The sequence below is a fragment of the Chiloscyllium plagiosum genome, unplaced genomic scaffold, assembly GCF_037043375.1.
Source record: "Chiloscyllium plagiosum isolate Xiang-an unplaced genomic scaffold, Cpla_swu_hap1 HiC_scaffold_42, whole genome shotgun sequence".
Taxonomy (NCBI): Eukaryota; Metazoa; Chordata; class Chondrichthyes; order Orectolobiformes; family Hemiscylliidae; genus Chiloscyllium; species Chiloscyllium plagiosum.
The window spans coordinates 80,225,352-81,378,784 of NW_028270180.1; the positions used below are offsets into that span (position 1 = coordinate 80,225,352).

At 44.4% G+C, this 1,153,433-nt stretch overlaps 2 long non-coding RNA genes, 4 other non-coding genes and 2 gene segments (V, D, J or C); 7 read left to right on the forward strand and 1 right to left on the reverse strand.

Moving 5' to 3' along the window:
• Nucleotides 1-152,948: 152,948 nt before the first annotated feature.
• Nucleotides 152,949-153,030, reverse strand: trnas-uga (transfer RNA serine (anticodon UGA)). Its single transcript has one exon. It is a non-coding gene; the product is annotated as a tRNA-Ser (tRNA).
• Nucleotides 153,031-255,921: 102,891 nt separating this feature from the next.
• Nucleotides 255,922-262,374, forward strand: LOC148137948 (uncharacterized). The gene is made up of 2 exons (XR_015754194.1): nucleotides 255,922-258,011; nucleotides 258,153-262,374. It is a non-coding gene; the product is annotated as an uncharacterized LOC148137948 (long non-coding RNA).
• A 6,898-nt stretch (nucleotides 262,375-269,272) lies between these two features.
• Nucleotides 269,273-288,408, forward strand: LOC148137949 (Ig heavy chain C region-like). The segment is given in 7 exon segments: nucleotides 269,273-269,362; nucleotides 269,490-269,818; nucleotides 271,022-271,061; nucleotides 281,600-281,905; nucleotides 284,991-285,302; nucleotides 287,238-287,546; nucleotides 288,002-288,408. Coding segments are annotated over 7 exon segments (1,737 nt in total).
• A 92,812-nt stretch (nucleotides 288,409-381,220) lies between these two features.
• LOC148137950 (uncharacterized) lies at nucleotides 381,221-974,653 on the forward strand. Its single transcript, XR_015754205.1, has 3 exons — nucleotides 381,221-381,328; nucleotides 392,993-393,079; nucleotides 974,582-974,653. It is a non-coding gene; the product is annotated as an uncharacterized LOC148137950 (long non-coding RNA).
• On the forward strand, nucleotides 456,214-456,295 carry trnas-uga (transfer RNA serine (anticodon UGA)). Its single transcript has one exon. It is a non-coding gene; the product is annotated as a tRNA-Ser (tRNA).
• On the forward strand, nucleotides 862,434-881,199 carry LOC148137952 (Ig heavy chain C region-like). The segment is given in 7 exon segments: nucleotides 862,434-862,531; nucleotides 862,659-862,977; nucleotides 864,183-864,223; nucleotides 874,338-874,643; nucleotides 877,747-878,058; nucleotides 880,026-880,334; nucleotides 880,808-881,199. Coding segments are annotated over 7 exon segments (1,728 nt in total).
• Nucleotides 974,654-1,049,827: 75,174 nt separating the features above from the next.
• Nucleotides 1,049,828-1,049,909, forward strand: trnal-uaa (transfer RNA leucine (anticodon UAA)). Its single transcript has one exon. It is a non-coding gene; the product is annotated as a tRNA-Leu (tRNA).
• Nucleotides 1,049,910-1,070,743: 20,834 nt separating this feature from the next.
• On the forward strand, nucleotides 1,070,744-1,070,816 carry trnar-ucg (transfer RNA arginine (anticodon UCG)). Its single transcript has one exon. It is a non-coding gene; the product is annotated as a tRNA-Arg (tRNA).
• The last annotated feature ends 82,617 nt before the right edge of the window (nucleotides 1,070,817-1,153,433 follow it).

The window sequence follows — 1,153,433 nt, forward strand, 5'->3', positions numbered from 1 at the left end:
ACAGGTGGCGCTACACCCGGCCCAATACTAGGAAACAAAATTGCATATCTCCGAAGAAAATTACACAATTCCGGACAATTAAACAAGACGGAATTCCAAAAAATGAATACCGACGGGCCAACAACTCACGATTGTATGGACTACCAAAAATCCATAATCCAGAAGCCCCCATCAGACCTATAGTCTCACGACCCGGAAGAACAACTTACGGACTTAAGACTTAAATACCTAGTAGAACAGTCACAGCACTCCATCCACTCCTCCCAGGAATTCCTAAAAATCATCAAAAACACCAGAATAGAGGAAGATGAAACAATGATCTCATTCGACGAAACAGCACTGTTCACCTCCATCAACAACGACCTGGCATAGGAAACACCATTTAGAAGAGACCATCACACACACACCAACCACCATCAATCACATTACCAACGAAAACATCATGAAGCTAGTGGACCTGCGCCTCACCACCCACTTCACTTGCAACAACATAGTTTACAAACAAACAACGGCACATCGATGGGATCTCCGCTGTCAGGATTCATAGCAGAAGCAGTAATGCAAAGACGAGAACAAACAGCCCTATCAACAATCAAACCAAAAATCTGGATCCGCTACGTAAATGACACCTTTGTCATCACAAAACGACACAAGATAGAAGAGACATTTAACATTATCTACAACACCCTCACAGACATAAATTTCACAAAAGAGAAAGAACCCGACAACAAACTCGCATTCCTGGACGTCACAGTCGAAAGAAAGAACAATGGAGAAGTACAAACCTGCGTATACAGAAAACCAACAAACACTGACCAAATACTCAACGACACCAGCAACCATCCCAACACACACAATGGAAGCTGTGTCAGAACACTATTCCAATGAGCCACCACACACTGCAGCACAGACGAACTTAAGAAAACAGAGGAGAACCAGCTAAACAACGTATTCAAGAAGAATAGATACTCAAAAAATACAGTGCGCATAATCTTCAAGAACAAGCCACGACAAGCAGACCAAAAACAGTCAGATACCCTAACCACCTTACCATACATCAAAGAAGTTTCAGAAATGACAGCCAGACTACTAAGACCCCTCGGAATCCTAGTAGCACACAAACCCACCAACACTCTCAAACAGAAACTAACAAACTTAAAAGACCCAGTACAACCCATGGACAAAACCAACGTCATTTAAAAAATTCAATTCAAGGACTTCCACAAACACTACGTAGGGCAGGCAGGAAGAAAGTTAGCCACCAGGATACACGAAAACCAGCTAGCCACAAAAAGACACGACCTTTTCTCCCTCGTAGCCCTCCACACGGATGAAAAAAAACAAACCATTTCGACAGGGACAACACATCTATCCTTGGACAGGCTAAGCAAAGACATGCCAGAGAATTCCTAGAGGCCTGGCACTCCAACCACAACGCCATAAACAAGCGTATAGATCTAGATGCCATCTGTCAACCCCTCAGAAAACGAAAAGGAAATAACAACACCACAAATCCCAGTAACCCCATCCAGGAGAAAGACACAATTAGAAAGCAGGAGACAACAGCTTCGCTTCACTTGGAGGTCGCCACTGATGATGTTACCGAAACGTCTGGATATCAAACCTACAGCTCAGCGTGCAAACCTACACCCTGTGAAGAATTTGTTAAGTGCTTTCAAGAAGATTCCCAATCAATGTGTAAGCGGCCCGACTGGGGAAAGCGGCAAAACCTGCCCTCCATTTAGGAAACAAAATATGGAAATGGACAGAGGTGTCATTGGGAGAACACTGGAAGACTGACCACAGTTCTATGAGTTTGAAGGTACTAAATGAAAAGGTCCAGAATTTAAATTATAAGTTGGGGCAAGGTCAATTTTGATAGTATTAATCATGAACGTTTAGAGATTATCTGGAGGTAAAGGGAGGTCGTAAGTGAGAATTGTTAAAACTGAGATAAAAGGAGTGTTCAGAGCCAGCATTTTTCCTATTGTTCTACAGATCAATGCTGATAGAAAGGAAACACTGGCTGACAACTGAGGCTTTGGTCAAGGAAAAGAGGGCATACGTCACGTAAAGTGAGCTGGATCAAGTAAATGCCTTGAGAAGTATATGGGCTGTGCGAACACACTTTGGATGGAAGTCAGGAATGCAAAAAGTGACATGAAATAGCATCAGCAAAGAAGGTGAACAAGTATCCAAAATGATTGTACAAGTACATTAAGAGCAACCAATAACCCGGGAGAAAATAGCAGTCTTTAATAATTATTAACGCCATTGATGTGTGGAACCGCAGGAGACTGTTTAAGATCGTCAACAAATTTTTTTGACTCCAGACGTTACTGTGGGGAAAGACTGGAGAACCCAGGGAAATAAAGATGATAATTCTGGACACTGTTGGGAAACTGAGTGCGATTCTGGTCTTCCTGATATCAGAAGGATGCGATGAATGCAAGAAATATACGAAATAAGGTAGGTGAACTTGCAGCGTGGGTTGGTACCTGGGACTTCGATGTTGTGGCTATTACGGAGACATGGGTAGAACAGGGACAGGATTGGCTGTTGCAGGCTCCAGGGTTTAAATGTTTTAGTAGGGTCAGAGGTGGGGGTAAAAGAGGGGGAGGTGTGGCATTGCTTGTCAAAGATCGTATTACAGCGGTGGAAAGTACGATGGATGAAGACTCGCTATCTGAGGTAGTTTGAGCTGAGGTCAGGAATAGGAAAGGTGATGTCACCCTGTTAGGAGTTTTTTACAGGCCTCCTAATATTCCGAGAAACGTAGAAGAAAGGATTGCGAGGATGATCCAGGAGAAGAGTGAAAGTAATAGGGTGGTTGTTATGGGGTACTTTAACTTTCCTGATATTGATTGGGAAAACTATAGCTCGAGTTCGTTCGATTGGTCCGTGTTTGTCCAATGTGTGCAGGAGGGTTTCCTGACACAATATGTAGACAGGCCAACAAGAGGTGAGGCCATACTGGATTTGGTTCTGGGTAACGAACCAGGCCAGGTGTTAGAATTAGAGGTAGGTGAGCACTTTGGGGACAGTGACCACAATTCGGGGACTTTTACTCTCGTGGTGGAGAGGGATAAGAGTGCACTGCAGGGCAAGAGTTATAGCTGGGGTCAGGGAAATTATGATGCGTTGAGGCATGACTTAGGATGTGTGGCTTGAAAAGTAGGCTTCAAGGCAAGGGCGTAATTGATATGTGGAGCTTGTTCAAGGAGCTACTATTGAGTGTCCTTGATAAGCATGTACCTGTCAGGCAGGGAGGAAAGGGTCGTGTGAGGGAGCCGTGGTTTAATAAGGAATTGGAATCCCTTGTTAAATGGAAGAGGGCGGCCTATGTAAAGATGAGGCGTGAAGGTTCAATTGGATCGATTGAGAGTTATAAGGTAGCCAGGAAGGACCTGAAGAGAGAGCTAAGAGCAGCAAGGAGGGGACATGAAAGGTCCTTAGTTGGTAGGATGAGGGAAAACCCTAAGGCTTCATATATGTATGTCAGGAATAAAAGAATGACTCGGGTAGGAATAGGTCCAGTCAAGGATAGTAGTGGGAAGTTGCGTGTGGAGGCTGAAGAGATTGGGGAGACATTGAATGAATATATTCGTCAGTATTCACTCAGGAACAGGACATTGTTGCCGATGTGAATACCGAGTCACAATTAAGTAGAATGGATGGCTTTAAGGTATGTAGGGAAGAGGTGTTGGAAATTCTGGAAAGGGTGAAAATAGATAAGTCCCCTGGGCCTGATGGCATTTATCCTAGGATTCTCTGGGAAGCAAGGGAGGAGATTGCAGAGCCATTGGCCTTGATTTTTATGTCCTCGTTGTCTACAGGAGTAGTGCCAGAGACTGGAGGCTAGCAAATGTGGTTCCCTTGTTCAAGAAGGGGAGTAGGGATAACCCTAGTAACTATAGGCCGGCGAGTCTCACTTCAGTTGTGGGCAAAGTCTTAGAGAGAATTGTAAGTGATAGGATTTATGAACATCTGGGTAGAAATAATGTGATCATGGATAGTCCGCATGGTTTTGTGAAGGGCAAGTCATGCCTCACAAACCTAATTGAATTCTTTCAGAAGGTGACTAAGGAGGTGGACGAGGGGAAAGCGGTAGATGTGGTGTGTATGGATTTTAGTAAGGCGTTTGATAAGGTTCCCCATGGTAGGCTACTTCACAAAATACGGAGGTATGGCATTGAGGATGAGTTGGAGGTTTGGATGAGGAATTGGATGGCTGGAAGAAGACACAGGGTAGTAGTTGATGGTAAAGGTTCATCTTGGAGTGCCGTTACTAGCGGTGTTCCGCAAGGATCTGTTTTGGGACCATTGCTGTTTGTCATTTTTATAAATGATCTGGAGGAGGGGCAAGAAGGTTGGGTGAGCCAGTTTGCGGATGATAGGAAAGTCGGAGGTGTTGTTGACAGTGAGGAAGGATGTGTCAGGTTACAGCGGGATATAGATAAGCTGCAGAACTGGGCAGAAAGGTGGCAAATGGAGTTCAATGTAGCTAAGTGTGAGGTGATTCACTTTGGTAAGAGTAACAAAAAGATGGGGTACTCGGCTAATGGTCAGATACTTGGTAGTGTGGATGAGCAGAGGGATCTTGGTGTCCATGTACACAGATCTTTGAAAGTTGGCACCCAGGTAAATAGTGCGGTGAAGAAGGCATATGGTGTACTGGTTTTTATTGGAAGTGGAATTGAGTTTCGGAGTCCTGAGGTCATGTTGCAGTTGTATAAGACTCTGGTGCGGCCGCATCTGGAGTATTGTGTGCAGCTTTGGTCTCCATACTATCGGAAAGATGTGAAGGCACTGGAACGGGTGCAGAGGAGGTTTACCAGGATGTTGCCTGGTATGGTAGGAAGATCGTATAAGGAAAGGCTGAGGCACTTGGGGTTGTTTTCATTGGAGAAAAGAAGGTTTAGGGGTGACTTGATAGAGGTGTACAAGATGATTAGGGGTTTAGATAGGGTTGACTGTGAGAACCTTTTTCCACGTATGTCGTCAGCTATTACGAGGGGGCATAGCTTAAAATAAAGGAGTGGGAGTTATAGGACAGATGTTAGGGGTAGGTTCTTTACTCAGCGAGTCGTGAGTTCATGGAATGCCCTGCCAGTAGCAGTGGTGGACTCTCCCTCTTTATGGGCATTGATGCGAGCATTGGATAGGCATATGGAGGATAGTGGGCTAGTGTAGGTTAGGTGGGCTTGGATCGGCGCAACATCGAGGGCCAAAGGGCCTGTACTGTGCTGTATTCTTCTATGTTCGATGAATCTCGAAAGGGGCACGACAGATTGACACGATCTATCTAGGGTTGGAATGTTTGAGCTGTCGTGAGAGGCTGAATTGGCTGTGGATATTTTCCCTGGAGCATCAGAGGCTGAGGGGTGACCTCACAGATGTTGATGCAACATGAGGAGCATGGATAAGAAAATAGTCAAGGTATTTTCCCAGGTGTTATGGAGTCCAAAACTCTTGCGCATTGTTTTCACGTGAGAGGGGAAAGATTAAAAACGGACCTCAGGGACTTTTTTTCACGTACATGGCGATGCGTGTATGGAATGAGAGAGGAAGTAGTGGAGATTGACACAATTGCAATATTTATTGTGTGTATATGAATAGTACTGGTACAGATGGATATTGGCCAAATGCTGGTATATAGGACTAGATTTATCCAGGTTATCTAATCAGCAGGAACGAGTTGGACTGAAGGGTGTGTTTGCATGTTGTACACTATGTGCCTTGAAAAGAGTTCATGTTATAGAAGAGGTAGTGCTGGAGGTTTTAAAACACTAAAGTAGATAAATGCTTAGGACCGGTTCAAGGGTATCTCAGGACATTGTGGTCAGCTGGGGAAGAAATTGCGGGGACCCTAGCAGAGATAGTTGTACCATTGACACTATGTATGATGTGCTGTAAAGCTGGAGTGGCATAATGGACAGTGAAGGAATCTTTCTAAGACTACAAAGGGATCTTGATGAAATGGGTGAAGTAGCTGAAAACTGTCGATGAAGTTCAATCTGGATGAATGCGTGGGAAGGCATTTTGGTTCAACCAGCAAGCATCGTGCTTATACATTTAATGATAGGGCCTTTGGTAGTGTTGTAGACCAGAGGGACGTCGGGTATCAGATACATAATACATTGAAGTTTACATCACAGGATCGATAAGATGGTGCTTCGCATGGGTGACGACTTCGAACAGCCCATTGTGTAAAGGAGTTCAGATCTCAAGTTGAGGGTGTCCAGGACGTTGAATCGATCTCTTATGTCATACTAAGTCCAGCTCTGAAGCCCAGTTATAGGAATAATATTATTAAGTTGCAGAGTGTTAACACGAAATTTACCAGGATGTTGCTGGGTTTGGAAGAATTGAGTCATGATGAGAGTCTGAATAGGCGAAGTATTGGTTTTCAAGACAACCTGGACATTGAGACACGACCATATAAAAGTTTATAAAATAATCCGTGGTATAGATAGATTTAATTTCAGTTGTCTATTTCCCCAGAATAAGTGTGTTCAAGAGGAGTAGCCACATTTTTTAAGATTAGAAGAGAGAGATTTTTAAAAAAAGGATATAAGGGTTAAAATTGTTACACAGTGGGTGGTTTGCGTGTTTAATTAAATTCCCAAAGAAGGGATGGGTGTGAGTACAGCTTTTGCAAGATATTTGGTTAAGTACATTAATTAAAAGTGTTTAGAAGGATTTGTGCCAGGAAGAGGCACAAATCGACCAAAGTGTGTGTTTCCATGCTGAATGCCACTTGACTATGTCTGTGGTGCTGTTCCATTTTCTAAGAAAGTCTGTGGATGAAAGCCAGGGAAGTAAAGATCAACTGGCCAGATATCAGTGGTGGTAAGTTGTGGAAGTAATTCTGATGACACAAGTTATATGTATTTGGAAAGGCAAAGATTGATTAAGGATCGTCAGCACGGCTTTGTGAATATAAAGTCATGTCTAACAACGGAATTGAGTTTGTTGAAGAGGTGACCGTACGTTGCCGTACTGACTTCAGCAGCGCCTTTGACAGGGTTTAGCATGGTACACTGGTTAGCAAGGTTCTATCATATGGGATCAGGGAGAGCTACCAACTGGATTTAAGAATTGGCTTGGAAGTCGGAGACAGAGCGTGGGGGTAGATGGTTGTTATTCAGGCTGGAGATCCGTGACCAATGGTGATTCGTAAATATTGGTGCTGGGTTACCATTGATGATCATCAACTTCAGAATTGATTTGGTTGAGAATACAGGATTCCTTGTTAGTAAGTGTGTGCGTGTCAAAATTAATGGCATGGTGGGCAGTGCATACAGTTATCAAAGAGGATCTTGATCAACTCCAGCATTGACCCAAGGAATGAAAGATGGAGTTTAATTCACGTGTTGGATTTTGTTCAGATAACAAGGGAAGACTAACACCTTTAATGGTAGCGGCCGGAGCAGTCTTGTCGAACAGAGAGATACCAAATGGTGCAATTATATTGTTCCTTGGAAGTGACATCACAGGTGTGTAGGGAAACGAAAACAACATTTGGCACACGAGGCTTCATTGGTCAGAGCATTGAGTACCTGAGGTGGAGTTTTACGCAACTTTATCTTCCATATTTCCCGTGGACATAGGAGATTACGGGGTGACATTATAAGAGGTTTTAAATCCATATGGGGCCTAAGTAAGGATAATGGACGAGGAAAGGTGAGTCAAAAATTAGAGGGCATATAAATGAGATGAGAGAGCAAAGATTGAAAAAAGGACCTGAGAGGCAATATTTCACACAGCGGATGGTGAATAGATACAATGGACTACCAGAGGAACTGTTTGAAATAAGTACAATTCCAACATGTAAAATAAATTTGGACAGGTCCATGGAGAAGTGAAGGTTTGATGGGATATGAGCCAATCAGAGGCAAGTGCGACTTGTTCAGTTTTGGAAAGCCAGGCAGCATTGATGAGTTAGACCATTGGTCTGTTTCTTTGCAGCATGACTATATGTCTCGAGTTATTGGAGGAGGAGACTATCAAGGTAAGGCTTGTTGTAGAAACTGAAACAAATTACAGAGATACGGATGGTAGTCTGGATTGGAGCAAGTATGAACTATTCGTTCAGACTGTAGAGAGGGGAGGATACTACCGAGGTAGGAACTGTTGCAAGAGTTAAAATGACTGAGGGCACTGATCCATTAGACATGCCATTGATACAATGTTGGAGAGGGAACGGAGAACAGAAAGATGTCAGGCTGCATTAACATCCTCTCATAGGAGGCCTGCTTTTACCGCTGTGAAAAATATGCTCACTAAGACAGCAGAGTCCTGGATTGATACTGTCAAATACCTAATATGTCAGAGTACAACAAAACTTGAAATTAAGGTGGTGATTCAGCTTCGGGTATGTCTGCACTGTGCTCTCATCCAGCATTGTATCTATGTCATGTCTTATTATCCGATGATTGGAACCCTCCCATTGCTCTGTGCTCTGTTCAGCTGAAGTGATCTTACTTATCTGAAGGATTTATTAAAGGCTCCAGATCTCCCTACCCTTTGTCTCTCTGACTGACCAACTATCTTCAGTGAGGTGATGAACGAGACAACCAGCGGTTGGGACGTCTATTGAGTCAGGAACTTCCGAAGTACCGACAGGAGACAGAGAAATAGACAAAATTGGAAATTAGCCTGACGCAGTCAGCGTTACACATGGAGAAAGGCATGAAATCCAACAGAGGTCTAGAAAATCCCAGTGTCCATTGTCCTGTGGGGCCTCATCTCCCTGGAGTGGAGAATACTGTTGGCTCTGGATCGGACGCAGCTGCACAATGTGCTTACAGAGGCAGCAATTAGACCCAGACAATGAGGGATACCACGTGGAGAGTTACTGAGTGATATCACCAGAGTACAGGAGGATTTCAGAATCAATTAATTGTGTGGGAACAAGATGTTCAGATTCATGTTGTAATGGTATCAGTGCTTAAAGATGGGAAAATTGTGCGCAGACGAAGTGATGTTGTTACTATAGGATTTATCCAAACCACAACTGATTTTTGATTCCCACGATTGCAAAATTAGTAAATTTTAATTAAACGCTTCGAAAACCATATATAATTATCAATTAACAAAAAAATAAAGAATTAAGCAATTGCAAAAGTTAAGAAAAATCTACCTGACGCATTCATATCTTTAGTAAAGGCTACCGCCCAACCTAACCTAGTGTGTGACTCCATACCCTCAACAATGGAACTGCCTCTTTGTTACCCAATGAAGCAGCCTAGCAAATCACTCCGTTAAGGGGTGGGCATGATGTCCTGGCAAGCCAAAGATTCCACATCCCACTAGTGAATAAAAAGATTCCTGTTGCACTGGGCGCCAGTGGAATCGTTAGGTTCGGTGTCCTGACCAATCTTGGAGGTATGGTTATGGGCAGGGCTTCAAGCTGACAGCGATGATATAGGGACAAGGTTCAGGTGAAAGTATCTTTCCAAATCTAAAGAAGTTGCAAAGGTAATGCATTGGACCAGAATGTAGATATGGTTGAAGCTTAGCAGAAAGGATCCGGATGGGACAGAGTTTAGCTAAAACTGTACACCTGTACAATAGGTTGTACATCAGAATAGGTTTGTGACAGGAAATTCTGGTCAAAAAAGAAAATTTCCATGCTCTCTTGGAATGTACAAAATATGTGGAATAAGATAGATGGAGTTGTCACACAAGAGACATAGAGTGTTTGTTACAGTTTGAACAAAACGTGAAACACAAATATTCAGTTGTTGCAGAGGTTCAGGCAGAAAGGGATTGCAGGATGGATAAACCTGGCAGGAATGGATAGAAAAAGCATTACTTAGAAAGTATTTAGTCTCCTATTGTGCAGCATAATCAGTCTGAATGCAAATCTTGGGTAATACGTGTCCTAAATTCAAGCAGGTAACTATTTTTAGGCTGCCTAACTACACGTCAGTGCTGAACACTGCATTAACCATGAATTCATTGGAATTTGTAACAAAGGCAGTATGATAATTTTTGGGAAACGTAAATTTTATATGGTCAGGGACAGTCACATTGGAAAGGGTCATATTCGAAGAGGAGATCTAAGAGTGTTTTTGCCCGTGTTGCTTTGAATAACACATCATGCAACTGGCTAGTGACATACCTATCTCAGTTCGACGTTTGAGTGATGAAGCTGAGTGAATTAGTGATAGCCCACTGAGGGATCCTCCGGGAAATTGTGATGAAGTGAAATTCAAATTGAATTATGAGATTTCAAAGTGACTGGAGAAAGGACAGACCACATTTGGAAATAAAAACTAAGCCAATTACATGAGTTGGTGAGAAGGACTGACCAAGTTAAACAAGGTAAATCGACTGAAATATGTGTCTGTAAGTGAACGCTGGAAACCATTTGAAGGAACAGCACAAATCATTTAACAAAAGAGCATTCCATTGTTACAGTCAAAATCTCAACCAGAAATTTCCCACTTGGCCTTCACTCAGGACGGAAAGAATCACATTCGATTCAGAAAGGCTAAGAAGTCATTTTAAAATATGCCTAAACAATTTAAAAATGAAATTCAGTTTTATTTTAATGGACAACGGGGGACCAAAGTATGAAAGTCGTTGCAAAAGGTAGTGCAGGGTATCTCCAAGCAGGAAAAGCGCAATAGGGAGATGAAACGTTATCGGATTTAATGTGATGATAGGAACAGGGAGAGTTGAAGGTGCTGGAGATGGTCGCAGAGAGTGTCGTAGAGTGGTAAGAGCCTGAACAATGTTACAAAGCCAGAACAAATTGCTACAGCTGGAGGTGTTTACACGGGTAACGATGGAAATATGTCCTTGTATATATTTATTCTTAGCGTGAAGGTATTAATGGATGGACCAGAAAACATTGCTCATCACTAATTGCCCAGAAGCATTTCAGAGGCAGCCACATTGTTGTGGTTTGGATGTCACGTGTAGGCCAGACGATGTATGATTGTCAGATGTCGTTCACTAAATGATATAAGAGACCCAGTTGAGTTTTTTTTTTCCCACAAAATCAACAGTGCATTTATGGCGGCCTTACCGACATTTTGTACAGGCAGAACATGAAATCCCAACATTTATTCTCAATTCTCTTACTGAAGGCAAGAATGACAAATGTCTTCATCACCTCCCTGTATAACTATGACGCTACTGTCAACAAACTACATACCTGCAGCTCTGGGCCTCAGTATCTAACAACACTAGGCAGGACCAGACCATGAAAGATTGATGGCCTGCCCTCTTTTTATTTCCAGATTAGAACGCAAAAATGTGTATTTCTCTCAAATAAGCTTCATCTGCTTTCCCCAGCTCACTGACCCAGCTCATCAACATCCCCTTTGATTCCCAGAGAACCTTCTTCACTGTCTACTATTCCATCATTTTTTGTGTACCCCAGAAACTTAGTGACCATGACTGATATTCTCATCCAAATTATTTATATAAATTTTGAACAACACTGCACACAGCACTGATCCCTTTAGCACATCGCTGGCAGATGTCTCATACCAATACAACAAACCTATCCCACCACCCTCTGTCTATTACAAAAAAACTAAATTTTGTACCGAATTGGCGAGCACTTCCTTGATCCCATGTGACCTAACTTAAACAATCAGACTGATGTGTAGAATCTTGTCAAAAGCCTTGCTGACGTTCATGTAGACAACGTCAATGTCTTGACCACCTCCCCAGGCACATGAACAGGTTTATGAGACATGACTTCCCAAGCACAAAACAGTGCTGACTATGCTGAATCAGGCTTTCCATTTCCAAATGCATGACAATCCTGTCTCTTAGAATCCCTTCCAAAAGCATCCCCACACCTGAGGTCAGTCTTACTGATCTGCAGAATTTTTTTTCGTTTCGTTGCAGCCCTTGAGCAATGGGATAACGTTGACAGTCCTCCACACGTCTGCTACCTCAAGGTGATTGTCAGTGATGAAAATATTGCTACTGGAGAGCTTGCAATTTATTTCCTAGTTTCCAACAATGTCCTGGGACACACTTAATCACAGCCTGAAAGTTTATCTATTTTTATGTATTGCAATACCTGCAGCACCTCCTGTTCTCTGTTGAGGACTCTGTTCCAAGACATCACTATTTATTTGCTCAATTTACAGGTCTTCCACGTGTTTCTCCAGGGCAAATACTGAAGCAAAGTAACTGTTCAGGATCTTACACATCTCCTTGTCCAACACATGGGCTGCCTCCTTGATCTTTAATGAACCCTGTGATCTTCCCAGTTACTCTTTAGCCCTTGTTGAAACTTATCCAAATGTTTCTGAAACTTCAAGTAAAACACATCCTCTGTCCACCGCTCGCCTACCCCACATTCATGTATTTATAAATTTAGATTAGATTTGATTAGTTTAGATGACCTACAGTGGGGAAACAGGCCCTTCGGCCCAACCAATCCACACCAACCCTCCAAAAAGTAGTCCACGCAGACTGATTTCACTCTGACTAATGCAACTAACACAATGGGCAATTTAGCACGGCCAATTCATCTGACCTGCATATCTTTGGACTGTGGAAGGAAACCGGAGCACTCGGAAGAGACGCACACAGACACGGGGAGAATGTGCAAACTCCACACAGACAGTCGCCCGTGGCTGGAATCGAACCTGGGACTCTGGTGCTGTGAGGCAGCAGTGCTAATATCAACACCAACATGTAAAATCCAACAGGCTTACAAAAAGCATCTTTTTTTAAAAAAAGAAATGTATTTTATAAAATTGTGCGTCTTCACTTGCTTCTATGGGTCCAGTTATAGCTATTGTCATAATTGGAGGAACAAATATGCAGGACGATTGGTGAGAATTGCCAGAATAATACGGTTCTCAAAGTAAGGGATTTTAATTTTCCTGACTGAGACTTGGACTGGGTGAGCGTTAAGAGCTTTGATGGGGTCGGAATTTGTTCAATGTGTTCAGGAATGTATCCTCAGGCAGTATATTGAGGTTCCTACTCGGGAAGGGGCAAAACACAAACTCCTCTTTGGAAATAGCACAGGCCTGCTGAAGCAGGTGACAGTGGGATAGTACTTTGGGACCAATGGCAATCGGTCTATTAATTACAAAATGCTTACAGAGAAGACAAAATTGTCAACACGTTCAAGTTGTAAATTGAGGTGAGGGAGATATGTTCGTGAGCAGTAAGGGGATCAAGGGGTATGGGAGAAAACGGGAGAATGGGTTTGACAAACCTATCAGCTACGACTGAATGGCAGAGCGGGCTCGATGGTTGAATGACCTAATTTCTGCTTCTACTTCTTATGCTCGTAAAGTGTGGCGCTGGTAAGGCACAGCAACTTAAGCAATATCCGAGGAGTAGGATAATCGTAGTTTCGAGTTTCAGCCATTCATGAGGAATGTCCTTATGCTTAAAATGATCATGCACCTCCTCCTCGGAAGCTGCCTGTTCGACTGAGCTTTTCCACTGCCGCACTTTTCGACTCTGATATCCGACGTCTGCAGTCCTCACTTTCTCCTATGGTCTTTTGGTCTCAGAAACATTTTGATGAAATTAGACAGAAGCTTGAAGGGTTTGATTGGAGTAGTCTGTTCGCAGGCACAGTGACATCAGGCAAGTAGAAGTTTTTACAGTGAGATAGCTAGAGATCAAGATCTGTATGTTTCTGTAAGAGGGACGGACAAGATTCGAAGGAGTAGTGAAGTCAGATGTCAATAGGTATTGAGGCTTTGACCAGGAAAAAAGAGCAAGTGTGCCTCAGGTACAGACACCTGAGATGAAGGGAATCCTGAGTGGAATATGGAAGATAAAATAGTTATTGAAGAAGGACATCAGCAGTGCAAAGAGGAGGCACGAGATAGATTTGGCTGTGAAACTTCTCGTGAATCCATAGAGTTTCTTCAAACATATTAAAGAAAAAAAAAATCTAGAGAGAGAATAGGGCACCTCCTGGACCAAAGTGGTGTGTATGTTCATAACCGCAAGAGATGCACGAGGTCTTCCATGGGTGTTTTCCTCTCTGTTTACCGTGAAGGAAGACATGAACACTTTGGGCAATTGGGGAGGTTAGCCGTGATTTCTTGGCGACAGTTCATTTCACAGTAGAGGTGTAGAACGTATTAAAATGCATGAATGTGAATAAATCTCATGGCCCTGGCCAGATATACTCAAGAAGACTGCAAGAGACTAAAGAAGAAATTGTGGGCACACAGGCAGATATTTTTGCGTGATCGTTAGTAAAAGGAATACTGGAGGCAGCGATTGCCGTGTCCTTATTCAAATAGGGCTGCAAAGAAAAACCTGGGCACTGTACACCAGTAAGCCTAACATCTGTGCTAGGTACGTTACTTGAGAAGATTTTAAGAGTAAATTTATGCCTGCCGTTGGAAAAGCAGGGTTTGATTAGGACGAGTCAGCTTAGCTTTGTAAATGGGAGATCATGCCTCACACATTTGTTAGAGTTAATTGAGGAAGTGACCAAGAACGTTGCTGAGGGCTGGGTTTTCGATGTAGTCTACGTGGAGTTCAGTATAGCCTTTGAAAAGGTTCACAAGTGACAGGCGCATTGGAAGGTGAGATCTCATGGATTCCAGGGGGGACCTCGGAAATTGTATATACAATTGACTTGATTGATTGAAGCAGAGTGTAAAAGGGGAAGAATCCAAATCAGATTGGAGGCCTGTGAGTAGAGGAGTGTCTCAGGGGACAGTGTTGGGAACATGACCGTTTGTTATCAATTGTCTGGACGATAACGTACAAAACATGTTTAATAAGTTTGCACATAACACTTAAATAGGCGGTATCGTGGACATTGAAGAAGGTTATTAGAAATTTCAGCAGAACCTTGATGTCCAGAAAGCAGGTAAAGAAATTCCACATGCATTTTAATACCGTTAAGTGTGCGATCTTGCATTTTGAAAAGTAAAATCGAGGCAGGCGTTTCATGGTGAAAGGTCGGGCCTTCGGCAGTGTCGTGGACCAGAACGACCTTGGGGTTCAGATGCTTGTTTTCTAAAAAGTAGAGTCACTTGCAGACAAGGAAGGAAAGAAAGCTTTTGGAACACTGGCCTTCACCAGTCAGGGCATTGAATAAAGATGCTTGCAAGCTATTCTACATTTGTACAGGATGAGGGTGTAGCTTTGCTCGCTGAGCTGTAGGTTTGATATCCAGACGTTTCATGACCTGGCTAGGTAACATCATCAGTGGCGACCTCCAAATGAAGCGAAGCTGTTGTCTCCTGCTTTCTATTTATATGTTTGTCCTGAATTGGGTTCCTGAGATTTGTGGTGATGTCATTTCCTGTTCGTTTTCTGAGGAGATGGTAGATGGTATCTAGATCTATATGTTTGTTTATGCCGTGGTGGTTGGAGTGCCAGGCCTCCAGGAATTCTCTGGCATGTCTTTGTTTAGTCTGTCCCAGGATAGGTGTGTTATCCCAGTCGAATTGGTGTTTTTTTTTCATCCGTGTCTAGGGCTATGAGGGAGAGAGGGTCAAGTCTTTTTGTGGCGAGCTGGTGTTCGTGCGTCCTGGTGGCTAATTTTCTTCCTGTTTGTCCTACGTAGTGTTTGTGGCAGTCTTTGCATGGAATTTTGTAGATAACGTTGGTTTTGTCCATGGGTTGTACTGGGTCTTTTAAGTTTGTTAGTTTTTTTTGAGCGTGTTGGTGGGTTTATGTGCTACTAGGATTCCGAAGGGTCTTAGTAGTCTGGCTGTCATTTCTGAAATTTCTTTGATGTATGGTTAGGTGGTTAGGGTATCTGGCTGTGTTTGGTCTGCTTGTCGTGGTTTTTTTGTTGAGGAATCTGCGCACTGTACATTTTGAGTATCCATTCTCCTCGTATACGTTGAATAGGTGATTCACCTCTGTTTTCTGAAGTTAGTCTGTGCTGCAGTGTGGTGGCTCATTGGAATAGTATTCTGATACAGCTTCGTTTGTGTGTGTTGGGATGGTTGCTGGTGTAGTTAAGTATTTGGTCAGTGTTTGTCGTTTTTCTGTATACGCAGGTTTTTAGTTTTCTGTTGTCCTTTCTTTCAATTGTGACGTCCAGCAATGCGAGTTTGTTGTCGGTTTCTTCCTCCTTGGTGAACTTTATGCCTGTTAGGGTGTTGTTGATGATATTAACTGTCTCTTCTATCTTGTGTCGTTTTGTGATGAAAAAGGTGTCATTTACGTAGCGGATCCAGATATTGGTTTGATGGTTGGTAGGGCTGTTTGTTCTAATCTTTGCATTACTGCTTCTGCTATGAATCATGATAGCACAGATCCCATGGGTGTGCCGTTGGTTTGTTTGTAGACTATGTTGTAGAAAGTGAAGTGGGTGGTGAGTCAGAGGTCCACTAGCTTCATGATGTTTTCGTTGGCAATGTGATTGATGGTGGTTTGGGTATATGTGATGGTCTCTTCTAAAAGTGTGGTAAGTGTTTCCTTTGCCAGGTCGATGTTGATGGAGATGAACAGTGCTGTTACGTCGAATGATATCATTGTTTCGTCGTCCTCTATTTTGGTGTTTTTGATGATTTTTAGGAATTCCTGGGTGGAGTGGATGGAGTGCTGTGACTCTTCTACTCGGTATTTCAGTCTTCAGTGTGGTTCTCTGGCCAGTCTGTAAGTTGGTATTCAGGGTAGTGAGACTATAGGTCTGATGTGGACTCCTGGTTTATGGATTTTTGGTAGTCCATAGAATCGTGGGGTGTTGATCCCGTCTGGTTGCATTTTCTGGAATTCCGTCTTGTTTAATTGACCGGAATTGTGTAATTTTCTTTCGAGATGTTTAATTTTACTTCCAAGTTTTAGGGTTCAATCCAGCGCCACCTGTTGATGGGTGTTGGTGACTCCGAGTAGTGAATTGACTTTCTCGATGTCGTCCCTTCTCAGGATGACTGTGAGCCGACCTTTGTCTGCAGGTAATATAACGATGTTTTTGTCTTTTTTGAGGTTTTCTAGGGCTTTTTTTTCTTGGGTGTTCAGTTTGTTTCCTTCCCTCTTTCGGCTCAGAGTAGGTGCAACTGTCTGTCTGATAGTTTGTTGTGTTTCTTCCATGAATTTGTTGCGTTTCTTCCATGAATTTGTTGCCCTTCAATGTGGTTTCTAATGCCGCAACGAAATCCTTCCTGTCAGCGTCTCGGTAATTAAAATTTAGTCCTTTTACTAGTACCGCCTTTTCTGAGTCTGATAGGGTTCGTTCTGAAAAGTTCATTATCCATGGTCCTGTGTTATCGGTTTTGTCGTTGTTTGTGAGTTTGTCAAGTTTTGTATTCAGGTCCCGATTTTTCTTATCTGTGTTTGTCGTTGTTTGGTGTTTATGGCTCGTTCTACCGCGTCTGCCCATTCTTGATTTGTTGCTTGTTTGAACAACGGTTTTTGGCGCGCAATTTCCCCCTTGTAGTTTTGGAGTCTGTGGTGGGTGCAATTTATCAGGTCTCGGAGCATTCTGCGGCCGTTTCGTCCTGTTAAACGTCTGGCTTGAGGTGTTCCAATCTTCTGGCACTACTCCTGTAGACAACGAGGACATAAAAATCAGGGCCAATGGCTCTGCAATCTCCTCCCTTGCTTCCCAGAGCATCCTAGGATAAATGCCATCAGGCCCAGGGGACTTATCTATTTTCTCCCTTTCCAGAATTTCCAACACCTCTTCTCTACATGCCTCAAAGCCATCCATTCTACTTATTTGTGACTCAGTATTCACATCGACGACAATGTCCTGTTCCTGATTGAATACTGACGAAAAGTATTCATTCAGTGTCTCACCAATCTCTTCAGCCTCCACACGCAACTTCCCATACTATCCTTGACTGGACCTATACCGAACCTAGTCATTCTTTTATTCCTGACATACCTATAGAAAGCCTTAGGGGTTTCCCTAATCCTACCAACTAAGGACCTTTCATGTCCCCTCCTTGCTGCTCTTAGCTCTCTCTTCAGGTCCTTCCTGACTACCTTATAACTCTCAATCGCCCCAATTGAACCTTCACGCCTCATCTTTACATAGGCCGCACTCTTCCAATTAACAAGGGATTCAAATTCCTTATTAAACCACGGCTCCCTCACACGACCCTTTCCTCCCTGCCTGACGGGTACATACTTATCAAGGACACTCAGTAGTTGCTCCTTGAACAAGTTCCACATATCAATTACGCCCTTGCCTTGAAGCTTACTTTTCCAAGCCACACATCCTAAGTCATGCCTCACCGCATCACAATTTCCCTTCCCCCAGCTATAACTCTTGCCCTGTCGTGCACACTTATCCCTCTCCATCACTAGAGTAAAAGTCACCGAATTGTGGTCACTGTCCCCAAAGTGCTCACCTACCTCGAATTCTAACACCTGGCCTGGTTCATTACCCAGAACCAAATCCTCACCTCTTGTTGGCCTATCTACATATTGTGTCAGGAAACCCTCCTGCACACATTGGACAAACACTGACCCATCTAACGAACTTGAACTATAGCTTTCCCAATCAATATCAGGAAAGTTAGAGTCCCCCATAGCAACCACCCTATTACTTTCACTCTTCTCTTGAATCATCCTCGCAATCCTTTCTTCTACGTTTCTAGGACTATTAGGAGGCCTGTAAAAAACTCCTAACAGGCTGAGCTCACATTTCCAATTCTTAACCTCAGCCCAAACTACCTCATATGGCGAGTCTTCATCCATCGTCCTTTCCACAGCTGTAATACTATCTTTGACAAGCAATGCCACACCTCCCCCTCTTTTACCCCCACCTCTGACCCTACTAAAACATTTAAACCCTGGGACCTGCAACAGCCTGTTCTACCCTGTTCTACCCATGTCTCCGTAATAGCCACAACATCGAAGTCCCAGGTACCAACCCACGCTGCAAGTTCACCTACCTTATTTCGTATACTTCTTGCATTGAAGTATACACACTTCAAGCCACTTTCCTGTTGACTGGCACCCTCCTTTGAAATTGATGCCATGTTCCTAACCTCCCTACACTCCATGTCTTGCACCCTAAAGCTACAGTCTGGGTTCCCATGCCCCTGCAGAGTTAGTTTAAACCCCCCCCCCCCAAGAGCACTAGCAAACCTCCCACCAAGGATACTGGTACCCCTCAGGTTCAGGTGTAGACCATCCTGTTTATAGAGGTCCCACCTTCCCCAGAAAGAACCCCAGTTATCCAAATACCGGAATCCCTCCCTCCTGCACCATCCCTGTAGCCACGCATTTAACTGTTCTCTCTCCCTATTCCTCGACTCTCTATCACGTGGCACGGATAACAAACCAGAGACAACAACTCTGTTCGTTCTAACTTTGAGCTTCCAACCTAGCTCCCTGAAAGCCTGCCTAAAATCCTCAGCACTCCTCCTACCTATGTCATTGGTGCCAATGTGGACGACGACTTCGGGCTGCTCCCCCTCCCCCTTAAGGACCTGGAAAACACGATCAGAGACATCACGTACCCTTGCACCTGGGAGGCAACATACCAAACGTGAGTCTCTCTCGTTCCCACAAAACCGCCTACCTGTACCCCGAACTATCGAGTCCCCAATTACTATTGCTCTGCTCTTCTCCACCCTTCCCTTCTGAGTAACGGGGACAGGCTCCGTGCCAGAGGCCTGAGCCCCGTTACTTACCCCTGGTAAGTCCCCCCCCCACAAGTATCCAAAACGGTATACTTGTACTTGAGGGGAACGGCCGCAGGGGGTCCCTGCACTGGCTGCTTCCTCCCAGTCCCCCTCACTGTCACCCATCTATCTGCCATCTTTGGAGTTACTACTTCCCTAAAGCTCCGATCTATGACCCCCTCTGCCTCCCGAATGATCCTAAGTTCATCCAACTCCAGCTCCAGTTCCCTAACACGGTCTTGGAGGAATGGAGATGGGTGCACTTCCAGCAAGTGTAATCAGCAGGGACGTCCATGGCATCCCTCACCTCAAACATGTTGCAAGAGGAACATTGCACTGCCTTCACTGCCATCCCTCTGAAAGTAACCTTTTATATAAAAAAAAACTGGGTCTAAAGAATACAACAAGCAAAATGCAGCACTTACCGACTTACCACAACGGGTCTTATTATTTAGGTTAGAGGAGGAGGGCGGGTGGGAGACACTACCTCTGTAGTGCCTCGGGTTATTCTCCTGCGCGTTTTTAAAGGGAAAAAAAACCTACCTGGCTGCCCCTCTTGTCTTCGTCACTTCCCCCTGCTGCTCCCGCTCTTTCTGTAAAGAGAGAAAAAAAAAACAACCCTGCCCGCTACCGGTAAGTAATTTTAAAACAAACTGTCTTACCTTAGCTGCTGCTCGCACTCAAAGTGACCGTTGGGGTCGAAGGGTAAGTATTTATACTCACTGCTTTCCTTCCCGGCTGCCCCTCTGGTCTTCGTCACTTCCCCCTGCTGCTCCCGCTCTTTCTGTAAAGAGAGAAAAAAAACACCCCTGCCCGCTACCGGTAAGTAATTTTAAAACAAACTGTCTTATCTTAGCTGCTGCTCGCACTCAAAGTTAAGAACAAAATTAAATCTATGGCACTGAATGACATAGCGTCGGATGATGTGGAGTCTGTGTGGGTGGAATTGAGGAACCACAAAGGCAAAAACACCATAGTGGGAGTTATGTACAGACCTCCTAACAGTGGTCAGGACCAGGGGCGCAACATGTTCCGGGAAATAGAGAAGGCATGTCAGAAAGGCAAGGTCACGGTGATCATGGAAGACTTCAATATTCTTGTGGACTGGGTAAATAATGTTGCCAGTGGATCCAAAGAAAGTGAATTCATGGAATGCTTACAGAAAGGCTTTTTGGAACAGCTTGTCATGGAGCCCACAAGGGAGCAGGTTATTCTGGACCTAGTGCTATGTTATGAACCAGACTTCAAAAAAAATCTTAAAGTAAGGGAACACTTAGGAAGCAGCGATCATAATATGGTAGAGTTCAGTTTGCAGTTTGAAAGAGAGAAGGCAAAATCGGATATAATGGTGTTACAATTAAATAAAGGCAATTATGAGGGCGTGAGAGAGGAACTGACGAACATAGACTGGAAGCAGAGCCTAGCAGGGAAGACAATAGAGCAAATATGGCAGAATTTTGTGTGTAAAATTGAGGACACTGTACAGAGGTTCATCCCCAAGAAGAGAAAGATTATCCGGGGAGGGATTAGACAGCCATGGCTGACAAAGGAAGTCAGGAAATCTATCAAAGAAAAAGAGAGATCCGGTAAAGTGGCCAAGAGCACTGGGAAATCAGAAGATTGGGAAGGCTACAAAAACAAACAGAGGACAACAAAGAGATACATAAGGAAGGAGAGGATCAAATATGAAGGTAGGCTAGCCAGTAATATTAGAAATGATAGTAAAAGTATCTTTCAATACATAGGAAACAAACGACAGGCAAAAGTAGACATTGGGCCACTTCAAACTGATTCTGGAAGCCTAGTATTGGGAGATAAGGAAATAGCAGGAGAACTTAATAAGTACGTTGCATCAGTCTTCACAGTGGAAGACATGAGTAATATCCCAACAATTAAAGAGAGTTAGGGGGCTGAGTTGAGTATGGTTGCCATTACAAAAGAGAAAGTGCTATAAAAGCTAAAAGGTCTTAAAATTGATAAATCTCCTGGTCCCGATGGCCTACATCCTAGAGTTCTGAGGGAGGTGGCTGAGGAAATAGCGGAGGCGTTGGTTGAGATCTATCAAAAGTCACTGGAGTCAGGGAAAGTCCCGGATGATTGGAACATCGCTGTTATAGGCCAATTAGCCTCACCTCTGTTGTTGCTAAAATTCTAGAATCCATCTTTAAGATTAGGTTTCTAAATTCTTGGAAGAGCACGGTCGGAGGAGAACAAATCAACATGGATTTAGTAAGGGGTTCTTTGAAGAGGTGACAAGTAGGTTAGACCGGGGAAACCCAGTGGTTGTGGAATCCCAAGACTTCCAAAAGTCCTTTGCTCAGGTGCCACACGGGAGGCTGCTGAGCAAGCTGAGGGCCCATGGTGTTCGAGGTGAACTCCTGTATGGATTGAGGATAGGCTGTCTGACAGAAGGCAGAGAGTTGGGATAAAAGGTTCTTTTTTGGAATGGCATCCGGTGACAAGCGGTGTCCCGCAGGGTTCAGTGTTGGGGCCGCATCTGTTCACATTATATATTAATGATCTGGATGAAGGGACTGGGGGCATTCTAGCGAAGTTTGCCGATAATACAAAGTTAGGTTGACAGGCAGGTAGTACTGAGGAAGTGGGGAGGTTGCAGAAGGATCGAGACAGTTTGGAAGAGTGGTCCAGGAAATGGCTGATGGAATTCAATGTGAGCAAATGCGAGGTCTTGCACTTTGGAAAAAAGAATACATGCATGGACTACTTTCTAAACGGTGAGAAACTTCGTAAAGCCAAAGTACAGACAGGTCTGGGAGTGCTAGTTGAGGATTCTCTCAAGGTAAACATGCAGGTTGAGTCTGTGATTAAGAAAACGAATGCAATGTTGTCAATTTTCTCAAGAGGGTTGGAATATAAAAGCACTGTTGTGCTACTGAGACTTTATAAAGCTCTAGTTAGGCCCAATTTGAATACTGTGTCCAGTTTTGATCCCCACACCTCAGGAAGGACATACTGGCACTGGAGCGTGTCCAGCGGAGATTCACACGGATGATTCCTGGAATGGTAGGTCTAACATATGAGGAACGGCTGAGGATCCTGAGATTGTATTCATTGGACCGTGGAAGCTTAAGGGGAGATCTAATAGAAACTTACAAGATCATACATGGCTTGGAGAGGGTGGACGCGAGGAAATTGTTTCCGTTAGGCGAGGAGATTAGGACCCGTGAACACAGGGTGTAAATTCAGAACAGAAATGTTGAGATATTTCTTCAAACAGAGAGTGGTGGGCCTGTGGAATTCATGGCCGCAGAGTGCAGTGGAGGCTGGGACGCTAAATGTCTTCAAGGCAGAAATTGATAAATTCTTAATGTCACAAGGAATTAAGGGCTACGGGGAGAATGTGGGTAAGTGGAGTTGAAATGCCAATCAGCCATGATTGAATGGCGGAGTGGACTCGATCGGCCGAATGGCCTTCCTTCCACTCCTATGTCTTATGGTCTTATGGTCTTACAAAATACCGTGCAAGGACTGTAACAAACACTACATTGGACAATGAGGCAGAAAGCTGGCCACCAAGATGCATGAACAACAACTCGCCACTAAACGACATTATCCTCTCTCATTCGTATCCATACATACAGATGAGGAAGGAAACTACTTCGACTGAGACAACACATTCATTCACGGACAAGCCAAACAGATACACGCACGAGAATTCCTAGAAGCATGGCATACCAACCGGAGCTCTATCAACAAACATATCGAGTTACACCCTATCTACCACCATCTGAGAAAAACAAGAGGAAATAATATTACCACAGGAAATGACATCACCACATGAAATTACATCACCATTCCGAAGAAACCCAAACATATAAATAGAAAACATCACTTTTCAACAATGCTTCTCTCGGATGCCCACTGACGATGTTACCTATAGGGTGACGAAACGTCTGCAAATTGACCTTCCAGCTCAGGTAGCAAACCTAAATCCATTACGTATGTATCCATGTCATGCATGCTCAATTTTTGATTACTAATCCACCGAAGGAGCAATTTATGCACTATGAGAAGAGACCAGAGAAGGCACTGAATGTGGTTGGAGGTAAATAACCTTTTCGTAACCATTAGAAGGCTCAACGAAAGCGAAAATGGTAGGGAATGGACAGGGTTAAAGATTTTGCGAAGCTTCAAGTGACTACAGTACATTACACAAAAGGAGGGTTGCTCGGGCAGGCAGTTTGAACTTCAGGACTTTGTACAGCTCTGCATTTTGGGAGGTTAGAAGTGATGAGTTGCTGCATGACAAGATGCAGGAGTGCTGTGGAGACTGTAAAGGTTTCAGTGATGTCATGTGCTGGAAAGGTTGGATGAAGGTACAAAGATGTTAAGTTTGGGAAGGGCTGGATGTTACAGACAGAATTGTCTGTCGGGTTTAGACAAGATGATAGACAAAAGGACTTCTGTCGTTTTTTTTGAAGACAAGTATACTTTGAAAGTTTTGGAAAGACATACGGCTAATGCAGAAATTGAGTGTCCAAATTTGGGGAAGCATCTTTATCATTAGATTATCACCAACAATACGCATCTTCTCTATGATCAAATGGGATCTGGCAAACGTTGACTCGGAGGAACTGCTTGCAATTAATATTCGGAAATAACAAGTATTTCAATGCGATAGAGTGAGAATTCCGTGCCAGTCTGAACCAGGAAGAGGGAATAGCAAAAGCAGTAACTCCAACGAACACTGATCAAGTAAAATCGTGAGTTTGAAAAAGGAGTTACAGTGCAATAAAAAGAGGCAAAACCATTTAAAAGTAGAAAGGGCAAGGGGGTCCTTAAAAATGAGGGACAAACAATGGCCATGAAATATCATTGGTAGATATATTGAAGAAAAATCACAATGTATTTCATGAGTATAGCTGGAGTAAGAGATTTCCAAGCTAAGGAGCAGGGCCTGTTCGGAAAAAGAGGAAGTAGGTGAGGTATTAAAGGAAAACTGATTAAGTAAACTGCATTGATTTCAATACCCGAGGTCCGACAGCTAAGGCAGCTGACCTCAGGGCATGGATGGGAACGTGGGGATGGGACATTATAGGTATTATATAAACACAGCTGAGCGAGGGATGGGACTGGCAGCTTAATATGCTAATGTACAAATGGAACAGGAAGGATAGGACAGAAGGCAAGAGAGGATGAGTGGTATTGCATTTGGCTGCATGAATCATCACAGCAGTACGTTAAGCGTATATTCTTGTGGGATGGCCCAGTGAAGCTATATTAACGGAACTGAGAAATAAGAATGAGCATCGCGTTAATACAATTGTACTACAGACCCGGAATAATCGCTGGTAGTTTCATGAAGAAATATGTTGCGCGATCCCAAATATAAGAATGCATAAAAGGCTTGTAATGGCAGGGGTTTAAACCTATGCAAAGCTCGACTGGGACTGTCAGTGTGTTAACCGTTTGCAAGGGAGAGGTTTGTCACGTGTGTTCCAGAAAACTGCCAAACAACATGTAAATAGCTCGACTAGAGAAAAGGACAAAACCTGAACTCCCGCTGCAAAACAAGGTAGGAAAGAAGACTGAGGTATTGTTGTCGAAGCACTTTGGCAAAGTGACCTCAATACGATTAATTTGAAAGTGGCTATGCGAATGGACAGGCCTGGTCCACAACTTAAAGTTTTTTAACTGTGGCAAGACCTATCTTGATAGCATTAGATGGGATATTTCAAAAATTGATTGGGGAAGCGATGTGCATGTAAAGAGAAGTCTGGCAAGTGGGAATAAATTAAAAGTGCGAAAAAAGAGCTTTCAGAGCCAGCATGATCTTGTTAGTGTTCAGCTCAATGGTGATAGAATTAAGAAAACACTGACTGACTGCTCAGGCTCTGGTTAAGAAAAAAAGTGCACGTGGCTCGTGTATCCAGCTGGTTCATGTGAATGCCTTAATGATAATAGGTATTGTAGAGATACATGTTGTGTGGAAATCAGGAAGACAAAAACGGTAAATGAAACAGCGTTGGCAGAGACGTTTGATGACTATCCAAAATGATTGTGTATGTATGTTAAGGGCAAAAGAGTAATGGAGAAGAAAATAAGTTCCCATACAGATCAAGGAAGACATCGATGTGTGCAACTACAGGAGATGGATACGATTATAAAAATAAATCACTTCAGAACTTACTCTGGACTAAGTTTGTAGAACTCAGGGAAATAAACCATGATGAAATAGGTCAGTTCTGGAATACCCTGTGCAATTCTGCTCTCCATGCTACAGGAAGGATGCAATTAAACTTCAACGGGTTCAGAAGAAGTATTTATAATAATCTTCCAGAGAGGCAGGGTTTTAGCTATAAGGATAGGGTGAAGAGGCGGAGGAAATTTTCCCTGGCGCATTGGAGTCTGACAGGTGACCTTACAGAGTGACAATGATAGGTTAAATAGAAAACATTGTTAAATCGAAAACGAGACCAAAAACTGGACCACACATGTTTAAGGTGAGTGGGGCAAGATTTATATTAGATTACATTACAGTGTGGAAACAGGCCCTTCGGCCCAACAAGTCCACACCGACCCGCCGAAGCGAAACCCACCCATACCCCTACATCTACCCCTTACCTAACACTACGGGCAATTTAGCATGACCTGCCAATTCACCTGATCTGCACATCTTTGGACTGTGGGAGGAAACCGGAGCACCCGGAGGAAACCCACGCAGACACGGGGAGAACGTGCAAACTCCACACAGTCAGTCGCCTGAGGCGGGAATTGAACCCGGGTCTCTGGCGCTGTGAGGCAGCAGTGCTAACCACTTGCCACGAGACCTGAGGTACAACTTTTCGACATACAGGGAGTTGGTTGTGTGGAATGAGCTGATGGATGAAGGAGCAGAAACTTATACAATTACAACACTTAAAAGGCACCTGGATGTGGATATGAAGGATAAGTATTTAGATAATGTTTAGAACTTCTGACAAATGGGTGTAGATTTATCGATATTATCTGGCTGCCATGCACTTATTTGACTGAAAGGTATGTTTCCATGATCTTAAGCATTATGTCTTGAAAAGAGTCCACATTATAGAAGAGGTGTTACTGGAGGTTTTTAAATGAATGGTACGTAAATCCCGTGTACCTGATGAAGTGTTAGCTCAGGACACTATGTGAAGCTGGGGAAGAAATTGTGGAGCCCCGAATAAACAGATTAGTACCATTAAGAGGCATGTGGCGGGCTGGATGATTCGAAGGTGACATTGTGGACACTGAAGGAGGTTGTCTAAGACTACAAATGGATCTTCATGAAACGGGTGACATGGCTGACAACCAGAAGTCGGAGGTCAATCTGGTCGAATGCGAGATAAAGCTTTTGGTACAGTAAACAAGGGTACAGCTTTCACAATTAATGCTAGGGGCTTTGGTAGTGTTACAGGACTGAGGGATCTCAGGGTTCAGGTTCGCAATTCTTCGAAGTTTAATCATATATAGTCAAGATGATTGAAATGTGCCTGGCATGCTTGACTACAAGGCTCAGTATTATGAATACAGCATTTCAGAAGTTGTGTTGAATTTCCATAGAAAATTGGATAGAATACGGTGTCTCGTTCTGGTTACACTGTAATAGGAGATATATCATTAAGCAGAAGTAGGTTCAGAAGAGATTTACAGGATATTCTGCTTATCGTACTTTTTAGTTAAACAGAAAGGCTGGATTTGATGGGACTTCGTTCATTGGAGCCTGGAGGTTAAGAGACTACTGTACAGACGTTTATTTAACAATGAGGGGGAAAGATAGATTTAATCATCGTTTTATTTTTCCTGACGATGGGTGGTTCCAAGTCAACGGGCCACATTTTTAATGTTTGAGGAGAAAGATAAAAAAAAAGAGACTTGACGGCAAATCGTTTCACAGAAGGTAACTTGTGTGTCGAATGAACATCCTGATGAAGGGTGGATGTGAGTGCAATTACAATGTTAAATAGACATTTGGATAAGTTCATGAATAGGAAAGGCCTGGAGATAAATAGGCCAGGAACCGGCAGATGGGACAAGTTTATTTTTATTCTATGATTGGAACCAACCTAAGGGTCACTATCGGAGCTCCATGACTCTATGGTTATAAATGTAACGTAGTTCTGTGTTTTTAAGAACGGCTGCAAGGGAAAATCAAGGGACTAAAGACCAATTAGCTTCACGTCATAATGGGTAGGTTGACAGAACCGTTTCTGAAAGACAGGATTAACATGGATTTGGACAGGCAAGGATTGATTGAGAATACTCAGTACTACCTTGTGCATATCTTACAATCATGACTGAGTTCGTTGAAGACGTGACTACGTCGATAGATGAAGGCAGAGTAGTAGACATGATCTACACTGATTAAGTAAGGCCTTTGACAGGACGTATCACGGTCCACCTGTTAGTAAGGATACATCATCTAGGATCAGGGACAGCTAGACAACTGGATGCAAAATTAGGTCAAATGTCAGAGGAAAAGCATGGTGGAAGAGGGTCGTTGTTCAGAATGGAGGCCTGTGATCAGCTGTATGCCCGTAAGAATCAGTGCTGAGAGGATTGATGTGCATTATTTATATATTCGATTTGGGGCAGATTATACGATTCACGTTAGTTATTTTGTAGATACTAAAATTCGTGTATAATGGCCAGTGAATACAGCTTTCGAAGGGAATTTTGATCAACTGGTCCATTGGCAAAGGAATGGAAGATGAAGTTTCATGCAGTTGTTGGATTCTGTTAAGACCAGCCAGGGCGAACTAACAACAGTGAATGATAGTGTACTGGCAGTGCTGTGAACGGAGAAAGAGCAGGGATGCCGTGGCATTGTTCTTCAGAAATGGCATCAGAGATGGACAGGATGGTGAATGCAGCTTTTTGTACACTTGCCTTTATTGGTCAGAGCACTGAGTACGTGAGTTGGAGATATTTGGAACATTGATCCCAATAATTCAGTTAGACATAGAAGGATACGGAGTGGCTTTATGGAGGTGTATGGAACCATGAGTGGCACAGGTAAAGTGAATAGGCAAGGGGCTAGAGACCAAAACTAGAGTACATACACGTTAGGTAAGACACCAAAGACTAAAAGAGGGAGTGAGGCTCAACACTCTCCACAGAGGATGATGCATATATGGAATGAAATGCAGAGGAAGTGTTCGAAACATGTACAATTAACACGTGTGAAAGGCATTTGGGCAGATACACGGAGAGGAGAAATTTTGAAGGGGTATGGGCTAAACGCAGTCAAATGAAATCATTCCGTTTCGGAAGCCTGCTCAGAATGGGCGAAATGGACACAAGCGTGTAATTCCGTGGTGCATATCACTATATCTTCCGGTTTTGGATGAGTAGACTATAGAGATGAGCCACGTTGTAGAGACTGAAGCACGGTAAAGAGATAGGGATCGTTGGCGAATTGGAACAGGTTTCAAAACTGTGAAGAGATTGCATTGATGGGAGAAATTTACAGAGCTGGGAACATTAATAGGATTCAGAATGATTGAGGACACCGCTTATGAGACATGCCATCGATACAGTGTTGCAGAGAAAACACAGAACAGATAGATACAAGGCGATAATACTGCCATCTCGTGGGAAGCCTGCTTTCTGTTCTGTTGCTCCGATGCTCACTAAGACAGCACAGGCCTGAATTCTTAACTGTGAAATCCCTGTGCTGCTTTCGTGCAACAAAACAGAAAATAGAGATGGTGTTCGATCCTGGGATATATCTGCACTGTACTCCCTTTTCAGCACTATATCTGTGTCATGTCTTGTTGACCAATGTTTGGAGCGCTCTCGTTACTTTCTGCTGTGTGCACTTTGACAGATCTTACCTCGCTGCAGGATTTATTGAAGGCTCCAGATTTCCCAACTCTTTGTGTCTCTGGCTGACTAACCATCTTTAATGAGGTGACGGGCAAGAGAACCAAAGGTTGGAAATTGAACTGAGTCAGAAACTTACTGATTCCGTGCAGGAGACAGAGAAATAGACGGAATCATAAATTCGTCTGATTCTGTGAGGGTTGCACACTTATAATGTTAGTAAGTCCCACCTGATCTGGAAAATGTAACTTACAAAGCCTGGGCTGTGCTCCCTCGTCTCTCTGGAGTGGATAATTCTTTTGGAGTTCGATATGAAGCAGCTGCACAATGCGCTTAGAGGCTGCAACTAAAGCCACACAGTGAGGGATACCACGTGGAGAGATACTGAGTGATATCACCAGAGTGAAGTAGGACTACAGGTTTGAACAAAGGTGTGGGAAGTAGTGGTTTTGTTTCGTCATGCACTGGTATCAGTGTTCAAGAATGCCAAAACTGCAATCAGGCGAAGTGGTGGTGCAGTGTTATTATTACTAGACTTTTTTATCTAAAAACGCAGCTCATGTTCTGGGCAACATGGTTTAAATCCGGCCATTGCAAATGGTTGCATTCGAATTAAATGCTTCTAAAACAATATACAATCAAACATCTGGAAATGAGAAGTAAACCATTGCTCATATTATAAAAAATCCCTCTGAAACATTCCTGTTTTTAAAGAAGTATATCAATCATCCTTACCTGGTGTGTACGTCCTAGTGTGACTTCATTCGCAGAGCAATTTGGTTGACTTTCAGCTCTCCTCTGAAACGGTACAACAAGCCACTCATTCCAAGGTATGGGCAAGAGATGCTGCCCAGCCAGAGCCATCCGACGAATGAACAATAAAAGAAATGTCATTGCAAAATCTGGACAAGTAATATTTCCAGTTTTATAGGTCAATGCACTGATGTTCTCAGCACATGTGCCCACGCTGGACACACATTAACCCCGCTGATTGATACGGTTTCAGTGTCCTGTATCTTTCGTTTTGGTATGGTTCACTCGGGAACATCGAGATCCCCCTTTAAGAAGCTCAGATGTTTTGAAAGTTGAGCTCACGTTTTCTCTTACTTCGCAGCGTCCTGTGCGGTATTTCATGTTGGACAGTAGGTTTCATTATCTTTAAGGCACATTTTCTTACTCTGTTCTGTCCATTGCAAGCCTTTGCTCTTCACTTTCTTTGCTGGTCATGTGCTCACTAACATGAGGCACCCCCTCCGTGATTACCTTTTAGACCAGGCTTTGAAATTGTAGTTGAGTGCCGTTTGATTTAATTCTAGTATTTGACAGTTTGTGGGGATACTGGGGTTATTTTCCTGGTAGTTGTGTATTCAGCTGCTGTGGACATTCAGGAAGCTCGGAGATTTTGGTGACTCACTTGGATGAGACATGATAAGCTAGTTACAGCATCTGGTTCCGAAATATGACTAATAAATAGAGCAGATGGTACAGAGAGGGGAAGTTTTCTGAAATGGAACGAGGAGTGCAAATCGAATTAGATATGACCTTTCATCACTGCTGAATAACATGCTACTTCAACCTGTTCATATACTTCCGTTTGCAACAAACCAATTATCGTTCTCTCCCAGTGTATCACACTTGTGGGGAATAAGATTTCTCTCCGTATTGTTGGAACATGATCCTCGGGACTCACTGGCCTCCAGGTATTTCTGTGTGCCAAGTCTGAGCATTTTACTGACACTCTCCTGTTCCTGTGTACCGGATTTGCTCCTGAGTAATAGGCTCGAATAGCTGTGTGGTCACCTGCTGCTCCTCAGAAATGGCACTAAGGGACACAATTGCTTCTTCCCAATACCTGCAGCTTCTATTGCCTTTCTCTTTTTTTGTGCAACATCGTCAATATTAGAATGATGGATTTGTGTTTTATTTTTCTCCATAATTGCACAAGTAAACTAATGCATTTGACAGATTTTAAAAAAGCTGAATTACATCCCACTGTTACTTTCAAACGGGTTTCAGAGGCTGAATGGCACTCTCCGTTTGCTCTGCTCCAATCTCGAAAGGCTGAATGGACACCTCATCTCCCCGTTACAGAATCAAAAGGCATAATGGCCTCGTCCTGTCAAACTTTCCCAGAAACGAGACGCTGAATGGCCTCCTCTTGTCCCTCTGTAACAATCTCGAGATGTTGCTGCTATTTATGTTCTGTTATGTTATTATGTTATAAATGTTATGTTATATTATGTATTTCGTGGTCCTGTGTAAAGAACTCAAGAGGCTGAATGTCCTGCTCCTGACTCAGTGAAATCGGCTGGAAAAAGTAAATAAAATAGCAACCCGTGTATTGTGAGCAGCCATTAAACTTTATCTAATTGGGGTCCCTCCATTTTCAGTTTCAATGACACAAACAACAAAATGTACTTCAGGTGGCCTCACAGTGAGACCTCGTACAACTCTAGGAACAATGCTTTATGTGTTGAATCATCCCCATTCCAAAATGTGCCAACATTCCAGCTTTCTGCGTCTTCAAGTCGTTGTAGGCGAGGGAGGGCTGACTGGCATCCCCCTATCCTTCTGTATCAGTCACTTGGGGACAGAATTGCTTCCTGCTGTTCCTGAGCAGTAGCCTCAGTGCTCTGACCGATGTCTCAAAGCTGGGAAATAATTTGATAACATAACAAAGAAAAATGCGAAAACACCATTACACAAAGTTAATGAGACGGAAATATTGCTATCTTGTTATTTCGTCCATAGCAATTTCACTAATGGTCATTTTATGTAGCCAGTCAAATGTTTTAATTCTTGTCTCATTTTGAAAACAGCATGGGACATATGCAACCTTGCAGTTCTTTCTCTGTGACACCATATACACGAAACAAAAATTAAAAGTTTGAAAGGTGTATGTTTCATTCCTCAGCAACCCTGATTCAAGTCGTTCAGACTGGGTAAATATTCCCTTTTATAGTGATATGAACGACCACGTAAGGAAGGGTTTAATCGAAAATGTTTGTTCGGAGACTGTGATCACCGACAGTCTCCATGGATTTTAATTATCCAAGTGGAGTGTTTCACTCTTTTAATTATAAATGTATTCCGTTAATTGTGCTATTCAATGATATGAGCGGAGCATGATACATAGCACTAACAGTGATCAGCAGCTCTCTCTCGAGTGAGGGGGAGGACAGATCAGATTCTGACACCACTTGACTAGAAAGATAAAGCAATGGATCAGAATCTCAGAACAGGAGACTGGAATGTTACAACATTGGACAAAGTTGTATTCGAGGCTGTTTGATACATTTCAACATTTTAGAAACAATGTTCGTTAGTATCACGGGTCAGAATTTCACTTTTGATTGTGCAGTATATTTATTATCCTATTCTGGCTATCGTTGGTGTCCCGGGTAATTCTCACTGTCCAGTTAATATTGCGAGAATCCATGTTTAACTGTATTGCAGTTCTCTTCATTTCCTCTACACAGTCCTCCCAGTTATTATTGTTCGCGCTGAGAGTTTGAATCCAGATATTCATTTTACAAACCACTGCAGACTGCATCTGTAAAATTGTGTATTCTGTCTCTTGCTCTTTGCTTCTGGCAATGTTCCTCATGTGTCTCCATGCTGACTTACTCAGTTTCATCTGTGAACCATGAGTCATTGTATCACCGCCCTGCTTTGTAAAACTTCGGGAGCATGAAAGTCACTGCCTTCTGTTCTGTTTCCAAACTCCATTTGCTTCGTCTGACTCTATCCTATTCCTGGCCAATATCTGAGGCTGAAACATACGAAACAGAAATGTGGTGATCCCTTTAAACATTAGTGGATTCCAGACACGATACCATGACTATTCCTAACTGTAAGTACTAAAACTTTCAGAAATTAATTTATTGGATCATCCCATGTACGATTCGAATCTTGAGCAATGAAATAAGGTATTAATGATGCCAATAACACGCTGCTGATCTCACAAACTAAAACCTGAAAAGCAAATCTGAGTTGATAACCAACGGTTCGAATCTGAACACATACGAATATTCCATCCTTCTGTCATTCATGTGCGCATTGATTTAGTTTGTTTTTGGGTATGTCAATGTTTGTATTTTAATATTCTCTAGCAGTTCATTGCATGTATCCATTAAACGCCCGTCCGCATCTGCTCGGGTATTTGTGAATAAATGCCCCAACATGACCTACGGCTGCCCATGCATAATGGAGTAAAACGTGGCTGATAATAATTAGGATACTTAGGAACCTTCCAAACAGAACAATAGTAATTTCTGTAATGTTACTTTCAGTCGCACTTTTGAAGCACCAGTTAAAGATAAGAACATTTCACACTAATTAATTATTCCCTTGAATTACCTAATCAATCCGTTACAATATTACGAATATATTTCAGTTAAGATTCTTCAGATAATCATAGGGATGGAATTCAATTTCGTTTTCTATCCACATATGCATCAAATCACTGAAGCATGAGTGGGAAATAATCAAATCAATTTCAGACACAGAGGAATGAATTTGGAGACATTGGAACGTGGACTAGAACACAGCGAACATAGAACATAGAACAGTACAGCACAGAACAGGCCCTTCAGCCCACGATGTCGTGCTGACCACTGATCCTCATGTGTGCACCCTCAAATGTTTGTGACTGAATGAACACATTGAGACACAGGTTGTTTGCTGAAAAATTTTAAAACTACAGTAATTACATAACTTTATTGGGACTGATAAAAAATCAATGTTCTTTTGAAACTTAAGTGATAGGTAAGGGTGCAATGCATTGGCAGTTAACGCGGTCAGCTGAAAAAAAAACGCGACATGAATTCATGAAAAAGCCTCAAGAAGAAGATAAGAAAGTCTGAGAAAACATTAAGAAGCAGCGGGAGTGATCACAATCGTGTCCATCTCAGTGATTAGCAAGCTGGAAATATGAAAGATGCTATACCAGACAGCCAATTACAGTCAGTTAAATTGTCACCTGCTGATGCATAAGAAAGGAACAAGGGCAGGTGTCAAACTATTATTCCTTGTCTTAAAGTGTTGCGATTCTCTTGTTGGGCCGAATTAGCTATTGGGTCGTAGAGGGCAGATTGCCAGTGATTATCAGTCCTGGGCACTCTACCACTTAACGTTCATTGATGTAAATAGTGGTATGGCCTCCTCTTTGTTATCTGATGTTAATGACATTAGTTTTGGTGATATTAAGGGAATGAATGTTACCTTTAACATCACCAAACACTCCATATTGTTTCGTGTCTTCTGTCTTGTCATTGTTCGATATCCAACCTACAATGAACTTGTCAATGGAATTAGAACGAATTTTCTGCCAGTCAAGTGTGTACAGGGTGTAGAGTGCGGTGCTGATGACACAGTCTTAATGGGCATGAGTGCTGAAGATTATCGTAGAGTAAATGCTGTTGGCAATCCTCACTGATCGTGATCTGTAGTGAGGAATTTTCAGTTGTAGACTGTGGAGCAGACAGGTACGTCTCTGCGTGTTAAAACTGATTTGGTTGAAATTATTATATTGAAGACGGTACTGCAGTCAATAAGTTGAAAAATGATGGAGATATCCTTGTCATTCACACGTGTTAGGGATTGCTAGTATTGGGGAGATGGTATCTGCAAAGCGTCTGTTGCGCCAGTAGACAACTTACAAGTAGTCAAGTCAGGCTTGGAGACGGGAGTTAAAATGAGCCTATACTAACCTCTCGAAGCTCTTCAGAATGATGGAGGTCAGAGCCACAGTCCATGAGTTTTCTGTGGTACAAGTACAGTGGGGGTCTTCTTGAACAAGGTGAAGACTTTAGATTGTACAAAACAGGGGTTAAGGCTGTCATCGAATATCCCGCCAGCTGGTCGGAACAGAATCCAGTTAACGGCTGGAGGGTCCATCTGGAGCAATCGGTTTCCATCAATTCAGTGTTAACAAATGGAATGAGATGTCTGCAGCAGTGATTGAGGGTAGAAGTGACTCAGTTTCTCTGACAAGTGGAAAAGGCATGAAGTGTTCTGGGGCAGGGATAGGGAGTAAGGGGTGGGAGGGCCACTGGATGGTGATCATGTATTTTTTTCGGCCATTCTGTTCTACTTCAAGTTGCCTACTGTTGTCTTTTCTTAACCTCAACAAAAATAAGGGACGAAAGTGTGGGACAGTGGCTCAGTGGTTCACACTGCAGACTCACAGCACCACGGCGGTGGGTTCAATTTCAGCCTCGGATGACGACCTGTCCGGAGTTTGGGCATCCCCCATGTCTGCCTACTTTTTTTCCGGGTGCTCTGGTTTCCTCTTACAGTCCAAAGATGTGCACTTTAGTTGAATTGGCCATGCTAAATTGCCCCGGTGTTAAGTGCATTACTCAGCAGTACATGCAGCATAGGGGAATAGTTCTGGCTGAGTTATTCATTGGAGGATTAGCGTGGACTTGTTGTGCCGACGGTCCTGTTTTCATACTATAGGTAATCTATTCTAAGTATGATTAGTTTGAGTCTTTAACTGAGTCCAGTATTTCCTCTTGGCTTCGCTCATGGCAATTTGGAAGTTGTATCTGGAATTCTTGTGAAAGTCTGCTTCATCTGACTTGAATGCTGCACAGGTAGTGGTCAGGATGCAAGGTTTCCTTTTGGAGAACAAAGATGGCCTTCTTTGACATGCAGTCCTGTAAACAATTGTTACAGAAAACTGTGTTGTTAGTGACATACTGATCTATTTTGACCACTGAGTTCTTGCGCATGGACCAGTGCACTGCTTGCAAGCAGACCTGCAGTAATGCTACAGCTGTTTCAAGGAGGAAGTGCACTATTTTCGTCACAGTGTCTTCAGGTTCCTTCTTCTTCTTATGAGCTGAGAGCAATAACTCAGCATCGCGGTTTGAATTTCCAAAGAACAGATGGAGCATGGGGTAGTGGGCATCTTAAGTAAGTGTATTCGTGATCAATGATGTTTAGCCCTCTTTGGAACAGAAGACATGTTGACAATATTGTGATAGTTCTGTCATGATGTTGGCCTGTCTGAAGTGACACGTCATGATAAGGCTTCGGGGTATTTCATCTCAAATCCAATTATCGTGATGTTCATTTCATTGTTCATTTTCGCATGGGATGGAATATAGGTTGCTGTCAGTTGGTGGGGGATGAACTTGGGCAGCAGTAGTCGGGACGGCATTTCACTCTAAGATCCGTTCAGACCAGGAGAACACCAACTCGCCAAGGTCACCATATCTGAGGACGCAAATCCCACCACTCCTTGTCGTAACCTGATGCACCGTGCTGTCTATGTGATCGTACATACAGCATGGAACATTACAGTGCAGTACAGGTGCTTCGCGCCTGGATATTGCGCCGAAATGTGGAAACCAATCTGAACATCATCCATTCGACACATCCCATGTTCATCCATAAATTTATACAATGATCACTTAAATGCGATTAGAGTAGGTGGGTCGACTACGGTTGCAGGAAAGGCATACCACGCCCAGACTAATCATTTAGGAAAGAAACTACGTCTGCCATCCGTCCTATATCTAACACCCCTCAAATTGTAGCTGCGTGCCATCATGCGAGCCATTCACCATCCCAGGAAAAAGATGCTCACTGTTCGTGTTATCTAAACTTCTGATTATCTGATGTCGCTCAATAAAATTACCTTTCAACCGTTTTCACTCTAACGAAAAACACCACAGGTCTCTCAAATTTTCCACATAATACATTCACTTTATACCAAGCAACATCTGAGCAAATCTCTTCGGAACTCATTCCAAAACGTCCACATCATTCCGATAACATGGTGACCATAAATGTACACAAAAATTGCAGTGTGGCCGCACTAGAGATTTGTACAGCTGAAACACGATCGCATGGCTCCAAAATTCAATCCTTCTACCAATAAAATTTACCACACCATATGCTTTCTTTATATACATATCAAACGGGTGGCGATTTTCAGGGACCTACGTGCCTGGACACCAACATCTCTCTGATCATCTGCACTACCAAAATTCTTCCCATTAGCCCTAAATTCTGTATTCATATTGCTCCCTCCAAAGTTAATGCCTCATGCTTTTAACATTAAGCTCCATTTGCCGACTCTCAGCTAAGCTCTGCAGCTTATCTATGTTGCTGTGATTCTGTTCGCCGAGTTGGAAGTTTTTGTGGCAAACGTTTCGTCCCCTATCTCGATGACATCCTCAGTGCTTGGAAGCCTCCTGTGAAGCGCTTCTGTGGTGTTTCCTCCGGCATTTATAGTGGCCTGTCCCTGCCCCTTCCGGTTGTCAGTTTCAGCTGTCCGCTGTAGTGGCCGGTATATTGGGTCCAGGTCGATGTGTTTGTTGATGGAGTTTGTGGATGACTGCCATGCTTCTAGGAATTCCCTGGCTGTTCTTTGTTTGGCTTGCCCTATAATGGTAGTGTTGTACCAGTCGAATTCATGTTGCTTGTCGTCTGCGTGTGTGGCTACTAGGGATAGCTGGTCGTGTCGTTTCGTGGCTAGTTGATGTTCGTGGATGGGATCGTTAGCTGTCTTCCTGTTTGTCCTATATACTGTTTTGTGCAGTCCTTGCATGAGATTGCAGAAATATACACACAGACAAGGAAGAAACCATGGTCTCATTCGACATAACGGCACTGTTCACCTCTGCTGACAAAGCCCTAGCCAGAGAAACAATAGCCAACCTGCTGAACAGACATAACAGACAACAGGACGTTGAACCCATCAACAAAGACGGCATACTTAAACTACTGGACTTGTGCCTCACAACACACTTCACATTCAACAACCAGATATACGAACAAAATAATGGAACAACCATGGGCTCACCGATCTCGGGACTCATAGCAGAAGCAGTAATGCAAAGGTTAGAACAAGCAGTCTTACCACAAATTCAACCCAAACTCTGGGTCAGATATATAGATGATACCTTTGTAATCATTAAAAACAAAGAAATAGAGAATACACACCGGATCATCAACGCCACACTCACAGGAATCCGAATCACGAGAGAGGAAGAAAAGGACAACCAACTCCCATTCCTGGACGTGATGATACAGAGAACACCAAACGGAGAATTCACTACAAAGGTACACAGGAAAGCCACACACACAGACCAAGTCCTGAACTATGAAAGCAACCACCCCAATACACACAAAAGAAGTTGCATCAAGACACTATTCAAAAGGGCCACAACACACTGCAACACACCGGAACTGCAAAAAAAGGAAGAGGAACACCTATCCCAGGTATTCGCCAAAAACGGATATCCACGCAATTTCATCAACAGATTCCTAAGGAAAAGACAACAGAACGAGGACATGCCGCACCCCAAAGGACTAGCCACACTACCATACATCAAGAACATCTCTGAACTGACAGCCAGACTACTGCGACCACTAGGACTTATAACAGCACACAAACCAACAGCCACACTCAGACAACAACTCACCAGAACGAAGGACCCGATACCCAGCATGAGCAAAACTAATGTAGTGTACAAGATCCCATGCAAGGACTGCACAAAACACTACATAGGACAAACAGGAAGACAGCTAACGAGCCCATCCACGATCATCAACTAGCCATGAAACGACACGACCAGCTATCCCGAGTAGCCACACACGCAGACGACAAGCAACATGAATTCGACTGGGACAACACTACCATTATAGGGCAAGCCAAGCAAAGAACAGCCAGGGAATTCCTAGAAGCATGGCAGTCATCCACAAACTCCATCAACAAACACATCGACCTGGACCCAATATACCGGCCACTACAGCGGACAGCTGAAACTGACAACCGGACGGGGCAGGGACAGGCCACTATAAATGCCGGAGGAGACACCACAGAAGCGCTTCACAGGAGGCTTCCAAGCACTGAGGAAGTCACCGAGACAGGGGACGAAACGTTTGCCACAAAAACTTCCAACTCGGCGAACAGAATCACAGCAACGAGCACCCGAGCTACAAATATTCTCACAAACTTTGAGCTTATCTATGACCCTCTGCAACCTCCGACATCCTTTGGTAATGTCCACAACTACACCAACTTTAATGTCATCGGCAATTTTTCTAACCCATCCTTCTACGCCCTTAGCCAGGAAATTTAATTTAAAAAAAGACAGTCTTTGTTGGTACTGCATACTGAAACTACTGGACCTGTGCCTCACAACACACTTCATACTCAACAATCAAATATATGAACAAATCAGCGGCACACCCATGGGCTCGCCCATCTCTGGAATCATAGCAGAAGCGGTAATACAAAGTTTCGAAAAACAGTCATACAGCAAATTCAACCCAAACTCTGGGTCAGATATATAGATGATACCTTTGTAATCATTAAAAACAAAGAAATAGAGAACACACACCGGATCATCAACGCCACACTCACAGGAATCCGATTCACTAGAGAGGAAGAAACGGACAACCAACTCCCATTCCTAGACGTGATGGTACAGAGAACACCGAACGGAGATTTCACCACAAAGATATATAGGAAAGCCATACATACAGACCAAGTCCTAAACTACGAAAGCAATCACCCCAACACACACAAAAGAAGTTGCATCAAGACACTATTCAAAAGGGCCACAACACACTGCAACACACCAGAACTGCAAAAAGAGGAAGAAGATCAACTATACAATGAATTCGCCAAAACGGATACCCCCGCAATTTCATCAACAGATGCCTAAGGGAAAGACAACGGAATGAGGACATACCACAACCCAAAGGACTGGCCACACTACCATACATCAAAAATATTTCTGAACTGACAGCCAGACTACTGCGACCACTGGGACTCATAACAGCACACAAACCAACAGCCACTCTCAGACAACAACTCACCAGGTCGAAGGACCCGATACCCAGCATGAGCCAAACCAATGTAGTGTACAAAATCCCATGCAAGGACTGCACAAAACACTACATAGGACAAACAGGAAGACAGCTAATGGTCCGCATCCATGAACACCAACTAGCCACGAATCGACATGACCAGCTATCCTAAGTAGCCACACAATCAGATGACAAGGAACATGAGTTCGACTGGGACAACACTACTATTACAGGACAAGCCAAAGAGAGAAAAGCCAGGGAATTCCAAGAGGCATGGCACTCATCCACAGATTCAATCAATAAGCACATCGACCTGGACCCAATATACCGGCCACTGCAGCGGATAGCTGGAACTGACAACCGGAAGTGGCAGGTACAAATCACGATAAATGCCGGAGGAATCATAACAGAAGCGCTTCACAGGAGGCTCCCAAGCACTGAGGATGTCATCTAGACAGTGGACGAAATGTCTGAAACACAGATTCCCAGCTCGGCGAACGGAACCACAACAACGAGCACCCGAGCTACAAATCTTCTCCCAAACTTTGAATTCGCCAAACTGCGTTGACTGTCCCAAATCAACATATTCTGTCGAGATGTTTATAAATCCTGTCTCTCATTACCTACTCCAGTACTTTACCCAAACCGAAGTAAGTGTCAATGGTCATTAATTGCCATAGTTGTCCCGAAAATCCTTCTTGTATATTGGGACAACATTTGCTATCCTTCAGTTTCTTGGCATTATTCTGTAGACAATGACGACACAAAGATTAAAGCCAACGGCTCTGCCATCTCAACCTTCACATCCCAGGGAATCGGAGAAAAAGTCCTTTTGTGCTAGGGGTCTGATCTATTTCTCAATTTCCAGAATTGCTGCCTCGTCCTCCTCGTGAACTGCAATCCCGTCTGACGCTAGCAGCATTTATCTCAATAGTCTCCTCTACTACGTTGTTTATTTCTACTGCTAATGCAGACGAAAAATACCTTTTCAGCGCGTCTACAATCTCCTCAGACTCCATGCACATTTCCAACGACTGTTCTTGATTGGTCCTAATTTTACTGCACTGACTCATTTTTTCCGGGATTTATTTGCAGACAGCATTGTATTTTCCTTGATCCTTACTTCCAAGGAATTTTCATGTCCCCATCTGCATCTCCACAGCTCTCTCTTTAAGTCCTTCTTGGCTAGATGGTCACTCTCATGCGCCAGAACTGAGCCTTCATTTCTCATCCTCGCAAATGGCCACGTCTTCCTCTTGACAAGGTATTATACTTTCTCAGTAAACCACGGTTCCCTCGCTCGAAAACTTCTTCCCTGCCTGACAGGTGCAACCTTGTCAAGGACACTCAGGAATTATTCCTTGAATCAGCAGAAAGGAGTGTCACCGTGCCTCTCTGGTCAGCACTGTTGCCTCAAAGCACTAGCGACTCGAGTTCGACTCCAGCCTCGGTAGACTGTCTGAGTGAAGTTGGCATAATTTCCCTGTGTTTACATGTGTTTCCTCTTGGTATTCTGTTTTCTCCTATAATCCAAAAGATGTGCAGGTTAGCTAAGTTTACCATGTTAAATTGCCATTCGTGTTCAAGTCTGTTCAGGATTGATAGATTCGTCACGAGTCAATGTAGAATACGTAGTTTGGGGTACTCGTCGGAATCTTGGTGTGGAATTCTTGAGCAGAAAGACCTTTGTCCAATTTGTAGGGATTCCTTGGTTCTATATTTTAAATTGTACCCACCATATTCACTTTCTTTTCCTGTCCTTTGTGTCCTAAATCTTGCCTCATCGCATCGTAATTGGTTTTCCCCAGCTATAAATCTTGCCACGCATGACATAGCCATCCCGTTTCATCGATTCATTAAACATAATCAAGTCGTGGTCACTATCGCCAAAGTGCTCACCTACCTCCAAATGTCACACCTGTCCGGATTCATTACCCAGTACCAAACCAGCGCAAATCCATACGGAATACCATTGGTCACATGACTTCAGTTCTAAAAATAACCATCCACTACCACCCCTGTCTCCTACCATAAAAGTAGTTTTGTTTCCAATTGGTAACCTCTCCCTGAATCCTGTGTGATAGAACTTTAATCATAATCTAACACGCAGAACTTTATCAAACGCTTTACTGCAGTGTATGTGGAAAATGTCTACGTCTCTGCACTCACCTGTCTTCGTGGTCACATTCTCAAAAACATCAACCAGTTTGTAAAACACGATTTCCCACGCACAAGCCATGCTGACTATCTCCAATCTGTCCTTTCGGATCTAATGCACATATACCCGGTCTCAGATTCCCTCAAAATAACTTACCAATTACTGATGTCAGATTCACCTAGCACTGGTTCACAGGTTTCTCCTTGGAAGCGGTCTTCAATAATTTCATAACATTTACTAGATTCCAGTTCTCCATCCACTCACATGATACAAGCCTCTGAGCTAGCATCCTCACAATTTCTTCTGTAACTTCCCAGTACGTCTTGGGTGTGTATGGGTATGGGTATTATAATCTTAATAGGGTTGATGAGGACTCCATGGGACAAATGAACGTAGATTCTCCTGCTTTTCCCATGCTGCTCGACCTGCTGCGTTATAGTATGACCACAATCCTGACTCTCGATGGGACAAATGTTGTGCTTCCAAACTGTCTGGATTCTCTGATGAATGCATCTACCACCCTTGTACACATCAAGACATTCACTTGTTCGAAATTATCCACCTCAAATATATCTCCTTCCTTTCCTTGAACAGAGCATCATCATCTTTATTCATCAATTTTCCCAACACTTCACAGCTTGCATTCCACCGAATTCCCGTTATCTCAGTTTTGAAGTCCTTCCACTAAACAGTCGTCCCTTGACAAATTAACAGAGAATGTGATAGCAGTGTGATCATTCAGGCATCTTCTGCAGCACAATGGGATTCATTGTGCACCAGTTCCAGTTCAAATAAGACAGCAGAGTGTCCCTGATATCGGAAGCTGTTCTTTAAAATTGCCTGAATTTATATCATCAAAACAGCAAAATAATTTCGATCACAGAATATTGAGAGACCTACAAGGGAAAAATATACACTATTTGATAGGAAGTCAATATGCTGGTTTCATGCTATAAAATCAATTTTAATTGAGGGCTACATTAATTTTGAAATCGAATAAAAATACAGGTTTAATAGCGAAGTAATGCCACTAACTTGTAAAATCTGAGTTTGCAATGGATGAGAAATTAAACTGCTGAAAGTACTATATTCTTCCTGAGATTGAGAAATATGTATGTTCAAAAAAAAGTAAGGAAGTTGGTAAATGTGGACGTTTTCATATTGTTGCAAATGTTTTCTGACAAAGTGACATTTTAATTTACCTGGTTGAGTGAATGTGACAATGGCAAAGAAATAGCAAAGACTAAACTTTGTGTCTTGCTATCAGAAGATGATAGTGCTTTCAATTTCTGAAAGTTGTTACCTCATATACCTCATGTCAGGTTCCAGGGAGATAATTGCTTGCTATGAGATATTGCATTAATTGTTTTCAATGGATCAAAACAGCGGCTGTTTTACTTATCTTCATGCTATGAAGGACATCAATGTTTTGTGATAACTGACTGGGTCGCAATTGTTACAAAGAGATAAAGAGAATATACAGAATTATCTGAGTTAATTTCATTATCATTGATCGACAAGACTGCCTGAATATTGCACACAGAACTTCGCAACGTCGAATGACGAACCGTGCTGAGAAATGCACATTTTCTTTGGAAAAGTCAGTTTACTTCTCCTTCAAACTAATATTGTTTTTCAGTTGGATAATTGAAGAGATGCATTACTCTTCCAAGACGAAATAACAAAGAACAACGTTAATTTCAGCACAGAAGCAATCCATTCAGTCCTTGAAGCGTGCGCCTATCCAGAGAATCTACCTAAACCTGTAGCTCCCTTCTCTAGGCGGCTGTATCAATCTGCTCACTTCCCATTCACTTATCTTTCCCGATACATTTTAAATGATGCTATCGTGCCCACCTTTAGCACCCCAACTGGCAACATGTTCTAAGTATCCATCAACCTGTACATAAAGAACTTTCCACGCATATCGCCACTCAACTTGCCCCCTCTCCCCTAGTACATAACTCCGCTAATCTGCTAGAAAAGCATCTTGTTAATCATTCTGGCTATACATCTCACGACGTACATCAGAATGAAAAATCCGAAATTGCTGGCGATGCTAAACATGGCTGGCAGCGACTGTGAATAAAAATCAGAGTAAAATTTTCGGATCTAATTTTCTTTCTTCAGAAGTATGATCCAGCCATGACATATTTTTGCATTTTTTACACTGCTGAAAATTGACCAGTAATTGCAAATAACAAATAATATGTCAACATGCAGCACATACATTCAAACGGATATCACAAAACAGATGATGTAATGGACACAAAGTGGCTGAAGTGTTTTAAATATACAGACAAATATATTGAAGGTTCATTTTGGATGTACTTGGGCTACTTTAAAGTTCCTACAACTCAAGCATCATAACATAAACATTGAGAGATAATTCATCCTTTCTAGCATGGTCAGCAATTTTTTTTTTATCATGGCTAAACTGGTCTTATGGATGTCACTCTGGCAGTTCTGCAGTTAACTTAGTGATCTAGTACAGGTCCCGAATGATATTACAGGGGTCCAGTGACAGGGACAACCGCCTCCGCGATCGCCGCCCAGACAACCGCCTCCACGATCGCCATGAAGACAATCGCCAGCAGATTCGCGACCTCCGCGACTCTGGGGAATAACTCTGTCTCTGTGGTTGCCGCAGCCACTTCCGCCCCCAGTGACGTCACTAACTTACACGCCCACAACGCCGCATGTGTCTCCGCCCGCACGCCGATCTCCACGCCTAACCCCGCCCCCACGGCGGGATCCGTCACCACGCCAAACCCCGCCCCCACGACGATTCCGTCTCCACGCCTAACCCCGCCCCTTCGCCCATCTACGACTGCATGCCTAACCCCGCCCCCACGCCTATTTCCGTCACTACGTCTAACCCCGCCCCTTCGCCTATCGCCATCACCACGCCCAACCCCGCCCCCACGCCGATCTGCGTCCCCGCCCCCAGGCCTAACCCCGCCCACACACCCAGCTCCAGCCCCACACCAGGTCCTAGGTCCGATCTCCCATCCCTGCCGAGTTTTCACCATCCCTCCAGACCTTCCCCTCTCTGAGGACGAAAGATCAGTCCTCAGCAGAGGCCTCACCTTCATTCCCCTACGCTCTCGGATTAATAAGTTCAACACGCGGCGTGACATCGAACAATTCTTCCACCGCCTTCGCCTCCGTGCCCACGTCTTTAACCAAGACTCTCGCCCACCCTCTGACGACTCCTTCTCCCGCCTCCAACACACCCCATCCACCTGGACACCCCGTGCTGGCCTCCTACCTGCCCTCGACCTCTTCATAGCCAACTGCCGCTGCTTAATTAACCGCCACCTGAACTCACCCACCCCTCTCACCCAGTCCAACCTCTCACCCTGGGAACGCGCAGCCCTCCACTCCCTCCGTTGCAACCCCAACCTCACTATCAAACCAGCAGCCAAGGGAGGCGCGGTAGTAGTTTGGCGCACCAACATCTACAAAGCTGAGGCCATACGCCAGCTCGCAGATACCTCCTCCTACTGCCCCCTTGACCATGACCCCACCCCCCACCACCAAACCATCATCTCCCAGAACGTCCATAACATCATCACCTCGGGGGATCTCCCATCCACCGCCTCCAACCTCATAGTCCCACAAAACCGCACCGCCCACTTCTACCTCCTGCCCAAAATCCACAAACCTGACTGCCCCGGCCGACCCAGTGTCTCCGCCTGCTCCTGCCCCACCGAACTGACCTCCGCATACTGTGACACCATCCTGTCCCCCTTAGTCCAAGAACTCCCCACCTAAGTTCGGGACACCACCCATGCCCTCCACCTTCTCTATGATTTTCGCTTCCTCGGTCCCCAACGCCTTATTTTCACCATGGACATCCAGTCCCTGTACACCTCCATCCCCCATCACAAAGGACTCAAAGCCCTCCGCTTCTTCCTTTCCCGCCGTACCGACCAGTACCCTTCCACTGACACCCTCCTTCGACTGACTGAACTGGTCCTCACCCTTAATAACTTCTCTTTCCAATCCTCCCACTTCCTCCAAACGAAAGGAGTAGCCATTGGTACCCGCATGGGCCCCAGCTATGCCTGCCTCTTCGTAGGATATGTGAAACAGTCCATCTTCCGCAACTACACTGGCCCCACCCCCCACATTTTCCTCCGCGACATCGATGACTGTATCGGCGCCGCCTCGTGCTCCCACGAGGAGGTTGAACAGTTCATCGACTTCACCAACACCTTCCACCCCGACCTCAAGTTCACCTGGACAGTCTCAGATTCCTCCCTCCCCTTCCTCGACCTTTCTATTTCTATCTCAGGCGACCGAATCAACACAGACATCTACAACAAACCGACCGACTCCCACATTACCTGGACTACACCTCCTCCCACCCTGCCCCCTGTAAAAACGCCATCCCATTCCCCCAATTCCTTCGACTCCGCCGCATCTGCTCCCAGGAGGACCAGTTCCAAAAACGTCCAACCCAGATGGCCTCCTTCTTCAAGGATCATAATTTTCCCCCCGACGTGGTCGACGATGCCCTCCACCGCATCTCTTCTACTTCCCGCTCCTCTGCCCTTGAACCCCGCCCCTTCAACCGCCACCAAGACAGAACCCCACTGGTCCTCACCTACCTCCCCACCAATCTCCATGTACAGCGCATTATCCGCCGTCATTTCCGCCACCTCCAAACGGACCCCACCACCAAGGATATATTTCCCTCCCCTCCCCTATCAGCATTCCGTAAAGCCCACTCCCTCCGTGACTCCCTCGTCAGATCCACACCCCCCACCAACCCAACCTCTACTCCCGGCACCTTCCCCTGCAACCGCAGGAGGTGCAAGACTTGTGCCCACACCTCCCCCCTCACCTCCCTCCAAGGCCCCAAAGGAAACTTCCATATCCGCCACAGATTCACCTGCACCTCCACACACATCATCTATTGCATCCTCTGCACCCGATGTGGCCTCCTCTATATTGGGGAGACAGGCCGGTTACTTGCGGAGCCTTTCAGAGAACACCTCTGGGACACCCGGACCAACCAACCCAACCACCCTGTGGCTCAACACTTCAACTCCCTCTCCCACTCCACCAAGGATATGCAGGTCTTTGGACTCCTCCATCGCCAGACCACAACAAAACGACGGCTGGAGGAAGAATGCCTCATCTTCCGCCTAGGAACCCTCCAACCACAAGGGATGAACTCGGATTTCACCAGTTTCCTCATCCCCCTCCCCCCACCTTGTCTCAGTCAAATCCATCGAATTCAGCACCGCCTTCCTAACCTGCAATCTTCTTCCTGACCTCTCCGCCCCCACCCCAGTCTGACCTATCACCCTCACCTTGACCTCTTTCCACCTATCACATTTCCGACGCCCCTCCCCCAAGTCCCTCCTCCCTACCTTTTATCTTAGCCTGCTGGACAAATCTTCCTCATTCCTGAAGAAGGGCTTATGCCCGAAACGTCGATTCTCCTGTTCCTTGGATGCTGCCTGACCTGCTGCGCTTTTCCAGCAACATATTTTCAGCTCTGATCTCCAGCATCTGCAGATCTCACTTTCTCCTCCAGTGACAGATAATAGTAATGCATTGAGATACGCTTGTTAAATCAATGGTAGATGAACAAATGCTGAAGACAATGCTGTTGTAATATGTTAGCTTAAGTGTAATGTAGGTAACCAGTGTGACAGACGACGATTAGTTTTATTTTTCCAGATTAGATTACCTACAGCGTGGAAACAGGCATTTTGGCCCAACAAGTCAACACCGACACTTCGAAGAGTAACCGACCCAGACCAACTTTCCTTTGACTAATGCACCTAAAACTTTGGGGAATTTGGCATGGCCAATTCACCTAACCTGCACATTCTTGGACTGTGGGAGGAAACCAGAGCACCTGCACGAAAATCACGCAGACGTGGGGAGAACATGCAAACTCCACACAGACAGTCACCCAAGGCTGGCATCGAAACTGGCACCCTGGTGCAATGAGGCAGCAGTGCTAACCACTGAGCCACCGTGCCACCCAGTTTCGAAAGACAAAGCACGCCATCATGATTGGCTATGTGAACGTTATCCGATAAGCATGGGAACACAGCTGTGCAAACTGAAGAGCAAAGAGCATGTCAGGGAAGATATGTTGCTGGCTGTGACAGCTTTGATTTTGAAAGATTAAAGTTTAATTTAATGAAGGATTTTTACTGGTAATTTTTATAGAAAATTGAGTGATTCTTCCACAACAAAATTGGCACTCCAGATCGGACTGGGAAGATACTGTTTTTCTCTGAAAAGAGGCCGCAGCCGCAGGGCAATTCCCAATTGAACCAAGCGCTCTTCTGAGACAGACAGAATAAACGGGTTGGGCACCCTCAAAAGAAAGTGTCAGCGTTTTGCTGCTAATTTAAAGTATATTCGTTCAATAAGGGAGGTTCTCAGGAACTCAGAAGTGCAAAGAAAGTTGCTGACGGGACTCTCCAATCCAAAAAAAAGAGAAGTTGGATGGTAAGTTACACTTTGAGGAGACCCAGAAGATAATTAAGGAAATCTGCACAGTGTGTGAATGCTTACAGAATAAAGAAAGTGAGACAAACTTCCACGTGTTGTTTTTAAGTTTGTGTGGATACCGCCCTATTTGTCAGAAAATAAAGGAAGAAAAGACAAAAACACATTGAAATACAGGGGACTGCGCGATCAGAAACAGATAAGCATTTTTATTTTGTTAGTATTAGCGATTTTGGATGAAATTGAAAGCTGTTAGTTGATGATTAAAACTAAAATAATAGAAAATAGTCCTCGTGTTAAAGTGTTACCAGACTGTTGAATGTTTAAGGCAAGCTCTGCATGATAATTAGACTGTACTTTTAGAAATGAACAAAGCATCTACTCTGGGAAGGGTGTGTGTGTGTGTGTGTGTAAAACTCTGGCTTGAAGAAAGGATTTCTCTGTGTCTGTGAGAGAGAGAGAGAAGAAAAAAAAAGGTCTGGCTTGCAGAAAGGCATTTTTGCGTGCCTGTGTGTGTGTGAGAGAGAGATTGTGCAGTTTAACCATTGTAATCTGGTATGGATACACAATTGCTTGTTGGTCGTTAAATATTTGTACTTTGTTCCTTGGAGTTGGAGATCCGGGAGTGCTTTAATTTTATGTTGACCTGTAGGAATTTAAGAAAGTTTTTTCTTCAGGAGACGTTTTTTCAAGGAACCATCATTGGTAAGTGCATTGTGCCGAAGCAATCCGGGAATAGTATAGGCAGAACGAAACTGAATGCACTTTTTTTGTTCATTGGTTGAAGCCAAGGATGTTTAGAGACTGATCGATTGGTAAGTGGCAATTGCAAGTTGTAGCTTTAGGGAAATACATATCATAACTGACGAGGCACTATCGGACTTCGAAGGCATAAGTTTGAGAATTGTTAAAACAGAGTCAATAGATTAGCTGGTCTGAAATATATGTCAGGATGAATAAAGGGAATGCAGGTGGAATATTGAGTGAGACATTTCCTGTTGCAAGAAGGGATATCACAAAAATTTCTGTAAAATGGGAAACGAAAACGAATGACCTATTAATGAAATGGCCTTTGGTTTCAATAGTAACGAAGGTACCATTGGAATAAATATGTGCGGTGAAATTGAAGGGTTAATTAACAATTGCTGGCCGAAGGATAAATCAAAGGAGAGTATATTCAAGAGGGAATATGAGGTGAAAATTGGAAACCTATTTCGTGTTGAAGGACAGGATTTGTGGAAGGTTTTTCAGGCAACAGTTGCAACTGATGGGGATGCTTTCGAAAAGAATAAGGAGTTTCTGTACACAAAGACTGGGGGTGAGAACATCTTCACGTGCTTGGTGCCGAATAAAGAGCCTTCATGTATGAAGGTCCAGCAGGGGACAAATGCTATGTATCCCAGTTTGTAAGACTTGGAAACCCCACCTATCCCCATTTAAGTGGAGAAAATGTAACACATTGTTCTGAATAAAGGGTGACAGTAGAGATAGAGAAATTGAATTGTGGTGGAGCTGGTCCAGAAAAGAATGCGTTAAGGATTCAAAAAGACAGGCAGGTTTGCAGCTGCAGTATTGCACAAGAGACGGGTGTAGTGGGAGTTAAGCAGTCTATTGCATGTTATCACACCAGATAGGATAAAGTGGCTTAGGGGTATCCACCTTGTTATCATGGGCTGGCAGTGGCTTACTTTGCACATGAAAAGGCATCCTCCGTAACGATGGGCTATCCTGTGATCGTGTACACGGGCAATAAGTTTGCAGAACTGTTAGAAAGAGGGCAATTTGTATTGACGATTGCCCGGGTAATGACATACCAGATATTATTGACGTTTCCAGGAAAAAACTATACAAAGGTGCGCTCCAACGAACTTGCTGGAGCGAGAACTTATGCAGTACATGCAACAGCTTACAATGATGCATGAGTCTATACACACACAGGATAAACTGAGGGTGCTGGTGTCTGCCTGGGAAGCCGTACCTATTAAACATGGAGATCAGGTCTATGAACGAGTTTTCTGGAGGAAGTGGAACGAGCTGGGAATGCAGGGACCCTTCAGGGTAAACAAGGCGTCACGAACTGCCATTAAAGTGGAGGGACGATCCACGAGCTGTCATCTCAATCATTGCACAAGAGCTGGTCCCACAAAAGTAGACAGATTCCGGAGCTGAGGTACGTGAAGGCAGAGAAAGTGCAGTCGTGTCCTGAAGGGATTCGCTGGGTTTGGTACGACCTCTTGTGATTTTGAGCAATCGGTGAACGGGATCTTCAGAGATACTGGTGCCTCCAGGTCAATCAGTGAAGAGTCCGTGAAATGCGTATTGTGTCCTGATTTTGTAGCTGGTGAGGGGTTGGCGGTGGTCACTGATGCCCCCTTCCCTCGTGCTGAGGCTTTCTACCCTTGTACAAACTTAGGGACGATCAATTTGGCAGACCCAGCAGATCTCGCTGATTAGTACTAATGCCCTGTTACAACCGATTTGCATCGCCCTAATCTGGAGTATGTTCCTGATCCGGTAATATCCAACGATACCCAAGGGCATCCTCAACGAGTCCAAGGCCAGGAATGAGATTGCCACGGGGGAGGAGACACTTTTGCCTGCCGCTGGTTTAAGCAAAGATGCTGAATGAATTAATTGCACCCATTACAATCTGCAGAGACTCATTCGTTGCACTGATGGCGGCAGTGGGCAGCACGTTGTCACAGTGATTCGCACTGCTGCTTCACAGCGCTGGAGACCTGGGTTCAATTCCCGCCTCAGGCAAGTGTCTGTGTGGAGGTTGAATTTCTACCTGTGTCTGCGTGGGTTTTCTCCGGGTTCTGCAGTTTCCTCCCACAGTCCAAACATTGTGCAGGTTAGGTGAATTGGCCATGCTAAATTGCCCATACTGTTAGGTGAAGGGGCCTGCTATTTAGAGAGTCGGTGTGGACTTGTTGGGCCGAAGGGTCTGTATCCAGTGTAATGTAATCAATATTTGATGCTGTCCTCTTGGCGTTAGTTGAGCAGTTGCATGCAACCAGTAGGATGGCATGGCCACATAGGCAGGCTTTGGACTGTATGTTGACTGAGAATGGTGGTGTCTGTGTAATGTTTGGGGTATATTGTTGTACCTTTATATCCAAAAACGCTAGCCCAGCGGGATCTCTCACTATGGTGATGGATCAGCTGAGGAAGTTATGGAAGGAGTTTAAGGAGAATGTGCAGTCCGGCCATTCGTTTTTTTGTTTGGTTGGATAGTGTTTGTTGACAAAGCGTGCGATTGTTGCATGTATCATGCTGACATTTGTTGGATTTGGCTTTTGCTGGGCTGTACCTCTTATTTATTTTTTTAGTGCGTCTTGCTGCGCGCCAGTTCCCTGTCGTTCCAGTGGGCACTGGACCAATCCGCTCTTCTGCAATCGTTCCAACGCTATATTGAAATGATCTGACGACTGCTGAAGCCTTGTCCGGATGAAGACGCCTCAACTGCATGTGTTACTTGGCGCTTAGATGGTGCGAGGTCGTTAGGTCATTTTTCCTGTTATACCTATTGTCAGACGGGTTCCTGACCCTGTGACTCCAGGTACAGACAGAAAATCCATTGAGATCCATTCGGTGCTGTAGCTACCGAATTGGCCTTTGTGCTTCCAGATTCATTTATTTATTCACGAGGAGACCCCAGTATGTCTCAAAGTGTGGACATATATGGAAATTAATTTGGAAGTTATGTCGTTAACTGAGTGTCGTAATGCATGCACAGGATCATATTACAGGCCTCAAGTAACAGATAACGGTAGTGCACTGTAATAGGCTAGTGAAATCACTGACAGATAAACTAATACTGAAGACGATGGTCCTGTAATGTGAATGGTTAATCATAATATAGTAATCCAGTGTAGCATAAGATGATTAGTTTAGAGTGACAAAGCAAGCTACTATGATTGATTATGCTAATACTGTCAGATAAACGCCTCAACTTGGCCTGTATAATCTGCAGAAAGGCAAAGGACTGGTGGGCAAACAGGAAAACCACCTTCCGATTACCACAGCTTTTTTTTTCTAACAAATGTTTAATTTCATAAAGGTCTTTCTTCATCTTTTGGCAATTCTCAGAGTGATTGATATTTCCACAAAAGTAGAAGAAGCCCGTCTTACATATTTCAACAGGCTTACTTTTGCCCAAATAAATAATATTTAGTTGTTTTGTTCTTCCTTCACAAGTTAATGATGTCTCATTTTCCCACATTGAACGCTATGGACACCAGTTGTGATTGACTTTTTGATGCGAAATTATGTCAGATGTGCCCATTATTCATTGGATGAATCATTGATGGTGTTTTCGTTAGACTATTAACCCGGAGAATCAGGTAACGTTCTGGGGACCCGAATTCAAACCCTGTTCCAGCAGAGGATGTAATCTGAATTCAATAAAATCTGAAATTTATATTCTAAAGATAACCACAAACATCTTATCAAGAAAACCCCATCTGGATCACGAATATCCTTCAGGGAAAGGTTCTAACTTGACCTGGTTTCCATATCACTCTATACCTACAGCAATAGGGCTGACTCCTAACTAACCTCTGGGCAATTAGCACAGGCAACAAATGATGTCCTGGCCATCCATATCCTTATCCCAGGAAAGAATCAAAGAAAAAATGTCACCAATAATTCAATAGTTATTCTCGTTCATTATTTCTCATACAGAGTTCATTTTCCATGCTTGAATTAGAGCTAGGATGATGTCAGAAGCTGAGTGGGCTATGGAATGTCTGTTACTGATTAAAAGTGCAGACTCTTAACATTGCATTTCTGTCCCGTTCCAACATTTTTTTGATGATTGAGAGTAGACCGAGGGGTCCTTAATTTACAGACAAAAGGTTCGAGAAAAGTTCAGAAGTTTTCTATAGTTATTTTAGAAAGAAGAGAATGACGAGAGTAAGATTCGACCCAAACAAGCAAAGTTGTGTGAAGTTGTGTGTGGAGTTCGAAGAGATAGAAGAGACTCGAAATGAATGCTTTTCATCAGTATTCATTATGGAAAAAGACAGTGTTGTAGAGGAGAATACTGAAATGCTGGCTGCTAGACAAAATTGAAGTGGTGTTAAAAAAGAGGAGTTGGTAACTCTGGCAAGTGTGAAAGTTCACTGGGCCGGATAGAATTTATCCTACGGTTCTCTGGAAATCAGTTTGTGGCGAGATTGCAGAGCCTTTGGATTGATTTCTATATCGTCACTATTTTCAGGAAGAATGCCAGAAGACTGGAGGATAGAAAATGTATTCGTTTTTTTCAAGATGAGGGGTAGATAAAATCATGGTACGTATCGACCAGTAGACTTATTTCGGTTGTGGGTCAAGGGTTGGAAAATGGTATAATAGGTAGGAGTTATAATCATCTAGAAATGAATAGTTTGATTATGGATAGTCAACGTAATTTTGTGAAGAGTAGGTTCTGCCTTACAAGCCGCATTGAGTGTTTTTTTTATTTGAAACGTTGGCCAGTAGATAGATGAGGGTTTCAAAAGAATTGTGCAATTACAATCAAAGCCGCACACACATCTTTTGAAGTTGACTAATACTGATTTATTTCTCACGATATCATGGGTAGGAAAAATGACTGAACTGACGCAAAATGGACACTTGGTACAGTTAAGGCAAGGATTCTCCTCCACAAGCAGTTGGTGCAGTCAGTTTTTCAGGGTTACAGCAATGTAATGTTAATTACAAAACAATTCAGTTTCGATTTCAGTTGGCATTGATTGTCCATCAGGACCCAACGTAAACAATTGTAACAGGATGTTTAGCGACCCTGCAGAAACAGGTGGCTATCGTTACCATTCTGGCTTCGATATGCCCCGAGCTAGTGTTCATTCTTGTCAAGTATCTTGGTGACACGTACTCGGCGTGGGCTTTGTGTGGATTGGGTAGCTGGCGAGAAAGTGCATGCCCTTGGGGCTTCAGGAGCGGTGATACTATTCTGGGGTAGCAAAACCAGTTAGCAGATCATCTAGGAACTGTATTCCTTAAACTGGGAAGTTGCTTAGGAAAAGTCTCATTTCCCTGTGATTTCCGAGCTGAATGCGGTCAAGTTGAGGTACCAGTAGCATTGTGGGTAAGCTCTCTGTGTCTAAAAACAGATATTGTTTCTGTGAACAAAGTGTGTGCAGCAAAGTGCTGTTCTTTTGTCCGCCAAATCTCTTTTCTCGTATATGTTAAGGTAGTGATCGGTCAGGAGTTATGGGGAAAGGGGAATGGAACTGGAGCAAGGACAGTTATCTGGTGTGGGAGGCTCACAATCAGTGGGGGAGTATTTCGAGTTCGAGTGGGAGTCTGAATTCTCCCATTCAAGGGCTAAATTATGGCAATATACGTTCACGTGTTGGGTGGCCAGGGAGGCAGGTGTCGTCGCAGTGAACGCAACGATTTACAACACTTTTTGATGATCATGTCAGTGACTGCAGTAAGGACAATGATGGTAATGAAGGCAATGAGTCCCTGCATCAAGTCTCTGCCCCAGGAACCTAGACAAGATCCCTTCCAGCTCCACAGGTCCCACTATATTCTGGTAGGGCAGCACAGTGCCAGCTTCTTAGATATGTCAAGCTAGGTTAGTCAAATTTTCACTGGTGCCAGGAATATACGAGCCACAATCGGAGGCAATGAGGGCGCATGTGTCCCCTTTTTTGGCCAGCGGATAGTCCAAAAGCCATCCTGTTTTGTAAAACTATGGTGCGGATGGCTCTGCATTCAGCTGCGTGAGCGCTATGGCTGTGGCTTTCGCACCCTCTAACAATGTGTGAGACAACTATGGGTTCCTATTTACAAACGGATAGCTGCTTAGGTAGGTGAGAGGTTCGAGCGAATGTGGTCAAGAATGGTGAGTGTTCGCCTTCTGCAAGTTAGTGGTTTCGTGAAGAAAGAGGACTGGCAATGAAAGCGAAATGGGACCAAGTACCAACATTGTAGCTCCCAGTCCAAGAAAACTAGCCAGGGTTATGCTTTATGGACACAAATGAATTATGTGTCATTGTTGATCCGTGGATTGTTGATTTGGTTCCTGTCCAGGGGGTGGTGAAAGTGGCATTCAGGCTGACCTCCAAGTTTAATACTCTGCCTTATGATGTCGACCAACTCGCTGACGGGGTGAGGAAGAGGGGCTAAGCACACCTGCTGTTTGCAGCATTCCATCCGGCAGATTTCTGATTTTGAGACAGATGGAGAGGTTGAGGGGACCCTGTCCATGAGGAGTAGGGCTGGGGGTTCATGGGAGATATTGCACAAGTGGTAGAATCAACTCTTACATTTCTTCAGTGGGTACCCTGTTGATTTGCAACAGGCCAGACAGTTACCTACGTATTTTCCCATTTCAGCTTTTCGACTGAGAGTGTACACTACGGGGGACATGTCCCGTTCCCACGAACATTCAGCTCTCTCTAATTAATTAAAGGGGATATATTGTAGAGAATGTGCCCATGGGAGTGTTTGGGGACCTGAGAACAAATCCAGCAGCTACTACGGTTGATCTTTTGAGTAATGTGTCAATGCGAAATTCACGAATGATTAAGTTCTCCAATGTGTGCCCTCGAGTATAGTCATTTGGCAGTAGCGTAATGAGTGTAAGAGGAAACAGGATGTCAGCTACGACGGTCAGCTGGGACTTTCCTAAGTGTGGAGAGATGTTGCTGCCTGTACATCTTGCTTGTGGTCTTTCAGGTGCGGAGCTCGCTTATATTGGGCTCTCTTGCAATTGCATCTCCCTTCTCCTATGACAGCTGTCCAGGGTTGCTAAATGTACCAGGGACAGAGAGTTTCACAGAGGAAAGAGAAAGCCTTATTCTAATGATTTGATCATTACATAGTTCCCGTGTTGGAACGGGTGAAGAGACTCATGTTGGTTTCTGGGAATGGCTGCTTCCACCAGATCATTATTAAGGGATATAATTTTACTGAGTGCTAGGACGGATTCCAGCAGAGTTCTTTGTGTCTGAAGTAGCGCAGTATCTGTAGAGAGTTTAGCAGGGCCGGGTCCCTGTCGACATTGGTCTACCCATATGAATTTCGAAAGCGGTAAGCACCGTGGTCCACTTCTCTTGGCTAGGTTCGGTTTGCAGGGCCAAAGGCAAGGCGTCTAGCCATGCTAGCCCTGTTTTCCAAGTCATTTTGGCAAACGTGGTTTTAATTGTGCCATTATTCCGTTCCACCCTACCTGATGACTGGGGCTAATAGGGAATGTGTCATTTTAACACAATCCCAAGTGATTTACTAAAGGCCGCAGTGATGGTTGTGGTGTAGTGAGTCAATTTGTCAATCTCAACCTGGGAATACCATCCTTCATTTGACACTTAACCACTGTTCTATCGTCATTCGTTTTTTTTTTGTGGTGCATGTTCCACCCATTTTGAAAACATGTCAAGGACTATGAGGAAATATTTGAAGCCCCGCTTACCTGTAATGTGAGCCACATTGATCTGGAGGTGGGTGAAGTATTCCTTATGGTTGGACAAGTGGTGGTACATGGATATTGGTTTGCCTGCATTTATATGCTCGCATATGACACAGCGTTATCGTAGGGCTTTGGGCAGCAACTGCAAACCAGGCTTGTCTCAAAGATGTGTCATTCCCTCTTCCCTGTCTGCCGAATGCCATGGGCTGTTAGTGCCAGGACATTTAAATGGGCTTTGGGACAAGCAGTCGTAAAGTGGGCGGGGTTCCTTTGTTCCCAGGTGAAACCAACTGCCCGTATCTACTTATCGAGCAGCTGCCCATACCCCTTCTGCGATGTCAGTATTCTCGGGATTTGCTTAATATATGTGGTGAGATTTAAAGCAGATCGTCGAGCCTCTGCATTAGCGCAAATATTCCCGCGGAAGACAAGGTCATTGCCAGTGGAGAATAGCTACAGTAGAGGGCAGGAGCTTGGCTTCTCGGAAATTGCCAACCAGTTGAGAATGGTGCAGAAGTCATAAATCCCCTCTGTTGCCAGATAGTGCCAAAAACGTGGACGAATCGGAAATGATACCTGGAGTCTTTGTAAACATGAGCTGAATTCCCTTCAGCGATAATGCATTTTCAAGTGAGGACAAATAGCTCCACAGCTTATACGGATGTTCCATCCGACAGCATAGCATTCTCCGGGGTCTAAAAAGCGGTGTACACCACCTATTCTATTAGTGATTGTCGGTTTGAGGATTTGAACAATGACCCGTCTATTAGGCTGTTCTGGTTAGGGATGTGGAACGGTTTCTGATAAACGTAAGGGCGCGGGTTTTCAGCTTGTTGAACTAAGTGTCAGTATCCATGGTCCTCCTGGGTGACAGAAAGGAGGGTGGCAGTGTTTATAGCAGGGTAGTGCTAAAGGGACAGGTTGACATGGGAGAGCAATTCAACCTTGTAGCCTGTTCTCCGACTGGCTTGAAAATGTTGAGTTGCTGACTACTTAAGCAGAAGGGGATCAGAATGGGGAAGCAAAACACTGCATGGATAATCCAGCACAATTGAGGTCGACTTCTTCACCGTCACCTTGGTTGCCACCACAGATCGCAAACAGGCCGGCATTCCCCTTACACACGTTAGAAATTGTACAGTGTAGACGGTGAAAGAACGTCGGAGATCCCCATGCACTTGTGTCAAAATGCTGAATGCATAGCACTGTTTCTCAGTCACATGGAGTTGAAAGGGCTGCGTATAATCAGGGATCCCGAGAGCAGAAGTGGAGATTAACTGTTGTTTGAGATCTGTGAAAGTGTAATCGATTTCGGGAGTGCCGCGTAAGTTTGCTGGGTGTTTCAGCAAGGATGCTTCGTGTAGGGGTGCATCGTAGGCACAGTGGCAAGGAATCCACTGCCTGCAATCTTTAATCATGCCCAAAAAAAGGTAGCAGCTGGGTTCGTGTGGAAGGGAGGGGGCGACCTTATTAATGGCTATTGTCTGCTCCCTGGACAGTTCTCAAAGGCCATGCAAGAGTTCCTCTCTGACGTAGTGTATTTTCTATTCACAGAGTTGCATTTCCTCTGTGGAGAGTTTGTGTATATCTTGTGACAGGCAGTGAAGTCCGGCAATAGTGTCTTGTTTACAAGCATCATTGGATTGGAGGCCACTCACAAATCATCGGTGAACTGAAGCAAGATGCTTTGACATGGCAGGTGGAGGGTTCTGAGCGTCCAGTGTATTGTGGAAGCAAATACAGTGGGGGTCTCCATGTACCATTGGAGAAGCCGTGTTCATGTATAATGGCAGCCAGAGTCAGTAAAGACAAACAGGCCGTGGCTGTTTTCGGACAATTTGATGGTGGAAATGTTTGAACAAGGTCAGTTACAGAGAAACAAATGGCTGAGGCAGGGACACTGTTAAGGAGTACCCAGAAGCATTGATGGTATTGGTTGCCCGTATATCATGAACGAAACGTCATGTCATTGGTCTCCGGATCTTTGGAATGGGCAGCTTAGTTGTATTGCAGGGGCTGGTCGTTCGCACTACGATGCCCTTTTGTAAAAGGACGTTGGTAAGTGCTTGATTCCCCCGATGCTGCTGGTGAAAAGGGGTACTGTCGTACTGATGACAGCACAGCTCTCTGCTTGAGTGTGACTACATATGATTGGTAGATAGTAACAGACCTGCATGATTTGAGAACTTTGCCAACTGCAAGGCTGGGAATTTGGCCAATAGGAAAGTGTTTTCTCAAAAGGGGGCAGTTGCGGTCCTTAGTTTAGTGAAAGTGCTCTGTACCAATATGGGAGGGCAGCGCATGTGGACCTCATTCTGTCCTAGCTGGGCAACCTTCGTTGAGAGCGGACATGCAGGGTCAAGGGTCGCCAAATGTACTGGTCATTGTTGTAAACGCGCTATCACAGATCCATTCTCCTGGGGAGCCAAAGGCTCTTGACGATGATGGGAAAATGTGGAGTCGGGTCCGGGCCGTGGAAGAGCAGTGTCGCCTGTTCTGTGCTGAACAGGACTTCTGAAGCTATGCCTTTGGAGCCCACAAAACACAGTGCAGACTGCGCCGGGTGGGGAGGTTAGTGAAAGATAGTGATCTGCAAGCGCGTTCTAGGGTGATGCCGGTTCCGGGGGGCCTGAGGCAGTGCAGTGAAATTGACAAAGGAAGCGTCATGTCAATAACAACCAGCGGAAGAAGGACGTAGTGGGAATGGAGAGGCGTGTCAAGTGGAAGAGGAGGGGGTCACATAGGACACACACAAGTGTGTGCACCCATGATCAGGTACAAATGTCATTGGGTGGGGTTGAAGACTCGCTGTTACTGGTAATGGCTGCCAGCAGCATGGAGTAATAAGGGTCAGGAGTTTCTACGATGACGGCCAAGGGAGCAAATTGAATGCTATTGTTTAATTCACACAATGTTTATCGGGCCGATATGGCAACTGGGCATGATGAGGACATCATTGTTGTGTCAGGGAGAGTCATGGTTCCGATGCCAAAAGTAACTGGGTTTGATCGTGGTTCAATCATGTGCACTGCGGAGACATCTACAGTGTGAACAGATTGGGTTGTGGGGTAAGTTCTCCAAAGGCAGGCACAGACGAGTGAGTGGCCCTGGAGTGCATCAAAACTGAAATGAGATAACACCCATCTCCACGGTCAACATTTGCTTTAGGCTGTCACCGTGGAGTGACCCGATTTTGTTGTGTATTGGAAGGATGGTGTAGGGTGTAAGCATTCAGCTGGTAACGAGTGACTGTCACCCAGTAATCTTTTGCCGATTGGCCTCTTTTGCCGTTGACTCTGTACTGATACCTGACATTGTAACTACTCTTCTGCATCTGCCTGCAACTGTTCCGTTGGATATCAGGCTGTATAGGCGTTGGGGGGTGGGGTGCGGGGGGGGGGGGGTGAGGGCTGGGGGCGTATGCTTCCTTCTCTTCCTGCACCTCAAGAAATCCCTGTATGCCTAAATTACTTAAAATAGTGAATGTGTTCCCCCGTTCTGTTGTCTACCAGGTCAGATTCTGTGATTTGAAACTTGAGCATGTCTCGGCAGGAAATGGCTAACAAGAGTTTAAGCCGCCACCTTCTCGTTCTCTAACAGGGTATGCCTGCTGAGGAGTCCCAGACATCCTTGAAGCCGGTGATAAAGTCAAGAATGGGTTCATCTGAATTCTCCAGGCAACGGGAAAATTGCCCAAAATCAGCCTACTGCCTCGCAGCTATTTTAATGGAATCCAGTAATAGAGATGTACAGCATGGAAACGGAACCTTCGGTCCAACAAGTCCATGCCAACCAGATATCCCAAAACAATCACGTCCCACCTGCCAGCACTCGGTCCACTTCCCTCCAAATCCTTCTTATTCAAATACCCATCCAAATGCCTTCTAAATATTGCAATAGTGGCAGCCTCTACCACTTCATCTGGCAGCTCATTCCATACATGTACCACCGTTTGTGCGAAAAAATATCCTTTTGGTCTCTTGTATCTTTCCCCTCTCATCCTAAACCTATGCCCTCTCGTTCTGGACTCTCCCACCCCTGGGAAAACACTTCATCTATTTCGCCTATCCACGCCCCTCATAATTTTTGAAACCTCTATAAGGTCACCCGTCAGCCTCCAAAGATTCAGGTAAAACAAGATCGGTGTTCAAATACTCCTTATATATCAAATACTCCAACCCTGGCAGCATCCTTGTAAATCTGTTCTGAACCCTTTCAAGATTCACAACATCTTTCCGATAGGAAGGAGACCAGAATTGCACGCAATATTCCAACAATAGTCTAACCAATGTCCTGTACAGCCGCAACATGACCTCCCAACACCTCCCAAATCCTGCTAAGATTTGCTTTCCCAAAATGCAGCACCACGCATTTAGCTGAATTAAACTCCATCTGCCACTTCTCAGACATTTGACCCAACTGTTGGATATCCTGTTGTAATCTGAGGTAACCTTCTACACTGTTCACTAAACCTCCAATTTCGGTGTCATCTGCAAACTTACTAACTGTACCGCTTATGCTCGCATCTAAATCATTTATATAAATGGCAAAAAGTAGAGGACCCAGCACCAATTCTTGTGACACTCCACCAGTCACAGACCTCCAGTCTGAAAAACAACAATCCACCGCCATCCTCTGTTTACTACTTTTGAGCCAGTTCCGTATCCAAATGGCTAGTTGTCCCTGTATTCCGTTAGATCTAATCTTGCTAACCACCCTTCCATGGGGAACCTTGTCGAACGCTTTACTGAAGTAATCTTTGTTATTTCTTTAAAAACTTAATTAAGTTTCTGAGACATGATTTCCCACGCACAAAGCCATGTTGACTATCCCTAGTCAGTCCTTGCCATTACAAATACATGTGCATTCTGTCCCTCAGAATTCCCTCCAACAACTTGCCCACCACCGACGTCAAGCTTACTTGTCTGTAGTTCACTGGCTTGTCCTTGCCACCGTTCTTAAATAGTGGAACCACGTCAGCTAACCTCCAGTCTTCCGGCACCTCACATGCGACTATTAAGGATACAAATATCTCAGCAAGAAGCCCAAAAATTCTAGCTTCCCACAGAGTTCTAAGGTGCACTTGATCAATTCCTTTTTGCCAGTTATTGCGCTCACGCATCATGTCCCACAGGTCGGTGGAAAATTAACGGAGGGACAATTACCTGTGGTTTCCACAAGCCAGTTTTGAAAGGGCTTTTAAAAGGTTCTTGCAGTCTGCAATTATAAATAGCACAAATTTGAAATAGACAACAGTGAAACGTATTCGTGCGGTATCGTGGGTCTAGGGTATCCTGAAACATGGCTTGAAACTCAGTGTGGGTCAATAGATTATCAAGGAAAGTAGCGCCTGTCATAATATGGGGTGGTTGGAAGTGGTGATCAGATCTTTGCAATTTAATGCCGACAGATCCACTCTGAGTCTGTTGATCTGAGTGGGGTCGGGTGGGGTTGGTAAATCAGAGAGGTCTGCGCCTGTTGTATACTCTTGTCGCTCTGTCTGAGGTTATGAAGGAACAAACGTGGCCTCTTCATTTGTAAGTGCGTCTGTTTCTGAGGTCTGGAGAGCACATTTAATGTACTGGGGGGTGTACAACCTCGGCGCAGTTGGCAAGGTATTTGGGCAGAGAGTAGTATCTGGGGCCTGACGGCGCTCTTTAACTCTTGATAAAGATACTTCATGATTCCTTTCAGCCCTCTTAATTCGTCTTTTCAGATTGATCCTGTATTCCCGATATTCTTCCAAATCTTCGTCTGTCTTCTGTCATCTAGACCTCATGGACGCTTACTTCGTCCTTTGAGCTAGTCTCTCAACTTCACCCGTCGTCCACGGGAACGTAATCTTGCCATTTCTATCCCTAATTTGTTATAGGAACATGTCTCTCCTGCACTCTAAGCAATCTCGTTTTAATATCCTCCCACATGTCAAAAGTGGATTGACCTTCAAACCGCTGCTCTCAATCTGCTTTCTCCAACTTCTACCAAATATTGTTACAATTGGTCTTATCCCAGTTTCGCACGATTCCTTTCGGATCTCTCTTGAAATTATCGATGAATATTCTAAAATTTTACGAATTGAAATCACTATTCGCAAAGTTATACCCTCGTGGAAGTTCAACTACCTTGTTGGAAGCATTCGCCAACACAAGGGGCAGAATGGCCCCTTTTGAGTTGCCAATTTACGTACAGCTCTGTAAACACTCGGATTTAGATTAGATTACTTACAGTGTGGAAACAGGCCCTTCGGCCCAACAAGTCCACACCGACCCGCCGAAGCGCAACCCACCCATACTCCTACATCTACCCCTTACCTAACACTACGGGCAATTTAGCATGGCCAATTCACCTGACCTGCACATCTTTGGACTGTGGGAGAAAACCGGAGCACCCGGAGGAAACCCACGCAGACACGGGGAGAATGTGCAAACTCCACACAGTCAGTCGCCTGAGGCGGGAATTGAACCCGGGTCTCTGGCGCTGTGAGGCAGCAGTGCTAACCACTGTGCCACCGTGCCGCCCACTCCTAGATGCTTCTTTCAAATTCTACACCAAATGTTGGGAAAACAATCATTTTTCATATTTGTACATTTATTTTACGCTCGTTGTTAGGATGCATGTACTGCAGTCCCAATATTTTTTACCACAACCTTCCTATTTGTAAAATCCGCCCATACTGCCTTACTGCTCGAGTCTTTCGCAGTGCCCTTCTTCAGCATTGCTGTGGTAACATCTCTGACCAGTAATGCGAATCCTCCCCATTTTACCTTCCTCTCTATCACGCCTCAAATATTTACATCCTGTGATTTTTTTTTTGCCAGTCATACTCTTCCCTCAACTAACTCAATAATAGTAATAAATTAATTTCCCCAGGTTCTGATGAAAGCCCAATGTTCATCTGCCTGACTTTCAACAAATCCTGCATCCTGTACATCAGGCCACCAGTCCCTATGCGTTCATTATCTGCTCCCGGCCTACACTTACCATTTGTCAAGCTAGCATGAATGTAGAGTTCCTTACAGGTTTCAGTTAATAACTCCTTCCTGTCCAGGAACCTCTTCATTTGGTTCCCGTCCCCCACCACATATGTTTAAACTCTTTCCAACAGCGTTTGCTAAAGCACCCCACGGACATTAGTTCCAGAGGTAGTGGGTGTGATGGATGACAGTTGTAGCAAGGGATAAAAAACGCATATACATTGAAGTAAGTTGGTTATCACTAAGAGAGATAGAAGAGGTCGGCAGATAATGTCGGCGTCTTCTGTGGTTATTCCCATTTCAAACAAGTATGCTGTTTTCGAAAACGTATAGGATGATGGACGCTCCAGGACACGTAGCACGTACAGCCAAGTTTCTAATTTAAAGACCGGCTCGAATGTCATGAGAGGTATGTAAGGCTCCAAGCAATCGATTGTGTTGGGGGAACTCTCCAGGCAGAGGTACAGAAAGACGTTTCTGTAGTCAGTAGCAAAAAACAAACAACCAAAAAACAATGCCGTAATCCTCCCTGATTCCAGAAACAAGATGCATTAGACAGAGCGCAGACTGTTCTCAACAGGAATAGGGACCAGCAGGACGTCATTGTATACGATGGCCACAACGATATATGAAGGGAAAGAATGATATTCTGAAGGGAGAATACAGAGAGTTAGCCAGGAATTTGCTAAAGCAGGTCCTCAACGTTTGATATGTCTGGAGTACTCCCGGTGCTACAAGCTACTGAGGGTCTCAATAGAAATATAGTGCCGATGAATGTTTGGCTGAGGAGCTGGCGCACGGGAGAAGGTGTTGACGTTTTTTTGGGTTATTGGAATTTGTTCTGGGGAAGAGATGACCTCGACAAGAAAGATGCATTGCACCTGAATTGGAAATGGACAAAAATAATGGCAGGAGTATTTTGCTCGAGGTTCTCTGGAGGATTTAAACTTGTAGGTTGGGAGGGTGTGACACAGGGTGATAGTGAGGAAACGAATCAATCTGAGAATGGTACAGTTGGGAAAGAGCTAGTCAAACAGTCAGGGAAGGCATGGACAAAGCAGAGAAAAAGTTAGGACTGATAAATTAAACTGCGTTTGTTTTCATGCAAGAGGCTGAACAGGAAAGACCCATTTGGGGATATGGGAATGGGATATCAGAGCAATTACAGAAGCGTGGCTCAGGAGTCGATAGGACTGTCCGGTTAATATTCCAGAATGCAATTGCTTTAGGAGGTATAGAAAGAGTGGCAAGTGAGGAGGGGCAGTGGCGTTTTTAATCAGGGACAGCATAACAGCTGCACTGAAAGAGGATATTCTAAGGTATACATCCAGGGAACGTATTTGAGAGAACTGAGATATAATAAAGGAATTGTCTTTTTTTTCGTTTGTATTGTAGACCGTTAATAGTCAACACAAAATTAAGAAACACATTAATCCGGAGATTTTCGATGCCTGTAAGAATAATATGGTGGATATGGTCGGGGAGTTTATCTTTCGAACGATAGGCTGGGACTGCCATCGTGTTTAGGATTTAGATTGAGATAAATTCGTTAAATATGTAAAAAAAGAAAAAAGTTCTGATTGAGTACACAGATTCACCGATTTGCGAAGGTGCAAAACGTGGTTGATTCTTGGGAAAGAGGTCAGGGAAAGTGACTGAGAGGTAGCTTTTCGGGCAGCGACCATAATTCAGCTTTAAAACAGTGAGGAAAAAGAATAAACCCGATTTAAAAGTTGAATTTCTATGTTGCCAGAAGGTCAGTTTTGACCTTATTAGGCGAGAACTTTCAAAAGCTTATTTGAGGCAGATATATGCAGGGAAATGGGAGGCTGGAAAAATGAGAGGCCTTCAGAAATTAGATAAGAAGAGTTCAGAGACAGTTTTTTTTTTAATTCCTGTCAGTGTGAAATTAAAGGCTGGTAGGCGTAGCGAACATTGGATGCCTCGAGAAATTGAGGCTTTGGTCAAGAAAAAGAAGAGATAAAGAGAATTCTTCGAAGCGTATCAAGTCAGAAGTAGTATGCAAAGGGAAATCAGGACGACAAAAGGAGGACGTGGGACAGCTTTGGTCAACAGGGTTAGGATAATCCAAAGGATTTTTTTTATAAATGCTTTTAGGACAAAAGGGTAACTTGGGAGACAATATGACCCCTCAAGGATCAGAAAGGTAGCCTATGTGTGGAAATGCAGAGATGGTGAAAATACTAAACGAGTAGTTTGAATCTGTATTTGCTGTGAAGAAGGGCAAGGAAGACATAGAATGTGGAGGAATAGACTGTGACAACTTGAAAAATATCAAAATAACATGGGACGCCGTGCTGGACGTCGTGTAACACATCGAAGTATGAAATCTTCAGTGTACCCGAGAACTCTGTGGTAAGCAAGATAAGTGATTGATGGCCCAGTTGCTGAGATACACGTATCATTGATTATCACAGGTGAAGTGCCAGAAGACTCGATGTTGGCTACTGTGTTGCCACTATTTTCGAAAGATAATAAAGAAAAGCCAGGGAACTATAGAAGGCTGAGCCTGAAGTCGATGGTGGGCAAGTTGTGGGAGGGATTCCTGAGGGCAGGATTTACATGCATTTGGTAAGTCAGTGAGTTATTAGAGGCAATCAGAATGGCTTCTTCCGTGGGAAGACATGTCGCACGAATTGGTTCACTTTTTTTGTAAAGGTAGAAAGCGGGTTAATAAGGGCAGAGTGGTGGGCATTATGTATATGGATTCAGTCAGGCGTTCGAGAAGATTACCCATGGGAGACTGGTTAGCAAGGCGTTGTTTCAAGGAATGCAGCAGAAGCAGTATTTGGTTGCACAACTGGTTCAAAGGTACAGGACATTGAATGATGCTGGAGGTCTGGAACCAGTGCTGTTCCGTGTTTTTCAGACTGGAGGCATGCAACCAGTGGATTGGCACAAGGATGGGTGCGGGGTCGCTACTTTTCGTTAATTCTAGAAATAATTTGAATGTGAACATAGTCAGTAAGTTTGCAGAAACCACCAAAATTGGATGCGTTTGAAGGTTAACTCAGATTACAATAGAATCTTATTGAGATTGGCCAATGGGCTAAGGAGTGCAGATGGAGTGTAATTTAGATAAAAACGAGGTGTTGTGAAAGCAAATCTCAGCAAGATATATACACATTTGGGTAAGGTCCTAGGGCGTGTGCTGAACAAATAGACCTTGGAGTGCAGGTGCGCAATTCCTTGAATGTGGATTCTCAGATAGATAGGTTAACGAAGAAGGTGTTTGCCATGCTGTCCATTATTGGTTAGAGTAATGAGTATAGTAATTGGGAGGTTTTGTTGCGTGTGTGCAGGGCAATGATTTGGCCACTTTTAGAATATTGCATGCAATTCTGTTCTGCTTCCTATTGGAAGAATGCTGTGAAACTTTAAAGGGTTCAGAAAATATTTAGAAGGATATTGACCCCACATCCATCAAAGTTCTACCTGCACATCCCGAAAGGAGCCTTCCACATCCAAAAAGGTTTTACCTGCACATCCACTAATATCATTTATTGTATCCGTTACTCCCGATGCGGTCTGCTCTACACTGGGGAGACTGGACGCCTCCTTGCCGAGCGCTTTAGGGAACATCTCCGGAACACCGGCACCAATCAACCACACCGCCCTGTGGCCCAACAGTTCAACCCCCGCTCCCACTCTGCTGAGGACATGGAAGTCTTGGGTCTCCTTCACCGCAGTCCCCTCACCACCAGACGCCTGGAGGAAGAACGCCTCATCTTCCACCTCGGAACACTTCAGCCCCAGGGCATCAAAGTGGACTTCAACAGTTTCCTCATTTCCCCTTCCCCCACCTCACCCAAGGTCCAAACTTCCAGCTCAGCACTGTCCCCATGACTTGACCTACCTGCCTATCTTCTTTTCCACCTATCCACTCTACCCTCCCCCCGCCCCGACCTATCACTTTCATCCCCTCCCCCACTCACCCATTGTACTCTATTCTACTTTCTCCCCACCCCCACCCTCCTCTAGCTTATATCTCCACGCTTTCGGCTCTCTGCCTTTATTTCTGATGAAGGGCTTTTGCCCGAAACGTCGATTTACTGCTCCTCGGATGCTGCCTGAACGGCTGTGCTCTTCCAGCACCACTAATCCAAAATCTGGTTTCCAACATCTGCAGTCATTGTTTTTACCTAATCTGAAGCCCATCCCACCTACACTATTCCATGTACGTCCATATGCCTGTCCAATGACGATTTAAATGCACTAAAACTTGTCTACAACAGCAATCAGTGACACCTGAGACAAGATATGGTGCAGAGGAGGATATGGAGCGAGGAAGATGGAGAGGGAGAGAGAGATGGAGAGAGGGAGAGTGAGAGGGAGAGAGAAAAAGAGAGAGCGAGAGAAGGAGAAATCATAGCTTCTGAGTAGAGAATAGCACATTATAATACTACAGCATTCTATTGAAATTTGGCAATGATAGGTTGGACACATGAAACGCTGAATTCAAGTCCAAACATAATAGACTGGTATAGGACAACAATGGATTGAGATGTCATAACAATCGATTGGAATGATATAATGATGGATTTACAAATTACAGCAAAAGACTGGAATGTTTCGACAATGATTCAAAATGGGAGATCTTCAGTTTAGAATGGTACAACAATGTGGAGAGTTTTCTTTCAGGTATTGAGGAATGCTTCTACTGGATTTGATCGGGTGCCAATGGAACATCGCATTCGAACGGTTCTTTGGATCATTGAATTCATTGGTTATTATATTCTTACTATTGTTGCAGATTCTGGTAAGTTTGTTTGTATTCCTATAAAGTCTCGTATTCCGCTGCAACCCTCGTTGATCTTGTATTCTTCCTTCTCTTTTGCTAATTCTGCAAATCACTGATAAGAGTTGTATTATGCCTGGTATTTATTGTCATATTTACCCCTTCTTGTTAACATCTATGACCCACTATTACGGCCTGTAATCTTTACTGACTGAGTCTTTTATGAAATACTCACTGATTCAGTATCCATGTATTCATGGACTCCGTCCACATGCAGTTGAGTTATTTGATTGATTGAAACTTTCGTGTCCGCTTCCAATTGCAAATGTCTTTGTTTATTCATTGTATCTATTACAGACATACATTAAGGTAGCGCCTTTTAGATTGTACTCATTTCAAATTTTCATTCATTGGCATATCCGTTCTACCACGCGCCAAACACTAGCCATCACTCATGCCCTTCATATCTCATTCTATCGTTCCAACAGCAAGCAGAAAGAGATCGAACAGCCCAACAGGTTGGTGACATCTGTAGAAAGAATCAGTTGACATTTCGACACAGATACGAATAACTCGCCATTTTAGCAGTACCTCATAACGCACGTAACTTTGCTACACTGTCCTGCACATTGAAGACAATGGTTATTGTAAGGCTGGATGCAAAGACACTAGATCAGAGGAATCAGAAGCTTTCAGAAAGGATTGATATTAAAAACAGAAAGAACAGTGAAATCCATAAATCAGAACCAAAACTGAAGTTTTGGAAAATTTGTCTGACAGCATCTGTGGAGACAAAGAAGTCTTAATACTTTGGACTGAGTCACTCTTCCTCAGGCGCTCAACCCAAATCGTTTACTCAGATTTCTCTCCATAGACGCTGCCAGGCCTGATGGGTTTTTCTAGCAATTTGTTTTTTCGCTGATGTCGGTCATTGGCATGTTCTGATATACCTACTGTACTTACTTCTTAAACAGTAGTAGTCAAACATTAAAAGGTTGGTATCTAAGGAATCCTGTTGAGCTGCTGCAGTACAGCTGACGGATGGTGGACCGAGTAAGTGTTTTAAAATAAAAGTTAGCTTTAGAGGGATGGCAGTGAAGGCAGTGCAATGTTCCTCCTGCAACATGTATGAGGTGAGGGATGCCATCGACGTCCCTGCCGATTACACTTGCAGGAAGTGCACCCGTCTCCAGCTCCTCCAAGACCGTGTTAGGGAACTGGAGCTGGAGTTGGATGAACTTCGGATCATTCGGGAGGCAGAGGGGGTCATAGATGAGAGTTATAGGGAAGTAGTAACTCCAAAGATGGCAGATAGATGGGTGACAGTGAGGGGGACTGGGAGGAAGCAGCCAGTGCAGGGACCCCCTGCGGCCATTCCCCTCAAGAACAAGTATACCGTTTTGGATACTTGTGGGGGGGATGACTTACCAGGGGTAAGTAACGGGGCTCAGGTCTCTGGCACGGAGCCTGTCCCCGTTACTCAGAAGGGAAGGGTGAAGAAGAGCAGAGCAGTAGTAATTGGGGACTCGATAGTTAGGGGCACAGATAGGCGGTTTTGTGGGAACGAGAGAGACTCACGATTGGTATGTTGCCTCCCAGGTGCAAGGGTATGTGATGTCTCTGATCGTGTTTTCCGGGTCCTGGAGGGGGAGGGGGAGCAGCCCGAAGTCGTGGTCCATATTGGCACCAACGACATAGGTAGGAGGAGTGCCGAGGATGTTAGACAGACTTTCAGGGAGCTAGGTTGGAAGCTCAGAGTTAGAACGAACAGAGTTGTTGTCTCTGGTTTGTTACCGGTGCCACGTGATAGAGATTCGAGGAATAGGGAAAGAGAACACTTAAATGCGTGGCTACAGGGATGGTGCAGGAGGGAGGGATTCCGGTTTTTGGATAACTGGGGTTCTTTCTGGGGACGGTGGAACCTCTATAAACAGGATGGTCTACACCTGAACCTGAGGGGCACCAGTATCCTTGGGGGTAGCTTTGCTAGTGCTCTTGGGGGGGGGGGGGTTAAACTAACTCTGCAGGGGCATGGGAACCCAGATTGTAGCTTCAGGGTGCAGGGCCTGGAGTGGAGGGAGATTAGGAACATGGCATCAATTTCCAAGGAGGGTGTCTGTAAACAGGAAAGTGGCTTGAAGTGTGTATACTTCAATGCAAGAAGTATACGAAATAAGGTAGGTGAACTTGCAGCGTGGGTTGGTACCTGGGACTTCGATGTTGTGGCTATTACGGAGACATGGCTAGAACAGGGACAGGATTGGCTGTTGCAGGTTCCAGGATTTAAATGTTTTAGTAGGGTCAGAGGTGGGGGTAAAAGAGGGGGAGGTGTGGCATTGCTTGTCAAAGATAGTATTACAGTGGTGGAAAGGACGATGGATGAGGACTTGCCGTCTGAGGTAGTTTGGGCTGAGGTTCGGAATAGGAAAGGTGAGGTCACCCTGTTAGGAGTCTTTTACAGGCCTCCTAATAGTCCTAGAATCATTGAAGAAAGGATTGGGAAGGTGATTCAGGAGATGAGTGACAGTAATAGGGTGGTTGTTATGGGGGACTTTAACTTTCCTGATATTGATTGGGAAAGCTATAGCTCAAGTTCGTTAGATGGGTCAGTGTTTGTTCAATGTGTGCAGGAGAGTGTCCTGACACAATATGTAGACAGGCCAACAAGAGGTGAGGCCATACTGGATTTGGTTCTGGGTAACGAACCAGGCCAGGTGTTAGAATTAGAGGTAGGTGAGCACTTTGGGGATAGTGACCATAATTCGGTGATTTTTACTCTCGTGATGGAGAGGGATAAGTGTGTACTACAGGGCAAGAGTTATAGCTGGGGTCAGGGAAATTATGATGCGGTGAGGCATGACTTAGGATGTGTGGCTTGGAAAAGTAGACTCCAAGGCAAGAGTGTAAATGATATGTGGAGCTTGTTCAAGGAGCAACTATTGAGTGTCCTTGATAATTATGTACCTGTCAGGCAGGGAGGAAAGGGTCGTGCGAGGGAGCCGTGGTTTAATTAGGAATTGGAATCCCTTGTTAAATGGAAGAGGGCGGCCTATCTCAAGATGAGACGTGAAGGTTCAATTGGGGCGATTGAGAGTTATAGGGTAGCCAGGAAGGACCTGAAGAGAGAGCTAAGAGCAGCAAGGAGGGGACATGAAAGATCCTTAGTCGGTAGGATTAGGGAAAACCCTAAGGCTTTCTATAGGTATGTTAGGAATAAAAGAATGACTAGGGTAGGAATAGGTCCAGTCAAGGATAGTAGTGGGAAGTTGCGTGTGGAGGCGGAAGAGATTGGGGAGACACTGAATGAATACTTTTCTTCAGTATTTACTCAGGAACAGGGCATTGTCGTCGATGTGAATACTGAGTCACAAATAAGTAGAATGGATGGCTTTGAGGTATGTAGAGAAGAGGTGTTGGAAATCCTGGAAAAGGTGAAAATAGATAAGTCCCCTGGGCCTGATGGCATTTATCCTAGGATTCTCTGGGAAGCAAGGGGGGAGATTGCAGAGCCATTGGCCTTGATTTTTATGTCCTCTTTGTCTACAGGAGTAGTGCCAGAAGACTGGAGGATAGCAAATGTGGTTCCCTTGTTCAAAAAGGGGAGTAGGGATAACCCTAGTAACTATAGGCCGGTGAGTCTCACTTCTGTTGTGGGCAAAGTCTTAGAGAGAATTGTAAGGGATAGGATTTATGCACATCTGGATAGGAATAATGTGATCAAGGATAGTCAGCATGGTTTTGTGAAGGGCAGGTCGTGCCTCACAAACCTTATTGAATTCTTTGAAAAGGTGACACAGGAGGTTGATGAGGGGAAAGCGGTAGATGTGGTATATATGGATTTTAGTAAGGCGTTTGATAAGGTTCCCCATGGTAGGCTACTGCAGAAAATACGGAGATATGGCATTGAGGGTGAGTTGGAGGTTTGGATTAGGAATTGGCTGGATGGAAGAAGACAGAGGGTAGTAGTTGATGGCAAAGTTTCTTCATGGAGTGCCGTCACTAGCGGTGTTCCGCAAGGATCTGTTTTGGGACCATTGCTGTTTGTCATTTTTATAAATGACCTGGAAGAGGGGTTAGAAGGTTGGATGAGCAAGTTTGCGGATGATACGAAAGTCGGAGGAGTTGTTGACAGTGAGGAAGGATGTGGCAGGTTACAGCAGGATATAGAGAAGCTGCAGAGCTGGGCAGAAAGGTGGCAAATGGAATTCAATGTAGCTAAATGTGAGGTGATTCACTTTGGGAAGAATAACAAAAAGATGGGGTACTGGGCTAATGGTCGGATACTTGGTAGTGTGGATGAGCAGAGGGATCTTGGTGTCCATGTACACAGATCTCTGAAAGTTGCATCCCAGGTAAATAGTGCGGTGCGGAAGGCATATGGCGTACTGGCTTTTATTGGTAGAGGAATTGAGTTCCGGAGTCCTGAGGTCATGATGCAGTTGTATAAAACTCTGGTGCGGCCGCATCTGGAATATTGTGTGCAGTTTTGGTCGCCATACTATAGGAAGGATGTGGAGGCACTGGAACGGGTGCAGAGGAGGTTTACCAGGATGTTGCCTGGTATGGAAGGAAGATCGTATGAGGATAGACTGAGACACTTGGGGCTGTTTTCATTAGAGAAAAGAAGGTTTAGGGGTGACTTGATTGAGGTGTACAAGATGATTAGGGGGTTAGATAGGGTTGACAGTGTGAACCTTTTCCCGCGTATGGAGTCGGGTATTACAAGGGGGCATAGCTTTAAATTAAGGGGGGGTAGATATAGGACTGAAGTTAGGGGTAGGTTCTTCACTCAGCGAGTCGTAAGTTCATGGAATGCCCTGCCAGCAGCAGTGGTGGACTCTCCCTCTTTATGGGCATTTAAGCGGGCATTGGATAGGTATATGGAGGATAGTGGGTTAGTATAGGTTAGGTGGGCTTGGATCGGCGCAACATCGAGGGCCAAAGGGCCTGTACTGCGCTGTATTCTTCTATGTTCTATGTTCTATGTTTCATGTTTTAGCTAGATTTTAATTGGTTGGACCAATTTGTGTTGGATTTTATCTATCACACCACTCACTCGAAACGTTTGCATTGTCGATGGTGAACAGGCCTCATGTACAAAGGTGGTGAGTTAATTTGTGCGGGATTCCAAATAACTTCAGTGATAAACCAGTCACCAATGGACTTCTCAGTATCTTGTTGTCCCCTTGGCGTGACTTGTACAAAATCCTGACATCCATTGACCAAACGCAGTCTTTGGCTGTGCAAGATTGCAGCTCACCACAATGAACACAGGGAATAGTAAATATTGGCACAGTCACTGAAAGTTACACTACTGAACGAACGATACAACTAAGTCCTATATAATACTATAAGTACTCTCAACAACAGTTTCTGGTGGAGAAGAAATCGTGGAAACTGATTAGCGTGTTTGTCACAGTGCAACACAGAGTCATGGCGGACTCAACAGGGTTGGGAATGCCTGTTGAATTATCCACGTAAACCCAACAGTGTTCTGAAATTATCAGGGGAGAATAGCCCCGCCAAACGCACATGAACCAGAAAATGTGCACATCATCAAGGCTGGGACACAAATCCAAGTTGGCTGACTTCAGTGCTCTCTTCCCCAAATTATCTGGCCTGCTGTGGGAGCTTCTATGATGGTGCAAACTTCATTGCAACAAAAATTATCATTCCAGTCAACAGCAATTTTATCTGTTTTGATATTTCCATTCTGTGCTCCTTTCATTGCATATTGAAACTTGAATCCAGCAAGTGACCTTCATGCTGTTACAATCATTTGGTACAGTCGTCGCTCTCGAAAAATATTTGCACCGCATAATTTGTTCATAAGACTAATAATATTATGAGAAGGTGAAAATGTGAGTTATTTGTTTCATTTCATTACATCTAATACATTGACATTTGTCATCCCATTGTGAAGAAATTGTTGTTTCTCCCAATGTGTCACTCACGACCTGATGGCCATGATAATGGCAGATCTCTTGCTAATCATCATTGACCTCATATTGCGACACCTTGCATTTGTCTACAAGGAGGACCATCATTTCTCCAAAAATATCCCGTGAGCAATATTCATGCTGTCCTGCTGTATGCAGCCACTGACTGTTCTTGATGGTTCATTGTCACTTTCACCTTTGATCGATTAGTGGCCATTAATGCCAAAATATGAAATGTAAATATTGAACTGTGAAAACAACGGCTGTTGGTCTTGGAACAGTGATCGGAATGAACTGTTCAAAAACATTTTCGAGTATTTTATGTTTACAAGTAAGTAAAGTTTTAGGAAAAGACCCTGGTTTTGCGCGCTGAAATAGAAGATCCAGTTTTCACCGGTCGGGGGGGCAATTAAGATTTTTTGTTATATACTAACTCCGGAGTTGTCTTTATTCTCATTCTGCCTCTCAATGTTTTAACGGTCAAACTCTTAATTGTGATCAACAAAAGCCCGAGGGAGACTCAAGCTTCTGCGCAACGAAAACAGTAACAAGGATCCAGAGATGAAGAGTCATAGAACATAGAACATAGAACAATACAGCACAGAACAGGCCCTTCGGGGCACGATGTTGTGCCGAACATTTGTCCTCGCTTAAGCACCCATCCATGTACCTATCCAATTGCCGCTTAAAGGTCACCAAAGATTCTGACTCTACCACTCCCACAGGCAGCGCATTCCGTGCCCCCACCACTCTCTGGGTAAAGAACCCACCCCTGACATCTCCCCTGTACCTTCCACCCTTCACCTTAAATTTATGTCCCCTTGTAACACTCTGTTGCACCCGAGGAAAAAGTTTCTGACTGTCTATTCTATCTATTCCTCTGATCATCTTATAAACCTCTATCAAGTCACCCCTCATCCTTCGCCGTTCCAACGAGAAAAGGCCTAGCACTCTCAACCTATCCTCGTACAACCTATTCTCCATTCCAGGCAACATCCTGGTAAACCTTCTCTGCACCCTCTCCAAAGCTTTCACATCTTTCCAAGAGTGAGGCGAGCAGAACTGCACACAGTACTCCAAATGTGGCCGAACCAAAGTCCTGTACAGTTGCAACATCACTTCACGACTCTTGAATTCAATCCCTCTGCTAATGAACGCTAATACACCATAGGACTTCTTACAAGCTCTATCCACCTGAGTGGCAACTTTCAAAGATCTATGAACATAGACCCCAAGATCCCTCTGTTCCTCCACCTCACGAAGAACCCTACCGTTAACCCTGTATTCCACATTCTAATTGGTCTTTCCAAAATGGACAACCTCACACTTGGCAGGGTTGAACTCCATCTGCCACTCCTCAGCCCTGCTCTGCATCATTTCTAATTCTCTTTGCAGCCTACAACAGCCCTCCTCACTATCCACAACTCCACCAATCTTCGTATCATTTGCAAATTTACTGACCCACCCTTCGACTCCCTCTTCCAAGTCATTAATAAAATTTACAAACAGCAGAGGACCCAGAACTGATCCCTGTGGAACTCCACTTCTAACTGGGCTCCAGGCTGAATATTTTCCATCTACCACCACTCTCTGACTTCGACCGGCTAGCCAGTTTTCTATCCAATTGGCCAAATTTCCCTCTATCCCATACCTCCTGACTTTCTGCATAAGCCTACCATGGGGAACCTTATCAAATGCCTTACTAAAATCCATGTATATTACATCCACTGCTCTACCCTCATCCACATGCTTGGTCACCTCCTCAAAGACTATCAGACTTGTAAGGTAAGAGCTACCCTTCACAAATCCGTGCTGGCTGTCCCTAATCAAGCAGTGTCTTTCCAGATACTCATAAATCCTATCCCTCAGTACCCTTTCCATTACTTTGCCTACCACCGAAGTAAAACTAACTGGCCTATAATTCCCGGGGTGATCCCTATTCCCTTTTTTGAACGGGGCACAACATCCGCCACTCTCCAGCCCCCTGGTACCACCCCGTTGACAGTGAAGACGAAAAGATCATTGCCAACGGTACTGCAATTTCCTCTCTTGCTTCCCACATAATCCTAGGATATATCCCGTCAGGCCCGGGGCACTTGTCTATCCACACGTTGTTCAAAATGTCCAACACATCTTCCTTCCTAACAAGTATCTCCTCTAGCTTACCAGTCCGTTTCACACTCTCCTCTTCAACACTACGGTCCCTCTCGTTCGTAAATACTGAAGGAAAGTACTCATTCAAGACCTCTCCTATCTCTTCCGACTCAATACACAGTCTCCCACTACTGTCCTTGATCGGACCTACCCTCATTCTCGTCATTCTCATGTTTCTCACATACGCATAAAATGCCTTTGGGTTATCCTTGATCCTATTCGCCAAAGATTTTTCATGTCCTCTGTTAGCTCTCCTAATCCCTTTCTTCAGGTCCCTTCTGGCTACCTGTATCCCTCCACTGCTCTGTCTGAACCCTGTTTCCTCAACCTTATGTAAGCCTCCTTCTTCCTCTTTACAAGACATTCAACATCCCTCGTCAACCAAGGTTCCCTCACACGACCATTTCTTTCCTACGTGACAGGTACATACATATCAAGGACACGTCGTATCTGTTCCTTGAAAATGTTCCACATTTCCACGACATCCTTCCCCGACAGTCAATGGACTTCTAACATTTTGTTGTTTCTTGTCTCAGGGAACTTTTTTCTGTTATGGTCAGTGTCAAAAGTATATTCCATAAATTCGAGAATGGACAATTTGGGATCGCAATCTCTATATCTCCCTCTTTACGTAATGAAACTGGGTTATATGTTCCAGATGTTCAGTTGTTGCACAAAAACTGCGACTTACGTTGTGACACACCCTATGTTCAGAGAGCGGTTGAAGATTACAGTAAAACATCCTTTTACTGTAATTGTCAAATGTATTAATTATTGATACTGCCTGAACGAAGAACTGCTTGATTAAGGACAGCCAGCACGGATTTATGAGGGGTAGGTCTTGCCTTACAAGTCTGATTGAATTCTTTGAGGTGGTGACCAAGCATGTGGATGAGGGTAGAGCAGTGGATGTAGTATACATGGATTTTTGTAAGGCATTTGAGAAGGTTTCCCATGGTAGGCTTATGCGGAAAGTCAGGAGGCATGGGATAGAGGGGAATTTGGCCAATTGGATAGAAAACTGGCTCACCGGTCGAAGTCAGAGAGTGGTGGTAGATGGAAAATATTCAGCCTGGAGCCCAGTTAGAAGTGGAGTTCCACAGGGATCAGTTCTGGGTCCTTTGCTGTTTGTAATTTTTATTAATGACTTGGAAGAGGGAGTCGAAGGGTGGGTCAGTAAATTTGCAGATGATACGAAGATTGGTGGAGTTGTGGATAGTGAGGAGGGCTATTGTCGGCTGCAAAGGGACTTAGATATGATGCAGAGCAGGGCTGAGGAGTGGCAGATGGAGTTCAACCCTGCCAAGTGTGAGGTTGTCCATTTTGGAAAGACAAATGAGAATGCGGAATACAGGGTTAACGGTAGGGTTCTCAGTGAGGTGGAGGAACAGAGAGATCTTGGGGTCTATGTTCATAGATCTTTGAAAGTTGCCACTCAGGTGGATAGAGCTTGTAAGAAGTCCTATGGTGTATTAGCGTTCATTAGCAGAGGGATTGAATTCAACAGTCGTGAATTGATGTTGCAACTGTACAGGACTTTGGTTAGGCCACATTTGGAGTACTGTGTGCAGTTCTGCTCGCCTCACTTTAGGAAAGATGTGGAAGCTTTGGAGAGGGTGCAGAGAAGATTTACCAGGATGTTGCCTGGAATGGAGAATAGGTCTTACGAGGATAGGTTGAGAGTGCTCGGCCTTTTCTCGTTGGAACGGCGAAGGATGAGGGGTAACTTGATAGAGGTTTATAAGATGATCAGAGGAATAGATAGAGTAGACAGTCAGAAACTTTTTCCCCGGGTGCAACAGAGTGTTACAAGGGGACATAAATTTAAGGTGAAGGGTAGAAGGTATAGGGGAGATGTCAGGGGTGGGTTCTTTACCCAGAGAGTGGTGGGGGCATGGAATGCGCTGCCTGTGGGAGTGGTAGAGTCAGAATCTTTGGTGACCTTTAAGCGGCAATTGGATAGGTACATGGATGGGTGCTTAAGCGAGGACAAATGTTCGGCACAACATCGTGGGCCGAAGGGCCTGTTCTGTGTTGTATTGTTCTATGTTCTGTTTTCTAACTACACTATCAGCAATCAATGCTGCATCAGTTTCTATGCAATCTACACTCCCGGTGTTTGATTTATAGATATCTTTGAATCAGGATTCTATACCCTGGGGTTTGCATCTCTGATCTTTGTCTCTCAAACCTGGTGGATTGCATTGGTGCATTTCTTCCCCTGTATGTCTAACCAAGAGTGTGCGCGGGTCTGTGTACGTGCTTTACTACAAGCATAAGATTGTGGAAAGAGGACTAGTTTCAGAAACAGACGTACTACTGAAGGATGATGAGAACATTACGGAATGTTGTTCAGTTTGAAGGGATCAGTAGAGAATGAAGCTGACACTTAAATCTGATTTATAAAGTGGACACTCGTGAAAGCACAGCTTGTTGTAGTGGACTGTAATTTAAAAATTAACAATATGTGAAATTGTAACATGGTAAATGTGCAGTAAGATGCGTTTAGAGAGACATTTTGTAACTCTAAAACAGGATTGTTTTCACTGAAATACAATTGAACGAGGAGGGCGGCTGCACCATTCGTGACTAACTGTTGGGCCAAGATGAAAGTAACTGCACCATACTCTGAAGCTCATTGGGATAACATTTTCTTTTCACCAGCAATGGATGACTTTTCCAAAAATGGAAAATGTGGAATAAAAAATGTCAAATAGTAACGAGTGCTTCGAAAAGAAAATGTTCAGGACTTCTACAAGGGTAGGTGAATAGATGGGAGTTGTTGAATGAAAGCTCATTCCTGTTGAATGAAAGTCGGCAATTAGAAATGGCAAAGTAGGAAATTATGTGAATTTTCAACAAATAATTAGCATCACTTTTTTGAATAGGTGAATGTATTTTCATAAGAGAAAATTCGGAAATAAACAGGAGGAGGAAGAAAAGATTGACAACTATCTTTGTACCAGCTGTAAAGAACATGTATTGCACTGTTTTGGAACAAAGAATATGCACTGCAGAGGTGTCAGGGAAAGCATGAGCTTAGTGTTTGTAAAATATTCTATTTTGAATAGTCAATGCGGTTACAGTGGCCCAATTGAATTCTAACTATGCTGTCGAAATTGTCTGATTCGATTGGGAAGACTAAACGGTCTAAGATATTTTGGAGTTCCGAAGCATGAGCTTTTGCATTGCAGAATATTTGAAAGAAGTAATAAGTGCTGTCGTGGAAGATTGTATGCAGTTTTGCTAAAGTCCTCTGTACTGGGAACGTTACAGAGGATCAAGAAACCAAAGCACCAGATGTATCCATATTCCAAAACGTTTAATTTAAAGATCAAGTTATGGCAGTTGAGAACAAATCGTGCTATGTTCCTTGTGATCCATATGGGAACTTCATTTCCTGTGTCCGGGACCAGGAAGAGAGCAGGAAACGTCTCCAACTGAAATTTCTGGAAGGCCGCGTTTAGCAATTGTATTGGCTGCTCACAACACTGCAGAACATCTGCAAAGCTTTGGGAAGTGTGGATAGTATGAATAGGGAGGTGGGCACACCGCAAAAAAAAATCACAGGCAAGATGACAACGGCTGGCCACCACATTTATTCAGAAGACTTAAAAGACAATGCAAGAATACTCTTTCGCAATTCCCCCTAGAAACATATTTAACACCTGCATCCTTCTGAAGGAAATGGCCTCCAAAGGGGAAAGTAGAAACTGTCAATTTTGAGCCAACTCCATTGGCTCTTTAGAACAGAGTATGGACGAAGCCAGTTGAAGTACAATAGTAATTTAATTATATGAAGAATTTAAAGGCATTTCTGAGACAAAAAATGACTCCGGGATGCCATGATGCTTCTGTAGTGTCAGCATCAAGGAAGTCTCAGAATGGCTATAGAACGTCCTGAACGGGAAGAGTGAATAACCTGTGATTATGGTACACTTTGGTAACAACAACATCCGTACAAAAAAAGAGACGGGATTCTAAATACAAACAATTGGCTGTTACGAAGCACGCTAAACGTAGGGCGTCAAAAGCTGGGAATTCAAGTTTGCGACCAGTGCAACATCGAGTGAACGAGGAGATCACAGAAAGGACCAAATGAACTCGTGGCTAACATTGATTCGGTGAGGGGGAGGTTTTCAGATTCATCCTGCATTAGGAGTTCTGGTAGACGTGGGAATAGCAAAAACTGGATTGGCCCCACTTCCGTTCAGAGTGAGTGTCAGTGTATTCCAGGTGGCAGTGATATGGTGAGTGTCAGAGGGTCAGAGTAAAGAAGCTGATGTGGTGGATTTCAGGAAGGCTTTTGATAAGGTTCCCCACTGTAGGCTATTGCACAAAATACAGAGGCATAGGATTGTTTGTGATTTTCCGATTTGCATCAGAATTGGCAAGCTGAAAGAAGGCAGCCAATGCTGATTGATGGGAAATGTTGATCCTGGAGTTCAGTTAATAGTAGTGTACATCAAGGATCTGTTTTGGCTCCACAGAAGAGTTTCATTTTTTATTAATGACTTGGATGAGGGCGGAGATTAATAGTCAGTATATTTGGGGATGACACTCAGGTCGGTGGAGTTTTGGACAGTGCCAAAGGATGTTGAAGATTGCAGAGGGCAGAGACAAGCGACAGAGATGGGCTGAGATGTGTCAAAGGTAGATTAACGTGGGAAACTGTCAGATAATTCACTTTTGAAGGAGTTGCAGGAATAAAGAGTACTGGGCTAATGGGAAGATTATTGACAGTGCAGATGATGAGAGACATCTCGGTGTCCATGTAAACAGATCCATGAAAGTTGCCACCCAGATTAATAAGGTTGTTAAGAACGTATCCGGCGTGTTAGCTTTTATTTGTCGAAAGACTGAGATACAAAGCCATAAGGTCATGTTGCGACTGTACACCAGTCTGTTTTGCCAGCAATTACAAGTATTGTGTACAGTTATGGACACCGCATTGTGCAAAGGATGTGGAAGCTTTGGGCACGATTCAGAGGAGATTGACTGGCACGTTACCCGGTATGGAGGGAAGGTGTTCTGACGAAATGCGAACAAATTCGAGGCATTTTTCGTTAGAAAGAAGAAAGGTTGAGGATTGACTTTATGGAGACATAGAAGATGATCAGAGGATGAGATACGGTGGACAGTGAGAACCTTTTTGGTCGGATGGTGATCACAAGCACGAGGGCACATACCTTTGAATTGAGATGTGACCGATGCGAGAGGTAGGTTCTTTACTCAGAGAATAATGACAGCGAGGAAATCTCTGCCTGCAACAGTAAACGGCTCGCCAACATTAAGGGCATTTAAATGAGCACAACAAATAGATCATAATGTAATAGTATAGAGCAAATAGGATTCATATTGGTCTCACTGGTCGGCGCAACATTGAGGGCCGAAGGCCTGTACTGCACTGTTCAGTCCTGTATTATACGTTCTATTCAATACTCCCCCTCTCTACTTTCTTCTCATGTCTCTTCTTACCCTTCATTTACTCTCTTTCTCTCTGCCACTCGTGCTCAACCCAATCTCTTTTTCTCACAACTCATCTATCCCCGGTCTCGCTCTCATTGATTCGTCCTCTCTCTCTTTGTCTCCTCTCCCTCTCTCGTCGATCTCTCTCTCTCCCTCATTTCTTGAGATCTGCCACCTTTATTTTACTATCTCCTTCTCTCTCACATCTCTAACCGCTCTCCTTCTACCACTCTCTATTTCTCCCATTTTCTCTCCTTCCCACGTTCTGACTCCCCTCCCTAATCTCTTTCGTCCTCTTTTCTCCATCCTACCTCTCTGTCCCCTTTCTCTGTGTCCCTTCCTCCCTCTCTCTTACTTTCTCTGTCCTGCTCACTCTCGGCACCTTTCTTCCTCATCACTCCTCTCTCAGGCAACTACCCCTCTTCCACAGTTGCCTTTCCTCATCGCCTGCTTCTCTACATCTGTCACTCCGTTCCTTCATTTCTTCTCCTCGATCTTTCTCTCTATACGCTGTTTCTTTCAGCTTCCCCTTGCAGTCTCTCTCTTTTCACTCATTCCACTCGTTCGCTCATTCTTTCCCCACACTCTGTCTCCCTCTCACGATCTTTCTCACTCGCCCTACTTCTCTCTGCTTTTCTCTTTTTTCATCTCTTGCACATTCTCCCTTACACTCTCAATCCTCCAATCTCTATATTCCTTCGTCTCTCCATCTTTCTCTCTGCCAGCATCTCTCTTCCCATCTCTCACACTCCATATACCTCTCTTGTGCCATCACCTTCAAACCATTTCTCTCTCTGTCTCTGATCCTCTCTGTCTCCCTCTCTCCACCTTCCTTCCCCATTCTTTCTCATATTCTCCCTCCCTGCATCTCGCTCTATCTTTCCCTCGCTTTCCCTTCCCTCCATCTCTCTTCCCACTTGCTCTCTCTCTCTCCCCCATCCTTGTATTTCTCATTCACTTCTGAACCTTACACCCTCTACCTGAGGATAGCAGACTGTCACTACTTTGTCTCTATCTCTGACACTGGGAAAATAACACTGACCCCGGTATGTGTGAATCATTGAGCCCAGAGGGAGCAGACAGATTCCCTTGTATCTGCATGATGGGTTCCACGGAAATAAGGTTCCAATCTTTCAAATAACCAGTTTTGATTCTTCTAATATCTGGAGTACACAGATGCACATTGAGAATTTCGCAGCAACAGCTTTATTCACGTTCTTTATAGACTTTTATTTTACTTTTTACCTACTTTTAAAGTAAAGAACGAAGTATTATGAGTACATTCTGTTGATCTATTTTCTTGCCAGTTCTTGCCCACATTCCATCCACAAGGTGTATTCTTCACATCTACCCCTGTTTGCTTCGGATCAGCTACAAAATAGACAGACAGGAGGCTGGAAGAACACACCATATCATGCAGCATAAGGAGATGGAAACTTGGATGTTTGGGACGCAGTTCCTTTTCAGGACTGGGAAGAGAGATGCGGCCAGAGGGAGAAAAAAAGGAAGAGGGCGAAAGTGGAGTGAGACGGTTAGAGAAAGTGGGGGAGACTGTGAATGGTAGTGTGTGAGAGATGGAAAGAGGGAAAGGGAGTGGAAGTACAGAGTGAAGGATAGAGAGAATGTCTAAGGTAAAGGGAAGAAGAAGTACACACGAAACGTCGACGTCTCCACCTTATGATTCTGACTGGCTTGCTGTAGTCTTGCAGCCTCCTGCCTATATATTTTAGATTCCAGCATCTGCATTTTTAGCATTTCGAATCAGTTTCAATCGCACGTGTAACTCTGCCCTTTGCAAAAACATTTGTAAATTTAACCCTTCCTAAGCTGTAGGCTAATCGCGCAATTTTCAATGTCCAGGCCCAGCTAATAATTGGGAGGTGACCTTATGTGTTAAAGAGCAGTAAAATACCAAACTTTTGACTTTAGCATTTACTGAATACAATATTCAATCAAGGATTCAACAAAATACAGATTAAAAACTCTTAATAATATCAAGTAATACAACAACCATGTCATATTGGGCAATTGTAACAATTCCTGTCAAGTTGCAAGTTCAGTCATTGGTTTCTCGTTGATATCATACATGTGTAAAGTTCCCCAGTTTTCGTTTTCGAGGTATCTGTGCATCGTGATTACTGTGTACTTTCACTCCAGCTCTCTATCATTGTTTCAAGGTCGTATCCTCTGTGGATTATGTGTGAGCGTCTTTTCATTTAAACCGTGCTCTTTGGCTTTTTCAAGTCACGCTAATCTGTTTTTCCAGTAGGTGTACATGTCTCAGTTCCATTCTCCAGCTCATTTTGTTTTTACCACGTATTCCCTTATCTTTGTTACTTCTGAAACAGCACTCACTTTTGCACAATGAAATCGCATTTCCAAGAACATGTCGCGCATCCTTGACTCTCGTATTACCTTATCAACCGATCTGTGAAACTTTACTGATCTTTCCATGTACAGAACCAATAGCTTGGGTAGTAGTTTGATAAACAGTTCACCAAAGGAAGACAAGTATAGAACATCATCAAGAAATGTAAAACGCAATTTAATTTCAGTTCCAAGATTTAAAATCATTAATCTAATTTGTCGCCACTCTCCTTCTCTAATTTTGAAATTTTGCAATTCTCTCCTATCTAACTCCAGAGATCTGGACAGATTTGTAATCTGTGGCAAATTATCTTATGTTGTTTTAAAACAGAATTCAAACGCTTCGGTTTGATTCAGGCAAAAAAAAACTTAGCATGTTCTTTCTCTAATTTGACTACATCTATAAAGCGATTTGATATTTTATTCTAGATGTTAGTTTGTACAATTCAAAATTCAATATTCTCCGTCAGTCACAATTTTTTTATGAATTGTAATTCCTGATAGCCGAATACAATTAATGTTTTTTACAGCAATAATCCAGTACGAGGATGTGTTGTTAACGAATGGCTTGATCCACTGCGCTGTGATGGTGAAAGTCTGCTAACAGATTCAGAAGTTCATCCTCTTATCTGAATTCAAAAAAACTATCTGTCCGTTCCACTTCAAGCACAATGGATAAATTAGCAATGGTTTATGGGTTGGATTCAAAATATTTGGACAGAATTACATCGACTGACTCTGCCTCTCCTGTACTGAAATGAGTGTACAAAGAATTTGTTCAGCATTGCAGCACGGAGAACTTCTCTCTCTCTCTCTCTCTCCACCCTCTCTCTCTCTTCTCAACTCTCCCCCATCTCTCAACCTCTCTCTCTAGCTCCGTTTCATTTTGATTTTAAGCCTTCCGGGCGCTCACACGAATGGGCTTGGAGTTGCTTGGTTTGTATTGGTTCTTAACACGGCTCCACATCATCGCTGGAGGCAGGGGACGATTCTGCTTTGTCCCTGTCTTTCTCTTTCGTATTTCACTTATCAAATGGCATTGTGAAGATTAAACTGGCCTTGGACTGGGATAGTAGATTTAGGAATTGTTTGTTGGGTATCTGGATTCTTTTCTGCCGGATTTCCATTGGTCCATCCTGGCTCTTTTCAGTGCATTTCAATTTCTCACAGACAACATTTAATTGGCTTGTCCAGTTCTTCTCCAACCCGTCATTAATTAAATTCTGTATTGTCATTCAAATTGTCGGTGCTGTGCAATGAAGACAAGGGAACATCTCTCTACCAGTTTTGAATGGGGAGGCCTGTGCTCTTATGATCGTATTTCTTCCTATTTAATGACAACCTTCTCGTCCTTATTTTGCCTTCTTAAAGCTCATGATCTGCACATGTCGTAAATTAAATGGCTGGTCTGCTTCCTCAGACTGACTAGAGCTGAGACCAAAATCTTTGCACCCACTTCCCAGAGCCCGCACTGAATCCGTGTCGTGGAGTGTCCCAGAGTCGGTAGATAGGAGAGAGCTTAGATATGGTAAGGGTGAAGGACCAGTAGGACTCAATATTAGTCAAGGTTGAGATGGAGAGGAATTTCTTAAGTGCATATAAGACAGTTTTCTGATTCAGTTTGTGGATGTACCTACTACAGAAGGTGCAAAACGGGACCTTCTCTTTGGAAATAAGGCAGGACAGGTGAGAGTGGGAGAGCACTTTGGGGCCAGTGACCATAATTCTATAAGTTTTAAAATAGTGAAGGAAAAGGATAGACCAGATCTAAAAGTTGACGTTCTGAATTGGAGAAAGGCCAATTTTGACGGTAATAGGCAAGAACTTTCGAAAGCTTATTGGAGGCAGATGTTCTCAGGAAAAGGGACGGCTAGAAAATGGGAAGCCTTCAGAAATGAGATAACAAGAATCCAGAGAAAGTATATTCCTGTCAGGGTGAAATGGAAGTCTGGTAGGTATAGGGAATGCTGGATGACTAAAGAAATTGAGGGTTTGATTAAGAAAAAGAAGGAATCATATGCCAGGGATAGACAGGATAGATCGAGTGAATCCTTGGAAGAATATAAAGGAAGTAGGAGTATTCTTAAGAGGGAAATCAGGAGGGCAAAAAGGGGGCATGAGATAGCTTTGGCAAATAGAATTAAGGAGAATCCAAAGGGTTTTTACAAATAATGTTAGGGAAAAAAGGGTAACTAGAGAGTGAATAGGGCCCCTCAAAGATCAGCAAGGCGGCCTTTGTGTGGAGCCACAGGAAATGGGGGAGATTCTAAATGAATATTTTGCATCAGTATTTACTGTGCAAAAGGGTATGGAAGATATAGACTGTAGGGAAATACATGGTGACATCTTGCAAAATGTCCAGATTACAGAGGATGAAGTGCTGGATGGCCTGAAACGGTTAAAGTTGGATAACTCCCCAGGAGCTGATCAGGTGTACCCGAGAACTCTGTCGGAAGCTAGGCAAGTGATTGCTGGGCCTCTTGATGAGATATTGTTACCATCAATAGTCACAGGTTAGGTGCCGCAAGATTGGAGGTTGACAAATGTGGTGACACTGTTTCAGAAAGGCGGTAAAGACAAGCCCGGGAACTATAGACCAGTGAGCCTGACCTCAGTGGTGTGCAAGTTGTTGGAGGAAATCCTGACGGACAGGATGTACATGTATCTGGAAAGGCAAGGACTAATTAGGGATAGTCAACATGGCTTTGTGCGTGGGAAATCATGCCTCAAAAACTTGATTGATTTTTTTGAGGAAGTAAAAAGAAGGTTGATGAAGGCAGAGCAGTAAATGTGATCTACATAGACTTCAGTAAGTCGTTCGACAAGGTTCCACATGGGAGACTGATTAGCCAGCTTAGATCTCATGGAATACAGGGAGAACTAGCTATTCGGATACAAAACGTGCTCAAAGGGAGAAGACAGAAGGTGGTGGTGGAGGGTTGTTTTTCAGACTGGAGGCCTGTGACCAGTGGAGTGCCACAAGGATCGGTGCTGGATACTCTACTTTTTGTCAATTACATAAATGACTTGAAAGCGATCATAAGAGGTACAGTTAGTAAGTTTGCAGATGACAGCAAAATTGGAGGTGTATTGGACAGCGAGGAGTGTTACCTCAGATTATAACAGGATCTGAATTAGATGGGCCAAATGGCTGACAAGTGGCAGACGGAGTTTAATTCAGACAAATGTGAGGTGCTGCATTTTGGGAAAGCAAATCTTAGCAGGACTTATACACTTAATGATAAGTTCCTAGGGAGTGTTGCTGAACATAGAGACCTTGGAGTGGAGGTTCATAGCTCATTGAAAGTGGAGTCGCAGGTAGATAGGATAGTGAAGAAGGCGTTTGCTATGCTTTCCTTTATTGGTCAGAGTATTGAGTACAGGAGATGGGAGGTCATGTTCCGGCTGTACAGGACTTAGGTTAGGCCATTGTTTCAACATTGTGTGCAATTCTGGTCTACTTGCTACTGGAAAAATGCTGTGAAAATTTGAATCGTTCAGAAAAGGTTAAAAGGATGTTGCCAGGGTAGGAGGATTTGAGCTATCGGGAGAGGCTGAACAGGCCGGGGCTGTTTTTTTCTGTAGCGTCGGAGACTGACGGGTGACTTTATCGAGTTTTACAAAATTACGAGGGCCATGGATAGGATAAATAGACAAAGTCTTTTCCTTGGGGTCTTGGAGTCCAGATCTAGAGGGCACAGTTTTGGAGTGAGAGGGGAAAGATATAAAAGAGACCTAAGGGGCAACTTTTTCATGCAGTGGGTGGTACGTGTATGGAATGAGCTGCCAGAGGATGTGGTGGAGAGTGATACAATTGCAACTTTTAAGACGCATTTGGATGGGTATATGAATAGGAAGGGTTTGGAGGGATATGGGCCAGGTGCTGTCAGGTGGGTCTAGATTGGGTTGGGATATCTTGTCGGCATGAACAGGTTGGACGGAAGTGTCTGTTTGCATGCTATATATCTCCATGAGTCTATGACTCTAAGTCACAAATTGGAGTGTGTCTCTCTTTGCTCACTAAGGATGTGTGTTAGGAGACATAAAGAGTTAATGCACTCGTCAGCTGGTCTGTTGTCATCAGCTGTTCGTGTTGGGGGTGGGATGGGTTGGTGATGGGGGAATCATTCTTTATGCCGGGAAACGGGGGCAGAGATATTACTTCCTCTGATGACTACAGACATCTGTAAGTATGTGGATCCAGTTGGCGATCACGGACGGATCCAGATCACGTCAGACGAAACTGGTTTGAGTTTATGCTATCAGGTGAGAACATTTAGAATCAAGAGCAGTCGTTAACCATGGGTGCTGTAAGGATGTAAGCCGTCTTCAGTGATCCAACATTCGTTTTTTTGATCCTGCTCCTCTGCCAAGGTGTTGAGTTCCTTAAAAATAAGTATCAAGCCCACGATCTTTTCAAATATCAGGCTTTATTTATTTTATTATATGTTGACTACAAATTTGCAACTTTGGACTTCCACAGCGATAGTTTTAATCATGTTCTGTAGATACTTTAAACTTGATACTACCTGAAACCGAAACAAATGTTTGGTAAATTTTATTATTCTCCTTACTTGCAAGCTGTTCCCATCATCATAAATACGCGTTCTTGACAATAGTCTGTTTTATCAGGTACATAAAAGATATAACATAGAGCAGTACAGCAAAGCAAATGCCCCTCATCCCTCGATGTTGTACCGGCCTTTTATCCTGCACTACGATCAGATTAACCTACATGCTCTTAACTTTACTAAATTTCTTGGGACTATCCAAGAGTCCCTTAAAAGTCCCATCTTGTTCTATTATCACTATTGGCAGTGCATTCCATGCACCTACAAACCTCTGACTAAAGATCCTACCTCTGACATCTCCAATAGACATTCCTCCAAGTTCCTTAAAATTATGCCCCATCATGACAAACATATCCGCCATGGGAAAAGAAGCCTCAGTTTACCCACGCAGTCTCTGCATCTCAACATATAACATAGTTCACTGAAATCTTCAGCACAGAATAGGCGTTTTGACCCACGCTGTTGTGCCGAAGGTTAAGCTTAATATAAAATAAAATAAATAAAATAACCTACTCATCCCTCATCTCACTGCTATCCATGTGCATGTCCATCAGTCGCTTTATTGTCTCTAATTACTCTGCCACCACTACGACCTCTGGTAATGCATTGCATGAATTCACAAATCTCTGCGTAAAGAACCTTCCTCTGACGTCCTCCATATACGTTTCTACCAATATCTTAAAACTATGACCCCTTGTACCAGTCAATCATGCCCTGGGGAAAAGTCTCTTCCTATTGAATCTATCCATTCCTCATATTATCTTGCATGCATCGATCAGGTCACATCTCTTCCTCCTTCTCTCCTGAGATAAAAGTCCAAGCCTAAGTCTGAGCAACATCTAGTACATCTCTATCAAGTCGCCACTCATTTTTCTTCAATCCATTCAGACAAGACCGAAAACCTTCAAACTTTCTTCATAACACATGATCTCCAGTGCAGGCAGCATCCAGATAATCTACTGTGCACCCTCTTTAAAGCTTCCACATTTTTTCCTTAAAGAGCCTATCAGAACCGGAAACAATTTTGCAAGTGTGATCTGGCCAGGACTCTATACAGCTGTAGTGTAACCTTATGGCTTTTAAACTCAATCCTCCGGCTAATGAAAGGCAACACTTTATACACCTTATTAAAAACACTATCAACCTGGGTGGTACCTTTGAGGCATCTATTGACATGAACACCAAGATCCATTTGTTCTTCCAAACTGCCAAGAATCCTCCGTTCACCTGTATTCCGCATCCAAATTCGAAGTTGCAAAATGAATGAATTCAGACTTGAAATCCATCTACCACTTCCTGACGCAGTTGTGCATACTGTCAATGTCTTATTGCAATCTATTGCATCCCTCCACACTATTTACACCTCCTCCAACCTTCAAGTAATTCGACAACTTACTAACCCACTCTTCCACTTCCTCATCAAGCCATTTGTACAAATCACAAAGAGCAGAGGTGTCAGAATCGAGCCCTTTGGAACAACACTCTTCACCAAGCTCCAGACGGAATACTTTCCATCGAACACCAGACTGTATCTTCTTTGGGCCAGTAAATTTTGTATCCAGAGAGGCTGGTTTCTCTCTACCCCATGCCGCCTCAATTTCTGCACGAGCATAGCAGGAGGAAAATTATCAATCACCTTGCTAAAATGCATGTACACAACAACCACTGCTGGACATTCATCAACATGTTTTATCACATCATCAAAGATTTGAATAAGTTTTGTGAGGCATGATCTGTCCCTCGAATAGCCATGCAGACTATCTTTAGCCTAACAATGGTTTTCCAAGTAATCGTAATTTTGTGCCTCTCAGACTTCTCTCCAATACTTTAACTCTGCACTGGCGTAAGATTTCCTGGTCTATAATTTCTATGAGTATCCCTATTTCCTCCTGGAACAAGAGAATAACATTTGCTAAACACCAATGATCTGTCACTTCTCCAGCGGCCAGTAAAGTCTCAAAGATTTAGCCAAAGGCGCAGGACTCTCTTTTCTCGATTCCTGTATTCAACTAGAGTATATCTCCAATGTCCCATTCGATTTATGTATCCTGACGTTATTTTTTTTCAAAATTTTCAACATATCCTTCTTCCAAACATAAACCTACTCATGCCTAACAGTCTGTTTCACGCCATTCTCAGAAACGTCAATGTCCCTCTCAGTAGTGACTAATAAAGCAAAATATTCATTCTGGACATCGCTGACCTCCTCTGAAACCGGTCGTAGATGCATTAGACAGAGGTGCGTGTGCAGTGATGGGTTAGTGGAATGGATCTGTGTGGGTTACTCCTCGAATAGTCTGTGTGGACTTGTTCGTCCAATTGGCCTCTTTCCACTCTGCTGGTATTGAATTTTATGATTCCTTCAACCTACCATCTCTTCCTTGCCTCAGTGGGACAAACCTATGGTGCACCATTTGCACGTGCTTCGCAAAATAAATCCATATTTTCGTTCTGCATTTCCCTGACAACATCTGTTCCCAAATTAGGCGCCCCAGTTCCAGCCTAATAGGATTGTAATTCCTCCTCTCCCAAATAAATACATTCTTATACCTTCTGCTCCCATGTCTCTCCATGAATATAGAAAAGGTCATAGTGTTGTGGTTTCTGTCAACAAAATGTTCTTCCCCAGAGAGATCTGACACCTGGCAAAATTCATAGTCGAGCTCCAAATTTAATATGACCTCCCCTCTGGTCGATCTATCTACATGATGCGTCATGAACCCTTTCTGGGCATACCTGATAAAAACTTCTCCATTCAAGATATTTCAGTTAAGTACGTTCCAAACAATATTAGGGATTTTGAAGTAACCCATGGGAAAAACCCTGGTACTTCTGCACATTTCTGAAATCTGCCTCCCAGTCTTCTCTTCTGTGTCATTGTTGGTATTCCGCGGCCTGTGTAAAACGCCCAAAAAGTGACTGATCCTTCCTTTTTGCTGACTTCCACCCATCATGATACTGCAGATAAACCCTCGTCGAAGCCCTCCCTTTCCGCAGCTGTGATACTACCCCGATTCGGAATGCCACTTATCCATCTCCTTTGCCTCTACCCCTCCATTCCGTTTGAAACATCATAACAGTGGAACATCCATCAATTATTCCTGCCCCTATGATATTGACGTCTTTGTAATTGCCCAATTTCATATTTCCAAGTATTGACCTATGCTCTGAGTTCATCACGCTTCTTAAGGCTACTTCATGCATTAAACTGGACACATTTTAAACCATCATACTGACGACACGTTTGCCCGATCAAGTGCTTGTCCCTCCTCATTGACTGTCTGCACACTACCAACTCCATCATCTCATCCATAGCTCAGTTTCCCTCCCGACCACATCCACCCGTCAATTTAGCTTCAACCCTATCGAAGAGTTTGAGCACATTTCCCAACTTGGATATTGCTGCCTGTTACAGTTCAGGTGCAACTCATTATTCTTGAATAGACCCCACCTTCCCCAGACGGTAACCCAATGACCCACATACCTAAAGACCCCTCCCCACACAGTCCTACAGACACTTGTTCGTCGGCACTCGGTCTCTGTTCCAAGCCTCATGAGCAGGTGGCACTGGTAGAAATCTTGAGACTACTCGTCCTACTTTCTACCTTCCTACCTAACTAACTACATCCTATTTTCAGGTTCTCTTCACTTTCTCTCCCTATGTAACTACTACAATTCGTACCATGACTTCTGGCTGCTCTCCATGCCCATTAAGAATTCTGTAGACTCGATGAGAGACATCCCTGGTCCTGGCATCTGGGAGGCAGCACAGCATCCGGGATTGTCGGTCCTGACCTCACAACCTCTTGTCTGTTTCTCACATGATTGAATCACCTATCATCATCGCTGTCCAATCCTTCCCATTTCCCTTCTGAGCCACAGCGCCAGACTCTGTGTCAGGAATCTGGCTGCTGTGTCTTTCCCTTGGTAGATCGCCCCTCCCGAACAGTCTTCAAAAAGGTAGACTTATTATTGAGGGATCGTCCATAAAGTGGGTCCCTGTACTGTCTGCCTATTTCTTTTCCTCTCCTGATGGTCACCCAGCTACTGTTGTGCTGGAACCGAGACGTGACTATTTGCCTGCAACTCGTCTCTATGACACCCTCAATCTCCCGAATGATCCGATGTTCATCCAGCTCTCCTTCCAGTTCCATAACATGGTATGTGAGGAGCTGGCTTGAGTGCACATCTCGCAGACAATGTCAGGAGCAAAGTCTTTGGTGACTATTACCTCCCACATCTTGCAAATGGAGCATGCAGCTGCCCGAGCATCCATCCCCTAGGATCTCAATTACCAAGAGAGATTTAATAAATGAATAAAAAAAAATCCTGATCTTACCAAGCCTCCATATGTGGTGTTTTCTTAGGTTCAATGAAGACGTTCGAGCAGGAGACACTACGCATGTAGTGTGTCGGGTTTAACCACAGCCCAAATATATCAGTTCACGTGTCAACTCATGCTGAGTCTTCGTTCTGCCTATTCACGCAGTAAGTCTTTGAGAGAACAAAAGACATTCCTGTCTGCCCCAATCATCACACTACTCCCGCTGCTTCTACAAAGGGAGGCTGCTGATTTTACAAAGTAAGTCTTTCATGGAAAACGTCTCATGTCTGCTTCAACCTGATTTATAACTGCACTTGCAAGTCAGCTTTTTGCAACATCATTTGAAAATGGAATTCTTATTATGCTGAAGCTTAATGACACAGTTTTAACTATAATTCACAAGGAGAGATTAAACAAATACATAAGCATGTATGTTTTCCTTTCTCTGGAAAACAGCTCTCTGGTTTGCCAGAGGAGTTCACACCGTTATACCTTCAATGAACTCTTTGATGCTGGACCTGAACGTCTGGGTGTCAGGTGAATGCTTTCGTCATCCGTAACCCCAACCCCCCCACTCCAAGAGGTCAGAGTATATGAGTTAATTGATTTACTTAATTTATTGGAAGGAGGTGTAATTTTTTTTTGCTATGGCCCTGATTCAATGACTGAACTTCCTCTGTATAAACCAAGAGGGGGGCCTGGAGTAGGCAAGTTAATGTTTTTTCCACACAAGCTGCAGAGTTTCTCCAGCAATTCCTGTTTTCGTCTCACACCTTGAGTATCCGTATTTCTTTGTTTTATTTATTCTGTTTTCTAAATGGCATCACTCCTGCACCCTATCTCCCATACAACACTTTGCAACCAGCGGAATAACTTCTCTGCAACCACTCTGTCTTTCCCTTTCATAATGTCTAGATACCAATGAGCACCCCTCTGCGACAGAGCAGAGCAATGAAGGGATTAGACTTTACACAGTGTCCTTCCCGTCCGAGACACTGAAATGGAGCCCGGGCGAAGGGAATGAGGGAAACTGAAAGCTGCCCGAGTGGCTTATTTCTCTGAAGAATTGAAGCTGTAGCAAAATACAGCTGCAAAAAAGTCACCTAAAATCACGTGATGACACAGACCCTCATTTGAAACTGTGATCGAACAAGCCCACTCAAAATCTGAAGCTGCAAAAAACTTTTACGATGATATCGTTGTACCTGAAGCTAACACTGCACGCGGATTCTCAGTCTGACTCTTGAGATCCATATTGCTGTGAACTGATCCATATTCGGTTACCGAGCAACCGCTTGTGAATCTATCCTCATTATGTTTCTCAGCGACAGAATGTGAATCAAGTCTTCTCTATTCCCATAGCATTGCCCTGTAAACCCACCCAGGCTTTGCTGTCCTAGCGACGATAGTTGAGCCCACAGCCGTTCAGTACGCTCATTAAAGGTTTTTTGAAACTGTTTGCACTCTTATCCTAGCTAACGCTTGTGAACCCAAACCGTTCTGTTCTCCTCTCACCCTTCTTTAAACCCATTGCTACAATACACTTCTAGCTATGGCCTGTGAACATATTTCCACTCTGTGCCCGTAACTATTGCCTGTGAACTTAACCCTGCTGGTATCCCAGAGGAATAGCCTCTACACCAATCACCCATCATGGCCTCATCCTCTGCAATGGCCTGTGAACCACTTCCCACGCTGTGATACTCGCATCAACTGGCGATACCATTCACATTCTGTTCCTCCTAGCAACAGCCTGTGGAAGCAACTCCACTCTATCCTCCTCTCAAATCTATCCCCACTCTGTTTTGCAAACAAAGGCCGGTGTACACATCCCTACTCTGTGGTGGTTGCATCGGCCTGTGATACGTGTTCCACTCTGTTCTCCTCGCAACGGCCTGTGAACACATTCTCACACCGCCCTTGAGCAATTGCCTGTGAACCCATCACCATTCTGTGCTCCACGCAACGGCCTGTGATCCCATCTCCACTCCATTCCCCTAGAAAAGTAGGGGAACAAATCACCGCGCGGTGCGCCTCGCAATGGCCTTTGAAACCTTCCTCAGTTTGTGCTTCTGGCAACGATCTGTGGTCGCATCCACACTCTGATCCCCTAGCAACGACTGCAAAACATTCCCACTGAAGGAAAGTCGACCATGAGCCGAAAGGTCGAGAAGGTGTTTGGAAGGGAGGGAGAATGTATGAGGGAGAGAGAGTGAAGATAATAAAGCAGAGTGGGCAAACCCAGAGATTAAAGGAAGGACAGAGTGTCCAATTACAATTGCTGAAGTCTTGATGACCTGCATTTAACGCCTAACCTGTCTCTCTCTCTCTCTCTTTCTTTCTCTCTCTCTCTCAACAAAGACAAAGAACAATATATTTCACTTTGCTCGTTGGCATTTTTAATGACCATTTTTATTATTTACAAATTTAAGTTCGTGATAAAGTCTGTGCACTGGTGCCTTTTCTCACTGGCCCTTGATTTGAGACAAACATTGTAGTGTGTCGTTGTAACCTTCTTCAGGATAAAGTTGGAGAAACCAGCCCGACACTCAGTCTGTTTCCATAGCAACACACTGCATCACTGCTGAAACATTGAAATGAGAATATTCCAGATGGATTGATTCAAGTGTGAATTTGACTGACTGATGAATTTTGGAAAAGGGATATTTCAACACACTCTTCAGCTGTTGTCTGAACTTAGTCTGGGTCACCGCATAAATTGCGGTGTTTGTGCAGCAACTGAGGAGCTGCAGCATGAACCCCAATTCCTGCACAAACCAATCTAGATTCACAGAGTAATACCCCAAATCATTCATCCGGGACCATATAGAATACACCATTAACGTTGACCATAGCAGGATGAAATTGGCCGAGATCACAAAGAGCAAAACAATGGATTTTTTTCGATTCCTCATTTCTGTGTCACACTGAGTGTCCACATTGCTGTGAGCCCGGAGTCTCCTGCGGGCTCTGCTTGTCACTAAAATGTGCCTGACTGTGAAAACATTCAACAGCAGGATTAGGAGAAATGGTACAGCCGGGTTGAGAATGTAGTGAAGGAACAGAATTGTGACCCAGACACGAGAGAAACGAACATTGTACAATACATAACAAAACCAAGGTTCGTTCTCCAGCAAATACCAACCTGTGAGCATAAAATACCAGAAAATGTTCTTTAAGCAGCTGAGCACAGTCACTGCTGCCAGAACCACAGCCGCCGTTATCTCACTGCAATACTTACTTTTCAGCTTTTGGCAAGAAATGGCCACAAATCTATCAAAAGTGAAAGTGACGGTGAACCAGACAGAACAGTCCGTGGCTGCAAAAATCAGGACAGCATGGATGTTACACACGGGCATGGATCCCAGGAAATACATATGCTCCTGGTAGACAATAGGAATGTGTCTCAATAACAGGTCAAGTATAATGACCAGTAGATCCGCCACTGCCATGGCTCCGAGGTAACGTCTGACACATGGAGACAATCCACAATCTTTGTAAAGCAGGACGTAGATCGTCGCTATGTTAACTGTGAGGAAGGTAAACAAATCGTACATCAGCCTGGAGGCGAACGTAAATGATTGATTAACGACGAAATGAGATTTTAAAATATGTCACAAATATTCAACGAAGCATTGGAATAATTCGAGCTGAAATCACAAATATAAAGTCTTAATGATTTACAAAAATGTGACGTAAAATACAAGAAACACTCCTCCCACAAAAACACCGATGTACATCCATAAGAACAGTTCATTTCCAGAACATTCCCACACATTTGAACTGTCGACAATAGACAAGAGTTCAGAATGCATTGTGAAGAATTATGTTTAAACCACTGGCTCAATTTCTTCAAAACGTGTGACAACTTGTATGGATAACGGGATCCCGGAGATGTAATTCAACTGGACTGACAGAAGGCATTGAGTAATGTGCTGTAAAAAGATTAATCCTTAAGAAAAGATAAAATTAGGTTTGCAGGAATTTATTAGCTTGGACTGTACGTTTTCTGGTTTGGAATCAGTAATTTGGTGATTTTCAGATGGCTCATCTGAATTCCAGATCCATTGTTCTGACACTGGACTTACTTAGACCGTGAAAAAGAAAGAAGCCAGTAGACAGCTACTTCAGTGGCAAAATAACCTCTGCATTTATTAAATATGAGAATTGGTAGGGAGAACAGAATGAACAAAAGTGAATGTAAGTAACGGTGAAATTGAAACAGGCAGCTTCACAAAGGACTGTAACTAAGTGCACTATTAAATCAAATGCAGGTTAAGTGCTGTTAAGATTACACAATTGCCTGAACCACAAAAAACATTTGTCCGGTTTCACAACCTTTGGGTTCGGTGTACAGTCACCACTGAACGTCCCTCTCCCTGTGAGCAAGATGGGAAATTTTGGGGTCTCGTGAGTATAAGAGAGAAAGTGAGGGCTGCAGATGCTGGAGATCAGAGCTGAAAATGTGTTGCTGGAAAAGCGCAGCAGGTCAGGCAGCATCCAAGGAACAGGAGAATCGACGTTTCGGGCATAAGCCCTTCTTCAGGACTTACCCCCGAAACGTCGATTCTCCTGTTCCTTGGATGCTGCCTGACCTGCTGCGCTTTTCCAGCAACACATTTTCAGCTCTCGTGAGTATAAGTACACCAGTGGGGAGAAGTCATGATTTTGAAGTCCAGCTGGCTGTTCCTGTTTGCGGTCGTCAGTGTCTCGATGACGTCTTCTGTCTGGGTTGAGTCCACTGATGTTTTATGACCAATATTGGATTACCAGGTGATTACATGCTTCTTCTTACTTTCTGGTGGTTATGTGAGCCACATTGCACTTCGGAATGTGCCTGAGGCCTTGTGGGGTCTGTCAGGTCGTTAGTTTTCAGAGTATTGTAGTTCTCAGGGCTACTGGTCATGGATGTTGCTATTGGTTACTCGGGTATGGACAAGCCTGTATCGTAGATTTTGAGGTTGATATTAGGATCCCAATTCGGGATTTCTGTGCATATAGCTCTTAGTAGAATCATTTTGGGAAGTATCATCTGGTGGTACCTGCAGGGATAGCTCACTCGGGGGTAACTGTCTTCGGACAAATCAGTCTCTCAGTTATGGCTGAGGTCTGCAATTAGTATCTGTTCTTATGTTCACTCCATTTCTTGCTTGCCATTGCATTCCTTTTGGTAACGTTTGAGGTAAATTGCATTACTGATAGTTTTGAGTAAGTGCAAATATACTTTGAATAAGCGGAATGTCCAGTACGTCTTTGCATGAATATTGATTTCAGTTGAATACCTTGCAATATTTGTCGGCTCCATAATGTCTGGATTGGGGTATCTCCAAATGGTGAACGTTATTTTCGTCTAGAGTGTTAGGTCTGACTAATTGTTCTTTTAGAGTTAAGGTGTGAATCGGATTTTCAGTCCGAACTCCAAGAAGTCTGAATTCCAAAAACAGCTATCTCTGTATCTGTACATTTTCCCAAAGAATAGCTCAGCTGCGTTTCTACATGAAAAGTGTTTTTGAAAAGTCCAACAGTTTGGTTTTGTCTGGAGATTTTTATGTCTGTATCCAAATTGCAGCACAATTAATGTGCTACACAAGAATAGGCGACGACTAGTTACCATACTGTAAGCAGACGTTTCGAATACGTCAGTTTCGATCAGTTTGCCAGTGCGCTATCAGTGGAGCCAGACAGTGATTAGTGCTGTGTCCAAAATTGTTGACAATCTGTATCAATGAGCAGGAGGAGTGGAAGAGATGTATGGTAACAAAGTTTGGCGATGACGTTAACTAAGCAGGAAATTCAATAATCAAAACAAAGGGAAGAGTCTGAAAATGGATATTATCAAGGAAACAATTGTGTGGCAGGGACATTATGACGTGACTGAATAAAGACCTGCGAATTATTTTTTGGAAGAATAAAAAACAATACATTAATGAAATGGAGAGATGTGACAAGACATACTGATAGAGTGTATGCTGGAGGGTTCATTCTGAACTGTTCAGACAGAGCAAGGTTTGCTCTATCTCCATGATGGTTTGCTCCCTGATTTTCTAAGTGGATCAATTGCTGTCGGCATACATGAGATATTTTGATGGTTTTGTTTGATGGTGATATATTGGAAGGGGTAGAGTGTTTTAATCGTGTATCACGCGGATGCATGGCCTTTATTTGCGAGACCTCATGGGACACATCGAGAAGTGAATAAAACTAGGGCACACATCGTAGCATTGTTTCTGATCTTCGCAACGCCAGCAATCGGTGGAGTACAGAGTCAACAAAAACAACGTCGTCGTAACATACAGAACAACATGAACATTTATATTCAAGATTGAATCAGTCAAACAATTAATTTACAATTTGATGTAGAAATGCAGGGAAAAGACAGGGTTGTGGGGCGAACTGGAGAGAAAAGACCTTGGAAAGTCCAACTCACAAGAATGACGACATTGAACAAACGCATTGCCAGGTTAGTTGAAAAGGTTTGCTGCATCAAACCTGAATGTGCCTCACAGAACCATCCCAGATGCCATAAAATGACGCAGGTTAACAGACCAGCATGGAGCATTGTGCAGACCATGCTGGTGTCTTGCTGAGGAAGCTGGAATTCATGCCCAGCATGCAGAACATTGCTCCCGTTGCCAGGATATTGGTGCGAGATCTGCACTAGATGGTATGGAAGTGGATCGGGGGCATGGAATTGAGGGCGATTTCGAAGTTTGAATCAGAAATTAACGAGATGAAACGAGACAGAGGGTGGTGATTGATAGGAAATTTTATCCTGGAGTTGAGTTACTAGTGGTGTACTGCAAGGATCTATTTTTGGCGGGTCGTGTTAGTAATCTTTCGAAATTAAGTAAAAGTGGCTGCAGAAAAATAAGTTCGTCAATTTGCGTTTGACGCTGAGGTTGGTGGAGTTCTGGACTGTCGTCAAGAATGGTGCAGGTTACAGAGGGACATCGATAAGCTGCAGATCTGCCATGTAAGTTGCCGAATGAATTCAATTCAGAGAAGTGTCAGGTGATTCATTTTGGAATGAATAAGAGTAAGGCAGAGTACTGGGCTATTGGTATGATTATTGATAGTGCAGTTGACCAGAAAAATATTCGTGTCCACGCACATTGATCCCTGAAATTTGCCAAAAATGTCGACAGTTTTATTAAGAACTCATATGGTGTGTTAGCTTTTGTTGGCAGAGGGATTGAGCTTCGGTACCACGAGGTTATGCTGCAGCTGAACAAAACTCTGGTGCAACCCCATGTGGAGTTCTGCATACAGTTCTTATAACCTTATTTATAGGAACGATGTGGAAACTTGGGAAAGCGTTCAGAAGATATCAACTAGAATGTTGCCTGGTATGGAGGAAAGAACGTATGAAGAATGGCTGTGGAACTTGAGGCTGTTTTCGGTCTAGAGAAGAAGGTTGCACGTTGATTAATTGATAAGTACAAGAAAATCAGAAGTTTAGATAGAACGGACAGATGAGAATTTATTTCCTCAGCCGGTGAGAGCAAACACGAGGGGATGTAGCTTTAAACTGAGGTGTGGGAGCAATAGGACAGAAATCAGAGTTATTTTCTTTACTCAGAGAATTGTAGTAGTGTAGAACGCACTGCCTGCAACCGTCGTAGGCTCGTCAACTTCAAGGGCATTTAAATGGTCATTGGATAGACATTTGTAGGAAATTGAACAGTGGAGGATAGAAAGTCATCAGACTGGTTCCACAGATCAACGCAAGATCGAGGGCGACGAGCTTGAACTGCCCTGTAATGCTGTAAGTTGTAAAAGTGTCTAGCACGGGAAAAATGTTTTGGGGTTTGAGGGAGCATTCGTGTATTCGAAAATTATTGTTTAAGAGAGAACATGCTTGAAGAATCTGTTTAAATATGAACAACTGTCGGGGATTTGGGCAATCAACAGAGAGAGACTGGTGGAATTTCATGGACAGATGTGGTGACATGTTTGAGAATATTAAAATAAATTATTTGACATGGCCCATAGCAATATAGATCAGTGCACACAGGAATGATAGGGTGATGGAATTTTAGTGTGAGTTGTGAAACGAGTCATTAGGTACCAACGCAGATTTGCTTCAGCCGGTTTGAAGCTGGCAGCGTCAACAGTATATTATTGACATCATTAATAGTGTATTTAATAGCTCACAGTTAAAATAGCAGCTGTGATGAGCCACTGAAATATTTTCTGTTTGTGTTTGTAGTTCAAATTGTGAATGCTCAGTTTCTGCAGTGATGTATCATTCATGACCACTGCATCACTAGAGATATGACTCGTTTATTTCAGCCTCAGACATTGGGCTGGAATGGGACAGAGTAAGAGGAAGGAAATGGCATAGAAGACAGTGACCTCCATGTTTCCAATATTTAAGTAACATGGATAGGCAATCCTGGTTCAGAGCTGAAATTGTATCGGTGAAAGGAGCAACCTGGAAGGCAAACTGCGAGAAGCAGAGAGGGAGAGAGTGAGTAAACAAGTACACTGATGCAGTTAGTAATGTATATTGGAGTGAATATCTGGCCTCAGAGTCTCAGCAGGAGCAATAACTGCAGCAAGGTATGTGATGTTGATTAAAGAACATTAATACAGTTTTAACTGATTTATAGAAATAATTAAAAATTATTTATATGACATGAACGGCAGCCAGGATAGGATAACGAAAATATTGAATAATCAAAAGTGCAAGTACACTCCACAATTATAATGACTATCATAAATTGTAAAAAGAGCCTAAACATCCCCTGATAAACTTCTGTCCATTGTGATAACGTTGTTGTCTGTTGCAAACAGATTCTGACACACTGCTGTAAATTTAAAGAGAATAATTATCAGACCCTGATCTCTCCTCCCCTTCTGTCTGGATCTGCTAGTCCCGGTTTACTGTGAGCATTTCAAATAACAGGCAATTATACCATAATTTGTCGACGGGGGTACACAGATGTCCTGTTGGATGCGCTATTACAAAGAAGTACAGTCTTCTTCCAAGAGGAAGACACGACACGAGTTTGATCAAAAATGATCGGAGCTCACCGCCGAGCTCAGTGCAACATCTGCACGCTGAAGAAGTGTCCAGCAATACAGTTCAAACATCAATAACCTTCCCAGCTCTACCATGAGATGCGTCATTGGATTCTGCATGCTTCCTCACTCACCCTGTATATCCGTTACAGCACATACCCCCCAAACAAGGCTCACGCGCCACCACTCTCACCACAGCATGAAACACCTTTACGCTCGGCGAACACACACACAATACCCCGACTCTAATAGCATTGCACCGATCAAACACTGACTACTGACTCTCTCCGGGCACCTCATCTTACCCCTAACTTCACCAGCATTAACAGCAAGCCATCCACTCCCTCCCTTTTTCTCATTCCAGGAGAAGTAGGGTATAATCGGACAGAAAAAGCCATTCCCGCTGGTGTACAGGACAAGTTCAGTTCTCTCATTCCTATCCCCTGATTATGGGCAGCGGATCCGGCCAAGATATTCTAAAACATTCATTTTCCACCAACTATGTAGGAGCAATGTTCAGAAAGAGGTAATTCTCAATTTAAACTCACTGTCATTCTGTTTCCACCAGGCATAATGTAGAAACTGTCAGAACAACACCATTACCCTTTTTTGTCGAGTCAGTTCAAATGGAATCTCAATGGTGTCTCTTGGAAGGAGGATAGCCTCAGAGAGCGCTGTGCGAAAGTGAGTACTGCTGATGCTGGAGCTCAGAGTCAAGATTAGAGTGGTGCTGGAGAAAGCACAGCAGGTCAGGTAGCATCTGAGAAGCTGGCAAATTAAAGGCGTTGCCTCAAACGTCGATTTTCCTGCTCCTCAGATGCTACCTGACCTGCTGCGCTTTTGCATCACTACTCTAATCTTGATTTAGAGAACACTGTCTCTATTACCATGAAGGAATAGAGCACGGAAGTTCCCTTCGACACCCTCTCCTGCAAACAGCTCACATACAGAAAAACACTGAAACACTGACACAATCCTCGTGTGAACAAGTGAATTACTAATACAATGCTCATATTTCGCATGGAGCCAGTCAAATAATGACATGCTGTGAACTGAACAACAGAAACACTGACTAACATAAGGTGGATTATTTTTTGACAAACTCGCTACAGAGCAAGAAACGTGCTGATAGACTGTCCATGTTTCTATGACTGTCAGGGTACTAATCAGTTTCTCTATGTCTGTATCAGTTGTTGTCAATTGGTTTGGTGTCAAGATGGTTACAGTTTAGGATGGTCCTGTTGGAGATTCAATGTTCTGCCTATTTTATTCTCGGTTTTCTTCTATTTTACCTTTTTTTCTTTCCAATTTTGCCTTCCTCTCTCCCCTTGTACCACAGGTGATCCAAAAAGGAGCAGCAGGCACCGGCAACAAATCCCTGGAAGAGTGAGGCCCGGAACAGTACGTGGAGCATAACCTGGAGTAGCGGGTCAATGATGAGCACTGGAGAACCGTGTGGGAGCTGTTCCCTGGAGCCACGTGAAGGCCCCGATCCCTGGTGCAGTGTGCCCGCCACGGGCTCCAGAGCAGCGTGTGCCCCGCGTAGTCGGAGCAGTATCGGGCTCCAAGACCTTGAACTGTTCAGGGGCCCTGACCTCCAAAGCAGAGTTTGGGCCACAGGAGCTGGCGCCATGCGTGGGCCATGAGACTTGGAGCAATTTGTGGGTGATCCACGGGCCCGGAAGACATGCATGTGCCCCGACCCAGAGCAGTATGTGTGCAACGGGCCCTAGAGCAGTGTGTGGTCCACCAGCATATGCACCACGAGCTGTCGAACAGAGTGTGGGACATGGGGCCTGGAGCTGTGCATGGGCCTTGATCCCCGCACCAGCGTTTGCGTAGTGTGTGCGCCATGGACATGAAGCAGTGTGTGTCACGGACCGTGGAGCAGTCCGTCTGGTAAAAGCTTCAGAGCCCTGTGTGGTCCACTATCCCTGTAACAATGTGTCAGCCCCTATCCCCGGAGCAGTGTGTGGGCCACTAACCCCGTGCAGTGTTTAGGCCAAATGCTCCAGACATTGTTTGGGCCACAGGGCCTGGAGCAGTCTCTGGGTCATGAGCCCTGGAGCAATGGTAGAATGCGGAGCCTGGAGAGTGTCTGGGCCACAGGTCCCGGAGCAGGGTGCAGACTACGAGACCCGAAACAATGAGTAGACCATGCGCTCTGGAGTGGTGCGTCTGACAAAAGACTCGCAGCAGTGTCGGCATCGGGTCCTGGAACAGTGTTTCGGTCATTCGCATCAGGGAAGAGTTTAGGCCATGATATCAGGAACAAGGAGTGTGCCACAAGCACCAGAGCAATATTCCGGCCACGCTGCCTGGAGTAGTGCATGCACTATGGGCCCTGCAGCAATGTGTATGCCGTGAGCACTGGAGCAGTGTGTGGTCCATGAGCCCCAGAGCACTCTGTGGTCCTCGAGCTCTGGAAAGTCTGTGTGTCATGAGCTCCGGAGCATTCTGTGGGCCAAGGGCCGTTGAGCAGTGTTCGGGCCATGGGTCGTGCAGCAGTGGTAAGCCACAGGCCCTGGAGCAGCAGATAGACCTAGAGCGCTGGAACAGTGTGTGGGCCACGGGCACTGGGGGACTAGTGGGCCACGGTTTTTGGAGAAGTGTGTGGGCCACAGGCTCGGGAGTATAGTGGGGGTCATGAGCCTTGGAGCAGTGTGTGGGCCACGAGACCAGAGCAGTTGTGGGCCACAGGATCTCTGACGGTGTGTGGGCTACGGGGTCTGCAGTGAGCTGTGGGCGACGGGACCTGGAGCAGTGATGGGCCACAAGGCCTGGAGAATTGTGTAGGGCTCCGGACCTGGAGCAGTGTCTGGCCGACAGGGTGGAGCGCAGCGTGTGATCCACAGGTATTCATACATAAGAGTTGGTTACTCCTACAGTGGAGTACACATGACAATAAAAGGCGATTCCATATTCTTTATGTGTGTGTGTGAGTGTGTGGCAGATGAGACAGTCTATGTCTTGATTTAACGAATATAATGCCACACTCCGCTGGCTTCCCCATGCCACTGCATTGGAGGTGGCAGAATTCTAAAACGATCAGCAATTCAATCACAGAGAGGGAGGGCAGGTGCTCAAAGCTTTACCCAAATTGAGAAAAACATCGGCACACACACACACACACACACACACACACACACACACACACACACACACACACACACACACACACACACACACACACACACACACACACACACACACACACACACACACACACACACACACAACAATTGCAAGAGCTCCTCAGAGTGGAGCATGCTCGTGTGGAGTAACGTCCGTGCTTCATTTGCAATTTCGAAGTAGTTTGTTCAGGCAATATTCTTGAAACAGAATGGCACATTAAACAGTGTTTCCCGTGCATGTGAAATCAGGCCCGTCAGAGCGAAGCAATTTGAAAAAGTTTGAGATACATATGTTGCACTTTCTCTAATTGCATTTTCTCTTGATGCACTCTTTCTAATTGTAAGGGAGAAAGGACTCGAAAATTCTAAAATGTACCTAATGCTGGCACACGGTTCAGCAATGTGAATGTTAATCTCGTTCTGTGAATATCACAGGCAGAAGATTGCATGGAATGGGATAAGAATTATCCTGTGTCTCCAAAGATATTCTTTGAATAACCAAAGACTTTGAAATATCAGAGTTTCATAGCATTTGATGACTTCTCAAAACTATTTTGAAAAATCAGTACATTAGTCCGGGGTGTTGGGATTCCAGGAATGGAGGGATCGCACACATTTAAACACAAAGCAGAGCGACAAAAAGAGAGAGACCAAGGGAAGGCATTGGATTCCCATTTCAACTAATTCACCCCCAATACAACAGATACCGAAGTGCAAAGAGATGAAAATACAGAGAGACACACATTAATGCGTTAATCAGAGAATGCATGAACAGGTACAAGCACATTGACACAGAGGCAAACAGCGCCGATGGAATCATTTCTTTAAGGCAGAGATAGATGTGTTGTTGAATTTTAACTTGATTAAAGATTACAGGAAGAAGGTACGAATAAAGTGGTGAGAAACATGATCAAACAGTAGAACACATTTTTTTGGCTATTTAGCTGAATTTTACTCGTAATTTTAATGGTCTTACGCGATCTTGAAACGTATCCTGAGAGTTCAGTGGAAGCTAAGGTTACGGAATACTTGATTGGAAAGTGTATTGCCATATGGGAGAGATATGACTGGCTGAATCGACTATGTATGTTCATAGAAAACCTACAGTATTGTACCAGGCCATTCGGTTCCACAAATCCACCGCAACGCTCCAAAGAGCTTATCACTATCCTATTCATGGAACTCAGCATTTCCAATGGATAATCAGCCTCATCTGTACATCCGTCGAATCAAAGAGAAAACCAGAACGTCCGCAGGGTGGTGGTGGATACAGGTAGAAATTGCAAGCTCTGTATACTCACCCAAGGCTGGAATTGAGCTCGGGTCCCTGGTGCTGTCAGGCAGCATTGCTAAACACTTAGCCATCACGACGCCCATCAATTCCTAATGGTTGCGCCGTTGTTTTCCAAAAAGTGTTGATTTGGAGCAAGAGCAAAACACTTTAAAAATAATGGGTCCCAGATTGAGATAAGGATATCTCTCTCTCCTTATTATTGTGCTGTCTGCTGAGTTCTGACATCTCAGGAATAGTGGAAACTCGGGATTTGAAGACATTCAAGGCAGCGATTGACTGACCATTGGTGGGCAACGAAGTCATTGCTTATTTGGAATAAATATGGAAGTGTGTCAGCCACACTCTAATCAAACATGGGCATTCTGAATGGTACGCCAGGCTCGAGGGGCCGACTGGCATACTGCATCCTGTTGGTCTTCCAATATACCCCTCGAGGATGTCAGAGAGAGAGAGAGCGAGAAAGAGAGACAGAGACAGAAAGCGTGCACGCGAGAGAGAGAGAGAGTGACAGAGAAAGGTCCTGTTCAGACAGTCAGGATCTTCACAATGAGACTGGAGGAGGCCAATGTTGCTCTCTAAGGATTCATACAGTGATAGAATGAAGAAAATGGGAAATTGGAAGCCTTCAGAAATGAGATAACGAGAATCCAGAGAAAGTATATTCCTGTCGGGTTGAAAGGGATGGCTGGTAGTTATAGGGAATGCTGAATGACTAAAGATGTTGAGGGTTTGGTTAAGAAAAAGAAGGAAGCATATGCCAGGTATAGACAGGATAGAGCAAGTGAATCCTTAGAAGTGAATAAAGAAAGTATGAGTATACTTCTGAGGGAAATCAGGAGGGCAAATGGGGACATGAGATAGCTTTGGGAAATATATTTAATGAGAGTCCAAAGGTTTTTTGCAAATATATTAAGGACAAAAGGGTAACTAGGGAGAGAATAGGGCCCCTCACAGATCAGCAAGGTGGCCTTTGTGTGGAGCCACAAAAAATGGGGAGCTGTTAAATGAATATTTTTCATCAGTATTTATTGTGGAAATGGATATGGAAGATATAAATGGTGACATCTTGCAAAATGTCCAGATTACAGAGGAGGAAGTGCTGGATGCCTTGGAACGGCTAAAGGTGGATAAATCCCCAGGACCTGATCAGATGTACCCGAGAACTCTGTGGGAAGCTGGAGAAGTGATTGCTGGGCCTCTTGCTGAGATATTTCTATCATCGATAGTCACAGGTGAGGTGCCAGAAGACAGGAGGTTGGCAAACGTGGTGCTACTGTTTGAGAAGGTCGGTAATGACAAGCTAGGGAACTATAGACTGGTGAGCCTGACCTTGGTGGTGAGCAAGTTGTTGGAGGGAATCCTGAGGGACAGGATGTACATGTATGTGGAAAGGCAAGGATGTGTGATAGTCAACATGGCTTTGTGAGTGGGAAATCATGTCTCACAAACTTGATTGCGTGTTTTGAAGAAGTAACAAAGAAGATTGATGAGGGCAGAGCGGTGAATGTGATCTATATGGACTTCAGTAAGATGTTCGACAAGGTTCCCCATGGGAGACTGATTAGCAAGGTTAGATCTCATGGAATATAGGGAGAATTAGCCATTTGGACACAGAACTGGCTCAAAGGTAGAAGACCGAGGGTCGTGGTGGAGGGTTGTTTTTCAGACTGGAGGCCTGTGACCAGTGGACTGCCGCAAGGATCGGTGCTGGACCCTCTACTTTTTGTCATTTACATAAATGATTTGGATGCAAGCATAAGAGGTACAGTTAGTAAGTTTGCAGATGACACCAAAATTGGAGGTGTAGTGAACAGCGACGAGGGTTACCTCAGATTACAACAAGATCTTGACCAGATGGGCCTATGGGCTGAGAGTTGGAGTTTAATTCAGATACATGCGAGGTGCTGCATTTTGGGAAAGCAAATCTTAGCGAGACTTATACACTTAATGTAAGGTTAGAGGGAGTGTTGCTAAACAAAGAGACCTTGGAGTGCAGGTTCATAGCTCCTTGAAAGTGGAGTCGCAGGTAGATAGGATAGTGAAGTAGGCGTTTGGTATGCTTTACTTTATTGGTCAGAATATTGAGTACAGAAGTGGAGAGGTCATGTTGCAACCGTACAGAACATTGGTTAGGCCACTGTTGGAATATTGCGTGCAATTCTGGTTTCCTTCCTATCGGAAAGATGTTTTGACACTTGAAAGGGTTCAGAAAAGATTGACAAGGATGTTGCTGGGTTCGAGGGTCTGTGCTACAGGGAGAGGCTAAACATGCTGGGGATGTTTTCCCTGGAGGGTCGGAGGCTGAGGGGTGACCTGATAGAAGTTTACAAAATTATGAGGGGCATGGATAGGATAAATAGACAAAGTCTGTTCCCTGGAGTCAGGGAGTCCAGAACTAGAGTGCATAGGTTTAGGGTGAGAGGGGAGAGATATAAAAGAGACCTAAGCGGGAAATCTTTCACACCGAGCGTGGTACGTGTATGGAATGAGGTGACAGAGGATGTGGTGGAGGCTGGTGCAATTACAACATTTAAGAGGCATTTGGATGGGTCTATGAATAGGAAGGGTTTGGAGGGCTCTGGGCCAGGTGCTGGCAGGTGGAAACTATTTTGGGATATCTTTTTTGGCATGGACGGATGGGACCGAAGGGTCTGTTTCCATGCTGTACATCTCGATATCTCTATGACTCTATTCGTCTGTCTGAGTACATTGCATAGCACGGAATGAGTTCAATTGACCTTTCCAGGCTGTTACACATGAAGATGGGCGCCCTGGTTAGCGAACAGCGAATCGAGAGTAGAGATTAATGTCTATTTTCCTTTTGGAAAACAACAACTAGTGACTTGCTGTAGGATCAGAATGACGTCATCAGTGATTTGAAAAAATACTGAGACAAGGTGGGGGGAGGGGAAGGGATTTTACTGAGACAAGGTGGGGGAAGATAGCTTGCCTCAGTAAAATCCATCGAACTCAGCACCGCCTTCATAACCTGCAATCTTCTTCCTGATCTCTCCGCCCCCATCCACTCCGGCCTATCACCCTCACCTTGACCTCCCTCCACCTATCGCATTTCCAAAGCCCCCCCCCCCAAGTCCCTCCTCCCTACCTTTTATCTTAGCCTGCTGGGCACACTTTCCTCCTTTCTGAAGAAGGGCTTATGCCCGAAACGTAGATTCTCCTCTTCCTTGGATGCTGCCTGACCTGCTGCGCTTTTCCAGCAACACATTTGCAGCTACAGAAGGGAATAGCCTGTCGTCACACATGATTCACATAACGTTTGTCTTTAATTACAACAAGTGATTTAGAAAATATATTGAATGGTATTTTCATTTTTTGCAAACATTGCCAGATATAATCGTTGGAAAAATTCATTACATCTGTTGAGAGCATTGCTGAGACCTCAACTGATTCACTGTGTGCAGCTTTGATACGAAGACAAGGGAAAAAATGCAATTGTTTTAGAAGATTTTCAAGAATGATTCGCTTCCCTGGTTCCTGAAATGCAGTCTTTATGGTATGAAACATTAACAATTTTGGCTTGAGAATGAGAATTGATCCATATATAATCTTGAGAAGATGGTATCGGGAGCAAATCTGCTAATTAATAAACTTGCACTACAGACTTAAACGTGGGTTTAAAATTTAATAATGAAGGATGAATTTGCATTAACACATACATTATGAAAAGATGCAATTTCTAGAAGAAAAATACACGGCACCAAATTCAATAGCGTTCAAATTATAAAGTGAGAACTTTTGTGTTAAGAAAGAGGAATTTGTTTCAACAGCAACAATGACACATCTGTGCAGAGCAGGAATCAGGAACAGAGTCACACAGTTTCCTCGATAAACAAGGAGATTTGACATGGTCCAGTTTGGTTTTTGGATAACATTATTATATATTTAATAACGTGGGAGAAAATGTGAACAGCTTGAAGTTCTGTGCAAGTTCACAATGCAACTACATAGAGAGTCTCTTCAGAACATCTTTCAATCGATATGGAGTTGTCACAGTGGCGTGTAACTTATCAGGAATCACATGTCTTGTATATGTGATTCGCTTCTGTTATAGAAATAATGTGCTTGCCCATAACCCACATGTTCCAATGCAGTTACCTCTTATTGTCCCTCTGCAATGTCAATTCAACAACGATTTCCTTCACACACTGTTCATGATATGGTCATCCCAGATTTAATTGGGCAGAAGTCCTTTGCACTCTTTCTGGGGAAGGACATCATTCCTCATAAAGGAGACTAAATCAGGACACAATGTCCCAAATACTCTCTCAGCAAGATCTTTTCCGTCATTTTTTCCCCATTTTTAGTTCTTATGTTTGACTTAAAACTTAAATCCGTCTCTCCACACAGCGCATTGGGCGGCACAGTGGCTCAGTGGACAGGACTGACGAGTCGAAACGTCAGGGATCATTTAGAACCTCTGGTAACTGTCTGTGTGGAATTTGCACATTTTCCCCATGTTTGCGTGGTTTTCCTCTGGTGCACCAGTTTCCTCCACCAATTTAAAGTTGTGCGGTTTGGTGATTTGGCTATTCTAAATCTTCCTTCGTGTTCCAGAATGTGAAAATTGGTGCGTTTGTCAGAGGCAGACGCAAATGAAATGTGTCTGAGAATGGGTATTGGGGGTTACTCTTCAGAGGGCCGGCGTGGACTTTATTAGGCCAATTGACCTGTTTAAACACTGTTGGGGTTCTATGATTGACCTGCCTATTGCATCTTGCACCATTTTCCACATCTCCGCATCAATGCAAACAACACCAGAGGTGTGATCTGGAGACAAGGGTGTTCACGGTGGAAACTGAGAGCGAACAAATCCTCTTGAAATAGTGAACTGGTACATGACTGAATGAAAATAAGTTGCAGTGTTACAAGTAAAAACATGCCAAGGAGATAGCTTAGATACTCTTCTCTCTCTGATTTCAAGGCAAGTGTGAGATGTTGGATTCTGGATGCAATTCGATGTTAAACAACAGGGCTTTCGGGAAAGGCACACCTTATCACTTACACTACGATTAAAATACAGACATAATAAAACTAAATGAACTGTTTTAACTATGACCGCATCAAAGTAAATAACAAAACTATATATCATTTGCTTTAAAACTAATTGAATATTCCAATGCAGCTGTATCTTCCAAACAACCGTGCAAAATGCATATACACAGGATAACTCGAAAGCACAAATCCAGCACGAAGGAGAGGACCGTTTTTGCAGACAGAGAGGTGGATATCCTGCAAATTCCCTGTGTCCAATGGGAAAGCAATACAAATAAACATCAAATGTGCTTAACTCCATCCACTCATGTTTTTTTCTCAGAATAAAAGTGAGCTACATTGCAGAGCAGACGGCTTGTCTCCAAATTTACAACACTTGCTTTCAAAGAAATATGACAGAGGAAATCTTTCTGAAAGGCCTATCTCATAGCAGACAAAGGAGGAGGATGAAGTATATTTTCCTACATTTTCATGCTTTACACGCAACATGATTTTTCCCTTGAACTGAGTACCTTGTTCGTCTATTCTACAGAATAGGAAAGAATCAATCACATTTCTGCGGGTCTGCATTTACGCAGACACTTGACCAAGGGAAGAATAACACATTGCCTTCACTCAATGGAAAGAATAGAGCACTTTTGTTTTTCTCCACAGCAAATGCCTTTAAACTCCTCTTTAAACTCCTCCAATTTCCTTCATGGAATACGAATTAATAATGACACTACATTATCGTTCATGGCTTCCATGTTGCTTAACAATGTCCTGACAAACGTGCAAATGTTTACCATTGACAGATGCTGTGGAAATATAAACACTTTCCGGAGTAAATGTTTCCTGAGTGGAAGGTGGGTGAGAGAGTATTGGAACAATTGAATACAGATTTAATAAAGGCACAGTACAGTAACTGCACTGAAGGTCACTTGGAGACTGCAATATTATGGTTCTGGTCGTTAAGTGAAACAGAAAGCAGTGCAGAGAGAGAAAGGATCATAGAATTTTTGTATAGTCTGAATTCCTCTAATACATTTGGTTATTTTGTAATGGGAGTAATGAGCAATCAGCAATCAGTGTTAAAATTTTTATTTTGAAATTTTCAAGGAATTACGTTTTGATTGGAGCGGAAGATATTGACGTCCATCCTTGCAAAACTTCAATATAATGAGCAGGAATTCAGTTCTACCCGATTTAATAAACAGATAGAGTGACTTACCAGGAATCCCAATAATAGCGAGTGTGGGATAATAACCACTTTGGACAACATAAAGTATACCCAAAATCCGTGATGCAAATGACATCCAATCCTGAGAAAGCAAGTAAACACCCAAGGATAACCTCCTGTCCATTCTATGAACATTCCAGTTCAATGTTCTCAGATTCTGATCCATTGCTGTAACATTCCATTCTATCATTCTCAGATTCTCTCTCACGTTTTCTCTCGATGCTGATCCTTGTTGGCATAGAAAGTGATGGCGACACTGAAACGATGGTAGAACACATCGAACGGAAGCCTTTATTTACTGACAAGGGGAACCCTCCAAGGCATATTGAAAATCCATGGAGACTGACGTTAAACACGGCCACTAAACAAACAAGTTCAATTAATCCCTTTCAATTCAATACTTTTTCTTTTGAAAGTCAAAATAATATAGGTAATCTACATATTCAGGGCGAAGTATATTTGTGGGACACTGATTACAGGAATGCTGAACATAGTGGAGTGATTATGTATCATTATTCAATCTAACTTGCACAAGAAATATGGAGGGGCCGATGTTGGACTGGTGTGTTGAAACGTAAAAATCACAAAACACCATTTCCTCGTCTAATAGCTTTAATTGGAAGTGTGCAATCTTTCGGAGCGCTGCTCATTGTTCAGTAAGCTAGTGGAGCAGGACCATTGGACAATAAATTTACAGTAAAAGATCAAGGTGTCATACAACCTCAAGATGTATTAACCAAACTTAAATTGCAGTGAAGGCTTCAATCATTTAGAATGGGTTGCATGCTTTAAATCATTTTTATGCAAATTCCAGAACTCTTTTCTAATCACATTCCCGAGATAACTTACGGTTTCTTTCCTTTGAAAGCAAATACGACATCTCAACTTAGGCAAATCATTACTGGTGTAAGGTTAGCGTCTGTCTATTCAAACCTTGAGTCAGACCGTTTATATTGCCAAAACAAGAATTTGTGAAATGGCACATGGACTGACTGTCAACAGGTTGTGTACTTTTTGAACAAAATAGAATGTATATGCGAATACAAGTCTGCAAATGCAAATTCATCACAAAACACGTATATTTTTGTGTGTGCGCATTGGAATGACGGTGTGGCAGAGTGAGGAACTGTGTGTATGTGTGCGTGTCTGTCTGTGTGGGTGAGGAGATAGAGAGAGTGTGTGTGGTATTGTGGTGTAATAGATGCCGGTGAAATTGTGTTGGCATGAGTATGAGTGTGGGTGTTTGAGTGAGCCTGAGAGACAACGAAGTTCTCTCACAAAACTCTCTCTCTCGGACTCACATATTCCCACATCACACTCATTTACACATCTGCTTCCAGGCGTCCACTCCATCAAACTCCACACGCACTCACACATTCTCCACCTCTCTGTCACTCTCTCTCTCTGTCTCAGACATTATCTCTTTGTGTTTTTGTCTCATTCTGTCCCGTCCTCACAAGTATGCATACGCACATATGGGACTATGGTGTGAATTTGCATTTGCAGAATCTTATTCGTAATTGCTCAAAGCAAGTTGGACAATTCAGTGCACGCTGTGGAGGTTGTGGGAGATTATAAAACAGCAAGTGTGATCCCACAGTTTCAAAAGGAGATGGGCGAGAAACGGGTTACTACAACGAGTTAGCTCAACTTCAGTCGTCGTGAAAGTGCTCGAATGTACCATAAACGAAGTAACAGTGAGACAGCTTGAGGACGTTCTTTCATTTGGCAGACACAGTAGGGGTTAATGAAAGTCAGGTGGTGTTTATCTGATAGCCAGCAAGTCTTTGAGGGCATTACGAGTGCAGCGGACCAAAGGAAACCGATGGCTATCGTGTATCTGGATTGCCAGAAGGCAGTGGTCAACCTGCTGCACAAAAGTTTTCTATTTAACATTAATGGCTATGACGTTCTGGGTAATGCGATAGCATGGCTAATGAACAGAAATCAATTACTGGGAATAAAGTGGCATTTATCTGATTGGCCATCAATGGTTTGTGGTGTGCCTCAGGGATCAGTGTTGGGACCATAACTGCTTGCATTTTAAGGAGATAATTTGAAGTTCTGCACCAAGTGTGATGTGTCAAAGTTCAGAGCGGACACGAAGATGATCTTATGCGCGCTGCTGGTTCCACCATAGATGAGGCATTTAATCAGCTGGTCACACCGAAGATGCATTTAGAGATTGGTTGGGTGGTCACAAGGAAAGCCAAAAGGAGTGCAGATGAGCAGAGGGGTGTCGGTGTCCATGTACAATGACCGGGAAAGTTGTCAATTACATTTATGTAGTTGTTAAGAAGGCAAATGGTGTGTTAGCTTTTATTGGTGGAGCGGTGTGTTTCTGAGCAATGAGGTCATGCTCCAGCTGTACAAAACTCTGATGCCGCCGCACTTGGAATATTGCAGACAGTTCTGTTCGCCCAATTACATGAAGATCGTGGAAGTATTGTAAATGGTGCAGAGAAGATTTACTGGGATGTTACCTGATATGAAAGGAATGTCTTAGGATCAAAGGCTGATGCTATTGAGTCTGTTTTCTTCGGAGTGGAAAAGGTGGAGGGGTGAACTAATAGAGACATACAAGATCATGAGACAATTAGATAGTGTGGACAGTGAGAGCCGAATTCCTCGGATGGTGATGGTTCATACGAGGGCGCATCGCATTAAATTAAGATGGGATAGATCTCGGGAACATGTTAGAGGTAGGTCCTTTACTCAGACAATAGTAAGGGCGTGAAACGTTCTGCCTGCCACAGTAGTAGACTCGCCAAATTTTAGGGCATTTAAATACTCATTGCACAAACAAATCGATGATGATGGAGTAGTGCAGGTTATATGGACTTTCTAATCGTTTCACAGGTCGGTGCAACAACGAGGGCCGAAGGCTCTAGTTTCTTTGTTATATGTGCTAATGCTTCTTTCAAAGAAAAAGCCATCGATAGCAATATGTACCAACCATTTCATCGAAAGTATTTAGGTTGAAAATACAGGTGGGCTGATGCTAAGCATGTGCAGGAATCCAACGGCGCGTTGAAACATTATGCAGTTCGAACTGCAGCGAAACGTTGAAAAGAAGAAGAAACTGTGGAAAGAGAGAGGTTTGTGGAAAGAATCAATAACTTTAGACGAGATCATTTGCATGCAAGGTCTTTTTGAAATTCTTATACGTTGCTTAATACAATATGTAATTCACTTTTAATGGACATGTGTACATCACCACCAACAGCCCCTTCAACACGCGCCAACTCCCGAAAGTCATCCTTCTAAATTTTCTGTCTGATAAGTCGCTTCTTTCCTGGGAGGACGCAGTCACTGCCCTATCATTATCCCTTGTAAAATTTTGCCTTCTCTTCGTTTGTTCATATTGACGTGCATCATTGCGAGGGATAGAGTCAAAAAGCTATCGAACCACAGCATGGAGAACAGCCCTTTGGCCGAAACTGATCAATACCAAACAAAATGTCCATTCATGGTCACCGTATTTCCCTGCCCTTGACCTACATCCTCCCAACCCTTTCCTATACATATATTTGTCCAAATTCTTTTAAATGTTGTTAATGTACTTACCTCAAAACTTCTGCTCCAGTACATTCCATATGCAGGCCATCCTCTTTGCTAAAAAAAAGTTGCCCTTCGGATTCCTTTTTAGTCTTTCCCGTCTAACTTTAAGCTGATTGCTTCTCGTACCCGATTCCCCAACAGAATGGAAAAGACTCATTTCATTCACCTATCCATTATTCTCATGCTCTTATATGCTTCTATAAGATCCCCTGTCAGTCTCCTATGCTCAAAAGAAAACAAAAGAATCCTTGCTTGTCCAACGTCTCTCTACAAATCAGACACTTTAGTCCTGGAAATTTACTTTTCCATTTCGTCAGCTCTCTTTCCAGTTTGGTAACATCGTTCATCCAGCAAGGTGATCAAAACTGAGCACTGCAATCCATTTCCCGCCCACCAACGTCCTGTAAACCTTCAACATACCTTCCCAACATCTGTACTCAATGTCCTGACTGATGTAGGCTAGTGTGCCATTAGTCTGCTTCACTGCCCTGTCTACCTATGATTCCACTTTCAGAAAACTGTTAATCTGAACTCCAAGGTCCCTCTGCTCCACTACATTGCTTAAGGCCCTACCTTTCACCACAAAACTCCAACCTTGGTTTTATTTTGTTCGAAATTCAACATCTCACGTTTATCTATTTTAAACTCCAAACGATACCGTCTATTTGTGTGTCATCAGCAAACCGACTGATTATGGAGGAGAAAGTGAGGGCTGCAGATGCTGGAGATTATAGCTGAAAATGTGTTGCTGGAAAAGCGCAGCAGGTCAGGCAGCATCCAAGGAACAGGAAAATCGACGTTTCGGGCATAAGTCATTCTTCAGGAATTCCTGAAGAAGGGCTTATGCCCGAAACGTCGATTCTCCTGTTCCTTGGATGCTGCCAAACCTACTGATTATGCCTTGTACATTCCCATCGAAATTATTGACATACACAACAAACAGTAATAGGCGAATCACCAACCTCTGAGGCACTCCATTAGTCACAGACATCCAGTCCGATAAGCATCTTTCCAGTATGATCTGACCTGATTCAAGCGTCACTGAGTAATTCAGTCCGCGTTCAATGCCCTGAGGCTGCTTCTGCTGAAAATTGAGGGAGCACAGAACAGGCCCTTCAACCCACGATGTTGTGCCAACCATTGATCCTCATGTATGCACCCTCAAATTTCTGTGACCATATGCATGTCCAGCAGTCTCTTAAATATCCCCAATGACCTTGCTTCCACAACTGCTGCTTGCAACGCATTCCATGCTCTCGTAACTCTCTGCGTAAAGAACCCGCCTCTGACATTCCCTCTATACTTTCCGCAAACAGCTTAAAACTATGACCCCTCGATTTAACAATTTCTTCCCTGGCAAAAATGTATCTGGCTATCAACTCTATCTATGCCTCTCATTATCTTGTACACCTCAATTAGGTCCCCTGTCTTCCTTCTTTTTTCCACTGAAAGAAGTCCGAGCTCAGTCAACCTCTCTTTGTTAGATGTGCCCTCCATTCCAGGCAGCATCCTGGTAAACCTCCTCTGAACCCTCTCCAAAGCATCCACATCTTTCCTATAATAGGGCGACCAGAACTGGACACAGTATTCCAAGTGCGTTATAACCAAAGTTTTATAGAGCTGCATCAAGATCTCACGACTCTTAAACTCATTCCTCCTGTTAATGAAAGCCAAAACACCATATGCTTTCTTAACAACCCTGTCCACTTGGGTAGCCATTTTAAAGGATCTATGTACCTGCACACCAAGATCCCTCTGTTCCTCCACACTGCTAAGAATCCTGTCTTTAATCCTGTACTCAGCTTTCAAATTTGACCTTCCAAAATGCATCACCTCGAATTTATCCAGGTTGAACTCCATCTGCCACCTCTCAGCCCATCTCTGCATCCCGTCAATGTCCCGCTGCAGCCAACAACAGCCCTCTATACTGTCAACGACACCTCCAACCTTTGTGTTGTCTGCAAACTTGCTGACCCATCCTTCAATCCCCTCATCCAAGTCATTTATAAATATTACAAACAGTAGAGGCCCAAGGACAGAGCCCTGTGGAACACCACTCACCACAGACTTCCAGGCAGAATACTGTCCTTCTTCTACCACTCGCTGTCTTCTGTTGGCCAGCCAATTCTCTATCCAGACAGCTAGGTTTCCCTGTATCCCATTCCTCCTGAACTTCTGAACGAGCCTACCATGGGGAACCTTATCAAATGACTTACTGAAGTCCACATACACAACATCCACAGCTCGACCCTCATCAACTTGCCTAGTAACATCCTCAAAGAACTCAGTAAGATTTGTGAGGCATGGCCTGCCCCTCACAAAGCCGTGTTGATTGCCTTTAATCAAGCCATGCTCTTCCAGATGGTCATAAATCCTGTCCCTCAGAATCCTTTCTAACTCCTTACAGACGACAGACGTGAGAGTGCCTGGTCTGTAATTGCCGGGGATTTCCCTATTTCCTTTTTTGAAGAGAGGAATTACATTTGCCTCCCTCGAGTCCTCAGGTATGACTCCAATGGAGAGCGAGAATGTAAGGATCTTCACAAGCAGCGAAGCAATCACATTTCTCACTTCCCAAAGCAGCCGAGGACAAATAGGTCTGGCCCTGGCGACTTGTCAATCTTAATGTTTGTCAAAATGTTCAGCACATCAGCTTCCTCAATCCCGATCCGTTCCAGCATGCTGACCTGCTCCTCAATGGTTTCATTCACTACAAGGTCCTTTTCTTTAGTAAAGACAGAAGCAAAAAACTCATTTAGGGCTTCCCCTACTTCCTCAGACTCTACACATAAGTTCCCTATGCTATCCCTGATCGCCCCTACTCTTTCTTTGCTCATTGTCTTACTCCTCACATACGTGTAAAATGTCTTTGGATTCTCTCTAATCCTTCCTGTCAACCCTTTTTCGTGCCCCCTCGTGGCTCTCCTCAGGCCATTTTTGAGCTCCAACCTCGCCTGCCTGTAATCCTCTCGAGCTGACCAACACCCTTGCTTCCTCCATCTTACGTAATCTGCCTTCTTTCTTTTGAAAAGAAGCTCCTCCGCTCTCTTCATCCAAGGTTCCTTTATCTTACCCCTTCTTGCCTGTCTCAGAGGGACATATTTATGCATCGCACGCAACAACTGTTCCTTAAACCGTCTCCACACGTCTACAGTGGCCTTGCCATGGAATAATTGCTCCCAGTCCATGGTTCCCAACTCACATCTGATAGTATCATAGTTTCCTTTTCCCCAATTAAATATCCTCCCATTGTGCTTGCTTCTCTCCTTCTCCATGGCTATATAGAATGTGAGGCAGTTGTTGTCACTATCACCAAAATGCTCTCCCACCGCAAGATCTGACACCTGCCCCAGCTCATTGCCGAGCACCAAAATCAAAATGGCTTCTCCCCTCGTCGGCCGCTACAATGTGCTGAGTTAGGAAACCCTCCTGAACACACCTTACAAAATAGCTCCTTCCAAACCATCTGCTCGAAGGAGGTTCCAATCAATATTGGGAAAGTTAATGTCACCCATTACAACAACCCTATTACATTCACTCTTCACCAAAATCTGCCGACCTATGCTTTCTTAATTTCTCCTTGCTGCTTTTTTTTTTGGGGTGGGGGGTGGGGGGGGGCTGTAGTAAACCCCTAATGAGGTGACTGCTCCCTTACTGTTCTTTAGTTCCACCCATACTGACTCAGTAGGCAGACCCTCCTCGACAATGTTAACTTCTGTAGCTGTGATACCCTCTCTGATTTCCTTTCTGAATTCATTGCATGTGGTGTCCCTCAAGGGTTGGCCAGCACGGTGGCTCAATGGTGGACACTGCTGCCTCACAGTATCAGGGACCCAGGTTCGATTCCCGCCTCGGGCGACTGTCTGTGTGGAGTTTGCACATTCTCCCAGTGTCTGCGTGGGTTTCCTCCGGGTGCTCCGGTTTCTTCCCACAGTCCAAAGATGTGCAGGTTAGGTGAAATGACCATGCTAAATTGCCTGTAGTGTTCGGTGCATTAATCACTGGTAAACGTAGGGGAATGGGTCTGGATGGGTTCCTCTTCGGAGGGTCGGTGTGGACTTGTTGGGCCGAAGGGACTGTTCCCACACTGTAGGGAATCTAAGAATCTATCCTTGGACTCTTCTTTTTCTCACCTACATAATGCCAGGAGGTGACATTGTCGAAAAGCACTGTGTTAGGTTTCCACATGTACACTGACACTGCCCAGCTCTCCCTCCCCATCATTCCTCTCCATTGCTCCACTGTTACTCAGTTATCAAACTGCTTACCACGCTCCCACTACTCGAATAGCTGCAATTTTCTCCAATGAAACATTGTAATGGTTAAAACCATTGCCTTCAGTTGCTATTACAAATTCCTTTCCCTTACTGCTGAGCCCCTCCCTCTCCCTGGGAACTATCTGAGGCAGCACTACACTGTTTCCAATATTGCTTTCATATCTGACCCCAAGGTGACCTTCTGATCAGACATCCACACAATCACAAACACCAGGAATTCCAATCTCTAAAATGTTGCTTGTCTCCCCCTCACCCCAGCTCCATTGTTACTGAAACCCCTGACCCGTGTCGGTGTTACCTTAAACTTGACGAATCTGAAGCAGAACCCTTGATTCCGTGACTGACCTAGAATCTGCTAGCTTTCAGTGTTTCCTGCACAATTACCGCTGGTCCCTTTGTGGTGCAGCTTTCTACAGTTTCCACCATTTAAATAGCACTCTGTTCTTTTATTATCTCCTCTAAAATGACCAACTAACCATTTTCCCAAATTATACTCCATCTGGCAACTTGTTGCCCCCTTCTCCTGTTCATCTCTCTCTCTTCACAATACTCTTAGAACTTTACAGTTATGCCTTTTCTGACAGATTCCCACCAATTTTTCTAAACGTTTACTGGGAATCCTGGGCAATGGGAAGCGTGCAGTGTTGCTCTGCTTTTCGTGAGACTCTATGGGATGACTAGGAGGAGCTTGCTACCCATTGGTCAGAATGGAGACAACTTGCCCATCGAGCTGCATGAGCCTTTCACTCCCCATGTCTTATTGATGAGGCACAGTGGCAGCACGGAAGGAAAGAAAAGGAAGCAAATCCTGCTCTCCATATCTCACTGACTCTTGGATCATTCTGTCCCTTCTATGAAAGATCTGTCCTGTTCAGTCACATGAAGTCCCAAGGTGGAAACTCATAGAAACCCACATAGATTTCCCCCTGAACTAACTGCTGACCTCCAAAAGGGGTAATGTGTACAGTCATCCTGGCCCAGGAGGAGGGGATGGTGTGAGTTTCTAACCTGAACTGACAGTGACAGATTTTATAACTTACATTAGAGGATACTACAGGTGGACATTCAGATGGTAATCTCAGTAATTTTAATGCCAAACTCTGACAGCATTACTCAGTTCATCAGGACCTGGATATTCACATTGTGCGGGGGTATTGTGTTCCAGCTCAATCCCATTTACTGTATAAAAGTTCTCCTTTAAATCATCCCATTCTCTCAATAGTTTTCCCCACACCTTCAATGTGTCCTGTAATCCTTGTATAATGAGTTGATGGGTGTCAGGTTTATTATTATAACGGGTAACATTCCCAACCCCTCTGTCACAGCTCCCCAAATTTCCTTTGCTACAAGGAGAGCAATCTCAGTTTCTCCAAACCCCTGATTCCCCAATGTCTGTTTGCTCTCTATAAGGCACACATCAGGATTGTGTTGGAACATTCCCTACTTGCCTGCATCAGTGCAGCTCCCAGCAATGTTAAAGAACATGAACATCCTCCAGGACAAAGCACTCTGCCTGAGTGGTGTCCCACCCACCACCCTCAGCATTCCCTCTCTCCACCCCCGAGGCACAGTGACATCACTGTGTAAGAGGTAAAGTCAATATTGTCCTACCAGACCATAGGGCTGCTCTCTCATTAGGGAGAGATGACTGGTGGTGGTTTAACCTGAAGGTTAGCCCAGCCCAGGCAAGGGGGGAGGTTGAGAAGGAGAGGCCACCTATTTTAGATCGATATTATCTACCCAATGTATCAGCAAAACTATATCAGACCAATGAATAATACAAACGAATATCCAAAACATTCTACTACAATCCCCCATTCCTTGAACCATCCTGTTAAGTACCCTGTGCCCCTTCTCAGGGACCCTGCCATCCTTCCCAATGTGTGGGCGATCTCTGGTTTGCACACACCCAGCTGCTCTGTGTTCCTGTGTTGATGCCATCATCGAGCACCAGTTGCACTAAACCTGGGTCTGTGAGTGTGGGAGACACAGAATTCCCAACAGCATTTAAGACACATTTCGGTGCACACTTGTGATACCAAGATAGATGGTGCGAATGACTGTGTATTGGAAAATGGATCAGGATAGTTTGGCGATAGTTTTCTTTACTGGCACAGACTCAATGGCCCACAGAGCCTTTTTCTGTGCTGTAAACCTCAAGACACTTAATATCGGAATATGACAGGCCACCTTTGAACCAGGTCAGAAAAAATGACAGTAGAACAGATGACACATGATTGGTCAATGTGTTTGGGAGGAAAGTGAGATGGAGAGGATTAGGAGGAAATTCTGGAGCTCGATGCAGGAATCTGAAAGGGCCATCATCAAGTGAGAAATAAAAATATGGAATCCACAAGGCCGAAATCAAAGAAAGGCACTTATAGCACAGCTTCGAGAGACTGGAGGGGATTAGAGTTAGGGAGGGGTCTGAGGCTGGAGAGGGATTATTAGAGATAAGGAAGATGTGGTTCTGTTCGCCGAGCTGGGAATTTGTGTTGCAGACGTTTTGTCCCCTGTCCGCTGCAGCTGGAACTGACAACTGGAAGCAGCAGATACAAATCACTAAAAATCCCGGAGGAAACATCAAAGAAGCGCTTCACAGGAGGCTTCCAAGCACTGAGGATGTCACCTAGACAGGGGACGAAATGTCTGCAACACAAATTCCCAGCTCAGCGAAAAGAACCACAACAACGATTACCCGAGCTACAAATCTTCTCACAAACTTTGAAGATAAGGAAGAGTTGTGAGGCTGGGTGAGGTGACAGAGATAGGGAGAGATGTGAAGAGGGAGGAATGCAGAGATAGCAAGAATTAGAGTCGTAATGTTATGTAGCACGGAAACAGACCCTGTGATCCAATCAATCCATGTCAAACATAATTCCAAACTGAGTTAATCTCACCTGCCTCCCCTTGGTCCACATGTATTCAAACATTTTCTATTAGGTACCTGTCCAAATGGGTTTCCCGTAGAATCACTGTGGTGTGGAAAGTGGCCATTTAGAGTCAGAGTCATTGAGATGTACAACATGGAAACAGACCCTTCCGTCCAACCCATCCATGCTGACCAGATATCCCAACCCAATCTAGTCCCACCTGCCAGCACCAAGCCCATATCCCTCCAAACCCTTCCTATTCATATATCCATCCAAATACCTCTTAAATGTTGCAATTGTACCAGCCTCCACCACTTCCTCTGACAGCTCATTCCATGCACGGACCACCCTCTGCATGAAACAGTTGCCATTTTGCTTTTTTTATATCTTTTCCCTGTCACCCTAAACCTATGTCCTCTAGTTGTGGACTAGTTGCTGGAAGACTGGTGCCATTATTTGAGAAAGGTGGTAAGGAAAAGCCAGCGAACTATTGACTGGTGAGCCTGAAGTCAGTAGAAGGCAAGTTGTTGGAAGGGCTTATAAGAGGCAGGATTTACATGTAATTGGAAAGACAAGAATGATTAGGGATAGTCAGCCTGGCTTTGTGCATGGAAACCACTAACGTGGACTTCAGAAAGACATTCAGCAAGGGTCCACATAACAGACGGGTTAGCAAGTTCATCACCATAAAATACAAAGAGATGGGGAGATTTGGATACAAAATTGGCTGGAAGGTCATAGAGTCATAGAGATATACAGCACAGAAACAAATCCTTCCGTCCAACCCATCCATGCCGACCAGGTATCCCAACTCATTCTAGTCCCACCTGCCAGCACCTGGCCCATATCCCTCTAAACCCTTCCAATTCATGTTCCCACCGACAGAGAAACCTCAAATATGTGAACGAGTTGGGTGGGCACTAATTCATTCGGACAATGAATGATTCGGTGAATCGATTAAATGCCTTTCCTCTGGGGCTCGGAGTTTTCAAAGTCTGCTCCCCATTCAGGAGATTGCAGCAGCACATATTATGATCGCCCACCCACACATGGCCCCCAGCCTGACCCCTGCCGCCGTCCAACACCGCTCCCAGCCTGACCCTCACTGCTGCCCACATACCGCCAACAACCTGATGCTCAGTGCCATCCACAACCGCCCCCAACCTTACCCACATCGCCGTCCACACACCGCCCTCAGTCTGACCCGCACTGCTGCCCATACACCACCCCATGCCTAACCCTCACTGTTGCACACACACCACCCCCAGCCTGACCCTCACCGCCATCCACACACCGCCTCCAGCCTGACCCTCACCGCATCCACACACCGCCTCCAGCCTGACCCTCACCGCCGTCCACACACCGCCCCCAGCCTGACCCTCACCGCTGCCCACACACCGCCACCAGCCTGACCCTCACTGCCGTTCAAACACCGCCACCAGCCTGACACTCACCGCCGTCCACTCACCGCCCCAGCCTGACTCTCACTGCCGTCCAACGCCACCCCCAGTCTGACCGTCACCGCCCCCAGACTGACCCCCTCCGCCGTCCAAACACTGCCCCCAGCCTGATCGCCTCCGCGATCCCCACACCGCCCACAACCTGACACTCACTGCCGTCCAACGCCACCCCCAGTCTGACCATCAGCGCCCCCAGACTGACCCCCTCCGCTGTCCACACACTGCCCCCAGCCTGATCCCCTCCGCGATCCCCACACCGCCCCCAGTCTGACCCTCACCGCTGCCCACACACCGCCACCAGCCTCACCCTCCCTGCCGTCCAAACACCGCCACCAGCTTGACCCTCACCGCCGTCCACTCACCGCCCCAGCCTGACTCTCACTGCCGTCCAACGCCACCCCCAGTCTGACCATCACCGCCCCCCAGACTGACCCCCTCCGCCGTCCACACACTGTTCCCTGCCTGAACCCCTCCGCGATCCCCACACCGTCCCCAGCCTGACACTCACCGCCGTCCACCGCACCCCCAGTCTGACAATCACCGCCCCCAGCCTGACCCCCTCTGCCATCCACACGACACGCCCACCCTGAAAGTCACTGCTGTCCCCACACCGCCACCAGCCTGACCCCCTCCGCCGTCCACTCACTGCCCTCAGCCTGACCACCTCCGCCATCCTCACACCGCCCCAAGCCTGACCCTCACCGCTGTCCAACGCCACCCCCAGTCTGACCATCACCGTCCGCAGCCTGACCCTGTGCGTCTGGAGTCACATGTATCTTGGAGCAAATAAGAATAGCAGCTTTACGTCCCTAAGGGGTAGAGGCGAATCGGAAGGGATTTTCCATGGTAAGTTGTAATGGGTTAAAGGCATTAGACATAGAATTTCAACTTAGAATTCATGGCATCTATCGTTGCAGGGTTTGAATTAGGTCTCTGATATCAATTCTGGAATATCTTCACGTGAGCTGATTATCATGTACTGATGAGCAATGCTTCTCCAAAACTGGGATTAAGCTTGTTATTAGGCTTCTTCATTTCTCAGAAATTTGAATAAAAAACAAAAACAAATGTGAGCAATGCTACAGTCTCAGTCTCCACAAGCTGCTTACACACAGTACAATGCAACACCTTTGGTGATGCATCAAGTCAGATTTTCAAACAAGGAGCTTGTCAGTTGCCTGAAGGGAGAGATAACGTCGCACAGAAAACTGCATCAAACAATTCAAACATGTGGAGAAGGTGATCCTCACTGTCCTGGTCTTCATTGGCTTTCCTTATAAGGCATTATGACAATTTCACTTGTTTTAGTCTGCTGCTGATCTGCTCTTTGGTTTTAACTTTTGAACAATAAAGTCTCCAATTCACTGACAGGTTTCCTTATTTAGACACAGGAAGTGCGATATCAGTTCACTGAGCAGTTGTCTCCTTACAATTCTGCAGTGATAGAGAATACCAATGTCACTGCAAATGCAGAACCTCCGAATCTCTGTGTTCTGTCATCCGTTCCAGTTTCATACCGTTTGTAGGAATGATAAGAAATCAGGCAAGTCAGTTGCAAAGAATGGTAAACGGAAGTGAAACTTTAACTCTTGCTATCCCACAGATGATGTAAGACATGCTGAGCCATTTCTGTTTCTGATATACAAATGAAGCCTGTTTTTGCGACAACTTTGAATGTTAAGTGGTGACCTGAGAGAAGTAATGCAAGACACTAAAATGAAGCGATAAACTGTTTCAGTTGGCTGTGGATTCTGCAATGGGTCTGAAAATGAGGTTCAGAGTATTCAGGACAGATGTTGGTGAGCACATTTACACACAATATTTGGGAGAGGTTTGGAACTCACTTCCACAAACGACAATAGATGCAGGGTTTTTATTTTGGTTGCCAGAATCAATCCTGTGATTGTTTACATCTATCTCTAAGGACAATAGCAGCAGAAACAAGAGAAAACTGTGACCGCAAATCACCTATCAAGGATCTCGCCTTTCTGAGTTGGAAGTATCTGGATATTCCTAAATCCTGGAACTCCCTCGCTAACAGCATCTTGGCTGTACCTCTATGTTAAGTTCGCTCAAGTTTCTGTACAGTAACTCATCATCTCAATCACTAGAGTAATAAGGGATGGGCAGTGAATCCAATGCCATTGAGTGACGTCTATACGCCACGAATGGGTTTTGAACAACTGCAGGTTCTACGTGGACGCCCGCAAGCGATCGGGAGAAGGGAGTAGTGGAGCAGGGCGTTTGAGTAAAGTGAAAAGGCAATGATGACTGGAGGGTGTGAGGCTGTAAGTGAGAGAGGAAGTGGTGATGCAAGGCTCACTGTTGGTATTAATGGGTCAGCCTATACTGGCCACTGTTTACACTGACTTACACAACACTGCTGATCAATTCACGACAATGATACTGTTCTCTTGGCGTTGTATTCCCTCTGTGCATATTAACGTGGTTAATGGGCCCCGAGAGGATGAACGTATCTTCTTTATCCTGTCGGCTGAAACAGATGAATATATCAGTTTGAAATGAACGCAATACGAGATTGGCTCTTTCTGTGCATTAGCACTGGAGAATGTCCAGGTGTGAACGTTTCTTTTCTGTATCAGCGGAGGTTAGTTTAAATTCTTATGGAGCAACTTTCATAAAGATACAAATGTCCAAATTACTGTGATTGAACAGCTAATCAAATACACATATGGATATGAACAGCATCGTCTGCGCTGACACCGTTGATGAATTAGGTAAAGTACCTGGTAATAACGTGACTAGTATGGTGTCAAATCCTGGCGTTGCATGTCCTGTACATTGAAGGATCATTGCTTAAACTTCTTTAAAATGCTGTACTGTTGATCCACCATACCGAAAGAGCATGCTTCTTGTGTTTGAGCTCAGCGCATTTTTATTTCGTGTTACCACGTCCTGCCGCCTGCTGTGGCCCCATCGGTCAATACTAGATCCTGCTAATTCAACGGAAAGATTCTTTACTATGTTCCACAAGGACGTTTCAGTTACCGGTCGAATGCGCTGAAACTTCCAACCTAATAAATTCGACGATCCTCGAAAGCAGTCCGTGACTGAATTCCAAATTCAATGTGCCATGCCCTAAACGACTACTGTCCTCTATCAGTTTTACTTTTCCAAATGAAAGACTGAACCATTCATTATGGAGACATTTTAACAGTCTGATACCCCCACGACAGACACACCCATGTCACTGGGAACCAGCTCACCTCCATCAGGGATAATCTCCCTTTTTGCCTCTCAGTGTCTTGTGTGTTCCAGAGATTTTCATTGTCGCAGAGTCCAGATGAAGTTTCTATTCCCCATGTACAGGGCCGAGAATTCTTTCAATGTCTCAGATCAGTTGCTGTCCCGAGAACATCAGAGTCAATGTTTCGGCCTCCACTTGGTCCGACAGTTCACCCTTCTGCATTCTCCTCTGATTCCACTTCCCAAAGAGTTTGTCAAGATTCCCAAAGATGGTGCCTGGATTGGTTTGGTTCCTTAACATTTTTCCAACTGCCAATTGACAATATTTTCACAGTAAAACTTCAGAAACCTCTGGCCTGCACCATGTCCAGTGATGAGAAGTCCCGTTTGGTGGAGAGATTCCCGAGGCTGGTGAGTTTCACTTTGGTACAAAGATGGTTATCTAGCAATTTCCTGCGGTTGTTTGTAATGATGGGAGAGGGAGCGGTGGGGAATGAGCACTTTGACGAGCAGGAGGAAGTGTTGCCACTGGCCAGAGTCAGAGAACAGAGGACAGGGATTAAAGGAACCTAATGGAAAGCAGCAATTCTGCTTAGTACGTTCAATAACAACTACAGAAACCCGATGTGTCGAGCAGTGTATCTGGAAAGAGAAACAGAGATAATGTTTTAAGTATGGTACATTTCTGATGAAAAACTCGAGTTCCAAAGTCTAATTAACTTACCGGCCTGGTTTGCAAAATAGGTTTTTTGAACTTTGAGCAGAAATTCACCCAGCAGCAAGGCATTCATAGCATAGTCAGCAGGATTCGGACCTACGCGGGGAAACCCCAATGGATTTTTAACGTATCACCTGAACCACTCGGCCATGAGTACTGACTAAAAAGCAGAGTTGAGCATTAACCAAATCAGCCATGATCTCATTGAAACTGTCGCTGACTTGATGGGCTAAATGCTTCCATCTCCTCTCCTAACTCTGCTGTCAATTGTAAGGTGCGAGACACCAATGTAAAAGAAGAAAAGCACAAAGTTAGGAAAAGATATTTGCAGCCAAACCGAGTCAAAATTATTGATTGAAAGGAAAATCACACTTGGCAATTTGCTAGATCTCTTTGCAAACATGACCATCAGAGCTGATCAAGGGAGGTATTGATCTGAGTGTTCTTGGACATGAAACAATCAAAGGTTAGTGACATATTCATTTATTTTTCTGGCGAACGAACTGGTCTTTCCAGATGCTCACAATGAAAGAGATTTTTCCCAATAAAAGACGGCAAATAACTCCCATCTAACGCTGACACCATCGTGAGCGCTGCTGTTTCACAATGCCACAGAGTCAGAGTCAATTCCCGCCTCAAGCAACTGAATGTGTGGAGTTTGCACATTCTCCCCGTGGCAGCGTGCGCTTCCTCTGGTTTTCTCCCACAGTCCAAAAATGTACCGGTTAGGTGAAATGGCCATGATAAATTGACGGGGTGAATGGAGAGGAATGCATTTGGGCTGGGGCGGGTCGGTGTGGAGTTGCTGGGCCGTAGGGCCTGTTTCCACATTGTAAGTATTCTAATCTACAGTCATCAATGACCAAGGTATGACGCACGTTGTTCGATGTTGCATATATGACTTTTCGATTGCTTTTCTTCAAAGTTTCTTTACAATTCAAATAGGAATGGAAGAAGGGAAATGAATGTCTCCCATAATCCTTGCCTTCTTTTATCATTCACAGGCGGTATTTTTTCCTGCACGTTTCATTTTACATTGTGGTTACTGTAAGTGATGTTGTCAGCTACACCGGCTGGTTTCCTCTTTCCTCAATGTTCCTCATCTCTATCCAAACACATTTCCATCCTTATCTCCTGAATCAAAGTAATCTCTAACCATTGCATAATTGCCACGGAAACTGGGCTTTTCACACGCCTGTCTATGTCATGTTCCAATATTAATTGATCGTTTACTGTTGCAATTGCGCATGAGAAGAGGAAAATAGAATAGAGGCAGGTGGTCCTGGGTTTCAAACGCACGTAATTGCAGCTAAAACGCAGATTACTGCACACAATGCGATCACGGAAGCATGCACCGAACCGTGAGGAAGCACACAATAAGTACAATGCTGGATGTCATGTCAGGAACAGGACCAGAAACTCAACAGAAATACGTCTCATGGGTACTATTTTGGACGTATTTCTCAATGAGCTATCGTGTTTTACATATATTCCATCGGGAGTTTTGGTACTATTTTGGACGTATTTCTCAATGAGCTCTCGTGTTTTACATATATTCCATCGGGAGTTACCTCACACAAGGAAGTAACCAGTGCTGCAGACGGTCATATAATCCGAGTCCCAAGTCCCTGAGTCAGAGACACTCAGTGCCCTGTGTGTACCTACAAGGAACAGCTGTGCACGGGGTTTACAGGGTAACTGAACTGCATGAATGCAGCTCGATGGTCGTCTGTCTGCTTCTCCTCTGTAGTTTTCTGTGCAGTCCCTGCGTGCAATCTTGTCAACTATGTTTGTCCGGCACAAGCTGGGCATTGGTCACTTGTCTCTGAGAGAGGCTGTTGGTTTATGTGTTGTAATAATTCCGAGTGCAAGGAGGAACCTGGCTGTCAGTTCCCAGAAACTTACTTTAATAAATGTAAGCGTGCTTTTTAACTTGCCACGTGGCATATCCTCGTTGCGACGTTCGTGTACCGCGAATCACATTGCGGGACTATCCAATTTTGGCAAAGAATTTGTGTGGCAGTCACGAGTTGCCACGACCAGCTATGCCGAGTAGCAATACGGACAAATGGCAATATCGGCAAATTCGATTAGAGCAGCACAAGATTAATGTGTCAGGGCAAACAGAAGGCAGCCAGAACATTTCTGGATGTAGGGCAATCATCCATGGAACCGTTCCATATGAAAGTCTATGCATCAGTAGAATCTGGGACCCAAGTAGTCTATGTTCGTTATTCATATTCTAGACAATTTGCGTTGTTCCTCGTTTACTCTGAAAGTGAATAGATATAGCTATTTCACCGTTATTTCGAAAGAAGATCCTGCATTGAATCTGTTCGCCGTTTTTTGATGCTGTGGCGAAAAGGTGGGCAATCGCGGTGTGCAACGTTTCTATATTTCTTTCATTTCCTTCATTAATGCCCTGGTGAGGGAAAAAGGTGATTGGCTCTCTCAATCAGATGGAGGCACCGGCACATTGATGGCCTCATTTAATCACGGATATAATTGGGAATGTTCACTTTTAATGGTTCGTTGTTGTTCTGTTTTGTTTTATTATACTTGAGCACTTTGTAGGACTTGGCAATACACTAAATCGCCAGTAGGTTTGGAATTGCCTCGCTTTTATTTGTGCGAGCAGCTCATGTTGGAGACGAATCACAGTGCCTCACAGATAGCACTAAAGCTTCGGTTTGTTTGATCATGTTACTGCCTTTTCAGTTTTGATTCTGTTCCACGTTAAGAGCTATTAGTTTTTGGATTCGCTGGAGAGCAAAGTGGGTAATGCGATATTTTTCTTCAGCCAAAATCTTTGACGGTGAACTTGGGAAAGTGTCAAGAAGAATGGTCATTGGCAGCAAATATCCGGGAAACCTTCATCTCTGGATCGGTTGGGCCCATCCACCCTCCAAACAAAATAGCCAAACTCGCTGGTTGGCGAACAAACATCATGCGTTTTTTGCAAATGGTGTATTGAAACCGTTGCCGGTGGCTGGAGCATCTCAGAGTTGTCGAGCATGGAAACAAATCCCGCGATCCAACTTGCCCTTGTTGAACAGATAACCGAAATTAATCCATACATATCTGCCAATATTTGTGCCTTATCTCCCTGAGGTCTTCCTGTCGAGACACCCATTCAGATGCCTTTGAAATGTTGTGAGTGCACCAACCTCTGCCGCTAAATGTGGCAATTCATTCTACACACACAGAAGTTCTGTGTGAAAAACATGTGTCCATCACATCCCTTTTAAATTTTTCCTCTCTCACATTAAACTTATGCTATGTAGATTTGAACTCGCGTGTCTTGTGAAAAAGTGCTCCCTGACTATTTCCTCTGTCTGTCTTCCTTATTATTTTATCAGCTTCTGTGAGAGCATCTCTAAGCCCTGAAGCTCCTGGGAATCTGACGAAGCCTATTCAGTTTCGTTCTCATGTCCAAGCAGTGCAAACCTTGCAAATTCTTGTTAAGGTTTTCTAAACTTGCAAGAAGTGTGTCCAGCTGCAGCACTTGATTGACCGCGTGGCCACTTTGGAGTTGCGGGTGGACTCACTGTGGAGCATCAGCAATTCTGAGGAGTTATGTTGCCTCCCAGGTGCTCAGGTCAGGGATGTCACCCATCGGCGAAGAACATTCGGAAAGGGGATCGTGTACAGCCAGTTGTCTTGGTGCATACAGGCACCAATGAAAAAAAAAACGAGATGAGGACCTGCAGGGAGAATTCAGGGAGCGAGGAGAGAAATTAAAGAGGAGGAACTCAAAGGTAGTAATCTCGGGATTACTGCCGGTGCCACGTGACTGGCAGCGTAGAAACGAATAAAAAAAGGCACGATGAACACGTGACTTGAGGAATGGTGCTGCAGGGCGGGTTTCAGATTTGTTGGACTTTCCGAGCAGTTCTGGCGAAGTTGGGACTATAAGAAAATTGACGATCTACATCTGAACCAGACGGGAACGAATGTCCTTTCGGGAGTTTTTGCTCCTTCTGTTGGAGACGTTTAATACTAATGTGGCAGAGGGCTGGGAACCACAAGAGAAAACAAGTCGGCAGTGAGGTGGAAACTGGAAAATGTAAGAATCAGGAAGATAGCATTAATAATGGAAAGAGTAGGCAGAGAGCAGATGAATGCAAAAGAACTGGTGGCCTGAAATGCATCTACTTTAATGCATGGAGTATAGACAGATGAACTTAGGGCTTAGGTTGGTGCCTGGGAATATGACGTTATTGCGATCACAGAGATTTAGTTGAAGGAAGGGCATGGTTGGCAAACAAATGTTCTAGGATATAGATGCTTCAGACGGGACAGGGAGGGAAGAAAAAGGGGAAGGAGTTGCATTGCTGGTCAGGCATGATATCATGGCTGTGCGAAAGGAGGACACCATGTAGGGCTTGAGTCGTGAGACACTATGGATGGAGCAGTGAAATAAGAAGGGTGAGGTTAGACTTTTGGGGCTGTATTATAGTGAGCGTGAGGTGTTTAAACAGATCATGGAAAGACGTAGAGGCAATAATTTAGTGGTGATTGGAGATTTCCGTTTTCCCAACATTGACCGGGATACTCTTAGCGTCAGAGGTCTGGATGGGACACCATTTGTAAGAAGCCTCCAGGTGAGTTTTCTGGAGCGGTATATTAATAGTCCGACGAGGGAATAGGCCATATTGGAACTGATATTGGGGAACAAGCCAAGGCGGGTGATAGCAGTTGCCGGGGGTGATTTCTTTGGGAAGTGTCCAATATTCTGTATGTTTTAGAATACTCATTGACAAAGATGAGAGTGGTCCTGAGGAAAGAGTACTAAACTTGGCCAAAGCTAATTATATCAAAATTATGCAAGAGGTCGGAAATGTGGATTGGCACAGCTATTTGTAGGAAAGTCCACAGTTCATATGTGGCAGGCTTCCAAAGATAGGTTAAATATAGTACAGGATAGGGATGCCCCGTTGAAGGCAAAGGATTTGAAAGGCAATATTCGTGAACCGTTGATGACAGGACAATTGTACGACTCGCCAAGAGGAAAAGGGAAGCATACATAATGCCTCAGCAGCTAAGAACAGAATGGTTCCTGGAGGAACATGAGGAGAGTAGGACAAGTCTTAAACGAGGAATCAAGGGGGTTAAAAGGGGTCATGAAACAACTTCACGCTAGCAGAATTAAGGGGAATCCTAAAGCCGATTGTTCATATATAAGAAGTAAGTGGTAACTAGAAAAAGGATTGATCCACTAAAGGAAAATTAAGGAAGGTTGTCTGTCGAATCTGAGAGAGTGGGTAAGATTCCGAATGATTATTTTGCATCAGTGTTCACTGAGGAGAGGAACATGATGAATGTTGAGTCTAGAGTAAAACATTTGATTAGTCTGGATCATGTTGCCATAAGTAGGGAAGCTGTGTTGGGCAGGCTCGGGGTAATTAATGTGGACAAATCCCCAGGAACGGATGGGATCTATCCCTGGTTCCTGAGTGAGGCGAGAGAGGAAATAGCTGGGGCCCTGACAGATATCTCCGTGGCATCCTTAAGCATAGATGAGGTTGTGGCCGACTGGAACGTTGCTCATATTGTCCTCTGTACAGGAAGGATAGTAGGGATATTCCGGATAACTACAGAAAAATGGGCCTGACACCAGTGTTGGGAAAGTTGCTGGAGAAGGTACTGAGGGTAGGATCTCTTCATATTTAGAAAAGAATGGGCATATCAGTGATAGGCAAAATGGTTTTGTGCGGGGGAGTTCGTGAGTTTCCAACTTAATAGAGTTTTTCGGGGAAGTGACCAAGTTGATAGATGAAGGAAAGGCTGTTGATGTTATATACATGCACTACAGTAAGGAGCTAGATAAGGTTCCCCATGGTAACCGAATGCAGAACGTAAAGTAACATGGTGTGCAGGGTGTTCTAGACAGGTGGATAAAGAATTGGTTGCGCAATAGGAGACAGAGAGTGTCAGTTGAAGGGAGTTTCAGGAAATGGAGAAAGATGACCAGTAGTGCTCCACAGTGGTCAGTGTTTTGGTCACTGTTGTTTGTGATATACTTAAATGATCTGGAAGAGAGCACTCTTGGAATGATCAGAAAGTTTTCAGATGACACGAAGATTTCTGGACCAGCAGAAAGTATAAGGGGCTGTGAAAGAATACAGGAGGATATAGATATACTGGAAAGTTGGTGGAAAAAGTGGCAGCTGGAGTTCAACACATACAAATGTGAGGCATTTCGGCCAGTCTAATTCTAGATCGAGTTTTGCAATGAAAGGAAGAGCTTTTGGAAAAAAAGTTGATGGACAGAGAGATCTGTGAGTGCAGGTCCATTGTACACTGAAGGTTGCTGCACAGGTGGATAGAGTGGTCAAGGAGGCATATAGTATGCTTGCCTTCATTGGATGGGGTTTTGAATAAAATGGCTGGCAAGTCATGTTAAAATTGAACAAGACATTGGTCTAGCCGCACTTGGAATACTGTGTAAATTTCGGGTCGCCACATTACCAAAAGGATGTGGACGCTTTGGAGAGGGTGCATAACAGTTTTAAGTGGATGCCTCGTATGGATGGTGCAATCTCGGAAGAGAGGTTGAATAGGTTAGGTTTGTTTTCATTAGAAAAAAAAGGAGTTTGAGGGGGACCTTTTTGAGGTTTACAAAATCATGAAGAGAACAGACAGGGTAGATAGAGAAAAGTTTTATTTTCCAGGTTGAAGGATTCAATAACGAGAGGTCACGCTTTGAAAGTGAGAGGTGAAAGGTTTAAGAGGGATACACGCGGCAACTACTTGACACAGCGGGAAAAGGTGTCTGGAACGCGTTCCCATCAGAGACGGGAGAGGTAATCACGGTAGATTCATTTAAGATCCGTCTGGACAGATGCATGAGATGAAGGGGAGCAGACGGATACGGATGCTTAGGAATTAGGTGACAGGTTTAAACAGTAGATTTGGATCGGCTCAGGCTTGAATGGATGAAGGGTCTGTTCTTTGTCTGTAGATTTTCTTTGGTCTTTCTTCTTAAATTACGCCAAGTTCATTACAAAATTTACGAGGTCTCAGTGCCTGAAGTGAATCGATGCTGAAACACTAATCATAACAAATCTGAGTGTTGGCTTTTGTGTGGTAGCGTGGTCGAGCGGTCTGATATGCTGGATTTTAAGCATTCAGTCTCTATCGAGTAGTGGCTTCAACTACCAGCATCGTAAGTAAGCTACTATGTGGAAATGTATGTGAGAGAACTGCGCATGTGTAGATGCCTTTTAATTTGAGTGTTCACAACTCCTCAGTGTGCATCCCCTCTCGGTGATAAAATCAGCGACCGTGTCTGAAAACAACGCAAGTTCCTGCTGTCCAACGTATCCTCATATCCCGTCGATAACTTTGCTTTACGATATCTGAGTAGCCAGTTTCTGTGTCTCGAATGGTCAGCGCAGTTAGCTGAAATGTTGGTGGTTCGAGCACACCCAGGGCATAAAGCCTCGAATATTTCAGCACAAGTATTTACACCGACCATGTATCGACATTGTAACCGCGAAAACTAATCCATGATTCACCCCAAGTCCGCAGTGAGTGAGACGTTTACACGCAGCAGAATACATCATTTTCTCCAAGCTCCCGATGCCAACAGAAAGCGGCCACTGCAGCTTCAATCAGCGGCTTTCTGCCAAGCCATGGGAAACAACTCGTGGAAACTCCTTCCTTAGTAACAGCTCTTCCCGTGTTAAAGGAGCAAAACTTTCATTTTAATTTGCAAACGGCTTCAGGACATTGGAATGTTGCTCCAGTTCTTGGAACGTGTTATAAATAAAACTCCTGATTTGAAAATAAAAAAGTGGTGAAGGTTTTAGGTAGAAAGAACAAAGAAAGTGTTGATCGAGAGGACCTTGTCTATTCAGCAGATGGGAAATGCCCAACACTGTAAACGGAAATGATTGGGTTTCCTGAGGTAATTTACCGACTGTTTTACTGTCTTCCAGAGTGACTGAAAATCACTTCAGCGGCCTAAAGGTGAGGTTAAAAATACCAAGATATCAAGGTTGAACCTTAAATCCCGGAACAAGTGCTAAATACATTGTAATGCTTTGAAGGAATAACTGAAGTGAAAGGTGTGAATGATGTTTTTGTGATTAGGAGGAATGAACTGGATCCTTACAAATTGCTGATGAATTATGCTCGCAATGGAATTGCAAACTAATCCACAGTGCACCATGCTTGGTTAGCTCAATCGGTGCAGTGTGAGTTGCTTAATCAGAGGGTCGTGGGTGCAAGCCTCACAATGGGCGCTTTCACTGCTTAATAGAATTCCGGCTCTTCGTTCCATGTGCAGTATTTCAACCCTTCGCAGGGGAATGTTCTTGCTGCTTTCATTGACACATCTGTCCGCCTGCTTTTGATCACACGTCAGTTTCTGAGTGAACACTGTTTCCATTTTACTGGAGGCGCCAGAGACAACTTTATCAGTGCAGCCGAAAATACTATGAATGATGTCCGTTTCAAAACGTGAGGTTGCAAACCAACTGTGCACCAATCAAAGTGTTCAAAGACACGGAAAGCGAATGGCCACTTTCTAGAGGTCTGACAGAGACGGATCAATGTCACATGGGTCCTGAACCAATTTTATCTAATTCAGATTGTTCTGATGGAAACCGAAGGGAACTCTCCCTCAACGTTTTGCAATTGTTCTTCTTGTGTTTAACGTAATGAACTGTATATTGTCAGTAACGAGGGTGGAGGCGCGGCAGGATTGTGAGGTTTCAGTGTGGGACATGGACACGGTAAGTCAAATATTCCCAGAGCATGAGAGAGCTGATTGGTCCAGGATTACTGCCATCTTCTGTTTCTAAACCAACAAATGAAATTACTGGAAAATCTCAGCAGATCTGGTCGCATCTTGGAAATAAAAACCGATTTAAGACTTCGGGACTAGTGACATTTCTTTTCCATGTCCATCTCCATCTGCTTTTGCACACTCTTCCTTTTTATTGAATGTCTCCTGACTTCCAATTTTCTATTCAGATTCTCATTTATTACTTCCTCTCCAAACATTTTTCCAGTCTCCAATTTTGTCTCAGGACTGTTCTATCTTTCACATTGCCCAGGACTTCGAACTGAACAAATAACTCTGTTTCTATTTCCTTAGATAGCAGATGGCCAGAGACTGGTAGGCAGTGTTGTTCCGAAAACTCTCCATGATTCACCCCGAGACTGCAGGGAGCAAGACGTTTACACGCAGCAGAATACGACGCCATGTTCTCCAATCCCCCGATGCCAACTGAAAGAGGCCACTGCAGCTGCAATCAGCGGCTTCCTGCTAAACCTGGGACACAGTTCGTGGAAATTCCTTCCTCATTAACTGCTCTTCCCGTTAGAATGGAGCAAAACTTACATTTTAAATTGGAAACGGCGTCAGGAGATTGGAAGGTTGTTCCTGTTCTTGGAACGTGTTATAAATAAAGCTCCTGTCCTGAAAATAAGAAGTGGTAAACGTTTTAGGCAGGAAGAACAAAGAACATGTTGATTGTGAGGACTGTGTCTCGTCAGCAGATGGGAAATTCCCAACACTGTAAACAGAAATGATTGGGTTTCCTCAGGTAATTTTCCGACTGATTTACTGTCTGCCAGAGTGACTGGAAATCACTTCTCATGAAAATATTAGGGTTGAGTCTTAAATGCCAGGACAAGTGTTAAAGAGCTTGTAATGTTTTGAAGAAATAACAAAAGTGAAAGATGTGAATGATGATATTTGTGATTGGGAGGAATGAGCTGGATTCTTGCAAAATGCTGTTCCAGGTGAATTATGCGCAGAATGAAATAGCAAACTAATTCATCGTGCGTTAGGCCTGGCTGTCTCAGTTCGGTGCAATATGAGGTGTTCAATCAGAGAGTCGTGCATCCAAGCCCCATTATATTCGTTTTCACTGTTTAATAGAGTTCCAGCTCTTCGTTCCACATGCAGTATTGGAACCCAACGCTGGTAGAGAGTTCTTGTTGCTTTCGTTGACACATATGTCCTCCTGGTTTGATCACATGTTGGTTTCTGAGTGAAAACTGGCTGCACTTTACTGGAAGTGCCAGAGACAACTTTATCAGTGCAGCTGAAAATACTATGAATGATGTCCATTTCAAAACGTGAGATTCCACTACATCCGTGTACCAACCAAAGTGTTCAAAGACACAGAACGCGAATGGCCATTTGTTAGTGGTCTGACAGAGACGGCTTAATGTCTCATGCGTCCTGAACAAAAATTAACTGATTCAGAATGTGCTGATGGAACAGAACGGAACTCTCCCTGTACATTTTGCAATTGTTCTTGTTGTGTGCTCATGTAAGTTTATGTAATGAACAGTTTATTGCCAGTAACGAGGGTGGGGGTGGGGAAGGCTTCTGAGGTTTCAGTGTGGGACAGACGTGATCTGATCGAACGGGTAAGTCAAATATTCCCAGAACATGGGAGAGCTGGTTGGTCCAGGATCACTCCCATCTTCTGTTTCAGAATCAACAAATGAAATTGCTGGAAAATCTCAGCAAGTCCGGTCGCATCTTGAAAATGAAAACCGAATGAGATTTCGGGACTGGTGACACTTCTTTTTCCATCTCCATGTCCCTCTGCCTTTCTACAAACTTCCTTTTTATTGAATATGTCCTGACTTCAAACTTTATATTCAGCTTCACTTTTATTGCTTCCTCTCCAAACATTTTCCCAGTCTCTAAAATTGTATCATGCTTGTTCTATCTCTCACTTTGCCCAGGACTTCCAACTGAACAAATAACTCTCTTTCTATTTCCTTAGATACCAGATGGCCAGAGATTGGAAGACATCGGAGGACGGTTAGCGCTTTCAGAATATCTAGTCTGCTCCGCCATTCGATCTTGGCTAATATCGTTCTTAACCCCATTCTCCAGTCCTCCCCCTGAACACTTACTCCCCAGTCTTAGGATCCAGCCTTTTTCCCAGTCTTTTTGGGTCCTAATCCGTCCCAAAGCCCTCCACATGTGTTGGCAGATGTTACACCGTGTCTCCTTGTCATCAATCTCAGTTTCAGTGATTCTCGGCAAACACGAACTGTTCTGAGCTGCTCGATCGGGTCTCTGGCCCCACTGTGATCCTGTGGGGGAGCAGCAATCATCTTCATCTCCTACGGAAAGGATCGGCGCTTCAAAACAAAAACGGACAGAAAGAAAGATAGGCTTGTGTGTCAAGATATGTGGCGGTAATTGCTTTCTGACCTGGTCAGTAAACCTTACTCTGTATATCCCCATACATTCTGGCTGTGGTGGTGAAAGGGAATACAAGTCCAATTAATTGCCATCTACGCTTTTATTCGACATGTATTCTTCCTTGTTCTGAATATGCAGGGATGTTTCCAGCACTGATGGTCACCATTTCTAAGAGTGCATGCCACGGGCCCTGATCTTTTCTGGAGAGTAGCAGTATCAGTTTGTGCGAAAGTGGCCCAGTACAAAGCTTAGAAGAAACATTGTTGTTCCCTCTTTCCGGACGACAGTCTTTCATATCATGATCGATGGGGTTTTATTGCATTCTCATCAGCAAACCTTGTTTTGAATTTACTCGCCCAATACTACTGTAGCGGTGAAAAGAATATAATTCCGAATCCCTGCTGCGTGAAATTCATGTTCAAATTTCTATTTGCAGTGGTCCTTCATATGTGGCGATGTCTATATCACTGCTGGCCATCCTGTTTAAGAGTGCCGTTGCATATGTTCCTCTGTCTTGGCGCTGCAGGGAAAATTGTCTGCGCCTTTTCAGCCAATATTTCCTGGATATTTCAACATGGTATTCTTTATTTTTTCAATCATGTCCTCTTCAAGGACACAGTTACCGGGCACTGATCCTTTCTGTAACAACAGTACCACATTTGCTTGACATGCGAAGGTGGCCTGGATCAGTAACAAGGAGAGCATTCATTTCCTTCTGTCACAGCGAACACTGGATTCATGATGTTAGTCTCTGTCAAATGCATCCGAAAATGTGCTCTGCAAGCTTAATTTGAACGCTGTCTGGCGTTTCTCAACGTGCGTCAACCAAAACCAGAAATCCTCAATCATAGTTTGGAGCAGTTCACATATTCGAGTTTCGAAGCAGCAGACACGGATACAGTTCATTCAGTCAACTACAGGAATGAAAAGATTTACAGGCACAGATGAACTATCGACTCTTGTTCTCATACTGTTACTAATATTACCGTGTGGCCTGAAGTCTAAGCCATGTCGTAACTGAAAATGAGGAAATCACAGACAGGCTGCCGAATGACGCAGTATGTATTTTGTTTTCTTGTTCTCACAGAGTTCCAGGAAAGTATGACAGCGAGGGAGAGGAATGCAAGTCAAGTGCAGCTCTGGTGAAACACCTTCTGTCTGATTCAGTCATCAACAAGAACATTGAATGCGACTAAAGCGGGAAACCTTTTCACAACTCGAACAAAGAGCAATCACGAACAGTGACCACGTCTTTGACATCTCAGATCGCCTTTGACCTTCCATGAATATGTATAGAAACTACTTTTTGTACACCTCAAAGTGAGAAGTGTTTGATTTACCGACAATAAGTGAGTCGAATGTCCTTGATTGCCACATAGGTTTCCAACTCAGCTTGTAGCCAGGTGGCAGTTGCTCATGGCTCTGCTGGGAGAGGCATGCCCGCTCCTCCGCCCTTGAGCCCCGCCCCTCCAACCGCCACCAGGACAGAACCCCACTGGTCCTCACCTACCACCCCACCAATCTCCATGTACAGCGCAGCATCCGCCGTCACTTCCGCCACCTCCAAACGGACCCCACCACCAAGGATATATTTCCCTCCCCTCCTCTATCAGCTTTCCGTAGAGACCACTCCCTCCGCGACTCCCTTGTCAGATCCATACCCCCCACCAACCCAACCTCCACTCCCGGCACCTTCCCTTGCAACCGCAGGAGGTGCAACACTTGCGCCCACACCTCCCCCCTCACTTCTCTCCAAGGCCCCAAAGGAAACTTCCATATCCGCCACAGATTCACCTGCACCTCCACCCACATTATCTACTGCATCCGCTGCAGCCGGTGTGGCCTCCTCTATATTGGGGAGACAGGCCGCCTACTTGCGGAGCGATTCAGAGAGCACCTCTGGGCCACCCGGACGAACCAACCCAATCACCCTGTAGCACAGCATTTCAACTCCCCCTCCCACTCCACCGAGGATATGCAGGTCATTGGACTCATCCACCGCCAAACCAAAACAACGCGACGGTCGGAGGAGGAGGAGCGTCTTATCTTCCGACTGGGAACCCTCCAACCACAGGGGATGAACTTGGGCTTCACCAGTTTCTTCATCCCCCCTCCCCCCACCTTGTCTCAGCCGAATCCCTCCAGCCCGGCACCGCCTTCCTGACCTGCAGTCTTCTTCTTGACCTCTCCGCCTCCACCCTACTCCGACCTATCACCCTCACCTTGACCTCTTACCACCTATCACATTTCCAACGCCCCTCCTCCAAGTCCCTCCTCCCTACCTTTTATCTTCTCCTGCTGAACACTCTCTGCTCATTCCTGAAGAAGGGCATGTGCCCGAAACGTCGAATCTTCTGTTCCCTAGATGCTGCCTGACCTGCTGTGCTGTTCCAGCAATAAAGTTTCAGCATGGCTCTGATGGATAATGCACTATTATGGAGAAAGAAAAGGAAAGTTGGAACTCTTATTGGCTCTGGGTTTCGAATAATCTTGCTACGTGTTCTGCCATTCTCGGATTCCAGTGCTAAACCAGTTTTTCAGTTCATCCGAGATGCAGGAGAGTCGGCGTTTCTGGCAGGAGCAGAATTCATCAACTCCAGTGATCACTTTATCTGAGGAGAGAAAATGAAAAAAGTTTCACACAGCGACTAATCGGAATTGCATTCCGTTTCAGCATGGTAGCAGGTATGGGCTAGCAAATTCAAAGCCAGATTTGCTGATGAGAACAACAAGCACTCCCGCTCAGATAGAGCCATTCCTTTCCACCGCTTATTCTGCAGAACTGGTGCAGTTGCTGTGAGTATGCTGCAGGGTATCATCAGGTACATGCTCTTGGGTTTTCGGTTTTGGCCTGTGTGCTCGCGGGGCTGAGCAACCTGAGACTCTGATTTCAGATTTCACTTCTTAAGAAGGCTTGTGTTTGCATCCCTGCGCGGCCACGTGTGCTAATGGATTAAGCTGGCAACGTTTTGCACGGATTAGTTTTGTTAAAGTTGAACAGAAGAAAAAAAAGCAGTCATTTCTTCTAACCCGGCTGTGATGTGGCACAGCAGAAAACAACCAATATGGCAGTGCCCATGTTTTCTCCTTCTGCTGTAGTTGTCACGTACCCCTCCAGCTCGAAAGGCCACCAGCATAATATGCGACTCAAAAACAGGCTGCGCCAATCTTTCATATTCCAGACAATTTGCATTTTTCACCGTTTCTCTGAAAGTGAATGGAGATATTATTTCCCTGTTGATGTGAAATTAGGTTCTACATTGAATCTGCTCGCAGTTTTTTGTTATTGTTGCGAAAAGGAGGGAAATTGCGATATGAAACTTGGTTACGTTTCCCGAATTTCCTTAATTTCTGTCCTGATGCGAGAGGCTGGTGATTGGTCCTCTCGATCCGGTGGAGACGTCAGCTCAATTGTTAACCTCATCTAATCGAGACTGTAATTGGTAATCTTCACTTTTCATGGTTCATTCTTAGTCAGTTCTGATTCATGTTACTTGAGCACTTTCCTGGAAGTATTGGTGCACTAAGGCGCCAGTACGTTGAAAGCACCATTTGGAATTGCCTTGCTGCAATTTGTGTGAGCAGCTCATGACCCAGACGACTCGCTCTGCCTCACAGACAGCATTCATGAGTCCGTGTGTCTGAAAATAGGTTATCTTTGTCAGTTCTGCTTCTGTTCATCAGTTGTCAGGTTTTGGTTTCGCTGGAGAGCTGCGCGGGCAACATGATTTGTGAGGTATGTTCCGCAGCCAAAATCTCCCACTGAGAAGTTGGGAATGTGTCAAGAAGAATGGTCATTGGCAGCCTAAGATCAGAAAAAAATGATTCGTTGCTGGTTTTAACCGAAGCAGCCTGTGGGAGTTATCTCAAATGGGAGAGTACTGTCTTTGCATGCGAGAGACTGCGGGGTTGCTAGCTGCATTCTCCATCCCCTTTTAGGGCGGCACCGTGACTCAGTGGTTAGCACTGCTGCCTCATAGCACCAGTGTTCCACGTTTGATTCCTGTGCGTAGTTTGCACATTCTCTCTGTTCCTTCCCACACTCCAAGGATGTGCCATGCAGGTGAATTTGACATGCTAATTTGCCCATAATGATCAGTCCATTAGTTCGAGGGAAATTGGTCTGGGTGAGTTACTCTTTGTCGGGTCGGTGTGGACTAGTTGCGCGGAAGGGCCTGTTTCCATACTGTAGGGAATCTAATCTGACCATCTTCCAGAAAACTAGCCCAACGCACTGACCAAGTGATGAGTGCCTATTCAAACTGGTGATCGCTACTGCAGCATCTCAACCACTCTATTTGCCACATTTTCACGTTTATTCTTTTTCAACATTCCTGTCAGTATTTAGATCCATATGCCTTTGAAATGTTGAGAGTGTACCAGCCCCCACCACTAAATCTGACAATTCATTCCAAACACGCAAAACTTTCTGTGTGAAAAAAAAATGTCCTTCAGATCCCTTTTAAATTTTACCATTCTCCCCTTAAACCTGTGTTCCCTTGTTTTGAACTTGCCTGTCTTGGGAAGAAATATTCATTGACCATTTACTCTACCGTCTCCTTCATATTTTTATAAACCTCTGTAAGCCCATCCCTAAGCCCTCAAGCTCCAGGGAAAATTTTCATATCCTACTCAGCTTTACGCTACAATCCTAACACTGTAAGCCTTACAACATCCTCATACATATTATCGAACTTGCGCCAAGTTCGCCATTGAAAGGGCGTGTGTTAAAGTGCCTGAAGTGAGGCGATGCTGAAACACTCATCCTGAAAAACGTGGTTGCGGGGGTTTGTGTGGCAGCATGGCAGAGGTGTCTAAGGAGCTGTCTTTAAACTATAACCTCCATCCAGTCATTGATTTGAATTCCCACCACGACCAGAACCACAGGTGAAGACGGGAACTCTGTTTTTCATCAAAGACCTATAAACATTGAGATGTCAGGATTTGATCCCATATTCGGCTGATTTTTTTGACAGGAACTTTCACTAACTAAGGCAGAGGGACTGCCCAAGCTCAACGATTCAAAACCATGTGTGCATTTACTTGACTATTCGAACACAGGAACTCGGACTCATTTTTGTGTGTTTCACAGTTACTCGGAGAAAATTTAAAACAACCTCCGTTTATGCAGAAGATTTCAAAGCTGGATATTCTCCACTGAAAATGCACAGGGAGAGGCAATCTCTTATTGTTTTTGTTTTAAACTGATAACTTCGACTGTTTAAACTGACAGGATAACGAAGATCTGTCCATCGTCTTGGGCACCTTTAACCGTATTAATATCCGCAAAGGGAAACTCACACTAAGAGGAATGGGCTCATTGTGGTGAATTGTTAAGGAGTGGTGTGTGAATCAGAGTGAATAGTGGTCAGTAAATACTGACACTGACATTGAACGTTGCAACGCCAGCTCCTCACTCACTTGCTGTCTCATGCCTCCCAGTCATCATTGCCTTTCATATTTTCCCCTCGTCCGTTCCACTTCTCAACTTATTCCCGACTGTAAGTGTTCAAAGTTTTTGCGAAGATTTGGAGCTCGGGTGCTCGTTGTTGTGGTTCTGTTCACCGAGCTGGAAGTTTTTGTTGCAAACGTTTCGTCCCCTGGCTAGGCGACATCATCAGTGCTTGGGAGCCTCCTGCGAAGCGCTTCTTTGATGTTTCCTCCGGTGTTTATAGACCACTATAAACACCGGAGGAAACATCAAAGAAGCGCTTCGCAGGAGGCTCCCAAGCACTGATTATTCCCGACTGCTTGCAAGTGTTCCCTTAGAAACTGCAGCTTTAGGAAACGTATTATTGGGATAAAGTCATTACTCAATGGGATGGGATGCACCGTCAATCCCTAATTACCCGAGAGATTGAGATTTTGAGTTACTCCGCAGAACCCTGGAAGTCCTCAGTACAGAGGTACAGGCATGATGCCACGAGGCAAAGATTTAGACCTAGTGACATTGAAGGAACAGCGAGATATTTTCAACTGGGAATCGCGAGATCTTTGGAGGGATAATTGCGGTGATAGCTTTCGCTTGTATTTGCTGCCATTGTCCTTCCAGACAGATGCTGATCGATGACTGAATTGCTCTGGCAGGCTCCGTGTGTGTGTTCTGTGTGCAATCAGGATTTCGTTTTCATTCGGATAATTCACAAGAAGAGAATTAAATCTTCACTTCCTGACTGGGAATTAAAGTCTGTTCTGGGCAATATAAACTCAGACTCGTATGCAGGGATGTCCATTGATACTGCAATAGCATTTGGGACCTGACCTGTACAAACGCCTGTGCCTGCTCTTCACGTCATAATCGTCTTTTCAGCAGCGTTTCTCTCTCCAAGTTTCCAAGTCGGTTCATATTATCACCCTTGGTTTCAATGTGAAGAAGGCAACGCTGTGATAATCTGATGTTGTTCAGCAGATATACTGCAGCAAGTTAAGTAAAGAACTGATGCTAACACGAGCTCGTTTTGAGCTGTGGTGATGTGTCGACAACAAGAAAGGCATCGTTCAACTTGCCTCATTCCGGATGACGGGCTCGAAATGACCAGTGGTTTCTTGCTGAATTAGTTCATGGTCTGGAATGTAAAAAACTTCAAATATGAAAGTACAGCGAAAGTTAACGGTTCACAGAGTGTGCAATTCCAAGTGAAACTGTGACGGTGATTATATTTGCTGATTTTTCACCTTGTGATTGCTGTTTCTATGATGTGGACGTTTACATTACAAATAGACAAACTGTCACAGCCAAACCTGGTCTTTGGGTCAGTGACGGAATTGGTAACACGCCTTTTATGTCGAGTTAGGGGATTGTCGGTTCGCATTTAAAATCACGAGGATGCAGCGTGCTAGTCCATTCCTGTTGTCTGTCAGGAACGGAAGGGTTTGGGTTTTCGAATTTACTGTTTCTTTCGTCCACTTTAAATTCTAGCTCAGAGCTAGAATGTCTCTCATTGTCTGTAGAACTGGCTTTGGTTTAACCAAAAGCTGCCTTTTGGCGGTTGAACTTGCATGTTGGAGCGGACAGCTGAAGTGAAGCACAAGGAGCTGGTCAAATCCTGAGAACTCTGCCACTCTTGTGTGACTCTTTCTGTGGAAGACACGACGTGGGTAATAACACAGTGTGACTATGTCAAACTTCAATCCCATTGTTGTGTCTTCTAAGATCAAAGTGAGAACCTCACTGCCATTTGCACTGGAAACATCAGAACACATAAGGTTATGGACCAAAGCTGGAAACTGGGAATAGAATAGATGAATGTCTTTAAACCAGACTGCACCATGGGCCAAATGGACTTTTCCATTCTGCAAAACGTGAAGACGAGTAGAAAACAATCTGCAGTGAAACTGATCAGGAATGAAAGGGAAAAGCCATTTCATTGAGAATAAGTGCAAGAGCGTCTGTCTTCATTCAGTGTAATCTCGTAGGTAGGATTTGGAACTAGAACTGCGATGGCATTAGTTCTATTTTCGGACAGGGAATGAACGTTTTATTGTGCAAGTATATCGTGGTACCAGTATTTCTGACCACTGGTCCGAACCTAGTAATGCTTGGTTTTGTGCCAGGTTATCAAAAATCAAAAAGATGCAGGTTTTGGAAATCTGAACTAAAAACGAGAATTGATAGAGAAACCCGCTGCACCTGGCAACATCTGCAGAGAGAAACAGATTTTTTTTCGAGCGACAGAAGCAGGTTAGTTATTGATTTCTAGATTATACTGTTGGGAAAATGATAATCTTACCTGTCGAATCATTGCATTTATCAAAATCACTCTTGAGCTTACAAATGTCGAATTTACAATCTTAAAAGAACTTAATAAGTTGTCATGCTACTTTAATTTGCCTGAGCTGGTGGAAGGCTATGTTTTAATGGCTACATTTCCTTTTGCTTTCTGTTATTTAGCAGTCACGTCGAATGGAGAATTGTTTCTTCCAGTGTCTACCTCAATACGTGTCTCTGTTTTTCTATATTTCTCTCTGTATCCTACTGGGCATTTTTAACATTCTCCGACACTCTAGCTGTCCATATCCCTCATTTCTTATTTCTGCTCTTTGAAAAGCCTGACAGTCAGAGACAGCTTGAGATTCGAACTACTGAGAGGCTTTCTGACGCCTGGCTGGAATCGGTCGAATGAGTCTCACATTCTCTGTATAATGCGTCTGTCACTACGACCTGAAGCAAGGATACATTTCTTCCTCAAAATCTAAAGACCCTTTCGAAGTTAAAGTTGAATTCCTTATCCAACATAAAAAGAAAGTAATTACATGATAGCTGAAGAAGAACAAGGATTCATTTACTGTTAGTGTACAACCAATGAATGGTGACAGCAGAGAATGAGGGTGATCAGGTCGTGGTGTCAGTGCCATTACCACGACATTCCCCGGGAATGCTGCAGTGTCTCCTGCTTCACCACTTAATTTCCACCAAACTGGAAATAAAGGAATGAGAATAAGAGGATGAGAAGCAGAAGTGCTTGTGGAACTGCGGTAGGAATCTCCAGGTTAAAATAGTAGTTAAAAAGAGCAACATACACTACTGGATTTAAACCTGGAAAATGAAGCCGGAACACAAAATCAGAAAATATAGCAATTCAAACAGGACACTGAGTGTTTCGATCAGCAACATAATACTTGCGAGAAATAACGAGCTTTCAATACAATGAGCAGGTGCCAGTGTGATGGGAGGTGCTTTCACCAGCTAAGCCACGGCGCCACGTTAAAATCCAGATTTCTCGTCCATATGTGCAATGTCTGAACCACTTGATCACAGGAATTCGAAAACGCATTTTCTGTATTAGCGTTGCTCAGTATGAATGGCAATCAAACTCTGCTTGTGCAAAAACAGACATTTCAATGCTGAGCATTCCCCACTGAAGAGGCACAGAAAAAGACAGTATCCTCTTGCATTGGCATCCAACAGATATTTTCATCTGTTTCAACTGACAGAATAAAGAGGATGTGCTCATCTCCTCTCGCGTCCCATTAACCACATTAATACACACGCAGGGATTTTCAAACCAAGATGAACAGGCTCATTATTGTGAATTGACAGCAGTGGTGTGTGAGTCATTGCGAACAGTGAGAAATAAATGCTGAACCAATAGCACTGACACTGAGCCTTGCACCATCAGCTCCACACTCACATCTTGTGTCATGTCTCCTCGGCATCAGTGCATTTGACTTTAATTGTTCTACCCTGCACCTCTCCTCAAGTTATTCCCGACCGCTTGCAGTGTCGAATTAGTACATGCAATTATTAGAAATGCATTTCTGGGACACAGTTGTCTTTCAATGAGATAAGATTCACTGCCCATCCCTCATCATCCCAAAGATGTAGGGGACGAGTTACTTTTGTCAACTCCTCAAAGACGCCACTCCTGGCGCCACTCTGTCAATGTAACTCACTGAGGGAAGAGCAAACTGACACCACTCAGTCAGTGTTACTCACCCAGGGAATGGCAGACTGACCCCACACTCTCAGTGTAACTCAGCAGACTGATCCCACACTGTCAATATAAGTCATTCACTGAAGAGCAGTCTGACCCCACTCTATAAATGTAATTCCCTCAGGGAAGAGCAGACTGATCCCATTCTGTCTACGGCACTCACCCAATGAATGAACAATAACCCCACTCTACCAATGTAACTCGCCAGGGAAGAGCAGACGGAAGCCAGACTGTCAACATAAATTATCGAGGGAAGAGAATACTGACCCCCCTCTATCTGTTTCACTCAGGCAGGGAAGAGCAGACTGTCACCACTCTGTGAAAGAAATTCGCCCAAGGAAGGGCAGACTGACACTACTGTATCTGCGTGACTGACACAGGTAAGAGCAACTAACCAAACTCTGTCAATGTATCTCCCTCAGGGAAGAAGACCCTGACCACTCTCTGTCCATGTAGCTCACCCAGGAAACAACAGACTAACCCCACTCTGTCTATTTAAGTTCACAAAAATCCTTTGAAGTACGTCCTATCCAGACACATCACTGTTATGTAACCGCTTGCGTTCAATGGCGATTCCAAATAACCTGCAAATGTTGAGAATGTGGCAGCAAACCAGAGCAACCACACAGAAATTGGGCGAATGTGCAAACTTCCATCAGGCTGTCACCTAAGCCTGGAATGGAAACCAAACCCGACAGTAGTCGTGATTATAAAATGGCAGAACAGAAACCTAGCAAAAAGAATTGCGTCCCTGTGTGTTGCAACGATTCTGAGTATTAATTAAGCCCCCCTTACTGTAGTTAATTTCCATTATTATCACTGCCAACCTTCTTCAAAGCAAAGCACGCACTTGCTTTTTTCAGACTTCCTATATCCCGCTTTCATCCCGCTTTTTACCTAATCATATTTCTGACTTTACAAACTACGTCATAATAGGTTGACAACTGCAGAATGAGCTTCGTTCCGTTCTCCACTGATGTTGATGGTAGTAATCCGGCATATTCGAGTAGGACTTGATGCACTTGCGGGTGGTGTATTCGCGGCATTTTGGCTTCTTTTTTTAATTTTCGGTCTACTATTTCGAGTTCATTGCGCAGACTTCTGAAGAAGACTTTTTGGAGTCGAAATGGTAACTGTGTTTTCTCTCGAAAGACAGACGCAGGTTTATTTCTGTTCTCTTATGAATTGATCTTCTTCTGATCTTTGCAAGTGAAATAGGGTGCATTACTATTGCTCGGTTTTAGTTTCAAAATCAAGAGAAACATGAAGGAGAGAATATCAAAGAACACAAAGTTCTGAGTTGTTAAGATAATTTTTGCAGCAATGGTGGACATGAAGGTCAAATTAAGATAACGGTTCAAGAACATTTCGTCTGTGGAAGTGGTATGTGACTTTAGTTCCAAATATATGTTTCCGTTCTTCCAGTACATCTTTTTGACTCCCAGAAAACATTGATTGTTTTCTGTATTCACTTTGTTTCGCGATATCTGTCTTCTGGTCGACCAGGGACAACTTGAATTTGCGTCTGCATTGAATAAGATTTCGCTCTTTGTTTCGTGAAGCAAACCTGTGCATTATGTACCTCTTATCATGCTGATGGCTAAGAAGTTCAAAATGAATTACGGTTTATGGATCGTGAGCAAGAATAAAGTGATCCACTTGCGAACAGATGTCACCACGCCCTATTCCTACATCGGGCCTGAACGATCCATTGGCAGAGTCTGCAGACAGGAAATGTCTAAGTGACTAGTCCTTTGTTCAGTTTGTTTTGATACCAATGGTAGTGCTTATTTTGGTGCAGAAATGTGTCAACATCTCTGACGTTAGAGTCAAAATTTAAGTCACATCTACTCATAAGGGTCTTCTCATATCGGAACATGCTGACATGAAAACATCTAACTCTGATAGCAAAGGTTTTTTTTTCATTAAACTGGGAGTATGTTTAACTGAGCAATTCAGACAGCCAGGATGAATAATTGGCATTTGGTTCTTCAAGCTGAGCTCTCCACACCAACTGCTCCAACGAAGGCCGTGGATAAGATCCCCATCGATTATTTTGTTCAATTTTAACCTCAACAACAACCTTTTGTTCTGAACAATGCTACATCACAAGCAGAGGGCTAAGTCTGATTTTCATCGTTAATTTTCAATTTCAGTTCTTAATGCACAGTTTCTAACGAATGTGGACAGCAGAAGACCGTAAACATTCCATTTCTAATATTTCCAGAAAATTCTACTCCGCTGATATCGCCTTGCCTTTTCACATCGCAAGCCAGGAACCTGGATCAGTCGAGTTCCTTTCCACACATGGAGTTGTTTTTTTTCTAATTCATTGACTGTTGATATAAAAGATTATTGGCCTTGAGAGTCAGCTGTAAATTAGGTCGAACTTTCTCAGCTTGACTTTCAACTAATCCTAAAAAAAATTCATCACCTGTAGGTAAATGTATTGCATTGTTTCTTGTTTTACTTAATTCCACCGCGCCCCCCCACCCCACCCCAAACATCCAAATTTCACGATAGTTCGAAAAATGTGTTGAAACTGATTCGTGTTGGAAGTTGGTGGCTTTTCGTGTCTCGACATATAATTTATTCAATTAGATGACTGGGTCAGTCTTGAAACTACTTCGGATTCTTCACAGTTGAAAATTTACTTTCGATTGAATGCAAAGCTCAAGCTCCACGAAATCCAAATCCTGCAAAACAATTAATGACTTTTAAGAGATTCTGTGCTGTGAACAGGATTCGAACCTCCGCAGGGAGACCCCATTGGATTTCAAATCCAACGCTTTAACCCCTCGGCCATCACAGCTGCGGGAATTTAGACAATTTTAATAGTAAAACAACTGAATTCATTTGTTGGAAGAACAAATTGTCAAGACCCAAAGATTTCGCCAACTCCTTTGCAGAGACCCAGACGAACGTTACCTTAGCAGATTGACAGGCTTTCACCACAAACTAGATTCTGACACAAATGAAGTTGTGGGAATGATTCTTCGTCGAATTAAAGAGTCACGGATGTACACCACGAAGACAGGGTCATTGTCTCACTGCGTCCGATCGGTTTTGACTCAATTGCTCATCATCTGGTGCCAAATTAGATGTGCTGTTGTGTTTTAATATTCATCGACATATGGTATTAGAAAAATTGATGCTAAGTCCATAAACACCAGCTACATTCGTAAAAAAAATATCATAATTAGAAAGAATGCAGAACCAATTTACAGGAATGGATCCAGCAACTAATCCGTATGTTCTGACATCAGGTAATGAACTTGTGATCACAAGAGAGGAAGATTAACCGAAGATTTGGTACTTGAAATCGTCTTGACGGAATTATTTGCAAAGTTTTTGCGGTAGTTCTAGAGTCATCAAGTCCTTGAAAAATACAACACGGAAATTGGCCCTTCTTTCCAACATGACCATGGTGGACAGTTACCCTAAATTAATAGGTCCCATTTGCCAACATTTGGCCCACATCCCTCTAAACCTTGTTACTCATATATCCATCCAGATGCCATTAAATGTTACAGTTGTACCAGTCTCCAACAATTTCTCTGGCAGCTCATTCTGGACGCGTCTGAAAAAGTTGCCCCTGACGTCCCTTTTAATTCCTTACCCATTAATTGTAAACCGATGTTTTCTCAATTTTGACTTCCTCACCAGCCGAAAAACACCTTGACGAGTGAACCTATCCATGTCCCTCATGATTAATAAATAGCAACGATTTGACTTTATCATACTTGTCAGGAGGGAAATGTGTGGAGATTATTTGTCGAAGGTTTGAAGTAGAAAGTCTAATGTACAGATGTTTAGAAATGCATCTTGGAGAAGTTTTTAACAAGTCATTGAAGTCTAGTAGCAGTTGTAGAAGTCTGTTGTGAAAGCTGCAGGAGGATTTCAGGGCACGAGAACGAAGCATTATTTCCAATGTATGGTGGCTCAGTTCGACCGCACTTGGACTAAAGTATGAGGAATTATAATCCTCAATTTAGGAAAGATACTAATGCCATATGAGGAATACCACGAATGGTGATTAGCCTTGATATCATGGATGAACGTTAGTCCTCTGAATTGAAATTTTTTATCAGTTTCAAAACAAGAGAGGTAATCTCATTGAGAGTTGCAAAATATTTGAAGAGATAAACAGGGTGGTGCAATTAAATTTTGTTCTCTCATTGGTGAATCTAGAAGCAGGAGAGGACAATTTTAAAATGAAGCACTGTGATTTATGACCAGGATGAGAACTATTGATTTTTGTCTTAGCCTTGAGGAGTCTCGCTATTCAGCACTACAGTGAGACTTGGATATTTGGTCTTTGAATGCATCACTATCAGCCTGACTCGCCGACACTTACTGCATCACTATAGACCTGACCCCTCACACTTCCCACCTTAATATCAGCGTGAACGCCTCAAACTTACTGCATCACTATCCATCTGGCGCCCTCACATTTACTGCGCCACTTTCATTTCGAGACCCTCATTTTGACTGTGTCACTATCAGCCTGACTGCCAAACACTTACTTTGTCACTATAAGTCACGCCCTTACACTTCCTATGTTACTATCACCCTGACTCCTTACACTTACTGTGTCACTATCAGCCTGACTCCATCACATTTATTGTGTCAGTATCAGACTGACGCCTCACTCTTATGTTGTCACTAAAACACTGTCCCGTCACATTGACTGTGTCACTATCAGGCTGACCCCCTCACACTTACTGCTTCACTATCGCAATGCCCCTCTCTCACTTATGACGTCATTTACACCCAGACACCCCAGACTTGCTGCGGCACTATCACACTGAGGGCCTTACACTTAGTGTCACTGTCATCCTGACCCCTTACACTTACTGTGTCACTACCACACTGTTGTCTCACACCCACTGTGTCACTATCATCCTGAACCGCTTACACCTATTGCGTCACTATCACTTTGACCCCAACACACTAACTGCATCAATATCAGCCTGACCATCTCACACATACTGCGCCACTACCAGGCTGACTCCCTCACATATACTGCGTCACTATCAGACTTACCCACTCATGCTTACTGCGTCACTATCACCCTGACTCCCCACTCTGACTGCGTCAAGATCATTGTGCTCCCATACACTTACAGCGTAACTATCATCCTGACAACGTCACACTTACTGCGTCAAGATCAGCCTGATCCCCTCAAACGTAATGCGTCACTATCAGCTTCAACTCTCACATTTACTGCGTCACTTCTAACACTACCCCTGCACACTTACTACATCCCTATCCGCCTTAACCCCTCGCATTTACTTCATCACTATCAGACTGAGACACTCATACTTACAGCTTTACTACAACCTGGCCCTGTGAGTGCATCTATATCACTGTTACCCTGACCCCTTGCCCATACTGCGTCACTATAAGCCTGGCCCCTCAAATGTTCTGATTCCCTATCACACTGACATTTCACACTCACTGCGTCACTATCACCCTGACCCCTCACATTTACTGCATCACTACAACCTGACCCACTGAAAGCATCTGCGTCACTGTCACCCTGACCCCATCACACTTGCCATGTCACCATCACAATGACACATTCACACAATCTGCTTCAGTGTCATCATGACACCTCACACTCACTGCATCACGACCATCCTCCCCCTCATACTGACCTGTCACTATCATCCAGAGCCGCTCACACTTATTGCGTTCCTGTCACTCTGCTCCCAACACACTCACTGCGTCACTATCACCCTCACACTCGCACACTTCCCGCATCACTATCAGCCTGACCCCTCACAATTTCACCGCGTCTATCAGTCTGACTCCTCACATTTCCTGCATCACTGTCACCCTGTCACTTAACACTTACTGGCCAGTATTAGCCTAACGACCTCAACTTACTGCATCAACATCAGCCTAAACACTTACTCCGTCACCATCACGCTGACCCCCTCACACTCACTGCGTCACTATCACCCTGTCCCCTCTCACTTCCTGCATTAGGATCACTCTCACTCACGGACACTTACTGCATCACTATCAGCCTGACCCCTCACGCATACTGTGACACTATCAGACTGACCCCTCACACTTACCGCATCCCTAACAGCCAGACATCCCTAACAGCCTGACCCCACCACACCTGCTGCGTCTCTATCAGCCTGACCCGCTCACACCTACTGCTTCACTATCAGACTGACCCCTCACACTTACCGCATCCCTAACAGCCTGACATCTCACACTTACTGCGTCACTATTCCCCTAACACCTCACTTTTATTGGCCACGATCAGCCTGACGGTCTCAACTTACTGTGTCACCACCAGCCTGAACGCACACACTTACTCCCTCACTATCACCCTGACTGTCTCACACTCACTGCGTCAGTCTCTGCCTGACCCCATCACACTTACTGCGTCACTATCACCATGGCCCCTTCCACCTTATGCGTCAGGATCAGCCTGACACAGTAACACTTACTGCATCACTATCAGCCTGATCTCCTTCCAATTACTGCGTCACTATCAGCCTGACCACTCACTCTTATTGCGTCACTGTCACACTGACCCCTCACACGAAGTGTTTCACTGTCACCTTGACCACTTCACACTTACTGCATCACTATCACTCTGACCCCCCTCACTGCGTAACTATCGGACTGATCCACTCACACAGTCTGCGTCACTACCACGCTGACACCTCACCCTCATTGTGTCACTATCATCTTCACTCCATCACACTTATTGAGTCACTGTCAGCCTGATCCCCTGTAATGGAAAATTATCATTTATTGTGAAATCTGTGGAACCATGGTTGAAACAAAGAAGTATGGACCTAACTTTGCAAAAAGACAGAAAAAATGTAAAGTTCAAACTAATTTACAGCTGACTCTCAAGGCCAATAATCTATTATATCAGCAGTCAATGAATTAGAAAAAGCAACTCCTTGTGTGGAAAGGAACTCGACTGATCCAGGTTCTTGGCTTGAGGTGTGATAAGGCAAGGCAATATATAGTATAAAGGGAATATATGAAAACCGTCAGGCGTCCATTTCATGCAAATGTGTCGGGTCCACTCTGCAAATTTCAAACATAAACTTTTTATTTGCTCTTGGTAGCATTTGCGTCGAGTCGATTGAAATTCCACGGCAGTAAACTAGGGGGCTCGCCGGGGACCCTGCGACTGGGTAAGATTTTGAAGATTCCCAGGAGGTCTACGCGCCACTGCCTTGAATGTCTTTCACTTCATCTCCAGCGCTGAATTGGCCCCTTTGCGTGAGAGGACTGGGGTAAGTGGATCGCCCCAGAGTCGCGTTCCGAATCGAATAGGGTCAAGGTAAAAGTTGTGGCTAAAGTAATCCGACATAGAGACTCGTTCGAAGAGAATAAATGAAGCAGGAAGAGGGACCAGTGAACTCTCGCGCGGTATTCGAGTAAAACTCAAGGGAAAGGATTGCCGTCTCTCGAGAGTTTAAGAGACAGCAAGATTAACGGTGGTTTGAGACTTGGAGCCACCATGGGCAGCGTTGGAGTCGCCAAAGCTGTACCAGTTACGTGGGTTCTTGGTTTGTGAAAACCAAGGCAATGAGACGTCGCGCCCAATGAGAGGGGACCTCCTGAGGTAAAAGCAAGTTATATTGGCAAAGAGAAGATTATGGTATCGTGTGTGTGTGTGTGTGTGTGAGAGAGAGAGAGAGAGAGAGATAGACAGATATACAGACAGAGAGACAGACAGAGAGAGATGAACACTTCTCCAATATCCATGAAAATCGGCTCCAGCAAGAGCGAACAAAAAGAGGGTCGACAGACAACTCAGAATGGTCAAGAAAAAATACAATATATGCTAAATAATTATGGCCCAGTTTCTGTAAAGCAGTTAAAAATGTAAATCAAGGAATGTGTTTTTCTGGAGGAAGGAAGTTTTAGTAACATGCAGTTGCAAATGTTGAGGTCACCGTTGAAGGAGAGAGAGAGAAGGAGAAACGGAAGGGTAAAATAGAAACTGTGAATTGGAGTGCTTATAACATGTTGAAGGCTGAGCCTGATTTAAGGGGAAAAAAATCTCGAATAAAAGATAGATCAAGTACAGGTACAAACACCAGCGCACATGCACACACACACACGGAAAACAACCTAATGAAGCTGTACAGTGTCTTAAGACTGGATCAGATCCTGACCTTAATGGGTGCCCTCGAAGAGCTACAGCCCCCCTACGAGATCCACTTCGTGAAGATTCCAAGTCAACGGTCGCCGCCTCAGGTTCTGCTGAATCACCAACAGCATATCGTACCCACAATCAATTGAAAAGAATCCCTAAAGAAGTCGAGACAATGTCCCAGTACCTTAAGCACCTCACGAAAGTCGATTACGTCTATTGTGGACTGATACCACCCAAGGACATAACGACGGCAGAGATCACACCGTTTGAGGCACACCTGAGGAGCAGCTTCATCAATGGAATGAAGTACGAAACAACAAAATAGGTAACAATATACATGTATTACCTGGGACACGGGAAGCTGAATTAGATAGAACAAGACATAATACATGCTGAAAAATTCCTGGCTCAAGAGAACCATAACCGGAAATTAAAGATGGAACAGCAATGACATAAACCTCAGCTTATTATGATGCAAATGGTCGTTCAGCCGTTGGAGGGAGGAACTGCGGGAAAAGAGAGAGGCACAGGTGGAGTTCGCAAAAGAGGAAGGGATCGCGGAAGTGCGCTTGCAGAGATAGATCTGGCTGGTGCCCGCACAGACAGCCTCAATCGGTCCTGGAGGCTGGACAGCATGGTGACTGACAGGGGACGACTGAGGTTGAGGTGGGCAGGCCACAAGGTACAGGTAAACCTCTTTCCTTTATACTTGGCAACGAAGAATCCCTTATGCTAATCACTTCTACTAACCTAACGGGCACTGAGATGTGTCCCAACTCTATATTGAACATTGAGATTGCGAAGTGTGGACAATATGTTCAATATAACAATGATGCGTATATGTCGATGCCTAATTCTATGTTATATGTGGCAGGTACACCAGTTACCTTTTTGGTAGATACATGGCCAGCACATTCACTCCTCAAATCAAGACAGTTCAGAGAGTTGACGGCAATAAAGACAAGTGGAATGTTCCTGAACTCAATGGAGGCATCAGGCGTCGTGATATGAGAGAGTTGTACCGCACCCATATTGTGTGAAATCAGTAATGTGCATACATTCTAATTCTCAATTTTGTTAGCGGAATTCTGTCCTTTACATTTGATGGCTCAGGATCTCATAGTGAGACTGGGGTTGTATTTGCTCAGTACTCCGACGGCTTGCAGGTAATTCAAAGGGAAAATTCACAAGTGTAAACTGTAAAATTCTACTCACGACCCCTGGTGTATGTCTATGAGTGGCGAATAAGCCAGAGAGCAATGAGTTCAGTGAGCAATTCACTCGCCCTGGAAGCAGGTAACCATGTTAATCCTATTAACACCGATTTTTTTTTTTTGCGGGAATATGCTGCACTGCACAGCACACATACACCACGATGGCCCTGAGGAACCATAAGAGAAGTATTGGTTCAGGAGATTGGTTAAACCAGGTCAGTTGTTATTGTGCGAATTTTATTGAGGGGATGGCAGATGTACAGTCAGTGTGAACTTATGTAAAGTACCTGTCACGGCAAGTAAACTCTATATGTTTGATGTGGAAGGCGATGCTCCTCACGTGCCACTGGCGAAGGTATCCAGTGACTGATGGCAGGATTTGGGGCCATGGGTACTAAAGGCTTAAAGAACGAAATCTTGGGTGTTCTGGGCCGATGTGGGTATGTGGTTCAATGCAGATGTGCGGACAGATAGGAAGAAATTAATTTGTTTAACTCAGGCAATAGAACAGTCGAGGTAACCTCCGCTAGCCGTGAAGAGCCTCGAAGTCCTGCCTGGCGTTTCCCTAAGACAAACTTCTCAGACCCAAGATTAATAACGGTCCCTACTGAATTATGGGTAGAAGGCAAACATGATGTGGGGCTTATACGAGGTTGTGAACTAATACGAGTAACCATAAAGTCGGAGTATCGTCCTTGCAGGGCACAATTCCCGTTAAAACCCAAGGCCATGGACGTAGTTACTCTAGTCTTTCAATACTTCCCAAAGGCTAGAGAGATAATCCCCTGTGTAAACTCACCGATGAGAACTCCCATTTTTCTGATCAAAAAAGCAAAAATTCCAAGTGAACCGGGAGAATGCAGGTTTGTTCAAGACCTGCAGGCAGTCAATGACAGTGTTGTCCCGCGCGCATCAAATGTTCCAAAACCCTATACTGTATTAGTTCAATTTCGACTGGACAGTATATGGTTCCCTGCTGTGGATTTAGCAAATATATTCTTTAGTGGAACGGTGCATCCAGATAGCCAATTATGGTTCGCTTTTTCATTCAAAGGGAAATCTTATGAGTTCACACGACTTTGTCAATGTTACTGTGAGTCACCCACCATATATAATGAGGCTCTACGCAGGAGTCTGGAGACTTTTCTTTTAACCCCTGGGTCTGCGCGTCTGCAATCTGTCGACAATTGCTTAATAGTAGCACCGACAAACGAACAACGTGAGAAGGATTCCCGTGCATTGCACGAGGGAAGGGCACAAAGCCAGTCTCGCAAAGCTTCGATTTATGCAACAACAGGTGTAATTCTTCAGTCACTTAATATCTGAACAAGGGAAGGCCATTGGTCAAGACAGAGTGCAAGTAATTCAGCTATTTCCAAGGCCTCACATGAAGAAACAATTGCTATCCTTATTGGGCATATGCTCCTACTGAAGAACGTTTATCCCACATTACACAAATCTTGAGGCGCCCTGAAGTGACATGGCCCATGGAAAAGGGTAGCAGAACCAAGGTCCGTTGCAATGGATTTCAGCGGCCGAGTTGAATTGAAAAAGACGTTTCAAAGTCCACCTACACTGGGGTTTCCGAATCCAAACAAGCCTTCTGTCAAACGGCAGATGAGAAACATGGCTGCCTGACATCTGTGTTGTTGCAGGATCATGGGGGAAAATTCAAACTGGCAGCTTATTTTTCAGCTAAGCTAGACCTCGTAGCTGGGGGATTGCGTAAATGCCTGCGAGCTGTGGTTGCAGCTGAAAAGGCTGTTGCAGTGTCCAGGGATATAATCAGCTATGGCGACTTAAGATGAAAATGTGTTGCTGGAACAGCGCAGCAGGTCAAGTAGTGGGCGGCACGGTGGCACAGTGGTTAGCACTGCTGCCTCACAGCGCCAGAGACCCGGGTTCAATTCCCACCTCAGGCGACTGACTGTGTGAAGTTTGCACGTTCTCCCCGTGTCTGCGTCAGTTTCCTCCGGGTGCTCCGGTTTCCTCCCACAGTCACAAAGATGTGCAGGGTCAGGTGAATTGGCCATGCTAAATTGCCCGTAGTGTTAGGTAAGGGGTAAATGTAGGGGTATGGGTGGGTTTCGCTTCGGCGGGTCTGTGTGGACTTGTTGGGCCGAAGGGCCTGTTTCCACACTGTAATCTAATCTAATCTAAAAAAAGCAGCATCCAGGGAACAGGAGAATCGACGTTTCGGGCATAAGCCCTTCTTCAGGATGCTGCCTGACCTGCTGTGCTGTTCCAGCAAAACATTTTCAGCTCTGATCTCCAGCATCTGCAGACTTCACTTTCTCCTATGGCGACTTAACCAAACTCATCGCACATGCAGTATCCTTGCTGCTTTCCGAGCAAACGACAGCACATACGTTGGCAGCTCGTTGACTCAGATACAATACTGTGTTATTGGAGAAGCTTAACATTACAATAAAACGATGTAACGTCCTTAATGCTGCTAATCCTCTCACGAGAGAAGGAGACGGAGACCCACATGATTGTATCGCTTAAATTAATGAAATGTGCTGCCGAGACAAGACTTGCAGAATTCACCACTTCAGAATCTAAATATGGAGTTGTTTTTTTTGGATGGGTCAGCATTCAGGAGCAAGGAGATAGGCCAGAATTTTATCTGGCATGCTGTAGTAACTAACCATGAGGCATTCAAAGCGGGATCACTCGTTTCTCAACTGTCAGCGCAAGCGGCGGAGCTGATTGCCTTGACTGAGGCATGTAAATTGGCTAAGGGAAACATAGCGAATATTTAACCGAGAGCAGATACGCATTCGGAGTTGCACATGATTTTGGAACCCTGTGGAAATACAGGGACTTCTTGACCTTCACCGGAAAGCCCATCACACACCGTGATCAGATTTCTGACCTCTTGGAAGCGGTCCTATTCCCTAAATCAATTGTTGTGTGTAAATATGATACCCACATGAAAAATAACGATTCAGTTTCTCAAGGAAATGCAAGGGCAGACTCAGCGGCAAGGACGGCAGCCCAGCAGCCGGTAAATGATCAGTTTGACATGGGAGTGACAAAAATCCTTACCCCAACAGCAGACGTACGGGAGTCACAGTCAAAGTCCAGGCTTGAAGACACGTTTGAGTGGGAAAACGCAGAGTGCAGTTTGAGGTAAGGGGTATGGTGTGGCCCCAATGTTAAACCTTTTCTACCACGATCATTATTTCCATTCTATGCCAAACTGACACACGGTAAGGAACATGTGTCAAAAGTGGGGAGATATGGCAGCATTTCAGCACAGTGGCACACTGAGGGATTTACTCATTACTTCCAAAAATATTGTGAACGATGTATTATCTGTGCCACAATAATGTGGGGAGGGGAATACAGATGAGTCATGTAGCACTTCCGAAACCCCAAAAACAATTTTAACATTTACAACTGGATTTTACCGAACTAACACCCTGCGAAGGAAAAAAGGTATTGTTTGGTAATAGTTGATAAATTTTCCAAATGGGTGCAAGCGTTCCCCACGGCAAAACAGAATGCCAGATCCGTAACCAAAGCTTTCCTAACTGAAATACTTCCGAGATGGAGCATCCCTGAGAGGCTTAGTAGTCCCAATGTTTGCGAAGCTTTATAGCTCCGGTTGAGGTTTAGGGTGTAGGTTTGCTCGCTGAGCTGTACGTTTGTTATCCGCACGTTTCATTACCTGGCTAGGTAACATCATCAGTGGCGACCTCCAAGAGAAGTGAAGATGTTGTCTCCTGCTTTCTATTTATATGTTTGTCCTGGATGGGGTTCCTGGGATTCGTGGTGATGTCATTTCCTATTCGTTTCTGAGGGGTTGACAGATCGTAAATCGATTTATGTGTTTGTTATGGCGTTGTGTTTGGAGTGTGAGGCCTCTCGGAATTCTCTGGTGTGTCTGCATATACAGCAAACCGACAAACACGGACCAAATACTTAACCACACCAGCAACCAAACCAACAGGCAAAAAGGAAGCTGTATCAGAACACTATTCCAACGAACCACCACACATTTCAGCACAGACAAATTTCGGAAAACAGAGGAGAACTACCTATACATCGTATTCAAGAAGAATGGATACTTCAAAAATACAGTCCACAGATTCCTCAGGAACAAACCATGACAAGTAGACCTAACACAGCCAGAAACCCTATCGACCTTTCCATACATCAATGAAGTCTCGGAAGTGGCAGCCAGACTACTAAGACCTCTCGGAATCCCACCAACAGTCTCAAACAAAACTAACAAATTTAAAAGACCCAGTACAACCCATGGACAAAATCAACGTCATATACAAAATTCCATGCAAGGACTGCTACAAACACTACATAGGACAAACAGGAAGAAAGTTAGCCACCAGGATACAGAACACCAGCTAGCCACAAAAAGACACGACCATCTCTCCCTCGTAGCCCTTTACACGGATGAAAGAAAAACACCATTTCGTCTGGGACAACACATCTATCCTGGGACAGGCTAAGCAAAGACATGCCAGAGAATTCTTTGAGACCTAGCACTCCAACCACAACGCCATAAAAAAGACATATATCTAGATAGTATCGATCAACCCCTCAGAAAACGAATAGGAAATGGCATCACCACAAAACCCAGGAACCCCATCCTGGACAAACATATAACTAGAAAGCAGGAGATAACAGCTTCTCTTCACTTGGAGTTCGTCACTGATGATGTTACCTAGAACAAAGAACATAGAAAAATACAGCGCAGTACAGGCCCTTTGGCCCTCGATGTTGCGCTGATCCAAGCCCACCTAAACTACACTAGCCCACTAACCTCCATATGCCAGGAAATGAAACGTCTGGATGTCAAACCTACAGCTCAGCGAGCAAACCTACACTCTAGGCTTAGTAGTGACAGTGGGACACCATTTTTCCATAATGCCCTACAGCAGACTAGTGAGTATTTGGGAATAAACATGAGATAACACTGTGCCTACCACCAAACGAGCTGTAGGGCAGAGGAAGGAGAAAATTCTACCTTAAAAAATTAATTGACAAAATGCTGTGAGGAACTAGGGATGGCATGGACAAAGGCACTTCCAGTTGTGCTAATGTGTATGAGATCTAGGAGGAGAGGGAGAGCTCATCTTAGCCCGTTTGAGATTTTGTTTGGTCGGCCCCAAACACAGGAATTGTCCCGAGATGTAAGGGAAGCCAAATAACAGGCAACTGTGAGGATGAGATGTTGTGTTACTGCATGAAACTCTTCTGTCCCAAATACAGAATCAAGTGAAGACAGCACTACCCCAATCAACAGAAGGGAAGATGTACTATCTATAACCTGGAGCCTGAATAGTGGCGAAAGACTTCAGGAGGGAAAACAGGAAGGCGAAGAGGTGGCTGGGAACGTTGCAAGTACGTCTTACAGCACAGACAGCTGTTAAGATCGCCGGAACAGCCACATGGATACACGCCAGCCATTACAAACTTGCAGCTGGGACTGAGGAGACATCGCACAACACCAAAACCAATTTAGAGCAAGTATTTATTAGAAGACTTAAGCAAATGTGGGACTGCCCCTGTTCAAACTGTTGGCAAGCGCCCTGGTAGGACTATTCATAAGGGCAGGGGCGTCTGGGATGCAGCAGCTGACGGTAATCTTAACTGATAGGACGAAGTGGATCTTTGCATGCGACCCATAGCCGTTCAGTAACAACGACGACTATAAATTCGATAATTAAGATTTATGCAGGGATCCATGGCGCGCCGGTGACTGGCACTTAGTAGTAGCCACCACGGCAAAAGGGGCACCTGACATGGGAAATACATATTCTATGATCATAGTAAGACTCAGAAGAGCAACGAGGGAGTCTCGTGGTGTGGAATAGATAGATCCTTCTCCGACATCAGTAGACACGTGAATATAGTGGAGCAGTCGCCCCACCGCCGCCCTCCGAGATGCAGTGCAGAATGTATTACAGATCATAGGAGCAATGGGGCATGGCAACCAATCGAACAAGATCATGGACCTAACCCCAAGCCGGGAAAAGGTCATTAATGACACACCCGAACCCGAAGGGAGACGGCCGTGGCGAGAGAACGAATTTAACGCAGGAGGGGAATTTGCCTGCTGGAGATAAATGGCATAAATGCGACGCCAGTAGGTTGGGAGCTGCGAAGAGTCATTGCTAGATGTGAAGGGAACAGAGCATGTGCTTTGGTCATAAGACAAAACGAGAGATTCGACGTTGGCTACACTTGTTGGATGTTTGCACACAGCTCAAAGATAGACTGCCCAGCAAATTACTGAGAGCCTGGCGAGAAATGCCAGCTGTCTGCTTCCACGGGAGGCGACTAGCCTGACCCTGATAGTGGGGGGCAATTTGGGCAAATCTCGTATCACCACCTGAACTCCAGTATAACTACAGCCCCACGCCTGACACGCTACCGACCACAGCATTCCAGACAGTGGATTGCAGGGGAGAAATGTATATTTGCACCAATCGGGGGAGACTCATTTTGGGTATCTCCCAGTGTACCTTGATGCTGTATTTGAACAATGATTCTTGTACAGCAACATATGCAAATGATACGAGCATAAACATTGCTTTTTCCTTTATCAATGGTCAGACCATGAGCGGCACAGTGGTTAGCATTGCTGCCTCACAGCGCCAGAGACCCCGGTTTAATTCCCGCCTCAGGCGACTGACAGTGTGCAGTTTGCACATTCTCCCTGTGTCTGCGTGAGTTTCCTCCCACAGTCACCAAGATGTGCAGGTCGGGTGAATGGGCCATGCTAAATTGCCCGTAGTGTTAGGTGTTAGGTAAATGTATGGGTGGGTTGCGCTTCGGCTGGTGTGTGTGGACTTGTTGGGCCGAAAAGCCTGTTTCCACACTGTAAGTAATCTAATCTAATCAGGATGGCAGGTATAAACTGGCCAGGTGGCGAGAAAGGGTACCACCACTCTCCCGGGGAGAAAGGGGTGTTGCTACAACGCGATACAGTCCACCAACACAACAGTGTTCTCCCTAAAAGGCAGCAATTGCCGAACTCGAAGGGGCATCCCTCTGCATTGGAATGGGTACACACTCGCAGAACATCCTCCCATATGGTGTATTCGCAAATGAGACGGACGAAGGCCTAGCACTCATTAACACTGAGTTAATGGTGGTTAGGAAGCAGTGACACAAAATCGATTAGTACGAGACATCCTGCCGGCCGAGAGAGGGGGCGTCTGCAAAACGTTAGGTACCTCATGCTGTATTAATGTTTCTGATGAGTCCCAAAATATTACTGGTTTAATAAATGATATGAAGGCAACTATATGACCGCCTCCACGAGCAGATAACTCCTGCCCCCGATGGCTCACGTCCCTTATGGAGGATGGGGGTATTGGACGCATATCATTCTACTCGTTGTAGGACTGGTCTTACTCATACTGCTTTGAATAAGAACCTAGTTGTGTACTTGCCGACACCACTTGCTTATGAATGCAGTAGGATACGAAATGTTAAACTATTGTGGCGCTAAAGAAGGAAGATCCGATTGCTTGTCCACACCCTACAGCGACGTTGACGAATGTGACGTGTGAAGATGGGCTGGTGTATCGGGCAAACCAGGGAAGTGGAAAAACCACCACAAAGCTTTGTTAGAGTGTCTGAGGAAATGCCTGGTGTTCATAAATTATTTTTGATGTATGACGATCTGGCTTTTTTTCTGGTTGCTGTCCTTTTTGAAAAATGACAAAAAAATGGAAAATGTAAAGGAAAATGAACAAAATTAACATTTACTGTGGGATCTGTCAGAGAATGATTTGCAAAATTTAATACTTCGCTGAAATATGCAAATACTTTGCTGAATTCTGCGTCGAGGAGTCAGCTTGTCTTTGTGGAACTTTGCAAACATTTCACCTGGCCTTGCGAGCAGCTGAGTTCATCGAAAAAGCGTTGGAAATCATAAAGACAAATATGTCCAAGGCATGGGAATGAGAAAATATGAGCTCGAATGTTTCACAACACTTGTCATTGAGCATGCGATAAGAATAGTATAAAAAGAATACGTGAATTTTGTTCACAACTCTTACATAAGGCACTTTTGCCAAGTATTTTGGCCACCCTGCATGCAGAGGTTGAAAAATAAAGCCTTTCCTTTGCTCTTGCTAGCAGTTGATTAGAGTCGATTAAATTTCCATGACAGGTGTCAGGGTGTCAGGCAGTGGGAGAATTGTTGGGTATCAGAAAATGGGAGAATTGTTGCACAGTGGCATTACATTGGAAAATTAGTACAAATTGCCTGTTCATTAAAGAATTTAAGCAGAACACCTCTAATTGGAAGAATATGGCCAGGGAATCATTGAGAAGGAACAATTTTGCAAGCAGCAGTAAAGTCGAGATTCGAGTCCGCCCACCAAGAAATGAAAAAAAAAACTTTGGTGCAGGAAAGCCATATGTGAGGAAGTGTATCAGGAAACAATTGTGCGAAGAAAACGGAGCACCCGGAGGAAACCCACGCAGACACGGGACGAATGTGCAAGCTTCACACAGTCAGTCACTTGAGGCGGGCACTGAACGCGGGTCTCTGGCGCTATGAGGCAGCAGTGCTAACCACTGTGCCACCGTGCCGCCCAATGAATGATAGCTTTGTGATAAATGTCTACATGTGGTCAATAGCTGGATTCAAAGCATTCAATGTGTTGGTGCAAAAACCCGTCATTGTTGACATTTCCAAGAGAGGTATATAATGCTCAGGCATTGGCTGGAAGTCAAGGTGTAAGAAAATTTGGGTCATCCTGGAACTGATTGATTCTCGCTGCTGTTTGACTTAGTTTGATTAATTTTGTGTTTGTCCCGATTTATCTGGTTGTAGGTGAATTTAGAACGTACAATTTCTGCCCAAGGGTCACTTCACATCACTGGAGAGTGAAAATATAGTTCACATACAGTGATAACAATGAATTGCTAATTAAATTTTGTGTTTTAACAGATAAAATGATTTATGTTTTCCAGTAGTTGTTAGATATTGATTAGATATTTATTAAAATAGATAAACTGAGAATTGTAATCCAGTTGCAGGATTGTTGAATTGTTAAAAGGTACATACGTGGAGTGTTTTTGGAATGATTTGGTGGTGCCAGTGTTGGATTGAGCTGTACAAAGTTCAAAAAAACAAGCACCACCAGGTTATGAACCAATAGGTTTATTTTGAAGAACTAGCTTTCAGAGCGCTGCTCCTTCATCAGTTGGTTGAAGGAGCAGCACTCCGAAAGGTAGCGCTTCCAAATAAACCTGTTGGACTATAACCTGCTTTTATGTGATTTTTTAACTTTGTTTTTTGGAAGGAATTGTTTTTTTCATTCAAATATACAGGCTGTTCAAGAATTCTATCTAGCCTTCCATGGTTTTCTTTTAGAGACCACACACTTATAGATTAGATTAGATTAGATTACTTACAGTGTGGAAACAAGCCCTTTGGCCCAACAAGTCCACACTGACCCTCCGAAGAGCATCCCACCCAGACGCATTTCCCTACATTTACCCCTTCACCTAAAACTACGGGCAATTTAGTATGGACAATTCACCTAACCTGTACATTTTTCGGATTGCGGGAGGAAACCGGAGCACCCGGAAGAAACCCACACAGACACGGGGGAGAATGTGCAAATTTTACACAGACAGTTGCCTGAGGTGGAAATTGAACCAGGGCCCCTGGCGCTGTGAAACAGCAGTGCCACCACGCCGCCCACAATTCATATAATTTTCACTGTAATCAGTATTTCAAATTTGCATCAGATTTAAGATGAAAATAAAGACCAATTAACGAGTACTTCCATGAATGGAAAACACAGTAAATTGAATTTACAGAAGCAAATTCAAGTTTGATCCGAATAAGCAAATAAATACTTTGAATGGAAATGATCCGAAAATGTTTACATCTACATTTGAACTAAGTCAAATGACTCTTTTTTTTGAAATAATTAGACTGAAAACCTGTTTGAAAACATGAACAAATCAGGACTATCGACAAGTCTGGCTATTAGTGCTCTTGGCCAATCGTAATAAAGAATAAATACTACTTTGAGTAACAACTATCATGTGTAATTGGTGGGCTGAAAAGTAAGAGGATAGCTCTTGTATTTATTGGCAAGAATGGTAACCAAATGTTTACTGTGGTTACTGCACTCAGTAACAATAAGATCAAGATCAATGGCTGTTAAAATCCTTGGCTACTCGTAATGAAGAATAAACACTGCTGTGAGCAATACGTATCTTGGATAATTACAGAACAGAAATCTCAGAAGACACTCATTGTATTTACTGGAGGGGATGATAATCAGATGCTTACTGTGGTGATTGATCTCAGGAACAATAAGACAGTCACTCAGATTATTCCACTGAACAGTAATTAAATGATCATGAGACCATTGCCTGGCTTCATGAATAGTATTTTGTGTGAGCATTGATTTCAATAACATTCTGGTAGTATACAAGTCTGCAGGTTAGGTGAGTTGGCCATGCTAAATTGTCCATAGTGTTCATGGATGTGTAGGTTAGGTGCATTAGTCAGGGGAAATGTCGAGTAATAGAGCAAGGGAATGTGCCTGGGTGGGTTACTCTTCGGAGGGTCGGTGTGGACTTGTTGAGCCAAGTAGCCTGTTTCAACACTATAGGGATTCTATGACTCTATGATTCTTTGACTTAAGAATAGATTGATCAGCGAGTGCTAAAGATACTATTTAAAGTCAACAAAATCTTCATGTTTAGTAGAATTGCTTAGCAAAATTCATTGAAGCCATCATACACAAAGTGAGATAAGTGGAAGTAGTAAGGTATTTTGATTAAATAAAATGAATGTCATTATTTAGATATTTTAAATGTGAAAAACTACAGTGTCCTCAAATCTAAAATTTAGAGACAATGTAATGTGATACATACATTTATTAATGACCTGAAGATAATAAATTGCAGATTCTGTGATTATTGGAATGAACAACAGACAGATCAAATCCAAAATTGGATTGAAAAACAATTCAAACTCTGCTTAGATATTTTCTAATCACCATTCTAAGCTGCTTTGGCGCATCTCTGTTGAAGATGGGAACTCAACCCACACTTCCTGGTCTCGTGGGAGACACTCTACTGGAGCTCCACAGGTTCCTTTCATCCCACCAAGGAAGGGTGGGATTATAATTAATTGTGATTACTCAAATGAAAACTAACCAGTGTTCACTCCGATAATTGGGCTGGGAATTAACTCGACTGTTTCTACGCAATGCACTGAGAATGAAATGGTAATTCACAATAATGATGGTACTAAGTATATAGGCCCTTACGAAAAAATTAATATCGTGTCAATTGAAGGAAAAATAAATAGACATATTGTGCGCTTATTGTAAATTCATGAAAAATGTAATTGCTGAATATGTTTAAAGCAATTTTTCTGATAATGAAAAGATAATTAGAATGCTTAGCAGCAAAAAGTTATTTTCACCGTGATTATTCAGCTCCCCTTCCTTACACAAATGTACAACTTCCAACAATTCAAAATGTACTCTGATTGATAAAGGGAAGAACAAACGCATGTAAGTTTTTTTCTCGTGATTACAAAAAAAGTCACAAATTTGATTTTTTTTAGCTTTAAAATATTTAACCCTTGCTGAGATCAGAAATGCAATAAATCTTGACGTGGAAGAAAAATATAATCAAATCAAATCAAAATATGCATCGATATTCACAATAATTAGGAGATTGAACACTGCAACATCTTTCCATCAGTTGATGTACTGAGCCATAATTCCACTTTTATATTCCTTACTGGATTAATCAGTTATTAGATATTAGCAATAACTAAATTATTAATATGCTGTCAGTGAATTGAATACTAAAGAGAAATCTCACATTGCTGTTTGAACATACAATGTGCCGAAATAAACAGTAATTATTGGTGAAATGTCATTAGATATCTCTTAATCGATGAGGCTATGGTTACTTTGATTGTTGAAATGAGTAGCATTCAGATATTTCCAATGAGCATTGGATGAAAAATCAATCTTTTTGGTATAGATGTGATTTTTTTTTTATTGGAGTATTGGCAATAAGAAATGTAGGATTAAATTATGATGTGCATCTCACCTTACCGAATATTTTCAAGTTTTCTAAAAGGTTTCTAGTCCAATCATCAGTTTAAAAGGGTAATTTTGGTTCAGCAGATCAGTAACTGCAAACATTTTCAACACATCTCCATCAAATCTGATAATTCAGAAAAAAATACCAAAGCATTACCTGTGTAAATGTCAAACTATATCTTCAGATTAGAGTCAAGTTCATTCTCTACTTATTTCATTCCTATTTTTGACACCAGTGACTAAATATTGATTAGATTAAATGTCATATGTGTTAGACATGAGTTTTCTCTCAAAGATCTGTGCAACACAGGAATGGGCCGTTTGGCCCATAACGTTGTGCTGAATATAATGCAAAATAAACTCACCCTCTCTGCCTACCCTTGGTCCATATCCTTCCAAATTATCTAAATGAACATTTAAAAAGCCCTAATGTATCTGCCTCTACCACCAACCCTGGAAGTTCATTCCAGACACCTACCACTCCCTTTGGAAAAAAACAAATTGCCCCTCACATGCCCCTTGAACTGTCTCCCCTAACCTTAAACGCATGTCACATACTTTTGACGTTTCAACTCTGGGAAAAACATTCTGACTGTCAACCCTATTTATGCATCTCCTGATTGTACAGACTTACACAATTCTTCCTCCATCCTCCACCACTCCACAAAAAAACAACCTGAGTTTTTCTTATGTCTCCAAATCCAGGAAGCATCCTGGTAAACGCCCTCTGTACCCTTTCCAAAGCCTCCATACCCGTCCTATAATGTGGCGAACAAAAGTGAATACAATACTTTAAGTATGCCTTAACCAAAGTCTTATAAAGTTGCAACATGCCATCCTGACTCTTGTAACCAGTTCCCTGACCAATAAAGACAAGTATGTCATTTGCCTTCCTTACCACCCTATCTACTTGCATGGTCACTTTCAAAGAGCCATGGTCTTGAATGCCAAGATTCCTGTGAACAACAAAGCTGTTCAGGGTCCTGCCATTACCTACGTTTCCTTAATATTTGAGCTCGCAAAGTGAAACACCTCACAATTGTAGGGATTAAGCTTTACCTTTAATTTCTCTACGCATATCTGCAATTTATCTTTTTTCCTGCTGCATTCTTTGACAACCCTCTACATTATTCACAACTGCACTGAACTTTGTATCATCTGCAAACTTATTAACTCACCAAATTAGATTTTAATCCATGTCACTTACATATATTTGTCCCGCAAACAGAAGGGTTCTAGTGCAGATTCCTGTGGGAAAAAGACAGAAAATGAGGAAAATGCAGAATTCTTGAATAATTGAGGTTTCTTTCAATGACAAAACTATTCTGATGAATAATCTCTGAAGGTGTGATTTTTGTTTTGAAATTAACCCAATACTTTAATTCTCAGTTTACTGATCTTAATGAATATCCAGTACAAACTGCTTTGAAAATATTGAATCATTTTAAGTGTTGAGTTCTAACATTAATTATTCTTCAATTGTAATTTCAATTATCACACCATCATGAGAGTTGAATCTATTATTTCTTAGTGCCAGTACCATGATGAAATATTTACACTCGTTTCAGGTCAATACACCTACAATCAAGCAAAGTTTTCTCACCCAACACTCATAGTAATTATCTCATTCTCTTTCATTTGAAATCTCATATTAATTAAAGGATTATTAATCAGTCTTATCAATTAAGAGATGGCTAACTAGTTTTCACATCAATATTTCAGTTCTTTCCATCATATTGCACAATTACATTGCAATAAGGGTTTTGTCATCATTCTTAAATTTGTTATCAGCTATGTTTGTTTCTGATTTCCAGTATCCACAGTTTTTTACGTTCTTGTATTGATTGTATTTCATTTCAATGCTAACATTTCTATATTTCTGATTATTACAATAAGAGCTAAGTATTTTTCATGTTAAACATTATATAAATTTCCCGTGTTTCTTGTGTACACAAACCAGAATTAACAAATGCTTGCTCTATTCTTTTACAATAAATCTTGAATTCTTAGAAATCATAATTTTGTGAAAATGAGGGAAATTATCTTTCGCTTAATAGTCACATTGAATGACTAATGCTTTATTTCCAAGTCATGTGCATGACAAAGCAGTTTAATTTTGAGTACATAAATAATTGCTTGAAACATATTTAATTACTTGATTATCATGAGATTTATATTTATTTAAGATCATTGTCGCTTCGTTCCAACATTTTTAGAAATTACTAATTCCTTTTATCGGTCCATTACACACTGGAATTGTCTAACACAATCCTAGTCTGATTATCACAATAAATATTTGAGCAGTTTTCCCTGTGAGTAACCACAGTAAGTATGTGATTATAGAACTGTCCTTCTTGCATAGGAACGTTATGTCTGTACTGAAAGACCAGGAGGTATGGGTTCAATTCCAAACTTCAACAGAGATGTGTAAAAACACCTCAGAGTTGATTAGAAAACATCTAAGTGTCTACTGAATTGTTTTTCAATCCAACATTTTCTCAACTTGTATCTGTTGTTCATTATAATGATCACAATATCTTGAAGTTATTTGCTTCCGGTCACTGACGAAACTAAGAATGTTATTATGCTGTTTCCAAATACCTCTCAACTTTTAATAACTTTGCAGTCATAAAGATTCTACAGTGTAAATTATATTTAAGGTAAGGGGGAAAGATTTAAAAGGGATCTGAGGGGCAACTTTGTTCACAAAGTGTGTTTGGCTCATATGGAATGACCTGTGAGAGGAAAGGTGGTGGCTGGTACAATTATAACATCCAAAAGACTTTTGGACAATTACATGGATAGAAAACGTCCAGAGGGATATGGAACAAACACAGGAAAATGGGGCTAGTTTAGTTGAGGGAATTTGGCCGGGCTGCCTGAATGGCCTGTTTCCATGCTGTATCAAGCTACCATTGTACAATTCAAACTTGACTGTGTTTGGTAAAGGAGAGAACAAATGGGTGTTGATTCTATTTTGTGACCATAAAAAAGTGACATGAATTTTAAATAATTTTGTCACAAGAAATAGTCCACTCTTATTGTGATCAGAAATACAATGAAGGTGAGCATTGAAGTGAAATATAATTAAATCAATTCAACTGTGTTGATATGGTTAAAATAAAAATTGATATTCACAATGATTGTGAGTTTGTACACTGCCATATCTTCACATTACTTCATGTACTGAGCCATTATTATACATTTATACCCCCTGCTGAACTGAACAATAATTAGATGTTAGCAACACTTAGATTTTGAAAATCTATCAGTGCACTTTGAAGGAGAAATTTATGTAATTTTATCCTGATCGATGATCAAACATTTGTGTCTGAATCAGAAAGAAAGTAAGGAGATAACCAAAGTGAATATCAGAGTGACCACAAGATACAGTCCATGACATTTGATAGAAAAATGAATTTGCATAAGTCCATGGTTATTGAACGTTAATAATTAATTACCTCCGCAGGTACTGAAGCAGTCCAAGTCCAAGTACAACAAGATCTGGACAATATCCAGGTTTGGGCTGACAAGGGGCAAGTAACATACATCCCACACAAATGCAGGCAATGACCATCACGTATAAGAAATAATCTAACCACCATCCCTTGACATTCGATGGTGTTGCCATCACTGAACACCCACTATCAACATCCGAGGAATAATCATTGATCAGAAACTGAATTGGTCTCACCACATAAACACAGTGGCGACAAGAGTAATTCAACTGCTGTCTCCTGAAAGCCTGTCCAACAGCTACCAGACACAAGTCAGGAGTGTGATGGAATACTTACCACTTGCCTGGATGAGTGCAGCCCTAACAGCACTCAAGAAACTTGATACCATCCGGAACAAAGCAGCCCGCTTGATTGGCACAGCATCCTCAAGTATCCACCCCCCCCCACCCCCCCGCTCACCATCACTGATGCTCCGTTGCAGCAATATATACTATCTACAATATGCACTGCAGGAATTCACTAACCAGCACCTTTCAAACCCATGGCCACTTCCATCTAGAAGGACAAAGGCAGCAGCTAGATGGAAAGACAACCATCTTCAAGTTCGCCTATAAGGTATTAATCACCCTGAATTGGAAATATATAGCTGTTCCTTCACTGTCGCTGAGTCAAAATCCTGGAAATCCCCACCCCAAAGGTATATACCCACAGCAGGTAGACTGCAGCGGCTCAAGAAGACAGCTCACCACCAATTTCTCAAGGGCAATTAGGGATGGGCAATAAATGCTGGGCCCAGCCAGTGACACCCACATCACATCAAATAAATATTTTAAAAATGTCTACAAGATCAAAACAGCTCCATACTGTCCTAGCTGCAACCTCTGCCCCTTATTGAAAAAAGATAAAAGAATCTGACCTTACTCAACTTTCTCATCAAAACCGAGTACCGTATTCACCCCAACCCTCTCTTATATGAACCAGCAGCATTTCCACCACCAACAGTAGATCTTCTTAAAATATTTTGTCAGTAACTTTTAATTAACTGTTTACTAAAATTACAATGCAATCTCAACAAACAGATCAAATACCTTTTATGCAACAACACATTTTCTAACAACTTTTCTCTATCACTGTCATTCTTTTTAGTTAGATGAGGAAGGGAGGGATGGAAACACGACAGTGATTTAAGATATATGTAATACAGTGAGACAGGAAAGCTAGTATGGCTCATGTTGACTCTTAGACCCCACACAGTGAAGCAACACATTCACTGCCTAATAAACATAACACAACATTTCAACCCCACTCACACCCGGCGTGACAGAAATAAATTGTGAATCAGTTGGACAGGATAGGTTTGTTACAGCTAGAGTTTGGAAGAATGAGGGGTGACACGACTGAAGTATCTAACATCCTGAATGGTTGGATAAGGCGGATGTGGAAAGGATGTTTCCACTTGTGGGTCATTCCTGAACGAGGGGGAACTGCTTTAATATTGGGTTCACCCTTTCAGGACAGCGATGATGATATTCGTTTCCTATCAGAGGGCTGTGCAAGTTTGGAACTCTCTGCCCCAGAAGGTGGGCTCACTGAGTATTTTTAAGTCACAAGTTGATAGATCCTTGTTAAGGGACGTTGGGGGAAGATGGAACACAAATCACTAACAGATCAGGCCTGGTCGAATTGAATGGTTGGGCAGGCTCGAGGGGCCGAATGGTCACCTTCTGCTTCTCTCTCACATGATCCAAGGAATGAGATCTTTGTTTAAAATTAATTTACTGGGATGTAGGTGCCACTGGCTGTGGGCAGCATTTATTATCCAGAGGGCAGATAAGAGTCAACCACATTGCTGTGGATCAGGAGTCACATGTAGGCCAGACCAGGTAAGGATGGCAGCTTCTTCCGTAAAGGACATCAGTGATCCAGATGGGTTTTTCCTGACATTCGAGAATAATTTCATCAATATACTCATAATTGTAGATGATTATTAAATTCAAGTTCTATGTCTGCCGTGGTGGGATTCGAATCAGGGACCCCAGAATATTCGCTGGGTCTCGGCATTAACAGTTCAGCAATGATAGCATGAGACTGTTACCGAGCTACAAAGGGTGGAAACCAAAACCTTGATCAAATAGTTAGAATTAAGGAGTGTTGAAGGGAATGGGGGAAAAGAATTACCAAGTTTAGGTTCAAGGCAACTGAAACTAAAGCCATCAACAGGGAGGAGATTAAAACAAGAAACTCACATGCAGCTGGAATTGGATAAGTGCAGATACCTCAGGGAGGTGTGGAACTACGCAGGGAGGACAGGGTGAAGTCACGGGTAGATTTAAAAGCAGTGAACCAAATTTTGAAAATATCTTTCTGAACATGATGTAGATCAGGTTAAAACTGAGGTAGGTGTCTGACACAACTTGCTGCAAGGACACAGACAGCAGAATCTGAGGTGATCATGAGGTATTGGAGGTAGAATGTGGGAGACGAGCTGGGACTGTATTGGAGTAGTTATGGTGAGAGGGAACAAATGCTGGATGGAGGGTTTCAGCAGCTGATGGACTGATGCTGAGGTGAGCAATTGGTAACTGAGCAAGTGACCACCATCTGATAGGACAAAGAAACTGATCCATCAGCCTGAAACTGACTGACCACGTGGCTGTCAATGACTCCAACACAAGTGAATGGAAACATTGCTCAGAGCCTGTTTCTGTAACAGTCAACACAACCAGGAAATAAAAAGTGAATAATTAGCTGAAAACAAGGTCACTGCTCTATTAGAGACAAAATCATTCAATGTTCAGTTACTGAACATTATTGATTCACAGAATATTCTAACCTGCAGAATCACAGTAAAAGGGGAAAGTAAACGACATTCTTGGCAAATACATAATGAACCAACTGCTTGTATAAAAACAGCTCAGCACAAAGGGACTGAATCCTCCACAAACTGACAAACACAGATACCATCAGATTTATAGATAGAGATTGGAATTTGTTAGAAAAACCCTTCCCTGCTGATGGTGTGTGGTAGAAACCATTCTCAGTGTGATCTGTCTCTGAAAATAGTCTCTGCTTCCCCTCTGAAAAGCAGGTGTGTCGCGCACTTACAGACTGACTTACAGAAAAAGGAAACCTGATCAGGGATTCGCAGGTTAATTAAGCTATTAGTGACAGTCCATTGCACACAACAAGAGCTTAGACCACAACAAATTCCAGTGAAACCAACAATGCAATGAAAAAGGTGAATTAGTCTTTATGATCATGCAGCCTCTCTCAATCAAATAATCCCAGTCAACTTCCAAACATTTTAAAACTATTAATATCAATGTATACATATTTATTTCCTTCCGTAATTTCCTCCAAAAATATATCTAATTATTCTCTTCAAAGTATATTTTAAATGGTCAATTCATAATCACAATTCATTTCCAATTATTCTTAGAGCAAAACAACTTGCAAACTAAAATAGTGTTCATGTCAATAATGACACTGGAAACTTTGTTATGTAGTTCAACCATATTTCCAAATATTGTATTGGTTCATTATTGCAGTGAGGCCAAAATTAAAGTCTATTTATTTTCTCTGATATCCTTCCATTACTTTATTCCCTAATAACAATGCCCATGGTGTAATGGGTGACAAGCATTAAAATAAAATCGGACTTTCAATGCAAGAACTGGTATAAATGATCACATATTATTCAGTTCATTCATTGTCGTTGATGTTGAGAGTTATTTTCACTGTATGATCATGTTAAATTCACTTAAATAATCACAGTACAATTCTCATCTCTATAGATATGTAAAGTGAATGTCAAGTTATAAATATTTCAAGTAAAACCAAATTCACATTTTGTTCTGTTTTCTTCCAGGAATGATGGAATGTGTTACATTATTATGAGAAACAGGATCAAGTGAAGGTGGTGCCTCTCAGACGTGAGGCCTTAAAGCTAAAGGGCCAGGTAGTAGTTACAGTGGGGGATGTACCTAGTGCCCCGCTCTCCTTAGAAGGCAGTGAGAACGGTGACACTGGCTGGAACGGGTTAGATGGTGAAGCGCCCACGTATCGACAGAGGGACGGCAATGGGTGGGATGAGCCACCGCCCTGTAAGGCCCAGAAGGCCGTGTCTATGGCACCGCTGGGCATCAAAGCTCAACTTGGACAGACAGTAGGGAGCAACAAAGGGAACTGACAGAAACTAAACCTGAACCGTTCACCCGCTGAACGACAGATGTTGGTGAATGAACACCCAGCCTGATAGAGACATGGTATTAATGGGCCTTATTGAGACAATATGGATGAATTAATTGAGGTACACAGTCTCACCAAAGATGGTGTCAGCCAAGATCTCTCAGGCCAAGATGCCCTGAAGTGTACAGCAGAACCTATCCCTGCAATGAGAGGGTGGAGGTGTGAGCCAGTTCCCCCAGTGCACAGCCGATCAGTGGCTTCAGGCATTTACAGATATTACAGGGACACACTGGGGAGGGGACAGGCTGAATGCGCTAAATTAACCTTGGTGCCTCAGGGACCCAAGGGTAATATCGAGGATCGTACAGAGAGGAAGCTTGAGGTGTCTCAGAACCACGGGGGATTACCAAACCTCAACCTGTGATGATGAAATAGGTTTGATGTATTTAAAAGATGACATGGGACCCCATATAACTGAAATTATAAACATGGGACTCCCAGTGGGAGATAATTCTAACCACACTCTGAATTGGGCCATGAGAGCTGAGGCAAACTCAGAAACATAGGGGAATAGCTGCAGTACAGGGAGGGTAATCAGACCCACAATGTTACAAGGGAAGCAGGAAAGGGCTCATAGCCAAGGAACGTAGGCAGAGAGAGGGAGATAGATGTTCACATTGTGTGTGGCTTGTGTTCACGTAGGCACATGCATATCCCATGAATATTCATTGATGCTGTGTTTGGGAACCAGCAGAACATAATATTACCACAGGAGCATTTATATCAGTTACCAATATGAATTTGCCCCTCACCCCTCAATCACTAAAATGAAAGCCGTCAGAGAGGGAATCGAGGAAGCTGGATGAAATAAACCTCTCCCGACGCAGATCACGGATATGGCAAAATATATTCAGATATGGGAGTGTGAAACTGAGGAAGGGACCATTCTGGGAGTTGCAAGTTTAGAACAGTTTGGAGCAACTATTGATGTAGAGACACGAACTGTAACATGGGAACAACCTGGCCAGGCCCGGGACAGGAAGAAAAGGAGAGGCGACATCTCCACAGTAGTTACCTTGCAGGGAGACAGGAACAGTCTGGGAATCTGGGCAGTTATAGCTTGGACCCAAATAGAAGTGTGGGTAACTCAAACAGGAATGTGGGTTATTATCTATGGATCCTGTAAAGTTCGAGGGCCCTCTCACCCTCCACACAAACCGGATCCCATTAAAGCTGGGGCTGAGGAGGCAATAATTGTGACAGTAACAGATTGAGAGAAGCAGGGAATAGTCAGACCGACAGTATCCCAGGCTAATTCACTGAATCCAGACGGCTCATCCCACCTCACTATTGAGTATATCACCTCAGTAAATCCGCCATTAAAGGATATCCTACAGTAGCGAACCACACCACTGTATTTAATGGATTGAAATCACAACAGGGATATAGTCTCAGCCCTTGATATTGTGAATGCGTTCTGGTCCATAATGGCAGAATATGCTGGTGATTATTGTCGAAGGAATACAGTACACCTGGATCCAGTTACCTCAGGGATCCCATAATATTCCATTATATTCCACCGATGTATGGCTGATGGAGTTAGTCTATTTAATCTTACCAACACCTCATTACCTCAGTTGGAGAGAAAGAACATATTCAAATATTAAACAGAGTATAGTGTCAGGTCAGGCAGGCCGGGCTTAAAATTAACCCATAGAGCGTGCAGCCAGGAAGGTAGGGAGAGATGTACCTGGGACATCATATCAGGGAGATCAAATCAGGAAGGCAGAGGGGATAATCCCAGTGGAACGAAAGACCATGATTTTAAAACTATCCACCTGCACATCGCGAAGGGGTAAGGCAAACTTTAGATTGTTTAATTATTGGAGGAATTTTTTGGAGAATTGTCCAGAAATAGCAGAATCAGCACAAGCCCTGACAGAAACACTGACATTAGCCAGGGGTCAGGGAGTCAGCATATACGCAGACAGTCAGCATGCCTTTGGTATAGTTCATGACCATGTGTTGGTCGGGCTCGGTGAGGTACATCACCTTGTCTGGGGGCCACATAGAGCATGAAGAACCGGTCAGAGAGTTAGTGGAAGCAGCTAACTTTCCCAGTGAAGCAGCAATAATGAAGATTAGAGCTCACAGGAAAGTAGAATCCTCACACCAGCGGGGCAGTGAGTATGTGGCTAAGGCGGGCGAAATACTGACTGAAAAAGTGCAGACATTTGAGGAGATGGCAGTGGCAGTAGCTGCAGAAGTGAGAGAGGACGGTTTAAAGATATTCCCAGAAACAGTCCCACAACAGCAGAAAGAGGAATGGGAAAAGAGTGGGGCAGTAATAGGACACGACAGAATCTGGATGATCCAGCAGTGCCACCATACTGTAAAAGACAAACATTATTAAAAACATATCATGGGTCAGTCTGTATTGGGCAGGATACAATGCAATCTCAGATTCTCCACTACAGGGAGAGGCCTGGAACAGGGAGAGATATAGCAGTTTTTTGTTGAAGGGGTGTAGTCTTGTACACACTATATGAGCCAGGGAAAACAATCAGGGTAAAATGGAGGCAGCAGCAGGGACGCAGGGGCCCATGGGAACAGTTACAGATGGATTTTACACCCACCCCCAACCCAATTCCAGGGAAGGAGATCCTGCTGGGTCTTAATAAACAGGTTTACTCAGTGGGTGGAAGCATTCCCCTGCAGATTCTGACCAAGGGACACATGTTACAGGGAACATAGTTAAACAGCTCTGTGGCCTGTTTGGTGCTGAACAGAGATCCCATTTCCCATACCACCCCCAGAGCTCAGGGACAGCAGAAGGAATGAAGCAGACACTGAAAGCTAGTCTGACTAAGGCCCTCCCAGAGACAGGCAGGGAGGGGTTAGAGTACTCCCCACCATCCAAATTAAATTGACATCAACCCCAGCAAAGGGAACGGGGCAGTCCCCCTTTGAATTAGTGACCGGACGGACTATGCAGATACCACAGGGTGTGGTATTGGGAGTGCCCGAGATGTGCAATGGCAAGGATAGGGTTAAACAATTCTTGTCAGAACTGGGAAAGCAACTACATGAGCTGAAAGGGGAAGTTGCAGAGGGACAGAGAACCAGAAACTGGGAAAGGGAGCACAGAAATATCCGAGCTGACATTCCAAACCCAGGAGATCGGGTCGGGGGAAAATGTTACCGGAACGCATGAAGGAAACCCAGCTGTACTTGGCTGGGGGAGCCACAGAGTTCTCGAGAGTGAACGCTCCCATCATGCCACAGTAAGGAGCGCTGAATAAAGGTCACGTGTGCTGCTAAACTCAGGCTCCTCTTTGATACTTCTCCCAGCAACAGTTGTGCAGAGGCATGTTGCTGGCTGGAGGTCTGTGGCCAGTGCCGTTGTTCCACAAGGATCAGACTGGGACATCTGTTGTTTGCAACATATATCATTGATTAGCATGAAAATGTAAACAACTTAATTAGCAAGTTTGCTTGTTAGCAATTGATGAAGCTGTGAACAGTGAAGAATGTTGTCAAAGGACACAGCAAGAAAGATCAGTTATACGGAGAAATTACAGATAGATCTGATTTGGACAAATGTGTGGTGATGCATTTTGGGAGGCACATTACATGAGGAATGTATACACTAAACGGAAGGGCCCTGAGCAGCATTGGTGTACAGAGGGATCTTCAGGGGCAAGTTCACAGCTCCCTGAAAGTGGTGAAGGAGGTGGATGCCTTCTTCTGTCAGGGGACTGAATATGAAACTGTCATTAGGCCACCTTTGGGGTATTGTGGGCCGTTTTGAGCACCGCAAAAGGAGGATGTGGAGGCTTTGGAAAGGTTGAAAACAGGTTGGCCAGGATGTTGTCTGGATTGGGAGAGGTTGGAAAGACTTGGATTGTTGTCACTGGAAAGTCAGTGGCTGTGGGGTGACCCAAGAGGCACAGACAGAGTGAATAATCTGAATCTTTTGCCAAGGTGGAAACGACAAATTCTAGAGGCCATAGATTTAAGGGGAGAGGGGGCACGTTTAAAGGAAATGAAAACCAAAACAACTGCAGATGCTGTAAACCAGAAACAAAAATATTTTCGGGAAAAGTTCAGCAGGTCTAGCAGCATCTGTGAAGAGAAATCAGCGATAACGTATCTGAGGAAGGGTGACCAGACCCTAATTATTAACTGGTTTTTCTTCACAGATGCTGCATGACATGCTGAGCATTTCCAACAACATCTGAACAAGTTTAAAGGAAGTTGTGTCAGGCAAGTTTCTTATGCAGAAGGTGGTCAGTGACTAGAATGCACTTGCCTGAGAGATGGTAAAAGCAGAAACAGTCACAATGTTTAAGAGGCATTTGGGCTGACACATAAGCGGGCATGGGTTGGCAGGGATATAGATCATGTACAGGCAGATGGAATTAGTTTGGAATGGCATCATGATCCACACAGACATGGTGGGCCGATTATTCAGGTGCTGTCCTGTTCTGTTTTCCAGGGGGGAGAATGTGTGGAGGGAGAGATAATATTTTGAGTGGAATATGTCTCTTCTTTAGAACACACAGTAAGTTGACAATTTTGAGAGAAGCAATGTAGAAAGGGAATATATGTTTGAATGGCACAGACACAGGGAGTAGGACAGCAGGAATGGGGGACAATGTGTACAAATCATTAAAGGAGAGAGAACATAAAGTGTTTTGAGTAAACGTAAAGGATACTGGGCTTCATTAATAGAGCGAATGATAACAAACTCATGGAAAAGATGCTGACCATTGACAAAGCTCTAGTTAGGTCACAGTCAACCATTGCATCCAATTTTGGTCACCAGATTCCTGGTCAGGGTGAGAAAGTTAAAATACCACAGAGGGACCTGTTCCTTACTTTGCTTTCTTTCAGGATGCATTGGCGACTCAAGGGTTAAACATTCTCCTGCCAAAAGTCTTACTGCTGTATTGTAAGAGTACAAGGCCTGTACTCTTACAACACAGACAGAACACCTCAGTAGGAGGAGGCGGACTGTACCTTCGAAATAGAACGTATTGCAGGAAAAAATGTGGATTCCCCCGTAATCCCAGACAGAGAAATTTGCCTTTTCCAGACAAGACTGAGAGCCCTGGGCACAACCCTGTTAAACTGCCTCCCGCTCCCATTGTCTTACCTCCCCTCCATATTAGCATATGTAAGTGAATCCCCCATTTACTGAAAGAAGAACCCTTCTGCCTTAATCTCGTCCCATTAACACATAAACATGAACATTACGATAATCAGTTTCTGTAATCCATCACACGTTATCACAGGACATCGCTATTCATCAAGTTTTGTAAGGTCATAATTACCTACTTTAAACTATATAATGACAATCGCCCATGTGACTGATATGCCTTTGTCTAATTCCTATTAAATATACTGTGTCTGTGGGTAAGGCAGAGATTCGTGAAGAAGAGTCTCTGCAAGTAGACACTCGGCTACTTTAGAGACACTTTGAAACTCTCGCCGGCTGTCCGATAATAAAGCTACTGCTGTTGTGCAGAAAACTTGTCTCGTCTGGATTCGTGGAACAGAATAGGCATCAACAAGGAAGGATATGAGTGATCTTCAGGGTGTGACGTACAGACTTACTGGAATAGTTCACTGATGAAGAAAATGCAGTCACTGAATTGATTTGAAGAAATTGCGATTTTCTTTTAAGTAAACAAGTTGAATATATTTTTGATAAAGCTGTATAAGATTATAACACCTAGATATAGCAGACAAAAATATCTGTATTCGATAGGTGATGGCACAAGAATTAAGACCAGATGTGAGGTTTTGAGAAAGTTGGAGATGAGTAAGTGTCTCTGCTGTATTGGCTGGAAATATTGCAGAACATGCTGCCTATTACGGTGGTGCAAGCAGAGAAGACGAATGATTGATAAAAACAATTATATCAGGTCTGAGGGAAATAAAATCTCAGAGTTTGGGGGAACGGATGGGGAAGAGATTGTTGGATTCTGCTACAAAGAGCCAGCTTGGATTTGATGGGCCTCTTTCTGTGCTATAATGCATTTTATTTGGACCTACTTAACTTGATCTGGTCACCGATTAAATTGTCATTGAGGTAAATCTGCTCAGTGTTCCTACTCAAACCAGTACAGGCTGTCGCTCCACAGCAGGAGATAATGTTTACTGCTTTATACTGGGTTCTGGGAGGAGGGAGGGGGAGCGGTAGGTGGGGTGGTGCTAACGGTGTGTATAACAGTCTGCCAGCATTTATCTGAAATAAAAACACTATGCAGCCACACTAGGGACAGACTCTGGAAATGTGGGGAATGCCAGAAGGGAATTATTTACCAATTCCCACCTGAAAACGAGCCAAACCAGACAGTCCGGGGAGAAGCTGTTCACCTGCACTGTGTGTGTTGGACGAGGGAGATCCAGTAGATGTAGTGTACCTGGACTTTCAGAAAGCTTTTGATAAAGTCCCACACAGGAGGTTAGTGAGTAAAATTAGGGCGCATGGTATTGGGGGCAAAGTACTAGATTGGATTGAAAATTGGTTGGCTAATAGGAAACAAAAGGGTAGTGATAAACGGATCCATTTCGGAATGGCAGGCAGTGACCAGCGGGGTACCGCAGAGATCCGTGCTGGGACTGCAGCTTTTTACAATATATGTTAATGGTATAGAAGATGGTATCAGCAATAACATTAGCATATTTGCTGATGATACAAAGCTGGGTGGCAGGGTGAAATGTGATGAGGATGTTAGGAGATTACAGGGTGACCTGGACAAGATAAGTGAGTGGCCAGATGCATGGCAGATACAGTTTAATGTGGATAAATGTATGGTTATCCACTTTGGTGGCAAGAACAAGAAGGCAGACTACTACCTCAATTGAATCAATTTATGTAAAGGGGCAGTACAGAGAGATCTGGGTGTTCTTGTACACCAGTCAATGAAGGCCAGCATGCAGGTACAGCAGGTAGTGAAGAAAGCTAACAGCATGCTGGCCTTCATAACAAGAGGAATTGAGTATAGAAGCAAAGAGGTGCTTCTGCAGCTGTACAGGGCCCTGGTGAGACCACACCTGGAGTACTGTGTGCAGTTCTGGTCTCCAAATTTGAGAAAAGACATTCTGGCTATTGAGGGAGTGCAGCGTAGATTCACGAGGTCAATTCCTGGAATGGTGGGATTACCTTACACTGAAAGACTGAAGCGACTGGCCTTGTATTCCCTTCAGTTTCGATGACTGAGAGGGGATCTGATTGAGACGTATAAGATTATGAAAGGATTGGACACTCTGGCAGTAGGAAACATATTTCCACTGATGGGTGAGTGCCGAACCAAAGGACACAGCTTAAAAATACGGGGTAGACCATTTAGGACAGAGATGAGGAGAAACTTCTTCACCCAGAGAGTGGTGGCTGTGTGGAATGCTTTGCCCCAGAGGGCAGTGGAGGCCCACTCTCTGGATTCATTTAAGAAAGAGTTGGATAGAGCTCTCAAAGATAGTGGAATCAAGGGTTATGGAGATATGGCAGGAACAGGATACTGATTAGGAATGATCAGCCATGATTATATTGAATGGCGGTGCAGGCTCGAAGGGCTGAATGGCCTACTCCTGCAGCTATTGTCTATTGTGTGTGTGTGGGGAGGGGGGGGTGTAAGGGATTCACTCAGGCATCCATCCTGCTGAGACACTAGTGAATTTACTCATAACCACAAGTTGAAGGATTTTTTTTCTCTCTTATTCACACCAAGTAATGAACAATGGTATTGGCAGTTCATAAAGCTTTTTGCATATAGAGAACTTAGTTTTGGAAATGTTCACAACATCGTTGAACATGTGCAGATTCACACTGGGTAGAGACTTTTATTTTCCTTTATTCATTCACAGGATAAGGGTGTCGCTGACCCGGCAGCATTTACTGCCCATGCCTAATTGCCCAGAGGGCAGGTATGAATCAAACCCATTGCTATTTATATTGATATTAATCAACACGAATGTCAGACTAGATTAATTATCATCAAACTCAAATCCATTTGATATTCATATATTTACAACCAGTGTTCAATTCACCAAATGTAGCTGAAGGTAATAATCTTCAAGTGATTCGAACAGAGAATACATCTGAATACTTGTTCAGCAAATTAAAGCCTGTGGTGTTTAGATAGTAATAATTTTAAAATTGACTTGAGAATAATGGAACAAGTTGATTGTTGGGTATCTGATAATCTTGTTTTAATCTGGAGTTAATTTAGGATTAGTTAACAAATGGTAGGGAATCCCAGCCCCATGGACTGCACATCCAGTTCCATGTGGGAAAACCAGGACACTTCTTGTATCAGCGAAACCACAAGAACACGGAGGTGACACGGGAAATGTCAGGAACACCAGTTAATCCATGGTTAAAGTACTGCACTCACTCCTAATCCCCACGTTGATGTGTTCTCACCAGAGAGAGTACAGAGGAGATTGATCAGAATGTTTCCATGATTGGAGAATGTCGGCTCTGAGGAAAGGTTGGATAAGTTGGGGATGTTTTCCGAGGAGGATGAGCTGAGATTTAATTGAAGTGATAAGATGCTGAGGAATCCAGATCGAGTGGCTAGGAAGGGGCTATTCATAACAGAGAGGTCAGAAACTGGAGGTTTTAGATTGAAACTAATTCTCAGAAAGAAGGGGAGTGGATGGTGGGGAGCAGGAACTCACTGATGGGGTGGTAGAGGCAGTAGTCGGCATCACATTAGAATAAAAGGACATGGATGTAACTGAAACGCTAGAACATGCAGGGCTATGGACTAAAGTCTGCAGAATGGGATCATTGCGATTTATTTGACATTTCTCCAGAATATTAAACTCAAGTCCAATCTGAGAATTCATGAATATCAGCCGACCTGAATTCAAAACGTCAGAATAAATTTGTCAGTAAGTTACAGCACAGATCGAGGCCACTTTGTCCATCCTGTATGTGTTGGCTGTAATAGAACGATCCAGGCTTTACAGCGTTCTGTACTCACCAATGACAGCAACAATTTCAGACTGTGAACTCTGTCCTCTATGTTGTTATAATCTGTTTTTTCAAAGTATTTCTTTGGCAGCTGCTTACCTTGTTTCCTTGTTTCTTTCCCAGCCCTAACTCCATTCCCTGTGGCCTTGAGGGACTACCATTTCTGCTGTTTAATTTCTCCTGCCTTCCCCCGTGTGACAGAATGTCTTTTTGTCCTTGTCTCACCCCCACCTTGCTCACAACCTGTTACATTTCTGATGGTTCCCAGACATCTGTAACTATCACTGTGCCCCCTGGGTCAATGGCACGAGTTTTGAATTCTCTTCCTCCTGAGATAATCAGAAATCTTTCCAGTTGCAGTTTCCCCCAGATTTTATTTTGAAAAAAAAACAGAGCATTTGTGTCAGAGTCAAGTATTTGTGAGCCTTCATCCACAATCCTGAGCACGTAGACATAATATGTGACCCTCCCACAGATGTGCAGGTTTGCTGGATTGGCCGTGCTAACATGGCCTGTAGTGTGTAGGTTAGGTGGGTTGGGCTAACCATGGTAAATGTGGGATTATGGAGGTAGGGTCATTGCAGACTCGATGGACCGAATAGTCTCTTTGTGCACCTCAGAGATCCTTTAATTCTAACTAGTTGTGATTGTCGACACGTTTTCCTCATGCCAGGTTCATTCCGCTCAGGTACACATGCTGCCTTTGTGTTTCTGTGGGTGCTCTCTCACTCCTTTCCTTCTGTTTTACAGCAATTTCACACTGTACGTGAGGGTGAGAATGAATTTGTAAATATAAATACTCCAACCGAAACCCACACAGGTCAGGACCTGTTTCTGCTGCTGATATCGCTCACAGGGAACAGGAAAATAAAGGTTCAGTCATACATCTTACAAGGACACAGAGGTTACAATCACCAGGAATGGCTACACAGCTTAAAGAAAAAAAGGACGCTGGAGAGACAACCTGGTTCAAGTAGGAAGCTTTGTGTCTGTATTTTCAGAGATTTGAGGCTGAAATCATTGGGTTTGAAGCATGCTTCATTGCCCCAGGTCATCAAAGGTGCTATCTAAATGTGCCTCTTTCTTTGTGTATTTTTGTCTGAGTTAACAATCAGATGGACAGGTCAGTCAGTGTCTGAGTGTTTTTCCAAATCCCTGATTCCAAATCTGCCTCCCCCACAATCTCAGGTGCCTCACCACTCACTGGGTCATGGAGAAACTCTGCCGTTACAATGAGAACTGCCTTTGCTGTCAGCTCTCCTCATTCTTCTGCCTAATCCCCACTTCACTTCATTAAATCCCAGCTGCCTCTAGTCCACCCACATGGACATGTTGAAGATCATGACAGGAGATTGGATTGAAACTGAGTGTTCAATAGCCAGAATGAAAGAGGAAGAAGGAAATAAACCGGGGTTGTGGGTCTCAGAGGATACAGAATCCAGGCTGAGCCCTTTGTGGGCATTCCCGCAGTAATACGAGACAGCATTCCATGATGAGAGTTAAATCCGAGAGGCAGGAGAGGGAGCCACTGAACATTAGCAGGTTTAACTCAAACACAGGAGGTTTGTTCAGTCAGTAACAGTGTGTTAGACAATGGATGTGATGTGAACAGTGAGGGGAAATGTTACCACAAGCTGCAGATGTACAACTTTCATTGGAACAGGAGGAGGCCATTCAGCCCCTCAACCCTTCTCTGCCATTCAGAATGATCATGGCTGATTTGTGGCCTAACTTGCAATTTTCAAAACCCTCCAAACTCATTAATAAACTCCTCTGCAACAGACAAGATCAATATTGAAAAACTAACCATCTGCAAATGCTGGGAAATCAGGAACAAAAACAGACATTGCTGGAAAAAGTCAGCAGATCTGGCAACATCTGTGGAGAGTAAACCTTTAGGTCCAGTGACTGGTCAGGTGACCAGCTGCAGCTGACCATTCTGCCTTTTCTGTAACACTGGAACAGGTTCTGGTGCGAGGGGAATGAGACTGTCAATAACAACTGACAAAATAGGAGGACGTGCTCAATCAGACTAAAACCCATTTTGGTCTTTCACTTTTAATTCAACTGCAAAAATTATTCTTTATCATTTCTGAAATAGGATAATAGACCAGAAAACAACTCTTCATGTCATTGGGTCTGGGAAACTGTTTATTCTGACCTGGTACAACCGACATGTGAATCCAGACCCTGAATAACGTGGTTGACTCTGAACCATCTCTTGGGCAGTCAGAATGGATGACAAATGCTGCCCCAGCAAGTGATGCCGTGATCCCATGAACAAACAAAACAAATCCAATCACTGTGGTTACTTGTGAACTCGCTCGTGTTTCATCAAGCTGGATATCTGAGTGAACTGCTTCCCACACTCAGAGCAGGTGAATGCCCTCTCCCCAGTCTGTATTCAAAGGAGTACAGTGAGGCTGGATGATGGACTGAACCCAGTCCCAAAGTGAGAGCTCCTGAATGGTCTCGCACTGGTCTCCTGTGCCTGGGAGAGATATTCACTATCCCCGAGGATACTGGGTAAAGATACCTTCAAGAGGGGTCTCGTGAGAGTAGATCAGGACAAACTGTTCACATTCAGGAAAGAATCAATAATGAGGAGGCACCGATGTAAAGGGATTGATAAAAGAAGTACATGTGACATGAGACAAAATGTTTTCATGCAGAGGAAGGTTATGGTCAGGAATGCACTGCCAAAGAGTGTGGTGGAGCCAGGTACAATGAAGAGGATAGAATTGAACAGTCATTGGAAGGGGATGAATGGGAATGTTTATGGGGTAAAGGTAAAGAATGGCATTTGGTGAGGTGATCTTTTGGAGAGCTGATGAGCCAATCAGCCTCTTTTTGTCCTTCTGTGAACATTTCATTCTGAGCCCTCTAAGGAAATATCAGAGCAGGGATTGTGAAGAGGTCAGATTGATTGAGAGTCTCTGTGAACAAAAGTGAGACACCTATACAGAAAGACTTTGGGATGGATTGAATCAAATGTTATAAATTTGCATGGCCCCCAACAGTACAGCCATTACAAATGGGAGTGATCAAGAGAGTGGAATTAGAGCAGCAAATACATCTTAAACATTGATGCAGCTAAAGGGGATGCTGGGTAAAGATACCACAGTTAGTGCTGACTTCATTCCAGATACACTAGCCAGGGAGCACATCCTTCCTGTATCTGTCCTATCGAGCTTTTGAAGAATTCTGTTCATTTCAAGTGTTTCATTTTATAAACTCCAGAGAAGACAGTTTCATGCTCTTCAATCTGTCCTGCCAGGGCAACACTGTCGTCAGAATTCAAGTCACTGGTGTGTGTAACTGGCTGCTTCATGGACTGGAACTGGCAATTGAGACTGTAAGGCTACTGTATAAAATATCTTCAATTGTATTGCCAGATTGCCAGAAGCATGAGGGGCTTTAAGAAAAAAACACAACTTACGGGCATTGAGTGTCAGAGCACTTCCTGTTGTGGGGGCATCCTGGTTAGATACAATCTATTGATAATTGTTAGAATTGACTTACATTAGCTCTGTAGAAGTGGTCAGAACATTATAACGGTCATTGGAGAAGCTAACAAATTTCCCACGGGTTAAAACTTGTAGATGATAGAATAGGTATGGGTTCTTCTGGTAAAGTGTGCAAAGTTATTCAAAATGTTCCTAATTTACTTTCAGAAACAAGTGAGAGAAAGGCACATTGCTGAGGTCATTGCATTAGTCCAAATTTAGAAGTTCAGGAGAACTGACGGGAGAGCTGGTATTGGGGGTTGTAATAATGATAGGGAAAACCTTGTTTTACAGAGAGAGAGAGTTCCCAGATGGGAAACTCAGCTTTAACATCACATCAACTGCAGAGTCGTCCAATTGCACAGGTCCAGATCCTTATCGGTAATATGGAAGGAGAACGCAGCATTCTCAGTCCAGACAAATCATTCCCATGTTTTGCTTGTGGTCGAATATTTAACCGGTCATGTGATCTGGGAACGCACCATTATGATGGGACCAGGGCGAGGGTACGCAAAAGTGAAGATTGTGGGAAGGAATTTACCTACCCCTCCCAGTGGACACTCACTGACACAGTCACACTGCGGAGAGGCCGCTCACCTGCCTCACATATAGGAAAGGGTTTACTCGATCTTACAATCTGCTGAGACACCAGAGATAGCACAGTGGATTTAGATCCTTCAGCTGCTCCATGTGTGTGAAAGGATTCATTTAAATTTCCCATCTGCGGAGACATCAGTGCATTCCCATCGGGGAGAGGTCATTCACCTGCCCAGTGTGTGGGAAAGGATTCACGCAGTGACCTGCTTAAACACCAGCGAGCTCACTCTGGGGAAAGGTCATTCACTTGTTCCCAGTGTGGGGGAAGACATACACACAATGAGATCCTCTTCATTGTACCTGGCTCCACCACACTCTTTGGCAGTGCATTCCTGACCATAACCTTCCTCTGCATGAAAACATTTTGTCTCATGTCACATGTACTTCTTTTATCAATCCCTTTACATCGGTGCCTCCTCATTATTGATTCTTTCCTGAATGTGAACAGTTTGTCCTGATCTACTCTCACGAGACCCCTCTTGAAGGTATCTTTACCCAGTATCCTCGGGGATAGTGAATATCTCTCCCAGGCACAGGAGACCAGTGCGAGATACACACCACCTGCTGAGACCCCAGTGAGCCCACACAGGGGAGAGACCATTCAGATGGTCAGTATGTGAGAGAGGATTCAGTTATTCATCCTGTCCCCTGAGACCCAAGCGGGTTCACACTGGGTAGAAGCTGTTTCCCTCTCTGTGTGACAAAGGATTTGCTGAGTCTTCAACATGACTGAGAGCCCAGTGAGTGGTCACAGGGAAGTGGTCACCCACCTGCTCCGTGTGGGGTAGAGTTCCCACTTCGCTGCAGGACTCTGATTCTGGAGTTACTGTCCATCAGAATCAGCACAGGACCTTGTATATGACGACACTGTCGGAGTTTTGATGTTGTGGTTGTTCATCACATTAACTGGGCTGGAGTTGACTGAATTTATATTGCCACTTTCTGAACCTCAGGGTGTCTCTCTGTGCAGTTAGTCTCCACAAACAGCAATGTGACAATAAGCAGTGATAATCTGTTTTGATTTAAATTATGATCATAGCACTGCTGCTTCATAGCACCACGTACAAGGTTGGAGTCCAGCCTTGGTCAATGTCGAGTTCCCACATTCTCCCCATGATAGTGTGGGTCCCCTCCAGGTGCTTCCTCCCACAGTCCAAAGATATGCAGGTTAGGTGGACCAGTCGTGCTAAATTGTCCACAGTGTCCAGGAATGTGCAGACGAGGTGGATCAGAAATGGGAAATGCAGTGTTACAGGGATGGAGTGCTCTGGGCGTGATGTTCTTCGGATGGTCGGTGGGTTTTGATGGGCCAATGCTCTCCTTCCACACTGTCGGAATTCTATTCTATGATGGAGGATAAAGGCTACACGGCAGGGTGTCCTTGGAGAAGGAGCATGTGCTGTGTATCAATGCTCTTGATGCCTTGAGATAGAGGTGGGCACCGCAGGGGATACAGTGCTCTATCTCCACCGCTGCCCCCTCCATACAACTCTACTTTGATTTAGTCCCTTCTCACTTTGTCACTTATAATGGTTTGCTTGGCCCGTAATGGGCTTTGTTTGGAAATATTCAATTGGTTACACAAATGATTGGTTCCTGCTTTTCAGTTCTCGTTCTGTGAGCTGTGAAGCGTTCTTTTTCCCATTTCTCCGACCCAGAAATGTTATCACAGTAACTTTCCCACCATCAAAATCATCATTACGCCATTTTGCTTTTGGTTAACATAATCACCAGCAGAGAAAAATGATGTCTAGATTAGAATGGCGCTGAAAAGAACAGCAAGTTAGGCAGGATCCAAGGAGAAGGAAAAGCAACGTTTTGGTAAAAGTCCTTTTCCTGCACCACTCTAATCTAGGGTCTGGCTTCCAGCATCTGTGGTCCTCATTTTTCTCTGCTGATGATTATGTTAACCAAAAGCAAAATGGCGTAATGATGATTTTGATGGTGGGAAAGTTACTGTGATAACATTTCTGGGTCGGAGAATAGGGAAAAAGAACGCTTCACAGCTCACAGAACGAGAACTGAAAAGCAGTTAAATCAAACCAAAGGTTCAGACCGGGAGGGAATATTTTCCCGGAGTTTGAGTAGCTGGAAAGTGATGGGGTCCGGGAATAGACAGGATTTTGTTTTACAGAGGTTGAAAGTTTTAAAACTTATATTCAGACAGTTTAATTTATTTTCTTTAATTTTATTTGCTGTGCAAAAAACTTTTACAACATTTTAAAAGCAAAATTTACAAATCTTGTGTTAAAGATCAATGTTAAATAAAATCCATCAAACCATCCCTCACTGAAAAAAGATGTGGATGTTCAATCTCCTGGAAGATAGCAGCAGGAGGAGACCATTCAGCCTTTCAATCCTGCTCCACCATTCAATGGGAAACAGCTGACCATCCAGCTCAGTCTCCTGTTCCTGCTGTGCTACAATCCCCTTTCATGACTTTACCTCGAAGAACTATATCGAAGTCCTCTTTTGGCTTCACTGCCTTTTGTTTCAGTGACGTTGCTGTGTTACTGTGTGGGTGTAGGCAGGGGTAATGTGATGGTGCTGCCTCCTGGAGGATGCACTCAGCATCCCTTATCATCCTGCAGTAACATCAACTGGGTTTTAGCAACTAGAGATAGAAACCGTTTCCAGGATATGGGTATCACTAGCTCAGCCAGTATTTAATGTTGTTTAACTTAATCACAATCTGCACATGATTCTGAGATTTCAGTTGCAAATCTTCACCATCTAGCACCCTGTATAAAGGAATATGTACAGATGAGAAATTCAGAACAGACAATTCTAGTTTCTCTTGAATATCTTTTTCCCCTTTCTTCCCTCAAAGCTGTAACCCTCCAGCCCACTTACTCTCTCCCACCATTCTGACTCTGCTACCCCCAATGTACACCCTCATTCTCATAGCATTACTGATAAAAAGATCCATGCCATCACTTCCCGTCCCTGGTTAGACTCTGCACCCTTTCTGGGTTCACTTCCTTTCCCTTCAGTTGCTGCAAGTCAATAATGTAACAGCAGAATGAAACAAAAGGAAACAGAAAGGGAGGTGGCAGATCCTGGACAGAAGAGAAACCTTCAGTCTGGGAGAATGGGTCAGATCCTTCTTCGTTCCCCATTAGTTGATTCCCACCATTACAATGAACTGGGGACAGAGAATGGTCCTCCATGGGTGTAGTGAAACTTTGACCCCCCCAACTGATCAATACTATGAGCAGATGCATTCCTCCTCCAGCCAATCACAGTGTGAAATACTTTCCGCAAAGTATACTTACCCAAAGCACATGCTCCAAAACCCACCCATTTTCTGTACATGTACAGTGCTGGGTTTCCCCACACATGCGTGGTCCCTGCCTCAGGGATTGTGGGAGTTGTAGTCCCCATGAAGCCACTGGAGCCCTGTCTCTGGGAAGTGATTAAAAAGTGTAGACTGGAGGGTTGTGTGTAGGATCCCCTTTCAGACACACAGAACATATGGACTGTCACTGGGTTTTACTGAGACATCTGCTTCCACAACCTGATTTTTTGATGTAAGGAATATAGATTGAGCCAACTGGGGCGTGGGGTGGTTAATAGGAGGAGCAGGTTTTAAGCAGAGGTGGCTCAATTGTTAGCATTGCTGACTCACAGCGTCAGAGACCTGGATTTGATTCCAGCCTTAGGCGACTGTGTGGAGTTTACACGTTCTCCCCGTGTCTGTGCAGGTTTCCTCTGGGTGCTCCAGTTTCATCTCTCAGTCCAAAGATGTGCAGGTTAAGTGGATTGGCTATGCTAAATTCCCACAGTGTCCATGCGTGTGCAGGTTAAGCCATTAACCATGGGAAATACAGGGACTGGGTGAGTCTGAATGGGATGCTCATTATAGGGTTGGTGTGGACTCCATGGACGAATACCCTGTTTCTGCACTGTAGGGACTCTATTCTATTCTCATGAAGAAGAATGTACCTATCTCAAAGTGCTGTGAATCTGGGGAATTCCTTATTCAAAATGCAGTGGATGCCAGGACAATGAGCAAATTTACTGAAGAGATACAGATGTTAAATTTGCAATGAGATGAAGGGTGAGAGAGAGCAGGTGGGAAAATCCAGCTGAGACCGAGGTGAGCTCAATCATCATGGTATTAAATGATGGAGCTGGTTCAAAGGGCTGCATTGCCTCACCTGGGCCCAGGGCTTATCTTCCTACGGTAAAGACTGTAAAGCTGAATCCAAAACTCACTACCTTTACCAAAGGAGATTTTCGGAAAAAGCAGGATAGTCAGGTGGATTAGATAGTGAGGAAGTATGTGGGAGATAATGATTTTGCAATTTTAAACTGAGGTAAGTTAAAAATCACAACAACAGGTTATAGTCCAGCAGGTTTAATTGGATCATGATGAAGGAGCGACGCTCCGAAAGATAGTGTGCTTCCAATTAAACCTGAGGGACTATAACCTGGCATTGTGTGATTTTTAAAATTTTGTACACCCCAGTCCAACACCGGCATCTCCAAATCATGTGAATGGAGGGGAGACAGTGATTTATGGTTTTAGACTGTGTCGTACATTCACACTGTCCAGAATACTCTGTTGTGAATATCTATCCTGTACTTTATTACAAAGCCAAGGTCTCTGACAATGAAACCCAAAACACCCAGGTAACATCGCCTCACCTCATAATCTGATAAAAAGACTTGTGTTAAGTATGATTGAATTGAGAATACAGTTGGAAAGCGGGAAGATTAAATCCAATCCCAAGATCCTGTGCTTAAACAAAGGAGACTACAATAGGATGAGGCAGGAGTTGGCTAATGTAGACTGGAAGCAAAGACTTTACGGTGGGATAGTTGACAGACAGTGGAGGAATATCAAAGAATTTTTCAAACTGCTCAGCAAAAGCATATATCAGTGAAAAGGAAGGACTGCAGGAAAAGGAGTAATCTGCCACGAGTGGCTCAGGAAATAAGGGAGTCTATCGAATTGAAATAGAAAGCATACAAATTGGCAAAGACCAAGGAGAAACTAGGAGATTAGAAAAACTTTAAAGATCAACAGAAAGCTAGATGGGATTGAGTAGCTATCCCCAGGGTCAGAATAGCAGTTTACACGGCTAGAGGGGAACCTATTATGTGGGGAACATATGGCCTCTGTAATTGTTGAAGCACTTAACTGTTACCATAGAGATAATCCTGATCAAGTTCAAACTCACAGCACACCGCAAAAGCTTATAGTCCAACAGGTTTATTTGGAAGTACAACTTGGTGATGTGTGGTTTTTAAACTTTGCCTACCCCGCTCCAACACCAGTTCTTCCACATCAGAATCCTGACAGACAGCCTCACTGAAACTGAAGTGCCTGAGCCACAGGGGCGTGGGGGAGGGGGTATGTGATTTAACACAAAGTGTTGAGCTGAACTCGACTTTTTAAACTGCCGTTGCTATGGAGATAATATTGAGAGACAGCCTCCATTCAAAACCACAAAGGTATAAGAATGGGAGCGGCACATCAGACAGGCGGGGGGTTACCTGATGCTGCCTGGAGGTGTTTTGCATGTACACTATCCAGGTAACTGCCATGTCTCATCAATAAAGACTCAAAGAAGACCTCTCAGAGTTCTGTACCTAGTTATTCCTATTCCGCAGGGTTCAGGAATATGAGGACACAGCAGTCAGTCTTCACAGTGGAGGATATGAAGAACATGCCAGTAATTGATAAGGAGACAAAGGAAGGTGAGGACCAAGAAACAACCATCATCACGAAAGCGTTAGAACTGGGCAAGCTAATGGAGCTAAAGGTGGACACGTCTCCTTGCTCAGATGAAATACATCCCAGGGTGCTACCAGAGATAGCAGGAGAAATAGCAAATATACTTGGAGTCAGAGCATCCTATAGCAGAGGCTGGCCCTTTGGCCCAAACTGGCCCATGCCCGCCAAAATGCCCATCAAGTGAACCACATTTCCCTGCACTTGGCCCATCTGCTTCTGACCCTTTGCTATCCATGCATTTGTCCAAATATTTTTTACATGTTATTAATGTACCCACCTCAACCACTTCCACTGGCAGCTCAGTCCATATACATACCACCCTCTGTGTAAAACTGTTGCCCCTCAGGTTCCCTTTCATTCTTTCTCCTATAACCTTAAACTGATGCCCTCCAGTCCTTGATTCCCTGGGCAAAAGACTGAGTGCATTCACCTTACCCAGGCCTATCATGGTCTTATAGACTTTGAGAAAAGATTCCCCCCCTGTTTCCTCTGCTCTAAACAAAAAAAAAAATCCTTGCTTGTCCAACCTCTTCCTATAACTCGGACCCCTGAGCCCTGGCAAAAATCCTTGTAAATTTCTTCTGCACTTTTTCCCAGTTAATAACTGAAACCTACATTAAATTCATCACATTTCCACTATTTCCCCACGGCGCTGGAACCGACGTGACAACGCCAATGAATTATAAGCCATGATGGATAATTAACTCCTTTACAACAATCCCGTTTTCATCGTTTGTTCCATGGTGCAGGTGTCCTGGTCTCTTTCTGGTTGCTTGGTTAATTAAAACCTTGTCCTCATACAAAACAAATCTGTAGCTTAATTGTTCCTGGAAAATGTGCCATGTTTTTCAGACTTTTAAAAATAAACAAAATCTCTCTCCACAGTCACCACGATAACATGGACTTGGCTGTGTCTCAGTATTTTTTTCCAGTCACAGTGATATTTGAAATATTCGCCCACGGACAGAATACACACCTTTCCTTCCACATGAAAAGGTCAATGATATCCAGATCGGCACGGATCAAGTAACTATCAAAACTGAACATGAAGTTCAATTTGAATTTCTCATCCGCAAATCCGCCATTTCAGTACCGTACAGAGAAAACAAGATACCGGATGGATCTTTATAAGACAATGATAGTATTAAATTGTAGTTTCCTTGTTGCCCCAAAGCTTTAAATCTCAGTCTCACAAATTCTCTCTCGTTAACCAATCTCCTCACTCCTTTCCTCCACACCCAGTTCTCACACTCTCGTTAACCAATCTCCTCACTCCTTTCCTCCACACCCAGTTCTCACACTCTCTCTCCTCTCCTTGGATTCAGCTTCCTAGCTCCTGCCTGCAGGCTAAGGACCAAAAAAAAAGGGGGTGGCACAATGGCACTGCTGCCCCACAGCACTCGGGTGCCAGGTTCGATTCCAGCCTTGGGTGACTGTGTGGAGTTTGCACATTCTCCCCGTGTCTGCGTGGGTTTCCTCCGGGTGCTCCGGTTTCCTCCCTGACTGATGCTCAAGTCAGGTGAATCGGCCATGGGAAATGGGTCTGGGTGGGTTACTCTTCCGACGGTCGGTGTGGACTGGTTGGGCCGAAGGGCCTGTTGCCACACTGTAGGAAATCTAATCTAATCAAGTCTATTACTCTGAATCAGAGCCTCCTGGGTGTTGGTGAATCCTCCTCCCACCTCCCAGGGTTTCCTTCCCGGTCAGACCCAAACTGATTTTTTTCCCCAATCTGGAATCTCTTATTTACTTTCCCCACACCGACCCTCTGATGAGAACCATCCTGCACACACTGGCCAAATCATATCTTGTTGAGCTAAAATGAACCAAATTAGAACTTTAATTGCAGGCCAATCCTTGTTCCTTTCCATAACATTCCTGAATCTTCACACGAGTTCTGATAACTTTCTGCAAAATGCTCCCTCCACTGATACGCCGACCACTTGTCACGATACCAGGGCTGGGACCTTTCCCCTGGGTCCTGTTCCCAGAGGAGGAAAGGAGTGAGCTGCCCAATGACAGATTAATCCCACACACCCACAGCCTCCCTGGCACTGACCCGCCCTGCACATACGCCAACAATTGGCCGGCACTGCGCCCGTGCACTGGTTGCCCCTCCTACAGAGCATGCTCCAGATCACACAGGAGCCTGGGTGATTGACAGCAGTTGCTGCCCAATAGGGTGGAGGGGGCGGGGCTGGAAGACTGGAGTACTGGGACAATGGGATGGTAAACAATGAATGAATGTGGAGGACACTGGGGGGATGGACAGCTCAGTGAGGGACAGGAGCAGTGCAGCAGCAGGAGGGGATCCTGGAGAAACTGAGCAATGGGAGAGTCTGACAGGAGAGAAACTACAGGAAGGTTATGTTTGGAGGCTCAGGCAGGGACAGCTGGAAGCTTGGGCATGTTTTCCAAACAGCCTCTTCAAAGATGCTGTTACTCAACTTTGAACCCAAACCTCGTGGTTCAGAGGTAAGGACACTACCACTATTTCCTGGTGGGCTAATGGAATGAAGGGAAGATTTTCTCAATTTCACTCACATGGAAACTCCATGAGCTCCTCCCACTTACTCTCTACGGTGGGGATGGAGGAGACAATGTACAGTTAAGTCATGGATATTAATAACTGCTTTGTGTGTGAGAAATCACCTCTCATGAACATGAGTCAACTTTTTTGAAGAAGTAACAAAGAGGATTGATGAGGGCAAAGCGGTGGAAATGATCTACATGGACTTCAGTAAGGTGTTCAACAAGGTTCCCCATGGGAGACTGGTTAGCAAGGTTAGATCTCAAGGAAGATAGAGAGAACTAGCCATTTGGATACAAAACTGGCTCAAAGTTAGAAGACGGAGGGTGGTGGTGGAAGGTTGCTTTTCAGATTGGAGACCTGTGACCAATGGGGTGTCACAAAGGATTGGTGCTGGATCCACTAATTTTCATCATTTATATAAATGATTTGAATGTGAATATAGGAAGTATTGTTAGTAAGATGACACCAAAATTGCAGGTGCAGTGGACAGTGAAGACGATTACCTCAGATTACAACAGGATCTTGATCAGAGGGTCGAATGTGCTGAGGACTGGCAGAAAGAGTTTAATTTAGATAAATGTGAGGTGCTGCATATTGGAAAGCAAATATTAGCAGGGTGTATACACTTAATGGTAAGTTCCTCGAGGGTGCTCCTGAACAAAGAGACCTTGGAATGCAGGTTCATAGCTCCTTGAAAGCAGAATTGCAGGTAGATAGGATAGTGAATTAGGTGTTTCGTATGCTTTCCTTTATCGGTCAGAGCACTGAGTATAAGAGTTGGGAGGTCATATTGCGGCTCTACAGGACATTGGTTAGGTCAATCTTGGAATATTGCATGCAATTCTGGTCTCCTTCCTATCAAAACAATATTGTGAAACGTGAAACTGGTCAGAAAAGAATTACAAGCATGTTGCCAGGGTTGGAGGATTTGAGCTACAGGGAGAGGCTGAATATACTGTTTTCACTGGAGCATTAGATGCTGATGGGTGACCTTATAGAGGTTTATAAAATCAGTAGGGGCATGGATAGAGTAAATACACAAGGTTTTTTCCCTGTGGTGGGGAGGAGGCACGAGGAGTGTGGGCGACCGTGGGGGGGGGGGGGGGAGGGGGGGGGGGAGAAACCGAGAGGCGAGAGAGACAGTTATTTTATAGATCTGCAACACAACCCTGCTCCTGTTTTTTCCCTGTCCCCTTCAATCCCTCTGAAGGGCTCAGAACAAGTGCACAGTCCCTGGAAAATGGAACTTCAGGGTGGTCAAGTGCTGCAGGTTGCATTTGGGACGCTGACCTTTATTGGTCTGTGCACTTATCAATAAATGAACCTGGGTTCAATTCCACTGTCCTGGATTCATGTCTGTGGCCACAGACATGCCTGTCTTTGTCTCTGACTACTGGATCCCCTGTCACTACAGCTCTGCCATTCTCCCTCCTCCTGTTCTGTGCAGTGGAGCAGTGTCATGAATCTGGCTGTTGCTGATTTCTCCTGAGAGGCCACCCCACCTGTTCTCCCCTTATAGAATTCCAAGTGGTGCATAGTATCTGTATGAGAAGGGAATAACCGCAGGGGAGTCCTGCATTTCCTTCCTGAGCCTTTTACTTGATCTGATGGTCACCCATTCCCTTTCTGCCTGTGTAACCCTCACCTGCAGTGTGACTAACTCATTAACCATGCTGTCCATAACATTCTCAGTATTGCTCCACAGCGAGTCCATTCTCAGCTCCAGGTCTGAAAAACAGTTTCTCAGTAGCGACAGGTGGGCACACTGCCTGCACACATAGCCGTAAGGGACACTGGAAGCGTCCCTTATGTCCCACATTGTGCGAGAGGAGCACACCACAGATCTGAGGGCTCTTGTAACAACATCTCACTACATTCATCTAGTTACTCCCATTAAGAGAATTTAAATGAGTGAGCAACCCTCCTTCACTTCAAACATGCCCATTATAATAAAAAAAATCTTTAGTTAAGCTGATATGTCGTACTTTTATAAACTTAAATACTCCGCAGGTATCACTGACAAATTGGCTATTCCCATTGGGACTGTGAATTTCTGAATAGTCTGAAGTAAAACGGAGTTTCAGCTTCACCTTCTCCCTGTCTCACCTCACTCTGTTTACATTCAACTTCAAAACACTCTCATTGATCCAAGCAGCACTCACAGTGCAGCACTGTCATTTTCATTGTCTGCTCACACCTACACTGCCCTCAGCCTCCTGTACTGTTCCAATGCACCTCAATGGGAGCTCAGGACCAGCATCTCATCTTTCAATTCAGCCCTTTGTAACCCCAGAGTCAAAATGGACTTCAGCAGTTTCTGAATGAACAGACAGTTGTCAGAATCTGGAACATCCCACCTGAAATGGTGCTGGAATTTGAGTCCACAAGGAATTTCAATGAGAAATTTGCAGGGAATTGGAAGTAGGGAGTTTACAGGTTAACATCATAAAGTGGATGATTGGGACTAAATCCGACAGTTCCTGCAAAGAGACGAGGCGTAATATGGATAAATCTGTGCTCTCGCTCAGGCCAATACCTCCTTCCACAGCTACAGGGGCAAGAATTAAACACATATCCAAAGGGTGATCCAACCATAAACTTAAACATCGTTCTGCTTTTTGCTTGACAAAAATATTGAAAATATTTTCCCACAGACGGAACAAACAAACCTTTCTCCTTTCACAGTTAAATGCCAATGATATTCAGATCGTGATGACTCTGTGGACTGTAGAAACTTGCATTTGAGATCCCAGTCTCAATTATTCTCAATTAAGATCCTATAAAATGAATTCACAAAACAAAGCTCACACTCAGTGCAAGATGAATAGTGAAGGCAAACACTTCTTTTGGTAGGTGTTGGATGCTCCTCTTCAAATCGCACCGCCCCCACCCAGGAAGAGGACAAGTGCATGCTCCTTGCTGTACCTTGGCCCCAGATAAAGATGGCAGCCATAACCCAGCACCTCTCACTGCCTGAGGCCCAAGCCATCTTCCACTTTGCTGCAAACGTGGGATCAGGAGTTTCTAATTCAGACTAGCGACCTGCACAGAGTGTAACTAAACCATCCCAGTCTACACTGATACATTTCATCCAGTTTCTGCTGCCACTCTGCCCTTTCCCGTTTCCTCCTCCTGCACATACCAAGGGTCATCACGAGTCCAGTGACCCTTCCTCAGAACCGATGGCAGCTGGGAAAATTAGAATCCCCACAGGAAACCGGCCCTTCGGCCCAACAATTCCACACCCACCCAGACCCATTCCACTACCCTATTACTCACCATTTCCCCGGACTAATGCACATCCCTGAACACTATGGGAAATTTAGCTGGGCCAATTCTCCTAACCTGCACATCTTTGGACTACAGGAGATAGGGGTTAAAGAGTAAATAATAGGTGGGGACAGAGCCCAAAGAGAGATTGGAACATTTGGAAAGACAAAAGAGTGGATAACGATCCGGCTGGGAGGGCGGAAAGCTGTTAATGGAGGAGACAGGAACCTGGTAGCATCTCAGTAGCGGTGGTGGAAATGGCGGCTGATGATCTACGTTCTGTTGCAAAAAAGACCCGGAGCATCCAGTTGCCCCCCACTTTAACACACAAGGCTGTTCCCAGGCCAACATCTCTGTCTCATGCTTACTGCAGTGTTCCAGTGAAGCTTTATGTAAGCTGGCAGAACACTTCAGAACATACCAAATGGCCTCCGATTTCAAGGACTGCAATTTCCCCTCCCGGGTAACTCCTCCACTTCCCACAGAACTGCCCTTGGCACCCGCACCTCCAACTGCAACAAGGATGGAATCCCCCCAGTCCTCACCTTCCACCCACATACAATGCATCATCGTCTGCCATTTCCACCACCTACAATTAGACCTCACCACCAGAGATATATTTCCCTCCCCACCCCTTTCAGCATTCCAGAGACCATCCCCTCTGTCACTTCCTCATTAGATCCATGCTCCCAACCAAAGTATTCTCCACTCCCAGCATCTTCACTTGCCACCGGTGCCCACACCTTCCCCCCTCACCTCCATCCAAGGCACCACAGGATCCTCTCATATCCAGCAGAGATTTTCCTGCACATCCAAACACCTCACCTTTTGTGTCCTTTGCTCTCGATGTAGTCTCCTCGACAGTGGGGAGTCAGGATGCCAACTTGTGGAATATTTCAGGGAACATGCACCAACCAAGCCCACTGCCCTGTGGCCAACCACTTCAGCTACCCCCCTCCGCCACCACGCTGCCAAGGACATGCAATTCCTGGGTGTCAGCCATCCCCAAATCCGAGCCACCCGACGCCTGGTGGAAGAACACCTCATCTTTCACCTTGGGACTTTTCAAACACACAGCATCTAGGTTTCATCATTTCTTCTCCCCCACCTTATCACAGATTCAACCTTCCAACTCAGTACTGGCCTCTTAAACAGTCCCACCTGTCCATCTTCCTTCCCAATTATCCATTCCACCCTCTCACACTACCCCATCCACATCTACCTAGTCTCTTCCTAGCTCCCTTCCCCCCCCCCCCAACTCCATACATCCCTCCCTATTTATCTCTCAGCCCACTTCCCCCACTCCCACATTTCTGATTAAGTGCATATATGCCCAATATGTCGATTCCCCTGCTCCTTGGATGCTGCCTGAATTGCTGTGCTTTTCCAGAGGCACACTTTAAAGCAAGCTGGAAGAACAACACTTCATCTCCCACTCGGGGACCCTGCAGTCCTCTGACTTCAACATCGAATTCAATAATTTTAGGTCCTGAACTCTCCCACGTTCTAGTTTCTTTGCCCCCTACCTCACATACCAGGCCTTGTTATTACATAGCCTGCTATTAAACACTACCTATGGATAACCACTAACAGTCCCCATAAACAGCTATTTACCCTCCCCCAGCCAGGTTGACATCCACTCCTTTGTCCAACTGCTCCTCTCTCTCTCTCTTTGGACTCTAACCCCACCTATCATTTACTCCTTAATCCCTTCCTTCTGCATATAAACCAATAGTTTTTTCTCAGTAATGTCAGTACCTGAGGAAGCGTCACCGGATCCAAATGCAAACTGATTTCTCTTCACAGATGCTGTCAGATCTGCGGAGCTTTTCAGGTAACTTCTGGTTGTTGTGCGTGATTTACAGCATCAGCAGTTCTTTTGGTTTTAATTTACCCCGAGTATTTTTTTCAGGTCTAGCAGACTGAAATCGTGTTTATCAACCCTCCCAGTCCACACTAACTCCATCTCTCTCCCAGTCCCTTTACACTCACTGAGACCCCTCCCCCCTCACAGTGACACTGCGCCTGCAAAGCTCATGGTCAGGTGTTGGCCCGCTGGAACCACCCCTCATTCATTTCTATTGGCTGGAGGATCACGCGAACTGTCCTATTGGTCTGAAGCTGTGTCAATCAGCCAGGCTCCATTGTGACATAAGTGGTGGGATCCTCCCAGCTGCATCAGAGGCTGAGGGGTGACCTCAAAGGTTTATTAAATCATGAGGGGCATGGATAGGATAAATAGACAAGGTTTCTTCCCTGGGGTGGAGGAGTCCAGAGCGAGAGGGCATAGGTTTAAGATGAGAAGGGAAAGACTTAAAATGGATCTGAGGGGCAATTTCTTTCACAGTGGAGTTGGTGCGTGGATGGAATCTTCTCTCGGGAAGTGGAGGAGGTTGGTACAATTATACTATTTGGCATCTGGATGGGTATATGAATAGTAAGGGAGTAGAGGGATATGTGCCAAGTGTTGGCAAATGGGACCAGATTAGGTTAGGATATCTGGTCGGCATAGACCAGTTTAACCAAAGAGTGTGTTTTCATGCTGAACATGTCTATGGCTCTGCCCTGTTATGAGCTTCATCATTCACAGTGAATGGGACAGTATCTCAGAGAACAGGGGCTGGGGGCTATTCAGCCCAATGGGGCTGTACACTCTCCCTCTGGAGATGGTGCCAGTCAGTCCCAACTCACCTTCCATTTGGACATAGCCCTCCAAATCTTTCCTTTAAAAATGAAAATTGCAAATTTGTTTTGACAATAACTACTGAATCTGCATCCAGCTGTCGATCAAACTGTTCCAGATGCTCAGAACTTACTGAGTAAAATAATCTTCACGTTTTTACCCTGCATTATTTGCCAGTTACCTGAAAGTAGTTCATAAAAATTGTGACAATGTTAATAATTTCTCATGCTGTCTCTATGTAAATTAAATTTCCTGGAAACAATTCTGCTCCTCGTTGAAATCACTGCTTAACCTTTTCAGCTCCAAGGAGAATTTTCTGACCTTCTGCTAACTCTCCATAAAAGAGAAACCGATCTTAATTTTAATATATTAATGTCATAGAAATGTACAGCACAGAAACTGACCCCTTGATCCAACTTGTCCATGTCCACCAGATATCCTAAATTAATCTCATCCCATTTGCCAGGACTTGGCTCATATCCTTCTCAAACTTGCCTGATCACATATCCAATCAGATGCCTTTTAAATGTTGCAATTGTACCAGCCTCCACACTTTCTCTGGCAGCTCATTCCGTACACATACCATGTTCAGCTTGAAAACATTGCCCCTCACATCCCTTCCGCTGCAGCCGGTGTGGCCTCCTCTATATTGGGGAGACAGGCCGCCTACTTGCGGAGCGATTCAGAGAGCACCTCTGGGCCACCCGGACGAACCAACCCAATCACCCTGTAGCACAGCATTTCAACTCCCCCTCCCACTCCACCGAGGATATGCAGGTCATTGGACTCATCCACCGCCACCGCGACGGTCGGAGGAGGAGCGTCTTATCTTCCGACTGGGAACCCTCCAACCACAGGGGATGAACTTGGACTTCACCAGTTTCTTCATCCCCCCTCCCCCCACCTTGTCTCAGCCGAATCCCTCCAGCCCGGCACCGCCTTCCTGACCTGCAGTCTTCTTCTTGACCTCTCCGCCTCCACCCTACTCCGACCTATTACCCTCACCTTGACCTCTTTCCACCTATCACATTTCCAACGCCCCTCCTCCAAGTCCCTCCTCCCTACCTTTTATCTTCTCCTGCTGAACACTCTCTGCTCATTCCTGAAGAAGGGCATGTGCCCGAAACGTCGAATCTTCTGTTCCCTAGATGCTGCCTGACCTGCTGTGTTGTTCCAGCAATAAAGTTTCAGCTTTTAAATCTTTTCCCTCACAACTTAAGTCTGTGCTCTCTGGTTTTGGACCCACCTAACGTGGGAAAAATACCCTTTGCTGTTCACCCTCACCATGTCCCTCACGAGTGTAGCAACCACTGAGGTCACCTCTCAGCATGCGCTGCCCCAGGGAAAACAGCCCCAGACAATTCAGCCTCTCCATATATCTCAAACTCTCAACCCTGGCAACATCTTTGTGCATCTTTTCTGAATCCTTTCAAGTTTCACAACATCATTCCTATAGCGGGGAGACAAGGACTGAAAGCATAATTCGAGAAGTAGCTGAATCAATGCCCTGTACAGCCCCAAAATAATGTCGCAACTCCTATACTCAATACAAAACACCTTCTTCACTAGCCTACCTAAGATTCCACTTTCAAGGAAGTGTGAACCTGCATTCCAAGGTCTCTTTGTTCAGCAACACACCCCAAGACCTCCTCATTAAGTGTACAAGCCCTGCTCTGATTTGCTTTTCCAAAATGCAGAACCTCATATTTATCTAAATTAAACCCATCTGCCACCCCTTAGCCCATTTGATTGAAGTCCCAATGTACTGAGGTAAACTTCTTCACTGTCCATTACACCTCCAATTTTGGTGTCTAGTGTAAACCTACTAACCATACCTCATATATTCACATAGAAACCATTGATATAAATGACAAAAAGTAGTGGACCCAGCACCCACCCTGACAGCATATTTCTCACACAGTTGTTGGGTTGGGTAAGTTGTTGGCATGGACGGTACGGACTGAAGGGTCTGTTTCCATGTTTTACATCTCTATGACCTTCTAGACAATTCTGTATCTAAATGTCTAGTCCTCCCTGTATTCTACAGTCGCAAACTTGCTAACCGGTCTGTTATGTAGAACCTTGTGTCTTCCTGGAGTCCAAGTTAGTGACTTCCATATACAAAGCCATGCTGCCTCTCCCTCATCACTTCTTGCCTTTCCAATTACATGTAAATCATGTCTCCGAGAATCACATCCAACAACTTCTCTGCCACTGATTTCAGGCTCACTGGTCTATTGTTCACTGGCCTTTCCTTCCCATCTTTCTCAAATAATTGCGCCCATCTTCCAGCACCTCACGTGTGACTATCAATGACACAAATATCTCAGCGAGGGGTCCAGCAAATACTTCCCTATATTCCCACAAAGTTCTGGGTTACACCTGAGCAGGTCCCAGGGATTTATCCAACTTGCTACCTTTTAAGACATCCAGTACCCCCTACTCTGTAATATGGACACTTATCACGTTATCACTATTTATTTCTCATTATTTATTTATTTACACTCTAGCTGCCAGATCCTCTTTCAGTAAAAGAATCTCATATAGAATCTCTCCCACCTCCTGCGGTTCCACAGACAGCCTTGATGATTTTTGCGGGTCCTATTCTCTGCCTGGTTACTCGTTTGTCCTTAGTGTATTTGTACAATCACTTTGGATTCTCCTTAAACCTATTTCCTAAAAGCTATCTCATGTCCCATTTTTGCCCTTGTGGTTTACCTCGAGTATACTCCTACTGCCCCTACACTCCTCTAGGGAGTCACACAAACCCAGCTGTATGTACCTGCCATATCCCTCCTTCATTTACTTGACCAGGCCTTCAACTTCTCTCGACAGGCAGAATTCTCTACTCCTACTAGCATTGGCTTTAACAGGAACATACTGTCTATGTACTCTCATCATCGCAGGCCTATGGAGGCAATGGCAGATGAGGATACAGAAGCAATCATTCTCAGTAAAGAGTTTATGTTGGGAAACATAACAGCCTAAAGGTAGATGGATCTCCTGGCCCTGATGGAATGCATCCCAGGGAAAAAAAAAAGAAATGGCGGGGGGTGGGGGTGGGGGGTGGAATAGCTCATACAACTCGTGATAATTCACTAAAAATTGTTGGATTCTGGGATGGTTTTGACAGAATGGAAGCTGCCAATGTGGTGCCACTATTTTTCAAAAAGGACCCATTAGCGTAACTTCTTTAGTGGAGAAAATGCGTCAATCTCTCAAGGAAGTAGTGGTGAGATATCTGGGTAGAAATTGTCTCATTGAGCAGACACAGCATGGATTCATGAAAGGCAGGTCATGTAAAACGCATTTACTGAAATTATTTAAAGATACGACGAGCGCGTTGGACAAGGCGGACTCGGTGGATGTGGTGTATCTGGATTTCCAAAAGGTATTCATTAAGTTGCCACACAAAAGGCTGCTGAATAAGGTAAAGATGCATGGCATTGTGGGTAATTATCATTGATGCAGGATCGGTTAACCAACAAAAAATAAAGAATGGGGATAAATAGGTGTTTGGATTACTGTTGGCACTACAACTGTTTATAATTTACACAAGTGTTTTGGAGTTGAGGACCAAGTGTACGGTGTCAGAGTTCACATTTGATACAAAGATAAGGGAGAGCACTGTCTGCAGAGGCCACTGTCAGTCTGCACAGGGATACAGATAGGTTAAGTGAGTGGGTAAAGATCTGGTGGATGGAGGACAATGTTGGGAAATGTGAGGATATCCATTTTGGTTGGACTAACAGCTAACTGATGACGAAATGGTGAAAACTTGCAGCATGCTGCTGTGCAGAGGGAGCTGGGTGTCCTTGTGCATGAATCACAGGAAGTTGGTTTGCAGGTGCAGCAGGTAATTAAGACAGTGAAGGGAATATTGTCCTTCATTGCTAGAGGGATGGTTATGCTGCAGCTGTACAGGGTGCTGGTGAGGCCACACCTGGAGTACTGTGTACAGGTTTGGTCCCCTTACATTAGCAAGGGTGTACTGGCACAGGAGGTTCACTAGCTTGGGTTGGCAGTTGAGTGGGTTGGCGTATGTGGAGAGTTTGAGAAAACTGGTTCTATAGTCATTGTAATTTTGAAGAATGGGAGGTTGGAGAGGAAAAAATAAAACTTTGAAGGAACTAGATAAGATAGAAGCAGGGAGGTTATTTCCACTGGGGACGGGTGAAACTAGAGCATAACCTCAAAATAAGGGGAGCAGATTTAGGACTGAGTTCAGGCGGAGCTTCTTCAGGTAAAGGCTTGTGAGTCTGTGGAATTCCCTGCCGAGTGCAGCATTTGATGTTATCAACTTGAACGCCTTGAAGGCAAAATGTAGATTTGTGAACAGGAAAAGAATTAAGGGTTATGGTGGGAGAGCAGGAATGTGGAGCTGAGGCCATGAAAAGATCAGCCCTGATCTTGTGGATGGCAGAGCAGGCTTGAGGGGCCAGATGGCTTACTCCTGCTCTTATTCCTTATGTTCTTATGTTCCCACTTTCCAGCCATCCCTTTCCCTGGGAATAACCTCCCGCAAACAAATTTTGAAAGTGCTTGCCTTGTGCTGTCAAAATTGGCCTTTGTCTAATTTAGAACCTTAACTTTTTGATCTTGTCTATTATTTTCTGTAACTATTTTAAAACTAGTAGAATTATCAGAGAATCCCGACAGTGTGGAATAAGACCATTCATCTCATCACATCGACACTGACCCTCAGAGCCGCCTAACCTCCCCCTGCAACGTTGCATTTCCCAGGGCCACCCTGCACATCCCTGAACACTGTGGGCAATTCAGCCTGTATAATCCACCCAACCTGCACATCCCTGAACACTATGGGCAATTCAGCCTGGATAATCCACCCAACCTACACATCCCTGAACATGTGGGTAATTCAACCTGGATAATCCACCCAACCTGCACATCCCTAAACACTGTGGGCAATTCAGCCTGGATAATCCACCCAACCTGCACATCCCTGAACACTATGGGCAATTCAGCCTGGATAATTCGCCCAACCTGCACATCCCTGAACACTGTGGCAATTCAGCCAGGATAATCGAACCTCCCCAGCATATCTTTGCACTGTGAGAGGAAACCAGAGCACCCAGATGAAACCCACGCAGACAACCCCAATAAGGAGATCATCCATTCCTTATTTCCCAGTTCCACCCAAATAACTTCACTGGACGTACTCCCAGGAATGTCCTCCCTAAGCACAACCATAGTGCTGTCCATAATCAAAAATGCCACTCCCCCTCCTCTTGTTCTCCTTTCTATTCTTCCTATAGCATCTATACCCAGAAACATTAAGCTGCCAGTCCTTTCTATAATACCCATGATATCCCAGTGCCATGTTCAAAACCATACCCTGAGCTCATTTGCCTTCCCTGTCAGGCCTCTTGCATTGAAATAAGTGCAGTGTAACTGCTAAATCCCACCTTGTTCTGTGCCTTGCCCTTGTCTACAATGACTATTTGCCTTCTGAACTGTACCAGCCTCAGAGATACCTCTTTTCTCACTATCTATTTGCGATCACACCTACTCCTCGCTGGTTTACTGCCTCCCGAGTACCATTAACAAATCTCCCTGCCTCGATATTAGACACCTTCCAATTCAGGTACAATCCATCCTTCTTATGCAGGTCAACTCTACTCCAGAGTTGATCACAATGATCCAAAAATGTGAATCCTTTTCCCCTGCACCAGCTCCTTAGCCACTCATCCAGCACCTCCTCCTCCTCTGTAATATGGACTTTTTTTCAAGATGTCACCATTTATTTCCCCACATTCTATATCTCCCATGTACTTCTTCACAGTAAACACTGATGCAAAATACTTGTTTCCTATCTCGCCCATCACCTGCAGCTCCACACAATGGCTACCTTGCTGATCTTTGAGAGCCTTTTGTTCTTCATGTATTTATAAAAGCCATTTGGATTATCCTTAACCCTATCTTCCAAAGCTATCTCGCGTCTCCTTTTTTGCCTCCTGATTTCCCTCTTAATTATACTCCTACTGCCTTTATACTCAAAGGAGTTTTGGATTGGAATAAATGCAAAATATTACATTTTGATAAAACAAACGGAGGCAGGACTTACACTCATTACAAGTAAGGCGTTAAGTAGTGATATGGAACAAAGAGACTGAGGGCTTCATGTCTTTGAAGTTCGTGTTACATGTAGACAGGGTGGTTAAGAAGGTGTTCAAGCACACTTACCTTCATTGTTCACACCTTTGAGTATAGGAATTGGGATGTTATGTTGAGGTTGTACAGGATGTTGGAGAGGCCTCTTCTGGAATTCTAAACCCAGTTCTGGTTGTGCTGTTATAGGAAGGATATCATTAAATCGGAGAAGGTTCAGAAGAGATTTACTGGAATGTTAATGGGAATGGAGGGATTGTGTTATCAGGAAAGGGTGGGACTTTTTTCACTGGAGTTTAGGAGGTTGAGGGGTGACCTTATTAAAAGGTTTATGCAGTTATGAAGAGTGCAGATAAAGGTGAATGGCTGGGAGAGAGGGGAATTCAAAATTCGGGTGCATTCATTTTGAGAAGAGATGAGAAAGATTTGAGAAAAGACATTAGGGTTTTTTAAAAAAAATTACACGTGTGGAATGAACTTCCAGAGGAAGTGATAGTTGTCAATACAATTACAATATTTAAAAGACATTCAGATAAGTGCATAAATAGGAAACATTTGATGGATGTGGACTAAACGGAGGCAGGTACAATTAGTTCAGTTTGGAATTATGGTTGGCATGGACTGGTTGGACCACAGGGCCTGTTTCCTTGCTGTATAACATTAGGACTCTAATTATCACTGTCTCCAAATTCCTCGATCCTCACAACTCTCCTGATCACTGTCACCTCATCCAGCCTCAAAACTCTTCCTTATTTATATAATTCCTCTCCAGGCACAGAACGCTCCCTATCTCTAATCTCCTCCAGTTTCTCAAATCTCTGCTACATGTGCCTTTCTTTAATTCCCGCCTTAAGGATCCTCTCGTTCACTCCGATTGGTTGGAAGATAAACTGGTACTGCCTCGTGTACAAGTCCAAACACTCTGCCTCCTATTGGCCTGCGCTGACATCAATCACCTGAGGCCCATTGTGAGGTGAGTGGTGGTATCCTCCCTCTTTGCCCTGGGATGAGCTTCATCATTCACAGTGAATGGGGCAGTATCACAGAGCATGGGGCTGGGGGCTATTCAGCCCATTGGGGCTATACTCTCTCCCTCTGGAGATGCTGCAAATCTGTCCCAATTCCCCTCCCATTTGCCCATAGCCCCCAAACCTTTGCTTAAAAAGTAAAATTCCAAATCTGTTTATGAATAACTGCTGAATCTGTGTCCAGCTGACATTCAGACTGTTCCAGCTGCTCAGAATTTACTGAATTAAATAATGTTCACATATTCACCCTGCATTAGTTGCCAATTACTTGAAAATAGTTACTAAAATTGTGACGTTGTTAACAATTCCTCTCTCTCTCTGCAAATTAAATACCTTGGAAACAAATCTGCACCTGGTGGAAATCATTGCTTAACATTCTCAGCTCCAAGGACAATTATCTGTGCTTCTGCTAGCTCTCCACAAAAGAGGAACACATCTTATTTTCATTTATTAGTGTCAGAGACGTACAGCACAGAAACAGACCTTTGGTCCAATTGGTCCATGCCAACTAGGAATCCTAAATTAATGGGAGTCCCGTTTGCCAGCTATTGGTCCGTATCATTCGAAACCCTTCCTATTCATGTACCCAATCGGATGCCTTTTAAATGTTGTAATTCTATCAGCCTCCATTACTTCATCTGGCAGCTCATTCCACACAGCTCAGCTTGAACACCTGGCCCCTTAGATCCCTTTTAATTTTTTGCCCTCTCAACTTAAGCCCATGTGCTCTTGTTTTGGACCCATCTAACCTGGGGGTAAAAGACTCCGGCTGTTCACCATATTCATGCCCCTCGTGATTTTATAAATCTCCGTAAAATCACCTCTCAGTCTTTGACTCTCCAGGGAAATTAATCCCATCCTATTCAGCCTCTCCCTTTAGCTCAAATCCTCCAACCCTGGCAAAATTGTTGTAAATCTTGTCTGAACTCTTTCAAGATTCACAACACCCTTCCCAAAACAGGGAATATTGAACTTAAAACAGAATTCCTGAATGGCTTAATCAATATCCTGTCCAGCCACAATATGACGTCCCAGCTTCTGTATTCAATGCATTGACCAAAAATTTAAGTGTACCAAAAGCCACCTTCACTAGCCTTCCTACCTGCAGCACCACTTTTAAAGAACAATGAACCTGCACACCATGGTTTCTTTGTTAGCAACACTCCCCAGGATTTTACCATTAAGTGCATACGTCCTGCACTGATTTGCCTTTCCAAAATACAACAGCTCACATTTATCTAAATTGAACTCCATCTGCCATTCCTTGTTCCATTGGCCCATCTGATCAAGATCCCGTTGTATTCTGAACTAACCTTCTTCACTGTCCACTACACCTCCAATTTTGGTGTCTTCTGTAAACCTACTGACCATACCTCATATTCACATCCAGGTCATTTGTTTAAGGACTCCATATCCATTCCTGCAGCACACTGCGGCTCACAGGCCTCCAGTCCACAAATCAACCCTCCGCCGCCTACCTTCAAGCCAGTTTTGTATCCAAATGTCTGGTTCTCCCAACATTCAATGTTATCTAACCTTCCTAACCAGTCTGCTCAGTGTCCATATAGACAACGTCCATAGTCTGCCTTCAAAAAATCTCAATCAAGTTAGAGAGAGAGAATTTCCCACACACAAAGCCACGTTGACTATCACTAATCATTCCTCATCTTTGCAAATACATGTAAATCCTATCCCTCAGAATCCCTTCCAACAGCTTGCCTGCCACTGACGTCAGGATGACTGTCCTCTTGCTCCCTGGCCTTTCCTTCCTACTTTTTAAAATAATGGCACACATTTTCCAACACCTCACCTGTCATAAACGATGATATAAATATCTCAGGGAGAGGCACTGCTATCACTTTCCTAGCTTTCCACAAGTTCTGGGATACACCTTGCTACGATTTAAGACATCCAGTACCACCTCCTCTGTAATATGGGCACTTTTCAAGTTATCACTATTATTTCTGCAAACTCTAGAGAACAGAATAGCATAGTATCTCTCCCACTTCCTGTTGTTCCATAGATGGCCTTCTTGATCTTTAAGGTGTCCTATTCTCTGCCTGGTTATTCTTTTATCCTTGATGTATTTGAAGAATCTCTTTGGATTCTCCTTAAACTATTTCCTAGAGATATGTCATGTCCCCTTTTTGCTCTCCTGATTACCCTCGAGTATATTCAGTAAAAACGTGATCCTGTACTCTCAATTCCTCTGCTTCTGCCATATGTGCTCCCAAGAGAAGTAATTCCACTCTAGGACATCGCAGAAAGTTTTCCTACTTCAAGCACCACATCTCCCTTCCACGTGATCAACAATGCCCTGCAATGCATATCCTCCACTTCCTGCACCTTCGCCTTTACAACAGCCCTCCAACCACAAGAAGAATATAATCCACCGGTCCTCACTTGCCACCCCACTTATCACCAGATAAAGCGCCATTTCCGCTACCTACAGTCAGACCCCACCACCAGGAATATATTTCCCACCCCAGCCTTTTCTATGTTCCGCAGACACCATGGGAATTTTGGTGCTGATGTGCTGCCCTACGGACACCTCAGTCACTCACCCTGCCAAATGGCCTCGTGATATTTTGGCTAAACGGATAATCCAGACACCCAGATAAAGTTCTGGAGCTCTGTGTGTGAAGCCTGCTACGGCAGATGGTGGAATGTGAATTCGAAAAAAAATTGGAATTAGGAATCTATGAAAGACTATGAATCCATTGTCGTTTGTTGCGAAGAAAAACCCATCAGATTCACTAATATTCTTCAGGGAAGTAATCTGCCATCCTTACCAGGTCTGGCCTACGTGTGACTCCAGTCCCACATCAATGTGACTGCCCTTTGGGCCCAGCCAGTGACACCCGCATCCTGTGAATGAATAAAAAAGGTCAAGTCTTGTATACAACCATACTATTCTTACAGATAAGTGATGTCTTTGTAAATTTGCTTCTCAATTCCCCGCTGACTATTGGGGAAGGGGTGAGGAGGCGTCAATAATACAATCCCAGTAAGAAGATCATCCCTTTCTTATTTCTCAGTTCCACCTGTAAACGTGCCTCGATGTACTCCCGGGAATACCCTCTTGAAGCCCAGCTGTAATGTTATCCCTAATAAAAATACCTCTTCCACCTGCTCTGTTGCCCCCTTTCTATCTTTGCTATAGCATCTATACACAGGATCCAGACTCACCATTCTCGGAGAATTCCCTCCCTCCGGCAAACACATACCTCCTTAAAGTTCCTCCTCCCATTTCCCTTGCAATCACTTTCACATTGATCCCGTTAGGCCTGTGCTGCTGTGCTCACTGTTGCTGTGTGACCATGCCCAAGTCTTACCATCGGGACGTTCAAACCAGTTGATCCATTTCGAAACCGCAGTTGTGAGTTCAATCCACATGGCGCAGCTTTTACTGACATGGAACAGCGATTATTGAAATAGGGAAGCATTGAGGACAATAAACTTTATTCAAAAAACACCAGTTTCTGTCGACTTTCGCATCATTTATTTCACTTGTTCATTCGGCTCCAGCGAGACTATTGTGTGTAGTTATGCAGGGGAGATTTGCCAGGATATTGTCTGGCTGAAGAAGAGAGATTGGATAAACTGGAGGTGTTTTTCTTAGAGAAGAGGAGATTGAGAGGGGCATGATTAAGATGTACAAAGTACTGAGGGATATGAATAGCGTAAACTGAAATATATGTTTTGCTTTGATGGAGATTTCAATCACGGGAGGCCATCGATTTAAGGTCAGAGGCGGAAAAATTAGAATGAATGCGTGGAAAAACGTTTTCAAACAGTGGGTCGTTGAAATGGGGAACACAGTGTATGCAAGGGTGGGAGAGGCAGAAGTCCACATAACTTTCCGAAATATTCAAATGTGAATTTATGATGCCAAGACATACAAGGATGTGGGTCAAGTGATTTGAAAAGGAGTTAGGATAGTTAAGCAATTGTTATTGAGCAATACAGATACTCCGTTCCAAGTACTGATTATTGATACCTGTCCTTCCATTCTCGAAGGGACAAGTCACAGGAAGAACTGTGCTGTCTGAATCAGCGTGGGGGAGTACCACTGCTCCCGGGGAGACAGGGTGACAGTGACAGTGCAAACACGTAACTTCTCAATCTGTACCTGGTGCTGTTGTTGAAATGAAAATCATTTGATACTTTTGCTCTGTAGTGAGCTGTTTACTTATAGCAGGTAGCTGAGGAAGATATACATTCTACTGCCCTTTCCCCACCTGCCCACACCACTGAATACCGGCACTATGCAGGACAATTGCTCTCTGGACGCCATCGTCCAATCCTCCTTGACCCCCAGCACTTCCCCACTTAGCACCATTACAAGAAATCCCAGAAGGTGTAATGCTGCTCGTTTACGATGTCTCCCTTCACTGTGGAAGGTTCCACTGATTTATCTGCCCATCACTCAATTTAGCAAACTGCATTTCCTGCTCAGAATGTGGTCTAATCGAGACTGTGGTGAGAAAAACAAAGCGGGTGACAAACATGAGTACACCTACGTTCTGTCGGCAAGCAAACTGAGACCCTGAGGTTCCATTTTCTTGTCACTGCAACATCCCACTGTGTTCCCATGCCTCCATGTCAGTTTGGTGTGCTGCAGCGCTCCCGCATAGCACAGCGCGAGTTGGAAGAGCAGCACGTCATTACCTACTGAGAGACCATACAATCTTCAGTACCCAACATTGAGTTCAATCATTTTAGACCCTGCCCACCTACACATACCATTCGTTCCAAAGGCCGATCATTTGGCTCGAAAATCTCTCCTCAGATCCACTAGACCTGCTGGTTTTGTTCAGTTATTTCGGCTTTTCTTTTGATGACTTTATTCTATTCTGATTGCCAGCCTTTTGCACGGGAGGGTGGTCAGAGGAGATTTACCAAGGTGGTGTCTGAGTTCGACCATTCCCCCTGCGAAGATAAGCGAAAGTGAGGGCTGCAGGTGCTGGAGCTCAGAGTCGAAAGTATAGTGCTGGAAGAGCACAGCACGTCAGGCAGTATCTGAGGAGCAGGAGAATCGATGCTTCGGACACAAGCCCCTGCCGTTCTATTACCAGCCAATGCCTGGAGGAAGAACGTCTCATATTCCACCTTAGGACCCTACAACCACACGGAATAAATGTGTATTTGAACAGCTTCTTCATTTCACCTCCTCCCACATTATCCCAGTCCAAAGCCTCCAACTCGGCACTGCTCTCTGGACCCGGCCATCATCCCCCTCTCAACTATCACCTTCTCCCTTACCTTCATCCACCTATCGCTTTCCCATCAACCTGACCACCAACCCCATTCTCCTCCCTCAAACCCCACACAAAAGTCTCATCCCTGACGAATGGCTTATGCCCAAAACATCGATTCTCCTGTTCCTCGGATGCTGCCTGACATTCTGTGCTTTTAAAGCACTACACTCTCGTCACTGCAAATATAGATGAGCTCGATTGGGGCACTTAATACACTTCAGGAGTATTTAGCCGAACACTTGAGGAGCTAGAGCATGTACGGATAAGGACCAGGTACTGGAAAGTGGGGCGAGGATAAATAGATGTTTGATGAAAGACTTGAACACTGTAACGTTGGGTGCAGTAAAATGTAGGCTATCTCGGCTCTGTGGTATAATAAAAGTCGTGTTGGACTTCTACTGCATTGTTAAGATTGTGATTCAATGTATCTGGGTTTGAGTCCCAGCAGAATCGGATTTTAGTTCAGATTTCCGCTGAATCAATGATTGTTCTGCTTATTCGTCGTCAGTTTCCATCGTCTGGAGTTCTCGTCCCCGCTACTGACCAGAGAAGATTCATCACAATCTTTGTGGTGAGTTTTGAGGGAATCGCATTATTTGAAACATGATCAGTCCAGAATACGCTGCTCATTTCCAAAACCAACTGCGGATGCCCACTGTCTCTAAACACATTTCCCTCCCACAGTTGCACAGTGTTTCGGTTTATTCAGTGTCTTTTCGCCTTTGGGCTACAGGTTGATGTGGATGGGCTGGGAAAAGACATTGACGTGTTCAGTCAGCCATGATGATATCAAATGGGGGTAGCGCTTACGGGTGAAATGGCCCCATCCTATTCCTCTGTGTCTGTGCTGTTTCTGACAGAGGGTTTTAAACAATAACATGATGAGCACCCTGTGAATCTACACCACGGAATACCAAGGTACTCCCCTTTATCCCACCGCTCTCAGCTGGAATACACAGCTCCTGTTATAGCTTTAGATCAGACAGTGGAGGGTTCTCCCAGGCGCTCAGTCAGACTTCACACAGGTTTCCAACTGGAGACATAGAGCGAACGGCCGTGTGGATATTGGGGATTCAGGGACAGATTTCCCCTTTGCCTGGCTAGAGTTCTGGCCACAGTAATAATCATGAATTTCGGGCATTCTGGATCTTACTCTGGATTTTTGTCACTTTTCAATTTAAACTGAAATTCAATTTACTCTTACATGACATTCTGATATCTTCAGTATTCATGAAACCTTTGCAACATGTCCTTGGATGTAACCATGTTGAATATTGATGATGAGTGCAGTATATTTCTTGTTGTCTGTAGAAACATGCAGAAGGAAGATAGTGAAGTGTCGTTGAATCGAATTCTGTGCCAAATTGAAGCCGACCGAATGAGAAGTCCTGTGACAGCGATAATATAACACTGTCTGTAAACAACGCAGCGACCTATAGAAACCCAGTTTTCAATCAAGTGTATTTTGCACAACGTTTTTCTATGTCCCATTTCCTGAACCTGATGCTCGAAAAGTAATAGGTCCATATCAGTTCCTCCTCCTCTGCCTTAGCTTTAATTTCAGAACCACAGCAAAAGTAGAACAGGCGGGTCGAAGGTCCCAGAGGTACGATTAGGGCACGTTATAGGTTTGCTGCCGGCGACTCCAGTGGAGCAACTGATCAGCGCCTGGTACTTAACAGCATGTAAAAACGCTGTTGTAATTCCAATCGTTATCTAAGGCTGCTTTTACTGACGTTAATCAGGAATTATTGGTGCATCAGACTGAAGGATAGTTGAAGAATAATGTCGAATAAAGCCGCATCTATTCTAAAACTCCAGTTTCTGATTTGGGAAAGGTATCAATTGTTAACCGTAAAACTGCACATATTCCCCAAGTAATTATCCATCTGTGGATCGAGAAACAGAGATGATATTTTAGCTTGATGACCTTTTTCAAATCTATAACACTGCACTGGATTACTTTCTTGAAAAGGCTCTTAAACTCGTTTCATATAATCCTGTTTGCTGCAAACTCACACAGCTCAATTAACCGTTCGAAAGGAATTAGATTTATTTCTTTGGGTAGATTGAATGTTGTCACCGAATCTGATAAAGTCATGACAAATAGTTTTGATGCTGTGTGGAACAAAGGGTTCAAACAGGAATAAGGACGAGTCTTGTCGCTGGATTTTTCGGACGGAGATGAGTGAGTATTAAAAGGAATCAGTCCCGTTCCTGGTCATTGTGACCAAATGTTCAAGGCAACAGATGGCAATGATAATGATGCTTGACATCGACAGGTCCGTTCCTACTCACTATAGTCAACATTGTATTACAGATCACGTGAGCGGAGGAGATGATGATCCTTATGACAAACTGAGACAGTGCGACATTTAATCCCACGTTGTTAGTCTCACTCTATACCATAAACCAGTTATCCAGCAGACTGAGCATACCGGCTTCCACTTAATGCAAAGCTAAAACAAACAGCTCAGCACATTAACAATCTTTAGTAGTTCACGGAGAACCAGCTGCTACACCTTTCAACACCATTAGATCTTCTTACACTTAACATGCTCAGCTGCAGGTATTTAGCAATTTCTTTCCGATGAACGCTGAACAATTTGTGAATGCGTCCATTTTGCCTCCCCATTCAGGCAGCTCAGAATCCCTGTCCCTGTTATAGTCGCTCCTTGTGTGTCTGCACGTGACCTTTCAAATATGCTGGAATCATCTCATAACATGTTTTCTTCTGCTGAAAAATCATCTCCGATTTCAATAACTCTCAGAATAAAAGTACCTGCTGTAAACTTCTTTGTCGTTCCTCACTGATATTGAAGCTTTAACCTTTAGTTATACATTCACCTGAACGAGGGAATTTCCCTCCTATTTATCCTTTCCAACCTCACATCAGCTGGAAAAGCTCCAATAGGACACAAATCAGTCATTCCTGATTTGTGTCGCGTGATTCTTCGTCTATTCCACCATCCAATTAAATCCCTTCTTTTCTTTTCTCGTGGCTTTATCTCCCAATAAACCTCGTTTCCGTCATCTCTAACGATTTTGTATCAAGGGAACTCTGGCCATATCCTTTTTAACTATATTCCACACCCCAACCCCCGTCTATATCAGCATCTCATTATATCCCAGTAAATTTCGTCCTGAGAAATGAAGCTGAGTCTAATTCAACTCATTAAAACTTACCACTATGCTATGCAGTCTCATTACTGTCACAGAAAAGGAGTGGGCTATTTTGCTTGCAGCTGAATCGGTTGGCTGCAGCAACATTGTGTCAAATCACAGTCACACAGGTTACTTTTGTTCTCATTTTAATTTCTTCTCAACGGGTGTTGAAGTAACACAGTGAGGAATCAATTAATATTGTAAGACATACATAACCGGGTGTGTTAAATCTAAGGTTATGTGAATAGGGCAGTTTTAATTAACATAGACCAGAGATTGTTCAAATCTCAGGCACATGAGATTGACAAAGAGCGAAGTTGAGCGAAATAGACTGTCTTGGCAAATGCCATTGTTATGAAGTTGTGGTGTAATGTACTCTTAATGGCGCTGAAAAGTCTGTTTAGCACAAGGAGTCCAGAACAAGGTAACAACATAACATTAGGTCGAAACAACTAACAGCTGTGTTACATGGATACAAAAACAAATTCGAATTCGGCCAATCAGTTTCAATTATGCCCAAATAAAGTTTGGATGTGGTATTTTTACAATGTTAAAACCAATGAAACGACCCGACGTTTTGTGGGACAAATATCGGCCATTTTGAACAGTTACCCAGAGCGGCGAAGAACAGCAAAGAGAGCATCTAAAAGACCAACAGATGGAGGATGTTAGTAACATCTCCAAGATGTGCCTATCTGGAGAAATAGATTGCATAGAAAAGAAACATCAAGACCGACCTGGAAAAAAAAATCTACAGAGAAAGATACGAAGAAAAGATTCGACAACAAGCTGGTTTGTAAATTGATTTTTTTCGTAAATGTTAATGGGGTCGGGGTTGGGGAAGGTATTGTAGAGCACAAGGTTTAGAGAAATGAGTTGTAAGTAGTTATAAGTTGATTATTCTCCGTCAAATGTTAAAAAACAATAGAATTGTTATTTTTAACTTTAAATAGTGATTTGTGGAATAGTTCTTGCCTCTTGAATTTTTACAGAATACAGTACGGGGTGAATCCTTTCTGTTTTGTCGGTTTACATTTGCAGAGGGGTTTACCCCGTCACGTAACACCAAATTCTGTGGTTGCTTTGCTGTTTCATATATTTGTGAATTTTGCAGCACTAACGATTTTGAAGTTGTCCCCTCTACACAAAACGTCCGTGGTTTTGCACCATTGTACAAAAGGTGCAGTGTGTCTAAGCAACAGGGCTCCCTACAATGACATCCGACGCTGTTTCAATCTATCTATCCTGATATCGACCCATGGAAACAGCACTGCGAACTCTCCTCGAGTTTGGAAAACAATCCCTTCACAGAAAATGTTGCATCCTGCTCTCAAGCGGCTTTTCATTCCATCGCTTTCAATTCCGCACAGAATCCGTTTCAACAGAATTTGTCACTGAGTCATTTGTTTGTGTTCAAATCCTGTGAGCAGAGGGTCACAGTTGGAGAGTGCTGAGCCCATAACCCAGAGATTAGACCATACTCTGTGGACTGTAGTCTGCTGTTCATCATTTCACTAACAGCAGGTAGATGTGTCTATGCTCTGAAAATTTTCACGCCTGTTTTAAGAAGCAAGATAAACATTTCCTGGTACCTGCTCTTGTTGTCACACAGACAACAACAACAGCACTAGTCGAGATTGTCTGCACTCCGACATCCATTTTCTTCCCAGGGGTGTAAAGATGATGGTCTGAAACGATTTCTTCTGTTCACTGTCACTCTGGGATGGTGTAAGCTGTGAAATTTATTCTCTGAGCTTGGGGTAACGTGATAAAGCTTATGCATATCAGGTGCAGTGTGCCTGAGCGACAGGATATGCTGCAGTAACATCCCATGCTGAATCAGACAGCAGAGCCCTCGCTGTAACTTAGAGTACACAGACACAGTTCCCGATGATGGGGAGAGACTCTCTCTTTCCCTGCAGTTCTGCTTCAGAATGTTTCATCTGTTTCAGGTGGCGATATTTGCACAAGGTTCCCAAATGAAAGATGGGTTCCTGTGCATGTGCAATCTCCCTTTTGTACAGCTTTCCAGAATTTGCATAACTCCCAATCCCTTTCGCCGCCTCCCCGATCCCCAAACCCGTGTTTGATATGGAGCTGAAGAGCGCGTTCACGTTTCTCTCCCACGACACTGATTGCCATGCCACACGCCAGATGAAAAGCTGAAGACTGCGGGAACCTGCTGTGGTTAGCGCTAACAGAGCGGCCCAGCGGGAGCGTATTGGGCTCATAACCCCGAAATTAATGGATTGAAAACATCCTCTGCTCGTTGGTGCCTGTTCCACCACCAGAGCTGTGAATGCCTGTCCCCCACTCCCCCAGAGCTGTGAATGCCTGCCCCCCTCCCCCAGAGTTGTGATTGCCTGTTCCCCTCCCCAGAGCTGTGAATGCCTGTCCCTCCTCAGACTATGAATGCCTGTGACCCTCCCCCCAGAGCTGTGAATGCCTCTACCCCCCCCCAGAGCTGTCAATGCCTGTGCCCCTCCCCCCAGAGCTGTCAATGCCTGTCCCTCCCCAGAGTTGTGAATGCCTGTGCCCCTCCCCCCAGAGCTGTGAATGCCTGTCCCCCCTCCCCCACTGCTGTGAATGCGTGTCACCCCACCCCCAGAGCTGTGAATGCCTGTGCCTTACCCCCAGAGCTGTGAATGCCTGTCCCAACCCAGAGCTGTGAATGCCTGTCCCCCCTCCCCCAGAGCTGTGAATGTCTGTCCCCCCTCCCCCAGAGCTGTGAATGCCTGTCTCCCCCACCCCCAGAGCTGTGAATGCCTGTCCCCCCACCCCAGAGCTGTGAATGCCTAACCCCCCAGAGCTGTGAATGCCTGTCCCCCACCCCCACCGAGCTGTGAATGCCGGCCCCCCTCCCCCAGAGCTGTGAATGTTTGTCCCCCCCAGAGCTGTGAATGCCTGTCCCCCCAGAGCTGTGAATGCCTGCCGTTCCCACCCCCCCCCCCACCCCGGCCAGGGTCAGTCCCACAGGCCCCGCCCTATTTCCATTGTCTCCATCGTCTCTGTCACTGGGGCCATCGGCCCCGCCCACTCGCTGTGCGTCACCAGAATGACCGCGCATGCCCCTCGTCCCAAACAAAATGGCGGCCACGGCCCAGGTGCCGGGAATTAAACTCAGGGCTGAAACCGCGGGACCCGCTAATACTTATTCGGTTCGCGGGGCCTTTACTGGCTTTTACCAAGACGGATTGCACCACCTCTCCCACCGCTGGCTCTGTTATTCCTCCGGAACCACCCCCTCCCCGCCATGGTCGGGAGACTGAAAAAGGGGCCTTCAGTCAATGTGCGCATGCTCCAATCTGCTCAATCGGCGCCTGCGCACTTGTGTCCTTTGGGGTAGACATCGCGCGCCCTCTTCAGGAATGTCCTAGAACTTCATCCTGCAGCCAAGTCTCAGGGAGGACCATTCAGTCAGACTGTGGTCTTCTCTCACTCACTTTCCTTCTCTTTAATTAGCTTCACAGATTATGTGAAGGGGACAGTCTGTGGTCAGGAAACAGAACCAGGTATCATATTATAATTCGAAAGATTGATTTTTATTTTATGATTGGAATATTGTTCAACTCTGAACTTGGAAGGAGAAAACACCAAGTGAGGAGAAACTGTGCACCTGTCCTGTGTGTGGATGAAATCATCTGAACTGTCAAGATATAATCACAGTCACGCTGGGAGAAAGTATGGGAATATGAGGAAAGTGAAGGGGGATTCAAATCCCCACCTCAACTGGAAATTCATTAATGCACTCACACTGAGGAAAGGCCATTCATCTGCTCCAAGTGTGGGAGGGGATTCACTCAGTCTTCTCAACTGCAGGCGGACCATAGAGTTCACCCAGATAAAAGAACTTTTAAAATGACAAGATTGTGGAAAATGCCATTTAATCTGGGCAACTGATGTGCCATTGATGTATTCGAACAGAGGAGAGACCATTCAGGAGTTCTCACTGCGGCATTAAGTTCAGGCAATCATTTCAACTCCCGACACACCAGCGAGATCACACTGGGTAGAGGCTGAGAACCTGCTCTGACTGTGGCAAGGCGTTCATTCAGTCATCCAGTTGCAGATATATCGGCAAACTCAGACTGTTCCCCTGAGCCGAATCAGAAGGCATTCCATATCATATCCTATGTGCAAAAACACCGGTGAGTTCACACAAGGGTGAGACCATTTCGTTACGCTGTGTTTAGGGAGGGATTTACTCACTCTTCTGCCCTACTGGGAGGCCAGTGAGTTCACACTGAGACCAGGCCTTTTAAATGTCCAGACTGTGAGACGTGCTTTAAAGGTTCCAGGAAACTGATGTTCCACCAATATGTTCACAATGATGAGCAACCTTTCTGGGGCTCTCACTGCAGGACCAGGTTCAGTCAATCATTTGACATCAAACATCAGTGAGTTCACACCAGGGAGAGGCCATTCACCTGCTCCGTGTGTAAGAAGGGTTTGCTCACTCATTCCACCTGCTGAGACACCGACGTGTTTATAACGAACTACAGCAATGAGATTGTGCTGTGAACCACATCCAGGCCCAAGCAATGTTCACTGAGTCTGTTTATGCTCAGGTTCATTAACCTGTGTGAGACAGGTTTAATATTTTGGATAATAGTCAAATAAATTAGTTTTGCATTAGATATATTGAGCCATTTTACCATCTCTGATGCAAGTTAGTTCCTTTTTGAAGGGATCACCCCCACTGTGGCATTTCACCATTGGCCCTACTGAAGGTTGAAGGTTCATGGATTAAGAACTCCATAAATGGACTGGAGGACAGTCAAGTTTCAGTATCTTAAGGAATAGCTGGTGAGAAACAAGAGAAAACCTGACTGAAATCTGGGCTTTCCTTGACAGTGTACATCTAGGGTGAATGATACCTGACGCCCTGATCTGTCTGACATTCAACCAGGTTGGTACAAGATAGGCTCAGTTTCTTCGAGAATACGGACAAATATTCCTCACAACTGAAGGCATTAAATGTAGCCATTAGAGAAGTGGAAAGGTCTTATAAAAAAGATAGTGAATTATTGTTATAGAACTGAACAAAACCGAAATGTTGCTAAAAGAAAAACAAAATTGAACATTTCTGCCCGACACTGGTCAGGATTAGAAGACAAGTAAGCAAACTGAAACATAGAGAACCAATTGATGAGTGATAGGGATTGCCATGGAGATGGAGCAAAAGCTATCAGGATTTGGGTAATCCACGATGGAGGATGGGAAAAGCTTTGGCTGTAAGAACTGCTCGCTTTTAGGGTATATTAGGTGTTGGAAGTGAGTTTCTCGAATTCCACAAGCAACAATTACTGTTTCTAAGCCGTTGCATTGTTTTGGAAGTTTGAGAGAAAAGATCAAAACAATCATGCTTTAAAAAGGAGGAAGTGAACAAAGGTAGTGACCACATGGTCAGGGAGAGAGACAGAGAGGGAGAGAGACAGAGACAGAGACAGAGACAGAGAGAAAGAAACCTACACCGCTGACTGACACAGCAGTGAATCTGCACAGTTACTGCCTTTTCTGTTTGAGTTCAAGTGTTTCCAGACATTGGGATGCGTTGAAGAAAAATTGACAAATAGCAAAATTCACAGCTGACATCCGAAGAAACTATGTTGGAGAGCACACAGCACAGGAGCAGATAAGTGCATGGTTTTTAAGTGTAATATTGCTGTCATTTTTAAGAGTGAATGGAGTTGGTTATTTTTTGTTTTTTTTTAGATCTGCCCTTTGATTGAAATTAAAAAATATGAAACATAGATATTAGGTTAGACTGGATTAGTGTTTTCTTGAGTGCATAAGACTATGCTATTTTTTGTAGGTTGTTACGGTACAAAGATGGCCCTGAGTGGAGTGATGTGCTCTTCCTGTCAGCTGTTGGAGATTAGGGAGAGTTTCCTTAATACTGATGATTATGTCAGCAGTAAGTGTGTTTGGTTCTGAATCATATCAGATCGCATCGATCAATTGAAGCGGCAGTTTGAGGCAATGAGGAATTTACAGGAACTAGGGGCATCTGACGGATGGTAGTTTTAAGGAAGGGAGAAAAACCAGGAAAAGTAGGAGAGGGAGGCAGGTAGTGCAGGTGTCTCCTGTGACTAACCCCATCTCAAACAAGTATGTTGTTTTGGAAAAAGTAGGGAGTAATTGACTTTCAGGAGAACGCAGCATGAACAGCCAAGTTTCTGGGACCGAGACAGGCTGTAATGTAACGAGCGGTATGTCGTGTACCAAGCGATCAATTGTGAGAGGGGACTCTCTAGTCAGAGTCACAGACAGATGTTTCTGCGGCCGACCGCGAGAAATCAGAATGGTGTATTGCATCCCTGTTTGCAAGATCAAGGCAGAATATTCTCAAAGGGCAGTGGGACCAGCAGTAGGTGACTGTGCACACTGGAATCAATGACACAGGAAGGAAAAAGAATGAGATGCTGAAGAGAGGAGAAAGAAAATTAGGCAGGAATTTTAAAAGGAGGTCCTCGAGGGTAGTAATATCTGGATTACTCCCGATACTGTGAGCTAGTGAGGCTAGGAATAGAAGGATCGAGCAGATGAACGTCTGGGAAAAAGTGAAGACTGCAGATGTTGGAGATCAGAGTCGAGAACATGGTGCTGGAAAAACACAACAGGTCAGGCAGCATTTGAGCAGCAGGAGAATAGACATTTTAGGAAAATGTCCTTCATCAGGAATGAGGCTGTGAGCCAAGGAGGTGGAGAGATAAATGGAAGGGGGGGTGGGCGTGGGGTAAGGTAGCTGAAAGTTCATTAGCTGGATGGAGTTGGGGGTAAAGGTAAAAGGTGGGAGGGGAGGGGAGGGTGGAGTGGATAGGTGGGAAGGAAGATTGACAGGTAGGACAGGTCATGAGGGCGGTGCCAATTGGAAGGTTGGGGCTGGGATTGGGGGGGATGTTGAGGGGGAGGAGAAATGAGGAAACTGGTGAAATCCACATTGATAGTGTGTGGTTGCAATGTCCCAAGGCAGAATGTGAGGCATTCTTTCTCCAGGTGTCGGGTGGTTAGGGTTTAGTGATAGAGGCCCAGGACCTGCATGTCCTTGGCAGAGTGGGAGGGGGAGTTGAGAGGTTTTCAGCCACAGGGTGTTTGCGTTGGTTGGTGCGGGTGTCCCAGAGATTTTCTCTGAAGATCTCAGCAAGTAGGCGACCTGTATCCCCGACGTAAAGGAGACTGCATTGGGAGCAACGGATACAGTAAATGACATGTGTGGAAGTGCGGCGAATGCTCTGATGGATGTGGAAGGCTCCTTTGGGGCATTTGGGAAGTGAGAGGGAGTTCGGGGCACAGGTTTTGCAATTCCTGTGGTAACAGAGGAAGTTGCCAGGAGGGGAGGGTGGGTTGGTGGGGTATGGGGTATGGACCAGACAAGGGAGTTGAGGAGGGAATGACTTTTACAGAAAGCAAATAAGGGTGTGCAGGGAAATATATCTCTGGTGCTGGGGTCCATTTGTAGGAGGCGGAAATGGCAGAGGATGATGAAAAGCATCCGGAGGTTTGTGAGATGGAAGGTGAAGATCAGGGGGATTCTGTCCTTGTTTAGCTGTGGGAGCCGGTGGGTTTGTAGAAGATGTCTGTGTTGAGTCGGTCACTGTTGATGGAGATGGAGAGCCCCAGCAAGGGGAGGGAGGGCAGTGTCCAAATGAATGTATAGCTGTGGAGCTGGTGTATGGGAGAAGGGATCACATTTTAGATCACTAGAAGCTCTTCTCGCGTAGGAATGACCTATACAAGAAGGATGGATTGCACCTGAATTGGAAGGGAATTAGAGGGAGATTGCTGCAGTTGCTTGGGAGGATTTAAAGTAATAAAGTGGGGGTATGGGACCCAGGGAGATAGTGAGGAAAGAGATCAATCTGAGGCTGGTACAGTTGGGAAGAAAAGCAAGTCAAACAGTCAGGGCAGGCAGGGACAAAGCAGAGAACAAGGTAGGACCGATAAATCAAACTGCATTTACATTAATGCAAGGGGCCTAACACGGAAGGCAGATGAACTCAGGGCATGGTTAGGAACATGGGACTGGGATATGAGAGCATTTACAGAAACATGGCTCAGGGATGGACAGAACTGGCAGCTTAATGTTCGAGGATACAAATGCTACAGGAAGGATAGAAAAGGAGGCAATACAGGAGGGGGGGGGGAGTGGCGTTTTTCATAAGGGATAGCATTACAGCTGTACTGAGGAAGATATTTCTGGGAATACATCCGGGAAGTCATTTGGGTGGAAGTGAGAAATAAGAAAGAGATTATTACCTTTGCGGGACTGTACTATGGAGCTCCACAAAGTCAGCGGGAAATTGAGAAACAAATTTGTAAGGAGATCTCGGTTGTCTGTAAGAATAATAGGGTGGTTGTGGTCGGGGATTTTAACTTTTTAACTGTAGACTGGGACTGCTGTAGTGTTAAGGGTTTAGATAGAAAGGAGAAAGTGAGGTCTGCAGATGCTGGAGATCAGAGCTGAAAATGTGTTGCTGGAAAAGCGCAGCAGGTCAGGCAGCATCCAGGGAACAGGAGAATCGACGTTTTGGGCATAAACCCTTCTTCTTAAGATAGAGAGGAATTTGTTAAGTGTGTACAAGAAGATTTTCTGATTCAGTATGTGGATGAACCTACAAGAGAAGGTGCAAAACTTGACCTACTCTTGGGAAATAAGGCAGGGCATGTGAGTGAGGTGTCAGTGGGGGAGCACTTTGGGGCCAGCGACCAGAATTCTATTAGTTTCAAAATAGTGATGGAAAAGGATAGACAGAATCTAACTGTTAAAATTCTAAATTGGATAAAGGACAATTTTGGCAGTATTAGGTAAGAACGTTGAAAAGGTGATTGGGTGCGAAGTTTTGCAGGTAAAGGAATGGCTGGAAAATGATGAAGATTTCAAAAATGAGATAATGAGACAGAGTGTTCCTGTTGGGGTGAAAGGCAAGGCTGGTAGGTGTGGGGAATGCTGGGTGACTATAAAAATTGAGGGTTTGGTCAAGAAAAAGAAGGAAGCATATGTTAGGTATAGACAGAATAGATTGAGTGAATCATTAGAGTATAAAGGCAGTAGAAGTATACTTAAGAGGGAAATCATGAGGGAAAAAAGGGGGCATGAGATAGCTTTGGCAAATGGGATTAAGGAGAATCCAAAATGATTCTACAAATACATTAATGATAAAGGGGTAACTAGGGAGACAATAGGGCCCTTCAAGGATCAGCAAGGCAGCCTGTGTGTCGAACCACAAGAGATGGGGGAGATACAAAAGAAGTATTTGCATCAATGTTTACTGTGGAGAAGGACATGGAAGATATAGAATGTGGAGAAATAGATAGTGACATCTTGAAAAATGTCCAGATTACAGAGCAGGAGGTGCTGGATGTCTTAAAATACATAAAGGGTAAATCCTCTTGCTGAGATATTTGTATCGTCGATAGTCACAGGTGTGGTGCTGGACGCCTGGAGGTTGGCTAACGTGGTGCCACTGTTTAAGAAGGGTGTTAAGGACAAGCCAGGGAACTACAGCCCAGGGAGCCTGACCTCGGCGGTGGGCAAGTTGTTGGAGGGAATCCTGAGGGACAGGATGTACATGTATTTGGAAAGGCAAGGACTGATTCGGGATAGTCAACATGGCTTTGTGCGTTGGAAATCATGTCTTACAAACTTGATTGAGTTTCTTGAATAAGTAACAAAGAGAATTAGTGAGGCAGAGCGATGGACGTGATTTATATGAACCTAAGTAAGACATTCGACAAAGTTCCTCATGGGAGACTGGTTAGCAAGGTAGGATCTCATGGAATAAAGGAAGAACGAGCCACTTTGATACAGAACTGACTCGAAGTTAGAAGACAGAGGGTGGTGGTGGATGTTTGATTATCAGATGGAGGCCTATGACCAGTGATGTGCCACAAGGATCGGTGCTGGATCCACTGCTATAAGACTTGGATGTGAACATAGAGGTATATGGAGTAAGTTTGCAGATGACACCAGCATTGTCGGTGTAATGGACAGCGAAGAAGGTGACCTCAGAATATAACGGGATCTTGATCAGATGGGCCAATGGGCCAAAGGTTGGTAGATGGAGTTTAATTTAGATAAATGCAAGGTGCTGCATTTTGGAAAGGCAAATCAGGGCTGGGCTTACACACTTCATTGTCATGTCCTGGGGAGTGTTGTTGATCAAAGAAACCTTGGAGTTCATAGTTCTGTGGAAGTGTCGTCCCAGGAAGACAGCATAGTGAAGAAGGCATTGAGTATGCTTCCCTTTGTTGGTCAGAGCATTGAGTATAGGAGTTGGGAGGTTATGTTGCGGCTATACAGGGCAATGGTTAGGCCACTGTTAGAATATTGCGTGCAATTCTGGTTTCCCTCCTAAAGGAAGGAAGCTGTGAAACTTGAAAGGGTTCAGAAAAGATTAACAAAGATGTTGCCAGGGTTGGAGGGTTTGAGCGACAAGGAAAGGCTGAAGACGCTGCAGCTGTTTTTCCTGGAGCGTCGGTGTCTGAGGGGTGACCTTATAGAGGTTTGTAAAATCATGAGGGGCATAGTTCGGGTAAATAAGGTTTTCTTTGTTTAAAGGAAATGTGACATTGATGTTCCAGGTGTGATTCAGTTGGTTAAACCACTCTGCATTAAGCCAAACAGAATTTATTTAAACACTACGGTTGAAACACAAACAAAAGAAAGTGGCATTAAGAATAAGTAAACGATTGGAAAACATAACCGACTACTTGCTACAGTAACTTACTCATTTCCTGATCCAATGTTGTAACATCTCATAAACACACCCCTTGACAAAAAGGTAAATTCAAACTCGTATTCTTACAGGCGGAGGGAACAACATCCAGAGAAATGCCCGAGTGCTCAGTTAGGAATCATTTACTGAAGCTTGCAACCTTCTGATACTCAAAACATCTTGGGATTGCTGCAGCTAGACCAAAACTAGAAGAACCTGAACTGGCCACTCCTTTTCCATTGTTAAACTGCTTTTAAGAAAAACCTACAGGCACTCTAGACTCTTTGGCACCTCTGCCTTTACAATCCCTCTTCAAAAAAATACAGGCCAAAGTAACCTTTTTAAAGTGACAGCATCCTCACACCACCACACCCCCCACTCCCCCTGCCCCCCTGACTCTCTCTCACACACACACACACAGAGTCTCTCTCTCTCACACACACACAGTCTCTCTCTCTCTCTCACACACACAGTCTCTCTCTCTCTCTCTCTCTCTCTCTCACACACACACACGTGGTCTTTCCCTCTGTCATGCACAGACATGGTCTTTGTTTGTGTGTCTGTCTGTCTCACTTTCTCTCTCACACACAGGCATGATTTCTCTCTCTCTCACACACACACCCACACACGCACTCGCACACACACACAGGCATGTTTTTTATCTCTCTCTTTCTCACTCACTCACTCACACACACACTCTCAGGCATAGTGTTTTTCACTCTCTCTTATACACACACACACACACACACGGTCTTTCTCTGTCTGTCTCTCACACACACACACAAGCATGTGCTTTTCTCTCTCTCTTTCTCACTCACTCTCACACACATACTCTTAGGCATAGTGTTTCTCTCTCTCTTACACACACACACACACACAGATATATGGTCTTTCTCTCTATGTCTCGATCTCTCTCTCGATCTCTCTCTCGATCTCTCTCTCGATCTCTCTCTCGATCTCTCTCACACACACAATGAACTATTATCTTTTATTCATTTTATGGGTTGTGGGTGTCACTGGCTGGCCAGCATTTTATGCCTCTCCCTAGTTGCCCTTGATAAGGTGGAGGTGAGTTGTCGCTTTGAACTACTGTGGTCCACCTGCTGTGGGTTAACCCCCAATGCCATTAAGGAGGGAATTCCAGGACTTCGACCCAGTGACAGTGATGGAACGGCATTATATTTTCAAGTCAGGATGGTGCATGACTTGGAGGGAAACTTGAAGGTCGTGCAGTTCCCACACATCCGCAGCCCTAATTCTTCTAGATGGAAGTGGTTGTGGGTTTGGAAGGTGCTGTCTGAGGATCCTCGATGAATTTATGCAGTGCATCATGGAGATAGTAGCAGCAGTGTGTACTGAGCATGTGTGGTGGAGAGAGGAGACACTTGTGGATTTGGGCTGCTTTTCCTGGATGGTGTCAAACTTCTTGAGTGTTGATGGGGTTGCACCCATCCAGGCAAGTTGGGAGTATTCCATCACACTTCCAACTTGTACATTGTAGATGGTGGATAGGGTGCAGAATTCCTTGCTGCAGTATTCCTAGCTTCTGACCTGCTGCTGTAGCTACTGTGTTTGTGGTAAGTGCAGTTGAGTTTCTGGTCAATGATAACCCGCAGGATGTTGACATTATGGGATTCAGTGATGGTAACATCATTGAAAGCCAAGGGGCAGTGGTTGGATTGTCTTTTATTTTTGATGGAAATGTTTCTTGCCATTTGTCAGCCCACACCTTGATATTGTCCAGATCTTGTAGCATTTGAACATGGACACCCGAATCTGAGGAGTCGTGAATGGTGCTGAACATAGTGCAATCATCGGCGAACATCCCCACTTCTGACCTTGTGATGGAGGGGAAGGGCATTGATGAAGCAGCTGAAGATGGTCTGGCCGAGGACACTCCCCTGAGGGACTCCTGCAGAGACGTCCTGGCCCTGAGGTGAATGACCTCCAACAACCACGACCATCTTCCTATGTGTCAGGTATGACTCCAACCATCAGAGAGTTTGCACCCATTGATTCCCGATTTCCGATGGTTCCTTGAAGCCACATTCAATCGAGAGCAGCCTTGATGTCAAGGACTGTTACTCTCACCTTCCCTCAAGCACCCAGCTGTTTTGTCCATATTTGAGTCAAGGCTGTAATGAGGTCAGGAGCTGCCTGGACCTGGCAGAACCCAAACTGGGCATCACTGAGCAGCTTATTGCTAAGCAAGTGCTGCTTTATAGCACTGTTCATGATACTTGTCATCACTTTACTAATGATCGAGAATAGACTGATGGGGCATTAATTGGAATTTGTTCTGTTTTCTTTGTGTGTACAGGACATCCCTGGGCAAGTTTCAGCATTTTGGTTACGTACCCATGTTGTAATTTTACTGCAACATTAATAAGAGACAAAGATTATTTCATTTTAAAACCCTTAGTCTTAATCTGTTATTACGCGACAATACACGCAAATTGCATCAACTATAACCATGCATTACTGCATTCTGTTTCTGTCCATTTACTCCTGCAACCAACTCCCTCCATCTTACATCATCCAAGTTGTGACAACACGTCAGCAATTACACTTTCTTATCCTGCCACGTGTATAAGTTTCAGATTGAATGGCTGCAGTAATAAGCTCCATGTAAACCATCTGAAAGTGCAGTCCTTACATTTCTCCAAAAGCTTTAATAGGTTATGATCAGTACAGACAATTGTACAAGACCCATTACTGACAATATAAATGTTGGAACACCAAGCTCAAGGTCTCCTCAATCATGGAATATTCCTGATAAATATTCAGTTTCCTGATGAAATAACCAATGGGGCTTCCTATCTTCTCATCGCCGTCTTGTAAGAATACAGCACCAACGCCTACATCAATAGCCATCTCGAGTAGCTTTGTGTAATTAGGTGTAGCTAACACTGGGGCAGTGGTTAACACAGCCTTCAGGCTGGCAAATGCCTTCTGACATTCTACTGTCCGCTAAAATATCCAGCACTTCTTCAATTAGTCAGTCAGTGGAGCAACCACACTACTACAATTTTGTACAAACTTCTGGTAAACTTGTTCACTGCCAGGAACCATAGTCCTGCTATCTTTGTCAATGTTATGGTTGGGACCATATGTCCATGCCTGATAACAGGGCCCAGGCACATGACTCGGACTTTGGTGAATTCACACTGAGCCACGTTTATCACCAGCCTGCCTCCCAAAGTCAATTAAATAGTTCCAATAAAGGCTGCAAATGTTCCTTCCCTGTGTGACTAAAAGAGCACAAGTTTGTCGATGTACATCATACAATTGGATAACCCAGGAATAACTTGATTGCTTACCCTTTGAAATGTGGCTGGCACATTTTCCATACCAACTGGCATGACTTTAAATTAGTAAATTCCGTTCAGTGTTACAAAAGCCAAAATAGTCTTCACTCCTTCGGATAAAGGTACCTGCCAGTATCCTCTGAGCAAGTATAAATTACAAATCTAAGTTGCTTGTCCTTCCTTTTTCAATACAGTCTTCCCAATGTGGAATCGGATATGAATCAGACTCTGCAACCGCATTCACTTTGCAACAGTCTGCACACAATCATGGGTACCATCTGGCTTTGGCACCATTACTATGGCTGAGCTCCAGTTGCTGCAACTCTCTTTGATGCTGTTGTTTTTGGAACATCCGTTCAGTCTGTCTTTGAACATATGCCAACTTTCTTTGGCGTAAGTGTGTAAGGATATTGCATAATTGGAGCCAACACCCCCTCTCAATTTAATCATTCACAGTTCAAATATGTGGTCGTTGAACTCTGACTCACTAATTTCTCCTTATTTATTTTCAGTGGTCCTCTCAGCTCATGCCCCAAAACTCATTGATGTACAAATGGAATTCCTTTATCCAGTCGTTTGGATTGTCTTGACAATAAGCCCTCGATATGGTCTTCTCTAAGCTCACTAATGGTCTTTAAAGTTTAACGCCACCTTTCGAACACTCCCTTACCATGCTTGTTGGTAAGCAGGTGATAAGCTCCCCATGCTGAAAATGTGTTGCTGGAAAAGCGCAGTAGGTTAGGCAGCATCCAAGGAACAGGAGAATCGACGGTTCAGGCATAAGCCCTTCTTCAGGAATCTTCCTTCTTCCTGAAGAAGGGCTTATGCCCGAAACGTCGATTCCCCTGTTCCTTGGATGCTGCCTGACCTGCTGCGCTTTTCCAGCCACATGTTTTCAGCTCTGATCTTCAGCATCTGCAGTCCTCACTTTCTCCTCCGATTAGCTACCCATACCTTCCATGCATACATTTGATGTAAAATTTGACCCTTGACCTGATTGTGGGTGGTCTGTATCGAGTTAAACATTGGTGTACCTCTTCTACAATCTTTCTAGCAGTGGTATTGCACAAATAGAATGGCCTGTGAATATCAAATGGACGCATCTATCATTGTTAACAAATACTGATAACCACTTGTTGTTTTGTGTAGGGGTCCTACACAATCAAGTAAGACCCTTGTAAAAGGTTCCTCAAATGCAGGGATGGGCATTAAAGTTGCCGGTTTTATTGTTGCCTGAAGTTTTCCGGTTACATGACATGTGTGACATTTCTGGCAACTTTCATCTCCACCTAAATGAAGTCCAGGCCAGTAAAAATGTTTTTGTATTTTGCCGGGAGTTCTTCTCACTCCCACAATGACCCACAGGTGACTGATGTGCTACCTGCCACACCTCCTTTCTTTAAGTCCCACGTTCCCATCTGCCTGAATGTCTCATCAAGACATCATGTTTAAGTTAGTAACATTTGGGAATGCACTCAGATTCTTCTTCTGTCTTTGCTTTTCAATGCAATTGCTTCAGTTTTTCATCTTTCTGTTGTAGCTGAGTTCATTTCTCTGAACTAAAAATATCCATTAGTTCTCCATCTGTTCTTGTTTTGTCTGAGCCATTCAATCAAATGTGGGCTCTGATAATTCTGCTTCAACTTGCTTTTCTGTATTCTTTGATTTCTTCTCCTGTTTCAATTGGTGACTTTATGACCTTGTTACCTCTCCGTTAATGTTTTCCAATTCTTTCATGATTCACATAGCAGTGATGATCATTGTATTTTATTTAGAACATGAGATAATCCATCCACAAGAATGTTGAATTATTGCCCTCTATTAGAATGAAGACGAAGTTATTGATTTTTACTGCCCAATTCCAACAGCAGACCTTGTCCCAACAATAGTCTTCACTCCTGACCGAGAAGTCGGTGTTTTGGGCAGGAAACTCCATGAAAGGCTTATGCCCGAAACGTTGACTGTCCTACTCCTTGGATATACTGCCTGACCTGCTGTGGTTTTCCAGCGCCACACTTTTTGTCTCTGATCTGCAGTCCTCACCTTCTCCTTTTCCCTCGGATGTCTTGTCTGGTCTGAAGTAAGCTGAGGGGTACAGATGCACTTGCAAGGAGTTTTGTGGTCCTGGAACATGCAGAGGGAGGAGTGAAAAGGCTGTTGTATGGAGACCTGCAGGGGTTGTTGGGTTAATTGAGATGTGGGTGAGGGTATCCCAGTTGGAATGCTGAGATTTGGAAGTGACATGACAAATTCTTGAATTCTGTGTCCTCTCAAATGGAGAGTTCCTAAATCATCTAACAAGTGTGTCTTGGACATGTCAACAGAATGGAAGCATGTGACGTGTGAATTTACTTCCTGCATGGTGAGATTCCTACAGCCAGGCAGCTAGTGATGGACCAAAGGGTCCGCTTCAGGAATGCTGAAGAATGGTATGACAGCCCTGAACATCGACTATATATGGAGAGAGTCCCTATTGGCTGAGAGAAATGAATGGGAAGATTTCCATTGGTTTGCCATGAGCTATCAGGGTGACCAGACATCACCTTCGACGCTAAAACTAAAGGCATAAAATGACACTCTGTAAGTGTTAGTGAGAAACTGGTGATAAAAGTTGTCTGTTATGAATTAGTATCTTCGTCAAGCAGCAAAGTTACATTGCATAGAGGCACGCAATCTGAAATACATCAGAGCACCTTCCAGCAACTGGAGCATGCTGGTGGCCTCTGACAAAGAAAGTAGTTTCAAGAAAATATGATGTGCTTCAAAATGCCACGGACACAGAAATGTACATCCGCGCGCGCGCGCGCGACACACACTCATACTCGCATTCACACTCACACACACACACAGAGACAGACACATAGCCATGGATATGCACAGACATACACACACACACAGACACACACACAAATACACATGCACACACACACACAAATACAGACACACAAATACAGTCACACACAAGCACTCACAGAACAAAATGACATCCTGTGTTAAGAATGAACAAAGGTGCACCCCAACCATCACACCTTGACTCTTGGGAGGAGCTGTGTCATTGAAATTTGAGAGGTTATGTCTCCACATTATTTTTCGGGTGGGGTGATGAGTGATATTTTGAGGTAAATGGGAAAGCACTAATGTCCACAGTTTTCTCAGGGCAATATCCTCTTAAACATTGAGGATAGGAGCAGGAGGAGGCCATTCAGCCCTTTGAGCCTGCTCTGCCATTCATCATGATCCAGCTCAACAGCCTCGTCCTGTTTACTCCCCATGACCTTTGGTCCTATTTGCTCTAAATGCTACATGTAGCCGCGTCTTCAATACATTCAATGCTTTGGCATTAACAAGTTCCTGTGGTAATGAATTCCACAGGCTCATCACTCTTTAGGTGAAGAAATGTCTCCTCATCTCCATCCTACATGATCCACCCCGAATTCTCAGTCTGTGTCCCCTGATTCTGGACACGCTCACCATCAGGAGCATCCTCCCTGTATCTACCCTGTCTCGTCCTGTTAGAATGAGATCCCCTCCCATTCGTTTAAACTCCAGCGAAAACAATCCTAAGCTAGACAGCATGTCCTCATATGTTCGTTCCACCATCCTCGGAATCAGTCAGGTAAACCTTCGCTGTACTCCCTCAAGAGCAAGAGCATCCTTCCTCGGAAAAGGAGACCAAAACTGCACACAGTGTTTGAGGTGTGGCCTCACCAAGGCCCTGTACAACTATAACAAACCATCCCTGATCCTGTACTCGAAACATCTCTCAATGAAGGTCAATATAACATTTGCCTTCTTGACTGCCTGCTGCACCTGCATGCGTACCTTCAGCGACTGGTGCACAAGGACATGTGGGCCCTGCAGCACACTCCCCTCTCCCAATTTGCAGCCAGTCAGGTAGTAATCCACCACCTTCCTTTTGTTTCCAAAGTGAATAACCTGACATTTATCTAAAATAAACTGCATCCGCCATTGATTGGCCCGCTCACCCAATCTGTCCAGATCATGCCATAGGGTCTCTGCATCCTCGTCACAGTTCACCCTTCCACCCAACTTGGTATCATCTGCAAACCTTGAGATGTTACATTTTATTCCTTCATCCAAATCATTAATATATATTGTTAATAGCTGGAGTCCCTGTGGCACCCCACTCGTTACTGTCTGCCTATTTGACACGGGCCCCTTCAGCCCTCCTCTGTTCCTTCTCTGCCAACCAGTTTTCCATTTATCTCAGTACACTTACCCCAATCCCATGTGCTTTAATCCTGTACAGTGACCTCTTAAATGGGGCATTGTCAAATGCTTTCTGCAAGTACAAATATACCATATTGACCAGTTCCCCTTTGTCAACTCTGATAGTTACATCTTCACAGAATTCCAATAGATTTGTCAAGCGTGATTTCCCCTCCATAACTCCATGCTGACTCTGTTTGATTTTGCCACGGCTTTCTCAATGCTCTGTCATAAAGGGTAAAGGATTTGAGAATTTTCCCCATTACTGATCTGAAGCTTACTGGTCTCGAATTCCCTTTCTCTGTATCTCTCTTTCTGAGTGTTGGAGTGGCAGTAGCTGCCCTCCAATCTGCACGACTGCACCAAAATCTAAAGAATCCTGACAACCAAACCCATCCACTATTTCTAGAACGACTTCCTTAAGTGCTCTGGGATGCAGATTTACCAGGCCCTGAGGATTTATCAGGTTCAATCCCCTCAATTTCCCAGCACCATTTCTCTACTAATATTGACCTCCCTCAGTTCTTCCCTCTCACTAAATCTTGCATTCTCCAGGATTTCTGGTACTTGATTTGTATCTTCAAGTCAGAAAGTCCTAAAGCACAGAGACATGTCGTTTGACCCAAAGTGGTCCATACTGACCAAATTGTCCACCCATGCTAACCCCATTTCCCTGCATTGGTCCACATCCTATCCATGTATTTGTCAAAATGCCTTTAAATGTTGTTAACGTACCCACCTCAACCACTTCCGCTGGCAGCTCATTGCATACACGTGCCAGCCTCTGTGTAATCAAATTGCCCCTCAGGTTCCCTTTTGTACTTTTCCCCGCTAACCTTAAACTAATGCCATCTAATCCTCGATTCCCCAACCCTGGCAAAAAAGACTGAGTGTATGCCTCTCATAATTTTGTACAGTTCTGTAAGGTCCCCTCTCAGTCCCCTAGACTGCCAAGAAAAGAAGTTCTCGCTTGTTCAGCCTCTCCTTATAACTCAGACCATTGAGTGCGAGCAACATCCTTATAAATTTCTTCTGCACTCTTTCCAGTTTAATAACATCCTTCCTTGAGCAAGGTGACCAATACTGAACACATGCTCCAACTGCAGCCTGACCAACCTCCTGTACAACTGTCCTTTTTTTGTGAAGACAAAACTAAAGTATGTATTCAGTTGCTCAGCTGTTCCTTTGTCCTTTGTCATACATTTCCCCATTTCTATCTGTAGGGACCTATATTTGTCTTCACCAATCACTTTCTCTTCACGTTCTGTAGAACCTTGTAGCGTCAGTCTTCATGTTCCCTGCAGCTTACTTCCTTTTTACTGTGTTTTTCCCATCTTAATCAATCCCTTGGTCCTTCTTTGCTGAATTCGAAACTGCTCTCAAACATCAGACCTATTATTCTTTTTGGCCAATCTCTATGCTTCTTCCTTCAATTGAATACTGTCTAATTTCCTTTATAAGCCATGGATTGGCCCTGGTACCCATTTTGCTTTTGTACCAGACAGGAATAAATAGTTGTTGCAGTTCCCCCATGATTTCATTGAATATTTGCCAATGCCTATCTACTGTCGCACCTTTAAGCAACTTCCACTAATCTATCAATGCCAACTCATGCCTTATGTACCTTCATAGTTTCCTTTATTAAAATTCAGCACCCTAGTCTCCAAATCAGCTGGCTCACTCTCCATCCTGATAAAAAAGCTGTATCATGTCATGGTCGGTCTTCCCCAAGGAGTCACACGCCGCTAGATTGGCAATGATTCCCTTCTCATTACACAGTACCCAGTCTCAGATGGCCTGCTCTCTAGTTGGTTCATCCACATGTTGGTTAAGAAAACCATCCCATATGTAGGCCAGGAATTCGCCCAAGAAGACATTGTGGCTAATCTGATTTGTCCAATCTGGATGCAGATTAAAATCACCCATGATCACAGATGTCTCCATATCATTAGCTTGGCTAATTTCCTGTTTAAGGAGAAAGTGAGGACAGCAGATGCTGGAGATCAGAGTTGAAAATGTGTTGCTGGAAAAGCGCAGTAGGTCAGGCAGCATCCAAGGAGCAGGAGAATCGATGTTTCGGGCGTGAGCCCTTCTTCAGGAATGCGGAAAGTGTGTCCAGCAGGCTAAGATAAAAGGTAGGGAGGAGGGACTTGGGGAGGGTCGTTGGAAATGCGATAGGTGGAAGGAGGTCAAGGTGAGGGTGATAGGCCGGAGTGGGGGTGGGGGCGGAGAGGTGAGGAAGAAGATTGCAGGTTAGGAAGGCGGTGCTGATTTTGAGGGTTGGGATTGAGAAAAGGTGGGGGGAGGGGAAATGCGGAAACTGGAGAAATCTGAGTTCATCCCTTGTGGTTTGAGGGTTCCTAGGCGGAAGATGAGGCGCTCTTCCTCCAGCCGTCGTGTTGCTATGGTCTGGTGATGAAGGAGTCCAAGGACCTGCATGTCCTTGGTGGAGTGGGAGGGGGAGTTGAAGTGTTGAGCCACGGGGTGGTTGGGTTGGTTGGTCCGGGTGTCCCAAAGGTGTTCTCTGAAACGTCCCGCAAGTAGGCGGACTGTCTCCCCAATATAGAGGAGGGCACATCGGGTGCAGCGGATGCAGTAAATGGTGTGTGTGGAGGTGCAGGTGAACTTGTGGAAGGATCTCTTGGGGCCTTGGAGGGAAGTGAGGGGGGAGGTGTGGGCTCAAGTTTTGCATTTCTTGCGGTTGCAGGGGAAGGTGCCAGGAGTGATTACTTCAGATTCAGATTACTTTACAGTGTGGAAACAGGCCCTTCGGCCCAACAAGTCCACACTGACCCGCCGAAGCGCAACCCACCCAGACCCATTCCCCTACACTATGGGGAGGGGAGAGAAATATATCCCTGGTGGTGGGGTGGGGTCCGTTTGGAGGTGGCGGAAATGACGACGGATGATACGATGTATATGGAGATTGGTGGAGTGGTAGGTGAGGGCCTGTGGGGTTCTGTCCTGGTGGCGATTGGAGAGGCGGGGCTCAAGGGCAGAGGAGCGGGAAGTGGAGGAGATGCGGTGGAGCGCATCGTCGAATTTCCTGTTTAATACTATTCCAACATGACCACTGCAGTCTGGGCGTCTCTGTATGACACCCACTAATGTTTTTGTCCTTTGGTATTTCATAGCTCCACCCACACAGACTCCACATTGTCGAAGCTAATGTCCTAAAAAGAGATGAGCAAAAATACGTGACCAGGAATTGAGATATTTCTGCTCAAATATTGATCTTGGTTGGATGCTAATTAGCCTTGTCGACTTTCAATGAATTGCTTCGTAAAATCTGGGACCGCCAGCAAAAGGTGGTGAGCTCGAACATTTGTGGAATTGTTTTCTCAGTAAATGAACATAGATACATTTTGTTGAGTTTTTCACAGTAGATGACAGTGCTTCTCCAGCAGTTGGAAGTGAGGGCTGATAGTAGACCCTTCACCCAACACCTTCACTCACAAAAATTAAGGCACACAAAAGATTGACTGAGGCTACTTAGTTTAACATCATTTATTGAAAAAAATGGTTGAGTGTTTAAAAAAGGATGTTACAGCAGAAAACTGAGAATGGTTTTATAAAATGGAAATCTTGCCTGATAAAAGTATTGGAATTCTTGGAGAAAATGGAGGAAACCGTGATTGTAATATGTTTTGATTTTCTGAAGATGTTTGATAGCACCCATGCATAAGATTACTGAATAAGATAGGAGCCTTGGCTTTGGAGGTACTGGATTAACACGGAGAGAGGATCTTTGAAATCCCAATCAGAAGTTTGATTAAGAGTTTTATTTTACAGAATGTCAATCTGTGGAGTATCACATAAATCTGTTCTGGGGACAAAAAAAATTTACAAAGTATTTTGATGACTTAGATGAGGAAAGTGAGTATATTATAGGTAAGTTTGCGAATGACTCAAAAATTGGAGCAGAGACAAGTGGTGAGTATGACACAAAAAGAAGTTTGTGGAGGGATACAGATCGGACAAGAGAGTGAACAAGGAGCTTTGCATAATAATGTAATGTGGATTGAATAAATAAGCACAGACATAAACAGTGAAGTTACGCATTTTAACAGGCAAGATAGAGATTGAATTCAGAAATCTACAAGGAGTCAGCATCTCCGAACCACAAAAAGTTAGCTTTTAATTTCAACTGTTAATAAGGATGGCAAATGTCATGTTGGGGTTTGTTTAAAAACTAATGGAATATTGAGATTAGGAACAGTCAGATAGAGCAGCTAATGTGTGGCTGAGGAGCTGCTGCAGGGATTAGGATTACCATTTTCAATCACTGGGATCTCTTCAGGGATAGAAATGACCTGTATAAGAGGGAGCTGAATTGGAAGGGGACCGATATTCTTGTGGGGAAATTTGCTAGCAGTATGCTGAAGGTTTTAAACTAGTAAGGGGAATGGTGGGAAACAACAAGATAGTGAGAAAAGAGAAATGTTTGAGGTGAGATGCAGTGGGCAATTCTAGGGGTCGAGGCAGACAACAGTTTGGCAAGAGCGAGGTAAGACTGCGAAATTGCATTTACTTCGATGCAAGAGGCCAGACATGTGAGACAGATGAACATGGGGCATAGATGGGAATGTGGGACAAGGATATCATTACCATTACAGAAATGTGGCTCATGGATGAACAGGACTGGCAGCTTAATGTTCCAGGAGATAGATGCTATAAAATGTATAGACAGAGGAGCAAGACAGGAGATGGAGTGATGTTTTTGGTTAGAAAGAACATTACAGCTGGATGTAGAGAGGATACGTCTTGGAGACTGCCCAGTGAAGTTATATGGATGAAACTTAAAAATAAGAAAGAGGTGATGACCTTGCTGGGATTGTAAAATGGGCCTCCTAATAGTCAGTGGGAAATTTACAAGCGATTATGCTATCTGTAAGAAAAAAGGAAAACGGTAGGGAATTTTAACTTTCCAAACAGAGTTTGAGATAGTGTTAAGATCTTGGAATGTGGAGAAATTGGTTAAGTGTGTACAAGAAACCGTTGTTATTCAATATGTGGATGCACCTACGAGACAGTTCGCAAAACTTGACCTTCTGTTGGGAACCAAGGCAGGGCAAGTGACTGAGGTGTCCATAGGGGCAGGCTTCAGCGAAAGTGATCATAATTCTATTGGTTTAATAATAATGATGAGAAAGGATAACATTGATTTAAAAATGAAAGTTTCAAATTAGAGTGTGGCCAGTTTCGATGGTATTAGACATTGAGAAGTTGGTTGGGGGAGGTTATTCACAGGTAAAGGGATGGCTGACAAGTGGGAGGCCTTTAAGAATGAGACAATGAGAGTTCAGTGATGGTATGTTTCTGTTTGTGTGAAGGGCAAGGTGTGGGAAAAGCTCAATGATGAAGGAAATTGCAACTCCTGTCCAGACAAAGAAGGGAGCATTCATCAGATATAGACAGCTGGGATTGAGTGATCCTGAGAAGGGTATAAGGGCAGTAGGAGTATACTTAAACAGGAAATCATGAGGGAAAAAAAAGGACATGAAATTGCTTTGGCAAATAGAATTAAGGAGAATCCGAAAAGATTCTAAAATTATTTTAAGTTTAAAAGAATAACTAAGGAGAGAATACAGGCCTTAAAGATCAACATGGCTTTCCAGCATGTAACCACAGGAGATGGCAGAGACACTAAGGAAATATTTTGCATCAATATTTACAGTAGACAGGAGCATGGAAGCTAAAAAACTTGGGAAATAAATAATGTGATCTTAAAATGAGTTTATTTTACAGAAAAGGAGGTGTTGGAGGTCTTAAAGTAGAAAAATGGAAAAAAACCCTGGAGACCTGATTAGTAATTTCCCAGAACTTTGTGGGAAGCTAGGGAAGAGATTCATGGTCCCCTTGCTGAGATATTTGTATCGTTGATAATCATAGATGAGATGCCAGAAGACTGGAGAGTGACTAATGTGGCAGCATTAGTGAAGAAAGTTGTATGGAAAAACAAGGGAACCATAAACTGGTGAGCCTTTCACACCAGAGATGCTGCCAGACCTTCTGAGCATTTCCAGCAGTTTCTGCTTTTGTTTCTGATACACAGCATCCACAGTTCTTTCCCTTTTTATTTAGTAGTTAGAGAACATTACTTTTTGAATTAGAGGCCTGTTAAAACATAACAACATCCGAACATAAGAAATACAATCAGGAGTAGGCCATCTGACTCCATGAGTCAGCTCTGCCTTTCAATAACATCATGGATCATCTTTCAATGGACTGGGACTCCACTTACCCACTGCTCACTATAACCCTTCATTCCTTTACTCTTCACAAATCTATCTTCACCTTTAAATCATTCAACAGGTTAGCCTCAGCTGCTTCACTAGGCAGGGGATTCCAGAGATTCACAAGACGTTGGCTTGACCAGCTATCCTTAGTAGCCACACACGCAGATGACAAGCAACATGAGTTCGACTGGGACAACACTACTATTGGGACAAGCCAAACAGAGAACAGCCAGGGAATTCCTAGAGGCATGGCATTCATCCACAGATTCAATCAATAAGCACATCGACCTGGACCCAATATACCGGCCACTGCAGCGGACAGCTCGAACTGATAACCGGAAGCGGCAGATACAAACCACTATAAATGTCAGAGGAAACATCGCAGAAGCGCTTCACAGGAGGCTCCCAAGCACTGAGGATGTCACCTAGACAGGGGACGAAACGTCTGCAACACAAATTCCCAGCTCGGCTAACAGAAGCACAACAACGAGCACCCGAGCTACAAATCTTCTCCCAAACTTTGAGCCTCCCTCCTTCTGTCTTATCTATAGCATTTATAATTTTACAATCCCCTTCCACATTCTTCTGAATTCCAATGAGTATAATCCCAGTCTGCTCATAAGCCAACCCCCTCATTTCCAGAATCAACGTAGTCAAACTCCTCAGCAAACCCCACCCCAGTGCCATCTCATGTAAGGCGATGAAAAGTGTACAGAGTACTCCAGGCGTGGCCACACCAGCGCCCTATACAGCTGCAGCAAAAAGTCCTAATTTTAAACTCTATCCAATGGCAATGAAGGACATTATTCCATTTGTCTTCCTAATTAGCTACTGGACTTGCAAACCAGACTTTTGTGTTTCATGCACAGGAACAACCAGGTCCCCCTGCACAGCAGCATTCTGTAATTTTTCACCATTTTAAAGTAGTCCACTTTGTTATTATTCCTACCAAAATGGATGACCTCATGTTTACTAACATTATACTCCATCTGCCAGACCCTTGCCCACTGCCTTAGCCTATCTATATCCTTCTGCACACTTTGCTCCATCACTCATTTAAGTGGCTTCTGTGAACTACAACACACTACACTTGGTCTCTAACTCGAAGCAATCTCCCTGAATTGTAAACAATTGCAGTCCCAACAATTGTAAACAGTTGCATTCTCAACACTGATCCCTGAAACACATCACTAGCCACTGAGTGTCAACCAGAAAAACACCCATTTGTCCCTAATTTTTGCGTTCTGTTAGTTAACCATTCTTCTGTCCATGCTAATGCATTGCCCGGAACACTGTGCATCTTTATCTTATGCAGCAGCCTTTTGTGCAGCACCTTGCTGAATGCCTTTTGGAAATCCAGATACACCACGTTCACCAGTTCCCCATTGTCTACCACGCTCATTATAACCTCAAAGAATTCCAATAAATCAGTTAAAGATGACTTGCCTTTCATGAACCCATGATTCATTAAATAAATGTAGGTGTTGCATTTTTGTAAGGCAAACCAGGACAGGACTTATATAATTAATGGCTGGGCCTTGGGGGGTGTTGCTGAGCAAAGAAACCAAAGGGTGCAGATGCATCATTCCTTGAAAGTGGAGTTGCAGGGAGACAGGGTGGGGAAAAAAGGTGTTTGGCACTCTTTCATTCATTGGTCATAATGTTAAGTGTAGGAGTCGAGATGTCATGTCTCAGCTGTACAGAACATTTGTGAGGCCACGTTTAGAATTATTATAGACAAATCTGGCTGACCGTTTCTATGAAGAATTTTGTGAAACTTAAGAGGATGTAGAAAAGATTTCCAAGAATGATGCTGGAACTGGAGTGTTTAAGGTATAAGCTGAGGCTGAATAGGCTGGGGCTTCTCTTTTCCCTGCAGTGAGAGAAAAGGAGGCTAAGGAGTAGCCTGAACAAGACTTATAAAATCATGCAGGGCATTGATATGGTGAATAGCCAAGGCCTTTTTCCTCGAGCAGGAGAGTCCAAAACGAGAGGATAGCGGTTTAACGTGAGAGGAGATACGTTTGAAAAGAACCTGAGGGGTAACCTTTTCACATGTATGTGTGGGAAAAGCTGCCAGCGGTAGTGGTGGAGGCTGGTTCAATTACTGCGTTTAAAAGGTGTATGAACAGGTCACATTTAGAGGAAGATTGGCCAAATGTTTGGCAAATGGTACTCAGTCAGATTGGGATATCTGGTCAGTGCAGTTGGACCGAAGGGTCTGTTTCTGTGCTGGATATCTGTATGACTATAATGTTTGTTAAAACTGAAAAGAAGCTGTATTCTTACCACAGCTGGAATACTGTGACCTGTTCTTGGGACTCATATCACAAAGAAAAGGTACACTGGACAGAGAGACAATCCACACGAGGTTCAGTCGACTGATCCTAAAGATGGAGGGACTGTCTTGAGAGTAGAGATTGAGTCGTTTGGGCCTATACTCATTAGAACATAGAAGATTCAGTACTGACATTCTGAAACATCTATTATTTTCAGGAAACTTGATGGTGTAAATGCAGAAATGTTGTTTCCCCTTGTGGGAGAGTTTCGGACCAGGGAGTAGAATCTCTGAATTAGAGGTCACAAATTTCGAGCAGAAGAGAATTTTGTCTCCCAGAATGTAGTGAATTTGTGGAATTCTTTACCACAGAAAACTGTCGAGGTTGGGTCATTCAGTATTTTGAAGGCGGAAATGGACAGATTTTGATTGGTAATTGAATTAATGCTGACAGTTAAAACGCTGGAAAGTGGAGGTGAGGATTATCAGTTCAGCCATGATGTCATTGTTTGGAAGACCAAACCCCATTGGCTGAACAGGCTGCTTCTGGTTCCCGATCATTCACCTTGGCTCTAAGTTAGTCTTTTCAGAATTATCTCGGCCTCATTTCAATTAACCTCCATTTCATGTTTCAAGCCCAGCTGCTTCAATGCCTCCTCGTCATGAAAAAAGACAGGGATCGCCTTTCTCCCTGTTTGATGGCATTGCATTCTGCCTCTAATGCAGTGACTGCATTTAAATTCCTCCAGTTCTGTTGAATATTTGTCAAACACAACCACAGCTATCACAGAAAAGGTTAAAGACAGATCAAAACTACATTTAAACTACCATATCAAACGCATTGTCGGTATGCATTGCATGGAATACACACATTGCATATTAAATCTCTCTCAGCACTTATCCATTAAACACTGCAAGGGTCGTTCATCGATGATTTGCTTATGTGTGTATGTATGTTTGTGCCTGTAGATGATAACCTACTTGTATAACAAAGTTTCGATGCATCGTGTTGTTCCCTTTTTATTCTGGTATCAAGCATTTCAAAATCAGAAAGACAGTGGGTAGGAGTTCAAGTCCCTTTACACGGCTACATCAAATGTCTTCTGTGATTGTACAGCTCATGTAATGTGCTGGGTAAATCTCCCTCTATATTGTGCTGTCCAATGCAAACATGTCAAATACATTTTGGTTTAGACACAGTATAGAGCTGCATCCAGGGTTCCCTAAAAAAAACCCTCCCAGAGCAGGTACAACACAGAGTCGACACAGAATAAATCACCCTCTACAATATTAAACATTCCATGAGATGTGCAGTAAAAGTTAATTATAGACTAAATATGCATTGCACTGAACCATTAAACATTCCTCAGCCAAGAATAATACTGCTGAGTTACAATGAAAACACTATCACAGTAAAGTCTTTCCGATCAAGCATTTCCAGATCACTCAATACTCAGACAGATTTTTGAGAAAATCTGGTTGTACTGACTCAAATCTCTCGAAAGAAATGGATGAATTTGGCTGAGAGCATAAGTTGGTGAGGTGTTGGCTTCATGTTATTAAGGAAAACGTTGTCCGATTGTGGAGAGGCAAAACAAGGCATCAGATATAAAGGAAAATGGGGGGAGGCAGGAGGGGAAGAGAGACAGAAATATTAGCTGTGCCAATGTATCACTTAATTATAGTTTTTTTTTGACTAAACATGACAATTGATACCTCTGTCATTCAACAATTATACAAATTATGTATTAAAAAGTCCTAACATCAATTAGTATTGGAATCCATTGAGTTATTTGCATTTTTTCCACAATTCGTGTGCTGTGCTTGTGGGGAAATATAAATTGCGGTTTTGTTGTTCTGTAATTTATTCTGAGAATTCTATTTCTGTGTTTATTTACATAAATGCTTAATTGGTTTCAATGAAGTGATGGGGACAGCAAAGCCAGATGAAAGAAGTGATTTGTTGGTAAGATTCAAATCGAAACAAGTTTATTTTAAGAATGGTGACCATTTTCAGAAGTGAATACCAATTTATGAAGACGAATTGCAACAGATTTTATTTATTTCTGAATGATAAACACAATTTAAAACTTTTATTTAGGTTAAATATGCAGTGCGGAAAATTCTGCAATTAAACTTCAATGTTGAACTGGATCTACTCTGAATGTCGCTGCTGAAAATGTGTTGCTTATGCCTGAAAGGTCGATTCTCCTGCTCCTTGGATGCTGCCTGACCTGCTGCACTTTTCCAGCAACACATTTTCAGCTCTGATCTCCAGCATCTGCAGTCCTCACTTTCTCCTACTCTGAATGTCCCACTAATTTATATTGTAGTCCGTTTAGACGGTTCAACATCACTCAAAGTGCATTTTAGAATATTCACATGAAATACTTAAAATGACATCAGGAACTGCGCAACAATTACATTTAATTGATATAGTTGTTGTGAGGTTTTGTTACACGTATTACTTTCTGGTAAGGGTCAGCAATGAGTCCCTATCCCCAACTGCCCATTCAATAGCTTGCGAAAGCCACTTCAGAACACAGTGGGTCTGGGATCTCATGTCGGCCAGACCATGGAAAGGTGACAGATGCCTTGTCATTCGTGAACAAGCTGTTTTTGTATTTTCCCATTGACTCGGGTGACATGGTCACCATTTGGCTTTCTTTCCGATTCCAGGCTTTCTTAGAATTCAAATTTCACCCTGGGCAAACGATGGTATTCCAAAGGCCGTCCATTCAGCATCAAACTGGAGTTTGGGAATACTGGTGGCATGGTGTCACCGCTGTGATCCTAATATTGGGAATGCACAGAAAGCGGTCACAAACAGAAATGCAATAAATCTGACACTTTACCTCATGAACAAATATTGGAGTGCAATACTGGCAAGAACTCTCCTGCTGTTCACAGCAACGTCACAGGAGACTTTGCATCCAATCATCAATCTAAACTGTGTACCGGACTCTGTCTGAAGAGCCTGACTCACCGTCATTTGCATTTTTTGAATTCTTCACTGACTTATGAAAAAGTTAGTCACATATCCCAAGAAGGTGGTCATCAGCTACCTTTTTGAAGGGCTGCCATCTTGCCCGGCTAATCATGGTTGATCTTTCTTTAGAAGCTTTATTACAGCCAAATGGCTTCTCAGTCGAGACTGTAGTGCTGGAAAAGTCCAGCAGGTCAGGCAGCGTCCGAGGAGCAGGAGAATCGATGTTTCGGGCATGAGGCCTCCATTAGGATACCTGATGAAGGGGTTATGCCTGGAACGTTGATTTTCCTTTTCCTCGGATGCTGCCTGATCTGCTGTGCTTTTCCAGCACTACACTCTCAACTCTGATCTCCAGCACCTGCAGTCCTCACTTTCACCTGATGGGTTTCTTAGTCAGGTTCGGCACTGGAAAAGACCATCACCTTATTGTTGAACGGGTAGTGCAGGCCAGGTATGAAGGTCAGACGTCCTCCTCTGAAGGACAATACTGAACCATGTAGCATGCTTCAAACCTTTGGTAGGTCTGTGATTATCGTTCATTATTCCAGCATTTTCATTTCATACTCTTTTATTAATTGGAGCTACCATGGTAGGGACTGATTCTGGAACTTGACTCCAAACCTTTTGATTGCTTATTACATACTCATAATGCCTCCTCAACCACTTTATCAAACTGTCATGTTAGCTTCAATGATTTTTTTATTGACTCCTGGAACATGGTGGTTGCTTTTAGTTGTCCGTAGTTGTCCTTCAGCAGATGGCAGTAAGCTGCCTTTCTGAAATAACATGTTCCAAAATGGCCTGAGGAAGGGAATTCCAGATTTTGACCCAATTATAGTAAAGGATCGGTGACGTATTTCCATGTCAGGATGCCGAGTGTTTTAGAGAGGAGCTGACAGTGGTGCTGTTCCCTTGTATCTGCTGCTCCTGTCCTTCGAGATGCAAGTAATAGTGGGAAGGTACTGTCTCAGGAAGTGGCTAAGTTACTGCAGTGTAGTATTTTAGATAGTGCATTTGGCAGATACTAAGAATCAGATTTGGAGGCAATGGACGCTTGTGGATGTGCTGCTGATCAAGTGGGATGCTTTGTCCTGGACAATGCCAAGCTTCTTAAGTGCAGTTGAAGCTGATCCTATCCATTCAAGGGCGAGCTGTGCTATTAGCCTCCTGACCTCTGTCTCTTAGACAGTCAATTGGCTTTGCGAGTCAAGAGGGTGAGTTACTCGCTGCAGTATTCCTAGCCTCTGGCCTGCTCGTGCAACCATTGTATTTATATGGAGTGTCCATTCCTGAAGAAGGGCTTATGCCCGAAACGTCGATTCTCCTGTTCCCTGGATGCTGCCTGACCTGCTGCGCTTTTCCAGCAACACATTTTCAGCTATGGAGTGTCCAGCTCAATTTCTAATGAACAATAAAACCCAGGGTGTCGATGGTGAGGGATTCAGTGATGGTAACACTATTGAATGTCAAGGGGTTTTGGTTAGGTTGTCTCTTATTGTCAATGGTCATTGTCTCGCAGCTTTGTGGTGTGAATGCTATGTGCCACTTGTCAGCTCAAGTCTGGAAATTGTCCAGATTTTGTTGTGGTTGAATGTGGACTGAGGAGTCACAAACAAGTGCTAGATTAATGCAGATTTCACTTCTGACCTTCTGATGGAGGGAAGGTCATTGCTGAAGCAGCTGAACATGATTGTGCCAAGGACACTTTCTTCAGGAACTCCAACAGGGCTTTGCTTTGGCTGAGACGACTGCCCTCTAACAAGCAAAGCTATCTTTCAATGTGTGAGGTATGACTGCAGGCAGCAGGGAGGTTGTCACCTGATACCCATTGAACCCAGTTTTGCTCGGCTCCATAATATCACCCTCTGTCGAATGTGACCTTAATGTGAAGGGCTGTCACTCTCCCCTCATTCCTGGAATTCAGTTCTTTGTCCATGTTTAAATCAAGTCTGTAATTCAGACATGAGCTGAGTAGGCTTTGTGTAACCCACATTTACGCAGGTTATTGCTGAGCTCGTGCTGCTTGATAGCACCTCCCTACATCTAACTCATGATTGAGCATGGACTGATGGGACAGTAATTCGCCAGGGTGGTTTGACCTATTTTCTGTGCACAGGACGTGCCTGGCCTATTTTCCACATTGTCCATGCCAGTGTTTAAGCTGTACCGGGATTGCTTGGCTAGCACAAGTCATCAGTATTATTGCCAGAATTTTGTCAGGCTCCATAGCATTTGCAGTAACCCCTGCCCCCCCCCCCCCTCCCCCCCTCACCGGCCAACAGTGTCTTGATTTCACATGGAGAGAGGCGAATTCCCTGCTGACAGGTAGCTGTGATATTGGTGATCTATGAAAAATGCCGAGATGGATCACACAATTGGCACTTCTGGCTGAAGATTGCTGTGAATGCTTCAGCCTTACCTTTTGTGCTGATGTGTTGTGCTCTCCAAAGCAGAGCAAGGGAATATCTGTGGAGCTTATTCCTTCAATGAGTTGTTTAATTATCAACTTTAATTCATGTCTTGATGTGGCAGCACTGTGGGCTCACACCCCTGTTTCCTGAAAGAATGGTCTAGGCACAATATCTCCAGACTATAATTCCAACCCCCACTCCATAATGTGGATATTCACAACAGAAGATTGCTTATCCTTTGTATTGTGTAGATTCCAACAATGCATCGTATATTCGCTTAAATTGTTAGTCTCGAAAATGCTTTACTTCACAGACTTTAGGATATAATGTTCTGTTTTCAATTCTTCTCTCCGACAGACAAGGTCATCGATGTCACACTGGCTTTCCTCCTCACTAATTGCAAAACCAAACGTTTTTCACCTCATCTTTGAACTTACTGATGAAAATTGCTACATTCTTGACTAGACCGTTCATATACGCTGCAAACATCAAAGGATCCAGCAACCAGTCATGTAGTAAGCCACTGGACACAAGATGTCTTCACAATGACTACCTTCGACCATTACCTTCTGCCAACAAATAAACCTTCGAATCATTTGCCAAACTGCACCAGCTCCCATGAACCCTTACCATATTAAAGATGCAAGATCTGGTCAAAAACCTGATTGAAGTCAAGAAGCATTACATCCACTTTTTACACCCGATGTTACATCTCATTGCCTCTCCGGAAAACAGAATCAACCACTTCCGATATGATATCACTTCCACCAAAGCCATGCTGAATTTCATTGCTTAAACCTTACAATTCCAACTTTTAATGAATGCTGTCTCTTAGATTTACTTATTAACTTCCCTCAAGCTTTCTACTTTTAAACATAGGTTTATGAGTGAAACTACACATTGTCACTTAGCTCCTTTCACCCGATGACAACTCTTCTTATCTCTCTGACAGATAATTTACTCTAGCTGAAATAATCTTGTGTCTCTTCTGTTTCATTCTGGGAAATGGGAATGGAATTGAATACAGTGTTGAAACCAACAGCAATCTATCCGTTTGTTCTTGACACTGTCAGTGTGTGTTCCCCCTCAGAGGCAGGAAGACTTTGTGCTGATAATACGGAAATTAGCGCCTGATGTATCATTCTCAGCTGGCACACAACTTCCTGTTTCTATGTGCCAGCAGCAAGCCACACATCTCACTTCTGATCAGAAAATAAACCCAGGGGATGCAATCTGGCGGAAACATCTGCCAATGTGGCCTATATCAGGACACAGAGTATGAAGTGATTACATTGAAGTGACATTTGCAAATTGACCTTTTGATCTCTGTTTCGCGGTCTGATTCCAGGACATCATTGGACGAGTCTCTCGACCATCTAACACGCTCATTCGATTCACTAAAGTCTGGGACATATCGACATGCACCTTGTCATGTCTTTGATCTTGTCCTACTTGTTACTCTCTTTTCAGATTGAATGTTCCCAGTTTTGATTCTGTCTTCTGTATCCATCACCTTCCCAGCCGAAAACATTCTGTTTGATCTGTGTGGGATATAAATGAATTAATGTTATTTCTGCAAGTATAAATTCTGATACAGAATAGGAATGAGAAAATACATATTCAGCAAAAGGAAAGGATATGTGAGCATGAGACATGAATACAGAACAATGGTGGATATATGGGCAAACAGGAAAACATCTGTTCTCCTCGCTTGTACAGAGACACAGGAACAAACCCTAATTAAAGAGGTCAAAGTGGCCTCTGGATGGAAATAGATGCTGATAGAAGAAAAGATATGCCTAATCAATAATCTATAATAGACTGACGTCAAACACCCTTATGGGAGTCAGAGATAAGAGTTTGTCACGGACAAGACAGGATAAACAGAAGTTGTGGGATCAGTCTTAAGGAAATGAGTGACGTAAGCGAAGCAGGGAACAAACAATGGAATAAGGAAAAATATGGGGATTCAAACTGTATAAATTTCGAGAGTTTGTTGGATTTGGTGTGCATTTTGTCATTACCTTACCGGGTAATGAGACAGGGCACCCACCTATAGGTGTATAAATAAATGGCGGATTCAGATATTTGTCTCGGACTGAAATTATTAAAGTGAGTGAGCTTTTGTTTCTCACAATTGGGGGCTCGTGTCCGGGATTTTCTTCCATCACCGGGGGGAGTGGCTGGCCTTGGACACTGGGAAGACGCGTCCCGTTCCCCATTGAGGAGCGGTCTCGTGTCCCGGTTTGGTCTGCTCCCTTGGGTGACTGATGTGAATCCTATAAGAGAGACATCTGAATCAGACAGTGATAGGAGCTCGATAGAAAATACGGTGACAAAAGGGGCCAGGCAACTCTGTGCACAGACCAAGGTAAGAAAATTGACTTTTAAGTATTGCCTTGGTGGCCGGGATTGAGTTTTAGTAGTTAATAAGGGACTAACGAAGGAACTCAATATGGCTTGCGCTTTGGGTTAGGAAAAAGCCTCCGGGGAAACAAAGTAAGGAAAAGGCAATGGAAATGGAGGCGGGGTCCCTTACAACATTCCTCCGGAAAGTCCTTTGGGCAGGATGTTGTGGAAATTGGCAAAATAATACTTGTACAAGGGAGAAAGATGATTAAATATTGTTGCTTTGTATGGACTAAGGACTCCATTCTTCGTCCCGCTGTCTTCTGGCCAAAGTACAGATCGGACGAAGACTGGGTTTGTGAATATCTGAGTTTATATGTCAATGTGCGAAAGAGGGAGAGAGAGAGAGAGAGAGAGAGAGTGTGAGAGAGAGAGAGAGAGAATGAAAAGAGCTGTACAGCTGGTAGGAAGTTTAACCCTTTGTGATTTGGTTTGAGTGAACATTTGTTTGTTGGTGATTGAATGTTTGTGTTTTATTCCCTGGAGCTTGTGTTCCAGGACTGTTTTCAATCTGATTTTGTTATGGAAACTTAACATGATTTCTTTTAAGGTTAAGGATTCTATTGTGATTATGAAAAAAAAAGGAATGATAACTCCTGTTCTTTTTACAGATCATGACTGCCTTACTATCAGTTTCTAACTAATCTCTTTTATCTTTACATAAAAGCGATTTATGGAGGACAGTTGAAGTTTCAGTTCAACATTAGATTGTAGTAAAAGCAAAATTCTATGGTTAATATCTGTGACCTTGGATTCAGCCATTGTTCATGCATTAGAAGTTTTTTTTTAAAAAAAAACTTGAGTAGACAAATTCTTTTAAGGCAAGTTCTGATTATTTTACGACCTATAGTATTGTAATTGAGCAATGATTGGTCAGGACTATTTAAGAAAACTAATTCTGGATCTAAATTAAAGGACTAAAACTGGGTAATTACAGTGAATTGCAAAATTGGGAACTGTATGCATTGTGCATTTTGACTATTAAATACTGAAGAAATGAACGTAAATATATATAAATATATTTATAAGTTAGGAACAGGCTTTGAAGGTTAGTCAAGCAGTAATTGATGAATTGGTGTTTGAAGTTATGGGGAGCTAGAAATATTGCAATATTTCTTTAAAAAAAAGAAAAAGGGGAAAAACGTAACGACTTATCCCCTTTGGGAGGTACCCATAGGGGACAAAGAGATTGGGTTTGTAAGTGCCCCCCTCACCAGTGGGGAGGTCAGAACATTTAAAAAGGAAATGGAGGTCCTGGTTGAGGATCCGGTGGGGTTGTCTGAACAAATTGTTCAATTTTTGGGGCCCAGTCTGTATACCTGGGCTGAATTAATGTCTATTTTGAATATATTATTTACTGGGGAGGAAAGGGGACTTGTACAAGGAACTGCCATTAAAATATGGGACAGGGAACACCCGATTGGAGATGGGGATGCTGGACAGGGAGAGATGAAGTTTCCCCTCAGAAACCCCCAGTGGGAAAACCAAAACCCAGAGCATAGAGAAGAAATGAGGGAATTGAAAGACCTGATTCTAAAAGGAATAAGGGAGGCAGTTCCGAAGTCACAGAATTTGATTAAAGCCTTTGAAATTAGACAGAAGAAAGATGAGACTCCCTCAGCTTTCTTGCAAAGATTAAGGGACTCAATGCGGAAATACTCTGGAATGAACCCTGAGGACCCAGTGGCACAGGGTCTTTTGAAAGTACATTTTGTGACAAGAGCATGGCCAGACATACAGAGAAAGATACAGAAGATAGAAGGATGGAGTGAAAAACCATTAGATGAATTGTTGAGAGAGGCACAGAAAGTGTTTGTAAAGAGGGAGAGGACAAGGGGGAACATTTGATAGAGGGTTTGAGCGACAGGGGCAGAGATGGAAGTCGCTACAGGAAGGATGCTATTATTGTGGAAAGATAGGGCATTTTAAGCGGGAGTATCCTGATCTACAAAGGGAAGAAAAAGGCAATTCCGCTTATGAATTATGATGAAGAATAGGGGTGTCAGGGGTTCCTGCCCTCGGGGGCCCACCAGGAACCCTTGATAAACTTGAAGGTGGGACCGTGTAGGGAGGAGGTAATCTCCCTAGTAGATACGGGGCAGCACGGTCATCGCCGAATTTTAAACCAAAGAAAGTAGAAATGTTTACACGGTCAATTACTGTTTCGGGGGTGAAAGGGGAAGGATTTACTGTTCCAGTATTTGAACCTATGATGATAGAAGGTCCTAAGGATAGGATCACAGGGGAACTGCTGTATATCCCTGATATAGGAAGTAATTTACTGGGGAGAGACCTAATTATCCTTATAGGACTGGAGATTGAAATTCAGGAAAAAGAATTAGTTGTACAACTGGCAATATTGACAGAGGATGCAGAGAGAGAGATAGACCCTATTGTATGGGCTAGAGAAGGGAATCGTGGAAAACTACAGATCCCTCCCCTTACAATAAATTTAAAACGGAAAGGGGACGTTGTCTGTGAACAACAATATCCTATTTCCATAGAAGGTAAACGAGGACTGCAGCCAGTAATTGAGGGACTGATTAGAGATGGTTTGTTGGAGCCATGTATGTCTCCTTATAACACCCCAATTCTACCAGTGCGGAAATCTGATGGAACTTATCGATTGGTGCAGGATTTGACAACATTAAATCGGATAGTGCAGGTCAGGCACCCAGTGGTGCCAAACCCCTACACATTATTAAGTAAGATCCCTCATGATCACAAATGGTTTAGTGTGATAGATTTAAAGGATGCCTTTTGGGCTTGTCCCTTGGCGGAGGAAAGATTTGGGACTATCCCCCTATGAAATCTTATTTGAATTACCTTATCTGGGAACACAGGGAGAATTGCCAATTCCCGAAACTAAAGATTTGTTTTTAAAGAAGTATATACTGGGCTTGTCCTCCTCTTTATCTTTCCTCAGAAAACAGGGTCTATTGGCACAGACTCCGCCCCTTGAATTTGCTGTTCATCCCATCCAGCCAGGAGATTGGGTCTTAATAAAATCATGGACAGAGACTAAGCTGCAGCCGGACTGGGAAGGGCCGTACCAGGCTCTTTTGACTACCGAAACGGCAATAAGGATGGTGGAGAAAGGCTGGACTCATTATACTCGGATCAAAGGGCCAGTGGACCCTCCAGTTGAGGAAGAAGTCTGGACAGCCGAATCAACGCAAGACCCGCTGAAACTCAGACTAAAGAGACTTTGAGTAATTGACTATACAGTGGCGACGCGAGCGCGGGATTATTTCTGTAAGATTGTATATTAAGCCTTTTTGTGTTCTAGCATAATGATCAGAATACTGGGAATACTTAGAGTTATGATGCTAGCCCTCTTAGTATTGGGATTTTGTCACATATCATTTTCATATGTATTATTAATGGTTCCTGAGTCTGATAATCCACAAGTAATAGACACTGATATATGTAGCTTAGTAAATTGTGGGAATGTAGCTAATCAGAGACAATACCGCAACTCAGAGATACATCTTAAGTCCTATGGGGATGGCCTCGGGGATGGTACCTGGTATAATGGTCTTGTCACAATACACCGGGCCCCCTTTCAACCAGCACCGATTGTCCTGATAAAAAGTGTAACCCCATATATTTAATGATAAGAAAAACCACATGGCACGGAGCGGTTTTGGGAGGTGGCACTTATGAGGTACAATTAAATGAAACATTTGGGATTGAAATGAAAGCAAATAGGAAGGAGTTTGTGGGCTGTTGTTTTCGAATTAGCATAGGACAGGGAAAAATGGGTAGAATTACTGGGTAATGAGATACAACCTTTCACCCCTCCCAATGATCCTACAGTAGTAAAAATTATAGAGGTAAAGGATTTGAAACAGACCATCGAGATAGAGACTGGGTACGGGGATACAAATGCCTGGGTTGAATGGGTAAAGTATACTGTAAAAAGTCTGAACAAAAGCAATTGCTATGCATGTGCCTCCGGTAGGTCAGTGGCCCAGGTGGTTCCCTTTCCGCTTGGGTGGAAGCGAGACAGGAAGGGCATGAAATGTATGATAGCCCTGTATCAGGATGAGACTGCATGGAATGATAGGAATTGTACCTCCCTATCTCTGATGTTCCCTCCCTTGGAGGAGAAAGATGCAAAAGTTCCCCCCACATTTTCCGCCGCAGTTGGAAATCACACGTCATGTGTGCACAGGCGAGGTACGAGTCGGTCGAGACATTTGGGGGAGCTGAAATTATGTACAGAGATTAAGAATGTTACCGAAACGAAGAAGGGAGGGAACTACTCAGCATTAAAGGTTCCCCGAGCGGATCTGTGGTGGTACTGTGGAGGAAAAATATTGAGACCCACCCTACCTCCGGATTGGAGAGGGATATGCGCAATTGTACAATTGGCAATTCCATTTACCCTGGCATTTGAGAAGGAAAAGATAGTAGGGAAAAAGAGAAGGGGTAAGAGATTACTGTTAGATAATTATTTTGATGACGGGATTTATCTTGATTCGGTAGGAGTCCCTAGGGGAGTACCTGAGTTCAAGGCTCGTAACCAGATTGCAGCAGGCTTTGAGTCAGCTCTCTTTTGGTGGGCAACAATTAATAAAAATGTAGACTGGATAAATTACATTTTTTATAATCAACAGCGATTTATAAAATTATACAAGAGAGGCGGTTAAAGGAATATCAGAACAGCTTGATGCGACAAGTAGGATAGCATGGGAAAATAGAATAGCCCTTGATATGATTTTAGCAGAGAAAGGGGGTGGTGGTTTTTATCCTTACTTCCCTGATAGTAGCAGTCGGGGTATTGGTGGCCAGTGGCTGTTGTGTCATACCCTGTATACGAGGGCTCACCCAGAGGCTGATTGAAACAGCCTTGATGAAACGAATGCCCCTGAGGGGAATCAGACAGAGGAACTTTATCAACTAAATAATAAGGAAATGAGTGAGACTAAGATGGATGAAATCTCTGAAATGATGCTTGCGAATTTTGGGAACAATGTTTAAAAAAAAAAGAGACAAAAATGCAGAAGATAACAGATAGTAATGAAAAGAAAAAGGGGAAATTGTGGGATATAAATGAATTAATGTTATTTCTGCAAGTATAAATTCTGATACAGAATAGGAATGAGAAAATACATATTCAGCAAAAGGAAAGGATATGTGAGCATGAGACATGAATACAGAACAATGGTGGATATATGGGCAAACAGGAAAACATCTGTTCTCCTCGCTTGTACAGAGACACAGGAACAAACCCTAATTAAAGAGGTCAAAGTGGCCTCTGGATGGAAATAGATGCTGATAGAAGAAAAGATATGCCTAATCAATAATCTATAATAGACTGACGTCAAACACCCTTATGGGAGTCAGAGATAAGAGTTTGTCACGGACAAGACAGGATAAACAGAAGTTGTGGGATCAGTCTTAAGGAAATGAGTGACGTAAGCGAAGCAGGGAACAAACAATGGAATAAGGAAAAATATGGGGATTCAAACTGTATAAATTTCGAGAGTTTGTTGGATTTGGTGTGCATTTTGTCATTACCTTACCGGGTAATGAGACAGGGCACCCACCTATAGGTGTATAAATAAATGGCGGATTCAGATATTTGTCTCGGACTGAAATTATTAAAGTGAGTGAGCTTTTGTTTCTCACAATCTGTTTCCTAAATTTTGATCAACTAAACAAATAACACAGTTTTGTACAGACAGGTATGTTGGTGTGTCAGATTAACAGAATCAATATATGGAGAGATCACCTTGGCTGTATCGAACTCTGACCGACATTGAATTCAAATAAAGCACAGCACTGTATGGTTTCAATCTTTGCAAATCCTCTCTCTTTGAAAGAGCTTGTTCTAACGGTTAATTCTTTTCTTGATTATTTCAGAAACTATGACTAAAAATCCCTATTTTTAACAAAGTTTAAAATATTATTAAAAGTTGCAGCCCAGGCATTTCCTACAGTGAGCTTTGTGATGTTTAAATGTTCTGGTCAAAATGTGCTTCAAGCAGAAGACTGAAACATTGGTTTCTCCGAGTTCCCAGCCATTGCCCTTGCAGTTCCATAATAACTGCAAGCTCTTGCTAAGCCCCAGAGAGAACAGAATGTCCAGGCCCTGTACACATCCAAACGCCATGATGTCGGCCTCGAAGCCCTCCGTTTCTTCCTGTCACGCCAACCCAAGCAGTACATGCTCAAACTCAACTACATTTCCTTTCAATCCTCCCACTTCCTCCAAACCAAAGGGGTAGCCATGGACACCTGTATGGACCCCAGCTATGCCTGCCTCTTCGTCAGATATGTGGAGCAGTCAATCTTCCACAGCTACACCGGTATCATTGCCCATCTTTACCACCGCTACATTGAGGACTGTATCAACGCCACCTCATGCTAGCACAAGGAGATTGAACAGTTCATCAACTTTACTAAAGCATTCCACCCTGACCTAAACTTCACAGGCACCGTCTTGGACACCTCCCTCCCTTTCCTAGACCTCTCCACCTCTATCTCCAGTGACCGACTAAACATTTACTGCAAGCCCACTGACTCCCACAGCTACCTGGGCTACACTCCTCCCACCTGACCTCCTGTAAAAATGCCATCCCTTATTGTCAATACCTCTGCCTCCACCGCACCTGCTCCCAGGAGGACCAGTTCCACCATAAAACATCCCGGATAACCTCCTTTTTCAAAGACTGCAGTTTCCCCTCCCATGTGGTCGACGATGCCCTTGAAATCCAACCCTCCAATCGCAACAGGGAGCCCTCCTGGCCCTCTTCCACCGCACCAACCTCGCATACATCATATCATCCTCCGCTGCTTCCACCACCTGTAAACAGACCCCATCACTCGGGGTATATTTCCCTCCCTACCCCTATCTGCATTCCGGAGACACCATTCCCTCCGTGACTCCCTCATCAGGTCCATGCCCCTCCACCAGCCCACACCTCCCCCCTCACCTCCGACAAGGCCCCAAATGATCCTACCACATCCCGGAGCAATTTATCTATACTTCCACAAATGTCATCCACTGTGTCTGTTCCACCTGCTGTGGTCTCCTCTACATCAGGGAGACAGGACACTAACTTGCGGATCATTTCAGAGAACATCTCTGGGACACCCATGCCAACCAACCCCACGGCCCTGTGGCTGACCACTTTAACTCCCTCTCCCACTCCACCAAGAACAGGCCGGTCACATTCTGTTCATTTCCAATGAGTAAATACAAAATAACCGAGCCTGAATTTGGAATGATATTAACAGGATTTATTTTGATCTAAGCATGAACAGATTATTTTGACAAAACAGGTGGAGAGATTCACTTCCTGAAAAAGCAGCTCAAGTGGTATCAGCTGGCACCAAACCGAGTTTGGTCAATACTGAGGCAAAAATACAGCATACAGTCTTGAGTGAAATAAATAAAGAAACTGTGTTAGCTCCGGAACAAGATAGAGTGTATTAAATATGAACAAAGACACAAGTATTTTAGGATATAATAGAAAAGTAATTTATAGTATATTGAAATGCAAACAGAGATGTGAATTTGTGTCTCGACATTCTTCCTAGCTAAATTAATCATTTCAGAAATGCCTTTGTTAAATTTCATGAATCATTTGGTGGTCCATTCCACGAACCTTGCGAGGTCCTTGTTAAATTCGGAAACATCGCCTTCCAGGTTCACAGTGGCTGCGAGTTTCATGTTACAGCAAATTGTGAAGTTGTGCACTGTATGCCAATGTCTTAGTTCAAAATTTAAAGCAATCCCAGCTCCAAACATTTACAAAATATCACTATGGATCTTCCTGCAATCCAAAAAAAATTGTCCCTTTGATCAATGATTTCTAAAATTTACTCACATATCTGTTGTGAAGGACATTTTCAAATAACTTGAAATGCAAATGGTTCACATCAGTCAGAATACAGTAACATTTCATGTGTTACCCCACACAAAAAGAAATCAAGCAATATTCACGAGTTGCTCTCAGCAAGTCTATGATGGACTGTTTTATCAAACAAAATCATTTCCAATGTTGTGAGGGCTCGTCTATCTTCTGTGCAATGGTCTGAATTTTGTGTCTGACTGCAGATGAAACTGGCTGATCTGGGTAAAAGTACAGTTTGTGCCTTTCACGTTGTTAATGTATATTGCTGACTTTAGTTGAATAACGTGATGTTGTCCCAGGCATCATCTGGCACCATTAATTAGACCATTAATTTCCACATCACTAGCCAGACTATCAGGTGGGGTGTATTGATCTCATTGAAACGAATGCTTGGAATATTTCCGGTATGAATCATGTGAAGTGGAGCCTCTGAACGAGACATAGAACATAGAACAATACAGCACAGAACAGGCCCTTTGGCCCACGATGTTGTGCTGAACATTTGTCCTAGCTTAAGCACCCATTCATGTACCTATCCAATTGCCACTTAAAGGTCACCAATGATTCTGACTCTGCCACTCCCACAGGCAGCACATTCCATGCCCCCACCACTCTCTGGGTAAAGAACATACCCCTGACATCCCCCCTATACCTTCCACCCTTCACCTTAAATTTATGTCCCCTTGTAACACTCTGTTGTACTCGGGGAAAAACTCTCTGACTGTCTACTCTATCTATTCCCCTGATCATCTTGTAAACCTCTATCAAGTCACCCCTCTTCCTTCGCCTTTCCAATGAGAAATGGCCTAGCACTCTCAACCTATCCTCGTGCGACCTATTCTCCATTCCAGGCAACATCCTGGAGACAAAGTATGAAAGATGAATTTCGAGTAGTAGGATGTTTTCACGACAGAGAGAGGTCACTTCGCCCATCGTACCTGTATCACATGAAGATAGAGCCTTCCAGCCAACACCCCTTTTATAGCATGTTGTCCATAACCCTGCAGGTGATAGCACTGTAAACATTCGGGAACATTGTGTAGGGTCTAATCCATTATCAACATCGATATGATCTCCAATGCTGTAAATCCAGGCTTATGGGGAAAACATAGGGGCAGAACTTTATCAATATTCAAACAGTTGGTCCAGCCCTGAGGAGCTAATTGGCCCGTTTCTAAACGTTGTTCCTCAGGACATTTTGACTATTCTTGACTTAATATCATTGTAAACTGACATGAAAAAAATGCAGACATGTTCCCCAGAAATGCTGACAGCAACATACCTTTATTCAGCCAAGATCAGCAACATGAATTAAGAAAGTTTTGAAAAAACTTTATTTTAACTGATTATTGACAACACGGATTTCACAAAGTGCAAAGTACAGAGGGGAAGGGTGGAGGGGTGGGGGTGGGCGATGTTCACTATTCCCTGATGTCTGGATGCGTTTGTGAGCAACAGATGAATCTGCGAACCAGATTCAGGATGGTACTACAGGTATTTCAGCAGATACTGTGGACACGGAATTCTCCCAAAAATCAGCAATGACATGAACATTTATTTGTGATAGTGTTTGAAGCCAACTAAAATTGAACAATATAGTGGGAGAAGTTCCTTTCATTTCTTTGAACTAGTAACAAGGGATACTGTCTGTGGATCTGGGGTGGCAGGAGGATCTTTCACAGCAGAATGAGAGGGAACAGAATCATGTTGGAAATCCAGATAGACTGTAACTTTTGTCACTGGAGGGTGAGAGTTCGGTGGGGGGCGGGGGGGTGGTGACCTCATATAAGTTTATAAAGCCATGAGTGGAAAGGTGAATGGCTCTAATTGACATGATTCATACTGGGAATGTACGAAGCTTTCGTTTCAAAAATATCACATATCAATAAACTACACCTGACCCTACGGTTAGTGATGTGGAAATTAATGGTCTAATTAATGGTGCCAGACGATGCTGGAACAACATCTCTTTATTCAACTAAAGTCAGCAATATACATTCACAATGCGAAAGGCACAAACTGTACTTTTACCCAGATCAGCCAATTTCATCTGCAGTCAGACACAACTTAAAATTCAGACCATTGCACAGAAGATAGACGAGCTCTCACGACATTGGAAATGATTTTGTTTGATAAAAGAATCCATCGTAGACTTCCTCAGAGCAATTCGTGTTAACAAACTTGTTTTTTAGTGTGTGGGGGTAGCGCACGAAATGTTACTTTAATCCGATTGATGTGAAAAAAATTTGCACCTAAGAAGTTATTTGAAAACGTCTATCACAGTAGATACGCGAGTAAATTTTATAAATCATTGATCAAAGGGGACAATCTTTTTTGGATTCGAGGAAGATGCACAGTGATATTTTGTAAATGTTTGGAGCTGGGATTGTTTTCATTTTTTGACCCAGACATTGGTGTATTTTCCCTATGGTGGGGGATTTCAACAATAGGGAACATGTTTTTCAAATGAGAGGAGAAAAATTTTAAAAAAGTTATCAGAGACACAGAGAATAGTTTGTGTGTGGGATGATCTGGCGGTGGATACTTACAACCTTTAGAAGATATTTGGATAAGTAAATGAATATCAAATGTTTGGATGGATATGGGCCAAGTACACACAGGTGGGATTAGTTTAGTTTGGGATTAGGACTGGCATGGACTGGGTGGACCGAAGGGTCTGTTTCCATGCTGTATCACTACATGACTCTCTATTTATCAATTTTTCTCAATACTAAACAGTGCTGTAGTGATCCTTGAATGAACTGTTGATGTTAAGGTTGTGTCTGACACTCTGCGAATATTTCCTTCAATGAGAGGAGGGACTAGTTCTCCAAGTTACACAACTGAAAATAAACTTTTCTCCAGCATTGTTGCTGAGTAGATGTGTTTCTGCGGAGGCGGTGGTTATAGTTTGCAGTTGGCTTTCCACCAACTGGTCAACCGTGAGACAAGATATCTTTGATCCACTGCAGAAACTCCACCTGCTTCCAGTAAATGAAACTGGGAACTCAAGGACCTTTTCTGGAGTCAGCTTAATTGCTGCCAACTCTTGGATCCGGCCGATTAAAGGGAAAATGAATCAACTAAAGTAAAATCCGACCAAACAAACTATATTTTCCCATTAACTCACAATGGATGCATTTCGCTTGGTATTTCTTCTTTAAAAGGAAAGTCACTGAATACAGCATTCACTGTATGACGATCAGAAAACAGGACATTGAATGCAATGACGTTCTGGTTAGTTCAGTCTGTTTATTGAGTATCTTTAAAGCTCCTGAAAATGAAGTTAATGGATCCAAAATCCCACATTGAAGTAACATTTGTTATCATCTCAAAGTAAATTAACAAATTTGAATTGGTTCAAACTCACATCACTTGTTACACCATTCTCTGATTCATGTATCTCATTAAAACTGAGTGGGCCCTTTATACATGGTTAACACTGGTGTAGTGTAACAGCGAATTTTTGCTGATTTTTATGAGTTAACTGCCCTGTCAGAGCTATCAGTGAGCAGAGAAATGTACTGTTTATAACCTACATTCGTGGTAATTATTACTGTAATACTCTCTAACTTAACCAAACATTCCTGATGTACCCAGACTGTTACATGCAATGGTTTAGACGTTGAGGATTTAAAAAAAAAATTATGGAATGTCTTGTTCTAGTTCATTAGATGCTCTTTCAAAAGTGTACTTCGGTGTTATGTATCACTGCAAACTCACATTTTGTTTCTCAGGCACACAGCTTTCCTTTACTGTGCATTTTAGTGTCGGAGCAATTTGAAAAAAAAGATGCAGGGCGAGACATTCTGCAATGTAAGGAGGTGCTTCTAATCTCCGGGTCCAAACTGTTCAGTGACATTCTGAACATAATCACTTTAGACATGCTCTATATTAGGTTGCTGAAACTGAATTTAGAAACGCAGATTAGAAATGGTATGCTATTTTGTAATGTGAGAGAGACTTTGAGTGACAGCAAAAATAAAGTCATTCATTTTTTTTGGCTAATAATATTATTGAAGTTCTTTTTAGCTTTTTCTGCTTGTGGTTGAATGTAGGATGAAAGGGAGTTAACTTCTAATTGAATATTCTAAATATAATCACTTTGGACACGCTCTGTATTCAGTTGCCTAAATTGAATTTTGAAATGTTTAGTATGAATTACATGTTATTTTGAGTACGACAGAGACTTGCAGTATCCAGGGAAGAAAAGCTCAACTGTTTTATTAGCTAGTTATATGTTTGAACTTTAATTTTAGTTTTATCTGCTTGTGAATGAATGTAGAAATAAAGGGAGCTAACTTCCAGTTGAATTTGTTTTTTTTAAACAAAATACATGCAACTATCATGTGAAACAGACCTGAAGCTACTCAAATTTACTTCCAAAGAAGCTATTCAGCAAAACCAATATCCCAAGATGTGTATGTGTCCATGTTTAAGCAGAACCTCATGTAAAGACATGACCCCATGTGTTCGGGCTGTGCAAGCTGATATAAGGATCCAGTCTGAGCCTCCAACAGGAAACCAACATGCGGAAGCTGTAAGCCTGCCCCTTCCGATGGCCATATAAATCCTGGGCACTGGACCGTAATTCAACACTCCTGGGTCGGCTCTGTTTAGAAAGATCTTAGCAGAACCGCTTCCCACAAGTTATCAGAATGATTGTGTCGACACTTTTTCTCAGTTTGTTACTGACTTTCTTATCATGTGAGTGTTTGTTGTTCAAGTCTCTCTTTGTGACTGTCTCAATGTTAGTCTACCGCAGGAATATAAAAGACTCAGCCATCATTTCACCAACATTAATGCTCATGGTTTGTTTGTTTTCTTTTTAAAGGTGTCCAGTCGGAGGTTATTTTGACCCAGCCAGAGGCAGAGACTGGCCGTCCCGCAGGCAGCCTAAAACTGACCTGTAAAACCAGCGGGTTCGATCTTGGCAGCTACTGGATGAACTGGGTCCGACAGGTTCCCGGACAGGGTCTGGAGTGGCTGCTGGACTACTATAGTTCATCCAACAATAACTATGCACCAGCGGTTAAGGGTCGATTTACTGCGTCCAAAGACACTTCAAACAACATTTTCGCGTTGGACATGGGGAACCTGAAGATCGAAGACACCGCCATCTATTACTGTGCAAGAGACCACAGCGGGAGGAACCAGGGCTGGACCCGTTCAAAAACAGCTCGAGGGAACATTTTGTCAATTCCATCATAAACTGACGGTCAGTACGAGTTTTAAATGCAATTATACCAACTGCAATCTGAAGCAGACCTCAGGCTGCCTCTTATAAAACTATCAAAGAGGAAGTGTACCATTTAAACTAGCAAACTGGTGACACAATGGGACAATGTTTTGGGCATGTCATATGTACTGCTCACACTTCCATCAATTAACTGCTCGGACAAAATGTTAGTTTTAATATATCTGACAGCTCAGGAAATCACTGCTAATTGTTATGTCAACTATGGCATCAATTCTAAACATGATCAGTACTAAATGGCTCTTTCAAATGAAAATTGAGACCTCGAGTAAAGAACAGAGAATGAGTGTACTGGTCTACATCATTGTGATACTACAGTGGGTCACAGTGTTGTGCACAGCAACATCCTCATACAAAAACCACTGACAAGTGTTTATCTCAAATTGGTGATTTCTACCATGGCAGGAGCGAGAAATAATGTGAGATGCAATTTAAACGCAATCCAGTAGTGCTAGTTTGTACAAATGTATAAATTTTTCTACCTTCTTCGTGTTGATTGTCAAGTTCAATGCAGACCAAACCTGGAAAAGTATTCCAAGCTTTCAAAATACAATGGATCGTAAAAGCTGGAATAACACACTGAATCATTTTTAGAGGAGTCTGAATCACTGCTTTCTAGGAAGTGAAGAAATTCTCTGCATTTTACAGTTTACAGTCTGTCATAGTATTTGACACAACGTGTCTCACAGTGATATAGCTGGAGTGACACTGCAATTATGACCAATACAAAAACCTATTCAGCCTCCATTGTTTAAAACTAGTCAGTGATTGCTTCTACAAACCGTCTTAACTTGCACTGCAGTATTACTTCTGTGCGGTTTAATGCCAGTATCACTATTTAATTTGTGAAAGTGTTTGGGTAATTATCGATACACCAGTTGGGGATTTTGAGAATCAGCTCATGTGTTACTCTGTGAAGTATAAAACAGTATTAACATTAATCAAGAATGTTCAGAATTCACTAGCGCAATTATGTGATGAAGATTTATCGTGACTTTATTTTGCCTGTGGTTCTGAAAATTTAAAATGATGGTAGATTTTTGATTTGTTTTATGCAGAGCTAGTTATTGTGTGACCCAGTCCAGAGAATGTAACACTGTGACTATCTTGATTACTGGTGCCAAGGGACCATGGTGACAGTGACTTCAGGTAAGACCCTTGAACTTTCTTAGTGACTTTTTAAAAACTTTCTATTCATGTGACTAATTTCTGAATTAAATGAAACTCAGATTCTGTGCTGAGTTTGGTTTGGTTCGGATTGATTTTTGTTCAGACTGATTACGGACTTCAGCAAATAGTTACAATGGGGATAATGGAGTCAGTTGATCGTTGTATCGCTTTTTTGATCAGATGGGCATTCTGTGTGGCTGGGTTACTTGAAACACCTAATGTCTCTTAATCAGTCAGCTATAAATAATGGTTAATGTCAGTGACACCCTGACTGAGTTTTATTATCATCAACAAACACTAAGAAATCAAAGATGTTCGAGATATTACTCAACATGATTAAAATATGCTAAAATATCATTATTCACTTCGTGAATATATGCTCTTACCCTGATTATATTTTCTCATTTATTTTGTTAATTAGTTGATGACAAGCAGGTTAGAAACTGTCATAAAATTTTCTTGCGGTGCTATATTGCATTCTGTTGATTAGATTCTGAGTTTGTTTTACTTGATTCTGTTGAATTGAGTTGATTGGATTTTGGCTTTGTTTTAGTTGATTCGGTTTGAACTGTGTTGATTGGATTCTGACTTTGGTTTTACTTGGTTTTGTTGAATTGTGTTGATTGGCTTTTGAAATTGTTTATTTGATTCTGTTGAATTGAATTGTTTGGATTCTGATTATGTTTCATTCAAATCTGTTGTTCTGAGTTGATTGGATTCTGATTTTATTTTCCTTGATTCTGTTGAATTGAGTTGATTGGATCTTATTCAGTTTGTGAAATTGATCAGCGTTTTTATGCTTTCTGTAATCGGTGTTTTCTTTCTGGTGAGGAGATTGACTCTCTGGATTACTTTTCAGTACCAATATTTGTGAAGTTCTTTGGTTTTTCATGAATCATTTCTGCATTTGTTAAACTTATATGACACATTTTTCTCTGCTTGATTGAAAACATTACATCCATTTGTAACGGTCTGAAAAACAACTTAAGGCAGAAACCCGGAAGTGTGAGAAATGAAAAAAAAAATGAGTTTTTAATGCATTGACTTTAAAAAAAAAACTCAGTTCTAATTGTAAACTAACTGAATTTTGTTTTGAGTAGCCTCATTCAAAATAAAATTTGGGACTCAAATCTGAAACTGCAGAATTGATCAGATTATGTAATTGAAACTAACTTAAAATTATAATGTGGTAATATTTGTCCATTCAGTAATTTTGTTTTGATCATGAAGTGATTAATCAATATATGCCTTCAACCGCTCTACTGTGCGCTGCGCAAGATTGTCATGATCAGGAAGGGTGTACAGGTTGGAAATAAATTGAACTGTTGCCAGAAACGTTACAGCTTTAAGTGTTAAGTCCCCTCACAAACAAGGCTGCTGTTATGACTTGTTATTTCTATTCAATTTAATCATTAGTTTGCTGGATTCTGAGCAGCTTTGTTAGACTTCAATTTGGTTTTTTTTGTGAGGTTACATCATGTTCTTGGTTCTGTTGAAAATGTTTGCAGAGCTAGTTCTGCTGCAAACACACCGTGTTGTTATCTGGTGATCATTGATCTGTTGAGGAGGGACTGTGCTTGGGTAACATTAAATATGTTATATTTGGGAAACCGTTTCTGGTTTCTACATTGTTTTTGCAATGTTAACACGGTTGGTGACAGTGAACCGCTCCAGGTTCCTCATTCAATGCAATCAGCATGCGAGGTGAAATTTCATAAAGCCTATTATTAAATGAAAGGCAAATCGCAAAGGTTTTAGAAATGAAGGGAAAACAGATACCTTCGGGCGCCATTTTTACTTAAAAGTAATAATTAAGGATTAATCTAATCCATGCTTTACAATCCAAATTCAGAACTCCACTATCTAGTTCAATCACAAGGTGTGTTTTTTAACAGTTTACAAGTCATAGAGAAATATAAATTGAATTCCAAAAGTCTAATGTTCTAATAGTTCTTGCTCTTGAGCAAAAATGCCATGACTGTGTTATAATTGATCAACACACACCTTTCAATTCCGCTGTACACTACATACATATTTTTCTGGCTGGAAAAGATCATTGGCAAAGACCATTTGGAAATTCTGCTCAATTCTATGAAGAACAGGTCAGTTTCACTGCTTTGATCAGTTTCACACGTAACTTGAGTTAATTAATTGTTATGTCCCTGATTAAACTGGATTTACTGGATAAAATAAAACATTAACTGAATTATTTAATCTGCACAGTGCTTTAGGTGTTCCCAATCTGTGCATTTTAAATAAATAATTACATTTTACAACAAAATATCAACTGAAGAGTCATTCTTTCGGAGCAACTGCTATAGTGAATTATGTGACCAAGGCCAAATTTCGAATTAATTAAAATAATCCATTCATGACCTCGCAGGGCAGCAAGGTGGCTCAGTGGTTGGCACTGCTGCCTCACAGTGCCAGGGTCCCAAATTCGATCCCACCCTCGGGTGACTGCCTGTGTGGAGTTTGCACATTCTCCCTGTGTCTGCGTGGGTTTCCTTCGGGCACTCTGGTTTCCTACCACAGTCCAAAAGATGTGCAGGTCAGGTGATTGGCTGTGCTAAATTGCACATAGTGTTCAGGGATGTGTCGGTTAGGGTGCATTAGTCAGGGGTAAATATAAATTAGGGGGAATGAGCCTGGCTGGACTACTTATTGTTCAGAGGGTCAGTGTGGAATTGTTGGGCCAAATGGCCTGTTTCTATACTGTAGGAACCCTACTCTTAAAACCATGGGAGTGCTTGCTGCAAACGCAGAGAATTCATTTTACATCGATGTGTTCAGACGGATGCAGTGTTCACAAATTTGCAGAAGACATGAACTAGAGGATAACAGAGCACATGGTTTATTCAGACACTGAAAATAGAGTAATATTTATTTTAATTAATATACTTGACCGATTTATTGCAATGTCGCGATCGGAAGGAATCTGCTCACATTAGTTAAGTGTGACAATCATTTAGATTAGATTTCCTGCAGTATGTATCGGGCCATTTGGCCCAACAAGTCCACAACGACCCTCTGAAGAGTAACCCACCCAGACCCATTCCCCTACCCTATATTTACCCCTGACTAATGCACCTAACACTATGGACGATATAGCATGACCAGTTCACCTGACCTGCACATCTTTGGATTGTGGGAGGAAACCCACACAGACACAGGGGAGATTGTGCAAACTCCACATAGGCAGTCACCCGAGGCTGGAACCGAGCCTGGGTACCTAGATCTGTGAGGCAGCAGTGCCCACATTTACTTAGACATCCGCTAAAGTGGGCAACTCCAGACAGAAGCATATTTTCAATTCGTACCTTTTTAAACATTTTAGTTCATTAAAAGCAGTTAACAAAAAAATGACCTTGCCCTAATTCCTTCAACAGAAATGCTTTCCACACTGGAATGCAGTATTGACTTTATGCAGTGCATGCAAAATCTCCACAGTTCAAGGAACGTTTTAAGAATATGTAAAAACAATTTAGAGAATAATCCATTTCCTCCGGATCTGTGCTTTAATTGGCGATATTTCCCACCTCAATAATTTTGTTAAATACAATGACTTATTAAGTTTATTAACTCAGTGGTTATTTATGTTCATTGTGAACACATTCTCGTTCACATTAATCCTCTGGTTAGTTCCTCTGATGAATATTCAATTACAGTGAATATATTTGACGTGAGGAGTTGAGCAATGTATCCTCTAGGATTAAGTCTGTTGTGCAGTTTGTTTCTGTGCTATGTCTGACTAACTTGTCAATGGTCCAGACCATTTGTAAATTGTCCAGTTCGGATACCTGATTCTCAGACAGTTCAATTTCATCTCGCGCTTCAAAACCACTTTTATCTGCCAGAAATACAATATTCGATTAGGTGCCCCAGAATTGAGAGCCCTGACTAAGTTGTTCCAATCAGAACGAACGTTTCAGGAACAAAAGGCAGATAGCAAGAGTTTTGAAATTGGTTGTTGGCAACAAGAGATATTTGATTGAGCGAGGCAGAGGGAAATATGCTGTATATTTTCTTTGTGCCTCAGTTATGCAGGACATATTCCGTGGCACAATGTAGAATAGAATTTTTTTGCATCTTATTATTTGAAAACCTATTATCAGCTTTTAATGTCACTGGCAACGGTCATATTACACTTCAAAACATTTTAATCTTTCCCAAACTAAGTCGACCGTCTGGTGCAGCAACATTCACAGGGGAAAGAGGAAGGGAGTTCTAGGTTGGAATCCAGTGACAGTGAATTGATGGCAATGCAATTCCTAGATTTATTCCGCTGTCGTTCCCACAGAGTTTGAACAATTTGGAGCTGCTGTCAAAGCATTCTTTGATAAATGTTGAAATGTTACTTTCATTGTACAAACATTCTGGAACAATCCCTGGTTGTTGGAAGGTGATAATAACTAACATGGTTTATGTACTGTCAAAACAGGTGGGCTGTGTTCTCCGTGATAGTGTCAAGCTCATTGTGTTCAGGTCTGTTGTGATGTTGTATTAGAGTCCCTGATTCTGTGCCAGGTGGCCTGTGTTCACTTACAACCTGTTAGAGAGGTATGTAACACAATCTCTTATCAGGATACTTCAGTGCAAGAAAGCAGATTGACATGTTTGGGTGTTTGTTGGAATTCCACTCACAGAGGCCAATGAAATCTATTCAATCGCAGTCCTGACTTGTGTCTCTTAGATATTAAACAGAAATTTGGTGGTTAGCAGCTTTTTCCAGATCAATATTTGTTCACAAGCTTTTGGGCATCGCTAGATGGGGTTAATGGAGTAAGTGCTCAAAGAAATCCCAGCTTTTGATTTGCTGTTCGAACAATATCATTTATAACTAATCCAGAATGAATCATTTTCGAAGCATATTTGATGAGATTAGGCTTAGGCTGGTTTACTTTATATTAAACCAGTGCTGTAGCTGAATTTGATTGTTCAGTACGCTGGGAGTTCCGCTAAATCCAACACTTACTGCAGATGGTGATAGCTTTTCAGTTGGTCTTCAATTGCTATCTCAGACCATCCAGTACCTCTGCTAAGAATTCTTTTTCCAACAGGAGTCAAGCCAACGTAATCACTGTTTATCTCAACAGGTGAGAGCTCTTGTGCCAAAAACATGAAAACAATTTGGTGAAGAGGGGGCGGCGGGGGTCTCTGGATGCGAAAGGTTAACCTTGCCTTCTCTCCCCAGGAGCTGCTAGACCTGCTGAGTTTCTTCAGAAATTTCTGTCTTTATTTTGGTTTTCTAGCATTTAAAGTTTGTTGTTTCATTGAAAAAAGTTCTGTTCGATGAAACACGTTCTTCAGAGAAAAGATGCATTTGAACAAATTGCGAATGTTCAGAGATATTAAATATCAGAGAATCATTGAATTGGAGCGCCCTGATCTCGAGCTGTAGTTTCACAAGAAACTATTATGAAGTAACAACACACTCCAGAGTGCAGTGGCTGCTGTAATTGGGTGGAAGTTATTTTGATCACTCAGATAGAGAATGTCAATGATCCCGTTCCAAATAATCAACAGAAGGTTTTTCTAAAGCATGTGTGAAACAATTAATTTGTTGAAATTAATAAAAAGTGTTATTAATAAAATAATAAAATAATATATTTTAATAAAAAGTGTTCACCGCCAGTGCTAGCTTAATGAATGACACAATGATAGGAAGGTCGGAGCAAGAGGAGGGCACTCAGCCCCTGGAGCTGTTCCACCACTTACTTAGATCATGGAGCATCTGTGAGCTAAATCCACAGGTCTCCCTTTGGCTAAACTCTTCAACACCTTTGATTAACAAGCAAAAACTATCCCAGATTTACTGATTCGACTGCCCGTAACAAAGGGAGACACCATTTCTGAAAGACATTCCTGTGAGTACTGTGACACAATGAGGCTGGAATTAATTGCTCATGAAAGTAAACTTTCAATCTCTGACAATTTCCAATTGAAACATCCCAATCATCATATTTCATTAATTTAACACTGTACTTCCCTGGAATAAAGAAATATAATGTGTGATAGCCTTGCTAAAAATGAGGGAAGCTTCCTTCCTATTATATAATTAAGAAATAGCTCTGTTCATTCAATGAAAACACAGTCAAATCACACAAAAGGAAACCACGTCATCTTGTGTAGACACACAAGTGCCTCAAATAATTTTCAATTCTTCCGGTGGTTGTTCGAATCTCTAGACAGGTGTGGAAGTGTCAGACTTTTTATATCGCTTTGATAAACCAGTTATCATCAGCCTATTTGAATTGCTGAAGTATGTGTGGTATTAGCACATTCACAGCGCTGTTAGGAAGTGAGTCCCATGGCTGTGATTGAGGAAGAGGAAACGGGCAGGGAAATAGTTGAGAGTCAAGTTGAAGTCTAATTTGGAGGAGAGCTTTCAGGTGAAGCATTTACACGCATGTGCGCCCTTATCCTCAAGGATCACAGTTTTGGAACATGTTGCTGAAGGTACATGTCAGCATGCAAACTGGAAGCTGAAGAAGGCCCCGCGGCCCCTCTAGAATGCTATTCCATTCATGGGATCATCATTCATCTTGCTGCTCACCAGTCTTCCCAACACACCGATAACATTGAACCTGATTGTTTACTCTTCAGCAAAAGAATGGTGAACCTTTGGAATTCTCCACCACAGAAATTGATTCAGGACAAAACATTAAATGATTTCAATAAGGAGATAGATTCCTTCAATCCTTAAAAAAATGCTCCGGATACGTGGGAGAAAGGCAAACAGTATTGGTTGAAAGCCATGAAAACATTGAATGGGGCATGGTTTGTAAGTTTGCACGTAACACCAACATTGGTGGTATAATTGGCAGTGAAAGTTATCTAAACGTACAATGAGATCTTGATTAGCTGGGCCAATGGGCTGAGGAGTGGCAGATGGAGTGTAATTTAAATGAATACGACGTGTTGCTTTTTGAGAAGACAAATCAGGTCACAACTTACAGAGTTAATGGTAGGGCACTGGATAGTGAAGTTGAACACAGGGCCCTGAGGGTCCAGACTCATAGAGTCTTACAGAGTTCATGGTAAGGCACTGGGTAGTGATATTGAACACTGAGGACCCTGAGGGTTCAGACTCATAGATTCTTGAAAGCGTTGTCTCAAATAGCTAGTGTGTTGAAGGCATTTGGCACATGTACCTTCATTGGTCAGAGCACTGAGTGCAGGAGTTGGAGCTTCATGTTGTACCTGTCCAAAACATTGAAATGAACTGCCAGAGGAATTGGTAAATGCAGAGATAGGTCCAACATTTAGAAGACATTTGAACAGCTCCAGGAACTGGATAGGTTGGGATGGATATGGGCCAAAGGCAGGCAAGTGGAATTAGTTTAATTTGGGAACTCTGGTCAGCATGGATGAGCTGGACCAAAGGAACTGTTTCTGTGCTGTATGACTCACTGACTTTATGGTGGAGTGGGCTCAAGGTTGGAAGGTGGTGAGCAAGTGAGGGGCTAGATTGGGCATGTGGGAGAGTTTGGGCTGGTGTTGGCTGGCTGCTGGGTAAGCTTGCATGCACTCTGTCTGGCAAGGTGGCATCAAGGTAAATGGTAATGGTCACAGGATAATTTGGTCGAATTGTGCTTGGTAGGTGAGGGGTAGTTTGAGCTGAAATGCAGGAGGTCTGTCTTTGCCAGGCTGATTTATGGAGAGGTGAGCAGCATGCCGGGCTGGTTAGTGTAGACGTGGGCAGGATGCCAGGCTGGTTAGTGTAGAGGTGGGCAGGATGCCAGGCTGGTTAGTGCAGAGGTGGGCAGTGTGCCAGGCTGGTTAGTGCAGAGGTGGGCAGAGTGCCAGGCTGGTTAGTGTAGAGGTGGGCAGTGTGCTGGGCTGGTTAGTGTAGAGGTGGGCAGTGTGCCGGGCTGGTTAGTGTAGAGGTGGGCAGTGTGCCAGGCTGGTTAGTGTAGAGGTTGGCAGAGTGCCAGGCTGGTTAGTGCAGAGGTGGGCAGGATGCCAGGCTGGTTAGTGTAGAGGTGGGCAGTGTGCCAGGCTGGTTAGTGTAGAGGTGGGCAGAGTGCCAGGATGTTTCGGGGGTGGAAGGTCACTGTAATGAAGTGACAGGGGGACGTGTTTTCAAAATGCAAAGCTCGGAGTCTGGCAAAATGGTGGGTGGTAAAACACAGATGCGAAAGGAGCTGGGATGCAATGTGCACAGGTTGACTTGGGGAAGATGAGAGGTCAGTGATCAAGGACTGAGGTCATGTCTTGGGTAGTAGGCTTTTGTCCGAGGTTGTGAAAATGATGGTGCCAGGTCCAGTCAGGGCCAGATTCACCATGGGCCAGGTGCAGGGCGGCAGGAGTGTAAATGAGTGAAAGGAATTGAGATCATATGTCCATCTGGAATATAGAATATAGAACATTACGGTGCAGTACAGGCCCTTCAGCCCTCGATGTTGCGCTGACCTGTGGAACCAATCTGAAGCCTATCTATCCTACACTATTCCATTTACATCCATATGTTGATCCAATAACCTTTTCAATGCCCTTAAAGTTGGCGAGTGTACTATTGTTGCAGGCAGTGTGTTCCATGGCCCTACTACTCTCTGAGTAAAGAAACAACCTCTGACATCTGTCATCTATGTCCTCTCCTGCTAGCCATCACTATTCAAGGAAAAAGACTTTCACTGTCCACTCTCTGTTTATCTTTTATGTCTCAATTAAGTAACCTCTCAACCTTCTTCTCTCAAATAAAAACAGCCTCAAGACCCTCATCCTTTCCTCATTAAACCTTCCCGCCATACCAAACAACATCCTGGTAAACCTCCTCTGAACTCTTCCAAAGCTTCCACATTCTCCCTATAATGTGGTGACCAGAACAGTACTCAATACTCCCAAGTGCAGCCACACCAGAGTTTTGTACAGCCGCAGCCTAACCTCGTGGTTCTGAAACTCATTCCCTCTATCGATGAAAGCCAACACCAAGTATGCCTTCTTAACACTCTATCAAACTGGCTTTTAGGAATCTATGTACATGGACACCGAGATCTCTCTGCTCAGCTACACTACCAATATGGATTGCCTTGGATGTGTTTCGTGTGATAGGGGTTGTGTGTTCCGGGCATGAATGGGTGTATAGCAGGGTAGGGTTTGTCAATGTGAGTGGGAATTTAGGTCTAGACAGAGTAAGAGCAGTGGTTAGTCTGAGACATGAGGTTTGGCGGTGAACTGTGTGTCAGTTTGATAGTTATTAAAGTTAAAGATTACTTGTTCATTTCTCAAATCATATTTACGTCAATACTCAGCTGTAACACTCCAAAGTCTCTGAACCTTAATAGTCCTCCATTTTTCAGAGGCCTCCAGAATTCAGATAATTGTAAATGAGATGTTTCATCTTCCAGATAATTGGCATGAGTTCAGCCCTGACAGCCATCCTCCCCGTCCCAGTGCTCAGCTCCTGCCTGTGCTGCTGCTGCAGTGACCTTCCTCCCAGAGAGAACATTATGCCTTGCACTGATAAGTGAGGAAGGCTCACTGGACCTGATTTCCAAGTACGGGGACGGCAAACACGAGGGGACACAACTTTAAAGTGAGGGGAGATAGGTATAAGACAGATGTCAGAGGTAGTTTCTTTACTCATTGAGTAATAAGGGTATGGAATGTTTTGCCTGCAACGGTAGTAGATTCGCCAAGTTTAAGTACATTTAAGTCGTCATTGGACAAACATATGGACGTACATGGGATAGTGTAGGTGGGATGGGCTTCAGATTAGTATGACAGGGCAGCGCAACATCGAGGGCCGAAGGGCCTGTACTGCGCTGTAATGTTCTATGTTCTATGATTCACTCTGACTTCTCTGCGGGGGTACTGCCAGCTGTTGGGTATTTCCAGCAGCACGGCACCTCATGGGGCAGTACGCTGGTTCCGTGGTTAGTGCTGCTGCCTCACAGTGCTAGGGACTCAGGTTCCATTCCAGCCTCGGGTGACTGTCTGTGTGGAGTTGGCACTTTCTCCCCATGTCTGTGTGCGTTTCCTCCCACACTCCAAAGATGTGCAAGCTGGGGGAATTGCAAATGTTGTGTTCAGTGATTGGGAGGTTAGGTGCATTAGTCAGGGTTAACTGTAGCATAATAGGGTAGGGGAATGGGTCTGGATGCGTTACTTTTCAGAGGGTGGGTGTGGACTAGTTGGGCCAAATGGCCTGTTTGCACACACTAGAATTTCGATGAATCTGCATTTCCTTGGTTTGTAGTTTGTGAAACTTCTCTGCTCTTCACAGCAATCCAGTGGAAGTGTCAGTTGGTGAGATCTTCAAACAGTTACTGGGGTGGGATCAGGATGTTCTTCTTCCGAAATTATATGGCAATGGTCAAGGTCGAGGGCATGTTTCTAAAGAGGAAACCAATGATCATGATCAGCAACTGATAGGAAACAAAAATAAACCCCAGTTATGCTGTCGACTTCAGCGGGAGCATACTGGCAAACGTTTACAGCTGAGGATACATTTGAGTAACTGATAAGGTCAAATTAACAGAAACTAACATGCTCAATTGGTCATTCTATTGTAGAGACACCATCTCCCCCCACGCTTTATGGCCTGGTCTCCTCCTGTCAGGAGCACAACACCGGTTCTGTGATCTTTGGTTGTTTGGCGATGGACTATTCTCCTGACGTCACCAAGGTAACCTGGAAGAAAGGTGGGGAGCTAATCACGACTGGATTGAAGACTTACCCATCAGTGAGAAACAAGAAGGGAACCTATACCCTGAGCAGCCAGTTAACCCTGCCCGGGTCAGCGGTAGATTGCCCCAGCAAAATCTCCTGTGAGGTTCAACACAGCGGGTCACACAAGAGCAAAGAAATGCCAAGTCCAGGTACGTGTTGTAGGAACTGAGATAAACAGATCATCTGTGATTAACATGAATAAGGCATTATTTATAACCGTTTTCACAGACTCACCTTATACAGCACAGGAAAAAGGCCCTTTGATCCATCCAATTCAGGCCTATCAATAACAGCCACCTAACTATTCCAGTCTCATGTGCCAGCCTTGTGTGACTTGCCCTTGCAAGGATACTTCATACTTATAATGAGGGGCTCAGTCTCTACATGACTTATAGGTGCTGAGCTCCAGGCTAACACCACCCTCTGTTTGATTTTGTTTTCCCCTGAGATCCACTTGGAACCTCCTGGCCTTACCTTCACCCTGTGCCCCTGGGGCATTGATCTCTCCATCAAGGGGAAAGGTTTCATCCAGTTTACCCTGTCTATGCCTAAAATAATTCTAGACATCATGATAATCTTCTCCCTAATTCTCCTCTGCTCCAAGGAAAACCCCTGTCTATCTAAACTAGTTTCATAACTAAAACCCTCCAACCCAGGCAAGACCCTGGCAAATCTCATCAATACTGCCTTCAATGTAATCACATTCCTTCCATAACATGCACACAACGCTTCAGTATGGCCTAACCAGTGTTTTATTAAGTTCCAGTATCATCTCACCACTCTTCATTGTCAATGTCTAGGCTAATAAAAGCAAATATCCAACCACCTTCTTAGCCTCTTTATCCAGACGACACAGTACTATAGGGGATCGGTGGGTACATGCACCAAAGATCCTCAGGCCTTTCCAGGGTTCCATCATTCAAAACGTCATACCTCACAGATTCTTCTGCCGAATTACATCACCTTACATTTATTCAGAATAATTTCCATTTGCAACTTTTCTCTTCACATACAACCAACCCTTTTATATCCTCCTGCAATCTAAAGCCATTATGCTCATGACTTACCAACATGACAGTTTTCATTTCATCTGTGTATTCACTGGTTAATCCTCCTAAATTTGAGTCTCAATCATTGGTATGTAAGAGAAATAGCATGGAAATCAACACCAATCCCTACAGAACACCAGGAGACATAGATTTCCAGTCACGCAGACACCCGATGACTATTATCCCTTGCGCCCATCACTCAGCCAGTTCTAGATCCAATCTGTCAAATTAACTTGGATCCCATTGGCTCTGATTTTTGCTATCATCTGGACATTGAGTTATCTCTCTGAAAACTACTATCAAATTGTTACACGTGACTTCCTCTCAATAAAACCGTGCTGAAAATTGTTGATTTATCTTCCAAATGAAGACTAATTTCACTTCTCAATAGTTTCCTTACCACTGAGACTAGCTTGACAGATCTGTGTTTTCATTATTTATCCCTTCCTTCGTCCTGCATAACAGTGCAACGTTGGCTGATCTACACTCACTTGGCACAACTGCTGTGGCCAGACAGGAATTCTAAATTATTGTCAGCGACCCAACTATTTCATCCTTTGCATCGCTCAACCGCTTGGTATACTTTTCACCTGCCCTGGAAATATAACCACTTTTCTTTCAGCAAGACAACACAGAACATCACGTCATGTGTCCTAATTTCTGAAAGTACATCACAATACCCCTCCATGATTTCTGTCCCCACACTGTCCCTCTTACTAGTGAACACTGACACAACACATTCGTTTTGACCACAACCAAACCCTCCAGCTCCACTCCAATAAGAACACTTAATGGGCATTACTGTTTCCCGAATAATTCTTTTATTATGAATGAATCTGTAACTTTTAAAAATATTTTCCTTTATTTTGACTGCTATTATTTTCTCATGGTCCCTTTTGCTCTTCTAATTCCTTTGTCTTTCAAACTCCCCCTTGCACGTACTGTACTCCATATTAGTTTCTATTGTTTTGAGATTTCAGTATAGACCAGAAGCCTCCCTTGTTTCTCTTTATCTCCCCCTCCATGCCCTTTGGTGTCCAGAGCCCGCTGCATTCTTGGTACCACACAGTGGCTTCCTGGGAAATGTCCTCCCTGTGATTTTCCTATCTCTTTCTTAAATGTGTCACACTGCTCTGACTCAGATTTACCAATAAGTGTCAGCTTCCAGTCCACTCTGGTCAAGTCATTACCTGATCTTACTAAAATTGTCCTTCCCCTTTTCAGAACTTTGGGCCAATTTCTATTCCTTTGCAGTACAATCTGAAATCCAACTGATTTACGATCACTGTCTGCAAAGTGCTCCACCATTGATGTTTTACCCACTGGGTCGACTTCATTCCCTAAAGTTAAGTTGAGGTTCACCCCTCTCTTGCAAGGTCTGGATTAAAATTCTCTGTATTAAACACATACTTTGTTCAAATATTCTCCTGGGGGCATTTTCAGAATTGTGCTCCCTGTAAATTTTTGACAAAATGAATATCCAAGCCTATGCTGAGGAAGTTAAAAACCTCTTTTCTCATTCCCCTATTTCATTTACATGTCTCTGAAATTTGCCCATGTATTTGCACTTGGTCTTTTGGACCTATAGTAAGGTCTATCGTGCTCTGCCAGTAGTTATGTTTGCTGTGTTTTGGTTTTGAAGTACTGTCCATTTGCCTTTGTTCAAGGAGGTATCCATGATTTCATTTCTCTTTACAGCCTAAAATACTCTTGTCAGAATTGCGACAGAAGCAACATTCTGTACCGCACACCCCCGCCCCCATCATTTTCTATCTTTCCCTGTCTCGCCTGAAGGCACTAAATCCTGGAATATTGAATAGCCACTCCTGCCCGGCTCTCAATATGTCTCCGTGACAGCAACGGCATCATATCTTCATTTATGCCAGTAATTCGTCTGCCTTGTTCATCAGACTCTGTCATTAAAACGAATACCATCCAACGTTGCTATCTCCCTTCTGATGTTACCAGCCTATAGTTTCTGTGCCTCCTTGACTCCCTTGCGGTGTCCTCTAAGTTTAGCCTTTCACATTGTCCTGCTGATCTTTCTGTGTGGATCCCAGCTTCTCCAGCATTCTGCACAATTATGATTCTTGTATACATTAACCACAAGAAACCTTGATATATGAGAACTGATTGTATTTGTTATGAAATTCGTCAGATAATGTATGTGATGTGTTTCCTAAAGGTCCAGATATTCTCCAACCAACCCGTCTCCTAACTGTGAGCTCCAGTGAAGAAATCGCAAGCAGCAAGTTTGCAACCGTCGTCTGTTCAATCATCGAGTTCCATCCGAAGTCAATCTCCGTGAGTTGGTTGAAAAATGGCCGACGCTTGGATTCTGGCTTCTTCACGTCTCCCGTGTGTGAGGCGGACGGGAACTTCTCGGTGACGAGTCGGCTGATGGTCCCTTATGGTGAATGGTACAACAGTGTGGTCTATACCTGCCAGGTCACTCATGGAGAGAACACTCAAAGTAAAAACATCACCGCACTCCAGGGTAAGAGACACAGACTGAGAGAGCTACAAATCATTCTGAACTCTGATGTGAATCAAACACACTAATTTATCAGGCGTAGTAAACAGCACGGTACAGCTTCTCGTTTCCCAACATGCCACGTGTCTCATTTCAGTTTGAGTGTTACATTAGCATTGCTCATAATTCAACCTTTTGGCAAGTCAGAAAAGCATGTTTCGTCTCTGTTGAAGATAGATATATAGACAGTGAGCTTTGTTAAATAGCCTGATCATGCTGGGAGAGGCATTCAGAGTGCTGAATACTTGCCTGGTAGCTGCTTCAAGGATAAGTTTGGGGTTGAGGGGGATATTGGAGAGATATCTGATTGAAACATAGAAAATACTGAGAGACTGAGGTCGAGTGAATGTGGAATAGATGCTTTGACTGGTAGGCGAGACTAGGACCCAAAGGCACAGTCTCAGGGTCAAAGGGGCACCGTTTAGAACTGAGATGGGGAGGGTTTCTTCAGCCAGAGTGTAATGAGTGTGTGGAACATGTTGCTGCAGAGGGCTGTGGGGGCCAGGCCATTGTGTGTACTCAAGCCAGAGATAGATCGGCTCTTGTTTAGTACGGAGAGAAGGCAGGAGAATGGCTTTAGCCCGAAACGTCGATTTTCCTGCTCGTCGGATGCTTCCTAACCTGCTGTGCTTTTCCAGCATCATTCTGATCTAAACTCTGGATTGGCCGAACAGCCTTATTCTGAACCTCTATCAAATTGACGTGGTTAACATATGCAGTGACCCTTACTTGAAAATAAATCAAAATGCGTTCAATTCTTCATTCCCTGCTCAGGAATGACCTGTTGGTTGGACATTGTACGACATCGATTTTTATCTGGTACTGAGCTCTTTAACTTCATTTATGGGATCAGACCACAGACCAAGTGGCTGTCACATTTGATGAACTGGGATAAACGTGATCTCACTGAGCTTCTTTAAGATGCTCTCTGTAATTAGTGGATGAGGCAGGAGAATAAATTCTGGTGGGAATGCTACAATAGGGATGAATGAACGAGGAACTTGAGACAGGCTGATTTAGCCTGTTTGGGGTGATGATGTTTACACAGTGAGTAGTGGATGTCTATAAAATTAGTGACTTTCCATCGCGTTTGTAGATTAATTTAAGATGCTTTTGTTTGTTTTTTTGCTCCCCTGCTCTATGAAGAAATTAAAAAATGCAGCTTGGTAAATAAAGTAAAAGTACAGACCAGTTATGAACTAACTGAATGGAGGCAAAGACTTTAGGAGATGGGTGTCCTTCTCGATATCCAGTGATGTACTCAATGTCTTGTTTTCAGATCTATTCCAAACACAGCCCACGAGGAACAATGACATAAATTAGAGAATGACATCACACCAATAACGCAAAGTATTTTTGATCACGTTAAATATAATGAACAGAATTTCCATGGCTGTACACCGCTCCTGTAACACTTTAGAACTCTGCAAAGAGAATAATTATTATTTATTATAAATTGTCCAAAATTTGGGATGTGATTTGGCAGTCAGTGTGACCAGCAGCACTTGCACCTAAAGGTTATGAACATGGAAATGAACTCATTATATTCAGATTACTCTTCTCACAAGTATCAATAGATGGTCTTAAGTGAGAGACAAACTCCGAAAGAAAGATAATTTCATGGGTTACATGATGGTATCTTCGATGATTTTACTTTTTTCACAGGTTTCACTTGTTACAAAGCCAGTGTTCTTTAGGAATAATTACACAGGGTATGTTATAGGTAATCACAAATGTTTCACAGATCAAAATACATCAACAATAGTCAGCATCGTGTCAGCAATAGTTGGAGTTGCCATTTTGAAGGTGGTGTCTTCACCCTGTGAAGGAGTAATCTGAAGATTGGCTGTTTGTATCAGAAAGGGGCATTTTTCATTGACTTTGATTTTTGTTTCATAGAAGATACCGAGTGCCACCCTAACACCGTTAAAATCCTCCCACCGCCAGTAGAACAAGTCTTACTGGAGGCGACGGTGACGTTAACCTGCGTTGTGTCCAATCTTCCTTCTGGAGTCAATGTGACCTGGAGACAAGAAAAGAAGCCTCTGAAATCAGAGATTGCTGAGCAGCCTGGACAGAATCCCGACAGCGTGATCAGCAAATTAAACATTTCTACTGAAGCCTGGCTGAGTGGCGTTACTTTTGAATGTGTGGTGTACCATCAGAATCTACCGACTCCGCTGAGAGACTCCATCCACAAGGAGAAAGGTGAGCGGTGAGATTAAAGCACAAAGGATCCCATGTGTAATCCAGATCCAGTTACATCAATGACAGGCTTTGATTGGAAATGAACCAACACCGTTGGGGGCATTAACGATGCATCTGAAGGCAGGATAGCTAATTAGCTGATTAAGAAAAAGATGGACCAAAGGATATTGTATTCTGATTAAGTCAGAGAATGTGGGAAGAAGCCTGGGTTGTGACGTCACCATCAGCAATGACAAATGGACAGAATGTCCTCGTTGTGGGCTGGAAACATGGAGGCAACATTCACATTAAACGTTCTATTTTTTACTGAACAGTATGTGTACCATTCTGCTCCTTTCGAAAATGAAAGTGAATAAATCCCAAATTTAAAATGGCGTGTTTTAATATTTAGTGAAATTGTGATATTGGTTCAGGATTTTTTTGGTTGATTTATATTTGTCTCAAATATTCTGCAGTGATTAATCCGCTGGAGCCATCAGTGTCGGTCCTCCTGCCACCAACAGAAGAATTCTCCGCTCAGAGGTTTCTCTCCCTCACCTGTTTAGTGAGAGGTTTCTCCCCCCGAGAGATCTTCGTCAAGTGGACAAACAATGACAAGCCGGTGAATCCCAGTAACTACAAGAACACCGAGGTGATGGCGGAGAGTGACAACACCTCCTTCTTCATCTACAGCCTGTTATCCATTACAGCGGAGGAGTGGGCCAGCGGTGCTTCTTACTCCTGTGTGGTGGGACATGAAGCGATTCCATTGAAGATCATCAACAGAACAGTCGATAACTCTAGCGGTAAACCGAGTTTTGTAAACATTTCACTTGCACTGATGGACACAGTTAATTCATGTCAATAAAAATCTCAAAGTTGCATTTAATAATTCAACAGAAGTAATGAAGTGTTTTTTTTTTCCTCCAGCTGTGTGTTAAATACTGAATTAGTTGTTTCTCACTCTGACTTACATTCCATCTGTGTAGTTAAAGTGGATTATTAACAGGTCTGTAACAAGTGTCTTGTGCAGTTAATGTTCCCTGCTCAGATACACCCTGGGTCAGAGACAGAGTAAATCTCACTCATTGCAGGATTCCACCAAGTACCTTATCCATCCTAAATCCCTCTGTGACAAAATCTGACAATGTCCATTTAAGTCAAGGGGAGGGCACGAGTTTTGAACTTGGTGTTTTTGATTCCCCCGATTGGACATTCTTACAAAATTCATGTCAGTTTTAAACTGCCAAATTGCAACAATTGGAAATGTAAATTTAAGACACTTTAAAATTAAATTTGATTGGAACATACCAATCGTAAAGAGTGCAGAACAGTTTGAATGTAACCTTTGTTTCTGGGGAACTGCCAGGGATCTTGCGCCAGCGCATGAGTTGACAGAATGTATCTTCACTTTCACACCAAAGAGAATCAACAGATAAGTTGTTGTGGAGCAGAGGGGAGGGGAACGATGAATGGTCTGTCCTCTTGCTCCCTGTCCAGAGTTTTCATGGTAGATGTCCTCTGTAATGTAACCCAGTTGCGAACAGGAACAGTCAGCTTCTTGCTTACTGTCCAAAGATTTTACATTTCCATGCAAAACAATACCTTTGAAGCAAGTTAGACACGCTTGGCTCTGTTAACAAATGATTAACATTGATTCCCATAATCCAAAACTGGTGTTTGCATCGTCCCAGTTTGAATTCCATAGTTTTGTCTCAGTTTACTGGAGCACATGGGATCAATTCTGGTATTCGAATACCTGATATCATTTTGTTTCACATACAGAACCCAAGTAGATATTTTCTAATAAACATATTCAGAAATGTTATCTCTGGGGCAGTGGGGATTTGAACTCACGCCTTTTCTCTCATAGACAGAAGTTCTATTACTGCAACAGAAGAGTTGCTCATAAAACGCTTATCTCTGCACGACGATGGGAAACGTTTCCTGCAACACCAAGGTCAAATCTAATTATGGGCAATGCATTAAAATTAGAACAATAAATTAGAATAATGAAAATTACAGTCTGGTATAAGAACAGATGCAGAGAGATGATCGCAAATACACACGCAATGACACATATACGGGCTCTCACCTAAAGACACATATTTATGTGCACACTCAAATGTGCATATAGATAAGATGTCACACACGCATACTCGCACAGAGCCACACATGCAAGTGGTACTTGAACACTCACCTAAGCTCATACAAAAACTCACATACACCAAAAGAAAATCATTTGCACAAATGAACAGGAGGACTCACATATAACCATGAGAAACATCGACACACGGTAACACACAAATGGGCATGAATACATATACATTCATACAGCACAATGCGTACAGACATACACACATGAACTCACAGATACAAATTCCGAAAAATGTCCTCCCACATGTCAACTCACACAGGCACGTACGTGCACAGAGATAAACATTAATATCATTACTTTCCCATTTTCAGAATCACAAACATACGATGACAGAAGCAGCTTAATTAGTTATTTTTAAACCACATTGATCAGCATGTATACAATATCACACGCACACACTAATTCAGAGTCTCACATGCAGACACACAAGTGCATAGATGAACAAATAGAGGGGCGTTCATTCAAAAAGGATAATGGGCACAAGGATCAGCAAGCATCCACAAACAATAGCACAAACAAGCTTATCAGGAGATGGTTTGGGAAAGATTGCCACACAAGCAATTATCATCATATAAATATAAACATCCATCAAAACATAACATTGCATGCTAACATTTATTCAGCATAAACATGAAAATAACCCAGAGTATGTAGGATCTGAAACAGACACATAAGCATACATTTTAGATAGCACTAATGAAAAGTGAACACTCACAAAGACATTACAAGATAAGCATAGGCAGCAACGAAGTGGCATATTAGCATGATGATGCTTACACACTGTGAAAAGACAAAATATTAGGTGCACAAACACATGAGCACACCAGCAGTAAAGGAACAGGAATATGTTTATTCATGCACAGACTCCAACATGGGCTATAGTGAAGTAAGAGACTCTTATAACCACATACACAAACATTAAAGGGAAAACAAACACACCAAGCAGTAGATCAAATAAATTAAGGGACACAGGGACAAAAACGTATTCCTAAATATACAGATCCTACAAACTAAAATATGAAGCAATGTCCTGATTGTGATGTCACTTATATTCATGATTTGCCAAGCAATTGGTCACCAATACAAAAGATGAGAATCACATTTGAACTTTTATTCAGTGATGGCCACAATTTTCAACTATAGTGCTGTCACAGCCTATATTTAAAATATAATGATATAATTAAAATCATCATTCATAATAAGCATTCCTCAAATAATAATATCCTTAAATAATATATGAAAAGAAAAATAATTTAAAAAGTTCTGACATGGACAATGAAGAAAGAACATATGCAGGTAGTATTTGTAATTTCTTGCTGAGAGTCAATAACGTACTAATAGATACAGATAAGAGTCACACTTGAGAAATACCTGACTGCTTTATGAAGATGTAATGTTCTCAAATTACATGACTTGGATGCAGATAGATCGATCTGGATCAATATACAATCTAAATGCGTTCTCTCGGCTTTATATTCACAGATTCAATAGATCGCACTTGGATTGAAGACTATGAGGATGATAACAGCAACATCTGGACAACTTCCACGTTCATCACCTTGTTCTTCCTGAGTATTTTCTACAGCGCTGCCGTCACTCTGGTGTAGGTGAGAATAATCACATCTTTCTCACGCCAAGCAGCTCAATATGTTTTGTGAAATTTCTAAGTGTGCCATTGAATAAACATTATATCTGAAAGTCCCTGATCATAAATATCTGCGTCATTGCTTTCTCTCTCTTTTCCAGGTTAAGTGAATGAGTTGTGGACCCCTATGATTTTCCTGATCTGCTTATCAAGGACTGAATTCCCAATCTCCAATCTGTCCTGGGGTTGCTGACTCTAACATTACTTCTGAGATTACTTCAGTTTGTCAGCGTGTAACTGAGACAATTATTGATGGATTTTCCTTTTTACTTTGATATCTTTGAGATGGTTGTGGTTGGAGAATTTTTAGCTTCCCAGTTGTTTGAAGCCCGTTTGTTTTGTTTTTATTTGTTCCTTACTCAGAATGGTTGCCTACCCTTTCTCATGAGCCTTTGTATTCCCTTTCTTGTGACTGGTACTGAAGTACAGACAATTCCCAGCTCACAGCGCATGTGTTCTCGTCTCAATGTGGCATCCAGCCATTATATTCACTTCTGTTAGCTTTTACATCAACTTTTGGATAAAAATGCTTTCTGAAATGGTTAATAAATCTCGTTTGAATATGCACTAACCTTGAGTTTGCTTAATTCTTTCTTCAAGGCCAGTCAGTAATAATACATTTTCCCACATCCTCCTCCTTTCCCAGCCAAATACTTTCACTTGTTCTGTTTGGTTGTGTTTCATCCAGTCATTTAGTTTATTGCTGCGCTACCATGCAGCCCACTAATGTAAATACATCTTTCACACGATATGCCTGATGGAACACTCCAGAGACAGAATGATTAGAGAACATTTCCGCTTATGCACCAAGGGTCACGGCCTCGGGTCACCTAATGATAATTTTATAGGCTCCACCAGAAGCTTATAAAAGGCAGCCAACTGAGTTTGAAAGTTTACTCTACACTGTCTAAACTAAAAGTACTCCCAATGTCAGGGCAGCCTGGGTTAGTAATGCAGAAATCTCCACCTAAAGCGCCCAACGAAACATTCATCAGCCAAAAATGTCTACATTCAGTCAGGTATTCAGACAACAACACGTGCACAATCCAAGGGCGGATTCTCAGAACTGGAGTTTTTCTCACACATAAATCTCATGGAGCACAATTCCTGGGATCTACTTGTCACAGCACACCTGTCAAATCCCAGGGAATGAGACTGCGATCTGTCTGATACAGGGATATTACTGAACAGCAACCCTCAAAAATAATAAATCAGAGGCCGCTGTGATCAGGCAAGGAACAGCTCATGAGTACTTGAAATATTCAGCCATTGAGATCTATATGACGCAAGACAGAATTGAGAACCAATCATAGCAACTGTTCACAGAGTCGGGAAACTATCAGCAGAGGAGAACATTGTCAATTTCTCAGAGTTGGTGAGGTGTATCATCCCGGGAATAATGTTGTGAATCAGTCACGCACCCAATCTCATAACTTTGCATTTTTTTCAAAAACATGGCACCTGAAACTAGATGCAACATTCCAGGTGAGACAAGAGACTGCTTTATTTCAGTTTAACATAATTGCTGTGTGTTTGTTCTCTACAGCGTAGGGTGATGAAGTAGGGTTTGTTTGCTCTTCTGTCCACGTGTCATGGTACATTCCCTGATTTGTGCACGTACACACGGGGGATCATCTGCTCCTGCACCCCTTTGGGTTTAACCCCTTACTATTGTATGTTCCCCTGAGTTCATAACAAAACAAAGAAGCAGGTCACCGCTCCCTGAGACTGAGATCTATCTGACACACCGATATTAACGAATAACAATCCTCAAAAATTATAGATCACAGGTTGATTTTGATTACGGAAGGCAGAGATGAGAAGTTCTGGAAACCCGACTGCTTTCCATGCCCTTTCCCACAAGCCGTCTGTCAAGCTTTGAAGCTCTTAGCTGTTCTTCCAATATCCTAACATTTTATTTTAAATTGATATTAATATTTTTCTGTAATTTTGCATTATAGACCAAAGCACAGGTTGAACCAACAAGGACTCCAAACACTGAATGGAGTTCGTTTTTTAAAATTCTTGTTTCTATCCAGAATTTTCCTTCCATACAATGTAACCTTATATTTCCCATAACCCAAGTCACCCATAGTATCTTTATTTTCAGCTACTAACCATCACCAGTAAATTGAATAATTTATGTTCAAAGCCCCTCCCACCATCAAAGGTACGGCAGAAGGAGGAAGAGCTAGAAGGAGATTGGAGTCAATTTTTCTTGTGGTGAAACATTACTACTCTTCTAACACAAGGTATTTCTGAGGGATGGTCTAGTGAAGCTATGTGGATGGAACTCAGAAATAAGAAAAGCATGATTATTTTGCTGCGATTGTAATAGTCCCCCCAGTAGTCAGAGTGAAATTGAGTATCAAATATGTCGAAAGATCTTGTTTATACGTGAGAATAATAGGATTGTAATAATAGCAAATTTCAACCTTCCGAACATAAAGTGGGACAGCCATGGTCTTAAGAGCTTGGATGGTGAGGAATTTGGTAAGTGCTTACCTGGGAAATTTGGTAAGTGCTAAAGTCAATTTTCTTCATTAATATGCAGATGTAACTATCACAGAAGGAGCAAACCTGACCTACTCGTGTAATATAAGGCAGGGCAAGGGACTGAATGGTTAGTAGGGGAGCTTTTTGGGGCCGGGGTCATAATTCGATTAGTTGTAAAATATTTATGGAAAGGATTGGCATTATATATAAGTTAAAGTTCTTAATTGGACGAGGGCAAATTTTGATAGTATGAGACAAAAACTTTCAAGAGTTGATTGAAGTAGACTGTTTGCAGCTCAAGGAATGGCCGGCAAGAGTGAGGCTTTCAGAAGTGAGATAACGAGAGTTCGGAGGCGTGATGTTCCTGTTAGTATGAAGATAATGCTGGTAAGAGGAGGGAACACTGGAGGAATAAAGATATTGAGGCTCTGGTTCAGATTAAGAATGAATCGTTTATTAGATATAGAGAAATAAGATCAAGTGAATCCCGAAGAGGTGCAGGGACATTGTAAAGAGGGAAATGAGGAGGGCAAGAAAGGAAAATGAGATAACCTTGGGAGATAATGTTAAAGATAATCCAAAGAGATTCGACTAGTACATTAAGAGCAAAGGGGTAGATCATAGAGTCATAGAGATGTACAACTTGAAAACAGATCTTTCAGTCTCACTTGCCCATGCTGACCAGATATCCTAAACTAATCTAGTCCCATTTGCCAGTAGTTGGCCCATATCCCTCGAAACCCTCCTATTCGTCTACACACTCAGATGCCTTTTAAATGTTGAAATTGCACCAGCCTCCACTGCTTCCTGTAGCAGTTCATTCCATACACACCATCCCCTGCATGAAAAAGTTACTCCTTAGGTACTTTCAACTTTTTCCCCTCTCACTCTAAACCTATACTCACGAGTATAGGTTTAGATGAGACTCCACCCACCCCAGGGAAAAAGACCTTGTCTATTCACTGTATGCATGCCTCTGATGATTTTATAAACCTTTATAAAGTCACCCCTCAGCCTCCAACGCTCCAGGGAAATCAGCCCCAGCTCATTCAGCATCTCCCTATATAACTCTACATGGCTGTGAATATGTATAAGCCGAGAGGGATGGTTTCATAAATCATGTTACAATTTATATAAACGCTGTTTTTTTTATTATCATTGAGTTTAAAATGGAGGATGGGTGCCTTTTCAATTTCATACCAGTAGCACAGAAAGACCTGGGGAAATAAACTGCAACAAAAAAAAAATGGACAAAAGTGATTGCACTACGGATAATCTCACCATATCATTCGTGTAAAAAATAATTCCCTGTTTTGACCTTGAAGTTAATAGAGTCTATTAATTAGTCCTGAGTGTGTAATATTTTTCATCTATCTGTCATTCTACATTTAGTTGTTATAGTTACCGTGTGGATTACTGCATCTCTCTAAAAATTCAAAACAAAATAATGTAAAACGGCAAATTAATATTGTATATAATTCCGAGAAAAATAATTAGCAATTCAATGACACCAAATTGGAAAGGAATGTTGAAATGTAGCCAATTCGGAGGACTACAAGAAGTTGCAAGAGATCATTAATTAATTTATGGCATGTTCAAATAATTAGCAAATGAATATCCACACAGATAAACGTCAGGTGTTCCATCTTGGTAGGAATAATGTGCAGGTCATTTATTCAAAGATGCACGGCTAAGTGAGGGAGACAAACAAAGGGATTTCAGACAATTACATCAGTCACTAACAATTTCACCACAGGTTCCAAAGGCCATAAAAATGCAAACAAGGCTCTAAGCTTTATCTCTAAAGGCATAGATTTGAAAGTAGGGTCACTATAGAAATTTGGTTGACTATAATAAAGAGTATTGCATGCAGTTCGAGTTGACATATTATAGAATGTATGAGAGAGAGTGAAGAGAAGATTTATAAGAATGCTACACAAGTTTCTGGCTGTGTATATCAAGGAAGAATTGTTGTGCTGTTCACTTCTCTCTTGAAAAGAAGGATGACAGTTCTAAAATTATGAAAGGTTTTGAAAAGAGAAGGTACAGAGAAAACATTTCACTACGGGGTAGAACGTAACTGCAGACTGTCAATATAAGACAGTACCTCAAGAAATCCAAAAGGGAATTCAGAAGAAACCTCTTCACTGAAAGCATGATGAGAACGGGGAATATGTGACCAGTCAGAATAGTAGAAATCAATTGTTTAGATGTATTTCAAGGCAAGCACTTGGAAGGGATGGGAATAGAGAATTACAATGGGCGATTTAGATGAGGAAAGATATGAAACATCTTGAGTGGAACATAAGCGCTAGCATGAACTGATTGTGCCAAATGGTCTGTTTTTCCTCTGTAATCCTATGTAGAAAAACACCATTGTATGAAACAAAAAGTGTATTAAGAACATCAAGAACAATTACAAAGTTTCTCACAAAAAAGTCTCAAGTATTCAGCACTGAATGAAAATGATTTTATCAGATGGCCACACTTCACTATTTGCTTGATAGCACTATAACAGCAGTAATCACAGTACTCTTACTAGGAGTAGGAGTAGCCCAGTGTCCATGCACCAATTGGGGGATCTTAATGACTTATTAATGGTCTCAGTAGGACCTGATAACCTGGTCCTGGGAATGTTATGAACACTCTAGCCCTCACGGCTTCTTTCACTCACTTACTCTGATTTCCAGTTCCCGTGATGATCGCCACCATGGACAGAAGACTGTTCCAGTATGCAGATGGGATACCCTGTTATGAGCCATAAGGTACTTCATTAGGAGGAACATCCTGCAGGCTTGTCTCTAGGATGCAGGAGGAGGTCTCCCACACAATGGAGTACCCACCTACTGCTAACAAACTGCCAGCATTGGCGAACAGGCTCTACATTGACCACCTGAGTGGCCATCCTTTCCCTAATTTTGGATCAATAAAATACTACGGAGGTGGAAATATGAGAGCCACTGAAACTCCTTCCTTCCCTTATTATTATCCACCTAATGACCTTGCAGCCTCTCCCGAGAGGGCTGATAGAACCCAGTCCCATTCCAATATTCAAGAACATGAAGAGCTGGCAAACTGGTCAAAATTGATAAAGCTTAACACAAACAGTCTTGCCCTCAGTGTTAAATTCTAAAGTGTAACTTGAGATGAGTTCAATAAAAATGGCAGAAGTATCGAAACAACCACTTCCATCCATCAGTAACAAATTTCTATGAATGGGAACGGGTGGTCCGCTATTTGGAATGGAGCAGTGCATTTGAAACGTTAATGTGGAGCAGCAATATTACATGGTGGATGTGTGCACAGTTTGAATCTGTTTGCTGATTCAGTTTTGCTAAAGCTTTGGCAGATACATTCCAATTAGAATCAATTAAATCTGCCAAAGTGGACATTAAATACTCACATTTATGAGATGCTTTAACAGAGAACATAGAAAAGTACAGCACAGAACAGGCCATTTGGCCCACAATGGTGTGCCAAGGTTTAATCCTAATGTAAAATATAATAACAACCTACACACCCCTCAACTCACTGCTAAACATGTGCATGTCCAGCAGTCGCTTATAAGTCCCTAATGACTCTGCTTCCACCACCATCACTGGCAATGCATTCCATGCATTCACAACTCTCTACGTAAAGAACCTACCTCTGACGTCTCCACTATACCTTTCTACTAATATCTTAAAAATATGACCCCTTGTACCAGTCAATCCTGTCCTGGGGAAAAGTGTCTAGCTATTGACTTTATCTATTCCTCTCATTATCTTGTATACCTCAATCAGGTCTCCTCTTTTCCTCCTTCTCTCCAGAGAGAAACGTCTCAGTTTATTCAACCTTTCTTCATAAGGCAAGCCCTCCAGTCCAGCCCTTCTCCAATTCCTGAAGAAGGGCCTGTGCCCGAAACGTCGAATCTCCTGTTCCCTGGATGCTGCCTGACCTGCTGAGCAGTTCCAGCAATAAAGTTTCAGCTCCAGTCCAGGCAGCATTCTGGTAAACCTTCTTTGCATGCTCTCCAAAGCCTCTACATCTCTCTTATAGTAGGGCGACCAGCACTGGACACAATATTCCAACTGTGGTCTCACCAGGGACTTGTAGAGCTGTCGCAAAACCTCGCAGCTCTCAAACTCGATCCCCCTGTTAATGAAAGCCAAAAACCAAATGCTTTCTTAACAACACTATCCATTTGGGTGGTAACTTTGAGGGCTCTATGTACTGCACACCTAGATCCCTCTGTTCCTCCACACTGCCAAGAATCCTGTCTTTAACCCTATATTTATTCGAGTCCGACCTTCCAAACGAGAAAAGGATGCAACGAATGCCAAACAGGAGAAGTTTATTGGCATGTATCAGAAGAGTTAGGACCAATGCCAAAAACATGAAACCGGCTTTTAAGCAAGCTTTCAAAGAAAGAATGAGTACCAGAGGGCATCTGAGGAAGTTTATCAGTAAAGTACAGCTAATTAAGGGGGCTTGGCAATACCCATGCACAAAAAGATATAAAGCAATCAGAGAACCAAAGAACAGAGTGTGTATATAAGGGGTACAAGAGTCAGCGTGGATCAAGGACTTGAAGAATTTAGAGATAGACATAAGTTTAAACTCAATACATTAGTTGATAATGAGCAAGTTAGGATCTCAGTTCTTTCTCTGTAAGTACAAGTTTAAGTTTACCAGTCTTGTCCAGGCCAGCAGTAAATTGGATTTTTATTTGCACTGTGCACATCTCCTGATTTCACAAGATATCTTAGTTTTGTAAATGCAATAGAATGCATTTTGCACCGTTTCAGCAATTCATTAAATAGAAATTGACCAAAGTAAACAACTTTCCAAAGCTGTCTTTCAACAGCCAGACTGATACAATATTCAAAGAGGATCTTCATGAACAAAATGGGCTTGTCAGGGGGTTAAATCATTTCAAATTCGAAAACTAGATTCCATTTTAATCATATCAGCTGGATGTTGGATACTCCATTAACAAAAGGTTCCCAAATTCAAACGATTGTTTGCAAATACAGAAATATTTTGACCTAAAGGGAAACAACATTTTATACTGAACAGGAAAAGAGTTCTGATGCGTTGGAAAGTGCACAATGCTTGATCGAGATGTTCCCAATGGAAAAATGGACTGGTCAGATGGTGATGGACAGTTGACAACCGAACTTTGTTATGTTTTCAATTGGCAGGTTACCTGAGTGGTCAAGCTATTGTCATGCCAAATGAGGCAGAGAATGGCCATTACCAACTTAGTCGAATCACAACAAGCATTGGCAGTTAACTGCCAACCATCACCTGGTCCACTCTCCATACCTTTACCAATCAGCACTCATTACCCAGATAGATTAAATCCTTTCTCCCTTTCCATTGGAATTCTTGAGAGTGTCCTGATAAGTACAATATTAAAGACTAAAATAAAATAACTTTATTTTCATCAATGCTCAAATGTCCATGTTGTATAAGCTGGCAGAGGTGACACTTAACGATAATGTATCAGGCCTACAATGAACTGGTAAAGTTCTGCACTGGTCTCAGAGTTAAACCAGCAACAATGTCCTTGTGGAGACAATACTTTGCCTTTGATCCTATACAGCAGCAATTTCAATGTCATTGAGGAAACAGAAATAAATAGAAACAAACCACATGCACATACATACAGCACACTATTATTTAAAGTAATAGAGAGAAATTCTACACTAACAGAAAACCTAATTTTCATTCTGAATACTGAATGTGGCACCAAAAGCACATTTGTGATAATGACAGTTTGAAAATCTAGCCCATATTGGTTTGCAGCAGTTGAAGAATTAGTCATTCTATTAGGAACCCCGGTTAGTTCCGACACCAGTATTTGACCATAGATTCAGATTGTTTTTAAAGGCAGATATCAATATGAAGTTGAACAGTGGCAGGAGCACGGCTATCCTAGGGACAGCACTAAAGAGATCTCACACACATTGGCCCTTTAATAAAGAAATGGGGCAAACCTCAGAGATAGGGAAATGTAAATAAAGGAATCACTATCAAGATTTCATCCAATTTCATAGTAACTGACACCTGATCACCAAATTCAGCTGCCACTTGAAAGGATGAAAGAAGCCCCATAAGGAGAACTCCAAATTTCACTTGATTCTGTGTCACATTATCGCAAGAGAGCTTTGTAGTTGTCTTCTAGCAGATATCATTTTTTTTCCACAAACTACAGAGATCAGAAACGAACAGTGCAGAACCACATCATAACTCATCTTGAGAAACTGTGTCAATGGGTGTTTGGGTTTGCAGTGCCTCTGTATTCTGAGCTTCGGCCTCAACCTCTCGCTGAACCCTAGTTTTCTTGATAAGTTGCAGTTCCAGTCAGTTTCTATTTCATCATTGTCCCAGATGAGAGATAGAACATAGAACCTAGAACATAGAACAATACAGCACAGAACAGGCCCATCGGCCCACGATGTTGTGCCGAACATTTGTCCTAGCTTAAGCACCCATCCATGTACCTATCCAATTGCCGCTTAAAGGTAACCAAGGATTCTGACTCTACCACTCCCACAGGCAGCGCATTCCATGCCCCCACCACTCTCTGGGTAAAGAACCCACCCCTGACATCTCCCCTATACCTTCAACCTTCACCTTAAATTTATGTCCCCTTGTAACACTCTGTTGTACCCGGGGAAAAAGTTTCTGACTGTCTACTATATCTATTCCTCTTATCATCTTATAAACCTCTATCAAGTCACCCCTCATCCTTCGCCGTTCCAATGAGAAAAGGCCTAGCACTCTCAACCTATCCTCGTACGACCTATTCTCCATTCCAGGCAACATTCTGGTAAATCTTCTCTGCACCCTCTCCAAAGCTTCCACATCCTTCCTAAAGTGAGGCGACCAGAACTGCACACAGTACTCCAAATGTGGCCTAACCGAAGTCCTGGACAGTTGCAACATCACTTCACGACTCTTGAATTCAATCCCTCTGCTAATGAACGCTAATACACGATAGGCCTTCTTACAAGCTCTATCCACCTGAGTGGCAACTTTCAAAGACCTATGAAATTGGACCCCAAGATCCCTCTGTTCCTCCACCTCACTAAGAACCCTACCGTTAACCCTGTATTCCGCATTCTTATTTGTCCTTGCAAAATGGACAACCTCACACTTGGCAGGGTTGAACTCCATCTGCCATTCCTCAGCCCAGCTCTGCATCATATCTAAGTCCCTTTGCAACCGACAACAGCCCTCCTCACTATCCCCAACTCCACTAATCTTCGTCTCATCTGCAAATTTACTGACCCACCCTTCGACTCCCTCATCCAAGTCATTAATAAAAATTACGAACAGCAGTGGAACCAGAACTGATCCCTGCGGAACTCCACTTGTAACTGGGCTCCAGGCTGAATATTTACCATCTACCACCACTCTCTGACTTCGACCGGTTAGCCAGTTTTCTATCCAATTGGCCAAATTTCCCTCTATCCCATGCCTCCTGACTTTCCGCATAAGTATGTTTCCGCATAAGTATGTTTCAGTATCAGTGAGTTCACCAGTATAGAGCATTGGTTAAATCAGCAGTGGCTCCACTGAAAAGGCTTTTAAATCTTGAGGTTCATAGAACAGCACATAGTTATCCATGTTAAAAAATGTAATAACAATTAACAACATTATATTTGATCTGCTATATTTTCCATTACTGACTGCAATGAATCTACCTCATGGGATACAGAAACTCACCAATGTGAGTAAAAACCTCTTAAACTTTGGCCAGGCCCAGGCTATTGACTTAAGAGAATAAACTCCATACAATAATGCAACAAAGAAAAGCAGATTGAAGTCAAATGATGCACAGGTTTGATAGAGAGCAAAATCCTCTCAACCCCAGCAGAGTAGAAAAGTTGCGCATTTATATAACATCTTAATGCCACCTCAGAGTATCCTAAACATCTCTTTCCAGATCTCTGAAACAAGTGCAGAACCCCTGGGGCCATAGACAACTACATACTATCAAACCCAGGGAATCATAGACGGAAATATCAACATGTGCCCATGTAACAGTTTAAAATGTGTTTAATACCTCCGCTCGAGTAACTAATAAATTGTTTCGATGTATGAACAGTAAATGAGAATATGTCACTTGGCGCTTCGAGCCTGTTTCACCATTCAATAAGATTCTGACTGACCCGATATTAACAAGCTTATAAAACATTCCGCTGACAATATCCCACTTTAGCTTCTCTCATTCTATCATTTCAGTATATCCCACTCCACATCTATTCTAATCTGAAGAATAATTTTCCTGCTGTTAGTCACTGTTCCACACTGTACTCCTTTCCTCATTCTCGAATTTAAAGAGCCTACAATGCTTTTCCTCAGCCTATTCTTTAGACAAGATAAAATAGATTGCAACAGACTCCACTGTTTGCTTGTACTTGACACAAAGAGAACTATTGAAATATTTCAATACACTCCTTTGGTGAAAAATATAATTTGTTTTAATCCTTTAAAACCCGTTCAGTTCGTTTTATATTTGCATTGAATGGTATTTCAGTTTGATCTAGATGTTAGTATAAAGTGAAATATTACAGCACTGAGCTTTGTTTCATTCTCCTTTGGTGGAAGTTGGAAAGGAGCGCTTTCTTACAAAAGAGGGTCAAGAGAGTGAAAAATGAACGGCCAAGTTGAGTAATAATACATGCAGGTCCTGACAAAGCCAATTTTCAGTCAGAGATGTTCTATACAACAACCGAAGTACTTTTGATCATGTAGTCACATGTCAGAAATGTGATATCTAATTTGTGTACCTTGAGAAAAGCAGGAAGGAGATGATGACCAGATGGTCTACTCATCGGGATTGAGCGATAAATATTGGCCGGGCCACCAGACATAATAACACTTTAATTCAAAATAATAAGGGTCCCTTTAGAGTGCAGAGTGGCTTTGGTTTAATGCCTCATACACGTCTGATGTGCAGGATTATCTCAGGATTACACTGCCGTGGCAGTATCAATTAGTGTATTCTAACCCCGAGGATAGATCTTGAACCCTCCGACTCAAAGATCAGATTTATACTCAGTGGCACCTGAGCAACACACAATGTTCTGACAAGTGGCTTATTATTTACATCCCCAGTGATTAATGAAGCAATTAAGGGCAATTGCATCAATTCTGTATGAGATACAAAACAGACCTCTGATGATAGAATGATAGTCTCCCTACCCTTGGTCAGTAGGCTTAAGTTCCTAAATTAGATTTAGTAGACTTGGATTCCTGTCCCACCTACTCCAGAGGTGTGACATACATCGCTGACTATTTTAATTTTAAAAAAAGGAAAACCTCTCAACCAATGGGCTGTTGTCATTTGGAAAGTGCAACATGTGTAATTAGGAACCAACACTTTGGGTCACCTTTGCTGATTCCCTGTGTGTTCTACGGGAGTCAGTAATTTCTAGCAGTGTCCATCGTTAAAGCTACTAAAAGTTTTCTAATATCTCTCCTCAGTAGGTAATTCTTCCCTTTTGAATATGGGCAGTGAGCCCTCAGTCTTATCTCTTTTTTTTTAGCAACAAATGGCTACCTTGCTTCCAGCTTGCTATCAGCAAGAGGTTAACTTGCACTGTCAAAGTGTGGCAATACAGATAACAACCCTCCCCGTACATGACCCAGACTAAGATCACAAGATGCAGCACAAGCCAGTGTTTATGCCCAGAATTCGATAACCAGGAAGGATGTTCTCCTCGACTGGGGAGTTCCGAACCAGGGCTCACGGTCTAAGGATACTGGCTCGGGCATTTTGGACTGAGATGAGGAAACATTTCTTCACCCTGACAGTGGTGACTATTTGGAATTCACTGTCATAGAAATTGATTGAGTCCAAAACATAATAGTTCTTTTGCGGACTAAAGGGATCAAAGAATGATGGAACAGGGTCCTGAGTTGGATAATCAGCCATCATCATTTTGAACAGCAGCGCATGCTTAAGGTGCTGAATGGCTTCCTGCTCCACCTATTTCTGTGACCATTCTGTGGCTTGAAGAGATGTATTTTTTTCAAAAGCTAATCAAGATGTTTGTGAATTAGACATTCCTCAAATTAAATTGAACAATGATGAAGTTCTGGAAAACTGGGATAAACTGCTGAGTTACTTCCAGATGAAAATCGAAATGACCTGAAAGAGTTGGCATAATTACATGGGGAGTTATATGGGAATAACCTGGGAATTACTAATCTCACTACACATAATATTGATTGAGGAAATGCTGTTCCAATCAATCCAATCCAACATCATACAGACGAAAACTTTGAAGATTGGCACAGGTTCAGAAAGAGACTGAACACATGCTGAAGCATAACATGGTCGTACATTGGATCAAACTTACTTTTTGACTGTCACTTTCTTTTCTCGTCAACTTCCGTTTGGGCGTGTGCGCGGCACGGTGGCACAGTTGTTAGCACTGCTGCTTCACAGCGCCGGAGATCCGGGTTCAATTCCCGCCTCAGGCGACTGACTGTGTGGGGTTTGCACGTTCTCCCCGTGTCTGCGTGGGTTTGCTCCGGGTGATCCGGTTTCCTCCCACAGTCCAAAGATGTGCAGGTCAGATGAATTGGCCATGCTAAATTGCTTGTAGTGTTAGGTAAGGGGCAAATGTAGGGGTATGGGTGGGTTGCGCTTCGGCGGGTTGGTGTGGACTTGTTGGGCCGATGGGCCTGTTTCCACACTGTAATGTAATCTAAAATAATCTAATCTTCCTCAGAATTTGTCCAGAGTTTGGACTCCATGTTTGTTTCTCAGCTTCAATTGAACGTAAGGACAAATTAAGACACTTCAAGCAAGCACTTTCAACTACAATTAACGAGGCAGCTTGATATCGCACTTGGGGCAAATGGGATCGAATGTTAGGGGGAGAAAGCATGATTAGGCCATTGAGTTGGACAATCAGCCATGATCGTGATGAATGGCAGAGCAAGCTCGAAAGTTTGAATGGCCTCCTCCTGAGCCTATTTTCTACGTTTCTAAACCGGTTTAAATACCCAAGAAAACTGGAGATTCAGAATTATAAGCCGTCATCAGATGCTTTAGGTAAACAGGTTACACATTAGATTTTCTCGTCAGAATATAAAGTTAGTCCATATGATTTCCCAATATTGTTGCTTGATGCTGAGATTACCGTTCATTAGAAGCTTTCTCACCACTAAGATGAATCTGGTTGCTGGATTTATCCAGACAATTTTGAACAAAAATATTTTAAATGTTGTGATTCTCCAGTCTCTGATTCCATGCCTCTATTTGAACAGGATTAGGTTGTTGTGGATATTACCGCGGCAGTTTCAATGCTCCTCTTCTCTGTATCCTCAGATGTCTTCAATTCAGTTGTTATCAGCTACCAACACTCAATGACAATCAGCCTTTCTAAATGAAGCAGAAATAGCTGGAGATGTTCAAGTGTCACAGGACTCAAAAACATTAAGTCTGCTTTCCCGCCACAGATGCTGCCAAACCTGCTGAGATTCTCCAGCAGTTTCATTTTTGTTTCCGATTTCCAGCATCTGCAATCTTGATTTATTTTAACCTTTCTAAAATTCTGTCAAACTTCATCTCATCCAAGTCTCAACTACTTTTTTTCACCATGAACTGGGCATGAACTTCCTCTTCATAATACCACAGCCAGGCCCCTGCACCTGTGAATTTTAAACAGGGGATTCATGATAATTGGCCCCAATCATTCTTTTGCCACCCTTTCACTGTTTGTGACGAACGATAACTTTTAGATTCCGTTTTAAAGTTAGCTGTCAGTCTCCGTTAATCTTTATTTCCCCTCTGAACTGTCTGTATTTAGTATGGGTTCTCACTGGGGTTAACAATAATCCATATTCTTTGCAACATCATGCAGGGAATTAGAGTATTGATTTGCCACCATTTCCTGCTTGTAGAAATGTTAAGCTGTACTGTACAGCTGAAGCTGAACATTGCCCAGATTTGTGCTCAAATGCCCTCTTGGCCCATTAAATTCAACCCTCCTCCAGCTCAGAAGTTTTCTGGATTGTTCCTTGTTCGTTTTATACACAAGCTAAATTCTTTCGATACAAGTATCAATGCTTCCTTAAATGATCCCAGTCTAATATTTAATGCATTTTATACATATTGTGTGTATGCACACAAATTATGAAGTTGGCAGTGCAGATTGAAGATATCATTAGGATTCTGAACATTATAAATAGGACCGTGGCATGCAAAAAGGAAATTATGACAAATGGTTATAAACAGTCCTGCTTTTCCCTCATGTCTAGTATTTATGCAGCACGCTTCAGGAAGGGATTTGAGATGGTGCAGAAAAGGTACACAAAATTGGGACCAGAGATGAGCAACTGGACAACTATTTGGATAGTTTGAAGAAGCTCGGGCTGCTCTTTTTGGAGAACTGAAGATAAATAAGACATTTTACAAGTGTTCAAAATGATGAGGGATTTGAATAGAGTAGGGTAAAGGGTAGGAGAATGCATCTGGATTGGTTACTCTGTGGAGGGTTGGTGTGGACATATTGGGCCAATGGCCTGTTTCCATACTGAGCGGATTCTATTTTAAAAAGGCTTGAGAAGAAAAGGACACTGATTTAAGATGATCAGCAAAATAAATCAGTGGTAACAAGGAATACTTTATACAAAAAACAGCATTGTTCGGAAACTGGAATGTACTGCCTAATGGTATACTGGAGGAGGCAGCTTCAACTGAGGTCTTCAAAAGGAATCTACAAATTTCATAAGGAGAGGTTTTGCAGTATCACATAGTAAAATGACATGGGATTGAACATATGCAAGTTCCTCTTTGAGAGCTGATCAAATCATTGCGTCCGATCTGTTACCATTGATCGTTGTATAACATTGCACAAACGACCAGCTCACCAGTTATTTCCTAATTGTTTGTCATATTCTGATATAATGACTAACTTAGCCATGCCTGCAACTAAACGTACTTTGCAATTACTTCACTTGATGCAGGAGAACCTGCATTCCCATTTCCCTCACTGTTTGCACTGACAATGTTTCCAGAACTGCAATTCATCAAAGAGCACAAATTCAGTCATTTAACATCAGTAACCTTATCCAGAATTAAGTCCAAAGCAATTTAACAAAAAAAATCGCAGACTTGAGATTCAATCTTCCAAGCCTGATCGACTAGTTTTCTTAAGTTAGTCAATGACTGTCCAATTTTCATAAATCGCATTATTTTGCCATAGTGATAAGAAAGAACAGAGATATCCATGCAAAGTGAGAATCAGGTGCAACAGACCTTTAGCTGATCGTTGTTCTCTTCAGAAATAGAGATTACAGACGGGAAATATCCTTTCAGTGTAAGTGTAATGAGTTGCTGTAGTCCATTCCGTGGAGTGTAAGTGCTTGGTAGCCCAACATAGTAGCTCAGTGATGGTGAATGGAGTGGAAATTAGGTACGTTAGTTCTTTTGGCAGGCAATCAAACTGCTCTCTCTTTGATCATATTGAGCTTCTTGACTATTGTTGCAATTAAACCAATCACCAGGTGAGCAGTGAAGATTCCAATGCTCCCGAGTTTAGCCTTGTAATGGTGAAGTTAATGAGGGGGTAATGACAAAGCAGTATACCTTGAATCCTATTCCTGTAATCTTGCTAGTGTTATTAGTTATTGCTGCCTTCACCACCCATCCCCCTGGAGTGTATTGGCAATGCTGTCCTATGATCTGGAAAATGTTGCTGGGACTTTATTTGTTTTCAAGTTGCAACATGAACCATCGTGGTCGTGTTGGTATGTGGTCCTTTTGACTTCCACAGGATTTATACAGTACACCACACTGAGGGAATGCTGAGGTTGGGGTGTGGAAGAGACAGTACAGGGTGAAAAGAAGAGTAAACCGTTTATTTAGTATGTCACCATTGTTTATAGCCATTTCTGGGTTATGCAAGACCTTCATACTAAAAAACAAGCAAAATTCAACCGACCATTGAAAAACTTTGGATATTTTATGCTGATTCAAGATTGGTCTCTCAAAATAAGCCAAGCATTTCTGAACCAGTCAAGCAGTTGTTTTCTGTGATTGTTCTCATCTGTGTTAGTGTTCACCACAATGCCATTGGATGCCTTCGTGAGGCAACCCTGACATAATCTTACAACAACTCCCAGCACTTCCCTTTCACAATATTGGATCCCTAACATAGCAGATTTAAATCTGACATTATACCAGACTTACTTGTCAATCTGTTTCCTTTTGTTTCTGAGAAACTTAGGTTTCCACCTAATTCACAGTGTGAGGTGTCAACATTTTCACAGCTGCAACTCATCATAAAGTACCAGTTAGATCATTTTAAATATATGCATGATCACCAAGTTAATATTTGGCACTTCTTATCAACATCGAGAGTTTTGGCTGTGAGGGCAGGAGCTCGTGGTTGGGGAGTAAAGAGGTCAAATAAAGACTTTCTGCACTAGGACAGAGGAAAAACATCCCAAATGCAAGGATTTAAGTTTAACTTCCTGATCTTAGAAAAAGAAACTCAAGCTCTTCACATACTATTGCTAATTTAACCCTTACAAGCACAATTTGTAACTCAATGTTTGATTCAGAATCCGAATATAGTAATTTCTCATTTTTTAAATTCACTGAAGGTTCATGTCATATTAGTCAGTATTGGCTGTATTGTTGAAAAGAAAATTTTATTCCTTTTCCTTTCCTGCTTCTTCATCCATTCGGAGTTTACTGCAAGATCTGACCATAATAAACCCAGAAGTAATTATTGGTCTCTGACCCAGAGCAGTGTCATGACCTCAGTATTTAGGCTTCGATTAATTGATGACATCAGTGAAACGGTGTTGATGTGATGCTGCCTGAATTGAATTCACCATGAAAGCACTTTATAAGTTTGATTCAAACAAATAACTATTACTAGGGAATGTGCCTGACTCCGTGGATACACATGGCGTCTGGTCAACTTAAATTATAAAAAGTGCGAAGCATTCAATGGCGACATTGTATGGTAGATAGACAAGGCGAGGAGACCAGGAGCTGGTCCCAATCCCTAGCCATATTTCATCAAATGTCACCAAAGTCTGGAGGCCATGGCAATGGTTTTGGAGGGAGTGTGGAATGGTGGGTGGGGGAGTGAGGATGAGCAGGAAAGAGAAACAAAGAGAGGCGATGAGGTGGGGTGAAGGAGAGGAACCCAATTCTTCAGTATTTTCACTATAGCTCCAATGGCCAGAAACAGAACCTCAATATTGATCAGCAAGTAATTTCCCGTCTCAGCATTTCGGATGGTGGTACTACTGTTTAAGACAACTCTGTCACTAATATTAAATTCCTTGGAAGCCAGTCTAGCAGCCTCGTTAATATAGCTGCTGTTGTCTGAACTGGCATTTGTCGCATTGCACAAAACATTTTAAAAGTGTCAGAGGTTCTCCAACATTCCCTTTTCACATTGTTGTATTCCAAATGAAGCATAATTAAACCACATCAAAATCAGATCAAATCAAACTTGCTTCCTCATGGTTGCCCTCACGTCTGGCAAACTTTGATTCCCATCCTCCTGACAATCTGGTCTGTCAAAACGTCTCCAGTCACAAGTCATCATGAAGCACAAATTAAGCAAAAGGCTTACACCTATAAACAACTTGCAAACATTTGAAAATAAACCCTGACGATCAAAAGGCTCTGTTGAGCTGATGCAACATTTTTTTTAAAAAGAGGAATCACTCTACTCACCAGGAGTAATGCAAATATTGGGAGGGGCTGTAGTCTGGAATGGTGGTGTTTCCTATAGCACTGGGAGATGTTGTCAAGAGGAATCTTACGGAAATTCCGGCTTTCCAGAAATTCCTGTTTACATTACATTCTGTTAAAAAAGGCCACTTTCAAAAGCTATGACTGCAATATATGTTGCCTTTTTTAAAACTTGCACAGAAGTTTGCAGGACACCATTGTCATTTCTTTTTGAAGAGATGGGGATGAGGGGAGGTGGCCGATGTAATAGTATTGGGAAGCAGAGAATTAGGTAGTCAATGTGTTTTCAATATGTTTAGCCTCATTGCACAGTCCAGTGCTTTGAAGTGAACAACTGAAGGCCTCAACATTGAAGGGCTGGAAATGATTATTGAATGACTTTGTGTTAATGCATGCTCAATTATTCACTGGCTTTTAACTGGGAGGTGGTAGGATTTAGAAAATGGCAGGTAGGGACTTTGGCACCTTCTCATTGCTAAGCCATGCTGACATAGACCAGTTCTCTTTGACATCTTGACTCTCCATGATCTCTCAAGCCTTCCTCCCTCATTTCCCTGATTGTGCCCACCTTTGCAGCCTCAGCAATGATCAGTATGAACAGTAGGGCTCAGAAATGTGTTGATCTGTCCTCCTCTTACTGGTGTAGCAACTCTTGAAACTAAGCTGCGCTGTCAACTGATGAGTAACCCTGGCAAGAATCTCTTCGTTTTAGATTAGAATGGAGCTGGAAAAGCACAGCAGGTCAGGCAGCATCTGAGGAGCAGTAAAATCGCCGTTTCGGGCAAAAGCCCTTCATCAATGAAGAATCTCTTCATTGGTCACTGCTGGCAATATACCATCCTTAGCATACTCCAAAACCTCCAGGTTTCAGTCCCAGCATCAGGTCTGCAGCATTCACTGCAAGCTTCACCTAAAATGTTTTTTTTTTACAAGACTAACGATAGAGCAAAAATTATATGCCAGTCAATAATTTTTTCAATGTAAAATAACAAACTGTGGAAGTTGACAATCTGAAAGAAATACAGAAGTTGCTGGAGAAACTCAACATATTTTGCAGCATCTGCGCAGAGAAAGCAGAGTTCACCTGGGGTCAAGTGACCCTTCTTCAGAGAGATCTGAAGTTGTGAACATGAGTCATTCAACGAAAAACATTAACTCTGCTTTCACTCCACAAATGCAGCCAGATCTGCGAGCTGTTAGTAGACAGTCACACATTGTGCTCAGCTTACTTTTCAACGACCTTCTTAGTTTCTGGAGAAGCAGAAACACCAGCTCCCTTGCACTTTCAGCAGTTGATGTTTTCAGAGCTGCAAATGGTCTTCAAGGGCCATTAAGTCAATTGAAGCAAACATTTACGTACAGAATAAAAACATTTTTAGAAACTTGAATAGGAGTGTCAGGATTTCAAGCCACTGACATTCAGGCTGGAACATGGAAATGAAGGATGTGACAAACCCATTTCTTCAATACTTTTCACGTGTTGCATAGTCTAGAAAAGTCTCAAATAAAGAGCTTATGGCAGTTAGAGAAGGGCAACTAACTGTCCAATTTCTGCATTTAAGAGCTTTGAAATTTGGTTCTACATACAGGATTGATTTTTCCTCATCAAAGGGTGTTGGTTCAGCAATTGCAAACATTAATAGTGGCACAGAAAGGTTTGCCACTCTGCTATTGCTCCAATTGATCCACCAGCTCTTTAGATTTGTCCGTTTCCTTCTTGGGATCGTGACCCAGCAACAGCTTCTTGATCAGTCCGCATCAGCAGCATGCCAACATTAGTGGTACCATCATTCACAGCAGCGCAGGGTCCAGCTCTCAGTCCAAGCAGCAGGGCTCCACCACAATTCACATTATTAATGCAAATGGCTTGTTTTTAAGAAAAACCACCACAATCTGACTTCGAGAAAAAATACACACTTGGGAGGCAGAGCCCAGCAGTTTCCGTCATGTGCTAACTATGGCCTGGAATAGCGTATTTGACATTGTTCTCGCATGTGTGCAGAAGGAATTATCCACATAACTTCACAGGAATTGCTGGTTCTCCAGCAATAACCTTTATTCCAAATACAATATGAATCAGGAATTAAATTGCACTTTGGATCAAACTGACTCTTTAATTTCTTCAATTGTTCCTGACGGACTATAGGTTTCATTTCCAGCGCAGTTTGGATTGTCGCACTTACCATGCCTGCAATTGGTCATAAAAGATAAATGAAGTTATTTAAATGAGCATTTGGCTCCATCCCACAATTGTGTGACAGCTGTTTGAAAGACTGAAGATTCTGGATTCAGAACTGCAGCCTGCATTAAGCCGTTTGAGTGATACTGGTCACACTCCAGATGGGTGACTGCAATAGATGGCGAATTTGTTCTTCAAAACCTTTGTTGCTGGTGATGACGATTAGCAACAGAAAGGGGATATCAAGTTCTTGAATGTATTCATATTCAGAGTTTAGAAACCTCAATAACAAAATGCAAGCAAACTTACAATGAAGTGTCTTTGATGTCCTCTCCAAATACAATATTTTTGAACGAAAATTCTGTAGCCCTAATTCTAATGCAGATAACAGAGAGACAGTAATGCAAATGCTCTTGCCTGGAGTAGTGTTCCCTGCGCTGCTGTGTGATGTTTCCTGAAGAGTACCGAGAAAGTAATTTCCTTTCTATTTTCTGTACTCTGAATGAAACAAAACATTAATCACATATTGTTTTCAAACTTACTTTTTTCATGATAGATTTTGGAGTGTACAATTTTCCATCGACCTGGTAGTATGGACAGTCAGGTGGTCTGCTAATAGTCAGAAAAGTGCTATTCAGTCATTTTAAGCGTACATCTACATCCACAATAAAATCATCATTATTAACCTGAAACATTGAGTCAGTATTTCAAGCCATGGACAGCTAGTTTTGTAAAACTAGTTCAAGGCACAATTACAGTAGATGGTGATTTATTACCCCAAAACCCTCATTGGCTGTTTGCAAAACAAAGTAATGAGGCTGGAGTGTGGGAGCAAAGAAAGGGAGATACGATGCAACCAATTCATTTCTTCAATACTTTATACTTGTTGAAACTACTCAAAATATCTCAACTGAAGAGTTCCAACCCCAAATGGAGACGAGGCAACCAATTTTCCAATGACTCCAATGAGGACCTTTGGTACTGTCTCGACATACAGGGCTGAATTTTCCACGTCAACTTGCTCTTGCCAAGATTCTGATGAGTCAGGCCAAGTGGAGGGGGGTTCAGGAGCAAAGCCCAATCCCTTCTGCACCATTATATTATCTTGTCAGTGGTGGGCAAATGAAGGCACCATTTGAGAGCGACTCATGTCTGTCTATGTTGTGAACAATAGAGCTCCTCAACTCCCACAGTGAGCTTTTGCTTGCAAATCTCTTTAGTACAGGCTCAGCAATACCCATCACTAATGACAGCAAAGGAAACGTAGTTGCCCTGCCTTCGCTCTGTTATTGCTGTTAGCTCCTGAGATCATGCCATTTCAATAATGGTTTGTGACCAGGCGAAGGTAAGACCGTATTCGCTACTGTCAGTACCATGCCACTCTTGGCACTGCCAACCATCGCGTTATAATCCAGCTCGCAGTTCAACCAGCAGGCTTCACCAGAATTCATAAAATTAGGACTGCAAAGGTATTGTGTAAGAAAGAACATCATCTTCCAACTTCTGCTCCATGGTTCCTGGATGCAGAAGAAAATATCTACATAACTTCACAGGAACTGCTTGTTCTCCAGTAATTGCCTTGGAGAATATAATATCAAATGAAGCACGAATTACATAAAAGATCAAACATATTTTGTAGTTATTGCAAACAATCCTGGAGAACTATATTTTCCATATCCCAAGCAGTTTGGATTGTCAAACTTGCCATGCCTGTAACTGGTCAGGCAAGATAAATTAAATCCTTATGTGAGCATTTGCCTCCAGCTACTATTGAGTGCCAGCTATTGAGCATTATTGACGTGCGGAACGTGGCACAGTGGTGAGCACTGCTGCCTCACAGCGCCAGAGACCCGCGTTGAATTCCCGTCTCAGGCGACTGACTGTGTGGAGTTTGCACGTTCTCCCCGTGTCTGCGTGGGTTTCCTCCAGGTGCTCCGGTTTCCTCCCACAGTCCAAAGATGTGCAGGTCAGGTGAATTGGCCATGCTTAATTGCCCGTAGAGTTAGGTTAGGGCTGTGGGTGGGCTGCGCTTCGGTGGGGCGGTGTGGACTTGTTGGGCCGAAGGGCCTGTTTCCACACTGTAAGTAATCTCATCTAATCTAGCTGCTTGAATGGTTGAAGACTCTGGATTCAGTCGTGCAGCTGGAGTTCAGCTGCTTTTGTTAAACTTCTTACAATCCAGACGGATACTGCAATCAATACTGATTTTATTCTTCAACCCCTTTCATAGGACACTATAGCTGGTGATGAGGGTGAGTGTGTGATGGGATACATATTTCTTGAATATATTCATTTTAAGAGACTGGGAATATCCATTTCCAGTGCGAGCAGCAGCGAAGGTAAGACCGTTTGGTTTTAAAAGTACTTACCGGTAGCGGACAGCGGTGTTTTTTTTCTCTTTCACTCTCTCTTCACAGGAAGAGCGGGAGCACCAGGGGGAAGTGACGACGACCAGAGGGGCAGCCGGGAAGGAAAGCGGTGAGTATTTATACTCACCCTTCGAAGCCGTCGGTCATTTCCAGTGCGAGCAGCAGCGAAGGTAAGACCGTTTGGTTTTAAAAGTACTTACCGGTAGCGGGCAGCGGTGTTTTTTTTTTTCTCTTTCACTCTCTCTTCACAGAAAGAGCGGGAGGACCAGGGGGAAGTGACGACGACCAGAGGGGCAGCCGAGACCCGGAAGCAGTTAGTGTAAGCTTACCTGGGTAGGTTTTTTCCCCCTTTAAAAGCACGAAGGAGAGGAACCCGAGGCACTACACGGGTAGTGCCTCCCACCCGCCATCCTCCTCTAACCTAATAATAACATCTGTTGTGGTAAGTAGGTAAGTGCTGAATTTTGCTTGTTGTATTATTTAGACCCAGTTTTTTTTTTAAATAAAAGTTAGCTTTAGAGGGATGGCAGTGAAGGCAGTGCAATGTTCCTCCTGCAACATGTATGAGGTGAGGGATGCCATCGACGTCCCTGCCGATTATACTTGCAGGAAGTGCACCCATCTCCAGCTCCTCCACGACCGTGTCAGGGAACTGGAGCTGGAGTTGGATGAACTTCGGATCATTCGGGAGGCAGAGGGGGTCATAGATCAGAGTTATAGGGAAGTAGTAACTCCAAAGATGGCAGATAGATGGGTGACAGTGAGGGGGACTGGGAGGAAGCAGCCAGTGCAGGGACCCCCTGCGGCCGTTCCCCTCAAGAACAAGTATACCGTTTTGGATACTTGTGGGTGGGATGACTTACCAGGGGTAAGTAACGGGGCTCAGGTCTCTGGCACGGAGCCTGTCCCCGTTACTCAGAAGGGAAGGGTGAAGAAGAGCAGAGCAGTAGTAATTGGGGACTCGATAGTTCGGGGCACAGATAGGCGGTTTTGTGGGAACGAGAGAGACTCACGTTTGGTATGTTGCCTCCCAGGTGCAAGGGTACATGATGTCTCTGATCGTGTTTTCCAGGTCCTGGAGGGGGAGGGGGAGCAGACCGAAGTCGTGGTCCATATTGGTACCAACGACATAGGTAGGAGGAGTGCCGAGGATGTTAGACATGCTTTCAGGGAGCTAGGTTGGAAGCTCAGAGTTAGAACGAACAGAGTTGTTGTCTCTGGTTTGTTACCCGTGCCACGTGATAGAGATTCGAGGAATAGGGAAAGAGAACACTTAAATGCGTGGCTACAGGGATGGTGCAGGAGGGAGGGATTCAGGTTTTTGGATAACTGGGGTTCTTTCTGGGGACGGTGGGACCTCTATAAACAGGATGGTCTACACCTGAACCTGAGGGGCACCAGTATCCTTGGGGGGAGGTTTGCTTGTGCTCTTGGGGGGTGGGGGGGTTTAAACTAACTCTGCAGGCGCATGGGAACCCAGATTGTAGCTTCAGGGTGCAGGGCCTGGAGTGTAGGGAGGTTAGGAACATGGCACCAATTTCAAAGGAGGCTGCCTGTAAACAGGAAAGTGGCTTGAAGTGTGTATACTTCAATGCAAGAAGTATACGAAATAAGGTAGGTGAACTTGCAGCATGGGTTGGTACCTGGGACTTGGATGTTGTGGCTATTACAGAGACATGGCTAGAACAGGGACAGGATTGGCTGTTGCAGGTTCCAGGATTTAAATGTTTTAGTAGGGTCAGAGGTGGGGGTAAAAGAGGGGGAGGTGTGGCATTGCTTGTCAAAGATAGTATTACAGTGGTGGAAAGGACGATGGATGAGGACTTGCCATCTGAGGTAGTTTGGGCTGAGGTTAGGAATAGGAAAGGTGAGTTCACCCTGTTCGGAGTCTTTTACAGGCCTCCTAATAGTCCTAGAATCATTGAAGAAAGGATAGGGAAGGTGATTCAGGAGATGAGTGACAGTAATAGGGTGGTTGTTATGGGGGATTTTAACTTTCCTGATATTGATTGGGAAAGCTATAGCTCAAGTTCGTTAGATGGGTCAGTGTTTGTTCAATGTGTGCAGGAGAGTTTCCTGACACAATATGTAGACAGGCCAACAAGAGGTGAGGCCATACTGGATTTGGTTCTGGGTAACGAACCAGGCCAGGTGTTAGAATTAGAGGTAGGTGAGCACTTTGGGGATGGTGACCATAATTCGGTGATTTTTACTCTCGTGATGGAGAGGGATAAGTGTGTACTACAGGGCAAGAGTTATAGCTGGGGTCAGGGAAATTATGATGCGGTGAGGCATGACTTAGGATGTGTGGCTTGGAAAAGTAGACTCCAAGGCAAGAGTGTAAATGATATGTGGAGCTTGTTCAAGGAGCAACTATTGAGTGTCCTTGATAATTATGTACCTGTCAGGCAGAGAGGAAAGGGTCGTGCGAGGGAGCCGTGGTTTTATAAGGAATTGGAATCCCTTGTTAAATGGAAGAGGGCGGCCTATCTCAAGATGAGACGTGAAGGTTCAATTGGGGCGATTGAGAGTTATAGGGTAGCCAGGAAGGACCTGAAGAGAGAGCTAAGAGCAGCAAGGAGGGGACATGAAAGGTCCTTAGTCGGTAGGATTAGGGAAAACCCTAAGGCTTTCTATAGGTATGTTAGGAATAAAAGAATGACTAGGGTAGGAATAGGTCCAGTCAAGGATAGTAGTGGGAAGTTGCGTGTGGAGGCGGAAGAGATTGGAGAGACACTGAATGAATACTTTTCTTCAGTATTTACTCAGGAACAGGGCATTGTCGTCGATGCGAATACTGAGTCACAAATAAGTAGAATGTATGGCTTTGAGGTATGTAGAGAAGAGGTGTTGGAAATCCTGGAAAAGGTGAAAATAGATAAGTCCCCTGGGCCTGATGGCATTTATCCTAGGATTCTCTGTGAAGCAAGGAAGGAGATTGCAGAGCCATTGGCCTTGATTTTTATGTCCTCTTTGTCTACAGGAGTAGTGCCAGAAGACTGGAGGAAAGCAAATGTGGTTCCCTTGTTCAAAAAGGGGAGTAGGGATAACCCTAGTAACTCTTGGCCGGTGAGTCTCACTTCTGTTGTGGGCAAAGTCTTAGAGAGAATTGTAAGGGATAGGATTTATGCACATCTGGATATGAATAATGTGATCAAGGATAGTCAGCATGGTTTTGTGAAGGGCAGGTCGTGCCTCACAAACCTTATTGAATTCTTTGAAAAGGTGACGAAGGAGGTTGATGAGGGGAAAGCGGTAGATGTGGTATATATGGATTTTAGTAAGGCGTTTGATAAGGTTCCCCATGGTCGGCTGCTGCAGAAAATACGGAGATATGGCATTGAAGGTGAGTTGGAGGTTTGGATTAGGAATTGGCTGGATGGAAGAAGACAGAGGGTAGTAGTTGATGGCAAAGTTTCTTCATGGAGTGCCGTCACTAGCGGTGTTCCGCAAGGATCTGTTTTGTGACCATTGCTGTTTGTCATTTTTATAAATGACCTGGAAGAGGGGTTAGAAGGTTGGGTGAGCAAGTTTGCGGATGATACGAAAGTCGGAGGAGTTGTTGACAGTGAGGAAGGATGTGGCAGGTTACAGCAGGATATAGAGAAGCTGCAGAGCTGGGCAGAAAGGTGGCAAATGGAATTCAATGTAGTTAAGTGTGAGGTGATTCACTTTGGGAAGAATAACAAAAAGATGGGGTACTGGGCTAATGGTCGGGTACTTGGTAGTGTGGATGAGCAGAGGGATCTTGGTGTCCATGTACACAGATCTCTGAAAGTTGCCACCCAGGTAAATAGTGCGGTGAGGAAGGCATATGGCGTACTGGCTTTTATTGGTAGAGGAATTGAGTTCCGGAGTCCTGAGGTCATGATGCAGTTGTATAAGACTCTGGTGCGGCCGCATCTGGAATATTGTGTGCAGCTTTGGTCGCCATACTATAGGAAGGATGTGGAGGCATTGGAACGGGTGCAGAGGAGGTTTACCAGGATGTTGCCTGGTATGGAAGGAAGATCGTATGAGGAAAGACTGAGACACTTGGGGCTGTTTTCATTAGAGAAAAGAAGGTTTAAGGGTGACTTGATTGAGGTGTACAAGATGATTAGGGGGTTAGATAGAGTTGACAGTGTGAAACTTTTCCCGCGTATGGAGTCGGGTATTACAAGGGGGCATAGCTTTAAATTAAGGGGGGTAGATATTGGACTGAAGTTAGGGGTAGGTTCTTCACTCAGCGAGTCGTAAGTTCATGGAATGCCCTGCCAGTAGCAGTGGTGGACTCTCCCTCTTTATGGGCATTTAAGCGGGCATTGGATAGGTATATGGAGGATAGTGGGTTAGTATAGGTTAGGTGGGCTTGGATCGGCGCAACATCGAGGGCCAAAGGGCCTGTACTGCGCTGTATTCTTCTATGTTCTATGTTCTATGTTCTAAAATGATCAGGAATAAGTAACCCAAATTTGCAAGCAATTTTGAATTCAAGCTTCCTTGATGTCCTCTCCTAAAACTGTTTGTTTTGAAAAGAACTCTCCAACCCAAAGAACAATATGGATAATGGAGAGGCAGTATGTGATTGCTATGGTCGGGAATGGTAATCTCTGCACTGCCGTGTGGTGTTTTTATGAGGGGCCTGTACGTTATCTTACCATAACTGCCTGCCCACCAGCAACTTACTTTCACTTTCTTGTCCTCTGAATGAAGCACAATCATGGTCACATATCGTATGAAACATACTTTTTCGAGACCGCCTTAGATTTGGAAGGCATGGTTTTCCATCTCCATCGCAGTTTAGGCTGTCACGTTTACCAGGCTTGCAATTGAACAGGCAAGTTTAGTCACTGAAATCAGCATTTGTCTGCATATACAATTGTGTGCCAGCTGCTGGAATGGTTGAAGGATCTGGATTCAGTATTACAGCACTTATTCAGCTGTTTGTTTTTTTAAAAAACTGCTCACACTGCAGAAGGATAACTGCATGAATTGGTGATTTTTTTTGTCAAACTTACATAACTGGTTTGCAAGAAGTCAGAGCACAGGTCGGGGGAGAGGCAACGAATGTCGGGGAGATGGATTTTTCCTTGCAGTATAGACCAGAGAGGTCAATGGGAGGTAAAACGTTCAGGACCAGGCTGATGAAGGGGAAACGTTTCACTGAAGAGATGTGGATGTTTTAAAGCAATGGCTTTTCCAACAACTCTGTTTTTCTTTCTGATTTACAGCATTCGCAGTTCTTTCTGGTTTTATTTGGATGCTTTCTGTTGTTCTAGTTAAATAAGAGCATCAATCAGTGGGAACAAAGCAAGCATTAGGGATGCAAATTTAGTGCGATTGCTGTGGTTTGGTCTGCAAAGGGGCTTGTTGCACTGCTGTCACATGCTTTCAAGATGCAGCCCCTGAACAATCTAAAGAACAGCTCTCCAGCAATTTCCTTTCACATCTTTGATTTCTGAATCAAGGATCATTTATACACTGGAGCAAACTTATTTTCTGCAACTGTTCCTCACCGAACGAGTTAGGGAACTGGAACTGGAGTTGAATGAACTGAGGATTATTCGAGAGGCTGAGAGGGTGATTGATAGAAGCTACAGGGACATAGTTACGCCGGAGAACAGAGGTAGCTGGGTAACAGTTAGAGGTGGGAAGGGGAAGAAGCAGGCAGTGCAGGGTTCCCCTGTGGTCGTTCCACTAAAAAATAAGTATACAGCTTTGGAAACTGTTGGGGGGGACAGCGTTGCAGGTGTAAGCTGCAGTGAAGGGGTCTGTGGCTCTGAGACTCAGAAGGGAAAGGGGGAGAGGAGGAGAGCGCTAGTTATAGGGGACTCTCTAGTTAGAGGGACGGACAGGCGGTTCTGTGGACATGGGCGAGACTCACGGATGGTTTGTTGCCTCCCGGGTGCTAGGGTCCGAGACGTCTCAGACCGTGTCTTCAGAATCCTTAAGGGGGAGGGTGTGCAGCCAGAAGTCGTGGTGCACATTGGCACCAACGACATAGGTAGGAAGAGGGGTGGGGAGGTCATTCAAGAGCTCAAGGAGTTAGGCTGGAAGCTAAAAGCTAGGACAGACAGAGTCGTCATCTCTGGGTTGTTGCCGGTGCCACGTGACAGTGAGGCAAAGAATAGGGAGAGAGTGCAGTTGAACACGTGGCTGCAAGGCTGGTGTAGGAGGGCGGGCTTCAGATATTTGGACAATTGGACTGCATTCTGGGGAAGGTGGGACCTGTACAAACAGGACGGGTTGCACCTGAACCAGAAGGGCACCAATATCCTGGGGGGTAGGTTTGCTAGCATTCTTCGGGGGGGTTTAAACTAATTTGGCAGGGGGATGGGATCCGGACTTGTAGTCCAGCAAGTAAGCTAGCTGTGTGTCAGGATGCCCAAGACTGTAGGGAGGCTGTGGAGAAGGTAGCACTGACAGGGACTACTTGCGGACACAGAGATGGGCTCTGTGAGGTGAGGTGAGAGATGGAACACGTCTGATGTAAGTTTAGAGACTGGGCAAATGTTTGGAGACGAAGTAATAAAAGAGGATCTGAGTATAAAGTTGGAAGTCACTGAGACATTCAATAAAAAGGAAGGGCGCGTAAGGCAGAGGGAGATGGACATGGAAAAAGAAGTGTCACTGGTGTTGAAGTCTTAACTCTATTTTCCTTTGCAAGATTCTGCTAGACCTGCTGAGATTTTCCCGCAATTTCTTTTGTTGGTACTGAAACAGAAGATGGGAAGGAGTTCCTGGATCAACCAGCTCTCTGTTCTGTGGGCGTTTGAATTCCCCGTTCGACCAGATCACATCTCAGCCACACGAAAACCTCACTATCCTGCCCCACCCCACTCCTTTTACTGTCAATAAACCGTAACAGCAACAGCATCATTTTCCGAGTGAATTGGGAAAAGTTTAGGGAGAGTTCCGTTCGGTTTCATTCAGAGCATTCTAAATCCGTTACTTTTGTTTCAGCACGATTTGACATTGAGCCGTCACTCTCAATCCCCCGAGCATGTGGCCATTTGCATTCCACGGCCCTGGATATTTTGGTTGGTGCATGGTTGGAATGGAACCTCACGTTTGGAAAGGGACATTGTTTATCGTATATTCGGCTGAACTGATAAACGTGTATCTGGTACCTCCGGTACAGTGGAAACAATTTTCACTCAGAAACCAACACATGATCAAAAACAGTGGTAACAATGTGTCAACAAAATCTGCAACAGCGAGCGATTGCGCTCTTGTGTGGGGTTGCAACATAGCAAATTGAATGGAGAGCTGTGAACCTATTAACAGATAAAAATGCCCCTACATGAAACTGCATCTGCCAAGACTTCTCCACTCACTCATTCTATCGATACCTGTTTGCAAAATTCCACATCCTTATCACAATATGTTCACCCACCTATTGTGTATCGGCAGCATTTCACTCTGCCACTTCCTCCAAGTCATTCAGTCAGATAAAACATTAAATCCGATGACAGAACAATCTGGATTTCACTAAATATATCTTTCCAAGTTGAAAACTGCTCATTAATCTTGATTCGGTGATTTCTGTTAAATAGACAACGGACAGACAATGCTGCTTTATTATCCAACACCGAGAAATCCTTTCTTGTGCAATGGACATTTACATAGCCCCTTATTGATTGCTTGCTCAAATTCAAAAGAACTTTACTGAGCATCGTCCTTTACCAAGTCTGCAGGTCATGCTAACAAAGAAATCAGTCAGATTGTCATCGTGTGATTTTCCTTTCAAAAATGATGTTGACTCAGTTTGACTGTAATCATCACTTCTAAACTTTCTGCTTTTCTTAATTTGCAATGGTAGTTCACATTTTCGAAATGACAACAAAGACATTTGAGCAGGTGGAAGCAATTTAACCAATCAAGTCAGCGACAAGTTTCAATGCGATCACGGCTGATTTGGTTAATCCTCAAATCCCCTTTCTGTGACCAAATGCCTGTCTTTCTCAGCCTTGCATGTGTGCAGCCTTGAAAACCCTCTGTTGAAAACAACTTCACAGATTTGCTACCCTCTGAAAGAGAAAATATCCTCCACACCTCAGTCTTACATAATTGGCCCCTTCTGCTGTGATGAGGCCTTCTGGTGCCACATTATCCCAGGTGTATATCAGAGCAGAAAAAACCCTCAAGGTCGGTCTGCTCTGTCCAGTGCCAGCTCTGAGTGTTTGCCGCATTGTCTTTTTTGACTTTTGAATGAACAAATAGACCTGAATCTTCTTCAAAAACACTTGAATGGCTGTAATTTCGCTGGCAGTGTAGTGCGCTAGAAAGTCGAGTGCTTGATCACAAGTATATCACTCTCAAAATGTCATCTCTGTTTCTCTTTCCACAGTTAACGCTCGATCCGTCGGTTTTCTGCAGTATTCTGTGAATTTACTGCACACAAGTGCTGCATTTCATTAAATTCCTTCATTCACAGTCCTCTGGACACTGACCCTGTTCAGTGACAATACATCCTCCTGCTCGTCAATGTGCCAAGCCCCACCGCTCCCTCCCCCATCAAGATAAACAGCTGCAGAACAGGACCTCTCCATCTCCATTAATGACGACCGACTTGCCACTGACATTTTTTACAAACCCACCGACTCCCACAGCTAAATGGATAACACCTCTTCCCACCCTACCTCTTGCAAAAATGCCATCCCGTATTCCCAATTCCTCCGCCTCCGGCGGATCTGCTCCCAGGAGGACCAGTTCCACCACAGAACCCACCAGATGGCCTCCTTCTTTAGAGACCGCAATTTACCTTCCCACGTGGTTGAAGATGCCCTCCAACGCATCTCGTCCACATCCCGCACCTCCGTCCTCAGACCCCACTCCTCCAACCATAACAAGCACAGAACGCCCCTGGTGCTCACCTTCCACTCTACCAACTTTCGCATAAACCAAATCATCCTCTGACATTTCCGCCACCTCCAAACAGACCCCTCCACCAGGGATATATTTCCCTCCCGACCCCTTTCCACCTTCCGCAAAAAACTGTTCCCTCCGTGACTACCTGGTCAGGTCCACACCCCCCTACAACCCACCCTCCCATCCTGGCACTTTCCCCTGCCACCGCAGGAACTGTAAAACCTGCGCCCACACCTCCTCCCTCAACTCTATCCAATGCCCTAAAGGAGCCTTCCACATCCATCAAAGTTTTACTTGCACATCCACTAATATCATTTATTGTATCCGTTGCTCCCGATGTGGTCTCCTCTACATTGGGGATACTGGGCGCCTCCTCGCAGAGCGCTTAAGGGAACATCTCTGGGACACCCGCACCGATCAACCACACCGCTCCGTGGGCCAACATTTCAACTCCCCCTCCCACTCTGCCGAGGACATGGAGGTCCTGGGCCTCTTTCACCGCCGCTCCCTCACCACCAGACGCCTGGAGGAAAAACGCCTCATCTTCCGCCTTGGAACACTACAACCCCGGGCATCAATGTGGACTTCAACAGTTTCCTCATTTCCCCTTCCCTCACCTCACCCTAGTTCTAAACTTCCAGTTCAGCACTGTCCCCATGACTTGTCCGGACTTGTCCTACCTGCCTATTTCCTTTTCCACCTATCCACTCCACCCTCTCCCCCGTGACTTATCACCTTCATCCCCTCCCCCACTCACCCATTGTACTCTATGCTACTTTCTCCCCACACCCACCCTCCTCTAGCTTATCTCTGCACACTTCAGGCTCACTGCCTTTATTCCTGATGAAAGGCTGTTGCCCGAAACGTCGATTTCGAAATTCGTTGGAAGCTGCCTGAACTGCTGTGCTCTTCCAGCACCACTAATCCAGAATCTGGTTTCCAGCATCTGCATTCATTGTTTTTACCATCTTCAGTTAATTGTCTTGGCTGCAAAGAAAACCTCGGGAATCTCTCCAAATGCCAGGAAATCTCAACCCTGGACATGGTGCAAGGCAGAGGAGTGTTAAAGAGATTTTGGGAAAATATTTTCAATTGGCAGATGGAAAAAATGTTAAAGAGGCATACCATATAACCCAGTCTCCAACACTGTGAATCTTCAGACACGCTGTGAGAAGTGAAATCCATGGAGAATAAAGAAGGGTGAACTGCCCGGTTGAGCAGAGACAGTCAAGACAGCTTCCCCTTCTTTAAGAGGACAGACCATTAACTTTGATGTTCTCGGGACATGAACTGATCTAAGATATTGAAATAATTCTCGTTCCTCTACATGTCAAATCCAACCTCATCTTGAATCCGGGACAATGAAAAAAACTCGGGACCACACAAGGGGCAAGGAGGCTTGAAGGGAGATGGTCCCAGTTCGAGGAGAGTTGGTGCTCAGTGACATGGGTGTGTCTGTCGTGGATGGGATAAGACTGTTCCCATGCCTCCATAATGAATGTTCCAGACTTTATTTTGGAAAAATAAAACTGATAAGAGGACACATCTTGGTCTGGTAAGGATAGACTGAAGTCCGTCACAACCTGCTTTACATGTTCGAGTTTGGTTTTAGGTTGGAAGTTTCAGCGTATTAGACCGTTAAATGAAAGGCTGGTGGTTCAAGACCTCCAAAGGCGACAGCGATCGTTGTTGTTAAAGCATCTGTTTTCTCTGCTGCAGGGTTTCTTATTTCTAATTGGGGCAGGAAAATGTTCATCAAACGGAAAATTCCCGTGTGAAGAACCACAAAGAACTTTCTGCAATGATTTAAAGGTTAATGTAATGAACTGTGGACTCTGGGAATCTGAAACAAAATCAGAAACTGCTGACAAAACTATCTGGTTTGGCAGTACCTGAGGGAGATTATTGAGTTCTGATAAAGTTGTTAAATATTGTCCACGATTATCTCTGCATGGATGCTGCCAGACCTGCTGAGTTTTGTCGTGGAAAAAGTACAGAGAATCACCAGGAGACGTAGAGAGTTCTTCAAGAAGTCGGTCTGTTATTTGCAAACGAACAACCGTGACCTTGAGAAAGCAGATTCTCGAATGCTCTCGAACTTCATTGTCCATGGTTTTTTATACATTTTTCCCATGCTTTGTTTGCTTATCAACATGTCTAAATATATTAATCAAAGTACCTCACACTCGCTACACAATAAACCAGCGATGTTAGTTCCCATCATCTCTTTAATTGTTCATTCTACTTAACGTTATTCTCATGTGACGGTTAGATATTTAATGTCAGTTTTCGCAACAATGGTCTTTCATTCCAGACCCTACTTCATACTTTCCCGATGCCATAATTAGTTGTTTATTGTCAATAATCTCAATCAGGCTGACTCTATTAAATATTAATTAGATACTTAATGTCATGTCCCAAATATTTATGTTCCCAATCGAGTCATAATGATACTTAACAGGAAGCCTAACTTTACTAACTGTAATCTAATCTCACCAACGAGACCTTTCAGCGTCAACCTTTCTTTGCTAATTGGTGTGAGAGAATTCCACTATTCTTATCTCATCCTGCATTCTACAGATCTCTTGCAACAGATCGTCAGTGGGGTTCATGCTTTAAGCCTTCCCTTGCTTTCATGCTTTAAACCTTCCCTTACTTTCATGCCCTTTATTTTCCATAATAACATTTTGTCATTCTGACCAATGGCAGTCATTCCTGGCACTGGATATACTGACGGTGAAGGGTCAGTGATCAGAGCGGACTGTCCCTGTAGTTCTGTTCCCGACTATCCACCTCCCGCTCTGTTAGTAACCTCTCAGTCTCCTGGGAATTGCATTGTTCCCAATTTTGCCGGATTCCAGGCCTTTAACCTTGGCTGAGCAGACAGTCGATGGTCTGAGGAATATCGTTCCCAAACGTCTCATGTCCGAGGTAATAACAATTAATAACGATGTCTGTGCATCCTCCTCATAATCTGTGAAAATCATTCTTGCGGACTGTAGGAACATTTATTGACCGAACTTGAGGAGGTTTTGAACCAGATCAAACTCCTATTAATTAAGAAGATGGTATAGATCCCTTTTTCTTTTCTCCTGAAGGCAAATGTACGGCAATGCAATTCAATTGGTGAAATTTCCAGGCTTGAACCGAAACACAATTTACGTCGCACTATCGTTGTAACACAAACAAAAAACAAAGTGTGGACTAACCCAACTCTATTGGAAAACTGAACGAAATGAAACATCATTTAACTACGAAACAGTCAATGTTCGCATATAGTAACAGTGCATAAACCATACAAAACTGGTCGTCCTGCTACCGGAATGATATTGTGAAACGTGAACGGATGAGGAAAAGTTATAATGTGATGTTTGTAATTCTTAAGCTTCCAAATGGTTTTGAGGTGCGAATGTATTTTAACCTTGAAGAAATTTGACGCACTTAAACCTCCTTCCTGTCCACGATAGAAGCTGTTGAATCTGTTCCGAATTTCCAGCGGCTTCTGTAATTATTTAAGGTTTCTGACGATAGCAATCTCTCACTTTTCCAACAAAACAAAACGAACCTTATGTTGCGAACAATATTCAAATAAACAATGGGCAGCAGAGAGGAAAGCTTTCGAGCAACGCTGCCCGGATTGTCACGGCAATTAACAGGAACCATCGCCATGAAAACCCTAAAGCATCCTGACAAATCCATTTCGCCACAGAATGCAACGTTGGTGCTCAAGACATTTCCTTACAAAACCACAGGGAAAGCCACGACACTGCGATGCTGGGAATCGAACCCAAGTCAACTGCTTAGAAGGCAGCTATACTCGTCACTATACCACAACCGCGCTAGCAGCTGAACTATCCCTTTTCCCAAACACACATAACAAGGCCATGATAGTCACCAACTGAACTGGGGCTGACAGCAAAACAAGAAATTGCTTGTAAAACTTCAACAGGTCTGAGAACACCAGAATCAGAAGCCTTCAGCCCTTAAGAACAATCACTGGATCCAAAATGTTCACTCCCCACAAATGCTGCTGGACCTGCTGAGTTTCCCAGCAATTTTTGTGCTGTCTCTCAGATCTGCAACATCTGCAATTCTTTGTCAGATAGAAAACAAACGTTGACCCATTGAAGGGGATATTTGATCAGGTGATAGTCCACTTCATCCACAGAGATAGGTGGGATGGAGTATAGGTTCATAAAATTCTTACAGTGTAGAAACAGGCTATTCGGCTCATCATGCATCCCACCAAGTCACACCCAAGTGTAACCCCAAATTTCTCATGGCTAACCATATAACCAACACTCACTTGAACACTATTGACTATTGAGCGTTGCATATCCACCCTAACCTGCGAATCTTTGGACTGTGCGAGGAAACTGGAGCACCCGGAGGAAACTCACGCAGACACGGGGAGAATGTGCAAACTGCACACAGAGAGTCTTCAACCAGACAGGGATCTGGGTAATTGGAGAGGTTTCAAGAGGAAGTGCAGCCTGGTTTGTGAATGATGGGCCGAAGCCTGATCTCAGTGCTGTAAAGGCTCTACAGTAACATGATTCCCTACATCCAGCACTGAACATAGTTTGCATTTTGTTTTAATCCGTCCTGTTATTGACATTATTTTGTGAAATGTCTCGAGAGCGGTTGTTTGCGCATTCACGCAGATCTCTGTTGTGATGGGTCAGGAGCAACGTACAAAATAATAACTGGCAGAGGGAGAATTGAATTCCCCCTCCGAATCTGCCGAGGACATGCAGGACCTGGAACTTCTCTATCACCATTCACTCACCACCCGCCGCCTGGTGGAAGAACGCCTGATCTTCCTCTTCAGGAACCTCCAACACCAGGGCATCAATGTGACCTTTACCATTTGCCTGATTTCCTCCTCCGACCACCTTATCCCAGTTCAATCCTGCCAGCTCGGCACCATCCTCATGACCTGTCTACCTGCCAATCTTCCTTCCCACCTATCCGCTTCACCGTCCTCTCCGACCAATCACCTTTATCCATCAATTGCGTTCTCAGCTCACTTCTCCGCAGCCCCACTCCCTCCCATTTATCTATCCACACTGGACGCTCCCAGCCTCATTCCAGATGATGGTGTTTTGCCCGAAATATCGTCTCTCCTGCTCCTCGGATGCTATCTGACCTGCTTTGCGTTTCCTGTGTTACTCTAATCTTGACTCTGATCTCCAGCATCTGCAGTCCTCACTTTCAACTCACATGACTGAATTCCTGCCCCTTACAGTTAGAATTGGGTCTCGTGTTTTCATCATGAATTTCATTATGTTTAATATATTTTATTTTAAAAATCATCACAATATATTGATGCACTCATGAGCATGTAATGCATTTGGATAGAACAATACCTCCTTTCTCTGTGAACAAACAGAATTAAAGGAGTCAGTTTGGAGAATGTTTCCTCTCACAGAAACAGGAATCGGGAGTTATAATTCTCGCTGAAATAAACACAGGCCATTCAGAGGAATCTGATAAGGTCATGCAACATCTGTCGAGAGAAGGGAAAGGTTAGCGCATGTGTTATGAGAGTAGGGGAATTCAGCAGAGCGGTAGGAAGTTAGAAAAGTAATAATTACAGAACAATTGGAATGGGGGTAACGCCGAAGAAAGAATGAGAGGTCGATGCAGCCTGTTTAAAATGTTCAGTCTGTTCTAGTAGTCAATGCAATCAAAGCTAGGCTTAGATTTCATCTCCAGTTTCCTGTGCAATCCACATATCCCGTGACTCCCTGAGAAACCAGCAATTTGTGTCTTCCAATCTGAAATGCACTCAGTGAGGGTGCATCAGCAATCGTCAGGGACAGAGAATATTGAAGACTCAGAGGCCTTAGAGTTAATCGCTCTCTCCTCATCTCATTCCCAAATAACCTGCCCCTTACCCTGAGGGTGTGTCAATAATAACCAAAAGATCTGTAAATGGTGTAACTTTAACACTGACTTCTCTTCACAGATTCTGTCAGACCTGCTGAGATTTTCCGCAACTCCTGAGACTGTGTTATCGTATTTCAGAAACCCAGACAACAGGATCAGTTTCTCACCATCTACCCTCTGAAGCCTGTTCAGAATTTGATACATTCAAATGAAATCGTATTTCAATGTTCTGGAATATGAACACAATTTATTCAAAAGCTCAGCATTGGATCACGTGGGTTCCAAATAGTGACCTTTATTTTGTGATTCATTAATGTGTTTGGCTCATTGCCCTTGGGTTACCACGTATTACTCAGATATAATTGTTCTGGCGAAGTTGACGATGAGTTAGCTTCTTGAACTGCTGCCAGTCATTTTATCCAAATAAACCCATAATGATGTAAGGGAGGGAGTTCCAGGATTTCCAACGAATGACACTTGTGGAACTGAGACATTTTTCCGAGCCAGGGTGGCGAGTGGCTTGATGTGGAATTGTCAACTGGTGTCCCATGTATCTGCTGTGCTCAGTGTTCCACGCGATAATGCCGTGGTTCTGGAAGCTGCTCTGTGAGGAACTTTGAGGAATTTCTACAGTGCATCTTGTCAGTGGTATATTCCACTGCTACTGAGTGTGGATGGTGGAGACAGAGAATATTTGTGACTGTGGTGCTGAGCAAGCTGCACTGCAAGTTAATTCTACACAATGATGGAGAACATAACTACTTGCCATCATCATCAATCCCTTTCACAGCTGGACATCCAGTGATTACACAGATGTGGTGTACAAGTCCGTTAGTTGCTCAAATGACCATGATCTTTTAACTAGATTTACCTTTTCACGGATATTATGCTGAGAGACCTCACGCGACTGTTCCACTTTCTCATCAACATTTCATCTGTAAAAACTGGGAACGAGCTGATGGGACACAGATTGTGCTGCAGATGGTTAGACACAGCGCAGTGTCAGTTACTGCACACTGAATCTGTTTGGCTTTATGCATGTGTTTCTCTGAATGTGTGTGTGCATTATCGTGAGTTCCTGTCTCTGTGATTCTGTATGTGTCTACCCATCTATCTCTGCCTGACTATCTGTGCTTATGTGAGTGTGTTTGCTTCTCATTGTGTGTCTTAGTGTGTTCACATATCTCTGTGTCTGTACCTCTGTGCGACGGGCTCTCTGTTATTTTCAGGATGGTAACGATTGAAATGTGGTTTAAACACCAATACATCTGTACCTCTGTCTATTCATCTTGGGCTTGAAGTGATACATTGCTTTTGGTTATGTTTAAACGTGTGTGTGTGTGTGTGTGCGCGCGCGTTGGTGTGTGTGTGTGTGTGTGTTTTGTGCCTGTCTCTGTGTGCGTGTGACAGACGGAAATACGTACAGAGATTCAGACACAATCACATATACAGAGAGATGTGCAAAGACACATACAGACAGAAGCACACATATCGACTTAAAGAGACACACGTGCACATATAGTCACACAGACATACACACACAAGCGCACAGATGTTTATGGAGACAGCAAAAGTGATACTATTAGAATTTCTTTTTCCTAAAACTAAATGAGAAATTAACAGATTTTTGGATTGTTTGACTTTACAGGTAATTTGTTCATAATTTTGTCCGGACAGCTGCGCCTTTAACATGTTTTTGAACGAAATAAAAGAAAGGTGGTTTAGCTAGTAGAGTGCGAGGTTAATGTTGAAAGGATGAAAGCAATTTGAATCGATGAACCTATTTTACCATCCCTGCGTTTTCCAGTCTTTTCAAAATGGCCGCTGATGCTTCTGAATTGGGTCGACGTGCTGTCTTGTTCCAGGATGATGAATTAGGAATTGAGAACCTGGAAGATATTTCTATTACAATCAATACCGATCATTGGAAAAGTCCTCTTCAATAGGAAAGGGGACTTTGGGATTGATGTTAGATCTTCAGCACTTCGAAGACCACCCAACAAAGAACAATGAAATACATAATTACACAGATTGTAATCCACTGGTCTTCTTTAAAAGTTTCAAATTAACAATGCAACATATTTTGATGGTGTCGTTTGTTGTAACCATTTTATTATACACATCACTAGAAAACCGAATGTGAATTCAGATATATTGTCCTAAAATACAAATATAGAAATACGTAAAAGCTTTAAGAAATGTGAAGGTTGTATAACATTGCAAGAAGGGAGAAATAATAAATAGACTGCACTTTTTATAAAACTTGTGCATCATGTATTTTGCAAGTAAATGCGTTTTTGAAATGGCATTTTAGTTTTCTCAGGGCGAATACATATAAAAACATTTTTTAAAAAAAGAATTGAGTGTAATTGTGGACTAAAATGTGAAAGGAGCGACCTTATAAACAGATCGAAAGTGGAGGATAGCTGCAAGGTTTGACAGCAATTCACCTGATAGTGACCCAATAATTGAAATGTGATTGGAGATGAACGGAGTTATACACAGATGCAGCCTTTGTTTGTGACAAGGAGCTCATTTATTATTGGCCACGAGTTCACCACTGACAAAGGCTGTCAGCGACCAGCAGCGATGTGATTGGTTCTCAGGCAACTAAACAGCTTGGGAATTTGAACAAGATCCAGGGAAGTCTTCAACTGCTCAGGAGCTCTCTCTGTTCGCGGCAGTGATAGGTGCTTTAATCGTGAAGAAACCTGGTTTATTTTTGTTTCAGCTGTTCCTATGAGATCTGCCTTTTAATGAGTGTGTTCGAGACTGTATGTAAGTATGAACCAGTCCTTCTGCATGGTGTAACTCAATGACAGCCTCCAAGATGCACTGTACAAATTTACCAAGGCTCTAAACAAAGTACATTCCAAAGACATGACAACGAAGAAATGGAAGGGCAAGGGAAATAGATGAATGGGAGGGTTATGACTTGGAGCCTGTGATCAAACCTGGTTAAGTGAAGAGTAGAGGACTTTAATTTATAACGTCAGGAAGTATGGGATACAATGAGATTTGGTGATCCGGATTTAGAATTGGCTGGCTGACAGAAGGCAGAGAGTAGTTGTAGATGGAAAATATTCTGCCTGGAGGACAGTGTTGATTGTAGTTCTTATAAATTACTTGGATGAGGAGGTTGAAGAGTGGGTTAGTAAGTTTGCAGATGGCACTAAGGTTGCAGGCATCATCGACAGTATAAACGGCTACTTCAGGCTGCAACGCAACATAGATAGGATGCAGATCTGGGCATGGCAGATGGAGTTCAACCTGGATAAACGCGAAGTGATGCATTTTGGAAGGAGGAACACGAATGCTGAGTACAAGATTAAAGATAGGACCCTTGGCAGTGTGGATGAGCAGAGGGATCTGGGTATGCAAGTACATAGATCCCTCAAAGTTGCCACCAAAGTGGATAGAGTTATTAAGAAAGCATATGGAGTATTGGCTTTCATTAAGGGGGATTGAGGTTAAGAGCTTCGAAGTTTTGCTGCAGCTCTACAAGTCCCTGGTGAAACCACTCTTTGAATATTGTCTCTAGTTCTGGTTGCCCTACGATAGAAAAATGCAGAGGCTTCGGAGAAAGCGCAAAGAAGGTTTACCAGGATGCTGCCTGGACTGGAGGGCTTGCCTTATGAAGAAAGTTTGAATAAGCTCGGACTTTTCTCTCTGGAGAGAAGGAGAAAGAGAGGAGACCTGATCGAGGTATAGAAAATAATGTGTGGAATAGATACAATCAATAGGAAGAGACTTTTCCCCCGGACAGGATTGACTGGTATGAGAAGTCATAGTTTGAAGATATTAGGAGGAAGGTATAAAGGAGATGTCAGAGGTAGGTTCTTTATGCAGAGAGTTGTGAATGGATGGAATCGATTGCCAGCTGTGGTTATGGAAGCAGAATCATTGGGGACATTGGTGTGACTCCTGGACATGCACAAGGATAGCAGTGAGTTGAGAAGTGCGTAGGTTAAGTTACTATATTTGACATTAGGATTTAATCTCGTGGGCCAAAGGGCCTGTTCTGTGTTGTACTTTTCTATGTTCTATGTATGAGTGTGTACACTTGGTATATCTAAACGTAAGGTGTCAACCTGGTGAAGCTACGACACAGAAATAGTTGCATGCCATAAACCATAAGAAGCAACGGATAGACAAGGCTAATTGACTTTATCACTCACGGATCAGACATCATATCTGCAGTCCTGCCAGCTCCCATCAGAAATGATGCGGGTCAATATAATAAATCATTTCTTTCTCATGAACGACGAGGCTGATGGATACGAAATAGATCCTTTCGAAATTATGACAGGCATGGAAGTAATGGATAATAGAAGCCTTTTACACAGACCACAGGAGACATAGGTTTAAAGTGTTATCGAGCAGACCAGTCCCAGACGTATGGTATGCAGATTGATTTTGCTTGTTTTATGATCGTCATACATTCTGAGAAACCGTGAAGAATATTGTGTTGCATTCTCTCCAGTACAAATCATACCTTACATAAGGCCATCAGTTTAATATAGTTTCACAGCTTTTGAACAGGTGCAGAAAAGGATCAACTCTATATGTGACAGGTCCATTAATAAGTTTGATAACAGCACGGAAGAAATTGTTCCTGAATCCATTGGTGCGTATTTTCAAACATTTGCATCTTCTGTCTGGTGGAAGAGGTTGGGAAAGAGCATTGCGGTGGTGGGAGGGGCTTTTGATTGTGTTGGCTGCATTCCTGAAGCAGTGGGAATTCAAGACTGAGTCAATGGAAGGAAATATGATTTGCGTGATGGATTGTGTTAGGTACATGCATCTCTGCAATTTCTTGCAGTACGGCCAGAGCAGTTACCATACGAAGCGTCTGGATAGAATGTTCTCTGCAGTGCAATATTAAAATTGATCAGAGTCATTACCAAAATGCTAAATTTTCTTCCCCGTCTGAGGTGGTAGATACATTGATGTGCTTTCTTGGCTGTAGAGTTGACATGGATAGACTGATTGTTTGTGATATTACTCGGAACTTGAAGCTGTCCATCACCTCCAAATCAGCACCAATGATAGAGAGCAGTGTGTGTCCTTCAGTCCAATTCATGAAGTCAATGGCCAGTTCCCTTGTTTTGCTGACATTGAGGGAAAGATTGTTGTCTCTACACCATGTCACGAAGCTCTATTTCCTGTAGGAGAAAGTGAGGACTGCAGATGCTGGAGATCAGAGCTAAAAAATGTGTTGCTGGAAAAGCGCAGCAGGTCAAGCAGCATCCAAGGAGCAGAAGAATCGGCGTTTCGAGCATAAGCCCTTCTTCATGAATGAGGAAGGTGTGCCAAGCAGGCTAAGATAAAAGGTAGGGAGGAGGGACTTGGGGGAGGGGCGTTGGCAATGCGTAGGTGGAAGGAGATTAAGGTGAGGGTGATAGGTCAGAGAGAGGGTGGGCGCGGAGAGGTCAGGTAGAAGATTGCAGGTCAAGAAGGCGGTGCTGAGTCGGAGGGTTGGCATTGAGATAATGTGGGGGTAGGGGAAACGAGGAAGCTGGAGATATCTGCATTCATCTCTTGTGGTTGGAGGGTTCCTAGGCGGATGATGAGGTGCTCTTCCTCCAGGCGTCTCTTGCCATTGTCTGGCGATGGAGAAGGCCAAGGACCTGCATGTCCTTGGCGGAGTGGGAGGGGGAGTTAAAGTGTTCAGCCAAAGGGCGGCTGGGTTGTTTGGTGCGGATGTCCCAGAGGTGTTCTCTGAAATGTTCCGCCAGTAAGCGGCCTGTCTCCCCAATGTAGAGGAGGCCACATCGGGTGCAGTGGATGCAGTAAATGTTGTGTGTTGAGGTGCAGGTGAATTTGTGACGGATATGGGAGGATCTCTTGGGGCCTTGGAGGGAAGTGAGGGGGAGGTGTGGGCGCAAGTTTTGCATTTCTTGCGTTTGCAGGGGAAGTGGAGGTTGAGTTCGTGGGTGTTGTGAAACTGACAAGGGAGTCGCGGAGGGAGTCTTTCCAGAACACTGGTAGGGGAGGGGAGGGAAACATATCCTTGGTGGTGGGGTCTGTTTGGAGGTGGCAGAAATGACAAAGGATGATACGATATCTTGAGGTTGGTGGGGTGGTAGGTGAGGACCAGTGGGGTTCGGTCCTCGTGGTGATTGGAGGGGCGGGGTTCAAGGGCGGAGGAGCGGGAAGTGGAGGAGACGCGGTGGAGAGCATCGTCAACCACGTCTGAGGGGAAATTGCGGTCTTTGAAGAAGGAGGCCATCTGGGTATTCGGTATTGGAATTGGTCCACCTGGGAGCAGATGCGGAGGAAGTGAAGGAATTGAGAATATGGGATGGCGTTTTTACAGGGGACATGGTGGGAGGAGGTGTAATCTAGGTCGGTTTTGAGACCGACCCACTATCGTGGTGTCATTAGTAAATCTGTAAATGGAGTTAGAGCTGAATTTGGCGGTACAGTCACGAGAGGGTAAGAAATATTGAAGGGGGCTGAGTACATAGCCTTGAAGGGCACCAGTATTGCGTATTATTGAAGAGGAGGAGTTTCCAACTCTCCTCATTCATTGTGATCTGCAGGTCAGAAAGTTAAAGATCCAGTTCTCGATGTGAGGAAAGTCCTAGGACTCAGAAATGTCGATGAGTCTTGTTGGCATTAGGGTCTTCAAGGCAGAGCTAAAGCCAATATACAGAAGTCTGATGTAGGTGTCCATGTTATCCAGATGTTCCAGAGATGAGTGAAGTGCCAGAGAGATGGAGTCTGCATGGATCTATTACGATTGTGGCGAATTATCGAGGACCTGAGCAATATGGGATTTAATGTTTGCCATTCCTAACCTCTTAAAGCACTTCATAGATGAGATCGGCCATGATTGCATTAAAAATCGGAGCAGGTTCGAGGAGCCGAATTCCAGACTCATGCTCCTATTTCTTGTGTTCATTTGTTCTTTATAGCTCAGAGGGAAACATGTTAACGAATGGTCCTGGCAGACAATGAAGATCCATATACACAAATCCCATTTCTCGGCTATAAGCCCATCGTCTTGAAGGTTTCAGCAATGCATGGGATTATTGAAATACCACACAGGTAATATGAATGCTTATGATTCAAACATTCATCCCAGTAATGAGAGTGTGTGAGATTTTACGCTCTACTGGGTGTATGGAAGCCAACTGTAAAATGAACCACAGCAGGAACTGCAAAGAGGAGGGGATCAGAGTAAGGAGCACAAGCAGTCCAAGAGCTGCAAATGTTGTTCAGAATAGGGCCTCCTGCACAAGAACTCCCCAAGACAGAGGAGGGGGGCCTGGGAGTGAGGGTGTCGATCCAATATTACCAGAAGTGTTAACTTGAGTTGATCAATCAATGAATTAATTAAAATTTGTTGAAGAAATATATCTGACTCTCTCTGTCCCTCTTTTTTTAAAGTGATAAAATACCGCCCTCTGCTGGCCTCCCAGTGTCACTGTACAAGCGGCAGATTTTTTTTCTCTCTGGGAAACTTTGCTTCTGTCCCTGTTCATTCTTTTATTTCTGAGAGTCTCATAATGCCCTGAATGACGCAAAGGCGCAAGCGGCTGCGCAGTGACGTTACAAAAAGGATGGCCACAACCAGCGCGGAAAGTCTGACACCGAGGAAGCGAGAGGAGGCAACAGGTGACTCGTGCCAGGGCCGTGAGGTGAGGGAGAGCGATCCCCTCTGGCCGCCACGAGAGGAACCAGCAGCCACTTTCTGAATGAAAGCAACTAGATATTTTTGGAGAACTAGGTCATTTATTCTCATTTCATCATTCCGTAACAAGGGAGCACCCACCCCCTAAAATACTTCAATACTATAGTACAGGAAATGTATAAATGTTAGGAAACACAGAACGATGAAAAGGTTTAACATTGTTGCTTGGACAGAATTTCAGCAGTGGCCCTGTTTTCTGCCTCCCTCCATTTTCAAATCGAAAAGTTGCTTCCGAGTTTGAATGAACCTTCTCTGAATTTAATGAAGGAAAACAAAAGAAATGGAGAGCAATAGTGATAAGGGGATTGCATTGTTCGGACATCAGGCAGATATCTGTGACAGTGCAGATGCGACACCAGGTAGCACGATGCCTCCCTGAGTCTGGGATGTAACTGAGTGGCTGAAGGACAGTCTGAAAAGGATACGAGCAAATATAAGATGTGGCAAAGGTTGGAGCCTTGACAACAGTATATAGGAAGCTGTGAGATTAATTGACAACACAGGGTTAAATACAGAGTAAAGTTCCATCGATGATGCCTAACCAAACATTTGGAAGATATGTATAATCTGAGAAGTGATAGAAATTTAACTCACTCTCAACTATCACCACAGAAACACATGTGCATACGCACGCGCGCGCACACGCACACACACACACGCACACACGCACACACGCACACACGCACACACACAGTAATTCTCGATTGTTATCCAAGAGGGTTCCCATTTTCAACGGAAATAGATGTATTCCAGAACTTCATCACAGAGTTCTTTACTTGATTGTTTCTGTTCAGTTTGGATTCTAAATTAGATTCCTGATTCGTAATATCCACATGGACAATTTTCCTCAACCCATGTCCTGCTCACAAAAACTGCATTTGATTCCAATACCGTATGTTGTTTGATACAGGAAATTTCTGTGTCGGGGGGATTGAGTCTTGAGTCCGACCCAGGTGTGTGAATGTCCTGTTTTTCTGACATCCAGGATTGTTTAATGAAGCTTTGATGTTTGGAAATCCCGATGTTATTTTTTTTTACAGTCCCTTAGTAGAACTCTATTTACTTTCAGTCAAGTACTCCTTTATTCTGGATCCTATTAATTGATTCAACATCATTGTCCAAAACCTTGGACACAAATCGGGAGAGTTAAAGTGATGGCGTCACCAAATATTTGGACAGTTTGGCAATTATGACCAGGACTTGGGCCTATGGAGGTGAAGACGTTTTACTATGATCGTGCAGGAGGTATGGACACCATGAAGCATCTCCAAAATGATAACGGATGAATGTGGCAATTCACAGATATTCTGGGCGAGCAGAGCGAAACAGGCAGACACACTGAATAAGGAACAGAGAGTGACAGAAGGATTTTGAGATTTCCAAAAGGCATCTGCTCAAGTCAGTCTTGATCTAAAAACTGAGTATATTATTGGTGAAACTAGTTTACAAGTAAATTGTGAAGTGGAAGTAAGCTGCTTTCAAACAGATCGATGTAGCAATGGTAAGTGAATGGGCAAAGCCCTGTCCATTACAATACAAAGTGGAGAGTGTCAGGGAGAATCGACAGAGACTTTAGTTGAAATGGGGAGATGTTATAGGACTCTGACGTAGAGAGGGATCTGTGTGTCCTGGGATATTAAAACACATTGAGTTAATCTGCAGGGGCAGCAAGGTATTAGCAAGGCAAAGGGATGAAGTTTTCGTTTGTTCACCGGACGTGAGCATCACTGGCTGGGCTCAGCATTTATCCCTCATTCCCATCAGCCCTTGAGAAGATGGTAGTGAACTCCCTTATTGAACTGATGAACTCCATAAAACATTATGTTTGGAGAACCTGAATGTCGCAGAAATTAAACTGCAGCTTTTTGTATTCCCAGTCCCAATTTTAAACTTAACTGTTTGGGTGGCACAGTGACTCAGTGGTTAGCATTGCTGCCTCAGAGTTCCAGGGATTCGTGTTTGATTCCAGTATCGTGCGACTGTAAATGGAGTTTGTAAGTTCTCCCCGTGTTTGCGTGGGGTTCTTTCGGATGGTCTGGTTTGCTTCGACATGTGAGGGTTCAGTAATATTGGCCATGCTAAATTGCCCACAGTAATCAGACATGTGAAGGTTAGGTGCATGAGTCAGGGAAATGTACAGTGATAGGGCAGGGGCATTTCACACGCTGGGATTCTATATTCATTTACTCTGAGTGAGAGACTGGAATTCCATGTGTTGTCAGCGAGCTGATGTACAGCAGATTAAAGTATCTAAGCTAATTGAGGGGAGCAATTCGTAGAACAGGGAGAGAATAGGGAAAAAAACAAATTGCTGATAAAAGCTCAGCAGTTTTGGCAACATCTGAACAGAGAAACCAGAGATACCACGTCGTATCTGGTCACCGTTTATCTGAGCCAGACCTGAAACTTTAACGTTGATTTCTCTTCACAGATGCTGTCAGACCTGCTGAGGTTTTTCAGTAACTTTTGGTTTTATTTTTGATTGACAGAATCTGCAGTTCCTTCAGATTGTATTTAGGTAGTGAATGGGGTTAAGTTCACAGTAAAGCTGATTCTGCACTTCAGCTTTTCTAACTCCCAGACCATGTTCACTGTGGAATTAGATAATGACGAAGTCAACCCCTATCCCCACACTGTCCCTATCAAATGCACTTAGCATAGTTATATCACTGGCTTATCGGCAGAGTACATTTCCCTGTACACTTTCTCCAACTAAACCTCCTAGGGTCCGGGAAAAGTAGGGTTACATACAAAGGACAGATATGTCCACAGATATGGGCGACACGGTGGCACAGTGGTTAGCACTGCTGCCTCACAGCGCTAGAGACACGGGTTCAATTCCCACCTCAGGCGACTGACTGTGTGGAATTTGCACGTTCTCCCCGTGTCTGCGTGGGTTTCCTCCGGGTGCTCCGGTTTCCACCCACAGTCCAAAGATGTGCAGGTTAGGTCAATTGGCCATGCTAAATTGCCCGCAGTGTTAGGTAAGGGGTAAATGTAGAGGTATGGGTGGGTTGCGCTTCAGCGGGGTGGTGTGGACTTGTTGGGCCGAAGGGCCTGTTTCCACACTGTAAGTAATCTAAAACATTCCCGTGTCAGGGAAGCTCTGTGTTAGATTACCGAGTAAAGCTGCCTCTCCAGTGTCTATCACAAACTCGTACATAACTCATACGCACAGACACGCTGTCATGCAGTCACACATGTTCAGTCACACGCACAGTAGAGCATTGCAAACCCCCGATCTCAGAACATCGCACTCGAACACAATCTCTCACTCAGCCAATCTCAGCCACCAACTCTCAGTCAATCAGTCACAGACACCTCAAAGCCACACTCGCTCATTAACATACACAGTTACTCTTTCACAAATGTATACTAATGATGCACAATCCGAGAGGCTTGCTTAATGGTAAATCAATTTCTTTATTTTTAGAGAACACAAAATTTGAAGGCAAATTACGTCAGCCTGGTCCTTGATAAATGCCAGTTATCTGGATAAAATACATCTTACTCCACGCTAAATTTCTGACAGATTCTGAACAAGACCACGCACCTACAATTCAGTAGCTGACCTGCCATATTACTATCGTATTTTCCTCTTGAAGTTTGGAAAGTTAGACAGACTTTTAAAAATCTCAGGGCATTGACATTAAAAGGATTCTGGAATCTGCATCTTAATCAATTGAAACTTTGTAACAAAGTACTCCATATCCTGCTTTTAGAGTTTAATTTGTAAATTAACATTTCTCCAATGTAGGAATTCCAGACTGGAAAAAAAAGCTTTTCACACATTTGCCCCTCACCTGTGCTGACGGAATTCAGACTCAAACTGAAGCTTCTCTGCTCCTGCATCCAGTTTACCATTGTACCATTTGGTTTAGATTATCCCTCCTCTAACATCGAAATTGCATCGATTCACATCCCAGTTTATTTCATCTGCAGGAGGCCGAGAGATGAAAATGTATAAAGTGTGAGATGTGTTTTAATCTGCAAAACCAGGACAAATGATTCCAAAAGTGTCAGGAGCCATTATAGGTTTGTTTCAAGTATCCATTTCATGTCAGCACAGCGCTGACAGCGACTTTATAAACAGGGAAAGGCAAGAACGGGTTGGGGACTTGAGAGTCCATGTGCAAAAGAATGCAGCGTAGATTCACAGAACTATAGTTGGACTGCACGGGTTCAATGGCCAGGGAAATGACACAAGCCCAGGACTGTATCCCTGGAATTTTGAAAAGTCTAAAATGATTAAAGTTTGAGAGTCAATGACAGGAATTGCAGGATTAGATAGGGAGAAAATATCGTTGTTGCTTCTGGAATCTATAAATAGGTTCAGTGCCGAGTAATCTAACAATAGACTGGAACCCTTTCAAATCTCAGGCCACGTTCAGCATGAGGTTAGGTTCTGTTTTAATCACCCGACACTGTCCCCATCAATCTCTAACTGAAAAGCACAGACATAGGGTTAAGTACAGATTAAAGCCCAAATACAGTGTTCCCATCAACCACTCCCAGGACAGGAACAGCACTGAGTTAGATAAAGAATAAATCTCCCTTTGCATTTTCCACATCAAACCCTCCCAGGACAGGAAAAATACTGTGCCAGATAGTAAACAAAACATGGTCCATATAACCAGAAAATGACTGCATTCCATCTGCTGCTGCCTTGCCGATTGCGGGTCACACAGTGAGCTCCGAAACATCTCCAGGGTAATCTTATCCTGTACCTGTGGCTGTGGCTCTCTATCTGTGTCTGTGAGTCTCTCCCGGTTTCTGAAATTACCTCCCATTCCCTCGGCAATGTTGAATAAATTTCAAAACCGATCAATTACGTTTAAAACATTTTCGGATACCCTTAAGATTTTTTTGCAGGGTTTATAAATATCCATCCTCACGTTACTTGCGGATATCCAGTGTAATTCCTCTACATTTATATAGTCCGTAATCCACAAAGCAAATTAACATCTCGGGTCCGTGAACAATCTGGAAGTTCCATGAAGTGTCTCTCTTTATTGCATGCGATTGGTCAATAACATTAAGGAAGCGTTCCTATGATTTTTTTCACTGAGACGCCGTCAGGAGTCCTGAGGACCACTTTGATTCTCAGACTGACTGTTCATCGTCACTGCAAAGAAAAATCAAATTTTCAAGATGCAGGAAAATCTCAACGAAAACAACTGCTGGTGTGCTTTCCCAATGTAATCACTGATACTTTTTAGGATGAGATTTTGAGGAGGACATTTAGCTGAATGCAACCAGGAGCAGGACGAAGCCATTCAGCCCCTACAGCCTTCTCTCCTTTCAATGTGATCATGCCTGATTCCCAATCTCAACGCTATATTCCCACTTGCTCTCCAGAGGTCGTGGTAGAGAATGTTACAATTACAACAATTGGTTCACGTTTGTCGGAGGAATCGAACAGAAACTGAATGATCCCGTTGAAAATGGCGAGACGTTCTTAAACATTCTCGTTCAGGGGGATATATGGTATCAGAACATTAACTGACAGTGGGGTCATTAATGTGGAGGACAATTGATACAGAAGAGTACAGTGCATGCCCTTCAGCCCTCGATGATGTGCTGATCGGTTAATCTACTTTAAGGTCAAACTGATCTGCATAAACTATCTTCCATGTGCCTATCCAAGAGTCGCGTAAACATCCATAATGCATCTGATTGAACTACCACCGGCACAGACTCTGGTCGGTGCATCGAAAGAACTTACATCTCATCTCCCCAATAACCTTCCTCCAATCACTTTTAAATTATGCCCCCTTATGAAGACATTTCTGTACTGGGAAGAAGCCTCTGGCTATTCATTCTATCCGTGGTTCTTCTCAACATATACACCCTTATCAGTTCACCCCGCATCCTTCTTCACTCCAATGAGAAAAGCCCTCGGCCCCTCAATCTTACTGCATAAGAAATGCCCTCCAGTCCAGGAAGCAAGGTGGTAAATCTTTTCTGCAGCATCTCTAAAACGTCTGCCTTCAGGATCAATCTAGTCAGATTGCAGATTTAAAAAAATCTGTGACTGATTCTGAACAAGCTTCACGTGGAATATGCTTCACAAATCACAGTCCCTCAGGTAGTTGGAGGGTTCGCCTTGTCAGAGTGTGATCTTGATTAAATACAGGAAATTTCACTCCCCCACGGTCATTGCGCGACTGTTTTGCTCTTTATGACAAACAGAAAGCTCTCGCCTCTCTCGTGTCTGTTTCACAGGAATTCTGTGCTTCATATTAATTGGCCACGAACAATAAGGAAGTCTGGCTCTGATTAGTTCATTGTGAGGATAGCAGGAATCCTGTGGACCACGTTTATCCGCGTACCGACGAGAAATAACTGCTGCATGTGTCCTCCTAAATTCTGCTACTCTTCTCTTCCCTGTTTCCTGCATTTTCAATTTGTGTCATTTGCAAATTCTGAAGACATGTCCTGTTGTCCGGAGGTTGACAGTGAGTAAAGCTCGATGTCCACAACAAAACTCCCAAGCCAAGCGTCATCATGCTGACATCTCTTGATGTCAGTGACCAAGTCCTCATTGACAAAGTGGGAGTTTGAGATTCAGAAACTAAATGACTGTGACACTCTGTTCTGTCCATTGACTCGTCACCCCTCAGTGAAATTCAAATAATGACCTAGTTCCCTGTTTAAAGCGTCAGTTGGAGCCGCCTCCATCAGAACTCCAGCAGGGCCCTCCACACAAACACCAAGCATTGTGTCAACAAAAAACATCTCTTACTACACATCTGTTACTTTTGCAGATAATTTCAGCCTGTGTTGTCTCATTCTTGAACCTTATATTCGGGGAACAGTTTCTCCCAGAGGTCTCATGATTTTTGAAAGTCCCATCAGATTCCCAATCTGAACAGTTCCATTCTTTCCAATCCATCCACAAGATTGAAGGTGCGGACCCAGGAACAAATGCATACAATATTCCAGTAATCTGTAGTGATTAAGGAAGTGAGCTCACTCTCCACGACCTTTTCGGGAGGAATAAGTGACAGCACAGACAGTGAAGGCCACATTCTTTAGGTGGGTCTCCCCATCAGAGTTTTCAGGTCCCCAGTAGATTAGAACAGAGTCCATGTCCAGGTTTTTGCAGGGGCCTGACATGCAACGCCAGCCTGTGCTTCTCCAACAAATACCTGACCAATGGAATGATTCCTTTATGAATGAGTTAATGCAGAGAAATATTTCTACTTTTCAGTGTAATTCTCTGGTTGTACAGTCGACTAGAATCTGCTGTAAATGATAGTCTCCATGAGGTGTTCGGAAGTATATCAGGTATTCGTACAGTAGATATTCGATCCTTTTGAATGGCTGGATTTAACCCAGTGGAAGAGTTCCTGTCCTAAACACACGCAGGTTCAATTCCCAAGCAAAGTCACAGGGCACAGGTGTCACATCGGTTCCCTTGGAACTAGCTGTCCAAGCTCCGTGTGTAATTGTCAGTGTCCCTCTGTGCAGCCTCCAGTGAGGCCGGCAGTGACTCCTTCCTGGATGTGCCTTTCCCCTTGGGGAACACTGAGAAATGGAGATTCTACAGAGGCTGCAGTGGGGCCTGACCCCTGAGTCCCATCAACCTGCGGTTGGGCCTCTGAGATAACCCTCTCTCAGCTCGAGCTGGAGATTCAACAACAGCCAATAGAATTTCCCCTTGGAGCACGGCCACGTAAACGTGAAGGAAAGGAAATCAAAGAAAGTTGCTCGGATAGAGAGACCATTAGGCAGAGAAACTGAAGTTCTCACGTGTCCAAAATCAGGTTGGGATGCAGTGACCTCAGCGACTCGAGCCGTCTTTTGCCATTTGAACTGAACTGATTCTGAAATATGAAAATTAAATCGAGGAACATGCTTCGTGTCAATAAGGGGGAAAGTGGACTTTATATTCCAACATCAATAAGTGTTAAGCGTAATTTTTAATGAATCCTAATCATACATTACTTATTATTTTGCAAATTAACAAATGCTCACAATCTGCTGTAGTCACTTACTTTGTCTGAGTTCCATCCGCTTTCGTCAAAAATTAAAAATGCAGCAATTAAAAGGATTTAGTGACACAGAACAAAGAGGGGAACCGGAGGGAACGAAAACAAAATGGAAGTGCAGAAATGATGAGATAACAAAATGATAAGGGTGCAAAACAGAACATCTGCATCCCAACTTTCTTGCCCAAAGTTGCTTGGAAGCACAAAGTAATAGGTCGGGAATGGGGTTTGTGGTGGAATTGAGCAGAAGTGCCAAAGTATTACTGGAAGCTATGAAATGCTGGGACCAGGATTGGAATCAGGAGGTGAGGCCACATGGGTAGGGTCAGAAAAGTCTAGAATGCAACATTGTCAGAACTGGTCAATTAACGGTCGGTCAGCAGGGGGCGTCGTTCAATCAATGTGGGCAGAGTATGTTCCGGTTCATAGAATGCAGCAATCATATTTAAAGGCTGTTATCTATTCTTTCAAACAACAGCTCTGGAGAAATATTGGCTACTAACAAACATTTAACATCAATTAGATTCAGATTGCTCCCTGATTCATAAAAGTTCCTGCAGGGTGCTTGGGCACAGGAACAGTCCCTTTTCTATCAAGGCTGCAGAAGATCAATAAGTGAATGTGGGCAAGTTCAAATAGAGATTGCTGAGGTGGTGAGTACGTGTGGGGACCCTGGTTAAGTTGACAAAAAGGGATCAGCGAGCGGACATTTTCTGGAAGGGTTACATGGTTAAACTGAAGAACTTACATGTGGCCAGAGATGAAAGTGAAATTGAAAGCAAAACACATCATATCCAGCCATTGGAAATCCATGGCAGCAGACTGTCCTTCCAAAAGGTCAGGGTAAGGAGGATCCAGTGTGCCCTGACAGGGTAGATCAGCTGCTGACTGCAGTAACTGGATTATGGCGAGTTGTGGGGCTTCGGGGGAGTGGGGGTTGGGGGCCTCACAGTCACTTCCCGTGACCAACAGCAGCTCCTCATCCCCTCTGAAAATTACACCAGAAACCACGCAGCAAGCTCCGAGGTTGTCGGCACCTCTCGTCTTCAGGCAATTAGACGAGAGCCAGAATGATCAAAACCAATGGAGAAAACAGATAGCAGCTTGACATCACTTCAGCTGTCAGTGCAGAGGTACAACAACATCATAGCACCCGCATTTGCTAAGAGGGTCACCTTGAAGTCCTCAGATTTCACAAGTATCTACTTTGTTATTACATATCACCGTGGTGTGTCGCTATTTTCAATTAATTCAGTTGGGATACATGACAAGTCAATACCGTCAATTGCGCACCCCACTGGGAGCAGGGAGTCAGGGAACTGTCTACAGAAAGGGGCCATTGACAACAGGGCAAGTGGGGGTCGAGAAGAGCGCAGATAGGTGAATTGGAGCATGACCAAGAGCATCAGGAGCTTACCTGGTCAGAGGGTTCAGGGTTGTGTGAAATTACTGCCCGCAGCATGGAATAATGGACGTCCAGGTTCTCTAATGTGAGATCCTCAGAGGAACAGTGGATACTGGCATTCAATTTACATAAGGTCTGCCGGCTCAGGAGGGCGACTGGGCAAGAGTCTGAAATAATGGCAGTATCAGTCGCAGTGGCAGGGCCAATACTGGAGTTAATGGGTTAGGAGAGTGGGATTGTTATGGGTATTCTCAAAAACCGTATAGTGCAGAGGGTCTTGCAACTCAGGCAATTTTCTGAGTCGGAAGCCGCAGACGGTTGGACAGACCCAGTATCCAACATAAAAGAAATGACCAGCTCCCCACCACCTCCACATCCATCATCGGAATTTCAGATGGGGCGTGTGAGAGACATATTGAGATCGCCTGTGAAAACTCACTCTCACGATAGCCCTAGTTAGCTTCTGGAGCACGTGGGAAGGGATCAGCCACAGTGCAGGCAGCTTGCTGAAGCTGCCTCTGTTGTGTGGTGGACTGCTGTCGTGCCTGAGGGTAGACGGAGAGGTTAGATGGCCCTGGGCGACATTGCCTGGACCAGCACTGTGTCACTCAGTGTTCCAAATTCACACTGTTCCAGCAGTGCCTTCTTTGAATTGCCCTAGTTTGCTGTACTGGCCTGGAAGTGTCCCTGTGGTTGTCAGCTTGTGCGAGCCAGTCGAATGCCCCTGTCGGTTTTGGTGCAGGGAACAGCCCATTCCCGTCCAAGTTATCAAGTAAAAGTAAATTGTCCGTCCTGCTCGTCGTTCGATTGTGCAACGTGAAAACGTGAGCATATGTGAGGTCTGCACGGCAAGCTTTTCATTCTCTGCTAATGGAATGTCGGACGAGGAGTCGCAGATCTCCCTAAAGCGGACAATGACATCGAGCAAATACTTGGCTGCTCTGCAGACACTGGATAACAGCCCGAAATCGGCGAGCCGTCTTGCACTGGCCTTTATTGCATCCTTTCCGGTGCTCGCCAGCCACTTTTTCCCAGTCTGAAGCGATGTCTCAGGGGGATGTCAATAACAGGGCTAATGGTCACCCAGTGGGTCATATGCACAAGCTGTAATACGGTATCCACATCTTGGGACCGACAATTGAAAATACAGGAAATTTCGAGGACCCAAATGTAGAATGGGAGCAGTCACTTCAACGGGTCGGGGGCATCTTGTAGCATGGTCCGGATCTCTGCGTGGATCCAGGTCTGAAACAGGGGAGTGCACCCAATCATGATGCGGGGAAACAGACAGTTGGTGCCCTGGTAATTTCGGCAAGCACTCGGTCTTCTTGTGAGTCTGGAGTTATCGTTTGTGTTGGGCAGCAGTGGTGATTCAAACTGCCCGGCGGCGAATGTGTCCCATCGCGGGCTTGCTGTGTAATGCATGGTAAAAAAAATGCAGCCACTTCCTTCAGGCCCAACGGGTCTGGCTTTGAAGCCAGTATGGGAAATTTTGAGTCCTGTGGGGCACAGGGCGGTGTGGCTGTATCTGGAATTATTTTGATCACAGTATCGCTTGTTATTGCAGCAGTCTTTCACCTTCGCGGCCTGATACTGCTGGGCAACCTGCCGAAACTTTGCAAGACACTGCAGCATGTATACAGTGTCCCAGGAGGGGTCAACGTGCCCTCCCGTAATGGACGTGGTCCAATAATCAAGCTTATCGAATTTAAAGGACCTCCCATATGGCCAATTTCCTTGTGGACATGTTTAAAAGTCTCCTGTAAAGTGGGTAAAGTAACCGCCATCCCCTGTCTCTTTCAGCACAGTGTCTGCCAGTGAACCAGGTATAACAAGAGAATCACCTATCTTTATTTTGATTTTCACGTATTTACAGGGCAGCGTGGTTGTCACTGCTACCTCACAGCGCCAGGGTCCCCAGGTTCGATTTCAGCCTTGGGCGACTGTCTGTGTGCAGTTTGCACATTCTCCCCATGTCTGCCTGGGACTCCTCCGTGTGCTCCGGTTTCCTCAGACAATCACAAAGGTGTGTTCGTCAGGTGAAATCGCCGTGCTAAATTGCCTATAGTGTCAGGTGCATTGGTGGGAGGGAAATGGGTCTGCACGGCTTACTCTTCCGAGGGTCGGGGTGGACTGGTTGGGTCGACGGGCCTGTTTCAACACTGTAGGGAATCGAAATTTACATGCCTCCTCAATATCGTCTTGTACAACTTCGGTCCTGGGCCGTTCTCACCACATGTTTGGCGTTGTCCAGCTAGCACATCCCAGCAGTGGGTGGAATTCTCTGCCCCCATGGCGTACTGGACGTCCTGCGCTGACTGCTAAGCATTGCACTTCAGTTTTCGAGGAAAGACAAAGGGAGTACTCACAGAACACACAAGCAGTGACTGATTGACAGGTCAAGCAAAAAAGGATTATCGCGCACCGCACTGTAAACAAACACTTGTCTGATGGATAAACACACTTAGACGAGACAACTGAAACTGGCAATACATGCAGTCAGCAACCGCAAAACAAGCAGACACAAGACAGAAACCACAAGACAGAAAAAAAGTGAACTGGTGGAGCCCTGGTCAATTTCCTTCGAGCTGAGGAATCTCTTAGGATTGATGCGAAAAATTTAATCAGCAGTCTCTCATTCTATTTTTTCAGGCTTCCCTTGCCCGTCCGGGTCTCCCCTGGCTGGATCCGGGTTACGGCACAAGCTCTGGCCGTGATTGATACAATCTGGACACAATCAAGCATCCAGCGGCATTAATCAGTTCTAGAATGGGATCGGGGGTTCCAGCTCTCTTCGTGGGTATGTGAGAATGTCCCTTTCCTTGGCAGTAAGGTGATACCATTGTTGCTCTCCAGAGATGAGCAAGGTATTCTGGTGCATCCCTGGCTGACCTGAGCTTCATGTGGCTTTGATATCCCTGGGGTACTAAGTTACCCTTCGGCCTTTGGTTCAGCTGTGTTTATCGGGTCGAGGAAGCTTATTGGTAGATTGTCTTGGGAAGTGTATTCCCTGGTTTGTGAATAACTGTGATCATGTATGGTTTCCCTTGTCAGCCTGTTTGGTCAATGCTGACGCATTTTGGGTGTTCCTTGTATTGCTTGGACAGGCTTGATTTTCTGTGTTCTTATTGGCCATGCTGTGTGTAGGCAGGTTTGTATGTCATTTCCCATACTGTTGAAAAATAAACTTTCAGATCTGCAAAGGTTGTAAATTCAAAATCTTAATTCAACATCAACCTGTTCACATGGGGACAAGCCACTCAGCTGTTCCATGACGGGAATGTATTCACTCGGGGATCAATCCTCATGGCACGCAAACGACTTCAACAAAGGGAGAGAAGATTTGTCTTCTCTGTTTGGTAAGCGATTATCTTCACAACACCGCCTAATGTCATCCGATCGACATGACACTGGAGAGACACCATTCGTCTGTTCTTTGTTTGAGAAGGAATTTATTAAATCAGTAAAGGTTCAGATAAACATGAATGGGCACACTGTAGAGAGGCCTGCACTGAATGTGTAAAGAGATTCACCTGGTCATCTCTATTCAGTGAGCACGAGTATATTCACACGAGCGAGAAACATTTAGTTGCTCCTTGCCTGGGAAGTGATTAACTCGGGTCTCCAATCTCAGCAGATATGGACTTGTTCCCACAAATGAGAGAAAATTTTAATGGTCTGACTTTGAAAAGAGCTTAAGGAGTAGCAATGATGTGACGAAACACCAGAAAACACATGAGAATCCCTGCAGTGCAGCAACAGGCCCTTCGGCCCAACAAGTTCACACAAACCCTCCAAAAAGCACTCAAACCCATTACCCTCCCTTATATTTACCCCAACTATTAACCTACGGTATTGGTAATACATCATGGCCAATTCGACTAACCGGCGCACCAGTTTGTCTTGTGGGATTTGAGGACCTGGAGGAAACTCACGCAGACACGTGGAGAACGTGCAAACTCCGCACAGACAGGCCTCCGAGGCTGGAATCGAAGCCAGTCCCTCATGCTCTGAGGCAGCAGTGCTAAACACCGAGTCACCGTGCGTGGAGAGGCAGTTAATTTGCACTGTGGGTAGCAAGGGATTCAATTACTCATTCGCACGTGTGACAGCCCAGTCAGGTGGAATCTGTTTCGCTCAGTTGGCTGCTTTGTTGGCTGAGAAAACAGTGTGATGCTCGCAGCGTGGTTCGAATTCCTATCGCTGGTTTGAGGTTAATTTAAAAGTTGTCTATCTCTAAATCTTCTCTGACCTGGTTAAATCACCGATCAGCCCCTTCTTTCTCAAATGAAGGCAGTAGCCTATACGTTCTGGAAAGACGGTAATAGTGCAAACAATCCAGTGAGGTCGCATGTGAATGCGATATGGAGTTATTGCATCGAGAATTGAACTGTGTTCATTCTGTCAGCCGGGGTTTACTTCATTGGATGTGTTTAATCTCTTCAATTGATCTGGTGTTTAATTGTTCAGTTTTCAATCACATCAAATTCAAAGATTCTTTTCCCCGGATTTCTGTACAATTAGAGCAGACTGGTAGATATCCATTGACTGCCCTGTTCTTGATCCTCTTCTTCATTGTTAAGTGTGGATTTGTACTAAAAAATATTTCGATGCATTCAGCATTTCTGAATGCTCTTCACATCGAAATGAAGACCTTGTGAAGGGTATTCACTTATATCAGAGAAACAACAATCCTACAGTGAGAGCATAAGATTGTGTTCTCATCAGCGTGAACATGTTTATGCGACCTCAATTAGTGGAAACTTATAAAGCATTTCCCACACTGCGTCATTAAAACAAATTATTGTCACAGTGAACCCGTTGGTGTATCAGGAGGATGGATGGCTTAAGTGCATCCTTTCCCCAATTCAGAACATATGAATGGCCTCTCGCCAATATGAATTCACTCGTCTTTCAGTAAGTTTGAGAAACTTCAGAGCAGGTGAATGGTCTCCTTCTAGTTGAACTCTCTTGTATTTCAGCAGATTGCCGGAATCAATTAATTACTTCAAATCGCAGCGGACGAATGGTCTCATACGAATGGTATGAACTCACTGGTGTGTCAGCAGATTGAATGACTGACTGAATGCTTTCCCATTCTTAGAACAGGCGAACGGCCTCTGTCCACTGGGTTCGCAGATGTAAAGTGAGATCAAGTGACGGCCTGAACCCACTCCCTCTGTGAGAACACTTGAATGGTTTCTCATCAACGTGAACATATCGATGGTACAGCAGTTCGTGAGAACTTTTGAAGCCTTTTCCATACTCTGGACAATTAAATGGTTTCTTCTCCGTGTGAACCCACTGGTGAGTCAGCAAGTTAGAAAACTGAGTAACTCCCTTTCCACACTCAGAACAGTTGAACGGCTTTTCCCCGGTATGGTTGCACTGATGAATTTTCAGTACAGACAAGTAATTGAATCGTCAACACATTACCGCAGTTTCTCTCCAGCGCCCCTCCAACTTTGTCTGGATAGTTCAGATAGTGCTTTCACTCCACTGTGAATGTAACATTCTGCTTTCATTTTCAAAGGCGGGTGAGGTTCAGGCTACATGGAACAAAGCAACTCCATCAAATTCTGATGTGATGCTTCGTTTCAGTTTCCCAAATGCAAATCCTCCTCTTTGATACCCATCAAATAAAACCAGATATATCTCAGTAAGAGAGAACTCCTCAAAACACAAAAGCGTATGATTTTCATTCTTCGTCGGATGTGGGTATTCCAGAACAGGTCAGCATTTATTGTTCATTCCTGATTTGACTGGACAAGGGGATGATGAGTTGCTTTCTTGAACCATCGTTTCCGTGTGCTGTCGGTAGACCCGAATTATAGGGGAGTGAAATCCACAATTTTGACACACTGATTCTGGAGGAACGGCAATATATTTCCAGAGCAGGATGGTATGTGGGTTGTAGGTATTTACTAGCTATCTACTACCCTTTTCCTTTTAGATGGAAGTAGTTGTGAGTTTGTAATGTACTGTTTAAGGACCCTTGGTGAATATCTGCAGTGCATCTTGTGGGTGGTGCAGACTGCATGTCTGAGTGTTTGGTTGTGGTGGGAATGGATGTTTGTCGATGTTTTATTAGTTGTGTGTTGCTGCTCAATTCAGTTGCTCTGTTCTGGACGGTGTTGAGCTTTTCAGTATTGTTGCAACTGCACTAAGGAATCCTCAAGAAGGTTGTGATTTAAATGTCTCTTGCAACTCAGATGCTGACTAATCTGCTGTGCTTCTCCTGTGCATTGTTTCTTTAACACTGCAAGCATTCAGGCGAACAGGAACTATCCCATCATGTCTCATTCTGTACTGTAAAGGAGTAAACAGTTGGTCGGGAAAGAACGAAAGAAAGAGAAGAACATTTGGTCAATGAGGTGAATAACGCTCTCGCTCGGAGAGTGAACAGCTGTTAGTGGAGACTGCCGGTGACAAATCAGAGGTGGCATGTCGTCGCAGGCTATGTGTTAGACAGGCTTTAGGGAGTCGCGAAAATCTCTGACTATGACCTGCTCTTGTGGCCACAATGCCTTTGGCTGCTAAAGCTAGCTTCTCAAAGATATTGTGACTTTCACTGAACCAAAGAAGGACTTTGGACCCATCTTTCAAATGTCCGTCATGAAGCAACGTTCCATTCTCATCCCATGTTTTTCAGAACATGATCTGGAACCTTAAGCGCTATGGTACTCCAAGTCATCAACGAAATATTTTCCTAATTCCACCACCTCCAGAGAAATACTATTACCAAACATATATTCCCCTCCCCGCCCTTGTCCGCCTTCCCCAGGAACCATTACCTCCGCGGGACCGTGGTGCACTGTGCCTTCTGTCTCAACACCTCCCCATGGAAGCTTTCCCTAAAATCGCGGAATATGTGACACATGCATTCATAGAACATGGGAACGAGGAGCAGGACTATGCCATAAGGGCCTTAGAGACTGCTTCGCCATTCAATAAGATCATGTCTGATCTTAACCAACCTCTGAAGGTAATCATTACTTCCTTTATTGTTCAAACAAAATCAGTCCTTGCTTAAAAAAAAACATTTATTGATGTATCATCAACTACTTCGTTGGACAAGCAGTTCCACAGAGTACTGCTCTGGTTGAAGGAATTCCTTCTCAATTCAGTCCTAACTCAGCTCGTCCTAATCTTGAGGCTGCGCCCTCTTGTCCTAGTTTCATCCGCCAATGGAAGCATGCTGTCTACTTCTATCTCACACATGCTCTTCATAATTTTATATGTTCCCATAAGATCCGGCTTCATTCTTCTGAATTTTCGATACAATCCTATTGCACATAGTCTCTTGTCATCAGCGAACACCTTCAAATCCGGAATTCCATCCGCCAGAATATTGCCCATTAAACCAATATTTCAATGTTCCTCTGCAAATTTTCACTGTCCTCCGCACTCTTTGCTCAGCTACTCACCTTTGTGTCAACTGCAGACCTTGACACGATGCGCATGGCTCCAAAATCCAAATCATCCACATAAGTTGTAAGTAATTGCGGTCCCAGTACCGATCCCTGGGGCACACCGTTGATGGACAATAGAATAGAACTGATTTATCCCCGCTCTGCGCTTCCTGTTGGACAAATAATCCTGAATCTATGCTCATACTTTACCCTTAACAGCATGCAACCGTTTGCTGTCAGCCCCTGAACCGCAAATTGTCGACGGCATTTTGAAAATCTAGGTACACCAATTCACTGGGTCCCGTTATACACCATGCTCGTAATGCCATCATAGAACTCGAAAAGATTTTCAGGGATGACCTGCCCTTCCTTAACCCATGCTGCGTCTGTTCAGTTTCTGTCGAGATGTCCTGCTATTTCTTCCTCGATAATAGACTCAAGAAATTTCTGCACTGCAGAGGTTAAACAAAGTTCTATAATCTTAGGGAATGGGTCTGGGTGGGTCGCGCTTCGGCGGTCGGTGTGGACTTGTTGGGCCGAAGGGCCTGTTTCGACACTGTAAGTAATCTGATCTAATTCCTCATATTCTGTCTGCCTCCCTTTTTAAACAGTGATGTCATATTTGTGTTTTCCAATTCAGCTGGGACTGCCCCAGAGACCAACGAAATTTGGAAAAATACCGTCAGAAAACTTCATTTTAACACACCATCGCGTTTAACACCCTGCGATGTTAATTAGCTCCAACAATCCAACACTAGCTCTTTTGTTATAATGACTGTTCCCAGTTCGTCACCAACCGTCATCACTTTGTCAATTACTGGCATGTAATTAATATCCTCCACTGTGAAGACCGACCCAAATGCCTGTTCAATGTCAAGGTTATTTCCGCATATCCCATAAGTAAATGCCCCTTCTTATCCACGAAAGTGTCAACGTTTACTTTTGCCACTCTTTTTCATTTTATATTTTAATAGAAACTTCTGCTATCGATCTTTATATTCTGTGCTAATTTTAATGCCATGCTTTTTCTCACATTTTCTCTGCATTAAATTCCATTTGCCAACTCTCAGCCCAACCCTGCAGCATACCTGTGTCCCTATGTAACCTGCAATATCTTTCAGCACTATGCACAACTGTACCGAACTTACTGTCGTCCGCAAATTTACGAACCCATCCTTCGACGCCCCCATCCAGGTCGTATATAAAAAATGACAAAAAGCTGTGAACCCAAAACAGATCGTTGCAGTACACCAAAAGCAACTGAATTCCAGGATGATATTTTCCCATCAAATAACACCCTCTGTCTTCTTTCAGCTGGCTAATTTCTGGTCCAAAGCACGAACTCCTCCTCAAGCCCATTCCTCAGTATTTTGTGCAATCATCTACCATGGCGAAATTTACCAAACGGCTAACTGAAATCCAAACGTGCATTACATGAATGGCATTATCCTCATTTATCTGTTTAGTCACCTGGCGAGTTTTAACAAGTTTGTAGCTCAGGATTAGCTTTCACATGAAGATTTGCTCGCTGAGCTGGAAGGTCACTTACAGACTTTTCTTTACCCTCCTGGGTAACATCTTCAATGGGCCTTCGGGCGGCGTACTGTTCAGGATTTCTGCTTTCTATTGACAAGTTTGGGGTTTTTTGGGTTGGTCATGTAATTTCCTGCAGTGATATCATTTCCTGTTCTTTTTCTCAGGGGGTTGTAGATGGGGTCTACCTCGATCTGCTTTTTTATAGATTTCCGGTTGGAATGCTATGCTTCTCGGAATTCTCGTGTCTGTCTCTGTTTCACATGTGCTCGGATGGATGCCTTGTCCAAGTCAAAGTGGTGCCTTTACTTATCTGTATGTAAGGAAACCAGTGAGAGAGGGTCTCGTCGTTTTGTGGCTAGTTGATGTTCATGTATCCTTGTGGCTCGTTTTCTGCTTATTTGTCCATATGCAAAAACTGATGACATTTACAAAATACCGTGCAAGAACTGGAAACAAACACTACATTCGACAAACACTACAGTCGACTGAGACAACACATCCATACTAGGACAAGCCAAACAGATACATGCGGAAGAATTCCTCGAAGCATGGCATTCCGACCAGAACTCTTCCAACAAACACTTCGAGCTCGACGCCATCGACTACCCGCTGAGGAAAAATAACAGGAAATGACATCACCACCGGAAATTACATCACCAACTCAAAGAACCCAAACATATAAATTTTAAACAGGAATCATGAACAGTTCTTCGCCTGGAGAACCACTGAAATTGTTACCTCGTAGGGTGATGAAATGTCTGGAAATGAACTTTCTAATTCAGTGAGCAAACCGACATCCAGTTTAATGCCCTACTCAAAGAACTCAATAATGTTTGTGAGTCTCGACCTCCCATTCACAAAACCGGCTTGACCTTCCCTCATAAACTAATTCCAATCGAGATGATTACAAATTTTATCTCTCAGAACTTTTTCCAACACTTTACCCACAACCGATGGAAGGGTCAATGGTCTATAATTTCCAGGGTTTTCTCTACTTCTTGAATGAGGGAACAACTTTTACTATCCTGCAGTGTTCTGGTACTATACCTTTGGACAATGACAACATAAAGATCAACGTCGAAGGTTCGGAAATCCGATTCTTGGTTTCCCAGAGAAACCTAGGATAAATCCCATCCGGCCCACGGGAATTTATATATTTTCCCATTTTCAGAGTTTGTAACACCTCGTCCTTGGGAACTTCAATCCGATCTCGTCTCGTAGACTGTGTCTCAGTATTGTCCTCTACAACGTTTTGTTTTTCCAGAGCGAATCCTGACGAAAGGTATTGCTTTTGCGCTTCCCCCATCACTTCTGTCTCCACGCACTACTTACCACGACTGTCCTTCATTGGCCATATTTTATTCCATTCATTTTTTTAGTCCTTACGTAACTATGGAAAGATATAGGATTTTCCCTTATCCTATCGGCCAACAAATTCTCATCTACCATCCTGGCTCATCTTCAGTCTCTCTTCAGGTCTTTCCTGAACTTCCTCAGTATCATGACTCCTGCACTTGACAATTTCCTCCCTCTCTGACAGGTACATATTTATCAAATACACACAGAATCTGCTCCTTGAATAAGCTCCTCACTTCTATTCTGCCCATTCCCTGCCGTTTCCTTGCCCAACCTGTGCATGCGTGATCTTATCTAATCGCATTACAATTTTCTTTCCCCCAGCAGCAGCGCTTGCCCTCCGGTGTATACCTATCCCTTTGAAAAGCTCAAGTAAACATAATTTAATTTTGGTAACTATCACCAAAGTGCTCACCTACCGCCAAATCTATCACCTTGCCGTGTTCATTACCCGGTACCAAATCTAATTTGGCCTCTCCCCTTGTTGGCCTATTCCATTACACAGTAGTTAAGGAATCTCTCGCAGATACTCAATACTCTCCTCATCAAGGCTACTCTGACTGAGCTGCTTCGACCGATCGACATGTTGATTAAAATCCCGCATGATAATTGCCACACCATTTTTTCAGATGTTATTTATGTCTTTGTTTCCTGCCCTCCCCAATGTGATCTTAAAATTTGGAGCTGGTCGACTCCGACAATCAATGACATTTTCTTCTTCGAACTTCTATTTTCCTCCCAAATGGATTCAAACTCCTTCTCCATAGAACGTATATCATCTGTCAGCATCGGTCTGAGGTTGTCCTTGAATATTTGAGTTACACCACCTTCCTTACTACCACTTCTGTCCTTCCAAATTGTCTCATGCCCGTGAATATTTACCTCCCAGTCTTGACTATGCTGTCTCCATGTATCTGCAATGTCTACTAAATTGTATTCGTTCGTGATAATTTATGCCGTTATATCCCCAACCTTCTTCAGAAAAGTACGAGCATTCAGGTATAGTGCCTTTATGGTCGCTTTCTTACCCATTTATTAACAACATCTCTAATAATATCTTCTACGCTATCCTTTCTTCTTGCTTCTTGCTTCTCTTCACTTGCCCATTTCTGAACTCCCTGCTTAGTACACAAGTGCTCAAATACACCTTCCAGGTGAAGCAACACTTTCCCTGCACTTCACGCTATCCAGTCTAATAGATTCACTGCTCATATTGTGGTCGCCATTACCTTGGGAAATGAAGTCTGGATTTAATGACCGTTTTGCAGAATACAAAGTTCAATCGCCAAAAAGTCCCAGAGCTTCCAGTTTACTGCTCCTTTAGCACAGAACCATGTTTCCTCGCCAACGTCTCTATCTCAGGCTGACTGCAGTGTTCCACCATAGCTCGGCGCATGCTGAAAAAGTAACAGGCCATTTTTTGCTTGAGCACCCAGCGACCATCCATACCAATTTCAATCATTTTAGAGGCCTGATGTCTCCCATGTCCTGGCCCCCGACACACCCAAGCGGCCTAGTTATAGCATAGCAGCCATTGCACAATACCTATGGTTAGTCATAAACAGTCTCCGTGAACAGTTGTTAATGCTCCAAACAAATCATTATCAATTCCGATGTCCAACTGTTAGTATCTCTCTTTCGGCTCTATCCCGAAATCTCGTTCACTTCTAATTACTGCGCCCCTACATATCTTCTGCATTTAGACCAAACCTTTCCTGGAAATAATCAATGCTAAGGACGGCGTCACTGGACCGAAAATGTTAACTCCGATTTCTCTTTCCAGCATCTTTTGTCTTGCCCCTGAGGAAGCTTGATACTGTGCTTGTGTAATGACCCCCTGCCACATAAGGCACAACTGTGTTAATCCTGAAAAGTTCTTTTGTTGATGAATCCCTTTACAATGTGAGGCATTGGCATCGACTTTGTAGGTCAATAAGTAAAGAAATCATGTGCTTGGATTTGTGCCGCAGTTCTGTTCTGGATATGGTAAACAACAGAGAGCTAAATTTCGGTCATGTCAGATGGGAACAGATAGGAATCTCCACAAGAGGTGGAATTAAGTGAATGTTGCTCAGTTAGAGAAAATTCACACCATTTCTCACTGTAATAGACTGTGGCTATCAAAACAAAATATTTTATCACCACAAAGGCTTAATGCAGCATTTTCGAGTTAGAATATCTGAATGTCCTCCTTCCAGTGTGACAGTAGAGTTGTGTCAGCAAATGGGATAACTGAGTGAATCACTTTACTCGTTCAGCAAGCGAACAGTCCTCTTGTGCTAAGATATAGGAACAGAATGCAGGACGTGGGATGGAAAGGTTCTGAAGAAGTTTGACACAGGGACTGATGAAGTGTTCGTGGTTCTGAGCGGCTTGAAGTGGGCATATTCCCAATTCAGGACGGATTTGTATCTTATGTTCCTCTCTGTCACAATGGAGGAAATGTTTTACTTTCCTCTTTGGGTTTGTAGTGGACTGGACTAACGCAGTTCCACTTTTCAGCAAGATTGGGAGAGATAAACCAGGGAATCACACAGCAGTGAGTCTCACATCAGTTAAAGGGAACCTTTTGGAGCAAACCCTGAAGGAGAGAGTTAACTGCCACTTGTCCAGGCAAGGTTTCATCAGGAAGAGTCATCACGGCTTTGTTACAGAATGTCATGCCGAACAGATTGGATTAAATATATTTTATTGGCAAGTGATCGGGTTTTTTAACGAGCGCAGTAAAGTTGATGTTGTTTGTGTGGATTTCAACATAGCCTTTAACACGACACCACACTGGAGACTGGTAAGAGGATAAAAGTGAAATGGGATTTAAGGTCCCCTGGCAAGTTGGATCCAAACTTAATTTGGTGGTGGTAGGAGACAAAGGATGGTGATAGAAGGCAGTTTGTGTGATTGAAACTGGTAGTCAATGGTGTAACACAAGGATGAATGCTGGGTCCCATGTCGTTTGTGGGTGTGTGTAAAGAATATAGAACAAATTCGGGGGATATGAGAAGCAGAGTTATCGATGATGCGAATATTAGCAAAATGGTTAATAGTGAGGAAGAAGGTCTTAGGATGGAGGAGCTCAGAGATGGATTTGTCAAATGTTAAATTCAGATATGGGATGTTGAAATTAACCATGAAAAACATGAGGTGATACACATTGGAAGAAACACATCAACGGATTACTCAATGAGTAAGGCAAAAGTGATTAAAGCAGATAAAGTGGTGTCAAAAGTAGACAAGATGGTGAAGGAAGTACTTGGCACGCTTTTTGTCATTAGTCAGAAAGTCGATTATCCAAGTTGGAATGTCATGTTGTGGCGATATGGAGCATTGGTAAGATCACATTTAGAATACTGATTGCAATTATGGTCAACTTCGACAGAAAGGATTTTGTGAAAATTGAAACTGTGCACAAATGAGTTACAAGGATGTTGCGGAGACCTGAGGGCTTGAGCTAAGCGTGGAGATGGGGTAGGCAGGGGATTTTTCGCTGGAATGTCCCAGGCAGCGTGTAACATTCTCACGGTTTATAAAATCATGAGTGGCATGAATCGGCAACTGGACTAAATCGTTTGCGCAGAATGGTGAAGTTCAGAACTGGAGAACACAGGTTTATGGGGACAGGCACTGAGACACACTAAATAAGGTATAGAGAGTGAGAGAATGATGGTTGATTACCAAGAGACATTGCTTCAGCTCAGTCTTCGGTTTTAAAAATAAGCATTTTTTCGTGAAAGTAGTTTAGTAGTTAAGTCGTGAATGGAACGTTAGTGGTAGTAAAATTGTGTGATGTACCAATGAATAAGTGAGTGGGTACAATATTATCCAATGCACAATGAAATGGAGAATGCCATATTTATAAGGAACAATCAATAAAGATCTTTTAAATAAAATGTGACGTTGCAGGACTCTGAAATACTCACCGAACTGGCTGTGCTGGGTTTATGAGTCACATTGACTTTGCTGCAGGAGCATCAACTGATTCGGAAGGCAAAATGATATTTTTCATCTGTTCAGCAGTGGCGGAGCAAATATATATTCCTCCATTCCTATCAGCACTTGACAAGGTGAGCATGCATTGCCTGATCGAAACATTCCAGTCCATGAAACTCTTTTTTTCTATTGAGAAACAGGATGTAGCAGTTATTGAACTGCAGCTTTCTCTTTTCCTTTACCAATTTTAATATTCAAACATTCAGTTGAACTGAAAGAATGCTGAATTCTACAACAATTATTTCTTTTCTCTCAGATATTCAGCCTCTGCATTTTTCTTTTCTTCAGTGATCTGAATGACCTGATATTTATGGGGAAAAGAATGTTGCAGTTTGTCTCGCATGCGACAGAAGAATCAACTGAGTGGTGACAGGTGCATTTTAATTTTCCCGTGCAGTTGAAATGAGGTGATGTCGAGTTAAAAGTGTGGATCCGGAAAAGTACACCTGGTAAGGCAGCATCTTTGGAGTAGGAAAGTCGATGTTTCGAGCATACGTTCTTCGTCAGGAATGTTCGAAACATTGACAGTCCTGGTCCTCAGATGTTGCCTAACCACTGTGCTATCTAGCGCCATCCTTCCTGACTCTAATCTCTCGCATTTGCAATCCTCGCCTTCTCCTCAGTCGGGGTAGTGTTCGATGCTGTTCCTGAGATGTAAGAACACGTTCATAATGATAGTTTGGATATGCAGTTGGAAGCTCATCACTGATGAAATTCATTCTCCCCCTCCCAATCTGCCAAGCACATGCAGGTCCTGCGCCTCCTTCATTGACATTCCCTGAACACCTGACGCCTTAAAGAAGAAGGCCTCATCTTCCCCTTGGGCCCTTGATGCCACATGGGATCACCAGTTTCCTCATTCGCCCTTCCCTCACATTATTCTAGTTTCATGATTCCAACTCAGAATTGCCCTCATGACCTGCACATCACCTTTCCAACCTTCCCGCTCCACCTCCTGTCATAACTAGTAACTTATTCTCCACCTTTATCTACTCCTCGCATTCACAGCTATTACGCTCCCAAACCCCCGAACCTCCCATTTATCTATCAGTCCCACGGCCACAAACCTCATTCCTGATGAAGGGTTTATGCCCGAATCATCAACTCTCCCGCTCCTCGCATGCTGCCTGACCTACTGTGTTTTCTATCACCACAGTGTCGGCTCTGAGTTCTCGCATCTGCAGTTCTTACTGTCTCCACGGGGCAGTATTATGTAAAAGTCACATTAATGGAAAAGTGCAGTTCCTGTGGCCTTCTAAGTTGTTAATTTCATTTGCTCAATCGGCTCTAGCTGGAGTACTGTGTGTCTTTCAGCAATTATCATTATAGCAGGGATGTGATAGCATTGGAAACGGTGCAGAACAGATTTACCAGGATATTGTCTGTTCGAAGAGTTTCACTTATGAAGATAGATTGGACGGACTGGGCTATCACAAAGATGTTCTCTTTTTTAAAAAGAAACGGAGCTGTACTTTTTCTCAAGAATAATGTCTCTTGATATTTTTTTAATCAAAGGCATTTTAAAACAGTTCGGGCTCAGAATCGGATGAAGTGTTACAGAGATGAAAGTGTTCGCTGTGAGGCCTTTCGTTTCTCTGTAAACAGCTGAGGCTTAAGGCCAAAGATTTAATTTTTTAGAAATGAACTGTATAATGGAAAAAGAGTGGCCATTCTGGAAAGTTGAATTCCGGTTTTTAGATCCTGCAGCAGTGGTGCACTAACTAATAACCTCTCTCCTTCTGCCCTTCTAATTTTTAGCTGTAAGCTTCTGTTTCATTTTTACTGTTTTTAAGGTGCTTTTTTTAGGATTGTTGTGTATTTTCAGAACAGCATAAGTAAGTCTACTTTGGATAGACTAGGTTCTGTGGGTATCCAAAATTCTGTTTTTTGTTTTTCGATCCGTCATTTTGTGAATAATTTTTGTAACTAGCTTACTCGGATAATTTTCACTGTAAGCTTAACGAAAAAAATATAACGTTACGGTCTGGTTTGTCTGCTTAAAAACGTGTTGAATGGTTTAGCCTCGTCCATAACAAATTGGGATGTAGTTGATGGATTAAAAGAGCAACTGATAGGTGCTTGCGTCTTTATTTCGGGTGTAGATTTGGATTGGGGTAGGCAATGCTTGGGAAAGCAATGTCTCATTTAGGTACAAAGAGTTGTCTTGCTATTGACGATGTAAAGTTGGTAGCTTTACAAAAAAGAACTCAGGAGAATCGACGTTTCGGCCATAAGCCCTTCTTCAGGAATGAGGAAAGTGTGTCCAGCAGGCTAAGATAAAAGGTAGGGAAGAGGGACTTGGGGGAGGGGCGTCAGAAATGCGAGAGGTGGAAAGAGGTCAAGGTGAGGGTGATAGGTCAGACTGGGTTGGGGCGGAGAGGTCAGGAAGAAGATTGCAGGTTAGGAAGGCGGTGCTGAGTTCTATGGATTTGACTGAGACAAGTTGGGGGAGGGGAAATGAGGATACTGGTGAAATCCGAGTTCATCCCTTGTGGTTGGAGGGTTCCTACGCGGAAGATGAGGCGCTCTTCCTCCAACCGTCGTGTTCTTGTGGTCTGGCGATGGAGGAGTCCAAAGACCTGCATATCCTTGGTGGAGTGGGAGGGGGAGTTGAAGTGTTGACCACAGGGTGGTTGGGTTGGTTGGTCCGGGTGTCCCAGAGGTGTTCTCTGAAATGCTCCGCAAGTAGGCGGTCTGTCTCCCCAATATAGAGGAGTCCACAAATTCACCTGCACCTCCACTCACATCATCTATTGCATCCTCTGCACCCGATGTGGCCCCCTCTATATTGGGGAGACAGGCCGCCTACTTGCAGAGCGTTTCAGAAAACACCTCTGGGACACCCGGACCAACCAACCCAACCACCCTGTGGCTCAACACTTCAACTCCCCCTCCCACTCCACCAACGATATGCAGGTCTTTGGACTCCTCCATCGCCAGACCACAACAACGCGACGGTTGGAGGAAGAGCGCCTCATCTTCCGCCTAGGAACCCTCCAACCACAAGGGAAGAACTTGGATTTCACCACTTTCCTCATTTCCCCTCCCCCCACCTTGTCTCAGTCAAATCCATCGAACTCAGCACCGCCTTCCTAACCTTCTTCCTGACCTCTCCGCCCCAACCCAGTATGACCTATCACCCTCACCTTGACGTCTTTCTACCTATCGCATTTCTGACGCCCCTCCCCCAAGTCCCTCCTCCCTACCTTTTATCTTAGCCTGCTGGACACACTTTCCTCATTCCTGAAGAAGGGCTTATGCCCGAAACGTCGATTCTCCTGTTCCCTGGATGCTGCCTGACCTGCTGCGGTTTTCCAGCAACACATTTTCAGCTCTGATCTCGAGCATCTGCAGACCTCACTTTCTCCTCAAAAAAGAATTCAGGCCGGGCTTCTGGAATTAGCAGACATACTGGGGTTGTATTTGCCTCTTTCTGTGAGGAAAGGAGAGATCATTCCCACAGTAGCTCAGCATTTAACTAAGCTGATAAATCCATGAGAATCTATAGAGATGGTTAAAATTTATTTGAAAATGAAGCAGCTTGAGTTAGACTCGAGAGATAAGGAAAGGACACCAGATTTGACGCAGTTTGAGATTGGATTCGAAGTAGAAAGAGGGAAGAAGAGAGAGCAGCAGAGCAGAGAGAAAGGGAGACAGGATGTGAACTTCAGAAATTGGCAATTATTAAAGGAATTCACCTTAAAAGGCTGGAGATAAATGCGGAAGATAAGCTTACTCTGGAAGAGCATATTGTTAAAACGACAAGGTTAGCAGCTGAAATGGCTGATTGTTATGAAGTGATCCATAAAACAAGGATGTGCTTCCAGAATCATTTTCAGTCTGAGGGATAGAAATTGGGGCAAAGAGAAATCCTCACGTGGAAAGGGAAAGTTAAATCTCTGTGAAAATCATTAGGATAACTTATCACAGGGTAAATAGGAAACTCTTGAAGGGAACAAGAACTGAGGTTTTCATTGCAATAAAGTAGGCCACATGAAATCAGTGTTGGAGAACTAGGGAAAGCACTGGAAAGTCAGATGCAGTAAAACAAAACAAGCCTGTGTGTTTTGTTGGCATGGTAATAGAAAGCACAGTGGAGAGTGGAAAGCTGCATCAGAGTGCACAAGCCGATCAGAGGTTGGTAAGGGGGAAGTGCTTTAATAATATACCTGCAAAGTTAATGTTTATTTACCTTGGCCAGGAGTAGCAGATCGAGAGTTAACAATATTGAGGCACACAGGATCGTGCCTGTCTGTGATTCAGAACGAGGGAGAAACATGTACTCCTGAAGAAGTATGTATACGGGAATTTATGGTGGGACGAAACATTGCTCAGTTATGTACAGTGAGGCTAGAGTGGGCAGAAAGAGTGGGGAATTTCTGGTGGGAGGTCTGGACAAACACTCAGCTCCAAGAATACAATTTGTGCTTGCAAATGATATAGCTCAATCACCGGTAAGCGTTCTGCCTACTCTAGTTGAAAAGCCAGTCGAGATGCAGGCAAGTGCAGCAATGCAGGACGTTTATCAAGGAATTTTCCCAGATTGTGTCTGAATGCGATTACAGAGTCACAAGCTGAAGCAGGAGAAATCAAAAGGCATGGATATGGAAGCTGAAATATGATTACATTTTTTTTTGTCAGTTAAGTGGGACACAGCAGGGGACAAGCGTTAAAAATGCAAGTATATTCAGCTTTGCTATACTACTGAGTTACAGCAGAAAGATGAAAAATTAAAGCAGTTGGATCAGAAGACATGTACTTGGAAGGAGAGTGAATGCATTCCCGTGTGATATTACTTAGCAAATGATATGTTAAGGAGGAAATGGAGAGCAACACATATTCAAGCAAGCGAGAAACGGGCAGAATTTATTTTTCCAGTAGGGTACAGAAAGGCGGTGCTGCGAGTGCCGCATGTGCCACAACTTGGAGGGTACGTAGGCGTGATGAAAACGGAGGCTAAAATACAAAGACATTTTTACGGCCTGGATTGCAGGGGAATGCATTTGAATTTTGCCAGACGTGTCATACATTTCAACTAATAGGAAAACCATGGGAAATAACAAAGCCTGCAACTTTAATATCTATCCCAACGTTCGAGGAATCTTTCTTAAGTGTCTTCATTCTTTGTGTAGGTTCCCTACATCCAATAAAAGATGGCAATAAGTATTAATTAACAGAAAAAGGATGTATTGACGATATTTCCAAATGTTGTTCAATTGTGCAATATGACAGCTAAAAGGATAGTGGACGAATTACGGTTTTTTTAAAAAGCTAGATTAAGACTACCATCAGAGATACAATTAGCTCAAGGGTCAAACTTCACGTCCAAACTTTTCAAAGAGTGTATAGATAGCTTGGAAATAAAACGATTCAAATCTGCTGTGTGCAATCCAGAATCACAGGGTGCACTGGAAAGGTGATGTCAATTATTAAAGACTATGTTGAGGTTTTATGGTTCGGAGTAGCCAGATTATTTCCATAAGGGAGTTGCGTCAGTGCTGTTTGCAATCTGAGATGTACCAAAAGAATCCATCAAACTAAATCCATCTGAAACCAATTGTGGGCATAAAGTAATAGGACCATTAAAATTTATTAAGGGAAAATTAGTAAGTCAGATTACAGAGACCACGCATTTGGATGATGTGTGAAATTTTAGAGTTGAACTAACTAATGTTGCCGAGTTGTCGAGACAATATTTAAAAGTATCGCAGCAAATCTTGAAGCAGGAAGTGTATGAGAAATCAAAAAATCACAATTTTGCCGCTGGGATTATTTAAAATTCATTAATCGGTGAAACTTTAAAGCAAGGTTTAAAAGACCTTATCAAATTGAGAGGAAATTGAGTGAGGTTAGCTACTTGATAGGGACTCCAGTCGTGAAGGAATCTCACAAATGTGCGATGGGAACATGCTCTAACGGTATTTTGGTAGAGAACGAACGCAAGAGGAGAATGCGTTACTGACTACGACACACTGGGAAGAACCAATGTCAGGGTATTCTGCATTGGACGTTCCTGAAATAAAATTGGACAATGCAAAAGTTGTCCAAAATTGGTAAAGTTATTCAGTTATCTTGCAGAAGAAAATCGAAAGAGTTATTACTCTTGCATGGGGAAATCTGCTGAAATATACTGGGAATTAATAATCTAATTGTCGATGATGTAAATATAGGAGATGCTGTTCTGACTCTGTAACATCCTTGCAGGCATAACCCTTTAAAGTTGTACAAGTTCATAAGGAGATGTCACGTATGCACCAAAATGGCATAACCGAAGTGAGTTTCAATGAATAGAGTTCACCCATCAGCATGGTGCCAAAGCCAGATAAGACCCAACAGTTATGTGTGTACTATCACAAAATCAATGCTGTTAGAAAGACTGATGCGTATACATATCTGCAGTTGGAGGACTGTGTGGAAAAGATTGGAGGAGCAACTTACATTTCTAAGTTGGACTTCCTCAAAGGTTACTGGTAGTGAAGTTTGTCAGAAAGATCAAAGGCAATTTTATAACACCAACTGGCCTGCAGAAATTTAAAGTAATGCCGTTTGTACGATAAACACTTCAGTCACATTTCAGAGGTTAACTGACAGGGTAATTGCCGAATACGCAACTGATTGGTGTATATTGTGCCTGGTGACTTTCAGACTCTCGTGGATTGAATATTTACAGCATTTATCGGGCTTTTTGATCGAATTCGGAAGTCAAACTGATTTGTAAACCGAGCTGAAAGTGAATCTGCCAAAGCCAAAGTCACCTTCCTGGGATATGTCGTTGAACACGGACAAATAGCCCCACGGGATGTGAAATCGAAAGTTACAGGGGACCTTTACTCATTGTTGACGAAAAGAGCAGTACTACGGTTCCCCACATTGAGTGGCTTTTACTGAAAGTTTGTGCTGAATGTTAGCAGTGGGATTACTCCACTCACGGAACTGTTAAAAACAGGCAAGAAATTTCAGTAAACACAAGACTTTCAAAATGTTGTTTTTCTCAGAGCAGAGCTGATTGTGAGGAGACATGATTGACGTGTACGAAATAATGAGGAGCAAGGAATTACAGATTGAAGGAAACATTTGCTCTTGATCGATCACCAGGGTTTGTAGATTTCAGATAAGATGCAGAAAGCTTTGAATAGACTGGTAGGAAAACTTTATCAGTCAGCGGGTGGGAGACTCTGGAACTCACACTCTATAAGAATCAGTTGGACAGTTAACCCTTCATTCTTCTCTGATTCCACTGGCCAAACAGTTTCGAAAAATGCTCAAAGCAGAGCATCACCGTGAGCAACAGTTATTCGATCGGTGGCTTTATGAAATGGAAAGGTGCCCAGGAGCAACGTGTACGACTATTCGGTTTCCCTCCTGTGATGACGGTGGAACATTGACTCTTATGTTCTCAGGGGCTTTCAATGAAGGCATTCTCGTTCCTGCAGATTAGGAACATATCCCTTATTTCGGCTTTAGAAAAATCCGGTTTTAAGCGGGATTAAAGTCTGCCCTGCCTGCGAGCCAGTAGGATTACGAACCTACAGTCTCCTGATTCGTAGTCAGGCGTGTTATCCATTGCGCCACTGGCCCGATGCACATGCACCACCTTAAAAGCCGTGATGTTAATACGGACACGCTTAATAGCAGTCATATTCACCAGTTGAACAAGCAATAAAGATAATCACTGTCACTGCTTCAGTCTAATCTTCATCACCTTTCAAAGCAGCGAACTTTCCAAAAAAAAACGCATATGTCCTCATGAAGCTTCCATTCACACTCTATCTGCTCAGTCATTCAATGGAATCACTGCTGATCTGATGAATTTCGAATCCACTTCTTCAGCATAACTGACGGGAACTTTAGCCTAATCACCACATTGTATCTTCCAGTTATCTTTCAGAGGTTTCGAGTACAGTAACGACTTTTGCGAGTATGCAGGAAAGTGAATACTGTGAACCGAGCAAAAAAATCCCTTCATGGAAATTAATCCAGTGCAAAGTGAATCATATTAGAACAGCAGATGACGTAAACATTCCTCTGCATCACTCTGCACAGATGCTTCTCCAAGAATTGACTCTTTGCAGAATTCTTCTTTGTAATTTAGACTGTCCCAGTTGTAGATATTCTTTCAATCCACAAACAAGTATCCTGCTGAAAACTACTTACTTAAGATTAAAATATTTGACTATCTATTGGACCAGCTGATGTCCCAAAGTTCCGTGTTCCATGTCAACACAAGTTCTTGCAGGTGAAATTGGACCTCCCAGCCTGATGTTCCACTACTTCTTGATGCGTGGGAATTGAAGCCGCTGTCGTTAAGGCGGGAGCTTTTAGCCTCGATATTTCACGCGCCTGTGTATCATCAGAGAATGGCATTACGCTCACCGATTGCACTTTCGCAGCCACATGCTCGCGCTGAACGCCATTACCATTTCCAATTAGTGTTGGGTGCACTGCAACTCAATTTCTCTGATTCCACGCCCTTGAACTGGGATTATATGACATGCCATTATATGATTACGTCAATAAGTGAGGAAATTGGTGAAGTAACCGATGTTAAAATACAGTGTTATTGAGAAATACATTTCTGCAATACCTTGCAGTATCCCATGACCCTTTGAAGTTTTGTAGATATCTCGCAAACGTAACATCCTACAACCTCAGTGTTGCAATCTCTACAGTCTCTCGGGACATAGAAGCGATATATTCAACCGAATCTGAGTTCCCACATCTCAGTCACTGTTTAACTCTTTGTGCGTGTGGTTCCGTTCTTGGCATAACCTCTGCCACGATCCTTATTGCTTTTTGCATCGTGCTTTTCCATGTGGCGCAAGGGTCATGAAATGGTTCTTCCTTGGCATTGTCAACACAGCAAGTTCTGCTCGAATCACTGTCACAGCAATCGGCATTTTTCCCGTTTTACTCCATGTAATATGTGCTTAGCAAACGCTGAGAAAAATAATCTTTGTTTTACATGAAAATACTCTACGTGGTGATAGGTTTCCTTCTTCAAACACCCGCTGTCTCACATCTTTGCGTTTCACATATCATAACCACCCTTTATCGGAGAAATCTCTCCCTCCCACAAGAACTAACTCGCCTAAACGTCCACCCTCCCATTTCACTGTGGTATTGCGCAATATAATACTCACATTTACACTGTTCATTCTGTACTGCTGCGGTCACTGTTTTGTGTGAAAGTGCTCAAGCCCATGGTCGGCATATTCAAGCAATTCAATCCATTTAGATACAGCTGTTCTGTAATTAATCCTCGTGGAGCACCTTTTACTCTTGTGGTTCTCTTCGCCGAGCTGGAAATGTTTGTGGCAAACGTTTCGTCCCCTGTCTAGGTGACATCCTCAGTGCTTGGGAGCCTCCTATGAAGCGCTTCTGTGGTTTTTTTCTCCGGCATTTATATTGGCCTGTCCGTACAAATCTTCACCCAAACTTTGAACACCTTTTACTGACATGTAAAATAGACTACTGGAGCATCGGGCTCAGGGTAAGTGCACAGCTCAGGATTGAGCAAAAGATGTTTTATTGGAAAAGACACGTTTCTGTGGCTTTCTCCAGTCATTTATTTCATTTGTTCATTCGGTTCCTCCGAAATATTGCGTGCGGTTCTGCAATTCACATTACAGTAGTCATGTGATCGCACTGGAAACCGTGCAGAAATTTACCAAGTTGAAAAGTTTAGGTTATGAAGACAGATTGTTTTGACTGGGGTTGTTTTCTTAAGGCAGAGGAAACTGTGAGGATACATGTTTCATATGCACTAAATAATGAGCGACATGGACAATGCAGACTAAAAGAAACGTTTCCTCTTGACCGATCAACAGAGGCGTAGACTGAAGTTAAGAGGTGGAAAGGATTGAGGAGATATGCAGAAAAATCTCATCAGCAAGCGGATGGTTGAATCTGGATTCACTGTCTGAAGGGATGCGCAGAGGCGAACCCACATAACCTTCAGAAATACACGGATCTGAACTTGAGTTGTTAATGCATACAAGGCTAACTGATGAAAATGAATAAAGATATTCAAGCGATTGCATCTGACGAAAGCATGTACAACGACCTTGAGGGCTGCCATTCTACACATTTGTGTAGCTGTCCATGGTGGGCTAGCAGGACCATTTTTTTTCGCTTCCTTCGCTGTGACCCGGCTTTGATTCTCAGTCCGGGAGTTGGGTTTGTTTTGATCCTGACAGTGACATCAGCAAAAGCAGACCACCTGCAAGTGGAGTGGTTTTAGGACCTCGGATCAATTAATGACGTCGAGAAATGAGAGATGATGTCCCAGCCACTGAAAAAAGGCGGACGGTCACTCGGCAGTCTCTGCTCATTCAGACAGATCACTCGCCATTCTCCTCTGATCCCGCTTCCTAAAGGTTTTACCAAAATTGACAAAGCTGAGACTTGGCTCTGTGTCTTGTTTCCTTTACAATTGCAGGTGCCACAGTGAATCTCGGAAAGTTGACAGGTGTAAAGGGCAACGTGAGTGACGAATTCAGCTTCCCCCCCCCACCCCCCCTCACAGTAATGACTCTGGGATATTGACTCTGACGTTCACAGATGCATTTAATGAAGGGACTCTTGTCCCTGCAGTTCAAGGTGCAAACCTCATTTCGGCTTCAGACCAGTCAGTTATTAGTGCAATAAAGTCAGTGCTGCCCGCAAGCCAGGTTGGATTCAAAACTCCACACAGCAGATCTGTAGTTAGGCACGTTATCCATTGTGCCACTGGCCCGTTGTATGTGCTACATTGTGCGGGAGATTAGCTTGTATGTGAATTTGAAGCCTGCCAGTCTTGCTCTTAAACCAAGTTGAAACTTTAACAACAATCTCTGGACCGTAACCAAGCGCATTATCCATTGTGACACTGTGCTTGCGCGTGCTTGAGGTTGGTATTCTGCAGAGTTGTGATCCAAACACAGACATGACCAATCGTACTCATGTTCACAAGTTGAATAACCAGGAAAAATAATCACCGTTAATGCTTCATTCCAATGCTCCACTCTTTGTGCAGCGGGAGGTTTTGTAATGAAAAGACATTCGTCCTCATGAAACTTCCATTCACTTTGTGTCTACTCAGCCATTCAATGGGATCTCCGCTCATCTGATGAATTTCAAATTCACTTTACTGATTTTGCTCCATCACTTTTGATAAACTAATGCCTAATCACAACATCGTATTCAAGCTAATTTTTGAAGTCTGAAAGTACTTTAACGACCTGTGCGAGTTGACAAGAGATTGAATAAAATGAAATAAGCAAAACAAATCCTTTCCTGCACAGAACAGAGTTAGCCATATGAGAAAGCTCAGAGAGCGTAAACATTGCCTGCGTTTCTCTCAGTGCAGATGTCAATAGAAGCTGCTCCAGGTAAAGTTGGAACTTCCAGCTTAATGTCCCGGTGCTCCCTGCTTCGTGTCAATGGAAGCTGCTGCAGTTGAGGATGGAGCTCCCAGCCTGATGCAACGTATACCACGTCATAAGAAGCTGCTCCACGCGATGGTGGAACTCCCAGTCCCCGGCATTTCAATTCACTCTGTACTTTCAGTGAAATACTTCGCACTCAATGATTTCATTACTGAACCCATATCTGCTGGCTCATGGCCATCCGCATTTCCAGTTTGATCTTCGTTGCTGCACCATACAGTTTCTCGTATTTCAGGCCTGAAACCTGGCACTATATGATATTCCACAGCAGTGGTCACTTCCTTGTATGACGAAATTGGTAAAGTAGCCGATGGTAAACTATATTTCTTTTGCAGAAATACATTCCAGCAATTCCCTGCACTATTCCCTGAGTCTTTCATTTTCTGGAGAACTATATCAATCTTCGCCTTCAACAAACTAAGTGATTAAATATCCATCGGCTCTGGAGATACCGAAGTTAACCATTCAGCCCACCATGAGTTTGCATGTCTCAGTCACTGTTTGTCAAGTATTCCTACTGTTCATGTTGTCCTGTTCCTCACATATCCTCTGCCACTATCTTTACTGCTTTTTGCATCATGCTATTCCATTTAGTGCCGGTATTGTGCAGTGGTTAGCGCCTTGCGTTGTGGCACCAGAAAGATCATCTGCAATTTGACTTCCAGTATTGTCAATTGTTACCGTTTTATGCAGAGTAAGACATGCTTAACAAAAGCAGGAGCGAATCAATTTTTTTTGACATGAAAATATTCGTCGAGGTGATGATTTTGCTCCTTCAAACCCTCGCCCTTTCACATCTCTGCTGTCTGTGTATCAGGATTCAAACCCACCCATTCTCGGAGATTTCTCCTCATTACACGATCAGTAACCCTACTTTCAGTTCATCCTCCAATTTCACTGAAACATTTGGCAATCATGCACTCGCATTTACATTGTTCAGTCTGTGCGGCTGCAGTCAATGTTGTTGGGCGAACGTGACCCCATCCCACAATTAGGACCTTAAAACCAATCGATCAATTTACATACTGCGGTTGTGAGATCAGTGCTCATGTAGCAATTTTTACTGGTATGTTCCGGAGATCACTGGAACATCAAGCTCAGGAAAAGGACACAATGCAGTATTCAGCAAAGGGTGTTTTTTGGAAACGATCAGTTTCTCTGTTCTAATTTAAATGGAGAAGAGGAGTTGGTGAGGAAACATGATTGAATTGTGTAAAACAATGAGAGATAAAGGCATGTTCGGATGAAAGAAATGATTCCACTCGGACAAACGCCAAGTGGTGTAGACTAAATGTAAGAGGCAGAAAGTGTTCAGTAGATAGGCAGTAAAAACTTTGCAATTCATTGTGATGAAATCAACACAACCTTCAGATGTATTCAATGTGTATTTGTGATGCTAAGGCATACAAGGCAAAGGGATGGGAAATGGAATGAGGATATTCAAGCGGTTGTTTCTGCCAAGAACGCGTCCACCACATTTTAGGGGTTGTCACCCTCCGTGCGTCTGACCGCTGTACTCGTCCCTGGTCGTGTCATAATTCTGAATTGGCACTTTTACCACTGCAGCCCGCGTTCAATTCCCAGTAACGGCTGTTTTGTTCAGCATCAACAGCACGGGCATCTGTGATAGGATTCCTTTCAATGCTTCGAATCAATCAATGTCTCCACGAACATCAGAGTCAATGTTCCAGCCTCTTAAAGTAGGAGAAGGTGCCTTGGCACTCCATGAGCCAACATGAGACTGAGATACTTATTTTGTTTCCTTGCCATTACGAGGAACTGCACCGATTGTGTCGTTGGCTCTGTGAAATTGAAAAGTGCCGATTCGCAGTTTGTGGGACTATTTGGTCTTCCTCACATGACATGACGCTGCGACATTGATTGTGATGTTATCCAGGACGTGTACTGAAAGAGATTCTCGTGTCTGCATATCAGGAGCTCAAACTTCATCTCGGCTTCAGAACAATGAGGAAGATTAGGTTGTGAGATTAATAAATACCTGCGTTAACCTCGAGCTAGAGAGAGTGAAACCTACAATGTTCTGTTCTGGAGTCAGGCACGTTAGACTTTGCGCCACTTGCACCATATGTTCTTCACGCTTTCATGCTTCAGAGTTGTGACGTTAACATGGACAGGAGAAATAGCAGTCATATTCAAAAAATTAACCAGGAAAGAAAATCACCACCACTGCTTCAGTCCAATCCTCCCCACTTCGTGTTTCAGCGCGATCCATAATGAAAACATCTCTGTCATGATGAAGCTTCCATTCAGCATCTTGTATGTTCAGACATTGAATGGGATCATCGTTGATCCTGTAAATTTCAACATTAGTTCCCTGCTTTTCCTCCATAAATCAAGATACACTCCAGCATAATGTCAACATCAAATAGAGTCATAGAGTCAGAGAACTGCACAGCACTGAAACAGACCCTTTGGTCCGACTCGTCTATGCTGACCAGATATCCCAACTCAATGTAGTCCCACCTGCCATCAGCCCGTCCATATCCCTCCAAACCCTTTCTATTTGTATATCCATCCGAATGCCTCTTAAATATTGCAATTGTACCAGCCACCACCACTTCCTCTGGCAGCACATTCCATGCACTTATGAATCTCTGTGTGAAAACGTTGCCCAAACGGTCTCATGTATATCTTTCCCCTTTCACCCTAAAACTATGCCCTCTAATGTTGGAATTGCAGACTCCAGGGAAAAAGACTTTTTCTATTTACCATATCTTTGACCCTCATAATTTTGAAATCCTCTAACAAGTCACGCCTCAGCCTCCGAAGCGCCAGGGAAAACAGCCCCAGCCTGTTAAGCCACTCCCTGTATCACAAATTCTCCAACCTTGGCAAAATCCTCATTTTTTTTTCTGAACCCTTTCAAGTTTCGTAACTTCTTTCCGATAGGAAAGAGAGCAGATATGCACGCAATATTCCAACAGTGGCCTAACCAATGTCTTGTACAGTCGCAACATGACCTCCCAACTCATATACTCAAAACTCTGACCAACAAAGGAAAGCATACCAAACGCCTTCTTCACTATCCTATCTACCTGCGACTCCACTTTAAAGTTAAATTTCAAATATCAGAATTCTACGAATGTGCACTCCAAGGTCTCTTTGTTCAGCAACACTCGCTCGGACATTACCGTTAAGTGTGGGAGTCCTGTTATGATTTGCTTTCCCAAAATGCAGCACCACACATTTATCTGAATTAAACTCCATCTGCCGCTTCTCAGCCGATTGGCCAAACTGGTCAAGATCCTGTTCTAATCTGTGGTAACTCTATTCGATGTCCACTACACCTCCAATTAAATGACAAAACGTAGAGGACCCAGCACTGATGCTTGGAGCACTCAACTGGTCACGGGACTCCAGTCTGAAAAAAAATCCTCCAGCAACACCCTCTGTCCTCTACCTTTGAGCTAGTTATATACCGTTAATTTTTGGAAGTTCAGTTTGCTTTAATGACTTGTATGGGTTTTCAGGTAATTTAATATCATGACACGAGCTGAAAATCACTTGCTGCAATTTAACCAAATACGCAGTCAGTCTTATGATAAAAGGCAGAAAAAGAAAATATTACCTGCGTTTCATTCTGCACAGATTCTTCTCCACAAGCTGTATCTTTGCCACATTTTCCCTTATTGTTGCGAGATTTCACTGCGACAGATATTCACTCAATCTACAAACATGGGTGCTGCTAAATACTACTTTAATTCAGATTAAAATAACTGAGTATCCTTTCTCCAACTTGATGTCTCATTGCTCCGTGGTCCTTATCAATACAATCTGCTCCAGGTGAGGTTGGAACGTCCAGCCTGCTGCTACAATGCCCCCTGCTTTATGCCAACAGAAGCTGCTCCATATAAGTTGGAGGTCCCAATCTGATATCACAATGCTCCTTGCTCCATGTCAACAGAAGTTACTACAGGTGAGTGTGGAGTCGCAGCCCCGGCATTTCATGCACCTTCACACCGTCACAGCGGGCTCATCATCATGCCCATTTCCAGTTTGATCTTCGATGCTGCGCCACTCAGTCTCTCTTAGTTTAGCCCTGGGAACACGAGATTATATGATATTCCGCAACACTGGTTACTTATGCGGAATATCACACTTCTCCATTTCATAAATCAGAATTCAAACCCAGGCACTTTCAGAGATTTCCCTCCCTTGCATGGTCACGAACCTTCCTTTACATCGCTCCTCCCATTTCACTGAGGTATTCCATAACCTAATGCACACATCGGCACTATTCTGTCTGTGCTGCTGCTGTCACCCTTGATGGGTAAACGTGTCCCATCCCATCATCGGGAACTTGAAACCAGTCGATCCATTTCAGTCCCGGTGGTTGTGAAATCATTCATCATGTCGGAGCCTTTACTGACATGGACCAGAGATTATCTGTTAACAATTCGTCTTGATTTCCTGCCACTAAGCCAGTATGGCACCTCACTTGCTACGTTTCCATTAATGTCACAAACGTTTATCTTTTGACCACTTTGCCATGGTAAAATAAACACACCTTGTCAAAAATACTAGACTAATTCTTGCGCTAGGTGGCTTTCAGTCTGACGTTAAGCTGACTGGTTTATGATCTCTATTACCAAGATGCTCTCCCGACGCCATTCCTCCTATTGTGCTGCTCTTGTTTGTCTTGCCATGACTGATCAAAACAGTGCTCTTGAAATCACTACAAAAGTCATTTCGCATTACAATGACACACTACATTGGAGTTGTTAAAAAAACCCTATTATTCCTCCCGTTTTATTTGATCATTATTGAGAGATTAACTGCCATTAGCTCCACTGTAACACTAAGTTGTTCTGGGCTCTGTGGCACTCTTCCAGCAGTGTCACTGCATGTTTTGTTCTGTTCCTTCGCTGAATTTTTACAGCCGCGTTTGATGTTCATTATAAAGCATCATTCCTCAAGAACTACAATTTGTCATTCGACCAAAATCGCCAGCCCTTTCATTTAAAGTCTCCTCCAGTGATATAAAAGGGGGGGAAAATGAGAGTTTCAGCAGCAGATGAACTGAGATTCGGCCGAGTCATCATTTGTCAGCGTGTGGGGCACATGTGATCGAGGTAATGATAAGATCCAACAGCGCAACCCAGCAGCTTTCATGCTAACATTTATTTGATGTTAGTTGCACAAAATGCCAGCGTCATTCCACTTCATTTCACAATCTGTCTTTTTGTTTTTAGCTTGTCTTTTTCTCCTATATTTCTCCCTTGATGACAGTAACTTTGTCTGACGTTCAACATGCCTGCCTTTCTTATACCCCAAAATCGGATTATCTCATTGCTTCGATGTTGGCAGAATAATCAATTCGAAATCGATTGACTTTTAGTTTACTGAGACGTAATTGAAACTCGTTGGTTAAATTTGAATTGTCGTCAAAATAGCAACCATCTCAGGTACCTATTTCACAGCCAAATGTTATATATTTTCAATATTCCAGTAACCTCCGACACTGCTCTCATAAGCTCTCAGTGCAGAACAACATTCTACCTCTCTTAAAGGTGCAGTATAACTTTCAACATCATAACAATCTGGAATTCCACATCAGGCTGTCACTGGCCCACCACAGACAAAACCAGAAATAAAGACGTCAAATAAAGGACAGGTATAAGTGAGTGAGGGAATAGTAAAATGTGGAGAAAGTGAGGACTGCAGATGCTGGAGATCAGAGCTGAAAATGTGTTGCTGGAAAAGCGCAGCAGTTCAGGCAACATCCAAGGAGCAGGAGAATCGAATTTTCGGACATGGGCCATTCCTGAAGAAGGGCTCATGCCCGAAATGTCGATTCTCCTGCTCCTTGGATGCTGCCTGACCTGCTGCGCTTTTCCAGCAACACATTTGCAGCAGTAAAATGTGCCATGCCACAGTCAAAATGAAACTGGGGATAGAGAAAAAATAATCTCACTCGGCCATTTGGCAGGGTGAGTGACTGAGGTATCCGTGGGGCAGCACATCAGCACCAAAGATCCCAAGATCTCTGCAGAAGATAGAAAGGGCTGGGGAGGGAGATATATCCCTGGTGGTGGGGTCTGACTGTAGGTAGCGGACATAGCAGAGTTTAATGGCGATTAGTGGGTGGCAGGTGAGGACCGGGGGATTATATTCTTATTGTGGTTGGAGGGGTGGGGGGAAGGCGGAGGTACAGGAAGTGGAGGATATGCGTTGGAGTGCATTGTTGATCAAGTGGGAGGGAAATCGGGTCCGTGAAAGAGGAAACCTTTCTGGGATGTCCTGGAGTGGAATTGCTTCTCCTGGGAGCAGACATGGCAGAGGCGGAGGAATTGGGAGTACAGGATCACGTTTTTACAGGAATATACTCGAGGGTAATCAGGAGAGCAAAAAGGGGACTTGAAATATCTCTAGGAAATAGTTTAAGGAGAATCCAAAGAGATTCTACAAATACATTAAGTATACAATAATAACCAGATGGAGAATAGGAATTCTTAAAGATCAACAAGGCCATCTATGGAACAACAGGAGGTGGGAGAAATACTATGCTATTCTATTCTAGAGAGTTTGGAGAAATAAATAGTGATCACTTGAAAAGTGTCTAGATTACAGAGGGGGAAGTACTAGATGTCTTAAACAGTAGCAAGGTGGAGAAATCCCTGTGACCTGATCAGGTGTATCCCAGAAATTTGTGGAAAGCTAGGAAGGTGATGGCAGTGCCCCTCCCTGAGGTATTTATATCATTGTTTGTGACAGGTGAGGTGCTGGAAGATGGGTGCCATTATTTTAAAAAGGTGGTAAGGAAAGGCCAGGGAACAAGAGAACAATAAACCTAACGTCAGTGGTAGGTAAGTTGTTGGAAGGGATTCTGAGGGACAGGATTTACATGTATTTGGAAAGACGAGGATTGATTAGGGATAGCTAACATGGCTTTGTGTGTGGGAAATTCTCTCTCTCTAACTTGATTGAGTTTTTTTTGAAGTTGTGACAAAGATGATTGATGAAGGCAGACTATGGACGTTGTCTATATGGACACTGAACGATGTTCCACAAAGCAGACTGGTTAGCAAGGATAGATAACATGAAATGTTGGGAGAACTAGCCATTGGAATACAAACTGGCTTGAAGGGAGGAGGCAGAGGGTGGTGGTGGAGGGTTGCTTTGTGGACTGGAGGCCTGTGAGCAGCAATGTGCTGCAAGGATGGATATTGGGCCCTTAAATAAATGACTTGGATGTGAATATATGAGATATGGTCAGTGGGTTTATAGAAGACACCAAAATTGGAGGTGTCGTGTACAATGAAGAAGGTTAGTTCAGAATACAACAGGATCTTGACTAGATGGGCCACTGGGGCGAGGAATGGCAGACTGGGTTCAATTTAGACAAATGTAAGCTGTTGGCTTTTGGAAAGGCAAATCAGGGCAGGACTTGTACACTTAATGGTAAAGTCCTTGGGAATGTTGCTGAACATAGAGACCATGGAGTGCAGGTTCATTGTTCCTTGAAAGGAGAGTCGCAGGTAGGCAGACTAGTGAAGGTGGGGTTTGGTATGCTTATATTTATTGGTCAATGCATTGAGTACAGAAGCTGGGATGTCAAATTGTGGTTGGACAGGACATTGATTAAGCCATTTCAGGAATTATGTTTTAAGTTCGAAATTCCCTGTTCTGGAAAGGATGTTGTGAATCTTGAAAGAGTTCAGACAAGGTTTACAAAGACTTTGCTAGGGTTGGAGGATTTGGGCTACAGGGAGAGGCTGAATAGGCCAGGGTTAATTTCCCTGGAGAGTCAAAGACTGAGAGGTGACTTCATGGAGATTTATATAATCATGAAGGGCACGGATAAGGTGAACAGCCAGGGTCTTTTAACCCAGTTAGGTGGGATCAAAATAAGATCACATGGGCTTAAGTCGAGCGGGCAAAGATTAAAAACGGATCTAAGGGGTAAAGTTTTCAAGCTGTGTGTGGTGTATGTGTGGAATGAGCTGCCAGATGAAGAAGTGCAGGCTGCTACAATTACAACATTTGAAAGGCATCCGATTGGGTACATGAATTGGAAGAGTTTCGAATGATATGGACCAACAGCTGGCAAATGGGGCTCCATTTGTTGAGGATTCCTAGGTGGAATGGACAAATTAGACCAAAGGTCTGTTTCTGTGCTGTACATCTCTATGACACTAATTAATGAAAATAAGATGTGTTCCTCTTTTGTGGAGAGCTAGCAGAAGCACAGATAATTGACCTTGGAGCTGAGAAGGTTAAGCAGTGATTTTGACCAGGTGCAGATTTGGTTCTAGGATATTTAATTTGCAGAGAGAGGGGAATTGTTAACAATGTCACAATTTTAGTAACTGTTTTCAGGTAATTGGCAAATAGAACATAGAACAATACAGCGCAGTACAGGCCCTTTCGGCCCTCGATGTTGCGCCGATCCAAGCCCACCTAACCTACACTAGCCCACTATCCTCCATATGCCTATCCAATCCAATAATATGTGAATATGTGAACATTATTTTATTCAGTAAGTTCTGAGCATCTGGAACAGTCTGAATGACAGCTGGACACAGACTCAGCAGTTATTCATAAACAGATTTGGAATTTTACTTTTTAAGGGAAGATTTGGGGGGCTTTGGGCAAATGGGAAGGGAATTGGGACAGACTTGCAGCATCTCCAGAGGGAGAGAGTACATCCCAAATGGGCTGAATAGCCCCAGTCCCTGTGCTCTGTGATTCTGCCCCATTCACTGTGAATGATGAAGCTCATCCCAGGGCAGAGAGAGGGAGGATCCCACCACTCACCTCACGATGGGCCCCGATGATTGATGTCAGCGCAGGCCAATAGGAGGCAGAGGGCAGTCCTGGAGGACCAGCCCGTAACAGTTTGTCTTCCAACCAATCGGAGTGAATGAGGGTATCCTCAAGGCTGGAACTAAAGAAAGGCACATATCGCAGAGATTTGAGAAACTGGAGGACATGAGATAGGGAGCGTTCTGTGGCTGGTGATGAATTATATAAATAAGGAAGAGTTGTGAGGCTGGATGAAGTGACAGTGATCGGGAGAGTTGAGGATGGAGGAATTTAGAGTTAGTAAGGGTTAGAGTCATAATGATATACAGCAAGGAAACAGGCCTTGTGGTGCAACCAGTCCATGCCAACCATAATTCCAAACTGAACTAATTGTACCTGCCTCCGCTTAGTCCACATCCATCCAAATATTTCCTATTTATGTACTAATCTGAATGTCTTTTAAATATTGTAATTGTACTCACAGCTAACACTTCCTCTGGAAGTTCATTTCACACATATACATTTTTTTTTTATAAAAACCCTAATGTCTTTTCTCAAATCTTCCTAATTTCTTCCCAAAATGAATGCACTCGAGTTTTGAATCCCCCTCTCCCCTGGCTATTCACCTTATCTACATTCTTTCTGATTTCGTAAACCTCTCAGGTCACCTCAACCTCGTGCATGCTAGTGAAAAAATTTCCCAGCCTGTCCTTTGAACACAATCCCTCCATTCATGGCAACATGCTAGTAAATCTCTTCAGAACCTGCTCCAATTTAATAATATCCTTCCTATAACAGCGCAACCAGAACTGGACAGAGTATTCCAGAAGAGGCCTCTCCAATGTCCTGTACATCCTCAACATAACGTCCCAACTCCTGTACTCAAAGGTCTGAACAATGAAGGTAAGTGTGCTAAGCACCTTCTTAACCACCCTGTCGACATGTAACACAAACGTCAAAGATGTGAAGTCCTTGGTCTCTTTGTTCCCATATCACTACTCAAGGCCGTATTTTTATTGAGTGTAAGTCCTACCCTCGTTTGTTTTGTCAGGATGTTATATTTTGCATTTATTCCAATCCAAAAAAATTTTGAGTATAAAGGCAGTAGGAGTATAATTAAGAGGGAAATCAAGAGGCAAAAAAGAGACGTGAGATAGCTTTGGCGAACAGGGTTAATGATAATCCGAAGGGCTTTTGTAAATATATGAGGAACAAAAGGCTAACTAGGGAGAAAATAGAGACCCTCAAAGATCAGCAAGGCAGCCATTGTGTGGAGCTGCAGGCGAGGGGTGAGATAGGGAAACAAGTATTTTGCATCAGTGTTTACTGTGAAGAAGTACATGGGAGATATAGAATGTGGGGAAATAAATGGTGACATCTTGAAAAATGTCCATATTACGGAGGAGGAGGAGGTGCTCAATGAGTGGCTAAGGAGCTGGTGCAGGGGAAAACGATTCACGTTTTTGGATCATTGTGATCTCCTCTGGAGTAGAGTTGACCTGCATAAGAAGGATGGATTGTACCTGAATTGGAAGGTGTCTAATGTCTAGTCAGGGAGACTTGCTGGTGATACTCGGGAGGCATTAAACGAGTGCGGGAGTGGGTGTAAACCCAAGAAGGGAGTGAGGAAAGAGATATGTCTGAGGCTGGTACAGTTCAGAAATCAAATAGTCAAGGCAGGCAAGGGCAAGGCACAGAATGAAGTCGGACTGAGCATTTGCACTGTATTTGCTTCAATAGAAGAGGCCTGACAGGGAAGGCAGAGGAGCTCAGGGTATGGTTTTGAACATGGCACTGGGATATTATAGCAATTACAGAGGCATCATTCAGGGATGGATAGGCCTGGCAGCTTTTTGTTCCAGGGTATAGATGCTATAGGAAGAATAGAAAGGGGGACAAGAGAGGAGGGAGAGTGGCATTTTTGATTCGGGATAGCATTATGTTTTTGCTGAGGGAAGATATTCCTGGGAGTACGCCCAGTGAAGTTATTTACGTGGGACTGGGAAATAAGAAAGGATGATCACCTTATTGGGATTTTCTGCATGAATTTCATCCGGGCGCTCTGGTTTCCTCCCACAGTCCAAAGATGTGCAGGTTGGGTGGATTGTCCAGGTTGAATTGCCCTCAGTGTTCAGGGATGTGCAGGTTGGGTGGATTATCCAGTCTGAATTGCCCATGATATTCAGGGATGTGTAGGTTGGTTGGCCCTGGGAAATGCAATGTTTTCGGGGGAGGTTAGGAGGCTCTCCTGGTCAGTATCAATGTGATGGGCTGAATGACCTGCTTCCACACTGTTGGGAGTCTCTGATAATTCTACAAGTTTTAAAATAGTTACAGAAAATAATATACCAGATCTAAAAGTTAAGGTTGTGAATTGGACAAAGGCCAATTTTGATGGCACAAGGCAAGAACTTTCTTCTGGCCCCTCAAGCCTGCTCTACCATTCAATAAGATCAGGGCTGATCTTCTCATGGCCTCAGCTCCACATTCCTGCTCTCTCACCATAACCCTGAATTCTTTTCCTGTTCACAAATCTACCTTTTGCCTTCAAGGCATTCAAGTTGATAACGTCAAATGCTGCACTCGGCAGGGAATTCCACAGATTCACAACCCTTTAGCTGAAGAAGCGTCTCCTGAACTCAGTCCTAAATCTGCACCCCCTTATTTTGAGGTAATGCTCTGTAGATTGACCCGCCCCAGTGGAAATAGCCTCCCTGCTTCTGTCTTATCTATTCCCTTCATAATTTTATTTTTTTCCTCTCCAACTTCCCATTCTTCTAAATTACAATGACTATAGAACCAGTTTTCTCAATTTCTCCACATACACGAATCCTCTCAACTCCTGACTCAAACTAGTGAACCTCCTCTGTACTCCCTCCAATGCCAATACATCCTTCCTGAAGTAAGGAGACCAAACCTGTACACAGTACTCCAGGTGTGGCCTCCCCAGCAATCTGTACAGCTGCAGCATTACCATCCCTCTAGCAAGGAAGGACAATATTCCCTTCACTGCCTTAATTACCTGCTGCACCTGCAAACCAACTTCCTGTGATTCATGCACAAAGACACCCAACTCACTCTGTACAGCAGCATGGTGCACATTTTCACCATTTCATCATCCAGTTTGCTGTTAGTCCGACCAAAATGGATGGCCTCACATTTCCCAACATTGAACTCCATCTGCCAGATCCTTAGCCACTCGCGTAACTGATCTGTATCCCTGTGCAGACTTACAGTGGCCTCTGCAGACATTGCTTTACCTCATCTTCGTATCAAATGTGAACTCTGACACCGTACACTTGGTCCTCAACTCCAAAACATTTGTGTAAGTTGTAAACAGTTTAGTGCCAACACAAATCCAAACTCACATTTATCCCCGTTCTTTACTTTTTGTTGGTTAACCAATCCAGTATCAATGATAATACATTACCCACAATGCTGTGCATCTTTACCTTATACAGCAGCCTTTTGTGTGGCAACTTATCGAATACCTTCTGGAAATCCAGGTACACCACATCCACCGAGTCCCCCTTGTCCAACGCACTCGTCGTGTCCTCAAATAATTCCAGTAAATGCATTAAACGTGACATGTCTTTCATGAATCCATGCTTTGTCTGCTCAATGAGACAGTTTCTACCCAGATATCTCACCACTACTTCCTTGAGGTTCAAGCATTTTCTCCACAACAGAAGTTAAGCTAATATTTTGTAAAATAGTGGCACCACATTTGAGCTTCCATTCTGTCAAAACCATCCCAGAATCCAACAAATTTTAGTGAATTATCACAAGATCTATTTGTTATTCTCACACACACCCCCCGACCACCCCCTTCCCTCCATCTCTTTTATTCCCTGGGATACATTCCATCAGGGCCAGGAGACCCATCTACCTTTAGGCTGTTATCTTTCCCAACATTACCTCTTTACTGAGAATGATTGCTTCTGTATCCTCAACTGCCATTGCCTCCATAGGCCTGCGACGATGAGAGTACATAGACAGTATGTTCCTGTTAAGGCCAAGGCTGGTAGGTGTAAAGAATGCTGCCTGACGAAAGAAATTGTGGACCTGGTCAAGAAAATGAAGGAGGGATATGGCAGGTACAGAGAGCTGTGTTTGTGTGAATCCCTAGAGGAGTGTAGGGGCAGTAGGAGGTAAACCATGAGGGTGAAAAGGGGACATGAGATAGCTTTCGGAAATAGGTTTAAGGAGAATCCACAGTGATTGTACAAATACACTAAGGACAAACGAGTAACCAGGGAGAGAATAGGTACCCGCAAAAATCATCAAGGCTGTCTGTGGAACCGCAGGAGGTGAGAGAGATTCTGTATGAGCGGAGAGGTTTTACAAACAAAATGTGCACAGCGGAAAACACAAATTTGAACGTCCCAGTCTCGTGTTTTCAGTAAACGGGGAATTGCCTCAGTGTGGCTGCAGGCATGAGTGCGCGCCGCCATCTTTATTTGGGGCAAGAATTCAATGGACACGTGCGGAGCCGCCAGCTTTGTAGGGGGCAAGGTGCAGCTTTGTAGGGGGCAAGGTGCAGTCTTTCTCTGGTACAGATTGGCAGGATTTACACAGAGCACATTCAAACTCAGAGAAATGGATGTTTATTTCTGGATTTGTTTCGTCATTCATTTAAATGATTTGGTATCGTAAATGAGTTTGCAGGTCATACAAAATTGGAGGTATTGTGGATAATGAAGAAGGTTACCTCAGATTACAATGAGATATTGATCAGATGGTGTTTAATTTAGATAAATATGAGGTGCTGCGTTTTGAAAAAGCAAATCAGGGCAGGACTTATACACTGAATGGCAAGGCCCTGGAGATGTTTGCGGAACAAAGAGACCTTGGATTGCAGATTCATAGTCCTTGCAAGTCAAGTTGTAGGTAGATAGGATGATGAAGAAGGTGTTCAGTATATTTTCCATTATTGGTTAGAGCATTGAGTATAGGATGTGGGAGGTCATGTTGCTGTACAGGATATTCGTTAGGCCACTTTTGGAATATTGTGTGCAGTTCTGGACTGCCTCCTATCAGAAGGGTGCTGTGAAACTTGAAAGGTTTCAAAAAAGACTTACATAGATGTTGTTCGGGTTGGAGGATTTGAGCTGTAGGGTGAGGTATAAAAGGCGAGGCTGTTTTCCCTGGAGTGCCATCGGCTGAGTGGTGATGTTATGGAGGTTTATACAATCATGAGGGGCATGAATAGAGTAAATGAACAAGGTGTTTTCCCTGGAGTGGTGGTGTCCAGATGTAGTGGGCATTGCTTTAGGGTGAACGGATAAAGTTTCAAAGGAGCCTAAAGGACAACTCTTTCATGCAGTGGGTGGAAAGAGCTGCCAGAGGAATTAGTGGAGGCTAGTACAATTAAAACATGTTAAATGCATCTAAATAGACACATGATATGATTAGGGCGCATTTACAGGGATATGGGCCAAGTGCTGGCAAATGGGAATAGATTAGGTTTGGATACCTGGTTTCCATGGATGAGTTAGACCGAAGGGTCTGTGTCGGTGCTATACATCTCTATGACTGTGGGATCATAACAGCTTACACTGTTCTGCTTCATCTCTGGGCTTCCTCATGACCACTTTGCCAATATCTAGCTTCCTTAATCTAGAACAATGGGTGTATTATTGGTCTGTTTAGTATATTTTACTATTACTTTTACAGACATTTTTGTAAGTTAATTTTTCACTGCTGCCCAGCCCCAGACCAAATGCTGCTTATTAATTTTTTTCTGGAAAATCTTTGACAGTCAAGAATTCTTTTTTCCAATAAGCAAGTGTATTTTCCTTCCATTTCTAACTATCAAATTCTGCACCATTTACATTCCCTGTAATCCATTTTGCACTCCCTGAAACATCAACTGTGTTTCTTCTTCCACAGAACCAGTGATTAATGCCAAAGCCCTGTTGCCTGGGGACTTTCTTGTGCAGCTGCAGTTTGTGTAGTGAAGGTGCTCCCACAATGTGGTTGGGTAAGAGACATTACAGAGTATTCATTACAGCAACAGTGATGATTTGAAGATAATGTCCAAATCAAGAACAGTTTGTAGTTTCATTATCCTGCTTATAATTTCACAAAAATATTATTGGGAACTTTAGACATAAGGCCAGAGAAGGATGATATTAGGTTAACTGACCAAAGCCATTGCCAAATAAGCAAGTTTTGAGGAATGTCTTAAAAGGGGAAAGCAGACCTGTGAGGTTTTAGCTGCGAATTTTAGACCTTGTTGCTTTGGCAACTGTAAAAGCAGCCACGCAAGTGAAGTAATGAATTAGCAGGTCATTAAGACTCTTGAACAGAATGAGTTGTCGAGGTCTCAAAGGGTGTGAGATGCAGCGAGCTAGGGATGATCACAACCAGGAATTAAATCAAGGGTGAGAGTTTTAAACTGAGGGATGTGGGGCTGATGCTAGCAGGTGAGACTAGATTGGGTTGGGGTATCTGGTCGGCATGGATAGGTTGGATTGAAGGATCTGTTTCCATGCTGTACATCGCTGTGGCTCTATGTTGTTGATTATGAATAGGAGCCTTTTGATGGATCAACACGTTTTGGTACGAGGGAGCACTTGGGCAGCAGAGATTTAGGGTTTTTCTTGAGATTACAGTGAGGTTGAATGTGGGAAACTGGCCAGGAGTATGAAGTCTGGAGATAACACAAGATGGATGAGTGTATATGAGCTGAGACAAGGGTGGAATCAGCTAGAGTTAGTGGTCTTGTAGTGGGACTGGGCAGTCACCCTCACCTCGCCTCTGTGATTCAGCTGGTTGTAAGGTTGTGAATCAGGGCGGTAACACAATCGGGAGCTGAGTGGCCCTGGTGGTGCCTAAAATGAGTGTCGCTCAGCTGGCTGTTGCTGAGCAGCTGCTGTTTGATAGCCCTGTTAATGACATCTTCCATCACTTTACAGCTGATCGAGTGTGGACTGATAGAGGGAAATTGGCTGGGTTGGATTGCCCTGTGTTTTTGTGTTGAACATCCCTGGGCAATGTTCCACATTGTCAGTAGATGCCGGTGCTGGAGCGGTACTTGGCTTGGTGGGTGGCGAGTTCTGGAGCACAAGCCATCAGTATTATTGCCAGAATGTTGGCAGGGCCCGTAGCCTTTGCACTACTTAACCATTTCTTGATGTTATTCAAACTGAATCGATCTGGCTTAAAACTCACATCTATGATGTTAGAAACCACTAGAGAAGGCTGAGATGGATCATCCCACTTTGCACTTCCGCTGCAGATTGCTGCAAATGCTGTCATCTTATCTGGTGCATGGATGTGTGAGACCCCTCCATCAGTAAAGGTGGGGATATCTGTGATGCTTCCTCCAGTGAGTTGTTTAATTGTCCATCACCGTTCACAACTGGGTGTGGCAGAACTGCAGAGTTCCGATCTGATCCATTGGATGTGGGATCACTAAGCTCTGTTGCTTGCTACTGATGCTGTTTGATATGCAAGTAGTTCTGTTTGATAGCTTCACCAGGTTGGCACTTCATTTTTAAGTCTGCCTGGTGCTGCTCATGGCATGCCCTCCTTTCCTGTCCATTGTGGTGGGTGAGACCGGGATTTACAAACCCATGAGATTACAGATTGTGCTGGAGTACAGTTCTGCTGCTGTTGATGTCCCACAGTGCCTCAGAGATACCCAGTTTGAGATCCTACATCTCTTCGAAGTCTGTCCCCATTAGAACGGTGATAGTGTCACTCAACACAATGGAGGTTTTTCTCAACTTTAAGGCAAGACTTTGTCTCCAAAAGGAATGTGTGATGGTCGCACGTACTGATACTGTCATGGACAGATGTATCTGCAGCTGCTCAATTCATAACAATGAGATCAAGGATGTTTTACACTCTTGTTGGTTCCCTCACCACCTGCTGCAGACTCAGTTGAGCAGACATGTCCTTTAGGACCTGGCCAGCTCAGTCAGTAATTCTGTTGCACAGCTAGTCTCGATTGTGGACATTGAAATCCTGTACCCAGAGTACGTTTGACACCATTTTATTGCCTGAGTGCTTCCTCCAAATGTTGTTCAACATGAAGGAGAACTGATCCATCAGCCAAGGGAGGACGGTACGTGGTAATCGGCAGGAGCCATGAGACTTCCTGGTCTCCGGAGTCAATGTTGTGTACTCCCAGGGCAAATCCTCCCAGTCTGTACACCACTGTGCCACCACCTCTGCCTGGTCTGTCCTGCCGGTGGGACAGGACATATCCAGAGATTTCAGGAGAAAGTGAAGACTGCAGATGCTGGATATCAGAGTCAAGAGTCTGGTGCTGGAAAAGCACAGCAGGTCAGGCTGATGAAGGGCTTAGGCTCCAAACGTCGATTCTCCTGCTCCTCGGATGCTGCCTGACTGTTGTGTTTTTCCAGCACCACACTCTCGATATCTAGGTATGGTGATGGTGGTGTCCGCTCATTGTTTGTAAGGGATGATTCCGTGAGTATGACTATGTCAGGCTGTTCCTTGACTAGTCTGTGAGACAGCTCTGCACATTTTGGCATCAAAAACCATATGCTAGTGAGGAGGACATTGCACCACTAAGAGGGCTGAATCTGTGGTTGTATTAAATGGTGCCTTCTTAGATGCCGAGTGGTCCATCCAGTTTCATTCCTGTGTTGAGACTTTGCAGTGATTAATACAGTGAATAGCTGGCTGTGCCGCTGTCAGGTTGGCAGGATTTTTTTTGCCATTGTTAATAGTTTCGTGGAGATCAGGAGATTCTTAATACATTGTTTTTTTTTCTTGCATTCAGATTCCACCATCTGCCAAGATGGGATTCGAAACAGGACTTCAGCCGTTTGTTTTAATAATCTGGATAAAAGCTACATCAGGTTTGTTCACTCATTTTAAATATCACTAACCCTAGTTTTGTTTCTTTGTAAAACACTGTCCATCATCCTGTCTCCTCCATCCGACCCTCCAACAACAAGTGAGGAGCACACGGAGTTTCTCTGTCACGAAGACTGAGATAATCCGATCTGCTCCTTCCCTCCCTCCCACGAGCCCACAGAGCCAAACTGCCTCACGTGGTGTTCCTGGTTTTTATCCTAAACCTACATCTTTCTACAGTCTCTTGTCAAGCCTAATCAGAGCTCACCTTGACCCTTTACCCTAATCTCGGTAAACTCACTTTCCAACTCTCTTTCCTCCGCTGCCGCCTCATCACCCCCCTCGCCAATTCATAGATATTGTTCCTTGTTCTGTCTATTGGTCTTTTTTTGGTTGTGCCCTTCTCTCCCATTCTGTGAAAAACTAATATTTGACCTCACCGTTGTTGGAAAATCCTGCTCCATCTCGACTCTCCCTTTCCTTTCTGAATTCTTTGCATTTGGTGTCCCTCAACGATCTATCCTTGGTCTCTCCTGCATCTCACGTACATCGTGCCAGGAGGTGATATCGTCCAAAAACACTGTTAAGTTTCACATGTACACTGACGATGCCCAGCTCTCCCTCCCCATCATCCCTCTCCATTACTCCACTGTTACTCAGTTATCAAACTGCTTATCACATTCCCACTACTCGATTAGCTGCAATTTCCTCCAATGAAACATTGTCACGGTTAAACCCATTGTCTGACCTTTACCTTTCTGCTGAGCCCCTCCCTCCCACTGGGAACTCTCTGAGGCAGAACGACACTCTTCACAATATTGCTGTTACATCTGACCCCAAGGTGACCTTCTGATCAGACATCCACACAATCACAACACCAGGAATTCCAATCTCTTCAACGTTGCTTTTCTCCACCTCACCCCAGCTCCATTGCTGCTGAAACCCCTTACCCGTGTCTGTGTCGCCTTATCTTGATGAATCCAAAACAGACCCCTTGATTCCGTGACTCAAAATCTGGTTTCAGACTCCCCTCTCAGTATTTACCCTCAGACACATCCTTATAGTATTTATCCTGTCAAACCCCTTAAGAATCCCATCTGTCTCAATGAGATCACCTCTCTTTCTCCAAAATCCAGTGAGTAGAGTCCCAACCTTTTCAGCCTTTATTTAAAAAATAATCCCTCCAAACCAGGGATCATCTCATTGAATCTTCCCTGAAATGCCTCCAATAAAGTGACACATTTCCTTATCTCAAGGGACCAAAACTCCTCTCATTACTGCATATATGGTGGTCTCACCAGCACTTCCACACGTTACTCTCAGGTATATACTCCAAGCTCTAATCCTGAACACCTTTAAAACAAAATATTCCATTCCCCTTCCTGGTTCCCTGTTGTAACTGTGTGGTAGCTTTCTGTGTTTCCTGAACAATTACCCCGGTCCCTTTGTGGTGCAGCTTTCTACAGTTTCCACCATTTAAATAGTACTTTGTTCTTTTATTATCTCCTCCAAAATGAGCAACTTCCCATTTTCCCAAGTTACGCCCCATCTGGCAACTTGTTGCCCCCTTCTCCTGTGCATCTCTCTCTTTTCATAATCCTTTTAGACCTTTACAGTTATGCCTTTTCTAGGAGATAACCCCCCTTCCCATTCTTCCAAACATTTACTGGGAGCACTGGGCAGTGGGAAGCAGACAGAGTTGCTATCTTTTTAGGGATACGCTTTGGAGTGATTGAAAGGATCTTCCTACCCATTGATCAGGATGGAGACAACTTGCCCATCGTTAGGCATTAGCCTTTCACACCCATGTCTTATTGATGAGGCAGAGCGGCAGCACGGAATGAAAGAAAAGAAAGTAATTCTTGTTGCCCATATCTCACTGACGCTTGGATCATTTTCTCCAATGTGTCAAAGAACTGCTGTGTTCAGTCACATGAGATCTCAAGTGGGCGGCACGGTGCCACAGTGGTCAGCACTGCTGCCTCACAGCGTCAGAGACCCGGGTTCAATTCCCGCCTCAGACGACTGACTGTGTGGAGTTTGCACGTTCTCCCTGTGTCTGCGTGGGTTTCCTCCGGGTGCTCCGGTTTCCTCCCACAGTCCAAAAATGTGCAGGTCAGGTAAATTGGCCTTGCTAAATTGCCCGTAGTGTTAGGTAAGGGGTAAATGTAGGGGTATGGGTGGGTTGCGCTTCGGCGGGTCGGTGTCGGCGGGCCGAAGGGCCTGTTTCCACACTGTGAGCAATCTAATCTAATCAAGTTGGAATCTCCTAGAAACCCACAGATTTCCCCCTGAGTTGACTGCTTTTGTCCTCAAGGGTAATATGTACAGTCATCCTGGGCCACGAGGAGGGTTGGTGTGAGTTTCTAACCTGAACTGAGAGTGACAGATTTTATAAACTTGTATTACAGGATATTACAGGTGGACATTCAGATGGGAATCTCAGTAAATGTTCTGCCAAACTCTGATTGAATTACTCAGTATATCAGGACCTGGATATTTGCATTGTGTGTGTGTGAGTATTGTGTATCAGATCAATCCCATTTGCTGCTTAAAAATTCTCATTTGAATTCATCGCATTCTCTCAAAAGGTCTCCCCAAACCTTCAATGTGTCATGTAATCCTTTTATGATGACCTGATGAGTGTAAGGTTTATTATTCGAATGTGTAATTTTTGTATAAGGTTGTCTCAGAGAGGGAGCAGAATATTCTTAAAGTGGAGAATAACCATTTTGCGGGGAGGCTGTAGTTTATTGGTATCAATGACATCGGAATAGAAGAGTTCACATTGTTTGATCATTGGATCAAGGGGACATAAATTTAAGGTGAAGGGTGGAAGGTATAGGGGAGATGTCAGGGGTGCGTTCTTTACCCAGAGAGTGGTGGGGGCATGGAATGCGCTGCCCGTGGGAGTGGTAGAGTCGGAATCATTGGCGACCTTTTAGCGGCATTTGGATAGGTTCATGGATGGGTACTTAATCTAGGTTAGAAGTTCGGCACAACATCGTGGGCCGAAGGGCCTGTTCTGTGCTGTATTGTTCTATGTTCTATGTTCTATGTTCTATGAATCTCCTGTGGGGTAGAATAGACCTCCATCAGAAGGATGGATTGTACCTGCACTGAAAGGGAACAGTTGCTAGTGCTATTCAGGAGGCATTAAACCAGTGAAGGAATGTGGGTAAACCCAGAGATAGAGTGAGGGAAGAGCTAAGTCTGACGCTGGTACAGTTCAGACGTCAAACAGTCAAGGCAGACAAGGGCAAGGCACAGAATGAGCAGTTACACTGCATTTATTTCAACACAGGAGGCCCGATAGGTCGGGCAGAGGAGCTCAGGGTATGGGTTTGAACATCGCACTGGGATATTATAGCAATTACAGAGGCATGACTTAATGATGGATAGGGCAAGCAGCTTAATGTTCGAGTGTATAGATTCTATAGCAAAGATATAAAGGGGGCAACAGAGCAGGGGCAGAGCTATTTTTTATTATGGATAACATTACAGCTGGTCTTCAAGAGGGTATTCCTGGGAGTACATCCAGGCAGGTTATACAGGTGGAACTGAGAAATAAGAAAGGGATGATCTCCTTATTGGGATGGTACTATTGACCCCCCCCCCCCACTCCCCAATAGTCAGCAGGGAGTTGAGAAGCAAATTTACAAAGAGATGACTTCTCTGTAAGAATAGTATGGTTGTGTACAAGACTTGACCTTCTTTGTTATTCATTCACAGGATGAGGATGTCACTGGCTGGGCTCAAAGGGCAGTAAAGAGTCAACCACATTGCTGTGGGTCTGGAGTCACATGTAGGCCAGACCAGGTAAGGATGGCAGATTCCTTCCCTGAAGGATATTAGCGAATCTGATGAGATTTGTTTTCGTAATAATCAACAATGGACTCATGATCTTTAATAGATTCTTAATTCCAAATTTTTATTGAATTCACATTCCACTGTCTGCCATGACGGAATCCAAACCCTGGGCCCCAGAACGTTATCTGGGTGTCTGGATTATCCATCTAGTGATAATCTCACTCGGCCATTTGGCAGGGTGAGTGACTGAGGCATCCGTGGGGCAGCACATCAGCACCAAAGTTCCCATGATCTCTGCGGCAGATAGAAAGGGCTGGGGAGGGAGATATATCCCTGGTGGTGGGGTCTGACTGTAGGTAGCGGACATAGCAGAGGTTAATGGCGATTAGTGGGTGGCAGGTGAGGAATGGGAGATTATATTCTTATTGTGGTTGGAGGGGTGGGGGGAAGGCGGAGGTACAGGAAGTGGAGGATATGCGTTGGAGTGCATTGTTGATCAAGTGGGAGGGAAATCTGGTCCGTGAAAGAGGAACCCTTTCTGGGATGTCCTGGAGTGGAATTGCTTCTCCTGGGAGCAGATATGGCAGAGGCGGAGGAATTGAGAGGACAGAATCACGTTTTTACAGCAGTATACTCGAGGGTAATCAGGAGAGCAAAAAGGGGACTTGAAATATCTCTAGGAAATAGTTTAAGGAGAATCCAAAGAGATTTTACAAATACATTAAGGATAGAATAATAACCGGACAGAGAATAGGACCCCTTAAAGATCAACAAGGCCATCTATGGAACAACAGGAGGTGGGAGAATTATTATGCTATTCTATTCTAGAGAGTTTGGAGAAATAAATAGTGGTAACTTGAAAAGTGTCTATATTACAGAGGAGGAAGTACTGGATGTCTTAAACATTAGCAAGGTGGATAAATCCCTGGGACCTGATCAGGTGTATCCCAGAAATTTGTGGAAAGCTAGGGAGGTGATGGCAGTGCCCCTCCCTAAAATATTTATATCATTGTTTGTGACAGGTAAGATGCTGGAAGATGGGTGCCATTATTTTAAAAAGTTGGTAAGGAAAGCCCAGGGACCAAGAGAACAGTCAACCTAACGTCAGTGGTAGGTACGTTGTTGGAAGGGATTCTGAGGGACAGGGTTTACATGTATTTGGAAAGACAAGGATTGATTAGGGATAGCTAACATGGCTTTATGTGTGGTAAATTCTCTCTCTCTAACTTGATTGAGTTTTTTTGAAGATGTGACAAAGATGATTGATGAAGGCAGACTGTGGACGTTGTCTATATGGACAATGAACGATGTTCCACAAAGCAGACTGGTTAGCAAGGTTAGATAACATGAAATGTTGGGAGAATAAGCCATTTGGATACAAAACTGGCTTGAAGGTAGGAGGCAGAGGGTGGTGATGGAGGGTTGCTTTGCGGACTGGAGGCTTGTGAGCAGCATTGTCCTGCAGGAATAGATATTGGGTCCTTAAATAAATGACTTGGATATGAATCTATGAGGTATGGTCAGTGGGTTTACAGAAGACACCAAAATTGGAGGTGTCGCGGACAATGAAGAAGGTTAGTTCAGAATGCAACGGTATCTTGACCAGATGGGCCATTGGAGCGAGGAATGGCAGACTGGGTTCAATTTAGACAAATGTAAGCTGTTGGATTTTGGAAAGGCAAATCAGAGCAGGACTTGTACACTTAATGGGAAAGTCCTTGGGAATGTTGCTGAACATAGAGACCATGGAGTGCAGGTTCATTGTTCCTTGAAAGGAGAGTCGCAGGTAGGCAGACTAGTGAAGGTGGGGTTTGGTATGCTTATATTTATTGGTCAATGCATTGAGTACAGAAGCTGGGACGTCAAATTGTGGTTGGACAGGACATTGATTAAGCCATTTCAGGAATTATGTTTTAAGTTCGAAATTCCCTGTTCTGGAAAGGATGTTGTGAATCTTGAATGAGTTCAGACAAGATTTACAAAGATTTTGCTCGGGTTGGAGGATTTGGGCTACAGGGGGAGGCTGAATACGCCGGGGTTAATTTCCCTGGAGAGTCAAAGACTGAGAGGTGACTTCATGGAGATTTATAAAATCATGAAGGGCATGGATAAGGTGAACAGCCAGGGTCTTTTCCCCCCAGGTAGGTGGGTTCAAAACAAGATCACATGGGCTTAAGTTGAGAGGGCAAAGTTTAAAAACGGATCTAAGGGGCAAAGTTTTCAAGCTGTGTGTGGTGTATGTGTGGAATGAGCTGCCAGATGAAGAAGTGGAGGCTGATACATTTACAACGTTTGAAAGGCATCCGATTGGGTACATGAAGAGGAAGAGTTTCCAATGATACGGACCAATAGCTGGCAAATGGGGCTCCATTTATTGAGGATTCCTAGTTGGCATGGACAAATTAGACCAAAGGTCTGTTTCTGTGCTGTACATCTCTATGACACTAATAAATGAAAATAAGATGTGTTCCTCTTTTGTGGAGAGTTAGCAGAAGCACAGATAATTGACCTTGGAGCTGAGAAGGTTCAGCAGTGATTTTGACTAGGTGCAAATTTGTTTCTAGGATAGCTAATCTGCAGAGAGAGGGGAAATGTTAACAATGTCACAATTTTAGTAACTATTTTCAGGTAATTGGCAAATAATGTGAACATTATTTTATTCAGTAAGTTCCAAGCATCTGGAACAGTCTGAATGCAGCTGGACACACTCAGCAGTTATTCATAAACAGATTTGGAATTTTACTTTTTAAGGGAAGATTTGGGGGGACATTGGCAAATGGGAACGGAATTGGGACAGATATGCAGCATCTCCAGAGGGAGAGGGTACATCCCAAATGGGCTGAATAGCCCCAACCCCTGTGCTCTGTGATACTGCCCCATTCACTGTGAATGTTGAAGCTCATCCCAGGGCAGAGAGAGGCAGGATCCCACCACTCACCTGACAATGGGCCCCAATGATTGATGTCAGCGCAGGCCTATAGGAGGCAGAGGGCATACTGGAGGACCAGGCCGTACCAGTTTGTCTTCCAACCAATCGGAGTGAATGAGGGCATCCTCAAGGCTGGAACTGAAGAAAGGCACATATCGCAGAGATTTGAGAAACTGGAGGACATGAGATAGGGAGCGTTCTGTGGCTGGTGAGGAATTATATAAATAAGGAAGAGTTGTGAGGCTGGATGGAGTGACAATGATCGGGAGAGTTGAGGATGGAGGAATTTCGAGTTAGTGAGGATTAGAGCCATAATGTTATACAGCAAGGAAACAGGCCATGTGCTCCAACCAGTCCATGCCAACCATAATTCCAAACTGAACTAATTGTACTTGCCACCGCTTAGTCCACATCCATCCAAATATTTCCTATTTATGCACTAATCTGAATGTCTTTTAAATATTGTAATTGTATTCACAGCCACCACCTCCTCTGGAAGTTCATTTCACACGTATACATTTTTAAAAAAAATCCTAATGTCTTTTCTGAAACCTTTCTCATTTCTTCTCAAAATGAATGCACCCGAGTTTTGAATCCCCCTCTCCCCCGGGTTTTCACCTTATCTACACTCTTTCTGATTTTATAAGCCTCTAATAAGGTCACCCCTCAACCACGTGCACGCCAGTGAAAAACTTCCAGCCTATCCAGTCTCTCCTTAGAACACAATCCCTCCATTCATGGCAACATGCAGGTAAATCTCTCCTGAACCTGATCCAATTTAATAATATCCTTCCTATAACAGCGCAACCAGAACCGGACAGAGTATTCCAGAAGAGGCCTCTCCATTATCCTGTACATCCTCAACATAACGTCCCAACTCCTGTACTCAAAGGTCTGAACAATGAAGGTAAGTGTGCTAAGCACCTTCTTAACCACCCTGTCTACATGTAACACAAACGTCAAAGACGTGAAGCCCTTGGTCTCTTTGTTCCCATATCACTACTCAAGGCCGTACTTTTATTGAGTGTAAGTCCTACCCTCGTTTGTTTTGTCAGGATGTTATATTTTGCATTTATTCCAATCCAAAAAATTTTTGAGTATAAAGGCAGTAGGAGTATAATTAAGAGGGAAATCAAGAGGCAAAAAAGGGACGTGAGATAGCTTTGGCGAATAGGGTTAAGGATAATCCGAAGGGCTTTTGTAAATATATGAGGAACAAAAGGCTAACTAGGGAGAAAATAGAGACCCTCAAAGATCAGCAAGGAAGCCATTGTGTGGAGCTGCAGGCGATGGCCGAGATAGGGAAACAAGTATTTTGCATCAGTGTTTACTGTGAAGAAGTACATGGGAGATATAGAATGTGGGGAAATAAATGGTGACATCTTGAAAAATGTCCATATTACGGAGGAGGAGGAGGTGCTCAATGAGTGGCTAAGGAGCTGGTGCAGGGGAAAAGGATTCACATTTTGTGGACCGTTGTGATCTCCTCTGGAGTAGAGTTGACCTGCATAAGAAGGATGGATTGTACCTGAATTGGAAGGTGTCTAATGTCTAGGCAGGGAGACTTGCTGGTGATACTTGGGAGGCATTAAACCAGTGAGAGAGTGGGTGTAAACCCAAGAAGGCAGTGAGGAAAGAGATATGTCTGAGGCTGGTACAGTTCAGAAATCAAATAGTCAAGGCAGGCAAGGGCAAGGCACGAATGAAGTCGGACTGAGCAGTTGCACTGCATTTACTTCAATAGAAGAGGCCTGACAGGGAAGGCAGATGAGCTCAAGGTATGGTTTTGAACATGGCACTGGGATATTAAAGCAATTACAGAGGCATCACTCAGGGATGGATAGGACTGGCAGCTTAATGTTCCAGGGTATAGATGCTACAGGAAGAATAGAAAGGGGGACGAGAGAGGAGGGGGAGTGGCATTTTTGATTCGAGATAGCATTATGTTTTTTCTTAGGGAGGATATTCCTGGGAGTACGCCCAGTGAAGTTATTTAGGTGGAACTGGGAAATAAGAAAGGGATGATCATTTTATTAGGGGTTTCTGCATGGATTTCATCTGGTTCTTCTGGTTTCCTCCCACAGTCCAAAGATGTGCAGGTTGGGTGGATTGTCCAGGCTGAATTGCCCATAATGTTCAGGGATGAGTACGTTGGGTTGCCCTGGGAAATGCAATGTTACAGCGGGAGGTTAAGAGGCTCTCAGGGTCAGTATCAATGTGATAGGCTGAATGACCTGCTTCTACACTGTTGGGATTCTCTGATAATTCTACTATTTTTAAAATAGTTATAGAAAATAATATATCAGATCTAAACGTTAAGGATCTGAATTGGACAAAGGCCAATTTTGATGGCACAAGGCAAGAACTTTCACCTGCCCCCTCAAGCCTGCTCTGCCATTCAACAAGATCAGGGCTGATCTTCTCATGGCCTCAGCTCCACATTCCTGCTCTCTCACCATAACCCTTAATTCTTTTCCTGTTCACAAATCTACATTTTGCCTTAAAGGCATGCAAGTTGATAACGTCAAATGCTGCACTCAGCAGGGAATTCCACAGATTCACAACCCTTTAGCTGAAGAAGCTCCTCCTGAGCTCAGTCCTAATTCTGATCCCCCTTATTTTGAGGTAATGCTCTGTTGTTTGACCTGCCCCCAGTGGAAATAGCCTCCCTGCTTCTATCTTATCTACTCCCGTCATAATTTTATTGTTTCCTATCCAAACTCCCATTCTTCTAAATTACAATGACAAGAGAACCAGTTTTCTCAATCTCCACATACGCCAACCCTCTCAACTCCCAACTCAAACTAATGAACCTCCTCTGTACTCCCTCCAGTGCCAGTACATCCTTGCTAATGTAAGGGGACCAAACCTATACACAGTTCCCCAGGTGTGGCCTCACCAGCAGCATAACCATCCCTCTCGCATGAAAGGATAATATTCCCTTCACTGTCTTAATTACCTGCTGGAGCTGCAAACCAACTTCCTGTGATTCATGCAGAAGGACACCCAGCTCCCACCGCACAGCAGCATGCTGCAAGTTTTCACCATTTCATCATCCAGTTTGCTGTTCGTCCGACTAAAATGGATGACCTCACATTTCCCAACATTGAACTCCATCTGCCAGACCCTTACCCACTCACTTAACCGATCTGTATCCCTGTCCAGACTGACAGTGGCCTCTGCAGACATTGCTTTACCTCATCTTCGTATCAAATGTGAACTCTGACACCGAACACTTGGTCCTCAACTCCAAAACATTTGTGTAAATTGCAAATAGTAGACAATTTCTACCCAAATATCTCACCACTACTTCCTTGAGAGGTTCAAGCATTTTCTCCACTACAGAAGTTAAGCTAACGGATCCTTTTTGAAAAATAGTGGCACCACATTCGCAGCTTCCAGTCTGTCAAAACTATCCCAGAATCCAACAACTTTTAATGAATTATTACGAATTGCTATCCCACCCCCCGCCATCTTTTCTTTTTTCCCGGGATGCATTCCATCAGAGTCAGGAGACCCATCTACGTTTAGGCTGTTATCTTTCCCAACATTACCTCTTTACTGAGAATAATTGCTTCTGTATCCTCATCTGCCATTGCCTCCATAGGCCTGCGACAATGAGAGTACATAGACAGTATGTTCCTGTTAAGGCCAAGGCTGGTAGGTGTAAAGAATGCTGCCTGACGAAAGAAATTGTGGACCTGGTCAAGAAAGTGAAGGAGGGATATGGCAGGTACAGAGAGCTGTGTTTGTGTGAATTCCTAGAGGAGTATAGGGGCAGTAGGAGTATACTCGAGGTAAACCAGGAGGGCAAAAAGGGGACATGAGATAGCTTTAGGAAATAGGTTTAAGGAGAATCCAAAGTGATTGTACAAATACACTAAGGACAAACGATAACCAGGCAGAGAATAGGTACCCGCAAAAATCATCAAGGCTGTCTGTGGAACCGCAGGAGGTGAGAGAGATTCTATATGAGATTCTTTTACTGAAAGAGGATGTGGCAGCTAGAGTGTTTGGAGAAATAAATAGTGATAACGTGATAAGTGTCCATATTACAGAGGAGGGGGTACTGGATGTCTTAAACGGTAGCAAGGTGGAATAATCCCTGGGACCTGCTCAGGTGTAACCCAGAACTTTGTGGGAATCGAAGGAAGTGTTTGCTGGAACCCTCGCTGAGATATTTGTGTCATTGATTGTCACAGGTGAGGTGCTGGAAGCTGGGCACAATTATTTGAGAAAGGTGGGAAGGAAAGGCCAGGGAACAATAGACCAGTGAGCCTGAAATCAGTGGCAGAGAAGTTGTTGGATGTGATTCTCGGAGACATGATTTACATGTAATTGGAAAGGCAAGAAGTGATGAGGGAGAGGCAGCATGGCTTTGTACATGGAAGTCACTAACTTGGACTCCAGGAAGACACACGGTTCTACATAACAGACCGGTTAGCAAGTTTGAGACTGTAGAATACAGGGAGGACTAGCTATTTAGATACAGAATTGTCTAGAAGGTATGGAGATATATAACATGGAAACAGACCCTTCAGTCCGTACCGTCCATGCCAACAACTTACCCAACCCAACAACTGTGTGAGAAATATGCTGTCAGGATGGATGCTGGGTCCACTGCTTTTTGTCCTGTATATCAATGATTTCTATGTGAATATATGAGGTATGGTTAGTAGGTTTACACTAGACACCAAAATTGGAGATGTAATGGGCAGTGAAGAAGTTTACCTCAGTACATTGGGACTTCAATTAAATGTGCTAAGGAGGGGCAGATGGGTTTAATTTAGATAAATATGAGGTTCTGCATTTTGGAAAAAAGCCAATCAGAGCAGGGCTTGTACACTTAATGAGGAGGTCTTGGGGTGTGTTGCTGAACAAAGAGACCTTGGAATGCAGGTTCACACTTCCTTGTAAGTGGAATCTTAGGTAGGCTAGTGAAGAAGGTGTTTTGTATTGAGTATAGGAGTTGCGACATTATTTTGGGGCCGGACAGGGCATTGATTCAGCTACTTCTCGAATTATGCTTTCAGTCCTCGTCTCCCCGCTATAGGAATGATGTTGTGAAACTTGAAAGGATTCAGAAAAGATGCACAAAGATGTTGCCAGGGTTGTGAGTTTGAGATATAGGGAGAGGCTGAATTGGCTGGGGTTGTTTTCCCTGGGGCATCGCATGCTGAGAGGTGACCTCAGTGGTTGATACACTCGTGAGGAACACGGTGAGGGTGAACAGCCAGGGTCATTTTTCCCACGTTAGGTGGGTCCAAAACAAGAGAGCACAGGCTTAAGTTGTGAGGGAAAAGATTTAAAAGGGATGTGAAGGGCAATGTTTTCAAGCTGAACATGGTATGTGGACGGAATGAGCTGCTAGAGAAAGTGTGGAGGCTGGTACAATTGCAACATTTAAAAGGCATCTGATTGGATATGTGATCAGGCAAGTTTGAGAAGGATATGAGCCAAGTCCTGGCAAATGGGATGAGATTAATTTAGGATATCTGGTGGGCATGGACAAGTTGGACCAAGCGGTCAGTTTCTGTGCTGTACATTTCTATGACACTAATAAATTAAAATTAAGATCGGTTTCTCTTTTATAGAGAGTTAGCAGAAGGTCAGAAAATTCTCCTTGGAGCTGAGAAGGTTAAGCAGTGATTTCAACGAGGAGCAGAATTGTTTCCAGTAAATTTAATTTACATAGAGACAGCATGAGAAATTATTAACATTGTCACAATTTTTATGAACTACTTTCAGGTAACTGGCAAATAATGCAGGGTAAAAACGTGAAGATTATTTGACTCAGTAAGTTCTGAGCATCTGGAACAGTTTGATTGACAGATGGATGCAGATTCAGTAGTTATTGTCAAAATAAATTTGCAATTTTCTTTTTTAAAGGAAGGATTTGGAGGGCTATGTCCAAATGGAAGGTGAGTTGGGACTGACTGGCACCATCTCCAGAGGGAGAGTGTACAGCCCCAATGGGCTGAATAGCCCCCAGCCCCTGTTCTAAGATACTGTCCCATTCACTGTGAATGATGAAGCTCATCACAGGGCAGAGCCATAGACATGTACAGCATGAAAACACACTCTTTGGTTAAACTGGTCTATGCCGACTAGATATCCCAACCTAATCTAGTCCCATTTGCCAACACTTGGCACATATCCCTCTACTCCCTTACTATTCATATACCCATCCAGATGCCAAATGGTATAATTGTACCAACCTGCTCCACTTCCCGAGAGAAGATTCCATCCACGCACCAACTCCAGTGTGAAAGAAATTGCCCCTCAGATCCATTTTAAATCTTTCCCTTCTCATTTTGGGCGGCACGGTGTCACAGTGGTTAGCATTGCTGCCTCACAGCGCCAGAGACCCGGGTTTAATTCCCGCCTCAAGCGACTGACTGTGTGGAGTTTGCACGTTCTCCCCATGTCTGCGTTGGTTTCCTCCGGGTGCTCCGGTTTCCTCCCACCATCCAAAAAGATGTGCAGGGTCAGGTGAATTGGCCATACTAAATTGCCCGTAGTGTTCGGTAAGGGGTAAATGTAGGGGTTTGGGTGGGTTCCGCTTCGGCGGGTCGGTGTGGACTTGTTGGGTCGAAGGACCTGTTTCCACACTGTAATCTAATCTAATCTAATCTAATCTAATCTAATCTAATCTTAAACCTATGTCCTCTCGCTCTGGAGTCCTCCATCCCAGGGAAGAGACCTTGTCTATTTATCCTACCCATGCCCCTCATGATTTAATAAACCTTTGAGGTCACCCCTCAGCCTCTGATGCACCTGGGAGGATCCCACCACTTATGTCACAATGGAGCCTGGCTGATTGACACAGCTTCAGACCAATAGGACAGTTGGCGTGATCCTCCAGCCAATAGAAGTGAATGAGGGGTGGGTCCAGCGGGCCAACACCTGACCATGAGCTTTGCAGGCGCAGTGTCACTGTGAGGGGGGAGGAGTCGCAGTGAGTGTGAAGGGACTGGGAGAGAGACGGAGTTAGTGTGGGCTGGGAGGGTTAATAAACACGGTTTCAGTCTGCTAGACCTGAAAGAAATACTTGGGGGAAATTAAAACCAAAAAGAACTGCGGATGCTGTAAATCACACACAACAACCAGAAGGTACTGGAAAAGCTCCGCAGATCTGACAGCATCTGTGAAGAGAAATCAGTTTGCATGTTGGATCCGGTGACGCTTCCTCAGGGACTGATATGACTGAGAAAAAACTATTGGTTTATATGCAGAAGGTAGAGGTTAAGGAGTAAATGATAGGTGGGGATAAAGTCCAAAGAGAGAGAGATCGGAGCAGTTGGACAAAGGTTATCCTGTCTGGGGGAGAGTAAATAGCTGTTTATGGGGACTGTTAGTGGTTATCCATAGGTAGTGTGTCATCGCAGGCTATGTAATAACAAGGCCTGGTATGTGAGGCAGGGGGCAACGAAACTAGGACGTGGGAGAGTTCAGGACCTAAAATTATTGAATTCGATGTTGAAGCCAGAGGATTGCAGGGTCCCTGAGTGGGAGATGAGGTGTTGTTCTTCCAACTTGCTTTAAAGTGTGGCGCTGGAAAAGCACAGCAATTCAGGCAGCATCCAAAGAATAGAAGAATCGACATATTGGGCATATAGGCACTTCATCAGAAATGTGGGAGTGGGGGAAGCTGGCTGAGAGATAAATAGGGAGGGGTGTGTGGGGTTGGGGGTAGGGAGCTAGGAACAGGCTAGGTAGATGTAGATGGGGTAGTAAAAACAATGACTGCAGATGCTGGAAACCAGATTCTGTATTAGTGGTGCTGGAAGAGCACAGCAGTTCAGGCAGCATCCAAGGAGCTTTGAAATCGGCGTTTCGGGCAAAAGCCCTTCCTGATGAAGGTCATTTGCCTGAAACGCCGATTTCAAAGCTCCTTGGATGCTGCCTGAACTGCTGTGCTCTTCCAGCACCACTAATCCAGTAGATGGGGTAGTGGTGAGAGGGTGGAATGGATAATTGGGAAGGATGATGGACAGGTGGGACAGTTCAAGAGGCCAGTGCTGAGTTGGTGGGTTGAATCTGTGATGAGGTGGGGGAGAGGAGATGGGGAAACCTTGATGCTGTGTGGTTGAAAGGTCCCAAGGTGGAAGATGAGGTGTTCTTCCTCTAGGCGTCGGGTGGCTCGGATTTGGGGGTGGATGCCACCCAGGAATTGCATGTCCTTGGCAGCGTGGCGGCAGAGGGGGGTAGCTGAACTGGTTGGCCACAGGGCGGTGGGGTTGGTTGGTGCATGTTCGCTGAAATGTTCCACAAGTTGGCATCCTGACTCCCCACTGTAAAGGAGACCGCATCGAGAGCAAAGGACACAAAAGGTGAGGTGTTTGGATGTGCAGGAAAATCTCTGTTGGATGTGGGAGGGGTGGGGAGGGAAATATATCTCTGGTGGTGAGGTCTGATTGTAGTTGGTGGAAATGGCAGACAATGATGCATTGTATCTGGGTGGAAGGTGAGGACTAGGGGGTTTCCATCCTTGTTGCAGTTGGAGGTGTGGGTTCCAAGGGCAGTGGTGTGGGAAGTGGAGGAGATACACGGGAGGGGAAATTGCAGTCCTTGAAATCGGAGGCCATTTGGTATGTTCTGAAGTGTTCTGCCAGCTTGCATCAAGCTTCAGTGGAACACTGCAGTAAGCATGAGACAGAGATGTTGGCCTGGGAACAGCCTTGTGTGTTAAAGTGGGGGGCAACTGGATGCTTCGGGTCTTTTTTGCAACAGATCGTAGATCATCAGCCGCCATTTCCACCACCGCTACTGAGATGCTATCAGGTTCCTGCCTCCTCCATTAACAGCTTTCCGCCCTCCCAGCCGGATCGTTATCCACTCTTTTGTCTTTCCAAATGTTCCAATCTCTCTTTGGGCTCTGTCCCCACCTATTATTTACTCTTTAACCCCTATATCCTGTAGTCCAAAGATGTGCAGGGGAGGAGAATTGGCCCAGCTAAATTTCCCATAGTGTTCAGGGATGTGCATTCGTCCGGGGAAATGGTGAGTAATAGGGTAGGGGAATGGGTCTGGGTGGGTGTGGAATTGTTGGGCCGAAGGACCTATTTCCTGTGGGGATTCTAATTTTCCCAGCTGCCATCGGTTCTGAGGAAGGGTCACTGGACTCGTGATGACCCTTGGTGTGTGCAGGAGGAGGAAACGGGAAAGGGGACAGTGGCAGCAGAAACTGGATGAAATGTATCAGTATAGACTGGGAGGATTTAGTTACACTCTGTGCAGGTCGTTAATCTGAATTAGAAACTCCTGGTCCCACGTTTGCAGCAAAGTGGAAGATGGCTTGGGCCTCAGGCAGTGAGAGGTGCTGGGTTATGGCTGTCATCTTTATCTGGGACCAAGGTACAGCAAGGAGCATGCACGTGTCTTCTTCCTGGTTGGGGGCGGTGCGATTTCAAGAGGAGCATCCAACACATACCAAAAGAAGTGTTTGCCTTCACTATTCATCTTGCACTAACTATGAGCTTCGTTTTGTGAATTCATTTTATAGGATCTTAATTGAGAATAATTGAGACTGGGATCTCAAAAGCAAGTTTCTACAGTCCACAGAGTCATCACGATCTGAATATCATTGGCATTTAACTGTGAAAGGAGAAAGGTTTATCTGTTCTGACTGTGGGAAAATATCTTCAATATTTTTGTCAAGCCAAAAGCAGAATGGTTGGATCACCCTTTGGGTATGTGTTTAATTCTTGGCCCTGTAGCTGTGGAAGGAGGTATTGGTCTGAGAGAGAGCACAGATTTATCCATATTACGCCTCGTCTCTTTGCAGGAACTGTCAGATTTAGTCACAATCATCCACTTTATGATGTTAACCTGTAAACTCCCTACTTCCAATTCCCTGCAAATTTCTCATTGAAATTCCTTGTGGACTCAAATTCCAGCACCATTTCAGTTGGAACGTTCCAGATTCTGACAACTGTCTGTTCATTCAGAAACTGCTGAAGTCCATGATGACTCTGGGGATACAAAGGGCTGAATTGAGAGATGAGATGCAGTCCCTGAGCTCCCATTGAGATGCATTGGAACAGTACAGGAGGCTGAGGGCAGTGTAGGTGTGAGCAGACAATGAAAATGACTGGGCTGCACTGTGAGGGCTGCTTGGATCAATGAGAGTGTTTTGGAGTTGGATGTAAACAAATTGAGATGAGACAGGGAGAAGGTGAAGCTGAAACTCTGTTTTACTTCAGGCCATTCAGAAATTCACAGTCCCAATGGGAATAGTCAATTTGCCAGTGATACCTGTGGAGTATTTAAGTTTTTAAAAGTACAACAGATCAGCTTAAGTAAAGATTGTTTTTAGTATCATGGGCATGTTTGAAGTGAAGGAAGGTTGCTCACTTATTTAAATTCTCTTAATGGGAGTAACTAGATGAATGTAGTGAGATGTTGTTACAGGAGACCTCAGACCTGTGGTGTGCTCCTCTTGCACAATGTGGGACATAAGGGATGCTTCCAGTGTCCGTGACGGATATGTGTGCAGGCAGTGTGTCCATCTGCAGCTACTGAGAAACTGTTTTTCAGACCTGGAGTTGTGAGTGGACTCACTGTGGAGCAATACTGAGAATGTTAGGGACAGCACGGTTAGTGAGTTAGTCACACTGCAGGGGAGAGTTACACAGGCAGAAAGGGAATGGGTGACCATCAGATCAAGTAAAAGGCTCAGGAAGGAAGTGCAGGACTCACCAGTGATCATTCCCCTTCTCAAACAGATACTGTGCACCGCTTGGGATTCTATAAGGTTGGGAACAGGTGGGGTGGACTCTCAGGGGAAATCAGCAACAGCCAGGTTCATGACACCACAGATAGCTCCGCTGCACAGAACGGGAGGAGGGAGAATGGCAGAGCTATAGTGAGAGGGGATCCACTAGTCAGGATCAGAGACAGGCGCGTCTTTGGCCACAGACATGAATCAAGGACAGTGGAATTGAACCCCGGTCCATTTATTGATAAATGCACAGACCAATAAAAGTCAGCGTCCCAAATGCAACCTACAGCCCTTGGTCACCCTAAAGCTCTACTTTCCAGGGACTATGCACTTGTTCTGAGCTCTTCAGAGGGATTGAAGGGGACAGGGAGAAAACAGGAACAGGGTTGTGTTGCAGATCTGTATAATAACCGTCTCCCTCGCCTGTCGGTTTCTCCCCCCGCCTCGGTCTCCCACACCCCATCGTGCCTCCACCCCCACCGCAGGGAAAATACCTTGTGTATTTACCATATCCATGCCCCTACTGATTTTATAAACCTCTATAAGGTCAGCCATCAGCATCTGACACTCCAGGGAAAACGGTGTATTCAGCCTCTCCCTGTAGCTCAAATCCTCCAACCCTGGCAACATGCTTGTAATACTATTCTGGCCACTTCCAAGTTTCACAATATTGATTTGATAGGAAGGAGACCAGAATTGCACGCAATATTCCAAGAGTGACCTAACCAATGTCCTGTACAACCGCAATATGACGTCCCAACTCCTGTACTCGGTACTCTGACCAATAAAGGAAAGCATACTAAACACCTTCTTCACGATCCTATCTACCTGCGATTGCTTTCAAGGAGCTATGAACCTGCATTCCAAGGTCTCTTTGTTCAGGAACACTTCCGAGGACTATACCATTAAGTGTATACACCCTGAAATATTTGCTTTTCCAAAATGAAGCACCTCACATTTATCTAAATTAAACTCTAACTGCCAGTCCTCAGCATATTCGACCCTCTGATCAAGATCCCGTTTTAATCTGAGGTAATCCTCTTCACTGTCCACTACACCTCCAATTTTGGTGTCATCTTACTAATACTTCCAATATTCACATCCAAATCATTTATATAAATGATGAAAATTAGTGGATCCAGCACCAATACTTTGTGGCACTCCACTGGTTACAGGTCTCCAACCTGAAAAGCAACCTTCTACCACCACCCTCTGTCTTCTACCTTTCAACCAGTTTTGTATCCAAATGGCTAGTTCTCGCTATCTTCCTTGAGAACTAACCTTGCTAACCAGTCTCCCATGGGGAACCTTGTTGACCACCTTACTGATGTCCATGTTTCCACCGCTTTGCCCTCATCAATCCTCTTTATTACTTCTTCAAAAAAGTTGACTCATGTTCATGAGAGGTGATTTCTCACACACAAAGCCGTTATTAATACCCAGGACTTAACTCTGTACATTGGGGTCTGCGTCACCCAGTTATAGCTGTTAATATTCTGGATAAAGTTCATGTACACCAGCTTTGTGTTAGTGACTGTGTCTTGAATCTTGTTAATAACACCAGTGCCGGTTAGTTCGTTTTGAAAGGCAGTCCCTTCCGCCTGCTCTGTCTCCTCCATCCCCACCATTGACAGTAAGGGGGACGAGCTCATGGATATTCCATGTGAGAGAGATTGAGAAAATCTTCCCTTCATTCCACTAGCCCACCAGGAAATGGTGGTAGTGTCCTTACCTCTGAACCACGAGGTTTGGGTTCAAAGTTGAGTAACAGCATCTTTGAAGCGGCTGATTGGAAAACATGCCCAAGCTCCCAGCTGTCCCTGCCTGAGCCTCCAAACAGAATCTTCCCTGTAGTTTCTCGTCTGTCAGATTCTCCCATTGCTCAGTTTGTCCAGGATCCCCTCCTGCTGCTGCACTGCTCCTGTCCCTCACTGACCTGCCCATCCCCCAGTGTCCTCCACATTCATTCATTGTTGACAATCCCATTGTCCCAGTCCTCCAGCCCCGCTCCCTCCACTCTATTGGGCAGCAGATGCTGTCAATCACCCAGGCTGCTGTGTGATCTGGAGCATGCGCTGTAGGAGGGGCTGGATTCTGAATTAGTGGTGCTGGAAGAGCACAGTAATTCAGGCAGCATCCGAGGACAGGCAAAATCCGAGGACAGGCCTCGGATTTTGCCTGTCCTCCGATGCTGCCTGAATTGCTGTGCTCTTCCAGCACCACTCATCCAGAATCTGGTTTCCAGCATCTGCAGTCATTGTTTTTACCTCTGTCGGAGGGGCAACCAGTGCACGGGCGCAGTGCTGGCCAATTGTTGGCGTATGTGCAGTATGGGTCAGTGCCAGGGAGGGAGGCTGTAGATGTGTGGGATTAATCTGTCATTGGCTGCTCCCTCCCTTCCTCCCTCTGAGAACAGAACCCAGGGGCATGATCCCAGCCCTGCTATCGTGACAAGTGGTTGGGGTATCAGTGGGGGGGAGCATTTTGCAGAAAGCTATCGGAACTCGTGTGAAGATTCAGGAATGTTATGGAAAGGAACAAGGATGGGCCAGCATTTAAAGTTCTAATTTGGTTCACTTTAGTTCAACGAGATATGATTTGGCCAGTGTGTGCAGGATGGTTCTTATGAGAGGGTCGGTGTGGAGAAAATAAATAAGAGATTCCAGATTGGGGAAAAAAAATCAGTTTGGGTCTGACCAGGAAGGAAACCCTGGGAGGTGGGAGGAGGATTCACCAACACCTAGGAGGCTCTGAGTCAGAGTAATATACTTGATTAGATTCGATTTCCTACAGTGTGGAAACAGGCCCTTCGGTCCAACCAGTCTACACCGACCATCGGAAGAGTAACCCACCCAGACCCATTTCCCATTGCCAATTCACATGACCTGCGCATCTTTGGATTGTGGGAAAAAACCGGAGCACCCAGAGGAAATCCACGCAGACATGGAGAGAATGTGCAAACTCCACACAGACAGTCACCCAAAGCTGGAATCGAACCTGGGACCCTAGTGCTGTGGGGCAGCAGTGCCATCGTGCTACCCCCTTTTTTTGGTTCATAGCCTGCAGGCAGGAGCTAGGAAGCTGAATTCAAGGAGAGGAGAGAGAGAGTGTGAGAACTGGGTGTGGAGGAAAGAAGTGAGGAGATTGATTTGGTCTTCAGTTAACAAGAGAGACAAATTGTGAGACTGAGATTTAAAGCTTTGGGGCAACAAGGAAACTACAATTTAATACTATCATTGTCTTATAAAGATCCTTCCGGTATTAACGGTGGTATCTTGTTTTCTCCGTACGGTACTGAAATGGTGGATTTGCGGATGAGAAATTCAGATTGAACTTCATGTTCAGTTTTGATAGTTACTTGATCCGTGCTGATCTGGATATCATTGGCCTTTTCATGTGGAAGGAAAGGTGTGTATTCTGTTCGTGGGTGAATATTTCACATATCACTGTGACTGGAAACATTACTGAGACACAGCCAAGTCCATGTTAGTGTGGTGACTGTGGAGAGAGAGTTCGTTTGTTTTTAAAAGTCTGAAAAACATGGCACATTTTCCAGGAACAATTAAGTTACAGATTTGTTTTGTATGAGGACAAGGTTTTAATTAACCATGCAACCAAAAAGAGACCAGGACACCTGCACCATGGAACAAACGATGAAAACGGGATTGTTGTAAAGGAGTTAATTATCAATCGTGGCTTGTATTCCATTGGCGTTGTCGCGTCGGTTCTAGCGCCGTGGGGAAATACTGGAAATGTGATGAATGTAATGAAGGTTTCAGTTATTAAACTGTAAAAAGTGCAGAAGAAATTTACAGGGATTTTTGCCAGGGCTCAGGGATCTGAGTTATAGGAAGAGGTTGGACAAGCGAGGATTTTCTTTTTGTTTAGAGCAGAGGAAACAGAGGAGGGATCTTTTCTCGAAGTCTATAAGACCATGAGAGGCATGGGTAAGGTGAATGCACTCAGTCTTTTGACCAGGGAATCGAGGACTGGAGGGCATCAGTTTAAGGTTACAGGAGAATGAATGAAAGGGAACCTGAGGTGCAACTGTTTTACACAGAGGGTGGTATGTATATGGACCGAGCTGTCAGTGGAAGTGGTTGAGGTGGGTACATTAACAATATGTAAAAACATTTGGACAAATACACGGATAGCAAAGGGTCAGAAGCAGATGGGCCAAGTGCAGGGAAATGGGGTTCGCGTGGATGGACATTCTGATCGGTTTGGGCCCAAGGGCCAGCCTCTGCTTTAGGATGCTCTGTCTCCAAGTATATTTACTATTTCTCCTGCTATCTCTGGTAGCACCCTGGGATGTATTTCATCTTAGCAAGGAGACTTGTCTACCTTTACCGCCATAAGCTTGCCCAGCTCTAACGCTTTTGTGATGATGGTTGTTTCTTGGTCCTCACCTTCCTCAGTCTCCTTATCAAGTACTGGCATGTTCTTCGTATCCTCCACTGTGAAGACTGACTGCTGTGTACTCATATTCCTGAACCCTGCTGGATAGGAATAACTGGGCACAGAACTCTGAGAGGTCATCTTTGAGTCTTTATTGATGAGACATGGCAGGTACCTTGATAGTGTACATGCAGAGCACCTCCAGGCAGCATCAGGTAACCCCCCCCCCCCCCACCCCCCGTCTGGTGTGCCACTCCCATTCTTATACCTTTGTGGTTTGTGGTTTTGAATGGACGCTGTCTCTCAATATTATCTCCATGGCAACGGCAGTTAAAAAGTCAAGTTCAGCTCAACACTTTGTGGTTAAATCACATACCCCTCTCCCACACCCCTGTGGCTCAGTCAGGTATCTGACAGGCACTTCAGTTTCAGTGGGACTGTCTGTCAGGATTCTGATGTGGAAGAGCGGGTGTTGGAGCGGGGTGGGCAAAGTTAAAAACCACGCATCACCATGTTGTACTTTCAAATAAACCTATTGGACTATAAGCTTTTGCAGTGTGCTGTGAGTTTTAACTTGATCAGGATTATCTCTATGGTAACAGTTAAGTGCTTCAACAATTACAGAGGCCATATGTTCCCCACACAATAGGTTCCCCTCTAGCAGTGTAAACTGCTATTCTGGCCCTGGGGATAGCTACTCAATCCCATCTGGCTTTCTGTTGATCTTTAAAGTTTTTCTAATCTCCTAGTTTCTCCATGGTCTTTGCCAATTTGTATGCTTTCTATTTCAATTTGATAGACTCCCTTATTTCCTTAGCCACCCATGGCAGATTACTCCTTTTCCTACAGTCCTCCCTTTTCACTGATATATACTTTTGCTGAGCAGTTTGAAAAAATCTTTGATATTCCTCCACTGTCCGTCAACTGTCCCACCCTAAAGTCTTTGCTTCCAGTCTACATTAGCCAACTCCTGCTTCATCCTATTGTAGTCTCCTTTGTTTAAGCACAGGATCTGGATTGGATTTAATCTTCCCGCTTTCCAACTATATTCTAAATTCAATCATACTTAACACAAGTCTTTTTATCAGATTATGAGGTGAGGCGATGTTACCTGGGTGTTTTGGTTTTCATTGTCAGAGACCTTGGCTTTGTAATAAAGTACAGGATAGATATTCACAATACCGTATTCTGGACGGTATGAATGTACTACACAGCCTAAAACCATACATCACTGTCTCCCCTCCGTTCACATGATTTGAAGATGCCGGTGTTGGACTGGGGTGTACAAAATTTTAAAATTCACACAACGCCAGGTTATAGTCCCTCAGGTTTAATTGGAAGCACACTCGATATCGGAGCGTCGCTTATTCATCATGATCCAATTAAACCTGCTGGACTATAACCTGTTGTTGTGATTTTTAACTCACCTCAGTTTAAAATTGCAAAATCATTATCTCCTACATACTTCCTCACTATCTCATCCACCTGACTATCCTGCTTTTTCTGAAAATCTCCTTTGGTGAAGGTGGTGAGTTTTGGATTCAGCTGTCCAGTTATTACCGTAAGAAGATAAGCCCTGGGCCCAGGAGAGGCAATGCAGCCCTTCGAACCAGCTCCACCATTTAAGACCATGATGATGAGCTCACCTCGCTCTCACCTGGATTTTCCCACCTGCTCTCTCTCACCCTTCATCTCATTGCAAATTTAACATCTGTATCTCTTCAGTAAATTTGCTCATTGTCCTGGTATCCACTGCATTTTGAATAAGGAATTCCCCAGATTCACAGCACATTGAGATAAGTACATTCTTCTTCATGAGAATAGAATAGAGTCCCTCCAGTGCAGAAATAGGGTATTCGTCCATAGAGTCCACACCATCCCTATAATGAGCATCCCATTCAGACTCACCCATTCCCTGTATTTCCCATGGTTAATGGCTTAACCTGTACAGGCATGGACACTGTGGGAGTTTAGCATGGCCAATCCACTTAACCTGCACATCTTTGGACTGAGAGATGAAACTGGAGCACCCAGAGGAAATTTGCACAGACACGGGGAGAACGTGTAAACTCCTCACAGTCTCCTAAGGCTGGAATCAAATCCAGGTCCCTGACGCTGTGAGTCAGCAATGCTAACCATTGAGCCACCTCTGCTTAAAGTCTGTTCCTCCTATGAACCACCCCACGCCCCAGTTGGCTGAATCTATATTCCTTACATCAGAAAATCAGATTGTGGAAGCAGATGTCTCAGTAAAACTCAGTGACAGTCCATATGTTCTGTGTGTCTGAATGGCGATCCTATACATAACACCCTCCAGTCTACACTTTTCAATCACTTCCCAGAGACAGGGCTCCAGTGGCTTCATGGGGACTACAACTCCCACAAGCCCTGAGGCAGGGACCACACGTGTGTGGGGAAACCCAGCACTGTACATGTACAGAAAATGGGTGGGTTTTGGAGCATGTGCTTTGGGTAGGTATACTTTGCGGAAAGTATTTCACACTGTGATTGGCTGGAGGAGGAATGCATCTGCTCATAGTATTAATCAGTTGGGGGGTCAAAGTGTCACTACACCCATGTAGGACCACTCTCCATCCCCAATTCATTGTAATGGTGGGAATCAACTAATGGGAAACAAAGAAGGATCTGACCCATTCTCCCAGACTGAAGGTTCTTCTGTCCAGGATCTGCCACCTCCCTTTCTGTTTCCTTTTGTTTCATTCTGCTATTACATTATTGACTTGCAGCAACTGAAGGGAAAGGAAGTGAACCCAGAAAGGGTGCAGAGTCTAACCAGGGACAGGAAGTGGTGCCACGGATCTGTTTATCAGTAACTCCATGAGAATGGGGAGGGTGTACATTAGGGGGTAGCAGAGTCAGAATGGTGGGAGAGAGTAAGTGGGCTGGAGGGTTACAGCTTTGGGGGAAGGAAGGGGAAAAATATTCCAGAGAAACTAGAATTGTCTGTTCTGTATTTCTAATCTGTACATATTCCTTTATACAGGGTGCGAGATGGTGAAAATCTGCAGAATGAAATCTCAGAATCATGTGCAGATCATGATGAAGTTACCCAGTGTTTGAAGAACCAAAGATAGAGAATCATTCGGCCAAAATCCTGCACCACTCTACCTCCCAGCATTGTCGGTCTATCTGCACCAAATGGACTGTGAATGGTTCAAGACGGCAGCTCACTACCATCTTCTCAAGGGTAACGAGAGATGGGGTATAAATGCTGGCTAAGCCAGTGGTGCCCATATCCTGGAAACGGTTTCTATCTCTAGTTGCTAAAACCCAGTTGATGTTACTGCAGGATGATGAGGGAGGCTGAGTGCATACTCCAGGAGGCAGCACCATCACATTACCCCTGCCTGCACCCACACAGTAACACCGCAACGTCACTGGAACAAAAGGCAGTGAAACCAAAGGAGGACTTCGATATAGTTCTTCGAGGTAAAGTCATGAAAGAGGATTGGAGCACAGCAGGGACAGGAGACTGAGCTGGATGGTTAGCTGTTTCCCATTGAATTGTGGAGCAGGATTGAAAGGCTGAATGGTCTCCTCCTGCTGCTATCTTCCAGGTATGTATATAGGTAGGAAGAAGTAGGCAGGGCAGGGATTCTCCAGGAGATTGAACTTCCACATCTTTTTTCAGTGAGGGATGGTTTGATGGATTTTATTTAACATTTATCTTTAACACAAGGTTTGTAAAGTTTGGTTTTAAAATGTTGTAAAAGTTTTTTGCACAGCAAATAAAATTAAAGAAAATAAATTAAACTGTCTGAATATAACAGTTTTAAAACTTTCAACCTCCTGTAAAACAAAATCCTGTCTACTCCCGGACCCCATCACTTTCCAGCTACTCAAACTCCGGGAAAATATTCCCTCCCTGTCTGAACCTTTGGTTTGATTTAACTGCTTTTCAGTTCTCGTTCTGTGAGCTGTGAAGCGTTCTTTTTCCCCATTTCTCCGACCCAGAAATATTATCACAGTAACTTTCCCACCATCAAAATCATCATTACGCCATTTTGATTTTGGTTAACATAATCACCAGCAGTGCAAATGTGAGGACCGCAGATGCTGGAAGCCAGAGCCTAGATTAGAGTGGTGCAGGAAAAGGGCTTTTACCAAAACGTTGCTTTACCTACTCCTTGGATCCTGCCTAACTTGCTGTTCTTTTCCAGCACCACTCTAATCTAGACATATCATCACCAGCAGTAACCAATCATTTGTGTAACCAATTGAAGATTTCCAAACAAAGCCCATTACGGGCCAAGCAAACCATTACAAGTGACAAAGTGAGAAGGGACTAAATCAAAGTAGAGTTGTATGGAGGGGGCAGCGGTGGAGATAAAGCACTGTATCCCCTGCGGTGCCCACCTCGATCTCAAGGCATCGAGAGCATTGATACACAGCACATGCTCCTTCTCCAAGGACACCCTGCTGTGTAGCCTTTATCCTCAATCATAGAATAGAATCCCGACAGTAAGGAAGGAGAGCATTGGCCCATCAAATCCCACCGACCATCTGAAGAACATCCCAGCCAGAGCACTCCATCCCTGCAACAGTGCATTTCCCATGGCTGATCCACATAGTCTGCACATTCCTGGACACTGTGGACAATTTAGCACGGCTGGTCCACCTAACCTGCCTATCTTTGGACTGTGGGAGATAGCACCTGGAGGGGACCCACACTATCATGGGGAGAATGTGGAAACTCGACATTGACCAAGGCTGGACTCCAACCTTGTACGTGCTGCTGTGAAGCAGCAGTGCTACAATCATAATTTAAATCAAAACAGATTATCATTGCTTATTGTCACATTGCTGTTTGTGGAGACTAACTGCACAGAGAGACACCTTGAGGTTCAGAAAGTGGCAATATAAATTCAGTCAACTCCAGCCCAGTTACTGTGATGAACAACCACAACATCAAAACTCCAACGGTGTCGTCATATACAAGGTCCTGTGCTGATTCTGATGGACAGTAACTCCAGAATCAGAGTCCTGCAGTGATGTGTGAACTCTACCCCACACGGAGCAGGTGGGTGACCACTTCCCTGTGACCACTCACTGGGCTCTCAGTCGTGTTGAAGACTCAGCAAATCCTTTGTCACAAAGAGAGGTAAACAGCTCCTAACCAGTGTGAACCCGCTTGGGTCTCAGGGCTCAGGATGAATAACTGAATCCTCTCTCACACACTGACCATATGAATGGCCTCTCCCCCTGTGTGGGCTCGCTGGGGTCTCAGGGGGCAGGATGAATCACTGAATCCCCCCTCACACACTGACCATCTGAATGGTCTCTCCCCTGTGTGGGCTCACTGGGGTGTCAGCAGGTGCTGCATTTGAGTGATTTTCCCCCCACACTGAGAGCAAGTGAATGAACTTCCCCCGGAGTGAGCTCGCTGGTGTTTAAGCAGGTCACTGCGTGAATCCTTTCCCACACACTGAGCAGGTGAATGGCCTCTCCTCGATGGGAATGCACTGATGTCTCCGCAGATGGGAGATTTGAATGAATCCTTAACACACATGGAGCAGGTGAAGGATCTTAATCCACTGTGTCATCTCTGGTGTCTCAGCAGAATGTAAGATCGAGTAAACCCTTTCCCATATGTGAGGCAGGTGAGCGGCCTCTCCGCAGTGTGACTGTGTCAGTGAGTGTCCACTGGGAGGGGTAGGTAAATTCCTTCCCACAATCTCCACTTTTGCGTACCCTCGCCCTGGTCCTGTCATAATGGTGTCTTCCCAGATCACATGACCGGTTAAATATTCGACCACATGCAAAACATGGGAATGATTTGTCTGGGCTGAGAATGCTGCGTTCTCCTTCCATATTACCGATAAGGATCTGGACCTGTGCAATTGGACGACTCTGCAGTTGATGTGATGTTAAAGCTGAGTTTCCCATCTGGGAGCTCTCTCTCTATGTAAAACAAGGTTTTCCCTATCATTATTACAACCCCCAATACCAGTTCTCCTGTCAGTTCTCCTGAACTTCTAAATTAGGACTAATGCAATGACCTCAGTAATGTGCCTTTTTCTCACTTGTTTCTGAAAGTAAATTAGGACCATTTTGAATAACTTTGCGCAATTTACCAGAAGAACCCATACCTATTCTATTATTTACAAGTTTTAATCCATGGGAAATTTGTTAGCTTCTCCAATGACCGTTATAATGTTCTGACCACTTCTACAGAGCTAATGTAAGTCAATTCTAACAATTATCAATAGATTGTATCTAAACAGGATGTCCCACAACAGGAAGTGCTCTGACACTCAATGCCCGTAAGTTGTGTTTTTTTCTTAAAGCCCCACATGCTTCTGGCAATCTGGCAATACAATTGAAGATATTTTATACAGTAGCCTTACAGTCTCAATTGCCAGTTCCAGTCCATGAAGCAGCCAGTTACACACACCAGTGACTTGAATTCTGACGACAGTGTTGCCCTGGCAGGAGAGATTGAAGAGCATGAAACTGTCTTCTCTGGAGTATCTAAAATGAAACACTTGAAATGAACAAAATTCTTCAAAAGCTCGATAGGACAGATACAGGAAGGATGTGCTCCCTGGCTAGTGTATCTGGAATGAAGTCAGCACTAACTGTGGTATCTTTACCCAGCATCCCCTTTAGCTGCATCAATGTTTAAGATGTATTTGCTGCTCTAATTCCACTCTCTTGATCAGTCCCATTTGTAATGGCTGTACTGTTGGGGGCCATGCAAATTTATAACATTTGATTCAATCCATCCCAAAGTCTTTCTGTATAGGTGTCTCACTTTTGTTCACAGAGACTCTCAATCAATCTGACTTCTTCACAATCCCTGCTCTGATATTTCCTTAGAGGGCTCAGAATGAAATGTTCACAGAAGGACAAAAAGAGGCTGATTGGCTCATCAGCTCTCCAAAGGATCACCTCACCAAATGCCATTCTTTACCTTTACCCCATAAACATTCCCATTCATCCCCTTCCAATGACTGTTCAATTTTATCCTCTTCATTGTACCTGGCTCCACCACACTCTTTGGCAGTGCATTCCTGACCATAAACTTTCTCTGCATGAAAACATTTTGTCTTATGTCACATGTACTTCTTTTATGAATCCCTTTACATCGGTGCCTCCTCATTATTGATTCTTTCCTGAATGTGAACAGTTTATCCTGATCTACTCTCACGAGACCCCTCTTGAAGGTACCTTTACCCAGTATCCTCTGGGATGGTGAATATCTCTCCCGGTCACAGGAGACCAGTACGAGACCATTCAGGAGCTCTCACTTTGGGACTGGGTTCAGTACACCATCCAGCCTCACTGTACTCCAGTGAATACACACTGGGGAGAGGCCATTCACCTGCTCTGGGTGTGGGAAGCAGTTCACTCCAACTTGATGAAACACCAGCGAGTTCACAACTAACCACAGTGATTGGATTTGTTGTTTGTTCATGGGATCATGGCATCACTTGCTGGGGCAGCATTTGTCATCCATTCTGACTGCCCAGGAGATGGTTCAGAGTCAACCCCATTATTCAGGGTCTGGATTCACATGTCGGTTGGACCAGGTCAGAATAAACAGTTTCCCAGACCCAATGACATGAAGAGTTGTTTACTGGTCTATTTTCCTATTTCAGAAATAATAATGAATAATTTTTGCAGTTGAATTAAAAGTGAAAGACCAAAATGGGTTTTATTCTGATTGAGCACGTCCTCCTGTTTTCTCAGTTGTTATTGACAGTCTCATCCCCCTCGCAACAGAACCTGTTCAGAGAGTGTTACGGAAAAGGCAGAAAGGTCAGCTGCAGCTGGTCACCTGACCAGTCACTGGACCCAAAGGTTCACTCTCCACAGATGTTGCCAGATCTGCTGACTTTTTCCAGCAATGTCTGTTTTTATTCCTGATTTCCCAGCATTTGCAGATGGTTAGTTTATCAATATTGATCTTGTCTGTTGCAGAGGAGTTTATTAATGAGTTTGGAGGGTTTTGAAAATTGCACGTTAGGCCACAAATCAGCCATGATCATCCTGAATGGCAGAGAAGGGTTGAGGGGCTGAATGGCCTCCTCCTGTTCCAATGAAAGTTGTCCATCTGCAGCTTGTGGTAACTTTCCCCCTCACTGTTCACTTCACATCCATGTCTAACACACTGTTATTGACTGAACAAACCTCCTGTGTTTGAGCTAAACCTGCCAATGTTCAGTGGCTCCCTCTCCTGCCTCTTGGGTTTAACTCTCATCATGGAATGCTGTCTCGTATTACTGCGGGAATGCCCACAAAGGGCTCAGCCTGGATTCTGTATCCCCTGAGACCCACAAACCCGGCTTATTTCCTTCTTGCTCTTTCATTCTGGCTATTGAACACTCAGTTTCAATCCAATCTCCTGTCATGATCTTCAACGTGTCCATGTGGGTGGACTAGAGGCAGCTGGGATTTAATGAAGAGAAGTGGGGATTAGGCAGAAGAATGAGGAGAGCTGACAGCAAAGGCAGTTCTCATTGTAACGGCAGAGTTTCTACATGACCCAGTGAGTGGTGAGGCACCTGAGATTGTGGGGGAGGCAGATTTGGGATCAGGGATTTGGAAAAGCACTCAGATACTGACTGACCTGTCCATCTGATTGTTAACTCAGACAAAAAGACACAAAGAAAGAGGCACATTTAGATAGCACCTTTGATGACCTGGGGCAATGAAACATGCTTCAAACCTAATGATTTCAGTCTCAGATCTCTGAAAATACAGACACAAAGCTTCCTACTTGAACCAGGTTGTCTCTCCAGCGTCCTTTTTTCTGGAGAATAGAGTTTTAAGCTGTGTAGCCATTCCTGGTGATTGTCACCTCTGTGTCCTTGTAAGATGTATGACTGTACCTTTATTTTCCTGTTCCCTGTGAGCGACATCAACAGCAGAAACAGGTCCTGACCTGTGCGGGTTTCGGTTGGAGTATTTATATTTACAAATGTATTCTCACCCTCGCGTACAGTGTGAAATGGCTGTAAAACAGAAGGAAAGGAGTGAGAGAGCACCCACAGAAACACAAAGGCAGCATGTGTAACTGAGCTGAATGAACCTGGCATGAGGAAAACGTGTCGACAATCACAACTAGTTAGAATTACAGGATCTCTGAGGTGCACAAAGAGACTATTCGGTCCATCGAGTCTGCAATGACCCTACCTCCATAACCCACATTTACCATGGTAAGCCCAATCCACCTAACCTACACACTACAGGCCATGTTAGCACGGCCAATCCAGCAAACCTGCACATCTGTGGGAGGGTCATAGATTATGTCTAAGTGCTCAGAATTGTGGATGAAGGCTCACAAATACTTGACTCTGACACAAATGCTCTGTTTTTTTTCAAAATAAAATCTGGGGGAAACTGCAACTGGAAAGATTTCTGATTATCTCAGGAGGAAGAGAATTCAAAACTCGTGCCATTGACCCATAGGGCGCAGTGATAGTTACAGATGTCTGGGAACCATCAGAAATGTAACAGGTTGTGAGCAAGGTGGGGGTGAGACAAGGACAAAAAGACATTCTGTCACATGGGGGAAGGCAGGAGAAATTAAACAGCAGAAATGGTAGTCTCTCAAGGCCACAGGGAATGGAGTTAGGGCTGGGAAAGAAACAAGGAAACAAGGTGAGCAGCTGCCAAAGAAATACTTTGAAAAAAACAGATTATAACAACATAGAGGACAGAGTTCACAGTCTGAAATTGTTGCTGTCATTGGTGAGTACAGAACGCTGTAAAGCCTGGATAGTTCTATTACAGCCAACACATACAGGATGGACAAAGTGACCTCGATCTGTGCTGTAACTTACTGACAAATTTATTCTGACGTTTGGAATTCAGGTCGGCTGATATTCATAAATTCTCAAATTGGACTTGAGTTTAATATTCTGGAGAAATGTCAAATAAATCGCAATGATCCCATTCTGCAGACTTTAGTCCATAGCCCTGCATGTTCTAGCATTTCAGTTACATCCATGTCCTTTTATTCTAATGTGATGCCGACTACTGCCTCTACCTCCCCATCAGTGAGTTCCTGCTCCCCACCATCCACTCCCCTTCTTTCTGAGAATTAGTTTCAATCTAAAACCTCCAGTTTCTGACCTCTCTGTTATGAATAGCTCCTTCCTATTCACTCAATCTGGATTCCTCAGCATCTTATCACTTCAATTAAATCTCAGCTCATCCTCCTCGGAAAACATCCCCAACTTATCCAACCTTTCCTCAGAGCCGACATTCTCCAATCATGGAAACATTCTGATCAATCTCCTCTGTACCCTCTCTGGTGAGAACTCATCAACGTGGGGACTAGGAGTGAGTGCAGTACTTTAACCATGGATTAACTGGTGTTCCTGACATTTCCCGTGTCACCTCCGTGTTCTTGTGCTTGTCGCTGATACAGGAAGGGTCCTGGTTTTCCCACATGGAACTGGATGTGCACTCCATGGGGTTGGGATTCCCTACCATTTGTTAACTAATCCTAAATTAACTCCAGATTAAAACAAGATTATCAGATACTCAACAATCAACTTGTTCCATTATTCTCAAGTCACCTTACTTTTTAAAATTATTACTATCTAAACACAACAGGCTTTAATTTGCTGAACAAGTATTCAGATGTATTCTCTGTTCGAATCACTTGAAGATTATTACCTTCAGCTACATTTGGTGAATTGAACACTGATTGTAAATATATGAATATCAAATGGATTTGAGTTTGATGATAATTAATATAGTCTGACATTCGTGTTGATTAATATGAATATAAACAGCAATGGGTTTGATTCATACCTGCCCTCTGGGCAATTAGGCATGGGCAGTAAATGCTGCCGGGTCAGCGACACCCTTATCCTGTGAATGAATGAAGGAAAATAAAAGTCTCTACCCAGTGTGAATCTGTACATGTTCAACAATGTTGGGAACATTTCCAAAACTAAGTTCTCTATATTCAAAAAACTTTATGAACTGCCAATACCATTGTTCATTACTTGGTGTGAATAAAAGAAAAAAAAATCCTTCAACTTGTGGTTATGAGTAAATTCACTGGTGTCTCAGCAGGATGGATGCCTGAGTGAATCCCTTACCCTCCCCCCCACCCCACACACACACACACACACACGCAATAGACAATAGACAATAGCTGCAGGAGTAGGCCATTCAGCCCTTCAAGCCTGCACCGCCATTCAATATAATCATGGCTGATCATTCCTAATCAGTATCCTGTTCCTGCCTTATCTACATAACCCTTGATTCCACTATCTTTGAGAGCTCTATCCAACTCATTTTTAAATGAATCCAGAGAGTGGGCCTCCACTGCCCTCTGGGGCAGAGCATTCCACACAGCCACCACTCTCTGGGTGAAGAAGTTTCTCCTGAGCTCTGTCCTAAATGGTCTACCCCTTATTTTTAAGCTGTGTCCTCTGGTTCGGCACTCACCCATCAGCGGAAGCATGTTTCCTACTGCCAGAGTGTCCAATCCTTTCATAATCTTATACGTCTCAATCAGATCCCCTCTCAGTCTTCGAAATTCCAGGGTATATAAGACCAGTCGCTTCAGTCTTTCAGTGTAAGGTAATCCCACCATTCCAGGAATTGACCTCATGAATCTATGCTGCACTCCCTCAATAGCCAGAATGTCTTTTCTCAAATTTGGAGACCAGAACTGCACACAGTACTCCAGGTGTGGTCTCACCAGGGCCCTGTACAGCTGCAGAAGCACCTCTTTGCTTCTATACTCAATTCTTCGTGTTATGAAGGAGAAAGTGAGGTCTGCAGATGCTGGAGATCAGAGCTGAAAATGTGTTGCTGGAAAAGCGCAGCAGGTCAGGCAGCATCCAGGGAACAGGAGAATCGACGTTTCGGGCATAGGCCCTTCTTCAGGAATTATGCCCGAAACGTCGATTCTCCTGTTCCCTGGATGCTGCCTGACCTGCTGCGCTTTTCCAGCAACACATTTTCAGCTCCTCTTGTTATGAAGGCCAGCATGCTATTAGCCGTCTTCACTACCTGCTGTACCTGCATGCTTGCCTTCATTGACTGGTGTACAAGAACACCCAGATCTCTCTCTACTGCCCCTTTACATAAATTGATTCCATTGAGGTAGTAGTCTGCCTTCCTGTTCTTGCCACCAAAGTGGATAACCATACATTTATGCACATTAAATTGCATCTGCCATGCATCTGCCTACTCACTTATCTTGTCCAGGTGACCCTGTAATCTCCTAACATCCTCATCACATTTCACCCTGCCACCCAGCTTTGTATCATCAGCAAATTTGCTAATGTTATTGCTGATACCATCTTCTATATCATTAACATATATTGTAAAAAGCTGCGGTCCCAGCACGGATCCCTGCGGTACCCTACTGGTCACTGCCTGCCATTCCGAAATGGAGCCATTTATCACTACCCTTTGTTTCCTATTAGCCAACCAATTTTCAATCCAATCTAGCACTTTGCCCCCAATACCATGCGCCCTAATTTTACTCACTAACCTCCTGTGTGAGAATTTATCAAAAGCTTTCTGAAAGTCCAGGTACACTACATCTACTGGATCTCCCTCGTCCAACACACACACACACACAGAGCAGGTGAACAGCTTCTCCCCGGGCTGTCTGGTTTGGCTCGTTTCCAGGTGGGAATGGGTAAAGAATTCCCTTCTGGCATTCCCCACATTTCCAGAGTCTGTCCCTAGTGTGGCTGCACTAGTGTTTTCATTTCAGATAAATGCTGGCAGACTGTTATACACACCGTTAGCACCACCCCACCCACCGCTCCCCCTCCCTCCTCCCAGAACCCAGTATAAAGCAGTAAACATTATCTCCTGCTGTGAAGGGACAGCCTGTATTGGTTTGAGTAGGACCACTGAGCAGATTTACCTCAATGACAATTTAATCGGTGACCAGATCAAGTTAAGTAGGTCCAAATAAAATGCATTATAGCACAGAAAGAGGCCCATCAAATCCAAGCTGTCTCTCTGTAGCAGAATCCAACATTCCCATTCCCCATCCGTCCCCCAAACTCTGAGATTTTATTTCCCTCAGACCTGATGTATTTGTTTTTATCAATCATTCATCGTGTTGCTTGCAACACCGTAATAGGCAGCATGTTCTGCATATTTCCAGCCAATACAGTCAGCAGAAACACTTGCTCATCTCCCACTTTCTCAAAACTTTACATCTGATCTTAATTGTTGTGCCATCACCTATCTAATACAGATATTTTTGTCTGCTATATCTAGGTGTTATAATCTTATACAGCTTTATCAAAAATATATTCAACTTGTTTACTTCAAAGAAAATCGCAATTTCTTCAAATCAATTCAGTGACTGCATTTTCTTCATTAGTGAACTACTCCAGTAAGTCTGTACGCCACACCCTGAAGATCACTCATATCCTTCCTTGTTGATGCCTATTCTGTTCCACAATCCAGACGAGACAAGTTTTCTGCAGAACAGCAGTAGCTTTATTATCGGACAGCCGGCGAGAGTTTCAAAGCGTCTCTGAAGTAGCCGAGTGTCTACTTGCAGAGACTCACCTTCACGAATCTCTGCCTTACCCACAGAGACAGTATATTTAATAGGAATTAGACAAAGGCATATCAGCCATATGGGCGATTGTCATTATATAGTTTAAAGTAGGTAATTATGACCTTACAAAGCTTGATGAATGGCGATGTCCTGTGATAACGTGTGATGGATTACAGAAACTGATTATCGTATTGTTCATGTTTATGTGTTGATGGGAAGAGATTAAGGCAGAAGGGTTCTTCCTTCAGTTAATGGGGGATTCACTTACCTATGCTCATATGGAGGGGAGGTAAGATAATGGGACCGGGAGGCAGTTTAACAGGCTTGTACCCAGGACTCTCAGTCTTGTCTGGAAACGGCAAATTCCTCTGTCTGGGATTACGGGGGAATCCACATTTTTTCCTGCAATACGTTCTATTTCGAAGGTACAGTCCGCCTGCCCCTACTGAGGTGTTCTGTCTGTGTTGTAAGAGTACAGGCCTTGTATTCTTACAATACAGCAGTGAGACCTTTGGCAGGAGAATGTTTCACCCTTGAGTCGCCAATGCATCCTGAAAGAAAAGCGCAGCAGGTCAGGTAGCATCCAGGGAACAGGAGAATCGACGTTTCGGGCATAAGCCCTTCTTCAGGAAGGGCTTATGCCCGAAACGTCGATTCTCCTGTTCCCTGGATGCTGCCTGACTGCTGCGCTTTTCCAGCAACACATTTCCAGCTCTGATCTCCAGCATCTGCAGACCTCACTTTCTCCTCCATCCTGAAAGAAAGCAAAGTATGAAACAGGTCCCTCTGTGGTATTTTAACTTTCCCAGCCTGATCAGGAATCTGGTGACCAGAATTGGATGCAATGATTAACTGTGACCTAACTAGAGCTTTGTCAATGGTCAGCATCTTTTCCATGAGTATGTTATCATTCCCTCTATTAATGAAGCCCAGTATCCTTTACGTTTACTCAAAACACTTTATATTCTCTCTCCTTTAATGATTTGTACACATTGCCCCCCATTCCTGCTGTCCTAAGCCCTGTGTCTGTGCCATTCAAACATATATTCCCTTTCTACATTGCTTCTCTCAAAATTGTCAACTTACTGTGTGTTCTACAGAAGAGACATATTCCACTCAAAATATTATCTCTCCCTCCACACATTCTACCCCCTGGAAAACAGAACAGGACAGCACCGGAATAATCGGCCCACCATGTCTGTGTGGACCATGATGCCATTCCAAACTAATTCCATCTGCCTGTACATGATCCATATCCCTGCCAACACATGCCCGCATATGTGTCAGCCCAAATGCCTCTTAAACATTGTGATTGTTTCTGCTTTTACCATCTCTCAGGCAAGTACATTCTAGTCACTGACCACCTCCTGCATAAGAAACTTGTCTGACACAACTCCCTTTTAACTTGTTCAGGTGTTGTTGGAAATGCTCAGCAGGTCATGCAGCATCTATGAAGAAACATCAGTTAATAATTAGGGTCTGGTCACCCTTCCTCAGATACGTTATCGCTGATTTTTCTTCACAGGTGCTGCGAGACCTGCTGAACTTTTCCCGAAAATGTTTTTGTTTCTGGTTTACAGCATCTGCAGTTGTTTTGGTTTTCATTTTCTTTAAACGTGCCCCCTCTCCCCTTAAATCTATGGCCTCTAGAATTTGTCGTTTCTATCTTGGTAAAAGACTCAGATTATTCACTCTGTCTGTGCCTCTTGGGTCACCCCGCAGCCATTGACTTTCTAGTGACAGCAATCCAAGTCTTTCCAACCTCTCCCAATCCAGACAACATCCTGGTAAACCTGTTTTCAACCTTTCCAAAGCCTCCACATCCTCCTTATGCGGTGCTCAAAATGGCCCACAATACCCCAAAGGTGGCCTAATGACAGTTTTATATTCAGTCCCCTGAGAGAAGAAGGCAAGCCTGCCATCCACCTCCTTCACCACTTTCAGGGAGCTGTGAACTTGCACCTGAAGATCCCTCTGTATATTAATGCTGCTCAGGGCCCTTCCGTTTAGTGTATACATTCCTCATGCAATGTGCCTCCCAAAATGCATCACCACACGTTTGTCCAATTCAGATCTATCTGTAATTTCTCCGTATAACTTCCTAACTGACCTTTCTTGCTGTGTCCTTTGACAACATTCTTCACTGTTCACAGCTTCATCAATTGTACCATCTACAAACTTGCTAATTAAGTTGTTTACATTTTCATGCTAATCACTGATATATGTTGCAAACAACAGATGTCCCAGCTCTGATCCTTGTGGAACAACGGCACTGGCCACAGACCTCCAGCCGGCAACATGCCTCTGCACAACTGTTGCTGGGAGAAGTATCAAAGAGGGGCCTGAGTTTAGCAGCACACGTGACCTTTATTCAACGCTCCTTACTGTGGCATGATGGGAGCGTTCCCTCTCGAGAACTCTGTGGCTCCCCCAGCCAAGTACAGCTGGGTTTCCTTCATGCGTTCCGATAACATTTTCCCCCGACCCGACCTCCTGGGTTTGGAATGTCAGCTCGGATATTTCTGTGCTCCCTTTCCCAGTTTCTGGTTCTCTGTCCCTCTGCAACTTCCCCTCTCAGCTCATGTAGTTGCTTTGCCAGTTCTTTCAAGAATTGTTTAACCCTATCCTTGCCATTGCACATCTCGGGCACTCCCAATACCACACCCTGTGGTATCTGCATAGTCCGTCCGGTCACTAATTGAAAGGGGGACTGCCCCGTTCCCTTTGCTGGGGTTGATGTCAATTTAATTAGGATGGTGGGGAGTACTCTAACCCATCCCTGCCTGTCTCTGGGAGGGCCTTAGTCAGACTAGCTTTCAGTGTCTGCTTCATTCCTTCTGCTGTCCCTGAGCTCTGGGGTTGGTATGGGAGATGGGATTTCTGTTTAGTACCAAACAGGCCACAGAGCTGTTTAACTATGTTCCCTGTAACATGTGTCCCTTGGTCAGAATTTGCAGGGGAATGCTACCACCCACTGAGTAAACCTGTTTATTAAGACCCAGCAGGATCTCCTTCCCTGGGATTGGGTTGGGGGTGGGTGTAAAATCCATCTTTAACTGTACCCATGTGCCCCTGCGTCCCTGCTGCTGCCTCCATTTTACCCTGATTGTTTTCCCTGGCTCATACAGTGTGTACAAGACTACACCCCTTCAACAAAAAGCTGCTGTATCTCCCCCTGTTCCAGGCCTCTCCCTGTAGTGGAGCATCTGATATTGCATTGTATCCTGCCCAATACAGACTGACCCATGATATGTTTTTAATAATGTTTGTCTTTTACAGTGTGATGGCACTGCTGGATCATCCAGACTCTGTCGTGTCCTATTACTGCCCCACCCTTTTCCCATTCCTCTTTCTCCAGTTGTGGGACTGTTTCTGGGAATATCTTTAAACCTTACTCTCTCACTTCTGCAGCTACTGCCACTGCCATCTCCTCAAATGTCTGCACTGTTTCAGTCAGTATTTCGCCCGCCTTAGCCACATATTCACTGCCCTGCTGGTGTGAGGATTCTACTTTCCTGTGAGCTCTAATCTTCATTATTGCTGCTTCACTGGGAAAGTTAGCTGTTTCCACTAACTCTCTGACCGGTTCTTCATGCTCCATGTGGCCCCCAGACAAGGTGATGGACCTCACCGAGCCCGACCAACACATGGTCATGAACTATACCAAAGGCATGCTGACTGTCTGTGTTTCTGCTGACTCCCTGACCCCTGGCTAATGTCAGTGTTTCTGTCAGGGCTTATGGTGGTTCTGCCAATTCTGGATAATTCTCCACAAAAGGCCTCCAATAATTAAACAATCTAAAGTTTGCCTTACCCCTTCGCGATGTGCAGGTGAATAGTTTTAAAATCATGATCTTTCGTTCCACTGGGATTATCCCCTCTGTCTTCCTGATTTGATCTCCCTGATATGATGTCCCAGGTACACCTCTACCTACCTTCCCAGTTGCACTCTTAATTTTAATTTTAATTTTAAGCCCGGCCTGCCTGAACTGACACAATACTATGTTTAATATTTGGATATGTTCTTTCTCACCAACTGTCTGAGGTGTTGGTGAGATTAAATAGACTAACTCTATCAGCCATACATCGGTGGGATATAATGGAATATTAAAGGATCCCTGAGGTAACTGGATCCAGGTGTACTGTTATCCTTCGACAGTAAACACCAGCTTATTCTGCCATTAGGAACCAGAACGCATTCACAATATCAAGGGCTGAGACTATATCCTGTTGTGATTTCAATCCATTAAATACAATGGTGTGGTTTGCAACTGTAGGATACTCTTTAATGGCAGATTTACTGAGGGAGGTATACTCAATAGTGAGATGGGATGAGCCGTCTGGATTCAGTGAATTAGCCTGGGATACTGTCGGTCTGACTATTTCCTGCTTCTCTCAATCTGTTACTGTCACAATTAACGCCTCCTCTGCCCCAGCTTTAATGGGATCCGGTTTGTGTGGGGAGTGAGAGGGCCCTAGATCTTTACAGTATCCATAGATAATAACCCACATTCCTGTTTGAGTAACCCACACTGCTGTTTGGGTCCTAGCTATAACTCCCAGATTCCCTGACTGTTCCAGTCTCCCTGCAAGGTAACGACTGTGGAGATGTCGCCTCTCCCTTTCTTCCTGTCCCGGGCCTGGCCAGGTTGTTCCCATGTTACAGTTCGTGTCTCTACATCAATAGTTGCTCCTAACTGTTCTAAACTGGCAACTCCCAGAATGGTCCCTTCCTCAGTTTCAGACTCCCATATTTGAATATATTTTGCCATATCCGTGATCTGCGTCGGGAGAAGTTTATTTCATCCAGCTTCCTCGATTCTCTCTCCAATGGCTTTCATTTTAGTGATTGAGGGGTGAGGGGCAAATCCGTATCGGTAACTGATATAAATGCTCCCATAGTAATATTATGTTCTGCTGGTTTCCAAACACAGCATCAATGAATATTCATGGGCTATGCATGTGCCAACGTGAATTCAGGCCACACACAATGTGAACATCTATCTCCCTCTCTCTGCCTCCGTTCCTTGGCTATGTGCCCTTTCCTGCTTCCGTTGTAACATTGTGGGTCTGATTACCCTCCCTGTACTGCAGCTATTCCTCTGTGTTTCTGCGTTTGCCTCAGCTCTCACGGCCCAATTCAGCATTTGGTTAGAATTATCTCCCACTGGGAGTCCCATGTTTATAATTACAGTTAAATGGGGTCCCATGCCATCTTTTAAATACTTCAAACCTATTTCATCACAGGTTGGGGTTTCGTAATCCTCCGTGGTCCTTACACACCTCAGGCTTCCTCTCTGTATGATTCTTGATATTACCCTTGGGTCCCTGAGGCACCAAGATTATTTTAGCCCATTCAGCCTGTCTCCTCCTCAGTGTGTCCCTGTAATATCTGTAAATGCCTAGAGGCACTGATCGGCTGTGCACTGGGGGGAACCGGCTCACACCCCCACCCTCTCATTGCAGGGACAGGTTCTGCTGTACACTTCAGGGCATCTTGGCCTGAGAGATCTTGGCTGACACCATCTTCGGTGAGACTGTATACCTCAATTAATTCATCCATATTGTCTCAATAAGGCCCATTAATACCATTTCTCTATCAGGCTGGGTTTTCATTCACCAATACCTGTTGTTCAGTCAGGTAAACGGTTAAGGTTTATTTCTGTCAGTTCCCTTTTTGGCTCCCTACTGTCTGTCCAAGTTTGAGCTTTGATGCCCAGCGGTGCCATGGACATGGCCTTCTGGGCCTTACAGGGCGGTGCGTCATCCCACCCATTGCCGTCCCTCTGTCGATACGTGGGCGCTTCACCATCTAACCCGTTCCAGCCAATGTCACCATTCTCACTGCCTTCTAAGGAGAGCGGGGCACTAGGTACCTCCCCCACTGTAACTACCACCTGGCCCTTTAGCTTTAAGGCCTCACGTCAGAGAGGCACCACCTTCACTTGTTCCTGTTTCCCATAATAATGTAACACATTCCGTCATTCCTGGAATAAAACAGAACAAAATGTGAAATTGCTTTTACTTGAAATATTTATAACTTGACAATCACTTTACATATCTTTCGAGGTTAGAATTGTACTGTGATTATTTAAGTGAATTTAACGTGATCATACAGTGAAAATAACTCTTAACATCAACGGCAATGAATGAACTGAAGAATATGTGATCATTTATATCAGTTCTTGCATTGAAAATTCGATTTTATTTTAATGCTTGTCACCCATTACACCATGTATTCTTATTAGGGAATAAAGTAATGGAAGGATATCAGAGAAAATAAATAGACTTTAAATTTAGCTTCACTACAATAATGAACCAAAACAATATTTTGAAATATGATTAAACTACATAACAAAGTTTTCAGTATCATTATTGACATGAAAACTATTTTAGTTTGCAAGTTGATTTGCTCTAAGAATAATTGGAAATGAATTGTGATTATGAATTGATCATATAAAATATACTTTGAAGAGAATAATTAGATATATTTTTGGAGGAAATTAGGGAAGTAAATAAATATGTATACATTGAGATTAATAGTTTTAAAATGTTTGGAAGTTGACTGGGATTATTTGATTGAGAGAGGCTGCATGATTATAAAGACTAATTCACCTTTCTCATTGCTTTGTTGGTTTCACTGGAATTTGTTTTGGTCAAAGCTCTTGTTGTGTGCAATAATTAACCTGCGAACCCCTGATCAGGTTTCCTTTGTCTGTAAGTTAGTCTGTAAGTGCGCGACACACCTACTTTTCTGAGGGGAAACAGAGACTCTTTTCAGAGACAGATCACACTGAGAATGGTTTCTATCATACACCATCAGCAGGGAAGGGTTTTTCAATCTCTATCTATCAATCTGATGGTATCTGTGTTTGTCAGTTTGTGGAGGATTCAGCCCCTTTGTGCTGAGCTGTTTTTATACAAGCAGTTGGTTCATTATGTCTTTGCCAAGAATGTTGTTTACTTTCCCCTTTTACTGTGATTCTGCAGGTTAGAATATTCTGTGAATCAATAATGTTCAGTAACTGAACATTGAATGATTTTGACTCTAATAGAGCAGTGACCTTGTTTTCAGCTCATTATTCACTTTTTATTTCCTGGTTGTGTTGACTGTTACAGAAACAGGCTCTGAGCAATGTTTCCATTCACTTGTGTTGGAGCCACTGACAGCCACGTGGTCAGTCAGTTTCAGGCTGATGGATCAGTTTCTTTGTCCTATCAGATGGTGGTCACTTGCTCAGTTACCAATTACTCACCTCAGCATCAGTCCATCAGCTGCTGAACCCTCCATCCAGCATTTGTTCCCTCTCACTATGACTACTCCAATACAGTCCCAGCTCGTCTCCCACATTCTACCTCCAATACCTTATGATCACCTCAGATTCTGCTGTCTGTGTCCTTGCAGCAAGTTGTGTCAGACACCTACCTCAGTTTTAACCTGATCTACATCATGTTCAGAAAGATATTTTCAAAATTTGGTTCACTGCTTTTAAATCTACCCGTGACTTCACCCTGTCCTCCCTGCGTAGTTCCACACCTCCCTGAGGTATCTGCACTTATCCAATTCCAGCTGCATGTGAGTTTCTTGTTTTAATCTCCTCCCTGTTGATGGCTTTAGTTTCAGTTGCCTTGAACCTAAACTTGGTAATTCTTTTCCCCCATTCCCTTCAACACTCCTTAATTCTAACTATTTGATCAAGGTTTTGGTTTCCCCACTTTGTAGCTCGGTAACAGCCTCATGCTATCATTGCTGAACTGTTAATGTAGAGACCCAGCGAATATTCTGGGCTTCCTGATTCGAATCCCACCACGGCAGACATGGAACTTGAATTTATCTACAATTATGAGTCTATTGATGAAATTATTCTCGAATGTCAGGAAAAACCCATCTGGATCACTGATGTCCTTTACGGAAGGAAGCTGCCATCCTTACCTTGTCTGGCCTACACGTGACTCCTGATCCACAGCAATGTGGTTCACTCTTATCTGCCCTCTGGATAATAAATGCTGCCCACAGCCAGTGGCACCTACATCCCAGTAAATTAATTTTAAACAAAGATCTCATTCCTTGGATCATGTGAGAGAGAAGCAGAAGGTGACCATTCGGCCCCTCGAGCGTGCCCAACCATTCAATTAGACCAGGCCTGATCTGTTAGTGATTTGTGTTCCATCTTCCCCCAACGTCCCTTAACAAGGATCTATCAACTTGTGTCTTAAAAATACTCAGTGAGCCCACCTTCTGGGGCAGAGAGTTCCAAACTTGCACAGCCCTCTGATAGGAAACAAATATCATCATCGCTGTCCTGAAAGGGTGAACCCAATTTTAAAGCAGTTCCCTCTAGTTCAGGAATGACCCACAAGTGGAAACATCCTTTCCACATCCGCCTTATCCAACCATTCAGGATGTTAGATACTTCAGTCATGTCACCCCTCATTCTTCCAAACTCTAGCTGTAACAAACCTATCCTGTCCAACTGATTCACATTTTATTTCTGTCATGCCGGGTGTGAGTGGGGTTGAAATGTTGTGTTATGTTTATTATGCAGTGAATGTGTTGCTTCACTGTGTGGGGTCTAAGAGTCAACATGAGCCATACTAGCTTTCCTGTCTCACTGCATTACATATATCTTACATCACTGTCGTGTTTCCATCCCTCCCTACATCATCTAACTAAAAGGAATGACAGAGATCGACAAAAGTTGTTAGAAAATGTGTTGTTGCATAAAAGGTATTTGATCTGTATGTAGAGATTGCATTGTAATTTTAGTAACCAGTTAATTAAAAGTTACTGACAAAATATTTTAAGAGGATCTACTGTTGGTGGTAGAAATGCTGCTGGTTCATATAAGAGAGGGCTGGGGTGAATACTGTACTCGATTTTGATGAGAAAGTTGAGCAAGGTCAGATTCTTTTATCTTTTTTTCAAGAAGGGGCAGAGATTGCAGCTAGGACAGTGTGGAGCTGTTTTGATCTTGTAGACATTTTTAAAATATTTATTTGATGTGATGTGGGTGTCACTGGCTGGGCCCAGCATTTATTGCCGATCCCTAGTTGCCCTTGAGAAATTGGTGGTGAGCTGTCTTCTTGAGCCGCTGCAATCTACCTGCTGTGGGTATATAACTTTAGGGTGGGGATTTCCAGGATTTTGAACCAGCGACAGTGAAGGAACAGCTATATATTTCCAATTCAGGGTGATTAGTACCTTATAGGCGAACTTGAAGATAGTTGTTTTTCCATCTAGCTGCTGCCTTTGTCCTTCTCGATGGAACTGGCCATGAGTTTGAAAGGTGCTGGTTAGGGAATTCCTGCAGTGCATCTTGTAGATAGTATATATTGCTGCTACGGAGCATCAGTGATGGTGGGGGATGGATACCTATGGATGCTGTGCCAATCAAGCGGGCTGCTTTGTTCCGGATGGAATCAAGTTCCTTGAGTGTTGTTCGGGCTGCACTCATACAGGCAAGTGGGGAGTATTCCATCACACTCCTGACTTGTGTCTGGTAGCTGTTGGACAGGCTTTCAGGAGACAGCAGTTGAATTACTCTTGTAGCCACTGTGCTTATGTGGTGAGACCAATTCAGTTTCTGATCAATGATTATTCCTAGGATGTTGATAGTGGGTGTTCAGTGATTGCAACACCATCGAATGTCAAGGGATGGTGGTTAGATTATTTATTATACGTGATGGTCATTGCCTGCATTTGCGTGGGATGTATGTTACTTGCCCCTTGTCATCCCATACCTGGATATTGTCCAGATCTTGGTGTATTTGGACTTGGACTGCTTCGGTACCTGCGGAGGTAATTAATTATTAACGTTCAATAACCATGAAATTATGCAAATTACATTTTCTATCAAATTCCATGAACTGTATCTCGTGGTCACTCTGATATTCACTTTGGTTATCTCCTTACTTTCTTCCTGATTCAGACACAAATGTTTGATCATCGATCAGGATAAAATTACATAAATTTCTCCTTCTTTAAAGTGCACTGATAGATTTTCAAAATCTCAGTGTTGCTAACATCTAATTATTGTTCAATTCAGTAGGGGGTATAAATGTGTAATAATGGCTCAGTACATGAAGTAATGTGAAGATATGGCAGCGTACAAACTCACAATCATTGTGAATATCAATATTTATTTTAACCATATCAACACAGTTGAATTGATTTAATTATATTTCACTTCAATGCTCACATGCATTGTATTTCTTATCACAATAAGAGTGGACTATTTCTTGTGACAAAATTATTTAAAATTCATGTCACTTTTTTATGGACACAAAATAGAATCAACACTCATTTGTTCTCTCCTTTACCAATCACAGTCAAGTTTGAATTGTACAATGCTAGCTTGATACAGCACGGAAACAGGCCATTCAGGCAGCCCGGCCATATTCCCTCAACTAAACTAACCCCATTTTCCTGTGTTTGTTCCATATCCCTCTGGACGTTTTCTATCCATGTAACTGTCCAAAAGTCTTTTAGATGTTATAATTGTACCAGCCACCACCTTTCCTCTCACAGGTCATTCCATATGAGGCAAACACACTTTGTGAAAAAAGTTGCCCCTCAGATCCCTTTTAAATCTTTCCCCCTTACCTTAAATATAATTTACACTGTAGAATCTTTATGACTGCAAAGTTATTAAAAGTTGAGAGGTATTTGGAAGCAGCATAATAACATTCATAGTGTAGTCAGTGACCGTAAGCAAACAACTTCAAGATATTGTGAACATTACAATGGACAACAGATACAAGTTGAGAAAATGTTGCATTGAAAAACAATTCAGTAGACACTTAGATATTTTCTAATCAAATCTGAGGTGCTTTGACACATCTCTGTTGAAGGTTGTAATTGAATCCATACCTCCTGGTCTTTCAGTACAGACATTACCAGAGCCCTACATAATGTTCCTATGCAAGAAGGGCAGGACTATAATCACATACTTAGTGTGGTTACTCACAGGGAAAACTGCTCAAATATTTATTGTGATAATCAGACTAGGATTGTATTAGACAATTCCAGTGTGTAATGGACCGATAAAAGGAATTAGTAATTTCTAAAAATATTGGAACGAAGCGACAATGATCTTAAATAAATATAAATCTCATGATAATCAAGTAATTAAATTTGTTTGAAGCAATTATTTATGTACTCAAAATTAAACTGCTTTGTAATGCACATGACTTGGAAATAAAGCATTAGTCATTCAATGTGACTATTAAGCGAAAGATAATTTCCCTCATTTTCACAAAATTATGATTTCTAAGAATTCAAGATTTATTGTAAAAGAATAGAGCAAACATTTGTTAATTCTGGTTTGTGTACACAAGAAACACGTGAAATTTATATAATGGTTAACATGAAAATACTTAGCTCTTATCGTAATAATCAGAAATATAGAATTGTTAGCATTGAAATGAAATACAATCAATACAAGAACGCAAAAAACTGTGGATACTGGAAACAAAAATAGCTGATAACAAATTTAAGAATGATGAGAAAACTCTTATTGCAATGTAATTGTGCAATATGTTTGAAAGAACTGAAATATCGATGTGAAAACTAGTTAGCCATCTCTTAATTGATAAGACTGATTAATAATCCTTTAATTAACACGAGAATTCAAATGAAAGAGAATGAGATAGTTACTATGAGTGTTGGGTGAGAAAACTTTGCTGGATTGCAGGTGTGTTGACCTGAAACGAGTGTAAATATTTCATCATGATACTGACACTAAGAAATAATAGATTCAACTCTCATAATGATGTGATAATTGAAATTCCAATTAAAGAATAATTAATGTTAGAACTCAACACTTAAAATGATTCAATATTTTCAAAGCAGTTTGTACTGGATATTCATTAATATCAGTAAACTGAGAATTAAAATATTGGGTTAATTTCAAAACAAAAATCACACCTTCAGAGATTATTCATCAGAAGAGTTTTGTCATTGAAAGAAACCTCATTTATTCAAGAATTATGCATTTTCCTCATTTTCTGTCTTTTTCCCACAGGGATCTGCACTGGAACCCTTCTGATGCGGGACAAATATATGTAAGTGACATGGATTAAAATCTAATTTGGTGAATTAATAAATTGGCAGACGATACAAAGTTCAGTGCAGTTGTGGATAATGTAGAGGGTTGTCAAAGACTGCAGCAAGAAAAAAGATACATTGCAGATATGGGCAGATAAATTAAAGGCAAGGTTTAATCCATACAACTGTGAGGTATTTCACTTTGGGAGCTCAAATATTAAGGAGAAGTAGGTAATGGCAGGATCCTGAACAGCTTTGTTGTTCGAAGGGATCTTGGCGTTCAAGACCATGGCTCCCTGAAAGTGACCATGCAAGTAGATACGGTGGTAAGGAAGGCAAATGGCATACTTGCCTTTTTTGGTCAGGGAACTGGTTACAAGAGTCAGGATGGCATGTTGCAACTTTATAAGACTTTGATTAAGGCATACTTAAAGTATTGTATTCACTTCTGTTCGCCACATTATAGGACGGGTAAGGAGGCTTTGGAGAGGGTACGGAGGGCGTTTACCAGGATGCTGCCTGGATTTGGAGACGTGCAAAAACTCAGGTTGCTTTTTTGTGGAGTGGCGGAAGATGAGGAAGAATTGATGTAAGTCTATACAATCAGGAGTTACGTAAATAGGGTTGACAGTCAGAATGTTTTTCCTAGAGTTGAAACGTCAAAAGTATGTGACATGCGTTTAAGGTTAGGGGAGACAGTTCAAGGGGCATGTGAGGGGCAATTTGTTTTTTACAAAGGGAGTGGGAGGTGTCTGGAATGAACTTCCAGGGTTGGTGGTAGAGGCAGATACATTAGGACTTTTTAAATGTTAATTTAGATAATTTGGAAGGATATGGACCAAGGGTAGACAGAAGGGGTGAGTTTATTTTGCATCATGTTCAGCTCAACGTTATGGGCCAAAGGGCCCATTCCTGTGTTGCACAGATCTTTGAGAGAAAACTCATGGCTAACACATATGACATTTAATCTAATCAATGTTTAGTCACTGGTGTCAAAAATAGGAATACAATAACTGGAGAATGAACTTGACTCTAATCTAAAGATATAATTTGACATTTAGACAGGTAATGCTTTGGTATTTTTTTCTGAATTATCAGATTTGATGGAGATGTGTTAAAAATGTTTGCAGTTACTGATCTGCTGAACCAAAATTACCCCTTTTAAACTGATGATTGGACTAGAAACCTTTTAGAAAACTTGAAAATATTTGGTAAAGTGCGATGCACATCATAATTTAATCCTATATTTCTTATTGCCAATACTCCAATAAAAATTTTTTTCACGACTATACCAAAAAGATTGATTTTCCATCCAATGTTCATTGGAAATATCTGAATGCCACTCATTTCAACAATCAAAGTAACCATAGCCTCATCGAGTAAGAGATATCTAATGACATTTCACCAATAATTACTGTTTATTTCGGCACATTGTATGTTCAAACAGTTATTGCTAATATCTAATAACTGATCAATCCAGTAAGGATATAAAAGTGGAATTATGGCTCAGTACATCAACTGATGGAAAGATATTGCAGTGTTCAATCTCCCAATTATTGTGAATATCGATGTATATTTTGATTTGATTTGATTATATTTTTCTTCCACGTGAAGGTTTATTGTATTTCTGATCTCAGCAAGGGTTAAATATTTTAAAGCTAAAAAAAATCAAATTTGTGACTTTTTTTGTTAACACGAGAAAAAACTTACATGTGTTTGTTCTTCCCTTTATCAATCAGAGTACATTTTGAATTATTGGAAGTTGTACATTTGTGTAAGGAAGGGGAGCTGCCTGCAGCTGAATAGTCACAGTGAATAACTTTTTTTTTTGGTGATTACATCTGCTGATAAGCATTGTAATTATCTTTTCATTATCAGAAAAAATGCTTTAAACATATTCAGCAGTTGTATTTTTCATGAATTTAAAATAAGCGCATGATATGTCTGTTTATTTTTCCTTCAATTGTCACGATATTCATTTTTACATAAGAGCCTATATACTTAGTACCATCATTATTGTGAATTACCATTTCATTCTCAGTCAATTGCATAGAAACAGACGAGTTAATTCCCAGCCCAATTATCAGAGTGAACACTGGTTAGTTTTCATTTGAGTAATCACAATTAATTATAATCCCACCCTTCCTTGGTGGGATGAAAAAAACCTTTGGAGCTCCAGTAGAGTGTCTCCCACGAGACCAGGAAGTGTGGGTTGAGTTCCCATCTTCAACAGAGATGTGCCAAAGCAGCTTAGAATGGTGATTAGAAAATATCTAAGCAGAGTTTGAATTGCTTTTCAATCCAATTTTGGATTTGCTCTGTCTGTTGTTCATTCCAATAATCACAGAATCTGCAATTTATTATCTTCAGGTCATTAATAAATGTATGTATCACATTACATTGTCTCTAAATTTTAGATTTGAGGACACTGTAGTTTTTCAAATTTAAAATATCTAAATAATGACATTCATTTTATTTAATCAAAATACCTTGCTACTTCCACTTATCTCACTTTGTGTATAATGGCTTCAATGCATTTTGCTAAGCAATTCTACTAAACATAAAGATTTTGTTGACTTTGAATAGTATCTTTAGCACTCGCTTATCAATCTATTCCTAAACCAAAGAATCATGGAGTCATAGAATCCCTACAGTATTGAAACAGGCTACTTGGCTCAACAAGTCCACACCGACCCTCCGAAGAGTAACCCACTCAGACACATTCCCTTGCTCTATTACTCGACATTTCCCCTGACTAATGCACCTAACCTAAACATTCATTAACACTATGGGAAATTTAGCATAGCCAACTCCCCTAACCTGCAGACTTGTATATTATCACAATGTTATTGAAATCAATGCTCACACAAAACACTATTCATAAAGCCAGGCAATGGTCTCATGATCATTTAATTACTGTTCAGTGGAATAATCTGAGTAACTGTCTTATTGTCCCTAAGATCAATCACCACAGTAAGCATCTGATTATCATTCCCTCCAGTAAATACAATGAGTGTCTTCTGAAATTTCTGTTCAGTAATTATCCAAGATACGTATTGCTCACAGCAGTGTTTATTCTTCCATTACGAGTGGCCAAGGATTCTAACAGCCATTGATCTTGATCTTATTGTTACTGAGTGCAGTAACCACAGTAAACATTTGGTTATAATTCTTGCCAATAAATACAAGAGCTATCCTCTTACTTTTCAGCCCAGCAATTACACATGATACTTGTTACTCAAAGTAGTATTTATTTTTATTACGATTGGCCAAGAGCACTAACAGCAAGACTTGTCGATAGTCCTGATTTGTTCATGTTTTCAAACAGGTTTTCGGTCTAATTATTTCAAAAAAAGAGTCATTTGACTTAGTTCAAATGTAGATGTAAACATTTTCGGATCATTTCCATTCAAAGTATTTATTTGCTTATCCGGATCAAACTTGAATTTGCTTCTGTAAATTAAATTTACTGTGTTTTCCATTCATGGAAGTACTCGTTAATTGGTCCTCATTTTCATCTTAAATCTGATGCAAATTTGAAATACTGATTACAGTGAAAATTATATGAATTGTGGGCGGCATGGTGGCACTGCTGTCCCACAGCGCCAGGGACCCTGGTTCAATTTCCACCTCAGGCAATTGTCTGTGTGAAATTTGCACATTCTCCCCGTGTCTGTGTGGGTTTCTTCCGGGTACTCCGGTTTCCTCCCGCAATCCGAAAAATGTACAGGTTAGGTGAATTGACCATATTAAATTACCCGTAGTTTTAGGTGAAGGGGTAAATGTAAGGAAATGAGTCTGGGTGGGTTGCTCTTCGTAGGGTCAGTGTGGACTTGTTGGGCCAAAGGGCCTGTTACCACACTGTAAGTAATCTAATCTAATCTAATCTATAAATGTGTGGTCTCTAAAAGAAAACCATGGAAGGCTAGATAGAATTCTTGAACAGCCTGTATATTTGAATGAAAAAACAATTCCTTCCTTAAAACAAACTTTAAAAATCACACAAAACCAGGTTATAGACCAACAGGTTTATTTGGAAGCGCTAGCTTTCGGAGTGCTGCTCCTTCAACGAACTGATGTAGGAGCAGCGCTCTGAAAGCTAGTTCTTCAAAATAAACCTGTTGGTTCATAACCTGGTGGTGCTTGATTTTTTTAAAACTTTGTAGAGCCCAATCCAACACTGGCACCACCAAATCATTCCAAAAACACTCCACGTATGTACCTTTTAACAATTCAACAATCCTGCAACAGGATTACAATTCTCAGTGTATCTATTTTAATAAACATCTAATCAATATCTAAAAACTACTGGAAAACATAAATCATTTTATCTGTTAAAACACAAAATTTAATTATCAATTCATTGGTATCACGGTATGTGAACTATATTTTCACTCTCCAGTGATGTGAAGTGACCCTTGGACATAAATTGTATGTTCTAAATTCACCGACAGCCAGATAAATCGGGACAAACACAAAATTAATCAAACTAAGTCAAACAGCAGCGAGAATCAATCAGTTCCAGGATGACCCAAATTTTCTTACACCTTGACTTCCAGCCAATGCCTGAGCATTATATACCTCTCTTGGAAATGTCAACAATGACGGGTTTTTGCACCAACACATTGAATGCTTTGAATCCAGCTATTGACCACATGTAGACATTTGTCACAAAGCTATCATTCATTGCGCGGCACGGTGGCACAGTGGTTAGCACTGCTGCCTCACAACGCCAGAGACCAGCGTTCAGTGCCTGCCTCAAGTGAGTGACTGTGTGACGCTTGCTCATTCGTCCCGTGTCTGCGTGGGTTTCCTCCGGGTGCTCCGTTTTCTTCGCACAATTGTTTCCTGATACACTTCCTCCACGTATGGCTTTCCTGCACCAAAGTTTTTTTTTTTTCATTTCTTGGTGGGCGGACTCGAATCTCGACTTTACTGCTGCTTGCAAAATTGTTCCTTCTCAATGATTCCCTGCCCCTATTCTTCCAATTAGAGGTGTTCTGCTCAAATTCTTTAATGAACAGGCAATTTGTACTAATTTTCCACTGGCATGCCACTGTGCAATAATTCTCCTATTTACTGATACCCAACAATTCTCCCACTGCCTGACACCCTGACACCCTGTCATGGAAATTTAATCGACTCTAATCAACTGCTCGCAAGAGCAAAGGAAAGGCTTTATCTTTCAACCTCTGCATGCAGGGCCGCCAAAGTACTTGGCAAAAGTGCCTTATGTAAGAGCTGTGAACAAAATTCACATATTCTTTTTATACTATTCTTATCACATGCTCAATGACAAGTGTTGTGAAACATTCGAACTCATATTTTCTCATTCCCATGCCTTGAACATAATTGTCTTTATGATTTCCAAAGCTTTTTTTATGAACTCGGCTGCTCGCAAGGCCAGGTGAAATGTTTGCAAAGTTCCTCAAAGACAAGCTGACTCCTCGACGCAGAATTCAGCAAAGTATTTGCATATTTCAGCGAAGTATTAAATCATTCTCTGACAGATTCCACAGTAAATGTTAATTTTGTTAATTTTCCATTACATTTTCCAATTTTTTGTCATTTTTCAAAAAGGACAGCAACCAGAAAAAAAGCCAGATCGTCATACATCAAAAATAATTCATGAACACCAGGCATTTCCTCAGACACTCTAACAAATCTTTGTGGTGTTTTTCCCACTTCCCTGGTTTGCCCGATACACCAGCCCATCTTCACACGTCACATTCATCAACGTCGCTGTAGGGTGTGGACAAGCAATCGGATCTTCCTTCTTTAGGGCCACGATAGTTTAACATTTCGTATCCTACTGCATTCATAAGCAAGTGGTATCGGCAGGTACACAACTAGGTTCTTATTCAAAGCAGTATGAGTAAGACCAGTCCTCCAACGAGTAGAACGATATGCGTCCAATACCCCCATCCTCCATAAGGGACGTGAGCCATCGGGAGCAGGAGTCATCTGCTCGTGGAGGCGGTCATATAGCTGCCTTCATATCATTTATTAAACCAGTAATATTTTGGGACTCATCAGAAACATTAGTACAGCATGAGGTACCTAACGTTTTGCAGACGCCCCCTCTCTCGGCCGGCAGGATGTCTCGTACTAATCGATTTTGTGTCACTGCTTCCTAACCACCATGAACTCAGTGTTAATGAGTGCGAGGCCTTCGTCCGTCTCATTTGCGAATACACCATATGGAAGGATGTTCTGCGAGTGTGTACCCATTCCAATGCAGAGGGATGCCCCTTCGAGTTCGGCAATTGCTGCCTTTTAGGGAGAACACTGTTGTGTTGGTGGACTGTATCGAGTTGTAACAACACCCCTTTCTCCCCGGGAGAGTGGTGGTACACTTTCTCGCCACCTGGCCAGTTTATACCTGCCATCCTGATTAGATTAGATTACTTACAGTGTGGAAACAGGCTTTTCGGCCCAACAAGTCCACACACACCAGCCGAAGCGCAACCCACCCATACATTTACCTAACACCTAACACTACGGGCAATTTACCATGGCCCATTCACCCGACCTGCACATCTTGGTGACTGTGGGAGGAAACTCACGCAGACACAGGGAGAATGTGCAAACTGCACACTGTCAGTCGCCTGAGGCGGGACTTAAACCGGGGTCTCTGGCGCTGTGAGGCAGCAATGCTAACCACTGTGCCACCGTGCCGCTCATGGTCTGACCATTGATAAAGGGAAAAGCAATGTTTATGGTCGTATCATTTGCATATGTTGCTGTACAAGAGTCATTGTTCAAATACAGCATCAAGGTACACTGGGAGATACCAAAAATGAGTCTCCCCCGATTGGTGCAAATATACGTTTCTCCCCTGCAATCCACTGTCTGGAATGCTGTGGTCGGTAGCGTGTCAGGCGTGGGGCTGTAGTTATCCTGGAGTTCGGGTGGTGAGACGAGATTTGCCCAAATTGCCCCCCACTATCAGGGTCAGGCAAGTCACCTCCCGTGGAAGCAGACAGCTGGCATTTCTCGACAGGCTCTCAGTAATTTGCTGGGCAGTCTATCTTTGAGCTGTGTGCAAACATCCAACAAGTGTAGCCAACGTCTAATCTCTCGTTTTGTCTTATGACCAAAGCACAGGCTCTGATCCCTTCACATCTAGCAATGACTCTTCGCAGCTCCCAACCTACTGGCGTCGCATTTACGCCATTTATCTCCTGCAGGCAAATTCCCCTCCTGCGTCAAATTCGCTCTCTCGCTACGACCGTCTCCCTTCGGGTTCGGGTGTGTCATTAATGACCTTTTCCCGGCTTGGGGTTAGGTCCATGATCTTGTACGATTGGTTGCCATGCCCCATTGCTCCTATGATCTGTAATACATTCTGCACTGCATCTCGGTGGGCGGGGGTGGGGCGACTGCTCCACTATATTCACCTGTCTACTGATGTCGGAGAAGGATCTATCTATTCCACACCACGAGACTCCCTCATTGCTCTTCTGAGTCTTACTATGATCATAGAATATGTATTTCCCATGACAGGTGCCCCTTTTGCCGTGGTGGCTACTACTAAGTGCCAGTCACCGGCCCACCATGGATCCCTGCATAAATCTTAATTATCGAATTTATAGTCGTCCTTGTTACTGAACGGCTATGGGTCGCATGCAAAGATCCACTTCGTCCTATCAGTTAAGATTACCGACAGCTGCGGCATCCCAGACGCCCCTGCCCTTATGAATAGTCCTACCAGGGCGCTTGCCAACAGTTTGAACTGAGGCAGTCCCACATTTGCTTAAGTCTTCTAATAAATACCTGCTCTAAATTGGTTTTGGTGTTGTGCGATGTCTTCTCAGTCCCAGCTGCAAGTTTGTAATGGCTGGCGTGTATCCATGTGGCTGTTCCGGCGATCTTAACAGCTGTCTGTGCTGAAAGGCGTACTTGCAACTTTCCTAGCCACCTCTTCGCCTTCCTGTTTTCCCTCCTGAAGTCTTTCGCCACTATTCAGGCTCCAGGTTATAGATAGTACATCTTCCCTTCTGCTGATTGGGGTAGTGCTGTCTTCACTTGATTCTGTATTTGGGACAGAAGAGTTTCATGCAGTAACACAACATCTCATCCTCACAGTGGCCTGTTTTCTGGCTTCCCTTACGTCTCGGGACAATTCCTGTGTTTGGCAGCCTACCAAACAAAATCTCAAACGGGCTAAGATGAGCTCTCCCTCTCCTCCTAGATCTCATACACATTAGCACAACTGGAAGTGCCTTTGTCCATGCCATCCCTAGTTCCTCACAGCATTTTGTCAATTTATTTTTTAAAGTAGAATTTTCTTTTTCCGCTGCCCTACCGCTCGTTTGGTGGTAGGCACAGTGTTATCTCATGTTTATTCCCAAATACTCACTAATCTGCTGTCGGGCATTATGGAAAAATGGTGTCCCACTGTCACTACTAAGCCTAGAGTGTAGGTTTGCTCGCTGAGCTGTAGGTTTGACATCCAGACGTTTCATTACCTGGCATATGGAGGTTAGTGGGCTAGTGTAGTTTAGGTGGGCTTGGATCAGCGCAACATCGAGGGCCAAAGGGCCTGTACTGCGCTGTATTTTTCTATCTTCTTTGTTCTAGGTAACATCATCAGTAACGAACTCCAAGTGAAGAGAAGCTGTTATCTCCTCCTTTCTAGTTATATGTTTGTCCAGGATGGGGTTCCTGGGTTTTGTGGTGATGCCATTTCCTATTCGTTTTCTGAGGGGTTGATCGATACTATCTAGATATATGTCTTTTTTATGGCGTTGTGGTTGGAGTGCTAGGTCTCAAAGAATTCTCTGGCATGTCTTTGCTTAGCCTGTCCCAGGATAGATGTGTTGTCCCAGACGAAATGGTGTTTTTCTTTCATCCGTGTAAAGGGCTACGAGGGAGAGAGGGTCGTGTCTTTTTGTGGCTAGCTGGTGTTCTGTATCCTGGTGGCTAACTTTCTTCCTGTTTGTCCTATGTAGTGTTTGTAGCAGTCCTTGCATGGAATTTTGTATATGACGTTGATTTTGTCCATGGGTTGTACTGGGTCTTTTAAATTTGTTAGTTTTGTTTGAGACTGTTTGTGGATTCCGAGAGGTCTTAGTAGTCTGGCTGCCACTTCCGAGACTTCATTGATGTATGGAAAGGTCGATAGGGTTTCTGGCTGTGTTAGGTCTACTTGTCGTGGTTTGTTCCTGAGGAATCTGTGGACTGTATTTTTGAAGTATCCATTCTTCTTGAATACGTTGTATAGGTGGTTCTCCTCTGTTTTCCGAAATTTGTCTGTATTGAAATGTGTGGTGGTTCGTTGGAATAGTGTTCTGATACAGCTTCCTTTTTGCGTGTTGGTTTGGTTGCTGGTGTAGTTAAGTATTTGGTCAGTGTTTGTCGGTTTACTGTATATGCAGACACACCAGAGAATTCCGAGAGGCCTCACACTCCAAACACAACGCCATAAACAAACACATAAATCGGTTTACCATCTGTCAACCCCTCAGAAACGAATAGGAAATGACATCACCACGAACCCCAGGAACCCCATCCAGGACAAACATATAAATAGAAAGCAGGAGACAACATCTTCACTTCTCTTGGAGGTCGCCACTGATGATGTTACCTCGCCAGGTAATGAAACGTGTGGATAACAAACGTACAGCTCAGCGAGCAAACCTACACCCTGAACCTCAACCGGAGCTATAAAGCTTCGCAAACCTTGGGACTACTAAGCCTCTCAGGGATGCTCCATCTCGGAAGTATTTCAGTTAGGAAAGCTTTGGTTACGGATCTGGCATTCTGTTTTGCCGTGGGGAACGCTTGCACCCATTTGGAAAATTTATCAACTATTACCAGACAATACCTTTTTTCCTTCGCAGGGTGTTAGTTCGGTAACATCCAGTTGTAAATGTTAAAATTGGTTTTTGGGTTTCGGAAGTGCTACATGACTCATCTGTATTCCCCTCCCCACATTATTGTGGCACAGATAATACATCGTTCACAATATTTTTGGAAGTAATGAGTAAATCACTCAGTGTGCCACTGTGCTGAAATGCTGCCATATCTCCCCACTTTTGACACATGTTCCTTACCGTGTGTCAGTTTGGCATAGAATGGAAATAATGATCGTGGTAGAAAAGGTTTAAAATTGGAGCCACACCGTACCCCTTACCTCAAACTGCACTCTGCTTTTTCCCACTCAAACGTGTCTTCAAGCCTGGACTTTGACTGTGACTCCCGTACGTCTGCTGTTGGGGTAAGGATTTTTGTCATTCCCATGTCAAACTGATCATTTACCGGCTGCTGGGCTGCCGTCCTTGCCGCTGAGTCTGCCCTTGCGTTTCCTTGAGAAACTGAATCGTTATTTTTCATGTGGGCATCATATTTACACACAGCAATTGATTTAGGGAATAGGACCGCTTCCAAGAGGTCAGAAATCTGATCACGGTGTGTGATGGGCTTTCCGGTGAAGGTCAAGAAGTCCCTGTATTTCCACAGGGTTCCAAAATCATGTGCAACTCCGAATGCATATCTGCTCTCGGTTAAATATTCGCTATGTTTCCCTTAGCCGATTTACATGCCTCAGTCGAGGCAATCAGCTCCGCCGCTTGCGCTGACAGTTGAGAAACGAGTGATCCCGCTTTGAATACCTCATGGTTAGTTACTACAGCATGCCGGATAAAATTCTGGCCTATCTCCTTGCTCCTGAATGCTGACCCATCCACAAAGAAAACTCCATATTTAGATTCTGAAGTGGTGAATTCTGCAAGTCTTGTCTCGGCAGCACATTTCATTAATTTCAGCGATACAATCATGTGGGTCTCCGTCTCCTTCTCTAGTGAGAGGATTAGCAGCATTAACGACGTTACATCGTTTTATTGCAATGTTAAGCTTTTCCAATAACACAGTATTGTATCTGAGTCAACGAGCTGCCAACGTATGTGCTGTCGTTTGCTCGGAAAGCAGCAAGGATACTGCATGTGCGATGAGTTTGGTTAAGTCGCCATAGGAGAAAGTGAGGTCTGCAGATGCTGGAGATCAGAGCTGAAAATGTTTTGCTGGAACAGCACAGCAGGTCAGGCAGCATCCTGACGAAGGGCTTATGCCCGAAACGTCGATTCTCCTGTTCCCTGGATGTTGCTTGACCTGCTGCGCTGTTCCAGCAACACATTTTCAGCTTAAGTCGCCATAGCTGATTATATCCCTGGACACTGCAACAGCCTTTTCAGCTGCAACCACAGCTCGCAGGCATTTACACAATCCCCCAGCTACGAGGTCTAGCTTAGCTGAAAAATAAGCTGCCAGTCTGAATTTTCCCCCATGATCCTGCAACAACACAGATGTCAGGCAGCCATGTTTCTCATCTGCCGTTTGACAGAAGGCTTGTTTGGATTCGGAAACCCCAGTGTAGGTGGACTTTGAAACGTCTTTTTCAATTCAACTCGGCCGCTGAAATCCATTGCAACGGACCTTGGTTCTGCTACCCTTTTCCATGGGCCATGTCACTTCAGGGCGCCTCAAGATTTGTGTAATGTGGGATAAACGTTCTTCAGTAGGAGCGTATGCCCAAAAAGGATAGCAATTGTTTCTTCATGTGAGGCCTTGGAAATAGCTGAATTACTTGCACTCTGTCTTGACCAATGGCCTTCCCTTGTTCAGATATTAAGTGACTGAAGAACTACACCTGTTGTTGCATAAATCAAAGCTTTGCGAGACTGGCTTTGTGCCCTTCCCTCGTGCAATGCAAGGGAATCCTTCTCACGTTGTTCGTCTGTCGGTGCTACTATTAAGCAATTGTCGACAGATTGCAGAAGCGCAGACCCAGGGGTTAAAAGAAAAGTCTCCAGACTCCTGCGTAGAGCCTCATTATATATAGTGGGTGACTCACAGTAACATTGACAAAGTCGTGTGAACTCATAAGATTTCCCTTTGAATGAAAAAGCGAACCATAATTGGCTATCTGGATGCACCGTTCCACTAAAGAATGTATTTGCTAAATCCACAGCAGGGAACCATATACTGTCCAGTCGAAATTGAACTAATACAGTATAGGGTTTTGGAACATTTGATGCGCGCGGGACAACACTGTTATTGACTGTTTGCAGGTCTTGAACAAACCTGCATTCTCCCGGTTCACTTGGAATTTTTGCCTTTTTGATCAGAAAAATGGGAGTTCTCATCGGTGAGTTTACACAGGGGATTATCTCTCTCACCTTTGGGAAGGATTGAAAGACTGGAGTAACTACGTCCATGGCCTTGGGTTTTAACGGGTATTGTGCCCTGCAAGGACGATACTCCGACTTTATGGTTTCTCGTATTGGTTCACAACCTCGTATAAGCCCCACATCATGTTTGCCTTTTAACCATAATTCAGTAGGGACCGTTATTAATCTTGGGTCTGAGAAGTTTGTCTTAGGGAAACGCCATGCAGGCCTTCGAGGCTCTTCAGGGCTCGCGGGGGTTACCTCGACTGTTCTATTGCCTGAGTTAAACAAATTAATTTCTTCCTATATGTCCGCACATCTGCATTGAACCACATACCCACATCGTCCCAGAACACCCAACATTTCGTTCTTTAAGCCTTTAGTACCCATGGCCCCAAATCCTGCCATCAGTCACTGGATACCTTCGCCAGTGGCACGTGAGGAGCATCGCCTTCCACATCAAACATACAGAGTTTACTTGCCGTGATAGGTACTTTACATAAGTTCACACTGACTGTACATCTGCCATCCCCACAATAAAATTCGCACAATAACAACTGACCTGGTTTAACCAATCTCCTGAACCAATACTTCTCTTATGGTTCCTCAGGGCCATCGTGGCGTATGTGTGCTGTGCAGTGCAGCATATTCCCACAAAAAGAAAATCGGTGTTAATAGGATTAACATGCTTACCTGCTTCCAGGGCGAGTGAATTGCTCACTGAACTCATTGCTCTCTGGCTTATTCGCCACTCATAGATATACACCAGGGGTCGTGAGTAGAATTTTACAGTTTACACTTGTGAATTTTCCCTTTGAATTGCCTGCAAGCCCGTCGGAGTACTGAGCAAATACAACCCCAGTCTCACTATGAGATCCCGAGCCATCAAATGTAAAGGACAGAATTCCGCTAACAAAATTGAGAATTAGAATGTATGCACATTACTGATTTCACACAATAGGGGTGCGGTACAACTCTCTCATATCACGACGCCTGATGCCTCCATTGAGTTCAGGAACATTCCACTTGTCTTTATTGCCGTCAACTCTCTGAACTGTCTTGATTTGAGGAGTGAATGTGCTGGCCATGTATCTACCAATAAGGTAACTGGTGTACCTGCCACATATAACATAGAGTTAGGCATCGACATATACGCACCATTGTTATATTGAACATATTGTCCACACTTCGCAATCTCAATGTTCAATATAGTGTTGGGACACATCTCAGTGCCCGTTAGGTTAGTAGAAGTGATTAGCATAAGGGATTCTTCGTTGCCAACTATAAAGGAAAGAGGTTTACCTATACCTTGTGGCGTGCCCACCTCAACCTCAGTCGTCCCCTGTCAGTCACCATGCTGTCCAGCCTCCAGGACCGATTGAGGCTGTCTGTGCGGGCACTGTCTCGACCAGTGGCCCATTGCTCCGCAAACAAAGCACCAGCCAGATCTATCTCTGCAAGCGCACTTCCGCGATCCCTTCCTCTTTTGCGAACTCCACCTGTGCCTCTCTCTTTTCCCGCAGTTCCTCCCTCCAACGGCTGAACGACCATTTGCATCATAATAAGCTGAGGTTTATGTAATTGCTGTTCCATCTTTAATTTCCGGTTATGATTCTCTTGAGCCAGCAATTTTTCAGCATGTATTATGTCTTGTTCTATCTAATTCAGCTTTCCCGTGTCCCAGGTAATACACGTGTATTGTTACCTATTTTGTTGTTTCGTACTTCATTCCGTTGGTGTGCCTCAAACGGTGTGATCTCTGCCGTCGTTATGTCCTTGGGTAGTATCAGTCCACAATAGACGTAATCGACTTTCGTGAGGTGCTTAAGGTACTGGGACATTGCCTCGACTTCTTTAGGGATTCTTTTCAATTGATTGTGGGTACGATATGCTATTGGTGATTCAACAGAACCTGAGGCGGCGACCGTTGACTTGGAATCTTCACGAAGTGGATCTCGCAGGGGGCTGTAGCTCTTCGAGGGCACCCATTAAGGTCAGGATCTGATCCAGTCTTAAGACACTGTACAGCTTCATTAGGTTGTTTTCCGTGTGTGTGTGTGTGCATGTGCGCTGGTGTTTGTACCTGTACTTGATCTATCTTTTATTCGAGATTTTCTTTCCCTTAAATCAGGCTCAGCCTTCAACATGTTATAAGCACTCCAATTCACAGGTTCTATTTTACCCTTCCGTTTCTCCTTCTCTCTCTCTCCTCCAACGGTGACCTCAACATTTGCAACTGCATGTTACTAAAACTTCCTTCCTCCAGAAAAACACATTCCTTGATTTACATTTTTAACTGCTTTACAGAAACTGGGCCATAATTATTTAGCATATATTCTATTTTTTCTTGACCATTCTGAGTTGTCTGTCGACCCTCTTTTTGTTCGCTCTTGCTGGAGCCGATTTTCATGGATATTGGAAAAGTGTTCATCTCTCTCTCTCTGTCTCTCTGTCTGTATATCTGTCTATCTCTCTCTCTCACACACACACACACACACACGATACCATAATCTTCTCTTTGCCAATATAACTTGCTTTTACCTCAGGAGGTCCCCTCTCATTGGGCGCGACGTCTCATTGCCTTGGTTTTCACAAACCAAGAACCCACGTAACTGGTACAGCTTTGGCGACTCCAACGCTGCCCATGGTGGCTCCAAGTCTCAAACCACCGTTAATCTTGCTACCTCTTAAACTCTCGAGAGACGGCAATCCTTTCCCTTGAGTTTTACTTGAATACCGCGCGAGAGTTCACTGGTCCCTCTTCCTGCTTCATTTATTCTCTTCGAACGAGTCTCTATGTCGGATTACTTTAGCCACAACTTTTACCTTGACCCTATTCGATTCGGAACGCGACTCTGGGGCGATCCACTTACCCCACTCCTCTCACGCAAAGGGGCCAATTCAGCGCTGGAGATGAAGTGAAAGACATTCAAGGCAGTGGCGCGTACACCTCCTGGGAATCTTCAAAATCTTACCAGTCGCAGGGTCCCAGGCGAGCCCCCTAGTTTACTGCCGTGGAATTTCAATCGACTCGACGCAAATGCGACCAAGAGCAAATAAAAAGTTTATTTTTGAAATTTGCAGAGTGGACCCGACACATTTGCAAGACGCCTCATGAAATGGACGCCTGACGGTTTTCATATATTCCCTTTATACTATGTATTGCCTTGCCTTATCACACCTCAAGCCAGGAACCTGGATCAGTCGAGTTCCTTTCCACACATGGAGTTGCTTTTTCGAATTCATTGACTGCTGATATAATAGATTATTGGCCTTGAGAGTCAGCTGTAAATTAGTTTGAACTTTACATTTTTTCTGTCTTTTTGCAAAGTTAGGTCCATACTTCTTTGTTTCAACCATGGTTTCACAGATTTCACAATAAATGATAATTTTCCATTACAGGGGATCAGGCTGACAGTGACTCAATAAGTGTGATGGAGTGAAGATGATAGTGACACAATGAGGGTGAGGTGTCAGCGTGGTAGTGACGCAGACTGTGTGAGTGGATCAGTCCGATAGTTACGCAGTGAGGGGGGTCAGAGTGATAGTGATGCAGTAAGTGTGAAGTGGTCAAGGTGACAGTGAAACACTTCGTGTGAGGGGTCAGTGTGACAGTGACGCAATAAGAGTGAGTGGTCAGGCTGATAGTGACGCAGTAATTGCAAGGAGATCAGGCTGATAGTGATGCAGTAAGTGTTACTGTGTCAGGCTGATCCTGACGCATAAGGTGGAAGGGGCCATGGTGATAGTGACGCAGTAAGTGTGATGGGGTCAGGAAGAGACTGACGCTGTGAGTGTGAGACAGTCAGGGTGATAGTGAGGGAGTAAGTGTGTGCGTTCAGGCTGGTAGTGACACAGTAAGCTGAGACCGTCAGGCTGATCGTGGCCAATAAAAGTGAGGTGTTAGGGGAATAGTGACGCAGTAAGTGTGAGATGTCAGGCTATTAGGGATGCGGAAAGTGTGAGGGGTCAGTCTGATAGTGAAGCAGTAGGTGTGAGGGGTCAGGCTGATAGAGACGCAGCAGGTGTGGTGGGGTCAGGCTGTTGGGATGTCTGGCTGTTAGGGATGCGGTAAGTGTGAGGGGTCAGTCTGATAGTGTCACAGTATGTGTGAGGGGTCAGGCTGATCGTGATGCAGTAAGTGTCCGTGAGTGAGAGTGATCCTAATGCAGGAAGTGAAAGGGGACAGGGTGATAGTGACGCAGTGAGTGTGAGGGGGTCAGCGAGATGATGACGGAGTTAGTGTGAGTGTTTAGGCTGATATTGATGCAGTAAGTTGAGGTCGTCAGGCTAATACTGGCCAGTAAGTGTTAAGTGACAGGGTGACAGTGATGCAGGAAATGTGAGGAGTCAGACTGATAGATAAGGTGAAATTGTGAGGGGTCAGGCTGATAGTGATGCGGGAAGTGTGCGAGTGTCAGGGTGATAGTGACGCAGTGAGTGTGTTGGGAGCAGAGTGACAGGAACGCAATAAGTGTGAGTGGCTCTGGATGATAGTGACAGGTCAGTATGAGAGGGAGGATGGTAGTGATGCAGTAAGTGTGAGGTGTCATGATGACACTGAAGCAGACTGTGTGAATGTGCCATTGTGATGGTGACATGGCAAGTGTGATGGGGTCAGGGTGACAGTGACGCAGATGCATTCAGGGGGTCAGGTTGTAGTGATGCAGTAATTGTGAGGGGTCAGGGTGATAGTGACGCAGTGAGTGTGAAATGTCAGTGTGATAGTGAATCAGAACATTTGAGGGGCCAGGCTTATAGTGACGCAGTATGGGCAAGGGGTCAGGGTAACAGTGATATAGATGCACTCACAGGGCCAGGTTGTAGTAAAGCTGTAAGTGTGAGTGTCTCAGGCTGATAGTGATGAAGTAAATGCGAAGGGCTAAGGCGGATAGGGATGTAGTAAGTGTGCAGGGGTAGTGTCAGAAGTGACGCAGTAAATGTGAGAGTTGAAGCTGATAGTGACGCATTACGTTTGAGGGGATCAGGCTGATCAAGACGCAGTAAGTGTGACGTTGTCAGGATGATAGTTACGCTGTAAGTATATGGGGGAACAATGATCTTGACCCAGTAAGAGTGAGGATTCAGGGTGATAGTGACACAGTCAGCATGAGTGGGTAAGTCTGATAGTGACGCAGTATATGTGAGGGAGTCAGCCTGGTAGTGGCGCAGTATGTGTGAGATAGTCAGACTGATATTGATGCAGTTAGTGTGTTTGGGGTCAAAGTGATAGTGACGCAATAGGTGTAAGCGGTTCAGGATGATAGTGACACCGTGGGTGTGAGATACCAGTGTGATAGTGACGCAGTAAGTGTAAGGGGTCAGGATGACAGTGACACTAAGTGTAAGGCCCTCAGTGTGATAGTGCCGCAGCAAGTCTGGGGTGTCAGGGTGTAAATGACGTCATAAGTGAGAGAGGGGCATTGCGATAGTGAAGCAGTAAGTGTGAGGGTGTCAGCCTGATAGTGACACAGTCAATGTGACGGGACAGTGTTTTAGTGACAAGATAAGAGTGAGGCGTCAGTCTGATACTGACACAATAAATGTGATGGAGTCAGGCTGATAGTGACACAGTAAGTGTAAGGAGTCAGGGTGATAGTAACATAGGAAGTGTAAGGGCGTGACTGATAGTGACAAAGTAAGTGTTTGGCAGTCAGGCCGACTGTGACGCAGTCAAAATGAGGGTCTCGAAATGAAAGTGGCGCAGTAAGTGTGAGGGCGCCAGATGGATAGTGATGCAGTAAGTTTGAGGGGTTCACGCTGATATTAAGGTGGGAAGTGTGAGGGGTCAGGTCTATAGTGATGCAGTAAGTGTCGGCGGGTCAGGCTGATAGTGATGCATTCAAAGACCAAATATCCAAGTCTCACTGTAGTGCTGAATAGCGAGACTCCTCAAGGCTAAGACAAAAATCAATAGTTCTCATCCTGGTCATAAATCACAGTGCTTCATTTTAAAATTGTCCTCTCCTGCTTCTAGATTCACCAATGAGGGAACAAAATTTAATTGCACCACCCTGTTTATCTCTTCAAATATTTTGCAACTCTCAATGAGATTACCTCTCTTGTTTTGAAACTGTTAAAAAAAAATCAATTCAGAGGACTAACGTTCATCCATGATATCAAGGCTAATCACTATTCGTGGTATTCCTGATATGGCATTAGTATCTTTCCTAAATTGAGGATTATAATTCCTCATACTGTAGTCCAAGTGCGGTCGAACTGAGCCACCATACATTGGAAATAATGCTTCGTTCTCGTGCCCTGAAATCCTTCTGCAGCTTTCACAACATACTTCTCCAACTGCTACTAGACTTCAATGACTTGTTAAAAACTTCTCCAAGGTGCATTTCTAAAAATCTGTACATTAGACTTTCTACTTCAAACCATCGACAAATAATCTCCACACATTTCCCTCCTGACAAGTATGATAAAGTCAAATCGTTGCTATTTATTAATCATGAGGGACATGGATAGGTTGACTCGTCAAGGTGTTTTTCGGCTGGTGAGGAAGTCAAAATTTAGAAAACATCGGTTTAAAATTAATGGGTAAGGAATTAAAAGGGACGTCAGGGGCAACTTTTTCAGACGCGTCCAGAATGAGCTGCCAGAGAAATTGTTGGAGACTGGTACAACTGTAACATTTAATGGCATCTGGATGGATATATGAGTAACAAGGTTTAGAGGGATGTGGGCCAAATGTTGGCAAATGGGACCTATTAATTTAGGGTAACTGTCCACCATGGTCATGTTGGAAAGAAGGGCCAATTTCCGTGTTGCATTGTTCAAGGACTTGATGACTCTAGAACTACCGCAAGAACTTTGCAAATAATTCCGTCAAGACGATTTCAAGTTCCAAATCTTCGGTTAATCTTCCTCTCTTGTGCTCACAAGTTCATTACCTGATGTCAGAACATACGGATTAGTTGCTGGATCCATTCCTGTAAATTGGTTCTGCATTCTTTCTAATTATGATTTTTTTTTACGAATGTAGCTAGTGTTTATGGACTTAGCATCAATTTTTCTAATACCGTATGTCGATGAATATTAAAACACAACAACACATCTAATTTGGCACCAGATGATGAGCAATTGAGTCAAAATCGATCGGACGCAGTGGGACAATGACCCTGTCTTCGTGGTGTACATCCGTGACTCTATAATTCGACGAAGAATCATTCACACAATTTCAGCTGTGTCAGAATCTAGTTTGCGGTGAAAGCCTGTCAATCTGCGAAGGTAGCGTTCGTCAGGGTCTCTGCAAAGGAGTTGGCGAAATCTTTGGGTCTTGACAATTTGTTCTTCCAACAAATGAATTCAGTTGTTTTACCATTAAAATTGACCAAACTCCCGCAGCTGTGATGGCCGAGAGGTTAAGGCGGTGAATTTGAAATCCAATGGGGTCTCCCTGCGCAGGTTCGAATCCTGTTCACAGTGCCGAGTCTCTTAAAAGTCATTAATTGTTTTGCAGGATTTGGATTTCGTGGAGCTTGAGCTTTGCATTCAATCGAAAGTAAATTTTCAACTGTGAAGAATCCGAAGTAGTTTCAAGACTGACCCAGTCATCTAATTGAATAAATTATATGTCGATACACAAAAAGCCACCAACTTCCAACACGAATCAGTTTCAACACATTTGTCGAATTATCGTGAAATTTGGATGTTTGGGGTGGGGGGTGTGTGGAATTGAGTAAAACAAGAAGCAATGCAACACATTTACCTGCAGGTGATGATTTTTTTTTAGGATCAGTTGAAAGTCAAGCTGAGAAAGTTCGACCTAATTTACAGCTGACTCTCAAGGCCAATAATCTTTTACATCAGCAGTCAATGAATTAGAAAAAAAAACAACTCCATGTGTGGAAAGGAACTCGACTGATCCAGGTTCCTGGCTTGCGATGTGAAAAGGCAAGGCGATATCAGCGGAGTAGAATTTTCTGGAAATATTAGAAATGGAATGTTTACGGTCTTCTGCTGTCCACATTCGTTAGAAACTGTGCATTAGGAACTGAAATTGAAAATTAACGATGAAAATCAGACTTAGACCTCTGCTTGTGGTGTAGCATTGTTCAGAACAATAGGTTGTTGTTGAGGTTAAAATTGACCAAAATAATCGATGGGGATCTTATCCACGGCCTTCGTTGGAGCAGTTGGTGTGGAGAGCTCAGCTTGAAGAACCAAATGCCAATTATTCATCCTGGCTGTCTGAATTGTTTAGTTAAACATACTCCCAGTTTAATGAAAAAAACCTTTGCTATCAGAGTTAGTTGTTTTCATGTCAGCATGTTCCGATATGAGAAGACCCTTATGAGTAGATGTGAATTAAATTTTGACTCTAACGTCAGAGAAGTTGACACATTTCTGCACCAAAATAAGCACTACCATTGGTATCAAATCAAACTGAACAAAGGACTAGTCACTTAGACATTTCCTGTCTGCAGACTCTGCCAATGGATCGTTCAGGCCCGATGTAGGAATAGGGCGTGGTGACATCTGTTCGCAAGTGGATCACTTTATTCTTGCTCACGATCCATAAACCGTAATTCATTTTGAACTTCTTCGCCATCAGCATGATAAGAGGTACATAATGCACAGGTTTGCTTCACGAAACAAAGAGCGAAATCTTATTCAATGCAGACGCAAATTCAAGTTGTCCCTGGTCGACCAGAAGACAGATATCGCGAAACAAAGTGAATACAGAAAACAATCAATGTTTTCTGGGAGTCAAAAAGATGTACTGGAAGAAGGGAAACATATATTTGGAATTAAAGTCACATACCACTTCCACAGACTAAATGTTCTTGCACCATTATCTTAATTTGACCTTGATGTCCACCATTGCTGCAAAAATTATCTTAACAACTCAGAACTTTGTGTTCTTTGATATTCTCTCCTTCATGTTTCTCTTGATTTTGAAACTAAAACCGAGCAATAGTAATGCACGCTATTTCACTTGCAAAGATCAGAAGAAGATCAATTTATAAGAGAACAGAAATAAAGCTACGTCTGTCTTTCGAGAGAAAACACAGTTACCATTTCGACTCTAAAAAGTCTTCTTCAGAAGTCTGCACAATGAACTCGAAATAGTAGACCGAAAATAAAAAAAAAAGAGCCAAACTGCCGCGAATACACCACCCGCAAGTGCATCAAGTCCTACTCGAATATGCCGGATTACTACTATCAACATCAGTGAAGAACGGAACAAAGCTCATTCTGCAGTTGTCAACCTGTTATGGCGTAGTTTGTAAAGTCAGAAATATGATTCGGTAAAAAGCGGGATGAAAGCGGGATATAGGAAGTCTGAAAAAAGCAAATGCGTGCTTTGCTTTGAAGAATGTTGGCAGTGATGAAAATGGAAATTAACTACAGTGACGGGGGCTTAATTAATAGCTGAAAATGTGTTGCTGGAAAAGCGCAGCAGGTCAGGCAGCATCCAGGGAACAGGAGAATCGACGTTTCGGGCATAAGCCCTTCTTCAGGCATCTGCAGACCTCACTTTCTCCTCAGGGCTTAATTAATACTCAGCATCGTTGCAACACAGGGACGCAATTCTTTTTGCTAGGTTTCTGTTCTGCCATTTTATAATCACGACTGCTGTCGGGTTTGGTTTCCATTCCAGCCTTCGGTGACAGCCTGATGGAAGTTTGCACATTCGCCCAATTTCTGTGTGGTTGCTCTGGTTTGCTGCCACATTCTAAACATTTGCAGGTTATTTGGAATCGCCATTGAACGCACACGGTTACAGAGACACTGATGTCTCTGTAATAGGAGTGTCTGGATAGGACGTACTTCAGAGGATTTTTGTGAACTTAAATAGACAGAGTGGGGTTAGTCTGCTGTTTCCTGGGTGAGCTACATGGCCAGAGAGGGGTCAGGCTCTTCTTCCCTGAGGGAGATACGTTGACAGAGTTGGGTTAGTTGCTCTTACCTGTGTCAGCCACGCAGATACAGTAGGGTCAGTCTGCCCTTCCCTGGGCGAATTTCTTTCACAGAGTGGTGACAGTCTGCTCTTCCCTGCCTGAGTGAAATAGAAAGAGCGGGGTCAGTATTATCTTCCCTCGATAATTTATGTTGACAGTCTGGCTTCCGTCTGCTCTTCCCTGGCGAGTTACATTGGTAGAGTGGGGTTAGTGTTCATTCATTGGGTGAGTGCCATAGACGGAATGGGATCGGTCTGCTCTTCCCTGAGGGAATTACATTTATAGAGTGGGGTCAGACTGCTCTTCAGAGAATGACTTATATTGACAGTGTGGGATCAGTCTGCTGAGTTACACTGAGAGTGTGGGGTCCGTCTGCCCTTCCCTGGGTGAGTAACACTGACTGAGTGGCGTCAGTTTGCTCTTCCCTCAGTGAGTTACATTGACAGAGTGGCGTCAGGAGTGGCGTCTTTGAGGAGTTGACAAAAGTAACTCGTCCCCTACATCTTTGGGATAATTAGGGATGGGCAGTGAATCTTATCTCATTGAAAGACAACTGTGTCCCAGAAATGCATTTCTAATAATTGCATGTACTAATTCGACAGTGCAAGCGGTCGGGAATAACTTGAGGAGAGGTGCAGGGTAGAACAATTAAAGTCAAATGCATTGATGCCGAGGAGACATGACACAAGATGTGAGTGTGGAGCTGATGGTGCAAGGTTCAGTGTCAGTGCTATTGGTTCAGCATTTATTTCTCACTGTTCGCAATGACTCACACACTACTGCTGTCAATTCACAATAATGAGCCTGTTCATCTTGGTTTGAAAATCCCTGCGTGTGTATTAATGTGGTTAATGGGACGCGAGAGAAGATGAGCACATCCTCTTTATTCTGTCAGTTTAAACAGATGAAAATATCTGTTGGATGCCAATGCAAGAGGATACTGTCTTTTTCTGTGCCTCTTCAGTGGGGAATGCTCAGCATTGAAATGTCTGTTTTTGCACAAGCAGAGTTTGATTGCCATTTATACTGAGCAACGCTAACACAGAAAACGCGTTTTCGAATTCCTGTGATCAAGTGGTTCAGACATTGCACATATGGATGACAAATCTGGCTTTTAACGTGGCGCCGTGGCTTAGCTGGTGAAAGCACCTCCCATCACACTGGTACCTGCTCATTGTATTGAAAGCTCGTTATTTATCGCAAGTATTATGTTGCTGATCGAAACACTCAGTGTCCTGTTTGAATTGCTATATTTTCTGATTTTGTGTTCCGGCTTCATTTTCCAGGTTTAAATCCAGTAGTGTATGTTGCTCTTTTTAACTACTATTTTAACCTGCAGATTCCTACCGCAGTTCCACAAGCACTTCTGCTTCTCATCCTCTTATTCTCATTCCTTTATTTCCAGTTTGGTGGAAATTAAGTGGTGAAGCAGGAGACACTGCAGCATTCCCGGGGAATGTAGTGGTAATGGCACTGACACCACGACCTGATCACCCTCATTCTCTGCTGTCACCATTCATTGGTTGTACACCAACAGTAAATGAATCCTTGTTCTTCTTCAGCTATCATGTAATTACTTTCTTTTTATGTTGGATAAGGAATTCAACTTTAACTTCGAAAGGGTCTTTAGATTTTGAGGAAGAAATGTCTCCTTGCTTCAGGTCGAAGTGACAGACGCATTATACAGAGAATGTGAGACTCATTCGACCGATTCCAGCCAGGCGTCAGAAAGCCTCTCAGCAGTTCGAATCTCAAACTGTCTCTGACTGTCAGGCTTTTCAAAGAGCAGAAATAAGAAATGAGTGATATGGACAGCTAGAGTGTCGGAGAATGTTAAAAATGCCCAGTAGGATACAGAGAGAAATATAGAAAAACAGAGACACGTATTGAGGTAGACACTGGAAGAAACAATTCTCCATTCGACGTGACTGCTAAATAACAGAAAGCAAAAGGAAATGTAGCCATTAAAACATAGCCTTCCACCAGCTCAGGAAAATGAAAGTAGCATGACAACTTATTAAGTTCTTTTAAGATTGTAAATTCGACATTTGTAAGCTCAAGAGTGATTTTGATAAATGCAATGATTCGACAGGTAAGATTATCATTTTCCCAACAGTATAATCTAGAAATCAATAACTAACCTGCTTCTGTCGCTCTAAAAAAATCTGTTTCTCTCTGCAGATGTTGCCAGGTGCAGCGGGTTTCTCTATCAATTCTCGTTTTTAGTTCAGATTTCCAAAACCTGCATCTTTTTGATTTTTGAAAACCTGGCACAAAACCAAGCATTACCAGGATCGGACCAGTGGTCAGAAATACTGGTACCACGATATATATGCACAATAAAACATTCATTCCCTGTCCGAAAATAGAACTAATGCCATGGCAGTTCTAGTTCCAAATCCTACCTACGAGATTACACTGAATGAAGACAGACGATCTTGCACTTATTCTCAATGAAATGGCTTTTCCCTTTCATTCCTGATCAGTTTCACTGCAGATTGTTTTCTACTCGTCTTCACGTTTTGCAGAATGGAAAAGTCCATTTGGCCCATGGTGCAGTCTGGTTTAAAGACATTCATCTATTCTATTCCCAGTTTCCAACTTTGGTCCATAACCTTATGTGTTCTGATGTTTCCACTGCAAATGGCAGTGAGGTTCTCACTTTGATCTTAGATGACACAACAATGGGATTGAAGTTTGACATAGTCACACTGTGTTATTACCCACGTCGTGTCTTCCACAGAAAGAGACACACAAGAGTGGCAGAGTTCTCAGGATTTGACCAGCTCCTTGTGCTTCACTTCAGCTGTCCGCTCCAACATGCAAGTTCAACCGCTAAAAGGCAGCTTTTGGTTAAACCAAAGCCAGTTCTACAGACAATGAGAGACATTCTAGCTCTGAGCTAGAATTTAAAGTGGACGAAAGAAACAGTAAATTCGAAAACCCAAACCCTTCCGTTCCTGACAGACAACAGGAATGGACTAGCACGCTGCATCCTCGTGATTTTAAATGCGAAACGACAATCCCCTAACTCGACATAAAAGGCGTGTTACCAATTCCGTCACTGACCCAAAGATCAGGTTTGGCTGTGACAGTTTGTCTATTTGTAATGTAAACGTCCACATCATGGAAACAGCAATCACAAGTTGAAAAATCAGCAAATATAATCACCGTCACTGTTTCACATGGAATTCCACACTCTGTGAACCGTTACCTTTCGCTGTACTTTCATATTTGAAGTTTTTTACATTCCAGACCATGAACTAATTCAGCAAGAAACCACTGGTCATTTCGAGCCCGTCATCCGGAATGAGGCGAGTTGAACGATGTCTTTCTTGTTTTCGACACATCACCACAGCTCAAAACGAGCTCGTGTTAGCATCAGTCTTTACTTAACTTGCTGCAGTATATCTGCTGAACAACTTCAGATTATCACAGCATTGCCTTCTTCACATTGAAACCAAGGGTGATAATATGAACCGACTTGGAAACCTGGAGAGAGAAACGCTGCTGAGAAGTCGATTATGACGTGAAGAGCAGGCACAGGCGTTTGTACAGGTCAGGTCCCAAATGCTATTGCAGTATCAATGGACATCCCTGCATACGAGACTATATTGCCCAGAACATCCCTGCATACGAGTTTATATTGCCCAGGACAGACTTTAATTCCCAGTCAGGAAGTGAAGATTTAATTCTCTTCTTGTGAGTTATCCGAATGAAAACTAAATCCTGATTGCACACAGAACACACACACGGAGCCTGCCAGAGAAATTCAGTCATCGATCAGCATCTGTCTGGAAGGACAATGGCAGCAAATACAAGCGAAAGCTATCACCGCAATTATCCCTACAAAGATCTCGCGTTTCCCAGTTGAAAATATCTCGCTGTTCCTTCAATGTCACTACGTCTAAATCCTTGCCTCGTGGCATCATGCCTGTAACCTCGGTACTGAGGACATCCAGGGTTTTGCAGAGTAACTCAAAATCTCAATCTCTCGGGTAATTAGGGATTGACGGTGCATCCCATCCCATTGAGTAATGACTTTATCCCGATAATACGTTTCCTAAAGCTGCAGTTTCTAAGGGAACACTTGCAAGCATTCGGGAATACGTTGAGAAGTGGAACGGACGAGCGGAAAATATTCAAAGTTTGTGCGAAGATTTGTAGCTCGGGTGCTCGTTGTTGTGGTTCTGTTCGCCGAGCTGGAAGTTTTTGTTGCAAACGTTTCGTCCCCTGGCTAGGCGACATCATCAGTGCTTGGTACCCAATATACCAACCACGACAGCGGACGGCTGAAACTGACAACCGGAAGCGGCAGGGACAGACCACTATAAACACCGGAGGAAACATCAAAGAAGCGCTTCGCAGGAGGCTCCCAAGCACTGATGATGTCGCCTAGCCAGGGGACGAAACGTTTGCAACAAAAACTTCCAGCTCGGCGAACAGAACCACAACGAGGGGAAAATATGAAAGGCAATGATTACTGGGAGACATGAGACAGCAAGTGAGTGAGGAGCTGGCGTTGCAACGTTCAGTGTCAGTGTCAGTATTTACTAACCACTATTCACTTTGATTCACACACCACGCCTTAACAATTCACCACAATGAGCCCATTCCTCTTAGTGTGAGTTTCCCTTTGCGGATATTAATACGGTTAAAGGTGCCCAAGACGATGGACAGATCTTCGTTATCCTGTCAGTTTAAAAGTCGAAGTTATCAGTTTAAAACAAAATCAATAAGAGATTGCCTCTCCCTGTGCATTTTCAGTGGAGAATATCCAGCTTTGAAATCTTCTGCATAAACGCAGGTTGTTTTAAATTTTCTCCGAGTAACTGTGAAACACACAAAAATGAGTCCGAGTTCCTGTGTTCGAATAGTCAAGTAAATGCACACATGGTTTTGAATCGTTGAGCTTGGGCAGTCCCTCTGCCTTAGTTAGTGAAAGTTCCTGTCAAAAAATCAGCCGAATATGGGATAAAATCCTGACATCTCAATGTTTATAGGTCTTTCATGAAAAAGAGAGTTCCCGTCTTCACCTGTGGTTCTGGTCGTGGTGGGAATTCAAATCAATGACTGGATCGAGGTTATAGTTTAAAGACAGCTCCTTCGACACCTCTGCCATGCTTCCACACAAACTCCCGCAACCACGTTTTTCAGGATGAGTGTTTCAGCATCGCCTCACTTCAGGCACTTTAACACACGCCCTTTCAATGGCGAACTTGGCGCAAGTTCGATAATATTTATGAGGATGTTGCAAGGCTTACAGTGTTACGATTGTAGCATAAAGCTGAGTAGGATATGAACATTTTCCCTGGAGCTTGAGGGCTTAGGAATGGGCTTACAGAGGTTTATATAAATATGAGGGAGACTGCAGAGTAAATGGTCAATGAATATTTCTTCCCAAGACAGGCAAGTTCAAAACAAGGGAACACAGGTTTAAGGGGAGAGTGGTAAAATTTAAAAGGGATCTGAAGGACATTTTATTTTCACACAGAAAGTTTTGCGTGTTTGGAATGAATTGTCAGATTTAGTGGTGGAGTCTGGTACACTCTCAACATTTCAAATGCATATGGATCATTATACTGACAGGAATGTTGAAAAAGAATAAACGTGAAAATTTGGCAAATGGAGTGGTTGAGATGCTGCAGTGGCGATCACCAGTTTGAATAGGCACTCATCACTTAGTCAGTGGCTAGTTTTCTGGAAGATGGTTAGATTAGATTCCCTACAGTATGGAAACAGGCCCTTCCGCGCAACGAGTCCACACCGACCCGACAAAGAGTAACTCACCCAGACCAATTTCCCTCGAACTAATGCACCGATCATTATGGGCAAATTAGCATGTCAAATTCACCTGCATTGAACATCTTTGCAGTGTGGGAAGAAACCGACGCAGACGCAGGGACAATGTGCAAACTACGCACGGGAATCAAACGTTGAACACTGGTGCTGTGAGGCAGCAGTGCTAACCACTGAGCCACGGTGCCGCCCTAAAAGGGGATGGAGAATGCAGCTAGAAACCCCGCAATCTCTCGCATGCAAAGCGAGTACTCTCCCATTTGAGATAACTCCCACAGGCTGCTTCGGTTAAAACCAGCAACGAATCATTTTTTTTCTGGTCTTAGGCTGCCAATGACCATTCTTCTTGACACATTCCCAACTTCTCAGTGGGAGATTTTGGCTGCGGAACATACCTCACAAATCATGTTGCACGCGCAGCTCTCCAGCGAAACCAAAACCTGACAACTGATGAACAGAAGCAGAACTGATAAAGACAACCTATTTTCAGACACACGGACTCATGGATGCTGTCTGTGAGGCAGACCGAGTCGCCTGGGTCATGAGCTGCTCACACAAATTGCAGCGAGGGAATTCCAAATGGTGCTTTCAACGTACTGGCGCCTGAGTGCACCAATACTTCCAGGAAAGTGCTCAAGTAACATGAATCAGAACTGACTAACAATGAACCATGAAAAGTGAAGATTACCAGTTACAGTCTCGATTAGATGAGGTTAACAATTGGGCTGATGTCTCCACCAGATCGAGAGGACCAATCACCAGCCTCTCGCATCAGGACAGAAATTAAGGAAATTCGGGAAACGTAACCAAGTTTCATATTGCAATTTCCCTCCTTTTCGCAACAATAACAGAAAACTGCGAGCAGATTCAATGTAGAACCTAATTTCACATAAACAAGAAAATAAATATCTCCATTCACTTTCAGAGAAACGGTGAAAAATGCAAATTGTCTGGAATATGAAAGAATGGCGCAGCCTGTTTTTGAGTCGCATATTATGCTGGTGGCCTTTCGAGCTGGAGGGGAACGTGACAACTACAGCACAAGGGGAAAACATGGGCACTGACATGTTGGTTGTTTTCTGCTGTGCCACATCACAGCCGGGTTAGAAGAAATGACTGCTTTTTTTTCTGTTCAACTTTAACAAAACGCATCCCTGCAAAACGTTGCCACCTTAGTCCATTAGCACACGTGGCCGCGCAGGGATGCAAACACAAGCCTTCTTAAGAAGTGGAATCTGAAATCAGAGTCTCAGGTTGCTCAGCCACGCGAGCACACAGGCCAAAACCGGAAACCCAAGAGCATGTACCTGATGATACCCTGCAGCATACTCACAGCAACTGCACCAGTTCTGCAGAATAAGCGGTGGAAAGGAATTGCTCTATCTGAGCGGTCGTGCTTGTTGTTCTCATCAGCAAATCTGGCTTTGAATTTGCTAGCCCATATCTGCTACCATGCTGAAACGGAATGCAATTCCGATTAGTCGCTGTGTGAAACTTTGTTCATTTTCTCTCCTCAGATAAAGTGATCACTGGAGATGATGAATTCTGCTCCTGCCAGAGACGCCGACTCTCCTGCTGCTCGGATGAACTGAAAAACTGGTTTAGCACTGGAATCCGAGAATGGCAGAACACGTAGCAAGATTATTCGAAACCCAGAGCCAATAAGAGTTCCAACTTTCCTTTTCTTTCTTCATAATAGTGCATTATCCAGCAGAGCCATGAGCAACTGCCACCTGGCTGCAAGCTGCGTTGGAAACCTATGTGGCAATCAAGGATATGCGACTCACTTATTGTCGGTAAATCAAACACTTCTCACTTTGAGGTGTACAAAAATTAGTTTCTATACATATTCAAGGAAGGTCAAAGGCGATCTCAGATGTCAAAGAGGTGGTCACTGCTCATGATTGGTCTTTGTTCGAGTTGTGAAAAGGTTTCCCGCTTTAGTCGCATTCACGTTTCTTGTTGATGACTGAATTAGACAGAAGGTGTTTCACCAGAGCTGCACTTGACTTGCATTCCTCTCCCTCGCTGTCATACTGTCCTGGAACTCTGTGATACCAAGAAAACAAAATACATACTGCGTCATTCGGCAGCCTGTCTGTGATTTCCTCATTTTCAGTGACAACAAGGCTTAGACTTCAGGCCACACAGTAATATTATTACTAGTATGAGAACAAGAGTCTATAGTTCATCTGTGCCTGTAAATCTTTTCATTCCCGTGGTTGACTGAATGAACTGTATGCGTGTCTGCTGCTTCGAAACTCGAATATGTGAACTGCTCCAAACTATGATTGAGGATTTCTGCTTTTGGTTGACACACGTTGAGAAACGCCAGACAGCGTTCAAATGAAGCTTTCAGAGCACATTTTCGGATGAATTTGACAGAGATTAACATCATGAATCCAGTGTTCGCTGTGACAGAAGGAAGTGAATGCTCTCCTTGTTACTGATCCAGGCCACCTTCGCATGTCAAGCAAATGCGGTACTGTTGTTACAGAAAGGATCAGTGCCCGGTAACTGTGTCCTTAAAGAGGACATGATTGAAAAAATAAAGAATACCATGTTGAAATATCCAAGAAATATTGGCTGAAACGGCGCAGAAAATTTTCCCTGCAGCGCCAAGACAGAGGAACATATGTAACGGCACTCTTAAACAGGATGGCCAGCAGTGATATCGACATCACCACATATGAAGGACCACTGCTAATAGAAATTTGAAAATGAAATTCACGCAGCAGGTATTCGGAATTATATTCTTTTCACCGCTACAGTAGTATTGGGCGAGTAAATTCAAAACAAGGTTTGCTGATGAGAATGCAAAAAAGCCCCATCGATCATGATATGAAAGACTGTCGCCCGGAAAGAGGGAACAATAATGTTTCTTCTAAGCTTTGTACTGGGCCACTTTCGCACAAACTGATACTGCTACTCTCCAGAAAAGATCAGGACCCGCGGCATGCACTCTTAGAAATGGTGACCATCAGTGCTGGAAACTCCCTGCATATTCAGAACAAGGAAGAATACATATCGAATAAAAGTGTAGATGGCAATAAATTGGACTTGTATTCCCTTTCATCACGACAGCTAGAATTTGCGGGGATATACAGAGTAAGGTTTACTGACCAGATCAGAAAGCAGTTTCCTCCACATATCTTGACACACAAGCCTATCTTTCTTTCTGTCCATTTTTTGTTTTGAAGCGCCGATCCTTTCCGGAGGAGATGAAGATGATTACTGCTCCCCCGCACGATCACAGTGGGGCCAGAGACCCGATCGAGCTGCTCAGAACAGTTCGTGTTTGCCAGAATCACTGAAACTGAGATTGATGACACGTAGACACGGTGTAACAGCTGCCAACACATGTGGAGGGTTTTGGGACGGATTAGGACCCACTCTGGGTAAAAGACTGGATCCTAAAACTGGGGATTAAATGTTCAGGTAGAGGACTGGAGAATGGAGTTAAGAACGATATTAGCCAAGATCGAATGGCGGAGCAGACTAGATATTCTGAAAGCGCTAACCGTCCTCCTATGTCTTCCAATTTCTGGCCATCTGGTATCGAAGGAAATAGAAACAGTTATTTGTTCAGTTGTAAGTCCTGGGCAAAGTGAGAGATAGAACAAGCATGATACAATTTTAGAGACTGGGAAAATGTTTGGAGAGGAAGCAATGAAAGTGAAGCTGAATATAAAGTTTGAAGTCAGGACATATTCAATAAGAAGGAAGTTTGTAGAAAGACAGAGGGACATGAAGATGGAAAAAGAAGTGTCACCAGTCCCGAAATCTCATTCGGTTTTCATTTTCAAGATGCGACCGGACCTGCTGAGATTTTCCAGCAATTTCATTTGTTGATTCTGAAACAGAAGATGGGAGTGATCCTGGACCAAACAGCTCTCTCATGTTCTGGGAATATTTGACTTACCCGTTCGATCAGATCACGTCTGTCCCACACTGAAACCTCAGAATCCTTCCCCGCCCCCATCCTCGTTACTGGCGCTAAACTGTTCATTACATAAACTTACATGAGCACACAACAAGAACAATTGCAAAATGTACAGGGAGAGCTCCGTTCCGATCCATCAGCACATTTTGAATCAGTTAATTGTCGTTCAGGGCCCATGAGACATTAAGCCGTCTCTGTCAGACCACTAACAAATGGCCATTCGCGTTCTGTGTCTTTGAACACTTTGGTTGGTGCACAGATGTAGTGGAATCTCATGTTGTAAAATGGACATCATTCATAGCATTTTCAGCTGCACTGATAAACTTGTCTCTGGCGCTTCCAGTAAAGTGCAGACAGTTTTCACTCAGAAACCGACATGTGATCAAAGCAGGAGGACATATGTGTCTATGAAAGCAACAAGAATGCTCCACTAGCGTTGGCTTGCAATTCCGCATGTGGAACGAAGAGCTGGAACTCGATTAAACAGTGAAAACGCCTATTATGGGGCTTGGACGCACGACTCTCTGATTAAACACCTCACATTGCACCGAACTGAGATATCCAGGGTTGGCACACGAGGAATTAGTTTGCTATTTCATTCTGAGCATAATTCACCTGGCACAACAATTTGCAAAGATCCAGCTCATTCCTCCCAATCACAAAGAACATCATTCACATCTTTCACTTTTGTTATTTCTTCAAAACATTACAATCTATTTAACACTTGTCCCGGCATTTAAGATTCAACCCGAATATTTTCATAAGAAGTGATTTCCATTCACTCTGGCAGCAGTAAATCAGTCGGAAAATTACCTTAGGAAACCCAATCATTTCTGTTTACAGTATTGGGAATTTCCCATCTGCTGACAAGACAGAGTCCTCACAATCAACATTTTCTTTGTTCTTCCTGCCTAAAAAGTTTACCACTTCTTATTTTCAAGATAGGAGTTTTGTTTATACCACGTTCCAAGAACAGGAACAACCTTCCAATCTCCTGAATTTTCAATTTAAAATGGAAGTTTTGTTCCTTTCCCACGGGAAGAGCAGTTAATGAGAAAGGAGTTTCCACGAGCTGTGTCCCAGGGTTTGGCAGGAATCCCTGATTGAAGCTGCAGTGGCCGCTTTCAGTTGGCATCGGCGGTTTGGAGAACATGGTGTCGTATTCTGCTGCGTGTAAACGTCTTGCTCCCTGTGGACTCGGGATGAATCATGGATGAGATTTCGGAACAACACTGCCTTCCAGTCTCTGGTCATCTGCTATCTAAGGAAATATAAACAGAGTTATTTGTTCAGTTCGAAGTCCTGGGCAATGTGAAAGATGGAACAGTTCTGATACAAAATCGGAGACTGGGAAAATGGTTGGAGAGGAAGTAATAAAAGAGAAGCTGAATATAAAGTTGGAAGTCAGGAGACATTCAATAAAAAGGAAGAGTGTGCAAACGCAGGTGGGGATGGACATGGAAAAGGAGTGTCACTAGTCCTGAAGTCTTAAATCGATTTATATTTCCAAGATGCTACCAGCATTTTCCAATAATGTCATTTGTTGGTTTAGTAAGAGAAGATGGCAGTGATCCTGGACCAAACAGCTCTCCCGTGCTCTGGGGATATTTGACTTACTGTGTCTATGTCCCACACTGAAACCTCACGATCCTGCCGCACCTCCACCCTCGTTACTGACAATATACTGTTCATTACGTTAAACACAAGAAGAACAATTGCAAAACGTTAAGGGAGAGTTCCCTTCGGTTTCCATCAGAACAATCTGAATCACTAAAAATTGGTTCAGTACCCATGTGACATTGATCCGTCTCTGTCAGACCCCGAGCAAGTGGCCATTCGCTTTCCGTGCCTTTGAACACTTTGGTTGGTGCACGGTTGGTTTGGAACCTTACATTTTGAAACGGACATCATTCATCGTATTTTCGGCTGCACTGATAAAGTTGTCTCTGGTGTCTCCAGTAAAATGGAAATAGTGTTCACTCAGAAACCGACGTGTGATCAAAAGCAGGCGGACAGATGTGTCAATGAAAGCAGCAAGAACATTCCCCTGCGAACGGTTGCAATACTGCACGTGGAAAGAAGAGCCGGAATTGTATTAAGCGGTGAAAGCGCCCATTGTGAGGATTGCACCCACCAACCACAGATTAAGCATCTCACACTGCACCGACTGAGCTAACCAAGCACGGTGCACTGTGGATTAGTTTGCTATTACATTGCGAGCATAATTCATCAGCACTTTGTTAGGATCCAGTTCATTCCTCTTAATCACAATATGATTCACACCTTTCACTTCAGTTATTCCTTCAAAGCATTACAATCTATTGAGCACTTGTCCCAGGATTTAAGTTACAACCATAATATCTTCATATTTTTACCCTCACCTTTATATCACTGATGTGATTTCCATTCACTCTGGCACGCCGTAAATCAGTCGGGACGTTACCTAAGGAAATCCAATCATTTCCGTTTACAGTGTTGGGCATTTCCTATCTGCTGACGAGACAGAGTTGTCTCAATCAACACTTTCTTTGTTCTTTCTACCTAAAACCTTTTACCACTTCCTATTTTCAAGGCAGGAGTTTTATTTATAACACGTTCCAAGAACTGGAGCAACATTCCAATGTCCTGAAGCCCTTTCCAATTTAAAGTGAATGTTTTTCTCCTTTCTCACGGAAAGAGCTGTTACTAAGGAAGGAGTTTCCACGAGTTGTTTCCCATGGCTTGGCAGAAAGTCGCTGATTGAAGCTGCAGTGGCCGCTCTCTGTTGGCATCGGGAGCTTGGAGAAAGTGATGTCGTATTCTGCTGCGTGTAAACGTCTCACTCCCTGCGGACTTGGGGTGAATCATGGATGAGTTTTCCCGGTTCCAATGTCAATACATGATCGGGGTGAATGCTTGTGCTGAAATATTTGAGGCTTATTCCCTGGGTGGGCTCGAACCACCAACATTTCAGCCAACTGCGCTAACTATTTGAGATACAGAAACTGGCAACGCAGATATCCAAAAGCAAAGCTATCGACGGGATATGAGGATACGTCGGACAGCAGGAACTTGCGTTGTTTTCAGAGACGGTCGCTGATTTTATCACCGAGAGGGTAAGCACACTGAGGAGCTGCAAACACTCAAATTAAAAGGCATCCACACATGTACAGTTCACTCACATACATCTCCACATAGTAGCTCACTTACGATGCTGGTATTTGAAGCCACGATTCGATAGAAACTGAAGCTTAAAATCCAGCATCTTAAAACCCTCGATCCCGCTACCACACAAAAGCCCACACTCAGAATTTTTATGACTAGTGTTTCAGCATCGATTCACTTCAGGCACTTAGACCTCGCAGATTATGTAATGAAATTGGAGTAATTTAAGAAGAAAGACCAAAGAAAATGTACAGACAAGGAACAGGCCCTTCATCCATTCAAGGCTGAGCCGATCCAAATCTACTGTTTAAACCTGTCACCTAATTCCTAAGCACCTGTATCCCTCTGCTCCCCACCTACTCATGCATCTGTCCAGACGCATCTTAAAAGTATCTACCGTGATTACCTCTCCCGTTTCTGCTGGGAACGCGTTCCAGACACCCACCACCCACTCTATCCCTCTTAAACTTTTCACCACTCATCTTGAAAGCGTGACCTCTCGGTATTTAATCCTTCAATCTGGGACATAAAACTTTTCTCTATCTATCCTGTCTGTACCCTTCATGATTTTGTAAACCTCAAAAAGGTCCCACTCAAACTCCTTTTTACTAATGAAAACAAAACAACCCAACCTCTCTTCCTAGATTGTACCTTCCATACGAGGCAACATTCGCTTAAACCTTTTACGCGCCCTCTCCAAAGCGTCCACATCCTTTTGGTAATGTGGCGACCAGAAATTTGCACAGTATTCAAAGTGTGGCCAGACCAATGTATTGTTCAGGTTTAACATGACCTGCCAGCCATTTTATTCAATACTCCATCCAATGAAGCCAAGCATATTATATGCCTGCTTGACCACTCTATCCACCTGTGCAGCGACCTTCAGTGTATAATGGACCTGTACTCACAGATCTCTCTGTCCATCAACATTTTTTTCCCGAAGTTCTTCCTTCATTGTATAACCCCATCTAGAATTAGACCGATCGAAATGCGTCACCTCACATTTGTTTGGTTTGAACTCCAGCTGCCACTTTTCCGCCCAACTTTCCAGTATCCTCCTGTATTCTTTAACAGTCACTTATACTTTCTGTTAGTCCAGAAATGTTCGTGTCATCTGCAAACTTTCTGATAATTCCAACAGTGCTCTCTTCCTAGAACATTTATCTATATCACAAACAACAGTGGCCACAACACTGACCCCTGTGGAGCACTACTGGTCATCTTTCTCCATTTCCAGAAACTCCATTCAACTGCCACTCTCTGCCTCCTATTGCTCAACTAATTCTTTATCCACCTGTCTAGAACACCCTGCACACCATGTTACTTTACGTACTGTATTTGGTTACCATGGGGAACCTTATCTAACTCCTTCCTGTAGTGCATGTATATGACATCAACAGCCTTTCCTTCATCTATCAACTTGGGCACTTTACCAAAAAATTCTATGCCTCTCACTGATATGCACATTATTTTCTAAATATGAATAGATCTTATCTCTTGGTACCTTCTCCAGCAACTTTCCCAACACTGATGTTAGGCCCATTGTTCTGTAGTTATCTGGAATATCCCTATTATCCTTCTTGTACAGTGGACAATATGAGTAACGTTCCAGTCCGACAGAACCTCACCTGTGCTGAAGTTCGCCACGGAGATATCTGTCAGGGCCCCAGCTATTTCCTCTCTCACCTCACTCAGGAACCAGGGATAGATCCCATCCGTTCCTGGGGATTTGTCCACATTAATTACCCCTAGCCTGCCCAACACAGCTTCCCTACTTAAGTCAACATGATCCAGACTAATCAAATGTCTTACTCTAGACTCAATATTCATCATATTCCTCTCTTCAGTGAACACTGATGCAAAATAATTATTCAGATTCATACCCAGTCTCTCAGATTCGACATACACCCTTCCTTTATTTTCCTTTAGTAGACCAATCCTTTCTCTGGTTACCCGCTTGCTTCTTATATATGAATAATAGGCTTTAAGATTCTCCTTAATTGTGCTAGCGTGAAGTTGTTTCATGACCCCTTTTAACCCCCTTGATTCTTCATTTAAGACTTGTCCTACTCTTCTCATGTTCCTCCAGGGACCATTATGTTCTTAGCTGCCGAGGCGTTATGTATGCTTCCCTTTTCCTCTTGGCGAGTCGTACAATTGTCCTGTCATCAACAGTTCACGAATATTGTCTTTCAAATCCTATGCCTTCAACGGGACATGCCTATCCTGCACTATATTTAACCTATCTTTGAAAGCCTGCCACATATGAACTGTGGACTTTCCTACAAATAGCTGTGTCCAATCCACATTTCCGACCTCCTGCATAATTTTGATATAATTGTCCCAGGATAGTACTCTTTCCTCAGGACCACTCTCATCTTCGTCAATGAGTATTCTAAAACTTACAGAATATTGGACACTTCCCAAAGAAATCACCCACGGCAACTGCTATCGCCAGCCCTGGCTTATTCCCCAATATCAGTTCCAATATGGCCTATTCCCTCCTCAGACTATTGATATACCGCCGCAGAAAACTCACCTGGAGGCTTCTTACAAATGGTATACCATCCAGACCTCTGACGCTAAGAGTATCCCGGACAATGTTGGGAAAACGGAAATCTCCAATCAAAACTAAAGAATTGCCTCTACGTCTTTGCATGATCTGTTTAACTATGTTTTTCTTACACCTCACGCTCACTGTAATACAGCCCCAAAAATCTAACCTCACACTTCTTATTTCACTGCTCCATCCATAGTGTCTCACGACCCAAGCCTTACATGGTGTCTTCCTTTCGCACACCCATGATATCATCTCTGACCAGCAATGCAACTCCTTCCCCTTTTTCTTCCCTCCCTGTCCCATCTGAAGCATCTATATCCTAGAACATTTGGTTGCCAACCATGCCCTTCCTTCACCTAAATCTCTGTGATCGCAATGACGTCATATTCCTCGGCATCAACCTAAACCCTAAGTTCATCTGTCTATACTCCATGCATTAAAGTAGATGCATTTCAGGTCACCAGTTCTTTTGCATTCATCTGCTCTCTGCCTACTCTTCCCATTTTTAATGTTATCTTCCTGATTCTTAGCGTTTCCAGTTTCCACCTCACTGCCGACTTGTTTAATCTTGTGGTTCCCAGCGCCCTGCCACCTCCCCAACAGCAGTAGGAAAAACTCCCGAAAGGACATTCGTTCCCGTCTGGTTCAGATGTAGATCGTCAATTTTCTTATAGTCCCACATTGTCCAGAACTGGTCGCACAGTCCAACAAATCTGAAACCCGCCCTGCAGCACCATTCCTCAAGTCACGTGTTCATCGTGCCTTTTTTTATTCATTTCTACGCTGGCAGTCACATGGCACCGGCAGTAATCCCGAGATTACTACCTTTGAGGTCCTCCTTTTTAATTTCTCTCCTGGCTCCCTGAATTCTCCCTGCAGGTCCTCATCTCGTGCCTGTATGCACCAAGACAACTGGCTGTTCACGATTCCCTTTTCGAATGATCTTCAGCCGATGGGCGACATCCCTGGCCTGAGCACCTGGGAGGCAACATAACTCTCCAGAATTGCTGATGCTCCATAGTGAGTCCACCCGCAGCTCCAGAGTGACCACGCGGTCAAGCAAGTGCTGCAGCTGGACACACTTCTTTCAAGGGTACGTTTAGAAAACCTTTACAAGGATTTGCAAGGTTTGCACTGCTTGGAGGTGAGAACGAAACTGTAGGCTTCGTCAGATTCCCAGGAGCTTCAGGGCTTAGATATGGCCTCTCAGAAGCTTATAAAATCATGAGGAAGACAGACAAAGTAAATAGTCAGGGAGCACTTTTTCACAAGACACGCGAGTTCAAATCTACATAGCAAACATTTAATGTGAGAGAGGAAATATTTAAAAGGGATGTGCTGGACACATGTTGTTCACACAGAACTTTTCTGTGTGTGGAATGAATTGCCACATTTAGTGGCAGAGTCTGGTGCCCTCACAACATTTCAAAGGCATCTGAATGGGTGTATAGACAGGAAGACCTCGGAGAGATAACGCACAAATATTGTGAGATATGTATGGATTAATTTCGGTAACCTGTTTAGCAAGGGCAGGTTGGCTCGCGGGATTTGTTTCCATGCTCGACAACTCTGAGATGCTCCAGCCACCGGCACCGGTTTGAATACACCATTTGCAAAAAAAAAAAGCATGATGTTTGTTACTCAGCGAGTTTGGCTATTTTGTTTGGAGGGTGGATGGGCCCAACCGATCCAGAGATGAAGGTTTTCCGGATATTTGCTGCCAATGACCATTCTTCTTGACACTTTCCCAAGTTCGTCATCAAAGATTTTGGCTAAAGAAAAATACCTCACATATCGCATTACCCACTTTCCTCTCCAGCGAATCCAAAACCTGACAGCTCTTAACGTGGAACAGAATCAGAACTGAAAAGGCAGTACCATGATCAGACACACCAAAGCTTAAGTGCTGTCTGTGATGCACTGTGAGTCGTCTCTGACATGAACCGCTCGCACAAGTAACAGCGAGGCAATTCCAAACCTACTGGAGATTTAGTTTATTGCCAAGTCCCAGAAAGTGCTCAAGTATCATAAAACAAAACAGAACAACAACGAACCAATAAGAGTGAACATTTCCAATTGTATCCGTGATTAAATTAGGCCATCAATGCCCCGGTGATCACCTTTCTCCCTCACCAGGACAGTAGTGAAGGAAATGAAAGAATAGCAACGTGTCACATCGCGATTGCCACCTTTTCACCACAGCATCAAATAACGTCGAACAGATTCAATGCAGGATCTTCTTTCGAAATAACGGTGAAATAACTATGTCTATTCACTTTCAGAATAAACGTGGAATAACACAAGTTGTCTGAAATATGAATAACCAACATAGACTACTTGGGTTACAGATTCTACTGATGCACAGACTTTCATATGAAAAGGTACCTTGGGTGATTGCCCTACACCCAGAAATCCTCTGGCTACCTTCTGTTTGCCCTGTCACATTAACCTTGTGCTGCTGTAATCGAATTTGCAGTTCTTGCCATTTGTCCGTATTGCAACTAGGGATAGCTGGTCGTGGCAACTCGTGACTGCCACACAAATTCTTTGCCAAAATTGGATTGTCCCGCAACGTGATTCGCAGTGCACGAACTTCGCAACGAGGATATGCCACGCGGCAAGTTACAAAGCATGCTTCCATTTATTAAAGTCAGTTTCTGGGAACTGACAACCAGATTCCTCCTTACACTCGGAATTATGACAACACATAAACCAACAGCCTCTCTCACAGACAAACGACCAATGCCCATCTTGTGCCGGACAAACGTAGTTGACAAGATTGCACGCAGGGACTGCACAGAAAACTATAGAGGAGAAGCAGACAGGCGACCATCGAGCTGCATTCATGCAGTTCAGTTTCCCGATAAACCCCATGCACAGCTGTTCCTTGTAGGTACACACAGGGCACTGAGTCTCTCTGACTCAGGAACTTGGGATTCGGATTATATGACCATCTGCAGTCCTGGTTACTTCCTTGTGTGAGGTAACTCCCGATGGAACATATGTAAAACACGATAGCTGATTGAGAAAAGCGTCCAAAATAGTACCCAAGAGACGTATTTCTGTTGTGTTTCTGGTCCTGTTCCTGACATGACATCCAGCATTGTAATTATTGTGTGCTTCCTGACGATTCGGTGGATGCTTCCGTGATTGCATTGTGTGCAGTAATCTGCGTTTTAGCTGCAATTACGTGCGTTTGAAACCTAGGACCACCTGCCTCTATTCTGTTTTCTTCTTCACATGCGCAATTGCAACACAGTAAACGATCAATTAATATTGGAAAATGACATACACAGGCGTGTGAAAAGCCCAGTTTCCGTGGCAATTATGCAATGGTTAGAAATTACATTGATTCAGGAGATAAGGATGGAAAATGTGTTTGGGTAGAGATGAGGAACATTGAGGAAAGAGGAAACCAGCCGGTGTAGCTTACAAGAGCATTAACAGTAACCACAGTGTAAAAAAAAGTACAGGAAAAATACCGCCTGTGAATGCTAAAAGAAGGCAAGAATTATGGGAGACATTCATTTCCCTTCTTCCACTCCCGTTTGAATTGTAAAAAACTTTGAAGAAAAACAATCGAAAAGTCATATATGCCCCATCGAACAACGTGGGTCATACCTTGGCCATTGATTACCGTAGATTAGAATACTTACAATATGGAAACAGGTCCTTCGGCCCAGCAACTCCACACCGACCCGCCCCAGCCCAAATGAATTCGTCTCCATTCACCACGTCAATTCAGCACGACCATTTCACCTTACCGGTACATTTTTGGACTATGGGAGAAAACCAGAGCAAGTGCACGCAGCCACGGGGAGAATGTGCAAACTCCACACATTCAGTTGCATGAGGCGGGAATTGACCCTGACTCTGTGGTATTGTGAAACAGCAGCGCTCACGATGGTGTCAGCGTGAGATGGGACTTATTTGCCGTCTTTTATTGGGAAAAATCTCTTTCATTGTGAGCATATGGAAAGACCAGCTCCTTCGCCAGAAAAAGAAATGAATATGTCACTAACCTTGGATTGTTTCATGTCCAAGAACACACAGATCAATACCTCTCTTGATCAGCTCTGCTGGTCATGTTTGCAAAGAGATCTAGCAAATTGCCAAAGTGGGATTGTCCTTTCAATCAATAATTTTGACTCAATTTGGCTGCAAATATCTTTTCCTAACTTTGTGTTTTTCTTCCTTTACGTTGGTGCCTCGCACCTTACAATTCACAGCAGAGGTGGGAGAGGAGAATGGAAGCATTCAGCTTATCACGTCAACAGCAGCTTTCAATGAGATTACGGCTGATTTGGTCAATGCTCAACCCACCTGAGCTGTCTGTAGTCATGGCCGCGTGGTTAAGGCGATGGATTAGAAATCTATTGGGGTTTCCCCACGTAGGTTCGAATCCTGCTGACTACGTTATGAATGCTTTCCTGCTGGTACAATTTTCGCTCAAAGTTCAGAAAAACTATTTTGTGAACCAGGCCGGTAATTTGATTAGACTTGGGAAACTCGAGTTCTTCATCAGAAATGTTCCATATTTAAAACATTATCTTTGTTTCTCTTTCCAGATACACTGCTCGACACATCGGGTTTCTGCAGCTGTTATTGAACGTCCTGAGCAGAAGTGCTGCTTTTCATGAGATTCCTTTAATCCCTGTCCTCTGTTCTCTGACTCGGGTCAGTGGCAACACTTCCTCCTGTTCGTCAAAGTGCTCATTCCCCACCGCTCCCTCTCCCATCATTAGAAACAACCGCAGGAAATCGCCACTTAACCATCTTTGTTCCAAAGTGAAACTCATCAGCCTCGGGAATCTCTCCACCAAACGGGACTTCTCATCCCTGGACATGGTGCAAGCCAGAGGATTGTGAAGAGATACTGTGAAAATATTGTCAGTTGGCAGTTGAAAAAATGTTTAGGAAGCAAACCATATAATTTAGGCTCCAGCTTTGTAAATCTTGATAAACTCTTTGGGAAATGGAATCAGAGGAGAATGAAGAAGTGTGAACTGTACGACCGAGTAGAGGACGGGACATTGACTCTGATGTTCTCGGGACAGGAACTGATCTGAGACATTGAAATCATTCTCGCTCACGTACGTGAGGAATGCAAACTTCATCTGGACTCTGGGACAATGAAAAACTCTGGAACACTCAAGACAATATCCAAATATTGACTGGGATCACTACAGTACGACTACGATAGGTGAGTCATTTTTTGCCCAGTGTGTGCAGGAGGGCTTCCTGACACAGTACGTACACATGCCTTCAAGGGACGAAGCCACTTTCGATTTAGTACTGGGTAACGCGCCTGGCCAGGTTTTAGATTCGGAAGCAGGTGAGCACTTTGGAGACAGCGATCACAATTCTCTCAGGTTTACTTTCGTGAATGAAAGGAATAGGTATACTCCACGAAGCAAGAGTTTCAGCTGGTGGAAGGGAAATTACGATGCAATGAGGTAAGATTTAGGAAGCGTAGAATGGGGTAGGAAAGTGCAGGGGGTGAGCACATTAAAATGTGGAGCTTATTCAAGGAAAAGCTCCTGGGTGTCCGAGATAAGTATGTACCTGTCAGGCAGGGAGGAAGATATAGAACGCGTGAGCCGTGGTTTACGAAGGAAGTGGAATCCCTGGTCAAGAAGAACAAGAAGTCTTATGTTAGGACAAAATGTGAAAACTCAGTTAGAGCGCTCGAGGGTTCCAACGATATCAGGAAAGATCTAAACAGAGAGCTGATAAGAGCCAGGAGGAGACATGAGAAGTTGTTGGCAGATAGGATCAGGGTTAACCCTAAGGTTTTCCATAGGTATGTCAGGATTAACAGAATGACGAGAGTTAAATTTGGGACAATCAAGGATAATAATGGGAAGTTGTGTGTGGAGTCAGAGGAGATTGGGGAATCGCTAAATAACTATTTTTCGACAGTGTTCGCTATAGAAAATGAAAATGTTGGCGAGGAAGATACTGAGATACTTGCGTCCAGAGTACTAGAGATTGAGGTTCACAAGGATTAGGTGATAGAAATACTGCAGAGTGTGATAATAGACAAGTCCCCTGGGCTGGATGGGATCTGTCCTAGTATCCTCTGGGAAGCAAGGGAAGAGATTGATGAGCCTTTGGTGTCGATCGTCAAATCATCGTTGTCTACAGGAATAGTTCCTGTGGAATGGAGAATAGCATACGTTGTTCCCGTGTTCAAAAAGTGTCGTAGAGACAACCCTGGTAATTACAGACCAGTGAGTCTCACTGCAGTTGTTGGTAACGTGTTGGAAAAGGTTATTATAGATAGGATTTATGACCATCTGGAAAATAATAATCTGATCAGGGACAGTCAGCACGGTTTTGTGATGGGTATTCCTTGCCTAACGACTCGTATTAATTTTTTTGACAAAGTGACCAAATATGGAGATGACAGTAAACCGGTTGATGTGATGTATATGGGTTTCAGAAAGTTGTTCGATACGTTTCCCCACAATAGGCTATTATACAAAATGCGGTGGACTGGAATTGTGGGAGAGATTGCAGCTTTGATCATAATTGGCTTGCCAATATAAAACAGTGTTGTAGTTGATGGAACATGTTCTTCTTGGTGTCCAGATACTGGCGGCCTACCACAAGGATTGGTGTTCGGTCCACTGCTGTTACATGAGATCTAACCTTGCCAATCAGTCTCCCATGGGGAACATTGTTGAACGCCTTACTGAAGTCCATATAGATCACATTTACTGCTCTGCCCTCATCAATCTTCTTTGTTACTTCTTCAAAAAACTCAATCAAATTTGTGAGACATGATTTCCCACGCACAAAGCCATGTTAACTGTCCCGAATCAGTCCTTGTCTTTCCAAATACATGTACATTCTGTTCCTCAGGATTCCCGCCAACAATTGGAGTATTCTTGGCAGATGCAGTTTCATGTCGGGAATGCGAGATCATATACTTTGTTGGGAAGAATCAAAAGACACGCTACTATTAAAATCGATAGAAACGCAAACGATGTGCAGTGCAGAGGAGTCTCAGTGTTCTTATACATGAAACGAACAAAGGTTAATCCCATATTTATTTCTTGCTGGCAAAAGAAAGCGTTTTCTGATGCTTACAATTAAAGAGATGGTTTCCAAGAAAATAGGAAAATTAAGTCACCAGTAGAGTAATCAATTACCAAGATATCCCTCGTGATGTTTTATGGGACATGTGGGATTTTTTTGATTGTGGTTCTCCAAACGTTTTTATAATGGAACCGGGAGTTTTAGATGGGAAGTTAACATCACGCATGACTATTGCCATTTTTGTTACTCACACACAATATTTTTTCCTTGTACGATTTATTTCGCTTTGTGGTTTCTGCGAGTGGGCTTGTAAACCACACAAGCTTGTGAGTTCATTCCTCACTGTTCCTCAACTCCAGCCAAACAGACTTTACATCCTTATTTCCTGAATCAAGGTAATCGCTAACCATTGCATAAATGTCATTAAAACTTCGGTATTTCACAGGCCTCTGTATATCATCTTACAATATTAATTAATCCTTTACTGTATTGCAGTTGCGCATAAGAAGAGAAAAATAGAATCGAGAATGGAGGACCTCCGCTTCACACATCCGTTATTGAAGCGAAAATGCAGATTACTGCCCATGATACGATCGTGGAAGCATGTGCTGAACCCTCAGGAATCACAGAATAAGTGCAGTGCCACAGGGCATGTCAGGGACAGCACCAGAAAGACAACAGAAATGCTGCTATGAACTCCTATTTTGGATGTATTTCTCAATGAGCAATAGAGTGTTACATGTGTTCCATCAGGGGTTACCTCACACAAAGAAGTAACCAGTGCTGCAGACGGTCATATCATCCGAGTTCCAAGCCCTGGAATCAGAGACATTCAATATTCTGTGCATAACTGCAAGGAACAGCTGTCCGAGGCGTTTACAGTCCAGGTGAAATTACGAATGCAGCTCTCTAGTTGTCAGCCTCTTTCTCCTTTGTCGTGTTTCGTGCAGTCCCTGCATGGAATCTCGTCAACCACGTTTGACCTGCACATGATGCGGATTGGGCCTTGTTTTCTCGTGAGTTGTTGTCTGAATGAGGCTCTCGGTTTCTGTGCTGTCATAAGTCCGAGTGTTCAGAAGAATCTGGATATCGTTTTCCAGAATTTGTTTTTAATACAGGGAAGCATGATTTAAAAATTACATCAAAGCATATCCTCGCTGCGAACTTTGTGTGCCATGCATCTGCGAATGAAGGTGTGTGGATATTGGTTCTTGGCAAAGAATTTGTGTGGGCGTCAGTCCAGCAGTCCCTAGTCGCAAAACGTACAAACGGCAAGGGCCACACATTCGACTCGAATAGCACAACAATAATAGGACAGGGCAAGCAGAAGACAGCCAGACAATTCCTGGAAGCAGGGCACATATCTACGGATTCCATCCGTTGGACCCAATCTGCAATCCCAACAAATGGAAGCAGCGAGAATGAAACCAAATGAATTCGTACCAAAACATAGGAGCAGCGCTTCACAGGAACCTCTGTAGCGCTGAGAATGTCACCCAGACAAGTGACATCTTCTCGAGTCACCGAACTTTTCAACAAGAACTCCAGAAGCATCCGAACTTCACATCTTTCTGCTCCAAAACACTCCGCTTTTCCACAATAGAGAATTGCACACTCAACTACCGCGTGTAAGATGAGAATACCAGCCCCTACACTACCAAGGGCGGCAGTAAGAGCGAGGGGAAACAGCTGCCACTGTCATTCCACAGCTACAAACGCTCTTTTTGAAAGGTACATTTTCGTATGAATGTCGGGGCAGCAATAGAATATGGGAACTTAACAGCCCGCGCTGTGTATTCATATTCTGGACAATGTGAGTTGTTCACAGTTTTCCCTAAAAGTGAGTGGACGTCGTTATTTCACCGCTGTTGTGAAGCCAGATCCTGCACTAAATCTGCTCCCTCGTTTTTTGTTGTTGTGGCTAAAAGTTGGGCAATCGCAACGTAAAACGTTGTTATATTTCTCTCATATCCTTAATTACTGTTCTGGTGAGGGAGGCTGGAGATTAGCTCGCTCGATCAGGTGGAGGCACCAACGCATTGTTGAGCTAATTTAATCGAGAATATAATTGGTAATATTCACTTTGCATGGTACATTTTTCTGTTATGTTTTATGTTACTTGAGCACTTTCTGTTACTTGGCAATGCACTAAATCTCCAGAATGTCGGGAAGCTCCGTTTGGAATTGCTTCGGTGCTATTTGTGTGAGCAGTTCTGGACATACACGTCTCGCACTGCCTCACAGACAGAAGTAATGAGTTTGTGTGTCTGATAATGACTCTGCCTTTTGAGTTTTGCACCTGGTCCACGTTAAGAGCTGTCAGTTTTGGATTCTCTGGAGAGTTGAGGGGACAACACGATTTGTGAGGTTTTTTTTAGTCAACGAAATTATTTGATGGAGAACTTGGGAATGTATCAAGGAGAATGATCATTGTCTGTAAATGTCTGGAAAACATTCCTCTCTGTGTCATTTCAAAACATTACGCCTCAAGAAAAAATAAAATTCAAACACGCTGACTTAGTAACAAACAGCATGCGTTTTTGCAAGTGGTCTATTCAAACTGTTGTCAGGTACTGGAGTGTCACAGAATTGCCGAGCACGGAAGCAAACCTTCCTATCCAACTAGCACCTGCTGAACAGATGACCGTAACTAATCTAAACATATTTGCCAATATTTGTCCCTTATCTCTCCGAACACTTCCTGTCTGTATACCCATTTAGATGCCTTTCGAGTATTGTGAGTGCACCAATCCCTGCCACTAAATTTGGCAATTTATTCGACATGCACAAAAATGTCTGTATTAAAAACAAGTGTCGCTCACATCCCTTTCAAATTGTACTGCTCTCACATTAAACCTATGCTATCTCGCTTTAAACTCACGTGACTTCTGAAAAAGTGTAGATTGACTATGTTCTCTGCTCCTCTACCTCATGATTTTGTAAACTTTTCCAAGGACATCCCTCAGGCCTGAAGCTCCGGGGAAAACTGTCGAAGAATATTCAGCTTCTCGCTAATGTCCACACTGTGCAAACCTTTCAAATCGTTGTAATTTCTTTTTAATTATGCGAAGGTATTCAAAGAAAGTGCCAGGGGAAATTGCCCGAAGTGAAGAGATGCTGAAACATTAGTCTTGATAGGTTTGGCGCTTAGTTATCGTCAGGGAGCGTCGCTGAGTGGTTTAATGTAGGTAAAAACAATGAATACAGATGCTGGAGACCAGATTCAGGATTAGTGGTGCTGAAGAGCGCAGCAGTTCAGGTAGCATCCGAGGAGCAGTAAAATCGACGTTTCGGGCGAAACCCTGGATTCCCTGAAGGGCTTTTGCCTGAAACGTCGATTTTACTGCTCCTTGGAAGCTGCCTGAACTGCTGTGCTCTACCAGCACCACTAATCCAGAGAGGTTAAATGTGCTGTGTTTGGGGTCCAATGTCTATTGCGTCGTGGGTTTGAAACCCAACTTTGCAATAGAACAACAGCAGGCCGGTTTTTTTGACAGAACTACACAGGTCCTGATATTGTTTTATGGGTGTGTTTGTTACTCCTCGGGTCTCTCACCCTCTCTGCGGTAAACACGGGTACATGAGCAACTGATTCTTAAAATAATGAGAACTACTGCTGTCCACATTATTCCTGTCCGTTGGACCCAATCTGCAATCCCAACAAACGGAAGCAGCTGGAATGAAACCAAATGAATTCGTACCAAAATATGAGAGCAGCGCTTCACAGGAACCTCTGCAGCGATGAGAATGTCACCCAGACAGGTGAGGAAAAGTCTGCAAACCATCTTCCTCGCGTCACCGAACTTTTCAACAAGAACTTTCGCTGTCCTCTCGAGCGCTGTGCGTTTGGATGTGTACACGCACAATTTTGCTGCCAGTTGCTGTGTCTCAAATGGTCGGAGCATTTGGCCGAAATGTTGGTTCTCCAAGCCGAAAAACAGCACAGAGCTGTACATCTCTATAACTCTATGACTCTAAGTATTGAGATCGACCATCTTCTGACAATACAACCACGAGAAGTCATCCATGATTGACCCTGAGTCCGCAGTGAGTGAAACGGTCATGTGCAGCAGAATGTGACCCCACTCTCTACAAGCCCCCGCTGCCAACAGAAAGGGGCCACTGCGGTTTCAGTCAGCGGCTTCCTGCCCATACCTGGGACACAGCTCATGGAAACTCCTTCCTCAGGAACGGCTGTTACCGTGTGAAAAGGTAAAACATTCTAATTCAAATTGGAAATGGCTTCAGAAGATTGTTCCTGTTTTTAAAACATTTTATAGTCAGAATTCCTGCCTCGAATATGAGAAGTGGTAAACTTTGTAGGCAGGTAGAACAAAGAAAGTGTTGATGGTGAGGACTGTATCTCTTCAGCAGATGGGATTCCCTACACTCTAATCAGAAATGATTTGGTTTCCTGAGGTGTTTTCCCGATTGATTTGCAGTCTGCCAGATTGTCTGGGAATCACTTCGGCGACCTAAGGATCAGGGTCAAAATATGAAAATATTAACAGAGAGTCGTAAATCCCGGGGCAAGGCCTAAATGGATTGTAATGGTCTAAAGGAATAAATCTGAAAATTGATAGACTTGAAAAATGTTATTTGCAATGGGGAGGAATGAACGAGATTTTTGAAAATTGCCGTTTCAGCTGAATTAAACTCAGTATGAAATGATAAATTAACCAACATCAATCCTGTCCTGGCTCGCTCAGTCGGTAGAGCTTGAGACCTTAATCTCAATGGTGTGGGGTCGAGACCCACGCAGGGCGCTGTTGTTTGTTAATAGGTATGCCGCTCTCCATTAATGTTGCAAGAGCGAATTCGCTCGCTGAGGCAGGTTTTGTTGACACATTTTTCCTCCGTTTTTGATCATCTCTTGGATTCTGAGTGAAAACTGTCTCCACTGTACTGCAGGTGCAAGAGACAAGGTTATCAGTTCAGCCGAATATGCTTTAAACGATGTCCCTTCCAAAACGTGAGGTACCATTCCAAACGTGCCCCAACCAAAATGTCCAGAGACGTCGAATGCGAATGGCCACATGACAGTGACAGCTGCATGTCAAAGGGTGCTGCAATAGAATTAACTGAATGAGAATGCTCTGATGGAAACCGAATGGAACTCTCCCTGAAATTTTCCCAATTCCCTCGGTAAATGATGCTCTTGTGCACCCATATGGGTTTACGTCATGAACAGCTTATTGTCAGTAACACGGATGGGGGTGATGCAGGATAGTGAGGTTTCCGTGTGGGTCACAAGTGATTTGTTCAAACAGGGAATGCAAACGTCCACAGAGCAGACATAGCTGATTGGTCCAGGATCACACTTCTCCCTTCTGTTTCAGTACCAACAAAAGAAATTGCGGGAAAATCTCAGCAGGTCTGGTAGAATCTTGGAATGGAAAACCGAGTTAAGTCTTCAGGACCAGTGACACTTATTTCTCCATGTCCGTCTCCGTCTACCTTTTTATTGAATATCTCCTGACTCTCAACTTTATACTCAGTTTATCTTTTATTACTCCGTTTCCAAACATTCTCCCAGCCTCCAAATTTAATAGCAGAACTGTTTCATCTCTCACCTCGCCGAGTTATGAGAGGAGGACTTCGAAATGCACGTTTAACTCTGTTTCTATTTCGTTAGATACTGGATGGCCAGAGGCCAGAATGCATTAGAGGACAGTTAGAGCTTTCAGCCCATTTGGTCTGCCGCCGTTCGATCATGACTCATATCATTCCCAAACCAATTTTCAGCCTTCTATCTGTGACACTTAGCTCCCCTGAATTTAGGATCCAGTCTTTTTCCCAGAGTGCGAATGAAACCATCCCAACCGTCTCCACATCTGCTGGCAGCTGTTACACAGTATCTGTGTGTGATCGAGCTCAGTTTCAGTCCCACACAGCAAACACATCTGTTCTGAGCAATGCAATCCCCGCTGCATTAGAGATCGATCGGGTCTCTGACCCCACGGTTTTTCTGCGAGGCAGTAGTTAGCTCCTTCACCACCCACGGCAAGGACCGGTGTTTCAAAATGTGGGGACAAAGAACGACAGGCACAAGAGTTTGTCCAGGTTCGGTCGAAAGGGTTGTTGTCAACTTCAGTGGAGTCCCTGCTTCAGAGTCTGGGTTTGAATCACCCAGGCCTGGATAAAATTCCAAGTCAGGAAATGAAGATTTATTTCTCCTCTTCTTGTGGCTAATCTGAATGAAAACCATTTTCTGCTTCCACAGAGAGCACAGACCCGGTTCTGCCAGAAGGAATCCAGTGATTGATTGCATCCAACTGGAATCAGAGAGACATAGAGATGCACTGCAGGGAAACAGACCCTTCGTTCAAACCTGTCCATGCTGACCGGAAATTCCAACCCAATTTGGTCCCTCTTGCCAGCACACGGCCCATATCCCTCCAAACCCTTCCTACTCATCTACCATTTCAAATGCCTCTTAAATGTTGCAATTGTACGAGCCTCCACCTCATCCTCTGGCAGCCATGGTAGCACATACACGAATAAATTGTCACTGCAAATCCCCTCTAAGGATCTCGCCTTTCAGAGCTGAAACGATCTTGCTGTTGATTCAATGTCGCTATGTCTAATTCTTGGAACTCCATCCCTATCGACATCATGACTGTATCACTGTGTTGAGCACTTCGAGGACGAAGTAAAGTAACTTACCATCTCAATCTCTTGAGTAATTGTTTTTGGGCAGTGAAGCCTATCCCAAAGACGTGCATTCTCCAGAATTTCGTTTGAAAAAGCTGCAGTTCCCAAGTGGATACCCGAAAGTGATCCGGAACAAGTGTAAAGTTTCGAAGGGAAATTAGGATAAACTCAAAGTCAATGATGACTGTGATGAATGAGGCAGAAAGTGAGTGAGGAGCTGTTGGTACAAGGATCAATGTCAGTGCTAATGGTTTAGCCCTTACTGCCCACTGTTAACACCGACTCACACACCACTCCTGGTAAATTCACCACAATTACCCTGGTCTCTTGGTATGAGTTTTCCTCTGTGCATATTCACGCGGTAAATCGGCCCAGGGATGATGAACGCATACTGTTTATCCTGTCAGGTGAAAGAGGTGAAGGCATCCGTTTGAAATCAAAGCAAGAAGAGATTGCCTCTTCCTGTACATTTTCAGTGGAGAGTCACCAGCTGTGAACTTCTTTCCTGCACAAGCAGACGTTGATATAAATTCTCATCGAGCAGCTTTATTACAGAAAGGTGGTCCGATTAACTGTGATCAAATACTTCATTAAATGCCCTTATTGATTTGAAGAACAATGTCTGCAGTTTCGTCAGTTAAAGCATATGGTAATAACCAGGCGTTAATGGTGTCAAATGCTGTCAAATGTTCTGTACATTGAAAGGTAATTGTTTAAACTTCTTGTAAAAGCCGTATTGTTTATCCAACATCGCGAAAGTGATAGTTCAGCATGCTTCTCCTGTTTGAGCTCAGTCCGTTGTTATTTCGTGCTACCAAGCCCTACCGCCTGATGTGGACCCATTAATCTATGTTCTATCCTACTAATTCAACGCAGAGTTCTTTTTACTCTGTTCGACAAGGATTTGTCTATCTCTTCTACTATTATTCTCCATCCGTCTTTTCAAGTTTTTTTTGGGAATAATGAAGAGACGCAGGAGACACTGCAGACTTGCAGGACAATGTTTTAGTAATAATGCATCCAATGAGATAATGGCTCTCATTGTCTGCTGTCACCATTCATTGATTTTAGGCAAACGGCAATGGCATCATAGAAATCCTATAATTGGAGTGAAACTGCTTTTTTTCTGTTCTATTATGAATACTATTTAGAATTGTAAAAGATCATAACGTTTTGAGTGAACAAATGTCACCTGATCTCAGACCTAAGTAACATAGACATTACTTAGAGACTGTGAGCCCAGTTCTACACACTCTGGCCGGGCGGGGAGGAGAAAGCCACGGAACAGACTCCGATTTTAACACTTTTCCAAGAGTAGAAATGAAAAATGAGGGATATTGACAGACAGAGAGTGGGAGAATGTAGAAGAGAGTGAGATGGTACAGAGAGACAAAGGGAGACAAACAGAAATTCTCCATTCACCATGGCTGCTCATCGACAGAAAGGAGAAGAAAAAGGTCATGAAGGCCAGCCTTTCACCAACTCAGGGCAACAGCAACAGTATTACTGCTAATAAAGGAATTTTGCATTTTTACAGATGACGTCTGTCAGCTAATGAGAGATTCTGGTAAGTATGCTGTTTCACGAAGTGAAATTGACAATTACCCAGGCAATAAAACAATAAAAAGCATAAGTAGCCTGAATCTGTGATATGATACATTAAATCTCTTTGTCTCCACAGATGCTGTCAGGCCCTGCAGTGTTTCTCTGTCAATTCCTGTTGTTGATTCAGATTTCCAGGATTCACACTTCTTTGTTTTATGCTAGTCTGAATCCTGTTTGTGACAATACTCGATTAATTGCCAGTTCCATACAAAATTCCCTGCTTTGGGAAGGTTGTCAACAACATAAACGGTCAGAGGAAATCCCCCATTGCTACAGCAGTGAGAGCACTGAGTCCTTAACAGTAGACTTCCACGGAAAGTGAAATATGGCGCTGTATGTTTTCTCAATGATTCCACTTTTACGTTTTTCATTTGTGATCATTTTAGCTGCACATCAGTTTCTTTCTTTCTTCCATTTCTGTCAGCTGGGAAAAGGCCTTTCCGCCCATCTGCAGTGCGGGTATTGGACATTCATCTTTTCGAGTCCAGGAGCTACTATTTCTTGGAGGACCTTCTGCACTGCATCTCGGGTGGGGTGTGTACCACTATATTCACCTGTCTATAGATATCGGAGAAGGGTCTATCTATTCCACATCACCAGGCTTCCACATCGCTCTTCTGAATCTTGATTATTATTACCCTTGCCATGGCACCTCCTTCTTTGATACTGGAAACCGATATCCCGTGTCAGGTGTACCTGTAGCCGTGGTGGATACTACTCAGTGCCAGTAACTGGGGACACAAGGATCTCTGCATAAATATTTATTGCCTTATTTATAGTCGTCCTGGTTACCAAACGGGCATGGGTGGCATGTAAAGGTCAACTTAACATCCTTGGTTAAGATTACCGTCTGCGGTTGTACCCCAGATACCCCTGCCTTCACAACTCGTCCTGCCATGCAGCCCCATATTTCTATGAATCTTCTAATCACTACTTACACTTATTTGGATCCGGTGTTGTCCGATGTCTCCTCAAGGTCAGCTACATGTTTGCAATGGCTGGCGTGTATCAACGTGGCTCTTTCGGCGATCTTAACAGCTATCTGTGTTGTAGGGAGCCCTTGGAACGGTCCCAGCCAGCTCTTCGCCTTCATGCTTTTGCTCCTGAAATCTTTCACCACTATCCAGTCTTCAGGTTCCAGATTATGCATCTTCCCTTCTGCTGATTGGGTGCCCTTCTTTTGATTCTGTATTTGAGACAGAAGTGTGGAGAGTTTTATACCGTAACATAACATCTCGTCCTCACAGTGGTCTGTTATCTGTCTTACAATCGGTCTTGGGCCAATTCCTGTATTGGGACACCTTCCAAACAAAATCTCAAACGTCCTAAGATTTACTCTTCTTCTCCTTCATATACATTAGCACAATTGGAAATGCCTTTGTCTATGTCACCTTTAGTTCCTCACAACATTTTGCCAATTTATTTTTAAGGGTAGTTTTCTCTCTTTCCACTACCTCACCGCTCGCTGGGTGGTAGGCACAATGTTGCCTCACCATTATTCCCAAGTAATCACTGATCTGCTGTAGGGCAATATTTATAAATGGCATTTCATTGTCGCTGCTTAGACTTTCAGGGATGCCCCATCTCGGAATTATTTCAGTTAGCAAAGCCTTGGCTACCGCACTAGCATCCTGTTTAGACGTGGGAACACTTCCATCTCTTGGCAAAACATCGACTATTACCAAACAATGCCTTTTCCCTTCGCTGGGTGTTAGTTCAATAAACTCCATCTGTGAATGTTCAAAGTTTCTTTGGGATTGGGGGGTGTTCTGCCTGATTCATTTGTATTCCCCTCCCCACATTATTAGTGGCACAGATAACAGATTATTCAAATTTTTATTATGAACAATTAGTAAATCCCTTTCTGTACCAGCGTGTTGAAATATTGTTGTACATCCCCACTTTTGACACATGGTCCTTACCGTGTGTTACTTTGGCATAGAAAGGGAATAAAGATCGTGGTAGACAGGGTTTACCATTGGGGCCACACTGCACCCATTCCCTCATTCTGCACCCTGCCCTTGTCCATTCACGCTTCTCCTTCGTTGTGGCCTGCGACTGTAAGTCCCATAAGTCTGCTTTGGATTACAAATATTTGACATACACATGTCAAACTGATCACTTGGCGGCTGATTGGCTGCCGTCCTTGCCGCTGAGTTTACATTTTCATTGCCTTGAGAAATTGAATCATAATGCTTCCTGTGGGCTTTACATGGACACACAATGATTGATTTAGGCAATCGGACTGCTTTCAGGAGGTCAGAGATCAGGCCATGTTATGTGATTGGCTTTCCAGTGGAGGTCAGAAAGCCCTTGTATTTCCACAAGGATCCAAAATTATGTACAACCCCGAATGCATATCTGCTGTCGATGTAAAAATTCACTGTTCTGCCTTCGGTCAATTTACATGCCTCAATCAAGGCAATCAGCTCTGCTGCTTGCGCTGACAGATGAGAAGGAAGTGATCCCGCTTTGACTACCTCGTGGGTAGTTGCTACATCATACCAGACACTGGCCTCGCTCTTTGCTTCTGAATACTGACCTATCCACAATAAAACGCCGTATCCAGATTCTAAATTGGCGAATCCTACACGTCTGGTCTCGGGCTTCAAACCTAAGAACTTCAACTGTTGTTCCACAAGTTGTAGTTTTGCGAGACTAGATGGCAGAGCATCGCAAGCCTACCTTTCTCACATTGTTTCTCTGTTGATGCTGCGATTAAGCATTCGCTTACATACTGCAGAAGCACTGACCCCCCCGGGTTAAAACAAGTGTCTCCAGACTCCTGTGTAGAGCCTCGTTAATTATGGTGGGGACTCACAGTTATCTTGAAAATGTCACGTGAAAGTATACTATTGGCCTTTGAATGGAAATGTGAACCAGAATTGAATGTTGGCGTGTAACGGTACACAAAACAAGGCATTTGCTAAATCCACAATTCAGAGCCATTTACATCCGGTGGAATTTGAGCCAATATAATATAGGGGTTGGGGACATTTGGGGTGTGCGGAATAACAGCGTTATTGATAACCTGCAGGTCATGAACAAACCTCTATTCTCCCGATTGACCTGGAATGTTTGCCTTTTTGAACGAAAAAAAATGGGTGTGCTCACCAGTGATTATTCACGGGGGATTATCACTCCAGCCTATAAGAGAGATTCAAAGACTGGGGTAATTCCTTGCACAGCCTCGGGTTTTATCGGTTCTTTTGCTTTGCAAGGACGATAATCAGACTTCGGGGTTATTCTTAAGGGTTCGTGTTAGCCTTTTCCCCTGAAATCAGTTGGGACCCTTCTTAATCTTGGGTCCGAGACATCTACCATAGGTAAACGCCAGACGACACTACTGGTGGGTATTACCTGGACTGCCCTGTCTTCCTGAGTTAGCCGATTTAGTATCTTCCTATACGTCCTTATAACTGCATTGAAGCAGATAACCACACCGACCCTGAAGATACAATCTTTTGTTTTTTTTGTGGCTGTCGTACCCATGGTCCCAAATTCTGACACCTGTCGCTGGATGCCTTCGCCAATGATCCGTGAGGAAAAGAGCCGTCCACATCAAAAATAAACAGGGTCTACTTAGCGTCACAGATATTTAAAAAAGTTTAAAGTGACAGCACATCTGTGACCATTCCAATAAAATTCGCACAATAACAACTGATCAGGTTTAACCAATCTCCTTAACCAATCCTTCTCTTATGATTTGTCAGGACCATCGCGGTGTATGTGTGCTGTGCAGTGCAGCATATCTCCAGCAAGAAAATCGGTGTTAATGGGATTAACATGGCTACTTGCTTCCTGGGTGAGTGAATCGCTGAAGGAACCTATCGCTCTCTGACATGCATCACGCGTCATGATTCGTATTTTCCAACCTGCACTGTTAAATCTTCTTTTTGTATTACCTGCAAGCACGTCGGGATACTGTGCAAATCCGACCCCAGTCTCACTATGAGATCCCGAGACATCAGATATACAGAACAAGATTCTGGTAACAGAAATGAGAATTGGAATTTCTCTTACTGGTTTCGCAAATAAAGATGAAGCTTCCGTTCATCTTTATTTGCGTCGACTCTCTGAACTGCCTTGAATTATGAACTGAATATGTTGCCCTTGTATCTTCCAAAAAAGTAAGAGGTGCACCTTCCACATATAACATAGATGTAAGCATTGACTTATATGCATCATCGTTGTGCTGAAAATGTAGTTCACGCTTCGGTAACTCAGTGCTCAGTAGAGAGGTGGGACATGTTTCAGTGCCCATAAGGTTAGTAGTAGAGATGAGCATAAGCGAGTATTCGTTGCCAAGCATAAAGCAAAGAGGTTTACCTATAACTTTGGGGCTGCCCACCTCCAACTCAGCCTTCCTCCATTAGTCACCCTGCTGCCCAGCCTCCAGAGCCAATTGAGGCTGTCTGGACGTGCACTGCCTCACTCAGTGGTCCATTGCTCTGCAAACAAATCACCCGCCAGATTTACCTCTGCCAGCCCTTCTTTTCACGCAGCACCTCCTTCCAAAGGCTGGGAGACCATTTGCATCATAGTCAGCTGAGCCTTATGTGTTTGCTGTTCCATCTTTAATTTCCGTTTTTCCTTCTCTTGGGCAAGAAAGTTTTCAGCATGAAGCGCGTGGAGTTCCATCAAATTCAGGTTTCCTGTGTCCCAGGTAATACATTGGCAAAACGCCTCATGTAATGGGCGCCTGATAGCTTTCACATATTCCCTTTAAGGTACAATTCGCTTCTTCTTAGCAACACTTCAAGGTCAGTGGCCTGAAACATTCGAGTTCCTTTCCAGATAAGGAGTTGTTTTTTTTTTCTACTTCCTTGGCTGTTGATATGGTAGTTTGCTGGCCTTGTACGTCTGCTATTAGTTCGGTCTAAATATACATATATTTTCTTTCTGTCTGCAACACTTGCCCTGTGCAAAGTCAGGCCCTTACTTTTTTGTTTCCCTGTGCTTTTATTGGTTTCAAAAGAAATGTTAATCTTCCATTGCAATGGACATCCCATTATTTTCACAGGTCGGTGCAACATCGAGAGCCGAAGTGCCTGTACTGCACTGTAACGTTCTATGTTGTAAGATACATTTCCTGCTGGTTTCCGATGTCTCTCCTTACTGGGGAAACTTCTGGACACGTCTTCCAGTGATTTGTCTGCACTTCATTCAATCCAGAAAACTGTAGTTCCTGCTGAGAATGTGATCTCTCTACAATGGAGAGAGGAAAACAGAGTCGGTGACAAAGCTGAGATCACTTAAGTTCTGTCCAGAATCAACAAAAATTACCCCGGTCTTCCAGTGTCCTGTCACTTTAACATTGCATTGTGTACCCAAGCCATCATACCAGTCTCTGGTCTCCTGCAGTTCTCCTTCAAGGCACAGCGCAAGCTGGAAGATCGGCAACTCATTTTCTACTGAAAGACCATGCAGATTTCAGGACCCAACATCGAGTTCAATCATTTTGGATCCTGTCCGCCCTCTTCCACATTTTTCACCCACCTACACATCCCATCAGTTCCGAACACGAATCATTGGACTCGAAGCGTTAACTGTCCTTTCTCATCATAGATGGACAAGAGCTGCTGATTTTGTTCAGACATTTTGGCATTTCTTCAAAGAACATTTCTTCTTCCGTTGTAATCGCAAGACTGCAGGAACCGTCTGATTGCAGGAGGAGAAGTTTACAGGAAATGAAAATAATGCCAAGGGCTGGGCCATTCCCATTGTGAAGGTAGATGAGCTAAGCTGGGGCTGTGTAACTGAGCACAGAGAAGGCTGAGTGAGAAACTGATTAACATGCACATATTATGAAGAGGATAGATATGTATGACAGGAATAAGGCTTTTTGGGAAGGAATAATAACCAGTGACATAGATGAAAAGCAGGAGAAAAGCGGTTTAGAGGAGATTTAGGAAGAACGCTTTCACCATAGAGCGTTGTTAATCTGGAATTTCTTAACTGAACGTGTGGTAATGCTAAGTGTTATGAGGACATTTCAGCAGTATGTAGCCGAACACTTGAAGATCCAGCGCACACGTTGATAAGGACCAGATACTGGAAAGTATGACGAGGTCAGACAGACGTGAGATGGGCATCCCGAACGAAATCATTCTCAGGCAAAGTTTAGTGCTGAAAACTGAGTGAGGCAGCGACTCTGTGGTGCAATGGAAAGCGCGTTGAATTTCTACGTCTTTCTTAAGACTGCCATTCAAAATTTGTGGATGCAAATCTCATCAAAGTCGAGTTTTAGTTTATGGTTTGAAAGGTGTTCAGACCAGACTCGGCTGCTCATCTGCATTACCTTTAACATTCATGCAGAAACCTAACTGTCCAGAAATGCAGCATTTTCCTCTCAGCGATGAATAACTTCGATGTCTATTTATGGGAGAGAGCGATAAATATGTGTTCGCCACTTGGCAACACGATGATATGGATACGCTGGAAAAAGACATAAAAGTGCTGTGTGAGCTGTGATGGTACAGAATGGCGTGGCGGGGCAGGAGCGATGTTAAGAATGGCCTACTTCTGCTCATTTCTGCTAGAGTCTTTTCTGGCCCAGGTTTTTAAACAATCACAATGAGAACAATGTGAATCTACACCAATTAATATTTTCTGTCTCACCTCCACTTCGCTACCCTCCAAGCTGGAATAGATAGCTCCTGTTTCAGCTTTAGGTCAGACAGTGGAGGATTCTCACAAGTTCTCTGTTAGGCTGAACATCCCTTCACATAGGTTTCCAAGTGGACACATGGAGCAAGCGATTACATGGATGCTGGGGATTGAGGGACAGATTTCCCTCTTGCTGGGCTAGAATTCTGGCCAAGGTAATGAACGTGAATTTCTGACATTTTCGAACTTACTCTGGATTCTTGCGACTTTACTAATTAAACTAAAATTCAATTTGCCCTTGCATAACATGATTAATTTTACACTATTTATAAAAAAAACATGCGACATGTCCTTGGATGTAGTAATGCAGAGGATTGTTGACCTTGTGTACAGTGTGGGTCATTGTGCCGTATGAACATTCCAAAGGATGCTGGTGAAGTACCAGTGAATCGAATTCTCTGACGAATTGATACCGATAGAAGGAAAATCCCAGTACAGTGGCGACATGACATTGCCTGTGATCAACGCAGGAAGCCACGGTAAACGAACACAGAATTCAATTATGCCTATTTTCACCACATTTTACTGTGTCATTTTCCTGAACCTGATGCTCCATAATCGATAATCCATCATCAGTATAACTTTCTCTGCGCTGTGTTTCATTTCAGATCTTCAGCAAAATTGGTTTGAGGTGCCCAGTGGTAAGATCAGTAGCCATTCGTCATCAGTACACGGCAGCTCCAGTCGTGCAATTCGTCAGTTTGATGGAATTGCACGACATAATGTAAGTGCGTAAGGTGCCAAAGTTGCACATTCGGTTTTCGCCAGGTTTTGGTTTGACTGATAGTGACCAGAGATGATTGCAACTTCAAGCTGAAGAACAGTTCAAACACCGAATACTACACCGCAATAAAGTTCATTTTGGCCCTAACGTTGCACCGACCTGTGATACCAATCTGACTAGTATTTTACCATCATAATCCGCCAGTTTATACAGTGACCATTTCATTGCCCTGAAAGTTGCTGAGTCTCCGAGTGTTGAAGGCAAGCCGTCCAGCCCCCTGACTACTCCCTGATAAAGGCACCTACCTCGGTATCTATCACCCTCAATTTACATCGATGTGCTCTTATGCCAAAATTACCATTTGAAGAAAAATGCCTTCACTGTCCACCTTCTGGCAACCTCTGATCATCTTCTTTGTCTCTCTAAATTCACCCCTCAAACTTTTTGTCGCGAACAAAAACCGCATCAAGCCCCTCAACCTGTCCTCGTAAGACCATCTCTCCATCGAAGGCAACATCCTAGAAAATGTCCTCTGCACCCTTTCCAATGCTGTCACATCCATCGCATCATGTGGCCACCAAAAATGCACGCAACTCTACGAGTGCGGCCACACCAGTTAATTTCTGGAGCCGCAAAGAGATAATTTCGCTCTGAAACTGGATCACTCTCCCAAGAAAAACTAACACACCGTACTCCTTGCAAACAAACCTGTCAACGTGATTAATAACTTTCCGAGTTTTATACACATGGGCACCGAGATCGCTCTGCACATCTACACTTCCAAGAATATTACAATTAGCCAACAACTCTTTATTCTTATTGCTCCTTCCGAAGTAAATTATCTTACACTTTTCCACATTCAAATCCATTTGCCACTTCTGAGGTCAGCTCGGCAGATTATCCATGCCCCTCTGTAACCGTCAGCAGATATTGGCACTATTGACAACATCGTCGATCTGAATGTCATCTGAAAACTTACGAATCCATCATTCCATGCCCTAATCCAGGTCATTTATAAAAATGACAAACAACAGCGGACACAAAAAGGAACCTTGTAGTACACCATCAGTTACTGAACTCCATGATTATCATTTCCCATGAACTGCCACACTCTGTCTTCTTTCAGCGAACCAATTTCTGATCCAAACCGCTAAACGATCCTCAATCCCATGACTCTATATTTTATGCAACAGCCGACAGTGCCTTACTGAAAACCATATCCACCACATCAACCACTTTACTCTCATCCACCTGTTTGCTCACCTTCTCAAAGACCTCAATAAGGTTTGTGAGGCACAACCTGCTTTTCATAAAATCGTACTCACTATCCCGAATCAACTTCTTCCTTTTTCGATGATCATAAATCCTATCTCTCATAATCTGTTCCAAAACGTTAGCTGCAAGAAAGCTAAGGATTACTGTTCTATAATTACCAGCATAGTCTCTACTCCCCTTCGTGAAGAAGGGGACAATATTTGCTAAACTCGGGTCTTCTAGCACTAATGACATAAACACTGACATTTTAAAGCTTATAGTCAAAAGTTCTGCAATCTCCTCCCACGATTCGCAGAGAATCCTCGGATACTTCCCATCAAGTCCAGGGGACAAACGTATTGTTAGACTTTCATGAATTGCTAACAACTCCTCTTTGTGAATGTAAATTTTGTTTATTCTAATAGGTTGCATCTCAATACTCTCTTCGACAACATTGTCTTGTTCATTTTTGATATTTTGTACACTACATTAGTTTTGTTCATGCTGGGCCATACATCAGGAGCATACATCAGGAGCATTTCCGAACTGACAGCCAGACTACTGCGACCACTAGGACTTATAACAGCACACAAACCAACAGCCACTCTCAGACATCAACTCACCAGAACGAAGCAGCCGATACCCAGCATGAGCAAAACTAATGTCGTGTACAAAATCCCATGCAAGGACTGCACAAAACACTGCATAGGACAAACAGGAAGACAGTTGACGATCCACATCCACGAACATCAACTAGCCATGAAACGACACGACCAGCTATCCCTAGTAGCCACACACGCAGACGAAAAGCAACATGAATTCGACTTGGACAACACTACCATTATAGGGCAAGCGAAACAAAGAACAGCCAGTGGATTCCTAGAAGCATGGCACTCATCCACAAACTCCATCAACAAACACATCGACCTGGACCCAATATACTGGCCACTACAGTGGACAGCGGAAACTGACAACTGGAAGCGGCAGGGACAGGCCACTATAAATGCCGGAGGAAACACCAGAAAAGCGCTTCATAGGAGGCTCCCAAGCACTGAGGATGTCACCTAGACAGGGGACGAAACGTTTGCAACAAAAACTCCTAGCACAGCGAACAGAACCACAGCAACGGGCACCCGAGCTACAAATCTTCTCACAAGCTTTGATCAGTCCGTTCTACCTCAGCAGATTCAGTCACGCCCTCACCAATATCCTTTTTGCTACCAAAATACTGTCCTTGACGAATAATGCCACATCTCTCCCTCTGAAACGACTGTCCTGCTCTGACTGAAAAGTCGAAACTGAGGTACCAGGAACAACCATTCTCTTCAGTCCTCCGTTCATGTCTCTGAAATGGCCACAACATCGAAGTCCCAGGTAACAACACATGGCACCTTCCCTATCCCAGATGCTTCCGGCGTTGAAGCAAACACACTTCAAGCCACCTTCATCCTTGCCAGTACACTCTTGTAAACTTGAAACGCTATTTATGACAAAACCACTCACAACCACCTGCAAACTGGAGCCACAATTCAGCTTCCCACTCTGCGGCTGAATTCGTTCAAACTCTCATGAAGAGCTTTGGCAAATTATCCCCTCAGGGTATTGGTACTCTTCTAGTTCAGGTGAAGACCACCCTGTTTGTAAAGGTTCATCGACTCCAGTATGAGCCCCAACTGTCCAGGTATCGGAATCTCTCCCTTCTGCACCATCCTTGCAACAACATTTTCAAATGCACACTCCCTACACTTCACCTCACTACGACGTAGAATGGGCAACAAATCAAAGAGAACACCTCTGTTTGTTTTAGATTTAAGATGTCACCCTCGATCCCTGAAATTCTGCCAGACATCCACATCACTTTTATTACCGATGTTGTTAGTGCATATGTGGACAATGACTTGGGGTTGCCCACTCTCTCCCTTAAGGATCCTGAAAACACGATGCGAGACATCACAAACCCTGGTAGCTGGGAGACAACACAGCAATCACGAGTCTGCTCTATATCCACAGAATCTCAATCTGTTCCCATCGATATGGAGTCCCCAATAACAAATGCTCTCCTCCACTCTCCCCCACCCTTCTGAGAACAAGGGGCAAACTCTGTGCCAAAGACCAATACCCAATGGCTTTCCCCTCGTAAGTCATCCCGCCCAAAAATAACAAATATGCTATGCATGTTACTGAGGCGCATGGCCACAGCAGATGCCTGCACTGTCTGCCTGTTAGCGTTTCGGCTACCGACTGTATCCCATCTATCTATTTCTTGTACCTGAAGTGTTACTGCCTCCCTATAACTTCGCTCAATTCTACTCAGACTCCAAATGATCTGACATCAAGCTACAGTTCCCGAATGCAGTTGCCGAGGAGCTGGAGTTGGGTGCACTTCCTGCAGATGTGGATATCTGGGACATTATTGAAAACCCTTACCTCTCACATTCTACAGAAAGAAATGTCAAATGTCCGGCAATCCATTCCTAATATTGTCCACATACACACACTCATATATATATATATATATGTATGTATATGCACATCTATACATGTATATAAAAATGTGTGTGCACTTGCATGTATACGTGTGCGCATATATATTTAAAAGTTGCAAAAGAAAGTTGATTGAAACGGCATTTATTTTTTTAAGAAATTATTTTGTGGAATATTCTGTCGTTGGGAAATACCTCAGTTACTTACAACCAGCAGATATACTCCCTGAGTAAATATCCATCTCTCAATAGAGATACAGAGGTGACGTTTGAAGATGCTGACGTTTCTCATATCGCTGATCCTGTGCTGTGTTAAATTCTGGAAAGGATGTTTAGTTCGTTTCATGTTACTTATTTTGTCGCATCCTCGCACAGGCCATTAAAACAATCCAAACATTATTAGATTTATCTCATTGGACAATGTTGTCGGCAAAACTGGAACCGAAATGATAAAGATGTTTGAAGTACTGCTATAAAGATTATAGGATTCAAACAGGAACATTTTTCGAGTCTTGTCACTGGATATTTTGGGGGGAGATGGGTGAGCAGCAAATGGTCTCACTCCCTTCTCTGTGATAGCAGCCAAATGTCCAAGGCAATAGATGAAAAGAAAATGGTGCATTCCATCGACAGGTCAGTTCCCACTCACTATAGTAGAATTTCGCTTTGATTGTCGCCAACGTATAAAGGGTTAGGTGAGTGGGGAGATCGGGATTCTGGTGGTAAGCTGAGACATTGCGATAATTAATCCCACACTGTTGGCATCACTTTATATCATAAAACAATTATCCAGCGGACTGAGCTTACCGACTTCCCTTTAGTGCTGAGCTAACAGAAACAGCTCAGTTCTTTTACAATTTATGGAAGTTCATGTAGAACAAGCTGCTAAACCTTTCTTCAAAATTAGCACTTTCTACATTTAGTCGTACTCAGTTGGAGGTGATATGTGGTATATTTCCATTTAACGTTAAGCAATTAGAAATTGTGCACCTAACGCTTACCCGACCCGGCCGACCAGACTCCCTGTCTTGGTGAAATTCATTCATTATGTTTCTGCACGTATTTTTACAAATACTTTAGAATCAGCTTCTGACACATTTTTCATGATAAAATAATCATTTTCGATTTCAATTACTGTAGAATGAAAAAGAAAATGCTCCAAACTTTTCCTTATCATTCATCGCTGGTTTTGAAATTCTAAAGTTTAGTTATAGATCCATCTGAATGAAGGATTTTCCCTCCTGTTTACTCTCAGCAAATGCACATCATCAGGGAAACTTCCACATGGACGCAACTCAGTTTTGCCTGGTTTCACGCCACATGATCTATTCATCTGTTCCACCACCCCATGAAACCCCGCCTTGTCTTTTCTAGTGGCGTTATGCCCCAGTACTTCGTTGGCTTCCTTTCCATTCTTTTTTGTTTCCCAGTAGACGCTGTCCATTCTTCCTGACGTCTTTTGATTCCAGTCATCGGCATCCATGTCTTTTATCATCTCTTTTATATTCCCGGGAAGTCCATCTTGAGAAAGAATGTTGTTCCAATGCAACACATGAAAACCCGCTCGAATGGTGTATACTGTCATTATCATGTAGGGAAGACGGGAGCTAGTTCAGTTACAGGTGAATCGGTTGGTTGTCGCACAATGGATCAACCACTGACTGGGGAAATGACTGTTTTTCTTCACTTTTCTCCCCTCTCTGAACATGTGATAAAACAACACAGTAAGGTATCATAGAATGCCGACAGTTAAAAAAACTGCCCACTTGATGCAACAAATTCACACCGATCCTCCAGGGATTAACCCTCACAGAACAATTCCTTACCCTATTACTCTTCATTTGTTCGTGAATAAGGCACCTTACTGACAGTCGACCCATTTGGATTAATACCATGTCTCAGGCTCTGTGAGGCAGCAGTGCAAACCAGTGAGCCACCTTGCGGCCCTGCAGCAATATTTCAAGGCACATGTGGACGCGTGGAAAATGCGTTTCCTGTCAAAGATGCTCCACTTTTGTTGTTGTCCTTAGCCGGAACAATAATCCTGCTTCCCTGACCAGGCATTGCAACCAAATCACAGCGGTGATAGTGCTGAATTGTAACCACTAGCTGACATTTAGGACGACAGGTGCAACTGCATATTCTCTTAACAGCATAGTATTTTTTTCCTGCGATGAGACGTTGCTTCCAAAAAACTATTCGTGACACCGAGCTTTTATAGCACAGAATAATGAATTATGTCAATCCCAGTCCATCAAATATCCATCCATTCTCATTTTCAGCTTCCAGTAGCCCGCAGCCTGACTTCTGAAGTGTTAATCTCAAAGAGACGTTCCCTGCAAAGGTTTAATCTCAAATGAAGAAGCGAATGAGACTGAAGTCAGATACGATTAAATTTGATCATGAGCTGCGGGAGAACTGAACCGCATTTTCAACCAAAGAGGGAAATATACAGACACATCTTGTGAGAATGACAAAGGCCTTAGGTTAGGAGAGGCCAACATTCAGAAAATGAGGAATTGAACTGTTTGCCTCTTCTTTCTTCACTTCGGGCTTTAAAACCCGATTCTGTTTGCATAAGAAAAGGGGTAAAAAGGCAGGCGACTGTCCTTCGAGGTCTGGCACAGTCGTGAATAATTGGTACATACTAATCGTTGAATTCTCCACCTGTTGAGGTAGCCTGGCTAGCTGTGCTCTTCCAGCCTCCTACCTGTTTCATTTGGATTCTAGCAGATTCCTGCCTCTACAGAAGGAATGGAAGCATTCAGCCGCTTCACTGTATGTTTTCCTCCCCCACTATTTCACCGTGACTTTACTGCTTCGACTGTATCACGTTGTTTTTCCCGCTAGACGAGAGCATTCTTGGCATCAGATGCTTGTCGTCCTAATGTTCCTCGAAGTAGAAACACAGATGGGGATTTAGAAAGTCAAGCAGATGAGGCCTGGTCCGTGGGGAAAATCACTTCACGATGTTCCCTCAGGAATAATTCCAAGAAACACGGAAAATGCTTCTGTGAATGTTTGTTGCAACCAAATTCAGCAAGGCCCAAGCGAGATTCGAATACACGACCAATGATTGCTCAGACCAATGCGCTCGCCTCTTAGCTATGGAGCCACCGGCAAAAAATAAATATTTTTTCTGACTAACAGAAAATGATGAACTCTAGCACAGCAAATTCCGTCGTCCGAGGTTCGTGATGCAAGCTTCGATTTCTGTTTTAAAATACGACTTGAAACCCATTTCTTTCATCACTTGTTTGATATAACATTTTGTCAGCTTCCCAATATCTCATAATGTGACTGGGATCAAAATTTGTTTGAACTCCCTCCAGAGGAACAGCTTTGAAGTTTCCATTATATGAAAGGCACGATGTAGTATTGATAGCAATTAATTGCCCTTCATTTCAACAAAGATTACAGCTTTTCTTCTTCTCTTGTTGACTAATTCGTTTCCTATAGCATTGTGCGATTTACGTAGTCAAGAGATTTCACAATCTATGACCATCGCAGATGAAGTTTAGGCAACAAACGTGGAACAGTTCAAATCGAACATACTCCGGCGGTTGGAATTCCAGGCTATGCAGGTATCTGAGAGGGCGTTTTAAAACAAAATCTTGTGTGTCGTGTTCACTGGCTGGGTTGGCATTTATTGAATAACACTAATTGCTCTTGAGTGGGCTGGAGGACATGACAGTGATAGACAGAGTGAAGACAGTAAAGAGATTTGCAGAAATGATAAAAACGTTGGAATTTAGCTGCCCGGTAATGGTGAACAACTCTTGTTGTTAATACTCCCATGTGCAGCAGATTTGTTGAAAGATCTCAGGACTACATCGTTGGGTGAATAACCCGCAATCCCTGCCCTTCCTGCATGTGGGAGCCCGTGTGGAAAGATAAAGCTGCGAAGGCCGCAGTGCACGTTTGGGAAAACGTGCAGTGGTAAAAATATCATTCAGTTAGGAACAATGAAACACTGAAAAGAACGCAAGTACACCCTTGAATAGAGGCAGAGGGAGTTAGGCCAGAGCAGAGGGGGAATTTCTGGAAGTGTGTTACCATCGTTTAATCCGAACGAATGGATGAGAGTTTGAGTTGCAGAAGAGGGGAGACGTGGAAGTGTTAATTATGTTAATGAGGTGCAAGTAGGCTGACATGGTGACGATGGCGACATGTGGTTGAAAACACAAAACGCGGTGATGGATGTCCCTATGGTTATGACGTGTCTCGTTCAGACTCAGACTGTTGCGAGGGAGAAGATTGAATCAGTGGCGAGGCATTTTCTCCTCGCACATGATCAATGATGCTTTCCAGCTCATCTCATCCATTTGCCGCAACTCCACTCTCAAAACCCATCCCTCCCTTATTCATCACTTTAAATTCCAGCAACCTTCAGAGGCATCATGTTCTTCTCTGACATTTCAACCAAATGAAAATGAACCCCACCAGCTAAGATGAGTTTCCCTCCCCACCCTTATCCGCTTTCTATAAAGATCATTCCCTCGACGACTACCTTGCCAAGTGCACGCCCCTCACCAAACCACCCTCCCCTCCCGCCCCATTCTTATTCCAACATGGGATTTGCAAAACCTCCACCCACACCTCCACTCTGTCGCAGGCCCCAAATGAGCCTTCCACATCCATGAGAGTTTTACCTGCACTTCCACACATGTCATTGAATGTATCCATTGCTCCTGATGCAGTCTACCTATATTGCGGAAACAGGATACCTAATTACAGTTCGCTTCAGAAAACACCCCCAAACACCCCTAACAAACAACATCACCGACCCGTGGCCGAACATTGCAACTCTCCCACCCAATCAGCCAAGTTCATGCTGGTCCTGGGCTTCCATCGCTCTCATGAACTGTCCTATGTATCAATCTTCCTTCCCACCTATCCGCTCCGCCCTGCTCTGCGACCAATCACCACTACACCCACCTCCATCCACCTATCACACTCTCAGCTACCTTGCCCCAGCTCCATCCACTCCAATTTGTCTCTCTACCCCCTCGGTTTACAAGCTTATTTCTTGATGATGGCTCTTGCCCGAAACGTCGATTCTCCTACTCCTTGAAAGCTGCCTGCCCTGCTGTGCTTTTCCAGTAGCACAGTTCCGACTCAGGACCGAGGTAGTGGATTTTGATTTCGGGACTGAAGACAGAGGCCTCAGCTTTGCCATGATGTAATTGTGAGAAATGTCTGCTCCAACAGAACTGCATGTCAGACAAGGCAGGACAGCGTTTGACCTGGAAAGAACAGGGAGGTGATCGTGTTTATATCCACCTGCAGATCTATTTGTTCTCTGTGGTGGATGATGTGTGCATGAAAGATTCTGACGAAATTCTGGTCACATTCCAAGTGTCGAAAATCCCTCACCCTCAGACCATATCTTAGAAAGTATCCAGAGTCTTGTGAAAGTTGCTATCCCACTCTCATTTTTTTGGATAACATCAATTTCGTAGGATATTAGAAGGGGAAGATTTACAGACCAACCTCTCCGCCGTGATCTGATAAAGTCGCACATTTTATCACAAGTAGAACTTGATCAGATAGAGAACATGAAAGGAAGAAAAAAAACCCTCTGGTTACAGTGAGAGAGAAATCATTCTCTTATTGTGTGCGTGGACGATGGTTCTGCCCATCATCAGAGCTCATAAACTACAAATGCAGTCATACTCAGAAAAATCAATGGAAATGTGCGTATTCATTTCCTTGTCTGAGCTGAATTCCCATGGAGGCAAAGATTCCAAGAAAAAGCGATTCACCTTTTCAGAGTGTGGAAAGGGATTCACTCTGTCTCTGGCCTGCTGCAGCACCTGCTCGTTCAAACTGAGGAGAAACCATTTCAACGTCTGGACTGCCGAAAATGCTTCAAAACGTCCAGCACAACGCTCATACTAATTAGAAACCTTTCATCTCGCCAGACTTTGGCAAATGTTATCAAACCTCTGTGTGCTTCATCTCTGAGAAATATGCTCATTTTAATGAGAGACCTTTAAGAATTTTGGAGACGTGCCGTCTGATCTACCTGCTCACCTGGGAGGAGAGACATCTTCGTTTCCAAATCGATTGGACCTGCTGTAAAAGTCCGAGTGACAGGGGATGGCTCATCACATTTCTCACAATATTAACGTGTCTTTCTAAATGCCCTGACTGAAGGAAGTGCTGCACAAGTTCCTGGAGACGAACGTGTCATCAACGCGTTTTCACTGTGGAAAGACATTATTCTCTCTAAACGTTCCAGGGGGCAGTTTATCATTAACGTCTTTACGTTGAGGCGACGTCGTCACGCCTCAGGCGTCTGACTGTGTGGAGTTTGCACGTTCTCCCCGTGTCTGCGTGGGTTTTCTCCGGGTGCTCCGGTTTCCTCCCACAGTCCAAAAATGTGCAGGTCAGGTGAATTGGCCATGCTAAATTGCCCGTAGTGTAAGGGGTAAATGTAGGGGTATGGGTGGGTTGCGCTTCGGCGGGGCGGTGTGGACTTGAGGGGCTGAAGGGCCTGTTTCCACACTGTAAGTAATCTAATCTAATCTAATTGAAGAGAGACATATCAAATGTATAGTCTGTGGAATGTGTTTAACAGTCTCTGTAGAACTGATGTCCCTTCGATATTTTCACAATGTGCGAGGCGTTTCAAGTGTAGGTATTCTAGGAATAGGTTCAAGCGTTCATCTCAACTCTCAGTACACCAGCAAGTTTGCAGTGGGCAGAAAGCATTTATTTGCTCCATGTGAGAAACACAGTTAGCTAACTCATCGACTCTGCTGAGACAAAAGAGGGATCCCACTAAGGGAAAGAATTCACTCACTCATCGACCCTGCTGAGACAGTGCAGAGATTACTTATCTCAACAGCGATTTAACCTTGTTGTTCATCATATTCAGATCTGAAAGCAAAGTTTTGTTATTCTGGGTAAAAATCAAATAAATCAGCTTTGTATTAAATTCATTGTCAAATGTCATTGGAAGGATGGGTTTACCGAGTACTTGAGGCATCAGCACAGGTTCTCAGGGGGAAATAATGTCTGACAAATATATTAGGCATCTGTGAGGATGTAATGAGCAAGTAAGACGAAGTCTACCCTGTAGAGGTGACCAGCTGGAATTTCTAAAAGGCTTTTTGCGAGGTGCAGTATGACAAACTTCTCAATAATGGTCAACTTCTACTTTAGACGACGGTGTGTTTGGAGTTTCCACATCCTCTCCGTTTCTGCCTGGATTTCCTCCCCAGACGAAAGATGCGTCAGTGATCTTCGTTGGCCATGGGGAATGCAGAGTTACAGGAATTCGGTTGAGGTGTGAGTTTGGGTGTGATGTCCGTTGCAGGATTAAAGGAATCTTCCTGGGACGAATGGCCTATTTCCACATTGTAGGTATTATATTAGGACAAGGTTGATAGGAGGGATTAAGGCTTTTGTCATATGAAATTCTTTTTTTAAAAAAGGTCACAATTTCAATATAAACATATGATTTCAATTGAATCTGTTGAATGACATAAGGAGGGGATGGGCATTCTTAAAGAGGACATCATAAAGGTCAAGCGAGAATGTCAGATCGCTTTAGCATGTAAAGTTAAGGATATAATCTAAAGAGATTCCACAAGTTCATTCAGAACTTGAGACGAAATAGGACCACTTTAAGATGAAAGAGCTCACTTTTGTTTTTAACCTCAGCAGATGGAGAGATATATAATGTTCACTTCGTGGAGAACGAAATGGACCCTACAACTAAATATTGATGTTTATAAAGTCGTTTCCATTGAAAAGGGCAAGTGCTGGAGGACTTGGAAAATATGAAGATGGATATTTCTCCGGATTTGATCTCATGTATCCCGGAACTTTGTGGCAAGTTAGGGAATGAAACTGTTGGGCCTTTCGTAGAAATAATTGTGTAAGCTATTACTATGAGTGAGGTGCCGCAAAAATGGGGAGTGGCTAATTTTGTGCTTTTGTTAAGAAAAGGTTGCATGGAGAATCCTGGGAACGATAGACCTGTGTTTCTGACGGTGGTCTTAAGTAAACTGTTGGATGCAATTATAAACGATAGGATTTAAATGCATTTGGAGATACAAGGAATAAATAGGAATAACCAGAATGTTTTTGCGCGAGGGAAGTTGTATCTCACAAACATGACTGAGTTTTCGAGGGCATAACTAATATGATTGATCCGGACAAAGTGGTAGATATTGCTCACTTGAACGTTAATAAAACCTTTTTCAAGGTTCCACATGTTTGCCTGATTCAAAAAAGTGAGATCACAGAGAGTTCGGTGAGATTTCCAATTCGATATAAAATTAGATTAACAGCAGGAGGCTGGGAATAGCCGTGGAAAGTAGCTTTCAGACTGCAGGACTATTACAGATGGTGTCCCACAAGGATTGATGCTGAGCCCACATTCATTTTTTCATTTAAATAAATGATTTAGGTGAGAAGATAAAAAGCATGGTAAGTAATTTGCAAAATTTGTTGGAAAAGGGACAATAAAAAGGTGATGGAAGATTGTGAAGAGATTTTCTCGTCAGGTCAATTCCTCTCTCTGTCCTCGAGTTTTTAAAGCGTGGGGGAGTGGGGTTGGGGAGGGACAGTGAAGGGCCATCCGTCCATCGTACAGAGCAGGTTATCAGACGTCCATCTATTCTCGTCCCAGTTTGCAGCATTTGCCCCATAACGTTGAGTGTTCTGACTTTCCAGGGAAAATGTCAATGAGATTCGCTCTGTGAGCTTAAATGACACAACAATGGTACTGACGGTTGACTTGGTTGCAACACCTTTGAGGAACGTATTCTCATGTTCACACACAGAGGCAGACACGCAGGCACATTCCCTGACAGTGACAGATTCCTCATCATTATACGCACTCCATGCACTTTGCGTCCGCACGTTTCTCTGGTGAAAGGCGGCTTTAAGTGGAATACAAGCCACTTCTGCAAAAAATGTGAACCGTTGCTGTGAGCTGCGATATGAAGTGGATACTGAGCTGAAATAGTCCCACACGCTTCGCATGTGTAACTTCCAGTAACACAAATCTCAACAAATCAAGGCATCTTGCTCCTGGAATCTGACAGGATATGCCCAGCATACATTCCTCACTAAAATTACTGACACACGGCAAACTCTAGACACTTTCACATCTCTTATCGTCTCGTTCTGTTTCTGTCCCTGTCACACCTCCAGATTCCTCTTCATGTCTCGTCCCGAGATCAATGAGCTGTTTGATACAAATACAGACACATTGAGAAAGTGATCTTTATTTCAAAAGCAGAATCAGGGAATGTAAGCTGCGAGGGCTTGCTCACGGCAGAGCAATAAGGCACCACGGTTTCATGTCCTGATTATTGTATAGACTGATTCCACCAATGGGCACCGTACCAGTTATTACCAATTAAAATCTTCCAATGAATACCGTGACTGACAGAAAGTAGCTTCGTCCCCTTCCTCGCCGAGGTACATTTTGCAAACAATGTCCTGTTCCTTCACAAACTGAGATTTTCTCAACTGGCCATGGATGCATCGAGCACAGAAAATGCCATTTGGCCCACTAAGTCTGCACATTCCAATACAATCCCCTAAACCGTTCTTACCTCATTTGGCAGCACTTTGCTCAAAGGCTCAAACGAATTCAGCACTGTAAGTGTTCGACTATATGGGTCTTTCATGCTTTGGAGGTTTCTGCCTTTTCAATCATGACATGCGGTTGGTTGCAGTTTCCCAAGCTTCCTTATCGGGGCTATATGCTTTTTACTTCATCCTGCGATTTGAATTTCAAACAAAAAAGCAGAGAACAAACACACTTCTAGTTCACTCTCGACTCTCAATCACAGTCAGCAAAATGTTTAACTGCATGAGCAACTCACAGTGGAATTAACGCCCATCGCCTCAATCACTTGGCCACACCTGCAGAAGTACGTTACTAAACTGGTTTCAAGTTCTCCCTCCCTGTGGAGCTGAGGGACAGGCAATCATTGTTAGGTTTGTTTGAATTGAATCACCACAGCTTCGACAGGGTAAAATGTCAGGATATGTTTGGTCTGTGTAATCAATCTCGATATTTCAACTTATCATTCATTGAGAAGCAAAGACAGAGATTGCAGCAGAAACTAAGCATGTCTGGCAGCATCTGGAGATAGAGAAACAGAGACAACGATTCAGAGCTTCTTCAGGAGTTTCTCAGAACTCTGTTTTGCTCACAGGGTCTTCCATTCGTGCCGAGTTCCTTGAGCAGTTTTTGTTTTTTATCAGAGATTCCCAGCATCCTCAACACTTTACTAGCCATTAAACAATAACGAAACACATTTGTCGTTCTTCACTGGATAGGTTTTCCGATTGGGAGCATATTCCCGAACCGACTAAAAACACGAAACTACACAGCAAAGGATTCGGATGGATAAGAACAGCGACCGCTGCATGCGTGGGAACATCCTATCGGTTAACAGCCGAACGAGAGAATTAATTGCTCCACAGAGACTGGGGAGTTCCTTGTAGCAAACCCCTTGCAGGATCTCATAAAGAAGACTGTTAGCGAATTCAAGAATTCGCCTGCCCTTCGTAGAATGACAATTGCCCTCGATTGGTTTGACGTTTCCAAAATAAATCCTGGGGCATTCGTTGTGGAAAGTGGGAACAGTCTGATCCGACGCCTTGCCGACACAGTCATGTCACCGGGAACCAGCTCTCCTAAAACCGGGACCTACTCCCTTCGTGCCTCATGACGAACATATTCCTGAACACGGTAAAATCCCGGAACTGTGCAGCTGAAGATAAAAGTATGGTGTGATTGTCACTCCCTTCCTCGGTCGTGGGAGAACGGCACCTGTTAGTGAAGACACGAATGCACTGACTAACATTGCCACAGAGACTGATGAGCCAACGGCGTCAATGATCTCCGAACGCAAGCTTTAGTCTGCTCCTCCCCCATGGAAAATGCTCCTTAATTAGCTTTACCTTTCGAAAATAAATCCTTGGAAATTCATTCTGAAGACAAGGGAATAGTCTGCTCCCACCCTCTAAAGACACAACCATGACACCAGGAATCAGTTCTCCTCCAACCGGGACCATGTCTCTTCCAGCCTTTCAGTGTCTTGTCTGTGACCGTGTTTTCTCATTGTCCCGGAGCTGAAATGAGATTTGACGTCCTGACGTGCACGAACGAGAATCTTTTCAATATCACAGATCAGTTCATGTCCGGCGAGCATCAGAGTCAAAGCACTGGCCTCCGCAAGCACGGAAAGATTTCGAACCTGTCTCTGCTCAGTCGAACAGTTCATCGTTCATTCGCCTCTGGATCCGCTTCCCAAGGAATATATAAAGATTCAAAAAACTCGAGACGCGGATTTCTGCTTTGCTTCTTGACAGTTTCCCCACCTGCCAATTGGCAAAATTTTCCAAGAATCTCTTCACAACCCTCTGCATTGCACTATGTCCTGGGATAAATAAATCTCACTTTGTGGAGAGTTTCCCGACTCTGGTAATGTTTTGTTTGGAGCAAAGAAGTTTAATGGGAGATTTCTTGGGAATGTTTATAATGATGTGGGCGAAAGCGGTGTGGATGGGCGCGTTGATAGTCAGGAGGAACTGTTGCCCCTGACCAGGGCAACTGACCAAAGGACGAGGAGTAAAGACGTTTAATGGAAAACACAACTTGTATCAAATAAACTCAGTGAACCCTACATATACACGATGTGTTTGTTATTTTCTGTGGATAGAGGAACAGAGCTAACGTTTTGAGTCAGATCCGTTTCTCGTTCAGAACACAAGTTTCCTGCATGTCAACAATTTAGCAGACCTGAGTTGTTGAGACGGGTTTTCTGGAGTTGCAGGGATAACTCCCATTCATGAGAGATAGAGTGGATGGGAAGGATCGATTTCCATTAGCAGAAAGATTAACAATACGGCAATGGTCGAGTAACAAAGATGTTCTTGTATTTTTACAGGGCCTTTCAGCATCACTTCAGTCACAGGCACTGAAGTAACTTTGAAGTAGATGTGTCATTGTCAAAACTGAAGTGCTAATCAGGGCAGTTTGTTCAACCAGAGTTCAAGAAAGAGCACTCAGAACTGGCCTCAGAGACACCAGTGAGATTATGCTTTACTTTAAGCGTTTGTTCCTCTGTCGTTTATATCCAGAATAGTGCAGGACTGGAGGTTCTAATCTCAGGGGAAGGTGTTACCCACTAAGACACAGATGAGGAGAATGTTCTCACGTTCATAGGGTAGCAAGTATGTCGAAGTATTTACAGTAGATGTCTGGCAAGTCTCAGTATATTTAAGCCTTCAATTATCTCTCTATTAATAGCATGGAACAAGATGTAGTGTGAAATGTGCACAAATATGCTGATAATTCACACTCGTGGGAGCGCATATTATGTTGAGAACGTGGCATTTCGCACAGGCATATAGATAGGTTGAATGAATGGGGAATAACTTGTCAGATGCAGTTTCATGTTGGCATTATGAGTTCATGCACTTTGGTCGGAGAAGTCAAAAGAAAGAACACTATTAAAATCGAGAGAAAGTAGAAGAAACGTGTGAGACAGAGGAATCTCATGCCTGACACAAACATGTTTAGTATCATATTCTTTCCCTGACAAAAAAGATGGCTTCCTTTCCGAATGCTCACAATGAAATAGATGGTTTCCAAGGAAAGTAAAAAACCCTGAAACAAATAGCCTAATGGAAAACAAAGGAAAGAATTGAGTCGTTCCAATGGACAACTTTGATGCTTATGGCTCTCTAAAATTTGTTTATAATGGAGCTGGAAGTGGGAATTGGGGGAGCTGGGGAGTGAAAGTCAGGTAACCCATGATTACTGTCATCCTTCGTCTGTTTTCCTCATTTTTTGTATGTTTTACTTCGCATTATGGTTACTGTGAGTGCGCTTGTAAACCACACCGCTGGTGACTTGTTTCCCAGACAGTTCTTCAACACGACTCGTAAGAATTCAACATTCTTTTCTCCTGAATCTAGGTAATCTCTAAACACTGTGCAAATATCACCAGAACCTCGACATTTTCCACGCCTGTCTGCCTTCTTGCAATATCAATTGTTTCATCACTGTGCTCCTGTTGCACAAATCAAGAACGACCCAAACCGCATCAATTGCATCGAGGCTGCGAACGCAGATAACTGCAGCCGCTCCCCAGAGTCCTGGCACCTGTGTGACCACAGAAGCACACATTGAACAGCCAGGAAACTCAAGATAATTACAGTGCCAGAGGCCGTGCCAGGAACGGCACCTGAGAAACAACAGAAACACTCTTTTGAGCTACGGACCTGGTTATATTTCTCAATCAGCAATCGAAGTTTACATTGGTTATATCAACTGATCCCTCACTCAAGGAACGAACAACTGTTGCAAACGGAGGAGAAAATGAGGACTTTAGATACTGGACATCAGAGTCTAGAGTGCAGTGCTGGAAAACACAGCAGGTCAGACAGCATCTGAGGAGCAGGAGAATCGATGTTTTGGGCATGTGCCTGATGACTTGTTCATGCCAGAAACATCCATTCTCCTGCTTCTTGGATGCTGCCGAACCTGCTGTACGTTTTCATAACACCGCCTCCATTGCTGCAGACTGTCATACAATCCAAGCTTCCAGCCGCAGAATTAGCAACACTCAGTGTAATGAGTCAACCTATTGAGGTCACCTGGCAGTGGTGTTTAGTGTCAAGTAGATCTTCATGAATGCGTGTCGTGAATTATCTGTCCTGTATAATGTTCCCTGCCCTCACTACGTGCAACATTGCTTGACCATATTTGTATTGTACATGATGGGTATTGGGTCCATTGTTCTAGTGAGTTGATGTCTAAATGTGGCTTTCACTTTATATTCTCTCATAGATCCGAGTCGTCAAAGGCTGCCATTCCGAGACATTTTTGCCCTCCTAACGTTGTTTTTCTGCAAGGAATTTGCGGTAATATCTATTGTTGCAAAGCATTTCTGGAGGATTCAGTAAACATCACAATCAGTTGTACAGAGTGGCAATGCACAGACATGACGAGGTCAACAAATTCGACCAGAACTACACAACAATAATTGGACAATAGTGGGCAGCCGGAGATTTTCTAGAATGACGAGACTCATCCAATGACACCATCAAAGAACATGTTGACCTGGATGTAACATACCGGGACCTGTAATGAACGTCAAGAAGCAGCAAGTGAAAGCAGTGGGAAGGAAATTACACCAATTCGAAACGCTACAGGACAGCAGAGCTTCATAAGAGTCTCATCAGCCTTGAGGATGTCACCGAGAAAGGGCAGGAAACTGCTGCAAACCAACTTCCCAACACTATCGAACATCCACACACCATCTGCAAACTTCACTGGAACTACAAATCTTTACACAAACCTTGAAACCCTGAAACAGTCAGGGCCGCCCCAGCGGGAGAATGAACCCTTGCATCCCACATGACAGCTGAGGATACGAAACGCCATCCTCTAGTGGGCGTCAGAGCGAACTGCTCTTGCAAGCTATTTGTGCGTGCTCTTGTCAAAATAACTGCTTGATTATCATCATCCATTTTTTCATCGTTTGACGTTGTGTGCTTTTAGCATTACAAATTTACATCTGAATATCTCTGAATTTTCTGAGAATTTCTGCCATTCCAACACTTCGAGACAGTGAGTTCCAGATTCCAACCACTCGTTGTCTGATAACGTTTTTTATGTGCAGCTACCCAAACTTTTTTACTCTTATCTTAAATCTATGGCTCCTTGGTGATTGATCCCTCCATCAAATGTTTCGTTAAGTGTACATAATCCATACTGCTCATCATTTCGTACATCTCAATACTGTCTCATCTCAATTTCCCCTGCTTTCAGAAAAAACAACGCCAGTCTGTCTAAACTCTTTAATAGTTGAAGTTCTTCAATCCAGATAATATATTGGTAAATCACTTCTGCATCACTTCCACCGTTGTCATATCACTGCTATAATGTGAATTGTAAAATTATACACAATAATCTAGCGAGAGACAAATGATGACTTGAAATAAATGTCGGGAGACCAGAGACATTGGTCTTTTCCAATAAAGTCATTCCCACGATACTGTTCGGTGCCCTTTTCATGAACCCAATCTTCAATGATCTCTGATCCATGCAAATAAAACACCATATGTGAGGATTCAAACCCCAACCACATTGTCTGATAGCATTAAGTGGCTCAATGGTCCTGATGGTGATATTGGGTCACGTTCACATCACAAGAGTGACAGCTGCAGCACAGACTTAACGGTGTCAATGTGAAAGTGAATGTTAATTTTTCCAATGCCCCAGCGACATGGGAGGAGGGATGGAAACGGGGAATAGTGATTGTTAAAGAGAGAAAAATCTCCGAGATTGCGTGCTGAGAGTGGCGGCTTGAAACATTAAAACCAACACCTGAGTGAGTATTTTCATCTTAAAATTGATTGTGTCCTTTCTGCGTTTCTTTTGCACAGGTTATGTGGATTAACATAGAACAAATGCTCATTACAGATACTCGGATTTGAATGGAGGTTGCTTGACCACAACGCAGAGGTCGAACCACTATTCGATTACATGAAAAAGCACAATACAAAAAGCCTTTAATGCAATGGCAGAGACAGTCGAGGAACCGCATCACATGCACAACAGGGAAGCCCACTGAGACTGGATTGAATCGTCACCCTCGATGTCCCCAGTGGCTGTGGAGATTCCATCATTGAGAATGTTGAAGATTGAATTCGATAGATTTCAATAAAAGATGAAATGTACAGTCGAGATTTCACAAATATTGTTGAAATATTGGTTTCAATAAACATGATGTTTCACATCGTAACTGTACCCGTGCCGTGAGACAAGGAAGAAACTATTATTGCACACTCACATCACTCCGGTTCCCAGGTCTGAACTCAGTGAAACTGTGTACGCAGTGGCGAAGATCCGATTGGAAATTGAGAGTGGAATGAACGAGTGGATATCTACTTTGCCTGCCAGTGTCAAACTCCATGAGCATGCAGTCCTACTGTGAAGGTAGAGAGTCGCGTGAAACACCGAGGCTGGGAGCTCCAAACTCGCTCGGTGAAACTTCTGTTGACATGACCAAGAGGGCATTGGGTCGTGGGAAAAGATCCTGAGCTATTTTAATCTGAATTGAAATGATTTGATTAGATTCCCTGCACGATGAAAACAGGCCCTTCGGACCAACATGTTCACTACAACCCTCCGAAGATCAACCCATCCCAACCCTATGTTTACCCCTGGCTAAGGCACCTAACATTATACACAATTTAACATGGCCAATTCACGTGATGTGCATATCTTTTAGATTGTGGGGGGTACCGGAGTGCACGGAGGAAACACATACAGACACAGGGAAAACGTGTAAACTCCACAGACAGACGTCCGAGGCTGGAATCGGACCTGAGACCCGGGTGCTATGAGGCAGCCGTGTGAACCAATGAGCCACTGTGCCACACATTTGGTCACTGAATTGACGCCCGCAGCCCTCTACAGCAACGATCTCCAAAGAATCACCACTCTCTGACTGAAGATATTCCTCCACGTCTCATTTCCAAATTGTTATTGCTTCACTTTGTCTCTGTGCCCTCGGGTTCTAGTGTGTCACTGTAGTTGAAACATCTTTGCCACATTGGCTCTGCACAGGCCTCTCAGCACTCTGTAACTTTCAAATAAACTGAGTCATTGACTCAGATATCATTGAAACAGACCGCTGTTCCAAACAGTCCATGCTACCATTTACCAAAACTAACGTAGTACCAACTACGTGTACTGGGCCCATATCTCTCTTACCATGTCCTATTCATGCACTTATCTAAGTGTCTTTTAAATGTTGTAACTTTATCCACATTCCTACTTCCTCTAGAACTTTGCACAGGAAACATACCGTGTAAAGTAAAACAAAGTGAACCTCATGTCCTTTTTTCACTTTTGTCCTCACACCTTAAAAATACGCCCACTAGTCCTGAAATACCCCAAAGAAGGAAAGCACTGTTGCAGTTGAGCTAATCTCTACCCCTCAGGATTTTAAAAAAAACATTTATACGGTAAACGTCAACCTCCTATGCACCTTTGAAAGAAGTCCCAGCCTATCCAGCCTCCCCTTACAGCTCAATCCCTTCATTCCTAACAACATACTGGTAAATCTCTCCTTAACTCTGTCCAGCTTAATATTCTTTTTTGTCTGACTTGGAAACCAGAACATAGACACGATACTACAGAAGATGCCTCGCCAACATCCTGTACAACCTCAGGATAACGTCCCAACTTCAACACTGAGCAACGCATGAAAGCGTTCTAACAGCATTTTAACGAAGCTGACGATATGTGACACGACTTCCAAAGTCTTTTCCGTGACCTATTCACGTGTCTATTGCGCAGGACTAGTCAAAGCAGTACTTGTAATTGTACAAGTGCTACATTCCTTTATAATTCAAACTGCGGTACGTTACATTTGTTCAAGATAATTTCTCTTTACCATTCATTTAATCATATACCTGAATGATCAATGTCTCTTTTAATCTTCTATAACCTCAGATAACCTTCTTCTCTGTCGACTGTACCACCATGGAGAGTTGTAGCGTCCCTCAGCACAGAAACAGGTCGTTTGGTGCAAACTGGTACACACTGATCATAATGCCAGTCCACATTAACCGCATTTCTCTGCACTTGGACCATATCATTCTAATCCTTTGCTATCCATGCATTTGTCCAAAAGCCTTTTTAAATGTTCTTCGTGTACACACAAAGACTTATGCTGTCATCTCATGAAATGGATGTCGCTCATGTTAGTGTCAACAACAAACTGATGATCCCTGCCTTCCATATTGTCATCTAAAACATTTACATCAGTCACAAACAAAGGAGCCATCACTGATCCCTGTGGAACACTGCTGGTCACAAGCCGCCAGTCTGATAAACAACACACCAAAACCTCACCCTTTCTCTTGTTGTTAATTGAATTTTGTATCCAATTTGCAAACTCACTGTGAACCACATCTGATCTAACTTTACTCGTTAGTCTTCCATGTTGAATCTAGTTAAACGCTTTCCTAAAGCCTAAGTAAGCAAATATATTTGTTCTTGCCTCATCAATCCGCTTGCCTACTTGATCAAAACCTCACAAATTTGTGAGACCCAATTTCCACATCACTAAACCATGCTGATGATCCCCTATTTTTCCTGGACTCTGAAAATGCTATCTTCCAAAACCACCTCAAAAAACTTGCGAACCATCAATTTCAAACTCACAAGCCTGGAGTTACCAGTCTTTTCCCTGTATCCATTCTTCAACAAGGTTCGTCAATGTCCAGTCATTTTAAATCAAACCCATATTTAGAGATGACACAATTATTTCAGCAAGGAGTCTTGCAATTTCCGCGCTTACCTCCCATAATGCTTTGGGATTCAGTACAAACACAGGGTAAACCTCGATGCTAATTGAAACCAGCAACACAGAACAACATTTACCCCGTGGTGTAATCTGTCAAAATTCGATAGTCAAAACGTTTCGCAAAGGTCACGATTTAAAGGGAAAATATCAACTTTTTTCTTTATGTCTAACAGAGAATGAAAACTAACAACTATTTACAACTAGTTTCTCTTCAACCCATCTTTTACCTTCCACTCCGCAATAACATTCCAATTCTAAAAGATTCCCAATAATGATTTAAAAAGCAATCATGGTTCAAAACCACTCAGCCTTTTCAAGTCTCATTTTGTGGATTTTTCTGGCAAGATTCTCTCCAGGTTTTCCTCGATGTTCTGCCATGCAAACACATTTCCAGGAAGGTACATTTGTAGGATCTCTTGAGCTGGACGTCTCTGACGCAGTCCTAGCCGTTGAAAATGTCCTGATTTATACCCCAAAACATCGGATTATTTCATTGGCTTTAATATTATCAAAATGTGAAGTTCACACCTGATTTTGATTTCGGATCTTGATTCATAATTTAAGCTGATGGCAATCCAGCTCTGCTGGCTGTTTCGAACAAATGCCACATTGTTCTCTTGGTCAGATCAGGTTGTTCTGTGTCCTTGCAAGCTTTTCAACTCTTTTTTTTCCACACCACGTTCATAACAATACACCAGTCCAGGGTCTGGAGATTTATACGCCTTTTACATTTTCTGAGAAGTCCAGCAATTATTTTCCTGTAATATGAAATGTTTATCAGTATGTATTTCCATGATTTCTGTAGCCTCCTTAAGTATAACATATCCTTGGCGAACAAACTTCCCAAACTGAGCTGTTCCACCTTGCTTGAATCCCTCTAAACACTTTCTCTTCGTCTAAACGTCCAAATGTCTTATAAAATAATGTAGCAGTACCTCTAACTACCATTTGCTCTAGCAGTTGATTCCATGTGCAAGCCATCCTCTGTGTGAAAAGGATGTCTTGTCATTCGGTGTAAATCTTATGAGGGCTGGACTCCCGGATCCAAGGGAAAACGAACTTTGCTGTTCGCCTTATCGAGAGCACTCTTGATTTTATGAATCTCTATAAAGTCATCTTCGACCTCCGATGTTGCAGCACGACAAGGCAAAGCCAGCTCGTTGTATTAAAAATCCAGTCCTGAGAACATGTAGACTCTTTGTTGCATAAGGCCAGATAGAGTCGAATGCAATCCAGCCGCTAGATACATCACCGAATCTCAAATTATTGATGTTTGGTCAAATAGTTTCGGAAAAGGTATCGTCCTCTTCACAGATGGAGAGTGAACATTTGGTCTCGCTGTCTCCACAATAAAAAATGACGTGAAAAATTCGTTTAATGCCTCTTCCATCTGCTGAGCTCAAAAGCAATGTCCACCTCCTTGATCTTTCAGGTAATATTTCTCGCGTTGTTCTCTTGCCAGATATGTACTTGTAGACCCCCTTTGGATTTTCTTCAGCCCTGGCAGATTAAATTATTTCATATCCCATCTTTTCTTCCTGGGCTGCACTTTATTGAAGTCCCTACAAGAAATTCACTTGAACCAGTTGTCTGTCTGATATAGGATACTCTTTCGTTTTGATTTGTTCCTCAACACCTTTATTCAACAATGGTCACGTCTTGTGAGTGTCCAGCCTGACAAATTCAGCTCAGGTTGACAGCATATCTGCCACTGGGAAAATGTTAATCTATGATTAAAGTTGGAATAACAGAGCATTAGAAATGCATTACAGAATAAAATGGATTCCGCATAGCTTTGTGCAGACGAAATCAGACCTAACACGTTTACAAGTATTTTCAGATCGTAACAAGCACAATACATAAAGGGGAATGCAGTAAATGGAATATATCTGAATTTCTAAAATTATTCTGAACGGTGTTTTATACGATAGCACTTCACAAGCAGAGAAGCATAAACCAACACATTTGGGGGTATGTATTAGTCGAGGATTGGGGAATGAATGGAGAGGCGAGGTAATAAGGGCATTTTCATGATAGTAAATTGTAACTTGCAGATTCCCGGAGCCAACAATATTGGTGCCACAGCTGTTGACAACATGTACTAATCACCTGTACAACATAAGTTAATGTACTGTTGCTCAGTTTGGAGATGACACAAAATAGATATGGAAGCAAGTAATGAGAGCGGCACAGCAACGTTGTGGACGGACAGAATCAGGATAAACAAGTGGACAAAAACGTAGCAGCATATAAAATGCAAAAAAAGATGTTTATGCGTTTTGGCAGATATAAATATTAAGTGGGGAAATAAACAGTACAAAGCATCAGCAACCATAGCACTTCGCTTCCTTGTACATGAAATATGAAAAGCGAGCATCCAGTTTCAGCAGGTAATCGGGAAGTCAAATAATTTTGTTTCACTATATTTAAACGGAATGGGGACATATGTTTTTTTCAAAATACACATGGCATTAGTCAGATCAGAGCTGGATTAATGTGAACAAATGTAGTACCCCTATTTTAGGAATAGCTGTTCAGGGAAATTTAACACAATCATCCTGGATATGGGAGAATATTCTCGGGAGATTAAACTGAGAATATTGCCCCTGTACTCATTGGAGTGTAGAAGAATGTAACAACACTTTACTGGGATACATTAGATTATGAGGGACATGATAGGATAATTTAGGAGAGAATGATTCGCCTTGTCTGAGAATCGAAGACCAGAAAACATAATCTCAGAGTAAGTAGTAACCTATTTAAGAAAGATGTGGAGGAATTTCTTTCTCTTCGATCCGACTGAATATGTGAAAGGATTTACTGCAGGCTGCTCTAGAAATTGGCAGCTCAGTGTATCCAAGATTACACTGAGATTAGGGAGGGTGGTAAAAAAAGGTGCAGGTGTGGGGTTGCTAATTAGAAATGGTATAACGGCTGCAGAAAGGCAGTTCGAGGGGGATCTGCCTTTGGAGGTAGTATGGGCTGAAGTCAGAAATACGAAAAGAGCATTCACCTTGTTGGGTGTTTACTATAGGCCCGCCAATAGCAGCAGAGATGTGGAGAAACAGATTGGGAAACAGATTTTGGAAAGGTGCAGAAGCCGCAGGGTAGTAGTCATGGGCGATTTCAACTTCCCAAATATTGATTGGAATCTCTTTAGATCAAGTAGATTGGATGGGGCGGTGTTTGTGCAGTGCATCCAGGAAGCTTTTCTAACTCAGAATGTGGGCGGCACGGTGGCACAGTGGTTAGCACTGCTGCCTCACAGCGCCAGAGACCCGGGTTCAATACCCGCCTCAGGCGACTGACTGTGTGGAGTTTGCACGTTCTCCCCGTGTCTGCGTGGGTTTCCTCCGGGTGCTCCGGTTTCCTCCCACAGTCACAAAGATGTGCAGGTCAGGTGAATTGGCCATGCTAAATTGCCCGTAGTGTTGGGTAAGGGGTAAATGTAAATGTAGGGGTAGGGGTATGGGTGGGTTGCGCCCCCCGCGGGGCGGTGTGGAACTGTTGGGCCGAAGGGCCTGTTTCCACAGTGTAAGTAATCTAAATGTAGATTGTCCGACCAGAGTGGAGGCCATACTGGATTTGGTACTCGGTAAAGAACCAGGACAAGTGATGGGCATATTAGTGGGTGAGCATTTTGGTGATGTTCGACCAGAAGTCTGTGACTTTCACATTGGTTATGGAGAGAGAGAGGTGCATGCAACAGGGTAAGTTTTACAATTGGGTGAAGGGTAAATACGATGCTGCAAGACAGGATCTGAGGAGCATAAGTTGGGAGCATAGGATGTCAGGGAAGGATGTCGTTGAAAGGTGGAACTTTTTCAAGGAACAGATACGACGTGTCCTTGATATGTATGTACCTGTCAGGTAGGAAAGAAATGTGAGGGAACTAGGGAGGTTGAATATCTAGTAATGAGGAAGAAGGAGGCTTACATAAGGCTGAGGAAACAAGGTTCAGACAGAGCGTTGGAGGGATACAGGATCACCAGTAAGGAGCTGATTAAAGGGATTAGAAGAGTTAAGAGAGGGCATGCAAAATCTTTGGCGGGTAGGATCAAGGATAACCCTTTTAAGTGTATGTCAGAAACATGAGAATGACGAGAACGAGGTGAGGTCCGATCAAGGACAGTAGTGGGAGACTGTGTATTGAGTCGGAAGAGACAGGAGAGGTCTTGAATAAGTACTTTTCTTCAATATTTACAAATGAGAGTGAGCATATTGTTGAAGTGGAGAGTGTTAAACGGAGTGTGAAGAGGAGATACTTGTTAGGAAGGAAGATGTGTTGGGCATTTTGAAAAACTTGAGGACAGACAAGTCCCGCGGGCCTGACGGGAAATATTCTGGGAAGCAAGAGAGGAAATTGCAGAGGCATTGGCAATTATCTTTTCGTCTTCACTGTCAACGGGGGTGATACCAGGGGAACGGAGAGTGGCGAATGTTGTGTCTCTGTTCCAAAAAGGGAATAGGGATAACCCCGGGAATTACAGGCCAATTAGTCTTACTTCGATGGTAAGCAAAGTAATGGAAAGAGTACTGAGGGATAGGATTTATGAGTATCTGGAAAGACACTGCTTGATTAGGGACAGCCAGCACGGATTTGTGAGGGGTAGATCTTGCCTTACAAGTCTTATTGAATTCTTTGAGGAGGTGACTAAGCATGTGGATGAGTGTAGAGCAGTGGATGTAGTGCACATGGATTTTAGTAAGGCATTTGATAAGGTTCCCCATTGTAGGCTTATGCGGAAAGTCAGGAGGCATGGGATAGTGGAAAATTTGGCCAGTTGGATAGAGAACTGGCTGACCGGTCAAAGTCAGAGAGTGGTGGTAGATGGTAAATATTTTACCTGGATACCAGTTACAAGTGGAGTTCCGCAGGGATCAGTTCTGGGTCCTCTGCTGTTTGTAATTTTTATTAATGACTTGGAAGAAAGTGTCGAAGGAAGGGTCAGTAAATTTGCAGACGATACGAAGATTGATGGAGTTGTGGATAGTGAGGAGGGCTGTTGTCGGCTGCAAAGGGACTGAGATATGATGCAGAGCTGGGCTGAGGAGTGGCAGATGGAGTTCAACACCGTCAAGTGTGAGGTTGTCCATTTTGGAAGGACAAATAAGAATGCGGAATACAGGGTTAACGGTAGGGTTCTTAGTAAGGTGGAGGAACAGAGGGATCTTGGGGTCTATGTTCATAGCTCTATGAAAGTGGCCACTCAGGTGGATAGAGCTTGTAAGAAGGCCTATGGTGTATTAGCGCTCATTAGCAGAGGAATTGACTTCAAGAGTCGTGAGGTGATGTTGCAGCTGTACAGGACCTTGGTAAGGCCACATTTGGAGTAATGTGTGCAGTTCTGGTCGCCTCACTTTAGGAATGATGTGGAAGCTTTGGAGAGTGTGTAGATGAGATTTACCAGGATGGTGCCTGGAATGGAGAATAGGTCGTACGAGGATAGGTTGAGAGTGCTAGACCTTTTCTCATTGGAAAGGCGGAGGATGAGGGGTTACTTGATAGAGGTTTATAAGATGATCAGGGGAATAGATAGAGTAGACAGTCAGAGACTTTTTCACTGGGTAAAACAGAGTGTTACAAGGGGACATAAATTTAAGGTGAAGGGTGGAAAGTATATGGGGGGATGTCAGGGGTAGATTCTTTACCCAGAGAGTGGTGGGGGCATAGAATGCGCTGCCTGTGGGAGTGGCAGAGTCAGAATCATTGGTGACCTTTTAGCGGCAATTGGATAGGTACATGGATAGGTGCTTAAGCTAGGACAAATATTTGGCACAACATTGTGGGCCGAAGGGCCTGTTCAGTGCTGTATTGTTCTATGTTCTATGTTCTAAGACTGTGAGAAACAGGTTTTAATCAGCAAGGTATTCAAAGTTTAGATGTTATTGCAGGAACGTGAATCTGAGGATTATCAGATCAGGTGTAATCTCAGTGAATGGTGAGAGCAGACTGCACAGGTTAAATTGACGACTTCTGTTCTTGCATCTTATTATCTTTCCTTTCTGGACTTTCAATTGCTTCTGTTTTTCCTTTATCAATGAATTTAACGGGCATTAGAAGAAGAAGGTTTACAGTGCGAAGGCTTAAAACCAAATATCACTTCAGTATTTGATGGTGTTGTCCAGTTGGTTGTTGCCTGAATATGATTCGCTTTTGAATATGAAAGGGAAAAACATCATTCACAGCGTGGAGAAACTGTACACGTGTTGTACGTGTGGGCAGGGCTTCACCAGATAATCTGCCTTGTCAGAACATAAATACAGTCATACGAGGGAGAGGTCATTCATCTGTTTCGAGTGTGGGACAGAATTTACTTGATCCACTACGCTGTTGGAAGAACAGCAAGTCCGCAAAGTGGAAATGTCTTTTAAATGCCCTGAACGTGGGAAGCAGCTTAAAATCTCTGAGAATCTGTTGACCCATCAATATGTTGACACTGATGAGAAACATCATTTGCTCCCAAAATGGGCCTGGATTAAAGTGGTTAATTGGACTCTCTGTGCACGCGCCATCTCACTGTGGGGAGAGGCTGTTCCCCTGCACTAGTGTGGGAGGAGATTTGATGTGAAATCCAACCTACTGAAACAACAGCAAGTTCACAAGTGAACAAAGTGCCTGGTTTTTACTGTGCTTCATCGTGTGTCAAAGTCTTAACCAAAAGTTTTGGTTTGAATTCCAGCTTACAGTGGAGCTGTTCCAAAGAGTTTAACTGTTTCTTAATTGTTCGAATGATACCCATTGTGACTTCCTTCCGATGAAGTTAATAAATTCCTGCAGAAACGAAATGTGTTTCATGTTCTTCCTGATCGACACCAGCTAATATATGCAATACAAATTCTTCAAACTTCATAGAAGTGCCTGATTTTCTCCACATTGTCCGGACAGGAATGTGTGTGTGACTGAGAAGTCTCAAATGATGCTAAATAATATGCAGTCAGGTGTGGCATGTTGGCGCAATGATCACCACTGCTTTCTCACAGGCCAGGGCCTTTGCTTCAATTATAGCTTTGGGTGATAGTTTGTGTGGCGTTTGCACAATCTCTCCATATCCGTGAGGGGATCATTCCACGGCGCAAAGACGTGCAGGTTACGTGGATTTATCATTGCTAAATTCTTCAGGGAAGACTGGGTACGATAGTTAGCCTTGGGAAATGCAGTGTTACAGGAAGAGGGTGAGGGATTATTCCAGGTAGGATGGCATTTAGAAAGTAGGTGTGGAATTGTTCGGTAGATTGGCCCGTTTCCATACTTCAGGGATCCCATGATTCCGTGAGACAAATATCCCACTCTGATTTTATGATTGAATAACACTAATTGAAACATGTCAGAATGGTTGGGATTAAGACAATGACCTGCGAAATCCGTGCAGTGATGTGGTGGGCTTGGGCTGATTGACATTGAAAATTTGTCAGCATTTGTGCTGAACGATTACACCCAGTGGAGAGTGTTATATTGTTGAAAGCACACGTGTTCACTTTCAAATTGTGTATTTTATGAATGTTGAAAGAACAAACAGTGCACGCATTGCTTCCTGACTGAAAGGGCTGGGGGACAGGCTGTTCCAAAACAGATAGATGTAACTTTTGTTGGTGAAAACCTGAATTTTGCTAGCTGTTTCAACAGCAACTCAAATTTAACCAATTACATTAAGTTACATCCAGGATCCCAGAAGCTAATGAAATTTCAATTTTCGTTTTGCTTTAGCATCTGGAATCTAATCAAATCATATAAATTGAATGCATCATTGGTGTGTATGTAAAACCAGCATTTGAAAACTAGAGTGAGAGCTATTCCTGGAGAACTAACACTTTCCTCTCTAAGAAATTAGAAGTCACTCTGTATCAAAAGGTAACTTTTTTCAGCAAAACATACATTTTAAAAATGAAAGACGTTGAAACAATTGAGATGAACTGATATAAGTGGAAGACACGGGAGCACATGCAAACTGGGTGGACTTGAGATTACGTTGATATGATGTTAAACAACTGTGTTATTGAAACAGCATGTTATAACGATTCGGTTCAGTTAAAGGAAAGAATGCTTAGTTTTGTTCATTGTATTGTTTAGTCGTCGCAATAGAGTCAAATAAAATGTTGTTTTTCTTTATGTAATGGAAATTAGAAATTCTTTGTCACTCACTAATGTTTAAATAGATTCGGAGGTGAGGACATGTTTTCCGAGTGTTTGCTTTTAATTAACGAGGGTTTCGACGCCCGCGTTGCAACAAGGGTTTTATTTGATTCCTATTGATTGCAGTTTTGCAAAAGCTCTTCAATGTCTTAGTCAGCCTTAATGTCACGGGCAATCAGTCTCACCTTGCCTTTTGATTTCAGTATTTTATCCATGTTGTTTCAATACTGCAATGAGGACAAATGCTAAGTGCCTCTGTTGAAACACACAGCATCAGAGAGCTGCTTATTGATGACAGAGTACAGCCACAAAGCACAGTTATTATTCGCTTCCATCATGTTGCTGATGGTTAAGCGTTGATTGACTGGAGTCAGGGTTGGATTTGTCCTGTTTTTGTGGACTCGACACAACTGGACATTTTTGAAAAACCTGTATCAGCATGAATGCCATGGTTACACTTCGCTGTTGTGAAAGCGGGAGTCGGGCATTGAGTATGATGATCATCAATCATTGTATCAAAGGAAAGCACAGGCTGGAAGGCCCAAACAGCCGCCCGCTATTCCGATATATCAATGCTGTGGATCTTCGAGGGAGGGAGAATTTATGTAGAATCTTCCAGAGTCCACATCATTTCTTACTTCTGCCTGGACATTATTGACAATGTTTAAGAATTACCTTGCATTCGCGTTGTGCTGGACGCCACCGTCTGCACCATTCCAGAGACAGTCTTTGAGAAGAGTAGTTCATTTCCAGTCTGTCTTGTTATGAGTGAGGACAGTGTGAACTTTCTCCAAAGCCTGTCTGCCTGAACATCTGTGACCGCACACATGTGCACTCAATTCTCACAACTGGGAGGAAGATCAGATACGAATCCAATCCATCTCATTTGAGTGTTTTTTTGATCTGGATGGGTTGCATTTGATTCATGTAACATTTAGCCATTCTAAATCTGTGATTGAGTCACGTATTGGTGTCAGGACGTGATTATAAGTGGTCAAATTTAAAGTGCCCCCGGTCAGTCAACATTAAGCCACATTTACAAACGTGCCTCTCATTCACTCCTTTTTGGACTTTGAACCAGCAACTGAGGCATTAGTAAGCAGAACAGTATTCAAGCTCACTTCGAATAGGATGACACTGCCAATGGAATGAAAAGCCAAATTTCAGCTCAAAACACAAATTTTCAATGGATCATTATGCAATGAGGGTGTCAAACTTACGACCTGAGACTAAAACTCTCTTATTCTCCTGACACTGGCAAGAGGACAACACAGACAAGGTACAATTACATCTCTCGTCAATGCCAGGTTACCTTTTAAAAACCATACACTGAATTTAATTCAGAGGCATCAGCGGCCAACGGCATAAATGCTTCCTCATCAAAAGGCCAGTGGAATCTTTGAGATATATGATAAGGAGACAGGAAAGATTGAGGAACTTTGAGCTCTTCGATTCCGCTCCAACATTTAAAGAAATCATGGCTGATCGGAGGCCAATATCCATTCCCTCCCTTTGGCCCATATCCCTTAAAACGTCAGCTGAAGAAGATAAAATCTCAGCTTTAACGTGAACAAATCGTGCTGTATCCGCTGCCACTTGTAAATCTGACGAATTCTGTGGGTGAAAGTGCTTCTGAGTATGCACCGTGAATGGCCTGGCCCTAATTTTAGATTATGAACCGTATCAACTCAGAAATATCTTTCTGAACAGCCGAAGATGCTGCCTAAATGCAAAAGACAGTCTGAGGTTTAAAAAAAGTGGAGTATTATAAAAACTTGGTGTCAGCGATTTCCAGCTTCAGACTGCATTTCGTGTAATAGCAGTTGTCCTCGATTAGGCTTCCACTTCCAAAGTATAGGCTGGGACCTTCATTGTCGAAAGGTGGGGGCAGTCTTATCCCAGCAATTACATACCCATCTATGTCACCAGGAATCAGCCCTGTGTGCGGATACATGCAAAATAATTCTTCAGTTTGTCTGCCGTTGTCTTCCTATTAATTAGTGTCATTTGTCTCTCTCTTTAGAAACACGGACAGACCAAAGCGAATGCAATCTATCCCTATGTAACGACACCGTGGTGAACCTTTCTGCGAATAAACCAAACACACAGAAAATCTCGCCTCGCCTAATAATCTGTTCATGTATCTGTGACAAATAGTGACCCAAATTCCAAAATTTAACAATAATATATCAATTTTATTCTTTAACTCTAAAACTGAACATTACCAACAAATATTGAAAACTCTAAGTCTCCTTCGATTGGGTTTTAATAAATCGGGGCATAATTTAAACTGACTGGTTAAATTGGAACTGATGTGAAATCGTCGTTCTGGATTGTTATTAGACAGAGGGATAACTGGTGGTGATCGACACTGAGGGATATCACACCACAGACGTTTTGTGAAGGAGAGTCGTTACTGGAAAGCTGACGGATTTAAACCCACACTGGTGGCGTCCTAAGGAAAACTGGCAATCGGTTCTGAGAATGTGTTTCGTTTTCAGAAACATCTTTAAGGAGGATACCATAGTATGTTTTTTCGAACAATCAAAAACATTTCGTGTTAACGATTAAATGAGCTGTTTTTGCTCTATTGAAATAGTCAAGACATGGAATAACTATTTAGATGAGCATTTAAAACGCGATAGAACACACAAGATCAATTATTGGAAACTGGGTTCAGAAGTGCGATGTTAGATGACTGTCATTGATATAATGGACCGAGGGGACAGTCCCATTGCTGCTAAAACTTAATGATTCCCTATCATTTTGCAACTGAAAACAAAGCCAATCGTGTTAAGAAGTAAAGTTGCAAGCATTGCATGCGCCTTCGCTTCTGCTATGATTGTTGGGAATCAGCACACACTGCTATTTCTTGGGTTTGATTCCAAGACAGGAATCCGGATTTAGCATTCTTCTAAAAACTGTGAACATGAACATGAATTCCTGACATGAAGAACAGCAAAGGGAGCAGCACTTCAAGACTCAGTGAGCGTTTTACTTCGGTGAGTAAACTAAATGGGAGGAAGCGGTGTTATACATTGTCTTGGCCTTCTCAGACTCAGTACTTCAAGAAAAAATACTCCTTCTGTAAACATACACGTTCGTTGAAGGTTTACCTTCTTGCATGCAGAAAGTTTGGTTCTCTTCTTGGACAGTTGTTGAAACTTTATTGCTGGAACAGCACAGCAGGTCAGGCAGCATCCAGGGAACAGGAGATTCGACGTTTCGGGCACAGGCCCTTCTTCAGGAAGAAGGGCCTGTGCCCGAAACGTCGAATCTCCTGTTCCCTGGATGCTGCCTGACCTGCTGTGCTGTTCCAGCAATAAAGTTTCAACTTTGTGATCCAGCATCTGCAGACCTCACTTTCTCCTCTCTTCTTGGACAGCCGAGGAACAGTGTGCCTCATATCAGATTGGGATTCACACATTTAAGACAGGCGTGAGAAAGAATTTCAGAGCAAATTACTGCAGATGCTGAAATTTGTACCGAAAACAATTTTAAAAAATCTGGAAATCTCAGCGGATCAAGAAGCCACGCAGACATAGGAAGTCAATGTTTCCAGTTTCAGAGCTGATGGGAAAGGAGGAGGTGGCAGTATTTATGCAATAGTTGGGAGAGAGAGTGCCCTGCTGTGTGAGAAAGGATATTAACCTTTCGGGTTAAGCAATTGGCAACTGAGAATAACAGAACAATGGTGTGATTGTGAACCCACTCCAACTCCTTCCCTTTCTTTTCGTTTTACCTGTTACAGTCTCTCTCACCATGACTTCGCCCGTCCCCTACTCAAATAGGACTGTCTGTTCTTACCAATCTGGCAAGTATACACACTATTGCTCTGTCATTCTCGCGTGCCAGCCGAATTATGTACAGCATGTGCTGTCGGCTCTGGCTCATTAAGTATATCTGAGGCTAAGAGAGACACGGTTTTAATCAAAAATGTTATGAAGAGTTTTGGAAAAGGCCAGTTGTGCAGTTCAGAATTATCCAATCAGACATAAGCTCGTTGAATAGCGGAACAGACTCGGGTTGAATGGTCTCTTTCTGCTTCTAAAATTAATTCTGTTTGTCTGAATCTGCAAAGATGATCTGGGTAAAGTTTGCCAAGTTAAAAATCTGTGGATCCACTCGTGGCACTGAACGACATGAGACGTGCAAAGGTCAAGACACAAAGAAGAGTCAATTAGGTGATTGATCCGGAGTGGTCAGTATACCAGAGTAAACAGGATAACTGGTCTTCAGGGTTCACATTGATCCAGGTTCCAGTTAGCACACGGTCGCTTCTCACAAACCACCATTGGCCATCCACATTCCTGTTCTCTCCTCTGTTCATGTTTTGAGCCAAATACACGACAGGCAAAACCTACTGATTTGCGTCTGTAACATGTCGGGAAGTGATTCTGAATGTTTCACAGTTTCATGATACTTCTAAAGATCAGTAAGTATTTGCCATTGATTACTATAACTGGTAACAATTAACAGACCATGACATTGAAAGTCATGAATCCTGATGACCTACTAAAATGGAAGATATCTATTTATATCTCCGGGACACAGTGTGATTCAGCAGAACATCCTCAAATCTTTTTGGGCATGATCCCTTCTTTGCTCTGTGTTTTGTTACACTGACTTGCTTTATGTTATACAGGCTGACAATTCATCTATTAGCTGGCAGTTGCTCATGCATGAGACCTTCTCTCTCGCATGGAAATGTACTGGCTCTGTCGCTCAGTGGTTAGAACACTGGTCTTGTAAAGTATAAATGCGCTTGAAATAGCACATTCCTGTCTGTCTTTGTAGGAATTTCAGGAAGATCATTGAGAAGTACATTAAACAGTTGGCTTTAGCAATGTTCCAGTGAAGCAGAAAGAGCCAGATCAGTAAGCATAAACTGCAGTGACAGGGAATTAATAGAGGAGGTAAACCGACAGGGGAGTGACCAGTTGCTTCCTTTTGCCACGTTAAACAGACTCTGCTTTTGAAGTCTAACATGGGTCAATATAAACCAAGTCGGTGTTGTCCTAATTACAGGTTGTTGGTCTATTATCATGCATTGATTGCACTCAGTGGAATGAGTTTTCTTGTTTTTCTCTGTGGGTGAAAATGCGGTTCAACTCCTCAAGGGGGCGTTAACACAACTTACCCATCACAAACTTCACCCCATTATTTGTGTCGTTTAGATTAAAGTGTTCGGGCGGGCGGGCGGGGAATTGTAATTAAGATGAAGAATTGGAATGTCAGAGCATAAAAGGCCACAGCCCAGGGCTGGAAAACTAGGATAACGTTGTCATTATGAAACGATGCGACGATGACTGTTGTCATCTGTACTGATGCATTAGTTGTGACTGAGCGGTTACAGAACCATGGTCCGAGTTCAATTCCCGGTCAAAACCCTGGGTGATGTTTGATCCTGACTTGCAGTAGATATCCAAAAATCATTTATCAACAAGCGGGTGTTTGAATCTGCATTGCACTGACAGGGTCCGCAGCGGCAGAAACCCACATAACCCTCGAAAGTATTCAGATGTGAACTTGTGATGTAAATGCATAAAAGGCCAAGTGATGGAAAATGGGATGACGATCGTCAAACGGTTGTTTTTGACAAGACCACGTGGAGGAGCTTGAGTGCTGTCGACCCCCCAGTACATCTCTGCTCGACAGGCAACATTCATAGTCTATTGGCTCGGATTTGGCGCTTTAACGACCACTACGCAGCTTCAATTCCTCACCAGTTAATTATCTTCCACTGCTGTGGTGAAGCTGGGATTAATTCTGATATTTTCATGGACATTTATGGAAAAGATTCTTGCTCTTGCCTATCAGGAATGAAATCCTCCTCTCATTTCCGAGTAACTTTGCATAAGTTTGCGAAAGCCCATTTGCCTTGCAGTCGAGCGAGGTAGGATTCGAATCTCCAAACTCTTGATTCGTAGTTAGGGGTGTGTTATCCAGTTGCTTTGTGCATGCAGGCGGAAAGATTAAGGATGTTAACCCGGATATGTACAACAGCGTTCATGTTCACAAGTTGAGCAAGTAGCAAAGATAATTACCGTCACTGCTTCACGCCAATCGTCCCCACTTTTTGACGCAGCGAGTTTCGCAAAGGAAACAGGTATGTACTCATGAAGCTGACATTCACTCTCTGTCTGCTCCATCATTCAGTGGGATCACTGCTAATTTGATAAATTTCAACTTCAGTTTCCTGTGTTTTCGACCATAACTTGAGGTAAACTCAAGTGTAATCACAAAAATGGATGTTCCCGTTAATATTCAGAGATTCTGACTACTTCAAAGTTTGTGAGAAGATTTGTAGCTCGGGTGCTCGTTGTTGTGGTTCTGTTCGCCGAGCTGCGAATTTGTGTTGAAGACGTTTCGTCCAGTGTCTAGGTAACACCTAGACAGTGTATGTCACCTATTGGGGGACGAAACGTGGGCAACACAAATTCCCAGATCGGCGAACAGAACAACAACAAGACTGAAACGAACTGTGCGAGATTGCAGGAAATTGAATAATATGAAACGAGCTAAATTTGCATTTGTAAAGTGCACGCAGTGCAGAGTCCACCATATGAGAAAGGTCACAGAGAGAAGACATTGCCTCCGTTTGTCTCTGCACAGATGAGATAACCTACAGAGTGGAAACATTCCAATCGATCCATCAAGTGCATATCGAACGTTCAAACAGTAACCCAGAAGACCCATTACCCTCGAAGTAATGCACTTAATACTATTGGCAATTTAGCATGGCCAATACAACTGACAATATTTGAATTGTGGGAGGAAACAAGAGCACACGGAGCAAATCCACACATATTCAACTAGAATGTTCCAACTCCACAGAGACAGTCACGCCACCCTGGAATCGAATCTGATCCATGGCGCGATGAGGGTGTAATGATAACCAGTGAAAGCTTCCACGAGTTGAACCTTTGCAGGATTTATCTTTATAACTGAGACATTTACCTTGGGAAACACATTCCCTCAATCTTCAAATATGTGTCCTGCGAAAAAGTTTTCACATCAGATTAAAATAGCTGAGTAACCTTTTCCTCAGCCAGATGTCTCAATGTTCCCTGTTCCATGGCAACAGAAACTGCTTCAGGTGTGTTTGAATCTCCAAGCCTGATTTCCAAATGCTACCTGCTCCATACCAATGTGAGCTGCAAAGGTGAGGTTGGAGATCAGAGCCTGATATTCCAATAATCCCTGCTCCTACATGGCAAAGGAAGTTGTTCCACATGAAGTTCAAACTCTCAGCCTGATGTTACAATGCTCCCTGCTCCACAACAATAGAAGGTGCTCCAGGTGAGGTTGGAGCTCCCAGCATCGGCATTTCACGCGACTCTGTATTGTCAGAGAAGCACCTAACCCTCATCGATTACATCACCGGTGCCATAACCGCGTGCTCTTCCCCGTTCCATTTACAGTTTGACTTTTGGGGCTGCACCACTCAGTTTCACTGATTCTGGGCCTGTGGACTGGGATTACATGATATTACGCAGCTGTGGTTACTTTCCCTTTTGTGCAAATTTGTGATATAACCGATATAAAGCTACATTCTTTTCAGGAAATGCATTTCAATAATACCCTGCAGTATTCACTAAATCTTGGAAGATTTAGAGAAATCTACCGAGCTTAGACTTCAACAAACTCTAACTTAAACATTCAGCCCACTCGGAGTACCCACATCTCAGTCACTGTTCGGCAACTATTTCTGTTGTGCCTGTTTGCTGACATATCTTCTGTCACGATCCCTATTGGCTACTTGCATAGTGATTTTACTTGTGGCGCCGGGACCATGCTTTACCTTGTGGCCACTGCAAGTCCAGTTCCAATCTGAGTTATGGAAAAGGACAGCTTTCCCGATTTCTGCCAGATAATGCATGCTTAACAAACACGGGTAGAGAATTGTATATTACATGAAAATATACTTCGAGGCGATGGTTTTGCGCATTCGAATACATGCTTTCTCCTCATACAGCATATCAGGATTCATACTCACTCTTTCTCGGCGAATTCTCTCCCTCTATGATCACTAACCAACCGTTAAGCCCCTCCTGCAATTTCACTGAAGCACTGCATAATCTAACAATCACATTGCGCCTTGCAGTCTTTGATGCTGCGCTGTGAAAGTAGATTGGAAAATTGGGACACGTCCTGGAGAATAGAAGGCTGCAAGCTGGTCTTCCATTACCACTGCAAGAGGTGAAAAATCTGAGAGGTGCAAGTGACAAAGAGTCGCCGTGGAATGGATGAACTGTCTTCCTTCTGTCTGCGTGGCAATGATGCCGGGTGCATATGCCGTCCCTTGCGCATTCTCTGGGACAGAGAGTCAAACAATGGCTCATTTTCAACCCTCATTTCTGCGTTGGTCTGTCAGCACGGGCGGAGCTCAGGGCCATAGCGATGACAGTCAGTGAGTGAATGCTTCTTTTGCATTCTCTTCATCTGCGACAGTTTTGGTTCAGATATTATCTGCTGTCCGGTAGCAGCAAAGAACTGGACGCTCATGTTAAGTTAGACTTTCTGCAGGACTGCTGTGAGAAGACAAATACTAAACATCAAACGAGATGTACACAAGAAGACTCATTTTATTTACCTGAAGGAAGAATCTCCAGTGTCCATTTCTTCCTTTCCCGCCAGCTCAGCATCTTTCTACTTCTCAGGTTCGGACAAAGTCAAGAAAGAAAATTGCTGATTTGCTGACGTGTAACTGACTCCTTCCAGGGCAATGAATGACACTGAGCCGAAGAGCGAATGGGCAGTGCACCCTCCCAGCACAGCTTGCAAGAAGAAACAAAATGCTTTAATGTTCTGCCAGTGGAGACAGTCCAGTCTCTTGTTACAGGACAAACAGTAGTGTCAGGGAGCAGGGAGACAGAATGGGAAGCAGATATTCTGGAAACACTTTGCTGTTTGGAATTCCTGGAGTAAAGTGGAATGGAATTTACACTGAGAAAAAGTCTGCGCTGCCGGTGTGGGCAGTGCAACCAGGTTGTGGCTCGTTGCTCAAGGGGTGTCGTTTACTTTTGAGCATTCAGGGATTTAACTATACTGTTCAAATTCCGGAAGGCCCCATTTTCCCTGTCTGCACTTACGCAAAAATGTTCAATCAATTATCTCAAAAAGCAGCTACTCTCAATGAGGTCCGACTGCCTGAAGTCGGGATGGGGAAAAGAGACTATTGCAGGAAACACGACAAAGGGAAGCATTTTGAAAATTAAAACATGGGTTTCAGATTGTTCGCTTTGTCAGTCCGAATGTGAATGAATCTGCCAGCTCCGTATTGCTCAGTTCTGCACCTGAAACTTAAGTAACTGGGGAATTGAATTGATTGTCGACAGCGCTGAACCGATTAACGTGACTGGTATGGTGCATGTACAATGTCAGCTGTGAAAGTAGATTGGAAAATTGTGACACGTCCTGGAGAATAGAAGGCTGCAAGCTGGTCTTCCATTACCACTGCAAGAGGTGAAAAACCAGTAACTTCACCACTCCCTTACGCCTGTCCATCACCGGATAGGTACCTTCTACATCCGGCAGAGATTTTCCTGCAAAAGCAAACACGTTTTCTAATGTGTCCATTTTTCTCGACGTTGTGTTCATGACTTTGAGGAGACAGGACACGAATACGTAGAGCGTGCAGAGAATATGTCTGGTACACACGCACCAAATAATCCATCGTCCTGGAGCCAACCACTTCATCTCCCGCTCACACTCCACCAAGGGCAAGCAAGTCCCAGCCTTCCTTCACCATCAAATACAAACTACTAGAAGAGTAGAGGAAAAACATCTCATCTGCTCATTAGGACACTCCAACCACTTGGCATCAACATTAACTTCGCCAGTTTCCTCATCTCCCCTCCCCTTCCCCAATGCAGCTCAACCCCTCCATTTCAGCACCGCCCTCGTGAACTGTGCTACCTGTGCATCGTCCTTCCCACCCATCTTCTCCACACTCCACTCCGAACTATCACGGTCTCCCCTCAATGTGCATCTACTGATTGAATTCCTAGATCCCCGCTCCACTCTCACTATAGCCCCATCAACCGTCCTATTCACCTCTCAGTACCCTTCCAAGACCACCATTCCTGATGAAGAGCTAATGTCTAAAACGTCGATTTTCCTTCTCCTGATGCTGCCTGACAAGTTGCGCTTTTCCAAACCTTCACTGTTTGAATCTGCTTGAACTTTTCCGTATCATGACCGGTCTGGACAGACGAAATAACAACGTGATAATGCTCCAACGCTGGAAAGCATCCAGAACGAATCGGCAGAAATGGAAAGTCATGGGGAAAATAATTAAAAATGACACGAGAAACAATGTGTGCGCAGAGGGAGTGGCGCATGTACGTATATCATTATGTGAGAGTGACAAAGAGTCAGATTCCATGGGTACAAAAGCGAATTCGATGTTGATGTGAGAAGGAGCAATGTTCAGAGTTATATGTAGAGAGCAATAAAATAATACCATAGAGCCAGCGGAGACAAGATTGGCTACAGAGCCTCTGTCTCTGCAATGACACATTTTGTGATTCTGAATGAAATCGGATGAAACAACGGAAAGTGGGACTTTTGACAAAATGTATATTCTGCCCAAAAGAATATTGCCCAATAGAAATGAAGGAATTATTACATCATTCTCAAAGTTACATTGTGCATGCCAGATGAAAAACTGAGTATTTCTCTAAATCACTGAGATCTTTCTTTACAGTCATTTAGCTCATGTGAGTCGAGTGGCGCATTTGGAGCTTAAACGTGTGCAACTCTGCGGCCAATCTATCAAATCAGACTCCTTCTGTGTGGCATTTCCGCGAACATTACAATTTGCTATGCTTGCAGTAAGTACATACAAATGCATGTTGTGTGAAATATTGGCGAAAGGTACACAGAGGATGTGATACGCTTTTGAAGATCTGAATGCCCTTTTCTTGTTCTGCGTCAGTATGCTGTGTTCTCAATCGTACACATTCTCTTCTCGGAGATGAGAATAAACTAATGAAAGTGTAAGAAAAAATAATTGTATTTCATGCACAGGACGCCTTGCAGTAATTCCCCACTCCGTTTCACACAGCAGTGTCCTCCCCGCCGATTACATTTAACAAATAGCGCACTTGACCAAATAAATCCCGCAATTGTATTTTACCAACACAGTGTGAAATTCAGTCGCACCGTTCATGCGGAGAGGGCCGTCAGACTACGGTTTCCTTTCCCTTCTGTTGAATAAAGATTACGTTAACTGTGTTCAGTGAGAGGAAATAATTGCTGTGGCTGGGAAATATTGCTTTCTGAACCTACTGCCACTCAGGTGTAACGGGAGGAGGTGGAATCTCCTAATTGATAGAAGCATAAAACTGGTGTCAAAAATTCAGAAATAAAACATCAGTATGTGTAATTAACACTACTCTGTCACCAACTAAACAAAGCGGCTGCGAAGAGAGAAGTGGTTGTGTGCTTATTGCCCATGTTGAACAGTTCATATTGTAACTCTCACACTGGGTGAAAACGAAGTGTTATCCTTCGATGAAATATTGTTAATAAATAAAACTGACAGCAACACATTTCATGTGATCGAAAGGAGCTGGAAAGAACATTTTGACCAATGAGTATTGGCACAAGATTCTCTGTTGACATGTAAAACTCAAGGATGTGATGGATGTGATTGCAACATGCAACCTACGAAATCGATGCGGTCCAAGCCCACAGCTACACTCTTGCTACTGTGATCGATAAAGGGAAGGTATTGTACGGCGATAATTGTACGTTATGACCAGTAACAGAGGCCAACGATTAATGCCTGTTCTGTGTCGCACGATCCCTGTTCCTCTGTCTCTCGAAACAATGACCCCTTCTGTCTGTCTGTTTTTTTTTAAATCATTTTGACATTCCGCTATTTTCTCCCTTCTACAATTCATTGTCTCCACATTTCTCTCCTCAGCCTTGCACCTCCTGCTTCATAGATTCGGCTGTAAACTTCTCTATGCGGAGTCTGTACATCACAGAGTGGATTCTGGACAGAGACAACGGAAGACAAAGAATCTGCGAGGAGTAAAAAAAAACTCGGACTGGATTCCATTCCCAATTTCCCGTTATTGTCCAGTATATTCAACCATTAATATACAATATTTCCCGAACTTCACCATGGAAAGCCATCATGTTTATCAGAAATTTTAAAAAATCACAGCTGAATATCGCATTTGATTAGCTTTAAGTCAGCCCCGGAAATGCCTGTGAGTGACATATACAACTGTAAGTTTCTGTCGATGCAATAACATTCCGCGGAATGGTTCAGTACCACGTGTCCCATGACCAGTTCATATTCATGTTGCAGGAGGCAGATTCTGCCCTATGACGTCACGGTGCAACTGGAAGCTGTCGGGCAGAGTTCTTGAAAGAAACTTCCCTGAGGTTCAGGCAGCCTTGTAATGAGAAGAATTGATTTTCCATCCCAACATAGGTTTACGTGGGGACATATCTCTACATTAAACAGACTCTAGACACACTTGCCTTCTTTTACTTAAAGTTCAAGCCGCATCAAACCGAAATCCTTCAGATATTTTTGAGAGCAAGTGGCTTTGCATTTATCCAGTTTGGACACCATCTGCCATTTCTCAGACCAGTTCTGCATCCAGTCCATGTCACGCTGCAGCCTTCAATAGCACTCGATAATATCGAGGGTACCTCCAAGCTCTCTGTCATCTGCAAATGTACTAACCCAACCCTCAACCTCCTCATCCAAGTCATTTTTAAATACTACAAAGAGGCCCAAGAACAGTCACCTGCGGGTCATGACTCAACATTGATCTCCAGGCAGCATATTTTCCATCGACAACCACACTCTGCCTTTTGTCCTCCAATCAATTCTGTAACCAGATCGCTAAATCTCAGTGTACTCCATACGTCCTGACTATATGAATGAGCCTACCATGCGGAAGCTTATCAAAAGCCTTGCTGAAGTGCATATACACGACATCCACTCCTCGACTTCGTCGAACTGTCTTGGCACTTCCTCAAAGAACTCAACAAGGTTTGTGAGGCATGACCTTCCGCTCGCAAAACCATGCTGACTGCCTTTAATCACGCTATGCGTTCCAAATAAACATCAATCCTATCCCTCAGAATTCTTTCTAAAACTTTGCTGACCACAGACGTAAGACTGACATCTTATTAGTCTCTAACAATCCCCTCTTAGCTTTCTCCTTTCCATTGAGAAAATTCAAGTCTCTCAGACCTTCCTCCGAAGACCTACCCTTCAGACGTCCTCCTTACTACACTAGATCATTTCCAGTCTAATGTTCCGTTTTGTCCACTACAATAATCACTATTTCCTGAGTGAAAACAGTTGCAAAATATTCGTTTCGCCTCTCTCCGATCTCTAAAGCGTCCAACAATACTTTCCACTTCTGTCTTTGACTGGTCGTATTCCTACCCAAGTCATCCTTTTATGCCTCAAATCCAGAAGACATGTTTCGGGTTTTACGTTGTTCAACTCGATAAAGACTACTCGTGTGACCACATTGTTCTTTTTATGTCTCTTTTGAAATCCTTATGAGCTAACCTGTAACTCTCCATCGATTCATATGAACCATCTCGTCTCTACGTCACATAAGCCTCCTTCCCCCGCTTAACAAGAGATACGATTTCTTTGTAAGCCACTTTCTCCCTGCCTTATAGGGACATAATTATTAAGGACATGCCAAAAAAATTTCTTGAAGCACCTCCACATTTCGATTGTTCCAATTCCTGCATTTTGATGCCCCATTCTATACATTCGAAGTCTTGCCAAATCGCATTATAATTTTCCGACTCTCATCGATGACTTTTGCCATTTGGCATTAACCTATCGCTTTCTCTTGTGAAACTAAATGTAATTGAATTATGGTCATCTTCTCCAAAGTGTGCAGCTAACACTAAATGAAACACCTGTCCAGGTTCATTACTAAGTACCAGATCCAGAGTGGCCTCTCCTCTTGTTGGTCCTTCGACATATTGTGTCAGGAACACCTCCTCCACACATTGGACGAAAACTGAACTATTCGACGTACTAGAGGTATAGCGCTTCCATTCAATGCTGAGGACGTTAGTGTACCCCATATTAACCAAAAATTTCCTTTCACTCCTCCCCAGAATCGTTTTTCTGAACCTCTCATCCATATCACAGGAAGTCTGCGGAGGCATAGAAAAAACGCCAAGCAGTGTGACCTTGTCTTTCTTCTTCTTAACTATATCCCATGCCACCACAATAGACGTGTCTTTGACAACAGTTTTTCCAGCCACCGTTATGCTGTCCTTGACTAACAAGGCCACACCTCCCCCATTTTACTTGCTCTCCTGTTCATAACGAAGATTTAAATCCTGGAATCTGCAACACCCATTCGTGAAATTGCACTATCCATGTCCACAAAATGATCACAACTTCGAAGTCCTAATTACCTGTCCTAATGTCAATTTCACACACCTTAATTCGGATTTTTCTGGCGTTGAAGTAGACACACATTAAAGCAGTTTGCTCCCGGACTGCACATTACTGTGACCGTGAAGTCCTCTCCACGCCCTCCCTACTCTCATACTCCTTTGCAATCGAACGACACCTTAGGATTCCATTCTCCTGCTTTGATAGTTTCAACCCACCCAAATGCCACTGAAATGTTTCCCACCCAGGACTTTCATACTCTTCTGTTTGAAGTGATGTCCGTCCTGTTTGTGGAGGTCTGAACTTCCACAGAATGAGCCAAAATTATACATTTTCCTGAAACACTCCCTCCTGCAACATCCTCTCTGCTTCGTTTTCAGTTGATATTTCTCCCCCTGTTCATTGCGTCGCTATCACGTGGCATAGAAGAGAAACCAAAGATGACAACGCTGTTTGTTCTATTTCTTAGCTTCCACCAGAGCTGCCTGAAATTCTGCCTGACATTCCTATCTCTCTTTCTACCTATGCTGTTGGTAATTACATGGACCACGGTTTGGAACCTCAACTTTATGGACCACAAAGACATGATCTGTCACAGGACAGACCGTGGCACCTGAGACGCATCACACCAACTGTATGTCTCGTTCGTTCTACCTGACCGTCTCACTATTATGTCCCCAATGACTAAACCTCGCCTCCTTTCCCACCTTCCTTTCTTTGCAACAGAGGCAGACTCTGTGCCAGAGCCCTGCACCTCACTGCATGCACCTGATACATCGTCGCCTCAGCAATAACCAAATGGTATTATTTTAATTTCCCGGCGGAACGACCACAGGAGAATCCTGCACTTACTCTTTCCCGCCATTTGAACAGTTACCCAGCATTCTAAGTGCTTATGAGAACGATGGTTGTGCGGAGGATGAGCAAACTGAGGATATAAATGTGGAGGAGTAGCCCATTGAAGGGGAGGGAGTGAAAAGAAATGTCGGTGTAATCGGGGATAGTAAACGCCAGGAAACAGAGCCTCTTCCCTATTGCCCAAATCGAGTGTCCCAATGACTGTGATGACTGCCTGCTGCCCGGTTTCAGGATATTCATCTGAGCTTCGGAGGAACTTGGTTTGGGAGAGAAGCGATCCTGTTGTTGATATATGTTGAAAGCAGAAAAAGCTTTTTCTGATAGAACTTAGCTTGGTGCTAAATTAGGAAACAGATAAAATCAGGTATCAAATCTGGATCCATAAATAAATTGCCACGAGGTCAGCAATATTAACGATGTAAATGTGTGATTGAAACTTGCATGTGGGAATAATAAATGCTATTTCTTCGGATATTTGGTGCAGAATTGACGACGGATGGAACTGTTCCGATGGGACATTTTCCAGCTGAGTGATGTTGCGACCAGAGACCTTGAGAAAACGATAACTGGAGTCTGTCGATAGGACTACAAACGAATTCATGGGGGTTGGTTTCAACTGCAAGGGAAATTCTGGAAAGAAGTTCAAGAAATGGAGGGCTCTGCACGAGATAATGTTTCCACAACAAGTAATTGGACAGAAAGCATGTAAAGGGGAATGAATATGTTTCCGGCACAGCAGATCAGAGGAAAGCTCTGAGAAGAGGAGCAGTCACGGAATGTGTGAGAATGTTGTACCTAAATAGACACAGCGTACCAAACAAGATAAACGAGTGTGGGGATATTGCAACTTCCTTTCCACTGATAGCGCTGTGATATCGCTTCCAGTGTTCTCGTTGACATTCGATGATGTGAGGCAGTGAAAGGAATCCTCTTCCTGAATGTCAGCAATCCAAACCTCATCTCGGATTCAGTACAATGTGGAAAACGGGTTTGGACCCATAACGAAGCTGGGAACTGTACTCAAACCAAGGAAGAGCAAAACCTGTTCCTCCCCTGGTCCTGTGCATGTCAAAAGCCACCATGCGACAGTGGTTTGATGTTCACACGGACATGAGCAGCAATGGAATTACTCACAAAGTGAAAAGCCAGGAAAAGCAACCAGACTCACTGCTTCACATCGAAAGTCTCCAGATTGTGTAGCAGTATCTTTCTGTCGCAAAGGAAAGTTATTTGGCCTCAGGTGCCGGCTTCTGTTTCACCTTCTTGTCGGTAGAAAGTTGCAATTGGTTTATCCACCGTCACGGTCCTATTTCAAGACTTGAGTAATGAATTCTTGGAGTCAACGAGACACCTCGGGCAATTTCTCGCCCGAATCAAAAGTAGGATGAGTTGAACAATTGTCTTTATGGATATCCCCTTCACCGCAGATCAGCACCGCAAAATGAGCCCCTGTTAGCATCACCGTGTTCTTTACGTTCCTGCAGTGTGTTTGCTGAAAACATCAAATTGCCACAGGTATGATTTCTTGACAAAATAATGAGGGATTTGGATTGGGGAGACTAAAGTAAATGTTTCCACTTGATAGATTATTGCAGGCGTAGACTTAAGAATAGAAACGGAGTTTAGGAGATGTGCAGTAAAACTAAATCAAACAGCAGTCGTTTGAATCTGGAACCACTTCCTTCAGAGTCGGAGAAGCATAAGCCCACATCACTTTCAGAAGTATTCAGGTGTAATGTTGTGATTCTAAGCCACACAAGGCCAAGTGTTGGAATATGGGATGAGGACAATCAAGCGGTTGTTTCTGAAAAGAACACTTACAAGGAGTTTAAGGGCTATCACGCCTCCTGTGCGTGCAATGACCAAAGTCGTCCATGCTGGTCCAGTGATTAGGATTCAGCACTTTCCCCGCTGTGGCCCGTGTTCGATTCCCGGCCAGTTAATAGGAAATGCGTTTTTGCATAACAGTGGTTCCAACAAAAGGAGAGTATCGATGACGGGAATAATTTCAATGCCTTTGATCAATATATGCCCTCGAGGGAACCAGAGACAATGTTCAATCCTGTTAAAGAAGCGAAAGAGGTCGCGATAATTCATCATCAGTCGAATAGTTCACCCTTCGCTCTCCTCGGAAACTGCTTTCCAAAGTGTTTCTAAAGATTCTCAAAGCTGCGACTTGACTGAGTACATAGTTTCCTTGCTATTCCCAGGAATCGCAATGATTGGGTGTGTGAGTTATTGAAATGGAAAGGGCCAATGAAGAGCATATGGGACAATTTCAGTTCCCATCCTGAGACGAAGGAGGCGCGTTGTCTCTGATGTTCTTGTGGATATTGACTGAAGGTTCCTGCAGATCAGGAAGTCAAAGACAATTCAGCTTCAGACCAAAGAGGACGATTGGTTTGTCAGTGCAACAAAACACCTGCGTTGCTCTCGAGCCAGGTAGGAGTCGAACCTACATTATCCTTACCATAATCAGGTGCGTACTTCATTAATGTTTCAGACATGAATGACAAGAGGATCAGCAGATGGGAGACAGCATCACCACACAGACACATCTCCTCAATATTTGGACATGTATTACCGAGTGTGAAAAACCTCAGAGAGATACACAGACAGAGAGTCGTCGTGGGCTGGATGGGCTGCCTGACTTCTGCTTGCGCGGCATTGACGCATGCCATCCGTCTGACTGTCTCTAGGACAGAGGGAGAAACAGTGGCACACTTTTAACACTCACATCCATGTTGGACTTTTTGCAGCGGCGCAGCTCAAGACCGTGGTTCCAATTGTCAGTAAGCGAGCGTTTCTCATCGATTCTGTTCATCTGGAATATTTGGGGCTCAAATGTTAAGTACTTCCCGGTCCCAGGAAAGAAGCGTGAGTTGGTGTTGCATTAGAATTGAGCAGAACATTCGGAACAAAAGGTGTGCATCCCCTTGATCAATGAATCAGAGCCTTCTCCTCCTGCCTGGAAGTTCCACAAGCACTGCAATGTGCTGTGCTTCCAAAAATATATTATGTATAACATTGGTGAAGTTCACACAGAGGTTGTGTTATACCTGTGAAGGTCTGAATGCACTTATGCTGTTCTCAGTCGGTCTGATACGATCTGTATCATACAGCAACTCTTCTGTGAGATGGGAATAAGCTCGTAAATTTGTTTTCAAAAACCAGTTCTGATGTGTTTCATGAACAGATCACCTGGCAGTAATTCCCCACGCACTTTCACACAGTCGCGTTCTCTGTCAAATTAAATTCACCCCAATAGCAGACTGAATCACATAAATGTCCATAACTGGATTTTACCGACACAGTGTGAAATTCAGGCTCAGCGTTAATGTGGAGAGGGGCCAAAAGAGTACAGTTTTAGCTCCTGTGTTTGAGATAAAGATCACTTTAACAATGTCCTATTACAGGAAAGAATTGCTGTTACTGGGAATCATTTCTTTCTGAAACTCCTTTTACTCTGCTGTAACTGGAGGAGTTTCAATCTCCCGATAGATTGAAGCATAAAATTGACATATGAAGTTATAAAACAGCAGTATATAATATTAACACCACGCTGTCACCAACTGAACGAAGACCTGCTCAGAAGGATGTGGCTGTGTGTTTACAGCACATGATGAACAATTTGTATTTTACTTATTACACTGCACGAACTGAGCATTTACACAAACACTGGGCACTCTACATCCCTGAAATGTTCTTGAAAAGTAAAACTGACAGCAAAATATCTCGTGTGATTGAAGAGGGCTGGAAAGAACACTCTGTCCAGTGAATATCATAGACCGCAAACTCTGTTGCCATGTGAAATTCAGCGAGGTAAACTTTCTCAACCCACCGCGAGCTTGACGTCATTTGAACAGGAAACTTTTTGATCTGGAGTCAGACGCGCAAAAAGCCAACAGCCACACTCTTGCTGTTGTACTCGATTCAGGGAAGTTAACGTTGTGCGATAATTTTACTTTTTGTTCAGCAACAGAGGTCAAATATTAATGTCTGTTCTGTCTCGTTAGCTGTTACTCTATCTCTCGTCCTCTTCAGTCTGTCTGTTGTATTTCTCTCTGACTCCGTCATTCGTCGATTCTTCAATGCATTGCAACAACTTCGTTCAAGTTGGCCTTTGACCTTCTACTTCTTGGATTCAGCTCTAAACCTGTCTCTGGGGAGACGGATTCGTCACAGAGTGGATTCAAGACAGTGACAACGAGAGAAAAAATAATCTGCGTGGAATTAAAAAAAAGCTGACGGTGTTCCATTCCCATTTTCCTTTTATTTTCCTGGCGCAGAATTACGTTGTATGTATCCACACATAAAGTCGTATCCTGGTGACATGGATGAGTTTGCATTGGTTTGGATCAGGCTGTCCTCATATCTGCACAATGCACGTCTCAGCTGGTATTTCGGTAAAGTAATACTGGTAGAGGACAATTGATGTTTCAAGAACTGAATTCTGAAGATTGGACTTGCTAACACAGGTTTTAGAATATTACATGCTTTTTGACACCTTAGACTCGGTGGTGCATTTATTCAGCACGCTTGGCTGGTCACCAAAATATTACTGAGTTACTATGGCACTTTAAGTAAGCATTCAAGGTGCATCTTCCGAAGCACGTCTATACGCTGCGTTTCTTCGATGTCTGGGAACTCACTTGTACATGCAGCAGCGGATAGGTGATGATTTGTTAAATTTAAATCTGTGACAGACATTTTGATATTGCAGCGCAGACAGCCTAACACCTTCGACTAACACATCCAATCGGTCAGTGGTCAGTGACAGAAGGTTGTGATTATGAGTGAGGCAGGTAGAGGAAACCACAGGGAAGTAATGCAGGTGTCTCAGCCATTCAGCCACTGCAACGGTTTTGAGATAATTGATCCCTGTGTGGATGAGAATGCTGGCTGTGTGGAGGATGAGCAAACAGAGGTTAGAAATGTGGTCGAAGTGGCCATTCAAGAGGTGGGAGGATGGACAAATGTCGGTATAATCGGGGATGGTAACTGCCAGGAAATAGACACTGTTCCCTATTGCCAGACTCAAGGATTCCAAAAGCTGTAATACCTTCTTAGTGTTCGTTTTCAGGATTCTCATCTGGTCTACAGATGAGCTTGGAGCGGGAGAGGAATGATCAAGATGTTGATTTAGGTGGAAAGAGAATATAATTTCTGCTGATGGAATTTACGTTGGTGCTAAATTAGAAAACATGCACAAAAGGAATAATCTCTGGATTACTACCTGGTCCATAAATGAATTGGTACAAGGTCAGCAAGGTTAAAGAGGGAACTGTGTGGTTGAAAGGCTGGTGTGGGAGAAATGCGTACTATTTCTTGGATTTTGGGGTCAGAACTGGCAAAGGATTTTAATGTCCCATGTCTCCACTTGAATGATGCTGGTGCCAAAGTCCTTAGAAAATCTGATAACTGGGGTCAGTCGATAGGCCTTTTAACGAAATTTTGGGAGTTGGTTTCAGTTGCAAAGAAAATTGTGGACAAAGGTCAAGGAATCGGGATCTGCAGAGCTTAAAGTTTGCACATCAAGTACTTGGACATAACAGATGGAAAGAGTTAGGAATCTACTTCCGGCATAGCTGGTAAGGGGACATCTCTGAGAAGAGGAGCAGTACCCCGCCAGGAGTGAGAGTGTTTCACATAAATAGCCGCAGTGTACGAAGCAAGTCAACGACCTTGAAATTGCCAGGTATGTAATTGTGGTTATCACAAAGAGATGGCTGGAAGGGGTCGTGAGACGACAATCTGTCACACGGACACAGTTGATGACATTTGTTCATTCGTTGCACTTCCACAAATGTCATCAATGGTGTTTTTCGCTTCCTGTGTGGTCTCCTCCACATCAGCAGACAGGATGCCAACTTGCGTATCATTGCAGGGAATATCTCTGGGCTGCCTACCCCAACCCCAACACCGTGTAGCTGAACACTTTAACTCCCCCTGCTACTTCACTAGGACATGCAGGTTCTGAGCCTCCTCCATCGTCAACCCCTAACCACGTGAAGCTTGGAGGAGTGAAGCCTCATTGTCCGCCTTGACACCATGCAAACCCATAGGATTAAAGTGCATTCCACCTGTTGCTGCAATTCCGTTCCCCCACCATCTGCAAGTCTCAAGTCTCCAACTCGACACAGCACTCTTGGTCTGTCCATCATCTTTCCCATCTATCCGCACCACCCTGCTCACCAACCCAACGCCTTCTCCACACCTTTGTCTTCCTATTGCATTCTCAGCTACAGTGAACCCGACCCAACTGCGCTCCTTTATCCCTCAGTTCCCTTTCAAAAAGCTGCATTCCTGATGAAGGACTTATGCCTGACACGTTGATTCTCCTGCTCGTCGGGTATTGACTGACCTGCCGTGTTATCCAGGTAATTGTGTGTTTGAAAGACTGGTGAGGGAGAAATGTGTGATATTTCATTGCATTGTGTGGTTAGAGGTGGCGAAGGATTGAACTGTCCAATGCGAGAGTCTCTACCTGAATGATGCTGGGGCCAAAGTCCTTGGAATTTCTGATAAAAGGGATCCGTCGATCGGACTTTAAAATAAATTGTGTGAGATGATTTCAGTTGTTTGGGATAATTGTGTGAAAAGTTGAAGAAGTGAAGGACCTCCCGGATCTGTGGTCCTCACTTTACGCCAATGTTTGCAAAGGACAACACAGAAAAGGCAGTCACTGTGGTTGACACATCCGGACTGATGTGTGTACCAAGATAAACAGGAAAGCCAGTCTTCGGCACTGATTCTGAATCTGGCTCCACTTGGCTCACCGACACCTTGCACAAACTACAAATGTGTTTCAATTTTCGAGATGTCCCATTCTTTCTTTTCTCAGGCCGATTGCCCATCCCGAAACTGCAGGTGACACGACTGATGTGGGTCTTTAGCGTTCAGGGAAGTCATTCTGATGCTTTCCTTTATTGGTCAGATTTTAGACTATCAGATTAGGGAGGAAGTAGGTTCGGCCACTTTTTGGAATATTGTGTGCAATTGTGGTCTCCCTCCTCTGGAATGCATGTGGAAAAAATGAAAGAGTTCAGAAAAGATTCAGAAGGATGTTGACAGGATTAGAGTATTGGAGCTACAGGAAGAGGCTGAATCGAATGTGTTTGTTTTCGCTGGAGCGTCGGAGATTGAGGGATGAACTTATAGATGTTTATAAAATCATGAGGTGCGTGGATAGAATAAATGGATAAGTTCTTGTCCGTGGAGTGGAGCGAGTCCTGAACTAGAGGCCACAGATTTATGCCAAAATAGGAAAAATTGAAAAGTGGTATAAAGTGCAACGATTTCACACATAACGTGGTGCATGCACGGAATGAGCTTTCAGAGGAACTGTAGCAGTCTGGTAGAATTACGCCACTTAAAAATTTAAAAATTGCACAACACCAGTTTATAGACCGTCAGATGTACGTGGATGCACCTGCGTTCGGACCGTTGCTTATTCATCAGGTATTTGTGAAGGACAAGCTTGTAAGACACAGCACGTGCGTCCAAATAAACCTATTGGATGATAGCCTGGTGTTGCGTGATGTTTCACTTTGTACACACCAGTCCCACACCAGAAACTTCAAACCATTAATAAAGTCACCTGGATAGGTCTAACAATAGAAAGTGTTCAGATGAATATGAGCCAAGTGATTACAAATTGGACTGTATTAGATTAGGAGAATTTGTCGCCATGTGAAATTTGGTCCGAAGGACAGGCTCTGTTGTGTTAACCTCTATGATTGATCCACTGCTTCATTCTGCTTCTAATGCTCAGGCAATATTTCATCCTGATGACTGCAAATCTTAAGTATTAACAGGCCATGGCACAGAGGGGACTAAATCTTAATTATTAAACAACCAGGGAAGATCTCCATTGATATCACCATGGGTACCATCTGATTCAACATTGCATTCTCCCATCTTTCTGCACATGAGTCCTTCATCTCTGTTGAAACATACTTGAAATACTGCAGTATCTATTTCATGAGAACCCCACATTACAAGTGTGCTGCTGCAGCACAGTGGTTACAATGTTGCTCTTGTTAGTCTGGTATCGTGGGTTTTGTGCCTCCCTGATATACATGTGAATTTTTGTACAACTGCCGTATCCAACACAAAAAGGAGCGCTTTGCTGCAAATTCATGCTGCTGTTGAAGTCTGAAATGGGACAGATAAACCAAGCAGGTCAAATGCTAGTTCCTGGATTGGTCACTCCTAAGACCTCTGTCACTCTCGGGCAATGTGTCTGCATGATACTCATTGTCGGAGAAAATGAGGCCCTCAGTTGCCCGAGGGCTCATGAACACATTTTTTAATCTCAGGCAAAAGCAGATACTGCTCGAAGACCTGATTCCGAGAAAGGGTCAGCGAACCCATAAAGTTAGCTTTGATTTCTCCTCACAGATGCTGCCAGAACTGGTGAGATTTTTCAGCAAGTTCTGCTTTTGTTTCCCATCACCAACTTTAGTCCAATTTGTTGTATCGTTTGTGTTTAAAATATTATTGAAATGAACAGATGAAACGGCAGAACACTCAAGTATACAGGCCAACTGCTGGAAACCGGAAAGATGAGCCTCTATCAGTGGTGTTGTAAAAACTCGATGACTCCATCACTTTGTAGGAGAAACCTACCTACAGTGAATAATAAAAAAGCCTAAAGTTGTTTCCTTAAGTAACGATGGTGCCTCAATTTCCTCCATCCCTGGTGGTACAATGTGTAGGATTCGGCGCTTCTACCAGCCTGAAAAGTGTGGTACTGGAAAAACGCAGCAGGCCAGGCAGCATACGAGGAGCAGGAGAATCTAACTAGGAGAAAGTGAGGACTCTAGCCTCTGTAGTCTTCACTTTCTCCTATCTCTACCAGCCTGGCCAGGTTCCAATTCCAGGTCCGAAAATGCGGAATGATTGTTCCTGACAGGAACAACTGCAAAAGCCTAACAGGTCTGACGAAAATTAATATCTCAAAACAGTTAATGTCGCCAAGAACATCGGTTCTCCCTGGGAAAGAAAGAGTAATTTTGCAGACTATCCCTATTCAGTCGGACAGTTCACGCTCCATTCTCCTGATTCCGCTTCCCTAAAAGTTCATAAATATTCACAAAGCTGAGATTGCGTTCTTGTGTCTGTTTCCTTTTCATTCCCAGGAGCTGCAATGATTGGGTTGGTGGGTTTGTGAAATTAAAGGTGTCCATGAGTAGCGGTTGTGGCTGTTTCATCTTCCAACCCTCTGACAGCGTTGTGGGATTGACTCTGGTCTTCTCAGGGACATTTGCTGATGTGAGGCAGTGAAAGAATTCTCCTTCCTGCAGATCAGCAATCCAAACCTCATCTCGGCTTCAGTACAGTATGGAAGATGAGTTTGTAAGGAAAAAGAAGCTGGAAAGTGCATTCAATCCAAACAAGAGAAACACCTTTTCTGCCTCTGATTCTGTGCATACCAAACTACCACATGTTGCAGAGTTCTGATGTTTACACGGACATGTGTTGCAAGGGGAATACTCACAGTGTGAAAAATCATGAAAGATAATCGCAGTCATTTTTGCGTTACTGTAGTCTCCACTTTGTGAAGCAGTATCTTTCAGTGACAAAACAAAGGTTTTGGCATCACAGGCGGCTTCAGTGTCGTGCTCTTCACTGTTGGAACTTTTCACCGATTTTTTTCTCCATCACTGCGCTATTTCAAGACTTCAAATAATGGACCCTTGGAGTCAGCAAGAAACCTCTGCTCGTTTGTAGACGTGGATATTTCATCGGATAAGTTGAAATATGCCTTTACAGATATCGCCTCGTCACTGCAGCTTAGCGCCTTAAAACGAGCTCCTGTCAACATCAGCCTGTTTAGTTCCCTCCTGCAGGACGTTTGCTGAATAACAAACATCAGATTATCACAGTTCCGCTTTCTTCCCCTTGAAAAGCAGCGGTGTAGAACCACCGAACTGGAAGCTTGGAGAGTGAAACATTGCAGTTGGAGGTGATTAGATAGTGACTAATAAGCTAAAGAATGTGTGCATGTTCTGTCAGTTTCTGTCAGCAAGACTGTGGTTCCGTGTTTTGTAGTAAGAGTTTGTATCGCCCAGACCTGCGTAAAACTGCCAGTCAGAGATGAACATTCATTTCACTTCTTATGAATTATCTGTATGGAAGCGAATTCCTGGGTGTATACAGAAAACCCACTCTCACCCCGCCAGAGCCAGCCCAGTGACTGATTGCATTCATCTGGAATGAAAATAGCAGCTTATAATGGAAAAACTACCACACAAAAAGTCCCTCCAATCACCACACCATTCTGCATTGGAAATTTGTCGCTGCTCTTTCAGTGTTGCCAGATCAAAATTCTGAAACCCCCTCCCTAGCGGCTTCATGACAGTACATCTGTGCAAAAGACTTCGAGGGTTCACCTCTGCACCAGCTCTGGCGAGAGATGGGCATTGAATCGTATCCCACTGAGTGACATCCATTTCCCCGGAATCCATTTCTAAATGTTGCCGTTTCTAACCAGGAGCTGGAACCGATGTGTAAAATGTTGCGAAGGGGAGTGCAAGAGTGAAGTAAATGTGAAAGGCAATGATAACTCGGAGTCATGAGGGATGAAGTGAGTGTGGAGTTATGGTACAAGGGTCAGTGTCAGTGCTGTTGGTCAGCCTTTACTGCCCACAGTTATACTGGCACACGCCACGCCTGGGCAATTCACTACAATGAACCTGCTCCTCTTGGCGTGAGATTCTCTCTCTCTGTCTGTTCACGCGGTTAATGGGCCCCGACAAGATTAACGCGTTCTGATTGTCCCGTTAGTTAAAACAGAAAAACCGATGCAAGAGCAGTTGATCTGCTTCTGTGCACTTCAGTGGAGAATGTTCTGCTGTGAGCTGTCTGTTTCTGCTGAAGTAGGGCTTGAATGCAATTCTCACTGAACAGCATGGATATAAACAAATCTTCCAGTGCCTGAGATCGAGTGGTTAAGGGATTGTTTATTTAGATGTTCAAGTCTGCCGAGGTGGCTGCCGTTTCGTTGTTGGTTAATGCCCTGCCTAATAAACAAGGACATCCTATGTTCTTCCCCGTTAGTGCCTGTCTGGGTTGACGTCTCCTTGTTCAAACTTCTTGCTCATGCTGTGTTACTGATTTAACATCCCAAACGTGACAACTCAACCGGTTGCCGTTGGTGTTACGGCCTCCGACTGCTTTTTCCCAATCATTTCTTGCTGTTTTCAGCAGATTCAAGGAAGAATTTCATTCCTGTGTTGCAAAGGAATTTTTGCTTCTCTTCGTTTCTTCTTCTCACTACTTAATTCCAAGTTTGGTCTGAATACCAAGGTGAATCTGGCGATACTGCAGACTGGCCAGGGAATATTGTGGCAATGGCACATAAAGTTCGAGCTGTTCACCCTCATTTTCTGCTGTCAATATTGGTTCAGTACACAACAAAAGTGAGATTGTATTGCAATTGTATAAATGTGGTGTTTTTTTCACCTGGTGAATTATGAATTCAAGGTAGAATTCGAAAATTGCATAATGTTTTGAGGGAAGAAATGTTTCCTTCCTTCAGGCCTAAATGACAGATACATTATCCAACGAATGTGGGCCCAGACCCACACATTCCAGCCAGGAAGAGTAGATATCCTCTCAGCAGCTCCATTCTCACACTGTCTCAGAAATTCATATTTGTCGTAAGGCAGAAATAGTAAATGAGTGATACGGACAGACAGATAATCGGAGAATATGAACAAGGATGAGGTGGATTCACAGTGACAAACAGACATGAACAGAGGAACATTGAGTGAGACATTGAACGAACCAATTCACCATTGAACGTGGTTGTCAATTGAGATAACAGAAAAGAAAAAAAGTTACAATTGAAGCACAGACAGCCTTCCATACGCTCACAACAACGCAAGGAGCAATAGAGCCAACAAAGTACTTTTTCATGAGCAAATGTGACTGCTGTCAGCTAAAGATGTTTTTTTATTAAATATGCTGACTCCACAGATAAAGCTATTCACTTCCCTGGCATTATAATATAGAAATACGTAACTATACGGGTTCTGAACGTAGGTCTGCTGGTTGTCCGAAGGTTCATTTTTAGATGTTTCATCACCATACTAGGTGAGACTTTCACTGAGCCTCAGGACGAAGCACTGCTGATAATTTTTGCTCTCCATTTAGATGTTTTGGTTTCTTTGGGTTGATGATGCTATTTTCTGCGGTGATGTCATTTGCTGTGGTGATGTCATTTCCTGTCCTTTTTCTCGGGGTGCTGAATGGTGTCCAACTCAATTTCTTTTTGCTAGACGTCCGTTTAGAATACCATGTTTCAGGTATTATCGTGCGTGTCTCTGTTTGGCTTGTCTTAGGATGGATGTGTTGTCCCATTCGAAGTGGTATATTTCTTTATCTGTATGGGGATCATGTCGTTTTGTGGCCTGTTGATGAAAATGTATCCTGGTGGCTACTTTTCTGCCTGTTTGTCCAATGCAATGTTTGTAACAGTTCTTGCATGCTATTTTGTAAATGACATTAGTTTTGCTTGTTGTCTGTGTGGGATCTTTCGATTTCATTTCCTGCTGTATTAGTGTGTTTGTGGGTTTGTGGGCTTGCGTATTGGCCAAGCGGCAACACCAAAGACTAAAACATTTAGCAGAAGACTCACGTCACTCCATCCACTCCACCCAAGAATTCTTGAAGGCCAACAAAGACGCAAACATCCATGAGGACGAAGTAATGGTGTCCTTTGATGTAACAATCCAGTTCACATCAATCAATATCAACCTTGGCATGGAAACACTGACTACATTGAAAGACTCAGAGACATTTTCACGAAACACCATAAAGTGCATCAGCAAGGACAGAATCATCAAGCTAATGGACCTATGCATTCCCACCCACTTCAACTTCAACAAACAAACCTACAGACAAACCAACGGAGCACCCATGGGATCTCCAATATCAGGTTTATTAGCAGTGACAGTAATGCAGAGACACGAACAAGCAGCTCTGCCTACCATCCAACCCAAACTTTTGGTCAGCTAGGTGGATGACACCTTTGTCATCATTAAACCGAAACAAATTTGGAGGAAAACTTCAAGTCCATCCATAACACCCGTACCGGCATAATATTCATTAAAGAGGGGGAAAACAACAACAGACTGACATTCCCAGCATGTCACAGTAGAGCCAACAGCAAATGGGGAAATTCAACATCCACAGGAAAGCAATACGTTGGATCAAAGATTGATCAAAAGAAACAATTATCGCAAGATCCACAAACGAAGCTGCATCAGGACATTATTTCAAGAAGCCACCACACAATGCGGCACAGAGGTACAGCGCAGAACAGAGCAAAATATGTTAATTAGCATAATGAAAACAAATGGGCATCCAATGAACACAGTTCACCGATTTTTCAGAATCAAACCCAAACAAGCAGATTGAAAGCGTCCAGAATCCCTCGCCAGTCTCCCCGAAATAAAAGACATCTCGGAAACGACTGCCAGACGACTCAACCCCTTGGCATTTTGGTTGTCCACAAACCCACCAACACACTAAAACAGCAACTAAGGGATTCATAGAGTCATAGAGATGCAGAGCATGGAAACAGACCGTTCGGCACAACCCATCCATACCCATACAAATGCCTTTTAAATGCTGCAATAGTTCCAGCCTTCAAAACTTTCTCTAGCAGCTCATTCCTTACATGTAGCATCTTCTGTGCAAAACTGTTGCCCCTTAGGTCTCTTTTATATCTTTCCAGTCTCAATCTAAACGTATGTGCTTTAGTTCTGGACTCCACCACACCAGGAAAAAGTCTTTGTCCATTTATCCTATCGATTCCCCGAATTATTTTGTAAATTTTTTCAAGGTCACCCCTCATCCTACGAAGCTTCAGGGAAAACAGCCACAGCCCGTTAAGCCTCTCCCAGTTGCTCAAATCCTCCGTCCCTGGCAACATCTTTGTAAATCTTTTCTGAAACCTTTCAAGTTCCAAAGCCTCTTTCCGATTGCAAGCAGACCCGAATTCCATGGAAAATTCCAACATTGGCCTCACCAATGTCCTGTGGAGCCGAAACATGAACTCACAATTCCTGTACTCAATACTCTGACCAATAAGGGAAAGCATAGCAAACGGCGTCTTCACAATCCTATTGACCCCGCGACTCTACTTTCAAGGAGCTATGAACCTGCACTCCGAGGGATCCTTGTTTACCATCACTCCCGAGGACCTTACCATTGAGTGTGCAAGTCCTGCCAAGATTTGCTTTCTCAAAATGCAGCACCCCGCATTTATCTGAATTAAACTCCATCTGCCAATTCTCAGTCCATTGGTCCATCTGATCAAGATCCTGTTGTAATCTGAGGTCACCTTCTCCGCTCTGCACTGCACCTCCAATTTTGGTGCCATCTTCAAAAGTACTAACTATACTTCTGATGCTCGCATCAAAATCATTTATATAAATGACAAAAAGTAGATGCCCCATCACTGATCATTGTGACTTTCCACTGATCACAGGCCTCCAGTGTGGAAACAACCCTGCACGACCACCCTCTTTCTTCTACCTTTGAGCCAATGCTGTAACCAAAATGTCAAGTGCTCGCTGAATTTCGTGAGATCTAATCTTGATACTCAGTCTTCCATGGGGAACCTTGTCGAACACTTTATTGAAGTCCATATGGAACACACCTACCTCTCTGCTCTCATCAATCCTCTTTGTTACTTCTTCAAAATACTCAATCAATTTTGCAAAACATGATTTCCTACAATCAAAGCCATGTTGACTATCCCAAATCAGTCCTTGCCTTTCCAAATACATATGCATCCTGTCGCTCAGGATTCCATCCAACAACGAGCCCAACACGTCCGTATAGGCAAACTGGTCTATAGTTCCCTGGCTTGACCTTACCACACTTCTTACATGGTGGCAACACGTTAGCCAGCATCCAGTCTTCCGGCACCTTACCTGTGACTATCGATGTCACAAAATCTCAGCAAGAGGCCCAGCAATCACTTCTCTAGCTTCCCACAGAGTTCAAGGATACACCTCATCCTTAATTAATTAAATAACGACGTTCAATGTCCCTATACAGACAACAAGCAAAACTAAAGTCATTTACGAAATAGCATGCAAGAACAGTAATAAACATTACATTGGACAAACAGGCAGAACACGAGCCACCAGGATACATGAAAATCAACAGGCCAAAAACCGACCTGACCCTCTCTCAGTCGTATCCTTCGTTACAGATAAGGAGGTACACCACTTCGACTGGGACAACATATCCATCCTAAAATAAGGCAGACAGATACACGCACGAGAATTCCGAGAAGCATGGCATTCTAACCGGTACTCTATGAACAAACACATAGATTTGGACCACGTTTACCACTACCGAAGAAAAGGACGGGACATGACTACACTACAGGAAATGACATCACCACAGGATATGACCACTGCAGCAAATGAAATCACCAACCGAAAGAAACCCAAACATTTAAATAGAAAGCAGGAATCATCAGCAGTGCTTTGGCTGGACGCTCACTGACGATGTTACGTAGTATGGTGATGAAACGTCTGAAAATGAACCTTACAGCTAAACGAGCAAAACTACATCCAGATCAACTGTAGTTACGTATTTCTATATTATAATGCCAGTGAAATGATTAGTTTTATCTGCGGTATCAGCCAATTTATCAAAATGTCTCATGGGATGTCAACATTCACGTTTCCAAATGTAAAAGTAAATTTTTGGCTCTGTTGCTGCTTCTGTTGCTGTGAGCTTGTGAAAGGCTGTGCTTAAATGATTAGCTTTTCCCTTTTCCTTTCTGTCAATTGGCAACTGTGTTCAATTGGAGAACCGGTTCTTTCAAAATCTACCTCAAATTTCCCTGTTTGCCTCTCTTTGTCTCTATGAATCCATCTCACCCTCTTTCATATTCTCCTCATATCTGTCCTCCATATCCTTCATTTCCCAATTCTGTTCTACAAGTAAGCCATTCGGAGACAGTGTGAGAGTGTAGCTGCTGAGAGGCTATTTACTCCCCCTGGCTGGAATGTGCAGATCTGCGTTTACATACGCAAGATAATGTGTCTGCCACTTCGGCCTTTGGGAACGTAACATTTTTTTCCCTCAAAACGTTATAAAGTTATCGAATTCTAAATAAAATTCGTAATCCACCATGAAAAAGAAATAATGATTTGAATTACAATAATGTCTACACGCTTGGTGTGTAATGAATGACTTTGACAGCAGAGAATGAGTGTAATAATATCGTTATTGTCTGTGCCTTTGCCACAATATTCCTCTACCAGTCTGAGGTATCTCCAGACTCACCCTGTTATTCACATCAAACTTGGAATGAAGTAGTGAGAATAAAAGTGGAGGAGAAGCGAAAGCTCCTGTGGAACACAGGAATGAAGTTCTAATTTGAATTTGCTGAAAACAGCACTCACTGATGGTGCAAACCCGTTGAGGGGAGTAGCACCAAACGGCAAGAGGTTGAGTTGTCACATTCGAGATCTTGAATCAATAACACAGCATGAGCGAGAATTTTGAACAAGGAGCGTTTGACGCAGACAGTCACCATCGGAGGATAACGTAAAATGTCGTTGTTTATTAGGCAGGTGTTTTAATCAACAAAGCCACGACAGCTCACCACCGGCTCACTTTCCTGTCCATATGAGCAATCGCTTCACCAGTAACCTGAAGAATTGATTGGATCAATGTTGTTTAGCGAGAAATGCAATCAATCCCCGTTTCTGCAAAAACAGAGAACTCACAGTTGAACATTCCCAACGAAAGCACACAGAATGAGACAATCTGCTCTTGCATTACTTTTCACCTGTTTCAACCAACGGGATAATGAGAATGCGTTCGTGCTCACCCGGCCGATTAACAGCATGAAGAAACAGAGAGAGAACCTCACGCCAAGAGGAGCATGGTCATTGTGGTAAATTGACCGGGAGTTGTGTATGTCAGTATAAATGTAAGCAATAAAGGCTCACCCATTACCACCGGCACTGACCCTTGTAGCACAGCTCCACTCACTTGCTGAGCAATGCCTCCTAGCTACCATTGCTTTTCACTTTTACTTCACATCCTCACCTCACATCTCAACATTTTACCAACCGATTGCAGGGACCGGTTAGAATCTGCAATTTTGAGAAATGGATGATTGGGAAATGAATGTTTCTGAGAGGAAAAGCACTCACTTCGCATCCCTCGCCAGAGATGGGATAAGGGATGAGGTAATTTCCTGAACCCTTCAAGTCCTTAGCACGGAGGTACTCTCATGAAGCTGCCAGGGAGTACCTTTCAGGTTTAAAATATTGAAGGAACAGCGATATATTTCCAACACAGAATGGTGGGGTGATTCGAGGGGCATTTGTTCTGGTAGTTTTGCCGTGTATTTGCTGTCATTGTCCTTATTGATGAATGCAATCTGTCTCTGGGCTAATTCGAGCAGGATGAGCGTGGGTGCTCACTGTTTAAACAGGAATTTGGTTCCACTCAGATGCCTCACCAGCAGAGAAAAAAATATTCGTTCGCTGACTCGGAGTTGAATGCAGGTCTGGGCTATGCAAACTCGTACTATAACGCAGGGAACCCACTGGTGCTGAAAGGAACCCTTGCGACCTGACATGCACATTCTTTTGCCTGTTCTTCACTTCGTAACCACTTCAAGCCGCAATGCTTTCCACTCAGAGCTTCCAAACAGTTGGTTCTATCGCCCTTGTTGTCAATGTCAAGAAAGCTGACCTGTGATAATCTGATGTTCTTTTTTTCAGCAGACGGCTGCAGGAAGGTACTGACAGGGACTCGTTTTGAGGCGCTGAGACGCGGTGAAGGGGCGATATCTATGAAGGTATGGTTCTACTTACTGGATTATAGATCCAGGGCTAGAAATGACTAGTCGTTTCTCGCTAATGCCAAGGTTCATTTCTCCAAGTCACGAAATTGTTCAGTAACGGCAAATAAAACGGTGGAAAGTTACTACGTAGAAGAGGATGACTGTGAAGCCGGCACCTGAGGCGAAATTCATTTTCTTTGTCGCAGAGAGACACTGCTTCACAAAATGGAGACTATTGAAGGAACGCAGTGACTGTGATTATCTTTCATGTTTTTCCATGTTGTGAGTATTCCTATTGCTGCTCATGTCCGTGTCAACATCAGAACTCTGCAACATGTGGGCGTTTGGTATGCACGGGACCAGGGGCAGAACAGGTTTCGATTATGGTTGCTTTGAGTGCAGTTTCCATACCTCGTTATACTCCCAATCTCATCTTCCTCCTTTACTGAAGCTGAGATGAGGTTTGATTTTTCTGATCTGCAGGACCGTGAATCGTTTCACTGCCTCATATCAGCAAATCTTCCCGAGAATACAACAGTCAATGTCACCGCGCTGTCAGTGCAGTGGAAGCTGAAATAGCTCCAACCGCCGCTCAAGGACAACTTTAATTTGCCAAAATCCATCGACCCAATCACTGGAGCTCCTGGGGATGGAAAGGAAACAAACATCAAACGAAATCTCAGCTTTGCGAATCTTTAAGAATTATTTAGGAAGCGGGATCAGGAGAATGAAACATGAACTGTCTGAGTGAACAGAGTCTGTCTGTAAACTTGCTTCTTCTATCACAGGGAGCTCTGATGTTCTCGGCGACATTAACTGTTCTGATACATTTATTCCCATCGGACCTGCTCTGTTTTTGCAGTTATGAGCGTCAGGAGTAATAAATCTCAATTTTGGACCTGGATTCGTAACTCGGGCAGTAGTGGTAGAAGCGCCGAAGCCAATACACTGTCCTACCAGAGATGGAGGCAAGTTAGCCTACAGTATTAGTTAAGGAACAGCTTTAGGCTGTGTTATTATTCATTGGAGATACGTTTATCTTCCAAAATGATGGAGTCATCGAGTTTTTTACAACACTGATAGAAGCCCATTATCCCGTTTTCCAGAACTTGGCCTGTATACTGGAGTGCTCTGTAGTTTGAAGTGGTCATTTCAATCATGTTTTTTCCTGGAACATTTTGAACTCAAATGACACAACAAATTGTACTGAAGTTTGATACGGGAACTGAAAGTACAAGTTGCTGAAAAAGCTCACCAGTTCTGACGGCATCTGTGCGGAGAAATCAGAACTAACGTTATTAGGTCTGTGACCCTTCCTCAGAACCAAATCTTCCAGCAACATCTGCTTTTGTCTGATATTGAAAAAAATGTATTCATGTGCCCTCGGTGAACTGAGAGAAAGAATCATGAAGACACATTAGCCCGAGAGTGACAGAGGCCTCAAGGGTGACCAAGTCCACGAAGAACGATTTGACCTGCTTGGCTTATTTGTTCCATTTCAGACTTCAACAGCAGAATCTGTTTGCACGGAAGTGTTCCTTTGGATGTTGGATGCGACAGTTGTTCAAAAGTTCACATGTGCCTCAGGGAAGCGCAAATTCACATTCCCAGACGTACAAGAGCAATAGTGTATCCATTGTGCTTCAGCAGCACCCCTGTAAAGTTGAGGTCTAATGAAATAAATGCAGCAGTATAATAGATACCTGAATAGCCTCTGTATTTCAAATTAGCGGCAACAAAGCTGAAAGAATCATGTACAGATAGATAGGAGAATGCAATGCTGAATCAGGTCGTGCCCAGGATGTTATCAACAGAGATCGGCCCTTGTTGTTTAATCATTTGATTTCAAATCTATCTGTGACATGGCCTGTTAATGCCTAAGATCTTCAGCATCAAAATAAAATGCTGCCTGATCTTTAGAAGCAGAGTGAAGCAGTAGATCAATCGTGGAGAGTTATACAACACAAACATATCATTCAGACCAAATTCCCCTTACCGACCAGATATCCTAACTTAATCTCGTCCCATTTTCCAGCATTTGGCTCATCTTCCTCTGAACGCTTTCTATTCATATACCCATTCAGATGACTTTTTAAATGGGATGGTGTTGCCGGTGTAGGACTGGAATGTACAAAGTTAAAAACACACAACACCAGGGTATAGTTCAACAAATTGATTTGGATGCACGAGCGGTGTCTTACAATCCTATCCTCCTCAACCCCCTGATGAAGGAGCCACTTTCCGAAAGCGAGTGTGTCCAAACAAACCTACTGTACTATGACCCGGCATTTTGCGAATTTTAAACTTTTAAATTTTGTAATTATACCAACCTCCACCATCTCCTCTGGCAGTTCATGGCATACTCGCACGACCCTTGCTTGAAAAAGTTGACCCTTAGCTCCCTTTTTATTTATTTTTTCCTTTTCACCCTAGATCTGTGTCCTCTAGTTCTGCACTAGCTCCATTCCAGGGATAATAACTTATCTATTTGCACTATCCATGCACCTCATGATTTGATGCATATCTATGAGTTAATCCCTCAGCCTCGGACATGCCAGGAGAAACAGTCACATCCTATTCAGGCTGACCCTGCAACTGGAATCCTGGTTCCTCTGAACATATTTGTAAATCTTTTCTGAACTCTTGCAAGTTTTACAATATCTTTTTCAGAGGAGGGAGACCAGCATTGCACACAATATTCCAAAAGGTGGACGAACCTGTTTCCTGTACTGCCTCAACATGACCTCTCAACTCCGATACTCAGTGCTCTGACCAATGAAGGAAAGCATCAGAATGACTTCCCTGCATGTTAAAGTCCTACATCAGCGGTGTCCGCTACAATTTCCTGATGTACAATCTGCTGGAAACACGAACAGATGGGACATCAGGAAAGTGGAAAGACATTGGTAGTTTCTAAGAGATGGCTGTGAGCAGAGTGGACCCAGGTTCAATTTGGGTGCTGAAGACGGGCTTTCCTGTATGTAGTGGTGAACATATCACTCCGGATGTATCAAACACACTGACTGCCTAGTCTGTGTTGTCCTTTGCAAACCTCAGGAGAAAGTGAGGACCATAGATTCTGGAGATTTGAGTCGAGAATATGGCGCTGGAAAAGCACAGCAGGCCAGGCAACATCCGAGGAGCAGGAAAATCGACGTTTTGGGCGTAAGCCTTTTTATCAGGAATGAAGCTTGTTGGCTGTGGAGCTGAGAGATAAGTGGGAGGCGGTTGAGGCTAGGTACAAGATAGGTTGATGAAGGTGGGGAGAAGATGACAGGTTGGAAAGGAATGTGAAGCGCAATGATGGGAAAGATGATGGACAGGCCATGAAGGAAGTGCCGAGTTGGAGGCTTGGGACGAGCATAAGGTGAGGAAGGGATTTGTGGCAAAAGGTGAAATCCACGTTCATTCCGTGGGGTTGCGGGCTGCCAAGGTTTCACTCCTCCAGGCTTCAGTCGGTAAAGGTTTGGTGAGAGAGGAGGCTAAAAACCTGTATGTACTTGTTAGAGTGGGAGTGGGAGTTGAAGTATTCAGCTACACTGTGGTGAAGTTGGTGCTGGCGGCCAGAGATTTACCCTGAAATGATTCGCAAGTTGGCGTCCTGTCTGTCGATGTGGAGGAGGGCACATCAGTTGCAATGAACAGAATAGATGACATTTGTGATTGCGCAACAGATGCACAATGTCATATACTATATCCATTGGACCGATTGTGCTCTCCCAACCCTAATCCCATTGCAGTCACGTCAATGTGTTACTCACAATTAAGTACCAGCCATTTTCAAAGTCCTTTACCTTATTTCATACACTACGTCTAATGAGGTGCAGCACCCTCACTCCTGCCGGGACTGCTCCTCTTCTCAGGGATGTCCCATTGTCTACTGTGCCGGAAGTAGTTTCCTCATCCTTTCCATTTGTTCTGTCTAATTACTTATTGTGGAAACATTAAACTGCGCAAAGCCACCTCTTCTTTAATTTTTTTCTGCAGTTTTCTAAACAAACGAGTTAAGAAATTTTCCAAGGACCTTGGCCTCAGCATCATTAAATCGCAATCCCGAGATTATTCCTGTTTCGTTTGCTTTCCAATTTAGCACCAAGTTAAATTCCATCAGCTGAAACTCTTTCGCCCTACATCACCATCTGGGTGTCATCGAGGTCCACCTTCAGACCACAGTTACTGAAAGAGCAATTGTCCTTTACCAGTTTTACTTTATCAAAATACAGGCTGAGGTTTTCATTGTGCCTTCCTGATCCCAGTCACTGCAAACTCATCCATGTCACCAGTAAAGGTTTGTGTATGTGGATTTGATTAGATTAGATTACTTGCAGTGTTGAAGCAGGTCCTTCAGCCCAACAAGTCCACACAGACCCTCCGAATGCAACCCATCCAGACCCATTCACCTACATTTACTCCTTCACCTAACACGATGTGCAATTTAACTTGGCCAGTAATACAACGGACATCTGCAGCCTGGACAATAACAGGAAAATGAGAATGGAACCCTGTCCGTATTTTCTTAACCCCATGCAGTTTATTTGTCTCTCGTTGTCTCTGTCCTGAATCCACCCTGTGACGTACAGTCTCAAATGAGTCTCCGCAGAGACAAATTTAGAGCCGAATCTATGAAGCAGGAGGGGAAAGGCCAAGTAGAAATGAGTCGACATTGAATTGTAAAAAGGAGAAACGAGGGAGTCAGAGGGCAAGTAAAAACAGACAAACAGAAGGTTACATTGTTTTGAGAGACAGAAGAACAGAGAGCGAAAGAGACATAACATTCATTAATATTTGACCTGTATTGCTAGTCTTAATGTAAAATTATCACAGTACGATATCTTCCATGAAGGAGCACAGCAACAAGAGTGTGACGATTGGCTTGTGGCGTGTCTTACATCAGCTCAGAGAGCTGTGTGTTCAAACCACACCTGGCTCACGATGTGTTGTGAAGGTTTCACTCTCTGAATTTAACATGGCAACAGAGTTTGTTGTCGGCGGTATTCACTGGTCAAAGTGTTCTTTCCAGTTCCTTTCCAGAACACGAGATGAGTTGCTGTCAGTTTCATTTGTGAACAATGTTACTTGTAGGTGGATGCGCATTGTTTGGGTAAATGTTCAGTTTTCCCACTATGATAATGAAAATACAAACTGTTCATCATAGGGTATAAACACGCAGCCGAATCTCTCTGGGCAGTCGCTTCGTTCATTTGCTGTCAGCGTGATGTAAATAACATGTACTGACATTTTGTTCTTGAATGGTCCCCAATTTATGCTTCAATATATCAGGAGACTCCAACTCCTCTTGTTACAGCAGAATGACAGGGGTTTCAGAAAGTAATAGTCCCCGGCAACAGCAATCTTTCCTCTCACTGGACGCAGTTAAAGTGACCTTTATCTCAACAACAGGAGGGAAAACTGCAGTCTGACAGCCCTACTCCACATTAACGGTTAGCCTGAATTTAAGACTGTTTTAGTAAAAGCCAATTATAGACATGTATTTGGTTCAGACTGCTATTTGTTAAATTTAATTGGCAGGGAAGACGCGGATGTGTGAAACAGTCCTGTGCATTAACTATATGATGACTGATTTGTTTCTTTGTACCAAATTCACGAGTTTATTTCGATCCCATAGAAGAGAGGCTGCAAGGTTTAGATAATCGCAGACCAACAGAGATGGGGTACGGGCATTCAAACTTTCACAAGCGTATCACCTCCTCTGTGCTAACTTCACCAATGTCTTACATAATATATGTTAGCATCTACTTACTGGAAGCACAGCAAATTGCAGTGCTCGTGGAACTGCCACACAAGAGGAGATGGCATTGATCACGGGGTTACACACCGGTCGCTCCGAATGCGCCATTCCACACACCTGAGGTCAATATCTGTGAAGAACATTTTCAATGATTCAGAGAAATACTCAGTTTTACATCTGGCATGGAGCATGTAACGTTGAGAATGATGCCATAACTCTTTATTTGCTGTTGTGTAATATGCTGTTGGGTAAATAAACACGTTGTCAAACTTCCCAGATTCTATTAAAAAATCTGGTTTCACACAGAATCACAAAGTGTGCCGTACCACAGAAGGAGGTTTGCAGCCCACCTTCTCTCTGCTCGCTCTCCATTACCATTCTATTGCTCTCACCATGTCACTCTGAAATGGATCGTTTTCAAGTAAGCATCGAATTCCCCTTTCTGTCCATCGAATCAGAACCTTTGCCACAGTGATTTATTGATATGTGCCACTCCCTGTGCGAACCCATTCTTCCTTATGTCACTTCCACTTCCTTTCCTGATGACTGTCAATCGCTGCCGAGCTGTTCTAGTCACTTTCATACTTTGGAGCATTTTCCTTCCTTATTTCGCTCTTTGGACCCTTCATGATTTTGAAAATGTCAAGCTAATGCAAAAAGTTTTGGTTTGGAAAAGCACAGCCAGTCAAGCAGCATCAGGAGCAGGAACATCGACATTACAGTCAGAACCCCTTCATCCGGAATGAGGGGAGGTATAAGGGTGTAGAGAGTTAAACAGGAGGGTGGGTGGCACTGGAATGGGCGTGGTGCTGGAAATCCATCAGTTTATGCAGGTTGCAGCTGATGATGATAGCTTGAAGCGGAGTGGAGCTGATTCTTAGCAAGGAAGATGGACGCAGGTGACAGTCAAGAGGGTGGAGTCGAGTTGGAGGGTTTGATCTGCGATGGGAGGATAGGGAGGGGAGATGAGGAAACTGGTGAAGTTAACATTGATGCCGAATGTTTGATGGGTTCCTTCGAGGAAGGCGAATTGTTCTTGTATTTGATGGTGGACGAGACCCAGGACTTGCATGTCCTTGAAGTGGGAGGGGCAAGATGAAGAAGTCAGCTACAGCACGGTGTGATTGCCTGGTACTTGTCTCCCAGAGATTTTCTCTGCAACGCTCTGCGAATTAGGGTCGTATCTCCCCAGGGATAAGGAAATCCCGTCCAGAACAATAGTCACAGTACATGGTTACATGTGCAGGAAAATCTCTTCTGGATGGGGAAGCATCCTTTAGGACGGTGGAGAGAGTTGAGCTGGATGTTGATGGTGAATTTTTTCACGTCTTTCGATAGCAAGTGAATACCAGCTTTCAGCCTTCTGCTCTCCTTGGAGAACTGCCCAAATTTTACAGTCTACCTTCACAGGTGACATTGCATTTCCGCTGCACCATTCACATCACCCTGTTCAGTGCTGTCTCAAATTATAAAATTTCCCCATTTTCTGAAGTTTCACGAGCAGATTGGACAGAAATGCAGCTGGAGGTTTCATTCAGAGTCGGATTGACGATGTGAACAATCTGAAACACATATTTTCACTTTGAATATATGTTTCACTTTGTCGTGTTTCTCTTCCCCATGCCGACGTCTGGCTCTCCGACCATATTTACAGAAACGATTTTTTAAGAAATTCGATTGAAATGTTTGCCTAAGTGCAGACTGGACAGATGGCCTGTCCTGGATTTGAAACCACATAGCTAATTCACTGAAAGCCCAAAAGAAAAATTGACACTCAAGGAGCAATGACCACAGTCTGTTTGCGTTAGACAATGTGGCAGCAGGTGACCGTTTCATAGGCTGAAATTCATTCCACAACGTTTCCGGATTTCAAAGCAGCAAAGTGGTAGCAGAATATCTGCTGCGCATTTTGTCTCCCTGCTCACTGAACTTACCATTTGTCCAATATCAAAGAACCAGACCGTCTCCACTGGCGGACAATAAAACCATTTTGTTTCTACTTGCAAGCTCTGCTGGAAGAAGGGCAGAGCCCGTTCGATTTTCTGCTCAGTGTCAATCACTTACAGTGGGTGGAATCAGTTACATGGCAGGAAATCAGCAACTTTGATTGTGGATTTTCTCCGAATCTCTTTTATCCGAGAAATGGAAAGTTGCTGAGATGGCGGGAAAAGAAGAAATGGACACTGGAGATTCTTTGTCCAGGCAAATTAATATGAGTTATCTTGTGTGCAGCCTGTTTGGTGTTCAGAGTTTGTCTTCACAGATATATCCTACAGAAATCCCGTTTATTTCCTGTGTCGGAGTAGCAGTTAACATGTGAGCCCCAACTTTCCCAGATGAAGAGAAGCCAATAGGAACGCTCACTTACTGACAGTTATCACAACAGCGCTGAGAGTGCAACGTGGCAGTGACGTTTAAAAATGAGCCATTGTATCTTCCTCTGTCCCAGAAATAGGGGGAGGGACGGCATAACCTGATGATGTCATTCCCGTGCAGATTGAAGCCATACAGTCTATCCAGTCCACGACGACTCTCTGTCACTTGTAACTCTTTGAGGTTATTCACAAACGGTGATACATGTCCAAACATTGAGGAAATGTGTCTGTGCGGTGATGCTGTCTCCCAAATGCTGATCCTTTTTCAATTCATGTCTGAGCCAGTGATGGATAACGCGACTGATTACGCGTCAAGATACTATAATTTCGACTCCTACCTGGCTCGAAAGCAACGCAGGCTTTTATTGCACTTACAAACCAATGGTCCTCTCTGTTCTGAAGCCGAATTGATGTTTGATTTCCTAATCTGCAGGAACCTTCTGTCACTGTCGCTGAGAACGTCAAAGACAATCTTCTTACAACATCACCGGAGGGGAACTCAACTTACTCCACACGCTCTTCATGGACACCTTTCCACTTCCATTACTCACTGACACATTCACTGCGATTCCTGGGAATGGCAAGGAAACAACATGAATGCACAAGTCGCAACTTTCAGTTTCATTCGAAACTCTTTGGGAAGCGGTGTCAAAGAAGAATGAAGGGTGAAGAATTCGACTGAGCAGGGATTATCGAGGTACCTTCTGCTTTTTTTGAACAGAACGAAACATTGTCTCAGATTTTCTCGAGGACATTAATTGATACGAAGCATTGAAAGCAATATTGTCACAGGTGCTCCCCTTTTCTTGTTACTGCTGATGAAGAAGATGCTTTGTTCTTTTCCCAACCGGGAATCGAACACAGGCCACAGCCGTGAAAGCGCTCAATCCTTACCATTAAATCACCAGCCTCCAACTGTCAGCTGCATGGCTTGCTTGGAACCCGTCAAGCTCCATGTAAGTGCTCTTCTCAGAAAAATACCGCTTGGTTATCCTCATCCTATTCCCCATCCACTGGCTGTTTATGGCTTCGCATCACAAAATCATATCTGAATACTTCTGAAGGTTATGTGGGCTTCTCCTTCTCTGACTCTGACAGACAGTGGGCTCAAGCTTAAAACACCTGCCGGCTGATGACGTTTTACTGCATATATCCTCAAATCTGTCTGCCTCTAACCTTAAGTCTGTGGCCCACGGTGATCAATCAAGAGGAAACATGTATTTAGTCTACCCAATACATACCATTTTTTTTATTTCAATCACGTCATTTAAAATCTCCTCTGCTGTAAGAAAAATAACCCCAGTCTGTCTAATGTTTGTTTAAAATTCCAACTCTTCAACCGGTCAATATGCTGTTTAGTGGCTCAGCGCAACAGATCCGGAGTTTGGGCATTCTGTCCGTGACTCCGTGGGTTCCTCCGGATGCTCCGATTTCCTCCGACTGTCCAAACAATGTGCAGGTTCGGTGAATTGACCATGTTAAATTGCCCGTAGTGTTACGTGCATTAGTCATGGGTGAACTTAGATTTAGATTAGATTACTTACAGTGTGGAAACAGGCCCTTCGGCCCAACAAGTCCACACCGACCCGCCGAAGCATAACCCACCCATACCCCTACATTTACTCCTTACCTAACACTACGTGCAATTTAGCATGGCCAATTCACCTGACCTGCACATCTTTGTGACTGTGGGAGGAAACCGGAGCACCCGGAGGAAACCCACGCAGACACGGGGAGAACGTGCAAACTCCACACAGTCAGTCGCCTGAGGCGGGAATTGAACCCCGGTCTCTAGCGCTGCGAGGCAGCAGTGCTAACCACTGTACCACTGTACCACCGTGCCGCCCACTTAGGGGAATGGGTCTGAATGGGTGTCCTTCGGAGGGTCGGTGTGGACTTGTTGGGTTGAAGGGCATGTTTCCACACGGGAGGGAATCTCATTTAATCTAAATCTCTCCACGGTTTTTAGTGATATAATATCCTTAGTGTAATGAGAATTGCAGAACTGCGCAATACTCTGGCTAAAGCAGAAAGAACAAATGAAATGAATGATGCAGAAAGCCACAAAAACTGCTCTTTTCCAATAAATTCTCTTTTGCTCAATACTGCGGTGTGTCTTTTTCCTGAGTCTGATGCTCCAGTAATATCTGCTGTATGTCAATTAAAGCTGCTGTATGAGGATCAAACTCGCAACCGAGCATCTAAATGTATCGACTATTGGAAGTTCCCGTCGGTGGGACTTGCGCGCATTCAACCCAGCAACAGTGACCGCAGCAGCAAAGGCTGAATGGTGTCAATGTGACTGTAAGTTTGTGAATGCCTCATTGAAAGTGGAGAAGCGGCGTAAATGTTGGTTGCTGGTTGTGGAGTGGAGAGAAATCTCCGAGAAAGTTTGGGTTTGAAACCTGATGCACGAAACGCTGAGATTAGCGAAGCGGGTACTTGAAGGAGTAAACTCGTCACCTCGAAGAGTATTTTCATGTAAAATATGACAGATTCCTACACGCGTTTGCTACGACCGCATTACGTGCCATAAAACGGGAAAAATGCCCGTTGCGTAACTCAGATTGGAACTGAACTTGCGGTGGCCACATGACAAAGCAAAACAAGGTCCCGGCACCACATGTCGAGCAAGATTTGAAAAGCCATTAGGGTAGCATTAGGGGACATTTCGGGAACAGCACCACATGCACAACACAAATACTTGCCAAACACTGACTGGGATGTGGGTGCTCAGAGTGGGCTGACTCTTTAACTCAGAGTTTGATGAATGCAGATATTAATAAATTTCTTAAAAACATCAAAGGATTAGGGTATTTCTGAAATCCATTCCCAACAAAAATGTCGTTTGAGATCGGTTATTTCACCAAATTGCTCACAAAAGCAACTAACCGCTGCTGCTAAATATTTTATAATTCCCGTTCACAATCCCACAATCAGTGCAGCTCCGAAGACTCAACTGGAAATGCAGATGGGGAAGAGCAGCAGATGTGGCTCCCATGATGCGATCGAAGCGCGTGACGTCCATCCGAGATGGTAAGGATGCCAGTGAAATCCCGAAGCTGGCTCCAAAGTCACCTGGAGCAGCTTCTATTGACATGGATCATAGGAGTGTATTGGAATATCAGGTTGGAAGCTTCAAACTCAACTTTGTCAGTTTCTATTTACATGGAGAACGGAGTGTTGTACATTAGACTGGGTGTTCCAACCTCACCCATAGCAGCTCCTATTGATAAAGAGCAGGGAGCGTTTGGACATCAGGCTGATGGAAAGGATTTTAATCTGAAATGAAATAATTTCTGGCAGGACACATGTTTGTGGATTGCGGGAATTTCTGCCCGAGGGACGTGTCTCAGTTATAAAGAAGAATCCTGGAAAGGTTCAAATCGTGCTCAGTAGTTCGCACTGCAGACTCACAGCACTATTGTTTGGGATCCATTCAGCGTCGCGTGACCGGCCGTGTAGAGTTTGCACATTCTCCCCCTGTCTGCGTCTGTTTCCTCCCACAGTCCAAAAATGTGCAGGTTAGGTGAGTTGGCCTTGTTAAATTGCCCCTGGTGTTAGGTGACGTGGTAAATGTAGGGGCATGGGTCTGGGTGGGTTGCGCTTCGGAGGGTCAGTGTGGAATTGTTGGGCTGAATCTAATCTTATCTGGTTTCCTTCCCCAATCCAAAAATGGTCTGGTGGATTGGCCATGCTGAATTTCCCAGAATCTTACGTGCATTAGTTAGAGGGAAACTTGTTTGTTGGGTAACTCATTGGTAGATCGATGTGCACTTGTTGAGCCAAATGGCCTGTTTACACACAGTGGAGAACTTAATCTGTGCAGAAGATTTTATAGATCAGGTTGAGGTTCTGGATGTAGGTTTTCTCACTTCGTGTGAAGTGACAATTTTCCTTTTCGAGACTTGCCACTTCATATCATTGGGACCATTGGAGTGAAGCAGTAACAGTGAATATTTTGACTGGTTGTTCAACTTGTGAACATGACTGCTATTGTGTACTTTCTTGCGAAGTTCACAACTCTGGAGAATGCTGAAGCTGGGAGGAGTTTTGAATTCCTGACATGCAGGTGTGTGATTCTCTTCAGAAAATGACCCAGAAGACATCACAATCATTTTCCCAACGCTATCACAGAAGAGTAATGGAGTTGTGTGTGTATATTGAGAGACTGAATGACTAGGGAAGTACACTGACTGCTGGACATTTTACAAAGTAACATTTGATTCAGAATAAGCAGCAGTCGCTGAGTTTGGTATGAGACAAAAACACAAATTCGAAATCTGCCAATCAGTTTAAAGTGCACCTCGTAAAATATCAAACACAAATCCAAATTGTATTGAGTATATAGACAAGCTTAAAAGCCAATGACACAATCTGTAGCCTTGGGCAGAAAGGCCCGGGGAATATTTAGGAGGAGAACTACCAAGCTCAACATATTAATACGCTGCTTGAAAAATAGCTCTCGTAAAGGTACCTTTTCGATCAGTAAACTGGACATACAAATTCCGAAGAAGAAGAAAAGAAGACACAGGAAGATCCGAATAATAGCACGAAAGCTGCCTGGTTCATAGATAAGAAGTGTGATTTTGGAAATCTTAATTGGGGGTTTTATCGGACTAGTATGACAGAAGGGACTGTAAATGATAGTTTAGAGGAAGAAATTGGAAATTGCCGCTTGTTAATTATTCTGTTATATTTTAAGAAATAAAGTTGCTAATTTTTACTTTAAATAACTCTTGGCAACACGGATTTTTACGGATTACTGCAAGGGATAAATCTGATCCGTGTTGCTAGATTTTAGTTAAGCATTTGACCCGTGTCGAAACAAACGGGGAAGCTGAAATAGTCTCACAAGCAATTCATGGCGGCCTTCCCTTTACCATACTGACCTCCCAATTGCTGCGGCTCCTGGAAATGAAAAGGAAACAAAAAATACCCTTTCTTAGCTTTCAACCTCATTAGAATCTCATGGGAAGCGGAAACAGAGGGAAATGAATTGTAAAATTTCCGACTGAGAAAGACCATTTGAGGTACCCTCACCTCCTTTAAGAGGCTTGGAATTTGACTCAGGTGTTCCTGAGGACATTAGCTGATTCGGGGCATTGAAAGAACTTCTGTTATAGATGCTCTGCATTCGTCTTTATCTCTGTCAGGAATGAATAAACCCTCATTCCCTGATAACGAATTGAAACCTGGCTACAAAGCTGAAAACACCGCATCGTAAATTTTAGACGACGAGGGTTAAACTAAGGAGGGTGTCGCCTGGTTTGTCGACAGCCTTCAAACTCCTTTTTGGTGCTCTTGTCAGAAACAACCGCTTTACGATCCTTATCGCATTTTCCAACAGTTGACTCATGTGCCTTAGCATCACAAATTCACATCTGTATACTTCTGAATTCAAGAACCCGCTGGCTAATTTCTTTTTGTACATCGAATGCATGCCAGTAACAAAAAAGACTGGGTTTTCGTAGTGTAAAATGAAAAGTAAACGAAGAATCGCAATTGCAGCACCACCAGCGATGACGACAGTGATCGTTGCATCGTTTCTTAATGACACAGCTTTTGTGTTTTTTCAAAGCAGGTAATCTTCTTCTCCGATATGAATGGGTCATTGAGTGTTTACAGCACAGAAAAAGACACATCATCTCAGTTGTCCAACGCTGCCCTGCAGCCTTTTGTGCTCTGACATTCCAGATATTCATCTCAATGCATGTAGGTTCATTCGCTGAGCTGGAAAATTCGTTTCCAGACGTTTCATCATCACAATAGATGACATCTTCAGTGACCTTCCAAGTGAACCATTAGTGAGGTAGCCGCTTTCTATTCATATATTTGGGTTTACTTGGTTTCGTAATGCCATTTCCCGTGGTGACATCATTTCCTATGTTAATGCCAGTCATTGTTTCTTTTCTCAGTGGGTGGGAAATGCGATCAAAATCAATGTGTTTGGCGACAGCGTTTCGGTTAGAATGTCACGCTTCAAAGAATTTGTTTGCGTTTCTCTCGTACGTATATAAATAGAAAGCAGGCTATACCACCAGTTCTTATTTCGGAGGCTTACTGAAAATGTTACCTAACAAGGTGACGAAACGCCTGGAAATGAACCTTCCAGCTCCGCGAGAAAACCTACATCCAGAACCTCAACTTGAGCTACAAATCTTCTGAAACCTAGCTCACCTGAATGATATTTTCCCCGTAACGTTTTAATCTAAAATAACACAATGAATGGAATGAAGTTTGAGATGGCAGAACTGTGTTCCTGCCTCTGGATGAACTGAAACTCATTTTCAACCACAGAGCCAAACATACAGACACATTCTACCTAGAGAGACAAACGCTCAGACAATATTTTATCACCCACTTGACATACATTGTCCCATTTCAGAGTTCAAAACCACCGTCTGGTTCCTGCAGTGCAAGTCAGCATCTGTTCAGTCCTCTGTCAAACTGCCTCCCCAATTGTTTCCCCATCACTCTGCAGTTTATGCTGCCTCAACTCTTTCACCATGCGAATTTGACCATTTCTTATGTCAGCTGCTTCCTGTCGTTCAGAATGGTCTTCCTCAAATTCCTGAAAAAGACAAACAGGGATGTTGCAAGAGCATGTTTTGTTTTATCAGGGCCAGTGATATCACCACTGAGCAACAGAACCAGTGCATTACCGTATGAGAGAGATGCTCTTATGCATGTGAGACTGCAAGGTAACACGTAGCTCGTTAGCTTGTTTGTCACAAACCAAGCAAATGTGACAAACCGAGGTAGTGCCGAAGGGATCTACCGAAAAGTTGGAGAATGCAATGCTGATTTAGACAGTGTACAAGATGATATAAACGGATATCTTCCAAGGTAGTCCGTTCATGAGGATTCTCTGCTTACACTGCCATGGTCTGTTCATAATTACCATTCATAATAATCTTTCGAATACGAATTATGCTGTGGACCCATCAGAATCACTTCCCTGCATGTTACTGACTCTGACAAAGGCAATGTCAGCTGCTATTGCCTGACCTGCACTCGGCTTAAAACAAGAACAGAGGGGACAACAGGAAAAGGGAGGGAAATTGTTTGTTTGTGAGAAGTGAGTGTGGACCCATGGAGCCACGCTCATTGTGAGGGCTGAATGTGGGTTTCATGTTTGCCCTGGTACACTAATCAATCTGGATCACTCATCCAAAACGTGGGTGCTAAAGGTGGGTATCATCTTTATCCTGATACACTGATTACTCTGGATCAATTACGCACAATGACTGCACTTTGTGTGTCGTCCTTTGCACATCTCATCTTGGTTCAGTGCCTCGAGGGGATCCTCGCATTTTTAACTTGGCAAACCTTACAAAAGTCAGTTTTGCAGGTTCATATTATAACATAATTAATTATAGAAGCAGAAAGAGTTCATTCATCCCAAGTGTGCTCCGCGATCCCATGAGCTCACATCTGAAGTGATAATACTGAACTGCAATTTCTTGCCATTCTTCATAAGCCTTGATAATTTTACGGAGTAAATCTCTGTCGCTCCCAGCCTTGAATGTACTTAATAAGCCAGACCCGACAGTCCATGTAGTACACAATTCCATCAGAATATAAAAATGGCAGAACAATAGTGTGTCTACCTGCCAGATTGGAAAGAACAGGCAATCCCACTGGTGTAGGTGGAGGGGCAAGAGGACACTGTGACATAGAATGCAACAGGTAAAGCTAATGTAGGGGAAGGAGTGGGAGTGCATTCAAAATCACACCATTGTTCAGCCCTTCCCACATTCCAATCACTTAATCAGAATAATTAACAATATTTCTTCTTCAACAGGCCAACCTCTCTCCTCACTATTGCATAAATAATGCATCCTCCACACTTCACTTCACACTGCACACGTGATAAGACATCATCCAAATTCAACACGTGCTTACTTTCTCTCCTTGGCTGCTGGCTGACCCGTTGTGATTTCCAGCATTTATTGTTTACAGTACAGATTGCGGCATCTGCAGCGATTTGCTCCGATGTTTTGTCTCAGTGCTCTCACCACAGCAGTATTGGTTCTATCCTTGTTAAGAGAATGAATGTTTTGTTATGGAAATATGTCGTAGTACTAATATTTCTGACTTCTTTTTTCCAAAGCTGGCAAGTAATTAGTTTTGTGACAAACGTTATTCAAAATAACCGAAATATAAAAGATACAGTTTTTGGAAATCTGATGTAAAAACGAGAAATTCAGAACGCCTGACAACATCTGAAGATGGAAACAGATTTTTTTATATGGAAAGACCAGGTTATTTATACGTTTCTAGATTATAATGTCGGAAAATGATCAGTTATATCTGTCGAATCAGGATATTTATCAAAATCTCTCTTGAGATTACAACCGCAGTAGTTACAAAATTAAAAGGACTTAATCGGCTGTAATGCTGCTTTCATTCCCCTGAGCTTGTGGAAGGCTGTGTTTGAATTGTTACCTTTTCATTTTGCTTTCTGTCATTTGGCATTCAAGTCGAATTGAGAATTGTTTCCTTCAGTGTCTACCTTAGTAAGTGCATCTGCTCATGCCTATTTCTCTCTTTCACATTCTCCGACTCTCTGTCCATGCATATTCCTCATTGCAAACTTCTGCTCTTTGAAAAGCCGGTCATTCAGAGAAAGTCTGAGAGTGGTACTACTTAGAGGCCTTCTGTCTCCTGCCTGGGGTCGGTCGAAATCGGCTCGCATTCTCGGATAATGCCTCTGTCACTTCGACTTCAGGCAAGGAGACATTTCTTCCTCAAAATATCATGACCCTTTCGAAGTTAAAGTTGAATTCCTTATCCAAACAATGAAATAATTACCTAATAGCTACAGGAGAACAAGGATGTATTTATTGTTGGTATACAACAAATGAATGGTGAAAACAGAGAATGAGGGATATCAGCTCGTGGCGTCTTTGCCATTACCACAACATTCCCGGGTGATTTTGCAGTGACTCTTGCCTCACCTCTTTATTTCCACGAAACGGGGTATGAAGGAAGGAGAATCAAAGGAGGAGAAGCAGAAGTGCTTGTGGAACAACCGGGAAGAATTTCCATGAGGAAATAGTCGTTAGAAAGAACAGCATACACTGCCAGAACTACGCCGGGAAAAAGAAGCGGGGAAGCCAAATCAGAACAGGCTGGATCTCAAAGAGAACGCTGAGTTGCATCATCAACAACACTACAATTGCGAGAAATAACGAGCTTTCAAAACAGTGAGAAGTCACCACTGTGATGGGAGGTGCATTAACCAACTAAACCATGGTGCGACGCTAAAAGTGAGTATTTTCGTCCATACGTGCAATTCCCTAACCACTTGTTCATGGGAATTCGAAAATGTGTTTTCTGTATCAATGTTGCTTAGTGAGAATTGCAATGAAAATCCGCTTTTGCGAGAACAGACATTTTACGGCTTCGCATTCTTCACTGAAAAGACACAGAAAAAGTCAATCTCCTCTTGCATTGGCTTCCAACTGATATTTTCAGCTGTTTAAACTGACAGAATAAAGAGGATGTGTTCATCCTCTCTGAGCCCATTAACCGCGTCAATACACACGCAGGGATCCTCAACCAAGAGGAACGGGCTCATTGTGGTGAATTGACCAGCAATGGTGTGTGAGTCATTGCAAACAGTGGGCAGTAAAGGCTGATCAAACCACACTTACACTGAGCCTTGCACCACCAGCTCCACACTCATATCTTGCCTCATGTTTCCCAGTCATCAATGGTTTCGACTTTTATTTCGCTACCCTGCGCCAACGTCTCTACTTACTCCCGACTGCTTGCAGATATCGAATTAGAACCTGCAACATTTAGAAATGCATTTCTTAGACATAGATGCATTTCAATGTGATAATATTCACTTTTGTACCCTTAATTACCCCAGAGGTATAGAGGGTGAGTGATTGTTGTTCACTCTTCAACTCATTAGCATGAAGGTACAGACATGAAACCTGCAGAGATAGAGTTCCTGGATTCGGAACTAGCGACATTGGACGAACACAGAGACATTTGCAACTCAGAAAGGTGAGATATTGGAGGTGGATTTGCCGTTGTAGTTTTCACGTGCATGTGTTGCCAAAGTCCTTGTGAATAAAATACAACAATTTCTGGACTGATCCTGGCAGGACCCGGGTGTGTGTTCTGTCTCTAACGAGGAACGTGCTTTCATTCTGATGAAATGATATAAGTCTTCATTTCCTGACTGGGAATTGCATCCATGTCTGGGCGTTGCAAACTCAGACTCCTTCGCAGTGGGGCTGAGAATAGACCTTGCGAGCTGACTTGTACACACTCTCGCTCCTGTTCTTCACACCATAACCACCTTTGGCAGCAATATTTCTCTCTCCAAGTTTCCAAACAGTTCACCTTGGGTTTCAAATTGAAGAAAGCAAGCTGTCAAAATCTGATGTTGTTTAGCAAATGCACTGCTGGAAGATACAAATCAAGCTAATGCTAACAACGTCTTGTTTTGAGCCGCTCGTTTGCACTTAAGGGCGGCACCAATAAAAAGTGTCGCTCATCTCATCTAATTCCACATCCTGAGCTAGAAATGATCAGAGGTCTCTCGCTGAGTTTGTGCAGGGTCTTGCTTGGAAGAAACCATGACACGTTTTCACTGCAGCAGATCATGAAATCGCGTCGTGACTGTGAATAAAACGATGGAAACTTCCAGCAGATCCAGGCGAAGCAGGCAGCTGAGGACAAATGTGTCTCCTTTGCCAGTGAAAGGCACTGCTTCACAAATTGGAAACGTCGAAGTGAAGCAGTGTTGGTGATTATCTTCGCTGCTTGTTCACCTTTTTAATTCTGATTCCGTGGAAGTGCATGACATTACATATTGACATGCTGCCAAAACTGAGCGTGACGCTTGGGCAAGTGGTGTAATGCAAAACGCGTCTGATTTCGGGTCAGAAATGGCAGGTTTGATTCCGACCTGGCTCGAGAGTAATGCTTTTATTTAACTGTGGTCCATGTTGATGGTCTCCTTTGAAGTCCTGTCGGGACGACGTCTCTGTGTTTTCGAATTGCATTTGTTCTATTGCCCATTTCAAATTCCAGCTCAACACAACGGACACCTCTGTCACTCTCGGAGTATCTTCCTGTGTGTCTCCCTCTGTAGGTTAAAATGAGCACGAGTTCCTCAAAAGAGTTACAATACGTTGTGAAAATATCAACCTTCTGTCCCATTGTTGTGTCATATCAGAACACAGGATAACCGCATTGACATTTGCCCTGGAAACATCAGAACACACAAAACTTCGAGCCAAAGCTGGAAACTGCGACTAGAATAGATGGCTCTCTGATGAGCCGCAATGCACAATGGGCAGAATGGCCTTTTTCCCACTGTGTAAATCTGCGAATACTATTTGAAAATAATCTGCAACGAAAATATTATCAGAAAGTAAAAGATAAACAGTGTTTTATTGAGAATAAATACGATAGTATCTATCACATTGTATTATTTACTTGTGACGATTCGGTACTCTCACCACCGTGACACAGATACTATTCCCACTCATGGAATGGTTGTTTTGCTCAGAAAACATATCGGATGTACCAGTACTTCTGGCTGATTTTCCGATGCTAGTAGGTTATTGGTTTGTCCAAAACGTTTTGAAGATTAACATAAAACAAAGGGCTGCAGTTGCGGCAAATCTGAGCCAAAAACGTCAATTGTTTGATGAACTCAGCAAGCCAAGCAACAGAAACGTCAACTTTCCTGCTCCTGGGATGATGCCTGACCTGTTGTGCGTTTTCAGCACCAGTCTGATATAAACTCTGGTTTCCAGCAACTGAAGTCTTCACATTTGCCTAGTTCCTTCAGTGTCGCTGTTTCCAAATTCAGGAACTCCATCTCTCGCGGTTTCATGCATGTACCTCCATGCAGAGGAATCGAAACGTGAACAAAAGTAACTCACCCCCTTCACCTCTGGGGTAATTAGGGACTTAAAAATTAATCTAAACACATTGAAATATAGCTATGTCCCAGTTAATCGTAACACATTGAAATATATTATGTCCCAGAAATACATTTCTAAGTGTTGCAGGTTCTAATTCGATACCTGCAAGGGGTTAGGAATAAATTGAGAAGTCGAGCAGAGGAGTAAAATAAAATTCAATGCATTGATGACTGGGAGACATGAGGTAGGATGTAAGTGTGGTGGTGCAAGGCTCAGTGTCAGTGATAATTGGTCAGCCTTCATTGTTCATAGTTTGCAATCACTCACACACCACTGCTAGTCAACTCACCACAATGAGCCTGATCGTCTTGGTTTGAAGATCCCTACCTGTGTAGTAACGTGCGTAATGGACCCCGGCAGCATGAACACATCCTGTTTATTCTGTCAGTTCAAACAAATGAAAATTTGTTAGAAGCCAATGCAAGAGGAGATTTCTTTTTGTTTTCTATGCCCTTTCACTGGAGTATGCTCTGGCGTGAAATGTCTGCTTTCGCAAAAGCGCAGATTGATTGCAATTCATACTGAGCAACATTGATACAGGAAAAAAAAAACATTTTCGATTTCCTGTGACCTAGTGGTTAAGGTATTGCACGTATGGACGATGAAAATCACTTTCAGCGGGGTGCCGTGGCTTAGCTGGTTAAAGCATCTCCCATCACAGTGGTGCGTGCTCATTGCATTGAAAGCTCGTTATTTCTCACAAGTACAGGGTTGCCGATCACAGAGCTCAACGTTGTATTTGAGATCCGGCCTGTTCTGATTGGCATTCCGCTTTTTTCTTTCCTAGTTCAGTTCCAGTAGTGCATGTTGCACTTTCGAACGACATTTTTTTTACTGAAGATTCTTCCCGCTGTTCCAGAATGACTTCTGCTTCTCCTCCTCTTATTCCACTTCCTAAAGAGGTGAGGCAGGAGACATTGCAGCATTGCAGGGGAATATCACGGTAATACTATAGAAATCACAAGCTGATCACCCTCATTCTCTGCTGTCGCCATTCATTTGTTGTAATCAAGCGGTAAACACATCCCAGTTCTCCTGTAGCTGTCATGTAATGATTTTTTTATTGTTGGATATGGAAATCAACTTTAACTTCGAAAGGATCATAATATTTTGAGGAAGAAATGGACCCTTACCTCAGTTCGAATTGACCAGAGACATTATCCGGAGAATGTGAGCCTACTTCGACCGACTCCAGGCAGGGGGCAGAAAGCCTCTTAGCAGCTCAACTCTCAAACTCTCTCTGAATGTCCGGCCTCTCAAAGAACAGAAACGTGAAATGAGCGATATGCATAAGCAGAGAATCGGAGAATGTAAAAGAGGCACTGGAGGATACACAGAGACAAATAGGCAAAAACAAAGACACATATTGAGATGGAAGCTGAGAGAAATGTGACTGCCAATTGACAGAAAGGAAAATGAAAAAGTAACAATTTAAACGCAGCCTTCCACCAGCTCAGGGAAATGGAAGAAGCATTACTGCTGATTAAGTCCTTTTAAATTCTTAACTCCAACGGTTGTAAGCTCAAGAGAGATTTTGATAAATATCGTGATTCGACTGGTGTAACTGATCATTTTCCCGACAGTATAATCTAGAAATTTTTAACTAACCTGGTTCTGTCCATCTTAAAAAAAAATGTTTCTCTCATCAGATGTTGTCAGGCATACTGAGTTCAGATTTCAAGAACTTGCATCTTTTTGATTTGTTTTAATCTGATTAACGTTTGTCACAAATCCAGTCACGTGCCAGCTTCGGGAAAGCGATCAGAAATGCTGGTACTATGATATATTTGCAAAACAAAACATTCATTCCGTGACCGTAAACAGAAGCAATGCCACAGCTGTAAGGGCTCCAAATCCTATCTGCTAGATGACATGGGACGAAGACTGACCTTCTTGTACCTATTGTCAATGATACAGCTTTTGACTTTTCATTTCTGATCAGTTTCGCTGCAGATTGGTTTCTACTGGTCTTCAAGTTATGAAGAGTGGAAAAGCCCTTTCAGGCCATGGGGGAGTGCGGTTCAAAGACGTTCATCTATTCTATTCCCCGTTTCCAGCTTTGCTCTATATATTTATGTGCTCTGAAGATCCCAGGACAAATTTCAATGGGTTTCTCGCTTTGGTCTTAAATAACACAACAATGGGACTGAAGTTTGACATGGTCACTCTGTATTAAAAACCCCATCTCCTTTTCACTCAAAGACGGAGAAACGCAGACACATACCCTGGGACTGGCACAGATCTGAGGAATTAGACCTTGTGCATCACTTCGACTCTCCACTCCCCCACACAAGGTTATCTGCAAAACGGAAGCTTTTGATGAAACTTAAGGCGATTCAACGGACAATGAGCGATGTTGCCATGAACTGGAGTTTAAAATGGACGGAAGACGCAAATGCAACGTTAAATTCAATACGTAATCCTTTCATTTTCTGGCAGACAGCTGGTCACGAGGACGAACTTGCACGCTGCACCCTCGCGACGTTAAATTCGAAACTACACTCCCCTAACCCGAAGTCAGACACTTTACCAAAAACATCACTGGCACTAAGACCAGGCGCAGCCAGGACAGTATGTCTACATTTAATGTAAACATGTACATCGGGGAAACAACATTCACAAAGTGAATAACCAGCAAACATAATCACCATCACTGGTTCACTTGGAAGGCTCCACTCTGTGAAACATTGCCTTTCACGGTACTTTCCTATTTCGAATCTTTTACATTCCAGACCCTGAAAATTTTCAGAAAGAAGCCTCTGGTCATTACGAGCTGAAAATGTGTTGCTGGAAAAGCGCAGCAGGTCAGGCAGCATCCAGGGAACAGGAGAATCGACGTTTCGGGCATAAGCCCTTCTTCAGGAATCAGACATTTCGGGCATAAGCCCTTCAGAATTCCTGCTGCGCTTTTCCAGCAACACATTTTCAGCTCGGATCTCCAGCATCTGCAGTCCTCACTTTCTCCTCTGGTCAGTACAAGCCCGGCATCTATAATGAGACAAGTTCAACGACGTCGTTATTGCTGTCGACCCATTTGAAAAGCTCAAAACGAACGCCTGTTAGCATCAGCCTCTCCGTACCTTCCTGCAACATATCTGCTGAGAAACGTCAGACTATCATAGTTTTGCCTTCTTCAGATTGAAACCCAGAGCGATAATATAAACGAATTGGAACCTTGGAGAGATACACGCCCGATGAAGACAATGATGACTTGAAGATCCAGAACCAAAGTTTGTACATTTCAGGTCCCAAAGGCTAACCGCAGTATCAATTGAGATCCCTGTTAAGGAGTCTGAGATTGCATCGTCCAGACCTGGATATAATTCCCAGTCAGGAAACGAAGTCTAATTCTCTTCTTGTGAATTATCCAAATGAAAACTAATTCCTGGTTACACACAGAACACGCACACGGATTCGGCCAGAACAATCCAGTGATTGTTTGCAACTATCTAGAAGGACAATAGCAACAGATACACGCGAAAACTATCATCGCAAATCCGCCTCCAAGGATGTCGACATTGCGAGTTTAAAATATCTCGCTTTTCCTTCAATGTCGCTGTGTCTAAATCCTTTCCTCATGGCATCATGGCTGTACCTCGGTACTGAGGACATCCAGGGTTCTGCAGAGTAACACATTATCGCAATATCTGTGGTAATTTGGGATGGGCGGTGCATGCCATCCCATTGAGTGATGACGGCATCTCAGCAATAAGTTTCTAAAGGCTGCAGTTTCTAAGAGAACACCTGCAAGCAGTCGGGAATAATTTGTGAAGTGGAACGGGGTTATGGGAAAATGTGAACATCAATGATAACTGGGAGGCATGAGACAGCAAGTGAGTGAAGAGCTGGTTTGGCGAGGCTCCATGTCGGTGTCGGTATTTACTGCCCATTGTTCACACTGATTCACACACCACTCCTTGGCAATTCACCAAAATGAGCCCACTCCTCTTGGTGAGAGGTTCCCTTTGTGCATATTATGGGTCCCGAGAGGATGGACGCATCCTCGTTATCCTGTCAGTTTAAACAGGCGAAGGCACCTGTTTAAAACAAAGTCAATAAATGATTGCCTCTTACTGCGTATTTTCACTGGAGAATATCCAGCTGTGATGAATTCTGAAAAGCGGATGTTGGTTTAATTTTGCACCGAGCAACTGCGAAACACACACACACACACACACACAAAGAAATGTCTGAGTTACTGTGATTGAATAGTTAAGTAAATGCATATATGGTTTTGTAAAGCAGAGTTTGGACAATCACTGTGGCTTTGTTATTTAAAGCCCTTTTTAATAGACAGGCAATTATGGGATCAACTCATGTAATCAGAACCTGTGGAGGTCTTTCAAAAAGAGCAGAGTACGCTATTTTACCCGTGGTTCTGTTTCGGGTGTGGTACAAACCAATGACTGGATCGAGAAGAGAGTGCAAGTACAGCACCTTCGACTTCAATGCTGCCTCACAAAAACCTGCAACCACGTTTTTTCCTGACGAGTGTTTCTGCATCGCCTCACCTCACGCACTTGGCACATACATTTTCAATGATGAACTTGGCGTAAGTTCGATAATATCTACGAGGATATTGCAAAGTTTTTCGAGATTTGACTGCAGCGTAAAGCTGAATAGGTTGCGATAATTTTCCCTGGAGCTTCAGCGATGAGGGATGGTCTTACAGAAATTTATATCATCATGAAAGAGATGGGTAGAGTTAAATAGGCAATGAATATTTCTTCCTAGAGCAGACAAGTTCAAAGAGAGAGCACAGTTTTAATGTGAGCGTTGGAAAATTTAAAAGGGATCAGAGGGACACTTGTTTTTCACACAGAAAGTTTTGCGTGTTTGGAATGAATTGCCAGATTTAGTGATAGAATCTGTTGCACTCACAACATTTGATAGGTATCTAGATCGGTATATGGACAGGAAGGGTGAGGAAGGATAAAGGACAAATTCTGCAAATGGAGGAGATGAATTTCAGTTATCTGGTCAGCAGGGACGAGTTGGATCCGAGCGTCTGTTTACGTGCTCAGCCCTCTGAGCCACGGCAGTGGTAACGGTAGTTGGAATAGATTATTATCAAAATGCAGGGAGCTTTTCACTCAGTCAGCGCGTTGTAGTGGTTTTCTGCAAGGTGTTTGTTTCAAAACCACCGGGATAAGAAGATTTTCCTGACTTTGGCTGCCAATGCCCATTCTTCCTGTCACATTCCCAAGTTCTCCATGAAAGGTTTTCGCTCCGGAAAATACCTCACAAACAGTGTTACCCCTCAGCTCTCCAGCTAATCAAAAAACTCTTTAAGTGGTACAGAAACAGAACTGACAAGGTGAAACTTTTTCAGAAACGTCTAAGCATGAATGTTGTCTGTGGGGAAGTACGAGTCATCGAGGTCATGAACAGCTCACCCAAACATCAGGGAGACAATTCCAAACGGTACATTCAACGTACTGGAGGCTGAGTGCACCACCACTTACCAGAAAGTGCTCCAGTAACATAAAACATGAACCATGAAAAGTGAAGATTATCAATTATTGACTCGACTAGATTAAGTTAACAATGAACTGGTGTCTTCACCGGATTGAGAGGGCCAATCACCAGCCACCTTCATCAGGACAGAGATGAAGGAAATGAGAGAAAGTTAAACAAGTTTTACACTGCGATTGCCCTCCTTTTCGCCACAACAACAAACAACAGCGAGCGAATTCAATTCTGGACCTGTTATCACAACAAGCGGTGAAATAACTACCTCCATTCTTTTTCAGAGGAAACGATGAACAACGCAAATTGTCTTGAAAATGGAAACCTTGCGCAGCCTGTTTGGATCCCGTATTATGCGGGGGGGGGGGGGGGGGGGGGGGCTTTGGAGCTGGAGACGAACCTGATCAACACTCAACACAGCAGCAAAGGAACACAGCGTGGACACTGACACGTTGGTTGCTGTGTGCTATGCCACGTCACAGCGTGGTGTAGAAGAAATGACTAAAGTTTATTCTGTTCAACGAAAACACAACTCATCCCTGCGAAACGTTGCCAGCCTTATCCGTTCGCAAAAGTGGCAGAGAATGGATTCAAACGGAACCTTCTTCAGACGTGGAACCTGACACCAGCGTCTCGGATTGCTCACCACGCTATCACAGAGGCAAAAAAACGGAAAGCCAAGAGCGTGTACCTGATGATAACCTGCAACATACACACAACAACTACAGCAGTTCTGCAGAATAAACGGCTGAAAGGAAATCCTCCATCTGAAAATCTGATTTTGCACTGGAATTTGAAAATGGCAGAACAAGTAGTGAGGATATTCGAAACTCGGTACCGCAAGAGTTGCAACTTTACTTGTCATTCTCCTGAACCGTGCATTTTCCCGCAAAGCCATGAGTAACTGCCATGTGGCTGCAAGCTGAGTCGGAAACCTGTGTGGGTTTAGAGGATATGTGACTCACGTATTGTTTGTAAATCAAACAGTTCTTACTTAGAAGTGCACAAAATTCAGTTTCGGCACATATTCAGGGAAGGTCAAAGACGATCTGAGATGTCAAATATATGCTTACTGTACGTGATTGTTCTTTGTTCGAGGTGTGAAAAGGTCTCCCGCTTTAGTCGCATTCATGTCTCATCTTGATGACTGAATCAGAGAGAAAGTGTTTCACCAGAGCTTCCTGAATCTTTCATTCCTCTACCCCCCTGTTCATACTTTCCTGTAAATCTATGATAGCAAGAAAATAAAATGGATGCAATCATTCGGCAGCCTGTCCGTTATTTCATCAACTTCAGTTACAACACGGCTGAGGTTTCAGACCACACCGTAATATTAGTGACTCAATGAGAGCATGAGTCAAACAGTTCATCTGAGTATGTAAATATTTTCATTCCTGTTACTGACTGAAACATCTGTAACTGTACCTTCTGCTTTGAAACTCGAATATGTGAAGTAGTCCAAAGCATGAGTGAGGATTTTTAGTTTTGGTTCGCACAGGTTGAGAAACGCCAGACAAGGTACAAATAAGGCGTTTCAGAGCCTACATTGGAATACATTTGACAGAAACTTACCTCAGGAAGCCATTGTTAGCTTTTACAAGAGCAAATGAGTGCTCCACTTGCCACTGCCCCATCCATTACGATCTGGAAGACCGTCGCCCATAAAGAAGGAACAATAATGTTTCTGCTCAGCTCTGAACTGGGCCACTTTCGTACAAACTAATGCTTCTACTCTCCAGAAAGTAGCAGGACCCGCCGACTGCATTCTTCAAAATAACGATCATCTGTGCTGGAAACATCCACGCATATTCTGACCAAAGAAGCATGCGTATCAAGTAAAATCAGACACGACAATTAATTGGACTTGTATTCCCTTTCACAACAGCAAGAATGGGCGGGGACATTCAGAGTAAGGTTTAATGACCAGGGCAGAAAGCAATCACTTCCACCTGTGTTAACACACGAACCTACCTTTCTTTCATGTTTTATGCTATCGATCCTTCCCGTGGGAGATAGAGGTGATAACTGCTCCGCGACACAAACACAGTGGGACCAGAGACCCAATCGAGCTGTGCCCCAGCGGCGATAGCTTTGCTCAAAACAGATCGGTTTGCTATGCAGGACTGAATTTGATTTTGATCACACCCAGGCACAATATAACAGCCACCAGCAGATGAGGAGGGTTTGGGGGCGGATTCGGACGCACTCTGGGAAAGAAAAATAGACTGTGTCCTACATTCAGGAAAAATAAATGTTACAGGGAGAAGACTGGACAATGGGGTTGAGAACAAAATTAATCATGATCGAATTGCGGAGCATACCAGATGGGCTGAAAACTCTAAAGTTCTCCTATGCCTTCCGTTCTCTAGCCAGCTGGTATCTAAGGAATTAGAAACAGAGTTAATTGTTCAGTTTGAAGTCCTCCTTTCATAACTGGGCAAAATGAGAGATGGGACAGATCTGATATAAATTTAAAAACTGGGAAAATGGTTGGAGAGGAAGAAATAAAAGAGAAACTGAGTATAAAGTTGGAAGTCAGGAGATATTAAATAAAAAGGAAGAGTGTGCAAAGACAGAGAAAGATGGACATGGAAAATAAAGTGTCACTACTCCTGAAGGTTTAACTCTGTTTTCCTTTCCAAAACGCGACCAGACCTGCTGAGATTTTCCAGCAATTTAATTTGTTGGTTCAGAACCAGGAGATGGGAGTGATCCAGGACCAATCAGCACTCCCATGCTCTGGGGATGTTTGACTTACCTTTTCGACTAGATCACTTTGGTCCCACTCTGGAACCTCACAATCCTGCCCCACCCTCACCCCCGTTACTGACAATAAATTGTTCACTACATAAACTCACATGAGCACACAAGATTATTTTCCGTGTGAATTCTGAAACGTTCAGGGTGAGTTCTCGTCGGTTTCCATCAGAACGTTCTGAATCACTTCATTTTGGTTCAGGACCATTTGACTTGGAGCCGCCCCCCAAAGAGTAGCCATTCTAATTGCACATCTCTGAGTATTTTATTTGGTGCGTGTTTGGAGTGGAACCTGGCGTTTTGAAAGGGTCATCATTCATCGAATATTCAGTTGCATTAATACACATGTCTCGGGAACTTCCAGGAAATAGGAGACAGTTTTGACTCAGAAACCGACGTGTGATCAAAAACAGTCAAATCGACGTGTCCCTGAATTGGGTTGCAATACTACAAGTGGAACAGAGAGGTGAATTTCTTTGAAGGATTGAAAGCCCCCATCGTGAGGTTTGAACCCACTGCCTTGCCGTTAAGCATCTCATATTCTACCGGCAAAATCAGCTGGGCGTGCCTCACGATTGATTAGTGTGTCACTTTATACTGAGCATAATTCACCTAGCACTGCAATTTGCAATGATCTAGTTCATTCCTCCCAGTCACAAGTGACAAAATTGACACTTTCCACTTCTCAGTGGTTATTCCTTCAGAACGTTCCAATCTATTTCGAACTTGTCCCCGGATTTAAGATTCAATATTAATATTTTCATATTTTTGCCCTCGATTTAGGTCGCCGAAATGATTCCCAGTCAATCTGACAGACCATAAATCAATCGGGAAATTACAGAAGGAAACTCAAGAATTTCTGTTTCGAGTGTAGGTAATCACATCAGCTGACGAGACAGAGTCCTCACAATCAACACTTTCTGGATACTTCTTGCCTCAACATTTTACCACTTCTTATTTTCCTGACAGGAGTTTTGTTGAGAAAACGTTCCGAGAACAGGAACAATCCTCCAATCTTCTGTGGCTGTTTCCTATTTAAAGTGGAGTTGTCCTTTTCACACGGCAAGAGCCGTTCCTGAGGAAGGAGTTTCCATGTGCTGTGTCCCAGGGCTGGGCATGAAGCCGCTAACTGAAGCTGTTGTAGCCGCATTCACTTGGCAGCGGGGGATTGGAGAGATTGGGGTGGCTTTGTGCTGCGTGTAAACGTCTCGTTCCCTGCAGACTCTGGGTGAATCGTGGATGAGTTCTTGTGGTTGCAATGTAGGTACGTGGTCGGTTTGAATGCTTGAAATGAAGTATTTGAGACTCTGAGTTCGGCGTGAGCTCGAACTATTTGAGATACAGAAACTAGCGCCAAAACCAGCCCTGCATACATCCGAAAGCTGAGTTGTTTTGAGGAAGCTTTGACCATCAGTGGCTCCCACTGTTTTCAGAACCAGTCGCTAATTTTCCCGCTTTCGTCGCCGAAAGGATCAGAAGCCTGAGGATCTGCAAGCACGTCAATGAAGAAGGAAACGACCTGGGTAGCTCTGTCATATTTAACTACCTGCAGTAGCTCACTCGCGATTGTCGCATCAGTGAGATTCGAACAAATGATTCAATAGAGTCTGGAGTGAAAATTCAGCACTGTAGACCACTCATTCATGACACCACACAAGAGCGACCAGCCCTGCGAGACTGCTACCCCAACTTTGCTCTGACCCGCGTTTCACTTCAGGCACTGACACCTCCCGCATTCAGTAACGAACTTCGTGCAATTTAGAAAATATTTACAAGGGTTTGCACGATTTAGAAAGTAGCACGAAGCTGAATGGGCTTCGACAGTTTTCCCTGGAGCTTCAGGGCTGAGGGATGGACGAAGAGAAGTTTATAAAATTATGAGGAAAACGGACAGACTGAATGGTCATGGAATACTTTTGCCCAAGGCACGCGAGTTCAAACCTAGATAACACAGCTTTAATGTGAGAATTGTAAAATGTAAAAGGTATGTGACGGACAGCTATTTTCACCCAATCATTATTGTGTATGCAGAAAGTTTGCCACATTTAGGGCAAATTCAAGGGCATCTGAATGGATATACAGACAGAAAGGGTTTGGAGAGATAAGCGACAAATTTTGGGAAAGGTGGTTAGATTAATTTCATTTATCTGTTCAGAAGGGGCAAGTTGGATAGAAGGGTCTGTTTCCGTGCTCGGCAACATTGAGATGCTCCAGCAGCTGGCACCAGTTTTAATGGACCATTTGCAAAAAAAAAAAAATCACACGCAGTTTATTTATCAGTCAGCGCGTTTGCCTACATTTCTGGAGGGTGGATGGGTCAAACCGAACCAGCGATGAAAGTCTTTCCGGATTTTTACTGCCAATGACCATTCTTTTGACACCTCCCCAAGTTTGCCATCAAACTGATTGTCTGAAGAAATATACCTCACGCATTGTTTCCCCCTCAGCTCTCCAACGAATCCAGAAAGTGACAGCTCTTCATGTGGAACAGAAGCAGAACCGAAAAGGCGGAACCATTGCCAGACACACTGAAGCATGCATGCTGCCTTTGAGGCAGTGTGAGTCGTCCATGTCATGAACTGTTCAGAGGCATCGCAGTGAGACAATTCCAAACATTCTGGAGGTTTAGTGCTTTGCCAAGTCACAGAAAGTTTTCAAGAAACATAAAACAAAACCGAACAGCAATACCCCATGGAAAATGAGCATTACCAACTACACTCTTGATGAAATTATGTCAACAATGCGCTGATGCCTCCATCTGATCGAGAGGACCAATCGCCAGCCCCTCTCACCAGGAAAGTAATGAAGGAAATAAGAGAAATACACAAAAGTTTCACATCGCAAGATCATTTCGCCCCAGCAACAACAAAAAAAACGGCAAGCAGATTTAATGCAGGATCTGGTTTCATATCAGCAATGAAGTCGCCATCTCCATTCACTTTCAGTGAAAACGATGAACAAAGGAAATTGTCTGAAATATGAATACCCAGCGCAGCCTGCTTGCTTCCCGGATTATTCTGCTGAACAGATTTTCATATGAAAAGATAACTTTCAAAGAGAGTGTTTGTGGCTGTCCACATGACAATGGCAATTCTGCCCTCGCTCACTCTGCCGTTCTTGATCGTGTAGGGTTGGCATCCTCACCTTATACGCGGCAGTTCGGTGTAAAATTCTCTGCTGAGGAAAATCGGAGTGCTTTGGAGCAGAAAGGTGTGCAGCTCGTGTGATACATGGAGTTGTTGTTGGAATGTTTTGCAGAGCTGGGAAGTGGTATTCTCACAATTCTGTATAACATCCTCAGGGTTGCAGAGCATGTTGTGAAGCCCTGCTCTCCTGTGATGGTTGGAATTGATTTGGTTTCATTCCCGCTGGGTCCACTGTTGGTGTTGCAGATTGGATCCTGATCAATGTGTTTATTGATGGAATCCATGGATGGGTGACCTGCTTCTAGAAATTATCTAGCTGCCTTCTCTTTTGCCTGTCCTATTACTGTTGTGCTGCTCTCGTGGAATTTGTGATGCTTGCTGTCTGTACCTATTGCTTCTAGGGATAGCTGGTAGTGGCAATTCGTGACGGCCACACAAATTCTTTGCCAAAAATATATATCCCGCTACCTCATTCCCAGATGTGTGTTACGCTAAATTGTTAACTAGGATATGCCGGAAGGCAATGTAAACAGCAAGCTTCCCTTTAACAAAATAATTTTTTGGGAACTGATAGCCAGACTCCTCTGAACACTCGGATTTACGACAGCACATAAACCAACAGCCTCGCTGAGACAAAACTCACCAGAAAGCAATATCCAATGCCCATCATGTGCAAGAAAAATGTGGTTGTCAAGATTCCACGCAGGGACAGCACAAAACACTATATAGGAGAAACAGTCGGACGACTAGCGACCTGCAATCATGCATTTGTTCTTGTAGTTATATGCAGGGCACTGAGGGTCTCTGATTCAGGGAATTGCGATTATATGACCCTCTGCAATACTGGTTGCTTCCTTGTGTGTGGTAACTACTGATGCAACATTTGTAAAGCACGATTGATCATTGAGGAGTACATCCAAAATATTATCCAAGAGAAGTATTTTGGTTGCGTTTCTGGTGCTGTTCCTGACATGCCCTCTGGAACTGGACTTATATGTGCTTCCTGACGGTTCGGTGCATGCTTCCCTGATCGTATTGTTGGCAGTAACCAGCGTTTTAGCTGCAAAAACGTGCGTTTGCTACCCAGGTCCACCTGCCTGTATTTGTTGTCTCTTGTTTTGTGCAATTGCAACACGGTAAATTATTAATTAACATTGGAAGATTACAAATGGAGGCGTGTGAAATGCCGAGGTTTTAGTGACATTTATCCAATGTAAATAAGAAGGTAAAACATGCTGGTGTAGAAATCAGGAACAGTGAGGAAAGAAATCACCCGCAGGTTTAGCTTAAAAGCCCACTCGCATTAACCAATATCTACAAGAAAAGATTACTTCATGTGAGTGATGAAAGAAGGAATAATTATGGGTGATCTTAGTTTCCCATCTCACACTCACGGTTCAATTGTAAAAAAGGTTTGGTTGTCAATAATCAATTACATATTTATGTCCCAGAGAACAACGCGAGACATATTTTGGTCATCGATTAGTTTACAGCTGACTTAGTTTCTGTCTTTTCTTGGAAACCATCTCCTTTGTTGTGACCATCAGGAAAGACATTACTTTTGACATAAAGAAAATAAATATTATGTCACTAATGTTTGTATGTTTCATGCCCAAGTACATTCAGACCAACAGCTCCCTTGATGAACTCTGCTGGTCATGTTAGCAAAGAAATCTGGCAAATTGCCAAGTGCAATTTTCTCTCAATAAATAATTTTCACTAAGTTTGACTGAAAGCACTTCATCCTAAATTTGTGCTTTTCTTCTTTTAAAATAGAGTCCGGCATCTTCCAAATGACGGCAAAGACATGAAAGCAGATGGAAGTAATTTATCCCACAACATTCAATGAGATCATGGTAGCTTTGGTTCATCGTCAATCCCCGTTTTCAGCCTCATCTCCGTGATTCTCCATGTCTGTCTATTTCAGCCTTGAATGTACCTCGCCTTCACAGCTCTCTGTTGCAAAGAACTCCACAGATTTGCAACCTTTGGAAGAGTGAATATCCTCCTTATCACTTTCTTAAAGGTTTGATCCCTTCAGCTGTGAGAAAGCCCTCTTATCCCACTTTCTTGCGGTTGGACATCAGAGCAGAATAAGCCCCTGAAGGGAGGTCTGCACTCCCCAGTGCCAGCTCTGTGTATTTGAAACATTTTTATATTTTGACCTCTGATTTAAAAAAAAATAGACCTGATTTGCTCATTAGATTTGCCAGTGGTGATTTTTTTCAAGAGCACTTCAATGGTCATAATTCAACTTGCAATGAAAAGGCTACACAAATGCAAGGACATTTTACTTTCTCGATCCAATGCTGCGTTTGTTTGCCTCTCTGCGCTTGAAAATGGATCCGACCCATCCACTTTACCTCTCATCAATATGTGTGGTAATCAAATTGATCCCCCAACGTCCTCCTCCGTTCGGAAGCAAGAGAGTGTAACAGCGAATTCTGAGGTACGAGGAACAGCCAAAAACTGGACTTTAGTTTGGAACTTCCCATTTCATAAGAAATGGTAAACACCGTGCATGTAATCATGGCCGTATGGTTAAGGTGATGGATTAGAAATTATTGGGGGTTTCCCGATGCAGATTCGAATCCTGCTGGCTATGTTTGGAATGCCTTCGTGCAGGGATGAATTCTCACTCAAATATCCAGCCTCGACAAAAGAGGTGAGACAGTTGATCAGACTTAGGGATCTCACGTTTTAATCAGAAATCTACTATCCTTCAAACATTACCTCTGCTTCTCTTTTCGCAGATACTGCTAGACCCATTGAGCTTATGCAGTATTCTTTAAATGTACAGTGTAGAAGTGCTGGCTTTCAATATATTCCTTTAATCCCAGTCCCCTGTTCACTTACTCTGGTCAGTGGCAATACTTCCGCCCGCTCGTCGAAGAGCTAATCCCCACCACTCCCTCTCCCATCATTATAAAGAGTCGCAGGAAATTGCTGATAAACCATCTTTTCTCCAAAGTGAAAATCACCAGTCTCGGAAATCAATCCACAAAACGGACTTCTCATCCCTGGCCATGGTGAAAGACAGAGGATTATGAAGAGATGTTGGGAAAATATTGTCACTTGTCAAGTGGAAAACTTTTAAGGAGGTAAAACACATAACCCAGTCTCCAGATTCGCGAATCTTCAGAAACTCTTTGTGAAATGGAATCAGAAGAGAACGAAGAAGGGTAAAATTTTGGACTGAGTGGAAACAGTCAAGACACCTTCCCCTTCTTTAAGAGGATGGTACATTGACTTTGATGCTCTCAGGACATGAACTGATCGGAGACAATGAAATAATTCTCGGTCCTGTATATCAGGAATACAAACCTCATCTGGACTCTGGGACAATGAAAATATTCGATACCACACAAGATACTGAGAGGTGCGAAGGGAGATGTTCCCGATTGCAGGAGAGCTGGTTCTCAGTGACATGGGTATGTCTGTAGTGGGTGGGATCAGACAGTCCCCATGTCTCCATAATGAATGTCCCAGTCTTTATTCTGGAAATGTAAAACTGATAGAGGACAGTTGTCGTTCTGGGAATGGCAGCCTGAAGTTGGCAGTCAATCACAGACTGCTTTCGAGGATCATCCAAGGTGTTAGGTTGGAAGTATCAGCTCATTCGACTGTTAACTGAAATGTTATTGGTTCAATAGCCCCAGGGCGACAGCGATTGATGTTATTAATGCATCTGTTTTCTGTACTGCACATGTTCGTGTTTCTCATGGGTCAGGAAAATGTTTTCTAAACAGAAACCTTTGGTATGACGAACCACAAAAATGTTTCTGCATTGCATTAATGATTAATGTAAAGAACTGTGTATTCTAGGAATCTGAAGCAAAACCAGAAACTGCTGTCGAAACTAACCAGTTAGGCAGTGCCAGTGGGAGATTACCGAGTTCTGATGAAGTTTTGAAACATTTGACTCTGATTCTCTCTGAATAGACGCTGTAAGATCTGCTGAGGTTCTCCTCAGCAGATAATTCTGTTCGTGGTTTTAACTGAATGCCCATTCCATCTATAAGGATGATCCAACCAAACCCACCACAAACCAAACTGAAGGAATAACACTCAGTATCTCACACCACCGCAAGCCCAAGGATAACCACACGGATGCTGCACTTCTTCAGCTTCCACCCTAAATATATTAAAGAACCCATACCTTAAGGAAAAGCGCTTCACTTGCACAGGAACCGCTCAGATGAGGAACAATGCGACAGACACCAAAAGATTTTGAAGGATATCCTCATGATGATGGTATACATGTTGAACTGATTGATCATCAGTTCCAATGTTCCACAGTGAAAAACTGCTGGGAACTGCTCAGAAGACAGACACAGGATGCGACTGAGAGAGTATCTTTCATCGTCAGTACTTTCCTGGAGTACAGCCCGTTCTTCACATGATCCAACATGCCACCGATGATAATGAGCACGTCATTAATAACATCCTCATGACTTCACTTCTCACCTTTAATCACATAGCGAAATTAAAACAAACGACCGTTTACAGTAAACTACCGAGCCTTCATACAGCATTAACCACAACACCACAGCACCTTGCCTTTGCAACCTCTGCAAGACATGGACACGAACATCACACGTGGTAACACCACCGACCACGGGTACGATAGGCACTTATGTGACTCAGCCAATGTCGTTTCTCTCATCTGCTCAGGCAATGGTGCCCCAAGATACCCAGTAATAGTGTATTGGTGAGGCCATGCAGACAGTGTGGCAATGGATGAATGGTAACGGCATAACAATTGCCAGACAGGATTACACATTCCCAGTTGGGAAAGAGTTCATCTATCAAGAATATTTGGTTTTCAATCTTCGACTAAATGCCGGCCAAGGCGGCTTTTGAGATACACAACAACGAAAAATAGCCAAACAGCAATGGATAGCCAACTGCCGTACCCTCAACCATGATCTTAGGTTCATGTCACAGTACATGTAATCCCACCACACTGTTCTGTATCTGAGAAATCTTCCTTATTTTCATTTTTTCACACCATTACCTTGACAAGTTGTTATTGTCTCTCTACCTTAATCACTTTGTTCAAAATTGGCTTACTGATAATTTGGTTCAGACTCTCGGCATGCGACTCAAGCCAAATAAAATCAGAAGTATTGGGAATGCTGAAAACCAGGAACAAGGGCAAGGGTTAATATTGGGGGGGTGCGGGGGAACGGGACTGGGGCATGGTGGCGAAGGGGGCAGGTGTTTCGCTGGTCTGACGACATTTGTGCAGAAAAATGAGAGTTAATGTTTCGGTTCTAGTGACCCTTCCTCTGGTGTTTTTCTTGTGGAGGGTTTTTCCAGTGCTTCTGTTTCTGTTCCATGTCATTCAAGTCCTTTGATTTGTCTCCAGCACTACCTTATTTTAACGCTTTTTAATTATCTCTCTGCCTCATTTTATTAGATTATAGGTCATCCATTCGGTTGGTATTCAGTTATTGACACATTACTTGAACAGTCTAACACTCTTGTTTACCTGCAGAGTCTTAGTCTTTGACACTCCACTCAGAATTTGTCTGATCTTTTGATCTATCTGCCCTTGACCTCTCTGCCCATAAATTTAGGGTTCTGTATTATTCCATCTCACTTCACTCGACGAAGGGGCGATAGTCCAATATCTTGTTATTTCAAATAAATATGTGTGTCTATAACCTCGTGTGATTTCTGCATTTGTCCACCTCAGTCCAAAACTGCAACCTCCACAGCAGGTACATGGAAACACCCCCACATGCACGTTTCCCTTCACACTGTGTTCAAGCTCATTTCCTCCTGTTGTCGCATGTAATTCTGAACTTGTTGTTGTTCGTGATGAAATCTTAAGATTCAAGCGGTTCTTTTGCCATGTACTTGCTTTGGAATGTGGTTCAATTTCAAAGAAAAACATACCTCCAGGGACGATATATGCTTCAAAACTTTGCCTGAGTTGTTTAAATGTCATTTATCTTGAACCCAGTGAGCTGATGGAAGAATACAAGTGCCCCGCACTCCTGCCACACAGTGCCAAGTACCCAAATCAATTCCAGCCTGTGGCGACAGTCTGTGTGGTGCTTGCATTCCTCCCATGTGTGCGTGAGTTTTCCTCCCACAGTATGAAAATGTGTAGTTTCGGTGAATTGGGCAATGGAAAAATACCCAACGTTTAGGTTATTTAGCTGTGAGAAACTGTAAGGGGATCGAGTAGGAAGTGGTCCTTGTTGAGATAATCTTCAATGATTTGGTGTGGACTTGATAGACCGAACGGCCAACATCCAGACAATAGGGACTTTACGAAAATTATTACAATCGTGCTATTTCCCATACAGTCTGAAAAATAAATAATGTTCCCAGGTGTCGTTGTGAATGTCTGCAAACAATATTCCACTTCTCTGATAAGAACTGCACCGCCAAGTCTGCACTTACGCAATTTAAAGCTTTGAATTCAGTGTTGGCGCTTCTGAAATTACAGCTTTTGACCATAAGATCAAATCTTGTGTTTCTTAAACCATGTTGTAAGCAGTCAAAGTCGTCTCATTTATCTACCTTTAATGTGCAGACTTGCAAACTGATTGGAATGGTAACTTCTCAGATTCAGGTCCATTTTGGTCATGGATAGGTAGATGACAACCACTCTTCCCATCATCCCAAGTGTATTTGAAAGGCATCGATCACCCACACTGAGCCGTGCTGCTCCCTGCGAGAGGGAGATGTGCAGTGATGGCCTGTTCGGTGACATCATACATGTATCTTGTCTCCAGTTAGTTTCTATGGAGTAGGACTGACAATGAGGGGAAGTTCGAAGGCAAGAGCTGATTGTGGGAGGGGAAGCCTCTTGAAGAGGCTTAGGCAGTAACTACGAAAATTTCCAAACTTCAAACAGGCAAAGTCATTGAATAAAACCTCGGGGGATGGCTTTGAACAGAAGAATGGTTTAACCAAGAATATGTAACACGGACTAAATGAAGATAAATACCTCAATCATAGAAGGACGAATGGTAAGAAGAACATATTTGATTGAGGACTTCCTGCTGCAGACGTTAAGAGGCGCAGCTTAGTCAGCTGCTCATAAATAGTGACAAAACAACGATCGTTGAACTGATCACCTTCAGCCATTTGCTGGAGGATGTCCAGTCTACTTATGTCTCTGAATAATTCACGAGTTTTTTTCTGTAAAATGGCTATGGTGATGTGTTTTTCTTTGCTATCAGGCTTATTCGGAAGAAAGACTCCACTAAGGTTTGAAGTTAGCTTCCGTGGCTTCGTGGTTAACATTGCTGTCTCACAGCACGAAGGAACTGGATTCGATTCCAGCCTCAGGCGACCGTTTGGAGTTCACGCATTCTCCCTGTGTCTATATGGGTTTATTCGAGTTGCTCCAGTTTCCTCCTGCAGTCCAAAGATGTGTAGGTTGGATGAATTGGAAATGCTGGATTGCACCTCGTCCGCCCGAATGCGACTGTCGGGAGCTGTGCATAGTCATAGGGAAGGGCAATTGGTGTGGGTGGAATACTCCTTAGAGGTTGCGTGCGAACTTGTTGGGCCTAATTACCTGTTTCCACACTATAGAGGTTTTATGATTCTATGTCCTAACATCTGCGCTTTAACAGAGTAAGGCATGGTATAACTCAGCAGCTTACTTGTAAAATGGTGGATCATCTATGTCAAAGTTAACTGGCAACTGTTCTTCTCAATTGGAATTGGACGACAATGCAAATGTCATTGAAACAGAATTACAGCTGGAAAGTACCTACTGTAAAATGCCTCACCAAACTCAACATTTCTATTCCTGGCAAGTTGCTGGGTCGGCTTATGCCCGATGTCTGATTGCATGAGTCTGCCGCAAGAACACAGGGATGCACATTTCCAAGCTGTTTCTCTTAACACTGTAGCTAAAGCGTTACATTTTTGTGAAGTTTTTCTCACCTCCCAGTAAGTGTTGGCATTATAACAATTGAGTTTGATAAAGTTTATTTGAACAGTTCATTAAACGATATGGATATTTTGAAGTGGGGGAGGAGAGTGACCCTCTGATTCACTGGGATGGTGAAGGCCTTACCGATCCAATTGTCGATGGTTAGTAGCTTGGAAGGAAACATGCAGATAATGATATTCCCATTCGTTTACTTCCTTTGTCTTTAGGACGATAGTCGTACTGGAATTGGAGGGTACTGTCTAATCGAAAATGTTGATGACACGAAAAGCTGCGCCAGTGGTGAATGAATTGAAATTATACATAAACTGCCAATCGAATTGGCACAGTTGCCATGGAATGAAAAGTTCTGAAGAAACTCAGCCGGCCTGGTAACAACTTTGAAAATTGACAGAGAAGAAATGTTTCTTGTCCTACATGTCGTCTCTTCAGTACTGTTCTGAAGAAGAGGCATTTTGGACTCAAAACATAAACTGTATTTCTCTCTAGGTGTGCTGTTAGAATTGCTCAACTTTTCCGGCACTTCCTGCTTTCATTTCAGTTATTAAATGTCCGCAGCATTGTCCTTTTGTACGAACGTTTCTTAATGGTGTCGTCCAACATCTTGAGGTATGTTGTAGACACATTTGTCCAGTAAAGTGGTGAGTATTCCATCACGCACTTGACGTGAGCCTTCTCGGTATTAGCGAAGCTTCTGGAGTCAGGAAGCCCATTACTGATGGCAGTATACTTGCTCTCTGGCCTGTTCTTGTCGCCACATTATTTATGTTGTGAGGACAGTTCATTTTAGTGTTAATAGTAACTCCCAGGCTGTTAATGGTTGAAGACTATGTAATGGCAACACCATTGAATTTCCAGAGGTGTTGATTAGATTATCTTAATCAGGATGTGTTAAATTCATTTCACTTATCTGCCCATGCCTTCACATTGCGAGAATTCTGCTGCATTGTGAAATGGAATGCTTCAGGAGTTGAAGAGGTAAGACTTCTGCTGAACACTGGGCATTTATTATCGAACAGAACCTAGAGGAATACCTGCAGTGAGGTCTTGGAGTTTAGATAATTGACCTGCAACAGCCAAACCAGTTTTTGTGAGTCTGGAGTCACATGTATCTTGGAGCAAATAAGAATAGCAGCTTTATTTCCGAATCGAATCGGAGTTTCCATGATAAGTGATGTTGGGTTAAAAGGCATTTGTCATAGAATTTCAACTCAGAAATCACTGCATCTATCATTGCAGGGTTTGAATCAGGTCTCTGGTAACAATTCTGGAATATCTGCACGTGAGCTGATTATCATGTACTGACGAGCAATGCTTCTCCAAAGCTGGCATTAAGCTTGTTATTAAGCTTCTTTATTTCTCAGATATCTGACAAAAAAACAACAACAAATCTGAACAATGCTGCAGTCTCAGTCTCCACAAGCTGCTTCCACGCAGTACAAGGCAATATTTCTGGTGATGCATCAGCTCAGAGTTTCAAACAAGGAACTTGTAAGTTGCCTAAAGGGAGAAATAACCTCGTACTGAAAATTGCATCAAACAATTCAAAATATGAGAAGGTGATCTTTACCATCCTCGTCTTCACTGACGTTCCTGATACGGCATTATGACAATTTCACTTGTTTTAATCTGCTACTGATCTGCTCTCTGGTTTTAACTTTTGAACAATAAAGTCTCCAATTCACTGAATGGTTACCTTATTCAGACACAGGAAGAGCGGTAGCAGTTCGCTGAGCAGTACTGTCCTTAAAATTCTCCACTGACAGAAACTCCCAACATCACTGCAAATGCAGCACTTCCTGATCTCTATGTTCTGTCATCCGTTCTGGTTTCATACCATCTACAGGTATGATAAGAGATCAGACAAGCCAGTTGCAAAGAATGGTCAACGGACGTGAAAAAATAACTCTTACTCTCCCACAGATGATCCACCCTTCAGGCACTCTGCCTTTATTCCTGATGAAGGGCATTTGCCCGAAATTTGCAGTTCATTATACTGCTCCTCGGATGCTGTCTGAACTGCTGTGCTTTTCAAACACCACTAATACAGAATTCGGTTTGCAGCATCTGCAGAGATTGTTTTTACCTCACACGGATGCTGTAAGACCTGCTGAGACATTTCAGTTTCTGATTTACAAATTAAGCCTCTTTTTGCGATAACTTTGAATGTTACGTGGTGATCTGAGAGAAGTAAAGCAAGATTTTAAAATGAAGAGATAAATAGTTTCAACTGGTTGTGGATTCTAAACTGAGACAGCAGAGTCTGAATATGAGGTTCAGAGTATTCAGGAGATTTGTTAGGAAGCACTTCTACATGCAATATTTGGGAGAGGTTTGGAACTCTCTTCCACAAACGACATTAGATGCAGGGTTTTTGTTTTGGTTGCCAGAATCAACCCTGTGATTTTTAATATCTATCTCGAAGGATATGGAACAAAGAACATAGAACATAGAAAAATACAGTGCAGTACAGGCCCTTTGGCCCTCGGTGTTGCACCGATCCAAGCCCACCTAACCTACACTAGCCCACTATCCTCCATATGCCTATCCAATGCCCGTTTAAATGCCCATAAAGAGGGAGAGTCCACCACTGCTACTGGCAGGGCATTCCATGAACTCACGACTCGCTGTGTAAAGAATCTACCCCTAACATCTGTCCTATACCTACCACCCCTTAATTTAAAGCTATGCCCCCTCGTAACAGCTGACTCCATAAGTTGAAAAAGATTCTCATGGTCAACCCTATCTAAACCACTAATCATCTTGTACACCTCTATCAAGTCACCCCAAAACCTTCTTTTCTCCAATGAAAACAACCCCAAGTGCCTCAGCCTTTCCTCATACGATCTTCCTACCAGACCAGGCAACATCCTGGCAAACCTCCTCTGCATCCGTTCCAGTGCCTCCACATCCTTCCCATAGTATGGAGAACAAAACTGCACACAATACTTCAGATGCGGCCGCACCAGAGACTTATACAACTGCAACATGACCTCAGGACTCCAGAACTCAATTCCTCTACCAAAAAAGCCAGTACGCCATATGCCTTCTTCACTGCACTATTTACCTGGGTGGTAATTTTCAGAGATCTGTGTACATGGACACCAAGGTCCCTCTGCTCATCCACACTACCAAGTATCCGACCATTAGGCCAGTACCCCATCTTTTTGTTACTCTTACCAAAGTGAATCACCTCACACTTACCTGCATTGAACTCCGTTTGCCAACTTTCTGCCCAGCCCTGCAGCTTATCTATATCCCGCTGTAAACTAACACATCCTTCCTCACTGTCAACAACTCCACCGACTTTTGTATCATCCGCAAACTTGCTCACCCAACCTTCTAGCCCCTCCTCCAGGTCATTTATAAAAATGACAAAAAGCAATGGTCCCAAAATAGATCCTTGCAGAACACCGCTAATAACTGCACTCCAAGATAAACTATTACCATAAACTACTACCCTCTGTCTTCTTCCAGCCAGCCAATTCCTAATCCAAACCTCCAACTCACCCTTAATGCCATACCTCCGTATTTTTTTGCAGTAGCCTACCATGGGGAACCTTATCAAACGCTTTACCAAAGTCCATATACAACACATCTACCGCTTTACCCTCGTCCACCTCCTTCGTCACCTTCTCAAAGAATTCAATAAGGTTTGTAAGGCACGACCTGCCCTTCGTAAATCCATGCTGACTATCCTTGATCACATTATTCCTGTCCAAATGTTCATAAATCCTATCCCTTACAATTCTCTCTAAGACTTTGCCCAAAACAGAAGTGAGACTCACTGGCGTATAGTTACTATGGTTATCCCTACTCCCCTTCTTGAACAAGGGAACCACATTTGCTATCCTCCAGTCTTCTGACACTATTCCTGTCGACACCGAGGACAATAGCAGAAGATACAAGAGAAAACCATAACCGCAAATCTCCCATCAAGGATCTCGCCTTTCTGAGTTGGAAGTATCTGGCTGTTACTGGATCCTGGAACTCCCTCGCTAACAGCATCATGGATGTACCTATGTGTTGAGTTCTTTCACGTTTCTGTAAACTGGCGCATCATGTCAATCACTGGAGTAAATAGCGATGGGCAGTGAACCCTGTGCCATTGAGTGGCGTCTATTTGCCACGAATGAGTTTCGAGCACCTGTAGGTTCTACGTGGACGCTTGCAAGCGATCTGGACAATAGAGAAGTGGAGCAGGGCGTTTGAAATAAAGTAAAAGGCAATGATGACTGGAGGGCCTGAGGCAGTAAGGGAAAGAGGAAGTGGTGATGCAAGAGTCAATGTTGGAACTAATGGTTCAGCCTATGCTGCCCACAGTTTACACTGACTCACACAACACTGTTGATCAATTCACCACAATGATCCTGTTCTCTTGGTGTGATGTTCCCTCTCTGCATGTTAACGTGGTCAATGGGCCCCGAGAGGATGAACGTACCTTCATTATCATGCCACTTTAAGCAGATTAACGTATCAGTTTGAAACGAACACAAGAAGATATTGCCTTTTTCTTACATTTCCAGTGGAGAATGTCGACGTGTGAACGTTTCTATTCTGTATCAGAGGAGGCTAGTTTAAATTCTCACGGAGCATCTTTAATAAAGAAACAAATGTCCAAGTTACTGTGATTGAATAGTTAATTAAATGCACATATGTATTTGAACAACATTGTCTACGCTGTCACCGTGGATGAATTAAAATGTGCCTGGTAATAACGAGACTGGTATGGCTCAAATCCTGGCGTTGTATGTCCTATACATTGAAGGATCGTTTCTTAAACTTCTTGAAAATGCTGTATTGTTGATCCACTGTACCTAAAGAGTCGGCTCAGCATGATTCTTGTATTTGAGCTCAGTCATTTTTTTTCATGTTACGACGTCCTGCCGCCTGCTGTGGCCCCATCAGTTAATGCTCGATCCTACTAATTCAACGGAAAGATTCTTTACTATGGTCCACAATGACGTCTCCGTCTCCTCTACTTTGATTCTGCCTCCTTCATTCCCACAGTGTTGGGAAATACGAGGTGAGATAGGAGACATTGCAGAGCTCTCCACAATGTTGAAATAATGTCACATCCACTGCAAGATGATACTCCTCATTTTCTGCTGTCACCATTCATTAATTTTACGCAAAGAGCAAAGGCTTCATTGAAATCTATAATGGGGAGAATTTTTTTTGTTTGGTGGATTATGAATTCTGTTAAGAATTGTAAAAGCTCGTAAAATATTGAGTGAAGAAGTGTCACATTAACTCAGACCTAACTGACAGAGACTAAATACGGAAATTGTGAGTAAAGTTGGAAACACTGTAGCCAGGGGTGCAGAAAGTCCATAAGCAGGTCTACTCTCAAATGATCTCTGAATGTCAGACATTTCAAAGAGCAGAAATGAAAAATGAGGGATATTGATAATCAGAGATTGGGAGACTGTGGAATAGAGTGATATGGATACACAGAGAAAACGATAGACAAGTAGAGACGCACGTTGAGGTTGAGGCTGAAAACCGAGGTTCTCCATTCAACATTGGTGCTCACTGACAGAAACGAGAAGGAAAAAGGAACGATTGAAGGCTAACGTTTCACTAGGGAATGACAACAGTATCAGCATTACCACCGAAAAGGCAGTTAACATTCAGAAAGTTGGCGTTTGCTGGCTAATGAAATATTCTGATAAATATGCTGATCTGGTAAGTAAAGCTGACAATTAACCTGGCATTAAAACAATAAAATGCATAACTAACCTGATTCTGTCGATCTGAAATATTAAATCGGTTTATCGCACAGAATCTGCCAAGTCCTCGGAGTTTCTTTGTCAATTCCTGTTTCTGATTCAGTTTTCCAGCATTTGCTTTATTCAAAGTTCATCTGAATCATGACTGGGATAAAACTCGATCAATTGCCAACTCCATACTTCATCCACTGCTTCGAAAAGGCAGTCCCAATGATTAATCGTCAGCGGGAAACTCCATTTGGTGCAACAGTGACAAAACTTAATTTTCAGCAATAGACCACCGGAACAAAGTAAAATAAAATGGCGCTGTGAATCTTTTTAATGAAACCGTTTGTACCGTTTTAACTGTGATCATTTTAGCTGCAGATCAGTTTCTACTTTCTTCCAATTATTACAGCATAATAAAGGCCTTTCGGCTCATCTACAGTGCGAATCATTCTAATCACAGTTTACAGCAAATGGCCCATAACCTTGCGTATCTGATGTTACCAGAGTGAATCGCAATAAGTTCCTCCCTGTCATCTTAAAGGCCACAACAATGGAACTGAAGATGGATATGGACACATCATGTTCCAACTCCCGTGCGAAACCCCTCCTCAAATTCACCCACAGATGGAGATACACAGAGGTCTCAGGATTAGTCCCGTTCCATGAGCTTCACATTCGCCTATTTCTCCGACCAGCTCACCGCAGGTCGTCAAAGAGGTCTGCAGCACAGAAAATGTCCTTTTGCCCATGAGGTCTGCACCAGTCGAAGACGGGACCCTGGCTATTATCGTCACATTTTCCAACAGTTGCACCCTGACAGGCATTGGCTTGAATATTCCCACCATCCCCAATCTGTCTGAAATGCCTTTCATTTTTCCTTCTCCTGTGATTTGAATATGAAAGGAGAAAACAGTGTGCAATCTCCCTTTTTTATTTGTTGACATTCCTCAAATGTAATCATTAGGATTCCAGGCTATGTGGGTAAAGCCAAGTGAATTTCACGTCCATTGCATTAACCACCCGTCCATGACTACAGAACCACACTGACCTCTCACTTTGCAGTTCTCTCTCCCTGCAGACCTGAGGAAGAGTGAATCTTTATCGTATTTGTTTGAATCCAATTCACAGTTTTCAAAAGCGTTAAATTTTGGTGCATGGTGGTTCTGGTTGTATCATCCTGATAGATGGAATGGACTTTCATTGAAAACCAAGAACAGAAATTGCAGGAGAAACTCGGCAGACCTTTCAGCATTTATGCAGAGAGAGTCAGAGATAATATTTGAAAAGGTCATCACAACTCGGTAAAATCCACAGGCACTTCCAAAGCGGCTAGTTTTGACAACAGTTTCTGATTTTGTTTCAGATTCTCAGAGTCCACAGTTGTTCACATTAACCATTAAAGCAAAGTAGAAACTTTTTTATGGTTCGTCACACGAAAGTTTACTGTTTCGATAACATTTTCCTGACGCCATTAGAAAGACGAAACTGTGCAGCACAGAAAACAGATGCAGCAAGAATATCAATCGCTGTCGCCTTGGGGTCTTTTGAAACAGTAACATTTCAGTTAACAGTCGAAATTGCTGAAACTTCCAAGCTAACAACTTGGACGATCCTCTAAAGTACGCCGTGCCTGACTTCCAAATCCAATCTGCCCTTTCCAGAACAACTACTGTCCTCTATAGGTTTTACGTTTACAAATAAAGACTGAACCATTCATTATGGAGACAATGCAATAGTCTGAAACCACCCACTACAGACACACTCATGTCACTGTGAACCAACTTACCTCCAACAGGGACAATCTCCCTTTTAGCCTCTCAGTGTCTTGTGTGTTTAAGATTTTTTCATTGTCCCAGAGTCGAGCTGAATTTTTATTCCTCCTTTACAGGAGAGAATTCCTTCAATGTCTCAGATCAGTTCCTGTCCCTAGAACCTCAGAGTCAATGCCCTGTCCTTTGCTCGGTCCGACAGTTCACCCTTCGCCAATTCTCTTCTGATTCCATTTCCCAAAGAGTTTTTGAAGATTCCCAAACCTGGAGCCTGCGTTATATGGTTTGCGTCCTTAACATTTTTCCAACTGTCAACTGACAATATTTTCACAGTACCTCTTCACAAACCTCTGGCTTGCACCATGTCCAGGGATGAGAAGTACCATTTTGTGGAGAGATTGCCGAGGCTGGTGAGTTTCATTTTGGAATATAAATGGTTAACCGGCGATTTCCTGCGGTTGTTTGTCATGATGGGAGAGAGAGCGGTGGGGAATGCGCACTTTGACGAGCAGGAGGAAGCATTGCCACTGACCAGAATCAGTGAACAGAGGATAGGGATTACAGGATCTAATAAAAAGCAGCACTTCTGCTCAGGACATTCAAAGAATACTGCAGAAAACCGAAGTGTCGAGCAGTGTATCTGTAAAGAGAAACAGAGATAATCTTTTAAGTACGGTACATTTCTGATGAAGAACTCATGTTTCCCGAGTCTATTAAATTACCGGCCTGGTTAGCAAAATAGGTTTCCTGAACTTTGAGCTAAAAGTCGTCCTGTAAAAAGTTATCCACAACGCATTCTGCGAGATTTGAACTTGCGTAGGGTAACCCTAACAGCTCTACAATCCACTGCCTTAGCCAGTTGGCCAGAACTAAACACACCACCAGGTTTTAAAATATGTTTTATGGAATGGAGTATTTAACCTGAAACACCAGTATTTGGCTTTTCCTTTTCGCAGCATGACCCGAGTATTCACTGTCACCCTGTCTTGGTTCAGAGGGGGATGTTCGGAGATAAATTCGAATTGCATGCATATTGATGAGAGATAAACTGGATGGGTAGGATCCATTTTCTTGTGCAAAGAGCTTACTAAACAGAGCAGTGGATTGAGAAAGAAAAATGTCATGTGTTGTTGAAAAGATTCACCGTTGGCAAATCTAATGTGAAAATCCGGTACATTTCTTTAATTCTAAGTCAAAATTTGAAATTTTTTCAAATACACACAGCTGGCATTGGGCAGTCCAGAGCTATCTTCAGTGGTTTATTATGCTCTGATTTACTCCCTGGCAAATGTGGGAACAGAGGGCTTTCTGACAGCGGAAGGGTTTAAACATTTAAGGCTCTGATGAGGACTACATTCCCCCATTTAGAGTGTAGCAAATCTGTGGAATGCTTTATAACAGAGGGCTGCGAAGGCTGGGTTTATTCAAAGCTAAGGCAGACAGACATTAAATCAATTCGATATCAAGGGCCACGGAGATCAGGCTGAAAAGGGGAGTAGAGGATTAATCAAATCAGCCGTCATCTCATTGAAAGCTGTCACCGACTTGATGGGCTAAATGCTCCCATCTCTTCTCATATTTTTGCTGTGATTTATAAGATGCTAGAGACCATTGTAAAAGAAGAAAAACACAATGATTGCAGTAAAACTGCGTCAAAAATTCTTTAGTGAAATGAAATCACACTTGACAATTTGCCAGACATCCTTTCGAACATGACCAGCACAGCTAATCAAGGGAGCTATTGATCTGAGTGTTCTTGGGCATGAAACAAACTAAGGTTCTTGACATATTCACTTCTTTTTCTGGCAAACGAAATGGTCTTTTCTGATGGTCACAAAGAAAGAGATGGTTCCCAATAAAAGCCAGAGATTAAGTTGCATGTAAAGTAATCGATGACCAATGCATGGCGCGCGTTGTTTGATGGGGCATATATGTTTTATTGATTATTTTCTCCAGAGGGGAAATGAAGATTGCCCATAATTCGCCCATCTTTTATCACTCACATGCATTTTTTTTTTCTTGTACGTTTTATTTTACACTGTGTTTAGTGTAAGTTTGCTTGTAAGCTACACCTGCTGGTGAGCTGTTTCCTGACTGTTCCTCATCTCTACCCGAACACATTTTACATCCTTACCTCCTGAATCAAAGAAATCTCTAACCCTTGCATAAATGTCACTAAAACTTGGTCATTACACATGCCTGTGAATGTCATCTTCCAATATTAATAGATACATTTTGTGTTGCAATTGCACATAAGAGAAATCAAAATAGAGGACCTGGGTTTCAAACGCACGTAATTGCAGCTAAAATGCAGATTACTGCCAACAACACGATGCGCAGAATAAGTACAGTGCTGGTGGGCATGTCAGGACCAGCACCAGAAACACAACAGGAATACTTCTCTTGGCTACTATTTTGGATGTATTTCTCAATGAGCAATTGAGTTTTCCATGTGTTCCATCAGGAGTTACCTCACACAAGAAAGTAACCAATGTTGCAGACGGTCATATAATTCAAGTTCCAAGCCCCAGAATCAGAGACATTCAGTAGCCTGCGTATACCTACATGGAACATCTGTCTGTGTCGTTTAGGGTTATCTGAACTCCAGGAATGCACCTCGCTAGTTGTCTGGCTGCTTCACCCTTATAGTTTTCTTTGCAGTCCCTGTGTGCAATTTTGTCAACTATGTTTGTCCTGCACACGGTGGGCATTGGATCTTGTGTTCTGGTCAGTTGTCTCTGAGAGAGGCTGTCGGTTTATGTGTTGTCGTATTTCCGAGTTTACGTAGTAATCTGGCTGTCATTCCCAGAAGTTTACTTTAATAAATGGAAGCATGCTTTTTAAATTGCTGCATGGCAAATCGTCTTTGCGAAGTTCGTGTACCAGACATTTGTGAATCAAGTTGTGGGACTACCCATTTCTGGCAACGAATTTGTGTGGCAGTCACTAGTTACCACGACCAGCTGTCCCTAGTAGCAGTACGTAAAAATGGCAAGGACTAGAAATTCAATGAGAAGAGGTCAAGGTTAATATGACAGGGCAAACAGAAGGCAGCCAGAAAATTTCTGGAAGTAGGGCACTCATTCACTGATTCCATCAATAAACAGATTGATCCTGACCCAATCTACAACCCAAACAACAGCAAGGAGCGGGAATGAAACCAAACCAAGTCCAACCATATCAGGACAGCAGTGTTTCACAACAGGCTCTGCAGCCCTGAGAATGTTACCCAGAAAGATACTGCAAACCATCTTACCAGGTCCGCCAAACATCCTAACAACACCTCCACGAGGCACATGAGCTCCTCACCTGGTTATTCGCAGCAGAGAATTGTACACTGGACACTGGAGTGCAAGGTGAGGATACCAATCCATACATGCTAAGAACGGTAATGATATGGTGTGCAGGGTGCTCTACAGAAGTGGATAAAGACTTGGTTGAGCAATAGAAGACAGGGAGTAAGAGCTGAAGGGGGTTTCTGGAAATGGAGCAAGATGACCAGTGATGTTCCACAGGTGTTGGGCGGCACGGTAGCACAGTGGTTAGCACTGCTGCTTCACAGCGCCAGAGACCTGGGTTCAATTCCCGCCTCAGGCGACTCTCTGTATGGAGTTTGCACATTCTCCCCGTGTCTGCGTGGGTTTCCTCCGGGTGCTCCGGTTTCCTCCCACAATCCAAAAATGTGCACGGGTTAGGTGAATTGGCCATGCGAAATTGCCCGTAGTGTTAGGTGAAGGGGTAAATGTAGGAGAATGGGTCTGGGTGAGTTACGCTTCGGCGGGTCGGTGTGGACTTGTTGGCCCGAAGGGCCTGTTTCCACACTGTAAGTAATCTAATCTAATCTAGGTGTCAATGTTGTGGCCACTGTTGTTTGTGACATACATAAATGATCTGGAAGAGAGCACTGTTTGGATGATCAGAAACTTTGCAGATGACATTCAAATTCACGGACTAACAGAAAGTATAAGGGTCTATCGAAGAACACAGGAGGATATGGATAGACTAGCGGTTTGGGCGGAAACGTGGCAGATGGGGTTCAATACAGACAAATATGAGGTGATGCATTTCGGCCAGACGAATTCTAAAGCGAGTTATTCAATGAACGGAAGAGCTTTGGGAAAAGTTGATGGACAGACAGATCTGGGAGTGCAGGTCTATTGTACACTGATGTTGATGCACAGTGGATAGAGTGGACATGCAGGTATCTAGTTTGCTCTCCTTGATTGGATGGGGTATTGAATAAAATAGCTGGCAAGTCACGTTAACATTGCACAAGACATTGTTCCGTCCGCACTTGGAATATATGTAACTTTCTGGTCGCCATATCACCAAAAGGATGTGGATGCTTTCAAGAGGTGACAGAAAAGGTTTACGAGGATGTTGCCTCTTATAGACGGCGCTAACTATGAAGAGATTTTGAGTAGGTCAGGTTTGTTTTCATTAGAAGAAAAGTAGATTGAGATTGAGATTGAGGTTTACAAAATCATGAAGAGTACAGACAGTGTAGAGAGAAATCAGCTTTTTTTTCCAGGGTGAAGCATTAAATAGCGAGAAGTCACGCTTTCAAGGTGAAAGATGAAAAGTTTACGAGGGATACACTGGGCAAGTACTTGACACAGCGGATGGTAGGATTCTGGAACTCGTTCCCAGCAGAGGCGGTAGAGGCAAGCATGGGAGATTCATTTCAGATGCATATCAACAGATGCATGAGTGTGTGTGGAGCAGATGGAAACAGATGCTTAGGAATTGGGTGACAGGCTTAAACAGTAGATTTGGATCGGCTCATGCTTGGAGGGACAAAGGGCCTGTTCATAGTCTGTCGATTTTCTTTGTTCTTTGTTCTTAAATTACGTCAAGTTTGTTACTAAATGTGCGAGGTCAAAGTGCCTGATGTGAATCGATGCTGAAACACTAGTCATAATAAATCGGTAAGGCACATTTCTGTGGTAGTGCGGTCGAGTGGTCTAAGGCGCTGGGTTCAAGATTTCGTCTTTCTCGAGTTGTTAGTTCGATTTTCACCTCTGCAAGTGTCATTCGCGAGTTGCTATTTGAAGCTGTGCATGACTGAACTGAATTTTTTCGTTTGTGGCTCCTCAGGCTACTGACCCTCTCGCTAATAAAAGCGGGAAAATCATCAAACGTCTCTGAAAACAATAAGAGTCCCTGTTGTCCAAAGTCTCCTCAATTTCCTTCGCCAAATTTGCTTTCGGATACCTGCGTGCCACGTTTTCGTGCCAGGTATTGTGTCTGAAATGGTCAGGGCATTTGGCTGACAGATTGGTGGCTCGAGACCACCCAGGCCACAAAACCGCAAATATTTCGGCTCAAGCATTGTCACTGACCATGTACCGACACAGTAAGCACGAAAACCCCTCCATGATTCACCCCGAGTCCGCAGGGATTAAGGCGTTTGCACGCAGCAGAATACGACGACACGTTGTCCAAGCACCCTATGCCAACAGTAAGCGGCTACTGCAGCTTGAATCAGCGGCTTCCTGGGACACAGCTCTTACCGAGGCAACACGCTCTTACCGTGTGAATGGTTCAAAACTTCCATTTTAAATTGGAAACGGCTTCAGGACATTGGAAGGTTGTTCCTGTTCTTGGAACGTATTATAAACAAAACTCCTGTCTAGAGAATAAGAAGTAGTAAAAGTTTTAGGTAGGAAGAACAAAGAAAGAGTTGATTGTGAGGACTCTGTCTCGTCAGCAGATGGGAACTTCCCAACACTGTAAATGGAAATGATTGGGTTTCCTGAGGTAATTTATCGAGTGATCTACTGTCTGCCAGAGGGACTGGAAATTACTTCGGCGAGCTGAATATGTGGGTAAAAACATGAAAATATTAAGGTTGAACCTTAAATCACTGGACAAGTGCTAAATGGATTGTTATGTTTTGAAGGGATAACAGAAGTGAAAGATGTGATTGGGCGGAATGAACTGGATCCTTACAAATTGCTGTGCCAGGTGTGTTATGCTCGGAATGAAATGGCAAACTGATCCGAGGTGTGCCATGCTTGATTAGCTCAGTCGGTGCATTGTGAGATGCTTAATGTGAGGGTTGTTGTTTCCAGCCTCACATTGGGCGCTTTCACTGTTTAATAGAATTCCAGCTCTGAGTTTCCTCATGCAGCATTGCAACCCAATGTAGTCGACCGTTCTTGCTACTTTCGTTGACACATCCGTCCTCCTGTTTTTGATGCCACGCCGTTTTCTGAGTGAACATTGTCTCCATTTTACTAGAGGTGCCAGAGACAACTTTATAGTGCAGCCGTAAATACTATGAATGATGTCGCTTTCAAAACGAGACACTCCACACCAACTGCGAACCAGCCAAAGTGTACAAAGACGCAGAAAGAGAATGGCCACTTTCTCGGGGTCTGACAGAGACGGCTCAATGTCATATGTGTCCTGAACAAAAATTAATTGATTCAGAATGTTCTGATGGAAACCGAAGGGGACTCTCTCTGAAAGTTTTGCAATTGTTATTCTTGTGTTTAATGGAACGAACAGTTTACTGCCAGTAAGGAAGCTGGGGTGGGGCAGGATTGTGAGTTTCAGTGTGGGACAGAAGTGATCAGTTCGAACAGGTAAGTCAAATATCCCCAGAGTATGGGAGAGCTGATTGATCCAGGATCACTCCCATCTTCTGTTTATGAAACAACAAATGAAGTTGCAGGAAAATCTCAGCAAGTATGGGAGCATCTTGGAAATAAAAAGACTTCGGGACGAGTGACACTTTTTTTCCATGTCCATCTCCCTCTGCCTTTGCACTCCTTTCCTTTTTATTGAATGTCTCCTGACTTCCAATTTTATAGTCCAATTTTATTACTTCCTGTCCAACCATTTTCCCAGTCTCCAATTTTGTATCCGACCTGCTCCGTCTCTTACTTTGGCTAGGATTTCGAACTGATCAAATAACTCTGTTTCTATTTCCTCAGCTATCAGATGGCCAGAGACTGCAAGGCATAGGAGGACGGTTTGTGCTTTCGGCCCTTCTAGTCTGCCTCGTCATTTGATCATAGCTAATATCATTCTCAAACCCATTCTCCAGTCCTCTCCTTGTCATACTCACTCCCTCTGAATTTAGGATGCAGTCATTATCCCTAATCAGAGCTGAAAATGTGTTGCTGGAAAAGCGCAGATCAGGCAGCATCCAAGGAGCAGGGGAACCGACGTTTCTGGTATGAGCCCTTCTTCGGGAATGAGGAAAGCGTGCCAAGCAGGCTAAGATAAAAGGAACGGAGGACGGAACAGGGGGAGGGGTGTTGGAAATACGATAGGTGGATAGAGGTTAAGATGAGGGTGATAAGGTGAGGGTGATAGGCCGGAGTGGTGGTGGAAGCGAAGAGGTCAGGAAGAAGATTGCAAGTTAGGAAGGTGGTGCTGAGTTTGAAGGTTGAGATTGAGACAAGGTTGGGGGAGGGGAAATGAGGAAGCTGGAGAAATTGCCTTTCCAAATGCATGTACATCCTGCCCCTGATGATTCCCTCTAACAACTTGCCCACCGATGTCAGGCTCAACAGTCTATCGTTTCCTGGCTTGTCCTTACTGTCTTCCTTAAATAGTAGCAGCACGATAGCCAACCTCCAGCCTTCTAGTTCTGTTGTCCTGTTTCTAGAGATCTTTACGGGAATGGGTGAGCACAGCTTCAAATTGCCAGGCTGTGAGATGTGAATTCCGTTGTGAATCTATTTGCACGGTCTGTCTGTATGCCTGATACTGACCTGGTGGTGCTCTGGTAGAAAGCACTCTCTGTGCATCTGGTAACATCCAGATCTATGTTACTGACCAGAACTCACCTCACCTTCATTCGGAAAGTTCTTTATTTTAACATTTTTAAATGGCAGTTTTGTGAGATGCAGGAATTGAGGAGTTGTCATTTTTGAAAGAATGAAACTTTTATCATTGACCCTGGCCCATGCAATGGGGATTCGTGGATTCTGTTCTCTGCAGACTGTCACTCAGAGGATTGTATCACCAGGGAATCTGAGTGCAGATGGTCTTTGCTTGGTAGAGTGTGAATTTACCAGTTTATGTCGGCTAGGACACAGGGTTGCTGGAAATGTATAACTGTGTAAATACTTCACTGACTGGTTCAGGGGTGAGTGCACTGGGCTCTGAGCACCAGGAACTGGGAAACCTCATGCTGTTTGTATGTGGGGCTTGGCACCAGATTTGTTAAGAGCAGCTCCCTGAGTAAATGACAGGTATGGAGCTTGGTTTCCTCCTACTGTGTTTGACCTTGAACCATATCGTTATCTCCCTCTCATGAGTGAGCGTGTCATGTTCTCCAGTCATGACAGTGTCCACTCCCATTAAACACTTCCAGCTGTTGAACATCTCCCTTCTCTCCCTTTTCCTCCAGCCTTTCTAACCTGTCCTACGTCTCATCTCTCCTGCAATCCCAAACAACCTTGCTCTTTGCTATCGCATTGCTTTCCTTTGAGCTATGTGATAACAAACCTGAAATAGGTTTGGGCCATTGGAAGAAAAAGACAACTTCCTCTTCTCCATCTTTGTCAAACAGAGTCTCGTTGTCTGCCTCTCTCCCATAAGGAGAAGGAAGCATCCCTTCAGCATCCACCCTGCCCATTCCCCTCAGGATCTGAACATTTTAATGAGGACAGTTTCCTCCTGATGACCCTCAGTGTCACAGCACTGAAGTGACATGTTTATGTTCTATAATTTTTGGGACCACTTCGTTTTGTTCTGTCCATCCATCATTGTGAAGCCTCCCCCAGTCTGGACAGTGCTCCAAACCAATTATTACTAAGAATGCTCCAACCCCCTATCTCTGTCACCTCCTCACATAGCTACAATTCTCCTTTTCTGTGAGAACACCTCCAGCTTCTGCAGTCTATCCAAATTATTGCATCTCCTACAGCCCTCACCATCTCCGTATGCTCCACTCACTACATTTCTCCATGCATCTGTAAACCACTCCAGCCACTCCAAATCTACCTATCTTTCCAAAGTCCAACAGTTCCAGAAACCATCCCTCTACATGGAACTTCCACCAGAGGCCACTGGCCACCATATCTTTGTAATCCCCTGCGCGTCTCTCTATCTCTGTTCCCAGCTTCAGTCCCTATAACTCTACTTTCATGTACAACATCATCAAGTCCCTGCAATCCTCCCGAACTGTGGAACCTCCAAAAGACCTTACAATTCTATCTCGGTCTCTAACTGCCTGCAGTGATTTGAAACTTCGGCAATTAAAGTCAGAGAATCATAGAGATGTACAGCATGGAAACAGACCCTTTGGTCCAACTTGTCCATGACAATCCAGTCGCACCAATCAGCACCCAGCCCATCTCCCTCTAAACCCTTCCTATTCATGTACCCATCCAGATGCCTTTTAAGTTTTGCAATAGTACTAGACTCCACCACTTCCTATGGCAGCTCGTTCCAAATACGTACCACCCTCTGTGTGAAAAGGTTGCCCCTTAGGTCTCTTTTATATATTTCCCCTCTCAGCCTAAACCTATGCCCTCCAGTTCTGGACACTTGACCCCAGGGAAATGACTTTGCTTATTTATCCTATACATACCCCTCATGATTTTATAAACCTCTATAAAGTCGCCCCTCATGATTTTATAAACAGCTATAAGGTCACCCCTCAACCTCTGACGCTCCAGAGAAAACAGCCATAGTCCATTCAGCCTCTCCCTGTAGCTCAAATCCTTCAACCCTTGCAACATTCTTGTAAATCTTTTCTGAACCCTTTCAAGTTCCATAACATCCTTCTGATAGGAAGGAGACCAGAATTGCACACGGTATTCCAAAAGTGGCCTAACAATGTCCTGTACAGCAGCAACATGACCTCCCAACTCCTGTGCTCAATACTCTGACCAATAAAGGAATGCATACCAAGTGCCTTCTTTGCTATCCTATCGAGCTGTGACTACTCTCAAGGATCTCTGTACTTCATTTGAAAAGTTGGGTAGACAGATGGAGTGGCCTGAGGTCTTGTGGGTAAAGCTAGTTCAGTTTAAGCTGTTAGGCACAGCCAGTGAGGTATTTGCAGCGCTGCCTCATGAGTGGCCAGGAGATTATGCACATGTCAAAAAGGCTATTGTAAGTGCTTATGGATTAGTACCAGAAGCGTATCGACAGCGGTTCAGAAACATAAAGAAAGAAGCAGGACAGACTTATGTGGAGTTCTATACAATTAAACAGAGTAATCTTTCTGCAACATCTCCAGTCTCCATGAGTCTCTCTGTCATGGTGAGCTGCTCCAACCCCCATAACATTCCCTGCCAGTGTACACCATCAAGTTGATACAACCCTTCTGATTTCTGTCGTGTCCTGCAGACCCATTGTTGTGAATTCTGCCGACTACAAATAATCTCCCTATCTGTGTAAATGCCCCCCGCCACTACAATTCCCTGTACTGTGCAGCCCCCACCAGACCCGAAAGTCATCACTATCTGTGAAAGCTCCTTCAGGTCTGTATCCTCCACCGTGCTAAAACCCGCTCTCAGCATTGCAACTCCCATTATTTCCTAACGTTGTTAAGTCTCTAAAAACATCCCTATCAGTTTAATCTACTCCACTGCATACAACACTCCCAGCCTGTATAATCTCTTCAATTCCTTCAGTTCCTATACAGCTATGTACAGGTGTGACTGCTTTGTGGCCTTTGTATCCTTGTTTATATCTGCAAAATGGTCCGCTCACTGTAGCACATCCTATGCTCATAAGTGAATCTGGTCTCTCACAAACCTCCCTACGACTCTCTCCTCCCATCTCTACAAGCTTCCCTACCCCATTCGTATCTTGCAGCATGCACACCACTCTCTGACATACCTTTCAGTGCATAACATCATCTCTCCTTCTAACTTTATCCAGTCTGCAACTTCCTCCTTATCCGTACAACATTCTCCAGTCTATATCGTCTTCCATGTGGTTGCAACATTATCCAGTCAATACCACCCTCCCTTTCTCTGTAATATTCTCCAGTCCATACCATCCTCCTTATCACTGTGATATTCTCCAGATTCCATAACTGTTGTTAAATGTACGACGTCCTGGAATCATGTGAATGTTTCTACACCCTGATCAACGTAGACCATGTAACGATCCACAACCCTACACACATCCCTATTTCTGAAGTATAATCAAAGACGCTTTATCTCTCTAACTTCCTCCAAACAATCAAAAATTTCTCCTGCGAACATCCTTTAGCACCTGTAACTATGTTTAACCCTGCAACATTGTCGCGCCCCGAAACACCCCTCCAACTCTGTGACCTCTATCCGTCCCTCAAAGGCCCTCTCACGGTGATGCGCACCATGCTTTTGGAACAAGGCAGATGGAATGACAGCATGAACTGAAGGCAACAGATATGATCGAACTGTTATTGTGGAGGGGTGGCTGCAGAATGGTCATTACAGCAATGTGATTATTGAGGGGTTGTAGGGATTTAGGCAGGATCAGCAAAAAAAACAAACAAGGTCCCGTTTTGTTGTGAAGAAAGGACGCAGTCAGTGCATTAGTGAGACAGCCAATTTAATCTGGGAATCAAAATATAGAGTCATTTTGAATGACAGCTTCCAAATAGCAAGGGGGATCTGAACGATCAAATCACAATCCATGCTCGTTGTTAAGTTGGATGCAATATTTTCTTGGTGATAGTAGACAGAGGTATGTGGAGTGGTCAATTTCTGATTGGACGTCTGTGGCCAATGCTGTTTCACAAGGATCAGTGCTGCGATGTCTGTGTGTAATATATATCTGTGATTCAAATGAAAAGATCAGCAGTTTGATTAGTATTTTGCAGATGACATTTGGAAAGGCATGTAATGATTAGGGATAGTTAGGGGAATTGTGGATCGTGAGGAAGAGTATTAAAGGTTGTTGCACTATGTAGATCAGCTGGAACGCTGTGCAGAGAAATCGCAAATCGAATTTCATCGGGACAAATGTGAAGTGATGAATTTATGAAGTCAAATGGAAGAGAGAAGTACACTAATTGACGAGATGGAAACATTGATAAACAGATGACCTTGGATGCAAATCCGTAGCTCCGTCAAAATAACAACACAATAGGATGTGGTGGTAAAGGAGAAGTATGGTATGCTTACCTTCATTGGTCACAGTATTGAGTACAGGCGTTTGCATGTCATGTTGTGACTGAATGAAACTTCATTCGGCCATGTTTGGAAGGTGCATGTCATTCTCATCGCCACACTATAGGAAGGAGGTTGCAACAGAGGGTTGGCAGAATGTTGCCTGGACGAGAATGTGTTTACTGTAAGGAGGTTGGATGCAGTTGGATTGTTTTGCGAGTTTTTGCGAGACAGTTTTGCGACTGAGGGGTGACCGGGTTCAGGTATATAGCATTAGAAGAGGCGTGAATGATGTGGATAGTTGGAATCCTTCTTCCAATGTAGAAATATCAAATACTAGTGCACCTCGGTTTAAGGTGAGTGTGAGAAGTTTTAAGTGAAATGAATGAGGGCAGTTTTCTTTACCAAGAGGGTAGAAGCTGCTCAGGAGGAGGGAGAGGTGGTAAAGAGAGCAAAGTTTTGAAGTGGCATTTAGACAGAAACATGAACAGGCAGAAAAAGACGGATATAAACCATGTGCTGGCAGATGGGATTAGTTTAGAATAGCATCATGGTCAGCACTGCCATTTTGGGCCGAAGGGCCTATTACTGTGCTGTAATGTTCTAGTTTCTAACTTAACGACATATAACCTGTCAAAGCCCCTCACAATCCGGGATGTTTCATTCAATTTCTCTCCCATTCTTCAAAACCCCAATGGGCTCAAGGTCAGTCTACTCCACCTCTTCTCATTGGAATATCCCGCCATCTCCAGGATCAGCCGAGTGAAACTTCCCTGGTCTGCCTCCAATAAAAGAATGTCTTTCCTTAGGGCACGCATGCTGTTCACTATAATCTAGGTGTGGTCTGACTTGTACCTTGCATCGTTTTAGCAAGACCTCCCTATTTTTAGACTCCGTTCCCTTTGTAATAAATGCCAGAATTTAATTTGCCTTCTGTATTACCTGCTGACCCTATTAGCTTCCTTTTTTCAGATTGATAAACAAGAACTCCCTCAATCCTTTGTGTAGTCAGTCTGAAACCAAACGGTGTTAGCCTGACAGTAAGTCGGGAACGTGCTGGAATGTGTTTTAAAGGATATGATAATAAATGATAACTGGATGCTTAGAAACAATGAGAGACGCATGATTTTATAAAAGAGGAATATTTTTCAATCTGTTGGATTCTATATTTTGGTGTGACCTTAAATGGCAGAATAGATAAGGGTGGGGGAGGCCAGTTGCGGTAGAGGGATATTTGAAATTTGAGAAGCATTTTGACAAGTTTCAACAAGGGCTAAAAAATAGCTCGGGAGAGAATAGGGCCACTGAAAGGTCAATGAGGCTGTCTGTGTGGAATCACTGCTGATGTGGGAGATACTGAGCAAATATTTTGTGTTAGGCTTTACTGTGGAGAAAGACATGGAAGCTCGGGAACTTGGGAAAATACATAGGGATGTCTTAAAAAGAGTGCACATTGGAGAACAGGTGGTGCTGGATGTCTTAAAATACAAAAAGTTAGATAAAACCTTGGGACATGATCAGATGTACCCCAGCGCCTTGTGAGAAGTGAGGGAGGAAATTGCAGGGCCCCGCCCAGAGCTATTTGTATCATAGACAGCCACTACAGCCCAGTGAGACCGATGGCAGCAGTAGTAAGTTGTTGGAGGAGATTCTGAGAGAAACGATCATCATGCATTTGGAAAAGCAAGGACAGATCAATGACAGTCAGCATGGTTTTGTGCACGGGACATCATGTCTTAAACCTCACTGTGGAGGTAGACAAGTGACAGGTCAAAGCAGAGCAGGACATGATGTTTCTATGGACCTTTGCAAGGCCTTTGACAAGGGTCTGCATGGCAGACTGCTTAGTAAGTTGAGATCATACATAACCAGGGAACACTCACCAACTGGATACAAAACAGGATTAACGGTAAGAGACTGAACGTGTGCATAGAGGGTTGCTGCTCAAACTGCAGGCCTGTGACCAACGGTGTGCCACGGGTTTCGGTGCTGCGTCACTGTTGTGCACCATTTATATAAACAGTTTGAATGATAACACAGGAGTCATGGTTAGCAAGTTTGTGAGTGAGACTGAAATTGGTGATAAAGTGGAGAGTGAAGAGGGTTTTCGAAGAGTACAATGAGATCAACAGTACTGCTGGGCCAGTGAGGTTAGGAAGAACAGGTGGAGAAATACAAGATGTTGTATTGTGGTAAAGCAGACCAGGCTGGACTTGTACAGTTAATGTTCTGGCCCTGGGTAGTGTTGTCAATCAGTGACCCAGGGATGCTGGTATACAGTTCTTTGAAAGTAGCGTCACGGCTAGACAGGCCGGTGAAGCAGGGATGGTTACCTTCATTGGGCAGAGTATTGAGAGTAGGAGTTGGTATGTCATGGTGTATCTGTACAGGGCATTAGTGAGGCCACTGTATAAGCATTGTTGATTATCTGGAAAAAAATCAATTTGTTCACGTATGTCATTTAGAGAGGGACGTCTGGCACCCTTGCCTCGTCTGGCACACATGTGACTCCAGTCCCACAGCAATATGGCTGACTCTGAGCTGTCTCTAGGCAATTAGCAGTGGGGTAATGTATGTTGGTCCATCCGGTGACAGCCTCAGGCCATGAATGAATCAATGAAAATACAGATGTCCATTCCTACCTCTGCAAACAGCTCTTGTTGCAGCAAATCGTACTGGCTTTGTCACATTGTTCAGGCCTTTGTCCCTCTCTGTAACACTCTCACCACCACCAGCACCTTCACCTCTCCCTGTTCTGATCATCTGATGAAACGCTGACAATATTTCCTCTTCCTACTGCACTCCTCCTGCTGGGAGAATCTCTAGCGATCTCTTTAACAAATGCATCCACATTTCTATATATTGGCTTCTTCAGAATTGATATTTTTTTTCATCTCTTAATCAAATCTGGTAAGTCCTGGACCAAGATCGTCCAAATTGGGGGAGGAGTATTGGGAAGGTGTCGAACACCTCGAGACTTTCTGTGGGCAAAATGGGAATCCAGGAGAAAACAGCACAAGGAGCGCGTGACCACACCAACGCCCCACCCACCCCCTTCCCATGGCCACCTTCTGCAACAGAGTGTAACAGAGTCTGTGGAAGGCCACATCGGTTTGTACAGCCAGCTTTAGAACACCACCCCCACCCCCGAGAGTGGGAGAGAGTCAGCCTCGTCTGTGACCCACCGCCAAAGAGATGATGAGAGAGGAAGGTTGAATCCCCTCACAATTATCCCAGTGCCTTTGTTACCAATTCAAACAATTCCTTGTTAATGCAGTGTCTAATAATGTGATATCACTCAATTTCTCTCAATGTGGTATCCCTTGCTTTGTCAATATACTTGCTGCCTCTGTCAGCATTTCTCCCTCTTAGATCCTGAGTCAACAGAATTGTCCACTCCAGAGAGACGCAGCAGCACAGGCAAGGGATGGAGACTGGGACTTTCGAGATCTCTGCTGGACTCAGTGCCACTCTGCATGATTTATCCTCATTGCATCAGTCTAATGTCCCATTCTGTCTATTTCTGACTCATGCAGTTAATCAGGATGTTCCTAACTCTTGTGTCATCCATCACCTCATTGAGTCTGGTTAGTCAGCGAGAGAGAGATGGAGAGAGAGATGGAGAGGGATATCTGGAGCCTTCAGTAAATCCTGCTGCCGGTAAGATCACTCACAGTAAACAGCACAGGGTGGAGGTAGTAGACTTCTATATTAAGACCTGGAAGACAGGACATAGACACAGATCTGGGCAAGGAGCAACAACATTCTCGGCTTCATTCCAACAATCTTGTGAGGGTCCTGCTTTCACCTCTGCTGTACTGGCCCTCAATGCGACAGCACAGGGGATTGCAGGCATCAATTCTGGCCCATGCTGTATTCGTGATCTCTGTAATATCCTCCAGTCCCGATAATCCTACCTCTGTTTGGAATCTCCTCTCGTCCACACCACACCTCTGTCTTTGTCTCTGTCAGGTTCTCCAATCCCTAACACACTAATTCCTAAACTTCTCCAGTAGATACTAAATTCCTTCATCCCAGTAAACCCTGACAGTCCTGTCTATCCTTGTAAGCTCCTCCCACCAACATCATCCTACATGTCAATGTATTTGTCTTTAACGTCTCCATCGGTCCCTACCTAGGAAATTTTCTTCAGCTCCTACAACCCCTCCTTAGCTGTGTAAAATTTGTAATCTCCTTATCATTCTCCAATTCTTTGATCTTCATCTTGTTAAATTTTATCCTCATTCCCGAAACCATACCCCTCGCGTCCACAGGAGCCTCTTTCAGTTTGTGCAACCCTCCCCATCTGTGTAACTGTCTCAATCCAAGCAACCTAGCATTCTCCATTGCCTTCCGATCTCTGTAACCTTCAGAACCGAGAAGCCTTCTTATAACTGTAAACGTCTTCAGTCACGACAGTCTTCCATATCTCGGTTAGTATTCACAATACACTTCTCCCGGAAACACTGCCGTCTGTGTCTCTCAGACTGCCTGCCTCTCCCTTCATCCATCCCTATCCCTATCTCCAGAATCTAATCCAGCTCCCTCTATCTTTGTAAATTCCTCCTATTCCCAAACCCCTTTGTCCCACTGACATTCTTGACCAGATGTAACTCTGTTTAACTCTAACATCCTCGAGTCCCTGTAAGCCTCCCTATCTCTGTAACCTCTACCCATCTGTTCAACTCCCCCACTACTGAGGAATGACTCCCTGCATTCGCCATAAGGTAGATGGAATGACAGTGAACAGATGTGATGGAACTGTCATTCCGGAGATGTAGCTGCAGAATGACCATCGCTGGGAGGTGAAAACTGAAGGTTTGTTGGGATAGAGTCACAGAGTCAGAGAGATGTACAGCATGGAAATCGAACCTTCGGTCCAACCCATCCATGCTGAACAGATATCCCAACCCAATATAGTCACAATAGGCAGACTAGACAAAAAGTCAAAAGTTGTGAGGGAAGGATGAGGTTAATGTATTAATGAGACAGTCATGTGGATCTGAATATGAAAAGTAGAGCTGAGAATAAGCAAGCAGCAGCAACCGTTAACAGGAATTCTTTTATAGGCACCAGACAGTGATGGGAATGTCAATATGGTTACAGTCAGGACACTGAATGTACTTATGACAAGGGCAGTACAGTAAATGTGTGTGACAGTGGACTCCATGCCGACTGATACAGCAATGAGTATCAGTGCTGTTATGGATAGAATCCTGGATTGTATGTGAGATGGTTTTCTATAACATCATATCATATTTGTAGATCAAATGCTGTGTACTAATAATCCTATTATAAAGGAGTTTTGTGAGCAGAGACCCATTATATTATGCAGGACATATTGAGTTTGTGCTCAGACCATGAGATGTAGGAGGCGAATGTGGCCATTTGGCCCATTGAGGATGCTCTGCCCTTCAATCAGATCATGGCTGACCTGATACGCTCCAACTCTACTTTGCTGCCTTTTCCACCAAACTCTTGTTTCCCTGAATCATTAAAATCCGCGGGAGGTTACAGAACAGTTGGAGAGATAGAAAGAAATGGCAAATTGAGTTTAGCCTGGACAAGCTTGAGATGATGTCAAATTCAAGACGAACGTTAGCATACTGAGGGATATTGATATACAGAAGGATCTTGGTGCAAGTAAGTAACTCCCAGAAAATGACAACAGAAGTGTTTCAGATGGGAAAGAAATCACATGGAGCACTAGCCTTCATCAGTTACAATGTTGGGTATAGTGGTTTGCATCTGATGCTGTGATTCTATAAAACGTTTATTTGGCCACATTTGGAGTACTGTGTGCAGTTCTCATCTCCATACAATAGGAAGGATGGGGAGGCTTTGGAGAGGGTACAAAATGGGTTTATCAGCACTTTACCTGTGTTAGGTGTAAGAGGAAATTAAACAAAGTTGGATTGTTTTGTGAGAGTATCATAGACTGACAGGTGACCAGGCACAGGAACATAACATTTGGAACAGGGATAGATAATATAGATAGTCAGAATCTTTTTTCCAATGCGTAAGTTTCAAATACTAGAGTGCATCGGTTTAAGGTGAGAAAGAGGAAGTTTAAATGAGATGTGTGAGGCAAGATTTTTTTCACATAGAGTGGATGTTACCGAGGGAGGTCGTAGAAGCAGAAATGTGAGTCAAGTTTTGAAGTGGGATTTCGACAGAAACATGAACAGGCAGAGAATAGAGGGATATGGACCATGTGCAGGCAGATGGTATGAGTTAGAATAGTATCTTGGACAGCATAGACGTGGTGGGCCGAATGGCCTGTTGCTGTGCTCTACTGTTCTATTTTCTAACTTCCCAGCATCTGCCCGATCAGACCCCTCAGAATCTTGGATGTTTCATTCCATTTCTCTCTCATTGTCTAAACTTCAATGGGTTCAACCTCAACCTACTCCACCTCTTCTCATTAGAAAATCCATCCATTCCGAGGATCAGCCGAGTGGAACTTCTCTGGACTGCCTCTAATGCCTTTTCTTCGGGCACTCACACTGTTCATAATATTCGAGGTGTGGTCTGACTTGTACCTTGCACAGTTTTAGCTAGACCTCCATGTTTTTAGACTCCATTCCCTCTGTAATAAATGCCAGCATTTGATTTGCCTTCTCTATTGCCTGCTGATCCTGTGAGCTACCTTTTCAAGATTGATAAACTAGAACTCCCTCAACCCTTTCTGCTGTCAGTCTGAAACTACATATTGTTAGCCTGACAGTAAGTCGGGAGCATACTGACATTGTTAGAAAGGATATGTCAATATACAATAACTGGCCACTTAGAAACACATGTGATAAAAGAGAATTTGTTTTTGAGCCCGTTGGATTTAATTTGTTGGTGTGAATATAAATGGCCGAATTGTAAGGGTGTAGGAGGGGTTTTGTGGTATGGGGGTGTAGGAGGGGTGTAGTGGTATCAGAAGGCTATTATGCAAGTTTCAATAAAGGCTAAAGAGCAACTTGGTAGAGAATAGGGCCCCTTAAAGATCAATAAGGTCACCCATGTGTGGAGGCAGAGGAGATGGGTGAGATCTTAGGCAAAATAATCTTGTCAGTATTTACTGTGGTGAAAGACATGGAAGCTCTGGAACTTGGGGAAATAAATAGTGATGTCTTGGAAAGAATCCTCACCAGAGAAGAGAAAGTGCTGGAATCTTAAAACAAATGAAGGTAGATCAATCCTTAGTAGCTCATTGGGTCGATCCTAGAAGATTGTGGGAAGTAAGGGAAGAGATTGCAATGTCCCAAACAGAGATATTTATATTATCAACAGATAGTGAGGTATCGGAAGAATGGAGGCTGGCTAATGCTGTTCCATCGCTTAAGGACTGCAGGGAAAAGCCAGGCAATTACAGCCCAGTGAGCCCAGTGATTGGGAAATTGTTGGAGGAGATTCTGAGAGAAAGGAGCTCCTTATATTTACAAAGGTAAGGGCTAATTCGAGATAGTCAGTATTTACTTATATATGGCTTTATGAGTGGAAATCCATGTTTCACAAACCAGAGTGACTCTTCGAGGAGGTGACCAAGAGATAGATGAAGGCAGAGCAGTCAACGTTGTCCACATGGACTTTAGCATCTAGTCAAGAGGAAGAAGGAAGCTTACTTAAGGTTGAGGAAGCAAGGATCATACAGGGCTCCAGAGGAGGAACAAGAGGATAGTCAGAGTGAGGGTAAGGCCAATCTGGGATAGTGGAAGGAACTTGTGCCTGGAGTCATAGGAGGAAGGGGAGGTCCTTAATGAATACTATGTCTCAGTATTCACTACTGAGAAGGGTCTTGTCGTTTGTGAGGACAGCGTGAAACAGGCTGATGTACGTGAACAGGTGGATGTTACGAAGGAAGATGTGCTGAGAATTTTGTAAAAGATAAGGATAGATAAGTTGCTGAACCAGACTGGATGCGTCTAAAGTTACCACAGCAACCGAGGGAGTGGATTGCTGAGCACCTGGCGATGACCTTTGCACCCTCACTGTCCACTGGAGTCGGACCAGATGATTGGAGGCAGGAAAATATTATTCCCTTGTTCAGAAAAGGAAATAGGGATAATCCTGGGAATTGCACACCTGTCAGTCTTATGTCTGTGGTGTGCAGATTATTGGAGAGGACTTTTGGAGACAGGATTTGTTATTCCTTGGGAAACCATAGTTTGATTAGAGATAGTCAGCATGGTTTTGTCAGGGGCAGATCATGCCTTACAGGTCTGATTGAATCTTTTGAGAATGTGACAAAACACCTTTATGGCTCAGTCAGAAAGTACGGAGGCATGGGATACAGGGAAACCTGGGTGTCTGGATACAGAATTACTGGCCCACAGAAGACAGAGGGTGATGATAGATGGAAATAATTAATCCAGGAGCTCAGTGACCAGTGGTTTTCTGCAGGGAGAGGTGACAGGACGTCTGCTCTTTGAGTGTTTACGGATGACTTGGACGTGTGAGTGGAAGAGTCGGTTAGTAAGTTTCCCAATGACACGAAGGTTGGTGGAGTGATTGATAGTGTGGAGGGCTGTTGTAGACTGCAACAGGACATTGACAGGATGCAGAGCTGGGCTGAGAAATGGCAGATGGAGTTCAATCTGGGAAAAGTTTGAAGTCATTCATTTTGAAGATTGAATTTGAATGCAGAATACAGAGTTAAAGGCAGGATCTTTGGCAATGTGGAGGAACAGAGGGATCTTGGGTTCCAAGTCCATAGATCCCTCAAAGTAGCCACCCAAGCTGATAGTCTTGTTAAGAAGAAATATATTGTGTGGGATTTCATTAGTCAGGGGATTGAGTTTTAAAGCCGTGAAGTTATTCTGCAGCTCTATAGAGCCCTCTTTAGACCCCACTTGGAATATTGTGGCCAGTTCTGGTCCCTTCATTACAGGAAGTATGTGGAAGCTTTAGAGAGGGTAAAGAGGCGATTTACCAGGATGCTGCCTGTACTGGAGAGCATGTCTTATGGCGAAAGGTTGAGGGAGCGAAGGCTTTTCTCATTGGAGTAAAGAAGGGTGAGGGGCGACTTGGCAGAAGTGAACAAGGCGATGACAGTCATAAATAGAGCGAATAGAGAGAGATTTTTTTTACCCTGACATAGCTAGCTATTACAAAGGGGTATAATTTTCTGGTGATTAGCGGATGGTTAAGGGGAGATTTCAGAGGTAAGTTCGTTACATACAGAGTGGTGGCTGAGTGAAATGCACTGCCCCTGGTGGCAGTTAAATTAGATGTATTAGGGACATTTAATATACTTCTGGATAGGCACATGGATGATAGTAAAATGAAGGGTATGGAAGTAGAGATGTACAGCACGGAGACAGACGCTTCGGTCTATCCCGTCCATGCTGACCCGATATCCCAACCCAATCTAGTCCCACCTGCCATCACTCGGTCCATATCCCTCCAAACCCCTCCTATTCATCTATCCATCCAAATGCCTCTTAAATGTTGCAAATGTAACAGCCTCCACCACATCCTCTGGCAGCTCATTCCATACACGTACCATCCTCTGCGTGAAAAAGTTGCCCCTTAGGTCTCTTTCATATCTTTCCCCTCTCATTCTAAACCTATGCCCTCTAATTCTGGATTTCCCAACCCCATGGAAAAGACTTTGTCTATTTACCCTATCCATGTCCCTCATAATTTTGTAAACCTCAAGAAGGTCACCCTTCAGTCTCCGATGTTCCAGGGAAAACAGTCTGTTCAGCCTCTCCCTATAGCTCAAATCCCCCAACCCTGGCAACATCCTTGTAAATATTTTCTGAACCCTTTCAAGTTTCCCAACATCTTTCCGATAGTAAGGAGACAGAAAATGCATGCAGTATTACAACAGTGGCCTAACCAATGTGCTGTACAGTCGCAACATAACCTTCCAACTCCTGTACTCACTACTCTGACCAATAAAGGAAAGAATACCAAACGCCCTCTTCAATATCCTTTCTACCTGCGACTCCACTTTCAAGGTGCTATGAATCTGCACCCCAAGGTCTCTTGGTTCAGCAACACTCCCTAGAAGCTTACCATTACGTGGAGATATCCTGCTAAGATTTGCTTTCCCAAAATGCAGCACCTTGCATTTATCTGAATTAAACTCTATCTGCCACTCTTGTTTTGATCTCACGGTCGGATAAAAGATTGGCATATCATTATGGCCGAAGAGTCTTATTCTATACTGTTCTGTGTTCTACGTGTTGTATGGTAAACTGGGTAATAAGCTCAGATCTGTGTAAAAGGATATGGAGGAGCTCGTCAAATGGACAGAAAATTGGGCTTGATCGTATGATACAGAGGATGATGGGGGACATGTTGTTTTTCTGACTGGAGGCATGTGACCAGCGGTGTAGTGTGTCCCCTGTTGTTTGTCATTTGGATAATATGTGTGGACGGAAATATCGGTTTCCTGGTAAGTATGGATTTTGGGTGACACTGAAATTGGTGGTAAAGTGGGCAGTGAACAAGGTTATCTGTGATACAACAGGATGAACAGTACTGCTGGGATAGTGGGCTGAAGAATAGAAGATGGAGTTTAATTAGATAAATGTGAAGTGTTCCATTTTGGTGAAACAAACCAGGGTGTGATTTGTACAGTTAATGTTCGGGCCCTGGGTAGTGTTGTCAATCAATGACCCAGGGATGCAGGTACACAGCTCTTTTGAAAGTGGTGTCACAGGTATACAGGCTGGTGAGGTAGGCGTTTGGGATGCTTACCTTCATTGGGCAGAGCATTAAGAGTAGGAGTTGGGACGTCATGTTGTATCTGTACAAGACATTGGTCAGGCCATCATAAAACCATTGTTGATCAGTGGGAAGAACTCATTTGGTTCACTTACCTCCTCTTGTGTAGAACATCTGACATTCTAACCTGGTCTGGCTCACATGTGACTCCAGACCCATTGCAGTATGGCTAACTCTGAGCTGTGCTCTGGGTAATTAGCAGTGACACCCAGATCCCATGAATGAATAAATAAAAAATACAAATGTCCCTCCCTACCTCTGCAAACCCCTCCAGCTGCAGCAATTCATACTAGCTTTGTAAAATCGTTCAGGCCCTGACCACTCTCTGTCACACTCTTACCACCTCCGACACCTTCACCTCTCCCTATTCCTATTGTGACATGATTCCCCTTCCCACTGCCTAATTCCTGCTAGTAGACCCTTTGCAATTCCTTCAACAGTTACTCCAAAAACAGACTCTTACTTCAGGATTTTAAGTACTTTGCGGTGATCTTCTCAGCCTCATAATCTAATTTGATACATTTTGTTTGAGTGAGGGGCCAGTGGGAATTTCTTGCTGATGTTTTGTGTGTTTCAATGGAAAAATTCTTTTGTTGAGTGATTTACACTGTTCCTTCAAACTGTTCATTTACAGGCACATATTTCAGTCTGTTTAGCCTGTTTACTTTGGTCTGTTCTCCTCTCAAACCCATGTAATTGGCTAGTTTTGTTTCTAGTTGTAGCTTGTCCTTTCTGTGGTTCACTTTAAAACTTTATATTTCTTTAAACTGCACTTTATCACAATTTCCCAAAGGATCTCTCCAGAGGACATTACTCATTTGCTTAATTTCATCACACAACGATTACTCTGAGAAAGTTACGACCCTAGCCAGTTGCACAATTTGTTATTCAAAGAAACACTGAAAAAAATTCTCTGAACTCCTCTTCCAATATCACTCTTGCCAGTGTGACTGTCCCAGATTATGTGAATATTGAAGTTTCCCAAAATTATCACAATATGTTTGTTTAAAAAATCCAATGAGTTCCTGTTTAATGCAGTGACAAGCAATGGAATGCTTTTCGATAGCTAAAACTGTTCTGCTGCTTGTGTCCTTGGCAAAATGTAGCCATAATTTAGATTCAGACTGACTCTACTTCATGATCTGATGCCAAGTGCTTTGTCTGTAAAGCCTTTGTTATCCATTATTGTTAGTTTTACCCATTTTGCCTGAGTTTCCGCAAGGTTGTGATCCATTGAATATTTATGTCCACCTTTTGTTCACCCTGTAACCACGTCACACTGGTGTCTAAATCTTTTATCTCTGTGTCAAATATCAATCTACCTTATTGATGAGACATTACCCATTCCAAAAAAAAACATAATTCACTCTTTCCCACAATTTCCTGTCACAAACCGATTCCCTGATGCAGTTTTAGTTAAACTCTTTCCCATCCTGTTCCTTTCGGCCTGTCTTCAGTCGCTCCCATACTTTACCTTTCCTCGGTGGATTTGGAAATCTCCTTTCACCTGAATCCTGTCCCTGCATCCTCTCTGTCAGTTTGAAGCCCTGTCCAAAAACCTACTGACGTGACTGGTCAGGACACTGGTCACAGTACAGTTCCAGTGGGACCATCCCAATGGATTATCTTTTTAAATCAGGTATGGGATGTGGGTGTCTCTGGCTGATCAGCCTTTCTTGCCCAGCCTTAGCTGCCCTTGAGCTGAGTAACGTGCTTGCCCATTTCAGTGGATCATCGAGAGGCAAACACTTTGCTGTAGGTTTGTCGTGCAGACCACGTGAGGATGGGCAGATGTCCTTCTTGAAAGGACAAATGTATGGCCTTTTTTCTACATCAGCAATGGTTTCATATGTATGTATCGACTGTTAATGACCTTTTCTTTTAGTTATTGATTTCAAATTTCTGCATTTCTGATGGTGGGATTGAAACCTGCCTCCACAGAACATTCGCTGAGGTTTGGCATACATGCTCTCGCAATAATACTACTAGGCCAGCAATTCACCTGCTCACCGGTTGCTCATCCCTGAGCACTGATAGATCATGAAGTGCGTCATGAAGCTCAACCCGTTTTGCCTACATATTTGTTTGATCCGGAAATCATCGTGAACTCTGGTGATATCACTCATTATCTCTCCATGTGGTCTCCCTCACTGTGTGGGTCTGATTACTGCCTCTGTCAGTGTCTCTCACTCTTGCAGCTACTCCCATCCTGAGCCAACAGAATTCTCCACTCCAGAGGGTCACAGCAGCACATGCCAAGGATGGAGACTGGTATTTTGCAGATCTCTGTGGGATACAGTATCATTCTCCCTGTGTAACCTTCACTGCATATGTCTAATTTCCCAAACCATCTAACTCTCAGTCTCCTGTAGGTACTCAGGAAGTTTCTGAATCAATAGCCTTCCCAGCTGCTGGGTGTTTCGTCCACCACCTCATTGTTTCTCTGGTTGACCAACCAATTTCAAAGTGCAGGGACATCTGGAGCCTTCAATAAATCCTGCGGTGAGGAAAGATCACTGACATGCACAGACCAGAGAGCAATGAGAGGGCTCCAAACGTTGGATAAAAAGACATGATACAAATACTGGAGGGGGAGCACAGTACAGACACACCCCAGGCTCAATCACTGCCCCTAATCTAACTTACTTTGTACTGAGTCAGCATCGGGAGTGTCACAGTTATCAATCCAGGCGTGTGCTGTCTTAGTGAGCATCAGTATAACAAAGGGGAAAACAGGTCTCCCACGTGAGGGTGGGACTGCTGCCTGGTATCTTTCTGTTTGGCGTTCCCTCTCCAAAACTGTGTCTATGGCATGTCTCATTGACCAGTGTCTTCAAAAATGTGTAACTCCTACATCGTTCCAGTCCCTGTAACCTCCTCACTTCCCTTTCGTCCCTCTACATATTTGAAAGGTGCTGCATTCCCGTCTACCATCCCTGTCTCTGTAACTTGCTTCAGTGTCGACAACATGCCGTATCTCAGTAGTCTCCTCCTCCAATAACTGGAGACAGAGTCATGCAGCACGGAAACAGAACCTTCAATCTGACTAGTCCGTGCTGACCAGGTTTACCAAACTGAACGAATCGCTTCAGCCTGTGTTTGGCCCATATCCGTTCAAACGTTCTCCTGTCCATGTACCTGCCCAAATGTCTTTTCCATGTTGAAATTGTTCTTGTTTCTCCATGTGGCCATGGCAGTCTGTTCTGTCTATGCACCATCCTCTGTGGATAATGTTGCCCCTCAGCTCCCTCTTTAAATCCTTGCTTTAGATTTAGATTACATTACAGTGTGGAAACAGGCCCTTCGGCCCAACAAGTCCACACCGACCCACCAAAGCGCAACCCACCCATAACCCTACATTTACCCTTTACCTAACAAAACGGGCAATTTAGCATGGCCAATTCAACTGAGCTGCACAGCTTTGGACTGTGGGAGGAAACCGGAGCACCCGGAGGAAACCCACGCAGACACGGGGAGAACGTGCAAACTCCACACAGTCAGCCTCCTGGCGCTGTGAGGCAGCAGTGCTAACCGCTGTGCCACCGTGCCGCCCACTGTGCCTTTCTCACCTCCCGTTTAGACCCTCTAGCTTTGGACTCATCTAACCTTGGCTATTCAAATTATTCAGGGCCCGCAAGATTTTGTAAACCTTGATAAGGTCACCCCATAGCCTCCTCTGCCCAAGGGAAATATTTTGGACAATGTTACAGTTGTCGCCAACTCATATATCAAACTGCTGGCCAATGAAGGCAAGTGTACCAAATGCTGCTTTCCCCACACAGTCCACCTATGATGCCATTTCCAAGGAACAATGTAACTGTAGCCCTTGGTCTCTTTCTGTTTGACAACACTGCCCAGGACCTGCCATTTACTATGTTAGTCATCCCTGGTTTGACTTAACAAAATCCAACATCTGAATTCAACTCCATCTTTCATTCGTTGGTCCACTGCCTCAGTTGGCCGAGATCACCTTTGATAACTGTATTCATTGCCCACTACACCATTAAATTGATCATCCATAAAATTACAAACAATGACTCCTATATTCTCAGCCAAATCGTTTATGTAGATGATATACATCAGTAGACCCAGCCCCGAAAGTTAGTCCACGCTGCTGGTCACAGGCCACCTGTCTGAGCAACGACCCTCTGTCTCCTACTGTCAAGCCAATTTTGTATCCAGTTGGTGAGCTCTCCCTGGTCCGATGTGATCTAACCTTATGAACCTGTATATCATGCTTAACCCTGTCAAAGGCCCTGCTGACATTGGTGTAGACAATGTACGGTCACAACTTCAATGAAAGCAATCAACTTAGTGAGACCTGATTTTGTACGCACAAAGCCATGCTGACTATCTTTCATTAATCATTGCCTTTCCAGATGCATGTAACTCCTGTCTGGCAGAATCACTTCCACCACCGACATGTGGCTAATTGGTGTTTACTTCCATGGCTTTCCAGCGCAGCCTTTCTTAAGTAATGGAACAACACCATATTCTTGTCATTGTTGAACAGCATGGAAACTGACCCTTCAGTTGGTACCAAACATGATTTCAAACAAATCTCACCCCAGCTGTCTGTTGCAGGACCATATCCCTCTAACCCTTCCCTATTCTCATACTTAACCAAATGTCTTTTAAACATTGTAATTGTACCCACATCCACCCCTTCCTCAGGAAGTTCTTTCCACACTCAAACCAACCTCTGTGTAACAATTTACCCGCATGTGTTTTTGTTTTGAACATATCCCTCCTCTCAACTTAAACATGTGGCCCCTCCACTTGCGACTCCCCATCCTGGGGAAAAGGCAACTGCCATTAACTCTATCTATACCCCTCATCTTTTTCATAAGCTTCCATCAGGTCATCTATCATCCTCCAGGCTCCAGTGAAAAAAGACTCTGGCTGGATAGGCTTTTTTCCAGAACTCAAGCCTTCCATACCCAGCAACATCCTGGTAAAACTCTTCTGAAACCCCTGCAGCTTAATAATATCCTCCCTGTAACTGGGCGACCAGAACTAGACAGAGTATTGCAGAAGAGGCCTCACCAATGTCTGTGCAATCTCAACCTGACGTCGCAAATCCTAAATTCAATGGGCTGAGCAATAGTGAAGCACACCAAGCACTGTCTTATCCATCCTGTGATGCAAACTTCAAAAATTACGTACCTGACCCGGAGGTCCTTCTGCTATACAAAACGAACCGAGGCCCAAACATTAATTGTATAAGCTCTACCATTGTTTGTTTTACCAAATGCATTACCTCGCATTTATTGAGATTGAATTCCATGGACAGCTTTTCAGCTCATTCGCCCATATTATCAAGGTCCCTTTGTAATCGTAGCAAACCTCCTTCACTGTCCACGATTCCGCACTCCAGTCTTCCAGCACATCACGCATGGTTGTCAATTGTACAAATACCTTTGCTTGGGGCTCCACAATTTCTTGCCTCGCATCACAAAATGTCCTGTGATACACTTAATGAGGTCCTAGGGCTTTTCATACCTTTGTGTTTGAAAACATCCAGCACCACCTCTTCTATAATATTCACTCTTTTCAAGTCACAGAGATGAACAGCATGGAAACAGAGCCTTCAGTCCAACTCATTCATGCTGCCCAGAAGATCTAAATGCATCCATCTGATTTACCAGCATTTGGCCCATGTACCTCAAAACCTTTATTATTCATATACCCATCCAGATACCTTTTAAATGTTGTAATTGTATCAGTCTCTGTTACTTTCTCTCTCAGCTCATTCCATACACACGCATCACCATGTGCATGAAAAAGCTGTCGCATCGAACCCTTTTAAAACATTCCCCTCTAAAGTTAAACCTTATGCCCCCTTGTTTTGGACTCCTCAAACCCTGGGAAAAGACTTTGAATGTTTATCCAATCCATCCCCGTCATGTTTATATAAACCTCTGTCAGGTCACCCTCAGTCTCTCATGCTCCAGGGAAAATAACCTCAGCTTATTCTGCAACAACCCTGGCAACATCTTGTGAATCTTTTCTGAGCACTTTCAAGTTTCACACAATCATTCCTATAGCAAGGTGACTGGAATTGCAGAGAACTCCAATTGTGATCCAATGTCATTCCCTGAGTGCACATTTTTTTTGTCCACAGTAAGTTCTGGCGTGAAAAATTTGTTTAGGATCTTAGTAAGCATCCTGCAGTTCAACACATCGATGGCCTCATTGATCTTTAAGGGTCCCTATTTTGTCCTGAGGTCGTCGTTTACTTTTAAAATTTTTCCAATCAGTTTTGAATTCTCCTTATCCTTCTCTGCCGACGATATTTCATGTACCCTTTCTGAATTCCTGATTTCTACCCAAAGTATATTCCTACAGCCCCTGAGATCCTCAGGGATTCCCTTGATCGAGCTGGCTATACCTGACACGTGTCCCCTTTTCCTTGACCAGACCTTCAATAGACAGCCAGTGTTTCCTAACGCTGTCAGCATTGAGCTGCACACAAACAGGAACATGCTGGTGGTGATCGCTCAATTTATCTCACTTTTGAAATATTCTCACTTGCCAGACTTCCCTTTCCCTGCAAATAGACTCTGCAATCACCTTTTGAAAATTCCCGCCCAATACGATCAAGATTGGTCTGGCCCCATTTTATAACTTGAACTCGTGGTCCAGGCCTGTCATTTTCCATAGCTGTTTTCAAACTCGTAGAACTGGTCACTTTAGCAAAATGCTTTCCCACTAACGCCTTGATTGGGAGTTTTCTGGAACGCAATTACCAAATTCCTTCCTTGCAAATGCTGGACACTGGCAGTTCCAGACTAGGTTTGGAAAGTTAAAAAAAATACCATAACAGCCCTATCAATTTTGATTAATATTTGAGACCTCCCGACATATTTGTTCTTCAGTCTGCCACTGACTATTTGGGGTCAATAGGACAATCGTGTCAGAGTGATGACCAATTCTTATTGCTCAGTTCCACTAATGTAGCTTCACTGGATAATCCCACAGGAATATTCTCTGTAAGCACTGATGTGGTGACGCATGAAATCAAAACCCACAACCACGCGTCCTCTCTTGCCTCCTTTTCGATGCTTCCTGCAGTCTCTCTAACTTGAAACAATGAGTTGCCAGTCCTGCCCCTCCCTCAGCAGTGTTTCTGTAATAACTATAAACTCCCAGTCCCATGTTCAAATCGATGTCCTGAGTTCGTCTGTCAGGCCTCTTTCATTGAAATAAATGTAGTTTGATCATCAGTTTTTCCCCCATTCCCTGCTATGTTCTTACCTGCCTTGTCTGTTGAATTTGCTCTCTGTAACTTGTACACCAGCCTCAATCTTCTTTTTGGCCTTACGACTGTTTAAGATCCAACACCCTCGAAGATTAGATTATATCCTGTCAAGCAGCTCTAACAATTCACCACATCAGGGTATGGATCCTCCCACCTCCTGCTCCCAGCTCAGGTACCTTTCCCACCATGTCTCCCTGTGCTGACACCTACAGGGTCGCGGGACTTGTCCACTAAGTTCCCTGTGTTCCTCAGTACTCCACAAGGACCAACCATTCATTATGTCTAATCACTTATCATACCTACCACAGAGTATGACCTCACATTGATCAGAACTAAACTCTGATCAGATTATCATCTGATCGTCATCAGACTGTAGCTAGAGACCATCCTCCTCATTGTGAAAAACACCGTCACCTTTCATGTCATCTGCAAACCTATCCATGATTCCTTCTGCTTGCACATCCAAGTTATTATTCGACAGAATAACCAGCAATAGTTGCTGCACAGATCCCTATGGTACACCCGCTGGTGAAAGGAAGTCAAACACGAAGAGATTTATCCACCAATTGTGCCTCCAATTTACTAACTTGCCTTGAATCCCAGTGGCTATCCCATTTTGACCAAGCCTTCCATGTGGGACCTTTTCAAATATCTTAATGAACTCCATGTAACCCAGATCATTTGCACTGCCCTCATCAATATTTTCAGACCATTTTAAAAAATGCAACTGAATTCCTCAGACAGTATCTTCCTCTGCCAAATCCGTGATCACTCAGCCAAGTTGATTACTGCCTTTTCAAGTGTTGATTCGTCCTCAGAATGTTCCCAGAAATGTCCCTCCCCCTGCTGCTGGACCATCTGCTCTGTGATTACCTGGCCTAGCCCTGCTGCCCTTCTTGAACACAGGAACCACATTAGCGTTCATCCAGTCATTCGGCACTTCACCTGTGGCCAGCAAAGGATTAAATATATCCACTAGGGCCCCAGCAATCTCCTCCCTTATCTCCCATAGCAGCCTGGGATACATTTCATTGGGTTCTGGGGATTCATCCACCTTTATGCCTGTGAAAACATTTAATACCTACTCCTAATTGATCTTTACATGTCCTAGAACCTCATCATTCCAACTGAAATCCCCGACTACAATGCATTTCTCCTGTGTGGATACAGATGGGAAGCATTCATTGAAGACCTCACCTGCTTCCTCTGGCTCCATGCACAGATTGTCCCTTAGGTCTCTAACAGGCTTCACTCTTCAACTGGTAATCTTCTTCCTCTAACTGTACTGATAAACTATCTTGTGGCCTTTCCTTAACAATATCTGACAAGGATATTTCATGCCCATTCTTTGACCCTCATTTTTAATGACCCCTTGCACTCTCTATACTATTGAAGGGCTTCGCCTGTTTTCATCGCACTGCACTTCCTTTATCCAGCTCATGATATCGCTTTAGCAGTATTCGCTGGAGTTACTGCCTTTGTCATTCACTCTTCAGGGAACATACTGGCCCTGAATTCTCCCTGTATCACTTTAACGTACTTCCTCTTTCCAAATATGAACCCAACTGCAAATAGTTCCTCCGTGCCTGTGTTTGCCAGAATCTGTCTCGTGATTATGATCATGCCCAGTGATAGTAACATTATAATGATTATGGGGCTTCACCAAATTTGGACCTTCACTTCTGCACTGTCCTTATGTCTTTCCAAAATGTCTTTGAAACTTAGTGTTATGTCCACTATCCCCAAAACGCCACAAAACGCCTTATGTCTGTCATCTTTTCCAGCACCTGCAGCCCACACTGTCTGTAACATCCAGCCCTTACTGACCTGCCCTCCAACTTCTCCGTCACGTGATATCACTATAACCGTCTGCAAACACCACAGCACTCCTCCATCCTGTCCTACAGCCCCTCATTAACTCTAAGCATTCAGAAAGTACGGAGGCATGGGATGCAGGGAAACCTGTCTCTCTGGATACAGAATTCCTGGCTCATAGAAGACAAATGGTGATGATAGATGGAAAGCATTCAGCATGGAGCTCGGTGACCAATGGTTTTCTGCAGGGGTCTGTTCCGGGATCCATGCTCATTGTGATTTTTATAAATGACTTGGATGTAGGAGTGGAAGAGTGGGTTAGTAAGTTTGCCAATGACACACAGGTTGGTGAAGTGGTGGATAGTGTGGATGTCTATTGCTGGTTGCAATGGGGCATTGACATGATGCGGAGCTGGGCTGAGAAGTGACAGATAGAGTTCAATCTGGAAAAGTGTGCAGTGATTCATTTTGGAAGGTCGAACTTGAATTCAGAATACACTGGGTTAAAAGTAGGATCCTTGGCAGTGTGGAGTAACAGTGGATGTTTGGCTCCACGTCCATAGATCCTCAAAGTTGCCACCCAAGCGGGTAGGGTTGTTAAGGAGTAATTTGTGTTGGCTTTCATTAGCTGAGGGATTAAGTTTCAGAGCCGTGAGTCTATGCTGCAGCTCTATAGAGCTCTGCTTAGACCACAATTAGATATTACATTCAGTTCTAGTTCTCTCATTACAGGAAGGATGTGGAAGTTTAAAGAGAAGGTAAAAAGGAGATGTACCAGGATGCTACCTGGACTGGAGGCCATATCTTATGAAGAAAGGTTGAGGGAGCTAAGGCTTTTCTCATTGGAGTGAAGAAGGGTAAGGGACGACTTGGTAGAGGTGAACAAGATAATGAGAGGCACAGAGAGAGTGAACAATGAAAGATTATTTTCCCCATGGCAGAAATGGCTATCACAAGGAAGTATAATATTAAGGTGATTGGAAGCAGCTTAAGGGGAGATTTCAGAGTTGGGTTCTCAGCACAGAGTGGTGGTCGAATGTACTGCAGTGGTGGTAGTAGAGTTAGGTACATTAGGGACATTTAATAGACATTTAATAGACATAGATGATAGTAAAATGAAATGTATGTAGGTTAGTTTGATCTTAGAGGAGGATAAAAGGTCGGCATAACAGTGAGGACCGAAGGGCCTTGTGCTGTACGGAATGTTCTATATTCTGTATGGTAAACTGGGGAATACGTTCCGATCAAGGTAAAAGGATACGCCACCCACGAGGAGCTAGTCAACTGGATATAGAATCTCCTTCATTGTAGAAGATAGAGGGTGTTGGGAGACAGTTTGTTTGTCTGACTGCAGATGTAGTTAGTCCACTGTTGTTTGTCATTTGGATAAATGATTTGGCTGAGAATATTAGTTTCCTGGTAAGTACGTTTGTGGGTGGCATTGGTGATATACCGTACAGAAAAGAAGGTTAACTATGATTGAACAGGATGAACATTACTTCTGGGATAGTGGGCTGAAGAATAGCAGGTGGAGGTTAATTAGATGAAGATGACGTGTTCCATTTTGGTGAAACAAACCAGGGTGGGACTTGTACAGTTAATGTTCGGGCCTTGGGTATTGTTGTCAGTCAGAGACCCAGGGATGCAGGTACACGGTTCTTTGAAAGTGGTGTCACAGGAAGACAGGCTGGTGAAGCAGGCATTTGGGATGCTTACCTTCATTGGTTTGAGCATTGAGAGTAGGAGTTGGGATATCACGTTCTGGTGGACATTGGTGAGGCCACTATATATAAAAAAAATTGTTGATCAGTAGGAAGAACTCATCTCGTTCACTTACATCCTCCAGAGAAGGACATCTGGCATTCTAACCTGGTGTAGCCGACACATCAATGAAGACTCACAGCAAAATGGCTTACTTGGAGCTGCCCTCTGGGTAATTAACAATGGGCAATATATGCTGGTCCAGGCAGTGTCACTCACATCCCATGAATGAATAAATAAAAATGCATATGTCCCTCCGTATCTCTGCAAACTCCTCCAGCTGCAGAAATCCGTACTGGTTTTGTAACACAGTTCAGGCCCTGGCCACTCTCTGTAACACTCTCACCACCTCCATCGCCTTCACCTCTCCCTGCTCCTATCGTGTCATTAAACCCTGACAATGATTCCCCTTCCCACAGACCTCCCGCCTGCTAGCAGACACTATGCAATCCCTCTAACACTTACTGCATCAACACTCTCTCGCTTTAGAATTGTTAGTACTTTTTGGTGATCTTCTTAGCCTGATAATCTGATATGGTGCATTTTGTCCTGAGTGAGGGATAGGTGGGAATTTCTTGCTGAGGTTTTGACTGTTTCAATGGAATGTCCTTTTGTTGAGTGTTTTACACTGTTCTTGAAGTGTTTTCAACTGTTCATTTACAGACACACATTTCAGTTTGTTCATCCTGTTAACCCTTGGTCAGCTCTCCTCTCAAGCACATGTAAATGGGCTATTTTTTTCTAGTTGTATCTTGTTCGTTCTGTGATTCGCGTTAAACCTTTATAATTAATTAAATTTCACTTTATCCCAATTTCCCGGAAGATCTCTCTGTGTGACATTACTCATTCGCTCTGCTTCATCAGAAAACGGTCGCTCTGAGGTAGTTACATCTCTCGCCAGTTGCACAATGTGTTATTCAAAGAAATACGGAGAAAAGAAAAGTTCTTCGTACTCCTCTTCGAATACCACTCTTGTCAGTGTGATTGACCCAGATTATGCAAATATTGAAGTTTCCCAAAATTGTTACAATGCCTTGGTTAAAAATTCCATTGAGTTCCTGTTTAATGCAGTGATGAGCAATGAAATGCTGTTCGGTGGATAAAACTGTTCTGCTGCTTGTGTCCTTGGCAATAGTAGCCAGAATTTACATTCAGACTGACTCTACTTCATGATCTGACGCCAAATGCTTTCTCTGTAATGCATTTGTTACCCATTTCTGTCAGCGTTACCCAACCCTCCTTTCCCATTCTTAGACCCTGCAAGACTGTGACCCATTGAATATTTATTTCCCACCTTTTGTTCGTCATGTAACCATGTCTCACTGGTATCTAAGTCCCATTTATCTCTGTGTCACAAATCCATCTACCTTATTGAAGATACTTTGTCGATTCCAAAATAAAACATAAGTTACTCTTTCTGACAATCTCCTTTCACAAACGTATTCACTGATTTACAATTTTAGTTAAGCTCTCTCCCTAGCTGTTCCTTTCTGCTTATCTTCAGCCACATTCCCATACTGTTCTGATGCTTCACCTTTTCTCTTTGGATTTGGAAAGCTCCTTTCACTTGAAGCCTGCCCCTGCACCCTCCAGGTCAGCTCAAAGCTCTGTCCATAAACCCACCAATATGATTGGCCAGGACTCCGTTCCCATCATGGTTCCATTGAGGCCCAATGTATTGGGATTGTTTCATTTACACTTGGGATGTGGATATCTCTGGCTGACCAGCCTTTCTTGCCTAGCCCTAGCTGCCCTCGAGCTGCGTAACTTGCTCGGCCATTTCAGAGGGTCATTGAGAGACAAACACTTTGCTGTGGGTATGTCGTGCAGACCACGTGAGGCTGGCAGATGTCATTTTCTGAAGGACAATTGTTTTTTTGATGAAGAAAGGTTATTTCGGACATCAGCAATGGTTTCATACTTATTCATGGATTGTTAATTGCAATTGAAAAAAAAATGATTTAAAATTCCCCAATTTCTGACAGTGAGATTCAAACCTGCCTCCACTGAACAGTAGCTGAGGTTTTGTGTACCTGCTCTAGCAATACTCGGCCACAACTTCACCTGCTCACAGATTGCTCATTCCTGACCAGTTATACCAGTGCATTATGAAGCAAAACCCATTCTTCCGACACAATTGTTTGATACTGACATCTTCCAACACTCTGGTGATATCACTCAGTCTCTCTCCATGTGGTATCCCTCACTGTGAGGGTCTAAGTGCTGCCTCTGTCAGCGTTTCTCGCTCTTGCAGTTACTCCAGATCCTGAGCCAACAGAATTCTCCACTCCAGAGAGACGCAGTAGCACATGCCAGGGATGGCAACTGGGATTTTTCCAGATCTCTGTGGGACATAGTGCCATCCTCCATGTGTAACTCTCACTATATCAGTATAAATTCGTATTCTGTCCATTTCTCTGTCTCCTGTAGATACTCAGGAAGTTCCTGACTCAGTAGACTTCCCAACTGCTGGGTGTCTCGTCCATCACCACATTGAATATGGTTGGTCAGCCAGAGAGACAAAGGGCAGGGAGATCTGGAGCCTTCAATAAATCCTGCACTGAGGTAAGACCACCCACAGTGCACAGAGCAGAGAGCAACGAGAGGGCTCCAAACATCAGCTAACAAGACATGACATAGATACAATGCTGGAGGGGGAGCACATTACGACACACCCTTGGCTCAACCGCCACCCCTACTGTAATTTCTGTTGTTCTAAGGCTCACTACTCTGCAACACTGTATCTGTGGCATGTCTTGTGGACCAGTGTCTTCAATAATTTGTAACTCCTACAATAATCCCTGTCCATGTAACCTCCTTCCTCGCTGATAGTCCCTCCACATACTTGAAATGTACTGAATTCCAGACTACCATCACTATCGCTGTAACTTGCTTCAGTGCCTACAACATGCTTCATCTCGGTTGTCTCTTCCTCCATTAATTGGAGACAGAGCCAAGCAGCACAGAAACTGTTCCTTCGATCCAACTAGCCGTTGCTGAGCAAGTCCCTGAAAGAGTCGTGTTTGACCCATATCCCTTCAAAACTTCTCCTCTCCATGTACCTACCTAAATGTCTTTTACATGCTATTATTGTACTTTTCTCTCCCACTTCCTCTCCCATCGAATACTTATGCACTCGAGAACACAGAACATAGAACATAACAGTGCGATACGGGCCCTTCGCCCCTCAATGTTGCGCCAACCTGTGGAAACAATCTGAAGCCCATCTAACCTTCCCTATTCCATTCTCATCCATATGCCTGTCCAATGACCGTTTAAATGCCCTTAAAGTTGGCGAGTCTACCACTGTTGCAGGCAATGCATTCCATGCCCTGACTATTCTGAGTAAAGAACCTACCTCTGGCTTCTCTCCTACATCTATTAATTAATAATGATAATATTAATATCTACCTCAATTTTATTCTATCTCCCCTCGTGCTAGGCATCGCCATCCGAGGGAAAAGACTCTCACTGTCCAACCCATCTAACCCTCTAATTATCTTATATGTCTCAATTAATTGACCTCAAATGTCTTCTCTCGAACAAAAACAGATTCAAGTCCCTCAGCCTTCCTCATAATACCTTCCCTCCATACCAGGTCATATCCTAGTAAATTTCCTCGAAACCCTTACCAAACCTTTCACATCCATCCTCTAATGCGGTGAAATGAACCATAGGCAACACTCCAATTGTGACCAGAGTTTTGTACAGCTGCAGCATTATCTCATGATTCCGAACTCAATCCCTGTACCAATAAAAGCTCACATGCTGAATGCCTTCTTTACAACCCTATCAACCTGGGTGGCAACTTTCAACGATCCATGTACATGGACACAGTGATCTGCACCATCAGGTTCTGCTTTACCCACATCCACCTGTTGGATCACCTCCTCAAATAAGTCAATAAAGTTTGTGAGGCATGATCTACCCTTCACAAACCATGCTGACTATCCCGCATCAACTTATTCATCTACAGATATATATAAATGATAGCTTTTACAAGCTTTTCCAACACTTTAACGAGAATCGAAGTAAGGCTCACAGCTCTATAATTACCAGAGCTGTCTCTATTCACCTTCTTGGTCAAGGGGACCACATTTGCTGTCCTCCAGCCTTCTGACACTATTCCTGTAAACAATGACGACATAGAGATCAAAGCCAAAGGCTCGACAAATTCCTTTCTGGCTTACCAGAGAATACGAGGATAAACCCTATCCAGCCCAGGGGACTTACTTATTTTCACACATTCCAGAATTGCGAACACCTTCTCCTTCTGCAGTTCAATCCCATCAAGTTATGGAACCCATTACCCTGGATAAAGATGTTGGCTAATCACCGTGCCTGTACCCCTTGTGGTTTTCTAAACCTTTATAAGATCACCCCTTAGCCACCTATGTCCAATGGAAATCCGAAAGACAATGATATAAATATTTCTGCTCATGTCCATGCCATTAATTTGTCACAATATTCTGGGATACACTTGTTTAGGACCAAGGGCTTTCTCGACCTTTGTGTTATAAGACCTCCAGCACGACCTCTTCTGTAACAGGGACTCTTTACAAGCCATCACTGTTTCTTCCCTTTGTTTCCTAGTCTTTGTCCAAAGTACGTTCTGACATGAAATGTTCATTTAGCGTCTCGCCATCTCCTGTGGTTCGACACTTGCATGGCCTCACTGATCCTTGAGGAGCCCTTGTGTCTCTCCAGTTGCATTTTTGTACGTGTGTGCTGTAGAAAAGTCTTTGTATTCTCCTTAACCTTATCTGCCAAATCTATTTCAGCTCCTCATGTTGCTTTCCAGCTTATCCAACCTCTCCGATTCTGTCACTCCCTCCAGAATCAGTAATATCTTCGTCAATCTTTTCCCCATTCACAGTTTCAGGAAATACTTCCTCAGTCAGGATGATCAGAATTCTACGCAGCGTTCCAAAGCTGTGCTGACAATTCCTAACCAATCCTTGCCTTTGCAAATGCATGTTACTCCTGCCCCACGGAATCACTTCCAACAACGTATGCATCGCTGACATCAAGCTCATTGGTGTTGTTGTCCCTGGCTTTCCCTCGCAGCCTTTCCTAAACACTGGCACAACATTAGTCACCCTCTTGACTTCCACCTCATCACCCGTACCTGTCAGCGATAGAAACATCTCTTTATGGGATCCCTCAATTTCTTCCCACAATATCCAGGGATATACTTGATTAGTTTCCAGGGATTTGTCTACCTTTAATGCATTTTAAAATCTCCAGTACCTTTTGTAATGTGGACTCTTTTGAAGACATCACTGTTTATTTTCCAGACTTTCCCAGTCTTTTTTCACAGTAAGTTGAAACGTGAAAGTTTCTGTTTAGGATCTCAACCATCTCCTCTGTTTCCTCACTTCCAATGGTTGGCCCTATTGATCATTAAGGAACCATATTCCATCCATATTTAATCTTCTGTTGTTAATATACTTGTATTTTCCTCAGTTTGTTCTGCCAGAGCTTTTTGTGGTTCCCTTTGGGCCCTCCTGATTTCCCACTTTAGTGTATTCCTCCTTCCGCAATGTTCTTCAATGGATTCCCCTAATCCAGCTGGCAATATGTGACACGTGCTCCATTTCTCTTGATCAGAACCTCAATATCTTCAGTCATCCAGCGTTTCTTACTTGCATCAGCATTATCCTTCACACTAACAGGAATATGCTGGCCCTGAACTCTCATTTTATCTCTCTTTTGAAAGCTTCCCATCTGCCTGAAGTCCCTTTACCTGCAAATAACCTCCACAAAAAATTGTTAAATGCTTTTAACTCATACTTTCTGGATTCAGGCAAGGCCAGTTTTGATCATTAACTAGTGGACCAGCCATGTTCTTTTCCATCGCTATTTTCAAACTAATACGATTGTTGTGACTTTGCCAAAGTGTTGCCCCACGAACACCTCAGTCCCTTTCCTTACCTTGTTTTCCAAGGCGAGGTCAGGTTATACCCCTTCCTGTAGTCTGACCATTGACATTCTGACTGGGACACTTTTGTTGAACATGCCTAACAAATCCCTCCCATCCAAGCTCTGAACACTCTGGTATTCCCAGTCTAAGTTTGGAAAGTTAAAATCCCCGACCATAACAATTCTATCCTTCTTACAGATATCTGCGATCTCCGATATACTTGCTGCTCAATTTCCCACTGACTATTGAAGGCCTGTATTACAGTCATATCAAAGTGATGACCAACTCTCATTTCTCATTTCCACCATTACAGCATCACTGGGCTATCCCCAGGAATATCCTCTCTAAGTGCTGCAGTGATGTTTCACTGATCAAAATCTCCAATCCCCCTCCTCTCTCATCTCCAGTTCTCTCCATTCTGTAGAATCTGTACCTGGAACATTGAGCTGTCAGTCCTGTCCCTCCCTCAGCTGTGTTTATGTCATACCTATGGTGTCCTACTCCCATGTCCATGTACCAAGTTTATCTGCCTAACCTGTGAGGCCTGTAATGTTGAAATAAAGTAGTTTAACTGATCACTTTTCCCTTATTGCCTGCTATGCTCTTGCCTGCCTTGTCTATTTAAATGACTCCCTTGAAATTCTGCCCTAGCCTCAACCTTCAGACTAGCCTGAGACCATCCCCCTCACTGTGGACAACACCCTCACCTTTCATGTCATCTGCAAACTTGTTAAAGATACCTTCTGCTTTCAGATCCAAGGTATTAATGTATATACAAACAGCAATGGTTCCTGCACAGATCTCTGTGGTGCACCCACTGGTGGAAGAATTTCAAGCACAAAACCAACACTCCACCAATTGTGGATCCAATATGTCAACTTGCCTTGTATCCCATTGGTCTGTTGGACCAGCCTTCCATGTGGGACCTTGTCAAATACCATAGTGAATTCCAAAGAACACACATCACCTGCACTGCCCCATCAATATTTTTAATCGTGATTTCAAAGAAAACTCAGCTGAATTCATCAGATAGGATCTTCCTTTACCAAATCCGTGCTGACTACCCCTAATTGTCCCTCAGGATTGTTTCCAATGATTTCCCTGTCCCTGCTGTCAGACTATCTGCTGTGTAATTACCTGGCCTATCCCTGCTGCCCTTCCTGAGCAAAGGAACCACATTAATTATCCTCCAGTCATTCAACACTTCACCTGTGGCCAGCAAAGTATTAAATATATCCGCCAGGGCCCCAGCAATCTCCTTTTTTACCTCCCATAGCAGCCTGGGATACATTTCATTGGGCACTGGGGATTCCTCCCCCTTTATGCCTGTGAAAACATTTAATACTCTTCCTGATTGGTCTTTACATATTCTCGAACCTCCCCATCTCAACGGAAGTCCGCGGCTACAATGTCTTTCTTCTGCCTGAATATAGATGGGAAGTATTAAGTGAAGGCCTTACCTACTTCCATTGGCTCCATGTACAGATTATTCCTTTGTTTCCAACAGGTTTCACTCTTTAGCTGGGAATCCTCTGACTCTGATTGTAGTCATAAAGTATCTTGTAGCTTTTCCTTAATAGTGTCTACCAAGGATATTTCATGTCCATTGCTTGCTCCTCATTTTTAAGGACCCCTTGCCCTCTCTATACTTGTGAATGGCTTCTCCTGATTTTATTGCACTGCATTTTCTTCATCAAACTCACGATATCACTTGATCAATATTCACTGGACTTGCTGCCTTTGTCATTCCCACTTTATTAACACACTGGCCATGGATTCTCACTGTATCACTTTAACATACTCCAATTTCCTAATATAGCCCTAACTGCAGGTAGTTCAGCCCAGTCTCTGTTTGCCACGTGCTGTCTAATAGGAGACTCCGTTTTGAGGGGAAGAGACAGGAGACTATGTGGCTGCAGCAGTGACCCCATGATGGTGTGCTTCCTCCCGGGTACCAGGGTCAAGGATGTCTCTAAGCGGTTACTGAACATTTTGAAGGGGGAGGGTAGAAGGCCATGCACATTGGCCCACATGACAGTGGTAGACAAAAGGATGGGGTCCTGTGAAATGCGTATCAGGCGTTAGGTTAGAAGTTAAAAACGATGACCTCAAGGGTAGTGATCTCCAGATTACTCCCAGTGCCAGTGAGGATAGACATAGAAAGATAGGCGTGATTGATGTGTGGCTGAGGAGCAGGTGTCGGGGGGAGGCAGGGTTTTCAGTTGTTGGATCATTGGGATCTCTTCTGGGGTAAAGGTGACATGTCAAAGTGAGGGGGGCGGGTTGGACTTGAACCAGAGGGAAATCAGTATCCCTTGGTTGGGGGTAGGGGTGGGGAGGTTGGCTGACTGGCAACGCATGAGGCCTGACTGGTAAGGCAGATGAGCTCAGAACATGGATTGGCTCTCGGGACTGGGATATTCCAGCCATAACCGAAACATGGCTGACAGATACAGGACATAGTTACAATGCTCGGCAAGGAACACCGACATTCAAGGCTTCAATCGCACCATCTTGTGAGGGTTCTGCTTCCCCCTCTGCTGTATTGGTCCTCACTGAGACAGCACAGGAGGTCCCAGGCATCAATCCTGGCCCATGCTGTATTAGTGATCTATGTAATATCCTCCAGTCCCGATAATCCTTCCTCTGTTTGGAATCTCCTCTATAATCAACACAATACTCTCTGTCTCTGTTAGGTTCTCTAACCCCTAACACCCTAATCCATAAACCTTCTCCAGTAGATATTAAATACTTTCATCCCTGTAAACCCTTATAGTCCTGTCTATCCCTGTAAGATCCTCCCACCCATACCACCCTCCATGTCAATGTATTTGCCTTTAACCTCTCCATCTGTCCCTATCTGGGTAAACGTCTCCAGCTCCTACAACCCTGCCTTATCTGTGAAATTTCTTCAGTCCATTGAGCTGTTCAGATCTGTGTAATCCCTTCCAGACCTGAAATAACTCCCTGTCTTTGTAACTATGTCAGGCTCCTACCTGAAAATCTCTCTTTCTTTGAAATCTCCCAAGGCATCCTGACCTTAGGAACCTCCTCCACCTGTTAATATCCTCCATGGCTGTGGATACCATCAAGTTCTACAGTCCCTATCATGGAATTTAGTCTCCACAATCCTAATGATGCCAATAAGCTCTTCCTCCCTCGACCAGGCTCAATCTCTGTAAACTCTAGTAGTCCTTACTCCCCTTGTTGTGCATGTAATCTCCATCAGCCACTACAAATCTTTATACCTTTAATGTGTTCCCCTTATCACTACACGTTATTTCTGTTACCTTCATGAGCTGCCGTAATTGTCACTGTGACTCTCACCATGTTCCATCCCTACATCCTTCCGTTTCTCTGAATAGTCCTCATTATTCTTAAAATCCCTCTATGTCACCTGTTCCAGTCTCCACAACCCTCCGTAGCTCTGGAGAAACTATACAGTTAAAGCTGCTCCAATAACCTTAAATCCTCCTGATCTTTCTAACTCCCTTTAGTTGTGAAACTCTCCCCATCTCTGTAACATACTATCCTACAGGGTTGAAAGCCCTCCCCAACTTTGTATACTCCTCCAATCCCGAGAACTGTCCCAGTCTTTGTAACTTTGTCCTGCACCTTCAAACCTCCTGGTTGCTGAACCCTCTTCAGGCACTGTACTTTCTCTATTTCTGTTACTTTCGCCTGCTCTTCGAAATCCCCCTGTCTGTATGATCCCCTGCAGTCTCTGCAGTGCCCTCTATCTCTAACCATCAACTGCTTCCACCACCGTCCCTACATTTTTTACCACTTCCAGTCCCTTCAGCACCTTCGATAGTTGCAAACTCGCCATTTTCCAAGGCTACTCCACTTCGTACAATGGCTGTCAGAATCTGAAGCCCACACTCTCTCTAACTTGGAACTCTCTCTTTCATCCGTTAACATCTGCAGCCACCACTGCTGTCTGTACCTTTCTTCGCTCCTTCAGTCCCAATAAGCTTCCCATTCTTGCACTAACTAAAGCCTGTGCATCTTAGTACTGTCCTAAAAATTTTCATGTCTCTGCTAACTGCTTCAGCCCCGCCACTATCTCCATAAACATCCACAGCCCCTGAAGCCCTCCATTTCTGTGTAACTTCTTCCAGTGCTGACAACACCCCAATCTATGGAGCCCCTTGAATTTTCGCTTGTTGGGTATCACTTGAAGTCCCTGCAGATTTCCCGATCTTAGCATCAACCCCAATCTTCCCAGTTCCATCACTTTCAAAGTCCGTTCATCCAATCCCTACATCGATCTGTAACCTCCTTATCCTTCTCCAATTCTTCGAAATTAATCTATTTAAACCTGCCCCTTCCCCACCAACCCTCCTGTCCAAAGGAACCATTTTCAGTTTGTGCAATCCTCCCCATTAGTGTAACTCTCTCCAACCCAGTAACCTGGCTTTCTTCATTGCCTTCCTATAGACTTCAGAACCTAGAAGCCTTCTTATAACAGTAAATGTCTTCCATCACTATGACGTTCCATATCTCTGTTAGTATATACAATACTCTCCTCCCTGAAACACCCCCTGTCTGTGCCTCTCAGACTGCCTGCCTCTCCCTACATCCATCCCTATTCCTGTCTCCAGAATCTAATCCAGCTCCCTCTATCTCTGTAAATTCCTCCAATCCCCAAACCCGTTTGTCCCACTGACCAGATGTAATTCTGTTTAGCTCTTGAATCCTCGAGCCCCTGTAAGCCTCCCTATCTCTGTAACCTCTAATCATTCCGTTCAACCCCATACTGAGAAATGACTCTCTGCATTCGCCATAAGGCAGATGGAATGACAGTGAACAGATATGATTGGACCGTCATTCCAGAGATGGAGCTGCAGAATGACCGTTGCTGGCAAGGGAATATTGAAGGATTGTTGGGACCAAGGCAGGACAGGCAAAAAGCCACCAAATTGTGAAGAAAGGATGAGTTTAATGCGTTAATGAGACAGTCATGTGGATCTGAAGATCACAATTTGGAGTCTATTTGGGTGGCGGTGAAAATAAGCAAGCAGCAGCAAGTGTTAGCAAGACTTCTTTTATAGGCACCAGATAGTAGTGGTAATGTCAATATGGTTGTGGTCAGGACACTGAATATACTTGCAGCAAGGGCAGGATAGTAACTGTGTGTGACAGTGGTCTCCATCCCGACTGGATAGCTAATGAGTATCAGGGCTGTAATGGATGAATCCTGGATTGTATATGAGATGGTTTTCCAAAGCATCATATGAAGGAGCCATCAACAAAATTGTCTCTTGTAGATCAAATGCTGTGTAATAATAAATATCTAATAATCCCATTATAAAGGAGTTTGTGAGCAGAGATTCATAATGTTATAATGGAGATACTGAGTTGAGATGTAGGAGCAGAATTAGGCCATTTGGCCCATTGAGTATGTTCTGCGCTTCAATCAGATCATGGCTGACCTGATGATCTTCAATTCTACTTTCCTGCCTTCTCCACAAAACCCTTGTTTCCCTGATTCTTTACAATCTGACCATCTATGTTGTAAATATTCTTAATGACCCAGCCTCGGCAGCCCCCTGCAGTCAGGAATTCCCACAGAGTCACTACCTTCTGAGTGAAGACATTCCTCCTCATCTCCATCTTACATGGGTGAGCCCTTGTTGGGATTTTCTGCCCCTGGTTACATATTCTCACACAATTTAAATGAAAGATAGTGACAAATATAATTATTGCAGATGAAATAAAAATTGGTTGAATTGGGGTTAATGAGCAAGGATATCCAAGGTTACAGGAGGTTAAAGATCAGTTAGAAAGATGAGCAGTAAAATGGCATAACGTTTCAGAGAACACCTCTGGGACACCCGGACCAACCAACCCAACCACCCCGTGGCTCAACACTTCAACTCCCCCTCCCAGCCCACCAAGGACATGCAGGTCCTTGGACTCCTCCATCGCCAGACCATAGCAACACGACATTTAGAGGAAGAGCGCCTCATCTTACGTCTAGGAACCCTCCAACTGCAAAGGATGAACTCAGATTTCTCCAGTTTCCTCATTTCCCCTCACCCCACCTTGTCTCAGTCAAATCCCTCGAACTCAGCACCGCCTTCCTAACCTGCAATCTTCTTCCTGACCTCTCCGCCCCCACCCTCACTCTGGCCTATCACCCTCACCTTGACCTCCTTCCACCTATCACATTTCCAACGCCCCTCCCCAAAGTCCCTCCTCCCTACCTTTTATCTTAGCCTGCTGGACACACTTTCCTCATTCCTGAAGAAGGAATCATGCCCGAAACGTCGATTCTCCTGCTCCTTGGATGCTGCCTGATCTGCTGTGCTTTTCCAGCAACAAATTTTCAATTCTGAGTTTAATCTGGACAAGTGTGAGATGATGTCAAATTCAAGATGCAAGTTAGGATACTGAGGCACATTGATATACAGAAGGATCTTGGTGCAAGCCAGTAACTCCCTGAAAATGGCAACACAATTGTTTTAGACGGGAAAGAAAGCAAATCGAACACTGGCCTTCATCGGTCACAAGGTTGGGTACAGTGATTTGCATCTGATGTGGCAATTGTATAAAACTTCTGATTGGCCACATTTGGAGTACAGTGTACAGTTCTCATCTTCACACAATAGGGAGGATGGGGAGGCTTTGGAGAGGGTACAAAAGGGGGTTATCAGCATGTTACCTGTGTTATGTTGTTAAGGGTATGTTAAGTGTTAAGAGGAAATTAAACAAAGTTGGATTGCTTTGTGAGAGTATCAGAGGCTGACAGGCGACCAGGTACAGGAATATAACCTTAAGACAGGGAGAGCTAATGTTGATGGTCAGAATTTCTTTTCCAATGTGTAAGTTTCAAATAGAAGAGCGCAGAGGTTCAAGGTAAGAAAGAGAAAGTGAAAATGAAGTGCGTGAGGAAATTCGTTTTATAGAGTGGAAGTTGCCAAGCGAGGTCATAGAAACAGAAATGTGAGTAAAGTTTTGAAGTGGCATTTAGACAGAAACATGAACGGGCAGAGAATCGAGGGATATGGACCATGTATATACAGATGGGATGAGTTGAGAATGATATCAAGGTGGGCCGAAGGGCCTATTGCTGCACTGTTCTATTTTCTAACTTCCCAGCATTTGTCCGATCAAAGCACTTCAGAATCTTGCATGTTTCATTCAGTTTCTCTCTCATTTTTCTCAACTTCAATGGGTTCATTCTCAATCTACTCCACCTCTTCTTCTTATAAAATCCCTCCATTTCCAACATCAGCCGAGTGGACCTTCTCTGGCCTGCCTCTGATACAAGAATATCTTACCTTCGGGCACACACACTGTTCATAATAGTCTAGGTGTAGTCTGACTTGTACCTTGCATCATTTTAGTAAGATCTCCCTATATTTAGACTCCATTCCCTTTGTAATAAATGGCAGCATTTGATTTGCCTTCTCTATTACTTGATGACCCTGTAAGCTACTTTTTTTTCAGATTGATAAACAAGAACTCCCACAACCTTTTATGTTTCCAGTCTAAAAACAAATACTGTTAGCCTGACAGTAAGTCAGGAGCATTCTGAAATGAGTGAAAAACGACATATCAATAAAAAAACTGAACCCTTAGAAACACATTTTATAAAAACGAATTTGTTTTGTGCCTGTTGGATTTTATTTGTTGGTGTGAATATAAACAGCAGAATAGATAAGGGTGTGGTGGGAGGGGTTTGTTGGTGCGGAGGATATTGTCTATTTGAATGTTCAGAAGCCTTTGTGCAAGTTTCAATAAGGGCTAAAGAATAACTTGGTAGAGAATAGGGCCCCTTAAAGATCAATAAGGTCACCAATGTGTGGAACCAGAGGAGATGAGAGAGATCTTAAACAAAAAAAGTCTTGTCAGTATTTACTCTGGACAAACACATGGAAGCTCGAACTTTGGGAAATAATTTGCGATGTTTTGGAAAGAATCCGAAACAGAGAAGAGAAAGTGTTGGATTCGCAACACAAATAAAGGTAGATCAATTCTCAGTAGCTAATTAGGAAGCTAGGGAAGAAATTGCAGTGTCCCTAACAGAGATATTTATATTATCAACAGACACAGTGAGGTGTCGGAAGACAAGAGGACGGCTAATGCTGTTCCATCACTTAACGGTTGCCGGGGAAATCCAGGAAATTACAGCCCAGTGAGCCCAGTCGTGGGGAAGTTGTTGGAGGAGATTCTGAGAGAAAGGAGCTATGTTTATTTGGAAAGACAAGGGTTGATTAGAGATAGTCAGCATGGCTTTGTGAGTGGAAAACCGTGTTTCACAAACCGGATTGACTCTTCGAGGAGTTGGCCAAGAGATAGATGAAGGCAGAGCAGTCAGCGTTGTCTACATGAACTTCAGCAAAGCATTTGACAAGGTTCCAAGGGATGTAGAACATCTGGTCAAGAGAAAGAACGAAGCTTACATAAGGTTGAGGACGCAATGATAGTTAGACCTCTCTAGGGTTACATGGTGGCGGCACGGTGACTCAGTGGTTAGCACCGCTGCCTTATAGCACCAGGGACCCGATTTCGATTCCAGTCCCAGGCGACTGTCTGTGTGGAGTTTACGCGTTCTCCCCATGTCTGCGTGGGATTCCTCCAGGTGCTCCAGTTTCCACCTACCGTCCAAAGATGTGCAGATTAGGTGTATCATCCATGGTAAATTACGGGGGTGTAGGTTTGCTCGCTGAGCTGTCGGTTTGATATCCAGACGTTTCATTTCCTGGCTAGGTAACATCATCAGTGGCGACCTCCAAGTGAAGCCAAGCTGTTGTCTCCTGCTTTCTATTTATATCTTTCTCCTGGATGGGGTTCCTGGGGTTTGTGGTGATGTCATTTTCTGTTCGTTTTATGAGGGTTGATAGATGATATGTAAATCTATGTGTTTGTTTATGGCATTGTGGTTGGAGTGCCAGGTCTCTAGGAATTCTCTGGCATGCCTTTGCTTAGCCTGTGCCAGGATAGATGTGTTATCCCAGTCGAAATTGTGTTTTTTTTCCATCCGTGTGTAGGGCTACGAGGGAGAGAGGGTCGTGTCTTTTTGTGGCTAGCTGGTGTTCGTGTATCCTCGTGGCTAACTTTCTTCCTGTTTGTCCTATGTAGTGTTTGTGGCAGTCCTTGCATGGACTTTTGTAGATGACGTTGGTTTTGTCCATGGGATGTACTGGGTCTTATAAGTTTGTTAGATTTTGTTTGAGAGTGTTGGTGGGTTTGTGTGTTACTGGGATTTCGAGGTGTCTTAGTAGTCTGGCTGTCATTTCTAAAACTTCTTTGATGTATGGTAAGGTGGTTAGAGTTTCTGGCTGTGTTTGGTCTGTTTGTCGTGGTTTGTTCTTGAGGAATCTGCACACTGTATTTCTTGAATACATTGTATAGGTGCTTCTCCTCTGTTTTCAGAAGTCCATCTGCTGCAGTGTGTGGTGGCTCGTTGCAATAGTGTTCTGATACAGCTTCGTTTGTGTGTGTTGGGATGGTTGCTGGTGTAGTTAAGTATTGGGTCAGTGTTTGTAGGTTTTCTGTATACGCAGGTTTGTAATTCTCCGTTGTCCTTTCTTTCGACTGTGACGTCCAGGAATACGAGTTTGTTGTCGGTTTCTTCCTCCTTGATGAACATTATGCCAGTGAGGGTGTTGTTGATGATGTTAAATATCTCTTCTATCTTGTTTCGTTTTGTGATGACAAATGTGTCATCTATGTAGCGGACCCAGATTTTCGGTTTGATGGTTGGTAGGGCTGTTTGTTCTCGTCTTTGCATTACTGCTTCTGCTATGAATCCTGAGAGCGGAGATTCCATGGGTGTGCCGTTGGTTTATTTGTAGACTATGTTGTTGAAAGCAAAGTGTGTGGTGAGGCACAGGTCCACTAGCTTCATTATGTTTTCATTAGTAATGTGATTGATGGTGGTTGGTGTGTGTGTGATGGTCTCTTCTAAAAGTGTGGTAAGTGTTTCCTTTGCAGGTCGATGTTGACGGAGGTTAACAGTGCTGATACGTCGAATGAGATCATTGCTTCGTCTTCCTCTATTTTGGTGTTTTTGATGATTTTTAGGAATTCCTGGGTGGAGTGGATGGAGTGCTGTAACTTTTCTATTAGGTATATCAGTCTTGCGTGTAGTTCTTTGGCCAGTATGTAAGTTGGTGTTCCGGGTAGTGCAACTATAGGTCTGAGGGGGGCTCAATTTCAGAAATGACAGCCATACTACTAAGACACCTCAGAATCCTAGTAGCACACAAAACCACCAACACTCTCAAACAAAAACTAACAAACTTATAAGACCCAGTACATCCCATGGACAAAACCAACGTCATCTCCAAAATTCCAGGCAAGGACTGCCACAAACACTACATAGTACAAACTGGAAGAACGTTAGCCACCATGATACACCAACACCAGCTAGTCACAAAAAGACACGACCCTCTCTCCCTCGTAGCCCTACACACAGATGAAAAAACCCACCAATTCGACTGGGATAACACATCTATTCTTGGACAGGCTAAGCAAAGGCATGCCAGAGAATTCCTAGAGGCCTGGCACTCCAAGCATAACGCCATAAACATACACATAGATCTCGATGCCATCTATCACCCCTCAGAAAAAGAACAGGAAATGACATCACCACAAACCCCAGGAACCCCAGGAGAAAAATATAAATAGAAAGCAGGAGACAACAGCTTCACTTCACTTGGAGGTCGCCACTGATGATGTTACCTAGCCAGGTAATGAAACGTCTGGATAGCAAAACTACAGCTCAGCGAGCAAACCCTAAATCTCAAGCTGAGCTACAAACCTTCACAATCCTTGCAAATGGTAAATTACCCATAGTGTTCAGGGATGTGCAGGATTGACACGTTAGTTAGGGTAAATAGAGAGTAATAGGTGGGGGAATTGTTTTGGGAGGGATGTTATTCAGACGGTTCGTATAGGAGTTGTTGGGCCAAATGGCCTGTTTCCACACTCTGGGTACTCACTGAAGGTAGCCAGGAAGGAACTGAAGAATGGACTTAGGACAGCTAGAATGGGGCATGAAAAGCTTTGTTGGGAAGGATTAAGGAAAACCGTAAAGCATTCTCCACTTTTGTGAGAAACAAGAGAATGGTCAGAGTGAGGGTAGGGCCAATCAGGGATAGTGAAGGGAACTTGTGCCTGGAGTTACAGGAGGTAGGGGAAGTCTTTAATGCATACTGTGCTTCAGTATTCACTACTGAGAGGAGCCTTGTTATTTGTGAGGACAGCGTGAAAAGGACTGATTTATGTGAACAGCTTGATGTTAAGAAGGAGTATGTGCTGTGAATTGTGTAAAAGATAAAGATAGATAAGTCTATAGGACCAGACGATATATGCCCAAAGTTACTACAGGAAGCGAGGGACTGGATTGCTGCGCCTTTGGCGATGACCATTGCACCCTCACTGTCCACCGGAGTCATACCAGATGATTGGAGGGCAGCAAATGTTACTCCCTTGTTCAAGAAAGGGAATAGGGAAAATCCTGGGAATTTCAGATTTCACTTTCTTATGTCTGTGGTGTGCAGATTATTGGAGAGGACTCTGAAAGAGCGAATTTATGACTCCATAGAAAACCATAGTTGGATTAGAGATAGTCAGCATGGCTTTGTAAGGGACAGGTCTCTTCCTCACAAATCTTACTGAACTCTTCAAGAATGTGACAGAACACCTTTATGGCTCATTCAAAAAGTACAGAGGCATGGGATACAGTATACCTGTCTGTCTGGATACAGAATTCCTGGCACATAGAAGACAGAGGGTGGTGATAGATGGGATGCCTTCAACATGGAGCTCGGTGACCAGTAGTGTTCTTCAGAGATCGGTTGCCGGAACTCTACTTTTTGTGGGGTTTTTTTTCTAAACTACTTGGATATGGTTGTGGAAGAATGGGTTCGTAAGTTTGCCAATGACGTGGAGGTTGGTGGAGTGGTGGATAGTGTGGAGGTCTGTTGTAGGTTGCAGCAGGATATTGACAGGATGCGGAGCTGGGCTGAGAAGTGACAGATGGAGTTTAATCTGGAAAAGTGTAAAATAATTCATTTTGGAAGGTCGAACTTGAATGCAGAATACAGGATTAAAGGCATAATACTTGGTAGTGTCGTGGAACAGAGAGATCTTGGGTTCCACGTCCGTCGATCCCTCAAAGTTGCCACCCAAGCTGATAGGGTTGTCAAAAAGTAATATGTTAAGTTGCCTTTCAATTGCTGGGAGATTCGGTTTTCAAGCCAAAAGGTTATGCTGCAGCTCTATAGAGCCATGGTTAGACCCCACTTGGAATATTGGGTTCAGTTCTGATCCCCTCATTACAGGAAAGCAGTGGAAGCTTTAGGGAGGGTAAATTGGAGATTTACCAGAATGCTACCTGAGTTGGAGAGCATGTTTTATGAAGAAAGGTTCAGGGAGGTAAGCCTTTGGTCATTGAAGTGAAGAAGGGTGAGGTGCGACTTGGTAGAGGTTAACAAGATGATGTGAGACACAATGAATAGCGAGAGACTTGTTTATACCATAGCATAAATGGTTATTGTCTGTGGGTATAGATATTTTTAAGGTGATTGGTGGATGGGTAAGGAGGAATTTCAGAGATAGGTTCTTTACAAAGAGTGTTGCGTGGTTGGAATGCACTGCCAGCGGTGATAGGAGAGTCAGATACATGAGGGACATTTAATCGACTATTGGATTGGCACATGGATGGCAGTAAAATGAAGGGTATATCGGTTAGTTTAACCTTCCAGACGGATTAAAGGTTGGCATGGCATCTTGGCCAAAGGGCCTTGTACCGTACTGTTCTGTGTTCTACGTTCCGTGTGGTACACTGGGTAATAAGCCCAGATCATTGTAAAATGATATGGCATTCACGAGGAGCCAGTGAACTGGTTACAAAATTGGCTTGATGGTAGGAGACAGAGGGTGATGGGAGACATGTTGTTTTTCTGACTGGAGGCATGTGACCAGCGGTGTAGTGGGTCCACTGTTGTTTGTCATTTGGATAATATTTGGATGGGAATATTGGTTTTGTGGTAAGTAAGTTTTTTTGGGTGACACTGAAATTGGTGGTAAAGTGGACAGTGAAGAAGGTTATCTATGATACAACAGTATGAACAGTACTGCTGGGATAGTGGGCTGAAGAATAGCAAATTATATAAACGTGAAGTGTTCCATTTTGGTGAAACAAACAAGCGTGGGACTTGTACAGTTAGTGTTCGGGCCCTAGGTAGTGTTGTCAATCAGAGACCCAAGGATATAGGTACACAGTTCTTTGAAAGGGGCGACACTGGTAGACAGGCTGGTGAAGCAGGTGTTTGGGATGGTGACTTTCATAGGGCAAAGCTGTGAGGGTAGGAGTTGGGATCTCATGTTGTGGCTGTACAAGACATTGGTGCGGCCTCCATAAAAGCATTGTTGATCACTTGGAAGAACTCATCAGGTTCACTTAGCCCCTTTTGGGAAGGACATCTGACATTCCAACCTGGTCTGGCCTTCATGTGAATCCAGACCCACAGCCATATAGCTGACTCTAATCTGCCCTCTGGGTAATTAGCAGTGGGGCAAAGAGGGCTGGTTCAATCAGTGTCACCCTCATCCCATGAATGAATAAATAAAAATGTATATGTCTCTCCCTCCCTTTGCAAATCCCTCCAGGTGCTGCAATCCGTACTGGTTTTGTAACACAGTTCAGACCTGGACCACTTTCTTTCACACTCTCACCATCTCCAGCACCTTCACCTCTCCCTGTTCCTATCGTGTCATTAATCCCTGACAAAGATTCCTCTTCCCACTGCCCTCCCCCCGCTAGCAGACGCTTTGCAATCCCTTTAACACTTACTGCTTAAACTCTCTCTCATTTCAGGATTTAAAGTACTTTGTGGTAATCGTCTGAGCCTCATAATCTGATATGATCCATTTTGGCCTGAGTGAGGGATGGGTGGGAATTTCTTGCTGAGGTTTTGTCTGTTTCAATGGAACGTCCTTTTGTTGAGTATTTTACACTGTTCCTTCAAATGATTTCCACTGTTCATTTACAGACACATGTTTCAGTCTGTTTAGCCTGTTTACCTTTGGTCAGTTCTCTTCTCAAACCCATGTAATTGACTTTTAGCTTCTTGATGTAGCTTGTTCTTTCTGTGATTCACTTTAAAATGTTATTTTACTTTCAACTGCACATTACACATTTTCCCAGAGGATCTCCCCAGGTGACATTACTCACTAAGTTTCATGACACAACGGTGGCTCTGAAGTAGTAACGTCCTTGCCAGTTGCACAATGTGCTATTCAAAGAAACACTGAAAGAAATTCTAAAATCTCATCTTCGAATATCACTCTTGTCAGTGTGATTGTCAAGAATATACGAATATTGCAGTTTCACTAAATTATCACAATGTCTTTATTAAAAATTCCAATGACTTCCTCTTTAATGCAGTGATGAGCAATGGAATGTTGTCAAGTGGCCTAAAACTATTCTGGTGCTTGTGTCCTTGACAAGTAGTTGCCATAATTTACATTCAGACTGACTCTACTTCATGGTCTGAGATCAAATGCTTTCTCTGTAATGTCTTTGTTATCCATTATTGTTCGCATTACACATTTTGCATGAGTTTCCGCAAGATTGTGATGCATTGAATACGTAAGTTCCAACTGTTGTTCGTCCTGTACCCATGTTCCCCTGGTGTCTAAATCTCTTTTATCTCTGTGTCACAAATCAGTCTACCTTGCTGCAGAGACATTGTCCATTCCAAAAAAAAAACATAATTCACTTTTTCCCACAATTTCCTGTCACAAATCGATTCCCTGATGTACAGTTTTAGTTAAAATCTGTCCCTCCCTGTTCCTTTCTACTTGTCTTCAGCCACAACCCCGTGCTGTTCACATGCGTCATCTTTTCTATTTGGATTTGGAAAGTTTCTTTCACCTGAACCCTCTGTCAGTTTAAAGCCCTGTCCATAAACCGACTGACATGATTGGCCAGGACACTGGTCCCAGCTCAGTTCTAGTGGGACCTCATCCTTATGGATTTTTTAAAAAATCAGGTACAGGATGTGGGTGTCTCTGTCTGAGCAGCCTTTCTTGCCCAGCCCTAGCTGCCCTTACGTTGAGTAGCTTGCTCGGCCATTTCAGAGGGTAATTGAGAGGCAAACACTTTGCTGTGACTATGTTGTGCAGACCACGTGAGGATGGGCAGATGTCCTTCTCTGAATGACAAGTGTTTGGATTTATTGTACATCAGTAATGGTAGTTATACATTGTCAATTACTATTTTTAACATAATTAATTTCAAATTCCACCATTTCAAATGATGTGGTTCAAACCTGCCTCTCCTGAACATTAGCTGAGGTTTGGGATACATGCTCTCGGAACAATATCACAAGGCCATTACTGTGAGCCATAGTCTGCTCACAGGCTATTTATCCCTGAACACCGATACTCGTGTATCATGAAGCTAAACCTGTTTTTTCTTCATGATTGTTTGATCCTGTTACCTTCCGGCATTCTGGTGATATCACTCAGTCTCTCTCCATGTGGTATCCCTCACTGTGTGTGTCTAATTGCTGCCTCTGTCAGCGTCTCTCACTCTTGCAGCTACTCCAGATCCCGAGCCAGCAGAATTCTGCACTCCAGAGAGACGCAGCAGCACAGGCCAGGAATGGAGACTGGGATTTTCTAGATCTCCGTGGGACACAGTACTATTCTCCGTGTGCAACCCTCACGGCATCAGTCTAAGTTCCCATTCTTTCTATATTTCTGTCTTCTGTAGCTACTCAGGAAGTTCCTGACTCAATAGATTTCCCAGCTGCTGGGTATCCCATCCATCACCACATTGTCTCTCTGGCTGACGATCCATCTTCAAAGGGCAGGGAGATCTGGAGCCTTCAATAAATCCTGCACTGAGGTAAGATCACTCACCGTGCACAGAGCAGAGAGCAGCGAGAGGGCTCCAAACATCGGCAAACAGTACTGGAAGGGGAGCAGTGTACAGGCAAACCCCAGGCTCAATCACCACGTCGACTGTAAATTTTGTTGTTCTGAGACAGTATCGGGAGTGTCTCAGTTATCAATGCAGGCCTGTGATGTCTTAGTGAGCACAAGGACAACAGAGGGTAAAGCAGGCTTTTCATGAGTGGGTGAGAATACTGCCTGGAATCTTTCTGTTCTGTGTTCCCTCTCCAACACTGTACATATACTATGTCTCATGGACCAGTGACTTTAATAATTTGTAACTCCTATAACAGTTCCTGTCCCTGAAACCTCCACCTCCCCTATAGTCCCTCCCCATATTTGAAATGTACTGCATTTCAAACTATTATTCCTATCTCTGTAACTTTCTTCAGTGTCGACACCATACCTTATCTCTATAGACTCCTCCTCCAATAATTAGAGACAGAGGCATGCAGCATGGAAACGGTTCCTTCCATCCAACTAGTCCATGCTGACCACTGTTCAAGAACGAATCGCATTTGCATGTGTTTGGTCCATATCCCTTCAAACCTTCACTTCTCCATGTATTTGCCCAAATGTCTTTGCAAGTTGTAATTTTAATTTTCTCTACCCTCTCCCCAGACGCCCATTCCACACATGCACCATTTTCTGTGGCGAAATGTTCTCCTCTGGTCGCTTTTAAGTATTTCCACTCCCACCTCATATTTCTGCCCTCTAGTTATGGATTCCCCTACCGTGAAGTCGAGACCTTTACTCTTCACATTACGTATACCCCTCATGTTTTTATAAACATTTATAAGGTCACCCCTCAGCCACCTCGCACAATGGAAATACGAAGGACAATGATACAAATATCTCTGCCACTGTCCCCGCTGCGACTTTGCCACAATGTTGTGGCATACACTTGTTCAGGACCTCGGGCGTTCTCTACCTTTGTGTCCTAACATCTCCAGCACCAGCTCTTCTGTAATGGGGACTCTTTTCAGGACATCATTGTTTCTCTCCCTTTGTTTCCTTGTCCACAGTATGTTCTGACATGAAATATTCATTTCAGGTCGCGCCCACCTCCTGTGGTTCCAGGCATGATTGGCCTTCTTGATCTTTGAGGGGCCTGATTGTCTCTCTAGTTGCTTTTTCTGTACTTGTATGCTGTAGAATCTCTTTGGATTCTCCTTAACCTTATCTGCCAAAGCTATCTCATCGCCCTGTTTTGCTTTCCAGCTTCTCCAGCCTCTCTGTTTCTGTCAAACCCTCCAGTATCAGTAACATCTTCGTCAATCTTTGCTCCGTTTGCAGTTTCGGAAAATGCTTCCTGAAGCAGGAGGATCAGAATTCTACACAGTACTCCAACTGGAGACCCAGCAATGTCTTGTACAGCCGTATCATGATGTACCAAGTCGGGTACTCAATGCTGTGGCCCATGAGGGCAATCTGCCTAATGCTGCTTTCCCCACCCTGTCCACGTGTGAAGCCACACCCAAGGAAAAATGTAACAGCACGCCTTGGTCTCTCTCTGTTCGACAACACTGCGCAGAGCTCTGCCATAAACTGTGTTAGTCCTCTCTGGTTTATCTTAACAAAATCCAACACCTGAATGCAAATCCATCTTTCATTTCTTGACCCACTGTCTCGGTTGGTTAAGATCACCTTTGAAAACTGTATTCGCTGCCCACTATAACACGCATTTTACTATCCACGATAATTCATATATTCTCGTTTATGTCAATAATACACACGTGTGGATCCTGCACCGATCGTCATGGTACACTGCTGGTCAGAGTCCTCCAGTCTGCACAACAACCATCTCCCATCATCCTCTGTCTCTTACTGTCAAGCGCATTTTGTGTTTGTTTGGCTTGCTCTCCCTGATCCCATGTGATCTAACCTTACTAACCAGTGCACCACGCTAAACCCTGTCAAAGGCCTTGCTGTAGTCAGGATAGAAAACGTCTACTGCTCTGCCTTCATCCATCTTCTTGGTCAACTCTTCAACAAACTCTATCAAGTTTGGGAGAAACCCCTTTCTAGGCAGAAATCTGTGCTGACTATCTCTAATCAATCATTACCTTTTCAAATGCATGTAACTCCTGTCCCGTAGAATCGCTTCCAACAACATTCACACCACTGACATGAAGCTAATCGGTGTATATGTCCCCCCTGGCTTTCTCTTGCAACCTTTACCAAATACTGGCACAACATTAGCCACCCTCCAGGCTCCCAGCTCACCACTTGTGGCTGTCAGTAGTAGAAATATCTTTGTAAGTTTCTTCCCTAACCTACCCCAATGTCCTGGGATGTACTTGATTAGTCCCAAGAGAGTTGTCTAATTTTAATGAGTTTGAAAACCTTCATCACCTCCTGTTCTCCAATGTGTACTCTGTTGAAAACCTCACAGTTTATTTCCCTGCTTCCCCAGTGTATTATCAACAGTAAGTTCTGACGTGAAATTTTTGTTTCGGATCTCGCCATTTCCTGTGGGTTCACACACAAATGGCTTCATTGACCTTTGAGGGATCACATTCTATTTCAAGTTAATCTTCTATTGCTAATATATTTGCAGAATATCTTTGGATTTTCCTGAACCTTCTCTGCTAAAGCTCTGTCAGATCCCTTTTAGGCCCTCATGATTTCCCTCTTAAGGATATTACTACACCCACAATGTTCTTCAAGGGATTGACTTAATCCAGCTGGATATATAGGGCATGTGCCCCCTTTTGTCTTGAACAGCACCTCAATATCCCAAGTGATCCACTGTTTCCCACTTGTGTCAGCATTGTCCTTCACAGTAACAGGAATATGCTGGTCCTGAAATATTAATTTATCTCTCTTTTGAAAGAATCCCACTTGCCCGGCGTCCCTTTACTTTGAAATAGCCTCCACGAATCAACTTTTGGACGGTCTTGCCTAATAGCTTCTGGACTGGGGCAAGGCAAGTTTTGATGGTTAACCTGTGGTCCAGGCCTGTCCTTTTCCATCACTATTTTCAAACTAATAGAATTGTGGTGACTTTGCCAAAGTGCTCTCCCACAAACACTTCAGCCCCTTTTTCTCCCTTGTTTCCCGAAGGGAGGTCAGGTTTCATCTCTTCCTCCAGCCGGACCAGTTACATACTGACTGAGACAGTTTTCTTGAACACACTGAACAAGTTTCTTCCATCCAAGCTGTGAACACTCCGGCAATACTAGTCTTGGTTTAGAAAGTTAAAATCCCCGATCATTACAGCCCTATCATTCTTTCAGATATCTGAGATCTCCGACGTATTTGCTGCTCAATTTCCCGCTGACTGTAGTACCGTCATACCGAACTGATCATCCAGTATAATTTCTCAGTTTCACTAATAAGCTTCATTAGGCGATCCCCAGGGATATCCTCTCTCAGTGCTGCAGTGATGTTTTCACTGATCAAAAACTCTAATCCCCCTCCTCTCTTGCCTCCCCTTATATCCTTCCTGTAGCATCTGTCCCAGGAACATTGAGCTGCCTGTCCTGCCCCTCCCTCAGAATAAACAAGCAGCAGCAAGTGTTAGCAAGAATTATTTTGTAGGCACCAGACAGTGATGGTAATGTCAATATGGTTACAGTCAGTACACGAATATACATGCAGCAAGGGCAGTACAGTGACTGTGTGTGACAGTGGTCTTCATCCCCAATGGATAACTAATGAGTATCAAGGCTGTAATGGATGGAATCCTGGATTGTATACGAAATGATTTTCTATAACATCATATCAAGGAAACATCTACAAAATTGTCTATTGTAGATCAAATGCTGTGTAATAATAAATATCTAATAATCCCATTATAAAGGAGTTTTGTGAGCAGAGATCCATAATGTTATAATGTAGATACTGAGTTGAGAGGTGGGAGCAGAATGAGGCCATTTGGCCCATTGAGGATGTTCTGCCCTTCAATCAGATCATGGCTGACCTGATGACCTTCAACTCTACTTTCCTGTCTTTTTCATAAAGCCCTTATTTCCCTGATTCATTAAAACCTCACCATCTCTGCTGTAAATATTCTTAATGACCCAGCCTCGGCAGCCCCCTGCAGTCAGGAATTCCCACAGAGTCCCTACCCTCAGAGTGAATACATTCCTCCTCATCTCCATCTTAAATGCGTGAGCCCTTGCTGGGGTTTTATGCACTCTGGTTACAGATTCTCACACAATTGAAATGAAATATAATTATTGCAGATGAAATGAAAATTGATTGAGTTGGGATTAATGACCAAGGATATCAATGGTTGCAGGAGGTTAAAGATCTGTTGGAAAGATGTGCAGAGAAATGGTAAATTGAGTTTAATCTGGACAAGTGTGAGATGATGTCAAAGTCAAGAAGAAAGTTAGCATACTGAGGGACATTGTTATACAGAATGACATTGGTGCAAGCCGGTAACTCCCTGAAAATGGCAACAAAAGTGTTACATATGGGAAAGAAAGCAAAGGGAGCACTGGCCTTCATTGGTCACAACTTTGGGTATAGTGGTTTGCATCTGATGTTGTAATTGTACAAAACTTCTGTTTGACCACATTTCGAGTACTGTATGCAGTTCTCATCTCCACACAATAGGGAGGATGGGGAGGTTTTGGAGAGAGTACAAAAGGGGTTTATCAGCACATTACCTGTGCTAGGTTTTTGAAGGGTGTGTTAGGTGTAAGAGGAAATTAAACAAAGTTGGATTGGTTTGTGAGAGCATCAGAGGCTGACATGCGACCAGGTACAGGAATTTCACGTTTGGACAGGGATAGATAATGTGGATACTCCGAATCTCTTTTCCAATGTGTAAGTTTCAAATACTAGAAGGCAGAGGTTTAAGGTGAGAAAGAGAAAGTTTAAATGAAGTGCGTGAGGCAAGTTTTTTTACAGAGACTGGAAGTTGCCAAGCGAGGTCATAGAAACAGAAGTGTGAATAAAGTTTTGAAGTGGCATTTAGACAGAATCATGAATGAGCAGAGAATTGAGGGACATGGACCATGTATATACAGATGAATGAGTTGAGAATGATATCAAGGTGGGCCGAAGGGCCTATTGCTACACTGTTCTATTTTCTAACTTCCCAGCATTTAACCGATCAAAGCACTTCTGAATCTTGCATGTTTCAAAATCAGTTTCTGTCTTATTTTTCTCAACTTCAATAGGATCATTCTCAGTTTACTCCACCTCTTATTATAAAATCCCTCCATTTCCAACATCAGTCGAGTAAACCTTCTCTGGCCTGCCTCTGATACAAGAATATCTTTCCTTCGGGCACACACACTGTTCATAATATTCTAGGTGTAGTCTGACTTGTACCTTGCACCGTTTTAGTAAGACTTCTCTATATTTAGCCTCCATTCCCTTTGTAATAAATGGCAGCATTTGATTTCCCTTCTCTATTACTTGATGACCCTGTAAGCTATTTTTTTCGCATTGATAAACAAGAACTCCCACAACCCTTTATGTTCCCTGTCAACAAAACAATACTGTTAGCATGACAGTAATTCAGGAGCATGCTGAAATGAGTGAGAAACGACATATCAATAAAAAATAACTGGACCCTGAGAAACACATTTTATAAAAGAGAATTTGTTTTTGAGCTTGTTGGATTTATTTGTTGGTGTGAATATAAATGTCAAAATATATAAGGGTGTGGGGGTGGTGTTGGTACGGAGGATATGGTTTATTTGAATTTTCAGAAGCATTTGTGTAAGTTTCAATAAGGGCTAAAGAATAACTTGGTAGAGAATAGGGCCCCTTAAATATCAAAAAGGTCGCCTATGTGTGGAACCAGAGGAGATGGGTGAGATCTTAAACAAAAAAAAAAAGTCTTGTCTGTATTTACTCTGGAGAAAGACAAAGAAGCTCGGGAATTTTGGGAAATAAATTGCGATGTCTTGGTAAGAATCTTCTACAGAGAAAAGAACGTGCTGGAATATTAAAACAAGTAAAGGTAGATCTATTCTCATTAGCTCATTAGGTCGATCCGAGAATATTGTGGGAAGCTAGGGAAGAGATTGCAGTGTCCTTTACAGAGATATTTATATCATCAACAGACACAGTGAGGTGTCAGAAGACTGGAGGGAACATAATGCTGTTCCATCACTTAAGGGCTGTAAGGAAAAACCAGCAAATTACAGCTCAGTGAGACCAGTGATGGGGAAGTTGTTGGAGGAGATTCTGAGAGAAAGGAGCTCCTTATAATTACAAAGGCTCGGGCTGATTAGAGATAGTCAGCATGGCTTTGTGAGTGGAAAACTATGTTTCACAAACCGGATTAACTCTTCGAGGAAGTGACCAAGAGATAGATGGAGGCAGAGTAGTCAATGTTGTGTGCGTGGACATCAGCAAAGCATTTGACAAGGTTCAAAGGGATGTAGAACATCTAGTCAAGAGGAAGAACGACGCTTACATAAGGTTGAGGACGCAAGGATCGTTAGACCTCTATAGGGTTATATGGGGGCGGCAAGAGGGCTCACTGCTTAGCACGGCTGCCTTATAGCACCAGGGACCCGATTTCGATTCCAATCCTGGGCGACTGTCTGTGTGGAGTTCTCCCCATGTCTGCTTGGGATTCCTCCAGGTGCTTCAGTTTCCACGCATCGTCCAAAGATGTGCAGATTAGGTGACTCAGCCATGGTAAATTACCGATAGTGTTCAGGGATGTGCAGAATTGACACGTTAGTCAGGGTAAATGGAGAGTAATAGGGTGGGGGAATGGTTTGGGGCGAGATGTTCTTCAGAGAGTCCGTATGATGTTGTTGGGCCAAATGTCCTGTTTCCACACTCTGGAGCCTCTCTGAAGGTAGCCAGGAAGGAACTAAAGAATGGTCTTAGGACAGCTAGAATGGGACATGAAAAAGCTTTCATTAAGGATTAAGGAAAACGGTAAGGCATTTTCCACTTACGTGACGAACAAGAGGATGGACAGAGTGAGGGTAGGGCTGGTCAGGGATAGTGGAGGGAAGATGCGTCTGGAGTCACAGGAGGTAGGGAAGATCCTTAATGCATACTGTGCTTCAGTATTCACTACTGAGTGCGACCTTGTCACTTGTGAATACAGCATGAAACAGGCTGATATATGTGAACAGGTGGATGTTAAGAAAGAGGATGTGCTGAGTATTGTGTTAAACATAAAGATAGATAAGTCTATTGGACCAGATGGGATATGCCCAAAGTTACTAGACAAAGCGAGGGAATGAATTGCTGAGCCTTTGGCGATGACCTTTGCACCCACACTGTCCACCGGAATCGTACCAGATGATTGGAGGGCAGCAAATGTTAATCCCCTTTTTCAAGAAAAGGAATAGGGATAATCCTGGGAATTACAGACCAAACTGTCTTATGTCTGTGGTATGCAAATTATTGGAGAGGACTCTGAGAGAGCGGACTTCTGACTCCTTAGAAAACGATAGTTTGATCAGAGATAGTCAGCATGGCTTTGTAAGGGACAGGTCTCTCCCTCCCAAATCTTATTGACTCCTTTGAGAATGTGACAAAACACCTTTATGGCTCATGGGAGGCATGGGATACAGGGAAACCTGTCTGTCTAGATACAGAATTCCTGGCTCATAGAAGACATAGGGTGGTGATAGATGGGAAGCATTCAGCATGGACTTCGGTGACCAGTGGTGTTCTGCAGGGATCGGTTGCAGGAACTCTGCTCTTTGTGATTTTTTTATAAACGACATTGATGTGGGTGTGGAAGAATGGGTTATTAATTTTGTCAATGACATGAAGGTTGGTGGAGTAGTGGATAGTGTGTAGGTCTGTTATAGGTTGCAACGGGACAATGACAGGATGCAGAGCTGGGCTGAGAATTGGCAGATGGAGTTCAATCTGGAAAAGTGTGAAATGATTCATTTTGGAAGGTCCATCTTGTATGCAGAATACAGGGTTAAAGGCAGAATAGTTGGTAGTTTTGTGGAACAGGCGGATCTTGGGTTCCACGTCCATCGATCCCTCAAAGTTGCCACCCAAGCTGATAGGGTTGTTATGAAGGAATATGTTGTGTTGGCTTTCAGTTGCTGGGGGATTGAGTTTTAAAGCAGTGAAGTTATTCTGCAGCTCTATAGAGCCCGCGTTAGACCGCCCTTGTGATATTGTGTTCAGTTCTGACCCCCTCATTACAGGAATGAAGTGGAAGCTTAGGGAGGGTAAATTGGACATCACCAGGATTCCGCCTGTGCTGGAGGGCATGTCTTATGAAGAAAGTTTGAGGGAGGTTCAGCTTTTCTCTTTGGACTGAAGAAGGGTGAGGGGCGAGTTGGTAGAGGTGAACAAGATGATGAGAGGCACAGAGAGAGTGAATAGTGAGAGACCTCATTATATCATTGCATACATGGCTACTCTGAGCGTGCATAATGTTAAGGTGATTGGTGGATGGTTAAGGAGAGATTTCAGATGCAGTTTATTAACACAAAGTGTGTGTGGGGGTGTGGAATGCACTGTCAGCAGTAGTAGGAAAGTCAGATACATTAGGGACATTTAATGCACTCGTGGATAGACACATGGATGGCAGTAAAATGAAGGGTATGGAGGTTAGTTTGATCTTACAGTCGGATAAAAGGTTGGCATGGTATCATGGCTGAAGGGTCTTGTGCTGCACTGTTCCGTGTTCTGTGCTCTGTATGGTAAACTGGGTAATAAGCTCAGATCAATGTAAAAGAATATGGCATTCAGGAGGAGCTAGTGAACTGATTACAAAATTGGGCTTGATGGTAGGAGACAGAGGGTAATGGGAGACATGTTGCCTTTCTGACTGGATGCATTTGACCAGCGGTGTAGTGGGTCCCCTGTTGTTTGTTATTTGGATAAATGGTTTGGATGGGAATATTGGTTTCCTGATAAGTAGGTTTTTTGGATGACACTGGAATTGGTGGTAAAGTGGACAGTGAAGAAGGTTATCTGTGATACAACAGGATGAACAGTACTGCTAGGATAGTAGGCTGAAGAATAGCAGATGGAGTTTAATTAGATAAATGTGAAGTGTTCCATTTTGGTGAAACAAACCAGGGTGGGACTTGTACAGTTAATGCTCGGGCCCTGGGTAGTGTTGTCAGTCAGTGACCAGGGATGCAGGTACACAGTTCTTTGAAAGTGGTGTCACAGGTAGACAGGCTGGTAAAGCAGGTGTTTGGGATGGTTACCTTCATTGGGCAGAGCATTAAGAGTAGGGATGTCATGTTGTCTGAACTAGACATTGGTGAGGCCACCATAAATTATTATTGATCAGTCAGAAGAACTCATTAGGTTCACTTACCTCCTTTAGTGAAGGACATCTGACATTCTAACCTGCTCTGGCTGACATGTGAATCCAGACCCACAGAAATATAGCTGACTATGATCTGCCCTCTGGGCAATTAGCAGTCGGCGCAAAGAATACTGGTCCAATCAGTGACCCCACATCCCATGCATGAATAAATAAAAATGCAGGTGTCCGTCACTACCTCTGCAAACACTTCCATCTGCAGCAATCCGTACTGGCTTTGTAACACCTTTCAGGCTCTGACCACTCTCTGTAACACTCTTACCACTTTCACCACTTCCAGCACCTTCACCTCTTCGTGTTCCTATCGTGTCATTAAGCCCTGACAACGATTCCCCTTCCCACTGCTCTCCTCCTGCTAGCAGACCCTTTGCAATCCCTTTAAAACTTACTCCTAAAACACTCTCTTACTTCAGGATATAAGTACTTTGTGGTGATCTACTAAGCCTCCTGAGTGAGGGAGGGAATTTCTTGCTGAAGTTTTGTCTGCTTCATTTTATTGAATGTTTTACACTGTTCCTTCAAATGTTTTCTACTGTTCATTTACAGGCACATATTTCAGTCTGTTTAGCCTGTTTACCTTGGTCAGTTCTCCTCTCAAATTCATGTCATTGGCTGTTTTTATTTCTAGTTGTAGCTTGTCCTTTCTGTGATTCACTTTAAAACTTTATATTTCTTTAAACTGCACTTTATCACAATTTCACAGAGGATCTCTCCAGGTGACATTACTCATTCACGAAGTTTCATCACACAACAGTCGGTCTGAGTTAGTTACGTCCCTAGCCAGTTGCACAATGTGTTATTCAAAGAAACACTGAATAAGAATTCTACAATCTCCTCTTCGAATATCACTCTTGTCAGTATGATTGTCAAGAACATATGAATGTTGAAGTTTCACTAAATTATCACAATTCCTTTATTAAAAGTTCCAATGACTTCCTGTGCAATGCAGTGATGAGCAATGGAATGGTGTTCGGTGGCTAAAACTGCTCTGCTGCTTGTGTCATTTGCAAGTAGTAGCCAGACTTTACATTCAGACTGATTCTACTTCATGATCTGAGACCAAATGATTTCTCTGTAATGCCTTTGTTATCCATTATTGTAAGTGTTACCGACTTTGCCTGAGTTTCTGCAAGTTTGTGAACCATTTAATATTTATTTTCCACCTTTTGTTCGCCCTGTAACTACGTATCTCTGGTGTTTAAATCTCTTTCACCTCTGCATCACAAATCCATCCATCCTATTGAAGAGACTTTGTCCATTCCAAAAATACATAATTTACTCTTTCCCACAATTTCCTGTCACAAATCGATTCGCTGATGTATAGTTTTAGTTAATCTCTGTCCCATCCTGTTCCTTTCTGCTTGTCTACTGCCAGATTCCCCATGCTGTTCTGATGCTTCACCTTTTCTCTTGGGATTTGGAAAGCTCCTTTCACCTGAACCCTGTCCCTGCATCCTCTCTGTCAGTTTAAAGCCCTGTCCATAAACCTACCGACATGATTGGCCAGGACACTGCCCCCAGCATAGTTCCAGTGGGACCATCGGAATGGATTTTTTAAAAAATCAATTATGGGATATGGGTGTCTCTGGCTTACCCGCCTTTCTTGCCCAGCCGTAGCTGCCATTCAGCTTAGTAACTTGCTCGGCCATTTCAGAGGGTAATTGAGAGGCAAACACCTTGTTATGGGTATGTCATGCAGACCACGTGAGGATGGGCAGCTGTCCTTCTTGAAAGGAGAACTGTTAGGATTTATTATATATCAGTAATGGTATTGATGGATTGGCAATTACTTTTTTAAAAAATAATTTATTTCAAATTCCACCATTTCAGATGATGGGGTTCACATCTTCCTCCCTTGAACATTAGCTGAGGTTTTTGCTCTAGCAATAACACCACTAGGCCATCACTACGCCTGCACGCAGGTTATTCATCCCTGAACACTGATACCAGTGCATTATGGAGCTAAACCTGTTTTCCTTCAAGATTGTTTAATCCCGATACCTTCCTGCAGTCTGGTGATATCAGTCAGTATCTCTCCATGTGGTATCCCTCACTGCGTTTGTCTAATTGCTGCCTCTGTCAGTGTCTCTCGCTCTTACAGCTACTCCAGATCCTGAGCCAACAGAATTCGCCACTCCAGAGAGATGCAGCAAAACAGGCCAGGAATGGAGACCGGGGTTTTCCAGATCTCTGGGGGACTCAGTGCCATTCTCCATGTGTAACCCTCACTATATCAGTCTAATTTTCCATCCTGTCTATTTCTGTTTCTTGCAGGTAATCAGGAAGTTCCTGCCTCAATAGACTTCCCAACTACTGTCTTGTCCATCACCACATTGAAGATGGTTGGTCAGCCAGAGAGACAAAGAGCAGGAAGACCTGAAACCTTCAATACATCCTGGAGTGAGGTAAGATTACTCACAGTGAACAGAGCAGAGACCAATAAGAGGGCTCCAAACATCGGCTAACAAGACATGACACAGATACAATGCTGGAGGGGGAGCACAGTGTAGACACACCCAAGGTCAACCACCATCCCTACTGTAAGTTTTGTTCTACTGAGATAGCACCGGGAGTATCACAGTTATCAATCCAGGCTTGTGAAGTCTTAGTGAACATCAGTGTAACAGAGAGGCAATCAGGCTTCCCATGAGTGTGTGGGAATGCTTCCTGGGATCTTTTATCTGTGTTCCCCCTCCAACACTGTACATATGCCATGTCCTTTGGACCAGTGCCTTCAATAATTCTTAACTGCTATTACAGTTCCTGTCCCTGTAACCTCCACCTTCCCGATAGTCCCTCCACATAATTGAAACGTACTGCATTCCAGAAGACCATCTCTATCGCTGTAACTTGCTTCAGTGCCTACAACATGCCTTATTTCAGTAGTCTCCTCCTCCAATAACTGAAGAAAGAGCCATTCCAACAGAAAGAGCCATTCCAACAGAAACCGTTCCTTCGATCCAACTAGTCCATGCTGACCACAGTTGCTAAACAAGTCGCATTTGCCTCTGTTTGGTCCATAATCCGTTAAACCTTCTCCTCTCCATGTACCTGCCCAAATGTATTTTTCATGATATAATTGTACTTTTGTCTATCACTTCAGCGGCTGTTCATTCAATATGTGCACCATTCTCTGTGTGGAAATGTGCTTTTAAGTATTTCCTCTCCGACCTCATATTTTTGCCCTCGCGTTATGAATTCCCCATCCCTGGGGTAGAGACCTTCACTATTCACCCGACGTATAGTCCTCATAAACCTTTATAAGGTCACCCCCCAGCCACCTACACCAAATGGAAATACGAAGTATAATAATACAAATATCTCTGCCACGGTCCCCACTGCGACTTTGCCACAATGTTCTGGGATACACTTATTCAGGACCTCGGGCTTTCTCTACCTTTGTGTTCTAAGACCTCGAGCACCACCTCTTCTCTAATGGGGACTCTTTTCAAGACATGACTGTTTCTTTCCTTTTGTTTCCTAGTCTTTGTCCACAGTACGTTCTGACATGAAATATTCATTTCGGGTGGCACCCATTTCCTATGGTTCCAGGCATGGATGGCCTTATTGATCTTTGAGGGGCTCTATTGTCTCTCTAGTAGCCTTTTTGCACTTGTGTGCTGTAGAATCTCTTTGGATTCTCCTAAATCTTATCTGCCAACTCTATCTCATTCCTCCCGTGGAGCTTTCCAGCTTATCCAGCCTCTCTGTTTCTGTCAAACGCTCCAGTATCAGGAACCTCTTCGTCAATCTTTGCTCCATTTACAGTCTAGGGAAATGCTTCCTGAAGCAGGAAGATCAGAATTCTACACAGTACTCCAACTGGAGACGCAACAATGTCTGATACAGCCGTATCATGATGCACCAACCCATTTATTCAATGCTCTGACGCATGAGGGCTCGCGTGCCTAATCCGCTTTCACCGCCCTGTCCACCTGCGATGTCACTTCCAAGGAACAATGTAACTTCACCCGTTGGTTTCTTTCTGTTCGCAACACTGTCCAGAACCCAACTATTAACTGTGTTAATCCTCTCTGGTTTATCTTAACAAAACCCAACACCTGAATTCAACTCCCATCTTTCATTTCTTGGCTCAGTTGATTAAGATTACCTTTATTAACTGTATTCACTGCCAACTATAACATGTATTTTAGTATCCACAAACCTGCAAACACTAATTCATATATTCTCGATTACGTTAATAATACATGTGTGGATCCTGCACCGATCCTTATGGCACACTGCTGGTCAGAGATCCCCAGTCTGCACAACAATCCTTTCCCACTACCTTCTGTCTCCTACTGTCAAGCCCATTTTGTGTTTGTTTGGCTTGCTCTCCCTGATCCCATGTGATCTAACCTTACTAACCAGTACTCCACGCTAAACCCTGTCAAATGTCTTGCTGAAGTCAGGATAGACAATGTCTACTGCACTGCCTGCATCCATCTCCTTGGTCACCTCTTCAACAAACTCTATCAATTTTGAAAAACACTTCTTTGTACGCACAAAGCGGTGCTGACTATCCCTAATCAATCTTTGCCTTTCCAAATGTATGTAACTCCTGTCCCGCAGAATCGCTTCAAACAACATTGACACCACTCACATCAAGCTAATTGGTGTTTATGTCCCTGCCTTTCCCTCGCAGCCTTTCCTAACTATTGGCACAACATTAGCCACCCTCCAGGCTCCCAGCTCACCACTCGTTGCTGTCAGTGATAGAAATATCATTGTAAGTTTCTATCCTAACTTACCCAATGTCCTGGGATGTACTTGATTAGTTCCACAGTAAGTTGTGACTTAAAATTTTTGTTTCGGATCTCACCCATTTCCTGTGGGTTCACACACGGGTGGCTTAATTCATCTTTAAGGGGTCACGTTCTGTCCCGAGTTAATCTTCTGTTGTTAATATACTTGTGGACTCTCTTTGGGTTTTCCTGAACCTTCTCTGCCAAAGCTCTGTCAGTTCCCCTTTAGATCCTTATGATTTCCCTCTTAAGGATATTACTACACCCACAATGCTCTTCAAGGGATTGACTTAATCCAGCTGGCTATATAGGACATGTGCCCCCTTTTGTCTTGACCAGAACCTCAATATCCCAAGTCATCCAGTGTTTCCCACTTGTGTCAGCATTGTCCTTCACACTAACAGGAATATGCTGGCCCTGAAATATTAATTTATCGCTCTTTTGAAAGAATCCCACTTGCTCAACGTCCCTTTATCTGCAAATAGCATTCACGAATCAACTTTTGGACAGTCTTGTCTAATACCTTCTAGATTGCTGGCAAGTCCAGTTTTGACTTTTAACTTGTGGACCAGGCCTGTCCTTTTCCATTGCTATTTTCAAACTAATAGAATTGTGGTGGCTTTTCAAAAGTGCTCCCCCACAAACTCTTCAGCCCCTTTCACTACCTTGTTTCCCAAGGGAGTTCAGGTTTTATTCCTTTCTCCAGTCGGGCCAGTTACGAACTGATTGAGTCAGTTTTCTTGAACACACTGAACAAATCCCTCCCATCCAACCTGTGGACACTCTGGGAAGTCCCAGTCTAGGTTTGGAAAGTTAAAATCCCCGACCATTACAACCCTATCATTCTTCCAGATATCTGAGATCTCTGACATATTTGCGGCTCAATTTCCCGCTCACTACTGCGGGCCTATAGTACAGTCCTATCAAGCTGATTATTCATTCTTATTTCTCAGTTCCATTACATAGCTTCACTGGGTGATTCCCAGGAATATCCTCTCTCAGTGCTGCAGTGATATTTTCACTGATCAAAAACTCCACTCCCCCTATTCTCTTGCCTCCCTTCTATCCGTCCTGTTGAATCTGTCCTCTGAAACAATGATCTGTGAGTCCTGTCCCTCCCTCAGCTGTGTTTCTGTAATTCCTGTCATTTCCCAGTCCCATGTTCCCATTCATGCCGTGCGTTCATCTACCTTACCTGTCAGCCATTTTACATTAAAGTAAATGCAAATTAATTCATCAGTTCTCCCTCATTGCCTGCTGTGCTCTTGCCTGGTTATCAATTGAAATTACTCTGTTGAAATTCTGTCCCAGCCTCAACCTCCAGACTGCAGCTGAAGACCGTCCCCCTCACTGTGGACAACACCCTCACCTTTCCTGTCTTTTGACAACCTGCTAATGATACCTTCTGCTTTCACTTCCGAGTGATTAATGCCCATAAGAAACAGCAATGGTTCCTGCACAGATCCCTGTGGTACACCCACTGGGCAAAGGCTTTCAATCACAAAACGAACCCTCCACCAATTGTGATTCCAATTTACCAACATACCTTGGATCCCATGTGATCTTCCCTTTTGGACCAGCTTTCCTTGTGGGATCTTGTCGAAGGCCTGAATGAACGTAATGGAACCCACATCATCTGCACTGCCCTCATCAATATTTTCAGACACCATTTCATCACACAAGATCTTCCTGTATCAAATCCGTGCTGACTATCCCTAATTAATCCCTACCTTTCCAGTTATTAATTCAAATTGTCCCTCAGAATTGTTCCCAATAATTTCCCTCCCCCTGCTGTCAGACTACCTGCTCTGTAATTACCTGGCCTATCCCTGCTGCCCTTCCTGAACAAAGGAACCACATTAGCTATCCTCCAGTCATTCGGCACTTCACCTGTGGCCAGCAAAGTATTAAATATATCCACCAATCTCCTTCCTTACCTCCAATCGTGGGATAATTACATTGGGCACTGAGGATTTCTCCAACTTTATGACCCTGAAAATATTTATTACCTCCTCCTTATTGATCTTATCATGTTCTAGAACCTCACCATCACGACTGAAATCCCCGGCTACAATGCCTTTCTCCTGTGTGAATACAGATGGGAAATATTCATTGAAGACGTCACCTACTTCCTCTGGCTCCATGCACAGATTGTCCCTTTGGTTTCTAACAGGCCTCGCCCTTTCGCTGGGAATCCTCTTATACTAACAGTGGGTAATGAAATATCTTGTGGCTTTCCCTCAGTTATATCTGCTAAATATATTTTATGACTATTGTTTGCCCCTCATTTTCTACAATCCCCTTGCACTCTCTGTACTTGTGAATGGCTTCACCTGCTATTATTGCACTGTATTTCATTATCAAACTCACGATATCACTTGATCAGTATTCGCTAGAATTGCTGCCTTTACTATTCACTCTTCAAGGAGCACACTGGCCCTGCGTTCTCACTGCATCACTTTAAAGTACTCCCACTTTCCTAATATCGACCCAACTGTAGGTAGTTCCTCCAGTCTGTTTGCCAGATCCTCTCTAATGATCGTTATACTGATAGGAGACTCAGTTGTGACGGGGACTGTGTGGCTGCAGAACAGACTCCAGTTTAATGTGCTGAATCCCAGGTACCAGGGTCAGGGGTGTCTCTGAGTCGTTCTTGAATATTCTGAAGGGGGACGGTGAACATCCAGAGGTCATTGTGCATATCAGTCCACATGACAGAGGTAGACAAAGGCATAGGCCCCTATTAAATGAGTACAGGGAGTTAGGTAAGAATTTTACAAAAACAGGATATTGAGGTTAATGATCTCCAGATTACTCCCAGTATCACGTGCCAGTGAGGATAGAAATAGAAAGATAGGTCGGATGGATTTGTGGCTGAGGCGCTGGTGTACGGGGCAGGATTTTCAGTTCTTATGTCATTGGGATCTCTTCTTGAGTAGAAGTGACCTGTACCAGGGGGATGGTTGGCACTGGATGCAAAGGGGCACCAGTATCCCTGCGGGGAGATTTGTTTGTATTACCTGGCAGGATTTAAACTATTTTGGCAGAGAGTTGAGACTCTGAATAAGAGAGGGGCCATCAACTAGTCAGGGGAAAATACATCAGCCATCGAGAGCAAGATTCCTATTAAGGATATTCAGGGCACAGTATAGGGATGGAAAAGACATTTGGTTTTCAGGGCATGAATTTCAATGCACGAAACCTGACTGGTAACGCAGACAAGTTCAGACCGTGAATTAGCTCTGGGGACTGGGATATTATAGCCATAACAGAAACATGGCTGAGAGAAGAACAGGACTGGAAGCTCAGTGTTCCACGATACAGAAGCTACAGGCATGACAGAAGGACAAGTAAGTGAGGAGGGGAGGTTGTCTCTTTGATTAGGGAGGACAGAACAACAGTGCTGAGAGACAATATTGTTTAGCGGTCATCAAATGAGGCCATATTTTTAAAAGTTAGAAACAAAAAGGTGATGGTCAGTCTGCTGGGATGGTGTTCTAGACCCCCAAATAGCCAGCGGGTACGAGAGGAGAAAATGTGTAGAAAGATTACAGGGACGTATAAAAATAATAGAGTAGTATTGGATGGAGATTTTGACTTCCCATGGATTGACTGGGTCACCCAGAATGCAAAAGGACCGTACGGGGTGGAATTTGTCAAATACGTCTAAGAAAGTTTCCTAAACCAAGATGTATAGGGCTCTACGCTATTCAGGGGGGTTCAACACTGGACGTCCCCTCAGAAAAAGAGGTCAGGCAAGTTACTGAAGTGTCAGTCAGAGAGCACTTTGTGTCCAGTGCCCACAACTGTCTCCGTTTTAACAATGTTATGGAAAAAGATCAGACAGGTCCACAGAATCAAGTCTTAAACTAAAACAGGGCCAATATTGGGGCCATTCAGAAGGATCGAGCAGGGATTGATTGGGTGAAGGTAAAGATCACACAACACCAGGTTAACATCCAGCTGTTTACACAGGAACCTCGATTATCTGAAAGAGATGGGCGTGCAACAGTACATTCAGATAATTAGTTATCCGATTAATCGATTCCATGCCATTCCTCTAGGATTCGGAGTTTTCCACAATGCCTAGTTCCCGTTGAGGTGACGAGGCAGCAGCAAACCATAGGTGAGACCTCACGCCCTATCAGACCCCAAAACGCTCCACTGCTCGCCCCCAAACTCTTCGGAGACTGCCCCACCCACCCCTCAACATCACCCCCCCCACCTGTTCCCAAACCCTTCCAACACCGACCCACGCCAGCCACCGCCACCAAAACCGTCCAACCCTACCCCCCCCCGCCCCGTTCCCAAACCCATCCAACTTCACACTCAGCCCACCTCCGACAGAGCACCGCACCCGCCCCCAAACCCGTCCAACATCACCCACTCCCGCCTCCAACAGAGCACCCCGCCCGCCCCAAAACCCATCCAACATGGACCCTGCGCCCGCCTCCAACAGCGCACCGCCCCGCCCCCGAACCCATCCAACATCACCCTCCGTTCTCCTCCAACAGAGCACCCCACCCGCCCCAAAACCATCCAACCTCACCCACCACCCGCCTCCAACAGAGCACCCCACCCGCCCCAAACCCATCCAACCTCACCCACCGCCCGCCTCCAGCAGAGCACCCTGCCTGCCTCCAAGTACATCCAACACTGACCCACGCCGTCCCTCCGCCACCAAAACAGTCCAATGCCACCCTCCAATAGCCACCCGCCCTGTTCCCAAACCCATTCAATGACACCCTCCGCCCGCCTCCAACAGAGCACACGGCATGCCCCAAACACCTCCAACACCGACCCATGCCGGCACCCCACCACCAAAATGGTCCAACGTCACCCTTCACACACCATCCGCACCGTTCCCAAAACCATCCAACCTCACCCTCAGCCCGCTCCCAAACCTGTCAAAGACTGCCCCTGCCCGCCTCCAACTGTGCCCCCCCACCCGGTCCCCAACCCTTCCAACACTGACACCGCCGGCCCGCCCCACCCACCGTTTGCGCCCGTACCCCTGTCTGCCCCGTCCCCTGTGCGCCCCTGACCCGTCATCTCCTCCCCCTCCTGGGCAGCCGGAGTGGACACCAACAGTAAGACAGTTGCTGCCTTTGGTGGGGTCATTCTCCAAATAGCGCCCGCACGCACACATGCACACACACACATACACACACACACGCACATGCACACACACCCACGCACACACACGCACACATAGCCACACACACAACTTTTACAGCAACATTTCAAAAAGTTCCATGTACGGGACAATATTCGAGAGAATATCTGGGGTAGTGCGGGTTACGATTCACCCCTATGTAGAAATCCAGGCAAAGTGTGTGCAGCTGGAGAGAGAGTGGGAGGTCAGTCATTTGGAGACGGTACCTGGGCTTGATGTCCAGGACTGTTCTCGGCTGGATTTCAATGAGCCGAGATCTGTTTTAATCAGTGTAAACAAAAAAAAACACAATCAGAGTTGACACAGCTCTTTGATGTAATGTTTGTATCGGGACCTTGAGCTCTCCTTTGGATAATCCGATATTCGGATAATTGATATTTGGATAATCGAGGACCCTCTGTGTTTGGAAGCAATAGATTTGGAATTGCTGGTGATCATTCTAAAAAAATGAAAGACTTAATCAAAACTTGTTTACTATTTCAATTCATGACACTTCCATCCTGTTGCTATAAATTCTGTGTCTTATGACTGTGCTTCACAACCACCTGATGAAGAAGGATGATTTCGAAAGCTAGTGCCTCTAAATATACCTGTTGCACCTGTAAGCTGGTGTTGTGTCATTTTTAACTTTGCCCAATCCAGTCCAACCCCGACACGTCCAAATCATGGGTCAGTCTGTTTGAAGGAAAATGAATTACTGGCAAATGGGAGGCTTTTAAAAGTGTGATCTCAAGAATCCAGTATGTCCCTGTTCTTGTGAAGGGGAAAAACCCTACCACCCTTCCCACTTTGAAACTGTCTCCAATCAAAATTACTGCCCTTCTGGAAAACCTGTCAGACTCCACACTCTCCATATCTAGCTAATCTGCATAACCAAAGCATTCCTGTATCTATAAACATCTTGAGCCATGAGTACCGTCTGATTGTTTCTCTAGTCTATACAACCCACCTTATCTTTGTAATCTGCTCAATTTGCCGAAAACAGTCCTGACTGTGTAAACCACTCCATCCAACCAACATCCTCACCCCTGTCATCTAGCCCATCCCTCCCACACTCCCCATCTCCATGAACACCTGTAGGCCATACAGAGCACCCTTGCAGCGCCCAAACTCATCCAGCACGGACCCACGCTGGCCACGGACACAAAAACAGTCCAATGACATTATCCACTCGCCACCCGCCCCGCCCCCAACCCAGCCAACATCACCCTCCGCCCACCTCCAACAGAACACCCCGCTCGCCCCAACCCATCCAACATCACACTCCGCCCGCCTCCAACACAGCACCCCGTCCGCCCCCAAACTCATCCAACATCACCCTCCTCTCGCCTCCAACAGAGCGCCCCGCCCGCCCCCAAACTCATCCAACATTACCCTCCACCCGCCTCCAACAGAGCACCGGGACCACCCCAAACCCATCCATCATCACCCTCCGCCTGCATCCAACAGAGCACCCCGCCCGCCCCAAAACCCATCCAACATCACCCTCCACCCGCCTCCAACACAGCACCCCGTCCGCCCCCAAACTCATCCAACATCAAACTCCGCCCACTCCAACAGAGCACCGGGCCCACCCCCAAACCCATCCATCATCACCCTCCTCCTGCATCCAACAGAGCACCCCGCTCGCCCCAAAACCCATCCAACATCACCCTCCAACTGCCTCCAACAGAGCACCCCGTCCGCCCCAAACCCATCCATCATTAACCTCCACCCGCCTCCAACAAAGCACCCCGTCCGCCCCCAAATCCATCCAACGTTGCCCTCCACCCGACTCCAACAGAGGACCCCGTCTGCCCCCAAACCCATCCATCATCATCCTCCGCCCGCCTCAAACAGAGCACCCCGCCCACCCCAAAACCCATCCGTCATCACCCCCGCCCGCCTCCAACACAGCACCCGCCACTCCCAAATCCATCCAACATCACCCTCCACCCGCCTCCAACAGGGCACCCCGCCCGCCCCCAAACCCATCCATCATCACCCTCCGCCCGTCTCCAACACAGCACCCCGCCCACCCCAAACCCATCCAACATCACCCTCCGCCCGCCTCAAACAGAGCACCGGAGCTGCCCCAAACCCATCCAACATCACCCTCCACACACCTCCGACAGAGCACCGCACCCGCACCCAAACCCATCCAACATCACCCTCCTCCCGTCTACAACAGAGCACCCCGCCCACCCCCAAACCCATCCAACATGGACCCTGCGCCCGCCTCCAACAGCGCACCCCCCGCCCCCGAACCCATCCAACATCACAGTCCGCTCTCCTCCAACAGAGCACCCCGCCCACCCGCACAGAACCCATCCAATCTCACCCACCACCCACCTCCAACAGAGCACCCCACCTGCCCCAAACACATCCAACCTCACCCACCACCCGCCTCCAGCAGAGCACCCCGCCTGCCTCCAAGCACATCCAACACCGACCCACGCCGGCCCCCCGCCTACAAAACAGTCCAATGCCACCCTCCAATAGCCACTCGCACTGTTCCCAAACCCATCCAATGCCACACTCCGCCCGCCTCCAACAGAGCACCCGCACGCCCCAAACACCTCCAACACCGACCCATGCCGGCACCCCGCCCCAAAAATGGTCCTACGTCACCCTTCACACGCCATCCGCCCCGTTCCCAAAACCATCCAACCTCACCCTCAGCCCGCTCCCAACCCTGTCAAATACTGCCCCTGCCCGCCTCCAACTGTGCTCCTCCATCTGGTCCCCAACCCTTCCAACACTGACCCCCCTCGCCCGCCCCATCCACCGTTTGCGCCCATACCCCTGTCTGCCCCGTCCCCTGTGCGCCCCTGCCCCTTCATCTCCTCCCCATCTTGGGCAGCCGGAGTGGACACCAACAGTAAGACAGTTGCTGCCTTTGGTGGGGTCATTCTCCAAATAGTGCCCGCACGCACAAATGCACACACACACACGCACACATAACCACACGCACAACTTTTTACTGCAACATTTCAAAAAGTTCCACCTCTGCCATGTACGCGACAATATTCGAGAGAATATCTGGGGTAGTGCGGGTTACGATTCACCCCTATGTAGAAATCCAGGCAAAGTGTGTGCAGCTGGAGAGAGAGTGGGAGGTCAGTCATTTGGAGATGGTACCTGGGCTCGATGTCCAGGACTGTTCTCGGCTGGATTTCAATGAGCCGAGATCTGTTTTAATCAGTGTAAACAAAAAAAAACACAATCAGAGTTGAAACAGCTCTTTGATGTAATGTTTGTATCGGGACCTTGAGCTCTCCTTTGGATAATCCGATATTCGGATAATTGATATTTGGATAATCGAGGGCCCTCTGTGTTTGGAAGCACTAGATTTGGAAGCGCTGGTGATCATTCTAAAAAAATGAAAGACTGAATCAAAACTTGTTTACTATTTCAATCCATGACACTTCCATCCTGTTGCTATAAATTCTGTGTCTTATGACTGTGCTCCACAACCACCTGATGAAGAAGGATGATTTCGAAAGCTAGTGCCTCTAAATAGACCTATTGCACCTGTAAGCTGGTGTTGTGTCATTTTTAACTTTGCCGATCCCAGTCCAACCCCGGCACGTCCAAATCATGGGTCGGTCTGTTTGAAGGAAAAGGAATTGCTGGCAAATGGGAGGCTTTTAAAAGTGTGATCTCAAGAATCCAGTATGTCCCTGTTCGTGTGAAGGTAAAATCCCCCACAACCTTTCCCACTTTGAAACTGTCTCCAATCAAAATTACTGCTTTTCTGGAAAACCTGTCAGTCTCCACACTCTCCACATCTAGCTAATCTGCAGAACCAAAACCTTCCTGTACCTATCTTGAGCCATGAGTACCGTCTGATTGTTTCTCTAGTCTATACAACCCACCTTATCTTGGTAATCTGCTCAATTTGCCTAAAACAGTCCTGACTGTGTAAACCACTCCATCCAACCAACATCCTCACTCCTGTCATCTAGCCCATCCCTCCCACCCTCCCCATCTCCATGAACTCCTGTAGGCTATACAGCTCACCGCATTTCTGTAACCTCCAATGGCTCTATGTTCCTCCCTCTCTGTGAAAACATCTCCAATCCCCACACCCATCCCAGTCAGCGTCGTCTGCTCCAGATCAGGCCATTGATGTCTCTGTTAACTCTGGCACTCCGAGCAAACCTTCCTAATTGTGTCTATTCATTCAGATCCCATCCTCTCCAGCCTCCTGTAATCTCTTCCTGCCATTGTAACCCTCCTTGTTTGGAACACAGAACAGTACAGCACATTTTCTCTAGTAACCACATCTTTCTGGTGACCAAGTCTTTCCGATACTTTGACGATTCCAAAGAAAAACTGTAATTGATGTTTTGCCAGAATTTACCGTCAGAGCCTAATTCACTGTCCCTTCCTATTCCTTTCTGCTTGACTTCAGCCACATCCCCATGCTGTTCTAATGCACCATCTTTTCTCTTCGGATTTGGAAAGCTCCTTTCACCTGAACGCTATCCCAGCATCCTCTCTGTCAACTTAAAGCACTGTACATAAACCCGCCGATATGATTGGCCAGGACACTGGTCACAGTAGTTTTGTTTTTAATTCCCTCGTGGGATGTTGCTGTCTCTGGCTGGCCAGCATTTCATGCCCACTCCTGAGCTGCCCTTGAGCTGAGTGGCTTGCCAGATCATTCCAGGGGGTAGTTGAGAGTCAACCTCCTTGCTCTATGTCTGGATTCATATGTAGACCAGACCGGCAGCCCATAACAGATTTACTTACTTAAAGGGTTTTAAGTAGTCAGATCTATCCCTGCTACTGGCATTAAATTCTGGATGAACGGTTGAGTGAGAGTAACACTAGGCCATTGCCTGGACCACTGATTGCACCCTCATCCCTGAGCACTGATCCCAATTCACCTTCTTCCTAACCATGTTTTGATCGTGATGCCTTCCTGCACTCTGGTGATATCGCACAGTATCTCTACATGTGGTATCCCTCACTGTGAGGGTTTAATAGCTGCCAGTGACTGCACCTTTTGCAGCTACTCCAAATCCTGAGCCAATAGAATTCTCCACTCCAGGGAATGAGGCAGAACAGGCCAGGAATGGAGACTGGGATATTTCAAGTCTCTGTGGGACTCAATGCCATTCTCCATGTTTAACCCTCACGACATCAGTCTAATCTCCCATTCTGTCTGTTTCTCTGTCTCCTGTAGATACTCAGGAGGCTCCTGACTCAGCAGAATTCCCAATTCCTGTCTCGTCCATCACCACACTGAAGACAGTTGGTCAGCCAGAGAAATGGAGAGTGAGATCTGGAGCCTTCAGTAAATCCTGCAGTGAGGTAAGATCAATCACAGTGAACAGAGCAGAGTGTATTTAAGGGATCTAACTCTGGTCCAGAAGACATGACACAGATACAGTGTTGAAGCACGAACACAGAAAATTATGTCCCAGGCTCAAACCCCACTCTCTTGTTAATTTTCATCTCTGCTGTACTGAGCCTTCCTATATCAATATCGGAAGTTGACAGTTATCAATCCAGGCCTGTGCTGTCTTAGTGAGGATCAGTACAACAGAAGGGAAAGCAGGCCTCCCTCAAGGAGATGGCATTGAAACCTGGGATCGTTCTGTTCTATATTCCCCCCTCATGCTGTCTCTTGTCGTGTGAGAGAGTTATAAAGGAAGGAAACATGCCTTTCGGTCCAACTTGTTTGTGCCAATGTCTTGAATGCTTGTAATTCCCAGAAAATTTCCTATTTCTGTAACCTCCGCCCCTCCCATAGTCCCACTGTATATTTGAAACCTGCTCCAATGCTGACAACTCTCCCTATATGTAAATTGCTCCACTGTCCAGAGTTGTTGTCTCTGGTTTGTTACCCGTGCCACGTGATAGAGAGTAGAGGAATTGGGAGAGAGAACAGTTAAATGCGTGGCTACAGGGATGGTGCAGGAGGGAAGGATTCCGGTATCTGGATAACTGGGGTTCTTTCTGGGGAAGGTGGGACCTCTATAAACAGGATGGTCTACACCTGAACCTGAGGGGCACCAGTATCTTGGCGGGAGGTTTGCTAGTGCTCTGGGGTGGGGGGGGGGGGGGTTAAACTAACTCTGCAGGGGCATGGGAATCTAGCCTGTAGCTTTAGGGTGCAGGACCTGGAGTGTATGGAGGTTCGGAACATGGCAACAATCTTAAAGGAGGGTGCCTTTAAACAGGAAAGTGGTTTCAAGTGTGAATACTTCATTGCAAGAAGTTTCCGAAATAAGGTAGGTGTACTTGCAGTGTGGGTTGGTACCTGGGATTTCGATGTTGTGGCTATTACAGAGACATGGGTAGAACAGGGACAGGATGGGCTGTTGCAGGTTCTGGGGTTTAAATGTTTTAATAGGGTCAGAGGTGGGGGTAAAAGAGGGGGAGTTGTGGCATTGCTTGTCAAAGATAGTATTACAGCTGTGGAAAGGACGATGGATGAAGACTCGCACTGTGAGGTAGTTTGGGCTGAGGTTAGGAATAGGAAAGGTGAGGTCACCCTGTTAGGAGCTTTTTACAGGCCTCCTAATAGTCCTAAAAACGTAGAAGAAAGGATTGCAAGGATGATTCAGGAGAAGAGTGAAAGTAATAGGGTGGTTGTTATGGGGGACTTTTACTTTCCTGATATTGACTGGGAAAGCTATAGCTCGAGTTCGTTAGGTGGGTCGGTGTTTGTCCAATGTGTGCAGGAGGGTTTCCTGACACAATATGTAGACAGGCCAACAAGAGGTGAGGCCATACTGGATTTTTTCTGGGTAACCAACCAGGCCAGGTGTTAGAATTAGAGGTAGGTGAGCACTTTGGGGACAGTGACCACAATTCGGTGACTTTTAGTGTAGTGATGGAGAGGGATAAGTGTGCACTGCAGGGCAAGAGTTATAGCTGGGGTCAGGGAAATTATGATGCGGTGAGGCATGACTTAGGATGCGTGTCTTGGAAAAGTAGGCTTCAAGGCAAGGGCGTAATTGATATGTTGAGCTTGTTCAAGGAGCAACTATTCAGTGTCCTTGATAAGTATGTAACTTCCAGGCAGGGAGGAAAGGGTCGTGTGAGGGAGCCGTGGTTTAATAAGGAATTGGAATTCCTTGTTAAAAGGAAGAGGGCGGCCTATGTAAAGATGAGGCCTGAAGGTTCAATTGGGGTGATTGAGAGTTATAAGGTAGCCAGGAAGGATCTGAAGAGAGAGCTAAGAGCAGCAAGGAAGGGACATGAAAAGTCCTTAGTTGGTAGGATTAGGGAAAACCCTAAGGCTTTCTATCGGTATGTCAGGAATAAAAGAATGACTAGGGTAGGAATAGTTCCAGTCAAGGATAGTAGTGGGAAATTGCGTGTGGAGGCTGAAGAGATTGGGGAGATACTGAATGAATACTTTTCGTCAGTATTCACTCAGGAACAGGATATTGTTGCCGATGTGAAAACTGAGTCACAATTAAATAGAATAGACCGCTTTGAGGTATGTAGGGAAGAGGTGTTGGAAATTCTGGAAAGGGTGAAAATAGCTAAGTCCCCTGGGCCTGATGGCATTTATCCTAGGATTCTCTGGGAAGCAAGGGAGGAGATTGCAGACCAATAGCCTTGATATTTATGTCCTCGTTGTCTACATGGGTAGTGCCAGAAGACTGGAGGCTAGCAAATGTGGTTCCCTTATTCAAGAAGGGGAGTAGGGATAACCCTAGTAATTATAGGCCAGTGAGTCTCACTTCTGTTGTGGGCAAAGTCTTAGAGAGAATTGTAAGGGATAGGATTTATGATATCTGGATAGGAATAATGTGATCAAGGATAGTCAGCATTGTTTTGTGAAGGGCAGGTCGTGCCTCATAAACCTTATTGAATTCTTCGAGATGGTGACTAAGGGGGTGGACGAGGGGAAAGCGTATATATGTGGTGTATATGGATTTTAGTAAGGCGTTTGATAAGGTTCCCCGTGGTAGGCCACTGCAAAAAATACGGAGGTATGGCATTGAGGGGACGTTGGAGGCTTGGATTAGGAATTGACTGGCTGGAAGAAGACAGAGGGTAGTAGTTGATGGTAAAGGTTCATCTTGGAGTGCTGTTACCCGCGGTGTTCCACAAGGATCTGTTTTGGGACCATTGCTGTTTGCCATTTTTATAAATGACATCGAGGAGGGGCTAGAAGGTTGGGTAAGCAAGTTTGCAGATGGTACGAAAGTCAGTGGAGTTGTTGACAGTGAGGACAGATATGTCAGGTTACAGCGGAATATAGATTGGCTGCAGAGCTGGGCAGAAAGATGGCAAATGCAGTTCAATGTAGGTAAGTGTGAGGTGATTCACTTTGGTAAGAGTAACAAAAAGATGGGGTACTGGGCTAATGGTCAGATACTTAGTAGTGTGGATGAGCAGTGGGATCTTGGTGCCCATGGACACAGATCTTGGAAAGTTGCCACACAGTTAAATAGTGCGGTGAAGAAGGCATATGGCGTACTGGCTTTTATTGGTAGAGGAATTGAGTTCCAGAGTTCTGAGGTCATGTTGCAGTTGTATAAGACTCTAAATTAAGGGATGGTAGGTATAGGACAGATGTTAGGGGTAGATTCTTTACTCAGCGAGTCGTGAGTTCATGGAATGCCCACCAGTAGCAGTGGTGGACTCTCCCTCTTTATGGGCATGTAAGCGGGCATTGGATAGGCATATGGAAGATATTGGGCTAGTGTAGGTTAGGTGGGCTTGGATCGGCGCAACATCGAGGGCCAAAGGGCCTGTACTGCGCTGTATTCTTCTATGTTCTATGTCGATAACATGTCCATTCTCAATAATCTCATCCTGCACTCAGTACAATAATCCCTATTTCTGTAGTTTTGACCAATACTTACAGTGCCCCAGTCTCTGTAAAATCCTCCAGCCTGGACCAACAAAAACGTCTGTGTACCTTCCCCAAGCCCCAAGAGAACATGATACCGCTGTAACCTTCTGCAGGCCCGATCACTCTCCTGCCTCCTGGCCTATAGCACCACACGACCACATTAATCTTCTCCCATCCCTACCGAGCTCCAGACCCTTTTCAAGTCACAACAGCACTCCACATCTCTGTTTGCTCGTCCACTCCCTCCAGCCCTCCCAGCATCTCAAACAATCTCTCTTTGTGTAATTCTGCAATTTGGGGCAGCACAGTGGCTCAGTGGTGAGCAATAGTGTGTCACAGCGCCAGGGGCCCAGGTTCGATTCCAGCGTTGGTTGACTGTCTGTCTGGAGTTTGCACATTCCCCACCGTGTCTGTGTGGGTTTCCTCCGGGTGCTCCGGTTTCCTCCCACAGTCCAAAAATGTGCAGGTCAGGTGAATTGGCCATGCGGAATTGCTCATAGTGTTAGGTGCATTATCGGAGATAAGTGGGTCTAGGTGGCTTACTGTTTGGAGGGTCAGTGTGGAGTTGTTGGGCCGAAGTACCTGTTCCCGTGCTGTAGGGAATCTAATCTCAACTCTCCCTCTGCGTTCCATGTTACTGTCCCTAAATATATCCCTCTATCCATAATCAGCTTCAAACCTCCAAGTCCCTGTGAACTCCCACAGCTCCAATATCCATCCTTCACTGTGTAACCTTTTCCATTCATGAAACACTCTGAAAATGTGAACATCCTACAAACCTCCCTATCTGCATAATCCTCTCAGGACCCTGTGGAACCAATTCCAATGCTTGTGACTCTCCCGATCAGTTTCTACAACTTATTATCTATGTAACATTCTCCCGTCGCTATCACCAGCCCTGTCAATGTAAACGCCTCCGGTCTCCCCATCAATCTAATCATCTCCATAAACTTCTCCAGCTCTTACACCCCTATCTGTGTAAACGTTACACTCCCCTACAACCATCCCTAACACAGAAACTTCCTCCAGTGTGTGCAATGCTCCCTATCTGTGTTTGTGTCTCCAGGGTCTATTGCTGTTCCTGTCTCTGTAAGCTCTGACAGATTGTCGAGCTTTCCGGTCCATGTAATTTCCAGAACCTCAGCATCCAACATCAGCACATGTCTTCATTAACTACAGCCTTCCATTTCGCTGTTCGTTTCTCAATTCTATACAACTTCATAATCTCTGTAAATAACACCATTCCATAAAATACTCCCGGTCTGTGTAAACTTACCCAATCCTACAGAGAGAAGCCTCACTGCCCTTTTGATCGCCTGTGGTCCCTTCAGATCTCCCTGGCTCCATTGAATACAGCTCATCTCATGTTCTAACTCCTCTAACTCATATGTTACTCCCCATCTCTGTGATATTCTTCAGTTACTGCATTTCTCATTCTTTATCTCCAGAGCTTCCAATCCCCCTGATCGATGTAAGGTTATTGATCCATTGCAGCATGTTTAACACCTATAGCAGCCTCCAACTCCTCGATGCATCCGGTCGCTGTAAACTCCTCAAATACGACAGCTCACTGTCTTTGTCATATTTTCCAGCATCTACAAACCTGTTGATTTCTGTAACCTCCTTCAGAACAGCACTCGACATCTCTGTGTAACTGATGGGAATGCTGCAAACCTGCCTTCACAGTCCTCCCTAAACTATCTGACCGCCTGCAGCCCTACAACCCTCAGTATCTCTAGCTTGTCCAATCCCTACACTTTTCCCTGGCTGTGTGAATTGATCCAGCCCCTTCAACCCTCCCTATCTCACTCTCTCCTGCAGCTCCACGATTGTCCGTGTTAATGTAATTCCCAGCACCAACAATCCTCCATTAACTCCTGCAGCTCCAACTACCACCCCAATCCGTGTAATCTCCAGTCTGTCCAATCCTCCCTTTCTCTATAAACTCCTGCAGCTCCAACTAACACCCCAATCCGTGTAATCTCCAGTCCCTCCATTCTCCCTTTCAACATAAACTCCTGCAGCTCCAATGTCACCCCTATCTGTGTTATCTCCAGTCCCGACAACCCTCCCTTCTTGAGTGACTGCACCAGCCGTTGGAACTGTTGTTATCTGTGTCCCCTCCAGCAGGCGCTACAACACTCCTCACGTCTGTCACTGCATACAGACAATGCAGCTCTCCCTTTCATATCTGACATCCTCCCTGATTTATAACTCTTATAGTTCCTCACAATATCTCATCTCCTCCATTCCCATCTGTGCTAGAGAGCTCCAAAATGTATTTATTCTCGTTTAAACTTCGGATCACCTAAAACCTCTCCCTTTTAAAATTTGTAACCCCTTCAGCTTCTGTAACTCTCCATATCACTGTAATCAATGACAGCACAGATTACCTTCCTTAAATTTCTGTAATTGCAATTGTTGTATGTGTTAAATTGGCACTTTTCATTCTCCTTATCCATCTCAGGACTTCCAATCCCTACAATCCCACTATTTGGAATGTGCCCATTCTCTGCACCTCCTCGTGTCCTGGGGGACCTTGAACACCACCAGTGCTCCAAAAGTTTATAGTCCCCTAGTTACTGCAAGTCTTCTAACTCTGTAACATCCAACAGTCTCCACTACCATACAACACTTGCTGGCTGTTAATTTGCATTTGTTGAAGTCTACACATCTCTGTAAGCAGCTCAGAAAAAGCCCGTTAGACTTTACAAAGCTCCGTCGTGAACAAGCCACCATCTCTCTATTTCCTTTGCCTTCTTCAGTGTCTGCAACTCTCGCTGTATCTTCCAGTAACCTGCTTTAGTTGCTGCAGGTCTGCCTAGCTCCTCAGATAACATGTTCCATCCTCTACAGCTCCCTCAATCACTGTAACACACTCTGCTCTGTCTATTCCTCCTATTTTCCACTGTCTTCCAGGCACAACAGCGATCCTGTAAGAGAGAGTGCGGAATGGGATGTTATAAACCTCAACTGAGGCTCGAGGCCTACCATTACCTGGGAGTTACAAGGGGAGAGAGCCTGAGACAGAGCAGCACAAAGCAGGAGAATATAAATCAGCAGGGACGATCGAGGGCGACTGGGAGTTGGGTTTGGAGAAGCAGCAGAGCAGGAGGCTGTAAATCAGCACCAAGTCACAAAGGGAGTGACCATGTGAGGGAGCAACTTGGAGCAGGAGCAGGAGGCTAACATACCTGGGAGGCAGCAAAGTTGGAGGATATAAATCAGCACTGAGAATCGAGGCCTAATCGTGCCTGGGGGTCACAGGGACGGTGAGCGTGTGAGGGAGCAGACTGGAGTGGGAGTTGGAGGACTACATGTCTGTTGGAGTCACAGAGACGGTGTCCCTTTGAGAGAGCAGATGGAGTGGGAGCTTGAGGATTACATGTACCTGGGAGTCACAGAGACAGTGACTCTGCAAGGAAGCAGGGTGGAGTGCGAGCTGGAGGATGACGCGTACCTGAGTGTCACAGAGATGGTAACCCTGCGAGGGAGCAGAGTGGAGTGGGAGCTGGAGGATTACACATTGCTGGGAGTCACAGAGATAACTTTCTGCTGCTGGGACCTGCCTGCACTGATTGAAGGAAGTACAAGAGCCATCACAGAAAAGGCTGTAACTTCATTGGCATATAGTACACCGTTATTAGCAACTGTCAGTAAATTGATAGAAATTAGCAAATTTATTTTTTCAACATGTGAAGTTAGGATTGAACTCAGAAATAAGAGGGAAATGTGAAATTCTGAGCCAATATAATACATTACCCTCAGTAAGCCACACTTGAATAAGGGAGTTAACCATATTGCTATTTCCCTGATGGTAACTTCATTCTAAGTAATTAATTAAGTTACTCTAGACATGTTGCATTTTAAGACATGGCAAGACATGTTTGTCAGATGGAAAATGTGTTCTGTTACATTGGGATGCCATAGACCCTGTTGGAGCTCAGACAGTCAGTGGAGACTCTATGGGCCATCTGTAATGCTGGGAGTTAGGGAGATAGCACACACACAGAGCAGATCACCCTCCGGACATGACAGCCGAGAAGAAGAAAGGGAATAGGGGACTAGACAATTCGAAGAGAAAAAAATCAGGGAAGGAAGAATATCCTAAATTCACCTCCCAATTCAGTTTTCCAGTTTGGAAGCTGATGAAGTTGCGGACTGCTCAGGGGAGTGCAGTCAGAGCCATGTCTGTGGCACCAGAAGCAGCCTGACTGTACAGGGAGGGGAGGGAGATAGGAGGAGGAGCAATAGGCACAGGGTAGTCAGGAAATTGAATAAGGTGTCGGTGTTTCTGTAATTCCAGGATAGTGGGGTTAAGAATGTCATGGTGTCTGCAGGACATTCGTCTGGAGAGTAAGGGGTGCAATGAGCAGTCAAAGGTCATGTCCATGTTGGTAGCAATGCCCTGGGCAGGAAGGGTATAGTGGTCTGGGATTCATAATTTAGGGAGCTAGGTGGATGGACCTCAAATGTAGCAATCACTTGGTTACTGCCAGTGCCATGCCCAAGTGAGAATAGAACTCGGAGTTTTAGGTATATCAAAGTATGACTGGAACGATGGTGCAGCAGAAAGGGCTTCAGATTCCTGTGACATTGGGACTGGTTCTGGGGAAGGCAGCAACTGTACAAGCTGGATGGGCTAACGTGACAGAGCTGGGACTGAATTTCTTACGGGGTATTTGGGAGGGATTGAAAATAACTTGGCGTGTGCTTAGGATCCAAGAAGGAATAATAAGGAATGTATCAGGATTCTCAAAATAATGGGAGACACAGTTGGTACTAATTTACAACAACAAGTTTATCAGTGGAAGATGGAGTGAGAAAGAAAGCCTTAAACTGAGGTAGTCTGCATGGACATGAATACTCGGACTTTGGGGAGTTCCAGATGCAGATTGGTGTGTGGAAATCTGATGTACCGAAACCCGAGAGCTGGCTTAAGGAATAGCAGGATGGGGTGTTAAATATTGCTGGGCATAAAGGATTCCAAAATGCTAGAAGGGAAGGGAAAGGCTGAAGGTAGAAGTACTGATTTTGAATAGCGTTAGTTAAGGAGTCCAAGAGAAAGAAGATCCATCCAAGGACAAAATTAATTTGGCTGGAGCTACAGAACAAAAAAGTGTACAATTACACTGTGAGTACAGTCTGTTGGCCAGCAATCATTGGAAAGGATGGAGATGGCTATTTGAGAGCGATAACAATACTACAGAGTAGTTACATTGAGAAACATAATTTATTGACTGGGGTACTGTTGGTGGACGGTCATGAGGGGTGAGTATCCCTGGATTACACGGAGGAGAGCTTATAGCAGGAGTATGTGTCCAGCCCAAGACAGCATGTATTGTTGGACCTGGTCCTTGGGAAAGAGGTGGGGAAAGTGGATCCAGTATCAGTAGGGGAATATTTTGCGGCAAAGCAATCATTTTATTGTAAAGTTCAGGATGATGGTAGAGAATGATATGCAATAATTGAGAGTGAGAATCATTAGTTGACTCAGAGCAACCTTTAATGGGGAAAGAATGAAGCTGGGAAGGTTTGACTGGAACACCAATTTGGTCAGTAAAAGATAAACTGAAAAATGGGCTCCCTTCAAAGAGGAGATGGCTTGGGTACCATTTGAGGAATTATCCCTCAAATGGGAAAGGGAGGATGGTGACGGAGACTAACAATAGAATTGGTATCAGGTCGAGAATATGATTGGGGACCAGGAGGAATGCTGAAGGTTCAGAGGGAGATAGTAGAGCAGGGGTAGGGGAATTATGGGAAAACTGAGAGCCAAAATCGAGCTGTCCCTGAATGCTCTGCGGGAACCTCATAGTGAGCTTATAAAAAGATGGAGTAAGGCTGGTTCAAAACTAGAAAGAGGATTTATACCTGGAACAAGATCTTCGCAAGTAATTTGGATACACTTAGATCCATTATTGCTAAATGTTTGACTGAAACATTCAGGAGGAATCTGGATGATTGTTGATACAAAATGAATGTGCAACGATGTGAGGGAAAGAGGAGATCATTACTCAGTAGAGAGTTCAGTTGAAGAGCTGGTGTAACCATGATCGGCCAAGTGACCCCCTTCTGTGTCATAAGGCGTCTGTGTCATTCGGTGTGACGTCTTGAGAGTCATCCAAATCCAAAAAGAACTGTCTTTGTAACCTCGTTGATCCTGTATGATATATTCTAACCTCCATCAGACAATGTAGCCCTCCTGATCCCTGTAATTCACACAGTCCATATAAACCTTCTTTCTCTGGCGTCTCATCCAGCCTCGATAATCATTTATCTGTAGAAAAACTTTTCAAATCTTTACAGCTCTCCCCTTCTCTGCAACTACTATGATCCATAGAAACATAATCTGTACAATCTCCTCTAATCCATACAACAATCAGCGTTACTAACCCCGTCCTGCCCTCACAGATCGCAGTATCTCCATAAACCCCAGCCACTACAGTGATCATTATATCTCCAACTTCCTCCAGCACTGACATCCCTGCCCATCTCTTTTCTTTGCTCCAGTCCCTACAATGTTCCCTGTTGTGTAACCTACTCCAATGCCTAATCAGCTGTGTAACATTCTCTAGTCCCGGTAGTGCTCCCGATTCTGTAACCACCCTGACACATCTCACTGTCTCTGCAACCTCCAGATTGTAAACCCATCCTGATCTGTGGAAACAGCTCCAGCCCTCCCTCTCTCTGTAATATCTAACAGATGTTAAAACTGAAGTAACTCAACAGAGGCTGGTATTCCGTCACCAAATCACCTTTTGTTTCTACATGCACGATACATGGCAGTGACCCACGTTAGCTCTGAGCCTGCTCCTATAGTGAACAGAGACCCTGATGGTTCTGTTTATTTATGTCAGCCAGGATTCCCTGATTGGACCAGGTTCACAGTCCCAATCAAGGAACATGTATTAATGAGGTTTACCTGACCCCATTCCAATCATTATAAAAACACTCCACGTATCTCTAACGTTCATTAATACCTACAAATCTCCTCGTCTCTGAAAGCTCCTCCAGTTTCGCCAACGCTGTCTCTGTAAAATTCTCCAAGGAAAGTCATGTCCCTTTCAGTAGATCCTCCTGTTATCAATCTCCTGCAGGACCAGTACAAGCTTTTCTTCTGTTTTCTGCTAACTCTCGATGTCAACGTCCTCCACCCAGAATGTCTCTTACTAATCTCTCACCACTTTCCGAAAACTCGATCGCCGTTTGTCTGTGACCTTCTCCATAAGGAGGAAGCGGGTTTTGAAGCAGGGAGCTTCATAGGGCATGAAGACATTCACACAAATGTTTTGTAGAAACCAATGGGTTTACAGAAGTGGGAAGGGTCATGGAACATGAAGGATGTTCCAGAGACTGGCCGTTTATAGGAACAGTGGACAGAATGTTTATTTCTGGTGCAGAGACAGAGCGAGCTATATCATGTGATAAATTGTTCAGGTAACATTTTTATCAGGTGTCAGGGAGGTTTTCACTCTACAAGGCTCTTGTAGCCAGAATATTGATCTGGCTGGTCCAGCTCCATTTTCACTTCAACTAAAACCTAAAACTATTCTTGTCTTTGTAATCTCCTTCTGCCTCTAGAACAACCCATATCCCTGTTATATCCCCCTGCCTTCACACACCTTCCTATCTCTGTAACCTCCTCTGGACCCTACAGCCATCTTGGGCTCTGCACTTGCTGACGCCCCTGATTTCCTTACGACTGTTTCAACAAGGCCAATGAAATGGTAGCTTTAAATCGTATGAACCAGGTCAGGTATCTCTGTCATTATGGAGATGTGGCTGCAGTGGGACTACGACTGAGAACTGGATAATCAAAGGTTTCCTCATTTGTACAGGAAGAACAAAGAGGCCAACACAATGATGTAGCACTGTTTATAATGAATGGGAACAGTATTATTGTGATGCTAATCATTTTACACACTGATCCTCCCAGCCCTCTCCCCCCATTCCTGCGTATTGATCCTGTCAGATATTGGTAACCTTTGAAAACTTCAGAAAATAGCACAGTATAGAGGAGATCACTGTCTGCATTGGACAAGAAGTGATGTTTTCTAAAAGCCCTAGTTCTGTCTCCCGGAGAACGAACCGCTTGTCTGTCACTCAATAACTGCTCTTGAGGATGTTTAACTTGTTGTCTGCACATATGGGAAAACAGTTTATGATGGTCAAGCCATTGACTCAAAATCGAGAGCCACAGAATAATAGTCTGTTGTTATAACATGAAGGAAATTGGTGGAATTTAAAAACAACCATTTCGATTTATTATAAAAACGCATCTGCTTGACTCAAGTCCTTTCGCGAAGTCAATGTGTGTCATGCTTCCCTAGTCAGGTTTCCGTGTGACTTTGATGATGAACGTGTGGGTGTAGTGTATCTTGAGGAGAATTAAAAGCCAGCAATAACCATCTAACAGCACCAAGTGTTCTGAAAAATAGATATAATGTAACATTTGGTTGAACAACTCAATTGGCTCATTGTCTCGAGACAAAAACAAATTCAGCCAAACAGTTTCAATAATACGCAAAAGTACCCACATCCAATCAAGTTTGATTTAATATATTAACAATCTTAAAAGCCAATGATTCAATCCGCTGGTTTGAGGTACAAGACTGTGGAAAATTGAACAGTTCATAGGAGAACTGCCAAGCTACAAGCAGGCAAAGACTGCCTGAAAAATAGCTCTCCTGAAGGAATTTTTAATGATTAGTAACTAGTGAAGCAGAAACCAAAAGAAGAAAAGAAGAGAGGAATATGGAGAAGAACCGAAAGCTTCCTAGTTTTGAGATAAGAAGTTTTGTTTTGTAAATCTTAATTAGGAGTTTTATCGGACTGGTATTGTAGAGGGGGAAGGTCAAAGACAGGTGAGAGGAAGAAGTTGTAAATAGTCGTTCGTTTATTATTCTCTGTTATACTTTAAGAAATAAAGTTATTAATTTTTACTTGAAGTAGATTTCGACTCTAGAATTATCACAGATTGTTGCATTGGATAAATCTTTTCTCTGTTGTTGGTTTTAATTAAGCAGGCAGATTTATCCTGTGTTGTAACACGACAAACACACAGCAATGCGTTTTACTCTTTACTGTCCTGTGGAACAGCTCAACCAGCCACTCAGTTCAAGATCTGCATAACATGCTGCCCTGACCAGGGCTGCATGCATCCTGTGAGAGAAGTCCAGAAGTAAAGATAGCTCCCTTCCTCTGTCTGTTTACCGTATTCCTTCAGCTTATTTCCATTCAGGTAGTTGATTATCCCCTCTTTTAGGTGTATTCAATCTCATTGAAATTCTCCCCAAGAGTGATGGACATCTCCATACGCATCTCTGGTGTTGGCTTTATTGATGTGACATACAGCTGTAAGGAACTTATACATTCCATGTCAGTCGTAGGGCAGAGAGAAGGAATGGTGTTTTGTGTCACAGGAAAGAAACGGTGATGTCGAAGTGAGAGTGTTGTTGAGGCAGGATTTGGGGTACTGTGGATAGACTTTCTCTCACATTTCACCAGCCTAATCCCTGGGATGATGGCACCATTAGCAGTGAGTGTAGCTCAGTGAGAGAATAAGAGGTGATAACATTGAACCTTAAGGGTGATGGACAGTCACTCATGATGTTCCAAACAGACACTGTTACGGTGATAAACTCCATGACTTTTTTTTACTTGGGTTACATGATTATCGATAGTTTAAGAGTCTTTGAGAACGATCGACCAAACCACTCCCACTTCCTATTTCAGTTGAGACAGAGCGAGAGAGATAGAGAGTGTGAGAGAGAGGCCCAGGCTTTTGAATAAAATCTCCCAACATTAATAAAGTCCAATTGGTGCGTGATCCTGCACTGAATGTCATGTTGTCCATAATCCTGGCAGCAGAAACAATACCTTCATTATAAAAGAGTTAACTCTTCCCTGCAGCTTCTGACCTCCATGGAGAAAATGGGTGTGTCTTCTCGGAGATGGAAGATGCCTCCTTGAGACTTGACAGAAAACAGTTGACTTCCCTCCTCACTGCCAGCAAGTAGTGTTAAAGTAGCACACGTTCTACAAACAATGGAGCCATGCTCAGCATCATGGATCCCTCTATCAGTGCAGTCTCTGTTTCATTAGTTTGTCATGTTGGAGTGTCAACGACACCCTCCTGTTACTGTATAACTATCACCTGGGGCTGAATAGCCTCCTCGTGGTATCATGGATCAGATTTAAGGGCCTGACTGGGCTCTGCCACTTCCTGTAACAGCTCGATGTACTGACCAGACCCCTTCTCTTCCTGGGAACAGGCAGGATGATTGAATGGGCTGTCCCTCTTCTTGATTAGTAGTTTCGACGGGCTCAATGGTTTCCACATCTCAGTGTGTAATAGACTTGAGATGCTGAATGAGATCTTCTTTTAACTGTAGAAATGTGCAGTGTCTGGCAACACTGTTACTGAATGTTACCGACACTTTAACAGCACAAACCGAAATGCTGTCCGGGTCTTGCTGCACATGGACACTGAATGGCTCAGGAGCTGATGGGGGACAAAATATTCTGAACATTGTGTGATCTTCAGTCATCATCCCCACTTCAGATCTTATGATGGGGAAAGACACTGATGGAACAGCTGAAGGTGTTTGTGCTGTGGAGGTTAACCTGAGGAGATGTCCCTGAAATGAATGGATTATTGGCCACCAACCACAAACATCTTTCTTTGTCCTCTGAAAGACCCAGACAAGCGGAAGGTTACAGCTGATTCCCATTCAGCTCAAATAAGGAGGTGGTCCCAATGCCATCCTCAGTCAAATACTGCCTTGATATCGAGGCTATTCACTCTTTCCTGAACACCTACGTACACCTCTTGTTCATATCAATAGGTGACAATGCATGGATAAAAAGTGTTTTCCTCTGACAGAGCGTAATCACTATCACGAATTATCTGTGCTGGAGTGTTATGGGAGCAACATCACTGAAAGTATTTAAGGGGGTGGTAGATGGATTTTGAACTGTGAGAGAGCTAAGGAGTGTGAACAATTAGGCATTAAAAGAAGTTAATGTCAACAGTAGATTAACCATGATGGTTGATGGTATACAACGGCTTGATCGTCCGCATTACCTGATCCTGTTCCTTCTGTCCTCGTATCCTGAATTACAAAGTGAATGGTGTAATTTTCCTGAACGTTCTGTTATTGAACGTTCCAATCAGAGAGAGCAAAATATTTTGTGACTCATCCCTGGGTGAGGTATAGGGACTGCAGTCACAGTGAACCTGGGTCTACACCATGACCAACAAATGAAGCACAAGTTGCAGAGAGGGCATACTCTATAGAGACCAGAGGTATCTTTTCCAACCCACACCAAACCGTGTGTGACAGTCTGGAGTGACTGAATGAGATCCTGTGTTACTGTGGCCAGATATTTGAAGTAAGTGGCCTCCATCTGCTCCTTGCAGGAGCTGTGAGGCGTTGAATGGAACACAGGAACATAGCACTGAGCAGTAGGAGGGGTCCTTTAGACACTTTGTCGCCGCTCCACAATGCATAGACATCATGGGTGATGTAATTGTGGTCTCAGCAGAACTTTTCTGTCTGTATACCATTTTCCGAAATTAATTTGTCAAATGTCACCAAAAACAACTGTGAATAAATGCAAACATCTAGGCACCACAAACTTCCGGGGAAGGGAATTCTCACTTGAACAGCCCTTTGGTTGGAACACAAATGAGAAACTTTCAATGTTGGATGGTCACTGTTTTCTTTTCCTTTCCCACTCCTCCTTTGGTGACACTAATCTTAAATGCAACAAGCTTAGAGAGGTGGCCAGTGACATAGGTCTCAGAGTAGGTCATTTTCTAGAAATAATAAGACACAGAAAATTGAATTCATAACAAATGGTAAAATGATAATGTGTCCTAAACGTTATTCTGCTTTGAGATTATTCTGCTCAGACAAGCTACTGGTAGTTGTATTTCTTTCTGGAACAGTTGGATTTGGCTGAATTCCCTTTGTTTCAGGCAGTGGAGAGATTCCAATGAATCCTCACCAGGAATCCTTCACAAGTGGTACAGATAACTCGGGGATTTTATGGTCTCACACTTTGCTATCGGGCGCAACAAAGTAAGAGAGAGAGATCAATTGGCTGCTGCTTCTCAGGCAGGGAACATTTTTATCCCTCTTTGTGTTGAAACATATAATAATGTCAGTTGAACACAAACTGGTCCAGATGTGCTCTCCTGAAACATTCTCTGGAAAACCTGATTATGGATCATATGCAGGTGCGTCATTGCTCTTGTACACAATTCCTTTCAATCGCAAAAAAGTCCCCATTTTAAAATTTGATGACATGCTTACATGTGTCTGCGTAATTTGTAAATATTGGTTGGTGTCTTCATAGTATGTGTGTTAATATCAATACATCTTTCTCTAAAAAAATATTCTCTAGCTTTAGTCTCCCTGACAGGAGATAATATGCATCCAGCTGATACACTTTTCAGAAAGTCACTGATGGTTCAATATTATTTCTCAGCTAAGCTCGAAACTGCTAATCCCCCATAACAAAAGGCCGGCATTCCAGGAATGAGTAATGGGAAATATCTTTGAAAAACTTCGAAAATAATTATATCCTTTTATTTTAGTTTTGGGGATCAAAATTTCACACAGTGCATCAGGCTTGGTCTCAGCAATGCCCTGTACAGATGCAATAAAACATACCCGCGATTAAACCTGATACATTGTGCCAAAAACTGTAGCATTCCACTTACCTTCCAAATCACTTGCTTCATCAGCGGATTGACTTCATATGATTCATGTCCCAGGAACATGGAAACCGCCTGTATCACTAATTTCTGCAATCTCTCTCCATTTAATTGGTTTCCCATTGTGTTATCCTTCACAAAATAGACAACTTACCTTATGTTATTTCTGTTGCAGGTTTGCTCAATAACTTGTCCTGACTGTATCAGATTGCAGACTCAGTCCATCCATTTGATGATACGTTGAATGACCATCTTGGTATACGAGCTAATTGAGTTCCAAGCCATTCCCTCCCCTTCCTCCAGATCTTTGAAACAGATTATTGATCACTGATGACCCCACAGTGATCTCTGAGGCACTCCATCAGTTACAGCTTTGTAGCCTGAAAATAAACATTTGTCTCTACTCTCTATTTCCTGTTAGCGACAGCTTTCCTGTTCCTGTGTATCCATTCAGGCAGATTTAATGGCCTCCTCCTGGGCTGTGTAATGTACTCAACGAGCTGAATTACTTCATTCTATTTTCCTGTGTAATTCCTTAGATGGGCAGAATGGTCTCCTCCTGTCTCATTGTAACGATTCTACAATGTAGCTGCCTCGAGGGGTGGAGCAACTACACATGGGGAGGGACAGTCGTATAACTCTGTAACAGCTCAAGGATGGATTGAGAGAACAATACATGGGGTATAGACAGCAGTATAACTCTGTAACAGCCTCGAGGGTGGATTGAGAGAACAACACATGGGCTGGGGCAGCAGTATATCTCTGTTACAGCATCGAGGGCTGGATTGAGGAACAAAACATGGCGTAGTTGGCCATTTGGCTGCACGATTCAGAATACTCATGACTGATCCGAGTGTGTCTGACCATCCGTCTCCTGTCTGTTCCCAATAAACATTGACTCTCCTGCCCAGCAAAGGTTAGTCGCGCTCAGCCTTGAATATCTTCAACAACCGAGTCTTCACTGCTCCCTGAGGATGAGGACACCACAGGTAGCACAACACTAAAGTGAAAGTGACGTCCTTATTTCATTCTAGGACCTGTTATTTTAAAACTGTGTTTTTGAGCAACAAATCACCACCTCTTTTCAGACATGATACAGAATAATAAGGAATAACCATAAACCTTTCCGGACTCCAAACCTGTCCCACATTGCCACTGACCTTTTCCAATCAAATATGTATCAAACCCAGCCTCTGCTGCTGTCTCGGAAAGTGAATACCTGATATCATAACACCATATAAGCATGGAAAAAGGAGCATAACGAGGCTATTCTGGCATCGAGTCTGATATGCCATTCGATAATTTCTTATATGTTCCTCAACCTCATTCTCCTGCCTCCCTCTGAGAATCGTTGATAGCCTTATAAATCAAAATCTTATCTATTTGTGTCTTAATGACACGAATGTTTGTGTCTGTGTGTACGTATGTGTGTTCATCTGCTTGTCATCTGTGTATTTGTGTGTCTACGTCTGTCTTTCTGTGTATCAGCCTGTGTATTTCTCATTGTGTTTGTGTCTATTTGTGTGTGACTCTATATGTCTATGTGTGTTTCTACGTGTTTGCATGTCTATCCCCTTGTATGTATTGTGTTTGTTCGTATATTGGGGTTTTTACCAATAATTCTGTGTATTTCTGTGTCTGCATCTCTGTGCAGTGAGGCATTGGTGTTTTTTTTGCGGGAGTGAAAGGACTGTCGTTGGAACTGCCAGTGGGTTTAAAGTGAGAACTGTCTTTCATTGAACACTGACTTAATCTGTCAGTGCGACATGGATGTTTCAGTCATTCCACGCGAGGAATCCCAATCCACTCCATCTTGTACTAGGGTCTTACCCACATGGCAAGTGTTAGGCGGGTGAGGGAATGGATATTGGGAACTCCACCACACGGCTTGGCCATTTCTGTCCTATTCCAGGCTGTTTCTCTTGGAATGGGAGAAAGGGAGAAGAGAGTGAGGGCAGGAGTGGATGGCCCTGCTGATCATTCTGGTGTAGGTGGGGCTGGGGGGAATTGTGAGGTGTCCGGAATGAGTCAGTCGACAGTTTTGAATCCATGTAGTGTTATTAGTATGGGGTGTATTGCGTAGGTGACAGAGAAAGTGTGGCAAGGAAGCTGCTGCATTCAATAGTGAGCGTGGTAGTGCCTGAGCCTTATTTGGAGATAGAGCATGAGGATTTTCTGGGGGTAGGTGCAATAACAGATACACAGTGAGTGTGAGGGAGCAGAGAGAATATGGTGACCTTTATCCTGAAAGAGTGGGGAGGATATTGTTGCTTGTCCTGTATTGATGGACATTTCTTCAGAGCATCTCAGCGTCGAGGTGAGTCTCCCCGAATGTCTTGTCAAAGTCTAGCACTAATAATAACAAATACCTGTCCCTCAGCTTCCACAGAATCAGTTTGGGTTTAGCTTACAAATGGGAAGGAGGAGCAAATATTGCTGTGTTACATATCGAAACTAAATGGCTGCAGAAAATCTCAGCATCACATGCTCTGGAAATTCGATAGGTAAGTATTGTGGATACCTCAGTCTTATTGGATGGTCTCAAGTTGCATCTAAACTGCATTAACTAAGTGACTGCTCATGCTGTGTAAAATAAATTCCTTAAGTTTATATGAGGTGGGTTGAAGAGTATGTTGTGAAGCCAACTAAAGAGCAGGTCATTTCGGACTTGGTGTTGTGTGGTCAGATTGACGAATTACTAACCTTGCTCTGAAGCAGCTTTTAAGAAGGTGGAATTTACACGGTGTCTGCATACATTATAGAAGCCTGGAGGCTCGAGGGTCAAGTTGGCTCCAGTGAATTGGGAAAGTACAATATAACATTCAGTGGGAGGCAAGCAATGGTTGTTAGAGTCATAGAGTCCCACAGCACGGAGACGGATCCTTTGGTCCAATATAGTCCATTCCGACAAAATGTCCAGCCACGCTAACCCCTGCCATTGCCCCGTATCCTTGTAATACTTTCCTATCTGCGTATTTGGCCAATTGCCTTTTAAAGGTTGTGAAAGTAGCCAACTCAACCTCTTCCGCTGGCAACTCATTCCATATGCGTAAAAGGTTCCCTGTGTAAAACTTTCTTCCTCAGGTTCCCTTTTTTTCTTTTCCCTCTGGCCTTAAACTGATCCCCTCTAGTCTGTGATTGCCCTAGCCTGGGAAAACAAGACTGAATTTATTCACTCTGACCATGCCTGTCACGATTTTATACACTTTTCTCAGATCCACCTCAGTCTCATAAACGCTAAAGTAAAAAGTCCGAGCTTGTCCAACCTCTCCCTATAACTCAGATCATTGAGACGGCAACATCGTTGTAAATTTGTCCTGCACTCTTTCCAACTTAATAACATCTATGACTCTAACAACCACTGCTTGCCTCCCAGTGAACAAAGCTGAACATAACGCTACCAATATGGCCTCAGCAGCGTCCTGTATAACTGCAACATAACTCCCTAATTTCGATATTCAGTGATATACACTGATGAAGGCCAGTGTGCCAAAAGCTTTCTTCACGGCCCTGTCTACCTCTGAATCATCTTTCAGAGAACCATGCACCTGAATTCCAAGGTCCGTCTATTCCACTACACTCCTTAGGATCCAACCATTCACCATGAAACTCCAACCTTGATCTGACTTGCCAAAATGCAAGAACTTTCACTGATCTATATTAAAATCCATTAGCCATTTCTCAGCCCACTTCCCCAGCTGATCAAGGTATTGCTGTAATTTCTAAATTTCTGATAACCTTCCTCACTCTGCATGATGCTGCCTATTTTAGTGTCGTCTTCATACTTACAAATCATGCCTGTACATTCTCATTTACATCATATATATATATATATATATATACACATATATTATATATATGTAACATGTAGTGGTGCCAGCACCAGCCCCTGAGTCATTCCAATAGTCACAGATCTCCAGTCTGACCTGCATTCTTCCAGTATTACCCTCTGCTCCCTACCATCAAGCCAGTTTTGTATCGAATTTGCCAGCTCCCACTCAATTCCATGTGATCTAACCTTCCAGAGCAGCGTACCATGTGGAAGCTTACTGAAGGCCTTACTGGAATCCATCTAGGCTATGTATACCACCCTGCCCCCTCAACGTTGCTGGTCACTTCATGAAAGAACTCCAACAAATTTGTGAGTCATGACCTCCCATGCACAAAGCCGTGCTGACTTTGATGAAGGGCTTTTGCCCAAAACATCGATTTTCCTGTTTCTTGGATGCTGCATGACCTGCCGTGCTTTTCCAGCACCATTCTAATATTGCTGCGAACCATACCCTCTCGTTCCAAATGCATGTATATCCAATCTCTCCGCACCTTCTCAAGTAAGTTACCTACTAGATTTTAGGTTTACTGGCCTTTAGTTCCCAGGTTTATCTTTGTAGCCTTTCTTGAACAAGGGCTCAGCATTTGCTACCCTCCAGACGTCCAGGACCTCAGTCGTTGGCCAACGATGATGGAAATTAACCAACCAGGGCACCCGCAATTTCTTCTCTATCCTCCTGCAGTGTTCCTGAATATATCTGGTCAGGACCAGGAGATTTTTATAAATACTGCATAGTGTGAAAAATATGTCTATGTATTTCAGGTACAAACACCAAAGAAAGGGAAAGTGACTCAATGATGATTAACATAATAAATTGGAAAATATATTAATCATAGGAAGTGACTTCAGAAGAATTCCAGATTTTGTGGAAACCTGACAATTCTCAGAAATTATCAGTCCAGAAAAGGAAGGTCATGAAACTAATGAGAAAATCAAAAATAGACCGTACATGCTAAAGAACAGGAACACAAAGACTGCATCAATCTACGATCTATATTTCAAAGGAAACAAAATAAAAGCAAGGTCAAATGTCGAAATTTGAAATCGGAAGAGGAGAGCTTATTGTGGAGAACAGGGAAATGGCCAAGAAAATAACCAGTTACTTTGCATCAGTCTTCATGCAGGAAGATCCAGAAATACCAAGTGATCATATCAGCCTTCTGCAGCTAAAGACATAGTCAATTCATATCAGTAACAAGGTAGTACTTGAACATGTAGCTGGATTGAGCATTGTTAAGTCTGACGAAACAGATGTACTTCCTATCAAAATGTCAGAAATAAATCACCAATAGAAGTATTAATTGCACTGTTGATGACTATGTTTTATTTGCCTGCGCATTCTGCAGAGACCGAAAGTCATTGCAGATAAATGGAAGTGGACGTTGGTAAACGTGAGCCAAGCATTGTAGATGAATGGAAGGGATCCAAGCAGCTACAATGGGAAGATGACATAGTTTGGAGAACTACAGACCAATTATCTTGACATCTGTAAGGAAACCTTTGAAATCTATTACACAGGATGAGATTTTTGATATGTAGAAATTAACAGCAACAATGGAGAGAATCAGCATGCATTTCTGATAGGGAAATCATACTTGATAAACTTCGGAATCGTTTGAAGTTGTTTCTTACAGCACAGATAATGGGGAAGTGGCATATATTGGATTTTCGGAAGGGTTTCTATAAGAACTCAAACAGTGAGTTCGTAAATGCAATGAATGTGAAGTGTATTTGGAGGAATATATGTAAGAGAAAAGTTAAAGTTTGGTTTGCCTTCATTTAAGGGAGTCAGAACATAAATGTAAAGACGTGTTTAAGCAGTTTCACAGCGTGTTGGTGGGACTGTACCTGGAGTATTGAGTACAGTTTTGGTGACCGAGTCTGAGAAAGAATATGCTGACCGCAGAGGAAGTGCAATGGACATACTCCAGATTAATCCCTCAGATGGTGAGATTGCCTGATGAGGAAACTAGAGTTTCAAAGAATGAGAGGTGAGTCACAGTGAAATTTAGAAAATTCACAAAGGTTGGAAATTAACAGAATGCTTCGCTGGCAGTCAAATCCACATTCAAGGCAAATAATGGCAGGATCTGGGACAGGCCATTTAAGACGGCAATAAGGAGGAAATTCATCACTTGGAGTGGACTGATTAACACAGGGGCATGGAAACCTGCTGGCAATTAAGAATTGGGAGAATCTCCAGATGTTCTACAAGTGTGTCAATCGGAACAGAATAACAAGAGATCAGGTAGGACTCATTAGTGACTTGCCAAGTTGCATCCAAAACAACTTTAGTGTTAGGAAACATAGGGTGGTAATGGAAGGCCGTTCGTATGACTGGAGGCCAGTGTTCAATGGTACACCACGGGGATCAGAGATGTGTCCCTTATTATTTGTGATTTGGAGGTGCTGGTGTTGGACTGGGATGGACAAAGCTAAGAATCGCGTAACACCAGCTTACAGGCCAACAGGTTTATTCGGAGGCACGAGCTTTCGAAGCACACAACCACCTGCTGAAGAAGCAACGCTTTGAAAGCTAGTGCCTTCGAATAAACCTGTTAGACTATAAGCTGGTGTTGTGTGACTGTTAACCTTATTATTTGTGGTATTTATAAATGGTGGATCTGTGAATATGGACGGGAGGCGTGTGATAAGTAAGTTTGTGTTTGATACAATGATTGGCCGTGTAGTTGGCAATAAGGAGAAATACCTTATGTTACAGAAAGATACAGATGGAATGGTCAGATGGGTGGATCAACAGCAGGTGGAATGTAACTCTGATAAACATGAGGTGATGTACTTTGGAGGAAGAAACCAGACAGAGGAGGACTCCATGAATGGCAGCACACTAGGAAGCTCAAAGGGTACTTCTGCACACAACCCGGAATGTGACTAGAGAGGTTAATAATTTTTTGAAAAAGCATAGGGGAGCGTAAATATAGCATTAATACATCGAGGCATAGATTATAAAAGCTTTGTGGAACTTTGGTGAGGCCAAGATGGAATACTGTGTGCAATAGTGGGAGCCACATTACAGGAAGGATGTGATTACACTGGAGGGTTGAGAGGGGATTCACCAGCTATGGAGAGAGGCTGGATAAGCTCGGGTTGTTTAGTTTCAAGGAGAGAAGGCTGAGGGGGCCGTGATCCAGAAGGATAAGATTATGAGGTACATGGACAGTGTGAATAGACAGCAGCTATTCCTTTTAGTCAAATGGCCACACTTTTAAAGTGAAGGGTTTGAAGTTTAGTGAGGACTTGAGGACTATTTTTAACCCAGTGTGTGTTGGGGTCTGGAATGCACTTCTTGAGAGTGGAGCTGTCATGGTAACCTCACAAACATTTGAAAATACATGGTTGTGCACTTGAAATACCATAAGATTCACGGCTACGGTCTTGTGTCGGAAAGTGGCCCTAATGTAGACCGTGCTGTGTTTCTGATGGTACAGAGTCTGTGCTTCTGTAATAGTATGACTGTGGAAGGTCAATCATTGACTATCTTAAGATAGGAATTGATGGATTTCTGAAGAATATCTTACCAAAGTTGATATGTGTGAACTTGCAATATCTTCTGAAAATATGTCAATGACAAAATGAAGAGAAAAAGGTGCAGAGAATTGAGGACAGGGAAATAGCAGAACTATGGAGCAAATACTTCAGTTTTGGCTTCACAGAAAAAAACAAAACAAAAAAGAAAACTTCTTCGCAATATTAGGGAACTTTAATCTGGTGAGAAAAAGGGAATAGAATGAAATTAGCAACTACACAGTTTTAGAGAAAGTATTGGACTGAAATTAATGGGCATAGACAAAATCAACAGTAACTTATGAAATGGGAATCATTTTTGAGAAAGTGGTTTTTAGCAAAATTTTGGAGAAGGCATTAATGCAATACGATTGGAATCTCAGAAAGATTTTTGATAAAGCTCCAAGCATTTTGTGCAAATTCGAATCATGTGGGACTGGGGCTAATATGTGGTCATGGTTTTAGAATGGGAGAGCTGGCAGGAAATAATGAGTAGAAACAAAACCATGTTTTTTTTTTAATGGAAGGCTTGGAGGATATAATAAGGATTGGGATTTGGGATGCAGCTATTCCCAATACACATCATATATTTGGTTGAGGGGTACAAATGCAATATTCCCAAGTCTGCTGACAGCAATAAACGATGTCAGCTTTGTAAGTGGATGAGTGGCATGTAAATAAAAGCTCCAAGGTGATTGAGACAAGTGGAGTGACTGGGCAAACACGTGGTAGATGAAGAGCAACGGGAGAGATGAGATGTTGTGTACTTTGTAGGGAACAATAGAATGGTAGCCTATCATTTGAAAAGGGAGTCGTTGAAATTTTTTGATCTATAAATGAACTTAAGCTGCATTTTTGTTTTATTTTCTGCGCAGCCTTCCCAGTCCATGTAGGTTAGTGAGTTCAGAAGCCAGAAGCCATTACTGGGAATGGCATTGGCACGCTGATCAGTGTGCACAGGCCCAGCAAGTGGGGAGCTGTAACATTGAAAAGAATCTGGATCTCCCTGTACACCAGTCACTGAAAGCAATATTGCAGGAGCAGAAAACGAGTAGGCCGATAAATGGTGTATTCACCTTCATTTCAGGGGGATTTGAATACAGGAGTAAGGGTAATTTCCTGCAGCTGTAATGGCCTTTGTGGGACGCCATCTCGAACATTACGCAGTATTGAGTGCAGTTGCGGTCTCCTTACCAAATCAAGGACAAACCTGACATTGGGAGAGAGCAGTGAAGGATGACCAGACTGATCTCTGGGATGACAGGCCTGTTGTGGGAGCAGAGCTTGGGGCAACTGGGCCTGTATTCCATGGGCTTTAGGAAAATGAGTGGAGATCTCAGTGAAATATAGTAACCTCTGACAGTATGAGACAGATTGATTAGATTAGATTACATTACAGTGTGGAAACAGGCCCTTCGTTCCAACAAGTCCACACCACCCCACCGAAGCGCAACCCACCCATACCCCTACATTTACCCCTTACCTAACACTACGGGCAATTTAGCATGGCCAATTCACCTGACCTGCACATCTTTGGACTGTGGGAGGAAACCGGAGCACCCGGAGGAAACCCACGCAGACACGGGGAGAACGTGCAAACTCCACACAGTCAGTCACCTGAGGCGGGAATTGAACCCGGGTCTCCGGCGCTGTGAGGCAGCAGTGCTAACCACTGTGCCACCGTGCCACCCATTGGAAGCAGGGATGATAATTCCCCAGGCTGGGATATCTAAAACAAGGGGCCACAGTATTAGGTTCAGGCAGACCAGTCTGTATTGTGATGAGAATAAATGTCTGCACTGGTACCCTGGGGAACTATCTCCCAAATCAGGCTATAGAAGCCAAGGCGCTGAATATAAATAAGGATTTCTGGAAATTAAAGGGATATGGAGAGAGCAGGAGTATGATGTGAAGATAGAAGATCAGTTATCATTCCAGGTTATTCTCCAATAACACGGTAGCTGTGTTCCTGTGCAACACTGTGTTGTAGTAAATCGTGCAATATTAATAATGGGACCTATGGGAAAAAGAGGGTAAGGGGCACCCCCACCCCCAAAAATCAGTAAAAAAACAAAAATTAAGCTTAATCTAACACGCACACTGGCACAGAGTAAATACATCTTTAAATCACATATTGTAATGGAACTGTGCTGTAAATGTAAAACTTTCACACTACAGTCACTGACTGCAGCCATGTACCTTTCACCACACTCATCACCAGAACGCGTGCGGGGCTGACTGACCACGTGATGCAGAATTTCAGTTCTCCTCAAGATTCTACCCCCCACCCCCGTTTGAAATAAAGTTCCTCCTAAATGTAGATCACAATTCACAGTTTCAGGCTCAGTTTCAAGTCTTGCAGAGCAGAATGCATTCCTGTTTTAGCTGAACACAATGACTATGCATTTTTCAGAAAGAAGATCCCGAATTTGGGTTTTGCTGTTCAGCCGGGGCCCGTCAAGGAATCGCGTCACAGTGAACGGGAATGCACTTTATAGAAAAAGGTTCACGAATTGCATTGCAGTCAAATCGTATTTAATAAACACGTGTTATAGAAGAACTGCTGTATATTGAATGGAGGAGCAAAATTGATGGGACGAAGGCACTACAGCAGTTCTCATTTTATATTTTAAAATGTTTAATTATGGAATATGAACAGTGTATGAGAAAAACTGCATTGAGGAGATGTTTGGCCATGCATTAGCATTGGGAAATCTCAAAGCATTGGATAGCTTATTCATTTCCCAATGTTTCTGTGCAGTCTGTTAGAATGCTCTGTAAATGTTGTCACAAACTCTCAGATGTTAGGAAGGAGGTCACTGCAGGGTCAACAGGACGGTGTTTCCCGTTCCCTTTTCCGATACTGAGGCTGGTGCCGGGAGTTCTGTCTGGTTTTATCCTTTAAGATCTCGAAGCAGTTTGATACAATTGAGTGTCTTGCTTGGCCGATTCAGAGACCATTGAAAAGATTTATCACATATGTGTGTGGCTGGACTCACCTTTAGGCCAGACCAGTAAAGTACAGGAGATTCACTTCCTGAAAGTACATTGGGGAAGGAGATTGATGTTTACAATCAACATTGGACACAAGGTCACTATTACTGGCACCAGATTTTAGGTCTCGATATTTTATTAAAGAGTTTTAACTTCCACCAGCTGCCGGAGAATTAACCTGGTCTGGATTAATAATCCAGTGACATTTTCACAACAACACCATCTCCACATGGGGCCCTACCAGAAACCATACTGAGCAGATTATCTCTGTGCTTCTTGACAGCTCCGTCGAAAAGAACTCCCACCAATTTGATTACCGTGATGGTACTGAGGGGTGGTAATTGGTCAGATTTTAATTATTCTCCTCTTAGGAATTGGACATAGTTCAGTTATTTTCCACATTGCCAGGGAGTTGTCAGAGTTGGATCTGGAGTGAAACCGCTTCCCCAGGGACACGGCTTGTTGTGCCGCAAAAGTCTTCAGTCCTATTGCAGGAATGGTGTCCGGGGCCATTGCCTTTGTCGTATCTACTGTGTTCAGCTGTTCCTTCATGTCACGTGCAGTGAAGCGAATTGGTTGAGGACTGCCATCTGTGATTCTGTGAGCATCATGGTGGGGGTAAGATAGATCATCCACTCAACAAATCTGGCTGAGGATAGTGCAGACACCACACACTTGACTTTTTCCCTGATTACAGAGCTGTTCCGATATGTAGAATGAAGATATTTGTGGAGTCGTCTCCTCCAGCAAATTGTTTAGTAGTCCATCGGCATTTATGCTTGGATTTGGCAGGACGACAGAGCTTAGATCTGATCTGTTAGTCTTGGGATCATTTCCCCCTCTCCATCAGACGTTAGTCCTGCTGTTTCGAATGTAACCAGTCACATGTGGTAGCGTTCATGCGTTGTAATCAGGTTTAGGTGCACGTGATTCCGACCCTGGTATGTTCGTCACTGAACCATGCATCGGCTTGATGGTAATGGTAGACTGATGGATTATCTCCGGGATGAAGTTACAGATTATCATTTAATATAATTCTGTTTCTGCTGCTGCTGTGGTCTACAGCATCAGATGATAACTCAGTTTGAGTTGCAATATCTACAATTCAATTTTACTGACTGTCCCACAGTTCAGACCGAGACCCATTCATACATCAGCCCTGTATTCTGTGACCTAACCTGGTTTCTGATGCGGTAACACTTGCACTTTCATATTCTCATTCTTCTGAGGGCCTCTCCCTGGTATCACGCCTATAATTTGTTACTTTAACTCAATCCATTTTAAGCAATAATCTAAATCGTTTCTTTACGACAATGTCAACTTCTGTATTTGAAGTAAATGTGTTTCCCTCTGTTTCTATCCATGACCATGATTCAGAGCTCTGCAGTGTCAGTGATGCCAGACTTACGTAGTTTCACAGTCAAGGAACTTGTACACCATGCGTTATTGTTCAGTCCCCAGTGTACGGCGCTCCATGTTGGACAGGATGTTTGTGCATATTTGACATCCTTCTTTGGAATTTGTCCAAAAACAGAAATTGCTGAAGATGTTGCAGCATCTTCTGGAATGAATGCAGTGTTTATTCTTTCAGGTACGGTGACCCTCGACAAAGCTCCCAGTTTCTCAAGCCATTTTAGTATTTTTATTACTAGTATCCATAGTTATTTGTCTTGTGAAAATTTGTTCTGTGCCTATACATTTCTGGAGAAATTCAGCAGGTCTGTCAGCATCTGCAGAGACAGAGAAACAGCGTTCGCATTTCAAGCCCCGTGTGACACTTCTTCATAACTGAAAAGGATTGGAAGCTTAGCTTTTTAAAAGCTTGCCTGAGGTGGGAGATAGGTGACAGGGAAAAGAGGGCGTGGCAAAGATAAACCGGCTGTTAGCAGTGGTGAACGAGAAAATGATATAAAATGGGTTTGAATTAAGGTGTGAATGGAGAAAGGGGTTCTCTATATTGAGTGCAAGATAAAGAAGACACAATCGCACAAGGTGATAGGGAGGCCAGGAGGGAGTATGTTGACAATGTGGCATTATAAAGGTCTGGCCATAAATATGTTTTCACTGTCGAAATCATCGTCCCCTTTAGACAAAGGATATCAGGTGCTTGACTTCTTATTGGCACTAGTAAGCGTTTCATGCTGCCTTAGTATAGTAATTGGGAGAAAGTAAATCAGAGTATGAAGTTTCGGCTGAGTATTGTTTACCTGTCATGTTTACTATAGTTTCAAATTTGCAGTATTTATCTTTAAATGCTTGATCTTGAAGTTAATATTGGATGGAGTGTGGAAGGTTGAGGGATGACATTATAGAAGTTTCTAAAATCAGGAGAGGTATGGATAGGGTGAATAGCCAAGGCCTTTTCCACAGGATGGGGGAGTTCAGCCGGAGAAGGCATAGGTTTAGGGTGAAAGAGGGAAAATTTACAAGGGGCGCCGGGGCAGTGATTTTACACAGAGGGTGGCGTGGGTATGGAATGAGCTGCCAGAAGAAGAGTGGTAGATGCATGTTCAGCTAAAACATTTAAAACACACTTGGACAAACATATGGATGGGAAACTGTTAGAGGCATATGAGCCGAATGAAATTAGCTTAATTTGGAAAACCTGGCCAGCATGGACATTTAGAAAAGCTTCACGCAGGTTCAGTGTGGATTTGTGAAAGGGAAGTTACCTTTTGCCACCTAAAATCATGCAAAGTACTTCTGGAGATGCCTGAAAATGGAACAAGCGGACTCGATAAAGGAGATCTGTTAGACACCAGGCTTTCCAGAGTTTTTCCACAAGGTATTACAAAATAAAAGTTCTTACACAAGACAGAAGCTCCGAGGATGATGGCGAATGTATTAACATGGGATGATGATTGCTTAACATATAGAAATTGGAGATTCAGGATTAATGGATCTTCATGATAAATATATGTCGGCTGGAGGACCACAGCTATCAGTCCGATGGCATCAGTTATTTACACTCTATACTGATAGTCTGAAGGAGGGAGCTGAGTGCAACATACATCCAGGTTTGAGGATGACACTGATAATCAAAAGGCAGGCTGTTATTTAATGGAGAGAACTTCCAGAAGAAGAACAGTACAAAGGGATTGGAGTATTCCTGCGTATGAACCATAAAGTCAGCATGCTGATGCAGCAAGTAACTAGGTTGGTTCATTACCCTCCTTCCACGGATGAAAGAGTTGTGTTATTGAGAATCTGTAAAATGGAGAGGCGATTATTAATTGGGGTTTAAATGAATGAGTGATATTGCTGAAAAATACAAGACACCAAAGTCACTGGAGAAGGTAGATGTGAAGTTGTTACCATTCCTGAGTGGAGTCTCGAACTCGATGACATAGATACCGAATATGGAACATCGATTTCTATCTGAGATGCAAAGTGATGCCTTCTCTCAGAAGGTAGCAAATGTCTGGGATTCCCTAACCCAGAGAGGTGTGGAGGGATACAAGGAGTTGGCAAGAAAGTGGAGTGAGACCTGCAGTAGATCAGCCATGTTCGTAATAAATGACAGGGCAATCTTGAGGAGCCGAATAGCCTACTCTTGTTCCTATTTATTAATTTCACATGTTGTGCTTTTGCTATGTAACTGGTTATTTTCCCGGAAGTTGCGTTGTGTAATACTACATTCGGGTGAGCAGAGGATTTGTTTAAGTTAGCGCTGGGTGGGGTATGGGGGCTGTATTCACAGCAAATCTGGGTCTGTAACACGAGCCACATCTGGAGCAGACGTTGCAGAGAGGGGAAGCCTGGAAACAGAGATTGGGGGTGAGTGTCACTTCCTGATCCAGCCTGGATTTTCCAAGTGCATTTCCAAAACTACACCTAACCATCGGAGTGGCCTTGATCTGCCCCTGTGTAGCAGGAGCGAAGGGCTGAATGGAACATCAGAACAGAGGGCTAAGGGACACGAGTGGGCCATTCGGCCCTTTGACACAAATCAACCAGTAAATAAAATCGTGGCTCTTCTCATTGTGGTCCCAGCTGCACTTTTCTCTCCTTGCACCATTATCCCTGATTCACCTGTCTATGGGAAATCAGACGAAGCTAGCCTTGATATAATATAAAAATTCAGCCATCCCAATCTTCTGGGAAAGAGAATTCCCATTTGAATGAATTCCCACTTTGTGATTTTTTTTCTCACTCCAGTTGTGACTGAGGATGGAGGATGTCACTCTTTCCTTTTCTAGTCCCACTCTTCCACTGCTCACAACAAATTTTAAATGTAACCAGGTTGGTGATATGGCCGATGATAAAGGTCTCAGACTGAGTCAGGTTCAGTGATAAGGACAAGTCAGGCAGATTTCTTTAGTCAACCACAAGTTACTCACAGAACTAACGGAGGAGTATGTTGGATCTGTGGGTAGCACTGCTTCCTCACATCACCAAGGATCTGGGTTCAATTCCAACCTTGGTGACCCCCGATGTGGAGTTTGAACATTGTCCCTGTGTCTGTGTGGGTTTCCTCCCAGTGCTCCAGTTTCTTGCCACAGTCCAAAGATGTGCATTTTAAAGTAGATTGCCCATAGTGCCCAGGGATGTGTAGGTTAGGTGGGTTAGTTATGGGAAATGCAGGGTTACATGGATAAGATTGGGGGGCACGGCCAGGTGAGATGCTTTTTGGTGTATCAGTGCGGACTTCATGGACGGAATGTCCTGCCTCCACACTGTAGAGGTTCTATGACAATGACAATCAATTTGGACGATACAATCACCCAGTGTGTACATACCTAAACACTCTTATCAAGGTTTTATATGTTTCATGCTCATTCCAAGAGTAACCTTTAAAAGCCTTCATAATATAACCCCTTCACCCCAGGAATACGTGAAATGAAATATCTCTGAACTGCTTCTAATGTAATTATATCCTTTCTCACATAAGGAGACACAAAAAAAAAACTAATCTCACACTCAGATCATAATGTTTATAATTGTTTTCTCAAAGTGCTGTGATCTTTGTAACACTCTTCCCCACAGACCATTGGAGCCAGAAATATTGATTATTTTTGAGGCACAGACGGAAGTTTCATAAATAACAGCAGGGTCAAGGATTATCGAGGAATGGGCAGCAATGTGCAGTGTGGGGGGAAATGTAGACAGTAGTATCAAATAACACGGCTTCAGAACCTCCAGGAATATAATGCAAAATTAAATGATAATATCGACAACATGTTAAGAGGGAATACAAGATGGCGGCGATCCAGAAGGTCCGCTTTGCTGGGCTCTGCATCAACACACGGGCAAAGTGGTTCTCTAACCACCCCATCCCTGGCATTTAATTAAATTTCAACACTAAAAGAGCGGTAGAATCTTTACTAATCCCATTTTGTCAAGTGGAAATGACAAAACACGGGAAAGGATCGAGCATGACCCAACACACGGTGCACCCGTCAGAAGCATCGAGCATGCCTGAGGCTGTAGCTGCAACCCACTCTGCTTGTTCCATGGACCCAGGTACTTACCAGGCCTTGGTCACTGAGTTCACCAAGTTATGCGAAATGATTGAAGCCATGATTGAAGAAGGGTTGAAGAAACTGCAGTGGCTAGAGCCGCTCTCAGCCGTGCTCCAAAAGCATGAGCAGCAAGTTCACAGCCTTGGAAACAGAACAGACGATGTCATGCAGTGGCAGAGCCCGTGATCGATTCCTCTCGGGAGAAGATCCTCGTCCTTGAAAAACAGGTCTGCACCTTAACTGACCAAGATGACAACCTCGAGAACAGGGTTAGGATGAAAAATATTTACATCGTCGGTTTGCTGGAGCGACAGAAGGTGGTCAGCCGCTGAATTTTTTCAAGAACTGGCTGCGGCGATTCCTTCACTTCAACACTGAGGAGAGACGGGTGAAGACTGAAACAGTTCATTGGCTTACGGTGCACAGGTCAGGCTCAGACCAACGCCTTCATCCTGTCCTTGTTCGATTACACAGTTGTGGGGACAAACAAAGACTAATGGAATTTTCCAGAACCCAGGGGAAAGATCCGATGGCTTTAATTCACAAGGGTTCCAGTATTATGTTCTTTCAGGACTTTTCAACGGCGGTGATTCAGGAAAAAAAATCTTTTGATGATGTCAAGAGAACAGTAAGGGAACTCTGGATTCAATATTTGTTACGGTACCCAGCGGTGCTCAGTATTGCTTTCAATGGATCCACGAACTCGTCTGACTCTCCAGAGAAAGCGAAAACTTTGTGGACATTTTAAAGTAAGCTGTATATTTAGATAATCATGTATCTCTCTTAAAGAAATTTTGTTGGAATTTTCTGCTATTAACCAGTGTTAAATTATAGCCGGAAATGGGTAGAGTACTCATTTTTAACTTCTTCATTAGTGTTACTACTCTTTTTTTCTTTCTTTGCTTGTGTCTGGGGTGCAGCTCAAGCTGGAGGGAGTTACAAAGGTAGTTGTCATGACTAAGTGCCGATCGAAGTGCAGTTCATGCCCGATTTTTGTTATTAATTGCCCTGGATTCCATATTGGTAGCGGGCAGAAGATAAAGTTTTGAGATATGTAAGCATCCCCAGTGGGCGGTGGGGGGTAAATTCCCCAATCGAGTGTCATTGGCATTTTGGATTTTATTTCGTTCTTTGGATTTTTATGTGTTTAGCTTTGGAAAGTTTTGAGAGCTTGTTAGTTGTAGTAGTTTTAGTTTGTACAGTTTTTAGGCTCTATGAGTCTTTTTTTCATTAATGACCAGCGATGTGTAATTCGATGTGAAACTCGAGAGTTGAATGCTACGGTGTGTTCTGGATAATGATGTGCTTAAATGTTATACCTGGAACATTAAGGGGAGCCATCTGCCAGTCAAGAGGAAAAATGTACTTTTTAGTCTTAAAACATGGATGTTGTCCTATTGCTGGAGATGCACCTTGATGACAAGGAACATTTGACATTATAGCAGGGTGGGTTTGATCGGGTTTATTTCTCATCTTTTAATACTAGGAGTACGGGAGAAGCCATACTAGTGAAGAAGAGTCTTCCATTTAAATTACTAGATTGTATTAGACACTCACGGAAGGATCATCATTCCCAAAGTCTTCAACTATGGGAATTAATACAGTATTTTGAATGTTTATTGCCCCCTGGCGCACCGTCTTAAAATCCTGGAAGATGCATTTTCCAAAGTAAGTTATCTTGCATCATGGCACATTATTGTAGAAGGAGACATTAACTGTCTTATGGCCCCACGGTGGACAGAATGTCCAAAGGTACCCCAATACCCTCGTTATAATGTAAGCAATTAGTGGGTTAGAGCTGGTGGATACCTGGAGGCAGATCTATCTCACAAGTAGGGATTTTATTTTCTTCTTTAACCCGCACAAATGCCACACGAGGGTTGATCTCTTCCCCCATCCCTGCAACAATCTTAGACACGGTGTCATCCTGCACAATTGGGAATATTACCCCAACATACCTGCCCCAGAATTAAGATAGAAGTCATATAAGATTATGTTGGATGCAGATGAGGGTCTCATGTTTTTGTCAAATCCCACAGTTTCGGCAGCTCACGTGATGCAATGCATTAATTCGCTTATCATGTTTTCGGGCTGTAAGATTAAGTTTACAAAGTTTGTGGCCAAAACTATGGGAGGTCTCAGGGTAATACCTGAGATTGAAGGCAAATCCTGGTTTCCTTTTAAACGGTCACTGGGGTGGTTTCCCTATTTCAGTATATTCATTACATCTGTCTTTGATCATTTATTTAACGTGAACTATGTCCATGTGTTTGACAAAATTAAAAAAAGACCTTCAAAAATGGGAGGAACTTCCAATATCCTGGGAAGGTCGGATAACTCTTATTAAAATGAATGTCCTTCCTCATTTACTATACCTCGTGTGAATGCTTCCTTTGATGTTTCCCAGACAGATATTTAGGAGACTTTATGGCTGGTTTAGCTCTTTTATTTGGCAACATAAGCGACTGTTTATCAAGCTAACCAAATTGCAACTACCCCACAGATTGTGGAGAGTAGATTTCACAGATTAAATGCTATCAATTAAGCTCTTTATTATCCTATATTAGTATCTGGGCCACTGAGGACCCGGCGTCAATACGGTTAGATATTGAACCCTCTCAGAAAAAGTGAACCCTTATTAGTCTATTGTTCTTAGACAAAATGACAACATTTATGGAGTATTGTCATAACCCAATAATTATCAATAAAGTTAAAGCATGAATGACAATGATTCAGATCGAGGGCAATACAGCCAAAGCCTTGTTTCTTACCCCTATAATTGGTATACCAAGTTGTCAACCGGGGATACTGGATGCCATGTTTAAACTGTGGGAAGCCAGGGGTGTACCTTGCTTCAGATATTTAGAATTAATAGAATCCCTACAGGGTGGAAACAGGACCTTGGGCCCAACAAGTCGACTTCGACCCACCCAGACCCATTCCCCTACCATTCTATATTTACCCTGACTAATGCTCCAACCTACACATCCCTGATTTATCAATAGCCAATTTATCTAAACCGCACATCTTTGGATCCTGGTGCTGTGAGGCCGCAGTGCTATCTCCTGCGCCACGACGTTTTATTTCAGGGAGAAAGAATGACATCGTTGATCAAATAACTCGTAAGTATGAACTACATAGTATAGACATCTTCTGTTTGTTTTTGATTTCAGATCAGAGGTTTGATTTAAAAAAAAAACACACTTTTAACAGACTCTTACAGATCCAATAGAGAGAAGCGGGTGCTTAGTGCTCAGAATGCACTTTCTGTCAGTACCCTTTATCATTATTTGGAGAGTGTCCCCTCAGCTGTGCAGCTTTGTGATGTCTGCGAGAGAGAGTTGGGGTTCAGAACACCTCGGAGAGATGGGAGGATATTTGTGAAAATGCTCGAAGGATTTTGATCTGTAATAGGACCCATTCCATGCAGTTGAAAATTTTTCGTAGGGTCTATCTGACCCCAAATTGTCTCTCAAAATGCAAAGTGGGATTATCTTCAGCATGTCGTAAATGCAGAATGACTACAGGCACTCTTACTCATTGCTTGTGGTCCTTCTTCAGGCTTCATATATATTGGAGCACTGTGTTCGGTGTGATAGAGCGGGTTTTGGGGACTGAATTGGAAATGGACCCGTTTTTCCTTTTCCTGGGCCTGACCAGGATAGTTTGCAGAGATGCACATGAGGAAAAATGTATCCTTACTTTCTGTGCTAGGAAAATGTTCTGTTGTGTTAGATGTCTGAAAACCCCAGGTCTGTTGGGTCGTCGTAAGTTCTTCATGGAGAATATCCATTTGGACTTTCTCATCAGTGTGGTGCATCAAAAAACAGAGATTTATATAAGACATGGCAGCCCACGATACAGGTTTATTTGTCACATTAAGAAGGGCTTATATATAACCATGACGATATGGTCTAATGAATCTAATATCCAGCGAGGAAGATTTATGAACATAAAAATGTGTATCAGTTAATGCTCTTGAAGAACGAGCGCTATCGTTTTGTTCCGCTGAGCTGTACTATTTATTCATTATTTATTGTTTATTTTTCTTTTTTCTCTGTCTATTTAGTGTTTTTAACTTGTTTTGTATGTACATGCATATGAGTGTAACTTTGATCAGTTAATTGAGTTATGTTGTTATTGGGTTATTATAATATTAAAAATCTCTTTTTCAATAAAATTACTATTTTTAAATTAAAATGCTAACATTGATAGAATAGAGTCCCAAATAACTCTCATTAGAGAGACCACTCATGCTGGTTTACCGTGAGGGTCACCACATTTCGGGTGATGAGGTGACGTTGAGAGTGCATCCCCTTCATGATAACCTCAGTCAGTGTGAGGAACTGAACCTGCGCAGTTGTCCTCCCTCTACATCACAAACCTGCCGTCCAGCCAACTGAGGGACGACAGAGCAACTGTTACAGACAGAAACAGTCACAGGCCAAGGGCAAGAGAAACTTTCATAAGAATGAAAAGGCTACAATTCAGATAACGGTCAAAATACCGGCTGAGGGTAAAAATGTTCTCTGCTCGAAATTGTATATTATAACAAGACAGCTTAGAAGCTGTGTTTGATTTAATATTATTAAGGTGAGTCAAGTGAAATAACCAGAATTACTAAGTGTGATTGGACATCTATAACAAAAAAATGTGTAGATTTTTGTTTGGTCTGTGGAAAGCATGCTGACAGTTGCATGAAAGTATATAGCTGATGGAATATATTGTTAGGAGAGTGCATTCCATGGGAATTGCCCTCGAACAGACGCTAGAAGAAAACTGGGGTAAAAGTGCTTGAGTGTCGTCTGGTCAGTGACAGGAACCCAGGGAGTTGAATGACTGAAAGTTCCTGTAACATGGAGCTGAGAAAACCATCAGGTCAGCCGGACCTTATTAAATGCTATAGCAAGTTTGAAGGGCTGAATGACCTCAGCGTGGTTTGAATTGTGTGTGATTTGAAAAATGTACATCTCTACTCCTTCCTCTTATGAGTTACACACTGGGGCACTGCCAGATTCTTGAAACTGGGAATTACTTGGAACTTTATCCGGAATTCTCCATAATCGGCATTCTCCAGAATATTCTATAACTGTCGTGACGGGGGGAATTGAAAACGAGAGAGAGAGAGAGAGAGAGAAGGCGCTGCAGTGAGCGTGTTGGAGCATGAGCCTTGATGGGGGTCAGTGCTATAACAGATATACAGTGACTGTGAGGGAACAGAGAGAATACGGTGACCCTTACCCTGACAGAATGGGGAAGGTGATTGATGCGTGTCCTGTATTGCTGGATATTTCTTTAGACTGCAGATACTGCATTGAGCTGGGTGGTGAGCACAGACCATGCTCGGTAGGTCTGGTGGTATGGCCCCCTCTGGTAAGTGAAACGTCCCCCTCTGTACTAGTCCATCCACTATGCCTGCCGTGCTCTGTCAACAAACCGTGGTGTAATTGTCCCTTATATGCCATGCTCGGGGTAATCTGTGCAGGGCAGCACCAACCTGAGAAAGCTCAACCGTGTGCCCCTTAGCGTTTTAAAGATGGCACCAGTGCCAGGGATCGCGGAATATCCAGGGGCACACGGGCGACTGTGTGTACCTCCAGTCATGATGGGTGGGAGAATCGGGCTGGTATTGAATAAGAGGGACACCATGGGGTGGGGAGGTTAGCTTTTGAGGTGAGTTCGATAAGATAGCACCAGGAATTTAGCTCAGCTTCGTACAAACAATCCCTCTGTCACACTCAATGAAAATGAATTTGAGACAAATTACTGTTTTTCACAGCTCAATGTGTCGAAGACTCTGCGGTTCTCCCTCCCAGTTGCAAAGCTACAGGACAAATGCTCATTCAAAACTCTCCATCGCCTGAACTCACACGAATATACCATTTACTCATAATTCTTCATAATACTGACCCGTGTTGCATGACACAATCGAAATGGCTTCATTTCAGCATTCTGGAACCAGTGAACATATCTTTCCATGACATTTTTACTCGGTCTCCCCCTCCCTGTCTCTATCCCAAAACACACGTATTTACAGTCATACAGTTCTACAGACGGAAACAGGCCCTTTGGCCCAGATGTTTCATGTCGAACAAAATGTCCATCCACACTCATCCAATTTCTCTGCCCTTGCTCTTTATCCTCTAATCCTTTCCTATCTGTGTATTTGTCCAAGTGCCTTTCCAATGTTGTTATTGTACCCACTTCAACCACTTCCACTGACAGCTCAGTGCATATGTGTACCATTATGTGTGTAAAAGAGTTGCCCCTACGAGTTAATTTTTTATTTTATTCCTCTCGAAGCATTAACAGATGTCCTCTCGTCCTCGATTCCCCAACCTTGCGAAAACACTTGAAGTATTCATCCCTATGCACGTCTCTCATAATTTGCTAAGATCTACACTTCTATATGTATCCCTTCAGTTTCCTAGGCTGTAAAGAAATACGGTCTAACCTGTCCATAATCTCCCTAAAACTTAAACTCTTTAGCTCAGGAAGCATCTCTGAAATTCCTTCTACACTCTTTCTAATTCAATAATATCCTTTCTACAGCAAGGAGAACAAAACTGAAACCAATGCTCCAACTGCAGCCTTACCAACACCCTGTACAACTGCAACATAATGTCCCAACTTCTATACTCAATGCACTGATGTAGGCCAGTGTGCCAACAGCCTTCTTCATTGTCCTGGGTATCTGTGACTCAAATTTCAGACAACCGTGCACATGATCTCCAACGTCCTTTTGATCCACTGCACTACTTAAGGCCCTCTCATTCATCACTAAACTCCTACCTGGATTTGACTTTCCAAAATGCAAGACGTCACACTTATCTATATTAAACTCCACATGCTATTTCTCAGCCCACTTCTCCAGTTGCTCAAGGTACTGCTGCAATTTCTGATAATGTTCCTCACTGGATGCCTCCTATTTTAGTGTCATCTATAAACTTATTAACCTTGTGTTGTGCACTCTCGTCCAAATCATTGATATAGATAACAAACAGCAATGGGCCCAGGACCGACCCCTGAGGCACTCCACTAGTCACAGGCCTCCAGTCCGACAACATACCTCCACCATAGCCATTTGCTTCCTAACGCCAAGCCAATTCTGTCACCAATTTACCAGATTATCTTGGAGTCCATGCGATCGAACCTGCTCGAGCAGCCTACTATGTGGTACCTTATCAAAGGCTTTACTGAAATCCATATAGAATATGCCCACCACCCTGCCCTCGTCAACATTCCTGGTCACTTCCTCAAAAAACTCGAACAAAATTTGTATGGCCTGATCAACCATGCAGAAAGCTATGCTGATTGCTCCAAGTCAAACTCTGTTTTTTCCAAATGCATACATATCTTATCTCTCAGAACCTTCTCAAGTGGTTTACTGAAAACAGATGTGAAGCTTACTGGTCTGTATTTCCCAGGCTTTTCTTTGCAGCCATTCTTGAATAAGGGCACAACATTTACTACTGCTCAGTCTTCCTGGACCTTGGCCCCTGACCTGTCTTCTCTCGCCTCTTGCAGTGCTCTTAGATATATCTGTTCAGGACCAAGAGATTTATCTGACTTTATGCATTCTAATATGTCCAACAGCAACTCTACTGTGATATGAACGGTACCAAGATATGACACCTAACCCCCACCCCAAAGGTAAATGATCTTCATGTCTCTCTTCATGGTAAACACAAGAAGGGAAATTGAGGACCTCGCCCATCTCTTGTGGTTTTACACAAGAATGACTACTTTGGATTTTAAGCCGTCCTATTTTCTCTCTAGTAATTCTTTTCCTTTACTATACTGAAAGCACATCTTTGGATCCACAGAATTGGTCCACAGATTCAAGCTGGAATTATACAGGGGACTTGCAAAGGTTGATTGAAGTAGCTTGTTTCCAGGCAAAAGGATCTCTGGTAAGTGGGTGGCCTTTAAAAGTGAGATAGCTCGAGTTCAAGGTCTATATGTTTCTGTGAGGGTGAAGGGAAAGTGAGGCAAGAAGAGAGAACCCTGGATGACAAGAGATAATCAGGCTCTAACCAGCAAAAAAGGAGGCGTGGCTCAGGTTCAGGCAGCAGGAATCAATGGAATCTCTGGAGAGACACAAGGGATACAGGAGTTTACTGAAGAAGGACTGTGGGCAGCACGATGGCACAGTGGTTAGCACTGCTGCCTCACAGCACCAGAGACCCGCGTTCAATTCTTGCCTCAGACGACTGACTGTGTGGAGTTTGCACGTTCTCCCCGTGTCTGTGTGGGTTTCCTCCGGGTGCTCCGGTTTCCTCCCACAGTCCAAAGATGTGCAGGTCAGGCGAACTGGTCATGCTAAACTGCCCGTAGTGTTAGGTAAGGGGTAGATGTAGGGGTATGGGTGGGTTGCGCTTCGGCGGGGCGGGGCGGTGTGGACTTGTTGGAATGAAGGGCCTGTTTCCACACTGTAAGTAATCTAATCTAATCTAAAAAGGAAATCAGGAGGGTGAAAAGGGGCTATGAGATAGCCTTAGCTTGAACCTGTGGACCAATTCTGTCCCTCCCATAACTATTTTAAAATTAATACAATAATAGTCACCGTTCCCAAAATGCTCCCCCACTTTACCTCCGTCACCTATCCTGCCCTATGTCTCAACAGTAGGTCGAGTTTGTCCCTTCCCGAGTAGGACTCTCTATATGCTGCTTGTGAAATCTTTCCTGAACACACTTAACTAATTTCTTTCCATCTAAGTCCTGAACCTTCTGGAAGTCCCAGTCTATGTTAGCATAATTAAAATCACCTATTATGACAATCCTTTTGCTCCTGCAATTTTCCCAGCCTCCCTGCATATTTGTTTCTCCAATTCCCATTGATTATTTGGAGGCTTATAGTGAAACCACTATAACATCACCATCCCCCTCTTACTTCTTTGCACCATCCACAAACTCTCACTCAACAGTATCTCAGTTATTTCATCTTTAAATACGGGAGTGGTATGGGCCTGAATCGGAACTATTAATATTGAAACTGTTTCAATTTACATCTCTCCCTTCCAGTGATTTTCACACCCACTGTAAGTTTCCCCACACTGCAAGTTTCCCCACAATGGGCAGCGATCTAACACAGTGTTACCGAACAATGCAACAGCCTGGGGTTATATATGAATGTACCAGTGCGGTCTGCACAGCTTTTCACGCTGGACATTTAGCCCAGGATTAAAGATCAAGTATTGGTGTGTGCTGCACAGAGTTTCACTCTGGGCATTGCTGGGTTGCATTCAGCTGTTCGCTAGCTGGATCTGCACAGTGCTCCATACTGAAATTATAATGGATGGGCTCGTTTTGTGATTTGGATTGTGAATGTGAGAGAACTAAACATCTGGCAATGTTATGTTTTATGTTTTCATTCTTGTGATTGGACCCTTCAAATCCTGACTCATCTGATTAGACCCGACCCTCTGGATGAGTCATGATGACTGTTGTTACAGCATCTGGGTCTGCAACATGACTAACAAATGAAGCAGAGGCTACTGAGAGGGGGTCTCCGTATAATAGCATGAGGGAATCACTATCAGATCAGCCGTGGTCTTAGTGAATGGTGGGGAAGGATTGTGTGGACCCAAGAATGCAACTTATTCATCTAATTCTGCTTGCAACAGGCAAACCCCCCTCCTTTCCCAGTGTCCAAAGCTGGTGGGGAGTGAGTCACCTCCTGCTGTCCCTACGTAACAGGATCCTGGGGCCTCACAAGCCTTCAGATTTACCAGTGCCAGTCTCGAGCAGTTGAGTGACTGCCTCCTGTTCCTGTGTCCCAATCTTGAGCAGTTGAGTGACTGCCTCCTGTTCCTGTGTCCCAGTCTCGAGCAGTTGAGTGACTGCCTCCTGTTCCCCAGTCTCGAGCATTTGATTGACTGCCTCCTGTTACCGTGTTCCAGTCTCAAGCAGTTGAGTGACTGCCTCCTGTCCCTGAGTTCCAGTATCCAGCAGTTGAGTGACTGCCTCCTGTTCCTGTGTCCCAGACTCGAGCAGGTGAGTGACTGCCTCCTGTTCCTGTGTCCCAGTCTCGAGCAGTTGAGTGACTGCCTCCTGTCCCTGAGTCCCAGTCTCGAGCAGTTGAGTGACTGTGCTCTGTTCCTGTGTCCCAGTCTGGAGCAGTTGAATGACACCCTCCTGTTCCTGTGTCCCAGTCTCGAGCAGTTGAGTGACTGCCTCCTGTTCCTGTGACCCAGTCTCGAGCAGTTGATTGACTGCCTCCTGTTCCTGTGTCCCAGTCTCGAGCAGTTGAGTGACTGCCTCCTGTTCCTGTGTCCCAGTCTCGAGCTGTTGAGTGACTGCCTCCTGTTCCTGTGTCCCAGTCTCGAGCTGTTGAGTGACTGCCTCCTGTTCCTGTGTCCCAGTCTCGAGCAGTTGAGTGACTGCCTCCTGTTCCTGTGTCCCAGTCTCGAGCTGTTGAGTGACTGCCTCCTGTTCCTGTGTCCCAGTCTCGAGCAATTGAATGACTGCCTCCTGTTCCTGTGTCCCAGTCTCGAGCAGTTGAGTGACTGCCTCCTGTTCCTGTGTCCCAGTCTCGAGCTGTTGAGTGACTGCCTCCTGTTCCTGTGTCCCAGTCTCGAGCTGTTGAGTGACTGCCTCCTGTTCCTGTGTCCCAGTCTTGAGCAACTGAGTGATGCTCCCTGATCCCAAGTTTGTGAAAATAGATGTCCTCCTCTTACTACTGACTAACAGGCTCCAATCGCTCTGTGCTCACCTGCTGCTTCTGTGGAATGGAGTTGAGGGCCTGAATGGCCTCTTCACATTCCTTTCAGCTTCTCTTGACTAAAAGCCTTTCTCCTGTTTCTGTAAAACACCATCAAAATCTGAATGATGTATTTTTGTATTTGACTCTCAGTAATTGAGCAAACAAGCTGACTGACAGAATTCAGAACCTTAATAGCCTCTTCCTGTTCCTGTGTTATACACTCAAAAGTAAACAGAGTCTCAGTGAGGTACAGCATGGAAAAAGACCCTTCGATCCAGTCGTCCATTCTGACCAAATATCCTAAATTAATCTCGTCCCTCTTGCCAGCACTTGGCCCATCTCCCTCTAAACACTTCGCATGCACGTACCCATTCAAATGCCTTTTAAATGATGTAACTGTGCCGGCTTCCACCCACCTCTTTTGGGTGCTCAGTCCATAAACACAGCAGTCTCTCTTTGAAAGTGTTGTACCTCATTTCCCTTTATAAATCTTTCCCCTCTCACCTTAAACGTTTTTCCTGTAATTTTCGACTCTCATATCCTTGGGTAAAGGCATTGACTGTTTACTTTATCTATGCCCCTCATGATTTTATAAACCTCTTTAAGGTCACCCCTCAGCCTCAACACTTGAAAATAGTCCCAGCCTATTCAAACTCTCCCTGTAACTCTAACCCTCCAACATCTGAAACATTCTTTTAAATCTCTTCTGCACCCTTTCAAGTTTGACAATATCTTTCCGACAGCAGGGAGACTAGAATTAATAGCAATATTACAAAAGCGGCCAAACCAATGTCCTGGACAGGTGCAACATGTCATGCAAACGCAGAGCCTCAAAGTACGTACCAATAAAGGGAAGATCACCAAGTGCCTTCTTCACTGCGCTGTCTACCTGTGACGGCACTATCAAGGAACACAGAACCTGCACCACAAGGTGACACAGAAGCTCAGTGGCTAGCATTGCTACCTCACAGCACAGCGATCTGGGTTTAATTCTATCCTTGAATGACTGCCTGTGTGGAATTTGCACATTCTCCCCGTGTCTGCGTGCGTTTCATCCGGGTGCTACGTTTTCCTGCCACAGTACAAAGATATTCAGGCAAGTGTAGATTGGACATGCTAAGTTGCCCCAAGTACCCACGGATGTGTGGGCGAGGTGGATTAGCCATGGGAAATGCAGGCTCAGAGGTATAGGGTAGGGGTTTTTCCAGTAGGATACTATTTAGAGGGGTGGCCTCGATGGGCCAAATGCCCTGTTTCCTCACTGTAGGGATTCTATAATTTCAATGGAGTTCTCTTTGAGTGGCAACTTCCGACAGAACCCTACCTACATTTCTTGCCCTGATTTGTTTTGCCAAAATGCAACACCTCACATTTATCTAAATTTAACTCCATCTGCCATCCCTCGGCTGACCTAATCAAGCTCCCATTATAGTCTGAGAGTTCATTCTTCACTGCAGAATACACCACCAAATTTGGAATTATCTACAAACTTACTGACCATACTTCATATACTCAAGTGCAAATGATTTGTATAAGTGACAAAAGGCAGTGGACTCATTATTCATCTTTGCTGCACGCCACTGGTCACATTTCATGAACAAACATCTACTGTCACGCCCTGTCTCCAATATTAAACAAAATGTTGGATCCAAATGGCGAGCTCTCCCTGGATTCCAGGCAGTCTAACCTTGCTAACCAGTCTACCATGCAGAACATTTTGGTTTTCTTACTGAATTCCATAAAGACAACATCCACTCTCCTGCCTTCATCAATCATCTTCATTACTTCCTCAAAACAAATCCCCCGAGTCAGTGAGAACTGATCTCCAATATACAAAGCCCTCTTAAGTCCTTGTCTTTCCAAATGCATATACATTCTTTCCCTCAAAACCCCCTCCAACAATTTAGTCACCATTGACGTCAGGCTCACCGATCTATAGTTACTTGTTTTTTCCTTACTTTCTTAAATAATGACATTAGGTTAGCAGGCTTCAGTCTTTTGACACATCACCTGTGGAAATCGATGATACAAATATATCAGCAAAACGCTGAGCAATCCCTTTCCTAGCTTCCCACATACTTTTGGGATACAACTGATCAGTTCCCAGGAAGTTGCTCATCTTTACATATTTGAAAATGTCCTACACCTCTTTGTAATACAGATACTTTTCAAGATATCACTATATATTTCTTAATTCTCCAGCTCTTCTAACCCCCTCCACATTAAATACTGAGGAGAAAAAACTTGTTTCTAATCCCTCCCATCTCGTGTGGTTCCACACATAGATAGACTTACTGAGCTTTAAGAGGCCCTATTCTCTCACTAGTTAATCATTTGCCATCAAAGGATTTGCAGAATTTCTTCAATGCCTCGTTAACCCTATTTCTAAAGCCATCTCATGTCCACATTTTTCTGGCCCGATTTCCACATTGACTATACACTTACTGCCTTTTTCCTCCACTGGGGATCCACTTGATCTCAGCTCTGCTTACCTGACATGTGCCTCCTTCCTTACTTTGACCATGACATCAATATATCTAGCCATCCAGCACTCCCTGCACCCACCAGCATTGCCCATCTCACTAATAGGAGCACTTGGACTCTCTGAAACCAAGTTTTGATGGCCTTGCATTTTCCAACCATTCCTTTACCTGTGAATAGGGTATCCCAGCCAGCCTTTCACAGGGCTCGCCTAACACTTTCAAAATTGGCCTTGTTCAAAGTTAGAACTTCAATGTTTACATCAGGTCTTTCCTATTTCACAACTACTGTAAAACTAATATTTATGCGTAACAGACTTGAAAAGTTAAATAGACACTTCTTGCCCCTCTGGAACAGGCTTGAGAGGCTGAATGGCCTCCTCCTGTCCCTCTGTAATAGACTCGAGAGGCTTCATGGCCTCCTCCTTTCCCTGCGTAACAGACCCGAGACATTAAATGATACAGCAACCCATGGATTATGAGCAGCCGGTAAACTGTATCTAATGGAGGCCCATTCCTTCTCAGTTACAGAAAGACAAACAGCACAATGTACTCTAGGTGCGTTCTCAGTAACACTTCATGCAGCTGCAACGACACATCCCTTTGTTCTGAATGATTCTTTTGAGAAAATATGCCAATATTCCAGCTTTCCACCTTTCAAGTAGCAACAGGCTAATATGAGATGAATGGTCTTCTCTTATCCCTTTGTAAGTGATCCATAGGGAAAGAATTGCTTCAGCCTTTTCCTGAGCAGCAGTCTCAATGCTCTGTCTCAAGGTTATGAAAAGATTTGATAGCAGGGCATTAAAACCAGGAGTAGCCTCACACTTGTCAATAAGTACCGGACTTTGTATTGAGGTATCTATAACTTGCCCAGGCGATTTTTTTTATGCAGCCGATCTGTTATTTTATAACTGCTTCCTTTCATAAACAGAGTGGAACATATATAGAGCCCTGCAGTGTTCTGTTAATACTCTCATATACAAGGCAAAAAAGATTTAAAAGATTGAAAGGTTTATGGACCAACCCTCAGCAACCCATCCATTCCATCCAAACCCAGTAAATGTTCCCTATTATAGTGTTATGAAAAGTGATGCATGGAACTGGTTAACTGAGCCTATTTGTTCAGTGACTGTGATTAATGCCAGTCTCGACGGATTCTAATTATGCCAGTGGAGGGTTTCCATCTTTTAATGATAAATGGGCGCCGTTCATTGTGTTATCCCATAACATGAGCGGGAGCATCACCGATAGCACTGACAGGGATCAGCAGATCCAGAGAAAGGGGAGGAGAGATCAGAATCTGAGAACACTAGACTAGAATATTCCAACAATGGACCAGAATATGCGAAAATTAGACTGGAATGTTTCAACAATGGACCAGAATCTGAGAATATTAGACTGGAATATTCCAACAATAGACAGGCGCTTATCCAATTATGTTTGGTATCTTTCTGCACTCGATCGGTTGTCATTATCATCGCGAATCTATTACGCTCTTCTCATTATTCAATACTTTTATTATCCCTTCTTGGCGATCGTTGGTGTTCCTAGTAAGTGTCACTGTCCAGATTTTGTTTTATATAAACCAATTATGACTGTATTACTGTTCTTTCATATAGTCTACACTTCTACTCACTATTTTTGTTCCTCCTGAAACTCTGAATCCAGATATTCACTATCCAGACCACTACTAACTACATCAATGAAGGTATTCAATTACTGTTTTCCTCTCTGCTCCAGCAGTGTTATTCACGGGTCTCTATCTTGAACACGAAGATCTCACTTCTCCAGTTAGTCCCACTGCCCTGTCTTTTTCCCCATATTTTCACAACATATTTTCAGTTAATTAACTGTCTGTTTCTTTCTTTAATGTGAATCTCTCTGTCCCTCAGTATCACACCCTGGCCTTGGGTTTTGGCTGCCTAGTGTATCGAGTGCTGGCATTGTGTAGCTCAGAAATAATGAAATGGGATGTGTCAAGTTGTTGTTCCCTTCCCGGTATGTCCCATATGATAATCCATGAGCAGGCGTCTTTCAGAAGTCATGAGACACATCCTTGTAACTTGGTCTGTGCCTGTGTTTGCCCCTCTCAGGAGATCTTGCTATCAGTAACAGGAGGAAGCCCCTTGAGTAAAGGACCAGGCATCTAAATTGTATGATAATGCTGTCACTTTTGTTTTTTTTTTAAAAGTTATTTTCTCATTTTTTTAAAAAAAAAAGAGATCTTAAACACCAAACTGCCGACTGAAAACGGCTCAAGTAAACAACTCATGAGGCTTTTAGTGTTTTTACATAAATAGTAGTAACAATGGCCATCTCGCACAGACAGGCTTTCCAGTTTTTTGCTTGTAGATGTAACAGTTACTAGGTACTTGGGGTCCCAGAAGGGTTGAAAGTTTTAGTAAATTATCCCTTGATGCTAGTCTCTCTGAAACCTCACTTGATACTGTTTCCTCCTAAATTGGAAGACTGCATATCTGAATGCTCTTTTGTTTTAACCAAAGGGGAGGGGGGTTCAGATTAGATTGCATTACTTACAGTGTGGAAACAGGCCCTTCGGCCCAACAAGTCCACAGCGACCCGCCGAACAGAAACCCACCCAGACCCATTCCCCTACATTTACCCCTTCACCTAACACTACAGGCAATTTAGCATGGCCAATTCACCTAACCTGCACATTTTTGGACTGTGGGAGGAAACCGGAGTACCCACGTGGACACGGGGAGAATGTGTAAACTCTACACAGTCAGTCGCCTGAGGTGGGAATTGAACCCGGGTCCCTCCGGCATTGTGAGTCAGCAGTGCTAGCCACTGTGCCACCATGCCACCCTCTGTTTAGGTGATATTAATAATTTGGAACAATTCATTTGTGGAAGGTACTGTATCCATCATTCAGTTAACGTTTCCAATAGTTAAGTTATTCTAAATTTCTCTTCATTTTGTATGGATTTTCATTGGAGTGTTTAAATATATTGTGTTTTGCATAACAGTGAGTGGTTTGACTAGTAGAATCACACCTGGAACACCCATTTCCCATTTACCTTTAAAATAAGAAAGGTTTGCCATCCAAGCTACCCTCTTAAATTAGTTTGAGGCAGTCTGGTTGGTCTATAGCAAACTGTGGACTCTTGTCTGGTTCTAAATCGATAATACTAAATTGGGTTTAGAATTACAATCCCTACAGTGTGCAAACAGGCCATTCGACCCAACAAGTCCACACCAACCCACCGAGGAGTAACCTACCTAGACCCATTCCTCTACCCTCTTATTACACATTTATCCCAAGGCACCTAACCCACACATCCCTGAAAACTATGAACAATTTAGCATGGCCAATACACCTGACATGCACATCTTTGGGTTGTGGGAGGAAACCAGAGAATCCAGAATAAGCCCATGCAGACACTGGAGAATATACACCAGGAGGCTATTGGGTTCAAAGGTCGTGTAAGGTAGCTGTTAGTGTCTTTGGTTCCAGATGTTGAATTCTGTTGGTTTAAACAGTATTTTGTGTATAAAGATTCTTTCAGTCACTAAGAGTTTTCTGGGTGTGGAAGAAGTGAAGTTGGGGGTTTTACAAAAGATAATGAATGCAAAGCTGAATTGACAGATAAGCTGGAGTTGGGGTTCTGTTTGTCTGTGAGAAAATGAGAGATAATTACAGCTATAGCTTGGCAATTATATTTGGTGGAACCGCCACCCGATACTTTGGAAATGGCTGGAATTCAATTTCAAATGAAGCACTTTGAATATGAGAAGGAATTGAAAGAGTTTGATTATGATGAAAAATTGAAATAAAAGAAAAGGAAATGAAGAAGAACGAGAGAAAATGAGAGAAGAAAAGCCGTGAGTTCCAACTTCAAAAGTTAGCAATTAGAGAGGAAAGTTCACATAGAGGGCGGAGGTGAAGGTAGACGGTCGGCAGGATGAGTAGGTTAGTGAGCCTGAGCAATCCTATAGTAGCCAATGGCCTGATGGGGTTCTGTTTAAATACACTCAAGCTTTCTCTAAATTTGATGAGAAGGATGGGAAAGCCTTTTGAATTTCATTTGAGAAAGTGGCTAAACAAATGCAGTGCTTAGTGACCATGTGGATTTAGTTGATCCAAACAAAGCTGATAGGTATTTGCATCCCGATTGGAGACGGAATCTGGCCAGTATGAGGTGGTGAAGAAAGCCATCTGAAGTGCATATTACCTTGTGCGAGAAGCCTGCAGACAGCGTTTCAGGATTCTAAAAAACGGTCCCTGGTTAAATGAACATTGAGTTTGAAAGGATCAAACAAAGTAATTTTGAAAGGTGGGGAAGGGTATTAAAAACAGAGCAAACCTATTACACTGTTAGAGAGATTCTTATTTTGGAGAAGTTCAACAATTCACTTCCTGCAGTCGTGAGAACTCGTGTGTAAGTGCAGAGAGTTACAACGGCAAGATTAGAAGCTGAAATGTCTGATGATGATGATTGAGTTCAGAAATCAAAGTTTGGTTTCTGTGAGAGATTGAGAAGAATGTGCCAGATCTTCTTAAAACCTGTGAGAGTAAGGCTTACTGGCATAGGCCAGGAGTAGCAGGTAAAGAGATTAGAGCATTAAGAGGTACAGAAGTACGTAACTCTTTTATGCTGAGACATGAGGAGCTATGTCATTCAGAAGGAGTATTGGAGAGATGAGAAGTGCTCCATTACGTGACGTGTGGTTGGAATGTCTTGAGGAAACACCAACATACTTATTCCACAATAGGTAAGGAGGTTTTGAGTTTGGTGTTGGCGTTACAACATTTCAGCATTTAAATTGCGAATGAGGCAAATCTTTATCACTGATCGTAACCCCTTAAAGTTTGTGGAGAAGTTTAGGGAGAAAAATATCAGTCTGTTTCGATTGAGCTAATTATTGCTGCCATTCAGTTTGAAATTATACAGGTGACAAGGCGAGAAAACCTTCGTTTTGACACGTTGTGGAGACTTGGATGAAGAAAGACAAAGGCATTCTGTGGCAGGAGCAAAATGACTGAAATCGAAACTAGTTGTGAACATTTGTATGCTCACAGTCAATGTAATGTATATGCATTTCAGTCTAAAATAGAGAAGTCAAGGAGGTCTAAAATGAATCCACCTTTGTATATTGATGGATTATTTTATTAAAGGTGGAGTTGTGAGAATACTGTCACTATAGAAAAGTTATTTTCTCTTGGGCTTTTTTTTGAGGAGAGGTTTTAAAGGCAGAGGTGCAGAACTGCTGTCGGAAAAAAGTTGAAGTAAATAACTGAGAAAGCCTTTAGGTTTCATTAAAACGGTTATAACAATGAAAGGGCAGTGGCCAGCTTTCCCAGACCAGGTTTCTCATTTTGTTTTTAGCTGAAGCATTCAGATGCTGCTGGGGATCCCAAATTGGTTGGAAGATTTATTACATGATCCCTAGCTGCTTTTCTCTGAGATCTCTGTTGATGTTGATTTCTCCTGGATTGGAAAACTGCTGTAAGGATCTGTATTTGAATTTATCTTTGTGCCAAGCGGTGTAAATCAAGAAGGTACGGTATCTATTGTTTGTGTAAGTGTTCCAACGTATAAGCCATCCCAAAATTGTATTTTAACTAAAGCATTTCAATAGATTATATTTGGTTAATGTTGACTGCTTTGACCAGTCACAACATATATGTAAGGCACACTTTCCATCTATATTCAAAATAAGTAAACGTCTGGATCTAAGCGGCCTTCTTAAAATATTTTGCGGGGATATGGCCTGGTCCACAACACTTGTACCGAGGGGTTTCTGAGTGGCTCCTGTAATTGAAAGTTTAGTGGAGGGGCAGGGGATGATTTGCTGGAAGTTTTGCTGTAGGTTGCCTCAGACATTCAGGGATACCTGAGGATTTTGGGGACCCAACTCTGGATGGAGCATGGGGACTGTAGTTACAGCATCTGGGTCTGCAACATGAACAACCAATGGAACAGAGGCTGCAGAGAGGGGAAGCTCTGAAACCACGGAGTGAGTGTGTGTTCGGGGAAAGGGATCTGCTGTATCCACCCCGGGTTTTCCAGGAACAGCTTCCCAATCTCCACTTAACCCAGGACCAGAGTGTGATAGGCCCTGACTGAACAAGGAACTGGTCATAGAATGGTGTCATCTCTTTCAACACGAACTGCAGCTTCACACCAGGAGGAGGATGGTGCTTACAGTGGCTATGAGGGTCACTGTTTCATTCAGCTTCTATAATCCAGAACTTTCCAGGCAGGTCTAGGTGACATATCCATCATTTCCCAGTATCTCAACATCAATGTCACCATTCGGTGATGGAGGATATATATGATGGATGAGTTAAATAGATTGTTTCTCCGACATCAGGGAGCTGCCGGGTGTATCCAGTATAGTGGGATTACCGCGGGTGTACGTGGCATCTGCAGAGTACCCCATGTCAATGGGGAGAGGTAGAGGAACTGAAGGAGCTCTCTCTCTATTAACGTTACAGTCTGCCCATCACAGTACATCATGTTGGTAAATACCCCCTGTCCTGGCAGCAGTCATGGCCTCTCCATTCAGAAGCAGTAAGCCATTCCCATCGTCATCGGGTCTCCACGTAGAAAGAAATGAACATATCTTGGATAAAGACCGTCCCCTTGATGTACATTTCAAAACACCATCCCCACCACCAATCAATCACATCAAAGTATTCCATGTGTACGGAAAGCAATCGGGTCACTTGCAGCGTCTACGAGCAGGGATGGAGCAAAACCTCCCATGTCTGAACGGATCTGAGTGAACCCCCCAGTACACAGTATCATTAAGTCCTGAAATCCCTCTCCATTTCAGTAAAATATTGCTTTCCATTATTCCTGAAAATGAAATGACAGGTTATATCATCTTAAATTCCACCTGGCAAACTATTATCTATTATCTTTACCTCTCTGAATCTATTTGCAGACTCTACACCTTCTCTTGATAATTTAATCTCTTGCTTATCACAGCGACATCATCAAACTCAGCATCTGTATATCTGTTCAATTTCTCTTCATAAGACAAACACTTCAAATATGGAATCAATCTAATGAAGCTCTTCTGAATTGCCTCCAAAAGAAATACCTCATTCTGAAAACCACCCAAACTGTACTCCAGTTACAGCCTCACTAATGCCTTGCATAGCTACACCAACACTCCCTACCTTTCTACTCGATCCTTTTATAAATAAACACTGAAATTATGCTCGCATTTCTCATTACTAGCAGTACCCGCAGGCAGGTTTTCTATGATATGCAAGCAGACACCCAGATCCCCCTACACCTCAGCACTTTGAACTTTCTCTCCATTTAGATAATAATTTGTCTTTCTATTACACTGGCCAACTTCATTAGCTCCATATTTATTCGCTTTAATTTTCCTTGCCCGTTCACCCAACCTATCCATATAATTTTAAAATCTCTTGCATCATCATTCCGAAGTAATTTCCCACCAATGTTAGTGTCATCTGAAAATGTGGTATCGTATTTTCTATCCCATCAACCGAGTACAGTAATAACATCGATCGCAAATGGTTGAGGCATGAGAACTGAAATCAATGGCACCCCACAAATTGCATTTGCCAAAAGAAAATGACGCATTTATTCCATTTGACTCCATTTTGTTGGTTAAACAATCCTCCATCCAAGCTAATAAATTACTCCTAAACCCATGTTATCTGATCTTATCATTTACTCTTTGGAGGAGCGACATATCCGATGCCTTCAGGAAGACCAGATGTGTTCTATCTCCAGGATTCCCACGATCCACCTTGTTTGGGACATCTTCAAATAACTCAAGCAAACAATTCAAACACGATTTAGCATTCGTAAAAACATGTTGACTCTGACGAATTGTGGTTTAACTTTGCAAATGTCCTGAACAATGGACTCTAACCATTTGCCTTAAATTACAATAGTTTATTGTTACACTTTAGTCCCTAATGTAGACCATTATTATAAGTTCTTCCCTTTCGAAACCCTTTGCGTTTTCTTTGAATTCCTTTTTAATGGACACACGTTTTTAAGAGATCTGCTCCAATTGCTGTGTAAGAGCCATGTGTGGCTGAATGGACTCATCATCCTGCTGGTGCACACACTCGATGGGCCGACGTCTTTCTGGTGTTCCCATGTTGTCATCTCCAATGCCCGAATGACCTCCTCCTGTTGATGCTTTAGAGGATTGGGAGATTATGGAATCTTCCTGTTGCTGTCTAACTTTGAAGGGCTGATGGGTCTTCTCATACTTCTCCATAACAGGTGGAAATACTGAATGGTCTCCTCATGTATCCCGGAGATGGGACCGAGGGAGTGATTGGTCTTCTCTTCTTCCCATACAACAATCACGTGTCTAAATTACCTCTTCCTTTCTCATGAAATAAGTCTCAGATAGTTTTTATCCTTATCCAATTCCCCTGAAATAGGCTCGGTGGGTTTGAATGGCCTCCTGTTATCCCAGTGTAACAATCTCCAGTCAATGTGTGACCTCTTCCGGTTCCTATGTTACAGACTTGAGGAGGCTGAATGGACTGATCCTGTTGCTGTTAAACAGGATACTGGTGCAGCATAGGCTCGAGTGGTTGATTGCCCTCCTTCTGTAAATGTATATCAGGCTCCAGGGGCTAAATAGTCTCATCCTGTTTTGGTGTAACAGGTTCGAAGGCCTGAATATGCTCCTGTTGTTCCTGTGTGACAGGCTAGAGAACGGAATGGTTCCTCCACTATCTGTGTAATTCACTTCACTATGTTCAACTAAGATCATCTTTAATTTTTGTAAACTCCAATGGCTACTGGGTCTACCTGATCATCCTTCCATTATAAGCTCGCACCTTCATTGCAGGAATGAGTTGAGGGAACCACCTCTGCGCTCCGTCCAATTTAAAACATCCTTTCTTCACTGAAGAGGCTGAATCTGTACACACTACTCCAGATGTGATCTCACTAAGACCCTGTACAGCAGCAGTAACACTTTACCAGCCTGCTTTAAGGTTCCCACCCAGGTTAGAGCTGTCTCAGCTCTCTGGCGGAATACAGAGCATTGTTGGAAGATCATTGTCCTTCTCTACTCCATCAGCATAACGGGAGATCTGGAGAAATTAAAGTTTGAGAGGATCATAAATGATGTGGTGAGATGATCTCTCGCATTAGTCTCCCCAGGGCCCACGTAACTCAGATTCTACAGAATCTAGTAAGGTGGAGTGCAAAAACAGCAATGAGGAGCAAACATTGATGGGAGTTATATATCAAAGTGAAAGCTGCGATACGAATGCTGGACATGTTATAAAACAGGAAATGAGATATACACATTTGTGGGTACTTCAGTAATAATTTGCTGTTTACATTATATCCAAACTGTGTTAACCCAACTTAATGCTGATGCTGGGAAAAATGGATTTCGTGACCACGTGTGAGATGGTTTGCCTTAACATTATGTCGAGCACTGAGCTGGAGATCAGGGTATTTAGGAATTGGTGTTGAGTGATCAGAAGAGCTAATTGAAACTTTTGCTGGAAAGGACCGTTTGGGAACAGTGACCACAATGTATTGGTTTTCTTTTATGCTGTTTGAGTACACGGAAGTTTTTGTTTTATTTGAAGTAACCTTTATAAACCCGAGTCATGCAAGCCATGAAGGTGTGAGGAGGAAGTGGGACTACAGATGCTGGAGATAAGAGTTGAAGAGTGCGGTGCTGGAAAAACACAGTCAGGCAGAATACTAAGAGCAGATAAATCGATGTTTCGGGCATAAGTCCTTCATTAGGAATGAAGCTTATTGGCCAAGAGTGCTGAGAGATAAATGAGAAGGGGATGCGGCAGGGGGAGCAGAGGTAGCTGGGAATGCGATAGTAGATGAAGGTGGGGTTGAAAATGATAGATGATTAAGGGAGACCAAACGCCTCATCTGCTGCATCCATTAAAACCAATGTGGTCTTCTCTACATTGGCGAGGCAGGAGGTCTTTTTGTGGATCATTTCAGCGAACATCTATGGGACAGCCACATTGAACAACTCCGTAGCCATGTGGTTGAGCACTTTAACTCCCCTTCCCACTCTGCCAAGGACATGAGGGCACTGGGCCTGCTCTATCGCCAAACCTGAGCCAACAGAAGTCTGGAGGAAGAAAGCTTCCTCTTCTGCTTGGGACCGTCCAACCACAGGGGATCACAATGGATTTCCCCATTTCCCAATTTCCCCTAATCCCACCTGATCCCACTCCAACCTCCCAAATCAGCACCGCCTTTTTGAATGTTCCTATGTGTCCACCTTCCTTCCTATCAATCTGGTCCACCCTTCTCTCCGACTATCACTTTCAACCCCACCTTCATCTACCTATTAGATGAAAGGAGGCAGCTTAGAAAAATGCCAAGTGTTGCAATAAGCCAGTGGATTCAAAGAAATGTAGGACCCAGCAAAGGATGATCAGGAAACTGAGAAGAAAATCAAAAAGCGAAAAAGCGTGCAGACGAAAGAAAAACATAAAGACTGCTAAAAAAAGTCTATCAATGTATGAAAAAAAAAACAAGAATAAGGTCAAATGTGGAACAGTTGGTGTACGTTCAGGATAATTAATTGCAGAGAACAGAGAAATCGCAGGGAAAAGAAACAGTTTCTTTGTATCTATCTTCATGGAAGGATGTCCAGAAATTCTTCCAGAAATACCAAGGCTTGTGTAAGTAAAGTCTAAGATCATTCTCATCATTGTTAAGATCATCTTTGAAAAGAAAACTGGTTTGTGTACTTGTAAATCTGACAGACTAGATGGACTTCATACAAGAATTTCAGTGGAAGCAGCAATAGACATGTTGATTGCATGGTGGATTTTCACTTTATTTTCCAACACATTCCCGAAATCTGGATAAGGAAAAGATTATAAATATTATCCAAAAGTTTATGAAAGTATGAAGATGGAGAGTGGTGAACTGCAAACCAGTTAACTTGTCATCCGCATTCGGGTGTCTTTGGACTCGATTACAAAGAACATGCTACTAGATAGTTAGAACGTAATAACATAACTGGGGAGTGTGACAATGTATCGATGAAAGGAAAACCAGAAGTGGCAAACAATTTTTGGAATGGTTTGAAGATGATTCTTGGAGACTCAGGCAATGAAGAACCAATGGGTAACGTGGAGTTAGATATTTAGGAGCTCTTTTTTTAAGAACTCATAGTGTAAGCTCATTAAAAAAAAGTTAAAGCGAGAGGTAGTGGGAAGAACATATGCAAATGGAAAGTAAAAATTAGGTTTACATTCTTGTGAATTTAATTGGAATATAGAGGATGCAGTCAACCAGTTGTATCAAGTGCTGGTGAGACTAACCTTAGAGTATTGTGTATCGTTCGGAGTCCCAATCTCAGAAAGAATACACTGACGATAAAAGAACTGCAAAAGGTATCATCCAGATTAATCCCTAAAATGATTATCCAGATTAATCCCTAAAATGGCAAGATTGTCTGATGTGGAAACTCAGCCTGTGATCCTGAGTTTCAAAACATGAGAGATGACTGCAGTAAAACTTAGAAACATAGTGGGGACTGAATAACAGAGGGACATGGAGAAGTACAAATTGGCGAGATCAGTGAGAATCCCACCATGTTCTACACGGACACGTAGAAGAGAATAATCAGCAAACAGTTAGTGTCCATTAGAAACCAAATGGGCAATCTGTGTGTCAAGCTGGAGAACATTGATGGATTGTTACATGAGACCTTCACATCTATTTTACTTGGGAGAAGGAGGAGGCAGGTACAGAATTCAAGAAGATGGACTAGGAAGCTCTTGAACAGATTGATGTAAAATACGAGCAGGGATTTGAGGTTTTGTTCTGTATAAATTTGGACCAATCTCCATGTCTGAATGAGTTGTATCACAGATGGCCGTTGGGGTCAAGGGAGGAAAGACACTGACTGAATATTTTAATTAGAATCGGACCATAGGGGAGGTGCCAGAGAACTGGAACACTGCTAATACGATTCCACTTCACAGTAAGGGTGGGAGAGGTAGACCAGGGAACTATAGACGAGCGAGTATTAGATCACTGTTAAGGAAAATACTGGAGAAAATAGGGAAGGAGAAAATTGAACTCCAATCAGAGTCGCAAGGTTTGATCAGGGATAATTATCATGACTTTATCAGAAGGAAGTCACATTCAATGGGTTTGACTGCATTAGTTTGAGGAGGTGGATTGTTATGTCTTGTAGGAATGCCTTTGAAACAAATTCCACCTGGGAAATTGCAAAATAAAGTAATACCTCACAATATGAAGCATAACTTGACAAGGTACAACGAAAATTGTCTTAGTGGCAGGACGCAGAGGGTGGTGGGACAAGGCTGCTTGTTTGACTGGAGACCAGTGTCCCCTGGTGTACCCCAGGGATCAGTGTTGTGTCCCTTATTGTTGTGTTATTCATAAAAAAAATACATGTGAATGTGGAAGGGGCTAGGTAAAGGGTGGGGAAGGTGTGATAAGTAAGTGTATGTTTGACATAAAGATTGGCTGGGTGGTTAGCAGTGAGGAGGAAAGCCTTAAGTTACAGGAAGATGCAGATGGAATGATCAGATGGGCAGATCAATGGCAGATAGAATGTAACCCTGATAAATATGAGCTGGTGAACTCTGGGAGAAGAAACCAGGCAGGAGGGGACTCAATGAATTGCAGCACACTGGGAACCTCAGAGTGTGCTTCTCCACACATCCCTGAATGTGGCTGGACAGGGTAATGGGCTAGTTCAGAATTGGACCTTGGGTGTTGTGTTTCCTCATCGGGCGTAGATTACAAGTGCTATACAGGACTTTGTTTTGTCCATGATGGAGCACTGTAAGTAATTCTGGGAGCCACATTACAGGAAGGATATGAATGTTCTGGACAGTTTGCAGAGGAGATTCACCAGGATGTTCCCTCGGATGGTGCATATCAGCTATGGGGAGAGGCTGCAAAAACTCGGGTTGTTTACTTTGGAGCAGAGAAGGCCGGCGGGGGGGGGGGGGGGATGTGATTCAGAAGGATAAGATTATGAGGGACACGGACAGGGAGGATAGGCAACAGATGTTCCTTTTACTCAGAGGGTCAAGAACAAGGGAGCACACTTTTAAAGTGAAACGTTTGAGGTTCAGAGAGGATTTAAACATTTTTTCACCTCGATGGTGTTGTGTTCTGGGATTACTTCCTGAGAGGGAAATCATCACAGGTAACCTCACAATCATTAAAAAGTACTTGGACGAGCACTTGGAAGTGTCATAACATTCCAGGCTATGTGCCTGCTGTAGGAAAGTGGGACTAATATAGATCGTGCTGTACTTCTGTCAGCACAGAGTCTATGAGTGTATGGTGTGGAAGGTCAATTAACAAGGCAAGAATTGATGAGTTTCTGCAGAGTATATTCACAAGGGTTATTAGATTAGATTAGATTAGATTAGATTAGATCACAGTGTGGAAACAGGCCCTTCGGCCCAACAAGTCCACACCGACCCGCCGAAGCGAAACCCACCCATACCCCTACACTTACCCCTTACCTAACACTACGGGCATTTTAGTATGGCCAATTCACCTGACTGTGGGAGGAAACCGGAGCACCCGGAGGGAACTCACGCAGACACGGGGAGAACGTGCAAACTCCACACAGTCAGTCGCCTGAGGCGGGAATTGAACCCGGGTCTCTGGCGCTGTGAGGCAGCAGCACTGTGCCACCGTGCCGCCCACTTGTTAAAACATGTCAATGTGAGAAATATGAGAAAACAAGTGCAGTTTCCTTACAGTTTGAGACAAGAGAATGGAGAATGGGGAACAGGGAAATGGCAGAACTATGAAGCCACGACTTCCGTTCTGTCTTCACAGAAATCTCAAACAATACAAGGAAAACCGAGTCTGGTGTGGGAAAATGGTAGAGTACGTGCAACATAGAACATAGTAAGTAAATGGTTTAGGAGAAATTATTGGGACTGACAGTAAAGGTCATAGACAACACTAACATAATTTTTAAAATGGGAATTATGTTTAAGAAACAGACTGGGAGACAAATGAAAGAGAATCAATGGATGTTAAACATTTTGATTTTTAGAAAACATTTGGTAAAGCTCCAAGCCCAGTTTGCAAAATCAAATCTTAGTGGATTGGGGCTAATGTATGGGCATCTTTCTAGAATGGGACTGCTGGCAGGAAACAGTGAATAGAAATAAACAGACTTGTCAAGCAACAGCCTGACATTGCCTGTAAGATATGATTCTGTAAGGAATAGGTCCTTCCACATCTAGTCAAGAAACGTTGGGGAATATTAAACAATTCAATGGAGGAAGAGATTCGACAAATAACCCCTTCCTCCGTGATGGAAGAGCCCAGCACTTTAGTGTATAAGATAAGGCTGATTTATTCGCAACAATCTTCAGTCAGAAGTACTGAGTGGATGATCTATTTCAGACTATATCCCAGACTCCTTATCACCTTCCCCGGATATCTCCTGTCTCATCAGCAGGACGGATACAGCAGAAATGGCGGCACATTGGAATACAGTTGAAAGGGAATTGCTCTTGGAGTCCTCAAAAGTGACTCCGTATCCCATGAAGTGTCATGGCATTAGTTTACACATGGGAAAGGAAACGTCCTGCTGATTACCATGTACCAGCCTCTTTCAACTGATGAATCACTACTCCCCCATGCTGATCAACACTTGGAGGAAGCACTGAGAGTATCACGGACGCAAGATGTACTCTGGGTAGCGGATTTCAATGCCCACCTCCAAGAACATCGAAGCTGCAGCATTACTGATCGAGCTTGCCGGGTCCTAAAGGATATACATGCTAGACTGACAAGTGGTGAAGGAACCAACAAGAGTAAAATACATACTGACCACAGACTTACTAATCTGCCAGTTGCAGAATTAGCTGTCCATGACAATATCGGTAAGAGTGGCCACCGCATAGTCATTGTGGAGTCAAAGTCACACCTGCACATTGAGAATAGCTTCCGCCATTGTGGGTGGTACTATCACGGTGCTTAATAGGGCAGACTTTGAACAGATCTAGCAGCTCAAGTCTGGGTGTCCATAAGGTGCTGTGGTTCATCTATAGGAGCAGAATTGCACACCACACAACCTCATGGCCTGGCATATCCCCCTCACAACAATTACCATCAATTCAGATGATCATCATTGGTTCAATGGAGTGTGCAGGATGGCAGGAGCAGCACTGGGCATACCTGACAATGAGGTGTCAGCCTGGTGATGACACCAAACACGACAACGTGTGTTGCAAACAGCATAAGCAATAAGTGATAGGCAGAGCTAAGTGATCCCACAATTAAAGCATCAGATCTAAGATCTGCAGTCCTTCCACACCTAGTCTAGAAACGTTGGAGACAATTAAACAACTCACTGGAGGAAGAGATTCCACAAATAACCCCTTCCTACATGATGGAAGAGCCCAGAACCTCAGTGTATAAGATAAAACTGGTCCATTCGCAACAATCTTCAGTCAGAAGTGGTAAGTGGATGATCCATTTCAGCCTCCTCCAGTGGTCCTCAGCAATTCAGTTACCAGTCATCAACCAATTCGATTCAGTCCACGCGATATCCAGAAATGGTTGGAGATACTGGATACTCCAAAGGGTCCATACTCTGACAACATTCTGGCAATAGTACTGAAAACTTGTGCTCCATAACTTGCTAGTCCCCTAGCCAAACTGATTCAACACAGTTACAACAATGGCTTTCCCCGATTATGTGGAAAATTAGGAATCTAGGAATACTGCGGCGATTAAATCACATCCTGACTTACAAACGTCTGTCCATCATCTACAATGCATAAGTCAGAAGTGTGATGGAAGACTCCCAATTTGCCTGGATGAGTGCAGTTCCAACCACACTCAAGAAGCTTCATACCATCCAGAACAAAGCAACCAGTCTGACTGTCCCTTCATCCACCGTGTGGGTGGCACGGTGGTTAGCACTGCTGCCTCACAGCGCCTGAGACCCGGGTTCAGTTCCCGCTTCAGGCGACTGACTGTGTGCAGTTTGCACATTCTCCCCGTGTCTGCGTGGGTTTCCTCCCACTGTCATAAAGATGTGCAGGTCAGGTGAATTGGCCATGCTAAATTGCCCATAGTGTTAGGTAAGGGGAAAATGGGTGGGTTGCGCTTCGGCGGGTCGGTGTGGACTTGTTGGGCCGAAGGGCCTGTTTCCACACTGTAATGTAATCTAATCTAATGTTCCCCCATCAACGCTCAGCAGCAGCATTGTTTTACTATCTACATGCTGCAATGAAATGATTCACCAAATATCCTCAGATAGCATCTTCCCAACTCACGACCATGTCTATCTAGATGGACAAGGGCTGCAGATGTATGGAAGTACCATCATATTTAGGTTCCCCTCCAAGCCAGTCACCATCCTGACTTGGAAATATATCACCGCTCCTTCACAGTCGCTGGGTCAGAATCCTGGAATTCACTCGCTAATGGCATCAGAGGTCAACAGCAGCAGGTGGACTGCAGCGTTCAACAAGGCAGCTGGCCACCACCTTCTCAAGGGCAATTAGGGACAGGCAATAAATGCTGGCCCAGCCAGTGACACCCAGATTCACGAAATAAATAAATAGAAATGAACAGAGGACGGTTGCTGAGGTGTCACAGGGATCGGTGTTTGGAGTCCAGTTGTTCACAATGCCCTTTAAACATTTGGTTGCTGGAATCAGATACAATATATCCCAGCCTGCTGACAGCACTAACGGAAGTGGGATTGTGAGTGGGTGAGGAGGATGTAAAAAAGCACCGAGAAGACGAAGACAAGTGGAGTGAATGGGTAAATACGTGACAGAGGGAGAACAATTTGGATAGAGGTGATGGTGTGTCCTTTGGTGGAAATGAAAAATTGGCAGCCTACCATTTGAAAGGGATTGGTTGAAACATGTAGATTTACAAAGGAACGTATGCTCCCTTTTGTTGTTTCCTTCTGCATAAACCTCTGAGCTTCCTGCAACACAGTGATTTCTGTAACCAGAAGTCAATACTAGGAATGACATTGCCACGCTGACCAGTGTATATACAACTAGCAAGTGGGGAGCTATAACATTGAAAAGGATCTGGATCTCCTTGTACACCAGTGACTGAAAGCAATATTGCAGGAAAGAAAGCAGTTAAGAAGATAAATGGTGTGCTGACCTTCATTTCAGGTGGATTTGAGTCCAGGAGAAAGGGTGTCTTACTGTAGCTGTACAGGAACTTCGTGAGACATCATCTCAAATTAGATTAGATTAGATTTTAGATTACTTTACAGTGTGGAAATATTGTGCAGTTCTGTGGGCAGTTCTGATCTCCATACCTAATAAAGGACAAACCTGGCATTGAGAGAGAGCAGTGAAGGATCACCAGACTGATCTCTGGTATGACAGGCTTGTTGTGGGAGCAGAGTTTGGGGTGACTGAGCCAGTATTCCATGGGGTTTAGGAAAATGAGTGGAGATCTCAGTGAAATATACAAAACTCTGACAGGGTGAGACAGATTGAAAACAGGAATGGTAATTCCCCTAGCTGGGACGTCTAAAACAAGGAGCCACAGTACTAGGTACAGACAGGCCATTCTTCATTGAGATGAGAATAAATGCCTGTACTCAACGACTGGTGAATATGGAGAATTCTCTCGCATCTGGAAACGAAGACACTGATTATAAATAAGGATTTAGAGACAGTAAAGGGATGGTGGGAGAGCAGGAGTATGGTGTGGAAATGAAGGGACAGCCTTGGTTACATTGAGTTGGGTAGCAAACTCGATAGACCAAACATACTACTGCATTTCCTATTTTATAGCTTCCCAAGGTTACTCACATTAGCGAATATGTATATCGTGGGGGGTAAGTGCATTTAGGAGATTTTTTTCCATGAACTAGAATGGGGAGGCTCAAAGTGTTGTATGACCTACTCCTTTCCCGCTGTTTCTGTACAGTCTGTGGGAAAGCTCTGTAAATGTTGTCACAAGCTCTCAGATGTAAGGAAGGGGGTCTCTGCAGGGGCGACAGGACTGTGTTCCCATTCCATTTTCTGACACTGATGCTGAGGCCGGATGTTCTGTCCGGTTTCATCCTTTCAGACCTCGGAGTAGTTTGATACAAATGAGTGCCCTTGATTAGATTAGATTAGATTACTTACAGTGTGGAAACAGGCCCTTCGGCCCAACAAGTCCACACCGACCCGCCGAAGCGTAATCCACCCATACCCCTACATTTACCCCTTTACCTTACACTACGGGCAATTTAGCATGGCCAATTCACCTGACTTGCACATCTTTGGAGTGTGGGAGGAAACCGGAGCACCCGGAGGAAACCCACGCAGACACGGGGAGAACGTGCAAACTCCACACAGTCAGTCGCCTGAGGCGGGAAATGAACCCGGGTCTCTGGCGCTGCGAGGCAGCAGTGCTAACCACTGTGCCACCGTGCCGCCCCTTGCTTGGCCGTTTCAGAGACCATTGAAATGTTTATCACATGTCAGGTCTTTGGAGTCAGTTTTAGGCCAGCCCAGGAAATCACGGGAGATTCACTTCCTAAAAGTATATTGGAGAAGGAACATCTGTTTACAATCGATATTGGATTCAAGGTCACTATTACTGACACCAGATTTTAGATCTCGATATTTTATTAATTATCTTTAACTTCCACCCGCTGCCAGAGCATTATCCTGGTCTGGATTAGTAATCCAATGACATTTCCACAGCAGCACCATCTCCACATGGGGACTTGTCGGAAACCACACTGAGCTGGTTATTTCTGTGCTGCTTGACGACTCTGTCAAAAAGAACTCCCACCAATTTTACTGTCGTGATGGGACTAAGGGGTAGTAACTGGTCAGATTGTAATGAATCCACTCTTAGGGAATGAGACGTAGCTGAGTAATTTTCCACATTGCCAGGGACATGTTAGAGTGGTATCTGGAATGAAACAGCATCCCCAGGGACATGGCTTGTTGTGCAGCACAAGTCTTCAGTCCTATTGCAGGAATGGTGTCAGGGCCCATTGCCTTTGTAGTATCTATTGTGTTCAGCTGTTTCTTCATGATGTGTACAACAAATCGAATTGGTTGAAGATTGGCATCTGTAATTTTGTGGGCATCATGATGAGGGTGAGGTGTATCACCGACTCAACACTTCTGGCAGAGGATGTGCAGATAAAACATCCTTCACTTTTACACTGATGTGCAGGCCTGTTCCATTATTTAGGATGGGGATTTTTGTGGAGCCTTTTCCTCTGTCATTTGTTTACTTGTCCATCACTATTTATGACTGAATGTGGCAGAACTGCAGGGCTTCGTTCAGATCTGTTGGTCAAGTCCGGTAGCTTTAATGAGTTAGCATCAGGTTAAGGTTCATGTGATTCTGACTCTGATATGTTCACCCAAACTCGTCACTGAAACATAGATGGTGTCGATGGTAATGGCAGATTGAGGAGATTATCCTGGGCAAAATGTTACACGTTGTGGTTTAATGCATGTCTGCCTCTCCCGCTGCTTTGGTTACAGCACTACATGAATACGCAGTTTCGAGCTGGAATATCTGCAATGTAATTCTGCTGTCTGTTCCCCAATTCTCACTGAGACCCATTCACCCATCAGCCCTGCACTCAGTGACCTAACCTGGTTTCTGATGTGAAAATACTTCTATTTTCAAAATCTCATTCTGCTGAACTGTTTTGTTGTTGTGCTACCAGGATACATGAACACCAACTGGCCACCAAAAGACATGACCCACTATCACTAGTGTCCATACATTCAGACAAAGAAGGACACCATGTTGACTGTGACAACACACACTTCCTAGGACAAAGCCACGCACGAAAGTTCTTAGAAGAATGACATTCTAGCCAGAAGTACATCAATAAACACAACAATTTAGATCCTATCTACCTTCCCTTGAACAAAAAACTGGAAATGACATCACGCATCTTAAGAAACCAAGAGCTATAAATACAAAGACGAGACATACCACCAGTGCATTACCAGAGACTCTGTCTGATGATGTTACCTAGTCATGCTGACGAAACATCTGAAAACAAAGCTTCAAGCTCAGCGAGCTTACTTGCATATTTATAAATGGTTACTTTTCTCTTAATAGTCGAATTTGCGACACTCATGTTTTAAAAGAGTACGAGGCGAGGTGAGCTTTTCTGGGTGTGTGGTTTAATTAACAGGGGAGTTCGATATCGCCATCATAATGTTTTGAGGGCTTGTCGTACAGGGTTTGAACAGATTTGGAGTGCAAAAAGTCCCAGCAGATTCCATCGCTTGGCAGTTAGTGACCTAGACCTTCAAATAAAACAGGTGACAAAATTCATTTAATTTTGTTTCCTTGTGGTTGGTTAAATTAAAAGAATTGGCATATAACATTACTAAAGAGGTTCTGAGGTTTGAAGACGATTCACAAACTTGCTGACAAAGTTTAGAAAGACAAAGGAAGGGCATACTTTTAGAATGAACATGTAGATTAGAATTGGGTTTCACCAGGGACAAAAGGAAAGCTGTCACCATAATGGAGTTGGTCAAGCACTTTGGTGTATCAGAGAAGCAGGAAACTGCAGTCGAGTTAGAAAAAAACTTAAATTGCAAGTGGAGCGATTGGAGTTAGAAGATAAAGAGAGAGACAGAAAGAGAGAGAGAAGATAGCGAAAGAGAAAGTGAGGAAAAGGAAGACGGGGAGAATTTGAAATTCAGAAATTTGGAATTAGATAAGAAAGTTGGAAAGTTCCTCATTCCTGAAGAAGGGCTTATGCCCGAAACGTCGATTCTCCTGATCCCTGGATGCTGCCTGACCTGCTGCGCTGTTCCAGCAACACATTTTCAGCTCTGATCTCGAGCATCTGCAGACTTCACTTTCTCCTCCAAGAAAGTTAAATTAGCAGAATGAAGATGAAGGGAGAAAGTAGGGATGTATAAAACTGTGTTAATTCATTGCAATATTTCGGTGAGAAAAATGCCAAAACCTTTTTTATTTCATTTGCAAAATTGGCTCAGCAGATGTCATGTCCAGTGAACCTGTGGGTAATGCTAGTTCAGACTAAGCTGGTGGGTACAGCTTGAGAGGTATGTGCAGTGCTGTCACATGAGAGAGCAAGAGATTATGCAGATGTCAAACAGGCTATTTTGAGTGCTTATGAATTATAACAGAAGAATATAGACAGCGGTTCAGAAATATAGAGTTGGAACCAGGTCAGAGTTATGTTGAGTTTGAAAGAAATAACCATAGTCATTTTGATAAATGTGTGCAGGCCTTAAAAATGGATAAGGGTTGAAAGACTCACTTCCATAGACGGTAAGAATTCATGTGAATGAACAGGAAGTTCAAGAAGTGAGAAGCACGGCAGAAATGGCAGTTAAGTATGCATTGGTGCATGAGATGAAATTTAGTTTCTAGGAGGATTTTCATCCTGTTGAGGGATATAAATTGGGAGAAGGGGAGATCCTATACTACAAAACATAGAGAAAAGCACACTGGCAATAGTTTACCACAGGTGATAAAGAAGCCCAAGGGGATTGAAAGGTGGTGAAAGGCCTCAGGTGTTCTCACTATAACGGAGCAGAACAAATAAAACTGCAGTGCCGATGGTTTAAGAAGGGCACTGGGAAAATTTGTTTTCACTGCAGTAAGCTGGGACACACAGTGCTGGGGGTTGAAGGAAGAAACTTTGGGAAAAGATGTGGCAAAAAAGTTTAAGCCAGTGGTATTACTGAACCTGGTAAAGGAGACCCCAAGTAGAGCCGAGGAGCTGCAGGAGAGTGCACACCCGAGGCAGGGGCTATGTATGGAGTCAGTGCCTGATAACTATAAAGAATTTGCCTCCATAGATAAACCTTACTAAGAAAAAATGGGGTGTGGGGGGAGGACAATAAGTTATAATTTTGCAAGATACGGGATCTGTTCAGTAGCTAATAGTTGAGAAGCAAGGAACCGGAAAGGCACAACAGATCAAGCAGCATCCGAAGAGCAGGACAATCGACATATCAGGCATAAACCCATCGTCAGGAATGTGGCGGGGGGACAAGTGGGCTAAAAGATAAATACGAGGGTAGGAGCTGGGCTGGCTGGAGGGTCACTGGGAGGGAGATAGGAAAATGTAGGTGGGAGTGACAGTGATATGTCGGAGAGAAGGTGGAGTAGATAGATGGGAAGGAAAATGGTCAGTTAGAACAGTTCCAAAGGCCAGTGCTAAGTTGAACGGTTGGATCTGGGATGAGGTTGGGGAGCGCAGATTTTGAAATTGGTGAAGTCAACGTTGATGCTGAAAAGTTTGAGAGGTCCAAATGTCCTACCACCTATCCACTTCACCCTCGTCTCTGACTTGTCACCATCACCCCCACCTGCATCTACCTATTGCCTTCCAAGCTATCTCCCACCCAACTCCATCCGCACCCTCCTATTTATTTCAGAACCCCCTTCCCCCTCCCTTACCCCCACTTTCCTGATGAAGGACTTATGCCTGAAATGTCAACTCTCCTGCCCCTCGGATGCTGCCGACCTGCTGTGCTTTTCCAGCCCTACACTTTTCAACTCTGATCTCCAGCATCTTCAGTCCTCACTTTCTCTCGGCCTCCAATTGCAAGAGATGGAAGTATTTTTACTCTTTCTGACATGTTACTCAACAGCGTGATAATTTGTGGAATGGGGACAGAAATTAAGCATTCCCTGTTTAACATTAGGTTGGAGTGCCAAATCAAGTTTGGGCAAGTAACAGTGCGATTGAGGGACAGGGTGTCAGTTCCAGGAATGCAGTTTATTCTTGGGAATGATTTAGCAGGATCCAAGGTAGGAGAGGCACCCCTTGTGGTGGTGAAGCTAAAGTAAGACCAGGGAACTGTGCAATTAAAAGAAAAATACCCAGGGATTTTTCCAGACTGTGTAGTAATAAGATCCCACTGTCATAAGTTACAACAGGAAGGAAAACCGAAAGAAAAAGCTAAAGGAGTTGATGCACGGAAGACTCAGGCTAAAGCATTTCTAGTGGCTGGAATGCACAAGGACGTGGTTAATTTTTGTTGTACATGTCATACATTCCAAATGGTAGGTAAGTCATAGTCAGTATTAAAACCAGCACCTTTGTTGCCAATTCCTGTATTCGAAGAACCTTTCACGTGGGTTATGATTAGTTGTGTAGCTCCCCTTTCCAAATTAAATTGGAAACCAATATCTGCTGATCATAATGGATGTGTCCACCAGATTTCCAGAGGCAATTCCATTACGGTGTGTTAAGGCAAAATGGGAGGTGGAGGAGTTGGTCGCTTTCTTTACTCGTTGTGGGCTACGCAGTGTGATTCAGTCAGACCAAGGATCTCATTTTACCAATCAGCTATTTAAGGACATCTTGGATAGCTTCGGCACACTCAGTTTAAATCAATTGCATCGCATCCCGAATCCCAGGGAGTTTTGGAAAGTTGGCATCAGATGCTGAAGATGATATTAACGGCGTACTGTCAGAATTACCCGAATGATTGGAATAAAGGTGTCTCATTATATTGTTTGCCATTAGAGATGCCCCACATAAATCTACTCACTTTACTTCCGTTGAGTTAATATTCGTATATGAAGTGAGAGGTCCTTTGAAATTAATTAACTATAAACTGATAGGACCGAAATCGGATATCTCACACTTGGATTATGTATCTGAGGTGAGGGAGAAATTAGATGGAGTAGGTGAGTTAGCTAAACAGCACCTGAAGAGGACACAGCATGGAATGAAGCAGGTGGCAGATAAAAACTCTGAAACTTTGACGATTTCCCGTGGGGATGACGTGTTAGTATGCCACCAGTGGTAGGAAATCCCTTCGAAGCCAAGTTTAGTGGACCCATTCAAACTAACAAAATGTTGAGTCATTTCAACTATCTTTTAAAGATACCGGAGTTGACAAAAAAAGTTAGAGTACGTCATGTGAATGAATAATGCTCCAGACACATTTAAGACTCAGGAACAGAGTTGTGGCCAGATGTACAAATTGTGTAGTTTATCTATATGATGTAGTGTTCTTTAGCAAGTGATTGAAAGCTCACATGTTACAGTTGGCAGAGCATGTTGAACGATTACAAGAAGCAAACTTGGTAATAAACTTAAAGAAAACAGAATTCGCGGAGGCAGAGGTGACGTTGTTGGGACATTACATTGGCCATGGGAGGTCGGCCCCATGGAACACAATGACGAAGGGCTTTGAGGAATTTCCACGACCATCCTCGAAGAAAGAGGTGCTTCGGTTTTTGGAACTGAGTGGATTCTATCGGAAGTTTGTTCCAAACTTCAGCAGCGTATTGGCACCTCTGATGGGTTTATTAAAGAAGAACACAGAATTGTGGTGGACAGAATAATGCCAGGAGACATTTGAGAATTTTAAAGCAGGATTAATCACCGCACCAGTTTTAGCTGAACCAAATATTTTGAAAAACTTTGAAAATTGCATTTGATGCTCGGGATATAGGGCTCGGAGATGTATTGATACAGTAAAATGATGATGGAATGGAATGGCCAATTAGCTACTTGCCGAAAAAACTCAATATCCGCCAGAAAAAAAATGCAACATCTCCATTATTGAAAAAGAATGATTAGGTTTCGCACTGGACTGACAATATTTTCATGTTTATATGATAAACAAATTGTCAGAGATGATCGTGGACAATGACAAATCTCTCGCATTTTTTGAATATTTAAAGAACAGAATATAAGAGTATTTCATTGCAGTCTTATTTTACCGACTTTAAACTTACAAAATGTACATACTGTGGGTCCTACAATGTGATAGCAGATGTGTTATCGCAGATTTAAAGGAAAAAGTTTAGATAAGATTCGACTCATTGCAATATTAGTTATGCGTGCAGAATTAATATGTATGGTATAGCTGAGATTAATAGTTTTGTAATTCATAATAATGGGATTAAGAATTAGAGGAAAAGAAATGAAGCCATCTTTTCATTCTGCTGCTTCATGTTTTTTTTTCTCCTGAAGCGGGGAGGTGTTATGAAGCCGAAATCATGTCCGGTCACTTTAAGACAGAGCGGGTTTTGCTGGTTAGAAAGTACAGCCACAGATGCCAGCTGAATGTCGTTTATCAGAAATTGCCGCTTGACCTTTATCAAGTGGGGATGTAGGTTGAGAAATGGCAAATGGAGTTTAATATAGACGTGTGAGATCTTGCATTTTGGAAACTCAAATCAATTTCGGAGTTTCATGGTGAAAGGGAGAGTCTTAAGGGGTGTAGTTGGCAGAGAGACCCTGGTGTTCAGTGCACGGTTCTCTAAGAGTGGAGTCACAGGTAGACAGGGCAGTGAAAAAGGCTTTTGGCACATTGGCTGAGTGCTTAATCAGTAGAGCTGTGAGAGACGAAGAAATGGCGATGCTGAAACACGAGGAGTGGCAGCGATCACTTATTTCCAAAAGAGACATTGATAGGGTGAGAAATTCCATACGTCAGTCAGGATTGATTGGTTTGATTTTTTGCCACATGTACCTCAGTACAGGGAAACACTTTATTTATGAGAAGTGGAGGCAGATCATATTAAGCATGGCCAGGCAGATCGTAGGGTGGAAATAGACTTCGACAGAGTAAGGCATACAGGATACACTGAAAAGGACAAAGTTAAAAATCACACAACACCAGGCTATAGTCCAACAGGTTTAATTGGAAGCACACTAGCTTTCGGAGCGACGCTCCTTCATCAGGTGATTGTGGGGCGCTCAATCGTAATACAGAATTTATAGCAAAAATTTGCTGTGCGATGTAACTGAAATTATACATTGAAGAATTGATTGTCTGTTAAGCCTTTCATCTGTTAGAATACAGTGAGAGTTTCACTTCTTTCAAGTGTAAATCACAAAACCCTTTTTTGTATAAAGTTGCATTCTCGGGTTAGCTGTTAACAATGGTGATAGCTAGACAATATGTTGAAGGTGTTAGCCCCCTGTGTTCTCTGTCTATGCCCTGACGTTTAGATTGATTCTAATCTAAAAAGTGCGATAACAGAGTTTTACATAAATTCATGCAGTTTTTGAGCTCAGAGTTCTATATGAATTTATGCAGTTTTTGAGCAAAATGCAATGTAACTCTGCAAGTACAAAAAACTTCACCACACAAAATATATGTGTGCATGTGGGTCTTTGTCTGTCTGTGTGTGTGTGTGTCTGTCTGAGGTGGGGGTTGTGAGTGTGAGGAAGTGTGTGTGTGTGTAGTGAGTGCATAGTGTCTTAAGTCTGTGAGGGGGTGCATGTGTGGGAGTGTGTGTGTCTATAAGGGTGTGTGTGGGTGTCTGTGTGCGCGTCTGTGTGTACCTGTGTCCGTGTGTATGTGAGAGTGTGTGTGTAGGAATATCTCTCTGTGTGTGCGTGTAGTGCAATGGTGATCACCTGTAATGTGACATGAACCCAAGGTCCCGGTTGAGGCCCTCCCTATGGGTACAGAACTTAGCTATCAGCCTCTGTTCGGCCACTTTCCTCTGCTGCCTGTCCCGAAGTCAGCCTTGGAGGATGGTCACCCGGAGGTCCGAGGCTGAGTGTCCTCGACCACTGAAGTGTTCCCCCGAGAATGCAACTTTCAAAAAAAGTGTTTTGTGATTTACACATGAAAGAAGTGAAACTATCACTGTATTCTAACAGATGAAAGGCTTAACAGACAATCAATTCTTCAATGTATAATTTCAGTTACATCACACTGCAAATTTTTGCTGTAAATTCTGTATTACGATCGAGCCCTCTACAATCACCTGATGAAGGAGCGTCGCTCCGAAAGCTAGTGTGCTTCCAATTAAACCTGTTGGACTGTAACCTGGTGTTGTGTGATTTTTAACTTTGTACACCCCAGTCCAACACCGGCATCTCCGAATCATGAATAGGACAAGCACTAGACAAGATCAACATGAATAAGATCAGCATTATTTGAACTTAGAGAGTCCATTCATCAGTCTAACGTGACTTTCCTAATAGTTTATATGCCTTAATTATATCTCCCACATGGTCGAGAAGTCGGCACGGTGGCACAGTGGTTAGCACTGCTGCCTCACAGCGCCAGAAACCCGAGTTCAATTCCCACCTCAGGTGACTCTCTGTGTGAAGTTGGCACATTCGCCCCGTGTCTGTGTGAGTTTCCTCCAGGTGCTCCACTATCCTCCCACAGTCCAAAAATGTGCAGGTTAGGTGAATTGGCCAAGTTAAATTGCCCGTAGTGGTAGGTGAAGGGGTAAATGTAGGGGGATGGGTCTGTGTGGGTTGCGCTTCGGCGGGTCGGTGTGGACTTGTTGCGCCGAAGGGCCTGTTTCCACACTGTAAGTAATCTAATCTAATTGGCATGTGAATCCGTACAGAACGTTATGTTGTTCACAATCCCCAACAGCAGCCACAATACCTTCCATCTGAAACAGCTAGCCGTTCCCGCCAGGTTTCGCCCAACATAGAGAACACCAGGCTGTCACCTCGGAGATGGAACATGCTTCCTTGAGACTTCACACAAGACATATGACTTCCCTCCTCACCGCGAGTAAACCACATTAAAGTCCCACGTGTGTATCATGAGTGATGGCGCCACGAGGTACAACGTGGAACAATCTGTCTGTGCAGCCTCTGCTGCAACTGTTCATCATGTTAGAGCATCAATTAGGAGACAGTGAGGACTGCCCATGCTGGAGATCAGAGTAGACTGTAGTTTGCTGGAAAAGCACAGCAGGAGAGTCGACATTTTGGGCATAAGCTATTCATCAGGATCAGCACCAATTACCCTATTCTGCCCCTGTGTAAGTGCATTGAGGTAGGAATGGCCTCCTGCTGTTCCTATTTCAGTGGCTCAACTGACTGAATAGCCTCCTACTGTTCCTGTATAAGTGGCTCAAAGGTCTGAATGGCCTCATTCTGTTTCTGTTTAATTGACTCAAAGGACTGAATGACTTCTTCCTTGTCCGGTTGGACATGGCCAAAGGCCGGATTGGGTTACCTCTGTTTCCTGTTGGACAGCTCGATGTGCTGACAAATGTGATGATGCTGCAGCTTTAAGATTTCATTTTGTCCTGGTTTCTTTTAAGAGAGAGATTGAACCAGCTGGCTAGTTAAGACCACTGGGAAAACAGCGAGGGAGGCCTTGGGTTTATTTTAATGCAGCCTGAATGGGTGTGGCCAGCTCTCACAGTTTAGGATCTCAGCAACATCAGAAAATATTGGGGTCTACATAGAGTTGGCAGCTTCAGGGAATGTCTCCTGGCTGCTACTCTGTCTGAATTTTCTCTTGCTGCTGTTTTTGATTCCTGGATTGGAGAAATGTTTGTGACATTCTGTGTCTGAAAATTCCTTTTTGCCCAGGGCTGTGTTTACGCGATTTTCCTATATTGGAACAGTTCATTAGTAATCGCTCCACGATCTATTATTCTGTTAATTTGACCAATAGAATTACATTATTCTAAATTCCTCTTTCTTTGGATTCATTTTATCTTCCGTGTTTAAATAAATGGCGTTTTGCTTCATGACCAGTCTCATTGCATCTGGAACAGACAGTTTACATTTCCTTTAAAATACGAAAACATTAGAGTCAAGGCTACCGCCTTCAAATATTTTCGAGGGGCTCTGGTGTGGTCCATCACACTGGACGCCTTCCCTTCCTGAGTAATAGGCTTGAGGCACTGAATGGGCTGTCCCTGTTCTTCTCCAATAGTGTCAATGGGCTGAATGGCTTCCTCATATTCCTGTGAAACCAGCGAGAGCTGCTGAATGAACTCTATTCCACTGTGGCAATGTGCAGTGCCAGGCAGTGCTGTTATATGAATGTTACAGACCATTTAACAGCACAAACCTGACTGGTATCTGGGTCGTACTGCACATGGACACAGACCGGTTCAGGAGCTGATGGGCGACAAATCTTCTGAACATTTTGGAATCTTCGGTGACCATCCCCACTTCTGATCTTATGTTGCGGCAAGTGGGGGCGGGGAGACATTGATGAAGCAGCTGAAGCTGTTTGTGAAGAGGAAGCTACCCTGAGGATCTCCCACAGAGGTGACCGAGGACTGAGATGGTGAACATCTTCCTTTGTGCCATGTTTGACTCCAAACACTAGACAGTTTAGTCTGATTCCCATTAAGTCCAGTTTTGTTTAGCTCCTTGATGTCAACAAAAGCCAACCACTGCCTTGATATCAGGGCCAGTCATTTTTACCTGAACCATTGAGTCAACCTCTTTTGTCCATATCAATAGGCCATGGTATAGGAACAACGCGTGTTTTCTTCAAACAAATGGTATTGAATATCAGGGTTCCTCTTCTCAAGAATGTTAGGGAGCAAGATGACTGAAAGTATTTGAAGAAGAGGTAGATGTATATTGACCTGACAGAGAGTTGAGGGCGATGAAGAATTGGGTATGAAAGAGGATTTGAGACCAAGAGCAGATCAGCCATGATCTTAGTGAAGGGCAAGGCAGGCCTGGTGAGTGAACGACCTGTCCCTGTTTCTGATGTTCTCACATTCTGTTATTGGAAATTTAGCAGGTGTTATTGTCATAAATGTGCAATTACTGAATATTGGAGTCAGGGAGACCAGATGATTTTGTGAGCCACCTCTGGTGAGTATATGGGTTGTATTCAGAGCCAATCTGCATCTACAGCATGACCAACAAATGAAGCACAAGTTGCAGAGAGGGGAAGCTCTGTGAAGAGAGATGAGGGGCCTCTTTCATAACTGTGCCTGGAGTTTCCAATTACATTTCCCAAGTCACTTCAAAGCATGTGTGACAGTCTTGAGAGGCTGAATGGTCTCCTCTGTTTCTGTGCACCAGATTATAAGAGTAAGTGGCCTCCAACTGTCCCTGTCTATCAGGTATGAGGGGCTGAATGGAACACAGAAACATGGGACTGAGGAGCAGGAGTGGGTCATTAGACACTTTGAGCCTTCTCCACCAGGAACTACGATTGTGGCTGATCAGATTGTGGTCTCAGCCCCACTTTCCTGTCTGGATCCCAATATTCGTGACTTACTTCCCTGTCAAATATTTAGTACTGCAGCTTTCAATCAATGTGAACATAGAGGCATGATTATCTTCCAGTGAAGAGAATTCTCACTTGAAAGGTCATTTTAGAATTTTTCATCATCCTTCTTGTAGAATCAGAGAGTCATGCAGAACAGAAACAGACCCGTTAGTCCAACTTGTTCACTCCAATCAGATATCAAATCTGATCCAGTCCCATTTGCCAGCATTTGGCCAATATCCCTCCTCTTTCAGATACTTTTTAAATGTGCAATTGTAACCACCTTCATCACTTCCTCTGACAGCACTTTCTGTACACACACACTCTCTATGTGAAACATTTATCTTCAGGTCCCTTCTAAATCATTCGCCCTCTCTCCTTCAACCTATGCCTCTGAAACAGATCTCCCCTACCCTGAAGAGCAGAACGTGGCTGTTCAGAATATCCATTCCCCTGATGATTTTATAAACCTCTATAATGTCACCATTCAGCCTCTGACACTCCAGGGAGAAACACCTCAACCTAATCAAACTCTCCCTGGGACATCTGTGTAAATCTTTTCTGCAGACAACCGCATTAAATGCAGTTTTCTTAAAATGGCCTTCCCAAAATCGTGTACAGATGCAACATGCCACTCCAACTGCTATACTCAATGCTCTGACTGATTAAGGCAAATGTGCCAAATATGTTCAGCACCACTCTGTCTACCTGCGACTCCACTTTCAAGGAACAATGTCCCTTTGTTCCATAACACTCCTCAGGACTTTGCCATTAAGTGTATAATTCCTTCCTAAAATGCAAAACTTTATATTTATCTTACTAAACTTCATCTGTCACTGCTTGCCCCTTTTTCCCATCTAATTGTGGTCTCGATGTACTCTGAGATAATCTACTACACCACATTTCTGATGTCATCTGTAAACTTACTAACTATGTCCCCGATATCCACATTTATGTTCTTTACATAAATGATGAAATGCAGTGAACTGAGCACTGATTCTTGCAGCACATTGCTGGTCACAAGCCTCCAGTCTGAAAAATATCCCTCTTCCTTCAAGCCAATTGTGACAAGCTTCTTCTGTGTCCCATGTGACCGAATTTTTAATCTGTCTACCAATTGGAATGTTATGACCACCTTGCTGAAGTCCATATAGACAATGTCTACCAAATTGCCTTCATTAATCTTCTTTTTTATCTCTTCATAAAACTCAACCAAATTAATGAGACTTGATTTCCCATGAGAAAGACACGTTGTCTATCCCGATCAGCCCTTGCCTTCCCAAATGTATGTAATTGTTATCCCTCAGAAACCCCTCCAACAACTTACCCACCACTGACATCAGGCTCACCGGTCAAGAGTTCCCTGACTTTTTGGGTCACTGTTTCCGTTTCTCGTCCCACTCCTCCACTGCTCACAACAAATGTTAAATGTGACCAGGTTGGTGATATGGCCGATAAGAAAGGTGTTAGACTGGGGCAGGGTCAGTTTTAGGAACAAGTCAGGCTAGTTTCTTTAATCTGCTCAAATTGCACGTTTATGATCCAGAGCAATGTTACTCAAACTATGATGGAAAGGTGAATGGCAAACTGTTTGGGTATTGCAAATATGTAATCAATATTTCCCTGTTTAAAATGTTGAGACAGACACACAAACACAATCTCTGCAATTTGAACTTGAAAGAAATTTGTCCAAATATTAGTGTAACTTATGATAAAAGGAAAAATTGAGAGATTGTCCAAAATGTGATTCGGCTTCTGAAGATATTCTACTCACACAAGCTGCTAGCAATGGGATTTCATCCTGGGACAGTTGGATTTAGCTGAATTCCCTTTGCATTAGGCAGTGAGAAGATTCCAATGAATTCTGGCCAGTAATCACCCAAAGGGTAGCACAGTGGCTCAGTGGTTAGCACTGCTACCTCACAGCACTAGGAACAAGGGTTCTCTTCCAGCCTCGGGCGACTATCTGTGTGGGGTTTGTACATTCTCCCTTTGACTGCGCGAGCTTCTAATAGGTGCTCCATTTCTCTCCCACAGCTCACACTGTGTACATTAGGTGGATTGGTCATGCTAAGTTGTCTGTCGTATTCAGGGATTTCTAGGTTAGGTGCATTAGTCAGAAGTAAATCTCAGGGAACGGGCCTGGCAAGGTTACTGTTTGGAAGTTTGGTGTGGACTTGTTGGGCCGAAGGGCCTGTTCCCACACTGCATGAATTCTTTAAAAATGAGGATGGCAATGATGACCGGATAGGCGTTTTTTTTTAGCTCACACACATTGGTGTGATGAGGAATAATGAGGGAGAGAGCGAGTGTAATAGGCCATTCCTTCTCAGGAAGATTACATTGTCTCCCTCTCTGAGTTGAATCACACAATAATGTCATCCTCTCCCAAACTGGATCATGTGAGGTCTCCTTGTATAATGTCCAAACTATGTCTCCATCACATTCCCTGTTCCATGTCGATGCATCATTGTTGCCATCTCGCACAGAGCCATACCCTTAGCAGAAAATGGTCTTGGTCAATTTGAAAATGTGTTTATATGTCCCTGCGTCATTAAAAAAAAAATAATGTATTTAGAATACCTGCGTTAAAATCAAAGCATTTTTGAAAGAAATACAGATATTGCTGGAAAAGCTCGGCAGGTCTGTCCGTACCCAGATGCCTTTTACATGCTGCAGTTGTACCAGCCTCCACCACTTCCTCTGGCAGCTCATTCCATACGCGCACCACCCTCTGCGTGAAAATGTTCCTCTTACGCCTCTTCAAAATCTTTCCCCTCTCACTTTCATCCAATGCCCTCCAGTTTTGGACGCCCCTAACCCGAGGGAAAACCCTAACTACTCACCCTATCCATGATCATTCTGATTTTATAAACCTCGAACGCTGCACGATGTGACTCCAATCAACACGAATAGTTGTGCTTTCAGTCATTCCGGGCCTAAGTTCTGAAATTCAATTCTCCATCAGATCATAATTCTACAACCAGTTTAATCAGTTTGTTCAGATGTATCATGGGACACTTCTGTGGGATTTACACCGAGATCTTAGTGCCCGGAGGTAGGGACACTCGCACCACTCGGCAATAACCATAAAGCTGTAACATTATTCTCCTGCGTGTTTGTTCATCAGCCTGTTCTGACATGCTGTGACATACCTCTGCAACAGGCAGGACTTGAATCCAGTCCTACTAGTCCAGAGCTAGGAACACGACCACACAAGTTCAGGAATTAAAATCAAATCCAGAGTTCTGGTTCAGAGCTAGGGTCACTTCTCACTACACTACCATACCCAGACTTGGGTCATATTTTAAGTGCCAGCTTTCAGCTCAGTGTGGATTTATTATAATCAGGTTACCATTACGGAACTACACAAACACTTTGTATTGTTAAACAAATGCAAGATATTTGTCTCAACTGTAGGATATTGAGTGCACGTGCTGTGCTATCGAAATTAACTATGAACGTCTTCAATCGCTATTATCTGTAATCTACAATATTAAGAAAAGAAATCCTGCAGTCACAGTCTGCCCAATGAAGGGTCTCGAATAGATTTTTTTTCACGGAACACCACCGACAACGAAAAAGCATAATTTCTGGTGGCAAAACACCGATCACTATTACCCACCTCTAACGTGTGACTGCCCTCTTCCTAAAACAACGAAATGACACCAGGCCGCTGATTACTGTCCAACCTCTCCTCCCCATTGACAGTGTCTGCAATCTGTCCCTCCTTCTCCAAACCACACAAGGCAACCCAAGCTCAGGGTCTTTGAGAAACTCAAGGTCAGAGTGTGCAGGTCTCCTGGAGACGGGGAGGATTTTTAAAGGGGGAGAATGAGGAGGTGGTAATATCACACACTGGGCTGAGGGGTGGCAGATGGAGTTTAGTTTGGATTAATGCGAGGTAATGGATTTGGTAAATCAAACAAGGGCAGGATCTATACAATTAAAAGCAGGGCCTTTGGCAGTGTTGGGGAACAGAGACCTAGGCCGTCAGGTATAATTCTTTAAATTTTGCATCTCAGGTAGATAGTATGGTTAAGGAGGTGTTTAACACACTTGTCTTCATCGGTCAGACCATTGAGTATTGGAATTGGGACGTTACGTTGAGGTTGTACAGGATATTGATGAGGCCTCTTCTGGAATACTGTGTCCAGTCTGGTCATCCTGCCCACTCATTCCATAGGCACACCACCCTTTGGGTGAAAAAGCTGCCCCTTAGGTCACTTTTAAGTGTTCCCCTCTCACCTTCAACCTGTACCGTCTAGTTTTGGTCTCCCCACCCGTAGAAAATACCTTGATTAGTCACTTTGATATTACTGACTTTGATATTATTAAGCTGGAGAGGATTGGGCATACATTAACCTGGATGTTGTTGGGAATGGAGGGAGTGAGCTATAAGGAGAGGCTGGATGGACTGGGACTCTTTTCAATGGAGAGTATGAGATTAAGGGGTAACTTTACAGAGGTTTATTAAGTAATGAGGGGTACAGGTAAGTCGAAGGGCTGATGTCTTTTCCCTACAGTTGGGGATTCAAAACTGAGGGATATTTTAAGGTGTGAGGAAAAAGACTTACAGAAGTCATGAGAGGTAATTATTTTAGTCAGAATCTGACTTATGTGTGGAATGAACTCCCAGAGCAAGTGGTGAAAGCAGGGACAGTTACAATGTTTGAAGGACGTTTAGATCAGTACATGGATAAGACATCAGTTTGGATGGTGCTGTGAGCAGCTGCCCTCTCCCTCCTCCTCTCTGAATGAATCCCTGTTGGTTTTCACCCTCTGCCAATGCCTGTGCAGTGGCGTGGGGAGGCCAGCAGAGGGTGGCATTGCATTACTTTAAGCATCACAGAGACTGCCAGACCTGCCCAACAGAGACACACAGATACACACACACGGGAATTGTCATGGTGCGGCGTGAAGCTCATCTGGTAACTTAAACTAAACATAAAGAAATGTTCAATTTGCCTCGTAAACTGTTAAAATATGAGGGACAGAGAACACCCAAATTCCACTGCTTACATAATAACATCAATTTATTTTTTAACTTTTCCCGACAGTAAAATTCGAATTATTGTCCAAGGAGCACCGTAGGGCACGGAGGCACAGTGTTTAGCACTGCTGCCTCACAGCGCCAGAGACCCAGGTTCAATTCTCGCCTCAGGAGACTGACTGTGTGGAGTTTGCACATTCTCCCCGTGTCTGCGTGGGTTTCGTCCGGGTGCTCCGGTTTCCTCCCACAGTCCAAAGATGTGCAGGTCAGGTGAATTGGCCATGCTAAATTGCCCGTAGTGTTAGGTAAGGGGTAAATGTAGGGGTATGGGTGGGTTGCGCTTCGGCAGGGCGGTGTGGACTTGTTGGGCCGAAGGGCCTGTTTCCACACTGTAAGTAATCTAACCTAATCTAACTCTGAAAGTGAACATTTTACATCAAGTATTCTGAATTCTGAGACCCCCTTTCTCTTAAACGCTTATTACCCCACTCCAACTCTACAGCGATATACTGTTTCAATAAGACACTTATTAAAATTGCACTCATTTAATTTCAAAATCGCACAGCAGCTGTTGTTTGTGTGTCTTCTTGTGGCCATAGATCTCCCTGGGTCATCTTCTGTGTTTTTACTGCAAATATGTTCCCTATGAAAAGGTACCTTTGATAGAGAGCGTTTCCTAATCTCTTGGATCTGTGTTGACGGCATTTACTCTGTCTGCAATTTTCTAAATGCCTGCATTTTTAATATGCACAACGTCGGATCATCTCATTGGTTCAACTTCCGAAAACCAATACATTCAAACTTGATTTGGTTTTAGTATCCTGTGGCATAATTTAAACTGATTGGTAAAATTCGAATTGTTGTCCAAGGAGCAACCATCTCAGGGATCTATTTCACAGCCAAATGTGACATATTTTCAGTTGTCCTTCACACTCTGGGTCTGCCATGCTCTCATATCACAGGTGCTTGGAAGCTCTCAGTTCAGAACAGCTTTCCATCTCTCTTAAAGGTACATACACACTTTCGACTTCATGACATTAATACCCTGATAAAAATACAGAAACTTGGAGCCAATCTGGAATTCTCTTCTCTATGGTTTGTCAATATTTCGTTCACTCCGTCTGGTGTGCATCCGGATTTTTGTTGCTCCATTGACAGCATGTCATTATTCGACTCTGTCCGTTTGGAATATAGCGGGATTTCACTTGCTCACACTCGTGAGAGTCGCAGAATTTCAGTTATTGCATGGGAACTGTGACGCTATAACAATCTCAATGTTTGTAGATGGCACCAAACCTAGAAGAATTGTGAAGTCTATGGAGGACAGTGTGGAACTCTAACAGTACAATCACACGTTGGTGTAGTGTTCAGGTGTATGGCAGCTGGTGATCAATGCAGAGCAGTGTGAGGTGATGCACTTTGGTCGGAAAGACAATGAAAGACAATATAAAACAGGCCGTACCGTTAAATAGGGGCTGCAGGAGCAGAGAGCGCTGGGTGTATATGAGCATAGATTGTTGAAGATGTCAGGACAAGTGGGGAGAGCAGTAACTGTCACAAATTAGTTTCAGTATCTGAGCTGTTTACAGGAGGAGGTGTAGGAAGGAGTCTCCGTGCTCCCTTCCTGGGAGGTGATGGTGACGATGTGTTGTGAGCCCACCCTCCTGCCCACCGAGACCGTGGGGATTCCATTTGTACCAGCTCGACACAAAAGGGAGATGGCATCAGGGCCACGGCTTCTAAGTTGTGCCGGGGGGAAACGGAGCTGCCAGTGGGTTAAAAGTGAGAATTGCCTTTCACGGAACATTGCTCCTTACTCAGTCGGTGGGACGTGGATGTTTCAGAATCTCCACACGAGGCGTCCCGGTCCTCTCCGGCTCGTACCAGGGTCCTCCCCACATGGCGGGGGGAGGGGGGTGAGGGAACGGATATCGGGCACTCAACCACCCGGATCGGCCTTTTCTGTCCTATTCCAGGCTGTTTCTCCTGGAATGGGAGAAAGGGAGGGAGGGAGGGTGGGAGTGGGTGGTGTTAGTGTCGGTGTCGGTGGGGGACGGGGTCATGGTGAGGTGTCCGGAGGGAGTCAGTCCACAGTGTTGTATGCATGCAGCATTATTATCATAGGGGAGTGGGGTAAAGTGGAGGGAAGGTGGGGGGGCGAAGTTGCTGCATGCAGCAGTGAGAGTGGTGGAGCATGAGCCTTGTTCGGGGGTCAGTGCTATAACAGATATACAGTGAGTGTGAGGGAGCAGAGAGAATACGGTGACCCTTATCCTGAAAGAGCGGGGAAGGTTATTGAAGCTTGTCCTGTATTGCTGGGCATTTCTTCAGACCCCAGATACTGCACTGAGGTAGGTGGTGAGCTCAGACCATGCTTGGTGGTTCTGGTGGTGTGGCCTCCTCTGGAAAGAGAATGGTCTCATTCTGTACTGGCTCATCCACCAGGACCTCCGTGCCCCTGTCGACAAACCGCTGTGAAATTGCCCAGGATCTGCCATGCTCGAGGTAAACTGTGCAGGGCAGCTCTGAACTGAGAAAGCTCAACCGTGTGCCCATTGGCCTTTTAAAGGTGGCACCAGTGCCAAGGATCACGGAATATCCAGGGGCATCCGAGCGATGTTGTGTACCACCCGCAATGATGGGTGGGAGAATCGGGCTGGTATTGAATGAGAGGGACATGATGGTGTGGGCTGGGTAGTTAATGAGTTGAGTCCGATACGATAGCACCAGGAAACTCTCTCAGCCTCGTGCGGACGATCCCTCTGTCACACTCAAGGAAAATCAAACAAAGATAAGTTATTTTTAGCATCTGCCCAATGAGTCATAGATTCGTTTGAAAGCAATTCCAGTAACAAAGATGCAGAACAAATGCTCATCTGGCCTCACACCAATATCCTTTATTCCCATCTTTACTGGGAAGACAGGCTCATGTTGCAGAATGTTATCGAAGTATCTACATTTCAGCATTCTGAAACCTGGGAACACATCCTTCCATGGCACTGTCTCTCAGTCTCCCCCTCTCTGTCTATACCCCAAACCCCTCCCATGTGGTGATAATTAAACAGATTCCCCCGCCATCTCTCTCTGGCAGTGATGTTCACTCCCACAGCACCCCCTTGTCATGGTACAATGGAGTGATGGAGCTGTAAATGGGTGGGAGCAGGACATCCTGTCACTGAAAGCATGGGCTGCAAATTTCCCCATACTGCGCAGGGATCTAACACAGTGTTACTGAGGAATGCAGTGGGTTGGTGTACAGAGCTCGACATGCTGGGAGGGTAACTGCTCCTGGTTTACAGATCAATGCACTGGGGTGGGGTACACAGCCCTACATGCTGGGAGGGTAACTGCTCCTGGTTTAAAGATCAATGCACTGGGGTGGTGTACACAGTCCTACATGCTGGGAGGATAACTGCCCCTGGTTTACAGATCAATGCACTGGGGTGGTGTACACAGTCCTACATGCTGGGAGGGTAACTGCTCCTGGTTTACAGATTAATTCACGGGTGATCCCTGCACATGTCGCTGTACTGAACAGTCTATCTGGTTGAGGTTTATACATAATGCAATGATGTGGTCAGTGCAGCTCCCCGTGTTGAACAGATATGTAGCCTGTGCACAGTACATCATGTTGGTGGGGTGGGTAGAGGGGAAAGGTGATGGACAGTTGAAGGAGATCCCGGAACGTTCTGCCCCCAACATTCCAAAACTGACATTTTTGTCAGTAATTCAAAACTTCCCAGTTGTTATTCCAGCTCCAATTATTTTAATAAATCCCTGAATATAGGGACACATTTGAAAATCTCACTGGGTCCCTGATCAAACGGGTCCCTTTGCCTCCAGGCTGATGGATAATGGGTTTGTTTTCCTTCCTCACAGTTAACGTAGTGACCATCTACGTCCTGCTTTATAAAGATTGTGGATTGTCTCAATGTGTCAGACGTTACCTGGGGGCCATGGCAGCGGCGGATCTCCTGGTCATTATCCTCGACCTGATCCTGAGACACATTCCCATTGTTTATTGGGAACAGTTTTATTTCCTGATGGACTCCGTCCCCGTGTGTAATATCCACGCCGTCCTGCTTTATGCAGCCACTGACTGCTCTGTCTGGTTCACCGTCACTTTCACCTTTGATCGGTTTGTGGCCATTTGTTGCCAGAAGCTGAAAAGTAAATATTGCAGTGAGAAAACGGCGGCTGTGGTTCTGGGAGCAGTGACTGTGCTGAGCTGTTTAACGAACATTTCCTGGTATTTTATGCTCACGGCTCGGTATCGGCTGTGGAACCTCCCCTGGTTTTGTGAGGTAACAGACGCTGCTTTATCCTCCAGTATCTGGGTCACAATCGAGTTCCTCCACCACATTCTAACCCCGTGTGTCCCATTTCTCCTGATTCTGCTGCTCAATGTTCTCACCGTCAGACACATTGTCGTGACCAGCAGAGCCCGCAGGAGACTCCGCGCTCACACCAATGGGGACGCTCAGTCTGACACTGAAATGAGAAACCGAAAAAAATCCATCATTTTACTGTTTGTGATCTCGGCCAATTTCATCCTGTTATGGTCAATGTTAATGCTGTTTTCTATATGGAGCCGGATGCATTGGATTGGGTATCGGTCTATGTATCTCGATGCATTTGTGCAGGAATTGGGCTTCATGCTGCAGCTCCTCAGTTGTTGCACAAACACCGCGATTTATGCCGTGACCCAGACTAAGTTCAGGCAGCAGCTGAAGAATGTGCTGAAATATCCCTTCACCCAAATCCATCAATCAAATTCCCTCATTAATCAATCCATCCGGGATTTTCTCATTTCGGTTCAATGTTTCAGCGATGGAGCAGCCTGTCGCTATGGGAACAGATTGAGGGTAGCGCTGGTTTGTCTACCCTTATCCCACAGGGGGGTTACAGGGACACATTTCAATGTTTCTCACAACTCAGGGGCCAGTGAGAAAAGGCACCATCCCACTGACTGTATCCATCACTTCCATTTGTAAACAATAAAAATGTTGATTAAAGTGTGCCGAGCAGCAGAGTGACCGATGTTGTTGTGTGTCTTTGTGTTGGGGAAGCTGAGCTGGAGAGAGACAGACTCAGCCCCAAGTCCTGGTCCTCATGGAAGGGGAGGGCACCGGGCCCTGAGCTCAGGAGCTGGGTTTAACTCCCTCTGCACCCCCCCCCCACTCCAACCTGGCCTCCCCATTCCTCTCCCCGACTCTTCCTCCTCAATTCTCTCCCTCTCTTTCTCTTTCTGCACACTCAGTCTTTCTCACCACCTCTCCCTTTCACTCTCTCTGGTCCCCTCTCAGAGACCGCCCCCAACCCCGGATTCTCCACCTGCCTCCACTATTCTTTCTGCCGCACTCTCCCCCTCTCTCTCTCACACCCCCAACATGAGTTTCTCCACCTGCCTCCATTCTTTTCTCTCCCCCTCACCCTCACTCTCTCTCTCTCCTGCCGTCTCTCTCTCCCTCCCGCAATGTCGTCTCTACCCCATTTTCCCCACCTCCCACTTCCGACATCTCTCGATCATCTCACCCCACCCCCACACGCAGCCTCACCACCAACCCCCAGCCTCTGGGTCAGAGGGAGAGGGAAGGACTAGGGAGACAGAGTGTGTCAGAGAGAGAGGAAAGGCAGGATAGGAGGGAGAGAGATTTAGTCAGAGAGAAACGGAGGGAGGTGGGGAGAGAGAGAGACCAAGGTAGGGGGATCGAGAGTGCGAGAAGATGGAGAGAGCCAAGGAGCAGGGAGAGACAGAGGATGAGAGAGAGAAAAGGGAGAGATAAGGTGAGGGAGGGAGAGAGAGAAATAGGGGAGGACATAATGAGAGAGGGGTCAGAGAGAGGGGGACAGAGAGAGGGGGACAGAGAGAGGGGGACAGAGAAAGGGGGGACAGAGAATTGGGGACAGAGAAAGGGGGAGATAGAGAGGGTCTGAGAGAAGGAGACAGAGAGAGAGGGGAAAGAGAGTGGGGCACAGAGAGTGGGGGGATAGAGGGGGTCAGAGAGAGAGAGGGTCAGAGAGAGAGGGGGACAGAGAGAGAAGGACAGAGAGATGGCGACAGAGAGAGAGGGAGACAGAGAGAGATGGGGACAGAGAGAGAGGGGGACAGAGAGAGGGGCGCAGAGAGAGGGCGACAGAGAGAGGGGGACAGAGAGAGGGAGACAGAGAGAGGGGAACAGAGAGAGAGGGAGACAGAAAGAGAGGGGGACAGAGAGAGGGAAGATAGAGTCTGGCGAAGATAGAGGGGGACAGAGAGAGAGAGGGGGACAGAGAGAGACGGGGACAGAGGGAGGGAGACAGAGGGGGTCAGGGAGAGGGGGACAGAGAGAGGGGGATATAGAGGGGGACAGAGAGAGGGGGACAGAGAGTGGGGGGCATGGAGAGAGGGGGACAGAGAGGGGCAGAGAGCGGAGGAGAGATAGAGGGGTCAAAGAAAGGGGGACAGAGAGAGGGGGAAAGAGAGGGGGGACAGAGAGAGGGGGAGAGAGAGATGGTGACAGAGAGACGGTAACAGAGACACGGTGACAGAGACACGGTGACAGAGAGAGGGGCACAGAGAGTGGGGGAGATAGAGGGGGTCAGAGAGAGGAGGACAGAGAGTGGGGGACAGAGAGTGGGGTACAGAGTGGGGGAGAGAGGGGGTTCAGAGAGAGGGGAACAGAGCGTGGGGGGATGGAGAGGGTGGGGGACAGAGAGAGAGGGAGAGATAGAGGGGACAGAGAGAGGGGGACAGAGAGAGGAGGCAGAGAGAGGGGGCAGAGAGAAAAGGGGACAGAGGGAGTAGGCAGAGAGACGGGGCAGAGAGTGAAGGGGACAGAGAGAGGGGGACAGTGACAGGGGGGCAGAGAGAGAGGGAGAGATAGAGGGGACGGAGAGAGTGGGACAGAGAGAGGGGGGACAGAGAGCGAGGGGGACAGAGAGAGGGGGACAGAGAGTGGGGGAGATAGAGGGGGTCAGAGAGAGGAGGACAGAGAGTGGGGGACAGAGAGTGGGGTACAGAGTGGGGGAGAGAGGGGGGTTCAGAGAGAGGGGAACAGAGCGTGGGGGGATGGAGAGGGTGGGGGACAGCGAGAGAGGGAGAGATAGAGGGGACAGAGAGAGGGGGACAGAGAGAGGAGGCAGAGAGAGGGGGCAGAGAGAAAAGGGGACAGAGGGAGTAGGCAGAGAGACGGGGCAGAGAGTGAAGGGGACAGAGAGAGGGGGACAGTGACAGGGGGGCAGAGAGAGAGGGAGAGATAGAGGGGACGGAGAGAGGGGGACAGAGAGAGGGGGGACAGAGAGAGAGGGGGACAGAGAGAGGGGGACAGAGAGAGAGAGAGGGAAAGATTGAGGGTACAGAGAGAGGGGGACAGAGAGAGGAGGCAGAGAGAGGGGGCAGAGAGGGGGGGCAGAGGGAGAAGGGGACAGAGAGAGGGGGACTGTGAGAGGGGGACAGAGAGAGAGGCGGGTGGAAGAGAGAGGGCAACAGAGAGAGGGTCAGAGAGCGGGGGAGAGAGAGAGAGGACACAGAGAGAGGGGACAGAAAGAGAGGGGACAGAGAGAGAGGGGACAGAGAGAGAGGTTGACAGAAATGTGGGGGAGAGAGAGTGGGGGACACAGAGGGGTACAGAGTGGGGGGAGAGAGGGGGTCAGAGAGAGGGGGACAAAGAGTGTGGGGATGAAGAGAGTGTGGGACAGAGAGAGAGAGGGTGACAGAGAAAGGAGGACAGAGAGGGGGGGCAGAGAGAGCGCAGAGGGAGAGGGGGCAGAGAGAGGGCGACAGAGAGGGGATCAGAGAGCGGGGGACAGAGAGAGGGGGCAGAGAGAGAGGGGGCAGAGGGAGAGGGGGCAGAGAGGGAGGGGCAGAGAGAGCGGGGGACAGAGAGGAGGGCAGAGAGAGAGGGAGAGATAGAGAGGACAGAGAGAGGGGGACAGAGAGAGGAGGCAGAGAGAGGGGGCAGAGAGAGAAGGGGACAGAGAGGGGGTACAGCGAGAGGAGGGCAGAGAGAGAGGGGGACAGAGAGAGGGCGACAGAGAGAGAGGAGGACAGAGAGAGAGTGGGGCAGAGAGAGGGCGACAGAGAGAGGGGGGCAGAGAGACGGCGACAGAGAGAGGGGGACAGAGAGCGGGGGAGAGATAGAGGGGACAAAGAGAGGTGGACAGAGAGAGGGGTAAAGAGTGAGGGGATACAGAGAGAGGGGGACAGAGAGAGGGGGACAGATATTGGACGTTGGAGAGAGTGGGGGTCAAAGAGAGGGTGACAGAGAGAGAGGGAGCAGAAAGACGGTGACAGAGAGGGGGTCAGAGAGCGGGGGAGAAAGAGGGGGGACTGAGAGAGAGAGGGGACAGAGAGAGGGTGACAGAGAGAGAGGGGGACAGAGATCGAGGGGGACAGAGATAGAGGGGGACAGAGAGAGGGGTGACAGAGAGTGTGGTGACAGAGAGAGAGGGGGACAGTGAGGGGGCACAGAGAGAGGCTGGTGGGAGAGAGTGTGGGTCAGAGAGAGGGCGACAGAGACAGGGGACAGAGAATGGGGGAGATAGAGGGGGTCAGAGAGAGATGGGGTCAGAGAGAGAAGAGGACAGAAAGAGGCGACAGAGAGAGGGGCACAGAGTGTGGGGGAGGTAGCGGGGACAGAGAGAGGGGGACAGAGAGAGGGGGAGATAGAGGGGACAGAGAGAGTGGGACAGAGAGTGGGGGGCAGAGAGGGGTACAGAGTGGGGGAGAGAGGGGGTCAGAGAGAGGAGGACAGAGAGTGGGGGATGGAGAGAGTGGGGGACAGAGAGAGAGAGGGGGACAGAGAGTGGGGGACAGAGAGGGGTACAGAGTTGGGGGAGAGAGGGGGTCAGAGAGAGGTGGACATAGAGTGTGGGAATGGAGAGAGTGGGGGACAGAGAGAGAGAGAGGCGGACAGAGAGAGAGGGGGGCAGAGAGGGGGGCAGAGAGAGGGTGACAGAGAGGGGGCAGAGTCCCTCTGACACTCGCTCCACACTGACCCTCTGACAATGCTGCACTCCCTCCACACTGACCCTCTGACAATGCTGCACTCCCTCCACACTGACCCTCTGATGATTCAGCACTCCCTCCACACTGAACCTCTGACAATGGTGCACTCCCTCCAAAGTGATCCTCTGACAATGCTGCACTCCCTCCAAAGTGATCCTCTGACAATGCTGCACTCCCTCCAAAGTGATCCTCTGACAATGCTGCACTCCCTCCAAAGTGATCCTCTGACAATGCTGCACTCCCTCCATCCTACCTCCTGACAATGCTGCACTCCCTCCACACTGATCCTCTGACAATGCTGCACTCCCTCCAACCTGACAGCCTGACAATGCTGCACTCCCTCCACACTGACCCTCTGACAATGCTGCACACCCTCCACACTGACTTTCTGACAATGCTGCACTCCCTCCACACTGACCCTCTGATAATGCTGCGCTCCCTCCACACTGATCCTCTGACAATGCTGCACTCCCTACATCCTGACCCCCTGACAATGTTGCACTCCCTCCACACTGACACTCTGACAGTGCTGCACTGCCTTCGCACTGATCCTCTGACAATGCTGCACTCCCTCCATCCTGACCCCCTGACAATGTTGCACTCCCTCCACACTGACCCTCTGACAATGCTGCACTCCCTCCACACTGACCCTCTGACAATGCTGCACTCCCTCCACACTAACCCTCTGATAATGCTGCGCTCCCTCCACACTGACCCTCTGACAATGCTGCACTCCCTCCACACTGACCCTTTGACAGTGCTGCACTCCCTTCGCACTGATCCTCTGACAATGCTGCACTCCCTCCACACTGACCCTCTGACAATGTTGCATTCCCTCCACACTGATCCTCTGACAATGCTGCACTCCCTCCACACTGACTCTCTGACAATGCTGTAATCCCTCCACACTGATTCTCTGACAAAGCTGCACTCCCTCCACACTGACCCTCTGACAATGCTGTACGCCCTCCACACTGATCCTCTGACAAAGCTGCACTCCCTCCACATTGACCCTCTGACAATGCTCAACTCCTTCCACACTGATCCTCTGACAATGCTGCACTCTCTCAACACTGATCCTCTGACAATGCTGCGCTCCCTCCACACTGATCCTCTGACAATGCTGCACTCACTCCACACTGATCCTATGACAATGCTGCAGTCCCTCCACACTGACCCTCTGATAATGCTGCGCTCCCTCCACACTGACTCTCTGACAATGCTGCACTCCCTCCACACTGATCCTCTGACAATGCTGCACTCCCTCCACACTGACCCCCTGACAATGCTGCACTCCCTCCACACTGATGCTCTGACACAGCTGCACTCCCTCCACACTGAGGCTCTGACAATGCTGTACTCCCTCCACACTGATCCTCTGACAAAGCTGCACTCCCTCCACACTGAGCTCTGACAATGCTGCACTCCCTCCACGCTGACCCTCTAACAATGCTGCACTCCCTCCACACTGATCCTCTGACAATTCTGCACTCCCTCCACACTGACTCTCTGACAATGCTGTACTCCCTCCACACTGATCCTCTGACAATGCTGCACTCCCTCCAAACTGATCCTCTGACAATGCTGTACTCCCTCCACACTGATCCTCTGACAATTCTGCACTCCCTCCACACTGACTCTCTGACAATGCTGTACTCCCTCCACACTGATCCTCTGACAATGCTGCACTCCCTCCACACTGACCCTCTGACAATGCTGCACTCCCTCCACACTGACCCTCTGATAATGCTGCGCTCCCTCCACACTGACCCTCTGACAATGCTGCACTCACTCCACACTGACCCTCTGACAGTGCTGCACTCCCTTCGCACTGATCCTCTGACAATGCTGCACTCCCTCCATCCTGACCCCCTGACAATGTTGCACTCCCTCCACATTGACCCTCTGACAATGCTGCACTCCCTCCACACTGACCCTCTGACAATGCTGCACTCCCTCCACACTAAACCTCTGATAATGCTGCGCTCCCTCCACACTGACCCTCTGACAATGCTGCACTCCCTCCACACTGACCCTCTGACAGTGCTGCACTCCCTTCGCACTGATCCTCTGACAATTTTGCACTCTCTCCACACTGACCCTCTGACAATGTTGCATTCCCTCCACACTGATCCTCTGACAATGCTGCACAGCTTCCACACTGACTCTCTGACAATGCTGTAATCCCTCCACACTGATCCTCTGACAAAGCTGCACTCTCTCCACACTGACCCTCTGACAATGCTGTACGCCCTCCACACTGATCCTCTGACAAAGCTGCACTCCCTCCACACTGACCCTCTGACAATGCTCAACTCCTTCCACACTGATCCTCTGACAATGCTGCACTCCCTCCACACTGATCCTCTGACAATGCTGCACTCACTCCACACTGATCCTCTGACAATGCTGCATTCCCTCCACACGGATCCTCTGACAATGCTGCACTCCCTCCACACTGACCCTCTGATAATGCTGCGCTCCCTCCACACTGACCCTCTGACAATGCTGCACTCCCTCCACACTGATCCTCTGACAATGCTGCACTCCCGACACACTGACCCCCTGACAATGCTGCACTCCCTCCACACTGATGCTCTGACACTGCTGCACTCCCTCCACACTGAGGCTCTGACAATGCTGTACTCCCTCCACACTGATCCTCTGACAAAGCTGCACTCCCTCCACACTGACCCCCTGACAATGCTGCACTCCCTCCACGCTGACCCTCTGACAATGCTGCACTCCCTCCACACTGATCCTCTGACAATTCTGCACTCCCTCCACACTGACTCTCTGACAATGCTGTACTCCCTCCACACTGATCCTCTGACAATGCTGCACTCCCTCCACACTGACCCTCTGACAATGCTGCACTCCATCCACACTGACCCTCTGACAATGCTGCACTCCCTCCACACTGATCCTCTGACAGTGCTGTACTCCCTCCACACTCTTCCTCTGACAATGCTGCACTCCCTCCACACTGATCCTCTGATAATGCTCCGCTCCCTCCACACTGATCCTCTGACAATGCTGAACTCCCTCTACACTGACCCTCTGACAATGCTGCGCTACCTCCACACTGACCCTCTGACAATGCTGCACGCCCTCCACACTGATCCTCTGACAATGCTGCACTCCCTCCACACTGATCCTCTGACAATGCTGCGCTCCCTCCACACTGATCCTCTGTCAATGCTGCACTCCCTCCACACTGATCCTCTGACAATGCTGCACTCCATCCACACTGACCCTCTGACAGTGCTGCACTCCCTCCCTACTGAACTTCTGGCAATGCTGCACTCCCTCCATACTGAACCTCTGACAATGCTGCACTCCCTGCACACTGACCCTCTGACAGTACTGCACTCCCTCCACACTGATCCAATGACAATGCTGCACTCCCTCCACACTGACTCTGTGACAATGCTGCACTCCATACACACTGATCATCTGACAAAGCTGCACTCCCTCCACACTGACCCACTGACAATGCTGCATTCACTCTATACTGATCCTCTGACAATGCTGCACTCCCTCCACACTGATCCTCTGACAATGCTGCACTCCCTCCACACTGACCCTCTGATAATTCAGCACTCCCTCCACACTGAACCTCTGACTATGCTGCACTCCCTCCAAAGTGATCCTCTGACAATGCTGCACTCCCTCCACACTGATTCTTTGACAATGCTGCACTCCCTCCAAAGTGATCCTCTGACAATGCTGCACTCCCTCCATCCTGACCTCCTGACAATGCTGCGCTCCCTCCACACTGACCCTCTGACAATGCTGCACTCCCTCCACACTGATCCTCTGACAATGCTGCACTCCCTCCAACCTGACCCCCTGACAATGCTGCACTCCCTACACACTGACCCTCTGACATTGCTGCACTCCCTCCACACTGACTTTCAGACAATGCGGCACTTCCTCCACACTGACCCTCTGATAATGCTGCGCTCCCTCCACACTGACTCTCTGACAATGCTGCACTCCCTCCACACTGACCCTCTGACGGTGCTGCACTCCCTTCGCACTGATCCTCTGACAATGCTGCACTCCCTCCATCCTCACCCACTGACAATGTTGCACTCCCTCCACACTGACCCTCTGACAATGCTGCACTCCCTCCACACTGACTTTCTGACAATGCTGCACTCCCTCCACACTGACCCACTGATAATGCTGCGCTCCCTCCACACTGACCCTCTGACAATGCTGCACTCCCTCCACACTGACCCTCTGACAGTGCTGCACTCCCTTCGTTCTGATCCTCTGACAATGCTGCACTCCCTCCACACTGGACCTCTGACAATGTTGCATTCCCTCCACACTGATCCTCTGACAATGCTGCACTCCCTCCACACTGACTCTCTGACAATGCTGTACTCCCTCCACACTGATCCTCTGACAAAGCTGCTCTCCCTCCACACTGACCCTCTGACAATGCTGTACGCCCTCCACACTGATCCTCTGAAAAAGCTGCAATCCCTCCACACTGACCCTCTGACAATGCTGCACTCCCTCCACACTGACCCTCTGACAGTGCTGCACTCCCTTCGCACTGATCCTCTGACAATTTTGCACTCTCTCCACACTGACCCTCTGACAATGTTGCATTCCCTCCACACTGATCCTCTGACAATGCTGCACAGCTTCCACACTGACTCTCTGACAATGCTGCACTCCCTCCCTACTGAACTTCTGGCAATGCTGCACTCCCTCCATACTGAACCTCTGACAATGCTGCACTCCCTGCACACTGACCCTCTGACAGTACTGCACTCCCTCCACACTGATCCAATGACAATGCTGCACTCCCTCCACACTGACTCTGTGACAATGCTGCACTCCATACACACTGATCATCTGACAAAGCTGCACTCCCTCCACACTGACCCACTGACAATGCTGCATTCACTCTATACTGATCCTCTGACAATGCTGCACTCCCTCCACACCGATCCTCTGACAATGCTGCACTCCCTCCACACTGACCCTCTGATAATTCAGCACTCCCTCCACACTGAACCTCTGACTATGCTGCACTCCCTCCAAAGTGATCCTCTGACAATGCTGCACTCCCTCCACACTGATCCTCTGACAATGCTGCACTCCCTCCAAAGTGATCCTCTGACAATGCTGCACTCCCTCCATCCTGACCTCCTGACAATGCTGCGCTCCCTCCACACTGACCCTCTGACAATGCTGCACTCCCTCCACACTGATCCTCTGACAATGCTGCACTCCCTCCAACCTGACCCCCTGACAATGCTGCACTCCCTCCACACTGACCCTCTGACAATGCTGCACTCCCTCCACACTGACTTTCAGACAATGCTGCACTTCCTCCACACTGACCCTCTGATAATGCTGCGCTCCCTCCACACTGACTCTCTGACAATGCTGCACTCCCTCCACACTGACCCTCTGACGGTGCTGCACTCCCTTCGCACTGATCCTCTGACAATGCTGCACTCCCTCCATCCTCACCCACTGACAATGTTGCACTCCCTCCACACTGACCCTCTGACAATGCTGCACTCCCTCCACACTGACTTTCTGACAATGCTGCACTCCCTCCACACTGACCCTCTGATAATGCTGCGCTCCCTCCACACTGACCCTCTGACAATGCTGCACTCCCTCCACACTGACCCTCTGACAGTGCTGCACTCCCTTCGTTCTGATCCTCTGACAATGCTGCACTCCATCCACACTGGACCTCTGACAATGTTGCATTCCCTCCACACTGATCCTCTGACAATGCTGCACTCCTTCCACACTGACTCTCTGACAATGCTGTACTCCCTCCACACTGATCCTCTGACAAAGCTGCTCTCCCTCCACACTGACCCTCTGACAATGCTGTACGCCCTCCACACTGATCCTCTGAAAAAGCTGCAATCCCTCCACACTGACACTCTGACAATGCTGCACTCCCTCCACACTGACCCTCTGACAGTGCTGCACTCCCTTCGCACTGACCCCCTGACAATGTTGCACTCCCTCCACATTGACCCTCTGACAATGCTGCACTCCCTCCACACTGACCCTCTGACAATGCTGCACTCCCTCCACACTAAACCTCTGATAATGCTGCGCTCCCTCCACACTGACCCTCTGACAATGCTGCACTCCCTCCACACTGACCCTCTGACAGTGCTGCACTCCCTTCGCACTGATCCTCTGACAATTTTGCACTCTCTCCACACTGACCCTCTGACAATGTTGCATTCCCTCCACACTGATCCTCTGACAATGCTGCACAGCTTCCACACTGACTCTCTGACAATGCTGTAATCCCTCCACACTGATCCTCTGACAAAGCTGCACTCTCTCCACACTGACCCTCTGACAATGCTGTACGCCCTCCACACTGATCCTCTGACAAAGCTGCACTCCCTCCACACTGACACTCTGACAATGCTCAACTCCTTCCACACTGATCCTCTGACAATGCTGCACTCCCTCCACACTGATCCTCTGACAATGCTGCACTCACTCCACACTGATCCTCTGACAATGCTGCATTCCCTCCACACGGATCCTCTGACAATGCTGCACTCCCTCCACACTGACCCTCTGATAATGCTGCGCTCCCTCCACACTGACCCTCTGACAATGCTGCACTCCCTCCACACTGATCCTCTGACAATGCTGCACTCCCGACACACTGACCCCCTGACAATGCTGCACTCCCTCCACACTGATGCTCTGACACTGCTGCACTCCCTCCACACTGAGGCTCTGACAATGCTGTACTCCCTCCACACTGATCCTCTGACAAAGCTGCACTCCCTCCACACTGACCCCCTGACAATGCTGCACTCCCTCCACGCTGACCCTCTGACAATGCTGCACTCCCTCCACACTGATCCTCTGACAATTCTGCACTCCCTCCACACTGACTCTCTGACAATGCTGTAATCCCTCCACACTGATCCTCTGACAATGCTGCACTCCCTCCACACTGACCCTCTGACAATGCTGCACTCCATCCACACTGACCCTCTGACAATGCTGCACTCCCTCCACACTGATCCTCTGACAGTGCTGTACTCCCTCCACACTCTTCCTCTGACAATGCTGCACTCCCTCCACACTGACCCTCTGATAATGCTCCGCTCCCTCCACACTGATCCTCTGACAATGCTGAACTCCCTCTACACTGACCCTCTGACAATGCTGCGCTACCTGCACACTGACCCTCTGACAATGCTGCACGCCCTCCACACTGATCCTCTGACAATGCTGCACTCCCTCCACACTGATCCTCTGACAATGCTGCGCTCCCTCCACACTGATCCTCTGTCAATGCTGCACTCCCTCCACACTGATCCTCTGACAATGCTGCACTCCATCCACACTGACCCTCTGACAGTGCTGCATTCCCTCCCTACTGAACTTCTGGCAATGCTGCACTCCCTCCATACTGAACCTCTGACAATGCTGCACTCCCTGCACACTGACCCTCTGACAGTACTGCACTCCCTCCACACTGATCCAATGACAATGCTGCACTCCCTCCACACTGACTCTGTGACAATGCTGCACTCCATACACACTGATCATCTGACAAAGCTGCACTCCCTCCACACTGACCCACTGACAATGCTGCATTCACTCTATACTGATCCTCTGACAATGCTGCACTCCCTCCACACTGATCCTCTGACAATGCTGCACTCCCTCCACACTGACCCTCTGATAATTCAGCACTCCCTCCACACTGAACCTCTGACAATGCTGCACTCCCTCCAAAGTGATCCTCTGACAATGCTGCACTCCCTCCACACTGATCCTCTGACAATGCTGCACTCCCTCCAAAGTGATCCTCTGACAATGCTGCACTCCCTCCATCCTGACCTCCTGACAATGCTGCGCTCCCTCCACACTGACCCTCTGACAATGCTGCACTCCCTCCACACTGATCCTCTGACAATGCTGCACTCCCTCCAACCTGACCCCCTGACAATGCTGCACTCCCTCCACACTGACCCTCTGACAATGCTGCACTCCCTCCACACTGACTTTCAGACCATGCTGCACTTCCTCCACACTGACCCTCTGATAATGCTGCGCTCCCTCCACACTGACTCTCTGACAATGCTGCACTCCCTCCACACTGACCCTCTGACAGTGCTTCACTCCCTTCGCACTGATCCTCTGACAATGCTGCACTCCCTCCATCCTCACCCACTGACAATGTTGCACTCCCTCCACACTGACCCTCTGACAATGCTGCACTCCCTCCACACTGACTTTCTGACAATGCTGCACTCCCTCCACACTGACCCTCTGATAATGCTGCGCTCCCTCCACACTGACCCTCTGACAATGCTGCACTCCCTCCACACTGACCCTCTGACAGTGCTGCACTCCCTTCGCACTGATCCTCTGACAATGCTGCACTCCCTCCACACTGGACCTCTGACAATGTTGCATTCCCTCCACACTGATCCTCTGACAATGCTGCACTCCCTCCACACTGACTCTCTGACAATGCTGTACTCCCTCCACACTGATCCTCTGACAAAGCTGCTCTCCCTCCACACTGACCCTCTGACAATGCTGTACGCCCTCCACACTGATCCTCTGAAAAAGCTGCAATCCCTCCACACTGACCCTCTGACAATGCTCAACTCCTTCCACACTGATCCTCTGACAATGCTGCGATCCGTCCACACGGATCCTCTGACAATGCTGCACTCACTCCACACTGATCGTCTGACAATGCTGCATTTCCTCCACACGGATCCTCTGACAATGCTGCACTCCCTCCACACTGACCCTCTGATAATGCTGCGCTCCCTCCACACTGACCCTTTGACAATGCTGCACTCCCTCCACACTGATCCTCTGACAATGCTGCACGCCCTCCACACTGACCCCCTGACAATGCTGCACTCCCTCCACACTGATGCTCTGACAATGCTGCACTCCCTCCACACTGATCCTCTGACAATGCTGTACTCCCTCCTCACTGATCCTCTGACAAAGCTGCACTCCCTCCACACTGACCCTCTGACAATGCTGCACTTCCTCCACATTGATCCTCTGACAATGCTGCACTCCTTCACACTGATCCTCTGACAATGCTGCACTCCCTCCACGCTGACCCTCTGACAATGCTGCACTCCCTCCACATTGATCCTCTGACAATGCTGCACTCCCTCCACATTGACTCTCTGACAATGCTGTACTCCCACCACACTGATCCTCTGACAATGCTGCACTCCCTCCACACTGACCCTCTGACAATGCTGCACTCCATCCACACTGACCCTCTGACAATGCTGCACTCCCTTCACACTGATCCTCTGACAGTGCTGTACTCCCTCCACACTCTTGCTCTGACAATGCTGCTCTCCCTCCACACTGATCCTCTGATAATGCTGCGCTCCCTCCACACTGATCTTCTGACAATGCTGAACTCCCTCCACACTGACCCTCTGACAATGCTGCACTCCCTCCACACTGACCCTCTGACAATGCTGTACTCCCTTCACACTGATCCTCTGACAATGTTGTACTCCCTTCACACTGATCCTCTGTCAAAGCTGCACTCCCTCCACACTGACCCTCTGACAATGCTGTACCCCCTTCACACTGATCCTCTGACAATGCTGCACTCCCTCCACACTGACCCCCTGACAATGCTGCACTCCCTCCACACTGATGCTCTGACACTGCTGCACTCCCTCCACACTGAGGCTCTGACAATGCTGTACTCCACCACACTGATCCTCTGTCAAAGCTGCACTCCCTCCACACTGACCCTCTGACAATGCTGTACCCCCTTCACACTGATCCTCTGACAATGCTGCACTCCCTCCACACTGACCCCCTGACAATGCTGCACTCCCTCCACACTGATGCTCTGACACTGCTGCACGCCCTCCACACTGATCCTCTGACAATTCTGCACTCCCTCCACACTGACTCTCTGACAATGCTGCACTCCCTCCACACTGACCCTCCGACAATGCTGCACTCCATCCACACTGACCCTCTGACAATGCTGCACTCCCTCCACACTGATCCTCTGACAGTGCTGTACTCCCTCCACACTCTTCCTCTGACAATGCTGCACTCCCTCCACACTGATCCTCTGATAATGCTCCGCTCCCTCCACACTGATCCTCTGACAATGCTGAACTCCCTCTACACTGACCCTCTGACAATGCTGCACTCCCTCCACACTGACCCTCTGACAATGCTGCACTCCTTCCACACTGATCCTCTGACAGTGCTGTACTCCCTCCACACTCTTGCTCTGACAATGCTGCACTCCCTCCACACTGATCCTCTGACAATGTTGTACTCCCTTCACACTGATCCTCTGTCAAAGCTGCACTCCCTCCACACTGACCCTCTGACAATGCTGTACCCCCTTCACACTGATCCTCTGAAAATGCTGCATTCCCTCCACACGGATCCTCTGACAATGCTGCACTCACTCCACACTGATCGTCTGACAATGCTGCATTTCCTCCACACGGATCCTCTGACAATGCTGCACTCCCTCCACACTGACCCTCTTATAATGCTGCGCTCCCTCTACACTGACCCTCTGACAATGCTGCACTCCCTCCACACTGATCCTCTGACAATGCTGCACGCCCTCCACACTGACCCCCTGACAATGCTGCACTCCCTCCACACTGATCCTCTGACAGTGCTGTACCCGCTTCACACTGATCCTCTGACAATGCTGCATTCCCTCCACACGGATCCTCTGACAATGCTGCACTCCCTCCACACTGATCATCTGACAATGCTGCGCTCCCTCCACACTGATCTTCTGACAATGCTGAACTCCCTCCACACTGACCCTCTGACAATGCTGCACTCCCTCCACACTGACCCTCTGACAATGCTGTACTCCCTTCACACTGATCCTCTGACAATGTTGTACTCCCTTCACACTGATCCTCTGTCAAAGCTGCACTCCCTCCACACTGACCCTCTGACAATGCTGTACCCCCTTCACACTGATCCTCTGACAATGCTGCATTCCCTCCACACGGATCCTCTGACAATGCTGCACTCACTCCACACTGATCGTCTGACAATGCTGCATTTCCTCCACACGGATCCTCTGACAATGCTGCACTCCTTCCACACTGACTCTCTGACAATGCTGTAATCCCTCCACACTGATCCTCTGACAAAGCTGCACTCTCTCCACACTGACCCTCTGACAATGCTGTACGCCCTCCACACTGATCCTCTGACAAAGCTGCACTCCCTCCACACTGACCCTCTGACAATGCTCAACTCCTTCCACACTGATCCTCTGACAATGCTGCACTCTCTCCACACTGATCCTCTGACAATGCTGCGCTCCCTCCACACTGATCCTCTGACAATGTTGCACTCACTCCACACTGATCCTCTGACAATGCTGCATTCCCTCCACACGGATCCTCTGACAATGCTGCACTCCCTCCACACTGACCCTCTGATAATGCTGCGCTCCCTCCACACTGACCCTCTGACAATGCTGCACTCCCTCCACACTGATCCTCTGACAATGCTGCACTCCCTACACACTGACCCCCTGACAATGCTGCACTCCCTCCACACTGATGCTCTGACACTGCTGCACTCCCTCCACACTGAGGCTCTGACAATGCTGTACTCCCTCCACACTGATCCTCTGACAAAGCTGCACTCCCTCCACACTGACCCTCTGACAATGCTGCACTCCCTCCACGCCGACACTCTGACAATGCTGCACTCCCTCCACACTGATCCTCTGACAATTCTGCACTCCCTCCACACTGACTCTCTGACAATGCTGCACTCCCTCCACACTTACCCTCCGACAATGCTGCACTCCATCCACACTGACCCTCTGACAATGCTGCACTCCCTCCACACTGATCCTCTGACAGTGCTGTACTCCCTCCACACTCTTCCTCTGACAATGCTGCACTCCCTCCACACTGATCCTCTGATAATGCTCCGCTCCCTCCACACTGATCCTCTGACAATGCTGAACTCCCTCTACACTGACCCTCTGACAATGCTGCACTCCCTCCACACTGACCCTCTGACAATGCTGCACTCCCTCCACACTGATCCTCTGACAGTGCTGTACTCCCTCCACACTCTTGCTCTGACAATGGTGCACTCCCTCCACACTGATCCTCTGACAATGTTGTACTCCCTTCACACTGATCCTCTGTCAAAGCTGCACTCCCTCCACACTGACCCTCTGACAATGCTGTACCCCCTTCACACTGATCCTCTGACAATGCTGCATTCCCTCCACACGGATCCTCTGACAATGCTGCACTCACTCCACACTGATCGTCTGACAATGCTGCATTTCCTCCACACGGATCCTCTGACAATGCTGCACTCCCTCCACACTGACCCTCTGATAATGCTGCGCTCCCTCCACACTGACCCTCTGACAATGCTGCACTCCCTCCACACTGATCCTCTGACAATGCTGCACGCCCTCCACACTGACCCCCTGACAATGCTGCACTCCCTCCACACTGATGCTCTGACAATGCTGCACTCCCTCCACACTGATCCTCTGACAATGCTGTACTCCCTCCTCACTGATCCTCTGACAAAGCTGCACTCCCTCCACACTGACCCTCTGACAATGCTGCACTCCTTCACACTGATCCTCTGACAATGCTGTACTCCCTCCTCACTGATCCTCTGACAAAGCTGCACTTCCTCCACATTGATCCTCTGACAATGCTGCACTCCTTCACACTGATCCTCTGACAATGCTGCACTCCCTCCACGCTGACCCTCTGACAATGCTGCAATCCCTCCACACTGATCCTCTGACAATGCTGTACTCCCTCCTCACTGATCCTCTGACAAAGCTGCACTTCCTCCACATTGATCCTCTGACAATGCTGCACTCCTTCACACTGATCCTCTGACAATGCTGCACTCCCTCCACGCTGACCCTCTGACAATGCTGCACTCCCTCCACATTGATCCTCTGACAATGCTGCACTCCCTCCACATTGACTCACTGACAATGCTGTACTCCCTCCACACTGATCCTCTGACAATGCTGCACTCCCTCCACACTGACCCTCTGACAATGCTGCACTCCATCCACACTGACCCTCTGACAATGCTGCACTCCCTCCACACTGATCCTCTGACAGTGCTGTACTCCCTCCACACTCTTGCTCTGACAATGCTGCACTCCCTCCACACTGATCCTCTGATAATGCTGCGCTCCCTCCACACTGATCTTCTGACAATGCTGAACTCCCTCCACACTGACCCTCTGACAATGCTGCACTCCCTCCACACTGACCCTCTGACAATGCTGTACTCCCTTCACACTGATCCTCTGACAATGTTGTACTCCCTTCACACTGATCCTCTGTCAAAGCTGCACTCCCTCCACACTGACCCTCTGACAATGCTGTACCCCCTTCACACTGATCCTCTGACAATGCTGCACTCCCTCCACACTGACCCTCTGACAATGCTGAACGCCCTCCACACGGATCCTCTGACAATGCTGCACTCACTCCACACTGATCGTCTGACAATGCTGCATTTCCTCCACACGGATCCTCTGACAATGCTGCACTCCTTCCACACTGACTCTCTGACAATGCTGTAATCCCTCCACACTGATCCTCTGACAAAGCTGCACTCTCTCCACACTGACCCTTCTGACAATGCTGTACGCCCTCCACACTGATCCTCTGACAAAGCTGCACTCCCTCCACACTGACCCTCTGACAATGCTCAACTCCTTCCACCCTGATCCTCTGACAATGCTGCACTCTCTCCACACTGATCCTCTGACAATGCTGCGCTCCCTCCACCCTGATCCTCTGACAATGCTGCACTCACTCCACACTGATCCTCTGACAATGCTGCATTCCCTCCACACGGATCCTCTGACAATGCTGCACTCCCTCCACACTGACCCTCTGATAATGCTGCGCTCCCTCCACACTGACCCTCTGACAATGCTGCACTCCCTCCACACTGATCCTCTGACAATGCTGCACTCCCTCCACACTGACCCCCTGACAATGCTGCACTCCCTCCAAACTGATGCTCTGACACTGCTGCACTCCCTCCACACTGAGGCTCTGACAATGCTGTACTCCCTCCACACTGATCCTCTGACAAAGCTGCACTCCCTCCACACTGACCCTCTGGCAATGCTGCACTCCCTCCACGCTGACCCTCTGACAATGCTGCACTCCCTCCACACTGATCCTCTGACAATTCTGCACTCCCTCCACACTGACTCTCTGACAATGCTGTACTCCCTCCACACTGATCCTCTGACAATGCTGCACTCCCTCCACACTGACCCTCTGACAATGCTGCACTCCATCCACACTGACCCTTTGACAATGCTGCACTCCCTCCACACTGATCCTCTGACAGTGCTGTACTCCCTCCACACTCTTCCTCTGACAATGCTGCACTCCCTCCAAACTGATCCTCTGATAATGCTCCGCTCCCTCCACACTGCTCCTCTGACAATGCTGAACTCCCTCTACACTGACCCTCTGACAATGCTGCACTCCCTCCACACTGACCCTCTGACAATGCTGTACTCCCTTCACACTGATCCTCTGACAATGTTGTACTCCCTTCACACTGATCCTCTGTCAAAGCTGCACACCCTCCACACTGACCCTCTGACAATGCTGTACTCCCTTCACACTGATCCTCTGACAATGCTGCACTCCCTCCACACTGACCCTCTGACAATGCTGCACTCCGTCCACACTGACCCTCTGACAGTGCTGCACTCCCTTCACACTAATCCTCTGACAACGCTGCACTCCCTCCACACTGACCCTCTGACAATGCTGCTCTCCCTCCACACTGACCCTCTGACAATATTGCACTCCCTCCACACTGACCCTCTGTCAATTCTGCACTCCCTCCACACTGATCCTCTGAGAGTGCTGCACTCCCTTCACACTGGCCCTCTGACAATGCTGCGCTACCTCCACACTGACCCTCTGACAATGCTGCACGCCCTCCACACTGATCCTCTGACAATGCTGCACTCCCTCCACACTGATCCTCTGACAATGCTGCGCTCCCTCCACACTGATCCTCTGTCAATGCTGCACTCCCTCCACACTGATCCTCTGACAATGCTGCACTCCATTCACACTGACCCTCTGACAGTGCTGCACTCCCTCCCTACTGAACTTCTGGCAATGCTGCACTCCCTCCATACTGAACCTCTGACAATGCTGCACTCCCTGCACACTGACCCTCTGACAGTACTGCACTCCCTCCACACTGATCCAATGACAATGCTGCACTCCCTCCACACTGACTCTGTGACAATGCTGCACTCCCTACACACTGATCATCTGACAAAGCTGCACTCCCTCCACACTGACCCACTGACAATGCTGCATTCACTCTCTACTGATCCTCTGACAATGCTGCACTCCATCCACACTGATCCTCTGACAATGCTGCACTCCCTCCACACTGACCCTCTGATAATTCAGCACTCCCTCCACACTGAACCTCTGACAATGCTGCACTCCCTCCAAAGTGATCCTCTGACAATGCTGCACTCCCTCCACACTGATCCTCTGACAATGCTGCACTCCCTCCAAAGTGATCCTCTGACAATGTTGCACTCCCTCCATCCTGACCTCCTGGCAATGCTGCGCTCCCTCCACACTGACCCTCTGACAATGCTGCACTCCCTCCACACTGATCCTCTGACAATGCTGCACTCCCTCCAACCTGACCCCCTGACAATGCTGCACTCCCTCCACACTGACCCTCTGACAATGCTGCACTCCCTCCACACTGACTTTCAGACAATGCTGCACTCCCTCCACACTGACCCTCTGATAATGCTGCGCTCCCTCCACACTGACTCTCTGACAATGCTGCAATCCCTCCACACTGACCCTCTGACAGTGCTGCACTCCCTTCGCACTGATCCTCTGACAATGCTGCACTCCCTCCATTCTCACCCACTGACAATGTTGCACTCCCTGCACACTGACCCTCTGACAATGCAGCACTCCCTCCACACTGACTTTCTGACAATGCTGCACTCCCTCCACACTGACCCTCTGATAATGCTGCGCTCCCTCCACACTGACCCTCTGACAATGCTGCACTCCCTCCACACTGACCCTCTGACAGTGCTGCACTCCCTTCGCACTGATCCTCTGACAATGCTGCACTCCCTCCACACTGACCCTTTGACAATGTTGCATTCCCTCCACACTAATCCTCTGACAATGCTGCACTCCCTCCACACTGACTCTCTGACAATGCTGTACTCCCTCCACACTGATCCTCTGACAAAGCTGCTCTCCCTCCACACTGATCCTCTGACAATGCTGCGCTCCCTCCACACTGATCCTCTGACAATGCTGCACTCACTCCACACTGATCGTCTGACAATGCTGCATTCCCTCCACACGGATCCTCTGACAGTGCTGTACTCCCTCCACACTCTTGCTCTGACAATGCTGCACTCCCTCCACACTGATCCTCTGACAATGCTGCGCTCCCTCCACACTGATCTTCTGACAATGTTGAACTCCCTCCACACTGACCCTCTGACAATGCTGCGCTCCCTCCACACTGATCTTCTGACAATGCTGAACTCCCTCCACACTGACCCTCTGACAATGCTGCACTCCCTCCACACTGACCCTCTGACAATGCTGTACTCCCTTCACACTGATCCTCTGACAATGTTGTACTCCCTTCACACTGATCCTCTGTCAAAGCTGCACTCCCTCCACACTGACCCTCTGACAATGCTGTACCCCCTTCACACTGATCCTCTGACAATGCTGCATTCCCTCCACACGGATCCTCTGACAATGCTGCACTCACTCCACACTGATCGTCTGACAATGCTGCATTTCCTCCACACGGATCCTCTGACAATGCTGCACTCCCTCCACACTGACCCTCTGATAATGCTGCGCTCCCTCCACACTGATCCTCTGACAATGCTGCATTCCCTCCACACTGATCCTCTGACAATGCTGCACTCCCTCCACACTGACCACCTGACAATGCTGCACTCCCTCCACACTGATGCTCTGACAATGCTGCACTCCCTCCACACTGATCCTCTGACAATGCTGTACTCCCTCCTCACTGATCCTCTGACAAAGCTGCACTCCCTCCACACTGACCCTCTGACAATGCTGCACTCCCTCCACATTGATCCTCGGACAATGCTGCACTCCTTCACACTGATCCTCTGACAATGCTGCACTCCGTCCACGCTGACCCTCTGACAATGCTGCACTCCCTCCACATTGATCCTCTGACAATGCTGCACTCCCTCCACACTGACCCTCTGTCAATGCTGTACCCCCTTCACACTGATCCTCTGACAATGCTGCACTCCCTCCACACTGACCCTCTGACAATGCTGCACTCCGTCCACACTGACCCTCTGACAATGCTGCGCTCCCTCCACACTGATCTTCTGACAATGCTGAACTCCCTCCACACTGACCCTCTGACAATGCTGCACTCCCTCCACACTGACCCTCTGACAATGCTGTACTCCCTTCACACTGATCCTCTGACAATGTTGTACTCCCTTCACACTGATCCTCTGTCAAAGCTGCACTCCCTCCACACTGACCCTCTGACAATGCTGTACCCCCTTCACACTGATCCTCTGACAATGCTGCATTCCCTCCACACGGATCCTCTGACAATGCTGCACTCACTCCACACTGATCGTCTGACAATGCTGCATTTCCTCCACACGGATCCTCTGACAATGCTGCACTCCCTCCACACTGACCCTCTGATAATGCTGCGCTCCCTCCACACTGATCCTCTGACAATGCTGCATTCCCTCCACACTGATCCTCTGACAATGCTGCACTCCCTCCACACTGACCACCTGACAATGCTGCACTCCCTCCACACTGATGCTCTGACAATGCTGCACTCCCTCCACACTGATCCTCTGACAATGCTGTACTCCCTCCTCACTGATCCTCTGACAAAGCTGCACTCCCTCCACACTGACCCTCTGACAATGCTGCACTCCCTCCACATTGATCCTCGGACAATGCTGCACTCCTTCACACTGATCCTCTGACAATGCTGCACTCCGTCCACGCTGACCCTCTGACAATGCTGCACTCCCTCCACATTGATCCTCTGACAATGCTGCACTCCCTCCACACTGACCCTCTGTCAATGCTGTACCCCCTTCACACTGATCCTCTGACAATGCTGCACTCCCTCCACACTGACCCTCTGACAATGCTGCACTCCGTCCACACTGACCCTCTGACAGTGCTACACTCCCTTCACACTAATCCTCTGACAACGCTGCACTCCCTCCACACTGACCCTCTGACAATATTGCACTCCCTCCACACTGACCCTCTGACAATTCTGCACTCCCTCCACACTGATCCTCTGACAGTGCTGCACTCCCTTCACACTAATCCTCTGACAGTGCTGCACTCCCTTCACACTGATCCTCTGACAATGCTGCACTCCCTCCACACTGACCGTCTGACACTACAGCACTCCCTCCACACTGGCCCTCTGACAATGCTGCGCAACCTCCACACTGACCCTCTGAAAATGCTGCACGCCCTCCACACTGATCCTCTGACAATGCTGCACTCCCTCCACACTGATCCTCTGACAATGCTGCGCTCCCTCCACACTGATCCTCTGACAATGCTGCACTCCCTCCACACTGACCCTATGACAATACAGCACTCCCTCCACACTGAACCTCTGACAATGCTGCACTCCCTCCACACTGATCCTCTGACAATGCTGCGCTCCCTCCACACTGATCCTCTGACAATGCTGCACTCACTCCACACTGATCGTCTGACAATGCTGCATTCCCTCCACACGGATCCTCTGACAGTGCTGTACTCCCTCCACACTCTTGCTCTGACAATGCTGCACTCCCTCCACACTGATCGTCTGACAATGCTGCGCTCCCTCCACACTGATCTTCTGACAATGTTGAACTCCCTCCACACTGACCCTCTGACAATGCTGCGCTCCCTCCACACTGATCTTCTGACAATGCTGAACTCCCTCCACACTGACCCTCTGACAATGCTGCACTCCCTCCACACTGACCCTCTGACAATGCTGTACTCCCTTCACACTGATCCTCTGACAATGTTGTACTCCCTTCACACTGATCCTCTGTCAAAGCTGCACTCCCTCCACACTGACCCTCTGACAATGCTGTACCCCCTTCACACTGATCCTCTGACAATGCTGCATTCCCTCCACACGGATCCTCTGACAATGCTGCACTCACTCCACACTGATCGTCTGACAATGCTGCATTTCCTCCACACGGATCCTCTGACAATGCTGCACTCCCTCCACACTGACCCTCTGATAATGCTGCGCTCCCTCCACACTGATCCTCTGACAATGCTGCATTCCCTCCACACTGATCCTCTGACAATGCTGCACTCCCTCCACACTGACCACCTGACAATGCTGCACTCCCTCCACACTGATGCTCTGACAATGCTGCACTCCCTCCACACTGATCCTCTGACAATGCTGTACTCCCTCCTCACTGATCCTCTGACAAAGCTGCACTCCCTCCACACTGACCCTCTGACAATGCTGCACTCCCTCCACATTGATCCTCGGACAATGCTGCACTCCTTCACACTGATCCTCTGACAATGCTGCACTCCGTCCACGCTGACCCTCTGACAATGCTGCACTCCCTCCACATTGATCCTCTGACAATGCTGCACTCCCTCCACACTGACCCTCTGTCAATGCTGTACCCCCTTCACACTGATCCTCTGACAATGCTGCACTCCCTCCACACTGACCCTCTGACAATGCTGCACTCCGTCCACACTGACCCTCTGACAGTGCTACACTCCCTTCACACTAATCCTCTGACAACGCTGCACTCCCTCCACACTGACCCTCTGACAATATTGCACTCCCTCCACACTGACCCTCTGACAATTCTGCACTCCCTCCACACTGATCCTCTGACAGTGCTGCACTCCCTTCACACTAATCCTCTGACAGTGCTGCACTCCCTTCACACTGATCCTCTGACAATGCTGCACTCCCTCCACACTGACCGTCTGACACTACACCACTCCCTCCACACTGGCCCTCTGACAATGCTGCGCAACCTCCACACTGACCCTCTGAAAATGCTGCACGCCCTCCACACTGATCCTCTGACAATGCTGCACTCCCTCCACACTGATCCTCTGACAATGCTGCGCTCCCTCCACACTGATCCTCTGACAATGCTGCACTCCCTCCACACTGACCCTATGACAATACAGCACTCCCTCCACACTGAACCTCTGACAATGCTGCACTCCCTCCACACTGATCCTTTGACAATGCTGCACTCCATCCACACTTACCCTCTGACAGTGCTGCACTCCCTCCCTCCTGAACTTCTGGCAATGCTGCACTCCCTCCATACTGATCCTCTGACAATGCTGCACTCCCTGCACACTGACCCTCTGACAGTGCTGCACTTCCTCCACACTGATCCAATGACAATGCTGCACTCCCTCCACACTGACTCTGTGACAATGCTGCACTCCCTCCACACTGATCCTCTGACAATTCTGCACTCCCTCCATACTGATCCTCTGACAATGCTGCACTCCCTCCACACTGACCCTCTGACAATGCTGCACTCCCTCCATACTTACCCTCTGACAATGCTGCACTCCCTCCATACTGACCCTCTGACAATGCTGCACTCCCTCCACAATGACCCTCTAACAATGCTGCACTCCCTCCACACTGACCCTCTGACAAGGCACCACACCCTCCACACTGATCCTCTGACAATGCTGTACTCCCTCCACACTGACCCTCTGACAATGCTGCACTCCCTCCACTCTGATCCTCTGACAATGCTGCACTCCCTCCATACTGACCCTCTGACAATGCTGCACTCCCTTCATACTGATCCTCTGAGAATGCTGCACTCCCTCCACACTGACCCTCTGATATTGATGCACTCCCTCAGTTCTGACTCTCTGACAGTGTGGAAGTGGCCCATTACTGCCCCGAGGACAGTGTGGCCTAATCTCAGGACAAAAGCTCTGACAGTAGAGCACTCCATCATGACTGACACTCTGACAGTGCAGCACTCCCTCAGTACTGACCCTCTGACAGTGCAGCACTCTCTCAGTACTGACCCTCTGACAGTGCAGCACTCCCTCAGTACTGACCCTCTGACAGTGCAGCACTCCCTCAGTACTAACTCTCTGACAGTGCAACACTCTCTCTGTACTGACACTCTGAAATTGCACTGACTCAGAATTGACACTCTCACTGTGTAGCGCTCCCTCAGTACTGACCTTTTGATAATGCATGCTCCCTCAGTACTGACCCTCTGACAGTGTAGTGCTTGTTCAGTACTGACCCTCTGATGGTGCAGTGCTCTCCGAGTACGGAGCCTCAGACATTGCGGCATTCCCTCTGGACTCAACCTCTGACAGTGTGGTGCTCCCTCAGTCCTGACCCTTTGACAGTGTAGTGCTCCTCAGAGATGGCCCTCTGTTAATGCAGCAGTCCCTCACTCTTGACCCTCTGACAGTGCGGTGATCTCTCAGTACTCACCCTCTGGCAATGCAGCAGTCCCTCAGTACTGACCCTCTGACAGCGCAGCACTCCCTCAGTACTGACCGTCTGACAGTGGGGTACTCCCTCAGTACTAACGCTCACACACTGCAAAACCTCCTCAGTACTGACCATCTGACAGTGTGGCACTGCCCCCATACCGATTTTGTGAAAGTGCGGTACACCCTCAGTGTAGATCCTCTGGCAGTGCATCTCTTTGACAGTGCAGTGATCCTTTAGTTCTGACATTCTTACAGTGTAGCGCTCCCTCAGTACTAACCCTCTGAGAATGCACCGCTCCCTCAGTCCTGATCCTCTGACAGTGCAGCACTCCCTCAGTACTGATCCTCTGAGAGTGCAGCACTCCCTCAGTACTGACCCTCTAACAGTGCATCACTCCCTCAGTACTGACCCTCTGACAGTGCCGCACTCCCTCAGTACTGAACCTCTGACAGTGCGGCACTCCCTCAGTACTGACCCTCTGACAGTGCCGCACTCCCTCAGTACTGACCATCTGACAGTGCGGCACTCCCTCAGTACCGACCCTCTGACAGTGCGGCACTCTCTCAGTACTGATCCTCTGACAGTGCAGCACTCCCGCAGTACAGACCCTCTGACAGTGCAGCACTCCCTCAGTACTGACCCTCTGACAGTGCGGCACTCCCTCAGTACCGACCCTCTGACAGTGCGGCATCCTCTCAGTACTGATCCTCTGACAGTGCAGCACTCCCTCAGTACTGACCCTCTGACAGTGCAGCACGCCCTCAGGACTGACACTCCCAAAGTGCAGCACTCCCTCAGTACTGACCCTCTGATAGTGCAGCACTCCCTCAGTACAGACCCTCTCACAGTGCAGCACTCCCTCAGTACCGACCCTCTGACAGTGCGGCACTCTCTCAGTACTGATCCTCTGACAGTGCAGCACTCCCTCAGTACTGACCCTCTGACAGTGCAGCACTCCCTCAGTACTGACCCTCTGACAGTGCAGCACTCCCTCAGTACTGACCCTCTGACAGTGCGGCACTCCCTCATTACCGACCCTCTGACAGTGCGGCACTCTCTCAGTACAGACCCTCTGACAGTGCAGCACTCCCTCAGTACTGACCGTCTGACAGTGGGGTACTCCCTCAGTACTGACGCTCACACACTGCAAAACCTCCTCAGTACTGACCATCTGACAGTGTGGCACTGCCCCCATACCGATTTTGTGAAAGTGCGGTACACCCTCAGTGTAGATCCTCTGGCAGTGCATCTCTTTGACAGTGCAGTGATCCTTTAGTTCTGACATTCTTACAGTGTAGCGCTCCCTCAGTACTAACCCTCTGAGAATGCACCGCTCCCTCAGTACTGATCCTCTGACATTGCAGCACTCCCTCAGTACTGATCCTCTGACAGTGCAGCACTCCCTCAGTACTGACCCTCTAACAGTGCATCACTCCCTCAGTACTGACCCTCTGACAGTGCCGCACTCCCTCAGCACTGAACCTCTGACAGTGCGGCACTCCCTCAGTACTGACCCTCTGACAGTGCCGCACTCCCTCAGTACTGACCATCTGACAGTGCGGCACTCCCTCAGTACCAACCCTCTGACAGTGCGGCACTCTCTCAGTACTGATCCTCTGACAGTGCAGCACTCCCTCAGTACAGACCCTCTGACAGTGCAGCACTCCCTCAGTGCTGACCCTCTGACAGTGCGGCACTCCCTCAGTAGCGACCCTCTGACAGTGCGGCACTCTCTCAGTACTGATCCTCTGACAGTGCAGCACTCCCTCAGTACTGACCCTCTGACAGTGCAGAACTCCCTCAGGACTGACACTCCCACAGTGCAGCACTCCCTCAGCACTGACCCTCTGATAGTGCAGCACTCCCTCAGTACAGACCCTCTCACAGTGCAGCACTCCCTCAGTACCGACCCTCTGACAGTGCGGCACTCTCTCAGTACTGATCCTCTGACAGTGCAGCACTCCCTCAGTACTGACCCTCTGACAGTGCAGCACTCCCTCACTACTGACTCTCCCACAGTGCAGCACTCCCTCAGTACTGACCCTCTGACAGTGCAGCACTCCCTCAGTACTGACCCTCTGACAGTGCGGCACTCCCTCAGTACCGACCCTCTGACAGTGCGGCACTCTCTCAGTACTGATCCTCTGACAGTGCAGCACTCCCTCAGTACTGACCCTCTGACAGTGCGGCACTCTCTCAGTACTGATCCTCTGACAGTGCCGCACTCCCTCAGTACTGACGCTCACACACTGCAAACCCTCCTCAGTACTGACCATCCGACAGTGTGGCACTGCCCCCATACCGATTTTGTGAAAGTGCGGTACACCCTCAGTGTAGATCCTCTGGCAATGCATCTCTTTGACAGTGCAGTGATCCTTTAGTTCTGACATTCTTACAGTGTAGCGCTCCCTCAGTACTAACCCTCTGAGAATGCACCGCTCCCTCTGTCCTGATCCTCTGACAGTGCAGCACTCCCTCAGTACTGATCCTCTGACAGTGCAGCACTCCCTCAGTACTGACCCTCTAACAGTGCATCACTCCCTCAGTACTGACCCTCTGACAGTGCCGCACTCCCTCAGTACTGAACCTCTGACAGTGCGGCACTCCCTCAGTACTGACCCTCTGACAGTGCCGCACTCCCTCAGTACTGACCATCTGACAGTGCGGCACTCCCTCAGTACCGACCCTCTGACAGTGCGGCACTCTCTCAGTACTGATCCTCTGACAGTGCAGCACTCCCGCAGTACAGACCCTCTGACAGTGCAGCACTCCCTCAGTACTGACCCGCTGACAGTGCGGCACTCCCTCAGTACCGACCCTCTGACAGTGCGGCACTCTCTCAGTACTGATCCTCTGACAGTGCAGCACTCCCTCAGTACTGACCCTCTGACAGTGCAGCACTCCCTCAGTACTGACCCTCTGATTGTGTAACACTCCCTCAGTGTTGACCCACCGACAGTGCAGCACTCCCTCAGTACTGACCCACCGACAGTGCAGCACTCCCTCAGTACTGACCCTCTGACAGTGCAGCACTCCCTCAGTACTGACCCTCTGATAGTGCAGCACTCCCTCAGTACTGACCCTCCGACAGTGCAGTGCTCCCTCAGTACAGACCCTCTGACAGTGCTGCACTCCCTCAGTACTGACCCTCCGACAGTGCAGCACTCCCTCAGTACTGACCCTCCGACAGTGCAGCACTCCCTCATTACTGACCCTCTGACAGTGCAGCACTCCCTCAGCACTGACTCTCTGACACTGCAGCACTCCCTCAGTACTGACCCTCTGACAGTGAAGCACTCCATCAGCACTGACCCTATGACAGTGCAGCACTCTCTCAGAACTGACCCTCCGACAGTGCAGCACTCCCTCAGCACTGACCCTCTTTTTTCTCTTTCATTGAGTCTTGTGGAAATTTGGAGACATAGGGTTTGCAGATTCTGAGGAAGCGTGAGAGAGACACACAAACCAAACCCTGTCTGAAACTCTCTGTAATAGACTATTCAGAGGCACAGAGTCACAGAGATGCACAGCTTGGAAACAGACCCTCCTGCCCAACTCGTCCATACCAACCAGATATTCTCATCTCATTTCATTCCATTAGCTAGCACTTGGCTGATATCCCTCTAAACCCTTCCTATTCACATACTCATCCTGATGCCTTTTAAATATCAGAATTGTACCAGCCCCTATCACTTCCTCTGGCAGCTACCTGCATGCCCTTGAATAAGTGCTCAAACATTCATACTGTCGATACAAACTCTAATAAACACCAACCTACGAAAGGCTATCATTGTCATTTTCAACCCACCCTTTGCTTCTTCATTATGCTGATTTCAACACAGGTAATAAAACAGTGTTAGTGACCATCCACCGTGACCCTGTTATAAAACTTATTTACAAATGTGGCTTGCATGTGATTCCCACACCCTCTAATAGTTGCCTGGAAGGTAGGGGTGAGCAGTACTCTCCTGCTGCAGTCCTCGGGTGTCCCACAGTGATGTTAGGGTGGGAGCTCCAGGATTTTGACCTGAACCATGTAAAGAGCTCTCTTACTGGAGGGCCTTTTTAAAGTTGGGAAGTTATTATAGCCCAGGATGACCCAGGAGCTGCTGTCTTGCCAGAGAGAGAGGCCTGGTGGGTCACCTGCCTCAGGTGAGGGGTGAGGTTGAGAAGCCGGGGTCTTCATGGTAATTTCAGACATGATAGAGATTGAGCCAACAATGTTGGCATCACGAACCTGTTAGCTGTGGTAAGTGACCCTCCTTTGTAGCAGAGGGATTCAATCCCTTTAATAGAGCAAGCTTGAGAATTCAACACTAAAATCAATCTGTACGGACGCGCTGGAGACCTGAAACATCAATATAGAGATTGCTGAAGGAGCTAAGCATGTCCGGCAGCATCTCTGAAGGGAGAGGGAGAAAGAGACAGAGAGAGAGTTCACCTTTCAATCCAGTGATTTCTGCGGGAAAGTTCCTTCAGAACAGACCGTTTTGAGGAGTGGTCACTTGAAATGCGAATTGTTCCTCTCTCTCTTCACCGTTGCTACCTGCTGAATTCTGCTGAATTTCCCCACCATCTGTTTGCTTGAGAATTTGACCTGATCCAAGCGTCACTGAGTAATTCAGTCTGTGTTCAATGTCCTGAGGCTGCTTCTGCTGAAAGTTGACAAACAGGTTTAAGGCTTTGTAAGGTATTGTATTCGGAGTGAGGGATACATGGGAGAACAGATACAGAACACAGGCACTTCACAAAGATCCTTCTCAATGTAACTTTGTGATGTTAATTCAGAAGGAACAGCTCAGACCTAACATTTCAGTTAATCAGCCAAGGGGAGTATATATGTCATGATAAAGACTTGTTGTACAGACTGTACCGAACCGAACTTTAGTGACTATGTTTGTACGTAAAGTTCTTGTTGTGAATAAAGTCTCTTTTTGATATTGATATAAATATTTTTTCGAGGGGGACCAAGCATCTTGAGCTCGTGGAGGCATTGCCCTGGAAGGTAGGGGTGAGCTGTACTCTCCTGCTGCAGTCCTCGGGTGTCCCACAGTGATGTTAGGGTGGGAGCTCCAGGATTTTGACCTGAACCATGTAAAGAGCTCTCTTACTGGAGATCTCTTTCTTAAATAATCGCTAGACAAGTTCGATACTCCCCGGGTATAGACATCAAACGGTCATCAACGGGGAGGAGATGGTGGGATGGTTACCGGGGCTCAGTGTTGCCTCACCCCACCCGGGTTCGATTCCAGCCTCGGGCGACTGTCTCTGTGGAGTTGGCACATTCTCCCTATGTCAGCCTCCGGGTGCTCCAGTGTCCTTCCACTGTCCAAAGATGTGCAGGCTGGGTGGGTTAGCCAGAGGAAATGAAGGGATCCAGGGATAGAGTGGATGATGGGCTGCTCTACTGGGGATCAATGTGAACCTGATAGGCCGGACGGCCTGCTTCCACATTCTATGATCAATCCAGAGACCCAAATAATGTTCTGGGCCCTGGGCTCCAATCTTGGGGGTGGCTGTAGATCATCCCAGGGAGAATAGGTTTGGGAATGAACACGGTCCCAGGGGGTAACTGGTTTGTTTTCTGAGGTGTTGAGGGCATGAATGTTTTGTCGAGGTTCTTTGGAGATAAATATACTGAAGAGGTGCTTTCTGAGGTACTGAGGGAACACTATCTGGCGGTACAGGGTGCAGTAGGTGGAATGGTACAGATACACTTCCCTAATCATTTCCTGAGTGCCCCCACGGCACGCTGATGTGGTTATCTGAGATGGAAGCCACGCCCCATTTGAGATGATTAGATCAACACTCAGTGAAAAATAAAACACAAACACAAGCCTTAAACATGGATTGGAGTGTGAGAAACAAAAGCTCACTCACTTTAATAATTTCAGTCCGAGACCAAAAATCTGAATCCGAGTCGTTTATTTGTACACTTGCAAGTGGGTGCCTTGTCTAATTGCCAGGTACGGCAATTAGAAATGCACAGTAAACCACAACAAACTCTTGCAATATATACAGTTTTTTCCCATATGTTTTCCTTATTCCATTGTTTGTTCCCTGCTTCACTTACGTCACTCATTTCCTTTAGACTGATCCCTCAACTTCTGTTTATCCTGTCTTGTCCGTGACAAACTCTTATCTCTGACTCCCATAAGGGTGTTTGACGTCAGTCTACTGTAGGTCATTGATTAGGCATATCTTTTCTTCTATCAGCATCTATTTCTATCCAGAGGCCACTTTGACCTCTTTGATTAGGGTTTGTTCCTGTGTCTCTGTACAAGTGGGGAAACAGATGTTTTTCCTGTTTGCCCATGCATCCACCATTGTTCTGTAATCACGTCTCATACTAACATACCATTTTCTTTAACGGATTATATGTTTCCTCATTTTTGCTAAGTCAGCTCTCGTCCAAAACAATCCCAAACGACTCGGCTTCAGATTTTTGGTCTCGGACTGAAATTATTAAAGTGAGTGAGCTTTTGATTCTCACAAGAGGAAAACTGTTATGAATCTATCATCACTTGTTGCTTGGACATGTTTTAGAAAAGCAGGCGCACAAACAGTCCAATGCTGTCCATGCAAGGGGTGCTGCACAGGAAGATCCAAGAATTCATTTGCCGTTGATGTCTGTCTCTCTGCAGAGGTCATCATCCGAGTTCAGGGTTCAGACCTGGGTGAAATCATCTCTCCATCAAAACCTCAAGTGTGTGTGTTTGTGTGTGTGTGTGTGTGTGTGTGTGTGTGTGTGTGTGGTTATATTGTATATCCAAGAAAATAAATTCCTGCTGTTGTTTCAGGTTGATTGGTCCTTGATTTTCAAAAAACTGGGGAAGATACAAATGTGAAAGCTTTTAAAAGCTGCAAAACTCACTTAACTGGGGTAAAGTGAATGCTGTAAAGCTCCCAAAAGAGTTTGGGATGGAAGAAACAAGTAACATTAGATTGAGAAGAGATGGTGCCATTCAGGTGCAGAGGTATTGTTGGAATGTCTATTCATGATTAACTAAGTCATTTCAGCAGAGGAGAAAACAATTCCAGGGAGATCAAAAACACCTTGGAGATAGTTTCTCAACCAACCTGCTCAGTGATGGTATGATATTCCTCTGGACCAGGTGGGACTTGAACCTGGATCTCCTAGCTCAGAGGTAAAGACGCTACCACTGTCCCTTTCTACCTTCCCCAAGCTGTACATGAGACCTAACACTTGGCTGCAGACATCAATTGAAAACAGCCTATGTGACAAGGTCTTAATGAAGGAAGGAGGGAGAAACCAGGAATCTACAGGCCAATCACTCTGACGGCGGGGAAACTGTTGGAATGAATACTTAGGGACAGAATGAATCTGCACTTGGAGCAGGCAGGGGTTAATCAAGAACAGAAGGTGTGGTTTTATTAAAGGAAGGTCATACCTGACCAACCTGATTGAATTTATCAAAAAGGTGGCCAGGTGACAGCAATGCATTTGGTGTAGGCTACTTGGAATTCAGTGAGGCTTTTGATAAGGTCCTGCAAGGGACACTGATGGCAAAGACAAGAGCCATGGCATCCAAGGAAATTTGGCAAATTGGATCCACAATGGGCTGAGTCACAGGAAGCAGAGGGTGAGATGTGCTTCTGTAACTGGAAGCTTGTGCCCAGTGGGATCTTGCAGAGGCCAGTATTGGGTCCTCACAGTTTCTCGGTTCATAGAAATAACTTTCACTTGAAAGTTGGAGGATTGATCAGTGAGTTCACGGATGATATGAAAACTAGTGTGATGGCAAACTGTGAAGAAGATAGAATGAGACCATAGGAAGACAAACTTAATAAGGGAATACATGATGAACTATAGGGCCCTGGGAAGCACTGAAGATCAGAGGGACCATGTTGTCCATGTCCACCAGTCACTTAAACACTGGGACACGCCTTTCCTTGTGAAGCACAAAGGTTGAGCTGGGAAGTTCTGTCGGAACTGTCGAAAACATTGGCTCGGGGACTGGTAGCTTGTTGATTGCATTTCTGGAATTCACATTTAAGGAGGGATATGTTAGCACTCGAGACTTGGAAGGATGTTGTCTGAGCTGGAGAGTTTCAGTTATGAAGAGAGACTGGAAAGATTGGGTCATTTTCCTTAGACCAGAGAGATTGAGAGGGGAGTCGCAGGTAGATAGGACAGTGAAGAAGGCATTTTGTATGTTTTCCCTTATTGGTCAGAGCATTGAATAAAGGAGTTTTGTGTGCAATTCTGCTCTGATTCATGTAGAAAGGATGTTGTGAAATTTGAAAAGGTTCAAGAAGGATTTACAAGGATGTTGCCAGGTTTGGAGGGATGGAACTACAGGGATGGCTGAATAGGCTGGAGCTGTTTTCCCTGGAGTGTTGGAGGCTGTGGAGTGACCTTCCAAACGTTTATAAAATCATGGAGGCATGGATAGGGAAAATAGACAATGTCTTTTCCCTGGGGTGTGGTAGTCAAGAACTAGAAGGCATAGGTTTAGGGTGAGAGGGGAAAGATTTACAAGGTCCTAAGTGCCAACTTTTCATGCAACAGGCCGTGCGTGTATGCAAGAGCAAGTGCAGGCCAGTACGCGGCTAGTAACATATAAAAGGTATCAGGAGGGGTAGAAGAAAACTCCACCACCACCTGATGAAGGAGCAACGTTGCGAAAGTAAGTGGTTCCAATTAAACCTGTTGGACTATAACCTAGTGTTCAATGATTTTTAACTTGAATTGGAAGGGATTAGAGGGCCAAGTGTTCGTAAATGGGATTAGGTTAATTTCGGATATCTGGTCGGCATGGACGAGTAGGGCTGAAGGATCTATTTCTATGTTGTACATCTGTTTGACTCTATAACATCATTGAGATTTATAAAATAATGAGAGGTGTTGATTGGGAAGACAGTAAGGAAATATTCCCCTTGATAGAGGAAGTAGTTAAGACAAATGCTGTAAAGACTGGAAGGCTGTGCAGCATTTGAAGGTAAGGGGCAGGAGACTTACGGGGAAGGTCAGTGATAAGGTCATACAGCATGGAAACAGACCTTTTGGTTCCCCCCAAGTCAATGCTCATCATAATCCCAAACAAAACTCGTCCCATCGCCTGCTCCTGGCCCATATCCCTCCAATTCTGTCCTGTTTGTCCAAATAGCTTTTAAACATTGGAACTGTACCCGCATCCATTAATTCCTCTGGAAGTTCACTCACACACGAACCACTCTCTGTGTAGAAAAAGTTGACCCTCATTTCCCTTATAAATCTTTCCCCTCTCACTTTAAAATATGTCTCCTAGTCCTGAAGTCTCGGGGGGAGTAAGCTCCCCAGTCCAAGGGGAAAATTTCCTCACTATCTACCTTATGAACACCTCTCATTATTTTATACATCTCAACCATGTCATCGAGTAATATAGACTTACAGCACAGAAACAGATCCTTCGACCCAACTCATCCATGCTGAACGGATATCCTAACTTACCCTAGTCCCATTTACCAGTACTTGGTCCATATCCCTCTAATCCCTTTCTCTTCATATACAAGTCCTGAAGTCTATCACCCGAGGGAAAAGACATCTGACATTCACCTTATATATGTCCCTTATTATATTGTAAACGTCTGTAAGTTCGCCCCTCAAACCTCAAGCTCCTTTCCATATAACTCAAACTCTCTAGTCCTGGGAACATCTTGTAAATATTTTCGGAACAGTTTAACAATACCCCTCCTATAACAGGGAGACCAGAATTGGACACAGTATTCTAGAAGAGGCCTGTACAACCTCAACATGATGTCCTAACTCCTACACTCATGGTCTATGTAATGAAGGAAAAAGGCTTTCACCCAGAGGGTGGTGAAAAAAAACTGAATTCACTGCCGGAAGGGGATTGCAGACAGAATCTCTCAAATCATTGAAGAAGTATTCAGAAGTGCACTTGCAATGCCAAGACATACAAGGTGATGGGTCTTGAAGGAGAACCATTGCTGGTGATTTTGAATCTGTAGTCTGTATTGTTTGCCCGAAACATCAATTTTCTGGCTCCTCGGATGCTGCCTGAGTTGCTGGGCATTTCCAGCCCCACTCTAATCTAGACTCTGGTTTCCAGTATCTGCAGTCCTTGTTTTTACCTGATATAAGGTGATGGGCCAAGGGCTGAGAAATGAAGTTACCATAGTTTGATGGTGGTTTTTGACTGGCACAGAATCAATGGGCTGAAGGGACTTGTTCTGCACTGGATACCCCTGTGATTCGAAAAGAACAGGACAATGACGAGACTTTGATTGAGGTGTTGGCACTAACTATTGTCAATGTGGAAGTGCCACAAGATTGAGCTTTATTCTGACACACTGTCAGACCTGAATTTAAACTCTGTTCTCACTCTCTGCAGATGCTTCTGCACCTGCTATATTTCTTCAGCGCTCCGCGTTTATTTGTGGCTACAGATAGGATCTGAAGCTGCAGAGGTGAAATCTAATGGTTTGGAAGATATGGGAAAGCAAAGCAGACACTTCCTGATTGAAAACGAAAACTCAAATATAGAATTGTGAGGCTGTTAATGAATATTTTGTTCCAAAAATCCAGACAACACAAGTTTCAGTACAACAGCAGACGCTTTATTATCGGAGTGCAGTGCGAGATTCTCCATGTCCCTGAAAGTAGTCGTGTGTCTACTTGTGGTGACACTTCTCCACGAATCTCTGCTCTACACACAAAGGCAGTACTTTTTATGGGAATAATACAAAAGGTCTCTCAGCCACATGGTTGATTGTCGTTACATTGTTTAAGATGGGCAATTATCATCTTACAAGGCCCGGTGAATGTCGATGTCCTGCGATAACGAGTGAATGGATTACAGCGACTGATTATCGTATGCTTCATGATCATGTGTCAATGGGAAGAGATTAAAACTGAAGGGTTTTTACGGTTTTCAACCGGGAATTCACATCCCTATGCTAATACGGAGAGGAAGCAAGATAATGGGAGCAGGAGGAAGTTCAACAGGGTTGTGGCCAAGGCTATCAGTCTTGGCTGGGGAGGACAAATACCTTTACCTGAGGCTGCAGAGGAATCCACATGTGTGGCAGCAATGGATTACTTCTCTAAGATTCAGTTATCCTACTGAGACGTTCTGTCTATTCAGTAATTGATACTGTAGTGAGTCTGTTTCAGAGTGGAATGTTTAACTGTTGAGTGCCCAGGATGCCTTGAAAGAGAATTAAAACATGGAACTGATCCTTTTCTGGATTTATAACGTCCTCACCACAGTCAGTGACAGAAAACTCCTCCTGTCAGATATCAACCAGCCGCTCACTCACTGACACCAATCACCCCCTGTCGAATATAAACCACCCCACAGGCACAAATCTCCCCATGTCTGATTTCACCTTGCCCCACAGACAGTGACAATATTTTCCTCCAATCTGATATAAACCAGCCACACAGTCACTGACACCAATCGCCCCCTGTCTGATATAAACCAGACCCACAGTCCCTGACACCAACCTCCCCCGTCTGATATAAACCAGACCCATAGTCCCTGACACAAATCTCCCTCTGTCTGATATAAACCAGCCCCACAGTCACTGACACCAATCTCCCTCTGTCTGATATAAACCAGCCCACAGTCACTGACACCAATCTCCCGTTGTCTGATATAAACCAGCCCACAGTCACTGACACCAATCTCCCCCTGTCTGATATAAGCCATATCCACAGTCACTGACACCAATTTCCTAAAGTCTGATATAATCCAGCCACAGAGTCACTGACACCAATCTCCCCCTGTCTGATATAAACCAGACACACAGTCACTGACAGCAATCTCCCTCTGTCTGATATAAACCAGCCCCACAGTCCATGACACCAATCTCCCCCTGTCTGATATAAACCAGACCCACAGTCACTGACACCAATCTCCCCTTGTCTTATATGAACCAGCCCCACAGTCACTGACACCAATCTCCTCCTGTCTGATATTAACCACACCCACAGTCCATGACACGAATCTCTCCCTGTCTGACATAAACCAGACCCACAGTCACTGACACCAATTTCCTAAGTCTGATATAATCCAGCCCCAGAGTCACTGACACCAATCTCCCCTGTCTGATATAAACCAGACCCACAGTCACTGACAGCAATCTCCCTCTGTCTGATATAAACCAGCCCCATAGTCACTGACACCAATCTCCCGCTGTCTGATATAAACCAGCCCACAGTCCATGACAGTCCTTCCTGAAGAAGGGCTAATGCCCGAAACGTCAATTCTCCTGTTCCCTAGATGCTGCCTGACCTGCTGCGCTTTTCCAGCAACACATTTCCATCTCTGATCTCCAGCATCTGCAGACCTCACTTTCTCCTCACAGTCCATGACACCAATCTCCCCCTGTCTGATATAAACCAGCCCCACAGTCACTGACACCAATCTCCCCCTTTCTGATATAAACCAGACCCACAGTCACTGACACCAATCTCCTCCTGTCTGATATAAACCAGACCCACAGTCACTGACACCAATCTCCCCCTTTCTGATATAAACCAGACCAACAGTCACTGACACCAATCTCCTCCTGTCTGATATAAACCAGACCCACAGTCACTGACCCCAATCTCCCTCTGTCTGATATAAACCAGACCCACAGTCACTGACCCCAATTTCCTAAAGTCTAATATAATCCAGCCCCAGAGTCACTGACAGCAATCTCCCCCTGTCTGATATAAACCAGACCCACAGTCACTGACAGCAATCTCCCTCTGTCTGACATAAACCAGCCCCACAGTGACTGATGGAAATGTGTTGCTGGAAAAGCGCAGCAGGTCAGGCAGCATCTAGGGAACAGGAGAATCGACGTTTCGGGCATTAGCCCTTCTTCAGGAAGGGCTAATGCCCGAAACGTCGATTCTCCTGTTCCCTAGATGCTGCCTGACCTGCTGCGCTTTTCCAGCAACACATTTCCATCTCTGATCTCCAGCATCTGCAGACCTCACTTTCTCTCCACAGTGACTGATACCAATCTCCCCCTTTCTGATATAAACCAGACCCACAGTCACTGACGCCAATCTCCTCCAGGCTGATATAAACCAGCTCCACAGTCACTGATGACAATCTCCTCCTGTCTGACAAAAACCAGCCCCTTTTTCACTGACGCCAATCTCCCCCTGTCTGACATAAAACAGCTCCACAGTCACTGACACCAATTTCTGCATGTCTGATATAAACCAGCCCCATAGTCCCTGACACCAATCTCTGCCTGTCTCATATAATCCAGACCCATGGTCCCTGACACCAATCTCCCCCTGTCTGATATAAACCAGACCCACAGTCACTGACACCAATCTCACCCTGTCTGATATAAACCAGACCCACAGTCACTGACACCAATCTCTCCTTGTTTGATATAAACCATACCAACAGTCACTGACACCAATTTCCTAAAGTCTGATATAATCCAGCCCCACAGGCAGTGACACTAATCTCCCCATGTCTGATATAAACCAGACCCATAGTCACTGACACCAATTTTCCTCTGTCTGATATAAACCAGCCCCACAGTCGCTGACACCAATCTCCCCCTTTCTGATATAAACCAGCCCCACAGTCACTGACACCAATCTCTGCCTGTCTGATATAATCCAGCCCCACAGACACTGACACCAATCTGCCCTTGTCTGATATAAACCAACCCACAGTCACTGACACCAATCTCCCCTTGTCTGATATAAACCAGACTCACAGTCACTGACAACAATCTTTCCCTGTCTGATATGAACCATACCCACAGTCACTGACACCAATTTCCTCCAGTCTGATATAATCCAGCCCCACAGTCACTGACACCAATCTCTCTCTGTCTGATATAAACCAGCTCCACAGTCACTGACACCAATCTCTCTCTGTCTGATATAAACCAGCCCCACAGTCACTGATGACAATCTCCTCCTGTCTGACATAAACCAGCCCCCTTTTCACTTATGGCAATCTCCCGCTGTCTCACATAAACCGGCCCCACAGTCACTGCCACCAATCTCCCCCTGTCTGACATAAACCAGCCCCATAGTCCCTGACACCAATCTCTGCCTGTCTCATATAATCCAGACCCATGGTCCCTGACACCAATCTCCCCCTGTCTGATATAAACCAGACCCACAGTCCATGACACCGATCTCCCCCTGTCTGATAGAAACCAGCCCCACAGTCACTAACACCAATCTCCGCTTGTCTGATATAAACCAGCCCCACAGTCACTGACACCAATCTCCCGCTGTCTGATATAAACCAGCCCACAGTCCATGGCACCAATCTCCCCCTGTCTGATATAAACCAGACCCACAGTCACTGACACCAATCTCCCCTTGTCTTATATGAACGAGCCCCACAGTCACTGACACCAATTTCCTAAAGTCTGATATAATCCAGCCCCACAGTCACTGACACTAATCTCCCCATGCCTGATATAAACCAGACCCATAGTCCCTGACACCAATCTCCCTCTGTCTGATATAAACCAGCCCCACAGTTGCTGACACCAATCTCCCCCTTTCTGATATAAACCAGCCGCACAGTCACTGACACCAACCTCTGCCTGTCTGATATAATCCAGCCCCACAGACACTGACACCAATCTCCCCTTGTCTGATATAAACCAGCCCACAGTCACTGACACCAATCTCCCGCTGTCTGATATAAACCAGACTCACAGTCACTGACACCAATCTCTCCCTGTCTGATATGAACCATACCCACAGTCACTGACACCAATTTCCTCCAGTCTGATATAATCCAGCCCCACAGTCACTGACACCAATCTCCCCCTTTCTGATATAAACCAGACCCACAGTCACTGACACCAATCTCTCTCTGTCTGATATAAACGAGCTCCACAGTCACTGATGACAATCTCCTCCTGTCTGTCATATACCAGCCCCTTTTTCACTGACGCCAATCTCCCCCTGTCTGACATAAACCAGCCCCGCAGTCACTGACACCAATCTTTGCCTGCCTGATCTCAACCAGCCCCACAGTCACTGACACCAATCTTTGCCTGCTTGATCTCAACCAGCCCCACAGTCACTGACACCAATCTTTGCCTGCCTGATCTCTACCAGCCCACAGTCACTGACACCAATCTTTGCCTGCCTGATCTCAACCAGCCCCACAGTCACTGACACCAATCTTTGCCTGCCTGATATAAATCAGAGGACAAAGTGAGGTCTGCAGATGCTGGAGATGAGAGCTGAAACTGTGTTGCTGGAAACGCGCAGCAGGTCAGGCAGCATCCAGGGAACAGGAGAACCGACGTTTCGGGCATGATTACTGAAGAAGGGCTTATGCCCGAAACGTCGATTCTCCTGTTCCCTGGATGCTGCCTGACCTGCTGCGCTTTTCCAGCAACACATTTCCAGCTCTGATAATAATCTGACTCACAGTCACTGATGCCAATCTCCCCTTGTCTGATATAAACAAGCCCCACAGTCACTGAACCCAGCTCTGCCTGTCTGATATAAACCAACCCACAATCACTGATACCAATTTCTGCATGTCTGATATAAACCAACCCACAGTCACTGACACCAATCTCTCTCTGTCTGATATAAACCAGCCCCACAGTTACTGACACCAATCTTTCTCTGTCTGATATAAACCAGCCCCACAGTCACTGACACCAATCTCCCCCTGTCTGATATAAACTAGCTCTACAGTCACTGACACCAATCTCTGCCTGTATGATATAAACGAGCCCCTTATTCACTGACATCAATCTCCCCTGATATAAACCAGTCCCCTAGAGAGTGATACCAAACTCCCCCTATCCAATTTAAACCATTGCCTCAAAATCTTTCACCAATTTCCTCTTGTCTGATATAAACCAGCTCCTAGACCACTGACACCAATCCCTCCCGTTCTGATATAAACTAGCCAGACAGTCAGTGACGAAAATGTGTTACTGGAAAAGCGCAGCAGGTCAGGCAGCATCCAAGGAGCAGGGGAACCGACGTTTTGGGCATGATTCCTGAAGAAGGGCTTATGCCCGAAACGTCGATTCTCCTGTTCCCTGGATGCTGCCTGACCTGCTGCGCTTTTCCCGCAACACATTTTCAGCTCTGATCTCCAGCATTTGCAGTCCATACTTTCTCCCAGACAGTCAGCGACACCAATCTCCGCCAGTCTGGTTGAAATCAGCCCCACAGAAACTGACAATAATCTCCCCGCGTCTGATATACACCAGCCCTGCAGTCACTGACACCAATCTCCTCCTGTCTGATATAAACCAGCCCCTTATTCACTGACACCAATCTCCCCCTGTCTGATATAAACCACAGTCACTGACACCAATCTCTTCAGCTCTGACATAAACTTTGATTCCCATTCTTCCTGGTAGGAAAGTAGGGCCATGTGTGCAATGTTCAAGTCAGTAAGAATTGTCAGCAAGGATTCATCAACACTTTCTTTTTGGAGATTTTAATGCCAGGGAACTTTTCAGATATCAAATTTCAGTTCTTTTCCCAGGGAGCAAGTTCCATTTGAAGCAGAAATTCAATATTAGTTGCACACTAATTGCCTGTGAAATTTTTCTGAATTTGACAGAATGATCACAGAGAGCTGATTTTAAAGGGTCACGATACCCCAAAGAACGCTGTCAGCTACAATGACAAGAATCTTCAACTCTACTCTAGTGATAAGGAAGTAACTTCAGCAGAAACAAACCCGAACTGTAAGAATGTACTTGATTCAATGCTGGATGTCATGAGCAACAGGAGTGATGGAATATTCCAACCTCTGCAGTCACATGTCGACTTGTTGATGTGTGAGCTGACTACATCCACTTGCACTGGTTGAACAGGTCACTCCCAGGTGTGAATCTGTTGATGTGTCAGAAGGCTGGATGAAGTTGTGAATCCTTTCTCTCACACAGGGCAGGTGAATGACCTTGACACAAGGTGAACTCATTGATGGTTCAGAAGCTTAGATATATTGGGGAACCCTTTCTCCCACACGACAGATGACTATTCTTTCCGCAGTTTGAACATGCTGATGGATCAGTAGCCGTGACAGTTGAGAAACTCCCTCTCTCAAATGGAGCAGGGGAATGAATAGCTTCTCCCCAGTATGAACCTGATGTACCAGTCACTCTGAGTGAATCCTTTCTCACAGAGACAACAGGTGAATGGTCTCTCACTTGTGTGAAATAGCTGGTGTGTCACCAGAGATGTTGACTGAGTGAATCCTTTCCCACACTGAATGCAGGAGAATGGCTTCTCTCCAGTGTGTCTGTGCGAATGAATTTCCAACAGGAGTGAGTATTTGAATGCCTTTCCACAATCCCCATGTTTACATGGTTTCCCTGTGGTACTGGTGTTGTTGCTTGTCTCCAGGTTTGGTGATCAGTTCAAGCCTTGCCCACACACAAACACAGCCACAGGGAGGTGGGAAATGGGAACTCACTGTCTTTTAGGGTGACAGAAGAAGAAACTCTCCAAATATTCATGATGCTGTTATGAAGTTGAATGTGTATACTGTACCTTTAAGGGAGAGTGAAGGATGTTTTGGCAGTGAGAGCAACTGTCGTGTGACTTGACTATGACTTGAAAATATGTAACATTTGGTTGTAAACTAGAAACCTAGTAGTTTGACCACCATTTGAATTCAACCAATCAATTTAAATTATGCCCCAGTAAACTAAAACCCAATGGAATTTGAATTTTACCATTTTGACAACTTAGAACCAGTGAGATGATCCGATATTTGGGGTATCAAAGGTCAGCATTTTGAGAGTTAGCTAGAGAGAGAGAGAGAGAGAGAGACTGCCATCCAAAACACTCTCGATCAAAGGTACTTTTTTTACTATTGCAGCAGAAGTCTAAAGCCGACCCAGGGAGATCTACAAACAGGAAGATTGACACCGGATTTGAAAATTAATATGTTGCACATTTTAATTGGGATTTATTGGATCAGTATATCGTTATATAGTTGGACATAGAAAACAGATCTTTAAGAGAAAAGTGGTTCAGAGTTGTGAATAGTTATTGTTTACATAGAACATAAAAAAGTACAGTACAGAACAAACCCTTTGGCCCACGATGTTGTGCTAAGGATTAATCCTAATGTAAAATAACATAACTTAACCTATGCACCCCTCAATTCACTGCTATCCATGTGCATGTCCAGTAGTCGCTTAATTGCCCCTAATGACTCTGCTTCCACCACTGGCAACAGCATTCCATGCGTTCACAACTCTCTGTGTAAAGAACCTACCTCTGACGACCCGTTTAACCTTTCTCCTAATAACCTAAAACTATGCCTCCTCGTGCCAGTCAATCCTGCCCTATGGAAAAGTCTCTGGCTATTGACTCTATCTATTAATCTCATTACCTTGTATACCTCGATCAGGTCTCCTCTCCTCCTCCTTCTCTCAGAGAGAAAAGTCTGAGCTTCGTCAATCCCTCTTCATAAGGCAAGCCCTCCAGTCCAGGCAGCCCTGATAAACATTCTTTGCACCCTCTCCAAAGTCTCTGTATCTTTCCTTAGTCGGGCAACCAGAACCGGACACAATATTCTAAGTGTGGTCTCACAGGGACTTGTAGAACTGTAGCAAAATCTCTCGGCTCTTAAACTTGATTCCCCTCTAAATGAAAGCCAAAACACCATATGCTTTCTAAATAACCCTATCCACTTGGGTGGCATATTTGCGGGAACTATGTACTTGAACACAAAGTTCCCTCTGTTCCTCCACACTGCCAAGAATATGGTCTTTAACCCTGTGTTCAGCGTTCTAATTCAACCTTTCAAATTGCATCATTTCGCATTTATCCAGGTTTAATTCCATCTGCCATTTTTCAACCCAGATCTGCAGCCTGTCTATGTTGTGCTGCAGCCTGCAATAGCACTCGATACTATCAACAGCACCTCTAACCTATGTGCCATCTGCAAATTGACTAACCCACCCTTCAATCTCCTCATAAAAAAACTACAAAGAGCAGAGACCCAAGAACAGAACCCTGTGGGACACCACTCAAGACTGACCTCCAGGCAGAACTTGCCATCTATAACCACTCTCTGCCTTCTGTCAGCTAGCCAATTCTGAATCTAAATAGCCAAATCTCCCAAAACCCATACCTCCTGACTTTATGGATGAGCCTACCATGGGGAACCTTATCAAATGCCTTGCTGAAGTCCTTATATATCACATCCACTAGCTTGACCTTCATCGATCTGTCCTATCACTTCCTCAAAGAACACAATAAGATTTATGAGGGATGACCTGCCCCTCACAAAGCCATGCTGACTGCCTTTAATCGCGCTATGCTTTTCCAAATAGTCGTAAATTCTTTCCAAAACCTTGCAGACCACAGACGGAAGACTGGTTGGTCTGTAATTGCCGGGGATTCCCCTATTACCCTTCGTGAAAAGAAGGGTAATTGCCTCCTAGCAATCCTCCTATATGACTCCCGGGGAGAGTGAGGACGCAAAGATCTTCACCAGCGGTTTAGCAACCTCCTTTCTTGCTTCCTCGTGTAGCCTAAGATAAATCATGGGGCTTATCAATCTAAATGTTTGCCAAAATGTCCAGCACATCAACCTCATCAATCTTGATGTGTTCCGCCTGTATCCCAACTCCTCAAAGTTCTTATTCACTACAAGGTCCCTTTCCTTCGTGAAAACCAAAGCAAAAAAACTCATTTAGGGCTTTCCCTATCTGCTCAGACTCCACACATAAGTTCCCTATGCTATCCCTGATTGGCCCTACCTTCACCCTGATCATTCTCTATTCCTCACGTCTGTGTAAAATGCCTTTGGATTTTCCGTAATCCTTCCTGTCAAGCCTTTTTCGTGCCCCCTCCCCGCTCTCCTCAGTCCATTACTGAGCTCCTTTCTAGCAAGCCTGCAATCCTCTAAAGCTGTGTTAGATCCTTGCCTCCTCCACCTTACGTAAGCTCCCTGCTTCCTTTTGAGGAGAAGCTCCTCTGTTCTCATTCCCCCTTCTTACCCGTCTCAGAGGAACATATTTGTGCATCACTCGCAACAACTGCCCCACATGTCTGCTGTGCCCTTTCTATGGCACAATTGCTCCCAGTCTGTACGTCGCAACTCCTGTCTGATCGCGTCATAATTTCTTTTGCTCCAGTTAAAATATTCACTTTTTAAAATGTTTAATGTTCACTTTTAGGGTTAAAGAATAACATTGATATTTTTAAAAAGAATAGTGGAATTTGGGAGTCCTCTGTCCCTTTAACAGATTAGGAGGCAAGGTGAGTTTTTCTGCTTTTGGTTTAAATTGCAGAAGGGCTCAAGGACCTTTTACTGTGCTGTCGATCTCTGTAACTCTACGCTGTCCAGGTCGTGTGTGCTGCGAATGGTGCAAAGCTTTTCCGAGGCTGTGCATCTGATTGTAACACTCCTGCTTCCACATTCAAACACCGAGAGCATTTAGTTCCTTATTCATTGTGTTGGATCAGATTTGGACTGTTTTTGGTTTGGTTTGAGTTGCCTTTCTCTGGCTGTCTCCTGATCCCCTGTAAAAGAAGTTTATAAAAGTGATCACTGTTAGGACAGGAGAGAAGTTCAAATCATTCCAGTGCTGGTGAATTATTTGTCCCTGTCCTGTTCCCCCCTCCCCGCCAGAGCTGTGAATGTCTGTCCCCCCCGAGAGCTGTGAATGCCTGCCCCCCCCAGAGCTGTGAATGCCTGTCCCCCCCAGAGCCTTGAATGCCTGTCCCTCCCCCCCAGAGCTGTGAATGTCTGTCCCCCCCCAGAGCTGTGAATGCCTGTCCCCCCCAGAGCTGTGAATGTCTGTCCCCCCCAGAGCTGTGAATGCCTGCCCCCCTCCCTCAGAGCTGTGAATGCCTGTCCCCCCCCCCAGAGCTGTGAATGCCTGTCCACCCCCCAGAGCTGTGAATGTCTGTCCCCCCCAGAGCTGTGAATGTCTGTCCCCCCCAGAGCTGTGAATGCCTGTCCCCCACTCCCCCAGAGCTGTGAATGCCTGTCCCCCCCAGAGCTGTGAATGCCTGCACCCCCCAGAGCTGTGAATGCCTGTCCACCCACCAGAGCTGTGAATTTCTGTCCCGCCCCAGAGCTGTGAATGTCTGTCCCCCCCCCAGAGCTGTGAATGCCTGTCCCCCCGCCCCCCCAGAGCTGTGAATGCCTGTCCCCCGCTCCCCCAGAGCTGTGAATGCCTGTTCCCCCCAGAGCTGTGAATGCCTGTGCCCCCCCCCCCTCCACACCAGGCTCTCCCTCCTCCCTGGGTCAGTCCCGCAGGCCTCTCCCATTCTCCACTGTCTCCGTCACTGGCACCGCAGGCCCCGCCCACTCGCAGTGCGTCACCAGGAAAACGGCGCATGCGCCTCGTCCCAAACAAAATGGCGGCCACGGCCCAGGTCCCGGGAGTTAAACTCAGGGCTGAAACCGCGGGACCCGCTAATTCTTATTCGGTTCGCGGGACCTTTACTGGATATTACCAAGACGGATCGCACCACCTCTCCCACCGCTGGCTCCATTATTCCTACGGGACTACCCCCTCCCCGCCATGATCTGGAGACTGAAAAAGGGGCCTTCAGTCAATTTGCGCATGCTCCAACAGGCTCAATCCAGCGCCTGCGCACTGGTGTCCTTTGGAGGGGGGCTGCGTAGACATCGTGCGCCCTCTTCAGGAATGTCCTAGAACTTCATCCTGCAGCCAGGTCTCAGGGATGACCATTCAGTCAGTCTGTGGTCTTCTCACTCACTTTCCTTCTCTTTAATTAGCTTCACAGATTATGTGAAGGGGACAGTCTGTGGTCAGGAAACAGAACCAGGTATCATATTAGAATTGGAAAGATTGATTGTTATTTTATGTTTGGAATATTGTTCAACTCTGAACTTGGAAGGAGAAAACACCAAGTGAGGAGAAACTGTGCACCTGTCCTGTGTGTGGATGAAATCATCTGAACTGTCAAGACATAATCACAGTCACGCTGGGGAGTAAGTGTGGAAATATGAGGATGGTGAAGGAGGATTCAAATCCCCACCTCAACTGGAAATTCAGCGATGCACTCACACTGAGGAAAGGCCATTCATCTGCTCTAAGTGTGGGAAGGGATTCACTCAGTCTTCCCAACTGCAGGCAGACCATAGAGTTCACCCAGATAAAAGAACTTTTAAAATGGCAAGACTGTGGAAAATGCCATAGAAATTCTGGGCACCTGTGTGCCATTGACGTATTCGAACAGAGGAGAGACCATTCAGGAGTTCTCACTGCGGCATTAAGTTCAGGCAATCATTTCAACTCCCTACACACCAGCGAGATCACACTGGGTAGAGGCTGAGAACCTGCTCTGACTGCGGCGTTCAGTCATCCAACTGCAGATATATCGGCAAACCCAGACTGTTCCCCTGAGCCGAATGAGAAGGCATTCTGTACCATATCCTATGTGCAAAAACACCGGTGAGTTCACACAAGCGTGAGACTATTTCGTTACGCTGTGTTTAGGGAGGGATTTACTCACTCTTCTGCCCTACTGGGAGGCCAGTGAGTTCACACTGCGACCAGGCCTTTTAAATGTCCAGACTGTGGGAATTGCTTTTAAGGTTCCAGGAAACTGATGTTCCATCAACATGTTCACACTGATGAGAAACCTTTCTGGGGCTCTCACTGCAGGACCAGGTTCAGTCAATCATCTGACATCAAACATCAGTGAGTTCACACCAGGGAGAGGCCATTCACCTGCTCCGTGTGTAAGAAGGGTTTGCTCACTCATTCAACCTGCAGAGACACTGACGTGTTCATAAGGAACTACAGCAATGACATTGAGCTGTTAACCACACCCAGGCCCAAGCCATGTTCACTGAGTCTGTTTATGCTCAGGTTAATTAACCTGTGTGAGACAGGTTTAATATTATGGGTAAAAGTCAAATAAATTAGTTTTGCATTAGATATATTGAGCCATTTTAGCATCTCTGAATCAAGTTAGTTCCTTTTTGAAGGGATCACCCACACTGTGGCATTTCACCATTGGCCCTACTGAAGGTTAAGGTTCATGGATTAAGAACTTCAGAAATGGACTGGAGGACAGTCAAGTTTCAGTATTTTAAGGAATAGCTGGTGAGAAACAAGAGAAAACCTGACTGAAGTCTGGGCTTTCCTTGTCAGTGTACGTCTGGGGTGAATGATACCTGACTCCCTGATCTGTCTGACATTCAACCAGGTTGGTACAAGATGGGCTCAGTTTCTTCGAGAATAGGACAAATATTCCTCACAACTGAAGGCAATAAATGTAGCCATTAGAGAAGAGGGAAGATCATTTTTTTTAAAAAAAGTAGTGAATTATTGTTATAGAACTGAACAAAACCCAAATGTTGCTAAAAGAAAAACAAAATTGAACATTTCTGTCCTGCACTCATCAGGATTAGAAGACAAGTAAGCAAACTGAAACAGGGAAAACCAATTGATGAGTGATAAGGATTGACATGGAGGTGGAATAAAAACTATCAGGATTTGGGTAATCCAAGATGGAGGATGGGAAAAGTTTTGGCTGTAAGAACTGTTCGCTTTTGGAGTATTTTCGGTGTTGGAAGTGAGTTCTTCGAATTCCACAAGCAGTAATTACTGTTTTTAAGCTGTTGCATTGTTTTGGAAGTTTGGGAGAAAAGATCAAAATAATGACAATTTAAAAAGGAGGAAGTGAACAAAGGTAGTGACCACATGGTCAGGGAGAGAGAGAGAGAGAGAGAGAGAGAGAAAGAAAGAAACTTACACTGCTAACTGACACAGCAGTAAATATGCACAGTTACTGCCTTTGCTGTTTGAGTTCAAGTGTTTCCAGATATTGGAGTACGTTGAAGAAAATTGACAAACAGTGAAATTCACAGCTGACATTCGAGGAACCTGTGTTGGAGAGCACACAGCACAGGAGCAGATAAATGCATGGTTTGTAAGTGTAATATTGCTGTCATTTTTAATAGTGAGTGTTTTTTTTTAGAACTGTCGTTTGATTAAAATTTAAAAATATGCAACATAGATGCTAAGTTAGACTGGATTACTTTTTTTTAGTGCATAAGACTATGCTATTTTCTGTAGGTTGTTAAGGTACAAAGATGGCCTTGAGTGGAGTGATGTGCTCTTCCTGTCAGCTGTTGGAGATTAGGGAGAGTTTCCTTAATACTGATGATTATGTCAGTAGTAAGGGTGTTTGTTTCTGAATCCTATCAGATCTCATCGATCAGTTGGAGCGGCAGTTTGAGCAATGAGGAATTTACAGGAACTAGGGACATCTGAGTTTTAAGGAAGGGAGAAAAAGCAGGAAAAGTAGGAGAGGGAGGCAGGTAGTGCAGGAGTCTCCTGTGGCTAACCCCATCTCAAACAAGTATGTTGTTTTGGAAAATGTAGGGGGCCTTTCAGGAGAACGCAGCATGAACAGCCGAGTTTCTGGGACCAAGACAGGCTGTAATGTAACGAGGGGTATGTCAGGTACCAAGCGATCGATTGTGAGAGGGGACTCTCTAGTCAGAGGCACAGACAGATGTTTCTGCGGCCGACAGCAAGAAATCAGAATGGTGTGTTGCCTCCCTGTTTCCAGGATCAAGGCAGAATATTCTCAAAGGGAAGTGGGACCAGCAGCAGGTCACTGGAACCAATGACACAGGAAGGAAAAAGGATGAGATGCTGAAGAGAGAAGATAGAAAGTTAGGCAGGAACTTTGAAAGGAGGTCCTCGAGGGAAGTAATATCTGGATTACTCCTGATGCTGTGAGCAAGTGAGGCTAGGAATAGGAGGATCGAGCAGATGAACGTCTAGGAAAAAGTGAAGACTGCAGATGTTTGAGATCAGAGTCGAGAACGTGGTGCTGGAAAAGCACAACAGGTCAGGCAGCATTTGAGCAGAAGGAGAATCGACATTTTCGGAAAAAGCCCTTCATTAGGAATGAGGCTGTGAGCCAAGGGTTGGAGAGATAAATGGGAGTGGCGTGGGCATGGGGAATGGTAGATGAGAGTCCATTAGATGGATGGAGTTGGGGGTAAAGGTGAAAGATCGGAGGGGAGGGTGGAGTGGATAGGTGGGACGGAAGATTGACAGATAGGACAGGTCATGAGGGTGGTGCCGATTTTGAAGGTTGGGGCTGGGATTGGGGAGGGGGGGGATGGTGAGGGGTGGAAAAATGAGGAAACTGGTGAAATCCACATTGATAGTGTGTGGTTGCAATGTCGCAAGGCAGAATGTGAGGCATTATTTCTCCAGGTGTCGATTGGTTTTGGGTTTAGTGATAGAGGAGGCCCAGGAACTGCATGTCCTCGGCGGAGTGGGAGGGGGAGTTGAGAGGTTTTCAGCCACAGTGGTGGGGTTGGCTGGTGCGCCTGTCCCGGAGATGTTCTCTGAAGCGCTCAGCAAGTAGGTGACCTGTATCCCCGATATAGAGGAGACTGCATCGGGAGCAATGGATACAGTAAATGACATGTGTGGAAGTGCAGCGAAAGCTCTGATGGATGTGGAAGGCTGCTTTGGGGCATTTGGGAAGTGAGAGTTGGGTTTGGGGGCACAGGTTTTGCAATTCCTGTGGTGAGAGAGGGAAGTGCCAGGAGGTGAGGGTGGATTGGTGGGACGTGGGGTGTGGACCTGACAAGGGAGTGGCGGAGGGAATGGTGTTTACGGAAAGCAGATAAGGGTGTGGAGGGAAATACACCTCTGGTGCTGGGGTCCATTTGTAGGTGGCGGAAATGGCGGAGGATGATGAAATGTATCCGAAGGTTGGTGGGGTGGAAGGTGAAGATCAGGGGGATTCTGTCCTTGTTTAGCTGTGGGAGCCGGTGGGTTTGTAGAAGATGCCAGTTTTGGGTCCGAAACTGTTGATGGAGATGGAGAGGCCCAGGAAGGGGAGGGAAGGTGGTATCCGAGATTAATGTGTAGCTGCGGAGCTGGTGTATGGGAGAAAGATTCACATTTTAGATGATTGGAAGCTCTTCTTGGATAGGAGTGACCCATATAAGAGGGATGAATTGCACCTGAATTGAAAAGGGACTAATATACTGGCAGGGAGATTGCTGCAAATGCTTGGGAGGAATTAAATTAATAAGGTGGGCAGGGGGGTGGGACCCAGAGCGATAGTGAGGAAAGAGATCAATCTGACTCTGGTACAGTTGGGAAAAGGAGCAAGTCAAACAGTCAGGGCAGGCAGGAACGAAGCAGAGAACAACGGAGGACTGATAAATCAAACTGCATTTTCATCAATGCAAGAGACCTAGCACGGAAGGCAGATGAACTCAGGGCATGGTTAGGAACGTGGGTCTGGGATATCAGAGCAATTGCAGAAATGTCGCTCAAGGATGGGTACGACTGGCAGCTTCATGTTCCAAGATACAAATACTACAGGAAGGATAGGAAGGGAGGCAGGAGAGGAGGAGGAGTGTCATTTTTGATAAGGGATAACATTATGACTGTAATTAGGGAGGATATTCCTGGGAATACATCCGGGAAGTCATTTGGGTGGAAGTGAGAAATAAGAAAGGGACTATTACCAATTTGAGATTGTACTATAGAGCTCCACATAATCAGTGGGGAATTGAGTAACAAATTTGTAAGGAGATCTCAGTTATCTATAAGAATAATAAGGTGTTATGGTAGGGAATTTTAACATTCTAAATGTAGACTGGAACTGGAATAGTGCGAATGGTTTAGATTAGATTAGATAAGGTTAGATTAGATTAGATTAGATTAGATTACTTACACTGTGGAATACAGGACCTTTGGCCCAACAGGTCCACACCGATCCTCCGAAGAGCAACCCACCCAGACCCATTCCCTTACGTTTACCCCTTCACCTAACACTACAGGTAATTTAGCGTGGCCAATTCACCTAACCTGCACATCTTTGGACTGTGGGAGGAAACCGGAGCACCGGAGGAGAGGAATTTGTTAAGTGTGTACAAGAAGATTTTCTGATTCAGTATGTACCTACCAGAAAAGGTGCAAAGCTTGGGAAATAAGGCAGGGCAGGTGTCAGTGGGGGAGCACTTTGGTGCCAGCGACCATAATTATATTAGTTTTAAAATAGGACTGGCAAAGGATAGACAGGATCGAACTGTTAAAGTTCTAAATTGGATAAAGGACAATTTTGGCAGTATGAGGCAAGAACTTTGAAAATGTGATTATATGCGGATTTTTGCAGGTAAAGGGATGGTTGGAAAATGAGTAGGCTTCAAAAATGAGATTATGAGACAGTATGTTCCTATTGGGGTGCAAGGCAAGGCTGGTAGGTGTGGGGAATGCTGGATGACTCGAGAAATTGAAGGTTTGCTCAAGAAAGAGAAGGAAGCATACGTCAGGTATAGACAGTAGAGATTGAGTGAATTCTTCAAGTATAAGGGCAGTAGGAGTATACTTAAGAGTGAATTCAGGAGGGCAAAAAGGGGGCATGAGATAGATTTTGCAAATGGGGTTAAGGAGAATCCAAGATGATTCTACAAAAAAAAAGCATTTAGGACAAAAGGGTAACTAGGGAGAGAATAGGGCCCTTCAAAGATCAGCAAGGCAGCCTATGTAACAAACTGCAAGAGATGGGATGGGGATATTAAAGGAGTATTTGCGTCAGTGTTTACTGTGCAGAAGGGCATGGAAGAAATAGAGTGTGGGGAAATAGATAGTGACATCTTGAAAAATGTCCATATTACAGAGGAGAAGGTGCTGGATGTCTTAAAAAACATAAATGTGGGTAAATCCCCAGGACATGATCAGGTGTACGCTTGAACTCTGTGAGAAGCTAGGGAAGTGATTGCTGGACCCATTGCTAAGATATTTTTATCATCGATAGTCACGATGAGGTGCTGGAAGGCAGCAGGTTCACTAACATGATGCCACTATTTAGGAAAGGTGGTATGGAAAGCCAGGGTGCTATAGCCCAGTGAGCCTGTTATCAGTGGGGGCGGGGGGGGGGGGGGGGGGAGGTGCATTTCAGTTGAAGGGAATCCTGAGGGACAGGATTTACATGTATTTGGAAAGGCAAGGACTGATTAGGGATAGTCAATATGGCTTTGTGCATGGGAAATCAAGTCTCTCAAACTTGATTGAGTTTTTTGAATAAGGAGCAAAGAGATTTGATGAGAGCAGAGCAGGAGGCGTGATTTATATGAACCTCAGTAAGGCTTTCGACAAGGTTCCCCATGGGAGACTGGCTAGCAAGGTTAGATCTCATAGAATACAGGGAGAACTAGAAACTTAGATACAGAACTGGCTTGAAGGTAGAAGACAGAGGATGGTGGTGGATGTTTGATTTTCAGACTGGAGGCCTGTGACCTGTGATGTGCCACAAGGATCAGTGCTGGATCCACTGCTTTTCATCATTACATTTAAGATTTGGATGTGAACATAGAAGGTATATGTAGTAAGTTTGCAGATGATACCAACATTGTTGGTGTAATGGACAGCGAAGAAGGTTACCTCAAAGTATAACAGGATCTTGATCAGATGGGCCAATGGGCCAAAGGTTCGTGGATGGAGTTTAATTTCGATAAATGCAAGGTGCTGCATTTTGGAAAGGCAAATAAGAGCTGGGCTTACACACTTCATGGTAATTTCCTGGGGAGTGTTGTTGATCAAAGAAACCTTGGAGTTCATAGCTCCGTGGAAGTGTAGTCCCAGGAAGACAGCATAGTGAAGAAGGCATTGAGTATGCTTCCCTTTGTTGGTCAGAGCATTGAGTATTGGAGTTCGGAGGTCATGTTGCAGCTATACAGGGCAATGTTTAGGCCACTGTTAGAATATTGCGTGCAATTTCCCTCGTAAAGGAAGGATGCTGTGAAACTTGAAAGGTTTCAGAAAAGATATACAAGGATGTTGCCAGGGTTGGACGATTTGAGCGACAAGGAAAGGCTGAAGAAGCTGCCGCTGTTTTCCCTGGAGCGTCGGTGGCTGAGAGGTGACCTTACAGAGGTTTGTAAAATCATTGAGGCATGGATAGGATAAATAAGGTTTTCTTTGTCTAAAGGCAAATGTGACATTGATGTTCCAGGTGTGATGCAACTGGTTAAACCACTCTGCAAAAAGCCCCACAGAATTCACTTAAGCACTACGGTTGAAACACAAACAAAAGAAAGTGGCATTAAGAATAACTAAACGATCGGAAAACATAACCTACTACCTGATACAGTAACTTACTAATTTCCTGTTCCAATGTTGTAACATCTCATAAACACACCCCTTTGCAAAAACGTAAATTCAAACTCATATTCGAACAGGCAGGAGAGAACAACATTCAGAGAAATGCCCGATTGCTCAGTTAGGAATCATTTACTGAAGCTTGCAACCTTCTGATACTCAAAACATCTTGGGAATGCTACAGCTAGACCAAAACTGGAAGAACCTGAACTGGCCACTCCTTTTCCATTGTTAAACTTTTTTAAAGAAAAAGCTACAAACACTCTGGACTTTTTGGCACCTCTGCCCTTACAATCTCTCGTCAAAAAAACACAGGACAAAATAACATATTTAAGATAACAGCATCCTCACATCACCACACTCCCACTCCCCCTGCCCCGACACACACACACAAACAGTCTTTCGCTATCTCTCTCTCACACACACACGCAGATGCATGGTCTCTCTCTCTCTCTGTCTCTCTGACTCAATCTCTTACACACACACGCTCAGGCACAGTGTTTTTCTCTCTCTCTTACACACACAGAGACACACACACTCAGGTATGGTCTTTCTCTCTCTCTCTCTCCCTCTCTCTCTCTCACACACACACACACACTGAACTATTATCTTTTATTTATCTTATGGGGTGTGGGTGTCGCTGGCTTGCCAGCATTTTATGCATGTCCTTAGTTGCCCTTGAGAAGGTGGGGGTGAGCTGACTTCTTGAACTGCTGTGGGTTAACCCCCAATGTAATTAGGGAGGGAATTTCAGGACTTTGACCCAGTGACAGTGATGGAACGGCGTTATATTTTCAAGTCAGGATGATGCATGACTTGGAGGGGAACTGAAGATAGTGGAGTTCCCACACATCTGCTGCCCTTGTTCTTCTATATGGAAGTGGTTGTGGGTTTGGAAGGTCTGTTTGAGGATCCTCAGTGAAATTCTGCAGTGAATCTTGTAGATAGTAGCAGCAGCAGTCAGTACTGAGCATGTGTGGTGGAGGGAGTGGACACTTGTGGATGTGGTGACAATCAAGTGGGCTCTTTTCCTGGATGGTGCCAAACGTCTTGAGTCTTGATGGGGCTGCACCCATCCAGGCAAGTTGGGAAAATTCCATCACACTTCCAATTTGTACATTGTGGATGGTGGACAGGCTGCAGTATTCCTTGCTGCAGTATTCCTAGCTTCTATCCTGCTGTTGTAGCTACTGTGTTTCTGGCAAGTGCAGTTGAGTTTCTGGTCAATGATAACCCGCAGGATGTTGAGCAGCTTATTGCTGAGCAAGTGCAGCTTTATATCACTGTTCATGACACTTTCCATCACTTTACTGATGATTGAGAAATAGACTGATGGGGCGTTAATTGGCTGGAATTTGTCCTTTTTTTATGTACAGGACATCCTGGGAAATTTTCGACATTGTTGGTTTGGTACCAGTATTGTAATTGTACTGCAATATTAATAAGAGACAAAGATGATTTCATTTTAAAAAACCTTAGTCTTAATCTATTATTACGTGACAATATATACACGTTGCATCAACTGTAACCATGCAAGTATTCACTACAGCATTCTGTTTCTGTCCATTTACTCCTGCCACCAAATCCTCCATCTTACATTATCCAAGTTGTGACAAGACATCAGCATATACATTTTCTCATCCTGTCACGTGTATCTTTTTCAAATTGAATGGCTGCAGTGACAAGCTCCATGTAAACCATCTGGAAGTGCTGCCCTTCCATTTCTCCAAAAGCTTTAATGGGTTATGATCAGTACAGACAATGGACCAAGACCCATTACTGACAATACAAATGTTAAAATGTTGGAACACCAAGTTCAAGGTCTCCTTCTCAATCGTGGAATATTTCTGATGAATATTCAATTTCCTGAAGAAATACGCAATGGGGCTTTCTAGCTTCTCATTGTCATCTTGTAAGAATACAGCACCAACACTCATATCACTCACATTAGTAGCCATCTTGAGTAGCTTTGTGCAATTCGGCGTAACTAACACTGGGGCAATGGTTAACACAGCTTTCAGGTTGGCACATGCCTTCTGACATTCCGCTGTCCACTGAAATTTCCTGCACTTCTTCAATTAGTCAATCAGTGGAGCAACCACGCTATTACAATTTGGTACAAACTTCTGGTAAACCTTTTCACTCCCAGAAGTCATAGTCCTGCTGTCGTTGTCAATGACATGGTCGGGGCCATCTGCCTATGCCTGACAACATGACCGAGGAACATGACTCGGACTTTGGAGAATTCACACATAAGACCTTCCTGAAGTAGGGCTTATGGCCGAAACTTCGATTCTCCTGTTCGTTGGATGCTACCTGACCTGCTGCGCTTTTCCAGCAACACATTTTCAGCTCTGATCTCCAGCATCTGCAGCCCTCACTTTCTCTCGAATTCACACTTAGCCAGGTTTATCACCAGCCTGCCTCCCAAAGTCAATTGAATACTTCCAATAAATGCTGCAAATGTTCCTTCCGTGTGTGACTAAAAGATCACAAGGTTGTCGATGTACACCGTACAATTGGATAACCCAGAAATTACTTTATTAGTTAGCCTTTCAAATGTGGCTGGCGCATTTTCCAAATCAAATTGCATGACTTAAATGAATTGGATGCGAGCATAAGAGGTACAGTTAATAAGTTTGCAGATGACACCAAAATTTGAGGTGTCGTGGACAGCGAAGAGGGTTACCTCAGATTACAACAGGATCTGGACCAGATGGGCCAATAGGCTGAGAAGTGGCAGATGGAGTTTAATTCGGATAAATGTGAGGTGCTGCATTTTGGGAAAGCAAATCTTAGCAGGACTTGTACACTAAATGATAAGGTCCGAGGGAGTGTTACTGAACAAATAAACCTTGGAGTGAAGGATCATAGCTCCTTGAAAATGGAGTTGCAGGTAGGTAGGATAGTGAAGGTGGTGTTTGGTATGCTTTCCTTTATTGGTCAGAGTATTGAGTACAGAGTTGGGAGGTCATGTGGCAGCTGTACAGGACAACGGTTAGGCCACTGTTGAAATAATGTGAGCAATTCTGGTCTCCTTCCTATTGGAAAGATGTTGTGAACCTTGAAAATGTTCAGAAAAGATTTACAAGGATGTTGCCAGGGTTGGAGGATTTGAGCTATGGAGAGAGGCTGAATAGGCTGGGGCTGTTTTCCCTGGAGCGTCGGAGGCTGAGGGGTGAACTTATAGAGTTTACAAAATTATGAGGGGCATTGATAGGATAAATAGACAAAGTATTTTCCCTGGGGTTAGGGAGTCCAGAACTAGAGGGCATAGGTATAGGGTGAGAGAGGAAAGATATTAAAGAGACCTAAGGGGCAACGTTTTCACACAGAGGGTGGTACATGTATGGAATGTGCTGCCAGAGGAAGTGGTGGAGGCTAGTGCAATTGCAACATTTAAAAGGCATCTGGATTGGTATATGAATAGGAAGGGTTTAGAGGGATATGGGACGGGCGCTGGCAGCTGGGACAAGTTTGGGTTGGGATATCTGGTCGGCATGGACGATTTGGACGGAAGGGTCAGTTTCCATGCTGTACATCTCTATGACTCTATGACTTTAAGTTGGTAATGTCCATTCATTGTTACAAAAGTCAAAATTGTCTTCACTCCTTCGGATAAAGGTACCTGCCAGTATCCTCTGAGCAAGTCCAAATTACAAATATAAGTTGCTTGTTCTACCTTTTCAATACAGTTTTCTCAATGTCGAATTGGATATGAATCAGACGCTGCAAGTGCATTAACGTTGCAATCGGCTGCACGCAATCATCTGGTTGTGGCACCATTACTATGACTGAGCTCCAATTGCTGCAACTCCCTTTCATGCTGTTCTTTTGGAACATGCGTTCAAGTTGTCTTTGAACCTATACCAACTTTATTTGGTGTAAATCTATAAGGATATTGCTTAATTGGAACAGCATTTCCTATATCTATATCATGCATAATTAAATTAGTATTTCCCAGCTTATTCCCACATATCTCACTAAGCAATAGTAATAATTCTTTCAGGTCACTTTGATTTCTGGTGGAAGCTACCTCAATAATTTATACCAAATTTTGAGAACATCCTCATTGTCCATTTTAATTTGAGGAAAGTCCAATTCAGAAACCTGTGAACTCACTTCGTCACGCGTGTTGTATCCAGGAACACATTATCTTTTTACTTTCCTTCTCGATTGTTATGGAACAGACCAAACCCCTTAAAGCATTTCAAAAAGTTAGCCCAGACCCTAACTTTGCTAGTTGTTTTGAGAAGGTGTACAGTGGATATTCAAGGAGAGAATCAGCTGGTTAAGCCACCTCATTGTAATCCAAACAGGATTTATTTAGAAGGTTACTGAATGAAACACAATGAACAGAAACAGAACACCGAATAACTTATCCTATCCTAAGTGGGAGCAGCGGCCGAGTTGAGGTGAACCCGGGAGACTACAGCTAAGGTAAGAGTTTTTTTCAAAATTACTTACCTGTAGCGGGCAGCGGTGTTTTGTTTTCTCTCTCCTTCACAGAAAGAGCGGGAGCAGCAGAGGAAGTGACGGCAAGCAGAGGGGCAGCCGGGAAGGAGAACTGTGAGTATAAATACTCACTGTTTCACCACCAACGGTCATTTGAGTGGGAGCAGCGGCCGAGTTGAGGTGAACCCGGGAGACTACAGCTAAGGTAAGAGTTTTTTTCAAAATTACTTACCTGTAGCGGGCAGCGGTGTTTTGTTTTCTCTCTCCTTCACAGAAAGAGCGGGAGCAGCAGAGGAAGTGACGGCAAGCAGAGGGGCAGCCGAGACCCGGAAGCAGTTAGTGTAAGCTTAGCTAGGTTAGTTTTTTCCCCCTTTATAAGCGTGAAGGAGAGGAACCCGAGGCACTACACGGGTAGTGCCTCCCACCCGCCCTCCTCCTCTAATCTAATAATAACATCTGTTGTGGCAAGCAGGTAAGTGCTGAATTTTGCTTGTATTATTTAGACACAGTTTTTTTTTAAACAGTTAGCTTTAGAGGGATGGCAGTGAAGGCAGTGCAATGTTCCTCCTGCAACATGTATGAGGTGAGGGATGCCATCGACGTCCCTGCCGATTACACTTGCAGGAAGTGCACCCATCTCCAGCTCCTCCAAGACCGTGTTAGGGAACTGGAGCTGGAGTTGGATGAACTTCGGATCATTCAGGAGGCAGAGGGGGTCATAGATCAGAGTTATAGGGAAGTAGTAACTCCAAAGATGGCAGATAGATGGGTTACAGTGAGGGGGACTGGGAGGAAGCAGCCAGTGCAGGGACCTCCTGCGGCCATTCCCCTCAAGAACAAGTATACCGTTTTGGATACTTGTGGGGGGGATGACTTACCAGGGGTAAGTAACGGGGCTCAGGTCTCTGGCACGGAGCCTGTCCCCGTTACTCAGAAGGGAAGGGTGAAGAAGAGCAGAGCAGTAGTAATTGGGGACTCGATAGTTCGTGGCACAGATAGGCGGTTTTGTGGGAACGAGAGAGACTCACGTTTGGTATGTTGCCTCCCAGGTGCAAGGGTACGTGATGTCTCTGATCGTGTTTTCCGGGTCCTGGAGGGGGAGGGGGAGCAACCCGAAGTCGTGGTCCACATTGGCACCAACGACATAGGTAGGAGGAGTGCTGAGGATGTTAGACAGGCTTTCAGGGAGCTAGGTTGGAAGCTCGGAGTTAGAACGAACAGAGTTGTTGTCTCTGGTTTGTTACCCGTGCCACGTGATAGAGATTCGAGGAATAGGGAGAGAGAACAATTAAATGCGTGGCTTCAGGGATGGTGCAGGAGGGAGGGGTTCCAGTTTTTGGATAACTGGGGTTCTTTCTGGGGACGGTGGGACCTCTATAAACAGGATGGTCTACACCTGAACCTGAGGGGAACCAGTATCCTTGGGGGGAGGTTTTCTAGTGCTCTTGGGGGGGGTTTAAACTAACTCGGCAGGGGCATGGGAACCCAGATTGTAGCTTCAGGGTGCAGGGCCTGGAGTGTAGGGAGGTGAGGAACATGGCATCAATTTCCAAGGAGGGTGCCTGTAAACAGGGAAGTGGCTTGAAGTGTGTATACTTCAATGCAAGAAGTATACGAAATAAGGTAGGTGAACTTGCAGCGTTGGTTGGTACCTGGGACTTCGATGTTGTGGCTATTACGGAGACATGGCTAGAACAGGGACAGGATTGGCTGTTGCAGGTTCCGGGATTTAAATGTTTTAGTAGGGTCAGAGGTGGGGGTAAAAGAGGGGGAGGTGTGGCATTGCTTGTCAAAGATAGTATTACAGCGGTGGAAAGGACAATGGATGAGGACTTGCCATCTGAGGTAGTTTGGGCTGAGGTTAGGAATAAGAAAGGTGAGGTCACCCTGTTAGGAGTCTTTTACAGGCCTCCTAATAGTCCTAGAATCATTGAAGAAAGGATTGGGAAGGTGATTCAGGAGATGAGTGACAGTAATAGGGTGGTTGTTATGGGGGACTTTAACTTTCCTGATATTGATTGGGAAAGCTATAGCTCAAGTTCGTTAGATGGGTCAGTGTTTGTTCAATGTGTGCAGGAGAGTTTCCTGACACAATATGTAGACAGGCCAACAAGAGGTGAGGCCATACTGGATTTGGTTCTGGGTAACGAACCAGGCCAGGTGTTAGAATTAGAGGTAGGTGAGCACTTTGGGGATAGTGACCATAATTCGGTGATTTTTACACTCGTGATGGAGAGGGATAAGTGTGTACTACAGGGCAAGAATTATAGCTGGGGTAGGGGAAATTATGATGCGGTGAGGCATGACTTAGGATGTGTGGCTTGGAAAAGTAGACTCCAAGGCAAGAGTGTAAATGATATGTGGAACTTGTTCAAGGGGCAACTATTGAGTGTCCTTGATAATTATGTACCTGTCAGGCAGGAAGGAAAGGGTCGTGCGAGGGAGCCGTGGTTTAATAAGGAATTGGAATCCCTTGTTAAATGGAAGAGGGCGGCCTATCTCAAGATGAGACGTGAAGGTTCAATTGGGGCGATTGAGAGTTATAGGGTAGCCAGGAAGGACCTGAAGAGAGCTAAAAGCAGCAAGGAGGGGACATGAAAGGTCCTTAGTCGATAGGATTAGGGAAAACCCTAAGGCTTTCTATAGGTATGTTAGGAATAAAAGAATGACTAGGGTAGGAATAGGTCCAGTCAAGGATAGTAGTGGGAAGTTGCGTGTGGAGGCGGAAGAGATTGGGGAGACACTGAATGAATACTTTTCTTCAGTATTTACTCAGGAACAGGGTATTGTTGTCGATGAGAATACTGAGTCACAAATAAGTAGAATGGATGGCTTTGAGGTATGTAGAGAAGAGGTGTTGGAAATCCTGGAAAAGGTGAAAATAGATAAGTCCCCTGGGCCTGATGGCATTTATCCTAGGATTCTCTGGGAAGCAAGGGAGGAGATTGCAGAGCCATTGGCCTTGATTTTTATGTCCTCTTTGTCTACAGGAGTAGTCCCAGAAGACTGGAGGATAGCAAATGTGGTTCCCTTGTTCAAAAAGGGGAGTAGAGATAGCCCTAGTAACTATAGGCCGGTGAGTCTCACTTCTGTTGTGGGCAAAGTCTTAGAGAGAATTGTAAGGGATAGGATTTATGCACATCTGGATAGGAATAATGTGATCAAGGATAGTCAGCATGGTTTTGTGAAGGGCAAGTCGTGCCTCACAAACCTTATTGAATTCTTTGAAAAGGTGACGAAGGAGGTTGATGAGGGGAAAGCGGTAGATGTGGTATATATGGATTTTAGTAAGGCGTTTGATAAGGTTCCCCATGGTAGGCTACTGCAGAAAATACGGAGATATGGCATTGAGGGTGAGTTGGAGGTTTGGATTAGGAATTGGCTGGATGGAAGAAGACAGGGTAGTAGTTGATGGCAAAGTTTCTTCATGGAGTGCCGTCACTAGCGGTGTTCCGCAACGATCTGTTTTGGGACCATTGCTGTTTGTCATTTTTATAAATGACCTGGAAGAGGGGTTAGAAGGTTGGGTGAGCAAGTTTGCGGATGATACGAAAGTCGGAGGAGTTGTTGACAGTGAGGAAGCATGTGGCAGGTTACAGCAGGATATAGAGAAGCTGCAGAGCTGGGCAGAAAGGTGGCAGATGGAATTCAATGTAGCTACGTGCGAGGTGATTCACTTTGGGAAGAATAACAAAAAGATGGGGTACTGGGCTAATGGTCGGATACTTGGTAGTGTGGATGAGCAGAGGGATCTTGGTGTCCATGTACACAGATCTCTGAAAGTTGCCACCCAGGTAAATAGTGCGGTGAGGAAGGCATATGGCGTACTGGCTTTTATTGGTAGAGGAATTGAGTTCCGGAGTCCTGAGGTCATGATGCAGTTGTATAAGACTCTGGTACGGCCGCATCTGGAATATTGTGTGCAGTTTTGGTCGCCATACTATAGGAAGGATGTGGAGGCATTGGAACGGGTGCAGAGGAGGTTTACCAGGATGTTGCCTGGTATGGAAGGAAAATCGTATGAGGAAAGACTGAGGCACTTGGGGCTGTTTTCACTAGAGAAAAGAAGGTTTAGGGGTGACTTGATTGAGGTGTACAAGATGATTAGGGGGTTAGATAGGGTCGACAGTATGAACCTTTTCCCGCGTATTGAGTCGGGTATTACAAGGGGGCATAGCTTTAAATTAAGGGGGGGTAGATATAGGACTGATGTTAGGGGTAGGTTCTTCACTCAGCGAGTCGTTAGTTCATGGAATGCCCTGCCAGTAACAGTGGTGGACTCTCCCTCTTTATGGGCATTTAAGAGGGCATTGGATAGGTATATGGAGGATAGTGGGTTAGTGTAGTTTAGGTGGGCTTGGATCGGCGCAACATCGAGGGCCCAAGGGCCTGTACTGCGCTGTATTCTTCTATGTTCTATGTTCTATGTTCTAACCTAACAGTGTATCTGTTCCAAGATACTTGCAACATCCCCACAAGCACCCCTTAGCACACAAGGTCATATCAAACACAAGTTATCACAGGACAGACACCTGAGAGAGGTTACCAGCCTGGACCTGCTTCTTTGGGTCCAGCAGTCTTTCTTCACACGACTGCTAAAAAAAAACTAAACCAGAGATAAGCTGAGCTGGGAGAACTGGCCGCTCCCATTTCAATATACAAGTGTTTGTTTTCTAACCTTGAAAGCATTCTGCCTGAGGCAGTATCTGTTAGCTATTGTCAAATTGGCCCTGAAACCCTTCCAAACTCAGACTTTTCCGAACCTGTGTTTTTATGACCTCCAGAAGAACAAAGACCGAATGACAACCTAACCTTGTTAAAGTAACAGCTTTGTCACAGTATCAAATTATAATTTGAGCATATTCACATGACACACTGAGATTGCTTTCTATCTGCAGTCCTATCAAGTAATTCGCCTCACTCAATTTTATTTCACTTTGATAAGTTCCACTAAATCTTGCTTTTATAGGTTCAACTGGAAGTAACACTAACATTTTATCCATGTTCAAAAAATTGCAAATTTTCAATCTCTTGTCTGCTTCCTGCTTCATCACGTGCTGTGCTACTTTTAAATGCCATCTAGCCACCTCCCCCTCAATTTAATCATTCCCTAAAATTTGATACACAGTTCAAATATGTGGTAGCTGAACTCTAACTCACTAATTTCTCCTTATTTAATTTCAGTGGTCCTCTCAGCTCATGCCCCAACACTCATTCAAATGGACTGAATGAGGCAGATTCATTTAGAACATAGAACATAGAGCATAGAACAATACAGCACAGAACAGGCCCTTCGGCCTACGATGTTGTGCCGAACATTTGTCCTAGCTTAAGCACCCATCCATGTACCTATCCAATTGCCGCTTAAAGGTCACCAAAGATTCTGACTCTACCACTCCCACAGGCAGTGCATTCCATGCCCCCCCCCCCCACTCTCTGGGTAAAGAACCCACCCCTGAAGTCTCCCCTATACCTTCCACCCTTCACCTTAAGTTTATGTCCCCTTGTAACACTCTGTTGTACCCGGGGCAGAGTGCAGTGGAGGCTGGGACATCCCTATTGGTAAGATGTGCAAATGGAATTCCTTTATTCAGTTGGTTAGTTTATCTTGAATATAAGCCCTCAATATGGTCTTCTCTAAATTTGCTAATGGTCTTTGAAGTTTGATGCCACCTTTCTAACACTCCCCGCCATAAATTTGATGTAAACTTTGATCCTTGACCTGGTTGTATCTCTGTAGGTAGTCTTTATTGAGTTAAACACTGGAGTAACTCTTCTACAATCTTCTAGCAGTGGTATTGCACAAATTGAATAGCCTCTGCAAATCTAATGTGCTCATCTATTATTAACAAATACTGATTCCCACTTTTTGTTTTATGTAGGGGACACACTGAATCAGTTAAGACCATTGTAAGACCATAAGACATAGGTGCGGAAATAAGGCCATTCGACCCATCGAGTCCACTCCGCCATTCAATCATGGCTGATGGGCATTTCAACTCCATTTACCCGCATTCTCCCCGTAGCCCTTAATTCCTTGTGACATCAAGAATTTGTCAGTCTCTGCCTTGAAGACATTTAGCGTCCCGGCCTCCACTGCACTCTGCGGCAATGTATTCCATAGGCCCACCACTCACTGGCTGAAGAAATGTCGCCGTATTTCAGTTCTGAATTTACCGCCTCTAATTCTAAGGCTGTGTCCACGGGTCCTAGTCTCCTCGCTTAACGGAAACAATTTCCTTCCGTCCAGCCTGTCCAAGCCATGTATTATCTTGTAAGTTTTTATTAGATCTCCCCTTAATCTTCTAAACTCCAATGAATACAATCCCAGGATCCTCAGCCATTCCTCGTATGTTAGACCTACCATTCCAGGGATCATCCGTGTGAATCTCCACTGGACACGCTCCAGTGCCAGTATGTCCTTCCTGAGGTGTGGGGATTCATACTTGCCACAGTACTCCAAATGGGGCCTAACCAGAGCTTTATAAAGTCTCAGTAGCACAACAGTGCTTTTATATTCCAACCCTCTTGACATAAATGACAACATTGTATTCGCTTTCTTGATCACGGACTCAACCTGCATGTTTACCTTAAGAGAATCCTCAACTAGCACTCCCAGATCCCTTTGTACTTTGGCTTTATGAATTTTCTCACCGTTTAGAAAGTAGTCCATGCTTGTATTCTTTTTTCCAAAATGCAAGACCTCACATTTGCTCACATTGAATTCCATCAGCCATTTCCTGGACCACTCTTCCAAACTGTCTAGATGCTTCTGCAGCCTCCCCACTTCGTCAGTACTACCTGCCTGTCCACCTAACTTTGTATCATCGGCAAACTTCGCTAGAATGCCCCCGGTCCCTTCATCCAGATCATTAATATATAACGTGAACAGCTGCGGCCCCAATACTGAACCCTGCGGGACACCGCTTGTCACTGGCTGCCATTCTGAAAAAGAGCCTTTTATCCCATCTCTCTGCCTTCTGTCAGACAGCCAATCCTCAATCCATACCAGTAGCTCACCTCGAACACCATGGTCCCTCACCTTGCTCAGCAGCCTCCCGTGTGGCACCTTATCAAAGGTCTTTTGGAAGTCTAGGTAGACGACATCCACTGGGTTTCCCTGGTCTAACCTACTTGTCATCTCTAAAGAATTGTAAAAGGTTCCTCAAATGCAGGTATGGGTATTAAGGTGCTGGTTTTATTCCTGCCTGCGGTTTTCCAGGTGCATGACATGTATGATATTTCTATTAACTTTAAACTCCATCTAAATGCAGTCTAGTCCAGTAACAATGTTCTTATATTTTGGTGAGTTTTTTCACTTCCACAATGACCTACAGGTAGCTCAGGTTCTACATGCCACACCTCCTTTCTATAAGCTCTTGGTAATGAATTTCTGCCACTTTCCCATCTGTCTGAATATGTGATCGTCTCCATGTCCTCATTAAGACATCATATTTAGGTTAGTAACATTTGGGAATGCTTTCAGATTTTACTTCTGTATATGCTTTTCAATATATTGCTTCAGTGTTTCATCTTTCCGTTGTAGCTCAGGTAATTTCTCTGAACTGAAAATATCCATTTGTTCGTCATCTGTTCTTGTTTTGTCTCAGCCATTCAATCAAATCTGGTCTCTGATCATTCTGCTTGAACTTGCTTAACTGTACTCTTTGTTTTCTTCTCCTGTGTCAACTGGTGGCGTTGTGACTTTGTTATCAGTTTGTTAATGTTCTCCAATTTGTTTCATGATTCACATAACAATGATGTTCATTGTATTTTATTTAGAGCATGAGATAATCCATCCACAAGAATGTTGTATTATGGCGTTCTATTAGAGTGACAACTAACTTTTCACTGCCCAATTCGAACAGCAAACCTTGTCCCAACAATAGTCTCCACTGATGACTGAAAAGTCAATGTTTCTGGCAGGACACTCCATGAAAAGCTGATTCCCCAAACGTTGACTCTTCTCCTTGAATATACTGCCTGACCCGCTGTGCTTTTTCAGCGCCAATCTTTTTGACTCTGAGCTGCAGTCCTTTCTTGCTCCTTTTCCCTTGGATGTCTGGTCTGGAATAATCTGAGGTACGGATGCCCTTGCAAGGCGTTTTGTGGTCCTGGAACATGCAGAGGGAGGAGTGAAAAGGCTGTTGTATAGAGAAATGCAGAGTTTCTTGAGTTGAATTGAGATGTGGGTGAGGGTATCCCAGTTGGAATGCTGAGATTTGGAGGTGACATGACAACTTCTTGAATTCTGTGTCCTCTCAAATGGAGAGTCCCTAAATCATCCAACAAGTGTGTCTTGGGCATGTCAACAGAATGCAAGCATGTGACATGTGAATTTACTTCCTGCATGGTGAGATTCCTACAGCCAGGCAGCTAGTGATGGACCAAAGGGTCTGCTTCAGGAATGCTGAAGAATGGTATGACAGCCCTGAACATCGACTATACATGGAGAGAGTCCCTATTGGCTGAGAGAAATGAATGGGAAGATTTCCATTGGTTTGACATGAGCTATCCGGGTGACCTTAGACGCTCAAACTAAAGACAATAACTCATAATGACATTCTGTAATTGTTAGTGAGAAATTGGCGATGGAAATGTCTCTTATGAATCAGTCTTTTCATCAAGCAGCAAAGTTACACTGCATGGAGGCACGCAATCTGCAATACATCAGAGCACCTTCCAGCAACTGGAGCATGCTGGTGGCCTCTGGAAAAGAAAGTAGTTTCAAGGAAATATGATGTGCTTCACATGGCTACAGACACAGAAATGTACATGCACACATACTCACGCGTACACACAGATACCACACACAGACATATACCCATCCAGAGACACAAGCAGACACAGATATAGAGACACGCACACACACGGACATTCAACCACACAGAGACAGACACATACATACACAGATACACGCACACGGACACATGCACACACAGGAACACACCACCACACACACACACACACACAGAATTGCAGACACACACACAATCACAGAACAAAATGACATATTGTGTTAAGAATGAGCAAAGCTGCAGTTCAATCATCACATCTTGACACTTGGGAGGCCTGTGTCATTGAAATTTGAGAGGTTATGTCTCCATATTATTTTTCCGGTGGGTCGATGAGTGATATTTGGAGTTTAATGGGGAAGCACTAATACTGTCCATAGTTTTCTCAGGGCAATATCCTCTTAAAAATAGAAGATAGGAGCAGGAGGAGGTCATTCAGCCCTTTGAGCCTGCTCTCCCATTATCATGATCATGACTCATCGTCCAACTCAACAACCTCATTCTGTTTACTCCCCTTTCAACCCATTTGTCTTAAATGCTATATTGAGCCGCATCTTCAATGCATTCAATGTCTTGGCATCAACTAATTCCTGTGATAATGAATTCCACAGGCCCACCAGTCTTTGGGTGAAGAAATGTCTCCCTCATCTCTCTCCTAAATGATCCACCCCAAATCTTCAGTCTGTGTCCCCTGATTCTAGACACACCCACCATCAGGAGCATCCTCCCTGTCTCGTCCTGTTAGAATGAGATCCACTCCCATTCGTTTAAATTCCAGCAAATACAATCCTAAGCTGGACAATCTATCATTGTATGTTATTTCCAAGCAAGAACACCCTTCCTCTGAAAATGAGACCAAAACTGCACAGTGTTTGTAGTGTGGCCTCACAAAGGCCCTGTATAACTGTAACAACACTTCCCTGCTCCTGTGCTTGAAACATCTCACAGTGAAGGCCAATATCGCATTTGCCTTCTTTATTGCCTGCTGCACTCGCATGCTTACCTTCAGCGACTGATGCACAAGCACACTCTCCTCTCCCAATTTACAGCCAGACAGGTAGTAATCCACCACCTTGCTTTTGTTTCAACACTGAATAACCTGACATTTATCCAAAATAACTGCATCTGCCATTGATTTGCCCACTCAACGAATCTGTCCAGACCATGCCATAGGGTCTCTGCATCCTCGTCACAGTTCACCTTCCTATCCAACTTGGTATCATCTGTAAACTTTGAGATATTACATTTTATTCCTTCATTCAAATCATTAAAATAACTGCTAATAGCTGGGGTCCCTGTGGCACCCCACTAGCTACTGGCTGCCAATTTGAAACGGACCCTTAAGCCCTACTCAGTTTCCTCTCTACCCATCTGTTTTCTATCTATCTCAGTACACCTACCCCAATCCCATGCGCATTAATACTGTACAGTGATGTCGTAAGTGGGACATTATCTAACACTTTCTTAAAGCCCAAATATACATATTGACCAGTGCCCCTTTGTCGACTCTGATAGTTACATCTTCACAGAATTCCAATAGATTTGGCAAGCATGATTTCCCCACCATAAATCCATGCTGACTCTCTTTGATCTTGCCACGGCATTCTCAATGCTCTGCCATAAAGTACGTGATAAAGGATTTGATAATTTTCCCCACTACTGATCTGAAGCTCACTGGTCTATAATTCCCTGGTTTCTCTGTACCTCTCTTTCTGAGTATTGGAGTGGCAATAGCTGCCATCCAATCTGCAAGGACTGTACCAAAAATTAATGAATCCTGACAACCAAAGCATCCACTATTTCTAAAAATCTGGGATGTAGATTTATCAGGCCCTGAGGATTTATCGGGTTCAATCCCCTCAATTTCCCAGCAGCATTTCTCTATTAATATTGACTTCCCTCAGTTCTTCCCTCTCACTAAATCTTGCATTCTCCAGGATTTCTGGTACTTGATTTGTATCTTCGAGTCAGAGGGTCCTACAGCACAGAGAGAGGTCGTTTAGCCCAAACTGGTCCATACTGACCAAATTGTCCACCCATGCTAACCCCATTTCCCTGCATTTGCTCCACATCCTTCTAACCCTTTCCTATCCATGTATTTGTCAAAATGCCGTTGTTAACGTACCCACCTCAACCACTTCCGCTGGCAGCTCATTACATATGCGTGTCAGCCTCTGTGTAAACTAATTGCCCCTCAGGTTCCCTTTTGTACTTTTCCCCGCTAACCTTAAACTAATGCCATCTAATCCTCGATTCCCCAACCCTGGCAAAAAAGACTGAGTGTATGCCTGTCATAATTTTGTACAGTTCTATAAGATCCCCTCTCAGTCTCCTAGACTGCCAAGAAAAGAAGTTCTAGCTTGTTCAGCCTCTCCTTATAACTCAGACCACTGAATGCGAGCAACATCCTTATAAATTTCTTCTGCACTCTTTCCAGTTTAATAACTTCCTTCCTCGAGCAAGGTGACCAAGCAAAACATATGCTCCAACTGCAGCCCTACCAACCTCCTGTACAACTGTCATTTTTTTGTGCAGACAGAACTAAAGTACGTATACAATTGCTCAGATATTTCGTTGTCCTTTGTTATACATTTCCCCAATTTCCATCTGGAGGGACCTACATTTGTCTTCATCAATCTCTTTCTCTTCACGTACTGTAGAACCTTGTAGAGTCAGTCTTCATGTTCCCTGCAAGCTTACTTTCTTTTGTACTGCTTTCCCCATCTTAATCAATCCCTAGGTCCTTCTTTGCTGAATTCGAAACTGCTCTCAAACATCAGACCTATTATTTTTCTTGGCCAATCTCTATGCTACTTCCTTCAAATGGATGCTATCTAATTTCTTTTATAAGCCATGGATTGGCCCTGTTACCCATTTGCTTTTGTACCAGACAGGAATAAATAGTTGTTGCAGCTCCCCCATGATTTCCTTAAATATTTGCCAATGCCTATCTACTGTAACATCTTTGAGCAACTTCCACTAATCTATCAACGCCAACTCATGCCTTTTTTATCTTCATAGTTTCCTTTATTAAAATTCAGCACCCTAGTCTCCGAATCAGCTGGCTCACTCTCCATCCTGATAAAAAAGCTGTATCATGTCATGGTCACTCATCCCCAAGGAGTCTCACGCAGCTAGATTGGCAATGATTCCCTTCTCATTACACAGTACCTAGTCACAGATGGCCTGCTCTCCAGTTGGTTCATCCACATGTTGGTTAAGAAATGAACATAGATACATTTTGTTGAGATTTTCACAGTAGATGCAATGACAGTGCTTCTCCAGCAGTTGGAAGTGAGGGCTGATAGTAGATCCTTCACCCAACACCTTCACTCATAAAATGTTAAGGCACACAAAAGATTGACTGAGGCTACTTAGTTTAACATCATTTATTGAAAAAAATGGTGGAGTCTTTAAAAAAGGATGTTACAGCAGAAAACTGAGAATGGCTTTACAAAATGGAAATCTTGCCTGATAAAAGTATCGGAATTCTTGGAGAAAATGGAGGAAACCATAATTGTAACATGTTTTGATTTTCTGAAGATGTTTGATAGCACTCATGCATAAGATTACTGAATAAGATAGGAGCCTTGGCTTTGGAGGTACTGTATTAACATGGAGAGAGGATGTTTGAAATCCCAATCAGAAAAGTTTGATTAAGAGTTTTATTTTACAGAATGTCAATCTGTGGAGTACCACATAAATCTGTTCTGGGGACAAAAAAAAAAACTTACAAAGTATTTTGATGACTAAGATGAGGCAAGTGAATATATTGTAGGCAAGTTTGCGAATGACTCAAAAATTGGAGCGGAGACAAGTGGTGAGTATAACACAAAAAGAAGTTTGCGGAGGCATACAGATAGACAAGAGAGTGAACAAGGAGCTTTGCATAACAATGTAATGTGGATGAAATAAATGAGAACAGACATAAACAGTGAAGTTATGCATTTTAACGGGCAAGATAGAGACTGAATTCAAAAATCTACTGGGAGTCTGCATCTCCGAACCACAAAAAGTTAGCTTTTAATTTCAACTGTCAATAAAGATGGCAAATGTCATGTTGGGGTTTGTTTAAAAACTAATGGAATATTGAGATTAGGAACAGTCAGATAGAGCAGCTAATGTGTGGCTGAGGAGCTGCTGCAGGGGTTAGAATTCCCATTTTTCAATCATTGGGATCTCTTCAGGGATAGAAATTACCTGTATAAGAGGGACCTGAATTGGAAGGGGAACGATGTTCTTGTGGGGAAATTTGCTAAAAGTATGCTGAAGGTTTTAAACTAGTAAGGGGGATGGTGGGGACCAACAAGATAGTGAGTAAAGAGAAATGTTTGAGGTGAGATGCGGTGAGCAATTCTAGGGGTCAAGGCAGACATCAGTTTGGCAAGAGCGAGGTAAGGCTGCTAAACTGCATTTATTTTGATGCAAGAGGCCTGACATGTGAGACAGATGAACATAGGGCATAGATGGGAATGTGGGACAAGGATATCATTACCATTGCAGAAATGTGGCTCAGGGATGAACAGGACTGGCAGCTTAATGTTCCAGGATATAGATGCTATAGAGTGTATAGACAGAGGAGCAAGAGAGGAGATGGAGTGGTGTTTTTGGTTAGAAAGAACATTACAGCTGGATGTAGAGAGGATATTTCTTGGAGACTGCCCAGTGAAGTTTTCTGGATGAAACTTAAAAATAAGAAAGAGGTGATGACCTTGCTGGGATTGTAAAATGGGCCTCCTAATAGTCAGTGGGAAATTTACAAGCGATTATGCTATCTGTGAGAAAAAAAGGATAATGATAGGGAATTTTAACTTTCCAAACAGAGTTTGGGGTAGTGTTAAGATCTTGGAATGTGGAGAAATTGGTTAAGTGTGTACAAGAAAACGTTATTATTGAATATGTGGATGCACCTACTCGACAGGTCGCAATACTTGACCTTCTGTTGGGAACCAAGGCAGAGCAAGTGACTGAGGTGTCCACAGGGGCACGCTTCAGGGAAAGTGATCATAATTCTATTGGTTTAATAATAATGATGAGAAAGGATAGAATTGATTTAAAAATGAAAGTTTCAAGTTAGAGTGTGGCCAGTTTCAGTGGTATTAGACTTTGAGAAGTTGATTGGGGGGGGGGGGAGGTTATTCACAGGTAAAGGGACGGCGGACAAGTGGGAGGCCTTTAAGAATGAGACAATGAGAGTTCAGTGATGGTATGTTTCTGTTTGTGTGAAGGGTAAGGCATGGGAAAAGCTCAATGATGAGGGACATTGCAACTCCTGTCCAGAAAAAGAAGGGGGCATTCATCAGATATAGACAGCTGGGATGGAGTAATCCTGAGAAGGATATAAGGGCAGTCGGAGTATACTTAAACAGGAAATCAGGAGGGAAAAAAGGGGACATCAAATTGCTTTGGCAAATAGAATTAAGGAGAATCCGAAAAGATTCTAAAATTATTTTAAGTTTAAAAGAATAACTAAGGAGAGAGTACAGGCCTTAAAGATCAACATGGCTTTCCTACATGTAACCACAGGAGATGGCAGAGACACTAAGCAAATATTTTGTATCACTATTTACAGTAGACAGGAGTATGGAAGCTAAGAAACTTGGGAAATAAATAATGTGATCTTAAAATGAGTTTATTTTACAGAAAAGGAGGTGTTGGAGGTCTTAAAGTAGAAAAATGGAAATAAATCCTGGAGACCTGATTAGTAATTTCCCAGAACTTTGTGGGAAGCTAGGGAAGAGATTCCTGGACCACTTGCCGAGATATTTGTATTGTTGATAATCATAGATGAGATGCCAGAAGACTGGAGAGTGACTAATGTCGCAGCTTTATTGAAGAAAGTTGTATGGAAAAGCAAGGGAACCATAAACTGGTGAGCCTTTCACACCAGAGATGCTGCCAGACATTCTGAGCATTTCCAGCAATTTCTGCTTTTGTTTCTGATACACAGATTTTTCAGTTTTTATTTAGTAGTTAGAGAGCATTACGTTTTGAATTGGAGGTCTGTTAGAACATAACAACATCCGAACATAAGAAATACAATCAGGAGTAGGCCATCTGACTCCATGAGTCAGCTCTGCCTTTCAATAATATCGTGGATCATCTTTCAATGAACTGAGACTCCACTTACCCATTGCTCACTATAACCCTTCATTCCTTTACTGTTCACAAATCTATCTTCATCTTTAAAACATTCAACAGGTTAGCCTCAGCTGCTTCAGTAGGCAGGGGATTCCAGAGATTCACAACCCTTTGGGTGAAGACGTTGGCTTGACCAGCTATCTTTAGTAGCCACACACGCAGATGACAAGCAACATGAGTTCGACTGGGACAACACTACTATTATAGGTCAAACCAAAGAGAGAACAGCCAGTGAATTCCTAGAGGCATGGCACTCATCCACAGATTCAATCAATAAGCACATCGACCTGGACCCAATATACCGGCCACTGCAGCGGACAGCTGGAACTGACAACCGGAAGCGGCAGATACAAATCACTATAAATGCCGGAGGAAACATCACAGAAGCGCTTCACATGAGGTCCCCAAGCCCTGAGGATGTCACCTAGACAGAGGATGAAACGTTTGCAACACAAATTCCCAGCTCGGCGAACAGAACCACAACAACGAGCACCCAAGCTACAAATCTTCTCACAAACTGTGAGCCTCCCTGTGTCTGTCTTTTCTATCCCATTTATAATTTTACAATCCCCTCCCCCATTCTTCTGAATTCCAATGAGTATAATCACAGTCTGCTCAATCTCTCCTCATAGGCCACCCCCCTCATTTCCAGAATCAACGTAGTCAAACTCCTCAGCAAACCCCACCCCAGTGCCATCTCATGTAAGGCGATGAAAAGTGTACAGAGTACTCCAGGCGTGGCCACACCAGCGCCCTATACAGCTCCAGCAGAAAGTCCTAATTTTAAACTCTATCCACTGGCAATGAAGGACATTATTCCATTTGTCTTCCTAATTAGCTACTGGACTCGCAAACCAGACCTTCGTGTTTTATGCACAAGAACACCCAGGTCCCCCTGCACAGCAGCATTCTGTAATTTTTCACCATTTTAAAGTAGACCACTTTGTTATTAATCCTACCAAAATGGATGACCTCACGTTTACTAACATTGTACTCCATTTGCCAGACCCTTGCCCACTCACTTAGCCTGTCTATATCCTTCTGCACACTTTACTCTATCACTCATTTAAGTGGCTTCTGTGAACTACAACACACTACACTTGGTCTCTAACTCGAAGCAATCTCGAAGCATTGTAAACAACTGCAATCCCAACAATTGCAACCAATTGCAGTCTCAACACTGATCCCTGAGACACATCACTAGCCACTGATTGTCAACCAGAAAAACACCCATTTATCCCCAATTTTTGCGTTCTGTTAGTTAACCATTCTTCTGTCCATGCTAATGCATTGCCCGTAACACTGTGCATCTTTAGCTTCTGCAGCAGCCTTTTGTGCAGCACTTTGCTGAATGCCTTTTGGAAATCCAGGTACACCACGTTCACCAGTTCCGCATTGTCTACCACACTTGTTATAACCTCAAAGAATTCCAATAAATCAGTTAAACATGACCTGCCTTTCATGAACCCATGCTTCATTAAATAAATGTAGATGTTGCGTTTATGTAAGGCAAACCAGGGCAGGACTTATACAATTAATGGCTGGGCCTTGGGGAGTGTTGCGAGCAAAAAAAAACAAAGTGTGCAGATGCATCATTCCTTGAAAGTGGAGTTGCAGGGAGACAGGGTGGGGAAAAAGGTGTTTGGCATGATTTCATTCATTGGTCATCATGTTAAGTGTAGGAGTCGAGATGTCATGTCTCAGCTGTACAGAACATTTGTGAGGCCGCATTTAGAATTATTACAGACAAATCTGACTGACCATTTCTATGAAGGATTTTGTGCAACTTGAGAGGGTGTAGAAAAGATTTCCAAGAATGATGCTGGAACTGGAGTGTTTAAGGTATAAGGTGAAGCTGAATAGGCTGGGGCTTTTCTTTTCCCTTCAGTAAGAGAGGAGAAATGTTTTCAAAGAACCTGAGGGGTAACCTTTTCACGTGTATGTATGGAGAAAGCTGCCAGCGGTAGTGGTGGAGGCGAGTTCAATTACTGCATTTAAAAGGCACCTGGATGGATGTATGAACAGGTAACATTTAGAGGAAGATTGGCCAAATGTTTGGCAAAAGGTACTTAGTCAGATTGGGATATCTGGTCAGTGCAGTTGGACCGAAGGGTCTGTTTCAGTGCTGGATATCTGCATAATGTTTGTTAAAACTGACTATAATGTTTGTTAAAACTGAAAAGAAGCTGTATTCTTTCCACAGCTGGAATACTGTGACCTGATCTTGGGACTCATATCACAAACAAAAGGTACACTGGAATGTGAAACAATCCACATGAGGTTTAGCCGACTGATCCTGAAGATGGAGGGACTGTCTTGAGAGTAGAAATTGAGTCGTTTGGGCCTATACTCATTGGAACATAGAAGATTCAGTACTGACATTCTGAAACATCTATTATTTTCAGGAAACTTGATGGTGTAAATGCAGAAATGTTGTTTCCCCATGTGGGAGAGTTTCGGACCAGGGAGTAGAATGTCTAAATTAGAGGTCACAAATTTCAGGCAGAAGAGAATTTTGTCTCCCAGAATGTAGAGAATTTGTGGAATTCTTTACCACAGAAGACTGTCGAGGTTGGGTCATTCAGTATTTTGAAGGCTGAAATGGACAGATTTTGATTTGGTAATTGAATCAATGCTTACAGTTAAAACGCTGGAAAGTGGAGCTGAGGATTATCAGTTCAGCCATGATGTCAGTGTTTGGAAGACCAAACCCCATTGACTGAACCGGCTGCTTCTGGCTCCCTATCATTGACCTTTGCTCTAAGTTACTCTTTTCAGAATTATTTCGGCCTCATGTAAATTAACCTCCATTTCATGTTTGAAGCCCAGCTGCTTCAATCCCTCCTCATCATGAAAATACACAGGGATCGCCTTTCTCCCTGTTTGATGGCATTGCATTCTGCCTCTAATGCAGTGACTGCATTTATAGTCCTCCAGTTCTGTTGAATATTTGTCAAACACAACCACAGCTGTCACAGAAAAGGTTAAAGACAGATCAAAACTACATTTAAACTACCATATCAAGCACATTGTCGGTATACACTGGAATACACACATTGCATATTAAAGCTCTCTCAGCGCTCATCCATTAAACACTGCAAGGGTTGTTCATAGATGATTTGCTTATGTGTGTATGTATGTCTGTGCTTGTAGATGACAATCTACTTGTATAACAAAGTTTTGATGCATAGTATTGTTCCCTTTTTATTCTGGTCTCAAGCATTTCAAAATCAGAATGACAGTGTAGGAGTTCAAGCCCCTTTACACGGCTACATCAAATGTTTTCTGTGATTGTACAGCTCATGTAATGTGCTGGGTAAATCTCCCTCTATATTGTGCTGTCCAATGCAAACATGTAAAATACATTTTGGTTTAGACACAGTGTAGAGCTGCATCCAGGATTCTCTAAAAAAAACCCTCCCAGAGCAGGTACAACACAGAGTCGACACAGAATAAATTACCCTCTACAATATTAAACATTCCATGAGATGTGCAGTAAAAGTTAATTATAGACTAAATATGCATTGCACTGAACCATTAAACATTCCTCAGCCAAGAATAATACTGCTGAGTTACAATGAAAACACTATCACAGTAAAGTCTTTCCGATCAAGCATTTCCAGATCACTCAATACTCAGACAGATTTTTGAGAAAATCTGGTTGTACTGACTCAAATCTCTGGAAAGAAATGGATGAATTTGGCTGAGAGCATATGTTGGTGAGGTGTTGGCTTCATGTTATTAAGGAAAACGTTGTCCGATTGTGGAGAGGCAAAACAAGGCATCCGATATAGAGAAAAATGGGGGGAGGCAGGACGAGAAGAGAGAAAAAGAGAGACAGAAATATTAGCTGTGCCAATGTATCACTTAATTATAGTTTTTTTTGACTAAACATGACAATTGATACCTCTGTCATTCAACAATTATACAAATTATGTATTAAAAAGTCCTAACATCAATTAGTATTGGAATCCATTGAGTTATTTGCACTTTTTCCACAATTCGTGTGCTGTGCTTGTGGGGAAATATAAATTGGGGTTTTGTTGTTCTGTAATTTATTCTGAGAATTCTATTTCTGTGTTTATTTACATAAATGCTTAATTGGTTTCAAGGAAGTGATGGTGACAGCAAAGCCAGATGAAAGAAGTGATTTGTTGGTAAGATTCAAATCGAAACAAGTTTATTTTAAGAATGTTGACCATTTTCAGAAGTGAATACAAATTTATGAAGACGAATTGCAACAGATTTTATTTATTTCTGGATGATAAACACAATTTAAAACTTTAATTTAGGTTAAAAATTCAGTGCTGAAAATTCTGCAATTAAACATCAATGTTGAACTGGATCTACTCTGAATGTCGCTGCTGAAAATGTGTTGCTTATGCCCGGAATGTCGATTCTCCTGCTCCTTGGATGCTGCCTGACCTGCTGCGCTTTTCCAGCAACACATTTTCAGCTCTGATCTCCAGCATCTGCAGTCCTCACTTTCTCCTACTCTGAATGTCCCACTAATTTATATTGTAGTCCGTTTAGATGGTGCAACATCACTCAAAGTGCATTTTAGAATATTCACGTGAAATACTTGAAATGACATCAGGAACTGCGTAACAATTACATTTAATTAATATAGTTGTTGTGAGGTTTTGTTACATATATTACTTTCTGGTAAGGGTCAGCAATGAGTCCCTATCCCCAACTGCCCATTCAATAGCTTGCTAAAGCCACTTCAGAACACAGTGGGTCTGGAATCTCATGTCGGCCAGACCATGGAAAGGTGACAGATGCCTTGTCATTCGTGAACCAGCTGTTTTTGTATTTTTCCCATTGACTCGGGTGACATGGTCACCATTTGGCTTTCATTCCGATTCCAGGCTTTCTTTGAATTCAAATTTCACCCTGCTATTCCAAACCCCGTCCATTCAGCATCAAACTGGAGTTTGGGAATACTGGTGTCATGGTGTCACCGCTGTGATCCTAATATTGGGAATGCACAGAAAGCGGTCACAAACAGAAATGCAATCAATCTGACACTTTATGAACAAATATTGGAGTGCAATACTGGCAAGAACTCTCCTGCTGTTCACAGCAACATCACAGGAGACTTTGCATCCAATCATCAATCTAAACTGTGTACCGGACTCTGTCGGAAGAGCCTGACTCACCATAATTTGCATTTTTTTGAATTCTTCACTGGCTTATGAAAAAGTTAGTCACATATCCCAAGAAGGTGGTCATCAGCTACCTTTTTGAAGGCCTGCCATCTTGCTCAGCTAATTATGGTTGATCTTTCTTAAGAAGCTTTATTGCAGCCAAATGGCTTCTCAGTCGAGACTGTAGTGCTGGAAAAGTACAGCAGGTCAGGCAGCGTCCGAGGAGCAGGAGAATCGACGTTTCGGGCATGAGGCCTTCATTAGGATACCTGATGAAGGGGTTATGCCTGGAACGTTGATTTTCCTGCTCCTCGGATGCTGCCTGACCTGCTGTGCTTTTCCAGCACTACACTCACAACTCTGATCTCCAGCACCTGCAGTCGTCACTTTCTCCGGATGGGTTTCTTAGTGAGGTTCGGCACAGGAAAGGACCATCACCTTATTGTTGAACGGGTAGGGCAGGCCAGGTAGGAAGGTCAGACGACCTCCTCTGAAGGACAATACTGAACCATGTAACATGCTTCAAACCTTTGGTAGGTCTGTGATTATCGTTCATTATTCCAGCATTTTCATTTCATACTCTTTTATTAATTGAAGCTACCATGGTAGGGACTGATTCTGGAACTTGACTCCAAACCTTTTGATTGCTTATTACATACTCATAATTCCTCCTTAACCACTTTATCAAACTGTCATGTTAGCTTCAATGATTTTTTTTATTGACTCCTGGAACATGGTGGTTGCTTTTAGTTGTCCGTAAGTGTCCTTCAGCAGATGGCAGTAAGCTGCCTTTCTGAAATAATATGTTCCAAAATGGCCTGAGGAAGGGAATTCCAGATTTTGACCCAATTACAGGAAAGTATCGGTGACATATTTCCATGTCAGGATGCCGAGTGTTTTAGAGAGGAGCATACAGTGGTGCTGTTCCCTTGTATCTGCTGCTCCTGTCCTTCGAGATGCAAGTGGTTGTGGGAAGGTACTGTCTAAGAAAGTGGCTAAGTTACTGCAGTGTAGTATTTTAGATAGAGCATATGGCAGGTACTAAGAATCAGATTTGGAGGCAATGGACGCTTGTGGATGTGGTACTGATCAAGTGGGATGCTTTGTCCTGGACAATGCCAAGCTTCTTGAGTGCAGTTGAAGCTGTTCCTCTCCAGGCAAGGGGCGAGCTGTGCTATTAGCCTCCTGACCTCTGTCTCTTAGACAGTCAATTGGCTTTGCGAGTCGGGAGGGTGAGTTACTCACTGCAGTATTCCTAGCCTCTGGCCTGCTCGTACAACCATTGTATTTATGTGGAGTGTCAAGCTCAATTTCTGATGAACAATAAAACCCAGGGTGTCGATGGTGAGGGATTCAGTGATGGTAACACTATTGAATGTCAAAGGGTTTTGATTCGGTTGTCTCTTATTGTCAATGGTCATTGTCTCGCAGCTTTGTGGTGTGAATGCTATGTGCCACTTGTCAGCTCAAGTCTGGAAATTTCCAAATTTTGTTGTGTTTGAATGTGGACTGAGGAGTCACAAAAAAGTGCGAGATTAATGCAGATTTCACTTCTGACCTTTTGATGGAGGAAAGGTCATTGCTGAAGCAGCTGAACATGATTGTGCCAAGGACACTTTCTTCAGGAACTCCAACAGAGATTTGCTTTGGCTGAGACGACTGCCCTCTAACAAGCAAAGCCATCTTTCAATGTGTGAGGTATGACTGCAGGCAGCAGGGAGGTTGTCACCTGATACCCATTGAACTCAGTTTTGCTAGGCTCCATAATATCACACTCTGTCGAATGTGACCTTAATGTCAAGGGCTGTCCCTCTCCCCTCATTTTTGGAATTCAGTACTTTGTCCATGTTTAAATCAAGTCAGTAATTCAGACATGAGCTGAGTAGGCCTTGCGTAACCCACATTTACACAGGTTATTGCTGAGCTCGTGCTGCTTGATAGCACCTTCCCACATCTAATTCATGATTGAGCATGGACTGATGGGGCAGTAATTCGCCAGGGTGGTTTGACCTATTTTCTGTGCACAGGACGTGCCTGGCCTATTTTCCACATTGTCCATGCCAGTGTTTTAGCTGTACCGGGATTGCTTGGCTAGCACAAGTCATCAGTATTATTGCCAGAATTTTGTTAGGCTCTGTAGCACTTGCAGTAACCCCTGCACCCGCCCCCACCCTCCCCCCCCCCCCCCCCCCCCCCGCCCAACAGTGCCTTGATTTCACATGGAGAGAGGCGAATTCCCTGCTGACAGGTATCTGTGATATTGGTGATCTATGGAAGATGCCGAGATGGATCAGAAAATTGGCACTTCTGGCTGAAGATTGCTGTGAATACTTCAGCCTTAACTTTTGCGCTGATGTGTTGTGCTCTCCAAAGCAGAGCAAGGGAATATCTGTGGAGCTTATTCCTTCAATGAGTTGGTTAATTATCAACTTTAATTAAAACTTGATGTGGCAACACTGTGGGCTCAGACCCCTGTTTCCTGAATGAATGGTCTAGCCACAATATCTCCAGACAATAATTCCAACCCCCACTCCATAATGTGGATATTCACAACAGAAGATCCTTTGTATTGTGTAGATTCCAACAATGCATCGTATATTCGCTTAAATTGTTAGTCTCGAAAATGCTTTACTTCACAGACTTTAGGATATAATGTTCTGGTTTCAATTCTTCTCTCCGACAGGCAAGGCCATCGTTGTCACACTGGCTTTCCTCCTCACTAATTGCAAAACCACACGTTTTTCACCTCATCTTTGAACTTACTGATCACAATTGCTACATTCTTGACTAGATCGTTCACATACGCTGCAAACATCAAAGGATCCAGCACAAAGTCATTTAGTAAGCTACTGGACACAAGATGTCTTTACAATGACTACCTTCGACCATTACATTCTGCCAACAAATAAACCTTCGATGCATTTGCCAGACTGTACCACATCCCATGAACCCTTACCGTATTAAAGATGCAAGATCTGGTCAAAAACCTGATTGAAGTCAAGAAGCATTACATCCACTTTTTACACACGATGTCACATCTCATTGCCTCTCCGGTAAACAGAATCAACCACTTCCGATATGATATCACTTCCACCAAAGCCATGCTGAATTTTATTGCTTAAACTTACAATTCCAACTTTTAATGAATGCTGTCTCTTAGATTTACTTATTAACTTCTACTTTTAAACATAGGTTTATGAGTGAAACTACACATTGTCATTTAGCTCCTTTCACCCGATGAAAACTCTTCTTATCTCTCTGACAGATAATTTACTCCAGCTGAAATAATCTTGTGTCTCTTCTGTTTCATTTTGGGAAATGGGAATGGAATTGAATACAATGTTGAGACCAACAGCAATGTGTGTTTGTTCTTAACACTGTCAGGGTGTGTTCACCCTCAGAGGCAGGAAGACTTTGTGCTGATAATACGGAAAGTAGCGCCTGATGTATCATTCTCAGCTGGCGCACAACTTCCTGTTTCTATGTGCCAGCAGCAAGCCACACATCTCACTTCTGATCAGAAAATAAACCCAGGGGATGCAATCTGGCGGAAACATCTGCCAATGTGGCCTATATCAGGACACAGAGTATGAAGCGATCACATTGAAGTGACATTTGCAAATCGACCTTTCGATCTCTGTTTCACGGTCTGATTCCAGGACATCACTGGACGAGTCTCTCGACCATCTAACAAGCTCATTCGATTCACTAACGTCTGGGACATATCGACATGCACCTTGTCATGTCTTTGATCTTGTTCAACTTGTTACTCTCTCTTCAGATTTAATGTTCCCAGTTTTTGATTCTGTCTTCTGTATCCATCACCTTCCCAGCCGAATACATTCTGTTTGATCTGTTTCCGAAATTTTGATCAACTAAACAAGTAATACAGTTTTGTACAGACAGGTATTTCAGTGTGTCAAATCAACATACTCAATATATGGAGAGATCACCTTGGCTGTATCTAATTCTGACTGAGATTGAATTCAAATAAACCACAGCACTGTATGGTTGCAAACTTTGCAAATCCTCTCTCTTTGAAAGAGCTTGTTCTAACGGTCAATTATTTTCTTGGTTATTTCAGAAACTATGACTAAAAATCCCTATTTTTAACAAAGTTTCAAATATTATTAAAAGTTGCAGCCCTGGCATTTCCTACAGTGAGCTTTGTGGTGTTTAAATGTTCTGCTCAAAATGTGCTTCAAGCAGAAGACTTAAACATTGGTTTCTCCGAGTTTCCAGCCATTGCACTTGCAGTTCCACAATAACTGCAAGCGATTGATAATCCCCAGAGAGAACAGAATGTCCAGGCCCTGTACACATCCAAACGCCATGATGTCGGCCTCGAAGCCCTCCGTTTCTTCCTGTCATGCCAACCCAAGCAGTACATGCTCAACCTCAACTACATTTCCTTTCAATCCTCCCACTTCCTCCAAACCAAAGGGGTAGCCATGGACACCTGTATGGACCCCAGCTATGCCTGCCTCTTCGTCAGATATGTGGAACAGTCAATCTTCCACAGCTGCACTGGTATCATTGCCCACCTTTACCACCGCTACATTGATGACTGTATCAACGCCACCTCATGCTACCACAAGTAGATTGAACAGTTCATCAACTTTACTAAAGCCTTCCACCTGACCTAAACTTCACAGGGACCATCTCGGACACCTCCCTCCCTTTCCGAGACCTCTCCACCTCTATCTCCAGTGACCGACTAAACATTTACTGCAAACCCACTGACTCCCACAGCTACCTGGGCTACACTCCTCCCATCCAACCTCCTGTAAAAATGCCATCCCTTATTGTCAATACCTCTGCCTGCACCGCACCTGCTCCCAGGAGGACCAGTTCCACCATAAACATACCAGATAACCTCCTTTTTCAAAGACTGCAATTTCCTCTCCCATGAGGTCGACGATGCCCTTGAACCCCATCCCTCCAATCGCAACAGGGAGCCCTCCTGGTCCTCATCTTCCACCGCACCAACCTTGCATACATCATATCATCCTCCGCTGCTTCCAGCACCTGTAAACAGACCCCATCACTCGGGGTATATTTCCCTCCCTTCTCCTATCTGCATTCCAGAGACACCATTCCCTCCGCGAGTCCCTCATCTGGTCCATGCCCCTCTACCAGCCCACTCCCCACCCCGTCACCTTCGTTTGCCACCACAGGGAGTACAAAACCTGCGCCCACACCTCCCCCCTCACCTCCGACAAGGCCTCAAATGATCCTACCACATCCCGGACAAATTTATCTATACTTCCACAAATAACATCCACTGTGTCTGTTCCACCTGATGTGGTCTCCTCTACATCAGGGAGACAGGACACTAACTTGCTGATCCTTTCAGAGAACATCTCTGGGACACCCGTGCCAACCAACCCCACGGCCCCGTGGCTGACCACTTTAACTCCCTCTCCCACTCCACCAAGAAAAGGCCGGTCATATTCTGTTCATTTCCAATGAATAAATACAAAATAACCGAGCCTGAATTTGGGATGATATTAACAGGATTTATTTTGATCTAAGCATGAACAGATTATTTTGACATAACAGGTGGAGAGATTCGCTTCCTGTAAAAGCAGCTCAAGTGATATAAGCTGGCACCAAACCGAGTTTGGTCAATACTGAGGCAAAAATACAGCATGCAGTCTTGAGTGAAATAAATAAAGAAACTATCTTAACACCGGAACAAGATAGAGTGTATTAAATATGAACAAAGACACAAGTATTTTAGGATATAATAGAAAAGTAATTTATAGTATATTGAAATGCAAACAGAGATGTGAATTTGTGTCTCTAAATTCTTCCTAGCTAAATTAATCATTTCAGAAATGCCTTTGTTAAATTTCATGAATCATTGCTTTGTCCATTCCACGAACCTTGCGAGGTCCTTGTTAAATTCTGAACCATCGCCTTCCAGGTTCACAGTGGTTGCGAGTTTCATGTTACAGCAAATTGTGAAGTTGTGCACTGTATGCCAATGTCTTAGTTAAAAATTTAAAGCTATCACAGCTCCAAACATTTACAAATTATCACTATGGATCTTCCTTGAATCCAAAAATAAAATTGTCCCTTTGATTAATGATTTCTAAAATTTACTAACATATCTGTTGTGAAGGACGTTTTCAAATAATTTGAAGTGCAAATGGTTCACATCAGTCGGAATACAGTAACATTTCATGTGTTACCCCACACAAAAAGAAATCAAGCAATATTCACGAGTTGCTCTCAGCAAGTCTATGATGGACTGTTTTATCAAACAAAATAATTTCCAATGTTGTGAGCGCTCGTCTATCTTCTGTGCAATGGTCTGAATTTTAAGTTGTGTCTGACTGCAGATGAAACTGGCTGATCTGGGTAAAAGTACAGTTTGTGCCTTTCACATTGTTAATGTATATTGCTGACTTTAGGTTAATAAAGTGATGTTGTCCCAGGCATCGTTTGGCACCATTAATTAGACCATTAATTTCCACATCACTAGACAGACTATCAGGTGGAGTGTATTGATCTCATTGAAACGAATGCTTAGAATATTTCCGATATGAATCATGTGAAGTAGAGCCTCTGAACGAGACATAGAACAATACAGCACAGAATAGGCCCTTTGGCCCATGATGTTGTGCCAAACATTTGTCCTAACTTAAGCAACTATCCATGTACCTATCCAATTGCCACATAAAGGTCACCAACGATTCTGACTCTGCCACTCCCACAGGCAGCGCATCCCATGCCCCCACTACTCTCTGGGTAAAGAACCTACCCCTGACATCCCCCCATACCTTCCACCCTTCACCTTAAATTTATGTCCCCTTGTAACACTCTGTTGTATCCGGGGAAAAACTCTCTGTCTATCTATTCCCCTGATCATCTTATAAACCTCTATCAAGTCACCCCTCTTCCTTCGCCTTTCCAATGAGAAAAGGCCTAGCACTCTCAACCTATCCTCGTACGACCGATTCTCCATTCCAGGCAACATCCTGGAAACAAAGTAGGAAAGATGAATTTCGAGTCGTAGGAAGTTTTCACGACAGAGACAGATCACTTCACCCATCGTACCTGTATCACGTGAAGACAGAGCCTTCCAGCCAACACCCAATTTATAGCATGTTGTCCATAACCCTGCAGGTGATAGCACTGTAAACATTCGGGAACATTATGTAGGGTCTAATCCATTATCAACATCGATATGATCTCCAATGCTGTAAATCCTGGCGTATGGGGAAAAAGTAGGGGCAGAACTGTATCAATACTCAAACAGTTTGTACAGCCCTGAGGAGCTAATAGGCCCATTTCTAAACGTTGTTCCTCAGGACATTTTGACTATTCTTGACTTAATATCATTGTAAACTGACATGAAAAAAATGCAGACATGTTCCCCAGAAATGCTGACAGCAACATACCTTTGTTCAGCCAAGATCAGCAACATGAATTTAGCAAGTTTAAAAAAAAAACTTTCTTTTAACTGATTATTGACAACACGGATTTCACAAAGTGCAAAGTACAGAGGGGAAGGGTGGAGGGGTGGGGGTGGGCGATATTCACTATTCCCTGATGTCTGGTTGCGTTTGTGAGCAACAGATGAACCTGCGAACCAGATTCAGGATGGTACTGCAGGTATTTCAGCAGATACTGTGTACACAGCATTCTCCCATAAATCAGCAATGACACGAACATTTATTTTTGATGGTGTTTGAAGCCAAATAAAGTTGAACTATATGGTGGGAGAAGTTCCTTTCATTTCTTTGAACTAATAACAAGGGACACTGTGTGTGGACCTGGGGTGGCAGGAGGATCTTTCACAGCAGAATGTGAGGGAACAGAGTCACCGTTGGAAATCCAGATAGACTGGAACTTTTGTCACTGGAGGGTGAGAGTTCGGGGGGTGGGGGGGGGGGGTGACCTCATATAAGTTTATAAAGCCATGAGTGGAAAGGTGAATGGCTCTAATTGACATGATTAATACTGGAAATGTACGAAGCTTTAGTTTCAAAAATATCACATATCAATAAACCCCACCTGACCCTACGACTAGCGATGTGGAAATTAATGGTGTAATTAATGGTGTCAGACGATGTCTGGGACAACATCTCTTTATTCAACTAAAGTCAGCAATATACATTCACAATGTGAAAGGCACAAACCGTACTTTTACCCAGATCAGCCAATTTCATCTGCAGTCAGACACAACTTAAAATTCAGACCATTGCACAGAAGATAGACGAGCGCTCACAACATTGGAAATGATTTTGTTTGATAAAAGAATCCATCGTAGACTTCCTCAGAGCAATTCGTGTTAACAAACTTGTTTTTCTTTTGTGTGTGGGGGGTAGCACACGAAATGTTACTTTAATCCGATTGATGTGAAAAAAAATTGCACTTAAGAAGTTGTTTGAAAACGTCTATCACAGTAGATACGCGAGTAAATTTTACAACTCATTGATCAAAGGGGACAATCTTTTTTGGACTCGAGGAAGATCCATAGTGATATTTTGTAAATGTTTGGAGCTGGGATTGTTTTCAATTTTTGACTAAGACATTGGCGTATTTTCCCCTATGGTGGGGGATTTCAACAATAGGGAACATGTTTTTCCAATGAGAGGAGAACAATTTTAAACAGGATATCAGAGACAACCTTTGACACAGAGAATGGTTTGTGTGTGGGATGATTTGATGGTGGATACTTACAACCTTTAGAAGACATTTGGATAAGTAAATGAATATCAAATGTTTGGAAGGATATGGGCCAAGTACACACAGGTGGGATTAGTTTAGTTTGGGATTATGACTGGCATGGACTGGTTGGACCGAAGGGTCTGTAACCATGCTGTATCACTACATGACTCTATGACTATTTATCAATTTTTCTCAATACTAAACAGTGCTGTAGTGATCCTTGAATGAACTGTTGATGTTAAGGTTGTGTCTGAGACTCTGCGAACATTTCCTTCAATGAGAGGAGTGACTACTTCTCCAAGTTACACAACTGAAAATATACTTTTCTCCAGCATTGTTGCTGTGTTGATTTGTTTTTTGCGGAGGTGGTGGTTATGGTTTGCAGTTGGCTTTCCACAAACTGGTCAACAGTGAGACAAAATATCTTTGATCCACTGCAGAAACTCCACCTGCTTCCAGTAAATGAAACTGGGAACTCAAGGACCTTTTCTGTAGTCAGCTTAATTGCTGCCAACTATTGTATCTGGCCGATTAAAGGGAAAATGAATCAACTAAAGTAAAATCCTACCAAACAAATTATATTTTCCCATTTACTCACAATGGATGCATTTCACTTGGTATTTCTCCATTTAAAAGGAAAGTCACTGAATACAGCATTCACTGTATGACTATCAGAAAACAGGACATTGAATGCAATGACGTTCGTAAAAGCTGGAATAATGCACCAAATCATTTTTAGAGGCGTCTGAATCACTGCTTTCTAGGAAGTGAAGAAATTCTCTGCATTTTACAGTTTACAGTCTGTCATAGTATTTGACACAACGTGTCTCACAGTGATATAACTGGGGTGACACAACAATTATGATCAATACAAAAACCTATTCAGCCTCCATTAGTTCAGTCTGTTTATTGAGTATCTTTAAAGCTCCTGAAAATGAAGTTAATGGATCCAAAATCCCACATTGCAGTAACATTTGTTATCATCTCAAAGTAAATTAACAAAATTGAATTGGTTCAAACTCACATCACTTGTTACACCATTCTCTGATTCATGTATCTCATTAAAACTGAGTGGGCCCGTTATACATGGTTTACACTGGTGTAGTGTAACAGCGAATTTTTGCTGGTTTTTATGAGTTAACTGCCCTATCAGTGCTATCAGTGAGCAGCGAAATGTACTCTTTATAACCTACATTCGTGGTAATTATTATTGTAATACTCTCTAATTTAACCAAACATTCCTGATGTACCCAGACTGTTACATGCAATGGTTTAGACGTTGAGAATTTAAAAAAAAAACTTATGGACTGTCTTGTTCTAGTTCATTAGATGCTCTTTCAAAAGTTTACCTCGGTGTTATGTATCACTGCGGACTCACATTTTGTTTCTCAGCCACACAGCTTTCCTTTACTGTGCATTTTAGTGTCGGAGCAATTTGAAAAAAAAGATGCAGGGAGAGACATTCTGCAATGTAAGGAGGTGCTTCTAATCTCCGGGTCCAAACTGTTTAGTGACATACACTCACATTCTGGACATAATCACTTTAGACATGCTCTATATTAGGTTGCTGAAACTGAATTTAGAAACACAGATTAGAAATGGTATGTTATTTTGTAATGTGAGAGAGGCTTTGAGTGACAGCAAAAATAAAGTCATTCATTTTGTTGGCTAATAATATTATTGAAGTTTTTTTTAGCTTTATCTGCTTGTGGTGGAATGTAGGATTAAAGGGAGTTAACTTCTAATTGAATATTCTAAATATAATCACTTTGGACACGCTCTGTATTCAGTTGCCTAAATTGAATTTTGAAATGTTTAGTATGAATTGCATGTTATTTTGAGTGCGACAGAGACTTGCAGTATCCAGGGAAGAAAAGCTCAACTGTTTTATTAGCTAGTAATATGTTTGAACTTTAATTTCAGTTTTATCTGCTTGTGAATGAATGTAGAAATAAAGGGAGCTAACTTCCAGTTGAATTTGTTTTTTTTAAACAAAATACATGCAACTATCATGTGAAACAGACCTGAAGCTACTCAAATTCACTTCCAAAGAAGCTATTCAGCAAAACAAATATCCCAAGATGTGTCTGTGTCCATGTTTAAGCAGAACCTCATGTAAAGCCATGATCCCATGTGTTCGGGCTGTGCAAGCTGATACCAGGATCCAGTCTGAGCCTCCAGCAGGAAACCAACCTGCGGAAGCTGTAAGCCTGCCCCTTCCGATGGCCATATAAATTCTGGGCACTGGACCGTAATTCAACACTCCTGGGTCGGCTCTGTTTAGAAAGATCTTGACAGAACCGTTTCCCACAATTTATCAGAATGGTTGTGTCGACAATTTTTCTCAGTTTGTTACTGACTTTCTTATCATGTGAGTGTTTTTTGTTCAAGTCTCTCTTTGCGACTGTCTCAATGTTAGTCTACCACACGAATGTAAAAGACTCAGCCATCATTTCACTAACATTAATGCTCATGGTTTATTTGTTTTCTTTTTAAAGGTGTCCAGTCGGAGGTTGTTTTGACCCAGCCAGAGGCAGAGACTGGCCGTCCCGCAGGCAGCCTGAAACTGACCTGTAAAACCAGCGGGTTCGATCTTAGCAGCAGCTACATGAACTGGGTCCGACAGGTTCCCGGACAGGGTCTGGAGTGGCTGCTTTGGTACTATAGTTCATCCAGCAGTAACTATGCACCAGCGATTAAGGGTCGATTTACTGCGTCCAAAGACAATTCAAACAACATTTTCGCGTTGGACATGGGGAACCTGAAGATCGAAGACACCGCCATCTATTACTGTGCAAGATACCACAGCGAGAGGAACCAGGACTGGACCCGTTCAAAAACAGCTCGAGGGAACATTTTGTCAATTCCATCATAAACTGACGGTCAGTACGAGTTTTAAATACAATTATACCAACTGCAATCTGAAGCAGACCTCAGGCTGCCTCTTACAAAACTATCAAAGAGGAAATGTACCATTTAAACTAGCAAACTGGTGACACAATGGGACAATGTTTTGGGCATGTCATATGTACTGCTAACACTTCCATCAATTAACTGCTCGGACAAAATGTTAGTTTTAATATATCTGACAACCCAGGAAATCACTGCTAATTGTTATGTCAACTATGGCATTCATTCTAAACATGATCAGTACTAAATGGCTCTTTTATGAAAACTGAGACCTGGAGTAAAGAACAGAGAATGAGCGTACTGGTCTACATCATTGTGATACTTCAGTGGGCCACAGTGTTGTGCACATCGACATCCTCATACAAAAACTACTAACAAGTGTTTATCTCAAATTGGTGATTTCTACCATGGAAGGAGCGAGAAATAATGGGAGGTGCGATTTAAACGCAATCCAGTAGTGCTAGTTTGTAAAAATGTATAATTTTTTTCTACCTTCTGCGTGTTGATTGTCAAGTTAAATGCAGACCAAATCTGGAAAAGTATTCCAAGCTTTCAAAATACAATGGATCGTAAAAGCTGGAATAATGCACCAAATCATTTTTAGAGGTGTCTGAATCACTGCTTTCTAGGAAGTGAAGAAATTCTCTGCATTTTACAGTTTACAGTCTGTCATAGTATTTGACACAACGTGTCTCACAGTCATATAACTGGGGTGATACAACAATTATGATCAATACAAAAACCTATTCAGCCTCCATTGTTTGAAACTAGTCAGTGTTAACTTCTACAAACCGTCTTAACTTGCAGTATTAGTTCTGTGCGGTTTAATGCCAGTATCACTATTTAATTTGTAAAAGTGTTGGGTAATTTTCGATACACCAGTTGGGAATTTTGAGAATCAGCTCATGTGTTACTCTGTGAAGTATAAAACAGTATTAAAATTTATCAAGAATGATCAGAATTCACTAGCGCAATTATGTGATGAAGATCTATCGTGACTTTATTTTGCCTGCGGTTCTGAAAATTTAAAATGATGGTAGATTTTTGATTTGTTTTATGCAGAGCTAGTTATTGTGTGACCCAGTCCAGAGAATGTAACACTGTGACTATCTTGAATACAGGGGCCAAGGGACCATGGTGACAGTGACTTCAGGTAAGACCCTTAAACTTTCTTAGTGACTTTTTAAAAACTTTCTATTCATGTGACTAATTTCTGAATTAAATGAAATTCAGATTCTGTGCTGAGTTTGGTTTGGTTCGGATTGATTTTTGTTCAGACTGATTATAGACTTCAGTTAAGGCTCAGCAAATAGTTACAATGGGGATGATGGAGTCAGTTACTCGGTGTATCTCTTTTTGATCAGATGGGCATTCTGTGTGGCTGGGTTACTTGAAACACCTAATGTCTCTTAATCAGTCAGTGACATCCTGATTGTGAGTTTTATTATCAACAACAAACGCTAAGAATTCAAAGATGTTGGAGATATTACTAAACATGATTAAAATATGCCAAAATATCATTATTCACTTCTTGAATGTATGTTCTTACCCTGATTATATTTTCTCATTTATTTTGTTAATTTTGTTGATGACAAGCAGGTTAGAAACTGTCATAAAATTTTCTTGCGGTGCTATATTGCATTCTGTTGATTAGATTCTGAGTTTGTTTTACTTGATTCTGTTGAATTTAGTTGATTGGACTTTGGCTTTGTTTTAGTTGATTCGTTTTGAAATGTGTTGATTGGATTCTGACTTTGTTTTTACTTAGTTTTGTTGAATTGTGTTGATTGGCTTTTGAAATTGTTTTATTTGATTCTGTTGAATTGAATTGTTTGGATTCTGATTATGTTTCATTCAAATCTGTTGTTTTTAGTTGATTGGATTCTGATTTTATTTTCCTTGATTCTGTTGAATTGAGTTGATTGGATCTTATTCAGTTTGTGAAATTGATCAGCATTTTCATGCTTCTGTAATCGGTGTTTTCTTTCTGGTGAGGAGATTGACTCTCTGGATTAGTTTTCATTACCAATATTTGTGAAGTTCTTTGGTATTTCATGAATCATTTCTGCATTTGTTAAACTTATATGACACATTTTTCTCTGCTTGATTGAAAACATTACATCCATTTGTAACGGTCTGAAAAACAACTGAAGGCAGAAACACCGAAGTGTGAGAAATGAAAAAAAACGAGTTTTGAATGCATTGACTTAAAAAAAAACCCTCAGTTCTAATTGTAAACTAACTGAATTTTGTTTTGAGTAGCCTCATTCAAAATAAAATTTGGGACTAAAATCTGAAACTGCAGAATTGATCAGATTATGTAATTGAAACAAACTTAAACTTATAATGTGGTAATATTTGTCCATTCAATAATTTTGTTTTGACAATGAAGTGATTAATCAATATATGCCTTCAACCGCTCTACTGTGCGCTGCACAAGATTGTCACGATCCAGAAGGGTGTACAGTTTGGAAATAAATTGAACTGTTGCCAGAAACGTTACAGCTTTAAGTGTTAAGTCCCCTCACAAACAAGGTTGCTGTTATGACTTGTTATTTCTATTCAATTTAATCATTAGTTTGCTGGATTCTGAGCAGCTTTGTTAGACTTCAATCTGGGTTTGTTTTGTGAGGTTACATCATGTTCTTGGTTCTGTTGAAAATGTTTGCAGAGCTAGTTCTGCTGCAAACACACCGTGTTGTGATCTGGTGATCATTGACCTGTTGAGGAGGGACTGTGCTTGGGTAACATTAAATGTGTTATATTTGGCAAACAGTTTCTGGTTTCTACATTGTTTTTTGCAATGTTAACCGCTCCAGGTTCCTCATTCAATGCAATCAGCATGCGAGTTTAAATTTCATAAAGCCTATTATTAAGTGAAAGGCAAATCGCAAAGGTTTTAGAAATGAAGGGAAAACAGACACCTTCGGGTGCCATTTTTACTTAAAAGTAATAATTAAGGATTAATCTAATCCATGCTTTACAATCCACATTCAGAACTCCACTATCTAGTTCAATCACAATGTCTGTCTTTAAACAGTTTACAAGTCATAGAGAAATATAAATAGAACTTGAAAAGTCTAATGTTCTAATAGTTCTTGCTCTTGAGCAAAAATGCCATGACTGTGTTATAATTAATCAAGAAACACCTTTCAATTCCGCTGTACACTACATACATATTTTTCTGGCTGGAAAAGATCATTGACAAAAACCATTTGGAAATTCTGCTCCATTCTATGAAGAACAGGTCAATTTCACTGCTTTGATCAGTTTCACACGTAACTTGAGTTAATTAATTGTTATGTCCCTGATTAAACTGGATTTACAGGATAAAAATAAAACATTAACTGAATTATTTAATCTGCACAGTGCTTTAGGTGTTCCCAATCTGTGCATTTTAAATAAATAGTTACATTGTACAAGACAATATCAACTGAAGAGTCATTCTTTTGGAAACAACTGCTATCGTGAATTATGTGACCAAGGCCAAATTTCGAATTAATTAAAATAATCCACTCATGACCTCGCAGGGCAGCTTGGTGTCTCAGTGGTTGGCACTGCTGCCTCCCAGTGCCAGGGTCCCAAATTCGATCCCACCCTCGGGTGACTGCCTGTGTGGAGTTAGCACATTCTCCCTGTGTCTGCGTGGGTTTCCTTCGGGCGTTCTGGTTTCCTACCACAGTCCAAAAGGTTTGCAGGTCAGGTGATTGGCTGTGCTAAATTGCACACAGTTTTCAGGGATGTGTAGGTTAGGGTGCATTAGTCAGGGGTAAATATAAATTAGGGGGAATGGGTCTGGGTGGGCTACTTACTGTCCAGAGGGTCAGTGTGGAATTGTTTGGCCAAATGGCCTGTTTCTATACTGTAGGAACTCTACTCTTAAAACCATGGGAGTGCTTGCTGAAAACCCAGAGAGTTCATTTTACATCGGTGTGTTCAGACGGATGCAGAGTTCACAAATTTGCACAAGACATGAACTAGAGGATAACAGAGCACATTGTTTATTCAGACACTTAAAATAGAGTAATATTTATTTTAATAAATATACTTGACCGATTTATTGCAATGTAGCGATCGGAAGGAATCTGCTCACATTAGTTAAGTGTGACAATCATTTAGATTAGATTTCCTGCAGTATGTATCGGGCCATTTGGCCCAAGAAGTCCACACCGACCCTCTGAATAGGAACCCACCCAGACCCATTCCCCTACCCTATATTTACCCCTGACTAATGCACCTAACACTATGGACGATATACAATGACCAGTTCACCTGACATGCACATCTTTGGATTGTGGGAGGAAACCCACACAGACACAGGGGAGATTGTGTAAACTTCACATAGGCAGCCACCCGAGGCGGGAACCGAGCCTGGGTACCAGGATCTGTGAGGCAGCAGTGCCCACATTTACTTAGACATCCGCTAAAGCGGGCAACTCCAGACAGAAGCGTGTTTTCAATTCATACATTTTTAAACATTTTCGTTCATTAAAAGCAGTTAACAAGAAAATGACCTTGCCCTAATACCTTCAACAGAAATGCTTTCCACACTGGAATTCAGTATTGACTTTATGCAGTGCATGCAAAATCTCCACAGTTCACAGAACGTTTTAAGAAATTGTAAAAATAATTTAGAGATTAATCCATTTCCTCCGGACCTGTGCTTTAATTGGCGATATTTCCCACCTGAATAATTTTGTTAAATACTTATTAAGTTTATTAACTCAGTGGTTATTTATGTTATTGTGAACACATTCTCGTTCACATTAATCCACCAGTTAGTTTCTCTGATGAATGTTCAATTACAGTGAATATATTTGACGTGAGAAGTTGAGCAATGTATCCTCTAGGATTAACTCTGTTGTACAGTTTGTTTCAGTGCTATCTCTGTCTAACTTGTCAACGGTCCTGACCATTTGTAAATTGTCCAGTTCGGATACCTGAATCTCAGACAGTTCAATTTCATCTCGCGCTTCAAAACCACTTTTATCTGCCAGAATTACAATATTCAATTATGTGCCTCAGAATTGAGAGCCCTGACTAAGTTGTTCCAATCAGAACAAACGTTTCAGGAACAAAAGGCAGTTAGCAAGAGTTTTGAAATTGGTTGTTGGCAACAAGAGATATTTGATTGAGCGAGGCAGAGGGAAATATGCTGTATATTTTCTTTGTGCCTCAGTTATGCAGGACATGTTTCGTGTCACAATGTAGAATCAGAATTTTTTTGCATCTTATTATTTGAAAACCTATTATCAGCTTTTAATGTCACTGGCAAAGGTCATATTACACTTCAAAACATTTTAATCTTTTTCAAACTAAGTAGACCGTCTGGTGCAGCAACATTCACAGGGGAAAGAGGAAGGGAGTTCGAGGTTGGAATCCAGTGACAGTGATTTGATGGCAATGCAATTCCTAGTTTTATTCCTCTGTAGGTCCCATAGAGTTTGAACAATTTGAAGCTGCTGTCAAAGCATTCTTGGTAAATGTTGAAATGTTACTTTCATTGTACAAACATTCTGGAACAATCCCTGGTTCATGGAAGGTGTTAATAACTAACATGGTTGATGTACTGTCAAAAGAGGTGGGCTGTGTTCTCCGTGATCGTGTCGAGCTCATTGTGTTGTGAAGTTGTAGTAGGGTCCCTGATTCTGTGCCAGGTGGACTGTGTTCACTTACAACCTGTGAGAGAGGTATGTAACACATCTCTTATCAGGTTACTTCAGTGCAAGAAAGCAGATTGACATGTTTGGGTGTTTGTTGGAATTCCACTCACACAGGCCAGTGAAATCTATTCAATCGCTATCCTGACTTGTGTCTCTTAGATATTAAACAGAATTTTGGTGGTTAGCAGCTTTTTCCAGATCAATATTTGTTCACAAGCTTTTGGGCATTACTAGATGGGGTTAATGGAGGAAGTGCTCAAAGAAATCCCAGCTTTTGACTTGCTGCTCTAACAATATCATTTATAACTAATCCAGAATGAATCATTTTCGAAGCATATTTGATGAGATTATGCTTAGGCCGTATTACCTTATATTAAACCAGTGCTTTAGCTGAATGTGATTGTTCAGTACGATGGGGGTTCTGCTGAATCCAACACTTGCAGCAGATGGTGATAGCTTTTCAGTTGGTCGTCAATTGCTATCTCAGACCATCCAGTACCTCTGCTAAGAATTCATTTTCCAACAGGAGTCAAGCCAACGTAATCACTGTTTATCTCAACAGGTGTGAGCTCTTGTGCCAAAAACATGAAAACAATTTGCTGAAGAGCAGGTCTCTGTGTGCGAAAGGTTAACCTTGCCTTCTCTCCACAGGAGCTGCTAGACCTGCTGAGTTTCTTCAGAAATTTCTGTCTTTCATTTTGGTTTTCAAGCATTTAAAGTTTGTTGTTTCATTGAAAAAAGTTCTGTTCGATTAAACACGTTCTTCAGAGAAAAGATACATTTGAACAAATTGCGAATGTTCAGAGATATTAAATATCAAAGAATCATTGAATTTGAGCGCCCTGATCTCGAGCTGTAGTTTCACAAGAAACTATTATGAAGTAACAACACACTCCAGAGTGCAGTGGCTGCTGTAAGTGGGTGGAAGTTCTTTTGATAACTCAAATAGAGAATGTCAATGATCCCGTTCCAAATAATCAACAGAAGTATTTTTTTTAAAGCATGTGAAACAATTAATTTGTTGAAATATTTTATTAAAAAATATTCACAGCCAGTGCTAGCTTAATGAATGACACAATGATAGGAAGGTAGGAGCAAGAGGAGGGCACTCAGCCCCTCGAGCTGTTCCATCACTTACTTAGATCATGGTGCATCTGTGAGTTAAATCCACAGGTCTCCCTTTGGCTAAAACTCTTCAACAGCTTTGATTAACAAGCAAAATACTATCCCAGATTTACTGATTATACTGCCCATAACAAAGGGAGACACCATTTCTGAAAGACATTCCTGTGAGTACTCTGATACAATGAGGCTGGAATTAATTGCTCAGGAAAGTAAACTTTAAATCTCTGACAATTTCCAATTGAAACATCCCAATCATCATATTTCTTTAATTTAACACTGTACTTCCCTGGAATAAAGAAATATAATGTGTGATTGCCTTGCTAAAAATGAGGGAAGCTTCATTCCTATTGTATGATTAAGAAATAGCTCTGTTCATTCAGTGAAAACACAGTCAAATCACACAAAAGGAAACCATGTCATCTTGTGTCGACACAAACCTAATTTTCAATTCTTCCAGCGGTTGTTTGAATCTCTAGACAGGTGTCTAGACAGGTGGAAGTGTCAAACTTTTTATATCCTTGAGAAACCAGTTGTCATCAGCCTATTTGACTTGCTGAAGTTTGTGTGGTATTAACACATTCACAGCGCTGTTAGGAAGTGAGCCCCATGGCTGTGATTGAGGAAGAGGAAACGGGCAGGGAACTAGGTGAGAGTCAAGTTGAAGTCTGATTTGGAGGAGAGCTTTCAGGAGAAGCATTTACAAGCATGTGCGCCCTTATCCTCAAGGATCACAATTTTGGAACATGCTGCCGAAGGGACATATCAGCATGCAAAATGGAAGCTGAAGAAGGTATCTCGGCCCCTCTAGAATGCTATTCCATTCATGGGATCATCATTAATCTTGCTGCTCACCAGTCTTCCCAACACACTGATAACATTGAACCTGATTGTTTTCTGTTCAGCAAAAGAATGGTGAACCTTTGGAATTCTCCACTACAGAAATTGATTGAGGATAAAACATCAAATGATTTCAATAAGGAGATAGATTCCTTCAATCCTTAAAAAAATGCTACGGATATGTGGGAGAAAGGGAAACGGGCTGCAATATTGGTTGAAAGCCATGAAGACATTGAATGGGGCATGGTTTGTCTGTTTGCACGTAACGCCAACATTGGTGGTATAATTGGCAGTGAAAGTCATCTAAACTTACAATGAGATCTTGATCAGCTGGGCCAATGGGCTGAGGAGTGGCAGATGGAGTTTAATTTAAATGAATACGACGTGTTGCTTTTTGAGAAGACAAATCAGGTCACAACTTAGAGTTAATGGAAGAGCACTGGATAGTGATATTCAACACAGGACCCTGAAGGTCCAGACTCATAGAGTCTTACAGAGTTAATGTTAGGGCACTGGGTAGTGATGTTGAACACTGAGAACCCTGAGGGTTCAGACTCATAGATTCTTGAAAGTGTTGTCTCAAGTAGCTAGTGTGTTGAAGGTGTTTGGCATATTTACCTTCAATGGTCAGAGCATTGAGTGCAGGAATTAGGGCTTCATGTTGTAACTGTCCAAAACATTGGAATGAACTGCCAGAGGAAGTGGTAAATGTAGAGATAGGTCCAACATTTAGAAGACATTTGACCAGCTATAGGAACTGTATAGGTCTGGATTGATATGGGACAAAGGCAGGCAAGTGGAATTAGTTTAATTTGGAAACTCTGGTGAGCATGGATGAGCTGGAACAAAGGAACTGTTTCTGTGCTGTACGACTTTATGACTCACTGACTTTATGGTGGAGTAGGCTCATAGTTGGAAGGTGGTGAGCAAGTGAGGGGCTAGATTGGGCATGTGGGAGAGTTTGGGCTGATAGGCTGTGAGGTGTTGGCTGGCTGCTGGGTAAGCTTCCATGCACTCTGTCTGGCAAGGTGGCATCGGGTAAATGGTAATGGTCACAGGATAATTTGGTCGAATTGTGCTTGGTAGGTGAGGGGTAGTTTGAGCTGAAATGCAGGAGGTCTGTCTTTGCCAGGCTGGTTTATGGAGAGGTGGGCAGGATGCCAGGCTGGTTAGTGTAGAGGTGGGCAGTGTGCCAGGATGTTTCGGGGGTGGAAGGTCACTGTAATGAAGTGACAGGTGGACATGTTGTCAAAATGCAAAGCTCGGAGTCTGGCAAAATGGTAGGTGGTAAAGCACAGATGTGAAAGGAGCTGGGATGCAATGTGCACAGGTTGACTTGGGTAAGATGAGAGGTCAGTGATCAAGGGCTGAGGTCATGTCTTGGGTAGTGGGCTTTTGTCAGAGGTTGTGAAAATGATGGTGTCAGGTCCAGTCAGGGCCAGATTCACTATGGGCCAGTGCAGGGCGGCAGGAGTGTAAATGAGTGAAAGGAATTGAGATCATATGTCCATCTGCAATATAGAATATAGAACATTACGGTGCAGTACAGGCCCTTCAGACCTCAATGTTGTGCTGACCTGTGGAACCAATCTGAAGCCTATCTATCCTACACTATTCCATTTTCATCCATATGTTTATCCAATGACCTTTTAGATGCCCTTAAAGTTGGCGAGTGTACTATTGTTGCAGGCAGTGCGCTCCATGCCCCTCGTACTCTCTGAGTAAAGAAACAACCTCTGACACCTGTCATCTATGTCCTCTCCTGCTAGCCATCACTATTCAAGGAAAAAGACTTTCACTGTCCACCCTCTGTTTATCTTTTATGTCTCAATTAAGTAACCTCTCAACCTTCTTCTCTCAAACAAAAACAGCCTGAAGACCCTCATCCTTTCCTCATTAAACCTTCCCACCATACCAAACAACATCCTGGCAAACCTCCTCTGAACTCTTCCAAAGCTTCCACATTCTCTCTATAATGTGGTGACCAGAACAGTACACAATACTCCCAAGTGCGGCCACACCAGAGTTTTGTACAGCTGCAGCCTAACCTCGTGGTTCTGAAACTCAGTCCCTCTATCGATGAATGCCAACACAAAATATGCCTTCTCAACAACTCTATCAAACTGGCTGGCAACTTTTAGGGATCCAAGTACATGGACACCGAGATCTCTCTGCTCAGCTGCACTACCAATATGGATTGCCTTGGATGTGTTTCGTTTGATAGGGGTTGTGTGTTCCGGGCATGAATGGATGTCTAGCAGGGTAGGGTTTGTCAATGTGAGTGGAAATTTCGGTCTAGACAGAGTAAGTGCAGTGGTTAGTCTGAAAGATGAGGTTTGGTGGTGAACTGCGTGTCAGTTTGATCGTTATTAATGTTAAAGATTACTTGTTCATTTCTCAAATCATATTTACGTAAATACTCAGCTGTAATACTCCAAAGTCTCTGAACCTTAATGGTCCTCCATTTCTCAGAGGCCTCCAGAATTCAGATAATTGTAAATTAGATGTTTCAACTTCCAGACAATTGGCATGAGTTCAGCCGTGACAGCCATCCTCCCCGTCCCAGTGCTCAGCTCCTGCCTGTGCTGCTGCTGCAGTGACCTCCCTCCCAGAGAGAACATTCTGCCTTGCATTGATAAGTGAGGAAGGCTCACTGGGCCTGATTTCCAAGTATGGGGACGGCAAACACTAGGGGACACAACTTTAAAGTGAGGGGAGATAGGTATAAGACAGATGTCAGAGGTAGTTTCTTTACTCATTGAGTAGTAAGGGTATGGAATGCTTTGCCTGCAACGGTAGTAGATTCACCAAGTTTATGTACATTTAAGTCGTCATTGGACAGGCATATGACAGGGCAGCGCAACGTCGAGGGCCGAAGGGTCTGTATTACGCTGTAATGTTCTATGTTCTATGATTCACTCTGATTTCTCACCGGGGTTACTGCCAGCTGTTGGGTATTCCCAGCAGCACGGTACCTAGTGGAGCAGCACGCTGGTTCCGTGGTTAGCGCTGCTGCCTCACAGTGCTAGGGACTCGGGTTCCATTCCAGCCTCGGGTGACTGTCTGTGTGGAGTTGGCACTTTCTCCCCATGTCTGTGTGCGTTTCCTCCCACAGTCCAACGATGTGCAAGCTGGGGGAATTGCAAATGTTGTGTTCAGTGATTGGGAGGTTAGGTGCATTAGTCAGGGTTAACTGTAGCATAATAGGATAGGGGAATGGGTCTGGATGCGTTACTTTTCAGAGGGTGGGTGTGGACTTGTTGGGCCAAATGGCCTGTTTGCACACACTGTAGAATTTCGATGTATCTGCATTTCCTTGTTTTGTATTTTGTGAAACTTCACTGCTCTTCACAGCAATCCAGTGAAAGTGTCAGTTGGTGAGATCTTCAAACAGTTACTGGGGTGGGATCAGGATGTTCTTCTTCCTAAATTATATGGTAACGGTCAAGGTCGAGGGCATGTTTCTAAAGAGGGAACCAATGATCATGATCAGCAACTGGTAGGAACCAAAAACAAACTCCAGTTATGCTGTACTCTTAGCGGGAGCATACTGGTAAACGTTTACAGCTGAGGATACATTTGAGTAACTGATAAGGTCAAATTAACAGAAATTAACATGCTCAATTGGTCATTCTATTGTAGAGACACCATCGCTCCCCACGCTTTATGGCCTGGTCTCCTCCTGTCAGGAGCACAACACCGGTTCTGTGATCTTTGGTTGTTTGGCGATGGACTATTCCCCTGACGTCACCAAGGTAACCTGGAAGAAAGGTGGGGAGCTAATCAAGAATGGATTGAAGACTTACCCATCAGTGAGAAACAAGAAGGGAACCTACACCCTGAGCAGCCAGTTAACCCTGCCCGAGTCAGCGGTAGATTGCCCCAGCAAAATCTCCTGTGAGGTTCAACACAGCGGGTCACACAAGAGCAAAGAAATTCCATGTCCAGGTACGTGTTGTGGGAACTGAGATAAACAGAGCATCTGGGATTAATATGAACAAGGCATTATTTATAACCATTTTCACAGAATCAACTTATACAGCACAGGAAAAAGGCCCTTTTATCCATCCAATAACAGCCACCTATCAATAACAGCCACCTAACTATTCCAGTCTCATGTGCCAGCACATGATCCATTGCCTTGTGTGACTTGCCCTTGCAAGGATACTTCATACTTATTATGAGGGGCTCAGTCTCTACATGACTTATATGTGCTGAGCTCCAGGCTAACACCACCCTCTATTTGATTTTGTTTTCCCCTGAGGTCCACTTGGAACCTCCTGGCCTTACCTTCACCCTGTGCCCCTGAGGTATTGATCTCTCCATCAAGGGGAAAGGTTTCATCCAGTTTACCCTGTCTATGCCTAAAATAATTCTAGACATCATGATAATCTTCTCCCTAATTCTCCTCTGCTCCAAGGAAAACCCCTGTCTATCTAATCTAGTTTCATTACTAAAACTCTCCAACCCAGGCACGATCCTGGCAAATCTCATCAATACTGCCTTCAGTGTAATCACATTCCTTCGATAATATGCACACAACGCTTCAGTATGGCCGAACCAGTGTTTTATTAAGTTCCAGTATCGTCTCACCACTCTTCATTGTCAATGTCTAGGCTAATAAAAGCAAATATCCTCCCACTTTCTTAGCCTCTTTATCCAGACAACACAGTACTGTAGGGGATCGGTGGGTACATGCACCAAAGATCCTCAGGCCTTTCCAGGGTTCCACCATTCAAAACGTCATACCTCACAGATTCTTCTGCCGATTTACATCACCTTACATTTATCCAGAATAATTTCCATTTGCAACTTTTCTCTTCACATACAACCAACCCTTTTACATCCTCTTGCAATCTAAAGCCATTATGCTCATGACTTACCAACATGACAGTTTTCATTTCATCTGTGAATTCACTGGTTAATCCTCCTAAATTTGAGTCTCAATCATTGGTATGGAAGAGAAATAGCAAAGAAATCAACACCAATCCCTACAGAACACCAGGAGACATAGATTTCCAGTCACGCAGACACCCGATGACTATTATCCCCTGCTCCCACCACTCAGCCAGTTCTAGATCCAATCTGTCAAATTACCTTGGATCCCATTGGCTCTGATTATTGCTATCATCTGGACATCGAGTTATCTATCTGAAAACTACTATCAAATTGTTACACATGACTTCCTCTCAATAAAACCTTGCTGAAAATTGTAGATTTATCTTCCAAATGAAAACTAATTTCACTACTCAATAGTTTCCTTACCACTGAGACGAGCTTGATAGATCTGTGGTTTCATTATTTATCCCTTCCTTCGTCCTGCATAACAGTGCAATGTTGGCTGATCCACACTCACTTGGCACAACTGCTGTGGCCAGACAGGAATTCTAAATTATTGTCAGCGACCCAACTATTTCATCCTTTGCATCGCTCAACCGCTTGCTATACTTTTCATCTGCCCTGGAAATATAACCACTTTTCATTCAGCAAGACAACACAGAACATCACGTCATGTGTCCTAATTTCTGAAAACTACATCACAACACTCCTCCATGATTTCGGTCCCCACATTGTCCCTCTTACTAGTGAACACTGACACAACACATTCGTTTTGACCACAACCTAATCCTCCGACTCCACTCCAATAATAACACTTAATGGGCATTACTGATTCCCAAATAATTCTTTTATTATGAATGAGCCTGTAACTTTTAAAAATATTTTCCTTTATTATGACTGCTATTATTTTCTCATGGTCCCTTTTGCTCTTCTAATTCCTTTGTCTTTCAAACTCCCCCTTGCACGTTCTGTACTCCATACTAATTTCTATTGATTTGAGATTTCAGTATAGACCTGAAGCCTCCCTTGTTTCTCTTTATCTCACCCTCCATGCCCTTTGGTGTCCAGAGCCCGCTGCATTCTTGGTCCCACGCAGTGGCTTCCTGGGAAATGACCACCCTGTGATTTTTCTATCTCTTTCTTAAATGTGTCACACTGCTCTGACCCAGATTTACCGATAAGTGTCAGCTTCCAGTCCACTCTGGTCAAGTCATTACCTGATCTAACTAAAATTGTCCTTCCCCTTTTCAGAACTTTGGGCCAATTTCTATTCCTTTGCAGTACAATCTGAAATCCAACTGATTTACCATCACTGTCTGCAAAGTGCTCCACCATTGATGTTTTACCCACTGGGTCGACTTCATTCCCTAAAGTTAAGTTCAGATTCACCCCTCTATTGCAAGGTCTGGATTAAAATTCTCTGTATTAAACACATACTTTGTTCAAATATTCTCCTGGGGGCATTTTCAGAATTGTGCTCCCTCTAAATTTTTGACAAAATGAATATCCAAGCCTATGCTGAGGAAGTTAAAAACCTCTTTTCTCATTCCTCTATTTAATTTACATTTCTCTGAAATTTGCCCATGTATTTGCACTTGGTCTTTTGGACCTATAGTAAAGTCTATCGTGCTCTCCCAGTAGTTATGTTTGCTGTGTTTTGGTTTTGAAGTACTGTCCATTTGCATTTGTTCGAGGAGGTATCCATGATTTCATTTCTCTTTACAGCCTAAAATACTCTTGTCAGAATTGCGACAGACGCAACATTCTGTACCGCTCACCCCCGCCCCCATCATTTTCCATCTTTCCCTGTCTCGCCTGAAGGCACTAAATCCTGGAATATTGAATAGCCACTCCTGCCAGGCTCTCAATATGTCTCCGTGATAGCAACAGCATCATTTCTTCATTTATGCCAGTAATTCGTCTGCCTTGTTCATCATACTCTGTCATTAAAACGAATACCATCCAACGTTGCTATCTTTCTTCTGATGTTACCGGCCTGTTGTTTCTGTGCCTCCTTGACTCCCTTGCTGTGTCCTCTAAGTTTAGCCTTTCACATTTGTCCTGCTTATCTTTCTGTGTGGATCCCAGCTTCTCCAGCACTCTGCACAATTATGATTCTTGTATCCATGAACCACAAGAAACCATGATATATGAGAACTGATTTCTTTGTTATGAAATTCGTCGGATAATGTATGCGATGTGTTTCCTAAAGGTCCAGATATTCTCCCACCAACCCTTCTCCTAACTGTGAGCTCCAGTGAAGAAATCGCAAGCAGCAAGTTTGCAACCGTCGTCTGTTCAATCATCGAGTTCCGTCCGAAGTCAATCACCGTGAGTTGGTTTAAAAATGGCCGACCCTTGGATTCTGGCTTCTTCACGTCTCCCGTGTGTGAGGCGAACGGGAACTTCTCGGTGACGAGTCGGCTGATGGTCCCTTATGGTGAATGGTTCAACAGCGCGGTTTATACCTGCCAGGTCACTCATGGAGAGAACATTCAAAGTAAAAACATCACCGCACTCCAGGGTAAGAGACACATACTGAGAGAGCTACAAATCATTCTGAACTCTGATGTGAATCAAACACACGAATTTATCAGGCGTAGTAAACAGCACAGTACAGCTTCACATTTCCCAACATGCCACGGATCTCATTTCAGTTTGAGTGTTACATTAGCATTGCTTATAATTCAACATTTTGGCAAGTCAGAAAAGCATGTTTCCTCTCTGTTGAAGATAGATATATAGACAGTGAGCTTTTTTAAATAGTTTGTTGCCTGACCATGCTGGGAGAGGCATTCACAGTGCTGAATCCTTGCCTAATAGCCGCTTCAAGGATAAGTTTGGGGGTGGAGGGGGATATTGGATAGATATATGATTGAAACATAGAAAATACTGAGAGACTGAGGTCGAGTGAACGTGGTATAGATGTTTTGACTGGTAGGCGAGACTAGGACCCAAGGGCACAGTCTCCAAGTCAAAGTTGCACCCTATAGAACTGAGATGGGGAGGAATTTCTTCACCCAGAGGGTGATGAGTCTGTGGAACTTGTTGCTGCAGAGGGCATTGGAGGCCAGGCCATTGTGTGTACTCAAGCCAGAAAGAGATCGGCTCTTGTTTAGTACGGGGAGAAGGTAGGAGAATGGCTTTAGACCGAAACATCGATTTTCCTGCTCATCGGATGCTGCCTGACCTGCTGTGCTTTTCCAGCATCATTCTGATCTAAACTCTGAATTGGCCGAACAGCCTTATTCTGATCCTCTATCTTATGATGTTGGGGTCTCAAAATGACGTGGTTAAAATATGCAGTGACCCTTACTTGAAAATAAATCAATATGCGTTCAATGCTTCATTCCATGCTCAGGAATGACCTGTTGGCTTTGCACATTGTACGACATCAATTTTTATCTGATACTGAGCTCTTTAACTTCATTTATGGGATCAGACCACAGACCAAGTGGGTATCACATTTGATGAACTGGGATAAACGTGATCTCACAGAGCTGCTTTAAGATGCTCTCTGTAATGAGTGGATGCGGCAGGAGAACAAATTCTGGTAAGAATGCTACAATAGGGATGAATGAACTAGGAACTCGAAACATACTGATTTAGCCTGGTTTGGGGTGGCGATGTTTACACGGTGAGTAGTGGGTGTCTATAAAATTAGTGTACATTTCCATCGCGTTTGTAGATTAATTTAAGACGCTTTTGTTTGTTTTTTTTCTCCCCTGCTCTATGAAGAAATTAAAAAATGCAGCTTGGTAAATAAAGTGAAAGTACAGACCAGTTATGAACTAACTGAATAGAGGGAAAGACTTAAGGAGATGGGTGTCCTTCTCGATATCCAATGCTGTACTCAATGTCTTGTTTTCAGATCTACTCGAAACACAGCCCACGAGTAACAATGACATAAATTCGAGAATGACATCACACCAATAACGCAAAGTATTTTTGATCACGTTAAATATAATGAACAGTATTGCCATGGCTGTTCACCGCTCCTGTAACACTTTAGAACTCTGCAAAGAGAATAATTATTATTTATTATAATTTGTCCAAAATTTGGGATGTGATTTAGCATTCAACGTGACCAGCAGCACTTGCACCTAAGGGTTATGAACATGGAAATGGACTCATTATATTCAGATTACTCTTGTCACAAGTATCAATAGATGGTCTGAAGTGAGAGACAAACTCCGAAAGAATGGTCATTCCATGGGTTACATAATGGTATATTTGATGATTTTACTTTTTTCACAGGTTTCGCTTGTTACAAAGCCAGTGTTCTTTCGGAATACTTACACAGGGTATGGCATAGGTAATCACAAATGTTTCACAGATCAAAATACATCAACAATAGTAAGCATCGTTTCAGCAATAGTTGGAGTTGCCATTTTGAAGGTGGTGTCTTCACCCTGTGAAGAAGTAATCTGAAGATTGGGTGTTTATATCATAAAGGGGCATTTTTCATTGACTTTGATTTTTGTTTCATAGAAGATACCGAGTGCCACCCTAACACCGTTAAAATCCTCCCACCGCCAGGAGAACAAGTCTTACTGGAGGCGATGGTGACGTTAACCTGCGTTGTGTCCAATCTTCCTTCTGGAGTCAACGTGACCTGGAAACAAGAAAAGAAGCCTCTGAAATCAGAGATTGCTGAGCAGCATGGACAGAATCCCGACAGCGTGATCAGCAAATTAGACATTTCTACTGAAGCCTGGCTGAGTGGCGTTACTTTTGAATGTGTGGTGTACCATCAGAATCTGCCGACTCCGCTAAGAGACTCCATCCACAAGGAGAAAGGTGAGCGGTGAGATTAAAACACAAAGGATCCCATGTGTAATCCAGATCCAGTTACATCAATGGCAGGCTTTGATTGGGAATGAACAAACACCATTGGGGGCATTAATGATGCATCTGAAGGCAGGGTAGCTAAGTAGCTGATTAAGAAGAAGATGGACCAAAGGATATTGTATTCTGATTAAGTCAGATATAATGGGAAGAAGCCTGGGCCGTGACGTCACCATCAGCAATGACAATTCGGCAGAATGCCCTTGTTGTGAGCTGGAAACATGGAGGCAACTTTCACATTAAACTTTACTTTTTTTACTGAACAGAATGTTTTCTAAAGGAGCAGACTGAACCATACTGCTCCTTTAGAAAACGAAAGTGAATAAATCCCAAATTAAAAATGGCTTATCTTAATATTTAGTGAAATTGTGATATTGGTTCAGGATGTTTTGGTTGAGTTTATATTTGTCTCCAATATTCTGCAGTGATTAATCCGCTGGAGCCATCAGTGTCGGTCCTCCTGCCACCAACAGAAGAAATCTCCGCTCAGAGGTTTCTCTCCCTCACCTGTTTAGTGAGAGGTTTCTCCCCCCGAGAGATCTTCGTTAAGTGGACAATCAATGACAAGCCGGTGAATCCCAGTAACTACAAGAACACCGAACTGATGGCGGAGAGCGACAACACCTCCTTCTTCATCTACAGCCTGTTATCCATTACAGCGGAGGAGTGGGCCAGCGGTGCTTCTTACTCCTGTGTGGTGGGACATGAAGCGATTCCATTGAAGATCATCAACAGAACAGTCGATAAATCCAGCGGTAAACCGAGTTTCCTAAACATTTCACTTGCACTGATGGACACTGTTAATTCATGTCAATAAAAATCTCAAAGTTGCATTTAATAGTTGAACGGAAGTAATGAAGTGTTTCTTTTCCTCCAGCTGTGAGTTAAATACTGAATTAGTTGTTTCTCACTTTGACTTACATTCCATCTGTGTAGTTAAAGTGGATTATTAACAGGTCTAGGACGAGTGTCTTGTGCAGTTAATGTTCCCTGCTCAGATGCACCCTGGGTCAGAGACAGAGTAAATCTCACTCATTGCAGGATTCCACCAAGTACCTTATCCATCCTAAATCCCTCTGTGTCAAAATCTGACAATGTCCATTTTATGTCAAGGGTAGGGCACGAGTTTTGAACTTGATGTTTTTGATTCCCCCCATTTGACATTCTTACAAAATTCATGTCAGTTTTAAACTGCCAAATTGCACCAATTGGAAATGTAAATTTAAGACATTTTAAAATTAAATTTGATTGGAACATACGAATCGTAAAGAGTGCAGAACAGTTTGAATGCAACCTTTGTTTCTGGGGAACTGCCAGGGATCTTGCGCCAGCGCATGAGTTGACAGAATGTATCTTCACTTTCACACCAAAGAGAATCAACAGTTAAGTTGTTGTGGAGCAGAGGGAGGGGAACAATGAATGGTCTGTCCTCTTGCTCCCTGTGCAGAGTTTTCATGGTAGATGTCCTCAGTAATGTAACCCAGTTGCTAACAGGGACAGTCAGCTTCTTGCTTACTGTCCAAAGATTTAACATTTCCATGCAAAACAATACCTTTGAAGCATGTTAGACACGCTTGGCTCTGTTAACAAATGATTAACATTGATTCCCTTAATCCGAAACTGGTGTTTGCATCGTCCCAGTTTGAATTCCATAGTTTTGTCTCAGTTTTCTGGAGCACATGGGATCAATTCTGGTATTCGAATACCTGATATCATTTTGTTTCACATACAGAACCCAAGTAGATATTTTCTAATAAACATATTCAGAAATGTTATCTCTGGGGCAGTGGGGATTTGAACTCACGCCTTTTCTCTCATAGACAGAAGGTCTATTCCTGCAACAGAAGAGTTGCTCATAAAACGCTTATCTCTGCACGACGATGGGAAACGTTTCCTGCAACACCAAGGTCAAATCTAATTATGGGCAATGCATTAAAATTAGAACAATAAATTAGAATAATGAAAATTACAGTCTGATATAAGAACAGATGCAGAGAGATGATCGCAAATACACACGCAATGACACATATACGGGCTCTCACCTAAAGACACATATTTATGTGCACACTCAAATGTGCATATAGATAAGATGTCACACACGCATACTCGCACAGAGCCACACATGCAAGTGGTACTTGAACACTCACCTAAGCTCATACAAAAACTCACATACACCAAAAGAAAATCATTTGCACAAATGAACAGGAGGACTCACATATAACCATGAGAAACATCGACACACGGTAACACACAAATGGGCATGAATACATATACATTCATACAGCACAATGCGTACAGACATACACACATGAACTCACAGATACAAATTCCGAAAAATGTCCTCCCACATGTCAACTCACACAGGCACGTACGTGCACAGAGATAAACATTAATATCATTACTTTCCCATTTTCAGAATCACAAACATACGATGACAGAAGCAGCTTAATTAGTTATTTTTAAACCACATTGATCAGCATGTATACAATATCACACGCACACACTAATTCAGAGTCTCACATGCAGACACACAAGTGCATAGATGAACAAATAGAGGGGCGTTCATTCAAAAAGGATAATGGGCACAAGGATCAGCAAGCATCCACAAACAATAGCACAAACAAGCTTATCAGGAGATGGTTTGGGAAAGATTGCCACACAAGCAATTATCATCATATAAATATAAACATCCATCAAAACATAACATTGCATGCTAACATTTATTCAGCATAAACATGAAAATAACCCAGAGTATGTAGGATCTGAAACAGACACATAAGCATACATTTTAGATAGCACTAATGAAAAGTGAACACTCACAAAGACATTACAAGATAAGCATAGGCAGCAACGAAGTGGCATATTAGCATGATGATGCTTACACACTGTGAAAAGACAAAATATTAGGTGCACAAACACATGAGCACACCAGCAGTAAAGGAACAGGAATATGTTTATTCATGCACAGACTCCAACATGGGCTAGAGTGAAGTAAGAGACTCTTATAACCACATACACAAACATTAAAGGGAAAACAAACACACCAAGCAGTAGATCAAATAAATTAAGGGACACACGTACAAAAACGTATTCCTAAATATACAGATCCTACAAACTAAAATATGAAGCAATGTCCTGATTGTGATGTCACTTATATTCATGATTTGCCAAGCAATTGGTCACCAATACAAAAGATGAGAATCACATTTGAACTTTTATTCAGTGATGGCCACAATTTTCAACTATAGTGCTGTCACAGCCTATATTTAAAATATAATGATATAATTAAAATCATCATTCGTAATAAGCATTCCTCAAATAATAATATCCTTAAATAATAGATGAAAAGAAAAATAATTTAAAAAGTTCTGACATGGACAATGAAGAAAGAACATATGCAGGTAGTATTTGTAATTTCTTGCTGAGAGTCAATAACGTACTAATAGATACAGATAAGAGTCACACTTGAGAAATACCTGACTGCTTTATGAAGATGTAATGCTCTCAAATTACATGACTTGGATGCAGATAGATCGATCTGGATCAATATACAATCTAAATGCGTTCTCTCGGCTTTATATTCACAGATTCAATAGATCGCACTTGGATTGAAGACTATGAGGATGATAACAGCAACATCTGGACAACTTCCACGTTCATCACCTTGTTCTTCCTGAGTATTTTCTACAGCGCTGCCGTCACTCTGGTGTAGGTGAGAATAATCACATCTTTCTCACGCCAAGCAGCTCAATATGTTTTGTGAAATCTCTAAGTGTGCCATTGAATAAACATTATATCTGAAAGTCCCTGATCATAAATATCTGCGTCATTGCTTTCTCTCTCTTTTCCAGGTTAAGTGAATGAGTTGTGGACCCCTATGATTTTCCTGATCTGCTTATCAAGGTCTGAATTCCCAATCTCCAATCTGTCCTGGGGTTGCTGACTCTAACATTACTTCTGAGATTACTTCAGTTTGTCAGCGTGTAACTGAGACAATTATTGATGGATTTTCCTTTTTACTTTGATATCATTGAGATGGTTGTGGTTGGAGAATTTTTAGCTTCCCAGTTGTTTGAAGCCCATTTGTTTTGTTTTTATTTGTTCCTTACTAAGAATGGTTGCCTACCCTTTCTGATGAGCCTTTGTATTCCCTTTCTTGTGACTGTTACTGAAGTACAGACAATTCCCAGCTCACAGCGCATGTGTTGTCGTCTCAATGTGGCATCCAGCCATTATATTCACTTCTGTTAGCTTTTACATCAACTTCTGGATAAAAATGCTTTCTGAAATGGTTAATAAATCTCGTTTGAATATGCACTAACCTTGAGTTTGCTTAATTCTTTCTTCAAGGCCAGTCAGTAATAATACATTTTCCCACATCCTCCTCCTTTCCCAGCCAAATACTTTCACTTGTTCTGTTTGGTTGTGTTTCATCCAGTCATTTAGTTTATTGCTGCGCTACCATGCAGCCCACTAATGTAAATACATCTTTCACACGATATGCGTGATGGAACACTCCAGAGACAGAATGATTAGAGAACATTTCCGCTTATGCACCAAGGGTCACGGCCTCGGGTCACCTAATGATAATTTTATAGGCTCCACCAGAAGCTTATACAAGGCAGCCAACTGAGTTTGAAAGTTTACTCTACACTGTCTAAACTAAAAGTACTCCCAATGTCAGGGCAGCCTGGGTTAGTAATGCAGAAATCGCCACCTAAAGCGCCCAACGAAACATTCATCAGCCAAAAATGTCGACATTCAGTCAGGTATTCAGACAACAACACGTGCACAATCCAAGGGCGGATTCTCAGAACTGGAGTTTTTCTCACACATAAATCTCATGGAGCACAATTCCTGGGATCTACTTGTCACAGCACACCTGTCAAATCCCAGGGAATGAGACTGCGATCTGTCTGATACAGGGATATTACTGAACAGCAACCCTCAAAAATAATAAATCAGAGGCCGCTGTGATCAGGCAAGGAACAGCTCATGAGTACTTGAAATATTCAGCCATTGAGATCTATATGACGCAAGACAGAATTGAGAACCAATCATAGCAACTGTTCACAGAGTCGGGAAACTATCAGCAGAGGAGAACATTCTCAATTTCTCAGAGTTGGTGAGGTGTATCATCCCGGGAAAAATGTTGTGAATCAGTCACGCACCCAATCTCATAACTTTGCATTTTTTTCAAAAACATGGCACCTGAAACTAGATGCAACATTCCAGGTGAGACAAGAGACTGCTTTATTTCAGTTTAACATAATTGCTGTGTGTTTGTTCTCTACAGCGTAGGGTGATGAAGTAGGGTTTGTTTGCTCTTCTGTCCACGTGTCATGGTACATTCCCTGATTTGTGCACGTACACACGGGGGATCATCTGCTCCTGCACCCCTTTGGGTTTAACCCCTTACTATTGTATGTTCCCCTGAGTTCATAACAAAACAAAGAAGCAGGTCACCGCTCCCTGAGACTGAGATCTATCTGACACACCGATATTAACGAATAACAATCCTCAAAAATTATAGATCACAGGTTGATTTCGATTACGGAAGGCAGAGATGAGAAGTTCTGGAAACCTGACTGCTTTCCATGCCCTTTCCCACAAGCCGTCTGTCAAGCTTTGAAGCTCTTAGCTGTTCTTCCAATATCCTAACATTTTATTTTAAATTGATATTAATATTTTTCTGTAATTTTGCATTATAGACCAAAGCACAGGTTGAACCAACAAGGACTCCAAACACTGAATGGAGTTCGTTTTTTTAAATTCTTGTTTCTATCCAGAATTTTCCTTCCATACAATGTAACCTTATATTTCCCATCACCCAAGTCACCCATAGTATCTTTATTTTCAGCTACTAACCATCACCAGTAAATTGAATAATTTATGTTCAAAGCCCCTCCCACCATCAAAGGTACGGCAGAAGGAGGAAGAGCTAGAAGGAGATTGGAGTCAATTTTTCTTGTGGTGAAACATTACTACTCTTCTAACACAAGGTATTTCTGAGGGATGGTCTAGTGAAGCTATGTGGATGGAACTCAGAAATAAGAAAAGCATGATTATTTTGCTGCGATTGTAATAGTCCCCCCAGTAGTCAGAGTGAAATTGAGTATCAAATATGTCGAAAGATCTTGTTTATACGTGAGAATAATAGGATTGTAATAATAGCAAATTTCAACCTTCCGAACATAAAGTGGGACAGCCATGGTCTTAAGAGCTTGGATGGTGAGGAATTTGGTAAGTGCTTACCTGGGAAATTTGGTAAGTGCTAAAGTCAATTTTCTTCATTAATATGCAGATGTAACTATCACAGAAGGAGCAAACCTGACCTACTCTTGTAATATAAGGCAGGGCAAGGGACTGAATGGTTAGTAGGGGAGCTTTTTGGGGCCGGGGTCATAATTCGATTAGTTGTAAAATATTTATGGAAAGGATTGGCATTATATATAAGTTAAAGTTCTTAATTGGACGAGGGCAAATTTTGATAGTATGAGACAAAAACTTTCAAGAGTTGATTGAAGTAGACTGTTTGCAGCTCAAGGAACGGCCGGCAAGAGTGAGGCTTTCAGAAGTGAGATAACGAGAGTTCGGAGGCGTGATGTTCCTGTTAGTATGAAGATAATGCTGGTAAGAGGAGGGAACACTGGAGGAATAAAGATATTGAGGCTCTGGTTCAGATTAAGAATGAATCGTTTATTAGATATAGAGAAATAAGATCAAGTGAATCCCGAAGAGGTGCAGGGACATTGTAAAGAGGGAAATGAGGAGGGCAAGAAAGGAAAATGAGATAACCTTGGGAGATAATGTTAAAGATAATCCAAAGAGATTCGACTAGTACATTAAGAGCAAAGGGGTAGATCATAGAGTCATAGAGATGTACAACTTGAAAACAGATCTTTCAGTCTCACTTGCCCATGCTGACCAGATATCCTAAACTAATCTAGTCCCATTTGCCAGTATTTGGCCCATATCCCTCGAAACTCTCCTATTCGTCTACACACTCAGATGCCTTTTAAATGTTGAAATTGCACCAGCCTCCACTGCTTCCTGTGGCAGTTCATTCCATACACACCATCCCCTGCATGAAAAAGTTACTCCTTAGGTACTTTCAACTTTTTCCCCTCTCACTCTAAACCTATACTCACGAGTATAGGTTTAGATGAGACTCCACCCACCTCAGGGAAAAAGACCTTGTCTATTCACTGTATCCATGCCTCTGATGATTTTATAAACCTTTATAAAGTCACCCCTCAGCCTCCAACGCTCCAGGGAAATCAGCCCCAGCTCATTCAGCATCTCCCTATATAACTCTACATGGCTGTGAATATGTATAAGCCGAGAGGGATGGTTTCATAAATCATGTTACAATTTATATAAACGTTGTTTTTTTTTATTATCATTGAGTTTAAAATGGAGGATGGGTGCCTTTTCAATTTCATACCAGTAGCACAGAAAGACCTGGGGAAATAAACTGCAACAAAAAAAAAATGGACAAAAGTGATTGCACTACGGATAATCTCACCATATCATTCGTGTAAAAAATAATTCCCTGTTTTGACCTTGAAGTTAATAGAGTCTATTAATTAGTCCTGAGTGTGTAATATTTTTCATCTATCTGTCATTCTACATTTAGTTGTTATAGTTACCGTGTGGATTACTGCATCTCTCTAAAAATTCAAAACAAAATAATGTAAAACGGCAAATTAATATTGTATATAATTCCGAGAAAAATAATTAGCAATTCAATGACACCAAATTGGAAAGGAATGTTGAAATGTAGCCAATTCGGAGGACTACAAGAAGTGGCAAGAGATCATTAATTAATTTATGGCATGTTCAAATAATTAGCAAATGAATATCCACACAGATAAACGTAAGGTGTTACATCTTGGTAGGAATAATGTGCAGGTCATTTATTCAAAGATGCACGGCTAAGTGAGGGAGACAAACAAAGGGATTTCAGACAATTACATCAGTCACTAACAATTTCACCACAGGTTCCAAAGGCCATAAAAATGCAAACAAGGCTCTAAGCTTTATCTCTAAAGGCATAGATTTGAAAGTAGGGTCACTATAGAAATTTGGTTGACTATAATAAAGAGTATTGCATGCAGTTCGAGTTGACATATTATAGAATGTATGAGAGAGAGTGAAGAGAAGATTTATAAGAATGCTACACAAGTTTCTGGCTGTGTATATCAAGGAAGAATTGTTGTGCTGTTCACTTCTCTCTTGAAAAGAAGGACGACAGTTCTAAAATTATGAAAGGTTTTGAAAAGAGAAGGTACAGAGAAAACATTTCACTACGGGGTAGAACGTAACTGCAGACTGTCAATATAAGACAGTACCTCAAGAAATCCAAAAGGGAATTCAGAAGAAACCTCTTCACTGAAAGCATGATGAGAACGGGGAATATGTGACCAGTCGGAATAGTAGAAATCAATTGTTTAGATGTATTTCAAGGCGAGCACTTGGAAGGGATGGGAATAGAGAATTACAATGGGCGATTTAGATGAGGAAAGATATGAAACATCTTGAGTGGAACATAAGCGCTGGCATGAACTGATTGTGCCAAATGGTCTGTTTTTCCTCTGTAATCCTATGTAGAAAAACACCATTGTATGAAACAAAAAGTGTATTAAGAACATCAAGAAGAATTACAAAGTTTCTCACAAAAAAGTCTCAAGTATTCAGCACTGAATGAAAATGATTTTATCAGATGGCCACACTTCACTATTTGCTTGATAGCACTCAAACAGCAGTAATCACAGTACTCTTACTAGGAGCAGGAGTAACCCAGTGTCCATGCACCAATTGGGGGATCTTAATGACTTATTAATGGTCTCAGTAGGACCTGCTAACCTGGTCCTGGGAATGTTATGAACACTCTAGCCCTCACGGCTTCTTTCACTCACTTACTCTGATTTCCAGTTCCCGTGATGATCGCCACCATGGACAGAAGACTGTTCCAGTATGCAGATGGGATACCCTGTTATGAGCCATAAGGTACTTCATTAGGAGGAACATCCTGCAGGCTTGTCTCTAGGATGCAGGAGGAGGTCTCCCACACAATGGAGTACCCACCTACTGCTAACAAACTGCCAGCATTGGCGAACAGGCTCTACATTGACCACCTGAGTGGCCATCCTTTCCCTAATTTTGGATCAATAAAATACTACGGAGGTGGAAATATGAGAGCCACTGAAACTCCTTCCTTCCCTTATTATTATCCACCTAATGACCTTGCAGCCTCTCCCGAGAGGGCTGATAGAACCCAGTCCCATTCCAATATTCAAGAACATGAAGAGCTGGCAAACTGGTCAAAATTGATAAAGCTTAACACAAACAGTCTTGCCCTCAGTGTTAAATTCTAAAGTGTAACTTGAGATGAGTTCAATAAAAATGGCAGAAGTATCGAAACAACCACTTCCATCCATCAGTAACAAATTTCTATGCATGGGAACGGGTGGTCCGCTATTTGGAATGGAGCAGTGCATTTGAAACGTTAATGTGGAGCAGCAATATTACATGGTGGATGTGTGCACAGTTTGAATCTGCTGATTCAGTTTTGCTAAAGCTTTGGCAGATACATTCCAATTAGAATCAATTAAATCTGCCAAAGTGGACATTAAATACTCACATTTATGAGATGCTTTAACAGAGAACATAGAAAAGTACAGCACAGAACAGGCCCATTGGCCCACAATGGTGTGCCAAGGTTTAATCCTAATGTAAAATATAATAACAACCTACACACCCCTCAACTCACTGCTAAACATGTGCATGTCCAGCAGTCGCTTATAAGTCCCTAATGACTCTGCTTCCACCACCATCACTGGCAATGCATTCCATGCATTCACAACTCTCTACGTAAAGAACCTACCTCTGACGTCTCCACTATACCTTTCTTCTCATCTCTTAAAAATATGACCCCTTGTACCAGTCAATCCTGTCCTGGGGAAAAGTGTCTAGCTATTGACTTTTCTATTCCTCTCATTATCTTGTATACCTCAATCAGGTCTCCTCTTTTCCTCCTTCTCTCCAGAGAGAAACGTCTCAGTTTATTCAACCTTTCTTCATAAGGCAAGCCCTCCAGTCCAGCCCTTCTCCAATTCCTGAAGAAGGGCCTGTGCCCGAAATGTCGAATCTCCTGTTCCCTGGATGCTGCCTGACCTGCTGTGCTGTTCCAGCAATAAAGTTTCAGCTCCAGTCCAGGCAGCATTCTGGTAAACCTTCTTTGCATGCTCTCCAAAGCCTCTACATCTCTCTTATAGTAGGGCGACCAGCACTGGACACAATATTCCAACTGTGGTCTCACCAGGGACTTGTAGAGCTGTCGCAAAACCTCGCAGCTCTCAAACTCGATCCCCCTGTTAATGAAAGCCAAAAACCAAATGCTTTCTTAACAACACTATCCATTTGGGTGGTAACTTTGAGGGCTCTATGTACTGCACACCTAGATCCCTCTGTTCCTCCACACTGCCAAGAATCCTGTCTTTAACCCTATATTTATTCGAGTCCGACCTTCCAAACGAGAAAAGGATGCAACGAATGCCAAACAGGAGAAGTTTATTGGCATGTATCAGAAGAGTTAGGACCAATGCCAAAAACATGAAACCGGCTTTTAAGCAAGCTTTCAAAGAAAGAATGAGTACCAGAGGGCATCTGAGGAAGTTTATCAGTAAAGTACAGCTAATTAAGGGGGCTTGGCAATACCCATGGACAAAAAGATATAAAGCAACCAGAGAACCAAAGAACAGAGTGTGTATATAAGGGGTACAAGAGTTAGCATGGATCAAGGACTTGAAGAATTTAGAGATAGACATAAGTTTAAACTCAATACATTAGTTGATAATGAGCAAGTTAGGATCTCAGTTCTTTCTCTGTAAGTACAAGTTTAAGTTTACCAGTCTTGTCCAGGCCAGCAGTAAATTGGATTTTTATTTGCACTGTGCACATCTCCTGATTTCACAAGATATCTTAGTTTTGTAAATGCAATAGAATGCATTTTGCACCGTTTCAGCAATTCATTAAATAGAAATTGACCAAAGTAAACAACTTTCCAAAGCTGTCTTTCAACAGCCAGACTGATACAATATTCAAAGAGGATCTTCATGAACAAAATGGGCTTGTCAGGGGGTTAAATCATTTCAAATTCGAAAACTAGATTCCATTTTAATCATATCAGCTGGATGTTGGATACTCCATTAACAAAAGGTTCCCAAATTCAAACGATTGTTTGCAAATACAGAAATATTTTGACCTAAAGGGAAACAACATTTTATACTGAACAGGAAAAGAGTTCTGATGCGTTGGAAAGTGCACAATGCTTGATCGAGATGTTCCCAATGGAAAAATGGACTGGTCAGATGGTGATGGACAGTTGACAACCGAACTTTGTTATGTTTTCAATTGGCAGGTTACCTGAGTGGTCAAGCTATTGTCATGCCAAATGAGGCAGAGAATGGCCATTACCAACTTAGTCGAATCACAACAAGCATTGGCAGTTAACTGCCAACCATCACCTGGTCCACTCTCCATACCTTTACCAATCAGCACTCATTACCCAGATAGATTAAATGCTTTCTCCCTTTCCATTGGAATTCTTGAGAGTGTCCTGATAAGTACAATATTAAAGACTAAAATAAAATAACTTTATTTTCATCAATGCTCAAATGTCCATGTTGTATAAGCTGGCAGAGGTGACACTTAACGATAATGTATCAGGCCTACAATGAACTGGTAAAGTTCTGCACTGGTCTCAGAGTTAAACCAGCAACAATGTCCTTGTGGAGACAATACTTTGCCTTTGATCCTATACAGCAGCAATTTCAATGTCATTGAGGAAACAGAAATAAATAGAAACAAACCACATGCACATACATACAGCACACTATTATTTAAAGTAATAGAGAGAAATTCTACACTAACAGAAAACCTAATTTTCATTCTGAATACTGAATGTGGCACCAAAAGCACATTTGTGATAATGACAGTTTGAAAATCTAGCCCATATTGGTTTGCAGCAGTTGAAGACTTAGTCATTCTATTAGGAACCCCGGTTAGTTCCGACACCAGTATTTGACCATAGATTCAGATTTTTTTTAAAGGCAGATATCAATATGAAGTTGAACAGTGGCAGGAGCACGGCTATCCTAGGGACAGCACTAAAGAGATCTCACACACATTGGCCCTTTAATAAAGAAATGGGGCAAACCTCAGAGATAGGGAAATGTAAATAAAGGAATCACTATCAAGATTTCATCCAATTTGATATTAACTGACACCTGATCACCAAATTCAGCTGCCACTTGAAAGGATGAAAGAAGCCCCATAAGGAGAACTCCAAATTTCACTTGATTCTGTGTCACATTATCGCAAGAGAGCTTTGTAGTTGTCTTCTAGCAGATATCATTTTTTTTCCACAAACTACAGAGATCAGAAACGAACAGTGCAGAACCACATCATAACTCATCTTGAGAAACTGTGTCAATGGGTGTTTGGGTTTGCAGTGCCTCTGTATTCTGAGCTTCGGCCTCAACCTCTCGCTGAACCCTAGTTTTCTTGATAAGTTGCAGTTCCAGTCAGTTTCTATTTCATCATTGTCCCAGATGAGAGATAGAACATAGAACCTAGAACATAGAACAATACAGCACAGAACAGGCCCATCGGCCCACGATGTTGTGCCGAACATTTGTCCTAGCTTAAGCACCCATCCATGTACCTATCCAATTGCCGCTTAAAGGTAACCAAGGATTCTGACTCTACCACTCCCACAGGCAGCACATTCCATGCCCCCACCACTCTCTGGGTAAAGAACCCACCCCTGACATCTCCCCTATACCTTCCACCTTCACCTTAAATTTATGTCCCCTTGTAACACTCTGTTGTACCCGGGGAAAAAGTTTCTGACTGTCTACTATATCTATTCCTCTTATCATCTTATAAACCTCTATCAAGTCACCCCTCATCCTTCGCCGTTCCAATGAGAAAAGGCCTAGCACTCTCAACCTATCCTCGTACGACCTATTCTCCATTCCAGGCAACATTCTGGTAAATCTTCTCTGCACCCTCTCCAAAGCTTCCACATCCTTCCTAAAGTGAGGCGACCAGAACTGCACACAGTACTCCAAATGTGGCCTAACCGAAGTCCTGGACAGTTGCAACATCACTTCACGACTCTTGAATTCAATCCCTCTGCTAATGAACGCTAATACACGATAGGCCTTCTTACAAGCTCTATCCACCTGAGTGGCAACTTTCAAAGACCTATGAAATTGGACCCCAAGATCCCTCTGTTCCTCCACCTCACTAAGAACCCTACCGTTAACCCTGTATTCCGCATTCTTATTTGTCCTTGCAAAATGGACAACCTCACACTTGGCAGGGTTGAACTCCATCTGCCATTCCTCAGCCCAGCTCTGCATCATATCTAAGTCCCTTTGCAACCGACAACAGCCCTCCTCACTATCCCCAACTCCACTAATCTTCGTCTCATCTGCAAATTTACTGACCCACCCTTCGACTCCCTCATCCAAGTCATTAATAAAAATTACGAACAGCAGTGGAACCAGAACTGATCCCTGCGGAACTCCACTTGTAACTGGGCTCCAGGCTGAATATTTACCATCTACCACCACTCTCTGACTTCGACCGGTTAGCCAGTTTTCTATCCAATTGGCCAAATTTCCCTCTATCCCATGCCTCCTGACTTTCCGCATAAGTATGTTTCCGCATAAGTATGTTTCAGTATCAGTGAGTTCACCAGTATAGAGCATTGGTTAAATCAGCAGTGGCTCCACTGAAAAGGCTTTTAAATCTTGAGGTTCATAGAACAGCACATAGTTATCCATGTTAAAAAATGTAATAACAATTAACAACATTATATTTGATCTGCTATATTTTCCATTACTGACTGCAATGAATCAAACTCATGGGATACAGAAACTCACCAATGTGAGTAAAAACCTCTTAAACTTTGGCCAGGCCCAGGCTATTGACTTAAGAGAATAAACTCCATACAATAATGCAACAAAGAAAAGCAGATTGAAGTCAAATGATGCACAGGTTTGATAGAGAGCAAAATCCTCTCAACCCCAGCAGAGTAGAAAAGTTGCGCATTTATATAACATCTTAATGCCACCTCAGAGTATCCTAAACATCTCTTTCCAGATCTCTGAAACAAGTGCAGAACCCCTGGGGCCATAGACAACTACATACTATCAAACCCAGGGAATCATAGACGGAAATATCAGCATGTGCCCATGTAACAGTTTAAAATGTGTTTAATACCTCCGCTCGAGTAACTAACAAAATTGTTTCGATGTATGAACAGTAAATGAGAATATGTCACTTGGCGCTTCGAGCCTGTTTCACCATTCAATAAGATTCTGACTGACCCGATATTAACAAGCTTATAAAACATTCCGCTGACAATATCCCACTTTAGCTTCTCTCATTCTATCATTTCAGTATATCCCACTCCACATCTATTCTAATCTGAAGAATAATTTTCCTGCTGTTAGTCACTGTTCCACACTGTACTCCTTTCCTCATTCTCGAATTTAAAGAGCCTACAATGCTTTTCCTCAGCCTATTCTTTAGACAAGATAAAATAGATTGCAACAGACTCCACTGTTTGCTTGTACTTGACACAATGAGAACTATTGAAATATTTCAATACACTCCTTTGGTGAAAAATATAATTTGTTTTAATCCTTTAAAACCCGTTCAGTTCGTTTTATATTTGCATTGAATGGTATTTCAGTTTGATCTAGATGTTAGTATAAAGTGAAATATTACAGCACTGAGCTTTGTTTCATTCTCCTTTGGTGGAAGTTGGAAAGGAGCGCTTTCTTACAAAAGAGGGTCAAGAGAGTGAAAAATGAACGGCCAAGTTGAGTAATAATACATGCAGGTCCTGACAAAGCCAATTTTCAGTCAGAGATGTTCTATACAACAACCGAAGTACTTTTGATCATGTAGTCACATGTCAGAAATGTGATATCTAATTTGTGTACCTTGAGAAAAGCAGGAAGGAGATGATGACCAGATGGTCTACTCATCGGGATTGAGCGATAAATATTGGCCGGGCCACCAGACATAATAACGCTTTAATTCAAAATAATAAGGGTCCCTTTAGAGTGCAGAGTGGCTTTGGTTTAATGCCTCATACACGTCTGATGTGCAGGATTATCTCAGGATTACACTGCCGTGGCAGTATCAATTAGTGTATTCTAACCCCGAGGATAGATCTTGAACCCTCCGACTCAAAGATCAGCATTATACTCAGTGGCACCTGAGCAACACACAATGTTCTGACAAGTGGCTTATTATTTACATCCCCAGTGATTAATGAAGCAATTAAGGGCAATTGCATCAATTCTGTATGAGATACAAAACAGACCTCTGATGATAGAATGATAGTCTCCCTACCCTTGGTCAGTAGGCTTAAGTTCCTAAATAAGATTTAGTAGACTTGGATTCCTGTCCCACCTACTCCAGAGGTGTGACATACATCGCTGACTATTTTAATTTTAAAAAAAGGAAAACCTCTCAACCAATGGGCTGTTGTCATTTGGAAAGTGCAACATGTGTAATTAGGAACCAACACTTTGGGTCACCTTTGCTGATTCCCTGTGTGTTCTACGGGAGTCAGTAATTTCTAGCAGTGTCCATCGTTAAAGCTACTAAAAGTTTTCTAATATCTCTCCTCAGTAGGTCATTCTTCCCTTTTGAATATGGGCAGTGAGCCCTCAGTCTTATCTCTTTTTTTTAGCAACAAATGGCTACCTTGCTTCCAGCTTGCTATCAGCAAGAGGTTAACTTGCACTGTCAAAGTGTGGCAATACAGATAACAACCCTCCCCGTACATGACCCAGACTAAGATCACAAGATGCAGCACAAGCCAGTGTTTATGCCCAGAATTCGATAACCAGGAAGGATGTTCTCCTCGACTGGGGAGTTCCGAACCAGGGCTCACGGTCTAAGGATACTGGCTCGGGCATTTTGGACTGAGATGAGGAAACTTTTCTTCACCCTGACAGTGGTGACTATTTGGAATTCACTGTCATAGAAATTGATTGAGTCCAAAACATAATAGTTCTTTTGCGGACTAAAGGGATCAAAGAATGATGGAACAGGGTCCTGAGTTGGATAATCAGCCATCATCATTTTGAACAGCAGCGCATGCTTAAGGTGCTGAATGGCTTCCTGCTCCACCTATTTCTGTGACCATTCTGTGACTTGAAGAGATGTATTTTTTTCAAAAGCTAATCAAGATGTTTGTGAATTAGACATTCCTCAAATTAAATTGATCAATGATGAAGTTCTGGAAAACTGGGATAAACTGCTGAGTTACTTCCAGATGAAAATCGAAATGACCTGAAAGAGTTGGCATAATTACATGGGGAGTTATATGGGAATAACCTGGGAATTACTAATCTCACTACACATAATATTGATTGAGGAAATGCTGTTCCAATCAATCCAATCCAACATCATACAGACGAAAACTTTGAAGATTGGCACAGGTTCAGAAAGAGACTGAACACATGCTGAAGCATAACATGGTCGTACATTGGATCAAACTTACTTTTTGACTGTCACTTTCTTTTCTCGTCAACTTCCGTTTGGGCGTGTGCGCGGCACGGTGGCACAGTTGTTAGCACTGCTGCTTCACAGCGCCGGAGATCCGGGTTCAATTCCCGCCTCAGGCGACTGACTGTGTGGGGTTTGCACGTTCTCCCCGTGTCTGCGTGGGTTTGCTCCGGGTGATCCGGTTTCCTCCCACAGTCCAAAGATGTGCAGGTCAGATGAATTGGCCATGCTAAATTGCTTGTAGTGTTAGGTAAGGGGCAAATGTAGGGGTATGGGTGGGTTGCGCTTCGGCGGGTTGGTGTGGACTTGTTGGGCCGATGGGCCTGTTTCCACACTGTAATGTAATCTAAAATAATCTAATCTTCCTCAGAATTTGTCCAGAGTTTGGACTCCATGTTTGTTTCTCAGCTTCAATTGAACGTAAGGACAAATTAAGACACTTCAAGCAAGCACTTTCAACTACAATTAACGAGGCAGCTTGATATCGCACTTGGGGCAAATGGGATCGAATGTTAGGGGGAGAAAGCATGATTAGGCCATTGAGTTGGACAATCAGCCATGATCGTGATGAATGGCAGAGCAAGCTCGAAAGTTTGAATGGCCTCCTCCTGAGCCTATTTTCTACGTTTCTAAACCGGCTTAAATACCCAAGAAAACTGGAGATTCAGAATTATAAGCCGTCATCAGATGCTTTAGGTAAACAGGTTACACATTAGATTTTCTCGTCAGAATATAAAGTTAGTCCATATGATTTCCCAATATTGTTGCTTGATGCTGAGATTACCGTTCATTAGAAGCTTTCTCACCACTAAGATGAATCTGGTTGCTGGATTTATCCAGACAATTTTGAACAAAAATATTTTAAATGTTGTGATTCTCCAGTCTCTGATTCCATGCCTCTATTTGAACAGGATTAGGTTGTTGTGGATATTACCGCGGCAGTTTCAATGCTCCTCTTCTCTGTATCCTCAGATGTCTTCAATTCAGTTGTTATCAGCTACCAACACTCAATGACAATCAGCCTTTCTAAATGAAGCAGAAATAGCTGGAGATGTTCAAGTGTCACAGGACTCAAAAACATTAAGTCTGCTTTCCCGCCACAGATGCTGCCAAACCTGCTGAGATTCTCCAGCAGTTTCATTTTTGTTTCCGATTTCCAGCATCTGCAATCTTGATTTATTTTAGCCTTTCTAAAATTCTGTCAAACTTCATCTCATCCAAGTCTCAACTACTTTTTTTCACCATGAACTGGGCATGAACTTCCTCTTCATAATACCACAGCCAGGCCCCTGCACCTGTGAATTTTAAACAGGGGATTCATGATAATTGGCCCCAATCATTCTTTTGCCACCCTTTCACTGTTTGTGACGAACGATAACTTTTAGATTCCGTTTTAAAGTTAGCTGTCAGTCTCCGTTAATCTTTATTTCCCCTCTGAACTGTCTGTATTTAGTATGGGTTCTCACTGGGGTTAACAATAATCCATATTCTTTGCAACATCATGCAGGGAATTAGAGTATTGATTTGCCACCATTTCCTGCTTGTAGAAATGTTAAGCTGTACTGTACAGCTGAAGCTGAACATTGCCCAGATTTGTGCTCAAATGCCCTCTTGGCCCATTAAATTCAACCCTCCTCCAGCTCAGAAGTTTTCTGGATTGTTCCTTGTTCGTTTTATACACAAGCTAAATTCTTTCGATACAAGTATCAATGCTTCCTTAAATGATCCCAGTCTAATATTTAATGCATTTTATACATATTGTGTGTATGCACACAACTTATGAAGTTGGCAGTGCAGATTGAAGATATCATTAGGATTCTGAACATTATAAATAGGACCGTGGCATGCAAAAAGGAAATTATGACAAATGGTTATAAACAGTCCTGCTTTTCCCTCATGTCTAGTATTTATGCAGCACGCTTCAGGAAGGGATTTGAGATGGTGCAGAAAAGGTACACAAAATTGGGACCAGAGATGAGCAACTGGACAACTATTTGGATAGTTTGAAGAAGCTCGGGCTGCTCTTTTTGGAGAACTGAAGATAAATAAGACATTTTACAAGTGTTCAAAATGATGAGGGATTTGAATAGAGTAGGGTAAAGGGTAGGAGAATGCATCTGGATTGGTTACTCTGTGGAGGGTTGGTGTGGACATATTGGGCCAATGGCCTGTTTCCATACTGAGCGGATTCTATTTTAAAAAGGCTTGAGAAGAAAAGGACACTGATTTAAGATGATCAGCAAAATAAATCAGTGGTAACAAGGAATACTTTATACAAAAAACAGCATTGTACGGAAACTGGAATGTACTGCCTAATGGTATACTGGAGGAGGCAGCTTCAACTGAGGTCTTCAAAAGGAATCTACAATTTTCATAAGGAGAGGTTTTGCAGTATCACATAGTAAAATGACATGGGATTGAACATATGCAAGTTCCTCTTTGAGAGCTGATCAAATCATTGCGTCCGATCTGTTACCATTGATCGTTGTATAACATTGCACAAACGACCAGCTCACCAGTTATTTCCTAATTGTTTGTCATATTCTGATATAATGACTAACTTAGCCATGCCTGCAACTAAACGTACTTTGCAATTACTTCACTTGATGCAGGAGAACCTGCATTCCCATTTCCCTCACTGTTTGCACTGACAATGTTTCCAGAACTGCAATTCATCAAAGAGCACAAATTCAGTCATTTAACATCAGTAACCTTATCCAGAATTAAGTCCAAAGCAATTTAACAAAAAAAATCGCAGACTTGAGATTCAATCTTCCAAGCCTGATCGACTAGTTTTCTTAAGTTAGTCAATGACTGTCCAATTTTAATAAATCGCATTATTTTGCCATAGTGATAAGAAAGAACAGAGATATCCATGCAAAGTGAGAATCAGGTGCAACAGACCTTTAGCTGATCGTTGTTCTCTTCAGAAATAGAGATTACAGACAGGAAATATCCTTTCAGTGTAAGTGTAATGAGTTGCTGTAGTCCATTCCGTGGAGTGTAAGTGCTTGGTAGCCCAACATAGTAGCTCAGTGATGGTGAAGGGAGTGGAAATTAGGTACGTTAGTTCTTTTGGCAGGCAATCAAACTGCTCTCTCTTTGATCATATTGAGCTTCTTGACTATTGTTGCAATTAAACCAATCACCAGGTGAGCAGTGAAGATTCCAATGCTCCCGAGTTTAGCCTTGTAATGATAAAGTTAATGAGGGGGTAATGACAAAGCAGTATACCTTGAATCCTATTCCTGTAATCTTGCTAATGTTATTAGTTATTGCTGCCTTCACCACCCATCCCCCTGGAGTGTATTGGCAATGCTGTCCTATGATCTGGAAAATGTTGCTGGGACTTTATTTGTTTTCAAGTTGCAACATGAACCATCGTGGTCGTGTTGGTATGTGGTTCTTTTGACTTCCACAGGATGTCTACAGTACACCACACTGAGGGAATGCTGGGGTTGGGGTGTGGAAGAGACAGTACAGGGTGAAAAGAAGAGTAAACCGTTTATTTAGTATGTCACCATTGTTTATAGCCATTTCTGGGTTATGCAAGACCTTCATACTAAAAAACAAGCAAAATTCAACCGACCATTGAAAAACTTTGGATATTTTATGCTGATTCAAGATTGGTCTCTCAAAATAAGCCAAGCATTTCTGAACCAGTCAAGCAGTTGTTTTCTGTGATTGTTCTCATCTGTGTTGGTGTTCACCACAATGCCATTGGATGCCTTCGTGAGGCAACCCTGACATAATCTTACAACAACTCCCAGCACTTCCCTTTCACAATATTGGATCCCTAACATAGCAGATTTAAATCTGACATTATACCAGACTTACTTGTCAATCTGTTTCCTTTTGTTTCTGAGAAACTTAGGTTTCCACCTAATTCACAGTGTGAGGTGTCAACATTTTCACAGCTGCAACTCATCATAAAGTACCAGTTAGATCATTTTAAATATATGCATGATCACCAAGTTAATATTTGGCACTTCTTATCAACATCGAGCGTTTTGGCTGTGAGGGCAGGAGCTCGTGGTTGGGGAGTAAAGTGGTCAAATAAAGACTTTCTGCACTAGGACAGAGGAAAAACATCCCAAATGCAAGGATTTAAGTTTAACTTCCTGATCTTAAAAAAAGAAACTCAAGCTCTTCAGATACTATTGCTAATTTAACCCTTACAAGCACAATTTGTAACTCAATGTTTGATTCAGAATCCGAATATAGTAATTTCTCATTTTTTAAATTCACTGAAGGTTCATGTCATATTAGTCAGTATTGGCTGTATTGTTGAAAAGAAAATTTTATTCCTTTTCCTTTCCTGCTTCTTCATCCATTCGGAGTTTACTGCAAGATCTGACCATAATAAACCCAGAAGTAATTATTGGTCTCTGACCCAGAGCAGTGTCATGACCTCAGTATTTAGGCTTCGATTAATTGATGACATCAGTGAAACGGTGTTGATGTGATGCTGCCTGAATTGAATTCACCATGAAAGCACTTTATAAGTTTGATTCAAACAAATAACTATTACTAGGGAATGTGCCTGACTCCGTGGATACACATGGCCTCTGGTCAACTTAAATTATAAAAAGTGCGAAGCATTCAATGGCGACATTGTATGGTAGATAGACAAGGCGAGGAGACCAGGAGCTGGTCCCAATCCCTAGCCATATTTCATCAAATGTCACCAAAGTCTGGAGGCCATGGCAATGGTTTTGGAGGGAGTGTGGAATGGTGGGTGGGGGAGTGAGGATGAGCAGGAAAGAGAAACAAAGAGAGGCGATGAGGTGGGGTGAAGGAGAGGAACCCAATTCTTCAGTATTTTCACTATAGCTCCAATGGCCAGAAACAGAACCTCAATATTGATCAGCAAGTAATTTCCCGTCTCAGCATTTCGGATGGTGGTACTACTGTTTAAGACAACTCTGTCACTAATATTAAATTCCTTGGAAGCCAGTCTAGCAGCCTCGTTAATATAGCTGCTGTTGTCTGAACTGGCATTTGTCGCATTGCACAAAACATTTTAAAGGTGTCAGAGGTTCTCCAACATTCCCTTTTCACATTGTTGTATTCCAAATGAAGCATAATTAAACCACATCAAAATCAGATCAAATCAAACTTGCTTCCTCATGGTTGCCCTCACGTCTGGCAAACTTTGATTCCCATCCTCCTGACAATCTGGTCTGTCAAAACGTCTCCAGTCACAAGTCATCATGAAGCACAAATTAAGCAAAAGGCTTACACCTATAAACAACTTGCAAACATTTGAAAATAAACCCTGACGATCAAAAGGCTCTGTTGAGCTGATGCAACATTTTTTTTAAAAAGAGGAATCACTCTACTCACCAGGAGTAATGCAAATATTGGGAGGGGCTGTAGTCTGGAATGGTGGTGTTTCCTATAGCACTGGGAGATGTTGTCAAGAGGAATCTTACGGAAATTCCGGCTTTCCAGGAATTCCTGTTTACATTACATTCTGTTAAAAAAGGTCACTTTCAAAAGCTATGACTGCAATATATGTTGCCTTTTTTAAAACTTGCACAGAAGTTTGCAGGACACCATTGTCATTTCTTTTTGAAGAGATGGGGATGAGGGGAGGTGGCCGATGTAATAGTATTGGGAAGCAGAGAATTAGGTAGTCAATGTGTTTTCAATATGTTTAGCCTCATTGCACAGTCCAGTGCTTTGAAGTGAACAACTGAAGGCCTGAACATTGAAGGGCTGGAAATGATTATTGAATGACTTTGTGTTAATGCATGCTCAATTATTCACTGGCTTTTAACTGGGAGGCGGTAGGATTTAGAAAATGGCAGGTAGGGACTTTGGCACCTTCTCATTGCTAAGCCATGCTGACATAGACCAGTTCTCTTTGACATCTTGACTCTCCATGATCTCTCAAGCCTTCCTCCCTCATTTCCCTGATTGTGCCCACCTTTGCAGCCTCAGCAATGATCAGTATGAACAGTAGGGCTCAGAAATGTGTTGATCTGTCCTCCTCTTACTGGTGTAGCAACTCTTGAAACTAAGCTGCGCTGTCAACTGATGAGTAACCCTGGCAAGAATCTCTTCGTTTTAGATTAGAATGGAGCTGGAAAAGCACAGCAGGTCAGGCAGCATCTGAGGAGCAGTAAAATCGCCGTTTCGGGCAAAAGCCCTTCATCAATGAAGAATCTCTTCATTGGTCACTGCTGGCAATATACCATACTTAGCATACTCCAAAACCTCCAGGTTTCAGTCCCAGCATCATGTCTGCAGCATTCACTGCAAGCTTCACCTAAAATGTTTTTTTTTTACAAGACTAACGATAGAGCAAAAATTATATGCCAGTCAATAATTTTTTCAATGTAAAATAACAAACTGTGAAAGTTGACAATCTGAAAGAAATACAGAAGTTGCTGGAGAAACTCAACATATTTTGCAGCATCTGCGCAGAGAAAGCAGAGTTCACCTGGAGTCAAGTGACCCTTCTTCAGAGAGATCTGAAGTTGTGAACATGAGTCATTCAACGAAAAACATTAACTCTGCTTTCACTCCACAAATGCAGCCAGATCTGCGAGCTGTTAGTAGACAGTCACACATTGTGCTCAGCTTACTTTTCAACGACCTTCTTAGTTTCTGGAGAAGCAGAAACACCAGCTCCCTTGCACTTTCAGCAGTTGATGTTTTCAGAGCTGCAAATGGTCTTCAAGGGCCATTAAGTCAATTGAAGCAAACATTTACGTACAGAATAAAAACATTTTTAGAAACTTGAATAGGAGTGTCAGGATTTCAAGCCACTGACATTCAGGCTGGAACATGGAAATGAAGGATGTGACAAACCCATTTCTTCAATACTTTTCACGTGTTGCATAGTCTAGAAAAGTCTCAAATAAAGAGCTTATGGCAGTTAGAGAAGGGCAACTAACTGTCCAATTTCTGCATTTAAGAGCTTTGAAATTTGGTTCTACATACAGGATTGATTTTTCCTCATCAATGGGTATTGGCTCAGCAATTGCAAACATTAATAGTGCCACAGAAAGGTTTGCCACTCTGCTATTGCTCCAATTGATCCACCAGCTCTTTAGATTTGTCCGTTTCCTTCTTGGGATAGTGACCCAGCAACAGCTTCTTGATCAGTCCGCATCAGCAGCATGCCAACATTAGTGGTACCATCATTCACAGCAGCGCAGGGTCCAGCTCTCAGTCCAAGCAGCAGGGCTCCACCACAATTCACATTATTAATGCAAATGGCTTGTTTTTAAGAAAAACCACCACAATCTGACTTCGAGAAAAAATACACACTTGGGAGGCAGAGCCCAGCAGTTTCCGTCATGTGCTAACTATGGCCTGGAATAGCGTATTTGACATTGTTCTCGCATGTGTGCAGAAGGAATTATCCACATAACTTCACAGGAATTGCTGGTTCTCCAGCAATAACCTTTATTCCAAATACAATATGAATCAGGAATTAAATTGCACTTTGGATCAAACTGACTCTTTAATTTCTTCAATTGTTCCTGACGGACTATAGGTTTCATTTCCAGCGCAGTTTGGATTGTCGCACTTACCATGCCTGCAATTGGTCATAAAAGATAAATGAAGTTATTTAAATGAGCATTTGGCTCCATCCCACAATTGTGTGACAGCTGTTTGAAAGACTGAAGATTCTGGATTCAGAACTGCAGCCTGCATTAAGCCGTTTGAGTGATACTGGTCACACTCCAGATGGGTGACTGCAATAGATGGCGAATTTGTTCTTCAAAACCTTTGTTGCTGGTGATGACGATTAGCAACAGAAAGGGGATATCAAGTTCTTGAATGTATTCATATTCAGAGTTTAGAAACCTCAATAACAAAATGCAAGCAAACTTACAATGAAGTGTCTTTGATGTCCTCTCCAAATACAATATTTTTGAACGAAAATTCTGTAGCCCTAATTCTAATGCAGATAACAGAGAGACAGTAATGCAAATGCTCTTGCCTGGAGTAGTGTTCCCTGCGCTGCTGTGTGATGTTTCCTGAAGAGTACCGAGAAAGTAATTTCCTTTCTATTTTCTGTATTCTGAATGAAACAAAACATTAATCACATATTGTTTTCAAAGTTACTTTTTTCATGATAGATTTTGGAGTGTACAATTTTCCATCGACCTGGTAGTATGGACAGTCAGGTGGTCTGCTAATAGTCAGAAAAGTGCTATTCAGTCATTTTAAGCGGACATCTACATCCACAATAAAATCATCATTATTAACCTGAAACATTGAGTCAGTATTTCAAGCCATGGACAGCTAGTTTTGTAAAACTAGTTCAAGGCACAATTACAGTAGATGGTGATTTATTACCCCAAAACCCTCATTGGCTGTTTGCAAAACAAAGTAATGAGGCTGGAGTGTGGGAGCAAAGAAAGGGAGATACGATGCAACCAATTCATTTCTTCAATACTTTATACTTGTTGAAACTACTCAAAATATCTCAACTGAAGAGTTCCAACCCCAAATGGAGACGAGGCAACCAATTTTCCAATGACTCCAATGAGGACCTTTGGTACTGTCTCGACATACAGGGCTGAATTTTCCACGTCAACTTGCTCTTGCCAAGATTCTGATGAGTCAGGCCAAGTGGAGGGGGGTTCAGGAGCAAAGCCCAATCCCTTCTGCACCATTGTATTATCTTGTCAGTGGTGGGCAAATGAAGGCACCATTTGAGAGCGACTCATGTCTGTCTATGTTGTGAACAATAGAGCTCCTCAACTCCCACAGTGAGCTTTTGCTTGCAAATCTCTTTAGTACAGGCTCAGCAATACCCATCACTAATGACAGCAAAGGAAACGTAGTTGCCCTGCCTTCGCTGTGTTATTGCTGTTAGCTCCTGGGATCATGCCATTTCAATAATGGTTTGTGACCAGGCAGCAACTTCTGTATTCGCTACTGTCAGTACCATGCCACTCTTGGCACTGCCAACCATCGCGTTATAATCCAGCTCGCAGTTCAACCAGCAGGCTTCACCAGAATTCATAAAATTAGGACTGCAAAGGTATTGGGTAAGAAAGAACATCATCTTCCAACTTCTGCTCCATGGTTCCTGGATGCAGAAGAAAATATCTACATAACTTCACAGGAACTGCTTGTTCTCCAGTAATTGCCTTGGAGAATATAATATCAAATGAAGCACGAATTACATAAAAGATCAAACATATTTTGTAGTTATTGCAAACAATCCTGGAGAACTATATTTTCCATATCCCAAGCAGTTTGGATTGTCAAACTTGCCATGCCTGTAACTGGTCAGGCAAGATAAATTAAATCCTTATGTGAGCATTTGCCTCCAGCTACTATTGAGTGCCAGCTATTGAGCATTATTGACGTGCGGAACGTGGCACAGTGGTGAGCACTGCTGCCTCACAGCGCCAGAGACCCGCGTTGAATTCCCGCCTCAGGCGACTGACTGTGTGGAGTTTGCACGTTCTCCCCGTGTCTGCGTGGGTTTCCTCCAGGTGCTCCGGTTTCCTCCCACAGTCCAAAGATGTGCAGGTCAGGTGAATTGGCCATGCTTAATTGCCCGTAGAGTTAGGTTAGGGCTGTGGGTGGGCTGCGCTTCGGTGGGGCGGTGTGGACTTGTTGGGCCGAAGGGCCTGTTTCCACACTGTAAGTAATCTCATCTAATCTAGCTGCTTGAATGGTTGAAGACTCTGGATTCAGTCGTGCAGCTGGAGTTCAGCTGCTTTTGTTAAACTTCTTACAATCCAGACGGATACTGCAATCAATACTGATTTTATTCTTCAACCCCTTTCATTGGACACTATAGCTGGTGATGAGGGTGAGTGTGTGATGGGATACATATTTCTTGAATATATTCATTTTAAGAGACTGGGAATATCCATTTCCAGTGCGAGCAGCAGCGAAGGTAAGACCGTTTGATTTTAAAAGTACTTACCGGTAGCGGACAGCGGTGTTTTTTTTCTCTTTCACTCTCTCTTCACAGGAAGAGCGGGAGCACCAGGGGGAAGTGACGACGACCAGAGGGGCAGCCGGGAAGGAAAGCGGTGAGTATTTATACTCACCCTTCGAAGCCGTCGGTCATTTCCAGTGCGAGCAGCAGCGAAGGTAAGACCGTTCGGTTTTAAAAGTACTTACCGGTAGCGGGCAGCGGTGTTTTTTTTTTCTCTTTCACTCTCTCTTCACAGAAAGAGCGGGAGGACCAGGGGGAAGTGACGACGACCAGAGGGGCAGCCGAGACCCGGAAGCAGTTAGTGTAAGCTTACCTGGGTAGGTTTTTTCCCCTTTTAAAAGCACGAAGGAGAGGAACCCGAGGCACTACACGGGTGGTGCCTCCCACCCGCCATCCTCCTCTAACCTAATAATAACATCTGTTGTGGTAAGTAGGTAAGTGCTGAATTTTGCTTGTTGTATTCTTTAGACCCAGTTTTTTTTTTAAATAAAAGTTAGCTTTAGAGGGATGGCAGTGAAGGCAGTGCAATGTTCCTCCTGCAACATGTATGAGGTGAGGGATGCCATCGACGTCCCTGCCGATTACACTTGCAGGAAGTGCACCCATCTCCAGCTCCTCCAAGACCGTGAAAGGGAACTGGAGCTGGAGTTGGATGAACTTCGGATCATTCGGGAGGCAGAGGGGGTCATAGATAAGAGTTATAGGGAAGTAGTAACTCCAAAGATGGCAGATAGATGGGTGACAGTGAGGGGGACTGGGAGGAAGCAGCCAGTGCAGGGACCCCCTGCGGCCGTTCCCCTCAAGAACAAGTATACCGTTTTGGATACTTGTGGGGGGGATGACTTACCAGGGGTAAGTAACGGGGCTCAGGTCTCTGGCACGGAGCCTGTCCCCGTTACTCAGAAGGGAAGGGTGAAGAAGAGCAGAGCAGTAGTAATTGGGGACTCGATAGTTCGGGGCACAGATAGGCGGTTTTGTGGGAACGAGAGAGACTCACGTTTGGTATGTTGCCTCCCAGGTGCAAGGGTACATGATGTCTCTGATCGTGTTTTCCAGGTCCTGGAGGGGGAGGGGGAGCAGACCGAAGTCGTGGTCCATATTGGCACCAACGACATAGGTAGGAGGAGTGCCGAGGATGTTAGACATGCTTTCAGGGAGCTAGGTTGGAAGCTCAGAGTTAGAACGAACAGAGTTGTTGTCTCTGGTTTGTTACCCGTGCCACGTGATAGAGATTCGAGGAATAGGGAAAGAGAACACTTAAATGCGTGGCTACAGGGATGGTGCAGGAGGGAGGGATTCAGGTTTTTGGATAACTGGGGTTCTTTCTGGGGACGGTGGGACCTCTATAAACAGGATGGTCTACACCTGAACGTGAGGGGCACCAGTATCCTTGGGGGGAGGTTTGCTAGTGCTCTTGGGGGGGGGGGGTTTAAACTAACTCTGCAGGGGCATGGGAACCCAGATTGTAGCTTCAGGGTGCAGGGCCTGGAGTGTAGGGAGGTTAGGAACATGGCACCAATTTCAAAGGAGGGTGCCTGTAAACAGGAAAGTGGCTTGAAGTGTGTATACTTCAATGCAAGAAGTATACGAAATAAGGTAGGTGAACTTGCAGCATGGGTTGGTACCTGGGACTTGGATGTTGTGGCTATTACAGAGACATGGCTAGAACAGGGACAGGATTGGCTGTTGCAGGTTCCAGGATTTAAATGTTTTAGTAGGGTCAGAGGTGGGGGTAAAAGAGGGGGAGGTGTGGCATTGCTTGTCAAAGATAGTATTACAGTGGTGGAAAGGACGATGGATGAGGACTTGCCATCTGAGGTAGTTTGGGCTGAGGTTAGGAATAGGAAAGGTGAGTTCACCCTGTTCGGAGTCTTTTACAGGCCTCCTAATAGTCCTAGAATCATTGAAGAAAGGATAGGGAAGGTGATTCAGGAGATGAGTGACAGTAATAGGGTGGTTGTTATGGGGGATTTTAACTTTCCTGATATTGATTGGGAAAGCTATAGCTCAAGTTCGTTAGATGGGTCAGTGTTTGTTCAATGTGTGCAGGAGAGTTTCCTGACACAATATGTAGACAGGCCAACAAGAGGTGAGGCCATACTGGATTTGGTTCTGGGTAACGAACCAGGCCAGGTGTTAGAATTAGAGGTAGGTGAGCACTTTGGGGATAGTGACCATAATTCGGTGATTTTTACTCTCGTGATGGAGAGGGACAAGTGTGTACTACAGGGCAAGAGTTATAGCTGGGGTCAGGGAAATTATGATGCGGTGAGGCATGACTTAGGATGTGTGGCTTGGAAAAGTAGACTCCAAGGCAGGAGTGTAAATGATATGTGGAGCTTGTTCAAGGAGCAACTATTGAGTGTCCTTGATAATTATGTACCTGTCAGGCAGAGAGGAAAGGGTCGTGCGAGGGAGCCGTGGTTTTATAAGGAATTGGAATCCCTTGTTAAATGGAAGAGGGCGGCCTATCTCAAGATGAGACGTGAAGGTTCAATTGGGGCGATTGAGAGTTATAGGGTAGCCAGGAAGGACCTGAAGAGAGAGCTAAGAGCAGCAAGGAGGGGACATGAAAGGTCCTTAGTCGGTAGGATTAGGGAAAACCCTAAGGCTTTCTATAGGTTTGTTAGGAATAAAAGAATGACTAGGGTAGGAATAGGTCCAGTCAAGGATAGTAGTGGGAAGTTGCGTGTGGAGGCGGAAGAGATTGGGGAGACACTGAATGAATACTTTTCTTCAGTATTTACTCAGGAACAGGGCATTGTCGTCGATGCGAATACTGAGTCACAAATAAGTAGAATGTATGGCTTTGAGGTATGTAGAGAAGAGGTGTTGGAAATCCTGGAAAAGGTGACAATAGATAAGTCCCCTGGGCCTGATGGCATTTATCCTAGGATTCTCTGTGAAGCAAGGAAGGAGATTGCAGAGCCATTGGCCTTGATTTTTATGTCCTCTTTGTCTACAGGAGTAGTGCCAGAAGACTGGAGGAAAGCAAATGTGGTTCCCTTGTTCAAAAAGGGGAGTAGGGATAACCCTAGTAACTCTTGGCCGGTGAGTCTCACTTCTGTTGTGGGCAAAGTCTTAGAGAAAATTGTAAGGGATAGGATTTATGCACATCTGGATAGGAATAATGTGATCAAGGATAGTCAGCATGGTTTTGTGAAGGGCAGGTCGTGCCTCACAAATCTTATTGAATTCTTTGAAAAGGTGACGAAGGAGGTTGATGAGGGGAAAGCGGTAGATGTGGTATATATGGATTTTAGTAAGGCGTTTGATAAGGTTCCCCATGGTCGGCTGCTGCAGAAAATACGGAGATATGGCATTGAAGGTGAGTTGGAGGTTTGGATTAGGAATTGGCTGGATGGAAGAAGACAGAGGGTAGTAGTTAATGGCAAAGTTTCTTCATGGAGTGCCGTCACTAGCGGTGTTCCGCAAGGATCTGTTTTGGGACCATTGCTGTTTGTCATTTTTATAAATGACCTGGAAGAGGGGTTAGAAGGTTGGGTGAGCAAGTTTGCGGATGATACGAAAGTCGGAGGAGTTGTTGACAGTGAGGAAGGATGTGGCAGGTTACAGCAGGATATAGAGAAGCTGCAGAGCTGGGCAGAAAGGTGGCAAATGGAATTCAATGTAGCTAAGTGTGAGGTGATTCACTTTGGGAAGAATAACAAAAAGATGGGGTACTGGGCTAATGGTCGGGTACTTGGTAGTGTGGATGAGCAGAGGGATCTTGGTGTCCATGTACACAGATCTCTGAAAGTTGCCACCCAGGTAAATAGTGCGGTGAGGAAGGCATATGGCGTACTGGCTTTTATTGGTAGAGGAATTGAGTTCCGGAGTCCTGAGGTCATGATGCAGTTGGATAAGACTCTGGTGCGGCCGCATCTGGAATATTGTGTGCAGCTTTGGTCGCCATACGAGAGGAAGGATGTGGAGGCACTGGAACGGGTGCAGAGGAGGTTTACCAGGATGTTGCCTGGTATGGAAGGGAGATCGTATGAGGAAAGACTGAGACACTTGGGGCTGTTTTCATTAGAGAAAAGAAGGTTTAAGGGTGACTTGATTGAGGTGTACAAGATGATTAGGGGGTTAGATAGAGTTGACAGTGTGAACCTTTTCCCGTGTATGGAGTCGGGTATTACAAGGGAGCATAGCTTTAAATTAAGGGGGGTAGATATTGGACTGAAGTTAGGGGTAGGTTCTTCACTCAGCGAGTCGTAAGTTCATGGAATGCCCTGCCAGTAGCAGTGGTGGACTCTCCCTCTTTATGGGCATTTAAGCGGGCATTGGATAGGTATATGGAGGATAGTGGGTTAGTATAGGTTAGGTGGGCTTGGATCGGCGCAACATCGAGGGCCAAAGGGCCTGTACTGCGCTGTATTCTTCTATGTTCTATGTTCTATGTTCTAAAATGATCAGGAATAAGTAACCCAAATTTGCAAGCAATTTTGAATTCAAGCTTCCTTGATGTCCTCTCCTAAAACTGTTTGTTTTGAAAAGAACTCTCCAACCCAAAGAACAATATGGATAATGGAGAGGCAGTATGTGATTGCTATGGTCGGGAATGGTAATCTCTGCACTGCCGTGTGGTGTTTTCATGAGGGGCCTGTACGTTATCTTACCATAACTGCCTGCCCACCAGCAACTTACTTTCACTTTCTTGTCCTCTGAATGAAGCACAATCATGGTCACATATCGTATGAAACATACTTTTTCGAGACCGCCTTAGATTTGGAAGGCATGGTTTTCCATCTCCATCGCAGTTTAGGCTGTCACGTTTACCAGGCTTGCAATTGAACAGGCAAGTTTAGTCACTGAAATCAGCATTTGTCTGCATATACAATTGTGTGCCAGCTGCTGGAATGGTTGAAGGATCTGGATTCAGTATTACAGCACTTATTCAGCTGTTTGTTTTTTTTAAAAACTGCTCACACTGCAGAAGGATAACTGCATGAATTGGTGATTTTTTTTGTCAAACTTACATAACTGGTTTGCAAGAAGTCAGAGCACAGGTCGGGGGAGAGGCAACGAATGTCGGGGAGATGGATTTTTCCTTGCAGTATAGACCAGAGAGGTCAATGGGAGGTAAAACGTTCAGGACCAGGCTGATGAAGGGGAAACGTTTCACTGAAGAGATGTGGATGTTTTAAAGCAAAGGCTTTTCCAACAACTCTGTTTTTCTTTCTGATTTACAGCATTCGCAGTTCTTTCTGGTTTTATTTGGATGCTTTCTGTTGTTCTAGTTAAATAAGAGCATCAATCAGTGGGAACAAAGCAAGCATTAGGGATGCAAATTTAGTGCGATTGCTGTGGTTTGGTCTGCAAAGGGGCTTGTTGCACTGCTGTCACATGCTTTCAAGATGCAGCCCCTGAACAATCTAAAGAACAGCTCTCCAGCAATTTCCTTTCACATCTTTGATTTCTGAATCAAGGATCATTTATACACTGGAGCAAACTTATTTTCTGCAACTGTTCCTCACCGAACGAGTTAGGGAACTGGAACTGGAGTTGGATGAACTGAGGATTATTCGAGAGGCTGAGAGGGTGATTGATAGAAGCTACAGGGACATAGTTACGCCGGAGAACAGAGGTAGCTGGGTAACAGTTAGAGGTGGGAAGGGGAAGAAGCAGGCAGTGCAGGGTTCCCCTGTGGTCGTTCCACTAAAAAATAAGTATACAGCTTTGGAAACTGTTGGGGGGGACAGCGTTGCAGGTGTAAGCTGCAGTGAAGGGGTCTGTGGCTCTGAGACTCAGAAGGGAAAGGGGGAGAGGAGGAGAGCGCTAGTTATAGGGGACTCTCTAGTTAGAGGGACGGACAGGCGGTTCTGTGGACATGGGCGAGACTCACGGATGGTTTGTTGCCTCCCGGGTGCTAGGGTCCGAGACGTCTCAGACCGTGTCTTCAGAATCCTTAAGGGGGAGGGTGTGAAGCCAGAAGTCGTGGTGCACATTGGCACCAACGACATAGGTAGGAAGAGGGGTGGGGAGGTCATTCAAGAGCTCAAGGAGTTAGGCTGGAAGCTAAAAGCTAGGACAGACAGAGTCGTCATCTCTGGGTTGTTGCCGGTGCCACGTGACAGTGAGGCAAAGAATAGGGAGAGAGTGCAGTTGAACACGTGGCTGCAAGGCTGGTGTAGGAGGGAGGGCTTCAGATATTTGGACAATTGGACTGCATTCTGGGGAAGGTGGGACCTGTACAAACAGGACGGGTTGCACCTGAACCAGAAGGGCACCAATATCCTGGGGGGTAGGTTTGCTAGCATTCTTCGGGGGGGTTTAAACTAATTTGGCAGGGGGATGGGATCCGGACTTGTAGTCCAGCAAGTAAGCTAGCTGTGTGTCAGGATGCCCAAAACTGTAGGGAGGCTGTGGAGAAGGTAGCACTGACAGGGACTACTTGCGGACACAGAGATGGGCTCTGTGAGGTGAGGTGAGAGATGGAACACGTCTGATGTAAGTTTAGAGACTGGGCAAATGTTTGGAGACGAAGTAATAAAAGAGGATCTGAGTATAAAGTTGGAAGTCACTGAGACATTCAATAAAAAGGAAGGGCGCGTAAGGCAGAGGGAGATGGACATGGAAAAAGAAGTGTCACTGGTGTTGAAGTCTTAACTCTATTTTCCTTTGCAAGATTCTGCTAGACCTGCTGAGATTTTCCCGCAATTTCTTTTGATGGTACTGAAACAGAAGATGGGAAGGAGTTCCTGGATCAACCAGCTCTCTGTTCTGTGGGCGTTTGAATTCCGCGTTCGACCAGATCACATCTCAGCCACACGAAAACCTCACTATCCTGCCCCACCCCACTCCTTTTACTGTCAATAAACCGTAACAGCAACAGCATCATTTTCCGAGTGAATTGGGAAAAATTTAGGGAGAGTTCCGTTCGGTTTCATTCAGAGCATTCTAAATCCGTTACTTTTGTTTCAGCACGATTTGACATTGAGCCGTCACTCTCAATCCCCCGAGCATGTGGCCATTTGCATTCCACGGCCCTGGATATTTTGGTTGGTGCATGGTTGGAATGGAACCTCACGTTTTGAAAGGGACATTGTTTATCGTATATTCGGCTGAACTGACAAACGTGTATCTGGTACCTCCGGTACAGTGGAAACAATTTTCACTCAGAAACCAACACATGATCAAAAACAGTGGTAACAATGTGTCAACAAAATCTGCAACAGCGAGCGATTGCGCTCTTGTGTGGGGTTGCAACATAGCAAATTGAATGGAGAGCTGTGAACCTATTAACAGATAAAAATGCCCCTACATGAAACTGCATCTGCCAAGACTTCTCCACTCACTCATTCTATCGATACCTGTTTGCAAAATTCCACATCCTTATCACAATATGTTCACCCACCTATTGTGTATCGGCAGCATTTCACTCTTCCACTTCCTCCAAGTCATTCAGTCAGATAAAACATTAAATCCGATGACAGAACAATCTGGATTTCACTAAATATATCTTTCCAAGTTGAAAACTGCTCATTAATCTTGATTCGGTGATTTCTGTTAAATAGACAACGGACAGACAATGCTGCTTTATTATCCAACACCGAGAAATCCTTTCTTGTGCAATGGACATTTACATAGCCCCTTATTGATTGCTTGCTCAAATTCAAAAGAACTTTACTGAGCATCGTCCTTTACCAAGTCTGCAGGTCATGCTAACAAAGAAATCAGTCAGATTGTCATCGTGTGATTTTCCTTTCAAAAATGATGTTGACTCAGTTTGACTGTAATCATCACTTCTAAACTTTCTGCTTTTCTTAATTTGCAATGGTAGTTCACATTTTCGAAATGACAACAAAGACATTTGAGCAGGTGGAAGCAATTTAACCAATCAAGTCAGCGACAAGTTTCAATGCGATCACGGCTGATTTGCTTAATCCTCAAATCCCCTTTCGGCCTCATATCTGTGACCAAATGCCTGTCTTTCTCAGCCTTGCATGTGTGCAGCCTTGAAAACCCTCTGTTGAAAACAACTTCACAGATTTGCTACCCTCTGAAAGAGAAAATATCCTCCACACCTCAGTCTTACATAATTGGCCCCTTCTGCTGTGATGAGGCCTTCTGGTGCCACATTATCCCAGGTGTATATCAGAGCAGAAAAAACCCTCAAGGTCGGTCTGCTCTGTCCAGTGCCAGCTCTGAGTGTTTGCCGCATTGTCTTTTTTGACTTTTGAATGAACAAATAGACCTGAATCTTCTTCAAAAACACTTGAATGGCTGTAATTTCGCTGGCAGTGTAGTGCGCGAGAAAGTCGAGTGCTTGATCACAAGTATATCACTCTCAAAATGTCATCTCTGTTTCTCTTTCCACAGTTAACGCTCGATCCGTCGGTTTTCTGCAGTATTCTGTGAATTTACTGCACACAAGTGCTGCATTTCATTAAATTCCTTCATTCACAGTCCTCTGGACACTGACCCTGTTCAGTGACAATACATCCTCCTGCTCGTCAATGTGCCAAGCCCCACCGCTCCCTCCCCCATCAAGATAAACAGCTGCAGAACAGGACCTCTCCATCTCCATTAATGACGACCGACTTGCCACTGACATTTTTTACAAACCCACCGACTCCCACAGCTAAATGGATAACACCTCTTCCCACCCTACCTCTTGCAAAAATGCCATTCCGTATTCCCAATTCCTCCGCCTCCGGCGGATCTGCTCCCAGGAGGACCAGTTCCACCACAGAACCCACCAGATGGCCTCCTTCTTTAGAGACCGCAATTTACCTTCCCACGTGGTTAAAGATGCCCTCCAACGCATCTCGTCCACATCCCGCACCTCCGTCCTCAGACCCCACTCCTCCAACCATAACAAGCACAGAACGCCCCTGGTGCTCACCTTCCACTCTACCAACTTTCGCATAAACCAAATCATCCTCTGACATTTCCGCCACCTCCAAACAGACCCCTCCACCAGGGATATATTTCCCTCCCGACCCCTTTCCACCTTCCGCAAAAACTGTTCCCTCCGTGACTACCTGGTCAGGTCCACACCCCCCTACAACCCACCCTCCCATCCTGGCACTTTCCCCTGCCACCGCAGGAACTGTAAAACCTGCGCCCACACCTCCTCCCTCAACTCTATCCAATGCCCTAAAGGAGCCTTCCACATCCATCAAAGTTTTACTTGCACATCCACTAATATCATTTATTGTATCCGTTGCTCCCGATGTGGTCTCCTCTACATTGGGGATACTGGGCGCCTCCTCGCAGAGCGCTTAAGGGAACATCTCTGGGACACCCGCACCGATCAACCACACCGCTCCGTGGGCCAACATTTCAACTCCCCCTCCCACTCTGCCGAGGACATGGAGGTCCTGGGCCTCTTTCACCGCCGCTCCCTCACCACCAGACGCCTGGAGGAAAAACGCCTCATCTTCCGCCTTGGAACACTACAACCCCGGGCATCAATGTGGACTTCAACAGTTTCCTCATTTCCCCTTCCCTCACCTCACCCTAGTTCTAAACTTCCAGTTCAGCACTGTCCCCATGACTTGTCCGGACTTGTCCTACCTGCCTATTTCCTTTTCCACCTATCCACTCCACCCTCTCCCCCCTGACTTATCACCTTCATCCCCTCCCCCACTCACCCATTGTACTCTATGCTACTTTCTCCCCACACCCACCCTCCTCTAGCTTATCTCTGCACACTTCAGGCTCACTGCCTTTATTCCTGATGAAAGGCTGTTGCCCGAAACGTCGATTTCGAAATTCGTTGGAAGCTGCCTGAACTGCTGTGCTCTTCCAGCACCACTAATCCAGAATCTGGTTTCCAGCATCTGCATTCATTGTTTTTACCATCTTCAGTTAATTGTCTTGGCTGCAAAGAAAACCTCGGGAATCTCTCCAAATGCCAGGAAATCTCAACCCTGGACATGGTGCAAGGCAGAGGAGTGTTAAAGAGATTTTGGGAAAATATTTTCAATTGGCAGATGGAAAAAATGTTAAAGAGGCATACCATATAACCCAGTCTCCAACACTGTGAATCTTCAGACACGCTGTGAGAAGTGAAATCCATGGAGAATAAAGAAGGGTGAACTGCCCGGATGAGCAGAGACAGTCAAGACAGCTTCCCCTTCTTAAAGAGGACAGACCATTAACTTTGATGTTCTCGGGACATGAACTGATCTAAGATATTGAAATAATTCTCGTTCCTCTACATGTCAAATCCAACCTCATCTTGAATCCGGGACAATGAAAAAAACTCGGGACCACACAAGGGGCAAGGAGGCTTGAAGGGAGATGGTCCCAGTTCGAGGAGAGTTGGTGCTCAGTGACATGGGTGTGTCTGTCGTGGATGGGATAAGACTGTTCCCATGCCTCCATAATGAATGTTCCAGACTTTATTTTGGAAAAATAAAACTGATAAGAGGACACATCTTGGTCTGGTAAGGATAGACTGAAGTCCGTCACAACCTGCTTTACATGTTCGAGTTTGGTTTTAGGTTGGAAGTTTCAGCGTATTAGACCGTTAAATGAAAGGCTGGTGGTTCAAGACCTCCAAAGGCGACAGCGATCGTTGTTGTTAAAGCATCTGTTTTCTCTGCTGCAGGGTTTCTTATTTCTAATTGGGGCAGGAAAATGTTCATCAAACGGAAAATTCCCGTGTGAAGAACCACAAAGAACTTTCTGCAATGGTTTAAAGGTTAATGTAATGAACTGTGGACTCTGGGAATCTGAAACAAAATCAGAAACTGCTGACAAAACTATCTGGTTTGGCAGTACCTGAGGGAGATTATTGAGTTCTGATAAAGTTGTTAAATATTGTCCACGATTCTCTCTGCATGGATGCTGCCAGACCTGCTGAGTTTTGTCGTGGAAAAAGTACAGAGAATCACCAGGAGACGTAGAGAGTTCTTCAAGAAGTCGGTCTGTTATTTGCAAACGAACAACCGTGACCTTGAGAAAGCAGATTCTCGAATGCTCTCGAACTTCATTGTCCATGGTTTTTTATACATTTTTCCCATGCTTTGTTTGCTTATCAGCATGTCTAAATATATTAATCAAAGTACCTCACACTCGCTACACAATAAACCAGTGATGTTAGTTCCCATCATCTCTTTAATTGTTCATTCTACTTAACGTTATTCTCATGTGACGGTTAGATATTTAATGTCAGTTTTCGCAACAATGGTCTTTCATTCCAGACCCTACTTCATACTTTCCCGATGCCATAATTAGTTGTTTATTGTCAATAATCTCAATCAGGCTGACTCTATTAAATATTAATTAGATACTTAATGTCATGTCCCAAATATTTATGTTCCCAATCGAGTCATAATGATACTTAACAGGAAGCCTAACTTTACTAACTGTAATCTAATCTCACCAACGAGACCTTTCAGTGTCAACCTTTCTTTGCTAATTGGTGTGAGAGAATTCCACTATTCTTATCTCATCCTGCATTCTACAGATCTCTTGCAACAGATCGTCAGTGGGATTCATGCTTTAAGCCTTCCCTTGCTTTCATGCTTTAAACCTTCCCTTACTTTCATGCCTTTTATTTTCCATAATAACATTTTGTCATTCTGACCAATGGCAGTCATTCCTGGCACTGGATATACTGACGGTGAAGGGTCAGTGATCAGAGCGGACTGTCCCTGTAGTTCTGTTCCCAACTATCCACCTCCCGCTCTGTTAGTAACCTCTCAGTCTCCTGGGAATTGCATTGTTCCCAATTTTGCCGGATTCCAGGCCTTTAACCTTGGCTGAGCAGACAGTCGATGGTCTGAGGAATATCGTTCCCAAACGTCTCATGTCCGAGGTAATAACAATTAATAACGATGTCTGTGCATCCTCCTCATAATCTGTGAAAATCATTGTTGCGGACTGTAGGAACATTTATTGACCGAACTTGAGGAGGTTTCGAACCAGATCAAACTCCTATTAATTAAGAAGATGGTATAGATCCCTTTTTCTTTTCTCCTGAAGGCAAATGTACAGCAATGCAATTCAATTGGTGAAATTTCCAGGCTTGAACCGAAACACAATTTACGTCGCACTATCGTTGTAACACAAACAAAAAACAAAGTGTGGACTAACCCAACTCTATTGGAAAACTGAACGAAATGAAACATCATTTAACTACGAAACAGTCAATGTTCGCATATAGTAACAGTGCATAAACCATACAAAACTGGTCGTCCTGCTACCGGAATGATATTGTGAAACGTGAACGGATGAGGAAAAGTTATAATGTGATGTTTGTAATTCTTAAGCTTCCAAATGGTTTTGAGGTGCGAATGTATTTTAACCTTGAAGAAATTTGACGCACTTAAACCTCCTTCCTGTCCACGATAGAAGCTGTTGAATCTGTTCCGAATTTCCAGCGGCTTCTGTAATTATTTAAGGTTTCTGACGATAGCAATCTCTCACTTTTCCAACAAAACAAAATGAACCTTATGTTGCGAACAATATTCAAATAAGCAATGGGCAGCAGAGAGGAAAGCTTTCGAGCAACGCTGCCCGGATTGTCACGGCAATTAACAGGAACCATCGCCATGAAAACCCTAAAGCATCCTGACAAATCCATTTCGCCACAGAATGCAACGTTGGTGCTCAAGACATTTCCTTACAAAACCACAGGGAAAGCCACGACACTGCGATGCTGGGAATCGAACCCAAGTCAACTGCTTAGAAGGCAGCTATACTCGTCACTATACCACCACCGCGCTAGCAGCTGAACTATTCCTTTTCCCAAACACACATAACAAGGCCATGATAGTCACCAACTGAACTGGGGCTGACAGCAAAACAAGAAATTGCTTGTAAAACGTCAACAGGTCTGAGAACACCAGAATCAGAAGCCTTCAGCCCTTAAGAACAATCACTGGATCCAAAATGTTCACTCCCCACAAATGCTGCTGGACCTGCTGAGTTTCCCAGCAATTTTTGTGCTGTCTCTCAGATCTGCAACATCTGCAATTCTTTGTCAGATAGAAAACAAACGTTGACCCATTGAAGGGGATATTTGATCAGGTGATAGTCCACTTCATCCACAGAGATAGGTGGGATGGAGTATAGGTTCATAAAATGCTGACAGTGTAGAAACAGGCTATTCGGCTCATCATGCATCCCACCAAGTCACACCCAAGTGTAACCCCAAATTTCTCATGGCTAACCATATAACCAACACTCACTTGAACACTATTGACTATTGAGCGTTGCATATCCACCCGAACCTGCGAATCTTTGGACTGTGCGAGGAAACTGGAGCACCCGGAGGAAACTCACGCAGACACGGGGAGAATGTGCAAACTGCACACAGAGAGTCTTCAATCAGACAGGGATCTGGGTAATTGGAGAGGTTTCAAGAGGAAGTGCAGCCTGGTTTGTGAATGATGGGCCGAAGCCTGATCTCAGTGCTGTAAAGGCTCTACAGTAACATGATTCCCTACATCCAGCACTGAACATAGTTTGCATTTTGTTTTAATCCGTCCTGTTATTGACATTATTTTGTGAAATGTCTAGAGAGCGGTTGTTTGCGCATTCACACAGATCTCTGTTGTGATGGGTCAGGAGCAACGTACAAAATAATAACTGGCAGAGGGAGAATTGAATTCCCCCTCCGAATCTGCCGAGGACATGCAGGACCTGGAACTTCTCTATCACCATTCACTCACCACCCGCCGCCTGGTGGAAGAACGCCTGATCTTCCTCTTCAGGAACCTCCAACACCAGGGCATCAATGTGGCCTTTACCATTTGCCTGATTTCCTCCTCCGACCACCTTATCCCAGTTCAATCCTGCCAGCTCGGCACCATCCTCATGACCTGTCTACCTGCCAATCTTCCTTCCCACCTATCCGCTTCACCGTCCTCTCCGACCAATCACCTTTACCCCCACCTCCATCCATCAATTGCGTTCTCAGCTCACTTCTCCGCAGCCCCACTCCCTCCCATTTATCTATCCACACTGGACGCTCCCAGCCTCATTCCAGATGATGGTGTTTTGCCCGAAATATCGTCTCTCCTGCTCCTCGGATGCTATCTGACCTGCTTTGCGTTTCCTGTGTTACTCTAATCTTGACTCTGATCTCCAGCATCTGCAGTCCTCACTTTCAACTCACATGACTGAATTCCTGCCCCTTACAGTTAGAATTGGGTCTCGTGTTTTCATCATGAATTTCATTATGTTTAATATATTTTATTTTAAAAATCATCACAATATATTGATGCACTCATGAGCATGTAATGCATTTGGATAGAACAATACCTCCTTTCTCTGTGAACAAACAGAATTAAAGGAGTCAGTTTGGAGAATGTTTCCTCTCACAGAAACAGGAATCGGGAGTTATAATTCTCGCTGAAATAAACACAGGCCATTCAGAGGAATCTGATAAGGTCATGCAACATCTGTCGAGAGAAGGGAAAGGTTAGCGCATGTGTTATGAGAGTAGGGGAATTCAGCAGAGCGGTAGGAAGTAAGAAAAGTAATAATTACAGAACAATTGGAATGGGGGTAACGCCGAAGAAAGAATGAGAGGTCGATGCAGCCTGTTTAAAATGTTCAGTCTGTTCTAGTAGTCAATGCAATCAAAGCTAGGCTTAGATTTCATCTCCAGTTTCCTGTGCAATCCACATATCCCGTGACTCCCTGAGAAACCAGCAATTTGTGTCTTCCAATCTGAAATGCACTCAGTGAGGGTGCATCAGCAATCGTCAGGGACAGAGAATATTGAAGACTCAGAGGCCTTAGAGTTAATCGCTCTCTCCTCATCTCATTCCCAAATAACCTGCCCCTTACCCTGAGGGTGTGTCAATAATAACCAAAAGATCTGTAAATGGTGTAACTTTAACACTGACTTCTCTTCACAGATTCTGTCAGACCTGCTGAGATTTTCCGCAACTCCTGAGACTGTGTTATCGTATTTCAGAAACCCAGACAACAGGATCAGTTTCTCACCATCTACCCTCTGAAGCCTGTTCAGAATTTGATACATTCAAATGAAATCGTATTTCAATGTTCTGGAATATGAACACAATTTATTCAAAAGCTCAGCATTGGATCACGTGGGTTCCAAATAGTGACCTTTATTTTGTGATTCATTAATGTGTTTGGCTCATTGCCCTTGGGTTACCACGTATTACTCAGATATAATTGTTCTGGCGAAGTTGACGATGAGTTAGCTTCTTGAACTGCTGCCAGTCATTTTATCCAAATAAACCCATAATGATGTAAGGGAGGGAGTTCCAGGATTTCCAACGAATGACACTTGTGGAACTGAGACATTTTTCCGAGCCAGGGTGGCGAGTGGCTTGATGTGGAATTGTCAACTGGTGTCCCATGTATTTGCTGTGCTCAGTGTTCCACGCGATAATGCCGTGGTTCTGGAAGCTGCTCTGTGAGGAACTTTGAGGAATTTCTACAGTGCATCTTGTCAGTGGTATATTCCACTGATACTGAGTGTGGATGGTGGAGACAGAGAATATTTGTGACTGTGGTGCTGAGCAAGCTGCACTGCAAGTTAATTCTACACAATGATGGAGAACATAACTACTTGCCATCATCATCAATCCCTTTCACAGCTGGACATCCAGTGATTACACAGATGTGGTGTACAAGTCCGTTAGTTGCTCAAATGACCATGATCTTTTAACTAGATTTACCTTTTCACGGATATTATGCTGAGAGACCTCACGCGACTGTTCCACTTTCTCATCAACATTTCATCTGTAAAAACTGGGAACGAGCTGATGGGACACAGATTGTGCTGCAGATGGTTAGACACAGCGCAGTGTCAGTTACTGCACACTGAATCTGTTTGGCTTTATGCATGTGTTTCTCTGAATGTGTGTGTGCATTATCGTGAGTTCCTGTCTCTGTGATTCTGTATGTGTCTACCCATCTATCTCTGCCTGACTATCTGTGCTTATGTGAGTGTGTTTGCTTCTCATTGTGTGTCTTCGTGTGTTCACATATCTCTGTGTCTGTACCTCTGTGCGACGGGCTCTCTGTTATTTTCAGGATGGTAACGATTGAAATGTGGTTTAAACACCAATACATCTGTACCTCTGTCTATTCATCTTGGGCTTGAAGTGATACATTGCTTTTGGTTATGTTTAAACGTGTGTGTGTGTGTGTGTGCGCGCGCGTTGGTGTGTGTGTGTGTGTGTGTGTTTTGTGCCTGTCTCTGTGTGCGTGTGACAGACGGAAATACGTACAGAGATTCAGACACAATCACATATACAGAGAGATGTGCAAAGACACATACAGACAGAAGCACACATATCGACTTAAAGAGACACACGTGCACATATAGTCACACAGACATACACACACAAGCGCACAGATGTTTATGGAGACAGCAAAAGTGATACTATTAGAATTTCTTTTTCCTAAAACTAAATGAGAAATTAATAGATTTTTGGATTGTTTGACTTTACAGGTAATTTGTTCATAATTTTGTCCGGACAGCTGCGCCTTTAACATGTTTTTGAACGAAATAAAAGAAAGGTGGTTTAGCTAGTAGAGTGCGAGGTTAATGTTGAAAGGATGAAAGCAATTTGAATCGATGAACCTATTTTACCATCCCTGCGTTTTCCAGTCTTTTCAAAATGGCCGCTGATGCTTCTGAATTGGGTCGACGTGCTGTCTTGTTCCAGGATGATGAATTAGGAATTGAGAACCTGGAAGATATTTCTATTACAATCAATACCGATCATTGGAAAAGTCCTCTTCAATAGGAAAGGGGACTTTGGGATTGATGTTAGATCTTCAGCACTTCGAAGACCACCCAACAAAGAACAATGAAATACATAATTACACAGATTGTAATCCACTTGTCTTCTTTAAAAGTTTCAAATTAACAATGCAACATATTTTGATGGTGTCGTTTGTTGTAACCATTTTATTATACACATCACTAGAAAACCGAATGTGAATTCAGATATATTGTCCTAAAATACAAATGGTGAAATACGTAAAAGCTTTAAGAAATGTGAAGGTTGTATAACATTGCAAGAAGGGAGAAATAATAAATAGACTGCACTTTTTATAAAACTTGTGCATCATGTATTTTGCAAGTAAATGCGTTTTTGAAATGGCATTTTAGTTTTCTCAGGGCGAATACATATAAAAACATTTTTTTAAAAAAGAATTGAGTGTAATTGTGGACTAAAATGTGAAAAGAGCGACCTTATAAACAGATCGAAAGTGGAGGATAGCTGCAAGGTTTGACAGCAATTCACCTGATAGTGACCCAATAATTGAAATGTGATTGGAGATGAACGGAGTTATACACAGATGCAGCCTTTGTTTGTGACAAGGAGCTCATTTATTATTGGCCACGAGTTCACCACTGACAAAGGCTGTCAGCGACCAGCAGCGATGTGATTGGTTCTCAGGCAACTAAACAGCTTGGGAATTTGAACAAGATCCAGGGAAGTCTTCAACTGCTCAGGAGCTCTCTCTGTTCGCGGCAGTGATAGGTGCTTTAATCGTGAAGAAACCTGGTTTATTTTTGTTTCAGCTGTTCCTATGAGATCTGCCTTTTAATGAGTGTGTTCGAGACTGTATGTAAGTATGAACCAGTCCTTCTGCATGGTGTAAATCAATGACAGCCTCCAAGATGCACTGTACAAATTTACCAAGGCTCTAAACAAAGTACATTCCAAAGACATAACAACGAAGAAATGGAAGGGCAAGGGAAATAGATGAATGGGAGGGTTATGACTTGGAGCCTGTGATCAAACCTGGTTAAGTGAAGAGTAGAGGACTTTAATTTATAACGTCAGGAAGTATAGGATACAATGAGATTTGGTGATCCGGATTTAGAATTGGCTGGCTGACAGAAGGCAGAGAGTAGTTGTAGATGGAAAATATTCTGCCTGGAGGACAGTGTTGATTGTAGTTCTTATAAATTACTTGGATGAGGAGGTTGAAGAGTGGGTTAGTAAATTTGCAGATGGCACTAAGGTTACAGGCATCATCGACAGTATAAACGACTACTTCAGGCTGCAACGCAACATAGATAGGATGCAGATCTGGGCATGGCAGATGGAGTTCAACCTGGATAAACGCGAAGTGATGCATTTTGGAAGGAGGAACACGAATGCTGAGTACAAGATTAAAGATAGGACCCTTGGCAGTGTGGATGAGCAGAGGGATCTGGGTATGCAAGTACATAGATCCCTCAAAGTTGCCACCAAAGTGGATAGAGTTATTAAGAAAGCATATGGAGTATTGGCTTTCATTAAGGGGGATCGAGGTTAAGAGCTTCGAAGTTTTGCTGCAGCTCTACAAGTCCCTGGTGAAACCACTCTTTGAATATTGTCTCTAGTTCTGGTTGCCCTACGATAGAAAAATGCAGAGGCTTCGGAGAAAGCGCAAAGAAGGTTTACCAGGATGCTGCCTGGACTGGAGGGCTTGCCTTATGAAGAAAGTTTGAATAAGCTCGGACTTTTCTCTCTGGAGAGAAGGAGAAAGAGAGGAGACCTGATCGAGGTATAGAAAATAATGTGTGGAATAGATACAATCAATAGGAAGAGACTTTTCCCCCGGACAGGATTGACTGGTATGAGAAGTCATAGTTTGAAGATATTAGGAGGAAGGTATAAAGGAGATGTCAGAGGTAGGTTCTTTATGCAGAGAGTTGTGAATGCATGGAATCGATTGCCAGCTGTGGTTATGGAAGCAGAATCATTGGGGACATTGGTGTGACTCCTGGACATGCACAAGGATAGCAGTGAGTTGAGAAGTGCGTAGGTTAAGTTACTATATTTGACATTAGGATTTAATCTCGTGGGCCAAAGGGCCTGTTCTGTGTTGTACTTTTCTATGTTCTATGTATGAGTGTGTACACTTGGTATATCTAAACGTAAGGTGTCAACCTGGTGAAGCTACGGCACAGAAATAGTTGCATGCCATAAACCATAAGAAGCAACGGATAGACAAGGCTAATTGACTTTATCACTCACGGATCAGACATCATATCTGCAGTCCTGCCAGCTCCCATCAGAAATGATGCGGGTCAATATAATAAATCATTTCTTTCTCATGAACGACGAGGCTGATGGATACGAAATAGATCCTTTCGAAATTATGACAGGCATGGAAGTAATGGATAATAGAAGCCTTTTACACAGACCACAGCAGACATAGGTTTAAAGTGTTATCGAGCAGACCAGTCCCAGACGTATGGTATGCAGATTGATTTTGCTTGTTTTATGATCGTCATACATTCTGAGAAACCGTGAAGAATATTGTGTTGCATTCTCTCCAGTACAAATCATACCTTACATAAGGCCATCAGTTTAATATAGTTTCACACCTTTTGAACAGGTGCAGAAAAGGATCAACTCTATATGTGACAGGTCCATTAATAAGTTTGATAACAGCACGGAAGAAATTGTTCCTGAATCCATTGGTGCGTATTTTCAAACATTTGCATCTTCTGTCTGGTGGAAGAGGTTGGGAAAGAGCATTGCGGTGGTGGGAGGAGCCTTTGATTGTGTTGGCTGCATTCCTGAAGCAGTGGGAATTCAAGACTGAGTCAATGGAAGGAAATATGATTTGCGTGATGGATTGTGTTAGGTACATGCATCTCTGCAATTTCTTGCAGTACGGCCAGAGCAGTTACCATACGAAGCGTCTGGATAGAATGTTCTCTGCAGTGCAATATTAAAATTGATCAGAGTCATTACCAAAATGCTAAATTTTCTTCCCCGTCTGAGGTGGTAGATACATTGATGTGCTTTCTTGGCTGTAGAGTTGACATGGATAGACTGATTGTTTGTGATATTACTCGGAACTTGAAGCTGTCCATCACCTCCAAATCAGCACCAATGATAGAGAGCAGTGTGTGTCCTTCAGTCCAATTCATGAAGTCAATGGCCAGTTCCCTTGTTTTGCTGACATTGAGGGAAAGGTTGTTGTCTCTACACCATGTCACGAAGCTCTATTTCCTGTAGGAGAAAGTGAGGACTGCAGATGCTGGAGATCAGAGCTGAAAAATGTGTTGCTGGAAAAGCGCAGCAGGTCAAGCAGCATCCAAGGAGCAGAAGAATCGGCGTTTCGAGCATAAGCCCTTCTTCATGAATGAGGAAGGTGTGCCAAGCAGGCTAAGATAAAAGGTAGGGAGGAGGGACTTGGGGGAGGGGCGTTGGCAATGCGTAGGTGGAAGGAGATTAAGGTGAGGGTGATAGGTCAGAGAGAGGGTGGGCGCGGAGAGGTCAGGTAGAAGATTGCAGGTCAAGAAGGCGGTGCTGAGTCGGAGGGTTGGCATTGAGATAATGTGGGGGTAGGGGAAACGAGGAAGCTGGAGATATCTGCATTCATCTCTTGTGGTTGGAGGGTTCCTAGGCGGATGATGAGGTGCTCTTCCTCCAGGCGTCTCTTGCCATTGTCTGGCGATGGAGAAGGCCAAGGACCTGCATGTCCTTGGCGGAGTGGGAGGGGGAGTTAAAGTGTTCAGCCAAAGGGCGGCTGGGTTGTTTGGTGCGGATGTCCCAGAGGTGTTCTCTGAAATGTTCCGCCAGTAAGCGGCCTGTCTCCCCAATGTAGAGGAGGCCACATCGGGTGCAGTGGATGCAGTAAATGTTGTGTGTTGAGGTGCAGGTGAATTTGTGACGGATATGGGAGGATCTCTTGGGGCCTTGGAGGGAAGTGAGGGGGAGGTGTGGGCGCAAGTTTTGCATTTCTTGCGTTTGCAGGGGAAGTGGAGGTTGAGTTCGTGGGTGTTGTGAAACTGACAAGGGAGTCGCGGAGGGAGTCTTTCCAGAACACTGGTAGGGGAGGGGAGGGAAACATATCCTTGGTGGTGGGATCTGTTTGGAGGTGGCAGAAATGACAAAGGATGATACGATATCTTGAGGTTGGTGGGGTGGTAGGTGAGACCAGTGGGGTTCGGTCCTCGTGGTGATTGGAGGGGCGGGGTTCAAGGGCGGAGGAGTGGGAAGTGGAGGAGACGCGGTGGAGAGCATCGTCAACCACGTCTGAGGGGAAATTGCGGTCTTTGAAGAAGGAGGCCATCTGGGTATTCGGTATTGGAATTGGTCCACCTGGGAGCAGATGCGGAGGAAGTGAAGGAATTGAGAATATGGGATGGTGTTTTTACAGGGGACATGGTGGGAGGAGGTGTAATCTAGGTCGGTTTTGAGACCGACCGACTATCGTGGTGTCATTAGTAAATCTGTAAATGGAGTTAGAGCTGAATTTGGCGGTACAGTCACGAGAGGGTAAGAAATATTGAAGGGGGCTGAGTACACAGCCTTGAAGGGCACCAGTATTGCGTATTATTGAAGAGGAGGAGTTTCCAACTCTCCTCATTCATTGTGATCTGCAGGTCAGAAAGTTAAAGATCCAGTTCTCGATGTGAGGAAAGTCCTCGGACTCAGAAATGTCGATGAGTCTTGTTGGCATTAGGGTCTTCAAGGCAGAGCTAAAGCCAATATACAGAAGTCTGATGTAGGTGTCCATGTTATCCAGATGTTCCAGAGATGAGTGAAGTGCCAGAGAGATGGAGTCTGCATGGATCTATTACGATTGTGGCGAATTATCGAGGACCTGAGCAATCTGGGATTTAATGTTTGCCATTCCTAACCTCTTAAAGCACTTCATAGATGAGATCGGCCATGATTGCATTAAAAATCGGAGCAGGTTCGAGGAGCCGAATTCCAGACTCATGCTCCTATTTCTTGTGTTCATTTGTTCTTTATAGCTCAGAGGGAAACATGTTAACGAATGGTCCTGGCAGACAATGAAGATCCATATACACAAATCCCATTTCTCGGCTATAAGCCCATCGTCTTGAAGGTTTCAGCAATGCATGGGATTATTGAAATACCACACAGGTAATATGAATGCTTATGATTCAAACATTCATCCCAGTAATGAGAGTGTGTGAGATTTTACGCTCTACTGGGTGTATGGAAGCCAACTGTAAAATGAACCACAGCAGGAACTGCAAAGAGGAGGGGATCAGAGTAAGGAGCACAAGCAGTCCAAGAGCTGCAAATGTTGTTCAGAATAGGGCCTCCTGCACAAGAACTCCCCAAGACAGAGGAGGGGGGCCTGGGAGTGAGGGTGTCGATCCAATATTACCAGAAGTGTTAACTTGAGTTGATCAATCAATGAATTAATTAAAATTTGTTGAAGAAATATATCTGACTCTCTCTGTCCCTCTTTTTTTAAAGTGATAAAATACCGCCCTCTGCTGGCCTCCCAGTGTCACTGTACAAGCGGCAGATTTTTTTTTTCTCTGGGAAACTTTGCTTCTGTCCCTGTTCATTCTTTTATTTCTGAGAGTCTCATAATGCCCTGAATGACGCAAAGGCGCAAGCGGCTGCGCAGTGACGTTACAAAAAGGATGGCCACAACCAGCGCGGAAAGTCTGACACCGAGGAAGCGAGAGGAGGCAACAGGTGACTCGTACCAGGGCCGTGAGGTGAGGGAGAGCGATCCCCTCTGGCCGCCACGAGAGGAACCAGCAGCCACTTTCTGAATGAAAGCAACTAGATATTTTTGGAGAACTAGGTCATTTATTCTCATTTCATCATTCCGTAACAAGGGAGCACCCACCCCCTAAAATACTTCAATACTATAGTACAGGAAATGTATAAATGTTAGGAAACACAGAACGATGAAAAGGTTTAACATTGTTGCTTGGACAGAATTTCAGCAGTGGCCTTGTTTTCTGCCTCCCTCCATTTTCAAATCGAAAAGTTGCTTCCGAGTTTGAATGAATCTTCTCTGAATTTAATGAAGGAAAACAAAAGAAATGGAGAGCAATAGTGATAAGGGGATTGCATTGTTCGGACATCAGGCAGATATCTGTGACAGTGCAGATGCGACACCAGGTAGCACGATGCCTCCCTGAGTCTGGGATGTAACTGAGTGGCTGAAGGACAGTCTGAAAAGGTTACGAGCAAATATAAGATGTGGCAAAGGTTGGAGCCTTGACAACAGTATATAGGAAGCTGTGAGATTAATTGACAACACAGGGTTAAATACAGAGTAAAGTTCCATCGATGATGCCTAACCAAACATTTGGAAGATATGTATAATCTGAGAAGTGATAGAAATTTAACTCACTCTCAACTATCACCACAGAAACACATGTGCATACGCGCGCGCGCGCACACGCACACACACACACACACACACGCACACACGCACACACGCACACACACAGTAATTCTCGATTGTTATCCAAGAGGGTTCCCATTTTCAACGGAAATAGATGTATTCCAGAACTTCATCACAGAGTTCTTTACTTGATTGTTTCTGTTCAGTTTGGATTCTAAATTAGATTCCTGATTCGTAATATCCACATGGACAATTTTCCTCAACCCTTGTCCTGCTCACAAAAACTCCATTTGATTCCAATACCGTATGTTGTTTGATACAGGAAATTTCTGTGTCGGGGGGATTGAGTCTTGAGTCCGACCCAGGTGTGTGAATGTCCTGTTTTTCTGACATCCAGGATTGTTTAATGAAGCTTTGATGTTTGGAAATCCCGATGTTATTTTTTTTTACAGTCCCTTAGTAGAACTCTATTTACTTTCAGTCAAGTACTCCTTTATTCTGGATCCTATTAATTGATTCAACATCATTGTCCAAAACCTTGGACACAAATCGGGAGAGTTAAAGTGATGGCGTCACCAAATATTTGGACAGTTTGGCAATTATGACCAGGACGTGGGCCTAGGGAGGTGAAGACATTTTACTGTGATCGTGCAGGAGGTATGGACAGCATGAAGCATCTCCAAAATGATAACGGATGAATGTGGCAATTCACAGATATTCTGGGCGAGCAGAGCGAAACAGGCAGACACACTGAATAAGGAACAGAGAGTGACAGAAGGATTTTGAGATTTCCAAAAGGCATCTGCTCAAGTCAGTCTTGATCTAAAAACTGAGTATATTATTGGTGAAACTAGTTTACAAGTAAATTGTGAAGTGGAAGTAAGCTGCTTTCAAACAGATCGATGTAGCAATGGTAAGTGAATGGGCAAAGCCCTGTCCATTACAATACAAAGTGGAGAGTGTCAGGGAGAATCGACAGAGACTTTAGTTGAAATGGGGAGATGTTATAGGACTCTGACGTAGAGAGGGATCTGTGTGTCCTGGGATATTAAAACACATTGAGTTAATCTGCAGGGGCAGCAAGGTATTAGCAAGGCAAAGGGATGAAGTTTTCGTTTGTTCACCGGACGTGAGCATCACTGGCTGGGCTCAGCATTTATCCCTCATTCCCATCAGCCCTTGAGAAGATGGTAGTGAACTCCCTTATTGAACTGATGAACTCCATAAAACATTATTTTTGGAGAACCTGAATGTCGCAGAAATTAAACTGCAGCTTTTTGTATTCCCAGTCCCAATTTTAAACTTAACTGTTTGGGTGGCACAGTGACTCAGTGGTTAGCATTGCTGCCTCAGAGTTCCAGGGATTCGTGTTTGATTCCAGTATCGTGCGACTGTAAATGGAGTTTGTAAGTTCTCCCCGTGTTTGCGTGGGGTTCTTTCGGATGGTCTGGTTTGCTTCGACATGTGAGGGTTCAGTAATATTGGCCATGCTAAATTGCCCACAGTAATCAGACATGTGAAGGTTAGGTGCATGAGTCAGGGAAATGTACAGTGATAGGGCAGGGGCATTTCACACGCTGGGATTCTATATTCATTTACTCTGAGTGAGAGACTGGAATTCCATGTGTTGTCAGCGAGCTGATGTACAGCAGATTAAAGTATCTAAGCTAATTGAGGGGAGCAATTCGTAGAACAGGGAGAGAATAGGGAAAAAAACAAATTGCTGATAAAAGCTCAGCAGTTTTGGCAACATCTGAACAGAGAAACCAGAGTTACCACGTCGTATCTGGTCACCGTTTATCTGAGCCAGACCTGAAACTTTAACGTTGATTTCTCTTCACAGATGCTGTCAGACCTGCTGAGGTTTTTCAGTAACTTTTGGTTTTATTTTTGATTGACAGAATCTGCAGTTCCTTCAGATTGTATTTAGGTAGTGAATGGGGTTAAGTTCAGAGTAAAGCTGATTCTGCACTTCAGCTTTTCTAACTCCCAGACCATGTTCACTGTGGAATTAGATAATGACGAAGTCAACCCCTATCCCCACACTGTCCCTATCAAATGCACTTAGCATAGTTATATCACTGGCTTATAGGCAGAGTACATTTCCCTGTACACTTTCTCCAACTAAACCTCCTAGGGTCCGGGAAAAGTAGGGTTACATACAAAGGACAGATATGTCCACAGATATGGGCGGCATGGTGGCACAGTGGTTAGCACTGCTGCCTCACAGCGCTAGAGACACGGGTTCAATTCCCACCTCAGGCGACTGACTGTGTGGAGTTTGCACGTTCTCCCCGTGTCTGCGTGGGTTTCCTCCGGGTGCTCCGGTTTCCACCCACAGTCCAAAGATGTGCAGGTTAGGTCAATTGGCCATGCTAAATTGCCCGTAGTGTTAGGTAAGGGGTAAATGTAGAGGTATGGGTGGGTTGCGCTTCAGCGGGGTGGTGTGGACTTGTTGGGCCGAAGGGCCTGTTTCCACACTGTAAGTAATCTAAAACATTCCCGTGTCAGGGAAGCTCTGTGTTAGATTACCGAGTAAAGCTGCCTCTCCAGTGTCTATCACAAACTCGTACATAACTCATACGCACAGACACACTGTCATGCAGTCACACATGTTCAGTCACACGCACAGTAGAGCATTGCAAACCCCCGATCTCAGAACATCGCACTCGAACACAATCTCTCACTCAGCCAATCTCAGCCACCAACTCTCAGTCAATCAGTCACAGACACCTCAAAGCCACACTCGCTCATTAACATACACAGTTACTCTTTCACAAATGTATACTAATGATGCACAATCCGAGAGGCTTGCTTAATGGTAAATCAATTTCTTTATTTTTAGAGAACACAAAATTTGAAGGCAAATTACGTCAGCCTGGTCCTTGATAAATGCCAGTTATCTGGATAAAATACATCTTACTCCACGCTAAATTTCTGACAGATTCTGAACAAGACCACGCACCTACAATTCAGTAGCTGACCTGCCATATTACTATCGTATTTTCCTCTTGAAGTTTGGAAAGTTAGACAGACTTTTAAAAATCTCAGGGCATTGACATTAAAAGGATTCTGGAATCTCCATCTTAATCAATCGAAACTTTGTAACAAAGTACTCCATATCCTGCTTTTAGAGTTTAATTTGTAAATTAACATTTCTCCAATGTAGGAATTCCAGACTGGAAAACAAAGCTTTTCACACATTTGCCCCTCACCTGTGCTGACGGAACTCAGACTCAAACTGAAGCTTCTCTGCTCCTGCATCCAGTTTACCATTGTACCATTTGGTTAAGATTATCCCTCCTCTAACATCGAAATTGCATCGATTCACATCCCAGTTTATTTCATCTGCAGGAGGCCGAGAGATGAAAATGTATAAAGTGTGAGATGTGTTTTAATCTGCAAAACCAGGACAAATGATTCCAAAAGTGTCAGGAGCCATTATAGGTTTGTTTCAAGTATCCATTTCATGTCAGCACAGCGCTGACAGCGACTTTATAAACAGGGAAAGGCAAGAACGGGTTGGGGACTTGAGAGTCCATGTGCAAAAGAATGCAGCGTAGATTCACAGAACTATAGTTGGACTGCACGGGTTCAATGGCCAGGGAAATGACACAAGCCCAGGACTGTATCCCTGGAATTTTGAAAAGTCTAAAATGATTAAAGTTTGAGAGTCAATGACAGGAATTGCAGGATTAGATAGGGAGAAAATATCGTTGTTGCTTCTGGAATCTATAAATAGGTTCAGTGCCGAGTAATCTAACAATAGACTGGAACCCTTTCAAATCTCAGGCCACGTTCAGCATGAGGTTAGGTTCTGTTTTAATCACCGAACACTGTCCCCATCAATCTCTAACTGAAAAGCACAGACATAGGGTTAAGTACAGATTAAAGCCCAAATACAGTGTTCCCATCAACCACTCCCAGGACAGGAACAGCACTGAGTTAGATAAAGAATAAATCTCCCTTTGCATTTTCCACATCAAACCCTCCCAGGACAGGAAAAATACTGTGCCAGATAGTAAACAAAACATGGTCCAGAAAATGACTGCATTCCATCTGCTGCTGCCTTGCCGATTGCGGGTCACACAGTGAGCTCCGAAACATCTCCAGGGTAATCTTATCCTGTACCTGTGGCTGTGGCTCTCTATCTGTGTCTGTGAGTCTCTCCCGGTTTCTGAAATTACCTCCCATTCCCTCGGCAATGTTGAATAAATTTCAAAACCGATCAATTACGTTTAAAACATTTTCGGATACCCTTAAGATTTTTTGCAGGGTTTATAAATATCCATCCTCACGTTACTTGCGGATATCCAGTGTAATTCCTCTACATTTATATAGTCCGTAATCCACAAAGCAAATTAACATCTCGGGTCCGTGAACAATCTGGAAGTTCCATGAAGTGTCTCTCTTTATTGCATGCGATTGGTCAATAACATTAAGGAAGCGTTCCTATGAATTTTTTCACTGAGACGCCGTCAGGAGTCCTGAGGACCACTTTGATTCTCAGACTGACTGTTCATCGTCACTGCAAAGAAAAATCAAATTTTCAAGATGCAGGAAAATCTCAACGAAAACAACTGCTGGTGTGCTTTCCCAATGTAATCACTGATACTTTTTAGGATGAGATTTTGAGGAGGACATTTAGCTGAATGCAACCAGGAGCAGGACGACGCCATTCAGCCCCTACAGCCTTCTCTCCATTCAATGTGATCATGCCTGATTCCCAATCTCAACGCTATATTCCCACTTGCTCTCCAGAGGTCGTGGTAGAGAATGTTACAATTACAACAACTGGTTCACGTTTGTCGGAGGAATCGAACAGAAACTGAATGATCCCGTTGAAAATGGCGAGACGTTCTTAAACATTCTCGTTCAGGGGGATATATGGTATCAGAACATTAACTGACAGTGGGGTCATTAATGTGGAGGACAATTGATACAGAAGAGTACAGTGCATGCCCTTCAGCCCTCGATGATGTGCTGATCGGTTAATCTACTTTAAGGTCAAACTGATCTGCATAAACTATCTTCCATGTGCCTATCCAAGAGTCGCGTAAACATCCATAATGCATCTGATTGAACTACCACCGGCACAGACTCTGGTCGGTGCATCGAAAGAACTTACATCTCATCTCCCCAATAACCTTCCTCCAATCACTTTTAAATTATGCCCCCTTATGAAGACATTTCTGTACTGGGAAGAAGCCTCTGGCTATTCATTCTATCCGTGGTTCTTCTCAACATATACACCCTTATCAGTTCACCCCGCATCCTTCTTCACTCCAATGAGAAAAGCCCTCGGCCCCTCAATCTTACTGCATAAGAAATGCCCTCCAGTCCAGGAAGCAAGGTGGTAAATCTTTTCTGCAGCATCTCTAAAACGTCTGCCTTCAGGATCAATCTAGTCAGATTGCAGATTTAAAAAAATCTGTGACTGATTCTGAACAAGCTTCACGTGGAATATGCTTCACAAATCACAGTCCCTCAGGTAGTTGGAGGGTTCGCCTTGTCAGAGTGTGATCTTGATTAAATACAGGAAATTTCACTCCCCCACGGTCATTGCGCGACTGTTTTGCTCTTTATGACCATCAGAAAGCTCTCGCCTCTCTCGTGTCTGTTTCACAGGAATTCTGTGCTTCATATTAATTGGCCACGAACAATAAGGAAGTCTGGCTCTGATTAGTTCATTGTGAGGATAGCAGGAATCCTGTGGACCACGTTTATCCGCGTACCGACGAGAAATAACTGCTGCATGTGTCCTCCTAAATTCTGCTACTCTTCTCTTCCCTGTTTCCTGCATTTTCAATTTGTGTCATTTGCAAATTCTGAAGACATGTCCTGTTGTCTGGAGGTTGACAGTGAGTAAAGCTCGATGTCCACAACAAAGACTCCCAAGCCAAGCGTCATCATGCTGACATCTCTTGATGTCAGTGACCAAGTCCTCATTGACAAAGTGGGAGTTTGAGATTCAGAAACTAAATGACTGTGACACTCTGTTCTGTCCATTGACTCGTCACCCCTCAGTGAAATTCAAATAATGACCTAGTTCCCTGTTTAAAGCGTCAGTTGGAGCCGCCTCCATCAGAACTCCAGCAGGGCCCTCCACACAAACACCAAGCGTTGTGTCAACAAAAAACATCTCTTACTACACATCTGTTACTTTTGCAGATAATTTCAGCCTGTGTTGTCTCATTCTTGAACCTTATATTCGGGGAACAGTTTCTCCCAGAGGTGTCATGATTTTTGAAAATCCCATCAGATTCCCAATCTGAAAAGTTCCATTCTTTCCAATCCATCCCCATGATTGAAGGTGCGGACCCAGGAACAAATGCACACAATATTCCAGTAATATGTAGTGATTAAGGAAGTGAGCTAACTCTCCACGACCTTTTCGGGAGGAATAAGTGACAGCACAGACAGTGAAGGCCACATTCTTTAGGTGGGTCTCCCCATCAGAGTTTTCAGGTCCCCAGTAGATTAGAACAGAGTCCATGTCCAGGTTTTTGCAGGGGCTTGACATGCAACGCCAGCCTGTGCTTCTCCAACAAATACCTGACCAATGGAATGATTCCTTTATGAATGAGTTAATGCAGAGAAATATTTCTACTTTTCAGTGTAATTCTCTGGTTGTACAGTCGACTAGAATCTGCTGTAAATGATAGTCTCCATGAGGTGTTCGGAAGTATATCAGGTATTCGTACAGTAGATATTCGATCCTTTTGAATGGCTGGATTTAACCCAGTGGAAGAGTTCCTGTCCTAAACACACGCAGGTTCAATTCCCAAGCAAAGTCACAGGGCACAGGTGTCACATCGGTTCACTTGGAACTAGCTGTCCAAGCTCCGTGTGTAATTGTCAGTGTCCCTCTGTGCAGCCTACAGTGAAGCCGGCAGTGACTCCTTCCTGAATGTGCCTTTCCCCTTGGGGAACACTGAGAAATGGAGATTCTACAGAGGCTGCAGTGGGGCCTGACCCCTGAGTCCCATCAACCTGCGGTTGGGCCTCTGAGATAACCCTCTCTCAGCTCGAGCTGGAGATTCAACAACAGCCAATAGAATTTCCCCTTGGAGCACGGCCACGTAAACGTGAAGGAAAGGAAATCAAAGAAAGTTGCTCGGATAGAGAGACCATTAGGCAGAGAAACTGAAGTTCTCACGTGTCCAAAATCAGGTTGGGATGCAGTGACCTCAGCGACTCGAGCTGTCTTTTGCCATTTGAACTGAACTGATTCTGAAATATGAAAATTAAATCGAGGAACATGCTTCGTGTCAATAAGGGGGAAAGTGGACTTTATATTCCAACATCAATAAGTGTTAAGCGTAATTTTTAATGAATCCTAATCATACATTACTTATTATTTTGCAAATTAACAAATGCTCACAATCTGCTGTAGACACTTACTTCGTCTGAGTTCCATCCGCTTCGTCAAAAATTAAAAATGCAGCAATTAAAAGGATTTAGTGACACAGAACAAAGAGGGGAACCGGAGGGAACGAAAACAAAATGGAAGTGCAGAAATGATGAGATAACAAAATGATAAGGGTGCAAAACAGAACATCTGCATCCCAACTTTCTTGCCCAAAGTTGCTTGGAAGCACAAAGTAATAGGTCGGGAATGGGGTTTGTGGTGGAATTGAGCAGAAGTGCCAAAGTATTACTGGAAGCTATGAAATGCTGGGACCAGGATTGGAATCAGGAGGTGAGGCCACATGGGTAGGGTCAGAAAAGTCTAGAATGCAACATTGTCAGAACTGGTCAATTAACGGTCGGTCAGCAGGGGGCGTCGTTCAATCAATGTGGGCAGAGGATGTTCCGGTTCATAGAATGCAGCAATCATATTTAAAGGCTGTTATCTATACTTTCAAACAACAGCTCTGGAGAAATATTGGCTACTAATAAACATTTAACATCAATTAGATTCAGATTGCTCCCTGATTCATAAAAGTTCCTGCAGGGTGCTTGGGCACAGGAACAGTCCCTTTTCTATCAAGGCTGCAGAAGATCAATAAGTGAATGTGGGCAAGTTCAAATAGAGATTGCTGAGGTGGTGAGTACGTGTGGGGACCCTGGTTAAGTTGACAAAAAGGGATCAGCGAGAGGACATTTTCTGGAAGGGTTACATGGTTAAACTGAAGAACTTACATGTGGCCAGAGATGAAAGTGAAATTGAAAGCAAAACACATCATATCCAGCCATTGGAAATCCATGGCAGCAGACTGTCCTTCCAAAAGGTCAGGGTAAGGAGGATCCAGTGTGCCCTGACAGGGTAGATCAGCTGCTGACTGCAGTAACAGGATTATGGCGAGTTGTGGGGCTTCGGGGGAGTGGGGGTTGGGGGCCTCACAGTCACTTCCCGTGACCAACAGCAGCTCCTCATCCCCTCTGAAAATTACACCAGAAACCACGCAGCAAGCTCCGAGGTTGTCGGCACCTCTCGTCTTCAGGCAATTAGACGAGAGCCAGAATGATCAAAACCAATGGAGAAAACAGATAGCAGCTTGACATCACTTCAGCTGTCAGTGCAGAGGTACAACAACATCATAGCACCCGCATTTGCTAAGAGGGTCACCTTGAAGTCCTCAGATTTCACAAGTATCTACTTTGTTATTACATATCACCGTGGTGTGTCGCTATTTTCAATTAATTCAGTTGGGATACATGACAAGTCAATACCGTCAATTGCGCACCCCACTGGGAGCAGGGAGTCAGGGAACTGTCTACAGAAAGGGGCCATTGACAACAGGGCAAGTGGGGGTCGAGAAGAGCGCAGATAGGTGAATTGGAGCATGACCAAGAGCATCAGGAGCTTACCTGGTCAGAGGGTTCAGGGTTGTGTGAAATTACTGCCCGCAGCATGGAATAATGGACGTCCAGGTTCTCTAATGTGAGATCCTCAGAGGAACAGTGGATACTGGCATTCAATTTACATAAGGTCTGCCGGCTCAGGAGGGCGACTGGGCAAGAGTCTGAAATAATGGCAGTATCAGTCGCAGTGGCAGGGCCAATACTGGAGTTAATGGGTTAGGAGAGTGGGATTGTTATGGGTATTCTCAAAAACCGTATAGTGCAGAGGGTCTTGCAACTCAGGCAATTTTCTGAGTCGGAAGCCGCAGACGGTTGGACAGACCCAGTATCCAACATAAAAGAAATGACCAGCTCCCCACCACCTCCACATCCATCATCGGAATTTCAGATGGGGCGTGTGAGAGACATATTGAGATCGCCTGTGAAAACTCACTCTCACGATAGCCCTAGTTAGTTTCTGGAGCACGGGGGAAGGGATCAGCCACAGTGTAGGCAGCCTATTGAAGCTGCCTCTGTTGTGTGGTGGACTGCTGTCGTGCCTGAGGGTAGACGGAGAGGTTAGATGGCCCTGGGCGACATTGCCTGGACCAGCACTGTGTCACTCAGTGTTCCAAATTCACACTGTTCCAGCAGTGCCTTCTTTGAATTGCCCTAGTTTGCTGTACTGGCCTGGAAGTGTCCCTGTGGTTGTCAGCTTGTGCGAGCCAGTCGAATGCCCCTGTCGGTTTTGGTGCAGGGAACAGCCCATTCCCGTCCAAGTTATCAAGTAAAAGTAAATTGTCCGTCCTGCTCGTCGTTCGATTGTGCAACGTGAAAACGTGAGCATATGTGAGGTCTGCACGGCAAGCTTTTCATTCTCTGCTAATGGAATGTCGGACGAGGAGTCGCAGATCTCCCTAAAGCGGACAATGACATCGAGCAAATACTTGGCTGCTCTGCAGACACTGGATAACAGCCCGAAATCGGCGAGCCGTCTTGCACTGGCCTTTATTGCATCCTTTCCGGTGCTCGCCAGCCACTTTTTCCCAGTCTGAAGCGATGTCTCAGGGGGATGTCAATAACAGGGCTAATGGTCACCCAGTGGGTCATATGCACAAGCTGTAATACGGTATCCACATCTTGGGACCGACAATTGAAAATACAGGAAATTTCGAGGACCCAAATGTAGAATGGGAGCAGTCACTTCAACGGGTCGGGGGCATCTTGTAGCATGGTCCGGATCTCTGCGTGGATCCAGGTCTGAAACAGGGGAGTGCACCCAATCATGATGCGGGGAAACTGACAGTTGGTGCCCTGGTAATTTCGGCAAGCACTCGGTCTTCTTGTGAGTCTGGAGTTATCGTTTGTGTTGGGCAGCAGTGGTGATTCAAACTGCCCGGCGGCGAATGTGTCCCATCGCGGGCTTGCTGTGTAATGCATGGTAAAAAAAATGCAGCCACTTCCTTCAGGCCCAACGGGTCTGTCTTTGAAGCCAGTATGGGAAATTTTGAGTCCTGTGGGGCACAGGGCGGTGTGGCTGTATCTGGAATTATTTTGATCACAGTATCGCTTGTTATTGCAGCAGTCTTTCAACTTCGCGGCCTGATACTGCTGGGCAACCTGCCGAAATTTTGCAAGACACTGCCGCATGTATACAGTGTCCCAGGAGGGGTCAACGTGCCCTCCCGTAATGGACGTGGTCCAATAATCAAGCTTATCGAATTTAAAGGACCTCCCATATGGCCAATTTCCTTGTGGACATGTTTAAAAGTCTCCTGTAAAGTGGGTAAAGTAACCGCCATCCCCTGTCTCTTTCAGCACAGTGTCTGCCAGTGAACCAGGTATAACAAGAGAATCACCTATCTTTATTTTGATTTTCACGTATTTACAGGGCAGCGTGGTTGTCACTGCTACCTCACAGCGCCAGGGTCCCCAGGTTCGATTTCAGCCTTGGGCGACTGTCTGTGTGCAGTTTGCACATTCTCCCATGTCTGCCTGGGACTCCTCCGTGTGCTCCAGTTTCCTCACACAATCACAAAGGTGTGTTCGTCAGGTGAAATCGCCGTGCTAAATTGCCCATAGTGTCAGGTGCATTGGTGGGAGGGAAATGGGTCTGCACGGCTTACTCTTCCGAGGGTCGGGGTGGACTGGTTGGGTCGACGGGCCTGTTTCAACACTGTAGGGAATCGAAATTTACATGCCTCCTCAATATCGTCTTGTACAACTTCGGTCCTGGGCCGTTCTCACCACATGTTTGGCGTTGTCCAGCTAGCACATCCCAGCAGTGGGTGGAATTCTCTGCCCCCATGGCGTACTGGACGTTCTGCGCTGACTGCTAAGCATTGCACTTCAGTTTTCGAGGAAAGACAAAGGGAGTACTCACAGAACACACAAGCAGTGACTGATTGACAGGTCAAGCAAAAAAGGATTATCGCGCACCGCACTGTAAACAAACACTTGTCTGATGGATAAACACACTTAGACGAGACAACTGAAACTGGCAATACATGCAGTCAGCAACCGCAAAACAAGCAGACACAAGACAGAAACCACAAGACAGAAAAAAGTGAACTGGTGGAGCCCTGGTCAATTTCCTTCGAGCTGAGGAATCTCTTAGGATTGATGCGAAAAATTTAATCAGCAGTCTCTCATTCTATTTTGCCAGGCTTCCCTTGCCCGTCCGGCTCTCCCCTGGCTGGATCCGGGTTACGGCACAAGCTCTGGCCGTGATTGATACAATCTGGACACAATCAAGCATCCAGCGGCATTAATCAGTTCTAGAATGGGATCGGGGGTTCCAGCTCTCTTCGTGGGTATGTGAGAATGTCCCTTTCCTTGGCAGTAAGGTGATACCATTGTTGCTCTCCAGAGATGAGCAAGGTATTCTGGTGCATCCCTGGCTGACCTGAGCTTCATGTGGCTTTGGTATCCCTGGGGTACTAAGTTACCCTTCGGCCTTTGGTTCAGCTGTGTTTATCGGGTCGAGGAAGCTTATTGGTAGATTGTCTTGGGAAGTGTATTCCCTGGTTTGTGAATAACTGTGATCATGTATGGTTTCCCTTGTCAGCCTGTTTGGTCAATGCTGAGGCATTTTGGGTGTTCCTTGTATTGCTTGGACAGGCTTGATTTTCTGTGTTCTTATTGGCCATGCTGTGTGTAGGCAGGTTTGTATGTCATTTCCCATACTGTTGAAAAATAAACTTTCAGATCTGCAAAGGTTGTAAATTCAAAATCTTAATTCAACATCAACCTGTTCACATGGGGACAAGCCACTCAGCTGTTCCATGACGGGAATGTATTCACTCGGGGATCAATCCTCATGGCACGCAAACGACTTCAACAAAGGGAGAGAAGATTTGTCTTCTCTGTTTGGTAAGCGATTATCTTCACAACACCGCCTAATGTCATCCGATCGACATGACACTGGAGAGACACCATTCGTCTGTTCTTTGTTTGAGAAGGAATTTATTAAATCAGTAAAGGTTCAGATAAACATGAATGGGCACACTGTAGAGAGACCTGCACTGAATGTGTAAAGAGATTCACCTGGTCATCTCTATTCAGTGAGCACGAGTATATTCACACGAGCGAGAAACATTTAGTTGCTCCTTGCCTGGGAAGTGATTAACTCGGGTCTCCAATCTCAGCAGATATGGACTTGTTCACACAAATGAGAGAAAATTTTAATGGTCTGACTTTGAAAAGAGCTTAAGGAGTAGCAATGATGTGACAAAACACCAGAAAACACATGAGAATCCCTGCAGTGCAGCAACAGGCCCTTCGGCCCAACAAGTTCACACAAACCCTCCAAAAAGCACTCAAACCCATTACCCTCCCTTATAATTACCCCAACTATTAACCTACGGTATTGGTAATACATCATGGCCAATTCGACTAACCGGCGCACCAGTTTGTCTTGTGGGATTTGAGGACCTGGAGGAAACTCACGCAGACACGTGGAGAACGTGCAAACTCCGCACAGACAGGCCTCCGAGGCTGGAATCGAAGCCAGTCCCTCATGCTCTGAGGCAGCAGTGCTAAACACTGAGTCACCGTGCGTGGAGAGGCAGTTAATTTGCACTGTGGGTAGCAAGGGATTCAATTACTCATTCGCACGTGTGACAGCCCAGTCAGGTGGAATCTGTTTCGCTCAGTTGGCTGCTTTGTTGGCTGAGAAAACAGTGTGATGCTCGCAGCGTGGTTCGAATTCCTATCGCTGGTTTGAGGTTAATTTAAAAGTTGTCTATCTCTAAATCTTCTCTGACCTGGTTAAATCACCGATCAGCCCCTTCTTTCTCAAATGAAGGCAGTAGCCTATACGTTCTGGAAAGACGGTAATAGTGCAAACAATCCAGTGAGGTCGCATGTGAATGCGATATGGAGTTATTGCATCGAGAATTGAACTGTGTTCATTCTGTCAGCCGGGGTTTACTTCATTGGATGTGTTTAATCTCTTCAATTGATCTGGTGTTTAATTGTTCAGTTTTCAATCACATCAAATTCAAAGATTCTTTTCCCCGGATTTCTGTACAATTAGAGGAGACTGGTAGATATCCATTGACTGCCCTGTTCTTGATCCTCTTCTTCATTGTTAAGTGTGGATTTGTACTAAAAAATATTTCGATGCATTCAGCATTTCTGAATGCTCTTCACATCGAAATGAAGACCTTGTGAAGGGTATTCACTTATATCAGAGAAACAACAATCCTACAGTGAGAGCATAAGATTGTGTTCTCATCAGCGTGAACATGTTTATGCGACCTCAATTAGTGGAAACTTATAAAGCATTTCCCACACTGCGTCATTAAAACAAATTATTGTCACAGTGAACCCGTTGGTGTATCAGGAGGATGGATGGCTTAAGTGCATCCTTTCCCCAATTCAGAACATATGAATGGCCTCTCGCCAATATGAATTCACTCGTCTTTCAGTAAGTTTGAGAAACTTCAGAGCAGGTGAATGGTCTCCTTCTAGTTGAACTCTCTTGTATTTCAGCAGATTGCCGGAATCAATTAATTACTTCAAATCGCAGCGGACGAATGGTCTCATACGAATGGTATGAACTCACTGGTGTGTCAGCAGATTGAATGACTGACTGAATGCTTTCCCATTCTTAGAACAGGCGAACGGCCTCTGTCCACTGGGTTCGCAGATGTAAAGTGAGATCAAGTGACGGCCTGAACCCACTCCCTCTGTGAGAACACTTGAATGGTTTCTCATCAACGTGAACATATCGATGGTACAGCAGTTCGTGAGAACTTTTGAAGCCTTTTCCATACTCTGGACAATTAAATGGTTTCTTCTCCGCGTGAACCCACTGGTGAGTCAGCAAGTTAGAAAACTGAGTAACTCCCTTTCCACACTCAGAACAGTTGAACGGCTTTTCCCCGGTATGGTTGCACTGATGAATTTTCAGTACAGACAAGTAATTGAATCGTCAACACATTACCGCAGTTTCTCTCCAGCGCCCCTCCAACTATGTCTGGATAGTTCAGATAGTGCTTTCACTCCACTGTGAATGTAACATTCTGCTTTCATTTTCAAAGGCGGGTGAGGTTCAGGCTACATGGAACAAAGCAACTCCATCAAATTCTGATGTGATGCTTCGTTTCAGTTTCCCAAATGCAAATCCTCCTCTTTGATACCCATCAAATAAAACCAGATATATCTCAGTAAGAGAGAACTCCTCAAAACACAAAAGCGTATGATTTTCATTCTTCGTCGGATGTGGGTATTCCAGAACAGGTCAGCATTTATTGTTCATTCCTGATTTGACTGGACAAGGGGATGATGAGTTGCTTTCTTGAACCATCGTTTCCGTGTGCTGTCGGTAGACCCGAATTATAGGGGAGTGAAATCCACAATTTTGACACACTGATTCTGGAGGAACGGCAATATATTTCCAGAGCAGGATGGTAAGTGGGTTGTAGGTATTTACTAGCTATCTACTACCCTTTTCCTTTTAGATGGAAGTAGTTGTGAGTTTGTAATGTACTGTTTAAGGACCCTTGGTGAATAACTGCAGTGCATCTTGTGGGTGGTGCAGACTGCATGTCTGAGTGTTTGGTTGTGGTGGGAATGGATGTTTGTCGATGTTTTATTAGTTGTGTGTTGCTGCTCAATTCAGTTGCTCTGTTCTGGACGGTGTTGAGCTTTTCAGTATTGTTGCAACTGCACTAAGGAATCCTCAAGAAGGTTGTGATTTAAATGTCTCTTGCAACTCAGATGCTGACTAATCTGCTGTGCTTCTCCTGTGCATTGTTTCTTTAACACTGCAAGCATTCAGGCGAACAGGAACTATCCCATCATGTCTCATTCTGTACTGTAAAGGAGTAAACAGTTGGTCGGGAAAGAACGAAAGAAAGAGAAGAACATTTGGTCAATGAGGTGAATAACGCTCTCGCTCGGAGAGTGAACAGCTGTTAGTGGAGACTGCCGGTGACAAATCAGAGGTGGCATGTCGTCGCAGGCTATGTGTTAGACAGGCTTTAGGGAGTCGCGAAAATCTCTGACTATGACCTGCTCTTGTGGCCACAATGCCTTTGGCTGCTAAAGCTAGCTTCTCAAAGACATTGTGACTTTCACTGAACCAAAGAAGGACTTTGGACCCATCTTTCAAATGTCCGTCATGAAGCAACGTTCCATTCTCATCCCATGTTTTTCAGAACATGGTCTGGAACCTTAAGCGCTATGGTACTCCAAGTCATCAACGAAATATTTTCCTAATTCCACCACCTCCAGAGAAATACTATTACCAAACATATATTCCCCTCCCCACCCTTGTCCGCCTTCCCCAGGAACCATTACCTCCGCGGGACCGTGGTGCACTGTGCCTTCTGTCTCAACACCTCCCCATGGAAGCTTTCCCTAAAATCGCGGAATATGTGACACATGCATTCATAGAACATGGGAACGAGGAGCAGGACTATGCCATAAGGGCCTTAGAGACTGCTTCGCCATTCAATAAGATCATGTCTGATCTTAACCAACCTCTGAAGGTAATCAATACTTCCTTTATTGTTCAAACAAAATCAGTCCTTGCTTAAAAAAAAACATTTATTGATGTATCATCAACTACTTCGTTGGACAAGCAGTTCCACAGAGTACTGCTCTGGTTGAAGGAATTCCTTCTCAATTCAGTCCTAACTCAGCTCGTCCTAATCTTGAGGCTGCGCCCTCTTGTCCTAGTTTCATCCGCCAATGGAAGCATGCTGTCTACTTCTATCTCACACATGCTCTTCATAATTTTATATGTTCCCATAAGATCCGGCTTCATTATTCTGAATTTTCGATACAATCCTATTGCACATAGTCTCTTGTCATCAGCGAACACCTTCAAATCCGGAATTCCATCCGCCAGAATATTGCCCATTAAACCAATATTTCAATGTTCCTCTGCAAATTTTCACTGTCCTCCGCACTCTTTGCTCAGCTACTCACCTTTGTGTCAACTGCAGACCTTGACACGATGCGCATGGCTCCAAAATCCAAATCATCCACATAAGTTGTAAGTAATTGCGGTCCCAGTACCGATCCCTGGGGTACTCCGTTGATGGACAATAGAATAGAACTGATTTATCCCCGCTCTGCGCTTCCTGTTGGACAAATAATCCTGAATCTATGCTCATACTTTACCCTTAACAGCATGCAACCGTTTGCTGTCAGCCCCTGAACCGCAAATTGTCGACGGCATTTTGAAAATCTAGGTACACCAATTCACTGGGTCCCGTTATACACCATGCTCGTAATGCCATCATAGAACTCGAAAAGATTTTTCAGGGATGACCTGCCCTTCCTTAACCCATGCTGCGTCTGTCCAGTTTCTGTCGAGATGTCCTGCTATTTCTTCCTCGATAATAGACTCAAGAAATTTCTGCACTGCAGAGGTTAAACAAAGTTCTATAATCTTAGGGAATGGGTCTGGGTGGGTCGCGCTTCGGCGGTCGGTGTGGACTTGTTGGGCCGAAGGGCCTGTTTCGACACTGTAAGTAATCTGATCTAATTCCTCATATTCTGTCTGCCTCCCTTTTTAAACAGTGATGTCATATTTGTGTTTTCCAATTCAGCTGGGACTGCCCCAGAGACCAACGAACTTTGGAAAAATACCGTCAGCAAACTTCATTTTAACACACCATCGCGTTTAACACCCTGCGATGTTAATTAGCTCCAACAATCCAACACTAGCTCTTTTGTTATAATGACTGTTCCCAGTTCGTCACCAACCGTCATCACTTTGTCAATTACTGGCATGTAATTAATATCCTCCACTGTGAAGACCGACCCAAATGCCTGTTCAATGTCAAGGCTATTTCCGCATATCCCATAAGTAAATGCCCCTTCTTATCCACGAAAGTGTCAACGTTTACTTTTGCCACTCTTTTTCATTTTATATTTTAATAGAAACTTCTGCTATCGATCTTTATATTCTGTGCTAATTTTAATGCCATGCTTTTTCTCACATTTTCTCTGCATTAAATTCCATTTGCCAACTCTCAGCCCAACCCTGCAGCATACCTGTGTCCCTATGTGACCTGCAATATCTTTCAGCACTATGCACAACTGTACCGAACTTACTGTCGTCCGCAAATTTACGAACCCATCCTTCTACGCCCCCATCCAGGTCGTTTATAAAAAATGACAAAAAGCTGTGAACCCAAAACAGATCGTTGCAGTACACCAAAAGCAACTGAATTCCAGGATGATATTTTCCCATCAAATAACACCCTCTGTCTTCTTTCAGCTGGCTAATTTCTGGTCCAAAGCACGAACTCCTCCTCAAGCCCATTCCTCAGTATTTTGTGCAATCATCTACCATGGCGAAATTTACCAAACGGCTAACTGAAATCCAAACGTGCATTACATGAATGGCATTATCCTCATCTATCTGTTTAGTCACCTGGCGAGTTTTAACAAGTTTGTAGCTCAGGATTAGCTTTCACATGAAGATTTGCTCGCTGAGCTGGAAGGTCACTTACATACTTTTCTTTACCCTCCTGGGTAACATCTTCAGTGGGCCTTCGGGCGGCGTACTGTTCAGGATTTCTGCTTTCTATTGACAAGTTTGGGGTTTTTTGGGTTGGTCATGTAATTTCCTGCAGTGATATCATTTCCTGTTCTTTTTCTCAGGGGGTTGTAGATGGGGTCTACCTCGATCTGCTTTTTTATAGATTTCCGGTTGGAATGCTATGCTTCTCGGAATTCTCGTGTCTGTCTCTGTTTCACATGTGCTCGGATGGATGCCTTGTCCAAGTCAAAGTGGTGCCTTTACTTATCTGTATGTAAGGAAACCAGTGAGAGAGGGTCTCGTCGTTTTGTGGCTAGTTGATGTTCATGTATCCTTGTGGCTCGTTTTCTGCTTATTTGTCCATATGCAAAAACTGATGACATTTACAAAATACCGTGCAAGAACTGGAAACAAACACTACATTCGACAAACACTACAGTCGACTGAGACAACACATCCATACTAGGACAAGCCAAACAGATACATGCGGAAGAATTCCTCGAAGCATGGCATTCCGACCAGAACTCTACCAACAAACACTTCGAGCTCGACGCCATCGACTACCCGCTGAGGAAAAATAACAAGAAATGACATCACCACCGGAAATTACATCACCAACTCAAAGAACCCAAACATATAAATTTTAAACAGGAATCATGAACAGTTCTTCGCCTGGAGAACCACTGAAATTGTTACCTCGTAGGGTGATGAAATGTCTGGAAATGAACTTTCCAATTCAGTGAGCAAACCGACATCCAGTTTAATGCCCTACTCAAAGAACTCAATAATGTTTGTGAGTCTCGACCTCCCATTCACAAAACCGGCTTGACCTTCCCTCATAAACTAATTCCAATCGAGATGATTACAAATTTTATCTCTCAGAACTTTTTCCAACACTTTACCCACAACCGATGGAAGGGTCAATGGTCTATAATTTCCAGGGTTTTCTCTACTTCTTGAATGAGGGAACAACTTTTACTATCCTGCAGTGTTCTGGTACTATACCTTTGGACAATGACAACATAAAGATCAACGTCGAAGGTTCGGAAATCCGATTCTTGGTTTCCCAGAGAAACCTAGGATAAATCCCATCCGGCCCACGGGAATTTATATATTTTCCCATTTTCAGAGTTTGTAACACCTCGTCCTTGGGAACTTCAATCCGATCTCGTCTCGTAGACTGTGTCTCAGTATTGTCCTCTACAACGTTTTGTTTTTCCAGAGCGAATCCTGACGAAAGGTATTGCTTTTGCGCTTCCCCCATCACTTCTGTCTCCACGCACTACTTACCACGACTGTCCTTCATTGGCCATATTTTATTCCATTCATTCTTTTAGTCCTTACGTAACTTTGGAAAGATATAGGATTTTCCCTTATCCTATCGGCCAACAAATTCTCATCTACCATCCTGGCTCATCTTCAGTCTCTCTTCAGGTCTTTCCTGAACTTCCTCAGTATCATGACTCCTGCACTTGACAATTTCCTCCCTCTCTGACAGGTACATATTTATCAAATACACACAGAATCTGCTCCTTGAATAAGCTCCTCACTTCTATTCTGCCCATTCCCTGCCGTTTCCTTGCCCAACCTGTGCATGCGTGATCTTATCTAATCGTATTACAATTTTCTTTCCCCCAGCAGCAGCGCTTGCCCTCCGGTGTATACCTATCCCTTTGAAAAGCTCAAGTAAACATAATTTAATTTTGATAACTATCACCAAAGTGCTCACCTACCGCCAAATCTATCACCTTGCCGTGTTCAGTACCCGGTACCAAATCTAATTTGGCCTCTCCCCTTGTTGACCTATTCCATTACACAGTAGTTAAGGAATCTCTCGCAGATACTCAATACTCTCCTCATCAAGGCTACTTTGACTGAGCTGCTTCGACCGATCGACATGTTGATTAAAATCCCGCATGATAATTGCCACACCATTTTTTCAGATGTTATTTATGTCTTTGTTTCCTGCCCTCCCCAATGTGATCTTAAAATTTGGAGCTGGTCGACTCCGACAATCAATGACATTTTCTTCTTCGAACTTCTATTTTCCTCCCAAATGGATTCAAACTCCTTCTCCATAGAACGTATATCATCTGTCAGCATCGGTCTGAGGTTGTCCTTGAATATTTGAGTTACACCACCTTCCTTACTACCACTTCTGTCCTTCCAAATTGTCTCATGCCCGTGAATATTTACCTCCCAGTCTTGACTATGCTGTCTCCATGTATCTGCAATGTCTACTAAATTGTATTCGTTCGTGATAATTTATGCCGTTATATCCCCAACCTTCTTCCGAAAAGTACGAGCATTCAGGTATAGTGCCTTTATGGTCGCTTTCTTACCCATTTATTAACAACATCTCTAATAATATCTTCTACGCTATCCTTTCTTCTTGCTTCTTGCTTCTCCTCACTTGCCCATTTCTGAACTCCCTGCTTAGTACACAAGTGCTCAAATACACCTTCCAGGTGAAGCAACACTTTCCCTGCACTTCACGCTATCCAGTCTAATAGATTCACTGCTCATATTGTGGTCGCCATTACCTTGGGAAATGAAGTCTGGATTTAATGACCGTTTTGCAGAATACAAAGTTCTATCGCCAAAAAGTCCCAGAGCTTCCAGTTTACTGCTCCTTTAGCACAGAACCATGTTTCCTCGCCAACGTCTCTATCTCAGGCTGACTGCAGTGTTCCACCATAGCTCGGCGCATGCTGAAAAAGTAACAGGCCATTTTTTGCTTGAGCACCCAGCGACCATCCATACCAATTTCAATCATTTTAGAGGCCTGATGTCTCCCATGTCCTGGCCCCCGACACACCCAAGCGGCCTAGTTATAGCATAGCAGCCATTGCACAATACCTATGGTTAGTCATAAACAGTCTTCGTGAACAGTTGTTAATGCTCCAAACAAATCATTATCAATTCCGATGTCCAACTGTTAGTATCTCTCTTTCGGCTCTATCCCGAAATCTCGTTCACTTCTAATTACTGCGCCCCTACATATCTTCTGCATATAGACCAAACCTTTCCTGGAAATAATCAATGCTAAGGACGGCGTCACTGGACCGAAAATGTTAACTCCGATTTCTCTTTCCAGCATCTTTTGTCTTGCCCCTGAGGAAGCTTGATACTGTGCTTGTGTAATGACCCCCTGCCACATAAGGCACAACTGTGTTAATCCTGAAAAGTTCTTTTGTTGATGAATCCCTTTACAATGTGAGGCATTGGCATCGACTTTGTAGGTCAATAAGTAAAGAAATCATGTGCTTGGATTTGTGCCGCAGTTCTGTTCTGGATATGGTAAACAACAGAGAGCTAAATTTCGGTCATGTCAGATGGGAACAGATAGGAATCTCCACAAGAGGTGGAATTAAGTGAATGTTGCTCAGTTAGAGAAAATTCACACCATTTCTCACTGTAATAGACTGTGGCTATCAAAACAAAATATTTTATCACCACAAAGGCTTAATGCAGCATTTTCGAGTTAAAATATCTGAATGTCCTCCTTCCAGTGTGACAGTAGAGTTGTGTCAGCAAATGGGATAACTGAGTGAATCACTTTACTCGTTCAGCAAGCGAACAGTCCTCTTGTGCTAAGATATAGGAACAGAATGCAGGACGTGGGATGGAAAGGTTCTGAAGAAGTTTGACACAGGGACTGATGAAGTGTTCGTGGTTCTGAGCGGCTTGAAGTGGGCATATTCCCAATTCAGGACGGATTTGTATCTTATGTTCCTCTCTGTCACAATGGAGGAAATGTTTTACTTTCCTCTTTGGGTTTGTAGTGGACTCGACTAACGCAGTTCCACTTTTCAGCAAGATTGGGAGAGATAAACCAGGGAATCACACAGCAGTGAGTCTCACATCAGTTAAAGGGAACCTTTTGGAGCAAACCCTGAAGGAGAGAGTTAACTGCCACTTGTCCAGGCAAGGTTTCATCAGGAAGAGTCATCACGGCTTTGTTACAGAATGTCATGCAGAACAGATTGGATTAAATATATTTTATTGGCAAGTGATCGGGTTTTTTAACGAGCGCAGTAAAGTTGATGTTGTTTGTGTGGATTTCAACATAACCTTTAACACGACACCACACTGGAGACTGGTAAGAGGATAAAAGTGAAATGGGATTTAAGGTCCCCTGGCAAGTTGGATCCAAACTTAATTTGGTGGTGGTAGGAGACAAAGGATGGTGATAGAAGGCAGTTTGTGTGATTGAAACTGGTAGTCAATGGTGTAACACAAGGATGAATGCTGGGTCCCATGTCGTTTGTGGGTGTGTGTAAAGAATATAGAACAAATTCGGGGGATATGAGAAGCAGAGTTATCGATGATGCGAATATTAGCAAAATGGTTAATAGTGAGGAAGAAGGTCTTAGGATGGAGGAGCTCAGAGATGGATTTGTCAAATGTTAAATTCAGATATGGGATGTTGAAATTAACCATGAAAAACATGAGGTGATACACATTGGAAGAAACACATCAACGGATTACTCAATGAGTAAGGCAAAAGTGATTAAAGCAGATAAAGTCGTGTCAAAAGTAGACAAGATGGTGAAGAAAGTACTTGGCACGCTTTTTGTCATTAGTCAGAAAGTCGATTATCCAAGTTGGAATGTCATGTTGTGGCGATATGGAGCATTGGTAAGATCACATTTAGAATACTGATTGCAATTATGGTCAACTTCGACAGAAAGGATTTTGTGAAAATTGAAACTGTGCACAAATGAGTTACAAGGACGTTGCGGAGACCTGAGGGCTTGAGCTAAGCGTGGAGATGGGGTAGGCAGGGGAATTTTCGCTGGAATGTCCCAGGCAGCGTGTAACATTCTCACGGTTTATAAAATCATGAGTGGCATGAATCGGCAACTGGACTAAATCGTTTGCGCAGAATGGTGAAGTTCAGAACTGGAGAGCACAGGTTTATGGGGACAGGCACTGAGACACACTAAATAAGGTATAGAGAGTGAGAGAATGATGGTTGATTTCCAAGAGACATTGCTTCAGCTCAGTCTTCGGTTTTAAAAATAAGCATTTTTTCGTGAAAGTAGTTTAGTAGTTAAGTCGTGAATGGAACGTTAGTGGTAGTAAAATTGTGTGATGTACCAATGAATAAGTGAGTGGGTACAATATTATCCAATGCACAATGAAATGGAGAATGCCATATTTATAAGGAACAATCAATAAAGATCTTTTAAATAAAATGTGATGTTGCAGGACTCTGAAATACTCACCGAACTGGCTGTGCTGGGTTTATGAGTCACATTGACTTTGCTGCAGGAGCATCAACTGATTCGGAAGGCAAAATGATATTTTTCATCTGTTCAGCAGTGGCGGAGCAAATATATATTCCTCCATTCCTATCAGCACTTGACAAGGTGAGCATGCATTGCCTGATCGAAACATTCCAGTCCATGAAACTCTTTTTTTCTATTGAGAAACAGGATGTAGCAGTTATTGAACTGCAGCTTTCTCTTTTCCTTTACCAATTTTAATATTCAAACATTCAGTTGAACTGAAAGAATGCTGAATTCTACAACAATTATTTCTTTTCTCTCAGATATTCAGCCTCTGCATTTTTCTTTTCTTTAGTGATCTGAATGACCTGATATTTATGGGGAAAAGAATGTTGCAGTTTGTCTCGCATGCGACAGAAGAATCAACTGAGTGGTGACAGGTGCATTTTAATTTTCCCGTGCAGTTGAAATGAGGTGGTGTCGAGTTAAAAGTGTGGATCCGGAAAAGTACACCTGGTAAGGCAGCATCTTTGGAGTAGGAAAGTCGATGTTTCGAGCATACGTTCTTCGTCAGGAATGTTCGAAACATTGACAGTCCTGGTCCTCAGATGTTGCCTAACCACTGTGCTATCTAGCGCCATCCTTCCTGACTCTAATCTCTCGCATTTGCAATCCTCGCCTTCTCCTCAGTCGGGGTAGTGTTCGATGCTGTTCCTGAGATGTAAGAACACGTTCATAATGATAGTTTGGATATGCAGTTGGAAGCTCATCACTGATGAAATTCATTCTCCCCCTCCCAATCTGCCAAGCACATGCAGGTCCTGCGCCTCCTTCATTGACATTCCCTGAACACCTGACGCCTTAAAGAAGAAGGCCTCATCTTCCCCTTGGGCCCTTGATGCCACATGGGATCACCAGTTTCCTCATTCGCCCTTCCCTCACATTATTCTAGTTTCATGATTCCAACTCAGCATTGCCCTCATGACCTGCACATCACCTTTCCAACCTTCCCGCTCCACCTCCTGTCATAACTAGTAACTTATTCTCCACCTTTATCTACTCCTCGCATTCACAGCTATTACGCTCCCAAACCCCCGAACCTCCCATTTATCTATCAGTCCCACGGCCACAAACCTCATTCCTGATGAAGGGTTTATGCCCGAATCATCAACTCTCCCGCTCCTCGCATGCTGCCTGACCTACTGTGTTTTCTATCACCACAGTGTCGGCTCTGAGTTCTCGCATCTGCAGTTCTTACTGTCTCCACGGGGCAGTATTATGTAAAAGTCACATTAATGGAAAAGTGCAGTTCCTGTGGCCTTCTAAGTTGTTAATTTCATTTGCTCAATCGGCTCTAGCTGGAGTACTGTGTGTCTTTCAGCAATTATCATTATAGCAGGGATGTGATAGCATTGGAAACGGTGCAGAACAGATTTACCAGGATATTGTCTGTTCGAAGAGTTTCACTTATGAAGATAGATTGGACGGACTGGGCTATCACAAAGATGTTCTCTTTTTTAAAAAGAAACGGAGCTGCACTTTTTCTCAAGAATAATGTCTCTTGATATTTTTTTAATCAAAGGCATTTTAAAACAGTTCGGGCTCAGAATCGGATGAAGTGTTACAGAGATGAAAGTGTTCGCTGTGAGGCCTTTCGTTTCTCTGTAAACAGCTGAGGCTTAAGGCCAAAGATTTAATTTTTTAGAAATGAACTGTATAATGGAAAAAGAGTGGCCATTCTGGAAAGTTGAATTCCGGTTTTTAGATCCTGCAGCAGTGGTGCACTAACTAATAACCTCTCTCCTTCTGCCCTTCTAATTTTTAGCTGTAAGCTTCTGTTTCATTTTTACTGTTTTTAAGGTGCTTTTTTTAGGATTGTTGTGTATTTTCAGAACAGCATAAGTAAGTCTACTTTGGATAGACTAGGTTCTGTGGGTATCCAAAATTCTGTTTTTTGTTTTTCGATCCGTCATTTTGTGAATAATTTTTGTAACTAGCTTACTCGGATAATTTTCACTGTAAGCTTAACGAAAAAAATATAACGTTACGGTCTGGTTTGTCTGCTTAAAAACGTGTTGAATGGTTTAGCCTCGTCCATAACAAATTGGGATGTAGTTGATGGATTAAAAGAGCAACTGATAGGTGCTTGCGTCTTTATTTCGGGTGTAGATTTGGATTGGGGTAGGCAATGCTTGGGAAAGCAATGTCTCATTTAGGTACAAAGAGTTGTCTTGCTATTGACGATGTAAAGTTGGTAGCTTTACAAAAAAGAACTCAGGAGAATCGACGTTTCGGCCATAAGCCCTTCTTCAGGAATGAGGAAAGTGTGTCCAGCAGGCTAAGATAAAAGGTAGGGAAGAGGGACTTGGGGGAGGGGCGTCAGAAATGCGAGAGGTGGAAAGAGGTCAAGGTGAGGGTGATAGGTCAGACTGGGTTGGGGCGGAGAGGTCAGGAAGAAGATTGCAGGTTAGGAAGGCGGTGCTGAGTTCTATGGATTTGACTGAGACAAGGTGGGGGAGGGGAAATGAGGATACTGGTGAAATCCGAGTTCATCCCTTGTGGTTGGAGGGTTCCTAGGCGGAAGATGAGGCGCTCTTCCTCCAACCGTCGTGTTGTTGTGGTCTGGCGATGGAGGAGTCCAAAGACCTGCATATCCTTGGTGGAGTGGGAGGGGGAGTTGAAGTGTTGACCACAGGGTGGTTGGGTTGGTTGGTCCGGGTGTCCGAGAGGTGTTCTCTGAAATGCTCCGCAAGTAGGCGGTCTGTCTCCCCAATATAGAGGAGTCCACAAATTCACCTGCACCTCCACACACATCATCTATTGCATCCTCTGCACCCGATGTGGCCCCCTCTATATTGGGGAGACAGGCCGCCTACTTGCAGAGCGTTTCAGAAAACACCTCTGGGACACCCGGACCAACCACCCAACCACCCTGTGGCTCAACACTTCAACTCCCCCTCCCACTCCACCAACGATATGCAGGTCTTTGGACTCCTCCATCGCCAGACCACAACAACGCGACGGTTGGAGGAAGAGCGCCTCATCTTCCGCCTAGGAACCCTCCAACCACAAGGGAAGAACTTGGATTTCACTACTTTCCTCATTTCCCCTCCCCCCACCTTGTCTCAGTCAAATCCATCGAACTCAGCACCGCCTTCCTAACCTTCTTCCTGACCTCTCCGCCCCAACCCAGTATGACCTATCACCCTCACCTTGACGTCTTTCTACCTATCGCATTTCTGACGCCCCTCCCCCAAGTCCCTCCTCCCTACCTTTTATCTTAGCCTGCTGGACACACTTTCCTCATTCCTGAAGAAGGGCTTATGCCCGAAACGTCGATTCTCCTGTTCCCTGGATGCTGCCTGACCTGCTGCGGTTTTCCAGCAACACATTTTCAGCTCTGATCTCGAGCATCTGCAGACCTCACTTTCTCCTCAAAAAAGAATTCAGGCCGGGCTTCTGGAATTAGCAGACATACTGGGGTTGTATTTGCCTCTTTCTGTGAGGAAAGGAGAGATCATTCCCACAGTAGCTCAGCATTTAACTAAGCTGATAAATCCATGAGAATCTATAGAGATGGTTAAAATTTATTTGAAAATGAAGCAGCTTGAGTTAGACTCGAGAGATAAGGAAAGGACACCAGATTTGACGCAGTTTGAGATTGGATTCGAAGTAGAAAGAGGGAAGAAGAGAGAGCAGCAGAGCAGAGAGAAAGGGAGACAGGATGTGAACTTCAGAAATTGGCAATTATTAAAGGAATTCACCTTAAAAGGCTGGAGATAAATGCGGAAGATAAGCTTACTCTGGAAGAGCATATTGTTAAAACGACAAGGTTAGCAGCTGAAATGGCTGATTGTTATGAAGTGATCCATAAAACAAGGATGTGCTTCCAGAATCATTTTAAGTCTGAGGGATAGAAATTGGGGCAAAGAGAAATCCTCACGTGGAAAGGGAAAGTTAAATCTCTGTGAAAATCATTAGGATAACTTATCACAGGGTAAATAGTAAACTCTTGAAGGGAACAAGAACTGAGGTTTTCATTGCAATAAAGTAGGCCACATGAAATCAGTGTTGGAGAACTAGGGAAAGCACTGGAAAGTCAGATGCAGTAAAACAAAACAAGCCTGTGTGTTTTGTTGGCATGGTAATAGAAAGCACAGTGGAGAGTGGAAAGCTGCATCAGAGTGCACAAGCCGATCAGAGGTTGGTAAGGGGGAAGTGCTTTAATAATATACCTGCAAAGTTAATGTTTATTTACCTTGGCCAGGAGTAGCAGATCGAGAGTTAACAATATTGAGGCACACAGGATCGTGCCTGTCTGTGATTCAGAACGAGGGAGAAACATGTACTCCTGAAGAAGTATGTATACGGGAATTTATGGTGGGACGAAACATTGCTCAGTTATGTACAGTGAGGCTAGAGTGGGCAGAAAGAGTGGGGAATTTCTGGTGGGAGGTCTGGACAAACACTCAGCTCCAAGAATACAATTTGTGCTTGCAAATGATATAGCTCAATCACCGGTAAGCGTTCTGCCTACTCTAGTTGAAAAGCCAGTCGAGATGCAGGCAAGTGCAGCAATGCAGGACGTTTATCAAGGAATTTTCCCAGATTGTGTCTGAATGCGATTACAGAGTCACAAGCTGAAGCAGGAGAAATCAAAAGGCATGGATATGGAAGCTGAAATATGATTACATTTTTTTTTTGTCAGTTAAGTGGGACACAGCAGGGGACAAGCGTTAAAAATGCAAGTATATTCAGCTTTGCTATACTACTGAGTTACAGCAGAAAGATGAAAAATTAAAGCAGTTGGATCAGAAGACATGTACTTGGAAGGAGAGTGAATGCATTCCCGTGTGATATTACTTAGCAAATGATCTGTTAAGGAGGAAATGGAGAGCAACACATATTCAAGCAAGCGAGAAACGGGCAGAATTTATTTTTCCAGTAGGGTACAGAAAGGCGGTGCTGCGAGTGCCGCATGTGCCACAACTTGGAGGGTACGTAGGCGTGATGAAAACGGAGGCTAAAATACAAAGACATTTTTACGGCCTGGATTGCAGGGGAATGCATTTGAATTTTGCCAGACGTGTCATACATTTCAACTAATAGGAAAACCATGGGAAATAACAAAGCCTGCAACTTTAATATCTATCCCAACGTTCAAGGAATCTTTCTTAAGTGTCTTCATTCTTTGTGTAGGTTCCCTACATCCAATAAAAGATGGCAATAAGTATTAATTAACAGAAAAAGGATGTATTGACGATATTTCCAAATGTTGTTCAATTGTGCAATATGACAGCTAAAAGGATAGTGGACGAATTACGGTTTTTTTAAAAAGCTAGATTAAGACTACCATCAGAGATACAATTAGCTCAAGGGTCAAACTTCACGTCCAAACTTTTCAAAGAGTGTATAGATAGCTTGGAAATAAAACGATTCAAATCTGCTGTGTGCAATCCAGAATCACAGGGTGCACTGGAAAGGTGATGTCAATTATTAAAGACTATGATGAGGTTTTATGGTTCGGAGTAGCCAGATTATTTCCATAAGGGAGTTGCGTCAGTGCTGTTTGCAATCTGAGATGTACCAAAAGAATCCATCAAACTAAATCCATCTGAAACCAATTGTGGGCATAAAGTAATAGGACCATTAAAATTTATTAAGGGAAAATTAGTAAGTCAGATTACAGAGACCACGCATTTGGATGATGTGTGAAATTTTAGAGTTGAACTAACTAATGTTGCCGAGTTGTCGAGACAATATTTAAAAGTATCGCAGCAAATCTTGAAGCAGGAAGTGTATGAGAAATCAAAAAAATCACAATTTTGCCGCTGGGATTATTTAAAATTCATTAATCGGTGAAACTTTAAAGCAAGGTTTAAAAGACCTTATCAAATTGAGAGGAAATTGAGTGAGGTTAGCTACATGATAGGGACTCCAGTCGTGAAGGAATCTCACAAATGTGCGATGGGAACATGCTCTAACGGTATTTTGGTAGAGAACGAACGCAAGAGGAGAATGCGTTATTGACTACGACACACTGGGAAGAACCAATGTCAGGGTATTCTGCATTGGACGTTCCTGAAATAAAATTGGACAATGCAAAAGTTGTCCAAAATTGGTAAAGTTATTCAGTTATCTTGCAGAAGAAAATCGAAAGAGTTATTACTCTTGCATGGGGAAATCTGCTGAAATATACTGGGAATTAATAATCTAATTGTCGACGATGTAAATATAGGAGATGCTGTTCTGACTCTGTAACATCCTTCCAGGCATAACCCTTTAAAGTTGTACAAGTTCATAAGGAGATGTCACGTATGCACCAAAATGGCATAACCGAAGTGAGTTTCAATGAATAGAGTTCACCCATCAGCATGGTGCCAAAGCCAGATAAGACCCAACAGTTATGTGTGTACTATCACAAAATCAATGCTGTTAGAAAGACTGATGCGTATACATATCTGCAGTTGGAGGACTGTGTGGAAAAGATTGGAGGAGCAACTTACATTTCTAAGTTGGACTTCCTCAAAGGTTACTGGTAGTGAAGTTTGTCAGAAAGATCAAAGGCAATTTTATAACACCAACTGGCCTGCAGAAATTTAAAGTAATGCCGTTTGTACGATAAACACTTCAGTCACATTTCAGAGGTTAACTGACAGGGTAATTGCCGAATACGCAACTGATTGGTGTATATTGTGCCTGGTGACTTTCAGACTCTCGTGGATTGAATATTTACAGCATTTATCGGGCTTTTTGATCGAATTCGGAAGTCAAACTGATTTGTAAACCGAGCTGAAAGTGAATCTGCCAAAGCCAAAGTCACCTTCCTGGGATATGTCGTTGAACACGGACAAATAGCCCCACGGGATGTGAAATCGAAAGTTACAGGGGACCTTTACTCATTGTTGACGAAAAGAGCAGTACTACGGTTCCCCACATTGAGTGGCTTTTACTGAAAGTTTGTGCTGAATGTTAGCAGTGGGATTACTCCACTCACGGAACTGTTAAAAACAGGCAAGAAATTTCAGTAAACACAAGACTTTCAAAATGTTGTTTTTCTCAGAGCAGAGCTGATTGTGAGGAGACATGATTGACGTGTACGAAATAATGAGGAGCAAGGAATTACAGATTGAAGGAAACATTTGCTCTTGATCGATCACCAGGGTTTGTAGATTTCAGATAAGATGCAGAAAGCTTTGAATAGACTGGTAGGAAAACTTTATCAGTCAGCGGGTGGGAGACTCTGGAACTCACATTCTATAAGAATCAGTTGGACAGTTAACCCTTCATTCTTCTCTGATTCCACTGGTGTTTTAAAAAATTCTCAAGGTCAGGTTCGTAGGAGAGTAGTCTGACACAGAACAAACGACCAAGAGGCGAGTCTGCTAGAATATGGGCATTTTATTCCCCGCAGCGTCGCCACAACCAACGGGTCTGGCTTATACTCACTCTACATGTTACCGGAACTGGGAGCCGTCAGTTCTCGTAGAGCGGTTGCCAACAACCCACGCTCGGCGGTTAAACGTAACCCCGGAGCAGACTCACCGAACTGGAGACTTTTCCAGCTGATATACTCTTTTCCAGATATAAACATTCATGTGAACAGCAGAGCAAGGCTAAAAAACACATTCCATTCTGGTTACATACAGATAAGAAGATTCACACGGGGAGGTGTGTAATAAGATTCACACGGGACTAAGCAACACCTCCATTCCGGTTAGATTCACACATGTATTGGGACATAATTTTTAACCGTTTCACCACATTCCACTGCTTGGCCCAATACATGTGTTACATTATGATTCACACATGTATTGGGACATAATTTTACACCACAACTGGCCAAACAGTTTCGAAAAATGCTCAAAGCAGAGCATCACCGCGAGCAACAGTTATTCGATCGGTGGCTTTATGAAATGGAAAGGTGCACACGAGCAACGTGTACGACTATTCGGTTTCCCTCCTGTGATGACGGTGGAACATTGACTCTTATGTTCTCAGGGGCTTTCAATGAAGGCATTCTCGTTCCTGCAGATTAGGAACATATCCCTTATTTCGGCTTTAGAAAAATCCGGTTTTAAGCGGGATTAAAGTCTGCTCTGCCTGCGAGCCAGTAGGATTACGAACCTACAGTCTCCTGATTCGTAGTCAGGCGTGTTATCCATTGCGCCACTGGCCCGATGCACATGCACCACCTTAAGAGCCGTGATGTTAATACGGACACGCTTAATAGCAGTCATATTTACCAGTTGAACAAGCAATAAAGATAATCACTGTCACTGCTTCAGTCTAATCTTCATCACCTTTCAAAGCAGCGAACTTTCCAAAACAAACGCATATGTCCTCATGAAGCTTCCATTCACACTCTATCTGCTCAGTCATTCAATGGAATCACTGCTGATCTGATGAATTTCGAATCCACTTCTTCAGCATAACTGACGGGAACTTTAGCCTAATCACCACATTGTATCTTCCAGTTATCTTTCAGAGGTTTCGAGTACAGTAACGACTTTTGCGAGTATGCAGGAAAGTGAATACTGTGAACCGAGCAAAAAAATCCCTTCATGGAAATTAATCCAGTGCAAAGTGAATCATATTAGAACAGCAGATGACGTAAACATTCCTCTGCATCACTCTGCACAGATGCTTCTCCAAGAATTGACTCTTTGCAGAATTCTTCTTTGTAATTTAGACTGTCCCAGTTGTAGATATTCTTTCAATCCACAAACAAGTATCCTGCTGAAAACTACTTACTTAAGATTAAAATATTTGACTATCTATTGGACCAGCTGCTGTCCCAAAGTTCCGTGTTCCATGTCAACACAAGTTCTTGCAGGTGAAATTGGACCTCCCAGCCTGATGTTCCACTACTTCTTGATGCGTGGGAATTGAAGCCGCTGTCGTTAAGGCGGGAGCTTTTAGCCTCGATATTTCACGCGCCTGTGTATCATCAGAGAATGGCATTACGCTCACCGATTGCACTTTCGCAGCTACATGCTCGCGCTGAACGCCATTACCATTTCCAATTAGTGTTGGGTGCACTGCAACTCAATTTCTCTGATTCCACGCCCTTGAACTGGGATTATATGACATGCCATTATATAATTACGTCAATAAGTGAGGAAATTGGTGAAGTAACCGATGTTAAAATACAGTGTTATTGAGAAATACATTTCTGCAATACCTTGCAGTATCCCATGACCCTTTGAAGTTTTGTAGATATCTCGCAAACGTAACATCCTACAACCTCAGTGTTGCAATCTCTACAGTCTCTCGGGACATAGAAGCGATATATTCAACCGAATCTGAGTTCCCACATCTCAGTCACTGTTTAACTCTTTGTGCGTGTGGTTCCGTTCTTGGCATAACCTCTGCCACGATCCTTATTGCTTTTTGCATCGTGCTTTTCCATGTGGCGCAAGGGTCATGAAATGGTTCTTCCTTGGCATTGTCAACACAGCAAGTTCTGCTCGAATCACTGTCACAGCAATCGGCATTTTTCCCGTTTTACTCCATGTAATATGTGCTTAGCAAACGCTGACAAAAATAATCTTTGTTTTACATGAAAATACTCTACGTGGTGATAGGTTTCCTTCTTCAAACACCCGCTGTCTCACATCTTTGCGTTTCACATATCATAACCACCCTTTATCGGAGAAATCTCTCCCTCCCACAAGAACTAACTCGCCTAAACGTCCACCCTCCCATTTCACTGTGGTATTGCGCAATATAATACTCACATTTACACTGTTCATTCTGTACTGCTGCGGTCACTGTTTTGTGTGAAAGTGCTCAAGCCCATGGTCGGCATATTCAAGCAATTCAATCCATTTAGATACAGCTGTTCTGTAATTAATCCTCGTGGAGCACCTTTTACTCTTGTGGTTCTCTTCGCCGAGCTGGAAATGTTTGTGGCAAACGTTTCGTCCCCTGTCTAGGTGACATCCTCAGTGCTAGGGAGCCTCCTGTGAAGCGCTTCTGTGGTTTTTTCTCCGGCATTTATATTGGCCTGTCCGTACAAATCTTCACCCAAACTTTGAACACCTTTTACTGACATGTAAAATAGACTACTGGAGCATCGGGCTCAGGGTAAGTGCACAGCTCAGGATTGAGCAAAAGATGTTTTATTGGAAAAGACACGTTTCTGTGGCTTTCTCCAGTCATTTATTTCATTTGTTCATTCGGTTCCTCCGAAATATTGCGTGCGGTTCTGCAATTCACATTACAGTAGTCATGTGATCGCACTGGAAACCGTGCAGAAATTTACCAAGTTGAAAAGTTTAGGTTATGAAGACAGATTGTTTTGACTGGGGTTGTTTTCTTAAGGCAGAGGAAACTGTGAGGATACATGTTTCATATGCACTAAATAATGAGCGACATGGACAATGCAGACTAAAAGAAACGTTTCCTCTTGACCGATCAACAGAGGCGTAGACTGAAGTTAAGAGGTGGAAAGGATTGAGGAGATATGCAGAAAAATCACATCAGCAAGCGGATGGTTGAATCTGGATTCACTGTCTGAAGGGATGCGCAGAGGCGAACCCACATAACCTTCAGAAATACACGGATCTGAACTTGAGTTGTTAATGCATACAAGGCTAACTGATGAAAATGAATAAAGATAGTCAAGCGATTGCATCTGACGAAAGCATGTACAACGACCTTGAGGGCTGCCATTCTACACATACGTGGTATTTGTGTAGCTGTCCATGGTGGGCTAGCAGGACCATTTTTTTCGCTTCCTTCGCTGTGACCCGGCTTTGATTCTCAGTCCGGGAGTTGGGTTTGTTTTGATCCTGACAGTGACATCAGCAAAAGCAGACCACCTGCAAGTGGAGTGGTTTTAGGACCTCGGATCGATTAATGACGTCGAGAAATGAGAGATGATGTCCCAGCCACTGAAAAAAGGCGGACGGTCACTCGGCAGTCTCTGCTCATTCAGACAGATCACTCGCCATTCTCCTCTGATCCCGCTTCCTAAAGGTTTTACCAAAATTGACAAAGCTGAGACTTGGCTCTGTGTCTTGTTTCCTTTACAATTGCAGGTGCCACAGTGAATCTCGGAAAGTTGACAGGTGTAAAGGGCAACGTGAGTGACGAATTCAGCTTCCCCCCCACCCCCCACCCCCCCCCCTCACAGTAATGACTCTGGGATATTGACTCTGACGTTCACAGATGCATTTAATGAAGGGACTCTTGTCCCTGCAGTTCAAGGTGCAAACCTCATTTCGGCTTCAGACCAGTCAGTTATTAGTGCAATAAAGTCAGTGCTGCCCGCAAGCCAGGTTGGATTCAAAACTCCACACAGCAGATCTGTAGTTAGGCACGTTATCCATTGTGCCACTGGCCCGTTGTATGTGCTACATTGTGCGGGAGATTAGCTTGTATGTGAATTTGAAGCCTGCCAGTCTTGCTCTTAAACCAAGTTGAAACTTTAACAACAATCTCTGGACCGTAACCAAGCGCATTATCCATTGTGACACTGTGCTTGCGCGTGCTTGAGGTTGGTATTCTGCAGAGTTGTGATCCAAACACAGACATGACCAATCGTACTCATGTTCACAAGTTGAATAACCAGGAAAAATAATCACCGTTAATGCTTCATTCCAATGCTCCACTCTTTGTGCAGCGGGAGGTTTTGTAATGAAAAGACATTCGTCCTCATGAAACTTCCATTCACTTTGTGTCTACTCAGCCATTCAATGGGATCTCCGCTCATCTGATGAATTTCAAATTCACTTTACTGATTTTGCTCCATCACTTTTGATAAACTAATACCTAATCACAACATCGTATTCAAGCTAATTTTCGAAGTCTGAAAGTACTTTAACGACCTGTGCGAGTTGACAAGAGATTGAATAAAATGAAATAAGCAAAACAAATCCTTTCCTGCACAGAGCAGAGTTAGCCATATGAGAAAGCTCAGAGAGCGTAAACATTGCCTGCGTTTCTCTCAGTGCAGATGTCAATAGAAGCTGCTCCAGGTAAAGTTGGAACTTCCAGCTTAATGTCCCGGTGCTCCCTGCTTCGTGTCAATGGAAGCTGCTGCAGTTGAGGATGGAGCTCCCAGCCTGATGCAACGTATACCACGTCATAAGAAGCTGCTCCACGCGATGGTGGAACTCCCAGTCCCCGGCATTTCAATTCACTCTGTACTTTCAGTGAAATACTTCGCACTCAATGATTTCATTACTGAACCCATATCTGCTGGCTCATGGCCATCCGCATTTCCAGTTTGATCTTCGTTGCTGCACCATACAGTTTCTCGTATTTCAGGCCTGAAACCTGGCACTATATGATATTCCACAGCAGTGGTCACTTCCTTGTATGACGAAATTGGTAAAGTAGCCGATGGTAAACTATATTTCTTTTGCAGAAATACATTCCAGCAATTCCCTGCACTATTCCCTGAGTCTTTCATTTTCTGGAGAACTATATCAATCTTCGCCTTCAACAAACTAAGTGATTAAATATCCATCGACTCTGGAGATACCGAAGTTAACCATTCAGCCCACCACGAGTTTGCATGTCTCAGTCACTGTTTGTCAAGTATTCCTACTGTTCATGTTGTCCTGTTCCTCACATATCCTCTGCCACTATCTTTACTGCTTTTTGCATCATGCTATTCCATTTAGTGCCGGTATTGTGCAGTGGTTAGCGCCTTGCGTTGTGGCACCAGAAAGATCATCTGCAATTTGACTTCCAGTATTGTCAATTGTTACCGTTTTATGCAGAGTAAGACATGCTTAACAAAAGCAGGAGCGAATCAATTTTTTTTGACATGAAAATATTCGTCGAGGTGATGATTTTGCTCCTTCAAACCCTCGCCCTTTCACATCTCTGCTGTCTGTGTATCAGGATTCAAACCCACCCATTCTCGGAGATTTCTCCTCATTACACGATCAGTAACCCTACTTTCAGTTCATCCTCCAATTTCACTGAAACATTTGGCAATCATGCACTCGCATTTACATTGTTCAGTCTGTGCGGCTGCAGTCAATGTTGTTGGGCGAACGTGACCCCATCCCACAATTAGGACCTTAAAACCAATCGATCAATTTACATACTGCGGTTGTGAGATCAGTGCTCATGTAGCAATTTTTACTGGTATGTTCCGGAGATCACTGGAACATCAAGCTCAGGAAAAGGACACAATGCAGTATTCAGCAAAGGGTGTTTTTTTGGAAACGATCAGTTTCTCTGTTCTAATTTAAATGGAGAAGAGGAGTTGGTGAGGAAACATGATTGAATTGTGTAAAACAATGAGAGATAAAGGCATGTTCGGATGAAAGAAATGGTTCCACTCGGACAAACGCCAAGTGGTGTAGACTAAATGTAAGAGGCAGAAAGTGTTCAGTAGATAGGCAGTAAAAACTTTGCAATTCATTGTGATGAAATCAACACAACCTTCAGATGTATTCAATGTGTATTTGTGATGCTAAGGCATACAAGGCAAAGGGATGGAAAATGGAATGAGGATATTCAAGCGGTTGTTTCTGCCAAGAACGCGTCCACCACATTTTAGGGGTTGTCACCCTCCGTGCGTCTGACCGCTGTACTCGTCCCTGGTCGCGTCATAATTCTGAATTGGCACTTTTACCACTGCAGCCCGCGTTCAATTCCCAGTAACGGCTGTTTTGTTCAGCATCAACAGCACGGGCATCTGTGATAGGATTCCTTTCAATGCTTCGAATCAATCAATGTCTCCACGAACATCAGAGTCAATGTTCCAGCCTCTTAAAGTAGGAGAAGGTGCCTTGGCACTCCATGAGCCAACATGAGACTGAGATACTTATTTTGTTTCCTTGCCATTACGAGAAACTGCACCGATTGTGTCGTTGGCTCTGTGAAATTGAAAAGTGCCGATTCGCAGTTTGTGGGACTATTTGGTCTTCCTCACATGACATGACGCTGCGACATTGATTGTGATGTTATCCAGGACGTGTACTGAAAGAGATTCTCGTGTCTGCATATCAGGAGCTCAAACTTCATCTCGGCTTCAGAACAATGAGGAAGATTAGGTTGTGAGATTAATAAATACCTGCGTTAACCTCGAGCTAGAGAGAGTGAAACCTACAATGTTCTGTTCTGGAGTCAGGCACGTTAGACTTTGCGCCACTTGCACCATATGTTCTTCACGCTTTCATGCTTCAGAGTTGTGACGTTAACATGGACAGGAGAAATAGCAGTCATATTCAAAAAATTAACCAGGAAAGAAAATCACCACCACTGCTTCAGTCCAATCCTCCCCACTTCGTGTTTCAGCGCGATCCATAATGAAAACATCTCTGTCATGATGAAGCTTCCATTCAGCATCTTGTATGTTCAGACATTGAATGGGATCATCGTTGATCCTGTAAATTTCAACATTAGTTCCCTGCTTTTCCTCCATAAATCAAGATACACTCCAGCATAATGTCAACATCAAATAGAGTCATAGAGTCAGAGAACTGCACAGCACTGAAACAGACCCTTTGGTCCGACTCGTCTATGCTGACCAGATATCCCAACTCAATGTAGTCCCACCTGCCATCAGCCCGTCCATATCCCTCCAAACCCTTTCTATTTGTATATCCATCCGAATGCCTCTTAAATATTGCAATTGTACCAGCCACCACCACTTCCTCTGGCAGCACATTCCATGCACTTATGAATCTCTGTGTGAAAACGTTGCCCAAACGGTCTCATGTATATCTTTCCCCTTTCACCCTAAAACTATGCCCTCTAATGTTGGAATTGCAGACTCCAGGGAAAAAGACTTTTTCTATTTACCATATCTTTGACCCTCATAATTTTGAAATCCTCTAACAAGTCACGCCTCAGCCTCCGAAGCGCCAGGGAAAACAGCCCCAGCCTGTTAAGCCACTCCCTGTATCGCAAATTCTCCAACCTTGGCAAAATCCTCATTTTTTTTTCTGAACCCTTTCAAGTTTCGTAACTTCTTTCCGATAGGAAAGAGAGCAGATATGCACGCAATATTCCAACAGTGGCCTAACCAATGTCTTGTACAGTCGCAACATGACCTCCCAACTCATATACTCAATACTCTGACCAACAAAGGAAAGCATACCAAACGCCTTCTTCACTATCCTATCTACCTGCGACTCCACTTTAAAGTTAAATTTCAAATATCAGAATTCAACGAATGTGCACTCCAAGGTCTCTTTGTTCAGCAACACTCGCTCGGACATTACCGTTAAGTGTGGGAGTCCTGTTATGATTTGCTTTCCCAAAATGCAGCACCACACATTTATCTGAATTAAACTCCATCTGCCGCTTCTCAGCCGATTGGCCTAACTGGTCAATATCCTGTTCTAATCTGTGGTAACTCTATTCGATGTCCACTACACCTCCAATTAAATGACAAAACGTAGAGGACCCAGCACTGATGCTTGGAGCACTCAACTGGTCACGGGACTCCAGTCTGAAAAAAAATCCTCCAGCAACACCCTCTGTCCTCTACCTTTGAGCTAGTTATATACCGTTAATTTTTGGAAGTTCAGTTTGCTTTAATGACTTGTATGGGTTTTCAGGTAATTTAATATCATGACACGAGCTGAAAATCACTTGCTGCAATTTAACCAAATACGCAGTCAGTCTTATGATAAAAGGCAGAAAAAGAAAATATTACCTGCGTTTCATTCTGCACAGATTCTTCTCCACGAGCTGTATCTTTGCCACATTTTCCCTTATTGTTGCGAGATTTCACTGCGACAGATATTCACTCAATCTACAAACATGGGTGCTGCTAAATACTACTTTAATTCAGATTAAAATGACTGAGTATCCTTTCTCCAACTTGATGTCTCATTGCTCCGTGGTCCTTATCAATACAATCTGCTCCAGGTGAGGTTGGAACGTCCAGCCTGCTGCTACAATGCCCCCTGCTTTATGCCAACAGAAGCTGCTCCATATAAGTTGGAGGTCCCAATCTGATATCACAATGCTCCTTGCTCCATGTCAACAGAAGGTACTACAGGTGAGTGTGGAGTCGCAGCCCCGGCATTTCATGCACCTTCACACCGTCACAGCGGGCTCATCATCATGCCCATTTCCAGTTTGATCTTCGATGCTGCGCCACTCAGTCTCTCTTAGTTTAGCCCTGGGAACACGAGATTATATGATATTCCGCAACACTGGTTACTTATGCGGAATATCACACTTCTCCATTTCATAAATCAGAATTCAAACCCAGGCACTTTCAGAGATTTCCCTCCCTTGCATGGTCACGAACCTTCCTTTACATCGCTCCTCCCATTTCACTGAGGTATTCCATAACCTAATGCACACATCGGCACTATTCTGTCTGTGCTGCTGCTGTCACCCTTGATGGGTAAACGTGTCCCATCCCATCATCGGGAACTTGAAACCAGTCGATCCATTTCAGTCCCGGTGGTTGTGAAATCATTCATCATGTCGGAGCCTTTACTGACATGGACCAGAGATTATCTGTTAACAATTCGTCTTGATTTCCTGCCACTAAGCCAGTATGGCACCTCACTTGCTACGTTTCCATTAATGTCACAAACGTTTATCTTTTGACCACTTTGCCATGGTAAAATAAACACACCTTGTCAAAAATACTAGACTAATTCTTGCGCTCGGTGGCTTTCAGTCTGACGTTAAGCTGACTGGTTTATGATCTCTATTACCAAGATGCTCTCCCGACGCCATTCCTCCTATTGTGCTGCTCTTGTTTGTCTTGCCATGACTGATCAAAACAGTGCTCTTGAAATCACTACAAAAGTCATTTCGCATTACAATGACACACTACATTGGAGTTGTGAAAAAACCCTATTATTCCTCCCGTTTTATTTGATCATTATTGAGAGATTAACTGCCATTAGCTCCACTGTAACACTAAGTTGTTCTGGGCTCTGTGGCACTCTTTCAGCAGTGTCACTGCAATTTTTGTTCTGTTCCTTCGCTGAATTTTTACAGCCGCGTTTGATGTTCATTATAAAGCATCATTCCTCAAGAACTACAATTTGTCATTCGACCAAAATCGCCAGCCCTTTCATTTAAAGTCTCCTCCAGTGATATAAAAGGGGGGAAAAATGAGAGTTTCAGCAGCAGATGAACTGAGATTCGGCCGAGTCATCATTTGTCAGCGTGTGGGGCACATGTGATCGAGGTAATGATAAGATCCAACAGCGCAACCCAGCAGCTTTCATGCTAACATTTATTTGATGTTAGTTGCACAAAATGCCAGCGTCATTCCACTTCATTTCACAATCTGTCTTTTTGTTTTTGGCTTGTCTTTTTCTCCTATATTTCTCCCTTGATGACAGTAACTTTGTCTGACGTTCAACATGCCTGCCTTTCTTATACCCCAAAATCGGATTATCTCATTGCTTCGATGTTGGCAGAATAATCAATTCGAAATCGATTGACTTTTAGTTTACTGAGACGTAATTGAAACTCGTTGGTTAAATTTGAATTGTCGTCAAAATAGCAACCATCTCAGGTACCTATTTCACAGCCAAATGTTATATATTTTCAATATTCCAGTAACCTCCGACACTGCTCTCATAAGCTCTCAGTGCAGAACAACATTCTACCTCTCTTAAAGGTGCAGTATAACTTTCAACATCATAACAATCTGGAATTCCACATCAGGCTGTCACTGGCCCACCACAGACAAAACCAGAAATAAAGACGTCAAATAAAGGACAGGTATAAGTGAGTGAGGGAATAGTAAAATGTGGAGAAAGTGAGGACTGCAGATGCTGGAGATCAGAGCTGAAAATGTGTTGCTGGAAAAGCGCAGCAGTTCAGGCAACATCCAAGGAGCAGGAGAATCGAATTTTCGGACATGGGCCATTCCTGAAGAAGGGCTCATGCCCGAAATGTCGATTCTCCTGCTCCTTGGATGCTGCCTGACCTGCTGCGCTTTTCCAGCAACACATTTGCAGCAGTAAAATGTGCCATGCCACAGTCAAAATGAAACTGGGGATAGAGAAAAAATATTCTCACTAGGCCATTTGGCAGGGTGAGTGACTGAGGTATCCGTGGGGCAGCACATCAGCACCAAAGATCCCAAGATCTCTGCGGAAGATAGAAAGGGCTGGGGAGGGAGATATATCCCTGGTGGTGGGGTCTGACTGTAGGTAGCGGACATAGCAGAGGTTAATGGCGATTAGTGGGTGGCAGGTGAGGACCGGGGGATTATATTCTTATTGTGGTTGGAGGGGTGGGGGGAAGGCGGAGGTACAGGAAGTGGAGGATATGCGTTGGAGTGCATTGTTGATCAAGTGGAAGGGAAATCCGGTCCGTGAAAGAGGAAACCTTTCTGGGATGTCCTGGAGTGGAATTGCTTCTCCTGGGAGCAGACATGGCAGAGGCGGAGGAATTGGGAGTACAGGATCACGTTTTTACAGGAATATACTCGAGGGTAATCAGGAGAGCAAAAAGGGGACTTGAAATATCTCTAGGAAATAGTTTAAGGAGAATCCAAAGAGATTCTACAAATACATTAAGTATACAATAATAACCAGATGGAGAATAGGAATTCTTAAAGATCAACAAGGCCATCTATGGAACAACAGGAGGTGGGAGAAATACTATGCTATTCTATTCTAGAGAGTTTGGAGAAATAAATAGTGATCACTTGAAAAGTGTCTAGATTACAGAGGGGGAAGTACTAGATGTCTTAAACAGTAGCAAGGTGGAGAAATCCCTGTGACCTGATCAGGTGTATCCCAGAAATTTGTGGAAAGCTAGGAAGGTGATGGCAGTGCCCCTCCCTGAGGTATTTATATCATTGTTTGTGACAGGTGAGGTGCTGGAAGATGGGTGCCATTATTTTAAAAAGGTGGTAAGGAAAGGCCAGGGAACAAGAGAACAATAAACCTAACGTCAGTGGTAGGTAAGTTGTTGGAAGGGATTCTGAGGGACAGGATTTACATGTATTTGGAAAGACGAGGATTGATTAGGGATAGCTAACATGGCTTTGTGTGTGGGAAATTCTCTCTCTCTAACTTGATTGAGTTTTTTTTTGAAGTTGTCACAAAGATGATTGATGAAGGCAGACTATGGACGTTGTCGATATGGACACTGAACGATGTTCCACAAAGCAGACTGGTTAGCAAGGATAGATAACATGAAATGTTGGGAGAACTAGCCATTGGAATACAAACTGGCTTGAAGGGAGGAGGCAGAGGGTGGTGGTGGTGGAGGGTTGCTTTGTGGACTGGAGGCCTGTGAGCAGCAATGTGCTGCAAGGATGGATATTGGGCCCTTAAATAAATGACTTGGATGTGAATATATGAGATATGGTCAGTGGGTTTATAGAAGACACCAAAATTGGAGGTGTCGTGTACAATGAAGAAGGTTAGTTCAGAATACAACAGGATCTTGACTAGATGGGCCACTGGGGCGAGGAATGGCAGACTGGGTTCAATTTAGACAAATGTAAGCTGTTGGCTTTTGGAAAGGCAAATCAGGGCAGGACTTGTACACTTAATGGTAAAGTCCTTGGGAATGTTGCTGAACATAGAGACCATGGAGTGCAGGTTCATTGTTCCTTGAAAGGAGAGTCGCAGGTAGGCAGACTAGTGAAGGTGGGGTTTGGTATGCTTATATTTATTGGTCAATGCATTGAGTACAGAAGCTGGGATGTCAAATTGTGGTTGGACAGGACATTGATTAAGCCATTTCAGGAATTATGTTTTAAGTTCGAAATTCCCTGTTCTGGAAAGGATGTTGTGAATCTTGAAAGAGTTCAGACAAGGTTTACAAAGACTTTGCTAGGGTTGGAGGATTTGGGCTACAGGGAGAGGCTGAATAGGCCAGGGTTAATTTCCCTGGAGAGTCAAAGACTGAGAGGTGACTTCATGGAGATTTATATAATCATGAAGGGCACGGATAAGGTGAACAGCCAGGGTCTTTTAACCCAGTTAGGTGGGATCAAAATAAGATCACATGGGCTTAAGTCGAGCGGGCAAAGATTAAAAACGGATCTAAGGGGTAAAGTTTTCAAGCTGTGTGTGGTGTATGTGTGGAATGAGCTGCCAGATGAAGAAGTGCAGGCTGCTACAATTACAACATTTGAAAGGCATCCGATTGGGTACATGAATTGGAAGAGTTTCGAATGATATGGACCAATAGCTGGCAAATGGGGCTCCATTTGTTGAGGATTCCTAGTTGGCATGGACAAATTAGGCCAAAGGTCTGTTTCTGTGCTGTACATCTCTATGACACTAATTAATGAAAATAAGATGTGTTCCTCTTTTGTGGAGAGCTAGCAGAAGCACAGATAATTGACCTTGGAGCTGAGAAGGTTAAGCAGTGATTTTGACCAGGTGCAGATTTGGTTCTAGGATATTTAATTTGCAGAGAGAGGGGAATTGTTAACAATGTCACAATTTTAGTAACTGTTTTCAGGTAATTGGCAAATAGAACATAGAACAATACAGCGCAGTACAGGCCCTTTCGGCCCTCGATGTTGCGCCGATCCAAGCCCACCTAACCTACACTAGCCCACTATCCTCCATATGCCTATCCAATCCAATAATATGTGAATATGTGAACATTATTTTATTCAGTAAGTTCTGAGCATCTGGAACAGTCTGAATGACAGCTGGACACAGACTCAGCAGTTATTCATAAACAGATTTGGAATTTTACTTTTTAAGGGAAGATTTGGGGGGCTTTGGGCAAATGGGAAGGGAATTGGGACAGACTTGCAGCATCTCCAGAGGGAGAGAGTACATCCCAAATGGGCTGAATAGCCCCAGACCATGTGCTCTGTGATTCTGCCCCATTCACTGTGAATGATGAAGCTCATCCCAGGGCAGAGAGAGGGAGGATCCCACCACTCACCTCACGATGGGCCCCGATGATTGATGTCAGCGCAGGCCAATAGGAGGCAGAGGGCAGTACTGGAGGACCAGCCCGTAACAGTTTGTCTTCCAACCAATCGGAGTGAATGAGGGTATCCTCAAGGCTGGAACTAAAGAAAGGCACATATCGCAGAGATTTGAGAAACTGGAGGACATGAGATAGGGAGCGTTCTGTGGCTGGTGAGGAATTATATAAATAAGGAAGAGTTGTGAGGCTGGATGAAGTGACAGTGATCGGGAGAGTTGAGGATGGAGGAATTTAGAGTTAGTAAGGGTTAGAGTCATAATGATATACAGCAAGGAAACAGGCCTTGTGGTGCAACCAGTCCATGCCAACCATAATTCCAAACTGAACTAATTGTACCTGCCTCCGCTTAGTCCACATCCATCCAAATATTTCCTATTTATGTACTAATCTGAATGTCTTTTAAATATTGTAATTGTACTCACAGCTAACACTTCCTCTGGAAGTTCATTTCACACATATACATTTTTTTAATAAAAACCCTAATGTCTTTTCTCAAATCTTCCTAATTTCTTCCCAAAATGAATGCACTCGAGTTTTGAATCCCCCTCTCCCCTGGCTATTCACCTTATCTACATTCTTTCTGATTTCGTAAACCTCTCAGGTCACCTCAACCTCGTGCATGCTAGTGAAAAAATTTCCCAGCCTGTCCTTTGAACACAATCCCTCCATTCATGGCAACATGCTAGTAAATCTCTTCAGAACCTGCTCCAATTTAATAATATCCTTCCTATAACAGCGCAACCAGAACTGGACAGAGTATTCCAGAAGAGGCCTCTCCAATGTCCTGTACATCCTCAACATAACATCCCAACTCCTGTACTCAAAGGTCTGAACAATGAAGGTAAGTGTGCTAAGCACCTTCTTAACCACCCTGTCGACATGTAACACAAACTTCAAAGATGTGAAGTCCTTGGTCTCTTTGTTCCCATATCACTACTCAAGGCCGTATTTTTATTGAGTGTAAGTCCTACCCTCGTTTGTTTTGTCAGGATGTTATATTTTGCATTTATTCCAATCCAAAAAAATTTTGAGAATAAAGGCAGTAGGAGTATAATTAAGAGGGAAATCAAGAGGCAAAAAAGAGACGTGAGATAGCTTTGGCGAACAGGGTTAAGGATAATCCGAAGGGCTTTTGTAAATATATGAGGAACAAAAGGCTAACTAGGGAGAAAATAGAGACCCTCAAAGATCAGCAAGGCAGCCATTGTGTGGAGCTGCAGGCGAGGGGTGAGATAGGGAAACAAGTATTTTGCATCAGTGTTTACTGTGAAGAAGTACATGGGAGATATAGAATGTGGGGAAATAAATGGTGATATCTTGAAAAATGTCCATATTACGGAGGAGGAGGAGGTGCTCAATGAGTGGCTAAGGAGCTGGTGCAGGGGAAAAGGATTCACGTTTTTGGATCATTGTGATCTCCTCTGGAGTAGAGTTGACCTGCATAAGAAGGATGGATTGTACCTGAATTGGAAGGTGTCTAATGTCTAGGCAGGGAGACTTGCTGGTGATACTCGGGAGGCATTAAACGAGTGAGGGAGTGGGTGTAAACCCAAGAAGGGAGTGAGGAAAGAGATATGTCTGAGGCTGGTACAGTTCAGAAATCAAATAGTCAAGGCAGGCAAGGGCAAGGCACAGAATGAAGTCGGACTGAGCATTTGCACTGTATTTGCTTCAATAGAAGAGGCCTGACAGGGAAGGCAGAGGAGCTCAGGGTATGGTTTTGAACATGGCACTGGGATATTGTAGCAATTACAGAGGCATCATTCAGGGATGGATAGGCCTGGCAGCTTTTTGTTCCAGGGTATAGATGCTATAGGAAGAATAGAAAGGGGGACAAGAGAGGAGGGAGAGTGGCATTTTTGATTCGGGATAGCATTATGTTTTTGCTGAGGGAAGATATTCCTGGGAGTACGCCCAGTGAAGTTATTTACGTGGAACTGGGAAATAAGAAAGGATGATCACCTTATTGGGATTTTCTGCATGAATTTCGTCCGGGCGCTCTGGTTTCCTCCCACAGTCCAAAGATGTGCAGGTTGAGTGGATTGTCCAGGTCGAATTGCCCTCAGTGTTCAGGGATGTGCAGGTTGGGTGGATTATCCAGTCTGAATTGCCCATGATATTCAGGGATGTGTAGGTTGGTTGGCCCTGGGAAATGCAATGTTTTCAGGGGAGTTTAGGAGGCTCTCCTGGTCAGTATCAATGTGATGGGCTGAATGACCTGCTTCCACACTGTTGGGAGTCTCTGATAATTCTACAAGTTTTAAAATAGTTACAGAAAATAATATACCAGATCTAAAAGTTAAGGTTGTGAATTGGACAAAGGCCAATTTTGATGGCACAAGGCAAGAACTTTCTTCTGGCCCCTCAAGCCTGCTCTACCATTCAATAAGATCAGGGCTGAGCTTTTCATGGCCTCAGCTCCACTTTCCTGTTCTCTCACCATAACCCTTAATTCTTTTCCTGTTCACAAATCTACCTTTTGCCTTCAAGGCATTCAAGTTGATAACGTCAAATGCTGCACTCGGCAGGGAATTCCACAGATTCACAACCCTTTAGCTGAAGAAGCGTCTCCTGAACTCAGTCCTAAATCTGCACCCCCTTATTTTGAGGTAATGCTCTGTAGATTGACCCGCCCCAGTGGAAATAGCCTCCCTGCTTCTGTCTTATCTATTCCCTTCATAATTTTATTTTTTTCCTCTCCAACTTCCCATTCTTCTAAATTACAATGACTATAGAACCAGTTTTCTCAATTTCTCCACATACACCAATCCTCTCAACTCCTGACTCAAACTAGTGAACCTCCTCTGTACTCCCTCCAATGCCAATACATCCTTCCTGAAGTAAGGAGACCAAACCTGTACACAATACTCCAGGTGTGGCCTCCCCAGCAATCTGTACAGCTGCAGCATTACCATCCCTCTAGCAAGGAAGGACAATATTCCCTTCACTGCCTTAATTACCTGCTGCACCTGCAAACCAACTTCCTGTGATTCATGCACAAAGACACCCAACTCACTCTGTACAGCAGCATGGTGCACATTTTCACCATTTCATCATCCAGTTTGCTGTTAGTCCGACCAAAATGGATGGCCTCACATTTCCCAACATTGAACTCCATCTGCCAGATCCTTAGCCACTCGCGTAACTGATCTGTATCCCTGTGCAGACTTACAGTGGCCTCTGCAGACATTGCTTTACCTCATCTTCGTATCAAATGTGAACTCTGACACCGTACACTTGGTCCTCAACTCCAAAACATTTGTGTAAGTTGTAAACAGTTTAGTGCCAACACAAATCCAAACTCACATTTATCCCCCTTCTTTACTTTTTGTTGGTTAACCAATCCAGTATCAATGATAATACATTACCCACAATGCTGTGCATCTTTACCTTATACAGCAGCCTTTTGTGTGGCAACTTATCGAATACCTTCTGGAAATCCAGGTACACCACATCCACCGAGTCCCCCTTGTCCAACGCACTCGTCGTGTCCTCAAATAATTCCAGTAAATGCATTAAACGTGACATATCTTTCATGAATCCATGCTTTGTCTGCTCAATGAGACAGTTTCTACCCAGATATCTCACCACTACTTCCTTGAGGTTCAAGCATTTTCTCCACAACAGAAGTTAAGCTAATATTTTGTAAAATAGTGGCACCACATTTGAGCTTCCATTCTGTCAAAACCATCCCAGAATCCAACAAATTTTAGTGAATTATCACAAGATCTATTTGTTATTCTCACATACACACCCCGACCACCCCCTTCCCTCCATCTCTTTTATTCCCTGGGATACATTCCATCAGGGCCAGGAGACCCATCTACCTTTAGGCTGTTATCTTTCCCAACATTACCTCTTTACTGAGAATGATTGCTTCTGTATCCTCAACTGCCATTGCCTCCATAGGCCTGCGACGATGAGAGTACATAGACAGTATGTTCCTGTTAAGGCCAAGGCTGGTAGGTGTAAAGAATGCTGCCTGACGAAAGAAATTGTGGACCTGGTCAAGAAAATGAAGGAGGGATATGGCAGGTACAGAGAGCTGTGTTTGTGTGAATCCCTAGAGGAGTGTAGGGGCAGTAGGAGGTAAACCATGAGGGTGAAAAGGGGACATGAGATAGCTTTCGGAAATAGGTTTAAGGAGAATCCACAGTGATTGTACAAATACACTAAGGACAAACGAGTAACCAGGCAGAGAATAGGTACCCGCAAAAATCATCAAGGCTGTCTGTGGAACCGCAGGAGGTGAGAGATATTCTGTATGAGCGGAGAGGTTTTACAAACAAAATGTGCACAGCGGAAAACACAAATTTGAACGTCCCAGTCTCGTGTTTTCAGTAAACGGGGAATTGCCTCAGTGTGGCTGCAGGCATGAGTGCGCGCCGCCATCTTTATTTGGGGCAAGAATTCAATGGACACGTGCGGAGCCGCCAGCTTTGTAGGGGGCAAGGTGCAGCTTTGTAGGGGGCAAGGTGCAGTCTTTCTCTGGTACAGATTGGCAGGATTTACACAGAGCACATTCAAACTCAGAGAAATGGATGTTTATTTCTGGATTTGTTTCGTCATTCATTTAAATGATTTGGTATCGTAAATGAGTTTGCAGGTCATACAAAATTGGAGGTATTGTGGATAATGAAGAAGGTTACCTCAGATTACAATGAGATATTGATCAGATGGTGTTTAATTTAGATAAATATGAGGTGCTGCGTTTTGAAAAAGCAAATCAGGGCAGGACTTATACACTGAATGGCAAGGCCCTGGAGATGTTTGCGGAACAAAGAGACCTTGGATTGCAGATTCATAGTCCTTGCAAGTCAAGTTGTAGGTAGATAGGATGATGAAGAAGGTGTTCAGTATATTTTCCATCATTGGTTAGAGCATTGAGTATAGGATGTGGGAGGTCATGTTGCTGTACAGGATATTCGTTAGGCCACTTTTGGAATATTGTGTGCAGTTCTGGCCTGCCGCCTATCAGAAGGGTGCTGTGAAACTTGAAAGGTTTCAAAAAAGACTTACATAGATGTTGTTCGGGTTGGAGGATTTGAGCTGTAGGGTGAGGTATAAAAGGCGAGGCTGTTTTCCCTGGAGTGCCATCGGCTGAGTGGTGATGTTATGGAGGTTTATACAATCATGAGGGGCATGAATAGAGTAAATGAACAAGGTGTTTTCCCTGGAGTGGTGGTGTCCAGATGTAGTGTGCATTGCTTTAGGGTGAACGGATAAAGTTTCAAAGGAGCCTAAAGGACAACTCTTTCATGCAGTGGGTGGAAAGAGCTGCCAGAGGAATTAGTGGAGGCTAGTACAATTAAAACATGTTAAATGCATCTAAATAGACACATGATATGATTAGGGCGCATTTACAGGGATATGGGCCAAGTGCTGGCAAATGGGAATAGATTAGGTTTGGATACCTGGTTTCCATGGATGAGTTAGACCGAAGGGTCTGTGTCGGTGCTATACATCTCTATGACTGTGGGATCATAACAGCTTACACTGTTCTGCTTCATCTCTGGGCTTCCTCATGACCACTTTGCCGATATCTAGCTTCCTTAATCTAGAACAATGGGAGTATTATTGGTCTGTTTAGTATATTTTACTATTACTTTTACAGACATTTTTGTAAGTTAATTTTTCACTGCTGCCCAGCCCCAGACCAAATGCTGCTTATTAATTTTTTTCTGGAAAATCTTTGACAGTCAAGAATTCTTTTTTCCAATAAGCAAGTGTATTTTCCTTCCATTTCTAACTATCAAATTCTGCACCATTTACATTCCCTGTAATCCGTTTTGCACTCCCTGAAACATCAACTGTGTTTCTCCTTCCACAGAACCAGTGATTAATGCCAAAGCCCTGTTGCCTGGGGACTTTCTTGTGCAGCTGCAGTTTGTGTAGTGAAGGTGCTCCCACAATGTGGTTGGGTAAGAGACATTACAGAGTATTCATTACAGCAACAGTGATGATTTGAAGATAATGTCCAAATCAAGAACAGTTTGTAGTTTCATTATCCTGCTTATAATTTCACAAAAATATTATTGGGAACTTTAGACATAAGGCCAGAGAAGGATGATATTAGGTTAACTGACCAAAGCCATTGCCAAATAAGCAAGTTTTGAGGAATGTCTTAAAAGGGGAAAGCAGACCTGTGAGGTTTTAGCTGCGAATTTTAGACCTTGTTGCTTTGGCAACTGTAAAAGCAGCCACGCAAGTGAAGTAATGAATTAGCAGGTCATTAAGACTCTTGAACAGAATGAGTTGTCGAGGTCTCAAAGGGTGTGAGATGCAGCGAGCTAGGGATGATCACAACCAGGAATTAAATCAAGGGTGAGAGTTTTAAACTGAGGGATGTGGGGCTGATGCTGGCAGGTGAGACTAGATTGGGTTGGGGTATTTAGTCGGCATGGATAGGTTGGATTGAAGGATCTGTTTCCATGCTGTACATCGCTGTGGCTCTATGTTGTTGATTATGAATAGGAGCCTTTTGATGGATCAACACGTTTTGGTACGAGGGAGCACTTGGGCAGCAGAGATTTATGGTTTTTCTTGAGATTACAGTGAGGTTGAATGTGGGAAACTGGCCAGGAGTATGAAGTCTGGAGATAACACAAGATGGATGAGTGTATATGAGCTGAGACAAGGGTGGAATCAGCTAGAGTTAGTGGTCTTGTAGTGGGACTGGGCAGTCACCCTCACCTCGCCTCTGGGATTCAGCTGGTTGTAAGGTTGTGAATCAGGGCGGTAACACAATCGGGAGCTGAGTGGCCCTGGTGGTGCCTAAAATGAGTGTCGCTCAACTGGCTGTTGCTGAGCAGCTGCTGTTTGATAGCCCTGTTAATGACATCTTCCATCACTTTACAGCTGATCGAGTGTGGACTGATAGAGGGAAATTGGCTGGGTTGGATTGCCCTGTGTTTTTGTGTTGAACATCCCTGGGCAATGTTCCACATTGTCAGTAGATGCCGGTGCTGGAGCGGTACTTGGCTTGGTGGGTGGCGAGTTCTGGAGCACAAGCCATCAGTATTATTGCCAGAATGTTGGCAGGGCCCGTAGCCTTTGCACTACTTAACCATTTCTTGATGTTATTCAAACTGAATCGATCTGGCTTAAAACTCACATCTATGATGTTAGAAACCACTAGAGAAGGCTGAGATGGATCATCCCACTTTGCACTTCCGCTGCAGATTGCTGCAAATGCTGTCATCTTATCTGGTGCATGGATGTGTGAGACCCCTCCATCAGTAAAGGTGGGGATATCTGTGATGCTTCCTCCAGTGAGTTGTTTAATTGTCCATCACCGTTCACAACTGGGTGTGGCAGAACTGCAGAGTTCCGATCTGATCCATTGGATGTGGGATCACTTAGCTCTGTTGCTTGCTACTGATGCTGTTTGATATGCAAGTAGTTCTGTTTGATAGCTTCACCAGGTTGGCACTTCATTTTTAAGTCTGCCTGGTGCTGCTCATGGCATGCCCTCCTTTCCTGTCCATTGTGGTGGGTGAGACCGGGATTTACAAACCCATGAGATTACAGATTGTGCTGGAGTACAGTTCTGCTGCTGTTGATGTCCCACAGTGCCTCAGAGATACCCAGTTTGAGATCCTACATCTCTTCGAAGTCTGTCCCCATTAGAACGGTGATAGTGTCACTCAACACAATGGAGGTTTTTCTCAACTTTAAGGCAAGACTTTGTCTCCAAAAGGAATGTGTGATGGTCGCACGTACTGATACTGTCATGGACAGATGTATCTGCAGCTGCTCAATTCATAACAATGAGATCAAGGATGTTTTACACTCTTGTTGGTTCCCTCACCACCTGCTGCAGACTCAGTTGAGCAGACATGTCCTTTAGGACCTGGCCAGCTCAGTCAGTAATTCTGTTGCACAGCTAGTCTCGATTGTGGACATTGAAATCCTGTACCCAGAGTACGTTTGACACCATTTTATTGCCTGAGTGCTTCCTCCAAATGTTGTTCAACATGAAGGAGAACTGATCCATCAGCCAAGGGAGGACGGTACGTGGTAATCGGCAGGAGCCATGAGACTTCCTGGTCTCCGGAGTCAATGTTGTGTACTCCCAGGGCAAATCCTCCCAGTCTGTACACCACTGTGCCACCACCTCTGCCTGGTCTGTCCTGCCGGTGGGACAGGACATATCCAGAGATTTCAGGAGAAAGTGAAGACTGCAGATGCTGGATATCAGAGTCAAGAGTCTGGTGCTGGAAAAGCACAGCAGGTCAGGCTGATGAAGGGCTTAGGCTCCAAACGTCGATTCTCCTGCTCCTCGGATGCTGCCTGACTGTTGTGTTTTTCCAGCACCACACTCTCGATATCTAGATATGGTGATGGTGGTGTCCGCTCATTGTTTGTAAGGGGTGATTCCGTGAGTATGACTATGTCAGGCTGTTCCTTGACTAGTCTGTGAGACAGCTCTGCACATTTTGGCATCAAAAACCATATGCTAGTGAGGAGGACGTTGCACCACTAAGAGGGCTGAATCTGTGGTTGTATTAAATGGTGCCTTCTTAGATGCCGAGTGGTCCATCCAGTTTCATTCCTGTGTTGAGACTTTGCAGTGATTAATACAGTGAATAGCTGGCTGTGCCGCTGTCAGGTTGGCAGGATTTTTTTTGCCATTGTTAATAGTTTCGTGGAGATCAGGAGATTCTTAATACATTGTTTTTTTTCTTGAATTCAGATTCCACCATCTGCCAAGATGGGATTCGAAACAGGACTTCAGTCGTTTGTTTTAATAATCTGGATAAAAGCTACATCAGGTTTGTTCACTCATTTTAAATATCACTAACCCTAGTTTTGTTTCTTTGTAAAACACTGTCCATCATCCTGTCTCCTCCATCCGACCCTCCAACAACAAGTGAGGAGCACACGGAGTTTCTCTGTCACGAAGACTGAGATAATCCGATCTGCTCCTTCCCTCCCTCCCACAGAGCCAAACTGCCTCACGTGGTGTTCCTGGTTTTTATCCTAAACCTACATCTTTCTACAGTCTCTTGTCAAGCCTAATCAGAGCTCACCTTGACCCTTTACCCTAATCTCGGTAAACTCACTTTCCAACTCTCTTTCCTCCGCTGCCGCCTCATCACCCCCCTCGCCAATTCATAGATATTGTTCCTTGTTCTGTCTATTGGTCTTTTTTTGGTTGTGCCCTTCTCTCCCATTCTGTGAAAAACTAATATTTGACCTCACCGTTGTTGGAAAATCCTGCTCCATCTCGACTCTCCCTTTCCTTTCTGAATTCTTTGCATTTGGTGTCCCTCAACGATCTATCCTTGGTCTCTCCTGCATCTCACTTACATCGTGCCAGGAGGTGATATCGTCCAAAAACACTGTTAGGTTTCACATGTACACTGACGATGCCCAGCTCTCCCTCCCCATCATCCCTCTCCATTACTCCACTGTTACTCAGTTATCAAACTGCTTATCACATTCCCACTACTCGATTAGCTGCAATTTCCTCCAATGAAACATTGTCACGGTTAAACCCATTGTCTTACCTTTACCTTTCTGCTGAGCCCCTCCCTCCCACTGGGAACTCTCTGAGGCAGAACGACACTCTTCACAATATTGCTGTTACATCTGACCCCAAGGTGACCTTCTGATCAGACATCCACACAATCACAACACCAGGAATTCCAATCTCTTCAACGTTGCTTTTCTCCACCTCACCCCAGCTCCATTGCTGCTGAAACCCCTTACCCGTGTCTGTGTCGCCTTATCTTGATGAATCCAAAACAGACCCCTTGATTCCGTGACTCAAAATCTGGTTTCAGACTCCCCTCTCAGTATTTACCCTCAGACACATCCTTATAGTATTTATCCTGTCAAACCCCTTAAGAATCCCATCTGTCTCAATGAGATCACCTCTCTTTCTCCAAAATCCAGTGAGTAGAGTCCCAACCTTTTCAGCCTTTATTTAAAAAATAATCCCTCCAAACCAGGGATCATCTCATTGAATCTTCCCTGAAATGCCTCCAATAAAGTGACACATTTCCTTATCTCAAGGGACCAAAACTCCTCTCATTACTGCATATATGGTGGTCTCACCAGCACTTCCACACGTTACTCTCAGGTATATACTCCAAGCTCTAATCCTGAACACCTTTGAAACAAAATATTCCATTCCCCTTCCTGGTTCCCTGTTGTAACTGTGTGGTAGCTTTCTGTGTTTCCTGAACAATTACCCTTGGTCCCTTTGTGGTGCAGCTTTCTACAGTTTCCACCATTTAAATAGTACTTTGTTCTTTTATTATCTCCTCCAAAATGAGCAACTTCCCATTTTCCCAAGTTACGCCCCATCTGGCAACTTGTTGCCCCCTTCTCCTGTGCATCTCTCTCTTTTCACAATCCTTTTAGACCTTTACAGTTATGCCTTTTCTAGGAGATAACCCCCCTTCCCATTCTTCCAAACATTTACTGGGAGCACTGGGCAGTGGGAAGCAGACAGAGTTGCTATCTTTTTAGGGATACGCTTTGGAGTGATTGAAAGGATCTTCCTACCCATTGATCAGGATGGAGACAACTTGCCCATCGTTAGGCATTAGCCTTTCACACCCATGTCTTATTGATGAGGCAGAGCGGCAGCACGGAATGAAAGAAAAGAAAGTAATTCTTGTTGCCCATATCTCACTGACGCTTGGATCATTTTCTCCAATGTGTCAAAGAACTGCTGTGTTCAGTCACATGAGATCTCAAGTGGGCGGCACGGTGCCACAGTGGTCAGCACTGCTGCCTCACAGCGTCAGAGACCCGGGTTCAATTCCCGCCTCAGACGACTGACTGTGTGGAGTTTGCACGTTCTCCCTGTGTCTGCGTGGGTTTCCTCCGGGTGCTCCGGTTTCCTCCCACAGTCCAAAAATGTGCAGGTCAGGTAAATTGGCCTTGCTAAATTGCCCGTAGTGTTAGGTAAGGGGTAAATGTAGGGGTATGGGTGGGTTGCGCTTCGGCGGGTCGGTGTCGGCGGGCCGAAGGGCCTGTTTCCACACTGTGAGCAATCTAATCTAATCAAGTTGGAATCTCCTAGAAACCCACAGATTTCCCCCTGAGTTGACTGCTTTTGTCCTCAAGGGTAATATGTACAGTCATCCTGGGCCACGAGGAGGGTTGGTGTGAGTTTCTAACCTGAACTGAGAGTGACAGATTTTATAAACTTGTATTACAGGATATTACAGGTGGACATTCAGATGGGAATCTCAGTAAATGTTCTGCCAAACTCTGATTGAATTACTCAGTATATCAGGACCTGGATATTTGCATTGTGTGTGTGTGAGTATTGTGTATCAGATCAATCCCATTTGCTGCTTAAAAATTCTCATTTGAATTCATCGCATTCTCTCAAAAGGTCTCCCCAAACCTTCAATGTGTCATGTAATCCTTTTATGATGACCTGATGAGTGTAAGGTTTATTATTCGAATGTGTAATTTTTGTATAAGGATGTCTCAGAGAGGGAGCAGAATATTCTTAAAGTGGAGAATAACCATTTTGCGGGGAGGCTGTAGTTTATTGGTATCAATGACATCGGAATAGAAGAGTTCACATTGTTTGATCATTGGATCAAGGGGACATAAATTTAAGGTGAAGGGTGGAAGGTATAGGGGAGATGTCAGGGATGCGTTCTTTACCCAGAGAGTGGTGGGGGCATGGAATGCGCTGCCCGTGGGAGTGGTAGAGTCGGAATCATTGGCGACCTTTTAGCGGCATTTGGATAGGTTCATGGATGGGTACTTAATCTAGGTTAGAAGTTCGGCACAACATCGTGGGCCGAAGGGCCTGTTCTGTGCTGTATTGTTCTATGTTCTATGTTCTATGTTCTATGAATCTCCTGTGGGGTAGAATAGACCTCCATCAGAAGGATGGATTGTACCTGCACTGAAAGGGAACAGTTGCTAGTGCTATTCAGGAGGCATTAAACCAGTGAAGGAATGTGGGTAAACCCAGAGATAGAGTGAGGGAAGAGCTAAGTCTGACGCTGGTACAGTTCAGACGTCAAACAGTCAAGGCAGACAAGGGCAAGGCACAGAATGAGCAGTTACACTGCATTTATTTCAACACAGGAGGCCCGATAGGTCGGGCAGAGGAGCTCAGAGTATGGGTTTGAACATCGCACTGGGATATTATAGCAATTACAGAGGCATGACTTAATGATGGATAGGGCAAGCAGCTTAATGTTCGAGTGTATAGATTCTATAGCAAAGATATAAAGGGGGCAACAGAGCAGGGGCAGAGCTATTTTTTATTATGGATAACATTACAGCTGGTCTTCAAGAGGGTATTCCTGGGAGTACATCCAGGCAGGTTATACAGGTGGAACTGAGAAATAAGAAAGGGATGATCTCCTTATTGGGATGGTACTATTGACCCCCCCCCCCACTCCCCAATAGTCAGCAGGGAGTTGAGAAGCAAATTTACAAAGAGATGACTTCTCTGTAAGAATAGTATGGTTGTGTACAAGACTTGACCTTCTTTGTTATTCATTCACAGGATGAGGATGTCACTGGCTGGGCTCAAAGGGCGGTAAAGAGTCAACCACATTGCTGTGGGTCTGGAGTCACATGTAGGCCAGACCAGGTAAGGATGGCAGATTCCTTCCCTGAAGGATATTAGCGAATCTGATGAGATTTGTTTTCGTAATAATCAACAATGATCTTTAATAGATTCTTAATTCCAAATTTTTATTGAATTCACATTCCACTGTCTGCCATGACGGAATCCAAACCCTGGGCCCCAGAACGTTATCTGGGTGTCTGGATTATCCATCTAGTGATAATCTCACTCGGCCATTTGGCATGGTGAGTGACTGAGGCATCCGTGGGGCAGCACATCAGCACCAAAGTTCCCATGATCTCTGCGGCAGATAGAAAGGGCTGGGGAGGGAGATATATCCCTGGTGGTGGGGTCTGACTGTAGGTAGCGGACATAGCAGAGGTTAATGGCGATTAGTGGGTGGCAGGTGAGGAATGGGAGATTATATTCTTATTGTGGTTGGAGGGGTGGGGGGAAGGCGGAGGTACAGGAAGTGGAGGATATGCGTTGGAGTGCATTGTTGATCAAGTGGGAGGGAAATCTGGTCCGTGAAAGAGGAACCCTTTCTGGGATGTCCTGGAGTGGAATTGCTTCTCCTGGGAGCAGATATGGCAGAGGCGGAGGAATTGAGAGGACAGAATCACGTTTTTACAGCAGCATACTCGAGGGTAATCAGGAGAGCAAAAAGGGGACTTGAAATATCTCTAGGAAATAGTTTAAGGAGAATCCAAAGAGATTTTACAAATACATTAAGGATAAAATAATAACCGGACAGAGAATAGGACCCCTTAAAGATCAACAAGGCCATCTATGGAACAACAGGAGGTGGGAGAATTATTATGCTATTCTATTCTAGAGAGTTTGGAGAAATAAATAGTGGTAACTTGAAAAGTGTCTATATTACAGAGGAGGAAGTACTGGATGTCTTAAACATTAGCAAGGTGGATAAATCCCTGGGACCTGATCAGGTGTATCCCAGAAATTTGTGGAAAGCTAGGGAGGTGATGGCAGTGCTCCTCCCTAAAGTATTTATATCATTGTTTGTGACAGGTAAGATGCTGGAAGATGGGTGCCATTATTTTAAAAAGGTGGTAAGGAAAGCCCAGGGACCAAGAGAACAGTCAACCTAACGTCAGTGGTAGGTAAGTTGTTGGAAGGGATTCTGAGGGACAGGGTTTACATGTATTTGGAAAGACAAGGATTGATTAGGGATAGCTAACATGGCTTTATGTGTGGTAAATTCTCTCTCTCTAACTTGATTGAGTTTTTTTGAAGATGTGACAAAGATGATTGATGAAGGCAGACTGTGGACGTTGTCTATATGGACAATGAACGATGTTCCACAAAGCAGACTGGTTAGCAAGGTTAGATAACATGAAATGTTGGGAGAATAAGCCATTTGGATACAAAACTGGCTTGAAGGTAGGAGGCAGAGGGTGGTGATGGAGGGTTGCTTTGCGGACTGGAGGCCTGTGAGCAGCATTGTCCTGCAGGAATAGATATTGGGTCCTTAAATAAATGACTTGGATGTGAATCTATGAGGTATGGTCAGTGGGTTTACAGAAGACACCAATATTGGAGGTATCGCGGACAATGAAGAAGGTTAGTTCAGAATGCAACAGTATCTTGACCAGATGGGCCATTGGAGCGAGGAATGGCAGACTGGGTTCAATTTAGACAAATGTAAGCTGTTGGATTTTGGAAAGGCAAATCAGAGCAGGACTTGTACACTTAATGGGAAAGTCCTTGGGAATGTTGCTGAACATAGAGACCATGGAGTGCAGGTTCATTGTTCCTTGAAAGGAGAGTCGCAGGTAGGCAGACTAGTGAAGGTGGGGTTTGGTATGCTTATATTTATTGGTCAATGCATTGAGTACAGAAGCTGGGACGTCAAATTGTGGTTGGACAGGACATTGATTAAGCCATTTCAGGAATTATGTTTTAAGTTCGAAATTCCCTGTTCTGGAAAGGATGTTGTGAATCTTGAATGAGTTCAGACAAGATTTACAAAGATTTTGCTCGGGTTGGAGGATTTGGGCTACAGGGGGAGGCTGAATACGCCGGGGTTAATTTCCCTGGAGAGTCAAAGACTGAGAGGTGACTTCATGGAGATTTATAAAATCATGAAGGGCATGGATAAGGTGAACAGCCAGGGTCTTTTCCCCCCAGGTAGGTGGGTTCAAAACAAGATCACATGGGCTTAAGTTGAGAGGGCAAAGTTTAAAAACGGATCTAAGGGGCAAAGTTTTCAAGCTGTGTGTGGTGTATGTGTGGAATGAGCTGCCAGATGAAGAAGTGGAGGCTGATACATTTACAACGTTTGAAAGGCATCCGATTGGGTACATGAAGAGGAAGAGTTTCCAATGATACGGACCAATAGCTGGCAAATGGGGCTCCATTTGTTGAGGATTCCTAGTTCGCATGGACAAATTAGACCAAAGGTCTGTTTCTGTGCTGTACATCTCTATGACACTAATAAATGAAAATAAGATGTGTTCCTCTTTTGTGGAGAGTTAGCAGAAGCACAGATAATTGACCTTGGAGCTGAGAAGGTTCAGCAGTGATTTTGACTAGGTGCAAATTTGTTTCTAGGATATCTAATCTGCAGAGAGAGGGGAAATGTTAACAATGTCACAATTTTAGTAACTATTTTCAGGTAATTGGCAAATAATGTGAACATTATTTTATTCAGTAAGTTCCAAGCATCTGGAACAGTCTGAATGCAGCTGGACACACTCAGCAGTTATTCATAAACAGATTTGGAATTTTACTTTTTAAGGGAAGATTTGGGGGGGCATTGGCAAATGGGAACGGAATTGGGACAGATATGCAGCATCTCCAGAGGGAGAGGGTACATCCCAAATGGGCTGAATAGCCCCAACCCCTGTGCTCTGTGATACTGCCCCATTCACTGTGAATGTTGAAGCTCATCCCAGGGCAGAGAGAGGCAGGATCCCACCACTCACCTGACAATGGGCCCCAATGATTGATGTCAGCGCAGGCCAATAGGAGGCAGAGGGCATACTGGAGGACCAGGCCGTACCAGTTTGTCTTCCAACCAATCGGAGTGAATGAGGGCATCCTCAAGGCTGGAACTGAAGAAAGGCACATATCGCAGAGATTTGAGAAACTGGAGGACATGAGATAGGGAGCGTTCTGTGGCTGGTGAGGAATTATATAAATAAGGAAGAGTTGTGAGGCTGGATGGAGTGACAATGATCGGGAGAGTTGAGGATGGAGGAATTTCGAGTTAGTGAGGATTAGAGCCATAATGTTATACAGCAAGGAAACAGGCCATGTGGTCCAACCAGTCCATGCCAACCATAATTCCAAACTGAACTAATTGTACTTGCCACCGCTTAGTCCACATCCATCCAAATGTTTCCTATTTATGCACTAATCTGAATGTCTTTTAAATATTGTAATTGTATTCACAGCCACCACTTCCTCTGGAAGTTCATTTCACACGTATACATTTTTTTAAAAAATCCTAATGTCTTTTCTGAAACCTTTCTCATTTCTTCTCAAAATGAATGCACCCGAGTTTTGAATCCCCCTCTCCCCCGGGTTTTCACCTTATCTACACTCTTTCTGATTTTATTAGCCTCTAATAAGGTCACCCCTCAACCTCGTGCACGCCAGTGAAAAACTTCCAGCCTATCCAGCCTCTCCTTAGAACACAATCCCTCCATTCATGGCAACATGCAGGTAAATCTCTCCTGAACCTGATCCAATTTAATAATATCCTTCCTATAACAGCGCAACCAGAACCGGACAGAGTATTCCAGAAGAGGCCTCTCCAATATCCTGTACATCCTCAACATAACGTCCCAACTCCTGTACTCAAAGGTCTGAACAATGAAGGTAAGTGTGCTAAGCACCTTCTTAACCACCCTGTCTACATGTAACACAAACGTCAAAGACGTGAAGCCCTTGGTCTCTTTGTTCCCATATCACTACTCAAGGCCGTACTTTTATTGAGTGTAAGTCCTACCCTCGTTTGTTTTGTCAGGATGTTATATTTTGCATTTATTCCAATCCAAAAAATTTTTGAGTATAAAGGCAGTAGGAGTATAATTAAGAGGGAAATCAAGAGGCAAAAAAGGGACGTGAGATAGCTTTGGCGAATAGGGTTAAGGATAATCCGAAGGGCTTTTGTAAATATATGAGGAACAAAAGGCTAACTAGGGAGAAAATAGAGACCCTCAAAGATCAGCAAGGCAGCCATTGTGTGGAGCTGCAGGCGATGGCCGAGATAGGGAAACAAGTATTTTGCATCAGTGTTTACTGTGAAGAAGTACATGGGAGATATAGAATGTGGGGAAATAAATGGTGACATCTTGAAAAATGTCCATATTACGGAGGAGGAGGAGGTGCTCAATGAGTGGCTAAGGAGCTGGTGCAGGGGAAAAGGATTCACATTTTGTGGACCGTTGTGATCTCCTCTGGAGTAGAGTTGACCTGCATAAGAAGGATGGATTGTACCTGAATTGGAAGGTGTCTAATTTCTAGGCAGGGAGACTTGCTGGTGATACTTGGGAGGCATTAAACCAGTGAGAGAGTGGGTGTAAACCCAAGAAGGTAGTGAGGAAAGAGATATGTCTGAGGCTGGTACAGTTCAGAAATCAAATAGTCAAGGCAGGCAAGGGCAAGGCACGAATGAAGTCGGACTGAGCAGTTGCACTGCATTTACTTCAATAGAAGAGGCCTGACAGGGAAGGCAGATGAGCTCAAGGTATGGTTTTGAACATGGCACTGGGATATTATAGCAATTACAGAGGCATCACTCAGGGATGGATAGGACTGGCAGCTTAATGTTCCAGGGTATAGATGCTACAGGAAGAATAGAAAGGGGGACGAGAGAGGAGGGGGAGTGGCATTTTTGATTCGAGATAGCATTATGGTTTTTCTTAGGGAGGATATTCCTGGGAGTACGCCCAGTGAAGTTATTTAGGTGGAACTGGGAAATAAGAAAGGGATGATCACTTTATTAGGGGTTTCTGCATGGATTTCATCTGGTTCTTCTGGTTTCCTCCCACAGTCCAAAGATGTGCAGGTTGGGTGGATTGTCCAGGCTGAATTGCCCATAATGTTCAGGGATGAGTACGTTGGGTTGCCCTGGGAAATGCAATGTTACAGCGGGAGGTTAAGAGGCTCTCAGGGTCAGTATCAATGTGATAGGCTGAATGACCTGCTTCTACACTGTTGGGATTCTCTGATAATTCTACTATTTTTAAAATAGTTATAGAAAATAATATATCAGATCTAAACGTTAAGGATCTGAATTGGACAAAGGCCAATTTTGATGGCACAAGGCAAGAACTTTCACCTGCCCACTCAAGCCTGCTCTGCCATTCAACAAGATCAGGGCTGATCTTCTCATGGCCTCAGCTCCACATTCCTGCTCTCTCACCATAACCCTTAATTCTTTTCCTGTTCACAAATCTACATTTTGCCTTAAAGGCATGCAAGTTGATAACGTCAAATGCTGCACTCAGCAGGGAATTCCACAGATTCACAACCCTTTAGCTGAAGAAGCTCCTCCTGAGCTCAGTCCTAATTCTGATCCCCCTTATTTTGAGGTAATGCTCTGTTGTTTGACCTGCCCCCAGTGGAAATAGCCTCCCTGCTTCTATCTTATCTACTCCCGTCATAATTTTATTGTTTCCTATCCAAACTCCCATTCTTCTAAATTACAATGACAAGAGAACCAGTTTTCTCAATCTCCACATACGCCAACCCTCTCAACTCCCAACTCAAACTAATGAACCTCCTCTGTACTCCCTCCAGTGCCAGTACATCCTTGCTAATGTAAGGGGACCAAACCTATACACAGTTCCCCAGGTGTGGCCTCACCAGCAGCATAACCATCCCTCTCGCATGAAAGGATAATATTCCCTTCACTGTCTTAATTACCTGCTGGAGCTGCAAACCAACTTCCTGTGATTCATGCAGAAGGACACCCAGCTCCCACCGCACAGCAGCATGCTGCAAGTTTTCACCATTTCATCATCCAGTTTGCTGTTCGTCCGACTAAAATGGATGACCTCACATTTCCCAACATTGAACTCCATCTGCCAGACCCTTACCCTCTCACTTAACCGATCTGTATCCCTGTCCAGACTGACAGTGGCCACTGCAGACATTGCTTTACCTCATCTTCGTATCAAATGTGAACTCTGACACCGAACACTTGGTCCTCAACTCCAAAACATTTGTGTAAATTGCAAATAGTAGACAATTTCTACCCAAATATCTCACCACTACTTCCTTGAGAGGTTCAAGCATTTTCTCCACTACAGAAGTTAAGCTAACGGATCCTTTTTGAAAAATAGTGGCACCACATTCGCAGCTTCCAGTCTGTCAAAACTATCCCAGAATCCAACAACTTTTAATGAATTATTACGAATTGCTATCCCACCCCCCGCCATCTTTTCTTTTTTCCCGGGATGCATTCCATCAGAGTCAGGAGACCCATCTACCTTTAGGCTGTTATCTTTCCCAACATTACCTCTTTACTGAGAATAATTGCTTCTGTATCCTCATCTGCCATTGCCTCCATAGGCCTGCGACAATGAGAGTACATAGACAGTATGTTCCTGTTAAGGCCAAGGCTGGTAGGTGTAAAGAATGCTGCCTGACGAAAGAAATTGTGGACCTGGTCAAGAAAGTGAAGGAGGGATATGGCAGGTACAGAGAGCTGTGTTTGTGTGAATTCCTAGAGGAGTATAGGGGCAGTAGGAGTATACTCGAGGTAAACCAGGAGGGCAAAAAGGGGACATGAGATAGCTTTAGGAAATAGGTTTAAGGAGAATCCAAAGTGATTGTACAAATACACTAAGGACAAACGATAACCAGGCAGAGAATAGGTACCCGCAAAAATCATCAAGGCTGTCTGTGGAACCGCAGGAGGTGAGAGAGATTCTATATGAGATTCTTTTACTGAAAGAGGATGTGGCAGCTAGAGTGTTTGGAGAAATAAATAGTGATAACGTGATAAGTGTCCATATTACAGAGGAGGGGGTACTGGATGTCTTAAACGGTAGCAAGGTGGAATAATCCCTGGGACCTGCTCAGGTGTAACCCAGAACTTTGTGGGAATCGAAGGAAGTGTTTGCTGGACCCCTCGCTGAGATATTTGTGTCATTGATTGTCACAGGTGAGGTGCTGGAAGCTGGGCACAATTATTTGAGAAAGGTGGGAAGGAAAGGCCAGGGAACAATAGACCAGTGAGCCTGAAATCAGTGGCAGAGAAGTTGTTGGATGTGATTCTCAGGGACATGATTTACATGTAATTGGAAAGGCAAGAAGTGATGAGGGAGAGGCAGCATGGCTTTGTATATGGAAGTCACTAACTTGGACTCCAGGAAGACACACGGTTCTACATAACAGACTGGTTAGCAAGTTTGAGACTGTAGAATACAGGGAGGACTAGACATTTAGATACAGAATTGTCTAGAAGGTATGGAGATGTATAACATGGAAACAGACCCTTCAGTCCGTACCGTCCATGCCAACAACTTACCCAACCCAACAACTGTGTGAGAAATATGCTGTCAGGATGGATGCTGGGTCCACTGCTTTTTGTCCTGTATATCAATGATTTCTATGTGAATATATGAGGTATGGTTAGTAGGTTTACACTAGACACCAAAATTGGAGATGTAATGGGCAGTGAAGAAGTTTACCTCAGTACATTGGGACTTCAATTAAATGTGCTAAGGAGGGGCAGATGGGTTTAATTTAGATAAATATGAGGTTCTGCATTTTGGAAAAAAGCCAATCAGAGCAGGGCTTGTACACTTAATGAGGAGGTCTTTTTTTTAGATTAGATTACTTTACAGTGTGGAAACAGGCCCTTCGGCCCAACAAGTCCACACCGACCCGCCGAAGCGCAACCCACCCATACCCCTATATTTACCCCTTACCTAACACTACGGGCAATTTAACATGGCCAATTCACCTGACCTGCACATCTTTGGACTGTGGGAGGAAACCGGAGCACCCGGAGGAAACCCACGCAGACACGGGGAGAATATGCAAACTCCACACAGTCAGTCGCCTGAGGCGGGAATTGAACCCGGGTCTCTGGCGCTGCGAGGCAGCAGTGCTAACCACTGTGCCACCGTGCCGCCCGTCTTGGGGTGTGTTGCTGAACAAAGAGACCTTGGAATGCAGGTTCACAGTTCCTTGTAAGTGGAATCTTAGGTAGGCTAGTGAAGAAGGTGTTTTGTATTGAGTATAGGAGTTGCGACATTATTTTGGGGCCGGACAGGGCATTGATTCAGCTACTTCTCGAATTATGCTTTCAGTCCTCGTCTCCCCGCTATAGGAATGATGTTGTGAAACTTGAAAGGATTCAGAAAAGATGCACAAAGATGTTGCCAGGGTTGAGAGTTTGAGATATAGGGAGAGGCTGAATTGGCTGGGGTTGTTTTCCCTGGGGCATCGCATGCTGAGAGGTGACCTCAGTGGTTGATACACTCGTGAGGAACATGGTGAGGGTGAACAGCCAGGGTCATTTTTCCCACGTTAGGTGGGTCCAAAACAAGAGAGCACAGGCTTAAGTTGTGAGGGAAAAGATTTAAAAGGGATGTGAAGGGCAATGTTTTCAAGCTGAACATGGTATGTGGACGGAATGAGCTGCTAGAGAAAGTGTGGAGGCTGGTACAATTGCAACATTTAAAAGGCATCTGATTGGATATGTGATCAGGCAAGTTTGAGAAGGATATGAGCCAAGTCCTGGCAAATGGGATGAGATTAATTTAGGATATCTGGTGGGCATGGACAAGTTGGACCAAGCGGTCAGTTTCTGTGCTGTACATTTCTATGACACTAATAAATTAAAATTAAGATCGGTTTCTCTTTTATAGAGAGTTAGCAGAAGGTCAGAAAATTCTCCTTGGAGCTGAGAAGGTTAAGCAGTGATTTCAACGAGGAGCAGAATTGTTTCCAGTAAATTTAATTTGCATAGAGACAGCATGAGAAATTATTAACATTGTCACAATTTTTATGAACTACTTTCAGGTAACTGGCAAATAATGCAGGGTAAAAACGTGAAGATTATTTGACTCAGTAAGTTCTGAGCATCTGGAACAGTTTGATTGACAGATGGATGCAGATTCAGTAGTTATTGTCAAAATAAATTTGCAATTTTCTTTTTTAAAGGAAGGATTTGGAGGGCTATGTCCAAATGGAAGGTGAGTTGGGACTGACTGGCACCATCTCCAGAGGGAGAGTGTACAGCCCCAATGGGCTGAATAGCCCCCAGCCCCTGTTCTAAGATACTGTCCCATTCACTGTGAATGATGAAGCTCATCACAGGGCAGAGCCATAGACATGTACAGCATGAAAACACACTCTTTGGTTAAACTGGTCTATGCCGACTAGATATCCGAACCTAATCTAGTCCCATTTGCCAACACTTGGCACATATCCCTCTACTCCCTTACTATTCATATACCCATCCAGATGCCAAATGGTATAATTGTACCAACCTGCTCCACTTCCCGAGAGAAGATTCCATCCACGCACCAACTCCAGTGTGAAAGAAATTGCCCCTCAGATCCATTTTAAATCTTTCCCTTCTCATTTTGGGCGGCACGGTGTCACAGTGGTTAGCATTGCTGCCTCACAGCGCCAGAGACCCGGGTTTAATTCCCGCCTCAAGCGACTGACTGTGTGGAGTTTGCACGTTCTTCCCATGTCTGCGTTGGTTTCCTCCGGGTGCTCCGGTTTCCTCCCACCATCCAAAAAGATGTGCAGGGTCAGGTGAATTGGCCATACTAAATTGCCCGTAGTGTTCGGTAAGGGGTAAATGTAGGGGTTTGGGTGGGTTCCGCTTCGGCGGGTCGGTGTGGACTTGTTGGGTCGAAGGACCTGTTTCCACACTGTAATCTAATCTAATCTAATCTAATCTAATCTAATCTAATCTTAAACCTATGTCCTCTCGCTCTGGAGTCCTCTATCCCAGGGAAGAGACCTTGTCTATTTATCCTACCCATGCCCCTCATGATTTAATAAACCTTTGAGGTCACCCCTCAGCCTCTGATGCACCTGGGAGGATCCCACCACTTATGTCACAATGGAGCCTGGCTGATTGACACAGCTTCAGACCAATAGGACAGTTGGCGTGATCCTCCAGCCAATAGAAGTGAATGAGGGGTGGGTCCAGCGGGCCAACACCTGACCATGAGCTTTGCAGGCGCAGTGTCACTGTGAGGGGGGAGGAGTCGCAGTGAGTGTGAAGGGACTGGGAGAGAGACGGAGTTAGTGTGGGCTGGGAGGGTTAATAAACACGGTTTCAGTCTGCTAGACCTGAAAGAAATACTTGGGGGAAATTAAAACCAAAAAGAACTGCGGATGCTGTAAATCACACACAACAACCAGAAGGTACTGGAAAAGCTCCGCAGATCTGACAGCATCTGTGAAGAGAAATCAGTTTGCATGTTGGATCCGGTGACGCTTCCTCAGGGACTGATATGACTGAGAAAAAACTATTGGTTTATATGCAGAAGGTAGAGGTTAAGGAGTAAATGATAGGTGGGGATAAAGTCCAAAGAGAGAGAGATCGGAGCAGTTGGACAAAGGTTATCCTGTCTGGGGGAGAGTAAATAGCTGTTTATGGGGACTGTTAGTGGTTATCCATAGGTAGTGTGTAATAGCAGGCTATGTAATAACAAGGCCTGGTATGTGAGGCAGGGGGCAACGAAACTAGAACGTGGGAGAGTTCAGGACCTAAAATTATTGAATTCGATGTTGAAGCCAGAGGATTGCAGGGTCCCCGAGTGGGAGATGAGGTGTTGTTCTTCCAACTTGCTCTAAAGTGTGGCGCTGGAAAAGCACAGCAATTCAGGCAGCATCCAAAGAATAGAAGAATCGACATATTGGGCATATAGGCACTTCATCAGAAATGTGGGAGTGGGGGAAGCTGGCTGAGAGATAAATAGGGAGGGGTGTGTGGGGTTGGGGGTAGGGAGCTAGGAACAGGCTAGGTAGATGTAGATGGGGTAGTAAAAACAATGACTGCAGATGCTGGAAACCAGATTCTGTATTAGTGGTGCTGGAAGAGCACAGCAGTTCAGGCAGCATCCAAGGAGCTTTGAAATCGGCGTTTCGGGCAAAAGCCCTTCCTGATGAAGGTCTTTTGCCTGAAACGCCGATTTCAAAGCTCCTTGGATGCTGCCTGAACTGCTGTGCTCTTCCAGCACCACTAATCCAGTAGATGGGGTAGTGGTGAGAGGGTGGAATGGATAATTGGGAAGGATGATGGACAGGTGGGACAGTTCAAGAGGCCAGTGCTGAGTTGGTGGGTTGAATCTGTGATGAGGTGGGGGAGAGGAGATGGGGAAACCTTGATGCTGTGTGGTTGAAAGGTCCCAAAGTGGAAGATGAGGTGTTCTTCCTCCAGGCGTCGGGTGGCTCGGATTTGGGGGTGGATGACACCCAGGAATTGCATGTCCTTGGCAGCGTGGCGGCAGAGGGGGGTAGCTGAACTGGTTGGCCACAGGGCGGTGGGGTTGGTTGGTGCATGTTCGCTGAAATGTTCCACAAGTTGGCATCCTGACTCCCCACTGTAAAGGAGACCGCATCGAGAGCAAAGGACACAAAAGGTGAGGTGTTTGGATGTGCAGGAAAATCTCTGTTGGATGTGGGAGGGGTGGGGAGGGAAATATATCTCTGGTGGTGAGTTCTGATTGTAGTTGGTGGAAATGGCAGACGATGATGCATTGTATCTGGGTGGAAGGTGAGGACTAGGGGGTTTCCATCCTTGTTGCAGTTGGAGGTGTGGGTTCCAAGGGCAGTGGTGTGGGAAGTGGAGGAGATACACTGGAGGGGAAATTGCAGGCCATTTGGTATGTTCTGAAGTGTTCTGCCAGCTTGCATCAAGCTTCAGTGGAACACTGCAGTAAGCATGAGACAGAGATGTTGGCCTGGGAACAGCCTTGTGTGTTAAAGTGGGGGGCAACTGGATGCTTCGGGTCTTTTTTGCAACAGATCGTAGATCATCAGCCGCCATTTCCACCACCGCTACTGAGATGCTATCAGGTTCCTGCCTCCTCCATTAACAGCTTTCCGCCCTCCCAGCCGGATCGTTATCCACTCTTTTGTCTTTCCAAATGTTCCAATCTCTCTTTGGGCTCTGTCCCCACCTATTATTTACTCTTTAACCCCTATATCCTGTAGTCCAAAGATGTGCAGGTTAGGAGAATTGGCCCAGCTAAATTTCCCATAGTGTTCAGGGATGTGCATTCGTCCGGGGAAATGGTGAGTAATAGGGTAGGGGAATGGGTCTGGGTGGGTGTGGAATTGTTGGGCCGAAGGGCCTATTTCCTGTGGGGATTCTAATTTTCCCAGCTGCCATCGGTTCTGAGGAAGGGTCACTGGACTCGTGATGACCCTTGGTGTGTGCAGGAGGAGGAAACGGGAAAGGGGACAGTGGCAGCAGAAACTGGATGAAATGTATCAGTATAGACTGGGAGGATTTAGTTACACTCTGTGCAGGTCGTTAATCTGAATTAGAAACTCCTGGTCCCACGTTTGCAGCAAAGTGGAAGATGGCTTGGGCCTCAGGCAGTGAGAGGTGCTGGGTTATGGCTGTCATCTTTATCTGGGACCAAGGTACAGCAAGGAGCATGCACGTGTCTTCTTCCTGGTTGGGGGCGGTGCGATTTCAAGAGGAGCATCCAACACATACCAAAAGAAGTGTTTGCCTTCACTATTCATCTTGCACTAACTATGAGCTTCGTTTTGTGAATTCATTTTATAGGATCTTAATTGAGAATAATTGAGACTGGGATCTCAAAAGCAAGTTTCTACAGTCCACAGAGTCATCACGATCTGAATATCATTGGCATTTAACTGTGAAAGGAGAAAGGTTTATCTGTTCTGACTGTGGGAAAATATCTTCAATATTTTTGTCAAGCCAAAAGCAGAATGGTTGGATCACCCTTTGGGTATGTGTTTAATTCTTGGCCCTGTAGCTGTGGAAGGAGGTATTGGTCTGAGAGAGAGCACAGATTTATCCATATTACGCCTCGTCTCTTTGCAGGAACTGTCAGATTTAGTCACAATCATCCACTTTATGATGTTAACCTGTAAACTCCCTACTTCCAATTCCCTGCAAATTTCTCATTGAAATTCCTTGTGGACTCAAATTCCAGCACCATTTCAGTTGGAACGTTCCAGATTCTGACAACTGTCTGTTCATTCAGAAACTGCTGAAGTCCATGATGACTCTGGGGATACAAAGGGCTGAATTGAGAGATGAGATGCAGTCCCTGAGCTCCCATTGAGATGCATTGGAACAGTACAGGAGGCTGAGGGCAGTGTAGGTGTGAGCAGACAATGAAAATGACTGGGCTGCACTGTGAGGGCTGCTTGGATCAATGAGAGTGTTTTGGAGTTGGATGTAAACAAATTGAGATGAGACAGGGAGAAGGTGAAGCTGAAACTCTGTTTTACTTCAGGCCATTCAGAAATTCACAGTCCCAATGGGAATAGTCAATTTGCCAGTGATACCTGTGGAGTATTTAAGTTTTTAAAAGTACAACAGATCAGCTTAAGTAAAGATTGTTTTTAGTATAATGGGCATGTTTGAAGTGAAGGAAGGTTGCTCACTTATTTAAATTCTCTTAATGGGAGTAACTAGATGAATGTAGTGAGATGTTGTTACAGGAGACCTCAGACCTGTGGTGTGCTCCTCTTGCACAATGTGGGACATAAGGGATGCTTCCAGTGTCCGTGACGGCTATGTGTGCAGGCAGTGTGTCCATCTGCAGCTACTGAGAAACTGTTTTTCAGACCTGGAGTTGTGAGTGGACTCACTGTGGAGCAATACTGAGAATGTTAGGGACAGCACGGTTAGTGAGTTAGTCACACTGCAGGGGAGAGTTACACAGGCAGAAAGGGAATGGGTGACCATCAGATCAAGTAAAAGGCTCAGGAAGGAAGTGCAGGACTCACCAGTGATCATTCCCCTTCTCAAACAGATACTGTGCACCGCTTGGGATTCTATAAGGTTGGGAACAGGTGGGGTGGACTCTCAGGGGAAATCAGCAACAGCCAGGTTCATGACACCACAGATAGCTCCGCTGCACAGAACGGGAGGAGGGAGAATGGCAGAGCTATAGTGAGAGGGGATCCACTAGTCAGGATCAGAGACAGGCGCGTCTTTGGCCACAGACATGAATCAAGGACAGTGGAATTGAACCCCGGTCCATTTATTGATAAATGCACAGACCAATAAAGGTCAGCGTCCCAAATGCAACCTTCAGCCCTTGGTCACCCTAAAGCTCTACTTTCCAGGGACTATGCACTTGTTCTGAGCTCTTCAGAGGGATTGAAGGGGACAGGGAGAAAACAGGAACAGGGTTGTGTTGCAGATCTGTATAATAACCGTCTCCCTCGCCTGTCGGTTTCTCCCCCCGCCTCGGTCTCCCACACCCCATCGTGCCTCCACCCCCACCGCAGGGAAAATACCTTGTGTATTTACCATATCCATGCCCCTACTGATTTTATAAACCTCTATAAGGTCAGCCATCAGCATCTGACACTCCAGGGAAAACGGTGTATTCAGCCTCTCCCTGTAGCTCAAATCCTCCAACCCTGGCAACATGCTTGTAATACTATTCTGGCCACTTCCAAGTTTCACAATATTGATTTGATAGGAAGGAGACCAGAATTGCACGCAATATTCCAAGAGTGAACTAACCAATGTCCTGTACAACCGCAATATGACGTCCCAACTCCTGTACTCGGTACTCTGACCAATAAAGGAAAGCATACTAAACACCTTCTTCACTATCCTATCTACCTGCGATTGCTTTCAAGGAGCTATGAACCTGCATTCCAAGGTCTCTTTGTTCAGGAACACTTCCGAGGACTATACCATTAAGTGTATACACCCTGCTAATATTTGCTTTTCCAAAATAAAGCACCTCACATTTATCTAAATTAAACTCTAACTGCCAGTCCTCAGCATATTCGACCCTCTGATCAAGATCCCGTTTTAATCTGAGGTAATCCTCTTCACTGTCCACTACACCTCCAATTTTGGTGTCATCTTACTAATACTTCCAATATTCACATCCAAATCATTTATATAAATGATGAAAATTAGTGGATCCAGCACCAATACTTTGTGGCACTCCACTGGTTACAGGTCTCCAACCTGAAAAGCAACCTTCTACCACCACCCTCTGTCTTCTACCTTTCAACCAGTTTTGTATCCAAATGGCTAGTTCTCGCTATCTTCCTTGAGAACTAACCTTGCTAACCAGTCTCCCATGGGGAACCTTGTTGACCACCTTACTGATGTCCATGTTTCCACCGCTTTGCCCTCATCAATCCTCTTTATTACTTCTTCAAAAAAGTTGACTCATGTCCATGAGAGGTGATTTCTCACACACAAAGCCGTTATTAATACCCAGGACTTAACTCTGTACATTGGGGTCTGCGTCACCCAGTTATAGCTGTTAATATTCTGGATAAAGTTCATGTACACCAGCTTTGTGTTAGTGACTGTGTCTTGAATCTTGTTAATAACACCAGTGCCGGTTAGTTCGTTTTGAAAGGCAGTCCCTTCCGCCTGCTCTGTCTCCTCCATCCCCACCATTGACAGTAAGTGGGACGAGCTCATGGATATTCCATGTGAGAGAGATTGAGAAAATCTTCCCTTCATTCCACTAGCCCACCAGGAAATGGTGGTAGTGTCCTTACCTCTGAACCACGAGGTTTGGGTTCAAAGTTGAGTAACAGCATCTTTGAAGCGGCTGATTGGAAAACATGCCCAAGCTCCCAGCTGTCCCTGCCTGAGCCTCCAAACAGAATCTTCCCTGTAGTTTCTCGTCTGTCAGATTCTCCCATTGCTCAGTTTGTCCAGGATCCCCTCCTGCTGCTGCACTGCTCCTGTCCCTCACTGACCTGCCCATCCCCCAGTGTCCTCCACATTCATTCATTGTTGACAATCCCATTGTCCCAGTCCTCCAGCCCCGCTCCCTCCACTCTATTGGGCAGCAGATGCTGTCAATCACCCAGGCTCCTGTGTGATCTGGAGCATGCGCTGTAGGAGGGGCTGGATTCTGAATTAGTGGTGCTGGAAGAGCACAGTAATTCAGGCAGCATCCGAGGACAGGCAAAATCCGAGGACAGGCCTCGGATTTTGCCTGTCCTCCGATGCTGCCTGAATTGCTGTGCTCTTCCTGCACCACTCATCCAGAATCTGGTTTCCAGCATCTGCAGTCATTGTTTTTACCTCTGTCGGAGGGGCAACCAGTGCACGGGCGCAGTGCTGGCCAATTGTTGGCGTATGTGCAGTATGGGTCAGTGCCAGGGAGGGAGGCTGTAGATGTGTGGGATTAATCTGTCATTGGCTGCTCCCTCCCTTCCTCCCTCTGAGAACAGAACCCAGGGGCATGATCCCAGCCCTGCTATCGTGACAAGTGGTTGGGGTATCAGTGGGGGGGAGCATTTTGCAGAAAGCTATCAGAACTCGTGTGAAGATTCAGGAATGTTATGGAAAGGAACAAGGATGGGCCAGCATTTAAAGTTCTAATTTGGTTCACTTTAGTTCAACGAGATATGATTTGGCCAGTGTGTGCAGGATGGTTCTTATGAGAGGGTCGGTGTGGGGAAAATAAATAAGAGATTCCAGATTGGGGAAAAAAAATCAGTTTGGGTCTGACCAGGAAGGAAACCCTGGGAGGTGGGAGGAGGATTCACCAACACCTAGGAGGCTCTGAGTCAGAGTAATATACTTGATTAGATTCGATTTCCTACAGTGTGGAAACAGGCCCTTCGGTCCAACCAGTCTACACCGACCATCGGAAGAGTAACCCACCCAGACCCATTTCCCATTGCCAATTCACATGACCTGCGCATCTTTGGATTGTGGGAAAAAACCGGAGCACCCAGAGGAAATCCACGCAGACATGGATAGAATGTGCAAACTCCACACAGACAGTCACCCAAAGCTGGAATCGAACCTGGGACCCTAGTGCTGTGGGGCAGCAGTGCCATCGTGCTACCCCCTTTTTTTGGTTCATAGCCTGCAGGCAGGAGCTAGGAAGCTGAATTCAAGGAGAGGAGAGAGAGAGTGTGAGAACTGGGTGTGGAGGAAAGAAGTGAGGAGATTGATTTGGTCTTCAGTTAACAAGAGAGACAAATTGTGAGACTGAGATTTAAAGCTTTGGGGCAACAAGGAAACTACAATTTAATACTATCATTGTCTTATAAAGATCCTTCCGGTATTAACGGTGGTATCTTGTTTTTTCCGTACGGTACTGAAATGGTGGATTTGCGGATGAGAAATTCAGATTGAACTTCATGTTCAGTTTTGATAGTTACTTGATCCGTGCTGATCTGGATATCATTGGCCTTTTCATGTGGAAGGAAAGGTGTGTATTCTGTTCGTGGGTGAATATTTCACATATCACTGTGACTGGAAACATTACTGAGACACAGCCAAGTCCATGTTAGTGTGGTGACTGTGGAGAGAGAGTTCGTTTGTTTTTAAAAGTCTGAAAAACATGGCACATTTTCCAGGAACAATTAAGTTACAGATTTGTTTTGTATGAGGACAAGGTTTTAATTAACCATGCAACCAAAAAGAGACCAGGACACCTGCACCATGGAACAAACGATGAAAACGGGATTGTTGTAAAGGAGTTAATTATCAATCGTGGCTTGTATTCCATTGGCGTTGTCGCGTCGGTGCTAGCGCCGTGGGGAAATACTGGAAATGTGATGAATGTAATGTAGGTTTCAGTTATTAAACTGTAAAAAGTGCAGAAGAAATTAACAGGGATTTTTGCCAGGGCTCAGGGATCTGAGTTATAGGAAGAGGTTGGACAAGCGAGGATTTTCTTTTTGTTTAGAGCAGAGGAAACAGAGGAGGGATCTTTTCTCGAAGTCTATAAGACCATGAGAGGCATGGGTAAGGTGAATGCACTCAGTCTTTTGACCAGGGAATCGAGGACTGGAGGGCATCAGTTTAAGGTTACAGGAGAATGAATGAAAGGGAACCTGAGGTGCAACTGTTTTACACAGAGGGTGGTATGTCTCTGGACCGAGCTGTCAGTGGAAGTGGTTGAGGTGGGTACATTAACAATATGTAAAAACATTTGGACAAATACACGGATAGCAAAGGGTCAGAAGCAGATGGGCCAAGTGCAGGGAAATGGGGTTCGCGTGGATGGACATTCTGATCGGTTTGGGCCCAAGGGCCAGCCTCTGCTCTAGGATGCTCTTTCTCCAAGTATATTTACTATTTCTCCTGCTATCTCTGGTAGCACCCTGGGATGTATTTCATCTTAGCAAGGAGACTTGTCTACCTTTTCCGCCATAAGCTTGCCCAGCTCTAACGCTTTTGTGATGATGGTTGTTTCTCGGTCCTCACCTTCCTCAGTCTCCTTATCAAGTACTGGCATGTTCTTCGTATCCTCCACTGTGAAGACTGACTGCTGTGTACTCATATTCCTGAACCCTGCTGGATAGGAATAACTGGGCACAGAACTCTGAGAGGTCATCTTTGAGTCTTTATTGATGAGACATGGCAGGTACCTTGATAGAGTACATGCAGAACACCTCCAGGCAGCATCAGGTAACCCCCCCCCCCCCCCACCCCCCGTCTGGTGTGCCACTCCCATTCTTATACCTTTGTGGTTTGTGGTTTTGAATGGACGCTGTCTCTCAATATTATCTCCATGGCAACGGCAGTTAAAAAGTCAAGTTCAGCTCAACACTTTGTGGTTAAATCACATACCCCTCTCCCACACCCCTGTGGCTCAGTCAGGTATCTGACAGGCACTTCAGTTTCAGTGGGACTGTCTGTCAGGATTCTGATGTGGAAGAGCGGGTGTTGGAGCGGGGTGGGCAAAGTTAAAAACCACGCATCACCATGTTGTACTTTCAAATAAACCTATTGGACTATAAGCTTTTGCAGTGTGCTGTGAGTTTTAACTTGATCAGGATTATCTCTATGGTAACAGTTAAGTGCTTCAACAATTACAGAGGCCATATGTTCCCCACACAATAGGTTCCCCTCTAGCAGTGTAAACTGCTATTCTGGCCCTGGGGATAGCTACTCAATCCCATCTGGCTTTCTGTTGATCTTTAAAGTTTTTCTAATCTCCTAGTTTCTCCATGGTCTTTGCCAATTTGTATGCTTTCTATTTCAATTTGATAGACTCCCTTATTTCCTTAGCCACCCATGGCAGATTACTCCTTTTCCTCCAGTCCTCCCTTTTCACTGATATATACTTTTGCTGAGCAGTTTGAAAAAATCTTTGATATTCCTCCACTGTCCGTCAACTGTCCCACCCTAAAGTCTTTGCTTCCAGTCTACATTAGCCAACTCCTGCTTCATCCTATTGTAGTCTTCTTTGTTTAAGCACAGGATCTGGATTGGATTTAATCTTCCCGCTTTCCAACTATATTCTAAATTCAATCATACTTAACACAAGTCTTTTTATCAGATTATGAGGTGAGGCGATGTTACCTGGGTGTTTTGGTTTTCATTGTCAGAGACCTTGGCTTTGTAATAAAGTACAGGATAGATATTCACAATACCGTATTCTGGACGGTGTGAATGTACTACACAGCCTAAAACCATACATCACTGTCTCCCCTCCGTTCACATGATTTGAAGATGCCGGTGTTGGACTGGGGTGTACAAAATTTTAAAATTCACACAACGCCAGGTTATAGTCCCTCAGGTTTAATTGGAAGCACACTCGATATCGGAGCGTCGCTTATTCATCATGATCCAATTAAACCTGCTGGACTATAACCTGTTGTTGTGATTTTTAACTCACCTCAGTTTAAAATTGCAAAATCATTATCTCCTACATACTTCCTCACTATCTCATCCACCTGACTATCCTGCTTTTTCTGAAAATCTCCTTTGGTGAAGGTGGTGAGTTTTGGATTCAGCTGTCCAGTTATTACCGTAAGAAGATAAGCCCTGGGCCCAGGAGAGGCAATGCAGCCCTTCGAACCAGCTCCACCATTTAAGACCATGATGATTGAGCTCACCTCGCTCTCAGCTGGATTTTCCCACCTGCTCTCTCTCACCCTTCATCTCATTGCAAATTTAACATCTGTATCTCTTCAGTAAATTTGCTCATTGTCCTGGCATCCACTGCATTTTGAATAAGGAATTCCCCAGATTCACAGCACATTGAGATAAGTACATTCTTCTTCATGAGAATAGAATAGAGTCCCTCCAGTGCAGAAATAGGGTATTCGTCCATAGAGTCCACACCATCCCTATAATGAGCATCCCATTCAGACTCACCCATTCCCTGTATTTCCCATGGTTAATGGCTTAACCTGTACAGGCATGGACACTGTGGGAGTTTAGCATGGCCAATCCACTTAACCTGCACATCTTTGGACTGAGAGATGAAACTGGAGCACCCAGAGGAAATTTGCACAGACACGGGGAGAACGTGTAAACTCCTCACAGTCGCCTAAGGTTGGAATCAAATCCAGGTCCCTGACGCTGTGAGTCAGCAATGCTAACCATTGAGCCACCTCTGCTTAAACTCTGTTCCTCCTATGAACCACCCCACGCCCCAGTTGGCTGAATCTATATTCCTTACATCAGAAAATCAGATTGTGGAAGCAGATGTCTCAGTAAAACTCAGTGACAGTCCATATGTTCTGTGTGTCTGAATGGCGATCCTATACATAACACCCTCCAGTCTACACTTTTCAATCACTTCCCAGAGACAGGGCTCCAGTGGCTTCATGGGGACTACAACTCCCACAAGCCCTGAGGCAGGGACCACACGTGTGTGGGGAAACCCAGCACTGTACATGTACAGAAAATGGGTGGGTTTTGGAGCATGTGCTTTGGGTAAGTATACTTTGCGGAAAGTATTTCACACTGTGATTGGCTGGAGGAGGAATGCATCTGCTCATAGTATTAATCAGTTGGGGGGTCAAAGTGTCACTACACCCATGTAGGACCACTCTCCATCCCCAATTCATTGTAATGGTGGGAATCAACTAATGGGAAACAAAGAAGAATCTGACCCATTCTCCCAGACTGAAGGTTCTTCTGTCCAGGATCTGCCACCTCCCTTTCTGTTTCCTTTTGTTTCATTCTGCTATTACATTATTGACTTGCAGCAACTGAAGGGAAAGGAAGTGAACCCAGAAAGGGTGCAGAGTCTAACCAGGGACAGGAAGTGGTGCCACGGATCTGTTTATCAGTAACTCCATGAGAATGGGGAGGGTGTACATTAGGGGGTAGCAGAGTCAGAATGGTGGGAGAGAGTAAGTGGGCTGGAGGGTTACAGCTTTGGGGGAAGGAAGGGGAAAAATATTCCAGAGAAACTAGAATTGTCTGTTCTGTATTTCTAATCTGTACATATTCCTTTATACAGGGTGCGAGATGGTGAAAATCTGCAGAATGAAATCTCAGAATCATGTGCAGATCATGATGAAGTTACCCAGTGTTTGAAGAACCAAAGATAGAGAATCATTCGGCCAAAATCCTGCACCACTCTACCTCCCAGCATTGTCGGTCTATCTGCACCAAATGGACTGTGAATGGTTCAAGACGGCAGCTCACTACCATCTTCTCAAGGGTAACGAGAGATGGGGTATAAATGCTGGCTAAGCCAGTGGTGCCCATATCCTGGAAACGGTTTCTATCTCTAGTTGCTAAAACCCAGTTGATGTTACTGCAGGATGATGAGGGAGGCTGAGTACATACTCCAGGAGGCAGCACCATCACATTACCCCTGCCTGCACCCACACAGTAACACCGCAACGTCACTGGAACAAAAGGCAGTGAAACCAAAGGAGGACTTCGATATAGTTCTTCGAGGTAAAGTCATGAAAGAGGATTGGAGCACAGCAGGGACAGGAGACTGAGCTGGATGGTTAGCTGTTTCCCATTGAATTGTGGAGCAGGATTGAAAGGCTGAATGGTCTCCTCCTGCTGCTATCTTCCAGGTATGTATATAGGTAGGAAGAAGTAGGCAGGGCAGGGATTCTCCAGGAGATTGAACTTCCACATCTTTTTTCAGTGAGGGATGGTTTTATGGATTTTATTTAACATTTATCTTTAACACAAGGTTTGTAAAGTTTGGTTTTAAAATGTTGTAAAAGTTTTTTGCACAGCAAATAAAATTAAAGAAAATAAATTAAACTGTCTGAATATAACAGTTTTAAAACTTTCAACCTCCTGTAAAACAAAATCCTGTCTACTCCCGGACCCCATCACTTTCCAGCTACTCAAACTCCGGGAAAATATTCCCTCCCTGTCTGAACCTTTGGTTTGATTTAACTGCTTTTCAGTTCTCGTTCTGTGAGCTGTGAAGCGTTCTTTTTCCCCATTTCTCCGACCCAGAAATATTATCACAGTAACTTTCCCACCATCAAAATCATCATTACGCCATTTTGATTTTGGTTAACATAATCACCAGCAGTGCAAAAGTGAGGACCGCAGATGCTGGAAGCCAGAGCCTAGATTAGAGTGGTGCAGGAAAAGGGCTTTTACCAAAACGTTGCTTTACCTACTCCTTGGATCCTGCCTAACTTGCTGTTCTTTTCCAGCACCACTCTAATCTAGACATATCATCACCAGCAGTAACCAATCATTTGTGTAACCAATTGAAGATTTCCAAACAAAGCCCATTACGGGCCAAGCAAACCATTACAAGTGACAAAGTGAGAAGGGACTAAATCAAAGTAGAGTTGTATGGAGGGGGCAGCGGTGGAGATAAAGCACTGTATCCCCTGCGGTGCCCACCTCTATCTCAAGGCATCGAGAGCATTGATACACAGCACATGCTCCTTCTCCAAGGACACCCTGCTGTGTAGCCTTTATCCTCAATCATAGAATAGAATCCCGACAGTAAGGAAGGAGAGCATTGGCCCATCAAATCCCACCGACCATCTGAAGAACATCCCAGCCAGAGCACTCCATCCCTGCAACAGTGCATTTCCCATGGCTGATCCACATAGTCTGCACATTCCTGGACACTGTGGACAATTTAGCACGGCTGGTCCACCTAACCTGCCTACCTTTGGACTGTGGGAGATAGCACCTGGAGGGGACCCACACTATCATGGGGAGAATGTGGAAACTCGACATTGACCAAGGCTGGACTCCAACCTTGTACGTGCTGCTGTGAAGCAGCAGTGCTACAATCATAATTTAAATCAAAACAGATTATCATTGCTTATTGTCACATTGCTGTTTGTGGAGACTAACTGCACAGAGAGACACCTTGAGGTTCAGAAAGTGGCAATATAAATTCAGTCAACTCCAGCCCAGTTACTGTGATGAACAACCACAACATCAAAACTCCAACGGTGTCGTCATATACAAGGTCCTGTGCTGATTCTGATGGACAGTAACTCCAGAATCAAAGTCCTGCAGTGATGTGTGAACTCTACCCCACACGGAGCAGGTGGGTGACCACTTCCCTGTGACCACTCACTGGGCTCTCAGTCGTGTTGAAGACTCAGCAAATCCTTTGTCACACAGAGAGGGAAACAGCTCCTAACCAGTGTGAACCCGCTTGGGTCTCAGGGCTCAGGATGAATAACTGAATCCTCTCTCACACACTGACCATATGAATGGCCTCTCCCCCTGTGTGGGCTCGCTGGGGTCTCAGGGGGCAGGATGAATCACTGAATCCCCCCTCACACACTGACCATCTGAATGGTCTCTCCCCTGTGTGGGCTCACTGGGGTGTCAGCAGGTGCTGCATTTGAGAGATTTTCCCCCCACACTGAGAGCAAGTGAATGACCTTCCCCCGGAGTGAGCTCGCTGGTGTTCAAGCAGGTCACTGCGTGAATCCTTTCCCACACACTGAGCAGGTGAATGGCCTCTCCTCGATGGGAATGCACTGATGTTTCCGCAGATGGGAGATTTGAATGAATCCTTTACACACATGGAGCAGGTGAAGGATCTTAATCCACTGTGTCATCTCTGGTGTCTCAGCAGAATGTAAGATCGAGTAAACCCTTTCCCATATGTGAGGCAGGTGAGCGGCCTCTCCGCAGTGTGACTGTGTTGGTGAGTGTCCACTGGGAGGGGTAGGTAAATTCCTTCCCACAATCTCCACTTTTGCGTACCCTCGCCCTGGTCCTGTCATAATGGTGTCTTCCCAGATCACATGACCGGTTAAATATTCGACCACATGCAAAACATGGGAATGATTTGTCTGGGCTGAGAATGCTGCGTTCTCCTTCCATATTACCGATAAGGATCTGGACCTGTGCAATTGGACGACTCTGCAGTTGATGTGATGTTAAAGCTGAGTTTCCCATCTGGGAGCTCTCTCTCTATGTAAAACAAGGTTTTCCCTATCATTATTACAACCCCCAATACCAGTTCTCCTGTCAGTTCTCCTGAACTTCTAAATTAGGACTAATGCAATGACCTCAGTAATGTGCCTTTTTCTCACTTGTTTCTGAAAGTAAATTAGGACCATTTTGAATAACTTTGCGCAATTTACCAGAAGAACCCATACCTATTCTATTATTTACAAGTTTTAATCCATGGGAAATTTGTTAGCTTCTCCAATGACCGTTATAATGTTCTGACCACTTCTACAGAGCTAATGTAAGTCAATTCTAACAATTATCAATAGATTGTATCTAAACAGGATGTCCCACAACAGGAAGTGCTCTGACACTCAATGCCCGTAAGTTGTGTTTTTTTCTTAAAGCCCCTCATGCTTCTGGCAATCTGGCAATACAATTGAAGATATTTTATACAGTAGCCTTACAGTCTCAATTGCCAGTTCCAGTCCATGAAGCAGCCAGTTACACACACCAGTGACTTGAATTCTGACGACAGTGTTGCCCTGGCAGGAGAGATTGAAGAGCATGAAACTGTCTTCTCTGGAGTTTATAAAATGAAACACTTGAAATGAACAAAATTCTTCAAAAGCTCGATAGGACAGATACAGGAAGGATGTGCTCCCTGGCTAGTGTATCTGGAATGAAGTCAGCACTAACTGTGGTATCTTTACCCAGCATCCCCTTTAGCTGCATCAATGTTTAAGATGTATTTGCTGCTCTAATTCCACTCTCTTGATCAGTCCCATTTGTAATGGCTGTACTGTTGGGGGCCATGCAAATTTATAACATTTGATTCAATCCATCCCAAAGTCTTTCTGTATAGGTGTCTCACTTTTGTTCACAGAGACTCTCAATCAATCTGACTTCTTCACAATCCCTGCTCTGATATTTCCTTAGAGGGCTCAGAATGAAATGTTCACAGAAGGACAAAAAGAGGCTGATTGGCTCATCAGCTCTCCAAAGGATCACCTCACCAAATGCCATTCTATACCTTTACCCCATAAACATTCCCATTCATCCCCTTCCAATGACTGTTCAATTCTATCCTCTTCATTGTACCTGGCTCCACCACACTCTTTGGCAGTGCATTCCTGACCATAAACTTTCTCTGCATGAAAACATTTTGTCTCATGTCACATGTACTTCTTTTATGAATCCCTTTACATCGGTGCCTCCTCATTATTGATTCTTTCCTGAATGTGAACAGTTTATCCTGATCTACTCTCACGAGACCCCTCTTGAAGGTACCTTTACCCAGTATCCTCTGGGATGGTGAATATCTCTCCCGGTCACAGGAGACCAGTACGAGACCATTCAGGAGCTCTCACTTTGGGACTGGGTTCAGTACACCATCCAGCCTCACTGTACTCCAGTGAATACACACTGGGGAGAGGCCATTCACCTGCTCTGAGTGTGGGAAGCAGTTCACTCCAACTTGATGAAACACCAGCGAGTTCACAACTAACCACAGTGATTGGATTTGTTGTTTGTTCATGGGATCATGGCATCACTTGCTGGGGCAGCATTTGTCATCCATTCTGACTGCCCAGGAGATGGTTCAGAGTCAACCCCATTATTCAGGGTCTGGATTCACATGTCGGTTGGACCAGGTCAGAATAAACAGTTTCCCAGACCCAATGACATGAAGAGTTGTTTACTGGTCTATTTTCCTATTTCAGAAATAATAATGAATAATTTTTGCAGTTGAATTAAAAGTAAAAGACCAAAATGGGTTTTATTCTGATTGAGCACGTCCTCCTGTTTTCTCAGTTGTTATTGACAGTCTCATCCCCCTCGCAACAGAACCTGTTCAGAGAGTGTTACGGAAAAGGCAGAAAGGTCAGCTGCAGCTGGTCACCTGACCAGTCACTGGACCCAAAGGTTCACTCTCCACAGATGTTGCCAGATCTGCTGACTTTTTCCAGCAATGTCTGTTTTTATTCCTGATTTCCCAGCATTTGCAGATGGTTAGTTTATCAATATTGATCTTGTCTGTTGCAGAGGAGTTTATTAATGAGTTTGGAGGGTTTTGAAAATTGCACGTTAGGCCACAAATCAGCCATGATCATCCTGAATGGCAGAGAAGGGTTGAGGGGCTGAATGGCCTCCTCCTGTTCCAATGAAAGTTGTCCATCTGCAGCTTGTGGTAACTTTCCCCCTCACTGTTCACTTCACATCCATGTCTAACACACTGTTATTGACTGAACAAACCTCCTGTGTTTGAGCTAAACCTGCCAATGTTCAGTGGCTCCCTCTCCTGCCTCTCGGGTTTAACTCTCATCATGGAATGCTGTCTCGTATTACTGCGGGAATGCCCACAAAGGGCTCAGCCTGGATTCTGTATCCCCTGAGACCCACAAACCCGGCTTATTTCCTTCTTCCTCTTTCATTCTGGCTATTGAACACTCAGTTTCAATCCAATCTCCTGTCATGATCTTCAACGTGTCCATGTGGGTGGACTAGAGGCAGCTGGGATTTAATGAAGAGAAGTGGGGATTAGGCAGAAGAATGAGGAGAGCTGACAGCAAAGGCAGTTCTCATTGTAATGGCAGAGTTTCTACATGACCCAGTGAGTGGTGAGGCACCTGAGATTGTGGGGGAGGCAGATTTGGGATCAGGGATTTGGAAAAGCACTCAGACACTGACTGACCTGTCCATCTGATTGTTAACTCAGACAAAAAGACACAAAGAAAGAGGCACATTTAGATAGCACCTTTGATGACCTGGGGCAATGAAACATGCTTCAAACCTAATGATTTCAGCCTCAAATCTCTGAAAATACAGACACAAAGCTTCCTACTTGAACCAGGTTGTCTCTCCAGCGTCCTTTTTTCTGGAGAATAGAGTTTTAAGCTGTGTAGCCATTCCTGGTGATTGTCACCTCTGTGTCCTTGTAAGATGTATGACTGTACCTTTATTTTCCTGTTCCCTGTGAGCGACATCAACAGCAGAAACAGGTCCTGACCTGTGCGGGTTTCGGTTGGAGTATTTATATTTACAAATGTATTCTCACCCTCGCGTACAGTGTGAAATGGCTGTAAAACAGAAGGAAAGGAGTGAGAGAGCACCCACAGAAACACAAAGGCAGCATGTGTAACTGAGCTGAATGAACCTGGCATGAGGAAAACGTGTCGACAATCACAACTAGTTAGAATTACAGGATCTCTGAGGTGCACAAAGAGACTATTCGGTCCATCGAGTCTGCAATGACCCTACCTCCATAACCCACATTTACCATGGTAAGCCCAATCCACCTAACCTACACATTACAGGCCATGTTAGCACGGCCAATCCAGCAAACCTGCACATCTGTGGGAGGGTCATAGATTATGTCTAAGTGCTCAGATTTGTGGATGAAGGCTCACAAATACTTGACTCTGACACAAATGCTCTGTTTTTTTTTTCAAAATAAAATCTGGGGGAAACTGCAACTGGAAAGATTTCTGATTATCTCAGGAGGAAGAGAATTCAAAACTCGTGCCATTGACCCATAGGGCGCAGTGATAGTTACAGATGTCTGGGAACCATCAGAAATGTAACAGGTTGTGAGCAAGGTGGGGGTGAGACAAGGACAAAAAGACATTCTGTCACACGGGGGAAGGCAGGAGAAATTAAACAGCAGAAATGGTAGTCTCTCAAGGCCACAGGGAATGGAGTTAGGGCTGGGAAAGAAACAAGGAAACAAGGTGAGCAGCTGCCAAAGAAATACTTTGAAAAAACAGATTATAACAACATAGAGGACAGAGTTCACAGTCTGAAATTGTTGCTGTCATTGGTGAGTACAGAACGCGGTAAAGCCGGGATAGTTCTATTACAGCCAACACATACAGGATGGACAAAGTGACCTCGATCTGTGCTGTAACTTACTGACAAATTTATTCTGACGTTTGGAATTCAGGTCGGCTGATATTCATAAATTCTCAAATTGGACTTGAGTTTAATATTCTGGAGAAATGTCAAATAAATCGCAATGATCCCATTCTGCAGACTTTAGTCCATAGCCCTGCATGTTCTAGCGTTTCAGTTACATCCATGTCCTTTTATTCTAATGTGATGCCGACTACTGCCTCTACCTCCCCATCAGTGAGTTCCTGCTCCCCACCATCCACTCCCCTTCTTTCTGAGAATTAGTTTCAATCTAAAACCTCCAGTTTCTGACCTCTCTGTTATGAATAGCTCCTTCCTATTCACTCAATCTGGATTCCTCAGCATCTTATCACTTCAATTAAATCTCACCTCATCCTCCTCGGAAAACATCCCCAACTTATCCAACCTTTCCTCAAAGCCGACATTCTCCAATCATGGAAACATTCTGATCAATCTCCTCTGTACCCTCTCTGGTGAGAACTCATCAACGTGGGGACTAGGAGTGAGTGCAGTACTTTAACCATGGATTAACTGGTGTTCCTGACATTTCCCGTGTCACCGCCGTGTTCTTGTGCTTGTCGCTGATACAGGAAGGGTCCTGGTTTTCCCACATGGAACTGGATGTGCACTCCATGGGGTTGGGATTCCCTACCATTTGTTAACTAATCCTAAATTAACTCCAGATTTAAACAAGATTATCAGATACTCAACAATCAACTTGTTCCATTATTCTCAAGTCACCTTACTTTTTAAAATTATTACTATCTAAACACAACAGGCTTTAATTTGCTGAACAAGTATTCAGATGTATTCTCTGTTCGAATCACTTGAAGATTATTACCTTCAGCTACATTTGGTGAATTGAACACTGATTGTAAATATATGAATATCAAATGGATTTGAGTTTGATGATAATTAATATAGTCTGACATTCGTGTTGATTAATATGAATATAAACAGCAATGGGTTTGATTCATACCTGCCCTCTGGGCAATTAGGCATGGGCAGTAAATGCTGCCGGGTCAGCGACACCCTTATCCTGTGAATGAATGAAGGAAAATAAAAGTCTCTACCCAGTGTGAATCTGTACATGTTCAACAATGTTGGGAACATTTCCAAAACTAAGTTCTCTATATTCAAAAAACTTTATGAACTGACAATACCATTGTTCATTACTTGGTGTGAATAAAAGAAAAAAAAATCCTTCAACTTGTGGTTATGAGTAAATTCACTGGTGTCTCAGCAGGATGGATGCCTGAGTGAATCACTTACCCTCCCCCCCCCCCCCCCCCCCACACACACACACACACACACACGCAATAGACAATAGACAATAGCTGCAGGAGTAGGCCATTCAGCCCTTCAAGCCTGCACCGCCATTCAATATAATCATGGCTGATCATTCCTAATCAGTATCCTGTTCCTGCCTTATCTACATAACCCTTGATTCCACTATCTTTGAGAGCTCTATCCAACTCATTTTTAAATGAATCCAGAGAGTGGGCCTCCACTGCCCTCTGGGGCAGAGCATTCCACACAGCCACCACTCTCTGGGTGAAGAAGTTTCTCCTGAGCTCTGTCCTAAATGGTCGACCCCGTATTTTTAAGCTGTGTCCTCTGGTTCGGCACTCACCCATCAGCGGAAGCATGTTTCCTACTGCCAGAGTGTCCAATCCTTTCATAATCTTATACGTCTCAATCAGATCCCCTCTCAGTCTTCGAAATTCCAGGGTATATAAGACCAGTCGCTTCAGTCTTTCAGTGTAAGGTAATCCCACCATTCCAGGAATTGACCTCATGAATCTATGCTGCACTCCCTCAATAGCCAGAATGTCTTTTCTCAAATTTGGAGACCAGAACTGCACACAGTACTCCAGGTGTGGTCTCACCAGGGCCCTGTACAGCTGCAGAAGCACCTGTTTGCTTCTATACTCAATTCCTCTTGTTATGAAGGAGAAAGTGAGGTCTGCAGATGCTGGAGATCAGAGCTGAAAATGTGTTGCTGGAAAAGCGCAGCAGGCCAGGCAGCATCCAGGGAACAGGAGAATCGACGTTTCGGGCATAGGCCCTTCTTCAGGAATTATGCCCGAAACGTCGATTCTCCTGTTCCCTGGATGCTGCCTGACCTGCTGCGCTTTTCCAGCAACACATTTTCAGCTCCTCATGTTATGAAGGCCAGCATGCTATTTGCCGTCTTCACTACCTGCTGTACCTGCATGCTTGCCTTCATTGACTGGTGTACAAGAACACCCAGATCTCTCTCTACTGCCCCTTTACATAAATTGATTCCATTGAGGTAGTAGTCTGCCTTCCTGTTCTTGCCACCAAAGTGGATAACCATACATTTATGCACATTAAATTGCATCTGCCATGCATCTGCCTACTCACTTATCTTGTCCAGGTGACCCTGTAATCTCCTAACATCCTCATCACATTTCACCCTGCCACCCAGCTGTGTATCATCAGCAAATTTGCTAATGTTATTGCTGATACCATCTTCTATATCATTAACATATATTGTAAAAAGCTGCGGTCCCAGCACGGATCCCTGCGGTACCCTACTGGTCACTGCCTGCCATTCCGAAATGGAGCCATTTATCACTTCCCTTTGTTTCCTATTAGCCAACCAATTTTCAATCCAATCTAGCACTTTGCCCCCAATACCATGCGCCCTAATTTTACTCACTAACCTCCTGTGTGGGAATTTATCAAAAGCTTTCTGAAAGTCCAGGTACACTACATCTACTGGATCTCCCTCGTCCAACACACACACACACACAGAGCAGGTGAACAGCTTCTCCCCGGGCTGTCTGGTTTGGCTCGTTTCCAGGTGGGAATGGGTAAAGAATTCCCTTCTGGCATTCCCCACATTTCCAGAGTCTGTCCCTAGTGTGGCTGCACTAGTGTTTTCATTTCAGATAAATGCTGGCAGACTGTTATACACACCGTTAGCACCACCCCACCCACCGCTCCCCCTCCCTCCTCCCAGAACCCAGTATAAAGCAGTAAACATTATCTCCTGCTGTGAAGGGACAGCCTGTATTGGTTTGAGTAGGAACACTGAGCAGATTTACCTCAATGACAATTTAATCGGTGACCAGATCAAGTTAAGTAGGTCCAAATAAAATGCATTATAGCACAGAAAGAGGCCCATCAAATCCAAGCTGTCTCTCTGTAGCAGAATCCAACATTCCCATTCCCCATCCGTCCCCCAAACTCTGAGATTTTATTTCCCTCAGACCTGATGTATTTGTTTTTATCAATCATTCATCGTGTTGCTTGCAACACCGTAATAGGCAGCATGTTCTGCATATTTCCAGCCAATACAGTCAGCAGAAACAATTGCTCATCTCCCACTTTCTCAAAACTTTACATCTGATCTTAATTGTTGTGCCATCACCTATCTAATACAGATATTTTTGTCTGCTATATCTAGGTGTTATAATCTTATACAGCTTTATCAAAAATATATTCAACGTGTTTACTTCAAAGAAAATCGCAATTTCTTCAAATCAATTCAGTGACTGCATTTTCTTCATCAGTGAACTACTCCAGTAAGTCTGTACGCCACACCCTGAAGATCACTCATATCCTTCCTTGTTGATGCCTATTCTGTTCCACAATCCAGACGAGACAAGTTTTCTGCAGAACAGCATTAGCTTTATTATCGGACAGCCGGCGAGAGTTTCAAAGCGTCTCTGAAGTAGCCGAGTGTCTACTTGCAGAGACTCACCTTCACGAATCTCTGCCTTACCCACAGAGACAGTATATTTAATAGGAATTAGACAAAGGCATATCAGCCATATAGGCGATTGTCATTATATAGTTTAAAGTAGGTAATTATGACCTTACAAAGCTTGATGAATGGCGATGTCCTGTGATAACGTGTGATGGATTACAGAAACTGATTATCGTATTGTTCATGTTTATGTGTTGATGGGAAGAGATTAAGGCAGAAGGGTTCTTCCTTCAGTTAATGGGGGATTCACTTACCTATGCTCATATGGAGGGGAGGTAAGATAATGGGACCGGGAGGCAGTTTAACAGGCTTGTACCCAGGACTCTCAGTCTTGTCTGGAAACGGCAAATTCCTCTGTCTGGGATTACGGGGGAATCCACATTTTTTCCTGCAATACGTTCTATTTCGAAGGTACAGTCCGCCTGCCCCGACTGAGGTGTTCTGTCTGTGTTGTAAGAGTACAGGCCTTGTATTCTTACAATACAGCAGTGAGACCTTTGGCAGGAGAATGTTTCACCCTTGAGTCGCCAATGCATCCTGAAAGAAAAGCGCAGCAGGTCAGGTAGCATCCAGGGAACAGGATCCAGGGCTTATGCCCGAAACGTCGATTCTCCTGTTCCCTGGATGCTGCCTGACTGCTGCGCTTTTCCAGCAACACATTTCCAGCTCTGATCTCCAGCATCTGCAGACCTCACTTTCTCCTCCATCCTGAAAGAAAGCAAAGTATGAAACAGGTCCCTCTGTGGTATTTTAACTTTCCCAGCCTGATCAGGAATCTGGTGACCAGAATTGGATGCAATGATTAACTGTGACCTAACTAGAGCTTTGTCAATGGTCAGCATCTTTTCCATGAGTATGTTATCATTCCCTCTATTAATGAAGCCCAGTATCCTTTACGTTTACTCAAAACACTTTATATTCTCTCTCCTTTAATGATTTGTACACATTGCCCCCCATTCCTGCTGTCCTAAGCCCTGTGTCTGTGCCATTCAAACATATATTCCCTTTCTACATTGCTTCTCTCAAAATTGTCAACTTACTGTGTGTTCTAAAGAAGAGACATATTCCACTCAAAATATTATCTCTCCCTCCACACATTCTACCCCCTGGAAAACAGAACAGGACAGCACCGGAATAATCGGCCCACCATATCTGTGTGGACCATGATGCCATTCCAAACTAATTCCATCTGCCTGTACATGATCCATATCCCTGCCAACACATGCCCGCATATGTGTCAGCCCAAATGCCTCTAAAACATTGTGATTGTTTCTGCTTTTACCATCTCTCAGGCAAGTACATTCTAGTCACTGACCACCTCCTGCATAAGAAACTTGTCTGACACAACTCCCTTTTAACTTGTTCAGGTGTTGTTGGAAATGCTCAGCAGGTCATGCAGCATCTATGAAGAAAAATCAGTTAATAATTAGGGTCTGGTCACCCTTCCTCAGATACGTTATCGCTGATTTTTCTTCACAGGTGCTGCGAGACCTGCTGAACTTTTCCCGAAAATGTTTTTGTTTCTGGTTTACAGCATCTGCAGTTGTTTTGGTTTTCATTTTCTTTAAACGTGCCCCCTCTCCCCTTAAATCTATGGCCTCTAGAATTTGTCGTTTCTATCTTGGTAAAAGACTCAGATTATTCACTCTGTCTGTGCCTCTTGGGTCACGCCGCAGCCATTGACTTTCTAGTGACAGCAATCCAAGTCTTTCCAACCTCTCCCAATCCAGACAACATCCTGGTAAACCTGTTTTCAACCTTTCCAAAGCCTCCACATCCTCCTTATGCGGTGCTCAAAATGGCCCACAATACCCCAAAGGTGGCCTAATGACAGTTTTATATTCAGTCCCCTGAGAGAAGAAGGCAAGCCTGCCATCCACCTCCTTCACCACTTTCAGGGAGCTGTGAACTTGCACCTGAAGATCCCTCTGTATATTAATGCTGCTCAGGGCCCTTCCGTTTAGTGTATACATTCCTCATGCAATGTGCCTCCCAAAATGCATCACCACACGTTTGTCCAATTCAGATCTATCTGTAATTTCTCCGTATAACCTCCTAACTGACCTTTCTTGCTGTGTCCTTTGACAACATTCTTCACTGTTCACAGCTTCATCAATTGTACCATCTACAAACTTGCTAATTAAGTTGTTTACATTTTCATGCTATTCACTGATATATTGCAAACAACAGATGTCCCAGCTCTGATCCTTGTGGAACAACGGCACTGGCCACAGACCTCCAGCCAGCAACATGCCTCTGCACAACTGTTGCTGGGAGAAGTATCAAAGAGGGGCCTGAGTTTAGCAGCATACGTGACCTTTATTCAACGCTCCTTACTGTGGCATGATGGGAGCGTTCCCTATCGAGAACTCTGTGGCTCCCCCAGCCAAGTACAGCTGGGTTTCCTTCATGCGTTCCGATAAAATTTTCCCCCGACCCGACCTCCTGGGTTTGGAATGTCAGCTCGGATATTTCTGTGCTCCCTTTCCCAGTTTCTGGTTCTCTGTCCCTCTGCAACTTCCCCTCTCAGCTCATGTAGTTGCTTTGCCAGTTCTTTCAAGAATTGTTTACCCCTAACCTTGCCATTGCACATCTCGGGCACTCCCAATACCACACCCTGTGGTATCTGCATAGTCCGTCCGGTCACTAATTGAAAGGGGGACTGCCCCGTTCCCTTTGCTGGGGTTGATGTCAATTTAATTAGGATGGTGGGGAGTACTCTAACCCATCCCTGCCTGTCTCTGGGAGGGCCTTAGTCAGACTAGCTTTCAGTGTCTGCTTCATTCCTTCTGCTGTCCCTGAGCTCTGGGGGTGGTATGGGAGATGGGATTTCTGTTTAGTACCAAACAGGCCGCAGAGCTGTTTAACTATGTTCCCTGTAACATGTGTCCCTTGGTCAGAATTTGCAGGGGAATGCTACCACCCACTGAGTAAACCTGTTTATTAAGACCCAGCAGGATCTCCTTCCCTGGGATTGGGTTGGGGGTGGGTGTAAAATCCATCTGTAACTGTACCCATGTGCCCCTGCGTCCCTGCTGCTGCCTCCATTTTACCCTGATTGTTTTCCCTGGCTCATACAGTGTGTACAAGACTACACCCCTTCAACAAAAAGCTGCTGTATCTCCCCCTGTTCCAGGCCTCTCCCTGTAGTGGAGCATCTGATATTGCATTGTATCCTGCCCAATATGGGCTGACCCATGATATGTTTTTAATAATGTTTGTCTTTTACAGTGTGATGGCACTGCTGGATCATCCAGACTCTGTCGTGTCCTATTACTGCCCCACCCTTTTCCCATTCCTCTTTCTCCAGTTGTGGGACTGTTTCTGGGAATATCTTTAAACCTTCCTCTCTCACTTCTGCAGCTACTGCCACTGCCATCTCCTCAAATGTCTGCACTGTTTCAGTCAGTATTTCGCCCGCCTTAGCCACATATTCACTGCCCTGCTGGTGTGAGGATTCTACTTTCCTGTGAGCTCTAATCTTCATTATTGCTGCTTCACTGGGAAAGTTAGCTGTTTCCACTAACTCTCTGACCGGTTCTTCATGCTCCATGTGGCCCCCAGACAAGGTGATGTACCTCACCGAGCCCGACCAACACATGGTCATGAACTATACCAAAGGCATGCTGACTGTCTGTGTTTCTGCTGACTCCCTGACCCCTGGCTAATGTCAGTGTTTCTGTCAGGGCTTATGGTGGTTCTGCCAATTCTGGATAATTCTCCACAAAAGGCCTCCAATAATTAAACAATCTAAAGTTTGCCTTACCCCTTCGCGATGTGCAGGTGAATAGTTTTAAAATCATGATCTTTCGTTCCACTGGGATTATCCCCTCTGTCTTCCTGATTTGATCTCCCTGATATGATGTCCCAGGTACACCTCTACCTACCTTCCCAGTTGCACTCTTAATTTTAATTTTAATTTTAAGCCCGGCCTGCCTGAACTAACACAATACTATGTTTAATATTTGGATATGTTCTTTCTCACCAACTGTCTGAGGTGTTGGTGAGATTAAATAGACTAACTCTATCAGCCATACATCGGTGGGATATAATGGAATATTAAAGGATCCCTGAGGTAACTGGATCCAGGTGTACTGTTATCCTTCGACAGTAAACACCAGCTTATTCTGCCATTAGGAACCAGAACGCATTCACAATATCAAGGGCTGAGACTATATCCTGTTGTGATTTCAATCCATTAAATACAATGGTGTGGTTTGCAACTGTAGGATACTCTTTAATGGCAGATTTACTGAGGGAGGTATACTCAATAGTGAGATGGGATGAGCCGTCTGGATTCAGTGAATTAGCCTGGGATACTGTCGGTCTGACTATTTCCTGCTTCTCTCAATCTGTTACTGTCACAATTACCGCCTCCTCTGCCCCAGCTTTAATGGGATCCGGTTTGTGTGGGGAGTGAGAGGGCCCTCGATCTTTACAGTATCCATAGATAATAACCCACATTCCTGTTTGAGTAACCCACACTGCTGTTTGAGTCCTAGCTATAACTCCCAGATTCCCTGACTGTTCCAGTCTCCCTGCAAGGTAACGACTGTGGAGATGTCGCCTCTCCCTTTCTTCCTGTCCCGGGCCTGGCCAGGTTGTTCCCATGTTACAGTTCGTGTCTCTACATCAATAGTTGCTCCTAACTGTTCGAAACTGGCAACTCCCAGAGTGGTCCCTTCCTCAGTTTCAGACTCCCATATTTGAATATATTTTGCCATATCCGTGATCTGCGTCGGGAGAAGTTTATTTCATCCAGCTTCCTCGATTCTCTCTCCAATGGCTTTCATTTTAGTGATTGAGGGGTGAGGGGCAAATCCGTATCGGTAACTGATATAAATGCTCCCGTAGTAATATTATGTTCTGCTGGTTTCCAAACACAGCATCAATGAATATTCATGGGCTATGCATGTGCCAACGTGAATTCAGGCCACACACAATGTGAACATCTATCTCCCTCTCTCTGCCTCCGTTCCTTGGCTATGTGCCCTTTCCTGCTTCCGTTGTAACATTGTGGGTCTGATTACCCTCCCTGTACTGCAGCTATTCCTCTGTGTTTCTGCGTTTGCCTCAGCTCTCACGGCCCAATTCAGCATTTGGTTAGAATTATCTCCCACTGGGAGTCCCATGTTTATAATTACAGTTAAATGGGGTCCCATGCCATCTTTTAAATACTTCAAACCTATTTCATCACAGGTTGGGGTTTCGTAATCCTCCGTGGTCCTTACACACCTCAGGCTTCCTCTCTGTATGATTCTTGATATTACCCTTGGGTCCCTGAGGCACCAAGATTATTTTAGCCCATTCAGCCTGTCTCCTCCTCAGTGTGTCCCTGTAATATCTGTAAATGCCTAGAGGCACTGATCGGCTGTGCACTGGGGGGAACCGGCTCACACCCCCACCCTCTCATTGCAGGGACAGGTTCTGCTGTACACTTCAGGGCATCTTGGCCTGAGAGATCTTGGCTGACACCATCTTCGGTGAGACTGTATACCTCAATTAATTCATCCATATTGTCTCAATAAGGCCCATTAATACCATTTCTCTATCAGGCTGGGTTTTCATTCACCAATACCTGTTGTTCAGCCAGGTAAACGGTTAAGGTTTATTTCTGTCAGTTCCCTTTTTGGCTCCCTACTGTCTGTCCAAGTTTGAGCTTTGATGCCCAGCGGTGCCATGGACAAGGCCTTCTGGGCCTTACAGGGCGGTGCGTCATCCCACCCATTGCCGTCCCTCTGTCGATACGTGGGCGCTTCACCATCTAACCCGTTCCAGCCAGTGTCACCATTCTCACTGCCTTCTAAGGAGAGCGGGGCACTAGGTACCTCCCCCACTGTAACTACCACCTGGCCCTTTAGCTTTAAGGCCTCACGTCAGAGAGGCACCACCTTCACTTGTTCCTGTTTACCATAATAATGTAACACATTCCGTCATTCCTGGAATAAAACAGAACAAAATGTGAAATTGCTTTTACTTGAAATATTTATAACTTGACAATCACTTTACATATCTATAGAGGTTAGAATTGTACTGTGATTATTTAAGTGAATTTAACGTGATCATACAGTGAAAATAACTCTTAACATCAACGGCAATGAATGAACTGAAGAATATGTGATCATTTATATCAGTTCTTGCATTGAAAATTCGATTTTATTTTAATGCTTGTCACCCATTACACCATGTATTCTTATTAGGGAATAAAGTAATGGAAGGATATCAGAGAAAATAAATAGACTTTAAATTTAGCTTCACTACAATAATGAACCAAAACAATATTTTGAAATATGATTAAACTACATAACAAAGTTTTCAGTATCATTATTGACATGAAAACTATTTTAGTTTGCAAGTTGATTTGCTCTAAGAATAATTGGAAATGAATTGTGATTATGAATTGATCATATAAAATATACTTTGAAGAGAATAATTAGATATATTTTTGGAGGAAATTAGGGAAGGAAATAAATATGTATACATTGAGATTAATAGTTTTAAAATGTTTGGAAGTTGACTGGGATTATTTGATTGAGAGAGGCTGCATGATTATAAAGACTAATTCACCTTTTTCATTGCATTGTTGGTTTCACTGGAATTTGTTTTGGTCAAAGCTCTTGTTGTGTGCAATAATTAACCTGCGAACCCCTGATCAGGTTTCCTTTGTCTGTAAGTTAGTCTGTAAGTGCGCGACACACCTACTTTTCTGAGGGGAAACAGAGACTCTTTTCAGAGACAGATCACACTGAGAATGGTTTCTATCATACACCATCAGCAGGGAAGGGTTTTTCTAACAAATTCCAATCTCTATCTATCAATCTGATGGTATCTGTGTTTGTCAGTTTGTGGAGGATTCAGCCCCTTTGTGCTGAGCTGTTTTTATACAAGCAGTTGGTTCATTATGTCTTTGCCAAGAATGTTGTTTACTTTCCCCTTTTACTGTGATTCTGCAGGTTAGAATATTCTGTGAATCAATAATGTTCAGTAACTGAACATTGAATGATTTTGACTCTAATAGAGCAGTGACCTTGTTTTCAGCTCATTATTCACTTTTTATTTCCTGGTTGTGTTGACTGTTACAGAAACAGGCTCTGAGCAATGTTTCCATTCACTTGTGTTGGAGCCACTGACAGCCAGGTGGTCAGTCAGTTTCAGGCTGATGGATCAGTTTCTTTGTCCTATCAGATGGTGGTCACTTGCTCAGTTACCAATTACTCACCTCAGCATCAGTCCATCAGCTGCTGAACCCTCCATCCAGCATTTGTTCCCTCTCACTATGACTACTCCAATACAGTCCCAGCTCGTCTCCCACATTCTACCTCCAATACCTTATGATCACCTCAGATTCTGCTGTCTGTGTCCTTGCAGCAAGTTGTGTCAGACACCTACCTCAGTTTTAACCTGATCTACATCATGTTCAGAAAGATATTTTCAAAATTTGGTTCACTGCTTTTAAATCTACCCGTGACTTCACCCTGTCCTCCCTGCGTAGTTCCACACCTCCCTGAGGTATCTGCACTTATCCAATTCCAGCTGCATGTGAGTTTCTTGTTTTAATCTCCTCCCTGTTGATGGCTTTAGTTTCAGTTGCCTTGAACCTAAACTTGGTAATTCTTTTCCCCCATTCCCTTCAACACTCCTTAATTCTAACTATTTGATCAAGGTTTTGGTTTCCACACTTTGTAGCTCGGTAACAGCCTCATGCTATCATTGCTGAACTGTTAATGTAGAGACCCAGCGAATATTCTGGGGTTCCTGATTCGAATCCCACCACGGCAGACATGGAACTTGAATTTATCTACAATTATGAGTCTATTGATGAAATTATTCTCGAATGCCAGGAAAAACCCATCTGGATCACTGATGTCCTTTACGGAAGGAAGCTGCCATCCTTACCTTGTCTGGCCTACACGTGACTCCTGATCCACAGCAATGTGGTTCACTCTTATCTGCCCTCTGGATAATAAATGCTGCCCACAGCCAGTGGCACCTACATCCCAGTAAATTAATTTTAAACAAAGATCTCATTCCTTGGATCATGTGAGAGCGAAGCAGAAGGTGACCATTCGGCCCCTCGAGCGTGCCCAACCATTCAATTAGACCAGGCCTGATCTGTTAGTGATTTGTGTTCCATCTTCCCCCAACGTCCCTTAACAAGGATCTATCAACTTGTGTCTTAAAAATACTCAGTGAGCCCACCTTCTGGGGCAGAGAGTTCCAAACTTGCACAGCCCTCTGATAGGAAACAAATATCATCATCGCTGTCCTGAAAGGGTGAACCCAATTTTAAAGCAGTTCCCTCTAGTTCAGGAATGACCCACAAGTGGAAACATCCTTTCCACATCCGCCTTATCCAACCATTCAGGATGTTAGATACTTCAGTCATGTCACCCCTCATTCTTCCAAACTCTAGCTGTAACAAACCTATCCTGTCCAACTGATTCACATTTTATTTCTGTCATGCCGGGTGTGAGTGGGGTTGAAATGTTGTGTTATGTTTATTATGCAGTGAATGTGTTGCTTCACTGTGTGGGGTCTAAGAGTCAACATGAGCCATACTAGCTTTCCTGTCTCACTGCATTACATATATCTTACATCACTGTCGTGTTTCCATCCCTCCCTACATCATCTAACTAAAAGGAATGACAGAGATCGACAAAAGTTGTTAGAAAATGTGTTGTTGCATAAAAGGTATTTGATCTGTATGTAGAGATTGCATTGTAATTTTAGTAACCAGTTAATTAAAAGTTACTGACAAAATATTTTAAGAGGATCTACTGTTGGTGGTGGAAATGCTGCTGGTTCATATAAGAGAGGGCTGGGGTGAATACTGTACTCGATTTTGATGAGAAAGTTGAGCAAGGTCAGATTCTTTTATCTTTTTTTCAAGAAGGGGCAGAGATTGCAGCTAGGACAGTGTGGAGCTGTTTTGATCTTGTAGACATTTTTAAAATATTTATTTGATGTGATGTGGGTGTCACTGGCTGGGCCCAGCATTTATTGCTGATCCCTAGTTGCCCTTGAGAAATTGGTGGTGAGCTGTCTTCTTGAGCCGCTGCAATCTACCTTCTGTGGGTATATAACTTTAGGGTGGGGATTTCCAGGATTTTGAACCAGCGACAGTGAAGGAACAGCTATATATTTCCAATTCAGGGTGATTAGTACCTTATAGGCGAACTTGAAGATAGTTGTTTTTCCATCTAGCTGCTGCCTTTGTCCTTCTCGATGGAACTGGCCATGAGTTTGAAAGGTGCTGGTTAGGGAATTCCTGCAGTGCATCTTGTAGATAGTATATATTGCTGCTACGGAGCATCAGTGATGGTGGGGGATGGATACCTATGGATGCTGTGCCAATCAAGCGGGCTGCTTTTTCCGGATGGAATCAAGTTCCTTGAGTGTTGTTCGGGCTGCACTCATACAGGCAAGTGGGGAGTATTCCATCACACTCCTGACTTGTGTCTGGTAGCTGTTGGACAGGCTTTCAGGAGACAGCAGTTGAATTACTCTTGTAGCCACTGTGCTTATGTGGTGAGACCAATTCAGTTTCTGATCAATGATTATTCCTAGGATGTTGATAGTGGGTGTTCAGTGATTGCAACACCATCGAATGTCAAGGGATGGTGGTTAGATTATTTATTATACGTGATGGTCATTGCCTGCATTTGCGTGGGATGTATGTTACTTGCCCCTTGTCATCCCATACCTGGATATTGTCCAGATCTTGGTGTATTTGGACTTGGACTGCTTCGGTACCTGCGGAGGTAATTAATTATTAACGTTCAATAACCATGAAATTATGCAAATTCCTTTTTCTATCAAATTCCATGGACTGTATCTCGTGGTCACTCTGATATTCACTTTGGTTATCTCCTTACTTTCTTCCTGATTTAGACACAAATGTTTGATCATCGATCAGGATAAAATTACATAAATTTCTCCTTCTTTAAAGTGCACTGATAGATTTTCAAAATCTCAGTGTTGCTAACATCTAATTATTGTTCAGTTCAGTAGGGGGTATAAATGTGTAATAATGGCTCAGTACATGAAGTAATGTGAAGATATGGCAGCGTACAAACTCACAATCATTGTGAATATCAATATTTATTTTAACCATATCAACACAGTTGAATTGATTTAATTATATTTCACTTCAATGCTCACATTCATTGTATTTCTTATCACAATAAGAGTGGACTATTTCTTGTGACAAAATTATTTAAAATTCATGTCACTTTTTTATGGACACAAAATAGAATCAACACTCATTTGTTCTCTCCTTTACCAATCACAGTCAAGTTTGAATTGTACAATGCTAGCTTGATACAGCACGGAAACAGGCCATTCAGGCAGCCCGGCCATATTCCCTCAACTAAACTAACCCCATTTTCCTGTGTTTGTTCCATATCCCTCTGGACGTTTTCTATCCATGTAACTGTCCAAAAGTCTTTTAGATGTTATAATTGTACCAGCCACCACCTTTCCTCTCACAGGTCATTCCATATGAGGCAAACACACTTTGTGAAAAAAGTTGCCCCTCAGATCCCTTTTAAATCTTTCCCCCTTACCTTAAATATAATTTACACTGTAGAATCTTTATGACTGCAAAGTTATTAAAAGTTGAGAGGTATTTGGAAGCAGCATAATAACATTCATAGTGTAGTCAGTGACCGTAAGCAAATAACTTCAAGATATTGTGAACATTACAATGAACAACAGATACAAGTTGAGAAAATGTTGGATTGAAAAACAATTCAGTAGACACTTAGATATTTTCTAATCAAATCTGAGGTGCTTTGACACATCTCTGTTGAAGGTTGTAATTGAATCCATACCTCCTGGTCTTTCAGTACAGACATTACCAGAGCCCTACATAATGTTCCTATGCAAGAAGGGCAGGACTATAATCACATACTTAGTGTGGTTACTCACAGGGAAAACTGCTCAAATATTTATTGTGATAATCAGACTAGGATTGTATTAGACAATTCCAGTGTGTAATGGACCGATAAAAGGAATTAGTAATTTCTAAAAATATTGGAACGAAGCGACAATGATCTTAAATAAATATAAATCTCATGATAATCAAGTAATTAAATTTGTTTGAAGCAATTATTTATGTACTCAAAATTAAACTGCTTTGTAATGCACATGACTTGGAAATAAAGCATTAGTCATTCAATGTGACTATTAAGCGAAAGATAATTTCCCTCATTTTCACAAAATTATGATTTCTAAGAATTCAAGATTTATTGTAAAAGAATAGAGCAAACATTTGTTAATTCTGGTTTGTGTACACAAGAAACACGTGAAATTTATATAATGGTTAACATGAAAATACTTAGCTCTTATCGTAATAATCAGAAATATAGAATTGTTAGCATTGAAATGAAATACAATCAATACAAGAACGCAAAAAACTGTGGATACTGGAAACAAAAATAGCTGATAACAAATTTAAGAATGATGAGAAAACTCTTATTGCAATGTAATTGTGCAATATGTTTGAAAGAACTGAAATTAAGCCATCTCTTAATTGAGAAGACTGATTAATAATCCTTTAATTAACACGAGAATTCAAATGAAAGAGAATGAGATAGTTACTATGAGTGTTGGGTGAGAAAACTTTGCTGGATTGCAGGTGTGTTGACCTGAAACGAGTGTAAATATTTCATCATGACAACTGACACTAAGAAATAATAGATTCAACTCTCATAATGATGTGATAATTGAAATTCCAATTAAAGAATAATTAATGTTAGAACTCAACACTTAAAATGATTCAATATTTTCAAAGCAGTTTGTACTGGATATTCATTAAGATCAGTAAACTGAGAATTAAAATATTGGGTTAATTTCAAAACAAAAATCACACCTTCAGAGATTATTCATCAGAAGAGTTTTGTCATTGAAAGAAACCTCATTTATTCAAGAATTATGCATTTTCCTCATTTTCTGTCTTTTTCCCACAGGGATCTGCACTGGAACCCTTCTGATGCGGGACAAATATATGTAAGTGACATGGATTAAAATCTAATTTGGTGAATTAATAAATTGGCAGACGATACAAAGTTCAGTGCAGTTGTGGATAATGTAGATGGTTGTCAAAGACTGCAGCAAGAAAAAAGATACATTGCAGATATGGGCAGATAAATTAAAGGCAAGGTTTAATCCATACAACTGTGAGGTATTTCACTTTGGGAGCTCAAATATTAAGGAGAAGTAGGTAATGGCAGGATCCTGAACAGCTTTGTTGTTCGAAGGGATCTTGGCGTTCAAGACCATGGCTCCCTGAAAGTGACCATGCAAGTAGATACGGTGGAAAGGAAGGCAAATGGCATACTTGCCTTTATTGGTCAGGGAACTGGTTACAAGAGTCAGGATGGCATGTTGCAACTTTATAAGACTTTGATTAAGGCATACTTAAAATATTGTATTCACTTCTGTTCGCCACATTATAGGACGGGTAAGGAGGCTTTGGAGAGGGTACGGAGGGCGTTTACCAGGATGCTGCCTGGATTTGGAGACGTGCAAAAACTCAGGTTGCTTTTTTGTGGAGTGGCGGAAGATGAGGAAGAATTGATGTAAGTCTATACAATCAGGAGTTACGTAAATAGGGTTGACAGTCAGAATGTTTTTCCTAGAGTTGAAACGTCAAAAGTATGTGACATGCGTTTAAGGTTAGGGGAGACAGTTCAAGGGGCATGTGAGGGGCAATTTGTTTTTTACAAAGGGAGTGGTAGGTGTCTGGAATGAACTTCCAGGGTTGGTGGTAGAGGCAGATACATTAGGACTTTTTAAATGTTAATTTAGATAATTTGGAAGGATATGGACCAAGGGTAGACAGAAGGGGTGAGTTTATTTTGCATCATGTTCAGCTCAACGTTATGGGCCAAAGGGCCCATTCCTGTGTTGCACAGATCTTTGAGAGAAAACTCATGTCTAACACATATGACATTTAATCTAATCAATGTTTAGTCACTGGTGTCAAAAATAGGAATAAAATAACTGGAGAATGAACTTGACTCTAATCTAAAGATATAATTTGACATTTACACAGGTAATGCTTTGGTATTTTTTTCTGAATTATCAGATTTGATCGAGATGTGTTAAAAATGTTTGCAGTTACTGATCTGCTGAACCAAAATTACCCCTTTTAAACTGATGATTGGACTAGAAACCTTTTAGAAAACTTGAAAATATTTGGTAAAGTGCGATGCACATCATAATTTAATCCTATATTTCTTATTGCCAATACTCCAATAAAAACATTTTTCACGACTATACCAAAAAGATTGATTTTCCATCCAATGTTCATTGGAAATATCTGAATGCCACTCATTTCAACAATCAAAGTAACCATAGCCTCATCGAGTAAGAGATATCTAATGACATTTCACCAATAATTACTGTTTATTTCGGCACATTGTATGTTCAAACAGTTATTGCTAATATCTAATAACTGATCAATCCAGTAAGGATATAAAAGTGGAATTATGGCTCAGTACATCAACTGATGGAAAGATATTGCAGTGTTCAATCTCCCAATTATTGTGAATATCGATGTATATTTTGATTTGATTTGATTATATTTTTCTTCCACGTGAAGGTTTATTGTATTTCTGATCTCAGCAAGGGTTAAATATTTTAAAGCTAAAAAAAATCAAATTTGTGACTTTTTTTGTTAACACGAGAAAAAACTTACATGTGTTTGTTCTTCCCTTTATCAATCAGAGTACATTTTGAATTATTGGAAGTTGTACATTTGTGTAAGGAAGGGGAGCTGCCTGCAGCTGAATAGTCACAGTGAATAACTTTTTTTTTTGGTGATTACATCTGCTGATAAGCATTGTAATTATCTTTTCATTATCAGAAAAAATGCTTTAAACATATTCAGCAGTTGTATTTTTCATGAATTTAAAATAAGCGCATGATATGTCTGTTTATTTTTCCTTCAATTGTCACGATATTCATTTTTACATAAGAGCCTATATACTTAGTACCATCATTATTGTGAATTACCATTTCATTCTCAGTCAATTGCATAGAAACAGACGAGTTAATTCCCAGCCCAATTATCAGAGTGAACACTGGTTAGTTTTCATTTGAGTAATCACAATTAATTATAATCCCACCCTTCCTTGGTGGGATGAAAAAAACCTTTGGAGCTCCAGTAGTGTCTCCCACGAGACCAGGAAGTGTGGGTTGAGTTCCCATCTTCAACAGAGATGTGCCAAAGCAGCTTAGAATGGTGATTAGAAAATATCTAAGCAGAGTTTGAATTGCTTTTCAATCCAATTTTGGATTTGCTCTGTCTGTTGTTCATTCCAATAATCACAGAATCTGCAATTTATTATCTTCAGGTCATTAATAAATGTATGTATCACATTACATTGTCTCTAAATTTTAGATTTGAGGACACTGTAGTTTTTCAAATTTAAAATATCTAAATAATGACATTCATTTTATTTAATCAAAATACCTTGCTACTTCCACTTATCTCACTTTGTGTATAATGGCTTCAATGCATTTTGCTAAGCAATTCTACTAAACATAAAGATTTTGTTGACTTTGAATAGTATCTTTAGCACTCGCTTATCAATCTATTCCTAAACCAAAGAATCATAGAGTCATAGAATCCCTACAGTATTGAAACAGGCTACTTGGCTCAACAAGTCCACACCGACCCTCCGAAGAGTAACCCACTCAGACACATTCCCTTGCTCTATTACTCGACATTTCCCCTGACTAATGCACCTAACCTAAACATTCATTAACACTATGGGAAATTTAGCATAGCCAACTCCCCTAACCTGCAGACTTGTATATTATCACAATGTTATTGAAATCAATGCTCACACAAAACACTATTCATAAAGCCAGGCAATGGTCTCATGATCATTTAATTACTGTTCAGTGGAATAATCTGAGTAACTGTCTTATTGTCCCTAAGATCAATCACCACAGTAAGCATCTGATTATCATTCCCTCCAGTAAATACAATGAGTGTCTTCTGAAATTTCTGTTCAGTAATTATCCAAGATACGTATTGCTCACAGCAGTGTTTATTCTTCCATTACGAGTGGCCAAGGATTCTAACAGCCATTGATCTTGATCTTATTGTTACTGAGTGCAGTAACCACAGTAAACATTTGGTTATAATTCTTGCCAATAAATACAAGAGCTATCCTCTTACTTTTCAGCCCAGCAATTACACATGATACTTGTTACTCAAAGTAGTATTTATTTTTATTACGATTGGCCAAGAGCACTAACAGCAAGACTTGTCGATAGTCCTGATTTGTTCATGTTTTCAAACAGGTTTTCGGTCTAATTATTTCAAAAAAAGAGTCATTTGAATTAGTTCAAATGTAGATGTAAACATTTTCGGATCATTTCCATTCAAAGTATTTATTTGCTTATCCGGATCAAACTTGAATTTGCTTCTGTAAATTAAATTTACTGTGTTTTCCATTCATGGAAGTACTCGTTAATTGGTCCTCATTTTCATCTTAAATCTGATGCAAATTTGAAATACTGATTACAGTGAAAATTATATGAATTGTGGGCGGCATGGTGGCACTGCTGTCCCACAGCGCCAGGGACCCTGGTTCAATTTCCACCTCAGGCAATTGTCTGTGTGAAATTTGCACATTCTCCCCGTGTCTGTGTGGGTTTCTTCCGGGTACTCCGGTTTCCTCCCGCAATCCGAAAAATGTACAGGTTAGGTGAATTGACCATATTAAATTGCCCGTAGTTTTAGGTGAAGGGGTAAATGTAAGGAAATGAGTCTGGGTGGGTTGCTCTTCGTAGGGTCAGTGTGGACTTGTTGGGCCAAAGGGCCTGTTACCACACTGTAAGTAATCTAATCTAATCTAATCTAATCTATAAATGTGTGGTCTCTAAAAGAAAACCATGGAAGGCTAGATAGAATTCTTGAACAGCCTGTATATTTGAATGAAAAAACAATTCCTTCCTTAAAACAAACTTTAAAAATCACACAAAACCAGGTTATAGACCAACAGGTTTATTTGGAAGCGCTAGCTTTCGGAGTGCTGCTCCTTCAACAAACTGATGTAGGAGCAGCGCTCTGAAAGCTAGTTCTTCAAAATAAACCTGTTGGTTCATAACCTGGTGGTGCTTGATTTTTTTTAAACTTTGTAGAGCCCAATCCAACACTGGCACCACCAAATCATTCCAAAAACACTCCACGTATGTACCTTTTAACAATTCAACAATCCTGCAACAGGATTACAATTCTCAGTGTATCTATTTTAATAAATATCTAATCAATATCTAACAACTACTGGAAAACATAAATCATTTTATCTGTTAAAACACAAAATTTAATTATCAATTCATTGGTATCACGGTATGTGAACTATATTTTCACTCTCCAGTGATGTGAAGTGACCCTTGGACATAAATTGTATGTTCTAAATTCACCTACAGCCAGATAAATCGGGACAAACATAAAATTAATCAAACTAAGTCAAACAGCAGCGAGAATCAATCAGTTCCAGGATGACCCAAATTTTCTTACACCTTGACTTCCAGCCAATGCCTGAGCATTATATACCTCTCTTGGAAATGTCAACAATGACGGGTTTTTGCACCAACACATTGAATGCTTTGAATCCAGCTATTGACCACATGTAGACATTTGTCACAAAGCTATCATTCATTGCGCGGCACGGTGGCACAGTGGTTAGCACTGCTGCCTCACAGCGCCAAAGACCCGGGTTCAGTGCCTGCCTCAAGTGAGTGACTGTGTGACGTTTGCACATTCGTCCCGTGTCTGCGTGGGTTTCCTCCGGGTGCTCCATTTTCTTCGCACAATTGTTTCCTGATACACTTCCTCCACGTATGGCTTTCCTGCACCAAAGTTTTTTTTTCATTTCTTGGTGGGCGGACTCGAATCTCGACTTTACTGCTGCTTGCAAAATTGTTCATTCTCAATGATTCCCTGCCCCTATTCTTCCAATTAGAGGTGTTCTGCTCAAATTCTTTAATGAACAGGCAATTTGGACTAATTTTCCACTGGCATGCCACTGTGCAACAATTCTCCCATTTACTGATACCCAACAATTCTCCCACTGCCTGACACCCTGACACCCTGTCATGGAAATTTAATCGACTCTAATCAACTGCTCGCAAGAGCAAAGGAAAGGCTTTATTTTTCAACCTCTGCATGCAGGGCCGCCAAAGTACTTGGCAAAAGTGCCTTATGTAAGAGCTGTGAACAAAATTCACATATTCTTTTTATACTATTCTTATCACATGCTCAATGACAAGTGTTGTGAAACATTCGAGCTCATATTTTCTCATTCCCATGCCTTGAACATAATTGTCTTTATGATTTCCAAAGCTTTTTTTATGAACTCGGCTGCTCGCAAGGCCAGGTGAAATGTTTGCAAAGTTCCTCAAAGACAAGCTGACTCCTCGACGCAGAATTCAGCAAAGTATTTGCATATTTCAGCGAAGTATTAAATTTTGCAAATCATTCTCTGACAGATTCCACAGTAAATGTTAATTTTGTTAATTTTCCATTACATTTTCCAATTTTTTGTCATTTTTCAAAAAGGACAGCAACCAGAAAAAAAGCCAGATCGTCATACATCAAAAATAATTCATGAACACCAGGCATTTCCTCAGACACTCTAACGAATCTTTGTGGTGTTTTTCCCACTTCCCTGGTTTGCCCGATACACCAGCCCATCTTCACACGTCACATTCAAAAACGTCGCTGTAGGGTGTGGACAAGCAATCGGATCTTCCTTCTTTAGGGCCACGATAGTTTAACATTTCGTATCCTACTGCATTCATAAGCAAGTGGTGTCGGCAGGTACACAACTAGGTTCTTATTCAAAGCAGTATGAGTAAGACCAGTCCTCCAACGAGTAGAACGATATGCGTCCAATACCCCCATCCTCCATAAGGGACGTGAGCCATCGGGAGCAGGAGTCATCTGCTCGTGGAGGCGGTCATATAGCTGCCTTCATATCATTTATTAAACCAGTAATATTTTGGGACTCATCAGAAACATTAATACAGCATGAGGTACCTAACGTTTTGCAGACGCCCCCTCTCTCGGCCGGCAGGATGTCTCGTACTAATCGATTTTGTGTCACTGCTTCCTAACCACCATGAACTCAGTGTTAATGAGTGCGAGGCCTTCGTCCGTCTCATTTGCGAATACACCATATGGAAGGATGTTCTGCGAGTGTGTACCCATTCCAATGCAGAGGGATGCCCCTTCGAGTTCGGCAATTGCTGCCTTTTAGGGAGAACACTGTTGTGTTGGTGGACTGTATCGAGTTGTAACAACACCCCTTTCTCCCCGGGAGAGTGGTGGTACACTTTCTCGCCACCTGGCCAGTTTATACCTGCCATCCTGATTAGATTAGATTACTTACAGTGTGGAAACAGGCTTTTCGGCCCAACAAGTCCACACACACCAGCCGAAGCGCAACCCACCCATACATTTACCTAACACCTAACACTACGGGCAATTTACCATGGCCTATTCACCCGACCTGCACATCTTGGTGACTGTGGGAGGAAACTCACGCAGACACAGGGAGAATGTGCAAACTGCACACTGTCAGTCGCCTGAGGCGGGACTTAAACCGGGGTCTCTGGCGCTGTGAGGCAGCAATGCTAACCACTGTGCCACCGTGCCGCTCATGGTCTGACCATTGATAAAGGGAAAAGCAATGTTTATGGTCGTATCATTTGCATATGTTGCTGTACAAGAGTCATTGTTCAAATACAACATCAAGGTACACTGGGAGATACCCAAAATGAGTCTCCCCCGATTGGTGCAAATATACGTTTCTCCCCTGCAATCCACTGTCTGGAATGCTGTGGTCGGTAGCGTGTCAGGCGTGGGGCTGTAGTTATCCTGGAGTTCGGGTCGTGAGACGAGATTTGCCCAAATTGCCCCCCACTATCAGGGTCAGGCAAGTCACCTCCCGTGGAAACAGACAGCTGGCATTTCTCGACAGGCTCTCAGTAATTTGCTGGGCAGTCTATCTTTGAGCTGTGTGCAAACATCCAACAAGTGTAGCCAACGTCTAATCTCTCGTTTTGTCTTATGACCAAAGCACAGGCTCTGATCCCTTCACATCTAGCAATGACTCTTCGCAGCTCCCAACCTACTGGCGTCGCATTTACGCCATTTATCTCCTGCAGGCAAATTCCCCTCCTGCGTCAAATTCGCTCTCTCGCTACGGCCGTCTCCCTTCGGGTTCGGGTGTGTCATTAATGACCTTTTCCCGGCTTGGGGTTAGGTCCATGATCTTGTACGATTGGTTGCCATGCCCCATTGCTCCTATGATCTGTAATACATTCTGCACTGCATCTCGGAGGGCGGGGGTGGGGCGACTGCTCCACTATATTCACCTGTCTACTGATGTCGGAGAAGGATCTATCTATTCCACACCACGAGACTCCCTCATTGCTCTTCTGAGTCTTACTATGATCATAGAATATGTATTTCCCATGACAGGTGCCCCTTTTGCCGTGGTGGCTACTACTAAGTGCCAGTCACCGGCCCACCATGGATCCCTGCATAAATCTTAATTATCGAATTTATAGTCGTCCTTGTTACTGAACGGCTATGGGTCGCATGCAAAGATCCACTTCGTCCTATCAGTTAAGATTACCGTCAGCTGCGGCATCCCAGACGCCCCTGCCCTTATGAATAGTCCTACCAGGGCGCTTGCCAACAGTTTGAACTGAGGCAGTCCCACATTTGCTTAAGTCTTCTAATAAATACCTGCTCTAAATTGGTTTTGGTGTTGTGCGATGTCTTCTCAGTCCCAGCTGCAAGTTTGTAATGGCTGGCGTGTATCCATGTGGCTGTTCCGGCGATCTTAACAGCTGTCTGTGCTGAAAGGCGTACTTGCAACGTTCCTAGCCACCTCTTCGCCTTCCTGTTTTCCCTCCTGAAGTCTTTCGCCACTATTCAGGCTCCAGGTTATAGACAGTACATCTTCCCTTCTGCTGATTGGGGTAGTGCTGTCTTCACTTGATTCTGTATTTGGGACAGAAGAGTTTCATGCAGTAACACAACATCTCATCCTCACAGTGGCCTGTTATTTGGCTTCCCTTACATCTCGGGACAATTCCTGTTTTTGGGGCCTACCAAACAAAATCTCAAACGGGCTAAGATGAGCTCTCCCTCTCCTCCTAGATCTCATACACATTAGCACAACTGGAAGTGCCTTTGTCCATGCCATCCCTAGTTCCTCACAGCATTTTGTGAATTTATTTTTTAAAGTAGAATTTTCTCTTTCCGCTGCCCTATCGCTCGTTTGGTGGTAGGCACAGTGTTATCTCATGTTTATTCCCAAATACTCACTAATCTGCTGTCGGGCATTATGGAAAAATGGTGTCCCACTGTCACTACTAAGCCTAGAGTGTAGGTTTGCTCGCTGAGCTGTAGGTTTGACATCCAGACGTTTCATTACCTGGCATATGGAGGTTAGTGGGCTAGTGTAGTTTAGGTGGGCTTGGATCAGCGCAACATCGAGGGCCAAAGGGCCTGTACTGCGCTGTATTTTTCTATCTTCTTTGTTCTAGGTAACATCATCAGTGACGAACTCCAAGTGAAGAGAAGCTGTTATCTCCTGCTTTCTAGTTATATGTTTGTCCAGGATGGGGTTCCTGGGTTTTGTGGTGATGCCATTTCCTATTCGTTTTCTGAGGGGTTGATCGATACTATCTAGATATATGTCTTTTTTATGGCGTTGTGGTTGGAGTGCTAGGTCTCAAAGAATTCTCTGGCATGTCTTTGCTTAGCCTGTCCCAGGATAGATGTGTTGACCCAGACGAAATGGTGTTTTTCTTTCATCCGTGTAAAGGGCTACGAGGGAGAGAGGGTCGTGTCTTTTTGTGGCTAGCTGGTGTTCTGTATCCTGGTGGCTAACTTTCTTCCTGTTTGTCCTATGTCGTGTTTGTAGCAGTCCTTGCATGGAATTTTGTATATGACGTTGATTTTGTCCATGGGTTGTACTGGGTCTTTTAAATTTGTTAGTTTTGTTTGAGACTGTTTGTGGATTCCGAGAGGTCTTAGTAGTCTGGCTGCCACTTCCGAGACTTCATTGATGTATGGAAAGGTCGATAGGGTTTCTGGCTGTGTTAGGTCTACTTGTCGTGGTTTGTTCCTGAGGAATCTGTGGACTGTATTTTTGAAGTATCCATTCTTCTTGAATACGTTGTATAGGTGGTTCTCCTCTGTTTTCCGAAATTTGTCTGTATTGAAATGTGTGTTGGTTCGTTGGAATAGTGTTCTGATACAGCTTCCTTTTTGCGTGTTGGTTTGGTTGCTGGTGTAGTTAAGTATTTGGTCAGTGTTTGTCGCTTTACTGTATATGCAGACACACCAGAGAATTCCGAGAGGCCTCACACTCCAAACACAACGCCATAAACAAACACATAAATCGGTTTACCATCTGTCAACCCCTCAGAAACGAATAGGAAATGACATCACCACGAACCCCAGGAACCCCATCCAGGACAAACATATAAATAGAAAGCAGGAGACAACATCTTCACTTCTCTTGGAGGTCGCCACTGATGATGTTACCTAGCCAGGTAATGAAACGTGTGGATAACAAACGTACAGCTCAGCGAGCAAACCTACACCCTGAACCTCAACCGGAGCTATAAAGCTTCGCAAACCTTGGGACTACTAAGCCTCTCAGGGATGCTCCATCTCGGAAGTATTTCAGTTAGGAAAGCTTTGGTTACGGATCTGGCATTCTGTTTTGCCGTGGGGAACGCTTGCACCCATTTGGAAAATTTATCAACTATTACCAGACAATACCTTTTTTCCTTCGCAGGGTGTTAGTTCGGTAACATCCAGTTGTAAATGTTAAAATTGGTTTTTGGGTTTCGGAAGTGCTACATGACTCATCTGTATTCCCCTCCCCACATTATTGTGGCACAGATAATACATCGTTCACAATATTTTTGGAAGTAATAAGTAAATCACTCAGTGTGCCACTGTGCTGAAATGCTGCCATATCTCCCCACTTTTGACACATGTTCCTTACCGTGTGTCAGTTTGGCATAGAATGGAAATAATGATCGTGGTAGAAAAGGTTTAACATTGGAGCCACACCGTACCCCTTACCTCAAACTGCACTCTGCTTTTTCCCACTCAAACGTGTCTTCAAGCCTGGACTTTGACTGTGACTCCCGTACGTCTGCTGTTGGGGTAAGGATTTTTGTCATTCCCATGTCAAACTGATCATTTACCGGCTGCTGGGCTGCCGTCCTTGCCGCTGAGTCTGCCCTTGCGTTTCCTTGAGAAACTGAATCGTTATTTTTCATGTGGGCATCATATTTACACACAGCAATTGATTTAGGGAATAGGACCGCTTCCAAGAGGTCAGAAATCTGATCACGGTGTGTGATGGGCTTTCCGGTGAAGGTCAAGAAGTCCCTGTATTTCCACAGGGTTCCAAAATCATGTGCAACTCCGAATGCATATCTGCTCTCGGTTAAATATTCGCTATGTTTCCCTTAGCCGATTTACATGCCTCAGTCAAGGCAATCAGCTCCGCCGCTTGCGCTGACAGTTGAGAAACGAGTGATCCCGCTTTGAATACCTCATGGTTAGTTACTACAGCATGCCGGATAAAATTCTGGCCTATCTCCTTGCTCCTGAATGCTGACCCATCCACAAAGAAAACTCCATATTTAGATTCTGAAGTGGTGAATTCTGCAAGTCTTGTCTCGGCAGCACATTTCATTAATTTCAGCGATACAATCATGTGGGTCTCCGTCTCCTTCTCTAGTGAGAGGATTAGCAGCATTAACGACGTTACATCGTTTTATTGCAATGTTAAGCTTCTCCAATAACACAGTATTGTATCTGAGTCAACGAGCTGCCAACGTATGTGCTCGGAAAGCAGCAAGAATACTGCATGTGCGATGAGTTTGGTTAAGTCGCCATAGGAGAAAGTGAGGTCTGCAGATGCTGGAGATCAGAGCTGAAAATGTTTTGCTGGAACAGCACAGCAGGTCAGGCAGCATCCTGACGAAGGGCTTATGCCCGAAACGTCGATTCTCCTGTTCCCTGGATGTTGCTTGACCTGCTGCGCTGTTCCAGCAACACATTTTCAGCTTAAGTCGCCATAGCTGATTATATCCCTGGACACTGCAACAGCCTTTTCAGCTGCAACCACAGCTCGCAGGCATTTACACAATCCCCCAGCTACGAGGTCTAGCTTAGCTGAAAAATAAGCTGCCAGTCTGAATTTTCCCCCATGATCCTGCAACAACACAGATGTCAGGCAGCCATGTTTCTCATCTGCCGTTTGACAGAAGGCTTGTTTGGATTCGGAATCCCCAGTGTAGGTGGACTTTGAAACGTCTTTTTCAATTCAACTCGGCCGCTGAAATCCATTGCAACGGACCTTGGTTCTGCTACCCTTTTCCATGGGCCATGTCACTTCAGGGCGCCTCAAGATTTGTGTAATGTGGGATAAACGTTCTTCAGTAGGAGCGTATGCCCAAAAAGGATAGCAATTGTTTCTTCATGTGAGGCCTTGGAAATAGCTGAATTACTTGCACTCTGTCTTGACCAATGGCCTTCCCTTGTTCAGATATTAAGTGACTGAAGAACTACACCTGTTGTTGCATAAATCAAAGCTTTGCGAGACTGGCTTTGTGCCCTTCCCTCGTGCAATGCAAGGGAATCCTTCTCACGTTGTTCGTCTGTCGGTGCTACTATTAAGCAATTGTCGACAGATTGCAGAAGCGCAGACCCAGGGGTTAAAAGAAAAGTCTCCAGACTCCTGCGTAGAGCCTCATTATATATAGTGGGTGACTCACAGTAACATTGACAAAGTCGTGTGAACTCATAAGATTTCCCTTTGAATGAAAAAGCGAACCATAATTGGCTATCTGGATGCACCGTTCCACTAAAGAATGTATTTGCTAAACCCACAGCAGGGAACCATATACTGTCCAGTCGAAATTGAACTAATACAGTATAGGGTTTTGGAACATTTGATGCGCGTGGGACAACACTGTTATTGACTGTTTGCAGGTCTTGAACAAACCTGCATTCTCCCGGTTCACTTGGAATTTTTGCCTTTTTGATCAGAAAAATGGGAGTTCTCATCGGTGAGTTTACACAGGGGATTATCTCTCTCACCTTTGGGAAGGATTGAAAGACTGGAGTAACTACGTCCATGGCCTTGGGTTTTAACGGGTATTGTGCCCTGCAAGGATGATACTCCGACTTTATGGTTTCTCGTATTGGTTCACAACCTCGTATAAGCCCCACATCATGTTTGCCTTTTAACCATAATTCAGTAGGGACCGTTATTAATCTTGGGTCTGAGAAGTTTGTCTTAGGGAAACGCCATGCAGGCCTTCGAGGCTCTTCAGGGCTCGCGGGGGTTACCTCGACTGTTCTATTGCCTGAGTTAAACAAATTAATTTCTTCCTATATGTCCGCACATCTGCATTGAACCACATACCCACATCGTCCCAGAACACCCAACATTTCGTTCTTTAAGCCTTTAGTACCCATGGCCCCAAATCCTGCCATCAGTCACTGGATACCTTCGCCAGTGGCACGTGAGGAGCATCGCCTTCCACATCAAACATACAGAGTTTACTTGCCGTGACAGGTACTTTACATAAGTTCACACTGACTGTACATCTGCCATCCCCTCAATAAAATTCGCACAATAACAACTGACCTGGTTTAACCAATCTCCTGAACCAATACTTCTCTTATGGTTCCTCAGGGCCATCGTGGCGTATGTGTGCTGTGCAGTGCAGCATATTCCCACAAAAAAAAATCGGTGTTAATAGGATTAACATGCTTACCTGCTTCCAGGGCGAGTGAATTGCTCACTGAACTCATTGCTCTCTGGCTTATTCGCCACTCATAGATATACACCAGGGGTCGTGAGTAGAATTTTACAGTTTACACTTGTGAATTTTCCCTTTGAATTGCCTGCAAGCCCGTCGGAGTACTGAGCAAATACAACCCCAGTCTCACTATGAGATCCCGAGCCATCAAATGTAAAGGACAGAATTCCGCTAACAAAATTGAGAATTAGAATGTATGCACATTACTGATTTCACACAATAGGGGTGCGGTACAACTCTCTCATATCACGACGCCTGATGCCTCCATTGAGTTCAGGAACATTCCACTTGTCTTTATTGCCGTCAACTCTCTGAACTGTCTTGATTTGAGGAGTGAATGTGCTGGCCATGTATCTACCAAAAAGGTAACTGGTGTACCTGCCACATATAACATAGAGTTAGGCATCGACATATACGCACCATTGTTATATTGAACATATTGTCCACACTTCGCAATCTCAATGTTCAATATAGTTTTGGGACACATCTCAGTGCCCGTTAGGTTAGTAGAAGTGATTAGCATAAGGGATTCTTCGTTGCCAAGTATAAAGGAAAGAGGTTTACCTATACCTTGTGGCGTGCCCACCTCAACCTCAGTCGTCCCCTGTCAGTCACCATGCTGTCCAGCCTCCAGGACCGATTGAGGCTGTCTGTGCGGGCACTGTCTCGACCAGTGGTCCATTGCTCCGCAAACAAAGCACCAGCCAGATCTATCTCTGCAAGCGCACTTCTGCGATCCCTTCCTCTTTTGCGAACTCCACCTGTGCCTCTCTCTTTTCCCGCAGTTCCTCCCTCCAACGGCTGAACGACCATTTGCATCATAATAAGCTGAGGTTTATGTAATTGCTGTTCCATCTTTAATTTCCGGTTATGGTTCTCTTGAGCCAGCAATTTTTCAGCATGTATTATGTCTTGTTCTATCTAATTCAGCTTTCCCGTGTCCCAGGTAATACACGTGTATTGTTACCTATTTTGTTGTTTCGTACTTCATTCCGTTGGTGTGCCTCAAACGGTGTGATCTCTGCCGTCGTTATGTCCTTGGGTGGTATCAGTCCACAATAGACGTAATCGACTTTCGTGAGGTGCTTAAGGTACTGGGACATTGTCTCGACTTCTTTAGGGATTCTTTTCAATTGATTGTGGGTACGATATGCTATTGGTGATTCAGCAGAACCTGAGGCGGCGACCGTTGACTTGGAATCTTCACGAAGTGGATCTCGCAGGGGGCTGTAGCTCTTCGAGGGCACCCATTAAGGTCAGGATCTGATCCAGTCTTAAGACACTGTACAGCTTCATTAGGTTGTTTTCCGTGTGTGTGTGTGCATGTGCGCTGGTGTTTGTACCTGTACTTGATCTATCTTTTATTCGAGATTTTCTTTCCCTTAAATCAGGCTCAGCCTTCAACATGTTATAAGCACTCCAATTCACAGGTTCTATTTTACCCTTCCGTTTCTCCTTCTCTCTCTCTCCTCCAACGGTGACCTCAACATTTGCAACTGCATGTTACTAAAACTTCCTTCCTCCAGAAAAACACATTCCTTGATTTACATTTTTAACTGCTTTACAGAAACTGGGCCATAATTATTTAGCATATATTCTATTTTTTCTTGACCATTCTGAGTTGTCTGTCGACCCTCTTTTTGTTCGCTCTTGCTGGAGCCGATTTTCATGGATATTGGAAAAGTGTTCATCTCTCTCTCTCTGTCTCTCTGTCTGTATATCTGTCTATCTCTCTCTCTCTCTCACACACACACACACGATACCATAATCTTCTCTTTGCCAATATAACTTGCTTTTACCTCAGGAGGTCCCCTCTCATTGGGCGCGACGTCTCATTCCCTTGGTTTTCACAAACCAAGAACCCGCGTAACTGGTACAGCTTTGGCGACTCCAACGCTGCCCATGGTGGCTCCAAGTCTCAAACCACCGTTAATCTTGCTACCTCTTAAACTCTCGAGAGACGGCAATCCTTTCCCTTGAGTTTTACTCGAATACCGCGCGAGAGTTCACTGGTCCCTCTTCCTGCTTCATTTATTCTCTTCGAACGAGTCTCTATGTCGGATTACTTTAGCCACAACTTTTACATTGACCCTATTCGATTCGGAACGCGACTCTGGGGCGATCCACTTACCCCACTCCTCTCACGCAAAGGGGCCAATTCAGCGCTGGAGATGAAGTGAAAGACATTCAAGGCAGTGGCGCGTACACCTCCTGGGAATCTTCAAAATCTTACCAGTCGCAGGGTCCCAGGCGAGCCCCCTAGTTTACTGCCGTGGAATTTCAATCGACTCGACGCAAATGCGACCAAGAGCAAATAAAAAGTTTATTTTTGAAATTTGCAGAGTGGACCCGACACATTTGCAAGACGCCTCATGAAATGGACGCCTGACGGTTTTCATATATTCCCTTTATACTATGTATTGCCTTGCCTTATCACACCTCAAGCCAGGAACCTGGATCAGTCGAGTTCCTTTCCACAAATGGAGTTGCTTTTTCGAATTCATTGACTGCTGATATAATAGATTATTGGCCTTGAGAGTCAGCTGTAAATTAGTTTGAACTTTACATTTTTTCTGTCTTTTTGCAAAGTTAGGTCCATACTTCTTTGTTTCAACCATGGTTTCACAGATTTCACAATAAATGATAATTTTCCATTACAGGGGATCAGGCTGACAGTGACTCAATAAGTGTGATGGAGTGAAGATGATAGTGACACAATGAGGGTGAGGTGTCAGCGTGGTAGTGACGCAGACTGTGTGAGTGGATCAGTCCGATAGTTACGCAGTGAGGGGGGTCAGAGTGATAGTGATGCAGTAAGTGTGAAGTGGTCAAGGTGACAGTGAAACACTTCGTGTGAGGGGTCAGTGTGACAGTGACGCAATAAGAGTGAGTGGTCAGGCTGATAGTGACGCAGTAATTGCAAGGAGATCAGGCTGATAGTGATGCAGTAAGTGTTACTGTGTCAGGCTGATCCTGACGCATAAGGTGGAAGGGGCCATGGTGATAGTGACGCAGTACGTGTGATGGGGTCAGGAAGAGACTGACGCTGTGAGTGTGAGACAGTCAGGGTGATAGTGAGGGAGTAAGTGTGTGCGTTCAGGCTGGCAGTGACACAGTAAGTTGAGACCGTCAGGCTGATCGTGCCAATAAAAGTGAGGTGTTAGGGGAATAGTGACGCAGTAAGTGTGAGATGCCAGGCTGTTAGGGATGCGGAAAGTGTGAGGGGTCAGTCTGATAGTGAAGCAGTAGGTGTGAGGGGTCAGGCTGATAGAGACGCAGCAGGTGTGGTGGGGTCAGGCTGTTAGGGATGTCTGGCTGTTAGGGATGCGGTAAGTGTGAGGGGTCAGTCTGATAGTGTCACAGTATGTGTGAGGGGTCAGGCTGATCGTGATGCAGTAAGTGTCCGTGAGTGAGAGTGATCCTAATGCAGGAAGTGAAAGGGGACAGGGTGATAGTGACGCAGTGAGTGTGAGGGGGTCAGCGAGATGATGACGGAGTTAGTGTGAGTGTTTAGGCTGATATTGATGCAGTAAGTTGAGGTCGTCAGGCTAATACTGGCCAGTAAGTGTTAAGTGACAGGGTGACAGTGATGCAGGAAATGTGAGGAGTCAGACTGATAGATAAGGTGAAATTGTGAGGGGTCAGGCTGATAGTGATGCGGGAAGTGTGCGAGTGTCAGAGTGATAGTGACGCAGTGAGTGTGTTGGGAGCAGAGTGACAGGAACGCAATAAGTGTGAGTGGCTCTGGATGATAGTGACAGGTCAGTATGAGAGGGAGGATGGTAGTGATGCAGTAAGTGTGAGGTGTCATGATGACACTGAAGCAGACTGTGTGAATGTGTCATTGTGATGGTGACATGGCAAGTGTGATGGGGTCAGGGTGACAGTGACGCAGATGCTTTCAGGGGGTCAGGTTGTAGTGATGCAGTAATTGTGAGGGGTCAGGGTGATAGTGACGCAGTGAGTGTGAAATGGCAGTGTGATAGTGAATCAGAACATTTGAGGGGCCATGCTTATAGTGACGCAGTATGGGCAAGGGGTCAGGGTAACAGTGATATAGATGCACTCACAGGGCCAGGTTGTAGTAAAGCTGTAAGTGTGAGTGTCTCAGGCTGATAGTGATGAAGTAAATGCGAAGGGCTAAGGCGGATAGGGATGTAGTAAGTGTGCCGGGGTAGTGTCAGAAGTGACGCAGTAAATGTGAGAGTTGAAGCTGATAGTGACGCATTACGTTTGAGGGGATCAGGCTGATCAAGACGCAGTAAGTGTGACGTTGTCAGGATGATAGTTACGCTGTAAGTATATGGGGGAACAATGATCTTGACCCAGTAAGAGTGGGGATTCAGGGTGATAGTGACACAGTCAGCATGAGTGGGTAAGTCTGATAGTGACGCAGTATATGTGAGGGAGTCAGCCTGGTAGTGGCGCAGGATGTGTGAGATAGTCAGGCTGATATTGATGCAGTTAGTGTGTTTGGGGTCAAAGTGATAGTGACGCAATAGGTGTAAGCGGTTCAGGATGATAGTGACACCGTGGGTGTGAGATACCAGTGTGATAGTGACGCAGTAAGTGTAAGGGGTCAGGATGACAGTGACACTAAGTGTAAGGCCCTCAGTGTGATAGTGCCGCAGCAAGTCTGGGGTGTCAGGGTGTAAATGACGTCATAAGTGAGAGAGGGGCATTGCGATAGTGAAGCAGTAAGTGTGAGGGTGTCAGCCTGATAGTGACACAGTCAATGTGACGGGACAGTGTTTTAGTGACAAGATAAGAGTGAGGCGTCAGTCTGATACTGACACAATAAATGTGATGGAGTCAGGCTGATAGTGACACAGTAAGTGTAAGGAGTCAGAATGATAGTAACATAGGAAGTGTAAGGGCGTGACTGATAGTGACAAAGTAAGTGTTTGGCAGTCAGGCCGACTGTGACGCAGTCAAAATGAGGGTCTCGAAATGAAAGTGGCGCAGTAAGTGTGAGGGCGCCAGATGGATAGTGATGCAGTAAGTTTGAGGGGTTCACGCTGATATTAAGGTGGGAAGTGTGAGGGGTCAGGTCTATAGTGATGCAGTAAGTGTCGGCGGGTCAGGCTGATAGTGATGCATTCAAAGACCAAATATCCAAGTCTCACTGTAGTGCTGAATAGCGAGACTCCTCAAGGCTAAGACAAAAATCAATAGTTCTCATCCTGGTCATAAATCACAGTGCTTCATTTTAAAATTGTCCTCTCCTGCTTCTAGATTCACCAATGAGGGAACAAAATTTAATTGCACCACCCTGTTTATCTCTTCAAATATTTTGCAACTCTCAATGAGATTACCTCTCTTGTTTTGAAACTGTTAAAAAAATTTCAATTCAGAGGACTAACGTTCATCCATGATATCAAGGCTAATCACTATTCGTGGTATTCCTGATATGGCATTAGTATCTTTCCTAAATTGAGGATTATAATTCCTCATACTGTAGTCCAAGTGCGGTCGAACTGAGCCACCATACATTGGAAATAATGCTTCGTTCTCGTGCCCTGAAATCCTTCTGCAGCTTTCACAACATACTTCTCCAACTGCTACTAGACTTCAATGACTTGTTAAAAACTTCTCCAAGGTGCATTTCTAAAAATCTGTACATTAGACTTTCTACTTCAAACCATCGACAAATAATCTCCACACATTTCCCTCCTGACAAGTATGATAAAGTCAAATCGTTGCTATTTATTAATCATGAGGGACATGGATAGGTTGACTCGTCAAGGTGTTTTTCGGCTGGTGAGGAAGTCAAAATTTAGAAAACATCGGTTTAAAATTAATGGGTAAGGAATTAAAAGGGACGTCAGGGGCAACTTTTTCAGATGCGTCCAGAATGAGCTGCCAGAGAAATTGTTGGAGACTGGTACAACTGTAACATTTAATGGCATCTGGATGGATATATGAGTAACAAGGTTTAGAGGGATGTGGGCCAAATGTTGGCAAATGGGACCTATTAATTTAGGGTAACTGTCCACCATGGTCATGTTGGAAAGAAGGGCCAATTTCCGTGTTGCATTGTTCAAGGACTTGATGACTCTAGAACTACCGCAAGAACTTTGCAAATAATTCCGTCAAGACGATTTCAAGTTCCAAATCTTCGGTTAATCTTCCTCTCTTGTGCTCACAAGTTCATTACCTGATGTCAGAACATACGGATTAGTTGCTGGATCCATTCCTGTAAATTGGTTCTGCATTCTTTCTAATTATGATTTTTTTTTACGAATGTAGCTAGTGTTTATGGACTTAGCATCAATTTTTCTAATACCGTATGTCGATGAATATTAAAACACAACAACACATCTAATTTGGCACCAGTTGATGAGCAATTGAGTCAAAATCGATCGGACGCAGTGGGACAATGACCCTGTCTTCGTGGTGTACATCCGTGACTCTATAATTCGACGAAGAATCATTCACACAATTTCAGCTGTGTCAGAACCTAGTTTGCGGTGAAAGCCTGTCAATCTGCGAAGGTAGCGTTCGTCTGGGTCTCTGCAAAGGAGTTGGCGAAATCTTTGGGTCTTGACAATTTGTTCTTCCAACAAATGAATACAATTGTTTTACCATTAAAATTGACCAAATTCCCGCAGCTGTGATGGCCGAGAGGTTAAGGCGTTGGATTTAAAATCCAATGGGGTCTCCCTGCGCAGGTTCGAATCCTGTTCACAGTGCCGAATCTCTTAAAAGTCATTAATTGTTTTGCAGGATTTGGATTTCGTGGAGCTTGAGCTTTGCATTCAATCGAAAGTAAATTTTCAACTGTGAAGAATCCGAAGTAGTTTCAAGACTGACCCAGTCATCTAATTGAATAAATTATATGTCGATACACAAAAAGCCACCAACTTCCAACACGAATCAGTTTCAACACATTTGTCGAATTATCGTGAAATTTGGATGTTTGGGGTGGGGGGTGTGTGGAATTGAGTAAAACAAGAAGCAATGCAACACATTTACCTGCAGGTGATGAATTTTTTTTAGGATCAGTTGAAAGTCAAGCTGAGAAAGTTCAACCTAATTTACAGCTGACTCTCAAGGCCAATAATCTTTTACATCAGCAGTCAATGAATTAGAAAAAAAACAACTCCATGTGTGGAAAGGAACTCGACTGATCCAGGTTCCTGGCTTGCGATGTGAAAAGGCAAGGCGATATCAGCGGAGTAGAATTTTCTGGAAATATTAGAAATGGAATGTTTACGGTCTTCTGCTGTCCACATTCGTTAGAAACTGTGCATTAGGAACTGAAATTGAAAATTAACGATGAAAATCAGACTTAGACCTCTGCTTGTGGTGTAGCATTGTTCAGAACAATAGGTTGTTGTTGAGGTTAAAATTGACCAAAATAATCGATGGGGATCTTATCCACGGCCTTCGTTGGAGCAGTTGGTGTGGAGAGCTCAGCTTGAAGAACCAAATGCCAATTATTCATCCTGGCTGTCTGAATTGTTTAGTTAAACATACTCCCAGTTTAATGAAAAAAACCTTTGCTATCAGAGTTAGTTGTTTTCATGTCAGCATGTTCCGATATGAGAAGACCCTTATGAGTAGATGTGAATTAAATTTTGACTCTAACGTCAGAGAAGTTGACACATTTCTGCACCAAAATAAGCACTACCATTGGTATCAAATCGAACTGAACAAAGGACTAGTCACTTAGACATTTCCTGTCTGCAGACTCTGCCAATGGATCGTTCAGGCCCGATGTAGGAATAGGGCGTGGTGACATCTGTTCGCAAGTGGATCACTTTATTCTTGCTCACGATCCATAAACCGTAATTCATTTTGAACTTCTTAGCCATCAGCATGATAAGAGGTACATAATGCACAGGTTTGCTTCACGAAACAAAGAGCGAAATCTTATTCAATGCAGATGCAAATTCAAGTTGTCCCTGGTCGACCAGAAGACAGATATCGCGAAACAAAGTGAATACAGAAAACAATCAATGTTTTCTGGGAGTCAAAAAGATGTACTGGAAGAAGGGAAACATATATTTGGAATTAAAGTCACATACCACTTCCACAGACTAAATGTTCTTGCACCATTATCTTAATTTGACCTTGATGTCCACCATTGCTGCAAAAATTATCTTAACAACTCAGAACTTTGTGTTCTTTGATATTCTCTCCTTCATGTTTCTCTTGATTTTGAAACTAAAACCGAGCAATAGTAATGCACCCTATTTCACTTGCAAAGATCAGAAGAAGACCAATTTATAAGAGAACAGAAATAAAGCTACGTCTGTCTTTCGAGAGAAAACACAGTTACCATTTCGACTCTAAAAAGTCTTCTTCAGAAGTCTGCACAATGAACTCGAAATAGTAGACCGAAAATGAAAAAAAAAGAGCCAAACTGCCGCGAATACACCACCCGCAAGTGCATCAAGTCCTACTCGAATATGCCGGATTACTACTATCAACATCAGTGAAGAACGGAACAAAGCTCATCCTGCAGTTGTCAACCTGTTATGGCGTAGTTTGTAAAGTCAGAAATATGATTCGGTAAAAAGCGGGATGAAAGCGGGATATAGGAAGTCTGAAAAAAGCAAATGCGTGCTTTGCTTTGAAGAATGTTGGCAGTGATGAAAATGGAAATTAACTACAGTGACGGGGGCTTAATTAATAGCTGAAAATGTGTTGCTGGAAAAGCGCAGCAGGTCAGGCAGCATCCAGGGAACAGGAGAATCGACGTTTCGGGCATAAGCCCTTCTTCAGGCATCTGCAGACCTCACTTTCTCCTCAGGGCTTAATTAATACTCAGCATCGTTGCAACACAGGGACGCAATTCTTTTTGCTAGGTTTCTGTTCTGCCATTTTATAATCACGACTGCTGTCGGGTTTGGTTTCCATTCCAGCCTTCGGTGACAGCCTGATGGAAGTTTGCACATTCGCCCAATTTCTGTGTGGTTGCTCTGGTTTGCTGCCACATTCTAAACATTTGCAGGTTATTTGGAATCGCCATTGAACGCACACGGTTACAGAGACACTGATGTCTCTGTAATAGGAGTGTCTGGATAGGACGTACTTCAGAGGATTTTTGTGAACTTAAATAGACAGAGTGGGGTTAGTCTGCTGTTTCCTGGGTGAGCTACATGGCCAGAGAGGGGTCAGGGTCTTCTTCCCTGAGGGAGATACGTTGACAGAGTTGGGTTAGTTGCTCTTACCTGTGTCAGCCACGCAGATACAGTAGGGTCAGTCTGCCCTTCCCTGGGCGAATTTCTTTCACAGAGTGGTGACAGTCTGCTCTTCCCTGCCTGAGTGAAATAGAAAGAGCGGGGTCAGTATTATCTTCCCTCGATAATTTATGTTGACAGTCTGGCTTCCGTCTGCTCTTCCCTGGCGAGTTACATTGGTAGAGTGGGGTTAGTGTTCATTCATTGGGTGAGTGCCATAGACGGAATGGGATCGGTCTGCTCTTCCCTGAGGGAATTACATTTATAGAGTGGGGTCAGACTGCTCTTCAGAGAATGACTTATATTGACAGTGTGGGATCAGTCTGCTGAGTTACACTGAGAGTGTGGGGTCCGTCTGCCCTTCCCTGGGTGAGTAACACTGACTGAGTGGCGTCAGTTTGCTCTTCCCTCAGTGAGTTACATTGACAGAGTGGCGTCAGGAGTGGCGTCTTTGAGGAGTTGACAAAAGTAACTCGTCCCCTACATCTTTGGGATAATTAGGGATGGGCAGTGAATCTTATCTCATTGAAAGACAACTGTGTCCCAGAAATGCATTTCTAATAATTGCATGTACTAATTCGACAGTGCAAGCGGTCGGGAATAACTTGAGGAGAGGTGCAGGGTAGAACAATTAAAGTCAAATGCATTGATGCCGAGGAGACATGACACAAGATGTGAGTGTGGAGCTGATGGTGCAAGGTTCAGTGTCAGTGCTATTGGTTCAGCATTTATTTCTCACTGTTCGCAATGACTCACACACTACTGCTGTCAATTCACAATAATGAGCCTGTTCATCTTGGTTTGAAAATCCCTGCGTGTGTATTAATGTGGTTAATGGGACGCGAGAGAAGATGAGCACATCCTCTTTATTCTGTCAGTTTAAACAGATGAAAATTTCTGTTGGATGCCAATGCAAGAGGATACTGTCTTTTTCTGTGCCTCTTCAGTGGGGAATGCTCAGCATTGAAATGTCTGTTTTTGCACAAGCAGAGTTTGATTGCCATTTATACTGAGCAACGCTAACACAGAAAACGCGTTTTCGAATTCCTGTGATCAAGTGGTTCAGACATTGCACATATGGATGACAAATCTGGCTTTTAACGTGGCGCCGTGGCTTAGCTGGTGAAAGCACCTCCCATCACACTGGTACCTGCTCATTGTATTGAAAGCTCGTTATTTATCGCAAGTATTATGTTGCTGATCGAAACACTCAGTGTCCTGTTTGAATTGCTATATTTTCTGATTTTGTGTTCCGGCTTCATTTTCCAGGTTTAAATCCAGTAGTGTATGTTGCTCTTTTTAACTACTATTTTAACCTGGAGATTCCTACCGCAGTTCCACAAGCACTTCTGCTTCTCATCCTCTTATTCTCATTCCTTTATTTCCAGTTTGGTGGAAATTAAGTGGTGAAGCAGGAGACACTGCAGCATTCCCGGGGAATGTAGTGGTAATGGCACTGACACCACGACCTGATCACCCTCATTCTCTGCTGTCACCATTCATTGGTTGTACACCAACAGTAAATGAATCCTTGTTCTTCTTCAGCTATCATGTAATTACTTTCTTTTTATGTTGGATAAGGAATTCAACTTTAACTTTGAAAGGGTCTTTAGATTTTGAGGAAGAAATGTCTCCTTGCTTCAGGTCGAAGTGACAGACGCATTATACAGAGAATGTGAGACTCATTCGACCGATTCCAGCCAGGCGTCAGAAAGCCTCTCAGCAGTTCGAATCTCAAACTGTCTCTGACTGTCAGGCTTTTCAAAGAGCAGAAATAAGAAATGAGTGATATGGACAGCTAGAGTGTCGGAGAATGTTAAAAATGCCCAGTAGGATACAGAGAGAAATATAGAAAAACAGAGACACGTATTGAGGTAGACACTGGAAGAAACAATTCTCCATTCGACGTGACTGCTAAATAACAGAAAGCAAAAGGAAATGTAGCCATTAAAACATAGCCTTCCACCAGCTCAGGAAAATGAAAGTAGCATGACAACTTATTAAGTTCTTTTAAGATTGTAAATTCGACATTTGTAAGCTCAAGAGTGATTTTGATAAATGCAATGATTCGACAGGTAAGATTATCATTTTCCCAACAGTATAATCTAGAAATCAATAACTAACCTGCTTCTGTCGCTCTAAAAAAAATCTGTTTCTCTCTGCAGATGTTGCCAGGTGCAGCGGGTTTCTCTATCAATTCTCGTTTTTAGTTCAGATTTCCAAAACCTGCATCTTTTTGATTTTTGAAAACCTGGCACAAAACCAAGCATTACCAGGATCGGACCAGTGGTCAGAAATACTGGTACCACGATATATATGCACAATAAAACATTCATTCCCTGTCCGAAAATAGAACTAATGCCATGGCAGTTCTAGTTCCAAATCCTACCTACGCGATTACACTGAATGAAGACAGACGATCTTGCACTTATTCTCAATGAAATGGCTTTTCCCTTTCATTCCTGATCAGTTTCACTGCAGATTGTTTTCTACTCGTCTTCACGTTTTGCAGAATGGAAAAGTCCATTTGGCCCATGGTGCAGTCTGGTTTAAAGACATTCATCTATTCTATTCCCAGTTTCCAACTTTGGTCCATAACCTTATGTGTTCTGATGTTTCCACTGCAAATGGCAGTGAGGTTCTCACTTTGATCTTAGATGACACAACAATGGGATTGAAGTTTGACATAGTCACACTGTGTTATTACCCACGTCGTGTCTTCCACAGAAAGAGACACACAAGAGTGGCAGAGTTCTCAGGATTTGACCAGCTCCTTGTGCTTCACTTCAGCTGTCCGCTCCAACATGCAAGTTCAACCGCTAAAAGGCAGCTTTTGGTTAAACCAAAGCCAGTTCTACAGACAATGAGAGACATTCTAGCTCTGAGCTAGAATTTAAAGTGGACGAAAGAAACAGTAAATTCGAAAACCCAAACCCTTCCGTTCCTGACAGACAACAGGAATGGACTAGCACGCTGCATCCTCGTGATTTTAAATGCGAAACGACAATCCCCTAACTCGACATAAAAGGCGTGTTACCAATTCCGTCACTGACCCAAAGATCAGGTTTGGCTGTGACAGTTTGTCTATTTGTAATGTAAACGTCCACATCATGGAAACAGCAATCAGAAGTTGAAAAATCAGCAAATATAATCACCGTCACTGTTTCACATGGAATTCCACACTCTGTGAACCGTTACCTTTCGCTGTACTTTCATATTTGAAGTTTTTTACATTCCAGACCATGAACTAATTCAGCAAGAAACCACTGGTCATTTCGAGCCCGTCATCCGGAATGAGGCGAGTTGAACGATGTCTTTCTTATTTTCGACACATCACCACAGCTCAAAACGAGCTCGTGTTAGCATCAGTCTTTACTTAACTTGCTGCAGTATATCTGCTGAACAACTTCAGATTATCACAGCATTGCCTTCTTCACATTGAAACCAAGGGTGATAATATGAACCGACTTGGAAACTTGGAGAGAGAAACGCTGCTGAGAAGTCGATTATGACGTGAAGAGCAGGCACAGGCGTTTGTACAGGTCAGGTCCCAAATGCTATTGCAGTATCAATGGACATCCCTGCATACGAGACTATATTGCCCAGAACATCCCTGCATACGAGTTTATATTGCCCAGGACAGACTTTAATTCCCAGTCAGGAAGTGAAGATTTAATTCTCTTCTTGTGAGTTATCCGAATGAAAACTAAATCCTGATTGCACACAGAACACACACACGGAGCCTGCCAGAGAAATTCAGTCATCGATCAGCATCTGTCTGGAAGGACAATGGCAGCAAATACAAGCGAAAGCTATCACCGCAATTATCCCTACAAAGATCTCGCGTTTCCCAGTTGAAAATATCTCGCTGTTCCTTCAATGTCACTACGTCTAAATCCTTGCCTCGTGGCATCATGCCTGTAACCTCGGTACTGAGGACATCCAGGGTTTTGCAGAGTAACTCAAAATCTCAATCTCTCGGGTAATTAGGGATTGACGGTGCATCCCATCCCATTGAGTAATGACTTTATCCCGATAATACGTTTCCTAAAGCTGCAGTTTCTAAGGGAACACTTGCAAGCATTCGGGAATACGTTGAGAAGTGGAACGGACGAGCGGAAAATATTCAAAGTTTGTGCGAAGATTTGTAGCTCGGGTGCTCGTTGTTGTGGTTCTGTTCGCCGAGCTGGAAGTTTTTGTTGCAAACGTTTCGTCCCCTGGCTCGGCGACATCATCAGTGCTTGGTACCCAATATACCAACCACGACAGCGGACTGCTGAAACTGACAACCGGAAGCGGCAGGGATAGACCACTATAAACATCGGAGGAAACATCAAAGAAGCGCTTCGCAGGAGGCTCCCAAGCACTGATGATGTCGCCTAGCCAGGGGACGAAACGTTTGCAACAAAAACTTCCAGCTCGGCGAACAGAACCACAACGAGGGGAAAATATGAAAGGCAATGATGACTGGGAGACATGAGACAGCAAGTGAGTGAGGAGCTGGCGTTGCAACGTTCAGTGTCAGTGTCAGTATTTACTAACCACTATTCACTTTGATTCACACACCACGCCTTAACAATTCACCACAATGAGCCCATTCCTCTTAGTGTGAGTTTCCCTTTGCGGATATTAATACGGTTAAAGGTGCCCAAGACGATGGACAGATCTTCGTTCTCCTGTCAGTTTAAAAGTCGAAGTTATCAGTTTAAAACAAAATCAATAAGAGATTGCCTCTCCCTGTGCATTTTCAGTGGAGAATATCCAGCTTTGAAATCTTCTGCATAAACGCAGGTTGTTTTAAATTTTCTCCGAGTAACTGTGAAACACACAAAAATGAGTCCGAGTTCCTGTGTTCGAATAGTCAAGTAAATGCACACATGGTTTTGAATCATTGAGCTTGGGCAGTCCCTCTGCCTTAGTTAGTGAAAGTTCCTGTCAAAAAATCAGCCGAATATGGGATAAAATCCTGACATCTCAATGTTTATAGGTCTTTCATGAAAAAGAGAGTTCCCGTCTTCACCTGTGGTTCTGGTCGTGGTGGGAATTCAAATCAATGACTGGATCGAGGTTATAGTTTAAAGACAGCTCCTTCGACACCTCTGCCATGCTTCCACACAAACTCCCGCAACCACGTTTTTCAGGATGAGTGTTTCAGCATCGCCTCACTTCAGGCACTTTAACACACGCCCTTTCAATGGCGAACTTGGCGCAAGTTCGATAATATTTATGAGGATGTTGCAAGGCTTACAGTGTTACGATTGTAGCATAAAGCTGAGTAGGATATGAACATTTTCCCTGGAGCTTGAGGGCTTAGGAATGGGCTTACAGAGGTTTATATAAATATGAGGGAGACTGCAGAGTAAATGGTCAATGAATATTTCTTCCCAAGACAGGCAAGTTCAAAACAAGGGAACACAGGTTTAAGGGGAGAGTGGTAAAATTTAAAAGGGATCTGAAGGACATTTTATTTTCACACAGAAAGTTTTGCGTGTTTGGAATGAATTGTCAGATTTAGTGGTGGAGTCTGGTACACTCTCAACATTTCAAATGCATATGGATCATTATACTGACAGGAATGTTGAAAAAGAATAAACGTGAAAATTTGGCAAATGGAGTGGTTGAGATGCTGCAGTGGCGATCACCAGTTTGAATAGGCACTCATCACTTAGTCAGTGGCTAGTTTTCTGGAAGATGGTTAGATTAGATTCCCTACAGTATGGAAACAGGCCCTTCCGCGCAACGAGTCCACACCGACCCGACAAAGAGTAACTCACCCAGACCAATTTCCCTCGAACTAATGCACCGATCATTATGGGCAAATTAGCATGTCAAATTCACTTGCATTGAACATCTTTGCAGTGTGGGAAGAAACCGACGCAGACGCAGGGACAATGTGCAAACTACGCACGGGAATCAAACGTGGAACACTGGTGCTGTGAGGCAGCAGTGCTAACCACTGAGCCACGGTGCCGCCCTAAAAGGGGATGGAGAATGCAGCTAGAAACCCCGCAATCTCTCGCATGCAAAGCGAGTACTCTCCCATTTGAGATAACTCCCACAGGCTGCTTCGGTTAAAACCAGCAACGAATCATTTTTTTTCTGGTCTTAGACTGCCAATGACCATTCTTCTTGACACATTCCCAACTTCTCAGTGGGAGATTTTGGCTGCGGAACATACCTCACAAATCATGTTGCACGCGCAGCTCTCCAGCGAAACCAAAACCTGACAACTGATGAACAGAAGCAGAACTGACAAAGACAACCTATTTTCAGACACACGGACTCATGGATGCTGTCTGTGAGGCAGACCGAGTCGCCTGGGTCATGAGCTGCTCACACAAATTGCAGCGAGGGAATTCCAAATGGTGCTTTCAACGTACTGGCGCCTGAGTGCACCAATACTTCCAGGAAAGTGCTCAAGTAACATGAATCAGAACTGACTAACAATGAACCATGAAAAGTGAAGATTACCAGTTACAGTCTCGATTAGATGAGGTTAACAATTGGGCTGATGTCTCCACCGGATCGAGAGGACCAATCACCAGCCTCTCTCATCAGGACAGAAATTAAGGAAATTAGGGAAAAGTAACCAAGTTTTATATCGCAATTTCCGTCCTTTTCGCAACAACAACAGAAAACTGCGAGCAGATTCAATGTAGAACCTAATTTCACATAAACAGGGAAATAAATATCTCCATTCACTTTCAGAGAAACGGTGAAAAATGCAAATTGTCTGGAATATGAAAGATTGGCCCAGCCTGTTTTTCAGTCGCATATTATGCTGGTGGCCTTTCGAGCTGGAGGGGAACGTGACAACTGCAGCAGAAGGGGAAAACATGGGCACGGACATGTTGGTTGTTTTCTGCCGTGCCACATCACAGCCGGGTTAGAAGAAATGACTGCTTTTTTTATGTTCAACTTTAACAAAACTCATCCCTGCAAAACGTTGCCAGCTTAATCCATTAGCACAAATGGCCGCGCAGGGATGCAAACACAAGCCTTCTTAAGAAGTGGAATCTGAAATCAGAGTCTCAGGTTGCTCAGCCACGCGAGCACACAGGACAAAACCGGAAACCTAAGAGCATGTACCTGATGATACCCTGCAGCATACTCACAGCAACTGCACCAGTTCTGCAGAATAAGCGGTGGGAAGGAATTGCTCTATCTGAGCGGTCGTGCTTGTTGTTCTCATCAGCAAATCTGGCTTTGAATTTGCTAGCCCATACCTGCTACCATGCTGAAACGGAATGCAATTCAGATTAGTCGCTGTGTGAAACTTTGTTCATTTTCTCTCTTCAGATAAAGTGATCACTGGAGATGATGAATTCTGCTCCTGCCAGAAACGCTGACTCTCCTGCATCTCGGATGAACTGAAAAACTGATTTAGTACTGGAATCCGAGAATGGCAGAACACGTAGCAAGATTATTCGAAACCCAGAGCCAATAAGAGTTCCAACTTTCCTTTTCTTTCTCCATAATAGTGCATTATCCAGCAGAGCCATGAGCAACTGCCACCTGGCTGCAAGCTGAGTTGGAAACCTATGTGGCAATCAAGGACATGCGACTCACTTATTGTCGGTAAATCAAACACTTCTCACTTTGAGGTGTACAAAAATTAGTTTCTATACATATTCAGGGAAGGTCAAAGACGATCTGAAATGTCAAAGAGGTGGTCACTGTTCGTGATTGCTCTTTGTTCGAGTTGTGAAAAGGTTTCCCGCTTTAGTCGCATTCACATTTCTTGTTGATGACTGAATCAGACAGAAGGTGTTTCACCAGAGCTGCACTTGACTTGCATTCCTCTCCCTCGCTGTCATACTTTCCTGGAACTCTGTGAGAACAAGAAAACAAAATTCACACTGCGTCATTCGGCAGCCTGTCTGTGATTTTCAAATTTTCAGTTACAATATGGCTTAGACTTCAGGCCACACGGTAATATTAGTAACAGTATGAGAACAAGAGTCGATAGTTCATCTGTGCCTGTAAATCTTTTCATTCCTGTTGTTGACTGAATGAACTGTATCCGTGTCTGATGCTTCGAAACTCGAATATGTGAACTGCTCCAAACTATGATTGAGGATTTCTGGTTTTGGTTGACACCTTGAGAAACGCCAGACAACGTTCAAATGAAGCTTTCAGAGCACATTTTCGGATGCATTTGACAGAGATTAACATCATGAATCCAGTGTTCGCTGTGACAGAAGGAAATGAATGTTCTCCTTGTTACTGATCCAGGCCACCTTCGCATGTCAAGCAAATGCGGTACTGTTGTTACAAAAAGGATCAGTGCTCGGTACCTGTGTCCTTAAAGAGGACATGATTGAAAAAATAAAGAATACCATGTTGAAATATCCAGGAAATATTGGCTAAAAAGGCGCAGACAATTTTCCCTGCAGCGCCAAGACAGAGAAACATATGTAACGACACTCTTAAACAGGATGGCCAGCAGTGATATAGACATCACCACATATGAAGGACCACTGCTAATAGACATTTTAAAATGAATTTCACGCAGCAGGTATTCGGAATTATATTTTTTTCACCGCTACAGTAGTATTTGGCGAGTAAATTCAAAACAAGGTTTGCTGATGAGAATTCAATAAAACCCCATCGATCATTATATGAAACTGAGATTGATGACACGTAGACACGGTGTAACAGCTGCCAACACATGTGGAGGGTTTTGGGACGGATGAGGACCCACTCTGGGAAAAAGACTGGATCCTAAGACTGGGGATTACGTGTTCAGGTAGAGGACTGGAGAATGGGGTTAAGAACGATATTAGCCAAGATCGAATGATTAAGCAGATTAGATATTCTGAAAGCGCTAACCGCTCCTATGTCTTCCAATCTCTGGCCATCTGGTATCTAAGGAAATAGAAACAGAGTTATTTGTTCACTTGGAAGTCCTGGGCAAAGTGAGAGATAGAACAAGGATGATACAATTTTAGAGACTGGGAAAATGTTTGGAGAGGAAGCAATAAAAGTGAAGCTGAATATAAAGTTTGAAGTCAGGATATATTAAATAAAAAGGAAGTTTGTAGAAAGGCAGAGGGACATGAAGATTGAAAAAGAAGTGTCACCAGTCCCGAAATCTCATTCGGTTTTCATTTTCAAGATGCGACCGGACCTGCTGAGATTTTCCAGCAATTTCATTTGTTGATTCTGAAACAGAAGATGGGAGTGATCCTGGACCAATCAGCTCTCTCATGTTCTGGGAATATTTGACTTACCCGTTCGATCAGATCAGGTCTGTCCCACACTGAAACCTCAGAATCCGTCCCCACCCCCACCCTCGTTACTAGCAATAAACTGTTCATTACATAAACTTACATGAGCACACAACAAGAACAATTGCAAAATGTACAGGGAGAGCTCCGTTCCGTTCCATCTGCACATTCTAAATCAGTTAATTTTTGTTCAGGACCCATGAGACATTAAGCCGTCTCTGTCAGATCACTAACAAATGGCCATTCGCGTTCTGTGTCTTTGAACACTTTGGTTGGTGCACGGATGAAGTGGAATCTCACGTTTTGAATTGGACATAATTCATAGTATTTTCAGCTGCACTGATAAAGTTGTCTCTGGCGCTTCCAGTAAAGTGCAGACAGTTTTCACTCAGTAACCGACATGTGATCAAAGCAGGAGGACATATGTGTCAACAAAAGCAACAAGAATGCTCCACCAGCGATGGCTTGCAATTCTGCATGTGGAACGAAGAGCTGGAACTCTGTTAAACAGTGAAAACGACTATTATGGGGCTTGGACGCACGACTCTCTGATTAAACAACTCACATTGCACCGAACTGAGATATCCAGGCTTGGGACACGATGCATTAGTTTGCTATTTCATTCTGAGCATGATTCACCTGGCACAGCAATTTGCAAAGATCCAGCTCATTCCTCCCAATCACAAATAACATAATTCATATCTTTCACTTTTGTTATTTCTTCAAAACATTATAATCTATTTAAAACTTGTCGCGGCATTTAAGATTCAACCCGAATATTTTCATAAGAAGTGATTTCCAGTCACTCTGGCAGACAGTAAATCAGTCGAAAAATTACCGAAAGAAACCCAACCATTTCTGTATACGGTGTTGGGAATTTCCCATCTGCTGACAAGACAGAGTCCTCACAATCAACATTTTCTTTGTTCTTCCTGCCTAAAACGTTTACCACTTCTTATTTTCAAGACAGGAGTTTTGTTTATAACACGTTCCAAGAATAGGAACAACCTTCCAATCTCCTGAAGCCGTTTCCAATTTAAAATGGAAGTTTTGCTCCTTTCCCACGGGAAGAGCAGTTAATGAGGAAGGAGTTTCTACGAGCTGTGTCCCAGGGTTTAGCAGGAAGCCGCTAATTGCAGCTGCAGTGGCCGCTTTCAGTTGGCATCGGGGGGTTGGAGAACGTGGTGTCGTATTCTGCTGCGTGTAAACGTCTTGCTCCCTGTGGACTCGGGGTGAATCATGGATGAGTTTTCGGAACAACATTGCCTTCCAGACTCTGGCCATCTGCAATCTAAGGAAAGAGAAACATAGTTATTTGTTCAGTTCGAAGTTCTGGGCAATGTGAAAGATGGAACAGTTCTGATACAAAATTGGAGACTGGGAAAATGGTTGGAGAGGAAGTAATAAAAGAGAAACTGAATATAAAGTTGGAAGTCAGGAGACATTCAATAAAAAAAGGAAGAGTGTGCAACAACAGGTGGAGTCAGACATGGAAAAGAAGTGTCACGAGTCCAGAAGTCTTAAATCGATTTTTATTTCCAAGATGCCACCAGACCTGCTGAGATTTTCCAGTAATTTCATTTGTTGGTTTAGAAACAGAAGATGGCAGTGATCGTGGACCAAACATCTCTCCCGTGTTCCCCGGATATTTGACTTACTGTGTTTATGTCCCACACTGAACCCTCACGATCCTGCCGCACCCCCACCCTCGTTGCTGACAATATATTGTACATTGCGTTAAACACAAGAAGAACAATTGCAAAATGTTGAGGGAGAGTTCCCTTCTGTTTCCATCAGAACAATCTGAATCACTGAAAATTGGTTCAGTACCCATGTGACATTGATCCGTCTCTGTCAGACCCCTAGCAAGTGGCCATTCGCTTTCCGTGCCTTTGAACACTTTGGGTGGTGCACGGTTGGTTTGGAACCTCACGTTTAAAAACGGACATCATTCATTGTATTTTCGGCTGCACTGATAAAGTTGTCTCTGGCGCCTCCAGTAAAATGGAAACAGTGTTCACTCAGAAACCGACGTGTGATCAAAAGCAGGCGGACAGATGTGTCAATGAAAGCAGCAAGAACATTCCCCTGCGAAGTGTTGCAATACTACACGTGGAACGAAAAGCCGGAATTGTATTAAGCAGTGAAAGCGCCCATTGTGAGGCTTGCACCCACTACCCTCAGATTAAGCATCTCACACTGCACCGACTGAGCTAACCAAGCACGGTGCACTGTGGATTAGTTTGCTATTATATTGCGAGCATAATTCATCAGCAATTTGTTAGGATCCAGTTCATTCCTCCTAATCACAAAAATATCATTCACACCTTTCACTTCAGTTATTCCTTCAAAGCATTACAATCGATTGTTCAATTTGAACATGACTTGCCAGCCTTTCTATTCAATACCCCATCCAATGAAGCCAAGCATACTATATGCCTGCTTGACCACTCTATCCACCTGTGCAGCAACCTTCAGTGTATAATGGACCTGTACTCACAGATCTCTCTGTCCATCAACTTTTTTTCCCCAAAGCTCTTCCGTTCATTGTATAACCCCATCTGGAATTAGACTAACCGAAATGCTTCACCTCACATTTGTCTGTTTTGAACTCCACCTGCCACTTTTACGCCCAATTTCCAGTATATCAATATCCTCCTGTATTCTTTAACGGTCATTTATACGTTCTGCTAGTCCAGAAATCTTCGTGTCATCTGCAAACTTTCTGATCATTCCAACAGTGCTCTCTTCCAGATTATTTATGTATATCACAAACAACAGTGGCCACAACACTGACCCCTGTGGAGCACTACTGCTCATCTTTCTTCATTTCCCGAAACTCATTCAACTGCCACTCTCTGTCTCCTATTGCTCAACTAATTCTTTATCCACTTGTCTAGAACACCCTGCACACCATGTTACTTTACGTTCTCTATTTGGTTACCTTATCTAACTCCTTACTATAGTGCATATATGTGACATCAACAGCCTTTCCTTCGTGTATCAACTTGGGCACTTCCCCGAAGAATTCTATCCCTCTCACTGATATGCACATTATTTTGTAAATATGAATAATCCTATCCCTCAGTACCTTCTCCAGCAACTTTCCCAACACTGATGTTAGGCCCATTGTTCTGTAGTTATCCGGAATATCCCTATATACCTCTTGTACAGTGGACAATATGAGCAACGTTCCAGTCAGCCAGAACCTCACCTGTGCTGAAGGATGCCACGAAGATATCTGCCAGGGCCCCAACTATTTCCTCTCTCACCTCACTCAGGAACCAGGGATAGATCCTATCCGTTCCTGGGGATTTGTCCACATTAATTACGACTAGCCTGCCCGACACATCTTCCATACTGATGTCAACATGATCCAGACTAATCAAATGTCTTACTCTGGACTCAACATTCACCATGTTCCTCTCCTCAGTGAACACTGATGCAAAATAATCATTCAGAATCATACCCACTCTCTCAGATTCGACATACAGCCTTCCTTCATTTTCCTTTAGTGGACCAATCCTTTCTCTGGTTACCCGTTTGCTTCTTATATATGAATAATAGGCTTTAGGATTCTCCTCAATTGTGCTAGCGTGATGTTGTTTCATGACCCCTTTTAACCCCCTTCATTCCTCGTTTAAGACGTGTCCTACTCTTCTCATGTTCCTCCAGGGACCATTATGTTCTTAGCTGCCGAGGCGTTAGGTATGCTTCCCTTTTCCTCTTGGCGAGTCGTACAATTGTCCTGTCATCAACAGTTCACGAATATTGCCTTTCGAATCCTTTGCCTTCAACGGGACACGCCTATCCTGTACTATATTTAACCTATCTTTGAAAGCCTGCCACATATGAACTGTGGACCTTCCTATAAATAGCTGTGTCCAATCCAAATTTCCGACCTCCTGCATAATTTTGATATAATTAGCTTTGGCACAGTTTACTACTCTTTCCTCAGGACCACTCTCATCTTTGTCAATGAGTATTCTAAAACTTACAGAATATTGGACACTTCCCAAAGAAATCACCCGCGGCAACTGCTATCACCAGCCCTGGTTTATTCCCCAATATCAGTTCCAATATGGCCTATTTCCTCGTCGGACTATTGATATACCGCTCCAGAAAACTCATCTGGAGGCATCTTACAAATTGTATCCCATCCAGACCTCTGACGCTAAGAGTATCCCCGTCAATGTTGGGAAAACGGAAATCTCCAATAAACACTAAATTATTGCCTCTACGTCTTTCCATGATCTATTTAACTATTTTTTTCTTACACCTCACGCTCACTGTAATACAGCCCCAAAAGTCTAACCTCACCCTTCTTAGTTCATTGCTCCATCCATAGTGTCTCACGACCCAAGGCCTACATGGTGTCCTCCTTTCGCACAGCCATGATATCATCCCTGACCAGCAATGCAACTCCTTCCCCTTTTTTCCCTCCCTGTCCCGTCTGAAGAGACTATATCCTCGAACATTTGGTTGCCAACCATTCCCTTCCTTCAACTAAATCTCTGTGATCGCAATAACGTCATATTCCCAGGCACCAACCTAAGCCCTAAGTTCATCTGTCTATACTCCATGAATTAAAGTAGATGCATTTCAGGCCACCAGTTCTTTTGCATTCATCTGCTCTCTGCCTACTCTTCCCATTATTAATGCTATCTTCCTGATTCTTAGCGTTTCCAGTTTCCACCGCACTGCCGACTTGCTTAATCGTGTGGTTCCCAGCCCCCTGCCACATTAGTATAAAACCTCCCCAACAGCAGGAGCAAAAACTCCCGAAAGGCCATTCGTTCCTGTCTGGTTCAGATGTAGATCGTTAATTTTCTTATAGTCCCACATTCCCCAGAACTGGTCGCAAAATCCAACAAATCTGAAACCCGCCCTGCAGCACCATTCCTCAAGTCACGTGTTCATCGTGCCTTTTTTTTATTCATTTCTACGCTGGCAGTCACATGGCACCAGCAGTAATCCCGAGATTACTACCTTTGAGGTGCTCCTCTTTAATTTCTCTCCTAGCTCCCTGAATTATCCCTGCAGGTCCTCATATCGTCCTCGAGACAACTGGCTGTTCACGATCCCCTTTTCGAATGCTCTTCCGCCGATGGGCGACATCCCTGGCCTGAGCACCTGGGAGGCAACATAATTCTCCAGAATTGCTGATGCTCCACAGTGAGTCTACCCGCAGTTCCAGAGTGACCACGCAGTCAAACAAGTGCTGCAGCTGGACACACTTCTTGCAAGAGTAAGTTTAGAAAACCTTTACAAGGATTTGCAAGGTTTGCACTGCTTGGACATGAGAACGAAACTGAATAGGCTTCGTCAGATTCCCAGGAGCTTCAGGGCTTAGATATGGCCTCACAGAAGCTTATACAATCATGAGGAAGACAGACAAAGTAAATAGTCAGGGAGCACTTTTTCACAAGACACACGAGTTCAAATCTACATAGCAAACGTTTAATGTGAGAGAGGAAAAATTTAAAAGGGATGTGAGGGACACATGTTTTTCACACAGAATTTTTGTGTGTGTGGAATGAATTGTCACATTTAGTGTCAGAGTCTGGTGCACTCACAACATTTCAAAGGTATCTGAATGGGTGTATAGACAGGAAGACCTCGGAGAGATAAGGCACAAATATTGGCAGATATGTATGGATTAATTTCGGTTATCTATTCAGCAATGGCAAGTTGGATCGCGGGATTTGTTTCCATGCTCGACAACTCTGAGATGCTCCAGCCACCGGAAACGGTTTGAATACACCACTTGCAAAACACGCATGATATTTGTTACTCAGTCAGCGAGTTTGGCTGTTTTGTTTGGAGGGTGGATGGGCCCAACCGATCCAGAGATGAAGGTTTTCCGGATATTTGCTGCCAATGACCATTCTTCTTGACACTTTCCTAAGTTCGCTATCAAAGATTTTGGCTGAAGAAAAATACCTCACATATCGCATTACCCACTTTGCTCTCCAGCGAATCCAAAAACTGACAGCTCTTGACGTGGAACAGAATCAAAACTGAAAAGGCGGTACCATGATCAGACACACCGAAGCTGAAGTGCTGTTTGTGAGGCACTGTGAGTCGTCTCTGACATGAACCACTCGCACAAGTAACAGAGAGGCAATTCCAAAACTACTGGATATTTAGTTTATTGCCAAGTCCCAGAAAGTGCTCAAGTATCATATAAAAAAAAGAACAACATCGAACCATTAAAAGTGAACATTTCCAATTATATCCGTGATTAAATTAGGCCATCAATGCACTGGTGCCCCCATCTGATCGACAGAGCCAATCACCTTTCTCCCTCACCAGGACAGTAATGAAGGAAATGAAGGTATAGCAACGTTTCACATCGCGATTGCCCACCTTTTCGCCACAGCATCAAAAAACGGCGAACAGATTCAATGCAGGATCTTCTTTCGAAATAACGGTTAAGTAACTATGTCTATTCATTTTCAGAGTAAACGGGGAACAACACAAATTGTCTGGAATATGAATAACCAACATAGACTACTTGGGTCCCAGATTCTACTGATGCACAGACTTTCATATGAAAAGGTACCTTGGGTGATTGCCCTACACCCAGAAATCTTGTGGCTGCCTTCTTTTTGCCCTGTCACATTAAACTTGTGCTGCTCTAATCGAATTTGTAGTTCTTGCCATTTGTCCGTATTGCTACTAGGGATAGCTGGTCATGGCAACTCGTGACTGCCACAAAAATTCTTTGCCAAAATTGGATTGTCCCGCAACGTGATTCGCAGTGCACGAACTTCGCAACGAGGATTTGCCACGCGGCAAGTTAAAAAGCACGCTTCCATTTATTAAAGTAAGTTTCTGGGAACTGACAACCAGATTCCTCCTTACACTCGGAATTATGACAACACATAAACCAACAGCCTCTCTCACAGACAAGTGACCAATGCCCATCTTGTGCCGGACAAACATAGTTGACAAGATTGCAAGCAGGGACTGCACAGAAAACTATAGAGGAGAAGCAGACAGACGACCATCGAGCTGCATTCATGCAGTTCTGTTACCCTGTAAACCCCATGCACAGCTGTTCCTTGTAGGTACACACAGGGCACTGAGTGTCTCTGACTCTGGGACTTGCAACTCGGATTATATGACCGTCTGCAGCACTGGTTACTTCCTTGTGTGAGGTAACTCCCGATGGAACATATATAAAACACAATAGCTGATTCAGAAAAACGTCCAAAATAGTACCCAAGAGACGTATTTCTGTTGTGTTTCTGGTCCTGTTCCTGACATGACATCCAGCATTGTACTTATTGTGTGCTTCCTGACGGTTCGGTGCATGCTTCCGTGATCGCATTGTGTGCAGTAATCTGCGTTTTAGCTGCAATTACGTGCGTTTGAAACCCAGGACCACCTGCCTCTATTCTGTTTTCTTCTTCACATGCGCAATTGCAACACAGTAAACGATCAATTAATATTGGAAAATGACATACACAGGCGTGTGAAAAGCCCAGTTTCCGTGGCAATTATGCAATGGTTAGAGATTACATTGATTCAGGAGATAAGGATGGAAAATGTGTTTGAGTAGAGATGAGGAACATTGAGGAAAGAGGAAACCAGCCGGTGTAGCTTACAAGAACATTAACAGTAACCAAAGTGTAAAAAAAAACGGACAGGAAAAATACCGCCTGTGAATGCTAAAAGAAGGCAAGAATTATGGGAGACATTCATTTCCCTTCTTCCACTCCCGTTTGAATTGAAAAGAAACTTTGAAGAAAAACAATCGAAAAGTCATATATACACGACCGAACAACGTGTGTCATACCTTGGTCATTGATTACTGTAGATTAGAATACTTACAATATGGAACCAGGCCCAGCAACTCCACACCGACCCACCCCAGCCCAAATGCATTCCTCTCCATTCACCCCGTCAATTTAGCACGGCCATTTCACCTAACCAGTACATTTTTGGACTATGAGAGAAAACCAGAGCAAGTGCACGCAGCCACGGGGAGAATGTGCAAACTCCACACATGCAGTTGCATGAGGCGGGAATTGACCCTGACTCTGTGGCATTGTGAAACAGCAGTGCTCACGATGGTGTCAGCGTTAGATGGGACTTATTTGCCGTCTTTTATTGGGAAAAATCTCTTAAATTGTGAGCATCTGGAAAGACCAGCTCCTTCGCCAGAAAAAGAAATGAATATGTCACTAACCTTGGATTGTTTCATGTCCAAGAACACTCAGATCAATACCTCTCTTGATCAGCTCTGCTGATCATGTTTGCAAAGAGATCTAGCAAATTGCCAAAGTGGGATTGTCCTTTCAATCAATAATTTTGACTCAGTTTGGCTGCAAATATCTTTTCCTAACTTTGTGTTTTTCTTCCTTTACATTGGTGTCTCGCACCTTACAATTGACAGCAGAGGTGAGAGAGGAGAATGGAAGCATTTAGCTCATCAAGTCAACGGTAGCTTTCAATGAGATCACGGCTGATTTGGACAATTTGGTAAGAAAATGAAAATGTTGGCGAGGAAGATACAGAGCTACTTGCGTCTAGACGAGAAGAGATTGAGGTTCACAAGAAAGAGATATTAGAAATACTGCAGAGTGTGAACATAGATAAGTCAGCTGGGCCGGATGGGAGCGATCTGATTTTGTTTAGCAAATGCACTGCAGGAAGGTACAAACCAAGCTGATGCTTCCAACGGTTCGTTTTGAGCCGCTAATTTGCAGTGAAGTGACGCCGCCAATAAAAGGTGTCACGCATCTCGTCTAATTCCACATCCTGAGCTCGAAATGACCAGAGGTTTCTCGCTGAGTTTCTGCAGGGTCTTGTTTGGACGACACCATGACACTTTTTCACTGGAGTGGATCATGAAATCGCGTCGTGACTGTGAATAAAACGATGGAAACTTCCAGCAGAGAAGGACGCGACCCTGAAGCAGGCAGCTGAGGACAAATGCTTCTCCTTTGCCAGTGAAAGGCACTGCTTCACAAATTGGAAACTTCGAAGTGAAGCAATGTTGGTGATTATCTTCGGTGCTTGTTCACCTTTTTAATTCTGAATCCGTGAAAGTCCATGGCATTACATATCGACATTCTGCCAGGTCTGGGCTTGTCTCTTGGGCCAGTGGCGTAATGGATAACGCGTCTGACTTCGGATCAGGAGATTGTGGGCTCGAGTCCTACCTGGCTCGAGGAGGAGTGCTTTGCTTTAACCATGGTATACGTTGACGCTCCCCTGTAAAGTTCTCTCGGGACATCGCCTCTGTGCTTGCGCATTTGTCCTATTGTCCATTTCAAATTCCAGCTCTCCACAACGGACACCTCCGTCAGTTTGGCGGCACTTTCTGGTGTAGTCATGGCCGAGTGGTTCTGGCGATGGATTAGAAATCCGTTGGGGTTTCGCCACGTAGGTTCGAATTCTGCTGACTCCGTTATGAATGCTTTCCTGCTGGTACAATTTTCGCTCAAAGTTCAGAAAAACTATTTTGTGAACCAGGCCGGTAATTTGATTAGAATTGGGAAACTCGAGTTCTTCATCAGAAATGTTCCATATTTAAAACATTATCTCTGTTTCTCTTTCCAGATACACTGCTCGACACATCGGGTTTCTGCAGCTGATATTGAACGTCCTGAGCAGAAGTGCTGCTTTTCATTAGATTCCTTTAATCCCTGTCCTTTGTTCTCTGACTCGGGTCAGTGGCAACACTTCCTCCTGCTCGTCAAAGTGCTCATTCCCCACCGCTCCCTCTCCCATCATTAGAAACAACCGCAGGAAATCGCCACTTAACCATCTTTGTTCCAAAGTGAAAACTCATCAGCCTCGGGAATCTCTCCACCAAACGGGACTTCTCATCCCTGAACATGGTGCAAGCCAGAGGATTGTGAAGAGATACTGTGAAAATATTGTCAGTTGGCAGTTGAAAAAATGTTTAGGAAGCAAACCATAGAATTTAGGCTCCAGCTTTGTAAATCTTGAGAAACTCTTTGGGAAATGGAATCAGAGGAGGATGAAGAAGTGTGAACTGTCGGACCGAGGAGAGGACGGGACATTGACTCTGATGTTCTCGGGACAGGAACTTATCTGAGACATTGAAATCATTCTCGCTCACGTACGTGAGGAATGCAAACTTCATCTGGACTCTAGGACAATGAAAAACTCTGGAACACTCAAGACAATATCCAAATATTGACTGGCATCACTACAGTACGAGTACTATAGATGAGTCATTTTTGCCCAGTGTGTGCAGGAGGGCTTCCTGACACAGTAGGTACACATGCCTTCAAGGGACGAAGCCACTTTCGATTTAGTACTGGGTAAAGAGCCTGGCCAGGTTTTAGATTCGGAAGTAAGTGAGCACTTTGGAGACAGCGATCACAAATCTCTCAGGTTTACTTTCGTGATTGAAAGGGATAGGTGTACTCCACGGAGCAAGAGTTTCAGCTGGTGGAAGGGAAATTACGATGCAATGAGGTAAGATTTAGGAAGCGTAGAATGGGGTAGGAAACTGCAGGGGGTGAGCACATTAAAATGTGGAGCTTATTCAAGGAAAAGCTCCTGTGTGTCCGAGGTAAGTATGTACCTGTCAGGCAGGGAGGAAGATATAGAACGCGTGAGCCGTGGTTTACTAAGGAAGTGGAATCTCTGGTCAAGAAGAACAAGAAGTCTTATGTTAGGACAAAATGTGAAAACTCAGTTAGAGAGCTCGAGGGTTCCAACGATATCAGGAAAGATCTAAACAGAGAGCTGAGAAGAGCCAGGAGGAAACATGAGAAGTTGTTGGCAGATAGCATCAGGGTTAACCCTAAGGTTTTCCATAGGTATGTCAGGATTAAAAGAATGACGAGAGTTAAATTTGGGACAATCAAGAATAATAATGGGAAGTTGTGTGTGGAGTCAGAGGAGATTGGGGAAGCGCTAAATAAATATTTTTCGACAGTGTTCGCTATAGAAAATGAAAATGTTGGCGAGGAAGATACTGAGATACTTGCGTCCAGAGTACTAGAGATTGAGGTTCACAAGGATTAGGTGATAGAAATACTGCAGAGTGTGATAACAGACAAGTCCCCTGGGCTGGATGGGATCTGTCCTAGTATCCTCTGGGAAGCAAGGGAAGAGATTGATGAGCCTTTGGCATCGATCGTCAAATAATCGTTATCTACAGGAATAGTGCCTGTGGAATGGAGCATAGCATACGTTGTTCCCGTGTTCAAAAAGTGTCGTAGAGACAACCCTGGTAATTACAGGCCAGTGAGTCTCACTGCAGTTGTTGGTAACGTGTTGGAAAAGGTTATTATGGATAGGATTTATGACCATCTCGAAAAGAATAATCTGATCAGGGACAGTCAGCACGGTTTTGTGATGGGTCGGCCTTGCCGAACGAATCTTATTGACTTTTTTGACAAAGTGACCAAACAGGGAGATTACAGTAAACCGATTGATGCGGTGTATATGGGTTTCAGAACGTTGTTCGATCAGGTTCCCCACAATAGCCTATTATACAAAATGCGGTGGAATGGAATTGTGGGAGAGATTGCAGCTTTGATCAGTAATTGGCTTGCCAATAGAAAACATTGCTGTAGTTAATGGAAAATGTTTTTCTTGGTGTCCATGTACTGGCGGCGTACCACAAGGGTCGGTGTTAGATCCACTGCTGTTACATGAGATCTAACCTTGCCAATCAGTCTCCCATGGGGAACATTGTTGAACGCCTTACTGAAGTCCATTTTGATCACATTTACTGCTCTGCCCTCATCAATCTTCTTTGTTCCTTCTTCAAAAAACTCAATCAAGTTTGTGAGACATGATTTCCCACGCACAAAGCCATGTTAACTTTCCCGAATCAGTCCTTGTCTTTCCAAATACATGTACATTCTGTTTCTCAGGATTCCCGCCAACAATTGGAGTATTCTTGGCAGATGCAGTTTCATGTAGGGGATGCGAGGTCATATACTTTGTTGGGAAGAATCAAAAGACACGCTACTATTAAAATCGATAGAAACGCAAAAGATGTGCACTGCAGAGCAGTCTCAGTGTTCTTATACATGAAACGAACATATTTATTTCTTGGTGGCAAAAGAAAGCCTTTTCTGATGCTCACAATTAAAGAGATGGTTTCCAGAAAATAGGAAAATTAAGTCACCAGTAGAGTAATCAATTACCAAGGTATCCCTCGTAATGTTTTATGGGACATGTGGGATGTTTTTGATTATGGTTCTCCAAACATTTTTACAATGGAACCGAGAGTTTTAGATGGGAAGTTAAGATCACGCATGACTATTGACATTTTTCCCACTCACACACAATATTTTTTCCTTGTACGATTTATTTCGCTTTGTGGTTACTGCGAGTGGGCTTGGAAACTACACATGCTTGTGAGTTCATTCCTCACTGTTCCTCAACTCCAGCCAAACAGACTTTACATCCTTATTTCCTGAGTCAAGGTAATCTCTAACCATTGCATAAATGTCATTAAAACTTCGATATTTCATAGGCCTCTGTATATCATCTTACAATATTAATTGATCCTTTACTGTATTGCTGTTGCGCATAAGAAGAGAAAAATAGCATCGAGAATGGTGGACCTCCGGTTCACACACCCATTATTGAAGCGAAAATGCAGATTACTGCCCATAATACGATCGTGGAAGCATGTGCCGAACCCTCAGGATACACAGAATAAGTGCAGTGCCACAGGGCATGTCAGGGACAGCACCAGAAAGACAACAGACATGTTGCTATGAGCTCCTATTTTGGATATATTTCTGAATGAGCAATAGAGTGTTACGTATGTTCCATCAGCAGTTACCTCACACAAGGAAGTAACCAGTGTTGCAGACGGTCATATCATCCGGGTTCCAAGCCCTGGAATCAGAGACATTCAATATTCTGCGCATAACTGCTACGAACAGCTGTCCGAGGTGTTTACAGTCCAGATGAAATTATGAATGCAGCTCTCTAGTTGTCAGCCTCTTCCTCCTATGTCGTGTTTCGTGCAGTCCCAGCGTGGAATCTCGTCAACCACGTTTGACCTGCACATGATGCGTATTGGGCCTTGTTTTCTCGTGAGTTGTTGTCTGAGTGAGGCTCTCGGTTTCTGTGCTGTCATAAGTCCGAGTGTTCGGAGGAGTCTGGATATTGTTTTCCAGAATTTGTTTTTAATACAGGGAAGCATGATTTAAAAATTACCTCAAAGCATATCCTCGTTGCGAATTTTGTGCCATGCATTTGCGAATGAAGATGTGTGGATATTGGTTATTGGCAAAGAATTTGTGTGGGCGTCAGTCCAGCAGTCCCTAGTTGCAATACGTACAAACGGCAAGGGCCACACATTCGACTAGAATAGCACAACAATAATAGGACAGGGCAAGCAGAAGACAGCCAACAATTCCTGGAAGCAGGGCACTCATCCACAGATTCCATCCGTTGGACCCAATCTGCAATCCCAACAAACGGAAGCAGCGGGAATGAAACCAAATGAATTCGTACCAAAACATGAGAGCAGCGCTTCACAGGAACCTCTGCAGCGCTGAGAATGTCACCCAGACAGGCGAGGAAAAGTCTGCAAACCATCTTCCTCGCGTCACAGAACTTTTCAACAAGAACTCCAGAAGCATCCGAACTTCACATCTTTCTGCTCCAAAACACTCCGCTTTTCCACAACAGAGAATTGCACACTCAACTACCGCGTGTAAGATGAGAATACCAGACTCTACACTACCAAGGGCGGCAGTAATGAGCGAGGGGAAACAGCTGCCACTGTCATTCCACAGCTACAAACGCTCTCTTTGAAAGGTACATTTTCGTATGAATGTCGGGGCAGCAGTAGAATATGGGAACTAAACAGCCTGCGCTGGGTATTCATATTCTGGACAATGTGAGTTGTTCACAGCTTTCCCTGAAAGTGAGTGGACGTCGTTATTTCACCGCTGTTGTGAAGCCAGATCCTGCACTGAATCTGCTCCCTCGTTTTTTGTTGTTGTGGCGAAAAGGTGGCAACCGCAACGTGAAACTTTGTTATATTTCTCTCATTTCCTTCATTACTGTCCTGGTGAGGGAGACTGGACATTAGCTCGCTCGATCAGATGGAGGCACCAACGTATTGTTGACCTAATTTAATCGAGAATATAATTGGTAATATTCACTTTGCAAGGTACATTTTTCTGTTTTGTTTTATGTTACTTGAGCACTTTCAGTTACTTGGCAATGCACTAAATCTCCAGAATGTCGGGAAGCTCCGTTTGGAATTGCTTCGGTGCTATTTGTGTGAGCAGTTCTTGACATACACGTCTCGCACTGCCTCACAGACAGAAGTAATGGGTTTATGTGTCTGATAATGACTCTGCCTTTTGAATTTTGCACATCGTCCACGTTAAGATCTCTCAGTTTTTGGATTCACTGGAGAGTTGAGGGGATAACACGATTTGTGAGGTTTTTTTTTAGTCAACGAAATTATTTGATGGAGAACTTGGGAATGTATCAAGGAGAATGTTCATTGTCTGTAAATGCCTGGAAAACATTCCTGGTAGCAATATTAATACGTCATTCCCATATCAAGATTGGGGAAGTAACGGTGAGAGTGAGTGACAGAGTGTCTGTTCCACGAAAGCAGTTTGTTCTTGGGAACGATTTAGCAGGATACAAGGTAGGAGAGGTACCCCCTATAGTGGAGAAGTCAAAGGAAGACTAGGGAACTGGGGAATTGAAAGAAAAATACTCAGGAATTTTTCCAGACTGTGTAGTAACATGATCCCATAAGTTACAGAAGGGAGTAAAAATAAAAGAAAAAGACAAAGGAGTTGATGTTCAGTTAACTGACACCCTGTTTGATGTAACAGTACAGGAAAAAAAAACCTGAACAGGCAGAGGGTCAGACAGAGGTGAAAAACCGTCAAAGGTTCAGCGTTTCTCTCTGCGACCTGCTTCACTCTATGTTGTGCCCTTTTCATGTGCTGTTTACATAACTCACCTACTCCATATAATCTCTCCCTCACCTCACATACATAATCCAAGTGTGAGATCTCTGACTTCGGTCCTGTAAATTTATATTTAATGTATTTCAAGGACCCCTCACTTCATGTACGAATATTAACTCAAAGGAAGTAAACTGAGTAGATTTATTTGGGGCATCTCCGATGGCAAGCAATTTATGGGACACCTTTATCCCAATCATTCAAGCAACTGTGACAGTACGCTGTTAACATGGTTTTCAGCATCTGATGCTAACTTTCCAATGCTCCCTGGGATTCAGGATAGGACGCACTTGATTTGAAGTGCTGTCTGCCCAAGCTATCCATGACTTCCTAAAACAGCTGAGCGGTAAAATGAGACCCTTGGTCTGACTGAATCTCTCTGCGTATCCCGCAGCAAGTAAAGAAAGCTAACAATTCCTCCACCTCCCTTTTAGCCTTCGCACTCCATAATGGAATTGCCTCCGGAAATCTGGGAAACACATCCATTATCATCAGCAAATATTGGTTTCCACTTTTATTTTAGAAAGGGGAGCTACACAATTAATCATAACCCACATGAAAGGAATATAGGAATTGGCAACAAAGGTGCTGGTTTTATTCCTGTCTGTGACATACCTACCATTTGGCATGTATGACATGTACAACAAAAAATAACCACGTCCTTGTGCATTCCAGGCCAATAGAAATGCTTATGTACCTTAGCCTGAGTCTTCCGTAAACCTAGGTGACCTCCTGCAGTTAGTTCATGTGGCAACCGTAACACTGTATGCTACCGGTAACACAATAGGCACTTCGGCCCATTTCCCTTCTGCACTAACCTATTGTGGTCTCCATTTCAAATTTAGGATTTTATCTTTAAGTTAATAACGTTCACCAATATATTCTGATTCCTTTTCTGTGTGCGTGTGTATGTGTAAGTGCGTGTACATATCAGTTGTAAGTCCATTAGCCTTTCAGGACTAAACACCTCTGCCTGACCCTCTGTCTATTCAGGTTTGTTTCCTGCACTGAGATATCAAACAGGGTGTCAATTAACTAACATCAATTCCATTGTCTTTTTATTTGTTTTTCCTTCCATCTGTAACTTATGACAATGGGGTCTTCTTATGGGCGACACGGTGGCACAGTGGTTAGCGCTGCTGCCTCCCAGCACCTGAGACCCGGTTCAATTCCCGCTTCAGGCGACTGATTGTGTGGAGTTTGCATGTTCTCCCCGTGACTGCGTGGGTTGCCTCCGGGTGCTCCGGTTTCCTCCCACAGTGCAAAGATGTGCAGGTCAGGTGAATTAGCCATGCTAAATTGCCCGTAGTGTTAGGTAAGGGGTAAATGTAGGGGTATTGCTGGGTCGGTGTGGACTTGTTGGGCGGAATGTAATGTAATCTAATCTACACAGCCTGGAAAAAATCCTGGGTATTTTTCTTTTAACTCCCCAGTTCCTTAGTCTTCCTTTGACTTCTCCACCACAGGGGTGCCTCTCCCACCTTGGATCCTTTTAAATCATTCTCAAGAACAACCTGCATTCCTGGAACTGACAATCTGTCACTCACTCTCACCGTGACTTCCCCAAACTTGATTTGGCACTCCAACCTGATGTTACACAAGGGCATGCTTAATTTCTGTCCCCATTCAACAGATTATCAAGCTCTTGGGTACCATGTCAGGAAGAGTGAAAATACTTCTATCACTTCCTATTAGAGGCTGAGAGAAAGTGTGGACTGCAGATGCTGGAGATCAGAGTTGAAAAGTTTGGGGCTGGAAAAACACAGCAAGTCAGGCAGCATCTGAAGGGCAGGAGAATCGATATTTCAGGCACAAATCCTTCATCAGGAAGGTGGGGGGTAAGGGAGGGGTTAGTGATTGTGAAATAAATAGAAGGGTGGGAGTGGAGCTGGGTGGAAGGGAGCTTGGAAAGTGATAGGTAGATGTAGGCGGGGTGTGATGGTGATCGGTCGGAGAGGAGGGTGAAGTGGATAGGTGGTAGGACAGCTGGAGCCCTCTGACTATACAGCATAAACGTTGACTTCACTAATTTCCAAATCGCCCCGCCCCCAACCTTATCCCAGATCCAAACGTAAAACATAGCACCGCCCTCTTGCACTGCCCTAACTGTCCATCTTCCTTCCCACCTATCCCCTCCGACAGATCACTATCACTCCCACCTACATTTCCTATCACCTTCCCAATGACCCTCCCACCAGCCCAGCTCCTAACCTCCTATTTATCTTTCAGCCCCCTTGTCCCCCCACCACATTCCTGACGATAGGTGTATGCGTGATATGTCGATTGTCCTGCTCTTCGCATGCTGCCTGATCTGGTGTGCTTTTCCAGTGCCCCAACTTCTCAACTTTTAGAGACTGAGCAGATCCCGTATCTTACAAAATTATATCTTCTTGTCCCTCTCCCCCTGTGCTTTCTGAGTAAATTTCAACCACAGAGGCGAATTCTTTATAGAGATCAGGCACTGCCTCCATACACAGCCCCTGCCTAGGTTGTGCATTCTCCTGCAGCTCCTCGGCTCCACTTGGGGTCTCCTTTTCTAGTTTCACTCATGTCACTGGTTTAACCTCTTTCACACACCTTTTATAAGTATGTAAGTTAACTCGCTGAGCTGGAATGTTTGCTTTCAGATGTTTCGTTACCATGACTAGGTAACACAATCAGTAAGAGTCTCCGGTGATACACTGGTGGTATGTCCCGGCTCTCTATTTTTAGGTTTTGGTTTCTTAAGCTGGGTGATGTCATTTCCAGTTCTTTTTTTCAAGGGAAGGTAGATAGGATCTAAATTAATGCGTTTATTAATGTACTTCTTGTTAGAAGACCATGCCTCTCAGAAATTTTGTGCGTGTCTTTGTTTCGCCTTTCATAGGATTTGTGTATCGTCCCAGTCAAAGTGGTGTTCTTCCTTGTCTGTATGTATGGAAACTAGTGATAGTGGGTTATGTCTTTTGGTGGCCAATTGGTGTTCATGTATCCTAGTAACACGACAACAGGACAGTTTGAAATGGAGGAAAAATGATTTTATATACACTGTTTAATCAGTGTGTGTTCAGATAAGGAAGATTGTTCATATGTGTACAACACATTCTGAATGAACAACGGAGACACAGTTAACAAAAAAATGATGCACATGATGTATAACATTTATAAAGCATTAAAACATTGTTTCATCCTCATCTAAGTGATATGTTCCCCCTCTCTCAACGTTCCCCTTTTCTGGGATTCCCTATTCTTGTCTCCCATTCTTTTCAGAATGTGTTATAAATCTTGGTTTTGGTGTCCCAACTTATTTCACTTCACCCCCTTTCTACCAGGAATTAAATATATTGGCCTGTTGGGTTCTTTCCAACGCTAATGTCTGCCATATTATTGGAGAGAAAAATTCTGGCATCAGACCCAGCATTTGAACATATTACTCTGTTGTACATGCACTGTACAAAAGACCACAACACTCAGGAATTGCCAAAACATTGAAGGACGTACATCTACTTCTTTCGATAATATCTCCACATCTACATTCTGTCTCTCGTTCTCTTTTTTTATCTAGTTAAGAAATCCCCCAATTATTCTTCGTGTCCCTTCTCTCAAAACTCCTTCTTTCAGTTTATATCTATTGCTCTCATCTCGATGTAATGTTATTATAAGTGAGTAACGTAAGTACAAAGACATGTGAGAGGAGTTGGCCAGAGTTAATTGGAAGGGAAGCCGAACAGGGAAGACCATGGAACAGCAATGGCAGGAGTTTCTGTGGATAATTCGCAGGATATCAGAAATTCATCCCAAAGGAGATGCAACATACTCATGGGAGGACAAGGCAGCCATGAGCGATACGGTATCAAACCAAAAGAGGAAACATACAATGTGGTGAAGATGATTGGGAATCCAGAGAATTAATTGGTTCTGCAACTACGTAACGCTGGCATCACTGGCACTACAGAGCTCTTAATCATGGTCAGGGAGAGAAACAGGGAAGCACATTCACCTCAAACACAGAAGATGGCATTACTGAAGGAAAACTACAGATGAATTAAATAATTGAATTAAACTCAGTTAAATACTTTTGCGGAATGTGTCAGATTGAAAGCATGACACGGGGAGAGACCCTCAGCAGAATGACGATTTGAAAATGAAAGTATTAGCACATTAGGTCATTGAGTAATGATGGCTGATGGGTGAATGGTCTCGATGTGAACTGGGGAACAGACAGCAGAATTGCATTGCAGATATTGCAGCTCAAAATTGTGTATTCATGTAGTGCTGCAGACCACAGTAGCAGGAGAAGCAGACCTGCATTCATACACAACCTGAAACATTTCGCCCTGGATAATCTCCTCAGTCTGCCATTACCATCAACACGATCTATGATTCAGTGACGAGTGTGGGTGACCGTGTCAGGGTCAGAACCACGTGAACCTAAACCTGATGCTAACACAATAAAGCTACCGCACTTGACCAACAGATCTGATTGAAGCTCTGAAGTCCTGCCACATTCAGTCATAAATGGTGATGGATGCTGAAGCAAATGACAGAGGAAAGGGCTGCACAAACATCCCCATTCAAAATAATGAAACAGTCCTGCATATTAGTGTAAAAGACAAGCATGTAATACCTACACCACCGTCAGCCAGAACTGTTGAGTCAATGATCCATCTCACTTTCGTCATGATGCCCACAGCATTCACAGATGCCAGTCTTCAACCAATCTGATTCACAGTATGTGACATGAAGAAACAGCTGAACACAGTAGATACGACAAAGGCAATGGGTCCTAACCCCATTCCTGCAATAGGACTGAAGACTTATGCTGCACAACAAGCCGTGTCACTGGGAAAGTTGTTTCATTCCAGCTCCAACTCTGACATTTCCCTGGCAATGTGGAAAATTACTCAGTCATGTCCAGTCCCGAAAAGCGGAATAATTACAATCTGACCAATTACCAGCTCCTCAGTACAATCACGATAGTCAAATTGGTGGGAGTTATTTTTGACAGAACTGTCAAGCAGCACAGAAATAACCTGTGCAGTGTGGTTTCAGATAGGTCCCCATGTAGAGATGGTGCTGCTGTGGAAATGTCATTAGATTACTAATCCAGACCAGGTTAATGTTCTGGCAGCTGGTGTAAGTTAAAAACAATTAATAAAATATCGAGATTTAAAATCTGGTACCAGTAATAGTTACCCTGAAGCCAATGTCCATTGAAAACAGCAGTTTGCTTCCCTAATGTACTTTCAGGAAGTGAATCTCCTGTGGTTTCCTGATCTGGCCTAAAAGTGACTCCAGATGCACAGACATGTGATACACTCTTCAATGGCCTCTGTAATGGCTCCAAAATTATCATCCCTGCTTCTAGTCTGTCTCGCTCTGTCAGAGCTTATATATTTCATTGAGATCTCCACTTATTTTCCTAAAGTCCATGGAATAAAGGCCCAGTCGCCTCAAACCCTGCTCCCACAACAAGCCTGTCATCCCAGAGATCAGTCTGGTCATTCTTTGCTGCACTCCCTCAATGTCAGGTTTGTCCTTTATCAGGTAAGGAGACCAAAACTGCACACAATACTGCAACATATTCGAGATGGGGTCTCACCAAAGCCCTGTCCAGCTGCAGTAAGACACCCTTACACCTGGACTCAGATCCCACTGAAATGAAGGTCATACACCATTTACCTTCCTAACTGCTTTCTGTTCCTGCAAAAAATACTTTCAGTGACTAGTATACAGGGAGATCCAGATGCTTTACAATATTAAAGGTACCCAACTGTGGGTCTATGTACACTGGTAAGTGTCCCAATGTCATTCCTAGTATTTTCTGGCTTCAGAACTCACTGCTCTGTATGGACGGTGGAGGTCGGTGAAGAATGAAACGAAAAGAGGCATAAGTCCCTTTATAGAGTAACATTTTTCAAACTTTTCAAATGGTAGGCTGCTGTTCTCTTTTTCCCATCAAAGAGCACAACGTCACATCTACCCACATTGTTCTTCATTGCCTCGCATTTGCACAGACACTTCATTTGCCTCAGTCACCTTGGAGCTTTTTTTACATCCTCCTCACCCACTCACAATCTGACATCAATTAATGCCATCAGCAGGATTGGATATATTGCATTTGATTCCCTCTGACAAAGTTTTAGTGTGTATTTGGAATAGCAAGGGCCCAAGCACTGCATCCTGCTACATCCCCGAGTCCTCTGCTCTAAAGAAAAACATTGATTTATTCCTACTCCCTGTTTCCTGTTAGCTCTCCCATTGTAAAAATATGCCCTTCTGTTAGCCCCAGTCCCATACGATTCAAATTTTCATAGTAGGCTTGGGACTTGATCAAAACTCTTTCTGAAAATCCAATCGTATTGCATTGATTGCTTCTCTATAGTTTTGCTGAAAGTCAGTTTCTCAAATATGATTCCCATTTGATAAATCTCTGTTGTTTTTTTCTCAGTCCACTGCTTTCAGTTAAAGTACTTTCTCCATAACGTTTATTTGGTAATTGTATTCTGTTCCCTTTTTCTCTCTCACCAGATTCAACTTTCCTCGTATTACGAGGAAGATTGTTTTTATGTTTAGTTTTCTTCTGTAAGTACATTACTGAAATAATTGCTGCATAGTTCTGTCATTTCCCTCTTCTCCATTCTCCATTCTCTGGATATAGACTGTATCGAACCTGCACGTATTTTTCTCTTATTTTTGCCATTGACGTACTTTATGAAGCTATTACAAGTTCACTCTTATTACCCTTGCGCATATAGAGTGTTCTGAAACCCATCGATTTCTGTCTTAAGCTTTTCAATGATTGACCTTGCACAACCATGTACTCATAGAAGCATAGACTCTGCACCGTCAGAAAAACAACACAGTCTACATTAGTCCCACGAGCTGGCAATGTGATGACACTTCAAGAGGTCGTCCAGGTACATTGTAACAGCTCTGAGGTTACCCGTGACAACTACCTCTCCGGTCGGACATACCAGGATAGATCGAGTGAATCCTTAGAAGAGTATAAAGGAAGTTAGAGTATACTTAAGAGGGAAATCAGGAGGGAAAAACGCGGACACGAGATAGCTTTGGCAAATAGAATCAAGGAGAATCCAAAGTGTTTTTACAAATAGATTAAGGACAAAGGGTAACTAGGGAGAGAATAGGGCCCCTCAAAGATCAGCAAGGCGGCCTTTGTGTGGAGCCACAGAAAATGGGGGAGATATTAAATGAATATTTTGCATCAGTATTTACTGTGGAAAAGGATATGGAAGATATAGACTGTAGGGAAATCGATGGTGACATCTTGCAAAATGTCCACATATACAGAGGAGGAAGTGCTGGATGTCTTCAAACGGTTAAAGGTGGCTAAATCCCCAGGACCTGATCCGAGAACTCTGTGGGAAGCTCGAGAAGTGATTCCTGGGCCTCTTGTTGAGATATTTGTATCATTGATAGTCACAGGTGAGATGCCGGAAGACTGGAGTTTGGCAAACGTGGTGCCACTGTTTAAGAAGGGTGGTAAAGACAATCCAGGGAACTATAGACCGGTGAGACTGACCTCGGCGGTGGGCAAGTTGTTGGAGGGAATCCTGGGGGACAGGATGTGCATGAATTTGGAAAGGCAAGGACTGATTCGGGATAGTCAACATGGCTTTGTGCATGGGAAACTATGTCTCACAAACTTGATTGAGTTTTTTGAGAAGTAATAAAGAAGATTGATGAGGGCAGAGCAGTAGATGTGATCCAGATGGACTTCAGTAAGGCGTTCGACAAGGTTCCCCATGGGAGAGTGATTAGCAAGGTTAGATCTCATGGAATACAGGGAAAAGTAGCCATTTGGATATAGAACTGCCTCAAATGTAGAAGACAGAGGGTGGTGGTGGAGGGTTGTTTTTCAGACCAGTGGAATGCCACAAGGATCGGTGCTGGGCCCTCTACTTTTTGTAATTTACACAAATGATTTGGATGCGAGCATAAGAGGTACAGTTAGTAAGTTTGCAGATGACACCAAAATTTCAGGTGTAGTGGACAGCGAAGAGGGTTTCCTCAGATTACAACAGGATCTGGACCAGATGGGCCAATGGGCTGAGAAGTGACAGATGGAGTTTAATTCAGATAAATGCGAGGTGCTTCATTTTGGAAAAGCAAATCTTAGCAGGACTTCTACATTTAATGCTAAGGTCCTAGTGAGTGTTGCTGAACAAAGAGATCTTGGAGTGCAGGTTCATAGCTCCTTGAAATTGGAGATGCAGGTAGATAGGATAGTGAAGAAGGCGTTTTGTATGCTTTCCTTTATTGGTCAAAGTACCGAGTACAGGAGTTGGGAGGTCATGTTGCGGCTGTACAGGACATGGGTTAGGTCACTCTTAGAATATTGCGTGCAATTCTGGTCCCCTTCCTATCGTAAAGATGTGAAACTTGAAAGGGTTCAGAAAAGATTGACAAGGAGGTTGCCAGGGTTAGAGGATTTGAGCCACAGGGAGAGGCTGAATAGGCTGGGGCTGTTTTCCCCGGAGCATCAGAGGCTGAGGGGTGACCTTATCGAGGTTTATAAAATCATGAGCGGCATGGATAAGATAAATAGACAAAGTCTTTTCCTTGGGGTGGGGGAGTCCAGAACTAGAGGGCATAGGTTTAGTGTGAGAGGGGAAAGATATGAAAGAGACCTAAGGGGCAACTTGTTCACTCAGAGGGTGGCACATGAATGGAATGAACTGTCAGAGAAAGTGGTGGAGGCTGGTACAATTGCAACATTTAAAATGCAGCTCGATGGGTATATGAATGGAAAGGTAGGGAGGGAGATGGGCCAAGTGCTTGAAAAAGAGACTAGAGTAGGTTAGGATATCTGGTCGGCATAGACGGGTTGGACCAAAGTGTCTGTTTCCATGCTGTACATCTCTTTGACTGTATGACTCCGCGATTTTGTGACTCACTGCTTGTTATCTGTTATTCTGTATGTAAACCACCCTGAACCTCTCGATTAGATTCCAGGCTGTAACTCACTCCTGGGTATCTGGTTTGCCGTATTTAAACCACCCCGAACCCCTCGATTAGATACCAGTCTGTCCTATCACTCTTGGGTATCTCATATGGTGTATGTAAACCACCCCAAACCCCTCGATTAGATTCCAGTCTGTCCCTCACTCCTGGGTATCTCTTATGCTGTACGTAAACCCTAAACCCCTCAATTAGATTCCAGTCTGGAACTCACTCCTGGGAACCTGTTATTGGATATGTGAAATGATCCTTGTTGGATGTTAGAGCGAAGACAAGATAAACTAAATGGTGAAATGCTGCATTGGGAGCAGACACACAGAAAGCTGATGGTACATTTCTGTTCTGTTACATATCTCCAAGTTTCAGATTGGGGCTCAATTCCTGTCACAATGGGGAAAGTCTCAAAAGCTGTTTCTTGTCATGCATGAATGCACCATCATAACATGAATTCCCTTGTAAGGTAGGAAATGGAGACAGCTCCTGGAAGGTGTCTGTATTTCTGTGTGTGTGTGATTCTGTGTGTCTGTGTATGTCTGTTTGTGTGTGATTCTGTGTGCGTGTTCAATGTTTTATATAATTTCGAACTGTATTGATGTTGCCAGTCTCTCTTGTTTCTCCTTATTTATAAACTCAATGTCGTCGTTTTGTTGATATAAAATGGTGGCTGTGGACAAATCTAAATTTCTGCCTGACTGATTTGTGTCAGGAATACTTTCAGCAAGGGAGAGGGGGCAATGTGTCAAAAGCCATTTCATTGATGCTAGCAGAGATAGGGAATGGAGACAGCTCTTTGAAGGTGCTTAAAATGCAAATCCCAGAACCGGTTTACAGTGAATGCGGAGAGGCAATGTGACATTCCAGTAAGGTCTGCCTTACTTTCCAAGCTCCTAATATACGAGAGAAACATAATATACAAAAACTGATAGAGCTCAGCCACTGAATTGTAGATTTGCAGCGTTGGATCAGAATCCTGCCTGGCTAGGCCTCATCCCAAATTGAAGGGTTTCTCAAATCCCACACTGACCTTCTGTGGGTTCAAATTGAGTGTTGTCTACAAATAAAAGAAAATAATGTACCTGCAATTGAACAAAACTCTTTCTGGAACTTTGTGCATCTGTTGGTTTAAGTATCTTTCAACAGGATTGAAGATAAATGAGAGAGTGAGAGATAGGTAGCACTGTCAGCAGAATGGCAGTGCAGTATAAAAGGTATATTAATACTTTCAGTGAAAGGGGAAAACAGAGGAGGATAGTCCTCAAACTAGGAAAGTTGGGAGTCAGTAAAGTTGTGTAGTTTGTGACTGCATTATGTTTATGTGAGTCAAGATTTGAAACCAATTGGCCAATAGTACACTTTGTGACTCACTCCCAGTTACAAGTTATTTCACATAAAAATGTTAACATATCCCTCGATTAGATTCCAGGCTGTAACTCACTCTGGGCTACCTGTTATTCTGTATATCAACAACCCTGAACCCTGCAATTAGATTCCAGGCTGTAACTCACTGCGGGCCACCTGTTATTCTGTATATCAACAACCCTGAACCCCTCGATTAGATTCCAGTCTGTAACTCACTTTGGGCTATCTGTTATTCTGTATATAAACAACCCTGAACCCTGCAATTAGATTCCAGGCTGTAACTCACTGCGGGCCACCTGTTATTCTGTATATCAACAACCCTGAACCCCTCGATTAGATTCCAGTCTGTAACTCACTTTGGGCTATCTGTTATTCTGTATATAAACAACCCTGAACCCTGCAATTAGATTCCAGGCTGTAACTCACTGCGGGCTACCTGTTATTCTGTATATAAACCACCCTGAAACCCTCGATTAGATTCTAGGTTGTAACTCACTCCGGGGTATCTGTTATTCGCATTTTGCAGGGATAAATGCAGAAGAATGTGTCAGTGTGGTCCGAAGGGCCTATTTCCACCCTGTAAGTAATCTAATCTCAGTCAGGAGCATGCTGAAATGTGTTAGAAAGGATGTGTCAATATGCAATAACTGGACCCTTAGAAACACACTTTATACAAGAGAATTTGTATGTGGGCGGCACGGTGGCACAGTGGTTAGCACTGCTGCCTTACAGCGCCAGAGACCCAGGTTCAATTCCCACCTCAGGCGACTGACTGTGTGGAGTTTGCACAATCACTCCGTGTCTGCGTGGGTTTCCTCCGGGAACTCTGGTTTCCTCCCAGAATCCAAAAATGTGCAGGTTAGGTGAATTGGCCATGCTAAATTGCCCGTAGTGTTAGGTGAAGGGGTAAATGTAGGAGAATGGGTCTGGGTGGGTTGCGCTTCGGCGGGTTGGTGTGGACTTGTTGGGCCGAAGGGCCTGTTTCCACACTGTAAGTAACTAAACCACCCTGAATCCCTTGATTAGATTCCAGATTGTAACTCACTCGGGCTATCTGTTATTTTGTATATTAACCACCCTGAACCCATTGATTTGATTTCACTTCCTGACATGTTAAGCTCATGTTTCCAACACAATCTAATCTCAATAATGATCAATGTATCACTGGTCCTCCTATCTGCTGGCACTACCATCATGTTAACTTTCTGATGTTTACGTACATGATTACTGTAGCAGTGAGCCGCAGGTAGACAGAGTGGTGCTGAACACATTTGGCACATTTTCCTTAATCAGTCAGAGCACTGAGTATAGGAGTTGTGGTGGCATGTTGCATCTGTACAGGATGTTGGTGAGGCCACTTTAAGAATACTGCGTACAACTCGGTTTTCTGCAGAAATGACTTACACAGATGTTCCAGGACTGGAGGCCTGAGCTAATGGGAAAGGCTGATCACGTTGAGGTGTTTCCCTCTGGAGTGTCAGAGGTTGAGAGGCAACATTATAGAGGTTTATAAAATCATCAGGGGCATGGATATTCTGAACAGCCATGTTCTGCTCCCAAGGATTGAGGAGTCCAGAACAAGACAGCATAGGTTGAAGGGGAGAGGGCGAATGATTTAGAAGGGTCCTGAAAGTAAATATTTCACACAGAGAGTGGTGTGTGTAAGTAAGTGCTGTCAGAGGAAGTGGTCAAGCCGGGTAAAATCACAGGAGGAATATTGGACAAATGCTGGCAAATGGGACTAAATCAGATTTGATATCTGATCGGAGAGAACAAATTGGACAAATGGGTCTGTTTCCATTCTGCATGACTCTCTGATTCTATAAGAGGGATGACGAATAATTCTGAAAGGACCTTTCAAGTCGGAATTCTCTTCAGTAGAAGGTTATCGTGTCTCTATGTTCACATTGATTGAAAGCTGCGTTAGTTAAATATTTGACAAAGAAGTGAGTCATGCACAATGGGACGCAGACAGGAAAGTGGGTCTGAGACCACAACCTGACCAGCTACAATTTTAGTGCCTGGTGGAGAAGGTTCAAAGTATCTAATGACCCACTCCTGCTCCTCAGTCCCATGTTCCTGTGTTCCATTCAGCCACTAGAAACCTGCTGGACAGGAGCAATTGGAGGCTACTTACTCCTATAACCTGTTGCACAGAAACACTGGAGACTATTCAGCCCCTCAGTACTGTCCCACACGGTTTGAAGTGAATTGGGAAATGTAATTGGAAAACCCAGGCTGGTTACGAAAGAGGCCCCTCATCTCTCTTCACAGAGCTTCCGCTCTCTGCAACTTGTGCTTCGTTTGTTGGTCATGTTGTAGACCCAGATTCATTGTGAATACAGCCCCTATACCTCACTCAGGGATGGCTCACAAAATCCTCTGGTCTCCCTGTCTGTAATATTCAATAACAGAACATTCCTGAAAATAACACCCACTAACATTCCGATAACAGAATGGGAGAACATCAGAAACAGGGGCATGTTGTTCACCCCCAAGCCTGCCTTTCCCTTCTTTAAGATCATGACTGATCTGCTCTTCGTCTCAAATCCTCTTTCATAACCAATTCTTCATAGCCCTCAACTCTCTGACAGGTCAATTTCCATCTACCTCCTCTTTTTTTTTTAGATTACTTACAGTGTGGAAACAGGCCCTTCGGCCCAACAAGTCCACACCGACCCGCCGAAGCGCAACCCACCCATTCCCCTACATTTTACCCCTTGACCTAACACGACGGGCAATTTAGCATGGCCAATTCACCTGACCTGCACATCTTTGGACTGTGGGAGGAAACCGGAGCACCCAAAGGAAACCCACGCAGACTCGGGGAGAATGTGCAAACTCCACACAGTTAGTCGCCTGAGTCGGGAATTGAACCCGGGTCTCTGGCGCTGTGAGGCAACAGTGCTAACCACTGCGCCACCGTGCCGCCCACAAATACGTTCAGTCATCTAGCTCCTCGAACACCCTTAAGGAGAAAAATCCTGACATTCAATACTACCTGTTTGAAGAAAACACTTGCTGCTCCTACACCATGACTTATTGATGTGAACAAAAGAGGTTGACACAAGGGTTCAGGTCAAAATGACTGGCCCTGATATTAAGGCAGTGGTGGCCTTCTGTTGACAGAAAGGAGCTTAGCAAAATTGAACTTAATGGGAATCAGAGTAACCTCTCCAGTGTTTGGGGTCAAACATGGCATAAAGGAAGATGTTCAACATCTCAGTCCTGGGTCACCTCTGTGGGAGATCCTCAGGGTAGCTTCCCCTTCACAAACATCTTCAGCTGCTTCACCAAAGACTCCCCGCTCCCACCCTCCCCACCATAAGATCGGAAGTGGGGATGTTCGCTGAAGATTCCACAATGTTCAGAACATTTTGTCCCCCGTCAGCTCCTGAACTGGTCTTTGTCCGTGTGTAGCAGGATCCAGACTCCATTGAGACTTGTGCTGTTAAAGTGTCCGTAACATTCATGTAACAGCACTGGCGGGCACTGCACATTGCCACAGTAAAACAAGAGTTCATTCAGCGCCTGACGCTGGTTTCACAGGAATATGAGGAAGTCGTTCAGCCCATTGTCACTATTGGAGAAGAACAGTGACAGCCCATTCAGTGCCTCCAGCCTATTACTCAGGAAGAGAAGGAGTCTAGTGTGATGGACCACACCAGAGCCCCTCGAAAATATTTGAAGGTGGTGGCGTAAATTCTAATGTTTTCTTATTTTAAAGGAAATGTAAAGGGTCTGTTCCAGATGCAATGTGACTGTTCAAACTATTCGGTGTGAAGCAAAATACCATTTATTTAAACACGAAAGAGAAAATGAAACCAAAGAAAGAGGAATTTATAATAACGTAAATTGAACAGCTTAACAGAATAATAGATCTAGGAACTATTACTGATGAACTGTTCCAGTATAGGGAAATCCCATAAACACAGCCCTTGGCAAAAAGAAATATTTAGACACAGATTGTCACAAACATTTCTCCAATCCAGGACTTAAAAACAGAATCAAGAGAAATTTCAGAGAGAGTAGCAACCTGGAAACATTCACTGAAGCTTCCAACTCTGTGGAGACCCCACTAGTTTCTGAAGTTACTGAGAAACCAAAACCCAGAGATCCTAATCTGTGAGAGCTGGCCACACCCATTCAGACTGCATTAAAGTAAATACAAGGCCTCCCTAGCTGTTACTCAAGTGGTCTTAACTAGCCAGCTTGGTAACGATCGTTCAATCTGTCTCTTAAAAGAAGGCAGGACAAAATAACCTCTTAAAGCTGCAGCATTGTCACACTAGTCAGTACAATGAGCTGTCAAACAGGAACTAGAGGTAACCAGTCAGGCCCTTGGCCCTGTGAAATCGGACGAGTTTGAAGCCAATCACTCCCTTGAGTCACTTACACAGGAACAGCAGGAGGCCATTCCCACCCTCAATGCACTTACACGGGGGCAAAATGAAGTCATTTTGCTGATTCTTGATGAATGTCTTATGCCCAAAACACCGATTCTCCTGGTCCTCGGATGCTGCTGACCCGCTGTGCTTTTCCAGCAATTGATGCTCTATTCTGATCTCCAGCATCGACAGTTCATTAGTAATATTTCCTAGATCTATTATTCTGTTAAGCTGTTCAATTTACGTTATTATGTGTCTCCTAATTGATGCTCTAACGTGATGAACAAGTGGGGCAGAGGCTGCACAGACAGACTGTTCCACGTTGTTCCTTTTGGCTCTGTTGCTTATGATACACATGTGGGACTTTAACGTGGTTTTCTAGTGGTGAGCAGGGAAGCCATATGTCTTGTGTGAAGTCTCAAGAAGGCATCTTCCATCTCCGACAAGACAGCCTGGTGTTCTCTATGTAGGGCGGAAGCTGTTGGGAAAAGCTACCTGTTTCAACTGGAAGGTCTTGTGGCTGCTGTTGGGGATTGTGAGCAACCTGACGTTCACTACAGGGTTCACTGGCCGACTGCACCATAACATGGGGATAGTTAATTTAGGCATATGAACTATTAGGAAAGTCACGTTAGACTGATGAATGGACTCTCTAAGTTCAAATAATTGTGATATTGTTCATGTTGACCTTGTCTAGTGCATGTCCCGTGCAGTGTAACCTGTATGCCTTACTCTGTCCAAGTCTATTTCCACTCAATGATCTGTCTGGCCATGCTTACTGTGATCTGCCTCCACTGCTCATAAACAAAGTGTTTCCCCGTACTGAGATACACGTGACAATAAATGAAACCAATCAATCCTGGGTAAAGTATGGAATTTCTCTCCCTGTCAATGTCTCTTTTGGAAATAAGTGATCGCTGCCACTCCTCATGTTTCAGCATCGCCATTTCTTCATCTCTCACAGCTCTACAGATTAAACACTCAGCTTATTCACTCTGTCCTCATGTTACCATCATCCGTGTCTGTGGTAAGGAGATCATTCCTTACAAAGGAGATCAAATCTGTACAGAGTGGCCCAAATGCTCTCTCAGCAAGGCTCTACAACAGCAGGAAGATGGCTTTACTTATGTACTCGAATCACCTTACAATGAAGCACAGCATACCATTGACTGCACCCATTACTTACACAGGGTTTGATTCAGACCGGTTAGCATAAAATTGTGAGTGGGAGAGCATGCTTGCCAAATTTCTTACAGTCCTTTGGTGAAGTGACCAAGAATGTTGATGAGGGCAGAGCAGTAAACGTCGTCTCTATGGATTTCAGTAAGGCCTTTGATAAGCTTCCACGTGGCAGGCTGCTCTGGAAGGTTCCATCGCGTCGAATACAGGGGGAACTGTCCAATTGGATACACAGTTGGCTTGTTGGTAGGAAGCAGAGGGTTAAGTGGAAGGATGCTTGTCAGACTGGAGGTTGGGTCCATAGTTCTTTGTTATCTATGATTTGGTTGAGAATATACAAGGCATGATTGGTAAGTTTGCAGATGACACTAAAATAAGTGGGAGCATGATCAGTGAGGAAGTTTATCAGAAATTGCAGCAGGACCTTAATCAGGTGGGCAAGTCGGCCGAGAAATGGCAAATGTAATTTAATATAGAAGTGTGAGGTCTTGCAGCTTGGAATCTCAAATCAAGGTAGACGTTTCACGGTGAATGGGCGGGCCTTAAGGGGTGTAGTGGGCAGAGAGACCTTGGAATTCAGGTGCACGGTTCCCTGAGAGTGGAGTCACAGGTAGGCAGGGCAGTGAAGAAGGCTTTTGGCACAATGGCCTTCGTCAGGCAGGATATTGAGTATAGAAGTTGGGAATTTATGTTGCATTTACACAGGACTTTGGTAAGGCCGCACTTGGAGTATTGTGTTCAGTTTTGTCAACTTGTTATAGGGAGGATATAATGAAATTAGAAAGAGTGCAGAGGAAATTTAGAAGGACATTGCCAGGACCCAATGGTCTGAGTTATAGGGAGAGGTTGGACAAGCTAGGACCTTTTCTTTAGACTGTAGGAGACTGAGGGGGGACCTTATACAGCTGTATAAGATCATGAGGGATATGGATAGGGTGAATGCTCTCAGTCTTTTCCAAAGTTTAGAGAGTCGAGGACGAGAGGGGATCAGTTTAAGATTAAAGGGGAAGGAATAAAAGGGAACCTCAGGGACCACTTATTTACATAAATGGCTGGTACGTGGATGAGCTGCCAGAAGATGTGGCTGAGGGGGGTGTATTAACAACATTTCAAAAGTATTTGGATAAATATGTGGATAGGAAAGGACTAGAAGGATATGAACCAACTGCAGGGAAATTGGGTTAGTGTGAATGAACATTTACAAGGTGGAGTCGAACCCCTCTGTTTATTAAAACCAAACACCCAGAAAAGCTCGCCTCACATCATAATCTGTTAAAATATGAGCGACACAGATCTCCTACATTCTACGATTTAAACAAAAAAATAACAAGTTATTTCTTAACTTTAATAGTAAACACTAAACAAAAACTATTCGCAAATACAAGCTCCTCTTTTCTTAGCTACTTACTATCTGACTCCAGATCTGTAAAAAAATGCTGTTCCAACAACCCACATATTAAACGTTACAATCTCAAGACCACACTGTCTCTATCTTCCCCGCTGTGTTCACTCTTCCAGCTGCTGATCTCCCTGGGTTTTATTTTTTAATGCAAGTATGTTTTACATGAACATGTGTCTTTGAGAGAGAGTGTTTGAGATGGCCAGTTAGCACTTCTGCTCTACAACAGTTAATCTGCTGTTGGATGGTAGTGGCTCTCCCTCTTTTTCAAAATGCTGGGTTTATTTACTTCCCATGATACAATAATTCTCATAATGTGATTGATTTCCAGGTGTACGAACAATAATATTCAAATTGCATTTGCTTCTGATATTCTGAGCATTATTTAAAGTCTTTGATTGCATTTGAATTGCTGTCAAAACAGCAACCAAAACTCAGGCTTCCATTTCCCAGCTAACTGTTACATGTGGAACAGTCTGACCTTCAGCTGGCATCTGTGGCTATACTTTCGATTCAGCAAAACCCTCAACCCTCAACCCCACGAATAGATCCAGGCTGTAACTCACTTCGGGCTATCTGTTATTCTGTATATAAACCACCCTGAACCCCGCGATTAGATTCCAGGCAGTAACTTCTTGTCAAGGTTGAAAGGGAAGGCTGGTAGTTATGGGGAATGCAGACTGACTAAAGAAATTGAGGGTTTCGTTCAGAAAAAGAAGTAAGCATATGTCAGGTATAGACAGGATAGATCGAGTGAATCCTTAGAAGAGTATAAAGGACGTTGGAGTACACTTAAGAGGGAAATCAGGAAGACAAAACGCGGACATGAGATAGCTTTGGCAAATAGAATTAAGGAGAATCCAAAGTGCTTTTACAAATATATTAAGGACAAAGGGTAACTCGGGAGAGAATAGGGCCCCTCAAAGATCAGCAAGGCGGCCTTTGTGTGGAGCCACAGAAAATGGCGGAGATATTAAATGAATATTTTGCATCAGTATTCACTGTGGAAAAGGATATGGAAGATATAGACTGCAGGGAAATCGATGGTTACATCTTGCAAAATGTTGCAGATATACAGAGGAGAAAGTGCTGGATGTCTTGAAATGGTTAAAGGTGGATAAATACCCAGGACCTGATCAGGTGTACCTGAGAACTCTGTGGGAAGCTAGAGAAGTGATTGCTGGGCCTCTTGCTGAGATATTTGTATCATCGATAGTCACAGGTGAGATTCTGGAAGACATGAGGTTGGCAAACGTGGTGCCAATGTTTACGAAGGACGGTAAAGACAAGCCAGGGAGCTATAGACCGGTGAGCCTGACGTCGGCGGTGGGCAAATTGTTGGAGGGAATCCAGATGGATAGGATGTACATGTATTTGGAAAGGCAAGGACTGATTCGGGATAGTCAACTTGGTTTTGTGCGTGGGAAAACATGTCTCACAAACTTGATTGAGTTTTTTGAAGAAGTATTAAAGAAGATTGATGAGGGCAGAGCAGTAGATGTGATCCATGTGGACTTCAGTAAGGCTTTCGACAAGGTTCCCCATGGGACACTGATTAGCAAGGTTAGATCTCATGGAATACATGGAGAAGTAGCCATTTGGATATAGAACTGGCTCAAATGTAGAAGACGGAGGGTGGTGGTGGAGGGTTGTTTTTCAGACTGGAGGCCTGTGACTAGTGGAGTGCCACAAGGATCGGTGTTGGGCCCTCTACTTTTTGTCATTTATATAAATGGTTTGGATGCGAGCATAAGAGGTACAGTTAGTAAGTTTGCAGATGACACCAAAATTGCAGGTGTAGTGGACAGCGAAGAGGGTTTCCTCAGATTACAATTGGATCTGGACCAGATGGGCCAATGGGCTGAGAAGTGACAGATGGAGTTTAATTCAGATAAATGCGAGGTGCTGCATTTTGGGAAAGCAAATCTTAGTAGGACTCCTACATTTAATGGTAAGGTCCTCGGGTGTGTTGCTGAACAAAGAGACCTTGGAGCGCAGGTTCATAGTTTCTTGAAAGTGGAGTCGCGGGTAGATAGGATAGTGAAGAAGGCGTTTTGTATGCTTTCCTTTATTGGTCAGAGTACCGAGTACAGGAGTTGGGAGGTCATGTTGCGGCTGTACAGGACATTGGTTAGGTCACTCTTGGAATATTGCGTGCAATTCTCGTCTCCTTCCTATCGGAAAGATGTTGTGAAACTTGAAAGGGTTCAGAAAAGATTTACAAGGATGTTGCCAGGGTTGGAGGATTTGAGCTACAGGGAGAGGCTGAACAGTCTGGGGAGTGTCGGAGGCTGAGGGGTGAACTCATCGAGGTTTACTCATCCAGTACTAGAGGGCATAGGTTTAGTTTGAGAGGGGAAAGATATGAAAGAGACCTAAGGGACAACTTTTTATGCAAAAGGTGGTACGTGTATGGAGTGAGCTGCCAGAGGAAGTGGTGGAGGCTGGTATAATTGCAACATTTAAGAGGAATTTGGATGAGTATATAAATAGGAAGGGTTTGGAGGGACATGGGCCAGGTGCTGGCAGGTGGCACTAGATTGGGTTAGGATTTCTGGTCGGCATGGATAGGTTGGACCGAAGGGTCTGTTTCCATGCTGTACATCTCGATGATTCTATGACTCTATAACTCACTCCGGGTTACCTGTTATTCTGTATATAAACCACCTGAAACCCTCCATTAGATTCCAGTCTGTAACACACCCCGGGCTATCTGTTATTCTGCATATAAACCACACTGAACCCCTCGATTAGGTTCCAGGCCTTATCTCACTCAGGGCTGTCTGTTATTCTGTATATAAACCAGCCTGAACCCATCAATTAGATTCCATGCCTTAACTCACTCCAGGGTACCTGTTATTCTGTATATAAACCATCCTAAATCCCGCGATTAGATACCAGGCTGTTACTCACTCCGGGGTATCTGTTAATCAATATCTGAACCACCCTGAACCCCTCGATTATATTCTAGGCTGTAACTCACTCCGGGGTATCTGTTATTCCGTATATAAACAACCCTGAACCCCTTGATTACATTCCATGCTGTCACTCAGTCCGTGATGTATATTAATCTGTATATAAAGTACCCTGAACCGTTAATTAGATTCCAGGCTGTAACACACCCCGGAATATCTGTTATTCTGTATACTAACCTCCATAAAACACTCGATGAGGTTCCAGTCTGTAACTCACTCCGTGGTGTTTGTTATTCTACACATAATCATCCCGAAACCTCTTGATAAAATTCCAATCTGTAACTGACTTCCATTTCCAAAGGACTCTGTACGTTAGCCACCTCAATCCTTTGATTAGATTCCAGTCTGTATCACACTCCAGGGTATCTGTTATTCTGTATACTAACCATCCAATCCAAACCCTGTTAAAATTGCACATGGTATTCAGGGATGTGTAGGTGAGTTGCATCAGTCAGGGGTAAATGTGGGGATATGGGTCTGGATGGGTTATTTTTCTGAGGGTCAGTGTGGTCTTGTTGGGCTGACGGGCTTGTTTCCCCACCGTCGCAATTATTTGAATCACCCGGAACCCTCTCGATTACATTCCAACGTGGAACTCACTTCAATGTATGTGTGACTGGCATATTTCAAAAACACCCCAAAACCTTCAATTCTTTTTCACTTCGATAAACACGAGGTGCTGCATTTTGGGAAAGCAAATTTGAGCAGGACTTATTCACTTAATGGTCAGGTCCGAGGGAGAGCTGCTGAACAAAGACATTGAAGTGCAGGTTCGTAGCTCCGTGAAGGTAGAGTGGCAGGTGGATAAGATAATGAAGGCAGCGTTAGACACAGAGAGAGAGCGCGAGGGAGGGACAGACAGAGAGGATCAGAAAGACAGAGAGATAGAGGGACAGAAAGACAGAGACAGAGAGAGACAGAAAGACTGAGGGACAGAGAGACTGAGGGACAGAGAGACGGAGGGTGGACCAGAGTGATAGAGAGAGGGGAAAGAGAGAGATGGACAGAGACAGAGAGAGAGGGACAGAGAAAGGGAGGGACAGAAAAAGAAAGAGGGTCACAGAGCGAGAGAGGGACAGAGAGAGAGGGACAGAGACAGAGAGATTGTCACAGAGAGAGAGAGAAAGAGGGACAGAGAGAGGGGGAGTCACAGAGAGAGAGAGGAACAGAGAGACAGGGGCAGAGACAGAGAGAGGGACACATAGAGAGGGAGGAAGAGGGACAGAGAGAGAGAGAGGGACAGAGAGAGAGGGGGACAGAGAGAGGGACAGAGAGAGAGTGAGAGAGAGGGACAGAGAGACAAAGAGAGAGTGCCAGAGAGAGAGAGGGGCAGAGAGTCAGAGCGAGAGAGAGGGGGCCAGACAGAGAGAGGGTCAGAGACAGAGAGATTGTCACAGAGAGAGAGGGAGAGAGGGACAGAGAGAGGGGGAGTCACAGAGAGTGAGAGGAACTGGGAGTGAGTGGCAGAGACAGAGAGAGGGACACATAGAGAGGGAGGGAGAGGAACAGAGAGACAGAGAGAGAGAGAGGGACAGAGAGAGAGAAGACGCGGAGGAAGAGGGACACAATGAGGGAGAAAGGGACAGAGAGAGAGAGGGGGATAGAGAGAGAGGGACAGAGACTGAGAGATTGGCACAGAGAGAGAGGGAGAGAGGGACAGAGAGAGGGGGAGTCACAGAGAGTGAGAGGAACAGAGAGTGAGTGGCAGAGACAGAGAGAGGGTCACATAGAGAGGGAGGGAGAGGGACAGAGAGACAGACAGAGAGAGAGGGACAGAGAGAGAGAGGACGCAGAGAAAGAGGGACACAGAGAGGGAGAAAGGGACAGAGAGAGAGGGGGACAGAGAGAGAGGGACAGAGAGAGAGTGACAGAGAGAGAGGGACAGAGAGAGAGTGGGATAGAGACAGAGGGGGACACAGAGAGGGAGAAAGGGACAGAGGGAGAGGGGCAGAGAGGGAGACATACAGAGAGCGAGGGACAGAGAGAGACAGAGAGAGAGAGAGGGAGAGGTACAGAGAGAGGGACAGAGACACAGAGAGAGGAGCAGAGAGACAGAGCGAGACAGAGAGAGAGAGGGACAGAGAGATAGAGAGGGACACAGTGAGTGAGATAGGGACAGAGAGAGAGAGAGGGACAGAGAGAGAGAAACAGAGAGAGGGACAGAGAGAGAGAGGGACAGAGAGACAGAGAGAGGGACCGAGAGAGAGATAAGGGCAGATAGGTTGGACAGAGAGACACAGAGAGAGCGACATAGATGGACAAACAAGAGATAGAAAGATGGACAGAGGGAGGGACACAGAGAGATAGAGGGACAGAGAGACACAGAGAGAGGGACAGAGAGAGAGGGGCAGCGAGACAGAGCGAGAGAAGGGGACAGAGAGAGAGAGAAAGGGGACAGAGTGAGAGGGACACAGTGAGTGAGAGGTACAGAGAGAGATAGGGACAGAGAGACACAGAGAGAGGGACAGAGAGATAGAGAGAGGGACAGAGAGAGAGATAGGGACAGAGAGAGAGGGACACAGTGAGAGAGAAGGACATAGAAAGAGAGAGGGACAGAGAGACACAGAGCGAGAGAGGGTCAGAGAGACAGAGTGAGAGCGGGACAGAGAGTCAGAGGGATGGAGAGAGAGAGAGGGAGACAGAGAGAGAGGGACAGAGAGACCGAAGGTCAGAGAGATAGAGGGACAGAGAGAGAGAGGGACAGAGAGACCGAGGTCCAGAGAGAGAGAGAGGAACAGAAAGAGAGAGGGACAGTTAGACTGAGAGAGAGAGAGGGGGACAGAGAGACTGAGAGAGATAGCTAGATAGGGACAGAGAGACAGAGAGAAAGGGACAGAGAGAGAAGGACACACAGAGAGAGGGAGAGGGACAGAGGGACTGAGAGAGATAGCGAGATAGGGACAGAGAGACAGAGAGAAAGGGACAGAGAGAGAGGGACAAACACAGAGAGAGGGAGAGGGACAGAGAGACTGAGAGAAATAGCGAGATTGGGACAGAGAGACAGAGAGAAAGGGACAGAGTGAGGGACACACACAGAGAGAGGGAGAGGGACAGAGAGACAGACAGAGAGAGAGTGGAACAGAGACAGAGAGAGAGAAAGGGAGAAAGGGACAGAGAGAGAGGGGGACAGACAGAGAAGTGGGAGAAAGAGAGAGACAGAGTGAGGGACAGATTGAGACAGAGAGGGACAGAGAGAGATGGACAGAGAGAGAGGGACAGAGAGACACAGAGAGACCGACAGAGAGGTACAAAAAGAGAGAGGGGCAGCGAGACAGAGCGAGAGAAGGGGACAGAGAGAGAGAAAGGGGACAGAGTGAGAGGGACACAGTGAGTGAGAGGTACAGAGAGAGATAGGGACAGAGAGACACAGAGAGAGGGACAGAGAGATAGAGAGAGGGACAGAGAGAGAGATAGGGACAGAGAGAGAGGGACACAGTGAGAGAGAAGGACATAGAAAGAGAGAGGGACAGAGAGACACAGAGAGAGAGGGTCAGAGAGACAGAGTGAGAGCGGGACAGAGAGTCAGAGGGATGGAGAGAGAGAGAGGGAGACAGAGAGAGAGGGACAGAGAGACCGAAGGTCAGAGAGATAGAGGGACAGAGAGAGAGAGGGACAGAGAGACCGAGGTCCAGAGAGAGAGAGGAACAGAAAGAGAGAGGGACACTTAGACTGAGAGAGAGAGAGGGGGACAGAGAGACTGAGAGAGATAGCTAGATAGGGACAGAGAGACAGAGAGAAAGGGACAGAGCGAGAGGGACACACAGAGAGAGGGAGAGGGACAGAGAGACTGAGAGAGATGGCGAGATAGGGACAGAGAGACAGAGAGAAAGGGACAGAGAGAGAGGGACAAACACAGAGAGAGGGAGAGGGACAGAGAGACTGAGAGAGATAGCGAGATTGGGACAGAGAGACAGAGAGAAAGGGACAGAGTGATGGACACACACAGAGAGAGGGAGAGGGACAGAGAGACAGAGAGATAAAGAGAGAGGAACAGAGAGACTGAGAGAGAGAGAGTGGGACAGAGACAGAGCTAGAGAAAGGGAGAAAGGGACAGAGAGAGAGGGGGACAGACAGAGAAGTGGGAGAAAGAGAGAGACAGAGTGAGGGACAGATTGAGACAGAGAGGGACAGAGAGAGAGGGACATAGAGAGAGGGACACAGAGACAGAGAGAGGGACAGAGAGAGACGGACAGAGAGAGATGGACAGAGAGAGAGGGACAGAGAGACACAGAGAGACCGACAGAGAGGTACAAAAAGAGAGAGGGGCAGAAAGTCGGAGCGAGAGAGAGGGGGACAGAGAGAGAGAGGGACAGAGAGAGAGAGGGACACAGAGAAAGAGGGACTCACAGAGGGAGAAAGGGACAGAGAGAGAGGGAGAGAGAGAGTGAAAGAGAGATAGGGACAGAGAGGCACAGAGAGAGGGACACAGAGAGAGGGAGAGACACAGAGAGAGGGGCAGAGTGACAGAGCGAGAGAGAGAGAGGAAAGTCAGAGAGAGAGAGAGGGACAGAGAGACAAAGCGAGAGAGGGACAGAGAGAGAGATAGAGAGAGACAGAGAGAGGGACAGAGACAGAGGGACAGAGAGACAGAGAGACGGACAGAGAGAGAGATAAGGACAGAGAGAGAGGGACAGAGAGACACAGAGAGAGCGACAGAGAGGGACAAAAAGAGAGAGAGAAAGGGGACAGAGATGGACACAGTGAGAGAGAGGGACAGAGAGACACAGAGAGAGGGACAGTGAGAGAGGGGCAGAGAGACAGAGCGAGAGAGAAGGGGACAGAGAGAGAGAAAGGGGACAGAGAGAGAGAGAGGGACACAGTGAATGAGAGGGACAGAGAGAGATAGGGACATAGAGGGACAGAGAGAGGGACAGAGAGACAGAGAGAGGGACAGAGAGAGATACAGAGAGACAGAGAAAGAGAGAGGGACAGAGAAAGAGAGAGTGGGACAGAGAGACACAGAGACAGAGAGGGTCAGAGAGACAGAGTGAGAGAGGGACAGAGAGTCAGAGGGATGGAGAGAGAGAGGGAGACAGAGAGAGAGGGACAGAGAGATCGAAGGTCAGAGAGAGAGATGGACAGAGAGAGAGAGAGAGAGAGAGAGGGACAGAGAGACCGAGGGCCAGAGAGAGAGAGGGACAGAGAGAGAGAGGGACAGAGAGACTGAGAGAGCGAGAGCGAGAGAGAGAGGGACAGAAAGACTGAGAGAGAGAGCGAGATAGGGACAGAGACAGAGAGAAAGGGACAGAGAGAGAGAGGGATACAGAGAGAGCGAGAGAGGGACAGAGAGAGAGGGACAGAGACAGAGAGAAGGACACAGAGAGAGAGAGCGAGGGCGGGACAGACAGAGAGGGTCAGAAAGACAGAGAGATAGAAAGACAAAAAGACAGAGACAGAGAGAGACAGAGAGACTGAGGGACAGGGAGACTGTGGGACAGAGAGAGGGAGGGTTGACCAAAGTGATAGAGAGAGAGAGGGACAGAGAGATAAGTGGGAGACATAGAGAGAGACAGAGAGAGAGAGACAGAGAGGGACAGAGAGAGAGTGACACACAGACAGAGAGAGGGACGAGAGAGACGGACAGAGAGAGAGAAAGGGACAGAGAGGGAGGGACAGAGAGACACAGAGAGAGCGACATAGAGGGACAAAGAGAGAGGGGGGGACAGAGAGAGGGACAGAGAGAGAGAGGGACAGAGAGACACAGAGAGAGAGAGGGACAGTGAGACACAGAGAGAGGGACAGAGAGAGAGAGGGGCAGAAAGACAGAGCGAGAGAGAGGAGGACAGAGAGAGAGGGGACAGAGAGAGAGAGGGGGACACAGTGAGTGAGAGGGACAGAGAGACACAGAGGGACAGAGAGAGAGAGTGGGACAGAGAGACAGAGAGAGAGGGACAGAGAGACAGAGAGAGGGACACAGTGAGAGAGGGGTCATAGAAAGAGAGAGAGAGGGAAGAGAGACACAGATACAGAGAGGGTCAGAGAGACAGAGTGAGAGAGGGAGAGAGAGACAGAGAGACGGAGAGAAAGAGGGATACAGAGAGAGAGGGACAGCTAAACCGAGGGCCAGAGAGAGAGGGCCAGAAAGAGAGAGGGACAGAGAGACCGACGGCCAGAGAGTGAGAGAGGGACTGAGAGAGAGAGAGGGACAGAGAGACTGAGAGAAAGAGAGTGAGGGACAGAGTGACTGAGAGAGAGAGAGAGCGAGATAGGGACAGAGAGACAGAGAGAGAGGGACACGCAGAGAGAGAGGGTCAGTGAGAGAGAGGGACAGAAAGATTGAGAGAGAGAGAGAGAGTGGGACACAGAGAGAGAGACACAGAGAGAGAGAGGGACAGCGAGAGGGGGGACAGAGAGACAGAGAGAGAGAGGCAAACAAAGAGAGCGACAGAGGGACAGAGAGAGAGGGACAGAGACAGACAGATTGTTACAGGGAGGGAGAGAGAGAGGGGGACAGAGAGAGGGGGGTCACAGAGAGAGAGAGGGACAGAGAGAGGGGCAGAGACAGAGAGAGGGACACATAGAGAGGGAGGGAGAGGGACAGAGAGACAGAGAGAGGGGGACAGAGAGATAGAGAGAGGGTCAGAGAGACTGAGAGAGAGAGAGCGAGAGAGAGAGGGATAGAGAGACTGAGAGAGAGCGCGAGATAGGGACAGAGAGAGGGATAGAGAGACTGAGAGAGCGAGATAGGGACAGAGTCAGAGAGAAAGGGACAGAGGGAGAGGGACACAGAGAGAGCTAGAGTGGGACAGAGAGAGAGTGACAGAGACAGAGAGAAGGACACAGAAAGAGAGAGGGGGGAGGGACAGACAGAGAGGGTCAGAAAAACAGACAGATAGAGGGACAGAAAGACAGAGACAGAGAGAGACAGAGAGACTTAGGGACAGAGAGAGGGAGGGGGTCTAAAGTGATAGAAAGAGGGGACAGAGAGAGAGGGACAGAGACAGAGAGTGAGGGACAGAGAGAGACAGTGACACAGAGAGGGACAAAAGTGACAGAGAGAGACAGTGACACAGAGAGATAGGGACAAATAGAGAGAGAGGGATACAGAGAGAGGGACATTGAGAGAAGAGGGACACAGAGAGAGAAAGAGACAGAAAGAGAGGGACAGAGAGAGAGGGACATAGAGAGAGAGAGGGACAGAGAGAGAGGGGCACAGTGAGAGAGATAGGGACACAGAGAGAGAGAAAGGGCGAGAGGGGGGACAGAGAGACAGAGAGAGAGGGGGAAACAGAGAGAGCGAGAGAGGGACAGAGAGAGAGGGACAGAGGCAGAGATAAGGACACAGAGAGAGAGCGAGGGAGGGACAGACAGAGAGGCTCAGAAAGACAGAGAGATAGAGGGACAGAAAGACAGAGACAGAGAGAGACAGAAAGACTGAGGGACAGAGAGACTGAGGGACAGAGAGAGGGAGGGTGGACCAAAGTGATAGGGAGAGGGGACAGAGACAGATGGACAGAGACAGAGAGAGAGGGACAGAGAAAGGGAGGGACAGGGAGAGAATGAGGGTCACAGAGCGAGAGAGGGACAGAGAGAGAGAGGGACAGAGACAGAGAGATTGTCATAGAGAGAGAGAGAGAGAGGGACAGAGTGAGGGGTAGTCACAGAGAGAGAGAGAGGAACAGAGAGACAGGGGCAGAGACAGAGAGAGGGACACATAGAGAGGGAAGGAGAGGGACAGAGAGACAGAGAGAGAGAGGGACAGAGAGACAGAGGGGGGGCAGAGAGAGGGACAGAGAGAGAGGGGCAGAATGACAGAGCGAGAGAGAGAGGGGGACAGACAGAGAGAGGGTCAGAGACAAAGAGGGACAGAGAGAGAGAGCGACAGAGAGAGAGAGGGACACCGAGAAAGGGGGCCACAGAGAGACGGACATTGAGAGAAGAGGGAGACGGACAGAGAGAGGGTCAGAGACAGAGAGGGACAGAGAGAGAGAGACAGAAAGAGAGATACAGAGAGAGAGGGACAGAGAGAGAGGGGGACAGGGAGACACAGAGAGAGAGGGAAACAGAGAGAGCGAGAAAGGGACAGAGAGAGAGGGACAGAGACAGAGATAAGGACACAGAGAGAGAGCGAGGGAGGGAGAGACAGAGAGAGTCAGAAAGACAGAGAGATAGAGGGACAGAAAGACAGAGACAGAGAGAGACAGAAAGACTGAGGGACAGAGAGACTGAGGGACAGAGAGAGTGGGGGGGGACCAAAGTGATAGGGAGAGGGGACAGAGAGAGATGGACAGAGACAGAGAGAGAGGACAGAGAACGGGAGGGACAGGGAGAGAAAGAGGGTCTCAGAGCGAGAGAGGGACAGAGAGAGAGGGACAGAGAGAGAGAGAGGAACAGAGAGTGAGGGGCAGAGACAGAGAGAGGGACACATAGAGAGGGAGGGACAGGGACAGAGAGACAGAGAGAGAGAGGGACAGAGAGAGAGAGAGGACGCAGAGAAAGAGGGACACAGAGAGGGAGAAAGGGACAGAGAGAGAGGGGGGACAGAGAGACAGAGAGAGAGGGACAGAGAGACAGAGAGAGGGACACAGTGAGAGAGGGGGACATAGAAAGAGAGAGAGAAGGACAGAGAGACACAGACACAGAGAGGCTCAGAGAGACAGAGGGACTGAGAGAGAGAGGGATACAGAGAGAGAGTGACAGAAAAACCGAGGGCCAGAGAGTGAGAGGGCCAGAGAGAGAGTGGGCTAGAGAGAGAGGGACAGAGAGACCGACGGCCAGAGAGCGAGATAGGGACAGAGAGACAGAGAGAGAGGGACACAGAGCGAGAGGGAGTGGGACAGGGAGACAGAGAGAGAACGGGACAGAGAGGGAGAAAGGGACACGCAGAGAGAGAGGGGACAGAGAGAGAGAGAGGGACAGAAAGATTGAGAGAGAGAGTGGGACAGAGAGAGAGGGACAGCGAGAGGGGGGACAGAGAGACAGAGAGAGAGAGGCAAACAAAGAGAGCGAGAGAGGGACAGAGACAGAGAGATTGTCACAGGGAGGGAGAGAGAGGGGGACAGAGAGAGGGGGATCACAGAGAGGGAGAAAGGGACAGAGAGAGAGGGGGACAGAGAGAGAGAGACACACAGAGAGAGGGACAGAGAGAGAGAGGGGCAGAGAGAGGGACACATAGAGAGGTAGGGAGAGGGACAGAGAGACAGAGAGAGAGAGGGACAGAGAGAGAGAGAGCGAGGACGCAAAGAAAGAGGGACAGAGAGAGAGAGGGGGACAGAGAGACACAGAGGGAGAGAGACAGAGAGACACATAGAGAGGGACAGAGAGAGTGGGGTAGAGGTACAGAGAGAGGGACAGAGAGAAACAGAGAGAAGAGCAGAGAGACAGAGCGAGAGAGAGAGGGGGACAGAGAGAGAGGGCCAGAGAGAGAGTGACAGAGAGAGAGGGACAGAGAGAGAGAGTGGGACAGAGACAGAGGGGGACACAGATAGGGAGAAAGGGACAGAGGGAGAGAGAGGGACAGAGAGAGAGGGACACAGAGAAAGAGGGACACAGAGAGGGAGAAAGGGACAGAGAGAAGGGGACAGAGAGACACAGAGAGAGGGACAGAGAGACACAGAGAGAGGGACAGAGAGAGAGAGGGAGAGAGAGAGGGACATAGTGAGTGAGATGGGGAAAGAGAGAGAGAGGGACAGAGAGACACAGAGAGAGAGGGACAGAGAGAGAGGGAGACAGAGAGAGGGACAGAGAGAGAGGGACAGAGAGACGGAGAGAGAGACAGAAAGAGAGATAAGGGCAGAGAGAGAGGGTCAGAGAGACATAGAGAGCGCGACATAGAGGGACAAAGAGAAAGAGATAAAGATGGACAGAGAGATGGACACAAAGAGGCAGAGGGACAGAGAGACAGTGAGAGGGACAGAGAGAGAGAGAGATAAGGACAGAGAGAGAGGGACAGACTGACACAGAGAGAGCGACAGAGAGGGACAAAGAGACAGAGAGAAAGGGGGATAGAGAGAGGGACACAGAGAGAGAGGGGGACAGAAAGACACAGAGAGAGCGACAGAGAAGGACAAAGAGAGAGAGCGGGACAGAGAGAGGGACAGAAAGTGGGAGAGAGGGACAGAGATACACAGAGAGAGAGAGAGAGAGAAAGGGGCAGAGAGGGATAGAGAGAGAGGGACACAGAGACAGAGAGAGACGGACAGAGAGAAACGGACAGAGAGAGAGAGACAGGGACAGAGAGGGAGGGACAGAGAGACACAGAGAAAGCGACAGCGAGGGACAAAGAGAGAGAGAGACGGGGACAGAGAGAGGGACAGAGAGAGAGAGGGACAGTGAGACTCAGAGAGAGGGACAGAGAGAGAGGGGGCAGAAAGACAGAGCGTGAGAGAGGGGGACAGAGGGAGAGAGAGGGGACAGAGAGAGAGAGAGGGACACAGTGAGTGAGAGGGACAGAGCGAGAGAGGGACAGAGAGACACAGACAGAGGGACAGAGAGCGAGAGCAAAAGGGACAGAGTGGCAGAGAGAGAGAGACAGAGAGACAAAGAGAGGGACACAGTGAGAGAGGGGGACATAGAAAGAGAGAGAGAGGGACAGAGAGACACAGAGACAGAGAGGGTCAGGGAGACAGAGTGAGAGAGGGACAGAGAGACAGAGGAACGGAGAGAGAGGGAGACAGAGAGAGAGGGGCAGAGAAAGAGAGAGGGACAGAGAGACTGAGAGAGAGGGACAGAGTGACTGAGAGAGAGAGAGCGAGATTGGGACAGAGAGACATAGAGAGAGGGGCACAGAGAGAGAGGGAGTGGGACAGAGAGACAGAGAGAGAAAGGGACAGAGAGGGAGAGAGTGACACGCAGAGAGAGGGGACAGAGAGAGAGAGAGAGGGACAGAAAGACTGAAAGAGAGAGAGTGGGACAGAGAGAGAGCGACACAGAGAGAGAGAGGGACAGCGAGAGGGGGGACAGAGAGACAGAGAGAGAGGCAAACAGAGAGAGCAGAGAGGGACAGACAGAGAGGGACAGAGACGGAGAGATTGTCACAGAGAGGGAGAGAGAGAGAGAGGGACAGAGAGAGGGGGGTCACAGAAAGAGAGAGAGGGACAGAGAGAGAGGGGCAGAGAGAGAGAGAGAGAGAGGACGCAGAGAAAGTGGGGCACAGAGAGGGAGAAAGGGACAGAGAGAGAGGGGGACAGAGAGAGAGAGAGAGACACAGAGAGAGGGACAGAGAGACAGAGAGAGAGGAGCAGAGAGACAGAGCGAGAGAGAGGGGGGACAGAGAGAGAGGGACAGAGAGAGAGAGTGACAGAGAGAGAGGGACAGAGAGAGAGAGTGGGACAGAGACAGAGGGGGACACAGAGAGGGAGAAAGGGACTGAAGGATAGAGAGGGACAGACAGAGAGAGGGACACAGAGAAAGAGGGACACAGAGAGGGAGAAAGGGACAGAGAGAGAGGGGGACAGAGAGAGACACACACACACAGAGAGAGGGACAGGGAGACACAGAGAGAGGGATAGAGAGAGAGGGAGAGGTACAGAGAGAGGGACAGCGAGACACAGAGAGAGGAGCAGAGAGACAGAGGGAGAGAGAGACAGGGACAGAGAGAGAGAGAGGGACAGAGAGACACAGAGAGAGAGGGACAGAGAGAGAGGAGACAGAGAGAGGGACAGAGAGACAGAAAGAGGGACAGAAAGAGAGATAAGTGCAGAGAGTGAGGGACAGAGAGACATAGAGAGAGCGACATAGAGGGACAAAGAGAGAGAGAAAGATGGACAGAGAGAGGGACAGAGAGAGAGAGGGACAGGAAGACACAGAGAGAGGGACAGAGAGAGAGGGGCAGAGAGACAGAGCGAGAGAGAAGGGGAAAGAGAGAGAGAAAGGGGACAGAGAGAGAGAGGAACAGAGAGAGAGAAAGGGGACAGAGACAGAGGTGGATACAGAGAGGGAGAAAGGGACAGAGGGAGAGAGAGGGACCGAGAGACACAGAGGGAGAGGGACAGAGAGACATATAGAGAGGGACAGAGAGAGAGAGGGAGAGGTACAGAGAGAGGGACAGAGAGACACAGAGAGAGGGACAGAGAGAGAGGGGCAGAGAGACAGAGCGGGAGAGAAGGGGACAGAGAGAGAGAAAGGGGACAGAGAGAGAGAGGGACACAGTGAGTGAGACCTACAGAGAGAGATAGGGACAGAGAGACATAGAGAGAGGGACAAAGAGACAGAGAGAGGGACAGAGACAGAGAGAGAGAGGGACACAGTGAGAGAGAGAGTGACATAGAAAGAGAGAGATTGACAGGGAGACACAGAGAGAGGGTCAGAGAGAGAGGGAGAGGTACAGAGAGAGGGACAGCGAGACACAGAGAGAGGAGCAGAGAGACAGATGGAGAGAGAGAGAGAGGGACAGAGAGAGAGAGGGACACAGTGTGTGAGATAGGGAAAGAGAGAGAGAGGGACAGACAGACACAGAGAGAGAGGGACAGAGAGAGAGGAGAAAGAGAGAGGGACAGAGAGAGAGGGACAGAGAGACAGAGAGAGGGACAGAAAGAGAGATAAGTGCAGAGAGAGAGGGACAGAGAAACATAGAGAGAGCGACATAGAGGGACAAAGAGAGAGAGAGAAAGATGGACAGAGAGAGGGACAGAGAGAGAGGGGCAGAGAGACAGAGCGAGAGAGAAGGGGACGGAGAGAGAGAAAGGGGACAGAGAGAGAGAGGAACAGAGAGAGAGAAAGGGGACAGAGACAGAGGTGGATACAGAGAGGGAGAAAGGGACAGAGGGAGAGAGAGGGACAGAGAGACACAGAGGGAGAGGGACAGAGAGACATATAGAGAGGGACAGAGAGAGAGAGGGAGAGGGACAGAGAGACACAGAGAGAGGGACAGAGAGAGAGGGGCAGAGAGACAGAGCGGGAGAGAAGGGGACAGAGAGAGAGAAAGGGGACAGAGAGAGAGAGGGACACAGTGAGTGAGACCTACAGAGAGAGATAGGGACAGAGAGACATAGAGAGAGGGACAGAGAGACAGAGAGAGGGACAGAGACAGAGAGAGAGAGGGACACAGTGAGAGAGAGAGTGATATAGAAAGAGAGAGATTGACAGGGAGACACAGAGAGAGGGTCAGAGAGAGAGGGAGAGGTACAGAGAGAGGGACAGCGAGACACAGAGAGAGGAGCAGAGAGACAGATGGAGAGAGAGAGAGGGACAGAGAGAGAGAGGGACACTGTGTGTGAGATAGGGAAAGAGAGAGAGAGGGACAGAGAGAGAGGAGACAGAGAGAGGGACAGAGAGAGAGGGACACAGTGAGAGAGAGAGTGACATAGAAAGAGAGAGATTGACAGGGAGACACAGAGAGAGGGTCAGAGAGAGAGGGAGAGGTACAGAGAGAGGGACAGCGAGACACAGAGAGAGGAGCAGAGAGACAGATGGAGAGAGAGAGAGAGGGACAGAGAGAGAGAGGGACACAGTGTGTGAGATAGGGAAAGAGAGAGAGAGGGACAGACAGACACAGAGAGAGAGGGACAGAGAGAGATGAGAAAGAGAGAGGGACAGAGAGAGAGGGACAGAGAGACAGAGAGAGGGACAGAAAGAGAGATAAGTGCAGAGAGAGAGGGACAGAGAAACATAGAGAGAGCGACATAGAGGGACAAAGAGAGAGAGAGAAAGATGGACAGAGAGAGGGACAGAGAGAGAGGGGCAGAGAGACAGAGCGAGAGAGAAGGGGACGGAGAGAGAGAAAGGGGACAGAGAGAGAGAGGAACAGAGAGAGAGAAAGGGGACAGAGACAGAGGTGGATACAGAGAGGGAGAAAGGGACAGAGGGAGAGAGAGGGACAGAGAGACACAGAGGGAGAGGGACAGAGAGACATATAGAGAGGGACAGAGAGAGAGAGGGAGAGGTACAGAGAGAGGGACAGAGAGACACAGAGAGAGGGACAGAGAGAGAGGGGCAGAGAGACAGAGCGGGAGAGAAGGGGACAGAGAGAGAGAAAGGGGACAGAGAGAGAGAGGGACACAGTGAGTGAGACCTACAGAGAGAGATAGGGACAGAGAGACATAGAGAGAGGGACAGAGAGACAGAGAGAGGGACAGAGACAGAGAGAGAGAGGGACACAGTGAGAGAGAGAGTGATATAGAAAGAGAGAGATTGACAGGGAGACACAGAGAGAGGGTCAGAGAGAGAGGGAGAGGTACAGAGAGAGGGACAGCGAGACACAGAGAGAGGAGCAGAGAGACAGATGGAGAGAGAGAGAGGGACAGAGAGAGAGAGGGACACAGTGTGTGAGATAGGGAAAGAGAGAGAGAGGGACAGAGAGAGAGGAGACAGAGAGAGGGACAGAGAGAGAGGGACACAGTGAGAGAGAGAGTGACATAGAAAGAGAGAGATTGACAGGGAGACACAGAGAGAGGGTCAGAGAGAGAGGGAGAGGTACAGAGAGAGGGACAGCGAGACACAGAGAGAGGAGCAGAGAGACAGATGGAGAGAGAGAGAGAGGGACAGAGAGAGAGAGGGACACAGTGTGTGAGATAGGGAAAGAGAGAGAGAGGGACAGACAGACACAGAGAGAGAGGGACAGAGAGAGATGAGAAAGAGAGAGGGACAGAGAGAGAGGGACAGAGAGACAGAGAAAGGGACAGAAAGAGAGATAAGTGCAGAGAGAGAGGGACAGAGAAACATAGAGAGAGCGACATAGAGGGACAAAGAGAGAGAGAGAAAGATGGACAGAGAGAGGGACAGAGAGAGAGGGGCAGAGAGACAGAGCGAGAGAGAAGGGGACGGAGAGAGAGAAAGGGGACAGAGAGAGAGAGGAACAGAGAGAGAGAAAGGGGACAGAGACAGAGGTGGATACAGAGAGGGAGAAAGGGACAGAGGGAGAGAGAGGGACAGAGAGACACAGAGGGAGAGGGACAGAGAGACATATAGAGAGGGACAGAGAGAGAGAGGGAGCGGTACAGAGAGAGGGACAGAGAGACACAGAGAGAGGGACAGAGAGAGAGGGGCAGAGAGACAGAGCGGGAGAGAAGGGGACAGAGAGAGAGAAAGGGGACAGAGAGAGAGAGGGACACAGTGAGTGAGACCTACAGAGAGAGATAGGGACAGAGAGACATAGAGAGAGGGACAGAGAGACAGAGAGAGGGACAGAGACAGAGAGAGAGAGGGACACAGTGAGAGAGAGATTGATATAGAAAGAGAGAGATTGACAGGGAGACACAGAGAGAGGGTCAGAGAGAGAGGGAGAGGTACAGAGAGAGGGACAGCGAGACACAGAGAGAGGAGCAGAGAGACAGATGGAGAGAGAGAGAGGGACAGAGAGAGAGAGGGACACAGTGTGTGAGATAGGGAAAGAGAGAGAGAGGGACAGAGAGAGAGGAGACAGAGAGAGGGACAGAGAGAGAGGGACAGAGAGACAGAGAGAGGGACAGAAAGAGAGATAGGTGCAGAGAGAGAGGGACAGAGAAACATAGAGAGAGCGACATAGAGGGACAAAGAGAGAGAGAGAAAGATGGACAGAGAGAGGGACAGAGAGAGAGGGGCAGAGAGACAGAGCGAGAGAGAAGGGGACGAAGAGAGAGAAAGGGGACAGAGAGAGAGAGGAACAGAGAGAGAGAAAGGGGACAGAGACAGAGGTGGATACAGAGAGGGAGAAAGGGACAGAGGGAGAGAGAGGGACAGAGAGACACAGAGGGAGAGGGACAGAGAGACATATAGAGAGGGACAGAGAGAGAGAGGGAGAGGTACAGAGAGAGGGACAGAGAGACACAGAGAGAGGGACAGAGAGAGAGGGGCAGAGAGACAGAGCGGGAGAGAAGGGGACAGAGAGAGAGAAAGGGGACAGAGAGAGAGAGGGACACAGTGAGTGAGACCTACAGAGAGAGAGATAGGGACAGAGAGACATAGAGAGAGGGACAGAGAGACAGAGAGAGGGACAGAGACAGAGAGAGAGAGGGACACAGTGAGAGAGAGAGTGTGACATAGAAAGAGAGAGATTGACAGGGAGACACAGAGAGAGGGTCAGAGAGACAGAGTGAGAGGAACAGAGAGTCAGAGGGATGGAGAGAGAGAGAGGGAGACAGAGAGAGAGGGACAGGGAAACCGAAGGTCAGAGAGAGAGAGGGACAGAGAGAGAGAGGGACAGAGAGACCGAGGGCCAGAGAGAGAGGGACAGAGAGAGAGGGACAGTTAGATTGAGAGAGAGAGAGAGAGAGAGGGACAGAGAGACTGAGAGAGATAGCGAGATTGGGACAGAGAGACAGAGAGAAAGGGACAGAGAGCGAGGGACACACACAGAGACAGGGAGAGGGACAGAGAGACAGAGTGAGAGGGACAGACAGGGAGAGTGACACACAGAGAGAGGGAGGATAGAGAGAGAGTGTGGAACAGAAAGATTGAGAGAGAGCGAGTGGGACAGAGACAGAAAGAGAGAGAGGGACACAGAGAGGGAGAAAGGGACATAGAGAGAGGGGGACAGGGAGAGAAGTGGGAGACAGAGAGAGACAGAGTGAGGGACAGAGAGAGACAGAGAGGGACAGAGAGGGACAGAGAGAGAGAGGGACATAGAGAGAGGGACAGAAACAGACGGACAGAGAGAGTGGGACAGAGACAGAAAGAGAGAGAGGGACACAGAGAGGGAGAAAGGGAAATAGAGAGAGGGGGACAGAGAGAGAAGTGGGAGACAGAGAGAGACAGAGTGAGGGACAGAGAGACACAGAGAGAGCGACAGAGAGGGACAAAGAGAGAGTGAGAGGGACAGAGAGAGTGACAGAGAGTGGGAGAGATGGACAGAGAACACAGAGAGAGGGACACAGAGAGAGAGGGGCAGAGAGACAGAGCGAGAGAGAGGGGGACAGAGAGAGAGAGAAGAACAGAGACAGAGGGGGACACAGAGAGGGATAAAGGGACTGAGAGAGAGGGAAAGAGAGAGAGAGGGACAGAGAGAGAGAGGGACAGAGAGACACAGTGAGAGAGGGACAGAGACAGGGAGAGACAGAGAGAGGGGGACAGAGACAGAGGGACAGAGAGACAGCGAGATGGACAGAGAGAGAGATAAGGACAGAGAGAGAGGGACCGAGTGACACAGAGAGAGCGACAGAGAGGGACAAAGAGACAGAGAGAAAGGGGATAGAGAGAGGTACACAGCGAGAGAGAGGGACAGAGAGACACAGAGAGAGCGACAGAGAGGGACAGAGAGAGAGAGAGGGACAGAGAGAGGGCCAGAAAGTGGGAGAGAGGGACAGAGAGACACAGAGAGATAGAGGGAGAGAGGGGCAGAGAGGGATAGAGAGAGAGGGACACAGAGACAGAGAGAGACGGACAGAGAGAGACGGACAGAGAGAGAGAGAGACAGGGACAGAGAGGGAGGGACAGAGAGACACAGAGAAAGCGACAGCGAGGGACAAAGAGAGAGAGAGAGGGGGACAGAGAGAGGGACAGAGAGAGAGAGAGGGACAGTGAGACACAGAGAGGGGGACACAGAGAGAAAGGGGGGCAGAAAGACAGAGCGAGAGAGAGGGGGACACAGGGAGAGAGAGAGGGTACAGAGTGAGAGAGGGATACAGTGAGTGAGAGGGACAGAGAGAGAGGGATAGATAGACACAGAGAGAGGGACAGAGAGAGAGAGCGAGAGGAACAGAGAGGCAGAGAGAGAGACAGAGAGACAGAGAGAGGGACACAGTGAGAGAGGGGGACATAGAAAGAAAGAGAGAGGGACGGAGAGACACAGAGACAGAGAGGGTCAGAGAGACAAAGTGAGAGAGGGACAGAGAGACAGAGGAACGGAGAGTGAGAGGGAGACAGAGAGAGAGGGGCAGAGAAAGAGAGAGGGACAGAGAGACTGAGAGAGAGGGACAGAGTGACGGAGAGAGAGAGCGAGATTGTGACAGAGAGACAGAGAGAGAGGGACACAGAGAGAGAGAGAGAGAGAGGGAGTGCGACAGAGAGACAGAGAGAGAAAGGGACAGAGAGGGAGAGAGTGACACGCAGAGAGAGGGGACAGAGAGAGAGAGGGACAGAAAGACTGAAAGAGAGAGTGGGACAGACAGAGAGGGACACAGAGAGAGAGAGGGACAGCGAGGGGGGGACAGAGAGACAGAGAGAGAGGCAAACAGAGAGAGCAGAGAGGGACAGACAGAGAGGGACAGAGACGGAGAGATTGTCACAGAGAGGGAGAGAGAGAGAGAGGGACAGAGAGAGTGGGGTCACAGAAAGTGAGAGAGGGACAGAGAGAGAGAGGGAGAGGTACAGAGAGAGTGACAGAGAGACACAGATAGAGGAGCAGAGAGACAGAGCGAGAGAGAGAGAGAGAGGGACAGAGAGAGAGAGGGAAACAGTGAGTGAGGGACAGAGAGAGAGAGGGACAGAGAGACACAGAGGGAGAGTAACAGAGAGACACATAGAGAGGGACAGTGAGACACAGAGAGAGGGACACAGAGAGAGAGGGGGGCAGAAAGACAGAGCGAGAGAGAGGGGGACAGAGGGAGAGAGAGAGGGTACAGAGTGAGAGAGGGATACAGTGAGTGAGAGGGACAGAGAGAGAGGGACAGATAGACACAGAGAGAGGGACAGAGAGAGAGAGCGAGAGGAACAGAGAGGCAGAGAGAGAGACAGAGAGACAGAGAGAGGGACACAGTGAGAGAGGGGGACATAGAAAGAAAGAGAGAGGGACGGAGAGACACAGAGACAGAGAGGGTCAGAGAGACAAAGTGAGAGAGGGACAGAGAGACAGAGGAACGGAGAGTGAGAGGGAGACAGAGAGAGAGGGGCAGAGAAAGAGAGAGGGACAGAGAGACTGAGAGAGAGGGACAGAGTGACGGAGAGAGAGAGCGAGATTGTGACAGAGAGACAGAGAGAGAGGGACACAGAGAGAGAGAGAGAGGGAATGCGACAGAGAGACAGAGAGAGAAAGGGACAGAGAGGGAGAGAGTGACACGCAGAGAGAGGGGACAGAGAGAGAGAGAGGGACAGAAAGGCTGAAAGAGAGAGTGGGACAGACAGAGAGGGACACAGAGAGAGAGAGAGGGACAGCGAGGGGGGGACAGAGAGACAGAGAGAGAGGCAAACAGAGAGAGCAGAGAGGGACAGACAGAGAGGGACAGAGACGGAGAGATTGTCACAGAGAGGGAGAGAGAGAGAGGGACAGAGAGAGTGGGGTCACAGAAAGTGAGAGAGGGACAGAGAGAGAGAGGGAGAGGTACAGAGAGAGTGACAGAGAGACACACAGAGAGGAGCAGAGAGACAGAGCGAGAGAGAGAGAGAGGGACAGAGAGAGAGAGGGAAACAGTGAGTGAGGGACAGAGAGAGAGAGGGACAGAGAGACACAGAGGGAGAGTAACAGAGAGACACATAGAGAGGGACAGAGAGAGGGACAGAGAGACACAGAGAGAGGAGCAGAGAGACAGAGCGAGAGAGAGGGGGACAGAGAGAGAGGGACAGAGAGAGAGTGACAGAGATAGAGGGGGACACAGAGAGGGAGAAATGGACTGAGGGATAGAGAGGGACAGACAGCGAGAGGGACACAGAGAAAGAAGGACACAGAGAGGGAGAAAGGGACAGAGAGAGAGGGGTACAGAGAGAGAGAGAGAGACAGAGAGAGGGACAGAGAGACACAGCGAGAGGGACAGAGAGAGAGAGGGAGAGGTACAGAGAGAGAGAGAGAGAGAGGGAGAGGTACAGAGAGAGTGACAGAGAGAGGAGCAGAGAGACAGAGCGAGAGAGAGAGAGAGAGACAGAGAGAGAGAGAGGGACACAGTGTGTGAGATAGGGAAAGAGAGAGAGAGTGACAGAGGGACAGAGAGAAAGGGACAGAGAGACAGAGAGAGGGACAGAAAGAGAGATAAGGGCAGAGAGAGAGGGACAGAGTGACATAGAGAGAGCGACATAGAGGGACAAAGAGAGAGAGAGAAAGATGGACAGAGAGAGCGACACAGAGACAGAGAGGGTCCGAGAGACAGAGCGAGTGAGGGACAGAGAGACCGAAGGTCAGAGACAGAGACGGACAGAGAAAGAGAGAGACACAGAGAGAGAGGGACAGTTAGATTGAGAGAGAGAGAGAGAGAGAGGGACAGAGAGACTGAGAGAGACAACGAGATAGGGACAGAGAGACAGAGAGAAAGGGACAGAGGGGACACACACACACACAGAGACAGGGAGAGGGACAGAGAGGGAGAGAGTGACACACAGAGAGAGGGGGGATAGAGAGAGAGAGTGGAACAGAAAGACTGAGAGAGAGAGAGAGTGGGACAGAGACAGAGGGACAGAGAGACAGCGAGATGGACAGAGAGAGAGATAAGGACAGAGAGAGAGGGACCGAGTGACACAGAGAGAGCGACAGAGAGGGACAAAGAGACAGAGAGAAAGGGGATAGAGAGAGGTACACAGCGAGAGAGAGGGACAGAGAGACACAGAGAGAGCGACAGAGAGGGACAGAGAGAGAGAGAGGGACAGAGAGAGGGCCAGAAAGTGGGAGAGAGGGACAGAGAGACACAGAGAGATAGAGGGAGAGAGGGGCAGAGAGGGATAGAGAGAGAGGGACACAGAGACAGAGAGAGACGGACAGAGAGAGAGAGAGACAGGGACAGAGAGGGAGGGACAGAGAGACACAGAGAAAGCGACAGCGAGGGACAAAGAGAGAGAGAGAGAGGGACAGAGAGAGGGACAGAGAGAGAGAGAGAGAGGGACAGTGAGACACAGAGAGAGGGACACAGAGAGAAAGGGGGGCAGAAAGACAGAGCGAGAGAGAGGGGGACACAGGGAGAGAGAGAGGGTACAGAGTGAGAGAGGGATACAGTGAGTGAGAGGGACAGAGAGAGAGGGATAGATAGACACAGAGAGAGGGACAGAGAGAGAGAGCGAGAGGAACAGAGAGGCAGAGAGAGAGACAGAGAGACAGAGAGAGGGACACAGTGAGAGAGGGGGACATAGAAAGAAAGAGAGAGGGACGGAGAGACACAGAGACAGAGAGGGTCAGAGAGACAAAGTGAGAGAGGGACAGAGAGACAGAGGAACGGAGAGTGAGAGGGAGACAGAGAGAGAGGGGCAGAGAAAGAGAGAGGGACAGAGAGACTGAGAGAGAGGGACAGAGTGACGGAGAGAGAGAGCGAGATTGTGACAGAGAGACAGAGAGAGAGGGACAGAGAGAGAGAGAGAGAGGGAGTGCGACAGAGAGACAGAGAGAGAAAGGGACAGAGAGAGAGCGAGAGAGGGACAGAGAGCGAGGGAGAGAGACAGAGAGAAGGACACAGAGAGAGAAAGCGAGGGAGGGATTGACAGAGTGGGTCAGAAAGACAGAGAGATAGAGGGACAGAAAGACAGAGACAGAGACGGACAGAGAAAGAGAGAGACACAGAGAGAGAGGGACAGTTAGATTGAGAGAGAGAGAGAGAGAGAGGGACAGAGAGACTGAGAGAGACAACGAGATAGGGACAGAGAGACAGAGAGAAAGGGACAGAGGGGACACACACACACACAGAGACAGGGAGAGGGACAGAGAGGGAGAGAGTGACACACAGAGAGAGGGGGGATAGAGAGAGAGAGTGGAACAGAAAGACTGAGAGAGCGACAGAGAGAGAGGGACACAGAGAGGGAGAAAGGGACATAGAGAGAGGGGGACAGAGAGAGACGTGGGAGACAGAGAGAGACAGAGTGAGGGACAGAGAGAGACAGAGAGGGACAGAGAGAGAGAGGGACTTAGAGAGAGGGACACAGAGACAGAGAGAGGGACAGAGACAGACGGACAGAGAGAGATACAGAGAGAGCGACAGAGAGGGACAAAGAGAGAGTGAGAGGGACAGAGAGAGGGACAGAGAGTGGGAGAGATGGACAGAGAACACAGTGAGAGGGACACAGAGAGAGGGGCAGAGAGACAGAGCGAGAGAGAGGGGGACAGAGAGAGAGAGGGACAGAGACAGAGGGGGACCCAGAGAGGGAGAAAGGGACAGAGAGAGAGGGACAGAGAGAGAGGGACAGAGAGAGAGGGACAGAGAGACACAGAGAGAGAGGGACAGAGACAGGGAGAGACAGAGAGAGGGGGACAGAGACAGAGGGACAGAGAGACAGAGAAATGGACAGAGAGAGATAAGGACAGAGAGAGAGAGACAGAGTGACACAGAGAGAGCGACAGAGAGGGATAAAGAGACAGAGAGTAAGGGGGATAGAGAGAGGGACAGAGAGAGAGGGACAGAGAGACACAGAGAGACGGACAGAGAGAGAGGGGCAGAGAGACAGAGCGAGAGAGAAGGGGACAGAGAGAGAGAACTGGGACAGAGAGTGAGAGGGACACAGTGAATGAGAGGGACAGAGAGAGATAGGGACAGAGAGACACAGAAAGTGGGACAGAGAGAGGGACAGAGAGAGAGGGACAGATAGACAGAGAAAGAGAGAGGGACACAGTAAGAGAGAGGGACAGAGAAAGAGAGAGTGGGACAGAGAGACACAGAGACAGAGAGGGAGAGAGAGGGAGAGGGACAGAGACACAGAGAGAGAGGGAGAGAGAGGGACAGCGAGAGGGGGGACAGAGAGACAGAGAGAGAGAGGGACACAGAGAGAGCGAGAGGGGGACAGAGAGAGACAGAGAGAAAGAGGGACACAGAGAGAGCGAGAGAGGGACAGAGAGCGAGGGAGAGAGACAGAGAGAAGGACACAGAGAGAGAGAGCGAGGGAGGGATTGACAGAGAGGGTCAGAAAGACAGAGAGATAGAGGGACAGAAAGACAGAGACAGAGAGAGATAGAGAGACTGACGGACAGGGAGACTGAGGGACAGAAAGAGGGAGGGGGGGACCAAAGTGATAGAGACATTGGGGACAGAGAGAGAGGGGGACAGAGAGAGAAATGGGAGACAGAGAGAGAGAGACCGAGAGAGAGGGACAGAGAGAGAGAGAGCGACAGAGAGGGACAGAGAGGGAGGGACACAGAGACAGAGAGAGGGACAGAGAGAGACGGACAGAGAGACAGAGAGAGAGCGACAGAGAGGGACAACGAGAGAGAGAGAGGGGGACAGAGAGAGGGACAGAGAGGGAGAGGGACAGAGAGAGACACAGAGAGAGAGAGAGAGAGAGGGACAGTGAGACACAGAGAGAGGGACAGAGAGAGAGGGGGGCAGAAAGACAGAGCGAGAGAGAGAGGGGGACAGAGACAGAGACAGGTGACAGAGAGAGAGGGACAGAGAGACAGAGAGAGAGGGACAGAGAGACAGAGAGAGGGACACAGTGAGAGAGGGGGACATAGAAAGAGAGAGAGAAGGACAGAGAGACACAGAGACAGAGAGGGTCAGAGAGACAGAGGTACTGAGAGAGAGGGACAGAGAGAGACAGGGACAGAGACACCGAGGGACAGAGATAGAGGGACAGAGAGAGTGGGCTAGAGAGAGAGGGACTGAGAGAGAAAATGGAGACAGAGAGAGAGACAGAGAGAGAGGGACAGAGAGAGAGGGGGACAGAGAGGGACAGAGAGAGAGGGACACAGAGACAGAGAGAGGGACAGAGAGAGAGACGGACAGAGAGAGAGAGACAGGGACAGAGAGAGAGGGACTGAGAGAAAGAGAGGGACAGAGTGACTGAGAGAGCGAGCGAGATAAGGACAGAGAGACAGAGAGAGAGGGACACAGAGAGAGTGGGAGAGGGACAGAGAGACAGACAGAGAAAGGGACCGAGAGGGAGAGAGTGACAGAGAGAGAGAGAGGGGACAGAGAGAGAGGGGGGCAGAAAGACTGAGAGAGAGAGTGGGGCAGAGAGAGAGGGACACACAGAGAGGGAGAGGGACAGCGAGATAGGGACAGAGATAGAGAGAAAGAGACATAGAGAGTGGGACACACACAGAGAGAGAGAGGGAGAGGGACAGAGACACAGAGAGAGAGGGAGAGAGAGGGACAGCGAGAGGGGGGACAGAGAGACAGAGAGAGAGAGGGACACAGAGAGAGCGAGAGGGGGACAGAGAGAGACAGAGAGAAAGAGGGACACAGAGAGAGCGAGAGAGGGACAGAGAGCGAGGGAGAGAGACAGAGAGAAGGACACAGAGAGAGAAAGCGAGGGAGGGATTGACAGAGTGGGTCAGAAAGACAGAGAGATAGAGGGACAGAAAGACAGAGACAGAGAGAGATAGAGAGACTGACGGACAGGGAGACTGAGGGACAGAGAGAGGGAGGGGGGACCAAAGTGATAGAGAGAGGGGACAGAGAGAGAGGGACACAGAGACAGAGAGAGGGACAGAGAGAGACGGACAGAGAGACAGAGACAGGGACAGAGAGAGAGGGACAGAGAGACAGAGAGAGAGCGACAGAGAGGGACAACGAGAGAGAGAGGGGGACAGAGAGAGGGACAGAGAGAGAGGGACAGAGAGAGACACAGAGAGAGAGGGACAGTGAGACACAGAGAGAGGGACAGAGAGAGGGGGGCAGAAAGACAGCGCGAGAGAGAGAGGGGGACAGAGAGAGAGAGAGGTGACAGAGAGAGAGGGACAGAGAGACAGAGAGAAAGGGACAGAGAGACAGAGAGAGGGACACAGTGAGAGAGGGGGACATGGAAAGAGAGAGAGAAGGACAGAGAGACACAGAGACAGAGAGGGTCAGAGAGACAGAGGGACTGAGAGAGAGAGCGACAGAGACACCGAGGGACAGAGAGAGAGGGACAGAGAGAGAGAGAGAGAGGGACAGAGAGACTGAGAGAGGGACTGAGAGAGAAATGGGAGACAGAGAGAGAGAGAGACAGAGAGAGAGGGACAGAGAGAGAGGGACAGAGAGGGACAGAGAGAGAGGGACACAGAGACAGAGAGAGGGACAGAGAGAGACGGACAGAGAGAGAGAGACAGGGACAGAGAGAGAGGGACTGAGAGAGAGAGGGACAGAGTGACTGAGAGAGCGAGCGAGATAAGGGCAGAGAGACAGAGAGAGAGGGACACAGAGAGAGACGGAGAGGGACAGAGAGACAGAGAGAGAAAGGGAAGGAGAGGGAGAGAGTGACACAGAGAAAGAGGGGACAGAGAGAGAGGGGGACAGAAAGACTGAGAGAGAGAGTGGGACAGAGAGAGAGGGACACACAGAGAGGGAGAGGGACAGCGAGAGGGGGACAGAGAGACAGAGAGAGAGAGGCAAACAGAGAGAGCGAGAGAGGGACAGAGAGAGAGGGACAGAGCAGGACAGAAGGACACACAGAGAGAGCGATCGAGGCAAGTACAGACAGAGAGGGACAGAAAGACAGAGAGATAGAGGGACAGAAAGACAGAGACAGAGAGAGACAGAGAGAATGAAGGACAGAGTGACTGAGGGACAGAGAGAGGGCGGGAGGACTAAAGTGATAGAGAGAGAGGGGACAGAGAGAGAAGGACAGAGACAGAGAGTGACAAAGAGAGAGAGAGGGACACAGAGAGAGGGACATTGACAGATGAGGGAGACAGCGAGAGTGGGAGAGAGAAAAAAGAGGGACAGAGAGAGAGGGACACAGAGAGAGGGACACAGAGAGAGAGGGAGAAGAGAGAGAGAGGTACACAGAGAGAGGGACATTGAGAGATGAGGGAGACAGCGAGAGAGGGAGAGAGAGAAAAGAGGGACAGAGAGAGAGGGACAGAGAGAGAGAGACACAGTGAGAGAGATAGGGACACAGAGAGAGAGAGAGAGGGACAGAGAGAGGGGGGAGAGAGAGACAGAAAGAGAGAGGGACACAGAGAGTGCGAGAGAAGGACAGAGAGAGGAGGACAGAGACAGAGAGAAGGATACAGATAGAGAGAGAGCGTGGGAAGGGCAGACAGAGAGGGACAGAAAGACAGAGAGATAGAAGCCCAGAAAGACAGAGACAGAGAGAGACAGAGAGACTGAGAGATTGAGAGACTGAGGGACATACAGAAGGAGGGGGGACCAAAGTGATAGAGAGAGTGGGGGACAGAGAGCAAGGGACAAAGACAGAGCGAGAGAAGGACACAGAGTGTGAGAAAGGGACAGAGAGAGAGGGAGAAAGGGACAGAGAGAGAGGTGGACAGAGAGAGAGAGGGACAGAGAGAGAGGCACAGAGAGAGAGAGGGACACAGAGGGAGAGAGGGTCAGAGAGAGAGGGACACAGAGATAGAGATAGAGGGACAGAGAGAGGGGGGACAGAGAGAGAGGGACAGAGAGAGCGAGGGACACAGAGAATGAGGCGGACAGAGAGAGAACGACAAAGAGAGCGAGAGGAACAGAGAGAGTGAGAGGGACTGAGAGAGTGAGAGGAACTGAGAGAGAGTGACACAGAGAGAGACAGAGAGAGAGGGACAGAGAGGGACAGAGAGAGAGGGACACAGAGACAGAGAGAGGGACAGAGAGAGACGGACAGAGAGAGAGAGACAGGGACAGAGAGAGAGGGACTGAGAGAGAGAGGGACAGAGTGACTGAGAGAGCGAGCGAGATAAGGGCAGAGAGACAGAGAGAGAGGGACACAGAGAGAGACGGAGAGGGACAGAGAGACAGAGAGAGAAAGGGAAGGAGAGGGAGAGAGTGACACAGAGAAAGAGGGGACAGAGAGAGAGGGGGACAGAAAGACTGAGAGAGAGAGTGGGACAGAGAGAGAGGGACACACAGAGAGGGAGAGGGACAGCGAGAGGGGGACAGAGAGACAGAGAGAGAGAGGCAAACAGAGAGAGCGAGAGAGGGACAGAGAGAGAGGGACAGAGCAGGACAGAAGGACACACAGAGAGAGCGATCGAGGCAAGTACAGACAGAGAGGGACAGAAAGACAGAGAGATAGAGGGACAGAGACAGAGAGAGACAGAGAGAATGAAGGACAGAGTGACTGAGGGACAGAGAGAGGGCGGGAGGACTAAAGTGATAGAGAGAGAGGGGACAGAGAGAGAAGGACAGAGACAGAGAGTGACAAAGAGAGAGAGAGGGACACAGAGAGAGGGACATTGACAGATGAGGGAGACAGCGAGAGTGGGAGAGAGAAAAAAGAGGGACAGAGAGAGAGGGACACAGAGAGAGGGACACAGAGAGAGAGGGAGAAGAGAGAGAGAGGTACACAGAGAGAGGGACATTGAGAGATGAGGGAGACAGCGAGAGAGGGAGAGAGAAAAAAGAGGGACAGAGAGAGAGGGACAGAGAGAGAGAGACACAGTGAGAGAGATAGGGACACAGAGAGAGAGAGAGAGGGACAGAGAGAGGGGGGAGAGAGAGACAGAAAGAGAGAGGGACACAGAGAGTGCGAGAGAAGGACAGAGAGAGGAGGACAGAGACAGAGAGAAGGATACAGATAGAGAGAGAGCGTGGGAAGGGCAGACAGAGAGGGACAGAAAGACAGAGAGATAGAAGCCCAGAAAGACAGAGACAGAGAGAGACAGAGAGACTGAGAGATTGAGAGACTGAGGGACAGACAGAAGGAGGGGGGACCAAAGTGATAGAGAGAGTGGGGGACAGAGAGCAAGGGACAAAGACAGAGCGAGAGAAGGACACAGAGTGTGAGAAAGGGACAGAGAGAGAGGGAGAAAGGGACAGAGAGAGAGGTGGACAGAGAGAGAGAGGGACAGAGAGAGAGGCACAGAGAGAGAGAGGGACACAGAGGGAGAGAGGGTCAGAGAGAGAGGGACACAGAGATAGAGATAGAGGGACAGAGAGAGGGGGGACAGAGAGAGAGGGACAGAGAGAGCGAGGGACACAGAGAATGAGGCGGACAGAGAGAGAACGACAAAGAGAGCGAGAGGAACAGAGAGAGTGAGAGGGACTGAGAGAGTGAGAGGGACTGAGAGAGAGTGACACAGAGAGAGACAGAGAGAGAGGGACAGAGCGAGAGGGGGACACAGAGAGGGAGACACACAGAGAGGGAGGGACAGAGAGACAGCGCGAGAGTGAGAGGGACAGAGAGAGAGGGACACAGAGAGAGGGACAGAGTGACAGAGAGATAGAGGGACAGAAAGACAGAGAGAGACATAGAGAGTGAGATACAGAGAGACCGAGGGACAGAGAGAGGGAGGGGGGGGCAAAGAGACAGAGAGAGGTGGGGGGGGGGGGGACAGAGAGAGAGAGGGACAGAGAGAGAGAGGGACAGAGAGAGAGAAAGGGACACAGAGAGAGAGGGGGACAGAGAGAGAGCGACAGAGAGAGCGAGAGGGACAGAGAGAGTGAGAGGGACTGAGAGAGTGAGAGGGACTGAGAGAGAGTGACACAGAGAGAGACACAGAGAGAGAGAGGGATAGAGAGAGAGGGGACACAGAGAGAGTGAGTGAGAGAGAGGGGCACAGAGAGAATGTCACAGAGAGAGAGGGAAAGAGAGAGAGGGAGAGAGAGGGAGAGAGAGGGACAGAGAGACAGTGAGGGACAGAGAGAGAGGGACAGAGAGAGAGAGGGACAGAGAGAGAGGGGGATACACAGAGAGAGGGACAGAGGGAGAGAGGGGGACAGAGAGAGAGAGGGACAGAGAGTGAGAGGCACAGAGAGAGAGGTACACAGCGAGGGAAAGAAGGGACAGAGAGAGAGACAGAGAGAGAGGGACAGTGAGAGAGAGAGGGACTGAGAGAGAGTGACACAGAGAGAGACAGAGAGATAGGGACAGAGAGACAGAGAGAGGGACAGAGAGAGCGGGACACACAGAGAGAGGGAGATGGACAGAGACATAGAGAGAGAAATGGACAGAGAGGGGGAGAGTGCCACTGAGAGAGGGGGACAGAGAGAGAGAGGGACAGAAAGACTGAGAGAGTGAGTGGGAAAGAGAGAGAGCGACAGAGAGAAAGAGGTTCACAGAGAGAACTAGAGATGGACAGAGAGAGAGAGGGGGATACACAGAGAGAGGGACAGAGGGAGAGAGGGGGGCAGAGAGAGAGGGACAGAGAGCGAGAGGGACAGAGGGAGAGATGGGCACAGAGAGGGATAAAGGGACAGAGAAAGAGGGGTACAGAGAGAGTGGGACAGAGAGAGAGAGAGAGAGAGGGACTGAGAGAGAGTGACACAGAGAGAGACAGAGAGATAGGGACAGAGAGCCAGAGAGAGAGGGACACAGAGAGAGGGACAGAGAGAGAGGGGGACACAGAGAGAGAGACACACAGAGAGGGAGGGACAGAGAGACAGCGCGAGAGTGAGAGGGACAGAGAGAGAGGGACAGAGAGAGAGGGACATAGTGAGAGAGAGGGACAGAGAGAGAGAGAGGGTCAGAGAGAGAGAGGGACACAGAGATAGAGATAGAGGGACAGAGAGAGGGGGGACAGAGAGAGGGACAGAGAGAGAGAGGGACACAGAGAGAGAGGCGGACAGAGAGAGAGCGACAAAGAGAGCGAGAGGAACAGAGAGAGTGAGAGGGACTGAGAGAATGAGAGGGACTGAGAGAGAGTGACATAGAGAGTGATAGAGAGAGAGAGACAGAGAGGGAGTGGGACACAGAGCGAGAGGGACACAGAGTGAGAGGGACAGAGAGAGAGAGGGACAGAGAGAGAGAGAGAGGGACACAGAGAGAGGGACAGAGAGAGAAGTGGGAGACAGAGAGAGAGAGACAGAGAGAGAGGGACAGAGAGAGAGTGACAGAGAGAGAGGGACACAGAGGGAGAAAGAGAGACACAGAGACACAGAGAGAGGGACAGAGAGATTGAGAGAGAAAGAGGGGGACAGAGAGAGAGAGGGACACAGAGGGAGAGAGAGGGACAGAGAGACAGAGAGAGGGCGGGACAGAGAGACAGCGCGAGAGTGAGAGGGACAGAGAGAGAGGGACAGAGAGAGAGAGGGACATTGTGAGAGAGAGGGACAAAGAGAGAGAGAGGGTCAGAGAGAGAGGGACACAGAGATAGAGATAGAGGGACAGAGAGAGAGGGGACAGAGAACGAGAGCGATCGAGGGACAGACAGACAGAGAGGGACAGAGAGACAGAGGGACACAGAGAGAGGGACAGTGACAGAGAGATAGAGGGACAGAAAGACAGAGAGAGACATAGAGAGTGAGATACAGAGAGACCGAGGGACAGAGAGAGGGAGGGGGGGACAAAGAGACAGAGAGAGGTGGGGGGGGGGGACAGAGAGAGAGAGGGACAGAGAGAGAGAGGGACAGAGAGAGAGAAAGGGACACAGAGAGAGAGGGGGACAGAGAGAGAGCGACAGAGAGAGCGAGAGGGACAGAGAGAGTGAGAGGGACTGAGAGAGTGAGAGGGACTGAGAGAGAGTGACACAGAGAGAGACACAGAGAGAGAGAGGGATAGAGAGAGAGGGGACACAGAGAGAGTGAGTGAGAGAGAGGGGCACAGAGAGAATGTCACAGAGAGAGAGGGAAAGAGAGAGAGGGAGAGAGAGGGAGAGAGAGGGACAGAGAGACAGTGAGGGACAGAGAGAGAGGGACAGAGAGAGAGAGGGACAGAGAGAGAGGGGGATACACAGAGAGAGGGACAGAGGGAGAGAGGGGGACAGAGAGAGAGAGGGACAGAGAGTGAGAGGCACAGAGAGAGAGGTACACAGCGAGGGAAAAAAGGGACAGAGAGAGAGACAGAGAGAGAGGGACAGTGAGAGAGAGAGGGACTGAGAGAGAGTGACACAGAGAGAGACAGAGAGATAGGGACAGAGAGACAGAGAGAGGGACAGAGAGAGCGGGACACACAGAGAGAGGGAGATGGACAGAGACATAGAGAGAGAAATGGACAGAGAGGGGGAGAGTGCCACTGAGAGAGGGGGACAGAGAGAGAGAGGGACAGAAAGACTGAGAGAGTGAGTGGGAAAGAGAGAGAGCGACAGAGAGAAAGAGGTTCACAGAGAGAACTAGAGATGGACAGAGAGAGAGAGGGGGATACACAGAGAGAGGGACAGAGGGAGAGAGGGGGGCAGAGAGAGAGGGACAGAGAGCGAGAGGGACAGAGGGAGAGATGGGCACAGAGAGGGATAAAGGGACAGAGAAAGAGGGGTACAGAGAGAGTGGGACAGAGAGAGAGAGAGAGAGGGGGACTGAGAGAGAGTGACACAGAGAGAGACAGAGAGATAGGGACAGAGAGCCAGAGAGAGAGGGACACAGAGAGAGGGACAGAGAGAGAGCGAGGGAGAGGGACAGAGAGACAGAGGGAGAGAGCGACAGAGAGGGAGAGAGTGACACAGAGAGAGAGAGGACAGAGAGAGAGAGAGTCAGAAAGACTGAGAGAGAGAGAGAGAGGGACAGAGAGAGAGCGATAGAGAGAAAGAGAGGGACAGCGAGGGGGTGACAGAGCGACAGAGAGAGAGAGGGACACAGAGCGAGCGACAGAGGGACAGAGCGAGAGGGACAGAGACAGAGAGAAGGACAGAGAGAGAGAGAGCGAGTGAGGGAGGGACAGACAGAGAGCGACAGAAAGACAGAGAGATAGAGGGACAGAAAGACAGAGACAGAGAGAGACAGCGAGACTGAGAGACTGAGGGACAGAGAGAGGAAGGGGGGACCAAAGTGATGGAGAGAGTGGGGTGCAGAGAGCAAGGGACAAAGACAGAGAGAGAGAGAGGGACAGAGAGAGAGGGACACAGAGAGTGAGAAAGGGACAGAGAGAGAGAGGGGGACAGAGAGGGACAGAGAGAGAGGGACACAGAGAGTGAGGGACAGAGAGAGAGATGGACACAGAGGGAGAGAGAGGGACAGAGAGACACAGAGAGGGAGGGGCAGAGAGACAGCGCGAGAGTGAGGAGGACAGAGAGAGAGGGACAGAGAGAGAGGGACACAGTGAGAGAGAGGGACACAGAGAGAGAGAGAGGGTAAGAGAGAGAGGGACACAGTGAGAGAGAGTGAGGGTAACAGAGAGAGAGATAGAGGGACAGAGAGAGAGGGGACAGAGAGCGAGAGCGAGGGAGGGACAGACCGACAGAGAGGGACAGAGAGACAGGGGGACACAGACAGAGAGGGGGAGAGAGACAGAGAGAGAGGGACAGAAAGACAGAGAGAGACATAGAGAGTGAGGTACAGAAAAACCGAGGGACAGAGCGAGGGAGTGGGGATAAAGAGACAGAGAGAGGGGGGGACAGAGAGAGGGGGGACAGAGAGAGAGAGGGACAGAGAGAGAGAGGGACACAGAGAGAGAGGCGGACAGAGAGAGCGACAAAGAGAGCGAGAGGAACAGAGAGAGTGAGAGGGACTGAGAGAGTGAGAGGGACTGAGAGAGAGTGACACAGAGAGAGACAGAGAGAGAGGGACAGAGCGAGAGGGGGTCACAGAGAGAGGGACACAGACAGAAGGGATACAGAGAGAGGGACAGAGAGAGACAGTGAGGGACCGAGAGAGAGAGGAACAGAGAGAGAGAGGGACAGAGAGAGAGGGACACACAGAGAAAGGGACAGAGGGAGAGAGGGGGACAGAGAGAGAGAGGGACAGAGAGTGAGATTGACAGAGAGAGAGAGGTACACAGCGAGGGAGAAAAGGGACAGAGAGAGAGAGGGATAGAGAGAGGGACTGAGAGACAGAGAGAGAGGGACGCAGAGAGAGGAACACAGAGAGAGAGGGAGAGGGACAGAGAGACAGAGAGAGAGAGGCACAGAGAGGGAGAGAGTGACACAGAGATAGAGAGGGGGATAGAGAGAGAGTGGGACAGAAAGACAGAGAGAGAGAGTGGGACAGAGAGAGAGCGACAGAGAGAAAGAGGTTCACAGAGAGAGCGAGAGATGGACAGAGAGATAGAGAGGGATATACAGAGAGAGGGACAGAGGGAGAGAGGGGGACAGAGAGCGAGAGAGACAGAGAGAGAGATGGTCACAGAGAGGGACAGAGAGAGAGGGGGACAGAGAGATAGGGACAGAGAGCCAGAGAGAGAGAGGGACACAGAGAGAGGGACGCAGAGAGAGAGGGAGAGGGACAGACAGACAGAGAGAGAGAGCGACAGAGAGGGAGAGAGTGACACAGGGGGGGGGGGGGGAACAGAGAGAGAGAGAGGGACAGAAAGACTGAGAGAGAGTGGGACAGAGAGAGAGCGACAGAGAGAAAGAGGGGGACAGCGGGGGAGGGGGACAGAGCGACAGAGAGAGAGAAGGACACAGAGAGAGCGAGAGAGGGACACAGAGAGAGGAACAGAGACAGAGAGAAGGACAGAGAGAGAGAGAGAGAGGGGGAGGGAGGGACAGACAGAGAGGGACAGAAAGACAGAGAGATAGAGGAGCAGAAAGACAGAGACAGACAGAGACAGAGAGACTGAGGGACAGAGAGAGGGAGGGGAGACCAAAGTGATAGACACAGAGGGGTCAGAGAGAGAGGGACAGAGACAGAGAAAGAGGTAGACAGAGAGAAAGGGACACAGAGAGAGGGACAGAGAGAGAAGAGGGAGACAGAGAGAGAGACAGAAAGAGAAGGACAGAGAGAGTGGTACAGAGAGAGAGGGGCACAGTGTGAGTGAAAGGGACACAGAGAGAGAGAGGGGCAGCGAGACGCGGAGAGAGAGGGACAGAGAGACAGAGTGAGAGAGAGGCGGACAAAGAGAGAGAGGGAAAGACGGGGGAAAGAGAGACAGAAAGAGCGAGAGAGGGACAGAGAGGGAGGGACAGTGACAGAGAAAACGACTAAGAGAGTGAGAGAGCGAGGGAGGGACAGACAGTGAGGGACAGAAAGACAGAGAGATAGAGGGACAGAAAGACAGAGACAGAGAGAGACAGAGAGACTGAGGGACAGAGAGAGGGAGGGGGACCAAAGTGATAGAGAGAGAGCGGGATTGAGAGAGAGGGACAAAGACAGAGAGAGAGAGAGAGAGACAGAGAGAGAGAGAGACAGAGAGACAGAGAGAGAGGGACACAAAGAGGGAGAAAGGGACAAGAGAGAGCGACAGAGAGAGCGAGAGGGACAGAGAGAGAGAGGGACTAAGAGAGAATGACACAGAGAGAGATAGAGAGAGAGGGACAGAGAGAGGGGAACACAGAGCGAGAGGGACAGAGAGAGAGAGGGACACACAGCGAGAGAGAGAGGGACACAGAGAGAGGGGCAGAGAGAGAGGGACAGAGAGAGGGCGACAGAGGGAGAAAGAGAGAAAGAGAGTCACACAGAGAGAGAGGGACAGAGAGACAGAGCGAGAAAGAGGTGGGCAGAGAGAGAGAGGGACAGAGATGGAGGGGGGACACAGTGAGAGAGAGAGGGGCACAGAGAGAGAGAGAGAGAGAGGGACAGAGAGAGAGGGGACAGAGAGAGAGCGAGGGAGGGACAGACAGAGAGTGACAGAGAGACAGAGGGACAGAGAGAGAGAGACAGAGAGACAGACAGAGAGAGGGACAGCAAGACAGAGAGATTGAGGGGCAGAAAGACTGAGACAGAGAGAGACAGAGCGACTGAGGGACAGTGAGAGGGAGGGGGGACAAAGAGACAGAGAGAGAGGGGGACAGAGAGAGAGGGACAGAGAGAGAGAGGGACTGAGAGAGGGGGACACAGAGAGAGACAGAGAGATAGGGACAGAGAACCAGAGAGAGAGGGACACAGAGCGAGAGGGACACAGAGAGAGAGAGAGCGAGGGAGAGAGAGAAACAGAAAGACAGAGAGATAGAGGGACAGAAAGACAGAGACAGAGAGAGACAGAGAGACTGAGGGACAGAGAGAGGGAGGGGAGACCAAAGTGATAGACACAGAGGGGTGCAGAGAGAGAGGGACAGAGACAGAGAGAGAGGTACATAGAGAGAGAGGGACACAGAGAGAGGGACAGAGAGTTAAGAGGGAGACAGAGAGAGAGAGAGAGAAAGAGAGGGACAGAGAGAGTGGTACAGAGAGAGAGGGGGCCACAGTGTGAGTGATAGGGACACAGAGAGAGACAGAGGGACAGCGAGATGCAGAGAGAGAGGGACAGAGAGACAGAGTGAGAGAGAGGCGGACAAAGAGAGAGAGGGAAAGAGAGAGAGAGGGACACAGAGAGAGAGAGAGGGACACAGAGAGAGGGTCAGAGAGAGAGGGACAGAGAGAGAGGGACACAGAGGGAGAAAGAGAGACGGAGAGACACAGAGAGAGAGGGACAGAGAGACAGAGCGAGAAAGAGGGGGGCAGAGAGAGAGACGGACAGAGAGAGAGAGGGACACATTGAGAGAGAGTTGACAGAGAGAGAGAGAGAGAGGAACAGAGAGAGAGTGGACAGAGAGACAGAGGGACAGAGAGAGAGAGAGACAGAGAGACAGAGAGAGGGACAGAAAGACAGAGAGATTGAGGGTCAGAAAGACAGAGACAGAGAGAGACAGAGAGACTGAGGGACAGTGAGAGGGAGGGGGTCAAAGAGAGAGAGGGGGACAGAGAGAGAGAGGGACAGAGAGATCGAGAGGGACACAGAGAGAGAGGGACTAAGAGAGAGTGACACAGAGAGAGATAGAGAGAGAGGGACAGAGAGGGAGGGCGACACAGAGCGAGAGGGATACAGAGTGATAGGGACAGAGAGAGTGACACAGAGAGAGATAGAGAGAGAGGGACAGAGAGGGAGGGGGACACATAGCGAGAGGGACACAGAGTGAGAGGGACAGAGAGAGAGAGGGACACAGAGAGAGGGACAGAGAGAGAGGTGGGAGACAGAGAGAGAGAGACAGAGAGAGAGGGACAGAGAGAGTGACAGAGAGAGAGTGACACAGAGGGAGAAAGAGAGACAGAGAGACACAGAGAGAGGGACAGAGAGACAGAGAGAGAAAGAGGGGGACAGAGAGAGAGAGAGGGACAGAGATAGAGAGGGACACAGTGAGAGAGAGGGGCACACAGAGCGAGAGAGAGGGACAGTGAGAGAGGGGACAGAGAGAGAGAGAGCGAGGGAGGGACAGACAGAGAGGGACAGAGAGACAGAGGGACAGAGAGAGAGAGACAGAGACAAAGGCAGAGAGAGGGACAGCAAGACAGAGAGATTGAGGGGCAGAAAGACAGAGACAGAGAGAGACAGAGCGACTGAGGGACAGTGAGAGGGAGGGGGGACAAAGAGACAGAGAGAGAGGGGGACAGAGAGAGAGGGACAGAGAGAGAGAGAGGGACTGAGAGAGAGTGACACAGAGACCGACAGAGAGATTGAGGGTCAGAAAGACAGAGACAGAGAGAGACAGAGAGACTGAGGGACAGTGAGAGGGAGGGGGTCAAAGAGAGAGAGGGGGACAGAGAGAGAGAGGGACAGAGAGATCGAGAGGGACACAGAGAGAGAGGGACTAAGAGAGAGTGACACAGAGAGAGATAGAGAGAGAGGGACAGAGAGGGAGGGCGACACAGAGCGAGAGGGATACAGAGTGATAGGGTCAGAGAGAGTGACACAGAGAGAGATAGAGAGAGAGGGACAGAGAGGGAGGGGGACACATAGCGAGAGGGACACAGAGTGAGAGGGACAGAGAGAGAGAGGGACACAGAGAGAGGGACAGAGAGAGAGGTGGGAGACAGAGAGAGAGAGACAGAGAGAGAGGGACAGAGAGAGAGTGACAGAGAGAGAGTGACACAGAGGGAGAAAGAGAGACAGAGAGACACAGAGAGAGGGACAGAGAGACAGAGAGAGAAAGAGGGGGACAGAGAGAGAGAGAGGGACACAGAGAGAGAGAGAGAGGGACAGTGAGAGAGGGGACAGAGAGAGGGAGAGCGAGGGAGGGACAGACAGAGAGGGACAGAGAGACAGAGGGACAGAGAGAGAGAGACAGAGACAAAGGCAGAGAGAGGGACAGCAAGACAGAGAGATTGAGGGGCAGAAAGACAGAGACAGAGAGAGACAGAGCGACTGAGGGACAGTGAGAGGGAGGGGGGACAAAGAGACAGAGAGAGAGAGGGGGACAGAGAGAGAGGGACAGAGAGAGAGAGGGACTGAGAGAGAGTGACACAGAGACCGACAGAGAGATAGGGACAGAGAACCAGAGAGGGAGGGACACAGAGCGAGAGGGACACAGAGAGAGGGAGAGGGACAGAGAGAGAGGAACAGGGACAGAGAGAAGGACAGAGAGAGAGAGAGACCGAGGGAGGGAGGGACAGACAGAGAGAGACAGAAAGACAGAGAGATAGAGGGGCAGAAAGACAGAGCCAGAGAGAGACAGAGAGACTGAGGGACAGAGAGAGGGACGGGAAACCAAAGTGATAGAGAGAAAGCGGGATTGAGAGAGAGGGACAAAGACAGAGAGAGAGAGAGAGAGAGAGGGGGACACAGAGAGGGAGAAAGGGACAGAGAGAGAGCGACAGAGAGAGCGAGAGGGACAGAGAGAGAGAGGGACTAAGAGAGAGTGACCCAGAGAGAGATAGAGAGAGAGGTACTGAGAAAGCGGGGAACACAGAGCGAGAGGAACACAGCGAGAGAGGGACAGAGAGAGAGCGACACAGAGAGAGAGAGAGAGAGAGAGGGACACAGAGAGAGGGTCAGAGAGAGAGGGACAGAGAGAGAGGGACACAGAGGGAGAAAGAGAGACACAGAGAGAGGGACAGAGAGTCAGAGCGAGAAAGAGGGGTGCAGAGAGAGAGAGGGACAGAGAGAGAGAGGGACACAGTGAGAGAGAGTTGACAGAAGAAAGAGAGAGAGTGAGAGAGAGAGAGAGAGAGAGAGAGAGAGGAACAGAGAGAGAGGGGACAGAGAGAGAGAGCGAGGGAGGGACAGACAGAGAGGGACAGAGAGACAGAGGGACAGAGAGAGAGAGACAGAGAGACAGACAGAGAGAGGGACAGCAAGACAGAGAGATTGAGGGGCAGAATGACAGAGACAGAGAGAGACAGAGCGACTGAGGGGCAGTGAGAGGGAGGGGGGACAAAGAGACAGAGAGAGAGGGGGACAGAGAGAGAGGGACAGAGAGAGAGAAAGGGACTGAGAGAGGGGGACACAGAGAGAGACAGAGAGATAAGGACAGAGAACCAGAGAGAGAGGGACACAGAGCGAGAGGGACACAGAGAGAGAGGGAGAGGGACAGAGAGAGAGGAACAGGGACAGAGAGAAGGACAGAGAGAGAGAGCGAGGGAGGGATGGACAGAGAGAGAGAGACAGTAAGACAGAGAGATAGAGGGACAGAAAGACAGAGACAGAGAGAGACAGAGAGACTGAGGGACAGAGAGAGGGAGGGGAGACCAAAGTGATAGACACAGAGGGGGACAGAGAGAGAGGGACAGAGACAGAGAGAGAGGTACATAGAGAGTGAGGGACACAGAGAGAGGGACAGAGAGTTAAGAGGGAGACAGAGAGAGAGAGAGAGAGAAAGAGAGGGATAGAGAGAGTGGTACAGAGAGAGAGGGGGCCACAGTGTGAGTGATAGGGACACAAAGAGAGACAGAGGGACAGCGAGATGCAGAGAGAGAGGGACAGAGAGACAGAGTGAGAGAGAGGCGGACAAAGAGAGAGAGGGAAAGAGAGGGGGGAGAGAGACAGGAAGAGCGAGAGAGGGGCAGAGAGGGAGGGACAGTGACAGAGAAAAGGACTCAGAGAGAGAGAGAGAGCGAGGGAGGGACAGACAGTGAGCGACAGAAAGACAGAGAGAGAGAGGGACAGAAAGACAGAGACAGAGAGACTGAGGGACAGAGAGATGGAGGGGGGACCAAAGTGATCGAGAGAAAGCGGGATTGAGCGAGAGGGACAAAGACAGACAGAGAGAGAGAGAGAGAAAGAGAGAGACAGCGAGAGAGGGACACAGAGAGGGAGAAAGGGACAGAGAGAGAGCGACAGAGAGAGCGAGAGGGACAGAGAGAGAGGGGGACTAAGAGAGAGTGACACCGAGAGAGATAGAGAGTGAGGGACAGAGAGAGAGGGGAACACAGAGCGAGAGGGACACAGAGAGAGAGGGACAGAGAGAGAGGGACAGAGAGAGAGAGAGGGTCACAGAGAGAGGGACAGTGAGAGAGGGACACAGAGGGAGAAAGAGAGACCGAGAGACACACACAGAGAGGGACAGAAACACAGAGCGAGAAAGAGGGGGACAGAGAGAGAGGGGCACACAGAGTGAGAGAGAGAGAGGAACAGAGAGAGAGGGGACAGAGAGAGAGAGAGGGAGGGACAGACAGAGAGGGACAGAGAGACAGAGGGACAGAGAGAGAGAGACAGAGAGACAGACAGAGACATGGACAGAAAGACAGAGAGATTGAGGGGCAGAAAGACAGAGACAGAGAGAGACAGAGAGACTGAGGGACAGTGAGAGGGAGGAGGGTCAAAGAGACAGAGAGAGAGGGGGACAGAGAGAGAGGGACAGAGAGAGCGAGAGGGACAGAGAGAGAGGGACTAAGAGAGAGTGACATAGAGAGAGATAGAGAGAGAGGGGCAGAGAGGGAGGGGGACACAAACCGAGAGATAGAGAGAGAGTGACAGAGAGAGAGAGGGACACAGAGAGAGAGAGAGGGACACAGAGAGAGAGGGACAGAGAGAGAAGTGGGAGACAGAGAGAGAGATAGACAGGGAGAGAGGGACAGAGAGAGAGGGACAGAGAGAGAGGGACACAGAGGGACAAAGAGAGACAGAGAGACACAGAGAGAAGGACAGAGAGACAGAGCGAGAAAGAGGGGGACAGAGAGAGAGGGACAGAGAGAGAGGGACACAGTGAGAGAGAGAGCGAGGGAGGGACAGACAGAGTGGGACAGAGAGACAGAGGAACAGAGAGAGAGAGAGACAGAGAGACAGACAGAGAGAGGGACAGAAAGACAGAGAGATTGAGGGGCAGAAAGACAGAGACAGAGAGAGACAGAGAGACTGAGGGACAGTGAGAGGGAGGGGGGACAAAGCGACAGAGAGAGGGGGACGGAGAGCGAGAGAGGGACTGAGAGAGAGTGACGCAGAGAGAGACAGAGAGATAGGGACAGAGAGCCAGAGAGAGAGGGACACAGAGAGAGGGACACAGAGAGAGAGGGAGAGGGAGAGAGAGACAGAGAGAGAGCGATAAAGAGGGAGAGAGTGACACACAGAGAGAGGGGGGCACAGAGAGAGAGGTACAGAAAGACTGAGAGAGAGAGTGGGACAGAGAGAAAGAGAGGAACAGCGGGGGGAGAGAGAGAAAGGGACACAGAGAGAGCAAGAGAGGGACAGAGAGAGAGGAACAGAGACAGAGAGAAGGACAGAGAGAGAGAGAGAGCGGCGGAGGGAGGGACAGACAGAGAGAGGGACAGAAAGACAGAGAGATAGAGGGGCAGAAAGACAGAGACAGAGAGAGACAGAGAGACTGAGGGACAGAGAGAGGGAGGAGAGACCAAAGTGATAGACACAGAGGGGGACAGAGAGAGAGGGACAGAGACAGAGAGAGAGGGACATAGAGAGAGGGACAGAGAGAGAAGAGGGAGACAGAGAGAGAGAGAGAGAGAGAGAAAGAGAGGGACAGAGAGAGGGGTACAGTGAGAGAGAGGGGCACAGTGTGAGTGACAGGGACACAGAGAGAGAGAGAGGGACAGCGAGACGCAGAGAGAGAGGGACAGAGTGAGAGAGAGGCAGACAAAGAGAGAGAGCGACAGAGAGGGGGAAAGAGAGACAGAAAGAGCGAGGGAGGGACACACAGTGAGGGACAGAAAGACAGAGAGATAGAGGGACAGAAAGACAGCGACAGAGAGAGACAGAGAGACTGAGGGACAGAGAGAGGGAGGGGGTACCAAAGTGATAGAGGGAGAGCGGGACGGAGAGAGTGGTACAAAGACAGAGAGAGAAAGAGAAAGAGAGAGAGGGACACAGAGAGGGAGAAAGGAACAGAGAGAGACCGACAGAGAGAGCGAGAGGGACAGAGAGAGAAAGGGACTAAGAGAGAGTGACACAGAGAGAGAGAGAGAGAGTGAGGGACAGAGAGAGAGGGGGACACTGAGCGAGAGGGACACAGAGAGAGAGGGACAGAGAGAGAAAGGGACACAGAGAGAGAGGGGGACACAGAGAGAGGGACACAGAGAGAAGTGGTAGACAGAGAGAGAGAAACAGAGAGAGAGGGACAGAGAGAGAGGGACAGAGAGAGAGAGGGACAGAGAGAGAAAGGGACACAGAGAGAGAGGGGGACACAGAGAGAGGGACACAGAGAGAAGTGGTAGACAGAGAGAGAGAAACAGAGAGAGAGGGACAGAGAGAGAGGGACAGAGAGAGAGGGACACAGACGGAGAAAGAGAGACAGAGAGACACAGAGAGAGAGGGACAGAGAGAGAGGGACACAGTGAGAGAGAGGGGCACAGAGAGAGAGAGAGAGAGAGAGAGGAACAGAGAGAGAGGGGACAGAGAGAGAGAGCGAGGGAGGGACAGACAGAGAGGGATAGAGAGACAGAGGGACAGAGAGAGAGAGAGGCAGAGAGACAGACAGAGAGAGGGACAGAAAGACGGAGAGATTGAGGGGCAGAAAGACAGAGACATTGAGAGACAGAGAGACTGAGGGACAGTGAGAGGGAGGGGGGAGAAAGAGACAGAGAGAGAGAGGGACAGAGAGAGAGGGACACAGAGAGGGAGGTAGGGACAGAGAGAGGGGGACAGAGAGAGCGACAGAGAGAGCGAGAGGGACAGAGAGAGAGAGGGAGGGACAGAGAGAGATGGTACACAGAGAGAGAGGGACACAGAGAGAGAGGGAGAGAGGGAGAGAGAGAGGGACAGAAAGAGAGAGGGATACATAGAGAGAGGGACAGAGAGAGAGAGGGACAGAGAGAGCGAGAGGAACAGAGAGAGAGAGAGGGACCATGAGAGAGTGACACAGAGAGAGATAGAGAGAGAGGGACAGAGAGAGAGGGGAACACAGAGCGAGAGGGACACAGAGAGTGAGGGACAGAGAGAGAGAGGGACACAGAGAGAGAGAGGGACACAGAGAGAGTGACAGAGAGAGAAGAGGGAGACAGAGAGAGAGAGAGAGAGGGGGGGGACAGAGAGAGAGGGACACAGAGAGAGGGACACAGAGGGAGAAAGAGAGACAGAGAGACACAGAGAGAGGGACAGAGAGACAGAGCGAGAAAGAGGGGGACAGAGAGAGAGAGGGACAGAGAGAGAGGGGACAGAGAGAGAGAGAGCGAGGGAGGGACAGACAGAGAGGGACAGAGAGACAGAGACGGAGAGAGAGAGAGAGACAGAGAGACAGACAGAGAGAGGGACGAAAGACAGAGAGATTGAGGGGCAATAAGACAGAGACAGAGAGAGACAGAGAGACTGAGGGACAGTGAGAGGGAGGGGGGACAAAGAGACAGAGAGAGAGAGGGACAGAGAGAGAGAGAGGGACAGAGAGAGAGAGAGGGCCTGAGAGAGAGTGACACAGAGAGAGACAGAGAGATAGGGACAGAGAGCCAGAGAGAGAGGGACACAGAGAGAGGGACACAGAGAGAGAGAGAGGGAGAGAGAGACAGAGAGAGAGCGAGAGAGAGGGAGAGAGTGACACAGAGAGAGCGAGAGAGGGACAGAGAGAGAGGAACAGAGACAGAGAGAAGGACAGAGAGAGAGAGAGCGAGGGAGGGAGGCACAGACAGAGAGGGACAGAAAGACAGAGAGATAGAGGGGCAGAAAGACAGAGCCAGAGAGAGACAGAGAGACTGAGGGACAGAGAGAGGGACGGGAAACCAAAGTGGTAGACACAGAGGGGGACAGAGAGAGAGGGACAGAGAGAGAAAAGGACTCAGAGAGAGAGAGGGACACAGAGAGAGGGACAGAGAGAGAAGTGGGAGACAGAGAGAGAGAAAGAGAGAGAGGGACAGAGAGAGAGGGACTGAGAGAGAGGGACACAAAGGGAGAAAGAGAGACAGGGAGACACAGAGCGAGAGGGACACAGAGAGAGAGGGACAGAGAGAGAAAAGGACACAGAGAGAGAGGGACACAGAGAGAGGGACAGAGAGAGAAGAGGGAGACAGAGAGAGAGAGAGAGACAGAAAGAGAGGGACAGAGAGAGGGGTACAGTGAGAGAGAGGGGCACAGTGTGAGTGACAGGGACACACAGAGAGAGAGAGGGACAGCGAGACGCAGAGAGAGAGGGACAGAGTGAGAGGGAGGCAGACAAAGAGAGAGAACGCCAGAGAGGGGGAAAGAGAGACAGAAAGAGCGAGGGAGGGACACACAGTGAGGGACAGAAAGACAGAGAGATAGAGGGACAGAAAGACAGAGACAGAGAGAGACAGAGAGACTGAGGGACAGAGAGAGGGAGGGGGTACCAAAGTGATAGAGGGAGAGCGGGACGGAGAGAGTGGTACAAAGACAGAGAGAGAAAGAGAAAGAGAGAGAGGGACACAGAGAGGGAGAAAGGGACAGAGAGAGACCGACAGAGAGAGCGACAGGGACAGAGAGAGAAAGGGACTAAGAGAGAGTGACACAGAGAGAGAGAGAGAGAGAGGGACAGAGAGAGAGGGGGACACAGAGCGAGAGGGACACAGAGAGAGAGGGACAGAGAGAGAAAGGGACACTGAGAGAGAGGGGGACACAGAGAGAGGGACACAGAGAGAAGTGGTAGACAGAGAGAGAGAAACAGAGAGAGAGGGACAGAGAGAGAGGGACAGAGAGAGAGGGACACAGAGGGAGAAAGAGAGACAGAGAGACACAGAGAGAGAGGGACAGAGAGAGAGGGACACAGTGAGAGAGAGGGGCACAGAGAGAGAGAGAGAGAGAGGAACAGAGAGAGAGGGGACAGAGAGAGAGAGCGAGGGAGGGACAGACAGAGAGGGATAGAGAGACAGAGGGACAGAGAGAGAGAGAGGCAGAGAGACAGACAGAGAGAGGTACAGAAAGACGGAGACATTGAGAGACAGAGAGACTGAGGGACAGTGAGAGGGAGGGGGGAGAAAGAGACAGAGAGAGAGAGGGACAGAGAGAGAGGGACACAGAGAGGGAGGTAGGGACAGAGAGAGGGGGACAGAGAGAGCGACAGAGAGAGCGAGAGGGACAGAGAGAGAGAGGGAGGGACAGAGAGAGAGGGTACACAGAGAGAGAGGGACACAGAGAGAGAGGGAGAGAGGGAGAGAGAGAGAGGGACAGAAAGAGAGAGGGATACATAGAGAGAGGTTCAGAGAGAGAGAGGGACAGAGAGAGCGAGAGGGACAGAGAGAGAGAGAGGGACCATGAGAGAGTGACACAGAGAGAGATAGAGAGAGAGGGACAGAGAGAGAGGGGAACACAGAGCGAGAGGGACACAGAGAGTGAGGGACAGAGAGAGAGAGGGACAGAGAGAGAGAGAGGGACACAGAGAGAGTGACAGAGAGAGAAGAGGGAGAGAGAGAGAGAGAGAGAGAGGGGGGGGCAGAGAGAGAGGGACACAGAGAGAGGGACACAGAGGGAGAAAGAGAGACAGAGAGACACAGAGAGAGGGACAGAGAGACAGAGCGAGAAAGAGGGGGACAGAGAGAGAGAGGGACAGAGAGAGAGGGGACAGAGAGAGAGAGAGCGAGGGAGGGACAGACAGAGAGGGACAGAGAGACAGAGACGGAGAGAGAGAGAGAGACAGAGAGACAGACAGAGAGAGGGACGAAAGACAGAGAGATTGAGGGGCAATAAGACAGAGACAGAGAGAGACAGAGAAACTGAGGGACAGTGAGAGGGAGGGGGGACAAAGAGACAGAGAGAGAGAGGGACAGAGAGAGGGACAGAGAGAGAGAGAGGGCCTGAGAGAGAGTGACACAGAGAGAGACAGAGAGATAGGGACAGAGAGCCAGAGAGAGAGGGACACAGAGAGAGGGACACAGAGAGAGAGAGAGAGGGAGAGAGAGACAGAGAGAGAGCGAGAGAGAGGGAGAGAGTGACACAGAGAGAGCGAGAGAGGGACAGAGAGAGAGGAACATAGACAGAGAGAAGGACAGAGAGAGAGAGAGCGAGGGAGGGAGGCACAGACAGAGAGGGACAGAAAGACAGAGAGATAGAGGGGCAGAAAGACAGAGCCAGAGAGAGACAGAGAGACTGAGGGACAGAGAGAGGGACGGGAAACCAAAGTGGTAGACACAGAGGGGGACAGAGAGAGAGGGACAGAGAGAGAAAAGGACTCAGAGAGAGAGAGGGACACAGAGAGAGGGACAGAGAGAGAAGTGGGAGACAGAGAGAGAGAAAGAGAGAGAGGGACAGAGAGAGAGGGACTGAGAGAGAGGGACACAAAGGGAGAAAGAGAGACAGAGAGACACAGAGCGAGAGGGACACAGAGAGAGAGGGACAGAGAGAGAAAAGGACACAGAGAGAGAGGGACACAGAGAGAGGGACAGAGAGAGAAGTGGGAGACAGAGAGAGAGAGACGGAGAGAGAGGGACAGAGAGAGAGGGACAGCGAGAGAGGGACACAGAGGGAGAAAGAGAGACAGAGAGACACAGAGAGAGAGGGACAGAGAGACAGAGCGAGAAAGAGGGGGACAGAGTGAGAGAGGGACAGAGAGAGAGAGAGGGGGGGAACAGAGAGAGAGGGGACAGAGAGAGAGAGAGGGACAGAGAGAGAGAGAGAGAGGGACAGAGAGACAGAAGGACAGAGAGAGAGAGAGTGAGAGACAGAGAGAGAGAGGGGCACACAGAGAGAGAGAGGGACACAGAGAGAGAGGGACAGAGAGAGAAGTGGGAGACAGAGAGAGATAGACAGAGAGAGAGGGACAAAGAGAGAGGGACACAGAGGGACAAAGAGAGACAGCGAGACACAGAGAGAGGGACAGAGAGACAGAACGAGAAAGAGGGGGACAGAGAGATAGGGACACAGTGAGAGAGAGAGGGGCACAGAGAGAGCGAGCGAGGGAGGGACAGACAGAGTGGGGCAGAGAGACAGAGGGACAGAGAGAGAGAGAGAGAGAGAGAGACAGAGAGACAGACAGAGAGAGGGACAGAAAGACAGAGAGTTTGAGGAGCAGAAAGACAGAGACAGAGAGAGACAGAGAGACTGAGGGAAAGAGAGAGGGAGGAGTGACAAAGAGACAGAGAGAGAGGGGAACAGAGAGAGAGAGGGACAGGAGAGAGGGACACAGAGAGGGAGAAAGGGACAGAGAGAGGGGGACAGCGAGAGAGCGACAGAGAGAGCGAGAGGGACAAAGAGAGAGGGACTGAGAGAATGACACAGAGAGAGACAGAGAGAGAGGGACAGACAGAGAGGATACACAGAGAGAGAGGGACAGAGAGAGAGAGGGACAGAAAGAGAGAGGGAGAGAGAGAGAGAGGGACAGAAAGAGAGAGGGATACACAGTGAGAGGGACAGAGAGAGAGAGGGACAGAGGGAGCGAGAGGGACAGAGAGAGAGAGGGACTAAGAGAGAGTGACACAGAGAGAGATAGAGAGAGAGGGACAGAGAGAGAGGGGGACACAGAGCGAGAGGAACACAGAGGGAGAGGGACAGAGAGAGAAAGGGACAGAAAGACAGAGAGATTGAGGGGCAGAAAGACAGAGACATTGAGAGACAGAGAGACTGAGGGACAGTGAGAGGGAGGGGGGACAAAGAGACAGAGAGAGGGGACAGAGAGAGAGACACAGAGAGAGAGAGGGACACAGAGAGGGAGGTAGGGACAGAGAGAGGGGGACAGAGAGAGAGCGACAGAGAGAGCGAGAGGGACAGAGAGAGAGGGACTGAGAGAGAGTGACACAGAGAGAGAGAGAGGGACAGAGAGAAAGGGTACACAGAGAGAGAGGGACACAGAGAGAGAGGGAGAGAGAGGAAGAGAGAGAGAGGGACAGAAAGAGAGAGGGATACATAGAGAGAGGGACAGAGAGAGAGAACGAGAAAGAGGGGGACAGAGAGATAGGGACACAGTGAGAGAGAGAGGGGCACAGAGAGAGCGAGCGAGGGAGGGACAGACAGAGTGGGGCAGAGAGACAGAGGGACAGAGAGAGAGAGAGAGAGAGAGACAGAGAGACAGACAGAGAGAGGGACAGAAAGACAGAGAGTTTGAGGAGCAGAAAGACAGAGACAGAGAGAGACAGAGAGACTGAGGGAAAGAGAGAGGGAGGAGTGACAAAGAGACAGAGAGAGAGGGGAACAGAGAGAGAGAGGGACAGGAGAGAGGGACACAGAGAGGGAGAAAGGGACAGAGAGAGGGGGACAGCGAGAGAGCGACAGAGAGAGCGAGAGGGACAAAGAGAGAGGGACTGAGAGAATGACACAGAGAGAGACAGAGAGAGAGGGACAGACAGAGAGGATACACAGAGAGAGAGGGACAGAGAGAGAGAGGGACAGAAAGAGAGAGGGAGAGAGAGAGAGAGGGACAGAAAGAGAGAGGGATACACAGTGAGAGGGACAGAGAGAGAGAGGGACAGAGGGAGCGAGAGGGACAGAGAGAGAGAGGGACTAAGAGAGAGTGACACAGAGAGAGATAGAGAGAGAGGGACAGAGAGAGAGGGGGACACAGAGCGAGAGGAACACAGAGGGAGAGGGACAGAGAGAGAAAGGGACAGAAAGACAGAGAGATTGAGGGGCAGAAAGACAGAGACATTGAGAGACAGAGAGACTGAGGGACAGTGAGAGGGAGGGGGGACAAAGAGACAGAGAGAGGGGACAGAGAGAGAGACACAGAGAGAGAGAGGGACACAGAGAGGGAGGTAGGGACAGAGAGAGGGGGACAGAGAGAGAGCGACAGAGAGAGCGAGAGGGACAGAGAGAGAGGGACTGAGAGAGAGTGACACAGAGAGAGAGAGAGGGACAGAGAGAAAGGGTACACAGAGAGAGAGGGACACAGAGAGAGAGGGAGAGAGAGGAAGAGAGAGAGAGGGACAGAAAGAGAGAGGGATACATAGAGAGAGGGACAGAGAGAGAGAGGGACAGAGAGAGCGAGAGGGACACAGAGAGTGAGGGACAGAGAGAGAGAGGGACACAGAGAGAGAGAGAGACACAGAGAGAGTGACAGAGAGAGAAGAGGGAGACAGAGAGAGAGAGAGACAGAGAGAGAGGGACACAGAGAGAGGGACACAGAGAGAGGGACACAGAGGGAGAAAGAGAGACAGAGAGACACAGAGAGAGGGACAGCGAGACAGAGCGAGAAAGAAGGGGACAGAGAGAGAGAGGGACAGAGAGAGAGGGGACAGAGAGAGAGAGCGAAGGAGGGACAGACAGAGAGGGACAGAGAGACAGAGAGACAGAGAGAGAGAGTGAGAGACAGAGAGACAGACAGAGAGAGGGACAGAAAGACAGAGAGATTGAGGGGCAATAAGACAGAGACAGAGAGAGAGACAGAGAGACTTGGGGACAGTGAGAGGGAGGGGGGACAAAGAGACAGAGAGAGAGAGGGACAGAGAGAGAGGGACAGCGAGAGAGGGACACAGAGGGAGAAAGAGAGACAGAGAGACACAGAGAGAGAGGGACAGAGAGACAGAGCGAGAAAGAGGGGGACAGAGAGAGAGAGGGACAGAGAGAGAGAGAGGGGGAACAGAGAGAGAGGGGACAGAGAGAGAGAGGGACAGAGAGAGAGAGAGAGAGAGGGACAGAGAGACAGAAGGACAGAGAGAGAGAGAGAGAGAGAGAGACAGAGAGAGAGAGGGGCACACAGAGAGAGAGAGGGACACAGAGAGAGAGGGACAGAGAGAGAAGTGGGAGACAGAGAGAGATAGACAGAGAGAGAGGGACAAAGAGAGAGGGACACAGAGGGACAAAGAGAGACAGCGAGACACAGAGAGAGGGACAGAGAGACAGAACGAGAAAGAGGGGGACAGAGAGATAGGGACACAGTGAGAGAGAGAGGGGCACAGAGAGAGAGAGAGAGGGAGGGACAGACAGAGTGGGACAGAGAGACAGAGGGACAGAGAGAGGGGGTGCAGAGAGAGAGAGAGAGCGAAGGAGGGACAGACAGAGAGGGACAGAGAGAGAGAGTGAGAGACAGAGAGACAGACAGAGAGAGGGACAGAAAGACAGAGAGATTGAGGGGCAATAAGACAGAGAGAGACAGAGAGACTGGGGGACAGTGAGAGGGAGGGGGGACAAAGAGACAGAGAGAGAGAGGGACAGAGAGAGAGGGACAGAGAGAGATAGAGCCTGAGAGAGAGTGACACAGAGAGAGACAGAGAGATAGGGACAGAGAGCCAGAGAGAGAGGGACACAGAGAGAGAGAGAGAGGGAGAGAGTGACACAGAGAGAGCGAGAGAGGGACAGAGAGAGAGGAACAGAGACAGAGAGAAGGACAGAGAGAGAGAGAGCGAGGGAGGGAGGCACAGACAGAGAGGGACAGAAAGACAGAGAGATAGAGGGGCAGAATGACAGAGCCAGAGAGAGACAGAGAGACTGAGGGACAGAGAGAGGGACGGGAAACCAAAGTGATAGACACAGAGGGGGACAGAGAGAGAGGGACAAAGAGAGAAAAGGACACAGAGGGAGAGAGGGACACAGAGAGAGGGACAGAGAGAGAAGTGGGAGACAGAGAGAGAGAGACAGAGAGAGAGGGACAGAGAGAGAGAGGGACTGAGAGAGAGGGACACAGAGGGAGAAAGAGAGACAGAGAGACACAGAGCGAGAGGGACACAGAGAGAGAGGGACAGAGAGAGAAAAGGACACAGAGAGAGAGGGACACAGAGAGAGGGACAGAGAGAGAAGTGGGAGACAGAGCGAGAGAGACAGAGAGAGAGGGACAGAGAGGGAGAAAGAGAGACAGAGAGACACACAGAGAGAGGGACAGAGAGACAGAGCGAGAAAGAGGGGGACAGAGAGAGAGAGGGACAGAGAGAGAGAGAGAAGGGGGAACAGAGAGAGAGGGGACAGAGAGAGTGAGGGGGACAGAGAGAGAGAGAAAGAGGGATAGAGAGACAGAAGGACAGAGAGAGAGAGAAAGAGACAGAGAGAGAGAGGGGCACACAGAGAGAGAGAGGGACACAGAGAGAGAGGGACAGAGAGAGAAGTGGGAGACAGAGAGAGATAGACAGAGAGAGAGGGACACAGAGGGACAAAGAGAGACAGAGAGACACAGAGAGAGGGACAGAGAGACAGAGCGAGAAAGAGGGGGACAGAGAGATAGGGACACAGTGAGAGAGAGGGGCACAGAGAGAGAGAGCGAGGGAGGGACAGACAGAGTGGTACAGAGAGACAGAGGGACAGAGAGAGAGAGACAGAGAGACAGACAGAGAGAGGGACAGAAAGACAGAGAGGTTGAGGGGCAGAAAGACAGAGACAGAGAGAGACAGAGAGCCTGAGGGAAAGTGAGAGGGAGGGGTGACAAAGAGACAGAGAGTGAGGGGAACAGAGAGAGAGAGGGACAGGGAGAGACGGACACAGAGAGGGAGAAAGGGACAGAGAGAGGGGGACAGAGAGAGAGCGACAGAGAGAGCGAGAGAGACAAAGAGAGAGGGACTGAGAGAGTGACACAGAGAGAGACAGAGAGAGAGGGACAGAGAGAGAGGATACACAGAGAGAGAGGGACAGAGAGAGAGAGGGACAGAAAGAGAGAGGGAGAGAGAGAGAGGGACAGAAAGAGAGAGGGATACACAGTGAGAGGGACAGAGAGAGAGAGAGGGACAGAGGGAGCGAGAGGGACAGAGAGAGAGAGGGACTAAGAGAGAGTGACACAGAGAGAGATAGAGAGAGAGGGACAGAGAGAGAGGGGGACACAGAGCGAGAGGAACACAGAGGGAGAGGGACAGAGAGAGAGAGACAGAAAGACAGAGAGATTGAGGGGCAGAAAGACAGAGACATTGAGAGACAGAGAGACTGAGGGACAGTGAGAGGGAGGGGGGACAAAGAGACAGAGAGAGGGGAGAGAGAAAGAGACACAGAGAGAGAGAGGGACACAGAGAGAGAGGTAGGGACAGAGAGAGGGGGACAGAGAGAGAGCGACAGAGAGAGCGAGAGGGACAGAGAGAGAGGGACTGAGAGAGAGTGACACAGAGAGAGAGAGAGGGACAGAGAGAGAGGGTACACAGAGAGAGAGGGACACAGAGAGAGTGGGAGAGAGAGGGAGAGAGAGAGGGACAGAAAGAGAGAGGGATACATAGAGAGAGGGACAGAGAGAGAGAGGGACAGAGAGAGCGAGAGGGACAGAGAGAGAGGGACCATGAGAGAGTGACACAGTGAGACATAGAGAGAGAGGGACAGAGAGAGAGGGGGACACAGAGCGAGAGGGACACAGAGAGTGAGGGACAGAGAGAGAGAGGGACAGAGAGAGAGAGAGTAGGACACAGAGAGAGTGACAGAGAGAGAAGAGGGAGACAGAGAGAGAGACAGAGAGAGAGGGACAGAGAGAGAGGGACACAGAGAGAGGGACACAGAGGGAGAAAGAGAGAAAGAGAGACACAGAGAGAGGGACAGCGAGACAGAGCGAGAAAGAGGGGGACAGAGAGAGAGAGAGGTACAGAGAGAGAGGGGGCAGAGAGAGAGAGTGAGCGAAGGAGGGACAGACAGAGAGGGACAGAGAGACAGAGAGACAGAGAGAGAGAGAGAGACAGAGAGACAGACAGAGAGAGGGACAGAAAGACAGAGAGATTGAGGGGCAATAAGACAGAGACAGAGAGAGACAGAGAGACTGGGGGACAGTGAGAGGAAGGGGGGACAAAGAGACAGAGAGAGAGAGGGACAGAGAGAGAGGGACAGAGAGAGAGAGAGAGAGCCTGAGAGAGAGTGACACGGAGAGAGAAAGAGAGATAAGGACAGAGAGCCAGAGAGAGAGGGACAGAGAGAGAGGGACACACAGAGAGAGAGAGGGAGAGATGGAGACAGAGAGAGAGCGAGAGAGAGGGAGAGTGTGACACAGAGAGAGCGAGAGAGGGACAGAGAGAGAGGAACAGAGACAGAGAGAAGGACAGAGAGAGAGAGAGAGCGAGGGAGGGAGGCACAGACAGAGAGGGACAGAAAGACAGAGAGATAGAGGTGCAGAAAGACAGAGCCAGAGAGAGACAGAGAGACTGAGGGACAGAGAGAGGGACGGGAGACCAAAGTGACAGACACAGAGGGGGACAGAGAAAGAGGTACAGAGAGAGAAAAGGACACAGAGAGAGAGAGGGACACAGAGAGAGGGACAGAGAGAGAAGTGGGAGACAGAGAGAGAGACAGAGAGAGAGGGACAGAGAGAGAGGGACTGAGAGAGAGGGACACAGAGGGAGAAAGAGAGACAGAGAGACACAGAGCGAGAGGGACACAGAGAGAGAGGGACAGAGAGAGAAAAGGACAAAGAGAGAGTGGGACACAGAGAGAGGGACAGAGAGAGAAGTGGGAGACAGAGAGAGAGAGACAGAGAGAGAGGGACAGAGAGAGAGGGACAGCGAGAGAGGGACACAGAGGGAGAAAGAGAGACAGAGAGACACAGAGAGAGAGGAACAGAGATACAGAGCGAGAAAGAGGGGGACAGAGAGAGAGGGACAGAGAGAGAGAGAGTGGGGAACAGAGAGAGGGGACAGAGAGAGAGAGAGCGAGGGAGGGAAAGATAGAGAGGGACAGAGAGACAGAAGGACAGAGCGAGAGAGAGAGACAGAGAGAGAGGGGCACACACAGAGAGAGGGTCACAGAGAGAGAGGTACAGAGAGAGAAGTGGGAGACAGAGAGAGATAGACATAGAGAGAGAGGGACAGAGAGAGAGGGACAGAGAGAGAGGGACACAGAGGGACAAAGAGAGACAGAGAGACACAGAGAGAGGGACAGAGAGACAGAGCGAGAAAGAGGGGGACAGAGAGAGAGAGAGAGGGACAGAGAGAGAGGGACACAGTGAGAGAGAGAGAGAGGGGCACAGAGAGAGAGAGCGAGGGAGGGACAGACAGAGTGGGACATAGAGACAGAGGGACAGACAGAGAGAGAGAGAGAGAGACAGAGACAGACAGAGAGAGGGACAGAAAGACAGAGAGATTGAGCGGCAGAAAGACAGAGACAGAGAGAGACAGAGAGACTGAGGGAAAGTGAGAGGGAGGGGTGACAAACACACAGAGAGAGAGAGGGGGACAGAGAGAGAGAGGGACAGGGAGAGAGGGACACAGAGAGAGGGACAGAGAGAGAGGGACACAGAGGGACAAAGAGAGACAGAGAGACACAGAGAGAGGGACAGAGAGACAGAGCGAGAAAGAGGGGGACAGAGAGATAGGGACACAGTGAGAGAGAGAGGGGCACAGAGAGAGAGAGTGAGGGAGGGACAGACAGAGTGGGACAGAGAGACAGAGGGACAGAGAGAGAGAGAGAGACAGAGAGACAGACAGAGAGAGGGACAGAAAGACAGAGAGATTGAGGGGCAGAAAGACAGAGACAGAGAGAGACAGAGAGACTGAGGGAAAGTGAGAGGGAGGGGTGACAAAGAGACAGAGAGAGAGGGGGACAGAGAGAGAGAGGGACAGGAGAGAGGGACACAGAGAGGGAGAAAGGGACAGAGAGAGGGGGACAGAGAGAGAGCGACAGAGAGAGCGAGAGGGACAAAGAGAGAGGGACTGAGAGAGTGACACAGAGAGAGACAGAGAGAGAGGGACACAGAGAGAGGACACACAGAGAGAGAGGGACAGAGAGAGAGAGGGACAGAAAGAGAGAGGGAGAGAGAGGAACAGAACGAGAGAGGGATACACAGTGAGAGGGACAGAGAGAGAGGGACAGAGGGAGCGAGAGGGACAGAGAGAGAGGGACTAAGAGAGAGTGACATAGAGAGAGATAGAGAGAGAGGGACAGAGAGAGAGGGGGACACAGAGCGAGAGGAACACAGAGGGAGAGGGACAGAGAGAGAGAGGGACAGAAAGACAGAGAGATTGAGGGGCAGAAAGACAGAGACATTGAGAGACAGAGAGACTGAGGGACAGTGAGAGGGAGGGGGGACAAAGAGACAGAGAGAGGGGACAGAGAGAGAGACACAGAGAGAGAGAGAGGGACACAGAGAGAGAGGTAGGGACAGAGAGAGGGGGACAGAGAGAGAGCGACAGAGAGAGCGAGAGGGACAGAGAGAGAGGGACTGAGAGAGAGTGACACAGAGAGAGAGAGAGGGACAGAGAGAGAGGGTACACAGAGAGAGAGGGACACAGAGAGAGAGGGAGAGAGAGGGAGAGAGAGAGAGTGACAGAACGAGAGAGGGATACATAGAGAGAGGGACAGAGAGAGAGAGAGACAGAGAGAGCGAGAGGGACAGAGTGAGAGAGGGACCATGAGAGAGTGACACAGAGAGAGATAGAGAGAGAGGGACAGAGAGAGAGGGGGACACAGAGCGAGAGGGACGCAGAGAGTGAGGGACAGAGAGAGAGAGGGACACACAGGGAGAGGGACAGAGAGACAGAGAGAGAGAGCGAGAGAGAGGGAGAGAGTGACACAGAGAGAGGGGGGAGAGAGAGATAGAGGGGCAGAAAGACAGAGACAGAGAGAGACAGAGAGACTGAGGGACAGAGAGAGGGAGGGGAGACCAAAGTGATAGACACAGAGGGGGACAGAGAGAGAGGGACAGAGACAGAGAGAGAGGTACATAGAGAGAGAGGGACACAGAGAGAGGGACAGAGAGAGAAGAGGGAGACAGAGAGAGAGAGAGAGAGAGAAAAAAGAGAGGGACAGAGAGAGTGGTACAGAGAGAGAAAGGGGCACAGTGTGAGTGATAGGGACAGAGAGAGAGAGAGGGACAGCGAGACACAGAGAGAGAGGGACAGATAGACAGAGTGAGAGAGAGGCAGACAAAGAGAGAGTGGGAAAGAGAGGGGGAAAGAGAGACAGAAAGAGCGTGAGAGGGACAGAGAGGGAGGGACAGTGACAGAGAAAAGGACTCAGAGAGAGAGAGAGCGAGGGAGGAACAGACAGTGAGGGACAGAAAGACAGAGATAGAGGGACAGAAAGACAGAGACAGAGAGAGAGAGACAGAGAGACTGAGGTACAGAGAGAGGGAGGGGGGGACCAAAGTGATAGAGAGAGAGAGCGGGACTGAGAGAGAGGGACAAAGACAGAGAGAGAAAGAGACAGAGAGAGGGACACAGAGAGGGAGAAAGGAGAGAGCGAGAGGGACAGAGAGAGAAATGGACGAAGAGAGAGTGACACAGAGAGAGATAGAGAGAGTGGGACACAGAGAGAGGGGGGCACAGAGAGAGAGGGACACACAGAGAGAAGGACAGAGAGAGAAAGGGACACAGAGAGAGAGGGACACAGATAGAGGGACAGAGAGAGAAGTGGGAGACAGAGAGAGAGACAGAGAGAGGGACAGAGAGAGAGGGACAGGGAGAGAGGGACACAGAGGGAGAAAGAGAGACAGAGAGACACAGAGAGAGAGGGACAGAGAGACAGAGCGAGAAACAGGGGGACAGAGAGAGAGAGGGACAGAGAGAGAGAGAGAGAGAGGGACACAGTGAGAGAGAGAGGGGCACAGAGAGAGAGGGAGAGGGATAGAGAGAGGAACAGAGAGAGAGGAGACAGAGAGAGAGAGAGAGCAAGGGAGGGACAGACAGAGAGGGACAGAGAGACAGAGGGACAGAGAGAGAGAGAGACAGACAGACAGACAGAGAGAGGGACAGAAAGACAGAGAGATTGAGGGGCAGAAAGAGAGAGACAGAGTGGGACAGAGAGACTGAGGGACAGTGAGAGGGAGGGGGGACAAAGAGACAGCGAGAGAGTGGGACAGAGAGAGAGAGGGACAGAGAGAGGGGGACACAGAGAGGGAGAAAGGGACAGAGAGAGGGGGACAGAGAGAGCGACAGAGAGAGCGAGAGGGGCAAAGAGAGAGGGACTGAGAGAGAGTGACACAGAGAGAGACAAAGAGAGAGGGACAGAGAGAGAGAGGGACACAGTGAGAGAGAGGGACAGACAGAGAGAGAGGGACAGAGAGACACAGAGAGAGAGGGACAGAGAGACAGAGAGAGGGACAGAGAGAGAGGGACAGAGAGACAGAGAAAGGGACAGTGAGAGATGGACAGAGAGACAGAGAGAGAGGGACACAGTGAGAGAGAGTGGGACACAGTGAGAGATAGGGACAGAGAGATGGAGGGACAGATAGAGAGAGGGGGACAGAGAGAGAGAGACAGAGAGACAGAGAACGAGAGAGGGACAGAGAGGGAGAGAGAGGGACAGAGAGAGAGAGGGACAGAAAGAGAGAGGGATACACAGAGAGAGAGACAGAGAGAGAGAGTGGGGGACAGAGAGAGATGGACAGAGAGCGAGAGGGACAGAGAGAGAGAGGGACACATAGAGGTATAAAGGGACAGAGAGAGACAGAGGGACTGAGAGAGAGGGACACAGAGAGAGACAGAGAGAGCGGGACACAGAGAGAGGGACAGAGAGAGAGGGGGACATAGAGAGAGAGGGACACAGAGAGAGACAGAGAGAGCGGGACACAGAGAGAGGGACAGAGAGAGAGGGGGACATAGAGAGAGAGGGAAACAGCGAGAGTGAGGGAGAGAGATGGGGACAGAGAGAGGGGGACAGAGAGAGAGATGGAGACTGAGAGAGAATGACGCAGAGAGAGACACACAGAGAGGGACAGAGAGAGAGAGGGACACAGAGAGAGGAACAGAGAGAGAGAGGGTCACAGAGAGAGGGGGACAGAGAGAGAGTGGGTCAGAGAGGGAGAGAGAGAGAGAGGGACACAGAGAGAGAGGAATACACAGAGAGAGGGACCGAGAGAGAGGGGGACAGAGAGACAGGGACAGCGAGTGAGAGGGACAGAGAAATAGAGGGACATAGTGATAGAGAGAAGGACCCAGTGAGAGGGAGAGACACAGAGACAAAGGGACAGAGAGAGAGGGACAGAGAGACAGAGAGATAGAGGGACAGAAAGACAGAGACAGAGAGAGACAGAGAGACTGAGGGACAGCGTGATTGAGGGACAGAGAGAGGCAGGGGGACAAAAAGTCAGAGCGAGAGGGGGACAGAGAGTAAGGGACAGAGACAGAGAGGGACAGAGAGAGGGACACAGAGAGAGGGGGACACAGAGAGAGAGAGGGACACAGAGAGGGAGAAAGGGACAGAGAGAGGGGGGGCAGAGAGAGAGGAACAGAGAGAGAGGGACACAGAGACTGAGGGACAGAGAGAGAGGGACACAGCGAGAGAGGGTCACAGAGAGAGAGGGACAGAGAGAGAGGGACAGAGAGAGAGATAAAGGTCAGAGAGAGAGACACACACAGAGAGAGGGACACTGAGAGAGAGAAC